At 43.6% G+C, this 1038209-nt stretch overlaps 4 protein-coding genes and 1 non-coding gene across 18 annotated transcripts; 2 read left to right on the top strand and 3 right to left on the bottom strand.

Annotated features, from left to right (window-relative positions):
- Nucleotides 1–280: 280 nt before the first annotated feature.
- Nucleotides 281–210221, bottom strand: NAA25 (N-alpha-acetyltransferase 25, NatB auxiliary subunit). Of its 4 annotated transcripts, none has more exons than XM_033956518.1 (24): nt 210083–210221; nt 182099–182184; nt 181491–181629; nt 173462–173580; nt 152615–152689; nt 147096–147203; nt 146315–146393; nt 145563–145674; nt 139072–139158; nt 135872–136041; nt 134578–134690; nt 110976–111183; nt 91088–91177; nt 87011–87191; nt 82074–82173; nt 75969–76120; nt 74884–75009; nt 62934–63015; nt 56590–56713; nt 55751–55816; nt 52406–52503; nt 51767–51877; nt 46655–46801; nt 281–448 (listed from the first exon to the last, which is right to left on the bottom strand). In XM_033956518.1, the coding sequence occupies exons 1-24, from the start codon at nt 210138–210140 to the stop codon at nt 326–328; spliced, it is 2754 nt and encodes a 917-aa protein (XP_033812409.1). In that variant the 5' UTR covers nt 210141–210221; the 3' UTR covers nt 281–325. The 4 variants fall into 4 exon arrangements, with proteins under 4 accessions (XP_033812409.1, XP_033812406.1, XP_033812408.1 ...); XM_033956515.1 differs by having other exon boundaries at nt 62772–63015; nt 210083–210220; XM_033956517.1 differs by lacking the exon at nt 281–448 and adding an exon at nt 9041–9255 and having other exon boundaries at nt 62772–63015.
- Nucleotides 189309–189427, bottom strand: LOC117366255. Its single transcript, XR_004540531.1, has one exon. It is a non-coding gene; the product is annotated as a 5S ribosomal RNA (ribosomal RNA).
- Nucleotides 210222–232061: 21840 nt separating the features above from the next.
- On the top strand, nt 232062–317484 carry TRAFD1 (TRAF-type zinc finger domain containing 1). Of its 3 annotated transcripts, none has more exons than XM_033955599.1 (12): nt 232062–232287; nt 233153–233239; nt 236501–236636; nt 236735–236788; nt 248440–248863; nt 256384–256650; nt 264162–264232; nt 274084–274329; nt 275870–276005; nt 290319–290589; nt 291335–291398; nt 316701–317484. In XM_033955599.1, the coding sequence occupies exons 2-12, from the start codon at nt 233196–233198 to the stop codon at nt 316740–316742; spliced, it is 1755 nt and encodes a 584-aa protein (XP_033811490.1). In that variant the 5' UTR covers nt 232062–232287; nt 233153–233195; the 3' UTR covers nt 316743–317484. The 3 variants fall into 3 exon arrangements, with proteins under 3 accessions (XP_033811490.1, XP_033811489.1, XP_033811491.1); XM_033955598.1 differs by having other exon boundaries at nt 232242–232396; XM_033955600.1 differs by having other exon boundaries at nt 232242–232396; nt 248440–248776.
- A 3882-nt stretch (nt 317485–321366) lies between these two features.
- Nucleotides 321367–814062, bottom strand: HECTD4 (HECT domain E3 ubiquitin protein ligase 4). 4 transcript variants are annotated; one of them, XM_033956861.1, is made up of 76 exons: nt 813504–814062; nt 775807–776324; nt 766335–766424; nt 748419–748549; nt 747843–747951; nt 745206–745344; nt 731746–731916; nt 726707–726899; nt 725447–725608; nt 715792–715905; nt 713834–713974; nt 700885–701117; nt 689454–689599; nt 688546–688616; nt 672425–672530; nt 671347–671467; nt 670659–670781; nt 652484–652608; nt 647313–647466; nt 647091–647191; nt 642883–643081; nt 642083–642202; nt 632704–632808; nt 622620–622783; nt 621190–621423; nt 613379–613571; nt 613113–613217; nt 607653–607741; nt 589756–589931; nt 581949–582084; nt 575941–576082; nt 575689–575855; nt 558059–558205; nt 546246–546430; nt 544317–544470; nt 541811–542091; nt 538763–538952; nt 531485–531566; nt 530423–530625; nt 524175–524310; nt 519686–519868; nt 513561–513725; nt 510561–510730; nt 509524–509639; nt 495465–495568; nt 493597–493758; nt 483705–483853; nt 473582–473661; nt 464196–464359; nt 452421–452658; nt 450606–450742; nt 443853–443979; nt 443618–443755; nt 442755–442891; nt 441307–441467; nt 438311–438492; nt 424113–424318; nt 421803–421933; nt 414726–414931; nt 408624–408803; nt 398269–399560; nt 393531–393738; nt 383951–384174; nt 383709–383860; nt 366615–366718; nt 361623–361746; nt 357714–357904; nt 356540–356686; nt 354223–354342; nt 353978–354133; nt 353561–353664; nt 342894–343115; nt 341915–342081; nt 328845–329040; nt 326877–327099; nt 321367–323717 (listed from the first exon to the last, which is right to left on the bottom strand). In XM_033956861.1, the coding sequence occupies exons 1-76, from the start codon at nt 813651–813653 to the stop codon at nt 323581–323583; spliced, it is 13209 nt and encodes a 4402-aa protein (XP_033812752.1). In that variant the 5' UTR covers nt 813654–814062; the 3' UTR covers nt 321367–323580. The 4 variants fall into 4 exon arrangements, with proteins under 4 accessions (XP_033812752.1, XP_033812751.1, XP_033812753.1 ...); XM_033956860.1 differs by having other exon boundaries at nt 670653–670781; XM_033956862.1 differs by lacking the exons at nt 766335–766424; nt 775807–776324; nt 813504–814062 and adding an exon at nt 749496–749607 and having other exon boundaries at nt 321368–323717; nt 670653–670781.
- A 52-nt stretch (nt 814063–814114) lies between these two features.
- Nucleotides 814115–929354, top strand: PTPN11 (protein tyrosine phosphatase non-receptor type 11). Of its 6 annotated transcripts, XM_033956336.1 has the most exons (19): nt 814115–814166; nt 814421–814467; nt 814875–814973; nt 832377–832480; nt 842762–842884; nt 851528–851722; nt 860723–860915; nt 872352–872468; nt 873400–873513; nt 877946–878042; nt 880708–880787; nt 880988–881146; nt 893792–893923; nt 894988–895142; nt 896176–896243; nt 901219–901370; nt 911755–911867; nt 921000–921096; nt 926327–929354. In XM_033956336.1, the coding sequence occupies exons 3-18, from the start codon at nt 814971–814973 to the stop codon at nt 921067–921069; spliced, it is 1875 nt and encodes a 624-aa protein (XP_033812227.1). In that variant the 5' UTR covers nt 814115–814166; nt 814421–814467; nt 814875–814970; the 3' UTR covers nt 921070–921096; nt 926327–929354. The 6 variants fall into 6 exon arrangements, with proteins under 6 accessions (XP_033812227.1, XP_033812229.1, XP_033812231.1 ...); XM_033956338.1 differs by lacking the exons at nt 814115–814166; nt 814421–814467; nt 814875–814973 and adding an exon at nt 831676–832058; XM_033956340.1 differs by lacking the exons at nt 814115–814166; nt 814421–814467; nt 814875–814973 and adding an exon at nt 831676–832058 and having other exon boundaries at nt 832382–832480.
- Nucleotides 929355–1038209: the final 108855 nt, after the last annotated feature.

Below are 1038209 nucleotides of genomic sequence, written 5' to 3' on the forward strand. Positions count from 1 at the left end.
ATGGTATATGCTGGATTTCTATTGCTGCTTTTACAGACTGTCGCCCTTATTAACAGAGGGAAGGAAACGTTCTGATGTTTGTGTTACATCATGTATGAACATGTATAAAAAAAGTGGTCAAACCCATGAGGGTCCTGCTTCTAGTTTATGTACAATAATTTAATCAGCTGTATATATATCTTTTTAAACCTAAAAAAAAAATTATTTATTTTTTTAAAGTCCTTCATGCGTTTGTGAGGAAGTTCTGGATTCCGACGATGGTCAATCAGGATGCTGTTTCTCTGCAAGTAAATTTCATTCACCTTTATTGTAGAACCTTTTTTGCTTAAATTTTTAGTTTTTTAATGGTATCGAGTCTTTTTTTCAGGAGCTCTTCAATTTCCTGTAGTGACTGCTTGTAACTACTCTGAACTTTTCCTTGTGCAGTCTTTGTAAATATCTTTTCTTCCTGCAAAGGGGGAAAAATCAAATCAGGGATCAACCAAATTACAAGTGAGCAGCTTTTCATGAAAGGAGCATTCTCAGGTCAGAAGACAGTCAATGGGTTATAGGCCCCCAAAAGATCCCATCTGCTATAGAGATCATTCAAGCTTAATACTCCTGCATTACTCATGTTGAACAGAGACAGAACACAAATTTCTGTTATATATACACAGGAGTCCATACTTTAACTGTTGATTCCCACTAACAACAAATCTGCAGAATGGTGTCACTAAGATCTTGAACTCTTCCCCTTCTGCAGTAAAGAACTGCTCCCTCTTCAGTTTTTCCTTCTGTAAACGAACTCAGAAGGTGTGTTCTGATCTGCTCTGCTTCTTTGTGCTATTTTCTTTGTGGCTTCAGTGCTTGGAGGTATCCTTCTTGGGTGTACTCCACCGGGGAAAGGACACAGGCTCACATGGGTGAACTATTGCTCCCAGGTCAATATCTTCAGAATACCTATGGAGCCAGCCTGCTTGGTGTTCCTTAGGAGCTCAGGGTCTGTTCCTCTGGGAGCTGCTTACCTGCTGATTCTTCAGAGGCTTGAGCACAGGCTGTTGAGCCCCTGAGTAAGAACCCCCTGGGTATCAGGAAGCCAGCCAGCTGTGTAGTTTCTCCCTCCATCGCTATGTGAGGAATTTCAGGGGTGGGAGTCCATGGTCAAGATCTGTTCAACCATGTACAGCCCTTTCCAGAAGCTGGCTTGTGAAATTTGGTATATGTGAGAAACAGCATGAGCAATGAACAATGAATCTCAGGATACTTCATTAGGGGTGGAGGCTGGAATCTTATCTTGGTTTAAAGTGTGATGACTCAAAACTGCTGTTTACTTCAGAAGCACAGAATGAGGCATGATAGTCAGTCACATAGCAAGTAATGTGAAGACCGTAAAAAGGAGCAAGCGTGGGACTTTCCTCCGAATTCATCGCTGTGCCGTAAAGGGATAGTCCCATGACTGACCCGGTCCATCAGCTGCCTGAAAAGGGGATGCTCTAGCTGTGAGGGGCGGTATTGTTGCAATCATAGTGAAGTTGTTCTAAATTATTTATGCTTTGTATATTACTGCTATGCAATTTATGTAATGAATAAATTAGTATAATAAGCAGTACCTTGTGTATGTCTTTTTGTATGCCATGAAGTGCTGACTACCTAACAAACTTGGCATTACAAACCGGCAGTCAGAATATCTCCATTGATACTGATGTTCCTGAAAATCTCTGAGGCAGAAATCCTTTCCCTGCAGGCAGGCTGCTACAATCTGACAGGCACCAGAAGTCCTATGGGGAAAATCGGGGGGGGGGGGGGGGGGTCTGAAAATGTCATTTTTTAAAGGATTTCTGAGGCTAAGATTAGTTCCCCCCTCCTCCAAAACCCTAAAATCATTACATTACATTAGTGACTTCTATTCCGCCAGTACCTTGCAGTTCTAGACGGATTACAAAAGAAGATAAATGGACATTTCCAGGAAAAATTACAATTTAGGGAGCTGTTTACATGATTGAGACTTTGAAGAGAAAATTACAAGAGTGGTAGAGACTTTGAAGGGAAATTTATAAGAGAGGGGATGGACAAGAGGATGAGTTTTGATATCTAGATAAATTTTTTTATTTAGCTCCAATGGCCCGTTTTTGCCACAAATTTTCTGATGGCAGCCATCTTGGATTTTTTGCAATCTTTTTTTAAACTTTCTTTCTTTCTGTCTCAAAACCATTCATTTTGCCTATAGATCACCTCTCATGTATGCCCCAGGCCTTTCCAGCCCAGACTCCTGCATTTTTTGGCACAGGTTTACCGGCTGAATAGTGACCATGTTCCACGTGCCACAGTGCACAAGAGGAAAGGCACAAGGTTCTGGCTTGGCCCTCATTCAGTCGTCCAAGACCTTAGAGCGCCCCAAATCCTGGAAGTTCCAATCTAAGGGAAATAGGTCTGAGCAGTGAAAAGGTGAAATGCAAGCGCTTGGTGGCAGATGAACCGCCTATTGCCCAGTCCGGTGTCATACAAGGAGACTCAGATCCTCCAATGCAAGGCTTTTCTAATTTTGTCAGCCTTTTATGGAAAGCCTTCTTAACATGACCAGGAAGCGCTGCACTGCCTAAGGGCATGCTGGCTCTACCTCAGAGGGACCTTTCACTCAAGTAGGCGTTTCCTCCTCTACCACAAGAACACAAGAAATGCCTTCACCGGATCAGACCGAAGTCCATCCTGTCCGGCGATCCGCGCACGCGGCGGCCCATTTAAGTACACCTATTGGGAAACCCGGATTTCCCGTATCCCTCAATATGGTTTTCAAGAAGATGTGCATCCAACTTGCGCTTGAAACCCAGAACAGTAGTCTCCGCCACAACCTCCTCCGGGAGAGCATTCCAAGCTCCAACCACTCACTGTGAGAAACAGAACTTCCTGACATTTGTCCTGAACCTGCTGCCACTCAGCTTCAGGCTGTGGCCCCTTGTATGTGTGACTTCCGAAAATGTTAACAATGCTTCTTCCTGGTCTATTTTATCAAATCCTTTTAATATTTTAAAAGTCTCTATCAAATCCCCTCGCAGTCTTCTCTTCTCTAGGGCGAACAGTCCCAGTTTTCTGAGACGTTCCTCGTAGCTCAAATTCTCCATACCTTTGACTAGTTTCGTGGCTCGTCTCTGCACCCTCTCCAATAGAGTTATATCTTTCTTAAGGTATGGAGACCAGTGTTGGACACAGTATTCCAAGTGAGGTCTGACCATTGCTCTGTAAAGTGGCATTATGACCTCTTCCGATCTACTCGTGATCCCCTTCTTAATCATGCCCAACATCCTATTTGCTTTCTTTGCCGCCGCTGCGCATTGAGCTGAAGGTATTAGGGTTCTGTCTATCAGTACCCCCAAATCCCTTTCTTGTTCGCATTTGGCCAATGTCACCCCCAACATCTTATACTCATGTTCTTTGTTTTTCTTTCCTAGATGCATCACCTTGCATTTGTCTATGTTAAAACTCATCTGCCACTTTTTCGCCCAAGTTTCCAGCTGGTTTAGATCCTTCTGGAGCTCCTCGCAGTCCCCTAGAGAGTTTTGTATCATCTGCAAACTTCGTTATATTGCTTGTTGTTTCCTCTTCAAGGTCATTTATAAAAATATTAAACAAAATAGGCCACATCTGATTCTACTGTCAAGGTTTCTTTGGAACATAATGGGATGATTGGAAGTCTCTTTCCATGCCTGTCACAAGGCTCTCCTGCGTCTGTGGATGATTTGGGATCCCTGATGGGGTCCAGTAGTCAGGAGTGGCGGTGGATCACTGTGATGATCATTCAGTGCAATGCCTTTTCAAAATTAGCTTCTGTTTCTGTCATAATGAGATTGTAAGCTCTTCTGAGAAGGAACCATCTCTAACATGTACAATGTGCAGCGCTGCGTGCACCTGATAATGCTATAGAAATAATAAATTGTTGTTGTTTCCGATGTCATTTCTGACAACTGTTCTACGCTGGAAGCTCGATGCCCAAGAGTACTCCACCTCCCAGTGCTCCGTTATCTATGGCAGTAATGCAGAGATGGCTTTTTTCCTGTTCACCAGACATCACCGCTTTAATCATTGACCAATGAGAGTTGCCTGAACATTCTCTAAAAGGTGGCCAAAGCTATGTCTAGGCTCTATCCTATGGCTCCAGACTTCCAGCAGCTGTTTGTACAGCCTAACATGGATTCCGCAGTAGCGCAAGTGACCAAGCGCCCCTCCCTTCCTAGTAAGGATGGAGTGATGCTAAAGGTGAACAGGACCGTAAGGTGGATGTAGTCCTTAAAAGATAGTTCTTTATCGTCCTTCCAGACCGGCACAGACAGATGGGTTTACACTCCTCTGCCCAAAGGTGGAGACTGAGAACACACTGAATTCTAACAGTACAAATGGGCTGTGCAGTCCCTCAAAGAACCATCTGTTCTCGGTCTCCTGGTCTCGGTCTCCAGCAGGTGGAAGTGGTAAGTCTGTGTAGTTTTCTTTTAGGCCTTGGCAGGGTCTGTTGGAAAGGTTAGGCAGTGGCCTTTTATCTGCCCCTATTTTCTTGTCAGACTAAGCTGGGGTCCCATGGGTGGCGTCGCACTCGGGCAGCCGAGTCCCTCCTCCCATTTTTCCCACCTCCCCAATTTTTCTCTAGAGGTGCTTGGACCTTACGTTGAAGACAGTTTTTCTTGTAGCCATTGTGTGTGTCAGAATTACAAGCCCTTTCTTGTTTTCCCTTCTTGGAGTTTTCAAAGAAGCATGTGGTGGTGCTGTGGCCTGTTCTTTCTATTCTTTTTAAGGCCATTTCCCCTTTTCATGTGAATCAGACTGTTGCCCTGTCAGTTTTGGGTAGTCGGGAGAGTACTTTAGAGTAGAGGCAGTCGCACAAGTTGGATGTCCTCTGCATTTATGTGAAACGGACTCAGGAGCTCAGGCAGTCAGATCAACTTTTTATTCTCCTGGTGGGCAGTCATAAGGGGGAAGATGCCTCTAAGGCTTCGATCGCATGCTGGATCAAAGAGACTTTCATACCTTCTTCAGAAGAAACCTGTTCCGGATTTTCTCAAAGCTCATTCTACTCAGGGTCAGGCAGCTTCCTGGGCTGAGTCCTCTCTTGTGTCTTCAGTGGGTATCTGTAAGGCAGCACTTTGGCCTTTTGTGCGTCACTACCAAGTGGACGTTCAGATGTGTTGGGACACCATTATTGGTGGATGCACTCTTGTGGTGGCCCTTTGGGGATTCCACCCATGATGGGTACTGCTTTTGTATGCTCTATCCATCTTTGCTGGTCTGGAGGAATGATAAAGAAGGAGCAATTAGGGCTTCCTGTTAATTTTATTTTCTTTTAGTCTCTCCAGACCGGCACAGAACCCACCCAGTGTTTTCTGATTGTTGATGCGAAGAGCGTTTTTCTCAGAATTGCAATCTTGTGCTTTTGTTCTTTTTGCCTTTTTCTTTTTTTCTGGGGAGTATAAATAGTGGTTGTGGAAAAGCAACATCTGGTTCATCTGGGGTAGTTGGTTAACTGTGGGGTTAGTATTGATTAGCTGTTTAGATCCTTTTCTAACAATTGTTCTTTGTTTTGCACTGTTACTTTAGAAAAAAAAATTCTAGACAGAGCTTTAGTTTTGAGTTCCTGCTTGGTTATTCATCAATCCACTCAAAGGTTTATCAAAATATTGTTTAAATTTATATCATGCCTTATGAAGCAGCTTATAATACTTTTAAGACACAAGGGGAATCTCAGAATGGCACTTGGCCGCTGTTGATTCCTGCAGTACAGTGTGGCAGCACTCGTCACTAGCTCACCCAAATGTGTCCTCTATTCTAATCTCTTTTTTTTGTATTCTTCGGTTTCTACTTCTAATTTTTCGTACTGTTTCTATGCTCTTTAATAAATAAATAAATAAATAAATATACTAACAACACTATCAGAGTCATTTCCAGGATCTCAATTCATTGGATTTTTTATCTCTTCCATATGTTTTCTTAGTCATTTCATTCATTTCAATACATTATCATTCTTTCTAATTCATTTTCAAGTATTATACTGAAAATTTCTTATCCCCTAGATAACTTAGCTTGTTAGTGCAATGTCGCTGTTACACTACGCCCCACCAATGCGTTTTGTATCTTCCTCAGAACGGGGAAAGTGCCTTAACAATAACAAAGCAAACACAGCAACATAAGATTTAATGGAAGGGGAATATCAAAGAATTAATTATCAGCATTATATCATTCCCTTTAATTACTCACCAACTACATTTCATTCATTCGCTTTCTTGCGCTGCTTACAATAGGTCATCCAAATATGGCTGCGGCATTCAGTTACTGCATGATATACACCCCCCTGATGACATCATCCATATGATACCCAATCACGCAATACTCTTCAGGCAAAGTCTTCAAAGAACTTTATCAGTCATCACAATCCACACATCAGGTAGCTTCTTCAAAGAACTTTATCAAATATCACAATCCAAACCTACCATATCCTCCTATACTTATTCAGCTAGAGTTAACTAATCGCTGGTTTCATTCAATCCTGAAGGCTGCATAGTTTGTAATTCATGCATCCAACGGAGCTCTTTTAAATTTAGCGTCCGAATGAAGTTTCCTCCTTCCCACCCTACCTCCACCATGTCTAACACCCGCAATTTAAGATCTTTCATTGAATGTTTAAATAACTTCCAATAGCATACTAGAAGGGTAGTCTCATTCTGGGTAAGGACCCGTGACTTATGTTCTGTTAATCTCACTTTTACAGGGTGAATGGTCCGCCCCACATACATTCAGATGCTAAATTTAAAAGAGCTCCATTGGATGCATGAATTACAAACTATGCAGCCTTCAGGATTGAATGAAACCAGCGATTGGTTAACTCTAGCTGAATAAGTATAGGAGGATATGGTAGGTTTGGATTGTGGATTGTGATGTTTGATAAAGTTCTTTGAAGAAGCTACCTGATGTGTGGATTGTGATGACTGATAAAGTTCTTTGAAGACTTTGACCGAAGAGTAGTGCATGATTGGGTATCCTGTGGATGATGTCATCAGGGGGGTGTATATCATGCAGCAACTGAATCCCGCAACCATATTTGGATGACCTATTGTAAGCAGCGTGAGAATTAAAGGGAATGATATAATGCTGATAATTAATTCTTTGATATTCCCCTTCTATTAAATCTTATGTTGCTGTGTTTGCTTTGTTGTAGTTAAGGCACTTCCCCCAACCTGAGGAAGATACGAAACGCGTTGGTGGGGCGTAGTGTAACAGCGACAATGCACTAACAAGCTAAGTTATCTAGGGGATAAGAAATTTTCAGTATACTACTTGAAATGAATTAGAAAGAGTGATAATGTAATGAAATGACTAAGAAAACATATGGAAGAGATTAAAAAAAAAAAAATCAAATGAATTGAGATCCTGGAAATGACTTTGAAGATGTTATTAGTATAATTTATTTATTTATTAAAGAGCACAGAAACAGTATGAAAAATTAGAAGTAGAAACAGTGTGAAGAATAAAAAAAAAAATAGATTAGAATAGAGGACACATTTGGGTGAGCCAGTGACGAGTGTTGCCACACTGTACTGCAGGAATCAATAACAGACAAGTGGCATTCAGAGATTCCCCTTGTGTCTTTTAAAAGTATTATAAGCTGCTTCATAAGGCATGATATAAATTTAAACAATATTTTGAAAAACCTTTGAGTGGATTGATATTATAGAGTGCCTAATAGGATTGTGATGGCTATTCATCAGACAGGTTCTATGAGGGACTACATAGCCCACTTGTACTGTTAGAATTCAGTGTGTTCAGTCTCCACCTGCTGGCAGAGGAGCATAAACCCATCCATCTGTGCCTGTCTGGAGAGACTAAAAGAAAGAAAATTAGTAGGCAAGACCTAATTTCTCCTTTGAAGCGCTGGCTTTGGCTATTAAAGCTGCAGCAGTTGCCTCCTTCATGGCATGGGCCTGTCATACCAGATTGCAGACTAGTTCCTTGGAGCTTGGGGACCCCTGTCCCTACCTGTTCAAGAAGGGAGTGGACTATATGGCCAATGCTCTTTATGACATCAGAATCCTGAGTAAGGTTTCAGCTTAATCTATTTCTGCCCGCCAAATGCTCTGATCAGATAATAGACGGGCAACTCGGCCAATTACCCTTTATGGGGCAGATGCTTTTTGGCAAAGGGCTAGACAACATCATGGCCAGTATGAGAGATCGCTGTCTCAAATCGCTCCCGGACAGCAGGAGCTATCGTTTTATCGGGGGCTGTAGAGACTGTTTTCGTGCCTCTAGGAAATCCTAATCTAATCTAATCTAATCCTTAGGTTTGTATACTGCATCATCTCCACGTTCGTAGAGCTCAACGCGGTTTGTCAATTCTCCTCTGGTTACTCTTCTCAGAGGTCCTTTCAGGGGTCCAGACAGATAGGAAGTCACAGGTGCCAGCAGCCCATGGTGGCTTGGTCTCCAAGAAGCAACAATGATGCCAGGACAGCAGCCACCACTCTTCATTGGCAGGTGACTGTCAGCTTTCTGGAACGAATGGGAGCAGATTCTTTTGACCGTTGGGTTCTAGACATTATTCAGGAGGGGCACAAGATTGAGTTCTTGACCCCCTCCAGATCTGTTCCTAGACAACCCAGCCAGACGGTTGAAGGAGGCCATAGTCCGAGCAACAGTGCAATGACTCTTGGACATTCGTGCCATAGAACCAGTTCCCGAAGAAGAATCGGGCTCAGGCAGATACTCTTTATACTTCATGTGTCCAAGAAAGATTAGGTTCTTACCTCGATAATCTTGTTTCTGTTAATATATACAGGAGTCCATACAGCCTACCCTGGATGAACTTTTGAGTTGCTTGCTTCCTGCCTTGGACATTGCCAGTGTGTCTCAGGAACTAATCTACTGTATCTAAGATTCAGCAGAGATATTGCTAGAGGAACCAGGGGCTCCCTGTTCCATTTCCCTTTGGAGGGTTCTCTAACCCATATTAGTTGAACTTAGCAGGTTGGTTCCTAGCTACTCATGTGCAAAATTTATTGTTCACTGGTTGTTTGTTTGTTAAATGTTTGTTGATTACTGTTCTACTGCTTAAGTTTCAGAGCAAAACAGAATATGTTTATTGCCAAGGAAGCTCCCCATGCCTTTCCTTTTTTCTTATGTTTCAGTGGAGTTCAATTGCTTTGGTACCAACTGAAGAGGAAGCTGTTCTCCCCTGCAGAAGGGGAGGAGTTCAAGATTTTAAAGTGACACCCTTCTGCAGATTCACGGTTTGTGGGATTCCTGTGTATAGTAACAGATACATGGTTATTGAGGTAAGAACCTAATCTTTCGTTAATTTGTAGTCAACTGTGGATAATGCATCAACTGTTTTGGTGTCTTTTGTTGAAAGAAGCTGTGTGCAGTTACCCATTTAAATAATAAGGAAGGGCTTGTTCCCATAACTGGTGTTTCTCAACCCACTCCAAGCCAGGTGAGTTTTCAGGATTTTCATAATGAATATGCACTAAAAGATTTGCACGTTATGAGTGTCTGCTATATGCAAATTTATCTCATGCACATTCATTATGGTATTCCTGAAAACCTGGTTGGTTAGGTGTGTCTCCAGGAAAGGGGTGAGAAGCAACGCCATAAATGATTATCGTTAGGCTAAGTTAGTACAAGAGATATGAAAGTAGATGAGGTCCAGTAGCGGAGGCAGGAGTAAAGCTCCAGCAGCATCTTTTAGCAGGCCTGTACTTGTTATACAACGTCTAAACCCGCGGCCCAGCGTCTCCCTCTGGCGGGTAGTTTTCTGGCTGGCTCCCTTGCTGCAGTTGTCTGCGGGTGTCGTCAGCTCCTCATGCGCGATCTGCAGCTGTATCAGAAGCGTTCCCTCTGATGTCAGAGAGAAGGCTTCCGAATCAGCAATGAATCATGTGCGAGGAGCCGACACCGTCCGCAGATGACTGCAGCAAGGGAGCCTGGTCAGAAAACTACCCACCAGAGGGAGGGAGAAGCTGGGCCATATTAAACTCCTTGTTGGGCTGTGGGTTGGACACCCCTGGAGTAGGGGCAGGGAAGAGGATTGGTGCGCGGCTTGCAAAAAAAAAAAAAAAGTGTCCCAAGAAGCAAAGTGTCTGTAGGAGTCCTGAGAATCTGACTGGAGTTTCTGAATTATTAATTGGTGAGTATTTTGGGGTATTTCATATATGTGGTCTTGAATAAACTCAGAACTTTGTATAAGGGATTGAAAGCTTCATATACAGTACAAAATGGGAACAGGACCAAAATAACTTGACCCATTTCTTTAAATTTATTTCTAATTTCTGCACTGGCAGCTATGACTGTGTTTGAATGACATTCACTCTATCCAGAAAGAAGACTAAAAATTATTCTGAGATTAGTTCCTCATGCAGGGATAAAAGTTCACTGCACATAGCTGGTGGAAATGCCCCAAACCAGGTGCTCTAGAGATCCAGATCAATTGTACATACCTTTGATAACTCTCCAAAAGCATTCTGGAAATGGTGTAGTTCATCTTAACCTGCAGAATCCAGATACCCTGCACAGAATTTATAGCATTGGTGTGGAGGAAGAGGGAAAGAGATACTTAAAGGGAGAACTGTTGGGAAGAGAAAGGAATAAATGGTGGACCTGGGGAAGGGAGGTAGGGGGAGAGATGGGATGGGGTCAGTTTGGAAGAGAAAGGGAGAAATGTTAGGCCTGTGGATGGGAAGGAGGGAGAAATGTTAGGCCTGTGGATGGAAGGCAGAGATGCACAGGGCAGGATTAACCAATAGGCCAAGTAGGCACTTGCCTAGGGCCCGAAATGGTCAGGGGGGCCCGATGGAGGGCATCAGCATTGTTTTTTTCAAATGGTGATGGGCCCCTCCAGCATCGATCGGCAATGCAGGCCCCTTCCCCCGATCGGCAAAGTGGGACTCGCCCCAATCGGCAATGCAGCCACCCCCTCCCCCCATCGACGGAAAGTAAGACAAGCAAGCAACGCGGGTAAGAAAGAAATGGGAACTGTAATTGTGCAAGTGGTGCTGCTTGCCCAAAGCTTCCCGTTCCACCTGGGCACATGGTGGGGTGGGGCAGGGGGCCCAGTGTACTTGTGTGCCTAGGGGCCCTCGACAAATTAATCCTGCCCTTGAGATGCAGCATATCTCTTTTTTTTTCCTCCATTTCAATGCTCAGCATCAAGGAGGGAGGCAAGAAGAAAAACAGAAAAGAGAGAGAGCAAAATGTTAGACCATGGGAATAGAGGAGGAGAGATGGACCCATGGGAGAGCAGAAGGAGAGCTAGGATAAGAAGATGCTAGGCAGGAGATGGAAAGAAAGGGACATGGAGTTATAGCCTGACCAGTGGAGAGAGGGAGGGGGATTCTAAAAGTGATGAGCCATGTGGATGAGGTCAAAAGGGAGATGACAAGATGAGTGAGAGAGCAGTGAGTACAGTGGTAGAAATGTGGTAATGGGGAGTAGATAGCAGGAAATAGGAGGCTGGGAAAGGAGTGAGATGGGAAATGGGAGAGTTAGGAACCGAGAGAAGATGGAGAATTAAGAGGTAGCTGAACATTTAAAAAGAAAAAGGGTGAGAAAGAAGGCAAGATTTGAGTGGACAGAGTCAATAAAGAAAAGAAAAAGTTAAGAAAGCTGAAAAGAAAAAATTAATATGTTGGAGACAGGTATAAGGAGGAAATGGAACAAGAGAGAAGAGGAGAAAAAAAAATGGACAGCAGAGAATTGGTTGAAGATAAGACAAAAAGCAGAAAGAGAAACTGGGACCAAGATGATGGAAAAACAAAACATCCAGACAACAAGGTAGAAAAAATGGTTTTATTTTGAATTTATTAACTAGAATATGTTAGCTTTGGGATATGTGCATCACAATTATTTTTGTATTCACTGGTGTAATCATATACAGCTTATTTAGGGGAGGGACTGGAGCCCAAAATTAATGGATGGGCACCAAAGTTTCTCCCCGCCTGAGTGCAATTTACAAATACTTGAGCTATTGGAGATTCCCAAACCCTGCAACCTGAAGACATCGTCCTCCAATCTAGCAACCCCAAATCTCCAAGCTTTGCAGCCAATGGCAATATCCTCAAGCTGCCACTGCATTCATGCATGCATGAAAGCTAAGGGGGGGGGGGGGGCAGGGAGGAGGGAAGGCAGCAGCTCTGCAATATTGCTTCCAGCTGCAGAACTTGGGAAGTTGGAGGGAAGGAGGTGGCCGTCAGTTGGTGAGGCTTTTCCCAACTAGCTACAGCAGGGGAGACGTTCATTTTGAGGGAGCCTAAGCTCAAAGTGAGAGGCTCAAAAAAGCAGTTAATATTTACCCTGATTGAACGATCCTCCACCTGCGCCGCTGACAGCTGATGCAGCATCCCTGCTCTGATGAGGCTCACCATAGCTGTAACAGAAGCGAATGGGAAAATCAGGAGCGCGCATCCCTGCTCATCAGAGTGGGGATGCGGAAGCCTTTGGCTGCTCCCACTGTCAGCGGTGCATGTGGAAGATCACTCAGTCAGGGTAAGCATTACTGCTTTTTTGGATTCCTCTCCAGTGTCCCTTTAATGAAGGTTTATTATTAGATATGTACATCTTCTATATTAGTGATTGCAAATCTGGGACCTGCTCAGCCTTTTTTCTTGCTCATCAGCTAGTGTTAATGTTTGTGCGGCCCCAGAAAAATTTTTTTTGTCTAATGCGGCCCAGGGAAGCCAAAAGGTTGGACACTCCTGGTCTAAAGTATCTAACAATTCTCAAGAACAGCAGTTCTAAATCTAGTCCTTGGTTTCCAGGATATCCACAATAAATATGCATGAGAAATTTGCATATAGCAGACACTCTTTACATGCAAATCTTCTTATGCATATTCATTGTGCAATCCTGAAAACTCACCTGGCTTGATGGCTCCAGGAATAGGTTGAGAAGCACCAATAGGAAACAAGCCCTCACATATAATATTTAAACTGGCGACTACGCACAGCTTCTTTTAACAAAAGATACCAGATGAAGATGCCTGTAGTTTGTGGTGAGTTTTTGTTTTTCCTCCAGTTTTTCACTAGGCAAATTCAGGTGAATTTCAGGACCATCAACTGGCCTTTACACAAGATCTGAACCCAACTGGTTCAATTTAATAAATCTCATATCTGAATAGACAAACCATAGTACCACTATTTTTTTTACATATCTTTTTCTTTGTCGACACCCTTCAACATACAGCCCAAGATTCTAATCTAATCTAAGATTTATGAGTCGCGCTATGCCTACAGAGGTGCAAGCCGACTTATAGTACAGTTTATGGAGAACATTTTAGTACAGTACAAAGAAGTTTAGACAGACATTACAGTATTCTATATATTGCTCATAACTGTGGCAATACAATTGGGCATTGATGCTAATTGAAAACAAGTTGAATTTACATATACATTTCCCTAGTCTACTGAATACTCTTAAAGATGGGCATGTACATAGAATGTGTATGCAGTGTTATAAAATATGGTAGACTTGTGCCTAATCTAGGCATGAGGATTTACACAAGGTTTCAGCTGATGTAAACCCTTGTGCCTAAAATTAGGCATGGATCTTAGTGCGGAGGGCTATTCTATAAACGGTGCCCAAATGTGGATGCCATTTACAGAATTAAGGTCATTCAGTAAAACCTGAACACACATATTTAAAGAGCAGCCCAGTGGCAAATCTGGTTAAAAATAATCCAACAACATACTTCAACAGATTTTGTGCTATATTTTGTTGTTTTATAAAGACTTATTGTAAGTCACCTAAAGCATGTTCATGTACAAGCGAGAGAAATGTTATTGTTAAACGTTTATTATTGTTCTACAGTAGTTCCTAAGTTGTTCACTGTGATTCTATTTCATGCCCTTATATTCTTGATATCCAGAAACTAGATGGGCTAAGAGGCGGTCCAGGACCACTAAAGCAACACTGCTCCTCTGTAGTATTCCCTCCTTTTTAGGCCTCTGAATACTACCTCAGTGTCATGTTCGAGCCCAGACAATCCATGGATCAGGAGACTTCACTCAGGCAATGAATCTGACCCTTCCACATACCATGCATAACACTAGATGTAAAGTGTAGAAATTTCAATAACATGTGAGATTCTTCTGATCTTGAAGATGTGAAATACATTTGGTTTCATTCTGTTTTGTTGCAGATGAACCCTGCCCTGACGCAGACAGGCATCAGGTTTTGAAACAGACTAGCAACTTAACAGCAAACCATACATACATACAAATTGAAGCATATGAGGAAACTTGCTGCCAAAGAAAAGAGTGTCGGGTAACTTTCCTGCAAGGGGAACCGCTTTTGATGGCTTCTAATTAGGGTGGTTGATCCAAAGTTTGTGGGTCTTTCAATATAATGAAAGAAAGTATAAACTTATAAGCTACAAAGAATGGCCAGATGTATGCAGTTTTCAGAAATTGATACATAAGATATAATGACTGATGGTATTTGATTGTGATTGTCGATTTCTTTAATAGTGGCAGAGAAAAAAAAAATTCCTTCAATTATTCCTCACTGGGACTTATGGGGGAATGCATTAGGGAGAGAAATTACGCAGAAGGCTCGGGGATCTGAGTCTGCAGTAAGTGAGCGAGAATTCTGCATATCCCTAATAATTTCTGCAGCAATGTGCATATATTAGTATACGAGGGCTGTTCAAATAGTATCGGACCTTAATTTTTCTTGCTTAAACAAATAAAGCTAGGAAGGCATGGTTTGGCGACCCTAACGTGCATGTTTGAATTTTTTCATGCCTACAGAAGCTGTCAGTCACAGGCAGACCGCCGATGAGTGAGGAAGTGTAAGTGAGCGCCATCTGATTTTCGTTTGACAAAATGACAGAAAAAGTTGAACAACACTACTGCATTAAATTTTGTGTAAAGCTTGGCAATTCCCAAGTGGAAATGATCCGCATGATTCAACAGGTCTTCGGGGACGAAGCAATGGCCACCACACAGATAAATAATAATAACTTTATTTTTTCTATACCGCCACAATCTTACGACTTCTAGGCGGTTTACAGTGAAGAGAGCTGGACAATCAGCGAATTACAGATTACAAATAGCGAAGATGTCACAATACAGTCAGTGAATTACAGAATACAATTAGTAAAATACACATATTTCTCAAGTTATCAGCATGGTGTTAATCATATTAGAAATGGTAACTGATTAAGAGATAAATCTATTGAACAGTGCTGTCTTAATTTCTTTCCGAAATGCATCGTAGGTTAACCTGGCTCTGTTGATGTAATTGCCTAGCCAGGTCTGCTGTTTGCTAGCTTGAAACTTCAAAGTTCTGTCCAGAAAGACCTGTATTTGCAATCAGTGATCCTTGGATAGGCAAAAAGATTGGAATTTCTGGTTGTCCTAATGGGGATGTGTAGCTCGAAATGTGGTAAGAGATAGGTAGGGGCCATTCTCCACACCAGTTTAAAGGAATGGTATAGCCACTTCAGAGATGGCCGCATATCAGTGGAGAGTGAAGCACGTTCTGGTAGGCCCTCTACATCCAGAAATGTGATCGTCATTGACCAAGTGAGGACCCTAGTGATGCAGGATCGTCAAATCATGATCAGATAACTTGCAGACGAGGCGAGCATCAGCGTTGGATCCATTAATTCCATTTTGACTGAGGATTTGGGCTTCAGCAGAATTTCAGTGAAGTTCATGCCAAAGCTGCTAACGATCGAGCAGAAGCAACTCCGTTTGGAGATTGCACAGGACATGCTGGAGACTGAACAGTGATCCCAACTTCCTCAGCACAGTGATCACTGGTGATGAGTCCTGGGTTTATGGGTACAACCCAGAAACCAAGTTGATGTCATCACAATGGAAGCATTCAACATCCCTGAGGCCAAAAAAAAGCAAGGCAGGTCCGCAGCAATGTCAAAGTCATGCTGCCCATCTTCTTTGACTCCAATGGCATGGTTCATCACGAGTAAGCACCACACAGCATAACCATCACCAAGGGGTACTACCAAGAGGTTCTGCGTTGCCTTCGTATATAAATTTTTTAAATAAATAAATAAAATCACGATAAACGCATCTGCCCATTCTTCACATTTGATAAGGAGTTTCCTGGCCAAACCCAACACACCTGTGATACCTCAGGCGTCCTATTCTCCCGACATGGCTCTGTGTGACTTCTGGATTTTTCCCAAGCTGAAAATGCCCTTGAAAGGGACCAGATTTTAGTCAAGATAAGACATCATACAGAATGTGATGGACCAGTTGTGAGCAATCTCAAAAGAGGCGTTCCACTGCTGCTTCTGACTGTGGCAGAACCGTTGGAAGAAGTGTGTGGCAGCCCAAGGGGACTACTTTGAAGGAGATTAGTATAAGATTGTTGTATCTGAATACAAGTATTTTTTTATGAATAAAGATCTGATACTATAAAATATACAAGGGCTGTTCAAAAAGTAACTATTATATAGAAACATAGAAACATAGAAATAGACGGCAGATAAGGGCCCACGGCCCATCTAGTCTGCCCACCTTAATGTCCCTCCCCTACCTTTGCCCTAAAAGTTTTTTGTACAGGAAACAACAATGTTAATGATGTCTTATATACTGCTATATCTCCAACTGGATTCAAAGCAGTTTACAAAAAAAATTACAAAAAGCAAATTAAGAACAAGTTAATAAGGACAAAACACTACAAATTATAATAAGCGTTATAAGGCATGTATTGAGCAAGGCCCATTTCTGAAAGTAGATTGTCAGCTCTTTGCGAAAAGAGCAGCAAGTAGGTATAGTTCTAATTTCAGCCAGTAAGCTGTATGTTATGGTTTTTTCCATTTCGGTGTCTGATTGTTGCTCTTTTTCGCTGGCCCTCCTTTGTCCCTTTTTCCTTTCATCTTGCCAAAACTTATCTCCCACCCATCTCTTCTTTTCTCAAGGTTCTTTTCTTCCTCTTTTAGTTCTGTGTTCCTTCATCACACACATCTTCCCCCTTCAACCCCTCTATGTTTTCTTTTGCTCCTCTTCCATTTCTTGGGCCCTCTGTCCAAGTATTCTGCCATGTGGCATATTTCCTCGATCCTCTCCACTTTGCATTCTCGTCTCTTCCCCTCTTAGTGTCTTATTTCTGCTTCCTAATCATTATGTCATCTTTTCTCCTTGTCCCCCAACCAGTAGCAACATATCAACTACTTGATGTAGACTGCTTCTATTGTCTCAGCTGCTAGATACTTCCTCAATGCCTGTAAACCTCATGCCTGTGCTTAAACTTTTAAGTTACAAAATTGGACCAACTACCCACCGCCATCCCTCTGTCCTCTGGCCCCACTCTGCATCTTGAATACTCAAGTAAAATTCTGTGAGTCATCACTGACTCTACACTTTCCTTCAATGATCACCTCAACTCCCTAATAAAAAAATGTTTCTTCAGCCTTCACATGCTGAGGAAAGTGCCATCAAAAACACTTTGCCGTCCTTGTCCAATCCACCATCCTTTCCAGATTGGACTATTGCAACTCTATCTACCTAAGCCTAACAAAGAAAAACCTTCAAAGACTCCAGCGGATTCAGAATGCTGCTGCTAAGCTTATCTTCGCAAAAAGCAAATTCGACCACGTCTCACCGCTTTTGTCCAAGCTCCACTGGCTTCCAATAATCTCCAGAGTCCACTTCAAATGTGCCTGCCTCACTTTCAAGATCCTACACAGCATCCTACCCCCCTTTATTCCTCTTTCTTGGAATTCCTCTAACCCCAATTCCACCAGATCCACCCAAAAACTGAAACTCTCCTTTCCCTCTCTAAAAGGCGTCTCCCTTGTAGGAAAACTAGATTCCTCCTTCCCTTTTAGAATCACTGAGCTCTGGAACAACCTTACCTCCCCTCTTAGGAATCTGAGCTCCCTCCAACTCTTCCGTAAACATTTGAAAACCTGGTTATTCTCAAAAATGTAACTCTTCCTCCCTCTCTGATTATTCTAGTCCTCTAAATTTCCTCTTCATCCTTCCCTCCTCTAGAGTGCCTTTCTACCCTAACTCCTGTTAACCGTGTCGAGCTTTGTGAATGTAGAGATGATGCGGTATACAAACCTAGTTTAGTTTAGTTTAAATGGAAACACCAATGTGCTGCCTCTTTCTAATTTAAGTCAGCAGCCACTATGAACACACACCAGCAATTAAAAGAATAGAAACCGCTGCACAATTGTACAGATACCAGGGCTGTGGAGTCAGAGTCTGAGACAATTTTGGGTACCTGGAGTCAGAGTCGTGGTACTAGAAACTGAGGTGTCGGAGTCGAAAGATTTATCTACCGACTCCACAGCCCTTACAGATACTAAGAGGAAGATGCTCAAAATTTTAACGTGGTCATTAAACTGGTTCCAGCCGTTTAGCATTCATATATTTTAGCAGCGGATTATTGAAATGGCTTACTGTGGTCTTTTCCGAGGTTCCTAGCAGTCTCTGACTCTGCCATGCAAATGTATTACAGCAAGGTCATTAATATTTAAAGGCGCACTCTGGGCGATTCTCTATTACCACCGAGTGATTTCCTAACCTTGCTGTCCTACATTTGCGAGCAAATTTTTCCTGCAGGTCTGAGCTGTTGTAGCCTTACTTTCTGGTCAGTGCCTGAGTGCCGATTAGCTCAGGCATTGACAGAAAAGTAAGGCTTGACAGCTCAGACTTGCCAGAAAATTTTGTCGCTGACAAGCACCCCCCTCCCCCCGGCAGCAGGAGAGTTGCCTGCTCCCTCCCACCGTCACGCAACAATCCCCAACACCACCTCCCCCTGCAGCAGGAGATATGCCCACGCCCTCCTGCTGCCATGCAAAAACCCCCTCCCCCATGGCAGCGAGAGAAATGCCCACTCCCTCCTGCCACCATGCAACTCCCGGCAGCGAGAGAGATGCTCACTCCCTCCCACTGCCCCTGATGACCCTCCCCCCAACCCATTATCTTGTTTACGAAGTCTGGACTGAGGGATGCCTACCCCCTTCAGCCAGCAGGCCCGCCTCTTCAAAATGGTAAGCCTTCCCCTCCCAGGTGCATCCTGGGATGCGCCAGGGAGGGGGTCTAGGACTCTGATTGGCCCAGGTTGCTTAAGGCCCCTCCTATGGTTGTTGCATGGCGGTGGGAGGGAGTGGGTATCTCTCCCGCTGCCGTGTGTATGCGCGTGTGGGAGGAAGTGGGCATCTCTCCATCGGAGGGGGAGGGGGGGGGGTTGCTTGATGTTGGCAGTGGGAGGGAGTGACCATGAATCCATCCTGCCAAACTTCGATTTGGGGGTCTTTTTATTTGCACATTTATTCTGTGCCAATTGCTATCACCAGCAATCAGCACATGCAAATTTAGCGACCCTCTATGACTCTCCATGAACCTTATTTGCATGCTTGGTTTTTCAAGAATGACTCGCCTTTCTGAAATCGTTACAGTAGTGTCCGCACCAGCTGCCTGTTGGAATTTACCAGGAACATTTGAGAATCTTCCCATAAGTGTGGAAGTGGCTGGGGCTTATTAAAAAACAGGGGGAAATAGCAGCAGAAGTAGTAGTTTAAACAGACAAGAGGTGTGTAGTAAGTAGTTAGTACAATTCCAAGACATTTTCCAAAAAATGTAGGGGTTTCGCAATGGTGTAGCCAAAAGGCAATTTTTTGGTGGACCAACAGGTTGGATGGGTCGGGACTAGAGTTGCCTACTTTTTGAAAGAGAAAAACTGGCCATCTGATACACTGTGCTCTGTCCCTACCCCACTCCCCAATAACATCAATGAGGGTAGCAGTTCAGGTTTCATTGGCTGCAGGCCAATTGAGGGCTAGGGGAAGTAAAAGAGACTGCACTCTTCAGACCCATTGAGCCACATTCCCCCAACACACAACATACGTGAGCCAACTAATTTTACATTCACCAACAATGGATGCTAAACAGAACTAGGACATTTCCCCCTAAAACTCACCATACAAAGACATTTTGGTTTCTGTTGGCAGATAAAGGCTGGGGCTTCGCTTAAGACACTGGAAGCTCAATCCTAGAAGTACTAATAAAAGGCAGGGCAGGAATGGAACAGGGAAGTAGTATAATAGATTTTATACAAGGAAAACACATCAGGGAATACTAAAACTAGCATGTTAATAGGACATAAGTAAATTCTGGGGTTTCCCCTAAATCCACCCTCTCTGTTCCCGCTGGCTTTGCATGCACACCCAGCCCCGCTGGTGTCTAACTTAGGTGCAAAAGTACTGTTGGTAAACATTAAGATTGTGCAACAGTGGAACATTAATACTCTGTATATGGTTCCAAAGGTTTTCTGGCATAAAGCCAGTTTATTTCTGCTCTTAAGTCTTTTGTTTCTCCAGACAGCTGCACCCTGCCCTGATGGTTTCTAGGCTGCTGTCTTGCTGATGATTATTCTGGCTTAAATTGAGAAGAAGAAAGAACAAGTACTTTGGTACAGTACTGGTTCCCTTTTCAGACTATCATCACTAGAACATTCCTGACAGGGTTCATTCTTATGTACAAAACATTTTATAATTCAAAGTTACAGTGAGATCAAATACGCCCATGTGATCTACACAAAGTTTCAAGTTTAATAAAAATTTGATTTGATCGCAAAATTGTAATTCAATGCAATTTACAAATAATGATAAAATTGGGGTAAAAAAGAAACACACATTAATCAAACCAGACGGTTAAAACAACTTTAGATCAACCAACCACATAAGGTAAAAAATAATAAATAAAGGGTTAAATACAATTTATGAACAAATAAAAAGGGCAAGGTGATTGGATACCTGCTCAATTTTCACCTATAAGCATTACTAGTACTCTAACACAGTGGTTCTCAAACCTGTCCTGGGGGACCACCAGCCAATCGGGTTTTCAGGATGTCCCTAATGAATATGCATAAGAAAGATTTGCATATATTGGAAGTGACAGGTATGCAAATCTATCTCGTGCATATTCATTAGGGACATCCTGAAAACCCGACTGGCTGGTGGTCCTCCAGGATAGGGTTGGGAACCACTGCTCTAACAAACATCCTGAATATATAAAATTTGCTTAACTCAGTTAAAAGCGTCCTTAAAAAGCCAGCTTTTTCAGGAGACTTTTAAACTTACTAAGTAATTTTTCTTCCCTTCCCTTCTGACACCTATGGACTGGCGGAAATAAAAGAATTATTTTGTGGACCAGCGGTTGAAGAACACTGGGCTAAGTCGTGGTCCAGAACCTGCACATCTCCGCCCCATAATAGTACTAATTGCAACACCATTTTTTCCATTCATTTTTTATATACACACACAAAATACAGTATAATCTTATTAACACCACATAATGGTTAACCACAAATTAAACTACACAAAGCACACTGTATGCTTCTCAACATTCATTCCTGCTAGAAAACAGATAACACCTATGCAAATACAGGACCAAAAACTAAAAGTACTATTATATACAAACGAAATCCTAAGATTCAAGACTTTGCATGCAGTATAAGCCCCAGAAAAAAGATTCAAATGCATTTCTTCCTGAACAGTGCAAAATACAGACAGCAGATGTAAATCACTGACTAAATTCAAAACTAAAATCATTCCCCCTACCTTTTGTTGTCTCCCTCCCTCCATGCTGTGCCTTAACTTCTGGCCTGCTCCTGCCTGGCCGTTTTATGCTGCCCCCGGTGTTATCTTCAGGCTGGCTCCCTCTTCCTCACTGACGCAGTGCACAAAGCTGCAGTCAGTGGCTCCTCGCACATCCTGCGCCTCATCTGGAAGCCTTCCCTCTGACATTCGTCAGAAAGAAGGCTGCCCGATGATAACGCTGCATCAATCGCACCGCGGACACGTGGCTGAAGAATACTGATCTACACGACATATTCAACCTTTGAACCAGTTTATGAAACCAACACTACAAGTATGTTTTGGTCTGTCTGGAGAGCAGGCTAGGAATGTGCAGACCTCTCCAGCCTATTCTAAACCCGAATTGCCACAGGACACAGACTGTGCAAGTCTGCTCGGTACCAGCTCTAATTCTTCACAGCCAGAGTTGCCATCTAAGCACTACTCGACATATCAAACACACATTCAACCAATTAAGTTTTTTGTTTTCTATACCATTCATTTTCTAATAAGCAAATTCATCCCACACCTTTTTGAATTCCATCACTGTTTTCGTCTCCACCACCTCCTTCTGGAGGGCATGCCAGATATCAAAAACCCTCTCCATGAAAAAGAATTTCCTGACATCACACCAAAGTCTACCACCCCACAACTTCAATTCATGTCCTCTTTTTCCCTTCTCTAGAAAAGATTTGAGGACTTGAGATTGTTCGATTAGAATTTTTCAATACTACGTAAACGATTTCTTATTATTTTATGTTTGATCTGACAATCTTTCTGTACAAAATGTTTTGATTTTGTTAAATATCTTAAAATGATAAATAAAGAATTTAAAAAAAAAAAATTTGTTTCTATGTGAATACCTTTCAAGTAATTAAATGTCTGTATCATATCTCCCCTGACCCTCCTCCGAGTACATATGAATCTCACCAGGTACCTTATTACATATATTTCTAGAACGTCCAAAATTGTGTGTACAGAATGAGATAATGAAAACATTAGAAACTGTATTACAGCAATCTTTGGACCGAAATTATCAGCATTACTGCTTGTGGACATGCAAGTTCTAACTGACTGAGATGTGCAGCAAGCAGAACAAAACTTCCTTTAAATCAAGCTATTCTGTTGGGCGGGGAATCTGTATTCCAATTTTGGATGTCTTTGGATCCACCACCATTGCAGCGTTGGTTATATAAAATCCAGGAACTTGTGATTTTGAGATAAGGACTTAATCTAAGATATCATCTGTGGAATGGAAGACATGTCTAAAATTCATTGGTCCCTTTGGGGTTTTATCATGCAAGTGGCAGACTGGATGGGCCTATTATCTGCAGTCATGTTTCTATCTGACTTGTTCTTACTGCAGCCCAATTTCTTCTTCCTCTACTGTAATCAGTTCACTGAGATGTTAATACTTAACTTTGCTGAGCCTTACCCATATTGGTTGAGATAAGAGTGTGTATGTGAATATTTATGCTTTGGTTTTGGAATTGTTAGAGAAAGGGTTATGGAGGGTTTTTTTGTTGGACAGGTAATATTATGAAAATGTTATTACAATGTAGCATGTTGCTTTCTATGTACCATGCATATGGATAATTTTTGCTAGATTTATCTGCATACACTGCAATTAATAAACAATATTAGATTTTTCAAAAAAGTTCCAAGTTTACCGATTAAAAACAAGTTATATATTTCACCGATTAAAATTAAGCATTGATTAATTTACTTTAGAAGTTATGTTAGTAATAAAGAAAAACAGACAATTAAAAAAAAAACATTTATTCTGATAGATCGAGCAGATAAAAACAGAGGGGGTGGAAGGAGGTTAATGGATCCATAAGTGGAGAAAGAGCATGATCGAAACATTCAAATACCTCACGCGCCGTATCGAGGTGGGGGAGGATATCTTCTTCTTCAAGGAACCCACGTCAACACGAGGGCATCCATGGAAAATCAGGGGAGGGACATTGCATGGCGACACCAGGAAATACTTCTTCACCGAGAGGGTGGTGGATCGATGGAATGGTCTTCTGATACAGGTGATTGAGGCCAGCAGTGTGCCTGATTTTAAAGCTAAATGGGATCGAATGGTGGGTTCTCTTCGCAAAGGGAGGTAGGGGAGGGTCATTGGTGTGGGCAGACTTGATGGACCTTGGCCCTTATCTGCCGTCACTTTCTATGTTTTCTATGTTTTCTACTGATGCTGGCAGGGATGATACCACCCAGGCTAAATGTCCTGCCTGTTTAGGGAGAAAATGTGCACGATACTAATTCTCTCATGTTACTCCTTTGCTGAAAGTCTTGCACTGGCTTCCGGTTTATTGGAGAATCTAATTCAAATGTGCCAGTATGCTGTATTACATTATATAGATAATATTTTGTGAATCTTTGCAATGGTTTGGCATGCATGTTTCTTGCCTTGTTAACATTTATTGTACTTTATATACTAAATAATAAAAAATTTTGAACAAAAAAAAAGTGCGCCAGCATGGGATTTTTTTCCCCACTGGTCGCTCTTTCGTTTAATTCTCAACAGCCTCTGTCCTCTAGGGGTATTTATAAATTTAAACTAGCCTTTCCTTCTATTAGTTTCCTTAGAAAACCAGGGATCAAAATGAAATCAGAAATATAGCTCAATGTATACGAATAGCCTGACTCCAAAATATAGAATACTGTCTACAGAGAGTGGTCAAATCATATATACTCCGCTCAGAGATATGAAATTCAAAAAAGGAAAGCTAAAAGCCACCTTTGTGGAAAGAGTTCACCTTCCAGTCATTGCGATGTTTATAACAGATCACTCTATGAGACTAGATGGAAATTTTGTATCTAATAGTCCAATGAATTAATTGCAACTGTTTCAATAGGCTTAGCTTTAGAAATTCTTCAATTGCTTCCAACATTCATAGTGTGCATGGATAGATTGTCAAAATTAGATGCATGTAATAAAGGCACTTAGCTTGTAGACCATTTGAGGGGGTCCCAACGCGGCCCCGTTTCGGTATCTGCTTCAGGAGACCCGACATAATATTTCAAAAGTGCTTCTCTGGATAGTTCTTCATATATCTGTTAAATGTCCGTGCTGACTATGCTGTCTCAATCACTGCTGAACTGACTCTGAAGCTTTTCGTTGTTGAGGAAGGAACGCTCCGAGTTGGATTGTATCCAGAACAGCTCTGATGAATGGAAGAGTCTGAGAAGGCTGGAGATGGGACTTCGGAAAGTTGATCTCGAATCCCAGACTCTGCAGGAACCAGATAGTCCGCTGGGTCGCTAGGACGACTCCCTGAGACGTGGAATCCTTGATGAGCCAGCCTTCCAGGTAGGGAAACACCTGAAGACCATGGTTCCTGAGCGCTGCGGCCACTACTACCAGGCACTTGGTGAAGACTCTGGGTGACGAGGCCAGGCTAAAAGGGAGCACTCTGTACTGATAATGTAGATCTCCCACCCGAAATCTGAGGTATTGGCGGGAGGCCGGATGGATGGGAATGTGAGTGTAGGCCTCCTTGAGATCCAGAGAGCATAACCAGTCGTTCTGCTCGAGGAGGGGATACAGAGAAGCCAGGGTCAACATGCAAAATTTCTCCATGACCAGAAACTTGTTGAGCACCCTGAGATCTAAAATGGGACACAGATCACCCGTCTTCTTCGGAACAAAGAAATACCGGGAGTAAAATCCCTTATTCTGCTGAACCAAAGGAACTGGCTCGATGGCTTGGAGCTGAAGCAAAGCTTGAGCTTCCTGAAGAAGGGCGGTCTGGGCAGAATTGGAAGGATACTCTCTTGGAGGATGTTCCGGAGGAACTGAAGAGAGTATCCCTCCCTGACGATGGAAAGGACCCAGAGGTCGGTGGTAATAATCGTCCATCGGTGGAAAAAATGATGGAGACGACCTCCGATAGGGGGAAAAACGGGAAAGGGCAGAACGACTGAGGTTATGCTCTTTTCTAGATAGTCAAAACAGCTGAGGAGCCTTAGGAACAGCAGGAGGCTGAGGTTTCTGCGGATGTGGCCTCTTGACAGGTTGACGAATGGCAGGAGCCTGTTTAGGTGGAAAACGCCACTAGTAAATGAGAGGCAGGCGTGCAGGTCGAGGAGGAGCTGGCTTCGGCATGGGACGAAGAATAGATGCGAACGACTTCTCGTGGTCTGAAAGCTTCTTGGTGGCTGCCTCAATGGACTCGTCAAAGAGGTCATTGCCAGCGCAAGGAACATTAGCTAGCCGGTCCTGCAGGTTGGGATCCATATCGATGGTACGGAGCCAAGCCAGCCACCTCATGGCCACCGAGCATGCAGTAGCTCGAGCAGATAGCTCAAAAGCATCATAGGAGGACTGAAGAAGCTGCAGCCGGAGTTGAGATAATAATGCAAGAACCTCTTGATATTCAAAATGTGCTCGAGAATCCAGATAAGGGATGAATTTTTGCAGAACAGAGAGAAAAAATTCAAAGTAGGTAATGAAATGAAAATTGTAATTGAGGACTCTGGAGGTCATCATAGAGTTTTGGTAGATACGACGACCAAATCTGTCCATGGTATTACCCTCTCGTCCTGGAGGGACAGAGGCATAGACCTGAGAAGGGTGAGAACGCTTCAAAGAAGATTCGACCAGAAGGGATTGGTGAGACAATTGAGCATGGTCAAATCCTTTGTGAAATGTCACTATTCTCTGTTTTAGAAGTGTTTCCATTAATTTGCTTACCACAGAAGTCAGACTTACTGGCCTGTAGTTCTCTACTTCTTCCTTACTTCCACTTTTGTATACAGCACATGTATCAAACACAAGGCCCATGAGCCAGATCTGGCCCACTTGGCCATTTTATGCGGCCTGCAGTAACTGTGCACCTGACACTACATTGTAGTGAAACCCTGTCCAGGCACTTCCTTGAATAACAACTCCCACATCTACTACCTCCCGGCCGCTGAAATTTAAAATCTTCAGGCAGCTAAGGGCGCAACCAAGCCAGCCTCCCACTGGCCTGACCCGGAACTGTTTTTTCTGCAGCATCCTGCCTACACGGGATGAGGAAGGGCTGCAGAAAGAATACTTCCAGGGCAGGCTGGCTTCATTGCGTGATTGGCTGTCCGAAGATTTTAAATTTCAGCGGCGGAGAGGTGGTAGGTGAAGGAGTCATGAACTGGGGATCCAGCTGAGAGGGAAGGACTGGGGTTGGGAATGAGGGAAGGACAAAGGCTGCACGGTCTGGGAGTTAGGAAGGAAGGGAAAGAGAAAAAGTAAATTCTTGGAAATGATTGTGGTGGAGAGGAGGGATAGAGATAGAAGAGACAGCATGGGAGAGGGATGAGATGGTGCACAGGGATGGGAGAGGGGAGAAGAAATGCTTCTTATGGATAGATGGGAATAGGGGAGAAGATAGAGGGAGGAGATGGTACACATGGATAGATGGGAAGGAAGACATGGAAAAGTAGATAGATTTTGAGAAGCAGAAAAATGGAAGAAAGTTGAATGTTAAAAGTTGGAAGAAAGTGAAGCGGATATAGCCAACTAGAGTGGCATGGTCTAGCAGGATAATAAGGAAACTACCATTTAATGCTTATGCTTAACATACCATGAGAGCAAAGAAGAAAAAAATAAAGTATAACTCACTAGGAATGGATTCCACCCCTCAAAAAAACAAATAAACAAACAAAAAACCCCACAACCCCTCCTCTAAAATAAAAAAATGCATCTATCATGATAAGCACCAATCTAATCTCAAGCCTTGAGGTTCACAGCAGTATTTGAATCCAGAAAGCACTGTTACTTACCGTAACAGGTGTTATCCAGAGACAGCAGGCAGATATTCTCAAATATAGGTGACATCACTGACGGAGCCCTGGTATGGACCACTTTAAAAGTGCATCACCATTTTAAGTCTTTAGAAAGTTCGCAATAGCCAGAACCACACATGCGCGGGTGCCTTCCCACCACACGTGGTTGCGCGGTCCCTCAGTTAAGCTAAGCCAGCTAAGAAGCCAACCCGGAGAGGTGGATGGATTGTGAGAATATCTGCCTGCTGTCCCTGGATAACACCTGTTACGGTAAGTAACTGTGCTTTATCCCAGGACAAGCAGGCAGCATATTCTCACGTATGGGTGACCTCCAAGCTAACAGAATGGGATGGTGGGAGAGTTGGCCTGTTAAGAAAATAAATGTTGTAAGACAGATTGGCCAAAGTGCCCATCCCGTCTGGAGAAAGACTCCAGACAGTAGTGAGAAGTGAATGTATGACCTGAAGACCGGGTGGCAGCTTTACAGATTTCCTCAATGGGAGTAGATCTGTGAAAAGCCACAGAAGCTGCCATAGCTCTAATTTTGTGGGCTGTAACACGACTCTCCAGTGTCAGTCCAGTCTGAGAATAACAGAACGAGATGCAGGCCGCCAGCCAGATGGAAATCGCTCTTTTGGAAACAGGATGTCCCAACTTGTATGGATCAAATGATATGAATAGTTGGGGAGATGTTCGATATGATTTTGTGGAGTCAAGGTAAAAAGCCAAAGCACGTTTACAGTCCAGAGTGTGCAAAGCGGTTTCTCCTGGATGAGAATGAGGCTTTGGAAAAAACACTGATAGAACAATCAACTGATTGATATGAAACTCTGAGCAACTTTCGGAAGAAACTTTGGGTGGGAAACTTTGTCATGATGGAAAACAGTGAAGGGTGGATCTGCCACCAATGCTTGTAACTCACTGACCCTCCTTGCAGAGGTAAGAGCAATAAGAAAAACCACTTTCCATGTGAGAAACTTAAGATGAGCTGTATCCATAGGTTTAAATGGCAGCTTTAATAAACTGGAAAGAACAACATTAAGGTCCCAGACAACAGGTGGAGGCTTGAGAGGTGGTTTAACATTGAAAAGTCCTTTCAAGAATCGGGAGACCAAAGGTTGGGCAGTAAGAGGATTTCCCTCAACTGGCATGTGAAAAGCAGTAATAGCACTAAGATGGAATCTGATAGATGTAGATTTAAGTCTAGAATCAGAGAGAGAAAAAAGATAATCCAACACCAATTCCACTGCTAAGGAAGTTGGATCGTGATGGTGAAGAAGACACCAGGAAGAAAATCGAGTCCACTTTTGCTGGTGACACTGTCTAGTGGCTGGTTTTCTGGAGGCATCAAGGATGTGTCGCACAGACTGAGAAAGATGTACATCAGATGAAGTCAGCCCGAGAGAAACCAAGCTGTCAGGTGTAGTGAATGAAGGTTGGGATGTAGGAGTGATTCCTGATTCTGAGTAAGCAGAGTAGGAAATACTGGAAGAAGTATTGGTTCCTTGGAACTGAGCTGAAGTAGAAGGGAGAACCAATGTTGCCTGGGTCACCAAGGAGCAATAAGGATCATGGTGGCTGCCTCTCATTTGAGCTTGAACAGAGTTCTCAACATAAGAGGAACTGGAGGGCATGCATACAGAAACAGGCCCGTCCAATTCAGGAGAAAAGACATCTGCTTCCAGGCGGAGAGGAGAGTAAAGTCTGGAGCAAAACTAGGACAACTGGAAATTGTGAGGAGCCGCAAACAAGTCCACCTGTGGAGTGCCCCACTGAGCAAAGATGGACTGGAGAGTTGCAGAGTTGAGAGTCAATTTGTAAGGCTGAAGAATCCTGCTGAGGTTGCCTGCTAGGGAATTCTTCTCCCCTTGAATGTAGACAGCTTTCAAGAACCGATTGCGAGCTGTTGCCCAAGTCCAGATTTTTTGGGCTTCCTGGCATAACAGGAGAGAGCCCATGGCTTCTTGCTTGTTGATGTAGTACATAAGAACATAAGAATTGCCGCTGCTGGGTCACCATCCTGCCCAGCAGTCTGCTCATGCGGCGGCCCTTAGGTCAAAGACCAGTGCCTTAACTGAGACTAGCCTTACCTGTGTACGTTCTGTTCAGCAGGAACTTGTCTAACTTTGCCTTGAATCCCTAGAGGGTGTTTTCCCCTAACAGCCTCCGGAAGAGCATTCCAGTTTTCTACCACTCTCGTTCTCTCTACCTTGGAGAGGATGAACAACCTGTCTTTACTAAGTCTATTCCCTTCATTATCTTGAATGTTTCGATCATGTACCTTTCTCAGTCTCCTCTTTTCAAGGGAGAAGAGGCCCAGTTTCTCGACCAGTACTCCCAAGTCTCTTTCCTGGGGAACATCCTGTATTCGTGTATAAGATTTTTGTTACCGATATGCATTACCTTACACTTATCCATATTAAACCTCATTTGCCATGTCACAGCCCATTTCTCAAGTGTGTTTATGTCACGTTGCAGGTCCTCGCAATCCTCCTGCATCTTCACTACTCTGAATAACTTTGTATCATCTGCAAATTTTATCACCTCGCTCGTCGTACCAATTTCCAGGTCGTTTATAAATATGTTGAAGAGCATGGGCCCAAGCACCGAACCATGCGGCACTTCACTCATGATGCTTTTCCAGTCCGAGTATTGTCCATTTACCCCTATTTTCTGTTTTCTATCCGCCAACCAGTTTTTAATCCATGCGAGTATTTCACCCTCGATTCCATGGCTTGCAATTTTTTGAAGTAGCAGTTCATGCGGAACCTTGTCAAATGCCTTCTGAAAATCCAGATATACGATGTCGACCGGGTCATTCTTGTCTATTTGCCTGTTTACTCCCTCAAAGAACTGCAGCAAGTTCATCAAGCAAGATCTTCCTTTGCTGAAGCCATGCTGGCTGGTCCTCATCAGATTGTGTCCGTCAAGGTGATCAATGATGCAGTCCTTTATCAGCACCTGTACCATCTTTCCCGGTACCAAGGTCAGACTCACCGGTCTGTAGTTTCCCGGATCTCCCCTCGAACCTTTCTTGAAGATTGGCGTAACATTCGCCACTTTCCAGCCTTCCAAAATCCTTCCCGATTTGATCAACAGATTGGCTATTAGTTGAAGCAGTTCAGCTATAGCCCCTTTCAGTTCCTTGATTACCCTCGGATGGATGCCATTCGGTCATGGGGATTTATCGTTTTTAAGCCTATCAATCTGCCTGCACACTTCTTCTAGACTGACCGTCAACCCTGTCAGTTTCCCGTCTTCGTTTCCTTCGTATAGCCTGTCAGCTTCCAGTATGTTGTGTATATCCTCTTCAGTAAATACAGACGCAAGGAATGTGTTCAGTTTGTTGGCAATGGCTTTGTCCTCCTTTAGCACTTCCTTTATTCCATGGTCACCCAACAGCCCCCACCGCTTCCTTTGCGGGTCATTTCCCCTTAATATATCAAAAGAACGGCTTAAAGTTTTTTGCCTCCTTGGCTATTTTTTCCTCGTAGTCTCTTTTGGCCCCTCTTACCACCTTATGGCACTGGCTTTGATGTTTGTGCTTTTTCCAGTTTTTGTCCATTTTTGATCTTTTCCTTTCCTTAAAAGTAGTCTTCTTGTTTCTGATCGCTTCCTTCACCGCTACAGTGAGCCACACTGGTTCCTTGTTCTTTTTCCTCTTGGATCCCTTGTTGATATGCGGTATATATAGATTTTGCGCCTTGGTGACCGTGTCCTTAAAAAGGGACCACACTTGCTCTACGTGTTTTTACAGTGTTTATCCTCTTCTTAATCTTCTTCCCCACCATGAGTCTCATCTCTTCGTAATTCCCTTTTCGGAAGTTCAGTGCTGTGGCCGTCGTTCTGGATTGATGTTTTGCCCCCGTGTCTAGGTTGAAGCAGATCATACTGTGATCACTGCTTCCCAGCATCCCTTCTTCTACAACTTGCACCGGTCCTCGTAGTCCATTTAGAATTAAGTCCAGAATTGCATTTCTTCTCATATTTTCCTTGACAAGTTGTTCCAGGAATCAATTGCCTACAGCATCCAGGAACTTAGTCTCCCTACCGCAGCTGGAGGTGCCTAGGTTCCAGTCTATCCCTGGATAATTGAAGTCACCCACGATAACTGCGTTGCCTCCCTTGCAGTTGCATTTAATCTCATCCATCATTTCTCCATCAATTTCTTCAGACTGCCCTGGGGGTCGGTAGTAGATGCCGATCTTCGTTTACGTTTCATTTGTTCCCGGAATTTTGACTCATAGAGACTAACTTATTTTTCGTTTCCGGCGTGTTCTCTCCGGTAGACTCAATTCCCTCTTTGACGTATAGGGCAATACCCCCACCTTTTTAATCCACTCTGTCTCTGCGGTATAGCTTGTATCCCGGTAGCATAGTGTCCCAGATGTTTTCCTCGGTCCACCATGTTTCCGTGATGCCGATGATGTCAAGGTTATCTTTTTTGTGCCATAGCTTCCAATTCCCTCATCTTATTCCTTAGGCTCCTTGCGTTTGTGTACATACACTTGAGTTTGTGGCCTGTTACTTTCTGGCATTTCCTTCCCTCTTGTATCCCTTTCAATCCATCAGGATTTCTGTCTTGCCTATGATTAGGCGAGTCTTCCCCGCTATCTTCCTGCACAGTATCCTCTGGGTATACCGGTTCCTGAACCATTGATTCTCTGTCGACTGTCGGCTTTCCCCTTCTTCCTAGTTTAAAAACTTCTCAATTTCTCTCTTGATGTACACATCGCTACTTGATTGTCTGTGTGAAGGAGGAGGACTTGGGGGCACAGAAGATGATGGAATGCCTTGAGGGCATATAATATTGCTCTGAGCTCTAGGAAATTGATGTGAAATTTCTGTTCCCTGGCAGTCCAAAGACCCTGAGTCTATAGATCATCCATATGTGCTCCCCAAGCATAAGGAGATGCATCCGTTGTGATGACCTTATGATGAGGGGGTAAGTGAAATAGGAGACCTCTGGAAAGATTTGAGGAGGTCATCCACCACTGAAGCAACTGCAGGAGAGATGATGTTACAGATATATGCTGCAAGAGACGATCCATCGCTTGTGACCACTGAGATGCAAGGGCCTACTGAGGAGTGAGTAGGTGAAGCCTTGCCAGTGGAGTGACATGAACAGTGAAAGCCATGTGTCCCAGCAGGACCATAATGTGTCTTGCCGAGAGGGACTGAAGAGGAAGCAGTTGCTGACAAAGGCGAATGAGAGCCTGAAGGCGATCTTGAGGGAGAAAAGCTCTCATGAGTGTGGTGTCTAGGATTGCTTCAATGAACTGCAGACGTTAAGTTGGATGGAGATGTGATTTGGGGAAGTTGATTTTGAATCCTAGAACCTGAAGAAAAGAAATGGTCTGAGATGTTGCTTGGACCACTTCCTGAGAGGATACAGCCTTGATCAACCAGTTGTCCAGGTAAGGAAAAACTTGAAGGCCATGTGATCAGAGAGATGCGGCCACTACAATGAGGCACTTCGTGAAGACCCTTGGAGAAGATGCCAGGCTGAAGGGAAGAACCTTGTACTGGTAATGACATCGATTGATTTGGAAACGGAGGTACTTCCTGGAAGCCGGATGAATTGGAATATGTATGTAGGCTTCCTTGAGATCCAGAGAGCACAGCAAGTCGCTCTGATTGAGGAGAGGATAAAGCAGGGCGAGGGAGAGCATCCTGAATTTCTCCCTTACTAGAAATTTGTTGAGAGTTCTGAGATTCAGGATGGGTCTCATTCCTCCGGTCTTCTTAGGTACTAAGAAGTTAACGGGAGTACAATCCCTGGTCCTGCTGACTGAGGGGAACTTCCTCGATGGCATTCAGCAGGAAAAGGGATTGTACCTCCTGCAGAAGAAGAGAGGACTGTGCAGGGTCCACAGCAGACGCTCTTGGAGGTTGGTCTGGAGGCAGGGTGTGAAAACTGAGAGTGTAACCCTGATGAATGATGGTGAGAACCCAAAGATCTGATGTTATGAGCTCCCAGCGATCTATTAAGAACTGAAGACGGCCTCCGATGGGTTGAGGAACAGACTGTAGAATGTTGATGTTGGCTATGCTCTGAAGGAACATGTCAAAAAGGTTGTGTTGATTTTTGAGGAGCAGCCTGTTGTTTCTGCTGGCCTGTTGTTTCTGCTGTTGTTGACGTGATTGTTGCTGTTGCCTCTGTCTCCTGGGTTGAGAATGGTTGGAGCCATAAGTTTTGTAGCAAACCTTCATTGATATGAAGACTGTTGTCTAAAAGGACGAGAAGGTGGAGGCTTCTTTTTGGGCTTTACCAGAGTGTCCCACCTGGTCTCGTGGGCAGACAACTTCTGAGTAGTTGTAGCCATAGAAGCACCAAAAAGTTCGTCCCCCCAAACAAGGTGCATTTGCTAGCCGGTCCTGGTGGTTAATGTCGAGCTCAGACACCCGAAGCTGAGGTTTATCAAAACCTGGAATAGGCACCACTCTATAAAGTGAGTCTAACTTGTGAGGAGCCACCGGGATGGTTAGCGTGGTTTCCAAGTTTTTATAAAAAGTTTCCCTTGGAATATCATGTAGGGGAAGTTTAAGAAACTCCTTGGGTGGCTGATCATAGTCCAAGGCATCCAGGAATTGCTTAGATTTTTTAGAAACTGCCTCCAAGGGGATGGATAAAGTCGCAGACATCTCCCTGAGAAATTTGGTAAAACAAGCTTTTTCAGATGATAAAGGAGCCTCTTGAGAAGAATGGCAAAGAGAATCTTCTTCTGAGGAACCCTCTTTGTCAGAGAGTAGAGGTTCTTGTTCAGAATCCCCACAAAGATCTGAATCTCTAGTAGCTTGGGGTCGATGTTGAGCAGACGATACCAAAGTCTCCAGATGCTTTGACTTCTGTAGTGCCTTTCCAGATTGCACCGACATCGTCTCAGGTGACGTTTCTGTGGAAGATGAAAGGCGTAGATGAGTCTTCAGTATCTGTTCCCACACCAGAAGCGGTGCTGTTACTGGAGACTCTTGAGCAGGTGCAACCGGTGTCGATGGCTCAGACCGGACTGGCACCAGAGGAGTCGATGTCGACATGGGGTCGGCATAAGTAGCTGAAATTGCTCTTCAATTCCTCTTGCAGCAATTCTCTAATCTGCTGCTTTAGAACGAGCACCAGTACCGCTGGCTTTTTAGCCGGTACCTTCGATGCAGCTCTATGCTCTGGTGATGAGAAGGCCGATGTCAAGGCACTCACCGAAATCAGAGCGGAGCGCTTTTTTGGTGTACTCGAGGTCAACAGGACTTGACTTACTGCTGCAGTGACCTGAGGACTTGAAGGAGTGGGGGAAGGCTTCTTAGCCGGCTTACCCACTGCATGAGACACCGAAGATGGCTCTCCCAATGTCGAGAGTTGCGGTGTCTACTTAAACGGCGGTGCCAACGCCGAGACTGATGTCGAGTCGCCTTCCATGCTGGCGCCGAAAAGGAGTCTCTGCTGGATGAGGCAGTTCTTAAGTGTCCACTTCTGAAGCGACGAGCAGCGGGAACAAGACTATGGAAAGTGCTCAGGCCCCAGCCACTGGAGGCACTAGCGATGTGGATCAGTTATTGAAATGGGGTGAGCACAATGTCCACACTTTTTAAAACCCGTTTGTGGATGGGACATTGACAGGAAAACATCCTTGGCAAAATCAAAGTCCGATGCCAAGGTGGAAGAGTAGGCCCTGCCGAACCCATGAAAGGGAAAAAGTAAAAATTTATACTCACTTTTTTTTTTTTTTGAAAAACAACAAACAAACAAAAACTGACTAAAAAGTCAGAGAACCGCAAGAGCAAGAAGGCAGCAGAAAAAAAGATCAACGATCATTGAAAAGACGTGTCTTCTTAGCTCCACGGAAACTAAGAAACTGAGGCACTGTGCAACCACATCGGGCGGGAAAGCACTTGCGCATGCGCGGTTTGGGCAATTGCGAACTTTCTAAAGACTTAAAGTGGCGATGCACTTTTAAAGTGGTCCGTACCGGGGCTCCGTCGTTGACGTCACCATACACGAGAATATGCTGCCTGCTTGTCCTGGGATAAACAAACATACCACTAGAAAGAAACATCTCAGCATTCACACAGACACAATACTCATTTTTTGAAGGAAGGAGAAAGTTGCATACACCTGGAGGAAAAAAAAAAAGATAGGAGATTATGCTGGCAGAAGTCCCAGTTCTCGGCAAGTACAGCTTGCAAGAGATTCATTTCCTGCCACACCAAGAGATTAACTCCATCTGTAAAGTCACATATTGGCTGTCTATTCAGGTAGAAAATATATCCAATCTCAGTATGACTCTGCAAGTATTCTATTTCACCTTTATTTACTTTATGCCAATATTTGCAATCTTGAAATAAAAAACAGACCACAGCCACAATTTCCACTTTTTGAAGTTATGACACATTTGTTTAAAATACCAGCACATAAGAATAGCCATAGAGGATCAGACCAATGGTCCACCTTGTTCAGCATCCTGACCTGGCAGAAACCAAAATAGCAGCAACATTCCGTAATCACTAAGAGTAACAAGAGACTTCCATATAGTACTGATCCCAGAACAAGCAGAGGATTCCCCCATAGCAGACTATGGACTTTTCCTCCAGGAACTTGTCTAAACTTGGACATCTGTGTTAACTGCTGTTACCACATCCTCTGGCAAGTACAGCTTGCAAGAGATTCATTTCCTGCCACACCAAGAGATTAACGCCATCTGTAAAGTCACATATTGGCTGTCTATTCAATATGTTCCAGAGCTTAACTATTCATTCAGTGAAAAAAATATTTAGTCCTGTTGGTTTTAAAACTATTTTCCTGTAACTTCATTGAGTGTCCCTTAGTCTTTGTAATTTTTGATGGAGTAAAACAATCGATTCATTTGTACCTGTTTTATACCACTCGGAATTCTGTAGACCTCAATCATATCTCCCCTTAGCTGTCTCTTTTCTAAGAATTTTATTATTACTTTCTTATTCTGTATGCATGTATTTGATGATTTTACATTGTGCCTATTTCTCTGATTATCCAGCACTTCTTATTGTAAACCGCCTCGAACTATTATGGCTTTGGTGGTATTTAAGAATAAAATTATTATTATTATTATGCCTTTCCTCATAAGACATAACAAAAATTTACCGTATTTTTGCGGATATAACGCACGCGTTATACGCGTTTTTACGTACCGCGCATACCCCTCGCGCGTTATATGCGTGAGCGCGGTATACAAAAGTTTTTAAACATAGTTCCCACCCCGCCCGACGCCCGATTCACCCCCCCAGCAGGACCGCTCGCACCCCCACCCCGAACGACCGCTCGCACGCGCTCCCACCCGCACCCACGATCGGAGCAAGAGGGAGCCCAAGCCCTCTTGCCCGGCCGACTCCCCGACGTCCGATACATCCCCCCCCCCCCGGCAGGACCACTCGCACCCCCACCCCGAAGGACCGCCGACTTCCCGACAATATCGGGCCAGAAGGGAGCCCAAACCCTCCTGGCCACGGCGACCCCCTAACCCCACCCCGCACTACATTACGGGCAGGAGGGATCCCAGGCCCTCCTGCCCTCGACGCAAACCCCCCCCCCCCCCCCCAACGACCGCCCCCCCCCAAGAACCTCCGACCGCCCCCCCAGCCGACCCGCGACCCCCCTGGCCGACCCCCACGACCCCCCCACCCCCCTTCCCCGTACCTTTGGTAGTTGGCCGGACAGACGGGAGCCAAATCCGCCTGTCCGGCAGGCAGCCAACGAAGGAATGAGGCCGGATTGGCCCATCCGTCCTAAAGCTCCGCCTACTGGTGGGGCCTAAGGTGCGTGGGCCAATCAGAATAGGCCTTGGAGCCTTAGGTCCCACCTGGGGGCGCGGCCTGAGGCACATGGGCCCAACCCGACCATGTGCCTCAGGCCGCGCCCCCAGGTGGGACCTAAGGCTCCAGGGCCTATTCTGATTGGCCCACGCGCCTTAGGCCCCACCAGTAGGAGGAGCTTTAGGACGGATGGGCCAATCCGGCCTCATTCCTTCGTTGGCTGCCTGCCGGACAGGCGGGTTTGGCTCCCGTCTGTCCGGCCAACTACCAAAGGTACGGGGAAGGGGGGTGGGGGGGTCGTGGGGGTCGGCCAGGGGGGGGCGCGGGTCGGCTGGAGGGGCGGTCGGAGGTTCTTGGGGGGGGGCGGTCGTTGGGGGGGGAGGGGGGGTTGCGTCGAGGGCAGGAGGGCCTGGGATCCCTCCTGCCCGTAATGTAGTGCGGGGTGGGGTTAGGGGGTCGCCGTGGCCAGGAGGGTTTGGGCTCCCTTCTGGCCCAACTACACAAAGGTACGGGGAAGGCGGGTGGGGGTGTCGTGGGGGTCGGCAAGGGGGGTCGCGGGTCGGCTGGGGGACGGGCGGAGGTTCTTGGGGGGGGGGGCGGTCGTTGGGGGGAGGGGGTTTGCGTCGAGGGCAGGAGGGCCTGGGATCCCTCCTGCCCGTAATGTAGTGCGGGGTGGGGTTAGGGGGTCGCCGTGGCCAGGAGGGTTTGGGCTCCCTCCTGGCCCGATATTGTTGGGGAGTCGGCGGTCCTTCGGGGTGGGGGTGCGAGTGGTCCTGCCGGGGGGGGGGATGTATCGGACGTCGGGGGGGCATCAGGCTTTCAGGATGGGGACAGACCTTCAAGGGGGGACAGGACTTCAAGGGGGGACAGTGCACGGAAAGTCAGGGGGGGTGAACGGAGAGTCGGGACAGCGCACGGAAGTCAGGGGGGGGTGAACGGAGAGTCGGGACAGCGCACGGAAAGTCAGGGCAGTGCACGGAAGTCAGGGGGGGTGAACGGAGAGTCGGGACAGCGCACGGAAAGTCAGGGCAGTGCACGGAAGTCAGGGGGGGTGAACGGAGAGTCGGGACAGCGCACGGAAAGTCAGGGCGGGCGAAAGGAGCGTCGGGCATCATGCGCGGTATACCCGTGAGCGCGGTATACAAAAGTTTTTGTACATATCATCGTGATTTCTGCGCGCTATACCCGTGTGCGCGTTTTTACACGGGTGCGCGTTATATCCGCGAAAATACGGTAATTATATATCGCAATATCTTTGGGTTCAATGTGGTTTACAAAAGATAAAAGCTTAACAGTAACAGCAAATTATACACATCAATAATACAGACTAAACCAAATTACTTTACAAAATATTTGACATACAAATAAGTTTTTAACAACTTTCTAATATGCATATAAGATACTGAAGCTAATATCAAAGGACACAACTCAGAATCCCAGTAAGCAGCCCGATAGAAAATCTGACAATCAACAAATCTTATATGCGTACAACCCTTTACGGATAGAAAACAAAAAGTGAAAGATTGCGAGATGAGCAACCCAGTGAAAAAAATAAAAACTGTTTTAAGTAATTAGGTACTAAACCATACAATGTTTTGTAAAGAAAAATATAGCCAAACAAAGAGCACTCTGGCCTCAACTGTAGATAGGCGGGTTAGAAATATGTTAAATAAATAATCAATCGCACTGCTCCATGTTGAACAATACGCAATTTACAAAAAATGTTTCTGATGTCCTGCCAGATATACAATTACAATAATTTAGGACACTTAGAACTAATTGAACTAGCAAAAAAAAGATCATATAGACCTAAGTCTCTAAAACACAGAACAACTTTTGAGCAACCAAATCCACTTGGATCACCATTGACAAATTCTTATCAAGCTGCACACCCAAAACTTTAATAATGGGGACAATTGCAATGGGAGTTCCATCCACTTTATCATCTTGGTCATTCTTCTTTGGGCTGCTATATCTTTGTTGAGATAAGGAGACCAGAACTGAATGCATTACTCAAGGTAAGGTAGCACCATGAAGCAATAAAGAGGTATTATAATATTCTTGTTTTATTTACCATCCCTTTTCTAATAATTCCTAGCATCCTGTTTGCTTTTTTGGTTGCTGTCACACATTGGGTGGAAACTTTCAGCGTATTGTCTATGATGACACCTAGATCCTTTTCTTGGGTGCTGATCCCCTAAGGTGGACCCTAGTATCTGGTTAACTATGATTTGGATAATTCTTCCCAATATGTATCACTTTCATTTGTCCACATTAAATTTCATCTACCATTTGGATGCCCAGTCTTCCAATTTCCTAAAGTCTTCCTGCAATTTTTCACAGTCTACATGTGTTTTAATAACTTTGAATAGTTTAAATGATCTGAAAATTTATCACCTGACTTGTTCCAATTTACAGATCATTTATAAATATGTTAAATAGCACCAGTCCCAGTACAGATCCCTGTAGCACTCCACTATTCAAACTCCTTCATTGAGAAAAAGGAGAAATTAGGTTCTTACCTGCTAATTTACTTTCTTTTAGCTTCTCCAGACCAGTAGAGGTTAACTTTACGATTGGGTATATATCTAATCATGACCAGCAGGTGGAGACTGAAAACAAAACTTTGGGACAGTATATCCTAGCCCCTCCTCTCTATTTCCCTCAGTCTGCCGAATAGCCAAGCAGAACCAAGAACTGGAAAAACAACAGAGAGAAAAAACAATACTCCGAAAGGAGTAACAAATAACATACCCAAAAATGCTGTTGGAAAATGCAGAGGAGAAATTCCCGAAGGAAGAAGGTCCCCACAGCTCGCCAGCTAAGCCAGCCGAGCCACAGCCGCTGTTCTTCAATTCTCCCCGGCCCTAGAAAAATACTAGAACCCGCAGCAAAAACCAAAAACTGCCCGCGCAACAGCCCCAACAACAACAACAACAGACAGGGTGGGGACCTCTACTGGTCTGGAGAAGCTAAAAGAAAGTAAATTAGCAGGTAAGAACCTAATTTCTCCTTCTTTAGCACTCTCCAGACCAGTAGAGGTTAACTTTACGATTGGGACGTACCAAAGCAGTCCCTCTCACGGGCGGGACCCCCGAAGGGCCGATACCAGAACACGCTCACCGAACACCGCGTCCTGACGCGCCTGAACATCTACCCGATAATGCCGAACAAATGAATGCAAGGAGGACCAAACCGCAGCCTTACAAATATCCACCGGAGGCACGAGCGACGACTCAGCCCAAGAAGCCGCCTGACCCCTAGTGGAATGAGCCTTGAGAAACTCCGGAACCGGCTTCTGACTCAGAAGATAAGCGGAAGCAATCATCTCCTTGATCCAGCGCGCAATAGTAGCCTTAGAAGCGCCAGCCCCCCGACGAGGCCCCGCCAGAAACACAAAGAGATGATCGGAGCTCCGAAAATCCCGGGTCCGCTGCACATAAGCATGGAGGACCCGACCGACATCCAACTTGCGCAGCTGACGTTGCTCAGAAGAACCCTCCCGACTACCCAAGACCGGGAGGACCACCGATTGATTGACATGAAAAGGAGAAACTACCTTCGGCAGAAAGGAAGGAACAGGCCGCAAAACAACCCGCTCCTTCGAAAACTCCAGGAAGGGAGCCCTACAAGAGAAAGCCTGTAGCTCCGACACCCGTCTAGCGGAAGTAATGGCCACCAAAAAGACCGACTTCAGCGTAAGGTCCTTTAACGAACAGCCATCCAACGGCTCGAAAGGAGGGCGCACTAGAACAGAGAGAACCAGATTGAGATCCCAAGAGGGAATCGAGGGCCTTATGGGAGGCCTGAGCAACTTGGCCGCCCTAAGAAAGCGAATCACATCAGGAATGGCTGACAAACGCTGACCTGTCACCAGCCCCCGAAAAGCCGACAGGGCCGCCAGATGAACCCGAAGAGAAGACCAGGCCAGGCCCCTATCCAGGCCATCCTGCAAAAACTCTAGAATGTTAGGCAGAGAAGCGCGAAAGGAGACCACTCCCCGCGCTCGGCACCATTCCTCAAAAAGACGCCAAACCCGTACATAAGCCCGAGAGGTAGAAAGCCTCCGGGACCCCAAAAGTGTAGAGATCACCTTGTCGGAATATCCCTTCTTACTCAGGCGGCCCCTTTCAAGAGCCAAGCCGTAAGACAAAAGGGAGACGGGTCGAACATGGGAATGGGACCCTGCGTCAGAAGATCGCACCCGAGAGGCAGAGGAAGAGGATCCGCCACCAGATGCCTCACCAGATCCGCATACCACGGACGACGAGGCCAATCCGGAGCCACCAAAACCACCAGCCCCGGATGGCGAACAACGCGAAGCAGTACTCTGCCCACTAATGGCCAAGGAGGGAACACATACAACAGCCCCTCCGTTGGCCACGGTTGGACCAGAGCATCCAGACCCTCGGCCAGACCGTCCCTGCGACGACTGAAGAAGCGGGGTACTTTGGCGTTGCCACTTGTAGCCATCAGATCCATCAGGGGCTGCCCCCAAGCACGCACTAGCAACTGAAACGCCTCGGCGCCGAGACACCACTCTCCCGGATCCAAGAAGTGACGACTGAGGAAGTCCGCCTGAACGTTTTCTACCCCGGCAATGTGAGAGGCCGAGAGGTCCAGAAGATGCGACTCCGCCCAAACCATGAGCCGAGCCGCCTCCTGCGCCACCAGAGTGCTCTTGGTGCCCCCCTGACGATTGACATAAGCCACCGCCGTGGCATTGTCCGACAGGACTCTGACCGACTTGCCCAACAAAAGGGAGTGGAAAGCCAACAGCGCCAGCCGGACCGCCCTGGTCTCCAACACGTTGATCGACCAGGAGGCCTCCTCCATGGACCAGGTTCCCTGAGCTGAGTGACCCAGGCACTGGGCCCCCCAACCCAGGAGACTCGCATCCGTAAGGAGCACCGTCCACTGCGGAAGATCCAGACCCACCCCCTGAACTAGGTGAGGGGTCCGGAGCCACCAACGCAGACTGCAGCGCGCCAAGCCTCGCAGGGGAACCGGGACATCCATCCCGTGCCTCTGGGGAGACCACCTCCGGAGCAGAGCATACTGGAGAGGACGCATGTGGGCCCGCGCCCACCTCACCACGTCCAGGGACGCCGCCATCGACCCCAGGACCTGGAGGAAATCTCGCGCCCGAGGACACCGGGACGCCAAAAGCAGGCGAAACTGAGACTGCAATTTGCTCACCCGGGCCTCTGGGAGGAAGACCTTCCCCAAGGAGGTGTCGAACAGCACCCCGAGGTACTCCAGACGCTGAGCCGGAACCAACCGACTCTTGGAAAGGTTGACCACCCAGCCCAGCGACCGGAGAAACTCCACCACCCGAGCCGTAACCCGGGAGCTTTCCTGCAACGACTTGGCCCGAATTAACCAGTCGTCCAGGTAGGGGTGTACCAGGATGCCCTCCGCCCGCAAGGCTGCCGCGACGACCACCATCACCTTGGTGAACGTCCGGGGAGCCGTGGCCAGCCCAAAGGGAAGCGCACAGAACTGATAGTGCCGACCCAAGATCGCAAAGCGCAGGAAATGCTGATGAGAGGCCCGAATAGGAACATGCAAGTAGGCCTCCGTCAGATCGAGAGAAGTGAGAAACTCCCCCGGCTGAACCGCCAGAATGACCGACCGCAGCGTTTCCATACGGAAAGAGGGAACCTTGAGAGCCCTGTTGACCCCTTTCAAATCGAGGATGGGCCGAAAAGTCCCCTCCTTCTTGGGCACCACAAAGTAAATGGAGTACCTGCCCGTGCCCCACTCCGGGGGGGGCACCGGAACTACTGCCCTGAGATCTAGCAAGCGCTGAAGGGTCTGGCGAAACGCCAGCGTCTTCCCAGGAGTCTGACATGGAGAAGCGAGGAAAAAATCCGGCAGAGAGCGGGCGAACTCCAGGGCATAACCGTCCCGCACCACCTCCAGGACCCACTGATCGGACGTGATCTCGGCCCATTTGGGAAAAAAGTCGCGCAGCCGGGCCCCCACCGGAACCAAGGGGGGCGCCGGCAAGGCGTCATTGTGCAGGACGGGAAGCGGGGGAACCGGCGGAGGGATTCCCTGCCCCCCGACGGGCCCCCCGAAAGGGCTGCATGCGCTGGAAGAACCGACCCCGGGAAAACCCCGGAGACTGGAAAGAAGCAGCCCCACGCCCAGGGCGATACTTGCGAAATTCCCGCAAACACCCCCGGGCCGCACCACCCCGAGACGCCGGGCGGGCACGGTCCTCCGGCAAACGGGGAACTTTCGAGTCCGACAGAGTCTGAATCAACTTATCCAAGTCCTCTCCAAATAAAAACGACCCCCGAAAGGGAAATTTAGTAAGCTTAGCTTTGGACGCAGCATCCGCCGCCCAAGCGCGCAGCCACAACACACGCCTTGCGGCCACGCCAAAAGCCATGGACTTAGCCGAGATCCGCACCAAGTCATACAGAGCATCCGAGAGGAAAGAGGCAGCCATCTCAATCTTCGCTACCTCCTGATCCACCAGAGACCAGTCGTCAGACTCTCGATCCAAGACCCGCTCCGCCCACCGAAACACGGCGCGAGCGACCAGTCCCCCACAAATAGCCGCCTGGACCCCAAAGGCAGAGACTTGAAAATTTTGCTTAAGGATGGTCTCCAATTTGCGCTCCTCAGAGTCCCGCAAGGCAGAACCGCCCTCAACAGGCACGGTATGCCGCTTGGAAATAGCCGAGACCACCGCATCCACGACTGGCGAAGCTAACGTAGCCCGATCCCCTTCAGGAATGGGATACAGGCGAGCCATGCTGCGCGCCAGCCGAAACGGCGTCTCCGGCGTTTTCCACTGCTCAAGAATAATATCCCGAATATCCTGATGCATAGGAAAAGAGCGGGAAACGGAACGGATCCCTCGTAACAGAGGGTCCCCCACACGCGGAGTCTCCGGCGGCGCGTCCTCAAAACGCAAAGCCGAAGAAACCTGTTGAATAAGGTCAGGCAGCTCATCTCTCTGAAAAAGGCGCACCACGGACGCCTCGTCACTGGAGAACGGGAAACCCGACAACCCGCCGCCAGCTTCCGTCCCCTCCAGAGGGTCCTGGAATTCCTCAGAAGGGTCCAGGTCCTCCTCCAGACCGACACGTTCCTCCGACCACAAATCCTCGTCCCACGACACCCGCGGACGCTTGGACAAGAGAGGCGGCGGAGGGGACGTCACGTCAGACGAGAGAGGCAAAGCCGCAGGGAGCGCGGAGGAAACCCCACCCCCCGAGACCCCCTGGGCGCAACCGGGACCCCCAGCCGCCTGAAAATAGGCTTTGCATAATGAAAAGAAAAAATCAGGGGAAAAACCCCCCGAGGGTCCCAAGGGACTCCCTGCCACAGCAGGGGACCCAGCAGAAACCTGCCCCTGCTTAGCCAAAACAGGGGGAAGGTCACCTGAGGTGGAAGACAAAATGGAGGGGCCAGACAGAGAAGATGGCGTCTTTCCCGCCAAAACAGCTCCCTCCATAGCCTGCAGCGGCTGAGAGACCTGAATAGTCTCAGCCGCTAAAACAGGCAAGCCGGCATCAGCTGTCAAAATATCAGCTGAGAGGGAATCCTCTAAAACCCGACCGTCGGCGGCTCGGGGAATCCCTCCGTGGGCGGACGGAGAAGACCGGGCTTCTCCACCGTTCCCTGCCGACTCGCGAGGCACCATCGGCGGGGAGCTCTGGGCGCCTGCAGCCGCTGCCGACGGAGCTCCTCCACCGCACCGGCCTGAACACCGCTTGCACAGGCCGGCCGCAAGTGCCTCGCGTCTGGAGCACAATGAGCACTTTTTCCCTTTAGAAGTGCTCATTGCTCCATACGCGACCTAGCTGTAAAAAAGTGCCGGTTAGTTGAAAAAATACAGTAAAATACAGTTTTCTTAAAGGGATACAACCCTCCAGACCAGCACTACCTCAGGATTTTTTTTTTTTTTTTTTTTTTTTACAGAACAGACTCCACAGGCTCTCGAAGCAATATGCCTTGCTTGATTTAGGGGGCAAGGCTTACTGCTGAGGCTCCTCTAAAAAAATATGGGGAGGTGGAGGAAGTGGGGGGAGGGACCCCGCTCGTGACCCGCCGGGTTTGACACCCCCGAGGTCGGACGAACCCCCAAACAGAGTCCGTCCAAGCTCCGTCCGGCTAAAAACAGGGACAATAAACCCCTAAACAAATTCCAACAGCCCTACCAAGGGAGATGGGTACAGATCACTCAACACCTGCTGGAGACTGAAAGAAGACTGAGGGAAATAGAGAGGAGGGGCTAGGATATACTGTCCCAAAGTTTTGTTTTCAGTCTCCACCTGCTGGTCATGATTAGATATATACCCAATCGTAAAGTTAACCTCTACTGGTCTGGAGAGTGCTAAAGAATGGTCATTTAACCCTATCCTGTTTTTTGTCCAAACACCAATTCCTAATCCATATCAGAACATTGCCTCCTATCAATCTAATTTTCTCAGGAGTCTCTCATGAGGAACTTTGTCAAAAGCTTTCTGAAAGTCTAGATAACACCATGACAAACAGCTTATCTTTATCCACATGTTTATTTGTACCTTCAAAGAACTGAGGCAAGACTTCGCTGGGCTGGACCCATGTTGACACTGATCTATTAAACCACGTTTATCTATGTGTTCTATAATTTTATTCTTTATAACAATTTCCACTATCTTGCCCCAGAACTGAAGACAAGCTTACCAGTCTGTAATTTCCTGGATCCCTCTGGAACCCTTTCTAAACACTGACATTACACTGGCTACCCTCCAATCTTTTAACAGATTACAGTCAAACCTCGGTTTGCGATTAACCCGGTTTGCGAGTGTTTTGCAAGACGAGCAAAACATTCTCGCAAAACTTGTCTCGCAAACCGAGAATCTCGACGAGAGGGAAATTAGAAGGCCTTGAGCATGCGCAGATGCATGCTCAAGGCCCAGCAGAAGCAGGAAGTTCTTCAAGCGGCACCGGCATGTCCTGTGGGCTGTGTGCCGGTGCCAGACGGGGGTAAGTTTCAAGTTGTTTGGGTGGGGGGTGCCGGTTCGCGCATGGGGAGAGCAGCACCGCTGGCCTCGGGGGGGGGGGGGGAAGCGAAACGTATCAAGCAAGTTTCCATTATTTCTTATGTGGAAACTCGCTTTGATATACGAGTATTTTGGTTTACGAGCATGCTTCTGGAACAAATTATGCTTGTAAAGCAAGGTTTCACTGTATATATCTCTAACAGCAGAAGTATACATTAAGGGCTCCTTTTATGAAACCGCGTTAGCAGCTTTAGCGCGTGCAATTTTTAATCACATGCTAACTCCCGCGCTAGCTGAAAAACTACCGCCAGCTCAACAGGAGGTGGTAGCGGCTAGCGCGTCCAGCAGTTTAGCGTGCGCTATTACGCGCGTTAAACTGTTAACGCGGCTTCGTAAAAGAAACCCTAAATCTGATTCATTAACTGAAACCCAAAACTCCTTCAACAGCAGCCCCTCAATCAAATCTGTAATTACATCTCAAAGCTTCATATAGCTAAAATTTCTTATTTCAACAAGCATTTCTTACCTCTGAGAACACAGTGTCTTCCAAAGATAACTCTTCAAGTTTAAGTGCAGTTAGAGTTACTTCAAGCCCTTTGATATGATCTATAACATTGGATAGCAACGTCTGTAATCCGGATACAAACTCTGAAAATACTGTGAACACTTGTGGCTGTGGAAAGAAATAAAAAAAAAAAACAACAACAAAACTGAAAGGAAATAATTTTTAAATGTTCAGTAGTGTGGCTGCCATGTTAATCTGCTTAAAGGCTCAGAAATAAAAGTGATAATGCACCTGAATAAGTCATTGGCGAGGCCTTGCTTGGAGTACCAGGTTTAGTTTTGGAGATCGTGTCTTGCTAAGGACCAGTGTTCTCACTGGGACTTTCTGAAAGGGTGCAGCACCACACTCTGCTAATTTTACCAACCACCCAGCTAACTTAGAAAACTTTGTAATATCCAACCAGACTATTTCAAGCCACCCAGCTGGCAAAAATTTCTGGGAAAACACTAAGAACGTATAAAAATGGAAGTAATTCAGAGGAAAGAAGCCTAAATGGTATGGGATCCGCACCAGAGCACTAAGAGACTTGAAGAGGGAGAGATGATATATGACAGCACATAAAAAATCTTTTGCTCCATCTTCTTTTGATTCTAGAAAATATTAATGAATAAACCTTTCCAACCCCCCCTCAAAAAAAATCCAAACAAACAAATAAAAAAAACAGGGAAGTTGTAAAAAAAATAGGAGGACATGAAATGAAACTGCAAGGAGAGAAACTTAAACACAGCATCAGGAAAATAATTCTTCAATGAAAGGGTGGTGGATGCCTGGAATGAGCTGTCATTGGAGTCAGGAGCAAACTGACAGAATTCAAAAAGGCCATGGGATAAAGATACAGAGGATAGAAGAAATAGAGCATATCCACTCATACAAAACCTTTACACTTCAAAAAGGGCACAGCAGGTAAAACATAACAGCATATTTTATATACTGCATTAAAACAAAATCTGTTTAGTGAACCAAACATTCCCCCTCTTTTACTAATGCGCAGTGCGGGTTTTAGCGCCGGCAGCGGCGGTAACTGCTCCGACGCTCACAGAATTCCTATGAGCATCGGAGCAGTTACCACCACAGCCGGTGCCAAAACCTACGCTACACGTTAGTAAAACAGGGGGGATTGTGAATTATAGAATATGAATAAAGATATCATAACTAACTAAAGAAATTATCTAGTATTTACATATTTGTTAAAAAAAAAAAACCAAAACCAAACAAACATTTTAGACCACCCATATTTTCAGATATTCACAAAGGGGTCATTTTACTAAGGCGTGCTAGCCGTTCTAGCGTGAACTAAACCTTAACGCGTCCCTTTTAGCCTAAGGACGCGTTAGCAGGCGCTACAATTTAGTGTGCACTAAAACAGCTAGCACGCCTTAGGACTCCTTTTACTAAGCTGCGCTAATGCCTCCATTGAGCTGGCGTTAATTTTTCCGTGTAGAGAGGGGGTTAGCGTGCGCTAATCTGTATGGCGCGCTAAAAACGCTACCGCAGCTTAGTAAAAGGACCCCAAAGTTTTAAATAATTCTGTTCTAAATGAAGCTCAGTGGGAAATGAATTCCAGCAGTTTATAGCAAATAGCTGATGCCCCGGCGTTGCACGGGTATTTAATTATAGCAATAACACAGTAAATGGATTCAAATAAAGATACCTTATAGTGGTGAATGAAATTATATTTTTACAGCTTTATAAAAAGTATAATATTCAAATTATAATGTGAAATATTTGACAAAATGAATACAATACAACAAACACAAAACTTGATTATAAACAACATTTTTAGTTTCACCTCCAGGAGCAAGAACATATAAATTCTTGGGTGAAGAGACCCCCAGAATATATCACCCCAGGTAGTGAGGGATCTGCATACCAAGTTTCGTTCAAATCGGTCAAGCCGTTTTTGAAGTACTGTGAGAATGGCAGCTTTTTACTTTTTTTCCATTGACATGAATGGGTGAAATCTGATGTTCTGTTTGTAGCTCCGCCCACGTGTGCAGGTGGGCCGCGAGACCCCCAGAACATATCACCCCAGGTAGTGAGGGATCTGCATACCAAGTTTCGTTCAAATCGGTCAAGCTGTTTTTGAATTACTGTGAGAATGGCAGCTTTTCACATTTTTTCCATTGACATGAATGGGTGAAATCTGATTTTGTTTGTAGCTCCGCCCATGTGTGCAGGTGGGCCGTGAGACCCCCAGAACATATCACCCCAGGTAGTGAGGGATCTGCATACCAAGTTTCGTTCAAATCGGTCAAGCCGTTTTTGAATTACTGTGAGAATGACAGCTTTTTACATTTTTTCCATTGACATGAATGGGTGAAATCTGATTTTCTGTTTGTAGCTCCGCCCACGTGTGCAGGTGGGCCGCGAGACCCCCAGAACATATCACCCCAGGTAGTGAGGGATCTGCATACCAAGTTTCGTTCAAATCGGTCAAGCCGTTTTTGAATTACTGTGAGAATGGCAGCTTTTCACATTTTTTCCATTGACATGAATGGGTGAAATCTGATTTTGTTTGTAGCTCCGCCCATGTGTGCAGGTGGGCCGTGAGACCCCCAGAACATATCACCCCAGGTAGTGAGGGATCTGCATACCAAGTTTCGTTCAAATCGGTCAAGCCGTTTTTGAATTACTGTGAGAATGACAGCTTTTTACATTTTTTCCATTGACATGAATGGGTGAAATCTGATTTTCTGTTTGTAGCTCCGCCCACGTGTGCAGGTGGGCCGCGAGACCCCCAGAACATATCACCCCAGGTAGTGAGGGATCTGCATACCAAGTTTCATTCAAATCGGTCAAGCCGTTTTTGAAGTACGGTGAGAATGGCAGCTTTTTACTTTTTTTCCATTGACATGAAAGGGTGAAATCTGATGTTCTGTTTGTAGCTCCGCCCACGTGTGCAAGTGGGCCGAGAGACCCCCAGAACATATCACCCCAGGTAGTTGGAATTACTGTGAGAATGGCAGCTTTTTACATTTTTTCCATTGACATGAATGGGTGAAATCAGATTTTTTGTTTGTAGCTCCGCCCACGTGTGCAGGTGGGCCGCGAGACCACCAGAACATATCACCCCAGGTAGTGAGGGATCTGCATACCAAGGTTCGTTCAAATCGGTCAAGCCGTTTTTGAATTACTGTGGGAATGGCAGCTTTTTTCATTTTTTCCAATAGACATGAATGGGTGAAATCTGATGTTCTGTTTGTAGCTCCGCCCACGTGTGCAGGTGGGCCGCGAGACCCCCAGAACATATCACCCCAGGTAGTGAGGGATCTGCATACCAAGTTTCGTTCAAATCGGTCAAGCCGTTTTTGCGTGATCGCAGCACATACACACACACATACATACCTCCGATTTTATATATATAGATAGAGCTAAAATATCTTCTTTTTAGAAGAAATAAGTTGAAAAGAATGAGTAGAAGGGAGTAAGAGCTTGTTTTTATGTTTCTAGCCTACAGAAATCAAATAGGATAAATAAACAGGACACATTCCATAAAGAATTTTGAAAGAAAGACAAACATTTTAAATTCAATTCATGCTCCCACCGGAAGCCAGTGCAAAGATTGCAATAAAGGTGTAATACTGTCACAGTAGGATTTATTCAAATCAATGACTGCGATGATATTCTGTAGCAGCTGAATTCTAAACTGAATTTTTGGAAAGACCAATACAGAGAGAAAGATACAGTAACCAGTTTTTAAGAAAAATCAGAGCAAATCATTGAGTGACAGTTAAGATTAAGGCTTATAAGACAAATTCAATTTGCTGAAAACTGAAGATACCAAATATTTAATTTGGAAATCCCAACTTAATTCAGAATCAAGCCAACACACCTAGACTGCAAACATAGGCGGGGGAGGGAAGTAACCTGCATGGATTAGCAGGAACAACTCTAGCCACCTTTCTAAGCAGACTAGATGAGCTGTGCTGGTCTATCTGCCCCAAAGCCATAATTCCAGAAGGCTGGTTTGGGCCACAAAATCAGGGAGCTTTTGCATAGCAATGCAGTATCACCTGTCACCAGGTCAGCCCAACCACCCGTGTTTATGTAGTACTAATCTTATAGCCCGTTACATTAATGGGTGCTAGAATATATGTGTGTGTGTCTGTCTTTATTTTTTTTCTCTCTCTCCTTAGCCGCTTTCTGTATTTCTATCTGTTTTTTTTTTCCTTGCCTGCTCCCCCTGTCCATTCTCCCTTCCTTTTACCTCCCCTGTGTCCTCCACCACCCCATCACTGCTCACCTTAACCAGCAGAAGCCCTTCTCCCTTTGTTTTACCTCCCCCTGTCCATCATCACCTCCTTCCTGTTCCCCTTGTTCCCCCTGTCTTCATTTTTCTGCCCCCTCCCTGTTAATCAGCACCTGTTCCCCTGTCCATCAACCCCTTTTCTGCCCCTCCATTTCCGTGTGTTGCAGCATTTCCCTCCCACCCCACTTCCCTGTGCAGTATTTTCCTCCCCCCCATACTTTCCTGCTGAACTCCATGCCTACTTATGTTAACGGCCTGCAGCCGCCGTGGCCGACATCCACCTGGGGGGGGAGGAAGAGAGAGCGCGAGCTTCGGGCGGCCAGCAGTCGCCGCGGCCGACATCCGCCTCGGGCCGCCAGAGAGAGAGCGAGCTTCGGGCGGCCAGCAGCTGCCGCGGCCAACATCCACCTCGTGCCGCCGCGGTCGACATCTGCCTGGGGGGGGAGAAAGAGAGCGAGCTTTGGGCGGCCAGCAGCCGCCGCGGCCGACATCAACTTGTCTTGCCTTGGGAGGCCAGACCGTAAGCCGCGCATGCGCACTTCCTATGTGTGCTACAGCTCACAGAAAATGGACGCACGCATAGGAAGTGCGCATGCGCGGCTTACCATTTTATTATATTAGATAGTACAATGACTCCTGGTACCTACAGCCAAACAATATGGGATTTTGCTCTAAGCATCTTTATGAAGCCAGGATACAAAAGTGGCTCTCACTGATGCATTAAGCTACACATTTTCTTAACAGCTTTAAGGGTCAAAAAAGAAACTGAACAAATTAGTTCATGGTTTTAATTTTTTTAAGTTACACCCCTTTCAGGTTCCTACCATAGCTGCAGGGGTATCCTTTTTCTTTTTTTTCTTTTTTTGAAGATTTGATTTGAAAGGTCGAAGCACACCACTACAGTAACTCGTCACCCACAAAGACAGAGAAATTGTCTGAAAGGGAAAGAGACATATGAATAAATGGATGATGCTGACCAAAGTGGTACTCAACTATAACCATACTGTAGCCTCTCTTGCTGAATTTTCCACTTTTTGGAGCACAAGTTTCAAATATTACATTACATTAGTGATTTCTATTCCGCCTGTGCCTTGCAGTTCTAAGCGGATTACAAAATTAGAAGAAATCTGGACATTTCCAGGAAGTTTACAAATCAAGTACATATCAAGTTTACATATCAAGTTTACATATCAGGTAAGAATAACAATACATTCAGGTTATAGAAGATTATTACATAACATTGAGGGAAGAAATATTCTGGTTACAGATGGAGGTTGCTTGTTTAGGTTTCTGAATATAATTTTGGGGATAAGGTTTGAAGAATTGGCTAGGAGATACCATAGGGGTGGTATTTATGAAGGAGTATGCGTGTGCGAGTAGGATGGAGGTTAGAATGATGGGAGGTGTTTTTTGAATAGAAGAGTTTCAAATAGGGAGGGAAAAAAAAATCCACATCTACTTACCTCAGCAAAGAAGACCAAATTCTCTAAAATGCCAGGATGCGTCTTAAAGTGGCCATCTCGAACCTCTATTAAGTCCCCTTTAGATTTTTTGAACATTTCTGGGGGGGGGGGGAAAAAGATAGATCTTGTAAATTCATAACAGGGTAGAAATATGTGCCAGCTTTAGCTTTTAAACTGTAGTAGATTTAGATGGGCAAGGAGTTAGGAAACAGAAGGCAAACATTTCAGAACTGAGTAGTTGTGAAAGATGCTGTTTCTGCTCTAAACTAAACTAAACCTTAAGTTTGTATACCTCATCATCTCCATAAAGATAGAGCTCGACACGGTTTACAAGTAATTCAATAAATGAGGGAAGGACATAATAAGAAATTAGAGGTTATAGAAGAGAATAGCTAGCTTTACATTTTAAATAGATAGCTTTACGTTTTGGAGAAAAGCCAAGTTTTCAGATGCTTTCAGAATAATTGAAATGAGCCTAGGTTCCACAGTGGGGCAGGAAGGTTATTCCAAAGCTTAGTGAATTTGAAGAAAAGGGATTTCCCTAATTTACCTGTATATATGACACCTTTTAACGAAGGGAAAGATAGTTTGAGTATGTGGGCGGATCTGGTAGTGTCAAGTCTCGAAGAATTCCAGGATAATGGGATTAGGGGAGAAGAATGCTAGGTGGGCTCTTGAATGTTAGGCAGGTACATTTAAAGTGAATCCTAGAAATCACCAGAAGCCAGTGAAGTTTTGACAGAAGCGGGGAAACATGATCGAATTTGCTTTTTGCAAAGATCAACTTAGCCGCAGTGTTCTGGATCCACTGAAGTCTTTGAAGATTTTTCTTGGTTAGACTTAGATAGATGGAATTACAATAGTCCAGTCTGGAAAGAATGACTGATTGTATAAGGACAGCAAAATGTTGTTGGCGGAAGCAGGATCTCACTTTCCTCAGCATGTGAAGAATAAAAAAACATTTTTTTACCAGAGAGTTGAGATGATCATTAAAGGAAAGTGTAAAGTCAATAATGATGCCCAAAAAACTTTGCTTGAGAATTCGATCTGCAGTGTGGGACCAGAAGGTAGTGGAATGAGCGTGGGTAACTGATCTAATTTTGGGCCAAGCCAAAATAGTTCTCTGCTGCTCTCTGCTGGTAATGTCTGGGGCTCCTCTGTTCTCCTGCCCATTCTCTTCTCTGCTTCCTGTTTACTGGAGGATCCAATTTAAATGTGCAATTTTAATTTTCAAAATCCTATTTGACATTTTTTTCTCCTTTGGTTCCTGTCTCATTTAATTCACAAGAAATCTCTAATTCTATGAGTTCTCAGAAATATAAACTTGGCTTTCCCACTGTTAAAGGAATAAAAACTATGGCCAATTTTTGTCAATCATTTTCTTTTTTATTCGTAAAAGTTTGGAATGACCTTCCTTCTATAATTAGAGTTCTCTCTCATCTACCCACTTTTCGTAAAGTACTGAAGACATATTTATTTCAGAAATTTATTAATGATCCTTCTTTTTCAAATAATCAATCATAAAAGATAAAATTCTGGCCTAAAAGATTTCTGTTCTAAATTTTATTAATATTTTGTTAACTGAATCGAGCCCTCCTGTTGGGATGAATTGGTATAAAAAAAATCAAGATTAGATTAGATTGGCCAAAGACTGAATTTTGCTTTGTTACCAGAAAAAAATTATCATGTTCATGGTCCTCAACTTAATCTCCTCCTCTGTTAAACTATCTTGCTATACCAATGATAACTGCCATTTGCATTCTCATAGTTCCTTTCCCCCACCCAAATAGCAGGGCAAAATAAATACCCCCTCTTTTACTAAGGTGCACTATGCTTTTTAGCACGCAGTAAATATTAGTGCACGCTAAATGCTAACGCTTGCATATTATCCTATGGATGCGTTAGCGCATGCGTTGATTTAGCACGCACTAAAAGCTTAACACCTTAGTAAAAGAGGGCCTAAGTGAAAGGACAGCCAAGAGGAGACCTGAAGCTGCTTTTCAGGTGCACAGCTGGCTGTTTCTGTTACTAAGGGCCAGATTCTCTAAGTTCCGACACCACAGTAAAAAAGATACCATGGTGGAAGCGATTTTTGCTTTACTGGCAATTCTTGGCACAATAGCGTGCAAATTATAAGCATGCTATGTGTGCAGAAAATCGCTGGTAAAGGGGGGGGGGGGAAGAGCTGTGCTCAGAAGAAAGATTGCTAGCACAGCGGCTTCTCCTGCCTGCCTGTCGGGGGAAAAAAAAAAAAAAAGTAGAAGTAGTCCCTGCTCTTCCTGCCTGAACCTGCAAGTAGGGAGAGCAGGGGACCACACGTGGCTCGCCAGGTACTATTTTGAGGCCCTCAGTCTGTTTATCAAAATCACAAAAGTAAAATAAAACAGTTTTTTGATCATATGTCTCTTTAGCTATATATTACAATATTATTATTAAGACTTAGCCAAAAGGAAAGATTTATAAACTATAAAGAGTTTTACCTCAAGCAAAATTATCACTTCTTTAATACGACATTAACTATTTTTTCTGAGGTCTTCCAAGTACCTACAAATCCAAAATGTGGCCCTGCAAAAGGTTTGAGTTTGAGACCACTGCATTAGACCAAGAAGCTTGAGGTTATTGGGGGGGGGGGTGCCTGTTGTCAGGTGGGATCCCCAACCCTGCAGCAGGAGGGAGTAGGCATCCCTCCTGTTGATCTTTTGCATGGGGTGGTGGGGTAGCACTAGACCACCAGGTTTTTGGGGGGGTCCATTTAAGAGGAAATTGTACCATTCATGGTGGCAGGTCCGAGAGCTGCTTTATTTTCCTGTTAGTGCCTGAGCCAATCAGTGCTCAGGCACCAATAGGAAAGGCCAGATTCCTTGTAAATGGAGGGTCATTCCTTTTTAAGAATCACCTGGAGAGGTCATTTTAATATTAATTACCTTGTTATATACTACAGTTTCAGTATTAATGACCTCTTTGTACTACATTTGCATAGTACAATCGGAAGCCGCTGGAAAGCACTGAAAACACCATGGTGAGCTGTTTTAATAATCGAGTAGTAAAATACGTGCATTTCATTAAATGGTGACTTTACAGAATCTAACTCAAAGATACATCGCACTTTACTCAATGAAAAGCCCCTCCCTGAATTAATCACAGCTTCAGCCCCTGTTCTAGATCCTCCCTACCACAACTTTTGTTGTCTGAACTCAAAGCCTCTTTTTTTTTTTTCTTGTATCAAAAACCAACAGACAAGGCAAACAACACTGGTAAGCTCTGAAGAGTGGAAACTATCCAAACAGCACTGGGTACATATATCTTGAGGATATATTTTGCTAAAATAGAACCGATGCCCCTTACCTTTTAATTGTTCTAACAAAAATTTCAAACTATTCTGTATCCTTTCTTGGACTTCTGTCGTTTCTTCTGCAATACAGAAAAAAAAAAATGTATGTGTCTTATTATCTTTTAAAAATAGATATACATTGATATTATACACTTCTCCCTCCATATTTGCGGGGGTTAGGGGCAGAGCCAGCCCGTGAATATTAAAAAACCATGAATAATATTCAGGCCAATTCTGCCCCTAACCCCCGCTTCCCCTGGCTATTTTAAGCCCTGAAAGCCCCCCCCCCCTCTTAAGCCTTACCTGGTGGTCTAGCGGGTTTTCAGGCAGGAGCAATCTTCTCATGCTCCTGCCCCGTGCAGATCGCTCACAGGAATTGGCTGCCTTGAGCTTCCGTAGTCTCTCGAGCCATTTCCTGTGAGCGATCTGCACAGGGCAAGAGTGTGGTAAGATCGCTCCTGCCCCGAAAACCTGCTAGACCACCAGGTAAGGCTTAAAGGGGGGCTTACAGGGCTTAAAATAGCCTGAAAAATGAAAATGCATTTTTTGGTTTAAAACAGCGAATAAACGAATCCGTAGATATGGAATTTGCGAATACGGAGGGGGGAAGTGTATTGCAGATCAAGTATACAGGCCACTTGGGCAGTAGCAGCGCCACTTTCAGGGAGAGGAACCCTCATAACTCTCTTACAACAGGTTATCCGAAGAAGTCCCTATTCATGCAACTAAATCAGCAGGACATCACAAATTTAGAAAGATAAAGTGGACATAGCTTGAAAAGAGGCAAACCATTACTAAAAACCCATGACAAGAAAACTACAAGATCACAGAAGAGTACAACTGGAAAGCTTACCTAACCCATGAGTATCCAATTCATAAATATCATCAATCAGAAGAAATGAGCTAGTCTGGCACTGACAACTACCACTGCTAAGGAAGACTGCCAGCCTTGTAGGAGGAGGACCAAGGAAGGGATACTAGAAAAAAAGAAAGCAAGAGAGTATAGTCATAGAACCTCGATCCTCCCTTTCCCATTACTCTGTTCAGAACTTGGTTCTCTTCAAACTGCTATAATATGATGTAGCTTATACATTCTATAATTCCTTATATTGTAAGTAGCCGTGAACCTAATTCGGTGTAGTGCGACTCAGAAATACTGGCTTAGATTTTAAAGGGTTTTGGATGTGCTGTCTGCTGTGATGGATGTGTCATGGCATGTAGTGCATTTTAATTGCAGGAGGAAGGTTGTGGGTGCACTGGCTGGCCTGGATTTCTTGGAAGCTGCTGCAGGGCAGGTTGAGCTCAGCTGGACACTCCAAGCCTCTGCCGAGAGCTGTCAACTAATCTCTGAGCAGAGGACCCTGCTGAGGGCCGACAAAACAGTTGATAAGTACTGTACATGGTCTACTGTCTGGCAAAAACCTAGGGTAGGGGTGGACAACTCCGGTCCTCGAGGGCCAGAATCCAGTCGGTTTTCTGGATTTCCCCCAATGAATATGCATGAGATCTATTTGCATGCACTGCTTTCAATGCATATTCATTGGGGAAATCCTGAAAACCCAACTGGATTCCGGCTCTCGAGGACCGGAGCTGCCCACCCCTGACCTAGGGCGACAATCTGCCACTCTGGCCATAAGATTATCCAGCCAATACCCAATCGCTCCAAAATTCACAAAGGCATTTTAGACTCTAGCCACAGCTAGGCAGCAGTGATTCAACACTGCTTCTGTGCAGGGAACAGGATTTTTCCCCCTCCATTTTACCAGCATGCCCCCCCCCCCCCGCGAGAACCGCATCGCACCCCCGTGCTGAAAGCGGCATCCGTCCGCCCTTCCTCCCAAACATGCTCCTTACCCCATCTGCCGGTTGTTCAACTGAAAGAAATCTCCCGCCTCTTGCCTGGGCTGGGCCTTGAGCATCTGCGCATGCTCAAGGCCTTCTGGCTCTTGTTCTCTCAAGGCCCAGCCCAGGCAAGAGACAGATTTCTTTCAGTCGCACAACCGGCAGATGGGTTAAGAAGTATGTTTGGGAGGAAGGGCGGACGGATGCCGCTTTCAGCACGGGGATGCAATGCGGTTCTCGCGGGGGGGGGGGGGGCATGCCGGTTCGGGGGGTACAATGTCGGTTAGAGCGAGGGGGAGGGGGTGATGGAGCAGCGCCGGTAGCCTCGGGGGGGGATGGGGGGGAGGAGGAGGTAGAACGAATCAAAGCGAGTTTCCATTCATTCCTATGGGGAAACTCACTTTGATATACGAGTAACTTGATTTACGAGCATGCTTCTGGAACGAATTATGCTCGTAAACCAAGGTTCCACTGTATTTGGTAACTGAACTAATCTGTATCACATAAGGATAATAACTCACCTAATATGTGCCAACTAGGATAAAAACTTGTATTGTAATCTTGTACTGATATTATGCATGTTTAACCTGTAACCCTAAATAAAGATATATAATGGATTTGCTAAATGTATATTTGAACTTCCACCTCCAGACCATCAATGAAACACACCATCATCATGAGAAGATCTCCCCCTCCCCCCCCGCTTGACAGCAAAATGAAGACACTGTTAGACCTTCCAGCTTGGCAGACCAGACCACAGTGTAACTGAAGAGCATAGAGAACATCTATGTCCTAAGTTTTGGAGGAACACAGCTCTCTCATCAGGATCTAGAGCAGGGGTGTCAAAGTCCCTCCTCGAGGGCCGCAATCCAGTTGGGTTTTCAGGATTTCCCCAATGAATATGCATGAGATCTGTTTGCATGCCCTGCTTTCATTGTATGCTAATAGATCTCATGCATATTCATTGGGGAAATCCTGAAAACCTGACTAGATTGCGCCCCTCCAGGAGGGACTTTGACACCCCTGATCTAGAGTTTGCTATTTCTAAGTCAAAGGAACAGATGAACTGTTTGGCACAAACTCACAATATACTCACTTATAAAAACATTTCAGTTTAACCCTTTAATTGGCAGATGGTGAAACGGCTGCTTTATGTAACTTGATGTTGAACGAGAACAGTGCCAAGTAACAGGCATTTGGCAATGCAGATCTCCCATAGGAGCCATAGAAAACACATGTTGCTTCTGAGCAACAATGCCAAATAAAGGGTTAAACAATAAAGGAAAACCCTTCTGCAGTTAATACCCTGCACATAAACATTTGGTATCAATAATATGGAAAAAAAAAGCTATAAAATACTCCACTTTGCCCTTTAAAAATACTTACACCCAGCTATGTTTAGAGAACCAGTACGATTCTGCAGTCTTTGAGTAAAGAGAAGATTGAGGCAAGAACCTAATCTTCTTTCTATTAAAAAGGCATATGAGACTTGAACCAGTGGGTTAATCACCTCTAATCGAGAGTTGTGTAGAAGGCATCATCTACATTTTTCAGCTCTGCTGTAGCTCTTCAGTTCATACCAAAGTAGTTGACAACCAATATAAGAGGAGAAATTAAAAGGAACATCACAGAGAACTCCCCAACAGAACCAAGTCTGCTCTGTTCTTAAATTATTGCAATTAAAGAATACAATGCCTACAGGAATATAAAACAAGGTGGAACTGAAAAAGCTACGTACCTGAGTGCAACCGGCACTAATACTTAATGTAGTTTAAGAAATTTTAAAATAAATATAAAAACACACAATTTATTCACATAAGACAATTACACACAAAACATATCTTCTTGTATAGCGAGTTCAGCAAAAGAACATCCCTCTCAACATAAGTCTTGAGCAATCATTTAAAATGCTCCACATGACCTTGCCAGGCAAAATAACTCCTTCATGAACAAATGAGTTTTGGCAAGTCGCCTAAATTGTTCCACATTATTACACAAATGTATTTGAACTGGTAATAAAATTTCACAATCTAGCCCCTCTCATTTGTCTTTTTGTAATAGAGTTCTCTCATCATTCTTCAGACCTGTTTCAAAGGAAAAAGTAAAGCATGTTGAAATACCTAGATGTCTAAAACAATAAGCAGACTAATTAAAATTTGACAGGGCAGGGCCTTCAAGACTCAAATGTCTTCCTTCTAGAAAATAGATTATCAAGGTGAGAATCTAATCTTCCCTTCTAGTGCAAAAGGCATACGAGTCTTGAACCAGTGAGACATACCAAAGCAGTCCCCTGAATTCAGGGCAAAGCAGATGAGCCTGCTGTTAGCATCGAGGACCCAAAAGCAGCATCCAGGCATCGCCACTACATTCACCCTGTAAAATTTCATGAAAGTATGAAGGGTGGACCATGTAGCCACCCTACAAATCGCCTCAGGTGGAACTGCACGGGACTCCTCCCATAAAGAAGCCACACTCCCCATAGTGTGTGCTCTCACAGAAATTGGTGTTGTTTACCACACCCGACATATGCTGAATAAATAGTCATGCAAAACCATTTTGAAATGGAAGCCTTAGAAGCAAGCTTTCCCAGGCAGCTAAAGCACAAGAGGTCTGCCACCTGCACTTTGAGGGACTCAACCTCCAGACACTTCGAGTTCATCCTGAGGAAATGCCAGGATCACAGACATCAGAACCTAAAAAGGTTCTACATTCTGTTTAGCACACCCATGCTGAAATGTTTTCCAAGCCCTAGCATAGGCTGCAACTGTCATCATTTTTTTAGACCTTAGGAGGGTAGCTATGACCACTTCCAAGTAACTCTTCTGCAATAAAACCGCATACTCAAGAGCCATGCTGTAAGGCAAGTGTACCCTGTGCGAGAAGAGTTATATGAAGTGTTAGTTTGAGACAAGTGCCCCTCTGTAGCCGAACAAGATCTGCATACCCATCCAACGCGGCCAATCTGGAGCAACCAGGATTATCAACCCTGGGTGGGTTGCTATTCTACCAATGACCCAGCCTATCATGGGGGAAACATGTACAACAGTCCTGTCTATAGCCAAGGCTATACCAGAGCACGTATGTTGGCACTTCTGGGCTTGAATCTTCGGCTGAAGTATAAAGCGACTCTTTTTTTGGGCTGTCAAAATCATCAGATCAAATGGATGCTCCCAGCCACTCACAATGCTTTCGAAGGTCTTCCAGGACAAAAACCACTCCCCCAGGCCCAGTGTCTGTCAACTGAGATAGTAGACCTGTCCATTGTCCATGCCTGCTATGTGAGCCACTGATGAGGGCTTGCAGGTGAATTTCTGCCCAGCGAAAACAACAACTAGGCCTCCATTCTCAACTGGGCACTCTTGATGCCTGCCTATTGACATATGCCACAATTATGGCATTGCTCAGGAAACCCCAAACACCTTGCCTTCCAGGGCGCACTCTTAACATCTGCAGCACTAGACTAATGGCTTGCAGCTCCATTATGTTGATGGACCATTTCCTCTGAGAGGGTATCCATCAGCACTGAAATAAAATGACCCGCATAATGCCCCCCTCCCCCATCCAGTCACATAGACTGGCATCTATTGTCAGGATCATCCAAGAGGATATGTGGAGAGGCAAGATGGGTCCAAAAGTGATGGGCTGGGTCAGGAACTGGTTGAGTGGAAGATGACAGAGGGTAGTGGTCAATGGAAATCGCTCTGAGGAAAGGGATATTAGCAGTGATGTGCCTCAAGATTCTGTTCTTGGGCCTGTTCTTTTTAACATTTTTATAAACGATATTGCTGAAGGGCTGTTGAGTAAGATTTGTCTATTTGTGGAATGATACCAAAATCTGCAATAGATACCCCAGATGGTGTGAACAACTTGAAGAAAGACCTAGTGAAGCTTGAAGAATGGATTTTTGCAGCCCAAATGCATGACCTTACATTTCTTAGCATTAAATTTTAGCTGCCAAATTTCAGACAAAGCAATGGTAAAGTTTAGGGGGTGAAAAACTTATGTGCACGACAGAAGAGCAGGACTTGGGTGTGATTGTATGTGATGATCTTAAGGTGGCCAAACAGGCTAAAGAGGTGACAGCGAAAGCTAGAAGGATGCTAGGGTGCATAAGGCGAGGTATGGCTAATAGGAAAAAGTAGGTACTGATGCCCTGTATAAGACTCTGCTGAGACCTCATTTAGAATACTGTGTACAATTCTGGAGGAAGGCTACTAAAATGGTGCTTGGACTTCATAATTAGGTGTATAGGGACAGAGTAAAAGGTCTCAATCTGTATACTTTGGAGGAAAGGTGGGAGAGAGGAGATATGATAGACACATTTAAATACCTACGTGGCACAAATGCACATGAGTAGAGTCTCTTTCAATTTAAAGGAAGCTCTGGAATGAGAGGGCATAGGATGAAGTTAAGAGATAATAAGCTCAGGAGTAATCTAGGGAAATACTTTTTTCAGAAAGGGTGGTAGATGCGTGGTACAGTCTCCAGGCAGAGGTGGTCCACCTAATGAAGTCCTCGGAGCCAACACAGGACCACACAGCCTGTGCTCAAGTTCTGGTAATAACCAGGAGTGAGCCTTATTACTACAGGAGCAGTCCCCAAGCCTTAAAAAAATGATCATGCAGATTGGCTAAGTAGGTGCTCTGTGAAAAAGGTTGTCCTCCCAGCTACAGACTTCTGACAGGGAAGTCTGTGTCTTCTCTCAGGCAGAGCTGCCCCAGTGAAACTGGGGATCTCTGAAGCACTGAGCAGCCTTAAATTCAGGATAAACACCCCCCACCCCCTGAAAACAACAAACCGAAATCAGAGCAGATAGGATACACATTCAACTCGCAAGTAGAAGGTAAAACAGAGGAGCTACAGCACAGTCCAGCAATACAGGAAGTAAAGCCGAAAAATATAGATGATGCCTTCTACTCGATGCATGATTAGAGGTGAATAACCCACTGGCTCAAGACTCATATGTCATTTGGACTAGAATAGTTTGCTTTGTCTGGATTTAATCAGTAAAGGACAACTGTATCTCATTAAAAATTATGACTTATTCATGTCAACATAGCTTGTTAGCCAAGCATGTGTTTTTATCTTGAAGCACAGGTCCTGTCAAATCTGGGAATAATTTTGAAAAAATATATAGAATTTCAGCCACATGCTCCCAACCCCAACCCCCATCCTCTCCCACAGGCCAGATACCTGAATTTTTCTATCAATAAATTTCTTTCCTGAATCCACTTCAACTTCCAGCTGCTGAAGCAGAGAACGGACTGCATCAATTCGCGAAGATACCCCATTCTCTGTGGCTTTTTCTGAATTCTTTGGCTCAACAGCATGACTAAGATTTGCAAGTCCGCTCACCAATCTGAGCGTCAAGGACCGAATTAGCAACCAAATGGTTTCTTCCTCCAAAGACAATTTCCTGTGCTCTTCCGATACATCCCTGAAACAATGGAAAAAAAAGCACACACAGCTAGGTTTTGACCATTATTCATTTATGTTTGAATTGTGGCTTTCACATCTAAATTTCAAAATGTCCTATTATGGGTTAAGAACTGGCTGAAAGGCAGAAATCAGAGTAGGTTTAAATGGTCAATATTCTGAATAGAGAAGAGTAAATAGTGGGGTTCCCCAGGGGTTTGTGCTGGGACTGCTGCTTTTTAATATATTTATCAATGATATAGAGATGGGAATAATTAGTGAGATAATTAAATTTGATGATGACAAAATTGGTCAAAGTTGTTAAATCACAAGAGCATTGTGAAAAAGTTGCAAGAGGACCTTGTGCAAGAGGAACCCGAGCTATAGCTATGTGATGCAGGGTTCCACATTAGAAATCACTCCCAGAAAAAGGATCTAGGTGTCATCATTGAGGATATGTTGAACCCTCAGCTCAATGTGTGCGGCGAAAGCAAATAGAATGTTAGGAATTATCAGGAAAGAAATGGAAAACAAAGATGAAAATTTTATAATGCCCTTGTATCTCTCTATGGCATGGCCGCACCTCGAATACTGTGTGCAATTCTGGTCACCGTATCTCAAAAAAGATATAGCAGAATTAGAAAAGGTACAGAGAAGGGTGACAAAAATGAAACTTCCCTTTGAGGAAAGACTAAAGTGGTTAAGGCTCTTCAGCTTGGAAAAGAGACAGCTCAGGGGTGATATGATAAGAAGTCTATAAAATACTGAGTGGAGTGGAAAGAGTAGATGTGAATCACTTGTAGAACAAGCAATGTTAGATTGGAGAGAAGGTATTAGGGGTCTGAAATATTTGCCATGGGTGGGAGAAAAAGATTTAATAAATATAAATTATCCTTTTAGTAAATGTTCTCTGGAAACTTGGAAAAGTGTTAGGAAAAAACTTTTAGGTAGAGAGAGGGGTATTTTTTCCCCTCTATATTATATGTATGAGATTTTACTCCAGGCAGGGAGGGGGGGAATCTTTAAGAAATGGGAGCAAAAGGATTAAGTTCTTTTGGTCAATTAATTGAGGAAGGGGAGGTAAAAGTTTTTACAGACATTCAGGATCAATATCAACTTGAAGCAAGAGATCTTTTCCCTTATTCTACAGATAAAAAATTACATATTGACATATAAGGAAAAGAGTACTGTAATTGAGTATTAAATAAATGCGATTTAAAAAAAGGGCTAGGGGAACCAGTAGTAAAAGGGTATATCTCCTGGTTATATAAAATTATAAATGAAGGTAAAGTAATCAAACCTTCATATATGAAAGCATGGGAGAAAGACCTGGGGAAGGAATGGTCCATAGACGAGTGGGGGGTAATTATATCACATCTTTTTCAGACAGCTAGAGCTGCTACCTTGGTGGAAAATGCTATTAAATTCTTAGTACGTTGGTACACTACTCTGGTTTTAATTAGTAAATGCACCAAGCAGAGTGATGCTACCTGTTGGAAAGGATGTGGTAGAACTAGTACATTCTATCATATGTGGTGGGAATGTGAAAGGGTACAGAGGTTTTGGGAACAAGTATTTGATTATGTGAGCAGATTAATTCAGACTCCACTTAAGCTGAATACTGAAAAGGCACTGTTGGGACTAAGAATAGAAGGTTTAACATCTTCTCAATCTAAACTTTTGGACTTGGCATTTATAGCTGCCAGATTGACATTAGCTCAGCAATGGCGTATGTTAGATATGAGGGAACGTCTGGGAATAGTGTGTGAGAAATATAGACTATCGGCCCTCTTAACAAACCAACAGGCAAAGTTTAATGATATATGGGAGAGTTATATTGAAATGGAAAAAGAAGCTCTATAAAAGAAATGAGATGTATATTATCCTATCCTTATGGATCGGGAACCAGGTCTCCTGGGAGGGGGGTGGGGGAGGTAGGGAATGGGATTGTTTTAATAGTAGCAGCAAAACTAGACTACCAACTCTCCAATTTACTGATAACGACTCCAGACTACAAATCGTTTAGAAAAGAAATAAAAACCATCCTATTCAAGAAATCCTTGAAGGCAAACTAACACCGCAAGACTCATCCCAATTATCTGAAGCAACTCACTCTACTTTTCAATTCCTCTGGAAATGGCCAGATAACTTCTTTTGTAATCCGCCTTGAACCGCAAGATATTGGCGGAATAGAAATCAGTAATGTAATGTAATGTAAGATGCATTATCTTTATTAGTTTATTAAGGTTATGTATTACATTCAATGATAATTGTGTTGTAATGAGATTATTATATTAAAATTATTAAATTAAGAATAAAAAATAATTTAAAAAAAAGCACAGTTACTTACCGTAACAGGTGTTATCCAGGGACAGCAGGCAGATATTCTTGACTGATGGGTGACGGCACCGACAGAGCCCCGGTACGGACAATTTTAGAGTGATTGCACTCTAAGAACTTGGAAAGTTCTAGCAGGCCGCACCGCGCACGCGCGAGTGCCCTCCCGCCCGACAGAGGCGCGCGGTCCCCAGTTAGGATAAGCCAGCTAAGAAGCCAACCCGGGGAGGTGGGAGGGACGCAAGAATATCTGCCTGCTGTCCCTGGATAACACCTGTTACGGTAAGTAACTGTGCTTTATCCCAGGACAATCAGGCAGCATATTCTTGACTGATGGGTGACCTCCAAGCTAACAAAAAGAGGGATGGAGGGTAGGTTGGCCATTAGGAAAACAAATTTTGCAAAACAGATTGGCCGAAGTGTCCATCCCGTCTGGAGAATGCATCCAGACAATAGTGAGATGTAAAAGTATGAACTGAGGACCAAATAGCAGCCTTGCAGATTTCCTCAATAGGCGTGGAACGGAGGAAAGCCACAGATGCTGCCATAGCTCTAACTCTATGGGCCGTGACAGAACCTTCCAGTGTCAGTCCGGATTGAGCATAACAAAATGAAATGCACGCTGCAAGCCAATTTGACAACGTACGTTTAGTAACAGGACGTCCTAATTTATTCGGATTAAAGGACAGAAAGAGTTGGGGAGATGATCTGTGGAGCTTAGTACGCTCTAAATAGTAAGCTAGAGCCCACTTACAGTCCAAAGTATGCAGAGCCTGTTCTCCAGAATGCGAGTGAGGCTTCGGAAAGAAGACAGGCAGAACAATAGATTGGTTGAGATGGAATTCAGAGACAACCTTAGGGAGAAACTTTGGATGTGTACGCAGAACCACCTTGTCATGATGGAAGACTGTAAAAGGTGGATCCGCAACTAGTGCATGTAGCTCACTGACCCTCCTGGCAGAGGTAAGAGCAATAAGGAAAAGTACCTTCCAAGTGAGAAACTTGAAAGAAGCGGTAGCCAAAGGTTCAAATGGAGGCTTCATTAAGGCGGAAAGAACTATATTGAGATCCCAGATAACAGGAGGGGCTTTAAGAGGTGGTTTCACATTGAAAAGACCCCGCATGAATCTGGACACCAAGGGATGAGCTGAGAGGAGTTTTCCATGGACTGGCTCATGAAAAGCAGCAATAGCACTAAGGTGGACTCTGATGGAAGTAGACTTGAGGCCAGAGTCAGACAAAGAAAGAAGATAATCCAACAACGTCTCCACTGCAAGGGAAGTGGGATCAAAATGATGAAGAAGACACCAGGAAGAAAATCGAGTCCACTTCTGAAGGTAACATTGCAGAGTGGCCGGTTTCCTGGATGCGTCCAGAATGGAGCGAACGGGCTGAGACAAAAGAGTATCAGTCGAAGTCAGCCCGAGAGATACCAAGCTGTCAGGTGCAGAGACTGGAGGTTGGGATGTAGAAGGGTCTCCTGATGTTGTGTAAGCAGAGAAGGAAACAGTGGAAGAAGAACGGGTTCCCTGGAACTGAGTTGAAGTAGAAGGGAGAACCAATGTTGTCTGGGCCACCGTGGAGCAATCAGAATCATGGTGGCTAGTTCCCTCTTGAGCTTGAACAAGGTTCTTAACATGAGAGGCAGAGGAGGGAAAGCGTACAGGAACAGATTGGACCAATCGAGGAGAAATGCATCTGCTGCCAGACGGTGGGGAGAGTAGAGTCTGGAGCAGAATAGGGGCAGCTGGTGATTGTGAGGAGCTGCAAAGAGGTCTATCTGAGGAGTGCCCCACTGAGCGAAGATGGACTGTAGAGTTAAAGGATCGAGTGTCCACTCGTGAGGCTGGAGAATTCTGCTGAATTTGTCCGCTAAGGAATTCTGTTCTCCCTGAATGTAGATAGCTTTCAGGAATAATTGGTGATCTGTGGCCCTAGCCCAAATCTTCTGGGCCTCCTGGCACAAGAGGCGAGAGCCTGTCCCACCCTGCTTGTTGATGTAGTACATCGCAACTTGATTGTCTGTGCACAGCAGGAGGACTTGAGGAAAGAGAAGATGCTGGAAGGCCTTGAGGGCATAAAACATTGCTCTGAGTTCCAGGAAATTGATGTGATGCTTCATTTCCTGAGCTGTCCAAAGTCCTTGAGTTTGGAACTCATTCAAATGAGCTCCCCAGGCATAAGGGGAGGCGTCGGTGGTGATGACAAGTTGATGAGGAGGTAGATGGAACAGAAGACCTCTGGAGAGATTTGAAGATATCAACCACCATTGTAGAGACTGACAAAGAGATGATGTTACAGACATGTGACGTGAGCAAGGATCCATCGCTTGGGACCACTGGGTAGCTAGGGTCCATTGAGGAGTGCGCAGGTGAAGACGTGCAAGTGGTGTGACATGAACTGTGGAGGCCATGTGACCCAAGAGTATCATCATTTGCTTGGCAGAGATGGAACGTTGTGGAAGCACCTGCTGACATAGAGATTAAGAACATAAGAACATAAGAACATAAGAACTGCCATCTCCGGATCAGACCTTCGGTCCATCAAGTCCGGCGATCCGCACACGCGGAGGCCCTGCCAGGTGTACACCTGGCGTAATTTATAGTCCACCATATCTTTATATGCCTCTCTTAAGGAGATATGCATCTAGTTTGCTCTTGAAGCCTAGGACGGTCGATTCTGCAATAATCTCCTCTGGGAGGGCATTCCAGGCGTCAACCACCCTCTGAGTGAAGCAGAACTTCCTGATATTAGTCCTGAACTTGCCCCCCCTTAGCTTCATTACATGTCCTCTAGTCCGTGTCAAATTGGACAGTGTAAATAATCTTCTCTGCTCTATTTTGTCGATTCCTTTCAGTATTTTGAAGGTCTCGATCATATCCCCACGCAGTCTCCTTTTCTCAAGGGAGAACAATCCTAGTGTTATAAGTCTATCCTCATATTCCAGTCTCTCCATACCCTTCACCAGTTTTGTCGCTCGTCTCTGCACCCTCTCCAGCAGTTTTATATCCTTCTTTAGGTAGGGAGACCAATGTTGGACGCAGTATTCCAAGTGTGGTCTGACCATTGCCCTATAAAGCGGCATTATAACTTTCTCCGATCTACTCGAGATTCCTTTCTTTATCATGCCCAACATTCTATTTGCCTTCTTTGCCGCTGCCGCGCATTGTGCCGACGGCTTCAGGGTCCTATCTATCAGTACACCCAGGTCCTTTTCTTGTTCACTCTTCCCCAGAGTTGCACCTGACATTGTATACTCGTATTCCTTATTCTTATTTCCTAAATGCATTACCTTGCATTTCTCCACATTGAACTTCATCTGCCATTTCTCCGCCCATGTTTCTAACCGACACAAGTCGCTCTGGAGTTTCTCTCTATCCTCCTGCGATCTGATCGCCCGGCATAGTTTTGTATCGTCTGCAAACTTGATGATCTCACTGGATGTTCCTTCCTCCAGGTCATTGATATAAATATTAAAAAGGATCGGCCCAAGTACCGAGCCCTGGGGTACTCCACTAGTCACTTTCTCCCAGTCGGAGAACTTCCCATTTATGCCCACTCTCTGCTTTCGGTTTTCCAGCCATTTGCCTATCCATCTTTGTATATCTCCCTCTATGCCATGGCTTTGTAGTTTCCTGAGAAGTCTTTCGTGTGGAACTTTGTCGAACGCTTTCTGGAAGTCCAAGTATATTATGTCCACAGGCTTCCCACTATCAATTTGCTCGTTCACGGTCTCAAAAAATTGGAGTAAATTCGTCAAACACGATTTCCCTTTCCTGAATCCATGTTGACTGGGTTTCATCAAGTCGTGTGCGTCCAAGTGCCGGACTATGCTATCCTTGATCAGTGCTTCAACCATCTTGCCGGGGACCGACGTAAGACTCACAGGCCTATAGTTGCCCGGTTCCCCTCTCGATCCTTTTTTGAAAATTGGCGTGACGTTCGCTATCCTCCAGTCGTCCGGTATCTGTCCAGTTCTGATTGTCAGGTTTGCAAGTTTTTGCAATAACTCTCCGATTTCAACCTTCAATTCCTTTAAGACTCTCGGGTGAATTCCATCCGGTCCAGGGGATTTGTCACTTTTAAGTTTGTCGATCTGATAGTATATCTGGTCTAAGTCCACTTCAACTGATTGAAGCGTTTGAAGACGGTTGGACGGCAGAAACGCTCTCATGAGGACTGTGTCCAAGATTGCTCCAATGAATTGAAGTCTCCGAGTGGGGATGAGATGAGATTTGGGTAGATTGATCTCGAACCCCAGCAAACGTAGAAATAGAATGGTCTGGTTGGTGGCCTGGAGTACTGTCTGAGATGAATTGGCCTTTATTAACCAATCGTCCAGGTAAGGAAACACCTGAAGGTGGTGGGAACGTAGAAAAGCAGCCACCACAATCAGACATTTGGTAAACACTCTTGGAGAGGAGGCAAGACCGAAGGGTAGCACCTTGTACTGGTAATGACAACGATTGATCATGAAGCGTAGGTACTGTCTGGAGGCCAGATTGATCGGTATGTGAGTGTATGCTTCTTTGAGATCGAGGGAACATAGCCAGTCGCCTTGATTGAGAAGAGGGTAAAGAGTGGCTAAAGAGAGCATTCTGAATTTCTCTTTGACCAAGCATTTGTTGAGATCGCAAAGATCTAGGATGGGTCTGAGATCTCCTGTTTTTTTTGGGAACTAGAAAATAACGGGAGTAGAATCCCTGCCCCTTTTGATCTAGAGGAACTTCCTCTATGGCATTCAGAAGGAGGAGGGATTGAACCTCCTGAAGAAGGAGTGAAACCTGAGGAGTGTTCAAAGCAGACTCTCTTGGCAGACTTTGGGCAGGAAGTGTCTGAAAGTTGAGAGAGTAGCCGTGGCAGATGATGTTGAGGACCCACTGATCCGAGGTGATGGTTTCCCAACGGCTTATGAAAAGAGTAAGGCGTCCTCCTATGGGCTGCGGAAGGTGGGCGGCAGGATGGAGACTGGCTATGTCCTGGAGAACCAAGTCAAAAGGGTTGAGTGGATTTTTGTGAAGGGGAAGGCTTCACCTGTTGTTGCTGCTGTGCTGGTCTAGCAGCTTGCCTCTGTTGTTGCCTCTGACGCCTGGGTTGCTGCGGGGTCTGTGGTAAAGGACGAGCCACAAATCTACGCTGGTAGGCCGACTGTTGGCGAAAAGGCCTGGTAGGTGGGGTTTTCTTTTTCGTTTTAAGGAGAGTGTCCCATCGAGTCTCATGAGCTGAGAGCTTTTGGGTAGTGGAGTCCATGGATTCTCCAAACAGCTCATCCCCCAAGCAAGGTGCATTGGCCAGGCGATCTTGGTGATTGACATCGAGTTCTGAAACTCTAAGCCAGGCCAGTCGCCGCATGGCCACTGACATAGCCGTGGCCCTAGAGGTCAGCTCAAAGGTATCATAGATTGATCTGACCATGAACTTACGAAGTTGTAAGAGCGATGAAGAAGTTTGGCAAAAGGCAGATTTTTTACGGTCAGGGAGGTATTTCTCAAAAGTTGACAAAGTTTGAATGAGATGCTTAAGGTAGAACGAAAAATGGAAAGCATAGTTCCCAGATCTATTAGCTAGCATCGCATTCTGATACAACCGTTTGCCAAACTTATCCATGGCCTTACCTTCTCTGCCAGGAGGGACAGAGGCGTACACACTAGCCCCCGTGGATTTCTTTAAAGTAGATTCTACCAGTAAAGACTCATGGGGGAGTTGCGGTTTGTCAAAGCCCGGAATAGGTATGACCTTATATAAGGAGTCCAGTTTGCGAGGAGCTCCTGGAATGGTCAAAGGTGTCTCTAGATTTTTATAGAAAGTCTCTCGCAAAATATCATGGAGAGGCAATTTTAAGAATTCCCTTGGAGGCTGGTCAAAGTCCAGTGCATCGAGAAATGCCTTGGATTTTTTGGATTCAGCCTCCAAGGGAATAGAGAGAGAGTCGCACATCTCTTTGAGAAAAGAGGTGAAAGAAGTTGCATCAGGTTTGGAGGATGGATCTAAACCAGAAGGATCCTCGTCCCCTGACGAACACTCTCCCTCAGAGAGGAAAGGCTCCTCTGAATCACCCCACAGATCAGGGTCCCTCACTTGAAAGCTACGGTCCCGTGACTCCGGTGTGGAGGTTCTAGGTGTCGAGTTTTGTGAGTCGACTTACCAGACCTCTGAGAAACGGTACCGGGAGATGTCATCGGGCGTGCCGGTGCCAAAGTTTGCACCGCCTGGTGTAAAGACCTCGGTTCCGGAGCTAAAACTGGCATGGATACCGAGGAAGCTGTTTGTACCGGTACCGACAAAGTGGATGCCGATAAAAGAGGCTGTTCCACTGCTGGTACCGGTAGTTCAGACCGGACCGGGACTGGAAGGCTCGGTGTCAGAAGAGCAGGCAGGAGCTGCTGCAATTGCTCTTTGAGCTGTACTTGCAGGACGGCGGCAATTCGCTCGTCCAGCGAAGGCACCGGTACCGTTTTTTTCTTCTGCTGTACCTTTGGTGCCGCTCTACACTCCGAAGAGGAACCCGAGGTCGAAGGGCTAACCTCAATCGGAGCGGAGCGCTTCCGCGGGCGCCTCGAGGTCGGCAGGATTGGGCTCGCTGCCACTGAGACTGGAGGACGCTCCAGCGGGGAAGGCTTCTTAGCCGGCTTACCTGAGGGATGCGACGCCGGCACGGTGTCGCGCGGCGTCGATGAGGTAGGTGCCAACTGTGTCGGAGCCGAAGTCGGGACCGATGCCGCCGAATCCGACATCTCGGTACCAAATAAAAGTTGCTGTTGGATCTAGCGGTTTTTTAACGTTCTCTTTTTGAGAGTGGCACAGCGGGTGCAGGTGGACGCCCGATGGTCAGGACCCAGGCACTGTAAGCACCAGTTGTGCGGGTCAGTGAGGGAAATGGGCCTTGCGCACCGCTGGCACTTCTTAAAACCGGGTTGGGGGGGCATGAACGTGAAAACGGCTTCTGCCAAATCGAAGGCCCCGCCGAGGCGAACCCGAAAAAGAGAGGGAAAAAAAAAAAAGAAAATTCTTTTTTTTTTTATTATTAAAAAAAGAAAAGAAAAAAGGGAAATACAAATTCCGAAAAGGTTTACGCGAGCGGGAAGGCGAATGAGAAAAAAGTTTTCAACAGCCGTTGAAAGTGCATCTTCTTAGCTCCGCGGAAACTAAGAAACTGGGGACCGCGCGCCTCTATCGGGCGGGAGGGCACTCGCGCGTGCGCGGTGCGGCCTGCTAGAACTTTCCAAGTTCTTAGATTGCAATCACTCTAAAATTGTCCGTACCGGGGCTCCGTCGGTGCCGTCACCCATCAGTCAAGAATATGCTGCCTGCTTGTCCTGGGATAAAGATGTGAATCACTTGTTTACTTTTTCCAAAAAATACTGTGACTAGGGGCTTGCAATGAAACTACTAAATTAGTAGCTTTAAAACAAACCGGATAAAATATTTCACATAACGAGTGATGAGGAGTGGTCTAGTGGTAGAACTGCCGCCTCAGCACCCTGAGGTTGTGGGATCGAATCCCAGCATTGTTCCTTGTGATCCCGGGCAAGCCACTTAATAAGCAGTGGATTTTCCCAAGCCATCTCAATAATGGTCTATGGACTTCTTTTTTAGGAAATTATCTAAAACTTTTTAAAACTCTGCTAAGTTAACTGATTTCACCACGTTTTCTGGCAACAAATTCCAGAGTTTAATTACATGTAAAGGGGGTGGGGTGGGGGAAGAGGATGGGACTTGTATACTGCTTTTTTGTGGTTATACATTTAAAGAGGTTTACATAAGGTATATACAGGTATTTATTTTGGGGCAATGGAGGATTCCTAAGATAAACAGCATAACATATGTTTTACTACTTGGGATCTGGGTTGGCCACTTTTGGAAACAGGATACTGGACTTGATAGACCTTCAGTCTGTCTCAGTATGGCAATTCTTATGTTCTTAGTAAAACCTAAGAAAAATATGGCGTTAGTTTTTATTTCTTGGATCTGGATTTCAACAGATTCTTGAGTTTAACAATAGCACCCCCTAGTGTTCAGCTGGGCTAAATTACAAAAATAATACTCTGTATGTGTGGTATAATTAAAAGGGAATTTATGGATAGTAGAACTCTCGATATCCTGTCTGAGTAAATGTCTGGCGAGACCTAGTAAAGCAGATGGGGAAAGATTTAAAGATCTAAATATGCATACTTTGGAAGAGAAGTGAGATAAGAAAGTACAGTAAAATTTCAGTTAAATTTCAAATAACCAGCAAAAATTGTTGGCCCCCACCCAAAAAAAAAAAGAGTCTCACACACTCCTAAGACAACGTCCAAAGTTGTGCTGCTGACCCAATAGCCACCCCTCCCTCCAGTCCCAGAGGTATCAGCAGCAGCCACAAGTCTCCCTCCCTCTCTTTGTTCCCAAAGCAGCAGGTAAGCTAGTCCCGACAACCCCACCCTCACCCTCCCTTCATTCCCAAAGAAGTAGAGCTCGTCTTGACAACCCCCCTTCCTCCCTAACTCCGTTCCCAAAGCAGCAGAGCCAGTCCTGACAACGCCCTCCCTACCTAACTCCGCTCCCAAAGCAAAGTGCTGGTCTTGACAAACCCCCTCCCTCCTCTCTCACTCAATCATTCACCCAACGCTATAGCGGCAGCCAGTGAGCAGAAGAAGTACCAGTAAACAGGCAGCTTCAGGCCAGCCCCGCCAGAGTCTTTTCTCTGCCATGTCATGTCATAGAGAAAGTGTCCTTTTCTCTCAGAGCTCCCTAATTTCTCCTCTGCTCTTTCCTTTGAAATATGGGGTGCCACAAGGTTCCATTTTAGTACCTATGATTAACATTTTTTTTTTTTTTTTAACACCTATGGCTTTGTTGATTCAAACCCCTTGAATCGACTTATTTACGTTGATATACGAATTTTGGCCACCACTGATGTTCACAGTTCAAATGATGGATTTAATAAGAACATAAGAATAGCCTTACTGGGTCAGATCAACGGTGGCCAATCCAGGTCACTAGTACCTAGCCAAAACTATAGGAGTAGCAATATTCCATGCTACCAATGCAGGGCAAGCAGTGGTTTCCCCCATGTCTTTCTCAATAACAGACTATGGATAAACTTGGTGAACTTGCTAAGGAGTCAGATCAAAATTGATCCCTGAAAAGGTCTCTAGACTAAATTAAATGAAATCATATTAAAATGAAAGCAGTCAAGATCCAGAGAGGAAAAGTTTAATTTCTTACTCCAATGCTAGTCAATTTAGTTGTTTTATTGGACAGACATTTCTCTATTTAAACAACATTAAACGAATGTTATCTTTCTTGTACAATTGATTTAGACAAAATTTTAAAAACACTATCAAAGCCAATTGCTTTCCTCAAAATGTTATTACTTCTACTAACTCAAGCTTACTTCATAGTTCTAGAGTTTATGTTCTGCATTAAGCAGAGGGGTTTGCAAGAAAAAAACACTGATTCAAAATTCAGAGTTTAATATGTTCTGATATAGGAATAGTTTTTATTCTACAAGCATATAGCATTTATGTTTCCTTTACCGTGCAAGCTGTGAGTTACATAATACTCCATTTACCTGTCTTTAGGATCCCAATTAAAGAGAACATTTAAGTCTCTGTTGTCACGTAGGTCATTCCAAGGAATGTCGTCCTCTTCTGGACTCAAACTCATGGATTTTACACTCTCTTCTAAGCTAGTTGATCTGCAGAATCAAAAAAGGTGTTAAAATGATAAGACACAGAAGCTCTTGCATAAGCCAACAGCTGGCATAACAGTTCCATTACCTCTTGTCTACAGAGAAAAGAATATGATACCAAGCAAAGAAAACCATTCTTTTAATATGGAAACTCAATCAGTCTTCAGAAGTGCTCTTAAGTCTAACATAACGCATATACTAGCCAAACGACTTTAAAAAAAAATTACAGGTATAATGCAGCATAATTAAAAGTGGTTCTTTAGTACAGACAGGGAGAAATGGTGTGTATGTTAGAGGCAGGTTTTCAGCACAGGAAACAAGTGCTGGATTCAGAAATGTTTCTCTTGACTACATTTCTTCATAGAGTGTATTAGCTTAAATCAAAACTTATCTGGAATAACCATATATCATTTATAAGTATCTTAACTCACCCACCCCCTTTTTTTACTAAACCGCATGATTATTAGCGCAGGGAGTCACGCTGAATGCTCCACACTACTCCCGACACTCATAGGAACTCTATGAAAGTTGGGAGCACTGTGGAGCATTCAGCGCAGCTCCCTGCGCTAATAACCACTATCACGGTTTAGTAAAGGGGGGTGTCCATTTGCAAGATTTTTTTTAAAACTCCAATTAAGACATCTAGCATGTGTATAAACCTTTTCAGGTCAGCAAAATTAGAACACCAACTTGAGAGAGACTAAAAAAATAGGATAATTTTCAAAAGAATTATTTGAAACGATGAATTGTCTGTATAAACTTAATTCATGCAGGGAGGTGATGGCATATGACTGGCTGGTACCTATTTCAGAATTTATAGTATGCCAAAGGGCTGCCCATCCTGGGTACGCAGGGCATGGCAGCAAGGCTGTCTTTCTGGGCGATACTGGAATCCTGTACAATTGAGAAAGCGTTCTGCTTCTGCTCAGGACTTTCACATGCTCCTATGGTTCCAGCATACGTACATATTGGCTTCCAGTACGAGGTCTAAGAGCATCCGTTCAGTGCGGACTTGTGCAAAATGAAGCGAATTGTTCAGCCTGTTTCTAAAAGCAATAAATTCTGGTATCTTCTCAAATGCACCATATTTATATGCTTGAATAATATATTCTGAGGTCTAGATGGGGGAAAAAAGAATAAAGGAAACAAATCTGATTACTATTACATTAATATGAAAATTAAAAACAGATAAAATAATTTAATATAAAAACTAAATCCTGTAAAAATATTGTATTAGCCTGACAAATTCAATCTAATCTACTTCCCCTTTGATTTACAACTATTTTTCTCTGTTTGCATTGATTTCCCATGAAGTTTTTTTTCCTTTTCCAAATTTTTAATAAAAGAAATAACATATAATAAAAATCATATACAACACACCATGATAGCACAGATGAATACACAATTAACATTTCACCAATGACATATTGTCAACTCTTCAGTATATGGCCAAATAGTCTCCCTTACCCACTAAAGCAGGGGTGTCAAATGTCGGTCCTCGATGGCCACAATCCAGTCGGGTTTTCAGGATTTCCCCAATGAATATGCATGAGATTTGCATGCACTGATTTCATTGTATGCTAATAGATCTCATGCATATTCATTGAGGAAATCCTGAAAACCCAACTGGATTGCAGCCCTTGAGGACCGACATTTGACACCCCTGCACTAAAGCGACCAAACAGAACAAAAACACAAGAGAATCCTCCAATTATACCATTCTCAAACCCATCTCCTAATCCATCCCCCTCCCACCCATTAACCCTCTAGAGGCACGTGTATGGAAACCAGAGCAGGACTGAACAGAGAAAATCATCAAGATATAATATTATGGGCCGAAATCTTTCACACCAAGAAATATAAGGGGTCCAAACCTTATGAAAATATGCTAGCCTATTTCTGCGCAAGACAGTTAACTTAGACATCAATTGACTTTATGAAGGACAGCATCTAGAAGTGGCTGCCATTAACAGGCGGCCAGCCATCACCACTTGAGTGATCCATTTACGCTAGCATTTCAATAATACATGTGGGGCCACATTTGCAAACAGCATTCAATTGATTTACCCACTGAGATATCCAAGACCTCTGAGATAAAGCCCATTACCTGATCCCAAAATAGTTGGGCCTTGAGGCAAAGCCACCAAATATGGGCCCCACAGGCTCTCCAACACTGATCTGTACCCGTACCAAATATGGCTTTCAAACGCTTTGGGGTATAATACTACTGATACAGCATCTTGTAGCCATTTTCAACCATATTACTGGCAACAGAGACTCGCAAAAGACAGCTAAGTTGTCTCTCCCATAACTGAGTTTCATAAGTCTTGCCAATTATATTCTCCCAAGCAGATTGATATTTAGTTGGCACTGGAATAGAGAGCAGTAGAGATATATGAAAGCGAGTAATGGACCCCCGACTGCTCCACTGCAATACAGCCCGTTCTAATGGCGTGGGAGGTTCAAGACCCATATGCCTGGAAAATTAAAAAGGTATGGGGAAGGGGACACGCGTGCGTGTGGCCAGGGGAAGGGGCGAAGAAGGTGGCGGGGGAGGGGCCCCACTCACCCTCGTTATGCCACTGTATGCAGGAAAAGTCCATAGACTGCTGTTGAGACATAAATGGGAGAAGCCACTGCTTTCCCTGGATCAGTGGCATGGACTGCTGCTATTATTTGGGTTTTTGCCAGGTACCTGTGACTTGGATTGGCCTTTGTGAAGATGGGATATTGGGCTTGATGGACTATTGGTTTGACCCAGTAAGGCTATTTTATGTTCTTGTCAGCAGAAGTGGTCTATAAAGAGCAGTGGCTTTAATTTTCTCTTTAATTTACTGACTTCCGTTTTTGCTCTTAATTCCTTGGGTAAGGCATTGTACCACATTTGGGCCATAACTGAGAACATTCTCAACCTCATCTGTTCATATTTAACGTACAAACGTAAGGAAGTTCTTCTTCACCCAGAGAGCGATAGAAAACTGAAACGCTCTTCCGGAGGTTGTTATAGGGGAAAACACCCTCCAGGGATTCAAGACAAAGTTAGATAAGTTCCTGCTGAACCGGAATGTACGCAGGTAGGGCTGGTCTCAGTTAGGGCACTGGTCTTTGACCTAGGGGCTGCCGCGGGAGCGGACTGCTGGGCATGATGGACCACTGGTCTGACCCAGCAGCGGCAATTCTTATGTTCTTTAAAAGAAGGGGATTCCTGATGAATGTCTCCATGCTTATATGATAAGTAATTTTTTTTCTAAAATTTAAGAATTTTGTTGAAACTTTAACAAAATTGCTACATCAATATCATGGAGATAAGCTAAATAAAGGCAAAAGCTAGAGTACGGGACCTATGAGGAATTGAGTGAAAGGATCATGATGACAGCTTTTGGCTCCCAGGAGTCAATATCAACAGCTGTTGACAAGACGCAACTTCTTAGCTCCATGGAAACTAAGAAACTGAGGGAACTGCGCGCCTACGTCAGGCAGGAAGGCACTCGCGCATGCGCTGTTCAGGCTATCACAAACTTTCTAAAGACTTAAAGTGGCGATGCACTTTTAAAGTGGTCCATACCGGGGCTCCGTCGGTGATGTCACCCATCAGTGAGAATATACTATCTGCTTGTCCTGGGATAATATACTTTAAATCTATATGATGTTTAGCATAATGACAGTTCCTCCAATTTCCAACACACACAGCTCTAAAATACTCTCACCTCCTAAATTTATCCTTTTCTTTATACTCCATCCTAAGATAATGGACGAAATGGGTTGGGAACTGGCTTGGAGGTAGGCTTCAGAGGGTAGTGGTGAACGGCACCCCCTCTGAAATGACGGAGGTAATCAGTGGAGTGCCGCAGGGCTCGGTCCTGGGCCCGATCCTATTCAACATCTTTATAAGAGACTTGGCAGAAGGGCTGCGAGGTAAAATAACATTATTCGCCGATGACGCCAAACTAAGCAATGTAATGGGCAAAAGCACAACAGACATAAATTCAATGTCCGACAACATGATGCACAACCTACTCCTACTGGAGCGCTGGTCTAGGTCCTGGCAACTCAGCTTCAATGCCAAAAAATGCAAAGTCATGCACCTGGGCAGCCAAAATCCATGCAAGACTTACACCCTTAATGGCGAGATCCTAACAAGAACTGAAGCAGAATGAGACTTAGGGGTGATCGTCAGTGAGAACATGAAGACTGCCAATCAAGTGGAGCAAGCTTCATCCAAGGCAAGGCAAATCATAGGTTGCATACGCAGGAGTTTTGTCAGCCGTAAGCCTGAAGTTATTATGCCATTGTATAGATCCATGGCGAGGCCCCACCTGGAATACCGTGTGCAATTCTGGAGGCCGCATTACCGTAAGGATGTGCTGAGACTGGAGTCGGTCCAGAGAATGGCCACCCGGATGGTCTCGGGACTCAAGGATCTCCCGTATGAGGAATGGCTGGATAAGTTGCAGCTGTACTCACTCGAGGAACGCAGAGAGAGGAGTGACATGATCGAGACATTCAAGTATCTCACGGGCCGCATCGAGGTGGAAGAAGATATCTTCTTTTTCAAGGGTCCCGCGGCAACCCGTGTAAAATCAGGGGCGGGAAACTGCACGGGGACACTAGGAAATTCTTTTTCACTGAAAGGGTGGTTGATCGCTAGAATAGTCTTCCACTTCAGGTTATTGAGGCCAGCAGTGTGCCTGATTTTAAGGCCAAATGGGATAGACACGTGGGATCTATTCACAGAGAAAGGTAGGGGAGGGACATTGAGGTGGGCAGACTAGATGGGCCATGGCCCTTATCTGCCGTCTATTTCTATGTTTCTATGTTTACTGTAACTTGGTTTCTCTCATTAGCCGACAGCAAGAGGGAAAATTTCCTCCAAAACCAAATTCCAGAGTGCCACTCATACCAGTAGAAACTACCACACCTTCCTCTTAGAGCTTAACAGAAGGGCATATGCCTACTGGCCATTTCCAGTTAACAAGTTCCTTAAACCAGCCCAATGCCACTGTCCCCATTCCTCATCTCCATTCTGATCCTGCACAAGATGAGATTGTCACCAGCAAGTGATGTTGGGCTGGGCTTTTGCACAAAAGCAGCACCAAGAGGTATATGCTTCTGATGTTCTAGGCTGGCACTGGGCTCCCCTTAAATTCACTGGGAGAAGAGGAGCCTTACTGGGCTTCTTTCTTTCCATGGTGAGTATCTGAGATCTGGACATTGAAGCTGAAACACTCGGGTCCACTATCAGGATCAATATCAGAGTTCTGACCAGCTACCTGGTTTAAAGGGAAGCAGCAGTCCCGATATAGATCAAATTTAAAAACACTTCCATGAGCTTGAATACAAAACAAAAATTTGGGTATTTTACTGCTGAATTACAAAGACAATGCATGTTTTTGCCTGGGATACTAATTTTAAAAATAAAGGGAGACATTAAATAAATATTTAGTGGATGAAAATTAGTAACACTGCAGCTATGTAGATGTAACTGTTTGCAACACTGGAGAAGGATATCCCCTTATCCCATTTCAACTGGCCTTAAATATCCTGAAAGATGCCTCCCTTTCAGCCTTGCATGGAGTGAAATTGGTCATGGTTCCATTTACACTGAACTAAACTTTTTTTTTTCCCTGCCTGGAATTATATTTTATTGTATTTTGATTTTTTCTGAGTTTCTGCCTGTCATGAGGCCCATCTCTAATCAATGTATTCTTTCATCTCATGTATTTTATTTCCTATAATTCATCTTTAAAGGTTATTTAGCATAGATTGTGTTCCTGTCTAGGATAGTTAGGAATATCTGTGGAATACCTATTCTTAAATGTTATCAATTCTTTCCTTACTGTATTCTTTTTGTCAAATTCCATGTTATTAAATTCTTATTTTCTGTATTCCTTCTTTTACCACCTAGAACCGAAAGGCATTGTGCGGTAATAATAATAATAATAATTTTATTCTTATATACCGCCATACCCAGCGAGTTCTAGGCGGTTTACATCAATTAGATTAGGATCTGCCTAGACGGCAGATTTACAATTATTTATCAGAAATTGCAGCTTTAAACAAACTAGAGAGAGGATGTGGATAGCAGGGAAAAAGGAAGGCCTCATGAGGGAGGCGAAGTGGGGAGGCGGGGAGTTATTGTCGGGGAGGGAGGGGACAATTTGGGTCTTGTTTGCTGAAAAAGTAGGTTTTAAGTAGTTTTCTAAAGCCAAGGTAAGTGGGGGCCTCGAGTATCATTTGGGCTAGCCATGGGTTCAGCTTAGCTGCTTGGAAGGCGAAGGTTTTGTCCAGGAATCTTTTGAGGTGACAAAGTTTGAGTGAAGGGAAGGCGAACAGCTGAATACGACGGGATTTCTTGTTGGTGCGATAGAGGTTGAAGTGGGGGTTGATGTAGCTTGGTGAAGAACCATTTACAGCCTTGTAGCAGAAGCATGCAAATTTAAAAAGGACTCTAGACTCGAATGGCAGCCAGTGAAGTTGGTGGTAGAAAGGGGTGACGTGTTCCCATTTCTTTAGGCCAAAGATGAGGCGCACGGCGGTATTTTGGATTATTTTTAGTCTCCTGGTTGTTTTCTTCGTGGCGTTAAGGTATATAATGTTGCAGTAATCTAGAATGCTGAGGATGGAGGATTGTACAAGAAGGCGGAAAGAGGTGTCATTGAAGTATTTTTTTATGGTGCGAAGTTTCCAGAGTACAGAGAAGCTTTTCCTGACGATGAGGTCGGTGTGAGTTTCTAAGGAAAGGTTTTTGTCCAGCGTGACTCCCAGGATTTTTAAGGTCGGTTATGTTATGTTTTTCTAGTCTGGCCCAACTCCAAAAGGAGTTTAACACACCCGATCTAAAGGATTCCCAGGGACTCCGGTTTGGAGACTTCCACAATTTGTGCACAGGATTCCAGCTTAGCAAGAAACACCCCCCCCCCCCATCATTCTACCTCTAGAGGATTACAGAAAGGACTTATGATCACCAATGTTGATCTGCTATTTTAAAATGAACTACATGCAGTTACCACAAACAACCCCCCCCCCCAAAAAAAAATAAAAAAACAAAAAACAAGAGACTTTTCACTTACATCTTTCTGGTTGGAGTGAAAAAACCTGAGTGCAAAATTACAACACTGTGAAGCAGCAGCATACTGGCCCAGTGATTCCGCATACCGTGTCAGCAGGTATCTAGAACAAGAACATTTTCTATCAAGTCAATATCAAACACATATTAGTGTACAGACACCTATCAATGTGAGTAGGGACTAGGGACTACGAAGATTGGGAAAAAAAATCAAATCAACAAATACTAAAAAGATCCTTTTACTAAAAGGTGCTAAGAAATTAGTGTGCATTAAGTGTCATGTGTACCTTAGCAAAAAAGAAATTTAAAACTTCTTCATTTATCAGAGGGTGGTTTTTGTTTTTATTGTTTTTGGGTTTTTTTAATATATATAAAAGCATGGCATGGAAATAACCATGGCTTTAAATGTTTTACCAAAAGTAAACCAGAAATACTTTCAGCAGAAAGATTAATTATGCCTGGTCACTTTTCAAGCCTTTTCTTTAAAACACCGATTCCATGTACATGCAACAATTCATGTGTGGCCAGCAAAGTGAATCTTATTCCAACAGAAAGCAGATAACCATGAAATTAATAAGTCACAAACTGGAGTGGAGGAGTGGCCTTGTAGTTAAGAGTAGCTGCCTCAGAACCCCAAGGTTGCGAGTTTGATTCTCACTGCAGCTCCTTGTGATTTTGGGAAAGTCACTTAATACTTCATTGCCTCAAATAAGTACCTGTCTAAAATATGTAAACCAATTTGATTGTGTAAATCACAGTCCCATCCCCTTTAGCCTCTATAAGTCATAATTTTCTCGGTAAAAACTACAAATGCCACACCGGAGCCAGATTCAGGCTAAGCAGAATATACCGTACTAGTCTTATAGCCTGTTACATTAACGGGTGCTAGAATATATGTGTGTGTGTGTCTGTCTTTATTTCTCTCTCTCTCTCTCTCTCCTTAGCAGCTTTCTGTATTTCTGTCTTTCTTTTTCCTTGGCTGTTCACCACCACCCCTTGCCTGCTCCCCTGTCCATTCTCCCTTCCTTTTACCTCCACCACCACCTCTTCACTGCTCCCCTTATCCAGCAGCAGCCCTTCTCCCTTTGTTTTACCTCCCCCCTGTCCAGCAGCACCTCTTTCCTGCTCCCCTTGTCCAGCAGTAGGCCTCCCTTCCTTTTTCTTCCCCCCTGACCATCAGCACCTCTTCCCTTCCCCTGTCCAGCAGCACCTCTCCTGCTCCCCCTGTCCAGCAATAGGCCTCCCTTCCTTTTTCTCCCCCCTGTTCATCAGCACCTCTTCCCCTGTCCATTAGCACCTCTTTCCTGCTCCCCCTGTCCAGCAGTAGGCCTCCCTTCCTTTTTCTTCCCCCCCCCGTCCAGCAGCACCTCTTTCCTGCTCCCCCTGTCCAGCAGTATGCCTCCCTTCCTTTTTCTTCCCCCCCGTCCATCAGTACCTCTTTCCCTGTCCATCAGCATCTCTTTCCTGCTCCCCCTGTCCAGCAGTACGCCTCCCTTCCTCTAGTGTTTTAGCCCGTTACATTAACGGGTGCTAGAGTAGATGTCTTGTCTGGTTTTTTTTTGGTCTCTCTCTCCTTGGACGCTGTCTGTCATTCTTTCCATTCAGTGTCTGTCTCCCTCTCTCTACCCCTTCCATCTACTGTTCACCCTCTGTCTTGCCCCTTCCATTCACTGCCCTCTTTTCTCTTTCCATCCAGGTTCCGCCCTCTCTCTCTCTCTGTTCCATATGGCATGTACTCCTTCCTTTCCCCTTTCCTTTTCCTTGGTCTGGCATACCTTCCTCTTTCCCTTGTCATCTCTTCTTCCCTCCAAGCCATTCTCCCCCATCTGCTCCCTTTCCTCCTTGAAAGTCATCGGGCAGCAGCAGCATTCACAATTTATTGTTGTTGCCGGCTTCAGGTCTTCCTCTCTGGCGGGTCCTGTCTTCATGAAAACAGGAAGTAGGGAGGACCCGCCAGAGAGGAAGGAAGCAGCAAATTGTAAACGGTGCTGCTGCCCGAAGCACCCGAGGAAGACCGCTTCTCTCCCCTCCCAGCCCAACCCCCGCTGACTCTCCTATCTGTCCCTCCCATGCGACCCTGAGGGAGGGATACAGCTGGACCTCCAGGCTTTGTTAAAAAAAATTACAAACGATGGCGGCAGTGATGTGGGGGGGGGGAGGGTTTGAAAAGGTGGAGTGTCGGCGGTGCTTCAGGGGTTTGAAAAGCCTGACCTAAGCGAGAGTCGTCAATTTTGGTGGTTTGAAAAGGTGCAGTGTTGCGGTGCTTCGGGGGTTTGAAAAGCCTGACCTGAGCGAGAGTCGTCAATTACGGTGGTTTCAATTTGTCACGGCGGCTCCTATCTTGATCCCCGCCTTTGTAAATTTCAGCCATGTTTAAAAAAAAAAAAGTACCAACGATGGCAGCAGTGCTGGGGGGGGGGGAGGTTTGAAAAGGTGCAGCGGCGGCAGTGCTTCGGGGGTTTGCAAAGTCGCTCGATGTCAACTTCGGCCGTGAAGCATGCCGCCTGTATCGACTTTGGTTGTGGAGTATGGGGTCTGCGACAGAGGGAACTTTGTAAGCGTGCATGCACACTCTAGCCGGCCACAGCCTGACAAATCAGGGATCAGGGAACACAGCGGTAAGAGTGCGCATGCGTGCTTAGTATTTTATTATATAGGATTTTTTGCTCCATAAGATGCACCTGTAACAATTTTTTACCCCCCCTTTTGAAATACCCTTAAATCTTGGTGATCCAGCAGTGTATCAGCTTTCTGCACTCCTCCCCCTCCCGCGCTAGACAGCTGCCTCATTATATCAGGGCCAGTGGTGCACAAGGTAGGAGTGAGCTTTTTGCAGGACTCACGAGAACTGATGGCAGCCATTCAGGGAGCGGTGCAGGGTCAGGCTGGAGTGCGAAAAGCTCGCTCCTGCCTTGAGTGCTGCTGGCCCCGATATAATGAAGCAGCTGTCTAGCGCGGGAGAGGGAGGAGTGCAGAAAGCTTGCTCCTGCTGATACACTTCTGGACCACCAAGATTTAAGGGTATTTCAAAAGGTACCGAGGGGGGGGGGGTAAAAAATTGTTATACGCACTTTTGGGGAGAAAAAAAGTGCGTCTTACGGAGCCAGAAATACAGTATATTCTGCTTAGCCTGAATCTGGCTCCAGTGTGGCATTTGTAGTTTATACCGAGAAAATTATAACTTATAAAGGATAAAGGGACTGTGATTTACACAATCAAATTGGCTTACATATTTTAGACAGCCATCCAGCAAGTGAGGGGCAGGAGCGTGGAAAGTTCACTCTTGCCAATATACCACTAGACCACCAGAGGGGGGACAGGGTACAGGGCCTGGCATATTTTATGAAATATATTAGTACACCATTTGGCTCAGAATATTTTTTTTCTTGTTTTCCTCCTCTAAACCTAGGTGCGTCTTATGGTCAGGTGCATCTTATAGTGCGAAAAATATGGTAAATTCTAGTTAAATTAAAGTTTATGGATATCCTTCCCCCCTCAATTCAATCAGAAGCAGTGCTGAAGAAATTCAAATCTCTTCTCAAGATATACTACTTTAATCCTGCTTTTGGTGAGCAGCATGTGTGCGGAATGCCTCAAGAGTTAGTTAACAGAATGTAGGGTATGAATGATAAGAGATCATAATATCCATAATGTATCCATTGTTCTGTGTACATTACATTACATTGATGTCTTCTATCCCACCAATACCTTTCAGTTCTAGGCGGTTTACAACAAGAAATTAGCCTGGGCATTCCCAGGGAGCTTACAAGGTTGATAGCTATAGTATGTGTCAGGATCTAGGAATGGTTGATACGATTTGGTTAGATCATTTGACAAATTTCTTGAATAGTATGGTTTTCAGTTCTTTTCTGAATGTTTTGTAGTTGGGCGTCGTGGTCAGCAGATTTGAGATGTGGTCGTCTATTTTTACTGCTCTGGTGGCTAGTAGACCGTCATATATTTTTTTGCTTTGCATGCCTTTGATTGAGGGGTGGGTAAAGTGTGCTTGAGTTCCCCTTGGTCTGGATGTGTTTTTCCTGATTAGGCGGTTGTTCAGATAGCTTGGTCCACTTCCATTTAGGGCTTTGAATGGGGTGCAGTAGAATTTGTGTTGTATGCGTGCTTGTACTGGGAGCCAGTGAGTGTCTTGGAAAGCTGAGGTAATGTGGTTGTATTTTTTCAGCGAGTATATTAGTCTTAGGGCTGTATTTTGTAATTGTTTTAGCATGTTGACGGAGAATGACAGGTAAAATATGTTACAGTAGTCCAGGAGTCCTAGGATTAGCACTTGTACTATGAGTTTGAACTGTTTGTTGTTGCAGTGTTTTCGATTTGTCTTAAGTTGCACGTGGTTGCAAATGCCTTCTGAACCGTTTTGCTGATTTGAAGTTGCATGGTGCAGCCTTTGTCTACGATTATTCCCAGCAGTTTTAGGTTGGTTTGTAAGGGATATGTGATGGAGTTTATTTCTAGGTTTGTTATGGTTGGGGTTTTGTTCTGTGTATTTGCAGTATGGTTTCTCTACGATGTAATTTGTGTGGTTGTCTATCCTATCTAAACAACACTGGCGTTCTTTTCTGTCCTTTTTGATTTTTATGGTTGTACACTGCTCTGGTCTGTGCATCAGTTTAAAGCAGTATAACAAGAATTCAAACAAATAAATTAAGATAGGCATGAGCAGCTCCAGCAGCAGACTGCCAAGAACATTTTGAACTCTGGCAATTAAGCTGAGGACCAGCACGGGACTTCACCAACTCCGAAGGACTGAACTAAGCATTTCTGTTTCCTAAATATCTATGTAGCTTAGGATAGTATACAACCAGTGAGCTTAGGCAACTACTAAAGCCCTGGTGTTTTATACATCTTTTCAAGTATAGAGAACAGGTTTGATTTAGATGTGGTTCAACACAAATAGCTGTACTTGACTGTTTTTAAACATACCCAATAGTATCATGCTGAATGTGTTTTGCATCGAGACTGGAATAAAGATCCATAACAGGTTCAAATGCACCCAGCATGCAGTAGATTCGAATAAGCAGTAGTTTGAATTGGGCGTCAGAAGAGCTATTTGCTAATCCTTCTTCTAGTAACGTCAGGGAATGCCACACTGCATCCTCGTCACCTGAAAATGAAACAACAAACCACCATCCCTTAAAAAAAAAAAATCAAATTACTGAAAGAAAAAGGATCAAGTGGAAGGATGCAAAGAGACTTATTTTAGGGAATTCCTCTCAATACCAAAAGCAGTTAAGATTTTTTAAAATTTGATTATACCTATGCCTTCTGAATCCCAGGACATATAAGTTGGAAATGTTAGTGTTTACTGTTCAGATAATTAGGTATTTTTGTAAGGGGAGATAGGATGGAGATGATGAAAGGGGAGAGAGAGAGAGGGCAGACAATATGAAAAGAGGGAAGAAAGAAAAGAGGGAGATACTGGTGGAAGGGGAAATGCAGTGTGGAAACGCTGGATGGAAATGGGGAGAGAGGAGGCAACCGCTGTATAGAAGGGGTTAGATGCTGGATGGAAAAGGGGAGAGAAATGAACAGATACTTGGGGGAGAGACAGGAAGGAGGGAGATAATGATGGAAGGGAAAAGAAAGGGCAGATATAGGAGTCAAACACTGCATAGAAGGGGAAGAGAAAGAGGTAGAGTTAGTGAAAGACTGGAAATAAGAAGTAAAATAGGAGAGCCAGGGCGAGGGAAAGAGACGTAAAGCTGCTGGAAGACCGTAAAAAAGAGAGAACTTGAAGACTAGATAGTAAGAATGAGTTAAATCTCGATAAAGAGGCAGAAAAATAAAAATTGAAGAAAGCTGAAAGGAAAAGGAGGAGAGAAAAATCCTGGCAAGAGACTTAAGAGAGAGGAAAGCAGAAACCAGAGAAGTAAATGGTAAGAAAACAAAGGTAGAAAAAATTTTTTTTTAAATTCAGGATTAAGTGGTATGATATCCATGTGTATAAAGGTCAATTGTCAGCGCTGCAATCCCAGCAACACATTCAACCCAGGGTCTTGGCTCCCGTACTGGAGTGCCAAGAGAGAGAAAGAACTTCACACAAACAAAAATCAATACAATATCACAAAAGCTTTCGGGAAACAGAACCTGGTCAGTTTAAGTGCAACTGAATCCTCAGGTCTGTCTCAAAGAATCCCTGCCAGCCCAGTGCCTTTTATTATGATTTAGATCAACAGTTGTCGATCAACATGTCATCTCAGTTTCATTACATGGTATATAATTCATTGCTGCAGCAAACATTAGAGGAAGCAGTGGATTGCATGTTGTTTCTAAAATGGACAAACAGTTTTACATTACCTTTCAAAGTGTTTCTTAGATATATTATGTTTAATATTTTATGTATGTATGGTTGTAATCCGCTTAGTTTTTAGGAGGACTATAAGTCTCTTAAATAAACATGTCGCTGATCACATTGTCATTTTCAAGTCAGCAAAATCCCATTACCTTGCAGGAAAAACCCCAAACCTAGGCACCAGAACCAGATAAGAACATAAGCATTGCCTCTGCCGAGTCAGACCATGGGTCCATCATGTCCAGCAGTCCGCTCCCGCGGCGGCCCCCCAAGTCCATGACCTGTAAGTGATCTTTTACCTAAAACATTTTATTTCCTAATCATTTAATATCCTGTATAGTAACCCTCTAACTATACCCTTCAATCCCCTTTTACATTACATTACATTAGGGACTTCTATTCCGCCTATACCTTGCAGTTCAAGGCGGATTACAAAAGAGCTAACTTGACATTTCCAGTGAAGTTACAACAGTTTTGGGGGTTTTTTTGGTTACAAGGGAGGAGAGGTACCTGGATTAATTCCGGAAGAACTTGCAAATTGGATATTAAATTGACTGTACGTTACTGTGTGATATAACAAATAGATTACAGTTAGAGTACAAATAAGATTACGTAACATTTCAGGGATCTGAATACTTGGCTGGTGTTTTGGGGAGGAAGAGATTATTTACCTTCAGGAAATCATCTAATCCCATTTTGAAACCCAAAATCGTACTCTGCCCTACCACCTCCTCTGGAAGCGCATTCCAGGTGTCCACCACCCTCTGAGTGAAGAAGAACTTCCTAGCATTTGCTCTGAATCTGTCTCCTTTCAATTTTTTTGAATGCCCTCTTGTTTTTTGTTCCCCCGCCAGTCTGAAGAATCTGTCCCTCTCTACCTTCTCTATACCCTTCATGATCTTATAAGTTTCTATCATGTCCCCTCTAAGTCTCCGCTTTTCCAGGATAAGATGCGACAACATTGTTCCTCCCTCTCCCATGAAAGATGCACAATGATTATCACTATAACATATAACTAATCCTGTTTATCAACCATTCTGTGTCTAAAAACCGTTGAGGGGCACCATGTTGGATGTTGTCTTAATTCCCTGTTCTCTTCCTATATTGCTTAATAACCCCTGTCCACATTAGCCTCTTCATGATTTCCTGCAAATGTCAAGGATGTGCATTTCATAAGCAAGCAATTTTCAGGCTAAAGCTCGTTTCTCATCAGGTCATAAGCTGTAAGCAATTTAATCAACATAACATTCCCAAGAATTTGATTTCACAGCAAAGTTCTGTTCTTATGGCCTTATAATCCTTTATATATATATATTTTCTGAGGGGCCCCTTATCTTCACATAGTTCCTACTGGGCCAATCATTATAAATATAGGGCTCTTTTTACTAAACGGTGGTAGAGGTTTCTACCGCAGGCCAGCGAACTAAATGCTCACTGAACTTCTTTGAGCATTGGAGAATTTAACTCGCAGGCCCTTGGTAGAAACCTCTATCGCCATTTAGTAAAATCCAGCGATAAATAGAAAATAGAATTAAGATGGTATCTTTCAATGGACTAATTTTAATACATTTTTGACCATCAGGAGACCAAAACCTTCTTTACCAGGTCAAGACAGCTTACTGTCCTAAAGATTTTCAGGACTGTAGGAGATGGGAATGTGATTTATGCTTGGACCTGGGGGCATGTGATGGAATGTTAGCAGTCTACCGCACCTAACACAAAGTGCCTGGTTGAGGGAGTGCTATTCTAGAGTTTTATTTCATGCATACCTGACACTAAAATAATTATCAGTTATATTATGGTAGGGAGGGAGATCCAAAAAGCATGTCTAAAGAATTCTCCATCTGGTGGTCCGGAAATTCTAGTTCTGCACTGAAACATATATAAAACGGAATTCCTGGACAGACCTTTTGCGGGTACAGCATACAAGATGGCGTTGGGATGTATCAGCTTTCCGACCTATGGACAGTGTCTCACAGTTATGTCATGTCGGAAGCTCTGTTTGGTGGCAGGTAAACTATATAAGAACATAAGAAGTGCCATCTCCGGAACAGACCCTAGGTCCATCAAGTCTGGCGATCCGCACACGCGGAGGCCCCGCCAGGTGTACCCTGGCATAGTATTAGTCCCATATACTTCAGTGTTGGACAAGTCCAGCAGTACCCGATTACTAGCGATGGTGCAATCAGTTCCACCAGCTTACCTCTTGGGAGGTGAGAAATGCCCCCCCCCCAAAAAAAAAAAAAAAAAAAAATCTGGTATCCAGAAGTCAATTTCTGAAAATATGGAATTGTTAACATTGCCTGGCTCACCCCGAGGGGGCGTAGTTTGTTACTCAATGAGTTATTATGAGTTGCGTTTCATTAATATATACACCTTTTTTTTGTCTATTTGCACAACACCTTGTAGGTCACTTGCTGGGTTTGGGAGAGGGGTGGAGGTGATAAGGAATAAGGATAGTTGACAATTAGAGGGGGAGGGAGGAGGGGGTAGGTTACAATTTGTGCACTATGTTGACTAAACTATTTCTTTATTATTGTCCTGTTCACAGTCATCATTGTTATTGTGTCTTCTGGGGGTGGAAGGGTTGGGGGGAATATTTCCAAAATGCAGATGACAACAGGCATATATTGTCTAATTCAATAATAGTTTGTTACACTGTGTTATATAGTCATCAATAAAATTGTGTTACATTAAAAGGAGCTTACCAGTTTCTAGCCACAGATCGAGGAGCACATGAGCAGCAAGCAGACAGTAGTAATCAGAAAACTGTAATTCCGTCTTCAAGCATGATTTGCCTGTCAAAATTTAATATGCATTTTTAAAATATCAAAATCTACATCTTAAAACAGGACTAGCAGTTTGAAAAGAATAAAATCCAGGTTTCGCTGGCTTTTGCCATTTGAAATTCAAAATAGCACAGTTACTTACCTGTAACAGGTGTTATCCAGGGACAGCAGGCAGATAGTCTCACAGATGGTGACATCAGCCACGGAGCCTGGTATGGACAGTGCAAAAGTGTATTATCACGAACTTCTTAGAAGTTTTATGACTGCCCATACCGCGCATGGGAATATGCTGCCTGCTTGTCCTGGGATAAAGCAGTGCTGGTTGTTATAGCATCCATGCCAATCTAGAGATTTTTTTTTTTGCTTTAAACCACATTTCTTCATGTGTAGCTTGAGCACATTTATATTCAAATACAGTATTTCCCTGTTTCTACAGGGCTCTAAACCTAAGTGACTCATTTATTACCATATATGCTCGAATATAGGATGAGATTTTTGGGCCAAAATGGAGGTCTCGTCCTATATTTGTGTCATCACCCGACTCCCCTTCCCAACTTGATGCAGGCCTCTAATAGGCTGGGACAGGACAAATCCCTCTCGTCTCCTGTCCTGGCCAGCAGGTGGTGTACATACAGGTAAGACTTGAGGTAAGAGAGATGTTAGGGATAGCACTGCGAGTCCCACCAGTTTTGCTTCATCCCCAAACCCAACTCATCACCGGAATTTACCATCCTTCTCCCAGCCCATTTATACCACATTTACAGGACTACAGACACTACATGTTCACAGAATACCGCATCTTGTTTTACACATTTGTAGAGTGTCTGTCTTGTGTTTTGAAGTGTGTGACCAAAGGACCTCAGTTCAGTAATAGAAACATGAAGGCAAAAAACTGAACAGGAAAACTTAAAAATGTCAGACTACATATGCAGCAATAAAAGAGAAATAGAAACTATCAGAGATAGACTATCTCAGCTTTTGGAAATGCATAACTCTTAAATTCAGAATAAAATAATTTTTTCCCACCAAGCCTCAGTTTATTATCTCTTCCCCTTTTCAATCCAGTTTCTCCTCCCCCAGTGGTCCAGCATCTATTCCTCTCCCTCAAAGATCCAGCACCTCTTACCATCTATCCCTCCCCTCCTCCCAGAAGTATTTCTCATTCCTGGGTCCAGTACACATCTCTTTCTCCCTCCCTCCCTTATCCAGTAGAGCAAATTTTTCATTACCTAGGTCCAGCACCTTCCTCTCTCCCACAAGTGCAAACCTTCACCTTCTCCCTTTCCCCCCCAGTCTTTCTAACTTACTCTTTGCCTTGATTGCACAATGCCAGTGATTACACCAGTGTTGACTCGGGGCTTCGGTCTTCCCTAGGACATGCCCCACCCTCCTCCGATGCAACTTTCTGTTTCCATCCCAGGGAAGATTGAGGACCCGAGTCAATGCTGGTGTAACTATAAAAAAGCTTTAAATGTAAAAGAGCAAAAATGGATTTATTTTCTTAAAACTCTAGTCCCAAATGGCCTGAATGAGGAAATCGATTGGATGTCTATAATTTAAAAGTAGTTTGTAAGTAGTTTAATGGAAATTTGAAAATAATTAGAAAATAACTTAATAAGCAGTCCAAAATTAGGTGTTTTTATGAAGTCTTTAATTCATATATTTATATAATTTATGAATGTTTTTGAAGTATTCTCATCTGCCCTTCGGGTATTTCCCGTTTCCTCTTTGAAATCAGTTCCGGTTTAGTTTGTATTTAAAACCAGACCTGACGACAAGACGCTATTCTACCATGTTATTCTATGGAGAGGAGCAGCAATCTTGAAGCACGTTAGTACGTTTAAATGAGAGCTGGACCCTGGTTAGATATCATAAGCATTATAAGTATTTTTTTTTTTTTTTTTTTTTTTTTTAAATTTTTATTTATAAGTTTTCCATTCTTACATTATTTGAGAAATATAATATACAATAAATTATTACATATCTTAAATATTATCATTAATAATACATCATGTTGAAAATATAATATGATAACACTTATACAATAATATGTATAATATAAATCCCAATCCCTTTTTATATAATATATTTCATTAATTATTCAAAGCCCACCCCATTCATGTATATATTATTTATCCTTGTGCTAAGAACTTAATCATTAGAATAATTTGTCAATGGTTGCCAAATTTTATTAAAATTAAGAAGATTTCCCTGTTGTAAAGCTATTATTTTTTCCATTTTATAAATATGACAAACAGAATTCCACCAGAATGTGTAATTTAATTTGGTGTAATCTTTCCAATTTTGAGTAATTTGTTGCATGGCGACTCCTGTTAGTATCATTAATAGCTTATTATTATTTGCTGAAATCGGACTCATAGTTCTCATTGCAGTGCCAAATAGTATGGTGTCATATGAGAGTCCTACATGATTTTCTAGTAATTTATTAATTTGGGGCCATATTGAATTCCAAAAAGCGTTTACATAGGGACAGAAAAAGATTAAATGATCTAACGTCCCTATTTCTAATTTACAATGCCAGCATCTATTAGATCTAGTACTATCTATTTTTTGCAGGCGCGTTGGGGTCCAGAACACTCTATGTAATAAGAACAACCATGTTTGATTCATAGATGCTGACCTTGTAGATCTTAATCTCCAGGACCAAAATCTTGGCCATTGAGATTCAGAAATTTTCTGACCAATCTCAATACTCCAAATATCTCTAAGACCTGTTTTCTTTTTTTTATTTAAAAATCCATATATCAATTTGTACCATTTTGCGGCTTGGTGACCCAAAAAATCCGTCTGGAAACATAGAACCTGTAGGCTATATTGATTATTTAGATTTTTCCATTCAGGGAACCCTACCTGAATGGCCTGCTTCAATTGCATCCATTTAAAATATTGTGTTTTATTTAAACCAAATTTGTTTTGCAATTGTGAAAAACTAAGCAGTGAACTTTCTGATATGACATCATTCAATGTTCTTATTCCTGCATTTATCCATTGTTTCCAGACGATTTTATATCCGCCAATTCTGATCCTGGAGTTTATCCATATTGATTGATTTAGAGATTTAGCAATAGGTTCTGGTGATAGATTACTGATATATCTCAATGTTTTCCAAGTGTCAAATAAAATTCTGTGGTCTTTGTATCTTTTAGGCATTTTTATAGTTATTAATTGTTCTGGATATAAAGGGAACAGGAGCCGCCATTCTAAATACAGCCAATCTGGTACATTTTCTAAAAGGTCTGGGAGGATCCAATACATACCCTGTCTTAAAATATAGGCTTGATGATACCTATAAAAATTTGGAAAATTTACCCCCCCTTCCATAATTGGTCTTTGTAATGATACTAAAGCGATTCTTGGTCTTTTCCCACACCAAACAAATTTTGTAAGAATATTATTAAGTTTTTTATAAAATGACCCCTGAAAAAATATTGGAATCATACTCATTTGGTAACAAACCACAGGCAATATCATCATTTTAATTGTTTGAATTCTTCCCCACCAAGAAAGATGTAATGGATTCCATTGCTCACACATTTCTGTTATTTTTTTTAATAAAAGTTTTTCATTCTCTTTGACTGTGTCTTCTATTGTATTTTTGATCATAATTCCTAAGTATTTTATACCATCCTCTTTCCAAATAAATGAATATGGGTCAAATAATCCTTTGGTACAATGAACATTTATTGGGAGAATTTCAGATTTATTCCAATTAATTTTATATCCAGAAAAAGTACCATATTTTTCTATTAAATTTAGTATACATGGAATAGTAGTTTCCGGTTTTCTTAAATATAATAATATATCATCTGCATATGCAGATAATTTAAATTCAAAACTGGTAAATGATAATCCCTCTATCTCCTTAGTTTTGTTTATTGCAATTAATAAAGGTTCTAGGACAATATCAAAAAGTAAAGGAGACAGAGGGCATCCTTGTCTAACTCCCCTATGCAAGTTAAATCTATTTGATAAATTATTATTAATATGTAATCTTGCTCCAGGAGAGCTATACAATGTCTGAATCATTTTAATAAAACCGGATCCTATACCAAACCATTGTAAAGCTTGGTATATAAAATTCCATTCCACTCTGTCAAAAGCTTTTTCTGCATCTAAAGATATTAAAAAAGCTGGATCATTTATATTTTTTGCTAAATTTAATGAGTGGAATGCTAATCTAGTATTATTTGATGAGTGTCTTTTAGCAATAAATCCTGTTTGATGTACATCAATAATGAAAGGGAGAGCTTTTGCCAATCTTAATGCTAATACTTTAGCCATTAATTTATTATCTACATTCAATAATGAAATAGGCCTGTAATTTGATACCAGAGTAGGATCTTTGTTTGGTTTTGGTAAGACTATAATTATCGATTCTGCCATAGTACCAGAAATTTTTCCATTCTTTAATTGGTATTGATACAGATTTAACAGATGTGGTAATATAATATTTTGGAAAAATTTATAAAATTCATTATAAGTATTTAAATTAAATAACTGATATTTTTGTTCTTAGAGGTTACAATAGCTTATTAATTTTTTTTATTTTTTAGATTAAAAGTGGAAGCCTCAACCCTGACGAAAAATTTTTGAAACATGTGCGTGTTGGTAGAGGCGCTCCCACATAACTATTATATTGATCAAGATAAGTATTTCTAAGATTAATCTAAATTGAAAATCTGCAAAGAAAAAAGATAAAATTTACATAACATTTGATCCTATGACGATCGGGCGATTGTGATAAGCTTCACAAATACCAAATGGGAGGTTGTGGCCCTCTGAGGATCATGAATATAGAAAATATGGAGAAATTAGGTTCTTACCTGCTAATTTACTTTCTTTTAGCTTCTCCAGACCAGTAGAGGTTAATCTTTACAAATGGGTATATATCCAATCATGACCAGCAGGTGGAGTCTGAAAACAAAACTGTGGGACAGTATATAATATACTCCCTTCTCTATTTACCTCAGTCTGCCGAATAGCCAAGCAGAACCAAGAACTGGAAAACCGAAAGAAAACAATACTCCGAACAGGAGTAACAACTAACATACCCAAATGCTGTTGGAAAATGCAGAGGAGAAATACCCGAAGGAAAATGTCCCCACAGCTCGCCAGCTAAGCAAGCCGAGCCACATCCGCTGTTCTTTAATTCTCCCCGGCCCTAGAAAAATACTAGAACCCGCAGCAAAAAACAAAAACTGCCCGCGAAACAGCCCCAACAACACAACAATAACAACAACAGACAGGGTGGGGACCTCTACTGGTCTGGAGAAGCTAAAAGAAAGTAAATTAGCAGGTAAGAACCTAATTTCTCCTTCTTTAGCACTCTCCAGACCAGTAGAGGTTAATCTTTACAAATGGGACGTACCAAAGCAGTCCCTCTCACGGGCGGGACCCCCGCAGGGTCGATACCAGAACACACTCACCAAACACCGCGTCCCGACGCGCCTGAACATCTACCCGATAATGTCTAACAAAGGAATACAAGGAGGACCAAACCGCAGCCTTACAAATATCCACTGGAGGCACGAGCGACGACTCAGCCCAAGAAGCTGCCTGACCCCGAGTGGAATGAGCCTTGAGAAACTCCGGAACAGGCTTCTGTCTCAGAAGATAAGCGGAAGCAATCGTCTCCTTGATCCAGTGCGCAATAGTAGCCTTAGAAGCGCCAGCCCCCCGACGAGGACCCTCCAGAAGGACAAAGAGATGATCGGATTTCCGGACTTCCTGGGTCCGCTGCACATAAGAGCGAAGGACCCGACCAACATCCAACTTGCGCAGCTGCCGTTGCTCAGAAGAGCCCTCCCGACTACCCAAGACTGGGAGGACCACCGATTGATTGACATGAAAAGGAGAAACTACTTTCGGCAGAAAGGAAGGAACAGGCCGCAAGACAACCCGCTCCCTAGAAAACTCCAAGAAGGGAGCCCTACAAGAGAAAGCCTGTAGCTCAGAAACACGCCTAACGGAAGTAATGGCCACCAAAAAGACCGCCTTCAGAGTAAGGTCCTTCAAAGAACAGCCATCCAACGGCTCGAAAGGCGGGCGCACCAAAACAGAGAGAACCAGATTGAGATCCCAAGAGGGAACAGAGAGCCATAGGGGAGGCCTGAGCAACTTGGCCGCCCGCAAAAAGCTAATCACCTCAGGAATGGCTGACAAACGCTGACCTGTCACCAACCCTCGAAAAGCCGACAGGGCCGCAAGTTGAACCCGGAGAGAAGACCAAGCCAGACCTCTATCCAGGCCATCCTGCAAGAACTCTAGAATGGTAGGCAGGGAAGCGTGAAAAGAGACCACTCCCCGCGCTGGCACCACCCCTCAAAGAGACGCCAAACCCGCACATAAGCCCGAGAGGTAGAAAGCATCCGGGACCCCAAAAGCGTAGAGATCACCTTATCTGAATATCCCTTCTTACTAAGGCGACCCCTTTCAAGAGCCAAGCCGTAAGACAGAAGAGAGACGGGTCGAACATGGGAATGGGACCCTGCGTCAGAAGTTCGTCCAAGAGAGGCAGAGGAAGAGGATCCGCCACCAGATGCCTCACCAGATCCACATACCACGGACGTCGAGGCCAATCCGGAGCCACCAGAACCACCAGACCCGGATGGTGAACAATGCGAAGAAGTACTCTGCCCACCAATGGCCAAGGAGGGAACACATACAACAGCCCCTCCGTTGGCCACGGTTGGACCAGAGCATCCAGACCCTCGGCCAGACTGTCCCTGCGATGACTGAAGAAGCGGGGCACTTTGGCGTTGCCACTCGTGGCCATCAGGTCCATCAGGGGCTGCCCCCAAGCCTGCACTATCAACTGAAACGCCACGGAGCCGAGACACCACTCTCCTGGATCCAAGAAGTGACGACTGAGGAAGTCCGCCTGAACATTTTCTACCCCGGCTATGTGAGAGGCCGAGAGGTCCAGAAGATGGGACTCCGCCCAAAGCATGAGCCGAGCCGCCTCCTGCGCCACCTGAGTGCTCTTGGTGCCCCCCTGATGATTGACATAAGCCACCGCCGCGGCATTGTCCGACAGGACTCTGACTGACTTGCCCAACCAAAGGGAGCGGAAAGCTAACAGCGCCAGACGGACCGCTCTGGTCTCCAACACGTTGATCGACCAGGAGGCCTCCTCCGTGGACCAGGTGCCCTGAGCTGAGTGACCCAAACACTGAGCCCCCCAACCGAAGAAATTCGCATCCATAAGGAGCATCGTCCACTGTGGGAGATCCAGACCCACCCCCTGAACCAGGTGAGGGGTCCGGAGCCCCCAACACAGACTGCAGCGCGCCACGCCTCGCAGGGGGACAGGAACCTCCAAACCGTGCCTCTGGGGTGACCACCTCCGGAGCAGAGCATAATGAAGAGGACGCATGTGGGCCCGCGCCCACCTCACCACATCCAGGGACGCCACCATCGACCCCAAGACTAGGAGGAAATCTCGCGCCCGAGGACACCGGGACGCCAAAAGCAGGCGAATCTGAGATTGCAATTTGCTCACCCGGGCCCCTGGAAGGAAGACCTTCCCCAAGGAGGTGTCGAACAGAACCCCAAGGTACTCCAGACGCTGAGCCGGGACCAACCGACTCTTGGAAAGGTTGACCACCCAGCCCAGCGACCGGAGAAACTCCACCACCCGAGCCGTAACACGGGAGCTCTCCTGCAACTACTTTGCCCGAATCAACCAGTCGTCCAGGTAGGGGTGCACCAGAATGCCCTCCGAGCGCAAGGCTGCCGCGACGACCACCATCACCTTGGTGAACTTCCAGGGATCCGTGGCCAGACCTAAGGGAAGCGCACAGAACTGATAGTGCCGACCCAAGATCGCAAAGCGAAGGAAGCGCTGATGAAAGGCCCGAATGGGAACATGCAAGTAGGCCTCCGTCAGATCGAGAGAAGTGAGAAACTCCCCCGGCTGAACCGCCAGAATGACCGACCGCAGAGTTTCCATGCGAAAAGAGGGAATCTTGAGAGCCCTGTTGACCCCCTTCAAATCCAGGATGGGCCGAAAGGTCCCCTCCTTCTTGGGCACCACATAGTAAATGGAGTACCTGCCGGTGCCCCACTCCGGAGGGGGCACTGGAACAACTGCCTTGAGATCTAGCAAGCGCTGAAGGGTCTGGCGAAAAGCCTGCGTCTTCCAAGGAGTCTGACATGGAGAGGCTAGGAAAAGGTCTGGCAAAGAGCGGGCGAACTCCAGGGCATAACCGTCACGCACCACCTCCAGGACCCACTGATCGGACGTGATCTCGGCCCATTTGGGGAAAAAGTCGCGCAGCCGGGCCCCCACCAGAACCAAAGGGGGCGCCGGCAAGGAATCATTGTGCAGGACGGGAAGCGGGGGAACCGGCGGAGGGATTCCCTGCATCCCCCGACGGGCCCCCCCGAAAGGGCTGCACGCGCTGGAAGAACTGACCCCGGGAAAACCCTGGAGCCGGGAAAGAAGCAGCCCCACACCCAGGGCGATACTTGTGAAACTCCCTCAAACGCCCCCGGGCAGTGCCACCCCGAGACGCAGGGCGGGCACGGTCCTCAGGCAGACAGGGCACCTTTGAGTCCGTCAGAGTCTGAAGCAACTTATCTAATTCCTCCCCAAACAAAAAAGACCCCCGGAAGGGAAATTTAGTAAGCTTAGCTATGGACGCAGCATCCGCCGACCAAGCGCGCAGCCACAAAATACGCCGCGCGGCCACGCCAAAGGCCATAGACTTAGCCGAGATCCGCACCAAGTCATAAAGAGCATCTGAGAGGAACGAGGCAGCCATCTCAATCTTCGCCACCTCCTGATCCACCAAAGACCAGTCATCAGACTCCCAATCCAGGACACGCTCAGCCCACCGAAACACGGCGCGAACCACCAGCCCCCCACAAATAGCCGCCTGGACCCCAAAGGCAGAGACCTGAAAATTTTGCTTAAGAATGTTCTCCAACTTGCGCTCCTCAGAGTCCCGCAAGGTAGAACCGCCCTCAACAGGCACGGTATGCCGCTTAGAAATCGCCGAGACCACCGCGTCTACGACTGGCGATGTTAAAGTAGCCCGATCCCCCTCTGGGATGGGATACAAACGAGCCATGACGCGCACCAAACGAAATGGCGCCTCCGGCGTTTTCCACTATTCCAGTACAATATCCCGAATATCCTGATGCATGGGAAAAGAGCGGGAAACGGTACGGATCCCCCGAAGCAGAGGGTCCCCCACATGCGGAGTCTCCGGCGGCGCATCCTCAAAACGCAACACCGAAGAAACCTGTTGAATCAGGTCCGGTAGCTCATCTCTCTGAAAAAGGCGCACCACGGACGCCTCTTCGCCGGAGACGGGAAACCCGACAACCCACCGCCAGCGGTTGTCCCCTCGAGAGGGTCCTGGAAATCCTCAAAAGGGTCCAGGTCCTCATCCAAACCGACATGCTCCTCAGACCATAAATCCTCGTCCCAAGACACCCGCGGACGCTTGGACAAGGGAGGAGGAGGAGGGGACGCCACAACAGACGAGAGAGGCAAAGCCGCAGGGAGCGCGGAGGAAACCCCACTCCCCGAAACCCCCTGGGAGCATCCGGGACCCCCAGCCGCCTGAAAATAGGCTCTGCACAAAGAAAAAAAGAAATCAGGGGAAAAACCCCCCGAGGGTCCCAAGGGACTCCCTGCCACAGCAGGGGACCCAGCAGAAACCTGCCCCTGTTTTTCCAATACAGGGGAAAGGTCACCTGAGGTGGAAGACAAAATGGAGGGGCCAGACTGTGAAATGGCGACTTTCCCGCCAAAAATGCTCCCTCCATAGCCTGTAGCGGCTGAGAAGCCTGAACAGTCCCAGTCGCTAAAACAGGCAAGTCGGCATCAGCTGTCAAAAAATCAGCTGAGAGGGAATCCTTCGGGGAATCCCTCCGTGGGCGGTTGGGGAAGACCGGGCTTCCCCACTGCTCCCAGCCGACTCGCGAGGCACCATCGGTGGGGAGCTCTGAGCGCCTGCAGCTGCTGCATACGGAGCTCCACCACCTCACCGGCCCAAACTACCGAGTTCAGTCTGGCCGCGAGTGCCTCGCGGCTGGACCTAATTGTGTCCCACTCCCCCGGAGAAGGGCACAATTGCTCCATACGCGACCTAGCTAGAAACAAAGTGCCGGTTAGATGAAAAAATAAAGTAAAAAACATTAAACTGACAGGGAAGCAACCCTGCAGACCGGCACTACCTCAGGATTTTTTTTTTTTTTTTACAGAACAGACTCCACAGGCTCTCGAAGCAATATGCCTTGCTTGATTTAGGGGGCAAGGCTTACTGCTGAGGCTCCTCTAGAAAAATGTGGGGAGGTGGAGGAAGTGGGGGGAGGGACCCCGCTCGAGACCCGCCGGGTTTGACACCCCCGAGGTCGGACGGACCCCCAAACAGGGCCCGCCCAAGCTCTGTCCGGCCAAAAACAGGGACTAGAAACCCCCTAAACAAATTCCAACAGCCCTACCAAGGGAGATGGGTACAGATCACTCAACATCTGCTGGAGACTGAAAGAACACTGAGGTAAATAGAGAAGGGAGTATATTATATACTGTCCCACAGTTTTGTTTTCAGCCTCCACCTGCTGGTCATGATTGGATATATACCCATTTGTAAAGATTAACCTCTACTGGTCTGGAGAGTGCTAAAGAAACATAATATAATATAAAAAGAAGAAATCTTTGAAGACTGGTTGTATTGGGAGGTGTAATCACCCCAGCATCACACGATCAAGACAATGAGGGAGAAGGAGTGATGCCTCGGCTTGGGAAAACCCTACAGAGCTGGTGCTTATGATTAATACCAGTTAGTAAACGAGATTAGATTAGAAGTCTGTGTCCAGGGCAATGGAGAAATACAACTTGCTCAAAGTCAAAAGGTGTGCTGTTAGGACTTGAATCCTGGCTTTCCAGGTTTGTAGCCTACTGTTCTAACCACTAGGCTACTCTCCTTCAACCCAGGAAACATTTCAAGAAAAAAGGTAGCACAGAGTAAAGCAAGCTTTGCCTGCTTAACGCTGCATGTAACAACATAAATATCAGCCTGTATCAACACCATTCTGGGTCTCTAGATGATCTGAATATTCTACGCTGGCACCCAGACATTCACCTGGCACTGAAATTTGCATTAGATTCAGGCCACATCAGTCAGCAGCTTTAAAATTGCTGACTGGAGGGAGGGCAGGGGTACATTTCTACCCTGTTTTCCAAAGGATGCTGTAGGCAGCTTTCAGCAATATTGGAATTCAGATACAATAAGCAATTTCCCCAAAGAGCTTATAAGTTAATAAAACAGGAAAGGTGACTTCCTCAAATCAAAAAGGAGTGACAGTGACCTAAGTGGGGATTCAAATGCTGATTCTCAGCCCCTCTGCTGTAATCACCAGGTCATGCCGTGTTCAGGAATATTTAAAATGAATACACAATATAGATGTAATGACGTACAAGCATGAGCCAGATCAATGGTTCTCAACTCAGTCCTTGTAGCCGCCAGCCACTCAGGTTTTCAGGATAGCCAGAAAGCACAGTTACTTACCGTAACAGGTGTTATCCAGGGACAGCAGGCAGATATTCTTGACTGATGGGTGACGGCACCGACGGAGCCCCGGTACGGACACTTTTAGAGTGATTGCACTCTAAGAACTTGGAAAGTTCTAGAGACCGCACCGCGCATGCGCGAGTGCCTTCCCGCCCGACCCCGACGCGCGGTCCCTCAGTTAAGATAAGCCAGCTAAGAAGCCAACCCGGGGAGGTGGGTGGGACGCAAGAATATCTGCCTGCTGTCCCTGGATAACACCTGTTACGGTAAGTAACTGTGCTTTATCCCAGGACAAGCAGGCAGCATATTCTTGACTGATGGGTGACCTCTAAGCTAACAAAAAGAGGGATGGAGGGAAGGTTGGCCATTAGGAAAACAAATTTTGCAAAACAGATTGGCCGAAATGTCCATCCCGTCTGGAGAAAGCATCCAGACAATAATGAGATGTAAAAGTATGGACTGAGGACCACGTAGCAGCTTTGCAGATTTCCTCAATGGGCGTGGAACGGAGGAAAGCTACAGATGCTGCCATAGCTCTAATTCTATGTGCCGTGACAGAACCTTCCAGTGTCAGTCCGGACTGAGCATAGCAGAATGAAATGCACGCAGCAAGCCAATTAGATAGCGTACGTTTAGAAACAGGACGTCCCAATTTATTCGGATCAAAGGACAAAAAAAGTTGGGGAGATGATCTGTGGGGCTTAGTACGGTCTAAATAGTAAGCTAAAGCCCGCTTACAGTCCAAAGTATGAAGAGCCTGTTCCCCGGAATGAGAGTGAGGTTTAGGGAAAAAAACAGGTAGTACAATAGATTGGTTGAGATGGAACTCAGAAACAACCTTAGGGAGAAACTTTGGATGTGTACGTAGAACCACCTTGTCGTGATGAAAGACAGTGAAAGGTGGATCAGAAACTAGTGCATGGAGCTCACTGACCCTCCTGGCAGAGGTGAGAGCAATAAGAAAAAGTACCTTCCAAGTGAGAAACTTGAAAGAGGCAGTAGCCAAGGGTTCAAATGGAGGCTTCATCAAGGCGGAGAGAACCACGTTCAGATCCCAGATCACCGGAGGTGCTTTGAGAGGTGGTTTCAGATTGAAAAGACCTCGCATGAATCTGGAGACCAGGGGATGAGCTGAAAGGAGTTTCCCCTGGACTGGCTCATGAAAAGCCGTAATGGCACTGAGATGAACTCTGATGGAAGTAGACTTGAGACCAGAAGTAGACAGAGAAAGCAGATAATCCAATAGAGGTTCCACAGCAAGAGACTTGGGGTCATGATGATGTAGGAGACACCAAGAAGAAAACCTCGTCCACTTTTGATGGTAACATTGTAGAGTGGCTGGTTTCCTGGAGGCGTCCAGGATGGAGCGAACAGGCTGAGATAACAAAGAATCAGTTGAAGTCAGCCCGAGAGATACCAAGCTGTCAGGTGTAGAGATTGCAGGTTGGGATGGAGGAGGGTTTCCTGATCTTGTGTAAGCAGAGATGGAAACAGTGGAAGTAGAAATGGATCCCTGGAACTGAGTTGAAGTAGAAGGGAGAACCAATGCTGTCTGGGCCACCGTGGTGCAATCAGGATCATGGTGGCTCGTTCCCTCTTTAGTTTGAACAAGGTCCGAAGCATGAGAGGCAGAGGAGGGAAAGCATAAAGGAACAGATTGGACCAATCCAGAAGAAACGCATCCGCTGCCAGACGGTGAGGAGAGTAAAGTCTGGAGCAGAATTGGGGCAACTGATGATTGTGAGGAGCTGCAAAAAGGTCCACCTGAGGAGTGCCCCATTGTGCAAAGATGGACTGTAGAGTCGATGGGTCGAGAGTCCATTCGTGGGGTTGGAGAACTCTGCTGAGCTTGTCCGCTAAGTAGTTCTGTTCTCCCTGAATATAAATCGCTTTCAGGAATAAGCGGCGCGAGGATGCCCAAGACCAGATTCTCTGGGCTTCCTGGCATAAGAGGCGAGAGCCCGTTCCCCCTTGCTTGTTGATGTAGTACATAGCCACCTGGTTGTCTGTGCAAATTAGAAGGACTTGAGGAAATAGAAGGTGTTGGAAGGCCTTGAGGGCATAGAACATTGCTCTGAGTTCCAGGAAATTGATGTGATGCTTCTTTTCCTGAGGAGTCCAAAGGCCCTGAGTTTGGAACTCGTTCAGATGAGCTCCCCATGCATAAGGGGAGGCGTCGGTGGTGATGACCAGATGATGAGGAGGCAGATGGAACAGAAGGCCCCTGGAGAGATTTGAGGATATCAACCACCATTGCAGAGACTGACGAAGAGACGATGTCACAGATATGTGTCGTGAGCAAGAGTCTGTCGCTTGAGACCACTGTAGAGCCAGGGTCCATTGAGGAGTGCGCAGGTGAAGCCGTGCCAGGGGTGTGACATGAACTGTGGAGGCCATGTGACCCAAGAGAATCATCATCTGCTTTGCAGAAATGGAGTGCTGGGACAGCACCTGCTGACAGAGCGATTGGAGGTTGTGAAGACGGTTGTCCGGCAAGAAGGCTCTCATCTGGACCGTGTCCAGTACCGCTCCAATGAATTGAAGTCTCCGCGTAGGCAGAAGGTGAGACTTGGGTATATTGATTTCGAAACCCAGCAATTGTAGAAATAAGATGGTCTGGTTGGTGGCCAGAAGAACAGTCTGAGATGAAATGGCCTTGATTAACCAATCGTCCAGGTAGGGAAAAACCTGAAGGTGGTGGGAGCGGAGAAACGCTGCCACCACTACCAGACATTTTGTGAACACTCTTGGAGAGGAGGCAAGACCGAAGGGGAGCACTCTGTATTGGTAATGACAGTGATTGATCATGAAGCGAAGGTACTGTCTGGAGGCCGGATGAATTGGAATGTGAGTGTAGGCCTCTTTGAGATCGAGAGAGCATAGCCAGTTGTTGTGATCGAGGAGAGGATAAAGCGTAGCTAGAGATAGCATCTTGAATTTTTCTTTGACCAAACATTTGTTGAGATCTCGCAGATCTAGAATTGGTCTGAGGTCTCCTGTTTTCTTGGGGACTAGAAAATACCGGGAGTAAAATCCTTGCCCTCTTTGGTCCAGAGGAACTTCCTCTATGGCGTTCAGAAGAAGGAGGGACTGAACCTCCTGACAAAGGAGGGCAGATTGAGGAGTGTGCAAAGCAGACTCTTTTGGTAGACTTTGGCCCGGAAGGGTGTGAAAGTTGAGAGAGTAGCCGTGGCGGATGATGTTGAGGACCCACTGGTCCGAAGTGATAACTTCCCATCGGCTGAGAAAGAAAGACAGACGTCCTCCTATCGGTTGAGGGAGGAGAGGAGAAGGTTGAACGCTGGCTATGCCCTCGAGGATCAAGTCAAAAGGGCTGAGTCGATTTTTGTGGAGGAGGCTGCTTAGCTGGTTGTTGCTGCTGAGGTCTAGGTGTTTGCCGCTGCTGTTGACGCTGCCTCCTAGGTTGCTGAGTGGAAGGCTGCAAGGGGCGAGCCACAAAACGTCGCTGATAGGCCGTTTGCTGTCTGAATGGCCGTGAAGGTGGAGGTTTCTTCTTGGTCTTAAGAAGGGTATCCCAGCGGGTTTCATGAGCCGAGAGCTTCTGGGTCGTTGAGTCCATAGAATCTCCGAACAGCTCATCCCCTAAACATGGGGCATTAGCCAACCGGTCTTGATGATTAACATCAAGCTCAGAGACTCTGAGCCAAGCCAAACGGCGCATGGCTACAGAAATGGCTGTTGCTCTAGATGTAAGCTCAAAAGTGTCATATATAGACCTTACCATGAATTTCCTGAGCTGGAAAAGAGCTGAAGAGCACTGATGGAAAGCCTCACGATTCCCCACAGGAAGGTACTGCTCAAAGGAAGCCATGGTGGTAAGGAGATGCTTTAAATAAAACGAAAAATGAAAAGCATAGTTACCAGAACGATTAGCAAGCATCGCATTCTGGTAAAGTCGCTTACCGAATTTGTCCATGGCTTTACCCTCTCTGCCAGGAGGGACAGAGGCATAGACACTAGCTCCTAAGGACTTCTTGAGGGTGGATTCTACAAGAAGAGACTCATGAGAGAGCTGTGGTTTATCAAAACCAGGAATAGGGATTACTTTATAAAGGGAATCCAATTTGCGAGGGGCTCCCGGGATAGTAAGAGGAGTCTCCAGATTTTTGTAAAAGGTCTCCCTCAAGATGTCATGTAAAGGGAGTTTCAAGAATTCCTTTGGAGGCTGGTCAAAATCAAGAGCGTCCAAAAAAGCTTTGGACTTTTTAGACTCAGCCTCCAAAGGAATGGAAAGAGATTCACACATATCTCTTAAAAAAGAAGAGAAAGAGGTGGAATCAGGTTTGGAGGAAATATCCTGCAGAACAGGCTCGTCCTCCTCTGAAGAACACTCCCCTTCTGACTGAAGAGGTTCTTCAGAGTCGCCCCACAGATCAGGGTCTCGAACATGGGGACCACGGTCCCGAGACTCAGGGGTGGATGGTTCTCGGTGTCGGGACTTCTGTACCGACTTACCCGACCTCACCGACGCGGTACCGGGCGATGTTATCGGTCGCACCGGAGCCGATGTCTGCACCGATTGGTGATGAGACCTAGGCTCCGGTGCGAGGACAGGCATCGATGCCGATGAGGTCAAGTGTACCGGTACCGAAGGAGTGGATGGTGACAATACGGGCTGTTCCACGATCGGTACCGGTTGCTCAGTGGGGACCGATACCGGAGGGCTCGGTGTCAGGAGAGCTGGAAGGAGTTGTTTGAGCTGTTCCTTCAGCTGTACCTGCAAGATGGCCGCAATGCGATCATCAAGGGAGGGCACCGGTACCGCTTTTTTCTTCTGCGGTACCTGCGGTGCCGCTCGACGCCCCGGAGATGAGGAGCCCGATGTCGAGGGACTCACCTCAATAGGGGCGGAGCGCTTCCGCTGGCGCCTCACGGTCGGCAGGATTGGACTCTCTGCAATGGAGACCGGAGGACGTTCCAGCGGGGAAGGCTTCTTAGCCGGCTTACCTGCATGCTGCGACGTCGACGCGGTATCGCGTGGCGTCGATGAGGTGGGTGCCGACGAAACAGGTACCGAGACCGGCGCCGAAGACGCGGGGTCGGACATGTCGGTGCCGAAAAGCAGTCTCTGCTGTATCTCTCGATTTTTGAGAGTCCGCTTTTTCAAAGTGGCACAGCGGGTGCAGGTAGAGGCCTGATGTTCCGGACCCAGACACTGAAGGCACCAGTTGTGCGGGTCTGTAAGGGAAATAGGCCGTGCACACCGCTGGCACTTCTTGAACCCGGGCTGGGGGGGCATGAACGTAAAAACGGCTTCTGCCAAATCGAAGGCCGAGGCCTCGATGATGGCAGTAGGCCCCGCCGGGTCAAATCGAGAAACTTGACAAAAACAAGAGAAAAATTTTTTTTTTTTTTTTTTTTTAAAAGAAAGAAAAAAGGAAGGGCAAAAAGAACCCGAAAAAGTTTACGCGAGCGGGAAGGCGAATGAAAAAATATTTCAACAGCCGTTGAAAATGCGACTTCTTAGCTCCGCGGAAACTAAGAAACTGAGGGACCGCGCGTCGGGGTCGGGCGGGAAGGCACTCGCGCATGCGCGGTGCGGTCTCTAGAACTTTCCAAGTTCTTAGAGTGCAATCACTCTAAAAGTGTCCGTACCGGGGCTCCGTCGGTGCCGTCACCCATCAGTCAAGAATATGCTGCCTGCTTGTCCTGGGATAATACATAAGTATGAAGTACAATGGAGGCAGGTCATGCAAATTAAGAACATAAGAACTGCTATACTGGGACAGACCGGAGGTCCATCAAGCCCTGAATCCTGTTTCCAACAGTGGCCAACCCAGGCCCCAAAGTACCTAGCTAGATCCAAATTCTTTCTCATTTATAGCTGGAAAACTTGAGTCTAGATCACAGTTCTTCAACCGCCGGTCCGCGGACCGGTGCCGGTCCGCAGAAAATTCCTGCCGGTCCGCACAGGAGCGCAGGGCCGGAGATAGAATGGGGAGCCTCCAACTGTGCTTTCTTCCCTCCCAGCGGCTCTCTTTACAAGCGCAGCGATTCAGAAAGGAAGCCTTGGAGCTTTTGCTGAGTCGGGCCGCCTCTGATGATGCAACTTCCGCTTTCCTCAGAGGCGGTGCGACCCAACAAAGGAACCGAGGCTGCCTTACTGAATCGCAGCGCTGGTAAGTAAGGAGAGTTGCTGGGAGGGGAGAAAACTGCTGGCATGGTGAAAAAAAAAAAAAAAGGGACAGCTGTTACTGGACCTGGAGAAGGAGAGATGCTGCTGGGAGGGGAGGAGGGAAAGGAAAAGGAAGAGAGTTACTGCTGGACAGGGGGAAGAGGGAAAGGAGTCTGGGAAGCTGCTGGGCAAGGGGGGGGAAAAGGGACAGCTGCTACTGGACCTGGAGGGAGGGAGAAGGAGAGATGCTGCTGGGAGGGGAGGAGGGAGAGGGAAAGGAAAAGGAAGAGAGTTACTGCTGGACAGGGGGAGGAGGGAAGGGAGAAGAAAAAATGAACGAAACAGCTTGCAGAGAGATTAGAGGAGGGGAATGGGAGAGATAGGAATGAGATGGGAAGGGAGGGTCAGCAGAGAAATTGAGAGGGACAAAGATGCTAGATCTGGTGTAGGAGAGATAAAAATGAAGAGAGCAGTGAAGCTGGAGTGAATCGTGTAAAAAGGAGAGAGGGGCATAGAAAGAAGACAAATACCATATGGAAGGGGGAGAGGTCAGACAGTAGATGGAAGGGGCAGATGCTGGATTGAAGAGACAGAGAGGGCAGACGCTGGAAGGAAGAGAGTGAAAAGAAGATGAAAGCAGAAACCAGAGGCAACAAAAGGTAGAAACAAATAATTTTATTTCTATTTTGTGATTAGAATATATCAGATTTGAAATATATATCTTGCTAGAGACATAACTGGGGACTGCAGTATTCTGTTAGCATGATATTTCTATGAACTTGGCTTGTTCAGTTTTCTTGATAGTAGAGGGGATATATGTGAAGGGGAGGGGAGACAGGGGTTTTGTTGGTCCGTGCTCTGTATATTTGTATTTTAAAATCACAATTGTTCAGAATATTGTTTCTTTTGATACTTTAATAAAATGCGTTCAATATAAAATCATAATTGCGGCTTGTGCAGATGGGATCAGATGGTTTGCGGGGACCGAGCTCGCGGAAATGGAGCGTAAACTGGGTTTTTAAATTTTAGTCCTATTAGTTTGCCGGTCCATAAAATAATTCTTTTATTTCTGCCGGTCCACGGGTGTAAAAAGGTTGAAGAACTCTGGTCTAGATGACTAGGCTAAAGAAAAAAAAATAATCAAAAGAAACAGATAACTTTAAGGTCTTAGAAGACGTGATAGCAGAGAGGCTGGATAAGCAGTACTACCGTGTGCTATGGTACAGTAGACTTGGCTTGAGGAAGTTATTTGCTTGAGGTCTGCAGAGGAACAAAGCTGTCGCTACTTCAGTTTTATAGTATTGAGCATTTCAGACCTAGAGAAAAATGTTTCTTATCTAAGCCAATAAGAAATTTTTGGCTTGCACAGGCATGATATTTAGACAGATAGTGACAAACTGGGCTCTCTATTTTGGCTGCAATTCACCGCACAGTTTTTGGCAAAAAAAAAAACAAAAAACACAACCCAAAAAAAGGTCCTCCCCTCCCCACTTCTCCAACTACAAGAGCCACCATTGGCCTATCTTAGAAGACCTGGTGGACCAGTTGCCTAGTTGGAGAAGGAGTAATCCTGAGTCACTCTTGCCCATGCTGGCTCTGTATTCAAAACAGCTGCCAGATCCTCCCACAGCAGTCTCACAAGACTACAACTGGAGGTTATGGCAGCCATTTTGAGACTGGAACTGGCATGGGCAGGGGCAAAAGCAACTTGAGCTTCTAAGGTAGGTCCAACTGAAAATGCACTGGTATTCTCAGATAAATCTGAAGCTTTGCCAAATGCAGTTTTGGTACCAAAGCTGAAATCCGATTGGTCTCTACTAGAGAATGACATGGGGACAAATTTCTCCCCGTCCCCACGGGAACTCATTCTCCCATCCCGGCGAGCTCTTTTCCTGTCTCTACCCCATTACTGAAAGCTCCGTCCTCATTTGCACAAGCCTCAAATACTTTAAAATCATAAGTGTTCGAAGTCTATGCAGTTAAGGCTGAGCTTACAGGAATGGGGCAGGGACAAGGAAAAATTTGTCCCCATGTCATTCTCTAGTCTCTACATGGTACCTTTAAAAAGGCTTTAAAGTAATATCAAATTACAAGGATGGATAAGAAGTAAAAGAAAATAACTCACCAAACTGTAGGCCATGTCTATATCGCAATGTCAGCTCCTGCACTGCATCTAGCTTCTGTTTTTTGTCCATTGCATGATAAAAACCAAGCAATCGGGATAGTTGCACAATACACAAGTGTCGTTGTAAAGCTCTGGTGTCAGTTGGTAGTACAAGTTTGCCCTCTGATGGCTCAAGCCGAGGCAATGTCCCAAGCAACAGATTTATGAACTAAGAAAAAAAATAAGATGTTGAGTATCTGATCCTGCATATATGAACCTATTTATGAGCCTTGGCACTAATGTCCAGTAACTCTAAATAGATCTGATCATTTACCTACAACTCATGATTCAAAAATAATATTTTAAAAGCAATTACATGTTGGTAATTTCTGTATATACATTTTTCAGCACTTATACAGCATATGATAAACTATGGCATAGTACAATAATTTAACTACATCTTCTGTCATATGTATTCTATAGGACTGCAATGTAGCAAGGTCCCAAATTTGATCCCTGCATTGTATTTTCTGCTTCCTGGGCTAGTTGGGGATGCTGCAGAGATTAAGTATAGGATGGCAAATGGGCTCAAAGTCATTTACATCAATTCAGAAATCCAGTGTATATGTTTTAACTTGGCTCATATCATTGCCTCCTCTTATCAAATGCAGCTGGCTGAGAACTATCACAATGATGACCACACTAGCTGTATTGGATTGGGTGACCTAAAATAGTGGGGGATTCCTGGAAGAAGCTGGAAGAAGGGTTGGGGTTTGGTAACATGAGCCTTCACTTGAAACAGAGCTGGAAGCCCTATGGAAATATATTCTGCTTTGAATACTCTCTCTGTCAAAAAGCACAGTTACTTACCGTAACAGGTGTTATCCAGGGACAGCAGGCAGATATTCTTAACGCATGGGTGACGTCACCGACGGAGCCCCGGTACGGACCTTTTTAACTAGAAAGTTCTAGTTGGCCGCACCGCGCATGCGCGAGTGCCTTCCCGCCCGACGGAGGAGTGCGTGGTCCCCAGTTAAGATAAGCCAGCTAAGAAGCCAACCCGGGGAGGAGGGTGGGACGTAAGAATATCTGCCTGCTGTCCCTGGATAACACCTGTCACGGTAAGTAACTGTGCTTTATCCCAGGACAAGCAGGCAGCATATTCTTAACGCATGGGTGACCTCCAAGCTAACAGAGAGGGAGGAGGGATGGTTGGCCATTAGGAAAATAAATTTTGTAACACAGATTGGCCGAAGTGTCCATCCCGTCTGGAGAAGGCATCCAGACAGTAGTGAGTAGTGAACGTGTGAACTGAGGACCAAGTGGCAGCCTTGCAGATTTCCTCGATGGGCGTGGAACGGAGGAAAGCCACAGAAGCAGCCATAGCTCTGACCCTGTGGGCCGTGACAGCACCTTCCAGTGAGAGACCGGCCCGAGCATAACAGAACGCAATGCAGGCAGCAAGCCAGTTGGAAAGCGTCCGTTTAGAGACAGGACGACCTAGACGGTTAGGATCGAAGGTCAGAAAGAGCTGAGGAGACGAGCGGTGAGCCCTGGTAAGGTCAAGGTAGTATGCAAGGGCACGCTTACAATCCAGCGTGTGCAACGCCTGTTCCCCAGGATGAGAATGGGTTTAGGGAAAAAGACAGGCAACACAATGGACTGGTTGAGGTGAAAAGCCGAGACCACTTTGGGGAGGAATTTAGGATGGGTACGCAGAACCACCTTGTCATGATGAAAAACAGTGGATCGGCGACCAGTGCATGCAGCTCACTAACACCTCCTGGCAGAGGTGATGTCAATGAGGAAAAGCACCTTCCATGTTAGAAGTTTGAGCGAAGTTGTGGCAAGAGGCTCAAAAGGAGGTTTCATGAGGGCTGATAAAACCACATTCAGGTCCCAGACGACAGGAGGAGGCTTCAGAGGTGGTTTGACATTGAAGAGGCCTCTCATGAACCGGGAAACCAGAGGATGAGCCGTGAGAGGTTTTCCGAGGATAGGCTCATGAAACGCAGTGATGGCACTGAGGTGGACTCTGATTGAGGTAGACTTGAGGCCAGCATCGGACAGAGAGAGCAAATAGTCCAGTACAGTTTCCACCGCCAATGAGGTGGGATCGTGATGATGCAGGAGACACCAAGAGGAAAACCGGGTCCACTTCTGATGGTAACATTGGAGAGTGGCCGGTTTCCTGGAGGCATCCAAAATGTGACGGACAGGCTGAGACAGATTCTCTGGAGAGGTCAGCCCGAGAGAAACCAAGCTGTCAGGTGGAGCGAAGACAGATTGGGATGTAGTAGAGACTGATGCTGCTGTGTAAGTAGAGTAGGAAACACAGGAAGAGGAATGAGCTCCCTGGAGCTGAGCTGAAGCAGGAGGGAGAACCAGTGTTGGCGAGGCCACCGAGGGGCGATGAGAATCATGGTGGCCCTGTCCCTGCGGAGTTTGTATAACATCCGCAACATCAGAGGGAGTGGAGGAAAGGCATAGAGGATCCGATCCGTCCAGTCGAGCAGGAATGCATCCGGGGCCAGACGGTGAGGAGAGAAGAGTCTGGAACAGAACTGGGGCAGCTGATGGTTGTGAGGAGCTGCAAAGAGGTCCACCTGTGGAGTGCCCCAGCGAGCAAAGATGGAGCGGAGTGTCCAGAGTCCACTCGTGAGGTTGAAGGATGCGGCTGAGATTGTCGGCCAGGGAGTTCTGTTCGCCCTGGATGTAGACAGCCTTGAGGAAGAGACTGTGGTCCGTGGCCCAGGTCCAGATGCGGAGGGCCTCCTGACAGAGGAGGCGAGATCCGGTGCCGCCTTGCTTGTTTATGTAGTACATGGCGACTTGATTGTCTGTGCACAGGAGAAGAACCTGAGGGCAGAGAAGGTGCTGGAAAGCCTTGAGAGCATAGAACATGGCTCTTAGTTCCAGGAAATTGATGTGATGTTGACGCTCCTGAGGGGTCCAGAGTCCCTGGGTGCGTAGATCTCCCAGGTGAGCTCCCCAAGCATAGGGGGAGGCATCCGTGGTTATGATCATGGAGTGAGGGGGTAGATGAAAGAGTAGACCCCTGGAAAGATTGGAGGAGTTCAACCACCATTGAAGAGATTGCTGAAGAGACGATGTCACAGAGATGGGATGAGAAAGAGGATCCGTGGTCTGTGACCATTGGTTGGCTAGAGTCCACTGAGGTGTCCTGAGGTGGAGTCGCGCCAGAGGAAGTACATGGACTGTCGAGGCCATGTGGCCCAAGAGGACCATCATCTGTCGAGCTGGGATGGTTTGATGAAGGAGCACCTGACGACAGAGGTGGAGCAGGGTCCGGTGTCGGTCGAAGGGGAGAAACGCCCTCATCAGAGTGGTGTCGAGAACTGCTCCGATGAACTGAAGTCGCTGTGTGGGAAGCAGATGCGACTTGGGGTAGTTGATCTCGAACCCCAAGAGATGGAGGAAAGAGATAGTGTGATGAGTGGCTTGCAGCACAAGTGGAGACGTAGTTGCTTTCACCAACCAATCGTCCAAGTAGGAGAACACCTGGAGGTTGTGAGACCTGAGGAAGGCCGCTACCACAATAAGGCACTTGGTGAACACCCTGGGCGATGATGCGAGGCCAAAAGGTAGTACCTTGTACTGATAGTGGCGGTGCTGAATCTGAAAGCGGAGGTAGCGACGTGAATTCAGATTGATGGGGATGTGAGTGTAGGCCTCTTTGAGGTCCAGGGAACATAGCCAGTCGTGTTGAGAGAGAAGAGGGTAAAGCGTGGCCAGGGAGAGCATTCTGAACTTCTCTTTGACCAGACACTTGTTGAGGTCCCTGAGATCGAGGATGGGGCGGAGGTCTCCTGTCTTCTTGGGAACCAGGAAGTAGCGGGAGTAGAATCCCTGACCCCTTTGGTCCGGAAACACCTCTTCGATGGCATTGAGAAAAAGGAGGGATTGGACCTCCCTCAGGAGGAGGGGGGTTTGGGAGGAGTGAGAAGCAGACTCTATGGGAGGATTGTCTGGTGGAAGAGTCTGGAAGTTGAGAGAGTAGCCGTGGCGAATGATGTTGAGGACCCATTGGTCTGATGTGATGACCTCCCAACGGCTGAGGAAGAGTTGGAGGCGTCCTCCAATAGGCTGAGGAAGAGGCAATGATGTTGGGAGACTGGCTATGCCCTGGAGAAAAGAGTCAAAAGGGCTGAGATGGTTTTGACGGAGGTAGAGGCTTGGCAGGTTGGTAAGACTGAGAGCGAGCCTGAGTTTGATGTTGTTGCCGAGGTCGGCGTGGCTGCTGTTGAGGCGGGTTGAGAGGTCTGGCCGAGAACCTGCGCTGGTAGGAAGACTGCTGTCTGTAGGTGCGAGCAGGTGGAGTCTTCTTTTTAGGTTTAATCAGAGTGTCCCATCTGGTCTCATGTGCTGAGAGTTTCTGGGTTGTTGAGTCCAGGGACTCTCCGAAGATTTCATCACCCAGACAAGGTGCGTTAGCCAGGCGGTCCTGGTGGTTAATGTCTAGGTCAGAGATTCTCAGCCATGCCAAACGGCGCATAGCCACCGCCATGGCAGATGCGCGAGAGGTCAGCTCAAATGAGTGGTAGATGGAGCGAACCATGAATTTCCTGAGTTGGAGGAGGCTGGAAATATGTTGCTGGAAAAGAGGGACCTTACGTTCAGGAAGATATTTCTGTAAGGAGGAGAGCTGTTGCACCAGATGCTTCATGTAGAAGGAGAAGTGGAAGGTGTAGTTGTTGGCTCTATTGGCTAACATGGCATTTTGAAAAAGGCGCTTACCAAATTTATCCATGGTTTTTCCCTCTCTGCCAGGAGGGGTGGAGGCATATACACTAGAACCCTGAGATTTTTTCAAAGTAGATTCCACCAGGAGGGACTCGTGGGGCAATTGAGGTTTGTCAAACCCTGGGATTGGAATAACCCGGTACAAGCTATCCAATTTACGAGGGGCTCCAGGAACCGTGAGGGGAGCTTCCCAGTTTTTATAGAAAGTTTCCCGTAAGATGTCGTGGACGGGCAACTTCAGAAATTCTTTGGGAGGTTGCTCAAAGTCTAGGGCATCGAGGAAAGCCTGAGACTTTTTAGAGTCGGACTCTAAGGGAATGGAAAGAGCTGCTGACATCTCCCTAAGGAATTTGGAGAAAGAGGATTGCTCTGGTTTTGAGACGGTGTCGGTCATGGAGGTTTCTTCATCGGTTGATGAAGCGTCCTCCTCGGTACCGTGAGGGGAGTCTTCCCACAAATCTGGGTCCCTAACGTCAGGGTGCGTACGTTTGGACATCGGTGTGGAGGGCTCGGCATGGCGGGTCTTTGAAAGAGATTTGCCTGAGCGCACCGAGGCGGTACCGGGTGAGGAAGACCGATGTCGTTCCTGGGACCGGACAGGGTCGGCAGCATCACGGGTATGTACTGTAGGTGTTTCTGCCAAGAGCACCGGCATGGAAGTATTAATCGGTACCGAGGGGGTCGACACCGATGGGACAGTGTGAGGCTCGGACCGGTCCTGTACCGGAAGGTGCGGTGCCAGCAACGCCGGCAACAGTTGTTGGAGCTGTTGTTGCAGCTGCTCCTGTAACTGTGTTTGGAGTATGGCCGCGATGCGGTCGTCCAGGGGAGGCACCGGTACCGCTTTTTTCTTCTTCGGTACCATAGGTGCCGCTCTACGCTCCGGCGATGAGGAGGCCGATGATGAGGCACTCACTGAGATCGGAGCAGAGCGTTTGCGGGGCCGGTGCGGTGCCGGGAGGGCCGGTGTCGCAACCGTGGCAGGAGGGCGCTCAAGGGAAGTGGGAGGCTTCTTAGCCGGCTTACCTGGGCCCAATGACCCCGAGGAAGGGTCCGGTGGTGTCGATGTCGTCGGTGCCGACTTTTGTGGTGCCGTCGACGTCGCAGCCGGTTCCATGGCAGATCCGGTACCAAACAAAATATTTTGCTGGATCTGCCGATTTTTCAAAGTACGCTTTTTAAGCGTAGCACAGCGGGTGCAGGTGTCAGCCCGATGCTCTGGACCCAAGCACTGGAGGCACCAATTGTGTGGGTCGGTGAGGGAGATCGGGCGTGCACACCGCTGGCACTTCTTAAAACCCGGTTGAGGGGGCATGAAGGGAAACACGGCCTCCGCAAAATTGAATCCAGAGGCCTGTATGGTGGCAACAGGCCCCGCCGGGGCTGGCCTGAAAAAATAAGGAAAACTCGACGATTTTTTTTTTTTAAAAACAAAAATAAGGGAATCCGATAAGAAAAATAGGAAAAAGTGAGAAAATACGCGAGCGGGAAGGCAAAAATTAGTTTTTCAACGGCCGTTGAAAACACATGCGTCTTCTTCGCTCCGCGGAAACGAAGAAACTGGGGACCACGCACTCCTCCGTCGGGCGGGAAGGCACTCACGCATGTGCGGTGCGGCGAACTAGAACTTTCTAGTTAAAAAGGTCCGTACCGGGGCTCCGTCAGTGACGTCACCCATGCGTTAAGAATATGCTGCCTGCTTGTCCTGGGATAATGGTTATTATTAAGAAATGCATGCAATAAATACAAGGAATAGAACAGTTACTTACCTGTAATGGGTGTTATCCGAGGACAGCAGGCAGATATTCTCACATGGGAGCGATGTCATTCACAAGGCCCGGTACAGACAGTGCGAAAGTCACTTAAAAAATTTTGAAAGTTGAGATTGCCTGTACCGCACATGCCTTCCCACCCGACATCGGTTCGTGGGACCATCAGTTCCATAAAAAAGCTTAAGAAGCCAACTAGGGGAGTGGGAGGGTTGTGAGAATATCTGCCTGCTGTCGTTGGACAACACCCATTACAGATACGTAACTGTGATTTATTTTAGGACAAGAATGGCAGCATATTTTCACATGAGACTCCCTAGCTGCCAGGGTCATGTCTCTGAGCCTGGCAAAAGCAAAAAGGATGGAAACCATTCAGGCAGGGATCCCTGAATGGAAAAATCTTAATATGCAATATAATTTGGAATTTTTATGCTTTCAGGTGAACTTCTTGGGACACCAGGCCGCACAGTGGTATAAATTGATAAACAGATTTGTAAATAAAAAAAACTAAAACTGGACAGGGATATTTGGAGCATTGAGATTAAGCAGCAAATTTCTGCGTCTCAATGGCCACAAATTTGGTCTTGGTGGATGAGATGTACAATGTCCGCACCTATGAGACAAACTTGGTTTTTCCTTTTACATAGAGCATTTTGGACCCCAGTTAGATTACAGAAGTTAAACAGATCTAAGTTTAATAGATGCTGGCATTGTAATCTTGAGATTGGGACACTAGATCATTTGTTATACTATTGTCCCTTTATCTTGATCTTTTGGAAATCAATTTGGACCCAAATATATTGTTTATTGGAGAATCCTGTGGCTTTATCGTATGATACGATTCTATTCAGTATGTCAATGAGAACAAAGAGCCAAATTTAATTAAACAATAATAAGCTTTTATTGATTATGACAGGAGTCGCCATACAACATATGACAAATAATTGGAAAAATTGGAGCAGACTTAATTACAGTTTTTGGTGGAACTCGTTGTGTCACATTTATAAAATGGAGAGAACAATAGCTATACAAAAAGGGAATTATAAAAAATTTAAAGAGATCTGGGGGCCATTGACAAATTATTGTAATGAATACATACCATTTTTCCATTATAAGTACAATGCAAGTAAAGGGATGGGAGGGGGGGGGGAAATTCTGAATTTTATTAAATGTTTGGATCAATAAAAAAATAATATTTTATAGGATATATTTGATTGCATATGTTATGGTAGGGGTGGGAGGAAAGGGTTAAATTTTATGTATTAATGTTAAATATGATAGAAATTCAAGTGATGTATTCAATTTCAATTGTCAATTATTGATACACTTGTTGTAAGATGTAAAAATGAATAAAGATTTAAAAAAAAAAAAAAAAAGGATGGAGGGAAGTTGGTGTCTAAATGGAGAATAAATTTTGTAGAACTACTTGGCCGAACCAACTATCCTGCATGGAATGATTCGCCAAACAGTAGTGGGATATGAAGGTATGAATTGAGGACCAGGTGGCTGCTTTACAGATGTCATCAATGGGAGTGGAACATAGGTAAGCTACTGAAGTCACCATTGCTCTAATTTTGTGTGCAGCGATAACAGTTCTCCAGCAACAGCCCAGCCCACGTATAGCAAAAGGAGATACAGTCACCAGCTATGCTGAGATGGCAACAGGAGTTCCATGGTGAAAGGAGTGGTGACAGGAGGAGTTCCATGTCTGTTAAGATTGAATGATAAGAACAGCTGAGTGGAAGATTTGTGAGGTTTAGTCCAATCCATGTAATAAGCAAGAGTACGCTTATAGCTTCAAGTGGCTTTATTTTTTATATACCATTTATCAGACATGTATCTAAATGGTTTACAATAAAATGAAGTTTAAAAGAAAAGAGTTAAAAATTAAAATTAAAGATAAGTTATATCTTGGATTTAAAATGAAAATAAAAAAAATAAAAAGAGAACGTGAACAGACAGACGTACGCGAAACAAGAGGGAAGAAATAAGATGTAAGTTAATAAATGCATCGAGATTGAAAATAATAAAAGGGAGGAGAGTAGAAGGAGGGAAGATACATTATGGTGGGCTCGCTTCAAAATAAACTTTTTTTTAATTCTTCAAAGAGCTATATGGGAAATATTTGAAAGAGATGAGATTTAGAAATTATAAGCATGTTTAAAAGAAGAGTCTTGAGTTTAGCCTTTAATTTTTCTAAGGAGTTTTCCAAACAGAGATCTAATGGGAGGGCATTTCATAGAGAGAGGGCATTGACCAAGAAAATGGATTTGTGAGTTGTAACATAGAATAGTTCACTTACTGATGGAATGGTCTTGGAAAGACAGGCAGAACTATGGAATAATTCAGATGAAAGTCCGAGACAACTTTGGGGAGATGGCCAAGTACAAAAAACCACCCTGTCGTGCTAAAATATTGTAAAAGGTGGATCCAACACCAGTGCTTGAAGCTCACTGACTCGATGTGCCAATGTGATGCAGACTAGAAATACTACTTTCAAAGTTAGGTTAAGAGATGTAGTTGAAAAGTTAGGTTAAGAGATGTAGTTGAAAAGTTAGGTTAAGAGATGTAGTTGAAAAGTTAGGTTAAGAGATGTAGTTGAAAAGTTAGGTTAAGAGATGTAGTTGAAAAGTGATTCAAACAGGAACTTCATCAAAGTGGAAAGTATAAAACATTAAGATCCCAAGCAACTGGAGGAGGTTCGATTGGTTGTTTAGTATGGAAAATGTCTTTCATGAATCTGGAGACTAAAGGATATACCGATAATGGTTTTTATCCAGAAGCTGTAATAGTGCCGAAATGAACTCTGACTGAAGTAGTTTTGAGACCAGAGTTTGAATGGTCTAGAAGGTAGTCCAAAACTGATGGGAAAGGACAAGTGATTGGATCTAGTGAATGGAGATTTCATCAGACTGTGAAGTGAGTCCACTTGAAACAATAGCATCACTATGTGGAAGGTCTTCTAGAAGCTTCAATAATGGTTGAAACTGGTGTAGAAAGTGTACTTGCTGGGTGAGAGATACCATGCTGTGAGTGCTAGCGAGTGCAGACTGAGATTAAGTAGAGATCCTTCGTTCTGTGTCAGCAACATTGGAAAGATCTGTAGTGTGATGGGTTCCCCTTTGCTTTGTTGCAGAAGGAGAGGGAACCTTGGCTGACATGGCCTTTAAGGTGCTACGAGTTATCATGGTGGCCTGTTCCTGGTGAAGTTTGAGTAGAGCTTTTCCCAAGTAGAGGGATTAGAAGGAAAGCATAAAGGAAGTTGTCTTGCCAGTTGAGGAGAAAAGCATCAGACTCTAGACAATTGGGGGAGGGGGAGGGTGGTGTAGATTCTGGAACAAGAGACTGGAAGTTTTTGATTGTGGGAAGATGCAAAGAGATCTGTGGAGTTCCCCAGTCCTTGAATATCCGACGTAAAACAGCTGAACTGAGAGACCACTCTTGAGGTTGAAAAAGTCTAATCAACCTGTCTGCTAAGACATTCTGTTTTCCTGCTAGATAAACTGCTTTGGAGGAATATGTTGCAAGGCCCTCAGCTACAGACAAGGGTTGGCTCAGTTGACCCGTTTAGTAACTTTGAGTTTACGCCCAGCAGTGTCTACGGTGAGCTGTCAAAGCTCAAGGTTAACAAAGCAATGGGGCCGGACAACTTGCACCCCAGGGTGCTTAGGGAGCTGAGTGATGTCTTGGCGGAGCCATTGTCTGCGCTCTTCAACCTCTCCCTTAGTACAGGCAGCGTCCCGTTGGACTGGAGGACGGCTAATGTCATTCCACTCCACAAGAAAGGCTCAAAGATGGAGACAGCAAACTACAGACCAGTGAGTCTAACATCGATAGTGAGCAAACTAATGGAAACTCTAATCAAACACCAATTAGATAAGATCCTGGATGAGGAGAATCTACGGGATCCCCGACAACATGGATTTACTAAGGGGAGATCCTGCCAATCCAACCTGATCAGCTTCTTTGACTGGGTGACGGGGAAGCTGGATATTGGGGAGTCCCTGGACATCGTGTACCTGGACTTTAGCAAAGCATTCGATAGCGTACCACACCGCAGGTTACTGAGCAAGATGAGTTCTATAGGATTAGGTAACACATTGACGAAATGGGTTGGGAGCTGGCTTGGAGGTAGGCTCCAAAGGGTGGTGGTGAATGGCACCCCCTCTGAAATGACGGAGGTGATTAGTGGAGTACCACAGGGCTCAGTCTTGGGCCCAATCCTATTCAACATCTTTATAAGAGACTTGGCAGAAGGGCTTCGAGGTAAAATAACATTATTCGCCGATGACACCAAACTGAGTAATGTAGTGGGCAAATGCACAACAGACGAAGATTCAGTGCCCAACAACATGATGCACGACCTATTCCTACTGGAGCGATGGTCTAGGACATGGCAACTCAACTTCAAAGCCAAAAAATGCAAAGTTATGCACCTGGGCAGCCAGAATCCATGCAAGTCTTATACCCTTAATGGCGAGATCCTAGCAAAAACGGTAGCAGAACGAGACTTGGGGGTAATCGTCAGTGAGGACATGAAGTCTGCCAATCAAGTGGAGCAGGCTTCGTCCAAGGCAAGACAAATCATGGGCTGCATACGAAGGGGTTTCGTCAGTCGTAAGTCATTATGCCATTGTATAGATCCATGGTGAGGCCCCACCTGGAATACTGTGTGCAATTCTGGAGGCCGCATTATCGCAAGGATGTGCTGAGACTGGAGTCGGTGCAAAGAATGGCCACCCGGATGGTCTCGGGACTCAAGGATCTACCATATGAAAAACGGCTTGACAAATTACAGCTATACTCGCTCGAGGAGCGCAGAGAGAGGGGAGACATGATCGAGACGTTCAAGTATCTTACGGGCCGCATCGAGGCGGAGGAAGATATCTTCTTTTTCAAGGGTCCCACGACAACAAGAGGGCATCCGTTGAAAATCAGGGGCGGGAAACTACGAGGTGACACCAGGAAATTCTTTTTCACTGAAAGAGTGGTTGATCGCTGGAATAGTCTTCCACTACAGGTGATTGAGGCCAGCAGCGTGCCTTATTTTAAGGCAAAATGGGATCGGCACATGGGATCTATTCACAGGGCAAAGATAGGGGAGGGACATTAAGGTGGGCAGACTGGATGGGCCGTGGGCCCTTATCTGCCGTCTATTTCTATGTTTCTATGTTTCTATGGTATCGCCAGGGACCACATTTTGATTGCTTCCTGACAAAGTGGGCGAGACCTTGTGCCTCATTTGTTCACACAGTACATGGCTACTTGTTTGCCTGTTCAAATGAATACTACCTGAGTGAGGAGATGATCTTGGAATGTGCACAGAGTGTTTTGGATTGCTCAGAACTTGAGGAGATTGAAGAGTTTTTTCGTGAGAAGTCCAGCGACCTTGAGTATCACGGCCATCTAGGTGAGAACCTAAGCAAAGCACAGAAGCATCAGTTGTTAATATTTTCTGATGTGGTGAAGTATGGTATAAAAGGCCTCTGGAAAGTTCTGGTTAGTAACAGCCACCACTGAATACACTGACAAAGGTCTGAAGTTATTTGCAATTTTTGGGATAGTGCTCCAGAGGACAGAGACCATTGAGTCAAAAGAGTCCATTGAGGTTCTCCAAGATGTGGATGAGCAAATGGAGTCACATGAACTATGGATACCATGTAGCCTAGAAGACACATCATTTGGCGTGCAATGATGTAATGGAGACTTTCTGGTAAATCTGCATTAGGATGTCGAGCATTTTTTGAGGTAGAAAGGCATATGTTGTATCCAGAAGTACTCCTATGAACTCCAGAGTTTAAGTAGGTTGTAAGTGGACTTTTTTGCAATTGACTGCAAATCCGAGAATCTGTAAAGACGTGCAGTTGAATTAATGGCCAGCTGAGCTGATTGAGGTGTAGAGGCCTTGATGAACCTGTCATCAGATAAGGGAATACATGAAAGCCACAAAACCGAAGGGTGGCTGCTATTACCACTAGCATTTTGTCAACACTCTGGGTGCTGATGCCAATCCAAATGGAAGCACCTTGTATTGGAAGTGGAATATCCCTATTTGAAAATGGAGGTATTTATTGTGGGCTGGAAGGATAGAAATGTGTGTGCGCTTCTTTGAGGTCTAGAGAACAAATCCAGTCAGTCATTCTTTTCCACAAGGGCTAGTAAGGTTCCCAGAGATCATTTGAAATTTCTCCTTCACCAGATATTTGTTGAGAACATGGAGATCTAGAATTGGATGGAGTCCTAAGATCTTTTTTAGTATGAGGAAGTATTTGGAGTAGAATCTTTGGCCCTTCTCCTATAAAGGAACTGGTTCTTTGGCACTGAGCTGGAGAAGGGCTGAGAGTTCCTGCTTAAGGAGGGTCTTCTGCTGGGAGTTGAAAATTGACTCTCCTGGAGGATGATTTGGAGGCCTTTTCTAAAATCGGAGGGCATAGCCCCATCTCACTATTTGTAGAACCCAACGGTTATAGAAGCGAGATGTCCTTCTATAGGGAGAGTATAGGGAAAAAGCTGAGACAAGCTGGCTAAGTTCTCCAGTATTGAGTCAAAATGACAGCTGGAATTTCTGTTGCATCTGGGACTGAGTTTTGAGTCCTCTGTAGTCTGGGACATCTGTGTTGGCAGTCTAGAGGATGTAGATGGCTGTGTATACCTCATCATTCTGTAATAAGAGGAATATTGAGAAGGATAGAACCTTTTAGATGGTTGAGGTTTGGCGTGTTTGAGAATAGGGTGACTTATTCCTCTTAATCTTCCGGGTGGCCACCTCTATTTTGTCAAACAAATTCTCTCCCAGACATGGTATATTTGCCAAGCGTGTTAGGTCTGACACACTGAATCATTCATGGCAATAGGTATCACTGATGTTATTTGATGCGTTTGATGTGACATCAAGATCATCAGTGATATCTATTGCTTGAATATTAATAAAGGAGAAATTAGGTTCTTACCTGCTAATTTACTTTCTTTTAGCTTCTCCAGACCAGTAGAGGTTAATCTTTACGAATGGGTATATATCCAATCATGACCAGCAGGTGGAAACTGAAAACAAAACTGTGGGACAGTATATAATATACTCCCTTCTCTATTTACATCAGTCTGCCGAATAGCCAAGCAGAACTAAGAACTGGAAAACAGAAAGAAAACAATACTCCGAACAGGAGTAACAAATAACATACCCAAATGCTGTTGGAAAATGCAGAGGAGAAATACCAGAAGGAAAAATGTCCCCACAGCTCGCCAGCTAAGCCAGCCGAGCCACAGCCGCTGTTCTTTAATTCTCCCCGGCCCTAGAAAAATACTAGAACCCGCAGCAAAAAACAAAAACTGCCCGCAAAACAGCCCCAACAACAACAACAACAGACAGGGTGGGGACCTCTACTGGTCTGGAGAAGCTAAAAGAAAGTAAATTAGCAGGTAAGAACCTAATTTCTCCTTCTTTAGCACTCTCCAGACCAGTAGAGGTTAATCTTTACGAATGGGACGTACCAAAGCAGTCCCTCACACGGGCGGGACCCCCGAAGGGCTGACACCAGAACACACACACTGAACACCGCGTCCTGACGCGCCATAACATCTACCCGAAAGAGTCTGACAAAGGAATACAAGGAAGACCAAACTGCAGCCTTACAAATGTCCACTGGAGGCACGAGCGACGACTCAGCCCAAGAAGCCGCCTGACCCCGAGTAGAATGAGCTTTGAGAAACTCCGGAACGGGCTGCTGCCCCAGAAGAGAAGCGGAAACAATAGTCTCCTTGATCTAGCATGCAATAGTAGCCCTAGAAGCGCCAGCCCCCCTAAGAGGACCAGTCAGAAGGACAAAGAGATGATTTTATTTCCTGATCTCCTGGGTCCACTGCACATAAGAGCGAAGGACCCGACCAACATCCAACTTGCTCAGCTGTCTTTGCTCAGAAGAGCCCTCCCAACTACCCAAGACCGGGAGGACCACAGATTGATTGACATGAAAAGGAAAAACTACTTTCGGCAGAAAAGGAAGGAACAGGCCTCAAGACAACCTGCTCCCTAGAAAACTCCAAGAAGGGAGCCCTACAAGAGAAAACCTGTAGCTCAGAAACACGCCTAGCGGAAGAAATGTCCACCAAAAAGACCGTCTTCAGAGTAAGGTCCTGCAAAGAGCAGCCGCCCAACAGTTCGAAGGCGGGTGCATCAGAATAGAGAGAACCAGACTGAGATTCCAAGAGGGAACAGAGGACCGCACGGGAGGCCTGAGCACCTTGGCCGCCCGCAAAAAGTGAATCACATCAGGAATGGCTGTCAAACGCTGACCTGTCACAAACCCCAGAAAGGCTGACAAGGCCACAAGCTGAAGCCAAAGCCAGGCCTCTATCCAGGCCAACATGCAAGAACTCTAGGATGTTAGGCACAGAAACGCGAAGAGAGACCACTCCCCGCAACTGGCACCACCCCTCAAAGAAGTGCCAAATCCACACAGAAGCCTGAGAGGTAGAAAGCCTCCAGGACCCCAAGAGTGTAGAAATCACCCTATCTGAATACCCCTTCTTACCAAGACGACCCCTTTCAAAAGCCAAGCCGTAAGACAGAAGGGAGACGGGTCGAACATGGGAATGGGACCCTGCGTCAGAAGGTCGTCCAAGGAAGGCAGAGGAAGAGGATCCGCCACCAGAGTGTCACCAGATCTGCGTATCATGGATGTCGAGGCCAATCTGGAGCCACCAGAACCACCAGACCCGGATGGCGAACAATGCGGAAAAGAACACTGCCCACTAATGGCCACGGAGGGAACATGCACAACAGCCCCTCTGTTGGCCATGGTTGAACCAGAGCATCCAGACCCTCGGCCAGTCCATCCCTGCGACGACTGAAGAAGCGGAACACCTCGGCATTGCCACTCGTGGCCATCAGGTCCATCAGGGACTGACCCCAAGCCTGCATTATCAACTGAAAAACCACAGGGCTGAGACACCACTCTCTGGGATCTAAGATGTGACTGAGGAAGTTCGCCTGAACATTCTCCACCCCGGCCATGTGAGAGGCCGAGAGGTCCAGAAGGCGTGACTCTGCCCCAAAGCATGAGCCGAGCCACCTCCCCCGCCACCTGAGCGCTCTTGGTGCCCCAACGATTGACATAAACCACCGCTGTGGCATTGTCAGACAGGACTCTGACCGACTTGCCCATCAAGAGGGAGCGGAAGGCTAACAGCGCCAGAGGGACGGCTCTGGTCTCCAACACGTTGATCGACCAAGATGCCTCCTCCATGAACCAGGTGCCCTGAAATGAGTGACCTAGACACTGAGCCCCTCCAACCGAGGAGACAGGCATCTTTGAGAAGTTCCGTCCACTGCGATAGATCCAGACTCATCCTCTGGACCAGATGAGAGGTCTGGAGCCACCAAAGAAGACTGCAGCGCGCCAAGCCTCACAGAGGGACAGGGACCTCCAAACTGTGCTCTGGGGTGACCATTTACGGAGCAGAGCATACTGAAGAGACACATGTGGGCCCGCGCCCACCTCACAACATCCAGGAACGCTGCCATCGACCCCAAGACTTGGAGGAAATCCTGCGCCCGAGAACACCGGGACGCCAAAAGAAGGCGAATCTGAGATTGCAATTTGCTTACCCGGGCCTCTGGAAGGAAGACCTTCCCCAAGGAGGTGTTGAACAGAACCCCAAGGTACTCCAGATGCTTGGAAAGGTTGACCACCCAGCCCAGTGACCGGAGAAACTCAACCACCGAGCCGTAACTCGGGCGCTCTCCTGCAACGACTTCGCCCGAATCAACCAGTCATCCCAGTAGGGGTGCACCAGAATGCCCTCCGACTGCAATGCCGCCGTGACGACCACCATCAACTTGGTGAACGTCCGGGGAGTCGTGGCCAGACCCAAGGGAAGCACACAGAACTGATAGTGCAGACCCAACATCGCAAAGCAAAGAAAGAGCTGAGGAGAGGTCCGAATGGAAAAAGGCAAGTAGGCCTCCGCCAGAGCGAGAGAAGTCAGGAACTCCCCCGGCTGAACCGCCAGAAGGACAGACTGCAGTGTGTCCATGCGAATAAAAGGGAATTCTGAGAGTCCTGTTGACCTCGGTTTAAACCAAGGATGGGCCGAAAGGTCCCCTCCCTTTAGGGCCCCACAAAGGAAATGGCGTACCAGCCGATATCGCACTCCTGAGGGGACACTGGACAACTGCTTTGAGATCTAGCAAGCGCTGAAGGGTCTGGCGAAAGGCTAGCGTCTCTCATGCCACCTGACATGGAGAGGCTAGATATGATCCGGCAGAGAGCGGGCAAAATTCAAGTACATAACCGTCCCGCACCACCACCAGGACCCACTGATTGTACGTGATCTCGGCCCACTTGGGAAACAAGTTGCGAAGCCGGGCACCCACGGGAACCAAAGGGGGCGCCGGCAAAGAGCCATCGCGCAGGACGGGCAGCAGGGGAATCGGGGGGGAACTCCCAGCCCCCCGACGGGCCCCCTGAAAGGACTGCATGCGCTAAGCCAACCGACCCCGGGAAAAAACCGGAAGCCTGGAAAGAAGCAGTCCCATGCCCCAGGCGAAACTTGCAAAATTCCCGCAGACGCCCCTGGGCAATGCCAACCTGAGACGCCGGGCAGGCACGGTCCTCAGGCAGACAGGGCACCTCAGAGTCCGTCAGAGTCTGAACCACCGGATCTAAGTCCTCTCCAAACAAAAACAACCCCCGAAAGGGAAATTTTGGGAAGTTCAGTTCTGGATGCGGCAACCGCCGACCAAGCGCGAAGCCACAAGGTACAGCGTGTGGCCACCAAAAGTCCCAGACTTAGCTGCACCAAATCACAAAGAACAACCGAGAGGAACGAGGCAGTCATCTCAATCTTCACCACCTCCTGATCCACTAAGGACCAGTCATCAGACTCACGATCCAGGACACGCTCAGACCACCGAAACACGGTGCGAGCCACCAGCCCCACACAAATACCCCCAAGGCAGAGACATCAAAATTATACTTAGAAGTGTCTCTAACGTACGCTCCTCAGAGACCCTAAGAGCAGAACCGTCCATAACAGGCACGGTATGCCACTTAGGAAGTGCCGAGACCACCGCGTCCCCCATTGGCGAAATTAAGGTAGCCCTATCCCCCTCCGGGATGGGATACCCATGAGCCAAGGCGCACACCAAACGAAACGGCGCCCGTAGGCCACTGTGCCAGCACAAAATCCCGAAAATCCTGACGCACAGGAAAAGAGCGGGAAACAGGACAGACCCCCCTGAAGCAGAGGGGCCCCCATACGCGGGATCTCCGGTGGCGCAACTTCAAAAATGCAGCACCAAGGAGACCTGCTACATCAGGTCTAAAAACTCATCCCTCTGAATAAAAAGCGCACCACGGATGCATCTGCTCTGGAAGACGAGAAACCCGCCGCCCCGCTGCCAGCGGGCGTCCCCTCCAGAGGATCCTGGAAGCCCGCCAAAGTGGCCAGGTCCTCAATCATGCCAACACGCTCCTCCAACCACCAATTTGCAATCCAAGCCCCCCCGCGGGCGCTTAGATGAGGGAGGAGAAAGAGGGGACGCCAAACGAAAAGAGGGAGGCAAAGCCATAGGGGGCGCGGAGGGAAACCACCCCCGAAACCCCCCAGGTGCACGTGGGACCCCCAATTATCTGCACAAAGAAATAAATTAAATTGGGGGCAAAAAACCCCTGGGGATCCCCAGGGACTCCCTGCCCCAGCAGGGGTCCTTGCTGAAACCTGCCCCTGTGTTTGCAATACAGGGGGAAGGTCACCTGAGGTTGCAGACAAAATGGAGGGGCCAGACAGAGAAAATGGCGAAGTTCCCGCCAAAAATGCTCCCTCCATGGCCTGTAGCGGCTGAGAAGCCTGAACAGTCCCAGCCGCTAAAACAGGCAAGTCGGCATCAGCTGTCAAAAAATCAGCTGAGAGGGAATCCTTCGGGGAATCCCTCCCTGGGCGGTTGGAGAAGACCGGGCTTCCCCACTGCTCCCAGCCAACTCGCGAGGCACCATCGGCGGGGAGCTCTGGGCGCCTGCAGCCGCTGCCGACGGAGCTCCACCACTTCACCGGCCCAAACTACCGAATTCAGTCCGGCCGCGAGTGCCTCGCGGCTGGATCTAATTGTGTCCCACTCCCCCGGAGAAGGGCACAATTGCTCCATACGTGACCTAGCTAGAAACAAAGTGCCGGTTAGATGAAAAAATACAGTAAAAACCATTAAACTGACAGGGAAGCAACCCTGCAGACCGGCACTACCTCAGGATTTTTTTTTTTTTTACAGAACAGACTCCACAGGCTCTCGAAGCAATATGCCTTGCTTGATTTAGGGGGCAAGGCTTACTGCTGAGGCTCCTCTAAAAAAATGTAGGGAGGTGGAGGAAGTGGGGGGAGGGACCCCGCTCGAGACCCGCCGGGTTTGACACTCCCGAGGTCGGACGGACCCCCAAACAGGGCCCGCCCAAGCTCCGTCCGGCCAAAAACAGGGACTAGAAACCCCCTAAACAAATTCCAACAGCCCTACCAAGAGAGATGGGTACAGATCACTCAACACCTACTGGAGACTAAAAGAAGACTGAGGCAAATAGAGAAGGGAGTATATTATATACTGTCCCACAGTTTTGTTTTCAGTCTCCACCTGCTGGTCATGATTGGATATATACCCATTCGTAAAGATTAACCTCTACTGGTCTGGAGAGTGCTAAAGAATATAGATTACTAGCTGATGCCCCGGCGTTGCACGGGTATTTAATTATAGCAATAACACAGTAAATGGATTCAAATAAAGATACCTTATAGTGGTGAATGAAATTATATTTTTACAGCTTTATAAAAAGTACAATATTCAAATTATAATGTGAAATATTTGACAAAATGAATACAATACAACAAACACAAAACTTGATTATAAACAACATTTTTAGTTTCACCTCCAGGAGCAAGAACATATAAATTCTTGGGTGAAGAGACCCCCAGAACATATCACCCCAGGTAGTGAGGGATCTGCATACCAAGTTTCGTTCAAATCGGTGAAGCCGTTTTTGAATTACTGTGAGAATGGCAGCTTTTTACATTTTTTCCATTGACATGAATGGGTGAAATCTGATTTTCTGTTTGTAGCTCCGCCCACGTGTGCAGGTGGGCCGCGAGACCCCCAGAACATATCACCCCAGGTAGTGAGGGATCTGCATACCAAGTTTCGTTCAAATCGGTCAAGCCGTTTTTGAAGTACGGTGAGAATGGCAGCTTTTTACTTTTTTTCCATTGACATGAAAGGGTGAAATCTGATGTTCTGTTTGTAGCTCCGCCCACGTGTGCAGGTGGGCCGCGAGACCACCAGAACATATCACCCCAGGTAGTGAGGGATCTGCATACCAAGGTTCTTTCAAATCGGTCAAGCCGTTTTTGAATTACTGTGGGAATGGCAGCTTTTTCATTTTTTCCAATAGACATGAATGGGTGAAATCTGATTATCTGTTTGTAGCTCCGCCCACGTGTGCAGGTGGGCCGCGAGACCCCCAGAACATATCACCCCAGGTAGTGAGGGATCTGCATACCAAGTTTCGTTCAAATCGGTCAAGCCATTTTTGCGTGATCGCGGCACATACACACACACATACATACATACCTCCGATTTTATATATATAGATATAAGCACGGGAACAAAGGGGGGGCAGTTTCTGGCCAGATTGATGTCTGCCAAGACTGGTCTGAAACACATTCTAACCTTGAGAAATGCCCAGAGAGAAAAGATTACCTTGGATCAAGGCAATTGTGAATCTATTATCATTATTATAGAAAGATGTATGCCCCCCTCTCCCACGGTAGAGGAGGGACTGTAGGGATCACTATCTGGATACACTGCAGCTACCTCATATCTTACTGAAAGACAGGGTGATGTTGAATGCCCCAATCACCACTGAATAAGTTTATTGTACAATAACACAAAGTCCACTAATGAAAACTCCAGTGGAAGATGGGTTAAGAGCAGAATTTTATAAGATATTAGGAGAAGAGATGGTTCATCCCCTAACTAACTTATTCAGTGTCATAGTGAACACAGAAGCCATGCCAGATTCCTTAAATGTGGCAAAGATCTTAGTACTTCCAAAACCGAGATGAGATCCGGAGTTAGTGGTGTCACATCAGCCCATTTCATTGTTGAATACTGAAGTGAAATTACTTGCCAAAATAATGGCCACAGAATGCAGGTAGGCTTTGCGAAGGGAAGGACTGTTGCAAAGAAATGTAAGAAAGCTCGCATGCCTGGCTGGGGGAAGGGGGCAACAGCAAGGCTCCGTGCAGGAGCAGGAATCCGGCCCGAAGATCGCCGAGGTGAGGAGTCGCTGGGTCTGCTGAGGGGAAGTTCCCTTAGCCGAATTTGAATGTTCCTGGCTAGTTGGGAGGGGCGGAGCAAGCTCGCACACCTGGCTGGGGGAAGGGGGCCGCAGCAAGACTCCATGCAGGAGCAGGAATCTGGCCCGAAGATTGCCGAGGTGAGGAGTCGCTGGGTGTGAATGTACCCGAAGCGTATGGATGAATGGCCAGCGGACATTGGCTGCTGTGCCGGAAAATGTGTTTGATTGTATGGAAATGTATTTTGCAAAGTTGGACCAATACAAACCACCCTGTTTTCTGGCACTGGTGCCAGCTACATCAACTGGCGAGCTGGGAAGCTAGAGATGCCAGGGGAGTGTGTGGTGCAGTGGTTAAAGCTACAGCCTCAGCACCCTGGGGTTGTGGGTTCAAACCCACGCTGCTCCTTGTGACCCTGGGCAAGTCACTTAATCCCTCCATTGCCCCAGGTACATTAGATAGATTGTGAGCCCACCGGGACAGATAAGGAAAAATGCTTGAGTACATGTAAACCGTTCTGAGCTCTCCTGGGAGAACGGTATAGAAAATTGAATGAATAAATAAATAAAATAGAGTAACTTGAAAAGGGAAAATCTTATTTTTGAAAAGTACTATATTGGAAAGTACTAGAAGGGTGGGGGGAGGGAGAGGGGATAAAAATATATTTAGAATAATATGTATTAGATATAAAAGTGATATTGTGTATTCATTAATTGTATTTCAATATTTTGTACACTTTATGTAAAATTTGAAAATGAATAAAAATTATAAATCTGGAAAAAAAAAAGAAAATTTGGGATACATATATACAAGTGCATCCCAGAGGGTGTAATAACTTAGTTACAATGAGATAGTTGGATTGAGTAGATAGGGGTTACAGTGAAGTGTGAGGGGTAAGGGAAGGGTGGGAAGTAAGTAGTTTAGAAGTAGTAATGCTATGTTGTTCATATAGCTTGGCAGTATAGTTTTGTACTTAACAACAACTGAGGCCTATAATCTGAACAGTGAAAACCAGGGATAAGTTTACAAAGCGACAGTAGATGGTGTGGTGGGAGATTAAGCAGACTGTGTATTATGCATACTTTATATTGTGTTGAATGTCATATTGTTGGGGGGAAGGAGAAGTAGTAAGAGGTTGTAGAAGTTTAAGGGGAGAATAACAACAACAATACAACTAACTCTGCAAAGGCTGTTTGTTATTTTTGAATTTTTAATAAAAAAAAGATTTTAAAACGAAACTAAAACATTCCAACATCTCAAAAGGGAAAACAGTTAGGCAGTGATAGCAGGAGGCATGCTAATTTTGTCTGAGTATGGTTTCCTGGGCTCTTTCCTGTAAGCTTTCTGATCTAAATGTAGATGCTTTGATTTACTAGCTGGATATTATCTTCTGTCTATGGCTAAGCTCAAGTAACAGTTCCACCTTGATAGAAAAGTTCCAGTAAGACGGCAGCACGTTTCATTTTCAATTTGTCCCCTTCCATTCACAAGGGAATGTTAAAAGCAGAACTAAACTAAACTTTAAGCTTATATACCGCATCCTCTCTATAAAGATAGAGCTTAGCACGGTTTACATGAACATTAAAATAAGGAAAAATACATAAATAAGAATTAGTTAATATGAAGAGAGCAGCGAAATTTACATTTTTGAGAATAGCCAAGTTTTCAGATGTTTTCGGAATAATTGGAAGGAGCCCAGATTCCGCAGCTGGGTAGGAAGGTTATTCCAAAGCTCAGTGATTTTGAAGAAAAGATATTTCCCTAATTTTCCAGCGCAGATAACACCTTTTAATGAGGAAAAAGATAGTTTAAGTTTTTGGATGAATCTGGTAGCATCAGGTCTCGCAGAATTCCAAGATAGTGGAATTAGAGGAGGAAGAGTGCCATGCAAGATCTTGAATGTTAGGCAGGCACATTTAAAGTGAACCCTAGAAATTACTGGAAGCCAGTGAAGTTTTGACAGAAGCGGGGAGACATGGTCAAATTTGCTTTTTGTGAAGATCAACCTAGCCGCAGTATTCTGGATTTGCTGAAGTCTTTGAAGACTTTTCTTGGCTAGATAGAGTTACAATAATAATAACTTTATTTTTGTATAATGCAAATACCACAAGCAGTTCAGAGTGGTTTGTAAACAGACTGCACTTAGACAGCGATGTTACAGAAAATATTTTCAAATTACATTGGTATCAGGGATACAACAAGTATTTCAGAGGTACAACAAGGCAGGAAGGAGTCAGAGAAATTTATCAAAGAGTTATGTTTTAATTGATTTCCTAAAGGACTGGTAGGAGGGTGTATTTGAAATGAGGGTGGTTAGGCATTTATTCCATTTGCCTGCTTGGAATGATAGTGTTCTATCAAGGAATCTCTTGTAGATACAGCCCTTTAGGGAGGGGAAGGCAAACAGATAGGCATTGTGTATGCGAGTGGTGCTTGGGAATACAAAGTGGTGTGACATGTAGATTGGGGATAAGCCTGTTATGGTTTTGAGACCATAAATGAGACGGACGGCAGTATTCTGGATGATTCTCAGGCATTTGATGGTCTTCTTAAAGGATCCCAGATATATGATATTGCAGTAATCTAAGGTTCTTAAGATTAGAGACTGGACTAGTAAGCGAAAGGAGAAGAAGTCAAAATAGTCCAGCCTAGAAAGAATGATTATACAAGGACAGCAAAATGTTGTTGATGGAAACAGTATCTCACTTTTCTCAGCATGTATGCAAATATTCCCTGGAATACAACTACCCCCTTACCTTCGTGTGCTGGATGGGGGATAGGAGGTCCACAAAGACCTTTAAGTCAGTAAAGCAGCAGGGTTTATCTCCAAACTTTTTAAAGTATTGGAACATGAGCTCTTCTGGTTCACCTAGAGGTTAAAAAAAAAATGAACGAAATTTTGATGTTGTCGTCTAGGAAAACAAACTTTTACAAACTAGGTTGAAGAGTGACATTTGCTGTATGCTACCTCAAATCACCCTTTCACAAGGACACACTTGCTCTTCAACAAATATGGAAGCTTAGCTAGATACACACTTATTTCTTACTACTTAAACCTAATGTGCATTTCTTCATTTATACATGTGGTAGACCAGATACTAGGGGTATGCAGGCAACAAAGTTCTGTTTAGCTGATCTACAGGTACTCTGACCTGGACTGGCCACAGTTGGAAACAGGACACTGGGCTAGACAGGTCACTGGTCCGACCCAGTATGGCTACTCCTATGTTTGCTTTTTTTTTTTTTTGTTTTAATTTTCACTTCCAGGACAATTTTATTAATAGGGTGTGCAATTGAGCAATAACGTGCTTCATTAATGATGGGAGAGGACACCCAAAGTGGTTCTTTTTTTCCTATCGTTTCATTCAGAAAACAATTGATATGGAAAATGTTGTCCCATGTTGTTTCAAATAAAAGCATTTCCCTAGCAGCCACAGGCAAATGACTTGGAGAATATAATAGCAAATCTTGTGTGTTTTGTCTAAATACATCAATAGTAAGAACATAAAAATTGCCATATTGGGACAGACCGAAGGTCCATCGAGCCCAGTTTCCAATAGTGGCCAACCCAGGTCCTAAGTAGTAAAACAGATTTTATACTGGTTATCCTAGGAATAAGCAGTGTATTTCCCCAAGCCATCTCAAAAGGTCAAAACTTATTATGGGTTGGTAGTAAACAGACCCCACTGCATAAAATAAGGGGTGGTAAATTTAGCCCTATCAAAACAACGAAAGAAGAGGCACAGGAGATGTCTAAACCACCTTTCAGTTACATATACTTTTATTAGCAGTTCTTCAAACGTCCAAAAACAAGTCCTTGATATGCAAAATGAATATGGTCCCTAGGCCACATCTAAATTCCTTATTCTTCCTAACCCAACTGTTGTGTGATGGCTAAGAGACAGAACGGTTGCCAGTGTTCCACCAGCTGCACAGAACATAGCAACATTTCTAAATCACTTTTGAATCTTGTATGGAAGAAAAGCATAATTAAATGTAGTTATCACTTGCAGCTCATCCAGGGAAGTTAGTTCTAGAGCAACCTGTTACCTAGCTTATATTCAGCATTGCATCCTCTCAGCCGCAAACGTCTGATTAATTCCAGCTTGGCCAAGAATGGTCCCCGAAGCTGCCGTGTGCTTTCGGACTCTTCTGCTATCCTGTCCAATACAAACTTTGCCATCTGCTCCATCGAATAATCTACCTCTCCTTCCACCGATCTGTGGGGAGCAGAAAATACAGACTCATCCCTTTACCCCAAGAAAGTCAGAGGAATTATCCAGTCAATTAAAAAAAAAAAATGGAAAGAAAAAAAAGGAAACGTAAAATAAATAATTAAATGAATGAATGAAGCAAAGCTTCTTACCTGTTAACAGGTGTTCTCTGAAAACAGATGAGTCACATACATGCACTCAGTGACACACAGAATGCATTTCTAGAGCTTTCTAGGAAAATCTTAAGGGTCTTGTGCACTTACAGCATGGCAGTTCCTGTATCTCCATACTCAGAATGTGCTTCAGCTCTCTAATTATAATAATGAGATTAACTATTTAACAGAAACAAGGATCTATGGACTGGTGGACTGCTATCTTTACAGAACACCTGTACAGGTAAGTAAGTTAGTGTTCTCCGATAGACCTCCAGTCAAATATGCATCTTCTAAACAAGGAAAGGTAACAGGCTCATTAACAGGCAGTTTTTGGGGTTTTTTTAACAATCCAAAAGGAAAAATAAAATTAAAGCCTAGGAATCTGGAGTTGGGCTATAATCCTCATAAAAGCCCTGAATAGTCTGTCAAACTTGCAGTTAATTTGAGAGATTGCAAAAATCCAGGAGTTTGTTGAAGCTCCGCAAAGAAAATGGCCATTAGGACCTTTAAGCCAAATCACCAAGGCTCTGAAGAAACCTCTAGGACATTCAGCTTCAAATCAATGTGCTTGGTGTGGTCACCAAGCATCAACATCAATGTCAGTATTAAGACAACTGGAGCTTATGGGGGGCTGGGAAGGGGGAGGGTAATAAAGAGCAGAGAATACTGCTCAGAGTAGAGCTAAGCCAGGCACTCTTTCCATCTTTCCAGACTGAGTGACTGTCCCTGTTGCTCATCTGTGAATATAGGATATAATCGGGGGAGAGGAGTTATGGACAGGAAAATATTTAAGGTATGAAGAGTTTCAATTTGTATCTGAAGGAAAATGTATTGTATGACATCAAGAATTAATTCTGTGAGGTCTTAGACTGTTGGAAAATATCATCAAAATAGAACTGAAACTCTTTAGCTCTCAGATGCCTGCATTGGCTTAATCATTGTCTGTGAGCCAACATTAGCAGACCAGTTGGTATCTTTCATCGAGCATTAAAGAGTATTTATAATTTGATTTCAATATTTATAAATTTTAAATATGCAAGTAAAATTTCAAGCCTCTTAATTAAAGCGCTTTGAAAATTCAAAAACCGGCACTTAGCTTTTTAGTAATGTCGCCGGAATAATCCGTTAGTAATCATTATACTTACCTAGGAGAGGACTGGTTTTCCATTTGTGATTTAGAGTCTTAGACTGTTGGCCAGATTGTTTGGAGAAGGAAGCTTATGCACACATGGTGGACTTGACTGTTGATTTTTTGGGAAAGGGTAGCGAGAATAATGAGAGGGTTACTGGCGGTGAAAAGACTACAGGTTGACCCAAAGGTCTGTCTGCTAGGACTGGAACACTTAAAATGGAAGAAGACTGGCAGAATGGGACTAGTTGCAAAACAACAGCTCATTGGAAGGAAGGAGGCTCCTTCAGTACATTTGTAGAAATCCAGGTTGGGGTGGATAGGACTGTTGGGAAAAAGTCAACTGACGCACATGATAGATATTAATTAAGGGATGGAAAAGAATGAGGAAGCTTTTAGAAAGCGTGAGGAATTTGATCTTTGGGAAGCCCTTGGATTGAAAGGAAGGAGAATGGCTGGGTAACCGGTCAGAAACTATATGGATGGCATCTGGGAGAGAAGGAGAGAGATGGGTCTACGGGTTATATAAATGTGAAGCATGGATAGGCTAAGTAACTGTGGTCAGCCATCAAAAGTTATGATAAAGAAAGGCTGAAGTTGTATGAATGTTGTATGAATGTTTAGATCTTTTGCAAATTGAATCATGGATGACTGAGTTCAAACTGAAACTCAACTCTGAAAAAACTAAATTCTTCCTGGCAAGCCCGAATGACAAAATCAAAGACCCTTTATCCTAGTTGAAGAGTGTAGTCTCTCAAGAAAACCATTCAAAGACTCCGAATCATACAAAATTCAGCAGTGCGACTGATCTTTAATATAAGAAAATGGGACCACATAACCCCCTACTACCAAAAACTCCACTGGCTGCCCCTAGAAGCAAGAGTGCTGTTCAAATTTGCCTGCCTTTGTTTCAAATCCATTCTGGGTTTGGTTGCCCATTTTAAATTGGACTATTCCACCAGGCCAAAACGCAGAATACAAATATTTAACCACCCAATAATAAAAAACTGCCGATACAAAAGATTCCTTGACAGAACTCTTGCTTTCCAAACAAATCAACAGAACGACTGGCTAGGTAATCTCATCGAGCACTCCTCATCCTACCTAACTTCAGAAAACTAGTTAAAACCAACCTGTTTAACCAATCTATAACCAAGAACTCTTAAAGTCTTTCCCCTATATTCTACTCACTTGTACTTGACGTCCCTACAATATAACTTTCACTCTTTTTCTCTTCCTCTCCACAAATATGCATGTATTCAATGACATCATTGTTATTCCAAGTATTCATTGTATTCAAGAACTTCATTGTTATTTCTTCGCTGACTGTCCAGCTCTTCTTATTGTAAACTGCCTCAAACTACTTTGGCGGTATATAAAAATAAAATTATTATTATTATTACTCTTGTGAGTCATGTTTCCTGGGGTAACCAATCTCCACTGCATTCTTGGGTGGCAGGGCTTGGGCTCCTCACCCCCTGCAGTCAGTCACATCCAGAGGCTCCTAATCTCTTGACAAGACATTGTCTCCCCTCCAGTCCAACTAGTAAACTACCATTGTGATCTACAGACCCTATATATGCAGCAGGTTTGTTCAGGTCTCATTTCCCTCCCCCTGTTGAACAACACACAGGCTCACCCAAGTGTTTTCCATGACAGTAAAAATATAAACTCAGACCCAAACCAACCCACCCCACAGCAGGAAAAAAGTAACAAGAGAACCTAAAATAAAATGTAGATAGTGCAACTTACTGATCTCCTTCTGGAGGAGTCCATGCCTCATCAATAAGATGAAAGACAGAGTCAAAGTAAATGAGGTAAAACTGCCAATCATCTGAGCTAAAAGAAAGCAAAAGGAGAACAGAGAAAAGAAAAAAAAGAATTAATTATGTTGCATGAACTATGCTACTGTCATTATGTAATCTAATACAATTTAATATAGCCATGTATATTCCGCTTAATTAAGTTTTACAGCTCATGGTGGATTGCAAATTATAAAAATGGGTTAAAAATTCCAAGTTTACATATAAAATTTGAAACATTTCCAAAATAGGTTTAATCCCTTGATAAATAAAGAGAGCGATTAGGATCTTACCTTGATAATATATTTTCTAGTAGATAGGAATGATATGCTGAACCAAGGGGTCTTTCATCCATGCCCATGAGTCTGTTACAGGAGATACTGATCACTGTTTTAGCACCTCCTCCTTCTCCCTGTTGTCTTTTGCCTTCAGTTAGTTTCAAAGCTGGCAACAGCCCTACAGAAGAGAACAGGAGGAGAATGGGGAGACCCTCCCCAACAAGACTTTGATCTGCTCACATAATAGAACACAAAGCTCACAGACATACCATTTGGGAGGAATGGTACAAACTTAACAATTTTTTTACAAACAATAAGCCATAATGAAGTGTGGAACCCAGAGGAAAACCCTTAAGGAACTATGTACATTCAATATATAGCTTCTTCAAATTTAGGAAAGCTGGCAGAAAGTTCAGGGATGCAGTCTTCAGGCAGCAGATGGTCTAGGCAGGTGCAATGGGGTTCAGCATACCATCCCTATCTACTGGAAGGGATATTAAGGTAATAGTGCTGTTATGGTATCCTGTCTTGACCTGAAGAAAGAGATTTTGGTCTATAAAAGTTAGTCAAAAAGGTATTAAAATTAATGAAATAGAAAGATACCTTATTTCCAATTTCTATATTTACATTTACTTATTAATGTTTTAAACACAGCTACCACACTACTTTATCTTAAGCTAAAAATAAATATTTTTTCTACCTTTGTTGTTTGGTTATTTACTTTTTCCAACTGTGTTGGTATCCACCTCTGGTTTCTGCTTTCCTCATCTTGCCAGGATTTCCTGTCCCATTTCTCAATTTCTCTCTCTTCCTTTTTCTTTTAGCTTTCTTCAATTTATTTTCTGCCTCTGTTCAGATATTTTTTTTCTTACTATCCAACCCTCAATTTCCCTGTTTAGTGTGCCTACCAACAGCTTGCTTCTTTTTTCCCACTCACCCTGGGGCTCTCCTATCTCACTTCCTCTTACTCTAACTGTATCCTCTTTCCCCCATTCAGCATGTTGCCCCTCTCTGCCCTCCCCGCTTCCTTCCAGCATGCTGCCCCTCTCTGTCCTCCCCGCTTCCTTCCAGCAAGCTGCCCCTCTCTGTCCTCCCCGCTTCCTTCCAGCATGCTGCCCCTCTCTGTCCTCCCCGCTTCCTTCCAGCATGCTGCCCCTCTGTCCTCCCCGCTTCCCCAAACCAACAGCAGTAGCAAAACAAAACAGTGCGGGGCTGCACTGCACTTTTCTATGAGGAAAAAAACCTTGTGGATAGTTTCCAAGTTTAATAAAGAACTTCATTATCTCACCTATCATATAGAACAGGGGTCTCAAAGTCCCTCCTTGAGGGCCACAATCCAGTCGGGTTTTCAGGATTTCCCCAATGAATATGCATGAGATCTAAGTGTATGCATGCATATTCATTGGGGAAATCTTGAAAACCTGACCGGATTGCGGCCCTCAAGGAGGGACTTTGAGACCCCATGATATAGAACATCTAAACAGCTTACAGTTTAGGTCTAGAGGGGAAAGAGATGTGTCAGACACAACTTGACAGCAAGGGGAAAACCACAACACTTGATAGGATAGTAGGGTTGTGTAAAATGTAAGGTATGATCTCAGTATCCAGCCTGTCTTGCTCAGTACTGTCAAAAGAGATATGACAGGGGAAAGGAATCTATCACGTGGCTCAAGATGGAAAAGAATCATAAGTGTATGTGTGTTTGTCAGATAAAAGAAACATTTTGAGGTCTGTTTTGAATTTGTCTAAAGATGACTAATCTGAGATGAAGGCTCACAGCACCAGAGGCGTAAAAGAAGCAAGTTGTTATTTTCTATGCCCTCAATATGCAAGTCAGCTCACATTTCTACAAGCGAAGGATAGGGGGATTGAGGGATACAGATAAGGGTAGATAAGAGTATGGAAAGAGTAAAGATAAAAACAAGGGGGCTATAGGGCTAAATCAAGATAACATGACAGGTCATAGACCTGATGGGCCACCGCGGGTGCGGACTGCTGGGCGCGATGGACCTCTGGTCTGACCCAGCGGAGGCAAATTTTTATGTTCTTATGAATGAGCCGACTATGCAATGCTCAAAGGCAGTGTTTTCCCAAACTCAAGTCTTGGAGGACTCACACCTTGATTATATAAACTTGCTCTAACTATGGAAGTAAGCCTGTTTCTTAAACCAAATATACATATTTAATGCAAATATCTGTAAAGACATACCTGCCTGCAGGTCTTAAGAACTGAGTTTAAGAAACTGCAATAAAGAGGGTTATGGGTGACCAGAGAATTGAATAGAGGGAGTGAACTAGATGTGGTGCATTTTAGATTTTATCAAAGCCTTTGACAGTACTCCATACAGGTGACTAATAAACAAAGTGCCCTCAATATGGGCCCCAAAGTGACAGACTGGGTCAGGCACTGGTTGAGCGGAAGGTAACAGAGGGTAGTGGTCAATGCAGATCGCTCTGAGGAAAAGGATGTTATCAGTGATGTGCCTCAAGGTTTGGTTATTGGGCCTGTTCTTTTTAACACTTTTGTAAGCGATGATATTGAAGGGCTGTCAGGTAAAGACACCCCTGATGATGTGAACATGAGGAAGGACCTAGTGAAGCTTGAAGAATGGTCTGAAATTTGGCAGCTAAGATTTAATGCTAAGAAATGCAAGGTCATGCATTTGGGCTGCAAAAATCCGAGGGAATGGTACAATTTGCAGGGGTGTCCAACCTGCGGCCCCTTGAAGTATTTTGTGCGGCCCCAGTTGAAGGTGATGCAGTGTTTTCCTCTACTGCCCCCAGGTATTTACCATCTTGCCGGCTCCCTCCTCTGTCTTTCTGCAGCGTTTGCGCATTTGTGCGGCCCCAGAAACATTTTTTCGGCCAATGCGGCCAATAGGTTGGACACCCCTGATTTAGAGGGTGAAGAACTTTTATGCACTAAAGAGGAGCAGAACTTAGGTGTGATCATATGCAATGATCTTAAGGTGGCCAAACGGATTGAAAAAGTGATGGCGAAAGCTAGAAGGATGCTACATTGCATAGGGAGAAGTATTAACAGTAGGAAAAAGGAGGTACTGATTAGTGCTGCCTGATTCACATCGATTCAAATCAGGTGAATCGATTCAATTTTTTAAAAAATCGGCCTCCCAATTCAATGGCCAACCCTTCCCCCATGCCTTCCTAAAGCAGGAGCTGCAGCGCTGCCTCTTGCTGGCCATTCGCTGCTGCTCTTGCTTGAGGGGGGAGGGTCGGTCAGAAAGGCCTCCCCCAGCTTGCCCGCTTTTACCTCCCCGCTCTTACCTCCTTACCGCTAATAGGGCAGCTTGCAGGCTCGCTGGCGTTATAGCGATCCCTGCAGCTGTCCCTGGTCCTCAGAGGCATGTTCTTCCTGCTACATCCTGCTCCGACGTCAGGGGCAGGATCGCAGCAGAGAGAACATACCGCTGAGGACCATGGGCAGCTGCAGGGATCGCTATAACAACAGCGAGCCTGCAAGCTGCCCTATTAGCGGTAAGGAGGTAAGAGCGGGGAAGGTGTAGGCTGCGAAGGGAGCAGGCATTCGTTCGCGGCGGGGGGGAGCAGGCGTTCGTTTGCGGCAGGGGGGAGCAGGCTTTCGCAACAGGGAGGAGGAGAAAATGTGCCTTTGCGGGAAGGGGGGGGAACAGGTCTTCGTGGTGGGGAGCAGGCCTGTGCAGAGGGAGGAAGAGGAAGGGAGATGCCAGACCTGGGGTGAAGGGAAGAGAGAGACCAAAAAGAGGGGGAGGAAAGCAGAGGAGAGGTGCTAGACTAATGGAGAGAGGGAGAGAGAAATGCAAGACCACAAGGGGAAAGGTACAAGAGGGACAGATACTGTTCTAAAGTAGGTGGGCAAGGTGCAGGATGGCAATAGCGATAGTAGGAGAAAGCCTGTACCTGGGGAAGGGGATACAGGAGGTAAGGAAGAGAGAAAGAAGAAGCTGGATATGGGGAGAGAAGATGCTGGGCATGGAGGGAGCATAGGAACAGGGACACAGAAGAGAGATGCTGGATGAAAGGGTAGATAAGAAAAGGAGAGATGGTGGATCTGTGGATGTTGGGGTCCATTGCTGCAGCTGTGAGGGGATAGAAATAAAAAAAAGGAAAGATGCCAGACCTCCGGGGGAGGAAAGGGAAACAGAAGGGTAGGTCAGAGATGGAAGATGGATGGTTAGCACAGAAAAAGAAGGAGAGCCTGATCAGAAGACAACCAGACCAACATGGGACCAACACGATTGGAAAAATGACCAGACAACAAAAAGGTAGGAAAAATAATTTTATTTTCTGTTTTGTGATTACAATAATGGATTTGAAATGTGTATCCTTCCAGAGCTGGTGTTGGACCGTAAATGTGAGCTAAGATTTAATAGAGAGAGGAAAAGTATTTTTTGTTTATTTTGTTTACACCACATAACCAGTGTGGGTAGGAGAGGGCAAAGGGGGTGAAGAAGCTATAAAATAAACCCACCAGGATGTTTGGAAAAAACCACCCAATTGGGCAGGAAAATCGAATCGAAAATCGATTTCAATAGGCCGAATCAAATCGAATTTTTTTTTCCTGAATCGGGCAGCACTAGTATTGATGCCCCTGCATAAGACTGGTGAGACCTCATTTAGAATATTGTGTATAAAATTCTGGAGACCGCACATTAACAATATGGAGTTGGTCTTGAAGAAGGCTACTAAATAGGTCAGTGATCTTCGTCATAAACTTAAAGGTCTCAATATGTATATTTTGGAGGGAAGGCAGGAGTGGGGAGATATAATGCTGTTGGGATTTGCTATACCGCTTAAACAAAGTGTGTAGTATTATAGAGACGTTTAAATAACTACATAGTATAAATAGGCACGAGGTGAGTGTCTTTCATTTGAAAGGAAGCTCCGGAATGAGAGGGCATAGGATGAAGGTAATAGGCTCAGGAGTAATCTAAGAAATACTTTTTTACAGAAAGGTGGTAGATGCATGGAATAGTCTCCCTGTAGAGGTGGTAGAGAACATAAGAACATACTAATAGCCTTACTGGATCATACCAATGGCCCATCTAGCCCAGTAGTCCATTCTCATGGTGGCCAATCCAGGTCACTAGTACCTGGCCAAAACCCAAGGAGTAGCAATATTCCATGCTATCGAACCAGGGCAAGCAGTGGCTTCCCCCATGTCTTTCTCAATAACAGACTATGGACTTTTCCTCCAGGAAATTGCCCAACCTTTTCTTAAAACCAGCTATGCTACCCACTCTTACCACAACCTCTGACAATGCATGCGTTCCAGAGCTTAACTATTTTCTGAGGGAAAAAATATTTCCTCCTATTAGTTTTAAAAGTATTACCTTGTAATTTCATCGAGTGTCCCCCCATGTCTTTGCAATTTTTGATGGAGTGAAAAATTGATCCACCACCCATTCTACTCCACTCAGGATTTTGTAGATTTCAATCATATCTCCCCTCAGCTGTCTCTTTTCCAAGCTGAAGAGCCCTTTCTAGTCTTTCCTCATACAAGAGGAGTTCCATCCCCTTTATCATCTTGGTTCCTCTTCTTTGAACCTTTTCTAGTGCCGCTATACCTTTCTTGAGATAAGGAGGCCTGAACTGAACGCAATACTTCAGATGAGGTTGCACCATGGAACAATACAGGGGCATTATTGATGCCTAAGTGATATGAATATCTGCTAACCATACTTGAGACTTGAACCCATGATGTTTTGAAGTTAGAAGCAATGCCTTTAACCATAGAGCCACAGGTAATTCAAGAAAGCATGGGACAGGCATGTAGGATCTCTTAAGGAGAGGAGGAGATAGTGGATGCTGTAGATGGGCTATTTGGCCTTTATCTGCTATCATGTTTTCTAGGAAATTAAGGCTATATATATATACATACACACACATTAGAGAAGCAATATGAGATTGCCCTGTTTCTGATACATTAATGTTTCTGCTTGCTACACTACAAAAAGAATGCAATTATATATGCAATTTTACAGATAAATATTAGCATACACTGAATAAATGTGATTATAAAAAATTAACACACATTTAAAAGTTACTGCAGATACTGATTCAACTCTCTGTCAAAGTTGTAATAATAAAACTCAGGCAGGTTTTCGACTCGTATGCTGGTTTTAATATAGGTTTTCTACAGTCCAAGGCAAAAGCAGAAGCTTACTTTTTCATCAGGAGTCTCCTAGAGAGTGCGTTGCATTCAGGCCACTTGTTGAGTTTCTTATACATAGCCATACATTTATTTTCTCGACTTTGCAATTCACTCGTCAACTTCTCTGAATGAAAAGCAAGAGAGATACTCATTGTTCTGGCATTAATCCAATTATCAAAATACTTTTATGTAGAAGAGCGCATGCAAGTTTATCTAAAAGCTCAAACAGATTATAGAAACTATATTCACCTATCACTGAAATGGAAGGTTTATGAGGCCAATGCTTCACTTGTGGCTTCAGGTAGAAGGCTAGGCAAACATTCATTGGACCCTTGTCATTAACAAATGTTACTCTGAGCACAGCATACTATTTATTTTTTAAAAAAATTTATACCGCCAGAAATCTCAGCGGTTTCCAAGGTAACACACATAAACCCTTTTCTTTACACTTTTATAAATCAATACCATCTTTATATAAAGCTTCAGAATATTTAACTTACAAAGGCCACTTTTAAATTAGTTACTATCAAATCCTAGCCTATCTAATCCTTGAGTACCAAAAAACCCCCAAATCAAACATTCAGGATTTCCACAATGAATATTGATGCAATATCTGCACATATTTGCTCCAAGAACAAGCTTAAATTTGCATAGTTTGTTTATCCCGACAACCTTTCCGTGCTATGGAGGATCAGGCCATAAAGCAGTGCATACAAACACACTAAAATTATGCCCCTCTCTAGGAATGAAATCAACACCCTTACCTCCTAGCTTGCCTCTGATAACATCCAAAGCCTCTTTATGCTTTCCCAAGCGCTCGAGAATCATATAATAAAGTTCAACCTTATAGTAAAAAGTAAATAAAATAAGCCAAAATTAACTTTGAAGGCAAAAGATCTAATATGTTTCTAACACTTGTCAAGTAAGAATTAGACTAAAGCTTATAAAAGTATACTGAAAGGTTTATTTGGTGTACTATACCTTCTGTAAGAGAAAAAAATCCAAAAAACAAAAACCAACTCACTACAGTAGATGGCAACTAGTCAACTGTACATGCAACTTTTACCAGCTAATCCCGCTATCACCATTCATTAAGGAATTAGAAGTGCTACTCTGTAGAGTCTATCCAGGACTAGTCTAGGCTGATATTATTCACTTCACCAGTATCAGAGTATCTACAGTCTAATGATTAGAAACTTTAGGTGTAGCAGCTGGGGAGGGGGACAAACTGTCTACTCAGCAAACTCACATTGTAAATGTGGATTAGATTTTAGACCCCAAGGATTGGAAAGAATTTTTTAAAAAATTTTTGGACCCCATGGAAAATAAGGATCACAAATGCCATTTCAGTTATATAGCCACTGTGATTTACAAAAGATGACAACTTCAGCTAGTTGGGGATCGTAAGGGCAGCATAAGTTTAAAAAGCACCTAAAACAATCATACTAAATTATTTATCCCTCTCAATAGTCACCTCAATACTAATCTACTAGATTTAACCAGAATATTAAAAAACAGCAAATTAACTTTGAAAACAAATCTTACTTCAGCTTCTGCTTCAATCTTGTCTTCTTTCACCATTTTTTCCACCATTCGTTCAGCTAGCGGCAGAAACATAGTCTTTGAGAGATTTTCATTCTGTTCTGAAATACTCTACGGAGGAAAATTAATTTTATAATGGTACAGCATGCGGTATCGCCAGTTCTTTCCTCCACGCCTTCATGGCAGAACAAATTGTATATCATTTTTTTTAAAATCTTTATTCATTTTTATCTTTCATCAAGTATACAATATTAAATCATTTAAATTAATACACATCACTTGAATTTCTTTCTATTATTATCTTAAATACATGAATTTATTCCCTCCCAGACCCACCCTTCCCACAAATATTTTATAAATTTCATATAAATATTACATTCATATCTATAAGTAAACCTTAAACAGAATTTTATACCACCCCCCTCCCCTTATTGTAAATGTATTTTCAATGGAAAATGGCGTCTAATCATCATTGCAATAAATTGTCAATGGCCCCCAGATTTTCTTAAAATTATTATAATTTCCTTCTTGTATGGCAATTGTTCTTTCCATTTTGTAAATATGGCACAGCGAGTTCCACTAGAAAGTATAGTTAAGTCTACTATAATTTTTCCAATTCCTGGTGATATGTTGTATGGCGACTCCTGTCATTATCAATAAAAGTTTATTATTGCTTGATGAAATTTGACTTTTTATTCTCATTGATGTCCCGAACAGAATTGTATCATATGATAGAGCTACATGGTTCTCTAATAGATAGTTAATTTGAGACCAAATTGATTTCCAAAAGGCCAAGATACAGGGACAATAGAATATTAAATGATCCAGAGTCCCTGCTTACAGATTACAATGCCAGCATCTATTAGACTTAGAGCTATCCAACTTTTGCAATCGAACTGGAGTCCAAAATGCTCTATGTAACAAAAATAACCAAGTTTGTCTCATAGATGCAGACATTGTACATCTCATTCTCCAAGACCAAATTCGTGGCCATTGAGATGCAGAAATTTGGTGCTTAATCTCAATGCTCCAAATGTCTCCAAGACCCGTTTTTAGTTTTTTATTCATAAAGCCAGATATCAATTTATACCACTGTGCGGCCTGGTGTTCCAAGAAATCTGCCTGAAAGCATAAGAACTCCAGACTATACTGATTGTGTATCATTGATTTGGCATTGGAAAGGCTCTCTGACCTGCTCAAACAACACTGCACAGGCTGGCCACCGACATTCAGGGGCATTAAACTGGCTGGAGCTTCTGAATATTGGCTCTGGGTGTCTATATGAAATCCAATAAGTGCTGGGGAGGAACCAGCAGCTAAGCAGGCACAGGCCATATTTAGTGGTCAATGCCTGGATAACTAAGCAGGCAGAAAGACCACCACAGAAGACAGACCCAAGGTTGCCTACTTGGCTTTCCAGCTGCCATTTCATGCCGATTCCCTAAACACCCACCTGGTTCCAATCCCCTCCAATTATCCCTCCCAGCCTCTCCAGAAAGAGCTCTCCAAACCCTCATCCATTACCAGCTCCCCTCAATTGACCCCCTACACCCTGAACTTCCCCCATCTCAAGATCAGACATCACCAAACCTCCTACTCCACAAGAACATATTTCCTCCTGAACCCCTCTACCTAAGAGCAACTCCCCTTGCAGCATCCCACCACCACAAGGCCTACCTTAAAGCTCCTCTGGTGACCTAGGGGGTAGTTTGAACAGAAGCAATGCCTAGTGCTAAGTTTGAAAACAACAGCCACAACTTCTAGTAATAGTCTCTAGGGTCCTGTTCCCTAGTGGTAGTATTGTGAGACTACTGCTAGAGGTCACATCCACCATTTTGAAACCCAACGCTGGCATAGGCAAGAATGACCAAGCATCACACCTAGACTACCAGGGAAGTCTTAATGTAGGATTGTGGGCAACGTTTCCTCTAAGCTGTGCAGAATCTACTACATTCCTGCCAGTAGGCGGTGCCGTTTCAGCATCACATTTTCAATAGTGAGGGACAGGCGAGCTCTGCAGGATGCCAGGGAACTTGCTAATCCCTAGCAATTGAAGCACTAGTCCTGCACAGCTTAGAGGTAACATTACCTGTTAAGGAGACCCCTCCTCCAGAGGAAGGGAGCTGCTCTTGAGGAGCAGTTTGGGAGATGGGGTTAAGGGTAGACACTGCTTGCTTTTTGGGGGATCAGCTATAAAGTCACCTGATGTTCAGCCTATTACTCTATTAACTGGGTAACAAGCTGAATATTGCACCCACCCATATGCATTCAGGGCACAGCCAGAGATCAGATATACAGTCCTAGTATCTGTATAGGATGCCTGCACTCAATACCAGAGCCTAATTCAGGCTGCAGCTGTCAGTGCTTTAAAAAAAAAAAAAAACCTGCCAACTGTTCCCAGCTGAATTTTAACCAGTGTGTTTTCAGTGGATTGTGTTATTGAGCTATCATGTTTTTTTGATAAACCATTACATATGCTTTTACTTAACAATCAGGTAAGTTGTGTAATAAATTTAAACAAATAGGTGGGTACAGAAAGGTAAGTCTATTTCAACAAATAAATTATATTAAACAGTGTTGTATACCCTGGACTGGTGGATTACAGGACCAGAGGCAACATGGATTAACTAGATGTAGGTCTTGTCAGACAAATCTGATCATTTTTTTGACTGGGTTACCAGAGAATTGGTTAGAGAGTGCGCGCTAGATATAGTGTATTTGGATTTTAGCAAAGCTTTGACAGCATTCCACACAGACATCTAATAAATAAACAAAGTGCCATCGGAATGGGCCCCAAAGTGATGGGCTGGGTCAGAGAAACTGGTTGAGTGGAAGACGACAAGAGGGTAGTGGTTGACATGCATACCCTGGACATACAGATGATTCAACTGGACACTACAGACCTATATTCTCACTTGTGTATGCTGAACACTACAGACCTATATTTTCCCATAGCCAGGCCCAGCCTGTACCTTGCTGTCTGTAAACATCTGCAGCCTTTGCAATGCTAACAATGTTTTTGTTTCCATTCCCTGCTGGGAGGATATCTATCCAAGGTTCTGCTGAACTGTTATCAGTGCTGTATGACTTCATATGCCAGGCACCCTGGAAAGCCATAAAACTTTTATAATGAGCAAAGACACCTGCAGGACGATGTGGGTGTAGCGAGATGAAAGAACTTGGTACCAAAACATTTGCTCCCTGTCTCTGAACCAAGCTATGGGAACCAAGCAGCTGGATTGTTGAGAGGTCACCTTTGCCAACTTTCATCATACAAGGACACCATCCCGAATATGCACAGAATTGTAAAACCACTAATTAGTATCTACATGTCTCAGTGCTGAAAAAAGAAAGTTCACCAAGAGTTCTCTGTTTCTGCAAGGCCCCCCCCTTACTGGGTGGAGGTGAGAGAGAGGCGTGGACTGAGAGGAGGAGTTAGATATACATTATTTTATGTACCAATAGGGAATTACATAACCAGAATTCGGGGATGGACTTTTTTGGAACAAAGGAAGATTTGCTCTGTATAAAAAAACACGTGCTTTCTAGGTAGAGCCAGAGAGATTCACTTACTTATGCTATGGGGAACTGCTAGCCCCCTGCTAAGCATATGGGTGCCAATTCTTCTCTCCATTGCATATTCTGAACTGACAATACATTTTTCTAATATGCCTTTGCTGCTGTAATACTTATAGTTTTTATACTAACAATAAACGAATATTGTCTGTTTTGGAAGATACAATGCCGTCTTGTAGTTATTCCAATGAGGTAAACAAAGCAGCCTTTACTTCATGGTCAATGGAGATTGCTCTGAAGAAAAGGATGTTACCAGTGGTGTGCCTCAAGGTTCTGTTCTTAGGCCTATTCTTTTAAACATTTTTATAAGCGATATTGCTGAAGGGCTGTCAGGTAAGATTTGCTTCTTTGCAGATGATACTAGAATTTGCAATACAGTAGACACTCTGGATGGTGTGAACATGAAGACCAACCTAGCGAAGCTTGAAGAATGGTTTGAAATTTGACAGCTAAAATTTAATGCTAAGAATAGCAAAATCACACATTTGGGCTGCAAAATCCCAAAGGAACGGTACAATTTAGAGGGTGAAGAACTTATGTGTACAACAGAAGAGTGGGACTTGGGTGTGATGATCTTAAGGTGGCCAAACAGGTTGAAGAGGTGACGGCGAAAGCTAGAAGGATGTTAGGGTGCATAGGAAGAGGTATGGCCAGTAGGAAAAAGGAGGTATTGATGCCCCTGTATAAGACTCTGGCAAGACCTCATTTAGAATATTGTGCACAATTCTGGGAGACCGCACCTTCAGAAAGATATACACTTCTCCCTCAGTATTCACAGGAGTTAGGTGTAGAGTCAGATCGCGAAGTGTGAAAAAAACGTAAATAACTTCTCGGCCAGCTCTGACCCAACCCCGCCTTCCTCCTGCATCCCCGGAACCTTACCTGGTGGTCTAGCGGTGAAGTGGGTCAGGAGAGATCTTCTATGCTCCTGCCCCATGCAGAGCCGTCATCAGAATGGCTGACGTGAGTTCCCGTTTTAGTCTCTAGACCACCAGGTAAGGTTCCGGGGAGGCTTGGACGGCTTAAAAATAACCAAAAATGAATAGTTAAAAAAAAAAAAAAAAAAAAAATCACAAATAACCAAATCCGCGGATACTGAAACCGCGGATTTGGAGGGAGAAGTGTATAAAGGATGGAGTTGGTCCAGAGGAAGGCTACTAAAATGGTGTGTGGTCTTCGTCATAAGGTGTATGGGGACAAACTTAAAGATCTCAATCTGGAGGAAAGGCAGGAGAGGGGAGATATGATAGAGATGTTTAAAAACCTACGTGGCATAAAGGCACACAAGTCAAGTCTCTTTCATTTGAAAGGAAGCTCTGGAATGAGAGGGCATAGGATGAAGTTAAGAGGGTCAGGCTCAGGAGTACCTAAGGAAATACTTTTTTACAAAAAGGGTGGTGGATGTGAGGAAGTGTCTCTTGGAAGAGGTGATGGCGACAGACTGGCTGAATCCAAGAAAGCTTGGGATAGGCACATGGGATCTCTTAGAGAAAGAAAGGGATAATGGTTACTGCAGATGGGCAGACTGGATGGGCCATTTGGCCTTTATGTTTCTTAACGTGGTCCTGGAGTACCCTCTTACCAGTCAGTTTTCAGGATATCCACAATGAATATGCATGAAAGATATTTGCATATAATGGAGGCAGTGTATGCAAATCAAATTTATGCATGTGGATATCCTGAAAACCTAACTGGCAAGAGGGTACTCCAAGACCAAGTTCAGAAACACTGCATTAGAGCTCATGTTACCTAAAGCCTCAAAAGGAATCCTACTCCTCAGCTTCTTCTCATCCTTCAATGGTGTGCGACTGCCATAATGCACTGACAAACCCTGAACAAGTGACCAAACACGGTAGTATGCTCCACTCCTACAGTGCTACTTAAAATTCTTGTTTGTACTAATAAGGATCTAAACAAATTTAATCTGCTTCAAGTGATTCACTCACCTGCATAATTAGGCTCATTACAGACCAAAAATAATATGGGTTCTTAGGAACAATTTTGTAAAGTGCCATCCCAGCCTGTAACAAAATAAAGATATTTTTACATGTAAAGCTTAAAAGAACATTTAGATATGTAAAAGTCATTTCCACAAAAACAAACACGAATGGTTTTGATATCATGCACAATATAATATAACCTCAAAACGGCATATATTTGGTCTACATAAGTAATTCTTATATAGCTGAATAAATTAAGGAGATCAAATTAAAACCAATATGCTCCTAATCATATAAAAATCAAAATAAAGCATATTTTTTTAAATATTAAAGATCTGATAAAAACTTGTCATTTCTTAAATTGAGTTTAGAAAAATGTATTATTATTATTTTTATTTTGTGGCAAGTTAGTAGTAAATTTATTTCACACATTAATAAATTAATAAATTTATTTCACACATTAATAAATGTGGTGTAATTTTATTTTTATTCTTATTTTCATTCTTATGTTTATTTTTAGTTAATCAAGTTATACTCCTCCTGAGGAAGCCGCTTATGGGTGAAACTCAGGTCTGAGTAGGGGAGCAACTTATCTGTATTTATGGAGCACTAAATCACCACAAAAGAAAAAAAAAAAAAAGACATTTTCCTGCTGGGCCACTTGGTTTGAAACATGTCACGCTTAATGACAAGGAAAAGTTAAGTGTCACTAAGTTTTGTTATGTAGTTACAGCATTAGTAGGTGCTATTTAGTTACATTTGAAAATAGATTGAACTTAAAAAGAAAGCACATCACAGGGACGGACAAAAAGAAAAGTGACATGATGGTCCCGTTTGTGTTCTCCTAGTGGCTCGAGCTTGCAGGAAACATCAGACACTGAACACTTTTCAGAAAATAATTTAAGAAATGATAAGTTTTTATCAAATCTTTAATATTTAAAAAAACATGCTTTATTTTGATTGATCTACATAAGTAATTAACAACTATGTTAAGATCCATAAAATGAAGCAATTTGTTGGCACAGCATCAGAAGTTAAGCTAATTTGCACACTACCAGAAGAGAACACAAAATGTGCCATTCTGGGTCAGATTTAAAAGGTCCAAAGGTCCATGAAGCCCAGCTTCCCGTCTTAAAATAGTAATCAATCCAGGTCTTGAGTACCTGGCAGAATCCCAAAGACTAAAGAAATTTCATTCTGCTTATACCAAAGGAGAAGTAGTGGTTTTGCCAAAATCTACTGGTTAATAAACAGAACAACAAAGTGAGAGACTGGATTAAAATAGGACACGGGGTAAAGCTGGAACAAAATTTCTAGAGGAAACATTTTCAGGCTAGGCATAAAACTTCTTGAAAATGGGTCATGTCATTTTCAGGCTAAAATGGGTTTTGATCTTTAAGCTGCTGATGTGAAGATGCAATTGTTAACACAGAATTACCAATGATTTTGTGTTGTTTTAGGCTAATAAAACAGGCAAGGTTTGCTAACCAGGACTAACTAGATAGAGACCAGAGTTTGGTGAGAATGCATTTTCTTTATACTACCAAGACTCAATTGGTTCAGAGTCTTTGCCAACAATGGTATGTTTTGCAACTCCATTCTGTATTTTTTTCTCCCCCCCCCACCCCCCCTGAGTCACCCTTAATTGCTTACACTTGGATTAAGAATATTGGTCACAAAGTTCAGATGCTTCTACAACCCAACTTGCTTATCAGAATTGTTGCTAACAGGGCCGTGACTGGGTTTAATGTAAAGATTGGAAAATATTCCCATCTAGATAGTAATATTACCTATGTGCAATATTACCACTGATCACCCTTCTTAGGTCTCCTCTGCTTCCACCCTTTCTGGGTGGGTTTTGGTATCTGGCTATATTGTTTGACTGGTGGAGTTATTTGCTGTTTTTAAAGTTTGTGTGAGCCTGAATGCTTATTGTCTTCTTGCCTAACAAACAATGGAGTTCCTTTCTTTTAAATTGATGGGGTTTTTTTTAGCCTGTATGCTGCTTGGATCTACTTGCCAGTTTAGGCAGTATAGAAAGTTATACAGTGGTACCTTGGTTTACGAGCATAATTCATTCCAGAAGCATTCTCGTAAACCAAAATACTCGTATATCAAAGCGAGTTTCCCCATAGGAACTAAGGGAAACTCGTTTGATTCGTTCCCACCCACTCCCATCCCCCGAGGCCAGCGGCGTTGCTCTATCCCCCCCCTCGAGAACTGGCATTGCTCCCCCCGAAGGTCCCCCCGCGTGATCCGGCACCTCCCCCACCCCCGCCGCGATCTAAAGTCCCCCAGACCAACCCGAACAGGCTTCTTACTTTCATCTTGGCTTCGGCACCGGCATGTCCTGTGCGTTGGTGCCGGTGCCCGAACATCGGCCTCCTCTTCTTTGCTGGGCCTTGAGCATCTGCGCATGCTCAAGGCCTGCGAGTTCACACTCTCTCTGAGAATCTCGGTATGGGTATAACTCTTGTAATGGGTATAACTAATGGGCAGACTGGATGGACTGTTCAGGTCTTTGTCTGCCGTCATTTACTATGTAACTGTTTTGGACTTGATCGTATTTCCCTGAAATTTCCCTGAAGCAGAGACTCTGAAAAACACAGATCAATGTCATGTAAAGCAAAATTACTTACCTGTAGCAATATCCTCCAAGGACAGCAGGTCAATAATATCACATACCTTCCCACCTCCCCTAGGAGATGAATTCTTTAGTTTAGCTATATACTGTACTGCTAGTCACGGACTGTATGAGGTGGATTGCCACCATAAATATGATCTTCCAGATCAAGTACTTCAGTGCACAGGAATCCAATGGTCCAAAAAGGAGATTTCATCAGCTGGGCAAGGACCAAATCAATGTCTCATAACACTGTTGGAAGTCTGATAGGGGGTTTTGTCAGTGAAAAACCTTGCATGAACTGAACAACTTGAGGCTGTCCAGAGATGGGTTTACATTCTACACTAAGGTGAGCTCCTACAGAGTTGGTTTTAAGACCAGATTCAGACAGGTGCAAAGGTATTCAAGCAAGTTCTGTGTAGGGAATGAAAGCAGATCTAGGGCTTTATCTTCACACAAGACGGCAAACCTCCTCCATTTGAAATAAAGAAAGGGAAGCTCTCAAACTGAAGCTAAGGCTTAAGAAGGCCCATGAGCTGTGGGGACACCCCCCCCCAAAAAAAAACAACCCCAAACAAAAAATCCAAACAAACCCAAAAACCCCAGGAAACTTAAAACTAAGATCAAACTTTAAAAAGAGATAGAGGAAAGGGTTAAAGAAGGAATACCTGAAAGTAAAATGAAGAAAATATATTTTAGGAAGGCACCCCAAGACGAAAATCATCACTGAAAATGAAACAGAGGAGCTACAATAGAAAACGTCTGCCTCTCACCACGGTCCTGCACTTGTAAGCTGGTGGAAGGCACTTGCACATCTTAAATATTTAGAGCTATACGGTACTTACGCTTCTAAAGTGTCATGCACTGCTCTTTGCAACCTTGGGCAAGTCACTCAATCTCCCACTGCCCCAGGTACATAAGATAGAGTGTGAGCCCGCCAGGACAGACAGGGAAAAATGCTTGAGTAAATGAATACAGTGGTGCCTCACACAACGAACTTAATTGGTTCCAGGAGCAAGTTTGTTATGTGAAACGTTCGTTATGTGAAACGTGTTTTCCCATAGGAATACATGTAAAAAAAAATAATTCGTTCTGCAGCATAAAATATGCTAAGATGACATAAAAAAGATAAATTTTTTGTTATTTTTATTTAGATACATCTAAAAACATACATCTCCCTGTCCTTTTACTTCCACTATCTTCCTATCCCATCTCTATTCCCTTTTGTCCCTCTCCCCATGATCAATCATCTCACCACCTCTCTCTGCCCTCACCCTCAGGGTTCAAGATTGCTTCCACTCTTTTTCCTGTTGTTCTCTCTGCCTGTCACCCTATGATTTAGCATCCCTTCTGCCCTTGTCCAATATTTCCCCTTCTCTCCCTCCCTCTCATCCCCTGCTCCAACATGTGCTTTCAGCGGCCTTCTCCCCCCTTAAGCGTCTTTTCTTCTCCACTCCACCTTTCCTCCCTCCCTGCCTCCACCTTTGTGGCGCTTTTGCACCCGACCGACAACAGAACAGGCCCGGTCGGACAAATCTCCCTGTCCTGTAGCCGCGAATCTAAATTACCTTCTTACAGCAGCTGGATTATTGAAGCTGCTGTAAGAGGTAATTTAGATTCGCGGCTACAGGGCAGGGAGGTTTGTCGGCCGGGCCTGTTGTCGGTCGATCGGGGGACCTGACCAGCTGTGCACATTCTTCGGGGCGGACCGCCCCCTCCCCCCTCTTTCGTTCGCCATTGCCTTCTTCCTACCTGCCCTGCCGCAGCCGCACACAGCCGAACGGAAGTCTTCCTGATGTCAGCGCTGACGTCGGAGGAAGGGAGGGCTTTGCTTAAGCCCTCCCTCCGACGTCAGCGCTGACATCGGGAAGATTTCCGTTCGGCTGTGTGCTGCGACAGGGCAGGTAAGGAGAAGGAGACTACCCTCGCGGCTCGACCAACCCCGCTGCGATCCAACCCCGCAGGAACTCCGGACTTCGTTGTGTGAAACGAAGTCCGTTGTACGAATCAAGACATAAAGTTCGTTGTGCGCAGCGTTCGCTGTGCGAGGCGTTCGCTGTGCGAGGCACCACTGTAATTTGTAATCTGCATAGAATTGTAGGATTTGCGGAATATAAATAAATAAATAAATAAATAAATGTGCACCATCTCTTCCCTCCTCTTCTAGTTCCTTCCATCTATGTGCACCATCTCCTTCCCCTCCCCCTCCATCCATGTGTCCCAGTTCTTCTCCTCTCTGCCCTCTCATTCAGCATCTCTCCCTTCTTCCTACCTCCCCACTTGGTTCTGAAGCCATCCTCCCCCCTTTACCACAAAAACTCAAGATCACTGACACAGCAGCAATTCTCTAGCATTGCCTGTGGTCTCCTCTGCACAGTTCCTTTGCTGCGGTCCATCCAAGCAGAAATAAAAGTTGCTTCAGAGAGGAATGGACCGCTGCAGAAGAACAGTGCAGAGGAGGCCACTGGCAGCACTGCAGAATCGCTACTACACCAGCACCCTCCTTGTAGCTTTTGAGGAGAAGGGGGCTTTGGAACAGGGTGGAGAGCTGTAAGCTGCAGAAGAGGTCCCCATGGGCTGCCATTGGTTCGCGGGCCTTGCAATGAAGAAGGAAAAATTATGTTCTTACCTGTTAATTTTCTTTCCTCTAGACGCAGCAGATAAATCCAGAGACTAGTGGGATAGCACCCATCTACCAGCAGGCAGAGATAGAGAACTGATTAACAGGTGGACCTATTGGCTGGTACTCTCCCTGAATCCTCAGTATTGCTCCTTGTCCAAGCTGTCGTAACCAGAAATAAGGTAACAGATAAAAAACTCCTTTCCCAGAAGAACTTGCAAAAGGCAACAATAGAACAAACAGCCACCAACCATAACAAAACCATAGAATACAGAAAACCGAAACCGAGATCCAATAGCCAGAAAGAGTGGGGCTCTGGATTTATCTGCTGCATCTAGAGGAAAGAAAATTAACAGGTAAGAACATAATTTTTCCTTCCTCAGCAACAGCAGCAGATGAATCCAGAGACTAGTGGGATGTAGCAAAGCAATCCTCAATGAGGGTGGGAAGCGAACGCCGCCTCTGCAATAACCGATGCACCAAAGGCAACCTCCACATGCACCACCACATCCAACCGGTAATGCCTAGAAAAAGTGCTCTTAGAAGACCAAGTAGCCGCCCGACAAATCTCCTCCAAGAAAAACCTCGGGACTCAGCCCAAGAAGTAGCCATCGCCCTACTGGAATGAGCATGCAGCTTGTCAGGTAGTCAAGTAAGCAGAAGCAAGTAAGCAGAAGTCAAGTAAGCAGAAGCAATGGATTCCTTGACCCAGCGAGCAATGGAAGCTTTAGACGCAGCCATACCTTTGTTGCGGCCCACAAACAACACAAAGAGGTGATCCGAAAGGCGAAAGTCGTTAGTAAGCCCGAGATAATGGAGAAGTATCCTACGCACATCCAGTAACCGCAACGAAGAGAACTTCTCCCCCTAATCCTCTTTCCGGAAGGCTGAAAGGAAGAGAGACTGGTTAACATGAAAGGCTGAGACCACTTTAGGAAGAAACGAGGGGACTGTCCTCACTGAAACCCCCGAATCCGAAATATGCAAAAAAGGATCTCTACAAGACAATGCCTGCAACTCAGATACCCGCCTGGCCGAAGCCATAGCGACAAGAAAAACCGCTTTCAATGTCACATCCTTCAGAGTTGCCGTTGACAAAGGCTCAAAGTGAGGCTTTTGCAACCCCCCAAGGACCACTTTAAGACTCCACTCCGGACATATCTTCTTAATAGGAGGGCGAATATGGTTGCGATGCAAGGGAAGAACGAGCCACGCGGCCTCTGTAACAAGCTATAGCGGCCACTTGAACCTTAAGAGAATTATAGGCCAACCCCTTCTTGAAGAAAGGATAGGATGGAAGAGAGAGAAGCCTTGAAGGGCGATAGATCCTGAGCCGAACACCAGGAATAAAAAACCCTCCAGACTAGCATACGAGGCAGAAGTAGACCTCTTCTTGGCCTGAAGAAGAGTGGCAATAACCGGCTCCGAATATCCCTTACGCCTCAGCCGTGACCTTTCAAGAGCCAGGCCGTAAGACCAAAGTGGGACGGATTTTCCATGCATATCGGGCCCTGAGTAAGTTCGGAGTCACAGGGAATGCCAACTGATCACCCGTCTACAGATGCATCAGGTCCGCATACCAAGGTCGACGTGGCCAATCCGGAGCCACCAGAATCACCATGCCTGGAAAGCAAGCGATGCAACACAAGACCTATCATCTGCCAAGGAGGGAACACATAAAGGAGACAACCTGGAGGCCATGGTAGAGCCAACACGTCTACCCCCTCGGACGCCAACTCCCTGTGTCTGCTGAAGAACCGAGGCAGCTTGGTATTTTAAGAGAAGGCCATGAGATCTAAACCGAAAGACCCCACCTCTGAACCAGCAGGTCGAATGCCTGAGCGGAGAGTTCCCATTCCCTGGGATCCAGAAGATTTCAGCTGAGAAAGTCCACCTGAACATTTGCCCTCCCCGCAATGTGCGCCGCCGAGAGAAGAGGAAGATGAACCTCTGCCCACTGAAGCAGCACCATAGCCTCGCTGGCTAATTGAGGACTCCGTGTACCTCCCTGCCGGTTGACATAAGCTACCGCCATCACATTGTCTGAAAAGACCCTCGTCGGATGTCCTGAATCATAGACTGAAACGCAAGAAGCGCTAGCCTGATCGCTCTCAACTCCAGCATATTGATCGACCACTGAGTCTCCTCCTGAGATCAGAGCCCCTGCGCCGACGATTGAAGGCACTGAGCTCCCCATCCTATCAGACTGGCGTCCGTTGTAACTATGATCCAGTCCAGTGTCGCAAGTGGCATTCTCCTGAACAGATTGATCTCGCTGAGCCACCAATGTATTCTGAGCTCCGCAGGAGACGTCCACTGAAGACGACGATTGTAGTCCTGAGACACTGGGGACCACTAGGAGAGTAGGGACTTCTGCAATGGTCTCATGTGGAAGCAAGCCCAGGGAACCACCTCCAGAGTCGCCACTATCGACTCCAGGACCTGCACATAATCCCAAACCCTCGGTCTGGGCGACTGGAGAAGCAGGCGAACCTGAGACTGCAACTTCACTCCCCGGTCTTTGGGTAGAAACACCTTCCCCAGATGCTCCAACGATTGAGACGGGGTAAGAGAGCTCTTTGGTAAATTGATCACTCTCTGGGTCACCGCCAAACTCTCCTGCCTGGAAGACACCCGAATCAATCAGTCATCCAAATAAGGATGTACCCAAACCCCTTCCTTGCGAAGGAAAGCTGCCACTACCACCATGAACTTCGAGAACGTACGAGAAGCTGTGGCCAGGCTCGAAACTGATAGTGCTGGCCAAGGATCGCGAATTGCAGATACTTCTGATGCAGGGGCCAAATAGGAATGTGCAGATAAGCCTCCTTGAGGTCGAGCACCATAAGGAATTCCCCCGGCTGTACAGCCGCAATGACTGACCGTACTGTCTCCATCTGGAAATGCCTGACCCTGAGGAAGCGACTGACCCTCTTGAGATCCAAGACAGGTCTGACCAAGCCCCCCTTTTTGGGCACCACAAAATAAATGGAATATCTTCCCTGCCCCCTTTCCTCCGGAGGAACAGGAATTACTGCCCCAATCTCCAAAAGAACCTGAAGGGTGACTTGTACCGATTCCCTTTTCGCCACCCCTGAACAAGGGAAGACCAAGAAAGAATCTGCGACGGGAGAAGAAAATTCTAATTTGTAACCTTCTCAAATAATGTCCAGTACCCACAGATCGGACGTTATCTTGGCCCACTCCATCAGATAGGAAGACAATCGACCCCCAATGGTCACGACGGAGGAAGCCGACATCCTGTCATTGGGAATTGCGCAAGGCCGGGGTACGGGCCAGTTGAGCAGATTGGGATTTTGCAGGACGAAAGGAATTCTTTTGCGAAAACCTAGGCCTAGAATTATAGGAATTATAGGAAGAACCATACGAAGTGGAAAGGACGGCTTACCAGGCCGATACCTCTTGACACCCCGGAAACAATTCCTGGCAGACAAAGCCTTCAAAGGGGCTTTAGGTTTATCTTCTGGCAACCGGTGTGTTTTGGTATCCCCAAAATCCTTCACTAATTTATCGAGATCAACAAGCGACCCTTAAAAGGAAGCTGCACGAGTCTAAGCTTGGAAGCCGCATCCGCTGCCCAGTGACAGAGCCACAAGGAACGTTGAGAAACAACAGACAGCGCCATTTGTTTCGCCGAAGCCCTAATAATATCATAGAGGGCGTCCGCCATTTAAGCTAGACCCGTTTCCACATCCAGAAAATCAGACGGTACAGGCACCCCGGTCTCCATCATCTTATCTGCCATACCTTGAGCCCAATGAAGGCAAGCCCGTGCCGTATAGGAACTGCACACCGCCGCTTGCATGGTAACTGCCGCTACATCAAAGGACAGCCTGAGAGAAGATTCAATTTTTCTATCCTGAATATCTTTGAGGGCTATACCCCCTTAAACTGGCAAGGTAGTCTTCTTGGTAACCACAGCCACCAAAGCGTCCACCTTGGGGTTCTTAAACCTGTCAAGCTCGTCCTGAGAAACGGGATACAACTGGCGCATAGCCTTCGCCACCTGCAGACCAGCCTCCGATGTGTCCCACTGCGCCGAAATAAGCTCCAGCATCGCTTCATGCACTGGAAACGCTTTCGCGTGTTTTCTAGTGCTCGCCATAAAAGGATTAGCCGAACCCGATGCAGGAGCCTCCTGTTGAGAAATATTAAGGCCCTGCAGAGCCTTGGTAATAAAGGAGGGCAATTCCCCTCTATGAAATAGATGGAGTGTGGTAGGATCATCCACTTCCCTAGCCAGAGCATCCTCAAGCTCCAAATCCGCCACCTCTCTTCCTCCAGAGAATCCGGAATAGACAAAGAAAAGACAAAGTCCACAGGCACCACCCTGCGTCTCTTAGCAGCCTGAGCCTCCAGAGGAGGACCACTGGCCTGAAGGACCGACCCCTGGTCCAAAGAACAGTCCAGATGCTGAGCAGGCTGAAAACTTTGCATTAAAAAGGCCTTGTGCATCAACATTACAAACTCCGGGGAAAACGCCACCGGATTCAATGAGGCCTACAGAGCAAAAGATTTCTCCTGCCCCGAAATCTGCCCCTGCAAAGGAAGCAACGCTGCTGACCGCTGGAGCAGCCACCGAAGTGCACTGAAGCGGAATGGCAATCTCCGCGAGCGCGGGAGAAGCAGGCCCGACTCCCACAGCGCGGGAAACTACCGGCGCATCAGGCGCAATCTGCACGTCTTCCCCAATGTCCGTGCAACCCGCTGAACAGAGGCCCAACGGTGTTCGCCGCTTCCCATAGCGGGAACAACTCTTAACCGCCTCTACCGCCATTACAACTGCCGAGCAACTACCCCAAAAGAAATCCCGCAGCACAACAACCCTTGCGACCAACGGCAGACCCAAGAAAACCAGCACAGAAATAAAATCACTCTCACCCGAGTCCACCAGGGTGCTGAGACTGTAGCTTTAACCACTGCGCCACACTCTCCCCAGGAGGAATGGCCTCCTGGACCCATCGAGCGATGGAGGCTTTGGATTCCACCATACGTTTGAGGCGTCTCGTGAAGAATACAAAAAGGTGATCTAAACCAGTGTTCTTCAACCACTGGTCCATGGACCAGTGCCGGTCCACAGAAATTTCCTGCCGGTCCACAGGGCCAGCACATGCATCAGGCTCAAAACAGTGTTCTTCAACCGCCAATCCAAGGTGCGATCGACGCGGCATTATCTTTGAGCCAGCTCCCTCTTCCTAACTGATTCAGTGCACAAAGCCATGGGCAGTGGCTCCTACAGACATCCTGCACCTGAACCGGAAGCCTTCTCTCTGACGTTGCAACGTCAAAGGGAAGGCTTCCAGATGAGGCACAGGATACGCAAGGTGCAATTAGTACTATTATGGGGGCGGGGTCTGGGGTGGAGATTGGGTAGAGATGGGCAGGGTCTGACCCATGACTTAGCCCAGTGTTCTTCAACCGCCGGTCCACGGACCGATGCCGGTCCACAGAATAATTATTTTATTTCTGCCGGTCCATAGGTGTAAAAAGGTTGAAAAACACTGATCTAAACAACAAAGTCATTAGAAACCTAGCTCGCTGAGAACGCTACACACTTTCAAAAAATGCAGTGAATAAAAGCACATCTCCCCATTTCTCCTCCCAGGATGAAGGAAAAGTGAGAGTGACATAAAAGCAAGGATGCCACCTCCTTAGAAAGAAATTGTGGACCGTCCGAACTGACACCCCAGATTTTGTAAATCAGAAATAGGAATCCCTGACAAACAAAGCCTGCAACTCAGAAAACCGCCGAGCTGAAGCCATGGCCACAAGAAACCCCGTGTTCAATGGCACAGCCCTTTAGAGTATCAAAAGACAAGGATGAAATGAAGCCTTCGGTAAACTGCGAAGAAATACCTTAAGACTGTACTCCGGACCGGGCTTTCTAAGAGGTATACGAATATACCGTACTCCATTTAGGAACTGAACTACATGAAGCTGAGAAGGAAGTGAAGCCCTTGTAACAAGCCCTTGTACCTAGCCCTTGTAACAAGCTAAGAATGGCACTTGAAGCTGAAGGGAATTGAAAGCTAAGCCCTCGGCATTATACTTGTGTCAAAAAAGAACTCTGTAAGGGTGCAAATGTGGAGAAGTACCCAAGAAAGGAAAAACCTCCAAAAGGAAGCAGAAGCCACCGGTGAAGACGTCTGCATCGCTTTGACAAGAGAAGAAACAACCTGCTTCGCATAACCCTTACACGTCAGCCATGACTTTTCAAAAGCTAGGTCGCAATACCAAAGTAATATGAATATCCATGTTGATCGGACCCTAAGTGAGCAAATCCTGAGATACCAGGAAATTCAACAGTCCGGCTGTCAAAAGACTCAACAGAACCGCATAGCAAGGATGGCGCAGCCAATCCATCGATTCTACAAATACTGTGCCCTGAAAGCAAGCTTGAGATGGCAAATCCAAACCATCATCAGCCAGGGGAAAACACCGAAAAAAAGAGAGAAAAATCAGAGGTGAGAAAGAAGCCACGCTGCTACCCCCTCCGACTCCCACTCCCTGTGCTCGCCGAAGAAGCTAGGAAGCTTAGAATTTTGAGACGAGGCCATGAGGTCTAGTTCCAGGAGATCTCACTTCCATAAAAAGAGCTGGAATGCCTGAGCAAAACTCTCAATATCCAGGATGTAGAAGATTTCACTATTACTAACATTTACACTTTCTAGAGCGTACACGGCGCTGTACACTGTAATATACAATAAATGGGCCATGCTCAGATTTCGCAGAGAGAAAGTCTATCCAAACTCTTTTCCTGACCCATAAAATGATCTGCCAACAGAAGAGGAAGATGAGGGTCCACCCACTGAAGTAGAATCACAACTTTACCTGCCAATTGAGTACATCACCTACTGCCCAGGCTGTAGAGAAATACCCCCATCATAATACTGACTGAAAAGACCTTCAGCGTCATTCTGGAAGAATGGTCTGAAGCTCCAGAAACGGTAGCCCGACCATGATCCAGAGTAGAAGAATGAACAAGTACTGAGTCGCCTCTTAAGACCAGACTCCTGGAGCTGAGGATGGAAGGCACCGAGCCTCCCAACCCGACAGCCCGGGATGTTTGGTGACCATGATCTAGTCCAGCAAAGACCGAGGCATGCCTTTGAAAAGAGAAATCTCGCTGAGCCACCAAATCATACAGAGCGATGCATGAGGAGCCTACCAAATAATTGGAGCCCTGAGATACCGGGAACCACCGGAACAAAAGCGACTGCTGTAGCGTTATAATGGGAAAGCAAGCCGAAGTTCCCAATGGAGTCAGCAACATGGATCCTAGAACCTGTACAGAATCTCATACTCTTGGTCATGGTGACCGAAGAAGAATGCAAACCTTCGCCCTAGTCTCTGGGAAGAAACACATTTCTCTCCTATATGAATAAAAACATCTCCCCGATATACCTATAAATAGTACAGGAGAAAAGAGCGCTGTGCAAATTTGAAGATTCACATCCAAAGAACTGAGGAAAAGAAACCACCCTTTTCGTGTCAGTCAAATAGCCCAACTGGAAGACGTACAAATCAAGCAGTCAGTCAAGAAGAAATAAGGTGAATCGCCTGGTAGCGCCAAAACGGTACCACTGCCCACATTTTCTACAATGTTCGTGAAGCCTTGGGTAGGCGAAATGGCATGTGCCAAAACCAAAAGCGCTGCTCCAAGAGAGACAAGCAAACCTAGTGCTGATTCGGAGTCCATAGTGAAAATGTAAATATTCTTCCAGTTTTTCTGCAGAAATGTATAACCCTGAGAAACTAATTCAGCAGAATGGGATCCAGCCTGCCCAATGCCCCCGTCTTGGGCACCATGCAGTAAGTGGAACAACATCCCTTAGTTCCCGAAGAACTACAAGAACTGCCCTGAGGACCAGTAACACTTAAAATGGAAACACAAAACATAGAGACTCCAAGAACGAACTGGAAAACTGAGAAGGATGCAAAGTTGCAAGCATCCTGAAAAATGTTCACAGCCCCCTGACCTGACATTATAGCGTCTTCTCCCTCATGAGAAAGCCTGAAGGGTCATTGGAAGAAGTCAAGATCCCCCCAGAATGAAGTGCAGAAGGTCAGGGAATGGCAGGAATAGATCTGTAAGAAAAAAGAAATTCTCCTAGGAAAAATCAAGTTTCGCAATGTAAAGAGGAGTATACTGGAACCATGAAAACAGTACGAACTCCATGCAACATGAGCGAAATACGTATGTCCGTTAAAGTGAATACGTACTAGACGCAATCAAGATGCTGCATCTATCGTCCCATGGAAAACAACAGCATCCTAACAGGTATCAGACAAAGCGCACATCACTAATGAGAGCTTCAGGGATGAGGCTAACAGCCACACAGCACGTGCTCCTCCGCGGGTTTGATAGAATAGGTAACTGGCTCCTGGTTAGAAAGAGCTGCACAGCCCTTCCGTCTGGTCGGGGGGGTCCGTCTAGCATGTGCCATGAGAAGATGGCGACAGGAGAAACCAGCGTGATAAGAATGGAAATCTGAAGTCCAGGTCCTCTCAGAAATGGAGAAAGAGAGTCCTGGTCGCAGGAAGATGCGAAGTGTCATTATGCCCATAGAGATAGCCCGAACTTGGAAACTGTTAGTACTACCTTTAGGCATATATATCCTATGCCACTACTAGACACATGCAGCGCAGCACAGAGGCCCAAATAAGAAGGACAGTTACCAACAGACAAAGGCTCAATCTGCAGGGACTCCAAGAGAGACAATGAGATACCCGTGTGAAATACAGGGCACTATCTTACTGCTGATCTCACTGTGCCGTGAGGTGCCATATGTCCGGAGACAAACCGAGACTGGGTGACCTAGCACAGGTCAGAGTCTCTCTGGTAATCCCCTTGAGTGCAAACCCCAGAGTCCGATTAAACTAGCAGCTTCCTTCAAGGGAATACAGCTTGTCCCAAAGCTGGTGAAACACGAACAACTTGTCTGAACCGGAAAGGAGAGAAGCCGCGGCATACCCTGACCAAAGTCAGCTGTAAATAAACTACTGGAACGCTGCAGCTCTCCTGCCATCACTGGAGACCCAAGCACACGCCCGATTCTCGCTGACACATGGCCGCTGCATCAACGCTCCTAGAAACATAGTTGGATTCAAGCCCCGCAAAATTTACCCTGCCGCAGCCTGCATAGAAAGAAAATCAGACTTGGGGAATAACCAGAAGAATGGTGCAGTGCTGCCCACAACGCCAGAAAAAACATGTCCCATCTCATGCGCGCTGCTATAAACCGGCACCTGCACAATCAGCTGCACATAGCCATGAAAAACACTGACGAAAGAGAGCCTCAGAATAAACAGGACTACTACTGCTGCACTGAAACCCAACAAGGAGAACAAGTGCGAGCATGAAATTGCACTGCTACTGCCGCGCTGTAACCAACAAGGAAACCAAGCGCGTGCATGCAAAGAGTGGGAAAGTCCCAGCTCCCTCAACGGATTTCTAGTCATAAAACTTAGCCTCAATAAAATATCCATTCCTTAAATGTACGATGACCGAACCCACAGTACTAAGACTCCCAAACAGAACCTGAAGTTCAAACAACAGTAAAAACCAGACATACTCACAAACTTGTTGTTAGGACCTGTTGAAGCCACTTAGAGCTAGTAGTGCAGCAATAACAGGGCAGAATGTAGCAACTGTGGTCTCTTTTTTTTTTTTTTTTTTAACAGAGAAGGGAAAGAAGAAAAAATTGAGACCCAGTCAGACCCTCTAGCAATGGAGAGAGGGTGAGGCAGGGACCTGGGGGGGCCCAGGTGTAACCCCTAAAGCCGGCACCGTTCAGCCGGACACCCCTGTCTCACTGAAGAGAAAATCTCAACAGGAGAAATAGCATTGCCAGCTCACTGAAGAGAAACCTCAACAGGAGAAACAGAATGGCAGTCTCACTGAAGAGAAACCTCAACAGGAGAAAATAATTTTCCAGTCACAGCCAGAATTCAGGAGCTAGTTGAATAGCGACCATTTCCTGCTGGGAGACAGAAAATACTGGAGATACAGAGGAGTGCCAGCCAATAGGACCACCTGTTAATCAGTTTCTCTATCTCCGCCTGCTGGTAGATGTGTGCTATCCCATTGGTCTCTGGATTCATCTGCTGCTGTTGCTAGGGAATACATATTGAGTCAGGATTAGCTATTCCCAAAATCTCCTTAAGATATTTACTAAAAAGAATCCGAGGAGATATTAAATGAGTTTTGGGAAAATTTATTAAACATAAATTTTTTGCTCTTGCAGAGTTTTCCATTGATTCCATTCTTAAATGAATAGAATGGAAATCTTTAATTGCAGAGACTAAAAACCCTTGCAAGTTAGAAACCTGCTTATCAGTTTTAGTTACCCGTGTGTCCAATAGTTTAATATTAGTATCAACATTTTCCAGTTTCTCTACTACCTCTTTAGAAAATACTTGAGATTGAGTAATGACAGATTTCAATAACTTCTCCATCCTCACATTAATTTGCCATAAATCTTTTAAAGACATGTCCTGTAGATTTTCATCAAAACTATCAAAAACATCCACATTTGAGGATATATTAGGCATTTTAGTAAAGGAAATAATCGGCCCAGTACTACAGGAAAGTTTTGAGGGAGCGGAGGAGTACGCTCCAGAGCACTCAAAGAGGCTCCTAATACTTGTCCCAGCTTTTTCTCTTGGAAAGTATTAACCCCACCAAAAGTCAAATGGTGGTCCTTTGGCCATGTGCCACAAGCGCAGCAGTGTTTTAAGTCAGCTGTTAAAGGGCCTCGAATGATGTTGAGAGTGCCCTGCTCTGTGCCTGTCCAATCCTGGCACTCAGAGGATTTTAAATAAACACTGCACGGGGAAGGAAGACTAAGTACCGTATTTTCACGTAGATAACGCGCACCCGTGTAAAACGTGCACGCGGGTATAGCGCGCGAAAAACACGAATTTATGTACAGAAATTTTTATATACCGCGCACACCCATATACTGCGCATGCTGCCCGACTCTCCTTTCGCCCGCCCCGACTCTCCTCTGGCCACCCCGACTCTCCTTTCGCCCGCCCCGACTCTCCTCTCCCCCTTGAAGTCCTGTCCCCACCCTGAAAGCCTGATGCCCCCATGACGTCCGATTCACCCCACTCCTCCCAGGACCGCTCGCACCCCCAACCCGAAGGACCGCTCGCACGCAGCCGCACCCCCACACCGAAGGACCGCTCGCACGCATTCCCACCCGCACCCGCACCCTGAAGGACCGCTCGCACCCCCACAGCCTCCCGACCCCCCCATCATGTAGAAGCTCCTACCGGTGTCCTGCTGCTTTCTCTTGGCGGTCCCGACTCTCCGACACGATCGGGGCAAGAGGGAGCTCAAGCCCTCTTGCCAAAGCCAACCGCGGCACCCTCGACACGATCGGGGCAAGAGGGAGCTCAAGCCCTCTTGCCCCAGCCAACCGCAACACCCCCGACATGATCGGGGCAAGAGGGAGCTCAAGCCCTCTTGCCCCCCCCGACACGATCGGGGTAAAAGGGAGCCCAAGCCCTCTTGCCCCGCCGACTCCCCAACTCCCCGACAATATCGGGCCAGGAGGGAGCCCAAGTCCTCCTGGCCCTGGCGACACCCCCCCCGCTAGTTGTTCGGGCCAGGAGGGAGCCCAAACCCTCCTGGCCACGGCGACCCCCACCCCGCACTACATTACGGGCAGGAGGGATCTCAGGCCCTCCTGCCCTCGACTCAAACCCCCCTCCCCCCAACGACCGCCCCCCCCAAGAACCTCCGACCGCCCCCCCCAGCCGACCCGCGACCCCCCTGACCGACCCCCACGACACCCCCACCCCCTTCCCCGTACCTTTGTGTAGTTGGCCGGACAGACGGGAGCCAAACCCACCTGTCCGGCAGGCAGCCAACGACGGAATGAGGCCGGATTGGCCCATCTGTTCCAAAGCTCCGCCTACTGGTGGGGCCTAAGGCGCCTGGGCCAATCAGAATAGGCCCGGGAGCCTTAGGTCCCTCCTGGGGGCGGGGCCTTGGGCACATGGTCGGGTTGGGCCCATGTGCCTCAGGCCCCGCCCCCAGGTGGGACCTAAGGCTCCCGGGCCTATTCTGATTGGCCCAGGCGCCTTAGGCCCCACCAGTAGGCGGAGCTTTGGGACAGATGGGCCAATCCGGCCTCATTCTGTCGTTGGCTGCCTGTCGGACAGGCGGGTTTGGCTCCCGTCTGTCCGGCCAACTACACAAAGGTACGGGGAAGGGGGGTGGGGGTGTCGTGGGGGTCGGCCAGGGGGGTCGCGGGTCGGCTTGGGGGGGCGGTCGGAGGTTCTGGGGGGGGGGGGCGGTCATTGGGGGGAGGGGGTTTGCGTCGAGGGCAGGAGGGCCTGGGATCCCTCCTGCCCGTAATGTAGTGCAGGGTGGGGGTCGCCGTGGCCAGGAGGGTTTGGGCTCCCTTCTGGCCCGAACAACTAGGGGGGGGGGTCGCCAGGGCCAGGGGGACTTGGGCTCCCTCCTGGCCCGATATTGTCGGGGAGTTGGGGAGTTGGCTGGGGCAAGAGGGCTTGAGCTCCCTCTTGCCCCGATCGTGTCGGGACCGCCAAGAGGAAGCAGCAGGACACCAGTAGGAGCTTCTACATGATGGGGGGGGGGGAGTCGGGAGGCTGTGGGGGTGCGAGCGGTCCTTCGGGGTGGGGGTGCGGGCTGTCCTGCGGGGGGGGGGGGGTGCATCGGACGTCGAGGGGGGAACTATGTAAAAAAAATTTTGTACAACGTGCTCACGCATATAACGCGCAAGGGTATGCGCGCGTTATATGCAAAAAAATACGGTAATACAGGAAACAGCCCCTCTCTCCAACACTGTTCGTCTTCCAATAAAGTGCTTTTCCCACTCTGCCACAAGCAAGGCAGCATTTTAAGTCAGCTGTTAAAGGGCCTCAAATGATGTTGAGAGTGCCCTGCTCTGTGCCTGTCCAATCCCAGCACTCAGAGGACTTAAAAATAAATGCTGCTGCACAGGGCAGGAAGACTAAGTAATACAGGAAACAGCCCCTCTCTCCAACACTGTTCACCTTCCAATAAAGTGCTTCTCCCCTCTCTCTCTCTTCTAAACCAGACTTTGCAGGAAAACTCTTTACCAACTGCATTCCTTTGCCTCCTAAATAATCTGGTACATGTGCATCCTACATAGGATATTCCAGTCATTGCTCAAGATAAGCATATTGCTTCTACAGCATTTCTAGTCCCAGAGGTCAAGATTAAACTCAATTCACTATCTAAGATAATATCAGATTTGAGGCATACAAAAGACTTAAGACTACCATAAAAAATAAAAAAAATGAAATGGTTACAGTATTTAGTTATGCTTTCAAAATATATTGTTGCCTTACTGCAAGGTGCATTTATTCTGTGTATCTACATTTTACAACAGAAACGGATTTAAAGTACAGTATTTGAAATGCCAATATCTGGCACTGTACAACTAATGAAAAACAACACTTCAGACAGAATATGTCAGCTATGACTCTTCCCCATCCCCAGTGGGATACTAGAATTCTTACCTATGTTCTTGTCTTCCTCAAACAAAATCCTGACACAAGAAGGTTTACATGAAACAACCAACCACCAAATGTATCAATAAAACACAATAAAAAAATGGATAAGAACATAAGCTGTGCCTCTGCTGGGTCAGACCTGAGGTCCATCATGCCCAGCAGTCCGCTCATGAGCCGGCCCATTAGGTCCAGGACCTGTATACTAGCCCTCTATCTATACCCTTCTATCCTCTTTTCCTTCAGAAAATTGTCCAATCCCTTCTTGAACTCCAATACCGTACCCTGTCCTATCACTCCCTTTGGAAGCGCGTTCCAGGTATCCACCACCCATTGGGTGAAGAAGAACTTCCTAGCATTGGTTCCGAATCTGTCTCCTTTTAATTTTTCGGAATGCCCTCTCGTTCTTGTAGTTGTCGAAAGTTTGAAGAATCTGTCCCTCTCCACTTTCTCTATGCCCTTTGTGATCTTATAAGTATCTATCATATAACTACATTAGCAAACTAAAACCCATGATTCAAACTATCCAACTAGACCACTATGTAGCACTGCATAGATAACTTGAGAAACCAAATCAATGCATGATATCTTAGAAACGTGATGGCAGATAAAAGGCCAAATGGCCTTGTCTAAGCATTCCCTAGAAAACATCTATTGCTGCTCTCACAATATCATGCTTTCCTACATCTGCAACAGTAACCTTGTATTAGAGAATGACACGGGGAAAAAATCTGTCCCCGTCCCACCATCCTCTGCACCGCCCCGTCACCGCCGTTCCCGTCACCGTCACCCCTTTCACCGCCCCGTCACCGCCACTGCCATCCCATTCACCGCCCCGTCACTGTCCCCGCTGTACTCTCATCTGGTCTCAAAATACCTTAAAAGGCAGCTTAGTCTGGTGTAACCAAACTGACAGAGGCAGGTGGCTCCTTCCAGACTAACCAGCTTATTGAGGACTAGAGTCCAGTTCAAAAGATGCATTACACAGTTGTCAGCTGCATCTGAAAAACCGAGCTTGCTGGTTAGTCTATAAGGTGCCACCTGCCTCTGTCAATTTGGTTACAACAGTTACCTCTTTAAGTTTTTATCCTGGAATACGTTACATGGCTGTAAATTCATTTCATAAAGAAACTCTCTCAGACACAGATGAATATCTAAGTGCAAATGAGACACTGCTAAAAAGGTCTTATTTCAAAAGGATACAACATTTTAAAAAGCATTTTAATTTTTTTTTTTTTTTTAAAGCGAGTTTTCATAACTAGGTGGGGAGAGTGTGGCACAGTGGTTAAAGCTACAGCCTCAGCACCCTGTGATGGTGGGCTCAAACCCACGCTATTCCTTGTGACCCTGAGCAAGTCACTTAAACCCCCCACATTGCCCCAGGAACATTAGATAGATCCACCAGGACAGGGAAAAATGCTCGAATACCTGAATAAATTCATGTAAACTGTTCTGAGCTCCCATTGGAGAATGGTATAGAAAACTGAATAAATAGATTCATCCATGGCACAAAAGCAGCCATGACGTCAGCCAAAATAGTATGAAAGCTCAAATGTAAACAAGTTTAAGTTTCAAATTTATTAGGTTTTTTATATACCGCCTATCAAGGTTGTCTAAGCGGTTTTACAATCTGGTACTCGAGTATTTTTCCCTCTCTGTCCCGGTGGGCTCACAATCTATCTAAGAACAGTTCACAAACATAATGGAGAAAATACTAAAGCTAAGCAGGGGCAGATGTGAAACAGCATAAAGAGGTGGAAGGCATGGCATGTGCCCAAAAAGAATGCTAGTATAGATCATTTTACAGACCGTGAAGTTTTCACTAGCAAATTGTGAAACGATTCATATAACGTGTTATTTGCTTGTTCATACAAATATTCCAAAGTATGGTGTAATAAAATGTAAAAAAAAAAAAAATACACAATCATCATCTGTGATCTGCCAAAAGGGAGGATGCTATTTTTCAGTGTAGACTTATAAATGTTTGCAAAGCTTGCCTGAAAAAGCACTTTTTCCCCAAAAGCAGTACACTTCACTTTAAACACACGATTACAAAGTAAACCACTTTAGGGCATACCTGCTGCATTTTCTTGTACTCGCCAACCCTGGCATAAGCCATAAAGAGATGAGAATGGTACTCCTCACTGCTGGGGACCTTCTTTACAGCCGCCTCATAAAGTTTAGTCACCAGCTCCGCTAGATCAAACCAGAAATGAACCAAACAATTGAAAAAATATAATTTTATGGAGAGAAAAGAAAAAGGAAAAAAAAAAAAAAAAAAGTGTTGGAATGTACAGAGACCCCCAACTTTGAACAGAGATAAATGACAAATATACTTTAGTCGTTAAAACTCTGGTTCACTGCCATAATAAATATGGTTCTGGATTATCTGACCTAATATTTTAGTTCCAATTTTATTATATTAGAACAATACACCATCACCAAATAAAAACAAGAAAATAAAATCCCCCAAAACATACCCTATCAGACAAATCTAAAACTGAACTATATTTAAAAAATAAAAAATCCACTATACTACTATTTATTATTTCTATAGCACTACCAGATACACAGTGCTAGAGTCCATGCTCGAAAGAGCTTAAAATCTTTGTAAGACAGACAGGACAAAAAGGTGAATCTATACACGCTGCTCGGGTAGGGAATTTCAAAGGGAATGGTGAGGTAGATAGGGTAGGACAGTGTTTTTCAACCTTTTTTGGGCAAAGGCACACTTGTTTCATGAAAAAAATCACGAGGCACACAACCATTAGAAAATGTTAAAAAATTTAACTCTGTGCCTATATTGACTATATATAAAGTAATTCTCTTGAATAGGAATCAAATAAACACAAAGAAAGTATTTTATAATTACTTTATTATGAAATATTAAGTAAACAGAATAGTGAAAAATTATAAAATACTTTATTCAGTGCGAAACCTGGGCCTGTTTGGCTGAACACAAAGCTGATATTCTGGCTGGAATCGAAGAGAGACACACACGTAGCTCTTCGTCAACAGCTCTCAAGTCTCTCTCTGTATTTGGTTTTTATAGCATACAAAAATAGACAAATATACCCTACATCCTTTTTATTAAACCACAATAGCAGTTTTTAGCGCAGGGAGCTGCGCTGAATGCCCAGCACTGCTCTTGACGTTCATAGGCTCCCTGCGCTAAAAACCACTATTGCGGTTTAGTAAAAGGTGACCATATTGTAAAATATAAACAGCAGATATAAATTCAGAACTGTGCATAGTAAGTGATGGGAAGTTTTCATCTCTGGGAATTTACCCAGTTAACTATTAAGTTATTTGGGCAAATTCCTTTGAAAACTGTGGTAATACTGCCTCCATTTTGCTAAATTTAAAATAAAATCATTTTTCCTACCTTGTCTGGTGATTTCTGGTTGCACTTTCTTCTTCTGACTGTGCATCCAATCTTTCTTCCCTTCTATCAGCCTGTATGCTTTCTCTCCTCCACACCTCATTCCCTCCCCCAACTTTTTCTTCCTCTCTCCCTGACCTTTCTTTCTTTTTTTCTGTTTCTCTTCTTTCCTTCTGTTTCCCTGCCTGCCCCCTTTCTTTCTTTCTCCCTGCCGTTCCCCAAGCCACTGCCACTGCCGCTGCCATCGGGGAACAGGACCCACCAATGGATAACAGGCCCCAAAGCCGACGCCGACGCATGCTCTCCCTGATGTCAATTCTGCAATCGGAGAGAAAGTTCCGCCCAGCCAGGCAGCGATTGGCTGGCCCGAACTTCCTCTCTGACTGCAGAATTGACGTCGGGGAGAAGAAGACTTATCGGCTCGATAGATTAGATCGCCAAGACAAAGTGAGTCCTGGGTGATCGACTCACTTTGCCTTGGCGAGCTATTTCTGGGCAAGAATCCAAAGCTCTGCCCAACTGTTCTTAGGTTCCAACTACTGAAGTCTCCGTCAAAGCTCACTTCAGTCCATCTGCACCAGTGGTCTCAAACTCATGGCCCAGGGGCCACTTGCAGCCCGCCAGGTACTATTTTGAGGCCCTCGGTATGCTTATCATAATCACAAAAGTAAAATAAAACCGTTTCTTGATCATATGTCTCTTTAGCTATAAATGACAATGTTATTATTAAGACTTAGCCAAAAGGAAAGCTTTATAAACTATAAAGAGTTTTACCTCATGCAAAATTGTCATTTCTTTAATAAGACATTAACTATTTTCTCTGCGGCCCTCCAAGTACCTATAAATCCAAAATGTGGCTCTGCAAAGGGTTTGAGTTTGAGACCACTGCTCTAGATCTTTGAATGCCTCTTGTCATGAGTTGCTTTCCACGGCATTCACTATTGGTTCTCAACATCCAGTCCCCCTTAAATTCCATCATCGCCACTTGAAGGATGAGTCCCCCTTGTTTAATCACTCTGCCTTACGGGAGGCCTGGGCTCGTGATTTAGCTGTAGATTTGCCAGATGATACACTGTTGCAGGCTGTACGTAGGTTGTCCGCTCTCAGAAAATATACCACTTTTTGGGAACAACTTTATAAATTAATCTTTCGTTTGTATATCTCTCCAAAGAGGGCTTATTTATCCCGCCTTCGTGAAACTGCTGCTTGTCTCCGATGCAGTGCTTCTGAAGCGGGTTTGGGCCACATGTTTTGGACTTGCCCTAATGTTCAGGCATTTTGGAATGTTGTCTTTGTTTTTGTGGCGTGCATTTGGAAAATTACTGTTCGCTGCTCCCCTTTGCTATTGTTTGGATCTATTCCACACTATTTCCCCCGTGTGCGGGGAGCTGCGGCTTTCCTCAAATGGACTGTCCTGGTGGCCCTGAAATGTATTTTATTACAATGGCTTGAAGATACTGCTCCCGATTACTCTCTTTGGCGATGTCGGATGATTACTCTCTTGATGTGGGAGAGAAGGGATGCATTGGACCTTTCTTCTCCACCCGGCCGGGTCTTCCAGCGCACTTGGGAACATTTTGGACAACGATGACCCCACTGGCCAGAAGCCGTTTGCTGAACTGTTGAATTTCTGTATTTTGTTTCTATTTCTTATGCCTGATTTCCCTGATCTTTGTCTACTTTTGGATAGGTTGTATTTGGAAGGAGGACCCTGGGGGGGGTTAATTATTTTATTTTGGGGAGGTTTGTGTTGGGTGGGGTTTTTTGGATAACTTTGTTCTATATTACTGGATTTTGTTATCAAAATTTTGAGGGTGCCTAAAATACATTTGAACATGTTCTTATGAACTTAAAAAAAAACCAACAAAAAACCCCTTTATAATCATTATAAACATAAGAACATAAGAATTTGCCTCCGCTGGGTCAGACCAGAGGTCCATCGCGCCCAGCGGTCTGCTCCCACGGCGGCCCATCAGGTCCATGACCTGTAAAGTAATCTTTTGTCTAGAACCTGTTCTTCCCTAATCCTTTATATCCTTCAAATCCCTTTTCTTTTTATCTATACCCTTTCTTTATCCTTTATCTGTAACCTTCAATCCCCTTATCCTTCAGGAATTTATCCAGTCCCTCTTTGAAACCCCATAATGAGCTATCTAAGCTCAAGGTTAACAAGGCAATGGGGCCTGACAACCTACACCCCAGGGTGCTCAGGGAGTTGAGTGATGTCTTGGTGGAACCGCTATCCGCGCTCTTCAATCTCTCCCTTAGTACAGGTAGAGTCCCGTTGGACTGGAAGACGGCTAACGTCATTCCACTCCACAAGAAAGGATCCAGTTTTATGTCAGGTCCATTTCTTCCTGGTAATTTAACCCCTTGGGAGCCCCTTGGAGCAACGAGGAGCTGCGGAGCGGGAACTCAGGTCGTATAACTTTAATCTGTCATATCATGGGGAAAAGGAAAATTAAGCCTAAAAGCTCAACACCTGCTGTTTCTGGTCCCATTTGACAACCATTTGACTTTTTCTACAGATAATCCACCACAACCTTTACTTGATTTGAACTCTCCCATGTTGGAAGCATCAATGAGTCCCCTCGAAAGGACCCCCCCCTTTCACTCAGTATCTAGTGATAGCGGGAAGATTACACCCGCTATTTCTACTGAACATGTGGTACCTCTACGCAAATAAGTAAATTAGTTTTCACTGATATACCTAAACCACTTGAATTTTCAGGTGTAGAAGAGGATCAACCACTAGCAGTGGAAAAACAAGATATTACCCTTAAAGATTTGTGGTTAGGTATTTCTAGAGTTGAAGGGTTTCTCAGAGAATCAATGAAACAAACATTGGATTATTCACAGTCTGTGTCTCAAAAGTTTGAGAATGTGGATTCTAATTTAAGTTGCTTGGATAAAAGATTAAGTGTGGTAGAAACTCAAAGTAATACACTGCAAGCTGTCTCAGTATCTGCTGTTAAGGATTCTACGGTGTTACATTCTAAAATGGAGATGATGGAAAATATGAATAGAGCGAGGAATCTCCGCTTGGTTAATTTCCCAGTGACTCACTTATCTCTTGAAATTTTGTTAAGGAAATTTTTTAAAGAAATACTGGGATTACCTAATGCGGAAAATTTCCCAATTAATAATTATTATTATATTCCGCAAAAGAAAATACAATCTGACCTGGAGGTGGACCATCTAGTCACAAATGAAATAAATTTGACAGAATTTTTTGAAGATAGCCAAGATGTGATCCAGAGTGGGTCCACTATGGTAATAACATGCATGAGTGGAGTTAGATAAAATGTTAATAATGAAACTTTACTTTAAAAATAGGTTGACAAAATATTGTAGAGATTTGGTCAGAATTTTCCCTGATGTTTCAAGAGCTTCACAACTAAGAAGGAAAGAATTCTTAAAATTAAGAACAAGAGTTTTAGCTCTTGAGGCATCATTTTATCTAAAATTTCCATGTAAATGTCTTGTTAAATTATAGGACATTGAATATGTATTTTGGGATCCTATTCAATTACAACAATTTTTAATAGCTCGAGAACAGAAATGAGGATTGTAGGTTTAATGCTTCATTACTGAGAAAGTTGGAGGATGTAAGAATCCCAATAATAGGGAATGGTCAAAATTCATATGAATCAAGAACCAATTCTTAGTTTTCCTTGTACCTTTTGTTAGTTGATAAGCAGTATGACTTCCCAGTCTTGTGGGCTTGAAAAGGAATTTTGTGTTTTATGTATAACTATTGCAAAATTTTGTGTTAAAATCCTTTTTTTCTTGGTATCACCTGATATTAAATTGTTAAATCTGTATATAAAAATAAAAAAAATAGCCTGAAGGGGTGGGCTAGTAAACCAGAGAGAGGAGGACGACCCAGAACATGTGCACCCACTAAAACCCTACTGTATTGCCATATAGGTGCCACCTGCAGCCATAAGGGCTATTGGGGTTGTAGACAGGTGGGCATAGTGGGTTTTGGGGGTGTTCTAGGGGGCTCAGCATAACCTATAAGGGAATTCTGGTGAGATGTTTATGCGACACCCTTTCTGTGACGTTCACAGCAGTGCCTTGTAAGGTGTTCCACTGCTCTGTTGCCATGTCTGGGTGGCCAGTCCATTCCAAGATTGGCCTTTCCCACATCCAAATGGACTTGTTTTGGGCATTTGGGACTTGGATAAAATTTTGGTGGAAAATGTGATATACAGATAGATGTACTGGCGGTCTGGACAAACAATAGCCTGGATGTCCAGATAAGACGACTTTCAGGGGGAAAAAATTTAGACGTTTGTTTTGATTATACCCCTCCACGCCTCCTGGTTTTAAAAATATTTTGAGTCCACATTTCCCGTGGCTTGATTTATAACATGATACCTATGTATGAAGTCTAAAAACACCGTATCTATTTATTTAAAAACTTATATCCCGCTTAAATCTAAGCAGCTCACAAGATACATACACAGTTTTTTAAAACAATACAACGAATATTAAAAAAACTAAATTACAGCTTCTGGTGGAACTCAGTGTGTCATCTGTACAAAATGGAACGTTTACTTGCAATACAAAATGGTCATTTTAATAGATTTAAAGATGTGTGGAGGCCAATAATAAATTATCATAATGATTAATGTTAATTTATTATTCTTTTTCCTTATATGATAATTGAAAGAATGGGGGATGGGTGGGTTATGATAATTTAATATATATGTGCATAATTTAATTGATTAATATACATAGGAATTATATTATTCATGTATAGATATGAGATGGGGTGGGATATAAATCTTTTAGTTATATATTGTTATGGAATGGAATTATCAAGTGATAATGTAATATGTTGTGTTCATATTTTAATGTACACTTGATGTATATGTTAAAATGAATAAAGATTTGGAAAAAAAAATCTCCAACAAAATTATTAAAGTAAGTAGCTTTCAAGAAAAAATTACTTTTGAAAGACCTTAACACCTTTTTAAATCTCTGAATGTCAGAGAATATCCTAAGTGACCCTGTCAGATTATTCTATAGTAGCACTCCTGCCACTGAGATTACGGAAGCCCTCATTTTTGCATAATGTATGCTTGTCAGCCCTTCACTAACTACCCATAGTGTCCCCTCTGACCTCAGGGCTCGACCTGGTTGATATACTTCCACCCGTAGTGTCCCCTCTGACCTCAGGGCTTGACCTGGTTGATATACTTCCAGCACCTGAGTCAGATATCAGGGGATATGAAAGTGTATTACTTTAAAAATCATTAAAAGAACTTTATAAACAATCCAATATTTCACTAGTAACCTATGAAGTTATTTTAGTAAAGGTGAGAAATGATTGAATCTGCTCCCTTCACAGATCAACAGAGCTGCTGCATTTTAAACAACTTGCAAAGCTTTACATCTGGCAGCTGTAATCCCCAGATACAACACATTACAGTAATCTAATCATTGAATATCCAATCGTCGAATTTATAAATGTAAAATATTACCTTTATAAAATGGACTCCCTATCAGCTCAAGTAATGTGTAAACACCAATGCACAATTTATACCTGTTCCAAAGCAAGTGTAATTATATGCAGACACACATATAGACATCAAAACTCCACTCCTGCTTCACCTAAAAGTATACCATTGGAACACCAGTAAAAATATGCAATGTCTTGTCACCTTGGAGTACTTTTATATTAAGCCTTTCTCCGTGTAAAGTGCCTTTGCTCGTGGAAAAACCTGTTATAAAAATATGTCCGATGCATCGATACAAGATCTACAAAAGGGTTTTTAATGGACACCAATATTGCAGCTCTCCATAATGATGGGAGTGGCTAAATAGAAGAAACCTTGAGCAACATTATACAGACCTCCCTTCAGTGCTAAAATAAAAATAAAGGGCACCAGCATGATTTTGCTTGTTTTATCTATTCAAAACATCATCCGATTTTATTATGTTTTCACTACATTAGAAGTATCACCTGGCTTGTGAGGCAGGTACCACAAATCCCTGGAGGTATTAATTAGATTAAATTCCTGCTCTACAGAAACCTGCCACCCTAAGAGTGGGAAGATGAAAGAACGCTGCTTTTTAAGCATGCAGCCCAGCCTTAAAGGCCAGCACTCTTTCCTAACAGAGAACTTGCTGAAATATAGATGAAGTGGAGATCTGAAACCCTAAAGCTATGGGAATATAAAAAAACAGTACTTCCATTTCTATTCTGTTTCCAGGCATTTGCACACAAAAAATGTAATGAAAATAAATTTTCTTTTGTTGCCTGCCTCCCAAAAGATAAACCAGACTTCATACTTAGAAAAACAGGAAGCTTCTAACAGGTTGGTAGGCTCGCCCTGGGAAGCACGAAGGGACTGGCCCAGGAGAGTCGCAAGTTTGTTTTTTGGGAGTTTTTTGCCACCTGCCATCGGGAGGGTGTGAGGGTGGGGCTGTTGGACCCATGATAGCGAGGGAGGGGGACCGTTGCTGGATGCAGGATCGTGAGGAGGGCTCGCCGACAGGGAAAGGAGGCAACTCACGGCAGATACTTTACTGCAGGGACAAGGCCATTCACTACGACAACCAGTCTTTTTCCCCCCCATTGCTGCGGGTTACCATGTCATTCTTTATTCATACTATCACTGCCTTCAGGTAAAAGACGTATCTGTCTTCATTTCTAGGCAACAAACAAAAAATATGGAATTAATGCAAGCAGAAAAAAATTAAAAAAACTTACGTCTATGCATCTCCCGGTAAAGAATAGTTAATGCTTGCAAAGAGTTGTCATCTGTAGGTTCAAATGCAGCTACTTCCTGTGCTAGAACAAATGCTTCATCTTGCTTTCCTGTTCTCTGTAAACCAATAGCTTTTAGAACCTAGATAGCAAAAAGAATTGGCATTTTGAGATCACTTTCTAAGTAATAAGACACCAGGGATCACTTTACAGCACCTATAAAAGCACAAAGTTGGCATGCTTAGGCCTAGGGAAAATGACTGCTATTACAGTAGTGGCTCTTGCTGGTTCAGTGAGGGAACCAGAGGCTGTCCCTGTAGCTAGAGAATGATATGGGGACAAAGTCCTCATGGGATCTATCTCCATCCCTGTCAGCTCTGTCCTTATCTACACAAGCATGATTTTAAAGTGTTAAATGCTTGTGTAGTTGAGGATAGAGCATGCAGGGGTGGGGCAGGGACAGAACTCACAGGGACGGGACAGGGATGGAGATAGATCCTGTGAGGACAGGGATAAATTTTGTCCCGTCATTCTCTACCTGTAGCCCCCAGATTGACAACAATGCCTGCGACATTTAGGAATAGTTTAGGAAAAGCAGCATGAAAATGTACCTTCGCACAATGAAGATCCTTATGCTTTTTTAAAAGTTTATCAGCCTGCTGGATTGCCATCTTGTTATTTCCATTATCAAGGTAATCTAAAAAAAATATTATATATTAAAGTTTAAATTAGGTAGGCAAGGAGAATGTAAAAGTTTCCACCAAGTACATTTCTGCAACAAAAGATATTTCTTTCAATTTATAAATGAAAATCTGTGTGCAAGGCTCATTTCCTTCAGAAGGGGTAGGTTTTCTGTCTGTGCATTTGCCTATATGCATCTGCAGGATGCCTTCTGCAGCCTGCTGCTTTCCTGTTCATTCTCACAGCACATTACACTCAAAACAAGTTTCAAGTTTTATTAGGATTTTATATACCGCCTACCAAGGCCATCTAAGCGGTTTTACAATCAGGTACTCAAGCATTTTCCCTATCTGTCCCGGTGGGCTCACAATCTATCTAACTTACCTGGGGCTATGGAGGATTAAGTGACTTGCCCAGGATCACAAGGAGCAGCGTGGGGTTTGAACACACAACCCCAGGGTGCTGAGGCTGTAGCTTCAACCACTGCGCCACACACTCCTCCAATACATCATGCATTGCTTTCAAACCTGCTCATTCCCAGCTGCAATCCATTTTATACAAACTCAATTTCAAAAGGACTTTCATGGTATATAGTTGCATATAAAGTCCAGTACCACTCGGGAATGATAGCTTAAGATTTAAATCAGACTGTCCTATGACTGCAGCTAACATGTTATATAAACTTTTGAAAAGTGCACGGCCTCCTGACAGTGTCCACAGCATTTACCCTACTCTTTATCTAGAGCAGGGGTGCCCAATACGTCGATCGCGATCGACTGGTAGCTCAGGAAGGCAACGCGAGTCGATCACGGAGCCCATCCCGGGCTCCGTGATAGACTCGTGTTGCCGTCCTGATCTACCGGGCCGATCAGCCTTCCTCTGTGTTCTCTCTAGGGCCTTTTAGCTGGGCGGTACGCCCAGCTGTCATCTGCTGCTGCCGCCGCCGCCGCCGCTGAACATTAAAAAAAAAACCCGACTTGGAGATTTCAGCCCGTAGCGAACTTATGCTCCGGGCTCTAACGTGTGCATGCCGGCTTCTCTTCTCTTCGAAACCGGAAGTTATGTCCGGGGGGGGGGGGGCACGCACATGTTGAGAGCCCTGAAGCAAGCGTTCGCTACGGGCTAAGGCGGGAGACAGGTTAGTGAAGCATTTCCTCTTCTTGCTGCCGGGTCCTGCCTACTTTCTGTTTCCGTGAAGGCAGGACCCGGCAGCATTTCCCCCAATAGGTCGATCGCGATGCTGGTCGGCTGAAGCAGGGAGAGCTTGGGGCGGCGTCTGCTTTCGGGCCTGTTATTGGTGGCGGTTTGGGTCCTGGTCCCCGATGGCAGTGGCAGTGGCTTGGGGAAAGGCAGGGAGAAAGAAAGAAAAAGGGCAGGCAGGGAGACAGAAGGAAAGAAGAGAAACAGAAAAAAAAGAAAGGGAGGCAGAGAGAAAGAAAGGGCAGGGAGAGAGGAAGGAAAAGTTGGGGGAGGGAATGAGGTCTGGAGGAGAGGAAGCATACAGGCTAAAAGAAGGGAAGAAAGATTGGATGCACAGTCAGAAGAAGAAAGTGCAACCAAAGACTCATGAAATCACCAGACAAGGTAGGAAAAATGATTTTTATTTTAAATTTAGTGATCAAAATGTGTCTGAATTTATATCTGTCTATATTTTACACTAAGGTCCCCTTTTATTAAACTGCAATAGAGGTTTTTAGCGCAGGGAGCTTATGAGCGTCGAGAGCAGCGCTGGGCATTCAGCGCAGCTCCCTGCGCTAAAAACTGCTATCGTGGTTTAGTAAAAAGGGAGGGGGGTATATTTGTCTATTTTTGTATGGTTGTTACTGAGGTGATAGTGCATAGAGTCATCTGCTTTGACCTCTTTGAAAAACCCTGGAATAGGAATGATAATTAACATTTTCTATGTGTACAGTCTAATTTTATTGTTAGTAGATCATTTTGACTTGGTCATTTTAAAAGTAGCTTGCAAGCCCAAAAAGTGTGGGCACCCCTGATCTAGAGTCTTGCGCATCCAGTCACATGTTCTACTAAAAAGTCAGAGTTCATCACTGGCCTGTTATGCATATTGCCATAGGAGCTAAGGCTGAGAAAGAAAACCTGTCAAGGCTGGTTCTGAAAGTGTACTTAAAAGCAATTAAGTCATCAATGTCAACTAACATCAGAGACTTATTTTTTAAATTATTAGTCCTGTTCATTTCTTGTCATTTTAATAGGTGGAACAAAAAAGTGTTGGCAACCACTGTGAAACCAGTTTAGCAGGCACTAAAGCTGATAGTTGCCACAGAATGGCCTCTTTCAAGATATAAAAACTGCCTTCTGTCACTTATAGAAGCAGAGAGCAAAAGAACTTTGAGCTTGTTGAGACTGAGTGCTTTCGACTCTTAACTCCTCTCACTTTGGGTTCTGCATCCCCAACCCTATATGTCATGTCTGTCTGTCTAAGTTAAGACTGTAAGCTCTTCCGGGCAGGGACAGTCTATAAATGTCAAAATGTACAGCGCTGTGTACGCCTTTCAGCGCTATATAAGTGATGAGTCTAGTAGTCGTCGTAGTGGGGGAGGGGGCAATTTTCATCCAAACCTCTTACCCATGTGCAAAGTCTGTGGCTGGACCTAGGAAGCAAAATTTCAAATAAAATATGCCGTTTTAAATTTGGAGAATTCCCTTACATGGACTTTGAATTTCCTTTTTCTGTGGGTGAAGGAAAAGGAAGGGGAGAGAGGAGAAGCATCAATTTGAAAGCCTTTTTGCACAGACATGTTATCCCCCCCCCTTCAAAAGCACACATTTTGAATGCAGCTGGAATCATGTGAGTTGTGAATCCCACACATACTTTTTTGCTGCTCTATGGTGGATTTTCAGACAGGCTAATTTACACAAGAAATACAGCTTGGAAAATTATTTTCAAATATCAATAACTTGAAAAGTGTAATGCATAGCATAAAAGGCATATTTGGTGTTCAGGTGGTCCCAAAACTGGACCAATTTTGAACTCAAGATTCCCCCCATTATATTCAATAGACAAGAATAGCACAGGAAGAGGCGGTTGGAGCATACTGCAAATGATTTCCTGCACTCACTGGCGCTCTGGCTGCTCTCTCCTGCCTCTCCCGCTGCCCTCTCCAGTCTCCCCCATGAAAAACCGTATTCGCGGTTTTTCAAGATTCGCGGGGGTTCCAAGAACGGAACCCCCGTGAATATCAGGGGAGTACTGTACTGCAAATATCCAGGGAATGTATTGGTGTATCTCAGCAATTGGTTTAGATGATATTTGCTGATCAGCAAAATCAGGTCATGGACATGGTCAACCATTTCAAGAGTTGACACTGAAGCCTCCCAGATCTTGCTACAGCTTCTGTCTCAAAATCTCCATGCTGAAAGTTTGCACACCACTTCTTTACTATGGAGTATGAGGCATTCATTACTTAATGTTTGAATCACACATTCATGGATTTCCTTTGGCGTTTTCTTCGGCAGGTATAGGAACTTCTAATGGCTTGGCGTGCCACACTTGAAAAATTCCACACTTCTTGTTGACATGGTTCAATCAATGATCTGAAACAAATGTCAAAACATTGCATTATTACATTACATTACATTAGTGATTTCTATTCCGCCATTACCTTGCGGTTCAAGGCGGATTACATCCAAACTAAAACAAAAATTACATTCAAAATTTGAAGGAATAGAATAAGCGATGACATAGAATTTTTAAGGTAATATATGTTTCTGCAAATTGGCACTTTGCAAAATAAAAACTCTTTTCAGCTACAGTGGCAAAATAACGCTTAGAACTTTTCAGCAGCCCTATGTACTGAATCAAGGTTTCTGCCCTCTTTGAACTATGGGGAAAATCCTTAGGAAATACTAGGTCATATCTAGTCAATGTGTACTAGCCTTAGTGCATTTACAACTTGATTTAGACTGGGGAAAGACCCTGTGTAACTGGGATCACTTCTGTGAAAACCCCCCTTGGATTACCTTTGCCCTTCTCCCCCTACTACTATTATTTATGGTTTCTATAGCACTGAAAGGCGTACACAGCGCTGTACATTAACATTCAATAGGCAATCCCTGTCCTGAAGAGCTTACAATCTAATTATAACAGACAGGACATCGTAGGGTTCGGGAGTTTCTGGTAGGAGGAATGACGCAATGGTTATAAGTATCCGACAATGAGTGCGAGTTAAAGAGTTGAAAGCAGCTTCAAAAAAGTAAGTTTTTAGCTCGTATTTGAATACTGCTAGAGACGGAGCACGACATTTTGACTCTGGCAGCCTGTTCCAAGCATATGGCACAGCAAGAAAGAAGAAACAGAGACTGAAGTTGGCAGTGGAGAAGGGTGCAGCTAAGAGGGACTTAATTCACCTGATGAACGAAGTTCATGAGGAGGAGCACGGGGGGCTACAGAGTGAATGCACTCGTAAGTCAGTAAGAGGAGTGAACTGTATTCGAAAATGGATGGGGAGCCAATGAAGTGACTTGAAGAGAGGGGTAATATAAGCATGGCAGCTCTCATGGAATATGAGTCATGCAGTAGTATTTTGAACTGATTGAAGGGGCAGAAGACCTGAGAGAAGTACATTGCAGCAGTCTAAGCTACTACTTTACTTCATTTCTCTCGTGAAAGTTTGCATGAATTCTGTATCTTTCCTGTCAAATTTGTTTTAGGTTATTTTTTCTTCCTTTGTTTAGTCTGTAAACTGCTTAGCTCTGCCCCGACATTTTCCATTCCTGTACACCATCCTTCTGAGTAACTCCAACATGCCAGGCTCCCTCCTGTTAATTCATATCCAGCATCCCCTCTTTACTGTCTAAGAGCAAGGTCCCCGCAATAATCCAAAAACAGCCATCAACACTGAAGTAGCTGTCAGCCAACTAGCTTCTTAGCACCCCATGACTTTTGTACTGTGCCCTGCCACACAAACCCAGTCAACAAAAGGAGCACATAGCCTACCACATGTGTTTCCAAGATACCTAGTTTTATGCCATGTTTCCAACCAGCTCCTAATTAGTTTTCCCACTAAGCATCTTTCATGCTCAACACAGGCCTTCTTAAGATCTGCTAGTTTGTAGACTTGTTACTGTTACCTGTTCCTGGAAGACATTCTACAAATTCAATACCCTTTCCATGAAAAAAATAAATATTTCTTTGTGCTACTTCCGAGTCTAATCCTTGGAGATTCATAACCCGATCCCTTGTTCTAAAACTTCCATTGGAAAAGGGTTTGTTCTTGTGAACTAAAAATCTTTTCAAGTTTTGAATGCATCATAGTCCCTCTGGCTTTCCACACCTCTAAAATACCTAATCCAATACAAGATTTCTGATTCGCTCTAATACCATTGAGTTCAAAAGCGATTTACATCAAAAAGAAGCCATAATAATTCTATAGGAAGGTAAAATTATGTTCTTACCTGTTAATTTTCTTTCCTTTAGAAGCAGCAGATGAATCCAGAGACCAATGGGATAGCTCACTTCTACCAGCAGGTGGAGATAGAGAAACTGATTAACAGGTGTACTTATTTGCTGGCACTCCTCCTGTCTCATCAGTATAGCTCCTTGCCCAAGCACATTTAACCATCAGTAGGTATAGCATGTAAAAAACTTCTTTCCCAGAACACCTCGCGAACAGCAACGATACAGAATACAATCATGAACAACACCCAATCACTAAAAGCCGTACACGAAAAACTGACAACCAGATACCAGAAAGGGTGGGGCTCTGGATTCATCTGCTGCTTCTAAAGGAAAGAAAATTAACAGGTAAGAACATAATTTTACCTTCCTTAGCAAAGCAGCAGATGAATCCAGAGACCAATGGGATGTAGCAAAGCAATCCTTAATTTGGGTGGGAAGCAAACGCCGCCTTCGCAACGACCGAAGCATCAAAAAACCCCTATCGCATGTGCCCGCACATCCATGCAGAGACGCGGAGAGAAGGTACTCTCGGAAGACCAGTTAGCCGTGAGACAAATCTCCTCCAAGGCAAAACCCCTCTGGGCCGAGCCCAAGAAGCAGCCATCGCTCCAGCGGAATGGTCATGAAGTTCAATCGCCACCCGCTCCCCTGCCAGCAGGCAAGTATAAAGAATGTCCTCCTGGACCATTGAGCGAGGTAGGCATCGGATGCCGCCATACGCCTGAGGCGTTCCTTGAAGAATCCCAAAAAGGAGATATAAACCACTAACAGTTGTTAGAAACCGATCTCGCGGAGAACGCTACATACGTTTCAAAAAATGCAGTGAATAAAAGTACTGCTTCCACTATCTCCTTCCAGGAAGAAGGAAGGAAAAGCGAGCATGATGTAAAAGAAAGGATGACACCCCCCTAGAAAGAAATAGTGGTACCATCCGAACTGACACCCCATATGATGGAAATAAGGAATAGGAATCCCCATTGAACAAGGCCTGCAACATCGCAACTGCAAAGCTGAAGCCATGACCACAAGGAATCCCATGGACAACCGCACAGCTCTTTAGAGCCCCAAAGGACAAGGCTAAAATGAAGCCATCGGTAACTTAGAAGAAGTACGTGAATGAATTACACCAAACCGGGCTTTCTAAGAGGTGCATGAATATACCGCCTTCTCTTTAGGAACCGAACTACAGGAAGCTGAGAAGTCAGCGAAGGGCCATATACCTAGTTCCTGTAACAAGCCAAGAATGGTAATTGAAGCTGAAGGGAATTGAACGCTATGCCATCGGCAATATACCTGTGCTAAAAAGGAACTCAGGAAGGGTGCAACTGTTGAGAAGTATTCAAGAAAGGAAACACCTCCAAAAGGAAGCAGAAGCCACAGGAGAAGACGTCTGTAGCGCCTGGATAAGAGAAGAAACAACCTGCTTCGCATTACCGTCACACGCCAGTCAAGACTGCTCAAAAGCTAGGTCGTAATACCAAAGTAGTATGAATATCCATGTTGATCTCAATCAAGGAGAGCAAAGTCGGAGATAAAAGGAAACTTCTTAGTCCGGCTGTCGAAAGGCTCAACAGATCCACATAGCAAGGATGGCGCAGCCAAGCCAGAGATTGTACCAATACTGTGCCCCTAAAGCGAGCTTGAGATGGCAAATCCAAGCTATCATCAGCCAGGGGAAAACAGTGAAAAAGAGAAACCAGAGGATTTTTTTTTTTTTTTCAAGCCTACAGCACCTGGTATTCCCAGGTGGTCACCCATCCAGGTACTAAACAGGCCCTATCCTGGTTGGCTTCTGAGATCAGACGGGATCGGGCACATTCAGGGTGGTATGGCTGTAAGAAAGAAACCACACTGTTACCCCCTTTAACTCCCACTTCCTGTGCCCGCCTAAGAAGCTAGGAAGCATGGAATTGTGAGACGAGGCCATGAGGTCAAGTTCCAGGAGATCTTATTTCCACCACAAGAAAAGTGGAACACCTGAGCCAAAATTCCCAATAACCAGGATGTAGAAGATATCACTATAACTAACGTCTACACTTCTAGAGCGTACGCAGTGCTGTACACAGTAACATCCAATAAATGAGCTATGCTCAGATTTCGCAGAGAGAAAGACTAACCAAACTCTTTTCCTGACCTGAAAAATGATCGGTCAACCGAATAGAAAGATGAGGGTCCACCCATCGAAGTAGAACAACCACTGTACCTGGCAACTGAGTACATCACCTACTGCCCAAGCTGCAGAGAAACACCCCCATCATAATACTGACTGAAAGGGCCCTCAGCAGCATTCCGGAAGAATGGTCTGAAGCTCCAGAAAGGAAGCCTGACCATGCTCAAGAGTAGAAGAAGGAACCAGAACTTAGTCGCCTCTGAAGACCAGACTCCTGAAGCTGAGGATGGAAGCCACCGAGCCCCCCAACCCGACAGTCCGGAATAGTCGGTGGTCATAAGCTAGTCCAGGAAAGACCGAGGCATGCCCTGGAAAGACAATCTTTCTGAGCCCCTAAATCATACAAAGCTATGCAGGAGAAGCCTAGCAACTAATAGGAGCCCAGAGATACCAAGAACCACTGGAATAAAAGCGGCTGCTGAGCGTTAGAAGGGAAAGCAAGCCGAGGTTCCCAGAGGGGTCAGCAATATGGATGCTAGAACCTGAACAGAATCCCATACTCTTAGCCATGGTAAGCGAAGAATGCCAATCTGAGATCGAGACTCCACACTCAAGGCTCTGGAAAGAATTACAAGTCTCTCCTATAAGAATAACCGCCTCAACCCGATATACCTATAACTAGTATAGGAAAAAAGAGCACTGCAAATATGAAGATGCGCATGTAAAGAATTGAGGAAAAGAAACCACCCGCTTCGTGTCAGTCAAAAGACCCGACTGGAAGTCGTCCGAATCAAGCAGGCAGTCAAGCATAAATCAGACAAATCGCCTGGAAGTGCCACCGAACCCTTGGGTAGGTGAAATGGAATGTGCCCCAAACCGAAAGCGCTGCTCCGAGAGAGGCAGGCCAACCTAGTGCAGACTCAGAGTCCATAGAGAAAATGTAAATATCTTCCCAGGTTGACTGCAGAAATGGGTAACCCTGAGAAACTAATGCAGCCGAATGGAATCCAGCCTGCCCAAAGCCCCCATCTTGGCCACCCACTAATAAGTGGTACCCTAAGAACTACAAGAACTGTCCCGAGGACCAGCCACACTTCAAAGAGAAACGCAAAACAGAGAGACTCTGGAAACATGAGGAGGATGCAAAGGTGCAGGCATCCTGAAAAAAGTTCACAGCTCCCTGACCTGACAGTAAAGCGACTACTCCTTCATGAGAAAACTGTCAACCTGGAAAAAGAACACCGTCTTGTGATGTGAAGGGGAGCATGAGGACATTCAGCAACCTGCCTGAGCTTTACGCAAGCAAAGGAAAGACAAGGCGCACCAGGCGTAATCCAGAAGCAGCATACGCCTCTCCAGAGAAACGAGCTGTACCTGGCCGAAAACAGATCAGGTTTCCACTCCAAAAGAGAGCGTAAGGGGAGAATTCATTGGGCATACAGTGCCAGCTACCCTACGACCTCGCAAGCAGAGGATCTTGCCCTTAGGGATCAGCCGCCACTAGACCATGCTTCTAGAGCGGAAGGCCGTCTAGCTTTTTTTTTTTTTTAAATAGACTTGAACCTTCGCCTCTTCTTTTGGAGCCATATCAGCTCTACTCCTTAGCTGGGGCTTGAACCTCAGCTCCTTGTTACTAACCCAGCACACAACCCTTGCGCCACCAGGTTTTCACAGACAAGCTGGCCCACAGCAAGAAGAAAAGAACCATCAGGCCTCAAGAGAGACCCTCCACTCGGAATTCCTGCAACTACCCCGCAGAAACAAGTCAAGAGCCCAAGCAGGCGGACGCAGCACCCAGGCAGAAGGCCTAAGGAAACCTCCAACATCGCCGCACGTTATCGGAACCCCGAGTGAAGAAATGAACCACACGAATGATACACTGGCACGCCCTTGACACCTACTCCACCTTGCTGTTCGCTAACCCATAAGGCAGCAAAACCAAGCGTAGGCAGCCAAACTCAGGGCAGAAACTTAATGTGGAAGTGCCTAGGTATATAAATGGACAGCCCCCAATAACAACCTCTTTTTTTTTTTTTTTTTTTTTTCTTGTTAAGAGAAGCATGTGGACAACACCACAGCAAATGGAGCACTGCAATACGGGGCACAGCTGATTTCAAACAAAAATAAGCCGCGGTACACGCTTAAGTTAGCTGTAGGACATGAGTCAATGAACCTCGCGGCGCTGGGGGCCCAAGCGCGGGCACTTTCCTGCCAGAATCAAAACCGGCTGGCTCCCCCAACAGCGCTGTACAAAACAGACCGGGAGCTCATAGCCAAAACCGCAGCACACCGCTCCGCAAAGCAGACGGCGAGGCCCGCGCTGAGAAAGGCAGCCGCCCAGAATAACTCCCCGAGTATTGCAGTGCTGGCGACCCAAACTCGGACCGTTTCACGCCAAAATAGGCCGGCTCCTAGAACATTGCCGCTCACACCGGCTCGGAGCCCATAACCGAAGCGTATAAAAAATGCAAAACACACCTCGGGGAGGAAAGGGGAAAAGGCGCATGGCTCCCAACAGTAGGGGAGCACAAGCTCGCACCACCCGCGCTATAGAACGATTCAGCTCCAGTTCAGATAATGTATAACACACCCGGAGCCGCCCTCACAATTTGCGGCCATATCGAGAGCCACACAGTTACATTTACCCATGGGCCGTGGCAGTATCAAGAAACAATGTCCCAGAAACTACCAACCCCACAGCACAAGCGCTAGGGTAAGAAAAAGAAGCGCTCCTAAGTTATGCGCAGGAATACAGAGGCCACCTACCTCACTGAAGCAAGCTCATACCAAAACATATTCCACCACAAAACAAAACTGCCATAGTCAAAAACCCACAGCTCTCACACAACCATAAAGCTCAGAGACCAGTAGAATAAAATGCATACTCACAATCTACTGGATAGTGCCGGTAGACGCCGGCAACACCTGCTGCCCAGCACGAGCAGGGCAAAAAAGTCAGCTGTGTAGGCCCCCTTTTTTTTTTTTTTTTTTAAATGGGAAAGAAGAAAAATAGGGACCAGGGCAGACCCTCTATCATTGGAGGGAGGGTGAGGCAGGGACAAGGGGGGGCCCAAGTGTAACCTCTAAAGCTGGCACCGATTAGCCGGACACCCCTGTCTCACTGAAGAGAAAAAACTCAACAGGAGAAACAGAATGGCAGTCTCACTGAAGAGAAAATCTCAACAGGAGGTAATAAAGTTCCAGCCACAGCCAGAATCCAGGAGCTAGTTGAATAGCGACTTCCACCTGCTTGGAGATAAAGAATACTGATGAGACAGGAGGAGTGCCAGCAAATAAGTACACCTGTTAATCAGTTTCTCTATCTCCACCTGCTGGTAGAAGTGAGCTATCCCATTGGTCTCTGGATTCATCTGCTGCTTTGCTAAGGAACCCCATATCCGTTCTCAAACCAACCAGCAGGAGGGATGCCCAATCCCTCCTGTCAGCAGCCCCCCCCCCCCCACACATACACACATCCCAGGCAGGAGTGATGACCCCTCCAAAATCAGCTGAGCAGCAGGGACTCCCTAAAGCTGCGATTCTGTTACTGGCAGCCAAGAAAGCACAGTTACTTACCGTAACAGGTGTTATCCAGGGACAGCAGGCAGATATTCTCTACATGTGGGTGACATCATCAACGGAGTCCCGCACGGACAGCTTCGCAATCAGACTTGCTTGAAGATCTTCAAGCTTGTGAGCTTACCCCGCATATTCGTGTGCCCTCCTGCCCGAGTCAGGGCGCGCGTCTCCTCAGCGTGGCCTCAGTTCAGATAGCTAGCAAAGACCCCAACCAGGGGAGGTGGGTGGGTTGCGAGAATATCTGCCTGCTGTCCCTGGATAAAGCACAGTTACTTACCGTAACAGGTGTTATCCAGGGACAGCAGGCATATATTCTCACATGTGGGTGACGTCATCTACAGAGCCCCAGCGCGGACAGCTTTTCAAGCAAACTTGATTGAAGTTTCAAGTTTGCTACACTGCACCACGCATGTGCATGCCTTCTTGCCAACTAGAGGGCGCATCCCCACCTCGTGGTCCTCAGTTCCATAACCAGCAAAGAAGCCATCCCCGGGGAGGAGGGCGGGTTGTGAGAATATATGCCTGCTGTCCCTGGATAACACCTGTTACGGTAAGTAACTGTGCTTTATCCCAGGACAAGCAGGCATGATATTCTCACATGTGGGTGACCTCCAAGCCAACCACAAAAGGGCAGGTGGGAGGATGGCAATTTAGGAAAACAGGTTACGTAACACCGACTGGCCAAACCGGCCGTCGCTTCTGGACAAAGTGTCCAGACAATAGTGGGAGGTGAACATATGAACCGAAGACCAAGTGGCAGCTTTACATATGTCCTCCACAGGAGTAGACCGGAGGAAAGCAACAGAAGCTGCCATAGCCCGGACCTTATGCCCCATGACTCGACCATGGAGCGTGAGACCAGCCTGAGCGTAGCAAAAAGAAATACAAGCAGCCAACCAGTTGGACAAGGTGCGCTTGGAAACAGGATGTCCCAACCGATTAGGATCAAAGGACAAAAACAATTGAGGAACCTTCCGATGAGACTTGGTACGTTGGAGATAAAAGGCCAACGCCCTCTTACAGTCAAGCGTTTGAAGCGCCGCCTCACCAGGATGAGAGTGGGGCTTCGGGAAGAACACCGGAAGAACAATGTACTGATTGATGTGGAAATCAGACACAACCTTAGGCAAAAATTTAGGATGGGTGCGAAGAACCACCTTGTCATGATGAAACACAGTAAAAGGTGGATCCGCAACCAAAGCCTGCAGCTCACTAATCCGACGAGCGGACGTGAGCGCAAGCATAAAGACCACCTTCCAAGTGAGAAACTTAAGATGAGATTTGTTGATAGGCACAAAAGGAGGCTTCATCAGTTGAGCTAAGACCACATTAAGATCCCAAACTACAGGAGGAGGTTTCAGAGGAGGATGAACATTCACGAGACCCCTCATGAAACGAGTTACCAGAGGATGAAGAGAAAGAGACCGACCCTCGAGATGCCGATGGAACGCCGCAATGGCACTAAGATGCACCTGAATGGAAGTCGTCTTCAGCCCAGACTTAGACAGATGCAACAAATATTCCAGCACCGAAGACACTGGAACCGAACTCGGGTCCAGATGGTTCGAGGAACACCAGGATGAAAATCTGGTCCACTTCTGGGAATAACAAAGCCTAGTCGAGACCTTGCGCGAGGCTTCCAAAACCTCCCTCACAGACTGAGAAACAGGAACCGAAGTCAAGGGGAAAGGAACCAAGCGGTCAGATGTAAAGACTGAAGATTGGGATGTAACAGCGAACCCCGACTCTGAGACAGCAGAGGGAAAAACAGGCAGAAGCAGAGGCTCCCTGACACTGAGTTGAAGGAGCAGGGAGAACCAGTGCTGCCGTGGCCAACGAGGCGCAATGAGAATCATAGTGGCTCTGGTCGATTTGAGATGTACCAACGTTCTCAAGATCAGAGGAAAAGGAGGGAACGCATAAAGGAACCTCCCCCCCCAGTCGAGAAGGAAGGCATCGGCCTCGAGACGGTCCCGGAGTACATCCGAGAACAATAGAGGGGCAGTTTGCGAGTCTCCGGGGAGGCAAACAGATCCATCTGAGGAGTTCCCAAGCGGTCGAAGACCTCGCGCAGAACCCGGGAGTTCAGCGACCACTCATGCGGCTGGAGAAGACGACTGAGTTTGTCTGCCAGACAGTTCCTCTCTCCCTGAATGTAAACCACACGTAGGAAGATGTTCTGGAACACCGCCCATTCCCAAAGGCGCAGGGCTTCCCGGCACAGGGACCAAGAGCCTGTTCCCCCTTGCTTGTTCACATAATACATCGCCACCTGGTTGTCCATCCGCACGAGGACGACTTGATCGTGTAGCAAGTGGCAGAACGCTCGAGCCGCCAGAAAAATGGCACGAAGCTCCAACACATTGATGTGACAAAGACGGTCCTCTGCCGACCATAGACCCTGAGTCCGCAGACCGTCGAGATGAGCCCCCCACGCGTACTCCGAGGAGTCCGTGGTCAGGACCTTGCGATGCGGAGGAACGAGAAAGAGCAAACCCCTGGAAAGATTGGAAGAGTTGGTCCACCAACGGAGCGAGCGTCTCAAAGAAGGAGTCACCATTATCGGACAAGAGACTGGGTCGCGATCCTGACGCCACTGCGAGGCCAAGGTCCACTGAGGAAGCCTCAGATGCAAGCGGGCGAACGGAGTAACGTGGACCGTCGATGCCATGTGGCCCAGAAGAATCATCATGCGCTGAGCCGATACTACGGGCAACAGCGAAACCTGGCGACTCAATCGAAGCAGGGCCTCCAACCGAGGGGGGGGGGGGAGGAACGAACGGAGGCGAACCGTGTCCAGCACGGCTCCGATAAACTGAAGGGATTGAGTCGGGCACAATTGAGACTTGGGAAAGTTCACTTCGAACCCCAGACGTTGAAGGAAGATGATAGTCTGTTGGGTCGCTGAAATAACCCCCTCCCTGGTCGATGCCTTGATCAGCCAATCGTCCAGGTAGGGAAAGACCTGTAGCCCCCGAGATCTCAGGGCTGCAGCGACTACCACCATACACTTCGTGAAGACTCGAGGAGACGTAGCCAGTCCGAAGGGGAGGACCCGATATTGTAGGTGCAACTCCAACCTGAAACCGTAGGAACTTGCGGAAGGCGGGATGCACCGGAACATGAGTATATGCTTCCTTCAAGTCCAGGGAGCACATCCAGTCCCCTTCCTCCAAAAGAGGGTATAAAACCGGAAGCGACAACATACAGAACTTCTCCCGGACCAGGAACTTGTTGAGCTTCCGGAGGTCCAAAATGGGGCGTAAGTCCCCGGTCTTCTTTGAAACCAAAAAGTAACGGGAGTAAAACCCCCGCCCCTGCTGGTCGGGGGGTACCCGCTCCACCGCCCGAAGGCTCAACAAGGCCCTGGCTTCCGCGAGGAGTAGAGGAAGCTGGGCTCGATTGCACGGAGAAGCCCCCGGCGGATGTTCCGGCGGCGTGGCTAAGAAATTTAGCGAGTAGCCCTCGGAGATGATCCAAAGCACCCAAGCATCTGAGGTGATCCCGGTCCAGGCCGCATGAAAGGCCCGCAGCCGACCCCCGATGGGAAGGGGGTCCGGCGAGAGTGCGGAGGGGGCCCGCCCCCTTCCCCACCTCACGTCAAAAAGACGGCGCCGGCTTGGACGCCCCCTGCGCCTGAGGTTTTGGTTGGCCCGCTCTACCCTGTTGCTGGGGGCGCCGGGGCGGAGGCCTCGAGAATGCCGGCGTGGACTTTTGCGGGTATCGCCGCGGGGGAGGTCTGAATGGCTTCTGCGGCGGGGCCCGAGGTTTAGGACGGACCAATGAGGCGATGGAGCGCTCATGTTCCGACAGTCGTTTGGTCGCCGCCTCCAGGGACTCGTCGAATAATTCCGGTCCAACACACGGTAGATTGGCCAGACGCTCCTGCAAGTTCGGGTCCATATCAACCGTACGGAGCCATGCCAGCCGGCGCATCGCCACTGCAAAGGCGGAGACCCTCGAGGCCAGTTCAAATGCGTTGTAAACTGCGTGGAACAAGTACAGACGCAATTGGGACAAGGTGGCCATGAAAGTAGCAAAACCCTCCTTATGGGAATCTGGCATGACCCCATAATAGCGGGGCAAGTCTTTCACCATGTGTAGAAGATAGGAGGAAAATGTAAAGGCATAATTGAGGACTCTAGTAGCCATCAATGAATTGGAATAGAGGCGGCGACCAAACTTGTCCAGGGTCCGCCCTTCCCATCCGGGAGGGACGGCCGCCGAGACCTTTGAGGGCTGTGATTTCTTCAGCGCCGAATCGACGAGCAGCGACTGATGAGACAGTTGTGCTTTCTCGAAGCCCTTACATGGGATGGTCCGGTACTTGGACTCCATCTTAGACGGCACCGCTGTGACTGTAAGAGGGGAGTCCAAATTTCTCAGGAAGGTCTGGTGTAGGACCTTATTGAGAGGCAGACGAGGAGTTTCCCTCGGGGGAGAGGGCAAGTCCTGCTCCTCCAAAAACTCCTTCGTATACTGAGAACCTGCGAGTAAGTCCAGGTCCAAAGCATGTCCCATATCCTGCACGAATTTTGAAAAGGAAGAGGGCTTGGAAGGCGGGGAAGGAGTTCGTGAAACCCGTGCCGCCAAGAAAGAGGGGGAGGCCTTGCGGGAATAACGAGGCTCCCTACCAGACCCCGATCCCCAGGAGGCCACACCCAGCGACCTGGAGGGGGGTCGGGGATCGCCTATGCCCCGAGGAGCCCTTGGGGAAAGTCCCCGGGGTACGAGGCACCAAGGCACGCCCCCTCCGTCTCAGCGAGGAGTCTCTCGAACCCTTCCCTCGGAGGACCGAAAAAGCCTCGGATTGTCGAGGCGGAGCTCCGAGACACGCAATGTCTCACCCCCGGTCGGCGAGGAGCGACCGTGTCTCCGAGGAGAACCCCGAGAACGCTTGGGCTTCCTCGGCCGGCGCCTCGCCCGAGGCCGACCCGAGGGCGAGGAGCCCCGGGAGGACCTCGACGAAGAGGAAGAGATCCTCCTAACCCGACGCACCTTGTCCCGAGGCCGCACGCTCTTCTCAGGTTGGTCGACCGAGGCCGCTGACGCCGGGGCAGCCAAGGTCGACGCCGGGGCAGTCGAGGCCGAAGTCTGCTGCAGGTGCGAGAGGGCCCCGGACAGCTCCGAGGCAATCAGCGCTCGGAGCAGGTCCTGGAAGACCAGAACCCCCATCATGGCGGGTAGGTCCGGGGCCGTCGGGTGCTCCCTGGAGGGCGACCTCGGTCTCGAGTATTCCCTCGGGGCACCCGACTTAGGCACTCGGGGCGGGGCCGAGGACGACCCACCCGCCGTCGAGGAGCCCGAGGATGGCTTCTTCGCAGACCCTGGAGTCGAGGACGGAAGCGAGGACTTACCCTGGGCAGGCTTCGTCGAGGTAGCAGGCTTGGACGAAGTCGAAGCGCGCGGCGAGGTCGAGGGACCCGATGCCGAGGTCAAGGCCAGGGCCGAAGCCGAGGCCGACGTCGAGGCCTTCCCCGCAGCGGGGTCCACAGCGAAGAGCTCCGCCATTCGGGCTATGGCGGCGGCGGAGCGCTCTAGACTGAAAAGTCGAGCACCTATCACAAGTGTCCGTAGGGTGCTCAGGACCAAGACAAATCAAGCACCACCGGTGTGGATCGGTAATCGAGAGCAACCGATCACACCGGGAGCACTTTTTAAAGCCCGTCAAGGGACGGGACATGAAACCAAAAAAAGGCCGGGAACGAACGAAGTCCCACGGCCGCGGCTACCGGGAGCCCCCGGAGCCGAACGAAACAAAAAGTTTTTTGTTTTTTTTTTTTGACGAAAAAACAACCGACAACTAATAAAAACAACAAAACAAGCACAGCGACCGAGCGAATACACTCCGCCGCGGTGTCAGAAGGCAAATTGCTAAGAGCACGATTTCCACAGGGCTTCTGGCTCCGCGGAAAAACTGAACTGAGGACCACGAGGTGGGGATGCGCCCTCTAGTGGGCAAGAAGGCATGCACATGCGTGGTGCAGTGTAGCAAACTTGAAACTTCAATCAAGTTTGCTTGAAAAGCTGTCCGCGCTGGGGCTCCGTAGATGACGTCACCCACATGTGAGAATATCATGCCTGCTTGTCCTGGGATAACACCTGTTATGGTAAGTAACTGTGCTTTATCCCAGGACAAGCAGGCAGCATATTCTCTCCATATGGGTGACCTCCAAGCTAACCATAATGGGACGGTGGGAGAGTTGGCAATTTAGGAGAACAGATTTTGTAAAACAGACTGGCCAAAATGGCTGTCCCGTCTGGAAAAAGTATCCAGACAGTAGTGAACCGAGGCCCAAGTGGCAACCTTGCAGATTTCCTCAATAGGAGTTGATCTGAGGAAAGCAACAGATGCCGCCATCGCTCTGACCTTATGCCCCGAGGAGCATACCTGGGAGCGGAAGACCAGCCTGAGCATAGCAGAAGAGATACAAGCCGCCAACCAGTTGGAGATGATAATCTTGCAAACAGGACGCCCCAACCTATTTGGATCAAAAAATATGAAAAGTTGAGGAGCAGTCCAATGAGCTTGAGTGCGTGGCAAGTAGAAGGCCAACGCACGCTTACATTTAAGAATATGAAGCGCCACTTTTCCAGGATGAGAATGAGGCTTTGGAAAAAATACCCTGGAAGAACAATAGATTGGTTGAGGTGGAAGTCCAAAACCACTTTAGGCAAGAAGTTAGGATGGGTACGAAGGACCACCCTGTCATGATGGAAAACGGTGAAAGGTGGATCCGCAACCAAAGCTTGCAGCTCACTAACTCTTAGAGCAGACATGAGGGCAATAAGGAACACCACTTTCCAAGTGAGACATATCAAATGAGCCCTATCAATTGGCTCAAAAGGAGGCTTCATCAATTGAGCAAGGACAACAGTGAGATCCCAAACCACTGTAGGAGGCTTGAGGGGAGGAACGATATTGAAAAGACCTTTCATAAATCTGGAAACCACAGGATGAACAGAGAGTAGATTCCCGTCAATCAGCTGATGAAAAGCAGCAATGGCACTAAGGCGGACTTGAATAGATGTTGATTTGAGACCAGCATGAGACAAGTGCGGCAGATAATACAGCACCGAAGACAAGGAGGCAGCTTGCGGCTCCTTGCGATGCGTAGCACACCAAGAAGAAAATCTAGTCCATTTCCGATTGTAGCACTGTCTAGTGGACTGTTTTCCAGAAGCCTTGAGAACATCCTGTACAGATTGTGAAAACCAGAATGAAGTAATCAAGTTGAGAGGCACCAAGCTGTTAAGTGCAGAGATCCTTGACTCTGAGTAAGCAGAGAAGGAAAAACTGGTAGAAGCAGAGGCTCCTAGGTGCTGAGTTGAAGTAGAAAAGTAGAAGGGAGAACCACTGTTGTCTGGGCCACCGAGGAGCTATCAGAAACATGGTGGCGCGGTCCAACCTTAGCTTGACAAGAGTTTTCAGAATCAGAGGGAATGCGTAGAGAAACAGATGCGTCCATACCAGAAGGAAAGCATCCGCCTTGAGTCGATGAGGAGAGTAAATCCTGGAGCAGAAATGAGGCAATTTGTGGTTGAGGGAAGACGCAAACAGATCTATCTGTGGAGTCCCCCACTGAGCAAACACCTGACGTAGAGTCAAGGAATTGAGTGTCCATTCGTGAGGTTGCAGAAGACGACTCAATTTGTCCGCCAGACAATTCCGTTGGCCTGAAGGTATACCACTCTGAGAAAGATGTTCTGATGTATCGCCCAATGCCAAATCTTCAGAGCTTCCTGGAAAGAGACAGGGAACCCGTTCCTCCTTGTTTGTTGACATAATATAAGGCCACTTGGTTGTCCATCCAAACAAGGACCACGTGGTCACAAAGCAGATGATGAAAAGCTTTTAGAGCAGGGATGTCCAACCTTTTGGCTTCCCTGGGCCGCATTGGCCGAAAAAAATGTTTCTGGGGCCACACAAACGTGCAAATGCTGCAGCAAGACAGAGGAGGGAGCCAGCAAGACAGTAAACACTCGGGGACAGCAGAGGAAAACACTGCATCACTCTCGACCGAGGCCGCACAAAATACTTCACAGGGCCACATGCGGCCCTCAGGCCACAGGTTGGACACCCCTGTTTTAGAGCATGGAAAACGGCTCTTAGTTCCAACAGACCGAAGTGACACTGATGATCCGTGCTGGGTCAATGGCCTTAAGTACGGAGACAATCGAGAGGAGCCCCCATGAAGCATAGGTTGAAGAAACTGACGTGAGAATCTTCCAATGAGGGGATATGTGCAAAACCAAATCTCTGGAAAGAGTGGAAGATAGCATCCACTAATGGAGAGACTGTCTCAAGGAAGGAGTCACTGTAATATGAAAACAGCAGAGTCCGTTACGTTGCTAGAAGAACCTCCTGGCAAGACGATGCTTCGATAAGCCAGTCATCGAAAAAAGGAAAAACCTGAAAACCCTGCATCCACAGGGCTGCAGGAACCACTATCAGGCCTGGCATGAAAACTGTGATCAAGAAAGTGAGGCCAAAAAGGACCCGGTACCTAATAGGAAGATTCCCCACCCGAAATCTGAGGAAATTGTGAGAGGCTGAATGAGTTGGAAGAAAAGGAAGCCTCATGGAGATCGAGAGAGCATAACCAATCGCCTTGAGCCTTCAAGGGATTGGAAGCAGGTAACCCTCTTTGACGGTGGTAAGAACCCAGAGGTGGAGACTGCTCCCATCGTTAATGGAATGAAGGAACTGCAGAGGTTTAACCACAGCATGAGACTGGGGAGCTTGCTGATGGAGGGAGTAGATTTCTATGAATACCGACACGGATGATGGCGTCCGCAATGGATTCAGCAACAACTCATATCCCTCGACGGGCAGAATGGCCAGTCGATCTGGAAGAGTGAAATCCATGAACCAGGATCTGTAATCAGGCCCGATGTCCCATTGCCACAGAAAGGGTAGTGACTGATGAAGGGTCAATATCAGCAGACGGCACCTGGACCATGTGTACTCAAAAGAGGTACAAGGGATGGGGTTTACGCCATACTTCAAATAAGACGTTTAAGATCAAAAACCTACCCCCACCAGGAAAGTACGCCAAAGACGATGCCCCAACCTATTAATGGACCGTCCAAGTCTCCCATGAGGGACTGCAGTGTAATGCAGAACATGAGGGAGAAACCGTTCAATGAAAACATCAGGGAAGAGATTCTGCTGCCTAAGACAGGACAAAGAATACATCCCGTAAAAGGCTCAAAAAGACAGGAGTATGAAAAATTGAGTGCCTCAACACAAGTCTCGTAGAAACTGGAGAACTAGGATCCCCCACAGCATGCCTCGAAAGAGGAGTCTGGGGCCTCAAAAAAATGCTCGAAGTCCCTGAAGAGCCTCAAAGCACAAGGGAAAAAAAGGGGAACTGAATCCTGCCTCGAACAGAGGTGCCTCGATGGAGAGGAGTACCTCGAAGCAGAAACAGAGCGAGGCTTATTAACGGCTTCAAAACAGGACAGCTAAAGTACAAGGCCCGGATTGACCAGGCGAAGACTCAATCGAGGACGAGGCACAAAGCCGCAGAGACCAAGCAGGGTGCGCCTCGAGAACATGTTCCCACTGGCTTGCAGGGAGCTGGGTTGAGGCCGAGACCCTGTCTGGGATTAGAAAGATCCCTCAAGAGCCTCAAAGGACGAGGAAGAGAGGGATCCGAATCCTGCCTTGAACAGAGTTGCCTCGATGGAGAAGAGTTCCTCGAGGCAGAAGCAGATCAAGGCGTCTTGACGGCCTCGAAGCCTGACAGCTGGAGTACAAGGTCTGGATTGACTAGGCAAAGACTCAGTCGAGGAGAGGCACAAGGCCTCAGAGACCAAGCAGGGTGTGCTTTGAAAACATGCTCAGTCTTGCAGGAAGCTGGGTCGAGGCCAAGAACCCTGCCTGGGTCTGGAAGGTTCCCACAAGAGCCTCAAATGACAAGGGATCCGAAATCTGCCTCGAACAGAGGTGCCTCAAAGGGGAGGAGTACGAGGCAGAAGCAGATCGAGGCTTCATGACGGCCTGAACCGGATAGCGAGAGTACGAGGCCTGGACTGATCAGGCGAGGACTCAGTTGAGGTCAAGGCCCGAGGCCTCAGGACAAAGTCGAGGCCCGAGGCCTCAGTCGAGGTTGAGACCAAGCAGGGTGTGCCTCAAAGACATGCTCTGACTGGCTTGCAGGAAGTTAGGTCGAGGCCCGAGTCCCTGCCTGGGTCAAGAAGGTTCCCTCAAAAGCCTTGTAGGACAAGGAAGAGAGGAGTCCGAAACCTGCCTCAAACAGAGGAGCCTCGATGGAGAGGAGTACCTCGAGGTAGAAGCAGAATGAGGCATCTAGACTGTCTCGAAGTCCGACTCAGAAATGTAGCAGGTTGAGCCTCAAGGATATGCTCAGACTGGCTTGCAGGGAGCAGGATCGAGGCTGGAGCGAGTTGAGCAAACACAGTGCTAAGCTCGTTGATCCATTCCGGAAAGTTGGCACCATACTAATGAAATTGGCATTGAGGTGCAGTAGTGCGCTCCATAGAGGGCAACCTCAAGGATGAGTATTCCCTATTGGGGAGAGTGTGGTGCAGTGGTTAAAGCACCCTGAGGTTGTGGGTTCAAACCCACGCTGCTCCTTGTGACCCTGGGCAAGTCACTTAATCCCCCCATTGCCCCATAGATAGATTGTGAGCCCACCGGGACAGAGAGGGAAAACTGCTCGAGTACCTGAATAAATGCATGTAAACAGTTCTGAGCTCCCCTGGGAAAATGGTATAGAAAACTGAATAAAAATAAAAAATATTAATGGAGGCACGCTTCGAAGGAGGTCTCGTAGAGGCTGGCACGACTGCACTCAGTGCCTGGATTGCCTGAGACTCAGCTGGAGGTTTCTGATGTAGTGTACCTGGGGAGGAAAGAGGAGACTTACCCGAGGACGGAACATCAAGAGGCACAGCAGACGAGACTCGAGGTCCTGGAAGACGAGGCCGCCACCGGGGTCGAGGCCAAGGTCGTCTGTGAAGACTACTACAAGAATTTTGTTTCTGAAGGGTAGCAGAGCACGGGCAGAACCCAGGACAATATTCGGGCCCTATGAAGTAAATGGCCCGACCACACTGGCTACACTGATTGATCCTTGTAAGAGGCCGGGAGAGAAAAATAAAATATAGCCGCAACCGAACGAGGGCCAGCGGCAGGCAAGCCCGCCGGATGAAAACCGGCGGAAAAATATAAAAGTGCGAGAAGGCATGTAGGAAAACGGCAGAGCTGTAGAACAAGGTTTCTTGGCTCCACAGAAAAATGAGAACTGAGGCCACGCTGAGGAGTATTGGGTGTAGGTCTCCCGTTTTTTTCGGTACCAGGAAGTAACGGGAGTAGAAGCCCTTCCCCCGTTGGTCGGGGGGAACCTCCTCCACTGTTCTCAGGCGAAGCAGGTCTCGAACTTCGGAGAGGAGTAGGGGTAGCTGTGTCCGGTTGGGAGGGCAATTCCTTGGGGGGTTGTCCGGAGGAATGGCCCGAAAGTTGAGAGAGTATCCTGATGAGATCACGCCAAGGACCCATGCGTCCGACGTGACTTGTTCTCAGCGAGGGTAAAAGGCTTTGAGGCGACCCCCGATGGAAAGGAGGCCTGGGACTATGGCGGAGGGGGCCCGCCCCCTTCCGCGTATCCCGTCAAAAGGACGGGGATGGTTTGGTAGTCGCAGGCGGTTGGGACTTGGGCATGGCTCGGTGGTGGGCTTGCGGACGCCTGGGTGGAGGCCGCGAGAAGGCAGGGGTGGATTTTTGTGGGTAGCGGCGTGGAGGGGCCCTGTACGGCCTGGACGCGGGCGGTTTAGGCTTTTGCCGGACGAGGGAGGCGAACGAGCGTTCGTGTTCGGAGAGGCGTTTTGTAGCCGCCTCGATAGTGTCATCGAACAGTTCTTTTCCCACGCAGGGGAGGTTAGCCAACCGGTCCTGCAAGTTGGGGTCCATGTCGACCAGGCGCAGCCAAACTAGTCGGCGCATGGCGATAGCAAAGGCTGCCTTTCTGGAGGAGAGTTCGAAGCCATCGTATGCCGCGTGGAATAGATGGAGGCGCATGTTGGAGAGGGACTCTAAAAGCAGGCCAAACGCTCCTTGCCGGGAGGCCGGTAGGTCAGTCTCAAAGGCTCTCAATAGTCCAATGAGGTGTTTGAGGTAGGATGTGAAGGTAAAAGTGTAGCTTTGCACCCTAGAGGCCATCATTGCATTTTGATATAGTCTCCTGCCGAACTTGTCCAGGGTTCGGCCTTCTCGGCCTGGGGGGACCGCAGCTGAGACCCGGGATGGGTGAGCCTTTTTCAAGGAGGATTCTACTAGCAGCGACTGGTGGGAGAGCTGTGGTTGTTCGAATCCCGGGTAGGGTACTGTGCGGTACTTGGCCTCCATTTTGGAGGGTACGGCTGTGACCATGTAGGGGGTCTCCAGGTTCCTGAAGAAGGCCTGTTGGAGTACCGGGTTAGGTGGTAAGCGAAGGGACTCTCTGGGCAGTGATGGCATATCCAGCTCCGCTAGGTACTCCTTAGAGTATCTGGAGTCGGACTGGAGGTCTAAGTCCAAAGCGTGGCCCATGTCCTAGACAAAGCGAGTGAAGGATGGGCGGGATGTTCCCGGGGCCCCGTGCGGGGTCGGTGAACGAGACCTCCGTCGGGTGGAGAAGGATGGGGAGGCTTCCCTCGAGTATCGAGGTTCCTGCTCCGATCCACGCTCCGAGACCGGGGAAGCACTGTGAGAGTGTTCCAGGGTCGTCGATCTTCGGCGTCTCGAGGAGCCCCTCGGAGACGATGCCGGGTTCGGGGTACCGATCAATGTCGAATCGGTGACCTCGACCCGGACTCCCTCAGAGAATACCTGCAACCTCGGGTCGGGGTCCCGGTCCGAGAGGGAGTTCGGAGGATGCGCGGGTTGGAGAGTGATAACTCAGCCACCCTTAGTGGTCCCGTACGAGGTGTAGGAGAACGGCCTCGTAGAGTTGGTGAACCTCGGGCCTTCTTGGAGGTACGGCGGTTCGAGGTTTCTGTCGTTTTAGCACGATGTTTTGCCCCGCGGCGGTCTGCGGAGGGAGAGCATCTCGGGCGCCTCGGCGAGGAGTCCGAGGAGGATGGGATGCGGCGAAGCTTGCGCACTTTTTCCCGAGGTTGCTCGATGCGAGGCTCAGGCTGGTCTGGCACCTGCGGGGTCGAGGTCGATTGTAACTGGGCCATTGCAGCGGACAGCTCCGACGAGATCATCGCTCGGAGTAGGTCCTGGAAGACGGGCACGGACAGCATCGAAGGCATATACACTGCCTCGGTGCACTCCACCGGGGGCGACCTCGTATCAGAGTATTCCCGTGTGGTGGAGGCACGGCCCGAAGGCTTGGAGGGCTTAGCCGAGGCTGTAAGCATGGGGCTTCCGCCATGCGTCGACGGTGTCCCCGAGGCTGGCTTCTTCGATGTTACGGAACCTGAAGAAGGAAGAGGGGACTTACTCGGGGCCGAGGCTTTCTGCTGTCCCGAGGGCTTCGGATTCGGGGCGATGCCGAGGTATTCGGGGCCGAGGTCAAGGCCGGGGCCGACCTCGAGGCCGAGGGTTGGTCCGGAGTAAAAAGGTCCGCCATGCGGGCTTTTCTTCGACGGAGGGCCCGGTTCTGGAAAGCAGCGCACTGGGGGCAGGAGTCGGTTGGATGAGCCGCCCCCAGGCAGAGGATGCACCGGCGATGCGGGTCTGTGATGGAAAGAAGCCGCTCAGACCGGGTGCACTTTTTAAAGCCGGTCAAAGGCCGGGACATAGAATCGAAAGTAGCCGCGGCTCGAGTAGCCACGCGGCCCCGGAAGCCTCCAGGTCGTCAAAAACGAAGCAGGAATCAAGTTGAAAAGTAAAGAATTCGCGCACAGCGACTTAATCGAGAAAAAACAAGAAAAAAAATTGCGGTGCTAGAAGGCAGTTGGGGCAGAGCCTGAAAAACACGACTTCTAGGCTCAGCGGAAAATTTTGAACTGGAGACCACGAGGGGATGCACCCCCTAGTGGAGCAGGAAGGCACGCATGCGTGGAGCAGCAGAGCAAACTTAAATCTTCAATCAAGTTTGCTTGAAAATGCTTCCGCATCGGGGCTCCGTAGATGACGTCACCCACATGTGAGAATATCATGCCTGCTTGTCCTGGGATAAGTATACGCCGGTTTAAAAAAGGAGTGGGGTTTCATAGGATGATTGGAAAGATTTTATGAATTTGCATGTCTTAACTATCATGATTTAACTACAAGACTCCTGAGGCAGGCCCTTGTGGGCCGAAACACGATCGTGTCAAAACTATCCCAATAAAAGAGACTGAGCACCAATTGGTCACCTTTGTCATTTTGTTTGCTGTTCACTGGTGTGAAGGCAGTTTCTCAAATTTGTATGTAACTCAGATCCTAGTATTCTTCCCACCTTGAGTCCCCTCTTGCATCCCTTTTCATCACCACATCCAACATTACTCCCTCTCATCTCTCTCTTCCCCATTCATCTCTACCTCACTCCTTTCCCACCACCATGTCCAATAATTCTCTCTCCCTATGTCCAACAATTCTCCTCTTTCTTCATCTCCCCATGTACACCATCTCTCTTTTCCTCTCAGACACCCAATTCACCTATTCTATTCTCTCCCTCACCTCAGCATCTCTTTCCCTCACTCCCTCCCTCCATTCTTCCATCCTATGGCTCATGCTCCTTTCCCTCCCTCCATTCTGTGTCCTAAGTTCATACCCCTTCCCTCCATCCTTTGTCTGAAGTTTGTGCTCCCTCCCGAGTCTCAATGCGCCCCTCTCCCTCCATCATGTGCACCAAGTACATGTCTCCCTCCAGCGGGTGTTTACCTTCTCGCCTGCTCACTCCACCTTCCAGTCACAGTCATTTCTCTGCACAAAGCCGCTGGCAGCGGTTCCTACACACATCCCGTGGCTGAACTGGAAGTCTTCTCTCTCACGTCAGAGGATGCTCCTCTCGCATCAGAGGGAAGGCTTCCGGCTCAGCCATAGGACATGCATAGGAGCAGCTGCTGGCAGCTTTGTGCAGAGAAACGAGTGTGGCTGTGAGGAGGGAGCCGGAGGGAGGCACTTACTTGAGGCATGTTGGAACTCATGAGGGAGGGAGAGGGGCATATTGGAACACCGAAGTAGAGCAGGACCCTATTTAAGTACGAGCCTGACGCAAGACGGATGTTCATAAAATGGGGACTACCTGTATAGCAAATGACTCAAACTGTAGGTGGCAGTAAAGCTTTCAGTGAAGTAGGAGGGTTATAGAAAAAAATCCAGTGTGGATTCCTTCTGCAGTGGCTTGTGGCCACGGGGAGATAACCCGTTTGTCCAGAATGACACACCTACTGCACAGTCTCCCAGTTACAGGTTAATAAAATGAGGCCACAAGATAGAGAAATGATTTTCCCCAAGCTATAGCATCAATAACAGAATCAAAATAACAATTCAAGGTTCCTTATTCCCAATACTATACACTAGTCTAAACAGGCAGATGATATTATCCATAGTAGATTTCCCAATCAGTGCACCTTCAAGCCTGATCATGCATACCACAGAGGAAACAAAAAACATCTAGAGCCACTGTAAAGGCTCTGCTCTCAGTACCTAACAAAAGATACCAGAAGTCACTTTTAAACTTGAAGGAGGCTCCTTTATGGCTAAGCACACCTGCAGTGTCACTCGTTCCTCTCTCATTCCTAGTTATAAGCCCCAGAGCATGGGAATTAACAGGCATGTAGGCAACAGATAACTCTGCCTGCTCCTCAAAAGCTGACATGCCACAAAAAAATATTTTTGGGAATGTATGTGTGCTTTGAGCTTGAAAAGGCTGGGAAAGGCTACTTATCTACTCATAAACAGATAGTCATGTATTACATTTTGCTTTTCCCTTTTTACATAGTCTTTATGTTTAGAAATAGATGACCAAAACCAAAGTGTAATATTTACTTCAAGCTTTTTCCTCTTAGAGGAACTCAGAACTTCAGGTGCATTTCTTTGCAATCTTGAATACCCATTTCCTCAGAGCATCCTTAATAATAATGCTAAGTAGTTTTCGGGATTTAAAACATTAGCAATTACAAAATAAAAACAAAACCAAGAACCATTACTGCTAGCTTATGTCCGGGGGAAAAAAAAAAGTTCTCATTTGTAATCTCTGGAGCATCTATCCACATTGCAAAACATTTCTCGCACCGACAAGAAATTTTAACAACAATCATCTGTCCCTCAGGTTCAAAAAGTGTAAAAGTCTTTGACTGGTCCCCAGAGTAAATTTCCACCAGTACAAAGAGTACAAGAACCCCCTAAACCGCCTCCCCCGTCAATGCACTTTTGCCCGGCTGATAACATACACAGCAACCTGCACAGATACGACACAGAGAACAAAACAAAGCAGGAAACCCTATTCTCTGCCTTTATCCCCTCTCCCCCCACTATAACGCCTTCCCGGCTCGGGCCTAGAGTCTCTCGGAAGCAAATGGGGGGGAGAGGGGGCGACCGGCAGCAGAGCCGAGCCCTTTGCACGACCGAACTTTTTTTTTTTTTTTGCAATCACAGCTATCGAGCGGGCCCTCCCGCAGTCCCCACCTCCAGCGGGAACGAATCCGAAAGGCAGAGCGCCGCCAGCCCTTCCCTCCGTCACCGCAGGCCGAGGCTCGTGCCGGGGCCTAGGCACCCAGCCGGCTATCGCACCCCGCGAGCTGCAACGCCGGGCCGGACGGGAAAAGCTCCGGGAGCGTGGCAGCTGCGGACGAGCGGGTCCAGAACGCGGCGACCTCCCCCCTCCCCTTCAAAGCCGGGCTGCGAGCGCCGAGGAAACCTACCGTAGATTGGTCTGAGCCGCCTGTCGTTGGGATCCTGCACATGGCCCCGCGTCGCCATGATGACAAGCGCAGAAGCACAGGGCGCATGCGTAGTGGAGGAAGCACGGCGGCCTTAAAGTGACAGCGGCGGCGGCGCCCCTGGCTTGATTGTGTTCTACTGCACAGCGAGTGCAGCGTCTATCAGTTCGTGTGTGCGCGCGCGCAGGAGCCGGCTCTTTAGTGTTGTAGGTGCTTCAGTCCTCCCCCAACCCCCCCCCCCCCCCACAATACTGTATTCTGCAAACTCCTTGACTGTGTCCAGGGAGGGACAATTTCTGTTGGGTTAGATCATTGTGAAAAAAAAGTCGGCTCCTCTCGGGGATAATTTCTCCAAATACCGTTTAGCACACTATACAGCAGTGGTCTCTAACTCAAACCCTTTGCAGGGCCACATTTTGGATTTCTAGGTACTTGGAGGGCCTCAGAAAAAAATAGTTAATGACAATTTTGCATGAGGTATAACTCTTTATAGTTTATAAATCTTTCCTTTTGGCTAAGGCTTAATAATAATATTGTCATTTATAGCTAAAGAGACATATGACCAAGAAACGGTTTTATTTTACTTTTGTGATTATGATAAACATACCGAGGGCCTCAAAATAGTACCTGGCGGGCCGCATGTAGCCCCTGGGCTGCGAGTTTGAGACCACTGCTATACGGGATATATAACGGGGAACTAAATATATAAATCCTTGATACTTAATTCAAATGTCCAACTAATCACAGATCAAGTATTCATAATCGAATGCATAAATTAGAATAGAATGTGATCTGTGATTGCTCAGACCCAAACCCAATGCAAGTGTAATAAGGCCCTTGCTGTGTTTTATTACACTTGCACTGGGTTTGGGTCTGAGCATTCACAGATCACATTCTATTTTCATTTATGCATTCGATTATGAATACTTGATCTGTGATTAGTTGGACATTTTACGCATTTCGTGACAGGCAGGAATGTCATTCTGAAGCAGGTGTGTGGAGTATGATTTCAGTCTCTGCATAGTATGTGCATTGTGCCAAAGAGAGCTTATTAGACTTCTTAACATGGTAACACATACAGGGTGCTCATTTACAAAGCACATAGACTTATAAACTTACATGTAAGCTTGAAAATGAGCCTCATAGGCAACTTATCCAGTGCGTTTGGAAGTTCTCTTTTATGTTCTTGTACATGTCATATAGCCCATAATTACATTACATTACATTAGTGATTTTTATTCCGCTTGTACCCTGCGGTTCAAAGCGGATTACATAAGAAGAGAACTGGACATTTCCAGGATGGTACATGACAATAGAGAATACAGTTTGAGGATAGAGACTTAATAACAGAATGATAGTAAAGACTTAATAACATCGGAAGATGTTTTGGACGGCAGTGTTTTGGTTTCTTGGGGGATGGGGTGAGGGAGGTTAGGTAGATTGTATATATTTTTTGAACAGCAGTGTTTTGATTTCTTTACGGAATGTCTTGAGGTCTGATGTTGTGGTTAACAATCTGGTGATGGAAGGTTCGAGTTTTGCAGCATGTGTTGCCAGGAGGCTATCATAAAGCTTTTTGCGGTGAGTACCCTTGAGTGGTGGGTATGTGAATGATGTCAGTGTTCTTCTTGTTCTGGTTGGAAGGTTACGGTTTAGGCGGTCATTTAGGTAGGTGGGTGCAGTACCGTTAATTACTTTGAAGAGTAGACAGTATAGTTTGAATTGAATTCTGGCTCGAATCGGTAGCCAGTGTGAGTCTAGGTAGGCATTGGTGATGTGGTCAAATTTTCCGAGTGAGTAAATTAGTCTAAGGGCTGTGTTCTGAACGGTTTGAAGTTTTTTGATCATGTTTGTGGGGCATGGTAGATAAAGGATATTGCAGTAGTCCACGAGACCTAGTACCAGGGATTGTACAATTATCCTGTAGTGTTCTTTGTCAAAGAATTTCCTTATTTTTCTTAAGTTGCGCATTGTGAAGAATGCTTTTTGGGTAGTTTTGTTGATCTGGGTCTGCATAGTGCAGCTTCTGTCTATCAGCACTCCCAAGATTCTGAGTGAGGTCTGGATTGGGTATTTGGTTGCTTTAATTTCTAGGTCTGTTATGGATGGGTTTTTGTCCGTTTCAAGCATTAGGAATTTGGTTTTGTCCGAGTTTAGTTTCAGTTTGTGGTTTGTCATCATAATTCCTCTACAGATTTTCAAAAATGTGTCTAATCTCTAGAATTGTATACTGCAGTGGCGTACCAAGGGGGGCCGGGGGGGGGGGGGGAGCAGTTCACGGCTTCTGAGACTGGGTGTCCTATACAGAACCGGTCCTTAGATCTGGTTTTACATCATCTATTCTAAGTCACAACGTATAAGTTCCATCCAGGCAGCCTTGTAAAACTTTTGATTATCCCTGCAGTACAACTAAGTGTAAGTCGCCCCACCTCACGCCCTAACCACTCCTTCAAAAATGCCCCTTTCAGCTCTGGGCGCACAGCAGGATTCAGAGGCCTAAAAAGTCTCTGGCTACATCTAAAATCCCGTTTTGATTATTGGCACTACTGGTGTTTAAACTTAGGTGCTGGTAAGCGCCCTTCTGGCACCTAAGTTAATTGACAAACACCATTAGAAACAGTGAAAACCAGTGAGGTAAAGCACTTACAGGTGCCTAAATAAAAAGCACCTATCTTTCACGTAGGCACGATTCTGAAGCCGATGCTGGCATGCAATCGGCAGCCACTGATATCAGCGCCAGTTACAGAATCTGGTGGCCTGTGGCGATTTTTTAATCTGCATGCACCAAATGCACACTAACCCCCTTTTCTACGAAACCGTGCCAGCAGTTTCTAGCGTGGGGAGCCACGCTGAATGTCCCACTGCTCTTGACACTCATTGAGCTCCTATGAGTGTCGGGAGCAGCATTCAGCGCGGCTCCCCACGTTAGAAACTGCTAGCGCAGTTTCGTAGAATAGGGGGTAAAATATTTTTACTTTTTTTTGCATGGAGGTGCATGTCTGAGTGTGGAGGTGGCATTAATGGGAAAATTAGCACATTGCTATTCATGGGAAAATAGGAACTTTAGTCATTTTACCCTTGTGGCAAAAATGGCCTTAGTCTGCAGGAAAGACCTCGTTCGTTGTGTTTATGTTTATATTTGGTCTTTTCATTATTATTATGCTGTTAACAAAATTGTAAGTTTTACGTTGAATTGTACTTGCTGTACACCGCCTTGAGTGAATCTCTTCATAAAGGTGGTTAATAAATCCCAATACTGTACATAAATAATGATAAATGCTTAAATCCCTGTGGCCAATGTTGAACAAAATATTAAATATTCCATACAGTTGGATATTTATCAAACATTTGTTGCACACAATGTTTCATCTGCAAGTATTGGAATTTGTGTTGCCTGCCTACTGCCTAGAGCATATTTAACACATACAGTACATTGACAAAAGACAAAATGGTAGCAACCACCCTCCTTCTGCAAATGGCACAGACGCATAATTCCCTTCCCTGTAATCTCAGGGCAAAGTCTCTATTACTTAATAATGGCAACACTGTTCCCTCTAAGCTGAGCGGCAGTCCTCCAACTGCATTGCTGCCGATGGAGGGGTGGTGCTTCAGTACTGTGCTTTCAATTGAGAGGGATAGGCAGGTTTCCTAGATTCCTGCATAATTTGTCTGTCTCTCACTATTGAATATGATAGTGGAGCAGCTCCCCCTACTGGCAGGACAGTAGGTAAAGAACTCCTGCTCAGCTTAGGGAACAGTGATTGGCAAATAAAATGAGCAAGCACTCAGCAATACAGATCTGAACCTGTTCTTTTACTACACCCATCATGCTGACTGTATATGTTACTCTAAACAGAATTAGGTAATCTCTGTGTGCTTGTATGCCAGTTTATAATAAGAGCTGGTTCCCAATATCCAATCCCGAGTTTAAACAAGCAATGTTATGGATTCTCAAATCTGGGAGTTCCATGCGCCCCTTCTTTGGAACCTGCAGCAAAGATTGTCTCATTCTTGATTTCTTACTTCTCCCCCAAAGGAAACATGTTAACTGCTGATTCCAAAGCTTAAGATCCTTACCTACCAAGATTGTAGAAGGTTTCCCATCATCTTCCCCTTATCCCCCTACTTCCCTTTACCCCATCCCCCCACCCCATCATTCCCAAACTGTATAGTTGCTCACATAGTCGCTCACAAAGGTTTCAAAAAGGGTCCCCTCTAAGTATTGACAATTACACAGGGAACCACAGTAGCAACAACTCCCTTTCCCTCAACCTCACCCCTCATATCAGACTAATTCCCCTCCTGCTTTTACCCCCTAGGAATCTATGCCACAATCCTATATCTCCAGGCTTAGGCAGTCCCCCTAAGGCAGGGGTGTCAAAATCCCTCCTCGAGGGCTGCAATCCAGTCGGGTTTTCAGGATTTCCCTAATGAATATGCACGAGATCTATTTGCATGCACTGCTTTCATTGTATGCTAATAGATCTCATGCATATTCATTAGGGAAATCCTGAAAACCCGACTGGATTGCAGCCCTTGAGGAGGGACTTTGACACCCCTGCTCTAAGGTGTTCAGAATATGGTTGCTAGCTCTTAATGACAGGGAATACAGAAAGCACTCTAGAGCACTTAGGAACTTTTCTGGCACTTCTGGATAAATAACTAATAGAAAACAATAACATCGATATAATAAGAATAAATAAACACCTACAAAATTACAAATAAAAAACACAATAACTCATTGGTTCCCAACCTTATCCTGGAGGACCACCAGGTCAATCGGGTTTTCAGGCTAGCCCTAATGAATATGCATGAGAGAGATTTGCATATAATGGAAGTGAGAGGCATGCAAATTTGCTCCATGCATATTCATTAGGGCTATCCTGAAAAGCTGATTGGCTTGGTGGTCCTCTAGGACAGGATTGGGAACCACTGCAATAACTTATAAGCACATACACAAAGGCACCAAATATACATACCCAGATGGGTGTCAAAGTAGCTTGACCAAATCTGATAAGTATTATAAAAGTAACAAAAAAAAGATTAAGGTCCAAAATGGCCAATAGGGAACAGGTGATTCATAGATAGCAAACATAGAAGCTGAAGGGTAGATCAGTGCTGATGAAGACAGCATTCAGTGCAGTTCTACAAAACAGAGGTGTGCTTTACAGAATTGAGCTGAGGAACGCTTAAACAAGCCTACTGCACCTATATATGAGGGTTCTTCAAAAAGTTTCTGCATTTTCATATTTTCGCAGGAAATGATTGGGGCAGGAGAAATGGTAAGAAGGTGTGTCATAGAATGGAAAATGTAATTTGCTTTTTTTTAGATATTTAATAAATACTGTTTAAACAGATAAACGTGCGGAAACCTTTTTGAAGATCCCTCATAGATTAGGCATCCTTAAGCAGGCCGCCTTTTATTTTGACGTCTTTTGCAGAATTGTACCGTTAAGGCCTGCTATCAAGTTTCCTTAATGACACCTTATAATGTTAGCATTTATAGATGTCATCAGTGCAAGGACATAGCACCTAGGTGCCAGCCATATATGAGTTTATCACCTCCCTAGTCACTGAGCAAGCTGCCACCTAGCATTCTCACAAGGCCATGCAGGCCGTCCTTGTGACCCTCCTCGCCCAGCTCATTGCCCAGGTTCACTCCTCTGGGGATCCAGGAACTCAGCCCACCCACAAGCCTCCCCCAGCCAGGCCTTCACCAGCCTGGAGTCCATCCCTGGCACATCTGGCACTCAGCCTCAAGGTCAGGGCCAGGGCTGTGACTGGAGGAAGGGGCCCTTTAGGACTCTCTATGGCCTCTGTCTCCTTCCCCAGGATTGTTGTGCTGCCATGGACCCTGTGACTCTTCCTGACTTGCTCCGCATCTAGCTGCCACAGCTTCTACCTCATGGTGGTCTCATTGTAGATCCAAGTTCCAGGTGACAACCTGACCAGACCAGTCCTCTTCAGCTACATATCCCATAGTGGACATCACAGTTGGAGGGGGGAGGAGTAGAGGGCCTACATATGAAGGAAACGTGGAGGGGGAGGTGAATGTGCAAATAGCTGAGAAAGGGGGAGGGGAATTTTTGCAGTTTGCGGGGAATTTGACAAGGAAGCTTTCTGGGGGAGGAAATGGTGGCACATGCCAGCTGATAGTGGAATCTCTGTCTTAGGGGGAAGCCTGTACCTCCCTCCCCCTAAGACAGATTCCATTATCAGCTGGGCCACAATTTCCTTTCCTGCCCCCCAGATTCCTTTGTCAGAGGTGTTGAATATAATCAGACAATGAAATCTGTATTTTTTTTGGGGGGAGAGGGGGCAGGGAGGGGGATCTGAATGGACTGTAACCATGGAATCTATATATTGGAGAGAACTGAATGGACTGTGACCATGGAATTTATGCATTGGAGGCCAGCATGGACCATGGAATCTATGGATGGGGGGGAGTTGAATGGACTATGACCATGGAATCTATGAATTGGGGGCCAGCATGAACCATGGAATCTATGAATTGGGGGAGGGGCTTGAATGGACTGTGACTATGGAATCCATGTATTGGGAGGCTTGATGGACTGTGACCATGGAATCTATTAATTGTGGGCCAGCATGGACCATGAAATCTATGGATGGTAGGAGGGGCTTGAATGGACTGTGACCATGGAATTTATGTATTGGGAGACCTGAATGGACTGTGACCATGGAATCTATATATTGGAGAGGCCTGAATGGACTATGACCATGGAATCTATGAATTGGGGGCCAGCATGGACCCTGGAATCTATGGATGCGTGGAGGGGCTTGAATGGACTGTGACCATGGAATTTATGTATTGGGAGACCTGAATGGACTGTGACCATGGAATCTATATATTGGAGAGGCCTGAATGGACTATGATCATGGAATCTATGAATTGGGAACCAGCATGGACCATGGAATCTATGGATGGGGGAAGGGTTTGAATGAACTATGACCATGGAATCTATGTATTGGAACATGTCAATAAAACAATTTCCATTGAAATTGTGTCTGGTCTGCATCACTGTTTTAATCATATACAGTCATCTGTGGGACCAGGGAAGGTGAGGGGCCTCATTGACCTCATCTACACTTTCACATTGTTTACAGCCTCAGACCTGTGGCACCTTAAAAGTGCTAACCTAAACTCCTAAAGGATACTTGTTTTATGCTGTCTGCAGCACATTTAAGTGGGTGCACAGTAGGCATCAGCAGCCATGTTCTCAGAGGCTAGCCACTGTCAAGCCCAGTACTCTCAAACTCAAATCCTTTGCAGGGCCACAATTTGGTTTTGTAGGTACTTGGAGGGCCTCAGAAAAAATTAGTTAATGTCTTATTAAAGAAATGACAATTTTTCATGAGTTAAAACTCTTTATAGTTTAAAAATCTTTCCTTTTGGCTAAGTCTTAATATTAATACACTTCTCCCTCAATATTTGCGGAGGTTAGGGGCAAAGCTGGCCCGCGAATATTAAAAAACCACAAATAATATTCAGGCCAGTTCTGCCCCCCCTCCCCCCACCTTCCCCTAGAATCCCGGACCTTACCTTAAGCCCTCTAAGACTCCCCCGAACCTTACCTTGTGGTCTAGCGGGCTTTCGGGGCAGGAGCAATCTTCCTACGCTCCTGCCCCATGCAGATCACTCATAAGAAATGGCTGCCATGAGCTCCCGTCAGTCTCAAGAGACTACGGGTGCTCATGGCAGCCATTTCCTATGAGTGATCTGCACGGGGCAGAAGCTTAGGAAGATCGCTCCTGCCCCGAAAGCCCGCTAGACCACAAGGTAAGGTTCAGGGGAGTCTTAGAGGGCTTAAGGTAAGGTAAGGTTACGGGGAGTCTCAGAGGGCTTAAAAATAGCCCAAAAAATTAAAATTGATTTTAAAAAAATGCAAATAACCTAATCTGCGGATACTGAAACCGCGGATTCGGAGGGAGAAGTATATTATTGTCATTTATAGCTAAAGAGACATATGATCAAGAAACTGTTTTATTTTACTTTTGTGATTATGATAAACATACTGAGGGCCTCAAAATAGTACCTGGCGGGCTGCGCATTTGAGACCACCAGTCTAGCCTGTTGCAGTTTCAACTTACTGCACAACAAGGTGTAGCTACATATCTACTGAGTTTGGTTAACACACTGCACAGCTTTTAACTAGTCCAACAACTTCAGTGGCAGTTACAGTACAAACTGCGGTGGTTGCAGGCCATGTTGAGGGGTACACCGTCAAAAGCATGCCGGACTTTGGCACGCTGATAATCCTGCGGCGACATTTGCATGAAAGACATATGTGTGCTGCCGCTTACGCCGCTTTTAAGGCTTTCCATTAGCGCTGTGAGGGTGTGTGTGTGTGTAACTCCCCTACTACATTTACAAGTCCTCGTGCTCCCATTGGGGGGGGGGAACCCCCAAGTACAATGAAAACTCCCATTTTCCTTTCCGTTTTCACTGCTCAGGAGTTTTCAGTGCAGTGGGAGGAACCCCCCCAAGGGGAGCACAAGGACTTGTAAATGCCCACACCCTCCCTCACAGTGCTAATGGAATGGCTTAAAAGCTGCAGAAGCGGCAGTGCAGGATTGTCAGCGCGCCAAAGTCCGGCGCGCTCTTGACGGGTCACCTGTTGAGGGCTAGGATTAGTACATGATACAACATTCTTCATTGCCCATAGAACTCCCAAATATTCTGCATCCACAGAACCCCTACCCCTTCCTGCAAGAGTGAATGTAGAGTAAAGCGTTTCCCCATATAACTCACCATACAACAGTGTCTTGCAAACTTTGCCAAGACATTGCACACTAAACATGGTGGCTGCGGCTCGAGGCATCTGGAAGTGCACAGATGTCTACGCAATGACATCACACGCATATGTGACGCAATCACATCGACATTCGTATATGCACAAAGGCCCTTAGCCCTTGAGCCGCCCGTGGGGAGTGCTGGAAGGGAAGATGCATGGAGAGAGGGAGCAGCGCTAGCACCAGCTAACTGCCTATAGGATGTGTCTCTCACCTCGAGAGGCACGTCCTTTAGGCAGTCAGCAGGCATCAATGCCTCTCCTCCTCCTCGGTGTCTCGTGGCACACAGTTTGCAATATACTACCAATCATGATTTTTGGTTTTTACTGCTATCTAAATAACAGGTATACTGTAAAGTGATACAAACATATGTACAACATAAATCTGTCAACATTGAGCTAATTTACAATGCCAGCACGCATTCCAAAACCAGGTCTTCAGTTTCCTCTGTAGCTTATATAGATTTTAAAGCCTCACTAATATAGAAAGGCCCAAATTACTACAGAATACTATCTGGAAAATTCATGCTAACAGAATACCTCAGTGACACACAAGAAAAAAGCACAGTTACTTACCGTAACAGGTGTTATCCAGGGACAGCAGGCATATATTCTCACATGTGGGTGACGTCATCTACGGAGCCCCAGCGCGGACAGCTTTTCAAGCAAACTTGATTGAAGTTTCAAGTTTGCTACACTGCACCACGCATGTGCATGCCTTCTTGCCCACTAGAGGGCGCATCCCCACCTCGTGGTCCTCAGTTCCATAACCAGCAAAGAAGCCATCCCCGGGGAGGAGGGCGGGTTGTGAGAATATATGCCTGCTGTCCCTGGATAACACCTGTTACGGTAAGTAACTGTGCTTTATCCCAGGACAAGCAGGCATGATATTCTCACATGTGGGTGACCTCCAAGCTAACCAAAAAAGGGCAGGTGGGAGGATGGCAATTTAGGAAAACAGGTTACGTAACACCGACTGGCCAAACCGGCCGTCGCTTCTGGACAAGGTGTCCAGACAGTAGTGGGAGGTGAACGTATGAACCGAAGACCAAGTGGCAGCTTTACATATGTCCTCCACAGGAGTAGACCGGAGGAAAGCAACAGAAGCTGCCATAGCCCGGACCTTATGCCCCGTGACTCGACCATGGAGCGTGAGACCAGCCTGAGCGTAGCAAAAAGAAATACAAGCAGCTAGCCAGTTGGACAAGGTGCGCTTGGAAACAGGATGTCCCAACCGATTAGAATCAAAGGACAAAAACAATTGAGGAACCTTCCGATGAGACTTGGTACTTTGGAGATAAAAGGCCAACGCCCTCTTACAGTCAAGCGTGTGAAGCGCCGTCTCACCAGGATGAGAGTGGGGCTTCGGGAAGAACACCGGAAGAACAATGGACTGATTGAGGTGGAAATCAGACACAACCTTAGGCAAAAATTTAGGATGGGTGCGAAGAACCACCTTGTCATGATGAAACACAGTAAAAGGTGGATCCGCAACCAAAGCCTGCAGCTCGCTAATCCGACGAGCGGATGTGAGCGCAATCAAAAAGATCACCTTCCAAGTGAGAAACTTAAGATGAGATTTGTCGATAGGCTCAAAAGGAGGCTTCATCAGTTGAGCTAAGACCACATTAAGATCCCAAACTACAGGAGGAGGTTTCAGAGGAGGATGGACATTCACGAGACCCCTCATGAAACGAGTTACCAGAGGATGAAGAGAAAGAGACCGACCCTCGAGATGCCGATGGAACGCCGCAATGGCACTGAGATGCACCCGAATGGAAGTCGTCTTCAGTCCAGACTTAGACAGATGCAACAAATATTCCAGCACCGAAGACACTGGAACTGAACTCGGGTCCAGATGGTTCGAGGAACACATGGATGAAAATCTGGTCCACTTCTGGGAATAACAAAGCCTACTCGAGACCTTGCACGAGGCCTCCAAAATCTCCCTAACCGACTGAGAAACAGGAACCGAAGTCAAGGGGAAAGGAACCAAGCGGTCAGATGTAAAGACTGAAGATTGGGATGCAACAGCGAACCCCGACTCTGAGACAGCAGAGGGAAAAACAGGCAGAAGCAGAGGCTCCCTGACACTGAGTTGAAGAAGCAGGGAGAACCAGGGTTGACGAGGCCAACGAGGCGCAATGAGAATCATAGTGGCTCTGGTCGATTTGAGATGTACCAGCGTTCTCAAAATCAGAGGAAAAGGAGGGAACGCATAAAGGAACCTCCCCCCCCAGTCGAGAAGGAAGGCATCGGCCTCGAGACGGTCCCGGGAGTACATCCGAGAACAATAGAGGGGCAGTTTGTGAGTCTCCGGGGAGGCAAACAGATCCACCTGAGGAATCCCCCATCGGTCGAAGACCTCGCGTAGAACCCGGGAGTTCAGCGACCACTCGTGCGGCTGGAGAAGACGACTGAGTTTGTCTGCCAGACAGTTCCTCTCTCCCTGAATGTAAACCGCACGCAGGAATATGTTCTGGGAGACCGCCCATTCCCAAAGGCGCAGGGCTTCCCGGCACAAGGACCAAGAGCCCGTTCCGTCCTGTTTGTTCACATAATACATTGCCACCTGGTTGTCCGTCCGCACGAGGACTACCTGATCGTGTAGCAAGTGGCAGAACGCTCGAGCCGCCAGAAAAATGGTCCGAAGCTCCAACACATTGATGTGACAAAGACGGTCCTCTGCCGACCATAGACCCTGAGTCCGCAGACCGTCAAGATGAGCCCCCCACATATACTCTGAGGAGTCCGTGGTCAGGACCTTGCGATGCGGAGGAACGAGAAAGAGCAAACCCCCGGAAAGATTGGAAGAGTTGGTCCACCAATGGAGCGAGCGTCTCAAAGAAGGAGTCACCGTTATTGGACGAGAGACTGGGTCGCGATCTTGACGCCACTGCGAGGCCAAGGTCCACTGAGGAAGCCTCAGATGCAATCGGGCGAACGGAGTCACGTGGACCGTCGATGCCATGTGGCCCAGAAGAACCATCATGCGCTGAGCCGATACTTCAGGCATCAGCGAGACCTGGCGACTCAATCGAAGTAGGGCCTCCAACCGAGGAGGGGGGAGGAACGAACGAAGGCGAACCGTGTCCAGCACGGCTCCAATAAACTGAAGGGATTGAGTCGGGCACAATTGAGACTTGGGAAAGTTCACTTCGAACCCCAGACGTTGAAGGAAGATGATAGTCTGTTGGGTCGCTGAGATAACCCCCTCCCTGGTCGACGCTTTGATCAGCCAATCGTCCAGGTAGGGAAAGACCTGAAGCTCCCGAGATCTCAGGGCTGCAGCGACCACCACCATACACTTCGTGAAGACTCGAGGGGACGAAGCCAGTCTGAAGGGGAAGACCCGATATTGAAGGTGCAACTCCCCCACCTGAAACCGTAAGAATTTGCGGAAGGCGGGATGCACCGGCACATGAGTATATGCTTCCTTTAAGTCTAGGGAGCACATCCAATCCCCTTCCTCCAAAAGAGGATACAACACCGGAAGCGACAACATACGGAACTTCTCCCGGACCAGGAACTTGTTGAGCTTCCGGAGGTCCAAAATGGGGCGTAAGTCCCCTGTCTTCTTTGGGACCAAAAAGTAACGGGAGTAAAACCCCCGCCCCCGTTGGTCGGGGGGTACAGGTTCCACCGCCCGAAGGCTCAACAAGGCCCTCGCTTCGGCGAGAAGAAGGGGAAGTTGGGCTTGGCTGAATGGGTAAGCAGCCGGCGGATGTTCCGGCGGCATGGTTGAGAAATTAAGCGAGTAGCCCTTGGAGATAATCCGGAGCACCCAAGCATCTGATGTGATCCCGGTCCAGGCCGCAGAAAAGGCTCAGAGTCGACCCCCTATAGGAAGGGGGTTGGGCAAGAGTGCGGACGGCGCCGGCTTGGGCGTCCCCTGCGCCTGAGGTTTTTGTTGGCCACCCCTACCCTGCTGCGGTGGGCGGCGGGGCGGAGGTCTAGAGAAGGCCGGCATAGACTTCTGGGGGTATCGCCGTGGGGGAGGCCGAAACGGTTTCTGTGGCGGGGCCCGAGGTTTAGGACGGACCAAGGAGGCAAGGGAGCGCTCCTGTTCCGACAGACGTTTGGTCGCCGCCTCCAGGGACTCATCAAATAATTCAGAGCCAACACAGGATAGATTGGCCAAACGTTCCTGCAAATTCGGGTCCATGTCCAGGGTACGTAGCCATGCCAGCCGGCGCATGGCCACAGCAAAGGCGGATACCCTGGAGGCCAGCTCAAATGCGTCGTAGACAGCGTGGAACAGGTACAGACGCAGCTGAGACAAGTTGGACATGAAAGTGGCAAACCCCTCCTTGTGGGAATCGGGCAGGACCTGTTGATAACGAGGCAAGTCTTTGACCATGCTTCGAAGATAAGAGGAGAATGTAAAGGCATAATTAAGGACTCTGGTAGCCATCAATGAGTTGGAATAGAGGCGACGACCAAACTTGTCCAGGGTCCGTCCCTCCCATCCGGGTGGGACCGCCGCCGAAATCTTAGCGGGCTGCGACTTTTTCAGCGCCGACTCCACCAGCAACGACTGGTGAGACAGTTGTGCTTTATCGAAGCCCTTCCATGGTATGGTCCGGTACTTGGACTCCATCTTAGAAGGCACCGCTGTGACTGTAAGAGGGGAGTCCAAATTTCTCAGGAAGGTCTGGTGGAGGACCTTATTGAGAGGCAGACGAGGAGTTTCTCTCGGGGGAGTGGGCAGATCCTGTTCCTCCAAAAACTCCTTCGTATACTGAGACCCAGCAAGCAAGTCCAGGTCTAAGGCCCTTGCCATATCCTGCACAAATTTTGAGAAGGAAGAGGGCCTAGCAGGCGGGGAAGGAGTACGCGAGGTCCGAGCCGCCAAGAAAGAGGGGGAGGCCTGGCGGGAATACCGAGGCTCCCTACCAGACCCCGATCCCCAGGAGGCCGTACCGAGCGACCTCGAAGGGGTCGGGGACCGCCTATGTCCCGAGGAGCCCTTGGGGGAAGTCCTCGGGGTATGAGGAACAGAGGTCCGTCCCCTCAGTCTTGGCGAGGAGGCTCTCGAACCCCTTCCTCCGGGGGTGCGGAAGAGCCTCGGATTATCGAGGCGGAGCTCCGAGACACATAATGTCTCCCCCCCGGTCGGCGAGGAGCAACCGCGTCTCAGAGGGGAAGCACGAGAATGCTTGGGTTTCCTCGGCCGATGCCTCGTACGAGGCCGACTCGAGGGCGAGGAGCCCCGGGAGGACCTCGAGGAAGAGGACGTGGAAGAGATCCTCCTAACCCGACGCACCTTGTCCCGAGGCCTGACACTCCTCTCAGGCTGGTCAACCGAGGTCGAGGGCAAGGTCGGGGTCGAGGTCGGCAGACCCCCGGGGGCCGAAGCCGAAGGCACCGAGACCGAGGCCGCCGACGCCGAGGCAGTCGAGGCCGGAGCAATCGAGGCCGAAGCCTGTTGCAGGTGCGCGAGGGCCCCGGACAGCTCCGAGGCAATCAGCGCTCGGAGAAAGTCCTGGAAGACCGGAACCCCCATCATGGCTGGCAGGTCCGGGGCCGAGGAGTGCTCCCTGGAGGGCGACCTCCGTCTCGAGTATTCCCTCGGGGCACTGGGCTTTGCTACTCGGGGCGGGGCAGAGGACGACCCACCCGCAGTCGAGGAGCCCGAGGATGGCTTCTTCGCTGACCCTGGAGTCGAGGATGGAAGAGAGGACTTACCCGAAGCAGGCTTGGTCGAGGCAGCAGGCTTGGAGGAAGTCGAGGGTCGAGGCGAGGTCGGGGGACCGGAGGCCGAGGTCGAGGCCGAAGCCGAGGCCGACGTCGAGGCCTTCCCCGCTGCGGGGTCCGCAGAGAAGAGCTCCGCCATCCGGGCACGGCGTCGGCGGAGAGCTCTAGACTGAAAAGTTGAGCACCTATCACAGGACTCGATAGGATGCTCAGGACCCAGACAAACCAAGCACCACCGGTGAGGATCGGTAATTGAGAGCAACCGATCGCACCGGGTGCACTTTTTAAAGCCCGTCAAGGGACAGGACATGGACACAAAAACCGGCCGGGAACGAACGAGGTCCCGCGGCCGCGGCTACCGGGAGCCCCCGGAGCCGAATCAAAATTTATTTTTTATTTTTGACGAAAACTGAAACAAAAGAAGAAAGAAAAGCAAATTAAGCACAGCGACCATGAAAGAAACACACAGCCGCGGTGTCAGAAGGCTAAATTCGAACAGCACAAATTCCACAGGGCTTCTGGCTCCGCGGAAAAAAACTGAACTGAGGACCACGAGGTGGGGATGCGCCCTCTAGTGGGCAAGAAGGCATGCACATGCGTGGTGCAGTGTAGCAAACTTGAAACTTCAATCAAGTTTGCTTGAAAAGCTGTCCGCGCTGGGGCTCCGTAGATGACGTCACCCACATGTGAGAATATCATGCCTGCTTGTCCTGAGATAATAAATGCTACATACAGAATAAAAGTTACTACAAACCATACATAGACATGTAATGGAAACCCTACGAAGACAGCTTAGAAAGAGATGCATTTCCTCCTACACTATGCAAAATATAGATAGGACATGTGTTAGGGGGTCCAACTAGCACTATTACCCTTGGACCCCTGGCCAGAGAGATTCTCATGCCTGCTGGAATTTGAACAAGGTGCAGCCTGGTAGTCATCTTTGTGAACCCCTCCCAAATTTATATTCAAAGGTTTCTACTTGATGGTCTTTGGATGGCCACATGGCTTTAAAAAATTGAGGATGGATTGAAATATCTGGGTTTTACTTCTGTTCAAAGCATTGTAACTCGAACCCTGTCTGAATTTGTCCTTCTTTTTCTGGAGCCATATGGTAACCCTAATGAGTTCCCCTATTACTGTGTTTTTAGGTATAGCCAGGCTATTTGCACGGTCCATAAGCCATGTTCCAGACCTATATATCTGCTGCACGGCAAATCACCCTCTCCCTCTCTTGTAATCTACTACAGACTGACATGCAGCAGTAAGAGTAGCTTGCACTAATGGCTTCAATTGCATCCCCACAGACTGCACAGTCCCCCACCCACATACGTTGCTACAGGGATGATAGCAAGTGGGGCTCAGGGACAGGAGGTATATGGGAACTGAGAAACAGACAGGTGGGGCAGAGGAAAGTACAGGAATATGAATCTGCTTAACAATGCCATGAATATAACAAATCAAATGAGAAGAATATGTTTCATAATACATCTCATTCACAGTTCTCAGGAAAAGAATAACAGATATAACACTAATTTTTTGCACACATCTTTTACATCATCAATATATACTGGGTGCCAGATTGCCAATTAAAAAAAAATGCTGCTTTTATCAGCTTAGGGTCTGCACTGGAGTTTCTGCCTTAGCCGAGTTTCTTAAGAATTTGAACCCACCACCTATGGAAGATGGAGCAAGCAGTCTTAACCCAATGAGCCAGATCATCTTGTAATCATTGCTCCCTTACATGTGGAATCCAACAATCCATTAAAGAAATAGACCTGGTCTAATCTAGGTTGAAATTACCCACAAATTATGCCACTAACTAGCTTCTCTATCTAATATCAATCTTATCAGTTGATCTGGCAAAAGAAAACCTAACAGAGATCCAGATTCTATAACAGTCACCAAAAGTTTATTTTCTCCTTTCCTCTCATAACGTAGACTGGTGTATTTCATGTCTATTTTCTTAATACTTGTAAAAATTATGCTTACATTATATATATATATATATATATATATATAAAGTTATTTTATTTATATGGATGATCACAAAGGAATTTGTTGTCAAAGTCCAAGAACATATACCGTACATTGGCTGCTGAGGGTGCCATAGCACCTCCTATAGCATTGCCCTTTTTTTGCTGATAAAATATATTCTGGAATATAAAATAATTTTCAGTCAAAGCTAGGGTTGCTAATCCAACAACAAATTCTGTTGATATTCTCAGGTGGAAATCTCTTTTAGTAAAAGTGTTTCCAATGATTTCTATAGCTTCTTTCTGAAGTACATTTGTATAACCCCAAAGACTTCATTTCACACTGGGGCTATTTGAGCAACAACATCCTTGATGAACAAGCCCCACTTCGAACCAAAACCAGAACATGCAGACGATCAGACCAATGGTTCGACGAAGAATTATTCCTACTCAAGAGACAATGTAGACGTCTGGAAAGAAAATGGAGAAAAACCAACCAAGATCACACGAAAACCGCCTGGAAAAAAATTAACAAACAATACAAACTTCTGTTAAAAGAAAAGAGAAAAAAACATTACACCAACCTAATAGGCACAGAAAACCAAGACACCAAAAAACTATTCCAAATATTAAAAGATCTAACTAACACCATACCCTATTTGACCACTAACAATAACTCCTCCCCTTCAGCCTCCCTCCTAGCTGAATAAAATTACAAACACCAGAGCTACTCTCATTAGTAACCCAACCCACCTACTCGAAGTCACAATAATCCCCACAGAAAATGAATCTTGTGCTGCAGACAGATCTTGGTCCCAATTCCCTAAGATACATTGGACCGAATTCAACAAACTCTACAATAAGTACAGCCACGCATCATGTGAACTCAACCACTGCCCGCCATATCTCCTGTCATCAGCGAGCACTAAGTTCCGTACCTTACTCCTACACTGGATACAAACCATGCTCACAGATGGCATTTTCCCGAATGACCTCAGCGAAATCATCATCACCCCAATCTTAAAAGACCCAAAAGGACCAACAGACCTCTCATCCAACTACAGACCAACAGTCTCAATACCTCTATATATCAAACTAACAGAAGGATTAGTAGCCAAATTCCTCACCAACTATCTCGAGGACCATAACTTACTCCATCCCACGCAATCCAGCTTCCGAACTAACTTCAGCACAGAGACACTACTAGGCTCCCTTATCGACACAGCAAGACAACATCTCAGCATTGGAAAAAAAATGCTGCTCATACAGTTGGACCTGACGGCGGCATTTGACCTGGTAGACCATAACATCCTACTGCAAATCTTGGACTCAATAGGCATCTCAGATAAAGTATACTCATGGTTTGAAGGTTTCTTAAAATCCAGAACATACAAAGTAAAATCAGACAAAGAAAAATCCAAACCTTGGTCCAACCCCTGCGGCATTCCACAAGGGTCCCCACTGTCCCTTACTCTCTTCAACCTATATACGGCCTCTCTTGGCTTTTACCTGAACAAACAAGGCCTATCCTCTTACAGCTATGCTGATGACATCATCATCCTCATTCCTTTCGACCAACCAATGCTCTTAATGTCAGACACACTACACAGAACTCTAGCTACAGTTACGACTTGGATGGAAGACCACAAACTGAAACTCAACCCAGACAAAACTAAATTCATCCTCCTAGAAAATAACAAAATCCCAACCATAACCAACTTAGAAATCAACTCTATCAACTACCCTTTGCAAACCACCCTAAAACTTCTAGGTATGACTATTGACAGAGGTTGCACCATGTAACCACAAATTAACAAAACAATACAGAAATCTTTCGCAGTTATGAGAAACCTTAGACAAGTCCGAAAATTCTTCGAAAAAACACAATTTCAGCTCCTAGTACAATCTCTAATCCTAAGTATCCTAAACTATTGCAACATCCTCTACCTCCCCTGCTCTGCAATAATGATTAAACAACTACAGACAATTCAGAATATAGCTCTGAGACTCATCTAGTCATTGAAAAAACATGATCACATTACTGAGGCATTCATCAATTCTCATTGGCTTCCAATCCAGGAAAGAATACAATTTAAATTCTACTGTATACTATTTAAAACTATAAATGGAGACAGCCCAACCTACTTAAACGACCGCCTCATCCAAACCACCTCTACCAGGCATAGAAAAACACCCCCCCCCCCATTCACTTACCCCCCCAATCAAAGAAGTAAAACAGAAAAAACTAAACAACGGACTACTGGCCACTCAGGCAGCGAAGATAGACAACCAAGTCTCCAACCTATTGACAACAACCCCAGACTACAAGATGTTCAGAAAGGAAATAAAAACTATACTCTTCAAGAAATTCCTTAATAAAGCTTAATACCATGATAAAGCTTAACCCCTCTCTTACCATCCCCTCCCTAACCCCAGATCCTACTTTTCCCTCTCTTGGAAACCTTCTCTGATCTAACGTTGTAACCCTTCTTCCATAACTCTTTTTGTAATCCGCTTTGAACCGAAAGGTAATGGCGGAATAGAAATCTGTAATGTAATGTAATGTAAAGTGACTAGAATTTCCCCTTCACATACAGGGCTAAAATCCATATATGGTGCTCAAAAATTTGGCACTATTGTATAAGCCACACTTAAAGGCCCCCTTTTATCAAGCCACGTTAGGGTTTTTTTATTGCTAGCTGCTGCAGTAAAAGCTCTGACGCTCATAGAATTCTTATGAGCTTCGGAGCTTTTACTTCAGCGGCCGTTGAAATAAACCCTAATGCGGCTTGATAAAAGGGGGCCAAAGTTAGGAAAATGTGGTGCAGATGTCTTTATTCTATAATTACGTGTGTAATTAAAGTAATGCCCCTGATCCACCCATGACCTGCCCCCCTTTTTTTTACTCACATAAAATTTAGGCATGGGTTTATGCATAGAACTTGTAATTGATTTTAATTAGTAATAATAATTGTTTGTTAAAAGGCCAATTATTGGTGCTATTTGGCTTGTTCTTCAATTAAATTGTGTGCACAATTTCTAGTGTTTTTTAAGGTATAACAATTTTTATTGGTTTTCAGAACAAAGTACAAACAGGCAGACAAGCATGGCCCCAAAGAGAAACAAGTCCCAAACAAGACCAGGACAAAAAACTAAAATACAACAGCCTAAACCCCCCACCCTTCTCCCCCTCCTGGAGCAGGAATGAGCTCCAGTATACAGAACAAGGAAACAAAAGGGTACATCAGCAAAATAAGGGACCACATCCCTCCGGGTACAGATCATATCCAAAGCAAAAATTCACAAAGGCGCACTGTTACAGCAATGCTAATATGATAAGGGAAAAAAACACACCACAATGATCCTAACCATAATATTCCTCTCCAAGTTCAACCTAATTCGATACCTCAGAAAAATTATTGACTCTGAAAGCCTCTTGAGATACTGTTCCACACCCCAAGAAGCGGGAACCAAGTGATCCCCAACCCAAAAAAACAAACAACCCCTCACCCCCCATCTCGCGCCCCTGCCCACCCGCGCAACCCCAAAATTAGGAAAGGGAATTTAGGACCTCACTGCATGCCCTGGGTGCAAGGGACTAAATGTAGGGGTCCCATATCTGAAGGCTACTCTCCACTCCAAAGGCAAAAGTGTATGAAGTCTATTTCTCCAAGCCCCAACAGGATTATCTTTTTCCCCAAGACTACAACCCTCTGTATAAACAGCCGTTGCCCTCGTAAGGGAAGCCAAAAAGCTCCATATTTAAAAGCAGAAGGCCTATAGCCGATATGGGTAAGGTACAATCAAAAAGTTCTAGTGTTTTTTAAAAATAGAATTTGGAGGACAATGCTGTTGAGAGTATTGATAATATCTGCTGAGTCTGAAAAAAAGAAATAGATTTCTTAACTGTACCATATTCTATCACCTAAAATTCACAAAAACCTACAATTGCCACTGGGCAGACCCATAGGTCTGCTATACCTTCCTTGCTTGAACCTCTCTCCAGGGCAGGATTAACCAATAGGCCAAGTAGGCACGTGCCTAGGACCCGAAATGGTCAGGGAGGCCTGATGAAGGAAGGCATCATTGTTTTTTCCAAACGGCGATGGGCCCCTCCAACATCGATCAGCAACGTGGGCCCCACCCCGATCGGCAACCCCCCCATCGACGGAAAGTAAGACAAGAAAGCAACGTGGGTAAGAAAGGCAATGGGAACTGTAATTGTGCAAGCGGTGCTGCTTGCTCAAAGCTTCCCTCTGACAAGCTTCCTGTTTCCACCTGGACGCATGGTGTGGTGGGGCGGGGCAGGGGGCCCAGTATACTTGTGTGCCTAGGGGCCCTCGACGAATTAATTCTGCCCTGCCTCTCTCCATCTCCACCTTTTACAAAATTGTAGCATAGTTTTTAGCATTGGCTGCGGCGGTAACTGCTCTGATGCTCATAGAAATTCTATGAGTGTCGGAGCTGTTACCGTCGTGGCCAGTGCTATAAACCATGCTAGTTTTGTAAAAGGAGGGGGACATGTTATGTTTGCAGATACTTTTCTAAAACCATTCATTAGCAGAATGCCATCATATACTTGAGTATTTCTTCTATGTTGTTTTGTATTACTATCACTATATTCTTGGTATCGGTCTTAGGCTTTGGATTCAGATCACATCTTTTCAGTAGTAGCTCAAAGATATTTACATTCAGGTACAAGTAGTTTTGTGTTTATCTTTGAGGGTTTACAATCTCTTTGTACCTGAGGTAATGGAGGGTTAAGTGACTTAAGATCTAGAAGAGTAGAAGTGGGATTTGAACTATGGCTTTCCTGATTGTCAGCAGATAATAACTTTCCAAACATGTTTGGAATATGTAACAGTTAACTAAAGGCCAGACGTTTTGAAGTCTGGTGGCTATTTGGCTACCTAACCAAAAAAAAAAAAAAAAAGAAGATAGGCAAATTATTTGATGGTTGCCACTGCCAGTAGGGCTGTTGAATGTCACTGTTCATATGGCCAAGAGGAAGATGCTGGACTGGGGTCGTGGAGTTAGGGTAGATAGGGAGCCAAGTGTTAACGATTTTGATTTTTTTTTTTAACACAATAATTCCCTGGAGTTGATTCCGTGTGCATAGGAAAGCACCTAGTGGAGTTGCACCTGAGACAGTTAAAGGGTTGCTCCATCAAGCCCTATCTCTGTCCACCACAGCCTCTTCAAACTGCTGAGTCACAGGCAGCCCATGCCTCTAGTTTAGAGACAACTGTAAAGGCCCAGGGCAGGGCATGGAGGTGCTTTTTGTTGTTGTTGGTTTTCTCTTTTCAAAAAACGTTGGCAACGGTAACCAGAGTCTGACTCAGCATGACTTTTCTTAATGCATACAGCTCACAAGCAGTATTATCAGGGTGGTGTTTATCCTTCTACACACGGTATAAGCGCAGTAAAACCCGGGGTGTTCCTCCTAAAAGAAACGAAACCGTAACGAACACGGCCTTCGGAAAGGAAAAAGAAACTTCGCCGCCTCGGTTTACACAACTCAGCAGTAGCACGCTGCAACCGCAACCTGCACAGGCAAAAGAATTAGCAGAGCGCCGCCGGCGCAGACGTACGGGTTCACCAATCGGCACAGGTGGGGGGTTGGCCGGCCCACGACGCCGTGACTGACAGGCGACGCCACCAATGGCAGCGAAGGGACAGCTCGGCCGGCGGCAGTTGCCGGAAGGTGACGGTTTGTGTGATTTAGGTGTAGCCGCTGCCGCCGTCTCTCTAAGGGGGAGGTGTTCGGGACGGTTGGAGCTGTGCCGGCCGGAGTTGAGGAGACCGCTGCTACGGTGAGGAGGGGGACTGTTCTTCCGGGATGGGTTTCTTTTCCCGGGACTTCCGTTTCCTTCTGTGTTTTTTGCTGGCTGAGTCCGAGTCGAGCCGTAACATTAGTTTATGGCAGAAAGAAAAAGAATTCTGCCGCCGCCTTTTATTTGTGAGGGGATTCTGATGGGGGGGGGGGATTTTCTGGAATCCTCTTGCCCCCCTCTCCTGGGGGGCTAAAAGGCAGGGCAGCCGCTCTAAGAAGAACAAAACAGGCTTTTTGAGGGGGGGGGGGGCGGTTAAAACGTTGCAGTTACCCGCATCCTGGTTTCTTTTTATTGGGCTGTACTGATGGACCAGGGGCATTGATTGTTACTCTAAAGTTCACTGAGCTTTAAAGTAACCAATTATAATTTTATCTTGTAAAAAAAAAAATAAAAAATAAAATATATATATAATTTGGGCCTTTAAGCAAAGCACCGGCTAATATTTCTTTTTGTATCGTCTGTTCTGCTTAGCTGACTGACGAAGTTATTTATAGATAACTATTTTAAACTATTGTAAAGGTAATGGTAAATTTGTCAGGTTTTGCTTAATAGCGGTCATTTATAGTATTGTGTATATATATATTTTTATTTCGTTTGACCGAGCGTGAAGCATTGCAAATAGTTTCCTTTATGCACTGAAAGTGCTGAAGTACAGTACTATGGGGTTTTCTTATGTCTCGCCTCAATTAGTGCTGGGGCTTATTTTGTTGTGTGTGTGTTTTTTTTTTAATAAAGGAAAGTGAAATTGAAACTTTCCAGTTAACAGACGTGCCTAAAGATGGCTACAACTCCTGAGAAAGAGACAAAATTATGTGGAAATTGGTAAGTAATAAGAATGACTTGTATGTTTTCTGATACCTGTGCTTTCCTAAACATGAAAACACATTTTTTTTAGGAGATTGTTAAATAACAGAAGGTAAGTTGTTAGTAGTACTGTAGTATGATTTTCAAACCTTTAAAGACTGAAAAAGAAACTACCAAGTTTATAAATCTGGAGACAATTTAGAATGGAATACAACTTTAGGAAATTAAATTTGACTATCTATATAGTTTGCTGGAAGACTTGAAACATCTCTCTTCCCATTAAGAACTTATTAATGATAGTAAACAGTTTTGTGGCCATCTCTTCCTTTAAGATTCCTCTCCATTATTGGACTATTCAAGTCTTTCTGGTTGACTTTTCTCAAGTTGAAAGGACTGAGTCATAGCCCTTAAGGATTTTCTTATTTTTTTCTTATAATCTTTCATTCAGACAGGACTTTTAAAATGCTTTGCACTCATATTGCTAATATGTAAATTATATTGCATTACGTGTTCATACTGGGACCACATTTCAGGAAATGTAGCATTTATGATGTGCTAGTATAGGATGAACAAGCAGCCTTTTTTTCACTTTTTCGGTGCTCTTATTGAGTATGCCTATCAGAATTCATCTGCTGTATTGAAGAGGGAGCTTAGCATATGAGAACTGCAATAATGTAATGTTATGGTATTGAAGAGGGAGCTTAGCATATGAGAACTGCAATAATGTAATGTTATGATAAGTGGTGCTTATATTCTGTCATCTCCCTTTAAATAAGGCCCAAAGTGGATCACAATTGATTGATTATATTTAAAAAAAATCAAAGAAAAAAATTTAAATATTAGAGATCATGACAGTAAAGAAAAAAAAAGAAAAATCAGAAAAAACATATTTCTTAAATAAATATAGTTTAACCCAGGGAGGTATGGCGGTACCTTGTTTGAGGCGCTATTATGTGGCAGCTCAATTAAAGTCGTTTTTAGCTTGGTGTAAAGATAAATCGAAGAGTTGGGTTCGCTTGGAAAGAATTTTGGGTTCTGAGGAGCTATGTCGGGTGCTCCCTTGGTTACTGGTGGGGGAGACTTGACAGCTGTTTAAAGGGGCTAATCCGTTTCTGCATCATACATTTGTGGTGTGGGCCCGGACACGGACCCGTCTTTTTCACTCTAGACTTTATTTTCGTAGTACCCCGTTGTGGGTAGCGGCGGGTTTTGTACCTGGAAAAGTTGATCCTCGCTTTCGTGTTTGGGCCCAACAGGGTCTTATGGACTTGGGGGATTTTGTGGAAGACGGTAAATTAGTATCGTTTTCTGATTTGAGGGAGGCTTATGATTTGACGATGAACGATCACTTTCAATATCGTCAGGTGGCGGACTTTATTGGTCGCAGGGCTCTCAGTGATCTTCGCTTAGAGGAGACCCCCCCTGGAATGGGCGCTTATGGGAAGTAGTGGTCGGGGATGCATTTCTAGATTTTATAAAGCCCTTATTCAACAACAGGCTCCCCCAATTAAATATATCTCTATTTGGGAGGGACTCTTGCGACCAGTTCCACCAACTATTGACTGGGAGTGGGTGTTTCTCCGCTTGCTTCGTGTTTCTATAGCTAGCTCTTTGGTGGAAAATGGATACAAGATGCTCTACCTTATACCCCTGCGTGTTCATAAAATGTACCCCCAAGTGTCAAATTTATGCTGGAGAAATTGTGGTCAGCCGGGTACCTTTCTTCACATTTGGTGGGACTGCCCGCGGGTTGTCCCCTATTGGGATATGGTTTTTGAATTATTGTCTGATATCTTGTACATCACTCTTACTCGACATATGGGTAGTGCTCTCTTACATCTCCCCTTGGCTCCATTGACTGCTAAAGCCCATAAATTAGTTTGTTTTATCTTTACTGCTGCTAGACTTTTATTGGCAGCTCATTGGAAACAGTCTTTTCCCCCAGGTCGGACTCACCTATTGCGAAAAGTAGACTTTATTTTCCGTATGTCTAAATTGACTGCTTTGACTCAGACTCGTCTTACTCCCTTTTTTAAGGTGTGGGATCCCTATATTAGATGGTGTGAAAGTTCCTCAAGACCTATGATTAGCTGTATATTTGTTACTTGCAAACCTTTTGTACTGCTCTTAGGTATATGTTTGACCCTGGGGTGGGGGTAGGAAGGGGGCTTTGGTTTTAATGGCTGTGTTCTTGTGCATTGTACTGAAGAGTTACGGTACAACATTTTATTTTATGTTATTAGGAGTTTGGGGGGGTGGTTGAGAGGATATGTTTCATGTGGATTTTTGGTTCAGTATTTGTTGTACCTCTGAGGCTTTGTATTTTTTTCTGCAAAATTTCCAATAAACAAATTAAAAAATAAATAAATACAGTTCATTCTCATCTACACATTCACAGTGTGCAAATTTGCATAGCTACGGTTGCATCAGTTGCAACTGATATTCCCCCATTTGTGCTGCTGTGTTCATGTATTTGTGGACTGGTGCCCTTTGACTGGTTGAGCTGTTGCCTCTGCACTCAGAAGTTGTGAGATCAAATCCTGGTGCTGTTCCTTGTGACCCTAGGCAAGTCACTTTATCTTCCAGTGCCCACCGCTTTGAATGTAAGCTTTGAAATGTCAAAGCCACAAAAAGACAGTATACAAGTCGTCCCTCCCTGGCCCATTCCCTTTCTCTTGAACAGGGAGACTTTCCCTTGCTGTCAGCACACACACACCTAACAAGAATCGGCAGTGTTACCCCTCCCTTCCAAACAGACACCACCAACCGCCCTCCCAGGCCCAGAGGAAGGACCCTTAACCTCACCAACTGCCCTCCCAGGCCTAGAGGAAGGACCCTTAACTTATCTTGTAACCCTGGTGGTGTAATGCTGCGTTGCGGCAGAAGTGATTTCCATTCACTCTTGCCCATGTTCTTTCATTGATGAAAATGGCAGCCTGTGACTAGGAAGTGATATTAGAGGGACAGCTGAGGCCAGCACAAGCAGCAGGTTACAAATTGTTTGCTGCCGGCAAAGATTTAAAGAGGTATGGGGAGGAGGAGAGGTGCCAGAGTTAGAACATATCGCTTGCTGTTGGTTCGGCAAAAATATTCAGCAAAAGTTTGGAACTGGGGTTGCTGAAAAATCTATGGTTTTTCTGCACTGCATTTCTGTTTTGTGAGCCACTTTGGGGTACTGTAGTGTTAAATAGGTTATCTTTATTCTATTACTCAGATTTGTTTCTGATGCAGAACAATTATTTTTTCAGAGCTGCTGAGATTTTTATGTTTTTTTTCTAGTAAAAAGGATATTCCCATGGCAAATTTTACCATTCATGAGATTCATTGTAAACGAAACATCACTGTGTGTCGGATCTGCATGGAACCAGTCCCTAAATCAGAAATAGATGACCACATTGAATTTGAACATGCTCAAGTAAAGTATCAAACAGATAAGATCTCATATAACATATGCATACGCTTGTGCTTTCATGAGTATTTCTCTTTAATTTTTTGCATCTGTTTTACTTGCAGATAACTTGCAAATGCGGTATGAAATTGGAAAAAATTCACTTAGAAAAACATGAGGTTAGTATGTTTAGTGTTTTTCCATTCTCTTAAATATTACATACTTTGTACACCTAACATTAGGACATTAGAGTGTATTATCTTTCTTTCCTGTCTGCTGGTATCCAAGATTTGATACTCCTTAAGCGTGACTAGTGTTTCTATGGAAGAGAGGATCTTGACTTTTAATCATATCCCTGACATATTCATTTTATATTGGCTGAAATACTGCAATTGTACCATATGTCTCTTTCCTACAAGCTCCTCCCCTGAGAATGAATCTGTTTATCTTTAGTCCTTGGTCCCAACTGGCATTGCACTATGCAACTACATAAGCAGAGAGGTTGGTTGTATTTTTAATCTGATTATTATTTTTTTTTAAATAACTGGTAATCATTGGGACTTTGCAGCCACCTGTTGTTGGGTATTACTCTGTTTCTTCATGTTAAGTGAGTTTCAGACTCATAGAATATCGGACAACTTTATTAAAATTCACAAAGAAAACAATGGCATTGTCAAAACATTTCATCCTGTAGCTGCTGTTAGACAAACTGATAGTCCTTTGCATTTTGAGAACAGTTAATTGATATTAGCAGCTACCAAGCATACATATTCCCAGCTTAGTGTTCTACTACTACTGCTATTATTTATATTTCTATAACGCTACCAGACACAAAGAAGACAGTCCCTGTTCGATAGGGCTTACAATATAAACAGGCAAGACATACAGACAAATAGGATGTCTTGGATACAATTAAGGGGAACTGCTAATTGGCTGGGTTGGTGGGCAAAGGAGTAGGGTTATGGATTGAATGCTATATCAAAAAGGTGGGGTTTCAGTCTGCTTTTAAACAAAGAAAGAGAAGGGGCTTGGTGGACAAACTCAGGTAATTTATTCCAGGTATAGGGGGCAGCTAGATGGAAGGAACGAAGTCTGGAATTGGCAGTAGAGGAGAAGGGTACAGTTAAGAGCAGCTTATCTATGGAACAGAGTTCTCTGGGAGGTGTATAAGGAGAGAGAAGAGACGAGAGATATTGAGGGGCAGCAGACTGAACAAACTTGTAGGTCAACAATAGGTGTTTGAACTGTATGCAAAGGCGGATAGTGTTCTGCAGTATTTGAGACATTTAAAATTGTAAACCACTCAGATATGTGATTAAATTGTTAGGAATCTGGTGAGGGAGATATTCATTAGGAGAAAATGAAGCACAAGAGTTTTTAGAGTTGAATTTAATCTGGGGATTATTATGAAGACTTGTAGGAAACATTAATTTTTAAATGCAAGGAATAATAGGAAATTTTGTTATTGCCTCTAGATCAGAAAAGTCTTTGTTTCATATTTTCTTAAATCTATTGAAAATATGACCAGTTTATAATCACCATTGTAAAATTTAGACTTATGGTTAAGCATGTTCAGATTTATTTTATTGGACTGATCACCTACAAAAAATGTTGAAACCAAATTACATAAGAATTGCCGCTGCTGGGTCAGACCAGTGGTCTATCTTGCCCAGCAGTCTACTCATGCGGCGGCCCTTAGGTCAAAGACCAGTGCTCTAAATGAGTTCAGCCTCACCTGAGTAAGTTCCAGTTTATCAGGAACTTGTTCAACTTTGTCTTGAATCCCTGGAGGGTGTTTTTCCCTATAACAGACTCCGGAAGAGCATTCAAGTTGTCTACCACTCTCTGGGTGAAGGACAACTTCCTTAAGTTTGTACGGAATCTATCTCCTTTCAGCTTTAGGGAGTGCCCTCTCATTCTTCCTACCTTGGAGAGGGTGAACTATCTACTAAGTCTATTCCCTTCAGTTTCTTGAATGTTTTGATCATGTCCCCTCTCAGTCTCCTCTTTTCAAGGGAGAAGAGGCCCAGTTTTTCCAATCTCTCACTGTACGGCAACTCCTCCAGCCCTTTAACCATCTTAGTTGCTCTTCTCTGGACCCTTTCGAGTAGTACCATGTCCTTCATGTACGGTGACCAGTGCTGGAAGCAGTACTCCAGGTGAGGGTGCACCATGGCCCGATACAGCGGCATGATAACCTCCAATCTGTTCGTGATAAGTTAAGTTTAAGTTTATTAGGATTTTAAACGGAACACCCTCACACATAGAGACATCATTTCCACCAACAGAAAAAGACTCAATCGCAGCAGATAGAACCTGGTCCCATTTCTCACCTATAGAATGGACAGAGTTCAACAATATTTATAATAAATACAGCCATGGAGCCTGTGACCTCAACCATTGCCCCCCATATCTACTGAAAAACTCAAGCATATTATTCCGCTCCCTACTTCTACAATGGATATACTCATCACTACTAGAGGGTTATTTCCCACAAGAACTCAGTGAAATCATAATAACTCCAATATTAAAGGACCCTAAAAGAGCAAAAGACCAACCATCCAATTACAGACACATTGCCTCAATCCCATTGTACATCAAACCGATGGAAGGTCTCATAGCAAAAAATTTAGCCTCTTACCTAGAGAATCACAACATACTCCACCCCACACAATCGGGATTCAGAGCCAAATACAGCACGGAGACACTACTAGGAACACTAATGGACACTGCAAGACAACACCTCTGTACAGGCAAGAAAATATTGCTGATACAACTAGACCTTTCTGCAGCCTTCGACTTGGTAGACCACGACATGCTTCTACAAACTCTCGATTCAATAGGAATCTTAGGCAAAGTACTTGCATGGTTCAAAGGATTCCTACAATCAAGAACTTACAGAGTTAAAAAATTGCAAGAAAAATCAGAACCATGGTCCAACCCCTGCGGAGTTCCCCAAGGATCACACCTATCACCTACATTATTCAATATATACATAGCCTCCCTCAGCTACTACCTAGATAATCATGGCATAATTTCAAACAGCTACGCAGATGACATCACTATTCTACCCTTTGACCAACCAGAACCCGTCATGACAAGCACAATACACAAAACTCTCGATTCAGTTGCAATTTGGATGACAGAGCACAAATTAAAACTTAACCCTGACAAAACAAATTTCATCCTACTAGAAAACAACAAAACTCCAACATTAACTAATCTTGTAATAAACTCGATCTCATACACAATACAACCTACACTAAAATTGCTAGGAGTCGCAATTGACAGAGGCTGCACCATGCAACCCCAAAATAACAAAGGCATCGTTCATGACCATGAGAAATCTAAGAGAAATCCGAACATTCTTCGAAAAGAAGCAGTTTCTACTATTGGTACAATCTCTTATCCTTGGGATGATAGACTACTGCAACATACTATACCTACCTTGTCCTGCGACCATGATGAAGCAATTGCAGACAATACAGAATACAGCCCTGAGACTTGTCTATTTCCTAAAAAAATATGACCATATCACAGAGGCATACAATGACTCGTACTGGCTTCCAATAGAAGTGAGAGTGCACTTCAAATTCTACTGCTTACTTTACAAGGCTCTCAACGGAGAAAGCCCAACCTACTGGAATAACCAACTAAATCAATCCTCCTCAACCAGACACAGAAAATCCCACTCACTATTCACTCACCAAAGATGTCAAACGAAAAAAAAACTTTATGATAACCTAAAAGCCTCCAAAGCAGCTAAACTGGACAGACAAATCACCACTCTGTTATCTTCGACTACAGACTACAAAGCCTTCAGGAGAGATATTAAAACCATACTCTTCAAAAAACGCATAAAACCTATCCAGCACAACCAATCCCAACCCAATATCCAACACTCTATTTACCCTTAGATCTCTCTAATACTCTTCTATCTACCAAACGTTATCTAAAACCCATAATTTCACCCTATTCTTATCTCCTAAAGACCTCCACTTCCCTTTGGTAACTCTTTACCCAACATATATTACCTTAAAAATTCTATGTCATCGCTTATTCTAATCCTTCAAATTTTGAATGTAATTTTTGTTTTAGTTTGGATGTAATCCGCCTTGAACTGCAAGGTAATGGCGGAATATAAATCACTAATGTAATGTAATGTTTATATACCGCCTATCAAGGTTTTCTAAGCGGTTTAACAATCAGGTACTCAAGCATTTTCCCTGTCTGTCCCGGTGGGCTCATAATCTATCTAATGTACCTGGGGCTATGGAGGATTAAGTGACTTGCCCAGGGTCACAAGGAGCAGTGCAGGGTTTGAACCCACAACCCCAGGGTGCTGAGGCTGTAGCTTCAACCACCGCGCCACACACTCCTCTTCTTTATCATTCCTAGCATTCTGTTCGCTCTGTTCGCCCATTTTGCCGCCACCGCATTGCATGGACGGCTTCATCGACTTGTCGATAAGAACTCCTGATCCATTTCCTTGGAGGTCTCTCCAAGTACCGCTGTGGACATCCTGTATTCGTGCATGAGATTTTTGTTACCAGCATGCATCACTTTACACTTATCCACGTTGAACCTCATTTGCCATGTCGATGCCCATTTCTTGAGCTTGATTATGTCACGTTGCAGATTTTCGCAATCCCCATGTGTCTTCACTACTTTGAATAACTTTGTCGTATCGTCCACAAATTTAATCACCTCACTCATCATACCAATGTTCAGATTGTTTATAATTGTTCATGTGAAACCTTGTCAAACACTTTCTGAAAATCCAGATATACAATGTCGACAACATTTTTTTCTGTTACATCCCTTCTGGATTCCATAAATAGGTGTTCAGTCCCAACCTGCAATCCAGATGTTGCAGAAATCCAACACTTTTCTAAGCACATACTCCTCCCCCTTAGCCTGAGAGCTAGCAAACATATCCAGTTACAATTTCTTCAAGCAATATGTGCAGAAGTCTTTTGCAATTGTTCTTTTCCTTTTTCTTGTTTTTTGTTGGTTTTTTTTTTGCTTAAAGTTCATTTTCTTTGTGGCTTCAGTGCCTTGAGACCTCTTTCCAGTGGTGCCAGACTACTGCTGCATAGAGAGACTGCGTGGTGAGGATCAGTGGGGGCGGAGGTCATAGTCCGTGTCCGGCCAACTGGCAGTCTGAAGATCTTCATCTCTGGTCATTTGGAGAAGTTTCTGAGGCAGAAAATCCTTTCTCTCCATCTGCTGTTAAAAATGGGGTCAAATAAATTGTTTGTTTTAAAATCCGTTGGCATTATCATATGATACTGTACTGTTTGGAATGTCAATGAGGGCTAAGAGCCAAATATCATCTAATAATAACAGGCTTCTGCTTATTATGACAGGGGTTGCCATACAACAGATTACGAATAATTGGAAAAACTGGGAGAGGCTGAATTAGAGTTTCTGGTGGAACTCTTTATGTCACATTTATAAAATGGAAAGGATAATAGCCACACAGCAGGGGAATTTTAGAAAATTTCAGGATATTTGGGAGCCATTAACAAAATATTGTAATGATTGAATATTATTTTTCCCCTTAAATAAGCATGTCCAAGGTGGGGTGAGGGGGGAAGGGTATTTTGGTCTGATTATTAAAGTAAGGCAGGGCTGCCCAAGTCCGGTCCTCGAGATCTACTGGCAGGCCAGGTTTTCAGGATATTCACAGTGAATATGCATGAGAGAGATTTACATACCAGGAAGGCAGTGCAGGCAAATCTTTCTCATGCATATTCATTATGGATATCCTGAAAACCTGGCCTGCCAGTAGATCTCGAGGACCGGACTTGGGCAGCCCTGAAGTAAGGTATATGGGAATGGGGATTATTATAGGTTTTCTTGAATTTAAAGGCTGTTATTGAATTAGGGGGAAGGGGGGATAAATTCTGATATGGATTTTAACAGAATATTAAGTGTTGTATCTGAGTTTAAAATGTTATATATGCTGTTACACTTATTGTAAGTTTTTAAAAATGAATAAAGAATTAAAAAAAAAAATGCTGACAGGCAAGGCATTGCAGTACTGTGAGTACACTTCCATTATTTTCTATGGGAACTTCAGGGGTGGCTGGTTGAACGATTTAAAATTCTTTTTTCATAGTTTCTGTGGGTAGAGTTCAGGTCCCCTACCTCTGCAGTCTCAAATTGCTATTTTTTATTTTCGGGTTTTGTTTATTTTTGCTGTTGGTGCAAATTTGCTGGCAGCGGCCATTTTTAATTTTTAATGATCTTTGTTTCAAAGTTTTATATCTGCCTCAATACCCCTTAAAATCATTTAGGATGGACTCCCCAGCCCCTAATCTGTTGGATGTGTGCATTGATTGTGCTGGATTGGAGCTGGATCAGTGACCGTGTACCGCATGCCATAGCCCATTGGGGGCGGGAGCTTCGAACTTTGTCTTCTCTAGGTACTCTAGGGTTGGGGAGCTGGCCTGGGTCTGTGACTCTGGAAAAAATTCTCACCCAGAGTCTGGTGCAAAATGCCTGTGTTTCGAGTCTGTGGACTTTTTTGGCGTGTCCCTGCCATGGTTGCAGGTTATGATTTTTCACCGGACTTTATTTGGCTTCTCTGGAAAGCGTATTCTTCAGTCCCCGCTCATTTGACACAGCTGGTGGGTGTGTTGGGTCTTTTTCAGCCTGTTGTGCTGGTAGCAGAGCTTCCTGTTCGGGAACCCTCTCATCCGACTGTGGCAGACCTTGACTGCTGTGGTTGCCATTCAGATATTATGCCTCTTCTGTCTCCTGACACTGCTTCTATATTGGATAGGGCTGCTACCTTTGTCGGGTCTAGTCACCTCAGCCGCTGTGGGAGTCCGGATTTGGATACTGATCCTTCTATCTGCAAACCTTTTAAGCGAGGTTCTGTGTACCTTTTTTATTGCTGCTGTTCTGAAAGAGCTAAATTTGAATTCTTCACCTTCCACTCTTAGGCTTTGTCAGGGACCATTCTCATGTGCCTTTTTCTATCCCATCTCCCTCTCCTTGGTCTGGTTACAGAACAATGTGATACCCCAGACAGCTGTTTACGACCTTCTAATGCTATGTCTAAGCTTTAACTCCTGGCTTCTGATTTTCAGCAGGTTTTTGAACAACCTAAGGTAGATTCTGCCGTAGTGCAGGTTATCAGGCACACAGCCCTCCCTAATGATGGGGGAGTGATGCTTAAGGTCTCTAAGGATTGCAGGGTGGATATTGTGTTTAAAAAAAAAAAAAAAGCTTTTTGTAGTGGCATCTTTAGGTATCAAAGCGGTGGTGACCGTTTCCTTTATAGCATGAGCCTATCATGACTGACTGTGCAGAGCATCCTCTGTGAAGGTGCATGCCTGTCCTCTGCTTGTGATGGATGGTGTGGATTATGTGGTGGATGCTCTTTATGATCTCATTATGGTCTCTGTTTATGCAGTGTCTGCGTTCCGGTCTCTTTGGATTCATCTTTGGGCTGGGAACACTGCCTCTATAAGCAGTCTTCTTTCAAGGGCCAGCTTCTTTTTGGTAAAGATCTAGATGACCTCATCACCAGTGTTGCCAAGTGCTGCCCTAAGTCTCTCCCTGGACAAGTTTCACTGGACGTTGGGAGGGGATCATATTGCTTTTGTTCCTCCTATAGGTGTCATCAGGAATCCGCAGGTTCTTTTTCCCTGAGATATTCCCAGGGCTATGCCCCCATTACAACAGTTCCAATTCCAGGCATCCTCAGGCCTCAGGTTCCCGTGCAGTGGCTTCTGATATGAGGATGCCCCACATATTCTGCAATGTCTCTTAGACATCAGAGCGATGGAACCTGTTCCAGAACACGAATTGCAATCTTGCCACAGAAAGGCTTGGAGGATTGGAGACCCATTCTGGATCTGGTTTGTCAGTTGCTTGTGGATTCCTCATTTCTGCATGGAAACAGAGTGCACAGTGATAGATGCGGTCTCTCCAGGAGAGTTTCTGACGTCCTTGGATCTCACAGAGGCTAGTCTCCATATTCTGATCTATCCAGAGTATAGCAGGTTTTTGTGTTTTCCCTGTTCTGCAACAGCATTTCCTATTTGCAGCTCTGCCCTTTGGCCTTGCGATGGCGCCCTGCATTTGCACCAATGTGATGGTTGTTGTGGCGGTTTTTCTCTGCTGGCAGAGAGGGTCCATGTCCATCCTTTCTTGGACAACTAGTTGCTCCGGGATCTGTCTTGCCAGGAGTGTGAAAATACGGTGGAGATGGTGGTGTCTCTGCTGTAGGCTTTGGCAACTACAGGAAGAGCCACTTGATGCCCTCCCAGTCCCTGAAGTATCTGGGCCTTCTCTTCAACACCAGACTAGGTCGTATGCTTCTTCCCGAGGTGCTTGGACAGAAACTTCAACAATAGATTAGAGATCTCCTGGATTGTCCGGCTCTCATGGCCTTGCATTATCTGCAGGTTCTGGGGTAAATGGCAGCCTTGGAAGCGGTCCCCTGAACCAAAGCACACCTGCGCCCTTTACAGGAGTCCCTCTTCTCTTGGGGGGGGGACCCTCCGCAGCGTCATCCCCTTCAGATGCCGCTCCCATGGAAGGTGCCAGCCCCCAGCAGCTTGAGCTGGTGGCTTCAGGGGATGGATCGCTGCCAAGGCTGGCTTCTTTGGATTTCTGAGTGGTAGACTCCCTTGTTAGGTTGGGGTGCTCACTGCGGGGACTGCTCCATTTGGGGGCAATGGACTCGGTGTCTGAAACATTGGATGATCTATCATCTAATAATAATAATAATAATAATAACTTTATTTTTCTATACCGCCATAGTCAGGTGACTTCTAGGCGGTTCACACTGTAAGAAGGCTGGACATTCAGCGAATAACAAGGTCACAATACAATACAATAAGTCAACATACAATACAAGACAAAACAATACAATACAATACAATACAATGAGTGTATACAACACAGTACAATATAATACGAGTCTAAATATAATACAATACAATAAGTCTAAAGACAACACCATACATAAGTCTAATACAGTATCGTACAATGAGTCTAAATATAATACAATAGTGAAGAGGGGAAAGTTACAGATTGGGGTTCAATGGGTAATGAGTAACTGAGTATTTCTTTAGAACTTCCATTTGAATTGGAGTACTATGGATAGCTTCGGGAGCTTCGGGCAATTTGGCTGGTGCTACTCGCTCTCCAGACTCGTCTGGAAGGAATAGTGGTGCGAGTATTGTCTGACACCGCCACAGTGGTGGCCTATATAAATCAAGGGGGCACAAGAGGCGCTCCCTTGGGCTAGGAGGTTTGCATGCTGTTCTGCTAGGTGGAAATACATCTTCTGTCTTTCTCAGCAGCCCATGTTCAGGCAGACTTCCTCAGCTGACAGGTCCTGGACCCGGGAGAATGATCCCTCTCGCGAAAGGTTTTCTGTCTGATTATACAGAGCTGGGGTCAACCCCAGATGGACTTGGTGGATTCAGCAGAGAACTCAAAAGCCAGGTGCTTTTTCAGTCGATGAACGCAGCATGGAAGCCTAGGGCTGGATGCTTTCGTTCAGCCCTGGCTGGCTCCCGAGCTTCTGTGTGTGTTCCCCCTATGGCCTCTGGTCGGTCGGGTCACCCGCCAGATGGCAATGCATCCCAGATGGCAATGCCACTTGTGATTCTAGTGGCTCCAGATTGGCCTCGTTGCCTGCGATAGAGATGAGACACTTCAGTTCCATCTTCATCGCTACCTTCTCAGTTGGGGGCCAGTGCCCATGGAGAACCCATGGCACTTTGGTCTTACAACATGGATTTTGAGCGCTCTGCCTTGATGCAGTGCAGTTAGTCAGATGTAGTCATTTTGACTCTCTTGCACTCAAAAAAACCTTCTACTGTGGCTGGTTATGCCAAAGCCTAGAAGACTTTCCAGCAGTGGTATGCTAAAGATCAGGTGGAGCCCGAGAAGCCTCCCATTTCGGTGGTCCTAGCTTTTCTTCAGGCAGACCTAGAGAAGGGTTTAGCATTGGCCTCCCTTACAGTTCCGGTTGCAGGCTTTTAGTGCCTTAGAGCATGCGGAGACACTAGTTCACCCAGATGTGACCAGGTTTATGAGAGGGGCACTTTGTTTGCGACATGCCTTGCGTCTTTAAAATCTTAAGATTGAACTTCAAGGCCTTGGGAGTCCCAATTGAGCCACTGAAGGATGCTGCTGTTCTGGATATGGCAATCAAGACTAACTTTCTGGTTGCCATTGTCTCTGCACGGCATATTTCAGAGCTTCAGGCTCATTTGTGTAGGGTGCTCTTTCTCCATATTATGGATACGGGAGTTGTTCTCTGCACTGTACCTTCCTTTCTGTTGAAGGTGGTTCTGCCTTCCATGTCAATCTGGAGGTTTGTTTGCCTGTGTTTCATTCCACAGGCTCTTGAGCAAGTTGGATGTCGGGAGAGTCTTGAACCACCATATGGGGAGGACTGTTACTTGTCTTTGGGACTTAACTGGATATGTTTGCTAGCTCTCAGGCTAAGGAGGTTGTTGGATTTCTCTAACTCCCGGATTGTGGGTTGGGATTGAGCATGTGGAGGGGCATAATTGAAAGTGTGCCTAAGTCTGAGGTTGGACATTTTGTGCAAGATGTCCATAAACCAAGTAGGAAAAATATGCATTTTCAAAGATGCCAAACATCTATCTTTTTTTTTTTTGAGAAAATGAGCTAGATATAAATTTTGATCCTTAGGTCATCTACCTTTTTTGCCCATTTTCAAAAATAAAAATGTCCATGTGAAAAATATACAAAAACAAGCTTTGTAGATGTACCCACCAACTACCTTGTCTGATCGCGGCAGAAGGAATCTCTATCAGCTGAGCCGGTTTCAGGGATTCTTTGAGGCTCAGCGATGGGGATTCCCCCCTTCTCCCAGTACCTTCGGATGAGAAAACGGCAGGAGGGAAGCTCTCCCTCCTGCCTACAGGGCTGCGTGTTGCAAATGACGGGGATTCCCCTTCCCACTGTTGGGGGGGGGGGCGGCGCAGAAATGTCGGTGATGTCAGGGAGAGTGGTGTAGGGCTCTGTGGCTCAGCTGATCCTGACAGGGGAAATCCCCATCAACTGAATCACCAGGAATCCCTGAAACCGGCTCAGCTGATGGGAAGCCTATAGGTTTTTGTGGTTTTTTTTTTTCACACTTTGGGTGGTGGGAGGGGTAATGACCATTGGGGGAATAAGGAGGAGTCATGCCTTAAATCCTCCAGTGGTCTTCTTGTCAGTTTGAGCACCTTTGTGAAACTTAGACGCAGCTCAAACAGGTCTAACTTCTGGCGTCTTAAGTTCCCTCTAGGAAAGCTTTGATTATGGATGTGGTACATCCAGGTTGAAGCCTGCCCAATACCTGCCCATAACACACCTACCAACACGCCCCCTTGATCTCTGGACGCATAGGAGCTTACAAGTGCTGCTGCACATCAAGAAAGTTAGTTTTGATTATCGACACTTGGACGTCCCTGCTATTAGGACGTCCAAATGCCGACTTAGGCTGGTTTTTGGATTTTTTAAAGTTTTGGTTATGAGCCCCCTAGCATATGGAATCCTACAGGGACTAATGGAAAGAAGATTATCGAAGGTAAAAACCTAATCTTCCATAACATTACATAACCTCCCATAAGTCATACTGAAATAATATATTTAATACAATAGATATTGACACTTTATAATTTGGCAAGATTGCATTAGAAAGAAAACCATAACATTTACCCAATGAACTCTTCTCCCTTATTTTCTAGGTCAAGACGGATTTACAAATTCATGTTGTGATTTTGTTTATACATTCTGTAAATATAAACCTTTACTCACCAACCAATTCTTATTTTCCCTTTAGACTTTGGAGTGCTGTTTGCGCCTTGTAAATTGTCAGTACTGTGAACTTGAGCTTGCATTCAACAAAGTTGAGGAACACGAGGATTACTGTGGTGCAAGGACTGAAATGTGTAATGGGTGTGGTCGCAATGTGATGGTAAAAGTCTCAAAGACACATCCCCAAATCTGTGGGAAAGAAGAAGACAAAAAGAATAACAGAGACAGGCCACAGCCACCAAATAGCTTTGTCACTGTGAATGATGATGGAACCTGGTTTGAATCCCAAATGCTGCTAAATTTTCCATCTAGGGAACACTATGGGCAACATCTGCCAAGGATACCTCCTGGACAACTAGCGAGTAGGTTTTATACTAGTTTTGGTTTAGATGAGGCATTCGAGAGAGCAAACAGAAGGTCACAGATCATGCAAATTGATCAAAAGCCAGGTAAAGTGTTGATAGATCAAGGGTAAGGTATTTCATTGTTGTTTATTTTTATAAGTACTGTTAGATTTTTATAAGTACTGTTAGATCATCTTTTTGTTACCTCAGATACTTGGTTACAATGCAAGAGACTGAAGCTTATTTTCAAAGCACTTAGACTTACAAAGTTCCATTGGTTACTATGGAACTTTGTAAGTCTGCTTTGAAAATGAACACCCATACTTTTTATGTATGATTAATTTTGGTTTTCATTAGGAGCCTTACCAGACCAGTTCAGAACTTGTGGTTTGTGCTAGTCAACCAGAAGAAGTGTGGAGACAGATTTCTAGAATTAGAGCACTATGAAGTATGAGGTCTTTAGTATTTCTCTGGATCGGCGGGCTTCAGAGCTGGAGGGACTGAGCTTCCTTCCTGCTCTTGACAAAGTTACTGGTGGGGGGAGGTTTGGAGGAGGGAGTGGGCATCCCTCCTGCCTTTTTTGGGGAGCAGGGAAGGAGATGATTTGGGGGGGGGGAAGATTTCTGGCACAGGTGGGGCCTCTGTTGGCAGGAGGGAATGGCCATCCCTCCTGCCAATTTTTTCTTGGGTGGGGGTGGGGGGGTTGGCATGGCCGGAGGGAGTGGGCATCAATCCTGCCAATTTTTGCTGACAGAGAAGAGTTGGTCCCCAGTGCCAGTTCATTGGGGGGATATTGGGGAGTGAGGTCTGGGGCGGAGCCTGGGTTGATCTGGGGCAGGGTATTAGGTTGATATTTGTTAGACTTAAGGGGTACTTGACTTGAAGACATTAAGAAACACTGGTTTAGAGGGTGAAGAATTTTTGTGCATGAAAGAGGAGCGGGACTTGGGTCAGATAATATGTGATGGCCGGTGGCAAACAGGTTGAAAAGGAGATGGCAAAAGCTAGAAGGATGGTTGGATGCATAGGGAGAGGAATGACCAATAGGAAGAAGGTATTGATGCCCCATTATAGGAATCTGGTGAAGTCTAATTTAGAATATTGTGCACAATTATACAGACCATACCTTCAAAAGGATATAAGCAGAATGGAGTCAGTTCATAGGAACGCTACTAAAATAGTTGGTGGTCTTCATCATAAGGTGTATGGGGATAGATTTAAAGATCTCATTATATATATATATACAGTATATATACTTTAGAGGAAAGGTGGGAGAAGGGAGACATGATAGAGATGTTTAAATACCTACATGGCATAAATGTGCATTGAAGTGAGTCTCTCGTAATTAAACAGAAACTCTGCAATGCACTGAATGAAGGTGGAAGGGGACAGATTAAAAAGTAACATCAGAAAATGTTTTTTATGAAAAGGGTGGTGAATTCTTGGAATGGCCTCTTGGTAGAGGTGGTGGAGACAAAAAGCATGTCTGAATTCAAGAAAGCTTGAGACAAGTATGTAGGATCTCGAAGAGAGAGGCGGGGATGATAGATGGCATGGTTAGGCAGACTAGATAGGCTTTATGGTCTTTATCTTCCTTCATGACTTATGTATTGTACTGGAGAGTCCTTTACTGTGTATTAAGACTGTTTGCAATTAGTATGGATGCATTCATTGCCTTTTCTTGACATTTGGCAGAGCATGGTAAGAACTGTATGCTACTTCAGTATGCTGTCTATACACATTGTTCATTCATAACTTTCCCAGTTCTGCCCCCTAACATAACATGCAGTTAATGCACAAATTAGCAAATGCTGTCATGCGTAATCTTTTGTGTTATCTAGTCTATTTTGGGTCCTGGATTCAGGCTTCAGAGAGGCAGAAGGAAATAAGATGAGACAAGAGCCAGGTAGTGCATAAAAGTATATTTTATAGGAATATATTTTTATAATATAGAGTATAAATTAGATTTAGAGCTGCTTCTGTCTGTGTATGTCTGTCCTGCCTGAATGAATCAGAGCAGAGAGAGTCTGTGTCCTGCCTGAATGAATGGTGTATGTGTGTTTCTAAATGGTAGGTGTATAGATGTGAAGAGGAAGGAGTAAGAAAGAATAAGCAGTAGAGATCAAGGTGCTGCAGCATATCTTTATAGGCTTTTAGTTTGTTCTAAAAATAATATCTTCTAGTATCTTCCTTTGTCACAATTTGGTATCTGTTTGAAACAGTGACTCTGGTAGCTGGAGCCATTCTGTGTCTAAATTCCTTAAGCAACTGTCCTTATCACATCTGTTGAAATTCCAGGGCTTCGCAGGAAGTATTCAGTATTATGCAAACGATTCTTTGAAGAGTCATTTAGTGGCATTTGTTTAATATCCCAGAATCATTTGCTTGCACTCTGAACACAGTCAGCACACAGTGATATAATGTTGACATTTTCAGCACTTTTTTTAATGTTTCAAGTGTATGGCCTGTGGTACCTGTTCATATGGCATTCACTCCTGCCCCTGCTTTAGACACAGCAGTGGCCAATTTGCCATTCTATGAGGCCTTTCTTCTACCTCCAGTAGTATACAGTGTTCCTTTGCGAATCACGGATTCACTCATTCGCAGTCGGAGCAGACCACAAGTGATTTTCTTCACCTGCCGGCGCTCCAGCTGCCCTCTCCTGCCTTTTGACAGGCGAAAAACCGCATTTGCGGTTTTTCAAAATCTAGGAACCCCTGGCAATTTCAGGGGAGTATTGTATGTTCTGTTAGCAGCAGGTCCCTTTATCCTGTACAGTCTGTCTCCACTATTGAAATAAGCAATTCACATTGAGTCCAAACTTGTGTCTTAGGTAAGGTAGCAACTACTGGGCTGAGAAACCCAATATGCCACCTTTGTGCCTGTCTGAGAGAGAATGAACAGTGCATAAAGAATGCAGGACGTTTTCTGAGGCGGTTAAGGCTTAAAGGTACCAAGATGCCATAAGTGGTGGTATGAGCGTGTGGGAATAAGCCATATACTATAGCTGACCCTGATGTGCCATGCAGTAGACAATGCCAAATTAGAAGAGATAAGATACTGGAAAATCATGTGTAACTATCTTAAAATGTAGATGGTATTTTGTGGTATATGCACTGTAAAGAATTGTACATGTTTCATTTTGCAGTATAGGAAAATCATAACAATACATAGTAAAATTTGTACAGTAATTAAGATAATGATAGGGTGAATAAGAACATTGAAGACATGATCAATAGTAAGTGAATACCCAAAGTTCCCAAATGGAGTCATGAGCATCTCATAGCAAATTTTCAACAGTTAGTGCAATCTGTCCATTCTTAAAAGTGATGGTATGATTCACTTCTTTGGAGGTTGTCTTAAGTTGTTCAATATGGGCATAGAGTCCTATAAAGTTCAGCAGCTTATGAAATATCTCATTCCCCATGCTAAGAGGGAATGGTTGCACAGCATATGAAATAAAGTCTGGAATGTCCATAGAGTTATTGATTACCAGAGGCATGGAATAGGTTGACCCATTAGTGGTGATGGGGATCAGTGGTATATGATTACACCAGATATTGCTCAGTAAATAGTTTGATCCATATAGCAAAGTGTAGGATGTCATGTAGCTGGGGATCCAGAGAAAAAACATATTATGTAAAGAACAGATGAAAACAAAAAGTGTCCAGCTCTGAGGTAGCATAAAGTGTGTGAGGTGATAGGTGAGTAGGAGAGCTTGGCAGTGGGGAAACTGAAGGATGAATTATTCCAACAGGAGTTGTCAACCTCTTTAAACTGATGAGGTTCACACTTAAAATGAAATGGTGTCTGCTCACACAGAGAGGGATCTATTGGCTTGAATGAAGCCATTATCATTCAGTGGCTGTACCCAAATGAAGTGATCCAAAGGATATAGGAGCATATTATCAAACTGCACACCAATGTTAACAACAGGATAAATAACAATGTGATGTCCTGGCCATGGGATCAAAGTACAGATAGAGCATCCTTGTGGTGAACATGGAACACTAAAATTTCATGTACTAGCCATCTGGACAAGTGGCCTAACTTAGCCATGATCAGAATTTCCTTTAAGATAGTAATAAGCTCACTCTGCACTCATTCTTTCCCAACCTATATTCTTCATGTGCTAATGTCACAATGTTTTGTTTTATAATGGCTGAAATAAGAGCAAATGTGTCTACAATTACATTGAATAGTTTGGAGGAAGCCTCATTAATATGCTGTGAGGTAAACCCATCAGAAGCATGTTGAGATGTGGATCCCTTCTTATTGCGGAGTACTTGTATATTAGTTGTATAAAGGGCACCCAGTGCAGTGTCTATGCCACCTAAAATGGTATCCAATAACTCATACTTGTGTCTAAGTGGTTTGGTTAACATAAGAACATAACAATTGCCGCTGCTGGGTCAGACCAGTGGTCCATCATGCCTAGCAGTCCGCTCACGCGACAGCCCTCCAGTCAAAGACCAGCACCCTAACTGAGACCAGCCCTACCTGCGCATGTTCTTGTTCAGCAGGAACTTGTCTAACTTTGTCTTGAATCCCTGGAGGGTGTTTTCCCCTATAACAGACTCCGGAAGAGCGTTCCAGTTTTCTACCACTCTCTGGGTGAAGAAGAACTTTCTTATGTTCATACGGAATCTATCCCCTTTCAACTTTAGAGAGTGCTCTCTTGTTCTCCCTACCTTGGAGAGGGTGACCAACCTGTCCTTATCTACTAAATCTATCCCCTTCAGTACCTTGAATGTTTCGATCATGTCCCCTCTCAATCTCCTCTGTTTAAGGGAGAAGAGGCCCAGTTTCTCTAATCTTTTGCTGTATGGCAGCTCCTCCAACCTCTTAACTATTTTAGTCGCTCTTCTCTGGACCCTTTTGAGTAGTACCATGTCCTTCTTCATGTATGGCGACCAGTGCTGTACGCAGTACTCCAGGTGAGGGCGCACCATGGCACGGTACAGCGGCATGATAACCTTCTCCGATCTGTTCGTGATTCCCTTCTTTATCATTCCTAGCATTCTGTTAACCCTTTTTGCCGCCGCCGCAGCACATTGCATGGACGGCTTCATCGATTTGTCGATCAGAACTCCCAAGTCCATTTCCTGGGAGGTCTCTCCAAGTACCGCCCCGGACATCCTGTATTCGTGCAGGAGATTTTTTGTTACTGACATGCATCACTTTATACTTATCCACGTTGAACCTCATCTGCCATGTTGATGCCTATTCCTCAAGCCTGATTATGTCACATTGGTTTGGGATGAAGCTGACTGCATATCATATCAAGTTTTGAGCATATATATGTGGTTAGCAACAAACTGCGAGCAATTTGAGTATCTATGAGTAACTAAAAATAGTTTTGGAGATAAATGCCAAATAAAACATCATGTGGTGTATCATTTAATCTGGAAGGACTTTACCTCCTGAAACAGATTTGATATCAGAAAGGTAGATTATAGGAGGAGCTGAGGTGCTAGGAGAGGTAGGAGGAGGGGGAAACAAGAAAAAAGAATAAGCAAGAGATCAAAGTGCTGCCGCTTATCTTTGTAGACTTGAGTTTGTTTTAAAAATAGTATCTTCCAGTATCTATCTTTGTTCAAATTAGGTATCTGTTTGAAACAGTGGCTCTGATAGTGATAGCTGGAGCCATTCTGTGTCTGAATTACTTAAGCACCTGTCCTTATCACATCTGTTGAAATTCTAGGGCTTTCAGGATACTCCCAGTACTATTCAAATGGTTCTTTGTTAATCTCAAATTCTAGTCTTTTAGGAGTCTCTTAGTGACATTCTAAGGTCTTTTCTTAGACTGAATGACTCCTGCCCATTCAGTCTATCTGCACTAACATTTTCAGGGTCAGATTTGTTTAATATCCCAGAATCCTTTGATTACATTACTATGTCCAGAGTGCAATGTCAGCATTATATTTCTTGTTTTTTGTTTTTGAATTCTTTATTCATTTTTGCATATTACAACAAGTGTAATAGATAAAATCATATGAACTTATAAATACACACTTGATTAACTCTCATATAACACTTTAAGTACAACATTTCATTACAAATTCATCTATATATATAAAATCGGAGGTATGTATGTGTGTATGTATGTGTGTATGTGCCGCGATCACGCAAAAACGGCTTGACCGATTTGAACGAAACTTGGTATGCAGATCCCTCACTACCTGGGGTGATATGTTCTGGGGGTCTCGCGGCCCACCTGCACACGTGGGCGGAGCTACAAACAGAAAATCAGATTTCACCCATTCATGTCAATGGAAAAAATGTAAAAAGCTGCCATTCTCACAGTAATTCAAAAACGGCTTGACCGATTTGAACGAATCTTGGTATGCAGATCCCTCACTACCTGGGGTGATATGTTCTGGGGGTCTCGTGGCCCAGCTGCACACGTGGGCGGAGCTACAAACAGTAAAATCAGATTTCACCCATTCATGTCAATGGAAAAAATGTAAAAAGCTGCCATTCTCACAGTAATTCAAAAACGGCTTGACCGATTTGAACGAAACTTGGTATGCAGATCCCTCACTACCTGGGGTGATATGTTCTGGGGGTCTCTCGGCCCACAACTCTATGTTGCTTGCTCAAGGGTGGGTTCACCCAAGAATTTATATGTTCTTGCTCCTGGAGGTGAAACTAAAAATGTTGTTTATAATCACGTTTTGCGTTAGTTGTATTGTATTCATTTTGTCAAATATTTCACATTATAATTTGAATATTGTACTTTTTATTAAGCTGTAAAAAAATAATTTCATTCACCACTATAAAGTATCTTTATTTGAATCCATTTACAGTGTTATTGCTATAATTAAATACCCGTGCAACGCCGGGGCATCAGCTAGTATTCTATAATATTTTGAATATTATGTAATACTCCTAATATTTAAACTATTCTTATTAAATAGAAAATCCTCCCCTCCCATCACAGTATTACATACAAGTACCATTACAATGAAACTATTGATATATTCATATATTATAAGATAATAAAAAATAAAACCCACCCATTTCCCCTCTAATCAAATATCTTACCTTGGGAAAAATTTATCATTCATTACAAAAATCTGTTAATGTTATATTTCTATATGCTGACTTCATGCACCATGGTATGTTAATGATGCTCATGCTGGAACAATGCGCACTAATTTATGCATCAACTGCTTCACACGTTTTAGTGAAAGGGCACCTAAGTTAGCAAAGTAACCTCCCTCTTTACAAAAGCACAAAAGAGGTTTTTAGTGTTGGCCAGCGCATGCTGAATGCTCTGTGCTGCTCTGATGCTCTTAGAGTTCCTGTGAGCAGTGCCGAGCATTCAGCATGCTGGCTGGCGCTAAAAACATCTTCCACGCTTTTGTAAAAAAGAGGGGGGGGGGGCTTCTATGCACATTTTACCATTTTTTGGTGTTTGCATAGGTTGCAAAAAAAAAAAAAAAAGTAAATTTGTATAATGGTAGTTTTTAATAATATCTACCGGTATGTATTTACTGGTTTATTGATGATTGCTGGCCATAGTGGGTCAATCCATTGCTATTTTATGATCTTGCTGCATTTTTGCAGTTTGACTAGGTTTTGCCTAGTAATGTTTGGTATTTTCTTTTCTTTTCTTTTAGAAAATCAACAACAGAAGTTGGAAAGAAATATAAATTTTGATTCTTCTATCCATAAAGAGGATAATTCAAGTTTAGATTACTTATTGGCACTAAGCCTGCAGAATGAGCATAATCCCAGTAAGGCTGCTGATGCTGCAGGTCAAGCCAACTTCTGGAGGACCTTCTATTCCAAGGATCTGAAGCCAACCCAGCACCACCTTAGCCCAGCCAAAACAGATACTCTCTCACATGATTCTGCAGCACCTATTATTTCAGATGAACCAAAATGTAAGCTACTTGCTGTTGGTTTTGAAGTGTCACATAAATTGGTGAGAAAAAAGCTAGAGGAAGGGGAGGAACTTAACCCGTGATAGACAGTCTTTTAAAAATTATACCTGGATATTCAGGACCGGATCATACTTAGATATTGATACTGAATATCTGGATGCTACTGACATTCATTACTAGTTCCTAGATAACTATTCCAGCAAATTAGGAGAGCTCTGCCTTAGCTCAATCCTTAACAAACAGAAATCTCTCTGTATTAATACATTCTGTTGAAGCATTCTAATTCCCAATATGGTAAAGTAAGATGAAAGATGAAAAATCAAATATAAAATATAAATTAGTATAAGGAAACCCTTGGTTATTAGCATTAATAACCACTCTTTGATAATATAGCCTTAATCAGCAGTGTGCTAAGAACCTTGCCCAGTTTATATTCAGGGCTTTAAGAGCTTCCTACTTATAACATCCCTGGGCTTTCCTTTTTTTAAACACACATGAAAAATACTTCTTTAAGAAACCTAACAGAAGAGTGAAAAAATACAAAAATTGTTTTCACATATAAAAGTGCTCAATGAAAGTCACTTATCTGTTTTTGGAGACATTATATAGCATGAAGTGCTACTTTTATCAAACTGATGATGCTGCCAGAGTGATATCAATCACTGCTAGGACTTGGGCTGAGCTCGACAAGGTGCCCTGTTTCATTCCTTCATCAAGAGCCTTCTGTTTACTACTTGCAGTGAGTAGTTTTCTAAAGAAATAAATGAAAAATCTCATCTTATGTTTGAGCCCAATGAGGCTAAATTTAGACAACAGACCCAACTATAAAGAAATATTTCTTCAAGAAATGAAAAGATGTAACTACAAAAATAAAATGCAATGAAAATAACTGCTGCAATCAACAATAACTTAAAGCTCTCACAATAGAACTTGCAAAAATCATCATTAAAGGATGGAATTCCATTCTGTGTTTTCATTTAAACCCCACTCAGACCACCCAATCGATGTATCCACCTTTGTTCAAGCTCAAGTATCTCTCCCTAAGGGTAAAATGGGGACTTGGTCAATAATAGTCTATTTGATTTGTCTGCAAAAAAATGTTGAACCATGGGGGAAATGATGGTAGCTGTGTGCGGACAACTCTTATGTTCAGTTAGGCATATTTTATCCTCCTTGTAGTGGGATCTATATAGATATAATTACAAGTCCATAAAATTATGTAAACTACAAAATCAGAATCACATGAGGCAGAATGTCTTAATTTATAAATGTGTCCTGTTTGTGGATGAATCCATGTAATTCCTTGTAGGATCATAGCATAGCAAGAGCATCTTCCACATGTCCTACTTCAGTGGATACTTGATTATCTTGATACTCTCCTGATATTCATCATAGGTATGTACAATTTTATTTCTGATGTAGGACCTCTGGAATAAGCTACACAAGAACCTGTTTGAAAACTTGAACGAAGGACCAACACATGCTAATGTGTATAAATAATATTGACAATTTGAATGGCTGAATTCATATACCCAAAACACAAACTTGTTTGTCCATCTTTTGTTGTCTCGTTGACCGTAATAATAAATCCATGTTAGGATATAATGCATGAAAATATTCCTTCTTAAGTACTTGGGATAACCTTGCAGTAAACATTTCTGATATAAACCCTCAGCTTGTCTCTGGAGACAGATAAATGACTTTCATTGAGCACTTTTATATGTAACAACTATTTTTGTATTTTTTGCTTTTTTTCACTCTTATGTTTTGTTTCTTAAAGAGGCACTTCTCACATGTGTTTAAAAAGAACAGCCCAGGGATGTTATTAGGTAGAAGCTCTTAAAGCCCTGAATACAAGCTGGGCAAGCTTCTTAGCACATTGCCGATTAAGGCTATTCCACCAAAGAGTGGTAATTAATGCTAATAACTCAGAGTTTCCTTACACTAATTTATATTTTATATTTGATTTTTCATTTTATTTTATCATATTGGGAATTAGTGTTGGAGTGCTTCAATAGAATTTATTGACATAGAGAGATTTTTGTTTTGTTAGTGTTTCTTCATTCTCTTTTACCAGTCTAGGTAGTTTAGGGTTAGCTCAATCCCTGGCACTATCTAGATAGCACTAAGGGATCAGACATGATATTCAGTAGGATTATCGGAATAAACGTAATGCTGATGAATGTTATGGACGGACCCAGTGAGCGCTAGTTATCCAGGTAGCATCTGCTTTTACCTGGATAACTAACTTTAAATATTGACCTCTAATTTTTTTCTTAGCCCTTATATCTATGGGGAGATATGTGCACTGAGCTATATGATGTGCTTTTACTAGTGAGAACCCTTCTTGCCTTGTCAGCATTACTCTAATTACTCAGATTATATAGTGATATAAGCACATCTGGCAACTTCCCCATTGTTTTTCCTTGTTTGTTTAATTCTTTTGTTTGTCCTGCCTTTTTCTGGGCAGCCTTGGGAAGTTGTGTGGCCTTGCTTTGTTTAGCCACAGTGGTAATGGGGACAGACTTGTCAGTGTGGGGGTGGGAACTATAATCCCTGTGATAAGCTGTGCCAAAAGCTGCTGTATTTCTGGGGCAAGGTGGTGGTGAAGGTTCTTTGTACTACAGCTGCTTGCAATATAAAACTCTTATCCTGTTAGATGGTGGAGATATTGGTGTACAATCCAAAACAAAAAACATTGTGGAAACTGATATTCCCGATGTCGACTTTATTGGTTGTTCAGCAAGATAATCCACAATGTGTGCTCTTTCTATTTATTTTCACAAAGCACTCCCTGTGTGAAGTCATGGTTGCACATGGACATTTGATTATATAATCCACAAGATTCTTGAAATGGCTCTCTTGGGACACCTGAGGAAGACATTTTGGTTGAAACACGGACCATGTTGGGTCCTCATCATTTATCACATTGTGGATTATCTTGCTGAACAACCAGTAACGGGTTAGATTCACTAAAGCCCCCTTACCTGTCCGATCCATGGCCGATCCACCAAGCCTCCTCGTGCAAATGACTATGATTGGAGACCCGCCCCACAGTGACTGCACAGATCGCTGCAGAGCGATCCTGAAGCATGCAGACAATCTTCTTTGCCTGTAGATGGTCTGTGCATACGCTTGCTCTCTGCTTTTTTGTAATTTTTTTTTTACGTGGCTTCTCCAGTAATCCGTTGCTCAACAGCACCTATGAGTTTGTGGCTCTGATTTCTTAGGAAAATCGGGTGGAGGATCCTTGATGGAATGCGTGACTCCTGCCTATACTCGTGAGCCTGTGGTTTTAAAGCGGGGCTGCACTACAGCGTGTTCTGGAACAAACCTGTGAGTTAAAATCACGGGCTTGCACTGCGGGGAAGGGTGGCAGAGAGCAGGAGATCAGGAGATGTGCCTCAGCTGGTTGCTTACTTCAGGGGACCCATAGGAGAGTCGGCAGGGACGTGAGCGACTGGTCCTCTGCAGTTGCTTCTTTTTGGATCGGCCAGCCCAGTAGGTGTTCCTGAAATTGTTAGCGAATTGCTGCCTTCCTACTTTTGCATGCCATTCCCCTCAATTACATAAGCGGATTGGCAGTTGATCGGCCACGAGGATAGTGAATTAGGTCGGTACACGATTTCAAACACCATCGGTGGGTTTAGTGAATCTAGCCTAAAGTCGACATCAGGAACATCAGTTTCCAAAGCGTTTTTTTGTATTGGATTGTTCGTTTTTCTGTGGCTACATTGGGTCAATCTCCTTGGTTGTTGGAGGTATTGATGTAGCCATACCCTCCCAGTGGTGCCCAGACTGGCCCATTGGAATACATGAAAGGTGGTCATAGCCATGTAGGGAAGTGCCAGAGGAGAGGATCTCACAAGGTTGTCCGTCTTCTCTGGTACTATGTGTATATATTTTCCCCTTTTACAGCCTTCTGTCTTATTAGTCAGTTAATTTATTCTTAATGTTAATCTTTATTCTATGGAAAGGAATGGAAACTGAGGAGGGAGAATCCTATCTAGAACTGGAACACACAGTTATGCTCAAGGGAGCCTCTTAAAACTTCTTTGAGCTAGAGGGAGAACTCTGGCACACAGATGTATAAGACAACATCACCATGTTTGGCTGTATGTTCCTGCATGTCTGCAAAGAATAGCTGGTATAAATAAGGAATATACACAGGCATTTGCAAAGCAGCAGTTTCTTTTTATTTTTTTTCCTTTTTTTATTATTTATTTATCATTTTATAATTATTTATCAAGTATAAACTTGTACAGAAAGTAAAATTTACGTCAGAAGTACATAACCAATTAATCAAATCAGGAATATAAACTTAATAATACATACATAACCATATTAATCAGAGTTGAATCTACAACATAAAGTTTACTTAAATTTTAAACTCAAGTCCTCCACAACGGATCAAGATGGAACAAGAGCGGATTTAATAATGGAAAAGATATATCATAGAAGAATGCTACGGCTAATTTAGACTGAGCACAGGGTTCCCTAAAAATACTTCCTATCTAGGGCTAGATCTTTTTTTTTTCTTTCTTTCTCCATTTGTGACAACGACAGGAAAGCTGTCGGCTGAAAAGGTTCCAAGAAAACACTTCTGTGATGAATAATGACTATACATTTGCATGGGTGACATAAATAAAAGATTGCCCCTAAGGCTAACACTCCTGGTTTTAATAATAGAAATTCTTTACGAAGTCTCTGGGTTTCTCTGGCAAGATCTGGATACATTTGTATTATCATTCCTAAAAAGGATTTTTGTTTATTTTTGAAGAAAAGTCTCAGTAGCCAATTTTTGTCTGGGGCCAAAGCCACTGTTAGTAATAAAGTTGCAGGGACTGCCCATTCACTATTTGAGCATTCCAATAAAGTAGACACATCCAAAGTTTCCTGCACAACCTCTTGCTGCTGTTTATTAGGGAGATAGTAGACCTGTGTAAATGGTGGTATTACTTCCTCAGTGAGTCCCAAAATTTCCAACATATATTTTTTTCAGCATCTCCCGAAGAGTGATCATTAAGACCTTAGGGAGGTTCACCAATCTTAAATTGTTACTGCAGGAAAAATTTTCCAAAGACTCGTGCTTTCTCCTAAGATTGGTGTTATCTTTAATGTTTCATGAAGCTGTTTGGTCTTGGATAACTCTTGGTTAATGCTGACAATTGCTTTTTTAGTTTCTAACATTTCTGTTTTAAAATTCTGAATATCCTTAGCTTGACCTTTTATTTTCTCCTCTATTTGAATAAATTGAGGCTTTATTAATTTTGGAATGTTAACAATCAGGTCCCAGATAGAATCTAATGTTACCTCTCGGGGATTTTGAAGCTGAGGAAAATGGGCTGCAAATTATTCTACAGCTGTTGATTCTCCTTGTTGAATACTCTCCTGAGTCTGTCCGTCCCCTCCAGAAGTTGACTCATCAGTCCCTCCATACAGACTCTCTTGTGAATGTAGAGAGTCTGACTCCATGCTCCCTTCATGATTACTACCGGCCTCCAGAGCAGGACATGCTCCCTCTTCGGAGAGCTCCCCCGCCTGCGGGGAGCTGGTAACTTGAGGGTGTGGGGGCGGAGCCCTCATGTCGGGGCTTAGTGTGATTTCTAGTCCCAGAGAGATCGCCTCCATTCCACCTGTTCGGGGCATCTCTAGCGGGACAACCTCCAACTGCTAAAGGGTGCTTTGCATGCGGCGGATAAGCTCGTCAATATTGCCCATTCCGGGTGCTCCGGAGCTCTGCGAGGCCCCAGCTGTGCTCCTTCCTCTCCGTTTCGGCATCTCAGAGTAAATTTAAATCCAGCAAATACGCAAAAAATAGTAAGCTTGCCAACTTGTGACGTTCAGCTAGATCAGTCAGCAGCCATCTTGATCCCTACCAGCAGCAGTTTCTTCTCACTGAAAAAAAGACATGTAGAAAGTTGGAATTTGAAAGGAGCAGAAAGTATAAAAATTTGCTAGGTGTTAGTTTAAAAAAATTGACTTGATAAATCATTGAAAGAGAGTATCTGTTTTTTAAACTTATTTTGTAGGACCGCAAACTGAAGGTCTGTAATCCATAACATTGATAAGATCCCACTTCTCCCCTGTTGGATGTATCGCACAACTTATGACTTGGCTGGGGGCAACTTTAGGAAGAGATGCAAAGGGAGACCTTTCAATTAAGTTTCTGTACATGTGCATTGATTTCTAGAAAGCTGCTTTTTAAGGCTTTGTTGGATCTAGTTTTGAAACCAACCTGGTGAATTCAGTTTCACATTACATTTTCTGCTAATTTAATTTTTTATAGTGTTTAAAAAGACAGGAAATCACACTGATATATGCAATGGTTTCTAAAGCAGCTGCTTTCCTTTTTTTTTTTTTTTTTTAAGAAATTGCAATGTGTAGGACATAAAGGTTAGAGCATGTTGCTGTATAGTTTTTTTGTGAAGAAGGGCTTGCAAGCATTGTATACTTTATTGATGCAAACCTAGACAGTGGGACCTGTAAGTAGTTGTTCTGAATTACCATATTTTTCGCATCATAAGATGCACTCCCCCCCCAAAAGTGGATGGAAAAAAGGGTGCATCCTATGGAGCAAATACCCAAACCCCCTGCCCATTACCTTATTTAGATTGGTGCCCGCCCCTCGCCCACTGCTGCCGCTGCAGCTACTGGTGGCACGCTGCAAGTAGAAGAAGGGACGCTCGCTGCAAGTAGAGGAAGGGAAGGGGCAGGCGGGTGCAGTGATTGCATGCCACCGGCCCAGAAGCCTTACCCCTGGCATCAATTCTGACATCGGACAGAAGGTCCGGGCCAGCCGCTGCTGCAGGATGGAGGGAAGAAGGGACAATTGTTGGGCCTGAGTTGGTGGGGGGGGGGAGAACAAAGGCTGGAAGGCAGTGAGGGGAACATAGGAGGAAGGGAGGAAGGGACAATTGTTGGGCCTGATTTGAGGGGGGTGGAAGATGATAAAGGCAGTGAGGGGAACATAGGAGGGAGGGAAGAAGGGACAATTGTTGGGCCTGAGGAAAGAAAGAAAAAAAGAAACAGACAACAAAGGTAGGAAAAATGATTTTATTTTCAATTTAGTGATCAAAATGTGTCAGTTTGGAGAATTTATATCTACTGTCTTTATTTTGCCCTATATTTGTCAATTTTTCCATAATTGTTACTGAGGTGACATTGCATATTTTAAAAAGTCATCTGCCTTGACATATGTGCCCTGTCCCTGCCCGCCCTATCCCAGCCTACCACTAGACCACCAGAGGGGGGACAGAGTTCAGAGCCTGGCAATGAGTGTGGGGTTGGGTGCAGATCCTGGCAGGGTGAATTTGGTTCAGAATGTTTTTTTTTTTCTTGTTTTCCTCCTCTAAATCTAGGATGTGTCTTATGGTCAGGTGCATCTTATGGAGCGAAAAATACGGTACATTTGTTTTTGCAAACCTGAAAAAGCTACTTTTGCTTTCTGCAGATTGAATTTTGTTCATTTTTATCATAACAAGTTCACTTGTTTGCTTTCTTTTATGCAGCTGAAAACATTATGCTGCCTTGTGAGTTCTGTGAAGAGCTTTTCCCAGAAGAGGATCTTATTTTACATCAGGTATAAAGTTTTTGTTCAAAAAGAAGGAACAGAAACCCCATGTAAAATTGAACAAAAAAAAAAACAAGTGGGAAGTGAGATAGATCACGTCAACCTTGGGACAAACGATCTTTATTCCAATTTGCACATTAATCTATAATAATAAAATGCTAAGCGCGCATGCGCACTCTTATCCCGTGTTCCCTGCGTCTTGATCTGTTGGGATGTGACCACAAGAGTGCGCATGCGCGCTTACCACACATCGGGCTTGAACACTTGAAATTACCTGTCAAAGTTCATTTTTAAGCTCAAAGCCATGGCGTCGGCGGCTACTCTCTTGAACCACAGCAGGCGGAGATCGAGAGAGGAGCCGCGGCGTCGGCTTTGATCTAAAAAATGAACTTTGAAATCGGGCTGGGGATCGCAGCCAGCAGCTGATCGGATGCACTCTGATCGTTCCCTGTCCCTGCTGGGTTCTCTTGGGGAGTGGAAAGCCTGCATTCTGTAATATTGCATCTGATCTCTGAGGTTCCTATTGGGGTGTCTCACTCTTAGGTCCCCCAGAGTAGGTTATTGGCATGTTGGCGCTCTGATCTGTTGTCTATCCCTGCTGGGTTCTCTCAGGGTATCTGCACTCTAATCTGCTGTCTGAGCGTATGGATCCCTATCAGAGATGTCTGCATTCAGTGATCTGCCTTTTCTGTCCCTGCTGGGCTCCATCAGGGTGTGTGCATTGGGTGACCTGCTGTCTGAGCCCTGTAAGTGCCTATCAGATTGCCTGCTCTGTGAGAGGCATTTCTCAGCTGCTTGACATCAGTACTTGGGTGACTTATGCAGGACAAGGCATTCGCATTTGAGTTTTTCTTCCTCACCTCACCCTCTTTGTCAAAAGGAATATTGAGGTAAGGAAAGGAGTGTCCAGACCTCTGACCAGGGACCAAATAGGCAGAAGCCCTGGTGCAAGGGGCTGATGTGATGCCACTCTGTCCCCTATCACTCATATCGGCAGAGACATAAGGCACATGCCTGCTCCAATTTCAGTGGGGGGGGGGGGGAACGGCGCGCGACGGCGAGGAGGGAGTGGGAGCAGGCCGCAGAGGCTGTCAGTGCCTGCAGGCTGCGGCAGCTTGAGGCGGATGTCGGTGGAGGGTAGACAAAAAAGAACGGAGGTAAAGGTTGCTGCTGGTCATGGGAAGAGGTGCTGATGGAGGGGGGGCAATAAAAGGAACGGAGGCCTACTGCTGGACAGGCAGAGCAGAAAAGAGCACGCTGGACAGAGGAAGAGGTGCTGATGGAGGGGGTGCAGAAAAAGGAATAGAGGCCTACTGCTGGATAGGGGGAGTAGAAAAGAGGTGCTGCTGGACAGGGGGGGGCAAAAAAAGGAAGGGAGGCCTACTGCTGGACAGGAGGAGCAGAAAAGAGGTGCTGCTGGACAGGGGAAGAGGTGCTGATGGACAGGGGGGGCAGAAAAAGGAAGGGAGACCTACTGCTGGACAGGGGGAGCAGAAAAGAGGTACTGCTGGACAGGGAAAGAGGTGCTGATGGACAGGGGGGGCAGAAAAGAGGTACTGCTGGACAGGGGAAGAGGTACTGATGGATGGGGGCAGAAAAAGGAAGGGAGGCCTACTGCTGGACACTGGGAGCAGGAAAGAGGTGCTGCTGGACAGGGGGGAGTTAAAACAAAGGGAGAAGGGCTGCTGCTGGATAAGGGGAGCAGTGAAGGGGTGGTGGTGGACACAGGGGAGGTAAAAGGAAGGGAGAATGGACAGGGGGAGCAGGCAAGGGGTGGGGTGGACAGCCGAGGAAAAAGAAAGACAAAAAGAAATACAGAAATAGGTTAAGAAGAGAGAGAGAGAAAGAAAGAATTATCCCAGGACAAGCAGGCAGCATATTCTTGACTGATGGGTGACTGCTCAGGCAATGGGCCTGATGGGCCGCCGTGGGAGCGGACCGCTGGGCGAGATGGACCTCTGGTCTGCCTCAGCGGAGGCAACTTCTTATGTTCTTATCTCAAAAGCATCTCTGAAAAGAAATGTTTTGAGATTAGATTTAAAGTTGTTGAGATTCTGGTTGTATAAAGAAAACAGAATATTTATGGATACATGGAAAACTCTAAGATATATTAGTAATTTAACATCAATTCCAATCTATAAATCGACAAATCAAACTATATGGTTAAACTCCAAGATTCAAATTGGCGGATTTAAGGTCATCTGGAAGCATTGGATGATAGCAGGTATACGGAATTTAGGTGATGTTATTTCAAATGATAAGCTGCTTGATTTTTCACAGCTGCAACATAAATATGGTCTTAATAAATCACAAAGCTTTAAATGGTTGCAACTGAAGCAGGCCATTCAGACAGGGTTCCCTGAATAGAAAAATCTTAATACGCAATATAGTTTAGAATTTTTATGCTTTCAGGTGGACTTCTTGGGACACCAGGCCGCACAGTGGTATAAATGGATTTGTAAATAAAAAACCTAAAACTGGACTTAGGGACATTTGGAGCATTGAGATTAAGCTACTGTGTCTCAATGGCCACGAATTTGGTCTTGGAGAATGAGATGTACAATGTCCGCATCTATGAGACAAACTTGGTTTTTCCTTTTACATAGAGCATTTTAGACCACAGTTAGATTACAGAAGTTAAATAGCTCTAAGTCTAATAGATGCTGGCATTGTAATCATTTGTTATATTAGTGTCCCCTTATCTTGACCTTTTGGAAATCAATCTGGACACAAATAAATTGTTTATTAGAGAATCCAGTGGCTTTGTCATATGACACGATCCTATATGGAATGTCAATGAGAACAAAGAGCCAAATTTCATCAAACAATAATAAACTTTTATTGATTATGACTCATTGTGTCACATTTATAAGATGGAGAGAACAATAGTCATACAAAAAGGGAATTATAAAAAATTTAAAGAGATATAGGGGCCATTGACAAAATATTGTAATGAATAGATACCATTTTTCCTTTATAAGTACAATATAAGTGAAGGGATGGGAGGGAGGGAGGGAATTTTGAATTTTATTAACTGTTTGGATCAGTAGAAAGAATATTTAATAGGATATATTTAATTACATATATTTTGGGAGGGTTGGGTGGGAAGGGGTTTAATGTTATATATTATTGTTAATATGACAGAAATACAAATGATTGTCAATTTATTGATACACTTGTAAGATGCAAAAATGAATAAAGAATTAAAAAAAAAAAAAAATTTCAAAGCGGTAGTGCCCATGCCTCCCATCGGAGTGGGGCACCGGCCGGTATTAGGGATAGGAGTGAGAGGCAAGTTATAGGAATAGTCAGGGATCACTGATCAGGCAATAGGCCTGATGGGCTGCGGCGGGAGTGGACCGCTGGGCGAGATGGACGTCTGGTCTGCCTCAGCGGAGGCAACTTCTTATGTTCTTATTTCGTGGTGCCCAAGAAAGAGGGTACTTTTCGGCCCATCTTGAAGGGGGGTCAACAGGTTTTTAAATGCTGTATAGGCCGCCCCAGATATGCAAGCTGCACCCAATGGGCCAGCTTGCAAAACCCTTATATAGGCTGTGGCCTATATAAGCGGAAATATGGTAAATGCGCATGAGTCGAGCCTTTCAATTGAAAGGAAGCTCTGGAATGAGAGGGCATAGGATGAAGTTAAGAGGTAAGAGGTAATAACTTTTTTTTTACAGAAAGGGTGGTAGATGCGTGGAACAGTCTCCTGGAAGAGGTGATGGAGACAGGACTGCATCTGAATTCAAGAAAGCCTGAGATAGGCACATGGGATCTCTTAGAGAGAGGAAGAGATAATGGTTATTGTGGATGGGTAGACTGAATAGGCTATTTGGCCTTTCTTTAGCACTCTCCAGACCAGTAGAGGTTAACTTTACGAATGGGTATATATCTAATCATGACCAGCAGGTGGAGACTGAAAACAAAACTTTGGGACAGTATATACTATCCTCCCTTCTCTATTTCCCTCAGTCTTCTTTCAGTCTCCAGCAGGTGTTGAGTGATCTGTACCCATCTCTCTTGGTAGGGCTGTTGGAATTTGTTTAGGGGTTTATTGTCCCTGTTTTTGGCCGGACGGAGCTTGGTCGGGCCCTGTTTGGGGGTTCGTCCGACCTCGGGGGTGTCAAACCCGGCGGGTCACGAGCGGGGTCCCTCCCTCCACTTCCTCCACCTCCCCACATTTTTTTAGAGGAGCCTCAGCAGTAAGCCTTGCCCCCTAAGTCAAGCAAGGCATATTGCTTCGAGAGCCTGTGGAGTCTGTTCTGTAAAAAAAAAAAAATAAATAAAAATAAAAAATCCTGAGGTAGTGCTGGTCTGAAGGGTTGTTTCCCTTTAAGAAAACTGTATTTTACTGTATTTTTTCATGTAACCAGCACTTTTTTATAGCTAGGTCGCGTCTGGAGCAATTGTGCCCTTCTCCGGGGGAGTAGGCCACAATTTTAGTCCAGCCGCGAGGCACTCGCGGCCGGCCTGAACTCGGCGGTTTGGGTCGGTGAGGTGGTGGAGCTCCGTCGGCAGCGGCTGCAGGCGCCCAGAGCTCCCCGCCGATGGTGCCTCGCGAGTCGGCTTGGAGCAGTGGGGAAGCCCGGTCTTCCACAACCGCCCACGGAGGGATTCCCCGAAGGATTCCCTCTCAGCTGATTTTTTGACAGCTGATGCCGACTTGCCTGTCTTAGCGGCTGGGACTGTTCAGTCTTCTCAGCCGCTACAGGCCATGGAGGGAGCATTTTTGGCGGGAACTTCGCCATTTTCTTTGTCTGGCCCCTCCATTTTGTCTGCAACCTCAGGTGACCTTCCCCCTGTATGGCGAACACAGGGGCAGGTTTCAGCATGGACCCCTGCTGGGGCAGGGAGTCCCTGGGGACCCCCAGGGGTTTTTTGCCCCCAATTTATTTTCTTTCTTTGTGCGGACTTTTGGGGGTCCCACGTGCGCCTGGGGGGTTTCGGGGGGGGGTTTCCCTCCGCGCCCCCTATGGCTTTGCCTCCCTCTTTTCGTTTGGCGTCCCCTCTTCCTCCTCCCTCATCCAAGCGCCCGCGGGGGGGCTTGGATTGCGAATTGGTGGGCGGAGGAGCGTGTTGGCCTGGTTGAGGACCTGGCTGCTTTGGCGGGCTTCCAGGATCCTCTAGAGGGGACGCCTGTTGGCAGCGGGGCGGCGGGTTTCCCGTCTTCCAGAGCAGATGCGTCCGTGGTGCGCTTTTTTATTCAGAGGGATGAGCTTTTAGACCTGTGTAGCAGGTCTCCTTGGTGCTGCATTTTTGCAGTGGCGCCGCCGGAGACCCCGCGTATGGGGGCCCCTCTGCTTCAGGGGGTCTGTCCTGGTTCCCGCTCTTTTCCTGTGCGTCAGGATTTGCGGGATTTTGTGTTGGCGCAGTGGCCTATGGGCGCAGTTTCGTTTGGTGTGCGCCTTGGCTCTTGGGTATCCCGTCCCGGAGGGAGGTAGGGCTACCTTAATTTCGCCAATGGGGAACGCGGTGGTCTCGGCACTTCCTAAGCGGCATACCGTGCCTGTTATGGACGGTTCTGCTCTTAGGGTCTCGGAGGCGCGTGCGTTAGAGACTCTTCTTAAGTATGATTTTGATGTCTCTGCCTTTGGGGTCCAGGCGGCTGTTTGTGGGGAGCTAGTCGCTCGCGCCGTGTTTCGGTGGGCTGAGCGTGTCCTGGATCGGGAGTCTGATGACTGGTCTCTAGTGGATCAGGAGGTAGCGAAGATTGCGATGGCTGCCTCGTTCCTCTCAGATGCTCTTTATGACTTGGTGCGGATTTCGGCTAAGTCTATGGCATGGCCGCGCGGCGTATTTTGTGGCTGCGCGCTTGGGCGGCGGATTCTGCGTCCAAAGCTAAGTTTACTAAAGTTCCCTTTAGGGGGTCTTTTTGTTTGGAGAGGAATTAGATGAGTTGATTCAGACTCTGACGGACTCGAAGGTGCCCCGTCTGCCTGAGGACCGTGCCCGCCCTGCGTCTAGGTGTGGGGCTGCCCGGGGGCGTTTGCGGGAATTTCGCAAGTATCGCCCGGGGCGTGGGGCTGCTTCTTTCCCGGCTCAGGGTTTTTCCCGGGGTCGGTTCTTCCAGCGCATGCAGCCCTTTCGGGGGGCCCGTCGGGGGGCAGGGAATCCCTCCGCCGGTTCCCCCGCTTCCCGTCCTGCGCAATGACTCCTTGCCGGCGCCCCCTTTGGTTCCGGTGGGGGCCCGGCTGCGCAAATTTTTCCCCAAATGGGCCGAGATCGCGTCCGATCAGTGGGTCTTTGAGGTGGTGCGGGACGGTTACGCTCTGGAGTTTACCCGCTCTCTGCCGGACCTTTTCCTCGCTTCTCCATGTCAGACTCCATGGAAGACGCAGGCTTTTCGTCAGACCCTTCAGCGTTTGCTAGATCTCGAGGCAGTGGTGCCGGTGTCCCCTACGGAGTGGGGCACCGGCAGGTACTCCATTTACTTTGTGGTGGCCATAAAGGAGGGGACCTTTCGGCCCATCCTGGATTTGAAAGGGGTCAACAGAGCTCTCAAGATTCCGTCTTTCCGCATGGAAACGCTGCGGTCGGTCATTCTGGCGGTTCAGCCGGGGGAGTTTCTTACGTCTCTCGATCTGACGGAGGCCTACTTGCAGGTTCCAATTCGGGCCTCTCATCAGCACTTCCTTCGCTTTGCGATCTTGGGGCGGCACTTTCAGTTCTGTGCGCTTCCCTTTGGTCTGGCCACGGCTCCTCGGACGTTCACCACGGTAATGGTGGTCGTCGCGGCAGCCTTGCGGTCGGTGGGCATCCTGGTTCACCCCTACCTGGACGACTGGTTGATTCGGGCAAAGTCGTTGCAGGAGAGCTCCCGGGTTACGGCTCGGGTGGTGGAGTTTCTCCGGTCGCTGGGCTGGGTGGTCAACCTTTCCAAGAGTCGGTTGGTCCCGGCTCAGCGTCTGGAGTGCCTTGGGGTTATGTTCGACATCTCCTTGGGGAAGGTCTTCCTTCCAGAGGCCCGGGTGAGCAAATTGCAATCTCAGATTCGCCTGCTTTTGGCGTCCCGGGGTCCTCGGGCGCGAGATTTCCTCCAAGTCCTGGGGTCAATGGCGGCGTCCCTGGACGTGGTGAGGTGGGCGCGGGCCCACTTGCGTCCTCTTCAGTATGCTCTGCTCCGGAGGTGGTCTCCCCGGAGGCAAGATTTGGATGTTCCGGTTCCCCTGCGAGGCTTGGCGCGCTGCAGTCTGCGCTGGTGGCTCCGGACCCCTCACCTGGTTCAGGGGGTGGGTCTGGATCTCCCGCAGTGGACGGTGCTCCTTACGGATGCGAGTCTCCTCGGTTGGGGGGCTCAGTTTATGGGCCACTCAGCTCGGGGCACCTGGTCCGCGGAGGAGGCCTCCTGGTCGATCAACGAGTTGGAGACCAGAGCGGTCAGGCTGGCGCTGTTAGCTTTCCACTCCCTTTTGCTGGGCAAGTCGGTCAGAGTCCTGTCGGACAATGCCACGGCGGTGGCTTATGTCAATCGTCAGGGGGGCACCAAGAGCACTCCTGTGGCGCAGGAGGCGGCTCGGCTCATGGTTTGGGCGGAGTCCCATCTTCTGGACCTCTCGGCTTCTCATATAGCCGGGGTAGAAAATGTTCAGGCAGACTTCCTCAGTCGTCACTTCCTGGATCCAGGAGAGTGGTTTCTCGGCGCCGGAGCGTTTCGGTTGCTAGTGCAAGATTGGGGGCAGCCCCTGATGGACCTGATGGCCACGAGTGGCAACGCCAAAGTGCCCCGCTTCTTCAGTCGTCGCAGGGAAGGGCTGGCCGAGGGTCTGGATACTCTGGTCCAGCCGTGGCCAACGGAGGGGCTGTTGTATGTGTTCCCTCCTTGGCCGCTGGTGGGCAGAGTGCTTCTTCGCATTGTTCACCATCCGGGTTTGGTGGTGCTGGTGGCTCCGGATTGGCCTCGACGTCCGTGGTATGCGGATCTGGTGAGGCACCTGGTGGCGGTTCCTCTTCCTCTGCCTCTCTCGGACGACCTTCTGATGCAGGGTCCCATTCCCTTGTTCGACCCGTCTCTCTTCTGTCTTACGGCGTGGCTCTTGAAAGGGGTCGCCTTAGCAAGAAGGGATATTCAGACAAGGTGATCGCTACACTGTTGGGGTCCCGGAGGCTTTCTACCTCTCGGGCTTATGTGCGGGTTTGGCGTCTCTTTGAGGAATGGTGTCGGGCGCGGGAAGTGACCTCTTTTCGCGCTTCTCTGCCTAACATTCTAGAGTTCTTGCAGGATGGCCTGGATAGAGGCCTGGCTTGGTCTTCTCTCCGGGTTAATCTTGCGGCCCTGTCGACCTTTCGAGGGTTGGTGTCAGGTCAGCGTTTATCGGCTCTTCCTGATGTGATTCGGTTTCTGCGGGCGGCCAAGTTGCTTAGGCCTCCCCTACGGCCCTCGGTTCCCTCTTGGGATCTTAATCTGGTTCTCTCTGTTTTGGTGCGCCCGCCTTTCGAGCCCTTGGACGACTGTTCTTTGAAGGACCTTACTTTGAAGGCGGTCTTTTTGGTGGCCATTACTTCTGCTAGGCGTATTTCTGAGCTGCAGGCTTTCTCTTGTAGGGCTCCCTTCTTGGAGTTGTCTAGGGAGCGGGTCGTCTTGCGGCCTGTTCCTTCCTTTCTGCCGAAGGTTGTTTCTCCTTTTCATGTCAATCAATCGGTGGTTCTCCCGGTCTTGGGTGGTCGGGAGGGCTCTTCTGAGCAACGGCAGCTGCGCAAGTTGGATGTCGGTCGGGTCCTTCGCTCTGATGTGCAGCGGACCCAGGAATTCCGGAAGTCCGATCATCTCTTTGTCCTCCTGGCTGGTCCTTGTCGGGGAGCTGGCGCTTCTAAGGCTACTATTGCGCGCTGGATCAAGGAGACGATTGCTTCCGCTTATCTTCTGAAACAGCAGCCTGTTCCGGAGTTTCTCAAGGCTCATTCCACTCGGGGTCAGGCGGCTTCTTGGGCTGAGTCGTCGCTCGTGCCTCCGGTGGATATTTGTAAGGCTGCGGTTTGGTCCTCCTTGTATTCTTTTGTTAGACATTATCGGGTAGATGTTCAGGCGCGTCGGGACGCGGTGTTCGGTGAGCGTGTTCTGGTATCGGCCCTTCGGGGGTCCCGCCCGTGAGAGGGACTGCTTTGGTACGTCCCATTCGTAAAGTTAACCTCTACTGGTCTGGAGAGTGCTAAAGAAGGAGAAATTAGGTTCTTACCTGCTAATTTACTTTCTTTTAGCTTCTCCAGACCAGTAGAGGTCCCCACCCTGTCTGTTGTTGTTGTTGTTGTTGGGGCTGTTTTCGCGGGCAGTTTTTGTTTTTTGCTGCGGGTTCTAGTATTTTTCTAGGGCCGGGGAGAATTAAAGAACAGCGGCTGTGGCTCGGCTGGCTTAGCTGGCGAGCTGTGGGGACATTTTCCTTCGGGTATTTCTCCTCTGCATTTTCCAACAGCATTTGGGTATGTTATTTGTTACTCCTGTTCGGAGTATTGTTTTCTTCCTGTTTTCCAGTTCTTGGTTCTGCTTGGCTATTCGGCAGACTGAGGGAAATAGAGAAGGGAGGATAGTATATACTGTCCCAAAGTTTTGTTTTCAGTCTCCACCTGCTGGTCATGATTAGATATATACCCATTCGTAAAGTTAACCTCTACTGGTCTGGAGAAGCTAAAAGAAAGTAAATTAGCAGGTAAGAACCTAATTTCTCCTTATCTAACATCATGTTTTTATGTTTCGGATTGTTAACCTGCCTTTTGCTGTGTCTAATCTCTTTTTGAGCAGGTGTTAGCCAAACCTGAAGGAACTATTTATATAAACTTCTTAGTCGGCCTTCCTGAGCCTCAAAAAGGTTGCCAGAGGCATTGGATATAGTGAAGATGATGCATGTTTTCTAATCTTGTCCCAACAGACTGGCTGTAACCCTGACAGTGTCTTGGCAGCATTCAGTAAAAGAAGCTCCTCCCCTGGTCAACCTCAGGAACGTGCTCAGCACTTTCCAACTTTATTGGAACAGATGTCTAGTCCTGGATTCATGAGTAGAGAATTAGCATCTTTATTAGACAAGCCACCTGCCTTAGAGCCAGAAGGGAGTATCATCATTCCGTGTGAGTTCTGTGGCATTCAGCTTGAGGAAGAAATCCTGTACCATCATCAGGTATGAGTTGCACATGAATGATGCTATCTGAATGCAGCTCATCTCTTCTTTTGTCCCTAGATATTGTGTGGCATTGTCCTATATAAGAACCTAATCTTCCCTTAAGGATGTTATTTGTATGTTTTAAATTCTGACCTTATTTAGCCTTCTACCGTGTCTGTTCACTAGTTCCGTTTATATATTTTTTTTTCTTTAAAGTGCTTGTAAGTGCATAAAAGTGCATTCAGAGCTTTTAAAACTTAGGAAAATTTTATATTATAATGCATGTTTAACCTCTTGCTTGCAGAACCTTATCAGTTTAATACTTTAAAGCAATAATTCAGAAGGACTTAGCCTTGGGTTTTGGCTAGGTACTAGTGACCTGGATTGGCCACCGTGAGAACGGGCTAATGGGCATGATGGACCCAGTAAGGCTATTCTTATGTTCTTAGTTGCATCGGGGAGGGAAATGTGAACGGAACTAGTGAAGAGACAAGGTGGAAGCCCACTCAAAGCCTCTTTTGGTCCTATGAGTGTCACCTCTGAAGTTCCAAGACCCAAAAATAATAGACGTTTGCTAAAAGTTATTAATTCTACTAATAAGCTTGGTTTATTAATTTTTGAAATTTTCTTGGCTTATTTGTATTTGAATTAAATTATTGTGTCTGTAAGTTCTATTTAGTATTAGTTAGCCTTCACCATATAGGCAGGGAGGACCTTGCATCCTCTCTAGCTTTGTGACGAGAGAATTTTCATAGGTTAGTCAAATTCATTTTTCCAGGTTATTTCACCTCCTTAGCTGCACATTGAACCATATGGCAACACACAGAACTGCACCCCCCCCTCCGATGCTGTATTACTGGAAAGTTGTGAGCTAAATCCAAATTGTAGTTTTCCTATCAAGAAATGCTTATTGTGCCTGTAGGTGCTATAATTCAGTGTGCACACATTTCAGTTTTTAGGGGGATGTTGTTATTAATAATAATAATAATAATAATAGCTTTATTTATATCCCGTCATACCTTTTCAGTTCACAATAAAAGGTGTGCTTTTACTGCAACTTGATTTACTATGGGTACTGGCAACCTCTGAGTTTTCGCAGGTTGCTGTTTCCATGGTAAAAGAATTCTGCTTGTAGCCATCTTGCAAGAAGTGTTCCAGCAGCCTGGGAGCTTGGGGCCTCAAAGCCACAGGCTGATTCTTACAGGCCAGAGCTTAAAAGGACCATAGTGGTGTTCCTCACCCCAACCCCAAATCATCAAAAGCCTATAGGCTGTGTACCTGATGGTCGAAGGGCAGGAGCAATCCCGTCACTCCTGTCTTGCCAATGCTACCTCCAAAATGGTGCTCCAAGTGGTAGTCTTGTTCTGCTACTGCTAGGGATCAGATTTCCATATGAACAGGCATCAGAGTATTACATGATAAACCAAATTCATGGCTGCAAGGAAATAACTTTACTGTTGTCAGAACAATCAATTTATAGAAGAGGTAGGTTTCCACAACGATGCTCTTAGTTTTCTGATTTAATCACACTTTCTCTTTTGGTAACTTTGCATTTTAGGATCAGTGTGATTTACGCCCATCCACTGCAAGCCCAGCAGAGAGAACTGTACAGAGTCAACAGTGGACTTCTGAAAATGATGATGTGGATAAAACTGAATCCCCAGAAATTCATCGTAGACGAATAAGACATCAAGGTACAGGATAAATTGGATGTTGCAAGCAGATGATTTGTTCTTTAAAAAAAAAGTCCATTGTGTTAAAATTCTAGGCAGCACTTAACTCGCAGGTGGAAGTTCTTGTCTCGCTGCTCAATTTTTAGATCTAAATTGCTATTGAGAGAGCACAACTGAGGAAGCAAGATTACTTGAAGTAGATCAAAACAACCGGGGGAGTTAAAGTCCACCGCCTTAGCAGAGTGTGGTGGGTGTTTGAGATAAAATGAGAGGATCTCCCCCTTCTTGATACCTGTATTGAAATCTAAAGGATAATGCACAGGATAATGCAATTGAAGAGCACATTTCCAAAACTCTTTTTTTTTTATTTTTTTCAGTTTTGAGTTATGCGATATATATATTTTTTTTTGGTTCATCAAGATGATTCATTTTCTATAGCTTATTCCTGTGCCAAAACTCTTGGTCTTGATGAACAAAATTAATCACATATTCTGGTGCAAAGGACATACGAGTCCTAACAATATTCCTTTACTTGCGAGTTGATTGCAGGATGAAAATGACATTCTTGAGCTCCACCTCCTTCTCCACGGCTGTAGAGCCCCCTTCATTTTTTTTCCTTCTGGAAGCGAGTTAAGAGATTGTGATACTGATCTGCTTTGATATTCTTTTTTATTTTGGGGTTTTTCATCTAGGTTAGAGGCTTTTAGGTGTTGGAGAGGTCCATGGTGTCCATGGGACAGCTCTGCCTGGGAGAAGACGCAGACTCTGGGTCAGTTGCCTGCAACTGGCAAGGCAGTCATTCCTTAGGGTTCCTGTCCAACCAGCCTGTAGTGGATTTTGTGGAGCTCGGGGTCCGTTCCTCTTGAAGCTAGCTTGCATCCTGATTTATTAGGAGCTTGAGTGAAGGCTGTTTAGCCCCAATTTCGGCCAGCAGGGCTTAACGGGTGCCAGATGCATAAATTTCTCCTCCCGCTTGTGTGTGAATCCATGGGGGTTAAGATCTTGGTTGGGCTTTGGTCTGACAGGCAGCTTGAAGATCCCAGCACATGATTGTATGTGATGATCTTAAGGTGGCCAAACAGTTTGAAAAGGTGATGGCAAAAGCTAGAAGGATGCTAGGTTGCATAGAGAGAGGTATGGCCAGTAGGAAAAAGGAGGTATTGATGTCCCTGCATAAGACTTAGGTGAAACCTCATTTAGAATATTATGTACAATTCTGGAGGCCACACCTTCAAAATGATATAAAAAGGATGGAGTCATCCAGAGGAAGGCTACAAAAATGGTTTGTGGTCTTCATCATAAGATGTATGGGGCAGACTTAAAGATCTCAATCTGTATACTTTGGAGGAAAGGCAGGAGAGGGGAGATATGATAGAGACTTTTAAATACCATATTTTTCGTTCCATAAGACGCACCTTTTTCCTCCCAAAAAGTGGGTGGAAATAAGGGTGCGTCTTATGAAGAGAATATACCACCCCCCTTCCACCCGGCGGTACCTTTAAATTTTGGAGGTTGGTGATCGGCTGCCTGCTGCTTGTCGGGGCCCGTGGTGCCCAAGCGCGCTAATGCCTGGGCCTGTGACACTCCCTAATTGTGCCGATCGCTGGTGCTTCGCAGGGCAGCTGCTTGCTGATTACCAGCACATTGGGGCCAGCGGCGCACAAGCACGCTGCTGCGTGGTGTCGCCAACACTCCTCAGCACAGAGCTATCATGTGACAAACACTGAGATTCTGGCGTGTCCCCTTTAACCAGGGGTATCTTCAGGACTTTTTGGTTGGCACTAGGCGACTGCCTAGGCTGGGGAGAGAAAGGTAAGTATGACCTCATAAAACACCACCACTCAGACAAAATGCTCCAAGGCAAAAAATAAGGTGTTTATTCTGACCCCAGTGGTCAAAAAAGTACAACATAAAACAAAGTCACTGTAGCATTTCATTCAAAACAAAGTCCATTGCAAAAATAAAGAAATACCAAAATAGAAATCCCATACAGGTGGTTTTGCTTGAGATCTTGTACTCTGATTCAGAAATGCACTTTATAATGGTGTTCAAACACAAGTTAAATTCTCTCCCAGCAATATTTGTTAGAGGTATGAAACAGCTGTCTTTCAGCAGTCAGGCAACGTTCAGAACAAACCCTTGTTACAAACAATATTAGATACCTCATTAGGCAGTAAGCCACAGCACAGCCTTGCTCAGCACAGCTTTGCAAACAGCCCAGCATTTCTTTAGCTACCTCATGGAAGGCAAAAACAAACAGCTGAGGGAGATAAGCTAATTAGCTTCCCAGGAACGGAGCCACAGCAGGATTTTAACAGTTCAAAAATAAACTTAAATATTCAACCTTTAGGTTCTTTTGCTCAAACTTGGCTTTAAGTAAATCCAGTAATCAGTATTCAGGTAAGTATTGTACTTAAACCAAAAATCATAATAAAGCACAAACATAGCAAATTCTTCAGGCTTTTCTTGCACAGAAAGAAAGCACAAGAAGAAAGAAAAAACAAAACAAAACACTAATTGCTTCACAGTTACTCACTTCCTTTCATTCAATGTCCATGCATTCTGTCTGGCTCTCTATCATAGGGCCAGTAGCTTGTACCTCTATTCCTTCCACACAGTCAGCGATCTGGAAGTCTGAGGTAGGGAAGATTTCTTCCACCTCCTGCATAGGCCAATCTGAAACTGTTGGCTCTGCTGCTTGGCTCCACGGCTCCTGCCCTGCCTTGGGCTGTGGGAGTGACTCACCCTGGTCACTCGCTCCTCCTCCTCCTTCTCCTCCTTGCATCAGTCTGCTCTTAAGCAGCTCAGAACCAGTCCCCTTCAGCCTGTAGAGGGGGATGGGCTTTGGTTCCAAAGCAGCCTTTCTCTGCCTGGGTTTACTGGGTGCAGCTAAATTCCTTGTAGCTTCTCTAACTGCCCTATAGCCTGATGGCTGCTGTTGACAGTCTGCCTGCCTCTATCCCATACCACTATTATTCTGAATATAGGGGCAAGAGGGGTCAGCCTCAAGTTGTCCGCCAGAATCAACCTGGTCAGCTCTTCTGCACCGGATCTAACCAGGGGCAAAACTAGAGCTGGTGCTGGGTTTGTCACAGTGGGCGCGCACCATTTCTGAATGGCTGCCTCAATTCTCGTGTAGGAGGCATCTAAATTTTTTTGCTCTATCTCTGACGCTGCTCTTTGTTCTTCAATTCACCCTTCTATACGTTGAAGTTGTCATTTTTTTTTCTGCTCTGTTTTTTGGTTATTTTCGGTATTTTTATTTTTACCACTTTCAAGGCTTTTTGGTGCCTTAGAGCAGCCAGGGTCCCTGAAGCATCTCTGACTGTGGAGACACAGACATTCTTGTTTAGGGTGGCCCTCCCAGCTGCAGACACTGTTTCAGGACACCTATTTGGCTAGCCTGCACTAACAATGGAATAGCTTGGGGACCGTTCTTGTAGCATTGCTCATCCTTTCTGGTCTGCGGACATTCTTGGGGCTGATTTGGCATTTGTATCATTTCACAAATGCTGCCTCCTTGCAGATAGTATGAGCCTTGGAAGATGGGAGTTAACAGGCAAAAAACATATTGCTCACAGCAACACCTCTTGCACCTCCTGAGCTTCCTCTTTAATTCTTTCTAGCTTCTGGTGGGGCTTCAGTGCTTCGCATTTCTTTTGACTAAATGTCCACAGTGCTTGTGCTCTGTAGAGGTTGGTGTCACACAGTTTTGAAAATGTGGCTGTGCCCTTCTCCTTGGGAAAAAAATGAAATGTTGCATTATACTATGTAATACAATTTTTGTTCTTGACTAATAATTGTAATTTCCTAATTGCTCATGCCTAAAAAGTATAGAAAATGTCTGTTTTTTTCCATAAAACTTTGCTTTTGTGACCATGATAGTAAAATTTTGCGATTACCTATTTAAAATATGAAAACACCAAATTTTTCATATTTTTATTCTTATAAAATCATAAAAAGCAATATATGAATTACAGTTAACATGTATATACAAAGTTATACAAAGATGACCACAGGGGGGCGTGGCTTGGACGCGCATTCCGATGGTCGGGTAAATGAATAGCTCCATACTCAAAAGCTATAATTTTGAAATTACTACAAACAAAAATCAAAATTCAAAAGAAAAATATCTAAATATTGAAAGACAATGACGTCTAGCAAACAGAACAAAAGCGATTTAGGAGCAGGAGGATCCGGTACAGGAAGTAATAAACGATCAAAACCGGAGCCAAGCATCACTCCTTCAAAAGCTCCACTGCCATCAGATGACAACCTCGATGTAATGGAAGAATTAAGACAAATTAAAGAAATTGTTCTGGACAGCAACAAAAAACTACAAAAAGCTATTGAAGATGCAGCAGCATTAACTAAAAGAGTGGAAGTGACGGAAAACAGAATAAACCTAATAGAAGATAACTTTGAACAACTTAATCTGAACGCAAGACAAAACAAAATCATATGGAAAGAGGTAGAAGAAATTAAAAAAGACCTTGAAGACAGCCGGAACCGTGAAAGAAGAAATAATTTAAGAATAATAGGAATACCGGAAGGAGTAGAAAAAAATAATCCTATTACTTTTTTGGAACACTTTCTACCTAAAGTGCTACCATTAAAATTTAAAACACCACTGGAAATCGAAAGGGCACACCGGATACCAACACAAAGGAAAACTTCACAAACTGGACCAAGGACATTAATATTCAAACTACTGAGACATCAACAAGCGCTGGAAATTTGTCAATTAGCTAAAGAAAATAAAAATCTCAAATGTCAAGATTCAAAAATACATATTGTCCCTGATTTTGCGAGGGAAACTGCATTAAAAAGGAAAAAATTTTTAGATATGAGACCACAACTAAAATCTTTAGGGGCTAGATATGGGCTCCTTTATCCAGCAATAATGAAGATCACTATTGCAAATAAAACTCAGAATTTTACAGATCCAACAAAACTACAAGAATTTCTGGACCAATATGAACAACCCATGACATCCTAAACATCTTAATGGAAATCCTAATGAGAAAATGAGTATGTATAAATCTGTTAATACTTTACTAAAATATTCACCATATAAGAATTGATTTTATTAATAATATGACTTACAGTTAAAATCTAGAACTTTGAAGTGGATTCAAAAAACAACGGACTGAAACTACATGTGCTGCAGCACACACATGGAACTATACAAAACCAACATTCTATGAAGGAAATAAAAGAAATAAAACAAACTTTATAAAAGTACATAAACTTATACTTTTTAAAGGAAAGTTTTATAAACATTTTGAAGAAAATATACTTACAGAAGAAAACGTGGATTAAATGGAGATCCGAATGAAAAATTTACAGAGAAGTAAATATGGTAACTAAATATGGGAGTGGTTATATACAAACAGGAAATGTGATTGATGGACAGGAAAAATCTCCAATCACGCTGCTGGGGAGTTACAAAATACAAAACAAAAAGAGATTGGTCGACAGAGAGAATATCCCGTAAAAGGAAGTGCTTCCGTTTTGATTCTATCTCTTAAAAGTCTCTCTGCAGATTATATTTCAAACTTTAATTAATTCCTACACCCCACCTTCTCCTTATATGTAAGAAACAGTGAATTATATATATCGAGTGATGCTTACTATTGAAGCAGACCGCTTACTCTCTTTAGATAGATTTGGAGAACATAGAGGTGACAGGGGACGTTGTACTTTTGTAAATTAAAAGAGTCCCAGGGAGAAGCGTCGCCTTCCACGGACAACCTTTTCACGACGAGCTAAATATGTAATGATAGGAGTTCATAAAAACTAATTAATAACTCCTCTCCGATTCTAAAATGTTGCTAAGTTTGTTATGAAAGAGAGGAGATTCAGTATGGAATAACACAGAATAAATCCAAAAAGACTGTGCTGTATGTAAGGTGTAACTGATTTTCTCCTTCTCGAATACTGAACTAGCTTCGAAGTTATTCAGCGCTTTTATTTCTCTGGCACTTTGACTGACGGGCTGTCCTCAATACTGACAAAAATAAAATCAATTCCCTAGTCAGGAAACATCTTCATTACTTGCTCTCTTAAGGGAATGATGAATATCTTGGAATATTTAGCAGAAACAATGAAAGAGGAATACTGAATCCTACAAGGTTGAATTGAATAGGCAACACAAAAACGTTTTTGGGGACAGAAATTGGAGAAAAGAAAAGAATCTAGGAGTCTTACAACTGGGAATTTTACCTAAATCTCTTCCTCACAACACAAATTGGAATAAAGGTTGAAAATAGACTGATTGCAACAAACATACCTATATAAAGACATTTTAAGACACACAGACTCCACTTCATGATCCACATAGTATTATTAAAATAATAATAATATTAGATATCAATATAATGAATGTAAAGTTGATTCTTGATAAATATATGCAAGATTGTAAATCTCATTGATAAATCTTATATAGATTTATCGAAAGATAAGATAATATTTTCTTATATAGATTTAAATACATTAACTTTTTATATAAAATTTATATAAGAAAAATATATATTTGCTAGATATATAGGAAATATATTAGATAAAGGGAGATAAATTATTAATAGTAAATAAAGAATATTTTAACTTAGCTTGGGGGAGTTATTTTAACCTAACCTCATCTTGCGTACCCAAGTAATCGTATTTAATAAGAGGGGGGGGAGGGAGGGAAATAGGGATAAGGGAGGGAATGGGAAAGAAAGATATAAAGGAGATATAGAAATAATAAAAGGAAATTATAATTTATTAAGTATATTGGGAAAATATATTAATAAAAAACATTATATATCATTATATAGAAAATATATTATAAAAATTATAATTATAAATGTCTCTTAAAATAATATCTTTGAATGTTAATGGTCTAAATCATGTTATAAAAAGGAAAAAAGCATTACTGTTCTTAAAAAGGCAAAATGCAGATATATGTTGCATACAAGAGACCCACCTTTCAAACATTGAATCTAATAAGTTGACAGGTGGTTGGATAAAGCATTGTTTTTATTCACCAGCCATAGGGAAAAAAGCAGGTGTTGCTATTCTAGTGAATAAAAAATGCTCAGCTTTATTTAAATTAAAAGAATCAGATGTTCATGGCAGATGGGTAAAAGTGGAAATATGCATGGGAAATACAACCATGACGTTTAATATATATGCCCCTAATTCAAAACAAAATGAATTTTTTAAGACTCTTCAACAACTGATCTTACCACTGGCTACTTCAAATCTAATAGTAGCTGGGGATTTTAATGCTGTTATGGATCCTTTATTAGACAAAAACCCAAGTAGATATATGAAATCGATGGGACTAGATAATTTGGTACAAACTTGTAATTTGACAGATATTTGGCGAATACTTCATTTTAATGGACGGGAATTTTCTTTCTGTTCTCATGTTCATAATTCTTTTTCAAGAATAGATTATATATTTATATCAAAACACCTAGCACATCAAGTAACACAAGCTGCCATTGATCCAATCATATTATCTGATCATGGTGGAGTGTGGATTGAAATTAAAATCACAGATCAAAATACAAATAGACCAATATGGAAATTTGATAATACATTGCTTGCTGATCCAATATTCTGTGAGAATTTTCAAACAAAAATGAAAGATTATTTTCAAATGAATGATAAAGATGAGATCTCTAGGGAAATATTATGGGATGCTTTTAAGGTATCAATAAGAAGACAAATTATTTCTTATTTGGCTTATCTTAATAAACAAAATAGAAAACAATTTTCTAATTTGGAAACAGAAATAAAAATTTTAGAATCAAAATTAATAGAAAAATGGGAATATTCTATACAACAAGAATTATTAAAACTTAAAGTAAAATACAATGAATTCTCATCAAAGATGATAAGAAAAGATTTATTCTCCCAGCAGGCATTGTATTATGGAAACTCAAATAAGTCGGGAAGAATATTGGCAAATTATCTCAAAGCGAAAAAAAAGAAATCAAAAATAATTGCTATAAAAGATGAAAAAGGTGACACATTAACACAAATTGAACCTATCTTAAAACAATTTCTAAAATTTTATAAATCTCTTTATACTTCCGAGACTTATTTAAATAAAGAAAAAGATGGTTTAGAATTTCTGAAAATGTTAGAGGGTCCAAAAGTTCCTGAACATATAAAACGAAGTATGGAAGAGCCAATATCATTAAAAGAATTAGAAACAGCTTTGAAATCCCTTAGAGTTGGATCCGCTCCAGGTGGTGATGGATATACAGTGGAATTTTATAAAACATTTCAAAATTTATTATTACCCTATTTATTAAATCTTTTTCAATATCAACTTAATAAAGTAAGTATAAATGGCACTATAGCAGAATCTTTAATTATTGTTTTACCAAAGCCAAATAAAGATTCCACATTGGTTTCAAACTATAGGCCAATATCTTTAATAAATGTAGATGGAAAAATATTAGCAAAAATACTTGCATTAAGATTGGCTAATGCTCTTCCCCATATTATAGGTATGCCTCAAACAGGATTCGTTGCTCAAAGACATTCGTCTCATAATACCAGTTTGGCATTCCATATGTTATACTTAACAAAGAAAATGAATGAGCCTACTTTTGCTGTTTCTTTAGATGCAGAAAAGGCCTTTGATAGAATAGAATGGACATTTATGTATCAGGCTATGGAATGGTTTGGTATAAGTCCTGGATTCATACAAATGATACAAACATTATATAGCTCCCCCTCTGCTAGATTATATATAAATAATACATTTTCAGAAAAATTTAATCTACAGAGAGGAGTTAGACAAGGATGTCCCTTGTCTCCTTTACTGTTTGATATAGTTTTAGAACCCTTAATATTAGCAATCCAACAAGTAAAGGAAATACAAGGTATACCTCATTCAGATAGAGAATACAAAATATCAGCTTATGCTGATGATTTATTATTATATTTGAGGAATCCAGAATCCACCATTCCACAATTGCTTGAACTAATTGATAAATTCGGAAAGTTTTCAGGATATAAGATAAATTGGAATAAATCAGAAATACTTCCATTAAATGTACACTGTACAAAAGGTTTATTTAATACATTCTCTTTTGTTTGGAAGGAGGATACTATTAAATATCTTGGAATTTGGATTTCAAAAGATTTAGAAGACACAATGAAAATTAATGAAAAATGTTTATTACAAAAAGTGACAGAGATGTGTGAACAATGGAATCCTTTACATTTATCTTGGTGGGGAAGAGTACAAACAGTTAAAATGATGATCTTACCTGTAGTTTGTTACCAAATGGGAATGATACCAGTTTTCTTTCAAGAATCTTTTTATACAAAGTTAAATAAGGTATTGACAAAATTTATTTGGCTTGGGAAAAATCCCAGAATTGCTTTAGTGACATTACAAAGACCAATTGCGGAGGGAGGGGTAAATTTTCCCAACTTCTATAGGTATCATCAAGCCTATATTTTACGTCAAGGTATGTATTGGATCCTCCCAGAGCCCACTGATAATATTCCAGATTGGTTCTGGCTTGAATGGAGACTCATGTTTCCTTTACGTCTCAGTCATGTAGTTAGTATCAAAATGCCAAGGCTATACAAAGAACATAAAATATTCATGGATACATGGAAAACTTTAAGATATATAAGTAATCTAACTCCTATTCCAATTAGTAAATCAACAACTCAAACGATTTGGTTAAACCCCAAGATCAAAATAAGCGGTTTCAAAATAATCTGGAAAAACTGGATGACAGCAGGTATTCGTATTTTAGATGATATAATAAAAAATGGAAAGTTGCTGGAGTTTTCACAATTGCAACATAAATTTGATCTTAAAAAAACACAATATTTTAAATGGTTGCAATTGAAGCAATCCATTCAGGTAGGGTTCCCTGAATGGAAAAATCTTACTAATTATCACAGTTTGGAATTCCTGTGTTTCCAGATTAATTCAACAGGTCATGAAGCTGCACAGTGGTATAAATTAATATCCGAATATATAAATAAAAAACCAAAAAATGGTCTTAGAGACATTTGGAGCATTGAGATAAAGCACCAAATTAGTGCATCTCAATGGCCACGACTTTGGTCTTGGAGGCTAAAATGTACGGTATCAGCATCTATGAGACAAACTTGGTTTTTTCTTTTACATAGAGCTTTCTGGACCCCTGTTCGATTACAAAAAATAGATAGCTCTAGGTCAAATAGATGCTGGCACTGTCATGTTGAAATTGGGACATTAGATCATCTTTTATTCTATTGTCCATTCATCTTAACATTCTGGAAATCAATCTGGCCCCAAATAAATAGGATGTTAGAAAATCCGGTAGCCTTGACATATGATACCATATTATTTGGAACAACTATGAGAGCAAAAAGTCAAATATCATCAAGTAATAACAAACTTCTTTTTATTTTAACTGGAATAGCAATACAACAAATCACATTCAATTGGAAAAAACATGACAGATTAAATTATACATTCTGGTGGAATTCTGTATGTCATATATACAAAATGGAGCTCACTATAGCAACACAAAAAGGACATGTAGATAAATTTCAAAAAATATGGAGACCATTAACTGAATATTGTAAAGAATGATTAATTTTCCCATGTATAGAATTTGATTAGAAGAAAAAGAGATCATATCTCTAAATATTATATAATATATTAATACTAGATTTATAATATGAAATATGGATAAAATAACATTTAAAAATTTTATTCATGTATTACTGAATAGAAGGGAGGGGGGAGGGGATGGGATATTATTATATTAACTAAGAATTATATAAATTTAGTTTTCTGAAATATTAGTATGAATTTATATTGTTGATGTAACATATGAAAATGAATAAAGATTTCTCATTCAATATTGATAGGGAGGGAGAGAGGGAGGGGAGATTATTATATTCAATAATAATTATATTAATTTAGATTTCTTACATAATATTATAACTTTATAAAATATTGATTTTCTAAAGAAATTTTAAATTTGATATTAATCTGTAAGTTAATCAAGTGTGATTATTCAAGTTTATAATGAATTTATTTGAAACACTTGTTGTAACATAAGAAAATGAATAAAGATTTATAAAACAAAACAAAGATGACCACAGAAGATTTAGAAGTAAGTAGTTTCTTGAGATTTACAATTATTTATATATATATATTTTTTAAATTCTTTATTCATTTTTAAAACTTACAATAAGTGCAACATAAAATAAAATCAGTTTATACTTTAACATCACTTAATAATCTATCAAAATCAAATTCAGATCCAATATCCCCACCCTCTCCTCTACCCCCAACTTGGATGTGTGTATTCAAGGGGAAAAAAGTAATATTCATTCTTTACAATATTTAGTTAATGGCTCCCAGACACCCTGAAATTTCTTAAAATTCCCCTGCTGTATAGCTATTACCCTTTTCATTTTTTTCCCCCATTTTAAAGATGTGACAAAAAGAGTTTCACCAAAATCTGTAATTCAGACGGTTCCAATTTTTCATAATATGGTGTATGGCAACCTCTGTCATAATGAATAAAAGTTTATTGCAATTATATTGTAAGTCACTTTCATGAATCTACACCTAGATGGGTCTCACATTGTGTTCTCATTACGCTTGTTGCAGGTTTCCAGATCTCACTGCGTCTTGTCAGGTAGAACCAACATTTCGTCCATTATGCTATGGCTTTCTGACTGAAATGTTGGTTCTATCTGACAAGACTCAGATAACAACAAGCTTTTGTTTTGTTTATTTTAACTGGAATAGCAATACAACAAATAATATACAATTGGAAAACATATGACAGGTTAAATTATAATTTTTGGTGGAATTCTGTGTGTCATATATACAAAATGGAGCTCACAATAGCAACACATTAGTAAATTATTAGTAAATTTATTATTAGTAGTAAATTTCAGAAAATCTGGGGACAGTTAACAGATTTTTGTAATGAATGATTAACTTTTCCCATGTTAAGGTATTTGATTAGGGGGGGAAAGGGTGGGTTTTACTTGTTATTATATAATACATGAGTACTTCAATAATTTCACAGTAAGGATAATTTTATGATTTATTGAATAGGGAGGGAGGGGAAGGGACTATTAGATTCAATAAGGATGATATAAATGTTTGATTTCTTTCATAATATTTAAAATATTATAGAATTTTAATTTGTAATGAAATGTTAAATTTGATGCTTATATGAGAGTTAATCAAGTGTGTATCTTTAAGTTTTAAATGAGTTTATTTGCTACACTTGTTGTAACATACGAAAATGAATAAAGAATTTAAAAACAAAAAAGAATGATGCTAGCTATGGAAACCCTGAGAGAACATATAACCCAGCCATTGCTTAAGTTGTTTTATGCTCCTTTTTTAATTGTATTGTTTTTTGGCGTTTTTATTTTCCCCATTATATTTTATCTGTACCTCGCTTAGAATAAAATTTTAATAAAAAAAGGAAACTTGAAACTTCATGGGGAGAACATCTTTAAACTCACCAGAGACCCTTCAATTGTATGGGAAAAATAGACTAACTGATTTTCCCACCAAAATTCAAATTGGTGACCAATGGACTTTCCTGCCTCATCCACCTCAAGTCCCAACCAATCAGGCTTGAGGACCTAGTATATAAAGATAAACTGCAGACCTCACAGCATACTCTGAAAAAGGCCACTGCTTGATGGCTGAAACGTCGGTTCGCAGTGAGACCCAGAAACATGCAACAAGCATGATGCCAGCTTTGGAATCCCTGAGAGAACATGTTCTCATATTGTCCTTGGTAGCGGTATGGTGGATACGCTCATCTTGCTTCTCTAAGTATGCTCCCATGTTCTCCTTGAATATTTCAAAATGAGCATCAAGGACATGGACTTTGAGAGAGATCCTATAACCTGTTTTACTGTAACCAGATTCTCAACCAACTCCACATAATTTTTGACCGTGTGATTGTCCAGGAAGCCCTGAACCTCTGCGACCAAGCTGCTTTCTCTTTCCTAGTTAGCTTCTTGGAAAAATTGTTGCGCTCCAGTATCATCTTTGTCTGTGGTCCGATGAAGACAACATCTTTGACCTTTGCCTCAGACAGATTAGGGAAGATGTCTTGAAGGTACTTGAAGACTGCTGACTCCTTATTTCATTTGGCCCAATTTGATGTGCAATGGTGGCAACAGTTCCTTCTTGGGGTGGGGGGTTCCCCCAGTGGTTCCCATTTGATGTAGTTTCTCCTCACAGAGAACTCAGTCCGCTGTGACCAGTCCTGCCTTTGGTAGTGCGCCTTTGTGTCCCTGCTGTCCTAAAGGCAGAGATAGCAGGGAAACTTGGTAAAACCACCTCTAGAGACCTATTAGGAATGCCACCAATTTGAAGTCTCCGATGACCTCTCAGCTATACTCATCATATTTCAAAGTGCCTAGTAAAGTCTTGATGCTGTTGTAATTCACTTTGAGGTGCTCTGAATAGAGAATGAGATGGGGAAAAAATCTGTCCCCATCCCCGTCCCTGCGACCACTGTCCCCGCCCCTGCATCCATACAAGCCTCAGTACTGCAATATTTAGCTTACTCCTTCCTTATAAATCAGTTCTAGCTGCTGAACTAGAGAAAGAGATGTTCAGCTGGCAGGGCTTCGTTTATAAATTTTTATCAACACAACTAATATACTACTTTATTCTAAAGCAAAAGAAAATAAATAGAAATTTTTTTTTTCTACCTTTGTTTGGTTTCTGCTTTCCTCATCTTCTCATTCAGTTCCTTCTATCCACTGTCTGTCTTCTCTCTGCGTCTTCCATTTGCTCTGTTACTGTGCCTCTCCCTTCACCCCCCCCCCCCCCGATCTGTGACTTGCACACTTTCATCCAACAAGTTCCACTGCTTGAGCCTAGAAGTCAAAAAGGCCCTTAAGTTTAAGCTTGCAGTCAATCTGGAATGTTCTGCAAAATAGGTAAATTTCAAAATATCAATGTCCTGGTCACAAAAGTAAAGTTTGAGAGGAGTGATAGCTATTTTCTTTAATTTTGTGGCATAAGCAATTAAGAAAGAACAGTTATTACCCAGGAACAAAAAAGAAAAACAATTTTGTTGCTTTGTGTTATGCACAGAAGGCCTTTGAGACCTCTTTTTTTGGTATATTTATAGTGAATGCAAAGGTAGGTGTGCAAAAGTTGCTTTTCCTTTCCAAATACTTCGCTTTAGTGATGCCAGGGCATACAGTATTTTTCTGTACATGATGTATGCCACTTTAAAACTAGATGGACGTAAATGCACCATCCCCAATGGTATTTTACTAATATACAGCTAAATGTTGTATTTTAATTTTGCTTAGGAGACATTTCTACCCATCACTTAGATGATGATCTTCAGAGGAGAGTTAACAGGGTTTCCCAGTCCCCAACGCAAAGCAATTTAGGTGTTACTGGAAGCGTGTGGCCCAAGCCTTCTAACGCGGCGGGAGATGGAAACATTCCAGGCTTGGTAAAGCAGGATCCTATGCATTGGCTAATAAATAGAAATACAACAGAACCTTCAGCTATCCATTATAATGAAAGGCATGCAACTGTTGGTACACGAGGACCTTCATTTAGACATGCTACAAGGTATTTGTTTTTGATCAATGGGAGAACTGCACTATAATAGCTAAATAATTGCAATGTAGCCAGACTTCTAACACTACTATGTACTTTTGCATTTGAGTTAGACATTAGTGGGAAACCCATTTCTGTTAAAACAAGAATTGTTTTTGGTGTGTGCCACTGCACAGGGCACACTCTGTGTGAGAAGAGCATTATACTTTTCATTTCACGATGGTGGTAGTGATGCTGCTGTAGAAGTCTCTTCAAATCCCACCTTACAAAATTTGTCTGGTAGCAGGGGACAGAATAGCTAAAGCTCTTTTTTTTTTTTTTTTATCTATGATTGTTTTCTCTGCTAGCTTCACTAGAAAGTCTGAATGACATAGGATTCCTCCCAACCCTCTCTTGCGGTTCTAGCATTATAGTAAAGCTGATAGAGGAGGTAATCACAGATAAGTGCTTCAGGTGGCAGCTCTCCTGCCAAGGTGGCAAGAGTGGCATTCAGTGAGATCCAAGAGAGAGAGGGGGCTTTACTGGCTAGGGGAGGAAGGAATAATTTCTGTGAAGTATGGAGAGAAAGTAGAGTAGGCTCAGCTCTTTCCCATAGAGAATATGAGCCAATCTGTAGGCCCACCAAAGTTATATTTTGTATCTTCCAGCAATAGGCACTATTTTCTTTAGTCAAGTCAAAATAGGGGACATATTCTCTGTCTCCCTCCTTGCATCAGATGCCACCAGGGCTAATCTTTTTGCATTTTTCTTTTGTAAGGAATGATTTGACCAGAAATCCCAGGGCTCAAAATGCTACTATTAACAGAAACAGGACCACAAAGGTAAGGTTTACAAACACTATAATTGCAGCTTTGTGTTTTGTTTTTTGCGTTCACTGTTCTTGAAGAATTTCTGTGGTACTGAAGAACGTTAAGTACAAGGCCATTTCTAATCCTTGAAACTTTTGATGCTGTTTTGCATATATTAGAAAGTAGTGGTAATGGTAATGGGATGGGTGGGGAAGGGGTCTTTTTATATGCATTTGACTATAATTGTTAGAATGTCAAGTGATTTGTACAAATTATCTGATTGAATTTTGTACACTTGTTGCAAGAGTTAAAACTGAATAAAGAATTTAAAAAAAGAAAGTAGCGGTAACTCTGTGAAGCATCTCCTAAAGGCAGGTGGCCATTTTGTCCTGTTAACCTTTGGCTTTTTTATTTTTTTACAGTGGAGAAAAACTCGAAATGCATTAGTTTAGATATCTACTGCACTGTCATTTTAGTGCAGTGCTTTTATTGCTGATTTTCCTATACTAAAAATTCTTATTACAGTGAGTAAAGTGAACTTGAGAAAATCGGGAATAAACTGCTGCATTGAAGGATGACACTCAGTGTTTTATAAGGTTTGTCTTGGGCAAGAGTAAAAATCAGTGTAATAATTCTCCACAAATAAGTAGGGGGATGTAGGTACACTTTTATTTTGTAAATAATTTTTGTTAAGTTTTTGTTTAAACATACAACATCACAACAGCAAACTCTAAGATGACAGCAGAACCAGCAAGGTCTTCCGTGTTAATCCTTCACAAAGACCTAAAAGATCCAAACCCCTCACCAAAGACCTCCCCCCCCCGCACTCCAGTGTCAAAAGTTCAAAAGAGAACTTCTACTGTTGTGGGACAGTCCCTCCCAAACAGGAGCCCAAATTCTGCGAAACGTCCTCCAGGGACCAGGACCACCCCATCCGAACATCCAGATATTTAAATTTTAACAAAGTAAACAATTCATTTCTCCACATGGTAATAGTGGGCGCCTCAGTCTGATGCCACAACAATAGAATACATTTCCGGGCCTTTAAAGAGGCTTTCTGCATTAACAGGTTTCCCCCTCTAGACAAACCCAGGGTTACAACCTGTGAAAAGAGCAGAACATCTGCCCTCAAAGAAATCTGCTTGCCCAATACAGTTTAAGTATAGCTCAACAAAAGACCAGAATATGTGAATGCGGTCACAAGACTAAAACAAGTGAAGTAAACCGGCAAGGGTGGACTGGCACTTAGAACATAGTAACATAGTAGATGACAGCAGATAAAGACCCGAATGGTCCATCCAGTCTGCCCAACCTGATTCAAATTAAATTTTTAAAATTTTTTTCTTAGATATTCTGGGCAAGAATCCAACGCTCTACCCGGTACTGTGCTTGGGTTCCAACTGCCAAAATCTCTGTTAAAACCTACTCCAGCCCATCTACACCCTTCCAGCCACTGAAGCCCTCCCCAGCCCATCCCCCACCAAACGGCCATACACAGACACAGACCGTGCAAGTCTGCCCAATACTGGCCTTAGTTCAATATTTAATATTATTTTCTGATTCTAGATCCTCTGTGTTCATCCCACGCTTCTTTGAACTCAGTCACAGTTTTACTCTCCATCACCTCTCTCGGGAGCACATTCCAGGCATCCACCACCCTCTCCGTAAAGTAGAATTTCCTAATATTGCCTTTGAATCTACCACCCCTCAACCTCAAATTATGTCCTCTGGTTTTTACCATTTTCCTTTCTCTGGAAAAGATTTTGTTCTACGTTAATACCCTTCAAGTATTTGAACGTCTGAATCACAAGTTCATAAATTTCAAGAATAGATTATATTTTTGTTTCAAATCAATTAGTACAACAAGTGACAAAAGCATCCATAGACCCTATCATATTGTCTGATCATGGAGGAATGTGGATTGAGTTTAAGTTCGAGGAGCATGAATATAGTAGGTCTGTTTGGAGATTCGATAATACATTGATTGCAGATTCAAATTTCCTTGAAGAATTTAAATTAAAAATGATTGTTAATTTTTTCAAATCAACACCTTGGAAGAAATTAACATAGAAAAATTATGGGATGCATTTAAGGCTACCATGAGAGGTAATATTATCTCATATTCGGCATATATTAGAAAACAACCAAAAAAACAATTTTTTGATTTGGAAAAAGAAATTAAACATTGGAAGCTAAATTAGTTGATAAATGGGAGCAAAATACCCTGCAGGCTTTATTAAAGGCAAAAGGTAAATATAATGAGATTTCATCAAAATTTGTAAGGTACTGCTCCTTAATGCGCTCCTTTATGTGATACTGCAATGCGTACTAAGGAGTTTTCTAAATTTCCTTTTTAAAAATAAAAAATTTACACAAAAAATTACTAAAATTTCATATCTTTGCTTAATAGTTCCTCTTTTTGGTGCCATTCTATTCGAAACAGAAATAAATAGTCCTCATATCCATATTTTCGACTTTGCAGATATGGAAAATAATTCGTCTATTCCGGTTTTTTGGGGTCGCAGACCCATTCAAAATAAATCTATTCATATGAATTCTCATTCAGTTTTGCCATCAAATTTAAAATCAATCCTTACAGATAATACATTTTCTTCTAGCTCTAAATTACCTCTAAATCTTAAGCCCCAATCATTAAATATAGGTTTAATTAATACTCGTTCAATTAAAACAAAATTTCATCTCATTAAAGATCTTGTCATAGACCAATCGTTAGATATATTATTCCTAACTGAAACTTGGTTATCAGAAGGTGATGAAGCCTATCTTACATTTGCCTGCCCAGACGGTTTTTCTTTTTTTTATAATCATCGGTCCAATAAAAAAGGTGGAGGTTTAGCTGTAATATTTAGAGAACTCTTATTTTTTTTTTTTTTTTTTTTAAATCTTTATTCCTTTTTATTTCTTTCAACAAGTGTACAATATTATTACAATTAATTCACATAACTCACTTGACATTCTTAAACAATATTATTATACATGTTTTAATACCCCCCATCCACCTCCCATCCCTTCCCATATCAACAAAATATTTCATCCAAACTTATACATACTTGTACATCCCTCTTTCATAATACAATTAATCTTACATTAAATCTGTCCCTCCCCCCACCCTTTCTTCCTCAAACTCTTTATTCATTTTATTATACAAAGTAATGCACAACAATATATATCTCATCATAGTACATATATCCCCTTATATTTCATAACAACATATTTCCAATAAATTTACCCTCTTTCCTTTTCTATTCATACCTATATACCATGTTTCTTATATCCATTAATCAGTTGAAATATACCGCTAGCTAACTAAATTATCCTATCCCCCCCACCCCACCCCATTTCTATAAATTATCCCCTAAGGAAAAAGAATAAATCTTAATCATTATAATAATCAATTAATGGCCTCCACACCTCTTGAAACCTTTTAAAATACCCCCTTTGTACTGCAAGAAATCTTTCCATCTTGTACATATGACAAACTGAGTTCCACCAGAAACTACAATTCAGTCTAGAACAGTCTTTCCAATTAGTTGTTATTTGCTGAATTCCCACACCAGTAAGAATCATCAATAATTTATTGTTTGCTGCAGATATTTGGCATTTGGCCCTCATACACATTCCAAAAACTACTGTGTCATAGGATAATGCCACATGACTCTCCATCAATATGTTGACTTGATCCCAGATTGATATCCAAAATGCCTGAATACGTGGACAATAAAATAAAAGATGGTCTAAAGTTCCAACTTCAATTTTACAATGCCAGCATCTATTAGACTTAGAGCAATCTAATTTTTGTAATCTAGTAGGGGTCCAGAATGCTCTATGCAACAAAAAGAACCATGTTTGCCTAATAGATGCTGACATCGTACCTTTAATTCTCCAAGACCAAATACGTGGCCATTGAGATGCATTAATCTGATGCTTAATCTCAATGCTCCAAATATCTCTTAATCCATTTTTAGGCTTCTTATTCAAATAATTAGATATAATTTTATACCACTTTGCGGCCTGATGACCCAGAAAATCTGCCTGGAAACATAAGAATTCTAAGCTGTAATGATCATTTAAAGATTTCCATTCAGGGAACCCCACCTGAATAGCCTGCTTCAATTGCAACCACTTAAAACTTTGTTTTTTATTCAGACCATATTTATGTTGCAATTGTGAAAATTCAAGCATCTTACCATTATCAATTACTTCCGTTAATGATCTTATACCTGCTTTAATCCAATCTTTCCAGACAACCTTAAACCCGCCTATTTGTATCTTGGAGTTTACCCAAATAGTCTGTTGTTTCGATTTTAAAATAGAATCAGTAGTTAATTTGTCTATAAACCTTAATGTTTTCCAAGTATCCATTAATACTCTATTGTCCTTACGTATTCTAGGCACCTTTATACCAAGCAAAAGATCAAGCCTAAGTGGAAAGATAAGTGATCTCTCCACCTTTAACCACTCTGGTAATTGTTCCAAAAGCTCTGGGAGGACCCAATACATACCTTGGCGCATGATATAGGCCTGATGATACCTATAAAAATTGGGAAAATTTACCCCACCCTCCTCAATTGGTCTTTGCAAAGACACTAAAGCCACTCTTGCAATTTTACCCAGCCAAATAAATTTAACCAGAATACTATTTAATTTTTTATAGAAAGACCCCTGAAAAAACACTGGTATCATTCCCAATTGATAGCAAACCACAGGCAAAATCATCATTTTAACAGTTTGAACTCTTCCCCACCAGGACAAATGTAAAGGATTCCATTGCTCACACATCTCTGTTACTTTTTGTAATAAAATTTTTTGATTTATTCTCATTGTCTCTTCGAGTGTTTTATTCAACCAAATACCTAAGTACTTTATTCCATCCTCTTTCCATATAAAAGGGAAAGAATCAAATATACCTTTTGTACAATGCACATTTAAAGGTAAAATCTCTGATTTAGTCCAATTTATTTTGTATCCTGAGAATTTTCCAAATGTATCTATTACCTTCAGTAGACATGGAATTGTTGTTTCCGGATTTCTCAAATGAAGCAAAATATCATCTGCATAAGCGGATACTTTATAATCCACTCCAGCACATGGAATACCCTGTATGTCCTTTGCCTGTCGAATAGCTAATAATAAGGGTTCAAGAACTATATCAAAGAGCAAAGGAGATAATGGACAACCTTGTCTAACTCCCCTCTGCAACTTAAAAGCATCTGAAATATTATTATTTATATATAAGCGAGCAGTTGGGGAGCTATACAGTGTTTGAATCATTTGTATAAATCCGGATCCAATACCAAACCACTCCATAGCTTGATACATGAAATTCCATTCTACACGATCAAAAGCCTTTTCAGCATCTAGTGATACCGAAAAAGCCGGATCATTAATTTGTTTTGTTAAATAATACATCTGAAATGCCAGTCTAGTATTATTAGAAGAGTGTATCTGAGCAACAAATCCAGTTTGATTCATTCCTATTATATGCGGAAGAGCTTTAGCCAATCTTAATGCTAAAATCTTAGCTAATAATTTACCATCTACATTTATTAAAGATATAGGCCTGTAATTTGACACCAATGTTGGATCTTTATTTGGCTTTGGCAAAACAATAGTTAAAGATTCTGCCATAGTGCCTGATATACAACCTTTATTCAGTTGATCCTGATATAATTTTAATAAATATGGTAATAGGGAAATTTGAAATTCTTTATAAAACTCTACTGTAAATCCATCTCCACCTGGAGCGGTCCCAACTCTAAGGGATTTCAATGCCATTTGTAACTCTTTTAATGATATAGGTTTATCTAAACTTCCTTTTATATGATCAGGAACCTTAGGACCTTCAATTAAACTCAAAATCCAACCCATCTTTCTCTTTATTTAAATAAGACTCCGAAGAATACAGTGACTTATAATATTTTAAAAATTGTTTTAATATATTTCCAATTTGAGAATGTGAATTGCCTAACTCATCTTTAATTTTGTTTATTTTTTCCTTCCTTTTCTTTGCTTTTAAATAATTTGCCAATAATCTTCCAGCCTTATTTGCACTACCATAATATACCGCTTGTTGAGCAAAAATATCTTTCCTTACTAACCCAGAGGAAATTTCATTATATTCACATTTTTTTTTTAACAATATTTGAAATGTCTCCTGTTCCCATTTATTAACCAATTTTAATTCCAAATTTTTAATTTCTTTTTCCAAATTTACATATTGCTTTCTTAGCTGTTTCTTTTTATATGCAGAATATGATATAATTTGTCCTCTCATAGTTGCTTTGAAAGCATCCCATAAAATTCCAATCGACATTTCCTCTAAATCATTAAGTAAAAAATATTCATTAATTTTAGTCTGAAATTCTGTGCAAAATTTAGAATCAGCAAGCAATGCATTATCAAACCTCCATACCGGTTTAGAATTATCTTGATCTACTAAATTAACTTCTATCCACATACCACCATGATCAGATATTATTATTGGTTCTATGTCAGCTTTTACAACTTTCTGTACTATCTGATCTGAAACAAAAATATAATCAATTCTTGAAAATGATTGATGAACATGTGAACAAAATGTAAATTCCCGATCATTAAAATGAAGAATACGCCATATATCTTTTAAATTACATGATTGTATTAAATTATCTAACCCCATTGATTTCATAATTCTACTTGGTTTTTTATCCATTATTGGATCTATAACAGCATTGAAGTCCCCAGCCACCACTAAATTAGTAGTAGCCAGTGGTAAAATTAATTGTTGTAGAGACTTAAAGAATTCACTTTGATTCGAATTAGGGGCATATACATTTAACAACGCCATTGTATTATTGCCCATGCTCATGTCAACAAGTACCCACCTTCCTAGAGGATCTGCCTTAATCATATTAAACGTTGCTGGACATTTTTTATTTATCAATATTGCTACTCCTGCCTTCTTTTTTATCGCTGGTGCAAATAAACATTGTTTTATCCAATTATCTGACAGCTTCATAGACTCTATCCCAGACAAATGTGTCTCCTGCAGAAAACATATATCTATATTCTGTTGTTTGATATATGACATTACCTTTTTCCTTTTTACTGGGTGATTCAGGCCATTAACATTTAAAGAAAATATTTTGAAAGTCATTACACAAATAAAAATTTAATATCTAAGAATCTCCACTTCAATATCATATTATACTCTTTTTCCTTATATCCATACTGTAAATTATCTCGGTCCCCTTCCCCCCAACACCTCCCTATCTCTCTATCAACATATTTCCCCCAATTCACAAAATCTTTAATAAATACTATACCAACATCTCTTCCTCCCATTCCCCTCCCTACTCCCTCCCTTCCCCCCCCAATTAATAATGCAAACTTGGAAACGCTCATATATAATCAGGTGACAAAAAGCTCCCTTCAGGCTCTGCCATATACATCATTTATCACTCCTAATAAGCTACATTATATAATATAATATCTTTCAAATAATCTACTAAGTTCAAATTTCCTTTTTTTATTTTTTTATTTTTTTTTATTTATTTATTTATTTTTTTCTTTCTTCCCCTCTTTCCCCTTTTTTTTTTTTTTTTTCCCCCCTTATTCCACCTTTTTTCCTCTATTCCCTTTTCTTCTTCCACCCTCACTCCCCTCCCCACTTATCCTTAAATTATAAAACATCTATAAATTCAGAATCTTTCCCTCACATGCCCAACAAACTCATTTTCTTATACCAATATCTTTTAATATTAAATTGAATTTACTACAAATAAATAAATCAATATTATTGTATTCCTGTGAAAACAATTACATATTAATAAATTATTCAATTTTCTAATTGCATACCCCCTTTAATTAATCTAAAATCACCTTCTTAACCTTAAACATTAAAGTGATATTAAAATATATCATTATATATCATAAATAAACAATTTCATCAATCTTCCGCTTTGTGTAGAAAAACTCTCCAAGCATATTCAGCTTCTCCCCATCTCTTCAATTCTTCATGTCTTTATATCATCTGCTTGTTTTAACTAATTCATCACTATTATGCATCCATTTTTATCGTTCATTCCCTTTTTTTTTTTTTTTTAAATCCCTAAACAGTTTCAGTTCCTTTAATATATTATAGTCATATAAAAGTCTGAATAAATCCAACCACACTTTCCAGTTTCATTATATTTAAATTGTCATCTATGTTTCTACAGAGTCATTCATACACTGAAGAGTCAATCCAAAAGAAATCTGATGTTCTTTGCTTTACAGTCAATTCATAGATAAATTATTCTTAAATCCTGTTCAGATACTGCTTTATCCTTTACATCTCATACTTTCCTTGATCTTTCTTTCACTTCTTTCAAGTCACTTCTTCTTCCAAACAACTTGCATTTTTTTTATAATAAGTTTATATTCTCTTTAAAATTTAGGATTTATCTGCAATCAGGCTTCTGTCTCCTTCATATTTCCAAATTCTTTTCCTTTTTTAGCGCAGTTCAAGTAATCATCCAATACAATTCTTTTTCTGTTTAAACCACCTCTTTTCCTGTAAAGTGTCCTATGCACTTAAGGAAATCTCCATCATCTACCGCCCTTTCCTTAATCTTTGAAATCATGAGTGTTTCCATTAATATAAAGTGCTCTTTGACCTCAGCTAGACTATATTCAATTCTAAAGTGTCAAGAATGTTATAAAGCTGACATCAATATATTCCAGCACTTCAAAAAGAGTCTATAGCAGGATCCTATAAATTGCTGTTTATTGCCTGGAACATCAATATCAGATAAAGGGCTGGAAATGTTACTTAAAACTGCCCTAACTTCTGTAGGGAGCCTAATTTCAACAATTAGAGCCAGTCATTCTTAGTTTATATTTAACTTTTAATATCCACCTCAATCAGAGACATCAGAATGTTCATTCACATTAATATCCCTGAGATTCATAGCATGTGGAATGATGTCATAATAGAATCCTTGCATCCACATCCTTCCATTCAGTTCCATCAGCAATTCAAATCTGTTCCATTTTTAACTGTAACTCCCAAAGTCCAATTCTCCATAAAATATTCTATATCAGAAACCAATCAAAACAAATAAAAAATCAAATGAAGAGAGGAAAAAAAAAAAAAAAAAAACATCTCAGAATCAAAGTATTTCTTACTCCAATCCTTCTGTTAAATTCTAGTCTCAGTTTATGTATTCATAGGCTGTTCACATTGCTCTAAGAATTCTTTTAATTTCAAAGGATCATCAAAGTTTGAAGTTTTATTTGCAAAAGTGACCCTCATAATAGCTGGGTACATTAAACCGTACCTTGCTCCAATCGCTCTAAGCTGTGGTCTCAATTCAAGCAATTTTTTCCTTTTTTGAGCTGTTGCTTTTGCAAAATCTGGCACTATATATATTTTAGAATCCTGGCACTTCAAGGTCTTATTTTCTTTTGCCAGTCTTATAATTTCCTCCACATGCTGATAACGGAGCAGCTTACAAATTAAAGGACGCGGACCCTTTTGATTATCATATCTTTTAGTCGGGACCCTGTGCGCCCTCTCTATTTCCAGAGGAAATTTAACTGTCAGAGGTAGAATTTTTGGTAAAAATTGCTCAAGAAAGGCAATAGGATTATTTTTTTCTACCCCTTCCGGGATCCCAATCAGCCTTAAATTATTTCTTCTTTCGCGATTAGAAACATCCTCAAGATCCCTCTTTAATATTTCTATTTCTTTACAGTCTCTCTTGCAATGAGCTATTTCTTTTTCTGTTTTTTCCACTCTCTTATCTAATTGCTCCACTTTAACATCCACCACCTTCAAACTTAATTTAAGCCCTGCCAGCTCTTCTTTAACTTCCTGTATATTCTTTGCATTTTGTAAAACTATTTCCTTTATCTGCCGCAGTTCCTTAACAATGTCAATATCTTCTGCCTCATCCGTTGGCAATGGAACTTTAGAGGGGGCTATTGGCTCTATTTTTGATCTTTTATTACTTCCTCCTACTGAGTTAGCTTTTGTCAGCTTACCCGATGCCATTATGCTGTTGATCCTCGTCTTTTTAATGAATTTCAACTGTTTTTCTGTAGCTATATTTTATTTATTTGAGCCTTTTTCACAGAGCAGTTCAGTCACCCGACCATTCTCCTTCGTCTCCAAGCCACGCCCCCTAGAGAACTCTTATTGACTCAGGTAGACAAATCTACAGGCTCTGTGCCCATTGAATTTTTACATGTAACCATACAAACAAAACCCAGAACAGATATATTGCTAATTTACCTCCCTCCCCCGATAAACTCTGATAATATGGCTTTTCTGATGTCTTTACTGTTTGAATTTGGCAGTTCTTCCTCAAATCCAGTAATTTTAGGGGATTTCAACATCCATTTCGATGATCAAAATAACAATTTCACTAAAACAGTTCTTTCCTATATTAATCAATTAGACCTGTATTCATTAATAACCCAACCGACACATCAAGCAGGTCACACCATCGACACAGTGTTAATACCAACTTCGGCAAAGAACAATTTTTCCTTAAATTGTTGTCATTCAGTTCCCTGGTCTGATCACTTTTTGATTTCACTAACATATGTTAGCCCTTATACCAGACCTAATTCTACACGACAAACAATTTCATACAGGAATTTTAAGGAACTCTCATATGATACAATTCAATCTACGTTTAAACTAGATTTTTCAAAATCAACTACTACCTCAATAGATGATTTAACCAACTTATGGAATAATGCCATTCAAACTACTTTAAATAAACTTGTTCCAATACAAAAAAAGATCATCTCTGCTCCTAAATTTAGTAATCCTTGGTTTACCACAGATCTTTTACTCCTTAAGAAACAATTAAGATCTCTTGAACGGAGATGGAGGAAGGATAAATCCCAGGAAAATCTTTCAACATACAGGGACCATATGAAATTCTATAAAACAAAAATTAATCAAACTAAAATGAAATACTATTCTGAAAAGATTTTCAAAGCTAAAAATCCTTCAATGCTTTATAACATTCTTAACAAAATAACATCGCATAAAAAAATACAAAATGATTCCAATGGCATAGTCCCTACAGCCCAGGAAATCGCTGACTATCTTACAGAGAAAATTATTAATATTAGGAAGTCATTTACAAATCTTTCACTTATAAGTGATTCTGAACAGACTAATTCAGATTTGTTATCCTCTAAATGTTCGAAATTCAAAATGCCTAGTTTAAATGAGATAGAAATTGTTCTAAAAACTCTGAATATCAAAAGTTCAAAAGCTGACCTAATACCTCCATTACTTCTTAAACAATATTTTAAAATCTTTGGACCTCTGATTCATATATTAGTTACAGAGAGTTTAAATCAACATACGGTTCCCCTAAATTGGAAAAAATCATATATCCGTCCAATTATTAAGGATAAAAATGTAGGTCAAGACGAACTCTCTAATTATAGACCAATATCTACTATTCCATTCTTGGCTAAATTAACAGAAAAAATTGTTTTCAATCAGATATCTGAGTTTATAGAACAAACTAATGTGTTACATCCGAATCAAACCGGTTTTAGAAAACATCATAACACGGAGCACTCTCTTCTCGGAATGACAACTTCAATTCAATATTTCCTAGATCACCATCAATCGGTGCTGTTAGTTTCTCTTGATCTGTCAGCAGCGTTTGATACAATTGATCACCAATTGCTAGACTTCAATCTATTGGGGTTACAGATGAAGTTCTAGCTTGGTTCACATCTTACTTTAGTGAGCGTACTTCAATAGTTAATTTCAATAATTCTTCATCCCTTCCATCTCAGATTTCTCATGGGGTTCCACAAGGATCTATTCTCTCACCCTTACTTTTTAATATTTTTCTAGCTCCATTGATGACATTATGCCAATCAGTAGGATTTCATGTTTTTGCATATGCCGATGATATACAATTATTACACCCTTTAAATAATAATAATACAATTGAAATTTCATCTATTAATGAGAAACTTGATCATGTATATCATTGGCTAGACAAAAACAGATTGGCTCTCAATATTAAAAAAAACAATGTTATGCTATTTCCCTGGAAAGAGAATTTTTCTCTTGTTCACCCGATTTCAATTCATAATGTTCCCCTACAATTAGTTAAAAATATAAAAATTTTAGGTGTAATTTTTGATAATAAACTAAATTTCCATGATCATATCAGTAACATTGTGAAAATCACCTTTTATAGATTACGTAAAATTAGTTCCATCTCGAAATTCCTTTGTGCTAAATCACTCACTATACTGATTCACTCTTTGGTGATTACTGCAACTCTTTATTCAAAGGAATTGCACTATATGAAATAAAACGATTACAAATTATACAGAATACAGCAATAAAATTAATAAATAATTCCAAAAAATTTGATCATGTAACACCACTTCTCAAAGAGGCACATTGGCTTCCTGTTAGTTACAGAATCACTTATAAGTTATGTATAATTATCTTTAAAACTTTGATTAACAAGACCCCTGCTTTTTTATATAGATCACTTATTCCATATTCTGCAAAGAGAATTTTACGATCTAGCGAACAAAATCTGCTAACGATTCCATCATTAAAAATTATTAATACAAGGAGACAATTTATTTTTTCTTGTACGGCACCGCAAACATGGAACGCCCTCCCTATTACTTTACGGGAAGAGAAAGACCTTGGAAAATTTAAAACTGAGTTAAAAACTTTCCTTTTTAAAGATGCCTTTTCTACATAATTTTATACTTCATGAATTATATTTATTTGGTTAAACTTGTTTTAACTATATCCCTTTTGTATTTTCCCTCAATGTTTCTTCTTTACTTTAAAATTGTATTTCATCCCTCCTTTCCCCTTGTTTAACAATGTTCAAATTTAGAGTATTTTAGCCATTATTTAAATTGTATGTATTGTAATGTATTGTATTGTTATTGTTTTTCGTTTTTATATTGTAAATTTTAAATGTACATCGCTTAGAATATCCGATTAAGCGATTTATCAAGTCCCATAATAAACTTGAAACTTGTAAGGAATGATTTGTTTTCCCAACAAACTTTGTATTTTGGAGGTTCAAATAAGGTGGGAAGATTATTGGCAAATTATCTTAAAGCAAAGAAAAGAAGGAGAAAAATTATTGCAGTAAAGGATGAGAAAGGAGTTACACATACTCAAATTGGAAATATTTTAAGTCAATTTCTAAATTTTTATAAAGACCTGTATTCTTCTGAGCCTTATGAGGATAGGAAGAAAGATGGTTTAGAATTTTTGAATCTAATTATTGGACCGAAGGTTCCTGAACATATAAAAAGAAGTTTGGATGAGCCTATATCACTAAAAGAATTAGAAACAGCATTGAAATCTCTTAGAGTTGGATCTGCTCCAGGTGTGATGGTTCCACAGTAGAGTTTTATAAATTATTTCAAATTACCCTATTACCTCATTTATTTATATCAATACCAACTAACTAAAGGTTGCATTACAGGTACTATGGCAGAATCATTAACAATCGTTTTGCCAAAGCCAAACAGAGATCCCACTTTGGTTTCAAACTACAGGCCTATCTCGCTAATTAATGTTGATGGAAAACTTTTGGCTAAAACATTGGTTTTTACAATTAGCTAAGGCTCTCCTTTTATTATTGATATGCACCAAACAGGATTTGTTGCTAAGAGACATTCCTCTAATAATACCAGACTGGCTTTTCATATGTTAAATTTAATAAAAGCCTTAAAAGATCCGGCTTTCTCTGTCTCTTTAGAAGCGGAAAAAGCCTTTGATCGTGTTGAGTGGACTTTCATGTATCAAGCATGTAGGAATGACACAGAGGAAACACACACATGCAGTCTTAGAGTCGGGAGGAGGCGCTCCAAATGAATGGTGTCTCCTCCTTTTTATTGAGAATCATAGCGCCATTAATTACTTAGTTAGTGCTTTACAAGGTTATAATTTCATAATGCATTTATAGTGAGGATTAGACCAAGGTAACCTATTGTTTATCTATTTCATGTGCTTCTAAAGCTACTATTTCACGTGACATGAATACATAATAACAGTTACAATAAAGTGATTCCCAATGTGTACATTTCTGATATATCTCCAATCTTAGTATGTCCTCATTGCCTCATATACTTAGAGCATATTTTACATAAATAATCTTCTAATATCCATCAAAAATCTTCTGATAAACAGCAGTTTTCCTTCTTCATTTCCAGACCTTCACCATCTTATCTATCTTTCATTGATTTACGTATATCTGCTTTGGGATATGGCCTCAGTGGCTACTTCTGTACAGAATAAATCTGTTCAAAGTACAGAATTTCCAATGTAGCTAGTCTCCTCATTGGTCTTATCCCCTATTCTTTCTCTAGGTATATTTCTTTATCATATTAAATACTTTTTAATAACTTAATGAATAATTTAATAGTTAACTTAGCTTAAAGTGCTTGAATGGGACTCCGACATGGAATCACGTTTCACTAGGCCAGGGGTCTGCAACCTTTAAGACATAAAGAGCCACTTGGACCCGTTTTCGAAAAGAAAAAAAAAACTTGGAGCCGCAAAACCATTATAAAACAAATCTAACACTGCATATATTGTTTCTTATCTTAATGCTATATACAGGATCACTAAATTGAAAATAAAATCATTTTTCCTACCTTTGCTGTTTGGTGATTTCATGAGTCTCTGGTTGCACTTTCTTCTTCTGACTTTGCATCCAATCTTTCTTCCTCCAGACCCATTCTCTCCCCAACTTTTTCTTTCTGTCTCCCTGTTCCGCCTTCTTTCTGTCTCCCTGTCAGCCCCCTTTCTTTCTTTCTCCGTGCCCTCCCCCAAGCCACTCGGTTTGCTGCCACCGCCATCGGGGAATAGCCCCCAAGCCACCGCCGTCCCAAGCTTTCCCTGCAGAAGCGTTGCGCTGACCAGCATTCCGCTCCCTGACGTCAATTCTGACGTAGGAGAGGAAGTTCCGGGCCAACAAGGCATTTCTCCTCATTCCATCCAGCCTGAGCCCCATCTCTCCTTGATCCAGCATTTCCCTTCTGTGTTTGTCAGAATTACCATTCCACCTATTTTCCAGCATCACCCTTCTTTGTGTCCATCTCACTATATCTTCCTTTCTTTCAGCCTCCTGTATGTTTCCTCTCCTCCAGACCTCATTCTCTCCCCCAACTTGTTCTTTCTGTCTCCCTGTTCCCCCTGGCCCACGGGACTCCCACGGGGATGCCCCCCTGACCCACGGGACTCCCACGGGGACGCCCCCTGGCCAACGGGACTCCCACGGGGATGAAAACAGCCTACCTAAATTCTGGTGATGCAGGCATGCAGCTTACAAGTCCGGCATCGCGGCAGGAAATAGCCATGCTGAGCAGTGAGCTCAGCTCGTACACAGATGAAAGCCTTGCTTGCTGATTGGTCCGGCGGCATGGCGGGGCGGGGCCGCCGGACCAATCAGCAAGCAAGGCTTTCATCTGTGTACATGCTGAGCTCACTGCTCAGCATGGCTATTTCCCGCCGCGACCGGACTTGTAAGCTGCATGCCTGCGTGACACACTACCGGAGCCGCGGCAAAGGTGGAAAAGAGTCGCGGGTTGCCGACCCCCGCACTAGGCTGTTTCAAGGAGTCCCATTCAAGCACTTCAAGCACTCTGCCCAAAGGTATAAATTATCCTTCCCCTCTCTACACGGTATTCACTATGCAGGCAAACTGGGAAAATCCCTTTTCTTCAGAATCACAGGTCTTTGGAAAGACCTTACGACCCCGCTGCTGGGCTCCCTCCAATTATTCCACAAGCAACTGAAAACCTGGCTTTTCACTAAAATGTAATTCTATCCCCCCTTACTCTTCTCTTCTATATATAAGTTCATTAAACCTTTTTTTTCCTTCTCTTCCTATATTTTAAGTTCTTGTAAACCAGTGGTCTCAAACTCGCGGTCCGGGGGCCACATGCGGCCTGCCAGGTACTATTGTAAGGCCCTCGGTATGTTTATCATAATCACAAAAGTAAAATAAAACAGTTTCTTGATCATATGTCTCTTTAGCTATAAATTACAATATTATTATTAAGACTTAGCCAAAAGGAAAGATTTGTAAACTATAAAGAGTTTTACCTAATACAAAATTGTCATTTCTTTAATAAGACATAACTATTTTTTTCTGAGGCCCTCCAAGTACCTACAAATCCAAAATGTGGCCCTGCAAAGGGTTGGAGTTTGAGACCACTGTTGTAAACCGTGCTGAGCTCCACAACATCCGTGGAGATGATGCGTTATATAAACTTAAGGTTTAGTTTAGTTTAGTATAGGTTCGGGATTTATACAAATGATTCTGATGTTGTATAGCTCCCCTACTGCAAGATTGTATATTAATAATAATTTATCAGAGCGTTTTAATTTGCAGAGGGGGGTTAGACAAGGCTGTCCATTATCTCCTTTGCTTTTTGATATTGTATTAGAACCCTTGTTATTAGCCATTCAGCAAGCGAAGGGGATATAGGGTATTCCTCGTACAGATTGAGAATATAAAGTCTCTGCATATGCAGATGATATACTGCTTTATTTGAGAAATCCAGAAACTACTATTTCATGCTTGCTGGAGTTGATAGAGAAATTTGGAAAATTTTCGGGGTATAAGATAAATTGGAATAAGTCAGAAATTCTTCCGCTTAATGTGCATTGGACTAAAGGTTTATTTGAATTGTTCTCATTTGTATGGAAGGAAGATGGATTAAAATATTTAGGTGTTAAGATAAAAAATACACTAGAAGACACAATAAAAGAGAATGAAAAACTTTTATTAAAGAAAGTAACAGAAATATGTGAGCAATGGAATCCTTTATATCTTTCTTGGTGGGGGAGAGTCCAAACTATTAAAATGATGATATTGCTTGTGGTTTGTTATCAAATGAGTATGATAACAGTTTTTTTTCAAGGGTCCTTTTATAAAAAGTTAAATAGTATTCTTACAAAATTTGTTTGGCAGGGTAAAATGCCTAGAATTGCTTTAGTATCTTTATAAAAACCAATTGAGGAGGATGGGGTAGATTTTCCAAACTTTTATAGATATCATCAAGCCTATATTTTACGCCAGGGTATGTAGTGGGTCCTCCCAGAGCTCATGGAAAATACCCCAGATTGGTTGTATTTGGAATGGCGACTCATGTTTCCTTTACATTTATCTCATGTTCTTAGTATCAAGATGCCTAGAATATATAAAGAGAACAGAATATTAATGGATACATGGAAAACATTGCGTTAACACCTAACCCAATACATAAATCAATCTTTATGGGTAAACTCCAAGATTCAAATTGGCGGATTTAAAGTCGTATGGAAGCATTGGATTATTGCTGGTATACAGATTTTAGATGATGTTATTTCAAATGGTAAACTGCTTGATTTTTCACAGTTGCAACATAAATTTGGTCTTAATAAATCACAAAGCTTTAAATGGTTGCAACTGAAGCAGGCTATTCAGGAGGGGTTCCCTGACTGGAAAAATTTTAATAATCAGTATAGTCTGGAATTCTTATGCTTTCAGGCGGATTTCTTGGGACACCAAGCCGCACAGTGGTATAAATTGATATCTGGATATATGAATAAAAAACCAAAGACTGGTCTTAGAGACATTTGGAGCATTGAGATTAAGCATCAAATTTCTGCGTCTCAATGGCCACGAATTTGGTCTTGGAGAATGAGATGTACAGTGTCCGCATCTATGAGACAAACTTGGTTCTTTTTGCTATATAGAGCTTTTTGGACCCCTGTTCGATTACAAAAGTTAGATAGTTCTAAGTCAAATAGATGCTGGCAATGTAATCTGGAAGCAGGGACTCTGGACCATTTAATATTCTATTGTCCCTGTAACATGGCTTTTTGGAAATCAATTTGGTTTCAAATTAATTGTTTACTAGAAAACCATGTAGCATTGTCATATGATACAATTCGGTTCGGGATGTCAATGAGAGCAAAAAGTCAAATTTCATCAAGTAATAATAAACTTTTATTGATTATGACAGGAGTCGCCATACAACATCACCAGTAATTTGAAAAATTACAGTAGGCTTAACTATACATTCTGGTGGAATTCGTTATGCCATATTTATAAAATGGAAAGAACAATTGCTTTACAAAAAGGGAATTATAATAATTTTAAAAAGATTTGGGGTCCATTGACAAATTATTGTAATGAATAATCTAATCTAATCCTTAGGTTTGTATACCACATCATCTCCACGTTCATAGAGCTCGACGCGGTTTACAGTAGGAGAAATAGGAAGGAACTACAGCAGAGGGTTAGAGGTAGAAGTGTGAAGAAAATTTAGAGGACTTGGGATGCCAAGATATAAGAGTTTCCTTGATTCCTAAGTTGGAGGGAGACTTACATTTTTTGAGAAAAGCCAGGTTTTCAAATGTTTGCGGAAAACTTGGAGAGAGCTCAAGTTCCGAAGAGGGGAGGTAAGGTTGTTCCAGAGCTCAGTGATTTTGAAGTGGAGGGAGGTCCCTAGCTTTCCTGTGTGGGAAATGCCTTTTAGCGAGGGGAAGGATAGTTTTAATTTGTGGGAGGATCTGGTGGTATTAGGGTTTGAGGAATTCCAAGAAAGAGGGATAAAGGGAGGGAGGATGCCATACAGGATTTTGAAAGTTAAACAGGCGCATTTATAGTGGACCCTGGCGATTATCGGAAGCCAGTGGAGCTTGGCCAGGAGCGGGGAGACATGGTCAAATGCCACTGAAAGTACATTTATACGTAGGGGGAGGGGGAAGGTATAAAGTTATTTTATAGGTTTAATCAATAGATAAGAATACAATATTTATATGATATTTTGAATTAAAATATTTGTGGTAAGGGTGGGTGGAAAGGGAATAAATTTATGTATGTAAGATGACAATTGAACGAATTTCAAGTGATGTGTAAAAGTTTCAAATGATGTAATATTGTGTACTTGATGTAAGATGAAAAAATGAATAAAGAATTTGGAAAAAAATAAATAATAATCGGCAGAGAGATTTCCACTGGAATCTTCTGAAAGAATCGGGAAAAACAAAGACCATCGGTAGATGCATAGCACATTACCTTATATGAAGAATATAATGATGTAAACCAGCTATAAGAAAAAATCTCCCATGGACTAGATGCAGAATAAAATATGGAGCTAGAATTAGTCTTAGAATATTATTAGAGTAGAATAATAGTAACATAGTAAATGATGGCAGATAAAGACCTGAACGGTCCACAGTGGCGTACCTAGCATATGCAACATCTGGGGCCCATCATTTTTTGACCCCCCCAATCTGTACGAAAAACATGATTTTTAGTAACAAGCCACATGTCACACATGAGTACCTAGGAAAAGGCAGCATCTTGCATACTGCAGTGAGCAGTACAACATCAATACACCCATTGTAAAACTAAACAAGCCAGACTAGTACAGATCAATCCTGCAGTCAAGCCTAACAAAAAACCATGTCTTTCGAACACACAGAACACAGAAAACACCTTCGCCTAGTATGGAATATGTAATCACAAACTAACCCCTCCCTCTTTTACAAAACTGTAGTGTGGATTTTAGCCACGGTGGTAACAGCTCTGACGCTCATAGAATTCTGAGCATCAGAGCTGCTACCACCACGGCTGGCACTAAAAAACGCTCCACAGTTTTGTAAAAGGGATAAAATAGAAATACATAGACAAAGGTTAAATTGAATCAGTAAGAAGCTGGACTCTGCATACATTGCACCACAGAAACAGTGACACATGTCTCCTAAAGCAATAAATAAATAGAAAAAAAATTTTTCTACCTTTGTCTTCTGTGGTTTCTGCTTTCCTCATCTTATTGTAATTCTCTTCCTTCCATCCACTGTCTGCCGTCTCTCTTCCCCTATATGGCATCTTCTCTCCTTCTATGCCCCTTCCAGAAACTGTATGCCTCCCCCTTCCATCTCTCCTTTCACCCCCATTGGTCTGGCATCTCTATCCTCTCCTTCCCTCTCCCACACCTTTCCTCTGCAATCCCTTTCCCTTTTTTCCCTCATTTTCCTTTTCAATTTATTTTCTGCATCTGTCTAGATTACGTTCTTACTACCTTCATCAATGTTCTTTTTTACTGTCTACCTAAAGCTTGCCACCTCTTCCCCTCACCCCTCCAGTGTTTCCCTAACTCAATCATTTTCTCCCCATCATGTGCCCTCCTTTTATTTATCCCCTCCTTCCATCATGTACCCTCTTTCTCCAACCCTTCCATCTAGTACCTTCTCCTCTCTCTGTCCACTTCCATCCAGCGTCTGTTCCCCTCTTTCTCTCCTTCCATGTCCTTCCTGTATTTGCTCCCTTATCTCTCCCATCTGCACTTCCATCCAGCATAGGCTCCCCACTACCATCCAATGTCTGCCCTTTCTCTCGCCATCCACCCCTCTTTAATCAGCATCTGCCCCCTTTCTTTCCCTCCAATATCCTTCCCCCTTATGTCTCTCCCCTTTCTCTGTACATCAGTTCTTCCATACCATACCACCCTTCCATACCACCCTGCCCCCTTTCTTTCCCTCTACCACTCTTCCATTCCAGCAATCCTGCTCCTTTCTCTTCCTTCATGCAGCAAGGTCCCACGATGACTAGCTGCCGGCTGCCAGTCCACCCCACTCCGACGTACTTGCTCTGGAGCAGACTCAGCAGCTGCATGCTGGAAGGTCCTGCGATGACTTGTCTGCTGGCTCTGCTCCAGCAGACGCAGGGAGTTGTGGCAAAGTCTCGCAATGACTGCTTCGGCCAGGTCCACCCCCTCCAACGTAGCTTACTTCTTCCAGAGCAGAGCTGGCAGACGAGTCATCGCGGGACCTTCCTGCACCTCAGCGCGGCTGCCGATTCTGCTGCAGAGAAAGTAAGTCAGAGGTAACGTGACCATTTATTTTTTTCATCAAAAGGGGACATCTATTAATTGACTGTGTATCCTTTCTTTCATTTCTTTCTGCACTCAGGCCCAACAATTGTCCCTTTCTATTCACTCCCTCCTTCCTTCTCATGTCCTTAGTGCCCCCATTGCCTCCTTCCCGTGTCCATGGTGCCCCCATTGCCTCCTTCCCGTGTCCATGGTGCCCCCATTGCCTCCTTCCTGTGTCCATGGTGCCCCCATTGCCTCCTTCCTGTGTCCTTGGTGCCCCCAGTGCCTCCTTCCCATGTCCTTAGTGCCTCCTTATGTCCCCCCCCACTGCCTTCCAGATTTTGTCCACCCCCAAAGCCAGCCTTGCCTGTCTGACTACCTAACTCCCTCCCTCCCTGCTGCACTAAAGCCAGCCAGATTGCCTGCCTACATCCTGCCCTCCCTGCCGCGGAAAAAATAAAAAAAAGCACTTCTCCGACAATTCTGACGGCGGAGAGGACGTTCCAGGCCAGCCAATTGCTGCCTGGCTGGCCTGGAACGTCCTCTCCGACGTCAGAATTGACGTCGGAAAGACTTCTTGTCGGCAGGGGGAGGTAAGATTGCAGCAGCGCGGGCCGGGGGATAGGAAGGGCAGGAGGACCCGGATCTGGCCGGCTGTGCACCCCTAAAGCCGTGCACCCGGGCGGACCTCCCCCCCCACGTCCCCCCTTGGTACGCCACTGATGGTCCATCCAGTCTGCCCATTAGTTATACCCATTAAAAAATACATGATTAAATTAACTTTTTCTTCTTTGATATTTCTGAGTCATAAGACTGTAAAGTCCACCTCGTATTGTTCTAGGTTCCAAATGCTGAAGTTGCCATCCAAGCTCACTCCAGCCTATCCAATCATCCTGTTTGCAAGATATCTACCATAAAGTCTGGCCAGTAACATTCTCATGTTCCAAGTTACTGGAGTTTTCATTGATGCCCTCCCCAGCCCAATCCTACATCATATCACCACATATGGGACACAGACTACGCAAATCTGTCCAGTACCAGCCTTAACTCTTTAATTTACATCCTTTGTTTTCTAATTAGAGATCCTCTGTTTATCCCATGCTTTTTTGAATTCCATCACCGTTTTCCTCTCTACCACTTCCCTCAGGAGGGCATTCCAGGCATCTACCACCCTCTCTGTGAAAATAATATCCTAACATTGCTCCTGAGTCTTCCTCCCTGCAACCTCAACATGCAAATGTACTTTTAATCTCCCAGTATAAGTGGAAAGAAGAAAATTGAAAATCTACTTGACAAGAGGGGATTGGCTAAACCCATAATGACACACACAAGAGAATTTTGCCAGGGGAAATCTCCTACCAGTTCATTGTCACTAGGATACAAGTAACAAGAAAATAGTAGACCAATTGAATGCACAAGAAAAGAGCATCTAGAAAACTGGAAGAGTTAAAAATACCAAAACCCTTAACAGAAACCAAAGAAAAGTGGGAATCCCAAAGCAAAACATCTTGGACTTTGTCATGGCTCCTGACCAAATAAATCCCAAATACTGCTTCGACCAGACCTAAGTGCTTGCATGGCAGAATGTTTGGGAGAAAGATTAGAGAATAGTGAAGAAGTATCCTACCATAGACCTGCAGGACAGAGGGGACACTCCGAAAGAATAATAGGACAGGAGCTGAAGGACAAGTATCCATCCATGATATAAAAGGAGATGGTTTACTACAGTGTTCTTCAACCTTTTTACACCCGTGGACCGGCAGAAATAAAAGAATTATTTTGTGGACCAGCAAACTACTAGGACTAAAATTTTAAAACCCCGTTTACGCCCCATCTCCGTGAGCTCGGTTCCCGCAAACCATCTGATCCCATCTGCACAAGCCGCAATTATGATTTTATATTGAATGTATTTTATTAAAGTATAAAAAGAAACAATATTCTGAACAATTGTGATTTTATAAATACAAATATACAGAGCACGGACCAACAAAACACCTGTCTCCCCTCCCCTTCACATATATCCCCTCTACTATCAAGAAAACTGAACAAACCAAGTTATTATAGAATGCTACATAGAAATATCATGCTAACAGAATACTGCAGTCCCCAGTTATGTCTCTAGCAGGATATATATTTCAAATCTGATATATTCGAATGACAAAATAGAAATAAAATTATTTTTTTCTACCTTTTGTTGTCTCTGGTTTCTACTTTCATCTTCTTTTCACTCTTTTCCTTCCAGCATCTGCCCGTTCCATCCAATGTCTGCCCTCTCCCCCTTCCATATGTATCTGACTTATTTCTATGCCCCTCTTCCCTGTATATCCAGCCTGTTCTTCCTCTCTCCTTTTTACATCATTCATTCCAGCTTCACTGCCTTCTTCATTTTTATCTCTCCTACACCAGATCTAGCATCTTTATCCCTCTCTCATTTCTCTGTTGACCCCCTTTCCAGCATTAATGTCTCTCTACTTTCTCATTCCTCTCTCTCCCCTTTCCCTCATCTGATCTCTCCATTCCACCCTGACCCCCTTCCCTTCCTGTAATCTCCCTGCCAGCTGTTTCCTTCCTTTTTTCTTTCTCCCTTCCCTTCCATTTTTTCCTTCTCCCTTCCCTCCTCCCTCTATCCAACATTAACTCTCTTCCCATCCCTTTCTCTCCTCCCCTCCCAGCAGCATCTCTCCTTCTTCTCCCTTCCCTCCCTCTATCCAACATTAACTCTCTTCCCATCCCTTTCCCTCCTCCCCTTCCAGCAGCATCTCTCCTTATCCCTTCCCTCCTCCCTCTATCCAACATTAACTCTCTTCTCTTCCCATCCCTTTCCCTCCTCCCCTCCCAGCAGCATCTCTCCTTCTAACTCTCTCCAAGTCCAGTAACAGCTCTCCCTTTATCCAGCAGCTTCCCTGCCTCCTACAGTGGCTGTCTCCCCTTCCAGCAGCTCTCAGTACTTGCCTGCAGGAAGTTGCCGGTAAATCACTGCCCTGGCAAGTAGGAGAGCTGGTGGGAGGGGAGGAAGTCACTGTGAAGGCTCCCCAGGATCTTGCTCGCACACGCTGACCATCTCCCTCCACCTGCACCTGTATCTGCAGCTCTCTCCATTCTACTTGTAACTTCCCCGCGGCCCTCTTCAGCAACTTGGCAGGGGCAGTGATCAAGACAGGCTGTCAGCTATGTAATTCAGTAGATCCCAGCAGTTTTTTACTCTAGTCAGTACTATCAGATAAAAGAGTAGGGGGGTGAGTGAAGAAAAAAACAGACCCCCCTCCCAAGTCTGATTATCCTTTTACGCTGCAGATTATAAATTAACCTATCATGACCACATCAGTAGCATTGTTAAATCAACCTTTTTCAGACTTCGTCAAATTCGTTCAGTTTCTCAATTTCTCTGTTCAAAATCACTTAACATTCTAATTCATTCTTTGGTGATTTCTAAAATCGATTACTGCAATGCCCTATTTAAGGGAATAGCTCAAAATGAAATCAAATGTTTACAGATTATTCAAAATGCTTCTATTAAACTTATTTCCAAAGCAAGGAAGTTTGATCACGTGACACCTCTCCTTAGGAAAGCGCATTGGCTTCCAGTAGCTCACCGGATAACAAGTTTGCTTACATTCAAAGCCTTATTTTATAAAATGTCTGCTTTTATTTTTAAACTATTGATTCAATACACTTCAAATAGAACATTAAGATCGAATGAACAACATTTACTGACAATCCCCTCACTTAAAATTATTAATACAAAAGATGGCAATTTATTTTTTCTATCACAGCCTCTCAAACATGGAACTCGCTCCCTATTTACTTAAGAGAAGAATGCAACTTGGATAAATTTAAGAGCAAATTAAAAAGCTTTCTTTTTAAGGATGCATTTGATAATTAGTAAGCCAGATTTTAACTTTACTGCATAGCTTCATTGAAGTGTATTGATTTTTTTTAATGATTTTTCCATTCCTTTTGTTTTTCCCTTGAATGTCTTACTATCAAATAATTTGTATTTCCTTCCCTACTTTCCCTTGTGTTGAATGGGTTTGTCATGTTAAGTCTTTATTTAGTTTTTGTCATTTGCTGTATTGTTCCCTAAATTTTGTAATTTTTAGTGATATGTACATCGCTTAGAATTCTGATTAAGCGATTAATCAAATCTTTATTAACTCCTTACCTGCTGCTTCCTACTAAACTAGTTTTCCCATGTAGGCAGAACCACGAGACTCATTTTGTGGGATTTTTAAAATGTTCATACACTTGTTTGTCATTAACCCACAAAAGGGTTAATCCTTTTCTACTCCAAGAAATAAGGACCTGTCGGTTGTATGTATCTATGTGCTATATAGCTCATGATATTAAGAGAGAAATCTATTTAGTTAAAGACATGCATTCCCTCCCCTTTGTTTTTGTAGGAGGTTTAGAAGAACAGCCTTCACATTATATTTTCTTTTTATACAGACAAAACAGAACCATGGAGCAGATGTCAAGAAGGAAGAATAATTTAGATCTTCTGTGAGAAGGGCATTCTATACCTGACACCTGTTAAGACTGTTAAATTTTTCTATATTCCTAGACATGTTTATATATCACATTGGATAAGGATGTGTTTACTTGCTTTTGGAATTTCTGCAAATATGTATATTTTTTGTTTTTAAATTTGTAGAGCTTCAGAAACACAAGGGCATATAAACATTTCAGCTTGCGGGGTAGCACTCAAGGCTCAGAAATAGTCTTGCAGAGAGGCCTTTGTACTAACATTATTCTGAGAGGATATCCTGAAACCCAGACCTCTCTTTTGGCGAGCCATACTACAGTTGTGAAACCATCCAACAGGAGAAGAGGATAAAAATACAAAGCAATCCACACAGCTGGGGCTTATACTCAAAAGCCTTCATGTAGCCAGCATGGATAACACTTAACTTTGGGCTGTATGTCACTTATATAGTCAAATAGTATAGAGCTAGTGGTATGGGATTAGGCTGTCATGTTAGGCAGAGATGACATTCAAGTAAATGCTCAAATAGGAAGGCTAATTTTAAATGGGTAAGTTATCCACTTAAAACTATTCTTCCCCCAACTGCAAGTTCATCTCCTTTACTTAAGGGTGGCAGCAGTACTATTAACCTTTTGCATTTTGATATTTTTTATTTTAAAGAATACAATTTTAGCAACTCTCAATACTTTTAGATATTCAATTTTAAAATTACTGTATTAGAAAATAAAATATTTACTAAGAACTGTTGTAGAGGTGTGATTCTTTAGTGTGAGAGTACATATAATAAGCTGTTTTTGAAAAACTAAGCTTTATTATGTTAAGTCTTTCAATTTCCTCACTTGTACTTTGGACACTAATAGAAGCAGCTGGTGATAACACCCCCCCCCCCAACTAAACTGCTAGAGCTATGGCTGGGTCAGAACTCTGTAAGCACTGCTACCTAAAGATGAAGCAGAGGCTGTGCAAAGAGCATAGGCCTTGGTCTTGACTCCCCAGGCCCTGAGTAGGTTTTCAGACTCTCCCTACTGACTAGTCATATTCACATAAAATGCAGGTAGTAAGCAAGCAAATTATTTTTGTATAGTCATTGGGATTCTGAAAACTTGACCTGGATGACTAGGAGTGAAAACTAAGGGAATGGTATGAGTGATTGTCTTTCTACAACTCCCATTCCAGCAAGACAAACTTCAGAATTATGCCATGTGCAGGCTATGGAGTTTTAAAACACATTATGTTGCAGAAATAGGATTCTGTATTGAAGCTGTTATTCTCCGACCTATAGTCTCAAATTTTGCAGGTGGATATCACTCAAATCTCTCAACTCCACCCCTTCACCAGTGGAGAATAGCTCCCAGTTTTTCCTTCTGCAAACAAAGCAAGGTGTGTTCTGATCTGCTCTACTTTCTTTCTGTTATTTTTGGATATTGTGGTTAGCTTCAGTGCTCAGAGGTCCCCTTCTTGGGCTTACTCTAAGAACATAAGAATTGCCGCTGCTGGGTCCATTGTGCCCAGCAATCCACTCACACGGTGGCCCTTGGGTCAAAGACCAGTGCCTTACCTGTGTACGTTCCGGTTCAGCAGGAACTTGTTTAATTTTGTCTTGAATCCCTGGCGGGTGTTTTCCCCTATAACAGCCTCTGGAAGAGCATTCCAGTTTTCTACCACTCTGTGTGAAGAAGAACTTCCTTACGTTTGTATGGAATCTATCCTCTTTTAACTTTAGCGAGTGCCTTCTCGTTCTCTCTACCTTGGAGAGGGTGAACAACCTGTCTTTATATACTAAGTCTATTCCCTTCATTATCTTGACTGTTTCGATCACATCCCAGTTTCGCTAATTTCTCACTGTACAGCAACTCCTCTAGCCCCTTAACCATTTTTGTTGCTTTTCTCTGGACCCTTTCAAGTAGTAGTATGTCCTTTTTCATGTATGGTGACCAGTGCTGGATGCAGTATTCCAGGTGAGGGCGCACCATGGCCTGGTACAGCGGCATGATAACCTTCTCCAACCTATTCGTGATACCCATCTTAATCATTTCTAGCATTCTGTTTGCCGCCACCTCACATTGCGTGGACAGCTTCATCGACTTGTCGACCAGTACTCCCAAGTCTCTTTTCTAGGGGGGGGGGGGATCTCTCAGAGTACTGTACCTGTATTTGTGTATAAGATTTTTGTTACCAACATGCATCACCTTACACTTATCCACATTAAACCTCATTTGCCATGTTGAGGCCCATTTCTCGAGTGTGTTTGTCATGTTGCAGGTCTTCTCATTGTCTGCAAATTTAATCACTTCACTCATCATACCAATTTCCAGGTCATTTATAAATATGTTGACGAGCACAGGTCTGGCACCCCTCTTCTTCCCTCCACTCCCCCATAGTCTAGCATCTCTGTTTTCTTCCCTTCTAGAGTCTTCTCCCCACTCTCTGTTCCCCATTTCCCTTCAGGCTGCTTCAGCGTCTTCTCCTCTCCATCCTCCCATCCCCAGCACCCTTTGTGCAGTCCAGCAGCTCCCTCCCTCTCTTCGTGGCACACTGGCAATTTCTATAAGGCTATGCCTTGTATTGCAGCCGGAGCCTTGAAGTCACATCATGTATTTTATTTGATACTTGGAAAACATTGAAATTTATTAATAAACTAGTCTTTAAGCCCATTACATTAACGGGTGCTAGAATATGTGTGTCTGTTTGTCTTTCTTTCTTTTTCTCTTCTTGGCCGCTTTGTCTCTCTGCTCAGCTGTCCACCACCACCCCTTGCCTGCTCCCCCTGTCCAGCAGTAGGTCTTCTCCCTTCCTTTTACCTCCCCCCCTGTCTAGCAGTATCTCTTCTGTGCTCCCCCTGTCCAGCAGTAGGTCTCCTTTCCTGTTACCCCCCCACCCCCCCCGTCCAGCAGTAGGTCTCCTTTCCTGTTACCTCCCCCCCCCCCCGTCCAGTCTGGCGATCTCCAGCCATCAGGCCAACTCTGCCCCTCTCGAGCTGCTGGGATTATTTGAACTCAACCCGACGCTTCCTGTTGAGGGAACCTCTCCTCACCGGGGGTTCAGGTGCACCAGGGAATGACATTTGAAGTCTCTAAAGTCATGGTTGAAGACCTATCTGTCAACAATAAACCATAATCTCAAAGCTTTCATATTCAACTTTAGTGATTTCCATTCCAGGCCTCAGGATATGCAGCCAAGATTTTCAGGCTATCCACAATGAATATACATGAGATTAATTTGCTTGCATCAGGGTGGCTAAAAATTAATGGTTAAAAAAAAAAAAAAATCAGATTTTTCTATTTTAATTGGATTTTTAAAAATAATATACTATTTTGAGGAAAAATCTATCTACAGATAGTTTTCTATTTAAGATACATTTTAGTCCAAAAGTTATTTATCATGAAAAAAGGATTAGCTTTTAATTATGTAGCATGAGGCTATATATTCATGCAATGTTTACATTTTTTGGTAAGTCTTCAATGGGTGAAGTTTTGTCCATAATGATCCTGTTGTATGTACTTGTATAATAACAGAAGAAGGGAATGTCTTCCTTGCAGAAACAATTGATACCTTAAGACAGGGGTCCCCAAAGTCCCTCCTTGAAAGCTGAATCCAGTCAGGTTTTCAGGATTTCCCCAATGAATATTCATTGGGGAAATCCTGAAAACCCAACTGGATTCAGCTTTCAAGGAGGGACTTTGGGGACCCCTGCCTTAAGAAATGAACTAACAGCAGAATACTTAAAGGAAGTAGCAGCAAAAGCTATAATAAAATGTGAACAAAAATTAAAATGCTTGTTGCAGTTTTCTGGGTCTCTAAGTATCTTTTCAAGTAGAACTGATGTTTCAGCCATCATGATATGGCTTTCTTTGGGGTATGTTGGGTTTGAGGACTCTATCTATCTCAAGACAAACTGCAGATCTCACAGAGTACCCTGAAGAAAGCCACAGTATGATGGCTGAAAAGTTGGTTCTGCCTGCCTTGATGCAGCGAGATCCTGAAAATTGCAAGCAGCCTGATGCCAGCTTTAGAAGCCTAAGAGGACAAAAATTGAAGAGAATACCAAGCTAATAACAGTTGCAGTGCTCATAAGCTGCACTTCCTAGCCAAAGATTTCAGTGTTCTAGAAATAGAGACTAATGCCATTGAAATTGTTAAATACTTCTGTAACAATCATGTTGCAGAAGCAGCTCTGAAAAGAATGGGTGGAACCAAGCTAACACTCCCATAAGATCTTATGGGAGTATTAGCTTTGGACTGGTTTTTGAACAGTATATTATGAACTGGCCTATTCTAGTTGTAAATATTAAGATTATGCCCGCAAGAATGAGTCTATAGAAAATCAGGATTTAAATCAAGTTTTTCTAGAATGCACTACTTTCGCTGTATGCCAACTTATCTCATGTATATTCACTGTGGATAGCCTGAAAACTGTGTCACTTGAGGACTGGGTTGAAAATCCCTGTTCTATCTCTAACTGGGCCAAAATACTGAGACTTGATTTTTTTTCTGTTAGAAAAAGCTATACATAAGAGCTGCCGTCCATTTCTTGGCACAATGAAAATTCTTATCCACCAATTTTACTTTAAAATGCTTCATAATATATTCTTGGCACTTCATAATTTAATGATATTTAAAATAAAATGATCGCCATACTACTCCAATTAATCAAAATTAGATTAATTTTTTTCTTTTTATTGTGACACTTTCTTGGAATACTCTTCATTTACAGAGCAGTTTGATAAATACCGATACAGACCAGGAAAACAGCATTGAAAATGATGGAAGATTGTTAAATGCAATCATAAATAAGTGTAATAAATATACACCAAGTCCCTGTACAACACACGTCATGGGCGGGTCAGTGTCTCTGTAAGGTAGCAGCAGTTATCTCACTCACAGCTGTAGTTCTATCATCTTAAAAGGACTGGCATTAACCTTACAGGTGAGTACTAAACAGATTTTGTCCTTACAAGTTATCCTACCGGTCTGAAAATAGACATACCCCATTAACAGATTTATTATCTAATACTAAAGCACTTTTTCAAATGCCTAGAAGAAAAAAAATGGAAATTATAAATAGTAAAGATGACAACTTCCTCGATAGTTGTCTCAAGTAAATAATTTTGATGTGCAGTACAGCAGTTCAATAATCAAAAAAAGTGATTTCAATGTAACTTCTGAGAGGTACCTGTAATGCCCAAATTTGTGTGTTGCCATTGTTGGTATTTTTATGCCAATATTTCCCCTAATCCACTCAGTTTTAGAGTTACTAGTTGATTTACAACTTCCTTATATTAAGGAACAGGGTGGCCACTATGTTATTTTTATCCCTTTTCTAAGGTCAGTGCTTTGGAGCTCTTTTATGCCATCAACTAATTCAAACTGTCAAACCCCCCCCCCCCTCATTTTCATCCAGAAACTGCAACAGGCAAATGCATGTTTTTCAGGAGCCTTGGGCCTCCTGTCACATCCATACAGCCTTTTAATTACACACACACACACACACACAACTCTTATTATTCACAATTATATACAATACATACATTTTTCAATGCCTAGCAAGTGGAACAGGTAACATAATAACCCAAAAGCCCTATCATATACCACTGCCTGCTCAAATCTGCACCATGTAGTTCTGAGCCCAGTACTGGCACTTATTTATAAATATGGTACTGAGTACAGAGTTCTTGGTTCATTTTTCTTTAGCACACAAACTTATTAACATTTGCCAGGTTTGAATAGTAGGAGTGCATAGTTAATATCTTCATCGGCTGACACGACTTTTTTTCTTAAAACATGCTTTCATGATGTTATCATAAAACATTTGGCATCGAAATAAAATGCAAATGCTGTTCCTTATTCAAGGTCATTCTAATCCAACTGAGACTACCTTTGAAAAAAAAACAGCAAGAAGCAATTTTCTTTCCCAACTGCTTAAGAATTAATTTTCAGAATCATGTGTATTATATTTAGAAACATCATTATGTACAAAAACAATTCTTTGCAATGAATAATTATGTGCTTATTGTTTCATACCCAATATATTTACTTTGTTATATACTTAGCACTGTATCAATTCACACATACAACTCAAGGGGGCTAAAGGACATTTGTACTACACATTCAGATAGTTTTTGAAAAATATTCTCCAGATAACCAGATCTCTTGATTGCTTTTTGGCTGTAACCAGGAAAATCAATTTCACATTAAGAAAGTGAGCTTATAAACTATACAAAATATCTGAAAAACAATTCTAGTAATCCAAAAGCAAACAGTATCTGTTAGCTGTAAGTGTTTTTTCTCTGCAAAGATAATATAACCTTTTAGTTTCAAGTCACCCAGATCGGCTGCAGTCATTTTGTCTTTCTATATAACCACTACATCATACCATAAAGAAAAGATAAATTATGATGTTTTCAAAGTTGTGTTCCAGGAATAGATATTCTTGGTCTCTAATATTACACAGTTGAATACATGTGTCCAAATCCTTATTGCCTCAAAACACCACTTTAATGCTGCTCTGGTCCCCAAAGTAATAAAGTTAAAAAAAAAAAAATTTGGTTATGTATGTGTGTCCTTTACCCTGTCTTAAAATCAAAAGGTGCATGTCAACTGGTTCCATACTAAAATTATTCCAACAAATATTGTGCAAAACAAGAGAGCAAAGAAATTAACCCACCACAAAATCTACAAATACAGGATGCAAGTGTCCAAGTGTTCCAGGGTTTACAGCAATGTGAACAGAAACAAAAGAAATGTGTTTCTTTCCATGGGGGTATTTCTTAACAGCTGGATGTTTCCAAATAAGACGTCAGCAGTGGTCCACTGTATCTTTGAAGCCTAGTGCCAACAGTGTTGTCAGCCACTGAGAGGATCTTCACGGTAGTGGATGGCATACCTTAGTTTTTCCAGCATTATGTCTAAAGAAGAGTACTGAGGGAGTTTTATCATAAACATGCAGGTTTCCACACGAATATAGCGAGAGTCTGGTGAACCTATAAAATAAATATGTAAAGGCAAGTTACAATATATACAGAAACTCAGTGGACAGCCTTCTCAGCAGCTTTTGTGGAATGATAGGAGATGTAAATTCTCAAAATTGACATATTTCAACTAAAAATAAAATAATTTATCTTACCTTTGTTGTCTGGTGATTGTATCTTTCTAATCTTCTCATTACCTAACTCTGGTGCTATTTCCCTGTGCATGCAACACAGTTCTGTGCTGTCAACTCCAGGGCCTCTTGACTATTTCTTTTTTCTCCTCCTTCACTTCCTGCTCTATATCAATCTCTCATATTCAACTTTCATCTACTTTTCTTTCTCAATCTCAAATCTAGTTTTCATCTCTTCCATTACCGTCCCCTTACTTCCATGGGACTGCCTCCTCCTATCTTTCTTCTCCTTTTCTCCATGAGCATCATCTCCAATCTCTCTGGTCTCCCTCTCCTTTCCATATGCACCATCTCCTCTCCCCTTCCCTCCATGGGCACCATCTCTTTCCTTCCCTTTATCCATGGTCCATCATTTTCCCTTCTCTCTTCCCTCCCCTCCTAACACTCCGTGGTCATTATTTCTACCCTCTCCTCCCATCCATGGTCATCATCTTCCTTCTGTTTTTCCATCCTCTATTTCTAGTATCTCTCAAAAATCTTCCCCATCCAAATCTCTCATTTTTCCTTCTGGCACTTCTTAACCTTCACATCCCCCTATCTTGTCTGCATTCTCTCACTCTTCTACCTGGTCCTCTTGGCCTTACAATTTTGCCTTTAACACTAGTGCTGAAGGAATGTTTCTTCTCTCACCCGCCCAAAGCTCTTCTCCTTCTGCGACATCCATCCCATGTCTCTTCTCCTTACCATTACATAACTCTTGGCACCATGGGAAGGGGGTCCCAGAGGGTTGAAGGACCATCTAGAACAGGGATGTCAAAATCCCTCCTCGAGGGCTGCAATCCAGTCGGGTTTTCAGGATTTCCCCAATGAATATGCATGAGATCTATTTCCATGCACGGCTTTTCATTGTATGCTAACAGATCTAGAGGGAGAAGGAAGGGAATCAAGAAGAGGTGCTGATCTGCCCAAGGGTCAGGCTGGCTGTGGATGGTGGCTATACCACTTAAAAGTGAGGCTCAGGCGACACACCTCCATGGTCAGTTTGGGACTTTGACTGCTGGAAGGGGAGAAGCAAATGTGCAATTGCTCTCCCTGTGCCCCCCTCCCCGTTATATTTCTGGAAAATGGTGCCAATATGTTGTACTGCCACAACAATGCTCCGAGAGAGAAAACTGTGTTAACGTGCATTAAAATTTTTAATGCATGCTAAATATTTAACACGTTAATAGCGTTATTAACACATTAAGCCCCTCTTTTATAAAGCTGTATTAGCAACTGCAATGCGGCAAAAGCCCTTTAAAAGGGCATCAGGGCAGTTACCACAGCTTTATGAAAGGGGGGGGGGAGAGTAAATGGGCAGCCCTAGTTATTATGAGTTATACAAACAGGGATATGAAATAAAGAGGAAACAGCATTTTAGATGAACACTTAATTGTTGTTATTTGTTACAATGTTATTATGTATGATTTTGTACTCTACTTAGATTTTAGGCAGAAAGGACATTTTTAAATACATAAATTTTCATACACAGATGAAATAAATACATAAGGTTGCCAAGAGTTATGTAATGTGCACATCTCAATAGACAATGTTGCTATTTACTGTATATACTTGCCTATAGGTCAATCCCATGTATAGACCAAGTACAGTTTTAGACCTAAAATGGTCTAAAATCCCTCAATTCACATAGGTCGATCCTCACCTGGGCCAGCCAGGAAATCCCCCTCCGCGCTCTCTTTATACCAGTACCTCCGAAAAGTAGCTTTAGAGTCGCAACAGCAATCCTCGGAGATTGCTTGAGGCCTCCCTTGGAGTGTTCTCTTTGATTCCTCCCCTCCTCCTACTCCAAAGAAGAAAGCTATCGCAAGTCGAACCACATGATTACCAGGGGTCAAACATGCTGAGAAATGCAGAGGGATTAAGAGTAACCTTTCCCTTAGATATCCTCCGTGCTTGTTACATGCTTGCTTGAATTCAGGAATCCTCTGCCAGCATTTCTGGTGCTACAACATTGCACTGCCTCATGATTGAAAGCAGAATTTTGAAGCAGATCTTTAGATATTAGTCTGGGGTCATTTTTGATTTTGTGGATGATTTTGTGGTTTTCGACTGAGGTGATCTTAGAACAGAATTCAGGGTCTCCCATAAGGAATACCCCAATCAACATCTGGCATATTAAAATCACCTATTAGTAATATTTCCCCTTCTATAGCTATATTTTGATTGACTTCAATTAAAGCTCTAGCCACCATGAGTCTTCGTGTTTGCGCATTACCTTGTCTGGAGTAGACATATCGTTTTTAGATTTAATGCCCTGGGGAGATAGTTACATCAAGCAGGTGATGCTTTACCAAAACTTTTGATTAATATAGAAAATGATTTCCCTTACATCATGATTTATGTTTAATGTTCCTCTTTGTGACTGGATCAGTAGACTTACACACCCTCATTATTTTAGGAAGCTATGACAAATATAGCATCTGTATAGTGGAACATTTTTCTTGGCCTTCTTTTGTAAAAGAAAATGCTAGCATGGTTTTTACGTGTACTTGACACACTAGAATTCCCACTATTTAGCCTGTGTGGCACAGTGGTTAAAGCTACAGCCTCAGCACCCACGCTGCTCCTTGTGACCCTGGGCAAGTCACTTAATCCCCCCATTGCGCCAGGTACATTAGATAGATTGTGAGCCCACCAGGACAGACAGGGAAAATGTTTGAGTACCTGTATAAATTAATGTAAACCGTTCTGAGCTCCCTTGGGAGAATGGTATAGAAAATTAAATAAAATCATCTTCTGGTCTGAATACATATTTAAAGTTTTGTGACAGGTGGGCGGTGTTAGGGTTTTAGTGTAAGCAATCTGCTTTTATACAAAAAGAGAGAAGCAAGCAACAGCAAGGTTACAATCCCAAAGGTAAAGAAGCTCTGTGGGTACCCCTCAGACAGTTTAAGGGACACACGGATTTCAAATATCAAATGGACGTTTTAATAGATTTCTATGATAAATTATTATACTATATGATATGATGGTACTGTACCTGCAGCTCCATCTGGAGGTGCAATTTTCATTGGGTAAGGTGGAACATGTGCAGTGTCTGGCCCTCCATCTTTGCATGGGCATGTGAAAGGGATTCGCTCCTGATTGCAGGCAAATTTAATAAATTTGCAAAGTTCTTCCTGAGTAAACAATTCTAATGCAGACCAGAAATATTCAATATGTTGGTCCGTTTCCATAAGTCCCACTTGGTACATTGTATGTGCCTATTAGAGAAGAAAAAGATGCAGAGAAGAACCAAGAAAATCCCACAAATGTCATACAATCTACCAACACATTTTAGGATAGAATCTATTGAAACTGGATTTCCAGTCCCCTCCACCCAAGTTTTAGCAATGCATCTCAAAATTAAACCATAATGTGCCTTGAAATATCCCTTTTGAATCCTGTTTTTTTAAAAAATATTTAAACCAATGTAATGCTAATCATTAAAAAGACCTCCAGGTAAAGGCCTCAAAGAGAAAGACAGAACTGGCAGGCCTTGAGCATGCGCAGAAGCTCAAGGCCCCACACCGGTCCAGTCAAGCTGATCATTGGGGGCAGAGGGAAATGCTGGTTGTGGTGGTGGCAGGGAATTTTTTTTTTAAAATTCTTTATTCATTTTTGCATGTTACAACAAGTGTAGCAGTTAAACTCATATGAACTTAAAGATACATACTAACTCTCATATATGCATTAAGTATAACATTTCATTACAAATTAATATTCTGTAATATTTTAAATATTATATAAGAAATCTAATATATAAATTATTCTTATTGAATAGAATAACCTTCCCTCCCTCCCTACTCAATAATACATATAAGTATCATTACTATGAAACTATTCAAATAATCATGTATTATGAAATAACAAGTAAAGCCCACCCATTTCCCCCCTAATCAAATATCTTATCATGGGAAAAGTTAATCATTCATTATAAAAATCTGATAATGGTCCCCAGATTTTCTGAAATTTACTAAAATAACCTTTTCTAAAAAATGCCACTTATTGGAGGGGTGGGAAGTATTGAGAAAGGCAGGTTGAGAAAGAAGTGCCGGTTATCAGAGGGAAGGGGTAGAGATGGAGGTGGGAAATGTCAGTTGTTGTGGCAGTAAGGTGTTAAGAAAGCAATGCCGGTCATCGGCATCCCTTTTTTTTGGACCATAAATCTCTGGGAACATTGGATCACTTACTGTTTTATTGCCCTATGATTCAAATATTTTGGAAGTCGATTTGGGGACATATAAATAATATTTTAGAAGTTGTGACCCTTTGACCTATGAAGTTGTGATTTGTGGCACACTGTTATATGTAAAAGATCCCCTAGATAAATATAAAAGAAAACTTTTTTAATTATGACAGGAACAACGATACAATTAATCACAAGAAATTGGAAAAATTGGGATCGACTTAATTTCACATTTTGGTGGGCAAACTTATGCTTAATCTATAAATTTGAGAAAATGAATGCTGATCTGACAGGGAATACAAAAAATTTCAAATTAATATGGGGCCCATTGATGTCTTTTGTAGAATTATTATAGTTTAAATTTATTTTACGTATTACTTTACATATCCAAGGGAAGGGAGGGGGAGGGAACAAAAGGGTTTAAATGAAATAATATCTTTCTTAAAGATTTGGGAGGGGGTGAAGGTTCTGTTTACTGTTTTTATGATTTCAAAATGATTGTTATATAGGCAGGATTTATTTGTTATATGATACTTATATTTCAAAGAACTAATGGATAATTTGATTGATAATATGGGGTAGGGAGGGCGGGATATTACTTTGTTCATGTCATGTAAGATTAAGTGTTGTTTACTGTGCAAACTATTTTCTTTACTGTTTTCACTTACTGGAACAGTTAAAATGAATAAAGAATTATATAAAAAAAATAAAAAATCTCTGTTTATATTTCAGTATATGTGGTAACATACCAATTTTGTGTTTCAGGACAAAAGTACACACCTTTAAAAACTCCAGGTTAATGTAAGGCAGGCCACATGTCCGGAGCTCCATTTCTAAGGGTGTCAAGGTTGTTAAGAGTTGGAGTGGAATGATTGAGCTTAACCCAGCTTGCACTGCGGTCAGGCAGTCCTGATTCTGCAGTTCACGCAGCCTTAGATTCTGGATTGCAGTTGCATATAAATCTTTATTTTCCCATCTGATATTGAAGCATAAAAAGACAAAACAAAAATCTCTCACTCACTTTGTAAACATATTTCCTTTAGTACTTATTAAAAAACCACTATTACCGTATTTTCGCGGATATAACGCGCGCGTTATATGCGTTTTTATGTACCGCGCATACCCTTCGCGCGTTATATGCCTGAGCGCGGTATACAAATTTTTTTTTACATATTTCACACCCCGCCCGACGCCCGATTCATCATCCGGAAGGACGCTCGCACCCCCACCCCGAAGGACCGCCGACTCCCCGACAATATCGGGCCAGGAGGGAGCCCAAACCCTCCTGGCCACGGCGACCCCCTACCCCCACCTCGCACTACATTACGGGCAGGAGGGATCCTAGGCCCTCCTGCCCTCGACGCAAACCCCCCTCCCCCCAACGACCGCCCCCCCCAAGAACCTCCGACCGCCCCCCCAGCCGACCCGCGATCCCCCTAGCGACCCCCCCGACCCCCCCACCCCCCTTCCCCGTACCTTTGGTAGTTGGCCGGACAGACGGGAGCCAAACCCGCCTGTCCGGCAGGCAGCCAACGAAGGAATGAGGCCGGATTGGCCCATCCATCCTAAAGCTCCGCCTACTGGTGGGGCCTAAGGCGCGTGGGCCAATCAGAATAGGCCCTGGAGCCTTAGGTCCCACCTGGGGGCGCGGCCTGAGGCACATGGGCCCAACCCGAAAGTCAGGGCGGGTGAACGGTGAGTCGGGGCAACCAGAGGAGAGTCGGGGAGGGCGAAAGGAGAGTCGGGGTGGCCAGAGGAGAGTCGGGCAGCATGCGCGGTATACCCATGAGCGCTGTATACAAAAGTTTCCGTACATACAAGTGTGGTTTCTGCGCGCTATACCTGTGTGCGCATTTTACATGGGTGCGCGTTATATCCGCGAAAATACGGTAATAGATCATGAAACCTTTACAGAGGTCAACTAAAGAGAAAAATTTAAATCTCACATCAATTCTTTAGATGTCATTCATAGAGGAGTTTGAAGCATCAACAGTAAACATTAATTAATTTTTTGTTCTTTAAGGCTCCTGTTTTCTAATGAACCAATACATAGAACATAAGAATTGCCGCTGCTGGGTCAGAACAATGGTCTATCGTGCCCAGCAGTCCGCTCACACGGCGGCTCTTAGGTCAAAGAACAGTGCCCTATTTGAGTCTAGCCTTACCTGTGTATGTTCTGGTCCAGCAGGAAAGACTTATCTAACCCTTTCTTGAATCCCCGGAGGGTGCTTTCCCCTATAACAGCCTCTGGAAGAGGGTTCCAGATTTCTACCACTCTCTGTGTGAAGAACTTCCTTACTTTTGTACGGACTCTATCCCCTTTTAACTTTAACGAGTGCCCTCTCGTTCTCTTCACCTTGGAGAGGGTGAACAATCACTCTATCTCTACTAAGTCAATTCCCTTCAATATCTTGAATGTTTCGATCATTTCCCCTTTCAGTCTCCTCTTTTCAAGGAAGAAGAGGCCCAGTTTCTCTAGCCTCTCATTGTATGGCACCTCCTCCAGTCCCTTAACCATTTTTGTCACTCTCCTCTGGACCCTCTCGAGTAGTATTATGTCCTTTTTCATGTACGGCGACCAGTGTTGGATGCAGTATTCCAGGTGGGGGCGTACCATGGCCCGGTACAGCTAAAAACTGAGGGCAGGACGCTTCAACAATACGATAATAAATACCGTATTGAGAGCGATTTTAATTTACAGGGTTATGCTCTGTATAACAGCATGCAAATAATATGCATGTTATTTGTGTAGAGAAGCCCTGGTAAAACAGGAAGGAACCGTACCTGCATATCCCTCCTGTCAGCTCTTTTTTTTAATCTCTGCTTGTTGTTCCTTTTCCTGCTGCTCTCTCCCTGACGGCTCCTCTGATTGGGGCTCCAGAGCTGTGATTAGCTGAACAGGCAGGGGAAGCCCCAAACAGTTGAGCTGACAGGATTTCCCATGCCGGCATAGCTGATCAGTGACTCTGGGGAGTCCTGCTAGCTCAGCTATTTGGCGGCTTACCCTACCAGCTCAGCTTGGAAAAGAGATGGCTGAGGGGAGATATGATTGAAGTTTATGAAATCCTGAGTGGAGTAGAACGGGTACAAGTGGATCAATTTTTCACTCCGTCAAAAATTACAAAGACTAGGGGACACTTGATGAAGTTACAGGGAAATACTTTTAAAACCAATAGGAAATATTTTTTCACTCAAGAAAATAATTATGCTCTGAAACACATTGCCAGAGGTGGTGGTAAGAGCAGATAGCATAGCTGGTTTTAAGAAAGGTTAGGATAATTTCCTGGAGGAAAAGTCCATAGTCTGTTATTGAGAGATACATGGGGGAAGCCACTGCTTGCCCTGGATCAGTAGCATGGAATGTTACCACTCCTTGGGTTTTGGCCAGGTACTAGGGACCTGGATTGGCCACTGTGAGAACTGGTTACTGGGCTTGATGGACCATTGGTCTGTCCCAGTAAGGCTATTCTTATATTCTTGACTCCTCCCCACAGTTCCATGTTCACTGTCTCAAGATACTGAGCCAACCTTACCCGTTTGTCCCCCTCCTTATTAAACCTGTTGTTACAAAGGCCTTAGTTTTTCTAGTCTATCAATACCAGTTTTCGCCAATAATCCAAAGTAGGTGCTATGGTTCTCTGGATATCACTCATGCTTATCCAAATTTATTTGTATTTTGATATACTGCCCATCAGTGAAACCATCTGAGCGGTTCACAATCAAATCAAGCATCAAATATTTTCCCTATCTGTCCCAGCAGGCTCACAATCTAGTTATGGTACCTGGGGTAGTGACTTGTCCAGGGTCACAAGCAATGTTCCCTCTAATTTTTCATAGGCTGTGTGCGCAAAAATTTCATCTGTGCACATTTTAAAGAAAAACTAAATTTGTGTGCGCTATAAAAATGATTGCCAGAGGGCCCGGAGTTCAGTTATGGGCAGGTCTTTGAGTTTAATCTGAATTAACGAAAACACAATGTAATTTTAGTTACACTTTATGTAACATAAGTCTCATTTCAATAAACATAAATTATGTTTCATTGAAATGTTTCATTGAGCGCTACCTATAAATAAGGTATCATTGTACTTTATACTTAAAATTTAGAAAATAACAGCAATTTAGTTTTCAAAGTTTTTCCCTGCGATCTTTCATATTTATCCATTCCGAATAAATTCTGTCAAGATCTGTTGAGCCTCCATCTTGAAGGTGACTCTTAACACACATCAGCATTTCCAAATGCTCTAAATGTAAACGATTCCTTTGTTTAGTCTTCAAATTGTTCATTAGACTAAAACCACGCTCACAATCTGAACTAGATGCTAAGAATGTGGCACCAATGTCCATCAATTTTGCTAAATCTGCAAATTGATCATTCTGAAATGCAAATTTCATCATATCTGGAAAGCTGTTTATCAGATTGCTTTTGATTTTTTCTGCAACAAGGAATTTAAAGTCATTGTATTGCTGAATAATAACACTTTCCTCTGGAAGAAATTGTTTATACTTTAAACAAAGAGATCTGATATGTCAATTTCCGAAGTCAAAGTCGCATTGTGATATTGCTGTACAGTCAAAAGCAGACCATTCCTCAACTTCATTTTCAGGAAATCTTTCACCCAGATGCAAACATAGGATGTTGATGAAGGTTAATATGGAATTAGTATCCACTGAAACTTTTTCTCCAGACCTCATCCTGTTGTCAAGAAGATTGTTGACTTTATCACTCCACTTAACCTTGTCGCCTAAGTACTACATTTGAAGTTTGTTCAATTTACCCTGTGCAAGATGATAAGCTTCCAATGGTGTCAAACCACATTTTTGAAATGCCATGGTTAAGGAAGCCAGTTCTGATAAGACATCATTCAAAACTTCAAGTGTAATATGAAATTGTTCACTGTTCAGCTTCTTATAGCAATACTTTGCAATAGGATCATTATCTTTGTCTTCTTCAAAATATTTTAACAGGGGATCATAATTTCGAATAATTGCTTTAAGTGCAAAGTGTCTAGATAACCAGTGCACTTCATTCAGAGGTCTGAAAGCAATTGATTCACATTCAGATGCATCTGCTATTTCTTGAAATTTGCATCGTTGAATACACAGTTCTCATTACAGTTTCTACTTCTTTCATCAAATTTTACTTCTTTCCATGAATCAGAAAGTCCCAAATCTTCCCGATGTGCAACACAATGTTGCTGCACTAAATGTGGAATGTCTTTTCTCAGCTGTGCTGCAACACCATCTATTTTGCCCAACATAACAGAGGCACCATCAGAGGTGAACATAACCATTTTATTCAGGTCAAGTTCATATTTCCTACAGAATTCTCTAATTGCTGTTACTATTGATGTAGCATCACATGCTTCCAACTGTAGCATCCCACCAAATGATGTCCTATACTTCTAAGGTTAATTGCATTATCTTTGGGACATTGCTGAAACAAGGCTGCCCTGTGAACTTCTAAAAGCTAAGTTACTCAACATTTCATATTCTGCTCTTTTCACTGGTTTTCAGCATTATATCTGCTTAATTTCTCTTCTCCTCCCTGTTTCTTACTAAAAAAAATATAAAAAAGCACAAAAAATAAATCCTTCTCTTTCCTCTGTTAAATCTTATTTCCTCTTCCTGCATTTTTGTTTAAAATACTGTGTTTTAGGTGGTATAGAGCCTATATTTCTGGTCACTTCACAACCAATCAAGATGACCTTTATTCTATGCAATCACTGTGGTTTAATTCCAAGACATACTATTTGGAGGCTTAAGGCTTGCCCCATCTGTCTTCAACTTGCCAGTATTAAGGAGGAGCTCTGCAAACTTAAACAGGAATTGAATACAATTAAAGCAGCTTCCATCACTCCACAAAATCATACCAACTTACCACCTCTACCTCAAAGAATAAAACAGCCCAGGAATAAATGGGTCACAGTAGGCTCAGGAAGACTGCGACATGTAACACAGAAACATCCACCTTCACTAATATTACCTCTACAGAATTCCTTCGCTCCACTAGTGCACTGCGATACTCAGGAAAACAGAAGGGAGGTGGGACTTGAACCAATGAAGGAAACTCAAGAGAACAAGAGCACCCTAAGTACAAATAAAAAAGCCAAAAACAGAAAACTATTACTGTTGGGGGATTCCATCATCAGAGGCATTAACCTTGGAACACAGGGCGAGGAGACCAAAATAGTGAAATGTCTTCCAGGATCCTCAGCTACCAGGAGTTCCAGGCAAATACTGACTATAATTAAGGAAGAAACTAAGGATTTTAACACTGATGTTGTTATCCATCTGGGAACAAATGACCTGGCCAACAACTCCACACTTGCAGCACAGAAAGCTTTTCGGGAGCTTGGTGAGAGCGTGAAACCTTTTGTAAAGACTTTAGCTTTTTCTGAAATACTGCCTTCATATGGAAAAGGAGAGCAAAGAGTGAAAAACACAGAGGACTTTAATAGATGGCTCAGAGCCTGGTGTCATCAAGAAGGCTTCAGGTACATAGGAGGATGGGGAAATACATGGAAGGACAAGAAGCTATATTGCACTGATGGGCTACATATTACTACAGCAGGAAAAAGAAACCTTGCAGAGAAATTTAGACAATATTTTTCTAGGCATTTAAACTAGAAGGTGGGGGTGGTGTATGTACGAAGGACAATTATAGAGACCACCCCCGGCAAAAGAAAAGATGTGATAGTAGTAAAGGCTGCAACATAAGCAATATCAGCAACTAATTTCTTAGTATTGCAACGGAAAGTGAAACGACACAAAAATCCATACGAAAAAGGAGATTATCGCTGAAAAATAGCTGGAAAGCGATGACCACAAATGCTCGCAGTCTAAGCAACAAAGTTCATGATCTGCAAGCCCTGATATTAGAGGCAGATCTAGATATTGTTGCTATCACAGAGACATGGTTCAGTGAATCACATGGATGGGATGCAAACATACCGGGATATAATCTTTTTAGGAAGGACAGAGATGGTCATAAAGGTGGAGGAGTAGCTCTCTATGTAAAGATCAATATCCAAGCGACCGAAATGCAAGGGACCTGGGGAGAGGAAGAAGCGATATGGATTGCTCTGAAAAGAGAAGATGGAACTTCTATCTACGTGGGTGTAGTCTACAGACCTCCGACTCAATCACAGCAAATTGATAAGGATCTGATTGTGGATATCCAAAAGTTTGGAAGGAAAGAGGAGGTTCTGCTGTTGGGAGATTTCAACCTGCCGGATGCGGACTGGAATGTTCCGTCTGCGGAATCGGAAAGAAGTAGGGAGATTGTGGATGCCTTTCAAGAGGCTCTGCTCAGACAAATGGTGACGGAACCCACAAGGGAAAAAGCGATATTGGATCTGGTCCTCACAAATGGAGAGAGTATCTCTAATGTTCGAGTGGGTGCTCACCTGGGTAGTAGCGATCATCAAACGGTTTGGTTTGATATAACGGCTAAAGTGGAGAGCGGCCGCACGATACTTAAAGTCCTAGATTTCAAACGTACGGACTTTAATGCAATGGGAAAGTACCTGAAGAAAGAGCTGTTAGGATGGGAGGACATAAGAGAAGTGGAAAGACAGTGGTCTAAGCTGAAAGGAGCGATAAAAATGGCTACGGACCTTTATGTGAAGAAAATCAATAAAAACAAGAGAAAAAGGAAGCCGATATGGTTCTCCAACCTAGTGGCTGAGAAAATAAAGGCGAAAGAGTTGGCGTTCATGAAATATAAAAAAACCCAAGAAGAGGAGAGCAGAAAGGACTACAGGGTGAAACTGAAAGAAGCCAAGAGAGAGATACGTTTGGCGAAGGCACAGGCGGAAGAACAAATGGCTAAAAATGTAAAACAGGGAGATAAAAATTTTTTCAGATATATTAGTGAAAGGAGGAAGATAAAAAATGGAATTGCTAGGCTGAAAGATGCTGGGAACAAATATGTGGAGAGTGATGAGGAGAAAGCAAATGTGCTAAACAAATACTTCTGTTCTGTATTCACAGAAGAAAATCCTGGAGAAGGACCGAGATTGTCTGGCAAAGTTACACGAGAAAATGGAGTAGATTCTGCGCCGTTCACGGAGGAGGGTGTTTATGAGCAACTTGAAAAACTGAAGGTGGACAAAGCGATGGGACCAGACGGGATCCATCCCAGGATACTAAGGGAGCTCAGAGAGGTTCTGGCGAGTCCTATTAAAGACTTGTTCAACAAATCTCTGGAGACGGGAGTGATTCCTGGGGATTGGAGGAGAGCGGATGTGGTCCCTATTCATAAAAGTGGTCACAGGGATGAAGCAGGAAACTACAGGCCGGTGAGCCTCACTTCAGTTGTTGGAAAAATAATGGAAGTGTTGCTGAAAGAAAGGATAGTGTATTTCCTTGAATCTAATGGGTTACAGGATCCGAGGCAACATGGCTTTACAAAAGGTAAATCGTGCCAAACGAACCTGATTGAATTTTTTGATTGGGTGACCAGAGAGCTGGATCGAGGACATATGCTAGATGTAATTTACTTGGATTTCAGCAAAGCCTTTGATACAGTTCCTCATAAGAGGCTGTTGAACAAACTTGAAGGGCTGAAGTTAGGACCCAAAGTGGTGAACTGGGTCAGAAACTGGCTGTCGGACAGACGCCAGAGGGTGGTGGTTAATGGAAGTCGCTCGAAGGAAGGAAAGGTGACTAGTGGAGTTCCTCAGGGTTCGGTGCTGGGGCCAATCCTGTTCAATATGTATGTAAGTGACATTGCTGAAGGGTTAGAAGGAAAAGTGTGCCTTTTTGCAGATGATACCAAGATTTGTAACAGAGTAGACACCGAAGAGGGAGTGGAAAATATGAAAAAGGATCTGCAAAAGTTAGAGGAATGGTCTAATGCCTGGCAACTAAAATTCAATGCAAAGAAATGCAGAGTAATGCATTTGGGGATTAATAATAGGAAGGAACCGTATATGCTGGGAGAAGAGAAGCTGATATGCACGGACGGGGAGAGGGACCTTGGGGTGATAGTGTCCGAAGATCTAAAGGCGAAAAAACAGTGTGACAAGGCAGTGGCTGCTGCCAGAAGGATTCTGGGCTGTATAAAGAGAGGCGTAGTCAGTAGAAGGAAGAAGGTGTTGATGCCCCTGTACAGGTCATTGGTGAGGCCCCACTTGGAGTATTGTGTTCAGTTTTGGAGACCGTATCTGGCGAAAGACGTAAGAAGACTTGAGGCGGTCCAGAGGAGGGCGACGAAAATGATAGGCTTGCGCCAGAAGACGTATGAGGAGAGACTGGAAGCCATGAATATGTATACCCTAGAGGAAAGGAGAGACAGGGGAGATATGATTCAGACGTTCAAATACTTAAAGGGTATTAACGTAGAACAAAATCTTTTCCAGAGAAAGGAAAATGGTAAAACCATAGGACATAATTTGAGGTTGAGGGGTGGTAGATTCAGGGGCAATGTTAGGAAATTCTACTTTACGGAGAGGGTGGTGGATGCCTGGAATGCGCTCCCGAGAGAGGTGGTGGAGAGTAAAACTGTGACTGAGTTCAAAGAAGCGTGGGATGAACACAGAAGATTTAGAATCAGAAAATAATATTAAAGATTGAACTAGGCCAGTTACTGGGCAGACTTGTACGGTCTGTGTCTGTGCATGGCCGTTTGGAGGAGGATGGGCAGGGGAGGACTTCAATGGCTGGGAGGGTGTAGATGGGCTGGAGTAAGTCTTAACAGAGATTTCGGCAGTTGGAACCCAAGCACAGTACCGGGTAAAGCTTTGGATTCTCGCCCAGAAATAGCTAAGAAGAAAAAAAAAATAAAATAATAATTTAAATTGAATCAGGTTGGGCAGACTGGATGGACCATTCGGGTCTTTATCTGCCGTCATCTATTATGTTACTATGTTACTATACTCATTTGAATTGACTGGCCAATACTTAAAGTAGAGTATTAAGAACTTGTTGACAGAAATGTCTGTGCTTTCATCAACAGGTAACGATACGTTGCTAATTTAATGTCTGCCATACGATCATCTTGCATGATGCCATTGATAATTCCAAGAAATTCAAACGCATAGTTTTTGCTTCTCCAGCTATCAGGTATACTAACATACTTCGCCATGTGCTCATTGATATCTTTAACAGAGAGCATTGAGATATTCATCTTAATGGCCAGCACAACACTGTCGACAAGAACCTTAATTTCATCAGGACTGGAACGCTTCCATTCATTACTAATTTGCCTGTTTTCTTTTTTGGTTGGGCTTTCAAACAACATATTAACCAGTCCCCCTCTTAAATTCAGATTTTTACTTCTGAGTTTCCTAATACTATCGGTATGAGATTTACTTGATAGATGGCGTTTCAGAAAGTCCAGTTTCCAAACATCATCCCATATTTTTCCAGTAGAGAATTTTCCAGTTGCTTTGGCATCTTTGCTTCGTCATAGGTAAATATTTCACACAGTCGAACATGCATTGTATTTCGAGATTCCGGTGTCTCCGTTTCAACAATTTCTTCAAGCCATTCAGACCTAAAAGCTGTTGCAGCTCTCTTGTGTTTTACACTTTTCACCATTCGCGATTTAGACATTTTAAGAGTTATATCTGGTTGCAATTTAATAAACGAATACAGTTATACAACTGCAGTACCACGCTGCACACTACGATTCCACGAAATAAACAATATGGCAGAACTTCAGGAATTCAAAAAATCGGAAGCGTTTCAGATCCTATGGGCCATAGGCTATGGCCCAATGGGGCACGTGACGTGTCAAGTTCAACTACCAAAGATAACGGAATCACGTGAATGACTTAAAATTTATATTATAAATGTGATAAATAAATGTGATAAATAAATGTGATAAATAAATATAAATAAATGTGATAAATGGGAAATAGGAACAGCTGGTCTTCTGCAACATTTCATTTTAGCAGTGAAAATCATTTTAGGCAAAAATTTATTTTTGTGTGCGCGGGTTCGGCAAGTTGTGTGTGTGCGCACAAGCGCACAGCTTAGAGGGAACAGTGGTCACAAGGAGCAGCACTGAGTTTAAACCCACAGCCTCAGGGTGCTGAGGCAGCAGCTCTAACCACTAGGCCACTCCCATAAAAACACGAAGTGCTTCTTGTCCATTCCTGCCCAATTTTTCCTGGATTCAATTCTCTTCTCCAAGGACTGAACAAAGGGCATGTGATATATACTATACAGCCCAACAAAGACAATCTAGATTCAGGTCTATGAGCATCATTATTTCTTTTTTTTTTTAAGTTCAATATTTTTTATTGAGTTTTTTTGAAAAAATATAAGAAACAGTTCAAGTACAGGGTATCAAAAAATAAAACAAAACATTTAGTATAACAAATATTCAGTTATATTGTGCAATGTAGAATTGAATCGTTTTAAAAGATCTAAAGTACTAGGACTGTTCATGAAAAGATAATAAAAGAAAAGATAAGAGGAAAGAGAAATTGAAGGAAGAAAGAAAAAGAATAAAATGAGGAAAAAGATGAAGGTAAAGAAAAAGAAGAAGAAGAAGAAGAAGAGAGGAGTGTCTATGAAATAGATTGAACATATGAGTCTAGGAATTTCCAGGGTGATTTACATTGTGTCAAACTTTTGGAAAGTCGAATTATATTTTTCTTTTCATAAGCATATGATTCAAATTTATGATACATGCTCAAAGAATTCCACCAAAAGGTATAGTTTAGTAATGAAGAGGACTTCCAATTTTTCAAGATGTGCATAAGGGCAGTCACAAACATTGCATCAATGAGTTTAGGAGGACAGTTAGACTGTGTAAAACAAGGGTGTTGAGATCGGAGAATTATAATGTCAAAGGAAATTTCTTCTGAACAATTGGTAATAGACTTTATGGTGTCCCAAATGCATGTCCAAAAGGAACGAACTTTAGCACAGTGGAAAAGCATGTGATCAAGAGTCCCAGCTTCTTTCATACAATTCCAACATATAGAGTCTTGTTTTAGGTTAGCTTTCCACATCCGAAAGGGTGTCCATACCGCATTCCACATAATGAAGAACATTGATTGTGAGACTCTGGATGATAAAAGAGGTCGGTTTGTCGATGACCAGAAGAGTTCCCAGTCAACATCAGTAAGTGAGGTTGTCAGCATAGATTCCCAATGTTTCATGGAATGAGAGGAAAATGTGAAAGAGTGATCTCTTAGAATACTATAAAAGAGAGATATCGCTTTACCTTTTGATATAGCCAATGTGGACCAGTGATACAAAGTGTGAATGGATGTCATATAATCAAAGCGTATAGACATAGAAGATAACGTCTTAGTAAGAGAAAGCCATTGTGAGTAAGCAGAAGGAGACAATGAGTAAGTAGAGCAAATTGTGACAAAGGGAACAAACGAAGTGAGAGTGGTTATCTGATGGAGAGACCACAAACCAGCCCGCTGCCACCTTTTCCATGAAAGAGATTTACTATTGATTTGGATTTTGGGGTTATTCCAAATGGACAAGAGAGGACTGTCTTTAATTGAAATCTCTGCGATTACGTCTAGTATATGAAGGGCATGCTGCGTTGCACTCAATAAGGAGTATTTTCTCAAAAGTTTGGGCACTGGCACCGTCAACAAGCATGAAACATGTAATGGTGCACATAAAAACCGTTCCAGGTCAAACCAGGTTGGTGAGTCTTGGGTACTAGGGTTAATAATCCAATAGGCTCCATATTTGGCCAATGATGCGATATAATAAAAATGAAAATCTGGTACATTCAAACCCCCATTAATTTTAGAGGCTTTCAGCTTGTCGAGAGCAATACGAGGTTTTTTGTTATTCCACACAAAGTCAGATATTTTCTTATTCAACCAATGAAAAAATTTCTTCTTGCATAAGGAGGGAAGCATTGAGAGGGTATAGTTTATCTGAGGAGTAAGGGTCATTTTGATAGAAGCTATTCTGCCCCACCATGAAAGGAAGAGTGGAGACCAACGAGACAGGGTGTTAAGAACTAAACTTTTAATTTTAGATATGTTTAGATCTTGAGTTTGAATGGCCTTTTCTATTCCAAATTTTAAAGTGGTACAACTTTGGCCCGTTCTATACAGATTGGATTAAAACTTTATATCATCAACCCACAGCTCGCATTTTAATTAATAATTCTCTCTCCAATAAATTCTCCCTACATAGAGGCACTCACCAGGGCTGCCCTCTGTCGCCGCTGCTATTTAATTTAGCGTTGGAACCTCTCCTCTCTGCTATCCGACAATGCCCAACAATAACAGGAATTGAAACCACTTATTGTCATATCAAATTAGCAGCATACGCTGATGATGTCCTTCTCTTTATCCGAGATCCTGTTGCTTCCCTTCCCTCACTCGTTAATATTGTCTCTCATTACTCCAAGCTTTCTGGATACTCAGTTAACTGGGAAAAATCAGAAATTTTCCCTCTTAATGATCTCATTTACCCCTCAGATCTCGCCCAATTTCCCTTCACGTGGTCACACGGAGCTGTAAAATACTTGGGAGTGTTAATACATAAAGATCCGATTCAAACTCAAGAGCATCATTATTTCAACCATGCTTTTTACTTATATAATCACTATCAGATCTAACTTCAGTGCAGATGAGCAATGACATCTCACATTCACAATTTCTTGGAATAATGCTTTATAATAAATTCCTTCCCCATAAAAACACAATACCCCAACATAGCAGTTACCCCTCTGAATGAATGCAGATGTTAAGTCTATGTATTCTTCAAATATGGACTCAAAGGTTTTGCAACTCATCAAACCATGATGGCTAGATTTGACTAGTCCTTGCAGAACGGACTGTTAATTTTGTTATTCTGACTCTCCTGTTCACATCTGTCTGCCTCACAAAACCGTACATCTGATGATTACTCACACAACAGGAATGTGCCTGCCCCTATGGCACAGTTCTACCTCTTCGCCAGTCATACTCAAGTACGTGAATTTACAGCATGGCTTGTTTGGAGAGTCAGGGCTGTCAGTGGCTAGATGCTGGGAAGCAATTTCAGCACATAGTGCCTCAAGCTCAGCCTCATCATTTACCTAAAAAGAATGAACAAGGAAACATAAAAACACAGAATAATGAAGGCAAAGACTGTATGACCTATCCAGTCTGCCCATCCATGCTGTCTACTATCCCTTCCTCAACCTAATAACCATACATTGCCAGTAGCCAGAGCTGGCTAAGCACAGACAAATAGTGGGCAGAAAAATAATCTTCCTTTCCTCTGCAAGTAAGTGAAAGAGGCAGCTAGTAGGAAACTTTTGGTGGGGCCATCTCCCTCCACCCTTCAAATGCCTATGCTTCCATCTTCAGGTTTGGAGGTATCACATTTTTCCCTAGCTTCAATACAGAACTCAGTATTGTCATAAAACATGCAAATTCTATTTAGTAAACATGCATTCATTATTTGAAATTATGAAAGTTTAGAAATCAGTATCTGGAAAATCCTGTTTAACTATTATACACAAAATGTTCTTTGCAATTTAGCATTTCATGATTTCTTTTCTAAATATATTCGTACAATTTTGGGACACTGCTATAACCTTCTTTTCTTGACCCCTCTCAAAATACCACTAAAACAGTAATTAAACCTGCTACCTCTGAAGTTTTTCTCTCACGCTTTTAAGAAATCAGTGACTATCACTTTTCTTTTACAAGTGAAAGTACAACGGGTTTGCTCTGGAGAAGAGTGAGCACTTCAGAAAACAAAGAATTCAGATGTCATTTTAGTCAGTGATTAAGAAACTCAGCAGTTCTTCCCACCTCTATTACTAGAACAGAAGAAATACAATGTATAAAATGTATAGCTTGCAAGTGAGAACAGCTGAAGAGAAAAAAACCACAGAATTACACTGGCAATCTTTTGGATGTGGCTATGAGTGAGTACATCAGCTTCACAGATGTCAACATCTGGATCCAGAGGTTCTCCAACTAACATCTTCCAGAATGAGGGCAGCAGGTCCAGAGGAAGAGGCACGTCAGCACGGATGGCAATTCCCAAGAGCTGTCCAAAGAAATGAAGCAGCTGCTCTTCTGCATAGGTGATCGGACTAGGGGTCAGAATGTACTTCCCCTTTAAGAATGATAAAGAAATATCAGCAAGTGGAATATATGTACAGAGATCTATAGTTCTGAACTTGGCAACAAACTCTGCAGAGTCATCAATTCCATGCATGGTTTTTATACAACTAGAATTTGTTCAGACTTGTATAATTTGTGTATTAATCTAATAACTAAACCAGTGGTCTCAAACTCAAACCCTTTGCAGGGCCACATTTTGGATTTGTAGGTACTTGGAGGGCCACAGAAAAAATTCAAAATGTCTTATTAAAGAAATGACAATTTTGCATGAGGTAAAACTCTTTATAGTTTATAAATCTTTCCTTTAACTTTCCTTTACCCTATTTTTTCTGAGGCCCTCACATTTAAAGTTTAACATCTTTCCTTTCTCAGAACTGACATATTTCAATCACTATATTGAAAATAAAATCATTTCCCCTACCTTTGTTGTCTGGTGACTTTATTTTTCTATGCTTTTAACTATGTTTCTAGGGCCTTCTTGTCCATTGAATGTTTTTCTCTTCGTCTTCACTTTCTGCCTTGCATCCATCTTTGGTATTAACTTAACATTCCATTTTTCAGCTTTCTTCTCATAATCTATGTTTCCATGTCTTACCTTCCCTTCCTATCTCTCTCTTCTTCCTTCCTACCTCCCCCCAGTGCAACATTTCTCTTTCCCTTCCTCCTTTCTGCCTCCCTGCAGTCCATCTCCCTTCCCTTCCTCCTTTCTGGCCCCCCTCCCAGTCCAACATTTCTCCCTCCTTTCCACAGTCCAACATTTTTTTCTCTCTTCCTCTTGCATGCTTCTCTGATCCTCCTTCCCTCAACCATAACATCTCTCTCACTCCCTCCATGAGTCCAACTTTTCACTCTCTGCCCTCTCCCCCTTCCCTAGTATAACATTTCTCCTTCCTATCCTCCCCATCCATCTTGCCCTCTCCATGAGTCCAACACTTTCTACCTCCTGCACACTTTTTCTCTGTCCTTGCCTCTTCCCTTAGCGGCATCCCTCCTTCCCACCCCCAACTCAACATGCTGTCTCCCTATGCACCATCTCACCCTCCCCTTTCCTTTCCTTTCTGCCAGATCCAGCAGTACCTCTTCTCCCTTCCTTGCTCTTCTTGTCCAGCAGTACCCCCTTCTCCTTTCCCCTCCATCCAGCAGTACCCCTTATCCCTTCCCTGCTCCCCCTGTCCTGCAGTACCCTTTCTCCCTTCCCTGTTCCCCTTGTCCAGCAGTACCTCTTCTCCCTTCCTTCCTCCCCTCCTCCCCTGTCCAGCAATACCTGTATTTTGCAGCCGCAGTCTTGTATGCGATCTCGCACACTGGGCAGGAAGAGAGGCTCCGGCATCATCTGACTTGCAACTTCCTACAGCTGTCGCATATGCCAGGACTCCTACCTTTGCATATCTAAGTGAAGGCAGGAGTCCCCGGCATACGTGACGGCAGCAGGAAGTTGCAAGTCAGCTGACGCTGGAGACTCTCTTCCTGCCCAGTGTGCGAGATTGTGCCGGCATCAGCTGACTTGTACCTTCCTGCTGCTGTCACGTATGCCAGGACTCCTGCCTTCACGTATCCGGCAGATACGCAAAGGCAGGATTCCCGGCCATATGTGACGGCAGCAGGAAGGTACAAGTCATCTGACGCCGGCACCTCTCTTCTTGCCCACAGTGTGAGATCGGGTACAAGACTGTGGGTCACAAAATAACACCCGAGGGGGCTGCGAGTTTGAGACTGCTGAACTAAATGGTACCAAAATCATCATACATGAAGTTTTTTAGACCACTTAGCAGGGCTACTGGAAGGAGGGGGAGGGATGTTCTTTTTTAATTGAGTCTAAAAACATGATAGACAAGGAATAGGGGTACTGATATTAACTCTTGCCCTGGGAAGCTCACTGCACTTAATTTGGAATCCGACTGGCTTGATAAAAAGGGAAGGTCTCATGGGTTCCCTCACCAAAGTAGGGCCTAGGGAGAAAAGTAGCTAAGCTGAAGGACCCAAGAGTCGAGAAGCTAAAAGAAGCTCCAGAGGAGTGAGACTAGAGAAAGGCCAGTCCTTATGGACACCAGTGCATCTGTTCTTCCGATAGGGATCTAATTGCTGGCACTATAGACTGAGCAGACTAAAGATCTGTTCTGAGAAAATATGTGACTTTAAAAGATATGCATCTGCTTTACAATCAAAAGCACACACTCCTATTTTGTTAAACCTACCAGGGATTTTCAAGGGCTCTTCAAACTATTAAAAAAAATTAAGACAGAAGCTGGATGGGACAGACTTAAAACATACTCTTAAAGTTAAGAATATTGAAATCCCACAGCCTTATGTGTGAAGTACAAAAACTTACTCAATATCTTTATTCTCACTACCGTGTTTCCCCCATTATAGGACCTCCTCCTTTAGTAAGACACCCCCCTTTTTTTCCCCACCTGGGAAATATAAGGCCCCCCCCCCCGAAAATAAGGCACTATTTGGCAAGCATGTCTTGGCGATCCAGAGTACTGGTACAGTACCGTATGCGTGGTCACACAACTTCCTGCTTCCGCTGTCCAGGAAAACAAGCCCAGGAACAGCCTCTGTACACCAAGGCCCTGATTCTCCAAAAGTGCGTCCCGATTTTAGGCAGCTGTAGACGTCCTACAGCTGTCTAATCAGCCAATCGGGATGCACGTTTTAAAAAAAAAAAATGCTCCCCAGGCAGGCCGCCCGGGAGAGGCGTCCTATACTAAATGCCGATTCTGTAACCGGCGTCTTTAGAGAATCGGGTTAAATTAGACGCGGCCGCTATACTTATGGCAGCAAGGGATCCGCCTGTCCCATCACAGACAGGAGAATGCCTAATTCCTCCTGTCGGAACCCCTCCCCCCCTCCCCCCCCAAACTCGTAATCGCCGACAGGAGGATGCCCAACTCCTCCTGTCGGAACCCCGGACCCCCCTCCCCCCCAAACTCGTAATCGCCGACAGGAGGATGCCCAACTCCTCCTGTCGGAACCCCGGAACCCCCCCCCCCCCAAACTCGTAATCGCCGACAGGAGGATGCCCAACTCCTCCTGTCGGAACCCCGGAACCCCCTCCCCCCCCCCAAACTCGTAATCGCCGACAGGAGGATGCCCAACTCCTCCTGTCGGAACCCCGGAACCCCCTCCCCCCCAAACTCGTAATCGTCGACAGGAGGATGCCCAACTCCTCCTGCCGGAAAGCCCAACGACCCCCGCCCCAACTAATCTCCCTCCCCCAACTAACCTTTCAATGTTGGTCAGCTGGACGGGTCTTGCTGCCGTCCAGCCGACGGGTCTGCCTCGTGGAAATGAGACGGCACGCCCCTTCCCGGCCCATCCCCGCTAAATCTAAGGCCTGATTGGCCCAGGCTAGGCACCTTGGCCAATCAGGCCTTAGGATTAGTGGGGATGGGCGGACCCGCTATGCCTAAGGCCTGATTGGTCCAGGCTTCTACAGCCTGGGCCAATCAGGCCTTAGATTTAGCGGGGAAGGGCGTGCCGTCTCATTTCCACGAGGCAGACCCGTCGGCTGGACGGCAGCAAGACCCTCTGTATCATTTTAAAAGATCACCCCTCCCCCCACCCAGGATACCCTAGTGCCATTTTTTATTCTTTTACCCTTAGGCATGGCCACAAAAAGAAAAAGCTACTCTGTGGAGTACAAGAGGAGAATCGTGGAAGATTCTTGGGGCCAAAATCTTGCTGCTTTCTGCAAAGAAAAAATGTTGAATATACGATTGCTCCGCAAGTGGCGAGCAGAGTATGGTAAACTAGTTGAACAAGTGGAAAAGGGAAATTCTAACAAACGCAAGTGTGGATCAGGTCGGAAACCAATATTTTCTGAGCTGGAAGATCTGATCTGTGAATGGGTTGTTGACAGGAGAACAAAGGCTTTGGTTGTGAATAGGGCTCATATTCAAGAATTCGCCCTTGCAATGGCGCCACAGTTTAACATAGCCTCTGAAAATTTCAAAGCATCACAACACTGGCTGGATAATTTCCTTCAGAGAAGTGAATTGTCTTTAAGAAGATCCACGACATTGTTTAGGCTGGAAGATGCTCAAGTGATTAAGCGAGCACTTGCATTCAAGTCCTTTATTGATGAGATTGACTTCTCTAAATACAAGCTTTCCAACATGATTGCTATGGATGAAACTGCAGTGTTTATGGGCCAATCATCTCAAACAACAATTGAACAGCGGGGTGCCTCCTCAGTGTACATTCCCTCCACTGCTTATGAAAGTGCACATGTGACCTGTATTTTGGCAATTCGTCTGCATGGCACTAAAGTCCTACCTCTAATAATTTCTAAGGGCAAGAAGGAAAAGATTGAACGTGTTTCAGGAATTTTTGTCCTTGAAACTGAAAAAGCCTGGGCCACACAAGCTGTTATAAGAAAGTGGGTAGATTTAATGCTGCCACTTGTTATGCAAGGAGGTCAAAGAGGTCTGCTAGTCTGGGATGCAGCTAGCACTCACCGTGCTAAAGATATGAAGTCATTTCTTCATGAAAGAAAAATAGATCAAATAATGATTCCTGCGGGAATGACGGCCTATCTCCAGACCCTTGCTATTGCAATCAACAAGCCATTCAAGGACAATCTGCGCATGGAAATTAATGACTACATTGAAAATAGAATGGAGAGAAATCAGCGTGGAAACTTTGTGAAACCTAAACTGCAAGAGGTTGTGACTTGGGTGAAGAATTCATGGGATAAAATCACTGACAGTTGCATTGAACATGCATTACGAGCAGGCTACCTTGATAAGAAGTACTCATTTGAGGACACTGCTATTGCTAAACATGAGAGATTTGGTCCACTGATTGTGAAAGAAATGGAGTCCCAAGTAATTGACCTGGAACCTCAGGGTGTGAGTTATTATGATGATGTTCCAGAAGATGATGACTTGATTGTCATTGATTAAATGTGTAAATGTATCATACTGTAAACTGTTATACAGTAAATGTTTTTCTGGTTTGTGATACAGTTTTTTCTGGTTTGTGATACAGCTTTTCTGGTTTGTGATGACCTGTACCATATACAGGTAATAAATGTCTTTTTTTCAGCAATAAATGTGTACTGTATTCTTTTTCATGGAAAAATAAGACATCCCCCTGAAAATAATACCTTGTGCATATTTTGGAGTTTTTAAAAATATAAGACAGTGTCATATATTCGGGGAAACAGGGTAATACTTAGCACTCTGAGCACTTTTAGCAGTAATACAGAATTATAAAAAGATTATGTACTTACTCTAGTACATTCTTTTCCAGTAGAAAGGTGAGACATTCTAGACCAGGGATCTCATCAAAGTCCCTCCTTGAGGGCCGCAATCCAGTCGGATTTTCAGGATTTCCCCAATGAATCTGCATTGAAAGCAGTGCATGCACATAGATCTCATGCATATTCATTGGGGAAATCCTGAAAACCCGACTGGATTGCGGCTCTCAAGGAGGGACTTTGAGATCCCTGTTCTAGACAGATGGGTTATTTCCCCATAGCCGTGTGCTGCTGCAGGAGGAATCCACTCTGAATTTTTCACTGGGTTCTCTAGCTCCACCTATAGTTAGTACCCAAGCACTGAGAGCTACCCAATACACCTGAAGTCAAGGCACCTGCAGCAATAGGCTTAAACCAGTGGTCTCAAACTCGCGGCCTGGGGGGCCACATGTGGCCTGCCAGGTACTATTTTGAGGCCCTCGGTATGTTTATCATAATCACAAAAGTAAAATAAAACAGTTTCTTGATCATATGTTTCTTTAGCTATAAATGACAATAATATTATTATTAAGACTTATAAACTATAAAGAGTTTTACCTCATGCAAAATTGTCATTTTTTTCAATAAGACATTGACTATTTTTTTCTGAGCCCTCCAAGTACCTACAAATCCAAAATGTGGCCCTGCAAAGGGTTTGAGTTTGAGACCACTGGCTTAAACTGTTCTGCTCAAGAATCAACTCAACAGTAAAGTTAACTGCCAACACAGGCTTCAAAGGAACACAGAAACTACTCTCACAGAAAACCAAAACATATATACAAGTTTTCAAGTTTTATTAAAAATTTGTTATCCTGCCTTTTTATTTTTTAATTCTTTATTCATTTTTCCATCTTATAAGTGTATAAATAGTTAAACATTTGAAATTGAATACATCACTTGAATTTCTTTCTTTTATAACATTAATAAAGTTTACTCCATTCCCTCCCACCCTTCTCTTAACTAATTCAATCAAATATGTCATATAAATATTCTTTTTTATTGATCTAAACAATTAATAAAATTTAGAACCCCCCATCCCCACATCTACAATTGTACTTGTAATGGAAAATGGTATCTATTCATTACAATAATTTATCAATGGCCTTCAGATCTCTTTAAATTTATTATAATTCCCTTTTTGTATAGCTATTGTTCTTTCCATTTTATAAATGTGACAACGAATTCCACCTGAAATTATAATTGAGTCTACTCCAATTCTTCCAATTACTTGTAACATGTTGAATGGCGACTCCTGTCATAATCAATAAAAGTTTATTATTGTTTGATGAAATTTAGCTCTTTGTTCTCACTGACATACCAAATAGAGTCGTATTATACGATATAAAGCTACAAGATTCTCCAATAAACAATTTATTTGGGTCCAAATATTTCCAAAAGGCCAAGATAAAGGGACAATATATCCTGCCTTTTAAATTACATAGCGGCTTTACAATAAATAAACAGGGCATACAGACACATTAAAATTAGCAACTAATTTTTATCCAATAAAGAAATCTACAAAGTCTCACAAATCAAACTCACACGAGAGGAAGAAGGGTAGAACTACAATAAATAGAAAGAAAAGGACAATTAAGGAAAAAAAACCCGAAAGGTAAGGGGAAATAATTTAACCTGTACTGCTCTAATCGCCACAAAAGCTGGGCTAAAAATCAATTTAAATGTTTTAAGATTACGGGCATCCAAGAATCAGCTTGGAGAAGCATAAACAGACAAACAGTAGGTAGGCGCAGTAAGGACTAGGAGTCAGCACAATTAAATGGTCAGTGACACAAAACTCATTAGTGACTTCCAGACAACACAGAAGAACTCTTTAGCAGTTGATCATGTGTCCTGGAACCAGTAGGCTGAAAGGCAGGCAAACACACTTCCTGATTAATATGGAAAGCCAAAACTACCTTCGGCTGGAAGGAAAGAACTGTCCGAAGGGAAACCCCAGTCTCCAAAATACGGAGGAATGGTTCTCTGCAAGACAGAGCTTGTAGTTCTGACATACGTTGTGCCAAAGGAATGGCAACCAGAATAACGGTCTTGAGCATCAAGTTAAAGAAGCATCTCAAAGGGGCTCAATAGGAGCCTTGGTGAAGCTAGACAGCACCAGGTAAAGGTCCATGGAAGTGAAAGGTTGCATAACTGGTGGTCTGACATGAAGAGTCCCCTTAAGAAATCTAGTGACAGCAGGATGATATGCCAACAAGGACCGACACTCTTGGAATATAAAACAAGAAAGCCCGGTCACCTGGACCCGAAGAGAAGCCACAGAGAGGCCTTTATCCAGAACAGCCTGAAGAAAGGCGAGAATCAGCGAGATCAGAGCTGAATAAGGGTCCACCTGGTCCCTTATTCATTGGGTGCACCAATGTTGGAAGGCCTTAACGTAAGCTGAAACCATGGAAGACTTCTTAGATTTGAGAAGAGTATCAACTACCATAGTAGAATATCCTCTGTGCTCTAAGGCTGCCGCTCAAGAGCCATGCCATAAGAGCAAAATGACCTGGATCTTCCATAGACACTGGACACAGTAGGAGGAGGTCCAGACAAGTGCTCAGCCGAAGGCTGCAACTCCTGCGAAGATGCATCAGATCCGCATACCATGGTGTGCGAGGCCAATCTGGAGCCACCAGAATGACACAACCCGGCTGAACATTGGCCAAGGAGAATCTCCTGAGGCTATGGCTACACCAGTCCTTGATCTCCTACCCCAGGAAGTGCTGAACCTGCAAATAAGGGGTCAACAAGCGAGTCATCCACGTCAAGATCCCCCAGATCAAAGTCAGGCAGTGCAAGAACAGTGCCAGGCTGAGTCGAGGATGCGTCCAAAGGAGCAATGCCACTGAGAGACGCTGCAGGTTCTCACTGGTTCTGAGATTCAGACCACAAAAATTTAATAAATTTAGAAAGTGTATCCGGCTCCTGGGGCGTAGAATAATAATAATAAATTAATTTTTATATATCGCCATACTCGGGAGTTCTAAGCGGTTCACAACAATTGGATAAGATACAAGCAGTACAAGTTATATAAAAACAGTAATTAAAAGCCACTAAAAAAGATATACATAAATTATAAAATGCAATATAAGAATGCGGAGAATTTTACATAGCAAAATAAAGATATAAAAAAGTATTAAGGCCCTAGCCTATTAAATAATTGAGTTTTTATCTGTTTTCTAAAATCCAGATAAGAAGAGGCCTCTAACACACACCGGGCAAGCCAAATATTTAGTTTGGCTGCCTGAAAGGCAAAGATTCTTTCACAAAACCTTTTATACTGACAAAATTTAACTGAGGGATAGGCGAACAGATGCAATCTTCGAGAACTCTTGTTTGTATAACTCAAAATAAAATGAGAGTTTAGGTAACTCGGAAGCATACCAAATGTTATTTTATAACAGAAACAAGATAACTTAAACAGAACTCACCCTAAGGTAACGTAAATTTGCGTTTCTTAGGCTGTGGAGGGTCTGAAGCCTAGCAAACGGAATTATCAGCTGTGCCGAGCCCCAAAAGCAACAAAGGCCACCCCACCAGGCTAGCTGAGTGTTTGGTCACCTGCTTCAGCAGGGGAAAGGCTAAGTTGGACGCTGAAGCAGCTGCGCCACGAGGCACGTGGTGCAAGAATCCACATGAGGAGAGTCCAAGGACTTCATCCCAGCAAGTTTCTTGGAGAAATTTGCAGTTTTGAAGTAGCAGGGAGCTTTAGGAAAAAAAATGGCAATTTTAGGATTTTTCAGGAGGGAGAACATAGGGGAACATTTAGAAACACTCAAAACCCCACTTTTCCAACTTTCCCCGATTCATCTTTCAGGCTGTCAGCCTCTGTACTTACTGTGACCTGACAGAAGATCTGTGTTGTAGCTTGCTTTCAGCTCTCTCACAGTAGCTGGATGAGAAAATACACTGCCACAATGCTGGGAATGCCTCTGCAAATCTGATTGTTGGGCTGTCAGTCAGACTCCTATCCTGACCATACCTCCACCCCTGCGGACCAATGGATGTGAACTGGGATGGGTGGAGGTGCGAAGACGCAGTGGGCATCCTGTGAGACACCGCTGAATTTCCTAAGGGCACCCAACAGCCTGCACTCGACCCCTGCTTTATAGCAGGTGAGACCACATCAGGGACGGCCCTGAGCTCCAGAGAAAACTATACAGGCTGGCTAACAGGTACCCAGGGGGATCGGCCTGTCAGCTACAGACTTAAGTCTGTTTATTCTCAAGCAGGCAGAGCTTTAGAATCGCTCCAATCACCAAAATTCCTGAAAAAGGGACGAAATTGTACAAAATAAAAATAAAATGGGGAGAATAGAACTAACACTCATGCAGGCATGCATGCAGAAAGAAAGAACTATAGGTGGAACTATAGAATCCAGTGAAGTACAACAGAGGCAGAGTGAAAAATCCAGAGTGGATTCCTTCTGCAAGCAGCTATGGGGAAATAATCCACCTGTCTAGAATATCTCACCTATTGCACTGGAAAAAGATTATACAAAACAAATACAGTGGTATCTTGGATTACGAGCATAATCCGTTCCAGGAGTATGCTCGTAATCCAAAATGCTCGTTTATCAAAGCGAGTTTCCCCATAGGAAATAATGCTTTGATAGGTTCCCACCCTCCCCCACCCCGAGGCCAGCAGCGCTGCTCCCCCCCATGAGAACCGGCATTGCTCCCCCCGAAGGCCCCCCCGCGAACCAGCACTCTCCCCCCGTGATCCGGCACCCCCTCACCGCCATCAGGCACCCCCCCGCCGTGACCTGAAGTCCCCCAACACACCAGAACCCTCTTCTTACTTCAGTGTAGCCTCCGCACCGGCACATGAACTCTCAGGCCTTGAGCATGCGCACATGCTCAAGGCCCAGCACAGGAGGCAGTTCTTCGGGCACCGGTAGGACATGCTGGTGCCGGTGCAGGTGCGGAGGCTACACTGAAGTAAGAAGAGGGTTTGGGTGGGTTGGGGGACCTCAGGTCATGGCGGGGCGGCGGTGCCCGATGGCGGCAGAGGGGTGCCGGATCGCGGGGGGAAAGGGCCGATTAGCGGTTGAGGCGCGCATTTTGCGAATGTTTTGCTCGTCTTGCAAAACACTCGCAAACCAGTGCACTCGTAAACCGAGGTACCATTGTAAAAGCATATACAGTACAAATGTAAATTAACTCTTAGACCTTGTTCTAATATTGTACCTTATTTTTATTGACAGCAGAACTGGGACACAATAGGAGGAGAGAGAGTGATAAGCTCTGTAGCTCCTTACAGACCTGCCAGAGAAAATGGCGGAAGGAGCCACCTGTAAACAAAAGAGATGCCATACTCAGTAAAAAGCCAGCGACTCCCAGTGCAGGATACAGTACAGTGCAGTACAGTGCCTTTCCTAATCCTGAAGAACTATTACCATTTCTATTTCCTGCTTTGGAAATGGTGTTAAGAAAACCATGCTCCCCCCCCCAAGTGGGGGTCAATCCTATGATATTGTACAAGCTCAGATCTTGCACTTGGATCTCAACCAAAAGCCAAGAAGCAACTCTCCAATTTATTGTAGCTAAAGAGTTACCTGTTTCCTGTGGTTTAGTTCTCCTTTATCAATCAACTCAGTTACTTACTCGTTCCATGAACTTCTTCTCCAGTAAACCGAATGTTAAAAGCATAGGTCGGATCTCCTCCACTGGCCAATTTAACACACAGCTGAGAAGAAGGCACAGAATCCAGCTGCCGAGCAGCTTGGCAGAAGTAGGAATTTTCTGAACAACGAATTTCTCCTAGAGAAACAAACAAAATTATTTGAAAATGTGTACATGTTGCTCGTTACAAAATCAGACTATGGACTGAGAATTTGATTTCATTTTACCTCCTACAATTTCCAGGGGATCCAGTGTAATCTCAGGGGCTGCATGATCTGCTGTCCTTTGCACAGTTGCATTTAACATTCGATTTAACACAATTACCTTTGTATCATAAAAGATTAGGCCTGGAAAGATAAAAATGAAAAGACAGTAACTGATGATTAAGCTTCTCTCTAAGATAAAGAAAGTGGTACTACATTCTACTGACTGCAAAATTGAAATCTATAGTGAGTAGAGTCAGGAGACTTAAAGGTATTTCTATCCCCATCAGGAATGGCATAGAGACTGGTCATGGACCATGCTAAGTGGTAAGGTGCGTCCGGAGTCTTCCACTGTGCGTGCACCACATCCCGAATATCGTGATGCATAAGAAAGGAATGGGAGGCTGACTGGATCCCCCAAAGCAGGGGGTTCACTACATGAGGGGAGTCCTTTCGCTTCCTCCTCAAAGGGCAAAACTGAAGAAACCTGAAGAATAAGTTCCTGCAGCTCTTCCCAGTGAAAAATTTGCACCACCGACGCATTCTCGCCAACCGGTGTCTCAGAAAAACAACTGTCTGCATCATTTGCCCCCTGAGAGGATATTGTGGATCAACCAACAGGTCCAAGTCCTCCTCAAGCGAAAACGTGTCCGCAAATAAAAAAAATCCTTGTTCCAAGAAACCTGTGGCCGCTTGGATGAAGATTTGTGGGTTGGGATGGGGACTGCGCAGGAGCAGATGCTGAGGATGGCTGAACAGGGGCAGATGTCGATGGCAAAGGTCCCCCCCGAAAACTAGGGACTCCCGGGGAAGAAGCAGGACCCCCAGCTGCCTGCAAGTAAGCCATGTAGATAGCTAAAACAAAGTCAGGGGCAAAGCCCCATGGTGGCAAAAAAACAAACAAACCCTCAGTGCATTAGCAGGAGAAACATTTAGGACCTGTTCCTGCCTCTCTAAGACAGGAGGGAGGTCACCTGATGCCACAGGCAAAATGGTGGAGCATCCTGCCAAAATTGAGGAAAAGCCTGTCAAAAAAATCTCCAAGGCCTGTAGTGACAAAGAGGCCTGAACAGACCCAGTCGTTAAAACAGGACTACAGGCAGTAGCTGTTGTAGCGAAAAGGGAGTCCCCAACACTATCGGCAGTAAGGGAAACTTTATTTCCTTGACTGTCAGTAGCTGAGGAAATCTCTGTGTGGGCAGTAGGGGAAGCCTGGGCTTCCCACTGCCTGCAGCTGAAGGGGAAACCTGCTCACCGGCACCTGAAGCTGACAAGGATTCCCCTTTGGAGCAGCCGGAGCATTTTGTGCACATGCCGGCTGCATTCACTGCTCGTTGGGCACACAATGAGCATTTTTTTCCCTTAAAAGTGCTCATCGTGAACCACTACAAAAGAAAAAGCTTCCCTTCAGACCGGCACTGCCTCAGGAAGTTGTTGGGTTTTGTTTTGTTTTTTTTTAACACAAGTTCAACTTTAACTTACAAACTGAACAGACCCCACAGGCTCTCAAAGCCATATGCCTTGCCTGAACTATGGCAAGGCTTACAGCTGGGGCACCTCTAAGCCCCAAAATTAGAAGAGTTGGGGGAAAATGGGGGGACTTGACCAGTCAAGTGTGGCACCCCTGAGGTCGGACGGACCCCTGAAAGGGTCCCCCAAGCTCAATCCGGCACCCACAAACAGGGACAAAAAAGGCCACTAATCACATCCCACAGGCCCCAATTAACTAAAGGAAAGACTACACAGGCTTACCACCTCCACCTGCTGAAGACTGAGAACAGATTGATTGTAGATGGGACTTCACAGCCCATTTGTACTACAGTGAAAAGCCAATGTCTGTCTCCACCTGCTGGCAGAGGAGCGTAAACCCTTCCATTCTGTGCTGGTCTGGAGGGATGCTAAAGAAGCAAGGTGTCTCACACGTTAAAATTCTTTGGGAAGGGCCTCAAAGTAATGAATAAACCTGTGAGGGCATTTTTGTACTGCATGCTATGAGGGTAGCTGGACTTTTCCAATGCGTAGAAGTTGTTAAGCAAGTTTATCCTGACTTCTGATCCTGAGTTCTGATCAGTGTCCATGATATCATCCAGGAGAATGCAATGTGAGAGAAAAAGAGAAGTGAGTGATGAAACAAGGCACCTGAGGAAGGCACTGTATGCCGAAACATGGATCTTTTTGGGTCCTTTTCAAATCAACTATATTTTTGTTGATGTCATGCATATATTGACAGCGGCAATCAAGCTTTTTGACAATAAAGGCTACCATACTTATCCAAATTTTTTAATTTTTGTCTACTTAGAAAAAGTAAACAATTCATCCATCCTCAGTTTTCTTCACTGACCTTTGACTTCTTGCAGCAAAGAAGCAATGCTGTGCCTGTACATTTCTGTTTGCCGTAATTCTACCAGTGGCAAGAAAAAGGTCTCCAATGTGGTGTTCAGAGACTGAAGCAGTGCAAAACGCAGCCGTAAACTTTCAACAGGAACATCTAAATTGGATGACGTATCAGACAAAAAAAGCACAATTTGAACAATTACTATTTTCACACTATTCATTTGAATTCTAGCTTAAAAAATAGCACCTGCCTAATAGACTTATTTTGAGGAAGAGAGACGGAATTATTTTATAATCCAGCTCAATTACCACAAGCCTTTATAGTATATGGCATCATAGGCTTTCAACTGCAATTACTTGAGAGATTTCATCCTTCTCCCATGAAGCTCACTATTTGAGTGACTGTCTTCAGTTAGATCACTACAAACTACAGCTCTTCACGCATGTAACCTTGAGTCTAATCTCTAGGTATAGCCATTGTACTAAGATATGTCCTCCTGGGGGCAGTGAATATAACATGAGCAAGTCCTGGGGCTGGTCCAAGTAGGTAGGACTATGTTGTTGCCCAGGGCAGCAATTTTTTTTTTTTGTGGGGGAGTGGGAGTCAACAAAGAGAGCTACAAACAAATTCTGACTAAATAAAGAAAAAAACATAAACAGGAGGTATTTTTGACAAGCTGGATTGGCAGTTTTCAAATAGCCCATTTGCACAGATTATTCTGGGAGCAACAGTGTTAGATGTTCATGACACTTTCTGCAAAAAGCCTAAAAGTTATTTATTTATTTATTTATTTTTTTTTGGGGGGGCAGTAAGGCTGAAGATTTAGCTTTAGCACTAATACCTGTGCATCGGTTTTGATGTTTATACATAATATACCAATTTCTACTGACTTTTTCCTACACAAAGTCTCAAAACTTGAGTTTCCAGAGAAAAATTTACAAAGGCTATCAAGGTCCTAATAAAATACAAATAACTGGTTTCAAAGAAAGTAATGAAAAAGGCATCCAACTTGTTTGGAAAACGCACACAACAGTATTTCGACAGTCTCCTTAAATGTACGTCACCAATACAGACAGATTATGCTTTAATCAAAGGTTCTTAGAATCATATTATCTATTACCCAAATGAGTACTATTAGCAAAATTCTTTTTAGATGAAGGGAACCTTAAAATGCACGTACTCAGCAGGCAGGAAACTCGGGGATCAGCTGTGTCTGCTGGATCCAGATATACTTCATGGGGATGCAGCCGGGCTGGTGTAATTGCAAGATGGCGGCAAAGTCGGTTGATATACTGAACTAGGGCTATATCCATTTCCAAAGTCCATTTTTTGCATGCTTTCTGAGCATGTCGCATATCAATGCAGGCACACCTGAGCAACAGAAAGAATCATATTGTTGAACTGCAAATTATTTGGATGTTACAATCAATGCATAAACACCATGAACACATACAACTCATTTTAAGGTATGCATGTACTCATAAGACTTGCTAGATTTCCCTTAGGACATGAAGGTCAACTGGGTGGTTTACAATATTAATAGCAGGGTGAGAGTGTGGAAAAAAAAATTAGTCACTGTATAGATGAGTAAGAGTGATAGTGCTGATCAAACACATTCCTGTCTCCTGCCCAAGAGTTTGGCCAACGAAGAACTGAAAATGACAAGTTTAAATTAGCAGATTCACAGGGGGAGATATACAGGAATAGCGTTCAAAAGAAAGGGAGAACAAGGCAGGCAGAGCTGTAAGATATCAAGATGAAGGTCTGAGTTGGGCAGCTGAGAGAGAAAACAATGGAATAATTCTATGAAGAGTGAAGCAAGATGACCAATAAAGCATCAATTTGCAACTCAAAGGAGAGGGAGGCATCTAGAAGTGAGAGCTCCACAACGGAAGACGCATGTCAGAGAGAATGGAAGGGGGGGGGGAAGGATGGGTGGTGGGAATAGGAGTTCAGACTGGAGAAGCAAAGTGATTTGTACTTTGTGATATTTAAGAAAAGATGATACCTCAAACTAGTCACTGATTAATCTGAAGACATATCTGGACATTGTCTTAAAAGAGAATGTCCACAGAAAAGAGAATCTGTGTATCATTTGCATATAGAGAGAGAGACTACAGCTGAGGGACTGGATAAGTACAGGAAGAGGAGCAAAGAATATGCCGAAGAGAAAAGAGCTAATACAAAACCTGTAGGGAGCCTACAGTGAAGAGGGTACATAGAGGAGATGATATGTCCTAAGGAGGCTTTAAAAAAGTTTCCATGGAAATATGAAACAAGCTAATTTAGAATAGTGTCACATAGACCTATTTCTTGGGGATGAAGCAGCAGAAGAGAACGATCAGTATGTCAAAATTCTGAGAAATATCTAATGCAATAAAAACAAATTTGTCCTGAGGTAGAGAGAACTAGGCTTCATTATGGAGGGCAGGGAGAAGTGTCTCTGTGATGTGACTAGTATTGAAGTCATCTTATCTTGGATGAAGGGTGAGGATTTTATCAATGAACTGAGAACTGCAAGAGATATCAATTGTATTTTATTATATTGTACACTTTATGTAAAATTTGAAAATAAAAAATAATATAAAAAAAAAAAAAAAAAAAGAGAACTGCAAGAGAATAATTTTCTCAAGAATTTGAGAGATAAAGTCTAGATTAAAAAAGGGTGGAATCTGACCAGAACGTAAGAATTAAGTGAGGGTTTTTTGAGTGGAGAAATCACTACATTTCCTATCTTGGGGGACATAAACTGAAGAAAGGCTAGCTTGCAACAGAAGGCTACCAGGAAGGCAAGCCAAGGGTCCAGTTGTAAAGAGGAGCAGCAGACAGTTGAGATGAACATTCCAAGTGAAACCATTTTAGAGAAGAGGAAGAGAACAAATAGCCTGGGAGATGAGACAAATTGAACTTCGAGAAATATGGGCTGATTTAGAAAAGGGAAGGGAGAGACAGAGAAATTGGCAAATAAAGGGAACCAGAGAGGAAAATCTAGTGGTTGACCACTTGACAAAACTGGCAAAGAGACTGTTTGGTATATTCCTCAGATGAAGGATGGCTGGAGGAGGAATAGCTAACTCCAGAGTAGAAATAGAGGCAAGATGAAAAAGCTATTAGAGGTTGAGAACGTATATAGGCCTTCCTGGCTCTGTTGACTTCTCTTTTAGCAGAAAAGTGACCTTTCAACTGAGTAAGGATGGCAAGGTGTACAAACCATAGATTAAGCTGAGTAGTCATAAACAGAACTGAAGCTGACTGTCAAAATGTCCCTTTAAAAAGCAAAAGATGGCCTGGGAGAATAAATCAAGATCAAACGCAGCAAAATTTCTAGAAAGGCAAGTAGAAATGAGAAGAAATATCCACACACACACAAAAGAGAAACTAAATAATAAAGGAGGTAAAATAACTGGGTCAGAGGAATACAGAGCTGTCAGAGAGAGTAAAGTGTAAGTCTAAGGTGGATGTTGAAGCCACAGCATTGATAAGAGGAGAAGAGTAAGAAACAGTTCAGCACTGATAAGAGAGATGTCACTGAGAGAAACAGAGGCCCAGATGCTCTAAAATCACCATCAAAATCCTGTGGGTCGCTGTGGAGCCAGTAAATGTCCCATTTGAAAACAGTGATTGATGGTCAAACAATTTTGCATGTAAATGACTTTTGCGGAGGTCCAATGTAATCCCAACTGGCCAGTTGTTGGAAAAGTGACTAACACATGCACAGAGCTGGCAGATGAAGCAACCTCCTGCTGCTTAGCTGTTCAGGGCAGGAAGACTTTCTTTTTAATGGGCACAGATGTGTGTGTGTGTGTGTTACCATTAAAAAAAAGTTGGAGAGGAAGTTATGTCACCAGCATGGCTGGCAGCTTCTGAGCAGATGAGGAAAATATCCATCTCACAGAAATAGACCAGGGCTGTAAATGTAAAGCTCAGGATAGCTGAAGCAAAAATCAACAACCAGGGCATTGCACCCTACTAATCTGAATTTAAATCATCTTTGCCTACAACTGAAAGACATGAACCGGAGCTAAATCCAAATACATAAAACATAGGTGCCACCAGTGGCATAGGAAGGAAAGGATGGGACTGCCCCAGGCACCATCTTGGCAGGGGTGCCAGCATTTCTCCTCTCTGCCCATCCACCTCTTCAAAATATTCACCAGCATCTTCTAGTTGCTGCTTGCATTGGCTTCAGCTTTCCTGGTCGTGGGACAAGGAAGTTACATCAGGAAGAGAGCTTCGTCTAGGGTGAGTGTGTGCCGTGGGGGGGCACATGGCATGGCGATGCCAGGCATCACCCTCCCTCGCTACACTGCTGGGTGTCACAATGAGGCATACTTAGTATCAATTCTATAATGGCTTCAGGGTATGCCTAAGCCATCATAGAATACTAGCCAAAGCCACCGAAATTTAGGCATACCCCCTTGAGAAAGGTGCAACTACTGATGCCAACCTATTGACCTAAGAGCGCCATGCAAAGCATGCAACTGACAGCATTCTGTCTGAATATAGCATTCCTGCTAAGACTATGTCCTGAAATCTCTTACAAGGATGAAGATGTTCAGCCATTTGCTAGGGTGGCCAGGTTGGGATGTAATAGTTCTCTTTCTCCTTGTGTGAGAAGAGATGGACTATTTGGAACACAGCCATGGCCTGCTCTACCCATACGTACATCCCCTCATAGTTATGCATGAAATAACCATGGCATGTACATTATAGAACAGAATCTAGTGCTTATGTGCATAACTGCCAATTATTGGGACCTCTGATGCCTATTAGGTGCTATTAGTCTATAAAGTGCACTTGGTGCCTAACATCAGATGCCGAGTTATAGAATGAGGACGCAAATGAAGCAAGTCAAAACATATCACAAGATTCCTTCTGAAGCAGACTCATCATGGACAATAAGATGCTACAGTTAGGTTTAGGTCAAAACTTGTTTTTATACAAAAGTAAAAAAGTGTGACCCATGTAGTCAATACAGAACAAAAATATTTAATATTAAAAAAGGTGTCTAATATATGCAATGTACAAAGAATATGGCATGGAATACACAACACACATTAACAGCTCAATGTAAAAGCTTTCACTGTACCTTTCAAAGTGCAGATCATACCCACAGGACAAAATGGCTCGCCAAATGCTTCGGATATCCTGTTTTGCTCGATCTACCACGAACCTCTGAAACCCCTCCAACGTCAAATACTTCTCTTCAGGAACTAACAATAAGGAATTTTAAAGTATTAAGCAAGGACATGGTTATATACCTCAATGTAACAGTTAGGCAAATAGCTCTTTCGAGCAGGGACTGTTTTCTTATTCTTTGTGACTCTCTACAGTGCTGCGTGCTGAGCATATTTTCCACTTAATGCTGTACGGCAGGGAGGCCTTGGTATAGGATTCCATGCCAAGTTTCAGACAGACCAGGAGCAATACGCTGACACATGGCCACCTTCCTAGGAAATTATAGCTGCAAAATCCTGAGAGAATCTCTATCCTCCCTAAAATAAAATATAAAAAATTACAACTAGGGGGGTCTTTTACTAAGGCACGCTAACCATTTCAGCATGCGCTATATGCTAACCCACTCATTATATTCTATGGACGCATTAGCACTTAGGCCCCGATTGTAGGCAGCTGTAGGTGTCGAGAGGCACGTTTTCTAAAAAAAATGCTTCCCAGGCAGGCTGCCTATATTGAAGGCGCCTCCGAGAGCCTAGGGAGGCCCGCAAGCATGCCTAAGGCTGGGCGGTAGCCTTAGGCGAACCTAGGCGGCCCTACGTGTCTCCCTAGAAGAGCGGGAGATGCTTACAATATAGTCCAGCAAAATGCTGGTCTACATGGTAAATAAACATGGCCGCTATACTTAATCGCGGCAAGGGATCTCCCTGCCGCGATTAGTATAGCAGCCGCGGTTACCGCCACCAGTCTCCCCTCGACGATTGCAGCAGGAGGGTGCCCAACCCTTCCTGTCAACAGAACTCATGATTGCTGGCAGGAACGTGTTTAACCCTTCCTGCCGGTAGGCCCCACCCCCTGAAGATCGCCGGCAGGAGGGTACCCAACCCCTCCTGCCGGACCCCCCTCCCCAACGACCCCCTCCATGGACCCCCCCATGGCTTACCCGCAAGTTGGCCGGACGGGTCTTCGCACCGTCCGGCCAGCAGGCCTGCCTCCATACAAATGAGGCGGGCCCACTCCTCCCCAACCCACAGGATCCTAGGGCCGGATTGGCTCAGGCACCATAGGAGGGGCCTTAAGGCGTCCTATACAGAATCCGGGTCTCAGCGTGCGCTAAATTGGCTAGGGAGCCTTAGTAAAAGACCCTATAAAAAAAAAAACCATGAGTGTGTCCCAAAAAACTTGTTTTGTACCCTATCTGCACCAAAAGGGGGAATCCATGTGGATCTTAACAGATGTATTTTTTTCAGGCAGATCCATGAATTTGTGCTGACACATGCATGTGTACATGTTCAGGACGGTAAGCTCCATTACTTCTTGATCAATCCCCTGCTCATTCTGCATAAAGCTCGGTACTGATATAGCTATTAATATTTAAAAGGGAATTGCACAGTTTTCTACCTTGCACATCGTGTACTGCAATGAAAGTAAAGGATTTGTGATAGATTTTCCCCTCCAGCTTTTTAAAAATTCATTTATTAAGTTTGTAATAAATCACAAGTAAATACTTGTTACAGAAAAAGAGAAATGAATTAACTACATAGGAAAAATATTTTTAAAAGCATTAATGAAATCTTTCTTTCTTAGACCACTTTAGGGGGTGACCTTCTGACCTTAGGGGGAAGTTTTTCAAGTAAAGTCAAATAAAAAAAATTATAGAGGAAAGAAGATTACGAATCACAAACTCAGAAAAATCATTATTTCCAATTAAGAATGTAAATCACTAGAACATGTTTTAAGGTCAAGAAAGGCTCTTAATTGCATTGATACAAAAAAGGTATACTTAATTCCTACATATCGGATCAAACATTTACATGGGTATGCCAGTACAAAAGAAGCACCTACGGCTTTTACTTCTTCTTGCATGGAAAAAATTCCTTTCTACGATCTTGAGTTACTTTGGATACATCTGGATAAATCCAGATCCTTTGACCACAAAAAGTCAAACTAGAATCCCAAAAATATAATTTCATTACAGTGTTCAAGTCCTGTTCAAAGACAAAGGAAACTACTAATGTTGCCCTTTCCTTTATATCAAAGAAAGATTCTTCTTTTTCAGTTCTTTATTATTTTCAAAACTTACAATAAGTGTAACAATAAATGCAACATTTTTTTACTTCAATACCACACTTAATATTCTATTAATATCTATTTCAGAATTAATCCCCCCTCCCTCCTAAACAACCACAATGTCCAACATATAAAAATTTCTATATTGACCCTCAATTCAATATATTTAAATTTATTATCCTAACAGACCCCCAACCTCCCCCCTCCCGGATGTGCATGTTTATAGGGGAAAACAATGATTAAACGTTACAATATTTTGCTAATGGCTCCCAAGTCTCCTGAAATTTCTTAAAATTCCCTTTCTGAATGACTAATGTTCTTTCCATTTTATACATATGACACAATGAATTCCACCAAAAACTATAGTTAAGCCTCTTCCAATTCTTCCAGAAGAAAGATTCTTCTAAGACAGCAGACAAATCTTTTAATTCATTCTTTTCTTCTTTATCTTGTGCCAAATTTCTCTCCGTGGGTCCAGTGTCCTTACAAGAACCACCTGTCGCTAAATCTGTAACTTTGCTTATTCACTCAACCTGTAACATTTCTAATCATTGTAAACCGCAAAGAACTTCACGGTCCTGTGGTATATAAACTGTTATTATTATTATTACTAGGGACATTAGGAATATAATAAATCTCACTGAATGGAGGAAGTACTTGCTGAGGATACTTAAGAATCTCAATTAAATATTTCTTGAGGAAATTGACTGGATTTAAACCTAGGGATTTGGGAAAATTCAACACTCATATATTCAAGCCTTCTATTAAAATGGTTCTAATTTTCAATACATCACATTTTTGTCCTTAATTAACACTGTCACTGTTTCTTTTAATTCTTTTATATCAGATTGAACATGTTGAATTTGTTCTGTAGAGCCAAAATTTTTGGATAGAGATTCTATTTTACCGGATAGATTAAGTACCTCTTCTGTAGATTTAATCACTAAACCATCCAGCCTTTGCAGGGACCGCCAAATATTTTCTAGTCACCACCAGCGGTGGTTCTGCTGCTGCTCCAGAAATCGACTCCTCAGCATTCTGCTCTTCAGGCGTTCCTCCCTCCAGGCAGGAAACCAGAGTCCACTGTCTGAACAACCCGTGCAAATGCCGGACATAGCGGAGGGGACAGAGAAACCTCATACTCCAGAAGACTGGACGCTCCTTCAACCATGTCTAGAGCAGGGCCCTCTCTCTCAGCAAGTGGGTTGTAAGTTTGGTAGAATACCGCTCCAAAGTCTGCGGGACCGATGAGGAGATTCTGATTTGGGAGGGACTAACTTTAAGAGCCCCCTTTCTTTTAGTATGAGGTATTGTTCCAAAATCTTCAGTATTGCAATAGTGAAAAACCAAGGAATTTGTCAGATTTAGCGCAGAAGGTAAAGAGCACCAAACTATCAATCTGCCATCTTGGACACCCCCCAGTATGGCCTCCCCTCCAACATTTTATGCTACTCCCCAGAACATAAAAGATAATTTTATATGATATAGCAGAACTACAAGAGTATTCATTCTTCACAGAAAGACCATTGGTAGAGAAATATATTACAAATCTTACCAATACAAAAAGTTTCTAGATAGAATGTTATCATTCCAGGCAGCTAGGCTGAACACATGGCTTGGAAAGCCCATACTTGAGGCCACTACATACGCAGACTTTAGAAAATCCCTGAAAACTCGACTGTTTAACAAATTTTAAATTCCCATACCCAACTCTTCCTCGCCATGACCCTTCCACCTCGCCCCCTAATTCCAAGGCCCAAAACTAATTATACTTTCCACCTTGAATCTCATGTACTGACATAATGTATCTTTACTGTAACCCACTTGTATCCCATATACTGACAAAATGAATCTTTAATGTAAACCACTTGCATCCCATGTACTGACTAAACGTATCTTTATTATAAACCGTTTCTATCCCATGTACTGTCAAATGTATCTTTATTGTAAACCGCTTCGAACTTCACGGTATAGCAGTATATAAGAAATAAATTATTATTATTATTTCTCAGATTCCATCCATTTCCAAGATTAAGATTGCTTTCCAAGTTGCTGCAACAGAACAGTGGAATGTAATGTCTTTTATGCCCTCTTTTTGTGCCTAAATCACAAAAAGACTTTGCAGCTATAATTTCCATAATTTAAGTCGGACATGTTTTTCGGTTTTTTTTTTAAGTTTGTGTTTGGTCCATTATACACATCATTCAGAGAAATAGTTGGCTTTAGGACAGCAGTAGGCTGCAACAGTGATCCATAATTTTGTTGACCATTTTTTCTCTGAAACAAGTTTTCAAGTTTATTGGTGACTTAATATTCTGCTTATCAAGGACATTTGTCTAAGTGGCTTACATTCTAAAATTGTAGGAGGGAGAGGAAGAATTACAACTATGATCCCTTATTTTGATTAATTTTTCCATCTGGAAATTAATCACAAAGATAAATAAATACATGTTGGTTAAGTTAGTAATGATATTACTTTTTCACCTTTCTTTGCACTGAGTTAGGCAGCCTCAGGGAAAGCATTGAAACCCACCACCTTGATTTATAGTATAGTGTTATAATACCAATTAGAATGCACCATGGGAATTTGAGGTTCCTCCTATTTCACAACTATTCATATTCTTTATTTTTCAGTCAAATAGGTTAAAAGACATGATCAAAATGCATGACAAACCACAAGGATGTTAACTGCTGTACTTTGCAGGACCTTTTCTTCAAGATGAAATATAAATTAATTTCTTGCTTTATAACAGATATTAGAAATGTTGATTCCCAGCAAGAATGAAAAGATAAGGGGGAATGAAAAAAGGAAGGCAGAAACAAGACAACACTGTACTTTCTTGTTTCTTTGTAGGGGATTTCTCTGGCTCTTTCTCTTCTGGTTTGCTTTTTTCTGGAGACTTTGGCTTCACTGTAGGTTTCTTCTCACTTAGAGCAGTCCTATTAGAACAAGGGTGATTGTTAAGTAAACAGTGGCATATATAGTAATACACTATTGTCAGCAAGTCAAATCTTGCTACATGTTAAGGATGCAAGTTTCAAGTTTATTAAAAATTTGATAAAACACTAATCATAAATTCTAAGCATTTAACAAAAAAAAAATTTAAAACAGGGTCCAGTTAAACTATTAATGACAAAATTTTACTTACATGAGACAATAGGATAGTGGGGAGAAATACAATTTGAAAGAAAGAGAGAACAATTAAGGATAATAACAAGGGGAAAGGGAAAAATCAATTTTGGTGTTGAAAATGACCAAGGAAGGTCCCATAAGTCAATCAACAGTCATATGCATCTTTAAATAAGCCGCCTTTGAATTTATCTAAATTCTGTTCGGACCTTAAATATAATGGTAACAAATTTCATATTGTTGGGGCTATCATTTCAAAAGAAGATGCCCTAATGATTTTTAGTGATGGGACATGAAGAAGATGCTATGATGCAGATCTTAAGGTTCTTGGAGGATCAAGTGGAATCAGGTATTTATGAATAAAAGTGGGTTCCTTGGTTTTCATAGCCAACTGCCTTAAGGTGGTCAAGGGGTGCAGTAAAATTTGTTTTACTATTCTTACTATTCTTATAAAACAGTTCATGTTGACCAAATCACAGCATATTCTTTTTTTTTTTTTTTTTTTTTTTTTTTTAAATATCTTTATTCGTTTTTACATTATGCAAACAAGTGTACATTAATTCAAGTCATACTATACATTCTTCACTTGAAACTCTACATTCATTTTATACCATAAACTATCTCCCCTCCCTCCCTTTCCATATATTACCCCTCATAATGTCATAAAACCCACCCATCCCTCCTCCCCCCTACATATATTTAATGGGGATAAATATAATTATTTATTTATTATAATACTCAATTAATGGTCTCCACACCTCTTTAAATTTCTTATAATAACAGCATATTCTAACAGTTTGGAAAATAATTTCCCCAGGTTTGTTTTTTTTTACAACCAGCCTCTACTAAACATTACATGTAACATCATTTGCTCAACTGAAGAGTACTCATTTTTTTTGAGTGCCACTTGAAAAAAAAAAGTGAAAGCTTAAAATCCAACCAACAGCACTTTCACTTGTCAGAAAAACTAAATTTTCTATGAAAGTTATCCTGTCATAGATTATTGTTAAGAAATGTAGAGTTAGAAACACCAGAGCTATCTGTTGAAAAGACAGCAAAGTTACTTACCTGTAGCATGTGTTATCACAGGACAGCAGGCATGAGGGTGATGTCATCCACGGAGCCTGGTTCAGTGTGAAAGTGTATTGTCACTTTTTTAAAATGAAAAAATCTCAAACTGCCTGTACAATGCAAGCACGAGTGGCTTCCAGCCTACTGCCAGCTCATGGAATCATAATTCAGTTACAAAGCCAAACAGGGAAGGTGGGTGGGTTGTGAGACTATCTGCCTGCTGTCCTTGGATAAAGCGAAGTTACTTACTATAAAAGGAAATTATATACTTACCCTGGTAAGCTCTTTTCCAGTAGATAGGTGAGACATTCTAGAAGACCATTGGGTTATTTCCCCTTACTTGCACGAGCTGCAGAAAGCCATTCCAGGTTTTTCACTCTGCCTCCAGAGTACATCACAGGCTAGTTTAGCATCCTCTAGCAGTTAGTACCCAAGCATAGAGAGACACGCCCATCTGTGAAAGAGAGGCACCTGTAATGACAGGCTAAACTATCGTTCTGCTCAAACAACGAAACAGTACTGTTAATCACCAACAGAGGCGTCAAAAGAGTACAGAAATACTCCCACAATAGGTCATATATCTGTACAAAACCACCGAAGGGTTGACCGTTCTCCAAGAAATAGATTGGATAAGCAGAAAGATTAAAATCTGAAATCAGTAGCTAAATCAGGCACAGCAAGGACAGGGCAGGGGATCTAGAATGTCTCACCTATCTACTGGAAAAGAGCTTACCAGGGTAAGTACATAATCTCCTTTTCCAGTGCAATAGGTGAGACATTCTAGACCATAGGGACCAAGAAAGCTAGGGTGGACTTTGCTTTTTTTTACCAGGTTCCCCCAAGGCAGGCAGTACTAGAGAAAGAGATGTTTACGCTGTGTGTCAATGTTTGAATTTTCAGACATTATTGATGTCTCTGAAGTTGACCTGAAAAATTTCTCATATCTCAACTTTCTGGCTTTAACTGACCCTCTTCTGCAACTTGGAGCAGAGCATACAAGAAATGTCCCAGTGCTCAGGACCTAGGCACTGGACACACCAGTTGTGTAAGTCTGTACTTGAAATGGTTCGCTGACACTGAGTGCACCACTTGAACCTACTTAAAACCTTGAAAAGAGGAGACTGAGAGGGGACATGATCGAAACATTCAAGATAATGAAGGGAATAGACTTAGTAGATAAAGACAGGTTGTTCACCCTCTCCAAGGTAGGGAGAACGAGAGGGCACTCTCTAAAATTGAAAGGGTACAAACGTGAGGAAGTTCTACTTCACCCAGAGAGTGGTAGAAATCTGGAACGCTTTTCCAGAGGCTGTTATAGGGGAAAACACCCTCCAGGGATTCAAGACAAAGTTAAACAAGTTCCTGCTGAATCAGAACGTACGCAGGTAAGACTAGTCTCAGTTAGGGCCCTGGTCTTTGACCTAAGGGCCGCTGCGGGAGTGGACTGCTGGGCCCGATGGACCACTGGTCTGACCAAGGAGTGACAATTCTTATGTTAACCGCTGACACGAGGTCCAAAGTCTCAATTGTTAAAATAAGGTTGAGTAAGATATACCAAAAAAGGGCAATGCTCACCGCTTTAAAATAGGCTGGAAAAGGGCTGGTAGGCTCAAAAATAAAAGTAAAAAAACCAAAAAGATTAGTATCAAATGAAAGGTATAAGAAGAAAATCAAAAATTATGACTAGAAGATGGGAAGGCACAAAAAGTACGTATACAATATATACATTAAATATGGGTATAAAAAGGTGCACTTAGAGGAACTCTAAATGCATCTTCACTCCATGGAAAACAAAGAACTGATGTTCCCGTAAGCTCGAAGCAGGCGAGAAGGCGCATGCACAATAGGAGGAATTCAAATTTTTTTCATTTTAAAAGTGACATTACGCTTTTACACTGTCTGAATCAGGCTCTGTGGATGACGTCACCCACTTGTGAGAATATGCTGCCTGCTTGTCCTCAGATAAAACAATTTCTACTCATGTTCTGTCTTTTGGTGAAGACTACAAGGAGAAATTAGATTCTTACCTGCTAATTTTCTTTCTTTTAGTCTCTCCAGACCAGCACAGATGGATGATTTTATGCTCCTCTGCCAGCAGGTGGAGACTGAGAACACAAATTGACTTTTGGCAATAATACAAATGAACTATGCAGTCTCATTTACAATCAGTCTAACGATAGCCAAGCAGGACAGAACTAGAAACTTAAGAACTGAGAACTAGAAAAACAACAAAACTCAACACTCAAATGAAGACACTGTTGGGATACTGACTAGAACAAAGCTCAAAAAGTGTCCCCACAGTTTGCCAGCTAAACCAGAAGAACCAGATGCTGCTGTTCCTATCACATCCCCTAAAAAAACAAAAAAAAGGCATAGCAGAAAAAAACTGGTCACGAAAAAACAGAGGAAGAAAACGACAGGATAGGTTCTGTGCAGGTCTGGAGGGACTAAAAGAAAGAAATTTAGCAGGTAAGAACTTAATTTCTCCTTCTTTAGCGTCCTTCCAGACCGGCACAGACAGATGGGAAGTACCAAATTAGTATCCCAAAGGACCACCACAAGAACACGCTCTCCAAAAACAGCATCCCGATGCACCTGAACATCCACTCGGTAATGATGCACAAAGGAATGCAGAGAAGACAAACCTTATAGATATCCACTGGGGACGCAAGAGAACTCTCAGTCCAAGAAGCTGCCTGACCCCGAGTGGAATGAGCTTTGAGAAAATCCAGAACCAACATCCTACTACAAACAATGGAAGCAATAGGAATCACATACAAAGTCCACAATTGGTTCAAAGGATTCCTCTGCTCAAGGAGATAGAGTCAAATCAAAGAAAGAACAATCTGAATCCTGGACCAACCCCTGCGGAGTCCCACAAGGCTCTCCACTATCTCCTACACTCTTCAACCTTTACATATAGCCACACTCGGCACCTGCTTAGACAAACTAAACAATTTCATACAGCTATGCAGATGATATCACCATACTCCTCCCTTACAACCAATTCAACCTCAATACCACAAACCAAATATACGTAACACTAAAAACAGGGTCACAATGGATGAGAGACCACAAATTAAAGCTGAACCAAGACAAAACCAAATTTCTACTTCTAGAAAAAAACAAAACCCCAACCATAACAAACCTAGAAATAAACTCCATCATATATCCCCTACAACTCAACCTAAAACTGCTGGGAATAATGATCAACAAAGGCTGCACCATGCAACTTCAAATCAGCAAAACAGTCCAGAAAGCATTCACAGTCATGCGCAACTTAAGGCAAATCCGAAAATACTTCAACAAACAATTCAGGCTCCTGGTCCAATCCCTAATTCTTGGACTCCTGGACTACTGTAACATCCGTTACTTGTCATGCCCTGCCAACATATTAAAACAACTACAAACGACTTCCGGCGGAAACATGGCGCTGTAGACAGCGTGCTGCTGCAGCTCCGCTACACCCGACCGCGGCGTGGCATTTAATCTGCTTTTCTCCCTCTGGTTCGGGCCTTCCGTGGCGCTGGGGAGCACACTGGTAGCGCGGCGCGACTCGTGACTCACCTACACAGCAGCCCTGCATTTTCGTTCCCGGGACTCCCGGCGGACACATGGCGCCGCAGACAGCATGCTGCTGCAGCTCCGACACGCTGGACTGCGGTGCGGCTCTCCCTCTGCAGTCCAGTCTTCAGGTTCGGTCCTTCCACTGCGCTGGGGAGCTTCTTGGTGGCGCGGTGAGATTTGGAAGCCTCGGGTAGGATCGCCATGACAACTAAGGCGGTCCGAAAAGATCGGGAGCGGAGTAAGTTGCCAGAGGCCAAGATGGCGGACCACGTGGCACCCCCATCGCCGGAGGCTCCTCACTCATCCTGGGTGACTGCAGTTACGGCAGAGGTTCAGGATGCTCTAGAGAGCTCTCTGGGAGACAAACTGCAGCGCATACTAGATAAACTGGACACGTTGGATCAGCGATTTGCCTCCCTCACATCGGAGGTCAAGGAGACTCAACAGCGGGTGAGTGCTGCAGAGGATCACGTCCAGCAGCTTGCCCAGGAGCAGTCCGCCCACACTACAGCATTGGCTGCGTTGCGTGCCAAGATGGATGACCTGGAGAACAGGTCCCGCCATAATAACCTTCGGTTTGTTGGCCTGCCCGAATCGGTGCGGGACGTGGAGCTGGGGGCGCTGTTAGAACGCTGGTTGCCCGAGTCTTTGTCTTTATCATCTTCCTCGGGCCTCTTGCGGGTGGAGAGGGTGCATCGCTTGGGGCTGAGGAGAGAGAATGCTGACCGACCTCGAGTGGTCATTTGCCGTATCCTGAATTATCTTCATAAGATGGAGGTCCTGCGTGCGTTGCGGCAGGGCAAGAAGCTCTTGTATGACAACCGGCCCATTCTTTGCTTCCAGGACTACTCAGCGGAGGTCTCTCAGGCACGGCACAGGTTTTCACCTTTATGCACCCGTCTCATCCAGCGCCACATTGCTTTTTCTCTGCAATACCCGGCTCGCCTGAGGTTGATACATCTGGGTAGAGCTCATCATTTCGACACCTTGGAGGCCGCGCAGCGTTTTGTGACGGAGATGATACCTGAAGAATCGCCGCAGGGAGCTGGTGTGGACTGAGGGGACCCATTTCTGAGGATTGGTCTGTAGTTTGAGTTTGGACTGGGGGTTTTTTCTCTTCTCCCTCTGCGTTGGGTCTCTGGGTCACCATGAGGGACTGCCTGGTTGGTGTGTGTGAGGATGGAGGGGGGGTTGACCTGTTTGTTCTGTTAGTTTGGGTCTGTTCCTGGCCTATCCGGTTCTGTGAGCCTTGGGGACTTAGCTTGGTGAGTGTGCTTGAGGGTAGGTGTTGTGGGTGTGGTGTTTGGGGAGGGGAGGGGTGGTTTGAGTGTTTTGGGGGTGTTTGGCTGATGGGGGATGTTCTTTGCTATTTTCTGAGTTTTGGGGTTTGCGGGCCGGGGGTTACTGGTCATTGTTCCCGTGGGAGGGTGTACCTGGTTTCCTGGAAGTGATGCCCTTTTTGGGGTGTCTTGGGTGTAGATTGGGTGAGGGTTGGATGTGGAGGGGGGATAGAGGGGTGGGGAGGGGAGTAGTTGGGGGTGGGGGAGGGTCTTGAAGGGTTTCAGGGATTCTGCGGTGGGGCTTTTTGTGGAATTTTGGGGGGGTTGGGTTGGGGGGTTCTGTGATCTGGGATTGACTTGGTGGCAGGGGTATGGCTCGATTCTTGGGGCAGGAGGTGGCGTGACGCCGGAGGAGCGGTGGCTGGGACGCTTCTCTGGTACTATACTGGTTCTTTCTTCTTGTGCTACTTGTCTATTGAGTGGACTGCTCTGGAATACACTTTAACTTCTTGGAATGTTGGGGGGATCCACTCCCCTATTAAGTGCTCCAAAATATTGCAGCGTTTGAATCGTTCTAAAACCTCTATTGCCTTTTTACAGGAGACCCGTTTATCCTCAGCAGAACATGCCAAGCTCTGTACCTGGTGGGTGGGTTCCCATTTGGAGGCGTCCGCCGTTGGGGGAAAGGGAGGTGTTATTATTTTGATCCGTAAGGGTCTTCACCTACAAACCCAGAGAGTGCTCCGCGACCCTAGTGGGCGTTACATCGTTGCCTTAGTGTTGCTCGATAATCGGCCCCTTTTGCTCTGCAATGTCTATGCTCCTAACAATCCTTCGGCCAGGTTTTTTCGGGGGCTTCGCAATCAACTCTTGCAGTTTGGAGATGTTCCGATGCTGGTGGGCGGGGACTTTAATGAGGTACCGGATCCCAAGTTGGATCGCTCTGCTTCTTCGGGCAGAGAGACCTCCAAACTTTATACGGGTGGTCAGCTATTGGAATCTACCTTGGGGTTGCTTGATGTGTGGCGGGTGCTACACCCTTTGGAGAGGGATTACTCCCACTTATCCAGGGCGCAAGGGACGCTTTCCCGAATTGATTTTATCCTCATTTCTCGCGAACTGCTTCCCTGGGTATTGGGGGTTGATATGGGCCCCATTGAAATATCTGACCACGCTTGGGTGGGATTTCGGTGGACTTGGGGAGACTCTCCGATCACTAGAGGGTCCTGGCGGTTTCCATGTTATCTGTATAGGGATACTCGTTTTCAAGAGTTTTTGATACAGCGCTGGCGTGATTTTCAACACAATAATCAGCAGCATCGTGATGATCCCATTCTCTATTGGGAGACGGCTAAGGCGGTTTTACGGGGGGATGTTATTGCTTATGTGGCCAGGGAGTCGAAGCTGAAGTATAGGATGATTTTGGCTTTGGAGCGGAAGGCCACTGTGTTGAGACGTCAATACAGTAGGGCGCCCTCATTCCTGCTTCGTACGCAGCTTTTGGAGGTCCAGCAGGAACTGAATGAATTGTTGCATCTCCGGACTCTGCGGACGAGGGAGTACTTTAAGTTTCATTGTTTCGGTTCGCGAATAAGAGTAGTAGATTGTTGGCCCGCATGGCGCATCCGAGGGGCGGACCTGAGAGCATATCTGCTCTTCGGGGCTCTTCTGGGGTGCTGCATCATCGGCCGGAGGAGATCTGTGAGCTGTTGCGGGAGTTTTTTGCTGAGGTGTATACAGATCCAGGCCCCGAGCTTTTGGATAGGCAACTTTATCTTGACAGCCTTGATTTACCTTGTTTATCTCAGCGGGATGCTGCCGTTTTGGATCTTCCCATTACCGCGGAGGAGGTGGAGGGGGCGATAGGGGTCAGTCTGTTGGGAAAGGCGCCGGGCCCGAATGGGTTTCGGAGTGAATTCTATAAATTGTTGGTGACGGACATAGCGCCGGTGCTGGCTGAAGTTTATAATCTGAGTGTTGCTAAGGGCTTTCTTCCTCGTTACGTAAATTTAGCGTCTATTATAGTTCTCCCGAAACCTGGTAAGGACCCTCTTTTGCCTGAATCGTACCGTCCTATTTCATTGTTGAATTATGAGGCGAAGCTTTTGGCAAAACTTTTGGCTACCCGCCTGGCGCGCGTCTTGCCATCGGTGATCTTGGACTCTCAGGTGGGGTTTGTGCGGGATAGGCCGGTGGCTAAGAATATCCGGCGAATCTTGTTAGCTTTGGAACGGGTGGGACAGGACGGTAGCCCCTCCATGCTTATTAGTTTTGATGCCGAGAAGGCGTTTGATAGGATGCGGTGGGGTTACCTCTTTGCGGTGCTGAGGACGTACGGTTTGGGCCCCTTCTTTTTTGGTGCAATCCAGGCGCTGTATAGTGATCCAGAGGCGCGGATTTTGGTTAATGGGACTTGCTCTGGTTTTTTTCCTATTTGCCGAGGGACTCGCCAGGGCTGCCCCTTGTCGCCGCTCCTGTTTGTGCTTTCTTTAGACCCTCTACTTCAGGAGCTTCAGGCAAATGCGGATATTCGGGGATTGGTATTGGGAGATTCACATTTTAAACTGGCGGCGTTTGCGGATGATCTATTGGTCTTTTTAATGGACCCGCAGCGTTCCTTGCCCGTATTGTTGGAGAGCCTTCGGGAATATGGAGATTTCTCCGGCTTTGCCTTGAATTTTGCGAAATCTGAGGCACTGGCTTCCTCGGCTCACCTTCAGCGGTTTTGGGGTGATAGTTTCCCATTGCGCTGGGCTGACTCCTCTTTTAGATATCTGGGGATCAGGCTGACTATGGATGTAGCCCAACTGTATCGTCTCAACATCAATAAACTCCTTGCGGACACTAAACTGTTGCTCGCCAAATGGCAGGCGTTGCCGCTGTCTTTGTTGGGTAGAATTCATTTATTTCATATGGTTGTCTTCCCGAGGTGGCTTTACGTTCTCCAGACTCTTCCCCTTTCTTTGTTGCAGAGGGATATTCGTTCCCTCACCTCCCTACTGACCCGGTTCTGTTGGGGTGGACGGAGACCTAAATTGAAATGTTCCTTGTTGGTGGGGCCTGCCTACGGGGGTGGTTTGGGGGTGCCCGACATCAGGGATTATAATCAGGCCTGTTTGCTTCTTCATGTTAGTGATTGGGTGTTGGGTACCTCTTTCTATACGGATCTTTCTCTGGAGCGGGATCATTTCTATCCTCTTCATCTTTTGTATCTCCTCCATGCCCCGTTATCTAAACTGCCGAGACTCTGTAGGCGTAGCCTCTTGTTTTGGTCCTTGTGGACAGTGTGGCATCAGATCCTTCGGTTGTGGAATCAGGATTCTCATACTAGTGCCCTTCTACCGTTGGTGGGGAACTTAGCTTTCCCTCCGGGGGTTGGACCTTCCGTGTTTGGTCGTTGGAGGGCTCGGGGGGGTGGAACAGTTGCGGCATGTTCTGCAGGATGATGGGTCTCTCTTACCTTGTGCTGAGTTAGCGGGGAGGGGGGTCCCTGAGATTGGCCTTCCTTTTGCTTATTGTCAACTCAGTCACTATGTGGCTTCCCTCCAGGGGAACTCCTTGCAAGGGGATTTTGGGACCTGGCTCTGTACTTTTTTAGCTGCAGATCCTGATACTAGGGTCTCTATCTCTGTTTTCCATGGCCAGATCCTAGCTCTTCGCCCGCCTAGGGTTTTCCCTGGTATTCTGGAGGCATGGCAGCGGGACTTGGGCAGGGACTGGGGGGGCAATTTTTTGTTAACAACCCTGAAATGTACTGCAGGCTTGGTGCATAGTGCTGAATTACGTGAATGTCACTTTCGCACTGTCCTGTGGGCCTATGCTTCCCAGAGTCAGGCTTACTATATGGGTTGTATTGACACTCAGATATGCAGCCGCTGTTCGGTGGAGGTAAATTCTTACTTTCATGGTATTTGGAGTTGTAAGGGGATTCAGGCCTTTTGGAAGGCGCTGGCCTCCTTTTTACAGGGCTTGTTGCATACCCCTGTGCCAGTCTCAGTGCTTTCAATGATGTTTGCCAATTCTCTTCCTTGTATATGTACACTTCTTATGAAAAATTATTTCTTAGTAAATGTTTTATTTTAGGGAAGAAATGTATTTTATGTTGCTGGCTTTCTCCTGAGCCCCCTTCCTTTTGGCATTGGAGGAATCGCCTTCATGAACTTATGGGTTGGGAGGCCCGTTTGGCTTGTTCTTCTCGTCGCCGGAGCAGAGACTTTGTTCACACTTGGACTCCGTACTTGAACATTTTGACTCCTGAGAGTCGTAGCCGTGTTTTGAATAGACTCCACCTCTGAATCTGTGCTTCTATTTGCCCTTGCTGTTTCCTGCTTAAGAGTTTTATGTATCTGTGGGGGGATGGGGAGGGGAGGGTGGGGGGTTGGGGATTCCTTGCTGTGGGGTGGGGGGTGGTGGGTCCGGGGAGGACATCAGAGTCCAGTCCTCCGCAGTTGTCTGATGAAAATGTATACCATGGTTGCTATTGCTGTTGTATTTACTATTGCTTAATAAAATAGATTTGAACATAAAACAACTACAAACAGTACAAGATACAGCTCTCAGACTGATATACTCGCTGAAGAAATACAATCACATTACCTCCGCGTACCAAAACTCACACTGGCACCCAGTACAGGCACACATACAATACAAATTCTACTGCACCTTATACAAAGCCCTGAATGGAGATGGACCAAGCTATGTAATGTAATGTAATGTAATGTAATGTAATGTAATGTAATTTATTTCTTATATACCGCTACATCCGTTAGGTTCTAAGCGGTTTACAGAAAATATACATTAAGATTAGAAATAAGAAAGGTACTTGAAAAATTCCCTTACTGTCCCGAAGGCTCACAATCTAACTAAAGTACCTGGAGGGTAATAGAGAAGTGAAAAGTAAAGTTAGAGGAAAAATAAAAATAATATAAACAATCACCTAATCAGGAACAACATATCCAGACCAAGGAGAACAAAGGCACACTTTACCCACCTCCCAGTCAAAGCATACAAAGCAAAAAACTATGACCGACTATTAGCAACCCAAGCAGTAAGACTAGACCACCACCTTGCCAATCTGAGGACAATGCCCAACTATAAAACCTTCAGGAAATAATTGAAAACTATGCTATACAAGAAATTTGTCAATTGATCTAACTAAACCTTCCCGACTCCTCAGATCCTAATGCATTTTCCAACAATCAACCTTGTAATCTCCTGGGAATGCTCAGGACAATTCTTTTGTAAATCGCCTAGAACTGAAAGGTATTGGCAGGATAGAAGACACCAATGTAATGTAAAGGTACACCGAAGTGATGGTCTCTTTGATCCAGAACGTGACTGAAGCATTAGAGGCACCTTCCCCCTTTCAAATGCCCGCCAGGAGAATAAAAAGCTGATCTAACCACCTAAACTCCCGAGTCCATTTCATATAAGTATGGAGAACTCTGCGGACACCCAATTTGTGCAACTGTCTCTGCTCTAAAGTACCCTCCCAACTACCCAAAACCAGAAGGGCAACTGTCTGATTCACATGAAAGGGGGAAATGACTTTAGAAAGAAAGGAAGAACAGGCCGCAGAACTCTTTGAAAAACTCCAAGAAGGAAGCATGATAAGAAACAGCTTGCAACTCTGACACGCGTCTTGCAGATGTAATGGCTACAAGAAAAAACATCTTCAAAGTAAGGTCTTTCAGTGTGCAGGAGCTAAGGGGTTGAAACAGAAGATGACTCAACCCTGAAATCACCAGACTGAGATCCCAAGCTGGAACCGAAGGGCGAATTGGAGGTTAAATCAACTTCACCACCCTCAAGAAACAGATCCCATCAGGAAGAGAAGACAAATGACAACTGTGCAAAAGACCTCTAAAGGAGGACAGGGCCATCACCTGAACCCTCAGGGAAGACCAGGCAAGGCCTTGCTCCAGGTCATCCTGCAAAAACTTCAAGATTTACAGCAGGGATGCACACAGGGAAACAATTGCCCGAATGGAAAACCAGTCCTCGAAAAGGCACCAAATGCGCACAATAGCCCTGGACGTCAAAAACCGGCGACAGCTCAAAAAAGTAGAGACAACTTTATCCAAATATCCTTTCTTGCTTAGGCAGTCCCTTTCAAATTTCAAGCCATAAGACAAAAGTGACCCGGATCGAACATGGGAATGGGACCCCAAGTCAGAAGATTGTTCGAAAGGGGCAGAGAAAGTGGATCTGCCACGAGAAGCCGAAACAGATTTGCGTACTAAGGGCACCTGGGCCAAATCCAGCACCAACAGGATCATATTGCCCATGTGCTGTGCAATGCGAAGAAGAACTCTGCCCACCAGTGGCCATGGAGGAAAGACATACAGCATGCCATTCGTTGACCAAGCCTGCATCAGAACATCCAGCCCCTCAGCCTGATAATCCATGCGCCGACTGAAGAACCTTGGCGCTTTGGAGTTGTTGCATGTAGCCATGAGATCCATGATCATTTGACTCCACAATTGAACAATCAACTCAAAGGCTTCCAGCCTGAGACCCCATTCACATGAGCAGCCTGTACATTTTCCACTCCTGCTATATGGGATACTGCGATGTCTAGAAGGCGAGACTGCCCACTTCATGAGAAGAGCTGCCTCTTGAGCCACGAGATAGCTCTTTGTTCCCCCCCTGACGACTGACATAAGCCACAGCCATGGCAATGACTGGAAGGGCTCCAGCACCAAATGAAAGACTCTGGTCTCCAGAACATTGATCGACCAGGAAGTCTCCACTGGCAACCAGCAGCCCTGAACTGATCGTCCGAGACATTTGGCTCCCTAACTGAGGAGACTTGTGTCTGTGAGAAGCACCGTCCACTGGGGCTGATTCAGATTCACTCCCTGAATGAGCTTGGAAGTCTGAAGCCACCAGCGCAGGCTGCAATGAACCAACTTGCAAAGAGAGACCAGTGTCCAGCTCGTGAATCTGGACTGGGGGAGGCAGATGAATCTGGAGGGGGAGCAGATGAGCTCGAGCTCACCGGACCACCTCCAAGGAGGCCACCATCGACCCCAAGACCTGAAGAAAATCTTGCGTCCGAGGGCAACAAGAATCCATCAGGGAGTGAATCTGTGACTGCAGCTTCAGCACTCGGACTTCAGGAAGGAAGACCCTCCCCAGACTGGTGTTGAAGAGAACTCAGAGATACTCCAAGCGCTGACAACCCAGCCCAGTGATTGCAGTAACCTCTCCCCCTAGTGGGAACCCCAAAAGGACTGAATGTGCTGAAAGAAGTGTCCTCTGGAAGGGAAAGTGGCCATATCCTGAGCAGGGATATACCTATGAAACTCCCACAGATGCCCAAGGCTGGAGCCTCCAGGGTATCCCCACCGCTGACGGCCAACAGGCGGTGCACAAGCGAAGGGGAACCTTGTTTGCTGGCATGTGAAGCTCATGAAGATCCCCCTTCGCACCATTCGGAGCTCTTCATGAAGAGGCCAGATGCCTCAACCGCATGGCAGGAACACACTGAGCACTCCTTTAATTTCTTTGAAGTACTCATTGTGAACCATTAGGGAGATAATAGCAAACTGACTGTTAGCAATAAAAATCAATTAAGGGCAATTAAAAGCTTCCCTTCAGACTGGCACTGCTTGAGGACTCTGGGTTTTTTTTGTAAAGAAAAACTTTACCTGACAAAGGAGCAGATCCCCACAGGCTCTCAAAACTGTAGTCTTTGCCCCTGGGCAAGGCGTACAGCTGAGGCTCCTCTAAGAAAAATTGAGGAGATGGTGGAAATTGGGGGAGGGAATCGGCTGCCTGAATGTGGCACCCCCAAGGTTGGATGGACCCCTGAAAGGGTACCTCCAAGTTCTGTCTAGACAGATAAAATGGGACAAAGAAAAGGCCACTAATCAAATCCAACAAGCCCTAATTAACTACAGGAAAAACTGCACAGGCTTACCACCTCCACCTGCTGGAGATCAAGAAGAGACTGATTGTAGAAGGGACTACACAGACCACTTGTACTACTGTCAAAAGTCAATGTGTTCTCAAGTCTCCACCTGCTGGCAGAGGAACATACACCATCCGTCAGTGCCAGTCTGGAGGGATGATAAAAAATAGAATGTTTGTGATACTAGTGAATTCTCCCTGAAAGAGAAGGCTAGATCTAGCAGCTTTGAAGGCTGTAGTTCACCCACTGTTTAAAACCAATATTTATATTTGATATACCGTATTTTTTCACTCCATAAGATGCACTTTTTCCACCTCCACCCTGGCTGCCCGAGTGTGGCAACCCAAGGGCAAGGAGTCCCCTGTGGACCTCTGCCTTCATATTGAAGAAAAAAAAGAATGAAACCAGTCCCGAGAAGGAAATAAAAATAAACTCACTCTCATACTTTAAAAAAAAAAAAAAAAATTCCTTCTTTTCTTTAAATATCTAACTCACAAAGTTTAAGGCCCAGAAACCCTGGACTGCACAAATTTACCATTTCTACCATCTGCTAGAAACTGAGAACAGACTGACTCAAGGGGGACTGCATAGTTCACTTATAGATTACATAGAAGTCAGTGGTTCTCAGTCTCCATCTGCTGGTAGAGGAGCATATCCAATTTGTCTATGCCAGTCTGGAGGGATGCTAGAAAACTACAGATAAGCACAAGTATGAAAGAACATTGTTTGGGCAATATTTTGCCATACTTTAGTTTATTAATCAGGCTACGGCTTCGCTGACATATGATCAACTCTGATTAGCAGTCCAGGCCATGATTCATGGCAAATTAGACTAATATAAGTTTGTTATCGGGCCATTCTAGAATACCCTGGATAATGTTATAAGGTATGCTCCAGGGAGACCGCTGCACTTGTCTCAAGCAGCACTTTTGTTGGTGCCTTCAGTAAAATGTAGTCATACCTCAAAACATGTTTTCTTCTGTAGGCCCTATAACCTGGAATTTTATTTGCCCCAAGAGCAGCAGGTTGGGGAGAGAGGAAGAATTTAGCATTCTAGAAGTTAATAAATCTAGCTTTTTAGAAATCAATTTAGATTTTTAGATAAAAGAGTGAGGGTGATGGTCAGAGACTGTGCATTTATTATTAATACTAGTCTTTAAGCCCGTTACATTAACGGGTGCTAGAATACTGTTCACCCTCTATGTTGCCCCTTCCATTCACTGCCCTCTCTTCTCTTTCTATCTCTCTCTTTCTCTCCCATATGGCCTCTCTCCATCTCCTCCTTCCTTTTGCCTTTGTCTGGCATACCTTCCTCCTTCCCTCCAAGCCATTCTCTCCCCCTCTGCTCCCTTTCCTCATTTAACTACTTCATTGGGCAGCAGCAGCATTCACAATTCATTGCTGTTGCTGGCTTCAGGTCTTTCTCTCTGGCCGGTCCTGTCTTCATGAAAACAGGAAGTAGGCAGGACCAGCCAGAGAGGAAGGCCTGAAGCCAGCAACAGCAGCGAATTGTAAACGCTGCTGCTGCCTGAAGCACCCGAGGCAGACGCTTCTCTCCCCTCCCAGCCCAACCCCCGCTGACTCTACGACCCTCCTAGCAAGACTTTAATATCAAACCTCCCTCCAGCGTTGGCAGTAGCTGCACGTTAAACAGGCTGCTTCGGCTTCCTCCTTCCCTCCAAACCATTCTCTCCCCCTCTGCTCCCTTTCCTCATTTAACTAATTCATTGGGCAGCAGCAGCATTCACAATTCATTGCTGTTGCTGGCTTCAGGTCTTTCTCTCTGGCCGGTCCTGTCTTCATGAAAACAGGAAGTAGGCAGGACCAGCCAGAGAGGAAGGCCTGAAGCCAGCAACAGCAGCGAATTGTAAACGCTGCTGCTGCCTGAAGCACCCAAGGCAGATGCTTCTCTCCCCTCCCAGCCCAACCCCCGCTGACTCTACGACCCTCCTAGCAAGACTTTAATATCAAACCTCCCTCCAGCGTTGGCAGTAGCTGCACGTTAAACAGGCTGCTTCGGCTTTCTTCTGCCGTTGAGGCTCTCTGTTGCGTCATTGATGACTTAATCAGTGACGCGGCAAAGGGACTCAACTGCAGGAGAAAGCCCGAAGCAGCCTGTTTAACGTGCAGCGAGTGCCAACGCTGGAGGGATGTTTGTACCGGTGCAGAAGCGATATGTCTCTCCCCCTCCAGTACCTGTGCAGCACTTTGCTGCAGCGCATCCTCCCATGGGGGGGGGGGGTTGCACAGTGGGAGCGGGTGAGAGCGGCGATCTCCAGTTGGGGGGGGAGGGGGGTGAGAGCGGCGATCTCCAGTTGGGGAGGGGTTTACACAGTGGGAGAGGGTGGGAGCGGCGATCTCCAGTTGGGGGGGAGGGGGGGAGAGCGGCGATCTCCAGTTGGGGGGGGGGTTTGCACAGCGGCTTAGAAGTTAAAAAATAACTTCGGCCACAACATTACCTTGGGGTCTGCAGAACTTAAAAATTAATTCTTTGTGAACATTAGTTTGGGTTCCGCGAGTGTGTAGAACCCTGGTGTCCAATCGGGTCCTGTTTGGTCTGCCACTGCCTGGAGGAATTGAAGAGCGTGTAGGGCGGAAGCGGGAGGCGGGGCCTCAGCACCGGCCGGGCGGCTCGCGCCACCGGCCCCGAGGAGCTCGAGGCCGGTGCCGGACATGGGGCCCCCAGGAGCTCGAGGCTGGCGGCGGGCATGGCTGGCGTGGCATGGTGGAGGAGGAACAGAGTGCGGTGACGTAAAACCCGCGCATGCGCAATCGTGTTTCCGCGACGGGATCAGGGAACACGATTTTTTTAGTGCGCATGCGCGTCCTACCATTTTATTATATTAGATAATTTTATGAGAGCCCTTATGTGTGGGAGTTTGGTAATTCTCAGAGTGCTAGAGTGACACAGCAAATAATAAATTACCCAAGAGAATTAGTTGCTGAGGTAAAGGTTGTGAAACTGACCTGACACTGTTAAGCATAGTCTTCTCCTTAGCTGGGGGTTTACCAACAGGCCGTTTGGCACTCACTACTTTCACAGGGTGCTGCTCTTTTCCTGCTTTGCTGTACTTGCTCTTATCAAATTTAGGCTTGGATACACCATATTTTCGTAAGATCTTCCAAAAGAAATACAAAAATGATCTTTTCAGAATGTTTTTAAAAAAATCAGTAACTGTTTAAAAAAAAATAAATTTACAAAATATTACCTGAGTAAGCTGATCTTCCAGAACTTTCTTTGGCGGGCGAACATTGGTAAAGAACACTTGAAGAAGGTTTCCAGGGGTCTGGGAATTTATTTGCTCTTTGCTGAGATAAATATCAGTCACTTTGATGGGCTTTGCTGATGTTAGACCAGGCATTTGTTCAGAATGGGCACAGCTTTTAAATATTTCTGCGAGAACATCTCGAGCCCCTGGAACTAGTTTCTCACCTAACACACACATGAAAAAGATTAACTATGAAGTACCAAATGAATATGAAGAAAAACATTTCCAAAAGCAAATTTTGTTAACTTATATATTCAAATATAAACAGATTTTTGGGTATAAAAGGCATAAAAAAATTCCAGCTTGGTTTATATTCAGGCCTATCTTCGCTATCCGGTGACTCGTTATTCACGCGCCAGACAAAAGCATGCTGACAATCTTGTGCAGGACTGATGCTCGCAGGCTTAAAACACTTCCTGTTAGCACTGTGAGGGGGTGTGTGTGGGAACCCCCCCCACTATACTAAAAACTGCTGAACACCCCAAAAACTAAGGAAAACAGCAGTTTTCAGTATAGTGGGAGGGGTTCATCCCTAACGGAAGTGCAAACACTTGCAAGTTTACTGGGGGGGGGGGGGTCCCCCCTTCACAGTGCTAACAGGAAGTGTTTTAAGCCAGTGCACATCAATCCTGTGCGGTATTGTCGGCGCGCTTTTGTCCGGCACATTTCTGTTACGGTACCTCCCTATCCACTGGTGCCTGCCATTCCTCCCATTCCTTTCATCCCCCAAGGTGTCCCTCCTCCACACTATCTGCCAATATATCCCCCAAACGAAGAGCTCCACACTTCCTCTATCCCCCCCCCCCTTCTGTCAAGCAGATGAAGGCCTTCCCTTATCCCCCAAGCCTACCATACAGCCTTGATGGTCTAATGGCAAGCTGGGGCAGGAGCAATCCCCACATGCTCCTCCTGCCCATATCATCTCTGTAGCAAAAATGGTTGCCACATTTTCTAGCAGTTATAAAGAAATTTGGAAAAAATTAATCTTGCCCAATTTTCTTTCCTTGAGTACAACCACACCAGTCCAGAATGCATGGGTTATGCCCATCAGCCAGTAGATGCAACAGAGACTAAAGAGATGCGAGCTTTCCTCTATAAGAGACTCTGTGCAACTTCGGTTATCTAGGATTCCTGTATCAAAGTAATGTTGCGCAGATCCTCTCAACTCAAATCCAAAACAGAAAATAAGGAATTTTATCTCAAAGCCTACAGGAATATCCTATCAGAGTGAAAAAAAAATACTCCCCCTCCACACACACATATTCAGAACAGAACCACAAGATGTCACAGGGTGGATATCTGGACTGGTAAGGTTGAACTCCATGAAAGAAAATTAATAGGGAAGACTAAAAGACTCTTTTACAAAACCAAGGAAGCGAGTCCCGGTGTGGCAAATGGAACGTAGCCCATAGGAACTGAATGGGCTGCATCACATTTGAGAATCTCTACTGCAACTTTGTACAAGGGACCTTACATTTTTCCTTTCTTTTCATTCTTATCAGAACAGTTTAGAACGTTATGGGATGCAGCAAAAAGCATAGTTATTCACCTGTAGCAGGCAGATATTTTCACATGTGGATGATGTCATCAACATAGCTCGGTACAGAGACACAAAAAGTGTACTGCCATTTTAAGTCCTTTGAAGATCTCATCTACCGCACTTGCACCAGTGCCTTCCTGCCCAATGTCAACTCGCGGGACAATCAATTCAGTAATAAAGCAAAGAAGCTAGCTTGGGGAGGTGGGAGGGTTGTGAGAATATCTACCTACTGTCCTTGGATAACACCTGCTACAGGTGAGTAACTATGTTTTATCCAAGGACAAGCAGTCAGCATATTTTCAAATGTGGGACTCCCTAGCTGCCAGGATCATGCCTCTGAGAAGAGGGTTATTAATAACTATAACGAACCTGGCAAAACCAAAAGGGTTGGAGGGAAATTGGCATCTAACTAGAGAATAAATTTTGTAGAACTAATTGGCTGAACCGACTATTACATCTGGAATGATTCGCCAAACAATAGTGGGATGTGAATGCATGAACTGAGGACCAAGTAGCTGCTTTACAGATGTTCTCAATGGGAGTAGCATGTAGATGAGCTATTGAAGTCAACATTGCTCGACCTTTATGTGCAGTGACACAGCCTTCAAGTGTCTGTCCAACCTGAGTACAACAGAAAGAGATACAGTCCAACAAAGACAAAGATGATTCTCTTTATAACTGAAGCTCCAAGTCTTTTAGGATCAAAAGACAGGAACAGCTGAGTAGAAACTCTATGTGGCTTAGTCCAATCTAAGTAATAAACAAGAGCATGTTTACAGTTCAATGTGTGACGTGCAGCTTCACCAAGGTGAGAGTGTGATCTTGGAAAGAAGACAAGAACTATAGACTGGTTGAGATTAAATTCTGAGTGCAAAGAACCACCCTGTCGTGGTAGAAAGTTGTATATAATGGATTCGATACAAGTACTTGAAGTTCACTGATTCAGTGTACACACATAAATATTACATTCCAAATGAAATGTTTGATCGATGAAGATGCATGTGGTTCAAAAGGAGGCTTCATTAGAGTGGTAAGTATAACATTGAGATCTCAAGCAACTGAAGGAGGTTTGATTGATGGTCAGGTGTGGAAAAAGCCTCCCATGAATGTAGCTAGCTGAAGTTGGAAACACGGGAAACATTGCACCATAAAAAAAAAAAAAAAAAAAGGGGGATTCCTCGATACAGCCAATGGCGAAACATAGTCCTATGTCAGAAGTTTAAACCCCTAAGCCGTGTTTTTTTGCACATGAGTATTTAAACTTTATAAAGTAAGATTATTTATAATAAGAGCAATGCTGAGCACTTTAAAATATAAATAAGACCAATGATGATTTTGGTGTTTATAGTCTACATGTTTGAAACTTCTATTACACGCAGCAGCAACACTGCTGAGGTCTGAAAACAAAAGTTTGTCATTCAAGGTAATGGTGAATGGAAAGTGTTTGTCCATATAGACCTTGAAGAAGTGAAAAAAAAAAGTTTGATGCCTTTACTATTTATGTCAAAAGTGGACCATACTATATACAGTATTTCCTGGTCTCTAAAAGTTCATTGGCAAGAATTTAGATGTTCTGAAGGTATATATTGCTCATAAAAGGACATCTTTTGTATGAGAGATTTCAAGTAGAATGTCATATAGAAATTGTAGTTGATGATTCTATTGGTCAAAATAATCCTCTGGAATATCCTTATGCTCAAATTTGTCCAGAGTCCTGACTTCTCTTCCAGAAGGACTGCTAGTATAAATTCTAAAACTATTTGAGTTATTAAGTGCTGACTCCAAGAGTGGTACTAGGACTCCCAGAGAGATCATTCGATTGGTGTTGCAGCTGTGGCCGGTCGAAGCCAGGATAAGATTGAATCTGGAGCTTCTCAGTTTTTAAATAAAGCCTCTCATCAAGTTGTGTACAGATAATTTTACCCAATCTTTAGGCAACATTTTGTAGTCTAGAGCCTCCATTAGTTCTGCTTGGGGCTGTTTCTGACTCCATACTGATAGATAAAGCCTCTCCCATTTGTCTGATAAATCCTGTAAAAAAGATTTTAAGGAGACCTCCTACGAGGAGGTGGAGGAGATGGATCAGATTATATACCACAAGACTCCTCTGCAGAAAGCTTTGGATAGTCTGAAGAAGAACGAGGAAATAAGTCAGAATCATATCCCATGATGTCAGGTCTCCGATTAAGAACGTCAAAGAAGACATCAAAGAGACTGTTGAGGAAAGAGTTGAAGAGATCAACGATGAGAGCATCATGGTGTGCATCAATGGGAGTGGCCAGAGGAATGCCGAGAATGGGGCAAAGAACTATGCTCCCTGGATGACGAGGTAGGTCTCTCTGAACAGAAGTGTTGATGAAGCGATATCTTAGAATGGTCCCTCAATGCAGACTGTGGGCAGGACTCAGCCTGGATTGAGGCTTGATGCACTAGAGCAAGTGTATAAGAACATAAGAATTGCCGCTGCTGGGTCAGACCAGTAGTCCATCGTGCCCAGCAGTCCGTTCATGTGGCGGCCCTTTGGTCAGAGACCAGTGCTCTACCGTGTACGATTGTAGCATCTCAATAAGCTCTTTCTGCAACAACTCTCAAAGTTGATTTTGCACAGATGGAGCCAGTACTGATGTTGCATGCAGTACAAAAGGTGCAGATATTGATGGGTGCCGAGGCGTTAGTGACCTCGATGTTGAGGCACACCTCAGAGGAGACACCAATTGAAGTGATGGTGACCTAGTCTTGGTGCACCTATGCTTCGAGTTATCAGATGGGGTTGATGCCTGGGATGAAGCTGACGCATGTCTAGGAGGAAATGGGTGTTTGTGCTTTTTAGTTTTTTTATGAACTTCAACCAAAGGAGGCAGCACCGATGAATCAGAAGCAGCCTGGACTGTCGATGCCACCAGTACCATGTTGATGCTGGAGGTGTAGGACATTGAATATTGGAGTCAGGACTAGCTCTTCTGCTTTATGGCTCTACTGCTTTATGAATGGAGGGAGGGGGGGGGTTGTCAGGACCAGCTCTGCTGCTTCGGGTAAGGGAGGGAGAGAGTGGGGGAAGAAGAGGGAAGAGAAAGTGGGAGAGAAGGGGAGGAAAGAAAGTGACCCAGAAAGAAGGGATGAACAGATGCTGAACCTACAAGTGAGGTGGGAAGGGAGACAAAACTATTTTAACAATAACTCTCAAATAACCAGAAACTACAATTAACCGGCATCTATCAATCCCATGGGTGCCAAATAACTGAGATTCTACTCTGTTACCAGGTACCGCAACACTACTCTATGCTACACATATCTAAATATTGTAAAACCTTAAACTCATCTTCCCACTTGAAATATAGCAATTCCACTACCTAATTTACATGACAGGCAGACACTAATTTCGGTTCTTAGATAAACTGCGCGAGACAATCAAACCCAATCGCACGGACATCAGCGCGCTGGATTTCAACACTATTTTAAAGCGCTGTGAGGGTGTGTGTGTGTGGGACCCCCCACATTAGTTAGAAATGTTGGTGTGCCCGTTGGGGGGAGCCCCGCCATTATAGAGGAACAGCCTTTTTCCCTTCTTTTTAAGGAAAAATTACTGTTTCCTTTGTAATTGGGGGGGAGGGGAAGGTTTTCCCCCAATGGGAGCGGCAACATTTCTGATAAAGTCCGTGTGTGGGGGTTTATCCCCCCCACACACCCCCTTGGAGTGCTTTAAAATAGTGTTGAAATCCAGCTTGCTGACGTCCTGCTCGTGATTGTCTCGCGCGCTTTTGACTGGATACGCTAATTTCAGGAGAAGGAAAGGTACATAAGAATAGCCTTACTGGGTCAGACCAATGGTCCAGCAAGCCCAGTAACCCGTTCTCACGGTGGCCAATCTAGGTCCCTAGTACCCTGATTGGCTGAAGGTCAGGCAAGTCCGTAGTAGGTGTTTAACATTAACCTCACGCTTTGGTGTTGTTGAAGGCACTTACAAGTGATCATTCTGTGTGTTAATTGGTGGAGCTACTGTAAATGTCTTTTCATCTGTAAACCAGATGAAGTTGATGCTGTGCTCTGGGTACTAGTGCTGCAGGATAAAAAATTTCGATTCGATTCAGCCTACTGAATCGATTTTTCGATTCGATTTTCCTGCCCAATTGGGTGTTTTTTTCCCAAACATCCTGGTGGGTTTATTTTATAGCCTCTTCACCCCCTTTGCCCTCTCCTACCCACACTGGTCCTGTGGTGTAAACAAAATAAACAAACAAAAACTACTTTTCCTCTCTCTATTAAATCCTAGCTCACGTTTGCGGTCCAACACCAGCTCTGGAAGGATACACATTTCAAATCTGACATATTATAATCACAAAACAGAAATTATTTTTCCTACCTTTTGTTGTCTGGTCATTTTTCAAATCTTGTTGGTCCCATGTTGGTCTGGTTGTCTTCTGATCAGGCTCTCCTTCTTTCTCCGTGCTAACCATCCATCTTCCATTTCTGTCCTCCCCTTCTGTTTCCCTTTCCTCCCCCGGAGGTCTGGCATCTTTCCTTTTTTTCATTTCCACCTTCCCCTCAGCTGCAGCAATGGACCCCACCATCCACAGATCCACCATCTCTCCTTTTCTCATCTACCCTTTCATCCAGCATCTATCTTCTGTGTCCCTATTTTCTCCAGTACTGTCCCCCTTGTGTCCCTGTTCCTATGCTCCCTCCATGCCCAACATCTTATCTCTCCCCATATCCAGCTTCTTCTTTCTCTGTGTCCAACATTGGTCTCCCAACCTAAAGAAGGATATAAAACTGCTGGAGAGAGTGCAGAGACGAGCAACGAAGCTAGTAAAAGGTATGGAGAAACTGGAATTGTTCTCCCTTGAGAAAAGGAGACTGCGAGTGTATATGATCGAGACCTTCAAAATACTGAAAGGAATCGACAAAATAGAGCAGGAAAAAAAAATTATTTACAATGTCCAATTTGATACGAACAAGAGGACACAGAATGAAGCTAAAGGGAGACAAGTCCAGGACAAATATCAGGAAGTTCTGCTTCACGCAAAGAGTGGTTGACACCTGGAATGCTCTCCCAGAGGAGGTTATAGCAGAAGCAACCATCCTAGAATTTAAAAGCAAACTAGATGCACACATCTCCTTACGAGAGGCATAGAGGAATATGGGTGACTAAAAATTACGCCAGGTGTACACCTGGCTGGGCCTCCGCGTGTGCAGTTCGCCGGACTTGATAGACCGAAGGTCTGAGACATATCATTAACAAGCCTCTACATAGAAACAGAAGAAAGAACGTTCTGGAGAAAGTCAATCCATATGGCCTCCGAGAGTCAACTCTAGCTTCAGGGCAATTAATTGACCAATCAAATTAAGAGTCTCAGCACACCCATACCCTTATCTTGGCAGTCTTTGCTCTTTAAAATATTGCAAGATGCAAACTTCTGTTGCATCGGATGAGAAAAAAATGGGAACATATTACTCCCTTTTATCAAAAACGACACTGGTTACTGATGGAGGCAAGAGTTTTGTTTAAATTTTCCTGTATGACTCCTGCGTACCTGGTCTCTCACTTTTTTCTAGACCATTTTATCAAGCCTACACGCAGAATCCATATGTTTGCTTACCCAACAGTAAATGCTTATCGTTTTAAAAGATTTCTGGATAGAGTTCTTGGATTTCGGGCAGGAAAAATGAATGACTGGATGGGTAATAATATTATGCGTGCTCCATCTTATTTTATTTTTAGAAAATTAGTAAAAACACAGTTGTTTGATCAATTTGTAACCTAATGATTCACTGTTTTAATTTTTTATCTTGTATGTATTTCTGATGATTTATATTGTATTTTTTTTCCCCCCAATTGTCCAGTACTTCTTATTGTAAACCGCCTCGAACTATTATGGCTTTGGCGGTATACAAGAATAAAATTATTATTATGGTCTTCCTTACCTCCTGTATCCCCTTCCCTAGGTACAGGCTTTCTCCTACTATCTCTCCTGCCATCCTGCACCCTGTCCACCTACTTTGGAGCTGTATTTGTCCCTCTTGTACCCTTCCCCTTGTGGTCTTGCATTTCTCTCTCCCTCTCCCCCTCTCTCCATTAGTCCAGCACCTCTCCTCTGCTTTCCTTCCCCTCTTTTTGGTTTAGTCTCTCTCTTCCCTTCACTTCACCACAAGTCTGGCATCTCCTCTCCCCTCTCTTACTCCTTCCTCCTCCTCCCTCTGCAAAGGCCTGTCTCTTCCCCGCCAAAGGAAATCTTCCTCCTCCCTCTTCATAGGCCTGCCTCCCTGCCCTGAAGACCTGTTCCCCCCACGAAGGCCTGCTTCCCCCGCCAAATGCACTTTTTCTCCTCCTCCCCACCACGAAGGCCTGCTCTCCCCGCCACGAAGGCACTTTTTCTCCTCCTCCCCGCCGCAAAGGCCTGCTCCCCACATGAAGGCCTGCTCTCCCTCACCGAAGGCACTCTTTCTCTTCCTCTCCGCCGCGAACGAATGCCTGCTCCCCCCCGCAAGCCTGCACCTTCCCTGCTCTTACCTCCTTAAGGCTAATAGGGCAGCCTGCAGGCTCTCTGGTGTTATAGCGATCCCTGCAGCTGCCCGTGGTCCTCAGCGGCACGTTCTCTCTGCCGCGATCCTGCCTCTGACGTCAGAGCAGGGGCAGGACGTAGCAGAAAGAATGTGCCGCTGAGGACCACGGGCAGTTGCAGGGATCGCTATAACACCAGCGAGCCTGCAGGCTGCCCTATTAGCCTTAAGGAGGCAAGAGTGGGCAAGCTGGGGGAGGCCTTTCTGACTGACCCTCCCCCCTCAAGCAGGAGCAGCAGCGGACGGCCAGCAAGAGGCAGTGCTGCAGCTCCTGCTTTAGGAAGGCATGGGGGAAGGGTCGGCCATTGAATTGGGAGGCCGATTTTTTAAAAAATTGAATCAATTTGAATCAATTCACCTGATTCGAATCGGTGAATCGATTTGAATCGTGAAATGGGCAGCACTACTGGGTACTTGGGTCATAGGCTACTGGCACTGTTTCAGGCATGTGTCTTTGTTGTGTAAAGTTAACTCTTGGGCACGAGGCTTTTTAAGACACTAATTTTAGATCATCATGAATTATCCTGACCACAGTTGTCTGGCTTATTCCTGCTTCTCTTCCTATTTGGCGAGTTGTTTGGTGTGTTTGCGGCGTGCCCTCTTGGCTCAGTACAAGATCGTGTACAACGTCAATGTGCTTTTGTGTGCAAATCAAGTGCGGTCATCCTCTACCTAGCTTACGATTCACAATACCTGACAGTGATGCACAACACGTGCCCATAATAAAAGTGTCCACAAAACATTTGTTTCAGCACTTTAAAGACCTTGATTGAACAAGAAATATAGAATAAAGCTTTCAATACTATTTTAACATGAAATTTTAATCATTTCCATATCTTTATGTTATGTTAACATATAAGAGAATATTATCTCAGGTTTATATGCACGGCCCCTTCCCCACTTTTTCTTTTTATGATCCACAGTGCCCATTGCTCGGATCTTGCATAGCAGCACACCAAAGCCATTTTTGTTCCAACGTCTCTATGGGAATACTTAACAACTGTCGACTGCTGTAACCTTTATCAGAATTCGGTCTTCTGCAGTGAAAACCATTTTGATACAGAGACCGTTTACAAACTATCGTCTGCTTCTGTGCATATCCCATAGCAACAATTCATTTTCACAAGGTAGTGTTGTGGTGGGAGATATGTACATTTTACATCAACTTCATTCAGAATATGACACACTAAATATCATAAGAATTGAGGGTTTTTTTGGTTCACAGTATATATACATTTTTCTCACATGGGGGCTTTTAGTTATAAGAGAAGTACATAATGCATTTCTTTTATGAAGCATTACAAATTATTTAAGGCATAAGTGTGAAACACTATTTGCACAGTTATTCATTTAAAAAATATAGTTTCTTAATCAGAAGTGCAGTTTTCAACTCGTTACAAGAGATATTCCAAAATGTGGTACCTTTTATTGACTTATCTGTAAAATATTCTTCTAGTACAGGAATTCCTTGTGTATCAAACAAACTCTGATTTACAGTAGAAACTGTCAGAATTTCCTCTGTTGACATCTCCATTAGTTCATCTTCACCCTCCAAACTTGACAAACCGATGAGGTCACTACTGTTAAATAAACTGGCTCGGATTTTCTCAATTTTAGCTCGTGATCTGACCTACATATAAGAGAATAAAGAGTCATGATGTAGTCTACAGCTGGACAACAATAACCTTGCTGCAGTGTACAAAAAAAAGATATTGTGGGAAATAATAAATTTGTTTTCATTTACTATTTGTCATCTTGGTTTTATGTTTGGATCTATTTCTTAATAGAAATTTGTAGGGATGTGTGTTCTCGGTTTTGGTTCTCAATCAGTGTGTCACAACAGACTGTGTTGCAAGCACCCAGTTGGTGTGTCATGGGGCTGGTCAGCAGAAACAGCAGTAGTCAGGAGAGCACAGGCAGCAGGTAGCAGCTCGGTGGAGAAGACGAGGTTACACTGACCTTAAAGCCATGCTCCTTCCACTTAGCATTGTTTGCTGCCTGAATAGCCCAAGGAGGAGCATGTTATTAGGGTTAGTATAGCACATGTCCATTAGGCTGTTTCCTGCTGCCTGCACTCTCCTCTCCCAGCTGTTGCTCTGAGAACTGAAGCTATACTTTGGGTGGGGAGGGGAAGAAGAGGGGACATGAAGTTGCTGGACCATAAGGGGGGAAGGGGAGCTGCTGGACCATACAGGTAGGGTGAGGGGTGGGGAGAGGGGGTTACATAGAGCTGCTGGATCATAGAGAAAGGACACAGAGCTGCTGGACAAGTAGTAGTGTAGGAGAGCCATGGTAATGCTAGATTTTCGGGTGGAGGGGAAGGGAGTACAGACATGCAGTCTGATGCAGAATGGTACAAAACCTGCTTTTGTTGGTGAAACTTGGACCCATATAGTTGAATTGGGATTTCTAGAAGTCTCCCTAAGCATCAGAGGCCTCACCTTTTGGCCTTACATCTGTTTTTCTTATTTGACATGCCCATGTTTACACTGCTTTGTCTCTGAATCTCTTTGCCACAGCCAGAGACCTTCACCTCCCCTTAACAGTTAGTAACTGAGGGAAAGAAACATTCTCTTTTCTGTGGTACCTGCAGAAAACTGCATATGGTATCCTGGCTAGGTTCTACTGCCTGGTTAGGTCCTGTGCCACTTGGGCTGGGCATAGCAGGGGTATAACTGCACCATGCACTCGTATTTTAGGAGGAAACGTCTTCGGAGCTTTTTTTTTCTCTCTTAGTTTCTTTGGCTTTTTTCCTGAGATTCCATCTCTGTGCACTGTGAAGATAAAGTAGCAATCTCCACAGGGCAGACCTTTCATTCTCCCCTCCCCATGCATGGGAAGTTAGAGACTGCCAGGAACACTGTTTATCTGAAACCAGAAGCTGTGTGAGCTGATTATTCTGCTGTTGGCATCATACCTAAGGTATCTATCATATCCTATTTCCTGGGTGAATATGCAAGCTTGTAGTCTATGTACATTTGTTATCTGAAAATACAAAAGAACCCCCAGATACAATCTAGATCAGAGCTGCTGGACCATAAGGATGGAGGAGAAGTAAGGGAATGGAAGATGACAGGTGGAAACTAGATAAAGGACAAATGAAAAGCATACACTGGAAAGTGGTTAACATAGCTGGTTTTATAAAAGGTTTGGATAAGTTCCTGGAGGAAAAGTCCATAGTCTGCTATTGACGCAGACATGGAGGAAGCCACTGCTTGCCCTGGATTGGCTACCGTGAAGATGAGATACTGGGCTAGATGGACTATTGGTCTGACCCTGTAAGGCTATTCTTATGACCAAATAACAAAAGATAGAAAAGTGTGCTTCATTTTGAATTTAAGTGCAATAAGTTATAATGTCTTTGTATTTTGTGGAGTAAAAGGGAAATGCATTTCTGATTTTGTTTCTCCCATGTTGTGGTACAAGCCTAGTTTATGTCTTACTAAGATTTAGAGAATGACACGGTGACAAAATTCATCACCGTTCCCGTCCCCGCGGATAACCGCGGGAAACCATCTTCATGTCATTCCTTAAGGAGAGAGGGAAGAATCAGAGTATAATTGGGCACAACCACTGACCCTCAAGCTTTGCTTTGAAGAATGCTGGTGTAGAAGGACCGAGGTTGAAATAGATAATAGAAAATGACATGGGATTATTTCCCGCGGGGACGGGAACGGTGATGAATTTTGTCACCGTGTGTCATTCTCTACTAATATTCCCTGTTCAGTTTTTGTCTTAATTTTTCTATTTCTCACTTGTTCTGTATTTGGAGAGGATCTGTCTGTATTTTGCCTGTGACCAAGATATGGTATTCTGTTTTACCAGTAGTAGATGTATGGAAATCTAGGGCCCTTGTAATATTTGTAGTGTTGCCTATTCATAGGAAGGATTCATGTTGTTTGAATCACAGGAATTAGTGCTACTATTTTAGCGTGAGTTTGCTTCATGTATGTTAACATAACATATTATACTTATAGACCGTGTTACCAAAAGTTCTATGTGGTTTACAAAAGATTATAAACATTAAACATAATTGTATATTTGAATGAGTCAGCTAGTCTGGTATCTGGAGAAAAGATAGGTTTTTAGCTGTTTTCTAAAATGTCTGTAAGAAACAACTGTGAGCAACAATGATCGAAATTCTTTTTCATGAGAAGCTGCCTGAGATGCTAAAGAGTGATTTAAGAATTTCTTGCTTTTACAACCTTTTATAGAAGGGAAATTGAACAGAGCATGAGTTTTTCTACTGCATTTGTGCGTAGCTATGGAAAAACTATTAGTTCAGATTTTGCATTTAAACAGTTTGCACTGGGGGCAATTTCTCCATACACTTTTCTACCTTTTGTTATTTGGTCATAAGAATAGCCTTACAGGGTCAGACCAATAGTCCATCTAGCCCAGTATCTCATCTTCACGGTAGCCAATCCAGGGCAAGCAGTGGCTTCCTCCATGTCTGTCTCAATAGCAGACTATGGACTTTTCCTCCAGGAACTTATCCAAACCTTTTATAAAACCAGCTATGTTAACCACTTTCCAGTGTATGCTTTTCATTTGTCCTTTATCTAGTTTCCACCTGTCATCTTCCATTCCCTTACTTCTCCTCCATCCTTATGGAGAAGGTTGACATTTAACTAAAAAAACAAACAAACCCTATATAATATGATAGACCTAATGTCCATGAGGATCATGTATGTAGTATGTCACATATGTGAGCATCATCTATCAAGTGTGTTTGACTCAAAAAAAAAAAAAAAAAAAAAGGATTGAGAACTATTGATTTAGCATGAAGGGACATGGGATGGGGCTTATACTGTATCTGGACTAACATCATTAACAAAAGATCTAAAATTAACTTAAAACAGATTTCCAAACCTAGCAAACTGACAACACCTCACAGCAAGTATACCATAATTTTTGAAAGCAACAAGCATCAGGCTCTAGAAATGTTTCCAGGGTTTCAATGCCTACTTGTTTATCTCTCTCTCTTAAACTAAACTTTAGAATCTGATGATCAATATATGTGAATCTTTATAAAACTGGGTAAACTGAGAGTGACAGATCCGATTATCTTGGTTTCCATGTAAGGAGGGCAGCCAGATAAAAATTTCTCAGTTCTGGTGAATTTTTATTCCTTGATACAAAGAATAAAAATATTTCTAAATGTTTTCAAATTTGCTTTAAAAATGACGAAGTCATTATCTTTTGTACAGGAAATTTTTTTAAACTTGCATTTCTGTATTGCTTTCAAATACAGTGGTACCTTGGTTTACGAGCATAATTCGTTCCAGAAGCATGTTCGTAAACCAAAATACTCGTATATCAAAGCGAGTTTCCCCATTGGAAATAATGGAAACTCGCTTTGATACATTCCCACCCCCCGAGGCCAGCAGCACTGCTCTAACCCCCCCCCCCCCACGAGAACCGGCATTGCTCCCCCCAAAGGCCCCCCCCCCCCGTGATCCGGCACCCTCCTCTCCGCGATCTGTAGTCCCCCAGACCCACCTGAACCCGCTTCTTACATTCATCTGGCCTCGGCACCGGCATGTCCTGTGCGTTGGTGTCGGTGCCCGAAGATCGGCCTCCTCTTCTGTACTGGGCCTTGAGCATCTGTGCATGCTCAAGGCCTGCGAGTTCACGCTCTCTCCGAGATTCTCAGAGATCTCGGAGACAACGTGAACTCGCAGGCCTTGAGCATGCGTAGATGCTCAAGGCCCAGCACAGAAGAGGAGGCCGATCTTCGGGCACCGGCACCAACGCACAGGACATGCCGGTGCCGAGGCCAGATGAAAGTAAGATGCGGGTTCGGGTGGGTCTGGGGGACTTCAGGTCGTGGCGGGGGGGGGGGGGGGGGGTGCCGGATCGCGGGGGGGAGGGTGCCGGATTGCAGGGGGGCGCTCGTAAATTGAGGCACGCTCGGTTTCCGAGGCGCTGATTTTGCGAATGTTTTGCTCGTCTTGCAAAACACTCGCAAACCGGTGCACTCGTAAACCGAGGTACCACTGTACCTGAAATGGAAAGGTTATAACAGAAAACAAAATATTAATTTTTGGAGGTTTTGGGGGTGGAATCATATTATTGCCTTTGAAGATAAGAGAATATATATCAACATAATCAGTAGAGACAGCTGTAAATGAATTCCTCTTATTTGGAAAATTGTTACCTCCACTACAGCAAAACCTTTGATTGGTCGTGATGGCACAAACTGGTTATCCAGGGATGCAACTGTGTATACAGATCCAACATCTGAAAAAGAAGCTGTTTCCATATTGTCAAGTGGTTCTCCAATACTGGTCAGACTCCCAGTGCTACACAGTGAAAGATCTAAACTGTCCTGACTGGAAATGACGTGTGGTTCTAACAAGCCTGGAGGAATAGTCATGTCCTGTCTGCCTTGAAACTGATCCACAGAGATGTCACTGGTTGTCTGTGAGATGCCTTGAGAGCTACAGATTGATGCTAGGCTGGTGGAAGCTGAGGCACTAACACTTGAAGCAGGTAAGATACTGCTAGAGCTGCTCACATCTAAACTGTCTGCACCAGTAAGTGAAGATGTCTTGCCCAATTCTGTTGGACAGTCTCCTCCTTCTGCCTTGTCCTTAGGATTCTTAGGGTCTTCTTCTTGCAAAGGGATGTAAATTTCATCTTTGTAAATGCCACCATGTGCGCTGCATGCCTTTCGAATTGCACTTCTGACAACTGCTTCCTCTAAGTGAGTTGGTATCCCAGAAATAACAAGTAATCGACTATGAGCAGTCAGACCAACTAGTGCCTGGCAAGCATCAGCTATCGCATCATTTGTCACAGCCAGCCCTTGTGGGTCTTTGTTTGTAAGATGTCGAAGAATCATCAGCAGGGTCAAGGCTCTATGAAACCATAACATATCCTCAGGTTTGCCTCCTCCAATACTGAGCATTGCAGTATCATTATCTGCTGTCAATGAAGATGATCGTTTACTAGCAGAGGTAGTCTTTTCCCGTTTCATTTTTACTTTTTTCCTCTTTGAGAGGAGGCTTGGGCTCTGTGGGGTCTGTCCTGGAGAAGATGAGGAGGAAGATGAAGAATCGCTTAGATTTGGACCACTGGATGACATCACGCTGACTGCTGAACTCATATTGATTGGGACGGTCACTTCTGCTACTGCAAGGCAAACTTCCATAAGCGCATGGAAATATGTGGAGAACCGACCCTGGTCTGTCAGGCCAGTGCCGGTGCCACCACAGCTATTTCCAGATGCCCAGTTTTGAGTTTCTTCATCATACAGCTTGCGTAATTCTGTTTGCAAAGCCATAAGCATGGTTAAACAGGGGTTCAGCTGAAGTGCAATGGAAGAAGACAATCCTGACGAGTTCTTTTTCTGTTCCAAATGGTGAATTTTACGAAGAAGTTCAGCAAGTAGATGAAAAAGTAGTTCTTTCACACAAGCTGCCATGTCAGTTGTCCATAGCAAATTTCCTAAACATAAAAGAAAGCAAGACCACAGGTCATACCTATTTCTATAAGTTTGTTTCTAATGGATTAAATTTTCCATATTTTTAAACATGAACATAGCTTTGAAAAATACAACCCTATATTAAAGGTGCTACACAAAAGAATGCAATAAAACAAAAAAGTATGAGCCAAATCATGTTATGGTTTAAATTCAGAAGGTAGAAAAATAAAGCTGACCAACGCTGACCATATGTTATTACAGTTATCTGCAGTATCTGCCAAAATAGCATATCAACAATATATATCATATCTTAGCTAGATGAAAAACTTATAAAACTCTGAATGATTTACATCTTTGTCATCTGAAGAACAGGTTCATGACATAAGACCTTGCAAGGTCATACATGAGGTTATTCTATGGATCTTTTCTCCAACAGAGGGGATGACAGAATTAACCCCAAAAGTAATAGGTGGAATTTGTGATTTAAATATTTTATTGTAGTTTAGTGGATATTTTTATTTTTTTATAATTACTATATTTGTAATTAATAGTTATTATATTTTGATTGTCAAATACAGTTTAGGTAACAAAATTTTATTTTATTTTTGTTCCTTGGTAATAAGTGCTCTTTCTTAATTACTTATTTTTTTAAAATTAAAATTTATATTTTATTAACATTTGTTATATCAATAACAAAAATCAGGAAAAGCAGAAGAAACAATTCAAAAAACTTAAAATTCAAATTAAGACTTATGCCAAGTCCACATTAACAAGGGCCGCTCAATACAGAAAGTAAAAATTATATAAGAAATAATATATATTCATCCTTTACATGCAAAATGACCAAATCCAATATGTCCTTAAACTTCAACAATTACATTAGTATCTGAAACTTTCAGTGAAACCTTATCAATCAAGAAATTCTCCAATTGTGATGGATCTACAAAAACAAATTTATCAACTTTATAGTTTATAATATACTTGCAAGGGAATTAAAAAAAAAAAAGTAGCTCCCACAACTATAACTTTAGGTTTAAGCTGTAGAAACTGTTTTCTTCTATGTTGTGTGTGTCTGTCTGGACACATCAGGAAAAATCATTAGTTGTTGTCCGCAAAACAAAGCTTGTTTATTCACAAAATACAATTTAAGTATAAGTTGTTTTTCAATTTCTGTTTTAAATGTTACCAACAAGGTTGCTCGTTTAGTAATCACATCCTTAGAAGATTCTAGAAACTGGGAAATATTTAAACTATCTGGAGACACAATCTTATCTAATTCTCCTTCTTCACCGGTTTCTTTAGTACTCCTGGGTTGTAATATAAGTTATCAGGAGTAAATGATTCCACCTGAGTATATTGTAAAACATCCCTCATATACATCTTCAGGAGCTCCAAAAGTGCCAAATAATGTTATATAGGAAAATTCAAACCTAAGAACATAAGCAATGCCTCTGCTGGGTCAGACCTGAGGTCCATCGTGCCCAGCAGCCCGCTCACATGGCGCCCCAACAGATCCAGGACCCGTGCAGTGATCCTCTATTTATACCCTTCTATCCCCCTTTCCAGCAGGAAATTGTCTAATCCTTTCTTGAACCCCAGTACCGTACTCTGCCCTATTACGTCCTCTGGAAGCGCATTCCAGGTGTCCACCACACGCTGGGTAAAGAAGAACTTCCTAGCATTTGTTTTGAATCTGTCCCCTTTCAGTTTTTCCGAATGCCCTCTTGTTCTTATATTTTTTGAAAGTTTGAAGATTTTTTGCTTTTGCCAAATTCTCCATCTTTTCCATTTTATTATGTAAGGATAAGTTATCTTTGATATTAGAGATAGCAGTTTTTTGCAAAACCTCCACAGAATTGTCTACTTTATCTAATCTAACAGCAAGTGAAGATACCTGATTTTGTTGTTCATTTACTTTAACTGTTATATCAGATGAAAATTGATAGATTGGTAACTGTGCTCTGTAATGAGAACTCTATCCTATTTACAACCAACCAGACATCATTAAGAAAAATTACTTTGTCCTTAGGTATAGAGTCTTAATTGCTTATGCTACAAAAAGTTATCATTCCCTCAAACTTTGCTTTAGTGAACAGGACTTTGATATTTTGAAATGTTCAGCAAATGTTTATATTGGGAATTAGACAGTGTGTTTGATATGCATAAGAGCTGTACAAATGCAATTTGGAATGTTTGAATACTGGGTAATGCATGGAAGTGTTGTTTTTTCAGCCGATGACCCTACCTGCTTTACGGTCCCCAGAAGCGATTAACAGGGTAAGGCTCCTTATATCTGAGGCTTTTTCTCCACCATTTACTCTGAATGCTGAATGTCTGGGCTCTTAAAAAGACTGAATAAGAATGGTGTATTTTGAGTAGAAATTCAATCATCTCTTTAGTGTGTGGGAGTGATTTCAATTACTCCAACACTGACTGGAGAAATGTTACATCAGGAATTGCTAGGGAGGTAAAATTCCTAGAAGTCATAAATGACTTTTTCTTGGAGCAACTGGTCCAGGAACCGACAAGAGGGGGAGTTATTTTAGATTTGGTTCTTAGTGGAATGCAAGGCATGGTACAGGAGGTAACTGCGTTGGGTCTGCTGGGAAACAGTGATCATAACGTGATCAAATTTGAGCTGATATCTGGAGTGACATCGCAAAAGAAATCTACTGTAGCGGCATTTAATTTTTGATAGGGCGACTATGATAAAATGAGGAAAATGGTTAAAAAGAAGCTAAAAGGATCAGTTGCAAAGGTTGGGATTGTAAACCAGGAGTGGATGGTATTTAAAAATACCATCGTGGAAGCCCATACCAGATGAATTCCACGTATTAACAAAGGTAGAAAGAAGAGAAAATGAGAGCTGGCATGGTTAAAAGGTGAAGTGGCTATTATAGCCAAAAAAAACCCATCCTTTAAAGAATGGCAAACGGATCCAAGTGAAGAAAATAAGGAGACACATAAGCACTGGCAAGTCAGATGTAAAGCATTGATAAAGAAAGCTAAAGAAGAATATGAAGAGAAACTTGCCACAGAGGCAAAAATTCATAGTAACAATTTTTTAAGGTACATCAGAAGCAGAAAAACTGTGAGGCAATCGGTGGGACAGTTGGATGATCAAGGAGCAAAAAGGATGCTCAGGGAGGATAAGGCCATAGAGGAGAGACTGAATGGATTCTTTGCTTTGGTCTTTACAGAAGATGTAAGAAATCTACCTGAACCAGAAATCATTTTCAAGGGTGATGATGATGAGGAACTGAAAGAAATCTTGGTGAATCTGGAAGATGTACTAAGCCAAACTGATAAGCTAAAAATTGATAAATCGCAAGGGTATAGTACATCTATACTCATCTGCAGATCTACTAGTAATGAACTTGGTCCAAAAGACTCTGACGAACTTTGCTACACTAATTGTAATAGTGGAATGGGATCAGGAGCTGGACGCTCTAGGACTCCTTCCTGCAGCAGTTGACATCACACTGAATCTTGGATCTTCAGAGGCACCTCCCAGACCTGGGCATGCAGACAGCTCTATGCAGTGAGGGAACGCTGTTGATGCTGGAAATGCTGCTTTGGTGAATCAGTTGAATGGGGATGTAGGAGTTGAGGTTTTTTCTTCCACAGCGTTCTCGTGTTGAGGTAGCTGTGGCTGCTGAAGGTATTGGAGAAAGCAAAGTTGCCTAAGAACATAAGAATTGCCGCTGCTGGGTCAGACCAGTGGTCCATCATGTCCAGCAGTCCACTCACACAGCAGCCCCCAGGTCAAAGACCAGTGCTTTAAATGAGTTCTGCCTCACCTGCATAGATTCCAGTTTAGCAGAAACTTGTCCAACTTTGTTTTGAATCCCTGGAGGGTGTTTTCCCCTATAACAAATTCTGGAAGAGTGTTCCAGTTTTCACCATTCTCTGGGTGAAGAACTTCCTTACGTTTGTACGGAATCTATCCCCTTTCAACTTTCTCATTCTCCCTACCTTGGAGAGAGTGAACAATCTGTCTTTATTTGCTAAGTCTATTCCCTTTAGTATTTTGAATGTTTCGATCATGTCCCCGCTCAGTCTCCTCTTTTCAAGGGAGAAGAGGCCCAGTTTCTCTAATCTGTCACCGTACGGCAGCTCCTCCAACCCCTTAATCATCTTAGTTGCTCTTCTCTGGACCCTTTCGAGTATTAATATGTCCTTCTTCATGTACGGCGACCAGTGCTGGACGCAGTACTCCAGGTGAGGGTGCACCATAGCCCAATACAACGGCATGATAACCTTCTCCGACCTGTTTGTGATCCCCTTCTTAATCATTCCTAGCATTCTGTTCGCCCTTTTCACTGCCGCCGCACATTGTGTGGATGGCTTCATCAATTTGTCGATCAGAACTCCCAAGTCTCTTTCCTGGGAGGTCTCTCCAAGTACCGCCCCGGACATCCTGTATTTGTGCATGAGATTTTTGTTACCGACATGCATCACTTTACACTTAACCACATTGAACCTCATTTGCCATGTTGATACCCATTTCTCGAGCTTATGTCATATTGCAGATCTTCGCAATCCCCCTGTGTCTTCACTACTCTGAGTAACTTCGTATCGTCCACAAATTTAATCACCTCACTCGTCGTACCAATGTCCAGATTGTTTATAAATATGTTGAAGAGCATGGGTCCAAGCACCGAGCCCTGCGGCACCCCACTGGTGACGCTATTCCAGTCTGAGTATTGTCCATTTACCCCCATTCTCTGTTTCCTATGCTTCAGCCAGTTTTTAATCCATGTGAGTATTTCACCCTTGATTCCATGGCTTGCAATTTTCCAAAGTAGTCGTTCATGTGGAACCTTGTTGAACACCTTTTGAAAATCCAGATATACAATGTCGACTAGGTCGCCCTTGTCTATCTGCCTGTTTACTCCCTCGAAGAAGTGCAGCAAGTTCGTCAAACAAGATCTGCCTTTGCTGAAACCGTGCTGGCTGGTCTTCATCAGACCATGTCCGTCAAGGTGATCATTGGTGCGGTCCTTTATCAGCACCTCTACTATCTTTCCTGGTACCAAGGTCAGTCTCACCGGTCTGTAGTTTCTCAGATCTCCCCTTGAACCTTTTTTGAAGATTGGTATAACATTTGCCACCTTCCAGTCTTCTGGAATCTTTCCCGATTTGATCGACAGATTGGCTATTAGTTGAAGCAGTTCAGCTATAGCCCCTTTCAGTTCCTTGATGACTCTCAGATGGATGCCATCCGGTCCAGGGGATTTATCGCACTTAAGCTTACTGATCTGACTGCATATCTCTTCTAGACTGACCATCAACCCTGTCAGTTTCCCGTCTTCATTTCCAGCATATAGCCTGATATAGCCGGTATGCTGTGTATATCTTCTTCGGTAAATACAGACGCAAAAAATGTGTTCAGTTTGTTGGCGATTGCTTTGTCTTCCGTTAGCACTCCCTTTATTCCATGATTATTCAATGGTCCCACCGCTTCCTTCGCGGTCGTTTCCCCTTAATATATTGAAAGAACTGTTTGAAGTTTTTCATCTCCTTACCTGAAACATGTGTTCTCTGTTGACAACAGGGGAATGAAGCCACACTTGAAGGTGAAGTCCGCTGAGCCTGTGTGTTGGAGCTCTCCCCTAGCTAGGTAAGCTTTTAAAAGCTTACTAGGCATGTGCAGGAGTCCCTACACTCATAGCCCCTCCCCTCAGCCTGTCAGTTTTGTCCTTATCATGTAAGAAAAATGTGAGACAAGGGGAAGGACGGCGAGAAAGTGTGGCCGCATTCCCCTGCTGTCTACGGAGAACACCTGTTATAGGTAAGCAACTTTGCTCTCTCTGTAGACAAACATGGGATATGCAGGCACACTTGAAGGTGAGTCCCAAGCTGAAAAAATGGAAATGGCTGGTGGAAAAAGAAATTACAGTGTGAACAGGTTCCGTAAGACTGATTGTCAAATCGCACATCTTGAGCCAAACTCTGATCGAGGCAGTAGTGCTTTGTAAAGGTATGCCCTGAAGACCAAGTGGCCGCCTTGCAAATATCTTGAATAGGAATGGACTTCAAACTTGCAATTGAAGAAACTGTAGCTCTTACTTTATGAGCTCCGATTATACCTGGTGAATGAAGTTGTGCTTTTGTGTAGCAAAATTTAATGCAATTTGCTATCCAAGAGGATAGAATTCTTTTTTATGCTGGTTTTCAATGAGTAGCTGAGTTGAAGGAAATGAAAAGCTGATTTGTCTGACGTAAGGGAGCAGTTGCCTTAAGGTTAAAAAGTAATGCTCTCCTGCAGTCCAAAGTATGAAGAGTTTGCTCCGCTGGAGAGGAGTGCAGAGGAGGAAAAAAGGAAGGCAAAATAATAGTTTGGTTGAGACAAAAATTTGTAACTACTTTAGGAAAAATTTGGGATGAGTCCATAATTGCACTCTATTAAGAAAGAGCTGGCGATATGGGCAATAGATGACCAGTGCTTGAAGTTCACTAACTCTTCTGGCTGAAGTTAAGGCTGTAAGAAAAACTGTTTTCCAAGTAAGGAAAGCAAGCAATGCAGATCCCAATGGTTCAAAAGGGTCCTGCATTAAAATATCCAGGACTAAGTTGAGGTCCCATGCTGGTGGAGGATCTTGTACTGGCGGTCAAAGATTATTAAGACCTCTGATAAAACAAGAAACCAGTGGATGATGTGAAATTGGTTTACCATCCACAAAGGTATGGAAAGCCGAGATAGCTGCCAGATGAAAACGGACTGAGTTGGATTTAAGTCCAGCATCTGATAAATGTAAGAGATAAGATAAAATATAGTCGATTGGACAAAGAGGATTCTGCTGGTGTTGCTGTGACCAGATAGAAAAACGTTTCCATTTGAGCTTTGAACTTCCAGGCTGTCAAACTGAGGCTACAGAGATTAGGATGAAGTAAATGGCCATTCTGTTGAGACAGAAGGGATGGATGATTTCCCAATGGAATGGGAGGAGCGTCCAGAAGGTCCAGGAGGAGTGGATACTAGTGGGGCAATGAGCATGATGTGAGCTGAATCTCTGGAGACTTTCTGAAGTACCATGGAGATGAGCGGAAATGGCAGAAAGGCAGAGAGTAGATAGTGACTCCAATGAATGGAAAAAAAAACATCTCTGGCAATGGCTTGAGGAGCTGGGCAAAGGGAGCAGAAGTTGCTGCATTTGGCATTGTACTGGGAAGTGAAGAGATCCAGTATGGGAGTTCCCCAAAGATGAAATAGTTGTTTCAGGATAGATGGGTTGAGAAACCATTCGTGAGGGTTGAGTTTCCTGCTCAGAGAATCAGCTAGGATATTGTGTTTTCCTGGAATGTAAACCGCTTGTAGATGGACCCGCAGAGTCAGAGGAAGAGAGCCTGAACCTCCATGTTTGTTTACATAAAACATCGTTACCTGTCTGAATTAGAATGCATTTGCTGCAAATCCAAGGGTGAAAAGCCTGTAGCACATAATACACTGCCTGCAGCTTGAGATAATTGATGTGCAGGAACATTCAGTGGTGGACCACTGTCCTTGAGTCTGTAATTGGTCGAGATGCCTTGTTTGGAGGCAATCATTGTGATCGTGAGAAGAGGCGGCGGAGGCTGAAAAAGGCAACCCTCCTGGAGGGATGGAGAGGAAATCCACCAAATGAGGGAATCTTGAATCTTTGCAGGTAATGGAATCTGCTTTGTAAGAGGATGATGCCTTTGATCCCAGTGCAACTTCAGGTGCCATTGTAAAGGCCACATGTGAAGTCTTGCATTCAGAACCAGACTGATTGAGGCTGCCATGTGATCCAAGAGACATAGAATAGTGCGGGCTGTGAAGGCTTAAGATTGCCTGAAGTGTTCTGCTATAGACAAAAATAGTTTGGGGGGGGGACAAAAGATTAATGTATTTTCTGATCTTTCACGGGTTACACAATTGAGGAGAAAAGCTTTATTTGCTTTAAAACCTCAATTTTTGTTCCTGGGTGGAACATATTTCCTGCAATTTCTTTATAAATGTGTTATTAAATTGGTGATGGTGGGGAATAAGAATTATGCTTTTATTGTTCCAAATCATTTAAAGAATTTCCTTGAAGCTAGGATACCTCCAGTCCCAATAGTAGTAGAATCCTCTCCCATATTAGATGTCTCTCTGTATTTGTAATTAGTTAAGCTTCTGGAAGAAATTTCCTATAGCACTTGGACAAGTGACTGCCTGGGAATACCAGGTGCTTTATTTTTATTAATTTAGTGATGTGGAAGCTCCTGCCGCACCATTTTCCTTAGCCCTCCTCATTATTATTTCCTAATTTGGAGGTTGTATAATGTTTAGCAATATTAATCAACTTTAGGAAAGTAATAAAAACATACCTCTTCACTTAACTCCTGCCCTTGATCACAAAGAAATGAATATCGGTACCAGTACCCGGTATGTGTCACGTAAGGAAACTTATATTGTAAAATCTTGCACTGTAACTACGGCAAATCCAACCTGTAAACTGTGTGTCAATTAGGATAAAACTTGTACTGGAAAACCTGCTTTGTACAAATAACTATGGCAAATTGTAATGGTAAACTGTATATTATGTATATTAGTATTAGATCCTAGTATGTGTTAAATTAGAATAATGACTTGTAATGTAAACTTGTACTGAAATTATGGCAAATCCAATGCACATCGTAACCTGTTGACTGTATACTATGTATGTTTAACATGCAACATGTTCTGAGCTTTTTGGGGACAACAGGCTAGAAAACAAAATAAAAAAATATGTTATTTTCTTATTTAATATTTTCAATTGCTAATTACTTCATGACTTCCATTTTTCAGTTTCAAGAGTAATACCTCAGATGTAATTAAAATGTCTATAAATGAATTAACCCCCCAATAAAAAAAACCAAACAGACATAAGATATGCAACCTTCCTGCCTGTGTACTCTGTTATTCAATTATTCTCATGTATTTATGGGGAAAATGTCATATATGCAGGCCCCTCAGTCTCATCACAGTATTTTAAAAAGAGAGCCTTTAGTTTTTAGATTCTAAAGCCATTATCTTTGCTCTTCAATGTTTTCTACTGGTTTAGACACCCCGAGTTTCTTCAGAGCATCCAGTATCTTACCCAACAGTTCTACTACTTGCAGAAGCACAGAGGAAGGAACAGTGTCAAGTTCATCTTCAGATCTTCCATCTCTATCCTCCACTTTCCAGTTAAGCAGCTGCTCTGTAAAAGCCATGGCCAATGGGAACTCCAGAGGTAGGGAATGCATGACTAAAACAGCACCTGGTGGAGGGGATACACCTAAATACAGGGACCAGAGTTATTACTAAATTACATGAGACATATTAAACACTGATGTTATTTACAATACTCAAGTTAACGGCATCAAAAAGGAAAAGGAAGAATAAACTAACACTAAATACAATGTAAGGGAAGGTATTATTTATTCTAATACATAAATGTTATGAAGAATCTGCTCACCTCATTAGCACAAACAAAAAAAAACATGGTACAACAAAATAAATAATTTATTAATGTTTGCCTTTTATTCATTGGGACTTGGTTACTAATAATGAACTGTAGCACACATTAGTAATGCTAACTGTAAATTAGATTATATTAATGTTTTCTGACAATGAAGTGGCTTAAATTCTACCAAAATGATTTCTTGGAGACCGACAAAGTAAAAATTAGCAAAAGGTTCATCATTCAAACAGGCTATAACATATCATGAAAGATTAGTCATACTGTAATTTTAATATACTTTAGAAGCATCTTGTACAATTAGAAAAAGAGCGAAAAGAAATTCAATTGAAGGAGGTGCTCTATGAGAAACTCACAAAAGAAAACATTGGGAAGGGGCATATTTATAAAGTTTTGTGGGGGAATTATTTAACAGAAGAACAGCACCAAAAATTAGAGCAGTAATTGTACCTTTTTCTGCACAATTAGATTTGTTTATAACAGTGGGTTTCAACCCAGTCCTCTGCTAATCAGGTTTTCAAGATATCCACAATGAATTTTGCATGAGAAAGATCTGAATGCACTGCCTTCTTGGAACTGGTGCTATTTAACTTATTTATAAATGATCTGGAAATTAGAACAACGAGTGAGGTGATTAAATTTGCAGATGACACTAAACTGTTCAAAGTTGTTAAAATGCATATGGATTGTAAAAAATTGCAGGCAAACCTTAGGAAATTGGAAGACTGGGCATCCAAATACAGATGAAATTGAATGTGGACAAATGCAAAGTGATGCACGTTGGGAAGAATAACCCGATTCACAGTTACCGGATGCTGGGGTCCACTTTAGAGGTTAGCGCCCAAGATAAGGATCTGGGTGTTATTCTAGACAATACGATAAAACCTTCCGCCCAATGTGCAGCAGCGGCTAAAAAATCAAACAGGATGCTAGGAATTATTTAAAAAGGGATGGATAACAAGACTAAGAATTTTATAATGCCTCTGTATCGCTCCATGGTGCGACCTCATCTGGAGTGTTCAATTCTGGTCTCCTTATCTTACGAAACATATAGCGGCACTAGAAAAGGTTCAAAGAAGAGCAACCAAGATGATAAAGGGGATGGAACTCCTCTCGTATAAGGAAAGGCTAAAAAGGTTAGGGTTCTTTAGCTTGGAAAAGAGATGGCTGAGGGGAGATATGATTGAAGTCTACAAAATCCTGAGTGGAGTAGAGCAGGTACAAGTGGATCAATTTTTCACTCTGTCAAAAATTACACAGACTAGGGAAGTTAAAGGGAAATACTTTTAAAACCAATAGGAGGAAACATGTTTTCACTCAAGAGAATAGTTAAGCTCTGAAACGCATTACCAGAGGTTGTGGTAAGAGTGTTTTTTTAAATGTTGTATGGATTTTGATTGAATATAAATGCATATATGATTAATATTATTTATATAAATACTGTATTACATTTTTTTGTTAGCTTTAGAAACTCAATAAAGTTTTTAAACAAACAAAAAAAAGAATTGATAGCACAACTGGTTTTAAGAAAGGTTTGGACAAATTCCTGGAGGAAAAGTCCATAGTCTGTTATTGAGAAAGACATGTGGAAGCCACTGCTTGCCTTGGATTGGTAGCATGGAATGTTGCTACTCCTTGGGTTTTGGCCAGGTACTAGAGACCTGGATTGGCCACCGTGAGAATGGGCTACTGGGCTTGATAGACCATGGTCTGACCCAGTAAGGCTATTCTTATGTTCTTATGGTATGCAAATTTCTTATGCATATTCATTGTGGATATTTTGCATATCCTGGTTAACCTTGATTACTCTATTCTGCATGCAAACCATGTGAAAAATGAAACTTCTTCAACCATATCACAAACCTTCGGAGTCCCACAAGGCTCAATTCTATCTCCACTACTATTTAATATATTCCTCTCTCCTCTTCTTACATTAGCACAATCTATAGGATTTACAATTTTTGCCTATGCAGACGACATACAACGCCTCCACCCAATCAATACTTCCAACATCTCAGACATAAAAGACATAAACAATAAATTGGACAACATAAATGACTGGCTCTACTTAAACAAACTCTCACTTAATATTGACAAATCCTGTGGGCTCCTACTTCCAATCAAAACATCTGAATCTTTATTGGGAACCATCTCTATTAAATCTATTCCACTACATATGGAAACTAAAATTAAACTACTAGGTGTCATTTTTGATAGAGATCTTGTTTTCCATGATCATATTAGTTCAGTCGTAAAAGTCTGCTTCTTTAAACTCCGCATCATTCGATCACTAATTTCTATCCTGGATACCGACTCAATTAACATTCTGATCCATTCTTTAGTAATTTCCCATCTAGACTATTGTAACTCTCTTCTCAACGGCCTCCCCCAACTCTCTACCACTCTCTACAATTAATACAAAATACTGCAATAAAACTTATTTACAAAAAAGGTAGATTCGACCATGTCACTCCGCTTCTAAAAGAAGCTCACTGGCTCCCTATTACCCACCGCATCACCTATAAAATCATCTTACTTTCTTTTAAAATAAAACTTTCTCACCAACCTTCGTTTCTTGACAAACTCCTTATACCACAATGTTCCCCTCGAACTTTAAGATCATCTGATCAAAAACTTCTTTTCATCCCTTCCCTAAAAGACTTCTACTATACCCGTAAAACAAACTTTGCAGTAACCGCCCCTAAATTATGGAACTCTCTGCCACAATACCTCCGCGACGAACAACAATTAGCCAAATTCAAGACTAACCTAAAGACTTTCTTATTTCAGGACGCATTCAACCTAACCTAGATCCTCATCTTTCTTCCTTTTTTTTTTTTTTTCTCTCCCTTTCTTCCTTTCTTTCTCTTTTATTTCTTCCTTCTTTCTTCAAGCAAATATTTGCTAGTACAACGTGCCCTTACCCCTACGTTCTATACCCACCCCACTTTCTCCTTTTCATCTAAATAATGTAACTTTTTACCCCTCCTCCCCTATTATCCTCACTTTCTAGTTCGTCTAGTCTTTGCCATTTACGTTCAACTTAGATATTTTTACTCACTTTCTACTATTTTTAATCTCCCTTTTAAATTTTATTGTTAACCGGCCAGACATTTGTTTGATGGTCGGGATATTAAAAACTAATAAACTTGGAAACTTGAATGGAAGAATTCCAAAAATGTTAAATAAAGCCCGATGTCAGGTGGTCCCCGAAGACTGGGTTTAAAAACACTATCTTATAGGATATGCAGTATCCTACAAATTAATTTATGAGATGTGTTTTTTGTTTTAAGTATTTGTTGCCTGAATAAATGCTGCTTACTGAGGTCAGTCTGCGATTTTTATAACCATTATCCAGATAATGCTATTACTACTAATCATTTCCATAGCACTATTAGACATATGCAGCGCAGTACACATTCTTTGTAGGTACTTCCTTTTGTCCCTGGTTAAGTTCAAAATCTAAGTTTTGTACCTTGAGCTCTGGAGTGTAGGTGACTTGCCAAGATCACAAGGAACTGTGGCAGGGACTGAACACAGGTCACCTGGATCTCAGCCCACGGCACTGTTATTACAACTACTACTAATGCCACAGAAAATTATTACAGACTGCCCAGTACTGTCTGGATAGTGTCAGGGCAGTCCATGGGTGGAGAAAGGGTATTCCACAATGCTGTCTGGCTAATGGTGAGAGACCACTAACCGATAGCTATCTGGATAAAGTTAAAACACAAAGGGCTGTGCTAACTCTATCCAGTTAGCTATCCTGATAATATTCTGAGTATCACCAGCATCCACATAGCACTGCCACTGACCACTTTATAGATGCTCAGTGCTGGCTACTATCCAGATGTCAGCTCCATTTTCCTGCTGCTTTTCTTCCTGCCAGCTCATCTTGATCACGGCTCCAGAGCCACGATCAGCTGAAATGGCAGGGGAATGAGTGGCAGGGGAAGTCCTGAAGCCACCGATCAGCAGCTTCAAGGAATCCTGCTGGCTCAGGTGTTCAGGGCTTTCCTACCGTTCAGCTAATTGTAGCTCTGGAGCCATGATCAAGATGAATCAAAAGGGAGAACAGGGACTGCCTGCTTAACTGTGGGTTTCTTTTTTTTTTTTGGGGGGGGAGGGGGTTTGCAGCTGTTGTGCACACACACATATCTAACAGCTCCAGAGCTCCTGAAAAGATTCCTCCATAAGGGGGGGGCCTTTCCTTTAGTGCATTACACGAAGAGTTAATAAGAATATTAATGAGCTCCCTGTAATGTATTTGCATAAGGTTCTTGTGGCTGCTACAAGGATCGGCATCAATCATGGAGTACTCTTTTGTGCTACATCAGCGGTCTCAAACATGTGGCCCGTGGACCGCATGTGGCTCTCCAGGTTTTATTTGTGGCCTGCGGTCTGGACTGGATCATTTTCTTCCTTTTGGAGCAGCAGCGTGTCTGGCCGGCTCGTTCCATTCAAAACCGCAGGTTGGCGGCTCCTTGAACTATCCACTCCTGAATCAGAAGCCTCTTTGACATCAGAACATCAGAGAGGCTTCAGATGCAGGAGCGGATCTCGCAAGGAGCCACCACCCACGGCTTTGAATGGAATGAGCCGGCCAGACACACTGCTGCTCCAGTGGCGTACCAAGGGGGGGCGGTCCGCCCCGGGTGCACAGCTGGCCACCCTCCACTAGAGTGCGGCTCACAGCTCGTCTAGAGCAGTGGTGCCATACCTGCTTCCCTTCCCTTCTCACCGCTGCCATCGGGGAACAGGCCGGCACCGTGTTCTTTGATCTCCCTGCTTCTCTTCCCTGCAGGGCCGACCAACTCTTGCCACCCGACATCAATTCTGACGTCGAGAGGACGTTCTAGCTAGCCAATCGCTGCCTGGCTGCCCGGAACGTCCTTTCTGACGTTAGAATTGATGTCAGGCGGCGAGAGTTGGTCGGCCCCGTGGAGAAGAGAAGCAGGGAGATCTCGGCCTGTTCCCGATGGCGGTAGCGGCAGCAGCCTATTCCCAGCGGCGGTGGCATGGGGGAGGGCAGGAAGGAAGAAAGAAAGAAGGGGGGGACAGAGAGCCAGAAACAAAGCAAAAAATGGGACACAGAATCAGAGAAAGACAGACAGAGAAAGAAAGAAAAAGTTGGGCGAGGGAATGAGGTCTGGAGGAGAGGAAGCATACAGGAGGCTGAAAGAAGGGAAGAAATATTGGATGCATAGTCAGAAGAATAAAGTGCAACCAGAGACCGATGAAATTACCAAACAAAGGTAGGAAAATGATTTTATTTTCAATTTAGTGATTGAAATGTGCCAGTTTTGAGAAAGAAAAGATATTAAACTTTAAATGTGAGTGCTGCAGAAAAAATAGAGTACTTGGAGGGCCACAGAAAAAATAGTTAATGTCTTATTAAAGAAATGACAATTTTGCATGAGGTAAAACTTTTTATAGTTTATATATCTTTCCTTTTAACTGTTAAAGGAAAGTTTTATAAACTATAAAGAGTTTAACCTCATGCAAAATTGTCATTTCTTTAATAAGACATAACTATTTTTTCTGCGGCCCTCCAAGTACCTACAAATCCAAAATGTGGCCCCGCAAAGGGTTTGAGTTTGAGACCACTGTGCTACATGGATCAGTAGCAGCCATGAAGTACTCTTTTGTGCATCAGAAGCTGAGCATCAGGCCATAGTATTTAATCAAAAACTACTCATGCAAGCAATAGGATATTTTCTTCTGAAGACAAAGGTTTACCTAGTTTGATGTGAACTTTGTCAGTGGGAATGATTGCTGCTGGATACTGGTTGGTTGTAGGTGGGGGGGTTAGACCGGTGTTGGTTGGAGAAGCATCCCGAGGATAGCACACCGTCTCAATCAGGTTTAACTGGCCATTCCTTTTTACTTTATGGCCAAGACCATACATAAACACTCGAGCCCAGGGAGCTTTATAGAGCGAGGAGCTGAAAAGTAAAGAGAATAGCATGTTTATATTGATACATACATTTTTTAGGACATAAAATTCTCTCTAAGTTGGTAATCAGAATATCAATACAAACATATTGATAGTTTAATAGATTACTAAAAAGCAAGTAATTTAACACTTCATTTCCCCAGGTACCATAGAGATTGTTAGCTTGCTGGGACAGAAAAGGAGAAATACTTAGAGTACCTGAATGTAAAACTACTTCAAACAGAAGTGGTATATAAGAAATGCAAATAAATAAATACTTTGTGAAACCAGTTTTCCAAATGTTTCTTCCATTTAAACATTGAAGTAAATCAACCAACTGAATTGATACAGTACTATTTATTTGGTTTTGTAGCCCGTCCTTTCATAAGAGCTCAGAACGGTTCACATGCCCCTGTATCACTCCATGGTGTGACCTCATTTGGAGTACTGCGTTCAATTCTGGTCTCCTTATCTCAAGAAAGATATAGTGGCGTTAGAAAAAGTTCAAAGAAGAGGACCAAGATGGAAAAGGGATGGAACTCCTCTCGTATGAGAAAAGACTAAAATGGTTAGAGCTCTTCGGCTTGGAAAAAAGACAGCTGAGGGGAGATATGATTGAAGTTTACAAAATCCTGAGTGGAGTAGAACAGATATAAGTGGATTGATTTTTCACTCCATCAAAAATTACAAAGACTAGGGGACACTCGATGAAATTACAGGGAAATACTCTTAAAACCAATAGGAGTAAATTTTTTTTCATTCATAGAATAGTTAAGCTCTGGAACGCACTGCCAGAGAATGTAGTAAGAGCGGATAGCGTAGCTGGTTTTAAGAAAGGTTTGGACAAATTCCTGGAGGAAAAGTCCATAGTCTGTTATTGAGAAAGACATGGGGAAGTCACTGCTTGCCCTGTATTGGTAGCATGGAATATTGCTACACCTTGGGTTTTGGTCAGGTACTAGTAACCTGGATTGGCCACCATGAGAATGGGCTACTGGGCTTGATGGACCATAGGTATGACCCAGTAAGGCTATTCTTACAAGTATAGGTTACAAGTAGTTCTTATATTTATATACATATATGTTTCCACTGGATGACAGGATATAGTTGGGTTGAAGATACAAGATCGTATGATACAGTAATGGTTTGTATACAGAAAGTAATCAAATGATAAAGGGGGTGACATGTTCAGGTGAATTATAACATTGTAAAGAATATAAGTAGGAAATGAATACCAATAGCTATACAGTTTCGATTAACATATACAGTATCAATTTACATATAATTTGTTACATATAAATTTACATAAATATGAATACAGGATACTCTTGTATTTGTTACATCATTTTTAATTGTTACAAGGTTCATAGAATGGAATTGATATTGGGAATTAGATAAGAGGACACCATATTATGACTTCTGTGTATGCTTCGTGGTTAGGAGGGCTGGTCTGCAGATGAACTAAAAATATGAGTTTTCACTGAATTTCTGAAGTTTAATAAAGTATTGAGCTAACAGATTGATTGAGGGATTTAGTTCTAGAGCTTGGGTATGAAGTAGGAGTATGAGCATTTATGAGATTTTTCATTTAAAACTGATCTGTAAGGTGGGTCTGTCAGCTGTATTTTTCCTTGCAATTTTAGTAAGCATTTGGGTGAGTAGGTAGGTAGCTTTTCTTTCTTGTATCCCAGGATCATGTTATAGAAGGATCTGAAGGCTAAAGGTTATGCCTTTGAATACGCAGCACTTGTCGACAGGTAGCCAGTGTATTGAGGCCAGTTCTGAGGTGATGTGGTCATGGGCGCTGAGGTTTTCAGAAGCTAGACTTGTTGCATTTTGCATGCATTGGAGGTGTTGGTAATTTTTCTTGGACAGGCCTACAAATAATGCATTGCAATAGTCCCCATTCGTGATAAGACATAGATATAGAGGAGTTCTGCAAATTCTGCTTCAGTGAAAAATACTCTGATTTTACATAGTTGTCATAGGTAATAGAATGAGGTTGAGACAACCTGGGAGTCTTGATCAGAGAGTGACAAGTTGGCATCGAGTATCACTCCAATGCTTTGTCCTTGACTGATAGTGGGGTTGAGTCCCAGAAGGTAGGTACAATATTCATAGCGTATCCAAAATATCTGTTTTGGACGCATTCAGTTGGAGTTTAAGGTCATCCACTGTTTGATTTCTGGGTTAAGAAGTTTTGTAATTTGGGTGTTTCATTTTTTTCCTAGTGGGAGGAATGGATTTGTATCTGATACTTTGTGGCAATATCAAGAATGGATCTAATATAAAGGTTAAGGAGGTAAGGCCCCCTGCGGAATGCTCTAGTGGAGAGGTTCAGGTTTTGATATGGTTGAGACCAGTTGTATCTGTTGGGATCTTTGCTTAGGAAGGATGAGAACCACTTTAGGGCCAGGCTGCCGATTCCAATTTCTGCCAATCTACTCAAGAGAAGAGGATGGCTGATGGTGTCAAATGCAGCGTTTAGGTCTTGTAGCATCATCTTCTATGCCTATGTGTTTCCAATAGTTGTCAATTATGTCAAATAAGACCGTTTCTATGCTGTGGAATTTCCTAAAGCCCGACTAGTATTTGAAGAGGGCGGCTTGCTTGCATGTGAATTCTTGAAGGATTTTAGATAAGAATGGTAGGTTTAGGACAGATCTGAAGTTGCTTGGTTTAGAGAAGGTTTTTTAAGGATTAGTCAGAGGTAGAATGAGACTGGGGGAATTCTTCTCTGACTGACAGGAGAAGAGTGGAGGGACATGGGTCAGGAGTGATGTTTGCGGGACAGAGAATGCCTACTGCTTTGCTTAGGTTGTCGTAAGGGATTGTTTTGAATTGGCTTAATGTTGTGGAGTAGGGTTCTTTATTTGGATGTTTGTTGACGGTGGTATCATAACTGTGTTGTTAAATCCAGATCATATATGTACTATATTTATCTATCCATCATATGGACATGTACACATACACACGCAGAACTGGCCACCTTACTTGGTCTCCAAGTTGTGAATTATCTAACAGCTATTACCAGTGGCGTACCTAGGGTATGTGGTACCCGGGGCCCATCATTTTTGACACCCCCCCATCTATATGAAAAATATGATTTTTAGTAACAATCCACATATTGCACAACAAGAGTGTACCTAAGAAAATGCAGCATCTTAAACACTGCAGTGAGCACTAGAACACCAACACATACATTGTAAAACTAAACAAGCCAGATCCCGCACAGTCAACTGATCCTGTAGTCAATGCCAACTGAAAACTATGTTCTTTTAATACACACAGAACAGAGATACACCCTCGCCCAATATGGAATAATCACAAACTAAAAATAGAAATATGTAGACAAAAGTTAAACTGAACCGCCAAGAAACCAGACCCTGGATACAATGCAACACCACTTCATTCACCCTACAGACGGAACAACTCACATCCTCCATCCTCACCAAGTTAGAACAATGGACCTCACAATTTAAATTAAAATTGAACACTGAAAAAACCAAAATCTTCTTAGCAAGCCCTACCCATAAAATATCAAACACCTCCATAAAATTGAACGGCCTAGATTACCCTATCAACCCCTCCATAAAAATACTCGGAGTCATCCTAGATAGATGCTTAACTTTCGAAGACCATACCAATGCCCAGATCAAAAAATGCTTCTTTACCCTCTGGAAACTTCGCACTATCAAACACCACTTCGACCACCTCTCCTTCCGCTTACTAGTCCAATCATTAATGTTAAGCATATTGGACTACTGTAATATCATATACCTAGGAGCCTACAAAAACACCATCAAACGCCTAAGAATAGTACAAAATGCCGCCGTCCGCCTCATCTTCGGCCTCAAAAAATACGACCACGTTAGCCCCTATTATGCTAAACTCCACTGGCTACCGGTGGAGGCAAGAATCACCTTTAAATTCGCTTGCCTCTGCTTCAAAACCTTAGCAGGCTCTTCGCCAATCTACCTATCTGAACACCTTGAAATTGCACGCCCCTCTCGCACCCGAAACACCTTCCTGTTCTCCTTTCCCTCCCTGAAGGGCTGCCTCTACAAAAAATTCCCTGACCAATCTCTAGCATTCCAAGCGGGCAAATGGAACAAATGCCTCTCTACCCTCATCTCCTATTCCCCCCACTATCAAACATTCCGGAAACTAACCAAAACCTACCTCTTTGACAAGTTCCTCTGATTAACCCTCCCTCCTCCTCCCTTCCCTCCTGACCTCCCCCCCCCTAGACCCTTACCGCCTCATGCAACACTGCTATCTGTAACGCTGCTGTATCTAACTAACCTAGCCGCCAAAATAACTTCACAGGATATTTACTGTCAAAAATGTAAAGGTAACTTGACCGAATATGTATCTTCCAAAATGTAAATCTAATATTAACGAAATTGTAATATCGCTGTAAATGTACAGTCTCTTCTTCTGTTAACCGCATAGAACTTCCATGGTAATGCGGTATTAAAGAATAAAGTTATTATTATTATTATTAAAAACAGTAACACATGTCCTCTAATACAGTGCAAAATATAAAGACAGTAGATGTAAATTTGAAAAAACTGATACATAACAATCACCACTTTACAAATTAACAAATAAAAATAAAACAAATAATGAGAAATAAAAAAATACAATTTTATTGGACTAATCCCCGTAAGCTTGGTCCCCATCCCTGCAAACCAACTGATTCCATCCACACAAGCCTTGAATTGTTTATATTAAAGTATAAAAAGAAACAATATTCTGTACAATTGTCAATTTATAAATCAACGTCTTCTCCCCACTCTCTTCCCCATTTCCCTTCAGCATCCTCAGCCCACTCTCTCTCCACTTTCCTTCAGGGCACGCACATAAAAACAAGCAAGTAATTTTATATCATTTTCATTCTATTCATTCATAGAAATTAAAGTCTAGATAATGCCAGTCACATAACAAAACATGATTTTACAAAAATAATTCCCTGCACAGTCAAGCCTGCAAGGATTACTAGATGTCTTTCAGCAGCTCCCCTCCCTCCCTCCCCCTTACCTTTGTGGCCAAGTCAAAATGATCTACCAACAATAAAATTTTAAAAACACAAAGCACGCTGTACGCAGAGAAAATGTTAATTATCATTTATATTCCGTGGATTTTCAAAGAGGTCAAGGCAGATGACTTTATGCAATGTCACCTCAGTAACAACTATACAAAAATAGACAAATATTCCCCCTCCCTTTTTACTAAACCGCGATAGCGGTTTTTAGCGCAGGGAGCTGCGCTGAATGCCCCACGCTTCTCTCGACGCTCATAGGCTCCCTGCGCTAAAAAACACTATTGCGGTTTAGTAAAAGGGGGCCATAGTGCAAAATATAGAGAGCAGATATAAATTCTCAAAACGGACACATATTGATCACTAAGTTGAAAATAAAATCATTTTTCCTACCTTTTTGTCTGGTGATTTCATGAGTCTCTGGTCCTTCTTCTTTCTTCTCCTGCCCCCCCCTCCTCTTTCTTTCTCTCTCCCCCTGGCTCCCCTCTTTATTTCTGCCTTTCTTTCTCTCTCCCCTGGCCCCCCTCTTTATTTCTGCCTTTCATTCTCTCTCCCCTGGCCCCCCTCTTTATTTCTCTCTCCCCCTGGCCCTCCTCTTTCTTTCTGCCTTTCTATTTCTCCCCCTTGACCCCCTCTTTATTTCTGCCTTTCTTTCTCTCTCCCCCTGGTCCCCCTCTTTCTTTCTGCCTTTCTTTCTCTCTCCCCCTGACCCCCTCTTTCTTTCTGCCTTTCTTTCTCTCTCCCCCTGGCCTCCCTCTTTATTTTTGCCTTTCTTTCTCTCTCCCCCTAGCCCCCACAAAGCCATGGTGCCAATTTCTCCACTTCCATGATTCTTTCCCTACCCTCCCCCCCAAGCCAGCAGCCGATTTCTCCCTGCTCCTTCCCCCATGTCCTGATGTCCTGAACTTCATCGGGCAGCAGCAACATTCACAATTCACTGCTGTTGCCCGCTTCAGGCCTTCCTCTCTGTCGGGCCCTGTCTTCATGAAAACAGGAAGTAGGCAGGACCCGGCAGAGAGGAAGGCCTGAAGCCAGCAACAGCAGCAAATTGTAAAAGCTGCTGCTGCCCGAAGAAGGTAATGGAGTACTGAAGTTCAAGTTTCAAGTTTATTAGGATTTGATATACCGCTTATCAAGGTTATCTAAGCGGTTTTTACAATCAGGTACTCAAGCATTTTCCCTCTCTGTCCCGGTGGGCTCATAATCTATCTAACGTACCTGAGGCAGACCGCTTCTCCCCCCTCCCAGCCGAACCCCTACTGACCCTCCTATCTACCCCCCCCCAGTGAATCTTTCCGACCCTCCCAGCGAGAGCAGCAAACCTCCTTCCAGTAGCGTCAGCTGCTTCTCGGCTTTCTCCTCCCTCTGCCGCGTCACTGATGATGTCATCAGTGATGCGGCAGAGGGAGGAGAAAGCAGAGAAGCAGCTGACGCTACTGGACGGAGGTTTCCTGCTTTCGCTGGGAAGGTCGGAAAGGTTCACTTGGGGGGGAGAGAAAGGAGGGTCAGCGGGGGTTCGGCTGGGAGGGGGGAGAAGCAGTCTGCCTCAGGTACGTTAGATAGATTATGAGCCCACCGGGACAGAGAGGGAAAATGCTTGAGTACCTGATTCAGTACTGATTGAGTACTGAGCGGTCTGCTTCAGTGCTCCAAGGCCTGGCGCCATTACCTTTTTCGGTAATGGCGCCGATGCTGCTTTCGCTGGGAGGATGGGAGCGCAATAAGGACGGGGCCAGCTGTGCACCCCCCCTAAGGCTGCACCCGGGGCGGACTGCCCCCCCCCCTTGGTACGCTACTGGCTATTACACACATATACACACTTATTTAAATGACTCACTCTTTGCGAAATCCCGATTGGCTTTCCTTACAAGACACAATGACAAATGTAGCACCAGGAAAATTAACATCCATGCTGACTTTAGATTCTGAAATTGGGAAGTCTTCAGAAGGAAACTGTTCAGGAGCATTCTGAGGAAGAAAAAACACGTATACTTCTTGTAATTACAACAAAAAAACCTTGCAATTTTCTATTCTAAAATCTAGAAGGTTTATAATCACAAGAAAGTTATAAAAGGAACATAGTATACTTGTCATATTCATACACTTGAATGCAAAAAATAAAGGCTAACAAACAAACAAACAAAAAATACCTCCCCTTTTACAAAACTACAAAAGCAGTTCTTAGCACCAGCCGGCACGCTGAAAGCTCTGCGCTGCTCCCGACACTCAGAGTTCCTATGAGCGTTGGGAGCAGAAAAGAGCATTCAAGATATCCCTAATGAATATACAGCTCTAAAAACCGCTTCCTCAGTTTTGTAAAAGGGGGGATAATGTGATACCTTTCATTGGAAAAACTTAATACAGTAGACTCTCTGTTAATCGGAACTCAAGCAACCAGAAAAAAATAAAAGAAATACTGTAATACTTTAAATAAAATTGAAAATAAAATCAGTTTCCTATGGAAATTTAAATGTAAACTTGGCATGCCACACCTGAGTACGCCCACGCTTTGTTTACCACATGTCTGGTAGTTTGTCTGAACAGTTTATGGTATGGCATTAGTATGGCAGTTTATGGTATATTACTAGTCTTTAAGCCCCTTACATTAACAGGTGCTAGAATAGATGTGTATGTTTGTCTTTCTTTCTTTCTCTCTCCTTAGTCGCTGCCTGTCTTTCTTTTTTTGCTGTCTCTCTCTCTCCTTGGCCGCTGTCTGCTTTTTTTTCTTTTAATCTCTCTCCCTGGCCCCCTGTCCTTCTGTGTGTCTCTTTCACTCCCACCTACCTATCTTTCAGTGTGTGTGTCTCTATTTATATCAGTCTGTCAATTATCGTGCCCCTTCTCCCACCTACCATTTTTTTTTTTTAATCACGCGTTGTGTTGGAAAGGGCAATCGGCACACAGTAACCGCTACTGGATGCTTAACAGTTTCTCTGCCAGCCACAGAGCTACGGATCACACAGGTAGGAGTGCGCATGTGTGCTTAGGGTTTTATTATTAGTGATGGTTAGGCCTATTTTTAATAGCAACTCTCAAGCAACCAGAATCTACATTTATCCGGCATCTGTCAATGCCCATGGGTGTCAGTTAGCTGCACTCTGGATCTGAGGGGTCTGATACTTTTGTCATAATGTGTTAACATATCTTTCCTGTATTATCTGCTGGAACATCCTTGTACTTCGTTTCTTTTTGGTTGTTCGTTTTGTAGTTCTCGAAACCTTATTCAATGTCTCTCTTTCCTTTAGCCAATGGTATTTCTCCCCCTTTCCCCCATGTTTCAATGTTTTTAATATGTCATTTAAGTCCGTTGTCTAATTATGCCCCCCTTGATTTTATCTGTTCATAGAGTTTGTACACCGCTTAGCCAACTTTTTAAGCGATATATCAAATTTTAAATAATACTTGGAAAACTTTGAAACTAAAAAAATATGCCTCTAGCTAGGAACTCTCTCATACTGAACAAGTTTTTGGATAACTAACGGAATTCTTTGAGTTCATCCTGAGGGAGGAATTCCTCATACTCTGAAAAACTGTTTCAGCAATTCTATTTATGACCATGCGTTTACCAAAAGAATCTGGTGTTCTGGCTTACCTTCCTAGAAGAGCAGAGAATGACACAGGGACAAAGTTTGTCCCTGTCCCCATAGGCTCTGTCCTCATTTGTTTAAGTCTCAAACACTTATGATTTTTTTTATTTAAATTTTTTTATTAAAAGTATAAAAAGGGACAACATTCTGGTTTTGGTAATCCTGCCCAAAGATTCAGTTGCTTATGTTTTTACATCGTCTGGGAAGGTAATTTGATTGTCTTTCAGACATGGTTGTAGAAGAGAACCTAAACTGGGCAGTGAATTAATAGGCACCTTTTCCACTGATTTTTTAACTTGTCAAATTACACTTGTGGTAACTTTTGTGAACCATTTTACTTCCTTTTAGAAATGAAATAAAATGAAATAGAATAAACTGAATTTTCAAAGTGAAATACCACAGAGGCTTTCACTTTTAAAATGTGCTTTGTGCCTATGGGACTGAAAACAAAAAACATACCACATATGCTTTGGACTGCAAGCCCCCACACCACACTCCAGAATAGTAAAGTATAAGTAAAGCTATTAAAAATATACCAAATGAAATATCTGCAAATTTACCTGCAGGAAAGAACATATTTGTTTGGTTAGGTCCATTAGAGATTCTTCTCCCTGATGTAAAGTCCGCGTAATGGCTACAGTAAGCCATTCTCGGATAGCATGAGCATTGCCTTGGTAAAAAAGATCTGTGGAGGAACAGTTCTGGGAGTGGATGCTATGTTGCAGAGATTGGGCCAGAAGAATACTACTTGATCTGATGGTGCCATCTGTGAAGCAAAACCAAAATAGCATGTAGCATTTAATCAGCGACTCACTCATCCACTAAGAACTCATAAAAAAACAAAAAGGTCAAATAAAATCTTTAAGTGAAACATAAAACAAACTCCAGTGCAGGATTTAGCCTTCTTTCCAGGAACTGTCATGTTTTAGGAAACAGATGCCTCACCTTTGCAGTTTCTAGCAAGGTAGGATGTTTTTAAAGCTTTAAGGCAGTAGTCTCAAACTCAAACCCTTAGTGGGGCCACATTTTGGATTTGTAGGTACTTGGAGGGCTGCAGAAAAAATAGTTAATGTCTTCCTAAAGAAATGACAACTTTGCATGAGGTAAAACTCTATAGTTTATAAATCTTTCCTTTAACAGTTAAAGGAAAGATTTATAAACTATAAAGAGTTTTATCATATGCAAAATTGTCATTAACTATTTTTTCTGCGGCCCTCCAAGTACCCTAATTTTTCTGCAGCCCTCACATTTAAAGTTTAATATCTTTCCTTTCTCAAAACTGACACATTTCAATCACTATATTGAAAATAAAATCATTTTCCCTACCTTTGTTGGCTGGTGACTATTTTTCTGTGCTTTTAACTGTTTCCATAGCCTTCTTGTCCTTTGACTATTTTTCTCTCTGTCTTCACTTTCTGCCTTGCATCCATCTTTGGCATTAACTTAATATTCAATTTTTCTGCTTTCTTTACAAAATCTACATTTCTATGTCTTGTCTTACCTTCTATCTCTCTCTTCTTCCGTCCCTATTTCCATGGTCTGACATCTTTTTCTTTCCTTTCTCTCCCTCCCTCCTTCCTTCCTTCCTTTCCCCTGGTTTGGCATCTGCCTCCTTCCATCCCCCAACTTTTTATTTCTTTCACCCTGCCCCCTTCTTTCTCTCTCTCTCCGTGCCTCCTTTCTGTCTTTCTCTCTCCATGCCCCTTTCTGTCTGTGTCCCGTCTCCCTTCTTTCTTTCTGTCTCCCTGTCCCCCCCTTTCTTTCTTTATTTCTCCCTGCCCTCCTCCAAGCCACCACCATTGGGGAACAGGCCAGCACCGAGGTCTTAGCTCTCCCTGCTTATCTTCCCCAGCACAGAGCCGACCAATTCTCGCCACCCGAAGACAATTCTAACGTCGGAGAGGAAATTCCAGGCCAGCCAGGCAGCGATTGGCTGACCCGGAACTTCCTCCCCGACGTTAGAATTGACGTTGGGTGGCGAGAATTGGTCGGCTCCGAGCTGGAGAAGATAAGCAGGGAGAGCTAAGACCTCGGCGCTGGCCTGTTCCCCGATTGCGGTGGCTTGAGGGAGGGCAGTGAGAAGGGAAGGAAAGCAGATTGGGGACCCCTGCTTTAGGCAAGCTGCAGTCGTGGTGTGTACGCGATTGTCCTCTCCACAATCGGAAAACTTGTGAAGTGGAGAGGACAGATTGCGGGCCGCAAAATAGTCCCTGGGGGGGGGGGCCGCGTGTTTGAGACCGCTGCGGTAAGGTAATTAAAGTAGTTTCAAGGAAAATACAATTTTAAAAAAAATTTTGAGTCTGGGGGGCCAAAATCAAGCTATATTCTCCACCCTGTGCTTTATTACTCCTAAAGCAATGAATGTGTAGCTTGGAGTAGGGTGTTGAGGTTTTCAATTTATATTTAATCTTGTTCTATATTTTATTTTGTTTATTGCTTTGAATGTTTTGGAAATAGTAAAGTAAGAAAACGGGAATACAGTATACCCACTCCGTACTTAGACTAGCTTGCTGCACGCTAACTTAGACCAGCTTGCTGCACGCTAACTTAGATCAGATCCTTATATATATAAAACCTGTATATATATATATATATATATATATAAAACTGTACAGATAATTTCTCTACAGTTTGATCACCCATCTTCTACTTTTTCCAATTACTTTGTCTTTGCTATTTTTCTCAACTGCTCTCGCCCCCTCAACTACCTAATAAGATGTATATTATATGAACAGTGTTAGCATCATATCTATGTTATTTAAGCATGCCTGTTATTTTAGCATGCCTGTTAAGGTGCTCCCCTTGTACTATGCTGACACCTTGAGTATCATTTCAATGTCATTTGAATGTCCTTCTATGCTGTCTATTATGCTGTGTATCATTTGTATCCCGCTCACATTTATAGTATCTGTAGATAGTTGGGTTGCTTGTGGGCATGAGGATTGCCTGGCCACTTGCCTGCCTGGTGCGAAGGCGGTGGACCTCACGCATCACATAGATAGGATTTTAGATAGTGCTTGGGAGGAGCCAGCTGTCCTGGTACATGTAGGTACCAATGACATAGGAAAATGTGGGAGGGAGGTTCTAGAAGCCAAATTTAGGTTCTTTGGTAGAAAGCTGAAATCCAGATCCTCCAGGGTTGCATTTTCAGAAATGCTTCCAGTTCCACGCACAGGACCCAAGAGGCAGGTAGAGCTCCAAAGTCTCAATGCGTGGTTGAGACAATGGTGTAGGGATGGAACCAGGATGCTAGCACTAATGTTTAAAAAGGAGATAGAGCAGCTTTTAAACTGAGATGTGGGCGGAAAGCCGACAGTCGCCCAGGAACAGATGGTTTGGTGTGAGGTATCCTTGGAGGATACTATTGAAACAGGATATTTAGGGAGTCCCAGTAGAGAGGTTCCAATAATGGTGAAAGAAAGCCAGGAAGGTTTAAGAGGAAGGCAGCCTGTAGTTGCAAGGAAAAAATACAATTTAAAGTGTCTGTGTACAAATGCTTGAAGCCTAAAAATAAAATAAGAGAGTTAGAGTATATAGCCCTGAATGATGAGGTAGATATAATAGGCATTTCGGAGACCTGGTGGAAGGAGGACAATCAATGGGACACTGTGTTACCTGGGTACAAATTATATCGCAAGGATAGAGTAGATCAAACTGGAGGGGGGGGGGGTTGCGCTATATGTTAAAGAGGGAATTGAATCAAAACAAATAAACATTCTGCATGACATAGATAGCAGTGTGGAATCCTTATGGATAGAAATTCCATGTGTGAAGGGAAGGAATATAAAAGTAGGGTTATACTACTGTCCCCCGGGACAAAATGAGCAGACAGATGAAGAAATGTTTTCAGAGATTAGGAAAGCTGGAGAAATGGGCAACACTATAATAACGGGTGATTTCAATTACCGTACTCAAAATATCTAAGGTAAGGACATATATAATCTAATCTAATCTAAACCTTAAGTTTATATACCGCATCATCTCCATGAGAATCACTAGGATTCTCAAATTATGTCCTATCAGGAACCACAGGGGACCTCCCCAAGACACTGCAAGGCCCACTGCACTATACTCACACACACTGTGTACACACCCACTCAAACAAAAGAAAAAAAGGAGATAAAAGTGAAGAAAAAGCCTCAGTTCAGCTTCATATTGCAAAAAAACTCCACTTATAAGACCAAAGCAGGTAAAGTCACAAACACACGTGTGGCAACTTATCAGCAATGAGAAAAACACTGTAGGAGCCCTCAACAGAGCCACCCAAAATTATTAGCATGCCAAATTTCAAAGTTCAAGCGTGTGAGTAAAAAATGCAGTGCATCCTCAAAGTCTCAAACAAAGTCAACAGTGAGCAGAAAAAATGATTTCAATTACCCCAACACTGACTGGTTGAATGTTACATCGGGGAGTGCTAGGGAGGTAAAATTCCTAGATGTCATAAATGACTGCTTCTTGGAGCAACTGGTCTGGGAACCGACAAGAGGGGGTGCTATTTTGGATTTGGTCCTTAGTAGAATGCAAGACATAGTACAGGAGTTAACTGTGTTTGGTCCACTGGGAAATAGTGATCATAACGTGATCAAATTTGAGCTGATACCGGGAGTAATGTTGCAAAAGGAATCTACTGTAGGTGCGTTTAATTTTTGAAATGGCGACTATGATAAAATGAGGAAAATGGTAAAAAAGAAGCTAAAAAGGTCAGTTGCAAAGGTTAGGACTGTAAACCAGGCATGGATGTTATTGTGGAAGCCCAGACCAGATGTATTCCATGTTCATAAAGGTGGAAAGAAGAGGAAACGAGAACTGGCATGGTTAAAAGGTGAAGCGAAAGAGGCTATAAGAGCCAAAAAATCATTTAAAGAATGGAAAAAGGATCTGAATGAAGAAAAGAAGAAGAAACACAAGCACTAGCAAGTTAGATGCAAAGCATTGATAAAGACAGTTAAGAAAGAATATGAAGAGAAACTTGCATAAGAGGCAAAAACTCAGCAATTTTTTAAGGTACATCAGAAGCAGAAAACCTGTGAGGGAATCTGTGGGACTGTTGGATGATCAAGGAGCAAAAGGGGCGCTCAGGGAGGATAAGGCCATAGCGGAAAGACTGAATGAATTCTTTGCTTTGGTCTTTACGGAAGAAGATGTAAGAGATTTACCTGAACCATAAGAACATAAGAGATGCCGCTGTTGGGTCAGACCAGTGGTCCATCGTGCCCAGCAGTCCGCTCACGTGGCGGCCTTTTTGGTCAAAGACCAGTGCCCTGAGACTAGCCTTACTAGCGTACGACCTTGTTCAGTAGGAACTTGTCTAACTTTGTCTTGAATCCCTGGAGATTGTTTTCCCCTACGATAGCCTCAGGGAGAGCATTCCAGTTTTACACCACTCTCTGGGTGAAGAAGAACTTGCTTACGTTTGTACAGAATCTATCCCCTTTCAACTTTAAAGAGTGCCCTCTTGTTCTCCCTACCTGTCCTTATCTACTAAATCTATCCCCTTCAGTATCTTGAATGTTTCGATCATGTCCCCTCTCAATCTCCTCTGTTCTAGGGAGAAGAGGCCCAGTTTCTCTAATCTGTCACCGTACGGCAGCTCCTCCAACCCCTTAGTTGCTCTTCTCTGGACCCTTTCGAGTATTAATATGTCCTTCTTCATGTACGGCAACCAGTGCTGGACGCAGTACTCCAGGTGAGGGCGCACCATAGCCCGGTACAGCGGCATGATAACCTTCTCCGACCTGTTCGTGATCCCCTTCCTAATTATTCCTAGCATTCTGTTCGCCCTTTTTGCCGCCACTGCACAATGTTTGCATGGCTTCATCGACTTGTCGATCAGAACTCCCAAGTCCCTTTCCTGGGAGGTCTCTCCAAGTACCACCCCGGACATCCTGTACTCTTGCCTGAGATTTTTCTTACCGACATGCATTACTTTACATTTATCCACGTTGAATCTCATCTGCCATGTCGATGCCCATTCCTAGAGTCTGGTTATGTCATGTTGTAAATCTTCGCAATCCCCCGTGTCTTCACTACTCTGAATAACTTTGTGTCATCCGCAAATTTAATCACCTCGCTTGTCGTATCTATATCCAGATCGTTTATAAAGATGTTGAAGAGTATGGGTCCAAGCACCGAGCTCTGCGGCACCCCACTGGTGACGCTCTTCCATTCTGAGTATTGCCCATTCACCCCCACTCTCTGTTTCCTATGTTCCAGCCAGTTTTTAATCCACGTGAGTATTTCTCCCTCAATTCCATGGCTCGCAATTTTCTGAAGTAGTCGTTCATGTGGAACCTTCTCTAACGCCTTCTGAAAGTCCAGATATACAATGTCGACTGGGTCACCCGTATCTATCTGCCTGTTTACTCCCTTGAAGAAGTGCAGCAAGTTCGTCAAACAAGATATGCCCTTGCTGAAACCGTGCTGGCTGGTCCTCATCAGACCGTGTCCGTCAAGGTGATCAATGATGCGGTCCTTTATCAGTGCCTCTACCATCTTTCCGGGTACCGAGGTCAGACTAACCGGTCTGTAGTTTCCCGGATCTCCCCTCGAACCTTTTTTGAAGATCGGCGTAACATTCGCCACCTTCCAGTCCTCCTGAATCTTTCCCGTTTTGATTGACAGATTGGCTATTAGTTGAAGTAGCTCAGCTATGGTCCCTTTCAGTTCCTTGATGACCCTGGGATGGATGTCATCCGGTCCCGGGGATTTATCGCTCTTAAGCCTATCAATCTGCCTGTATACCTCTTCTAGGCTTACTGTCAACCCTGTCAGTTTCCTGTTTTCACTTCCAGCATATAACCTGGTGGGTTATATGCTGTGTACATCCTCTTTAGTAAATACAGATGCAAAAAATGTGTTCAGTCTATCGGCAATTTTTTTGTCCTCCTTTAGCGCTCCCTTTATTCCTTGGTCATCCAATGGTCCCACCGCTTCCCTCGCGGGTTGTTTTCCTTTAATATATCGAAAGAACGGCTTGAAATTTTTCGCCTCCTTGGCTATTCTTTCCTCGTAATCACTTTTTGCCACTTTTACTTGTGGCACCTGCGTTGATGTTGTTTGTGCTTATTCCAGTTTTCATCCGTTTTCGATCTTTTCCATTCCTTAAATGGGTTTTTTTTTTGTCTTTGATTGCTTCCTTAACTTCTACAGTGAGCCACGCCGGTTCTCTATTCTTTTTCCTCTTTGATCCCTTGTTGATACGTGGTATATATAGATTTTGCACCTCGGTGACCGTATCCTTAAAAAGAGACCAAGCTTGCTCTAGCGTTATTATATTGTTTATCCTTTTCTTAATTTTCTTCCCCACCATGCGTCTCATCCCTTCGTAGTTTCCTTTCCGGACGTTTAGGGCCATGACCGTTGTTCTGGGCTGACGTTTCGCCCCTATTTCCAGGTTGAAGCGGATCATACTGTGATCGCTGTTTCCCAGCATCTCTTCTACTTCTACATCCTGTGCCGGTCCTCGCAGCCCATTTAGAACTAAGTCCAGAATTGCATCTCCTCTTGTATTTCCCTTGACAAGTTGCTCCAGGAAGCAATCACCTACAGTATCTAGGAACTTGGTCTCTCTAGCACAGCTGGAGGTGCCTAGGTTCCATTCTATCCCCGGATAGTTGAAGTCGCCCATGACAACTGTTTTGCCTCCCTTGCAGTTGTGTTCAATCTCATCCGTCATTTCTTCAATTTCTTCTGACTGCCTTGGGGGTCGGTAGTAGATGCCTATCCTCATTTCTGGTCCATTTGTTCCTGGAATTTTGATCCATAGAGACTCTAACTTATCTGTCCATTGTGGCATGTTCTCTTCAGTAGATTCAATTCCCTCTTTAACGTATATGGCAATGCCTCCTCCCTTTTGAGCTACTCTGTCTCTGTGGTATAGTTTGTATCCCGGTAGCACTGTGTCCCAGACACTTTCATCAGTCCACCATGTTTCCGTGAATCCGATGTCATCCTTTTGTGTCACAGCTTCTAGTTCACCCATCTTATTTCTAAGGCTCCTTGCGTTTGTGTACATACACTTGAATTTGCAGCCTGTTCCCTTCTTGCATGTCCTTCCCTCTTGTGTCTCTTTCGGTCTGTCCTGTCCGCGATCTGGTGAGTCCTCCCCTCCATCTTCCTGCACGGTATCCTCCGGGTATACCGGTTCCCGAATCATCGACTCTCTCTCTTGGTCGACTGTCGGCTTTCCCCCTCTTCCTAGTTTTAAAAACTTCTCAACTTCTCTCTTGATGTTGCTTGCAAGTAGCCTCGTTCCGTCTCTGCTGAGGTGGGTCTGTCCTTCCTGAATAGCCTGTTCTTCCCCCAGAACGTTGTCCAGTTGCGCACGAAGTGGAATCCTTCTTCTTCACACCAGCGCCTCATCCATGCGTTGATTGCTTGCAGCTCCATCTGTCTCTTTTCATCTGCCCTGGGTACCTGTAGGATCTCCGAGAATGCTATCCTCTGTGTTCTGGTCTTCAGCTTCTCTCCTAGCATCCGGAACTGGTCCTTCAGTACTTCTCTGTTGTAGTTCCTGTTGCTCACGTTGTTCGTCCCCCACATGGATCACCACTGCCGTATCCTCTTCTTCCACACTATCGACAATCCTATCGATGCGGCTTACTATGTCTTCTACCTTAGCTCTGGGTAGACAGGTCACCAGTCGATCCAGTCTTCCTCCTGCTATGTGGCTGTCGACTTGCCTGATGATAGAGTCCCCCACGACGATTGCTGTCCTCTCTATCTTCTCTTGATTCTCCAGTCGCAGGTCCGTGTCCCTGGTGTATGTCCATCTCTCCAGTCGTAGGTCCGTGTCCTTTGTTGTTATCCATTTCCTCTCATCCTGGCGATTGTCTTCTTGTGTGTTCCCTATGCTGCTTTCAGATCCTGCTGCTGCGTCCTCCATTTCCTCCTGCTGTCTGTCCGTCTGCTGGTCCACAATCTCTGTAGGCGTATCCTGGCGGTCCCACTGTAGTTGGTGCTTTTCCACGGCCTCCCTGTATGCCTCTTCTATGAAGTTCTCCAGGTCCCGGACTTCTTCCTCGATGGTGTGCTCTGTCTTGATCATCTCTGTATCTCTGTCTTCCTCCTCCACTGCATGAAGTGCCTCCAGTTCCCATATTCTGCTCTCCAGGAGTCTGACTTGCTTCCTCAAGCTTTCCAGTTCTTCACATCGTGCGCATATGTAAGACTGCCTCCCAGAAGGGAGATAGTCATACATATGGCAGATGGTGCAGAAAACTGGGTAGCTCAACATCCTGCTTCTGTCTGCTGCCTCCCTTACTGCCCGCTTGCAGGTCTCCTGTGGATGTTTTCTGTGTCTGCTGTGGATGTCTACTGTGCCTGCTGTGTCTTCTATGTTCGCCTGGATGTGGGTCCTCTGTGCCCCCTGTGACTGCCTGTTTGTGTGCCTCTGTACCTGCTGGGTCCGCCTGGTTGACTGTCCTCTGCGTCTGCTGTGGTCTCCCTCTGCTCTTCCTTAGTGGTGGCTCTTCCCTTCTCAAGGCCCTTCGCAAAGGCGCTCTCGCTAAGGCGAGCGCCTTTGACGCTCGCCTTATGGCTGAGCGCCGTTAGCCCCTCCCTTTTTAAGGGGGAGCTCCGGGTCTTCTGCCGGTGATGTCAGGGGGTAGGCGGAGCTAACTCTCGCCTCAGCCCCTCACCCTCTGGCTTGTCTCCTGCTCCTTCCCTTCTGCCTCCACGTGTCTCCTCTTTCTCCTGCCTTCCGCTTCTCTCCTCAGCCCTCTCCTCTTCTGCCTGCCCCGATCTCAAAACAAGCTGGTTTTCAAGGGTGATAATGAAGAGGAACTGAAAGAAATCTCGGTGAATCTGGAAGATGTACTGAGCCAAACTGACAAGTCAAAAAGTGCTAAATTGCCATTCCCGGATGGTATACATCCCAGGATACTAAAAGAACTCACACATGAAATTGCTGACCTGCTGTTAGTGAGCTGTAACCTGTTGCTAAAATCGTCTATAGAACCTGAAGATTGGAGGGTGGCTAATGTTACGCCGACTTTTAAAAAGGGCTCCAGGGGAGATCCAGGAAATTATAGACCAGTAAGCCCCACTTCAGTGCTGGGCAAATGGTAGAAACAATTATAAAAAATAAAATTGTAAAACACGTAGACAAACATGATTTAATGAGACGGAGTCAACATGGGTTCAGCCGAGGGAGATCTTGCCTCACCAATTTGCTTGACTTCTTTGAAGGTGTGAACAAACATGTGGATAAAGGGGAGCCGGTTGATACAGTGTATCTAGATTTTCAGAAAGCTTTTGATAAAGTTCCTCATGGGAGGCTCCTGAGAAAATTAAAGTGTCATGGGATAGGTGGCAAAGTTCAGTTGTGGATTAGGAATTGGTTATCGGATAGAAAACAGAGGGTAGGATTAAATGGTCACTTTTCTCAATGAAGGAGAGTAAACAGTGGAGTGCCGCAGGGGTCTGTACTGGGACCGGTGCTATTTAACTTATTTATAAATGATATGGAAATTGTAACGACGAGTGAGGTGATTAAATTTGCAGATGACACTAAACTGTTCAAAGTTGTAAAAAGGCATGCAGATTGTGAAGAATTGCAGGCGGACCTTAGGAAATTGGAAGACTGGGTGTCCAAGTGGCAGATGAAATTTAATGTGGACAAATGCGGATCACGTGATGCTGTAGGCTGAGGCAGACGTGTGCTGCCTGAGCTTCTGGGCCCCGAGTCACTGAACCCCCTGCAAACCTGCCCTACACTGTGCACAAGCTCGCCGGGAAGTAATTCACTTCCATCTGCTAGCACATGGACAGATTTCTTTCTTCCCCAGCGTCTCAGATGGCAACTCGAACTGCGAAAATAGACCGCAATCGGCAGCCGCTGGGGGGCAGACAAAATGGCATCGGGTACTCCAGCCGAGATCAGCCAGCTCGCACTTGAGGCGCTGCGGGACATCACGCAGGCAGTTACAATGGCGGTGCAGCCGGGCATTGATCGTCTGTCCGAACAATTACAACGTCTGGAAAATATGATAGCGGACACTAACCACCGCACCACGGAAGTAGAAACCCGTGTGTCCACATTGGAAGATACACAGAGGGCATAGGAAAAACTTTTGCAAGACCTGCGGGATCTCTCACGTGCTCAAGCAGATCGGCTTGAGGATTTGGAAACAGTTCCCGCAGGTCTAATCTTCGCTTTCTTGGCATTCCAGAAACGGTGTCTGGGACTGCCTTATTGCAGGCTATGGAAACATGGTTGTCTGCTACCATCCCCATGCGGGATGGATTAGGCCTCTTATGCCAGGAATGGGCACATCGTTTGGGCAGTGTCAGGTCAAAAGCGCGCCGGGACAAAGGCGCGCCCAGACAATTGAGCACAGCGCGTGCCGCCGCGCCACTCTAAATTACTGTTTTTAGCGCTCCGACGGGGGGGGCGTGGGGGGGGAACCCCCCCACTTTACTTAATAGACATTGCGCCGAGTTGTGGGGGCGTTGTGGGGGGTGTGGGGGGTTATAACCCCCACATTTTACTGAAAACTTCACTTTTTCCCTGTTTTTAGGGAAAAAGTTCAGTTTACAGTAAAATGTGGAGGGTTACAACACCCAAAACCCCCCATAACGTCGGCGCGATGTCTATTAAGTAAACTGGGGGGTTCCCCAATAAAAACCCCCGTCGAAGCCCCTAAAAACTGTAATTTAGAACAGCGCGGCAGCGCGCGCTGTGCTCAATTGGCGGCGCGCGCTTTTGTCTTTCACACCGTTGTCTATGAACCCGTTTGGAAGAGAGCACACCCGAGAGGCATGTCCAAGGATGGTTATTGTCAAATTGCTTAATTATAATCATAAAGTGGAAACACTGCGAAAATATAAGCAGATTCGGGTCTCTTTGAAATATGATGAATCGGAAGTGCAAATTTTTCAGGATTGTTCGGCGGCGCTGACTGAAAAAAGAAAATTGTTTTACCCGCTTTGTTCCACCTTGGCGGAAAAAAAGATGCGGTTTGTGTTTGCCTACCCGGCTGTTTTGCGCATACATCACCAAGGCCAGTGGCATACATTTGATTCTTCTCTGGAGGCAGCTTACTACCTGAACACACATGTGCTCCACTCACAGGATCTCCCTTAATTGAGTTGGGTGGCATGCAGTGCTCCCTCTAAGCGGGCGGGTGTTGTGAGCAAACTTTTTTTGCTGTGAGCTAAAAATATCGGGCGCCAGCAAGTTATGAGCCAACTCGCCCGATTCTCCTCTCGCCGCCCTGCCATCTGCCGTACGCCGTGCGCTGTGACGAGAAACTTGTGCGCTGCGATGTAATATTTTGTGCGCCTGCGCACGCCAGCGCAGCTTAGCGGGAACACTGGCATGGTTTGTTACTATTTTTTGCTGATTGTTTAGACCCCAATCCTGTTTTCGGAGGGGTTTACGGCAGCGCTGCTTTACTTATTACTTCTGTTATTCCAACTGATTTTGTGGTTTGTGTTCTCTCCTGTGTATATTTTGTTAACATTGTATTAGAACTGTTTTGATTGCTGAGGTTTAGTTCAACCTCCATTTATTGTTTTGGCTGTGACATTACAGACTCATGAGGAGATCCTGTTTTTGGTCTGGATGGGGACTCGGGGAAGCACCTTTTCGTGATCTTTCACACCTCTAGAACCACTTTGGTGTGGGTCTATAGCTATGATAGACTAGGAATGTGGGATCGGGGACAGGAAGGGAGGAGGGGAGTGGGGGTTGGGATTGGGGGTAATAACATTTTGACCATGTGGCGGTTTGTGACCTTCTATAGGATATGTGAGTTGGAGGGTCCTGATAATGATGCTGGAGGGTCTTTATCTGATGATCTGGAGGTCGGGAAGGTGTGGGCCCCGCTCTTATTTTTGCTGTCCAGGTTAGGCTGGGAACCTGTGATGGCTCTACAATGTTTCAGAAGCTACTATTTGGACAGGTATTTTATACCCTAATTAGGCTAAGGCCGCTACACTGAGAATTATATCCTGGAATGTGTCGGGTATCACTTCCCCTATTAAGAGAACAAAAATTTTAACCCAGTTGAATAGTCATAAGGCTGACATAATATGCTTGCAGGAAACCCGCCTGACTGATCTAGAACATTCCAAGTTGGGGAGAGCCTGGGTGGAGGTGGTTTATGCAGCATTCTCCCCACAGGAGTGGGTGTAGAGATCTTAATTCGTAAATCCTTGCCCTGTAAAGCTCGGGTAGTAGACAGCGATCCTCAGGGAAGATACTTATTGTTGTATTTGACGATGGGAATATATTTGTTTTACCTTTTGAATGTTTATGCTCCCAACGTCTATGACCACTCCTTTTTTGAAAGAATTACAGCCCTGTTGTTAGAACAAGTGGTAGACCCGATATTTCTGGCGGGTGACTATAATCAAGTATTAGATTTGCATTGTGACCGCTCCTCACCGGGGTTATCTATAGGGGGTGTGCAGACACGAGGTATTCCGTATCTCTGTGCTGCCTTGGACTTGGTTGAACCGTGGCATCTACTACATCCGACAGAAAGGGACTATACACATCGTTCGCAGGCACATGGAACACTTTCTAGAATAGATTACATTCTCACCACAAGCCGAGCCTTTCTTAGTGTAGATTCTGCAGTCATAGGCCCTGCGGTGATATCAGATCACACATTGATTTGGATAGATGTGAATGTGGGCTCGGGTTTGCGTGGCCCGGCCCGTTGGCGTTTCCGTGATGTCAGGGGCGGGACTGCGGCAGAGGGAACATGCTGGAGACTGACGGCAGCCTGCTAGGTTTGCTCTTCAGGCTGCCGTAATTAGCTTGTTGATCCTTGATAAGCGGCAGCAGCACTTTTCAAGGTGAGACTAAGGGGGAAGAGCAGGAGAGCAGAGTGAGAGCTGTATCGGGCATGGGCCGCAGTGAGAGCTGTTTTGGGCCGTATGTTGTACAGGGCTGTTATAGACCTTTATCATATCTTCCCTGAGCTGTCTCTTCTCTAAGGTAAAGAACACTAGCTACTTTAGTCTTTCCTCATAGGGAAGTTGTCCCATCCCCTTTATCTTTTTTGTCGCCCTTCTCTGTACCTTTTCTAGTTCTGCTAAATCTTTTTACAGATGCAGTGACCAGAATTTCAGACAGTATTCAAGGTACAGTCACACCATGGAGCGATACACTTAGGCATTATTAACTTTCTTATTTTTGTTTTCTATTCCTTTCTAATTCTGAGGATTCTATTCAGTTCATGTTGGCCCTATTACTAGAATTCAATTTATCATCTAAGTTTATCTCACTGACTGAATTTATGCTTATATTTGATCATATAACTAACTATTAGTATGCTGTTAAAAATGATTGTTTTTTATTAAGCTGTTCACCATCTTGGGTGAATCTTAAATATTTTCATAAAGGCAGTTAATAAATAGAAAGAATGAAATAAATGAATGAATAGTAGGATTTCACTTCTTCTTTTCAATATCTTCTTTATGACACACATGGAGGGGGGTAGTGAAAATAATTTTTACACAATATGCTATAATATGATATACAATATGTAATGTATGATTGGAAAGTACTTGAAGGGTGGGGGGAGGGAGAGGGGATAAAAATATGTTTAGAATATTATGTATTAGATATAAAAGTGATATTGTGTATTCATTAATTGTATTTCAATATTTTGTACACTTCATGTAAAATTTGAAAATGAATAAAAATTATAAATGAAAAAAAAAAAAAAAAGAAAGAATGAAATAAAAAAGAACAAAAGAAAGAGTTAAACAAATACTATAATTCCATTTTTATATTGTATTTTACCAGGAAGGGGTGGTGCCAGAAACTGATTTGATAGCAGCTGCAGATGCTCCAGAGTAATATCACGAATTGCAGGAATATGGAATAATCGTGTGAAAGTATGTGGTGACTTTGGTGCAAAGATGCTGAGCAGAGCTATGCGGCAATACAGTCTGGAAAGAGATGCTTCACATCTCAGCAGCTCTCTGTAATTAAGATGACATTTTTAAATGGCACATAAATGGTAAATTTTCAACAGGATGTTTATCAATGCATTACCATGCTTTACAGCCCCCACAAATACTTGGCATCCTAACACACTGTGCTTTAATAAATATTGGCCTGTTATAAGACTTAAAATGCATGTATTTTTGCACAGTGTTAATAATAGCATAACATGCTTGCCTGCATGAAAATGAAATTTACACAAGCAGCTTTTAAAAGCATAGCTCCCATGCACATTGTAAAAGTACAGGCCTAGTTTCAGGTAATTTAAAATATAATCATGGGAATACAGTCATTCTACCTTTCTACCTCTTTACTGTTGACCAAAAGGCTGCTTAACTTGGTCAGTGGGACAGGAGAGATCTATCCAGGGGAGAAGATTCCCACTCTGCAGTTACAAATTAGTTAGACACAAAGACTATTTAACTCGTATAATGATTCAGTATCAGATTCATTAATAAAAAGATGAAAACAAAATCAGTATTTGTAACCGGAAGTGTAAATGCCCCTCGTCTGCTGTCTACCTTTCAGGCTATTACATTTATAGCTTCCTTTACATCACATCTGTTGATTTGCATAATTGAATAACGTACTAGCAAGCTTTACCACATGGTCTTAACCAAAAGCTGAGTTGGTAAACAACAAACATCATCTATATTACTTCCTCTTTAAATTGCTTATGTACATTTATTTTTATTAATCAAAGCTTTTAATTATCTCATCCCTTACTTCATCTTACCTTAACTATTCCTATATCTTAATCCTTTCATAACATTACATACCTGTATTACCATATCTTTCTGTTAGAATGTTGGTATACACACATATATAACTCTTATCCCTAGTTCATTAACAAGCACTGTTTCTTCAATCAGTATTTTATATTTACCACTCTGAAGCATGATATAGTCAATCTACTTTCTATCTTAACTTTTAATCTATAATTTCTCTTAATCAAATATGAAACTTTAATTTGATTCTTCCTACATATAACTCACAATGTAATTAAGACCCTTAACACTAGGTGACAGTAGTAATCTTCACAATATTTTGTACTTTTCTTGTTTTTCTTATTATTCTTTTGAACCCTATGAAACACCATGCTATTTATCTTTTTGGGGAAATATCTTAAGGAACATCTGGACCTCGCTTCCCTTTTAGCCAACAAACCTAACCATATTTTATGAAACCTTTACTGTTGACAACTTCTATTTTCTTGAAACTATATCTATATCTTTAGTTAGTTAGTGTGCCATTGATTCATGTTCAAGTCCTAGCGACCTGATGAATTACAGATCTAAAAATAAATCTGTTTTGTGCTGGTCTGGTAAGGTCCTCCAGTGTCATCCCCATGGTTGCTTTCAATGAATCCAGCCATCTGATTGCAGGTTGCCCTCTTTGCCTGGCTCCTTCAATCTTGCCAAACATGATGTCCTCTCCAATGATCTTTCTCTTCTAACAGTGTAACCAAAATAAGACAGTCCTATCTATCATTTGGGCTTCAAGTGACATAGCTAGTTTCATCTCTTCCAGAATCGATTTGTTAGTCCTTCTGGTAGTCTACAGCATGCATAATCCTTCTCCAACACCAAAGCTTGGACGAGAGAGAAGCAGAAGGGGGCAAAACCGTTGCTGCCGCACAAGCGAAGACATCGAGGGCAACCCCCCCTCCCCCCCTGGATTGGACCGCGTGATCCTTGATGCCTCACTGCGATGACAAGACCATTCACCGCTCCACGGGGCGGTGAATGGCCTTGTCCCCGTCCCCGCAGAGGCTGCTATTTTTCATTCCCCGTTTTGGCGGGTTACCTGCGGCTAAACGCGGTAGCCGCGGGTAAACCGCCACCGTGTCATTCTCTATTTAACACCCCCGAGGTCGGACGGATCCCCAAACAAGACCCGTCCAAGCTACTTCTGGCAAAAAAATGGAACCCAGGAGTCCGAAACAAATTCCAACAGCACTAAGAGGGGAGCTGAATTATTCTTACCACATGCTGGAGACTGAGATAGACTACATTAGTAGGGGGGAGTCTATCCTAATATACAAGTTTTGGTCTGAGTTTCCACCTGCTGGTCATAGTAAGGTATAAACCATTCTTAAGGACTATACCGGTCTACCAGGCGCTGCAGAAGAGGGAATGTCTTGGCAAATATGTTGGCAGAAAACTTGGTAAATTGGCTGAGGTACCTTTGAAGATATGGTCTAAGCTCCGATTGCTGGATTACACTGGAAATTTAGTATTAGCCAAGAGAGACTGGTTAAATGGGATTCATAGTAGCTTGGAGCATGATTGTGGGCAGCAGAAAATAAATTGAAGCTGTTGCTTCAGAGGTTACCTGAACTTTATTAGCAGATGGAACAATTGACTGATATCAGATACCAACACTGTTGCAAAGATGCTGAAAAATGGTGTCAATCAGTTCCATAAGGGGGGAGGGGTAGGACAAGGGTAGAACGTCACTTTTGGGTTGGGGGGTTAAAGATATGAGGAGGTTGTTTGTGGGGTGGGAAGTGTTCTTGTTTTCATGCTACATGGGCTTTGATTCTGTGTTCAGTATTATCATGTTATAATTCCAATTTGTATTAAAAAGTAAAATAAAATTGTATAAAATAAAATAAAAAAAAACTCTCGTACGATGAACATAATACTAAGACATTTTAATAGATTTGACAGAAAGAAAAATTAGTTTGGCTATTTTTTTTTACTGTTCATAATATAAACTCAAAAAGCCTCTTCAGCCAGGAAACTTCTTTTAGCCACTAAGCATTAAAAACCCCTTGCATTCCCATTTACCTGTGAATCTGAATATTTGTACTGTCCATTGAAACCAGTCCATTTGCTGCAGTCCTTCTATACCCTGCGGGAGGTCTCTCGAGCATATCTATAGGATACCAGTATCTGACCAGCACGCCTTCACTTCTAAGGTAAGTTTCTACTTGTACCAACTCATTTACCTGAAATCATAAAATAAATATCTTGTTTGGATACTTACTTCAAGACACATTAGAACACATCTGGAATTAAGATGTCATTTAAGAGGTAATTTTACAAAGGTATGTCCAAGAATACAATTAGTTTTACACATAAAAAAGATCTTTTATAAAATTGTGCAGTCATATATGTGCACTAAGATGCTGCGTGCTTACATATGTGTAGCACAGGCATTTTTAGGAGTGTGGGAGGTCAGTTTTGGGTGGTTATTTTGTAAAAGCACATAGCTGCCTACGTTGTTTTTTGTGGGTTTAAAAAAAAAAAAATAAACTAGGCATCTTTTTGGACTTTTCCTATAGGCATCCTATTATAAAGTTACTTCTCACAAATTGCTCTATAGTCTTTCATCACTTCAACTATGCTATTCCAGAAGAATCTTACACATAGGGCAGGCCCTGGTTTCTCTTGGTGCCAGAAGGAAGCGTGCATTGAAAACATGAAACATGGAGACATGATAGAAACCTTCAAGATCCTGAAGGGCATAGAAAAAGTAGACAGGGACAGATTTTTCAAATTATGGGGAACCACAAGTACAAGGGGGCACTCGGAGAAATTGAAAGGGGACAGGTTTAGAACAAACGCTAGGAAGTTCTTTTTCACCCAGAGGGTAGTGGATACATGGAACGCACTTCCGGAAGCTGTGATAGGCAGGAGCACGTTATAGGGCTTCAAAGAAGTTTTGGATAGGTTCCTAGAGGACAAAGGGATTGAGGGGTACAGATAGGAGTAGAGGTAGGTTATAGGGATAGTCAGGGACCACTGCTCAGGCAATAGGCCTGATGGGCCGCCGTGGGAGCGGACCGCTGGGTGAGATGGACCTCTGGTCTGCCTCAGCGGAGGCAACTTCTTATGTTCTTAGTAGTAAATATTGTACATGATTTTTTATTATTATTATTGTAAAAAATATTATATATAAATAAAGAAATCTAAGTGGCACTAGCAATTTTCTATTAAAAAGAAAATTATATAATGTTAAGGTACTACCACTGGACATACACAATGCTGTACAGTGGTGATAAGTATTCAAGCTTGACATATTTCTTCCCTAAAGAGCTTACCATCTAATTGGGCATATGAGGCAATGGAAGATTAAGTCCGATTTACTCTGTCACATAGTGTATCGGTAAAAGCAGCGACTGGACCCTGACTTCCCTAGTTCTCAGCTCTAATCACTAGACCATTCCCTCTGTAAATCAGTTTAACCAAGACATTCTTGACAGATTTTCTTAATGTAACAAAAGGTTTCTCACTGAATCTACATCCAGGACAACTCCATGCAGAGCAAAGGTCTTCAGCATCCCTCGAATGGCAAATTTAGGTAACGCAGTCCCAACTGCATTGCTGGTTACATTATTACTGTCTGGCGATCTAATCACCACGGTGAGCCCTAGGAACCAAGGGGACAAAGTTAACATTGTAAGTACTTTGTGTATTTCAATGTGCATGTATTGAATGGTGTTTTAGTATATCCAATGGCTGCCCTCCTCACAAGTGAGGATGTGTGTACAGTCTCATAGTGGTATGTTGTAGGTAGAAATGACTGGCATGCCTTTGGGGGGGAGGATTTCTAACATTCACTTCACAGAAATATAATTTCAGATCACAGATGGCTTCCTGCACTGTTGCTAAAGAATAATAAAATGCCAATACAGATACTGTCAATTAACATGGCTTTTTCACTTTTAAAGATCACTTGCAATCCAAGAACAGGCCTGCAAAGAGTGCAACCAATTTAGAAATTGCCTCCTTAGTAAGAGATAGTGTCCACTAGAAAATGATGCAAACTTGATCATCAACTTCTACATTTAGGAGTGGTACAAATATATCCCCTCCATTTCCTAAGAGTAATGATGTCACCAGATAAAAGGAAGACTTAAGCTTAGGTTTTCTTCCATTCTAGCTTAAGTTTACACATCCCAGGATAAACTACGAGAGGAGGTGAAAGCAAGTAAGGGGCAATCAAGTTGATTAGTTTCCCTTATGCCCTGGATGGATTAATACATGCATACATGCAAATGGGGATCAACCAACTGGAAGGTAAACAAAGCAGAAACTAAGATCATAAGTCCTACTTTTCCCCTCTCTCTCTTTTTTTTTTTTTTTAACAAGATACCTTTTCGAACTTTATCAATAGTGAATTTATTTGCTTCATCTTTGATATCCTCAATGGTAGGTAAATACAGATCTCTTGGGATACCTCCATTTTCCTCATAAAGAAATTCCACTGTTTGCCGGGCTATATCCACCATGCCTAAAACAGAAAAAGCATTCAGTTAATTTCTTGCTCTTAGGATTTGCAATCTTTAACCAGCATATCAGGCACTTTGTTCCACTGTTTCCCTCATCACCTAGCTGCAAGGCTCCCTTAATCTGGTCCAAACCAGACTTTCTCTCAGCCTCATTGCGGAATCGTCTTCTAATTGTAGGAAATACTTTAGTCTCCCAGGCTTTAACCAAAAGGGCATAATGATCCTCCTGTAAAGAGATAAGACAAAGGACACAATTACTACATTAAAACAAATCTATTAAAAACAAAGGGCAACATATCTTCAAGTTATTAAAATCTGATATACCACCCTAGATAAACAGTTTACATTATAAAATCAATAAAGGAAAAAGAAAAAACCCCAACTGTGAGAAGGAGAAAATAAAATAAAAAGGAATGCCATAAATTGCATAGGTCAGTTCTGGGTAAGAATACAGTGAGATAAAGTGCTGAGGTATGTGGCTGTAGCTTGCTCCAGAATATAGAAATGTAGATGGTGTGAGGTGCCAAATGCATCTGAAAAATAAAAAAGGGTTTTAGAGGGAACTGGAAGTTAGAATAGGATCTTTCAAGATGAAGAGGCAAGACATTCCAGGGGGATAGATGGAAAATGCTGAAAGCTGTAGAATGAGTGAAATCATAAGAAAGTTGATGAAATAAGGGAATGTTTAACAAATTAGCCTGAGTTGATCTTAAGAGTTCTAAATGGAATATAAGGAATCAAATATTGGGAAAGATAAAAAGGTGAATCTGAATAATAAATTTTAGAGATAGGATGGAAGTTTTAAAGGTAATGTGGTAAGCAATGGGAAGTCAGTGTTCTTGAAATAGAGGCGTCATGGGATCATATGTTTTGGAACCAATTAATAATTTGACTTTTATATTCTGAACTAATTGAAGGTATTTTTGTTCTGATAATTTGATTCTGTGAAGTTAACTGTTATAGTAGTCTAGATAAGGAATGACTAAAGAATGTTTCCTCCTAAACATTCTGCTCCTCCCCCTCCTTTTTCCATCTCGGTAAATAATACTATCATTGTTCCAGTCTCCTCTGCTCGCAACCTTGAAATTGTCTTTGATTCTGATCTCTCATTTTCTACGCACATCCAACAAGCTGTTAAGACCTGTTGCTTCTATCTCTTCAATATCACCTAAATTTGCCCCTTCCTCTCTGAGCACACTACCTGGACCCTTGTCCACGCTCTCGTAATCTCACGCTTATACTGCCGCAATCTACTTCTAATTGGTCTCTCGCAGTGTCACCTCTTCCCCTTGCAATCTGTGCAAAACTCATCTTCTATCAACCTTGCTACGCTCATATCACCCTTCTCTTTAAGTCACTTCACTGGATCCCTATCTGCCATTGCATACAGTTCAAGCTCCAATTGCTGACCTATAAGTGTGTTCATTCTGCTGCCCCTCAGTATCTCTCATCTCTCTGCTTATATACCTCCCAGAGAACCCTGTTCCTCAGATAAGCCGTTCTTAGCTGTACCCTTCTCCTCCACTGCCAATTCCAGACTTTGTTCCTTTCATCTATAGCTGACCCCTATGCCTGGAATAAATTACCCAAGTTTGACTGCCAAGCCCCTTCCCTTACCTTGTTTAAAAGCAGTCTGAAAACCCACCTTTTTGATATAGCCTTCAATTCTTAACTACTCCTCTGCCCTCCAACCCAGCCGGTTGATTAACCATTCTTCTTAACTATATCCATGACATCCTGTTTGTCTGTCTTGGCTGTTTAGATTGTAAGTTCTTTTGAGAAGGGATTGTTTCTTCTTCTTTGTGACTCTGTACAGCGCTGCGTACATCTGGTAGCGCTACAGAAATAATTAATAGTAGTAGAATGTATTAACATACAGAGAGCCTGTTTTGTGAATAGGTGGCAAATAGAAGAAATCATTTTAAGTTTATTGAAAGAACTTTGGACAATATGGGACATATGAGAGTGGTAAGAAAAAAAATCGAGTCGAATGTGATCCCAAGAATTTCGAGGGCTGCTTGAAATGAAATTGGGGAACCTATAATATAGATGGGAAAATCAAGGTTTAGAGAGATAGAATGAGTAAGTAGTAAGGCTTTGGACCGATCCTTTGGGACTAAAGAAAGAAAACTAGTAGGTAAGAACTAATCTTTTCTTTTATTACATAAAAGATCAATCCAGACTAATGAGATGTAAAAAAAAAGCAGTACTTAATAGGATGGGGCATGGAATCCCCCATGGAATGCACCGCCACTTCAAAGGAAGCTTCCGCTTTAGCAGAAATGTTTCAAGAAAGTATGTCGAGATGACCACATAGCTGACCGACAAATATTATCCACCAAAACAGCTTGAACCTCCACAAAGGAAGTAGACAGAGCCCTAGCTGAATGCACCTTAACATGCAGGATCACTTTCTTCCTTCAAAGAATATAGGATAACAAAATTACTTCTTTCAACCATAGAAACATAGAAATATGATGGCAGATAAAGGCCAAAAGGCCCATCCACAGTAACCATTATCTCTTCCTCTCTCTAAGAGCTCCCTCGTGCCTATCCCACACTTTCTTGAATGCAGACACAGTCTGTCTCCACCACCTCTTTCAGGAGACTGTTCACACATCTAACACCCTTTCTGTAAAAAAATAAAAATGAGCAACAGTTGCTTTGCAGACCCCCAAGAACAGCAGAAAAAGATGGTCCAAGCACTGAAACTCATTAGCAATTTCCAAGGTAACAAAGAAGGGTCCGATGCACATCCAGAAAGCGCAAAGAATCAAAATCTGTGACATAGTCCTCCCTGTGAAAGGATGGAAGATAGGTTGGTTGATTAATATGAAAGGTGAACTGTTCAGATGGTAACGCCAGCTTCAGAAAACCAAAGAAATGGGTCCCTACAGGACAAAGCTTGGAGTTCAAACACATATCTGGTGGAGGACATAGCCACAAGAAAAACAACCTTCAAGTGAGGTCCTTTAGGAACACCATGCAGAGAGGCTCAAAGGGCAGTCTCTGAAGAGCCCTCAAGACTAATTCAGACTCCACTCCAGGCAGATAAGCTTACAGCAGTGGTCTCAAACTCATGGGTTGGGGGCCAAATGCGGCCCGCCAGGTACTATTTTGAGGCCCTCGGTATGTTTATCATAATCACAAAAGTAAAATAAAAGTTTCTTGATCATATGTCTCTTTAGCTATAAATTGCAATATTATTATTAAGACTTAGCCAAAAGGAAAGATTTATAAACTATAGAGTTTTACCTCATGCAAAATTGTCATTGCTTTAATAAGACATTAATTATTTTTTCTGAGACCCTCCAAGTACCTACAAATCCAAAATGTGGCCCTGCAAAGAGTTTGAGTTTGAGACCACTGCTTAAAGGGAGGAATTTGACTACATCTGGATGAGCTGCTAAGAAAGAATTCTGATGGCACTCCTGGAAACAAGCAAGGGTAGCAAATTTGATCCTTAAGAGAAATCAAATCCAACTCTTGCCTAAGTCCATCCTGCAAAACTGCTTAGAATCCACGGCAGAGAAGAACTGCCTTACTCAGCACACCAGTGTTCAAAGGCTCTGCCAACTCTGCTATATGCTACCTACATTGATCACTTGTGCGCCTGCAGAGAAGTAGTAAGTAGATCTGTAGGCTTTTGATAAGTCAATATTATAGTGTACGCAATATATTGGTGTTGCACTTTCCTAGTTCAAAAGAAATCATGCATAAATGACTATTTACTTCTTTTTTTTTTTTTAAGGCTAACTTTGCCAATTCAAATATGATCTAAAATTACTTTAAATGCCTTAAAAAAAGTGCTTAAAACATTTTTGTTCAAAAAATTCAAGCTCAGTACCCAATAATGGGTATGTAGTTCAAACTGATATTCTAGATTAATTTGATCTAGTCTTTTTATATGTTATCCACTATGAACTATTTGCTTGCAATAGTGGAATATAAACGATCTAACTAACTGTGGTAATTACCTCATCCAAATATCCTTTCTGCCTTAATCTTGACCTCTTAAGAGCCAAGCTATAAGACTAAAAGGGGGAGGGATCCTCCAGTGTTACCTGTCCCAGAGAGACAGAAGCCCCCTTCAATACATGGCAGATGAATTGGGGGCACCATCTAAAGCCGAACTAAGTCTGTATACCAGGGCCTTCTGGGATGACCTGCCTTCCACTAGAATATTAATCTTCTTAGTGACTGCTGTGATGAGGGCAATTGCTCCACTTCATCAGGGAGAATAGGATAGAGTTTAGACTGAAATCTGGAGAGTCCCATTGTACAGAAATGAGCTCCTGCTTAGCCTCATGAATGTGGAAGGACTTAGGAGGCTTTTTGACCCTGACGTAATAAGAACATAAGAATTACCATACTGGGATAGATCAAAGGTCCATTAAGCTCAGCATCCTGTGGAAAACCCAAGTCCCAAGTACCTAGCTAGATCTGAAGTAGAATAGAAATAGAGTATGGATGCATCTCTGTTGAAGGAGATGAAATATGCAATATTTCCTTAGTGGGTAGTAAGCTCCTCTCTGTGAAACAGCCTAGCTGCTGTTGGATCATCCCTCTTAGCATTAGTGAACTCCTCCTCTACAAATGCCCCAGCTGACAAGGACCCCCCCCCTCTTAATCATGACCTGAGGCAGGAAAATATCATTCAGCTCCCTCACCTGCTCAAATCTTCTCCTCTTAGAAGGGTCTTCAAAGAGAAACTGTGGGAATAACAAGTCAACAGAAGGCTGAGACCTCTCTAGCAAATAGGCCCGATGCAGCAATAGCACAAACAGAACAACAGCCTTTCCATCAGTACTGAATTCTGGGGAGGTCATGAGGAGCCGAAGTGGGTTGTGAAGGGGCACAGGAAGACCCAGAAACAGCCTCTGCACATGGAGATCAAAGCAAAGCCGAGTTAACTCCCCTCGAAATGGCTGCCAAAGCGTAATCTGATAATGAGGAAGCAGGGCCCACCAAAATTTCCAATACTGGAAATCACCAATCAGACTTGGATCCATCAGGGAATCCAAGGCTGAAAGTTCTACCTGTCATACACCCATACAGTTACCTAATGCTTCTCGGTGGTTCCCACACTATAAGCAGAATTCTGCCAACTCAGATGCTATCACCAGTCCCGGAAAGACTTGCCCGCTCTTCCTGAAGCTGAACGAGAGAAAGTTCCACCGCCACAGGCACTAAGATTTTTAGCCAGAAAAAAACTACCCCCCCCCTCCACCAAAAGAATGCCAGTCAGGTAATAGCCACTAGACTTTTTTTGGGGGGAGGATTAAGTAAATAAGGCAGGAGTAAGTAGCGGAGGGAGCTGGCAACACCAGGTTTGAATCCAAATCTGCCCATAAGAACAGCCGCTCAACCTCAATCACAGAGCTGCACAGAATAAGCCTCTATCAGCCTGCTGGAGATAGAGAATACTGGCTGGAATCAGGTGCACAGTAGCCTTCAATGCAGAGATCTGCCATAATCTCTATCACCATCTGCTGACAGATGGGTATAACCCATTTGAACTGATCCTTGGGACGTAACAGAAGTAGTAGTAGTTATTAATGGTAGTTAGAACCTTTTTGATATCAGAATAAGATTGAAAGATGACAGAGAATATCTTAGAGTGGGATGGGGAAGGAGAAGATAAAATGGATGTAGAAGAAAGTATGGGAGAAAGTCTGATATGAGAATGTTGATTTTATTAGAAAAATGTAAAGCCATCTCAGAAGCTGAGGGAATGTTTAGACAAGATTTATTAGAAGGTTTAATACAGGGGTCTATTAGGAATAGCAGAGGACAGGTAAAGAAAATATTTAACAAAGTTTTTTTCATTCTCAACTCTTACAGTACCGTATTTCCCCATGTATAGGCCGTCCCTTTGTATAGGCCGTCCCTTTGTATAGACCACAGAAAATGTCGATGTAAGTTTTAAAACTCTTAGATAAGCCATCCCATGTTACTAGCTGCGGCTTATCTAAGAGTTTTAAAACCTACATCAGCCTATACAATGGGGTGGTCTATACATCATCCCCCCCTTAAATACCTCCTGGATGGCTGCCGGCTGCTGCTTCCTCCCTCCTCCAATCATGCTGTGCAGGGCAGGAGCGATGTTTGCGATCTCAAGCCTCGCCCCACGCCGCTTCCTGATTGGCTGCTGTCAGTTCTCATGATGGCAGTCAATCAGGAAGCAGCACGGGGCGAGGCTTGAGATTGCAAACATTGCTCCTGCCCTGCACAGCGTGATTGGAGGAAGCAGCCGGCAGCTGTTCAAGAGGAATTTATCGGTGAGGGAAGTATTTAAAGGGGGGGGAGGGGGATGATGTATAGGCCGCCACATTTAAGCAAGCCGCACCCACTAGGCCAGTTTGCAAAATCGATGTACAGACAGAAGCCTATACATAGGGAAATACGGCAATGTCATATAGGACAGTGTCTTTATAGTTAACAAAAAAAATCTCATGCACAGGGTCACCTCATACTTTCAAAACAACTTATTAGAATTATAAGTTCTACTAAATACTATGGGATGAGACTTGATATACTGCCTTTCTATAGCTACAATCAAAGTGTTTACATATTATATACAAGTATTTATTTTGTATCTGGAGCAATGGAGTGTTAAATGACTATGGAAAAGCTTCATTTCTTTTTAATGTTTCCCCTTCTTCCTTTAGGTCTCTTATTTTGTTAGATCCATGTCATAAACAAAGGCTTTGCTGTTACTTCATCACTGCTAAGCAGTGCTAGGAGAGAACTGTGAAAATTCCTGGCTAATACTGGAGCTAATGACATTACTAGGCTTTCATCACAGCAAGGATGATTTTAACTTATATTTTAACCCATCTTATTCCTTACCCGTGGGATATCGTCATCATCATCATCATCGCTTTCATCATCTGCAATAGGGGGAGGGTGAGGATCAGGGCCAGATGTAATCGGGTTCTCGTAACTGAGCTCTACTTTATAGTGGCAGGAAGCATCACTGTCGTATTCTAAAAGACAAAAAACAACATAAAGCAGGGAATTATTAAAACCTACTTTATTTTGGGGTTTTGGGTTTTAAAAAAATTTTTTTACTTTATGTTCCACTGGAAAAATTATAGCTCATTATATAATAAGATGGTCCTTATTTTCTCGGGTACAAATATGCAAAGGTACTCCCATATACTAATGGATCTCAAAAGCAAGACCATGCCATCTTTCTACTCAAACAGCAACAAGAATATGGTATGTCAGCTTCAGAATCTTCTAAATTGTCTATTTCTTGACAAAATTCAACTGTGTTATACTGTATCAACAACCACACATGTATGGACATTAGGGACAAATAGCATAACATTTGCCCTGTGCAAGTTAATCACTGATTTTTTTTCAGTTCATATGCCTCTCCTCTACCCTCTACGTCCCCAACTTTGATCCTTCTCTGTTGGTCTGCATCATTAATGTACATACCAACATGAAGAACCAGATCCACCACAACTAGCAACTTTCAGCTGTACCTGAAACCTACCTACCACCAACTCCACCCCTAGGGAATGTTGAGGTGCATCTCTCTCCTTCCTTCACTACCACCATGCTAGCCCAGTGTCATTAACTACTGAATCTTACTTTATACAGGACTTCCAACTTTTTCTCTTAAGCTTATTGTTCCCTACACTTCATCTTGTCCTCTCAGGTCAACATTTATATTTTGTCCCACCACCAAGCCAAATTCACCTACAGACTGCACATCATTCAATTTTTAGTTATTGAAGGTGTGAATTATCTCATACACACATTTTAAACATAGCTTGAAAAGTTGACTTTTATTTTTTTTTTAAACTTCTCTTAATTTCTTTATTCTTTTTCAAACTTACATCAAGTGCACAAAAAGAACATTTATTCATTTTTAACACTTACAGAAAGTGAAACATTATATAACATCAATTTGTTCTTAACATTCTATAAAACTATTTCAAATCCCATATCCCTCCCCCCCCAATTCAATAATATTCATCCAACCCAAGAAAACATATAATAACCTCCCCCCGCCCCACAATGATTACACTCAAAAGAAAACCAAAACATCCTACCCCCCTCCTCCCATCCTGGATATGCATATTTAAGGGGAAAAAATTATATTCATTCATTACAATATTTTGTTAATGGCTCCCAAATATCCAGAAATTTTTTAGTATTTTCCCCGCTGCATGGCAATTACCCTTTCCATTTTAAATACGTGACATAGAGAGTTCCACCAAAGGCTATAATTCAAACGATCCCAATTTTTCATTATATGTTGTATGACAACCCTTGTAAAAAGTTGACTTTTTGATCATCCTTTTGCACGTCAATCAAACTGGTGTGGCACTTTCTTACTTCCCTTGGACTTTTTCAAAATTTAACCACCCTTTCTTCCATTCTTCTAAAGCTCTTTCTTTCTTTTATGTCCTCTACCTTAATTTCCATCCTTATTTTTGTGAAAGACAATTTATCATCTTAATAAAGTCAAATCAAGGTGTATGGGGCTGTGTGTGTGCGCCCAGCCCTCAAGAACTCTTACAGTGCACCTACTTTTTATCTAGATAAGACTATTTTCCACATGTAAAATGTTCTTTACATGAAGAAAATGCTTTGCAAATTACCTCCTTAGTGAATTAACATACGTTTAAAAAAAATAAATCACTTTACGTTGCTGAGCTGTGGCTACAGCAGCAATTCGGCAAGGAGGTCCATGGGATCCTGGGTCAGATGCCGTACTGGTGCCTGCATCGTTGTCACTATCTGAAGCCATGGCGAATGGCAATGCTTCAAAGTTGGCACTGATCTCCTCTGCTAGGTCAATGCACAGATCTGCAGCATTTCTGTGGGCTTGACCCTCTGCATAGGCAAACTGACGAGAACCAAAATTAGCCCGAACCTTTGTATTCTGTGAAAAAAAAATGTGAAGAAAACATTTGAAACCTGACCACTGCTTTGAAGTAATGAACTTTCCACTTTGTCAATATCCCACCCAAAAGGTCATTTCCTAATATAAATCCAACAAAGGAATGAGTCTGTGCATCTCTGCAATGTTCAATAAATCCATCTTTTAAAAAAAAAAAAAAGGCCTGATTTACTAAGACTGATAATAAAAAGACTTACCTCAATAAAAACAGGGTTTCAGTCAGGAAAATCTGACCTGTTCAAGATCCCCCTTCTTTTACTTCACTAAAACTTATTTTATTTATTTACATATTTATATACCGCACAATTTAAGAGTTTTACAATAAGAAAAAAAAACTCATAATAAAAATTTAAAACATGAAAATAAAATCACTCATACACAATCCAGGCTGAATGTAATTAAACTTAGTAATCCTAAATCCTATTCATACCCAATATGTGGAAAGTGATGAGGAGAAAGCGAATGTGCTAAACAAATACTTCTGTTCTGTGTTCACAGAAGAAAATCCTGGAGAAGGATCGAGATTGTCTAGCAAAGTTACACGAGAAAATGGAGTAGATTCTGCGCCGTTCACGGAGGAGGGTGTTTATGAGCAACTTGAAAAACTGAAGGTGGACAAAGCGATGGGACCAGACGGTATCCATCCCAGGATACTAAGGGAGCTCAAAGAGGTTCTGGAGAGTCCTATTAAAGACTTGTTCAACAAATCTCTGGAGACGGGAGTGATTCCTGGGGATTGGAGGAGAGCGGATGTGGTCCCTATTCATAAAAGTGGTCACAGGGATGAAGCAGGAAACTACAGGCCGGTGAGCCTCACTTCAGTTGTTGGAAAAATAATGGAAGTTTTGCTGAAAGAAAGGATAGTGTACTTTCTTGAATCTAATGGGTTACAGGATCCGAGGCAACATGGCTTTACAAAAGGTAAATCGTGCCAAACGAACCTGATTGAATTTTTTGATTGGGTGACCAGAGAGCTGGATCGAGGACATAAGAACATAAGTAATGCCTCCGCTGGGTCAGACCTGAGGTCTATCGTGCCCAGCAGTCCGCTCACACGGCGGCCCAACAGGTCCAGGACCTGTGCAGTAATCCGCTATCTATACCCTTCTATCCCCTTTTCCAGCAGGAAATTGTCCAATCCTTTCTTGAACCCCAGTACCGTACTCTGCCCTATTACATCCTCTGGAAGTGCATTCCAGGTGTCCACCACATGTTGGGTAAAGAAGAACTTCCTAGCATTCGTTTTGAATCTGTCCCCTTTCAACTTTTCTGAATGCCCTCTTGTTCTTTTATTATTCAAAAGTTTGAAGAATCTTTCCCTCTCTACTCTCGCTATGCCCTTCATGATCTTGTAAGTCTCTATCATATCCCCTCTAAGTCTCCTCTCCTCCAGGGAAAAGAGTTCCATTTTTTCCAATCTCTCTCTATTTCTGTCTCTCTCCCTTTCTCTCTCTCTTTCTTTCAATCTCTCTGTCTCCCTTTCTCTCTCTCTTTCTGTCCCTCTCTATGCTCTTCATGATCTTGTAAGTCTCTATCATATCCCCTCCAAATCTCCTCTTCTCCAGGGAAAAGAGACCCAGTTTCTCCAATCTCTATCTCTCTCTATTTCTGTCTCTCTCCCTTTCTCTCTCTCTTTCTTTCTTTTTTTTTTTTTTTTTTAAATTTTTATTTATAGATTTTCCATTCATACAATATTTGAATCATAAAAATTATTATTAATTATTACATTTCTAGAATATTATCATTATTAATTCATAGTATTTAAAATATAATATGATAAAGATTATACAATAACATAAAAATATAAATCCCTCTCCCTTTTTATATAATATGTTTCCAATAAGTTAATCAAATCCCACCCCAATCATATATAATTTTTATCATTGTGCTAAGAAAACTAATCACTAGAATATTTTGTCAATGGTTGCCAAATTTTCTTGAAATTAAGAAGATTCCCTTGTTGTAACGCTAATATTTTTTCCATTTTATAAATATGACAGACAGAATTCCACCAGAACGTATAATTTAGTTTGGTATAATCTTTCCAATTTTGAGTAATCTGTTGCATGGCGACTCCTGTTAGTATTAGTAATAGCTTATTATTATTTGCTGAAATCGGACTCTTTGTTCTCATTGCAGTGCCAAATAATATGGTGTCATATGAGAGTCCTACATAATTCTCTAGTAACATATTAATTTGGGGCCAGATTGAATTCCAAAATGCGTTTACACAGGGACAGAAAAAGATTAAATGATCTAACGTCCCTATTTCCAATTTACAATGCCAGCATCTATTAGATCTAGTACTATCTATTTTTTGCAGGCGCGTTGGGGTCCAGAACACTCTATGTAATAAGAACAACCATGTTTGATTCATAGATGCTGACCTTGTAGATCTTAATCTCCAGGACCAAAATCGTGGCCATTGAGACTCAGAAATTGTCTGACCAATCTCAATACTCCAAATATCCCTAAGACCTGTTTTCTTTTTTTTATTTAAAAATCCGTATATCAATTTGTACCATTTTGCGGCTTGGTGACCCAAAAAATCCGCCTGGAAACATAGAACCTGTAGACTATATTGATTATTTAGATTTTTCCATTCAGGGAACCCTACCTGAATGGCCTGCTTCAATTGCATCCATTTAAAATATTGTGTTTTATTTAATCCAAATTTATTTTGCAATTGTGAAAAACTAAGCAGTGATCCTTCTGATATGACATCATTCAATGTTCGTATTCCTGCATTTATCCATTGTTTCCAGACGATTTTAAATCCGCCAATTCTGATCCTGGAGTTTATCCATATTGATTGATTTAGAGATTTAGCAATAGGTTCTGGTGACAGATTACTGATGTATCTCAATGTTTTCCAAGTGTCAAATAAAATTCTGTGGTCTTTGTATCTTTTAGGCATTGTTATAGTTATTAACTGTTCTGGATATAAAGGGAACAGAAGCCGCCATTCTAAATACAGCCAATCTGGTACATTTTCTAAAAGATCTGGGAGGATCCAATACATACCCTGTCTTAAAATATAGGCTTGATGATACCTATAAAAATTTGGAAAATTTACCCCTCCTTCCATAATTGGTCTTTGTAATGATACTAAAGCGATTCTTGGTCTTTTCCCACACCAAACAAATTTTGTAAGAACATTGTTAAGTTTTTTATAAAATGACCCCTGAAAAAATATTGGAATCATACTCATTTGGTAACAAACCACAGGCAATACCATCATTTTAATTGTTTGAATTCTTCCCCACCAAGAAAGATGTAATGGATTCCATTGCTCACACATTTCTGTTATTTTTTTCAATAAAAGTTTTTCATTCTCTTTGACTGTGTCTTCAATTGTATTTTTGATCATAATTCCTAAGTATTTTATTCCATCCTCTTTCCAAATAAATGAATATGGGTCAAATAATCCTTTGGTACAATGAACATTTATTGGGAGAATTTCAGATTTGTTCCAATTAATTTTATATCCAGAAAAAGTACCATATTTTTCTATTAAATTAAGTATACATGGAATAGTAGTTTCCGGTTCTCTTAAATATAATAATATATCATCTGCATATGCAGATAATTTAAATTCAAAACTGGTGAATGATATTCCCTTTATCTCCTTAGTTTTGTTTATTGCGATTAATAAAGGTTCTAGGACAATATCAAAAAGTAAAGGAGACAAAGGGCATCCTTGTCTAACTCCCCTATGCAAGTTAAATCTATTTGATAAATTATTGTTAATATATAATCTTGCTCCAGGAGAGCTATACAATGTCTGAATCATTTTAATAAAACCGGATCCTATACCAAACCATTGTAAAGCTTGGTATATAAAATTCCATTCCACTCTATCAAAGGCTTTTTCTGCATCTAAAGATATTAAAAAAGCTGGATCATTTATATTTTTTGCTAAATTTAATGAGTGGAATGCTAATCTAGTATTATTTGATGAATGTCTTTTAGCAATAAATCCTGTTTGATGTACATCAATAATGAAAGGAAGAGCTTTTGCCAATCTTAATGCTAATACTTTAGCCATTAATTTGTTATCCACATTCAATAATGAAATAGGCCTGTAATTTGAAACCAGAGTAGGATCTTTGTTTGGTTTTGGTAAGACTATAATTATCGATTCTGCCATAGTACCAGAAATATTTTCATTCTTTATTTGATATTGATATAAATTTAACAGATGTGGTAATATGATATTTTGGAAAAATTTATAAAATTCAACAGTATACCCATCTCCACCTGGAGCGGATCCGACTCTAAGAGACTTCAATGCTGTTTCTAATTCTTTTAAAGATATAGGTTCTTCTAAACTTCCTTTTATATGATCTGGAATATTTGGTCCAATATATGAATTTAAAAAAGTTAATCCGTCTTGTTCTTTATTTTTATAAGAATTGGAAGTGTATAATTCTTTATAAAAATCAAGAAATTGTGTTATAATATCTTTTGTGTTGGTATGTGTGTTACCTTGTGTATCTTTGATTGCAATAATCTTAGATTTTCTTTTCTTTACTTTAAGATAATTTGCTAATAATTTCCCCGCTTTATTTGAATTTCCATAATATTGTACTTGTTTATTGAAAATGTCTTTCCTCACAATTTGAGAAGAAATCTCATTATATTTAACTTTTAATTTTAATATTTCTTGTAATGTATTATTTTCCCATTTCTCAATTAATTTATTTTCTAATAATTTAATTTGCTTTCCTATTTCAAGAAATTGTTTTTTTTTTGTTTATTAATAAATGTTGAGTATGAAATAATATTTCCTCTCATAGTTGCTTTAAAAGCATCCCATAAGATCTCAGCATTAATAGTATCTGATTCATTAAATTGAAAGAATTCTTGCATTTTTATTTTAAAATCTTCAAGAAATTTTGAATCCGCTAGTAAATCATTATTAAATCTCCATATTGAATCAAAGTTTTCAACATCATAATTTTGAAGATTAATCCACACACCAGCATGATCTGAAATTATAATGGGATCAATTATTGCTTTTAGTACACGCTGCGCTATATTATTAGAAACAAATATATAATCAATTCGTGAAAAAGATTTATGGACCTGAGAACAAAAAGAAAATTCCTGTTCATTAAAATGAAGAATTCGCCATATATCTATTAAATCACAAGATAGTATCAAATTATCTAAGCCTAATGATTTCATAACTTTACTTGGTTTTTTATCCAAAATCGGATCCATTACAGCATTGAAATCCCCTGCTACTATTAAATTAGATGTAGCCAGTGGTAAAAGTAATTGTTGAATTTGTTTAAAAAACTCCATTTGATTCGTATTAGGAGCATATAAATTGAATAAATTCAGGGTTGTATTTCCCAGAACCATTTCGATATGTACCCATCTACCTAAGGGATCATAATTAATTAATTTAAAATCTGCATTACATTTTTTGTTTATTAGAACAGCCACTCCAGCTTTTTTCTTTAAAGCCGGTGCAAATAAACATTTAGAAATCCATCCTCCAGATAATTTTTTTGATTCAATTTCCGAAAGATGGGTCTCTTGAATGAAGTAAATGTCCGCATTTTGATTTTTAAGGAACGATAATAATTTCTTCTTCTTAATAGGATGATTTAAACCATTGACATTCAGCGAATACATTTTTATATCCATCTAATTAATAATTATGTTTTAACCAATATTCTATGATAATTTACAAGATTAGTTCCTAGCACATTCAATAAAAATTTATCTCCTATCCCACCCATTATTTTCCCTCCCCTCCCACCCATTATCATATTCTGATTTGGAACACGCATTGGTCATGCAAAACCTAAATCTCCATCCCCAGGCAACTAATAAATCATTTTTTTTTTTTTTTTTTAAAACATATTTCTAAATTCAATATATTCTTTATACTTCCACCCTTATATAATGAAAATTATATCCATTTAATCTATGAAATTTTATAAATTTACTGAAAATTATATATATTTGATTCATAAAATTAAATTCAATATCATGCATACATGTAATATAATATTCTTAATAAATAAACATATTACAAATATAGCTCTTATTCTCTATATATCTGTTATTCATCATGTAAATTAAATATATCCATTTTTATAAATATAAAAATATTAATATTAATAATAATGCATTTCAATCATTTTCATTTCATAGATCATCTTCATAATGAATTAATTTGAATGAATAATTGAATAAAATATACATTTTATATCAATAAATAAGTTTTATAATAAATTCATATTTTATTAATTATATAACAATCAATTACTTAATTCCTTATTTTTCATAATAAGTTAATATGATTGAATAATTGAATTAAATAAAAATTTTATAATAGACACCTATTTTATTAATTATTCCCTTCAATAATCAAATTATTTTCTTGTATATATTTCATAAAATATATAATCTTCTTACATAGAATTAAAATATTGTTTTTATAATAAATTAATATATTTCATTTTTAAGTCTTATTCTCAATATAACAATGTCAAATTTTTCTTTCAATATTTTTAATGATAATTTCATTGTAAATCATTTCCTTATTCATTAATCGTAATAAGTTAATATGCTTATATAATTGAATAAATTCTCTATTTCGATTAAAATATGTATTTATATAAATATTTTAATTTTATAATTTATTTATTTATATTTTAATAATTAAAAAAAATTTTTTTTTTTTAATTTAATTTTATTTTATTTTATTTTTTTCCACTAATATTAATGAATGTGGATGCTAATATTTTATAAATAATTAATTTAATAAAATAATATTATATTATTGCATCCACTATATCAATAAATTATATTTCCAGTTAGTAACATTTCTTATGTCTTATTTTTTTTTTTTTTTTAATAATCTTCTTTATTTTCCCTTTTTTCCATCTTCTTTCTTCTTTCTTCAGCTGTATTGTTTCTTTTATTCTGTTTTTTATGTAAACTTAGGTTCTTTTTGTGTCAAAAATTCTTTCAGTTTTGCCGGGTCTTGAAAATATATGGATTTATTTCCACTGGATACTCTCATAGTGGATGGATAATATATTCCATATATGTAACCTTTTTCTTTCAACTGCTGTCTGTATGTGAGGAATTGTTTTCTTATGTTTGCTGTATATTTAGCAAAATCCGGAACTAAAATCAGTTTTGATCCTTTATAATTCAAGTTTTTATTTGCTTTTGCCATTTTTAATATTTCTTGAGCTTGTTGATACCTTAAAACCTTGAATATCAAAGGTCTTGGAGCAGCCTGGTTTACTGGCTTTCTTGTGGGGATTCTGTGGGCTCTTTCAATTTCTAACGGCCATTTTGAATTGAGCTGAAGCAGTTTAGGTAAAAGATTTTCCAAGAATTGTACAGGATCTCCCCCTTCAATATTTTCAGCCAGCCCCAAAATTCTGATTTTCTTTCTTTTTCCTCGGTTTTCCATATCCACCAATTGATTTTTTAAAGCTGCTACTTCTTTTTTATCTTTATCATATTCTTGTGTGAAGGATTCAAATTTCTCCATTTTTTCTTCCATCACTGTCATTCTCAGTCTTTCAGTTTGGATCTCTTGTTTCATGTTGAGAAGTTCTTCTTTAACTTCAGAGATTTTATTGGCATTTTCAGTCAGCATCAGTTTTATTTTGAACAGTTCAGTCATAATATCGGACTTTTCAGTGAGTTCTTCAGTTTCCATCGGGAATGGCACACTCGATGGTGACAGGGGAGTTACTTTTGTTCTTTTTGCTGATATCCCCGATGTCGAAGGTTTTTCAGCTTTCCCCTGCTTCATACTTGCCATTTCCGACGTTGTTTTATGTATTTTTAATAGCGATTAGACAAAGTGAAAGTTTTATTTTTATTCCGTTTGTTGCCTGGATACGGGAGCGCTGCGGTTAGGCTGCCATATCGTGCGCGCTCCAAGCCACGCCCCTCTCTCTCTTTCTTTCAATCTCTCTGTCTCCCTTTTTCTCTCTCTTCCTGTCCCTCTCTACTCTCTCTATGCCCTTCATGATCTTGTAAGTCTCTATCATATCCCCTCTAAGTCTCTTCTTCTCCAGGGAAAAGAGACCCAGTTTCTCCAATCTTTCTCTATCTATCTCTCTCTATTTCTGTCTCTCTCCCTTTCTCTCTCTCTGTCTCCCTTTCTGTCCCTCTATACTCTCTCTATGCCCTTCATGATCTTGTAAGTCTCTATCATATCCCCTCTAAGTCTCCTCTTCTCCAGGAAAAAAGTCCCAGTTTCTCCAGTCTTTCTCTATCTATCTCTCTCTATTTCTGTCTCTCTCCCTCTTTCTTTCAATCTCTCTGTCTCCCTTTCTCTCTCTCTTTCTGTCCCTCTCTACTCTCTCTATGCCCTTCATGATCTTGTAAGTCTCTATCATATCCTCCCTAAGTCTCCTCTTCTCCAGGGAAAAGAGTCCCAGTTTCTCCAGTCTTAAATTACATATGCTAGATGTAATTTACTTGGATTTCAGCAAAGCCTTTGATACAGTTCCTCACAGGAGGCTGTTGAACAAACTTGAAGGGCTGAAGTTAGGACCCAAAGTGGTGAACTGGGTCGGAAACTGGCTGTCGGACAGACGCCAGAGGGTGGTGGTTAATGGAAGTCGCTCGAAGGAAGGAAAGGTGAGTAGTGGAGTCCCTCAGGGATCAGTGCTGGGGCCAATCCTGTTCAATATGTTTGTGAGTGACATTGCTGAAGGGATAGAAGGAAAAGTGTGCCTTTTTGCAGATGATACCAAGATTTGTAACAGAGTAGACACCGAAGAGGGAGTGGAAAAGATGAAAAAGGATCTGCAAAAGTTAGAGGAATGGTCTAATGCCTGGCAACTAAAATTCAATGCAAAGAAATGCAGAGTAATGCATGTGGCGATTAATAATAGGAAGGAACCGTATATGCTGGGAGGAGAGAAGCTGATATGCACGGAGGGGGAGAGGGACCTTGGGGTGATAGTGTCCGAAGATCTAAAGGTGAAAAAACAGTGTGACAAGGCAGTGGCTGCTGCCAGAAGGATGCTGGGCTGTATAAAGAGAGGCATAGTCAGTAGAAGGAAGAAGGTATTGATGCCCCTGTACAGGTCATTGGTAAGGTCCCACTTGGAGTATTGTGTTCAATTTTGGAAACCGTATCTGGCGAAGGACGTAAGAAGACTTGAGGCGGTCCAGAGGAGGGTGACGAAAATGATAAGAGGCTTGCGCCAGAAGACGTATGAGGAGAGACTGGAAGCCCTGAATATGTATACCCTAGAGGAAAGGAGAGACAGGGGAGATATGATTCAGACGTTCAAATACTTGAAGGCTATTAACGTAGAACAAAATCTTTTTCAGAGAAAGGAAAATGATAAAACCAGAGGACATAATTTGAGGTTGAGGGGTGGTAGATTCAAAGGCAATGTTAGGAAATTCTACTTTACGGAGAGGGTGGTGGATGCCTGGAATGCGTTCCCGAGAGAGGTGGTGGAGAGTAAAACTGTGACTGAGTTCAAAGAAGCGTGGGATGAACACAGAGGATTTAGAATCAGAAAATAAGATTAAATATTGAACTAAGGCCAGTATTGGGCAGACTTGCACTGTCTGTGTCTGTATATGGCCGTTTGGTGGAGGATGGGCTGGGGAGGGCTTAAATGGCTGGGAGGGTGTAGATGGGCTAGAGTAAGTCTTAACAGAGATTTCGGCAGTTGGAACCCAAGCACAATACAGGGTAAAGCTTTGGATTCTTGCCCAGAAATAGCTAAGAAGTAAAAATTTAAATTGAATCAGGTTGGGCAGACTAGATGGACCATTCGGGTCTTTATCTGCCGTCATCTACTATGTTACCCAGCCAGACCATCCACAATTCCTCAGTCGGAAGAGCCAAACACCCACAAAAATAGAATTGTATTTATTTCCTTCTTAAATTGTTGAAAACTGGTTATAGCATGAACCTTGGGAGATTGTCTGTTCTACAACATAGGCCCCAGCACTTGAAACAAAGATTTCCAATAACATTCTAATTTAATACTTTGAAAAGATAGCATATCTAACAAAAAGGTATTAGATGATCTATACACTCTTGATGGTTGATACAATCTCAGCATAGAAGCAAGAACTGGAGATGGTGGAGATTTTCAGAAGGGGTTTAGGAGGGGATGTTGGTAGATTCTTTATAGAACCACCGACCCATTTAAGTTGCTTTGGGAGCAAAAATAACACCACCTCTTGAGGTGACAATCTTTCCATGTGTAATGCAGCTGGCAATGTTTCATTGAAGACAAGTTATTTATGAGGGATTTTCAAAAAATAAAAGTGCAGAAATCATTTGAACACTATTTATTAATATCTCAAAAGCAAATTACATCACTACCTGCAAGGTGAGCCAGTTTGCCTGACTAGTCACGACATTCTTCAAGTGGTAAAATTCTTACCACTTCTCTTGCCCTAACCATTTCCCGCAAAAATATGAAAGTGTGGAAACCATTTGAAGAACTCTCGTATTTTTCAGAACAAATAAAAAATAAATAAAAATCCTACATTAAGGGCAAATATATTTACAAACTATTTGTGACTGTGATGAAATCTGTAGCTGTCAGTTTTTGATCACAAGCATGTTTTGTGTCACTTTATCCAATGCTAGCTTTGGGCTAGATTTATAAATCTTCTCCCCTCACAGAGAAAAGCACAAAGGGCAGGTAAAATCATAGGATATATGAATATTTACTTGTTTATTTTTATCTGACTCTATCTAGCTAAAAGTGCCATAAGGTATTTACCCACATAAAACCACCCACAGAATTTTGTTTGTGTAGACTTAGTTATTTATCCATATGAAGAGTCAGCTAAATAGTACTTGGTATCACACGCTGCTAAGATACATTAACGGAGTAACGCATAATATGCACAAACACAACACTTATATCCTCCGGTTCAAACGCTGAAGCTAAAGCTCAAGGCTTAACTATTTTATATCTAAAGCATACAGTTGAAGCACATATGCAGGAGAATTTGCCTCAGAAGCTACCGGGCAGTCATTGCTCGCTAGTGCCTGCACCACATTATCAAGCCTGTCTGCCAGGAAGCAACAGATAAATATGGCTTGCACTTTGTTAGATGAATATTTAATCACCTTACCGTTATAGCTGGCACAGTGGGGTTGCCTATGATAGAATATTGAAGGTTAACCAATGAGGAATTTGGGTTCTCCTTCCTAGCTTTGGAGCAATGACTGCCCGGTAACTTCTGAGGCAAATTCCCCTGATATGTGCTTCAACTGTATGCTTTAGGTATAAAATAGTTAAGCCTTGAGCTTTAGCTTCAGCGTTTGAACTAGAGGATATAAGTGTTGTGTTTGTGGATTTTTGCTCCAGTTCCTATTTATTTTTCCTTTTTGTAATGCATAATATGTGCATAACTGAGATTTCTGGGAAATGTTGAAACTATTTACAAACAAATCAATTTAGTAAGAAAGCTTTCCGAAACTCAAGTAAAATGCACATAGTAAGTCAATCATCTTATACGGGTAGAAAAGAAAGACTTGCCTTTTTTTGGATGTGAACAACTGGCCACATGCCTCCCGAGACATCTTCGAGAAAAGGCCCCAAGCGCTGGCCACAGTAGGTGAAGTATACTCTGCCCTTAGCTGGCTGACCAGGTGGAGGTGGTGTGCCTTCCATTCTCTCCCAACCAATCCCCGCAACATCACCTACAAAATAAAAGCCATAAGGTAAAAGCAAAGCATCCGCTTTTGATTATGCTTTCACTTGACCACATGCAGTTGCATTCTTGGTAGTGAAAGACACTGCTAGTAAATTTGTGGAAAAATAACTTACATACAATAGTAGAATGCTTGCTCTAGCACAGGGGTGTCCAATGTCGGTCCTCGAGGGCCGCATTCCAGTCGGGTTTTCAGGATTTCCCCAATGAATATGCATGAGATCTATTTGCACGCACTGCTTCAATGCATATTCATTGGGGAAATCCTGAAAACCCGACTGGATTGCGGCCCTCGAGGACCGACATTGGACACCCCTGCTCTAGCAGCATATATACTAACTAATAAGCAAGCAAATAAACAAACGAGAGAATATAAATCAGGCAGTTGTATTTTAACTGCAGGTGAGGGCAGCTCTTATTTAGTGTATTCTTGTTTCATTGCTAGTTTCAGCCAAGTATCATATCTTGACCAGAGACCATCAATTATCAAGGCAATATTAATTGGATCCAATTGCCCTAACTTTGGGAAACAAGACACCACCTTTTACATAAATCTAAAAGGAAAATATAGTTTTCCTTTTTGGTTAATATTAACTTTCATTTTTTTTAAATAGAATACTTTGAACAAAGAACATATAACTTAATTGCTTAGACTACCGTGGAGCATGTTCCACACAAAGGAAAAATTAGGTTCTTACCTGCTAATTTTCTTTCTTTTAGTTTCTCCACACCAGCACAGAAAGCTCACCATGACCAGCAGGTGGAGACTGACACACAAACTTTTGGCTGTAGTACAAGTGGGCTGTGCAGTCCCATGTACAATCAATCTGACGAATAGCTAAGCAGAACTAATGAAACTAAGCAACACTCCCAGAAGGAGAACAGGAACTAATAGAGAAATACTGTTGGATATTGAATTGAATAAGAACCTTCAAAAAAACATCCCCACAGCTCACCACCTATGTCAGATGAACCAAACACTGCTGTTCTATCTCTCTCTTTTTTTGTTCGTTTTCATGTGCATGTATCATCACTCTCCTCAAACTTCCGAACAAAAAGACACCGCAGAAACCCCCCCCCCCCCCACACACACACTTTTTGTGCAAAAATACGAACAAGATCAAGACAGGGAAGGGGTCTGTGCCAGTCTGGAGAGACTAAAGAAAGAAAATTAGCAGGTAAGAACCTAATTTCTCCTTCATGGGACTGCTTCATGGAGCAACTAGTCAGGGAACCGACGCGAGGGGGTGCTACTCTTGACCTCATCCTAAACGGATTAGGGGGGCCTGCAAGAGGGGTAGAAGTGGGAGGACCACTAGGCAACAGTGACCACAACGCGATCAGATTCAAATTAGAAAGGGGGACTCCCATAGTAAGGAGGACCGCAACAACTGCGCTCAACTTCAGGAAAGGAAACTATGTTGCTATGAGGGAAATGGTGGGGAGGAAGCTCAGAAACATCTTTAGGATGGAGACTGTAGGAAGGGTCTGGACCCTATTCAGGGACACCCTGCAGAAAGCACAAAGAATGTACGTCCCCAGTTTCAGGAAAGGCTGCAAGAACAAGCGGTCAAAGGACCCGGCTTGGATGTCAACTGAAGTAAAGAGGACAATAAATGACAAAAAAGTATCCTTCCAGAGATGGAAAAAGGACCCAACGGAAGAAAATCACCAGGCGCACACGAAATGCCAAAAGGAATGCCACCGAGAGGTTAGAAAAGCAAAAGGGAAATATGAAGAGGGGCTGGCCAGGGAGGCGAAAAACTTCAAGGCATTCTTCAGTTACGTAAAGGGGAAGTGACCAGCGAGAGAGGAGGTGGGGCCGTTGGACGATGGGGATAGGAAGGGAGTGATTAAAGAGGATAAAGAGGTAGCTGAGAGGTTGAACACGTTCTTCTCGTCGGTTTTCACGAGAAAAGACACATCTAATATACCAGACTCAGGGGAGCTCATGAGTGGGGAACAGGCCGAAAAATTGGAGCACATAGAGGTAAGTAAGGAGGATGTCCTCAAACAGATAGACAGGTTAAAATGCGGCAAATCACCGGGCCCAGACGGGATCCACCCAAGGGTTCTAAAGGAACTAAGACAAGAAATAGCGGGCACAATCCAGCATGTTTGCAACCTATTCTTGAAAACTGGAGAGGTACCAGAGGACTGGAAATTGGCGAATGTCACACCTATCTTCAAGAAGGGATTGAGGGGTGACCCCGGGAACTACAGGCCGGTGAGCCTGACTTCAATTATAGGGAAGATGGTGGAAGCTATGATCAAAGACGGCATTTGCGAGTACATCGAGAGAAATGGCCTACTGAGAACAAGCCAGCATGGATTCTGTAAGGGAAGGTCATGCTTAACGAACCTTCTGTACTTCTTTGAGGGAATAAGCAGTCGGGTGGACAATGGGGAACCCATAGACATCATTTACCTCGATTTTCAAAAGGCTTTTGACAAAGTGCCACATGAAAGGCTGCTTAGGAAGCTGTGGAACCACGGGGTGGGAGGGGATGTGCACAGATGGATCAAGCACTGGTTGTCGGGTAGGCTGCAGAGGGTTGGAGTGAAGGGCCAATATTCTGACTGGCGGGGAGTCACGAGCGGTGTGCCACAGGGATCGGTGCTGGGGCCGTTACTCTTCAACATATTTATCAATGACCTGGAAAAGGAGGCAAAGTGCGAGGTTATAAAATTTGCAGACGATACCAAACTGTGCGGTAGAGTTAGGTCCAGGGAGGAGTGTGAGGACCTGCAAAGGGACCTGGACAAGCTGGAAGACTGGGCAAACAAATGGCAAATGCACTTTAACGTGGAAAAATGCAAGGTCATGCATATAGGGAAAAAGAACCCGTTGTTCAACTACAAATTGGGGGGGGGCATTGTTGGGAGACAGCAGACTTGAGAGAGACTTGGGTGTGCTGGTGGATGCATCACTGAAGCCAGCTGCACAGTGCGCAGCAGCCTCGAAAAAAGCCAACAGGATGCTGGGCATCATAAAGAGGGGCATAACAACCAGGACGCGGGAAGTCATCATGTCATTGTATCGAGCGATGGTGCGTCCACATCTGGAATACTGCGTTCAGTACTGGTCGCCACACCTCAAGAAGGACATGGCGGTACTTGAGAGAGTCCAAAGGAGAGCAACGAAAATGGTAAAAGGGCTGGAACACTGCCCATACGACGAGAGGTTGGATAGGCTGGGGCTCTTCTCTCTGGAAAAGAGGAGGCTCAGGGGAGATATGATAGAGACCTTCAAGATCATGAGGGGCATAGAGAGGGTGGATAGGGACAGATTCTTCAGACTGAAGGGGACAACAGGTACGAGGGGGCATTCGGAGAAACTGAAGGGAGATAGGTTCAAAACAAATGCAAGGAAGTTTTTTTTCACCCAAAGGGTCGTGGACACTTGGAATGCGCTACCGGAGGAAGTGATCAGGCAGAGTACGGTACAGGGATTCAAACAGGGATTGGACGGATTCCTGAGGGATAAAGGGATCGTGGGATACTGAGAGAGGTGCTGGGATGTAATACAAGTATAGAAAACTAACCAGGTAATAAGTATGGAAACCCAACCAAGTCGTGAATGTGCAAGACCGGAGGATTAGGACTTTGATGGGAAGATAGGACTTCAAATGGGAAACCAAGGTGGCAAGGGGGCCCCTTCGGTTATTCAGACAGGTCGTGACCTGTTTGGGCCGCCGCGAGAGCGGACTGCTGGGCAGGATGGACCTATGGTCTGACCCGGCGGAGGCACTGCTTATGTTCTTATGTTCTCCTTTCTTATTGTCTCTACAGACCGGCACAGAAACTAATGAGAAGTACCAAAGCAGTACCCATCATAGGTGGGACCCCCGAAGGGCCGCCACAAGAACATGCTCCCCGAACACCACATCCCGACGTGCCTGAACATCCACACGGTAGTGTCGTACAAAAGAATGGAGAGAAGACCAAACTGCAGCTTTACAGATATCCACCGGAAGTACAAGAGAAGACTTCGCCCAAGAAACTGCCTGACCTCGAGTGGAATGAGTTTTGAGAAATTCTGGAACAGGTTTCTTCTGAAGAAGGTACGCAGAAGTGTTAGCCCCTTTGATCCATTGCATGATGGTAGCCTTAGACGTACCATCTCTCTTACAAGGACCCGCAAAAAGGAAAAAAAATAGGATCTGATTTCCAGAACTCCTGGGTCCGCTGAACACAAGGGTGAAGGATCCGACAGACATCCAACTTGCGCAATTGCGTCTGCTTCAAAGAGCCCTCCCAACTACCCAAGACCGGGAGGACCACAGACTGGTTGACATTAAAAGATGAGACCACCTTCGACAGAAAATAAGGAACTGGCCGCAGCACAACCCGCTCCCTAGAGAACTCCAGGAACGGAGGCCTACAAGAGAAAGTCTACAGCTCAGAAAAGCGTCTTGCAGAAGTAATGGCCACCAGGAAGACTGCCTTAAGAGTAAGGTCCTTCAACGAGCAGGAGTTCAGAGGCTCAAAAGGAGGGTGTACTAGCATGGAAAGTACCAGGTTGAGATCCCAGGCTGGAACCAAAGGCCGCATTGGATGTCGAGGCAATTTAGCTGCCTGCAAAATATGAATCACATCTGGAGAAGAGGCCAAACGCCAACCATGAAACAAACCATGAATGGTAGACAAAGCTGCAAGCTGAACCCAGAGGGAAGACCAGGCAAGGCCCCTGTCCAGGCCATCCTGCAAGAACTCTAAGATGTGAGGCAAAGAGGCATGAAGGGGAACCATACCACGCATGGAACACCACTCCTCAAAGAGACGCCAAACTCGCACATAAGCCCAAGAGGTGGAAATCATCGGAATAACCTTTCTTACTCAGGCGTTCCCTTTCAAGAGCAAAGCCGTAAGACAAGAGGGACCCGGATCAAACAATGGAATGGGACACTGCATCAGAAGTTCGGGCCACCAGCGGTCGCGAGGGAAAAATGTATAGGAGGCCATCCGTCAGCCAAGGCTGCACAAGAGCATCCATCCCATCGGCCTGAACATTCCTGCGCCGACTGAAGAACCGGGGCACTTTTGAGTTGACACTTGTGTCCATCAGATTCATGACTAGCTGACCCCAAGCATGCAAAATCAAATTGAAGGCTGAGGGACTGAGACACCACTCTCTGGGATCTATCATGTTACTACTTAGGAAGTCCGCCTGGACATTTGCTACTCCCACAATGTGGGAAGCTGAGATGTCCAGAAAATGAGTCTCTGCCCAGGTAATGAGCAGAGAAGCATCCTACACCATCAGACGACTCTTGGTTCCCCCTGACAACTGACGTAAATCATCGCCATGGCGTTGTCCAAGAGAACCTGAACCAACTTGCCCATCAGCAACTTCTGGAATGTTAACACCAAACGAATGGCTGTGGTCTCCAGAACATTGATAAACCAGAACGCCTCCTCTGGAGACCAGCTTCCCTGAGCTGAGCGACCGAGAGACACTGAGATCCCCAACCGAAGAGACTGGAATCTGTGATAAGCACTGTCTAATGAGGATGATCCAGACTCGCTACTTGCACCAGACTGGAAGGGCTTAATTTATATATTTAAGATGAAAATTGATAAGAATTTCAAGTGATGTGTATGATTTAATTGATGTAAGATGAAAAAAACGAATAAAAAATTGGAAAAAAAAAAAAAGAGGCTGCAACGAACTAACACCCGAAGAGGAACAGGAGAGTCCAGATCGTATATCTGAGGTGACCACTGCCAGAGAAGAGCATGTTGAAGTGGACCCATGTAAGCCCGAGCTCACCTGACCATGTCCTTGGAGGTTGTCATCGACCCCAAGACCTACAGAAAATCCTGCACCCGAGGACACCGACAAACCATCAGAAAGCGAACCTACGACTGCAACTTGCACACTCAACCCTCAGGAAGGAAGACTTTTCCCAAGCAGGGTTTGAAGAGCACCTCGAGGTACTCCAGACGCTGAGATGGGGTCAACTGGCTCTTGGATAAGTTGACCACCCACCCCAGTGACTGCAGGAACTCCACAACCCATGTTGTAACCTGGGAGCTCTCTTGAAAGGATTTTTCTCGAATCAATCACTTGTCCAGATAGGGATGAACCAGGATGCCCTCCTTGCGCCATCACCATAATCTTCGTGAAAGTCCGCAAGCCGTGGCCAGACCACACAGAAGCGCACAAAACTGATAGTGCTATCCCAAAATTTCAAAGCGACGGAAATGCTGATGGGAGGCCCGAATTGGAACATGCAGGTAGGCCTCCGTCAGATCTAGAGAAGTCAGGAATTCCCCCGGCTGGACTGCCAGAATGACAGATCTCATGGTCTCTAAATGAAAAGACGGCACCCGGAGTACCCTGTTGACCCCCTTCCAATCTAAAATGGGCTGAAAAGACCCCTCTTTCTTGGGCACCATGAAGTAAATGGAATACCTGCTGGTGTGAAACTCCTGAGGCGGCACTGGAACCACCGCTTTGAGGTCGAGCAACCTTTGTATTGTCTGATGAAACGCCCGCTTCTTCCAAGCCGCCTGATAAAAAGAGAGGAAACTATCTGGCAAGGGCCAGGAAAACTCCTGAGCATAACCATCCCGAATCACCTCCAGGACCCACTGATCCTTTGTGATCTTGGCCCACCCCTGGTAAAACTACTGCAATCGGGCACCTACCAGCACCAGGAGAAGAGCCCACAAGGAGTCATTGGGCTGGGCAGGTAGCGGAGGGGTCGCCAGATGAATCATCCCACCTTCCCCCCCCACCAGTGGGCCCCCAGAAAGGACTGCATGCGCTGAAAGAAATCGCCCCTGGAAGAAACAGTGGAAAGAAAGCTGCCCCTCAACCAGGGTGGTAGCAGCAAAAATCTCACAAATGTCCCCAAGCAACATCCCTCTGCGACAGTATTCAGGAAGGCGGAGAACCTTAGAGTCAGTCAAAGACTGAACCAACTTATCCAGATCCTCGCCGAACAAGACTCCCAAAAGGGAAATTTCATAAGCTTAGCCTTAGCCACTGTGCCACAGGGTATGGCCAGCGGCCACTATGAGAGCCCAAATCAAATCATACATGGCATCCAAGAGATAAGAAGCACCCAGCTCGATCTTAGCTACCTTCTGATCCACCCAAGGACCAGTCATGAGATTCCCTGTCAAGAACATGCTCGGAACACCGAAAAAAAAGCCCCCGCTACCACACTGCCACTCATCGCTGCCTGGACCACATCAAAACTGCCTAAGAAGAGACTCTATCCTACCAGCCTCAGAGTCCCATAAGGCCCAGCTGCCAACTGGCACTGTATGCCGATGCGCAATTGCCGAGACTACCGCATCTACCACAGGAGACTTCAAAGTATCCTTATCACCCTCTAGAATGGGATACAGGCAAGTCATGGAGTGCGTGAAACAAAAAGGTGTTTCCGGTGATTTCCACTGCATGAGCACTATATCCTGAATATCCTAATGCATACAAAAAAGAGCAGGAGGCCGAGTGGATCCCCCGAAGCAGGGGGTCCATCACACATGGGGCCTTCCTTTGCATTCTCCTCGAAACGCAAAACTGACGAAACCTGAAGAAGTTCCTGAAGCTCTTCCTGCTGCAAAATGTGCACCACCGATGCATCCTTGCTAGCTGGCAGCTCCGCAAAACAGCAGCTAGTGTCATCTGTCCCCCTGAGAGGATCTTGGGGGTCTACCAAGGGGTCCAAGTCCTCATCAGGTGTTTCTGCATCCCCAAACAAAAAATCTTCATTCCACGAGACCCTCAGCCGCTTGGATGAAGACGAGGGGTCTGGGTTGGAGTCAGCGCTGAAGGGGGCTGAACGGGGGTGGATGCGGAAGGCAATCCCCACAAAAACAAACAAACAAACCTTGAGACCCCCGGGGAGGAAACAGGACCTCCGGCTGTCTGAAAGTAAGCACAAGGCCAAAATAAAATCTGGGAAAACTTCCTTTGCAGAAACCTGCCCCTTTCTATCCAATACAGGGGGAAGGTCACTGAGGAGCTTCCCGCCAAAACTGGCGGAAAACCCGCCGAAAACTCCCCCAAGGCCTGAACCGCCTCAGCTGCTAAAGTAGGTAAGCAGGCAGCAGCGGTAAAGGAGTCTCCAGCACTATTGGTGGTAAGGGAAACCTTTCCCTGACTGTCGGCAGCTGAGTAAGGGAAACCTTTCCCTGACTGTCAGCAGCTGAGGAAATCCCTGTGTGGGCGGTAAGGCTTCCCCACTGCCCACTGCTGACTTACAGTGCATGTGCGAAGGGGAACCCTGCTTGCCAGTACCTGAAGCCAGAGAGGATTCTCCTTTGTGATGGCCGGTACAATTCAAGCAAACGCCGGCTGTATTGATTGTGTGCCTGGAGTACTTTTTCTCTTTAAAAGTGCTCACTGAGAAAACCTCTACAAGAAAAAAAATACAAGTGCCAGTTAGCAATTAAAATCCCTTCAGATCGGCACTGCCTCAGGCCTTTCCCCCCCCTAATATAATTTTAATTTACAATTGAACAGACCCCACAAGCTCTCAAAGCTATATGCCTTGCCAGTATTGGTGGCAAGGCTTACAGGTGAGGCATCTCTACAGTAAAAATTTGGGGAGGTGGGGGCAGGGATTCAACCCATCGAGTGTGGCACCCCCGAGGTCAATCCGGCATCACAATCGGGGACAAGGCCAATTTAAACAAAATCCAACTGCCCTACACTAAACCAGGGAAGAGTGCACAGACTTACCACCTCCATCTGCTGGAGACTGAGAGCAGACTGGTTGTACTTGGGACAGCACAGCCCATTTGTACTACAGCCAAAAGTTTGTGTTTCAGCCTCCACCTGCTGCTCATGGTGAGCTATCCGTTTTTGTGCCGGTCTGGAGACACAATAAAGAAGGTTGGGATTTATGCATAATAGCAGCTGTGAAAGTCTTTAGGTTTAGACACACTATTTGGGTAGTAAGGCTTAAGCACAATATGCAGGTGATGTGCTCAGACCTTACAGGAAAAAATAACAATCACTGAAAAGGTGAGTACTGCTAGAAAGAAAAGGTTTTCAGAAGCTTTGCTTAAAGGCCTCAATCAATTAGAGAAAATTTTGTAGATATCAAAGGCTGCTAATGAGAACAAAATAAGTTATCGGCATCAATAAATAACTTCTACCCATCTGAAATTTAAGAAAACCAAAACCCAAAGGTGGTCCCACAGATTAACAGTGAAAACATATGCAAACCACAGATCAGTAATTACATACCAGGTGAGAGACAGACATCTAATCGAACGCTTTTCCACTGCAGCAGGCTTGATCCATTATAATGCACTGCTCGCCCATTACTACAGTAGAAAAAAAATAGAATGGTGAGGTGTTTGTTATGCTGTTTGTCTTCTTTACATAAACAGAGAGGTTTTAATCAAAATAGAAAAAGTGTTTTGGCATTTATAAATAATGGATTAGGGGTAACCGGTTTCATCTTAGTTCTCAAAGGAAACCTAGTAATACTGTTACTAGAAATGGCTCCTCAAAAAAAAAAAAACAACCAACAACCCACATTTCTATGGGAGAAGCATTTCCAGCTTCAACAGTATAGTGACTTTACTGCAATGAAACATAATTTAGAGAATTTGCTCCTTCGCTATTCTCTACTCTCCCAATCATAAAATTAACATAAAATTCTGCATGTTTTACCCACTATGCAACTTCCTCTCATTCCCACCAAGTGCTGCTATGCTCCAACCCCTGATGGATTCTTTTTTAATGATTTAGATGTGTGTTAGAGAATGACAGTTTGTCCCTGTCCCGTCTCTGCGGGCTCTGTCCTCATTTACATGAGCCTTGAACACTTATGATTTTATATTTAAATATTTTTATTAAAAGTATTTAAAGAGACAATATTCTATACAATTTTTTGTAAATCACAAATAGTGTCTTCTCTTTTGATCTGGTTTTGGTACAACCTTTTCAAAGATTCAGATGCCTATGTTTTTACATCATCTGGGAAGGTAATTGGATTGTTTTTCAGACATGGGTGTAGAAGAGAACCTAACCTGGGTAGTGGATGAACAAGAAAATAAATGTCTATTAAATGTTGGAAATGTTCCTTGATGCCAGCAACAAAGGACCAATGAGGTAGTACATGCAAATCTCTCTCATACATATTCATTGTGGATAATCTGAAAACCTGGCATGCCTATAGACCTTGAGAACTGGAATTGAGTAGCCCTGCTATATAGTTTACCTAACGGCTGCTATGTACACTGCCAACTAATATCTGTTGTTGTAAAACAGTGACATGCTATATTTAAACTCTCAAATCCATCCTTTGAAAAATATTGACGATGACATCTAATGGTCCAAAATATTATCTCACTTAGTTATAGTTTGTTATTCTTTCCAAACCAACAGAATGTTTGCATACCACTCCATTCAACCTCTCTCTTCCCTTCTTCCTCCAGGTCAAAGACATATAGAGAGAATTCAGATATGACCCCCATCCCTCCCCCACGAGAGGTTGGAAAGAATTCCATGAGTAAAACTCTGCATGTTTTCCCCACTCTTGTGGACATATTTCAGACTGAAAAATCAACTGATTAGGTGTTTGTTTCTGCTACTAAAGGAACAAAGTAAGGAGGAATAATGTCCTATTTGATCATTTTCTTTCAGACTGTAATAGAGTAGTGAAAATTCACAACACCAATGTGGGTGAATGCATTGTGTTGTTTTTTTTTGCCAGACAAGCAATGGTCAATCACGAAGGCTCAACCCAAAGGAAGTCCCTGATTGGCTCAGGTACCACAGGCCCCTCCCAAGGGAGGAGCCCAAGACATCTAAGCTAATCAGGGCATAGGCCCTTCCCCGTGCATCACATGATACACCGGGGTGGGCCCTAAGGTCCGCATTGCAGCGTAGGAGGCCTATGGAGCAGGAGGGACTGAGCACCCCAACCTGCTCCCAACTTTTTGAGGTACGGGGAGGGCGGGTTGGGGAGCGGGAGATCGGAGTCGGTGGCAGTAGGGAGTGGGCATCCCTCATGCCGGGTTTATCGTGGATGGGGAGAGGTATTTACTGGCAGGAGTGAGTCGGCATCACTCCTGACGTTTTGGGGTAGGTTTTCTTTGTTGGGAAGCTGGGCAATGGCAGGAGGGAGTGGGCATCCGTCCTGCCTTTATCTTCGGGGAGGAGCTTTTTTTTCTTTTAATTGGCCAGATATTTTGCGTGTGTAATACACGCAAAATATCAGTGCCATTTAAAAAAAAAAAAAAATTGAAAAAAACCCCAAAAACCACAGGCAGACCTGTCAATAACACAATTACCGACAGGTCTGCAGCTGTCAGGTTTTACAATAGTAAAACCTGATGCAAAATAGCCAATGAATTGTTAGTGAATAATTGTTTGGCTATTTTGCATGGGGTTTTGTTCATTTGCATGGGTGGATCGGATGGGAGATTGATGGGAAAGATTGCGAAGCCAGTAAAACTGGTTTTGCGTTTGTCATTACAGGCTCAGTAAGTTTAATAAATCTAGCACTAAGTGGTCCTTATGGAGAGCTGTTCTCCCCCCAGATCAGAGGCTGGGGGCTTGCTTAAATACTTTTGCAATGACCAGTGACACGTCAATTCAGTCTTCCAATGCTCAGCTATCACATTATCTTAAAAGGTGGGACTATTTTAGACAAAGACATTCCTTAGATTCTGAACAGGAAAAAGTTTTACAACGTATAAAATTAAATATATATTCTTAAAAGGACTCCTTAGTTTAGTATAATAAAGCCAACAATTTACCAAAGACCAGGAGATATGTATTATTGTATATAGACAATAATTTTACCCTTAGACAAAGATATGCAAGCTATTTTGCCTTTACTATTCTGCCCATTGCTTACTAAAAAGTTTAAAACATACGCTAAGCAGAAAAATACTATTAAAGAAAGAAAGAGTACAAATTAGATAAAAATCAAAGGTCTTCTCTACCTTAGTTTTTCACAAAGGGCTACTCGCATCCCATACTGTGTTTACATTAGAAGGTAGCCTAAGATCCAAGATGTTTAAAACAACACAAACTAATCTAAAGAGACTTTTTATATTCCTGCTTTGTTTTACTAGAATAGCACTAAGAAATCCAAGATCAAAAAGGTTCTCAATTCATCTTAAACTTATTCTACTTACGCTTAATTATTGTGAAAAGGAATAACAAAGGTCATTCTTCCTAAAACCTAATACTGTATTATATAAAATTAAGATTGAAGGGCAATTGAAAGGCTGATAAAAATGAGAGGGGAGGTCAAGATGGTGGCGATGTGAGAAGCCATTAGGAACACGGAGTTAACAGCTGCTGCCTGTTCCTCTTTATTTCTGTTAAAGCGCTGAGTTGTTGCTTGCCAGTATCGGCAATTTTTTGAGTAAGAGAACTTTAGGCTCTTTTTATTTTCTGAGCCATATAGCATTTAACAACATCTACACAAATGTCACATTCAAAGAGGAAGGGGGTGGTTAGAGCTGTACTCTCGCCAGCACTTACTTCCACCTCGGTTTAGCAGATGGTTGACTATTTCTTCATGGTTGCACAGGTTTCTGGAGAAGTGGACCCGGCTTTGGGAAATGGCGTTGGCGAGCCTACTTCCCTATTTGGGTCAGAAATATCTTTATCCCCTCCAGCACCCTTCGAGCCACCATGACTAGCCACTACCAGTATGCTAGTCCACTCTGACTTTACTATGATCTTTTGTTATCTGTACTCCTATGTTACTTGTAATTGTATCCTCAACTCTTATATATGATTTTTCAGTTAACTCCCGTTAACTGCATCGAACTTCGTGGTGTACTGTGGTATACAAATAAAATTTTATGTTACTTGGCTGAAACTAGCAATGAAACAAGAATACTTTAAAAGAGAAGTCCATTGGACATTATTGAGATGGCATGGGGAAATCCATTGCTTATTCCTAGGATAAGCAGCATAAAATCTGTTTTACTAATTGGTATCTAGCTAGGTACAAGGGACCTGGATTGGCCACTGTTGGAAACAAGATGCTGTCCCCTTAAGAGGGGGGTGCCAACGGCGCGCGGCCGTTCGGCGCGCACGAGCCTTAGAAGGAGCACAGGCAGCCCAGCAGCGAATTATAAACTTCTAACTAATAAAAAATTTCTAAACTTCTAACTAAAAAAAAAAAAAAAATAAAAAAAAAATATATATATATATATACCTTTTCTTCTGTTCCCATTCTTCTCTTCTTTCTCTATTCTTTCAGCTAGCTGCACACCAAGCTAACTCACACTCAGCTAACCCCTTTCAGATACCCTCAGCTCTTAACTTCTTATTCTCTCAGACACCTAAATCTTTCATAATCTCGCACTAGCTCTCAGCAGGATTTTTCTAACTCTCCCTTCTTTTTCTAATTTACTGACAGGCTGACCTAGTTCACAACTTGAAGATGGCAGGGAGGACTAGAAGCGCCAAGGGTACAACCACATCCAGCATTCCAGTCACCATGGGGACCCTGGAGGAGATCACGGACGGCGAACGAAGGGAGGAGGACTCAGGGCGGTGGACAGAGGTCTCCGTGCAGACCGAATCCATCCCCCGACACTACACTACAGTCTCCACGCAGACTGAGGAGGCTGCTCAGCTGGATGGAGCCCTCATGCAAGAACTGCGGAGCCTCAGGGAGGAGGTGGTTCGCCTGAGAAGCATCCGAGAGGATGAAGCCTACATCGACGGAGTCGTTCAGGAGTTGTCCCAAATTACAGAGCAGACCCACGACAAGTCCATTCTTGAGACACCCAAATCATCAGTTTTGAAGCCAACATTTGGGTTACAGGAAATGGCTGGCGGCAATGACACCTGGCAGTTGGTGACCTCTTCCACAGGTAAACATAGAAGATCCCCCCTCCTTTTTTCAATCTCTTCATCCTCTTCTTTTTCTCCCCAACAGGCCGACCCTACATCAACCCCTCATCTCGTCCTGAAGAATAGATTCCAGATTCTTCAGGAAGAAGCTGCCGACAAGGTACAGGAGCAGGCCCAGCACGAAGAACTCGAAGAACAGGCCCAACACGCAACCCCATCTGCTGACCGACTTCCTCCTCCTCCACAACGGAAGAAGCGCAGAGTTATAGTCATCGGGGACTCCATGCTGAGGGGCACCGAGGGACCAATCTGCAGACCGGATGCACAATCAAGAGAGGTTTGCTGTCTGCCTGGTGCCAAAATACGGGACATCACCACCAGCCTAGGGAAATTACTTACACCTAATGACCATTTTCCTATGCTTCTTATCCATATAGGTACGAATGACACTGCCAGGAACACCCCAGAAACCATCGCCAGAGACTTCGGAGCCTTGGGTGAGAGGCTGAAGCAGACAAGTGCGCAGGTAGTCTTCTCATCAATCCTACCAGTTAGAGGCAAGGGAAGAGCCAGAGATGAATGCATCCTGAGAACGAACGAATGGCTACGAGGATGGTGTCGAGATATGAACTTCGGATTCCTGGATCATAGAGAGGCGCTGCAAGGACTACAGGGACCAGACGGACTCCATTTAACCAGCAGAGGTAAGAACATCTTCGGACACCGACTAGCCCGCCTACTTCGCAGGGCTTTAAACTAGGTAAGTTGGGGGAGGGGACCTACTCATATACTGGGGTGGAAAGGAACTATCCTGATGGGACGAGTCGACACTCAGATTCCGAGGTAAGGACCCAATATGCAAACAGTTCTCTTGGAGCCACACAGACTCGGTCAGGAATAGCCTTACAGGGACTCAGCAAACACAAAGTGTGGAGGGCCATGTATGTTAATGCACACAGTTTAGGCAATAAAATTCTAGAACTAGAAACTGAAATAAGGGATGCCAACCTAGACGTGGTGGCAATATCCGAGACTTGGTTCACTGACGCACATGGGTGGGATATGGCTATACCGGGGTACAATCTACTTCGTCAGGACAGAGAGGGCAGGTTAGGTGGAGGGGTAGCACTATACATTAAGGAAGACATCAAAACTACCAGGATCACTGATGTCAAGTATACCGGGGAGTCCCTCTGGGTTAACCTGGCACGAGGTAGTAAAAAATGCCTGTATCTTGGTGTGGTATACAGACCTCCAAGACAACCGGAAAACATGGACGCAGAATTAATTGAAGACATAGAGAATATAACTCTACGGGGTGACACTGTGCTGCTAGGGGACTTCAACATGCCTGACGCAGACTGGAACACATTTTCAGCAGCAACCAGCAGCAGCAGGAGGCTTCTGAACTCCATAAAAGGAGTACATCTCAGACAGATGGTAACGGAGCCCACTAGGGCCCAGACGATCCTAGACCTGGTACTCACAAACGGGGAAAGCATCTCAGAGGTCTCGGTAGGAGATACGCTAGCCTCCAGCGACCATAACATGGTATGGTTCAACATTGGGAAAGGATCCCCTAAATCAATTACAAAAACAAAGGTGCTCAACTTTCGGGGCGCCGACTTCGCACGTATGGGAGATCACGTTCATCAGACGTTACAGGACCAAGCAGAGACCGGCAATGTGGAAACTATGTGGTCGTACCTGAAATCATCCATACACGAAGCAACTAATCGCTACATAAAATCAGTAGATAAACGGCAAAGAAACAACAAACCCCAATGGTTCACTGAAGAGATCTCACTCCTCATTAAGGAGAAGAAAAAAGCATTTCTTTCCTACAAACGCACCCAGAGAAGAGAAACTAAAGTAGAATATAAGACCAGATCGGCAGCGGTCAAAACAGCAGTTAGGGAGGCCAAACGTCGAGTGGAAGAAACTCTGGCAAAATCATTAAAAAAGGGGACAAATCCTTCTTTAGGTATATCAGCGATAGGAAAAGGAACACAGACGGTATAGTACGCCTTAGACAACCGGACGGAAACTACGCGGTGGCGGATTCAGAAAAAGCAGAACTACTAAATGAATATTTCTGCTCAGTCTTCACCTGCGAAGCACCGGGACACGGACCACAGTTGATGATAATACAAGACGTGAATGACCCGTTTCAGAACTTTGAGTTCACTCCTGGGGACGTCTACAACGAACTGGCAAGGCTAAAGGTAAACAAGGCCATGGGACCGGACAATTTACACCCAAGAGTGCTCAGAGAATTGAGAGATGTCCTGGCAGAACCGTTGGCAGTGCTCTTCAATCTCTCACTAAGTAAGGGGAAAGTTCCGTTGGACTGGAAAACAGCCAACGTCGTTCCTCTACATAAAAAGGGTTGCAAGGCTGAGGCTGCGAACTATAGACCGGTAAGCCTCACCTCAATAGTGTGCAAACTCATGGAAACACTAATTAAGTATAAATTAGATACGATCCTGAACGAGGGAAATCTCCGGGATCCCAGCCAACATGGATTCACCAAGGGTAGGTCATGCCAGTCCAATCTAATAAGCTTCTTTGACTGGGTAACAAGAAGACTAGACTCAGGAGAGTCCCTGGACGTCGTGTACCTGGACTTCAGCAAAGCGTTTGACAGCGTCCCACACCGCAGGCTGCTGAACAAGATGAAATCTATGGGATTAGGAGAGACTCTAACTGCATGGGTTAAAGATTGGCTTAGTGGCAGACTTCAGAGGGTGGTGGTCAACGGTACCCTTTCTAAAATGTCAGAGGTGACCAGCGGAGTGCCACAGGGTTCGGTCCTGGGCCCACTCCTCTTCAACATATTCATTAGGGATCTGACTCAAGGGCTCCAAGGCAAGGTAACCTTATTCGCTGATGACGCCAAACTATGCAATGTAGTAAACGGCTATAATCTTCAGGATGCTATGGAGCAAGACCTGCGTACTTTAGAAAGTTGGTCCTTGATCTGGCAGCTGGGCTTCAATGCCAAGAAATGTAAGGTCATGCATCTCGGCAACGGAAATCCTTGCAGAACTTACACCCTGAATGGAGAAACTTTAGCCAGGACCACGGCAGAACGAGACTTAGGAGTAATCATCAGTGCGGACATGAAAGCATCCACTCAAGTGGAGAAGGCTGCATCTAAAGCACGGCAAATGATAGGCTGTATCAAGAGAAGCTTCGTCAACAGGAAACCTGAAGTCATGATGCCACTGTACAGAGCCATGGTGAGACCGCATCTGGAATACTGTGTTCAATTCTGGAGGCCGCATTACCGTAAGGATGTGCTCAGAGTTGAATCGGTTCAGCGGATGGCTACCAGGATGGTCTCGGGGCTAAAGGGTCTCTCGTACGAAGAAAGACTGAGCAAATTGCAGCTCTACACTCTCGAGGAGCGTAGGGAGAGGGGAGACATGATTGAGACATTTAAGTACATCACGGGACGGGTAGAGGTGGAAGATGATATCTTTCTTCTCAGGGGACCCTCGACCACAAGAGGACATCCGCTCAAGCTCAGGGGAGGGAAGTTCCGTGGAGACACCAGGAAGTACTTCTTCACGGAGAGAGTGATTGAGCATTGGAACGAGCTTCCAGTGCAGGTGGTCGAGGCACGCAGCATCTCAGACTTCAAGAACAAATGGGATACCTATGTGGGATCCCTACGAGGTCATGCCAAGGGATAGGGTCACTAGGACTGAATGAGCGGGTAAGTAGAGTGACAGTATAATTACAATTATTCTTTAGGGGGTCAGTAGATTTAAGAGGGTGGGTAAATAGTGTGGGCAGACTTGATGGGCTATGGCCCTTATCTGCCGTCATCTTTCTATGTTTCTATGTTTCTAATCACCTCCACTATATGCAAATAGATTTCATAAATATTTAATGTGGCAACATCAACAACCAGGCTGGGTTGTGGATCTTGAGGACTGGATCCAAGGGCCCTTGCTGTAAGGGCTGAGCTATTAGATGAGAATAGGCATCCTCTCCACTTGGAGTATTGTGTTCAGTTTTGGAGACCGTATCTGGCGAAAGACGTAAGAAGACTTGAGGCGGTCCAGAGGAGGGCGACGAAAATGATAGGAGGCTTGCGCCAGAAGATGTATGAGGAGAGACTGGAAGCCCTGAATATGTATACCCTAGAGGAAAGGAGAGACAGGGGAGATATGATTCAGACGTTCAAATACTTAAAGGGTATTAACGTAGAACAAAATCTTTTCCAGAGAAAGGAAAATGGTAAAACCAGAGAACATAATTTGAGGTTGAGGGGTGGTAGATTCAGGGGCAATGTTAGGAAATTCTACTTTACGGAGAGGGTGGTGGATGCCTGGAATGCGCTCCCGAGAGAGGTGGTTGAGAGTAAAACTGTGACTGAGTTCAAAGAAGCGTGGGATGAACACAGAAGATTTAGAATCAGAAAATAATATAAAATATTGAACTAGGCCAGTTACTGGGCAGACTTGCATGGTCTGTGTCGGTGTATGGCCGTTTGGTGAAGGATGGGCAGGGGAGGGCTTCAATGGCTGGGAGGGTGTAGATGGGCTGGAGTAAGTCTTAACAGAGATTTTGGCAGTTAGAACCCAAGCACAGTACCGGGTAAAGCTTTGGATTCTTGCTAAGAAATAGCTAAGAAGAAAAATTAAAAAAAATAAAATAAAATAAAAATTTTTTTAAATTGAATCAGGTTGGGCAGACTGGATGGACCATTCGGGTCTTTATCTGCTGTCATCTACTATGTTACTATGTTACTCTGAAACCTGTAAGGGAAGCACAGCTGCTAAAAGTCATCCCATTATTTTCTGAGCACTGGAAATTTTTTTTACGAGAAGAGCTCAGCAACTTTTGTTTCCTTGAGTCTGGTTTAGCTGATTTCTTTCCAGTTGCATTCACCATAGAGGAAGTCATAGACAGGTCTTTGTGGCAATAATCATACTGCCTGGAACTGCTATAAGGTTCCTACAGCAGTAACACATTTTAGCTATTTTGGTCAGGCTGTCACAGTAATTTTAATAACTTAATTTAGAAGTCCTGAAGTATCAAAATGCTTAACCCCTCCTTGTCGCTGAAACAAAATCAGTTTCCTAGATTGTACTGCTCCCAGTGCAAAAGAGAGACAAGGCAGGAAGTACTTCATATACTGGCCCTCTTGTAGTGAGAATGCTGCATCCTACACCATGTCAAGTACTTTGGTTACCATCACATTAAAACTGCAAGGCTCCTTGACTACTCAAATTCAACCAGGCACCCAGTTCTCTAGCTGGGCCCAGAAATAAACCCTAGCACCAATCCAATGCTGTACTAGAGATATTCATCATTTCCTGGGGAAGAGGAAAAACTTAAAAAAATTGGCTGCATTTGGTTTGTCTCCATCTGCAGAATGCAAATAGAGGGTGAAATGGAACCAATTTATCCCACCAGTGACAAATACTACCAAGATATGGGCCTCTTTTTTCACTTCATCAGAACTCTTGATCAAAGTTCTAAATATTTAAATAAAATATCCTACATTTGTGATACATACTTGTGGAAAAGACAAGTGCCAACAGGATTGGTCCATGCTCCATCTCGCTTTTCTGCTTCAGCAGCAAATCCAAATGAAACTATAGGACCAGTGTCATCATCTGTATCTCCATAGGAAACAATTTCAATCTCCCAGTAAAATGACGGAGCCTAGAAAAAAAACAGATATGATTATTGGGAAATCCAAACACCACAAAATATTTTAATATAAAAATGTTTTTTTATTGAACACAAAAAGAAGAGTATACAGTCAACAAGACTCAGATTCAAGTTTATAGCAATACTCAAAACGCGATTAAAAAGTGCTTTTTTTCGCAAACTTTTGTGATTTTCGCCGCGATCTTGTTGCCAGGATCCCCTATGTCGCCTCCAAAACCGGCAAAAAACGACATCGCTTCACCCGCGCCCCTCGGAGGGAAAAGGCTGAAACCCGATCCAAGCACGCCGGAGAAAATGGCGCCGAAAACCGATGAAGCCTCACTAGACCTGCTCCTGAAGGAAGTAAGATCGATCAGGGGCATAATACAGGAGCAGGTTGAAGAAACCAAGTTGTTAAGGGGAGAAATAGAGGCACTTAACTCACAATTCGTGGATGCTCGTCACAGATTGGATGCACTGGAAGAAAAAACGACTGCCATTTCTTCACTGCAAGAAACTGTAACTAAGCATGACAAACTGATTACTACTTTACAGAGAGACTATGAAGATCTCTCCAATCGCAGTAGAAGATCTAATATAAGAATTATTGGGCTATCTGAATCATTGGAGGGCTCTGATATGGCTTCCTTTCTTTCTACCTTCCTGCCTGCTACCCTGGGGCTTGTCTTTTCACCTCCATTAGAAATAGAGCGTGCTCACCGCGTGCCATCTCACCTCTCTCCACATGCCACTTCTCCCAGACCCATAGTGGCTAAGTTACTCAGATTTCAGCATGCGCTGCAAATTCTCACAGCAGCAAAATCTAAATCCCAGCTCTTGCATCAAGGCAGGAAGTTTTTCATTGTGCCTGATCTCGCAAAAACCACAGCTTTGAAGAGAAAAGTGTTTCTTTCCCACCGGCAGGAGCTTAAAGACGGTCTTATGTACCCTGCCAGGATGAAAGTAACTTATAATAACCGTACTACCTCCTATACTGATCCTGAGGAATTGGCTGCATTCCTGGACTCTTTGAAAATGAACTAGCATGCTGGGCTGCGGATTTCTTTGTTTACCTCTGTTTCTGATATTATAAATCGCATATATTCAATTGTATAATTCACTGTTACTTATTGTTAATGCGGATAAGCACGCCACTTTCAGGTTCCTCAAAATTGAGTGGGTGTGGAGTATTGCAAGTTGTTCCATATGTGTCATTTCTCCGTGCTCACAGGAGCACCCTTAAAATGTTTCATCTCATGCATGATAGCATGGTTTTTCTCTTTTCTGACCCTGCATCATGCTTTCATTGCTAGTCTACTTACTCTTACTCTTATTCTTATCCTCTCTCTATCTCTTCTCTCTGGCAGAAGTGTCTACCTGATATCCTGGTTACATTATTTGTCCTTTTCCCAAAAAGGTGATATTTACTATGTCTTAATACTGGTTGCAACAGAATATGGCTGATTTACATGTCTTTTCTTTTAATGTGAACGGTTTGAACCACCCCATTAAAAGGAAAAAGATAGCTAATTATGTACTCAATAAACACCCTGATGTGGTTTATTTACAGGAGACCCACCTCCCGCCTGCTGCCGCCTCAAAATTTAAGTTGAAGGGATATTCCACTCATTTGTATTCCCCTGCAACCCATGGGAAGAAAAATGGGACATCAATACTTCTCAGTGACAAATTATCCCCAGTTATTCATTCTGTTAAAACAGACTCTGACGGAAGATGGTGTCTGGTACACGCTGCGTTGCACTCAGTAGATTTTGTGCTCCTTAATGTTTACGCTCCTGTTTTAGATCATCCGGACTTTTTCAAAGATCTTCAGCTGGCGTTAGTTGACTATGGTTCTTGTTCTCTGATAATAGGAGGTGACTTCGACCAAATTCAAGACATTTATATAGATCGATCATCCTCTTGCAGAACCTCAAAGTCCAGATCTTTCTCAGCTTTACATGCTTTAATAGAAGCCTTCTCCCTAGTAGACCCATGGCGTTTATTACACCCAAAAGGTAGAGAGTACTCTCACTTTTCATCACCACACAACACTTATTCAAGAATCGATTTCTTTCTTCTTTCCCCCTCACTCATTCAAGAGGTAACAAATACTATCATACATCCAATCTCTCTCACAGATCATGCAGCCATTTCCCTGCACTTAACTATCTCTGCCCCGCGTAAAGAATCTCCCTCCTGGCGACTTAACAATGCCCTACTTTTAGACGATGCAATAGTGGACAAAGTCAAATCTTTTACCACGGAATTTTTTGAAATCAACACTAAAGATTCAGAAACCTGTCCTGCTATTGTTTGGGAAGCTTACAAAGCTTCTCTCAGAGGCGAATTGATTAAACTTGCTTCCTGGAAAAAAAAAACAATCCATACAAAAAGAAAAAGAATTGGAAATCGCTATCAAAAATTTAGAACTACAACATATGTCCACCCATTTGCATGATCCCTCCATATTCCAACGCATTCAAAATCTCAAATATGAATATAATACTCTGGTCTCCCATACAGCCAGGCGTGACATCTTCATTTCCTCCTCCGGTCACTATATGGGAGATAATCTTATGGGTCGCCCTTTAGCTAGGTATCTTAAAACTAAATCAAAACGCTTGCACATCTCAGCTGTTCAAGACTCATCAGGACAATTAGCTAAAACCAGATCTCTGATTTCTTCCCAATTTGAAAAATTTTATACTGCTCTATACCAATCTGAGCTCTCTGCCCCTGAATCGGACATGGACTCTTTTCTTGCCTCCTCTATTAAATCTATTAAAACAAAACTGGACGCTCCCATCACCACGTCCGAGATTGAAACTGCTATATCCTCCTTACCCATTGGGAAAGCCCCAGGTCCGGATGGCTTTACTAATGAGTTTTTCAAAAGTTTCCGAGCTCTCTTGGCGCCTCAACTCCTCACATATTATGATTTTCTCCACTCCACTCCGGATAAACAATTTAATTTTGCTGAGGCCACTATTGTAGTTATTCCTAAACCAGACCGCGATGCTACCTTGGTTAAAAATTTTCGCCCTATCTCTCTCCTTAATCTGGACTACAAAATTATGGCAAAACTATTAGCATTAAGACTCTCCACAGTGATTCCATCCCTTATACACAAAGATCAAACAGGATTCATCCAACAAAGATACATTGGAGATAATTTACGCTTATTTCATCACATCAATGCCCACGCTAAAACACTGTCGGATCCTGTGATTGGTCTGGCCATTGATGCTGAAAAAGCCTTCGACCGAGTGGAGTGGCCATTCTTATTCCGAGTACTGAAGTGGTACAATTTTGGTCCTTTCTTTACAGATTGGATAGAAACACTGTACAGACAACCCACAGTCCGTATTCTGATTAACAATTCTCTCTCCAACAAATTCCCCCTTCATAGAGGCACCCGTCAGGGCTGTCCCCTATCACCATTGTTATTCGACTTAGCGTTGGAACCTCTCCTGTCAGCTATCCGACAATGTCCCCTAATTAAAGGTATCCCCACGTCCAGTCGAGACATTAAATTAGCAGCTTATGCTGACGATGTCCTTCTTTTCCTCAGAGATCCCCTTGCCTCCTTGCCCCATCTTATTAATATTATCTCTCAATACTCTCAACTATCCGGATATTCTGTTAATTGGGAGAAATCAGAGATCTTTCCTCTCAATGACCATATCTCCTCCTCAGATCTGGCTAATTTCCTTTTTCATGGTCACAGGGAGCTGTGAAATATTTGGGGGTCCTAATTCATAAAGATCCAGTACATGCCCAAGAACTTAACATTTCCAAAATCAAAACATTAGTTTCAAACACTACGACTCGTTGGTCACCACTTTATTTGTCATGGTGGGGTAGAATAGCTTCTATTAAAATGACTCTAGCCCCGCAAATTAATTATACCCTTTCCATGCTTCCCCTCCTATGCCGGAAAACATTTTTTCACTGGCTTAATATGAAACTCTCTGAATTTATCTGGAACAAGAAACAACCCCGTATTGCTCTCGCCAAACTGAAGGCCTCTAGGATTAATGGCGGATTAAATCTACCAGATTTTTACTATTACTATATCGCATCTCTAGCTAAATATGGAGCTCATTGGATTGTTGATTCTAATCCTCAGGATCAACCAATATGGTTAGAAATGGAACGCTTTTTATGTGCACCATTGCACGTTTCCTGCTTTCTTACAGTGTCAATACCTAGACATTTGAGAAAGTACTCTTCGCTGAGTGCAACGCAATACGCTTTTCATCTTCTTTTTTTTTTTTTTTTTTTTTTAATCTTTATTCCTTTTTATTTCTTTCAACAAGTGTACAATATTATTACAATTAATTCACATAACTCACTTGACATTCTTAAACAATATTATTATACATGTTTTAATACCCCCCATCCACCTCCCATCCCTTCCCATATCAACAAAATATTTCATCCAAACTTATACATACTTGTACATCCCTCTTTCATAATACAATTAATCTTACATTAAATCTGTCCCTCCCCCCACCCTTTCTTCCTCAAACTCTTTATTCATTTTATTATACAAAGTAATGCACAACAATATATATCTCATCATAGTACATATATCCCCTTATATTTCATAACAACATATTTCCAATAAATTTACCCTCTTTCCTTTTCTATTCATACCTATATACCATGTTTCTTATATCCATTAATCAGTTGAAATATACCGCTAGCTAACTAAATTATCCTATCCCCCCCACCCCACCCCATTTCTATAAATTATCCCCTAAGGAAAAAGAATAAATCTTAATCATTATAATAATCAATTAATGGCCTCCACACCTCTTGAAACCTTTTAAAATACCCCCTTTGTACTGCAAGAAATCTTTCCATCTTGTACATATGACAAACTGAGTTCCACCAGAAACTACAATTCAGTCTAGAACAGTCTTTCCAATTAGTTGTTATTTGCTGAATTCCCACACCAGTAAGAATCATCAATAATTTATTGTTTGCTGCAGATATTTGGCATTTGGCCCTCATACACATTCCAAAAACCACTGTGTCATAGGATAATGCCACATGACTCTCCATCAATATGTTGACTTGATCCCAGATTGATATCCAAAATGCCTGAATACGTGGACAATAAAATAAAAGATGGTCTAAAGTTCCAACTTCAATTTTACAATGCCAGCATCTATTAGACTTAGAGCAATCTAATTTTTGTAATCTAGTAGGGGTCCAGAATGCTCTATGCAACAAAAAGAACCATGTTTGCCTAATAGATGCTGACATCGTACCTTTAATTCTCCAAGACCAAATACGTGGCCATTGAGATGCATTAATCTGATGCTTAATCTCAATGCTCCAAATATCTCTTAATCCATTTTTAGGCTTCTTATTCAAATAATTAGATATAATTTTATACCACTTTGCGGCCTGATGACCCAGAAAATCTGCCTGGAAACATAAGAATTCTAAGCTGTAATGATCATTTAAAGATTTCCATTCAGGGAACCCCACCTGAATAGCCTGCTTCAATTGCAACCACTTAAAACTTTGTTTTTTATTCAGACCATATTTATGTTGCAATTGTGAAAATTCAAGCATCTTACCATTATCAATTACTTCCGTTAATGATCTTATACCTGCTTTAATCCAATCTTTCCAGACAACCTTAAACCCGCCTATTTGTATCTTGGAGTTTACCCAAATAGTCTGTTGTTTCGATTTTAAAATAGAATCAGTAGTTAATTTGTCTATAAACCTTAATGTTTTCCAAGTATCCATTAATACTCTATTGTCCTTACGTATTCTAGGCACCTTTATACCAAGCAAAAGATCAAGCCTAAGTGGAAAGATAAGTGATCTCTCCACCTTTAACCACTCTGGTAATTGTTCCAAAAGCTCTGGGAGGACCCAATACATTCCTTGGCGCATGATATAGGCCTGATGATACCTATAAAAATTGGGAAAATTTACCCCACCCTCCTCAATTGGTCTTTGCAAAGACACTAAAGCCACTCTTGCAATTTTACCCAGCCAAATAAATTTAACCAGAATACTATTTAATTTTTTATAGAAAGACCCCTGAAAAAACACTGGTATCATTCCCAATTGATAGCAAACCACAGGCAAAATCATCATTTTAACAGTTTGAACTCTTCCCCACCAGGACAAATGTAAAGGATTCCATTGCTCACACATCTCTGTTACTTTTTGTAATAAAATTTTTTGATTTATTCTCATTGTCTCTTCGAGTGTTTTATTCAACCAAATACCTAAGTACTTTATTCCATCCTCTTTCCATATAAAAGGGAAAGAATCAAATATACCTTTTGTACAATGCACATTTAAAGGTAAAATCTCTGATTTAGTCCAATTTATTTTGTATCCTGAGAATTTTCCAAATGTATCTATTACCTTCAGTAGACATGGAATTGTTGTTTCCGGATTTCAGGCTGAGATCTCTATTAGTGAAAGCCCACTCATGTCCCTTTGGAATAACTCTAAAATTCAGAAGAAAGGTAGATCCCTCTCATGGAAGAGGTGGCAGCGGGCGGGAGTTGAGTTTGCTCATCAATTGGTCTTCTCCACCTCATTCATTCCTTTTGATATTTTTTTGTTCTACATACTCACTCCCACCCTCTATACATCCCCAATGGCTTATGCTTACTGGAATACTGTCTAAAGTGCATATGCGTCTTGACTTTATGACCTCTATCCACACTGTTTGTCACTGGTCTACTCTGGCCTTAATGAAAGGTAGAGCGATAACTCTCTTCTATAGTATTCTAAGGGATCACTCTTTTACCTTTTCACCTCAATCAATGAACCATTGGGACTCGATTCTGCAGACTGCACTTTCTGACATAGATTGGGAACTTTTCTGGTCTTCCACAAATCGTCCTCTCCTATCTTCCAGAGTATCGCAATCAATGTTCTTCGTTATGTGGAATGCAGTATGGACCCCATTTCGCATGTGGAAAGCGAAACTAAAACAAGATTCTACCTGCTGGAACTGTTTAAAAGAATCTGGAACTCTTGATCACATGTTTTTTCATTGCACTATGGTTCACTCCTTCTGGATTCGTATTTGGGACACTATAAAATCTATAACTAAATGCTCAGAAGAGATTTCCTTGGACATTGTAATTCTTCGTTCTCAACACCCTTGTTTTGCACAAACAAACTGCCCACCTAAGCTCATTGATGCCATGTTTGTAACTGCTCTTATGCATATTCTAAAAAATTGGAAATCATCCTCACTACTTGACTACACCTTTTGGTGGAACTCTCTAAGCATGTATCACAAATTTGAATCTTTGCATATGAGAAGAACATGATTTCTCGAATCTCCACGAACATGGTGAAAAAAAAATCACCTTGGTCATTCTTAGATTCATATGTTCATTCTACCCCATAGACACTTCTGCCTCTTTATCTATTTATCTATTTATCTATCTCTCTCCTTATCTTTATTTCTCTCTCTCTCCTTTTCTTTTATTCACTCTTCTTGCTTCTCTGCCTTTCCTATATTTTCTATTAGCAGTTGCACATACCGTGCATTCTTTTATTAATCTGGTTGTATGCTAATGACTGTAGACATGGTCTTATTTTATACCAATGTTTCTTATTCAGATTTTATGTGTGTGAACTGCTATCTGTATATTTCTTAAAATTTTCAATAAAAAATTATTGAACTAAAAAAAAAAAAAGCAATTCCTGATCCGTACCCTGCCCCATCCTAGTATACAAAGGGAATAAATAAAAAACAAGCACTTTACTACACAAAGTAGGAAGAGAAAGTCCAACAAGTTTTGCCCAGTGACTGAAAATAAAAGCAAGTGAATCTTACAATATTTTAATTATTTTCAACAACTTCTATTATTATTTTGAAAGACACTACCTCCCCAGTTTTGTTTTATTTCACACATCAGTAGAGTTATAATTTCAAAACAGTCAAAACCCTTGCACAAATAACTCATACTCCAACAGCAGCAAATTCCACAACCATATATGCATCCCCTGGTGTCAGGTCAAAAGCGCGCCGGGAAAAAGGCGCGCACAGACAACTGAGCGCAATGCGGAGGCGCGCGCCGAAGAAAATGACTGTTCTAAAGGGCTCTGATGGGGTGTGTGTGTGGGGGAACCCACCCACTTTACTTTATACAGATCGCACCGCACTGTGGGGGCGTTGTGGTGGGTTTGGGGGGTTGTAACCCCCCACATTTTACTGAAAACTTCACTAAAAAACAGGGAAACAGTTAAGTTTCCAGTATAATGAGGGTGGTTACAACCCCCCAAACCCCCCACAACGCCGCTGCGATTTGTATTAAGTAAAGTGTGGGAGGTTCCCCAACAAAAACCCCTGTCGGAGCCCCTAAAAACACTCTTTTTCTTCAGCTCGCGCTTCTGTCTTGCGCTCAGTTGTCGGCGCGCGCCTTTGTCTTCTGCGGTTTTGTCTATGAACCGCATCCCCTTGTTAAAGTCATGCTTTATAGCTTAATACCACTCCAGCCTGTCCAGTTTTTCCTTATAAATCTAAAACAAAAAAAGCCCGCAGAGCTTGAAATGTGTAAACAACTCACTACTGAATGAATACAATTTATATGAATTTCCTGTGTTTTAGATCTTTATCCCTTGAAAAATTTTCAGTCTTCATTTACAGGCAATAAGATGGTTTACAGATCCAATGAACCATTTTTTAGATCATAGGTTTTTTTTTCTTCTACTTTGGATCAAATTATGTTTTCCCAACTTATGAAATCAACTACATTAGACTCTTCATTGCCAGTGAGTTATCTTCCAATTACTAAATATCACAGGCATAGGGGAAAAGAAATTTAAAGATAAGATGACAAGTTTAATGCAGTCATGTAAACAATGAATAATATTGGAGACAGCGGTGACCCCTGAGGGACACCACTGCAGAAGATACTTTTCCAATGAAATTTACTACATAGGATCTAGTAACCAAAAATTAATATGTTATGGTTCACAACATCAAACACTGTATGTAGACAGATCAAATTGTAGCAAGATGGCATATCTTTTTTTCCCCTAATAAATGTTGAATCTTAGAAATCAATGAAAGTAAGTCTCTGTACCACTGTATAACAGATCTGAAAACCATGTTTAAAAGGATGCGAAACTGAAAATTTATTTAGAAACTCTGTAATTTGTATGTGACTAATGACTTCATTAATTAAATGAATACTGGGATTTTATATATTACAAGAGGTAAATTCGGATTGGAGACATTTGTCTTCTAACATTTACTCTTGTATATCTAGACTCCAAGACAAGAAAGTTTTCAGAGCTTTCCGAAATAAAATGAAGGGGCCTAGACTGCTCAGTGAAAGCAGTAACTCATTCCAGAGCTCAGTTAGTTTGAAAATAAAAGATTGGCTGAATCTCTTGAAAGTTCTATTTTTATCCCTAAGGGAAGGAAATGTAAGTTTTAATTTATTTGAACTCCTAGCGAGATGAGATCTGTGTACATTCCAATCTAAAGGAACCAAAGTAATAAAAATGCCAAAGAGAATTTTAAATGCAATACAAACGCACTTAAATTGAATTCTAAGATATACTTCACAGCACTTAAACCTGCTGAATACACAGTTAAGATAAAAAATAACTGTAGCTGGAAAATCCAAGGCAAAAATGCTCAATTTATTTAAAAAAAAAAAAAAAAAAAAAGGGAGGAGACAACAGAAAGCCTAAAATTCCAACACCAAGAAAGCTGTTTTTACTGAGTCAGGATTTCTTACCTGGACAGGAACTGGAGAAGTTGCATAGATAAATGTACCCCGTGGCAAACCCCCACCCGCACTAGGGTCTGCAAGAAAGGTCACAGCAGCAAGATGTGATGAAAACATACAGGCTCTTACAGGTGGAAACACCCTAGATGGGTTCCAAGTAATTTCCTTGGGCTGTGGAAAAAAAAAAAATCAACTGATAACCAGATTTATTTCCAAACACACATTTCTCAGTGTGCGTCACACATTTATATAGCTAGACTTACTCTGGATTCAATCAGAGAGGTAAAAAAAAAAAAAAAAGAGGGTGTAGAAATATACAAGTAAATGGGAAAATGATATTTCTAAATAGAGATCCTTTTAATTCTATAAATATAATTTATTCTGCAAAGAAAAAAAAATGTAATTTATGCACATTAAAAACAGCTCAGTACAACATTCTTATAACAGAAAGGTGACAATAGTCTGTAGGGTACAATTGACATAGCTAATCCAGTTTGCAGGAGGATGTTCACTAACCCATAGAGCCACAGGCTTTGAGGTTTTAATTAGAGACTGATGGTGGGTACTTATAACCTGGATTGGCAACTGACGGAAATAGAATAGGGGGCTTGATGGGCCTTTTATCTGATTCAGTATGACAATTCTTATGTAACCTAGGCCAACTTTTGGATATCCTTATATTTGTTTTGTTTCCCTTGTTTTTATTATCATTGTAAACTGCATAGACATTTTCTAATCTAATAATTGATATATCAAATAAAGTTGAAATGTGAAATTTCTGACACTTATTTTATTCATATTATTAGGATTCAATTTGCCTCTCTCCAAGTTTATCTCATTGACTATAATTATGCTTACATTTGGCCATTTTATTATTGTTATGTTAACAAAATTGTAAGCTCTGTGTCAAGCTACACCTGCTGTACATGCCTTAGGCGAATCTCTTCATAAAGACAGTTATTAAATACCAATAAACAAATTATCATTCTTCACCCCTTCTAGAATAGAATTTAGTATACATCACCAAACCAACACCATAAAAACATATTTGCTTTTACCTGCATAAATCCATCCTTTTAATAATATTACCCATTTCTATGAGTAATTCCGTCCACAAAAAAGTTTTGCGCAGTTACCTTGACAATAAAAAAAGGATGGTAGGCTAACCTATTTAGCATTCAGTGTGATGATTTTTAGCTAACAAGCTAAATGCATGTGAATAGGTAAGTCTATACAAATAGCAGGTTTAAAGGTATCTGGATATCTTTACTGAGATATTCCAAAGCAAAATTATCCAGAAACTTTATTCAAATATGCAGAGGAACTAATTTGGATACAACTATTTCCAAGGAGAATGTAAAAAATTAAGGTGTGGCATATTACGTATCAAACGCGTCTTGAAATAGAAAGGTTTTTAAAATTTTCTTAAAGGATAAAAGATCTTTTTCAATTCTAATATAGTTTGGAAGGGAATTCCATAATGTAGGGGCCATAACGGAAAATATATCATTTCTTCTTGTGCCAATAATTTTCAAGGAGGGAATTGATAATAGGTTTGAGGAGGATGATCTTAACGAGCGTGAGGCATTATATGGGATAATCATTTTTGACATAAATTGCGGTTCATTGAAAATTAGTGTTTTATATACCAAAAATATAATTTTAAAGGTAATTCGGTGGGAAATGGGAAGCCAATGTGATTTAATCATTAATGGTGTGACATGATCATATTTTTTCGCTTTATGGATTGATTTTATTGCAGTATTTTGAATTAACTGACCATATTTGATTTAACGGTAGTTGGCATTAAATTCTAATTTGTGAGAGAGTTAATGTTGGGTAGTTAAAGGTCAGAACAGATTTAGAAGAAAACCTACCTGTCTTCGATCTGTCTGCAGTGGAGGAGGAGGAGGTCGAGCACAGTCTCGATACAACATCCTTAATCTTTCACACTGCACTTCTACAACCAAATTTCGCTCACCTGTAATGTTACAAAAAGGCAATTTTTGATATCCTAATTTCACAATAAAGCAAAAGGTGCTATACTGAAATCCTTTCCTGAGGAAAAACTAACAAAAATATCTCAAACCATGATTTTAGGTGACATTTAGATTTACCTTAACTTCTTTTCCTTTTGTCCTGCCAGGGCAGTTCAGTTCAGCCCAGTTCAGATGAGTGGGTTGTGTCCCCCTATCACCAGATGGAATCAGAGAAAATAATGCTCAGATCTGACTTCAATGCTTGATGCTGCCTTTAGTTCTTCAGTATTCTATGTCAAACCAAAGACAACCGAAGGCAATTGTTATGTTTTAGTCTTCCATTTTACCACCAAAGCCAAACCTGATGAAGTCAAAAATATAATTTCATGGTCACTAATCCAGGAATGAGAATTCCATACACTAAGGGTATGACTAACTTCTCTGAATCTGCAGACTAAAAGCACTGAACATGGGTGTGTTCTGGACTTGTCTGGCTGAATTCAAGGAAAGGAAATTGACAACTAAGTTTAAATTTCACTTCTTTAATCCAGGCCAAGCCAGTCCAGTCCAGATGAATGGGATGTACCCAAGTTCTACTCAGAATGGGTGAAATGATCTTTGGACTTCTACAAGAGTAGACCTTCCAGATAGCAAAGTTGCTTACCTGTAACAGAGGTTCTCTGTAGACAGCAGGGGAATGCAGCCACACTTGCTGGTGAAATCCTCTCACTGAGCCTGCATGCCGGCACTCTCCCCTAGATACAGTAGTTTTTTGTTTACTACTGAGCATTTGCAGACAGTTTGCCTCCAGAGCTCCACCCCCTAGGTATTCAGCTATGTCACTAGCTTATGTAACAAATTGTATAAAGGGGATGGAGAATGGGCAAGTGTGGCTGTCTACAGAGAACCCCTGCTACAGGTAAGTAAGAGCCCTGACAGTAGTGACAGGAGAAGTAGCCTCCTGTCAGGGCTTCTGCCGGTATTTTTTCTTTTTTTTTTTAATGGGCCAGATATTTTGCGTGTATTACACACGTAAAATATCTGGCCAATAAAAAAAAGAAAGAAAGAAAAAAAGCCCCCCCCCCTACAAAGCACTCCTTCCTTTCCCCCCTCCCCGAACCAAAACAAAATGGCAGGACGGACCAAAACAAAATGGCAGGACGGATGCAGACTCCCTCCTGCCATCAATGCTCCCCCGACCCACGATCAAAAAAATGGCAGGAGGGATGCAGACTCTCTCCTGCCATCGGCGCTCCCCCCCTCAAAATAAATGGTAGGAGGAATGCCCACTCCCTCCTGCCACCAGACCAGGATGACCCGGAACCCTCCCCATACCTCTAAAAGTTGGGAGGAGGGGTGCTTAGGTCCCTCCTGCTCCTCTGACGAACTGGGGGCCTTAGGTCCCGCCCCAGTGCAACATGTGATGCATGGGGAGGGGCCTAAGGCCCTGATTGGCTCGGGTGCCTCGGGCTCCTCCCTTGGGAAGGGCCTGAGGCACCTGAGCCAATCAGGGACTTCCTTTGAGTTGAACCTAAGGAAGTCCCTGATTGGCCAAAGCAATGGCTCAACCCTAAGGAAGTCCCTGATTGGCTCAGGTGCCTCAGGCCCCTCCCAAGGGAGGAGCCCGAGGCGCCTAAGCCAATCAGGCCCCTCTCCATACATCACATGATGCACTGGGGCAGGGCCTAAGGCCCTAGTTCGACAGAGGAGGCCAAGGGACTGAGCACTCCTGCTCCCAACTTTTAGAGGTATGGGGAGAGGGAGGGGTCCGGTGGCAGTGGGCATCCCTCTTGCCGTTTGTTGTTTTGGGAGGGGGAGCGCCGTTGACAGGAGGGAGTTGGCATCCTACCTGCCATTTCTTGGATCGTGGTACAGGGGAGTGCCGATAGCAGGAGGGAGTCGGCATCCTTCCTGCCATTTTTTTGGGTTCAGGGAGGGGGGAAGGGAGGCAGTGCTTTGTCAGGGGGAGAGGCTTTTTTTTTTTTTTTATTGGCCAAATATTTTGTGTGTGTAACACAGGCAAAATATCATTGCTATAAAAAAAAAAAAAAGTAAAAAAACAGGCTGACCTGTCAGTAACCAGGCAGACCTGTTGGTAACCCAGGTCTGCAGCAGTCGGGTTTTAGCATTTTGCATGGGATTTTACTAATTTGCATGGGTGGATCGGATCGGAGATTCATCGGACAGCAGTTTAGTGAATCGGGTCAGGGAACACGAACTATCGCAAAACCAGTAAAACTGGACTGATAAGTTTAGTGAATTTAGGCCATAGTCCTTAGATAATGAGTTCCCTTGAGTAGCTGAATTGAAGGAAACAGAAAGCTGATTAGTGGTGTGGATAGCTGCAATTCCGTCCAGATAGAAAAGTAATGCCCTCTTGCAGTCTAATGTGTGTAAAGAAGAATGTGGAGGAGGAAAAACGATGGTAATGTTATGAACTGATTAATATGAAAATCTGTAACAACTTTTGGAAGAAATTTTGGATGAGTGCGTAGGAGTACTTTATTGGGAAAAAATTGAAGGTATGGGGCATAGGTGACTAGTGTTTGCAATTCACTAACTCTTTTTGCTAAAGTAAGCGCTATGAGAAAAACTGTTTTCCAGGTTAAGAACTGTAGTGTAGCATATCCCAAAGATTCAAAAGGATCTTTCATCAACTGGTCCAAAACAATGTTGAGGTCCCAAGCTGACGGTGGAATGTGACGTGGAGGACGGAGGTTGTTGAGACCTCGTAGAAACCGAGAAACCAGCGAATCTTATGAAATTGGCTTCCCATCTAGAAAGTAATGGTATGCAGAGATGGCTGAAAGATGAAAACATACAGAATTGGTCTTAAGGCCTGAATCTGATAAGTGCATCAAGTATGTTAAAATGTGATTAATCGGGCAGCAAAACGCATCTTGAGCTTGTGGGCATGCTCATATGGAAAAACGTTTCCATTTTAGTTGATAATATTTTCTCATAGATGGTCGCCTTGCTGCCAGGAGAACTATTTTTACTGATGAAGAGACTGGGATATCAGCAAGGTTCAATTTCCATGATGTGAGATTGAGGCTGCGAAGATTGGAATGTAACAGGCAACTGTTCTGTTGGGATAGAGGAGATGGATGATCCCCTAATGGGAGTGGAGGAGCATCGAGAAGATCCAGGAGTATCAGGTATCAAATTTGTCTTGGCTAACGAGGCGTAATGAGAATCAGTTGAGCACCATCTCTGATGGCCTTCTGGAAATTAGTGAAATTGGTGGGAAAGTGTACAGCAGATTAGGATTCCATGGTACTGAAAAAGCATCTCTTGTGACTGCATGAGGGGTAGGTTGTAGGGAGCCCAGTGGATACATTGGGCGTTGGTTGTGGAAGAAAAGAGATCTATCGTAGGAGTGAAAAATGTATTGGACCACTTCTGGATTTAAAGTCCACTTGTGAGGATCAAGTTTGCAGCTGAGGGAATCTGCAATGATGTTCATCTTCCCTGGAATGTATACCACTTGTATTTTGGTGGGGGGGAGAGAGAGAGAGAAAGAAAAAGTCCATAGATGGTAGGCTTCTCTAGAAAGGGGTATGAACACTAAGCCCACTTGATTGTTCAGATAGAACATCACTAGTTGGTGATCTGTTTGAATAAGCAGCCGTGTGTTGAGAATCCAAGGGCTGAATGCTCGAAGAATATAATAAACTGCTCAAAGTTCCAGAAGATTTATGTGAAATTGGAGCTCTTTTTCTGATCACTGACCTTGAGTCTGGAGGTGATTGAGATGCGCTCCCCAACCTTTGTTTGAGGCTTCTATGGTAATGGTGAGTAGAGGTGGAGACTGGAATGGACATCCTTGTTTGAGGGATAGAGAGTGAATCCACCAGGAAAAGGAAGCTCTGACCTTGGGTAGAAGAGGAATTAAGGTTGCCAGTGATTGAGTCTGCCGAGTCCAACTGAGCTTGAGATGCCACTGCAGGGGACACATATGCAGTCTGGCATATAGTACTAGAGCAAGGTATGCAGCCATGTGACCTAAGAGGCACAAAACTCTGTGCTGGGACAGCAGAAGACTGCCTCATCTGGTTTGCTAGGGTAATTATTGTTTGATGACAACCCTCTGAAAGACAGGCCCTTGCAGAGATTGGGTCAAGTTGAGCCCCGATATACATTAGACAACAAACTGGTTAAAGCTTTTATTTGTCCGAGTTGATTATGAAACCCAGCTTCTGCAGAGAGTGCACTGTGGTCTGAGTGGTAAGAAGCAATTGCTCCCTGGAATGTGCTACCAAGAGCCTGCCATCTAGGTAAGTAAATACCATTTAGTGTTGTCTCATCAGGTCGGCTGCTACCACTGCCAAACACTTTGTGAACACACATGGTGCCGATGATAGGCTGAAGGATAGAGCTTTGTACTGGTAATGGTTGTTGAGGAACATAAATCTTAGAAATCTCCAGTGGGAAGGATGAATAGGGATGTGAAGGTATGCATCTTTGAGGTCCAAGGCGGCTAACCAATTGTTTTGTCTGGGAAGTGGGAGTACTGCAGGAAGTGAATTCATCCGAAATTTTTCTGTTTTGAGGTAAGTGTTTAAAGGAGGCCGATGGAGGATAAGTCGAAAGGGATGAGAAAAAATCTAGAATAGAATCCTTGGTAATGTTGTTGTTTGGGAACCTCCTCAATAATGTTGGTCTGTAGCAACAGGACGATTTCTTCTACCAGCTGAGGGATGTGATGATGTGGAATGTTGGATGGAGGTGGGGAAGTTAAGAGTGGGGATGGTGAGGAAGGAAGCTGAGGGCGTATCCTTGAGAAATGATCATTAGAACCCAAATTGTCCATGGTGATTTTCGGCCATGCTGAGAAAAAATGGATTAGCCGCCCCCCCGCCCACCCAGGTAGAAGGTCAAAAACTAGAGGCAGGTTTAAGCGGAGGGAGTTGGGTAGCTGGCAACTGCTTGCAGTCCCATGAATATTGTTTCTGAGCAAATGAGGAAGATTGGGATCTCAAAGGAGCGGTTCTGGTATAAGGAGTAAAACGTCTCTGAGAATAGTACTGTTGAAAAAATTGTTGATGGTGTGATATTCAATATGACAAAGCAGTGGTAGATCTGCAAAAAGGCTGGGACTGATCCTAAGGATGTGCTGAGAGCTCTCGCATAGCTGTGGAATCCTCCATGAGTTGGGAAACAGTCTCTTTGGTGAAAAAGTGAAAGCTACTATCTTCCAAACAAGGGGAATCCGCCAACCTGTCATGAAGTCTACCCTAAGGCTTTGAGTCAAGCTGTGCAGTGAGCCCCAATGGCGACCGCAGCAGTTCATAGGTATCATAGTTTTTAGTAAATGGAAAGTAGACTCTTGCAATGCCATATGGAGATCAGGAATTTCTTCTGCTGAAGCAGTATCCAATTGTTGTAAAATGGAATGGTGAAAATGTAGAATTTATAATTGATGGACCATGATTTTTGAGGTGAGCATGGAACCCTAATAGACTTTGCATCCGATGGAATCAAGAAAACAATCTTTCCCTGGAGTGGAATTGTATTGAGACTTCAAGGATTTAGATTTTTGAATAGCTGACTCAGATACTGTAGAGTGATGAGATAGCTGTTGTAAATCATGCCTAGGCACTTTTTCAACTTTGTATTTTAGTTCCAGCCACCTGGATGCAGTGGAAACTGATTGGGGCTTTTGCCAGATAGCAAGCTGTAGATCTTGTAGTATTTGATGCACTAGGAGTACAATAAATCCTTTTGAGGGAGTTTGGTAGGAATTAAGGATTGCTTGAAAATCCTTTTCATCAGGCAGTGTGACAAATTGGTTAAGACTTAGAAGAGTAGACACCTTCTGTAGGAATGGCTGGGTTTGGGAAGGAGGGTCTGAATCCAAAGGGGCAGACTGAGGAGAATCATACCAGTCCTTGGTAGGAGATATGTGATGTTGAGGTGAAAAACAAAGCAAAGTATGAGAAGACCACACAATATCCTGAAGATATGAGAAAGGTTCTTGGCACAAAAAGTCTGGGAAAGGACGCTGGTCAAAGCAGTCAAGGCACAGGTGAATATCCACTAAGGTGGGGGTTGGTGCAGAAGTGCAGCACTATCCTTCATGAAGTTTTGCAAGAGTGAGAAAAATTTTATCACCGTATGCATGGAACTTTGTTTTTATGGAGAAATTGTTGGGAGCAAATGAGGCATAGCTACCTGCTTAGGAAATATAACATTGTCAGAATCTTTGGTTGCAGACAGTGGCTGTTTTGTGCCTATTATGTTTGAGAAGAAATGAAAAGTTTACCTGCAGCATCTAGTATGGAGGTAGGAGAGGGCTGCAAAGCAGTAACAGTGTCCACAAGAGGCCTCCTTGCCTTGTCCTTTTGTTGTGAAGCAGCCACGGGCTGTTTCTGCTGGCCTCACACTGACTTCATAGAAACCAGTGGAGGAGGTGTTGTACTTGCTTCCCCAGCCGGCTGTTTCTTTTTACTGCTAGCCGTGGGTGCTGTTTTTGCTCTAATGGCAGCGACAGTGAAGCGCTTCCTTCTCCCGGCAGTACCTGACATGGGCCCTGAGGGGGAGGACTCAGCAGTGAAGAATATGGCCTTGGAGAATCTCTGGCGCTATTGGCGCAAAGTGCTGCAGTGGAGGAGCAGCTATCCATGAAGGAAGAAGTCTTTGCAGTTCTAGTGACCGTTAGGTTACTACCAGCAGAAAGACTGCTGGTTAACAAAAAATATCAGCATTCGTGTTTCATCTCTCTTTCTTTTTTTTTTTAAAGTTGAAGAAAATGGAGTGACAGCTTTTGAAGTGTCCTGTCCTTTTTTTTATTTTTTTAAAGAAGGAATAAAGAAAAAATGCCTAACCCTATGAGAACAGAATTCCTATTGTTATTTTATTTTTATGAAAAGACAAGGAGAAGGGAGAGCTTCGACCTGTGCAGAACCTGGTCAAAGAAAAAACTGAGTACCTAAGAGGTGGAGCTCGTTAGGCAAGGTGTCCACACATGCTCAGAAGTAAAAAAAACAAACAAAAACTACTACTGTATCTAGGGGAGAGCACCGGCACGCAGGCTCAGTCAGAGGTCTTCGCCAGCAAGTATTCATTTCCCCTGCTTGTCTCCAGAGAATTGCATATCCACAATGAGGCACTCTCTGCCAGTATCATCTGGAAAAACAGATTCTAATTCTGTCTACCAGGACTCCTGCGCTCTGAGTGGGTTTGGGGTGATCATTTCCTTGATTCCTCCTGAGATTGATGCCTTAAAAACCTTTATGCCTTATTAAGATAAGAATAAACCAAGCACCTATTTAAAACTCAGTAGGAACTGTGTACCTGCTTGTCTGTTTTAATTAGATTGAAAGCTCTACAGAGAAGGGATTGTCTCTTACCTGTTTAATATACAGCACTGCATGTGTCTAGCAGCGCTATAGAAATAGTAGTACCTACAAATATCTCAAAGGTGACAAACTGACTTGAGAATGGCCACTTCTGCTTTGGCATATATCACCTGACTACTATCGAAAGAAAGCCCGATTTTGCCAGAGATTGGGCATAGATACACCCTTTCTTTTTAAACCATTCAAGACAACTAACTTCTGCCCTGTGATGTTTGAGAGGGAGGACTTAGTCTTCAGAACTAAACTCAGATTCCAAACAGTATTTTTTATACTTGACTCCTAGAGGATAGTATCCATCTAGAAGAGTAGCAAGAGAGCTTCTGTGCCTGTGTCCTTAGTGTCTCACAGAGTTGTGAATTTATCTTCACTTCAATTTCTTGTGGAGGAGGAAGACTGAAGAATAGATCCTTCAAGGGGAAGTGTCTCTCCCCAAAAAGTGAATTTACAGAAACAGTGGTGGACGTCCAGATCTTGTCACATTCTTTTTTTTTTTTTTAATTCTTTATTCATTTTAAAACTTTCATCAAGTGTACAAATATTCATAATAAACACAATTAGTTTGAGCACTTGAACATCTTATCATTATAACTTATAATTAAAAATGTAGCCCTCATCCCACCCTCCCTCAAATCCCTCTATTCATTGTAAGATCATATATTTGAAACCCTCCCCCTACCCAATACTAAATGGTGTATAATTAATAGAAAAATGGCATTTAATCATGACAGAAAAATGTTAATGGCTCCCATATTTTAATAAAATTTTTATAATTTCCATTCTGTACCGCTATTGCTCTCTCCATTCTATATATGTGACATACTGAGTTCCACCAAAAATTAAAATTAAGCCTACTGTGATCTTTCCAGTTATTAGTAATATGTTGGATGGCAACTCCAGTCAAAATCATTAAAAGTTTGTTGTTATACGCTGATATCTGACTCTTTTTTCTCATAGACATTCCAAATATCACAGTATCATATGATAACGCTACATGGTTTTCCAATAAACAATTTATTTGATCCCAGATTGAGTTCCAAAAGGCTAAGATATGGGAACAGTAGAATAAAAGATGATCCAAAGTCCCTACCTCCAATTTACAATGCCAGCACCTATTGGACAAGGAACTATTTAATTTTTGTAATCTAACTGGGGTCCAAAAAGCTCTATGTAACAAAAAAAACCAAGTTTGTCTCATAGACGCTGACATTGTACAGCTCATTCTCCAAGACCAAATTTGTGGCCATTGAGATGCTGAAATCTGATGCTTAATCTCAATGCTCCAAATATCCCTCAGACCATTTTTAGGTTTGTTTTTTTAACCAAATCACTAATAGATTTATACCACTGTGCGGCCTGGTGACCCAGAAAGTCCGCCTGAAAACATAAGAATTCCAAACTGGACTAAGTATTAAGATTTTTCCATTCAAGGAACCCCGCCTGAATGGCCTGCTTCAATTGCAACCAGCGAAAACATTGTGATTTATGAAGCCCAAATTTATGTTGCAATTGTGTAAAATCCAGCAGTTTACCATTAGAGATGACATCATTTAAATTTCTAATTCCTGCAATAATCCAATGTTTCTAGACGATCTTGGAACCACCAATTTGAATCTTGGAGTTTAGCCATATGGATTGATCAGTTGATTTATTTATAGGAATAGCTGTTAAGTTACTAACAAATCTTAAGGTTGTCCATGTGTCCATTAAAATTCTATTTTCTTTGTATAATCTGGGCATCTTGATACTGAGAACATGAGAAAGATGTAAAGGAAACATGAGTCGCCATTCCAAATATAACCAATCAGGAGTATATTCAATGAGCTCCGGGAGGACCCAATACATATCTTGACGTAAAATATAGGCCTGATGGTACCTATAAAAATTTGGAAATTTACCCCACCCTCCTTAATTGGCTTTTGCAAAGATACTAAAGCAATTCTAGGAGTTTTACCAAGCCAGATAAATTTGATAATTATTGAGTTCAATTTTTTATAGAAAGACCCATGAAAGAATACTGGTATCATACCCATTTGATAGCAAACCACAGGCAATATCATCATTTTAACAGTTTGGACTCTCCCCCACCAAGATAAATGTAATGGATTCCAATGTTCACATAGTTATGTAACCTTTTTTAACAAAAGTTTTTCATTTTCTTTTACCGTATCATCTACTGTATTTTTAATCCATATTCCTAAATATTTCAATCCATCCTCCTTCCAAACAAAAGAAAATGAATCAAACATACTTTTTAAACAATGTATATTGAGTGGAAGAATTTCAGATTTATTCCAATTTATTTTGTAACCTGAAAATTTACCAAACATTTCTATCAACTCTAATAAACAAGGAATGGAGGAACTTGGATTTCTCAAATATAGTAAAATATCATCTGCATAAACTTGTATTCCCAGTCATTACGAGGAATACCCTGTTATCTCCTTTGTTTGTTGGATAGCTAACAACAGGGGTTCTAAAACTATATTAAAAAGCAAAGGAGATAATGGACAACCCTGTCTAACTCCCCTATGCAATTGAAAACGATCCGATAAATTATTATTAATATATAATCTTGCCATAGGGGAGCTATACAAAGTTTGAACCATTTGAATAAATCCTGGACCCATTCCAAACCACTCCAATGCCTGATACATAAACTTCCATTCCACTCTATCAAATGCTTTTTCCGCATCTAAAGATACGGCAAAGGCCAGTTCATTCATATTTTTAGTTAAATTTAATGTGTGAAACGCCAATCTAGTGTTACTAGAAGAATGTCTATTTGCAATGAATCCAGTTTGGTGTACATCAATTATGAAAGGGAGAGCCTTAGCCAATCTCAAGGCCAAAATTTTAGCTAATAATTTTCCATCCACATTAATTAAAGATATCGGCCTGTAGTTTGAAACCAAAGTGGGATCTTTATTTGGCTTTGGCAAAACAATAGTCAAAGATTCTGCCATAGTACCTGTAATACAACCCTTATTTAGTTGAAACTGATATAAATTTAATAAATGGGGTAGTAAAGAATTTTGAAATGTTTTATAAAATTCCACTGTGAAACCATCCCCGCCTGGAGCGGATCCAACTCTAAGAGACTTCAACGCTGTTTCTAATTCTTTTAATGATATAGGCTCATCTAAACTTCTTTTCATATGTTCAGGAAGTTTTGGACCCTCTAATAAATTTAAAAAATCCACACCATTTTGAACTTTATCATCATAAGACTCGGAAGAATATAAATCTTTATAAAAATTAAGAAATTGATTTAAAATATTATTAATCTGAGTATGTGTATTTCCTTTTTCATCTTTTATTGCTATTATTTTTGCTCTTCTTTTTTTTACTTTAAGATAATTTGCAAGTAGTCTTCCCGCCTTATTAGAACTTCCATAATACAAAGTTTGCTGGGAAAACAAATCTTTCCTCGCCAATCTTGAAGAAATCTCATTATATTTCCCTTTTACGTTTAAAAGAGCTTGTAAAGTATCTTGCTGCCATTTATCAACTAATTTAGATTCCAAACATTTAATTTCAATTTCCAAATCAGTAAATTGTTTAGCAAATTGTTTCCTTATATGTGCCGAATATGAAATAATATATCCTCTCATAGTAGCTTTAAAAGCGTCCCATAATATTTCAGTACTAATACCCTCAGTAGTATTAATTTGGAAAAACTCAGATACTTTTACCTTAAACTCTTCAAGAAAAGCTGAATCCACAACCAGGGGCGGAAAATTTCATGGCGACACCAGAAAGTATTTCTTCTCAGAGAGAGTGGTTGATCATTGGAACAAGCTTCCAGTGCAGGTGATCGAGGCAGACAGCGTGCCAGACTTTAAGAATAAATGGAATACCCATGTGGGATCCCTACGAGGGTCAAGATAAGGAAATTGGGTCATTAGGGCATAGACAGGAGGTGGGTAAGCAGAGTGGGCAGACTTGATGGGCTGTAGCCCTTTTCTGCCATCATCTTCTATGTTTCTATTAAATCTCCAAATTGATCTATTTAAATCCTGTTTATCCAATCTACATTTGATCCAAACCCCTCCATGGTCCGACAAAATAATTGGATCAATGGAAGCATGTGTCACCTGTTGTACCAAAGAGTTTGAAACCAAAACATAATCAATTCTTGAAAAAGATTTATGAACTTGAGAAAAAAAGGCAAATTCCTGATCATTGAAATGAAGTATTCGCCATATATCTTTTAAATCACAAGATTGCACCAAATTCTCTAGCCCTAAAGATTTTATATTTTTACTTGGTTTTTTATCCAAAAAAGAATTCATTACAGCGTTAAAATCTCCAGCTACAACTAAATTAGAAGCAGCCAGTGGGAGTATTAATTGTTGAAAGTTTTTGAAGTAATCATTTTGGTTCGAATTAGGGGCGTAAACATTAAACAAAGTCAAGGTATTATTTCCCATTCTCATTTCTACATTAATCCACCTACCTAAGGGATCAAAATCTATCAATTGAAAAGAAGCAGAACAATTACTACTTATTAAAATGGCAACTCCCACTTTTTTCCTAACTGCAGGGGCAAAAAAACAATGTTTTATCCAATCCCCTTCGAGCTTCTTTGATTCTATATCCGATAGATGCGTCTCTTGGATATAGTATATATCAGCCTTCTGTTTTTTCAAGAATGTAAGCATTTTTTTCCTTTTTACTGGGTGATTGGGGCCATTAATGTTAAGTGAAAATATTTTAATCTCCATTATATATATTAATTATTAAAAAGAATAAATAAAAAATTAAAGTATTATTATATACCATTTTCCATATCAATTCATCTTGAGTAACACACCTTCCCTAATTAACGATATACCCATTATAAATTCCCCTCCCACCCTACATAATGACATAGATAACTTGTCACATTCAAGTAGAACCGATGTTTTAGCATTGTACTGTGGCTTTCTTCTTCAGAAAAGTGTGGCAAGATCTGGACAACCAACCAATCATGACACCAGCCACAGAAGCCTAAGTGAACATACATATTTACAGAGGCTTCAAGCTCTAACATATCTCCTACATTGCCCCTCTTTAGCATCACCAAAGGCTATATTCACCTGACACCAAGTATTCTGCTATATTGCTTTATCCTTCCTGGAAAGAGGCTAAAAGCCATTCCTGATTGGCCCTCTTCAGAGAACAGATCCAGGCTTCTAGCAGCAATATGCACAGGAAATTGGATGTTAGTCCTGGTTCTACCAGGATATATAGCCCTTTGGCTGAAAAACCTGCTTGCCTTAGATTTTCACCAAGTTAATATAAGGTTCACTCACAAAGTTGCCCTACCTTGCACTCTAGTAGAGACACCTTACACTTAAGGGGCTCAGAATATTCCTCTGAGTGATAATGCTGCCAATCATGTATGCTGCTGCCATGTCCTGCAGAGGAATGTCATCCTAGGCTGAATCTGATATATTTAGCAAGAAGCCCAAGGGCTACTATATTCCCTCAGTTTGTTCCCATCAGCAACTAGTGTTCTCTAGCCTGCCATGACTTGGCCTGACTTCTCCCAAGCTAGAGTCCAAACTGCTAAAGTGCTACATGGATGACTTTAGCTCTTGGCCTAGACTGCAGCTGTTGGTTCTCCACCAGCACCACTGAGCAGCTGAAGGTAGAACTAACCTCCTATGATGGAAGTGAAGTCAGCTGAGATACTTTTCCTCTGGCTCCATCTGCTGGCAAGGAGATATAACCTACTCATTTGAACTGATAAAAAGAATTAGAAGCCAGTCAAGGGAAATTTGGGGGTTCCCCAAAGAAAACAAAGCCAGAGAAAGGAATAAAAAGCAAGCTAATAGGCTGATGGGCTCACCACATCCACCACCTGCTGTAGACAAACTACTGATTCTATTAGCGGCTAGGCAAGGTTCTTACTGGCCCACTGAAGAATCAGAGTCTCCACCTACAAGTAGGTGTGCACAACCTATCAGTTCTCTCTGGGCCAGTCCCGAGGAATGCTAAGAAAATTAAGCTTACTTCAAACCTCTCTTTTTTGTCTATTTATTTTTAAAATTTGTACAAAGAAGTAAGGAGAAAGGGTGTGGAACAAAACCAGTCCTTCTAAGGGCTTCCTGATATGGTGAGGGTCTCCTCTCCCATCACCCTAAAAGTGCATCCATCCCTGGCCAGTTCTCCAGCTGGGCCCAGAAGCTCTCTCACCAGATCAGTTTTCTGCTGCAAGGAATGCTTGTCATCATCAACTGGAGATAGAGAATACTGAAGAACAAGAATCCACATGATGCTTTTTAAAAAGCAGGGTTCATAGCTATTGTCTGTATCTATCTGCTGTCTGAGGGGTGTAACCAATTCTTTCTAGACTGGTCTGATTGATGAAATAGAATGTTTTTTTATGAGACTCCCCGTGAAAACAAACTATAGAGAAAAATATTGTACTAATTGTTGTATCCTCATTGTCTCAGTATGCTAATTGAATAGACTAGTTTTAATCTTTTTTACTGTACAGCGTTTGTTCACAAATATGAATCTTTTTCTGTCATCTGTTTTTTCATATACTTGCACTGAATTCCTGTGGCAGTGCTGTACTATAATAATTTACCCACAATTTAATTACTTACCAGGGCTACATTCTTGGGCTACCAGATTAAGAACTTCAACGGCTGCTGGACACTGCTGTATGAATTCTTCACAGAATAAACTATCTTCCAAAAGCTGGGCCATGACAAGGCATGCTCTGGTAACAATATTAGTATGGCTTCTATTAAAGTGCACACAGCTTTTATTTGTAAGCAAGTATGAAACATTTCAAATTCACTAGACACTTTACAGGGAACAAAAATGATGATTAATATACCATGAGCAAGTACAATAACAAAATAAGGAGTACTGCAAAAAAAAAAAAAAAAAAAAAAAGGTTCATATTGTCTCATGGATTCAGAACAAATCCTGAACTTAAAATTCTTAGTTCTAGACCGAAGAATATGCCAGTTGTTAAGCAAAGCCTCCAGTTTCTTTATATGCCTTGAATCAGTTATTTTACCCTTCCAAAAATACATGGACTTGGGAGCACACAATGAAGATACTAAGTAGTAAATTTAATACAAATCAACATGTAATTAAACTTGGACATTTGCTGCCAGAGAATGTAAATACCCACAACTTTTTGGATCCAGTCACTGATTTTGTCTCCAATATCTCCCTTGGGAGGGCATTCCGGGAATCATCACCCTCTCTGTGAAAAAGAATTTCCTGACATTTCTCCCAAGTCTACCGTCCCATATCCTCAATTCAAGTCCTCTAGGTTTTACCACATTCTCTGGCAGCAAGGTTTAAAAAAAAAAAAAAAGGTTTGGACAAGTTCCTAAAGGAAGGGACTATAAACCTTTATTAAGATGGGAAAATCCATTGCTTGTTCCAGCAATAAGCAGCATAAAATCTGTTTTATTCTTTCAGAATTTTGCCAAGCATTTATGATCTGGATTGGCCACTGCTGGAAAACTGGGCTTGATGGACATTTGGTCTATCATAGTTTAGCATGCTTAAGTACTTACATACTTAACATTATCCATTTACTATACAATATAGTTCATGTGCTATTATTCAATGTCACATTTTCATGAACTCCCATCCCTTCTCAAAACCTAACGCTTCTTACCTTGTTCTGATCTCAGCAAGGAGTCGAACCACTGCCATTACTGAAGTCGAGCCATCTCCTGTTGCAGGAAGTGAGGTATGAATAGATAGACTTCCTTCCTGTGGGAGCAACATGGACTGGACTGCCTGCACTACCTTCTCAGTAATGGACAACTTATGAAGAGGCAATGCCTGAGAGGAGTGATTGGACATTGGTGAAAAATTAATTTCAAGTGTTAATGCAAAAGAGAATGTATGTATTTTATTATTTTGAGTTAATTTTCACTACATACTCTAAAAATAATACTTTACACAATTGAACAAAAACTGTAAACAAAATAAATTCAATTCAGCATGCCACAGAATAAATATTTAGCAATCTCTGTCAATTTAAGACAAACAAGGAAAACAAAAAACATACAAATTAAACATATATGAGTAATTATGTATCATTTCTGACACAGTATCAGTTGCTTAATTCCCAACAAACATGAGGTAATACCATAGGACAGGCCTGCACAACTCAAAAATGATCTGGGGCTGAAATGAAGTTGGAAAATGTAACGAGAGCCGCAGGTAGTGGCCGTAGCTCGAGGCACCTGGAAGTGCACGGATGTTGCCGTGATGACATCACGCGCATGTGTGACATCATCACATTGACAAATGCACATGCACAGAGGCCTTCCAGACGGGCCCTAAAACGCCAATAGGGGGTGCCAGCAGGGAAGAGGGCGGGAGAGAAGGAGAGGCACTGGCGGCGGCTGATTGCCTACAGCAGATTTCTCAACTACTTCAAGCTAAGTACCCCCAACCATAGACCTCCCAAGCTCCGCCCTAAACCCACCCAAGCTCTGCCCCTGAACCTCCCCCCTTTATTAATTGTAGTGCAATTTTTTCCTTTCATTTTTCACACAGCAGATATAAATTCTCAAAACTGACACATTTCGATCATTAAATTGAAAATAAAAATTTTTCCTACCTTTGTTGTCTGGCGATTTAATTAGTTTCTGGTTGGACTTCCTTCTGACTATGCATCCAACATTTCTTTCACAATCCAGCCCCTATCTCTTTTCCCTCTGCTTACCCTCCCCAGATCCGGTGTCAGTTCTCCTTTGTACCTACCACCACCTTTGTTCTAGGTCTCCCACTCTCTCCCTCCTTTGTTATGATCTTGCATCTCTCTGTTCTTCCAAAGGTTCTCTCCCCCTCTGTCTGCACCTCCCATAGTCCAGCATCTGCCTCCTGTCTTTCCCTTTTGGTCCAGCATCTGCTTCCTGTCTTTCCCTTTTGGTCCAGACATCTCTCATTGTCTTTCTTCTGCTTACAAACCCCCCCCCCCCATATCCAGCATTTGTTCTCCTTTCTTCCAGGTCTTTTTCTGCCTCTCTCTCCCTCCTTGGTCCAGAATCTTTCCACCTCTCTGCAGTCTCTTTCTCTCTCTTCCTTCTAGACACCCCCAAGTCCAACATCCGCACCCCCTCTCTTCTGCCTCCCCTTTGTTTCAGGTCTTTCTGTCTCTCTCACTGTCTTCCCCCTCCCCAGGGCCTGGCATCTCTTCATCTTTCTTCCTTTCTCTCCAGTCTTCCTGTCCATGGCTCGACTTCTCTCCCTCATTCTCAAATGTCTTATCTCCGTGTCCTGCCTACAAACCTGTCTCTGAAGTTTCCAACAATAACCAAAACTTTGCTTCTCCAACGTCCCGCTCCCTCTGCCACAACTTCTTTCCATGCGCCGCGTCCCGCCCTGCCGGAAACAGGACGTTGCGGCAGAGGGAGTGAAACGTAGCCACTTGAAAGCTTCTGGGCTGGTTCCTGTCAGTGTCAGTGGGATAAGCTGGCAGCGCTGGCACGGTAGTTGAATCCCCATGGCAGGAGATCAAAGTGAGAGCTGTATCGGGCACGGGCCATATGTTGTGCAGCGATTTTTGAATTGACTTGAAAATTTGGACAGTGGGGGGGGGGGGGGGTTTATTTTCCCTACTTTTTCCCTTCCGTTCAGAATTCACAGAGTGCAATTGTAGACGTTTTTATATTTCATAAATAAATAAAAATTTGAATTAAATTAAATTATATAAAGAAATTTAAGAGATATAGTCTTAGGGACAATTTGTGATGTACAGGGCAGGGCTTATGGAGACTTTTTAGTCTGATGATGCCATCAAATGAATCCCTGACCAGGGCTAAACCGCTCATACTGACTGTACTGATGTCTCTATCATCTATTGACAATTAATTTACCTTTTACCACTGTGTCTTCTTAGTGGGAGTTTAACAGTTTTTTGCCAATTATTTGTCTTTTACTATTACAATATGCCAGCAAAATATAATAATACAATTCACAAAAGATGTGCCTTCAGATCCTCCACCACTAACACCTCAAAGTCCTTCTCTATGACCGCACACAATTCTGTACTCGATCTTCAACTGCTGGAAGAAGGGCGCAGACCCACAGGCTCTGGAGTGGTCTGGTATGGACTACATGAAATCATCATGATGGGCTTGTGTATCCAATTTATAAGGCAAGCAACTACACTTCTCCCTCCGAATCTGCAGTTTCAGTATCCACAGATTCGGTTATTCGTGATTTTTTGGGGGGGAAAAGAAAAGAAACGCTGCATTCTGGACCTCCCCGGACCTTACATGGTGGTCTAGCAGGCTTTCGGGGCAGGAGTGATCTTCCTAAACTTCTACCCCAGGCAGATCACTGATCCAAAATGGCTGCCGTTTCCCGTAGTCTCTCGAGACTACGACGGGAACTCCCTTCAGCCATTTTGTATGAGTGATCTGCACAGGGCAGGAGTGTAGGAAGATCGTTCCTGCCCCGAAAGCCCGCTAGACCACCAGGCAAGGTCTGGGATGCCTGGGGGTGGGTCAGAGCCAGCCCAAATTTTCAATATTCATGGGCTGGCTCTGCCCCTAACCCCCGCGAATATTGAGGGAGAAGTGTATTTGTTAATAAATCTTTGCTATGGTACCTGCTACTTAAATTAATACTTCGTGGGCGTTATTTTAAGTCAGCTTACCTCAGATCTGCGAACATATAGTCTAGACAATGGAACAGTCAATGTGTCAGATGCCTTGGAGGTCTTTCTACAGTCTATTGAGGGAAATCTGACTGTAGCAATACCTTCTTGTTCATTAATAGATGCTACAACTCCATCACTACCAGATATTCCTCTACCCAAAACCTGCAATGAAATTGAGTTAAACCTGGTTATATACAACAGAAAGACTAATTACACATTGCACTTTTAAAAATCAAGGCTAATTTGTCTTGCAAATTGAGCACCATGCTTTGCAGCAACAAGCATAAAATTAGCACTAAGCGATCGATCAATGGTATTTATTTGAATATGAGAAACAACTGAAATCATACCCTATAGAAAAGCATTATCATAAGCTGCTCAAAACACTAACTTGGTCAGTTTAATTGGCAATGATATCGGGCTTCACAAAACATCTGCTACTGTCTTGAATTATTTCAAGTTTATTAGTATTTTGATATACCGACCATCAGGGTCAAGATACGAAAGGATACGAAACAAAGGAAAAAGAGGGGAGGGGAAGATTTGTAAATTATATTGTATAAATAAAAATAAGGGAAGAAGGGGAGGGTAAAATGGAAGGAAAGGACAGAGTATCGCTTCCTAGAAGCATTTTTGTTTTCCCATGTTTATTTGGGGATTCAGTTGGAATTTTGATAAGCTTCTTTGAAATAATAATAAAAAAATAATAACAGTTTATATACTGCAGGACCGTGAGTTCTATGCAGTTTACAATGATTAAAAGGTATTACAGATCGAGTGGAATAAACAAAGTTCAGAGTTAGTGAATAACAGTTCTAAAGATCATTTGTTGAAGACTGAGATTGTATAGGTCAGTTACCTAAGTACTTCAGGAACAGATGTGTTTTTAGGCGTTTGCTGAATTTCCTACAAGTAGTAGGCACGAGCAGTTGTTCCAGGTCTTTACCCCATAATGCTGCTTGATGTGAGAAAAGATGTTGGTGATGACTTAAATTTACAACCTCTAACCGGTGAAGAAACAAAGTTCGGATGTGAGGTTCTCCTGAATCTGTTGGTTTTGAAGGAGAAAAGGTCTATTATATATTTAGGGGGCTAAGCTGTAAAGTACCTTGAAGCAAAAACAACCAAACTTGAATTTCACACGTGCCTCCATTGGCAGCCAGTCCAGAAGTCGATAGGAAGATGTCACGTGATCAAACTTCTTCAGTCCACAAAGTAACCTAACCGCTGCATTTTGTACCAGTTGCAATCGCCGCATGTTCTTCTGGGAGAGTGCCAAGTAGGCGATGTTACAATAATCGAGTTGACTCAGTATGAGGGATTGTACCAGAATTCTAAATGATGAGACATCAAAGTAAGCTCTGATGGACCGAAGCTTCCAAAGGGTGAGAAAGATCTCTTCTGATTCCAATTGCGTCTAAGCATTGTAATAGTTTCCCATGGTCCACCAAGTCGAAGGCAGAGCTCATGTCAAATTGCATGATTAGGGCGTTGGGGCCCTTACTAAACAAGTAGCGCACATTGTCCAGGATAGACGCAATTACTGTCTCAGTGCTAAACAGAGGCCTAAAACCAGATTGAGTTTCATGCAAGAGAGAGAACTGGTCGAGATATTCCATCAGTTGGATGTGCACCATTCCTTCCATGATTTTTACAATAAATGGGATGGATGCTACTGGTCTATAGTTGGTTACTGATGTTGGTGATTCTTTACGATTTTTTGGAATTGGGGTTATTATAATATGACCATTACTAGTGAGGAATTTTCCATTGTTTAGGTTATTGGTTAGGTAATTCAATAGAGATAGTTTAAAGTCTAATGGAGCTGCTTTCATAATTTCGGGGGGGACATGAGTCCAGGACACAGTATGATTTAGAGTATTTGTTATATAACTTGATGTAGTTATTCCATTCTAAATTGTGGAAGGAACTCCAAATCATGTCCGCTGGTATTTCATTTCTTTGTGTATCAGTTGATTGATGTTCGTATTCGGCAATTATCGAGTAGTTATTTCTTAGGTTTTTAATTTTTGAATCGAAATGTTGTGCTAGATCATTTGCTGAGGGTAACTTGATGTTATATGCATGGGTTGAGTGTAGCGTGTGGTGTCAAATAAATTTGTAACTATGTTGAACGGTTATTTAGTATTAGTTCCTTTTGAGCTAGTGTTTGATGAGTTAATTAATTTTGGATAAGTAAAATGTTTTACGTTTTTCTTTTATCTGTTGTTTGTAGAGTTTTATGTTGGATCGCCAGTTGTCCCGGTCTGACAGCTTTCCCGTTTTTTTCCAGATTCTTTCTAATCATCTTACTGATTGTTTCATTGTTAGGAGTTTGATGTCAAACCATTTGTTGTCTTTGTTTGAACAGCTTTTACTATTTCTTTTAGGGGCAATTTTATCTAAAATGGATGTGCTAGTTTTCATCCAGTGATCATAGAAATCAACTCCTTCTTCTATCTTCGCTTGTAGATCATATTGTGACCAATATTCCTCTGGGTTGTTATGGCCCCTTGTGAGGTGTTCTCTTTTTGTAAGTGGGTGTGTCTTAGATTTTAGCCTAGTCCAGAATAGATTGAAATAATAAGTGAAATGGTCAGACCAGATATCATGATACCAAGTACTGTCCGAAAGAGAGATGGGAGGATTTAGGATCTCCTTTATGGACATCGCTACCACATCTAAATGATGGCCTTTTTCATGTGTTTGAGTGGGTGAAGGGAGATTGTAATTGAGTAAAGAAAGAATGTTTTTTAAAATCTTTCGCTTCTAGATTGTCTATTTCATCTAGATGTAAGTTTATGTCTCCCACAATTAGATTATGTGATGAAGTGATTGAGTTATGTAGGACAAATTCGCAGAAGTCCTCTCTAGCTTTTGGCCAGCTTTTCGGCGGAACATAGAATAATATACAAGAAAGGGAATCTTCTAGTTCCTTATTGCTAATTTTACAGGCTAATATTTCTAATTGGTTGGTCATTTTGGAATCCAATAGTTCAACTACAAATCCTTCCTTGGCGACAATTGCTAATCATCCCCCTCTTCTTCCATCACAATTTAGCATGTGAATTTTAAAATTATCTGGTAGAAGATCATTTATTATTGGGTCATCTTCAGACAGTAGCCGCGTTTCCATTAGGAAAAGACAGGCTATTTGCTTGTTGATGATCCAATCTTTAATTAAAAATGCTTTGTTCCTAACAGATCTGGTGTTAAGATATGCACAGGGAACGGAAGTAGATGTAATAGGTTTGGTGGACGTAGTGGTTCTGATAGGTTTTACTTCCCTTATCCTTTTATTTTTTGGGGTACGTTGATATCTTCCGTTACTCGAGATTACATCGATATGGTTTGCTTTGTCTTCCTGTTGGTTAATTATAAGCCTGATGGGTAGATCAGGATAATGGGCTGAGTGTAGCTGTGGATAGAGTGACTTAACATCCTTGATATTATTGCATATTAGATAGATTAGTAGAATCAGTAGGAGTTGCATGCTTGCAGATTAAACTGACTCCTACTTGTCCTAATGGCTATTTGGTGTTTCTGTTACTTCCAGTTTCTAGGATAATTAATTAGCAGTGAATCAGATGGCACTAGATCAGATTCAATAACAACAGTTAAATTAACAGTTAAATTAGTTAAATAGCAGTAAATCGGATATCTCTAAGTCAGATTCGATAGCCACAGTTAAATAAACAATTAAATTAATAGTTAAGTTAGCAATAAATCAGGTAATACTGAATCCGATTCAGTAGCAACAGTTTTAAAGTTATGTGCACCATAGGTTGTCTTGTATTGTGAGTGCAGGCTGGAATAAAAGAACCAAAGTTGGCAAACTGAGGAGGGTAATCTTGGTTCTGAGGTGATTCAGCCGTGCGCTCGAGCAGTGGCAGCGAGTGCAGGCTGGAATAGATAATACAGACTTAGGTTATCTAGACATGCAAATAATTAGGTTATCTAGACATGCAAATAATTAGGTTGACCAGTTATGCAAATACTTATTAGTTTGACCAGTGGAAGGAGGCTTCTTTTGCTCCGCTCAGATGCTTCGCAAAGGCGCGTGCTAAGACACAGGTGCCTTTGCCTTGCACCTTAGCCGATGTGCCGAATGGCCGAGCGCCATTCGCTCCTTTGGAATTTAAACTGTTCCCGGCAGGCCTGGGATGGGCGGAGCAGGCTCTCATGCCCAGCGGGGACGGGGCAGGAATGAGGCTCCAAGGCTGAGCCGGACCCCTGCTGCTGGAGTCGCTGAAGGGCTTCTTCCCTTTGCAGGTCAGGGCTGGTGAGTTTCCCCGCTCTGCAGGTGAGTTCCTCGGCGTCGCCGGCAGGACCTCTCTTTCTTCCACTGCGGGTCAGGCTCCGAGGCTGAGCGGTCCCGCAACTGCTGACATCAGGGTTGGTGTGGGTGTCTTTCCCTGCTCTGGCAAGTTCAAATCTGCTCCCGGCAGGCCTGGGATGGGTGGAGCAGGCTCTCACGCCCAGCGGGGATGGGGCAGGAACGAGGCTCCAAGGCTGAGCCGGACCCTGCTGCTAGAGTCACTGAAGGGCTTCTTCCCTCTGCGGGTCAGCGCTGGGTTCCCTCTGCAGGTCAGGGCTGGAATGTCAGGAATGTCTTAAGGAGTGTCTTAAACTTACCGTATTTTCACGCATATAACGCGCGCGTTATACACGTTTTTACCTACCGCGCATACCCCTCGCGCGTTATATGCGTGAGCGCGGTATACAACTTTTTTTTTTTCAATCCGATCGGCATCCCTCCTACGAACCGGTATCCTCCCCCCCCCCGCTCACCCCTCCCCCGCGATCCTACATCCCCCCCCAGCACCGCAAAACATGCCTTACCCGATTGGGCACCGGCACCAGCACCAATGCACAGGATGTGCCAGTGCCAGTGCCCGAAGATCCTCCCTCGTTGGTTTGGGTTGGTTTGGGCTGGGCTGAGCTGGGCGGTGCGGTGCAGGAGAGATCCTCCTTCTTCCTGCGCCGGGCTGGACTAGGCTTTGAGCATTTGCGCATGCTCAAAGCCTTCTGGTCTCGCTCTCTCCGCGAGAGAGAGCGAGACCAGAAGGCTTTGAGCATGCGCAAATGCTCAAAGCCTAATCCAGCCCGGCGCAGGAAGAAGGAGGATCTCTCCTGCACCGCACCGCCACCTCAGCCCAGCCCAAACCAACGAGGGAGGATCTTCGGGCACTGGCACTGGCACATCCTGTGCATTGGTGCTGGTGCCGGTGCCCAATCGGGTAAGACATGATTTGCGGTGCTGGGGGGGGGGATGTAGGATCGCGGGGGGGGGGTGTGTGACGTGAGCGGGGGGGGAGGATGCCGGTTCGTAGGGGGATGCCGGATCGGATTGAAAAAAAAAAGTTGTAAAACGCGGGTAAGCTAGCGGGGGGGGGGGGGGAGGATGTCGGTTCGGAGTAGGCGGGAGAGGTTTTAGCATGCGCGGTATACGCGTGTGCGCGCTATATTAAATTTTTTTTACATAGATTTGAGTTCCCCGCGCGCTATACCCGTGTGCGCGTTTTACACGGGTGCGCGTTATATCCGCGAAAATACGGTATTTAAGGAATTTTCAGATCAAAGATTTGATGGCATTGCATTCCAAAGGACGGGCGCACCAACAAAGAAAATTGTATTTCTAGTATAGTAGATATCCTTAATAGGGGGGGACTGTTAGTAAATTCTGGTTAGTGGACCTGAGGGCCCTGGATGGAGTATGTGGAGTAAGATATTTCTAGGAAGGCTGGCTGATGAGAAGTCTTGATCTTAAAGGCTAAGAGAAGAATTTTGTAAGTTGCTCTATAAGAAACTGGTAACCAATGGGATTCTCGAAACAAGGGAGTAACACAGTATATGATAGCACAAAAATGGCCCAGTCTGCCCAGTAGCAATTTTTCCACTTTGGTTGAAGCAACATATAAATTCCCACACTGAACACTAGCTTCCCACCCTTCATGTCTATTAGCTGAACTTTTAACCCTTTTCATATCAGTCTCAACATTTGTTACAGAGCCACCAACTTCTTCACTATCCACTATAAACTTCCTCAGCAGACTGTGCTTCCGATTATCCAAAAAAAGAGATTTCAATGTAACAAAAAGCAAAATAAAACCAAGCATTACCTGAACTTCCGAGCCTATTTTAATCGTCTCTTTAAATCCACCAAGAGCGCACAAAGCAGCAACGGCCTGCCGTGCAATTCCTTGTAACTTCGCAAGTTTTCTGCCGCTGCTGTTGCCATTTTCCAGAATGCTCTCTGCATACTTTCCTAGCTGTGGGATGTACATCAACGCCCGAGACAGAACCTAAATCCACAAACCCCCCCCCAAAAGGGATGAGAAAGGGATTACAAATGAATTTTACTTAAAGCCATTATATATTACAGCACTGAGATATAACTCATACTGCACAAAACTTACAACAAGCTCAAGTGGGACTTAGCGTAACCATTTTCTTTGTCTTTAATTTATAGAGAAAACTTTTATTAAAAACTTTTTGAACAGGAACATAGCATGGTTCCTAAACAAACAAATCACATGAAGAAGCCTGTGAAGAAACCACAAATAAGATCAATATACAAGAACAGTCCCCAAATACACAAGTACATCTCCTGTTCTTCATAATATCCCCTACTCCCAAATAAACATTACCAACTAGTCTCCCCTCAACTATCTCCCCTACCAAATAAAAAAAGAGGATAGAAGTCAACAAAATCAAGTAACTGAAGAAAGGAGGGTGTCAATGTGTCGCTGATTTTTAAAAAGATTCCAGAGAAGTTTTGGGAAATTACAGACCAGTAAGCCTGACTTCAGTGCCGGCAAAAAGCAGTTACTTACCTGTAGCAGATATTCTCACATGTGGGTGATATCATCCAAGGAGTCTGATACGGACATTGAAAAAGTGTACAGGCACTTTTAAAATGAAAAAATCTCAAACTGTCCATACTGTGCATGCTCGAGTGCCTTCCCGCTCGCTGCAGGGCTTGCAGCACCTTCAGTTCAGTGACTTTGCTTTATCTGAGGACAAGCAGGCAGCATATTCTCATATGTGGGACTTTCTAGCTGCCAGGCTCATGCCTCTGAGAAGAGGGTTTTTGATAGCTACCTGTTTGGCTGAATGAATGTCCAGGCAACAATGGGATGTGAAGGTAGGAATTGAGGACCAGTTGTCCTCAATGGAACATAGATGAACTACTGAAGTTGCCATTGCTTGAACTTTATGTGCTGTTAACATGGCCTTCAAACATCAGTTTTGTCTGAGAATAGCAAAAGGAGATACTAGCCTAGATGCACAAAAGCTTTCTATGGCAGCAAGACTCGTTAGAGCAGTCTTCTGTCATGGAAAGTTCTCCTGCTGATGCACAAAAGGGTTCACTGAAGCTGCTACTGATCATCGTAGCACCCACCAAGAACCCTATGCAAATGAATTACAAGGAGCTCATTAGTATTCTAATGTGTTCTCCTTGCGATTCTCCAAAGGGAACACCCCAGCACCAAATAATCAGTGCTGCAATTTTCCAGTAGCTCTGGAACTGCAAGTAGCTGTTGTACGACCATACTACACACATACAGCAGCCGCTCCCAATAAAATAAAAATACATAAAATAACCCACCCCTGCACATAACAATCAGCAGGAGGGATGCCAACTCCTTCCTACTGAAAACCCTACCCCTCTCTGACGATAGGTAATAGGGATGATAGGGATGCACACTCCCCAACCGCCCCCCCCCTCCAATGATAGGAAGGATAAATGACCACGCCCTCCTACCTGAGGACACCCTCAACCCCCTCCCACACACAATAACTTTTAGATGAATTTCGGCAAGAGGGACGACAACTCCCTCCTGCCTTGGCTTGCCTCTTCAAAATGGCTCGCCTTCCCCTTCACAGTGCATCCTGGGATGCACGAGAAGAGGCCTAAGGCTCTGACTGGTCAAGGTGCCTAAGGCCCCTTCCTATGCATCATGGGATGCACCGGGAAGGGGAAGGCCAGCCATTTTGAAGAGGCACACCAAGGCAGGAGTGAATAGGCATTCCTCCTGCCGAACTTCATCTAAAAGGTACAGGGGGGGGGGTTGAGTTGGTACTGTCCTCAGGCAGGAGGGAGTGGGAATCCCTCCAACCAATTGTCACTTGTGTGTGTGGGGGGGGTGGAGGGGAGGTTTCTTCTGGCTCGCTACTGCTTTCCCTGATGGTTGGGCTGATCACTTCTTTGAGGAGTCCTACTGGCTGAGCTGATCGGAGATTCCCCTACTGCGATCAGCACAGCTGGGAGAGCAATGGTGGTGGGCAGATTTTGACAGGAGGGATGGGGAGGAGGAGCTGTGCCTAGCGATTGCTCTTCTGAGTAGGAAAAAGCAAGAAGACCCAAATTTCCACACAAAAAGAAGAGCAAATCCAAAGAAACAAAGTATGTGGGAAGTCAATGTTCTCAGACCTTGAATTGTAATTTGTTGTTTAGGGGGGAGGGGGATATAATTCAGAAATGGATATTATAAGACTATTAAGTGTGGAATTTGGATATAAAATGTTTGTATTTACTGTGACACTTATTGTAAGTATTGAAAATAATAAAGAATTGGGAAAAAAAGAAAGTATTCTTGACAATAACAATAGAAACAATAAGCACAAAAAACTCTATCCACATTTATCATAAGAGAACCCAAAATGGGCCCTGTTTTGGCTAAACACACCTTCATTAGTGATCCAAGATGTATTTATGCACTCTTTGATAGATGTGGACAAAAATCTGGACAAGCAGATTGTGAAAGCCAAAAACTGAGCACGAGAAAGCAGTGCTGGATACAATACTAAAGCAAATGACAATTGGTTGGAGGTATACTAAAGCAAGTGACAATTGGCTGGCCTACATTTCAGGTGCCTATCGCAGCCCTAGAAGTCACATAGGATTGCTTAAGCTCGCCTAAGGCCACTTCTGGGCAAAACCATGCCTATGCCCAGCCTTAGGTGAGTTTAAGTATCCCTAGGAATCTCCCTGCACCCACGACAGACACTTACAGTGTAGGTGGCCTGCCTCGGGTGGTTTTTATTTTATTTTTTTAAAATGTGCATCCCAATTGGCTAGTTAGACAGCAGTAGGATGCCTACTGCTGCCTACAACCGGAATGCCATTTATAGAATTTGGCCCTTAGTTATACAAATATTTATGGTAATTAAGCACCATGTTTATGCCAATGAGACCCTCCACATTGTCCTGCAGCACTGAGTGATTTTCATAAGTAATTGGATGACTTTTAGTTGGAAAATACCCCATACAGTTCTAAGTTTTATTTTCATTTGCTATCCTGCCCATGAGAGGGGACTGTCTATGCAGCTTACAATCTAGGTTATACAAAACATGTAGGGATCAAGGGGTTAATACAAAGACATGATTATGAGGGAAAGGGGCAGAATCACAATATATATATATATATATATATATATATATATATATATATGAAAAGTGTGTGTACATTGGGGGGGGGTAGTAGTACAAAAGGGTATTGCTGTATCAACATTAAGATACTTCTCCTTCCAACTGTTAGTGGGGAGTAGGTAGGAGGAGAGAGTGTGGAGAACAAAGCTGACTTGACTAGGGGACATGGGATGAAGCTACTAAGTAGTAGATTTAAAACAGGAGAAAATATTTTTTCACTTAACGTGCAATTAAACTCTGAAATATGTTGCCGGAGAATGTAGTGAAAGCAGTTAGTTTAGCAGGGTTTAAAAAAGGTTTGGCTAATGTCCTAAAAGAGAAGTCCATAAGCAACATAAAATCAGTTTTTCTCCTTGGGATCTTGCCAAGTACTTGTGACTTGGATTGGTCACTGTTGGAAACAGGATACTAGGTTTATGGACATTCAGTCTATCCCAGTATGGCAATTCTTATGTTCTTAAGGGATTTTTGCCTTCATTTTTCAATGATGTTTCAAAACTGCATAAAACAAATTTTTACTACAGTCTCTTGTAATTTTGTATTTAACACATTTGTACATTGGAAATTGTTATACTTCTATGTTATATGGTTCATAGCATCATAATCATAAGCAACCTACGGAAGAGATTACACAAAATAAAATAGAACATTTTAAAAGCTTGCTCAGAAAGGAAGTCTTTAGCCTTATATGAAAGGTCAGCATTTCATTTTATTGATATATGTTTTTAATTTTAGATGTGTATAAACCTGCATTTAGTAGGATGATTACAAAGATGAATTACAGTCATAATGCACATTATTTGCTCCTTAACACATGCTAAATGGCAATAATATGCACATTTACCATAGCACACGTTAAATTAGTTACTGTGGGATATATAATAATGAGATGCAAAGCAAGCAAAACTCCTTTCTACTATGTAAACTGAGTAATAGCTTGCAGTAAATACCAGGCCTATCTTTAGAAATCATTGGACTCTAGAATATAACGGACAGAAATCCACAGTTGTTCCTATTTCTGCTAGCACCAAGTTCATAATGGTACCAATAGCCCCTAGCAAGATCTCACTGTACTATCGCTAGGGATCAAACTGCTGTGTATCAGGCCTTAAGTGATTACTTTATTGTTTAATTAATGGTCTGCCAGTTAAAAAAAAAATACACTGTTTACTTACTTTCTCAGCAGTGGTTGTCCATATCTGGGCTGTGTTTGATTCTGGTGCCATCAGCAAGCTATGAAGTAAAGCTATCACTTCTGCTGCCATGCTGTTTGCCACATGTCCACTGATAAATGGACGGACAGGATCTGTCCTGCATTTGTCAGATAGAGGCATGAAGTTCAGGGTATGGATACAAAACAGAAGCAGAAAAACTAAGCAATTGACTCTAATATGAACAAGAAGGAAGACTCTATATAAGGCAGAGAAGACTAAATTATATAACTTGATGCAGCCATGGTGAAAAATTACCTATTTTTTTTTTTTTTTTTAATTCAATTTTTATATACTGTTCTCCCAGGGGAGTTCAGAACGGTTTACATGAATTTATTCAGGTACTCAAGCATTTTTTCCTGTCTGTCCCAGCGGGCTCACAATCTACCTAATGTACCTGAGGCAATGGGGGGATTAAGTGACTTGCCCAGGATCACAAGGAGCAGCGTGGGTTTGAACCCACAACCCCAGGGTGCTGAGGCTGTAGCTTTAACTACTGCGCCACACACTCCCCTTTAAACTTTCTGTTGCATAGATCGCTTTTCTGTGGAGCTTCCTACCTCTGTGGGCCAGACCAAATGATCATTTTGTTTGTTAGACTAGTCTAAAGACTTCAGAAAACTTTCAATGTCCTTAGTTGAATAAAAAAAGGGCTTTCTACAATTCTGAAAAATGACCCAACTGCAGATCTCTAGCCATCAGAGCCTCTCTCTTCATCATAGTTGCCACACTTATATCAGGAAAAATATACATATCCCAATTTTTGTAAGAGCATATCATCTTTTGTCTAGCAGCTCTCAGAATAAAGTCTACTTCCTGAAAATGGAGCAGCTTTACTATAAAAGCAAGAGGTGGCAAGCTAATATCAAGCTTTGGCCTCAGCTCTCTATGTGCCCTCTCGATCTCATATGGGGGTTGCGCAGAGGTATCAGGAAAACTGTGAAATAACTTATGGACAAATTGCATAGGTTTATCCTGTTCAACTCCTTCTGGATCTCTATAGATTGCAAATTTGATCTTCCACGGTTTTCTAAATCCTCCAATTTTGTGCTCATATAGTCCATATGTTTGTGGGATGCCATTAGCTTTTCTAATCCTTTGCTCTGGGCTACTTCCACAGAATACAAGTGTCCTGCTATGTCCAATCTTTCAGACAAAGCTGTTATTTTAGCATCTAATTTCTCCACTACCATTTTGGAAATTTCCAGCTTTGCTGATAGCAGCTCTTTCAACACTAGTGACAGAGCATCATTCTCCAATTTTTCTCATGTTCGCGGCTGAAGGGAATCCCCTGTAAGCGGGGCATTTCCATTTGGATTAGTGCTGCTCCTAGCTCCTGGTATAGCGGCCTTACTTGCATAGAGGTCTTTTATTGTGGGAGTGCTTTTCCCCTTTTAGACTCAAGACATCCCTGAAGTCACCATTGAACCCCTCCTACATCAAACTTCCTTCATAGTAATTTCAGTCCCATGGCAGTGCCATAACAAGGGGAGAGATGGAGGACTACAGAGTGCTTTTACACATGTACATTCAACAAAGTCCCATATTTTAAACTTTCAAGATTCTATTTGATAACTTAAAATCTGATACACGGCTTACCTGTAACAGATGTTCTCTGTAGACAGCAGGGGAATGCAGCCTCACTTGTTGCTGAAGTCCCTGGATTGAGCCTGCCTGGTGGAATTCTTTCTTAACTACAGAAGTTTTTGGGGGTTCTTTTTACTATTAGGCATGTGTGGCCATTTTCTCCTGGAGTTCCACCCCCTTAGTCTGTCAGCATGTCTCTAGCTCATTAACTAAGCTGGTTAGAGGGGCTAGAGGGCGAGCAAGTGTGGCTACATTCCCCTGCTTTCTACTGAGAACACCTGTTACAGATAAGTAACTTTGCTTTCTCCGAAGACAAGCAGGGTAATGCAGCCTCACTTGTTGGTGAGCCACTAGCTTGAATAAGAAAATGGGAGGAGGCAAATCAATTCTTTTTTTTTAAGTGGAAACAAATTGCAAAGAACAGATTGTCCAAACTGAACGTCTTGTGCTGAACTCTGGCCTAAACAATAATGCTTAGTATACATATGAACTGAAGACCAAGTTGCTGCTTTGCAGATATCTTGCATGGGAACCGCTCTCAAGTTTGCAACTGATGAAGGTACTCGTACTTGATGTGCTCCAATGTGACCAGGAGGAAACATGGAAGCTGTCTTATAAGAAAAAGAGATGCAATTAGCAATCAAGGAAGATATAGTTTGTTCAGAAATTGCATGTCCTTGAATAACTGCATTGAAGGAAACAAATAGTTGATTAGTGGTATGGATAGAAGTAGTCATCTCTAGGTAGTAAAGTACTGCTCTTTTGCAGCCCAATGTGGGAAGTTTGCTCCTTTGAGGAACCATGTGGACAAGGAAAGAATGATGGCAAAGAAATGGACTGATTGATGTGAAAGTCTGTAACTACTTTTGGAAGAAATTTTGGATGAGTACAAAGAAGTACTTTATCGGGAAAAAATTGAAGATATGGGTCATAGATGACCAGTGGTTGCAATTTGCTAACTCTTCTGGCCGAAGTAAGGGCCACTAAAAAAGCTGTTTTCCATGATAAGAACTAAAGTGTAGCAGATTCCAAGGATTAGAACATAAGAATTGCCGCTGCTGGGTCAGACCAGTGGTCCATCGTGCCCAGCAGTCCGCTCCCACGGCAGCCCTTAGGTCAAAGACCGGTGCCCTGAGTCTAGCCTTACCTGCGTACGTTCTGGTTTAGCAGGAACTTGTCTAACTTTGGCTTGAATCCCTGGAGGGTGTTTTCATCTATAACAGCCTCCAGAAGAGCGTTCCAGTTTTCCACCCTCTCTGGGTGAAGAAGAACTTCCTTACGTTTGTACAGAATCTATCCCCTTTTAACTTTAGAGAGTGCCCTCTCGTTCTCCTTACCTTGGAGAGGGTGAACAACCTGTCTTTATCTACTAAGTCTATTCCCTTCATTATCTTGAACGTTTCCATCATGTTCCCTCACAGTCTCCTCTTTTCAAGGGAGAAGAGGCCCAGTTTCTCTAATCTCTCACTGTACAACAACTTCTCCAGCCCCTTAACCATTTTAGTCACTCTTCTCTGGACCCTTTCGAGTAGTACCGTGTCCTTCTAAAACTACGGTGACCAGTGCTGGATGCAGTATTACAGGTGGGGGCATACCATGGCCCGGTACAGCGGCATGATAACCTTCTCCAACCTGTTCGTGATCCCTTTCTTAATCATTTCTAGCATTCTGTTTGCCCTTTTCGCCGCCGCCGCACATTGTGCGGCCCATTTCTCGAGCGTGTTTATGTCACGTTGCAGGTCTTCGCAATCCTTTTGCGTCTTCAATACTCTGAATAACTTTGTATCGTCCACAAATTTAATCACCTCGCTCGTCGTACCAATTTCCAGGTCATTTATAAATATGTTGAAGAGAATGGGTCCAAGCACCGAACCCTGTGGCACTCCACTCGTGGCACTTTTCCAGTCCAAATATTGTCTCTGTTTCCTATCTCCCAACCAGTTTTTAATCCAAGTGAGTATTTCACCCTCGATTCCATGGCTCGCAATTTTTTGAAGTAGTCGTTCATGCGGGACTTTATCAAATGCCTTCTGAAAATCCAGATAGACAATGTCGACCGGGTCACCCTTGTCTATCTGCCTGTTAACTCCCTCGAACAAGTGCAGCAAGTTCGTCAAGCAAAATCTTCTTTGCTGAAGCCTTGCGGTCCTCATCAGATTGTGTCCGTCAAGATGGTCAATGATGCGGTCCTTTATCAGCGCCTCTATCATCTTTCCCGGTACGGAGGTCAGACTCACAGGTCTGTAGTTTCCCGGATCTCCCCTCGAACCTTTCATGAAGATCAGCGTAACATTCACCACTTACCAGTCTTCCGGAATCCTTCCCGATTTGATCGACAGATTGGTTATTAGTTGAAGCAGTTCAGCTATAACCCCTTTCAGTTCCTTGATTACTCTTGGATGGATGCCATCCGATCCAGGGGATTTATTGTTTTTAAGCCTATCAATCTGCCTGCATACCTCTTCTAGACTGACCGTCAACCCTGTCAGTTTCCCTTCTTCGTTTCCTGCGTATAGCCTGTCAGCTTCCGGTATGTTGTGTATATCCTCTTTGGAGGTGAATTGAATTGAGTCTTTGAGGATTTGGACTTATAAATGGCCGACTTAGAGACCATGGAGTATTAGGCAGCTGCTAAAAATAACATCCAAGTGCCTTTTTCACTCTGCATATCAATGCAAGACATCTGGAAGAAGTGGACACAGATTAGGGCTTTTTCCAATTAGCCAATTTTAGATCTTGAAGGATTTAATGTACTGGACGTGTAATAAATTCTTTCAAAGGAGACTGGTAAGATTTGAGGATTGCCTGAAAATCCTTTCAATCTGCCAGCGTGACAGCCTGAGAGTGGTGTAAGAAGTTGTAAAGCTTTTGGAGAAAACTTAGGATAAGAATATTCCTCCATCTGGTCTGTTGTAATGAAAGCTGTGCTTGAGAAGAAAGGTCTGTGTCTAAAGGTGCGGTATCCGGAGAATCATACCAAACATGTGTAAGAGATGTCTGCTGCTGAGAAGGAGGGCAGGTGTGGGTCTGACAGAGGGTCCGGACCTAGCCTATCCGAGGCCTGAAAAAAAAGGTGAAGGAGAAGTTTGCTGCAGAAATGCAGAACTGCCCTTCATAATTAGGTTTTTTTTGGGTTTTTTTTTTTACACAGAGAGGAAAAGGAAGCATCCGAAACAGTATCCCCTTAGGAGGCTGAGGAGTTGCTATTGGCATTAATTGCAGCAGAACAGCCTGTTTAGGGGGAGGAAAGTCCTGAAATATTAGATATCTTGGAAAAAGAAAGAGAGAAAAAAATTAAGCATCATGGAAGTTTGTTCTTGTGAAGAAGTTGGAGCAATTGAATCAAAACTGCTTGCTTAGAAGGTATAACAGCGTCAGACTCTCTAACTGAAGACAGAGGGCGCTCAGAGCCTATGGAGGTGATAGAATAATTCAAAATTGTACCTGGAGCATCTGGTGGGCAGTAGGAGAGGGCTGTTAGGCAGTAGAAGGGCCCGCACGAGGCCTCCTTGCTTTATCTTTGTGCCTTGAAGCAGCCTTGGGCTGTGTTTGCTGGGCCCATGCTACCTTCGTCAAAACCGGAAGGGAAGGTGTCTTGCTTGCTTCCCCAGCTAACTACTACTACTTACTGCCAGCTACGGTCGCCATTTTTATTTTCTCTAACAGCAGTGGCTGCAGCGATGTGCTTCCCTTCCCCAGATGTACCTTGCATGAGCCCTGAGGGGGGAGCGAGTGGCAAGAAATGCGGCCTTGAAGATCTTCCCATTGAAGAAAAATTGTCTTCGTGGTACTAGCAACCGCCGGATTACAGCTGTCAAAAAAGGCTGCCGGTAAAACAGAAAAAAGCAGCGTTTGAGGTTGAGTTGCTTCTTTTTTGAATCTCTTGCCGAAGCCATCTTCTTTTTTTCTGACAGCTGTAGCAAGGAAAATGTGCCTGCCCCCAGTGGAACCGTTCGTGGGCCCTGAGGGGGAGGAGAAGTTAAGGATGTGAGCAGCCTCGGCGAGCTTCCAGCGCCATTAGCGTGAAGCGACACTGGAATAGAACTGCTGTTCATTTGGAGTCTTTGCGATCCTTAAAACTGCCGGCTTAAAGAAGACAGTTGTCGTGATCGATCACTCAACGATCGCTGTGCACCAATCGTCGACTTTAGTTACCTGCTTTAGTTGAATTCCTTCCCCCCCCCCCCGAGTAAAATGTCAGCATCATACTTATTTTATTTATTCTTTTTTTTTTTGGGGGGGGGGGGGGTGTTCATTGTTTCTTTACTTTTTTTTTTTTAGCCAGGAGGCGAGGCAGAAGGGGAGAGCTACAACCTGCTTCAGTCAGTTAGAGAAAAAACTGACAGGCTATGGGGGTGAAGCTCCAGAGGAAAGGTGGCCGCACATGCCCAGTAGTAAAAAAATCCCAAAAAACCCAACCCCATAGAACTACTGTAGCTAGGGGAGAGTTCCACCAGGCAGGCTCAGTCCAGGGAACTTCACCTACAAGTGGGGCTGAATTACCCTGCTTCTTTGAAGAAAAAGCAGTATTCTTTAAATGACAGCCTTATAAAGAAATTCTACCAAATAAACATTTAAAATACTCTTAGTGTCAAAGGGATGCAAACATTAGTAGTAGCCATTACCTAGCAAGCTCAGAATTTCTTTCCCTGCAAATTGAGGTCTGGGCAGTCTTCTTTTTGTCTCCTGTTGACACCCCGCTCGCTGTTTCTTGAATAATGGTTTCTACTGGTGGCCCAACACTGACAATTAAGCCAGACTGGGCCCATTTGGTGGCTTTTCGAAGAGCTGCTGCAGCCTCTTCTGTAATAACTTCACAACATCCACCCTGCAAAACATATTTTTAAACATTTAGTTAGCTCTTTTCAAAACAAAGATACAACTCCTTAAGAGTTATTTTATGCAGTGAGATGTAATAAAGGGAAAGATAAAAAAAAGGACAATGAAAACAAAGCACACTGAACTCCAAGGAGTTTTTGGTTTTACTCAGTGCCCAAGAGTTTGAGACTTTACAGTTGTGAGTTTGGGCCACATAAAAACTCATACTGGTAATGTGACGCTGTAGAATTGAGTGAGTGGAATGAGCAGAGTACATAGTGTAACAAAAACAAATTTTTATCCTGCAATATTACCCTAACCTAATTAACTTTCTTTGAAAGCTATCTTCTTTATTAGTACATGAATTTACACTGTCTTCTGGATAAATTGAAACCTTCCATTTCAAACCATGTTGACTACAAAGAGATACTTTAAATACTGGAAAAAATCTGAATTGGCTAAATCACATTAACCAAGGCAGACTTTATCTCTATAAGTAAGTATCCAAACATGTACCCAAATGCAAACTCTTGATCTGGCCTTTAAATGTAAATTACTGATGAATTAAATTTCACTGGTTAGCAAGTTTCCAAATCCACCTATTTTCGTAAGCCTTCTGTGAGTAGGGCCAGTATTGTACATGCCAGGGACCAGGGTAGAAATTCGCTTTAGCACACTGGCAACTGTATTTTTTTTAGCTTTGAACAGGCTTGAGGGCCCAAGGCGAGCACCCTGTTTGCACCCTCCTAATTCCAGCCCCATCTGTGAGAATAACAGTTTATCAAATTAGTAGATAACACATTTATCACAAAATTCATTTTTAAAATTTTTACTTCATTAAGCCACATAACTCTAAAAATTTTATGTACTTTGGTCATGTCCCGATCCATCTTTACAACTTTTTCCATATTTGCTCCTGTGCCAAGACGGAAAGGTCGACCTTCTGAACTGCTGCAAATGCACAGAAAAAGTAAAATAAGTATAATTGCAAAATGAAAACTATCCCAAAGATTTGAAGAAAAATCTAAAATTTAAAAAAAATTAAAAAATCACATCTCTCTGTTATTAACAAACATTATTATATACAATGTGAAGATAATTATTCAGGATAGGTTTCTGTGTAAAATACTCTTTCTTCCCCTGCCTCAGCTACCTCAATTCCTGGCTTTTTTTCTTCTCCTACCTTTCTTTATTTTTAGGGACTTCAGAGTCAGAAGGGTCTTCAATATGGAAGCTAATCTCAAAGCTCCTTGCCTCAGCCTTCTCACTTAAATTCCAGCTAGGCTTTGCATTCTTCCAGCTACTCTTGCTCAGGCTTCTCTACTTCCTTCTCTATTAACTGATACATTTTCACATTTAAACCCATTCCCCCAGAGCCTTGTCAAGTTATCCACGACACTTTCTCAAATCTCTAAATTGACCACAGCCTTGTTTCTGACTACTGTCAGTATTTTGACAAGGCAACTTCTTCAGGCTCTGATCATCAGCACCCAATGATCTGACGAGATCTGCACCCAGGCCTCAGCATACTCCCCTATCTTCAGAACAGCTCTGGACCTGGCATCATTGTGCTTTCATGGAGGCAGAAGCAGGACAAAAACTAGAGGCTTGGTTCCACCTGGGTACTGAGAATTTTTGTCTTGATCCCTGGTAGGATCTCTGAGAGGAGGCTCCTACTGAGTACTGCCAAAACGCCAGAAGCCTCTCAAGGTTTGTGGTCTGCTTTCAGGTAGAGATTTTGGCCAACTATCTGCCATACTGGCCACGATCGTTCAACCCCTTTCTGAACAACATTTGTCCCTTGAAAGGAAGTCTGCTGAGGGTAACCTTGGAGGTGGAATCTCCCACCCACTGCCTGTTCCAAAGCATTCTGCGGGCTGAGATAGAATAAGCTGAGACTTTGTTCATGACTCTGATGATGTCATAGAGAGAATCGACCACATAATCCACTCCTGCTAATATTTATTTTAAAATTTTCTATCCCGCTTATATACTATGCGGGTTACAATTTCTACATACATAAATGAATAAAAACAACAAATACATAAAATTACAACTCTGAAAATCCAACAGGACAAGGTAAGCATGAAAATACACAAACCACCATTTCAGATTCAATTCTGGATAAAAGGATATCAACATCTCCTCATTTGCAAAATGCTCTTACAAATAGATGGGTCTGGATTTTTTTTTTAAAAAGAGTTTAAAGTCTGTACATAATCTTAATGAACCATTCATTGCATTCCACAGCCTTGGACCTGCCATAGAAATTGCTGCCATCCATGTTTTTCTATAATGTACAAACACAAAAACGAAAAAGTTGACCCTGGTTATTCCACAAACAGAAATCCAACAAAACCAAAAAGCTCTGTGGAGAACTGATGTTCAAGATGTTGGCTTTATTTAAAATTAAACTTGCAAATTATCTGGGACTCAACACGGTTCATATTTTGACAATATTGTCTTCTTCAGTGGTCCATGTGGGTCCTAAAATGAAAGCACATGGATTGAAAAATAGTCCAAATAAACTGAGAAAAAGTCCAATACTTTATATGGATTTCCAAGTTTAATTTTAAATAAAGCCTACATCTTGAGCATCAATTCTCCTCAGAGCTTTTTGTTTTTGTTTCTATAATGCACATCATAAGTATTTTCAAGGGTCAGTCTCATTGCTGATTGTGATCATAAAGCACAATTTGGCTGGGGCAAAGGTTTCCCTCTGCCAGCACAAGCCCCCCACAACCTGGTATGACAGGCTCATGTCAAAAAGGAAGCCACTGCAGCTGCTTTGATTCCCAAGGCTAGTGTTTCAAATTGTCTTAAGGATTATAACCACTCTGTGATCCTGATAATCCTTTAATACCACACCTCCCACATTTGGCAGGGACGTGTGTTTGGTTATCTACGCTACCAAGAAATCTACCTTAGGCTGAGCGAACATCTGCTGACACTCCTGTGCCATTGGTTAAAGCCAAGCCATTGTCTTGGCTACCTTTAATGACCCTTCAGGAGCATCAAAATGCTCTGCGACTAAAGCACTCATATTAGGATGCCAGAGAAACGATGAGGACTGGGCTCTCAGTCTGCTTAATATAGAGCAGAGAGCAGACGGGATCTGTTGGGAGTCCAAGTTTAACTCCCGAAGAGAGTCAGCAACAAGCTTTAACAGAGCCGAGGATCTGAACAGCTAGCAAACCTTGGGGTCATTCTATGTGACGCATGAGGTCCGCCACCTTCGCACCAGGCAGGCAAGTGACCAGGAGATCCTCACGCTCACCAGCCACCTAGCTATCTACATGCCTATTGATCAAATCATCAACTACAAAAGCTGTCCTAAGCCTTCCTTCCTGGGCAGAAACCCCTGGAGACACATCCTTGGTGAGTCCATTGTAATGAGAGCCCAAAGGTAATGGTAAAATTGTAGATGAACTTCGATAGGTTGGGGAGGAGGTTGTGTAGGCGGTTAAGTTGGCCATGCTCTCTAAGAGCATGTCACAAAGACTGTTTTGATTTTTGGGGGACCAGCCAACTATGACTTTTGGAGATATTGCTGCTTTTGCTTCTTCTGTGGTGGCTGTTTGAAGGAAGAGGATATAGCGGGAAACCGCCTCTTATAAGCATAAGCAGCTGGTCTTGGAGCTAACTTATATGCTTGAGATTTAGTTTTTGACCTATTCAAAGAACTCCAGTTTTGTTCATTTTGAGTGAGCTTCTGGGTAGCTTCCTCTCCTCTGTTACCAAAAAGCTCTTCTCCTAGACATGGAATGTTGGCTAGAAGGTCTTGCAAATTGATGTCCATGTCAGACTCATTGCCAGAGACATGGTTGATGCCCTGGATGACATTTTAAAGGTGTCAAACACCATCTGAACCATATATTTGAGAGTTTGAAAAAGACTATGAGTAGCCTGTTGAAACTCCTCCAAGTGTTCTGTGGGAATATATTGCTTGAAATCAGCCAACTTTTTTTACCTGTTTAAAGTAGAATGACATATAAAAATTATAATTTAAGACTCTACTGGCCAACATCAAATTTTGGTAGAGACGATGTTCAAATTTGTCCATGGTCCAACCCCTGGTGGTGTGGAAGCATAAACTCTGGTGCTAGAAGACATTTTGAGGGTGGACTCTATCAGCAGTGATTGGTGTTGAAGCTGCGGTTTATCAAACCCTGGACAGGAGATGATTCTATAGTGTGCGTCAATTTTCCTGGGGGCTGCAGTGATCGGGAGGCATTTCCCAGTTATAAAATAAGGCTGCTTTTAGGAGACTATGTAAAAGCAGCTTGAGAAGTTTCTTAGGTGGCTCATCATAGTCCAAGGCGTCTAAAAGCTCTGCCCTAGGCTCAGTGTCTGCTTCTAGTTAGACCGGTAAAGTCTGGCCCAATAAACTCTCTAACTCAAACGACTAGAAAGAGAATGGAGAAAAAATAACCAAGAACACACAAAAACAGCCTGGAGAACACTAAACAAATACAAAAAAATTTTAAAAGAAAAAAGAAAGATATACTACACCAACCACATAAGCACAGAGATCCAAGACACCAAGAAACTTTTCAAATTACTAAGGGAACTCACATATACCAAATTCTACTTGGCCACAAAAGACTTTGCTCCCTCAACAGCCAACCAACTGGCTGAATTCTTTAAAAACAAAATATCAACAGCCAGGAATACTTCACCAGAACCTCAAACCACCTTGACAAGATCACACTACCTCCACCCTCCCCTCCCCCCCACACACACAGAAAGAGTCCTGTGCAGCAGACAGAACCTGGTCAGACTTCCCTGATATACAATGGTCCGACCTGAACAGACTATACAAAAATACAGTCGTGCAACATGTGACCTCAACCACTGCCCCCCCCATACCTGTTAAAAACCTCCAGCACAAAATTCTGCACCCACCTCTTGCAATGGATGAGCTGCATGCTTACGGAGGGCCAATTCCCACAAGATCTCAATGAAATCATTATCACTCCTATTCATCCAACTACAGACCTATAGCCTCAATACCACTATACATCAAGCTAACGGAAGACCTTGTGGCAAAACTTCTCATTGACTACCTAGAAAACCATAACATACTCTACCCCTCACAATCAGGCTTCAGGGCCAGCTACAGCAAAGAGACATTATTAAGCACTCTACTAGACACAGCCAGACAACATCTAAGTAAAGGCAAAAAATGTAATGGTCTACCAGGATTTGACCTGGTAGACCATTACATTCTACTACAAACAATGGAAACAATAGGAATCACAGGTAGAGTTTATAAATGGTTTCAAGGATTCCTTCAATCCACACGATATAGAGTTAAAACAAAGAAAAATTTGATTACTAGACCAATCCCAGTGGAGTTCCCCCAAGGCTCTCCACTATCTCCAACACTCTTCAATCTCTACATAGCCACACTTGGTACTTGCTTGGACAAACTAGGCATAACTTCATACAGCTATGCAGATGACATCACCATGCTCCTTCCTTTCAACCAACATACCTCCAACACAACAAACATACTACACACAACACTAGAAACAGTGACAAAATGGATGAAGGACCACAAACTAAAGCTGAACCAAGATAAAACTAAATACCTACTTCTCAAAAAAAACAAAACCTCAACCATAACAAACCTTGAAATAAACTCCATCACATACCCCTTGCAATCCTATCTTAAACTGCTGTGAATAGTGATAGACAATGGCTGTACCACGCAACTCTAAATCAACAAAACAATCCAGAAAGCCTTCACAGTCATGCGCAACTTAAGACAAATCCAAAAATATTTCAACAAAAAACAATTCAGACTCCTGGTCAAGTCCCTAGTTCTAGGACTCCTAGACTACTGTAATATCCTATACCTGTCATGCCCTGCCAACATGATAAAACAATTACAAACAGTGCAAAATACAGCCCTCAGACCAATATAATTGTTGAAAAAATACGACCACATTACCATTGCCTTCCAAGACTCACACTGGCTCCCTGTACAAGCATGCATACTCTACAAATTCTACTGCACGCTATTCGAAGCCTTGAATGGCGATGGACCAACCTATCTAAACAATTGCCCAACCAGGAACACCACATTCAGACCAAGGAGAACACAGGCACCCTTCACTCGCCCCCCCAATCAAAGATATACAATGTAAGAAAATGTATGACAGCCTACTAACCACTCAGGCAGCAAAACTAAACCAACACATCTCCAACTTGCTGATCACAACATCCAACTACAAAACCTTCAGGAGAGAATTAAAAACCAAGTTATTCAGGAAATTTGTTAAGTCAAACTAACCTTCTCAATATATCCCCGGACCCTAATACTTCTTCTAATTATCTATTTTGTAATTTCACTGGGTATGCCCAGACCAATTCTTTTGTAATCCGCCTAGAACTGAAAGGTATTGGCGGAATAGAAGACACTAATGTAATAATAATAATAATTTATTCTTATATACCGCCAAACCTTCAGTTCAAGGCGGTTCACAGCAAATAGAGATGAACAAACAATGAATTGCAAGCATAAGCATCAAAATGTTTCTCGGAAAACACAATTACAATTAAGTCAAGTATTTCTCAAACAAATAAGTTTTAAGAAATTTTCAAAATAAATAGTAAGCAGGAGCAAACAAGGTGGCCTCACACTCAGAATCAGTATATAGGTCAGAATCAACTGCTTGAACCTTAGAAGATTCTTTAAAAATTTGATGCATGAGAAGAATGATGAGATTGGTGAGACGATGCTCCACGATGTCTTCGGTACCAATCCAATGAGGAGGAAGAACGATGGGAAGGTCTCTTACTTCCAGTAGTATGGGATCGATGCTTCAATGCAGAGCATCTAGTTGAAGAGCGACGATGCATCGAAGAAGAATGCCGCTGCCTTGAGAAAGAACAACGGCGCTTTGATGAGGAGCAATGCTCAAAGGCAGAAGATCGATGTCTTGATGAAGAATGTTGCTTCACACTAGGCAATCGATGGTGACCCGGTACCTTGTGGCCTCGATGTGCTATGCTGAGACTGGGTCAGTACCAAGGGAGTGGAAGTTAACAGCGGTGCAGCATGTAACTTCAGGATGTCTTCAAGCTCCCTCAGAAACAATTTGTTGAATTGTTCTTTGAAGAGCTGCACCAGTACCCTTGAGTGCGGCAGGGTGTCTCGGGGTGGGTGACCTAAGCGAGGCTGCATGCCCTGAAGTAGACAACCACTGCAGGTATGGAGAGTGACGACACTGCTTTTTAGCCTGCATCAAGGGATTCTTATGTGGAGGCGGCTTATGAAGCCGGGATGTTATCCGATGTCGATGTATGAACTGCCGGTACCGCTGGCTCAGAACCCTTATTGGCATCCATCGCTGACCCGAAAAGTTTTTCTTGCTGGAGATGTCACACTTTTAAAGAACGTTTCTGAAGAGTAGAGCAGCACAAGCAGGATTCTACACGATGTTCAGGGCCTAAGCACTAAAACACCAGCTATGCGGGTCAGCTAAGGATATAGACTGCTGATACAGACAGCACTTTTTAAAACCTGTCAACGGCTTCGACATGGACAGGAAAATAGCATCAACAAAGTCAATCTCAATGTTTAAGTATAAGTATACCATTAGAGAATAAAAGAAAACCCAAGGCTAGAAGCCTTAATAAACACCTCACACAATGGCACAAATGACTTTCGAAAAGGCAGAAGCCCATCGTGAGGAAATGAAAAAACTTTATTTTTTTTTTTTTAAGGTAAAATAAAAACTAGACTAAATAAAGTCTAAAATAAAGGCCGAAAGCCGAGGATAAAGCAGGTCGCAGGCACGCGAACCGGATGAAGTCCAGAACATAACTTCACTCTGCGGAGAACTGAGATACGGTAGTTGCGAAGTTTCTTAAAACTTAAAGTGACAGTTCACTTTCAATGCTGTCTGTACTGGGCTCTGTGGATGACATCACTCACATGTGAGAATATGCTGCCTGCTTGACCTAGGATAAGGTCAGTTATGATTTCTACTTTATTAGTATCTAATCTTTGAACCTGTGTTTTAGTTTAATTTATAGTTTTGCTTCTATTTTTCTATACTATTACTTTAATTGACCACAAAGGGAAAATTGTTACTTGGCATTAGCAGAATATATTATGCTAAATAAATAAAATGTACCTCAGCAATGGTTGAAGCACCTCATGGGATGACTGGTCTTCTCTCTTATGAATAAATATAGAAAGTTTACCATCAACTGCTTCGCTTTCTTCCCCAAGATCTTTGTCTCCCTTTATGGAATTTTTTGGACTAGCTTTGGTCAGCATGGTATCTGGCTCAGAAGCAGTTGGAGAAAGAACTGTTTGACATCCTTTCAGAGAAGAGGAAAGGAAAATAATATGCTATTAATCTTTTAATTGGCACTATTAGTTGAACATTATTGCCTTCAAACTCAGTATAATTCTCTAAAAGCAAAATGGAAAACTAAAATCACAAGTAAAATGAACTCGACTTAGCAAGGTTAGAAAAGCTAATTTCCAAAAAAGTCAACTAGATACTAAAAATACCAAACAAACCAAGACACCACAGAATATATCAATCTCTGGGAGAGTAAATTCATGATGGAAATTATCAGAATCTATATTTCAAAATCATTAATGTTAGGGTTTACTTATTTATTATGCTACTATAATCTCTTGATATTTTTGAAAGAACAGAGGATAGCTTGCTTTTGGGTTTTATTTCTAACTATGCACACACAACTTCAGATTTGATTCTTGCTGTTCTGAACTATTAACACTGCATACTGTACATCTGTGTCAAACCAGCTACCAAGATTAACGAATAATATGGAACACTCAGTTTTACATATAATGTAAACTTAAAACAGAGGAAAAAAGACCTCAAAAAACCCCTGGACTATAATCAAACAGATCATAACCAATTGGGGTTGGTTTTCATCACTGGTCAAAAACCCTTGTATAATTTTTTAATTTTTATGTGAATTTATTTTTCATTAAATATGTATTGTAATCGTATATAAATATAGTGATAGAATATCAAAATTTTTCATATCAAAATCTCACTTGTTTATGATTGAGCATAACAAAACCAGCAGCTCTATATTGAAATTCTCAAATGAAATTGCATATAGCTTCAAGACATCAAGCACTTATCTTAATAACCCGATGGAGGTCCCATCTGTTTCGCTCCAACGGGCTTCTTCGGGGGTATCAATAGAGCTTGTTGTAATGCCGGTGAAAGTTAAATATTGCTCACAAATTCTGTAACCTGGCTGCGTGTTTGACAACCCATGCAGTTCAACACTAAGACTCTGAATCTCTTTTCTCCTATACATTTCACCTTTACTAGTTTTCCCACAGTTATACACCAAAATGAAAGGAGGAGTTGAGCAGTCAGTAAAAGGTTAGCGCAGCAGGCTCATATCCCATGTCTTCTACTGTTTGTTACCACTGTTTCTGGTATACACTTACAGTGTAAGTCCTCTAGGGTAGAGACCTAAGCACTATACCTGAATATAATATGCCTTGAGCCCTGATTTGGAAAATCAAGTAATTAAATCTAAAATCCAAAGTCAAGAGAGGAAAGCAAAGGTGGGAAAAAAGGGTGAGTGGAACTATAGAGGTTCTGCAGCAATATGTAAAATTTTTCATTTCACCACATTATTTCCCAGTTATTTTATACAGTTGGGGGCAGCTTTTCAAGGGATTTTCCATGGATAAAAAATATGTTTGCCTGCAAAGAAAAGACCTCTGGAAAATTACCTTCACCCCCTTCACGGAAGAAAAGAGGTAAAAGCAGTAGTAGGCTGGCAGAAGCATGCATCAAAATTTCCTTTTAGACATATGCAGGTTAAGCGATCCCTGCAGCACGGTCAACAACTGGATTTTGAACGGGAAATGCCCTGGGGGTACCTGTAAGCCTGTGACCTAAGCAGGAGAGCTGGAGTAGTCAGATGCTCACCATCAGCAGGCATAAAAATTACCGTATTTTTCACTCCATATGATGTATTTTTTCCACCCAAAAAAATGGGTGGAAAAAAGGGTGCACCCGAATACCAAAATCCCCCCCCCCCCAGTTACCTTCCAGGACCATCACCCACCCCTCGCCTGCTGCTGGTTGCTCACTGCCGAAATTAGTAGAAGGGAAAGGCCAGGCGGGTGCAGCGATTGCACACCGCTGGCCCAGAAGCCTTACCCCCAACGTCAATTCTGACATCAGCGAGAAGGTCCGGGCCAAGACCTTCTCTCCAACGTCAAAATTGACGTTGGGGGTAAGGCTTCTGGGCCGGTGGCATGCAATCGCTGCACCTGCCTGGCCCTTCTGGGTGCCGCGCTGCTACCACGTCGGAGGTAATCTTCTGGGCTGGCGGCATGCAATTGCTGCACCCGCCTGGCCCTTCCGAGTGCTGCGTTGCTGAGCCAGGAGTCCCCCCCCACCTGCTGCTGCTTTGGCGGCGTGTCCTCACAGCAGCGGGAGGTAAGTAAATCCAGGGGCAGGCAGACTTGGGGGAAGGGGGAAGAGGACAAAGGCTGGAAGGCATTGAGGGGGACATAGGAGGGAGGGACGAAGGGACAATTGTTGGGCCTGAGGAAGAAAAGAAAGAAAGAAATCACCAGACCGGGGGGGGAGGGGAAGTAGGGAGAGGCTGGGACCTGCCTGCCTGCCCTGTGGGGAGGCCTGGAGGGGGGGGGGGAGACCTGCTTGCTTGCCTGGGAGGGCTGCCAGGGAAGGGGAGGCCTGCCTGCCTGGGGGGGGCTGCCTGGGAGGGGGGAGGCCTGCTTGCTTTGGGGGGAGGGGGGATGCCCGGGAGGGGGAGGCCTGCCTGCATGCCCTGTCCCTACCTGCCTGCCAGCCAGCCACTAGGCCTGCCTGCCCTGTCCTGGCCTACCACTAGACCACCAGAGGGGGGACAGGGTACAAAGCCTGATAGGGAGGGGGGACAGGGTGCAGAGCTTGGCAAGAAGTGTGGGGTTGGGTGCAGAGCCTGGCAGGGAGAATTTGGTTCAGAATGTTATTTTTCTTGTTTTCCTCCTCTAAATCTGAGGTGCATCTTAAGGAGCGAAAAATATGGTAACTATAAAATGATCCTACTTCAAAATATTCAACTATGCATTGTTCAACTGAAAGATCACCAAATACCATCATAGTATACAAATCTTTATATACATTTAAGCCATTGAATATGTTCCTTTTCTGAATAATTACCTGGTACAACATAGTCAGCCAGTTTGGCTAACAGTAGTGATGCAATTTTGGAGGCTGGATCACTGGGGTCATCCTGTTCACTGTCTAAAGATGGCACAGAGTAACTCCAAGGAGGTAGCTCTACATTGCCACAATCTTCTACGCTCATAAGTGGAAGAGCAGCTCGACAGAGCTGAAGGATTATGAGGACCAGTTTTGGAGAGGGGCGCTGGTCCAGCAGCAGTGAAAGGAGTTTGGAGACGCAAGCAGGTTGACTCAGGATTGCCTTACCTATATGACTCCTTACCACAAAAGTACAGCAAAATGTTAGTGTACAGTATCTTAAGTACATTTTACTTTTTTTTGTTTACATAGTTTATACTATTAATAAGTATTGTTCAGAACTTTTTCCCTCACATATTATTTCTACATAGAATCATGGGAGACAAACATGTTTCTCAACTTTTCTGTCTTGAGGCAGAGATGAACTAGATACATACTGACAACTACAGTCATAAAACAATCATCTAATTATTAGCAACATCCTCTACCTTTAGCTTTGAAAAAATTGATATTTTTTTTTGGCAATAACATTGGAATACAGAAATAGACATCAAACCTGTTCATGTACAAGGAAAAGCTTTCTAACACTTTATAATTACAGTGGTGCCTCGCATAACGAACGCCTCACACAACGAACGCTGCACACAACGAACTTCATGTCTTGATTCACACAACGAACTTCGTTTCACACAACGAACTTCACACAACGAACTTAGTTTCACACAACGAACTTAGTTTCACACAACGAACTTAGTTTCACACAACGAACTTAGTTTCACACAACGAAGTCGCCCGAGCTGCCGATGTATTGCATCCTTCCGCGCAGGCACTGCAGGCAGTCGTTAGTCACTGCGCTTAACTGCCCTCTCTCACTGTATACAGTCGTCCTTTTAAGATAAACTCAATATTTTTTATATATCATGGCTTCTAAAAAAAGCAGGAAGGTGATTTCTGTTGAAATGAAACGGGAATTATTATTAGAAGGAGTGAATGTGGGGTAAAACAGTGTGACCTCGTCAAAGAGTTTGGCCTCAGCAAGACCACCATTTTCACCATTTTGACAAATTTATCTTTTTTTATGTCATCTTAGCATATTTTATGCTGCAGAACGAATTATTTTTTTTAACATGTATTGTTATGGGAAAACGCGTTTCACATAACGAACTTTTCACATAACAAACTTGCTCCTGGAACGAATTAAGTTCGTTGTGTGAGGCACCACTGTAGTAGAATAAACAGTTTAATATGTAAATGGCCCCTGATGCAAATTGTATAACTACAGTTCCCAATTTCCTGTGGCACCTTGATAGATCGTGTGGCAAGAGATAAAAAAATATTCTGTACTAAAAATTTCTTCAATTTTGTGGCAAATCTGCATATTAAACAATGTTAAATGTGCATTTTACTTTACTACATTTAATGGCTTTTTTGAGCATTTGGATAATGTACTTTTCTGGGGAAAATATATTTTTAAAGATCAATGCCTGGAAGGGAGATTAGATCTCAAAGGAATGGCAGAACAGGAGACAAAACGGTTTGAAAACAAGTAAACATGGAAAAAGCTGGAATGGTGGATTAGGAGGAGAAGGAGAAAAATAGATACTGGATGAAGAAGGGATCAATGAGTCAGAAAAGAAAGGGCAAATCCATTCTTACGTACCACTTCACTCTTGCCCCAATCTCACTTGCTTGCAACCTCCCTTTACAATCCTCCTCACTTGTACTTTGAAACACCCTGTATCATGCTTCTCCTCCCAGCTGATTGCCACTTATTCCATTCCTGCCCCCAAACCCATCCCCACCAAACACAGCATGGCAAAAGGAGCCAATGGACATGCAATACTTTAGGCTGCTTCCTTTGTTACCTGGGACCAAAAGCACTACACTTTGAACTGAGGGAACATGTAACTTGACACTGGGCTATAGGCAAGAGAGAAAGCAGCAGCATCCCAGACACCCACCCTCTGCTTTTCTCCTCCTTTTCCAAGTCTGAATAAATGTAGGCTACTCTTACTGTCACTTCTAGCTCCTCACAACTCTTGGTCTCTTGTGACAATATTGCAGGCAATACAGTAATCTGCTTTAAGGAATGGATTTTGTGGCATGGAATTGTGGGAAATTAGGGGCTTTGTGTATAAGTGACAAAAGGTGTTAATAAGATTTTTATTGTCTGAGTAGATCCCTCTATCAGCATCTGGTAGCATTCTTAGGATTCAAAGTCTGTAGGATTTTTTTTTGTCTTTTTCTGGTTTATTACAAGCAATTGCCAAAAACTTGTGTAGTTAAGAAGGTTAAATCTATGCTGGACCAATGCACGATGTGGCACTCCAGACCCTGCAATACACCATATAAGAGGCCTAGACTTCCTTGTCCTTCTAAAGTTTGAATTCCATGTAGACTGAAGAAAGCAGCAGTCAATATCATGTGGTATGAACACACTCAGATTAAGTTAAGCATTCCGCACCTTGAGAGATCATTGAGAAGACTGAGAACATCTTGTAGAGCATCATTTCCAGCTGCCTGGTTACCACAACACTCTGTAGCTCGTGCCAAATGATTGGTTAGAAGACTGGAAACTTGACGAGCCAGACCAGAATGTACAGCCTCTGCTGAACCACCTTCAAATTCAAGAAGGGACCAATTTTCAACAAGACAACATTGTAACATTAAATGATAGCAGATAAAGACTAGATGGCTCATCCAGTCTGCCCAAAAAGGTGGCCAGGGTAGTACCCTCACATCTTAATGCCAATTTGTTATTTATAATAAATATTAAATAATATTAAAGTGTGAAAGTCTACTGACAGTAAAACTTAAAAGGATATACAGTAAAAGCTTGGATTGCAAGTAACTTGGTTTGCAAGTGTTTTGCAAGACAAGCAAACATTTGATTAAATTTTAACTTGATATACAAGCAATGTCTTGCAATACAAGTACATACAGTATACACAAATCACAATTGAGTCGATGGTTCTTCTCTCTCTGACGCTGCAAGAGTGTAGTGACTGTTCTAAACAAGCAAAGTCTTGCAATACGAGTACATGCAGCATACACGTGTCACATCATCACAACTGAGCCAATGGTTCTCTCTCTGACACTGCAGGAGTGTAATGACTGTTCTAAATGAGCGAGGGCTTGCAATTCAAGTACGTATAGTATTTTGTATTAAAGTTTTTGGGTTGTGGAACGAATCGTCCGAGTTTCCATTATTTCTTATGGGGAAATTCGCTTTGATAAACGATTGTTTTCGATTACAAGCAGGTTTTCGGTGTATTTTGTATTAAAGATTTTGGAACAAATCATCCGAGTTTCCATTATTTCCTTTGGGGAAATTCGCTTTGATATACGAGTGCATTGGATTACAAGCAAGCTTCTGGAACAAATTATGCTTGCAAACCAAGGTTTTACTGTATACTTTTATTCTGCCTTCATGTCATATCTGTGTTTATCCCATCTCTTTCTGAATTCCATTACTGTTTTTGACCCTACAACTTCTCATGGAAGAACATGTCAGGCATCTACCACCCTCGCCATTAAAAAACAATTCCTAATGTTCCTTTTGAGCTTCCTTCTTTGCAGTTTTATTTCATATCCTCTAGTTCTATACCAGTGTATCGCAAACCGTGTGCCGCAGCACATTCCAGGTGTGCCCCGAGGCGCCGGCTGACTGCTTACAGGACGTGCCTCTCATGGCAAGAGGCACGTCCTATAGGCAGTGAGCCAGCACCAACGACAACTCCTCAGGGGCATCTCTCCTCCTCTTTCCGCACCTCCCCTCCTCCAGGATCCCCTACCGGCGAAGAGACAGGATCAGGGTCACAGCCGGAGGGCCTCCACGCATGTGCTGACATGATGATGACAAGCACAAGCATGATGTCATTGCGTCAACATCCACGCATTTCTAGAGGCCTATCGACCAGGTTTAGTTCACCGCCACACCAAAAAGTTTGTGGTCACTGTTCTATAGCCTCTTTTTTGAAAAGTTTGTTTTGTCACTTACTGAAATAAATCAATCATAGAAATACTTGCTGATCAATTCTTTCCTTTCTTTTTCTAAATACAAATCTCTAAACTAGTATGTTTATATTGAATACGTGCTGAAAACTAAATATGATGGAAACAAAATGTGCAAGTCAAACAAAAGGAAAAAACAGTCTGCCAGCTAAGTGTCCATTTTCCACAACAAAATGACTAGCACTATTTATTAAAAGATGTTTGTGAATCTATACGAGAAACACAAATTCCTTTAGCCTTATCCATTACTCTCTAACCTTTACTGAAATCAGCACCTCTGCTGTACAAAGGCCCTGCTCACACATGTACAACTGCCAGATTCCTGAAGTAAAGACTAAGAAAGGCAGCATAGTTTCTGAAGACAAAAGTTTGCCCCTACCTTCATCTTTTTCCCACTCCACACAACGATTGGCTAGAACCTGAAAAGCTGCCCATGCCATGGTGGCCACTTTCTGCTTCTTGGTCTGCTTTTCACTTGAGATAGTTTCTGTCTGGCTGCTTAAACTACAGAGGCGATCCATGAGCTGAACCAGACCGCTTCGTACCAAGCATTTTTCTTCACTCCTATTAGCAGAAGGTTTTAGAAGTCATGGATATCTCCTTCGTCATCTGCATTTATTAGCTTACAAAAATGTAATTCTGCAGTTCTAATATAACACAGTAGCTGTCAAACTACAAATTGCATTAGACAGCTTTTAGGTAGATTAACTTCTTGGCATGCTGGATCTTCATATCTACATACAATTCTAATCTAAACTTAACCATTCAAAAAGTAATAATGTCTCATTCTATATCACCCACAGATCAATCTCAGAGACTTGTGGATTGTACCTATCTACTAGCAGGCGGAGATAGAGAGAATATCAGAGCTCTGTCATATAATGCCCAATGGAGCAGCTTCATATCCAGTAATTCTCTCTATCTAGCAGGTGGATGGTCATAACCACCTGTGCAACTGGTTTGAGTCTGGCTCCTGAGCTTGCCCAACAGGAAGATCACTTGAACTCTTTGGGGTTTAGAAGACCTTGGAGGTCTGGGGTGTAAACCTGGTGGGGTCAGGTCTCTTCACTCACCCAGATAGTCCTCTTCATCTCCTGGTTGCAGAGCTCTGAATCCTCTTTGGTGCTTTGTCTTGACTTTGCCTGAATCTTCTGCCTCTTTATAAAGGCAACACTGGCCCAGTTTGTCTGGAACCGCATGAGGGGGAGACATGAAGGGGACTTCTTGCTGTTCCTACTCTGCCAGCATCCGACTGGGGGAACCATGAGTACTATTGTTTATTTATGATGGCTGCTCCCATCGAATCTGTCAAAGATTGCTGCTGCTGTGGGAACTGGAGAGCAATGTTGGATAGTTGCAGCACATGCAATTGCTCCTCTCCTGTCAGCCCAATTCTGGCCACAGTTTCAGCATTGGCAGGCCCAGAGGAGTTAGTTGGTGTGTCAGGGAAGTTTATGGCAGGCTCTGTGGTACTTTCTTCAGTGCACACGTCAGTGAACCGACACTTCTTTCCCACCGACCAGCTGGTCCACAGACACAGTTTCTCATTCTGGGGCTGCTCATGAAAATGGCAATGAATTGTTTAGAGATCTGGGGGATGTTGCTCACATGTCCTCCTCTTCTGAAATTTTTTTTTTTTTAAATGCACCTGGCCCTTTTTTTAATATATATTCTTTATCTAATATAATAAAATGGTAAGCCGCGCATGCGCACTAAAAAAAACGTGTTCCGTGAGCTGTAGCGAAAAAAAACAATTGCGCATGCGCGGCCCCGGCGGCGGCTTTCAAATAAAAAAAAAATTTCCATAGCTGCGGCGGCCTTCCTCACCCCCGGCTCCTCTCTTGAACTGGACGGTCCCCGCGTTTGCCTACCCTTCCCCCCAACACAGCGCATTCCCCCCCCCCACCCCAACGAATCAATAAATCGAGCCGGGCCGCCCTCCGCAAAAGACCAGAGGAGTTCTTTGCCGCTCACACCCCTTCCCTTGCCGCTGACCCGAATACCTACCCGGCGATTCAAGAAGCCTGTGCAGCAGTCTTCACACGCTGCTTCAGGCTCTTCTACTGCCCTGATTTGCTCTGCCGCGTCTCTGATGATGTCATCAGAGACGCGGCAGAGCAAATAAGCGCAGTAGAAGGACCCGAAGCAGCGTGTGAAGACTGCTGCACAGGCTTCTTGAATCGCCGACTTACAAGGGAAGGGGAGGGGGGGGGGTCGCAAGGACTCTATCCGAGTAATTAAAAAACTCTGCACAAGGGGAGCAGGAATAGATGATGATGGACAGGGGGGGAAAGGAAGGGAGGCCTATTGTTGGATAGGGGGAGCAGGAAGAGGTGCAGATGGACAGCGGGGGAAATTAAGGGAGACCTGCTGATGGACAGGGGGGGGAAATGAAGGGAGGCCTACTGCTGGACAGGGGGACAGGGGGGGAGGTAAAACAAAGGGAGAAGGGCTGTTGCTGGATAAGGGGAGCAATGAAGAGGTGGTGGTGGACAGGGGGGAAAAATGAAGGGAGGCCTAATGCTGGATAGGGGGAGCAGGAAGAGGTGCTGATGGACAGGGGGAAAAAAATTAAGGGATGCCTACTGCTGGACAGGGGGAGCAGGAAGAGATGCTGATGGACAGGGGGAAAAAATAAAGGGAGGCCTACTGCTGGACAGAGGGAGCAGGAAGAGGTGATGATGGACAGGGGGAAAAAGGAAGGGATGCTTATTGTTGGACAGGGGGAGAAGGAAGAGGTACTGATGGACAGGGGGGAGGTAAAACAAAGGGGGAAGGGCTGTTGCTGGATAAAGGGAGCAGTGAAGGGGTGGTCGTGGACACAGGGGAGGTAAAAAGAAGGGAGAATGGACAGGAAAAAGTGGCTAAGGAGACAGAGAGAGAAATAAATAAAGACAGACACACACACATATATTCTAGCCCGAGGGAGGAAAATGCTGCACAGGGAAGTAGGGAGGGGGAAATGCTGATGCACAAGGAAATGGAGGGGGAGGGAATGCTGATATGGCTACTGTACAGGAAGGTGGACAAGGGGAGATAAATGCTGCATAGGGGGCAGAAAGAGAGATAAATAGAAAGAAAGACAAATAATAGGAGGGAGGGAGACAGAAATAAAAGAAGAAAGACACAAGGGCAGGGAGTGAGACAGAAAGAAAGACAGACATACATATATTCTAGCACCCGTTAATGTAACGGGCTTAAAGACTAGTTCATTTTATATTTACATCAAGTGTACAGAAAGTAATAACAAATTAACTTAATACATCACTTGAATTATAACAAATTTTTCCCAAAATAAAATTTATCCCCTTCCCACCCACCATTCTAATATCATTTAATACATACAATATAATAAAATCATTCATTCCCTTCATAACCAATAATAAAAAAAGTCAACCCCCCTCCAATATTTCATTTATGTAAAATCAGGGAAAAATGATAACTATTCTTTACAATAATTTATCAATGGCCCCCACATATCCTTAAACTTATTAAAATATCCTTTTTGAACAGCTAACGCTCTTTCCATTTTATACATGTGTGTATTGCGCACCTGGCCTTTTTGATGAAAAGGTTTCTGCCTTAGCCCAGGATAGAGTTACCAAGGGATTTGGATGAGGTCTCTATCCTCTCAGACTGGATTTGACATTCCTCTGTTTGGGGGATCCTGTCACTCGCCTGTAGAGCTCCTGGAAAAGGGGGAGCTCTCTCTGGCTTCTATGGCCCATATCCTTGTTTTTGCAGGATGGTTTGGATAAAGGGCTGCACGTTCCTTGAAGGTCCAGATGGCAACTCTGATGTATTTTCAGAGGTACATACACCAGACTTTGCTAATGGTGCATCTGGATGTGATCCATTTTTTTTGAAGGAGGTTCAACATTTAAATCCCCCCATGAGAGCGATTTGTCCAGCTTGGAACCTTAACCTCATGCTTCGAGCCTTGCAAAGAGCACCGTTTGAGCTGTTGAATCGCATCTCCCTGAAAGATCTCAGTCTGAAGACAGTTTTTCTGGTGGCTATTACTTCAGCCAGGAGAGTATCTGAGTTGCAGGCTTTCTTATGTTGTGATCCTTTTCCCTGTATCACATAGGCGGGGATGATGATCAGCATGATATTATTCAAATCCACACTCTAAGCCCACTTCTTTGAAGCTGCTTTCAATTCCAAACTCCAACCCACCTTCTAAGTACCAATATCTGTCTTATCATTGTATTATCTGTCTTATTATCTCTAATTCCCCCGCCTGAGCACAGTGTATTGATGCACCTTCTTGTCCAGATTGTCTGTCTTTACTAGATTGTAAGCTCTCTTGAGCAGGGACCATCTCTTCTATGTTTTTATGTATAGCGCTATATAAGTCTAATAGTACTATATAAATGATAAGTAATAGTAGTAGCTGGTGCTTCCTTTTTGTCGAAGATTGTTGCGCTTTTCCATTAGAATCAGCTGATTTCTCTGCCAGCTTTCTGTAGGGAAGATGATTTCTGCACCTTGTGATGATTTCTGCACCCGGAGGATTTCTGCATCCTGCAATGGTGGGATGTTTGGCAGATCCTGATCAATTACTTGGAGGTTACAAATGAGTTTCGGTGCTCAGATCATCTATTTGTGTTGTTTTTGGAATGTACGAAGGATGAACAGGCATCTAAGGCTAAAAAAGCGAGGCAGCTTAAGGAAGCAATCTCTTTCACCTATGCAGTGGTAGGGAAGACTCCTTTGTTGGTGAAGGCACATTCCACCAGGGCGCAGGCTACTTTGTTTGCAGAATTGCAGGCTGTTTCAATTGATAAGATTCGTACAGACACAACTTGGGCTCCAGTCCATACCTTTCAAGGCATTACCAGTGGAACCTTTTGGCTCAGGAAGACTCAGCCTTTGGCTCCTCGGTATTGGTGGCTGGGGTTGCTGGATCCTGCCTGACTTAAGGACTGCTTTGTTACATACCAAAAGTCTCTGGATTGATCTGTGGGATGGCATAAAAATAGAAATTAGTTCTTACATGATAATTTTCTTTCTATTAGTTCCAACAGATCATTCCAGAGACCCTCCCTGATGTGGGTCGTAGTCTGGTATAGTCTGTTTTCTCCTACATTGTTATCCAGTGAGGTCAAGTTTCATTGTGTCTCTACAAAGACAGGACTTTTCATTCTTTTTCTGACAATTTCTACTGCTTAGTTATCAAGAATACTGGAAATATGGCTGCTGCACAGGACACTATAGAGAGAGAACACCAGAGCTCTGCTATCTCCATCTGCTGGTAGATGGGCACAACCCACAAGTCTATGGATTGATCTGTTGGGACTATATGGAAAGAACTACTGTAATTTCTCCTTACTACTGGAACTTGGATTTGACAGAATGTAACAAGTGGTACATGCCATTTCCACCCAAATATATCAAAATAAAAAATAAACTGAAAAAGAGATTAGGTTCTTACCTAGATAGTATTTTTTCTAGTAGATAGGAATGATATTCTGAACCTTTGGGTGCTCTGTCCAGTCTTGCGAGCATAATGCAAAATATGTCAATCATAGCTTTTAAAACCTTCTCCCAGAAGTCTTCTACCCCCTTCAGTTCATTCTAAAGCATGCAAGAGCTCAGAGCTACAAACTGTGTACCATGTGCCACGAGACGCTGGGGAAGAGGAGAGGTGCGTCCTGTAGGCAATCAGCCGGCACCAGCACCTCTCTGAGCATCTTCCCTGCTGAAGCCCCCCTACTGGCGGCTCAGGACCTGTCTGGAGAGCCGTCACATATGCGCATACAGTCATCACGGTGACATTGACGCATTTCCGGATGTCTCAAGCCGTGGCTCGACAAAATTTGTGGGACACTACTCTAGATAAAAGACTGGAGAAGGAGGGACACAAGGAACTTCCTGAAACCAAGGTTCTGATCTGCTCATATAACATTATAATAGTCAATAATGAAACTGTAATGTATAAATGAATGAATATTACCACTGAACAGTAAAACACATCAAATAAAAGCAACAACTTGAATATAAGTGGAGCTCAATTATCTCTTGAGATTCTATCTACAAACTGATTCTGAACCCATAATCCAATTGGTAAAGAAGTCTTAACTGTGGAGAGGACCATGAAGCATAAGGCAGATACAGTTGCATCAGGAATTATCGGGGGGGGGGGGGGTGTTCAGCATACCATTCTTATCTACTGGAAAAGATATTAGAAAGGTAAGAAACTAATCTCCTTCTCCAGTGCAATAGGAATGGTATGCTGAACCTTATGGACTTACCTAAGCAGTCCCCGAAGTCCCGGATGGGAGAGATAAGCCTGCTTTCAATATTGAGGATCCAAAAGCAGAGTCCTCATGCGCTGCCACAGCCACCCTATATTAGGGTGCCACTGAAAAGTTCTCAGCCCAACCAACAAAGTTGGGGCAATCTCTACTAAGGGCTATACACTTACCCCTTCTTCTATAAAGCTGCGCTAGCGGTTGCCGTGTGGAAACAGCCCCGAAGCCCTTTAAATCTCTATGGGCTTCAGGGCCGTTACCGCATGGCTTTGTAGGAGAGGGTTAGTCCAGTGATTTTTCACATTTCTTGTTCCATTTTTTTCCGACGACTCAAGAGTCATGCCATAAGGCATGCCCAAAGTGAGCTGGATCTTTGAGAGCAATCGGCCCCTGTGTGAGCAAGTCCAGATACATCATAAGCCAGAGACATTTATCCACTTGTAGGTGTACTAGATCTGCATACCAAGGTCGCGTGGGCCAATCCAGGGCCACAAGGATCATCCTCCCTGAGTGAGATGCTATGCAACGAAGCATCTGGCCTATCAGGGGCCATAGAGGAACACAAAGCCATCCGGATTTTGGACAAGGTTGCACCAAGGGATCCAGCTATGCACTTCCGATCTCTTATCTTTGGCCGAAAAACAGAGGTGCTTTCTTGTTGCATATCATTGTCATCAGATCGAACATCGGATGCTCCCAATGCCCTACAATGTCTTGGAACAACCACAGGGCCAACGAACACTCTCCCAGGTCTAATGTCTATCTGCTGAGGTAATCCACTTGCACATTGTCCACTCTAGTTACGTGTGCCGCCATGATGGTCAGGAGATACTTTTCTGCCTAAGCAAATAGTAGTTTTGCTTCTAGTTGGAATGAAGTGCTTCTGTGGTGCCTCCCTGCCGGTTGACATAGGCCACTGCTGTGGCATTGTCTGAGAATAATCTTACAGGTCTGCCTTCCAGCACTGACTGTAGGTTACGCAGAGTGAGGTGGACCACTCGTTTCTAACCTCTTTAATGACCACTTCTGCTGAGACAGTGTCCATTTCCCTTGCACCGGTATCCAAGGCAGCTGCAATTTACCTGGATACAGGTTTAGGAGAAGTTCCACAGGATGAAAATTCCTCTCTTATGCAGAAGAGAAGAGTTTCCATTCTGATGGCTTGTTAAATTGGACACAAAACACTGAATTCTTCAATAAGCAGAATATTCAAGTTTATGTAAGAAACGTATATAAAATGACAGCAGTTTTTTTTGTAGCCAAGGAAGGAATAAGAAGACATGTCAAATTCTCCTGTTCAGATTCCTTCAAAGCCTAATCTGAAAAGCTATACATTTTATCCTCTTCCTTGACATCACTTTACAGCATTAACATACAATAGCATGACGTACAGACTTTCCAAACACGTACATCCTGTGGAGCCTGGTACATTTACAAAAACATATTTTCAATGTCATTATTCAGTTAACTCTCTATGTCCTGGATCAAAAGTAAAAGACAATGTAAAAGACAGACAATTCACTTGCGCTTCAAGTCCAGATGTCAGTGTTTCACTTTTTCTCTAAATGACTGCTAAATAACCCTTGACATCCCTGACCTCCCAGACACAAATCATGTCAGTAAAGGCCTGCATCCTAATCTATAGAAACAGGCATCTATGTGGTTATTTGTGTTGCCATGTACAAGAACAGATTTTCCTGTTTCCTCTGAGAAACTTATCTTTAATTCTATACATCTTCTTGCATATGAACAATGGTTCATAAATGATTTTTCTTAACAGTTACAGAATCAACCTTTTGAACACTCTCAGCTTAGCCTGTGTGCGTGCAGCTAAAGCAATTTAAACATTTCAATCTTTAATTACAAAGTCTCAAGCTTTCACTCAATCTCATTTTAATTTCCCCAAACTTTAATATATAATCACTTAAGTTTTGATTTATTCACAAAACCTAGGATTGGGTTTAATCCAACAACTCAGTTTTCACATCACCTGTCACACCTATAAATTCCAACTGGTCAACCAGTGCAGTGCACCCTCCAGCCGAACAGGCTTGGTGTCAGTTGTCAGGGCAACCCAGGAATCCCTTTTGCTAGTCTGTGGATAGAACCACCAGCTCATGCTGCTGCGGGCTGCTTTCGTCCAGGATAGAGGGGCCTGAAGGGAGTCTCTCTGGGGAGATCAATGAGACAACAGTACATCCTGGATGCATATGTGCCCTTGCCCAGGGTAGTACTTATGGCAGCCACCTTCAAGCCCAGAACCTGTAGGTAGTACCATGTAGGCGCTGGCTGTGACAGGAGGTTCATAATTTTCCCCCAAAGCTTCTCTCTGCATGCCTCTGGTAGGAAAACTTGGCCTTCTGTCGTGTTGAAGAGCACTCCCAGGTATTCTAAAGACTGAATGGGGACTAATTGGCTCTTTCGAAAGTTTATAATCCAGCCGAGAGTGTGGACAGTCTACACAACTGTGGCCACTGCTCTGTCTCCCTCTTTTTGAGAGGGGGCTCTGATGAGTCAGTTGGCTACGTAAGGATAAACCAGTCAGCCTGCCCTGTGGAGATGGACTGCTACCATCACTGTCACCTTGGAGAACGCAGGGGTGCTATTGCCAGCCAAATGGTAGTGCTAAGAATTGATAGTGATTCTCCAACACATGAAATCTCAGGAACTTTGTGTGCCGAGAAAATTGGAATGTGGAGATGAACCTTGATAAATCCAAGGTTGCTATAAACTCTCCTGTCTGGACTGCTGCAATAACTGATCTCACCATCTCCATTTGGAAACGCGGAACCCTCAGGATCACATTGATATGTTTGAGATCCAGAATGGGCCTCCAGTCGTTGGAATATTTCTTGGGCATGACAAAGTATATAGAGTATTTCTCCCCAGACAATGGCGGAGTTCTTATACAATAAGATTCAGAAGATTTACTCTTGAGCTCTCAACCAGGCTGCTTCCCCTCCCCTCCTTCCATCTGCCCCTTCTACTAACTTCCCCCTCAACACCTACCACCCTCTCCTCTTTCTCCGATATCACTGAGGAGGAAACCACACATCTTCTCTCATCTTCTAAGCCCACTGCATGCTCCTCCGATATGATTCCTACTCTCCTACTCAGTGCTATCTCGCCTTCTGTTATCCCTCCTATCTGTCATATTCTCAACCTATCGCTCTCCATTGCAACTGTCCCTGATGCCTTCAAACATACCGTTATCACATCCCTCCTCAAGAAACCCTCACTGGACTCCATTTGTCCCTCCAACTATCACCCCCATCTCCTTCCTCCCTTTCTTATCCAAGTTACTTGAACGTGCTGTTCACCGCCATTGCCTGGACTTCCTCTCATCCCATGCTATTTTGGATCTGCTTAAGTCAGGCTTTTGCCTGCTGCATTCCATGGAAACTGCTCTTACTAAAGTTTCCAATGACCTATTCTTGGACGGATCCAAAGGTCTCTACTCTATCCTCATCCTTCTCAATACTGTTGATCACCGCCTACTCCTTGATACGCTGTCCTTGTTAGGATTCCAAGGTTCTGCCCTCTCCTGGTTTTCTTCCTATCTCTCCCATCGCATCTTCAGTGTATGCAATGGTAGTTCCTCCTCTACAGCCTTCCAGCCATCGATTGGTGTACCTCAAGTTTCTGTCCTGGGACCACTCCTTTTCTCAATCTACACCTGCACACTTGGAGCTCTGATCTCCTCTCATGGGTTCCAGTATCACTTCTATGCTGATGACTCCCAGATCTACCTCTCTGTGCCAAATATCTCTATACTGAAGCCCAGACCAAAGCCTCAGCCTGCTTATCTGACATTGCCGCCTGAATGTCTCACCACCATCTAAAACTGAATATGGCTAAAACAGAGTTGCTCATCTTCCCACCTAATCACACCTCTCTATTTCCCTCGTTCTCCATTTCTGTGGACAACACTCTCATCCTTCCTGTTTTGTCTGCTCGTAATCTCGGGGTCATCTTTGACTCCTCTCCCTCCTTCACCACCCAGATACAACATATTGCTAAAACCTGCTGCTTTTTCCTCTATAATATTACCAAAATCCGACCCTTCCTCTCTGAGCACACTACCAAAACACTTATACATGCCCTCATCACCTTGCGCTTAGACTACTACAACTCACTACCCTCAGGCCTTCCACTTAGCCATCTCGCTCCCCTCCAATCTGTCCAGAATTTGGCTGCATGACTCATATTCCAGGAGAGCCATTTTACTCACATTACTCCTCTCCTAAAGTCACTTCATTGGCTTCCCATCCATTTCCGAATACAATTCAAACTCCTCTTACTGATCTACAAATGTACTCACTCAGCTGCCCCTCACTATCTCTCTTCACTTATCACCCCCTATGATCCCCCCTGTGAGCTCCGCTCAGCTGGTAAGTCCCTCCTATCTGTGCCCTTCTCTTTAATTGCCAACTCCAGATGCCATCCCTTCTGCCTTGCTGCACCGTATGCTTGGAACAAGCTGCCCAAATCCCTACGGCAGGCTCTATCTCTGGCAGTGTTCAAGGCCCATTTAAAAGGCCACCTCTTTGAGAGCGCTTTTGACTCCTAACTCTTCTCACCTTGGATTCTGCATTCCCTACCTTCTATGCCATTTCTTGTCTGTCCAAGTTAGATTGTAAGCTCGAACAGGGACCGTCTATAAACTTCAAAATGTACAGAGCTGCATACGCCTTTCAGCACTATATTAGTGATAAGCAGTAGTAGTAAAATATCTGTCCAAGCCTAAGTGTTCTTCTGGGACTGGTTCTATGGCTTGAATATCCAACAATCTGTTTAACGTTGCCCGGACTTGGACCGCCTGATACGGTCAGTCCACTAGAAAATCTATAAATCAGTCAGAGTGAAGGAATGCACACTATCTTGTAACCCTCTCTGAAAATATCCAAAGACCCAAATATCTCTCGTTATGCTTTCCCAGGCCTCCAGAAAGTCTGAAAGCCAAGCTCCAATTTTCTGAAGGGTACCTGGAGACCTGGCTACCGTTGTGGTCTGGGAACCTGTATTCTGAATTTTCCAGTTTATGGAATATTTCTGCCTGGAACCTTGATAGGTTCTCCGAGACAAGCCTCCTGAGGTGTACTGACAAACACTTGGGACCCCTGAAAGGAGCTCTGGTTCTGGCTTTTAGCCACTCGAGGTCTGCTGTCTGGTAAGAACTTGGGATGACAATCATGCACACTGGCAATAAGAGCATCCAGGCCTTTGCCAAAAAGCTTCTGTCCCTTGAAGGGGAGCCTGTTAAGCGCAGCTTTAGAGACTGAATTGTCCAATCTACAGGATGCATCGGGCAGAGATGGAATAAGCAGTGATTCTCATCACTTCATAAACTGCGTCAGCCATATAGTCCACCCCACACAGAATGGCTTAGCCACTGTGATGTCCAGGGTTCAAAGCCGTGTGCTACAAAAGAAGCAGCTAAAGTCGCCTTAACTCCTAGGGTCAGGGCCTCAAACTTCATCCTGAGGACCATATCCACTCTGTGGTCCTGTGTATCCTTCAGCACGATTCCTCCCTCACTGGGAAAGGACTTGCAATTAAGTTACCTGTGCCACCAGGGAGTCTACCTTTGGCATAGCAAACATTTGCTGGAACTCTTGATTCATAGGATACAACCTAGTCATGGCTTTCACCTCTTTGAGATAGCCTTCCGGGACCTCCCAGGGCTCTATAACCAGGAGTTTCATGTCTGGGTGAAACTGAGCAGATCAAGAGACACCTTTCATGCTGGCCTGCAAAAAGAAAAAAACTGAAGGAGGCAGCAGAATCCTGGGAGAAAACGGTGGTTTCAAAAGCTGTGACTGACATCTTTCTGCAGTATGCTCGTAAGAATGGACAGAGTACCTTAAGGGTCAGCATACCATTCCTATTGCACTGGAATCTCAGTTATTTTTCTTTTTTGTAATACGATACCTACCTTGTATAAGGTATAGTACACAGAAGACCAATACTGTTTGCACAGGCAATAGGGTAACGAGCGCATAATGAAACAACAGATGTCATAGTTTCTCCAAAGGCTTCTTGAACTTGTTCCACCATTCCACCACATGTTAGTTCTTCAATCCTATGAAAAATATATTGGAAAGAAGATTTCTTGCAACAAAAAAAATAATTTAAGAGCCCTTCTACTAAAATTTAGCATGAGCTAAAGGAATTAGTATGTGTTAAATGCTGCATGTCCTGTTTTGAGTAGGGGAGTGGCCTAATGGTTAGAGCAGCTGCCTCAGCACCCTGAGATTGAGTTTGATTTCAACTGCAGTTCCTTGTGACTCTGGGCAAGTCACTTAACACTTCACTGCTCCAGGTATAAAATAAGTATCTGTCTAAAATATGTAAACCACTTTGATTGTGTAACCAGACACAGAAAAAGTGATAATCAAGTCCCATCCCCTATACTTTTTATATCTATGGTTTATTTATTCTTCATTAACCACCTTTGCCAACAAATGGATCAATGCGGTGTACAATAAAATATAGTTTAAAAGAAAAGAACTCCATAAAATTTAATAGGAAAGAATAAGCACTTACAACAAACATTCATACAAGAAATAACATCACAAGTCTGTTTCTTCCATCTAACCCCTTTCAGGGTTAAAACAGAGAGGATGAACTAGAAAGGAAAGGGTCAAGTATTTGTGAAATGCTATTCTAAATAAGCGAGTCTTTATAAATGTTCATTCTGAGCAGATGCAAGGAGGGAGGTTGTTCCATAATTTAGGGGCAATAAAGAAAAATACGGACTTCCTTTTTGATTCATAGTGTGCACGTTTTAATCTAGGAAGAACTAAATGAATAGTGTTGAGTGAACATAGGGTGCCTGAAGGTAAGGGATGATCATAGATGAAAGGTAAGATGGCTGATCTGTATGGAATGTCTTATGAGCAAGACTCAGGATTTTGATCCAGCTGGCTACTGTTTTTTCTGGATTTAACATGAGGTAGTGACTGCAACCATTCAGACAGCAAAAGGGCAGGGTTGGGTTTAAAAGAGAAACATGGGAAGACTAGGAGAATTATTGTCTAATAAAAAATTTGATACTGAAGGAGTCTATCAGAGTAGCTAACGGACTAATGAAGATATTGAAGAGGAGTGGGGAAAGTAGGGAACCCTATGGGACCCCTACATGTGATGTCAATCTGTTGAACTACTGTATTTGACTGATGTGTGACAGAAAAGGATTGGCCTGTAAGAAAAGAATTAAACCAGTTTCAAACTTTACTTGAAATGCTGATTTCTGTTAACATGGACAATAGTTTATGATCCACTAGATTGAATGTGGTTGATAAATCTAGTGAAACTATTAATGAGATGTGCCCTGAATCAAGAGTAGTGTGCAGCTCACTCAGTAGTGTAATAACAGTCTCTGTGCTATGGTATGGCAAAAAAATATGACCGCTGAGGGTGAAAAATTAAGGACTGCTCAATGTGGGTTGAGAATTGTTGAAAGGCAAGTTTTTTTGAGTATCTTTGATAGAAAATTGAGATTAGAGACTAGACGGCAATTGGTCACCGATCTAAGGAGGACTTTTTTTTCTTCTTGCAGGAACGGTGCCTGAAGAAAAACTATCAGAGATGGTGACCCGTCAAATGCGTGCATGAGATATGCGCGCGCCAATTGCACACACAAGATATGTGCGCAGTGTCCATCAAATATGCGCCTGACAAATGCGTGCTGACAATTGCACACACAACAAATGCGTGCTTCTCTGTTTCCTATATGGCTATACGGTAACCTGCATTGACCAGTTATAGCCCTAAAAGTTGGTGTTATTATTATGAAGGATTAGGTGAGCAACATGGGAGAATGAATATCCAGTTTTTAAAGGAATTTGTATACATATATCTACCCAAAATGAACAAATCACAGCTAAGCAGAATGGATGGGCATCTCGGCCTCCATCTACTGTAATTAATTATCTTACCAATTTCTGTCAGTAGCAATCAATAAGTGATTGACTGCACTTAAAAAAATTGCCTATCATGAGACATGAAAAATCAGCTCTAATGATTAGGGATAAGAGTTATATAAACATACACACATCCTGTACTAACTTATTAAACTTAGTACATTTTAAAGAGATGTGATTAGCTTCCAAAATAAAGTCAATTGAATGGTACTTTTATAATAAACTGATTATGGGTGAAGACCTGCAGGTACCTATTTTCAGTGTGCTTTATAAAGACACATAAATTTCTATAAGCAGTGGCATAGCAAGGGTATCTAATCTAATCTAATCTAAACCTTAAGTTTATATACCGCATCATCTCCATGAGTATGGAGCTCGACATGGTTTACAAGAACTTAAAATAGTGGGTAGAGAAGAAGAAAAAGGATTACATGAACTTATGTGTAGAAGGGGGGAGAGAAAGGGGGGAAGGATAGAGTTACAATTTGCTGAAAAGCCAGGTTTTCAGTTGTTTGCGGAATAACTGAAGGGAGCTCAGGTTCCGCAACAGGGTGGTGAGGTCGTTCCAGAGACCTGTGATTTTGAAGAGAAGGGATTTTCCCAGTTTGCCTGCATAGTGGATGCCGCGTGGAGAGGGGAAGGCTAGTTTATGCCTTTGGGCAGTTCTGGAGGAGTCGGGACTGGAGGAGTTGAAAGACAGTGGGATAAGAGGAGGGAGGATTCCGTGAATGATCTTGAAAGCCAGGCAGGAACATTTGAAATGGATTCTGGAGATTATTGGGAGCCAGTGAAGTTTGGCAAGGAGTGGGGAGGCATGGTCAGATTTGCGTTTTGAGAAGATCAGTTTGGCTGCAGTATTCTGGATTAGCTGGAGTCTTAGAATACTTTTTTTTTGATAGATTTAAGTAGATGGCGTTGCAGTAATCTAGTTTGGAGAGGATGATGGATTGGACAAGGATGGCAAAGGTACTTGGGGTGGTGGTGCCCCCCCTGTGCCCTTCTCTCTGCTGCCTCACTCCTTCCATACCCTCACACCACACCCTCCCTTCCCTGCATCTCTTTAAATCTTTGCCAGCGTGAGCAGCTTCTCCAGACTGCTGCTTGCGCCAGCATAGCCTCTCCCTCTGATGTCACTTCCTGGCCCCCAAACCAGGAAGTGATTTCAGGGGGGAGCCAGGCCAGCGCAAGCAGTAGGCCGGAGAAGCAGCTTTCGTTGATGAAGATTTAAAGAGATATCAGGGGAAGGGAGGGCACGAGTGTGGCATGGGAGGGCATAGAAGTTCTGGTGCCCCCACCAAGATGGCACCCAGAGCAGTCCACCCCCCCTTCCCTAAATACGCCACTGCCTATAAAGCACAGTTATTTACCGTAAGGTGTTATCCAGGGACAGCAGGCAAATATTCTCAACATATGGGTGACGTCATCCACGGAGCCCTGATGTGGACAGCCGCGTAAGCAGACTTTCTTGAAGAACTTTTAGAAAGTTTGCGATTGCCGCACTGCACATGCGCGAGTGCCTTCCTGCCTGACGTAGGGCGCGCATCTCCTCATCGTCTCCTCAGTTCAGATAGCTAACTAAAAAGCTAATCAGGGGAAGTGGGTGGGTTGTGAGAATATCTGCCTGCTGTCCCTGGATAACACCTGTTACGTTAAGTAACTGTGCTTTATCCCAGGACAAGCAGGCAGCATATTCTCAACATAAGGGTGACCTCCAAGCTAACCAGAACAAGAGGGCATTCGGAAAAGTTGAAAGGGGACAAATTCAAAACGAATGCTAGGAAGTTCTTCTTTACTCAACGTGTGGTGGACACCTGGAATGCGCTTCCAGAGGACGTAATAGGGCAGAGTACGGTACTGGGGTTTAAGAAAGGATTGGACAATTTCCTGTTGGAAAAGGGGATAGTGGGTTATAGATAGAGGATTACTGCACAGGTCCTGGACCTGATGGGCCGCTGCGTGAGCGGACTGCTGGGCACGATGGACCTCAGGTCTGACCCAGCAGAGGCATTGCTTATGTTCTTATGGCCTGGCCAAAATGGCCATCCCGACTGGAAAAAGAATCCAAACAATAATGAGAGGTGAATGTATGAATCGAGGACCAAGTAAACTACAGATGCCGCCATGGCTCTAACTTTATGGGCTGTAACTCGACCCTCTAGATGCAGTCCAGCCTGAGCATAGCAGAAAGAGATGCAAGCAGCCAACCAGTTGGAAATGGTTCACTTGGAAAATGAATGTTCCAACTTGTTTGGATCAAAGGAGACAAAAAGTTGAGGAGAAGATCTGTGTGGTTTAGTCCTTTGCAAGTAGAAAGCCAAAGCACGCTTACAGTCCAGAGAATGAAGAGCTGTTTCTCCAGGATGAGAATGAGGCTTTGGAAAAACCACTGGAAGAACAATGGATTGATTGAGATGAAATTCTGAAACCACTTTAGGTAAGAATTTAGGATGAGTACAGAGAACCATCTTGTCATGATGGAATACTATGAAAGGTAGGTCTGCTACTAATGCTTGAAGCTCACTGACTCTGCGAGCAGACGTGAGAGCAATGAGGAAGACCACTTTCCAAGTGAGATATTTCAGATGAGCCGAAGACATTGGTTCAAATGGAGGCTTCATTAACTGAGCAAGTACCACATTGAGATCCCAAACCACTGGAGGCGGTTAGAGAGGAGGTTTGACATTGAAAAGTCCTTTCATAAATCTGGAAACCACAGGATGAGCAGATAGTGATTTCCTTTCTAGTGGCTGATGAAAAGCCACAATTGCACTGAGATGGACTTGAATGGATGTTGATTTGAAGCTTGATTGAGATAAATGAAACAGGTAATCCAGAACTGAAGACAAGGAGGTAGATTGAGGCTCCTTGTGATGAAGAGCGCACCAAGCAGAAAACCTAGTCCATTTCTGGTTGTAATATTGCCTAGTGGTAGACTTCCTGGAAGCCTCTAAAATGTCCTTGACAGTTTGAGAGAACGGTAGATTGGCAGTTATATTGAAAGGTACCAAGCTGTCAAGTGCAGGTTGGGATGAAGCAGAGACCCCTGACTCTGTGTAAGCAGAGATGGAAAAACTGGTAGAAGTAGTGGCTCCCTGTTGTTTAGTTGAAGTAGAAGGGAGTACCAAGATTGTCTGAGCCACCGAGGAGCTATGAGAATCATGGTGGCATGTTCGTGTTTGAGTTTGACGAGTGTCTTGAGAATGAAATGGCATGGAGGAAACGCGTATAGGAATCTGCTCGTCCATTTCAGAAGAAAAGCATCTGCTTCGAGGCGAAGATGAGAGTAAATCCTGGAGCAAAACTGAGGCAGTTTGTTGTGGGGAGATGCAAAGAGATCTATCTGAGGAGTTCCCCACTGAGAAAAAATGTGATGGAGAGCTGACTAATTGAGTGTCCATTCGTGAGGCTGCAGATGATGACTCAATTTGTCTGCTAAAAAGTTTTTCTCTCCTTGAATGTCGATGGCTTTCAGAAAGATGTTGTGAGGAACTGCCCAATGCCAAACCTTCTGAGCCTCCTGGCAAAGAGGAAGAGATCCTGTTCTTCCCTGCTTGTTGACATAGTACATGGTGACTTGATTGTCTGTACGAATGAGGACTACTTGATTATGAAGAAGATGCTGAAAAGCTTTGAGAAAATTGAAGATCGCTCCGAGTTCCAACAGATTTATGTGACACCGACAATCTGTTCTGGATCAATGCTCTTGAATATGGACACCATCGAGATGAGCCCCCCAAGCATAGGTCGAGGAATCTGTGGTGAGGACCTTCTGATGAGGGGGCGTTTGAAACAGTAAAACCCTTGAGAGATTGGAAGAGAGCATCCACCAGTGGAGAGACTGTCTCAATGAAGGAGTGACTTTAATGTGCTGAGAGAGTGGGTTGAAAGCCTGTACCCACTGAGATGCCAGGGTCCACTGAGGAATTCTGAGGTGAAGTCTAGCAAAAGGAATCACATGAACTGTAGAGGTCATGTGACCTAGCAGAACCATCATGTGTCTCGCTGAGAGTAAAGTGAGGGATGATACTTGTTGACAAAGCTGAATGAAAGCATTCTGACGTTGTTGAGGAAGGAATGCTCTGAATTGCACAGTGTCCAGTACAGCTCCAATGAACTGTAGAGTCTGAGAGGGCTGTAGCTGGGATTTTGGAAAGTTTATTTCTAACCCCAAACTCTGGAGGAAACAAATAGTCCGTTGGGTCACTACAATAACCCCTTGAGATATTGAATCTTTGATGAGCCAGTCGTCCAGGTACAGGAAAACCTGAAGACCATGGCTGCGCAGAGCTGCTGCTACTACCACCAGGCACTTGGTGAAAACTCTGGGAGATAATGCCAGCTGAAAGGTAGCACTCTGTATTGAAAATGATGATTTCCCTCCCGAAATATGAGAAATTTGCCAAAGACTGGATGAATGGGAATGTGAGTGTAAGCCTCTTTGAGATCCAGAGAGATCCAGGAAGCTCATTGGCTACCTGTTGCTCATAGAATCATATATAAACTTAGTCTGCTCACTTTCAAATCTCTTTCTTTTAAAACTCCGGCCTTTATTTATAAATTACTAATCCCTTACACAACGAATAGAACACTAAGATCTACTGAACAACATTTGTTAACAATTCCATCTCTTAAAATCATAAATACACGACGCCAATATATCTTTTCTGTTACTGCACCCCAAACCTGGAATTCCTTACCCTACCATTTGAGACAAGAAACTAACTTAGAAAAATTTAAAAGTAATCTGAAATCTTTTTTATTTATTGATGCCTTTATAAGTCAACAATAATTTCATTATAAAATAATTCCAAGACTTTGTTCTTTTCCCTGCCTCATGTACTTTCCCTAAATGTTTTCCCCATCTTTATATTATAATGTAACTTCTAGCCCTTCTCTTTCCTAAGTGTTTCAAGTATTGTCAAATTTGTCATTAGTTTAGTCAACATTCTTTAATGTATTACTTTTTAAATTGTAATTTTATTATGTACATCGCTTTGAATTAAGATAAAGCGATTAATCAAATCTGAATAAACTTGAAACTTGAAACATAGCCAATCGTTGTGATCTAGAAGGGGATACAAAGATGCTAGAGACAGCATCCAAAATTTTTCTTTGACAAGAAATTTGTTGAGAGCTCTGAGATCCAAGATCAATCAAAGATCCCCCGTCTTCTTCAGGACAAGGAAGTAATGGGAGTAGAATCCTGTGCTCTGCTGTTCCGGAGAAAATGTCTCGATGGCACGGAGACAAAGCAGAGCTTGAGCTTCAGAAGAAGAAGGGTGGTCTGCGACGGATTGGAAGGATACTCTCTTGGGGGAAGATCTGGTGGAACCTGGATGAAGTGAAGAGAGTAACCTTCCCTGATGACTGTGAGAACCCAGAGGTCAGATGTAATTAGTTCCCATCGTTTGTAAAAATGATGGAGATGACCCCCAATGAGAAGGGGTGAGTACAGAGGCAGAACAATTTAGGTTATACTCTGTATTAGATGGTCAAAAAGACTGAGAGGCCTTGGGCAGCAGGGATCTGAGGTTTATTCTGCTGCTGCTATTTCTTAGGAGGCGGTCTTGAATAAGGTGCTGGCTTTTGAGGAAAACGCCTCTGGTAAGATGGAGGAGGCCTATAACCTTTAACAGTGGAAGGCTTGGGTTTTGGCCGGATTATGGAAGCAAACGACTTCTCATGCTCAGATAAGCCCTTTGTAGCTGCCGCAATAGAGTCATCAAACAACTCATTACCCTGGCATGAGATGTTGGCCAGTTGATCTTATAGATTTGGGTCCATATCTACGATGCGGAGCCAGGTCAGACGGCGTATCGCTGAGAACGCAGTGACTCTAGAAGGCATTTCAAACGCATCATATGCAGCTTGAACCATATGCATGTGAAGTTGACCCAGAGTGTGATTGACCAAATGCTTCAGATAAGAAGTAAAACCAAAGTTATAGTTCAAAATTCGATTCGTCAACATCGAATTTTGATACAGCCGACGATCAAACTTGTCCATGGGTCCTGCCCTCTCGGCCAGGAGGGACGGTGGCATAAACTTTGGCAGGATTGGTTCTTTTGAAAGAAGACTCCACGAGAAGAGATTGATGGGATAATTGAGACTTCTCAAATCCATTACAATGGACCATCTTATATCGAGATTCCATCTTTGCTGGCACAGTGGGAATGGAATATGGTGTATCAAGATTTCTTTTGAAAGTTTGAGAAAGAATGCCATTCATGGGTACCGTTCACCACCACCTTCTGAAGTCGGAGAATGACGTCGAGACCCTGAAAAGGACTCAGCTCCTTGTGTAGAGATATCTCGAGGCACTCTCAAGGACTCAATTCCTTGTGTTACTGCCGAGTACTCTGGCTGGACTGCAGGAAGCAGAGTCGAGGCAGGAGTCAATTTGGCAAGCATGTTACCAAACTCCTGATGCAGAATAGTTTCCAACATATTCTGCAAAGCCGGCACCGAGACCACTGGATCTGGTACAATTGGTGTGGCTATGGACTCCGAGGAAGACGACCTCAAGGAAGAGTGTTGCCTCAATTTTTTAAGACACGTTTCTTGGGTAGCTTGGACCCACTGGTTCTAAGGGTGGCATGCCCAGAGGGGTTGGCTTAGCTATCTTACCTGATGGAGACACTGAGGATAACGGTGTCTCGGGAGAAGATTTAGCTGATTTTCCCCGAAGACGAGGACTTCCCCATCGAGGAAGGTTTGAGTAAGGTCGAGGTTAAAGGTTTTGGCCCCATAGAAGACTTTGATGGAGTCGAGGTCGGGCCGGAATTGGGGTCAAGGCCTTGGGTAAAGGCAGAACCATTCCCACGAATATTTTTTCAATCTGAACTCGACGACGTTTAAGGGCTCGAGTTTGAAGTATAGCACAGCGGGTGCACGACTCCAGACGATGGTCAGGTCCTAAACACTGTACATACCACTTATGTGGGTCAGTGATAGAGATTGCATGTTGACACCGGCTACACTTCTTGAACCCTGTGACCGGCTGGGACATGGAATGAAACATGGCTGTGGCGAAATCGAAGCCCGTAGGCTGAGGCTACTGAGTAGGCCCCGCCGTGACACAATCTAAAAAATAAAAAAAACTTTAAAAAAAAAAAAAAATCAAATGCGCAAATAACAGCGACCCTGTAAAGAAAATACATGAGCCGTGGTGAGAGAAGGCACAAGTTTGGAACTAACTCTTGCACAGAGCCTTGAAATGAGGGCTTTCTTGGCTCCGCGGAAAATTTATAACTGAGGAGACATGCGTTCTATGTTGGGCGGGAAGGCACTCGCTCATGCGCGATGTGGCAGTTGCAAACTTTCTAAAAGTTCTTCAAGCAAGTCTGCTTGCGAGGCTGTCCGCATCAGGGCTCCGTGGATGATATCACCCATATGTTGAGAACATGCTGCCTGCTTGTCCTGGGATAAGGTCTTTTTACCAAGCTGCAGCAGAGAGTGGCCTTAGCATGCATTTTTTTTCACAGCAGTAAAATGTCTATGTACTAATGTCACCATTAGTATGCTGCCATTAAAAAAGATTTTTATTTATTTTAAAAAACTTACATTCTGATTAGCTCCTAAGTAGATCACAAACATTATATATATATATACATATGTGTATGTATATATGGTAACCCGTCAAATGCGCGCCTGACCTGCTGCATTCTCTGAAAAGGATAAGGGAGTGCCTATGTTTAGTGATGGCCAAGATTACTAGGAAAAGTGCCTTAAGTAGGTAAGGGACCCCCCCATAATGTGTGACTGTTCACATGGCTAGCAGATACTATAGACATCTGCCCATATTTGAAATGGACAATGATTAAGTGCCAGAGCTTCCAGCCCTCAGCCTCCCAAGGGTATCTTTGCAGTTTTTTGAGTGCATGAAGTTAGGCTTGCCTGCCTGAGTTTTATTATTTCAGAGTACACATGTACGAAACGATGAAAATGACTTAATAGCAAAATAGGAAATGCAGGAACAGAAAGGTATAGTACCTGCTTTTTTTTTTTTTAGTACTATTACTGTATTTGCTTTTCTTTTTTTGGGTAGTTAGACCAATAAAGAGTCTCAGTCATGATTTTTGGCTTCTCTGTTTCCTATATGGCTATAATCACCATTCAATTTGCTGAAATACCTGCAATAAACAGGTGAATGTATAGCGGGACGCAAATGCGCGCACTTGCTTGTGCGCATGTGTCCTGCGCGCATTTGATGACGCGCGCTTGCCGTGCACGCATTTGATGACATGCATTTGCCGTGCGCGCATTTGACGGTATACCATCAGAGACAATAGACAAAATGGAAGGAAGTACGCCCTGTGTTGGTGCTTTGAGCAAGTGAACTGGAAGAATATCTAGTAACCAAAAGGTAGGATTCAGATGTTTTATGGCAGTTTTGACAGAGGACATTCAAATGAAGTCCAGCAAAAAGAGCTGACAAGTTTGAAAATTGATCTGATGTTAGATAGGACTGAGTTTGTGTATGCGAGGCTGTTGGATCGGTTAGGGCAGTATATCGCAAACTGTGTGCCTCGGCGAGATTCTGGGTGTGCTGTGAGACACCGGTGAGGAGGAGAGGCGCCGGCTGATAGCTTACAGGATGTGCTTCTCACAGCGAGAGGCATGTCCTGTAGGCAGTCAGCTGGCACCTCTCCTTTTCCAGCACCCCCTCCCTCACTGTAGTAATAGCAGTCTCTGCGCATCTGCGGACTTTCCCATGATGACGTCACACACGGACATGACATCACCTCAACTTATGTGCATTTCTGGATGCCCTCTAGCTGCAGCACTGAGATTTGTGTGCCGTGACTTCAGAAAGTTTGAGAGACACTGGGTTAGGGACTTAGGGCACATGTCTATTAGCGTGCATTAAGCTTTGGGGCCCCTTAATTTAAAAAAGGTTGGCTAGTCTAATTATATTAAAGACCACAGCTAAAAAGTTCTACTGCAAATGGTGACTTGCAATGTTGACTTTTCAAACCTTTCAGAAACCCATGACAATTTAATATTCATGTGGTGTCAAAAGAAGTTAATTTTTAAGTCTATGATGCTCTTCATGAAAAGGATAAAATCTCCAATCTTTAGGAGATGATTAATTTTACATTGCCTAGGGATTACAATACAGGATGTCCTCAACTTAATACAATTGGTTCCTAAAAAAACAAATCATTTGGCTGGCACCTTTATTTCAGCTCCAAGAAAGTTAAGTTGAAAAGTTTTAACTCAAAACTAACAGAACCATATGAAAAATGTTGTATTTTATTTATTACAAAAGCTTAATATACTGTTGCTTGCACAATAACATAAAATCAGTTTACATAGTATCATATATAAAAACCCCAAATATAAAATATGAATAAATTTAAATAAAATAAATAGTGAAATTTACATATATGAGATTGGTTCTGCCACTAAAACAACCTGGAATTTAGTAATATAGTAACTGTAAAAAGCATTACATTTATTTTGTGTCTGAAGAGAACCATGCCAAGGCATTATTACAAAAGCACACTACTCAGCCTCAAACTCATGCGCTGTAAGTCAAAAAGGAGAAATTAGGTTCTTACCTGCTAATTTACTTTCTTTTAGCTTCTCCAGACCAGTAGAGGTTAACTTTACGAATGGGTATATATCTAATCATGACCAGCAGGTGGAGACTGAAAACAAAACTTTGGGACAGTATATCCTAGCCCCTCCTCTCTATTTCCCTCAGTCTGCCGAATAGCCAAGCAGAACCAAGAACTGGAAAACAACAGAGAGAAAAAACAACTCTCCGAAAGGAGTAACAAATAACATACCCAAAATGCTGTTGGAAAATGCAGAGGAGAAATTCCCGAAGGAAGAATGTCCCCACAGCTCGCCAGCTAAGCCAGCCGAGCCACAGCCGCTGTTCTTCAATTCTCCCCGGCCCTAGAAAAATACTAGAACCCGCAGCAAAAACCAAAAACTGCCCGCGCAACAGCCCCAACAACAACAACAACAGACAGGGTGGGGACCTCTACTGGTCTGGAGAAGCTAAAAGAAAGTAAATTAGCAGGTAAGAACCTAATTTCTCCTTCTTTAGCACTCTCCAGACCAGTAGAGGTTAACTTTACGAATGGGACGTACCAAAGCAGTCCCTCTCACGGGCGGGACCCCCGAAGGGCCGATACCAGAACACGCTCACCGAACACCGCGTCCCGACGTGCCTGAACATCTACCCGATAATGCCGAACAAATGAATGCAAGGAGGACCAAACCGCAGCCTTACAAATATCCACCGGAGGCACGAGCGACGACTCAGCCCAAGAAGCCGCCTGACCCCTAGTGGAATGAGCCTTGAGAAACTCCGGAACCGGCTTCTGACTCAGAAGATAAGCGGAAGCAATCGTCTCCTTGATCCAGCGCGCAATAGTAGCCTTAGAAGCGCCAGCCCCCCGACGAGGACCCGCCAGAAGCACAAAGAGATGATCGGAGCTCCGAAAATCCCGGGTCCGCTGCACATAAGCATGGAGGACCCGACCGACATCCAACTTGCGCAGCTGACGTTGCTCAGAAGAACCCTCTCGACTACCCAAGACCGGGAGGACCACCGATTGATTGACATGAAAAGGAGAAACTACCTTCGGCAGAAAGGAAGGAACAGGCCGCAAAACAACCCGCTCCTTCGAAAACTCCAGGAAGGGAGCCCTACAAGAGAAAGCCTGTAGCTCAGACACCCGTCTAGCGGAAGTAATGGCCACCAAAAAGACCGACTTCAGCGTAAGGTCCTTCAACGAACAGCCATCCAACGGCTCGAAAGGAGGGCGCACTAGAACAGAGAGAACCAGATTGAGATCCCAAGAGGGAATCGAGGGCCTTATGGGAGGCCTGATCAACTTGGCCGCCCTAAGAAAGCGAATCACATCAGGAATGGCTGACAAACGCTGACCTGTCACCAGCCCCCGAAAAGCCGACAGGGCCGCCAGATGAACCCGGAGAGAAGACCAGGCCAGGCCCCTATCCAGGCCATCCTGCAAAAACTCTAGAATGTTAGGCAGAGAAGCGCGAAAAGAGACCACTCCCCGCGCTCGGCACCATTCCTCAAAAAGACGCCAAACCCGTACATAAGCCCGAGAGGTAGAAAGCCTCCGGGACCCCAAAAGTGTAGAGATCACCTTGTCGGAATATCCCTTCTTACTCAGGCGGCCCCTTTCAAGAGCCAAGCCGTAAGACAAAAGGGAGACGGGTCGAACATGGGAATGGGACCCTGCGTCAGAAGATCGCACCCGAGAGGCAGAGGAAGAGGATCCGCCACCAGATGCCTCACCAGATCCGCATACCACGGACGACGAGGCCAATCCGGAGCCACCAAAACCACCAGCCCCGGATGGCGAACAATGCGAAGCAGTACTCTGCCCACTAATGGCCAAGGAGGGAACACATACAACAGCCCCTCCGTTGGCCACAGTTGGACCAGAGCATCCAGACCCTCGGCCAGACCGTCCCTGCGACGACTGAAGAAGCGGGGTACTTTGGCGTTGCCACTTGTAGCCATCAGATCCATCAGGGGCTGCCCCCAAGCACGCACTATCAACTGAAACGCCTCGGCGCCGAGACACCACTCTCCCGGATCCAAGAAGTGACGACTGAGGAAGTCCGCCTGAACGTTTTCTACCCCGGCAATGTGAGAGGCCGAGAGGTCCAGAAGATGCGACTCCGCCCAAACCATGAGCCGAGCCGCCTCCTGCGCCACCAGAGTGCTCTTGGTGCCCCCCTGACGATTGACATAAGCCACCGCCGTGGCATTGTCCGACAGGACTCTGACCGACTTGCCCAACAAAAGGGAGTGGAAAGCCAACAGCGCCAGCCGGACCGCCCTGGTCTCCAACACGTTGATCGACCAGGAGGCCTCCTCCGTGGACCAGGTTCCCTGAGCTGAGTGACCCAGGCACTGGGCCCCCCAACCCAGGAGACTCGCATCCGTAAGGAGCACCGTCCACCGCGGAAGATCCAGACCCACCCCCTGAACTAGGTGAGGGGTCCGGAGCCACCAACGCAGACTGCAGCGCGCCAAGCCTCGCAGGGGAACCGGAACATCCATCCCGTGCCTCTGGGGAGACCACCTCCGGAGCAGAGCATACTGGAGAGGACGCATGTGGGCCCGCGCCCACCTCACCACGTCCAGGGACGCCGCCATCGACCCCAGGACCTGGAGGAAATCTCGCGCCCGAGGACACCGGGACGCCAAAAGCAGGCGAATCTGAGATTGCAATTTGCTCACCTGGGCCTCTGGGAGGAAGACCTTCCCCAAGGAGGTGTCGAACAGCACCCCGAGGTACTCCAGACGCTGAGCCGGAACCAACCGACTCTTGGAAAGGTTGACCACCCAGCCCAGCGACCGGAGAAACTCCACCACCCGAGCCGTAACCCGGGAGCTTTCCTGCAACGACTTGGCCCGAATTAACCAGTCGTCCAGGTAGGGGTGTACCAGGATGCCCTCCGACCGCAAGGCTGCCGCGACGACCACCATCACCTTGGTGAACGTCCGGGGAGCCGTGGCCAGCCCAAAGGGAAGCGCACAGAACTGATAGTGCCGACCCAAGATCGCAAAGCGCAGGAAACGCTGATGAGAGGCCCGAATGGGAACATGCAAGTAGGCCTCCGTCAGATCGAGAGAAGTGAGAAACTCCCCCGGCTGAACCGCCAGAATGACCGACCGCAGCGTTTCCATACGGAAAGAGGGAACCTTGAGAGCCCTGTTGACCCCTTTCAAATCGAGGATGGGCCGAAAGGTCCCCTCCTTCTTGGACACCACAAAGTAAATGGAGTACCTGCCCGTGCCCCACTCCGGGGGGGGGCACTGGAACAACTGCCCTGAGATCTAGCAAGCGCTGAAGGGTCTGGCGAAACGCCAGCGTCTTCCCAGGAGTCTGACATGGAGAAGCGAGGAAAAAATCCGGCAGAGAGCGGGCGAACTCCAGGGCATAACCGTCCCGCACCACCTCCAGGACCCACTGATCGGACGTGATCTCGGCCCATTTGGGGAAAAAGTCGCGCAGCCGGGCCCCCACCGGAACCAAGGGGGGCGCCGGCAAGGCGTCATTGTGCAGGACGGGAAGCGGGGGAACCGGCGGAGGGATTCCCTGCCCCCCGATGGGCCCCCCGAAAGGGCTGCATGCGCTGGAAGAACCGACCCCGGGAAAACCCCGGAGACTGGAAAGAAGCAGCCCCACGCCCAGGGCGATACTTGCGAAATTCCCGCAAACGCCCCCGGGCCACACCACCCCGAGACGCCGGGCGGGCACGGTCCTCCGGCAGACGGGGAACTTTCGAGTCCGACAGAGTCTGAATCAACTTATCCAAGTCCTCTCCAAACAAAAACGACCCCCGAAAGGGAAATTTAGTAAGCTTAGCTTTGGACGCAGCATCCGCCGCCCAAGCGCGCAGCCACAACACACGCCTTGCGGCCACGCCAAAAGCCATAGACTTAGCCGAGATCCGCACCAAGTCATACAGAGCATCAGAGAGGAATGAGGCAGCCATCTCAATCTTCGCCACCTCCTGATCCACCAGAGACCAGTCATCAGACTCTCGATCCAAGACCCGCTCCGCCCACCGAAACACGGCACGAGCGACCAGTCCCCCACAAATAGCCGCCTGGACCCCAAAGGCAGAGACTTGAAAATTTTGCTTAAGGATGTTCTCCAATTTGCGCTCCTCAGAGTCCCGCAAGGCAGAACCGCCCTCAACAGGCACGGTATGCCGCTTGGAAATAGCCGAGACCACCGCATCCACGACTGGCGAAGCTAACGTAGCCCGATCCCCTTCAGGAATGGGATACAGGCGAGCCATGCTGCGCGCCAGCCGAAACGGCGTCTCCGGCGTTTTCCACTGCTCAAGAATAATATCCCGAATATCCTGATGCATAGGAAAAGAGCGGGAAACGGAACGGATCCCTCGTAACAGAGGGTCCCCCACACGCGGAGTCTCCGGCGGCGCGTCCTCAAAACGCAAAACCGAAGAAACCTGTTGAATAAGGTCAGGCAGCTCATCTCTCTGAAAAAGGCGCACCACGGACGCCTCGTCACTGGAGAACGGGAAACCCGACAACCCGCCGCCAGCTTCCGTCCCCTCCAGAGGGTCCTGGAATTCCTCAGAAGGGTCCAGGTCCTCCTGCAGACCGACACGTTCCTCCGACCACAAATCCTCGTCCCACGACACCCGCGGACGCTTGGACAAGAGAGGCGGCGGAGGGGACGTCACGTCAGACGAGAGAGGCAAAGCCGCAGGGAGCGCGGAGGAAACCCCACCCCCCGAAACCCCCTGGGCGCAACCGGGACCCCCAGCCGCCTGAAAATAGGCTTTGTATAAAGAAAAGAAAAAATCAGGGGAAAAACCCCCCGAGGGTCCCAAGGGACTCCCTGCCACAGCAGGGGACCCAGCAGAAACCTGCCCCTGCTTAGACAAAACAGGGGGAAGGTCACCTGAGGTGGAAGACAAAATGGAGGGGCCAGACAGAGAAGATGGCGTCTTTCCCGCCAAAACAGCTCCCTCCATAGCCTGCAGCGGCTGAGAGACCTGAACAGTCTCAGCCGCTAAAGCAGGCAAGCCGGCATCAGCTGTCAAAATATCAGCTGAGAGGGAATCCTCTAAAACCCGACCGTCGGCGGCTCGGGGAATCCCTCCGTGGGCGGACGGAGAAGACCGGGCTTCTCCACCGTTCCCTGCCGACTCGCGAGGCACCATCGGCGGGGAGCTCTGGGCGCCTGCAGCCGCTGCCGACGGAGCTCCTCCACCGCACCGGCCTGAACACCGCTTGCACAGGCCGGCCGCGAGTGCCTCGCGTCTGGAGCACAATGAGCACTTTTTCCCTTTAGAAGTGCTCATTGCTCCATACGCGACCTAGCTGTAAAAAAGTGCCGGTTAGATGAAAAATACAGTAAAATACAGTGTTCTTAAAGGGATACAACCCTCCAGACCAGCACTACCTCAGGATTTTTTTTTTTTTTTTTACAGAACAGACTCCACAGGCTCTCTAAGCAATATGCCTTGCTTGATTTAGGGGGCAAGGCTTACTGCTGAGGCTCCTCTAAAAAAAAATGGGGAGGTGGAGGAAGTGGGGGGAGGGACCCCGCTCGAGACCCGCCGGGTTTGACACCCCCGAGGTCGGACGAACCCCCAAACAGAGTCCGTCCAAGCTCCGTCCGGCCAAAAACAGGGACAATAAACCCCCTAAACAAATTCCAACAGCCCTACCAAGGGAGATGGGTACAGATCACATCAACACCTGCTGGAGACTGAAAGAAGACTGAGGGAAATAGAGAGGAGGGGCTAGGATATACTGTCCCAAAGTTTTGTTTTCAGTCTCCACCTGCTGGTCATGATTAGATATATACCCATTCGTAAAGTTAACCTCTACTGGTCTGGAGAGTGCTAAAGAACAAACATTAACATTGAATAACGGGTGCCAGTTTTAAAACTCAAGATCGTTTTGAGTCGCCTTAAGTAAAGGACTTCTTGTATTGCAGTTGTGATCTTAAATCCTATTTCAAGTCTACTTTCACGTGGATTCCCTTGAACTGTGATCACTAATCACCGAGTTCCATTTTCAGACCATCACATTTACTGTTAATAGAAAAGGTGTGCCAAACACATTTTTAGGAATCTGAGGGGAGATTCTTACCTTGGTCCTCCTTGAAGCACCATAGTGACTGGTCCTACAAGGTGCGTCACCCCTCCAACACGAACTGCTGCAGTGAGTAATTCTCTCATGTGTACTAGAGCTTGTTTGCGTGTGTTACCTCGACGCCATCGAGTCTGAGCAGCTAAAAGAAAACTACTGCTAGAAACCTGAAACAAAAAGATAATAGGTTATATAAAGGTCAAATACAAAATAGCATCTAAGAGAGCGTTTACTAATTTTGTGAATACACACCGCTTGATCTGGATTGGTCCCAATGAAGGCAAATAGCTGTCCCAGCAACACACTGTAGGTAGGTTTATCTCTGCTATCTTCAATGGTCAAAGACTGGAGAAGAGTAAAGGAACTACTTCTGTGACTGGTAACATTGCGCCTTCTGTAAGAAAATAGCGCTTGGTAAAGAAACCTATGAACAGAATTTATATTAAAAACAGAAATAATTTTCTTTTATTAATTTTCTTTTAACTCTTTAACCCAGGGGTCCACAAAGTCCCTCCTTGAGGGCCAAATCCAGTCGGGTTTTCAGGATTTCCCCAAAGAATATGCATGAGATCTATGTGCATGCACTGCTTTCAATGCATATTCATTGGGGAAATCCTGAAAACCCAACTGGATTCGACCCTCAAGGAGGGACTTTGGGGACTCCTGCTCTAACCTTTCTAGACTGTGGGTAGTTTATGATCTCATTTAAGCTTGTACCATGGAACTTATTCGTAGTTTCAAAGATCGTTCTTCTAGATAATGAATCCGCTGAAAACTATTTACTAATTTTGTAAAGCTTTGGGACAACATCAGTCAAACTTCAAGCTGCTGTTTTACATACTTCTTTGGCTGATGCTTGTTGTTACTTCTATATAAAAGAACCTGGCAGCATGAACTTTTGAAAAAAGCAGAAAATTGTAAGATTCTGAAAGACTTTTTATTCATCAAGAAAATAAAGGTTTAGAACTTGAAGACATTTTCTCAGCTGTTCTGATTTTATGAATGTTTTTGCTCATTATAAAAGGGAAATAATCTTCTTTCCAATTTTCTTTCTAGTAAATAGGTACAGTAGTCTGGACTATAGGTTTTATCCCCATAATTGCGGGACACTTGCAAAAGGCAACAAACAGATTCTTCTGCTCTGCCTCCTTATGTCACTGGGCAGTGTCCGTCTCCCTCAGTTCATACCAAAGCAACAGATAACTTCTAAATAGAAGAAATAACAAGGACAACACGGGAAACTTCCCGACAAAGTTAATTTTGTTCTGCTCAATTAATCAAATGGAAACATACTATAACAAGGGTGGAACGTAACAACCCACTTACCTGAGTGCAACCAGCACTAAAATTTATACAGCATTTCTTGCTTCTTATAAGCTTTTGATAGAGAGAGCTAGGGTATCACTCTTCATGTCTGTTAGATGGGCATCCCATGAACATTTCTTTACCTCTTGGCTGCCCAAAGACAAACATCTAGAACTCCACAACATAACCAAGACCTTAAGCAGGTGTACTCTGAAAGGGCAGGCTGTCCAGACTAATGTACTCGTTTACTGGAAAGAAGATTGCGGTAAGAACCTAAATCTTCTTTTCCAGCGCAAAGGGAGCAATACTCTGCATTATACGGATGTATCAAAGCAGTCCCCCGAATCTAAGGTGGGAATCTGCTTGAAGCACTGAGGCCCAAAAACTGCATCCTTTTTTGCTGTCACGTCCACTCTGTAAAACTTCATAAAAATATGGAGTGTGGCCATTTAGCTGCCCTATAGATCTTGGGTGGTACAGTCCAGCACTCTGCCCATGACAAAGCCATACTTCTTATGGAATGTGCCTTCACCAAAATAGGAGGCTGTTTACCACAGTCAATATATGCAGAAACAAAGCCATGTGAATCTATCTGGAAATAGTAGCCTAGGAGGTTGTCTTTCCCAGGCGACTAAAACTGGTTAAAACAAAGAGATGGTTGAACAGATGAAAGGGATTTGTCACCTCAAGGTAATGGAGAACTCTGACATCCAGCAACACCAAATTCATATCCTGCTGTTTTCCACCTGTAGCCGAAAACGCCGGCAGCCGGACTTCCTGACTTACAGGGAGTGCAGACATTTTCGGCAGAAAGGAAGGCACAGTATACAGAGTCACTCCAGCTTTGTAAACCTGAGGAAGGGCCTCCTACATGAGATAGCCTGAAGTTCTGATATCCTCTTTGTTGAGGCAATAGCTACCAGAAAAACTATCTTTACGGTGAGATCTATTAGTGACACTTCTTGCAAGGGTTTATACAGAGACCCACTAAGGGCCCACACAACAATGTTAACACTCCATGTTGAAAATGGCTGCCACATGGCACAAAGCCACAAGATACGGCGAGCTGCCACTGCAAATGCCAACGACTTGGCAGAAGTTCGCAAGAGGTCATACATGGCATCTGAAAGATAAGAAGCACCCAATTCAATCTTTGCCACCTCGCGCTTCAGCAATTCCCAATCCTCAGTTTTACAGTTAAGGACATGCTCGGCCCAGCGAAAACACACCTGAACCACCAGCCCACCACACATCACTGCCTGGACTGACAGAGCTGTCACATCAAAACTCTGTTTAAGGAGGGACTCCAACTTATGCTCCTCTGGGCCCTTCAAGGCTACACCGTCCTCAACAGGCACAGTATGCCTTTTAAATATGGCTGAGACCACTGCGTTCACTACAGGTGACTTCAGAGTGTCCCTATCCCCTTCAGGAAAGGAATACAAGCAGGCCATGGAGCGCACAAAATGAAAGGGATCTTCCGACACCTGCCACTGTGCGAGCATAATATACCGAATATCCTGATGCATAGGAAAAGAGTGGGAAACAGAGTGGATCCCCTTAAGCAAGTGGTCCACCGTACGTGGGGGCTCCGACACGGTTCCCTCAATATGCAAAACCGAGGAGACCTGAAGAATTAACTCATGAAGCTCTTCCCGCTGAAAAATGCTGTAACTCCCTTTATGCCAGATTACATCAAACAGATATATGAAGACTACAGCTAACCCAAAACACTGTACTCCGACTGATCCACAGTGTTGTATCAAGATTTGATCATATAACCCTCTATTAAAAAAAGAACACTGGATTTCATTACCACATGAAATCACCTATAAAGTACTTCTACTAATTTTCAAAGTCCTTTCATCAGGACCAACCTACCTTGCTCATCATCTTATTACTTATGTTCTTGCCTGGGCTCTAAGATCAAGTAATCATTCCTTCATACCGTATTATAATTCACGAACATATTTGACAAGTGATTTTTTTCTGTTCAAAGCCCTCAATTATGGAATGCTCTTCCCACAACTTTAAGACTACATACATCCCTAGATCGCTTCAAATCAGAGCTTAAAACTTTTGTTTTTACAGATGCCTACTCTTAATATTTTTTCATAATGAATATATGAAATGAGTCTGTGAGCACACACAGTTACCAATATGTATTCCCCTTCTTCCTTTTTTACATTTGTAGCTCCTCCTTCTACCCTCACTGTCATTTTAATGTTATTTTGATAAAGTAAATCAAACAGACAGATATAACTAACGCTTGAATTGGATCAAGACAGAAAATGTGAGGAAAAGGACCTCAAAAACCAAAGGAAAATACTGCAGAGACGATGTACTTGATGACCAGTCTTTATTACAATCAATAAATGTTGTTTTAAGGTGAACCTTTGGTTTTTGTCGCTTCATGTCTACTGCAGTCCTGTTGGATTCCTTTTTTTGCGTCTTTAGGAAAGGACTGCAAATACCTAAACAACGGGTTACATTCCGAGTCTTACTAGGGTCATGAATCTTATTAGCCCTGAAAAACCTCACGATTATATTTTATTTGTAATATTTGTATTTGTATTTTAAATTTTTTAGGTTGTAAAAAAATTATATTGGATACTTTGAACAATAATATATTGCAAAAGGAAACAAACTCCCAATGGAGAATCTACCGTTTCACACAATAGGCTTCTTCAGGGGCTAGTGTTTCTTTAGCGTCCAACTAGGTAACAGTATATCCAAAATAACTGTCCTGAAATTTAGGGACTTTATGTTCAATGTATCCAAGATAATTTTTTACAACCTCAAAAATTCAAAATACAAATAAAAATATTACAAATAAAATATAACCGTGAGGTTTTTCAGGACCGATGATAAGATTCATGACCCCGATAAGACCCTTTGTTTGGCTATTTGAGGTCCTCTTCCTCACATTTTCTAACTGTCTTGATCCAATTCAAGTGTTAGTTATACCTGTCTGCTTGATTTACTTTTTTTAAAGATATCTTTGGGCAGATACAGTGGTACCTCGGTTTACGAGTGCACCGGTTTGCGAGTGTTTTGCAAGACGAGCAAAACATTTGCAAAATCGGTGCCTCGGAAACCGAGCATGGCTCGATTTATGAGCACCCCCCCCCCCCCGCCGCTTCTTACCCTCATCTGGGCACTCTTGAAGCTCGGCCTCCTCGTCTGCTGGGCCTTGAGCATCTGAGCATGCTCAAGGCCTGCTAGTTCATGTTCTGAACGTGAACGTGAACTCGCAGGCCTTGAGCATGCTCAGATGCTCAAGGCCCAGCAGACGAGGAGGCCGAGCTTCAAGAGTGCCCAGATGAGGGTAAGAAGCGGCGGGGGGGATGTCGGATCGTGGCGGGGGGTGCCCAATCGTGTCGGGGGGGTGTCGGATCGTGGCAGGGGGGGTACCCAATCGTGGCGGGGGGGGGGGGGGGGTCGGATCGTGGCGGGGGGGGGTGCCGGTTAGAGGCAGAGGGGGTGCCGGATCGCAGGGGGGGCCTTCGAGGGGAGCAATTCCGGTTCTCGGGGAGGGGGGGGGAACGCATCAAAGCGAGTTTCCATTATTTCCTATGGGGAAACTCGCTTTGATAAACGAGCATTTTGGATTACGAGCATGCTCCTGGAACGGATTATACTCGTAATCCAAGGTACTACTCTATTTAGTTTCTATCTTTTGTTAAGAAATGTTATTTTGCTATCACGCTTTTCTATCCCTTTCCTTATTTTAGAACTGTAAGTCACTTTGGAAGTTTTTAATTGTAAGGCGGGATATTAAGGGCTCCTTTTACAAAGGCGCGTTAGGGCCTTAACGTACGGAATAGTGTGCACTAAAATGCTGCGCACACTAGCCGCTATCACCTCCTCTTGAGCAGGCAGTAGTTTTTCGGTGCGCGCACTAAAAACGCTAACGCACCTTCGTAAAAGGAGCCCTAAATTTTTAATAAATTTGGAAGCTTGGAAGTATTAGAGGGGATGGAGTGGTTCGGTCAAGAGAATTAAGAGATGCACCTAAGAAAGATCCAAACTTAGCATCATGTAGAAAAATTAAACTGGAGATAGTCAAATGACAAATCATAGGACCAGAAAAAAACAGGAGACCTTAATTTTTGCTTTATGTTTTCTCATAAATCAGAAAAAGGATAATACCTCAATGAGAAAATAATTTTGTCACCTTGTCACACCTCATGGCTCCAAGGGCCTAGCATGCCCCTTAGTGCACACCCCTTTAGCCACATCCTATGGCTGCATGCCGCAGCAGTGTCAGCTTTTTCAATGGAAGATTCAGACCCTCTATGATTTCACCAGGTCATCCTCTCCAGTGCCAGAATGGTATCGGCAGGCTCCAAAGTAGACAATCCCCAGGTGGAATAGGGAGCCAAAAGCTGAGGTAGCAGTCAGGAACAGCACTCCTCCACTGCAAAACGCCTTCAGTGAGTACCACTTCCAGATTCTCCACCACAGTATCAGCTTTTTCAATGGAAGATTCAGGCTCTCTATAACCTCATCAGGCTATCCTCTCCAATGCCAAAACAGTATCTGCAGGTTCCAAGGCGGACAATCCACAGGTGGAACAGGGAGCCAAAAGCTGAGGTAACAGTCAGGGACAGCACTCCTCCACTTCAAAATGTCTTCAGAAAGTATCACCTCCATAATAAGTCACTACGGTAATCTGTACAATACTAGCACATAACTTTATGCACTATACATACTGATATATACCATTAGCTTCTTAGCTACAGTGCTCTGCATAGGGTTTCCCAAACCTCTGAGGACCCAGGGATACTGGGATTTTCAGCCTATCTGCAAGGAATATGCACGAGATAAACTTGCATATATTTCCAGTATTTGCAAATTTCTCATGTGCATATATTGAAAACTTCCTGAAAACCCAAATAGCTCTGAGATCCTAGCACAGTTTTGGGAAGCTCAAATTATCACCATATACATACCTTGGATTTGATCTAGTAAACTCAAAGTCTTCATTTCCAATCATTTCCAGGTCAGATGGAGCCGACATGCTGCGCAGGAAGATAGGTTGTTTGACTGCATGAGCTATTACCTTTGTTTCAGATGCTGATTTACAAGCTATAAAGTTAGAAAAGAAACATTTGTTAATAGCAGTATACACTATGACAAAACTATGAAGGTAGCATGAAAATATTTCTGAAGTTTTATCTGACAATTTTTCAAATTTAAATACTCAGCCATTTTGGTAGTAATGTGGGTTTACCAGTTCCTTTCCATGCAATTATTAAAACATTTCTAAGCATAGCATCACATAAAAGATAATGTTAAATGGTCACAATGTTCCTGACTTAGAATACATAGGGAACACTGTTTCAAAAAGATTGTATTTAGGACTTATTGCAAAACATGCTGAGAAAACCAATGAAGCACAAACACAGGTTGACAGACAAACCATTGTATTAAGTTGTTTTCAACATCCCACTCCTACAGTTGTTCACACTAAACTGCAGTGAAGATTATTGTAAAAAAAAATTTTTTAAAGCTACAAATTTTTCCAAATTCAAATTCTTACATATTTCTTAAAGTCATATAGCATCAGGTTAGAAAAGGGAGATAAAATAAGAGAAATGGATGCAATGCCCTCCATTTCAGTGAGAAAAATTTTGGCCATACCTTAATTTTCCTTCCCCGAGTTCAATCTACCCAGTCCAGAACATATGCATTAAGCCTGTCAGCCAGAAGATGGAGACAGACTAAGAGCCATCAGCTCTTTCCTGTAAGGGAGACCATGCAGCCACAGTTCACAAGTATTCCAGTTAATAAAGCATATACCAACTAATTCTCCTCCATATTAAATTCAGAAAAGAGAATTCAAGGTTCTCCCAAATAGCACCATGCTGCCTTGGGAAAATTCAAAGAGCTACTAACTCCTTTCTGCAGACTACACAGGATAGAAACAATACCAAATATACAGAAAAGGATCCTTCTCTCTGGCTGCATGGTGGATTTCATAATTGGTCTGATTGTATTAAAGGAGAGAAAATTAGCAGAAAATTTTTCCTTCCTTTTTATCCTAAGCAGGCCAATCTAGAACATATGGCACGTAGCAAAGCAACCCTTACATTAGTTGGGAAGATACTCCTGACGCCAACACTCCAGTTCCAAACACAGCTGCTTCTCTTACTCATACATCTAGTCTGTAAAACTTGGCAAAGGAAATCAAAGAAGTCCAGACTGAAGCTCTACAAACCTCTTCTTGAGAGATTAACTGTTATTCAGCCCAAGTCGTCGTCAGTTCTCTGGCTGAACGAGTCCTCAGATTCTGAGAAGTGGCTGCCACGCCTTTCCAGGCCCCACTGCGCTATGAACATCTAAACCAGTGGTCTCAAACTCAAACTCTTTGCAGGGCCACATTTTGGATTTGTAGGTACTTGGAGGGCCTCAGAAAAAAATAGTTAATGTCTTATTAAAGAAATGACAATTTTGCATGAGGTAAAACTCTTTATAGTTTATAAATCTTTCCTTTTGGCTAAGTCTTAATAATAATATTGTAATTTATAGCCAAAGAGACATATGATCAAGAAACTGTTTTATTGGGGGATTAAGAATATGGGAAGGGGTATAAGGGAGGGGATGGGGTTTAATAATAATTTTAAAATGGGGAAAAAAGGTTATAATATTGATGTGAGGAATATTATTGATTATTGTTTTGATTTATTATAATGACTTTAAAAATTTTTTCAATAAATGTTAATGGTCTCAACCACCCGATAAAAAGGAAAAAAGTATTGATATATTTAAAAAAACAGAATGCGGATGTCTATTTCATACAGGAGACTCACCTTAATGGAGATGAATCAAAAAAGTTAATTGGTAATTGGGTGAAGGATTGCTTTTTTGCACCAGCAGTGGGAAAAAAAGCTGGGGTAGCAATTTTAATAAATAAAAAATGTTCAGCAGGATTTAATATGGTAAAAGCAGATAAATTAGGAAGATGGGTGCATGTGAACATGAGTATGGGCAATAATACTGTGGCGCTATTTAATGTGTACGTACCTAATTCGAATCAAATTGAATATTTTAAAACTCTACAACCAATAATTTTACCACTGGCTGCTAATAATTTGATAGTGGCAGGAGATTTTAATGCTGTTGTGGACCCTTTATTGGATAAAAAACCTAGTAAAATTTTAAAATCTTTAGGGTTGGATAATTTTATAAATTCTTGTAATTTAAAAGATATATGGAGAATTCTTCATTTTAATGATCGAGATTTTTCATTTTATTCACATGTTCATAAATCTTTTTCTAGAATTGATTATATTTTTGTTTCTCAGGGGCTAATTCAAGATGTTACACAAGCCTCTATAGAACCAATAATTTTATCAGATCATGGAGGAGTGTGGATTTCTTTAAATTTTAATGACCCAGATAATGTTAGGCCGGTATGGAGATTTAATAATGCATTGCTTGCATATCCAAAATTTTGTGAAGAATTTCAATTAAAAATGGATGAATATTTTCAAAATAATATTACAGAGGAAATATCTACAGAAATAATATGGGATGCTTTTAAGGCAACGATGAGAGGGCAAATTATATCATTTTCAGCTTATTCTAAAAAACAATTAAATAAGCAATTTACGGAATTGGAACAAGAAATAAAAGATTTAGAATTAAAATTGATTAATAAGTGGGAGAATTCTACGTTGCAAACTTTATTAAAAGCAAAATATAAATATAATGAGATTTCTTCTAATTTGGCTAAAAAAAATATTATGTGTCAACAAGCTTTGTATTATGGTAGTTCAAATAAGGCGGGAAGACTATTGGCAAATTATCTTAAAGTGAAAAAAAGAAAGATGAAATTGAATGCAATAAAAGATGAAAAAGGTGAAACTCATTTTCAGATTGGTCCTATTTTAAAACAGTTTTTAAATTATTATAAAAACCTGTATTCTTCTGAGTCTTATTTAAATAAAGAAAAAGATGGTATAGAGTTTTTAAATAATATTGAAGGTCCGAAGATTCCTGATCATATAAAAAGAAGTTTGGAAAATCCAATATCTTTACAAGAATTACAAACAGCATTGAAGTCTCTTAGAGTGGGGACCGCTCCAGGTGGTGATGGTTTTACGGTAGAGTTTTATAAAACATTTCAAAATACTCTTTTACCTCATTTATTAAATTTATATCAGAATCAACTAAAGAAAGGTTGTATATCAGGCACTATGGCAGAATCATTAACTATTGTTTTGCCGAAGCCAAATAAAGATCCCATGTTGGTTTCAAATTACAGGCCTATTTCGTTGATAAATGTAGATGGTAAATTATTAGCCAAACTTTTGGCTACACGTTTAGCAAAAGCTCTTCCTCATATAGTTGGTATGAATCAAACAGGGTTTGTTGCTCAGAGACACTCTTCTAATAACACCAGATTGGCATTGCAAATGTTATATTTAACAAAAGAAATTGGAGATCCGGCTTTTTCTGTGTCTCTAGATGCAGAGAAAGCTTTTGATCGTGTGGAATGGACATTTATGTATCAGGCCATGGAGTGGTTTGGTATTGGTTCGGGATTTATACAAATGATTAAAACTCTGTATAGCTCTCCTGTTGCTAGATTATATATCAATAATAATTTTTCTGATTGTTTTAAATTGCAAAGGGGAGTTAGGCAGGGATGTCCTCTATCTCCTTTACTTTTTGATATAGTGCTTGAACCCTTATTACTAGCTATTCAACAGGAAGAGGAGATACAGGGTATTATGCATAAGGATAAAGAATATAAAGTTTCTGCATATGCGGATGATATATTACTTCATTTGAGGAATCCTGAAACAACCATTCCAAATTTATTGGATTTGATAGAAAAATTTGGAAAGTTTTCAGGATATAAAATAAATTGGACTAAATCAGAAGTTCTTCCTTTAAATGTGTATTGCACAAAAGGATTATTTGATTCATTCCCTTTTATATGGAAAGAAGAAGGAATAAAATACTTAGGTATATGGATAAAAAACACGATTGATGAGACAATTATAATGAATGAAAAAAGTTTATTGCAAAAAGTAACAGAGTTATGTGAGCAATGGAATCCATTACATTTATCTTGGTGGGGAAGAGTACAAACAGTCAAAATGATGATATTGCCTGTGGTTTGTTATCAAATGGGAATGATACCAGTTTTTTTTCAGGGGTCTTTTTACAAAAAGTTAAATAATATTCTTAGTAAATTTATTTGGCTGGGTAAAGCTGTAAGAATTGCTCTAGTGACTTTACAAAAACCAATTGAGGAGGGAGGGGTAAATTTTCCAAATTTTTATAGGTTTCATCAATCCTATATCTTGCGCCAAGGTATGTATTGTGTCCTCCCAGAACTCATGGAGAAGCTTCCAGATTGGTTATGGTTGGAGTGGCAGCTCATGTCTCCTATTAGGCTTCGTCATTTGATTAGTATTAAAATGCCTAGAATAAGGAAAAGTAATAGGATATTAATGGACACATGGACAACATTAAAGTATGTTAACAACTTAACTCCTATTACTATTCAAAAATCTACTTGTCAAAATATATGGCTGAACTCCAAGATACAAATAGGCGGTTTTATGATTGTCTGGAAGGATTGGATTGAAGCAGGAATACGTACTTTAAATGATGTTATTAATGATGGTAAGCTGCTGGAGTTTTCACAATTACAACATAAATTTGGACTTAATAAAAAACAAAGTTATAAATGGTTGCAATTGAAGCAGGCCATTCAGGCAGGGTTCCCTGAATGGAAATCTTTAAATACTCATTTTACTCTAGAATTCTTATGCTTCCAGGCAGATTTTATGGGTCACCAGGCCGCGCAGTGGTACAAAACATTGTCTGGATATTTAAATAAAAAACCAAGGACTGTACTTAGAGATATTTGGAGCATTGAGATTAAGCATCAAATTAATGCATCTCAATGGCCACGTATTTGGTCTTGGAGGATAAGATGTACAATGTCTGTGTCTTTGAGGCAAACATGGTTTTTCCTGTTGCATAGAGCATTCTGGACCCCTGTTCGTTTACAAAAATTGGATTGCTCTAAGTCTAATAGATGTTGGCATTGTGCTGGAACTCTAGATCATCTATTATTTTATTGTCCGTTTATTAATAATTTTTGGAAATTGATCTGGGGTCAAATAAATTGTATGTTAGAGAATCCTGTGGCCTTATCATATGACACAGTTTTGTTTGGAATGTCTATGAGGGCCAAAAGTCAAATTTCATCGAATAATAATAAACTGTTAATGATTTTAACAGGAGTTGCCATCCAACATATAATATATAATTGGAAAGACTATAGGGGATTGAATTATTGTTTTTGGTGGAGTTCGGTTTGTCAAGTGTATGAAATGGAAAAAACATTGGCAATTAAGAGTGGTTATTATAAGAAATTTAAAGGGGTGTGGGGACCATTAATTGAGTATTATAATAAATAATTGTATTTATCCCCATTAAATATGTGTAGAGGGAAGGGGGATGAGTGGGTTTTATGACATTATGAGGGGTAATATATGAAAAGGGAGGGAGGGGAGATAATCTATGGTATAAAATGATTGTAGAGTTTCAAGTGAAGAATGTACAGTATGATTTGATTTCTTTTACACTTGATTGTATAATGTAAAAATGAATAAAGATATTAAAAAAAAAAAAAGAAACTGTTTTATTTTACTTTTGTGATTATGATAAACATACCGAGGGCCTCAAAATAGTTCCTGGCGGGCCGCGAGTTTGAGACCACTGATCTAACACTTTAGGACCCTACACTCTCCTCTCCCCTCCCATTTCCCTCCAAAAGGAGAGCAAAATCAAAACCACTTTGGGAAGAGGGAACTGTATGAACAGAAACTCCTGCTTCTGTAAAATGCAAGAAGGGATCTTGGCAAGATAAGTCCTGTAATTCCGAAATACTCCTTGCTGAAGAAATTGCTTCCAAAATTACTAACTTCAGCATAGGATCCTTTAAAGTTGAAAAGGTAGAACCATCAACACTCACAAAACCAAATTAAGATGCCAAGGTGAAATGGTGTGGTGGCTGTGATAGTCCACTCTTGAAAGGTAACTCCTTCTTTGAAAGCTAATCATAAACTACATTAAGTAGTCCAATAAAAAAGGTATTAATATTTTCCCTTATGTTTTTGTTTTATTTCTACATATTACCAGATTCCAAGATAGAACTACAGGTTGAAAATAGGTTTTCTTTAGGGAATACACATAAGAACATAAGAATTGCCACTGCTGGGTCAGACCAGTGGTCCATCATGCCCAGCAGTACACTCACGCGGCGGCCCTCTGGTCAAAGACCAGCACCCTGAGACTAGCCCTACCAGCGTTCGTCCTTGTTCAGCAGGAACTTGTCCAACTTTGTCTTGAATCCCTGGAGGGTGTTTTCCCCTATAACAGACTCCGGAAGAGCGTTCCAGTTTTCTACCACTCTCTGGGTGAAGAAGAACTTCCTTACGTTCGTACAAAATCTATCCCCTTTCAATTTTAGAGAATGCCCTCTTGTTCTCCCTACCTTGGAGAGGGTGAACAACCTGTCCTTATCTACTAAGTCTATTCCCTTCAGTACCTTGAATGTTTCGATCATGTTCCCTCTCAATCTCCTCTATTCGAGGGAGAAGAGGCCCAGTTTCTCTAATATTTCGCTGTACGGCAGCTCCTCCACTCCCTTAACTGTCTTAGTCGTTTTTCTGTGGACCCTTTCGAGTAGTACTGTATCCTTCTTCATGTACGGGGACCAGTGCTGAACGCAGTACTCCAGGTGAGGGCGCACCATGGCCTGGTACAGCGGCATGATAATCTTCTCCGATCTTCATATGTGAATACATCGATGCTCCCTCTAACTAGCCTAACATGCTAGTGCTGTCACTTGCAATTTTAGGCAGTATGATGATATATACCTTTTAAAAAAACTTTCAGAGGTTACCGATGTCCAAAAAGGAAAGGATCCTCTCTCTTCACACTATGCTTCAAAGACCTTCCAGACTAGAATATGCTTCCTTGTAAAAAAAAAAAAAAAATCACGATGATGCTGTTCACATAGAGTCATATGGAGGCTCATATTCAGATCACGTGCAGTCCATGGTAATACCAAAAATTCAATGCTGGCACTGGATTTCTGGTCTATTTTTGGCAGACATAGACAGTCAGCTAAGTTTAAATGGCCAAAGATATACCACCCTTTTTGGCAGATGTCTTTGGCTACTGAACTTAGCCGGCAAGCTGCTGAATATTGGTGGTGACCAGCTATGTCACATGACATAGCCTGCCACTAACCAATCTGGAGTATGAGATATTCTGTGAGGGAAAGCTAGCTACGTGCTATTTAAACAGCTGTCTAAATAGCATTGAATATTGGGCCATGGTCTTTCTGCCTCAATTTCTCAATGGCCAGGCCATATGATAAAAAGGAGATGAGCTGTCCATGACTACTGGGGTCCTTGCCAAGAGTCCTCATCTCTGAGGTGGTTTGAGGTCGTCCTTAATCTGCAACTGAACCAGGTCTGAATACCAAAGACATCTCAGACACTCTGGCACAACTAGGATTACCATTCCAGGATGAGATGTTATCTTCTGTAACAGACAGCCCATCAATGGCTAAGGGGGAAAACCATACAGCCAATTCAATTTTAGCCATGCCTGAAGAAGAGCACCTATACCAAATCACTTCTTTCTCCATTCAGTGGCCTTGAGTGATCTGTAGAGAACAGCTACTAATGGCTATGGAAAACATGAAGAACATTATAATACCTGGTGTTTCAGCAGGAGTATCAGATATACTCCTTGTGATGCCAGACTGTGCTGCAATAGTGACATGTAGCAACAGCTCAGCTCTATTCATCAAGCTTTTCACTAAGGTTTTTGTTTTGGCCATAGGATGTGAGGATTTCAGATTCAGGGAATTCACTTCTTGAAAGAATTTCTCTCTGAAGGAACAAATAGATATAGCATAGTTACTCAACTGTAGCAGGTATTATCCGAGGACAGCAGGTAGATATTCTCACATGGGTGACGTAATCCAGCACGGACAGTCAAAAAAAAAAAGTGTACTGTCACTTTAAAATTTTAAGACTGCCCATACCGCATGCAAGCTTGTGCCTTCCCACCCAGTATCAGCTCGTAAGATCATCAGTTCAGTAACAAAGTTAAGAAGCCAACTAGGGGAGGAGAGAGGATTGTGAGAATATCTGTCTGCTGTCCTCGGAAAACACCTGCTACAGGTAACTATGCTTTATCCAAGGACAAGCAGGCAGTATATTCTCATATGTGGGACTCCCTAGCTGCCAGGATTATTGACAACTACAATGAGCCTGTTGAAACCAAAAGGTTTGGAGGGAAGTTGGCATCTAAGTGGAGAAAATGTAGAACTGCTTGGCCAAACTGACTATCCCATCTGGAATGATTCTTCAAACAATAGTGAGATATGAAGGTATGAACTGAGAACCAAGTGGCTGCTTTACAGATGTCCTTGATGGGAGTGGAATGTAGATAAGCTACTGAAATCGCCATTGCTCAAACTTTATGTGCAGTGACACGGCCTTCAAGAATCAGCCCAAGCAAAAGGAGATACAGTCTGCCAGACATGTGGTGACAGGTGTTCCTAGTCTGTTTGGGTCAAAAGAAAGGAACAGTTGAGTGGAAGTTCTGCAAGGTTTAGTCTGATCCAAGTAATAAGCAAGAGCATGTTTACAGTCCAATGTATGGCATGAAGATTCAGCAGGGTGAGAATATGGTCTTGGAAAGAAGATAGGAAATAGACTGGTTCAGATGAAATTTCAAGATGACTTTTGGTCCCTTCTGATTATTACCCAATTGCGAATATACCTCTAATGACAAAAATGATGGAATCAATTATATCTAGTCAACTTTCTAACTATTTAGAAAAATTCTCTATCCTTTTGCCATTTCAACATGGGTTCAGACCAAATTTCAGCACAGAAACTTTTGTCACTAACTGCAAAGATTCAAAATTTACAGATGCAAAATAAATATGTGGTGTTGCTACAATTCGATCTGTTTGGCTGCGTTCAATGTGGTCCATCATGACATTCTGATCCGTATGCTAGCTGACATAGGTTTGCATCATGTGATTTTAGATTGGTTTAGCAAATTCCTCTCGCTGCGCTCCTATGAGGTATGTCTAGAGCAGGGGTGCCCAATAGGTCGATCGCGATCGACCGGTAGCTCGCCAAGGCAAAGTGAGTCGATCACCCAGGACTCACTTTGCCTTGGCGATCTATCGGGCCAATCAGTCTTCCTCTCTCCGACGTCAATTCTGCTGTCGGAGAGGAAGTTCGGGCCAGCCAATCGCTGCCTGGCTGGGCGGAACTTCCTCTCCGACTGCAGAATTGATGTCGGGGAGAGGAATGCTGGTCGGCCTGAAGCAGGAAGAGCATGGGGCGGCGGCGGCTTTGGGGCCTGTTATCCATTGGTGGCGGTTTGGTCCTGTTCCCCGATGGCAGTTGCAGTGGCTTGGGGAAGGGCAGGGAAAAAGAAAGGAAGGGGGCAGGCAGGAAGACCGAAGGAAAGAAGAGAAACAGAAAAAAAGAAAGGGGGCATGAAGAGAGAAAGAAAGAAAGGTCAGGGAGAGAGGAAGAAAAAGTTGGGGGAGGGAATGAGGCGTGGAGGAGAGGATTGAAAGAAAGATTGGATGCACAGTCAGAAGAAGAAAGTGCAACCAGAGACTCATGAAATCACCAGACAAGGTAGGAAAAATGATTTTATTTTAAATTTAGTGATCAAAATGTGTCTGAATTTATATCTGCTGTCTATATTTTACAATATGGTCCCCTTTAACTAAACCGCAATAGTGATTTTTAGCGCAGGGAGCTTATGAGCGTTGAGAGCAGCGCTGGGCATTCAGCGCAGCTCCCTGCACTAAAAACTGCTATTGTGGTTTAGTAAAAAGGGAGGGGGGTGGGTATTTGTCTATTTTTGTATGGTTGTTACTGAGGTGACAGTGCATAGAGTCATCTGCTTTGACCTCTTTGAAAAAACCCTGGAATAGGAATGATAATTAACAATTCTATGTGTACAGTGTGCGTTGTGTTTTTTTAAAATTTTATTGTAGGTAGATCATTTTGACTTGGTCATTTTAAAAGTAACTCGCGAGTCAAAAAAGTGTGGGCACCCCTGGTCTAGAGGGTGAGGTTTCATCGTCATGGATACCTAATTGTGCGGTACCGCAAGGCTCCCCCTTGTCACCAATTTTGTTCAATATCTACAGGACTTCATTGAAAAATTTTTGTCTTTCCTCCGCAGAGACTATATTTACTTATGTGGATGATATTTTCATTCTATTGGAAGTCAGTCCCAATCTTGGTAATTTGGTTTTGGGCATTGACAGTTGCATTTCCAAATTACAGATGTGGGCGGCGTCCATCCAAATGAAACTGAATGTCTCTAAAACCAAATTACTTTGGATTGGGCCTAGATTAGAAAACCTTCCTACTGATGTTACATTAAAATCGGGCATCTCATTACACCTAGATTTCTCCTCTAGAATTTTAGGTATTATTCTGGATTCCTCTCTTACATTTCATGATCAGATAAACTCTTTGGCAAAGAAATGTTTCATTAGTTTGCATACGCTGAGGAAAGTTAGATCACTATTTCATCATGAACATTACTTATTGCTGGTACAAGTCTACTGTCCTCGCTCAGTTGGACTATTGTAGCTCTGTCTATTTGGGTATCAAACAGGATAGTTTAGACCGGCTGCAGCTGATACAAAACACAGCATCTAAACTTATTTTTGGAAAGAGGAAGTATGATCATGTATCCCCATTATTGAGAAAACTTCACTGGCTACCAGTTCGTTACAGGATACAGTTCAAGTGTGCATTTGTTATCTTTAAATTCCTTTATGGAATATTTGACTCTTCTATCCCTCTATGTTGGAATGCTACCAGATTCAAGGACTACAACATATCCTTCTTCTAGAGGAACATATCCTTCTTCTATGGGAATTAAATATGCTGGGAAGCTTAGCAAATCTATGGCATTCAAACTGGTTGAAATTTGGAATGGGTTTCCTGATTTCACCAGACTGATAGGAGAGATTTTACAATTTTGGAAAGCTCTAAAAACCTGGTTGTCTACATTATACTTGGAAGTGTTGAAGTGCAGTAGTAATGTCTTTTAATAAAATTTTAAACAACTTCCATTTTAATTTCCTTGTTGTCTTTGAACCGATAATTACCTTATTCTTAGGCCTCCCCTTTATAGGCTTGCTCTTATGTTAATCAAATTTAATCAACTGTAAAATGAGTCGAGTCTCTTCGGGAGATGACCCGGTAATATTAGATTAGATTAGACCTTTATCTCATCATGGTAGAATGTTATAAAAGGTGGATCTGACACAAGTGCTTGAAGTTCACTGACTCAGACGGGTTCAGACATGAGGAATATTACTTTCCAAGTGAGATGCTTAAAGCTGAAGTTGAGAGTGGCTTAAATGGAGGCTTCATCAGAGTGGAAAGTATAACATTTAAAGTCCTGAGTCAGCGGAGAAGTTTTAAGAGGCAGCTTGGTATGGTAAAGATCTTTCATGAATCTAGAAACCAAAGGATGTACAAACAATGGCTTTCTGTTCAATGGTGGATGAAAAACACTAACAACATTGAGATGAACTAAGGCAGAAGTAGTTTTGAGACCAGGTGGTGTAGAAGGTAGTTTAGAATCGATGGGAGAGGACAAGCGATTGGATCAGTGAATGGAGATTATACCAGACTGTGAAGCAATTCCACTTGAAACAATAGCAGTGCTGAGTGGAGGAATTTCTAGAAGCTTCAATGATGGCTGACACGGGTGCAGTAAGTGCAAAAGCATCTACATACTGGGGAGAGAGATACCGTGCTAATGACTGCAGATTTGGATGAAGGCGAGAACCCTCTTGCTGTGTCAGCAGGGTTGGAAAGATTTGAAGTGTGATAGGTTCTAGTATACTGAATTTTAGGAGAAGAGGGAACCAGGGTTAATGGGGCCACTGAGGTGCTACGAGAATCATGGTGGCTTATCTTGGCGAAGTTTGCATAGAACCTTCCCGACTAGAGAAAGAAGACATGACTCCAGACAAGTGAGAGTATTGAGTCTGGAATAGAAGAGTGGAAGCTTGTGGTTTTGGTGGGGAGGAAAAAGGTTCACTTCCAGGGTCCCCAAATCTTAGATTATCTAACATAACATAGTAAATGACTGATGCAAGACAGTAGAGTTGAATGACCACTCATGAGGTTGAAAGAGTATGCTCAACTTATCGGCTAAGATGTTTTGTTTCCCTGCTAGATAAATTGTTTTTTGAAATATCTTGCAGATATGGCACCAATTCTGATATTGACAAGGATACATTAGGCGCTGGCTGCATTGGGTGTTGAGGCGTTTGGGACCTTGGTGTCAAGGAACATCTCAGAGGAGACACCAACTGAAGAGATGGCTATCTGGCATTGATGCTTAGAGTATGTCAAGGGTGATGACACTTGAGATGAGCAGATATGTTTATGCTTCTTAGCTTTCTTACAAGGCTTTCCCCTCTCTGATAGTAGCACCAATGATGGATTTATTGTAGTTCCACCCAGTTTTTTTGTGTATCATTGAATACGTCATTGTCCATGTCTCATGTTTTTAAATATATTTTTTAAAGATTATAATTAGATTCCCTTTTTTATGTACATTGCCTAGAAACTATGATAGGCGATCAATCAAAAATTTTAATAAACTTGAAGAGATGGAATGGATCATTGATTCTGTCTATGTCGATGCTGGAGTAGTTCCAGATGTAGCTTTGGTATCAGTCTCCAGTCATAGTCAAAGTACACAAAGCTGATCCGAAAAGTTTATTTTCTTTTTAGTATTTATATATCACTTACAGCCTACCATATTTTTCGCTCCATAAGACGCACTTTTTTCCACCCAAAAGTAGGTGGAAATCTCGGTACGTCTTATGTAACGAAGATACAAAATTTATACCCCCTCTTAGTGTTGTAAAACACTCTCCCACCGCTGCCCCATCTTTTCAAAACATCTCCCCCTTCCGCACCGCACCTTTTCAAAACACCCCCTCCGCCTCTCAGCACCGCCGCCAAACCTTTTCAAAACACCCCTCCCCCCACCTCTCAGCACCGCCACCACCATCATTGGTACCTTTTTTAAACAGCCTGGTGGTCCAGCGGTATCCCTCCCTCACTAGACGTCTCTCGTACCCAGGTCAGGAGCACACGTTATGCGCTCCTACTTGGGCCTGCCGCTGCTTTCTGAATGTTGGAGTCAGTTCTTGTGGGACTCACGAAAACTGACACCAGCCATTCAGAATGCAAAGGCGGGCCCAAGCGGGAGCATGTAACGCTTGCTCCTGACATCCGCGCTTCTGACCTGAGTACAAGAGCTGTCTAGCAAGAGAGGGAGGGATTGGGATGGGGTGGGTGCACAATTTAAAAGGTATGTGTTGTTTTTTTTTTGGTTTTTTTTTTTTTAAAAGGTATGGGGGTATGATTTAAAAGGTAAAGGGGGTGTATAAAACGTTATGGGGGATGATTTAAGGTACTGGGGGGTATGGGACCTGCGTGCCTGTCACTAGGCCTGCCTGCCCTGTGCCCTGTCCCAGCCTGCCCTGTTTCCTGTTCTGGCCTACCACTAGACCACCAGAGGGGGGACAGGGTACAGAGCCTGCCAAGGAGTGTAGGATTGGGTGCAGAGCATGGCAGGGAGAAACTGGTTCAGAATATTATTTTTCTTGTTTTCCTCCTCTAAATCTAGGGTGCATCTTATGGTCAGATGTGTCTTATGGAGCGAAAAATACAGTAAGTGATTTACATTCAGGTACTCAAGCATTTTCCCCTATCTATCCTGATGGGTTCACACTCTTATCATATGTAGCTGGGGCAATGGGGGATTACATGACTTGCTCAGGGGTAACAAGGAGCAGTGTAGGATTTGAATTCACAACCACAGGGTGTTGAGGCTGTAGTTCTAACCACTGCACCACACACTGGCTTTAAGCAACCTCTTCTGCAAATGAGAGTAGTGTGTGCAGGAAATGTCTCTATGGTCAGGACCTAGACACTGGACACACCAATTATGCACTTGAAGCCACTAGGAGACTTGGACATCGATGTAAAAACTGTCAACATGAGATCAAAGGACTCTATGGTCAGGGGAGGTTGAGTAGATGGAATACTAAAAACACATCAAAGCTCCAGTTCGAAAACAGGCTGCAAAGAGTCCAAAGGCCCAAAAACAAAATCGGTAAAAGATGCAACATTTTTAAAACAAATGAATGAAAAATAAATGAAATAGAAAAAATGACTAAAACTAAAGGGAAAAATGAAATGGGAAGGCACAAAAAATTGACAGGTTTGACGCGAAGATCAGCTTTTCAGATCAACAATAAAATGAAAACTGATGGTTCCATGAGCTGACGTTGGGCGGGAAGGCACCAGCACACGTGTGGTACGAGCGTTCTTACAGTTTTAAAGTGACAATACACTTTTTGACAGTCCGTGTTAGATTCCGTGGATGATGTCATCCACACATGAGAATATACTACCTGTTTGTCCTTTGTCCTCAGATAATAAACATTACATAGTTAATTTGTACTGGATAATAGATAAAATTATTTTTCAGCATCACTAATTTGTGCTTATATGTCTAGAGCAGTGATTCCCAACCCTGTCCTGGAGGAACACCAGGCCAATCGGGTTTTCAGGCTAGCCCTAATGAATATGCATGAGAGAGATTTGCATATGATGGAAGTGATAGGCATGCAAATTTGCTTCATGCATATTCATTAGGGCTAGCCTGAAAACCCAATTGGCCTGGTGTTCCTCCAGGACAGGGTTGGGAACCACTGGTCTAGAGAATAAGGGTTGCAACACTACAGCAGTAATATGACATTTAGAATTGGGATCAACCTTTGATCTAATCTGCTCCAGCTAGAAATTTTATTTCATTTTTTTCATTTATTGACACTTTTATCCCACATTTTTCAGAAAGTCTAGTTCAAACAAAGAAAATATATCAGCATTATCACCATCTAAATGAGTATTAAATAAAAGTATAAAAACATGACAGAATAGTCTTAAATTATCAAAGATCATGCATCTTTCAAATCAGTTGATAATAGACCCTAATAAATCAATCTTAAATATGTTTATGTTTATTAAAAACTTTATATACCGCATAACTTTCCAAGCGAGATGCATAACAGCCAAAAAGGCATAATATAACAGCCAACTTAACAGCCATAGCATAACAGCCAAAAAGGATCCAAGCGGTTTACAATATAGTGTATATTTCACATCAATTAAGAAAAGAACTCCATTCAAAAATAGAAAAGGAAAGAATAAGATGTTTTTTGTTTTGTTCTTTTAAATTCATAAAATTCTATAACAATCAAATATTAATAATAAACCATAACTAATTAACACACACTGAAAATTTCTTATAAAAATCACTACATAAATAGGCTTATAAGTTCATTTATAAAGCATGAAATCAAATACACTATTTCACATTAATGTGTTATTACAATATAATCGTAACCGTAAACCTAATTAAAATCTGTTTCTTTAAGCAAAAATGTATTAAAAAGAAAAGTTTTAATTTGCGAAACATTATATAATTTTCTTGTTTCCTGATTTCTCATGGAAGTGACTTCTATTTTTCCAAGATAAAAGAAACCAGTAGAGAAAATGGATTTATATTTTTACAGGTTAGGTAAAGAAGAATTAAATATTCTCTTAAGCTTAATACAGCATTGCAAGAAGATCAATCATTCCTTGCATATGGCTAGGAGTCAATCCATGTAAATTTTGGTGGATTAATGCAAATAATTTGAAAATAAGCCACTCCTTTATTGTTAACCAATGAAGGATACAGATAGAGGGTAACTTTACAGGACACTAAATGAATAGGGGATTCACGTTTTAGGTAAAGGATCACTTACAGGTCATGGACCTGGGGGGCCGCTACGGGAGCGGACTGCTGGGCACGATGGACCCTGGTCTGACCCGGCAGAGTCAATGCTTATGTTCTTAAAGATTGCAATAGTGGTGTGGCCCTCTCTTAACGTGATACACTGCAAATCAGTCATGCTGCAGTATTCTGACCAGACTGAAGTTTTAAAAAAATGTTTATTCTTTACAGCCAGCGAAGATCACAGTACAACAATCAATCAATCTGAGACAAAATCAGAGACTAACTGTAAAGGGGCCTCTGGTAAAAAAATAAAAATTAAAAAATTAAAAATGCTTTATTCTCTTTGGTTGCTATAAAATTCTAAAATTTGGAGAACAAACTAAGATGGCGACAGAGCAGGACGCGCGTTTGTGAGCTCCTGAGTTGGCAAGTCTATTTCTTACCTGTTAGGTTTCCTTTAATTCTTCTCAATACCGAAAAGAAGGGGAAGACAGAGGATCATCCCTCTACCCATCTGCTACATCCACATCGCGTCAGACTGTAATAACTTCATTTACAGTCCCCTCGATGATGGGCTTATCTGCTGTAGAGCCTCAGGAAAGGCTCAGCTTAGACAGTGAATTTTTGCTGAGCCCTGCAGGACCTGACCCTCCCCCTGCGCCTGGAAACGCAGCTACGTCAAACCTCCGACTAAAGGGCTCCCTGGAAATGGAAGGGAGGGAGAATTTGTTGCAGTCGGCAAGGTTGGAGGCGAATGCTTCAACATTTTCAACTTCGTTGAAGCCGTTCGAGGGAGGAGCACCGAATGAGAGCGGTGGCGAGTTGGAAGGAAACACGAGCCGCGATGGAGCTCAGCGGCTGGAACAAAACCAGTCTCAGATGACCCAACTCAAGCCGCTTCTCAGACCACCAATGGTAACCCTGGACTCTCTTTGGACAGCAATTGAAAACCTTCAATTGGTATGTAGCAACGTTATTTCTCTAACTCTTGGGCTCCCATTAAAAATTAACCAATTGGAAACCCAGGTTCAACAGCAAAACCAGAAAATTGGGGAGATTGAACATACTATGTTGGCGGTCAAAAAGCACAGTTACTTACCGTAACAGGTGTTATCCAGGGACAGCAGGCAGATATTCTTGACTGATGGGTGACGGCACCGACGGAGCCCCGGTACGGACAATTTTAGAGTGATTGCACTCTAAGAACTTTTTAGAAAGTTCTAGCTCGGCCGCACCGCGCACGCGCGAGTGCCTTCCCGCCCGACAGAGGCGCGCGGTCCCTCAGTTAGTATAAGCCAGCTAAGAAGCCAACCCGGGGAGGTGGGTGGGACGCAAGAATATCTGCCTGCTGTCCCTGGATAACACCTGTTACGGTAAGTAACTGTGCTTTATCCCAGGACAAGCAGGCAGCATATTCTTGACTGATGGGTGACCTCTAAGCTAACAAAAAGAGGGATGGAGGGAAGGTTGGCCATTAAGAAAACAAATTTTGTAAAACAGATTGGCCGAAGTGACCATCCCTTCTGGAGAATGCATCCAGACAATAATGAGATGTAAAAGTGTGAACTGAGGACCAAGTAGCAGCTTTGCAGATTTCCTCAATAGGAGTGGAACGGAGGAAAGCTACAGATGCTGCCATTGCTCTGACTCTATGGGCCGTGACAGAACCTTCCAGTGTCAGTCCGGTCTGAGCATAACAGAATGAAATGCACGCTGCTAGCCAATTAGACAACGTACGTTTAGAAACAGGACGTCCCAATTTATTCGGATCAAAGGACAGAAAAAGCTGGGGAACTGATCTGTGGGGTTTCGTACGCTCCAGATAGTAAGCAAGAGCCCTTTTACAATCCAAAGTATGCAGAGCTTGTTCCCCAGAATGAGAATGAGGTTTTGGAAAGAAAACCGGTAGAACAATGGATTGGTTGAGATGAAATTCAGAAACAACCTTGGGGAGAAACTTTGGATGTGTGCGCAGAACCACCTTGTCATGGTGAAAAACCGTAAAAGGTGGATCTGCAACCAGTGCATGAAGCTCACCGACTCTCCTGGCAGAGGTAAGAGCAATAAGGAAAAGTACTTTCCAAGTGAGAAATTTGAAAGGAGAAGTAGCTAAAGGTTCAAATGGAGGTTTCATTAAAGCTGAAAGAACCACATTGAGATCCCAGATAACCGGAGGGGCTTTAAGAGGTGGTTTCACATTGAAAAGCCCACGCATGAACCTGGACACCAGGGGATGAGCTGAAAGAAGTTTTCCATGGACTGGCTCATGAAAAGCTGCAATGGCACTGAGGTGGACCCTGATGGAAGAGGACTTCAGGCCAGAGTCAGACAAAGAAAGAAGATAATCCAACAACGCCTCCACTGCTAGGGAAGTGGGATCAAGATGATGAAGAAGACACCAGGAAGAAAATCTCGTCCACTTTTGATGGTAACATTGTAGAGTGGCTGGTTTCCTGGAGGCATCCAGAATGGAACGAACGGGCTGAGACAAAAGAGTATCAGTCGAGTTCAGCCCGAGAGATACCAAGCCATCAGGTGTAGAGACTGAAGGTTGGGATGCAGAAGGGTTCCCTGCTGTTGGGTAAGCAGAGAAGGAAACAGAGGAAGAAGAAAAGGTTCCCTGGAACTGAGTTGAAGTAGAAGGGAGAACCAATGTTGCCTGGGCCACCTCGGAGCAATCAGAATCATGGTGGCTCGTTCCCTCTTGAGCTTGAACAAGGTTCTCAACATGAGAGGCAGAGGAGGGAAGGCGTACAGGAACAGATTCGACCAGTCGAGGAGAAAAGCATCTGCTGTTAGACGGTGTGGAGAGTAAAGTCTGGAGCAGAATAGGGGCAGCTGATGATTGTGAGGAGCTGCAAAGAGGTCTATCTGAGGAGTGCCCCATTGATCGAAGATAGACTGCAGAGTCACGGGATCGAGTGTCCACTCGTGAGGTTGGAGAATTATGCTGAGTTTGTCCGCTAAGGAATTCTGTTTCCCCTGAATGTATATAGCTTTCAGGAAGAGATGGTGATCTATGGCCCAAGTCCAGATCTTCTGGGCTTCCTGGCATAAAAGGCGAGAGCCTGTCCCACCCTGTTTGTTGATGTAGTACATCGCAACCTGATTGTCTGTGCACAACAGAAGGACCTGAGGAAAGAGAAGATGTTGGAAGGCCTTGAGGGCGTAAAACATCGCTCTGAGTTCCAGGAAATTGATTTGATGCTTCCTTTCCTGGGCTGACCAAAGACCTTGAGTCTGGAACTCGTTCAAGTGAGCTCCCCATGCGTACAGAGAGGCGTCGGTGGTGATGACTAGTTGATGAGGAGGTTGATGGAACAGAAGACCTCTGGATAGATTTGAGGATACCAACCACCATTGAAGAGACTGACGAAGAGATGATGTCACAGATATGTGTCGTGAGCAAGGATCCGACGCTTGGGACCACTGGGTAGCAAGGGTCCATTGAGGAGTGCGCAGGTGAAGACGGGCATGAGGTGTGACATGAACTGTGGATGCCATGTGCCCCAAGAGTACCATCATTTGTCTTGCTGAGATGGACGGCAGAGGAAGCACCTGGTGACATAGAGACTGAAGAGTCTGGAGACGATTGGATGGTAGGAAAGCTCTCATGAGGAGTGTATCCAGGATCGCTCCAATGAATTGAAGTCTCTGAGTGGGAATGATATGAGATTTGGGTAGATTGATCTCGAATCCCAGAAGTTGTAGAAACTGGATGGTGTGGTTGGTGGCCAGAAGGACTGCTTGAGCGGAAGTGTCTTTGATCAACCAATCGTCCAGGTAAGGAAATACATGCAGGTGGTGAGAGCGTAGAAATGCCGCTACCACAATGAGACATTTGGTGAATACCCTTGGAGATGAGGCAAGACCGAAGGGCAGCACCTTGTACTGGTAATGACAATGATTGATCATGAATCGGAGATATGGTCTTGAGGTTACATTGATCGGTATGTGAGTGTAAGCCTCTTTGAGATCGAGGGAGCATAGCCAGTCGTTTTGATTTAGAAGGGGATAAAGGATGGCTAAAGAAAGCATCTTGAATTTTTCTTTTACTAGATGAATGTTGAGATCGCGAAGATCCAGGATAGGTCTGAGATCTCCTGTCTTTTTGGGAACTAGAAAGTAACGGGAGTAGAATCCCTGCCCCTTTTGATCTAGAGGAACTTCCTCTATAGCGTTCAGAAGGAGGAGGGATTGGACCTCCTGAATAAGGAGGGTCGATTGAGGACTGTTCAAAGCAGACTCTTTTGGCAGGCTTTGAGGTGGAAGAGTCTGAAAGTTGAGAGAGTAGCCGTGGCGGATGATGTTGAGGACCCATTGGTCCGATGTGATTACTTCCCACCGGCTGAGGAACAGAGAAAGTCGACCTCCTATAGGCTGAGGCAGGAGAGCAGGAATAGGGATACTGGCTATACTGTGGAGAATGAAGTCAAAAGGGCTGTGACTTCTGCTGAGGAGGTTGTTTTACAGCTTGTTGCTGCTGCTGTTGTCTGGGAGGCTGACGTTGTTGTTGCCTCTGACGCCTAGGTTGCTGAGCAGTGGTAGTCAATGGACGAGCTGTGAAGCGGCGTTGATAGGCCGATTGCTGCCTGTATGGTCTTGGCGGAGGAGGCTTCTTTTTATTTTTGAGCAGGGTATCCCAGCGCGTCTCATGAGCAGAGAGCTTTTGTGTGGTTGAGTCCATGGAATCCCCAAAGAGCTCATCCCCTAGGCATGGGGCATTGGCTAACCGATCTTGATGGTTAACATCAAGCTCGGATACCCGAAGCCAGGCCAAACGACGCATAGCTACTGACATTGCTGTCGCTCTGGATGTAAGTTCAAAGGTGTCATATATGGATCTAACCATAAACTTACGTAATTGTAGAAGAGACGACAAGCATGTGTGAAAAGCAGAATGCTTTCGTGAAGGAAGATATTTTTCGAAAGAAGCCATGGTGGTAAGGAGATGCTTTAAATAAAAAGAAAAATGAAAAGCATAATTACTAGCCCTATTTGCTAACATAGCATTTTGGTAGAGCCTCTTACCAAATTTATCCATGGCCCTTCCTTCTCTGCCAGGAGGGACAGATGCATATACACTGGCTCCTGAAGTCTTTTTAAGGGTGGATTCGACAAATAAGGATTCATGTGGAAGTTGAGGTTTGTCGAACCCAGGAATGGAAATTACCTTATATAGAGAATCCAGTTTACGTGGGGCCCCTGGGACAGTTAAAGGAGTCTCTAAATTCTTATAGAAAGTTTCCCTCAAGATGTCATGAAGGGGAAGTTTCAAAAATTCCTTTGGAGGCTGATCAAAATCAAGGGCATCCAAAAAAGCTTTAGACTTTTTGGATTCAGCCTCCAAAGGAATGGACAAGGACTCACACATCTCTTTCAAAAAACTAGAGAAAGAGGAAGTGGCCTGTTTGGAGGATGGGTCAGGGACAGCCGAATCCTCCTCCTCTGAGGAACATTCGCCTTCAGAAAGAAAGGGTTCCTCTGAGTCTCCCCACAGATCAGGGTCCCTGACATGGGAAGAATGGTCCCGAGACTCAGGTGTCGACGTTTGCATGTGTCGGGTTTTGCGCACCGACTTACCCGACCTCATCGATACCGAGTCAGGAGAAGTTATCGGTCGCACCGGTGCCGAAGTCTGCACCGATTGATGGTGAGCTCTCGGCTCCGGTGCAAGGACTGGCATCAATACCGATGAGGTTAGGTGAAGCGGTACCGAGACAGTGGAAGCGGGTAACACGGGTTCCACAATCGGTATCGATACGGGTTGATCCACAACCGGTACCGGTGGCTCGGTGCGGACTGGCACCGGAAGGTTCGGTGTCATGATAGCAGGAAGGAGTCGTTCTAATTGCTCCTTAAGCTGCACCTGAAGGATGGCCGTAATGCGGTCATCGAGGGATGGCACCGGTACCGCTTTTTTCTTCTGCGGTACCTGCGGTGCCGCTCGACGCCCCGGAGATGAGGAGCCCGATGTCGAGGGACTCACCTCTATAGGGGCGGAGCGCTTCCGCTGGCGTCTTACAGGCGGCAGGATTGGACTCACTGCACTCGAGGCCGGAAGACGTTCCAGCGGGGAAGGCTTCTTAGCCGGCTTACCTGACTGTTGAGATGCCGGTGTGGAATCACGCGGCGTCGAAGACGAGGGTGCCGACTGAATCGGTGCCGAAGCCGGAGTCGAAGGAACGGGGTCGGACATCTCGGCACCGAATAACAATCGCTGCTGAATTTGGCGATTTTTCAATGTCCGTTTTTTTAAAGTAGCACAGCGGGTGCAAGAAGAGGCCTGATGCTCAGGACCCAAACACTGTAAACACCAGTTGTGTGGGTCCGTGAGAGATATAGGCCTAGCACACCGCTGGCACTTTTTAAAACCCGGTTGAGGGGGCATGAAAGTAAAAACGGCTTCCGCCAAATCGAAGGCCGAGGCTTCGATGGTGGCAGAAGGCCCCGCCGGGGAAACCGAAAACTGAAGAATAAAAATGAAAATTTTTTTTTTTTTTTTTTTAAATGGAAAGAAAGAAAAAAGGCAATTTAAGCCAAAACGTTTACGCGAGCGGGAAGGCAAGTTAGGAGAAAATTTCAACAGCCGTTGAAAACGCGTCTTCTTAGCTCCGCGGAAACTAAGAAACTGAGGGACCGCGCGCCTCTGTCGGGCGGGAAGGCACTCGCGCGTGCGCGGTGCGGCCGAGCTAGAACTTTCTAAAAAGTTCTTAGAGTGCAATCACTCTAAAATTGTCCATACCGGGGCTCCGTCGGTGCCGTCACCCATCAGTCAAGAATATGCTGCCTGCTTGTCCTGGGATAACCTTTAATAAACATCAAGTTATAGATAAAACTTTTTATCTACGGAAAATTTAAAATCTTGAAAATCAAAATAGGAGCCTGAATTTAAGGCTACTAAATTTTCCTATACCTAAATTTATGACTTCAAGAGAGATCTTTAAAAAATTTTTTAATCTCCATATTGTATAATATTGTAATCACAGCTATAATCTATTGTTAATAATATTACTTTCCTTGTATTATTTTAAATATTATTGTGAAGTGCTCAGACCAAGTAACCCAAAATATAGTGAAGTCACTACAATGAGGTTAACAAGGGGACCATCATCGCCTTCACCTGTCCCCTGCCCTCCCTAGATGACCACAAACATTTTCAGATCAACTTAATGTACTTATCTGAATAGGAGGGTAGTTGGTTTCGTTAATTCTCATTGATGACTGTGTACTAATAAAACTCATGTGCTCCGTTAAAATCCTAGAACTGTTCATTCATTCTTCCACTCCCGTCCTCCCGACTCGAGTTTCACCTCTTCATCAGGGAGGGACACTGGTGATGGCTCACTGAGACCAGACTCATTCAAAGCAAACGGGCCCGTTTGCCTGGTCTCAGTGAGCCATCACCAGTGTCCCTCCCTGATGAAGAGGTGAAACTCGAGTCGGGGGGACGGGAGTGGAAGAATGAATGAACAGTTCTAGGATTTTAACGGAGCACATGAGTTTTATTAGTACACAGTCATCAATGAGAATTAACGAAACCAACTACCCTCCTATTCAGATAAGTACATTAAGTTGATCTGAAAATGTTTGTGGTCATCTAGGGAGGGCAGGGGACAGGTGAAGGCGATGATGGTCCCCTTGTTAACCTCATTGTAGTGACTTCACTATATTTTGGGTTACTTGGTCTGAGCACTTCACAATAATATTTAAAATAATACAAGGAAAGTAATATTATTAACAATAGATTATAGCTGTGATTACAATATTATAGAGTAATTCTTGTCACAGAATACTAAGCTTTATCTCCCTATTAAGTAAGAAATAATCTCCATATTGAAAATCTCAGAGTCTAATATCCCCCCGATACAAAGACTTTATTTCCTTAAAAGAACTATGATGGAAAAGAAAGAAGAGGAAGAATAAGCACAGTTAGGAATTTCAGAGATACTGGAATGGAATCTTCTGAAATTGAAATTCTGGGTCACGTTTCTTTGATAGTATCCTTCATTTTTCTTCAAGACAAGGATATGATTTTGAAACTATACTTTAATTTAAAGCAGATTTTTTACTTGGGTGGAAAAATTTATATTTTTCCGGATGTTTCATGGTGGACTCAAACCCGAAGGAAGGAATTTATGCAATATAGATCTAAAGTTATTTCTTTAGGAGCCTCCTTTCAGTTGAGGTTTCCTTGTAAATGTTTTATAAATTATCAACAAAATAAGTATATTTTTTTGACGCAGAACAGTTGTGTTTTTTCTTAGAAGAAAAAGGGATTTCTGATGCTACCTAGGAAAGTACAGGATAACTGATGTCTGTTAATATTTAGCCGAGGTTAACTGCTCTATTCTTTATAAATAAATTTGTATCTACCCCTTTTTCCTGGAAGGGATTTTTACTTACTTTGTTCTCCCAGTCATGGACTATATATTAAGTTGGAATTTTTTTTTGTGCTTCATTTTAATGGTATTGATTGTACTTTTTCTAATTTTCTTTTCAAAGTTAATTCTTTGTTTGTAATTAATTGATAATAAATAAAAAAAAAATTTTTAAATTCTAAAATTTTTGTTAGTTACTGTTGATGCTTGCATTTCAAATGTTAAATACTGATCAATAACACCCTCTAATATTTTTCAAACTAGTTTCCACTGGAAGAATGTTAATGATTTTAATATTACTACATAAGATCGGATAGAAAGAGCTTGATGCAATTAAAAATTTTGTTTAACTTTTAAAGACGAGGCCCATGTTTCCAAAATCTCTAAACCTTCCTTGATTTTATACACAATACTAATTTTTTTTCAAAAGGAATATAAATTATCACATCATCTGTTCATATTATTATAGGTAATTATAACAACTTTATAATTTGTTATAATCTTCAAAGAGTAGGGATTATCAGCTGGGTTTCTGTACTATATAGCATCTATCTAATATATATATGCTATACAAAATCATGTTATCATTAAGAATAACTCCAACCACAGATGGGAAGAGTCAAAGACAACAAATCTTTCCTTATAAAAGGAAAACTTGTTGCTCTGAAACCTTTGCTTTATGCATCTGGAAACACAAAAGTTCCACCGAGCTATGGATTCTTAATGTTGAGGAACATCTCGACTTCTTCCCTTCTACTCATACTTTTATTTCTGGAAAACACTTCCTATAATTCTGAAAGGGCTCTGCCTCTTTAGGACTCCAAAAGACGTTAAAAGACAAACAAGTCATTACTTTTCTCATAGGGAAAGAACATGCTAAATGACAAATGTGTACAGTACTACCCTGATATTCGCCAGGGTTCCGTTCCAGGAACCCCCGTGAATGTTGAAAAACCGTGAATATGTTTTTTAGCAGGGGAGACAGGAGAGGGCAGCCGGAGCGCCAGCGAGTAAAGGAAATCACTTGCGGTATGCTCTGACCGCCTCTTCCTGTATTAAAGTTGGGCTGCATGTCAAAGCAACTCCTGATTGGTGAGGCCCGACTTTAATACAGGAAGAGGCGGTTGAGCATACCACGAGTGATTTCCTTCACTCACTGGAGCTCCAGCTGCCCTCTCCTGCCCGGTTATTCGCGGTCAGAAAATACCGCGAATCGGGGAGCACTGTACCTCCAAGATGGAGCCTACTTATTGCCCACAGTAATATGTATAGGTCATATCATAACCGCTTGAATTTTGCAGATGGCTTTAAAATTACTTGCCCAGTTCAAACTGAATAAACCATAATGCTACCCACCTCAGAGACAGAACCATATTCTCTGGATCACATCCATCATATGGAACCTCCTTCATGGAACATAAAAGCCCCAGTTCTTTAAGTTTGCTCTAAATAAGAAAATGGTTTAGAAAGAGAAATGAGGCTATTGTATCCAATTTGTTCTTTAAATCAACTAAACCAAGTGTGCTGTCTTATCCAGATGCCACTTTTGAAAACAGCAGAATACATATGGCATCTTTTAAATAAAGAAATCATAAAACCAAGGCTGCCAAAGCACTGCCTTTGAGAATTTGCCAGCAGCATTCTAAAGACTTTTGGCATACCAAACATACTAGGTATTTACAGTGCCGAAGACACCAACTCAGCACTGCACTGGAGCAGACACTGTCAATTGGCTCAATATGTTCAAAATTTAATTTAGAACTTATATATCAAGCCATTCCCTCCATAATGTACATTTTGGACCTCATATCTTAACTGTACATATAATATGCCTTCAGTTTAGCTACCTATTTATCCTAATTGACTTTGTACTACCCATCTTGTCATGGCTTTGGAAAGGGGAGAGGCCACAGGGGCGATGCCCCCCCCTAAATTGGCAGTGGCTCTGCTCCCCTACCTTCTTTTCTGGCCACTATAATTTCAAACCTTTGGTGTGTAGCATATACAGTATTCTTTTTTCCTTTACCCACCCAGCGGGACCCTGTGTTAAGACCTTTCTCTTCAGCTTCCGACTCCCCCATCTACCTCCTTACCGGTTGCTGTTAAATCTTCGGGCAGCCATTGCGCTGCATCAACAAGATGAGCCTGCTGCCATTGGCCCGCTCTGGAAGTCTCCATTCTGCAGCGACTTCCTGTTCATCATAGGTAGGATGCTGCAGAATGAAAACTATTAGGGCAAGCCAATAGCAGCAGCAGGCTCACCTTGTTGACATTGTTGCGGTGGCTGTCCGAAGATTTAACAGTAACCAGGGAGCAGGTAGGAGGGTGAGTTGAGAATTGAAGAGAGAGGTCGTGCAACAGGATCCCGCTGCAAGGAGGGAGGGAAGGGGAAGAACTAATGTTACAAACCACGGCCTGGGAGGTGTTTGGGAAAGACAGATGCTGCACGGCCTTGGAGGGGGTGGAGAAGGACAGTTGCTGCACGGCCTGGAAGGGGTAGGGAGGGAAAGAGAGATGCTTTACAGATAGGGTGGTGGGAAGACGAATGGAGAATTGTTGGACATAGGTGTGTGGAGTGGGAGGGAAAGAGATGGTGTACATGGGGAAAGGAAGAAAGAGGGAGAATTGTTGGACATGATAGTGGTGGAGAGGAAGGGCAGGAGGGAGAAAGATTGGATGTTGAGAGGGAAGGGTGGAATAGATTGAGAGGGATACAAGAGGGAGGATGTTGAACATGGTGGTGGAGGGAAAGGAAGAAAAGATGCAGCATTGTGTTGGAGAGGGTTGATAGAAGGAGAAATGTTGGGCATGAAGCTGGTGGGGAGGGACAAAAAAGGCTGTACAGGAGCCAAGGGATGAGAAAGGGAGAAATGTTGCACTTAGCAGTAGAGGGGGTGGGAGAGAGGTGTCCTGGATCCTTCCTCTCTCGCTCCTTTCCCACTCCCTTGAGAGTGAGATGTAATTAACTTTCCCTCCCCCTTTACCCTCAAGCTCATGTTTGTATTTGTAATTTGTCTATTTAATGTTCACATTTCTCCCCCCTACAAAAATTTATTTTAACCTTTCATTTTTAGCATTGTAAACCTGCCAGGTGCGTATTGATGGTCGGTATATTAAAATTAATTAAACTTGAAACTTGGAGAGAGAGGAAGAAATGCAGAAGAAAGAAAAGCGGAGAAAAAGAGAAACTGGAACTAACTTGATGGAAAAATAAATCTCCAGACAATAAAGGTAGAAAAAGGAATTTACTAACTGAAATACATTAGCTTTGGGAAATGTACATAGTAGATGTCTTTGTATTCTGTTCAACAGAAAAGGAAATGTATTTCTGGTTTTATTTTTCCAGTGCTGAAGTACTTGCCAACTCTTGCTGTAATTGGAGGGGATCCCCAAGCACCACCAGCTGAGGTCCTCCTCCAAAGGTGGCCAGAACTCCCTTCTACCAAGCATAGCAGTTGCTGGCAGCATCCTAGAGCCACTGAGGTGACAGCATCTATGATTTAGGGACGCTGCTGCTGCCTGTCAAGCTTCGTAACAGGGATTTTGACCATCTTCAAGGAAGTCTTCAGCTTCAGCTGACAGCTTGAAGGTCCTCATCAGCTGAAGTATTTATATTTTATACTTACATTAAAAGCTTTGACAGAGACCCATTTACAAAGTATGTATTCTTCCCAATTAATATTTCTAAATTAATAAAGTGTCTTTGCTTATTTGTAAATGGGTCTCTACCACAGCCTCTTAATTAATTAGCATAATGAAATAACTACTTCTGATGTTTTTGGGGACAGAACAGATTACTTGTGGGGATGGGCAGGGACAGAGTTTGCAGGGATGGGGACAAATGTTTTCCCCGCGTCATTCTCTAATAGGAAGTTATGATGTATAACTTCCTACCACCTTCTGTGCAGCGTCTGCTCAATTTCTGCACCTCACTGCTACCAAGGGATGGGATATAACTATACATCTACTGTATTTTTTGCGGTGATGTGTGTTGAGAGTGGGTGTTAAAGAACTCACAATGCATAGTGTTTATTAAAATTAAATAGTTAAAAGGAAATAGGATACTGTACTAGATGGACCATTGGTCTGATCCAGTATTCCTATTCTTTTTTTTTTTTTTTTTTTTAAATAATTTTTCATATTACAGTTCAAACAGAACAGTAAAGAATAAAGATAACAAAATCAAATAACATTCAAATAAACAAACCCTTTTCTCAGAATATAATCTTTCTAGCCCACCATAATGGAGGAGTTACTAAACATTTTACATAATATTACAAAGAAAATATTTAACTCAGAATAGACTTGAGCTAAGCCTTCTTATGTGCTGTATTTACTTTAACTCCTAATAGAGATCAGCATTCATTTTTCAGACTCCTTATCCTTACTTTGTTCCTGTTTACTTAAAAATTGTTGCAGGTGCAAGGGATCCCAAAATATAAATTCTTTTTGTTGCAATTTAATAATGCACTTGCTAGGAAACTTTAAGAAAAATACAGTATTCAAAGCTAATACCCGAGATTTTACCTTAAGAAATTCTTTTCTTCGATACTGTGTTGCTCTAGCAACATAAGGAAAGCACAGTTACTTACCGTAACAGATGTTCTCTAGGGACAGCAGGCAGCTATTCTCACAGAGCCCGGACATGTCATCTCACATGTCATCCACGGAGCCCGGATGCGGACAGCCTCGCAAGCAGACTTGCTTGAAGAAACTCAGAAGTTTCGAGGCTGCTGCACCACGCATGCATGAGTGCCTACCCGCCCAGCACAGGACGCGTCTCTTCAGTTCAGATAGCTAGCAGAGAAGCCAACCAGAGGAGGTGGGTGGATTGTGAGAACAGCTGCCTGCTGTCCCTGGATAACACAATGGAGTAAATAACTGTATGAAAGTTAACAGGAAACAGCAAATGTTTCAACCTTCTCAAAGTTTGTAGCTTTAGAAAAACATTTCTAACTTTGTTCTGTATTTGTGGCTTCATTGAGAGAAGAGACTATTATCACTCTCAAATTATGAATTCTCTGCAGAATTCCTACATCTACCTGACACTGAAAGAAGGTTGAGAGGTAGGGAAGTCAGTGCAAGGCTAACTAGATAATCTCAAGATTTTTGTCAGTTTCAGATGGTTAGCTTTCAGCCAAGAACAAAGTCAATTTATCAAACTCTGCTTCAACTGACCCCTCATTAAAAACTGGATATCAGCAGCATAAAATCTGAACCGGAGGTTTAGACAATGCCAGCACTGTGCATAAAAAGTAGAAGAAAACTGTTGAAAGACAGGAACCCTAAGGAACACCTGTAGATATCTGTAGAAATGTATATTATACAGAAAACAAGAGAACCACATCAAGACTTTCCCATCCAGACCAATCAAACTCAATCGACTGATCAAAATAGAATGGCCAATCATATCAAAGGCTGCAGAGATATCTAATGCAACCAAAAGAAACTGCTGACTTTTGTCAAAACCACCTCTAATCACACTGAAGAGAGATGCTGTCTATCCAAAACACTAATAAGTTTCAAGTTTATTATAAAATTTGATTAATCGCTTATTCCAAATTCTAAAGCTATGAACAGATCGATAAAATACAAAATTGGGGAGACAAACATAACTAACAAAAAGACGAAATCTTACAAAACATAGTAAAAACCAACTTTGTAAACATAGTAAAACACAAGGAAAGAATAGGGAAAGAAATACAATCTGATTAATAAAAAGAAGGACAATTAAGGTCAAAAACAATAGGAGGGGGAGGGTCAGAAACTCTCAAAAGCTAAAAAGATAAAATGAAACTCCTAGGCAATTCATTTAGTCATTAAATGCATCTTTAAAAAGAAAGCTTTTGAGTTTGCTCTTAAATTTTTCCAAATTTTTTTCCTCTCTTAAGTAAATTGGAAGGGAGTTCCATGTTTGAGGAGCTGTAACGGAAAAGATAGATTGCCGTCTTGTGTTAATAACTTTCATGTCTAGCTTTCTAATCTATAATACAGATTCATTTATTTATTCATTCATTTTTATAGCCCATCCTTCCCAGGAGACCAGAACGGGTTACAAGGATACATAAAGTTTTCAGGAACAGAACTACATACATTACAGAGTCAATAACATGCTACAGGATCAAAACACAAAGCTATACAACTTATAGAGAATGTGACTAAAACACATGCTAAGAAAATAGAGCATAGAGTCACGAATGGGTATTAGCATATCTGCAGTGAACGGTAGAAGAACTGGTTAGCAGTCACAGGTGTTCTGAAGTAAGGTACGTTGAAGCAAGGTCTGTCAAAGTTTGAGACCGGAATTGATCTGGTCCATGAAAAGAAGCGTCTTTACTGCTTTCTGGAAGGTCACTAGGTTATCAATTGCCCTAATGGCAGGAGGAAGTTGATTCCATAATTTAGGCATGCTATAGGAATATGATCGCTTTCAGGCTGTCTCCCGGTGGAGGCTGTTTGCTGGAGGGTTGGAAAGTCTGAGTTCCCGTGGCGAACGGAGGGACCGCTGAGAGTGGTATATTGGGAATTTCTTCGCTACACAGTCTATCATGTCGTAGAAGCATTTAAACACTAATACAAGTTGTTTGAAGATATTATGTTGTTGTATTGGGAGCCAGTGGACCTGGGTCAGTGCTGAGGAGATCTTTTCGAAAGGGCCAAGGTTTTTTAGGAGTGATTATTATTATTTATCTAGAAAGTATGAAATGGAACTACTCTTTTTTGTATAAAGCATTATCTAGATGGCTATCAAACATATCGACACAAACCCACATGTGTAAATGCTTGAAAAAAGCAAGTTGAGTGAATAATGCTCACCTCATTAAAATGATAGTCATAAAAGAACGGTAAATTGTTTTCTAATTTTCCAGCCAGAGCATCTTCCACCTCACTTTGCCACTTCTGTTCCAATTCTGCAACGCTCTGATACACATAATACAAAACCAATACTGAATGAATGTATTAAAAACTATCTGTTCTCTAAAAAACAGTTTTCATGAATTACAAAGCAAACAGTACATTTACTAGTTAAAGATCTAAAAACAAAAGTATATACCCAGAAACCCATTCCTTAGTATTCCTACCTGTAACTGTCTTTCCATGGCATTGAGTTTCTTGAAGGTTTCTCCTATAATTTTACAAAGTAGATCATATTCTTCAACATGCTCTTCTCGATACTGAAAGTTTATCAGGGACTGAAGAGCATCCACCAAATTCAAGTGTTTAATTACACATGACACTACCATTTCTTCCATGACATCTGGCTGAATTACTTCCCTGTGATTAACACAGACAGCAATCAGCAAAAATATCACTTAATGATAATATAAAAAAGTCTAATCTAAGATATTTCCAAAATGCAAAAAATGGCTATATAAATGTTTGAAAGAATTCTCTTTTTCACAAATGTTATTTTCAATATATTCCTTGTTATTATGCTTTCCAGTCTGGATGGGGGACAGTGATAAAGCTCCATGATATGATTTGTCGAGGCCGATAACTACAGTTGCTAAATGAGAAGTCATCAAAACATTTAATACTGGAGTTAGACACATTTGGGGGATTCTAACATAAGAAGCAAGGACTCATGCATCAGGAAAATGAAACCTAGAGAACAGACCCTGAAGACAGGCTCCTACAGACACTGCACTAATAAGCTACTCTAAATTTGAATACTCACTACTGCCAAAGCACTGCAGAGGCATCTTTGTTCACTACCACTAGAGATGTCACTATTGGTACTGCTGCAAAGGACCTATACTTTAGTTTGGGAAGGGGAGAGGAGAGGAGGGAAGAGGGTTAAGAGAACTCAAGCTGAAAAATATTATAGCCATAACCAACTTATCTGTATTTACAAATTCAATTTTATATGTTTATTAAAACCTTGATATACTGCTCTAGCTGACTCACAAGTCACAAAGATTTACATTATCCCCCCCAAAAATTATAAACATACAACTAAAAGAATATATCTCCAATCAAAACAGGACAGAAACTTTCTAACTACAAAAATACACACAATTCTGTGCCCCGAATTCCAGAGACCCCAACAGATCAGGAGAGAAATAGAAATGTGTTCTTAGTAATGACTTGAATTTGCAGAACACACACTCAAGAGCAATGGTCTCAAACTTGCGGCCTGCCAGGTACTATTTTGAGGCCCTCGTTATTATAAAGAATGATTCTTTATGGACAATTTGTGTCTTAAGTGTCCAGCGGTCACGTCTGCAACCACCTTCAGCTCTCACCTCCTCCAGCACCGGACATACGTACAAGCTGCACTGCCTCCAATGGTTACCCTATGTTCTAGAGCGTTGCCCGCCTCACTGCTGTAACCTCACGGAAGCGCTTTTCTGTGGACTGTATGCAATTGTGAAGTGGAGTGGAGAGGACAATCGCGTACAGATGCAGGAAAAGTGCTTGCGTGAGGTTACAGTAGTGAGGCGGGCAACGTTCTAGAACATAGGGTATTTATTTATTTATTTTATTTATTTATTTGGATTTCTATCCCGTCCTCCCAGTAGCTCAGAACGGTCTACAAATGAACATACACAGTGGGGAGTAAATAGACATATAAGTAATACAATAGGTTTAGTGATTGGATTTATAGATTTTGGAGAGAATTAAATAAAGGGAGAGTATAGCAGAAGGAGAGAAGGGGGAAATACAGTAGTTTAGTTTAAGGAAAGTTAAATGCGTTTAGGTACAATTTGTTGGTGGAGAGAGTAAGAGAGGGTTATATTGGGGTTTTGGGAGGAGAAAGGAGGGTGGGCGTAAGGGGGGGAGAAGACAGAGGAGATCTTTAGTTGAAGAGGAGGGTCTTTACCGATTTCCTGAAAGTTAGTAATGAGTTCTGTTGTCTAAGTTGGGGGGGGAGTTGGTTCCAAAGGTGTGGAATGAAGTGGCTGTAGGATCGTTTGTGGGCAGTTTCTGTAAGCAGGGATCTTCCGGGGGGGGGGTGCATAGGCGTATCTCTGACTTTGAGCGGAGGGTGCGAGTGGGGTTGTAGATGGGAAGCTTGGATTTTATGTAGGAGGGGGTGGTGGAGTAGATTCTCTTGTGAGCAATTGCCAGGGCTTTGAAAGTACAGCGTTGGCTAATTGGGAGCCAGTGTTCAGCATGGAGTGCCGGGGAGATGGAATCGTGGTAGTTGAGGTTGTGTAGGAGGCGGATGGCTGCATTTTGGACCCGTTGGAGGCATTTGATATTATTTTTGGTTAGTCCATTAAATAGGGAGTTACAATAATCCATTCTGGAGAGGACATATGCGTATAGGAGTTGGGTGAGGTCTGGTGTGGAGATGTAGGGTTTGATCCTTTTCAGTTGGCGAAGGTAGTAGAAGGAGGTGGAGACTACTTGGGATATGTGGGCAGATAGGGATAGGTGTCCGTCTAGGGTTACACCCAGGCTGCGAACTTGATCTGCTGCCGTTAGTAGAGTGGAATCCCATGTTAGTGAAGGTCGTAGGTATTTAGTGTTTTTGTTTCTGATCCATAGGAGTTCGGTTTTGGAGGCGTTAAGTTGAAGCTTGTTGTTTGACATCCAAGTTTTCATGTCAGTGAGGCAGAGTTCGAGGTTAGCAATTTGGGATGACCGGTTTTCGCCTAAGGGGAGGAGCAGTAACCATTGGAGGCAGTGCAGCTTGTGCGTATATCCGGTGCTGGAGGAGGTGAGAGCTGAAGGCGGTTGCGGATGCAACCGCCAGACACTTAAGGCACAAGTTTTCCATAAAGAATTATTCTTTATAATACCAAGGGCTTCAAAATAGTTGGTCCAAAATCTTGTCTCTTGCAGTTGATACTTTGATAGTTTTTCACTTTCTGCATGTAGCACTGCTTTCAGCTGTGTATAGCTGAAATTATCAGAAGCATTTAAGGAAAGATTTATAAACTATAACAGTTATAGTTTATAAATCTTTCCTTAATTGCTTCTGATAATTTCAGATTTCAAATAATCTACATTTTGGATTTGTAGGTACTTGGAGGGCCGCAGAAAGCACAGTTACTTACCGTAACAGGTGTTATCCAGGGACAGCAGGCATATATTCTTAACGCATGGGGTGACGTCACCGACGGAGCCCTGGTACGGACACTTTTAACTAGAAAGTTCTAGTTGGCCGCACCGCGCATGCGCGAGTGCCTTCCCGCCCGACGGAGGAGTGCGTGGTCCCCAGTTAAGATAAGCCAGCTAAGAAGCCAACCTGGGGAGGTGGGTGGGACGTAAGAATATCTGCCTGCTGTCCCTGGATAACACCTGTTATGGTAAGTAACTGTGCTTTATCCCAGGACAAGCAGGCAGCATATTCTTAACACACGGGTGACCTCTAAGCGAACAGAGAGGGAAGGAGGGATGGTTGGCCTTTAGGAAAATAAATTATGTAACACAGATTGGCCGAAGTGTCCATCCCGTCTGGAGAAGGTATCCAGACAGTAGCGAGTAGTGAACGTGTGAACTGAGGACCAAGTGGCAGCCTTGCAGATTTCCTCGATGGGCGTGGAACGGAGGAAAGCCACAGAAGCAGCCATAGCTCTGACCCTGTGGGCCGTAACAGCACCTTCCAGTGAGAGACCGTCCCGAGCATAACAGAACGCAATGCAGGCAGCAAGCCATTTGGAAAGCGTCCGTTTAGAGACAGAACGACCTAGACGGTTAGGGTCGAAGGACAAAAAGAGCTGAGGTGACGAGCGGTGAGCCCTGGTACGGTCAAGGTAGTATGCAAGGGCACGCTTACAGTCCAGCATGTGCAACGCCTGTTCCCCAGGATGAGAATGGAGCTTAGGGAAAAAGACAGGCAATACAATGGACTGGTTGAGGTGGAAGTCTGAGACCACTTTGGGAAGGAATTTAGGATGGGCACGCAGAACCACCTTGTCATGGTGAAAAACAGTGAAAGGGGGGTCGGCAACCAGTGCATGCAGCTCACTAACCCTCCTGGCAGAGGTGATGGCAATGAGGAAAAGCACCTTCCACGTAAGAAATTTGAGCGAAGTTGTGGCAAGAGGCTTAAAAGGAGGTTTCATGAGGGCTGATAAAACCACATTCAGGTCCCAGACGACTGGAGGAGGCTTCAGAGGTGGTTTGACATTGAAGAGGCCTCTCATGAATCGGGAAACCAGGGGATGAGCCGTGAGAGGTTTTCCGAGGATAGGCTCATGAAATGCAGTGATAGCACTGAGGTGGACTCTGATTGAGGTAGACTTGAGGCCAGCGTTGGACAGAGAGAGCAAATAGTCCAGTACAGTTTCCACCGCCAATGAGGTGGGATCGTGGTGATGTAGTAGACACCAAGAGGAGAACCGGGTCCACTTCTGATGGTAACATTGGAGGGTGGCCGGTTTCCTGGAGGCATCCAAAATATGACGGACAGGCTGAGACAGATTCTCTGGAGAGGTCAGCCCGAGAGAAACCAAGCTGTCAGGTGGAGCGAGGACAGATTGGGATGCAGTAGAGACTGATGCTGCTGTGTAAGTAGAGTAGGAAACACAGGAAGAGGAATGGGCTCCCTGGAGCTGAGCTGAAGCAGGAGGGAGAACCAGTGTTGACGAGGCCACCGAGGGGCGATGAGAATCATGGTGGCTCTGTCCCTGCGGAGTTTGAATAAAGTCCGCAACATCAGAGGCAGTGGAGGAAAGGCATAGAGGAACCGATCCGTCCAGTTGAGCAGGAATGCATCCGGGGCCAGACGATGAGGAGAGAAGAGTCTGGAACAGAAATGGGGCAGCTGATGGTTGTGAGGAGCTGCAAAGAGGTCCACCTGAGGAGTGCCCCACCGAGCGAAGATGGAGCGGAGTGTGGGAGGATCCAGAGTCCACTCGTGAGGTTGAAGGATGCGGCTGAGATTGTCGGCCAGGGAGTTCTGTTCGCCCTGGATATAGACAGCCTTGAGGAAGAGACTGTGGGCCATGGCCCAGGTCCAGATGCGGATGGCCTCCTGAGAGAGGAGGGGAGATCCGGTGCCGCCTTGCTTGTTTATGTAGTACATGGCGACTTGATTGTCTGTGCACAGGAGAAGAACCTGAGGGTAGAGAAGGTGCTGGAAGGCCTTGAGAGCATAGAACATGGCCCTGAGTTCCAGGAAATTGATGTGATGTTGACGCTCCTGATTGATGAACTCCCAACGGCTGAGGAAGAGTTGGAGGCGTCCTCCGATAGGCTGAGGAAGAGGCAATGATGGTGGGAGACTGGCCATGCCCTGGAGAAAAGAGTCAAAAGGGTTGAGATGGTTTTGACGGAGGGAGAGGCTTGGCAGGTTGGTGAGACTGGAAGCGAGCCTGAGTTTGATGCTGGTGACGAGGTCGGCGAGGTTGCTGAGGTGGCGGGTTGAGAGGTCTGGCCGAGAACCTGCGCTGGTAGGAAGACTGCTGTCTGAAGAGGCGAGCAGGCGGAGTCTTCTTTTTAGGTTTCACCAGAGTATCCCACCTGGTCTCGTGTGCCGAGAGTTTCTGGGTTGTTGAGTCCAGGGACTCCCCGAAGAGTTCGTCACCAAGACAAGGTGCGTTAGCCAGGCGGTCTTGGTGGTTGATGTCGAGGTCAGAAACCCTCAGCCAGGCTAGACGTCGCATGGCAACCGCCATGGCAGATGCTCGAGAGGTCAGCTCAAACGAGTCATAAATGGAGCGCACCATGAATTTCCGGAGTTGGAGCAGACTGGAAATTTGCTGTTGGAAGAGGGGGAATGTATTTCTGTAAGGAGGAGAGTTGTTGCACCAGATGCTTCATGTAGAAGGAGAAGTGAAAGGTGTAATTATTAGCCCTGTTGGCCAGCATCGCATTCTGGAAAAGGCGCTTGCCAAACTTATCCATAGTTTTCCCCTCTCTGCCAGGAGGGGTGGAGGCATAGACACTGGAGCCCTGAGTTTTCTTTAAGGTGGACTCCACCAGGAGAGATTCATGGGGCAATTGAGGCTTGTCAAATCCTGGGATTGGAATGACTCGTTATAAGCTATCCAGTTTGCGAGGGGCCCCGGGGACAGTGAGGGGGTTCTCCCAGTTTTTATAAAAAGTTTCCCATAGGATGTCGTAGACAGGTAACTTAAGAAATTCCTTGGGAGGTTGTTCAAAGTCTAGGGCATCGAGAAAAGCCTGGGACTTTTTAGAGTCGGACTCTAAGGGAATAGAAAGAGCCGTCGACATTTCCCTGAGGAATTTGGTGAAAGAGGACTGTTCGGGTTTTGAACCGGTATCAGCCACCGAGGGTTCCTCGTCTGTTGACGAAGCATCTTCCTCGGTACCGTGCAGTGATTCTTCCCATAAGGCCGGGTCCCTGATGTCGGGGTGCGCACGGCGGGACATCGGTGTAGAGGGCTCGACATGGCGGGTCTTGGAGAGAGACTTGCCGGAGCGTACCGAGGCGGTACCGGGAGAGGAAGACCGGTGCCGTTCCTGGTACCAGGAAGGGTCGGTATCAGAGCGGGCCTGCACCGTAGGTTGGGAACGGTGTGGTTCAGCCGAGAGCACCGGCATGGAAGTGTTAAGCGGTACCGAGGGGGTCGACACCGATGGAATCGTGCGAGGCTCGGACCGGTCCGGTACCGGAAGGTGAGGGGCTAACATCGCCGGCAACAGTTGCTGGAGTTGCTGCTGTAGCTGTTCTTGTAATTGGGCTTGGAGTATGGCCGCGATGCAGTCGTCCAGGGGAGGCACCGGTACCGCTTTTTTCTTCTTCGGTACCATAGGTGCCGCTCTACGCTCCGGAGATGAGGAGGCCGATGACGAGGCACTCACCGATATTGGAGCGGAGCGTTTGCGGGGTCGGTGCGGTGCCAGGAGGACCTGCGTCGCAGCCGTGGCAGGAGGGCGCTCAAGGGAAGTGGAAGGCTTCTTAGCCGGCTTACCTGGGGCCAGCGACCCCGAAGATGGATCCGGCGGCGTCGAAGTAGTCGGTGCCGACTTTTGAGGTGCCGTCGACGTCGCAGCAGATTCCATGGCAGATCCGGTACCGAAAAGAATATTTTGCTGGATCTGCCTATTTTTCAAAGTGCGCTTTTTAAGGGTAGCACAGCGGGTGCAGGTGTCAGCCAGATGCTCCGGACCCAAGCACTGCAGGCACCAATTGTGCGGGTCGGTGAGAGAGATCGGGCATGCACACCGCTGGCACTTCTTAAAGCCCGGTTGAGGGGGCATGAAGGGAAACACGGCCTCCACAAAATCGAAGCCGGAGGCCTGTATGGTGGCAACAGCCGGCCTGAAAAATAAAGAAAACTCGACGATTTTTTTTTTTTTTTAAATAAAAGTAAAGTAATCCGAAGGGAAAAAATAGAAGAAAAACGAAAAATTATGCGAGCGGGAAGGCAGAAACTGATTTTTTCAACGGCCGTTGAAAACACATGCGTCTTCTTCGCTCCACGGAAACGAAGAAACTGGGGACCACGCACTCCTCCGTCGGGCGGGAAGGCACTCGCGCATGCGCGGTGCGGCCAACTAGAACTTTCTAGTTAAAAGTGTCCGTACCAGGGCTCCATCGGTGACGTCACCCCATGCGTTAAGAATATGCTGCCTGCTTGTCCTGGGATAAAAAAATAGTTAATGTCTTATTAAAGAAATGACAACTTTGCATGACGTAAAACTTGTTATAGTAAAACGAGTTTTACCTCATGCAAAGTTGTCATTTCTTTAATAAGACATTAACTATTTTTTCTACGTCCCTCCAAGTACCTACAAATCCAAAATGTGGCCCTGCAAAGGATTTGAGTTTGAGATCGCTGCTAGGGGCAAGTTAAGGTTCTGCAAGTTAAGTAAGGCTCATATGGGTTACATGACTATAGAGCACCTAAAAACTTAAGTACTAAGGCAAAGTATAACCAAGCACATCCTACACAACCTGAACACACCCCAACATTAATAACCAGTTATGTGATGTTAGTGAAACAGAGGTGAGGAGAAGCATTACACATACTTTATACTGGGTCTAAACTGAGGTCGGGCTCGTCCAGATATTTCCCTGAGTTTTATCATGATTCCAGGAGGTAACCGAATCCTTGGCAGATCAAAATAATTGCCAACTGGAGGCACCAATATATCAGCAGGATAGGTGAATTCTCTGTCTTCGTCTATGGTAAGAGGAAGTGGAGAAGGACTTGGAGTAAGAGCAGGGGATATTGCACCATTAGCTTCTACTTGCCACTGACACCTGAAAAGAGACAAGTGAATGGATATACATGGATGCTGATTTGGTTTTCTTCTCAAACATGGCTCAATAGCTTCCCTATGTGTCAAGAGAATAGCCAGACCTGAGTTTCTGTGGACGTCCAAAGTTAATGGGTGGGCAACAGATATGCTTTGGTCTAAAAAAATGTCTTGACTTTGTCTGACAACAGATTTTTAAGTAAAGGAGTTTGGCAACAGTTACAATCCTAAAGACAAAGGGACTCCTGCATGGAGTCACAGGTACAATCCTGGACACCTTTCTAAGGCAGACTGGATGGGCCATGCTGGTCTTTATCTGTTAACAAGTACCATAATACTGAGTCTGTAATGACCAATGAGACAACAGGGCTTTCTGCAATGGAAGCATGTGGACCCTGCCCTAAGACACCAATTCCAGAGCCACCATCATCAATCACAGCTCTATGGCAGATCTGCAACAACACTCTCTTTAGTCAGAAACACATGCCCGTACAGATTCAAAGCGCACCCATCCTCCCCATAAACTCCACCATCTGCAACTCAACCAAACCCTTGCAGGAACTGTTATCACTTGATTCACACACCCCTCTTGATTTCCTGGTACAACTTGACTCAAATCAACTGGTCATTCAGATAAAGATAGCCCAACATTCCTTCTTTGCTACTACCACCATCACCTTCACCAAATAGGAAAACATAAAACTGGTAATGTTTAGCCAGGACTGCAAAATGTAGAAAATGTTGATGATCTTTCCAGACAGAATACACTTCTATCATATCCAAGGATATGAGGAACTCCTCTCGTCATACTGCCGATATCACCGAACTTACAGTGGGTTGTACTGAAGGATAGGGAGAAAAATAGAGCCAAATATATGTATTTTTTTTCATTGGCATTCTTTTCTCTCTCTCTCTCGATTTGTTTAGTGTATTGTACACCACCTAGGCTTGTTCCCAAATTAGACATTATTGTAAGGTTGTTGCGGTATATAAAAAAAATAAAATATTTTCAGGGAAGGGAGATGATTGAAGAGTGACTGGTATATTACTACTACTAATCATTTCTACAGTAATATTAGATGAACACAGTACTGTACACATCAAATACAGCTATTTTCTCTGTCCCTAGTGTGTTCACAATCTAAGGTTTATACTTAATTGTGACATGAAAAATAACCATAATAAAATCAAGTGCTCTACCTCTGTAGAAGTTTAGATCTTAATAGTTCATGGCATGATTCTTCTTCTTTGGTAATTTCTGGTCCATTATATAAGATTCTTAGCATGGAACATGCCAGAACAGACAGACCTAAAGCCAGGTCTACTAGGAAAGGAAGACCTCCAGAAACATCTTCTGAGGACTCCTGGAAGAGAATAAAAATACAAACACTGAAGTTCTGTCATCTGAAAATTATTAAGTTAAAAAAGCATAACCAACCAGAAAGAAAGATTAGGTTCTTACCTCAATAATCTTCTTTCTTGTAGATGTGTCTACTAGTCCTGAATGCTAGGGTTATATATTTGAACCCTACAAGTTGCTTGCAGAATGCTGTCAATCATCTTTAAACTCAGCCCCCTCAATTTGTACAAAAGTAATCAAGCAGAAATGTAATGACATAACAGGAAGGAAGGAAACGGTGAAAAAATCCCAGACACTACAATTCTGCTCTGCAACATACATATCATTTATTATTATAACATTCAAGTAACTGATCAAAACATATACCAAAACTATGTGCAACCAGCACTATTATTATATAGAGTTTGTAGCTACTCGCATGTCCTGCTATCAAGCAGAGACTTAGACCAGACTTTACTTTCTTGCATGTTAGGCTTTTTTTTTTTTTAGGCTATCTAAGAGACAAAAGAGTTTCCAAATCCATACTGATCCTAAGGAAGGTGAAGTCCACTTACAGGATGGGGCTTCGGGACTACTACACACATCTACACGAAAAAAGATTATCGAGGTAAGAATCTAATCTCTTTTTCTAATGTAGTGTGTCTAGTAATCCTGAATGCTAGGGATATACCAAAGCAGTCCCCCTGAGTCTAGGGCTGGCCCACTGAGCCTGCTTTCAAAACAGAGGACCCGAAAGAGGTGTCTTTCTTGGCTGCTATGTCTACTCTATAGAAACTGGTAAAATTATGAAGATGAGTCCCTGTAAAGCACAGTTACTTACCGTAACAGATGTTATCCATCCAGGGACAGCAAGCAGATATTCTCACTGATGGGCGATGTCATCGACGGAGCCCCGGTACGGACCACTTTAAAAATGCATTGCCACTTTAAGAACTTAGAAAGTTTGCGATAGCCCTCACCGCGCATGTGCGAGTGCCTTCCCACCCAGCTAAGAAGCCAACCCGGGGAGGTGGGTGGGTTGTGAGAATATCTGCCAGCTGTCCCTGGATAACACCTGTTACAGTAAGTAACTGTGCTTTATCCCAGGACAAGCTAGCAGCATATTCTCACTGATGGGTGACCTCCAAGCTAACAGAATGGGATGATGGGAGTGCTGGCCTTAAGAAAATAAATTTTGTAAAACAGATTGGCCAAAGTGCCCATCTCTTATGGAGAATGACTCTGGACAGTAGTGAGAAGTGAAGGTGGCAGCTTTGCAGATTTCCTCAATGGGAGTAGATCTAAAGAAAGCAACAGAAGCTGCCATAGCTCTAATTTTATGTGCTGAGACACGGTTCTCCAGTGCCAGTCTGGTCTGAGTGTAGCAGAACGAGATGCAGGCAACTAGCCAGTTGGAAATCGTTCTCTTGGAAACAGGATGCCCCAACTTGTTTGGATCAAATGAGATGAAGAGTTGGGGAGAAGTTCTGTGTGGCTTTCTGCGATCAAGGTAGTAAGCCAAAGCTCGTTTACAGTCCAAAGTATGCAAGGCTGCTTCTCCAGGATGAGAATGAGGCCTAAGAACAATCGACTGATTGAGATGAAAGTCAGAGACAACTTTTGGAAGAAACTTTGGATGTGTACACAGAACCACCTTATCATGATGGAAAACTGTGAAGGGTGGATCTGCTACTAGTGTTGTAACTCACTGACCCTCCTGGCAGAGGTGAGAACAATAAGGAAGACTACTTTCCAGGTAAGAAATGTGAGATGAGCTGTGGCCATTCGTTCAAATGGTGGCTTCATCAGACTGGAAAGAACCACATTAACGTCCGATACAACCAGCGGAAGGCTTGAGAGGTGGTTTCACATTAAAAAGCCCTTTCATGAATCTGGAGACCAAAGGATGAGCAGTAAAAGGTTTTCCCTGTATTGGTTCATGATAAGTAGTAATAGCACTGAGATGGACTCTAATGGATGTAGATTTAAGTTCATAGTCAGACAGAGAAAGGAGATAATCCAACACCAATTCCATTGCCAAAGAAGTTGGGTCATGATGATGAAGAAGACACCAGGAAGAAAACTAAGTCCACTTTTGTTGGTAACATTGCTGTGTAGCTGGTTTCCTGGAGGCATCAATAATCTGACGGACAGGCTGAGAGAGGAGAATTTGAGAACTCAGCCCAAGAGAAACCAAGCTGTCAGATGTAGAGACTGCAGATTGGGATGTAGAAGCGATTCCTGCTTCTGAGTAAGCAGAGTAGGAAATACTAGAAGAAGTATGGGCTCCTTGGAACCGAGTTGAAGAAGGGAGAACCAATATTGTCTGGGTCACTGTGGGAATGAGAATCTTGGTGGCTGCTTCTCTCTTGAGCTTGAACAGAGTTCTAAACATGAGAGGCAGTGGAGGGAATGCATATAGAAACAGACCCATCCAATCCAGAAGAAAAGCATCCGCTGCCAGACTGACAGGGGAGTAAAATCTGGAGCAAAACTGGGGCAACTGGTGATTGTGAGGAGCTGCGAATAAGTCCACCTGTGGAGTGCCCCATTGAGCAAATACGGATTGGAGAGTTACATAGTCGAGAGTCCATTCGTGAGGCTGAAGAATCCTACTGAGGTTGTCTGCTAGCAAATTCTTCTCTCCTTGAATGTAGACAGCCTTTAAGAGTAGATTGCGAGCTGTCGTCCAAGACCAGATTTTCTGGGCCTCCTGACACAACACACCATTGCCTGGACTGAGGGCTCTCTCCAGCTGGCTGGGGAATCTACAAAAAGGCCCAGAAGAAAGGCTCAGAACTTGATTTTGAAACTTTCTCGAACCACTTATAGGACCCTCTCGATCAGCAGGGCTGGGCATTCTACTCCCGTTACTTCTTAGTGCCCAAGAAGACCAGAGGACTGACACCCATCTAGGATCTCAGAGCTCTCAACAAATTTCTAGTAAAGGAGAAATTCAGGATGTTGTCACTTGCTCTGCTTTATCCTCTCCTCAATCAGAATGACTGACTATGCTCCCTAGATCTCAAAGAAACCTAAACACATATCCCGATTCATCTGGCTTCCAGGAAGTACCTCTGGTTTCAAATCAATCGTTGTCATTACCAATACAAGGTACTTCCCTTTGGCCTGGCATCTTCTCCCAGAGTATTCACGAAGTGCCTGATTGTAGTGGCCGCATCTCTCCTATCACATGGCCTTCAAATCTTTCCTTACCAGGACTGGTTGATCAAGGCTGTTTCATCTCAGGAAGTGGTTCAAGCAACATCTCAGACCATTTCTTTTCTTCAGATTCTGGGATTCAAAGTCAACTTCCCCAAATCACATCTCATTTCAACTTAGTTTATTGGGGCAATCCTAGACACCACTCTCATGAGAGCATTTCTTCCGTATTACATGAAAACTAAACTTACAAATCTACTTCCCAAAGCAACCACTGAGGTCCCAAGGAGAAAAACGACTGTCCATACCTCCTGGTCGCTCCCTCAAAACTGAAACAGCCCGCAAATGCTCTTACTCACATTTCATACCCAAACCTTGGCACACCATCCTCCCATTTGTCAGATCACTAGATGGACTCTGGAACTTCAGGAAGGCCATGAAAACCTTCCTCTTTACTAACTCAATGCCTTAAAGTCATTCACCCAGAAATGTCACTCAGTCAACACACCTACGCCACCTAATCTCACCAGTGCATATGTTTTATTGTATGTCTATACTGTAATTTATGTAAATTATGTCATCTCTGTTCTGTCTGGATTATTATGGATGTACTTTGTAATCCATTCTGGGCTCCTTTGGGAGGATGGGCTAAAAAACTGAATATATAAATAATTCCTTGGGCCAGGGACTGAGACTCTAGCCCCCAGCTCAGATTGCGATATGCTGTGCTTCCATGCACCCCTTTACGAGAACCAGCAGGATAAAAGTGTATCCTGGAGAGAGAGCAGGTGCGCCTTGCCCAGGAAACCAAATCTGGAGTTGCTACCATCGACCCCAGCTCCTGCAAGTAATGCCAAGCTGTTGGTACAGACCTGTCTAGAAACTCCCTGATCTGTCACTTGAGTTTTGCTTTGTGGGCTTCTGGCAGAAAAACTTTGTTCTCCTTATTAACAGAATTTCCAGATACTCCAGAAATTGTGCTGGCTTCAGGAGGCTTCTCAGAAAGTTGACTACCTAGCCCAAAGTTTTACAGAAGCTGAACCACAAACTGCACTGCTGTACTCTCTTCAGATTCAGACAGAGCTCTTATCAGCCAATCGTCCAGATATGGATGTATCTGTATCCCCATCTTGTGGAGGTATGCTTCTCCAATCACCTTGGTGCATATACATGGCGCTATAGTCAGTCCAAAAGGCAGGGCCGAGAACTGGAAGTGCTGTTCCAGAACATGGAACTATAAGAACCACCTTTCTCTGGAAAAATAGGAACGTGCAGATAGGCCTCTGTCAAATCCAGAGAGGCGAGAATTTCCCCTGGTGGCTTTGAAGCAATGACCGACTTCACCGTCTCCAGAGAGCCGAGAAATTCCCCTGGTGCCTTTGAAGCAATGACCAACTTTACCGTCTCAATACAGAAACAGGGTATCTTGAGGGCTACATTGACTGACTTGCGATCCAGAATCAGCTTCATCTTACGAGTCTCTTTTGGATACTATAAAATACAACAGGGTTCTGAAAGGTTCTCAGCTAAACCAAGAAGAGAATTCTATGGAGCCATGAAACATTTATTTACTTAATTCATTTTCTATCCCGTCCTTCTTAAAGAGCTCAGGAAGGGTTACAGGTTAACATACATAATACACAGTTAACAGGTTACAATTTGCCATAGTTACAGTAAAAGTTTTTTCTGGTAAAAGTTTTTATCCTAATTTGACACATACCATCATGTCCATAATACCAATATCCATATTTATTTATTCAATTTTCTATACTGTTCTCACAGGGGAGCTCAGAACAGATTACATGAATTTATTCCCAGAAGGCTCACAATCTATCTAATGTACCTTGGGCAATGGGGGGATTAAGTGACTTGCCCAGTGTCACAAGGAGCAGCATGGGTTTAAATGCACAACCTCAGGGTGCTAAGGCTGTAATTTAACCACTGCGTCACACTAACAACATACAGTTTACAGGTTAAATTTGTCATAGCTACAGTGCAAGGAAAGGAATGACATGGAGCTATGAAACTTACAATTATTCCACATATTCACCCCTAAGTTCAACACACTTGGCACATCATGTCTGAAGTTTCTATAACTCTTCCAAAAAATATTCTGATGTCTTGTCACTGAAATACTGCTCCACTGCTGCAATCACTCAAAAATTGTCACTCTTTCAAACTCTTTTTAAGGAAACAGATAATAAGTAGTCAGATGGAGCAAAATCTGGTGGTCATGGCACTGAAACCCCAACTACATTAAAACATCTATTGTTTTGCCAGCCTTGTGAACAGGTGCATTGTTCTGCAAAAGAGAACTCCTTCCCTTCTCCTCAATGCCTCATTTAATCAGCACCTTCCTGCTGACTTTTGGGTCTTGAATTTCCATGGTCTTGGAGAACATGAGTATCGCCTTTGCATGGACTGTTTTGTCTCAGGATCATAGTGGTGTAACCATGTTTCATCAACAGTAACTAGTCATTCCAAAAAGCTGGCACCAGTTCACTGAAAATGCAGCAAAATCAACTTGGAAGTGTCCAATCGACATTGTTTCTGGTCAACAATCAAACATTTGGATACACACTTTTATGACAGCTTCTGCATGCCCTGCTGCTTGTGGATTATACAGCCAACACATTCCCTGGATATCTGTAGTGTCTCAGCAATTGTTTTAGCTGATATTTGCCAATCTGTCAAAATCAGGTCATGAACATGGTCAAGAATTTCAAGAGTCGACACCATTTGGGGCCTCCCAGACCTTGCTGCATCTTTAGATCCGAAATCTCCACGCTGAAAGTTGTACACCACTTCTTCATTGTGGAATATGATGGGTGTTTGTCACTCAATGTTTGCATCATACATTCATGGATTTCCTTTGTAGTTTTCTTCTGCAGGAAAGGAACTTCTTGACGGCTTGAAGTTCCACACTTTTTGTTGACATGGTTTAAATCAATGATCTGAAAAATTTCAAACTCAAGCTTGTACCCCTCCTGAATAATCTCCAGTACCCAAAGGTCTGAAGTGATCCTTGCCCATGCCTCCCAATAGGCCGTTAACCTTTCACTGATCCTTGGAGGTCTGGCTGTTGCCTTGGCATCATAAGTGCTTCTTGGGGGCAAAAGTGGGGCAGGATACTGAAGATTGGGAGTGCCTATAAAGGTACTTTAAAGGGTATCTTTTTCAGTGTCCCCTTGGGGAATGAGTCCCCCCCAGCACACCGTCTAATCCACAACATTCTTCAGGCGGACATGACATAGGCAGAAACTTTGCTCAATACCCTGAAAATATTATATAGAGCAGGGGTCCCCAACCACTGGGCCATACCAAACCGGGCTGCACAGAAATTTTTATTCACGGGTTCTGGCCATCTCCCTCCTCCCAGCAGCACTTCTCTTCACAAAGCCGCTAGCAGCGGCTCCTACACACTGCCCACGGCTAACCCGGAAACCTTCCCTCTAGGCTTCCAGGGGACCACAGCCACGGCTTTGTAAAGAGAGTACAGCTGGGAGGAGGGAGCTGACCAACAGATAAACACCTGTGGGAGGGAGGCATGAACTTGGGACACAGAATTGAGGGATGGAAGGGTGAAGAAGGGCGTACTGGGACACAGAAGGAAGGGAGGGAGCACAAACTTCAGACAAAGGATGGAAAGAAGGAAGGAGGGAGGGGGCATGAACCTGGGATATAGGATGGAAAAATGGAGAGAGTGAGGGAGATGCTGAGATAGGGGATACAATAGAAAAGGAGACTAGTTGGGTATGGGTGTCTGAGTGAGAGGGAAAGAGATAGCACACATATGCACATGGGGAAATTAAGAAAGAGGGGAATTGTTGGGCACAGGGAGGGAGATAGAATTATTGGACATGGACATGGTGGTGAGCGAGGATTAAGGTACAGATGCACAGGGAAAAGAGAGATGAGGAGGAGAAATGTTAGATGTGGTAGTGCAGATCTTTTCAGTGAAAGCCCAAACACTTTGGAACTCCCTACCATTGAACTTGCGGGAAGAAATTTCCATTGACAAATTTAAATCAAATTATAAAACATTTTTATTTAAAGATGCCTATGATCTATAACCCCATGATCCTTAAAAGAATAAAATTAAAGGAAGAGCACATCCCTCTTATTGTATTTCACCCCTACACTTACACACGTTTGCCAATATGTTCTGTCTTTGTTTATGTCTTAAGTTATGTCACCCCAGTAATTTCAAATTTTATATATTTCTTATTGTGCACCACTTAGACAATTATTTTAAGCGGTATATCAAATTTTAAATAAACTTGGAACAGTGGGACGGATGGAAAGGGATGCAAGAGGGGCCTCAAGGAAGTGGTGAAGGTGGGAAGAATACTAGGATCAGACTTTGGGAGGGAAAAATAGTTGCTCAGGGGGAAGGCTTCTTGGTTAGCTGAAGGCAGCATGGTGGGAAGCAGGAAAGAATGTTGGACTGGATGGTGGAGGCAATGGAGAGATGTGGCATGGTGTTGGAGAGAGGCGATACAAGGAGAAATGTTGGGGATGAGGATGGTTGGCAGGGGTGAAAGATGTTGTACACAGTAATAGTAATAATAGAAATAAAAATAAAGTGCATAATATAAAATGTAATAATTATACTTACATTATATATGTAATAATTAGATTACATATTATGCACTTTATCGATTATGACTTGAATTCCACCCCTGCACCGTGTCCCCCCCCCCACCCGGGGTCTGTGGAAAAACTGTCTTGCATGAAACTGGTCCCTGGTGCAAAAAAGGTTGGGGACTGCAGATATAGAGCATCTGCTACATAATCCACTCCATACATGAGAAACCACTGATCCCTCTCAAAATCTGCCTCCAGATCACAGTGCAATTTGGAATAGCAGGCGCGTGCTAAGATGCTGCTGCCACTACCTTTAATCCCACAGCTGCGGCCTCAAATATAGCCTGTGGTCCTGGGTATCTTTCAACACCACTCCACCTTCACTGGGAGAGAGGTGCATTTGGTTACCTGCACCACCAGGGAATCCATCCATTGGATAAAGCTTCATCATGGCCTTACCACCAGAAGAGGCCCCTCTGGGACTTAACAGACCATTAGAATGTCCTGAGGTGAGGGAAAGTGTGTGGTCTGAGCCTTAATGCTGCTCATAAGAGAGCACTGCATAGCTGAGGATTGCGGAGTCTTTATCTTTAATTCTTGGAAAGACTCCATAATTATCTCCAAAAGCGCTAGGCTTAAACAGCATGCACACCCTTTAAGACCCAGATCCTCTACCTGTTCGGGATTTGGCTCTTCCAGACGTAAAGCAGAATCCTCTGCTACTGAGGACCTAGACTGGGAAAGCAAAGGCATTGAAATTAAATCCATATCATCCCAGTCCTCCTCCGACTGAACTCCCATCTCTTGTGCATGGCTCCGTTGAGGGGGAATTGCACCCTTGGAGGGAGAGACCTTAGTGCCAGCACCACTTCAAACCCTGAGAGCTCTATGCAGCCGCTGTTAAAAAAATAAGCTTCTTACAGCAAATTGATGAATTCTGGAGCAAAGTCATGCCCAGGACATCCCTAGGTCCCCTGCAGTCACTCCCGTGTCCCTTTCTAGGGTTTTGTGGCAGGGGCAGTTGCGCTTCACCAGCGATGCACTTTGGATCTTTCCCAGCTGTAACCAGGACTTTTGGCCTTAAACTCAAGTCATTTGGGATCCTACACCTCCAGGAGAACTAGAGGGGGGCAAAGCCTGTGGCTCCTGACACCCCCCACCCTTGTGCTGCACAGCATGTGGAACACAGATGGTCCTCAGCCTTTCATCCAACACAAATCTGGCATGAATCCTGAACTGAGAAGTGTATCCCACCTTATTTTAAGCTAAATCAAGGTGTTTAAGGCAGATAGAGGCTTTTATTTTTAAATCAGGAAATCCAAGAAGGCCACTGCAGTAGCGATTTTAGCACCAAAAATGGCCCAAGTGAGCTACGCTAGGGGTCATAAAATAGCGATTTTAGGATTTTATGGGTAGGGGATCTCTAGCCCCAACACCTAATAAAAAACAGTTAAAGACACCCCATCCCTTTGTACTCACTATGCCATGCTTGTGCTGGGAGCTGCCTGGGCTGAAAATGCAACCAGAGAAATGTGAGAACTTCTGCCTCAAATAAGCCTGGAAACCAGACTGCTTGCTCTCCGACCCACTGACCAGCCAGTGAATTCAACCCTCAAAACTCATGCACGCAGTAAAAAAACGGAAATGCAGGAGGTTCCGATCCTGATAGAAAAAACGTCTTGGAGCTGCTCAGCCTGCACCAAGCCCTCTGCGGATATAACCTAGGGTGAGCCTGGCTCCCAAGGGAATGGTCCCTGAACTCCCAAACTGTTAGTGCAGGCTGGCCAAGCGGGTGTAATGCAAAGCAGTCTTCCCCTTGTCTCCAGACTTCTGATCTCAGAGTCTGAGCTCTCCCACAGTCAGAAATGTCCCAAGGCTGAGAGCCTTTGTAGTATCGAAAAGCCTCATGATTGGACAAAAAAGAAAACCCTCAAACTAAAGGAAAAATAAACTCGAGCAGAGCAGATAGTCTTTTACTATCTTGCATGGGGAAAGACAAACTGAGGAGTTGCAGAACAGCCCAGAGTGATAGGAGGCAGAACAAAGAAAATGCTAATGAGACTAACAACATGGAATCTTGCAGGAAAGGATTGACTACCCAAGAGCTCAGGAATGATGTGCCTATTGCACTAGAATTTTAAATTTAACAATTACTTTTTTAATGCAAAAATTAAAGGTCTTAATATAGCATTTTACCTGGGCTCTAACAGTGCACGCAAACCCCCACATAGCCTTGTCTGGAGTGTTGTGCTCACGACCACTTCTCATTTCAAAGGAAAAAGTAACTGTATCCCCTTCCACCTGAAAATGTAGAGAAAAGGTGAAGGGGGGATATACTGATCAGAATATTTTACAAAATTATTTTTATGATCCATTTAAAAAACAGTTTTGCATATCATAAGCACTTTCTACACGTATATAGCACAGTTACTTACCTTTAACGGGTGTTATGTAAGGACAGTGGCAGATATTCTCACATGTGGACGACATCATCCACAGAGCCTGGTACAGACAATGGTAAAGTGTACTGTCACTTTAAATAATTTTCAAAGTCTCAAGTCGACCTGTACTGCGCATGCGCCAGTGCCTTCCCATCTGACATCGGGTTGCAGGACCATCAGTCAAGTAAAAAAGCTATGAAGCCAACTAGGGGAGATGGGAGGGTTGTCTGCTGTCCTTGGATAACACCCGTTACAGGTAAGTAACTGTGCTTTATTCTAGGATAAGCAGGACATATTCTCATATGTGGGATTTCCTAGCTACAAGGATCAGGGTTGGAGGGAAGTTGGTATTTAAGTAAAGAATAAATTTTTTAGAACTGCTTGAGACCAAACTGACTATTCCCTCTGGAAAGATTGTCCAAACAGTAATGGGATGTGAAGGTATGAACTGAAGGCCAGGTGGCTGCTTTACATATATTCTCAATTAGAGTGAAACGGTGAGCTATGGAAGTGGCTTTTGCTCTAACCTATGTGCAATAACATGACCCTCAAGCATCAGCCCAGCCAAGCCCAAGCATAGCAAAAAAGAGATATAGTATGCCAGCTAAATTGATATGGTTCTCTTGGTGATGGGTGCTCTAAGTCTATTAGGATCAAATAACAAGAGCTGATTAGAAGTTCTGAGAGGCTTGGTGCAATCCAAGTAATAAGCTAGACTCTAGAATATTTACAGTCCAATGTGTGGAGTGCCGCTTTTCCAGGGTGAGAATATGCTCTTGGAAAGAAGACAGGAAGAACTATACTGTAAACTGGTTCAGATGAAATTCTGAGATCTTTTGGAGGAATGTTGGATGTATGCAAAGAATCACTCTGTCATGGTAGAATGTTGTTTAAGGTGAGTCTGACACAAGTGCTTGAAGCTCACTGACTCAGTGTGCAAATGTGATACATAGTAGAAATACTACTTTCCAAGTGAAAAACTTCAAAAATGATGTTGAAAGAGGTTCATACGGAGCTTAATCCATTCCTGGTCCTTCTCGGTACAGATGAAATTGAATGAATCAAAAACAAAATTACTCTGGCTCGGCCCAAAATTAGAACACCTGCCCACCCTCTTCGCACTACACTCAGGCACTGCACTGCAGCTTGAGTTCTCAAGCAAGGTCCTTGGCATCATTATCGATTCTTCTCTCTCCCTCAATGACCACCTCAACTCCTTGGCTAAATCATGCTTTTTCAGCCTCCACATGCTGAGGAAAGTAAGATCCTATTTTCGCCAACAACATTTCGCCGTCCTTGTCCAATCCATCATCCTCTCCAAATTAGACTACTGCAATGCCATCTACTTAAGCCTATCAAAAAAAAAGTCTTCAAAGACTCCAGCTAATCCAGAATACTGCAGCCAAGTTGATCTTTGCAAAACGCAAGTCTGACCATGTCTCCCCACTCCTAGTCAAACTTCACTGGCTCCCAGTAATTCCCAGAATCCATTTCAAATGCTCCTGCCTGGCTTTTAAGATCATTCACGGCATTCCTCCTCCCTTAATCCCACTATCTTATAACTCCTCGAGTCCTGACTCTACCAGACCCGCCCAAAGGTATAAATTATCCTTCCCCTCTCTACACGGTATTCACTATGCAGGCAAACTGGGAAAATCCCTTCTCTTCAGAATCACAGGTCTTTGGAACGACCTTACTACCCCACTGCGGAACCTGGGCTCCCTCCAATTATTCCGCAAACAACTGAAAACCTGGCTTTTCACTAAAATGTAATTCTATCCCCCCTTACTCTTCTCTTCTATATATAAGTTCATGTAAACCTTTTTTTTTTCCTTCTCTTCCTATATTTTAAGTTCTTGTAAACCGTGCCGAGCTCCACAACAACCGTGGAGATGATGCGGTATATAAACTTAAGGTTAGTTTAATTTAGTTTAATCAGAGTGGAAAGTATAACATTAAAATCCCATGGAACTAGAGGAGGCCCACCCAAACAGAAGCCTTACCACATCTGGCACCGGCACGCAGCCCACAGGACGTGCTGGTGAACAAAGATCCTGCCTTTTGCCTGGGCCTTGAGCATCTGTGCATGCTCAAGACCTTCTGGCTCTCACTCTCTCAGAGATGCTCAAGGTCGGATCATAGTTCACCGGCACATCCTGTGGGCTGCATGCCGGTGCCAGATGGGGTAAGGCTTTTGTGCAGGCGAACAATGCCAGTTCTCGGGGGGGGGGGAGGCATTTGCAGGCTAGAGGGGGAGCGATGCCGGTTCTCGGGGGGGGGGGGACGACAACAAATCAAGCGAGTTTCCCTTACTTCCTATGGGGAAACTCGCTTTGATATAAAAGCAATTTGGTTTACGAGCATGCTTCTAGAACGAATTATGCTTGTAAACCAAGGTTCCACTGTATTTTGATCACTAAATTGAAAATAAAATCATTTTTCCTCCCTTTGTTGTCTGGTGATTTCATGAATTTCTGGTTGCACTTTCTTCTTCTGACTGGGCATCCAATATTTCTTCCGCCTACTGTATACTTCCTCTCCTCCAGACCGCATTCCCTCCCTCAACATTTTCTTCCTCTCTCCCTGGCCCTCCCCTTTCTTTCTGTCTTCCTGCCCTCCCCCAAGTCACTGTCACCGCCATCGGGGAACAGGCCTCCAAGCCACCGCCGCCCCAAGCTCTCCTTGCTTCCCGACGACCAGCCTTCCTCTCCCCAACGTCAATTCTGACGTTGGAGAGGAGGTTCCGGGCCAACCAGATAGTGATTGGCTGGCCCGGAACTTCCTCTCCAACATCAGAATTGACGTCGGGGAGAGAAAGGTTGATCGGCCCGGAGCTTCTGCATCCTGTTTACGGCGTCGGGATGCAGATAGAAAACGAAGGCAACACAAATCATGGAGTCCGGCATGGGCACCGCCATCGACTCGCATTGCCTTTGCGATCTACCTTTTGGGCACCCCTGCCATACACTTTATTGTAGAAGGAGAGGGTACCATGATTGTCGGGGCCACCGAGGTGCTAAGAGTATCATGGTGGCTTGCTCCTGGAGAAGTCTGAGTAAAGTTTTCCCAAATAAAAGAATTGGATCGAAAACATAAAGGAAGTTGCCATGCCAGTCTAGGAGAAAGGCATCGAACGCCAGACGATTGGGGTGTAGATTCTGGAACAGAAGCTTGGAAGTTTGCGATTGTGAGGAAATGCAAATAGATACCTTTCTAGAGTGGCCCAATCTGCAAAGATCTGATATAAAGTGGTGTTGTTGAGAGATCACTCGTGGTTGAAGAAACCTACTGAACTTGTTGGCCAAGATATTCTGTGTCCCTGCTAGATAGACTGCCTTTAGGAAAATATTGCACGGAATAGCCCAGGACCAGATCTATACCGCTTCCTGGCAGAGAAGATTCTTCTGATGCGATGGTTTGATTTTCTCACGCTTTAGAGAACGGTGCTGACAGCTTCAATCATAGCTTGTTGCCCTTATTAATGTGATCTTCTAGCAATCCCCGCTCCTGAGGAAGCGAAACAGAGCTCTGTCGAGATTTCCCACATATTCGCAACACACAGAGTGGAGATTTCTATTCATTTTCAACAAACATTGAGCTAAGTAATAGTTCAGGATGAAATTTTACGGATAATTTCATAAATTGCTTTAAAGAATGTGAATTTTCAATTGAATGAATTATTTATTACTTCTATGAACTTTACGAACTTTATTTATGCATCATTTGGATTACATTAATATGAACTTTATTTATGCATCATTTGGATTACATTAATATGAACTTTACGAACTTTATTTATGCATCATTTGGATTATATTAGTTTATTTATCGTAGACTTTTCTAGCATTCATCTATTTTGATACGAACTGTTTTTTATATCTATAGAACACACGATAGCAGAGCACAGTCTATGGTATTGTTTTAATTTGAAAATCTTTTTAATACGATTGCACTTGCACCTTAACTTAAAAATTTTTTTAAAGTTTGGTAAGATTTGCTATTAACACTTCAACATTTTAAGTACTTTACCTCATTACGTTTTGGGAGATAATTTATTTACCACTCTTTTGGATTTAGCGCCTTAGTATACAATATTTTGATATATTTTTTCCTGGAGCAAATGTTTGGAAGTGATTTAAAGTATATATATATATTTTTTTTTTTTTTTTTTTTTTGACTACACAAAACACAGGACAACATGATGTATGAGGCAGTCTTTATTTAGACTTGTGTCTGGTGCCAGTCACCTAATAACTACTGCCTGAGCCACTAATTCCTTCATGTGCAACCAGAAAGACGCGTACTGATGTCCATTATTTAAAAGCTCATTATTTAAAAGTCTTTTGAGCCTTCCTTTTCTAACACTTTCTCCAGGGAAAATACTAGTGTTGTCCAATTCCCCTCTGGATTAGTTTCCTCCAAGATAACCAGAATGGGATGGTAGGAGTGTTGGCCTTCAAGAAAATAAATTTTGTAATACTGACTGGCCGAAGTGCCCATCCCGTCTGGAGAAAGACTCCAGACAGTAATGTGAAGTGAATGTATGAACTGAGGACCAAATAGCAGCTTTACAAATTTCGTCAATAGGAGTATATCTGAGGAAAGCAACAGAAGTTGCCATAGCTCAGACTTTGTGAGCTGTGGCACAACTCTCTAGGTGCAGGTCAGTCTGAGCATAACAGAACGCCCCAACAGGATACCCCAACTTGTTAGGATCAAAGAGTTGAGGAGATGTGTGGTGTGGCTTTGTTCTGTTGATGTAATAGGCCAAAGCACGCTTACAGTCCAGAGTGTGACGGGCCGTTTCTAATGCATGAGAATGAAGCTTAGGGAAAAAAACTAGAACAATCAACTGATTGAGATGAAACTCAGTCACCACTTTTGGAAGAAACTTTGGGTGTGTGCGTACTGACCCCCTCCTGGCAGAGGTGAGAGAAATGAAAAATACAACTTTCCAGGTGAGAAACGTGAGATGAGCTGTGGCCATTGGTTCAAATGGAGGCTTCATCAACCTGGAAAGAACCACATTAAGGTCCCAGACTATTGGAGGAGAGGTGGTTTCACATTGAAAAGTCCTTTCATGAATCTGGAGACCAAGGGATGAGCAGTAAGATGTTGACCCTCGACTGGCAGGTGAAAAGCTGTAATAGCACTGAGATGGACTCAAATAGATGTGGATTTGAGTTCAGAGCTTCCTGGAGGCGTCAATAATATTGCGGACAGGCTGAGAGAGATGTAATTCAAATGGGTTCAGCCCAACAGAAACCAAGCTGTCAGGTGTAACGACTGCAGATTGGGATGTAGAAGTGATCCTTGTTTCTGAGTAAGTAGAATAGGAAAGATTGGTAGAGGAATTGGCTCCCTGGTGCTGAGCTGAAGTAGAAGGGAGAACCAATGCTGTCTTGGCCACCAAGGAGCAATGAGAATCATGGTGGCTGACTCACATTTGAGTTTGAACAGAGTCTAACAGGAGAGGAGTTGGAGGGAATGCATTTAGAAAGAGGCTCGTCTAATCCAGGAGAAACACATTGGCTTCCAGACGGTGAGCAGAGTAAAGTCTGGAACAAAACTGGGGCAACTTGTGATTGTGATGTGTCGCAAACAAGTCCACCTGAGGAGTGCCCCATTGAGCGAAGATGGGATGGAGAGATGCAGAGTTGAGAGTCCATTTGTGAGGTTGTAGAATTCTGCTGAGATTGTCTGCTAGGGAATTCTTCCCCCCTTGAATGTAGACAGCCTTTAAGAAAATGCTGCATGCTGTCGCCCAAAGCCAGATTTTCTGAGCTTCCTGACATAACAGGAGAGAGTCGTGCCTCCTTGTTTATGTAGTACATTGCTACTTGATTGTGTGAAAGAGGACTTGAGGACTCAAGAGGTGTTGGAAAGCTTTGAGAGCATAATATATCGCTCGGAGCTTGAGTAAATTGATGTGAAATTTGCACTCCCTGGCAGACCAATGACGTTGAGTTTGAAGGCTGTCCAAGTGCACCCCCCGTGTCCATCATTATCACCTTTTGGTGAGGGGGCAAGTGAAAAAGGAGACCTCTGGATAGATTGGAGAAGGTCATCCACCATTAAAGTGACTGCTAAAGAGATGATGTCACAGAAATATGTTGTGAGAGATGATCTGTCGCTTGAGACCACTGAGAAGCCAGGGACCACTAAGGAATGCGAAGATGTAGCCTTGCTAGTGGGGTTATATGAACTGTGGAAGCCATGTGGCCCAGGAGAGCCATCATGCGCCTTGAAAAATGGTATGAACCTTCAACATCTGTTGACAAAGGATGAGAAGAGTGTTCAGGCGATCTGGAGGGAGAAACGCTCTCAGAGTAGTATCGAGGATAGCCACAATGAACTGAAGACGTTGAGTCGGAATTAGGTGAGATTTGGGGAAATTGACTTCGAATCCCAAAGCTTGTAGGAAGGAAATGGTCTGAGATGTTGCTAGAGCCACCTCCTGAGATGACCCAGTTTTGATCAACCAGTTGTCCAGGTAAGGAAAGACTTGAAGACCATGGGATCAGAGAGATGCGGCCACAACAATCAGGCACTTCGTGAAGACTCTGGGAGAAGATGTCAAGCCGAAAGGAAGAACCTTGTATTGGTAATGACTTCCATTCACTTGAAAATGAAGGTACTTGAGGGAAGCTTGATGAATTGGTATATGCGTGTAGGCTTCTTTGAGATCCAGAGAGCATAGCCAGTCATTCTGATCCAGAAGTGGATAAATAAGGGCAAGGGAGAACATCCAGAATTTTTCTTTGACTAGAAATTTTTGACTAGAAATTTGTTGAGATCTCCAAGATCCAGAATGGTTCGTATACCTCCCGTCTTTTTTGACATTAAAAAATATAGGGAGTAGAATCCCTGATTTTGTGAGATAGAGGAACTTCTTCGATGACATTTAGAAGAAAGAGGGATTGAATCTCCTAAAAAACCCCAGCATAATTGACATTTGTTGTTATGAGGAGTTTCTCTGGAAGGGTGGCACAGCTCTCACTTCCACTGGGATTGACAGATACATAAACTCTCATTTAGAATATTGTTGAATCTGGATCACCACACTTTTTTTACCCTTTTTGCCAGAGTCTTTCATGGATTTTCTTTAGGATTTATGAACTTAAAGTTTCTCTCAATATTATGGACTTTAGTTATTCATCTATTGAGTTGGGTTTATCTACTTTTTTGTTTTTTCAAGATTTTCTTACTGGCTAACTTTTCTGAACACCTATTAATAATAATAATAATAATAATAATAATAATAACAGTTTATATATCACAGTACCGTTAAGTTCTATGCGGTTTACAAAAGATTAGTGAAGTACAAGTTGAGATAACTTAAGGGATGTGGGAACAATAGGGAGAAAGGGCAGGAACACTGTTGGCGAGGGGAAAGAGAGGAGTGGGTCAACTGTCTAGGTATTTCAGGAATAGGTGAGTTTTGAGGCGTTTCCTGAATACCTCGTAAGTGGTGGGCAATAGGAGTTGTTCTAGATCTTTGCCCCATAGAGCTGCTTGATGTGAGAGAAGATGCTCATGGTGTTTTTTTAGTTTGCAACCTCTAACCGGGGGAGAAACGAAGTGCAAGTGGGAGCTTCTCTTGTGTCTGTTGGCTGAGAAGGAGAAGAGGTCAGTGATGTATTTAGGGGTTAGACCGTAAAGAACTTTAAAGCAGAGGCAGGCGAAAAACTTTACACGAGCCTCCATCGGCAGCCAGTGTAGCTGTTTGAAGTATGGTGTCACGTGATCGAACTTCTTTAGACCGAAGATTAGTCTGACCGCAGTGTTTTGCATCAATTGTAAGCGTCGCATATTCTTTTGGGGGATTGCTAAATAGGCGATGTTACAATAGTCGAGTTGGCTCAATACGAGGGATTGTACCAGGATTCTGAATGCAGAGTTATCAAAGTATGCTTTAATGGATTTAAGTTTCCAGAAGGTGAAAAAACCCTTTTTGATTAGGGAGTCCACCTGGTCTTTCATGGTGAGGCATTGGTCCAGAGTTACACCCAGTATTTTAATGGTGGGCTGTATGGGGTAGTTATGTTTGTTGATGTCTAGTGGAGTTTTGGTGTCAAGAGGGCGTGGAGAAGCAACAAAGAATTTTGCCTTCTCTGTATTGAGCTTGAGTTTGAAGTCTGTCATCCAGTGCTCCATCAAGTTTATGGCTTCTGATGCTTTTGGAATTGTTTCCGAGATGGAGTTGGCAAATGGGATATGATCATAAAGTCATCAGCGTAACTGGGTAAAGTCATCCCCAGCTGGGTTAATTGAACGCTCAGTGAGGTCATGTAGATATTGAAAAGCAGAGGGGATAGTGGGGACCCTTGCGGTACGCCGGATGGGCTGCTCCAGGTGTTGGAGAGATCATTGTTGAAGCGAACCTGATAGGTGCGGGATGAAAGGAAACCATGAAACCAGTTTAGTACTTCGCCCCTGATGCCAATAGCGTCTAGGCACTGTAGCATTTTCGCATGGTCTACAAGATCAATGGCAGAGCTCATGTCGAATTGCAAATTCAGGGCATTGAGGCCTTTGCTTAATAGTAGATGCAAGTAATCTAAGATGGCCGCAATTACCGTTTCCGTGCTGAAAAGCGGTCTAAAGCTGGATTGAGTCTTATGAAGGAGTGAGAACTGGTCCAGATATTCCATCAATTGGGAGTATACCAGTCCCTCCATGATCTTTACGATGAGTGGTATGGAAGCAATTGGTCTATAGTTGGTAACTAGGGCTGACGATTCTTTGCTATTTTTTAGGATAGGGGTTATTATTATGTGGCCTTTGTTGGTGGGGAATTTTCTGTTTTCAGGTTATGGGCTAAGTAGTGCAGTAGTGATAGTTTAAATTCAAGTGGTGCCGCTTTCATGATTGTGATATATCTTTTTTTTATTTTTTTTAATAAACAAATTGCATTTTTTCTCCCCAGCATACAAGCCAGTCCCCATAGTATGGCCTGTACTGCAGGTAAACATGAAAATGTGATATACTCATATGTACAATATACAATTCATATTTAAATAAGTGCTAATGGGGTACAAAATAACTAAACTAGAAAGAAATATAAGCATTTCTAAACAAAACCATTGAACGAAGACCTATTCGAAATAAAATTGCACTTTAGGTGACAATACCTTGACTAAGTCTTTTGGCCAACCAGTTCCTAGGACGCTCCGACTGCCATATCCCAATGTATTGCCTCCGTATTCAGCAACTTTCCTGCTGTTTGTGTTAGGGCCTGCATAGATCACCAGCTTAAAAAAATGAAGACTATTACAATATTAAAGTACAAACCATATAAAACTAATACAGATTTTCCAGGGTTGTGGCATCAGAAGCAATTTTGGGTGGTATTGGGAGTCAGTAAAAATGTATCACCTCCAACTCCAGTTTCAAAATAAAAACTTACATTATAATACGGCAAAATTATCATTTTATACTTAGATACAAATATTATATATTTTTGTCCAGGATCTAAAAGTACTGGCTATTCAAATCTGATAGTACACATACTGTGGCACAGTTTTAGAAAAAGAAAAAAACAACACTTTCATATCATTTTTCTATATACAACTAATATGCATCTAGTAGTGATAAGCGATATTAAATATAAATAAGGTTTATGCTTATATTCATTTAAAAACTTGACACATCATTCACCATTATCAGATCATAGTGGTTTACAAATTCAAAATATTCAATAAATAGAAAGCATCTCCATTAAAATAACAGAAAAGACCTAGCCATCCAACTGCAAGATCATACTTGACCTTCATTTTAAAATTTCACAAACAGAATAGGTTACACATCTGTACACCAATATTCATAAACTAAAAGCCTGCTTAAAGAAGCGAGTTTTAGCAGAGACTTGAATTTCTTATAACATAGAAAGCTGAGCAATAGCAGTAAAACATTAATACCTGACCTGACTTACCTTATCATAGTCATATTGTGAGGAACATCGACTGTCAAATCTCAGATACAGACAGCGGGCACCTGGGATATGAACAGTTTCCTTAAACTTATAGTTGTCTCTGACAGGATGTGCTGTTTCTACAGTCTTCCCAGCAGCCCATGGAGCAGGGATCTTCAAACCAGTAAGAAAACCTGGCTCTTCCTTCTCTTCAAGCATTCTAAAGACCATCCATTGATACAGACAAACAAATGCATCAGTATATGAGCTCTATATTTATTCTAGATTAAGACAGTATATCATGGGCGCAGCCAGGATCTTGAGCCAGAGGGGTGTATACGATCTTAGACTGAGAAAATTACATTGGGATTGGACTTGAGCTTGAATACATGGTTGTAAGCTACGTAAGAAGACTTTTGTTCAAGGTTGGAGGACATGAAAAAAATAGGCTATTGAAAAAATGTTTTTATTTTAAACTTAGTCTAACTTACACTAAAACAAATTTTCTTCTATCTGCGCTAAACCTTTCCAGAATTTCCTTGTCTATCCTTCTTTCCCAAACCAGCTTTCAAGCACACTCAACATACCTAGCCCATTCATATGATCTGTCACTGTTGAGTGAACCAAGTTTTCATTCTGTGTAAGGTACTAAGCGAGCACTCAATAGTACTCAAAATGAGAAGAGCATGTTTCGTTTGTGGAAAAAAGGTCATCGCTTCTTTCTCCAATTCTTCCACTGTCAGCTCCTTCATACAGTCCTCCTTTGCTTTTTTTCCCTCTCCAAGACTTGTAGAACAGTGCTACCTCACTATCAAAATTTTCCAAATTATATTGTAAAAAAAAAAAAAAATCACAGAAACACTGCACTTCTTTGCTAAACTCTTTGATTGACATTTCCAACATAACAGCACGGTGCAATAATAGTAAAGAAAATACAGGTAAATTGTCATTGGAAAATCTTTCCTCCAGTGAAGATATCAAAGAATCTAGATAAGGAATTATTAACGATCTTTTCCAAAATTCATCAGTTGGTAATGTTGCTGGATTTGAATGATGTTGCATTCTTACAATCCTCAGTATTTGCAGTTTAATGCCAATGTTTTGAGATCCAATATTGGTGGACAGAATATCCTGGCATAAAAATCTTTCTACTTCACGATATCCTTTCACGACTGTTAAAATTCTTTTTATGTGGTCCACACATTGTAACATATTCAGATTTTTTTTTTTTTATTTTAAAGTATTTGCCACGGGTTCTAGCAGAGCCGAATACTTTGTAATTAACCTCACGCACATGATGAATTCAGATTTTATCATGGCACAATATGGCTGGAAAGCAATTTATCTAGTAACAGCATTACTGATACCTTCTTTTGATAGCTTTTCCAACCTTTGAACGATACTTACAAAATGTTGTTTCAATATTATATTACATTAGTGATTTCTATTCCGCCGTTACCTTACGGTTCAATATGCCAATACTTTTGTACTTCTGAGACCAACCTGTCTCATTTAACCCTGGAATGTTGGGTACATACTTTCTTCGCACAACACTTCTTAATTCTCTTATGTTCTTAACAGATTCACAAAAAAAGTTTATCACATCCTTTTCTGTGGTAATCATGTTTCGGATTTCAGGTACATGGTTTAAATCATTCACAACCAAATTCAATTTGTGACTGGCACAATAAAAAAACATATTTTTAAAAAATACTTATCTAGCAAGATCTTCTGAACATCACCAATTTCCTATCATGGATGAACATCCATCGTAACCATGTTCAACCCACTTATTTGAACCAAAATTTTCACTTTTTAGAAATTTGTCTATTTTGGTTACTATAGTTTGAGCATTCAATGCATTCAATTTGACAAACCCAAGAAAGTCCTCACAGATGGCCATCTTTTCTTCATCAAAAAACAAAACACCAACCAACAACTGCTCCTTTCCAGATGTGTCATGTTTCGTCTGCTATTATGCTGTAGGCATAAGGTGTTGTGTTTTGGTTTTTTTTGCATCACTTACTATAGAATCTTTAGCCATCAACCCACACAAATTGATTAATCTGTTTTGGACTTGAGGTGATATGTAGCATTTCTGTTACCCTTTTCAAAATGTCTCCATTGCTTTATCACCCGCTTCAATTCTTAGATGAATCAAGTCTTGAAAATTGTCTTCCTGTTACGCCTTACCTCTTAGGGACTGCCACAAAATATTATTGTGGAAATTATTGATAATACCTTTTTTTCTTCAACTATTTTTGTGGTCAGAAATCAACATGGCATGTACAAGCTTATTTTCAACTAAATTCTTGGCAGCTGCTACTACTGCTGCTTTGTGCCACTGATTCAAGACGTGGTTTTTACAGGCTTTCTGCATGACTTGGTAGTGCATGAATGACTTAATGATGAAGGAACCCAAGACACCTTGCACTAACACAGAAGCAGGATGAAAAAGAACACAGTACAACCACAATGCTCCTTTTAGACATTTTGTATACGCAAGTCAAGGAGCATAGGTCTTTAGCCACTCTTGTCTGAATTTTCTTTTTGACTGGATAGCATCTTATGAAAAATCGTCAGGTTTCCAAGAACATTTTCATATTTCCATTTTAGACTTGTGGTCATTAGTGATGAACACCCAACCCTTCTTCCCAAGTCATGATCGCAACATCCCTTGCCGTGGCATCACTATTACGTGATGACATCAATGGATGCGCAACTTGATCTAGAGCAGCAGAAGAAGCCAATGTCAATGTCTTCTTCACTCTTGCTTTTTTCTATTTTGTTCCAATTCATTTCTGAATTATAAATTACCAAAATTAATTATAATTATCCATTTGAGTCCAGTCAACTGATAGAAACTCACTTCACTCGTTTCAATTAGGCCTAAACAAAATCTAATGTTTCAAAGTTATCTAAAAACGTTGTTAGTCACAAGATTTAAAAACTTACCTCAACAATGTCTTTATATCAGTTTCACTTACAACACCAAAAACCAAGTAATTACACTAAACTGCTGTAAGTCACTTCACAAAGTTGGTATTAGACCGACTGACTGAAGACTGAAATTGAACAACAGAAGCAGACAGCACTAATTTTATATAAGATTCCAGAGCGTAAAAGTATGCATGTTTCCTCATCCCACCCCCTCTCACGCATCTCTTCCTTCCTTCCCAACCTTCTTTCTGGTTTGGGTCACTTTCTTCTACTCCTACTTATGGGTCAAGCATTCATCTCCATCTCATCCCTTTCACCTTGTGGGTCCACCATCCATGTACCCTTCTTTCCACCTCCACCCCCCAATTGCAGTTCACCTCCCTTCTTCCTTCTGTGGGTCTGCTCTCTCTCACTTTCTACGCCCCCCCCACACACACACTCCTCTATGGCATCTCCCTGCCATCCTGCTCCTGATCCAACGACCTCCTCCCTCCCTTGTGTGGGTCTGGCCTCCAAATGACCCCTCCCCTTTCCCTGTGTGAAGCAAGTATTTCTTATTCACAGACCCTCCCAAAGCAGCAGTGGCAGCCAACCAGCAGGGGAAACGCTATAAACAGGCTGCTTGCGGCCAGCCCAGCCAGGGTCCCTCGTCTGCTGCATCGGAAGTGACGCAACAGAGGAAAGGCCCTGGTGGGGGCTGGCCACAAGCATTTAGCACTGCATTCATTTTCGGTCAGTTAGAGGGGTGCAACTGCACCCCGCTGGCTACGCCCATGAGTATGTGTTATCACAAAGATATACCACACTGTTTCTTGCAGTCCAACATGTAATTTCAGCATTTGGCATCATGATAATATCCAGCTACTGTCAGTTAAAATGCTACCCACCTCATTTTCACAAACATGCTTTTAACACATCAACAACTCAAAATCACACATTTCCTTGGCAGTTAAGCAATACAAAAGGGGTGCTACTATACATCTTTTAATTTATTTAGTTTTTATTGTTGTGTTATATAAAAGTTAGATTTTTAATGTTTTAGAGTATTTTATATTAGTTATTAATTGAGAATTGTAGGATTACTGAATTATAATTATTAAACAGTGCTTAGAATTTTCAAGTCATTTAAATAAATATATTTTAAACTAGTTACTGCTGTATAATAAGCACTTTCACGGAACAATGTTCCGATGCCTTTAATGCCACCTTAATATTTTCATGTCCAGCTATGCACATACACACGCATACACAAAACAAGACTAGAACTAATAAATTATAATATTAGTTACCTATTATCAGGAAATAGCTTGCATTTCTGTTCTGATGCACTACTGGGGGAGCTGCTCATATCTGAGAAAACTGGCAACTGGGTTTTAAGCAGCAAAGCAGTCTGTAAAAGTATACAAAGTAACTTATTTCCAAGTTATAATCAGCTCTTTTCACAAACTCATTAAGCTGCAAAAAATAAACCTCATCTTCAATTTTTTTTGTTCTGCATACTGTAGTTTTACCTGACTGGTATAAAGTACAAGCTGAACCAGCTGAGGCATCAGTGCATCAGCCATTGTCAACGTCTGTAAATTTGGATGCATCAGAGATGTCAGTAATACTGGAAGAAGATGACCAAGCATAGTAGCTTTAGTTATTTGCTCTAAGCCTTTTAACCTGAAAAAAGGGGGGAAATTGACAGTTAAATATTTGCACTGAAAATTTTTCATCAGGCAGAAATAAATCATTACCAAAGATTTTGGAAAAAGAAAGTAAACTCATTTAGCCATTGTTGGACTATTTAACACATTCAAAATTTAAGAAAATTTATTTTAGAAATTTAGCTACAGACCAATAATTGTGTCTATGGTTTATCCATTTTCTGTAACAAAGTTGCATCACTCATACTGCTTTCAAACTGCTAGGATTCATTCATTTATTTGGATTTATTAACTGCTTTTTCATGAAGATTCACTCAAAGCAGTTTACAATACACTGAATAGTAATCAGGTACTCTTAAGTATTTTCTCTATATCTGTCCTGGTGGCTCACAATCTGTGGTACCTGGGTCAATAGAGGGTTAAGCAACTTGCCTAGAGTCAGTGGCGTACCTAGCATATGTAGTGTCCAATGATATAAAATGAGAACAGCATAGGCTATAGACTCATTCAAAAAATGAAGGAAAAAGCCTCAGAAAGGGCCCTCCCACCTCTACCAAAATGGTTTTTAAAGAAGTGGTCAAGCGGTCACCTCATTGGCAAAAAACCTTCAATATGTGTTAAAGCCTTATGCTGTGCTCCGCTAATGAAAAATAGATGATAGAAGAAAATTTTCAACTTATCTTCGCTGATTGGTACACCAACGGTGGCCAGCATTTCACCAAATCGGTGTCCCCTTTTTGAAAGAAGTCTGATCGGTCGGGATACACCCTGAGGCAGCATATATTTGTGAAACGCTGGCCACCGTTGGTGTACCGATCAGCGAAGATAAGTTGAAAATTTTCTTCTATCATCTATTTTTCATTAGCGGAGCACAGCATAAGGCTTTAACACATATTGAAGGTTTTTTTGCTAATGAGGTGACCGCTCAACCACTTCGGAGGAGATGAGAAGGCCCTTTCTGAGGCTTTTTCCTTCATTTTTTGAATGAGTCTATAGCCTATGCTGTTCTCATTTTATATCATTGGACACTACAATAATCATTATTGAAAGCATTTATCTTTTTCCATATTGTGTTTTCATGATATTTGGGTCATTAGTACCTAGCATATGTGACACCTGGGACCCATCATTTTTTGACAACCCCCCCATCTATACGAAAAACATGATTTTTTAGTAATAAGCCACACGTCACACATGAGTACCTAGGAAAAAGCAGCATCTTAGATACTGCAGTGAGCAGTACAACATCAATACACCCATTGTAAAATCAAACAAGCCAGACTAGTACAGATCAATCCTAACAGAAAACCATGTCTTTCGAACATACAGAACACAGAAAATACCTTTGCCTAATATGGAATATGTCATCACAAACTAACCCCTCCCTCTTTTACAAAACTGTAGTGTGGATTTTAGCCAGGGTGGTAACAGCCCTGATGCTCATAGAATTCTGAGCATCAGAGCTGCTACCACCAAGGCTGGTGCTAAAAATCGCTCCACAGTTTTGTAAAAGGGGGGATAAAATAGAAATACATAGACAAAGGTTAAATTGAACCAGCAAGAAACTGGACTCTGCATACAATGCAACACCACAGAAACAGTGACACATGTCTCCTAAAGCAATAAATAAATAGAAAATTTTTGTTCTACCTTTGTCTTCTCTAGTTTCTGCTTTCCTCATCTTCTTTCCATCCACTGTCTGCCGTCTCTCTGCCCCTATATGGCATCTTCTCTCCTTCCATGCCCCTTCCAGAAACTGTATGCCTCCCCCTTCCATCTCTCCTTTCACATCCATTGGTCTGGCATCTCTCTCCTCTCCTTCCCTCTCCCAACCCTCTCTTCTGCAATCCCTTTCTTCCCTAATTTTCCTTTTCAATTTATTTTCTGCATCCATCTAGATTACGTTCTTACTATCCTCTCATCAATTTCCTTTTTTACTGTCTACCTACAGCTCGCCACCTCTTTCCCTCACCCACCTCCAGTATTTCCCTAACTCAATCCTTTTCCCCCCATCATGTGCCCTCCTTTTATTTATCCCCTCCTTCCATCATGTGCCCTCTTTCTCTACCCCTTACATCTAGTTAAAGAAGCACTGCCTGGGTTTTGCAGACCCCAGTTATGTCTCTAGCAGGATATATATTTCAAATCTGATATATTCTAATGACAAAATAGAAATAAAATGATTTTTTTCTCCCTTTTGTTGTCTCTGGTTTCTGCTTTTATCTTCTTTTCACTCTTTTACTTCCAGCGTCTGCCCTGTCTCTTCAATCCAGCATCTGTCCGTTCCATCCACTGTCTGCCCCTTCCAAAAACTGTCAGTCTCCCTCTGCCATCTCTCTTCTAGACACACACCCCCTTTGGTCTGACATCTATCATCTTCCCTCTGTTCCCTCATGGTCTGGCATCTTTCTCCTTTCATCTCTCTTTCCCTCTCCCCTGTGTTTTTTTTTTTAATTTAATTTTATTTATTTATTAAATTTTGCAATATATAACAAGCAATTAAACCCTTGTTTAAGCAAAGCAAAAAGGAAAAAAAGAAATTTCCAGATATAAATTTATAGTACAACAACAATTAAATTCCTCTTAGACCCCAACTAATTTAGGGGGGTGTTATCCTAGAAAAAAAACAAGGGACTTAATTAACATAGACAAGAAAATTAGATTCATTCTCATGGCACTAATGGTAATAGCTCATCTTTATATATCTACCATCTTAACTCTTAGATATTTTTCAAGTTCAGAAAAGTCCTTAAGTGGTCCGGAACAAAAAAGTATATTTCGATCCTGCATACTTAATTATACATTTACATGGGTATGCCAATTGGAAGTTGGCCCCCAAATCTTTTGTTTCCTGCCTCATTGCAAGAAAAAGCTTCCTCCTTGCTTGAGTTTCCTTGTTGACGTTGGGATATATCCAAACACGTCCCAAGAAGGAAGTTTGTGCCCTTCTAAAATACATTCTTATAATGGCATTGAGGTCTTGTGTAAAAACTAATGAGATAAGTAAGGTGGCCCTCATCATTTGTTGATATCGTTGTCTCCAAAATCTGGGAAATATTGCCAAGATCCATTGAAGCTTGCTGGATTTCCTGATTTATTACTACTTCTGCTTCAGTCCCTCTTTTCTTTACAGGACAAGGTAGATAGTAAATTTTATTTAATGGAGGAATAGTATCAGAGGTGAAGCCCAAATTTTCTATCAAATATTTTCTAAACAATTCAACTAGAGAAACATCAGGGGATCTTGGAAAATTTAATATTCTTAAGTTTAATCTTCTGTTAAAGTTTTCTAGTTGTTCGATTTTCCTATGAATCAATAGTTTATCTTTAACCAAAGTTTCATTAATAGTTTTTAAAGCTGCAATTTCTTCATTTACAGTGAGAAACTTAGATTCAGTATCTTTTTTAATTACTTCAACAGTTTATACAAGAGAGTCAACTTTGCCTACCAAACTTGCAGTTTCCTCTATGGATTTTCTAAGCGTTCCTTCCATCTTCTGTAACAAACTCCAGACATCCTTAAGAGTAACTTCCAAAGAGGTCGAGGAAGAACTCTCGGCTCCTTGATGTTTAACCTTCCCAGCAGCTCCTTGATCCGTCCAGCTCCCCTCAAGCGAGAAGGCTCCAGATACCACTTCGGAATCCGGTCTTCTCTGCAACGTAGGCGTCTCTGCCGCTGGGCATGGAGGGATAGTCAGATTGAGAGGCGAGAGAGAAACTTCCGGCACCGGCATGATGTCCAAGTCCGAGGGAATCAACGCCACAGCACCTCGTTCTCCACTGTTGAGATGAGCTCTGGTGGGGAAATCGAGCAGCGTTTGACGCATTGGCATGGAAGATTCCGACGGTAAGGGGCCCATTCGGACTACGCCTTTGCACTTTGAATGCGGCATTGCCGAACAGGGGAACAAAGTCAAAAATCCTGCTACTCGACCACAACCCGTCAGTCACTCCGCCTCCATCTTGGACACACCCTCTCCGCAAGGCTCCCCTCCCTGTGGTTTTTAGCATCTCTCTCTTCTCATTTCCTCTGCTCAGATCTAATATCTCTGTCTCCTTCCCTGTTCTCTGGCATCTCTCTCTCCTCCCTTTCCTTCTCTGGGCTTCCTTCTTTATTTTCTGCCTCCGTCTAAATTAAATTCTTTCTTACTATGCAGCCCTCAGTTTCCCTCTTTTCACTGTGTCTACCCACAGCATGCCACCCCTTTCCTTCACCCCTCCACTATCTCACTAACTCTATCTTCTTCCCCCATCCAGCATATGTCCTTTTTCTTTATCTCTCCTTCCATCCAGTATGTGTTCTCTTTCTCCACTTCCATTCAGCATTTGCTCTCCCTTCTCCCCACTTCCATCATCTGCCCTCTTCTCTCTCCCCACTTCCATCATCTGCCCTTTTCTCTCTCCCCCTTCTCTCCATTTCCATCATCTGCCCCGGGGTGGACCGCCCCCCCCCTTAGTACGCCACTGCCTAGAGTCACTTAACCCTCCAAACTCACCACCTCAAGGTGCTGAGACAGCAGCTCTAACCACTAGGCCACTCCTCCCCTCCTGAGTGATGTCTCACAATGTTGCCAGTTTGGTTTTCCATGAGGAACCCAAATGTTTCCTAGAGATCTATTTACAAAAACAACTTTTTCAATACAAGTGAGTTTTTACCTATTTAAGTGTCCAGTGCATCCTGAAAGAGAATGCTAACAGTTCTAGGGTTCTACTGGTCCTAGAGAAACTAGATTTATATATTTATACATTTTATTGCCCCAACATAAGAACTGCCACCCAAAGGAACCTGTATGGTCTTGAAAGCTCATGCATTAGTGCCTTGGTTATTCTTATGTTGGTTCAATAGAAGCATCAAATCTACCAAGAATCCATAATTATAATTATTTTGTCAAAGAAGTGCAACAAAATAGGGTTATAACCCTGTTTTCACTACTTTTTTTAAATCATAAAATAGGAAGACTGAGTATTTACATTTCTTAAAGAAAGACCTATTTTTGAATAACTAGAATGTGGTGAAAAACAAAACAGCTTACCTCTGCTCTCGATCAAACATGTCACTGTTAATAAGAGCAGTAGTTACTTGCTGCAGCATATCTAAAACTTCATCACATCCAGTCAGGATCTGAGTGGCAAGGCTCAAAATACTATTCTGAAGTTCCTAGGAAGAAAGTAACACTATAAATTGATAGAGAATAAACTAACCCTTTCACACATAAGGACGTAACACAATATATTATGAACTTAATATACTAGTTGAGGTTAACAGTGCTGAGAAACCAGAGGCTCAAATATCTCAACAGCCAGCCAGGTGGCTGCATTACTGACAGACAGACAGTGACAGCTGGGGAAAAAAGGCAAAATGGAAGCTAAATGCAATGAAATACACAGTGAAGTCACATTATTATGAGCGCCGCCTACCTCTGACATCAGAGATGCACAGCCAATGAACAAATGCAAGTGTCGCGTGCAGCCTTCATAGGTATATAAGCTGGGATTCCATCAAGTTTCCAATATAGCAACTGTGAATGTAATGGAGAAAAAGCGCGATTTATCAGACACTGAAAAGGGCATGATCCTTGGTTACTGGGCATCAGCATTTTGGAAACGGCGGAGTTTGTGAACTGTTTACGGGCTGCTGTGGTTAAAGTGAACCTTTTCAATGACTCAACGTGGTAACAGTGGGGCAGCACGAGCCATCGATGTGAGAGGTGGACATCGGCTGTGCAGGTTGGTGCGGGTGATCAGCACGCTACCATGGAGCAACTCACCATCTAAATGAACCAAGGGCTTCCAGATGCATCCAAAATGACTGTGCAGCAAACCCTGTTGCGAATGGGGCTCCAGAGCAGACGGCTGGTAACTGCACCTATGCTCACAAGGGTTCATCACAAAAAAACAGCTGCAATTTGCACAGGAGTACTGATATTAGACTTGCACCAACTGGCAGAGGGTTGCCTTCTCTGATGAGTCACAAAAAGATGGATATTGGCGTGTCAGGCATGAAACTGCTGGGAATAAACACCCAGCAACAACTTCTGGATGTAAACGAGCTGGTGGTGGTAGCGTTAAGGGCTGGAGAATATTTTCTTGGTATGGTTTGAGTCCCTCTATACCTCTGGAAGGCACTCTCAACCAATATGGGCATCTCTCCATCCTTGCCGATCAAGTATAACAGTACATGTTGGCCGATGGGATCTTTCAACAGGATAATGCGAGATGTCAAACCACCAGAATACCTCATACCTTAACCCAATCAAACACATTTGGGACCTCGATCAACATGTTCGATGACTGGATCCACCACCACACACCCATCAGCAACTGTCGACACACTGCAGTCTGCATGGCTCCAGATACCTCTAGCAACCACCCAGCATCTTACTGAGTCACTCCCAAGGAATCTGGCTGCCATCTGTGCTGTCAGAGGCGGTTATTTTGGATATTAGCAGGTGGCCATAATAATGTGACTCGACCATGTACTGTATATCAGCAAATGGCAGAAAAAGGTGAAGAAATGAGATAAAAGGGAACGCATATTAAAAACAGTTCTAACACACCACAAGTATGCATCGTAAATAGACTACCTCAATACAACAAACAAAAATTGACAAATATTACTATTTGTGAAAGATATGAAAAGAAATGTGAAATCATAAGGGTTTTTTTTAACAGAGAAAACCAGGCCAAAATTCATGCTTTATTTTTGTTTGCTATGCACTATGAATACCATGGAATGTAAGCTTCATGACAATTCAAACAAAAGGCACAGTGGCCATGCACAGAAGACTAAAGGGCTCATTTTCAAAGTTCAAAGTTACATAGTAACATAGTAGATGACGGCAGATAAAGACCCGAATGGTCCATCCAGTCTGCCCAACCTGATTCAATTTAAATTATTATTTTATTTTTTTTTCTTCTTAGCTATTTCTGGGCGAGAATCCAAAGCTTTAACCGGTACTGTGCTTGGGTTCCAACTGCCGAAATCTCTGTTAAGACTTACTCCAGCCCATCTACACCCTCCCAGCCATTGAAGTCCTCCCCTGCCCATCCTCCTCCAAACGGCCATGCACAGACACAGACCGTACAAGTCTGCCCAGTAACTGGCCTAGTTCAATCTTTAATATTATTTTCTGATTCTAAATCTTCTGTGTTCATCCCACGCTTCTTTGAACTCAGTCACAGTTTTACTCTCCACCACCTCTCTCGGGAGCGCATTCCAGGCATCCACCACCCTCTCCGTAAAGTAGAATTTCCTAACATTGCCCCTGAATCTACCACCCCTCAACCTCAAATTATGTCCTCTGGTTTTACCATTTTCCTTTCTCTGGAAAAGATTTTGTTCTACGTTAATACCCTTTAAGTATTTGAACGTCTGAATCATATCTCCCCTGTCTCTCCTTTCCTCTAGGGTATACATATTCAGGGCTTCCAGTCTCTCCTCATACGTCTTCTGGCGCAAGCCTCCTATCATTTTCGTCGCCCTCCTCTGGACCGCCTCAAGTCTTCTTACGTCTTTCGCCAGATACGGTCTCCAAAACTGAACACAATACTCCAAGTGGGGCCTCACCAATGACCTGTACAGGGGCATCAACACCTTCTTCCTTCTACTGACTACGCCTCTCTTTATACAGCCCAGAATCCTTCTGGCAGCAGCCACTGCCTTGTCACACTCTTTTTTCGCCTTTAGATCTTCGGACACTATCACCCCAAGGTCCCTCTCCCCGTCCGTGCATATCAGCTTCTCTCCTCCCAGCATATACGGTTCCTTCCTATTATTAATCCCCAAATGCATTACTCTGCATTTCTTTGCATTGAATTTTAGTTGCCAGGCATTAGACCATTCCTCTAACTTTTGCAGATCCTTTTTCATATTTTCCACTCCCTCTTCAGTGTCTACTCTGTTACAAATCTTGGTATCATCTGCAAAAAGGCACACTTTTCCTTCTAACCCTTCAGCAATGTCACTTACATACATATTGAACAGTTCCATAGGTTCCTACAGAAAGTTCCTACAGAAAGTTCCATAGGTTACTACAGAATTTTCTAAGTGTAAGTGCTCTGAAAATACTCCTCTAAGTCTCTGATAAGATTAATTGTCAGAAAAGTCTTTAAGACCCATATTCTATAAACAGTGCCTTAGGTTAGGCGTTGGTAGGCACTCTACCGGCGCCTAACTTAAGTGCAAAACAATGTTTATAAAAACAATAAAAGCATTAAAAAAATGCATCACAGCTACGGAGGAGCTTTACAATGCCCAACACCACTGTAGGTGTGGCTAACGCTGGAAGTGGCGCTAGACATCGTAAAGTGCCTCCATAGCCGCTAGCTGCAATATATGTGAAAGACAGCACCAGAAATGTAGGCCTTGAAAACCCTACCCTACATTTCCAGCACCTATCTTTCACAAAGCCGGTGCTTGATTGACAAGTGATCAGTGGCCTATTTTAGGCAGCCATCGATAAAGGCGTCGTTTGTAGAATCCAGCCCTAAATGTCTTCATAGCAGGAAACAGCCATTTGAAAATAGGACTATGTTTTGCTAAGTGTAGCATTCCTGTGATGCAGCTGAATTAAACAACAAAAATACATACATCTTTATGAAACTGAACTATATACTAGGCTTGATAGGACATGGGTTTATGAGATGATCAGACTGGCATTTTGATTGGCAATTATCTTCCAGAAAGCAGTAAAGACCCTCCTCTTCAACTAAAATTACAACCGCAATCTACCCCTTACCCCCCCATAACTCCTCACTCCCTTCTACCCTCTCTTCTCCATTCTGAACCTCTACTTAAATTGCTGTATAGTCCATTCTTAACCTGTACTTAAATTGCCGTATGGTCCTTGTACTTAAACTACCGTATATTCTTTGTAACTATCTTTCCCCTCGTTAAAAGGTGTCATGTATGCAGGGAAATTAGGGAAATTAGGGAAATCTCTTTTCTTCAAATTCACTGAGCTTTGGAATAATCTCCCTGCCCCGCTGTTGAACCTAGGCTCATTCCAATTATTCCGAAAGCATCTGAAAACCTGGCTTTTCTCCAAAACGTAAAGCTATCTATTTAAAATGTAAAGCTAGCTATCCTCTTCATAACTTCTATTTTCTTATTATGTCCTTCCCTCATTTATTGAATTACCTGTATACCATGTCGAGCTCTATCTTTATGGAGATGATGCGGTATACAAACTTAAGGTTTAGTTTAGTATTGTCTAAATGTACTCCACTGTGAATGTTTGCTTGTAGGCCATTTTGAGAAACTGGGAGGATGGGATAAAAATCTAAATAAATTATACCTAATGGAAAATCTATAAAATAGAAAGATATTAAGGGCTGAATAAATCCAAAGTAAGGGAAGTATCAATCTCTGCACAAGACCAAAGAAGTCCAACACCAGAGCAGAGAGGACCTGGACTTCAAGCCAAACAAGTCTTTATTGGCAACCATACAAGTAAAAACCACACAATTGAACATATAAACTCATATACAGTACATATCATATACAGTACAATCAAAAACAATAATTGATGATACTTGTAGAGCACCCACTAACAACTTGTAGAAAGGAAAATAAGGTTGAATCAGAAACAAGCCAAAACACAGGTGAAAAAAAACAAACCAAAGCAAATCTGGAAAAAAAAAAAAGCCATCTGTAATGAACAATTTAAACCTGGATCTAAACCTGACAGTAAGCAGTAAAGTACATGCTTAAACAATGAGATATATAAATAAAAAAGAATCATGCGTCAGTGTAAGCGTTCCGAAGACTCAAAAAATAAAAAGCAAATTATGACCCACCTATCAAAGCTGCAAAAGCTAAAATGGTAATCTAACAAAATGATAGATGAGCAAAAGTATGTCTTGAAGTATACAAGCTGTTTAGTGGATCCTCTATAGGTAAACATCGATGATTGTTTTGATTGTACTGTATATGAGTTTACATGTTCAATTGTTTTATATCTCAGAGTCCTAGTGTGGTTTTTACTTTTATAGTTACTAATAAGGACTTACTTGGCTTGAAGGAAAAGGCTGAATAAATCCCAGGCACCAAGTTATCTAGAAATTTTCCTGCCCCTAACATCCTTCTTACTAGCCTTCACAGCTTCTAAACAGTTGTTTTCTCCTGCTTCCATCATATCACTGTGCCTGAATTCCTAGGCCGATCTCAAGTCTTATGAGATTCAACTTCCACTATGGCTTCACAGTCTCGAGCACCGAATGACAAACTCTTAGAGCATTTAGTGGTGGTCAGAAGAAAACAGATGTTCAGGAGTGGCAACCAGCAAGGTGAGGAAGAAGGGTGGCTGGCTGGTGGCTCAAATCATCTGAGAGATGACAAGTATAAAAGGAAAATGGGGTCACTGAAATAAGACGGAATGGAGAGGAGGGCAAATTAGTAGGGATGAGGATGGAGGGTTGAGAGATAGGTCGAGAGACTGAGGAGACCAAGAAGGAGAAACTATAGGTCTAACCTATTAATTTTCTTCTCTTTAGTCCCATCAAACTAGACCAGAACCTGTGGGTTATTTCTATACCATGACAACTGAAACATACTTTACCAAATAATGGCACTATGTAGCCTTAAGGCTTCAGTATTTTGAATGACAAGAAAATGGGCCATTTGGTTTCCTTTTCTTTTGAGATGTTGTATTAATGGTGATGAACAAAAGAGCAAGATTATAGCACTGGAGGATGGGCTGGGGAGGGCTTCAATGGCTGGGAGGGTGTAGATGGGCTGGAGTAAGTCTTAACAGAGATTTCGGCAGTTGGAACCCAAGCACGGTACAGGGAAAAGCTTTGGATTCTTGCCCAGAAATAGCTAAGAAGAAAAAATTTAAATTGAATCAGGTTGGGCAGACTGGATGGACCATTCGGGTCTTTATCTGCCGTCATCTATTATTTTACTATGTAATTTAAAGCCATCCAGAAACTTGTGAAATAGTAGGGTCTATGGACTTTTTAGCATCCTCATAAGACCAGTCCAACTTGTGCGATATAATAAACCAGTGTTCTTCAACCTTTTTACACCTATGGACCGGCGGAAATAAAATAATTATTTTGTGGACCGGCAAACTACTAAGACTGAAATTTTTTTTTAAAAACCATCGCTGCCCCGTCCCCGCGAGCTCGGTCCCACAAACCATCTGATCCCATCCGCACAAGCCTCAAATAGTTATGATTTTATATTGAACATATTTTATTAAAGTATAAAAAGAAACAATATTCTATACAATTGTCATTTTATAAATACAAATAATACAGGGCAAAGATCAACAAAACCCCTGTCTCCCCTCCCCTTCACATATATCCCCTCTACTATCAAGAAAACTGAATAAGCCAAATTATTACAGAATGCTACACAAATATCATTTAACAGAATACCACAGTCACACATGACAGGAATGGTGTTAGGGGAGTGGAACTAGGGCAACTGCCCCCTGGTCAGAGAGAGCCCTAAGCCAGCTGGAAGCTAAAGAAGCACTGCCTGGGCTTTGCACTCCCCAGTTATGTCTAGCAAGATACATATTTCAAATCTGATATATTTGAATCACAAGATAGAAATAAAATTATTTTTTTTCTACCTTTTGTCGTCTCTGGTTTCTGCTTTCATTGCCTTTTTACTCTCTTCCAGTCAGTGTCTGCCCTAAGAACATAAGAATTGCCACTGCTGGGTCAGACCAGAGGTCCATCATGACCAGCAGTCCGCTCACGCGGCGGCCCTCTGGTCTAAGACCAGCACCCTAACTGAGACTAGCCCTACCAGCGCACATTCTTGTTCAGCAGGAACTTGTCTAACATTGTCTTGAATCTTTGGAGGGTGTTTTCCCCTATAACAGCCTCTGGAAGAGCGTTCCAGCTTTCCACCACAGAACTTCCTTACGTTTGTACGGAATCTATCCCCTTTCAACTTTAGAGAGTGCCCTCTCGTTCTCCCTGCCTTGCAGAGGGTGAACAACCTGTTCTTAGCTAATAAGTCTATTCCCTTCAGTACCTTGAATGTGTCTATCATGTCCCCTCTCAATCTCCTCTGCTCAAGGGAGAAGAGGCCCAGTTTCTCTAATCTTTCGCTGTACGGCAACTCCTCCAGCCCTTTAACCATTTTAGTCGCTCTTCTCTGGACCCTTTCGAGTAGTACCGTGTCCTTCTTCATGTACGGTGACCAGTGCTGGACGCAGTACTCCAGGTGAGGGCGTACCATGGCCCGGTACAGCGGCATGATAACCTTCTCTGTCTCTTCAGTCCAGCATCTACCCCTTCCATTCACTGTCTGTCTTTCCCTGCCATCTCTCCTCCTGCCCCCCCAATTTGGTCTGGCATCCATCATCTTCCTTCTGTTCCCCTCATGGTCTGGCATCTCTGTCCTTCCCTCCCCCCTGTGGTTTTTAGCATCTCTCTCTTCTCATTTCCTCCACTCAGATCTGATATCATTCTCTGCTCTCTCTTCCCTTTTCTTCTCTGGTCTTCCTTCTCTATTTTCTTCCTCCATCTAAATTAAATTCTTTCTTACTATTTAGTCCCGTTTCCCTCTTTTCACTGTGTCTACCCACAGCTTGTCACCCCTTTCCCTCACCCCTCCATTATCTTACTATTTTCTTCCCCCTTTATTTATCTCCTCCTTCCATCCAGTATGTGTTCTTTCCCACTTCCATTCAGCATCTGCTCTCCCCTCGCAACTGACATCCATCTGCCTTCTGCGCTCTCTCTCTCCCTTCTTCTCAATTCCATCATCTGTCCCCTTCTCTCTCTCATCTCCTCCATTCCATCATCTGCCCCTTCTCTCTCTCCCCCCCAACTTCCATCATCTGCCCCCCTTCCCCTCACCTTTGCGGGTCACTTTCTTTCCCCTGAGGGTGGCTCATGTCAGAAGGGAAGCTTTGGCCGAGCAGAACCGCTTGCTAGGAACAGTTGAACTTACTTGATTTATGTCGATGCTGGGGCCCCTTGGCCTTTGAAGGAAAAAAAAAAAGGTGGAAAAAAGGGACCTGCAAAGGCGAGAGGAAGGGAAACCTCCAGGACAGCTGCTCTTTGCCCTCCTTCAGCAGCCCAAGAGTCCAGACCAACAGCAGCAACTCTGCGTACTTTTAACTTCGGTACAGAGCTGCCCCTAAGCAGTAGTTTAGCGCGGTTTCATGAGGCAGCCTCGGGGCCTTTGCTAGACCGGCCCGCTTCGATGATGGTTCCAATGAAGAGAAAAACCAATCAGTTCAAACCTTTGAAATCCATTAGTCACCTCTAAGTACCCAAAAAGCACCTGTCAGATACCACACAAATAAGAAATTACATTTTTCTTCACATTTCTGCCTACAAAAACAAAGGAAATAAGAGAAAGAGCTTCATGGAAATGGTCACTACGTTTAGAAGGAAAACAGAACTGCTTTGTTCAATGCAAGCTACTATTTCAATCAAGAAAAAAGAATGTTTGCAAAATAAAGCTTGAAACTCAGAATCCAAGAAAGAAGAGAGATAGCTCTGCTATCAATTGGTGTACCTCAAGACTCTGTCCTGGGACTACTCCTTTTCTCAATCTACACCTGCTCACTTGGAGCACTGATCTCCTCCCATGGGTTCCAGTATCACTATGCTGATGACTTCCAGATCTACCTCTCTGCACCGGACATCTCTACTGCAACCCCGACCCGAGTCTCGGCCTGTTTGTCCGACATTGCTGCCTGGATATCTCACCACCATCTAAAATTGAATACGGCTAAAATGGAGCTGTTCATCTTTCCACCTAAACCCATCTCCTCACTTCCCCCATTCTCTGTCTCTGTGGACAACACTCTCATCCTATCTTGTCTGCTTGCAATCTCGGGGTCATCTGACTCCTTTCTCTCCTTCTCCACCCAGATACAACATATCACTAAAACTTGCAGCTTTTTCCTTTATAATGTTACCAAAATCCGACCTTTCCTCTCTGAGCACACTACCAAAACCCTTATCCATGCCCTCATACCTCACGCTTAATTACTGCAACTCGCTACTCTCAGGTCTTCCACTTTGCCATCTTTCTCTCCTTCAATCCATCCAGAATTCAGCTGCACAACTCATATTCCATGAGAGCCACTAGACTCACATTACCCCTCTCCTAAAGTCACTTCCTTGGCTTATTCCGTTTCCAAATAATTCAATCTCCTCTTACTGTCCTACAAATGCATTCACTCAGTTGCCCCTCATCATCTCTCTTCACTTCTCTCCCCCGAAACAGGTAAGTTCCTCCCATTTATGCCCTTCTATTCCTTTTCCTCTGCCAAATCCAGACAGGCATTGTGAGACTCAAAGGTGAAGGGGAAAAATATGTAGAAGCTGATAAAGATAAGGCTGAATTGCTTAACAAATATTTCTGCTCTGTGTTCCAGGAGTCAGACCACAAAAGACAAATGCAAATAGAGATGGAGATGTTGCAGACCCTGATCAATTTTCAGAGGATTGTATACATGAGGAGCTAGCTAAACTAAAGGTGGATAAAGCGGTGGAGCCAGATGGTGTACATCTGAGGCTACGGAAGGACCCAGGGGAGCTCTGGCAGCTCTGAAGGCTGCCCTTTTCAATACTTCACGAGTTGGGAGTGGTATCAGAGGACTGGAGAAGGGCAGATGTGATCCCACTACACAAAAGTGGAAGGAAGGAAGAAGTAGGGAACAACAGGATGGTAAATCTGACTTCTGTGGTAAGTAAGTTAATGAAAACACTTTTAAAACAGAGAATAGTGACATTTCTGGAATCCAGTGGATTACAGGACCCAAGACAACATGGATTCACTAGAAGCAGGTCTTGTCAGGCAAATATGATCAGTTTCTTTGACTGGGTGACCAGAGAATTAGAAGATGTGGTGTATTTAGATTTTAGCAAAGCCTGTGACAGTGTTCCACACAGGCGTCTAATAAATAAACTGGGTGCCCTCAGAATGGGCTTCAAAGTAATAGACTGGGGCAGGAACTGGTTGAGTGGAAAGTGACAGAGGGTAATGGTCAAGGCATATCACTCTGAGGAAAGAGATGTTACCAGTGGTGTGCCTCAAGGTTCTATTCTTGGACCTGTTCTTTTTAATATTTTTGTAAACAATATTACTGAAGAGCTATCAGGTAAGAATTGCCTCTCTGTGGATGATACAAAAATCTGCAATAGTGTAGTCACTCTTGATAGTGTGAATAACATAAGTAAGGCCCTAGAGAAGCTTGAAGAATGGTCTGAAATTTGGCAGCTAAGAAATGCAAGGTCATGCATTTGGGCTGCAAAAACCCGAGGGAAAGGTATAGTTTAGTGGGTGAAGAACTTCTGTGCACGAAACAGGAGCAGGACTTGAGTGTGATAGTATGTGATGATCTAAAGGTGGCCAAATAGGTTGAAAATGCGACTGTGAAAGCTAGAAGGATGCTAGGGTGTATAGGGAGAGGTATGACCAGTAGGAAAAAGGAGGTATTGATGTCTCCGTATGAGAGACTGGTGGAGACCTCATTTTGAATATGTACAATTTTGGAGATAGGAACTTCAAAAAGATATAAACAGAATGGAGTTGGTCCAGAGGAAGGCTACTAAAATGGTCAGTGATTTTTGTTATAAGGAGTATGGGGACATACTTAAAGATCTCAATATGCATACTTTGGAGGAAAGGCAGGAGAGGGGGGGATATGATGGAGACATTTAAATACCTACAGTATGTGGCATAAATGCGTATGAGGCCAGTCTCTTTCATTTAAAAGGAAGCTCCAAAATCAGAGGGAATAGGATGAAGTTAAGAGGTGACAGGCTCAGGAGTAATCTAAGGAAATACTTTTTTACAGAAAGGGTGATAGACGCTTGGAATTGTCTCTTGGTAGAGGTGGTGGAGACAAAGACTGAATTCAAGAAAGTGTGGGACAGGTACATAAGATCTCTTAGAGAGAGGAGATAGTAGATGCTGTGGATGGAAAAATCAATATCTCCCAGGCTAGACAAGAGCAAAAGAACTATTGAGCCTTTGTGAAATGGAACTAAATTTGAATAACCTTTCTCCTAAAGGACGATTGATAAACTCCTCAAATACTCTAGTTCTTGAGAGAGAACTAGTTTGCTCTTGGAAAGGTCAAGTTTCAAGTTTAATAAAATTTTGATTAATCGCTTAATCGTAATTCTAAGCGATGTACACAGTACTAAAATTACAAAATTTAGGGAACAATACAACGCATAACAACAGCTAAGTCTTGGAGGACTATTGACAAACTTGACAAACCTATAAAGCACTAGGGAGGGAAGGAAAAAAGAACTACATGTTATTTGAAAGTAAGCACAACATTCAAGGAGAATACATGAAGCTATGGGAAGTCAAAATGCTACAATGAGGTTATACAGTAGAGTTAAAATCAGATAGAAAACTGGCTAGCTAAGTATCAAAAGCATCTTTAAAAAGGAAGCTTTTTAATTTACTCTTAAATTTTTCCCAAGTCGCGTTCTTCCCTCAAATAAATAGGAAGAAAATTCCATGTTTGGGGGCTGTGACAGAGAAAATAAATTGCCGTCTTGTATTAATAATTTTGAGAGAGCGGATCGTCTATAAGTGCTGTTCATTGGATCACAACGTTCTATTTGAAGTATAGGGAATTAATACTTGATAAATGAAAGCAGGAGTTTTATAAAGTAGGGATTTGAATGTAAGCAATCATAATTTATATGTAATCCGGTGAGCTACCAGGAGCCAGTGTGCCTTTTTAAGGAGAGGTGTTACGTGATCAAACTTCTTGGCTTTTGATATAAGTTTAATAGAGGCATTTTAGATAATCTGTAAATGTTTAATTTCGTTTTGAGCAATTCCCTTAAAGAGGGAGTTGCAATAGTCAATTTTAAAAATCACCAGAGAATGGATGAGAATGTTAAGATATTTTGAACAAAGAAACTGTGACACTGAGTGTATTTGACGGAGTCTGAAAAAGGTTGATTTAATAATGCTACTAATGTGGTCATGGAAGGTTAATTTATAATCGAAAATAACCCCTAGAATCTTAATGTTGCTTACTTAATGGAGATGGGAAAATTAAGTTTTGAACTATCTTTCCAAACTCAGTAGGAAGTCCATAGAAAGAGAAGGGATTTGGCTGTAATCTCTTCATGTTTTGTTCAGTACTGGCCCAAAAATGTTAGTTGAGCAAATATGTATGTCAATAATTTCTAGACTTAAAAAAATAAATAAATAAACCTCCAACTACTAGCATCACTTTGGAGAAGATTATGAAAGAAGTTGCCAAACCAAACATGCTATGCTTGGAAGTGGAAATTCTATATCTGTAATGTGGGGAAGAAATCAGAATATGTAGATAAGTCCATTTGAGCACTAAGGCTGAGAAAACTCTACTGGACATACAGCCGGTATTACTGATCTCATGGCTCAAACTCAGGGGAGGGAAATTTCATGGTGACGCCAGGAAGTACTTCTTCACGGAAAGAGTGATAGATCATTGGAACAAGCTTCCAATGCAGGTGATCGAGGCCAGCAGCGTCCCAGACTTTAAGAATAAATGGGATACCTACGTGGGATCCCTACGAGGATGAAGATAAGGAATAGGGTCACTAGGGTATAGACTTAAGGGGGTGGGTCAGTGGAGTGGGCAGACTTGATGGGCTGTAGCCCTTTTCTGCCGTCATCTTTCTATGTTTTTTCTATGTTTTCTATGTAGTTTGAAAGATGGAATGTGTAACATGTGATACACTTCATTGAGATCTAAAATTAGATGAAATGTGACTTCCACCTTTTGTCATCATGAAATAAACTTTCTCACTACGCCTAGGCATAGAAAAATTTTGGTGTAGCAGGTATGACTGCCACCACGATAGAAGGCACAGATAAGAAAAGAGAAAGAAGCATTATTTTCATTTAACCTTGGGTATTAGTTTTGCTCTGCCTCTATGTGTTGGTGAGTGAGCATAAACTGCTTCTCTAGAATGGTCTGCAGAAAGGAAGCACAATTGGCCCCCTAGAAAGACAACCAGAAATATATTTATTGAAAATGACCAGACATGGCCAGTATTTTGGCTGTTAAGCCTGCTCAGGGGTCTAACAAATACAGTGAAAACATATCATAAATATCTAATACAAACTTCAATCATATGAATATAAAACACTACATCAATTTCAATGAAATTAATAAAAACAAACTGATCATAAAAATTTATACAATTGGAGTTTGTGTTAAAGATATTTATGTTGATACGTTTTCGCTGTATTTGTAGACCCCTGATGCAAGCTTAGGTTCTTACCTTGACAATCATCTTACTACATCAGTCTTGACCAGTGGTTTATTCTCCTTTAACCGCGAGTTGTGTAGAAGACATCTTCTACCTTTTTCAGCTCAGCCTCCTTCCTCAATGGCTGTGCTGTAGCTCTTCAGTTTGTCTCAAAGCAGTTGTAAACCACTATAAGAGAAGAAATAAGAAGAAGGGCTATGGGAAACCTCTACAACAAATCACTTCTGTTCTACTTTGCAACAACCATTGTTATACAATATCAATAAAACAGTATGGTAAACAAGGTGGAATGAACAAGCTGAGGCTAACCAGCACCAACACCTGTAGATCTCTCATACTCTCACTTGCCTCTTAACAACAGAGATGTTTCCTTACTCTTCAGATGTCTGACAAGAGATGATCCCATCCTTTGGAAACCCATAGCTATCTAAGATAGTAAGCAAGCGAAATTGGTACTCTTTTACCAGAAAGATTAATGAAGTAAGAACCTAATCTTTCCTTCTGGTGCAAAAGGCACATCAGTCTTGACCAGTGAGATATACCAAAGCAGTCTTCTGAGTCTAAGGTGGGGCAGGTAAGCCTGCTGTGAACACCAAAGATCCAATATGGCATCCCTTTGTGCTCCACATCCACTCTATAAAACTTCATAAATGTATGGAAAATGGACCATGTAACTGCTCTACAAATCTCCTTGGGCAGGACTACCCAGGACTTTGTCATGAAGAAGCCACACTGCTAGTGAAATGCACCCTCAAAGAGACTGGTGACTGCTTATCACAGCCAACGTATGCAGACAAAATCACCATGCCAATCAATCTAGAAATAGAAGCCTTAGAAGCTGACCTTCCCAGTCGACTAGGACTGGTGAGCACAAAAAGATGATCTGAAAGACAAAAGTCATTCATGGCCTTGAGATAATGGAGCAACATCCAGCAACAATAAAACTTTTTTTTTTAACTCATGGGATGGAATGCGGGTAACCAGACTTCCTGATTTACATACAAAGTCAAAACACTTTTGGCAAAAGGGAAGGTACCATGCACAGAGACCTCAGCCTCCTTAAGAGCATCCATGAGAGCATCTACAACTCCGAGACTCTTCCCGCCGAGGTAATAGCCACTAGAAAAACTATCTTAATGGAAAGCTCCATTAGACCTGCCTCCTGCAAAGGCTTATACAGAGACTAGTCAACACGGCTTTAGGAAAGGGAAGTCATGTTTGACAAATTTGCTTCAATTCTTCGAGGAAGTGAACAAACATTTGGATAGTGGAGATCCAGTGGACATAGTTTACTTGGATTTCCAGAAAGCGTTCAACAAGGTTCCGCATGAAAGGCTTATGAGAAAACTACTGAGCCAAGGAATAGGAGGAGAAGTGCACAGATGGATTGGCAAATGGCTAGAGAACAGAAGGCAAAGGGTGAGCATAAATGGGCAATACTCGGACTGGGAGAGAGTAACTAGTGGCGTCCCCCAGGGTTCGGTTCTTGGGCCTATTTTGTTTAATATTTTTATAAATGACCTTGAAGAGGAAACAACATGCAATATAACAAAGTTTGCAGATGATACAAAACTATGTCGGGTGGTTGGCTCTCTAGGGGACTGCGAGGATCTCCAGAAGGATCTAAACCAGCTGGAAACTTGGGCGAAAAAGTGGCAGATGAATTTTAACATAGATAAATGCAAGGTGATGCATCTAGGAAAGAAAAACAAAGAACATGAGTACAAGATATTGGGGGTGACATTAGCCAAATGCGAACAAGAAAGGGATTTGGGGGTACTGATAGACAGAACCCTAAAGCCTTCGGCTCAATGTGCAGCGGCGGCGAAGAAAGCAAACAGGATGTTGGGCATGATTAAGAAGGGGATCACGAGTAGATCGGAAGAGGTCATAATGCCACTTTACAGAGCAATGGTCAGACCTCACTTGGAATACTGTGTCAAACACTGGTCTCCATACCTTAAGAAAGATATAACTCTGTTGGAGAGGGTGCAGAGATGAGCCACGAAACTAGTCAAAGGTATGGAGAATTTGAGCTACGAGGAACGTCTCAGAAAACTGGGACTGTTCGCCCTAGAGAAGAGAAGACTGCGAGGGGATTTGATAGAGACTTTTAAAATATTAAAAGGATTTGATAAAATAGACCAAGAAGCAGCATTGTTAACATTTTCGGAAGTCACACGGACACGGGGTCACAGCCTGAAACTGAGTGGCAGCAGGTTCAGGACAAACGTCAGGAAGTTCTGTTTCTCACAGCGAGTGGTTGGCGCTTGGAATGCTCTCCCGGAGGAGGTTGTGGCGGAGACTACTGTTCTGGGTTTCAAGTGCAAGTTGGATGCACATCTTCTTGAAAACCATATCGAGGGATACGGGAAATCCGGGTCTCCCAAAAGATGTACTTAAAAGGGCCACCGCGTGCGCGGAACACCGGACAAGATGGACCTAGGTCTGATCCGGTGAAGGCATTTCTTATGTTCTTATGACTTACTGAGGCCCTGCAAAACAATCTGATGGAGGATTGCAAGGTAGATGTAGTCCTCAAAAGGCACTTTGAGGTTATGGATTTAAAACTAAAGGTGGCTAGGTGGCTACGTCTGAATGAGAAGTCAGTGAAATTTTCATCACTCGAGCCCTAATGCACAAGAGGCCTGGCACCTGCACTTTATAGAAATGCTAGGGCCCGGTTAGCTACAGACTTCTGCTCAAAGAGTCTGTGTCTTCTCCCAGGCAAAGCTGCCCCAGAGCTGCTGGGGTCCTATTGAGCACTAAAAAGCCTCCAAATCTGAATAAAAAACCCCAAATAACGAAGTACAATCACAGCAGAAAGACATTTATTTATTCATTTTTCTATACCGTTCTCCCAGGAGAGCTCAGAACGGTTTACATGAATTTATTCAGGTACTCAAAAGCATTTTTCCCTGTCTGTCCTGGTAGGCTCACAAACTATCTAATGTACCTGGGGCAATGGGGGGATTAAGTGACTTGCCCAGGGTCACAAGGAGTTGCATGGGTTTGAACTCACAACCCCAGGGTGCTGAGTCTGTAGCTTTAACCACGGTGCCACACTCTCCCCTGTACATCTTCCTATCTGCATGTAGAAGAAAAGATTGAGGAGCTACAGCAGTCCTGTGAGAAAGGAGGTGGAGCTGAAAAAGGTAGATGTCTTCTACACAACTCCGATAGAGGAGAATAACCCACTGGTCAAGACTGATGTGCTTTTTGCACCAGAATCAGCTGAAACACTGGCCGTGTTATTTTTTTTAAAAAAAATTTATGCAGACGACATTACCATATTGTTACCTATGACATCATTTACAGTGGACATAAAAGCTCAGATTACAGCCATTTTGACTGAGATAAAATGTTGGATGTGTAGATTTAAACTTAATGCTGAAAAAAAGTTTTTTCTTGCTAGTCCAAACGACATTATTTCAGACAAACAAGTTTTAATTAATAACAAATTTTTGACATTGTCCCCTCTATTAGGATTTTGGGGGTTATACTAGACAGTCGATTACCATTTGAAGAGCAGATGGACTTCATGATAAAGAAATGTTTTAGGACCCTTTAGAAATTACGAACTATTAAAAGATATTTTGACTTTGTTTCTTTTAGACTTTTAGTACAAACTTTAATTTTATCAATTCTGGACTACTGTAATATTATCTATTTGGAATCTTACAAGAAAAATTTAAAACGTATTCATTTAACATAGAAACACAGAAGATGACGGCAGATAAGGGCCATAGCCCATCAGGTCTGCCCACTCTACTGACCCACAGCAGTGCGTTTAATTTTTGGTCTGAAGAAATATGATCACATTAGTCCTTTTTATCAGCAGCTATATTGGTTGCCTTTTGAAGCACGTATTCTTTTTAAGTTTAGTTGTCTTTGTTTTAAAGCTCTTTTCGGTCTGGCTCCAGGTTACTTAGCCTCCCAAATTATCTGTTATAGATCATTAAAAAATACCCTTAATGATTTTATGTTTATGTACCCCTCTATTAAGTCCTGTTGATTCAAGAGATTTCTAAATAAGACATTTGCTTTTCAATTAGGAAAACTGAATTCTTGTTTGACTCCTTTGATCTTGCAAATGTTTTTGTATACTGCTTTTAGAAGGATTTTAAAAACATATTTGTTTGATAAATTTATTACATAATTGTTCTTAACTTCAACTTTACTATGTCTAATATGTATATTTCACTGATTGTCCAGTTCTTCTTTGTGAACTGCCCGGATCTTTTGTGGGTGGGTGGTATACAAGAATAAAGTTGTTATTATTATTATTATTCATTTTCAATAAAACTGTTTTGAGTTGTCCTTCTTAAGGCTGACCCATGTTTCTTTTCTGCTGGCAGTATTTTTGCATTCTTCAGATCCCTCTCCGTTGGTGTCTCTGCAATGGTCTGGCAGGAGGGGAGGTGATTCCCATTTTCTGAGTTCTAAAATGTACATCCATACTGAGCACCACTCTATTTACCAAATTATAAATCTAGGGGGATATGTAGTACTGACATTGGATGGCTATACTATGGCTAGCTATGCATTTGCAGATGTTAAATTGTTTTGGATTTTTTTATTATTTTTTTTAAATAATTTGGGGATGTTTAACAGTATCAATGACTTCTAAATCAGCATATCCCGTTTGATGAAGTCATGTCAAGGACTGAAAATAAACTAGAACCAGGGAATTAACTTGTCACATTTCCTAGGCCATCAGTCATTGTTACTGTTTTACAAAAAGGAAAAAAAAAAAAAAGATAAAAAGAAAAACACTAAAAATTAATTCAGCCTAACAGGAATACTTATTATGAACTTAGCAACAAAGTGTACCATAACTTTGGAACCTCACCAGCTTCTAATATGCCATGCCACCTCTACGATGAGGGAGAGAAGAAAAAAAAAAGACAGCACAACAAATACCTGAGCATTGTCATAGCAAAACTGAGTGTAAACAGCATTACTCAAATAAAATATGGTGTTTACCTGTACCTTCAATGTCTCCCCTTGCAGGGAGCTGTCACTGTCATCACTTTCATCTGGCTTAATCAAAACAGTATTACTGAGAAGGTGATTCTGAACAGCCATCAAATAGTGCAGGCAAGGAGAAGCAACCTTTAATATAAATTGGTATATTATAACATCTAGAAATTTTTATAAATGACATGTTCATGTTAATCCTTGTGCTGGAAAATATAAATTGAAGAAAGCAAGAGAAATTTGAAACAAAACCAAAATCTAGTCTATTTTCTGAAAATAACTTCATTGGAGAGGATTATTTTACAGAATCTTAAATGATAAAACAGCAATTATACTAAAAATACCTAATGGCATACAACCTACTATATTCCTATCATCTAATTAGCTTTAAATAGCAAAGTGGATTCCTTTAGAGAGGAATATCTTTGGGACCAGAATTTAAAGTGGGTAATCAGAATATTGTTTATAGCAGCAGTCAAGATGAGGTAGATAGTGAAAAAAAAGAGGCTTTTGCAAAACAAATGTTCTTATAAGTGGTATCTAATAATGTTTGCTAAGTATCGCTAATATTTTGCATCCCTTTTCTCAACATAGACAAAAAATTTGTGATTTCATCTAATAAATTAATAGCAAGTACTGCACAATTCATACAATGAAAGAAGGATATGCTTTTAAGCAAAGTAACAAATCTGTTACATACAGGCACCGTTGATAGAAGTCTTTGAAAATCTTCTTTAGTTACTGTTTGGCACTTGGTGATTAAGATGCAGGACTCTCGAACAACAATCTTCAGAATATAGTGCAGAAGCTCATCTGTAAGCCTTTCAAAAGGCAGAAACAATATATAGCATACTGGTGGTTTGTAACCAAATATAAAATTAAATAACAGGTAAATTGCCAACAGCTGAAAATCAATAAATATCTTAAGAACTATCCACAATCAATCAAACCTGCTATGCAAAAGAAAGGCAAAATGCCTTCCCGATTACAATGTATAACTAAGCTTAGGAGAACTTAAAAAGGGCATTCCTGAGCCTGGCTATAGCTACTGTGGAAGAAGTGATCACAGCCACTATTGAGAGGAAGACCGTCAACAGCTTTCCATGGCTAGACTTATATACACTAGATCAGTGGTTCCCACCAGCCAAGTCAGGTTTTCAGGATAGCCCTAATGAATATGCATGGAGGAGATTTGCATGCCTTTCACCTCCATTGTATGCAAATCTCTCTCATGCATATTCATTAGGGTTATCCCAAAAACCCAACTGGCTGGTAGTCCTCCAGGACAGGGTTGGGAAACATTGCACTAGATGACAAGGGAAACCCTAGATAGTTTCAAATGAAAGCTTAAGGCATTGTGGTCCAGTAGATGCCAGTACCAACTGAAATGGAAGTGAAAAATAATCAAAAAGGGGGAGGATGAGAAAGTACTGTACAATTTTGATTTTGTTCTATTTTTGGGAAATGCTCTGTTTTTCATGGCTCTTGACTAGATCACAAAGAAAACTGAAATGACAATGTCAGAGATATGGAAGCTATATCAAGAGTCTCTTCAAAAAGATAATGGATTATTATTTTCAACTCAATTCAATCTACTTTACAAACAATGATTGAAAAAAAAAAACAAAAAAACCCACCAAACAACAACCAAGGAGAAATTCTCTGAAAACTACACTCAAGGTCATAGCCATTGTTACTAAATGAAATTCACAGATCAGTTCTGATTTCAGAATACTGTAAGCTACAAAAATCCTTTTTCATCTATTTCTATATTTTACCTGTAATGCTCATCATCTTCGCTTCCAAATCTGTTATTCTGTAGTTGTTCAGCTAAATTTGTCAGGATTACATCTCGAAGCAGGGAAAGTCCATCATTTCTCTCTCCTGTTAACCAAAAGCTCATTTATGATGTAAACTATTTGTAGGAGTGATGATAACTTTTGGCCATCTAAATTTTGGATTCATTTTTTTTTTTTTTTTTTCAAATTTAGAAACAAAACAATCTGTGACTTTTTGAATTAAAAAAAACAAAAACCAAACCCACACACACATTTGGAAACAATACATTTCAGACTTAAGGGGTCAATCACTAACAGTTTTAGCCAAATCCATTACTTTGGAGCCCTTTACTAAAGCTCATCACAGGCTAAAGAAATTAGCACATGCTAAATGCAGCATGTCCTATTTCATATCTATGAGCCATGTGGCATTTAGCACATGCTAATGTCCATTAGCACATGCTAAGCTTTAGTAGAAGGGCCGCTTTATTTGTTGTAGGGCAAATTGTATAAAATTTGACTTATGGCAAATGTCATAAGAACATAAGAATTGCTGCTGCTGGGTCAGACAAGTGGTTCATCTCGCCCAGCAGTCTCCTCACCCGGCGGTCCCAGGTAAAAGACCAGTGCCCTAACAGAGACCAGCCCTACCTACGTTCGTTCCGATTCAGCAGGAACATGTCCATCCTTGTCTTGAATCCCTGGAGGGTGTTTTCCCCTATAAAAGATTCCGGAAGAACATTCCAGTTCTCTACCACTCTCTGGGTGAAGAAGAACTTCCTTACATTTGTACGGAATCTATCCCCTTTTAACTTTAGAGAGTGCCCTCTCGTTCTCTACTTTGGAGATGGTGAACAAGCTGTCTCTATCTACTAAGTCTATTCCCTTCATTATCTTGAATGTTTCGATCATGTCTCCTCTCAAGTCTCTTTTCAAGGGAGAATAAGCCCAGATTCTCTAATCTCTCAATGTACGGCAACTCCTCTAACCCCTTAACCATTTTAGTCGCTCTTCTCAGGACCCTTTCGAGTAGTACCGTGTCCTTCTTCATGTACGGCAACCAGTGCTGGACGCAGTACTCCAGGTGAGGGCACACCATGGCCCGGTACAGCGGCATGATAATCTTCTCTGATCTGTTCGTGATCCCCTTCTTAATCATTCCTGGCATTCTGTTCGCCCTTTTCGCCACCACCGCACATTGCACAGAAGGCTTCGACTTGTCGACCAGTACTCCCAAGTCCCTTTCCTGGGGGTTCTCTCCAAGTACCGCCCCGGACATCTTATATTTGTGTATAGGATTTCTGCATTACCTTACACTTATCCACGTTGAACCTCATTTGCCATGTCGCAGCTGCCCATTTCTCGAGCGTGGTTATGTCGCGTTGCAGATCTTCACAATCCCCCTGCGTCTTCACTACTCTGAATTTCGTATTGTCTGCAAATTTAATCACCTCACTCATCGTACCCATTTCCAGATCGTTTATGAATATGTTGAAGAGCACGGGTCCAAATACCAACCCCTGCGGCACCCCACTGGTGACATTCTTCCAGTCCGAGTATTGTCCATTTACCCCCACCCTCTGTTTCCTATCCGCTAGCCAGTTTTTAATCTACGTGAGTATTTCACCCTCTATTCCATGGCTCTCAATTTTCTGAAGTAGTCGTTCATGCGGAACCTTGTCAAATGCCTTCTGAAAATCCAGGTATACAATGTCACCCTAGTCTATCTGCCTGTTTACTCCCTCGAAGAAGTGCAGCAAGTTCGTCAAGCAAGATCGTCTTTTGCTGAAGCCGTGCTGACTCGTCTCATCAGATTGTGTCCGTCAAGGTGATCAATGATGCGGTCTTTTATCAGCGCCTTTAACATCTTTCCCAGTACAGAGGTCAGACTCACCGGTTTGTAGTTTACCAGATTTCCCCTCAAACCTTTTTTGAAGATCAACGTAACATTCGCACCTTCCAGTCTTCCAGAATCTTTCCCGATTTGATTGACAGATTGGCAATTAGTTGAAGCAGTTCAGCTATATAGTCCTTTTTAGTTCCTTTATGACCCTCGGATGGATGCCATCCGGTTCCGGGGATTTGTCACTTTCAAGCCTATCAATCGCCTGCTGTTTGTAAATGACCCCCCCTAAATAGCACAGTTACTTACCGTAACAGGTGTTATCCAGAGACAGCAGACAGCTATTCTCACATATGGGTGATGTTACCGGCGGAGCCCAGATGCGGACAGCCTCGCAAGCAGAGTTGCTTGTAGAAACTAGAAGTTTCAAGTCAGCCGCACTGCGCATGCGCGAGTGCCTTCCCGCCCAGCGCAGGGCATGCCTCCTCAGTTCAGATAGCTAGCAGAGAAGCCAACAAGGGGAGGTGGGTGGGTTGTGAGAATAGCTGCCTGCTATTCCTGGTTAACACCTGTTATGTTAAGCAACTGTGCTTTATCCCAGGACGAGCAGGCAGCCTATTCTCACATATGGGTTACCTCCAAGCTAATCAGGATGGGATGGTGGGAGTGTTGGCAACTTAGGAGAATAAATTTCGTAATACATTCTGGCCAAAATGGCCGTCCCGTCTGGAGAAAACATCCAGACAATAGTGAGAGGTAAAAGTATGAACTGAGGACCAAGTAGCAGCTTTGCAAATTTCCTCAATAGGTGTAGATCTGAGGAAAGCTACTGAATCTGCCATGGCTCTGATTTTATGGTCTGTGACTCAACTCTATAGTTGTAATCCAACCTGGGCATAGCAGAAAGAGATACAAGCAGCCATCCAGTTGGAGATGGGACGCTTAGAGATTGGATGTCCCAACTTGTTTGGATCGAAGGAGACAAAAAGTTGAGGAGCAGTTCTGTGTGGTTTGGTGCATTCCAAATAGAAGGCCAAAACACGCTTACAGTCCAGAGTATGAAGGGCTGATTCTCCAAGGTAAGAATGAGGCTTTGGAAAGAACACTGGAAGAACAATGGATTGGTCGAGATGAAATTCTGAGACCACTTTAGGTAAGAATTTAGGATGAGTACGGAGGACCACCTTGTCATGATGGAAGAAAGTGAAAGGGGGCAGCTACTAAAGCTTGCAGCTCACTGACTCGTCGAGCAGATGTGAGGGCAATGAGAAACACCACTTTCCAAGTGAGATACTTAAGATGAGCCGTAGACATTGGTTCAAATGGAGGCTTCATCAATTGAGCAAGAACACTGAGATCCCAAACCACTGGAGGTGGTTTGAGAGGAGGTTTGACATTGAAAAGTCCTTTCATGAATCTGTAAACCACCGGATGAGCAGAGAGGGATTTCCCTTCAATAGGCTGATGGAAAGCAGCAATTGCACTGAGATGGACTCGGATCGATGTAGACTTGAGGCCAGAGGTGGATAAGTGCAAAAGATAATCTAGAACAGATGATAAGGAGGAATGTTGAGGCTTCTTATTGTGAGAAAAACACCACGTAGAAAATCTAGTCCATTTTTGGTGATAGCATTGCCTAGTGGCAGGCTTACTAGAAGCCTCTAAAATATCTCTTATAGGTTGAGAAAACTGAAGAGGAGTTATGTTGAGAGGTACCAAGCTGTCAGGTGTAGAGACTGCAGGTTGGGATGAAGCAAAGATCCCTGACTCTGTGTAAGCAGAGATGGAAAAACTGGTAGAAGATATGGTTCCCTGCTGCTGAGTTGAAGTAGAAGGGAGTACCAAGGTTGTCTCGGCCACTGAGGAGCAATCAGGATCATGGTGGCATGAGTGTTCTTCAACTTAAGAACATAAGAAGTTGCCTCCGCTAAGGCAGACCATAGGTCCATCCTGCCCAGCGGACCGCCCCCGCGGCGGCCCATCAGGCCCATTGCCTGAGTAATGGTCTATACCTATCTATACCCTTCAATCCCTTTTTCTTCTAGGAATCTATCCAAACCTTCTTTGAAACCATTTAATGTTTTCTTGTCTACAACAGCCTCTGGAAGCGCGTTCCATGTATCCACCACCCTCTGAGTGAAAAAGAACTTCCTAGCGTTTGTTCTAAACCTGTCCCCTTTTAATTTCTCTGAGTGCCCCCTTGTACTTGTGGTGCCCCATTATTTGAAAAATCTGTCCCTGTCTACTTTTTCTATGCCCTTCAGGATCTTGAAGGTTTCTATCATGTCTCCTCTAAGTCTCCGCTTTTCCAGGGAGAAAAGTCTCAACTGCTTCAATCTGTCGGTATAAGGGAGATTTTCCATTCCCTTTATCAGTTTAGTTGCTCTTCTCTGTACTCCCTCAAGTACTGCTATGTCCTTCTTGAGGTACGGCGACCAGTACTGGACACAGTACTCCAGATGCGGCCGCACCATTGCACGATACAGCAGCATGATGACTTCCTTCGTCCTGGTCGTAATACCCTTCTTAATGATACCCAACATTCTGTTTGCTTTCTTTGAGGCTGTGGCGCACTGCGCCGATGCCTTCAGTGTTGCGTCTACCATCACTCCCAGGTCTCTCTCCAGGTTACTGACCCCTAGTGGTGTTCCCCCCATTTTGTATGTGAACATCGGGTTCTTTTTCCCCACGTGCATGACCTTGCATTTACCTATGTTGAAGCTCATTTGCCATTTTTCGGCCCACTTTTCCAGCTGCGTTAGATCCTTTTGGAGATCTTCGCAGTCTTCCCTGGTTTGAGCCCTGCTGTATAGTTTGGTGTCATCTGCAAATTTAATGACCTCACACTTGGTTCCCGCCTCTAGGTCGTTTATGTAGATAGCACAGGAAACCAAAAACTTCAAACCCTTTTTTTAGATATATAAAAGGAAAGAAACCAGCAAGAGAGGCAGTGGGCCCTCTCGACGAACAAGGAAAGAAAGGGTCAATTAAGGAGGATAAACAAGTTGCCGATAGGTTAAATTCATTCTTTGCCTCTGTCTTCACAAATGAGGACATTTCAACAGTGCCAGACACAGGAAAGATATTCACCGGAGTCATAGAAGAAAGCCTCACAACAGTATATGTGACGATGGACATGATTTACTCTCAGATTGACAAACTGAAAAGCGACAAATCCCCTGGACCGGATGGAATTCACCCGAGGGTATTAAAGGAACTTAAGGTCGAAATTGGTGAATTGCTACAATCTGTGGCTAATATGTCAATTAGAACCGGGCAAATACCAGAAGACTGGAGGATAGCAAATGTTATCCCAATTTTCAAAAAAGGATCAAGAGGTGACCCGGGGAACTATCGACCTGTGAGCCTCACTTCGGTTCCTGGGAAGATAATTGAAACACTGATTAAAGACAACATTGTACAACATTTGGAGGATCACAACCTAATAAGGGCTAGTCAACACGGATTCAGGAAAGGGAAGTCATGTTTGACAAATTTATTACAATTCTTTGAGAAAGTGAACAAACAAGTGGATAGTGGAGATTCAGTGGACATAGTTTACTTGGACTTCCAGAAAGCGTTTGACAAGGTTCCGCATGCAAGGCTTATGAAGAAACTACTAAGCCATGGAGTAGGAGGAGAAGTGCACAGATGGATCGGCAAGTGGCTGGAGAACAGAAAGCAGAGGGTTAGCATAAATGGGAAATTCTTGGACTGGGAGAGGGTGACTAGCGGAGTGCCCCAGGGCTTGGTTCTTGGGCTTATTTTGTTTAATATTTTTATAAACGACCTGGAGGAGGAAACAACTTGCAATATAATAAAGTTTGCAGACGATACAAAACTATGTCGGGCTGTTGACTCTCAAAGGGACTGCGATGAACTCCAGAAGGATCTGAACAAGCTGGAAGCATGGGCAACAAGGTGGCAGATTAATTTTAATATAAACAAATGCAAGGTGATGCATCTAGGAAAAAAACCCAAAGAACACGAGTATAAGATGTTGGGGGTGACATTAGTAAAATGCGAACAAGAAAGGGATTTGGGTGTACTGATTGACAGAACCCTAAAGCCTTCGGCACAATGTGCGGCGGCGGCGAAGAAAGCAAACAGGATGTTGGGCATGATTAAGAAGGGGATCACGAGTAGATCGGAAGATGTAATAATGCCACTTTATAGAGCAATGGTCAGACCGCAATTGGAATACTGTGTCCAACACTGGTCTCCATACCTCAAGAAAGATATAATTCTGCTGGAAAGGGTACAGAGGAGAGCCACGAAACTTGTCAAGGGATTGGAGAATTTGAGCTACAAAGAGCGCCTTAGGAAATTGGGATTGTTTACCCTTGAGCAGAGAAGACTGAGAGGGGATTTAATAGAGACTTTTAAAATAATAAAGGGTTTTGATAAAATCGACCAAGAAGAAGCATTGCTAACTTTTTCGGATGTGACACGGACAAGAGGTCACAGTCTGAAACTGAGCGGCAGCAGGTTCAAGACGAATGTCAGGAAGTTCTTTTTTACGCAGCGCGTGCTAGGAATTTGGAATGCTCTCCCGGAGGATGTTGTGACAGAGATTACTGTTCTGGGATTCAAGCGCAAGTTGGATGCACACCTTCTTGCAAATTGTATTGAGGGCTATGGTATATCTGGGTCTCCAATCAGGAGGACCTAAATGGGCCGCCGCGTGTGCGGATCACCGGACTGGATGGACCTCGGTCTGATCCGGTGAGGGCTTTTCTTATGTTCTTATATTGAACAGGAGCGGTCCTAGCACCGACCCCTGCGGAACTCCGCTCGTGACCCTTTTCCAGTCTGAGTAATGGCCCTTTACGCCAACCCTCTGCTTCCTGTTTGCCAGCCAGTTTTTGATCCATCGGTGGACCTCCCCTTGCACCCCGTGGTTCCATATCTTCTTAAGCAGTCTCTCATGTGGTACCTTGTCGAAGGCTTTTTGGAAGTCAAGGTAAATGATGTCTATAGATTCCCCTTTATCCACCTGGCTGTTCACCCCCTGAAAGAAGTACAATAAGTTTGTGAGGCATGACCTGCCCTTGCAGAAGCCATGTTGACTCGGTTTTAGCTGCCCATTTTTTTCGATGTGTTCACAGATGCTGTCTTTAATCAGTGCCTCCATCATCTTTCCCTGGACTGAGGTCAGGCTTACCGGCCTGTAGTTTCCTGGGTCGCCCCTTGAGCCCTTCTTGAAGATGGGCGTAACATTTGCTATTTTCCAATCCTCCGGGATCTCTCCGGTTTTTAAGGATAGGTTGTATATCTGTCGAAGTGGCTCCGCTATTTCGTTTTTTAGTTCCTTGAGTACCCTTGGGTGAATGCCGTCCGGACCTGGCGATTTGTCACTCTTTAGTCTGTCTATCTGCCTGAGTACATCTTCTTGGCTTACCTCTAAATTGACCAGCTTATCATCTTGGTCTCCTATTGCGATCTCCTCGGGTTCCGGAATGTTAGTTGTATTCTCCATCGTGAAGACTGACGTGAAGAACTCATTTAACCTGTCAGCTATCTCTTTCTCTTCTTTTACTACTCCCTTTCTGTCTCCATCATCCAATGGTCCCACTTCTTCTCTTGCCGGTTGCTTCCCCTTTACGTATCTGAAGAACGACTTGAAGTTTGTTGCATCCTCTGCCAGTCTCTCTTCGTATTCTCTTTTTGCTTTTCTAACCACTCGGTGACACTCCTTCTGGTGTTCTTTGTGCACTTTTTGGTTCTCCTCTGTTTGGTCTTTTTTCCATTTTCTGAACGATGCTTTCTTGTCGCTTATCGCCTTCTTCACTGCATTTGTTATCCACACTGGGTTTTTTGTTCTATTTTTTTTTGCACCCTTTCCTGAACTTGGGGATGCACAGGTTTTGCGCTTCGTGCACAGTCCCCTTGAATAAGGTCCAGGCTTTTTCTACGGATTCCATCTTCCCTATGTTGCCTTTAAGTTTCTTTCCCACCATTTCCCTCATAGCATCATAATTTCCTTTTTTGAAGTTGAGTGCCGTTGTTGTGGTTCTTTTCCCCTTTGATGATCCAATTTCTAGCCTGCACTGGATCGTGTTGTGATCGCTGTTACCTAGCGGGGCTAATACCGCCACCTCCTTTGCTGGCCCCCCTAATCCATTGAAGATTAGGTCAAGAGTGGCGTCACCCCGTGTTGGTTCCGTGACCAGTTGCTCCATGAAACAGTCTCTCGTGACCTCTAGGAATTTGGTCTCCCTTGCGCAGTTTGAGTGCGCAATACTCCAGTCTATCCCAGGATAGTTGAAGTCCCCCATCACCACCACATTTCCTCTTGAGAATGAGAGGGAATGCATAAAGGAAGAGATTCATCCATTCCTGTAAGAAAGCATCTGCCTCGAGGCGATGAGGAGAGTATATCCTGGAGCAGAACTGAGGCAGTTTGTGGTTGTGGGGAGCTGCAAAGAGATCTATCGAGGTGTTCCCCATTGCGGAAAAAATGTGATGAAGGGGCGAGGAATGGAGTTTCTATTCGTGAGGTTGCAGAAGACGACTCAAGTTGTCCGCCAAGCCCCTTGAATGTAGACAGCTTTGAGGAAGGTGTTGCGATGGATTGCCCAGTTCCAAACCTTCAGAGCTTCTTGACAAAGGGAGGAAGATCCCGTCCCTCCCTGTTTGTTGACATAGTACATGGCGACTTGGTTGTCCATCCAAATGAGGACTGCCTGGTCGTGAAGATGTTGAAAAGCTTTGAGAGCATTGAAGATTGCTCTGAATTCCAACAGATTGATGTGGTACTGACAATCCGTACTGGTCCAGTGGCCTTGAGTATGGAGATCACTGACATGAGCGCCCCAAGCATAGGTCGAGGAATCTGTTGTGAGGACCTTCTGATGAGGGGGCATTTGAAACAGTAAGTATCTGGAGAGATTGGAAGAGAGCATCCACCAGCGGAGAGACTGTCTCAAGAAGGAGTGACTGTAATGTGTCGAGAAAGTGGGTCGCAAGCCTGCATCCACTGAGATGCCAGGGTCCACTGAGGAATTCTGAGGTGAAGTCTGGCAAAAGGAGTCACGTGTACTGTGGAGGCCATGTGACCTAGTAGTACCATCATGTGTCTCGCTGAGATAGAAGAGCAGGAAGACACTGCATGACAAAGTTGAAGGAGAGCTTCCAGACGTTGTTGCGGAAGGAATGCTCTGAGTTGGATAGTGTCCAGAACAGAATTGTAGATTCTGAAAGGGCTGAAGTTGTGATTTGGGAAAGTTGATTTCGAATCCCAAACTTTGTAGGAACCACGTAGTTTGTTGGTTCGCTACAATAACCCCCTGAGATGTTGAATCTTTGATGAGCCAATCGTCTAGGTAGGAAAATACCTGAAGACCATGGTTCTGCAGAGCTGCTGCTACCACTACCAGGCACTTGGTGAACACTCTGGGAGATGAAGCCAGGCCAAAGGGCAGCACTCAGTATTGATAATGCAGATTCCCCACCCGAAATCTGAGATATTGATGGGAGGCCGGATGAATGGGAATATGAGTATAGGCCTCCTTGAGATCCAGAGAGCATAACCAGTCGTTCTGATCCAGAAGGGGATAAAGGGATGCCAGGGACAACATTCAAAATTTTTCTTTGACTAAAAATTTGTTGAGAGCCCCGAGATGCAAAATGGGTCGCAGATCGCCTGTCTTCTTCGGAAAAAGGAAGTAACGGGAATAAAAACCCCTGTTCTGCTGTTCCAAAAGAACTGGTTCGAAGGCATGGAGACAAAGCAAAGCTTGAGCTTCCTGAAGAAGAAGGGCGGTCTGGGATGGATTGGAAGGATACTCTCTTGGAGGAAGCTCTGGTGGAACCTGAGTGAAATGAAGAGAGTATCCTTCCCTGATGATTGACAGCACCCAGAGGTCCGATGTGATTGTCTCCCATCGGTGGTAAAAATGAAGGAGACGACCTCCAATGGGGAGAAGATAGGTCAGAGACAGAACTGTGGAGGTTATGCTCTGTTTTAAACAGTCAAAAAGGTTGCGTAGCCTTAGGTGCAGCAGAAGGTTGAGATTTCTGTTGCTTCTGATTCTGTTGTTTTTTTGAGAGGAGGACGAGTGTAAGGAGCCGCTCTCGAGCAAAACACCTTTGGAAAATTGGAGGAGGGCGTGCAGGCTTGGCAGGAGCTGGCTTAGGCTTTGGTCTGACAATAGAAGCAAAAGATTTTTCATGTTCAGACAATTTCTTGGTGGCTGCCTCGATAAATTCATCGAAGAGGTTATTGCCTGCACAAGGAATATTAGCCAAGCGGTACTGAAGATTAGGGTCCATGTCAATGGTGCGAAGCCAGGCTAGGCGGCGCATTGCTATAGAACAAGCAGTCGCCCTGGCGGACAACCCGAAGGCATCATAAGAAGACTGAAGTAGGTGTAATCTGAGTTGTGACAGAGCAGCTATGACTTCTTGAAACTTGAAGTGCTTTTGAGTATCTAAAGAGCTAAGAAATTTTGGAAGGAGATCAATGAGGAATTTGAAAATTGTAATTGTAATTGAGGACTTTGGAGGACATCATGGCATTTTGGTAGAGGCAACATCCAAACTTGTCCATGGTATTCCCTTCCCTTCCGGAGTAACGGTAGCATAAACCTTGGAAGGATGGGATCTTTTCAAGGAGGACTCCACAAGCAGGGACTGGTAAGATAACTGCAAATTCTCAAATCCTTTGCAATGTAGAGTTTTATACCTAGAGTCCAGCTTTCCTGGGACAGCAGGAATACCATAAGGAGTCTCCAGGCATCGTGTAAAAGTCTCAGACAAAAGCTTGTGAAGAGGAAGCTTAAGTGACTCTGCAGGAGGTTGAGGAAGATGCACGACTTAAGAGTATTTAGAACCAGCATCCAATTGAAGGTCCAGGTCTGCAGCCATCTGACGAAGAAAAGAAGAGAAAGATAGCTGATCCGCTAATGCCTTGCCTCGAGAGGGACTCGAGGATGTCGAGGCAGCCTTGGTCGAAGATGAAGCTTCGGCAGGAAAATAGGCATCAAAAGAATAAGGAGACTTGGACGAAGCAATAGAAACCGCTGAGTCCTCGAGGTCTGGAAGCGGAGACCTCAATCAAGGAGTCAATGGTCTAGTAGAGCTGGAAGGTGTAGCTCGAGGCTTGGTTGAAGAAGGACACTCCTTGGAAGAAGAGCTATGCCTGGAGGTATGCCTTGAGGAAGGCCTCGATCGACAATGAGAGTTGTGCTTGGAAGCAGATCTCGAGGACCGAGGAGACTTCGCCCCGGAGATGGAAGCAGACGTTGCTACCAGGGAATGGATAGGGCTAGAAGCTGTAGATCGAAGCTCAGGAGGCTTGGTGGAGGAATCTCAAAGCACTCCCAAAGACTCTGCTCCTTGTATGCAGTGTGAGGATTCCTGTCGAGGCACATGCAAAGAATCTGCTCCTTGCTTCGAGTGCATAGATGCCAGACCAGACATTCGCAGAGACTCTGCTCCCTGCATAGAGTGTGATGCTTCAGCCGAAGGCATAGGAAAAGGCTCGACCTTGCGGGAGTCTGCAGAATGCCCAGGCTGGATTAGAGTAGCTAGCTTCGGTCTCATATTAGTGAAGAACTGAATTAATTGCTTCTCTAACATGGTCTGGAAAGAAGTCGGCAAGGATGGATCCACGTCTGAAACCGGACCACCTGCTTTGGCTGGAGGTTCTAAAGTGGCAGTGGATATGTGCTTCGACTTGGAAGTCTTAGCCACCTTGATTACCACTGCTGGAACTTTCTGCTGAGCTATCTGACTTGAGGATGCAGGGGAAGATACAGTAGGTGTAGTGGAGGAAAGAGCCGCCGCAAATGAGGAAGGTCCGATGAGGCTCGAGGTCGGAGTTGTGGAGGCAGAAGGACCCTCGGTCAAAGGTGGAACTGAGGCCGCTTTCGAAGTCGAGGGAGTCGTTGAAGAATCCATCCCGAAAAGCTTCTCCACTAAAATCAGATAACGTTTAAGGGCTCGAGGTTGAAGAGTAGCACAACACTCGCACGACTTCGGTTGAGGCACCAACAGTGTGGGTCCGTGAGGAAAATCGCATGCTAGCACTGGCTACACTTCTTGAAGCCCATTGCTTGCCGGGACATAGAAGGAAATTTAGCTGCCGCAAAGTCGAAGCCCACAGGCTGCGGCCGAGCGGCCTGCCCCAACAGTTGAACAGAAGAAATAAATTTTTTTTTTTTTAACTAGAAAATAAAAGAACACAGCAATTCGTGAAGAAAATAAACACAAACCACGGTGAGAAAAGGCACGAAGTAACAAAGTTAAACGCATAGAGTCAAAGACGGTCTTCTCGGCTCTGCAGAAAACTGAGAACTGAGGAGACGCGCCCTGCGCTGGATGGGCTGACTCAAAACTTCTAGTTTCTACAAGCAAGTCTGCTTGCGAGGCTGTCCGCATCCAGGCTCCATCGGTGATGTCACTGTGAGAATCGGCTGCCTGCTTGTCCTGGGATAACAGGTATTATGCAATTTAAGGCATAAGTAAGGCATAGAAATTTACAAGCCAAATACTGCCAAGTTCTAAAACTGGCAGGTTTTTCTGAAATTCTGCTAACTTTACAGTAACTTATTATATTTTCCTTGACTAGGTTCGAGTAGTTTTATTTTACTTTATAGCTATTTATTTTTCTTGGGAAAAGTTCATACTATCTATATTGCATCATGTTCTAGGCTGACCAAGTAGATAATCATTGCTAGTTGTGAGCAGGCAGATTTTCTTATCCTGAAACAAAGGCACCCTACAAGTCTTTGATCTGAATAAGAACCTGCAATTTTTATGAAAACTGGCTACAACAACCTAGTGACCCTAATCATTTAATTTAAAAAGGTATACCCTGATTTTATAAACCAAATCCTTGTCAAGGAAAATTATAATGCAATTAATAGAGAGTTAAATCAGAAACATCAATACTGTCATTGTATTTAGAATACTTAGTTTGGTATTTCAGTCATTTAAAACAGCAAATGAACATATCAAATCCATTAAAGCCTTTGATATAATTATAGTCCATCTGCCAAGTTGTCTTTTGGGGAGGCCCACAGAAAATGTGTTGCAATAACCTAAATGACTCATAACTGCTGCTTGCAAAAATTTTCCTAAGATCACGAATCTACCAGAGCTACATGAGCTGATAGCTCAGACCCAACTGCTGGCTCTGGCTGTGTCAATGATAATCCAAAGAAAATGAATATGATGCCTTACTTAGCACACAACTTCCACCTTAACCACATAATGCAGAAGGAACAAGAAATGTATCCTACAGTTAACATGGAAGTAGATACAACATGTAAACAATTAATGCAGCAGATAACTCCATATTCACACCACATGAAGATTTATAGTTAACTTTTATCGCCTTATAAGTCATGTGGTTAATGTGTTAAATTTTTCTCTGAGTTAATTAAATAAGAAAATGCTAGGGATGCCCCCAATAGTTAACACTGTACAACACATGGAGAGTACATGGGACCAGCAGCACTTTAACATCTGTTGTACTGCCCTGTTCCAGGCCAGGAAGAAAAAAGAGGAAGGGATATTACAGAGTCCAGGAAGTAGAGAAACAGGAGAAAACAGACCGTGAGATTGAGGAAGAAAGATATGAGAAACAGCTAGGGAATAAGACAAGACAATACAAGTTTGAAAGAAAGGAGCTTGATCCCTTGAGAAAAGCCATTTATTAATATGAAAATAAAGAATGGTGAGGTAATAAGCAAGTTATAAATCTCTCTCTGATGCAGAACACAGATATGGACAAGCTGAGCAGCAGATAAGTAAGAATCAACAGGCCATAGTATAGAAAATATACACACAAATGGGAAAAAAAGAGAAAGCAGAGCAAAACAAGATGAAAGTGCACACAGTATGCTTCCTGCATAATTTGAGCATTTTCTTCTTGATAAAGAAATGTCATCAGGGAGGATAGTTATATTGGGCCTTGAAGTGTGGTAAGTTGATCTGGATGCATATCTTAATTTCCATTATAACTGGCTTCTTTTTTTCTCCTCTTCTTTTAAATGGTTTTTTATTTTTTTTATTCAAAATTTTAAAAACCTGTTGCCGATAATGCTTCTAAAAAAGTGTTCTGCATGGCACCGTTGCACCACAAATGGAGCATCTCAGAACCAGATAAAGCTTCAGTTGAAACCTAATGTCTAGCACAAAGTGCAACCCAGGTCCCAAGCTTGAAGAATGGTCTGAAATTTGGCAGCTAAAATTTAATGCTAAGAAATGCAAGGTCATGCATCTGAGCTGCAAAAACCCGAGGGAATGGTCCAGCTTAGGGGGTGAAGAACTTTTGTGAATGAAAGAAGAGCAGGACTCGGTGTGGTAATTTTAAGGTGGCCAAACAAGGGCAACGGCGAAAGCTAGAAGGATGCTTGGTTGAATAGAGAGGAATGGCCAGTAGGAAAAAGTAGCTATTGATGCCCCTATATAAGACTCTGGTGAGACCTCATTTAGAATATTGTGTACAGTTTTAGAGACCGCACTCCCAAAAAGACAAACAGGATGAAGTCAGACCAGAGGAAGGCAACTAAAATAATTGATGGTCTATGTCATAAGGCGCATGAGGACAGACCTTAGATCTCAATATGTATACTTTGGAGGAAAGGGGGAGATATGATAGAGATGTTTAAATACTTATGTGGCATAAATATGTATGAGGAGAGTCTCTTTCAATTGAAAGGAAACTCTAGAGTGAGAGGGCATAGAATGAGGTTAAGAGGACAGGCTAAGGAGTAATTTAAGGAAATACTTTTTTTACTGAAAAGGTGGTAGATACTTGGAATAGTCTCTTGGTAGAGGTAGTGAACACAAAGACTGTCTGAATTCAAGAATGTGTATGACAGGCACGTGGGATCCCTTAGGGAGAGGAGGGGATAATAGATATCAAGTTTCAAGTTTATTAAAATTTGATATACCACCTTATCATTTATTTCAAGATGGTTATACATTTTAAAATAGGGTAAAAACAGATAATACAATTTAACATAACTTTAACAAAATAAACATACACGATTAGACAAAACAATAACATACACGACTGGACAAACAGGTACGAGTGGATATCAGACTGGATGGGCCATTTGGCCTTTATCTGCTGGCAGGATAGGGGCAAGTTCTGATTGTTTTATTATACTTTAAATTTTGCTTTTTATTGTATTACCTTGCTTCAAATGTTTTCAGTGAATCAAGTAATCAAATGAAAATTAAATAAGAACTTAAGAATTGCCATCTCCGGATCAGACCTTGGGTCCATCCAGTCCGGTGATCCACACACGCGGAGGCCCCGCCCGGTGTATCCTGGCATAGTTTTAGTCCCCATATCACTGTATGCTTCTCAAGGGAGATGTGCATCTAATTTACCCTTACCTGTATCACTCTATGCCACTCTTAAGGAGATGTGCATCTAGTTTACCCTTAAATCCTAGAACGGTGGATTCTGCAATTACTTCCTCTGGGAGAGCATTCCAGGCGTCCACCACTCGCTGGTTGAAACAGAACTTCCTGATATTCGTCCTGGACCTATCCCCCCTCAGCTTCAGTCTATGTCCTCTTGTCCGTGATTAAATACATGATTTTCTGCGACATGCAGACCTTTTGGAGTTCCAAAGGTTGTTGTGTAGCTCAATGATGACAAGAAACCCTAACTAAAGGCATTCCAACATATATTAAATACTCACAAGTGTGAATAGTAACATTTCTTGAATGTTTCTAAAAGAGTCAAAGATCAACAGAAAAATAGCAAAGCTGCTTTCCTGCTTTTTTTTTTTTTTTTACACACACACACACATATACGAACATAAGAATAGGCTTACTGGGTCAGACCAATTGGTCCATCAAGCCCAGTAGCCCGTTCTCATGGTGGCCAATCCAGGTAACTAGTACCTGGCCAAAACCCAAGGTGTAGCAATATTTCATACTACCGATACAAGGCAAGCAGTGGCTTCCCCCGTGTCTTTCTCAATGGACTTTTCCTCCAGGAACTTGCCCAAACTTTTCTTAAAACCAGCTACACTATCCGCTCTTACCACATCATCTGGCAACGCGTTCCAGAGCTTAACTAATCTCTGAGTGAAAAAAAAAAATTTCCTCCAATTAGTTTTAAAAGTATACATACATATATTTAACTTGGGGAATATCATTTCACCCTGCATTGCCTCATGTGGGAAAACTAGACCAAGTCCTCAGAGGACAAAAATACTTAGTAACTTGCCTTGAGCTACCAAAGAATAAGGCATAAGTTAAAAAAGGCAGGAAGGAACTAAACGTTAGCAGTGAAAAAAACTCTTACCTTCAGTTAAGACCAGTTTAAGTAAGTTATCCAGTTCTACTTCTCCAGGATTTAGAATGCTTAAACCGGAGCTAAAATAGAGCGGGGGGACAAAAAAAGAAAACTGTATATACATCTGCTCACTAAGGGGCCTTTTTACTAAAACTTAGCATGCACTAAGGCCCTGATTCTATAAAAGAAGCCTTCAGTTTTTTTTTTAATTGGCTTAATCAGTGCTCATAGTTGAAAGTGCCATTAAAAACAATTAAAAATGAATTAGCTGGTAACACCTACCATGTCACGGTAGGCATCTATGTCGAGGCCCCTTACAGCAAGTAGGCATGGTTAGGGGTAGATTTAAGGTGGAGTTTGTGCATGGATTGACTTAGGCACACTCATTTAGGCAATTCTATAAATGGAGCCTAGCGGATGATAAACAACTATGCCAAACAGCACCTATGAGTTAGATGCCATTTACAGAATCAATGCCTAAGTGCTAAGAAGCCCATTTTAACACACGTTAAGCTTTATTAAAAGGGCCTCTAAATTGTCTAATATGCAGAACGTTTACCTCCCATTTTGTTTCTACAAGTAAATGCTTAATAAATAGAGCCTTAAATTTAATGTTTAGTGTTGATGAGGCCAAAAAATTTAGTGACTCATTTGGCTTTATTACTCAGGTAAGGACAATTTCACAGCTAAACGAACTCTGACCCTTGCAACTTCTCAGCTTCTGATTTTACTCTCTTCTACCACCCAACAGAGGCTGCTCTAAGCATATCTGAACATATGAAGATAATTCACTCTTACAAGGCAAATATTCTTAAGAATTTATTGAAACATACAATTTGACTGGAGTGCTTAAAACTTTGTCAACAATTGTAGATTACCACAAGTATGAAAAAAAAAAAACCCACAATTTTGTTTACCTGATTGCTAAACAGACCTCCTTTTGAATCTCTGGGCAAATCTGGTCTTTTGGTGCCATCAGCAGCTGCCAAAGTAGAAGCCCAGATCGTCGAACTATGTCACGATTCTTCTCAGTTTGTGAGCTAAAGAAAAATTTGAATACCACCTACAAACAGAATTTTTGAGAAACTATTTTGAGTACACATTTAAAAGCTCTTACAAGTATAAAACAACTATTTAATACTAAGTTGATCCAGTTTTGAACACATTTCAGAAGTAGAAAGACAAATTGGCATGAAAGAATGTACCAATCGAAGGCATTTAGTAGAAAAAAAATTAAAACTTATTTGCTCTGTTTTCTAATGGCAAAATTGAAATTTTCCCTTTATTTAACTCTTTGAATAGCATGGGCCAAGCACATGCAAAGCAACCCAAACTTATACACATGTACCTCAACTGCTTTCTGTAAAGACTTCTGGCTGTTCTATTTCTACAGTTAATCATGTCAGTCTATTATTTTTAGTTACACTGGAAATTTTGTAAATGCATAATTACAAGGAAGAAGGTTAACACTAAATCAGTGGTCTCAAACTTGCACATGTGGCCCGCCAGGTACTATTTTGAGGCCCTCGGTATGTTTATCATAATCACCAAAGTAAAATAAAATAGTTTCTTGATCATATGTCTCTTTAGCTATAAATGACAATATTATTATTAAGACTTAGCCAAAAGAAAAGATTTATAAACTATAAAGAGTTTTACCTCATGCAAAATTGTTATTTCTTTAATAACACATTAACTATTTTTTCTGAGGCCCTCCAAATACCTACAAATCCAAAATGCGGCCCTGCAAAGAGTTTGAGACCACTGCACTAAATCATTTCATATAAGTCAATGAACACCTTAGCAAAGACTAGTTTCTTCTTTAATGTTTGAAATATTGAGATTTGTTAAAGTCCCTCATTCGTTATCTCTCTTTTTATAGTTAAATAAAACTTATGCCTGCTGAAGTCATCTTATTTTTGGTTACAAATACGAATTTGTTGATTCTATACATAGTTCTATCTTTAAAAATTTGTTATGTAGTATGGTAATAATTATAGAAAGTCTAAATGTAAAACTGGAAAAGCCATATACATAACTGCACAAAAATAACAATGTTTGTTTTTGTACTGATCTTTAAATATACAGACTCAAAATTCCAACATTTAAGTTTGAAAGAGATTGGGGGGGCACTACTATGTGGATGTCAAACTGTCCTCATGTAACATAAACCAAAAAATTTGCTTGAGATTCTGGCATATTTTGTTCATGGTCTTGGTTTCAGTGACAAGAGTGTAATTATAGCATCATAAAATTTATTTCATGGAGTGAATGATTCATCCATGAATACACTAATTACTACCAATTCTTAGTGGAAGAAAAAGATTAGGTTTTTACCTTGATAATATCTTTTCCAGTAGATAGGAATGGTAAGTTGAACCTTGGGGTTGTCTATACCCGCTGGCTAGCATTCTGCAGATGTCAATCACAGCTTTTCAGCTCCTCTTCCTTCTCCACAGTCTCTGCTGCCCTCTTCAGTTTGTACCAAAGCCAGCGACAGCTCAATAAAAAGACAAGAGAAGAAGGGGTACGGGGAACTCCTTGAAACCAAGTGTCTGATCTACTCAGATAAATGTAAAACAATCACCGAACCTTAATGTAAGAAAAACATTAACAAGCTTCAGAGGAAACATGTTAAACAAGAACATAACAGCCTGAACATTTATGGAGCTCAAACATTCCTCCCCTTTTAATTATATACAAAAACTTTTCAAAATCTCATAATCCAACTGTCAGGAAAATCTTAAATGTGAAGCTGACCATGAAGCTTAAGACAGAAAGATGAGCGGGAGTTCAGCATACCATTCCTATCTACCGCCTTCTTTGTTGCTCCTGCTTTTCCTTCTGCCTCTCTAGCAGTTCTGCTCCCTGATGTAATAGCCTGCAGCTACGCCCCAAACTCTCAGGTGAAAAGGCCTTCCGGCTGGTTCTGCTTCCACGTGACTGCTGGGAACCAAACTAGAGCTGTGTGGGAGTTGTGGAACAGGCAAATCTGCTCTTCTGCTCCCTCCAGAGGCCAAAGAAGAAAAGTCCCCCAATTGGTTAGTTTGGGGTTTAAAATGGGCTATTTCTAGTGCCTTTGGCTCCATATTTCTGCACTGCTCTGGGGACAAACCTCGCAGGCATAGGCTGAATACCACAATCTTCAAGTGAAGACTGATCTGCCTTCTTGTTTTTCACAGATGCCATGAAGTTGAATGTTGGGTGACCCCATGTGCTCACATGGACTGGAAGGCTTGCAGAGACAACATCCACTCTCCTGGATCCAATGTCTGCCTGCTGAGATAATCCACTTGAGCACTGTCCAATCCAGTCACGTGCGCCGCCGAGATTGCCTGCAAGTGAGTTTCTACCCAACAGAACTATGCTTTCACCTTCTGTTGTAGCACAGCATTCCTGGTGACTCTGTCTGTTGACATAAGCCACCGCTGTGGCATTGTCAGAGAAGACGCTTCCTGCCTTGACCTCCAGCAAAGACTCAAGTCAGAGCAGGGCCATCCGAATTGCTCGGAGTTATAGTCTGTTGATAAACCACTTCCATTGAGATGAGGTCCATTGGCCTTGGACTGGGTGACCATTGCAATAAGCCTCCCAGCTGAACAAGCTGGCATCCATTTATTAGGGTGACCCAAGAATTGATCCTGCCAACCTGCTCTGCAGAGACGAGCAGCTATCACCACCATAACTTTGGTGAACGTTTGGGGCACTGTTGCTAGCCCAAAGGGAAGTGCTGAGAATTGATAGTGATTTTTCAGCACATGGAATCTGAGGAGTTTCCCGTGTTCTGGGAAGATGGGAATGTGAAGGTAAGCTTCTATCAAATCTAAAGTGGCCAGAAATTCTCTTGGCTGCATAGCTGCAATGACTGAGCGAATGGTTTCTATCTGAAACCGAGGAACTCTCAGTGCCGAATTGGCATGACTGAGGTCCAGAATGGGCATCTATTCCTCTGAGCCTTTCTTTGCCATGACAAAGTATGTGGCGTATCCGCAAGTCCAAGTCTTCTGGAGGTATAGGTTCTCTGGCTTGGATATCTAGCAATCTGCGTAGCATTGCTACAATGTTGGCTGCTTTGTCTGGTCAGCTTGTCAATGAATCCATGAACCAGATGGAGAGAGGATGTGCAAACTATCTTGTAACCAGCGGTCTGACGTTATGTGTATCCAAGCCTCCAAACATTCCGCGAGTCAATCCCCAATCTTCAGAGGAGTGATGTGAGAATTGGTGCCATTGTGACTTTTTGGCGGGCACTGCAGAGCGGGCACTTGAATCTTGGTTCCTCCTGAACCTGGAAAATTTCTGTTTGGAACCTGGAAGGGCTCTCTGAGTAAAGGCTGCTGTGGAATATTGATGACAACACTGCAAGCCATGAAAGGACCCCATGGCTCTAGCCTTTAGGCGCTCAGGTTCTGCTGTCTGGCAAAGATTGGGCCAGTGATCCTGTATAATGGCCAAGAGATCATCTAGACCCTTGCCGAATAACATCTGTCCTCTAAAAGGGAGCTTGCTCAGCTTTGTTTTAGAAGTCAAATCACCTGCCCATTGGCTAATCCAAAGCATACAACGAGCAGTGATCGAAAGGGTTGAGACTTTCCCCATGACTAAAGTCATAGAGGGCATCCACTAGGTAATCTATTCCTGCCATCACATGCAGAGGCAGGGGCTCAGAGTTCTTCAGGCCCTGGGTTCTTACTCTAGAGTGTGAGGCACATTCCACAAAGGAGGCCACAGCTGCAACCTAGACTCCTAAAGATCAAAGTCTCAAACTGCCTCTTGAAGACCATATCCACTCCCTCACTGGGTAGGGAAGTACTTTTGGTCTTCTGGGCTACCAAGGAGTCCATTTAGGTATAACAAATATTTGCTGGAATTACTGATTCATGAGATACAGTTTAGCCATAGTTTTAGCCACTCTCAGGGAGCCTTCAGGTGTCTCCCAAGGTTCTCCGATTAAGATCTTCATGTCCGGATGCCATGGAAAAGAGATAAGCTGAGCCCGGACCCGTTGCGAAGATGGGGTTAGCTGAGGTTCTATTTTCAATTATTGGAGGGACTCTGTAATGATCTCCATTAGGGCTGAGGACCTAAAAAGTCGGCGAAACAAAGGATCATCTCCATGATTCATAGCCGATAAATCTTGGTCCACTGAATGGGAGGATCTGTCATCCATCAGGGAAGTCTCACTTTAGGACAGTAAAGGGATCCAAGTCCCTGCCTGAAGGGCCACATAGTTCAGAATAGCCTCTGCTTTTAGGGTGGAAGTGCTCTGAGACTCCAGAGAGGTCTGCACACTGGTGTGCTCACTTGCTAGATGCACTAAAGTGTCCCAGGATACAGAGGAAAGAGTCTAAGGTCCTGATTAGCTCAGATGCCTAAGACCCCTCCCCATGTGAGGGGTCTTAGGCATATGAGCCCTGAGCCTTAAACCCCTCCCTGTGTATCCCAGGATGCACCGAGAAGGGGAAGGCCCACCATTTTGGAGTGGTGGTCCTATAAGCAGGAGAAACTGGGCATCCCTCCTGCTCTCTACTTCTTCAACAGGTATGGGGGAGATTCGGGGGGGGGGGGGGGGCAAGACGGAATGGGCATTCCTCCTGCTGATTTTTTTTTTGGGGGGAGTGGTCCTGGCAGGAGGGGTATCAGTTCGGCAGCAAGAGAGAATGGGAATCCTTCCTGCCAATTTTGGCTGATTCGGGGGATTGTTGCAGTGGCAGCAGGAGGGAGTGGACATCCCTCCTGCTGATTTTTTGATACTGGGGTCGTCATGGAGGAGAACTATGTGCATTTCTTTTAATGGGGACGGATATGTGTGTACACACGCACATCATCTGTGCCTGTTAAAAAAAAATTTTTAAAGGCATCCTGCCCCAAATAGCTGAGCAGCAGGATGTTGCTTTGAGGCTTCCCCTGCAGCTCAGCTGTTCGGGATTCCCCAAAGACTGGTGGGACAGGATTAGAATAGACATCTGACTCAACTTATTTGAGCATGGATCGCTGTTTGGAAATGGGCCAAAATATTGGCCAACAGTGACCTGCATGGTCTTAATGACTGTGCTTTGTGTATCTAGCCCTGAACCAGTAGATTTCTGCCTTATGCATAAGCCTACCAGAAGAGATTAATAAACTCTGGGGTAAAGGCCTGAGAGGGCAAGTCTTCTTGTCCCTTAGGGTGGAGCAGATACCTTTTCTTGGGCTACAATGCTTTTAAGCTCTTGTGGTGCACAGATGTACTGTCCCAGAACCATGGAAGGTGCTTTACTCCCCCTGACAGGCCCATCTGCCTTTCTCCAGTCCTAGAGGCCTGCGTAGGGGCCAAGCCCAAAGCTCCTGCCCCTCCTTCCCATGCCACGTGGTGCACGGGCGCTCTTCAGCCACCCATCCAGCACAAATAAGGCATGATATAAAGGTATTAGGGTTTGAGGACTCCATCCCTATCAATTTTGAGGCAAAACGAGGTGTTTTAAGAAAGTTTGAGTACTTACTTAAAAAAATAAAAAACAATCGGGAAATCCAAGATGGCCGTCGTGGCAGCGTAGCACAGTTACTTACCATAACAGGTGTTATCTGGGGACAGCAGGCAGATATTCTTGACTGATGGGTTACGGCACCGACGGAGCCCCGGTACGGACAATTTTAGAGTGATTGCACTCTAAGAACTTGGAAAGTTCTAGCAGGCCGCACCGCGCACGCGCGAGTGCCTTCCCGCCCGACAGAGGCGCGCGGTCCCCAGTTAGGATAAGCCAGCTAAGAAGCCAACCTGGGGAGGCGGGTGGGACGCAAGAATATCTGCCTGCTGTCCCTGGATAACACCTGTTACGGTAAGTAACTGTGCTTTATCCCAGGACAAACAAGCAGCATATTCTTGACTGATGGGTGACCTCCAAGCTAACAAAAAGAGGAATGGAGGGAAGGTTGGCCATTAGGAAAACAAATTTTGCAAAACAGATTGGCCGAAGTGTCCATCCCGTCTGGAAAATGCATCCAGACAATAGTGAGATGTAAAAGTGTGAACTGAGGACCATGTAGCAGCCTTGCAGATTTCCTCAATAGGCGTGGAACGGAGGAAAGCTACAGATGCTGCCATAGCTCTAACTCTATGGGCCGTGACAGAACCTTCCAGTGTCAGTCCGGACTGAGCATAACAAAAAGAAATGCACGCTGCAAGCCAATTTGACAACGTACGTTTAGTAACAGGACGTCCTAATTTATTCGGATCAAAGGACAGAAAGAGTTGGGGAGATGATCTGTGGGGCTTAGTACGCTCTAAATAGTAAGCTAGAGCCCGCTTACAGTCCAAAGTATGCAGAGCCTGTTCTCCAGAATGCGAGTGAGGTTTCGGAAAGAAGACAGGCAAAACAATGGATTGGTTAAGATGGAATTCAGAGACAACCTTAGGGAGAAACTTTGGATGTGTACGCAGAACCACCTTGTCATGATGGAAGACTGTAAAAGGTGGATCCGCAACTAGTGCATGTAGCTCACTGACCCTCCTGGCAGAGGTAAGAGCAATAAGAAAAAGTACCTTCCAAGTGAGAAACTTGAAAGAAGCGGTAGCCAAAGGTTCAAATGGAGGCTTCATTAAGGTGGAAAGAACTACACTGAGGTCCCAGACAACAGGAGGGGCTTTAAGAGGTGGTTTCACATTGAAAAGACCCCGCATGAATCTGGACACCAAGGGATGAGCTGAGAGGAGTTTTCCATGGACTGGCTCATGAAAAGCAGCAATAGCACTGAGGTGGACTCTGATGGAAGTAGACTTGAGGCCAGAGTCAGACAAAGAAAGAAGATAATCCAACAACATCTCCACTGCGAGGGAAGTGGTATCAAAATGATGAAGAAGACACCAGGAAGAAAATAGAGTCCACTTCTGAAGGTAACATTGCAGGGTGGCCGGTTTCCTGGATGCGTCCAGAATGGAGCGAACGGGCTGAGACAAAAGAGTATCAGTCGAAGTCAGCCTGAGAGATACCAAGCTGTCAGGTGCAGAGACTGGAGGTTGGGATGTAGAAGGGTCTCCTGATGTTGTATAAGCAGCGAAGGAAACAGTGTAGAGACTGACGAAGAGATGATGTTACAGATATGTGACGTGAGCAAGGATCCATCGCTTGGGACCACTGGGTAGCTAGGGTCCATTGAGGAGTGCGCAGGTGAAGACGTGCAAGTGGGGTGACATGAACTGTGGAGACCATGTGACCCAAGAGTATCATCATTTGCTTGGCAGAGATGGAACGTTGTGGAAGCACCTGCTGACATAGAGATTGAAGTGTTTGAAGACAGTTGGACGGCAGGAACGCTCTCATGAGGACTGTGTCTAAGACTGCTCCAATGAATTGAAGTCTCTGAATGGGGATGAGATGAGATTTGGGTAGATTGATCTCGAACCCCAGCAAACGTAGAAATAGGATGGTCTGGTTGGTGGCCTGGAGTACTGTCTGAGATGAACTGGCCTTTATCAACCAATCGTCCAGGTAAGGAAACACCTGAAGGTGGTGGGAACGTAGAAAAGCAGCCACCACAATCAGACATTTGGTAAACACTCTTGGAGAGGAGGCAAGACCGAAGGGTAGTACCTTGTACTGGTAATAACAACGATTGATCATGAAGCGTAGGTACTGTCTGGAGGCCAGATTGATCGGTATGTGAGTGTATGCTTCTTTGAGATCGAGGGAACATAGCCAGTCGCCTTGATTGAGAAGAGGGTAAAGAGTGGCCAAAGAGAGCATTCTGAATTTCTCTTTGACCAAGCATTTGTTGAGATCGCGAAGATCTAGAATGGGTCTGAGATCTCCTGTTTTTTTGGGGACTAGAAAATAACGGGAGTAGAATCCCTGCCCCTTTTGATCTAGAGGAACTTCCTCTATGGCATTCAGAAGGAGGAGGGATTGAACCTCCTGAAGAAGGAGTGAAACCTGAGAAGTGTTCAAAGCAGACTCTCTTGGCGGACTTTGGGAAGGAAGAGTCTGAAAGTTGAGAGAGTAGCCGTGGCGGATGATGTTGAGGACCCACTGATCCGAGGTGATGGTTTCCCAACGGCTTATGAAAAGAGTAAGGCGTCCTCCTATGGGCTGCGGAAGGTGGGCAGCAGGATGGAGACTGGCTATGTCCTGGAGAACCAAGTCAAAAGGGTTGAGTGGATTTTTGTGAAGGGGGAGGCTTCACCTGTTGTTGCTGCTGTGCTGGTCTAGCAGCTTGCCTCTGTTGTTGCCTCTGACGCCTGGGTTGTTGCGGGGCTTGTGGTAAAGGACGAGCCACAAATCTACGCTGATAGGCCGACTGCTGGCGAAAAGGCCTGGTAGGTGGGTCTTCTTTTTCGTTTTAAGGAGAGTGTCCCACCGAGAGTGTCCCACCGAGTCTCATGAGCTGAGAGCTTTTGGATAGTGGAGTCCATAGATTCTCCAAACAGCTCATCCCCTAAGCAAGGTGCATTGGCCAGGCGACCTTGGTGATTGACATCGAGTTCTGAAACTCTAAGCCAGGCCAGTCGCCGCATGGCCACTGACATAGCCGTGGCCCTAGAGGTCAGCTCAAAGGTATCATAGATTGATCTGATCATGAACTTACGAAGTTGTAAGAGCGATGAAGAAGTTTGGCGAAAGGCAGATTTTTTACGGTCAGGAAGGTATTTCTCAAAAGTTGACAAAGTTTGAATGAGATGCTTAAGGTAGAATGAAAAATGGAAAGCATAGTTCCCAGATCTATTAGCTAGCATCGCATTCTGATACAACCTTTTGCCAAACTTATCCATGGCCTTACCTTCTCTGCCAAGAGGGACAGAGGCGTACACACTAGCCCCCGTGGATTTCTTTAAAGTAGATTCCACTAGTAAAGACTCATGGGGGAGTTGCGGTTTGTCAAAGCCAGGAATAGGTATGACCTTATATAAGGAGTCCAGTTTGCGGGGAGCTCCTGGAATGGTCAGAGGTGTCTCCAGATTTTTATAGAAAGTCTCTCGCAAAATATCCTGGAGAGGTAATTTTAAGAATTCCCTTGGAGGCTGATCGAAGTCCAGTGCATCGAGAAATGCCTTGGATTTTTTGGATTCAGCCTCCAAGGGAATAGAGAGAGAGTCGCACATCTCTTTAAGAAAAGAGGTGAAAGAAGTTGCATCAGGTTTGGAGGACGGATCTAAACCAGAAGGATCCTCGTCCCCTGACGAACACTCTCCCTCAGAGAGGAAAGGCTCCTCTGAATCACCCCACAGATCAGGGTCCCTCACTTGAAAGCTACGGTCCCGTGACTCCGGTGTGGAGGGTTCAAGGTGTCGAGTTTTGTGAGTCGACTTACCAGACCTCTGAGAAACGGTACCGGGAGATGTTATGGGGTGTGCCGGTGCCGAAGTTTGCACCGCCTGGTGCAAAGACCTCGGTTCCGGCGCTAAAATTGGCATGGACAACGAGGAAGCTGTATGTACCGGTACCGACAAAGTGGATACTGATAAAAGAGGCTGCTCCACTGTCGGTACCGGTAGCTCAGGCCGGACCGGGACTGGAAGGCTCGGTGTCAGATGAGCAGGCAGGAGCTGCTGCAATTGCTCTTTGAGCTGTACTTGCAGGACGGCGGCAATTTGCTCGCCCAGCGAAGGCACCGGTACCGCTTTTTTCTTCTGCGGTACCTTTGGTGCCGCTCTACACTCCGAAGAGGAACCCGAGGTCGAAGGGCTAACCTCAATCGGAGCGGAGCGCTTCCGCGGGCGCCTCGAGGTCGGCAGGATTGGGCTCGCTGCCACTGAGACCGGAGGACGCTCCAGCGGGGAAGGCTTCTTAGCCGGCTTACCTGAGGGATGCGACGCCGGCGCGGTATCGCGCGGTGTCGAAGAGGTAGGTGCCGACTGCGTCGGGGCTGAAGTCGGGGTCGGTGCCGCCGAATCCGACATCTCGGTACCAAACAACAACCGCTGTTGAATCTGGCGGTTTTTTAGAGTTCTCTTTTTCAGAGTGGCACAGCGGGTGCAGGTGGACGCTCGATGGTTAGGACCGAGGCACTGTAGGCACCAGTTGTGCGGGTCGGTAAGAGAAATGGGCCTCGAGCACCGCTGGCACTTCTTAAAACCGGGTTGGGGGGGCATGAACGTAAAAACGGCTTCTGCAAAATCGAAGACCGAGGCCTCGATGGTGGCAGCAGGCCCCGCCGGGGCAAACCCGAAAAAATGAGAAAAAAAGAAAGGAAAATTCTTTCCCTCTTTTTTTTTAAAAGAAATAAGAAGAAAAGGAATAAAATGCCTAAAAGGTTTACGCGAGCGGGAAGGCGTTTGAGAAAAAATTTCAACAGCCGTTGAAAGTGCGTCTTCTTAGCTCCGCGGAAACTAAGAAACTGGGGACCGCGCGCCTCTGTCGGGCGGGAAGGCACTCGCGCGTGCGCGGTGCGGCCTGCTAGAACTTTCCAAGTTCTTAGAGTGCAATCACTCTAAAATTGTCCGTACCGGGGCTCCGTCGGTGCCGTCACCCATCAGTCAAGAATATGCTGCCTGCTTTTCCTGGGATAATTTGGCGTTATAAAACAGCTTTAAAACGCCAATAAAAATTCACTCAAAATAGAGATTTTAGAGGGGGGAAATCAAGGCTTTATCTGTAGAAACTGTCAATCACAGTTTCAGACACCCCCTCCCCCGATTTACCCCAAAGGCTGTCACAGCCTATATTAACAAACCATGTGCAGGGGAAAAGATGCTGCAGTCTGCCTCACTTTCTTGAGAGACAAGCTAGATCTGGAGGGATTTTCTGTCTAAATCCACTAGTCAGCTGTCACATTGAGATCTCTCGGACAGCCAGTCAGACCTCAGCTGGACCACCCCATGCCGTAGCAACCACCCAAAAGAGAAAGAAGGACAAAACCACAGCTGGCACTGTGAGTGCCCCGAAGGACACTATTGATACCTAGCAGCCTGTGCTAAAGCTCCTGACCAAGTCAAGGAAGCAAGCAAATGCCGGAGAGCCTGGAACCCTGACCTTCACAAATATTCAGCAGGCTGGCTGAACAGGTCCCCAAAGGATACACCTACCAGCTGCAGACAGAGTCTGCTCCTTTCCAAGCGGGTACAGCTAGTCCTGCAGTAACATAAAAAACATGAACAACTGAAAAATACCGCAAAAATAAAGAAATAAAGGGAACAGATCAGAACACCACCTTCATGCTCGTCTGCAGATGGAAGAACCAAGAGGTCAGCAGAGACCGGGGAGAGAGGGGGGGAAAGCTGAAAAGTTGTGATTAACATCTTCTACAGAGTATTCGCGAGCGGGCATGGCCCTACGGATCAGCTTACCATTCCTAATGCACTGGAAACTGGATTTAGAGTTATTAAAGATGTGCTATAAAAGTTCATCTAAAAATTTTTTTGAGAGAGATCTGTACCTGAAAAACAACAAGGATACAGCGGATAATACATGTATCTCCATTGACCATGGCTTTCTCCATAATGTCACAAATACTGCTGAGGTGATGTGGTTCAATAGAATGCTGTTTTCCCAAAAAATTAGTTATAGGTGGACTGTTACTGGCAGCAAGAAGATTGAGTTGGTGGATGCACATGGCACCAACATGGTGCAATAACTGGTTTATAACCTCAATTGTGGTTATAGCTTCTCCTACATAATAAAACAGAAATGGTTTAAAAGTGAAAACTCTGACACAATAAAGACAAATAGAATATGATGGCACATAATAATATCTGCTCATTCCCCTTTCCTGCTGTAACATCAAACTTGCACCGGACATCCTTTAGCCTTACGTCCCTCCCAATTCTTTCTGCTTATTCCATGCTTTCTTGAATTCCATTACATCAATTAGAAAATGTCTATCTGTTCTGTATTGCTCTTTCAGCTTCCTACTATGATCCCAAGATCTAGAACTTTCCCACTAAGAAAACATTTGGTTTCCTATGTTATTTATACTTCAGGGGTATTTGTCTTCATCATAAATTGACACTCTTAGTTTCAACTCAATATTGTGGTATAAATGATTTCCAAACCTTGCTGCATATGCCAGTAAACCATCAACTAGACTATAATAAATCAATGTATGCTAGATTACATCAGGCCTCCTTACGGTGACTTTAATCGATTCAAAATACTGCTATAAAGCTATTTTATAACAGAAGAAAATATGATCACATAAAACCTTAGAACATAATAGCAGCCATACTTGGTCAGACCAATGGCCCATCTACTACTACTAATCATTTCTATAGTGCTAATAGACATACGCAACGCTGTAAATCAAAACATAGAAGAGACAGTCCCTACTCAAAAGAGCTTACAATCTAGTCAAGACAGACAAGAAGGTACATCAATACACAGTGCTCACGTGGTGAAATTATAGAGGAAATGATAAGACATATATTGGTGCTAGAAGATGAGTTGGAATTTGGAACTGAAAGCATCTTCAAAGAAGTGGGCTTTTGACTCTGGATTTGAATTCTATCAGAGATGAAGCTTGACATACTACTCTTATGCTGCAATCACCTCTCAATCACTCAAAAATTGTCGCTTTTTCAAACTCTTTAAGGTTTGGAAACAGAAAATAGCCCAGTATCCTGTTTCCAGAGTGGCCAATCCAGGTCATAAGTATCTGGCAAAACCCATTCCATGCTACCGATCCCAGGGCAAGCAGTGGCTTCCCCCAGCATTGGCTCCTTATTTCATGAACGATCACATTTAAAATTCATCTTGACTCTCCATTGTCTATCAACACATGTTCCCTATTACTTGGCTTCACTTTTAATTCCTTATTACAATGGTATCACTTTTAATTACTTATTTACCATCCAAAACAGCTTGGACTGAACCACAGAAACTTGCATCCACACTCACACATGTGAAAGACCAGTTACCTCTGCCTAGAATGTATGAAATTCCATACGGGTACAGCCAATTGTACATTGGCAAAACCAAACATACTATTGAGGAAAGACTACAAGAACACAAAAGACACCACAAGCTATGCAACATGGAAAACTCAGCTGTAGCCCTTCATGCCAAGGTCATACGATTAGATACACAAAAACTTTGATTCTTCTCAGCTACAAATGGTCTTCTTTCTCCAAAGAGGTAATAGAAGTAGCAAGATACCACAATAACTTCAATGAAGATAAAGGGCTCATACTAAACAAAGCATGGCAACTGCATAAAAAGAACTAGGGCCAAGGACAAACACTCTTTCTCCCCCTCAAAGTTTTAGAATTTGATCTTAGAAAATCCTCCTCTCCACCCCCTAACCCAAGTCAGAACTGTTCCAATCAATTTCCAGCCTCTTTCCCGCCAGAATATAAAGCTGTGAGCAATGGACGGATAACACCTGTTACAAGTAAGCAACTTTGCTTTCTCCGGAGACAGGCAGGGGATATGCAGCCCCTCTTGACTGGTGAGTCCTAAGCTGAAGAAACATATGGGAGGTGGAAACAGTCTATAATGCGAAGGGGTTATGCAAAACTGATTGTCCAAAGCGAACATCTTGAGCTAACCCTTGGTCTAAGCAGTAAAAGTATGTACAGACGACCAAGTAGCTGCTCTGCAAATGTCCTGGATCGGAATGGACCTCAAGTTTGCAATAGAAGTTGCTTCAGCACGCAGTCTATGGGCCACACTGGAATCGGGAGGCTGTAGATGAGCTCTTGTGTAGCAAAAATGTATGCAACGTGAGATCCAAGCTGAAAGTGCTCTCTTAGTTGCAGGTTGACCACAGGTAGGTGGATTGTAAGACACAAATAAATGAGAGGATTTCCTGAGATGAGAAGTAGCTTTGAGATAAAAAAAAGCAGTACTCTTCTATAATCCAAGGAATGAAGTTTTTCTTCCGCCTCAGAGGCATGTGGAGATGGAAAAAATGAAGGCAAAGTGATGGTTTGGTTGAGATGGAAATCCAAAACCACCTTAGGTAAGAACTTTGGATGAGTGCGTAGCTGTACCTTGTTAGGAAAAAATTGCAAGTACGGATAACAAGTGACTAAAGCCTGAAACTCACTTACTCTTCTGGCTGACGTGAGTGCTACCAGGAAGACTGTCCTCAAGGAAAACTGAGAGAGGCAGAAATCAGTGGTTCGAAGAGCTCTGACATCAATTGATCTAGCACTATATTGAGGTCCCAAGATGGAGTAGGGGTTCTTAATGGAGGTCTAAGATTGTTGAGACCTCGCAGGAACCGTGCCATGAGTGGGTATTGTGAGATTGGTTTACTGTTGACCAATGAATGGCATGCTGAAAGTGCTGAGAAATGAAGTCTGACAGAATTCGTCTTGAGCCCTGAATCGGACAAATGCAGGAGATATGTAAAGACATGGTCCAGTGGGCAATGGAGCCGTTGTAAGACATGATCCTGAGCCCATACTGAAAAAATGTTTCCATTTTGCTGCATATGATTTCTGCATAGCATGTCGTCGTGCTGCAAGAAGCACTGTTTTCACAAATTGGGAAAACAGGAGATCAGTTAGGAGTGAGCTCTCAATTTCCATGCCAGAGGCTGGGATGTAGCAGCTGGCCGTTGTGTTGAGACAGAAGAGATGGATGGTCACCCAAGGGTATTGGGGGTGCATCCAGTAGATTCAGAAGCAATGAAAACCAGACTTGTCTGGGCCACCTGGGTGCAATGAGAATGAGATGTGCTGAAACCTTCTGAAGCACTCTGGAGTTGAGAGGGAACAGTGGGAACGCATAGAACAAAATGTGGTCCATTGTAATTGAAAAGGCATCCCTGGCTCGAGCTCGTGGCGCTGGCCGCAGAGAGCAAAAGAAGGTGCACTGTGCATTGATTGGAGAAGCGAAGAGATCCACTTGAGGAGACTCCCACTGATGGAAAATGGATGTTACTACTGCAGGATTGAGGGCCCATTCGTGTGGGTCAAGTTTCCTGTTGAGGGAGTCTGCCAGGATATTCTGATCCTCTGGAATGTAGAGTGCACGAAGATCTATGCTGAGAATCAGGGCATAGGACTAAAGGCAATATGTTTCTCTGCCTAATTTGAGGATCCAGAACCAACCTGTTTGTTTATATAGAACATGGTCACTTGATTGTCGGTCTGAATAAGAATGTTTTTGTGACCTATCCATGGGGCTGACGAGAGGCCGAACGGTAGAACCTTGTATTGGAAATGGTAATTAAGAAATTTGAACCTGAGAAATTTCCAATGGGAACATGCGTGTAAGCATCCTTTAGATCTAGGGCAGCTAACCAATCATGCTGATGAAGTAGAGGCAGAATCACTGAAAGGGAAAGCATTCTGAACTTTTCCCTTTTGAGGCAGACATTGAGAGGTCTTAGGTTGAGTATTGGACGAAGCCCCTGTGTCTTCTTGGGGATAAGAAAAAACTTTGAGTAAAACCCCCAATTGAGTTGAATGGGTGGTACTTCTTCTATGGCACTGTTTTGGAAAAGATGTGAGATATCTGCTGCCAATTGAAACACATGTTGAGAAGGAACTGTGGCTGGAGGTGGAGCTCTGGAAGGCAGGATACGGGATTGGAAATTTAGGCGATATCCCTGAAGCATAATATTGAGGACCTGTTTGTCTGTTGTGATCTGCTGCCAAATTGAGTAAAATTGTGTTAGCTGCCCCCCTACTGGCAGATGGTCAAAAAATAGGAGCAGGCTTGAGTGTCAAAGAGTTGAAAGACGGCCTGCTGCTTACCGCCCCGAGGAAGTTGTCTATGTGCATACTGAGATGTCTGCACATGTTGAAAAGGAGCTCTGGCATAAGGTGTACCGTATTTTCACGTAGATAACACGCACCTGTGTAAAACGCGCACACGGGTATAGCGCGCGAAAAACACAACTCTATGTACAGAAATTTTTATATACCGCGCACACCCGTATACCGCGCATGCTGCCCGACTCTCCTTTCGCCCGCCCCGACTCTCCTCTGGCCACCCCGACTCTCCTCTCCCCCTTGAAGTCCTGTCCCCACCCTGAAAGCCTGATGCCCACCCCCCCCGACGTCCGATTCCCCCCCCCCCCCCCGCAGGACCGCTCGCACCCCCACCGCGAAGGACCGCTCGCACGCACCCGCACACCGAAGGACCGCTCGCACGCACTCCCACCCGCACCCCCATCCTGAAGGACCACTCGCACCCCCACAGGCTCTCGACCCCCCCCATCATGTAGAAGCTCCTACCGGTGTCCTGCTGCTTCCTCTTGTCGGTCCCGACTCCCCGACACGATCGGGGCAAGAGGGAGCTCAAGCCCTCTTGCCCCAGCCAACCGCGGCACCCCCGACACGATTGGGGTAAGAGGGAGCTCAAGCCCTCTTGCCCCCCCGACTCCCCGACACGATCGGGGCAAGAGGGAGCTCAAGCCCTCTTGCCCCAGCCAACCGCGGCACACCCGACACGATCAGGGCAAGAGGGAGCTCAAGCCCTCTTGCCCCAGCCAACCGCGGCACCCCCGACACGATCGGGGCAAGAGGGAGCTCAAGCCCTCTTGCCCCCCCCGACTCCCCGACACGATCGGGGCAAAAGGGAGCCCAAGCCTTCTTGCCCTGCCGACTCCCCAACTCCCCGACAATATCGGGCAAGGAGGGAGCCCAAGTCCTCCTGGCCCTGGCGACCCCCCCCCGCTAGTTGTTCGGGCCAGGAGGGAGCCCAAACCCTCCTGGCCACGCGACCCCCTACCTCCACCCCGCACTACATTACGGGCAGGAGGGATCCCAGGCCCTCCTGCCCTCGACGCAACCCCCCCTCCCAACGACCGCCCCCCCCAAGAACCTCCGACCGCCCCCCCAGCCGACCCCCACGACACCCCCACCCCCCTTCCCCGTACCTTTGTATAGTTGGCCGGACAGACGGGAGCCAAACCCGCCTGTCCAGCAGGCAGCCAACGACAGAATGAGGCTGGATTGGCCCATCCGTCCCAAAGCTCCGCCTACTGGTGGGGCCTAAGGCGCCTGGGCCAATCAGAATAGGCCCGGGAGCCTTAGGTCCCTCCTGGGGGCGGGGCCTTGGGCACATGGTCGGGTTGGGGGGGGCCGTCGGAGGTTCTTGGGGGGGCGGTCGTTGGGGGAGGGGGGTTTGCGTCGGGGGCAGGAGGGCCTGGGATCCCTCCTGCCCATAATGTAGTGCGGGGTGGGAGTAGGGGGTCGCCGTGGCCAGGAGGGTTTGGGCTCCCTCCTGGCCCGAACAACTAGCGGGGGTGGGGGTGGTCGCCAGGGCCAGGAGGACTTGGGCTCCCTCCTGGCCCGATATTGTCGGTGAGTTGGGGAGTCGGCGGGGCAAGAGGGCTTGGGCTCCCTTTTATCCCGATCGTGTCGGGGAGTCAAGAGGGCTTGAGCTCCCTCTTGCCCCGATCGTGTCGGGGGTGCCGCGGTTGGCTGGGGCAAGAGGGCTTGAGCTCCCTCTTGCCCCGATAGTGTCGGGTGTCGGGACCGCCAATAGGAAGCAGCAGGACACCGGTAGGAGCTTCTACATGATGGGGGGGGGGTCGGGAGGCTGTGGGGGTGCGGGTGGGAGTGCATGCGAGCGGTCCTTCGGGGTGGGGGTGCGAGCGGTCCTGCGGGGGGTGAATCGGACGTCGGGGGGGGGGAACTATGTAAAAAAAATTTTGTACAACGCGCTCACACGTATAACGTGCGAGGGTATGCGCGGTACGTAAAAACCACGTATAACGCATGCGTTATATGCGAGAAAATACGGTAAATCATCTCCTTGTATAATATTGCTGGAAGAATTGTTGTGGTTGATACATTCTTTTGTAGGAATAATTAGAAGAAGGACGATGAAATTGGATAGCTTCATCCGAGTGAGTACCCGAAAGTTCTCGGCTGGCTGAGGAATCCTCCTTCAGTTGAAAAATGGTGTCTTTCACCTTTGTGCCAAAAAGGCTGTCTCCTAGGCAAGGAGCATACACCAGCCTGCCATAAAGATTCTCCCTAAGATTTGAAGCCTTCAGCCATGCAGTGCGTCTGGCAGCTATGGCCACAGCTGCTGTCCTGGTGATCATGTCACCATAGGCGTCGTAGTTAGTTTTAATTAGATGGTAAGTGGATTCCTGATGCGCCACCTGTAAATTGGGAGTGGATTCAGGTGAAGTTGATTCCAGCTGTTGTAAGATTGAGTGCTGAAAATGTAAAATCTGAAGCTAATGGGCCATAATTCTGGTGGAGAGCATAGCACCTTGCATCCTATAAAATCCAAGATATGACAATCCTTACCAGAAAGAGCATTAGTTATGGATCTGGAAACCTTACCCTTTTTAAAGGCTGACTCTGAAACCATGGAATGGTGAGGAAGCTGAAGGGAATCATGACCAGGCACCTTCTGCACCTTATATTTAATTTCAAGGCGCTTGGAAGCCGTGGATACTGACCATGGTTTTTGCCAATTATTAAGCTGAAGTTCCTGTAGGATTTGATGCACGGGCAAGGCAACAAGATCTTTCACTGGAGCTTTACACTATTGAAGGATGGTTTGGAAATCCTTACTTCCTGAGGGAGTTGTATCTGGAGTAAGACTGAGAAGAGAAGATACATTTTGTAGAAACTTTGGGTAAGAGTGCTCCTCTGTGACGGCTGGCTGGGGCACAGGTTGGTCAGGTTCTTTTAAGTCCTCAGACACAGACTCTTGCTGGTCTGGCCATTCCCTAGGAAATGACGGACCTTGGGTTGGAGAGGAACAAATGGAAGTTCCAGGACTCCAATCCATAAGAGGGGGTATGTCTACCTCAGCTGGTGGGGGTATAAGATTCACACAGCCAGGACAATGTTGAGGCTCTAAAACATGAATAGGAGGTGCAGGGACTGTTTGTTGGGAAAACCCCGCACTCTCCTGCACAAATCTCTGAAAAATGGGGGAAAAAACAGACATTAGAAACATAGGCACATAGAAAAAAGCAGCAGAAAAGGGTTATAGCCCATCAAGTCTGCCCATTCCAAGTATCCCCTCCCCTGAATTTACTCCCTTAAAGATCCCACGTGAATATCCCATTTTCTCTTAAAATCCGTCACGCTGCTGGCCTTTATGTTAAATCAGTAAGCAAACGGAGTAGGAACAACAAGCCACAGTGGTTTTCTACGGAGATCTCGGACATCATCAAAGAGAAGAAAAAAGCATTCATCTCTTACAAACAATCAGGGACACAGGACTCTAGAGTAAAATATCTGGCCAAGTCAAGGGCCGTCAAAGCAGCAGTTAGGGAGGCCAAATTCCGCATGGAGGAGTCTCTAGCAAAGAACATCCAAAAAGGAAATAAATCTTTCTTCAGGTATATCAGTGACAGAAATAAGAACTCGGGAGGGATAGTACGTCTCAGAAAACCAGACGGAGACTATGTAGAAACGGACTCGGAAAAAGCCCAACTGTTAAATAAATACTTCTGCTCAGTCTTCACCCGCGAGGCGCCGGGAATCGGCCCTCAGCCACAGACAAGGGTTAAATAAGTTGACCCGTTTAGTAATTTCAAGTTTACACCCAGCAGCGTCTATTGCGAGCTGTCAAAAATCAAGGTCAACAAGGCAATGGGGCCTGACAACCTACACCCTAGGGTGCTCAGGGAGTTGGGTGATGTCCTAGTGCAGGGGTCTGCAACCTTTAAGACATAAAGAGCCACTTGGACCCGTTTTCGAAAAGAAAAAAAAAACTTGGAGTCGCAAAACCATTATAAAACAAATCTAACACTGCATATATTGTTTCTTATCTTAATGCTATATACAGGATCACTAAATTGAAAATAAAATCATTTTTCCTACCTTTGCTATTTGGTGATTTCATGAGTCTCTGGTTGCACTTTCTTCTTCTGACTGTGCATCCAATCTTTCTTCCTTTCTTCCAGCCTCCTGTATGTTTCCTCTCCTCCAGACCTCATTCTCTCCCCCAACTTTTTCTTTGTCTCCCTGTTCCCCCTTCTTTCTGTCTCCGTGCCGTCCCCCAAGCCACTCGGTTTGCTGCCACCGCAATCGGGGAACAGCCCCCAAGCCACCACCGTCCCAAGCTTTCCCTGCAGAAGTGTTGCGCTGACCAGCATTCCGCTCCCTGACGTCAATTCTGACGTAGAAGAGGAAGTTCCGGGCCAACAAGGCATTTCTCCTCATTCCATCCAGCCTGAGCCCCATCTCTCCTTGATCCAGCATTTCCCTTCTGTGTCTGTCAGAATTACCATTCCACCTATTTTCCAGCATCACCCTTCTTTGTGTCCATCTCACCTATATCCCTATCTCACCACTTTTTCAGAATCTTCATTTGTCTCTGTCCTTGTCTTTACCCCATGTTCACCATTTGCCCTTTCAATGTCTTTATCTCCCCCCCCCCCCACTTTTTCAGCATTACTTCTATGTCTCTATTTCACCTCCTCTTCATGTCCCCTCTGTATCTCTATCCTTATTCAGTAGGTCCTGCTTACTCTTTCTCTTCTTTGTGTCACTATCTCCATTTTCAGCTTTCCCCCCTTTTCCTTTGTTACTGCACCCTGTAGCCAGAATCTTTCCACCCTCCCTCCACTCCGGCCCAGCCCAGTATGAAATATTTCATTTTGTTTCCTCCCCTCTCTCTTTCTCTCTCTCTTCTCCTCCCTCACCCACGAGTCCTGCATCTGGCCCTCTCCCTTCTACCTGCACCTGGCAACACCCCCCTGCTCCGCGGCTCTCTTCAGCAACTCGTCAGCAGCAGTGATCAAGACAAGCTGCCGACATCGAGGCCTTCCCTCTACGAGTCCCGCCTTTGTGGAAAAAGGAAGTTGAAACAAGCGGGACTTGCAGAGGGTAGGCCCCGACGTCAGAAGCTGCTGCTGAGTTGCCGAAGAGAGCCGCGGAGCAGGGGATGTGGCCGGAAGCAGGTAGAAGGGAGAGGGAGATAGGAAGGCTGTAGATCTCCGGAGCATGACACCGACCCCGGCCAGGATGATTTCTTTTTCAGGCGTCGCGGCGGGAAATAGCCATGCTGAGCAGTGAGCTCAGCACTACACAGATGAAAGCCTTGCTTGCTGATTGGTCCGGCGGCACGGCGGGGCGGGGCCGCCGGACCAATCAGCAAGCAAGGCTTTCAGTGTGTATGTGCTGAGCTCACTGCTCAGCATGGCTATTTCCCGCCGCGACGCCGGACTTGTAACTGCATGCCTGCGTGACACACTACCGGAGCCGCAGCAAAGGTGGAAAAGAGCCGCATGCGGCTCTGGAGCCGCAGGTTGCCGACCCCCGTCCTAGTGGAACTGCTATCCGCGCTCTTCAATCTCTCCCTTAGTACAGGTAACGTCCCGATGGACTGGAAGACAGCTAACGTCATCCCACTCCACAAGAAAGGCTCCAAGATGGAGATGGCAAATTACAGACCAGTGAGTCTCACATCGATAGTGAGCAAACTAATGGAAACCCTAATCAAACACCAATTGGATAGAATCATGGACGAGGAGAAACTAAGGGATCCCCGCCAACATGGATTTACTAAGGGGAGATCCTGCCAATCCAACCTGATCAGCTTCTTTGACTGGGTGACGAGGAAGCTGGATGCTGGTGAGTCCCTGGACATTGTCTACCTAGATTTCAGCAAAGCATTTGATAGCGTACCACACCGCAGGTTGCTAAGCAAGATGAGTTCTTTAGGTTTGGGCGACACATTGACAAATTGGGTTGGGAACTGGCTTGGAGGTAGGCTTCAGAGGGTAGTGGTGAATGGCACCCCCTCCGAAATGTCAGAGGTGATAAGTGGAGTGCCACAGGGCTCCGTCCTGGGCCCGATCTTGTTCAACATCTACATAAGAGACTTGACAGAAGGGCTCCGAGGAAGAATAACATTATTCGCCGATGATGCCAAGCTAAGCAATGTAGTGAACAAGAGCACAACAGACAATAATTCAATGGCAGATGATATGATGCATGACCTACTTCTACTGGAGCACTGGTCTAGGTCCTGGCAACTCAGTTTCAATGCCAAAAAATGCAAAGTCATGCACCTGGGAAGCTGAAATCCATGCAAGCTTTACACCCTAAATGGCGAGATCTTGACAAAAACTGAAGCAGAAAGAGACTTAGGGGTGATTGTCAGGGAAGACATGAAGTCTGCAAATCAAGTTGAGCAAGCTTCATCCAAAGCAAGGCAAATCATAGGTTGCATACGCAGGAGTTTCGTCAGCCGTAGACCTGAAGTCATTATGCCACTGTATGAGACCGCACCTGGAGTACTGTGTGCAATTTTGGAGGCCACATTACCGCAAGGATGTACTAAGACTGGAATCGGTCCAGAGAATGGCCACCAGGATGGTCTCGGGACTCAAGGAGCTCCCGTACGAGGCGCGGTTAGGGAAGTTGCAGCTCTACTCACTCGAGGAACGTAGAGAGAGGGGAGATATGTTCGAGACATTCAAGTACCTCACGGGTCGCATCGAAGTGGAAGAGGATATCTTCTTTTTCAAGGGTCCCGCGGCAACAAGGGGACATCAGTGGAAAATCAGGGGCGGGAAACTGCACGGTGACACTAGGAAGTTCTTCTTCACCGAAAGGGTGGTTGATCGCTGGAATAGTCTTCCACTTCAGATTATTGAGGCCAGAAGCGTGCCAGATTTTAAGGCCAAATGGGACAAACATGTGGGATCTATCCGCAAAGATAGATAGGGAGGGTCATTGGAGTGGGCAGACTTGATGGGCCGTGGCCCTTATCTGCCGTCTTATTTCTATGTTCTATGTTTCTATCACCTGGAGTGGGAGTCTGTTCCAATGATCCACTACTCTTTCAGTGAAGAAGTACTTCCTGGAGTCGCCATGAAACTTCCCTCCCCTGATCTTCAGCGGATGCCCTCTGGTGGTCGAGGGTCCCATGAGCCAGAAGATATCATCTTCTGACTCGATGCGTCCCGTGATGTACTTATATGTTTCAATCATATCTCCCCGTTCTCTTGACTGAAAAGACTGAATAGCAGGAGAAGGAGCAACTGGTGCTAAAGGAGACAGAGCTAATCTTTTAGGTGGTGCCTGTGACTGTTCCATGCTTAGCGAAGGAGCAACCCATTTGGACTTAGAAATTGACTTACCTTGTTTTACTCCAACTGCTGCTGGCAAAGCTGTGAGGGAAAGCAGGGGAGAGTATCATGAGGCTGCAGCCGGGCCCACGGGAACCCTCTTTGATAAAGACACCACTGCAAGGCTAGACACTGGAGCCTTTTCAGCAGGACGTGTCAAAACCGTTGCCGATGGTGGAGAGGGAGTGTTTTGCCTCTGTACCACCAGGATTCTCTTCTTTTCCTTCTTTTGAGGTGCTGCCGAAGCTGAAACTTTGTAATTCGTCAGCTTTGGCGGGTTTGCACTGCCCTCTCCCGCTGGAACCGAAGCGGGGCCCTGAGGGGAAGAAGCCGAAGAAGTCAATTGTTTTACCGGCATTTTTTCTTTGCCGACGTGTAGCATCGTTGAAGGCACTGACATTGTGAAAGAGTCTTCACAGTCCTAGCAACCGCCATGTGAAAAGCACAAGAGGCAAGCAAAAAATACCAATTGGCTTCCAAACACGAACCAATCGATCTTCCTCTGTTTAGTTATTTATTTTCGACAGCTGTTAAACTGGGCAAGGATGAAATAAGGCTGACTTCCTGCTAGTGGAAACTGAAGAGTTCTCTTTTTTTTTTTTTTTACACAGCATGCCTGGAAAACCAAGGATTTCTGACTAAAAAAGTCTTTATATAAGTAATCTTTTATGTTTTTCTCTGAAGAGGAAGAGAGCCGTGACTGTCAAGGAGTGGGTTAGAAAAAAACTGACAGTAGGCAATCCTGCACATGCTCAGTAAGCTCAACAGCTTACTGTAGCTATGGAAGAAAGTACTGATGTTGTTTGGCTCAGTCAGAGACTTAACCAATCAAGTGAGGCTACATATCCCCTGCCTGTTTCTGGAGAACAGACTGATTCTAAGAGGGACTGTAGAGCCAACTTGTATTGCTAATAGAATTCAATGTGTTCTCAGTCTCCACCTGCTGGTATAGGAGCATAAACCCATCCATCTGTGCCGGTCTAGAGGGATGCTAAAGAATATTAAGATTTAATTTGTCCAACTCTAAGTTTACTTAATTGATTTTACACTCACATTTGGTCATTTTACTATTGTTACAAACAATTTTGTTAATAGCATATCAAACTACACCTGTTGTACTCCACCTTGGATGAATCTCTTCAGAAATAGTTATGTAATAAATTCCAAAAAATAAACAAAGTATTTCAATTCACCTGTGTGAGTTAATGGTGTTAACAGTCAAGGAAAATTTCCAACAATGGCATGCAACTTTTTGCTAATCTTCAGGGTTTATTTTCAACGAGATCTAGTTTAGAAGAAAAATATCATGGATCTACCACTCATGCTTATTTAAGTGGCACTGTCTTTACCAGGAGTTCTGGCTTAATTTAAAGCTCACCTGTTGGCTCAGTAATGACATGACTAACACCCAGTCTCTGACAAACATAATGAAAGGCTTGGTTTCCTGGATTACACCACTGGTCAATATAGTCATTAGAACATGTCCAGATCAGGTTATTCATAGTATCATAACAAGCACCTAAAATAAAAGGAATAGAAAAATGTCATGAATTTTTCAATTATTTTCGCCTTTACTTATAAAATTTTAAATTTAAATTTAGAGAAAAGCTCTCTAAAATTACATGGATAAATTTAACCTCAACATCAAAAGATGTGAAGCTTAGGATTTATCTTCTGTTTTACTAGTTTTGCGTTGCACACTCTAAGTGGAGAAGGATACCATACAGATGGCTGTTTTATACCTTTTATTGCGGTTTACTTTATACCTTAGCAACCATGAACCTCTGAGGAAGGAGTGTTTTCCGAAACACGGACCGTGTCAGGTCCCTTGGTTTGTTATAAAGTGGTATTTTCAACTGCATAAAATATTTGGTATAATAAACATTGCCTGCATCTGGTACATAGGAGTCTGCAGTTTGTTTTTGCTTTGGCTGGTGATACTACAGTTTTTGTTGGATTCCTTTGTGTTAATCTTAGGATTAATACAATTATATACAGACACCCTACTTCAAATTAGTTTTGACATTTTAGTGTCTTGCGCCAAAACCCCCACCCCATAAAAATATTAATCACACCTTTAAAATTCAGACTTCAGACCATCATCACCTGGCCGCCTGGCATAGGAAAGCCTAGTCGTCCAGCACAGAGGCGGCTTAAGTCGTCTTGGGGGTGGGTTAGGGACCCATAGAGAGGAGGACCCATGTCCATAAGCCCCTGTAATCACTGCACTGATACTTAAACTTGTGCACTCCCCTATACACCCCCAAAACCCTTTTTTACTGGCATATGAGTGGCTCCTGTAGCCATAAGGGCTATTGGGGTGGTAGATAAGTGGGTCTAGGGGATTCTGGAAGTGGTTTGGGGGGCTCACTGTAACCTATAAGGGGAGAAGAAGACATGGCACCCTTTTTGTGAAGTTCACAGCAGTGCCCTGTAAGGTACCCCACTATTTAGATGCCATGTCTGGGTGTGCAGTCCATCACTTTGCAGACTCCTCCCACGTCCAACAGGGCTTGTTCTAGGTGTTTTGGACTTGGACAAAAAGTTAGATGAAAATGTGGTATAAAGATGGATGATGTAGCGAATTGGACAATCAGATCTACAGGACGTATAATTAGACAATTTTCGAAAGTAAAAAAAATTTTGGACGTATTTTTCGAAAATGTGTCCTAGACTGTTTTTTTACTTTGGACGACTTGCAAGTTGGACATAAACGGACTTAGACGTCCCTTTCGATTATGTTCCTCCATGGGTACAAAGCGTGAAACAATTAGTGAAATGGATATCCTTTTTTTTTTTTTTTTTTTTTTTTTTTAAACATAGGCAGGCAAAGATGGTTCTTCTCTATACACAATCTTTTACATCATAAATGCAAGTGTGTATATTTGGATGACACTTGTATAATGCCACCTATATTTCCTTTGATCTTTTAGTCTAATCTTTAGTATACCTCACACAATAACCTCTTTCACTGCTTTTCCAGAGGCTGTTATATGGGAAAGGACCCTCCAGGGATTCAAGAAAGGGTTAGGTAAGTTATTGCCGAACCAGAACGTACGCAGGTAAGGCTAGACTCAAATAGGGCACTGGTCTTTGACCTAAGGGCCGCCACGCGAGCGGATTGCTGGGCACGATGGACCACTGGTCTGACCCAGCAGCGGCAATTCTTATGTTCTTATGTCCCCTGACTCATTCTATCTCCCTAGGCAGACCATATCCCACTCACAGCTACACTCAAAGAATGTGGTTACTGCCAAATTAAGGCAAAAAGGAAAAGAGGGAACTGAGCCAATGCAACTGTAAGAGGATACTGTGACAACAATATGAGTTTCTTACCAAGTCCTGGGACTAGAGCTCCTCGCCCAAGTGAGCTTCCAGCAGCATCAATGAGATCCACTCGACTAGTGAACTGCCCATCAGAAATGTTATACACCAGACTGGAAGCAAGAACTTTGAAAAGAAATTCTAATGACTATATGTAAAATTGTCAGCCACTTGTTTCATACATGTTCAAAACGCATCTTTAAAACATACTGAAAGCAGGTAGGAGAGCAGGCACAGAGGATAAATACAGATTAGATAAATTTCCACTAAAGTGCTACTATGTAGGTATGAAATATCCCCAAAACTCAGACCCTGGATACAAAAAGATGTTCAATTTCTGTATCAGCTTGTTCTACAAATAGAAGAGCAAGCTGTTCCAGTGATTTCATGCTATCAGTATAATAAAACAGGGAAAAGAATTATTGAATTGCTGCCAGCTGCAAAGCAGTAAGAAAAAAGCATGTGAAGGTGTTCCATTCATTTACAATGAATGCACATGGCAGCCTTTGATGGCAGTGAATATACTCAGAATGATTTTCCTTTGTATATGTATTACTGAGTAATATCATATTATATATAATCACATGTATGAAAATCCAATTCAGCTATTAACTTTGCTTTGGGGGTCCCAAAAGTCATAAAATATATAAGCATGCATATAGTTTCATATGATAACATTGTTTCCTTAAAGCAAGGCAATCAATGTTACCCCCACCTAAAATGAGGAATGCCTTGTAAAACCAATCTATGGACAATGTACTAATTGCTAAATTCCAATTCTACAGGTTTCATTTCAACTGTACTTCTGATAAAATGTCATTATTTCAACAAAATCAAATATACAGGGTGCCCACAAACACACTCTTTGATTTTAAATGGTTACAAAATTAAAACTTATTGGAATATGTTTATAAATAAGATGACAGCAAATATAAGTCCCAAAAAGCACAGTTAGCAAGATCTTACATAATTGCTTGCACTTTCACCCTTATAGGCTGCAATTGGTGCAGAAGTTACAATCTTCAAACAATGCAACGCGACAAAATAACCAGGTGTTCCTCAAGTGGCCCGAGATCACCGGACATTTTACTGTTTGTGACTTTCTCCTTTGGGGGTACGTGAAAGACAGAGTGTACGTACCTCCACTACCCGCAACTATGGATGATCTACAGGAACACATCACTGAAGCAATAAATGCGATCACGTTGGATATGCTTTGGAGAGTCTGGTCTGAGCTCGATTATTGCATCAATGTTTATTGATTAACAGGTAGGGCGCACATCGAGTGTATTTAATCAACAAATACCATATGAAACTTTATGAGTTGATGAAATTGTAGCCTCAAAGGTGAAAGAATATTCCAATAAATTTTGGTTTTGTAACCATTTAAAATCAAAGAGTGTTTTTGTGGGCATCCTGTATATTACAGTAACATCTGTTGTATTTTAATCTGAATAAGCCTTATTTTATTGGGTTAGCCCTTTTGGCTTAGCAATACAGATGTATGGTACCATGCAGGACACCTCAGTTCAATTCTCTAGTCAAATTAATCTCCAAGTTATATCATAGATGTACTGACACATCCTAGTCGCTTGCACTCTCTCTGCCATATTGTGCACAGGGACGCATTACATGCCTGCTCGACACCTCCTGATGAAGCGTCATTAGGCAAAACTCGAGTCGGGGCGGGGGGGGTGGCTTGATAAGAGCAGCTTCAGGAATCACAAGCAGAATACATGTTGCTGCCAGCAAGGATACTGAGATAAGTCTTATTGTGTATTTGATAAATTCAATACATGTATTATTGTTAACAGCAGGTGGCTGGGACAGTGGGTGCTGTGATTGTCCCATCGGCAACCCTTGCTGTGTTTATTTAACACTTGGTACCAGAGTTGTGGATCTGAGCACTTCACAATATAAAATTCACTTGTTTTTGTAAGTGAATGGTATGACCTGTGATTATTTGGTAGATAGATGTACTGAAGCCATATGCACCAACCTGTATTCTCCATTCAGCAAGAACACACCTGCTGATGGCACCTTCAGTTGACAAATGGCATCTTTCTTTGGCACATGCTTTTGCTCGTAGCTCCTGGGATCTGGAAATATAGCACAGTTACTTACTTGTAACAGGTGCTATCCAGAGTCAGCAGGCAGATATTCACATGTGGGTGACATCATCCTTGGAGCCCTGTACAGATAATGCAAAGTGTACTGTCACTTTAAATCTTTTGAAGGTTTCAAAACGGCCTGCACTGCGCACGTGTCAGTCCCTTACCACCAAATGTCAGCTCATGGAGCCATCAGTTCAGTAAAAAAGCTAAGAAGCCAACTAGGGGAGATGGGAATGTTGTGAGAATATCTACCTGCTGTCCCTGGATAACACCTGTTACAGATAAGTAACTGTGCTTTATCCCAGGACAAGCAGGCAGCATATCCTCACACATGAGACTCCTTAGCTGAAACCCAAAGGGTTGGAGGGTAGTTGGCATCTAGACAGAAAAGAAATTTTGTAGAATTGCTTGGCCAAACTGACTATCCCATCTAGAATGATTCTCCAAACAGTAATGTGATGTGGAGGTATGATGGATTGAGGACCAAGTGGCTGCTTTACAGATGTTCTAGATGGGAGTGGAATGTAGATAAGCTACCGAGATTGCCATCGCTCTAATTTTATGTGCTGTGACAACCTACCAGTGACAGTCCAGCCCAAGCATAGCAAAAAGGGATACAGTCTGCTAGCCATGTGAAGATGGTTCTTTTGGTGCCAGAACTCAAAAGTCTGTTAGGATTGATAACAGGAAAGGTTGAGTGGAAGTTCTGTGAGGCTTGGCTCAATCCAGGTAGTGAGCCAGTACACTTTACAGTCTTGTCCAGAGTAAGAATGCAGTCTTGGAAAGAAGACAGAACTATAGACTGGTTCAAATGAAATTCCGAGACAACTTTTGGGAAGAACCTGGGATGTGTGCGAAGAACTATCATATCCTTGTAGAATATTGTATAAGGAGGATCCGACTCAAGCGCTTGAAGTTCACTGACTCCGTGTGCAGATGTGATACAAATTAAGGAAACTACTTTCCAGGTGAGATGTCTGAGAGAGGAAGACGCAAATGGTTCAAAGGGAGGCTTCTTCAAAGTTGAAAGTATAATATTAAGATCCCAAGCAACTGGGGGTGGTTTGATTGGAGGTTCGATATGAAAAAGTCCTTTTATGAATCTGGAGATCAACAGGTGTGCAGATACTGGTTTGTTATCCAATGGTGTATGAACAGCACTAATAGCATTAAGATATAGTCTTACTGAAATGATTTTAAGACTAGTTGAATAGGTGTAGGAGATAATCAAGGACTGACGACATAGGACATGTGTCCAGAAGTAATGATTGTCGGTGACACCAGTGTGTGAAATGAGTCCACTTGAAGTGGCAGCAATGATGCATAGAAGGTTTTCTGGAAGCTCTATGATGGCCGATACTGATGTAGATAAGGTGAACATATCTACTAGGAGACAAATACCACGGTGTAAGAGTTAACAAATTTAGACTGGTATGGAGAAGGGATCCCTTGTTCTGCGTTAGCAAAGTTGAAAAGATTTGTAGTGGAATAGGTTCCCGTACACTGGGTTGAAGAAGAGGAAACCAGGGTTGTCTCGGCCACACCAAGGAGCTATGAGGATTATTGTGATTGGCACTTTTCAGAGCTTGAAAGGAGTACTCCCTATTAAAGAAATTGGAGAGAATACATAAAGAAACCTGTTTGTCCATTCTAGCAAGAAAGCATCTGTTTCTAGTAGATTAGGAGTGCATATTCTGGAACAGAAAACTGGAAGTTTGTGATTGTTTGGGGAAGCAAAGAGATCTCCCTGTGGAGCTCCCCCAATGAAAGAATATCTGATGTAAAGCAGTCGAGCTGAGTAACCCACTTGTGAGGTTGAAGGAATCTGCTTAGCTTATCTGCCAGAATGCTCTTTTTCCCTAATAGACAACTTTGAGAAATATATTATGAGAAATTACCCAGATACATATCTGAATTGCTTCTTGACAAAGTGCATGAGATCCTGTCCCTCCCTATTTGTTCACACAGTACATGGCTACTTAGTTGTCAGTTCAGATCAGAGAATAGTTAAACTCCGGAATGCACTGCCAGAGGTTGTGGTAAGAGCAGATAGTGTAGCTGGTTTTAAGAAAGGTTTGGACAATTTCCTGGAGGAAAAGTCCATAGGGGGAAGCGACTTCTTGCCCTGGATCGGTAGCATGGAATGTTGCTACTCTTTGGGTTTTTGCCAGGTACTGGTGACCTGGATTGGCCACAGTAAGGATGTGATACTGACCTTGATGTACAATTTGTCTGACCCAGTAAGGCTATTCTTATGTTAAAAGATGATCTTAGAAGGTATGGAGAGCATTGTGGATTGCTCAAAGTTCAAGGAAATTGATGTGAAGAGATCTTTCTTGAGTACTCCAGCTGCCTTGAGTATGGAGGCCATAGAGATGGGCCCGAACATGGAAGCATATTTTCTGATGAGATCTATGAACAAATTTGTCAGTTAGCCACCACTGATAAGATTGACAGAATGCTGAGGTATCTTGCAGCTTCTGGGATAGTCTATTTGTGGCCTGAGATCACTGGTTAATATTGTGAGCCCGCTGGAACAGAGGGTAATCTTTTAGTCTGTAATGTATCCCTCATTTCAATTGTATTAGTACTGAAAATCCCTTAATACTTATGTGCAAACAGAATATCAAATTTATTAAATCAAATCAGAGTTCTGTCCTGTGTTCAAATTCTGACTCCAACTTGATTGTCAGAGCTTGACCCATCTGCTGGATAAATTTTGAAAATAAGAACATAAGAACATAAGCAATGCCTCTGCTGGGTCAGACCTGAGGTCCATCATGCCCAGCAGTCCACTCACGCGGCGGCCCAACAGGTCCAGGACCTGTGCAGTAATCCTCTATTTATACCCCTCTATCCCCTTTTCCAGCAGGAAATTGTCCAATCCTTTCTTAAACCCCTGTACTGTACTCTGCCCTATTACTCCCTCTGGAAGCGCATTCCAGGTGTCCACCACTCGTTGGGTAAAGAAGAACTTCCTAGCATTCGTTTTAAATCTGTCCCCTTTCAACTTTTCCAAGTGTCCTCTTGTTCTTTTATTTTTCGAAAGTTTGAAGAAACTGTCCTTCTCTACTCTCTCTATGCCCTTCATGATCTTATAATTCTCTATCATATCCCCTCTAAGTCTCCTCTTCTCCAGGGAAAAGAGACCCAGTTTCTCCAATCTCTCAGCGTATGAGAGGTTTTCTATCCCTTTTATCAAGCGTGTCGCTCTCCTCTGAACCCTCTCGAGTAACGCCATATCCTTCCTAAGGTACGGAGACCAATATTGGACGCAGTATTCCAGATGCGGGCGCACCATCGCCCGATACAATGGCAGGATAACTTCTTTTGTCCTTGTTGTAATACCCTTCTTGATTATGCCTAGCATTCTATTTGCTTTCTTAGCGGCTGTTGCGCACTGTGCTGTCGGCTTCATTGTCATGTCCACCATTACCCCCAAGTCCCTTTCTTGGTTGCTCTCATTCAATAATATCCCTCCCATCGTATAGTTGTACCTCGGGTTTCTGTTTCCAACATGCAATACTTTACATTTCTCAATGTTGAACTTCATCTGCCATCTCGCCGCCCATTCCCCCAATTTGTTCAAGTCCCTTTGCAATTCTTCGCATTCCTCTTTAGTCCCAGCTCCACTAAATAGTTTTGTATCGTCCGCAAATTTTATTATCTCACACTCTCTGGTGGTGATATTCTGCAAGGTGGTGGAGGAGATGGGTCTGAAGAGATCCAATATGATTCCTCAGCCAAGAGCTCTGGGACATTCAGAGGAAGAATGATTAGACAAGTCAGAGTCGTATTCTTCCATGCCCTATCTTGGAGATGGGGGAATGTAGAGACAGGTGACAGCTGAGACAGGGATGAGAATCAACTACGATGTCGAAGAGAACGTTGAGGTAATTTTGAATGTTCTATGATGTCGATCTGATGTAGAATTAAACAAAGTACTTCAATGCCTAGATGGTATTTCTCCCCTCGACCAACACAAGTGAGGACTGCTTAAAGCACTGCTCAGACCGGGCCGGTACTGGTTGTGTTACAGCAGGGACTTGAACTGTCTGGGTTTGCAGCATACTAGCCAATTCCCTTTGTACGAGTCTCTTATTTGCTTTTGAAGAGAGGGCCCCAATGCCGAGGATGTCATCAGTACAGAAGGCTCCTTAGGGTGTCTACGTGTTGGTTACACCTTCAAAGAGACAGCCCTTGTAAAGATGGCAAGTGTGTCTCTGTGCAGCAACACTTAGAATGCATTGATGGTGTGGACTCATGAGACAACGCTGATGCATACCTGGAAGGAGACGCATGCTTATGCTTCTTAGCCTTTTACTGGGTGTTCTTGATGGTAGATCAGTGAAATAGTGCTGTTGCACTGAGTGCACCACTTAAAGCCAGATATAAAATAAAGGCGAAGGGGTTGTGAAATATAAAAAAATACAAGAGGAGTGCAGAAAGGACAGGGTGAAACTGAAAGAAGCCAAGAGAGAGATAAGTCTGGCGAAAGCACATGCAGAAGAACAAATGGCTAAAAATGTAAAAAAAGGGAGACAAAAAATTTTTTCTGATATATTAGTGAAAGGAGGAAGATGAAAAATGGAATTGCTAAACTAAAAGATGCTGGGAACCGATATGTGGAGAGTGATGAGGAAAAAGCAAATGTGCTAAACAAATGCTTCTGTTCTGTGTTCACACAAGAAAATCCTGGAGAAGGACCGAGATTGTCTGACAAAGTTACACGAGAAAATGGAGTAGATTCTATGCCGTTCACGGAGGAGAGTGTTTATGAGCAACTTGAAAAACTGAAGGTGGACAAAGCGATGGGACCAGAAGGGATCCATCCCAGAATACTAAGGGAGCTCAGAGAGGTTCTGGCGAGTCCTATTAAAGACTTGTTCAACAAATCTCTGGAGACGGGAGTGATTCCTGGGGATTGGAGGAGAGCGGATGTGGTCCCTATTCATAAAAGTGGTCACAGGGATGAAGCAGGAAACTACAGACCGGTGAGCTTCACTTCAGTTGATGGAAAAATAATGGAAGTGCTGCTGAAAGAAAGGATAGTGTACTTTCTTGAATCTAATGGGTTACAGGAGGCAACATGGCTTTACAAAAGGTAAATCGTGCCAAATGAACCTGATTGAATTTTTTGATTGGGTGACCAGAGAGCTGGATCGAGGACATATGCTAGATTTAATTTATTTAGATTTCAGCAAAGCCTTTGATACGATTCCTCATAGGAGGCTCTTGAACAAATTTGAAGGGCTGAAGTTAGGACCCAAAGTGGTGAACTGGATTAGAAACTGGCTGTCGGACAGACGCCAGAGGTTGGTGGTTAATGGAAGTCGCTCGGAGGAAGGAAAGGTGAGTAGTGGAGTCCCTCAGGATTCGGTGCTGGGGCCGATCCTGTTCAATATGTTTGTGAGTGATATTGCTGAAGGGTTAGAAGGAAAAGTGTGCCTTTTTGCAGATGATACCAAGATTTGTAACAGAGTAGACACCGAAGAGGGAGTGGAAAATATGAAAAAGGAGCTGCAAAAGTTAGAGGAATGGTCTAATGCCTAGCAACTTAAATTCAATGCAAAGAAATGCAGAGTAGTGCATTTGGGGATTAATAATCGGAAGGAACCGTATATGCTGGGAGGTGAGAAGCTGATATGCATGGATGGGGAGAGGGACCTAGGTGTGATAGTGTCCGAAGATCAAAGGCGAAAAAACAGTGTGACAAGGCAGTGGCTGCTGCCAGAAGGATGCTGGGCTGTATAAAGAGAGGCGTAGCCAGTAGAAAGAAGAAGGTGCTGATGCCCCTGTACTGGTCATTGGTAAGGCCCCACTTGGGAGTATTGTGTTCAGTTTTGGAGACCGTATCTGGTGAAGGACATAAGAAGACTTGAAGCAGTCCAGAGGAGGGCGACGAAAATGATAACAGGCTTGCGCCAGAAGACATATGAGGAGAGATTGGAAGCCCTGAATATGTATACCCTAGAGGAAAGGAGGGACAGGGGAGATATGATTCAGACGTTCAAATACTTGAAGGATATTAACGTAGAACAAAATCTTTTCCAGAGAAAGGAAAATGGTAAAACCAGAGGACATAATTTGAGGTTGAGGGGTGGTAGATTCAAAGGCAATGTTAGGAAATTCTACTTTACGGAGAGGGTGGTGGATGCCTGAAATGCACTCCCGAGAGAGGTGGTTGAGAGGAAAACGGTGACGGAGTTCAAAGAAGCGTGGGATGAATACAGAGGATCTAGAATCAGAAAATAATATTAAAAATTGAACTAAGACCAGTACTGGGCAGACTTGCACGGTCTGTGTCTGTATATGGCCGTTTGGTGGAGGATGGGCTGGGGAGGGCTTCAATGGCTGCGAGGATGTAGAGGTGCTGGAGTAGGTTTTAACAGAGATTTTGGCAGTTGGAACCCAAGCACAGTACCAGGTAAAGGTTTGGATTCTGGCCCAGAAATAGCTAAGAAGAAAAAATTAAAAAAATTTAAATTGAATCAGGTTGGGCAGACTGGATGGACTATTCAGGTCTTTATCTGCCATCATCTACTATGTTACTATGACTCAATGATCCAGGGAGGTCAAGTAAATTTGTACCCGAAAAAGGCTCGATGCTCCCAACCTGATAGCAGGCTTGGTAGGTTCAGAAAGCCCAAAAACAAAAACTGGGAAAAATGAAAATTTTTACAAAAGGGAAGTAGAAAAAAACCCCAAAATAAAATGATGACAAAATAATTATTGGGAAAGCACAAAAAACGAATTTGACGTGCTGACTCTAAAAGAACAAAGCTTCTCAGTTCTGCAGAAAACTAAGAACTAATGGCTCCATGAACCAGTGTCAGGTGGGAAGGCACTGGTGCATGCGCAGTATAAGCAGTCTCAAGACCTTCAATGGATTTAAAGTGACAAAACACTCTTTTCACTGTCTGTACAGGGCTCTTTGGATGGCATCACCCACATGTGAACATGCTACCTGTCCTGGGATTCATTATCCCTCAGAGAAGGAAAGGATCTACCTTTGTTTTCACAAAATGCTGAAAACGTTTAGTTTGAGAGTCACTTAGGTAAGGTTTTGGCAGGGTGTGTAGCATATAAATATTTAAAAATAAACCAACCCAGACTTTGGGACACACCCAGCCAGTCAGGTATGCAGGATATCTATAACAAATATGCATTAGAGAATGTTGTATTTAGATCTATCTTGTATGAAAATCAAATCGGCTAGGTGTATTTCAAGGGCCGAGTTAAAATCCTCTGCTCTAGTTCATTGGTTACATATCAGCATTACAGTGATTCAAAGAAAATAAAAAGGGTCTTTTCTCAATCAAGGTTCCCATTGCAGCTTCTGGCCAGCCTAGGACAACTGCTCATTTTACTAGTTAGGAAAAGATTAAGAGAAAGGGAAGGAGACTGAAGAGAAAGGCACAAGAAGCATATAAAAAAGAGATCCATTTTAACAGTATCTCCAATCTTCTACCCTTATACCCAAGAAATGTACTGAGAAATAGGGGATCTGAAAAATGAATACTGCTGTACAAAGCACTGCTTGATTAACTCACTTTTTAAAGATGACAATCCACTGGTCCCACCAAAGAGTGATCGTGTTGTCGAGCTACTCGATCCTCCTGGAGGTGGAACCAACATTACCAAATATGTTCCACATGTATACATTGGAGTTTTTCTTAACATTTTTAGTGGCAGTCCACAACTAGTGTTTGTAGCTGAAATATGAACAGAAATTAAAAATTAATTCCCTCCAAAATCTGGTATGTAAGGATACAAAAGATGGTTATTTTAGACACATCTACATATGGCTCAAAGTTTATTAGACTTAATTATTTGCTTTCAGAGAACCAATCAAAGCGGAGTACGAACACAAAAATTATACAGACTACAAAAGAACTATAAATCAAGTAGGAAAACATAAGACAAAGTAAAAAGAAATCTCTCTGAATGCTGCATTTCCAGTGGCTTTCCCATGCTATTTAAATGTGTGGGCAATTTCAGGAAGACACTATTTACTTATACATGACCAGGAAGTTGAGATTCAAAAGGAGACATGTCAGCTACAGTTTGGATATGTTGAAAAATTATATATATATATTTTTTCCATTTCACAATGGAATACATGTATGGCAAATTAGTTTGTTTGCTTTTGCACTCTCTCTAAAGCAAGACTATGGACTCAAAATCTAAGTATCGGGCTTGATCGTGTATCAGCAGGGAACCCATTTGGTGATATGCTGTTCATAGATACATCATGCATAAAACACACAAAAGACTCTAGCAAAACTTATAAAGTAAGTAATATGATAATTTTCTGCATATAATTATGTATAATCATAAAGACAAACATTTGACACAACACTGGGTATAAATGTGTTGAAGAACAAAGAAGTTAATTGAGGGAGGGTAAAAGAAAACAGAGGAGCTAATTAAATGAAAGATTCAGAAGCAAGATATTGCAAACTGGTAGTGGTATCCAAAAAAATGACCATTTAATGAGTCATATGCTAAGGTCTGGTATCGGTCAGGAAGTTTTTATGCATATTATTTCTGGCTTTATAGTTTGTAAATAACATGTAAGATTAACTAAAAGCCATCATCTATTTTGTCACATTTTGATATTAGACCAGAGGCCCAGAGGTTCCAATCACATAGCTCACTGTCCAACTGCTTACCGTACTTATATACAAGAAAACATATAGGAAAATTCTCAATGAGAAATAGTATATTGGGAAAATAGAACATATAAGTTCTTCCAAGCAAATTTAAGGGAAACAAAGCAAAATATAGATGAAGACAAGATTATTACTTACCTGACTGATCCTCTTTCAGTGTATTGGAAATGGTGGAACCTGTTAAAGCAGCTAATGTTGCTGAGGGGGAGGCTCTGTACCTCGACAGTCGACTAAGCAGCATCTCATTAATACTTTTTGCAGATTCTCCTTCCTTTCTCATAAGTATGATTCGTTCTTGAAGAGGATTTGCCACATATACACCTTCTTCTACCTATTTAATTAGAAATAAATAAGGATCCTTTCTGCAAACCTAACCAAAAACTAACACCAAGATTCAAAAGCCCAATTTCTGCAAATAATAATAAACTTTTATTAATATTGACAGGGGTTGCCATTCAACAGATTATTGGAAATTGGAAAGATTATACTAAACTTAATTATACCTTTTGGTGGAATTAAGTATGTCATATTTACAAAATGGAGAGGGTGCTGGCCATGCAACAAGGAAATTATCATAAGTTTAAAAAGATTTGGGGGCCATTGATTACTTATTCTAATGATCAGACATCTTAAACACCTTAGTATTGGATAAGATATAGGGAGGGTGGGGTTGGGAAAGATAATCATTGCTAATTGTTTTATTATTAATAAATGGGTGGGTGGGAAGGGATTCTTTTATATTTATATATTTTAAGGATTATAAGTAAGATTGTCAAGTGATTTGTTAAAAATTTTTCTGATTGATTATTATACACTTGTTGTAAGATTTGAAAATGAATAAAGATTTATAAAAAAAAAAAAAAAAACTAACAACAAAAGGTCTCATAATCCACCTTAAAATCTCTCTCATTGCACTAGAATGCATTTTCCTTATAATTAACTTTTGAAAATGGAGGATAATTTTCATATAATAAATAATTAAAATTCTCTTCTCCCCTGGTGTCTACTTAAAGCATGACTCTTTGTAGAAACTCCTATACATCTCTACATCAGTGGCCCAAAGTATATTTCTTTCTACTATTCAGGACACTGAAAATCCCATTTATAAAGGAACACACATTTGCCATATAAATATCAAGAGCGATTCTGAAGGGTCAATCATTTTTCAACCATTGATACCATTAAGGAAGATCCCACAAGACTCCCCTTCACCGCCTATCCTATTGAAAATACGGTGGCAAGTCAAATGCGTGCAAGACAAATGCGTGCGGTCAATTGCGCACAGACAAGTGAGCGCAACCACAATTGAGTGCAACCACAATTGAGCACAAGACAACTGCAGGCAGTGAACTACAACACATGCACGCATGTGCAGGAAATGTTAACAACACAATCACGCGCAAGATGTCGACGTAAGGATGTAATGTACGTGAATGTTTTGCAAATGCATTTTAATCACTATGGTTACCTAGCCTCTTGCCTTGCGCACTATTATCTTGTGATATAAAGTCCTGCGCGCTATTGTCTGGTGCGCGTGCATTTGACTATGAACCCTTCGCGCTCACTTGTCTTCGCGCAATTATCCGCGAGCATGTGTCTTGCGTGCATTTGACTATGAACCAAAAATACAGTACTCCCCCAAAATTTGCAGGGGTTTCGTTCCACGAACCCCCATGAATTTCGAAAAACACCTGTCAAAAGGCAGGGAAGGCAGGAGAGAGCAGCTGAAAAAGCAGGCGAGGACAGCTGGAGCACCGGCGGGTGAAGAAAATCACTCGCGGTCTGCTTCGACTGCCTCTTCCTGTAGTAAAGTCGGGCTACACCAATCAGGAGCCCGACTTTACTACAGGAAGAGGCGGTCGGAGCAGACCGTGAATGAGTGAGTCCACGATTTGCGAACCGCGAATTCGCAGGGAAACACTGCATATATTTTTTCACACCAAGAGGCTTGGACAAATTCCTACAGGAAAAGTCCATAGTCCACTGTTGAGACAATGATCTGTCTGCTGGAATGATATGGTGGACTCAAAAGCGAGTCGGGTAAGCTCCTCCACAGCGCAATGTCGAAAGCGAAAGACTGTTGGTTGAAGATGGGATTTCTAATAATTGACTGCATATCCCAGAAGCTCCAGCGGACGGATCATTGAATTGAAAGCTAGGTGAGCTGTTTGAGGTGAAGCCTTGATCAACCAGTCATCTAGATAAGGGAATACATGAAATATGTAAGATCCGAGTGTTGCAGTCACCACATCTAAACATTTTGTGAATACTCTGGGTGCTGAGGCTGGGCCAAATGGAAGCACTTTATACTTCGCTTTCGACATTGCACTGTGGAGGAGCTTACCCGACTCGCTTTTGAGTCCACCATATCGTTTCTTTTTCCAGTTGTAATCCTTAAGGTTCCCTTGCAAGCGGGTTGAATATTTTTAGGACCCCTGAGGAAGGAGTATGTTTTCAAAATACAGACTGTGTCGGGTCCCGGTTTTCCACACAATTGGACCATATTTTGGATACAAACTGTTTATTGTTCTAAGAATTGCGATTAAAGTTTTCGTTTTTATCTAAAGTCTTGGCATCTTGTACATTATTGCTGCAGTTTTCTTTTTTGTTTTTTGCGCAACATTTTTACTGCAGTCCCGTTGGATTTTTTGCATATGTTTAGATCCTGAAGATGAGAAATCTACAAATGCAACAGAGTGCAATCTCCATATGAAAACTGGGAGTCCAATTCACCCTTTTAAGATCCAAAATAAAGGTGCCCTCTTTCTTTGGAGCTACAAAGTAGATCAAGTACCTCATGGTGCACTTCTAACAGTTGCTGAAGACCTTCGGCAGTTGAAATAAGGCTCACAAAATCCAGTGTGAAGCCTTGCACTAGGGGTCTCTCCAACCCCAGCAAGGACCCCCTGCCAGTTCTCCTGGGCTCTGCAGTCCCCACGTGACTACGCTTGGTCAATACAGATTTGGAGGGTCCTGGTATAGGTCTCTTCTCCTGGGAATGCCCCTCATGCAGATCCCCAGCCCTGGAGGACTCAGAGAAGGCTGAGCCTGAGACTTCTGCCTCCCACCCCACACACACACACACACGTGGGACATGGAGGTTCCTCGGCCAGACATCCAGCGCAAATCTGGCATGATATAGGGATAAAAAGGCCTGAGGTATCCATCCCAGTTGATTTCGAGCAAAAATCGAGAGGTTTTGAGGCAGATGGATTTTTTAACAATCCTTTTTTTTTTCTTCTTCTTTTGCCTCCAAGATGGCTGCTGCTAGAAAAATCATGCAAAAAATGACCTGTGGAGACCTCCCTGGAGGAAAAAAAAAAATCACAGAAAAGGGGTTTTGGAAATTGGGGACCTGTTCTCCAGGGTCAGAAATCCTCAAATTCAACTTTCAAGGACCAGTGCCATCCTCTCCCCCCCCTGATTTTTCCTATGGGCTTCAACAGCCTTACTCAGTGTGTCATATGATGCCTACCTGCTTCAGCATAGGTTTTTATCTGGCATCAAAGGAAGAAGAAATCTACCTCACAGATTTACTGGATAAACCTGGTCTTCTGGCTGCCAGTCGGACAGAGGTTGAACTGAACCTCAAACCCCGGAAAACTGTGCTGTGAAACAAGGGGGGGGGGCAGACCACACAGTTGGCCCACTGTTAATCCCGGCTGAGACAGGAAGGAGCCCACACAGACTGCACTCAAGCTTCTGACTACATCAAGGATGCGAGCAGCTACGCAGGGGACAGCCCGAGCTCTAAAAATAATTCCAGCAGGTGGCTAGCCAGGTGTTCCCAAGGGACTGATCCTGCTAGCAGAAGACTTCCACCATGTGAGTATGCAACTTCTCCCAGGCAGGGGTCCCACTGAGCCTCCAAAGAGCTCTGAGCAAAAATACCTGAAAATAAAACCTCAGAGCAGATCAAAAACACTTCTGAGCAACTTGCTTGCAGAAAAGCTGAGGGAACAGAAGCAGCTCCTCAGGAAGGAGGAAAAGTAGAAAATATAATTGACAGTTTTCTGAAAGTAACTTGCTATTTCAGATACAAGACACTAGCATTCAGGACCACTAGACACATTGCACTAGAATGTAAAATACAACATTTAAATTTACAAAATTAAATGTGAACCTTAGGATTTCCTATTTTTTTTTTTTTTTAAGTTCAAAGTGTTTTATTAATTTTTGGAAAACACAATACAAAGGAATAAAACAAACAGAAAAAAATAATTGCAAAGTACATGGTCCAAGCACATAAAACATAATCGTTAAAGTTATGCTTCTAGTATGCAGTTATACAAAATTTGTAGGAATAATACATGTTAGTTTAATAGTATGACATATAAGCATATCATCATTTCTCCAGAAATATATGTACGTAATAAAAAGAGAGTTAGTACAAATTTAAACAGTCGAACAGTAATGTTGTATGGGAGACCAAACAGATTTATATTTGCCAAGAGCATTCCTTTTTTCCGCTAACACTTGTTCATATTTACCATGGAGACATATAGTATTCCACCAAGCGTGGTATTCGACCTTATCTAGATTTTTCCAGCAAAACAATACATTTTGAATCGCAAGAGACAACATAATAGTCAGAAGGTGTCCTTTGTGTTTATCTATAGGCAAGGACAGTCCATGAGACATTAAAATCAGAATTCTGATTGTTAATGGTTCAGAGATATCTAAAATAGTACAAATAGTATCCCATACCTTGTTCCAATAAATAGTCAGCAGTGTCCCGCAAACTTTTTGGTGCCACGGTACACTAAACCTGGTGCTGCGGCAGGAAGGCATCCGGAAGTGAGTGGACATCGATGCGATGTCACATGCATGCATGATGTCATAACACTGACATCCACACATGCGCTGAGGCCCTCCACTGTGACCCTGAACCTGACATATTGCCGGTGGGGGATCCCTAGGAGGAGAGGTGCGGGGAAAGGATGAGACGATGGCAAGGAAGAGTCGTTGGCGCTGCCTGACTGCCTGCTGACACCTGTACGCAGTCAGCCGGGGCCAGCGCCTCTCCTCCTTGCCATCTCACAGCACACCTGGAATCTGCTGCGGCACACAGTTTGCGATACACTGACAAAGGATGTGTTCAACACTAAAATCGAATTCAGCAGCCACACAAATTCAAAAAAGAAATACAATTTTTACAGTTTAATGAATAAACTCACCTTCAATTCAAAAATATCCATAAAAATAGATTGTCCTTTTGGAATCCTATCAGTCAGAGCCATAGGTGACCAAATCCAGTAGAAGTAAGTACCATCTGAGGAAAGGTGCACAGTGGTCATAGGACTACCAACAGGGAAGTGGTTTGGTGGCATAGATACAATTTGAGATACCTACAGTATAGAAAGAAAAATGGCACACTTTAAATTCTTAAATTACATTTCAATTTAGTACAAATGTCATTTATAAATAAAACATCTAAGGCCTATTTTGAAAATATGTGCATTTACTGAACTTATTAAAAAGCGATTTTCAACTAATATGCAGATAAGATGTACAAGTCATAAAGAACCCCAAACAACTTGCTATCCAAGAGCCGCTTTAATGTGTGCTAGAAGTTCATTATTTATTTGTAAACTATTTTTCTCAACTTCCCTTTACCAATATTAGCAATCAAATGGTTGGGAAGGACACTTTGGCATGTTCTCTTCATCTTCAGAGCCTTCTTCACTTCAGAACTCTGCAGCTTTGATAACAAAAACTAGCAACTACAAACCTCTCATATTTATACATCATCCTTAGATCATTTAGGACTAAACCTACTGGTCTTGAAAGCTAATCACAGATGTAATATGTTAGTCCAATAATAATGTGTTATACACAAAAATAAGAGTCAGCCAACAAGTTGTAGATATTTGAGTAGACTAGCACTGTAACCCACATTATTTATTTAAGCTATTTATATATCGCCTATCAATGGAGATTGTCTAATCTAAGCAATTTCCCCATCACAAACTCATTTCCTCATCATCTACTCATTGGGGAAACACGACCACATCAGAGACATACCTCAATTCTCACTGGCTTCCAATTCCAGCAAGAATACTATTCAAATTCTACTGTCTACTATTTAAAACTTTAAATGGAGATAGCCCAATCTACTTGAACAACCGCCTCATCCAAACCACCTCAACCAGACATAGGAAAACTCACACCCCATTCACACACCCGCCAATCAAAGAAGTTAAACGGAAAAAACTATATGATGGCCTCCTAGCCACTCAAGCAGCAAAAATAGACAACCAAATCGCCAACCTTCTAACGACCCCAGATTACAAAACTTTCAGAAAAGAAATAAAGACTATACTTTTCAACAAATCCCTGAAAAAGTCCTAACCTCTCAAGCTTCCTTCTTTCATCCCTCTAACCCCCCGAACTCCCAAATCAACCTGCACTACTCTTTTTTCCCCCAAAAAAGGACCAGAAATCTTTTTGTAAAACACCCTCTTTAATTCTTGTGTAATCCGCCTTGAACTGCAAGGTAATGGCGGAATAGAAATCCCTAATGTAATGTAATGTAATCTCTCCCGGCAGGCTAACAATCTATCTAACATACCAGGGGCAATGGAGGATTAAGTGACTTGCCCAGTGTCACAAGGAACAGCATGGGTCTTGAACCCACAACCTCAGGGGGTGCTGAAGCTGCAGCTCTAACCACTATTTATTTATTTGGTTAGTTTTATATCCCATTCTCCCCAACGAGCTCAGAATGGGCAACAAGGAATTTATCCAGGTACTATGGTAATACTTTTGCAGTGCCCAGTTTCATCCAAAGTAGCTTCTGAATGAGACTTTTTTTTCTTAGTTAATGTCTTTTCTGCATTAGTTCAAAGCAAGTTATATTCAACTACAAAAAAATATTTCTTTGTCCCCAAAGCATGTATAAACTAGGCTTGTACCTGACACAAAAGAAGGTGAAGTGACTTGCTTAAGGTCACAAGAAGGATCACTGGGAGATCCAGAATTTGAACTCTGGCTTCCCTGGTCCTCAGTCTGCTGCTCTAACCTCTAGGCTATTCCTCCACTTTAGTCATTTTTTTTATTTTTTATTATTTATCATTTTAATACATCCTATATACAAAGATGTTTAAGGAAATACAGAAATATTAAACTCTCTTAGTTAATCATAATACAAACTAAGATCTTAAAAAAAAAAAAAAGCAACAATAACAAATCATCTAATATAGTCCACAATCTGAGGAGAAGAGACAAAATGAATAAAGCCCCTCGGGAAAGGGGACATATACAAAAGAAAATCAAAATATTAGAAAAATAGAGCAGTATTAAGATCTTATCCTATCCAAAAATTAATACCGCATAAGTAACCTGTATCATTCGGGCTTTGTAGAGATTCCTTTACCTTCTAGGAAAAAACCTAATTGGGCAGGTTCAAAGAAAATATATTTACTCCCCTGATAGGAGACAAAACATTTACAAGGAAATCTCAACTGGAAACCTGCCCCCAAAGCAATCACCTTTGATCTATAAAGCAAGAATTCTTTCCTCCTAGATTGTGTCCACCTCGAAACATCAGGAAATATATATATCCTTTCCCCCAAATAGGTAATCTGTTTTAAATTAAAATACAATTTCAACAACATCTCTTTATCTTGAAGAAATACCAACGAGACCAATAATGTTGCCCTCCCCTGAATTTCAATATCAGAGGACTGCAGGATAGCAGAAACATCTAATTGAACATTTTCATCTACTACAGCTTTTTCCTTCTGCAATTATTTTAAATAATAAATTTTTTGTATCGGGGGAAGACTTGCTTCTGGTATATTTAAAACATTCAACATGAAGTTCTTAAACAGTTCTTGAGGTGGCATAAACTTGGCAACCGGAAAATTAAGAATCCTCAAATTCAAATTTTTCTGCTGGTTTTCCAAGTTTTCAATCTTCCTCAAAATCATCATTTTATCTGTCGTTTGTTTGGTAATTAATTTCCTAGTCTCAGTTGTCACTTTCTCTAAATTTTTTAAGTCCACTTGGTGTTGCTGAGTAATAATCTCTAAAGAACTTATCCTGGAGGTAGAATTTAGAGTTATAGAAACAAAGTTAGTGCATACCAGGTGAAGGTTCTCAATCGCAGACCAAATGGAGTCCTGAGTTACAGCCTGTGGTCTCACCAAAAGTTTAGGGAGGGAGATATCAGCCAGCTTTTGTATGGCTTCTGCACCAAGAGAAAAACTCTGGGCTCCTGCAACCTTGCCACCGCTAGCTTCCAACGGCTCCTCTCCCCCTAAACGCTGCGTCTCCAACACCGGGGTCAGCGTAGCTGTATTCACTTCTTGGTCCATCGCGGCTAGAGAACGTGCCTCACCCCACACACTGGGGGAGCCCTCCTGCCAGTTCTGCTCCGCCGACATTTCTCCAGGTTTGGGAAGGGTATGCGGTCCTCATGGGCTCAACGAGAGCGACATCTCGCCGTCTAAGCTGTGGAGTTCCCGTCCCACAGCAGCAGAAATGCCCGAAGTGGAAGGTTGGACTGTAAATGCTGTAATTACAGTCTGCCTCGGCGTCGAGGAGCCAGAGGTAGGTGGAGGGATACCCCTCAGTTTCCCTCTTCTTAGGCATAGAGAAAATCGTATTTCAAAAGTTTAAAAAGGAAAATATCTCCTTCGAGATGGGAGTGCTCCTCTCAGCGTCCTGCTCAAGCCGCCATCTTGCTTCGGATTCCCCACTTTAGTCATTTTAACATTAATTATCTGCTGATACAAGCTGGGGACACTCAAGTTGGCCTGCAGATTACTTATGGATCCTCCTTTATTGTATGCTGTGCAGCTTCCCAACCTGGTGCAAGCTGAGCCTCTATTAGCTAAACTGAGAAGTTTGCAGCTTGTAAGGTTTGATTTATAAACAAAATCTATATACATATTTATTAAAGTACTGATATGCTAGATAATACGGTATTTGCTAGATGGGGCTTTGAAAGAACATATATTGACATATGTCAGTAATCTTATCGAATCTGCAGAAATACAACAATGCTTAATGGTATCTCAAGGGTACAACTTTGCATATTTGCATACCGTATATACTCGAATATAAGTTGATCCGAATATAAGTTGAGACCCCCCATGTTTCCCCCCAAAAGGGAGGAAAAATGGTTGACTCGAATATAAGTCGGAGGCTTAATATTCAAGTGCCCTGCCCCGCAAGGTTCTGCGCTCAGCTCCCCTCCCTGTAAAGTTCTGCACCCAGCCCCCTTCCCTCCCTGCCCTGAACTCAGTCCCATTCCCTACCAGGCTGTGAACCAAGCCCCCTTCCCTGCCAAGCTCCGAATACTGTCCCTCCCTCCTTCCCTGTACCCTCTTCCCCCTAAAAAGAGCCAACCTCATCAGTGATGTCACAATGGCTTGATTGTCCCGTACTCCCCTCTACCCTTGCCAGCAGATTACTGGTAACCATTCCCCTTAACTTAAACCCCTAGTGGTAGGCCGGGACAGGAGGAATCCCTCCCGTCTCTTGCCCCAGCCAACACTAACAATTACCACCCTCCTTCGCGTACCTGTTTGTTCCCTGGTGGTCCAGCGTGTATCCTGTGCTGAAATCCTCTAGAAGATTGTAAAGGTAAGTAGCCAGCAGTGTACCTGGGCTGGCACGCAGGAGCGAGCTTTTCATGCTGCTGGCCGGCCCTTCACCTCTCCTTGATAGGCTGCCGCAAGAACCACGAATCCCGCAAAAACTTGCAGCAGTCTATCAAGGAGCGGTGCAGGGCTGGCCGGAAGCACGAAAAGCTCGCTCCTACGTGCCGGCCCACATGCGCTGCTGGCTACTTCCCTTTACAATCTTCTGGGGATTTCAGCGGGGGATACACGCTGGATAACCAGGGAACAAATAGGTACGCGAGGGAGGGAAGGAGGGAGGGTGGTAATTGATATTGTCGGCTGAAGCACAAGATGGGAGGGATCCCTCCTGTCCCGGCCTAAGGCAGGCCTGCAGGAAGTCCGGGAGGGTTTTGGGTGGTCACTGGGGATGACCCGAATATAAACCGGGACCCCCCCCATTTTTGGGCCAATTTTTGGGCTCCAAAATCCCGGTTTATATTCAAGTATATATAGTACTTAAGTTTAGGAACAGAGATTTTTTTTTAAAGGCGGTCTCCAAAGGTGGGGGGGAATCACCAGTCTCTCAACATCACAGCTCTATATGTCATCAACTCAGTTAAGTCTTATGACAAACTAAAAGCCTGTTGGGAGACTCTAGCTTTCAAGTCATTACAATTACTATCCAGAACTAGTAGTGAAGAATTCCAGATATGGTTTATATCACAGACTTACATTAATGCTAGTTCTGGATTCTACACAGAGCCTATATCTCACAAAAGCAGACATACAGTATAGTAGCGGTTATCTTTCCTGCTCTATATATTTGAAATGTGATTAATGTCATTTTATGACAGGCTCAGAAAGCACGGAAGGCACTTGTTCTGGATGGCTGTTATACGTTACATGGAATGGTGGGTGGTAGAGCCTGGTTATATTGCTATATTTGAAGATTTAAGGACTGAGGATAAGGAGTGGTTCTTTCTCCATGAAGTGGGGTTGGTGGGAATGAAGTACATTCTTCAGATTTGCATAACTAAAGACCTTCCCTACATTTAGGTGGGTGAAATAAATTTCAAAGTTTGATGTTGATGGAATTGAGAAGGACTAAATTCTCTGCAAAACGGAAGCAGAAGTGGGTTTTTGGTTTGTTTGTTTTTAAATCCATCTGAGATATTGGCATACCGTCTCTTTCCACCAGAGTATGCTTAGTGCTTAGCATTGTAAATAGGAAGCAATGAAGCAAAGGGATCCCATAATGCATTATAATACATGCAAGTGAGATAGCGGTCTAGGGAGGGTAAGAGTTGGTACTGGTTGCCAGCAACTGTAGGTTTACAGAGTACACGAGTGACAGGTGTGGGGAGTCATAAGAGTCAGAAACCAATATACTCGGGATTTACCTGTAATGTCAACACAACAAAGTACCTCAATACTCCACTATCCAACAGGATACTTGATTCAATTCTGAATTAGGTTTGTTGGGGTAGGACAGTGAGAGGAACGGGACTAGAGGAAGACAGATTACCATATTTTTCGCTCCATAAGATGCACTTTTTCCCCCCAATAAAGTGGGTGGAAAAAGGGATGCATCCTATGGAGCGAATACCCAAATCCCTCCCTATTACCTTATTTAGATTGCCGCCATTGCTCGTCCTTTGCACGCCGCTGCTGCTGCTATTGGCTCACTGCCACAGAAGGGAAAGGCCAGGCGGGTGCAGCGATTGCACGCCGCCAGCCCAGAAGCCTTACCCCCAACGTCAATTCTGACATCGGCGAGAAGGTCCAGACCTTCTCGCTGATGTCAGAATTGACGGGAGTAAGGCTTCTGGGCCGGCATGCAATCACTGCACCCGCTAAGCCCTTCCAACAAGATCTTCTGTTCCGGGTGCCGCGTTGAGCCAGGAGTTCCCCCCCCCCATACCCGCTGCTGTTGATTCATCGTTGGGCGTAAGGCTTCTGGGTCAGCGGCGTGCAATCTCTGCACCCGCTTGACCCTTCCAACAAGATCTTCTGTTCTGGGTGCCACACTGAGCCAGGAGTTCCCCCCAATTCGCTGCTGCTGGAGGTAATTAAATCAGGTGGGCGGGTGGGCAGGCTTGGGGGGCGGCGGAAGAGGACAGAGGCTGAAAGGCAGTAAGGGGAACTGAAGGGAGAGAGAGACAATTGTTGGGCCTAAGTTGTGGGAGAGGGGGTAAGAGGACAAGGCTGGAAGGCATTGAGGGGGACATAGGAGGGAGGAAGGGACAATTGTTGGGCCTGAGGAAGGAAGGAAAGAAAGAAATCACCAAACAATAAAGGTAGGAAAAATTATGTTATTTTCAATTTAGTGATTAAAATGTGTCAGTTTTGAGAATTTATATCTGCTGCCTGTATTTTGCACTATATTTGTCTATTTTTCTATAGTTGTTACTGAGGTGACACTGCCTTGATATCTGTGCCCCGTCCCTGCCTGCCCTATGCCCTGCCCCTGCTCACCACTAGACCACCAGAGAGGGTACAGGGTACAAAGCCTGGCAGGTAAGGGGGACAGGGTGCAGAGCCTGGCAGGGAGAATTTGGTTCAGAATGTTTTTTTTCTTGTTTTCCTCCTCTAAATTTAGGGTGCGTCTTATGGTCAGGTGCGTCTTATGAAGCGAAAAATACGGTAATTGTTATTTCTCATGTTTTGATATTCAATATTTTGGGATTGGACATTGAAGCTAAGAAGGGTTGGGAATTTGCTAAGTTATGTGAAAAGCTTGTACAATAATTTATATTTGTTGAGAGCCGATGTTCTTGTTTCTGCTGAGTGAAGTTTAAGTACTAGAGTAATTATGAACTGAAACTGTCTTTTTCCCTAGGTAAGAACAAATTTGCAAAGAGGCGGCAAAATTCCTCTTGCAGTTACCACAGTTACCAAAATCAAGTTAGACATTTTAAAGTGTACCTGTGTTCAAGCATCTTTTCTAAAAATGTTAAAATTGAGGAGGTGGAACTTGAAAACAAATCAAGCTCTGAGAAAATTGTCTGTGATAGCACAACTAATTAAATTAAATTTTACATATAACTCCCTCACTTTATCTCACTGAAAGATACATTGTTGTTATACTGACTGACAAGGAGAAGTGAGAAAAAGGTCTGGCAAGGGCCTATCAAACTCGAGAGAATACCTGCTGCAAATCACTTCCAGGACCCAGTGATCTGATGTAATCTGGGTCCACCCCTAGTAAAATTCCTGCAACCAGGTTCCTACTGGAACCAGGGGAAGACCTGAACGCCTTCATTGTACTGGATGAAAAGTGGAGGAGGAAAGACTGGAAGAGTCTTGGTCCCCCCACTGAGCATCCAGAGGGGACTGCATTCGCTGAAAGGAACCACCTCTGGAGGAAGAAGAGACTCTACTAGGATAGCAGCAGAATTCATGAAGCTGACCTTGGCCTAGACCTCCTCTACCAGAATGCTGAGGCTTGTCCTTCAGAAGCCAAGGAACATTGGAGTCCCCTAAACTCTGAACCAGCTTATCTAATTTCTCTTCAAAGAGGAAAGAATCTTTAAAAGGATAATGACCAAGCTTAGATTTAGGAGGTAGAGTCTTCCGACCAACCCCGGAGCCACAAAGTATGTCTAGCAGTCACCCCCAGGGCCAAAGATTTAGCTAAAGCTTGCAACAAATTATACATTGTATCCGAAAGGTAAGACAATCCTAACTCAATCTTTGCCAATTCCTGATCTGCCAATGACCAATCATTGGACTTCCCTATCCAAAACATGTTCAGACCAACAAAAGCAGGCCCTGGCCACCAGACCACCACCTGAACCACCAAGGCTGCTACATCAAAAATCTGCTTAACAGATTCCATCCGCCAATCCTGGGGGTCCCTCAGAGCAGCACCCCCCTCCACCAGGACTATATGCCATTTAGAAATGGCCACACAATTAATGTAGAAACAAATTGTGATTCACCAATTAAAAAATGCCAAACAAAAAATTAACAACAATATAATCTTTTACAGTGACATCAATTTTATAATGATGAAGAAAAAGACCTCAAATATCCCGCGTGTCTCAATATTTAGAAGACACATTCAATGAGGCAAAAGGTACTATATCATCTGTTAAAAAACCTCATTATAATTATGCCTTCACTAAAAGTGACCTCTTTCTTTTTACCTTTATTATATTTTTCTTATTTAAATCTTGCGATACTTTTTCTGAGATCTTGCTGAGCAATCGATTATAAATAACAATGCCTTTGCATCTGAGCACTTATCTTATTCCTGACAGTGGCCTATCTGTTTCACTCAATGGCTTCCTCAGGGGATATGTTTAGAGTGCTGCTCATATTGTGAATTCTTCACAGTAAACTTGCTCACACAGTTTTCTTGCCAACAAAACCTCCCAAAAAGGAAAAACAAAAATGTACCTGCATTTAAAATTGGCTTGGACAAACGGTATAGTTCATACACATATCAAAAAGCTTACTTACTGCCTGATCTTACTGTGAACATTAGCGCTAGCAGCCGACCTCAAAATGGCACCACTGGGCATGCCCAATGTCACAGATATCCTAATGCATGGGAAAAGAATGCAAGACTGCCAAAACCCCTTGAGAAGAGGGTCAACCACATGAGGAGCCTCCTTAGAATCCTCCTCAAAATGCAGTGAAACAAGGAAACCTGAAGAATGAGCTTCTGCAGCTCATCATGGTGAAAAACAGGCATGACCAAAGTGTCTTCATTTGCGGGCAGCTCCGACATCCAGCCACCCGTGTCATCCGCCCTGCTGCCCCTCTTCTCTCCCCCCCCCCCCTCCCGAGGGTCCTGCAGTCCCCATAGAGCCCCAGGTCCTCAGAGGAAAAATTGTCCGCTAGAAAAGCCCAAGAGAGGCTCTGCTGCTTAGGTAGAGAAGAGGGGGGCAAAGCCATAGTAGAACCCAAGGGATCAGCAACCCCTCAGGACCCCCGTGACCACCGGGGTTTGTGAAGAGACTCCAGTTGAGTGCATGGTCTTGTCCCTGCAGTTAAGGGAGGGAATGCACAGGGTCTCTATCGCACTCCCTCCCTCCTTACTGCCGCCGAGTCTAAACATCTCCCTACTCCCTCCCTGCCCCTTCCCTTCGTGGCCGTGATTTCTAAACTGCCTTCTTACAGCAGCCGGAGCGTTGAAGCTGCGTGTGGCTGCCGTAAAGGTCATCTCTGACACAATCGGAAGTTGCATCAGAGATGACCTTTCCAGCAGCCATATGCAACTTCAATGCTCTGGCTGCTGTAAGAAGGCAGTTTAGAAATCGCCAGCTACAAAGGTAAAGGGCAGGGAGGTTTGTCGGCACAGTTGTTGGACTGGACCTGTTGTCCGGAGGGGGGGGGGGAGGCGTGGTTACATGGCAGAAGCAGCTAAGAGGTGTTCTCGCTGCAGGGGGGGGTGAAAGCGCCATGAAGGTAAGGGGCAGGGAGGAAGAAAGTGAGGAAAGGTGGGGTGGAGGAGCAACAGACGCTGAAAGGACATGGGGAAGGCAGAGTGGGGAGAAGACGCTGAAAGGACATGGGGAAGACGACACAGAAGGGAAACGGGGAAGACAGAGTGGGGAGAAGACGCTGATGGGAAACGGGGAAGAGAGAGTGGGGAGAAGATGCTGGCAGGGAAGAAGACAGAGATGCCAGAGTGGAGGGAAGAAGATGGGTGCCAGACCAATTTGGAGGGGGGGAGAAAGGAAGAGGCACAGTAACAGAGTAAATGGAAGACGCAGAGAGAAGAGAGACAGTGGATGAAAGGAATTGAATGAGAAGATGAGGAAAGCAGAAACCAGTCAACAAAGGTTAAAAAAAAAAAAAAAAATTCTATTTCTTTTTTGCTTTAGGATAAAGTAGTATATTAGTTGTGTTGATAAAAATTTATAAACAAAGCCCTGCCAGCTGAACATCTCTTACTCCAGTTCAGCAGCCAGAACTTTGATTTATAAGGAAGGAATAAGTTAAATATTGCAGTACTGAGGCTTGTATGGATGCTTCGGTGACGGGGTGGTGAATGGGATGGCCGTGACGGTGACGGGGCGGTGAATGGGATGGCAGTGACGGTGACGGGGCGGCGAAGGAGACGGTGGGCCAGGGATGGGGCAGTGACGGGGACAGATTTTTTCCCCGTGTCATTCTCTAGTGCTCATTGCAAACTGCCAGCTAGGGAAGAAAAAATACAGATTTAAAAACTTCCCTTCAGACTTGCACTTTGACTTTTTAGGCTTTTTTTTTTTTTTTAAAAGGAGCAGTCCCCACTGGCTCTCAAAGTTGTAGTCAATGACCAAAGCCAGAGGGATACAGCTGAAGCACCACTAAGGCAAGGAGGGGACATGGGGGAGGGAATCAGTCGCCTGAGTGTAGCACCCCCAAGGTACAGAAGGGACCCCCGCGAGACCCTACCTCCATCCAGACTAGAACAATTACAAGTAAAGGCCACTGCATAACCACTCCAAAAGAAATAAGGGCCTAACAGGACTGCACAGGCTTATCACTCACCACCTGCTGGAGACTGAGAACAGATTGATTCTAAGGGGGATTGCACACCCCACTTATAGTACTGTAACAATTTTATTTATTTATTTAGTGGATTTTATATCGCATCCTCCCCAAAGAGTTCATAACGGGTTACATTTTACATTTATAGTGTTACAGTGTAACCTTATATAAGCCGCAGTCGATGGAGAGTTCCATGGAGGCTGACAGATACAGAGAGGGTAGTTTACGGTTAAGCAGATAGGGCTAGGCAAAGAGGTAGGTTTTTATTGCTTTCTTGAAGTTTAAGAGTCAATTGAGGGATTAGAACATAAGAATTACCATACTGGGACAGACTGAAGGTCCATCAAGCCTAGTATTCTGTGTCCAACGATGACCAACCAGGTCCCAAGTGCCTAGCTAGATCTCAAGTAGTAAAACAGATTTTATGCTGCTTATCCTAGGAATAAGCACTACTTTCAGGGTTTTCTTTTTTTAAGAGTATGTTTTGAGAGTGTTGTACAATTACAGTGGTACCTTGGATTACGAGCATAATCCGTTCCAGGAGCATGCTCATAATCCAAAATGCTCATTTATCAAAGCAAAGTTTCCCATAGAAAATAGTGGCAACACTGAAGATTCGTTCCAGAACCCGGGGTCTGTACCTGTCGGATGCCGGGTGCTGCAGCGCCATCTCCTCCTTCCGCCTCCTCCGTCCGTCATCTGAAGAAGAACCCCACAGTGCCGCTTCGGGGGGGATGCCTCTAATGTCCGCCAGCCACCAGAGAACCCCGCAGTGCCGCTTCAAAGGGATGCCTCCTCCATCCGCCGGCCAGCCCTCCACGTCGGATGCCCCCTGCATGCTGGAGAGCCCCCACCCGAGCCCACGCAACCGAATGCCGCCCCACCCACATGCCGCACAAGACACGCACAACGCTGATGATTGACGCTGTGCGTGTCACACGCAACGCGCAGGCCCAGACAGAGGTCCTCCAACCTGCGGAAGGCACCCAATGTGGAAGAGGAATCCACCGAAGCGGCGCTTCCTGGACTGTAAGTGCTCGTTTATCGGGGCAGTGCTCGGTTTGCGAGTCAAAAGTTTGCTGAGTGTTTTGCTCGTCTTGTAAAACACTCGCAAACTGGGTTACTCGCAAACCGAGGTTCCACTGTATTTGCCTATTCTAGTTTGAAAGTTAGCTACTTTCTCTTGGGAAACCTGGATAAAGTAGTGCAGTTGCTAAAACCAGAATCCATGGTCTGGTTTGTCACACTGAAGCTTGCTAGTTTACTTGTAATACCGGGCATATCAGACATTTGAAACCCCTCATTTACCACTTAAGTCAATAACCATAACAAGGCCTCTGATATTAGAATCCCAATGAAACACTAACAATTAGTTCTCAGCAGGTATGTTTTTGTTTTTAAATTACGATTTTAGATAAAAATTTCAAATCAAGAAAATGTATACAACACTTAAAAAGTTACAGCTTTGATCAAAGATAAAAACTACCTACTACTAGTTACTTCCTCAGATCAGGAATCATTAAAGCCCCAAGTGACTAAGATTCAAAGTGGACATTTTGATTAGGATCATGTATTCTGATCTTTTGATTCATCTTTAAAACAAAGTTTATATGAAACCTGTACGGATTTCCCTTGATCTTAGCTGTCACAACTAAGCCACTAGTTCAACATCCCATATTTGTCAGGCTCTTTGTTGAATTGAAAACTAACCAAGCAAAAAACACAATTAACTGAAACTGATTGAAGCTCAAGATAATTACTATATTTTTACTGCACAACTGAAAATGTACAGAATTAAACAGAAACTAGGTGACCATGACCTAAAAATATATTTCATCTTCATATAGGCCTATTCAAAAATGTTACATTCAGAAAATGAAATGTATTTATTTGTGAATCAGAACTACAAAATAATTTCTAGTGTATGATGGTTGAGTTAAAACAATTTTGGATCAGACTGATGGCTCAGTGGTGGTGCTAAAGATCCTGGTTCAATTTCCAAGGTGGATCTTATGCTCCATGGATCAAAGGATGCTGCAGAAAGTGTATTCATAGCACTCCAGCAAAGAGAAAAAGTTTTGGTCAATTTTCTAGGCTAATACCCCCAATTACCTCTGTTGCTATGACAACATGAAGGTATTTAAAAGGCATACAAAACTAGGGACAAAAATTCCCATATAGTTATGGATGAGAGTTTATAGCACCAGATCTAGCCCCCATCTTAATTGAGCTGGAAGCCCAAAAAAACAATGGAAAACTATTTGGTCAAAATGAAAACACACACTTAAGACCTGTTTTACAAAGCCGCACTAGCGGCTGCTGAGCGGCAACAGCCCTGAAGCCCTTTAAATCTCTATAGGGGCTGTTACCACTAGCGCAGCTTTGTAAAACAGGCCCTTAGTAATCTGTCCTCTGAGGAGAGATTACTGTCTTAAAAAATTTTTCTCTCTCCAAACTGAATTTAGATTAAAAAAAAAAAAAAAACCAAAACAACAAAACAAAGCAGGCCGTTTATAAAGTTGTGTTAAGTGCTAGAGATAACATATTAAGGTCTTTTACAGATTCAATGCACTGCATTTTACCTGAAGGGTATACTGGTCAATGACCTGGAAAAGGGACTGAGGTTTATTATCAAAGGAGGCGGGTCGATGAACAAGACTGCCATTGCCAAAAACAATCCAACCAGCTTCCAGTTCTTCATTACGGCAGTACACAAACCCACTGAGGTAAAAAAGATGAAACTTATGTAAACCTTACAACAAATATTTATGTACAACCTCTATAGCATAGGCTTAGCCAATTTAGTACACTCTAACAGTATTCCTGAACAAAAGCTATAAACAACATTATTTTTCATTTTTTTATAACTACTATACTATGGTCATGTGGTCATATCTACAAGTCAAACTAGTGGATACTAAACACTCAGATAATAAAAATAGACTTCTGAAATGAAGACAATTTTTCAAATAGAAAATTGAAAAGTTTATGCAGACTATGAAACCATCAAATTTGTCATACATGAGTTTTCAACCCTTTTTCAAATCATATTTTTTACAAGACTATAATGTACTACCAAAGGGGGGAGGGGGAGGTTGAACATCTGAAAATTTGTTGTTTGAAATGTAGATAATTATATAAATTACCACACTCACAATCATGCAGGACCCTCTTAGAGGGTGTTCTTGAGAGTTTATAAAGACTGATGCCTTATTTGCATACTAAATATAAAATTTAGCATTGTTTTTTTCCTCATGCCTCATATCAGGTAGATAATAGAAAATATATGTATACGTGTGTTTTTGAAGCATTAAAATTGTGATAAGCGCAGGACCTCTTATGGATATATAGGCATTTAGGCCCGGATTCTGTATAGGACACCGAAGTCCATGTTACAGACACCAGTTATAGAACTGGGTTACTGTAGATGTGGCTGCTATACTTATCGCAGCAAGGGATCTCCCCGCCGCAATAAGTATAGCGGCCGCAGCTGCCAGTCCCCCCACGCCATTACAATCGCGGCAGGAGGGAGCCCAACCCCTCCTGCCTTATGACTGACCACCCACCCCCCACATACAATCATGGCAGAAGAGAGCCCAACCCCTCCTGCCCGATGACCGCCCACCCATCCCCACATACAATTGTGGCAGGAGGTAGCCCAACCCCTCCTGCCCGATGACCGCCCACCCTTTCCCAAAGATCGCCTGCAGGAGGCTGCCCAATCCCTTCTGCTGGACCCCCCCAGTCCCCTAAACTCCCCTCATGAAATGGCCCCCCCCCCAACAAAACCCTCCACCTCCGAACTCACCGAGCAAGTAGGCCGGCTATCCGGGTCCTCGCATCGTCCAGCCTCCATCCAAATGAGGCGTGCTCGCCCCTCCCCTGCCCAACCCACAGGAGCTTACGGCCTGATTGGCCCAAGTGCCTAAGGCCCCTCCTATGGGCGGGGCCTTAGGTACATGGGCCATCTCTGACATCGGAGAGGAAGTTCTGGGCCAGCCAATCGCTACCTGGCTGGCCAGGAACTTCCTCTCCGACGTCAGAATTGACGTTGGGGAGAGGAACGCTTGTCGGCCCAACGCTTCTGCGTCGGGAAGCAGGGAGAGCTTGGGGCGGCGGTGGCTTGGGGGCCTGTTCCCCAACGGCGGTGGCAGTAGCTTGGGGGAGGACAGGGAGAAAGAAAGAAGGGAAACAGAAAGAAAGAAAGGGGGACCAGGGAGACAAAGAAAGGGGGCATGGAGAGAGAAAGAAAGAAAGGTGGACAGACAGAAAGAAAGAAGGGGAGGGGGCAGAGAGAGAGAGAAAGAAAAAGTTGGGGGAGGGAATGAGGTCTGGAGGAGAGGAAGCATACAGTAGGCTGAAAGAAGGGAAGAAATATTGGATGCACTGTCAGAAGAGACTCATGAAATCACCAGACAACAAAAGTAGGAAAACTGATTTTATTTTCAATTTAGTGATCAAAATTTAGTGACTTATGGGGGATGGGCCGTAACGGGGTGGGCCAACGTTAAAAGATTAGTGGTGGGAGGGGGATCCGCTGGAGGGGGTGTTAGCGAGAGGAGGGGGGTCCAGAGGGGGGCATTCTCCCACGATTGGGGGGGTCTTCTTCTGGCAGGAGGGGTTAGACACCCTCCTGCTAACGATCATCAGTGGGGGGAGACAGGCGGCCGTGGACGCTATACCTATTGCGGCAGGGAGATCCCTTGCCACGATAAGTATTGCGGCCGCATCTATTTACAATGTAGGCCAGCATTTTGCTGGCCTATATTGTAAGCGTCTCCCGCTCTACTAAGGAGATGCGTAGGGCTGCCTAGGTTCGCCTACCCTCAGGTAAGCTTAGGTGGTCTTGCAGGCCTCCCTAGGCTCCCGGAGGCGCCTTCAATATAAGCGGCCTGCCTGGAGAGCATTTTTTTTTTAAAAACGTGCGCCCCGATTGGCTCATTAGATAACTGTAGGACGCCTACAGCTGGCTACAATTGGAACGCACTTTGCAGAATCCGAGTCACAGCGCCTACAAACTGAATGCAATTTTTATTCAAAACAAATTTTAAAAAAAAGTCTGACAAGAATTTAAGCACTGTAATTTAGGTGAATCAAATCTTTAATAAATTCAAAATTACTACTTGTATCTCAGGTCACCAAGACTTTTCTGAACAGAATAAATGTATTAGAAGACATCTTAAGTTCAATACAGTCTGCAAAAAAATATTGTAGCTCACCGTAAAGTACCATGTAATCCTGACCCCAATTTGCTTATTCCTTTACCAACTGAGTTACTTGTATAAAGGTAAAATCCATCTACTGCAAGGCATCGCCCCAGATCTGCATCTAAAATTAAAAAGAACAAATGATTCAAGCGAGTTATGTTTTCAGCATCTAAGTCAAGCAAGTCATATTTTCGGCAGCTTTAAAAGACTTCAACAACAATTTTAATAAATAGATTCGTAGGACTTAACCAACACTTTCTAAATTGGGGGTGGGGAGCCTGTGTATGTTGAACACAATTAATTTTAAAAGCTGCATCAAATCCCAAGATACCTCACAGAAAAATGGAATGATAGATTTCAATGCTTAAAATATAGTCAGTGTTGAATTTCTGTGTATCAATACCCTTTGACCTGTATTTTGAAAGTTACATCATCTTAGGTGATCTTTTATGCATGATACGAGATACCATTACAATGAAAATACATGAAAAAAATGCAATCTTACTGTAGCACATAGAACACATTATAGCAATATATCATACTAATAACCTTCAATGACTTCCAAGCACTCTAACCAATTCGATTTACCTTTGTTGTCATTGCATGTGCCCGTGTTACTATCTGGAGCAGGCAACATATCTTCAAACCCCCAAGATACTATATGTTTACCTCCAAGTAAACAGGAGGGCGACCCAGGACCTCCTTCCAAAACCAGCAGCCTTTAAATAGCAGAAAGAGAAAAAAAAACCCAGATGGCTCACAAATTATTACTCAGCTTGTAAAGACAGCAACGATTTTGTTGCAAGATGGCCAACTTCCCCAGCAGCAATCCACTAATACTTTATGACAAATATGTTCCAAAGTTTCTATTCATTTTTTTAAGAGGGGGTTGTTAAGGAAAGACAATATTGCATTCCATATTTAATCAGGATTGGCCCAACCATTAGGTAGGACTAGGCAGCTACTTATGGTAGCAGCAGTCAAAGCAAAAACAATAGATCTTGAAAATCACATGAAATAAAAGGAACAGAGGGTATATTCACTAGCAGATAGGAGTGGTATTGGGGTACACAAGGGGCCTAAAAGTTATGGGAGGAATGGGAGAGAGTGCACAAGGCTGAAGGCTTGCTTAGAGCGTCTAATACCCTTGCACTGACTTTGTCGCCATTCCAGTGAATATGTACCCTTTAACCAAAATGGCTGGGACCAAGCTCATTCTAGATAATTGATATTTTTAGATAATGAAGTTCTTTCCCCCAATATTTTTACATAATGGAAGTTTTCCTGAGAATGGATTATAAATCAACCAGTTTTCAGATCATAGAGAGTTTTTCAATGCAACACAGATCAAAGTGAATTTTTTTTTTTTTTCAAATAAAGGCATTTTGAATACATGTTTACTATACATAAAAAATAGTATAAATAGAAGGCTTCATATTGTTATTGCTTTTTATGAAGGGATATAAAAAATATGGCAATGCAATGTTAGGATGTGAAACCTTTAAGAGAAATGTTATGCCTCTCTATTTTTACACACATTGACCATAGATCTGCATGCTGCCATATATCTAAAATAATATTTATTTATTTAATATGGCTTTATTTACCACCTCTTTTAAGGAGTTCACTCAAGGTGGTGTACATCAGGAAAGATTAGGTTCTTACCTCAGTAATCTTCTTTCTAGTACACAGACACATTATTCCTGAACATGTGGGTAGTCAATCTATTCCCACGAGAATTCTTGTAGAAAACCCCATTAGCTTTCATTTTCTGTGCCTCCCATCTCTCTGGGTTGTCATCTCTCTGGGTTGTCATCCAATTCCTCAGTTCGTACTAAAGCAGATGCTCAGCCCTAGAGAGGAAGCAGAATAGGGAGGGGTAAAGGGACTCGCCCCAAGAAACATGCATGTTCTGCTCATATCATTAACAAATAACAGATGAAACAAAAAATTAACCATTTAAAATACATTAACAAGGTGAAAACAAACAAGTTACCTACCAGAGTGCAACCTGCACTAAGAATGTGGGAGATGCCTCCTAGATTTTTTGAAGCGGCAGTCATGTCCTCTATCTTTGCCAATGCTGGGTAAAGGAAAGAAACAAGATGTCTGGATTCTCCAGCACATATAAGGCAGCAAGCAGGCAAATGAACATCTGACAAGGCGGGCTTTGATAATAATATGTCTGTCTACTAGAAAGAAGATTACCAAGGTAAGAACCTAATCTTTCCTTCTAGTGCAACAGACACATTATTCCTGAACATGTGGGACATATCAAAGCAGACCCCCGAGTTTAGGGCGGAACAGATGAGCCTGTTGACAGAACAGATGATCTGAATGCAGAGTTCTTTTTGGACGCTATATCAACCCTGTAAAACTTTGTGAATGTATGGAAATAGAACCGTGTGGCCACTCTACAAATTTCTTCTGGGGACGCTGAAAATTCCGCCCATGAGGAAGCCATGCTTCTAGTAGCATGCACCTTTACAGATTGCTTCCCAATCCAGATATAAAGCTGAAAAAATGACCATACAGATCCATCTTGAAATGATTGGTTTTGAGGCTGGTCGGACTTTATGGGTAGCCCCCACCAGTACAAAGAGATGATCCAACAGTCAAAATTTGTTCGCAGCCTCCAGATACTGCAGTAATACTCTGTGCACATCCAACAATTTCAGCACTATCACTCCTCGATCTTGAGGGTGTGAAGGCAGGCAACCACATTTCCTGTGATATAAAAGTTGGAAACTACTTTCAGTAAGAAAGATGGTACTATACGCAGTACTATGCCTGAATCTGAAATTCTGAGGAAGGGATCTCTGTATGACAATGCCTACAATTCTGACACCTATCGAACTGAAGTGATTGCCACCAAAACCTCCATTTTAACTGTAAGATCCATCAATGTAGCTTGCTCTAGAGCAAGGGTAGGGGCCCACAGGCAGATCAGGTTTTCAGGATATTCACAATAAATATGCATGAGGCAGTGCATGCAAATCCATCTCATATATATTCATTGTGGATATCCTGAAAACCTGACCTGCCTGTGGCTCTTGAGGACCGGAATTGCCTACCACTGCTCTAGAGGTTCATAAGGCTCTTGGTATTACCAATGAATGGTTGGCAAAGTCAGTGGACAGGAGGTCTGAAGATCCAAACTTTCACACTGCTTAACAGTTTGTTAACACAGTGAAGGTGGTTAATGACACAGCCAAATAAAGGTGTTAAACTGATAACTGACTGTTACAGGTATCATCATAGATCTAGAGCAACGCGAAGCCTTATTGCAAGGACTTGAACAGCATTGCGAGTTTCATCCTGATTGACTATCTCAAGAAGATATTTAGGTGGAGATTCTGTATAGCACACCGTTCTCAGCAGCTGCCTAAGTGGCTGAGAATCGCACACCGGTCCTATACAGAATTGCGTATGCCTGCCTAACTACCCAGATTCTCTAACCGGTGTCCATGTCACAGGTGCCAGTTAGAGAATCGCACCTGATCCCTTGCTAGGCAAGGGAATGCTCCTGCTGCAATTGGCTGAGCAGCTGCAGCAGGGAACCCCTGAATCCCCCGTGAAGTCGGCTGGCAGGAGGGATGACCACTCCCTCCCACCAGAACCCCCTCTCTCCATGAAGTCAGCTGGCAGGAGGAATGCCCACTCACTCCCCCCTGAAAAATCCCCTGGCAGAAGGGATGCCCACTTCCTCCTGCTGCTAACAGCTCCCCGGAACTTCTCCTCAACCTGTAGACCCCTGGCAATCCCCCCCCCCCACACACACACATCCTCCCCATACCTTTTAAGATGAAAGTCTGGCCAGAGGGATACATCTTTGGCCAGTCAGCCCGCCACTCCAAAATAGCAGGCCTTCCCCTTTCTGATGCATTCTGGGATGCACTGGGTAGGGACCTAAGACCCTAATTGCCCCTGATGCTTAAGGCCCCTTCAAGAAGGGTGTTGGTGGGTGGGTGGGGGGGCAGCAGGAGGGAGTGGGTATCCCTCCTGCTGGGAGAATTTCTCAGGGGGGCATCAGTGGTTCCAGTAAAAGGGAGTGGGCATCCCTCCTGCTGAGATTTCTGGAGGGGGAGTGGGCATCATTCCTGAGGGGGGAGAGGGGGGATTCAAAGGTTCTACGTGAGGGAGTGGACATCCTTCCTACCAGCCAACTCCGTGCAGGGGGTGGGGGGCCTGCCACAGATGCTCATTTGATCATGGCAGGGAGATTTTCTTGCCATGCTCAGCTCAGCAGCCGAATCTATTTGAAATGTAGGCCCTACATTTCAGGGAGACGCCTACATTTCAAGCTGCTTAAGCATGTCCCTGCACCCACATCAGACGCCTACCTCAGGTTTTTAAAAAAATGTGAGCCCCAATTGGCTGGTAAGACAGCGGTAGGACGCCTACCACCGCCTACAATCAGGGCGCCATTTATAAAATCTGCCCCTGAATATTTGAGTGTTGGTAACGCAGTTGGTAAATGACTACACCAAAGCATACGTGTTTAGCTATTAGCGATGTATATTCAATTTCTGTTATTTTCCACAATAAAACACAGATATTGAAGGTTCATTTAATAAAATACTGCTAGTTTTTATGCATAAAATGTATTTTTATCAATGTATCATTGCTGAGTGTGAATCATTAAGCAAAAATAGCAAATTTTAAGAAAAACAGAGCTCTATGTAATCAGTGGTTTTGAGTGACCCCAGGATGGGCTTTAAATTTATTTTTTTTTAATTTTGTGATCAAGCACAATCAAATTCATGGGAAAAACTTCAATTTGCACAGTTTTCCAACTTTAGGTTTTTCTGGATAATCCTAGCGAGGCATGAATTCATTACATACAATATGTTAAAATGAACCAGAAAGCACAGTTAGTTACTTACCGTAACAGGTGTTATCCAGGGACAGCAGGCAGATATTCTCAACATGTGGGTGACGTCACCGACGGAGCCCCCTAGCGGACGTTTTCGCAAGCAGACTTGCTCGAAGACCTTCAGGCTTGCGATTGACCCGTGCATGCATGCATGCCCTTCCCGCCCTGCCTAGGGCATGCGTCTCCTCAGTGTGTCCTCAGTTCAGATAGCAAACAAATAAGCCAACCACAGGGAGGTGGATGGGTTGCGAGAATATCTGCCTGCTGTCCCTGGATATCACCTGTTATGATAAGTAACTGTGCTTTATCCCAGGACAAGCAGGCAGCATATTCTCAACATGTGGATGACCTCCAAGCTAACCAGAAAGGGATGGAGGGAGAGTTGGCAATTTAGGTGAACAGATGTTGCAAAACTGACTGGCCAAAGTGGCCGTCATGCCTGGAGAAAGCATCCAGACAGTAGTGAGAGGTGAACGTATGAACCGAGGACCAAGTGGCAGTCCTACAGATTTCCTCAATGGGAGTGGAGTGGAGGAAAGCAACAGACGCCGCCATCGCCCTGACCTAGTGGCCTGTGAGTCGACCCGGCAGGGAGAGACAGCCTGAGCAGAACAGAAAGAAATACAAGCGACCAACCAGTTAGAAATGGTCCGCTTAGAGACAGAGCGACTCAAGCGATTAGGATTGAAAGAGAGGAGCTGGGGAGCCAAACGGTGAGGAACGGTGCGCTTCAAGTAGAAGGCCAGCGCACGCTTACAATCAAGAAAATGTAAAGCCACTTCCCCAGGGTGAGAATGGGGCTTCGGAAAAAACACAGAAGAACAATAGATTGGGTGATATGAAAATCAGAAACAATCTTAGGCAAGAACTTAGGATGGGTACGGAGAACCACCTTATTATGATGGAAGACAGTGAAAGGTGGGTCCGCTTCCCAGGCTTGAAGCTCACTGACCCGACTGGCCGAAGTGAGAGCAATAAGAAACACAACTTTCCAAGTAAGATACTTTAAATGAGCCCGCGCTAGCGGCTCAAACGAGGGTTTCATCAATTGAGTAAGGACCACGTTAAGAACCCAAACCACCAGAGGAGGTTTAAGGGGCGGATGAACAATGTCAGCATTCATCTCCAGAACCCTTTTGATGGGAAAAAAAGCCATCCTCACCAACTGGCTCTCCCGTGCTCCCCCGTCATATGCACAATGGAGATCCCTAATGATAGTGCACGCAACACTGGAGACACGCATGGTAGGAGACTTGACTCTTGGCCTGGGTCGCAAATTTTGTCAGGTGTGGGAGCACTTCTGGCAGGACCTCACACCGCATGCTCGCAGTAGACTTTTGAATCTAAGATTTTATTCCCACTCTCAGCTGTTGGACCGGCCATGGATTCTTGGGGAGGGGAGGGGAACTGATTATATTGTTGAAAATGTTATTTCCTGAATGGTACTACTGTTTGTATTTGCTTCTTACTGCTGGAATAATAAAAATCATTTAAACATAAGGGGCGGCTGAACGTGGAAAAGTCCTTTCATGAAGTGGGAAACCACAGGATGAACAGAGATAGGCTTCCCGTCAATCGGCCGATGAAAAGCAGCAGTGGCACTAAGGTGGACTCGAACTGAAGAGGACCTGAGCCCAGACAAGTGCAACAGATAATCCAGGACAGCTGACAAGGAGGCAGATAGTGGCTCCAGCTGCCTAGTAGCACACCAGGAAGAAAAGCGGGTCCACTTCTGATGGTAACATTGGCGAATGGATTCCTTTTGGGACGCTTCCAGGACATCCAGCACAGGCTGGGAGAATTGGAACGAGGGCATTAAGTCTCGAGGAACCAAGCTGTTAAGTGCAGAGACTGAAGGCTGGGATGGAGCAGAGAACCCTGACCCTGCATAAGCAGAGAAGGAAAAATAGGCAAAGGAAGAGGCTCCCTGGAACTGAGTTGCAACAGAAGGGTGAACCATAGATGTCGGGGCCACCGAGGAGCAATCAGAATCATGGTGGCACGCGAAGACTTGAGCTTGACGAGAGTCTTCAGAATCAGAGGGAATGGAGGAAACGCATACAGGAATTTGTTCGTCCAATCTAGAAGGAAGGCATCCGCCTCGATCCTGAGAGGGGTGTAAACCCTGGAGCAGAAGCGGGGCAACTTGTGATCGAGGGGGGGGACGCGAACAGATAGATGTCCGGAGTCCCCCAACGAGCAAATACCTGATGCAGGTTTACGGTGTGGAGGGACCACTCGTGAGGCTGCAGCAGACGACTCAACTTGTCTGCCAGACAGTTCCGCTGGCCCTGAATGTAGACAACTCGAATGAAAATAAAGAAAATTAAAGACACGAGCACAGCGACTCAACAGAAACTAACCAAATAAGCCGCGGTGCAAGAGGGACAACGAGATCATGCGAAACAAGGGAGTAGTGCTTCTGGCTCCGCGGAAAACAGAGAACTGAGGACACGCTGAGGAGATGCATGCCCTAGGTAGGGCAGGAGGGGCACTCGCGAAACCGCAGGCCAATCGCAAGCCTGAAGGTCTTCAAGCAAGTCTGCTTGCGAAAACATCCGCTAGGGGGCTCCGTTGGTAACGTCACCCACATGTTGACAATATGCTGCCTGCTTGTCCTGGGATAAAATACTATTTGGGGGGAAATTATCAACATGGGCTACCATTAAGATGGATTATTTCACCATTTACTTGTGGTATTTTTGCATAAAGTGGAACTTATGCTACTAACTGGGGTTAACAGCAAAATAACCCATCTTAACAGGAGCCTACATTAATAACTCTCACCCCCCTAAATAGTTAAACAAAGGCAGTAAAACTAAGTTAATAAAAACTATAGGTCACAGAAAGGTTTACTATAAACTTCAAAAGTCAGAAATACTAAATCAATTATAGATTAAAAAGCATTGCTATAGATAAGTAGATCTTTTGGTCAAGTGCAGCAAAATATGCTACAATTTAAATTCTAACCACAACAGGATCAGGTGATCTTTTTCAAATGGCAATGGGATGCTTGTTTCATACTGCTATATAGGATACTCTCTGTAAGGTCAATACAAAGCTTTGGGACACTGGCACTGTATATGCTAGTCCAGAAAGGTAGAGCCTTACTCAAAATAAGAGGGGTCAAAAAGTCTTGAAATTCTAGAAAAAAACCTGCTCTCTTATTCTTCAAGCACCACAAGGGTTACGGGTCTACCAAGATCATTGTAATGAGTTAAACCCAGTTGTAGAGGGTGTCAAATCAGTAGGTGGGAACTCGCTGAGAACAACTTTTAAAGCGGGGTTCACCCGGGTTCAATAAAGCCAGTAGCACAAGAGTGCCCGGCAGACGTTACCCACTTACATCACTTTACACACCCAATGGGCCAACTTCCTATAAAAACTATAATTTAATATACTAAAGTTTTTTTCTTTTTATCTTTTTACTTTATAACTATATTATTACAAAAAACTTAGCTAGCAGCCCAAATACCCTAGTGTCTTAAATAAATAAATCTGAAAAAAATTAAGATCAAAAATTGGAATCGCATCTAATTTGACATCATTAGAGAAGTCCCTGTATAAATCAATCTTGTCGGTTTTACCATTAATCAAAAGAAACTCAAAATTCAAGAACTTATCTTAATCTGCTGACCACTGTGGCTTTTACGGGGTGCCAGCTGATTTAAGGTCATCTGGAAATATTGGATGATTGGTGGCATACGCACGTTAGATGATGTTATTTCAGATAATAAGCTGCTTCAGTTTTCACAATTGCAACACAAATTTGATCTTAATAAAACACAAAATTATAGATGGTTGCAGTTGAAGCAGTCGATCATCAAATAGTAGTGAAACTTATCCACTATTTGGCTACAACCCTTATATATAGAAATTCTTTACAGGATACTCAACGGCACCACTTAGAGCTCAATAATATCTCATTGCTCTAAGTTTTACGTGTCAGCTCGTCATCGGGTCCCTTTTTCTTTTCTAACTCTTATTTAACTGTTTAATTTTTACTTTTGTTTATATTAGCTTTTTTTTAAAAAAATACTTTAAGCATATACTTAGTTTAGATCATGTGGTCTCTGGCTAGGGATTTGCATGCCAACATGTTTCGCTTTCTCAAGGTTTAACCCCTAACTATTATACCGCCAGAAGCTAAGTGGTCACAGCTTCTGGCGGTATAATAGTTAGGGGTTAAGCCTTGACAAAACTGAGAAAGCGAAACATGTTGGCAATCAAATCCCTAGCCAGAGACCACATGATCTAAGCTAAGTATATGCTTAAAGTATTTTTTTTTTAAAAAAAGCTAATATAAACAAAAGTAAAAGTAAAAATTAAACAGTTAAATAAGAGTTAGAAAAGAAAAAGGGACCTGATGACGAGCTGACACGTAAAACTACTCCTCTGCCCTCCAACCCAGCCCGCTGATTAACCGTTCCCCTTAACTTTATCCATGACATCCTATTTGTCTGCCTTGTCTGGTTTAGATTGTAAGCTCTTTCAAGCAGGAACTGTTTTCTTATTCTTTGTGACTCTGTGCAACTCTGCATGCATCTGGTAGTGCTATAGAAATAATTAGTAGTAGTAGTAACCACGCAAAGGAAAATCTCATGACATAACACCCACCAACGAGTCTTCTGCAGAGCATCTCCTACTCTCTGAGAGGCTTTGCTTAACACAAGGCTCTCTCTCTACTTTAGGAAACAAGTGAAAACTTGACTTTGCTCCCAAGTCTTTAAGAGCAACTAACTAGAAAGCCACCAGCTTATCTACTTCTACTCTGAGATCACTTCTATGTACCCTTTCATGCACAATTTTCATTATGTTTATTGCCTTTATTTTCTAACTCCTGTTATTCTGCCTGTCTATATGTTCCATCTCCACTGATACCCTATGTTGTATATTAAGATGTTTTAATGTATAGGAGGTGTTATCTGCTGCAATTGTCTATTGTCTATGTAACATAATAAATGATAGTAGATAAAGGACTTGAACCAGTCTGCCCAATAGTCACATGCATTATTAATTCATGACTAAATTGTCTTTGACATTTCTGGGACATAGACCATAGAAGTCCACCCGATATTGTCCTTAGGTTCCAATTATTGTAGTTGCCATTGAAGTTGACTCCAGTCTAGTCTTTCCAAACCATCTTGTTATTTGCAAGATACAGATCATAAAAGTCTGCCCAGCATTGTCCTCATGTTCCAAATTATTGGAGTTGCCATCAAAGCTCTCCCCAGCCCACCCTAAACTGAATTGCCATATATGGGACATAGACCATGCAAGTCTGCCCAGAACCAGCCTTAGTTCTTCACTACCAGAATTGTCATCTAAGCTCCATTCGATAAATCAAACACATACAACCATTTAAGTTTGTTTTGAGGGTTTTTTTTTTTAATACCATTATTTTCTAATTAGATATCCTCTGTGTTCATCCTATGCTTTTTTTAAATTCTGTCACCATTTTCATCTCTACCACCTCTCTTGGGAAAGTATTCCAGGCATCATCCCATGAAAAATAATTTCCTAACATTACTTCTATGTCTACCACCAAGCAACCTCAATGCATGTCCTCTAGTTTTCCTTTCTATGGAAGAAATTTGTTTCTATATCAATACCATTCAAGTATGTAAACATCTTTATCATATCTCCCCTGTCCCTCCTCACCTCTAGAGTATACATATTCAGGTCTTCCAGGCTCTTCTCATATATCTTTTGGTGTAAGCCCCATATCTAAGGGCTGCCACGCAAGCGGACTGTGGGGCACGATGGACCACTGGTCTGACCCAGCAGTGGCAATTCTTATGTTCTTATGTCCCCTTCCTCTGGATCGCTTCACGTCTTTTTACATCCTTAGCCAGATAGGGACTCTAAAACTGAACACAATATTCCAAGTGGGGACTCACCAATGACATCAACGCCTCCTTTCTTCTGCTGGTTATGCTTCTCTCTAAACAGCCTAGTATCCTTCTGGCTTCAGCCACTGCCTTGTCACACTGTTTCATTGCCTTCAGATCTTCACACTTTCACCCAAGGCGCCTTCATTTATCCATGCAAATTAGTCTCTCACCTCCTAGCATATAGATTTCTACTCCCCAAGTGCATTGCTCTGCACCTCTTTGTACTGAATTTTAATAGATAAACATTAGATCTTCTAACTTTAAGAACATAAGCAATGCCTCCGCTGGGTCAGACCTGAGGTCCATCGTGCCCAGCAGTCCTCTCACGCGGCGGCCCAACAGGTCCAGGATCTGTGCAGTAATCCTCTATTTATACCCTTCTATCCCCTTTTCCAGCAGGAAATTGTCCAATCCTTTCTTAAACCCCAGTACCGTACTCTGCCCTATTACGTCCTCTGGAAGCGCATTCCAGGTGATCACCACACGTTGGGTAAAGAAGAACTTCCTAGAATTTGTTTTGAATCTGTCTCCTTTTAACTTTTCCGAATGCCCTCTTATTCATCCACCATCCCATGGAGCAGTGAATGGCCTTGCCTCCACAGTTAAGGGAGGGAACGCATGCAGTCACTGATTGTGCGCGATCCTCTCCCTCTTTCCTACCTACCAGCCGTATCTATTTCCCTCTCTCCCCCTTACCTTCTTGCCATGTTTTACTTTACAGGGTAATTTGTTCAAGCCACGCAGCCTGCCTGAAGTCGCGTGCATCTGCAGGCGGAAGCTTCTCCTCTGACGCAACCAGAACAAATAATAATAATAGCTTTATTCTTCTAAATTACCCTGTAAAGTAAAACGCGCCATAAAGGTAAGAGGGAGGGATATGCTCAGACTGCGCAAGGTGTGCTGAAGGTGGTGGAAAGGAACAGACGTTGAAGGGGGGGTGGCGAGAGGGAAGGGTGGTGGTGGAAAGGAACAGATGCTGGAGGGAAATGGGGAAGGGAGAGTGGGGAGAAGACGCTGGAGGGAAATGGGGAAGAGAGAGTGGGGAGAAGACGCTAGAGGGAAATGGGGAAGAGAGAGTGGGGAGAAGATGCTAGAGGGAAATGGGGAAGAGAGAGTGGGGAGGAGACGCTAGAGGGAAATGGGGAAGAGAGAGTGGGGAGGAGACGCTAGAGGGAAATGGGGAAGAGAGAGTGGGGAGGAGACGCTGAAGGGAAATGGGGAAGAGAGAGTGGGGAGGAGACGCTGAAGGGAAATGGGGAAGAGAGAGTGGGGAGAAGACGCTGAAGGGAAATGGGAAAGAGAGAGTGGGGAGAAGACGCTGAAGGGAAATGGGAAAGAGAGAGTGGGGAGAAGACGTTGAAGGGAAATGGGAAAGAGAGAGTGGGGAGAAGACGCTGAAGGGAAATGGGGAAGATAGGGAAATGGGGAAGATGGGGAAATGGAGAAGATGCTGGAAGAGAAGAAGACAGAGATGCCATACTATGGAAGGAGCGGAGGAAAGAAGATGGGTGCCAGACCAATTGAATTAGGAGAAGATGAGGAAAGCAGAAACCAGACAACAAAGGTAGAAAAAAAAATTATATTTTTTTTCTTTAGGATAAAGTAGTATATTAGTAGTGTTGATAAAATTTTATAAACAAAGCCCTTCCAGCTGAACATCTTTCTCTAGTTCAGCAGCAAGAACTTTGATTTATAAGGAAGGAATAAGCTAAATATTGAATTACTGAGGCTTGTATGGATGCTGCGGGGACAGTGGTCACGGGGACGGGGCGGGAACAGTGGTCATGAGGACAGGGTGGGGACAGTGGTCGCGGGAACAGGGACGGTGGTCGCGGGAACGGGGCAGTGACAGGGACAAATTTTTTCCCCATGTCATTCTCTAATTTAGATCTTTAAGTCTGTTCCCATACGCCTTATGACAAAAACCACAAACCATTTCAGTAGCCTTACTCTGGACCAACTCCATCCTTTTAATATCTTTTTGAAGGTGCGGTCCCCAGAATTGTACACAATATTCTAAATGAGGTCTCACCAGTCTTATACAGGGTACTTTTTCCTACTAGCCATATCTCTTCCTATGCACCCTAGCATCCTTCTAGCTTTCTGTCAGCTTTTCAACCTCTTTGGCTACGTTAAGATCATCACATACAATCACACCCAAGTCCCACTCTACTGTTGTGCACATAAGCTCTTCACCCCTTAAATCAGGGTGTCAAATGTCGGTCCTCAATGAATATGCATGAGATCTATTTGCATGCACTGCTTTCATTGTTTGCTAATAGACCTCATGCATATTCATTGTTTCATAAACAAAAAGATATATCACAAATATTATAATTCTAAAGATTTACTCAAATCATCCATTCACAATTTTTATTACATTATACTTTTAAAATGTCATATAAACCACAATTGTACTTATAATTCATATCATATAAATATATCTGAACCCTTAACAACGTTTTCAGTTCCTGTTCAGCTTTTGCAGAAAGAGGTCCTGGTTTGTAATTTTCTCAATGGTGTGAGGCTCATATGCAATGCATAATGAATGACATATTATAAAACTGAAGCTGAGAACAACCTATAGCCCCTGATGCCGCCGACAGGCAAAACACAGATTTGTGTTGAGCATATCTGTTCAGTTTGTGGAGAAGAATGGTACATGGAGCATGAAGAAGGAGTTTATTGGAAAAACAAACCCATAAAGTGAAATGTTCGCACAATATTGAAGACTTTTTAGTAAATTATATGGACAGTAGTGCATTTTTTATATGAATTTTTAGTGGGTTGGTTGGGTAAGTTGTTAAGGGTTCAGATATATTTATATGATATGAATTATAAGTTCAATTGTGGTTTATATGAAATTTTATGTTTAAATGATTTTTATTATTCCAGCAGTAAGAAGCAAATACAAACAGTAGTATCATTAAGGAAATAACATTTTCAACAATATAATCAGTTCCCCTCCCATTTATATGAAATTTTAAAAGTATAATTTTTTTGTTTTTTTTTTTATTATTCTTTATTCGTTATTGCAAACATATGAAAAATCAAGTAATAACATACTGCACTCTATTCCAACAAATAATCTAAAGCTGTTTAACCCCCCCAACCTAATAAAAATTGTGAATGGATGATTTGAGTAAATCTTTAGAATTATAATTATCTTAGAAATATATATATCTTTTTGTTTATGAAATTATGTTTTAATTTATGAGAGCTATTGAATTGATATTATAAATCCCGTTGTTGTTTAGAGATGCATATTCATTGGGGAAATCCTGAAAACCTGACTGGATTGCGGCCCTCAAGGACTGACATTTAATACCCCTGCCCTAAACTGTACTGTTTCTTCAGGTTTTGAAGCCCAAATGCATGAGTTAGCATTTCTTAGCATTAAAATTTTAGCTGCCAAATTTCAGACCATTCTTCAAGATTCACTAGGTCTTTTTTCATGTTATTAGAACCATCCGGGGTGTCTACTTTATTACAGATTTTGGCATCATCTGCAAAGAGGCAAATCTTACCTGACAGCCCTTCAGCAACATCGCTTATAAAAATGTTAAAGAGAACAGGCACAAGAACAGAACCATGAAGCACACCACTGGTGACATCCCTTTCCTCAGCGAGACCTCCCTCCATTGACCACTACCCTCTGTTGTCTTCCACTCAACCAGTTCCTGACCCAGCTTGTCACTTTGGGGCCCTTACCGAGAGCACTCAGTTTATTAGATGTCTTTGTAGAACACTGTCAAAGGCTTTGCTAAATGCAATGTTAGCCCCAACAATATGGAATTCGTTACCATCATATTTAAGGTCTGAACAGAATTTAGATAAATTCAAAGGTGGCCTCAAAAGCTTCTTATTTAAAGACGCATTTGACTGTTAATTGATCTATGGAACTTTCTTAGCTCATTTTCTACACTAAAATTGATTCTCCCCTTTCCCCATGTTATTTTCTTTAATTGTTCTCTCTTTCTTTCAAATTGTATTTCTCCCCACTATCCTATTGTCTCATGTAAGTAAAGTTATGTCATTAATAGTTTGTTAACTGGACCTCTTTTAAAAATTTTTTTACTGTAAAACACTTAGAATTTATGATTAGCGTTTTATCAAATTTTTAATAAACTTGAAATCACACCTAGCACACTCCCTCTTTCCAATTCTCTGGTCACCCAATCACAAAAATTGATCAGATCTGTCTGACAAGACCTGCCTCTAGTAAATCCATGTTGCCTCTGTTCCTGTAATCCAAAAGATTGCAGAAACTTTACCATTCTCTGTTTTAAAAGTGTTTCCATTTATTTGCTTTCCACAGAAATCAGACTTAATGGCCTGTAATTTCCTACTACTTTCTTACTTCCACTTTTGTGTAGAGGGACCATATCTACCCTTCTCCAGTCCTCTGGTACCATTTCCAACTATAGAGAAACATTGAAAAGGTCAGTCAGCGGAGCCACCAGAATTTCCTTAAGTTCCTTCAGCATCCTCAGATTATACCATCCGGCCCCATCGCTTTGTCTACCTTTAATTTAGCTAGCTCCTCTCGAACACAACCTTCTGAAAATTGATCAGGGTCTACCACTCCTCATCCTCCATCCCTATTTGTATTTGTCTTCTGCAGTCAAAGTTCCGGCGCTTCAGCCGTGAACACAGAACAGAAATATTTGTTAAGCAATTCAGTCTTTTCTTTATCAGCTTTTACATACTTCTCCCCTTCATCTTTGAGTTTCACAATGCCACTTTTACACTTCTTCCTATCACTGATATATCAAAAAAAAAGTCTTTGTCCCCGTTTTACCATGTCAGTTATTTTTTCTTCTTTTTGCATCTTTGCATTCCTGACTACTCGGCCAGCCTGTCTTAACTTTTCCAAATATTTTTGACTGGGTCCTCTTTCTGTGATCTTTTGTCATTTTTGAAAGCTAACCTCTTATTCCTTACCTTCTCAGCTACTACTTTTGAGAATCTTCTTTTCCTCTTACTTTTACTTACTTACCTCACAAAATGGTTTGTCACCCTACAAATAACTCCTTTCAGTTTTGCCCACTGCATTTCCACTCCTTCCAGACAATTCCTTGACGTAATTCCCCATCCGAACAAAGTTAGTTTTTTAAAAAAAGTCTAGAACCTTTACTTTTGAATAAGCCCTCTCTATACCCATCTTAATATTAAACCATACCATGCAGTAGTCACTGGACGTCAAATGACCACCCACTGTAATATCAGAAACACTTTCCTCATTTGTAAGCACTAAGTCTTGTGTGACCCCCATCCCGTGTAGGTTCCATTACCAACTGCTGGAACAGTTCTCCTTGAAGAGAATCCAGGATCTCCCTACTTCTAGAAGATCCCACAATAGGGATATCCCAATCAACATCTGGCATTTTAAAATCAACTATTAGTAAAACTTCCCCTTTTTTAGATATATTCTGAATGTCTACTATTAAATCTCTGTCCACTTCTTCCATCTGTGAAGGAGGCCTGTATATCACACCAATGACACTTTCTCTTCCTTGCCCTGCAGATCCTGCAATTGTGTGGCTTTAATATGATCTTTAACAAATAACACTACACCCTCCTCCTTTTCTTCCTACCCTGTCTTTCCTGAACAGATTCCAATCATGATTCTCCATGAACCATGTCTCCGTTATCACCACTTTATCCAACTCATCTTCTTCCATCACAGCTTCTAGATCCAGAATCTTGTTTCCCGTACTTTGAGCATTAGTATATATTGCTTTCCAGACATTGCCCCTTTTTCCCATCCGTATAGAGTTATTCAGTGATCTACTTACATGAGGGCTTATACTCACCCAGGGACTTTGATCACCCTGCCCCATCGCTTCTACTTTAAAGCCCTCTTCAGTAGATTAGCCAGCCTGCTGCCGAAGACACTTCTTCCTCTCTTTGATAGATGCATACCATCCCTGCTCAGCAGATCTTGGAAAATCATCCAATGATCCAGGAAGCCAAAATGCTCTCCACGACACCAGCCACATAGCCACTCATTTATCTCCAGGGCCTTTACCCTCAACAGGGAAGATGAACGAGAATGCCACCTGCGCATCTGACTGATTCACCTTCTCTCCCAGAGCCACAAAGTCATTTTTGATACGTTCACAGGGGTACCCTGGCAATATCATTAGTGCCGTACAAAAGGAAGTGGGAACGGACAATGAACGTTCCACTGAAGATCACCGATGTAAAACCAACTTGTTTATTTCAGAAAAGGACACAAGCAGAAGCTGTGGACCCGACACAGCACTGTTTTTCGGCGTTTGAGGAACGCCTGCATCAGGGGTCACTGTGGCGTATATGTTCACAGATGACAGGTCTGGGATAAAACAAAGCTCGGTCCAACTAACATGCCAGAGTAACCAAAAATCACTGAAAAGCTATGGAAGCTTGTATCCTTTTCTGAAATAAACAAGTTGGTTTTACATCAGTGATCTTCAGTGGAGTGCTCATTGTCCGTTCCCACTTCCTTTTGCACTGTTTTATACCCGTGGGTTCTCTGTCCTGTTGGACTTTTTGGTGTTTACTTGAATATCATTAGTGCCGACATGGATGAGCAATATCAGATAATAGTCATCAGGCTTTCTTCTCGCTACCCTCCCAAACAAACAGTCATGTTTATAAAGTAATCTTGAAAAACTGTTGATCAGTCAGCATTTTCCCCAGTCTCAGTCAAAGACCATTGTAATTGTTTTAAAGTAATATTGAGCATACCATCTGCGTCAATTTCTTTAACCATCACTTAGGAGGAATGGCCTGATCAAATGCAACGTCTCGGTGATGCCCATTGTTTCCATTTTACAATGACGACTCTGATAGCACCAAAAAAAGATATTTACAAATGCTGAAATTTTATGTTCTTTTACATAACCTTTATCCCGAGTTCTTCTGGAAGCTTCATGTTCAGCATGTTTGATAAACTGAATTTGAAGCACAAACAACTTGATTTTTCATTATGTAATTTGGCTCAATTGTTAACATATGTGGCTTTTATTTATTATGGACCTTGTTAAGGCTATTTTATTTCTTACATTCTGCCCCCTTCAAGATAAAAGTTATCATAGAAGATCCCCAAAGAAATGAAATTGAGCTAATTTTGGTTTTGCTTTGACAACAGGATATAGCAACTTACAAAATCAGGACTTTTTGTTTCTTCATCTTAAATACTCATGAATATTTCTTTAATTATACTTTCAGCATAAATGATCAAACTATGTTGTGTAGACCACTGAAACTTCTACTTTAATACATTTCTTCAAATTTCCATATTACTTGGCACTGTGACTATTTCGCTTTTCAGAGGTTACAAAGGGCTTGTTGAGACTGGTAAAATGACTTTTTGTTGTACAATAATTTGTAGACGCCTTTTTCTAGCCAATAATTTTCCTCTCTGGCAATTGATAAATTATTCATGATCTTTACTATGCAAGCTATGGTATTATTTTGTAGACATGATTTCTGAGGATTGTTTGTATGTTTATTTTATCATGTTTTTGTTTTAAAATTATGTAAACCGTTTAGTTTTAAACAGTACAGAAATTTTTAAAATAAACAAACTTCAGTAGTTAATTTTTTCTACTATGGGCCTAAGGGAAAATCTGAGAGATGGAGGTGGTAGAGCTATCAAACCGAAAGCAGGCCAGGAATATTACTATTATAAACACAATTTTAGGTAGAAAAATAAAAAGGTTCAATTTAAAATAAATGGGTACCTACCGATACAACACATCTGCCACAGGCAGGGACCCTAGGTCATTCTGTTTCTGTAGTAAGTGTACAGTATGAACAAATGTTTTTAGTGACCCTCTAAAATAAGAAAGAAACAGGAATTAGTTAATTATAGCAATGCTATAAAATTTGGAAGGTCTTGCTTCAAAGAATTTTCACTTAAAGCACAAATAAAAGACTCGATATTGAAGGAATAGCATTTCATGCCAGAAGAAATAGGGGTCCTTTTATCAAAACACGCCAACGGAGTTAGCGCGTCAGACATTTCATCAAGCGCTAACCCCCGCGGCCCGCTAAAAAACTAACGCCTGCTCAATGCAGGAGTTAGTGGCTAGTGCAGCAGGCGGTTTAACGCGTGTTAAACCCCTACCGCAGCTTGATAAAAGGACCCCATAGTTAAGCTGTTTTGTGGTCCTGTTTAACCAAATACCTATTAGATGGAGACAGCAGAGTGACTACACAAAGTTAGAAGTAGTTACAGCTAAGAACAGGATGTAGTAATTTAACAAGAGTTACTCTACCCATTCTGCGTATAGGAAAGTGAGTGTGGGGAAAAAAAAAAAAAAATCAAGGTCATGCAATATGGCTCTATGATTAAAAAACTATGAAGTAGGATATAACTTGCATGCTAGAAATACTGCATGAAAGTTCTTTTCGGCTTAGGTAGCAAGGGGGGTCATGATTGTTGTAGTTGTCCAGGTCTCGCCACATCTAGGTAGGTAGAACCGATGTTTCAGTCATCATGATGTGGCTGAAATATCAGTTCTACCTACCCAGACGTGGCGAGATCCAGCCAATTGCAACAATCACATCATGAAAGTGTTTCACTTCCATAGGTGAACTGTCACTCACTAGTTTGGCTAATCTCCACCTACTGCTCCAGCCTCTAGAGTCCATATGGTCATCCTGTCCCCATCAACTGTAGGATGGATACCTGGCTCTGCTCCTGCTGCAACCTGTACCTCAACTCAGTCTCCCCAAGACCTCTTTCCTGAATGTTTCTTCCATACAAAGTTTCCACTTCTCACCTCCATGCAGGGTATCATGCATTGCCAGGTCCTTCCAAACTTGCCAATATCTGCCCACCCAAGATTTTTCTCATCACTCTCGCCATACATCCTATGTTAACCTCCATAAAACTTCTCAGAATGTGCCTTCTTCATCCTTTTCTCCCCAAGTCTACCTTTGGTTGCTCCTCCTCACTCCTGAGCCAGCAGCACACCAGCAGCCAGACAATCACCTTGCAATTACTGTCTCATCCCCATCAATCTGTAAGTGGCAAGCTGTAACCTTATTCCCCTCACCAAACCCCTCAAATCACATCATGAAGCTCTAGCTATCCCACCCCACACTGCCTGCTTTGGACTACTAATGTGCCATCCAACATGTGGCTCTACTGTTCTGTCTTCATCACATTCCTTAGACAAAGAGATTAGGTTCTCCCGACAGATGCGAGCCTGCAGAAGGAATCCATTCCAGGTTTTCAACTCCTCCTCCTTCTCCAGAGGGCTCTGCTAGAGAATGACACGGGGACAAATTTTTCCCCGTCCCCACACGTTCTATCCTTGTCCCTGTCCCATTCCTGCAAGCTCTGTCTTCATCTTCACAAGCCTCAAACACTTTAAAATCGTAAGTGTTCGAAGTTTATATGGTTGAGGTAGATCTTGCAGGAATGGAGGAGCAGGAACAGAACTCAGGGACAGGGCAGAAAATTGAGTTACTGTGGGGACAGGGAAACATTTGTTCCCATGTCATTCTCCAGGCTCTGCTGCCTCCTTCAGTTGTACCAAAGTAGGCAACAGCCCTTTATAGGGACACATAAGAAGGAGGGATATGGAGAGGCTCTCAAATCTACAAATCTGCTCTGCTCTGAAAGTATAACTAACATGTTACAACTTTTAATTGAATAATCAAATCATCAAGATAACCATACGAATCAAACATTTATGTAGCTCATATATTTCCCCAATGTGTTAAAGCAATAGATTATTCTTCAGACCTTTGAGGTCTGACTGACATCCAAATCTCGGTTTTGACTCAAAATTTCTGATCGAGACAGTAAGCAGGCAGAGTAAATAACTGACAGGGCGGGATCCCAGAATGTACACCTATATACTAGAAAAGATATTAGCAAGGTAAGAACCTAATCTCTTTTTTTTTTTGCAATAGGTGTGTTGTTCTGGACAGCAGAGACGTACAAAAGCAATCCCATAAATCTAGGATGGGACCTCTGCACCTGCTCGTAACACTGAGGACCCAAAGACATGTCCTCCTATGCTGCCATGTCCACTTTATAGAACTTGGAGAATGTGTGCAGAGTGGACCAGGTCACTGTTCTACAAATCTCTCCAAGCAAAATCACCCGAGCTTCAGCCTACGTAGAGGCTGCACTTCTTGTGGAATGCACTTTCAAGGAGACCAGTGATTGCTTGCCACAGGCAATATATGCTGATGAAATGGCCATTTGTATCCATCTTGAAATGGTTGCCTTAGATGCTTATCTGCTGTATCTAGCCTGACTGATGAGCACAAATAGATTGTCCGATAGTCGGATCCACCTTAGGCTGAACAAACATCTGTTGACACTCCTGTGTCATAGGATAAAGCCTAATCATCATCTTGGATACTTTTAAAGAGCCCTCAGAAGCATCCCAGTGCTCCGTGACTAAAACACTCATATCAGGATGCCAGGGGAAAGACATGGGCTGTGCTCTGACTCCACTAAGGATAGAACACTGAGTGGAAGGAGCCTGCCAGGAGTTTAACTGCAACTCCCACTGGACGTTAAGTAATGAGCTCTAATAGCACCAAAGGCTTAAATGAATGGAATACTGTGGGATCCTTCCCTTGGTCGAGGGCCACACTGCTTCTTGTGTACTTGCTCCTGTTTGTGATCCTATATGGCCCAGCAGGGAAGACTCATTCTGTGATAGTAAGGGCATACAAACTGACCCCTCACCTTCTGAATCCCTGTCAGAAAGGTCCACCAGATCTTGGTCAGCCTCTGCCAATGACCTTGAGGCACCCTGAAAGCCCAAGACCCTTGCACGACCTCTCGCTCACTGCTAGACCTCACATGAGTATCCTGGATATCCAAATAAACTCTTGACATCAAATTAAATTCAGGAGAAAAGGCTTTACTGGGCATCACTGAGTCCCATTTAGGTAACTCCACTTTACATCTCTTGGGTTCAACAACTTCCATACTTTGGATTTTCTTCTAGTAAACAGGACTCCCGAAGGATCTTCAGCCCTTGGAGACCAAAGGGGAGATTAAGCCAGATGCTCCCAACCCCTCTCCACATACTGAGAGGCGCGTAGCACAAGGGCGCTCTTCTGACACCCATCCAGCATAATAAATCTTGCCTGAATTAGGGGGAAAAGACTGAGGACTCCATCCCTGCCAGGTTTTGAGGCAAAAAGAGGTGATTTGAAGGATCTGGAGAACTTTGAAAACAACCTAACTAAAGTTAAAAAAAAAAAAAATACACACACACAAAAAACAACATAACAGGATTTTAGAGGCCAGGGACCCTATCATATGTGGCAGAAACCTTCATAATTAGGTTTCTCAGACCCCTCCCCCCACACACAGCGATTTTGCCCATGTACCAATAACAGACTTACTCACTGTGACATATGCTCTAAAGGAGCTGCAGTCTGCCTCAGCTCTAAGTATTAGCAAGATTTGGAAGAAGAATCCCTGCCTCAATCAACCAGTCCTCCAAACCTGAGATCTTTTGACTGCTAGTCGGACTGATCCACGCATGCAAAGGGGGAAGGTAAAATCACAGCTGGTACCCTGAGGAGCCCCGCTGAGTCCCCTGTGGATGCCCAATTACCCGAGTTCAAGACCCTGTGATTCAGTAGGTGAGCTAAACCAGTGTTCTTCAACTGCTGGTCCGTGGACCAGTGCCAGTCCGCAGAAATTTCCTGCCGGTCCACAGAGCTGGCACGTGCATTGGGTCCCAGACAGTGCTCTTCAGCTGTCAGTCCACAGTGCGATTGATGCAGCATTGTCTTCGGGCCAGCTTCCTCTTCCTCAGTGCTGCAATGCACAAAGCACTGGGCAGAGGCTCCTACGCGTGTCCTGTGCCTGAACCGGAAGCCTTCTCTCTGATATCGCAATGTCAGAGGGAAGCCTTCCAGATGAGGCGCGGGACACGCGAGGAACCGCTGCCCACGGCTTTGTGCACTGCAGCGCAGAGGAAGAGGTAGCAGGCCTGAAGATAACACCGGGGGGCAGGCCAGAAGGCAATGCACAGCATGGAGGGAGGGAGACAACAACAGCAGGGGGAATGATTTTATTTTTTAATTTAGTGATTGATTTACATCTGCTGTCTGTTCAGGAAGAAATGCATTTGTTTCTTTTCCTCTGGGGTTGTACTGCATACAGAGCCTTGCATCTTAGGGTTTGTTTGCAAATATTAGTACTTTTAATTTTTGGTCCCGTATTTGCATGGGGTTATCTGTGTTCTGATAGGAATGAATATTGAGAAGCATACAGTGTGCTTTGTGTAGTTTAATTTTGTGGTTAACCATTATGTGTTGTTAATATGATTATAATGAAAAATGAATGGAAAAAATGGTGCTACAATTAGTACTATTATGGGGCGGGGTCTGGGGGCGGAGAATGGGTGTTGATGGGCGGGGTCTGGCCCACGATTTAGCCCAGTGTTCTTCAACTGCCAGTCTGCGGACCAGTGCTGGTTCACAAAATAATTATTTTATTTCCGCCGGTCCATAGGTGTCAAAAGGTTGAAGAACATTGAGCTAAACTACTAGGGATATGGACTCCGAGCTCCACAAAGGTTTCTGCAGGTTGACCAACAGATTCCCAAGGTATTAACTTGCCAGCTGCAGACTCAAGACTGCTTCTTCTCCATGCAGGCAGAGTTCACTACCGAAGTGGAGAGCTCTGGTATAGAGAATGACACGGTGACAGAAAACCGCGGAGAAACCATCCTGTGGAATGTGGGCTCTTTTAGAGAGAGGAAGAGATAATGGTTACTGTGGATGGGCAGACTAGATGGTCCATTTGGCCTTTATCTACCACCATGTTTCTCTATGTTTCTATTCTTTAGTGCCTATCTCAACCTCAGTCCTTCTACACCAGCATTCTTCAATGCAAGGCTTGAGAGTCAGTGGCTGTGTCCATTCATACTCTGATTCTTCCCTCTCTCCTTAAAGAATGACATAGGGATGGTTTCCCGCAGTTATATGCAGGGACAGGAACAGTGATTAATTCTGTCAAGTGTCATTCTCTATTCTGGTACACTGATAGCCACAAAAAAATGCAAAAATACCTAAAATAATAAAGAAATATACAGAGCAGATCAGAAAGACACCTTAAAGCTTGACCGCAAAAGGAAAAACTGAAGGGAGGAGCATAGCCCTCTGGAGAAGGAGTTGAAAACCTGGAATGGATTCCTTCTGCACGGCTCATGAGAATGGGGAGAATATCCTATTTTCCAGAATGACACACCTATTGCACTAAAGTTGGGATTAGCCCTTGTAAATGGGATAGATACTGCCCAGTCTTGACTTTCACTACACCACTATTCCCAAGATGCAGAAGCAGTGAGCTGTGCACTCCTTCATTTCTCATATGGCAAAACAGCACCTTTCACCATGACTCCATAGTGAACATCTTGTGTCAACCTTTCCCTCCATGTCATAGCAGCATATGTCCCCTAAAACTAACATGGGGTCAGTAAATGCGGAAAGTGCAGGCTGTCACAGCTGGGGTGATAGCACAACCCCCTGACTTCTCCCCTCTCTTTCACAGTTCTGTTTGCACACTTCAGAAGAATCAGCTATCAAAATCATACAGTTCACTTCTTCCTGCTACTATACAGTCTTCTGCCCTGCCTTATGTATGGCATATGTGACACCTTAACTAAGGCTGGGTAGATGAGCACACACACACACACCATAGACTCAGCTGAAATACAAATGGAGGGACAATGTAACAAACGCAACTCTGAAGGAACATGCCTAAGGATGGTGGCTTTAGAGCTCATTTTATGACCAATTATACAATACTAGCTTTATAGCCCGTTACATTAACGGGTGCTAGAATGTGTGTGTGTGTCTGTCTTTATTTCTTTCTCTCTCTGTCTCCTTAGCCGCTTTCTGTGATCCCCCTATCCAGCAGTAGGCTTTTCTTCCTTTTTCCCCCCTGTCCATCAGCACCTGTTCCTGCTCCCCCTGTCCAGCAGTAGGCCTCCCTTCCTTTTTCCCCCCCTGTCCATCAGCACCTGTTCCTGTTCCCCCTGTCCAGCAGTAGGCCTCCCTTCCTCCCCCCCTGTCCATCAGCACCTGTTCCTGCTCCCCCTGTCCAGCAGTAGGCCTCCCTTTCTTTTCCCCCCCTGTCCATCAGCACCTGTTCCTGCTCCCCCTGTCCAGCAGTAGGCCTCCCTTCCTTCCCCCCCTGTCCATCAGCACCTGTTCCTGCTCCCCCTGTCCAGCAGTAGGCCTCCCTTCCTTTCCCCCCCTGTCCATCAGCACCTGTTCCTGCTCCCCCTGTCCAGCAGTAGGCCTCCCTTCCTTTTTCCCCCCCTGTCCAGCATTAGGCCTCCCTTCCTTTTTCCCCCCCTGTCCATCAGCACCTGTTCCTGCTCCCCCTGTCCAGCATTAGGCCTCCCTTCCTTTTTCCCCCCCTGTCCATCAGCACCTGTTCCTGCTCCCCCTGTCCAGCAGTAGGCCTCCCTTCCTTTCCCCCCCTGTCCATCAGCACCTGTTCCTGCTCCCCCTGTCCAGCAGTAGGCCTCCCTTCCTTTCCCCCCCCTGTCCATCAGCACCTGTTCCTGCTCCCCCTGTCCAGCAGTAGGCCTCCCTTCCTTTTTCCCCCCCTGTCCATCAGCACGTTCCTGCTCCCCCTGTCCAGCAGTAGGCCTCCCTTCCTTCCCCCCCTGTCCATCAGCACCTGTTCCTGCTCCCCCTGTCCAGCAGTAGGCCTCCCTTCCTTTTTCCCCCCCCTGTCCATCAGCACCTGTTCCTGCTCCCCCTGTCCAGCAGTAGGACTCCCTTCCTTTCCCCCCCCCCCCCTGTCCTATGTACTACCTGAGTGCTTTAGCTGTGCTGCCTTGAAGGAAGGTCTACTGCTGGACAGGGGGAGCAGGAACAGCTTCCCCTGTCTCCGCTCTGTGAAGGCCTCTTCCTGGCAGCCACTGCTCCACACCGGTGTGCGCAGCCGAAACCGTCTCCTCCTGTCAGCCGCCGCTCGGCACCGCGGGCCTGAAACCAACACCGCGGCCTGCAGGCACCGACAGCGTGCTGGAAATAGCGGACCGGTGTTTTGGAGACGGAGTGGCCGAGCGAAGCGCATGCTGCTGACAGGCGGGGTCCTGCTCCGGCGTGTCGCTCGTGCACAGCAGCGGGAGCAGCGCCACCAGCAGCAGCGCCGCCATCGCCGCTTCCGGACACTGCGGGAGCCCCCGCGCCTGCGCATCACCCTGGCACGCGGAAGCGAGCGGCAGTTGGTTGTAGAGCACGCGAGGCCAGCTTTTCAGCCCTTGTCGAGGGGGTGGGACAGGCTGGTGAGGAGCTCGGGGGCTGCAGCTGTTCTTCCACCGTGTCGCAGTGGCTGGCTGCGGTTCCGGCTTGTGGAGTTGATCTGCCCAGCGCTCGCGCATGCGCACTCCTGCCTGCAAGGCCACGGACATACATCTCGGATCAGGGAAAATGGAATCACGCAGTTGAGTGCGCATGCGCGGCTAGCGTTTTATTATTTCAGATAGAATATTTGAAAATACCACTTTTCCTGCAGTTATGCAAACTCTCCAACACTATTAATCCCTACCCAATCAATTCCAGTCCTTTAAATCAGGCTCTCTTTCCCTCTTCTAGCTCTTCACCATTTGTACAAGATGCAGCTCAGCAGTGAACAGGCTTCAGAGTGGAATAAAGCACAGAATATCTATAGCACTCTTTACTAAACACGTGATAGAAGGTCTTAGCTTGAAGACAAAGTATCAACAGTTGAGAAAAAGGCAAATGAAGTAAAACTAGGAGAACCTCAATATACTACAATTAATGTACTGTATATACTCGAACATAAACTGAGATTTTGGGGCCCAAAAATGGGGGTCTTGATTTATAATTTGAGTCTTCTTCCTCCACTGCCATCAATCCCCCCTCCCGCAAACCAGCAGACTTCAATCCATACCCGGACCCCTACTGGCTAGCATTCCCTCCCTCCCAAGCAAGAATAAACCCCACCCCTCCAGGCCTACTGTGCCTTCCTGGTGGTCTAGTGGCATGTTGGGGCAGGAGCAATTCCCACTTGCTCCTGCCCATTCTTTCTCCACAACAAAAATGGCTGCCAAGATTTCCAGTAACAGTCTCGCGAGGCTGCTGAAGCCTCACAAGCCCAATGTCACGGTAGGTCTGAGGGGAAGGGGGGACTCTCAGCTTAGGAAGCAGTGAGCGCTAGTTGGAGGTGGGGGTAGTGGTGCAAGTGTGGATACGTGCTGAAGTCTGCCAGTATGGGAGGGGGGCAGCAGGAGGGTTGGCAGTGGTAGAGGGGGAAGATTACTGGGAAGCAGAAGGGAAGGCGGTAGGGCACCACAGGGAAGGCAAAGACAGGGATGGTAGAATATAAACCCTCCAGTTTATATTCGGGTTACCATTTTTCCCTTAAGGGGAGGGGGGGCGCAAAATATGGTATCTCAGTTTATACTCCGATAGGTTTATATTAGAGTATATACAACAAAAGATTTTTGATGTAATTTTCTTTGTAACATCTCAAATGTGCCAATTTTCATAACCAACTGATAGATTACGTTGAAAACTACCTGCACACAGTTATACCCGATATTGGTGTGAATAATTTACAAAAAAATAATAATTCAACCTCAAGTTTTACTTAGAGTTTAGATGAAAACTAAAAGTGTTACTTTTTCATTTGCCTTCAAGAGGCATATCGGGGGTAGAGCATGTGCACACAGGGTTTGTGCTCTCCTACCCACATATCAATAGAGCAAGTGTTTGAAAATGATTCCATGGGTAAGAAATTTTTTTTAATTAAAGATTACCCTTGTAGTACTTCCACAAGAATTGGCAGTAATTCATAAAAAAATATAAAGCAAGTTCCATATACTTGAATATTATATTTACAGATTAACTACATCAAGTCATCAGCTTCAACAAAGGGAGTTTGGATGCAACGATGGAAGCAATGGATGAGTAGATCTGCTAGGACCACATCAGTGTGGACATATGCATTAGGCATAATATCCCAAGAGTCTGGACAATACATCTTTGGATAATCTGCAATGCCATTAATCTAGTTCCAAGATATTTCTACAGAAAGATTACTATAAAAACTAAACCGATCTATAGGAAACACATTTCATATAAACCAAATTTACTGGGGCATCCTTTACCAAATGACTATAAATTACTGTACCAGTGACTTTCTTGTTTGCACAAGTTGACATCAATTTTACTTTCTTACCGTGCACAAGCCAAGGCAACAAGAGCAGCAGCAGAATTTTCTTTTTGTTTATATGGGATCTGTTGGCCAAAGGTAAAATTTTCCTCCAACCAGGAGCAGAGTAAAGATTCAATCCCATTAAGACAGTCAGCAGGCTCTTTAGTCAAACTCAGTGGCTGACAGTCTCGAAGGCAATTCAATAGCACCTCAGCAGTTATATTACAAAGAGAGGGGTCTGTTCGGCTCTGAGACTTAATAAGTGGAAAAACCAACAAGAGACCCACTCGAGATGTAAAAGGTGCCTGCTCAGGTTGCTGTAGCAAACCTTGACGTTTAAGCAAGGCCATAGTTTCTTCATCACTAGAGCTTTCGCGTTCATGTTGCTCTTCCATGGCCAGCTGTCGCTGAGCATTCCAGAGTCCACGTAAAGCATTGAGACGGTATTCAAGCAGTCGGGCGTAGGCATTGCTCTGATTTCCACATACAGCACGTAAACGTTCTGCTAACTCAATTGGATTCTTGGTCTCAAAAGTTAAAATCTATAGACAGAAGAAATGTGCACATTATGAAATTGTAATTTTATGTATTTCAGTTTTGAGTTGACTTTTTTTCCATCACTAACCCTACCCCCATTCCAACTTCAATTTTTTTAATATTATATTGTCTGCATTTTTCACCCAATTCTAAACCTCTCTAATACGGTTTACTAGTCAATATAGCTTGACAAGAGAAGCAATTTAAAAATATTTGAAAGTTTGGCACTGGCCAAATACAAAAAAATGTATTTGGGGCACTATTTAGTAGAGCATTAGCTCCCTCTAGAAAGTGACATAGGGACAAAGATTCATCCCTATCCCCTCACCAACCTCACATTTTCTTTAGAAATAGAGTGTATCTTAACTTATTTTACTGCATTATTTACAATTAACAGTGTTCTCCCCAGAAATTTTTTCCAGCTGGATGGCATGATAAAGTAGCCGGATGGGACAGGATGGGGAAATTTGGTGGTTAGAATAGGGTCATTAAATCCAGTGGCATACCTAGTATATATCCGCTGGAAACCCAGATGTGATGAAAAACCAATGTATGATAGAGTAAACACTTTCAACACTGAATGTGAAGATGTCCAAAAATGTAAGACCTAGTATATATGACAGCCAGTGCTGATCATTTTTTAACAACCTCCTCCTCTATATAAAAAAGTTATTTTTAGTAATAATCCATGAGTCACACAACAAGGGTGCACCTAGGAAAAGGCAGCATCTTAAACACTGCAGTGAGCACTAGAACATCAACACACGCATTGTAAATCTAAACAAGCCAGATCCTGCACAGTCAATTAGTTTTTTAAATAAACTATTCATTTTTAAAACAATTATAGTACATTAACAAATAAATACACATATAATAGTACAATACAAGCACTTTGCACTAACAAATATGCCTAAACAAGCATTTTAACCCTCTCACTCCTTTAATTAATAATCCATTGTACAGTCAATGCTAACAGAAAACCAAGTCCTTTTCATACACAAAGAACACAGAAACACCCTCGCCCAACATGGAATAATCGCAAACTAAAAATAGACAAAAGTTAAACTGAAATGCCAAGAAACCAGATTCTGCATACAATGCAACACCACAGAAACAGTGAATTAGGACAGTGAGCAGGAGATCTTTCTTATTGTAATTAATTGTAGGTAAAGCATAAACAAAACAACTGAAAACCCCCCACTTCCTATTCAGGTATCTATTCAAATTGCTGGTTCAATAAAAGAATGATTTAGAACTTAATCTGCAATTCTCTATTGAAACATATGTGCAAGGTAATTTTTCACTGACAAATGCTCAAACAGCAATGGCATAATGAGGGTGAGTGGTGCCAGGGCTATGGCATCCCTCCCCCAATCCTTCCCGACACTCCCCCCCATCGTGAATATGCACCCCTTCCCCGTACCTCTTTAATTTCCATGGCGCAAGCAGAATCATGAACTTGCTGCCCACACCATGTTGGCTCTCCCTCAGACATCACTTCCTAGGTGCAGGGCCCAGAAGTGATGTCAGAGAGAGCCGACATTGATGCTGATGTTGCTTGTGCCAGGAAAATTAAAGAAATACGGGGCAAGGGAAGTATGCATGGCGGGGGGGGAGTCAGGAAGGAGCAGGTCGGAGAGGATGGGTGCCAGCAACAGGGCGGACCAACCTCCCCTTAATATGCCACTGAACTTACATCATAAATAAAGACAGTATATCTGCATGTTTTCATATACTAAAATACCATAAATTACATGTTCTCATTATTCATGTTTACAATGTGTAATTTTGCCTATCCACAGCTGCATCAATTCATGCCATTGTGTTCGTGTATTTACAGGCCAGCACTTTAAAAAAAAGGGAAAAAAAAAAAAAAAAAACACCAGTTTTTTTGCTTTCACGTTCACCTCATGGTCAGGCTTTGATTCCAGATATAGCCCTCAAGCATCCAAAGAGAGAATTACAGGGACTTCAAGTGCTGTCCTATGCAGGAACCTAATCCTATTTTTCCAATAGAATCCACTGTTCAATTTTTGCGGTTTTGAGGTGCAACATATACTGTACTGCTGGAATCTAACCTCTATTTTCCCCATAGATTCAATGTTTCATTATTCATGATTTTGTGGTTCGCAACTATTTTCAGGAACCGTACTACCACAAATAACAAGAACAGTCCGAAAATTGTGAGCCTACCAGGAAAGATAGGGAAAATGCTCGAAGTACCTGTATGTAAACTGCTTTGAGTGTGGTTGTAAAAACTACAAAAAAGGCAGTATATAAGTCCCAATTCCTTTCCCCTTCCCCATTTTTCCAAAAGATATAATGGGAAAAATAAAAAAGCACAATATCAAATCGTAAACACTGATCAGAACAGCATACAATGAAACCAATAAGTTACAAAACAGTTAGATGGAATAATCATAAGAATAATCCTAACAATGTCAGTCTATATCTGACTAAATCACAATTTACCTAAAACCATGAATCAGAAATCTATATCAAAACATTTAAACCAAAAAAAAAATTAATTTTGCTTTAAATTCTAAACTTCAAACCACTTTCTAAGCACCAATATCTGTTTTATCGTGCCCTCTGAAATTCCCCACCCCCTGTGCACAATGTATTGATGCACTTTCTTGTCCAGTTTGTCTGTCTTAACTAGATTGTAAGCGCTTTTGAGCAGGGATTGTTTCTTCTGAATTTTGATGTATGTCTAGTAGAGCTATAGAAATGATTAGAAGTGGTAGTAATTAAAACACACTGTTGGATACGGTATTACAGTGAACTCAAGAATTCTGTTCCTCTCTTGAATCACCAACACTTCCTTGAATATTTTAAAACAAAACTGGAGCCACAAGGACAGGAGTTTTGTCAAAGCACCTTAGTACACCCTTAGTTTAATTTATGAGATTCTTGATATACTGTCTTTCTGTAGCACAACCAAATCAGCTTGCTATATTCAGATACAGGAGGTATTTTCTAAGAATGATCATCATTCCTATTTGTTTCTCCAGTAAAAAAAATAGTCTGTTGAAAATTAATTACAAGAATCATCATCTATCCTTCAATAGGGTAATACAAACATAAACAAAGTTTAGTAAGAAGTAAGAACTTAAATTTACAGTGTGCAAATGCAAGAAATGCACAGAAAATAACCCTAAGCAAAAAGAAGAACATTCCTGCATTACAAAGAGAGATTATATCAAACTAGTCTTTAATCCCGTTGCATTAACGGGTGCTAGAATAGATGTGTGTGTCTGTCTTTCTTTCTCTGTCTCTCCTTGGCCGCTTTCTGTCTTTCTTTCTTTTTCTCTCTCTCTTTCCTCGGCTGTCCACCATCACCCCTTCCCTGCTCCCTCTGTCCAGCAGTAGGCCTTCTCCCTTCCTTTTACTTTCCCCCCTGTCGAGCTGCAGCCCTTCTCCCTTCCTTTTACCTCCTCCTTGTCCAGCAGCACCTCTTCCCTGCTTCCCCTGTCCAGCAGCAGCCCTTCTCCCTTCCTTTTATCCCCCCCATCCCCACCCCCATCCAGCAGCACCTCTTACCTAATCCCCCTATCCAGCAGTAGACCTTCTCCTTTCCCTGCTCCCCCTATTCAGCATCTGCTAGCCTGGGCAGCCTCGGGGCTTTTGTTAGGCCGGCCCATCTCGCATTATTGAAGTGAGCCAGCCTAGCAAATGCCCCGCGGCTGCTGCGTTTGCTGGTCAGCGGGTGAAAAGAGGCAGCGCAGGAGTCAAACCGCCACTGAAATCGCCGTCGCAAGCTACCCCACGTGCCAGAAATCGAACTTGGCCTGGACGGACACAGCACGGTGGCAGGGATCACAAAACCCTTAAGTGCACATGTGCGCTTAGGGTTTTATTATAGAGGATTTACCACCCCCCTTTTCTAAGCCTTTGTAGCGCTAGAAGCTCCGACACTAAGAGCATCAGAGCACTACTTGGTAAGAGGGCCCTAAACACCCAACACACACACACACACATTTTAACTATATAATCCAAATGCACCCCTTAACTCTGGGCATCTCTGATCTTCGGATTAAGGAAAAATGACCACATCAGTCCTTACTACAAAAAGTTGCACTGGCTGCCAATAGAGGCGCACATTTTGTTCAAATTTGCCTGCATTTGTTTCAAGCAGGTCTGGGGTCTAGCGCCTTACTACCTACTACCACACTTCATATTTCACAACCCCTTAAGACCAACCAGAAACCGAAACATATTCGCTTACCCAAAAATCACAGGCTGCAAATACAAATCCTTTCTGGACAGGACTTTCAAGTTCCAAGCAGGCAGACAGCAGTCCTGGCTGGACAACTACATAAACAGAGCCAGTTTGACCTACGGCACATTCCGAAAGTCAATTAAAACCATTCTATTTGACAAATTCTTCTCCTAAACAGAAGCCTCTAAACGATATATTCTCCCTCTCTCTTCCTCGATGTTAATTCTGCTGTTTTTTTGCTGTTCCTTTACCTATTTCTCACGTAACCCTCTCTTCTTACACCCTGTATTTCGCCGATTGTCCAGCCTTCTTAGAATGTGAACCGCCTAGAAGTCTTTTGACTATTGCGGTATAGAAGAATAAAGTTTATTATTATTATTAATATAAATATTAAATACATAGTAACATAGTAGATGACAGCAAATAAAGATCCGAATGGTCCATCCAGTCTGCCCAACCTGATTCAATTAAAAAATTTTTTTTTTTTAATTTTTCTTCTTAGCTAATTCTGGGCAAGAACCCAAAGCTAGAGCTAGTACTGTGCTTGGTTTCCAACTGCTGAAATCTGTCAAAACTCACTCCAGCCCATCTACACCCTTCCAGCCATTGAAGCCCTCCCCAGCCCATCCTCCCCCAAACAGCCATATACAGACACAGACCCTGCAAGTCTGCCCAGTACTGGCCTTAGTTCTTCAATATTTACTATTATTTTCTGATTCTAGATCTCTGTGTTCATCCCATGCTTCTTTAAACTCCATCATCGTTTTCCTCTCAACCACCTCTCTCGGGAGTGCATGAAGGTGGAGAAGTTGAACCTACCACATGACATCGAGCAGAGCCTCGGGGCAGCCAGAAGACCTTCAATCAGAAAATGGTTTGGGTTGAAATGGAAATGGTTCCGCTACTGGTGCACAAATGCGCAATGAGACCCCTACAACTGCCCCGTTATTACAATTATCCATCAACATTTTTCCCCATGAATATGGTGAAAAAGTGGTGAATTCAATCACCAAACACTTAACAGCCCATACTGGTTGAGCTTTCATCTTCCTCCTCAGCATGCCGCCTCAGCTCAAGAGCCCTGCACTGGATCTAGCTTAAGAGCTACATTCACTGGTACCAAAGGTGATGTCACTCAGGGCTTCCCATACTTATCATTTTCCTCACCTGCCTCCTCTGCTCCAAGAAAACCTGAACTCGCATCCCAAGTAGGGCTTCCTCCATTTCTAATTGTATCGACTAATATGAGGGGCTGCTGAAAAGGTCTCAGCCCAACCAAGAAGAGAATGATGTGAAGCCATGAAACTTTCAGGTTATTCCACATTTTTCTTTTCAATGATATGAAATAAAATGAAAAATATCAAGTCTGGAATAACTTGTAAATTTCATGGCTCCATATCATTCTCTTCTTGGTTGGGCTGAGAACTTTTCAGCGATACCTCATGTCTTACAGTACTTCCAACAGAGTAAAGATATTAATGAGCTGGCAGTGAGATCATGCACAATTAAAAAGGATAGATTAGATAAAATCAAGAGTGGAGAAAAACATATTAGACTGAAAAACAGACCTAAATCGCTATTCTCTCTAGAAAATACTGAGAATTCTTTTACTAATCAATTTCGGCATTTTACAACAATCTCCAGTGCCTCAAATATTACTCACTCAGTCTTAAATACATTTACTAGCTAAACTGACATGTCAAATGTTTATAGCTTTCAAGAATCCAATGACAGATATAGTCAGGTGGGGCTACTGAATTAATGGACTTTAAAAAAAAAAAAAAAAAATAGAGAGAAAAAGCTGTAATGAACAAATACCCAAAGTTCAACATATAATGGCATAAGTCGAACAACAATTTCAAAAAGGGCACCGAGAGCAGGGGAATCCAGCTCAGATTATTTGGGAGCAGTTGCAAATGAGCCCCCTCTCATTTTCTTCCTTGAGCTGCTTCTGCAGTAGTACATTCAGATCAAGGGCAACTTATGCCACTGGTCCAATTACAGTGGTACCTCAGAATCCGAACACCCCAGAACTTGAACGATTTGGAATCCGAACTTTTTTTTTCTTCATTTTTGCCCCGGAATCTGAACGCTGCTTTGGAATCCGAACTGCAAGCAGTGCTCAGCCCAAAGCTTCCCCTCTGACGCAGCTTCCTGTTTCCACCTGGGAGGGAAGCTTTGGGCTGAATACCACTTGTAGCTGCCATTGCCGATCTTGCTGTCTTGTTGCTGGGGATCCCGATCATGCTGCCTCTGCTGCTGGGGGTCCCAATCTTGCAGAGTTTGTGCGACCAAGGAACAGATTAATCCAGTTTCTATTCTTTTCAATGGGAATAACTTGTCTTGGAACTCAAACGTTTGGAACTCGAACGGGGTTCTGGAACGGATTAAGTTTGGATTCCAAGGTACCACTGTATAACATTTTTTTTTTTAAATTCAGTAATTATTCTTGAAGCAACAAGGGTTTCCACTTGTGGCAAAAATACAATTACCCACAAGTTATGCCAGTCAAAGTAAAGGAACTGCTAAAGTGTTTTGTTTCACATGGATTTACTTTTATCATATTTCCCTATCTGTCCCGAGGGGCTCAAACTCAATCCAGTGTACCTGGGGCAATGGGGGGAATTAGGTGACTTGCCCAAGGTCACAAGGAGCAGTGAGGGATTTGAACCCACAACCTCAGGCTGTAGCTCTAACCACTACACCACACACTCCCCACCCCTGTTCTAGAATCTAGTTTGTCTTGAATGGTTTCTTCTTTTAGGACCTGATTTTTAAGCTTTGATCTTTAAAATGCTGCCAATATATTCAACGGCTATGTGTCATGCTAAAAACTTTGAAAAAGCAGGCCTCTATGCTTTCAAATTTAGTATTTTGTTTTCAGTGAAATGATCCTGGGAAGATTTATGGACTTTGACTCAATAGTTTACTAGCAAAATTTGTCACCATTCAGATGGCTAATGGTTAAGTGCAGTATTGTTCATGGCCATGCAGAGTATCCCCATTTTGAGACCCAAGTCAGGTTTTCTGTTTATCAAGATGATTAATACACTTTATTTGAATCCTAAAGCAAAACTTTGTGTGAATATGCTCTCTGATGTCTTCTCTGTGTACAGAGTAACAAGACAGAGTTGTCCCCTCTTATTTAATTTAGCAACAGAACCACAATAGCCTTGGGTGCTGGCTGTGTTCCATGCCTACGCTCGTTCCTGAACGTGTGCATCGGTCCGCTGGGGTGGAGGTGCAGTCAGGCATGGAGTCTGACTGGCAGCCCGAAGATCAGTATCATGGAGGCATTCTAAGCATGAGGCCGTGATTCTCCGATTCTAGCTACTGTGAGAGAACTGTGGCAGGCTGAAGCACATTTCCAGCATTTCAGCACAGGTCAAAGTGAGTAAATGCTGTCACAGTGTGAGGTGAATCAAGGTTTGGGGGGGGGGTCTGAATTTCACAGTTTTCAAGGTTTCCCCCACCTGAAAAATCCTAAAATCACCATTTTTAATGTTTGCTATGTTTGAAAAATATTATGATTTTGGTTTGAATTTCTTAGCGGTTGCCATCTTGGATTTTTAGCAATTTTCTTTCAAAAGTTCCCTGCTTCTCCAAAACTGCAATTTTTGCCTCAAAACTTGCTGGAATGGAGTGCTTGGGCTCTCCTAATGTGGATTCTTGCCTGGATTGCGCAAATTGGATGCTTTTGGAGTGTTTTTGTGCCATATGTTGTTTGGCACAGCCGGGAGGGCAACACAATGCTTAGCCTCTCCCCTGAAAGCAGGTGGCTAAATGCTCGACTAGCCCAGCAGGGTAGCTTATTTTAGTTTTAGGACTCAGCACAGCTGATGGTTCTGTGTGCAAAGCAGTGGACCTCTGGCAGCCTTAGAACCAAATTCTTCCATCATCTCAGGGTGGCTCTGCATCCCAGGAACCGGAGGCCTTTGCATTTTTGTGTAATGCATTTCACAGCAGACATTCTTCCCATGCAAAGTCCCACTCCACCACTGATCCGTCTCTAAGCGGCGTTGCTTCTATGGGCACGGCTTCTCTCAGTCCGCTGCTTTTCCAGCACTGCCTGATCAGCTGATGGCAAGTTGTTCTGACAGGGTAGGATAATCAGGTATCACATCCAAACAGCTTGCTTTTATGAATTTTTCATGTGGACATCTTTTAATAAACTAACTGCCTCTTTTACAAAGCTGCACGGCAACAGGCCCGAAGCCCTTTAAATCTCTATGGGCTTTTGAGGCCGCTAGCGCGGCTTTGTAAAAGAGGCCCTAAGTTAGATATATGGCAGTTTTGAGAATGGACATTTTTATTACTGAATTTCTGGATGTCTTCTCAAAACGTCCAAACTTTGTTTTAAGATGTCCTTTTTTTTTTCTTTTTTTTTTAATATATTGTTATTGAAAATGAAAAAGGTTACAACTAGACATAATACAAACTCAGCAGCAAAAAAAAAACGCATAGAAGTTCCAAATATCAGAAAGAAACAACAAAGGCAGCAATCCCACCATCCGAACCCAGCCAGAAATCCAAAGGTAGAGAAGATCGAAAAAGCTTGTCGCTGATCAGCTATGGGAACTCATAAGGACAGGAAGATGCATGTATCAAACCAACCAGTACTACCCTGTATTTTCGAAGTAAGTAACCCCCAAGACATCCACGCACACTATTCGCCACCAGTCACACAGATGCACACACTCCACACGCCAGAACGCCCCCCCTCCCCTCCCCCCCTCCCAAGAACCCTGCAAGCCCCAGCCGGGGCAAGTAGCTGATAAACCAGGCCTAAAGAACCAACACCCCCTCTCAGCCACTCAAGAAGACACTAGATCTCACAAGCTCTCCCACAGGGTAACATAATGCTGTTTGGCCTTATGCAGTGTCTTAAAATGTCCTATTGAAAATGCCCCTCCACATTTAATTGTTAACTTTATTGATTATAACAGGTAATAGTTTTACATTAACCAACCTTTAGGATGATATGTTAGCTGGATGCTATTTGTGTTTTTATAATATCCTTTATACTGCTTTCTTTTTGTATCATGAAAATTCTTCAATAAAAATTATTTTAAAAAAAGAACATAAGTGTTGCCATACTGGGATGGCAGGACAGAACAAAGGTCCATCAAGCTTAGTATCCTGTTTCCAACAGTGGCCAATCCTGGTCATCAGGCAAGATCCCAAAGTACCAGATAAGTTTCTACTACTGTACTTATCTGTAACATGGAAAAGTGGATGTGACTTGGCAAAGTCTTCTACAGTATATGGCAATATACAGCCCCAATACTAGTCATCATGAAGTGTCAGGTGTCACACAGTTTGAACTGGCAATTCTGATCAGCAGAGACCAGGAACCTGTCGTCAAGTCACTAGAGATATGGGACTAGAGAAAGACCGAAGAGGTTTAGCCTTCAGCTGCCCAGGAGTTAAACATACTGTATCTTTCAAAGTCCCCACCGATCCAGTACAGGATGCTCCCCAACTGGAGGCAGTATATAAAAGGATGCAGTAAAGGCACATTTGTTGGTACAACAGACTCCTGAACTATGTCTTCCAGAAGCTCTCTCATCTAGACTTCTTTCTGCTCACCGGTTCTGACTTTACAGTCAGTTCTGCAGCCCTGCTACAAGCCTAGACACTTTTCAAATCACTCTGTTCTCCTGGTCCCGAGTCTGACCTCTCCAGGAATGCTTTCTTCTTGTGCACCATCTGGACATACTGTAACAAAGTCAAGTCTTGTCTTTGTCCAAAGCTGTGTGGCTAGCTATTGTCTGATCTTTTACCATGTGCACTAATAAATTATGCAACAAAATGTATCTAATCAATACACAAGTCAAAAGAAGCAAGCCAAAAATAATGTTATACAGCATCCCACTCAAAAGCAATTAAAAAGATGTTAGCTTTTACAACATAAATTAACTTTTCAGAGCTAATTTAATTTTAGTAATTTTTAAGATCATGCCTTAAAACTAAATGAGTAAGCGTCAGGGTTCACAATTTGACAAATCCCTATTTATAGGTCTGCACACAAAAATAGATGCAAAAAACACTTATCCAACAGAAGGGAGGGAGGTGTTCTATCAGTGCTTAGTTTTTCTGAAATATTGCACTTAAACTTATTGATAAAGTACATTAGCTTTCTTCTAACACTACACCCATGTGATTTGAAGGATATAAGCAACCTTAGGGCCTAGAGATACTACACAGCGTCGGTAAAACTGTGTGGGTCCACTGCGGTCTAATTTTTGGCTGGCGACTGATGCACAAACAAGTTTGCATGCAAATTGTTTGAGCAGAGGTTCATCATAATCCCCGTCCGATCCTGCTGATGAATCGCTGTGAGAGCGACACACACACATGCGCAGAGCCAGCAGGGGAAGCCCTGAAGCAGCCTCCTGCCACTCAGATGTTTGGGGCAGGAAACCTTTTTTTTTTTTCTTTTATGGACAAAGATGTTGTGCGTGTTACCCATGCACAATATCTGTCCCCAATAAAAAAAATAAGAGTCATCCCATCACCCCCTCCCCCAATGACAATCACAGGCCCCTGAAACCCCCACCCCAATGACGGCCATCCCTACGACAGTGACACACCCAGAGAGACAGTAGGGATGACCACTCCTTCCTGCCTCAGCATACCGATTGTGCATCCGGATCACCTGGACGCCCCCCTCCGAACACTCCCCCCTCTACACAAAGATCCCCCCTCCCCCATAGTAGAAATCAGTAAGCGGGATGCCCACTCCCTCTTGCCAGCAGGCCCACCTCTGAAATGGCAGGCCTTCACCTTCTTGGAGCATCCTGGCGAGCACCGAGGGGCATAAGACCCTGATTGGCCTGCATATCTTAAGCTCCTCCTATGAGTGGGGTCTTAGGTATCTGGGCCAATTAGGCCCTTAGGCCATCTTCCCAGTGCGTCCTGTGCCCATTAAAAAAAAATAAATAAAAAAAGATGATATGGTAATGTTATAAATATATTAATTTCAGGGCTCAACAATTGGCAGGACAGGTAAGCAGATGATATTGACCAGTCGCTTTTTTCAGATCGCTACAAGCAATCACTTTTTTTATACATCACGAAGCCATGTTAGAGCATCAATCGCTCTGCTAGTTTACATGGCATTTCAATATTAATGACCTCATTTGCATGGCTGGATCAGAGAATGAGCAATTGTGCAGAAAACCACGCAGTGAGCCGTTCTGTGCATCAGGTCGGCAAATCCAATCATCACTAAACCAGTTAAAACTGGTTTAGCAATAACTTTAGATGATCACTAGCGTTAGTGCATCTGGACCTTACAGGTCAGCAAAACGCTGGGGTTGCTAAGAGATGAGGATCAGATCAGCTCACTCATAAGTTCAGTTAATTCGCATTTAGGAGTGAAATTTTCAAAAGCCAATCCTGCACAAAAAATTGCCAAGAACTAAGGGGTCCTTTTACTAAGGCACGTTAGCCGTCGAGTCCATTATATCTTAAGAAGGGCATTATGACCAGAACAAAAGAAGTCATCCTGCCATTGTATCGGGCAATGGTGCGCTCGCACCTGGAGTACTGTGTTCAGTATTGGTCACCGTACCTTAAGAAGGATATGGCAATACTTGAGAGGGTCCAGAAGAGAGCAACACGAATGATTAAGGGCATGGAAAACCTTTCATACACTGAAAGATTGGAGAGACTGGGGCTCTTCTCCCTGGAAAAGAGGAGACATGATAAAAACCTACAAGATCATGAAGGGCATAGAGAGAGTAGAAAGGGACAGATTCTTCAAACTTTCAAAACATAAAAAAACAAGAGGGCATTCGGAAAAGTTGAAATAGGACAGATTCAAAACGAATGCTAGGAAGTTTTTCTTTACCCAGCGTGTGGTGGATACCTAGAATGCGCTTCCAGAGAGCGTAATAGGACAGGCTCCAAGATGGAGATGGCAAATTACAGACCAGTGAGTCTCACATCAATAGTAAGCAAACTAATGGAAACCCTAATCAAACACCAATTGGATAGAATCATGGACGAGGAGAATCTACGGGATCCCCGCCAACATGAATTTACTAAGGGGAGATCCTGCCAATCCAACCTGATCAGCTTCTTTGACTGGGTGACAAGGATGCTGGTGAGTCCCTGGACATCGTCTACCTGGATTTCAGCAAAGCATTTGATAGCGTACCACACCGCAGGTTCCTAAGCAAGATGAGTTCTTTAGGTTTGGGCGACACATTGACCAATTGGGTTGGGAACTGGCTTGGAGGTAGGCTTCAGAAGGTAGTGGTGAATGACACCCCCTCTGAAATGTCAGAGGTGATAAGTGGAGTGCCACAGGGCTCCGTCCTGGGCCCGATCTTGTTCAACATCTACATAAGAGACTTGACAGAAGGGCTCCAAGGAAGAATAACATTATTCGCCGATGATGCCAAGCTAAGCAATGTAGTGAACAAGAGCACAACAGACAATAATTCAATGGCAGACGATATGATGCATGACCTACTTCTACTGGAGCACTGGTCTAGGTCCTGGCAACTCAGTTTCAATGCCAAAAAATGCAAAGTCATGCACCTGGGAAGCCAAAATCCATGCAAGATTTACACCCTAAATGGCGAGATCTTGACAAAAACTGAAGCAGAAAGAGACTTAGGGGTGATTGTCAGGGAAGACATGAAGTCTGCAAATCAAGTTGAGCAAGCTTCATCCAAAGCAAGGCAAATCATAAGTTGCATATGCAGGAGTTTCGTCAGCCGTAAACCTGAAGTCATTATGCCACTGTATAAATCCATGGTGAGACCGCACCTGGAGTACTGTGTGCAATTTTGGAAGCCACATTACCGCAAGGATGTACTGAGACTGGAATCGGTCCAGAGAATGGCCACCAGGATGGTCTCGGGACTCAAGGAGCTCCCATACGAGGAGCGGTTAGGGAAATTGCAGCTCTACTCACTCGAGGAACGTAGAAAGAGGGGAGATATGATCGAGATATTCAAGTACATCACAGGTCGCATCGAGGTGGAAGAGGATATCTTCTTTTTCAAGGGTCCCGCGGCAACAAGGGGGCATCAGTGGAAAATCAGGGGCAGGAAACTGCACAGTGACACTAGGAAGTTCTTCTTCACCGAAAGGGTGCCAGATTTTAAGGCCAGATGGGACAGACATGTGGGATCTATCCGCAAAGATAGATAGGGAGGGTCATTGGAGTGGGCAGACTTGATGGGCCGTGGCCCTTATCTGCCGTCTATTTCTATGTTTCTATGAGTACGGTACTGGGGTTCAAGAAAGGATTGGATAATTTCCTGCTTGAAAAAAGGATGGAGGACTATAGATAGAGGATTACTGCACAGGTCCTGGACCTGTTGGGCCGCCGCGTGAGCGGACTGCTGGGCACGATGGACCTCAGGTCTGACCCAGTGGAGGCATTGCTTATGTTCTTATGACACATTAGCATTTAGCGCATGTAGCGCACGCTAATATGGCTAGCACACCTAAATTATATGTTGTTTTACGAGTCCCTGCAGGTACTTTGAAATACTTGAACTATGCACAATAATCAGGATAGAGTAATGGACATATCTTTCTTAAGACTATGCTACCATCAAAATTGTTTCCAATTATCAAGTGTACCGACTGCAAATAAATGCTTACCTAAGGTGTAAATTTGGTTGCAGAAATGACAGTTATTAATCCCACTAAGAAGCATAAGATTACGATCTTTTCTTGCCATATATGTGGATTTTGATATTTGAATCATCAGTGATAGGATTCTGGGACAGCAGGTTTCAGGTCTAGGAAGGTTTGTTTACTACTGTTTTTGGCCTCCTTTTATCAATCAAACGTTAATTAGAAAAATGAGAAAGGATTAACCACAAATAAACAGATCCACCAAAAAGGTTAATCAAAAAAGCAAAAAGCCATCTAAATAGATGACCTATATAATAAAGTCAAAATGAAGGAAAAGATCTCAGAATTGCCACTCCAGCGGATCATAATATTATAATCCATAGGAATTGAATGAGAATCAGAGTATTTACCTTGCCAGCCAGTGCTAAAATGCTCTACTGCGGCTTGATAAAAGGGGGCCTTTATTAATAATGTCTACAGCACTACTAAAATTCCCAAGGAAAACTTCTAAAACCTGAAGATGCAAGCAGCTGCAGGGCAAATATTTACAGTAAGTGCAAAACAATATTTGTCTAAACAAACTTTGAGGATGAGTTTCTGCAGTTGAGGTCTGCAGTGGAAATGCTATTACAGATATCAAATTAGAAACAAAATACTGTATTTGCAATTTACCGCAGCCTCTAAGATTTAGAACTTAGTGACTCAAATCCACAATTTAGGGACTGCTCAGTTTCAGCAGAAAATGAAGCCATAAACAAAACTGCCTCGAGACCTGACAGCAACACCCCCTTCTCCTGAGTCCACCCCTCTGGTGGCAGCCCCCTCCTGGGCCTAACTTTTTGTTGGTGGGTTGTGTGAAGAGGAGTGTTCCCATTCACTCCTGCTCAGGCCCAGCTCATAAAATGGCTTTAAAAGACTATTGTGGGAGTTCCCAGCAGCCATCTTAAGACAGGAATCGGCACAGGCAAGAGCACTGGTTCCATTCTCAAGATGGTTGTCAGGACACCCAGCAGCAGACTCAAAAATCATTTTATGAGCCAGGCATGCACAGGAGGAGTGTGTGGAGATTATCCTGATTCTACTACCCACCAACTAAAAGGTAGGCCCAGAAAGGGGCTGAGAATGATCACGAGCGGGGAGGAAAGAGTTTTCATTTCAGCCAAATATCTATTGGCATTTTCAGCCAAAACCTGAACCCAAATTCAGGCAAGTTTTGGTACAGAATCCAAAACCAAAACTTGGATGGTCTCTACCCTGCCCAATTACTTGTGCTATGGAAATTTTGGCTTTAGGAGAGAGTTTGATGGATATGTTCTATCATTAAGTGCTTCTAGACAGATGTTTTTTGTGCAATCTTTCAGATACTGGAATGTATTCCCCAATTTAGAATATTCCCTTTTCAGACACTGGAAGATCATGCAAGCCTAAAAAAAAACCCACCTATTTCTCAATAATGTTACTAACTTCACGTTTACAATAGCCAGCTGTTCAAACCACACCTCTCCTCTTCTAAACAAATGAAATACTCAGCTTTGAAATATTTTGCACTGACTGTAGCACACAAAAATGACCAGAGAAACCATGCAATTTTTTTTGGGGGGGAAGACCAAGCAATTTTATTCATCAGTAAACAAAAAGGTAGTCATCCTAATCTATAATAATAATCCTCTTAAGCGTGCATGCGCACTTAAGAGGCTATGGGTATCTGACAAGTGCTGTGTCCCTCCGTGCCGAATTCCATTTCCGAATTCGAACACGGAGAGATACAGCACAGCCGGCGACTCCCACCTCCCACCCTCACTCACCGCCAAAACCAGCTACTTTTAAGCCTCCTCCTTCTTGCCGGCTCACCCGTGTTTAAATTCAGAGAAAAACGCTGCACCGCACTACTGCTGGCCTCGCTGTCTTCTGTCCACTGCGGCCCGCCCTCTCTGACTACTTCCTGTTTCCGCTAGGGTTGGCCGTACTGGATAGAACACGCCAAAGACAGTGGTAGCGCAGCGCAGCACTTTTCTGTGAATTTAAACATGGTGGCTGGGAAGGGGGCTACGGGAAATGCTGCTGCTGCACAGGGAAGGCCGGGAAATGCTGCTGCTGCACAGGGAAGGCCGGGAAATGCTGCTGCTGCACAGGGAAGTGTGTGTGTGTGGGGGGGAAATACTGCTGCTGCACAGGGAAGTGTGTGTGGGGGGGAGGAAATGCTGCTGCTGCACAGGGAAGTGTGTGGGGGGGGAGGAAATGCTGCTGCTGCACAGGGAAGGCTGGGAAATGCTGCTGCTGCACAGGGAAGTGTGTGTGTGTGGGGGGGGAGAAATGCTGCAGCAGCACAAGGAAGGGTAGGAAATGCTGCTGCTGCACAGGGAAGGCCTGGAAATGCTGCAGCAGCACAGGGAAGGGTGGGAAATGCTGCTTCTGCACAGGGAAGTGTGTGTGTGTGGGGGGAATGCTGCTTCTGCACAGGGAAGGCATGGAAATGCTGCTGCAGCACAGGAAGTGTGTGTGGGGGGGGAATGCTGCTTCTGCACAGGGAAGACATGGAAATGCTGCTGCTGAACAGGGAAGGGTGGGAAATGCTGCTGCTGCATAGGGAAGTGTGTGTGTGTGGGGGGGAAATGCTGCTTCTGCACAGGGAAGGCCGGAAAATGCTACTGCTGCACAGGGAAGTGTGTGTGTGTGTGTGTGTGTGTGTGGGAGGAAATGCTGCTGCTGCACAGGGAAGGGTGAGAGGGAAATGCTGCTGCTGCTGCTGCTGCACAGGGAAGTGAAGGGGACGGAGAGGGAAAGGGGGCCTGGGAGCAATCTTGGTTTGCTTTGGGGGAGGGGAGACAGAAGAGGGCCATGGAGAGACAGAAAGACAGGCAGGCAGCGCATTACAACGAAAGACAGACACACAGAAAGACAGCGGGCAGGGAGAGAGACAGAAAGAAAGAAAGAAAGACAGACAGGGTGCCAGAGAGAGAACCAGAAAGAAAGAAGGACAGACAGCGGGAGGGAGAAAGAAAGAAAGGAAGAGAGAGAGATAGGGGCAGGGAGAGACACAGAAAGAAAAAAAGACAGACATATATTCTAGCACCTGTTAATGTAATGGGCTTAAACACTAGTAAATAATCAGTGCCTCCGGCTCCGTGCAGTCTATGGCTCCCCATCTTTTTGACTTTGACTTTATTGTTCATTGTTTATTAAAAATTTATAGTTTATTAAAATTTGCTATGCTACCTCCTCTGAAAACAGGTCTAGGCAGTTTATAGACCAATAAAAAAAAGTCAGAGAAAATGGAAGAAAAAAAATGTGGAAAGGTGTCAAAATATAGCATTACAAATTTCATGATTAAATTAAAATGTCTTTTTCCTTTATTTCTGGGCCGGTACTGTTCTTAGGTTCCAACTCCTGGAGTTGCCGTTGAAGCTCACTCCATCCTACCCAAACCATCTTCTTTGTTGGATTGAGACAGTGAAAATGTTTGCTCATTCATATTCTAATTAGTGATCCACCATGTTCATTCCACATTTTTTTGAATTCCGTCACTCTTTTCTTCTCCACCACCTCCCTCGGAAGGGCATTCCAGGCATCCACCACCCTCTCTGTAAAAAATAATTTCCTAACATTACTCTTAAGTCTACCATTCCTCAACCTCAATTTATGTCCTCTAGTTTTACTAATTTCCCTTCTATGGAAAAGATTTGGTCTTACATTAATGCCTTTCAAATATTTAAATGTCTATATCATATTACTCTTCTCTTCCAGAGTATACATGTCGAGGTCTTCTAATTTCTTCTTGTACTTCTTTTGACGTAAACCCCCTACCATTTTCATCGTTTTCCTGTGGACCATTTCAAATCTTTGTATATCCTTGGTCAGATACAGACTCCAAAACTGAACACAATACTCCAAGTGGGGCCTCACCAATGACCTGTATAGAGGCATCAACACCTCATTTCTTCTACTGGTTAAGCCTCTCTTTATATAGCCTAGCATCCTCCTTGCTACAGCCACCACTTTGTCACACTGTTTTGTTGCCTTCAGATCCTCAGACACTATCAGCCAAAGGTCCCTCTCCCCATCTGTGCATATTAGCCTCTCACCTCCCAGCACAAATATCTACCTCAGATTTCTGCTCCCCAAATGCCTCCACACTTCTTTGCACTGAATTTTAGCTGCCAGACATCAGACCAATTCTTCCAACTTTTGCAAATCCTTTTTCATGTTTTCCACTCCCTCTGAGATGTCTACTGTGTTACCAATCTTGGTATCATGCGCAAAAAGGCAAACCTTTCCTTCTAACTCTTCAGCAATATCTCTCACAAACATATTGAACAGAATTGGCCCCAGCAACGATCTTTGAGGTACTTCACTACTCGCCTTTCCTTCCTCCAAGGAAATTCCATTAACCACCACTTTCTTGATGTTTGTCTGTCTGTCAGTCAACCAGTTTCTAATCCAGTTCACTACTTTGGGTCCTAAACTCAGCTGGTCAAGTTTGTTCAAGAGCCTTCTACGAGGAACCATGTCAAAGGCTTTGCTGAAATCTAAGCAAATTATATCTAGTGCACTTCCCTTGATCTAATTCTCTGGTCACCTGGTCAAAGAATTTAATCAGATTCGTTTGACACGATTTACCTCTAGTAAAAGCCATATTATCTCAGATCTTGCAACCCATTAGATTCTAGGAATTTCAGCATCCTCTCCTTCAGCAATGCTTCCATTAATTTTCCAATTACCAAAGTGAGGCTTTCCGGCCTGTGGTTTCCTGCTTCGTTTCTGCAACCACTTTTATGAAGAGGAACCACATCTGCTCTTATCCAATCACATTGAACCACTCCCATCTTCAGGGATTTTTTTAAATAAATCTTTAGTAGAGCCACCAGAACCTCTTTGAACTCTCTCAACTTCCCGGGATGGATCAAGTCTGGTCCCATGTCTTTGTTGACCTTCAATTTTTCAAGTTGCTCATAAACACTTTCTTCGGTGAATGGCATAGTATCCACTCCATTCTTACTTATAATTTTGCCTGCCAATCGTGGTCCTTCTCCAGGATTTTCTTTTTTGAATACACAGAAGTATTTTAGCACATTTGTTTTTTCATCACTCTCCACATAGTGGTTCATAGTATCTTTCAGTCTCGCTGTTCTATTTTTCATCCTCCTTCTTTTACTAATATACCTGAAAAACTTTTTGTCTCCCTTTTTTATATTTCTAGCCATTTGCTTTCTGTCTGCCCTTTCACCAGATGATCTCCCTCTTGGATTCTTTCATTTTCATCCGGTATTCTGTTTTGTGCTCCTCTTCTTAAGTATTTTTATATTTCACAAACGCCAACTCTACTGTCTTTAATTTTCTCCACCACTAGTTTGGAGAACCATATCAGTTTTCTTTTTCTCTTGTTTTTATTTAATTTTCCTCATATAAAGGTTGGTAGTGTCCCGCATCGCAGGCTGTTGAGCAAGATGAAATCAATGGGGCTGGGAGAAACACTAACTACATGGGTCATGAGTGGCAGACTTCAGAGGGTGGTAGTTAACGGTACCCTCTCTAAAACATCGGAGGTGACCAGTGGAGTACCGCAGGGCTCAGTCTTGGGCCTGCTCCTTTTCAACATATTCATAGGGGACCTAACTCAGGGGCTTCAAGGTAAGATAACGTTATTCGCTGACGACGCCAAACTATGCAATATAGTGAGAGACGGCAATTCACCCGATAGTATGACACAGGACTTACATTTGTTGGAGCTTTGGTCCTCGACCTGGCAGCTGGGCTTCAACGCTAAGAAATGCAAGATCATGCACCTCGGCAGCAGAAATCTGTGCAGAACTTACACCTTGAATGGTGAGACCTTAGCTAGAACTTCAACAGAACGAGACTTGGGAGTGATCATCAGCGCAGACATGAAAACTGCTGATCATGTGGAGAAGGCTTCATCTAAGGCAAGACAGTTGTTAGGTTGCATCCGCAGGAGTTTCGTCAGCCGGAAGCCTGAAGTCATAATGCCATTATACAGAACCATGGTGAGACCTCATTTGGAATATTGTGTGCAATTCTGGAGGCCACACTACCGAAAAGATGTGCTGAGAGTAGAGTCGGTGCAACGGATGGCCACCAGGATGGTCTCGGGGCTCAAGGATCTATCGTACGAGGAAAGGCTGAAAAATTTGCGGCTGTACTCACTCGAGGAACGTAGGGAGAGAAGAGACATGATCGAGACGTTTAAGTATATTACCGGCCGTATCGAGATGGAAGAAGAGATTCTCTTTCTCAAAGGACCCTCAGCCACAAGAGGGCATCCGCTCAAACTCAGGAGCGGGAAATTTCATGGCGACACCAGGAAATATTTCTTCACCGAGAGAGTGGTTGATCCTTGGAACGAGCTCCCGGTGCAGGTGATCGAGGCAAACAGCGTGCAAGAATTTAAGAGCAAATGGGATGCCCATGTGGGATCCCTTAGAGGGTTAAGCCAAGGGAACCTGTCACCAGGAGTGGGATCCCTAGGATAGTATACTTGGGTGTGGGTCAGTAGAATGGGCAGACCTGATGGGCTATGGCCCTTATCTGCCGTCATCTTCTATGTTTCTATGTAGCCATTTTTATTGTTCCTTTCAGCTTGGACCACTGTTTTTCCACTTCCCTTATGTCCTCCCATCCTATTAGCTCTTTCTTCAGATATTCCTCCATTTCATTAAAGTCCACACATTTAAAATCCAGGACTTTGATTTCTGTGAGGTTGCCCTCTGCTTTAGTTTTTATATCGAACCAAACTGTTGGATGATCACTACAGCCCAGCTGGGCACCCACTCGGACATTAGAGACACTTTCCCCATTTGTGAACACCAGATCCAGTATTGCTTTTTTCCTCGTCAGTTCAGTCACCATTTGTCTGAGCAGAGCCCCTTGAAGGGCATCCTCTATCTCTCTACTTCTTTCCAACTCTGCAGATAGAACTTTCCAATCCATATCTGGCCCGTTGAAATCACCCAGTAACAGCACCTTTCCTTTCTTCTTTAGCTTTTGGATATCTGCAACAAGATCTTTATCAATTTGCTGTGCTTGAGTTGGAGGACTGTAAACAACTCCCATGTAGACAGAAGCTCCATCTTCTCTTTTCAAAGCTATCCATATCGCTTCTTCTTTTCTCCAAGCTCCCTGCATGTCAGTCACTTAGATATCAATCTTTATATATAAAGCTACTCCTCCATCCTTTCAACCATCTCTGTCCTTTCTAAAAAGATTATAGCCCGGTATGTTTATGTCCCATCCATGAGAATCACTGAACCAGGTCTCTGTGATCGCTACAATATCTAAGTCAGCCTCCAACATTAGGCCTTGCAGATCACGATTTTTGTTGCCTAGTCTGCGAGCGTTTATGATCATTGCTTTCCAGCTACTTTTCTGTGGCAATTTCATTTTTTGTCTAGTCTCACTTCCTAATGCCTTGTTAAGAAGTGTATTGCTAATATTGCAAAACAGAAGAACATAAGAAAAATACAGATAAATATGTAAAAAATAAATTTATTTGGTTTTAAGATTGTGGCATCACAAAACCTACAACAGTCTAGCGAATAATCCCAGCCAGCATACGACCTTGCTCAAGGTCTGCCATTCCCCTTCCCCCCGCCCCCCCCCCCCCCGAAGGTCTTGAGCACGCACGGATATTCAAGGCCCTACACCACCGTGATTAGTCTTTTATAGATGCAGACTGCTGTACTGGCACTGTCCAGATAGGATAGGTTAAGGGAAGGAAACCAGTAAACATCTCATACGAGGGGAGAGGAGAGAAGAGATCCTAGACACCAATATGGTGGGGAGGAAAGAAGAAGAAAAGAGATGCTGGATATGGGGGGAGGGAAAAGCCTTGATGGGGGATAATGTATAGCTGAATGTTTGCTTAAGTGTCAGTCTTGGACCAGTTCTGCAGCACCGCTAAATGGTTTTTCAAAAAATTACAAAAAAGAAGAGTTTGGTTACTCATACTCCCTACAGAAAATATTCCTGGCACTGTCTTTATGGTAGACCATTCTCATATTAGAATTTGAGCACACTCAATATGGTTCCACTGCCCTGATCCAAATGTCTGTAGTTAAAACAAGAACACTAATCAGTAAATAAATAAAATGAGGCCCAAAAAACGTGGTGTTAAATGATTGCATAATAAAATTTGCTGATAGTCGGGCAAAGTTGTTTTATGGGCATCCTAAACTCTTATCTAAACAGAAAGTACCAATGAAACAAATTCAATCACTATTTTGTAACTTAAACAAGATAATGCTTATTACAAGCAAAATAAAAAATGGTATTAAAAATATAAATGGCTCTAGTCTACAAACGAAAAGTAATTATTGTTTATAAACAAAAGCACACAAGTACGTACTGGCCATTTCTGAAGGACTAGGCACTGGTATACAGAAGATGAGCTACAGTATTTGTATTCTGGTATACACAGAAATGGTGATTTGAAAGGGAGTGATCACAGCTACTAGTCAGTAGCTGCAGCTGCTGATCACATCATTTGTGCAACAGCCCAGAAAATTTGTTAAGTATGATTCAGAGTTATGGTTCCCCTCAGTTACTTCAACCCAGATATGACTAATCTTCACTGAGATCTCTTCCCACTATAAAGTCCTACTGCCAGCCAGAGGAGAAACACAGAAATTTCTCTAGCAATATCTTGATGATTCAATGTCTGTGAGGTGTTCATGTCCAAGATTCTATAAAGAATGCCTAAATCAGCACCTGCATTAAATTTCCTAAACGAGATCATAACTCGGGGGAAAAAATGTAACTGACTGATAAGCACCTGCCTGATTCTATAAAAGATAGGTAGGTGCCTCAAGTTTATATTTAAAAAATTTTATACTGCTCAATCAGACTTTTGAGCGGTGTACAGTAAAAATACAGCTTTTGACAGGTAAAACAAGGTTAGAACTTGACAATTAAAAAATGACAAGGGAGTTTAGAAGGACGAAAAACTCAGACAAAAACAAACGGAAACGTGGAAAAAGGGGAAGAACTACAATATTTTGAGAAAAGAGAACAAATAAGGGAAGAACTGGGGGGGGGGGGTGTTGCCTACAGCAGTCAACAAGTGTTTGGCCCTTACAAGGGCAGTTAGGTATCAAAGACATCTTAGAACAGAGGGAACGTGCTACCGAGGTGAAGAGCAGCCTGCGAGGTTCGCTACAACCGGCTGGTGAACCTCAGCAGGCTGCTTTGAAGAGGAGTAGAATCGTTTGGTGAGGGAGGGAGGGGGGGAGTTGCCAGCATGTTCCCTGCCTCCATGTTCGAAAATGAAATTCGGCACAGACCCAGAGACCATGGCGGCAGGGAACACGCAGTCCTAAGTGCGCATGCGCGCTTAGTGTTTTATTATAGAGGATTCTATGTTCAACAGGTAGCCAATATGCTTTGTGCAAGAGGGGGGGAAACGTGGTCATATTTTTTAGTGTTAAATATAATTTTTATTGCAGTGTTTTGCATAATTTGGAGGTGCCCTAGTTCTTTTCTTGTTATGCTAGGGAGTGGATTAGTGTGTTTAAAGAGGAGGGTTCCAATAGTTTGGCAAGAGATCTGATCATTTGTAGTCTGTGAAAACAGCGCTGAACTACGGTACTAATTTAAAGATAAGTAAATTTACTATCGAAGGTGACCCCTAGTAATTTTAAGGTTACAATTTTAATGGGTGATGAGTTGAGTTTGAGAGGAGTCTGTTTAGACAGACCTTCTTTGATGGGGAAGATCATTAATTTGGATTTTTCCATGTTAAGGGCTAACATATTTGAGTCTAGCCATGATGTGACTTTCTCCAGTTTCTGGTTTATAGATATTATTTCATCTGGGTCCTTAAGGTTAATTGGGTGAATTAGTTGAACATCTAATTAGTTCAACCTCTCCCTTAGTACAGGCAGCATCCCGTTGGACTGGAGGACGGCTAACGTCATTCCACTCCACAAGAAAGGCTCAAAGATGGAGACAGCAAACTACAGACCAGTGAGTTTAACATCGATAGTGAGCAAACTAATGGAAACTCTAATCAAACACCAATTAGATAAGATCCTGGATGAGGAGAATCTACGGGATCCCCGACAACATGGATTTACTAAGGGGAGATCCTGCCAATCCAACCTGATCAGCTTCTTTGACTGGGTAACGGGGAAGCTGGATATTGGGGAGTCCCTGGACATCGTGTACCTGGACTTTAGCAAAGCATTCGATAGCGTACCACACCGCAGGTTACTGAGCAAGATGAGTTCTATAGGATTAGGTAACACATTGACGAAATGGGTTGGGAGCTGGCTTGGAGGTAGGCTCCAAAGGGTGGTGGTGAACGGCACCCCCTCCGAAATGACGGAGGTGATTAGTGGAGTACCACATTGGCAGAAGGGCTTCGAGGTAAAATAACATTATTCGCCGATGACGCCAAACTGAGTAATGTAGTGGGCAAATGCACAACAGACGAAGATTCAGTGCCCGACAACATGATGCACGACCTACTCCTACTGGAGCGATGGTCTAGGACATGGCAACTCAACTTCAATGCCAAAAAATGCAAAGTTATGCACCTGGGCAGCCAGAATCCATGCAAGTCTTATTCCCTTAATGGCGAGATCCTAGCAAAAACGGTAGCAGAACGAGACTTGGGGGTAATCGTCAGTGAGGACATGAAGTCTGCCAATCAAGTGGAGCAGGCTTCGTCCAAGGCAAGACAAATCATGGGCTGCATACGAAGGGGTTTCGTCAGTCGTAAGGCGGAAGTCATTATGCCATTGTATAGATCCATGGTGAGGCCCCACCTGGAATACTGTGTGCAATTCTGGAGGCCGCATTATCGCAAGGATGTGCTGAGACTGGAGTTGGTGCAAAGAATGGCCACCCGGATGGTCTCGGGACTCAAGGATCTACCATACGAAAAACGGCTTGACAAATTACAGCTATACTCGCTCGAGGAGCGCAGAGAGAGGGGGGACATGATCGAGACGTTCAAGTATCTTATGGGCCGCATCGAGGCGGAGGAAAATATCTTCTTTTTCAAAGGTCCCACGACAACAAGAGGGCATCCATTGAAAATCAGGGGCGGGAAACTACGAGGTGACACCAGGAAATTCTTTTTCACTGAAAGAGTGGTTGATCGCTGGAATAGTCTTCCACTACAGGTGATTGAGGCCAGCAGCGTGCCTGATTTTAAGGCCAAATGGGATCAGCACATGGGATCTATTCACAGGGCAAAGGTAGGGAAGGGACATTAAGGTGGGCAGACTAGATGGGCCGTGGGCCCTTATCTGCCGTCTATTTCTATGTTTCTATGTTTCTATCGTCCACGTACGCAAACATTGTAAAGCCAATGGATTGGCCTAGGGTTAAAAGTGGTGCCATAAAGATGTAGAAAAGCAGATGAGATAAAATGGAACCGTGTTTGTTTTTAAAGGATTCTGAAAATGAGGTGTTGAAAACTACCTTGGATGACCTTTCAGTAAAGAAGGAGGAAAACCACTCTATAACCTGGTCCGAGATTCCAATTTCTTGGAGACGTGACAGAAGGAGTTTATGGTCGATTGTGTCGAATGCGGAAGAAAGATCAAGTGAAATGAGCAAGACTGATTGGTGGTGATCGAGATGGTAAAGTATCTTTGTGGTCAAACCTGTGAGTGAAAGTTCAGTTGAGTGGTGCTGGTGGAATCCTGTTTGGTTAGGGTGCAGGATCTTTGTTTTTCAATGAAGTCAGTGATTTGGAAGATGATTTTTTCAGCTAAAAAGGGGATATTGGCTATGGGCCGTTAATTCAATATTTCCTGAACACTGGTTAGAGTAGATGATTGATTCTTTCCATTTTTTGGTAGGGATCCAGAGGCTAAGCTAGACTTGACCAGGTCTAGTATGCACAGGCTGAAAATTGAAAATAATTGCTTCAAGAGGAAAGGAGGGTTAACTTCATTACTGGCTCTTTTGGTGTTTATTGCCTACTAGTGTTTAAGCCCGTTACATTAACGGGTGCTAGAATATATGCCTGTCTGTCTTTCTTTATTTATGTCTTTCTCCCTTCTCCTGTCTCTTTCTTCCTTTCTTTCTGTCTATCTCCTCCTGCTATTTTTCTCCTCTCTCCCTGGCACCCTTTGTCTGTCTCTCTGGTTCCCTGTCTGTCTTTATTTTTGTCTGTCTCTCTCCCTGGCCTCCTTTGTCTGTCTGTATTTCTTTCTGTCTCTATCCCCCACTTTCCTTTGCAGAAGCAGCAGCGGTATTTCCCTTCCCCTCCAGGTCCCTGTGAAGTAGTAGCAGCATTTTCCCCCACCCCCATTCCCTTCTCTCCCCCCCCACTTTCCTTTGCAGAAGCAGCAGTGATATTTCCCTTCCCCTCCAGATTGAAGTAGTAGCAGCATTTTCCCCACCCCCCCATTCCCTTCTCTCCCCCCCCACTTTCATTTGCAGAAGCAGCAGCGGTATTTCCCTTCCCCTCCAGGTCCCTGCTGAAGCAGTAGCAGCATTTTCCCCCACCTCCAATCCCTTCTCTTACCTTAAGCTGTCCTGCTCCGTTCGGCCCCTCCCCCTTCCCTTCCCGCGGGCTGGCCTGCTGCTTTTTTCTAAGTTTCAAAGTACTGGCGGTTCTTCTCACGATCCCCGTGGTGGCTGATCCTCCTGTAAAGAGCAGCCTGCGATGGTGTCCGTCTTTAGCGAACCTCGCAGGCCGCTATCCAACTCGGTAGCACATTCCCTTTGACGCGATCCCGTGCGTCAGAGGGAACGTGCTACCGAGGTTGGAGAGCAGCCTGCAAGGTTCGCTAAAGCCGGCCACCATCGCAGGCTGCTCTTTAGAGGAGGATCAGAATCAGCGGCGGCGGCGAGTTAGGGCAGGAGGTGTGTTCCCTGCCGAGGACACGGCAGGGAGAGAGCTTGCCTCGCTTCCATGGTGAATGAGGGTGGGAGGGGGGGAGTGGCCAAAATGTTCCCTGCCGCCAGATTGGCGGCCACAGATCAGAAATCACAGCGGGAGGGATCACGAAATTTCAAGAGCGCATGCACGCTCTAGGGTTTTATTATATAGGATGCCTAAATGGGCATGTTCACCGTTCTAGTTATTCTTGTGCTTGCGGTGAAACAGGGTACATGCATGAATTGGGATAAGCAGCATGAGTGAAAAGCATTTGGGCAGTAAATAGCTCCTGATGAAGCAGTTGTGAAACAGACACTTCATTGGACACTGCTATCTGCCTGAGTCACTGCTGATATTTAAGGTAAGTTGAAACCAATCTAAATGAAACGTTGCAAGCCCGGTTTGCTTTGTTTATCAAGCCCTTAGTTATTTGTTGTTCCTCATTTCTAAATATCAAATAAATAAACCTAATATACCAGCAAGTATATATTCTAAAACCATAACAAAAAGAAAGACATTTATTATTATCCTGCATTTTTTAAGAATGCAAATTCATGCTTCCAAACCATAACATGAGACAAATATTAGAGTCATATTTAATGAATACTACTACCATATGCTAACAGGAGATACAGTGTATTAACCATCATCATTACCAAAAGGAATAATCATGGGCACAGCAGCAGCTAGCATATGCTAACAATAAGTAAACACAGCCTTATGCTAGACCTGCGATTTGAAATAATGTGCTTTGACTCTTAACTGCAGCTATTGCTAAGATCACATATGTAATTGCACAAAAAAATGAATGCAAATCTAAGTTGAAATGCAGTCTATTTGTCAACATTTCTGTCATGAAATTTATGAAGCAAAACAAAGAATGATGTTAGAAATATGTGAAGGTGTACCTGAGAGGAAGGGGTCCCCATTTTTAGCAGGCTGATTGTGATGAAAGTTGCATTTCCAAAATTAGTGTTATGTAATTTATTTTCACATTGGTGTGAAAAGAAAAGAATAAATTACAAGCTAAATATAGAAACTAATCCAGCTATTTAGCCAAGATATGCATTGTTATATATGTAGGCAGTAGACAGCAGACAGAAAAACATTGGTGCTATCATGTGAATATGGTCTTCTGGCTTTTCACCAACTCATAGGCCAAGTACTCAGAGATGCCATGCTGGTGATTTTTGTTGCTCCTCTGAAGCAGTTTTCCTTTCAGGTGTGCCAAAGGGAAAATTTTAATTTTTTCTGGTCATTTTCATTTTAGCATACAATATTTCAAACTTGCATTCAATAAAATTATATCTGCTAAAACAAAAAGAAAGTGCACACTAAGTTTTCATTAGCTCTCCCTGTGAGTGATTCCCAAAATTATTTTACTAATTTATTCCTAAACCCCCCCAGGGCTGTGGAGTCGGAGTCGGAGGAAATTTCGGGTACCTGGAGTCGGAGTCAGAAGTACAAAAAACTGAGGAGTCGGAACTTTTATCTACTGACTCCACAGCCCTGCCCCCCCTCCCCACTCTCACATTAGTACTATAATAGGACTGGATCACTTCGGTGCCGGACAAAATGGTAGAAACGATTATACAAAAATAAAATTGTGGAACACGTAGACAAACATGATTTAATGAGACGGAGTCAGCATGGGTTCAGCCGAGGGAGATCTTGCCTCACGAATTTGCTTGACTTCTTTGAAGGTGTGAATAAACATGAGGATAAAGGTGAGCCGGTTAAGCACAGTTACTTACCGTAACAGGTATTATCCAGGGACAGCAGGCAGATATTCTTAACGCATGGGTGACGTCACCGACGGAGCCCCGATACGGACCTTTTTAACTGGAAAGTTCTAGTTGGCCGCACCGCGCATGCGCGAGTGCCTTCCCGCCCGACGGAGGAGAGCGTGGTCCCCAGTTAAGATAAGCCAGCTAAGAAGCCAACCCGGGGAGGAGGGTGGGACGTAAGAATATCTGCCTGCTGTCCCTGGATAACACCTGTTACGGTACGTAACTGTGCTTTATCCCAGAACAAGCAGGCAGCATATTCTTAACGCATGGGTGACCTCCAAGCTAACAGAGAGGGAGGAGGGATGGTTGGCCATTAAAAAAAATAAATTTTGTAACACAGATTGGCCGAAGTGTCCATCCCGTCTGGAGAAGGCATCCAGACAGTAGTGAGTAGTGAACGTGTGAACTGAGGACCAAGTGGCAGCCTTGCAGATTTCCTCGATGGGCGTGGAACGGAGGAAAGCCACAGAAGCAGCCATAGCTCTGACCCTGTGGGCCGTGACAGCACCTTCCAGTGAGAGACCGGCCCGAGCATAACAGAACGCAATACAGGCAGCAAGCCAGTTGGAAAGCGTCCGTTTAGAGACAGGACGACGTAGACGGTTAGGATCGAAGGTCAGAAAGAGCTGAGGGGACGAGCGGTGAGCCCTGGTACGGTCAAGATAGTATGCAAGGGCACGCTTACAATCCAGCGTGTGCAACGCCTGTTCCCCAGGATGAGAATGGGGTTTAGGGAAAAAGACAGGCAACACAATGGACTGGTTGAGGTAAAAAGCCGAGACCACCTTGGGAAGGAATTTAGGATGGGTACGCAGAACCACCTTGTCATGGTGAAAAACAGTGAACGGTGGATCGGCGACCAGTGCATGCATCTCACTAACCCTCCTGGCAGAGGTGATGGCAATGAGGAAAAGCACCTTCCATGTTAGAAGTTTGAGCGAAGTTGTGGCAAGAGGCTCAAAAGGGGGTTTCATGAGTGCTGATAAAACCACATTCAGGTCCCAGACGACAGGAGGAGGCTTCAGAGGCGGTTTGACATTGAAGAGGCCTCTCATGAACCGGGAAACCAGTGGATGAGCCGTGAGAGGTTTTCTGAGGATAGGCTCATGAAACGCAGTGATGGCACTGAGGTGGACTCTGATTGAGGTAGACTTGAGGCCAGCGTCGGACAGAGAGAGCAAATAGTCCAGTACAGTTTCCACCGCTAATGAGGTGGGATCGTGATGATGCAGTAGACACCAAGAGGAGAACCTGGTCCACTTCTGATGGTAACATTGGAGGGTGGCCGGTTTCCTGGAGGCATCCAAAATGCGACGGACAGGCTGAGACAGATTCTCTGGAGAGGTCAGCCCGAGAGAAACCAAGCTGTCAGGTGGAGCGAAGACAGATTGGGATGCAGTAGAGACTGACGTTGCTGCGTAAGTAGAGTAGGAAACACAGGAAGAGGAATGGGCTCCCTGGAGCTGAGCTGAAGCAGGAGGGAGAACCAGTGTTGGCGAAGCCACCGAGGAGCGATGAGAATCATGGTGGCCCTGTCCCTGCGGAGTTTGGATAACGTCCGCAACATCAGAGGTAGTGGAGGAAAGGCATAGAGGAACCGATCCGTCCAGTCGAGCAGGAATGCATCTGGGGGTCAGACGATGAGGAGAGAAGAGTCTGGAACAGAACTGGGGCAGCTGATGGTTGTGAGGCGCTGCAAAGAGGTCCACCTGCGGAGTGCCCCAGCGAGCAAAGATGGAGTGGAGTGTTGAAGGGTCCAGAGTCCATTCGTGAGGTTGAAGGATGCGGCTGAGATTGTCGGCCAGGGAGTTCTGTTCGCCCTGGATATAGACAGCCTTGAGGAAGAGATTGCGGGCCGTGGCCCAGGTCCAGATGCTGAGAGCCTCCTAACAAAGGAGGCGAGATCCGGTGCCGCCTTGCTTGTTTATGTAGTACATGGCGACTTGATTGTCTGTGCACAGGAGAAGAACCTGAGGGCAGAGAAGATGCTGGAAGGCCTTGAGAGCATAGAACATTGCTCTGAGTTCCAGGAAATTGATGTGATGTTGACGCTCCTGAGGGGTCCAGAGTCCCTGGGTGCGTAGATCTCCCAGGTGAGCTCCCCACGCATAGGGGGAGGCATCCGTGGTTATGATCATGGAGTGAGGGGGTAGATGAAAGAGTAGACCCCTGGAAACATTTGAGGAGTTCAACCACCATTGAAGAGATTGCTGAAGAGACGATGTCACAGAGATGGGATGAGAAAGAAGATCCGTGGTCTGTGACCATTGGTTGGCAAGAGTCCATTGAGGTGTCCTGAGGTGGAGTCGCGCCAGAGGAAGCACATGGACCGTCGAGGCCATGTGGCCCAGGAGGACCATCATCTGTCGGGCAGGAATGGAGTGATGAAGGAGCACCTGACGACAGAGGTGGAGCAGGGTCCGTTGACGGTCGGAGGGGAGAAACGCCCTCATTAGTGTGGTGTCGAGAACTGCTCCAATGAACTGAAGTCGCTGTGTGGGAATCAGATGCGACTTGGGGTAGTTGATCTCGAACCCCAGGAGATGGAGGAAAGAGATGGTGTGATGAGTGGCTTGTAGCACAAGTGGAGACGTAGGTGCTTTCACCAACCAATCGTCCAAGTAGGGGAACACCTGGAGGTTGTGAGACCTGAGGAAGGCCGCCACCACAATAAGGCACTTGGTGAACACCCTGGGCGATGAAGTGAGGCCAAAAGGTAGCACTTTGTACTGATAGTGACGGTGCTGTATCTGAAACCGTAGGTAGCGACGTGAAGTCGGATTGATTGGGATGTGAGTGTAGGCCTCTTTGAGGTCCAGGGAACATAGCCAGTCGTGTTGAGAGAGAAGAGGATAAAGCGTGGCAAGGGAGAGCATTCTGAACTTCTCCTTGACCAGACACTTGTTGAGGTCCCTGAGATCGAGGATGGGACGAAGGTCTCCTGTCTTCTTGGGAACCAGGAAGTAGCGGTAGTAGAATCCCTGACCCCTTTGGGCCGGAGGCACCTCTTCGATGGCATTGAGAAGAAGGAGGGATTGGACCTCCCTCAGGAGGAGGGGGGTTTGCGAGGAGTGAGAAGCAGACTCTACGGGAGGATTGTCTGGTGGAAGAGTCTGGAAGTTGAGAGAGTAGCCGTGGCGAATGATGTTGAGGACCCATTGGTCTGATGTGATGATCTCCCAACGGCTGAGGAAATGCTGGAGGCGACCTCCGATAGGCTGAGGAAGAGGTAATGATGTTGGGAGACTGGCTATGCCCTGGAGAAAAGAGTCAAAAGGGCTGAGATGGTTTTGACGGAGGTAGAGGCTTGGCAGGTTGGTGAGACTGAGAGCGAGCCTGGGTTTGATGTTGTTGCCGAGGTCGGCGTGGCTGCTGTTGAGGCGGGTTGAGAGGTCTGGCCGAGAACCTGCGTTGGTAAGAAGACTGTTGCCTGTAGGGGCGAGCAGGTGGAGTCTTCTTTTTAGGTTTGATCAGAGTGTCCCACCTGGTCTCGTGTGCCGAGAGCTTCTGGGTGGTCGAGTCCAGGGATTCTCCGAAGAGTTCATCACCCAGACAAGGTGCGTTAGCCAGGTGGTCCTGGTGGTTAATGTCTAGGTCAGAGACTCTCAGCCATGCCAAACGGCGCATGGCCACCGCCATGGCAGATGCGCGAGAGGTCAGCTCAAATGAGTCGTAGATGGAGCAAACCATGAATTTCCTGAGTTGGAGGAGGCTAAAAATATGTTGCTGGAAAAGAGGGACTTACGTTCAGGAAGATATTTCTGTAAGGAGGAGAGCTGTTGCACCAGATGCTTCATGTAGAAGGAGAAGTGGAAGGTGTAGTTGTTGGCTCTATTGGCTAACATGGCATTTTGGAAAAGGCGCTTACCAAATTTATCCATGGTTTTTCCCTCTCTGCCAGGAGGGGTGGAGGCATATACACTGGAACCCTGAGATTTTTTCAAGGTAGATTCCACCAGGAGGGACTCGTGGGGCAATTGAGGTTTATCAAACCCTGGGATTGGGATAACGAGGGGCTCCAGGAACCGTGAGGGGAGCTTCCCAGTTTTTATAGAAAGTTTCCCGTAAGATGTCGTGGACGGGCAACTTCAGAAATTCTTTGGGAGGTTGCTCAAAGTCTAGGGCATCGAGGAAAGCCTGAGACTTTTTAGAGTCGGACTCCAAGGGAATGGAAAGAGCTGCTGACATCTCCCTAAGGAATTTGGAGAAAGAGGATTGCTCTGGTTTGGAGACGGTGTCGGTCATGGAGGGTTCTTCATCGGTTTATGAAGCGTCCTCCTCGGTACCGTGAGGGGAGTCTTCCCACAAATCTGGGTCCCTAACGTCGGGGTGCGTACGTTTGGGCATCGGTGTGGAGGGCTCGGCATGGCGGGTCTTTGAAAGAGATTTGCCTGAGCGCACCGAGGCGGTACCGGGTGAGGAAGACCGATGTCGTTCCTGGGACCGGACAGGGTCGGCAGCATCACGGGTACGTACTGTAGGTGTTTCTGCCAAGAGCACCGGCATGGAAGTATTAATCGGTACCGAGGGGGTCGACACCGATGGGACAGTGTGAGGCTCGGACCGGTCCTGTACCGGAAGATGCGGTGCCAGCAACGCCGGCAACAGTTGTTGGAGCTGTTGTTGCAGCTGCTCCTGTAACTGTGTTTGGAGTATGGCCGCGATGCGGTCGTCCAGGGGAGGCACCGGTACCGCTTTTTTCTTCTTCGGTACCATAGGTGCCGCTCTACGCTCCGGCGATGAGGAGGCCGATGATGAGGCACTCACCGAGATCGGAGCAGAGCGTTTGCGGGGCCGGTGCGGCGCCGGGAGGGCTGGTGTCGCAACCGTGGCAGGAGAGCGCGCAAGGGAATTGGGAGGCTTCTTAGCCGGCTTACCTGGGCCCAACGACCCCGAGGAAGGGTCCGGTGGTGTCGATGTCGTCGGTGCCGACTTTTGTGGTGCCGTCGACGTCGGTTCCATGGCAGATCCGGTACCAAACAAAATATTTTGCTGGATCTGCCGATTTTTCAAAGTACGCTTTTTAAGCGTAGCACAGCGGGTGCAGGTGTCAGCCCGATGCTCTGGACCCAAGCACTGGAGGCACCAATTGTGTGGGTCAGTGAGGGAGATCGGGCGTGCACACCGCTGGCACTTCTTAAAACCCGGTTGAGGGGGCATGAAGGGAAACACGGCCTCCGCAAAATTGAATTCGGAGGCCTGTATGGTGGCAATAGGCCCCGCCGGGGCCGGCCTGAAAAAATAAAGAAAACTCGACGAGTTTTTTTTTTTTAAAAAACAAAAATAAAGGGAATCCGATAAGAAAAAAGGAAAAAAGAGAGAAAATACGTGAGCGGAAAGGCAAAAATTAGTTTTTCAACGGCCGTTGAAAACACATGCGTCTTCTTCGCTCCGCGGAAACGAAGAAACTGGGGACCACGCTCTCCTCCGTCGGGCGGGAAGGCACTCGCGCATGTGCGGTGCGGCCAACTAGAACTTTCTAGTTAAAAAGGTCCGTACCGGGGCTCCGTCGGTGACGTCACCCATGCGTTAAGAATATGCTGCCTGCTTGTCCTGGGATAAATATAGTGTATCTAGATTTTCAAAAAGCTTTTGCTAAAGCTCCTCATGAGAGGCTCCTAAAAAATTTAGAATCATGGGATAGGTGGCAAAGTTCAGTTGTGGATAAGGAATTGATTATCAGATAGAAAACTGAGGGTAGGGTTAAATGGTAATTTTTCTCAATGGAGGAGAGTAAACAGTGGAATGCTGCAGGGGTCTGTACTGGGACGGGTGCTATTTAATTTATTTATAAATGATCTGAAAGACTGCAAAAACATTTTTCAGATCATTTATAAATAAGTTAAATAGCTTTTTCAATAAAAATTATATTTAAAAAAAAAAATAAATGATCTGGAAATTGGAATGACAAGTGAGGTGATTAAATTTGCAAATGTCACTAAACTGTTCAAAGTTGTTAAAACGCAAGCGGATTGTGAAAAATTGCAGGCGTCCAAGTGGCAGATGAAATTTAATGTGGACAAATGCAAAGTGATGCATATTGGGAAGAATAACCTGAATCACAGTTACTGGATGCTAGGGCCCACCTTGGGGGTTAGCACCCAAGAAAAGGATCTGGGTATCATAGAAGACAATACGATGAAACCTTCCGCCCAATGTGTGGCAGCGGCCAAAAAAGCAAAAAGGATGCTAGGAATTATTAAAAAAGGGATGGTTAACAAGACTGAGAATGTCATATTGCCCCTGTATCGCTCCATGGTATGACCTCATTTGGAGTATTGGGTTCAATTCTGCTCTTCTTATCTCAAGAAAGATATAGTGGCGCTAGAAAAAGTTCAAAGAAGAGCAACCAAGATGGTAAAGGGGATGGAATTCCTCTCGGATGAGGAAAGACTTAAACGGTTAGGGCTCTTCAGCTTGGAAAAGAGATGGCTGAGAGGAGATAGGATTGAAGCCTACAAAATCCTGAGCGGAATAGAATGGGTACAAGTGGATCAATTTTTCGCTCTGTCAAAAATTACAAAGACTAGGGGACACTCGAAGTTACACAGAAATATTTTTAAAACCAATAGTGACTCATTGCCAGAGGATGTGGTAAGAGCGGATAGCATAGCTGGTTTTAAGAAAGGTTTGGACAGTCTGTTATTGAGAAAGATATGGGGGGGAAGCCACTGCTTGCCCTGTATTGGTAGCATGGAATATTGCTACACCTTGGGTTTTGGCCAGGTACTTGTGACCTGGATTGGCCACCATGAGAATGGGCTAGTGGGCTTGATGGACTATTGGTCTGACCCAGTAAGGCTATTCTTATGTGGTAAGACAGAATATAATTTGGTTTAAGAGTGGGGTCAATGTGAAAGCAAGTCCTATTGATAAAAATCAACTACAATATGCATCACAGCTACTCCAGTCTATAAATTCACATGCATTTTTAAATAAGTATTAATGTTTACAATGTGGTCTGAACATCAAATTAAACTAAATATATTGACAAATTCTTATGCTTTTTTTTGTACAGTTAGAATCATGAACCTAGCCTCTAATTTTGCTGAGGCACTATTCACAGTCCCTTGGAAGAGGAGGGAGAAGGAAACTGGAAGAAGTTATCACATAACAGAAACACCTAGTAGTTGAATTTAAGGCCCATGACAACAGGGCTCTCCCATCCAAGGACCTTTGCTGCAATGACCAACCTAAAGAGAAAGTACATGTACAGTAAAGTCGCTTTTAAAAAAAAGTAGCAAAAAGCCTAAGTCATTACCAGTGAAGAGTATCCTGCAAGACCACAGTCCCTGTCATAGGGACCAACAATTCAAAAATTGTTAGGGGTACCAAACAATACAAATTACCCCTCTCAGCAAAACGTGTTCAATACTGGGAGCTCTCAGCACCCACTGACATCCAGTGACCTGGCTCCTATGGTCCTTGTTCTGAATGCACTGGAAGACTAAAAGAAGCAGGAGGAAACTGCAGAATCATAAACTGAATAGGCAAAGAACAGGCACTAAGACTACAACTGAACAGTTTGATAGGATTGAACTAACTTTTTATGAACAAAAGTATACCACAACCACAGCTCAATTTATGGGATTTAAAAAAAAAAAAAAAAAAAAAAATGCCTGCATACATATCTCAAATGTGAAGTCGGTACTCAAGTGACCTTTGTTAACCCTTTCAGGACCATAAGGATTGTAGGCCAATTTTTGTGGTTTTGACGACATTTTTATGGTAAAAAGGGCTTGCAGATGCCAAAAAATTGATTTTTTTTGTGAAATATCATTATTTTTATTTAAAAAATCACACTTCTGGCTTATGGACAGTGTGGCAAGTGAATCTTCTCGTCAATCTGGCAACGACGCTAATGAATGAATGTCGGAACCAGTTTGTTTACATAAAGGCAGTATCATAAGGAATCCGTACATATCAAATTTAGAACTGTAGACTATCCCAATCAAAATTTATAGGATTTTAAAGTTATGGGACAAATATGTCCCTTGGTCCTGAAAGGGTTAAGCAATTTTAGTACTATAATGAGAGATCAATGAATATTAAATTTAATCCAAGTACAAAATGTAATACTGCTCAGTACATTTCACCGACAGCAAGGACGGACAGATATAAATTAAAAAGGAGCCTTCCATTTTTTCCCCCCCTAGGACTGAAAGATCGTGAGCCTCCACTTTCCCAAAACAGTGTGCAATTTGTGACAGCTCGTTTGTATTGCCAGAGTGCATGGCCGTTCTCGGTGTCAGCAGATTGGAAAGAAAAGCAAGAACGTGTGCACACTGGCATCCGTACAAAAGATCGGACACTTTCTCTACCACCGCAATTAAAGGCTTTAAAGCTGCACCTGATGTGCCTCCGGTCACACCCTGATCTCTGCGCCTATCGGTTCCATCGATGGCTGAGGCCTGTCCTCCCTGACCCTGCAGAGCCGCAGTAATTCCCGGCTCTCCTACAAAAAGGGGGGGGGGGGAATCTGTGTCAAAGGGACGTCAGGGGTGAGGCTGCCAAGCCCCTCCCGGGACACAAACAAAAGACCAATAAACGTTACACGCGATGACCGCGAGTCCGTATCCTTCCCCCTGCCCCCGTTAACCTGGATCTTCACGGCCGTCACCTTCCTCCTCCCCCCTTCAAATAAAGCACAACGAGGCGTGAACGGTGCAACCCGACTGTCTCTCCCCCCCTCACCCCCCCCCCCCGCAAGCGAACTTACCTCCAGCTCCGTGTCCTCCCCGGGCTCCGCCACCCCGATCTCGCTGGGCAGATCGGCCAGGTCCGTGACCCGGATCAGCCCGTCGTGAAGGAAGATGGTCTCCTCCTTCACCGACAGCCACTGCGCCGAGTCCGCCGTCGAGGAGCCCATGGCTCCCTCTCCCGGGAACGCGAGCCGCTCGAGGGGAGGGGGCGAAGAGCGGACGTCGGGCGGGGAAAATCAACTAAGGGGCTGGCAATAATTAAAAAAAATAAATACATAAAAGGCCCCCGGAGACCGGAGCTGAAGCTCAGCCTCCCATGGTCGCTCCCTCTCAGTCATTCAGAGCCTAACAGGACACTAATATCAGCGCCAGAGACGAGCCCGGGCCGCTCGGACAGCAGCCGGGACGGAAACCTTCTTCCGCGTCCTATCGCTTTATCTTTCCCCGCCTCCGGCTTTTTACAAGAATAACGCTGCCAGCGGCGCCCTCCCCGCCTTTCCTTGAAGGAGCCGAAGAGACCCAGCGACTGTACGCTCCCTGCAACTGTCAGTGCGACGCCATATTGATGGCGGGGCCATCCCAGCATGCACCGCGCGCGCCCACAACCCCCCCCCCCCCCATCCCCCCTCCAAAAAAACAACACACAGAAGGGCACAACAAAAGCTATTTCAAACATACAGGTAATTACTGAGGCTGAGGGAGGCCTGTCCAGTTGCAAGATGAGGGACTAAGAATACGAAGGGTATCATAAATTCAGTCTACTGGGAAACAAGCCAGTATAGATATTTATAATGCAGCAGGCCTTTGGCACTTGTAGCATAAATACTGTATGCTATTTGAAGCATTGTTAATATTGTAAATGTAAATGGTGTGTTGTTCTCCACGAAAATGGCCAACCAGTATTTTGAATAAAATTGATTTCCTCTTTGTCCAGGCGCATGAGGTTATCATTATGCTACCTACCCAGCAGTGCAGACACAGGTAAGCCATAGCCCTCTCCACTTTGGAGTCAGGCTCAACCAGCCAGCAGCAATGACACAGGCCCAGTGATGGGAGCACTAGATTTATTTATTTGGTTTTATATCTCGGCCTCCCGGAAGAGCTGAGAACAAGTTTACATACATAATAATGCGTATTTATACAGAGTGATGGCAAACATAGAGGCAGTGCTAACATTCACATTGTTTATTGCCCACTCATGTTAACTTCTGAAAAATATGTCCAGGCTATGCCATCACTCCTAGCAGCAGATGGAGATATAGAACAACTAGTATGCTGATATCACTCTATAGACATAGAGTCTGTTTTAGGGATCAGCTGTTCAATGTTTTGTCTTCTGAATATGGTAGGCTTGCAACCCACTCATAAAAATTTATCTTGGGGTCTAGAATTCCTTCACCATTTGAAAGGCGGCTATTTGGTGCAGACATAGGTGACAATTCCTTCCCCAGCTGAGAGAAGGCAGTTTCCAGGATCTGGATCTCATGGTAAGAAGAATGTTCGCTAGACAGACAAATCTCCACTTCCCCTAACCCTTCTCTATTCCTCATGCAAGCAGTATCCCTTCAGCAGAAGCTTATCCCCTCTGTAAAAGACTTGGCTCAACAGTAGTGGGGCATTTCTCCGCTGCCCAGCCACATGAGGGGATTGAGAAATAGGATAGGGAAGTGCATAGAAACGGGTACATAGATGCAGGATGGAAGAGGGGGGAATAATGAGCAGATATTAGGGGGGGAGACAGAAAGGAGGGAGATAATGATGGAAGGGGAAAGAAAGGGCAGATATAGGGGCAAACACTTACTCCTAGTGGAATTCTGCGCATAAGAACATAAGAATAGTCTTACTGGGTCCATCAAGCCCAGTAGCCCGTTCTCATGGTGGCCAATCCAGGTCACTAGTACCTGGCCAAACCCCAAAGTTATAGCAATATTCAATACTACCAATACAAGGTAAGCAGTGGCTTCCCCCAGGTCTTTCTCAATAACAGACTATGGACTGTTCCTCCAGGAACTTGTCCAAACCTTTCTACGCTATCTGCTTTTACCACATCCTCTGGCAATGCGTTCCAGAACTTAACTATTCTCTGAGTGAAAAAAAATTTCCTCCTATTGGTTTTAAAAGTATTTCCCTGTAACTTCATTGAGTGTCCCCTAGTCTTTGCATTTTTTGACAGAGTGAAAAATCGATCCACTTGTATCTGTTCTACTTCACTCAGAATTTTGTAGACTTCAATCATAACTCCCCTCAGCCGTCTCTTTTCCAAGCTGAAGAGCTCTAACAGTTTTAGTCTTTTCTCATCCCCTTTACCATCTTGGTCACTCTTCTTTGAACCTTTTTTAATGCCAGTATATCTTTCTTGAGATAAGGAGACCAGAATTGAACGCAACACTCCAGGTGAGGTCGCACCATGGTCCATACAGGGGCATTATGACATTCTTAGTCTTGTTAACCATCCCTTTTTTAATAATTCCTAGCATCCTGTTTGCTTTTTTGGCCGCTGCCGCTGCACATTGAGCAGAAGGTTTCATCGTATTGCCTACAATGATACCCAGATCCTTTTCTTGGGCGCTAATCCCCAAGGTGGACTCTAGCATCCGGTAATGGTGATTCAGGTTATTCTTCCCAATGTGCATCACTTTGCATTTGTCCACATTAACTGCCTCTTTTACAAAGCCACGCAGCAACAGCCCCAAAGCCCTTTAAATCTCTATGGGTTTTGGGGCCCTTAGCGCAGGGCAGCCGCTAGTGCGGCTTTGTAAAAGAGACCGTAAATGTCATCTGCCATTTGGACGCCCTGTCTTCCAATTTCCTAAGGTCCACCTGCAATTTTTCACAATTCGTATGCGTTTCATCAACTTTGAACAGTTAAGTGTCACATGCAAATTTAATCACCTCACTCGTCGTTCCAGTTTCTAGATCATTTATAAATAAGTTAAAAACCCCAAATTTTGCAAATTCTGCAAGTTTATTTGAAAAACTGAAGGTTGACAAAGCGATGGGATCAGACAGGATCCATCCCAGGATACTAAGGGAGCTCAGAGAGGTTCTGGCGAGTCCTATTAAAGACTTGTTCAACAAATCTCTGGAGACGGGAGTGATTCCTGGGGATTAGAGGAGAGCGGATGTGGTCCCTATTCATAAAAGTGGTCACAGGGATGAAGCAGGAAACTACAGGCTGGTGAGCCTCACTTCAGTTGTTGAAAAATAATGGAAGTGTTGCTGAAAGAAAGGATAGTGTACTTCCTTGAATCTAATGGGTTACAGGATCCGAGGCAACATGGCTTTACAAAAGGTAAATTGTGCCAAACGAACCTGATTGAATTTTTTGATTGGGTGACCAGAGAGCTGGATCGAGGACATATGCTAGATGTAATTTATTTGGATTTCAGCAAAGCCTTTGATACAGTTCCTCATAGGAGGCTGTTGAACAAACTTGAAGGGCTGAAGTTAGGACCCAAACTGGTGAACTGGGTCAGAAACTGGCTGTCGGGCAGACGCCAGAGGGTGGTGGTTAATGGAAGTCGCTCGAAGGAAGGAAAGGTGACTAGTGGAGTTGCTCAGGGTTCGGTGCTGGGGCAAATCCTGTTTAATATGTTTGTGAGTGACATTGCTGAAGGGTTAGAAGGAAAAGTGTGCCTTTTTGCAGATGATACCAAGATTTGTAACAGTAGACACCGAAGAGGGAGTGGAAAATATGAAAAAGGATCTGCAAAAGTTAGAGGAATGGTCTAATGCCTGGCAACTAAAATTCAATGCAAAGAAATGCAGAGTAATGCATTTGGGGATTAATAATAGGGAGGAACCGTATATGCTGGGAGGAGAGAAGCTGATATGCACGGACGGGGAGAGGGACCTTGGGGTTATATTGTCCGAAGATCTAAAGGCGAAAAAACAGTGTGACAAGGCAGTGGCTGCTGCCAGAAGGATGCTGGGCTGTATAAAGAGAGGCGCGTAGTCAGTAGAAGGAAGAAGGTGTTGACGCCCCTGTACAGGTCATTGGTGAGGCCCCACTTGGAGTATTGTGTTCAGTTTTGGAGACCGTATCTGGTGAAAGATGTAAGAAGACTTGAGGCGGTCCAGAGGAGGGCAACGAAAATGATAGGAGGCTTGCGCCAGAAGACGTATGAGGAGAGACTGGAAGCCCTGAATATGTATACCCTAGAGCAGTGGTTCCCAACCCTGTCCTGGAGGAACACCAGGCCAATCGGGTTTTCAGGCTAGCCCTAATGAATATGCATGAAGCAAATTTGCATGCCTATCACTTCCATCATATGCAAATCTCTCTCATGCATATTCATTAGGGCTAGCCTGAAAACCCAATTGGCCTGGTGTTCCTCCAGGACAGGGTTGGGAATCACTGCCCTAGAGGAAAGGAGAGACAGGGGAGATATTTCAGACGTTCAAATACTTGAAGGGTATTAACATAGAACAAAATCTTTTCCAGAGAAAGGAAAATGGTAAAACCAGAGGACATAATTTGAGGTTGAGGGGTGGTAGATTCAGGGGCAATGTTAGGAAATTCTACTTTACGGAGAGGGTAGTGGATGCCTGGAATGCGCTCCCGAGAGAGGTGGTGGAGAGTAAAACTGTGACTGAGTTCAAAGAAGCGTGGGATGAACACAAAAGATTTAGAATCAGAAAATAATATTAAATATTGAATTAGGCCAGTTACTGGGCAGACTTGCACGGTCTGTGTCTGTGTATGGCCGTTTGGTGGAGGATGGGCTGGGGAGAGCTTCAATGGCTGGGAGGGTGTAAATGGGCTGGAGTAAGTCTTAACAGAGATTTCGGCAGTTGGAACCCAAGCACAGTACCGGGTAAAGCTTTGGATTCTTGCCCAGAAATAGCTGGAAAAAAAAAATTAAATTGAATCAGGTTGGGCAGACTGGATGGACCATTCGGGTCTTTATCTGCCGTCATCTACTATGTTACTAACATTTAAACAATATTTTTTCTAATTATCATCCAGAATTTCAGTACAATTCAGTATTTTCATTAAATTATACTAGAGAAAACAAAGAACCAGCATCTCTCTCACCCCTGACCCTCCAGCCAAAATCTCTCTTGCCCCTGCCATTCCCCCAGCCAGCATTTCTCTTACCCTGTCTGCCCCCCAGCCAACATTTCTATCTCCCCCTCTCCCCCCCCCCCCAGCCAGCATCTTTCACTCTTTCCCCATTGCCCCAATCCAACATTCATGTCCACTACCTCTGCAACACTGATTCCAGATAATGGCAACCTGCTGCCAGCTCTGCAGCTTCCATGTATTTTGGTCCTGCCCAAAAAAGAGGAAGTGACATCATCAAGTGTGGAACCACAGTAGAGGAAAGCCTGCCCGAAGATGATGCCGGCAGTGATTTGGACCTAAGCAATGGAATGCTGACCCGACACCAAAATCTGTGCAGACCTTAGGTAATTCAGCATGCTGGCCTGCACTAAAAACTGCTATTGTGGTATTGTAAAAAAAAAAAAGGTGGGGGGGAGTGGTGTGATATCCATGTTTATAAAAGTTAATAAATAGAAATAGAAAATATAATTAATGTTATCTTTTCATTTAATTAATTTTCATACATTTTTGACCAACTGTCAGAGACCAAAACCTTTGTGGATTGTTCTTAAGATTATTGTTTTTAAGTTATTTGGACGCTTATTAAACTACAAACTGGTACATCCAATCTTCTGTTTCACAATCTTTTTGTTGTTTTGCTGTTTCATTTCCTTTGTGGAATCTTTTGGTGCTATTTGGATTTGTTTTTCCACACATCTTTCGACTTCATCTCCTTCCCAGAGGGCTGTGCCATGCTCCCTCAGTTTGTCCCACAGCAGTGCAAAATACACTTAAATAGGATTATCATATGGATTGCTTTTAATGGAAGTAAAACCCAGATGTCTCAATCCGTCCTCCTTTTTCTGGAGCAATATGGTAACTCTACATTTAAAGGGAGACATAAGAAGGAGGGGTATGGGGAATTTCCTCCGACAGTCCAATTCTGTTCTGCTCTGTAACAAGTAATAACAAGGTTAACAAAGATCAAAATAGAAATGGCTTGAAACTAGAGAATGGCAGGGTGACAAAATTCATTACCGTTCCCGTCCCCGCAGATAACTGCAGGAAACGATCCCATGCCATTCTTTAGTGTCTTTCTCAACCTCATTCCTTCTACACCAGTATTCTTCAATTCAAGGCTTGAAGGTCAGTGGTTATGTCCATTCATACTCTGATTCTACTCTCTCTCCTTAAAGAATGACATGGATAAGGTTATCTGCGGGGACGGGAATAGTGATGACTTTTGTCACCTTGTTATTCTCTACTTGCAACCAGCACTAACTTCTTGGAACTTGGAGCTACTCACATAACCATTATCAGGTCAGATTACCTGGATCTTTCTTGGGTTGTTGTTTTTCTTTAGAAACTCAGCCTAGCTGAGTGGCAGAAGAATTCTCCAGTCTCAACTCACACTCTGACTCAGACAGAAAGCAGGTGCAAAGTAATGACTGGGTGGGGCTTTAGGTAGATACATTTACAAGAAAGATTATCAAGGTAAGAACCTAATTTTTCATTCTAGTATAGCAGGAACATATCAAAGCAGTCCCTTGAATCTAGGGTGGGACCCCTAAGGCTGCCTTCAATACAGAGGACCCAAAGGCGGCATCCTTCCTGGCTGCCATGACCACTCTATAAAACTTGGTAAAAGTATGAAGAGTGGACCATGTGGCTGCCCTACAAATCTCCTTGGGCGAGACTGGCCGAGGTTCCATCAAAATCGGTGGCTGTTTACCACAGCCAGTATATGCCGAAGAGATTGCCAGTTTAATCCATCTGGAAATAGAGGCCTTAGATGCTGTCTTACCGCACTTCACCTGACTAGTAAGCACAAAGAGGTGATTTGAAAGAACTAGGGAGATTGTGGATGCCTTTCAAGAGGCTCTGCTCAGACAAATGGTGACAGAGCCCACGAGGGAAAAAGCAATATTGGATCTGGTCCTCACAAATGGAGAGAGTATCTCTAATGTTCGAGTGGGTGCTCACCTGGGAAGTAGTGATCATCAAACAATTTGGTTTGATATAACGGCTAAAGTGGAGAGCGGTCGCACGATACTTAAAGTCCTAGATTTCAAACGTACGGACTTTAATGAAATGAGAGAGTACCAGTACAAAGAGCTGTTAGAATGAGAGGACATAAGAGAAGGGGAAAGACAGTGGTCTAAGCTGAAAGGAGTGATAAAAATGGCTACGGACCTTTATGTGGAGAAAATAAATAAAAACAAGAGAAATAGAAAACCGATATGGTTCTCCAAACTAGTGGCAGAGAAAATAAAGGCGAAAGAGTTGGCGTTCATGAAATATTAAAAAAACCAAGAAGAGGAGTGCAGAAAGGACTACAGGGTGAAACTGAAAGAAGCCAAGAGAGAGATATGTCTGGTGATAGTGCAGGTGGAAGAACAAATGGCTAAAAATGTAAAAAAGGGAGACAAAAATTTTTTCAGATACATTAGTGAAAGGATGAAGATGAAAAATGGAATTGCTAAACTAAAAGATGCTAGAAACCAATATGTGGAGAGTGATGAGGAAAAAGCAAACGTGCTAAACAAATACTTCTGTTCTGTGTTCACGGAAGAAAATCTTGGAGAAGGACCGAGATTGTCTGGCAAAGTAATGTGAGAAAATGGAGTAGATTCTGCACCGTTCACAGAGGAGAGTGTTTATAAGCAACTTAAAAAACTGAAGGTAGACAAAGTGATGAGACTGGAAACAGTGTGACAAGAAGGTGTCTGCTACCGGAAGGATGCTGGGCTGTATAAAGAGAGGCGTAGCCAGTAGAAGGAAGAAGGTATTGATGCCCCTGTACAGGTCATTAGTGAGGCACCACTTGGAGTATTGTGTTCAGTTTTGGAGACCGTATCTGGTGAAGGACGTAAGAAGACTTGAAGCAGTCCAGAGGAGGGCGACGAAAATGATAGGAGGCTTGCGCCAGAAGACGTATGAGGAGAGACTGGAAGCCCTGAATATGTATACCCTAGAGCAGTGGTTCCCAAACCTGTCTTGGGGGGACCCCCAGCCAGTTAGGTTTTCAAGATATCCCTAATGAATATGCATGAGAGAGATTTGCATACCTGTCACTTCCATTATATGCAAATCTCTCTCATGCATATTCATTAGGGATATCTTGAAAACCTGACTGGCTGGGGGTCCCCCAGGACAGGTTTGGGAACCAAGGAGGGACAGGGGAGATATGATCCAGATGTTCAAATACTTGAAGGGTATTAACGTAGAACAAAATCTTTTCCAGAGAATGGAAAATGGTAAAACCAGAGGACATAATTTGAGGTTGAGGGGTAGTAAATTGAAGAGCAATGTTAGGAAATTCTACTTTACGGAGAGGGTGGTGGATGCCTGGAATGCGCTCCCGAGAGAGGTGGTGGAGAGGAAAACGGTGATGGAGTTCAAAGAAGCGTGGGATAAACATAGAGGATCTAGAATTAGAAAATAGTAGTAAATATTGAACTAAGGCCAGTACTGGGCAGACTTGCACGGTCTGTGTCTGTATATGGCCATTTGGGGGAGGATGGGCTGGGGAGGGCGTCAATGGCTGGGAGAGTGTAGATGGGTTGGAGTGAATTTTGACAGAGATTTCGGCAGTTGGAACTCAAGCACAGTACCAGGTAGAGCTTTGGATTCTTGCCCAGAAATAGCTAAGAAGAAAAAATTAAAGAAATTTAAATTGAATCAGGAAGGGCAAACTGGATGGATCATTTGAGGCTTTATCTGCCGTCATCTACTATGTTAAGTCATTAGTCACCTCCAGATAACGGAGAAGAGCTCTCTGAACATCCAGGAGTTTCAGTGCTTGATCCTTTTTATTTGACCCAAGGGAATAAAATGCAGGTAATCAAACTTCTTGGTTGACATAGAAGGCTGAAAGAACCTTCATTAAAAATGACAGGACTGTACATAAAGAAAGGCCTGCTTCCGTAATCTTGCATGAGAGAGTCTGCAATTCTGAGACTTTTCTCACAGACATAACAGCTATCAGAAATGCTGTGTTGTCCGTAAGGTCCAGAAGAGAAGCCTCCTGCAAAGCTTCAAAGGGAGCCTTAATGAGCCCTTTAAGGACCAAATTGAGACTCCATGATGAGAAGGGTGATCTCACTGGAGGATACAATCGAAGAGCCCCCTTTAAAAATCTTGCTGCATCTGGATGAGAGGCCAGAAAGACCTTGTCCCCACATGCTCTGAAGCATGAGAGAGCTGCATCCTCAATTTTCAGCGAAACAACCCCCAGGCCCTTCCTAAGGCCTGCCTTTAAGAACACGAGCAATATGTACTGCTTTCTTACCGTGTATTTTATCCTTGGTTATTTTCGCACTGTTTGTACGTTTGCTTCACAATAAAAATGTTGAAATAAAACAAACAAAAAAAAAGAACACGACAATTTCTAAAGTCAGAGCTTTCAAAAGCTCCACATCGTCTTTGGCACACCAGTACTAAAACAACTTCCAGGCCTTAGCATAGGCCACTTGAATCTTTGGCTGTAGAAGCGATCTGCCTTTTTGTTCATTGCTGAGGCCATGAGGTCCATCCACGGGCAACTCCATCACTGAACAATACAGTCAAACATCTATGGAGACAGCAACCACTTCCCTGGGACCAGCGTCTGCTGGCTAAGTCGGCTTGAATGTTCTCCACTCCCGCTACATGAGCTGTGGAGATCGCCTGTAGGTGGGTCTCCACCCAACGAAACAGGAGATGAGCCTCTAGCCATAACAAAGCACTCTTGGAGCCCTATTATCGGCTAACATAAGGCACTGCTGTAGCATTATTCAAAAAGATCCTGACTGCCTTCCCTGCCAGGGAAGTTGCTATCATCTGCAATGCCAGCTGAATGGCTCACAGCTCCAGGCAATTAATGGACCTTTTGCTCTGAGAGAGAGACTAACAGCTCTGCATCAGACACCCATTGCAATGACCACCCCAGCTGTAAAGGCTGGCATCTGTTGTTAGGATGACCCAGGAATTTAAATGGAGTGGCATGCCCTTCAAGAGAGAAAAACTGGCTGAAGTCACCACTACAGGCTGCTCCTCATCTCCATCTGTCACGGAAGTGACTGCTGGAGCGAGTACAACTGAGGTGCTCAGCATGACAGAAGGGAGTCCTGCAGGGGACATATATGAGCTTTTGCCTGCAGTACTACCTCTATGATCACTGCCATTGACCCTCAAAAACTAGAGGTAATGTCATGCAGTAGGCATTTGCCTCGCCATTGCTCTGTTATTTGCTGCTGGAGCTTCTGCTTGCGCACCTCTTGCAGAAAAACACGGCCCACTGCCATGTTGAACCAGACTCCCAGGTACTCCAGTTGTTGGGTTGGAACCACATGACTCTGCTTGACATTGACTATCCAGACTAGGTACTCCAAAAGATGGACTGCTCACGTCACTGCTTGTTTTCCTTCCTCTTTGGACATGGCTCATATCAGCCAGTCATCCAAGTATGGGTGCACCTGGATTCCCACTCTGCAGAGATGAGTGGCCACTAATACCATTACTTTGGCTAGTCCAAATGGCAGTGCAGAAAATTGGAAATGTTGTTCCAAGACATTAAATCTTAATTACTTCCTGTGAGTTGGAAAGATGGGAATACGACGGTAGGCCTCCATCAAATCTAGGGAAACTAAGAATTCCCCCATGGTGCCACTGCTACAAAGACTGACTGAGTGATCTCCATGTGGAAATGAGGTACTTTCAGCGCTACATTGATGGATTTGAGATCTAGGATTGGTATCAAATTGTCTGAGCCTTTCTTGGGCACTATGAAGTAGAGTATCTGCCCAAGTCTGATTCTTCGTCCGGTATGGACTCTATGGTACCATTGCTTATACCTTGATTGCCTTTTCTGGTGACCGGCCAGTGAATCTATAGAAAGGTACAAGAAATGGTGAGAGAACTAAATCTTGTAATAGAGAATGACATGGTGACTGTTTACCACAGCTAGCCACTGGTAACCCACAAGAACGGGGGGAAAAGTTGACTGGTTGCCGAGGATACAGGGACAAGGCTTTTCAACACCCCATGGAGCAGTAAAGGATCTGCTATGAATCGCCTCCCTTCCCACCCCTCCCAATCAGCAGCCCCTCCTCGCGATGGTGGGTCCAGCAGCAGCCTCCCTCATGAGTCCAGCAGCCCCCTCCCTCCCTATCACGGGTACAACAGCCCCCCTTCATCGCACCCGAACGCAGCTACCAGCAAAAACCCCCCAAATAAACATAGAAACATGATGGCACATAAAGGTCAAATGGCCCATCTAGTCTGCCCATCCATAGTAGCCATTATCTTTTTCTCTCTCTAAGAGATCCCATGTGCCTATCCCATGCCTTTATGAAATCAGACACAGTTTCTGTCTCCACTACTTCCTCTGGGAGACTGTTCCACAAGTCTATCACCCTTTCTGCAAAAAAAATATTTCTTTAGATTATTCTTGAGCCTATCACCTCTTAATTTCATCCTATGAACTCTCATTCCAGAGCTTCCTTTCATATGAGAGACTTGACTCATGCGTATTTACTTGTATCAGAGAGGGATTTTAATTCTACTTTACAGAGAGGGTAGTGGATGCCTGGAATGCGCTCCCGAGAGAGGTGGTGGAGAGTAAAACTGTGACTGAGTTCAAAGAAGCGTGGGATGAACACAGAAGATTTAGAATCAGAAAATAATATTAAATATTGAACTAGGCCAGTTACTGGGCAGACTTGCACGGTCTGTGTCTGTGTATGGCCGTTTGGTGGAGGATGGGCAGGGGAGGGCTTCAATGGCTGGGAGGGTGTAGATGGGCTGGAGTAAGTCTTAACAGAGATTTCGGCAGTTGGAACCCAAGCACAGCACCGGATAAAGCTTTGGATTCTTGCCCAGAAATAGCTAAGAAGAAAAAATTTTTTAAAAAAATTTTAATACGATCTTTAAGAATTTTCCACCCGCTGGTTGAGGCTGAAAAAAAGGTATAAAGTAACTGTACTGTAGAGAAGAAATTAACAGCCTCTTGACAGCAGTCAACAGCACTTCGGCCAAACAGATAGGTGAGTGCGCCAAAATATCTGAGCTCATATCCAAGAATAAAATTAAACGCATTCAAAATATATAAAACGTACTTACATTTTAATAGATTAAAGTGCCAGAACTGAGTGTGCTATTGGAATAGTCATTAAGCAACTTTGAGGCTGTTTGAAACTTTGAAAGCAAGAAGAGGTTATGAATGCACCTGCAATTAACCTCAATGACAGTTGGCAACTAAACTAAGAACTTCTTATGAGCTAGTACCCGTCACTTGCATTGTTTCAAACGCATCTAGACTTGTTGAAAATTTATATAGCTTCCAATCTGCGAGCTCAGTGTACTTTATTTTGCAGGATATACATGACACAAGAGAGAACGCTTTATAAACAGAACATATTAATTTTTCATTAAATTTTGAAAATGGCTATAAATTTAATAATTTAAATGATAAATTTGGCCATGAACAATTTTTGTGGTGCCCCCCCCCCCTTCCCTTGATGCCCTAAGTACGTGCTTACTTTACTTATAGGGTTAATCCAGCACTGGAGATGGTAAACAGTGAGAAAGAAACAAATGTTGGATATGGCAGTAGAAGGGAAGGTACAGAGATGGAAGATGGATGGTGAGCACTGGAGACCCTGGCAGCCAGTTAACAGAAAACAAACAGAAACCAGAGCCTGGGACCAACATAATTTGAATAAATGACCAGACAACAAAACGTAGAAAATATAATTTTATTTTGTGATTACAATATCACAAATGTGATATTTGAAATGTGTATCCTGCCAGAGCTGGTGGGAAGGGGTAAAACGCGGACCTGACGAACCTCGCGGATCTAAATCCACATGTCCTTAAAAATCTGAGGTTCATGCCGCTTGCAGGTAGTTTCTGGCTCTGACACACATTGGTGACAATTTAGTGCTGACGGATCCGTCTCAGCATAGGGAGGGAAAAGTATTAGGATTCGTCAGCGCTAAAATGTCACCAAGAGCCTTGTAGAGGTATCAGATGGCTTCTAAAGCAGATCCCCGAATGACAAAACTAGTAAACTTTAAAAGTGAGGTTTTCCCTCCCCACCCAACCCTTCTGCGCTGTTTTCTCCCTCGTTCTCATCTAAAGCTATTTTTTAAAAGCTTGAGGTGAGCCTGTGGTCTGGGCGGAAATAAACACCACAGTCATTTCATCTGTTTGACTGAAAAGGAAAACAATAGCCAACAACCGAAAAAAAATCAGACATTTCCTCTTTTCGTCTTAGTTAAGAAACATTAGTAAATCAACTGGCACGTTTAATTAATATTATATATTATATACATACATACATATATGGCTGACTACTGAAACAAACTAGTATGTCTAGACTTGTTTCTCATTGTAACAACATTAAAAAAAAAATCTTTAATCTGACGTCTTTGCAAATAAATCCAGTTTAATTTTTTACCGATTCATGCAAGAATCTTATTTACCTTTTTTGTTAAACGTGTTGGTTTGTCTGGTCACTAGGAAAATAAAGTGCAGAATTTAAAAAAACAAAAATGCAACACGAGAGAGAACTAGTAGCAAAGTCGAACTTAAATAGATCTTGACTATCTGTCCTCCGACCTAGCCTATCTTGTGCTACGATAAAGAATGTAACTCAAAACAGAACAGGTGTGCCATGCAAGATATTTTTTTTTCCTCCCCTTCCTTCATGAACACAGGACTGAGGACTGCCACAAGAAACAGATGTGAGAGAGTACGTTTTTATTTTTCGCGTTTTGGAAGACTCCCGGTTGAGAATCTGCACTAAGTCGAGGATCTAGCGCAGGTTAAGCTTTGACAGACCTCGGTGACATTTTAGCGCTGACGGATCCTAATACTTTTCCCTCCCTATGCTGAGACGGATCCGTCAGCACTAAATTGTCACCAAGGTCTAGGCATTTAAACTAGAAGGTGGGGGTGGTGTATGTACGAAGGACAATTATAGAGACCACCCCCGGCAAAAGAAAAGATGTGATAGTAGTAAAGACTGCAACATAAGCAATATCAGCAGTTCATTTCTTAGTATTGCAACGGAAAGTGAAACGAAACAAAAATCCATACGAAAAAGGAGATTATCGCTGAAAAATAGCTGGAAAGCGATGACCACAAATGCTCGTAGTCTAAGCAACAAAGTTCATGATCTGCAAGCCCTGATGTTAGAGGCAGATCTAGATATTGTCGCTATCATAGAGACATGGTTCAGTGAATCACATGGATGGGATGTAAACATACCGGGATATAATCTTTTTAGGAAGGACAGAGATGGTCAAAAAGGTGGAGGAGTATCTCTCTATGTAAAGATCAATATCCAAGCGACCGAAATGCAAGGGACCTGGGGAGAGGAAGAAGCGATATGGATTGCTCTGAAAAGAGAAGATGGAACTTCTATCTATGTGGGTGTAGTCTACAGACCTCCGACTCAATCGCAGCAAATTGATAAGGATCTGATTGTGGATATCCAAAAGTTTGGAAGGAAAGAGGAGGTTCTGCTGTTGGGAGATTTCAACCTGCCGGATGCAGACTGGAATGTTCTGTCTGCCGAATCGGAAAGAAGTAGGGAGATTGTGGATGCCTTTCAAGAGGCTCTGCTCAGACAAATGGTGACGGAACCCACAAGGGAAAAAGCGATATTGGATCTGGTCCTCACAAATGGAGAGAGTATCTCTAATGTTCGAGTGGGTGCTCACCTGGGAAGTAGCGATCATCAAACGGTTTGGTTTGATATAACGGCTAAAGTGGAGAGCGGCCGCACGATACTTAAAGTCCTAGATTTCAAACGTACGGACTTTAATGCTATGGGAGAGTACCTGAAGAAAGAGCTGTTAGGATGGGAGGACATAAGAGAAGTGGAAAGACAGTGGTCTAAGCTGAAAGAAGCGATAAAAATGGCTACGGACCTTTATGTGAAGAAAATCAATAAAAACAAGAGAAAAAGGAAGCCGATATGGTTCTCCAACCTAATGGCTGAGAAAATAAAGGTGAAAGAGTTGGCGTTCGTGATATATAAAAAAACCAAGAAGAGGAGAGCAGAAAGGACTACAGGGTGAAACTGAAAGAAGCCAAGAGAGAGATACGTCTGGCAAAAGCACAGACGGAAGAACAAATGGCTAAAAATGTAAAAAAGGGAGACAAAAATTTTTTCTGATATATTAGTGAAAGGAGGAAGATGAAAAATGGAATTGCTAGGCTAAAAGATGCTGGGAATCAATATGTGGAAAGTGATGAGGAGAAAGCGAATGTGCTAAACAAATACTTCTGTTCTGTGTTCACAGAAGAAAATCCTGGAGAAGGACCGAGATTGTCTAGCAAAGTTACATGAGAAAATGGAGTAGGTTCTGCGCCGTTAACGGAGGAGGGTGTTTATGAGCAACTTGAAAAACTGAAGGTGGACAAAGCGATGGGACCAGACGGGATCCATCCCAGGATACTAAGGGAGCTCAGAGAGGTTCTAGCGAGTCCTATTAAAGACTTGTTCAACAAATCTCTGGAGACGGGAGTGATTCCTGGGGATTGGAGTAGAGCGGATGTGGTCCCTATTCATAAAAGTGTTCACAGGGATGAAGCAGGAAATTACAGGCCGGTGAGCCTCACTTCAGTTGTTGGAAAAATAATGGAAGTTTTGTTGAAAGAAAGGATAGTGTACTTCCTTGAATCTAATGGGTTACAGGATCCGAGGCAACATGGCTTTACAAAAGGTAAATCGTGCCAAACGAACCTGATTGAATTTTTTGATTGGGTGACCAGAGAGCTGGATCGAAGACATATGCTAGATGTAATTTACTTGGATTTCAGCAAAGCCTTTGATACAGTTCCTCATAGGAGGCTGTTGAACAAACTTGAAGGGCTGAAGTAAGGACCCAAAGTGGTGAACTGGGTCAGAAACTGGCTGTCGGACAGACGCCAGAGGGTGGTGGTTAATGGAAGTCGCTCGAAGAAAGGAAAGGTGAGTAGTAGAGTCTCTCAGGGATCAGTGCTGGAGCCAATCCTGTTCAATATGTTTGTGAGTGACATTGCTGAAGGGATAGAAGGAAAAGTGTGCCTTTTTGCAGATGATACCAAGATTTGTAACAGAGTAGACACCGAAGAGGGAGTGGAAAAGATGAAAAAGGATCTGCAAAAGTTAGAGGAATGGTCTAATGCCTGGCAACTAAAATTCAATGCAAAGAAATGCAGAGTAATGCATTTGGGGATTAATAATAGGAAGGAACCGTATATGCTGGGAGGAGAGAAGCTGATATGCACGGACGGGGAGAGGGAAGTTGGGGTGATAGTGTCCGAAGATCTAAAGGTGAAAAAACAGTGTGACAAAGCAGTGGCTGCTGCCAGAAGGATGCTATGCTGTATAAAGAGAGGCGTAGTCAGTAGAAGGTGTTGATGCCCCTGTACAGGTCATTGGTAAGGCCCCACTTGGAGTATTGTGTTCAATTTTGGAGACCGTATCTGGCGAAAGACGTAAGAAGACTTGAGGCGGTCCAAAGGAGGGCGACGAAAATGATAGGAGGCTTGCGCCAGAAGACGTATGAGGAGACTGGAAGCCCTGAAATATGTATACCCTAGAGGAAAGGAGAGACAGGGGAGATATGATTCAGACGTCCAAATACTTGAAGGGTATTAATGTAGAACAAAATCTTTTTCAGAGAAAGGAAAATGGTAAAACCAGAGGACATAATTTGAGGTTGAGGGGTGGTAGATTCAAGAGCAATGTTAGGAAATTCTACTTTACGGAGAGGGTGGTGGATGCCTGCAATGCGCTCCCGAGAGAGGTGGTGGAGAGTAAAACTGTGACTGAGTTCAAAGAAGCGTGGGATGAACACAAAGGGTCTAGAATCAGAAAATAAGATTAAATATTGAACTAAGGCTAGTACTGGGCAGACTTGCACGGTTTGTGTCTGTATATGGCTGTTTGGTGGAGGATGGGCTGGGGAGGGCTTCAATGGCTGGGAGGGCTGGAGTAAGTCTTAACAGAGATTTCGGCAGTTGGAACTCAAGCACAGTACAGGGTAAAGCTTTGGATTGTTGCCCAGAAATAGCTAAGAAGAAAAACATTAAAAAATTTAAATTGAATCAGGTTGGGCAGACTGGATGGACCATTCGGGTCTTTATCTGCCGTCATCTACTATGTTACTATGTTAAGGTCTGTCAGAGCCAGAAACTACCTACAAGCGGCACGGACCTCAGATTTTTAAGGACGTGCGGGTTTAGATCTGTGAGGTCCGAGTTTTACCCCTTCCTGAGCTGGTGTTAGGCAAGCCTGTGAGTTAGGATCTAAGAGAGGAAAAGTCTTTTTTGTCTACACCACAGTGCTAGTGTGGGGTTGAAAAGGTTGTAACCCTATGTAGTGTTATATTGTAACACTGTGAATGTTAAACTGTAACTGGTTTGGGGAGGAGGGATATAAAAATAAATAAAATTACTAAAGATATTGGGGGAGGGGGGATTAATCAATGATCGACCTTGGGTGTCATATACCCTAGGTCCGTCACTGGTTTTTAGATGGTGGGGTATGAATCTCTGAAGGTAATTACTTAGCTTTTCATGTAATTGGATCCTCGGTTTATGTTATTGCCCAAAAGAGATGCTGAAGCTGAACTAAAAAAAAATAAGGATCCCGCTGTCCCCATGGAACTAAAAGCGCATTAGGTACATTAGATAGATTGTGAGCCCTCCCCCCCCCCCCCGGGATAGACAGGGAAAAATGCTTGAATACCTGAATAAATTCATGTAAACCATTCTGAGCTCCCCTGGGAGAACAGTATAGAAAATTGAATAATAAAAGAAAGCGGCCGTGGGGGTGGGGTCCGCAGGGATTCCCGTTGTTTTTGCTCTTTTTTTTATATAATTCCCGCGGACCTCACGGATCCTCATCGTACTCCCCTCCTGGGGGCTCCACGGTAATTAAAACGAGAATCCCTGCGGACCCCCATGCCACGGCCGCTTTCTTCCTAAGGGCATGCGCTGTAGATCCGCGGCGTCCGCAGGATCACGGGCATTTCAACGAGGTCGAAGGCAACCCGACTTAAGGCAAGTCTCCCAAGTGAGGTGCGAGGCGCGCGCGCACACACACGTACATACAAAAGAAAAGCATGCTTTGAGCGACCCCCTCGGTCTCGCGCGCCCTTCCCCTTTAAACGGGTCCTTTTGAGCTCGCCAGCAGCCCATACCCATTCTCTCCCTCTCTAGCGCGTGCAGCCGCCTCCGCCTCCTCTGACGTGAGCTCCTGTCCCTTCGCCGCGTGCGGCCCGGAATCCCTTCCTCTCTCGCGCGCCCTTCCCCTTTTAAACTGGTCCTTTTGAGCTCGCCCGCAGCCCATTCTCTCCCTCTCTAGCGCGTGCAGCCGCCGCCTCCTCTGACGTGAGCTCCTGTCCCTTCGCCGCTTGCCGTCCCCCTCTGACACCAATTCCTGTTTCCGGCGGGGCGGGACGCGGCAGGGGGAAGCTTGTCGGCTGCCGCAGGCGGACCCGTATGAGTTGTTGCCGCTGCGGCAACCCCGAAGGCAAGTGCGAAGGTAGGACGGGGGAGAGGAGGGAAGGTTCAGAATGAGGGCGAGATGCCGGACCGGGGGAGGAGAGTGGAGGGAGAGATGCCGGACCGCGGGCCGAGGTGGGAGAGGAAGAAGCCGGGCCCCGGACGGGAAGAAGAGAGCGAGCGATGCTGGACCGGGAAGAGTGGGAGAAAGATGCCGGACCCTTGCATGTGTATGAAGAGGGGTGCTTGTCGTGTGAGAACAGTCAAAATGTGTGTGTGTCACACGCCTGATGGGTATGATTTTTGGTATCTTTGCATGCTTGGAGGAGTGAAACCATCTCTGGGTCTGTCCGATCAGTTTAGGGTTCGATGTGGTTCCAGTGAAGAAGAAAAGGGATCCGGAAACTGGAAAGTGTATGCAGATTCAGCAGCTGGACAGATACGAGAAATGACGTCGAGAAGGTGAGGCTCCTTAACTGAACCCTAAAATAAAAAAAAAGTTGTCTTTTTGCCAGGTTAGAGGGTGCTACTTGTCTTAAGTGTATCTTTTTTAAAGTGTGATCGTAATACTGACATTGGACTTGGAAAGGATAAGCCTTATTTCAAGGATAGAGGACACTGTATCCTTATTTGTACTTATAGGCTATAACGTGCACTTATCAGTGTTCTGAACGATCAAAATACAAAGTCGAGGGTTTGTTATTATTTAACTGATGAGATGGGAATTCAGAAACTTTGAAGTTCTGTTATAATAGTTTTTTTTTAAATGAGATTGGAATTGTAGATAGCATAGGAGCATTGGGGGGCTGAGCAGTGGAAATGACCTCTCTCTGGACACAAAGGCCTGGATTCTATAAACGGGCCTTAAGTTGAAAATACCATTTAAAATAGAAAAAGAAAAGTTTAAAAAGAAAAATGGAGGCACTTTACAACGCCTAATGCCACTCTAGGTGTGGCTAACGTCAAAAGTGGCATTAAGTGTCATAAAGAGCCTCTGTAGGCGTGATTCATGCAAAAAATAGGCACCAGAAATGTAGACCTTGAAAACCCTGGTCTACAGTTCCGGTGCCTATCTTTCCTGAAGGTGTGATTCTATAAACGACACCGTTGCTTGATTGACATGCAATCTGGGTCCGTTTCTGCACTGTTTATAGAACCCGTGCCAAAGAGTTTGCTGAGTTACATTAGATAGATTGTGAGCCTACCAGAACAGACAGGGAAAATGCCTGAGTACTTGAATAAATTAATGTAAATTGTTCTGAGCTCCCTTCGGAGAATGGTATAGAAAATTGAATGAATAAATAAATATTGGGGGTGCTCAAGCCTCCAGAGAGCTTACTCCTGTGGTAAGTAGTGTTCTCACTGCAGTTCGTTTTTCTGAACTGTTGCTGTTTCTTTCAACTTCTGGCTTGTGCTTTTCATGATGCTCTTTTAAACAAATATTTAGCCTTATTGTATAATCATATTAGATAAAAGTTTAGCACCAGCTAGCCTTTTCTCTGTATTGTGTACAAGCCACTTTCTGTATTATGTCTGGACATATCAGCATTGATTAGCCAGTGCAAGGGGTGCTTCTCCTGTGGGGCCAGACGCAAGAGAGACTCCAACCCCTTACACACTCAAGAAACTTAGCACATTTCTAGGATAGCATACATAAAAGAAGATGACACTCATTCAGCAGCGTGCTCAAGAAAGAAGGCCAAAAAATATTATCAGGCAACAAAATCTATTTTCCTTCTTTTATTCTATCTTGTGTACCAGCAAGAAAACATATATTTAAGCAATGGCCCTAGTAACCACAAGTAGAGAATGACACGGTGGCAGTTACCCGGTTGTGTTGGAGGAGAAGCTTCCGCCCACACATGCGCGACTGCAGGCGGGCAATCGGGCTTTGTCGGCTTCAGTAAGCTTTTTACGAAAGCGCCATGAAGGTAAGGGGGGAGGGAGGGAGATAGGGAGGGGGCTGCGCGCGCGCCTCCCGTCCCTTAAGTTTCAAGTCTTTACTAACGCGCCGCAAAGGTAAGGGGGAGGAAGGGAGATTCTCAGGCCGCTGAAGGGCGGTGAGGTGGCGAGAGGGAAGGGTGGATGCTGTGGGGACGGGGATGGGGTGGTGAAGGGGATGGCGGGAATGGGGCGGTGAAGGGGATGGTGGTCTGGTGACGGGGACAGATTTTTTCCCCCGTGTCATTCTCTTTCCACAAGCATCCATTTTACCATAGCATATAAATCACAATAGAAAGAGACACGGACAAGGGAACACACCCAAATACAGATGTCTCTGTATGAGGAATTGTAAATGCCCACTTGCCTAGGTCCTGTCACAGGTTATATACCTTTCCAGCAACAAGCCAATATTAATATTCATACATATTCATAAGTTGCAGCAAGCCTTGCTCTTCAGCTAGTTCAAACTGGTTTGTTTCTTAGTTCTTTTCTCTTAGCTAGTTTCCTGTCTGTTATATCTTGATATACAATGATATACCTCAGTGTAATGATATACCTCAGTGTGTCTGAGGCATTTTAAGCTGCTGGTACATTAATCTCTGGGCTGTGGTTGGAGGGCACCTGGAAATGCACAGACGTCCTCCAGCTGCAGCCCTGAGCCTCCTATTACCGCCGGTGTGGGGGTGCTGCAAAAGGAGAGGTGAGGAGAGGCGCAGGCACCGGCCGACTGACTACAGGATGTGCCTTTCGCTACAAGAGGCATGTCCTGTAAGCAGTCAATTGGCACCAGTGCGTCTCCTCCTCACTGGCATTTCGGGGCACACCTGAACTCCTCTGGAGTACACTAGTGTGCCACGGCACACAATTTGCGATACACTGATATGCAATACCTCAAATGGGAGGGGGTAAGGAATCAAGTTCTCTGCTTTACCATAAAATAATAGATGTTTCTAAGGCACTGTATGTCAACAGAATAACAAATTTACTTTTCTCTATGTGTGTATATCTCAGTTCAGCCCAACACCTAGGCCGTGCATCCAAGCTTATCTGGTGCTTCATGTCTACACTAGGTTTTTGTGTGCTTTCTCATAAGAACATAAGAAGTTGCCTCCGCTGAGTCAGACCAGAGGTCCATCCTGCCCAGCGGTCCGCTCTCGCGGCGGCCCATCAGGCCTAATTGCCTGAACAGTGTCCCTGACTGATTTTGTAACTGCCTCTATTCCGCTAATCCTATCCCTATTACCTACCTCTACTCCTATCTGTACCCCTCAATCCCTTGGTCCTCCAGGTACCTGTCCAGACCTTCTTTGAAGCCCTGTAGCGTGCGTCTGCTTATCACATCCTCCGGCAGCGCGTTCCATGTATCCACCACCCTCTGAGTGAAAAAGAACTTCCTAGCATTTGTTCTAAACCTTTCCCCTTTCAATTTCTCTGAGTGCCCCCTTGTACTTGTGTTTCCCCGTAATTTGAAAAATCTGTCCCTGTCTACTCTTTCTATGCCCTTCATGATCTTGAAGGTTTCTATCATGTCTCCTCTAAGTCTCCGCTTTTCCAGGGAGAAAAACCCCAGCTTCTTCAGTCTGTCAGTATATGAGAGGTCTTCCATACCCTTTATTAGCTTAGTTGCTCTTTTCTGGACTCTCTCAAGTACCGCCATGTCCTTCTTGAGGTACGGCGACCAGTACTGGACACAGTACTCCAGGTGCGGGCGCACCATTGCACGATACAAATAAATTAGCATATAAGCACCCAATCAAGTATGTCACAATGATCAGGTAAAAAATAGTACTTGTGAAAGAATGAGAGTCAGAGACACTACTCCATATATCAAAATAAATATCTATCATTCAATTTAATAAGTGTATGTATAGCCTCAGTGTGATTGTTCAGCTGTTATGGCTACTGCCACAACGGAAGTCCCAGCTTGAATCAATTGGCAGGCTCTATTGCAAGCCACGCCCACACCATCATAGGCTTACACGTGTGTGGTGCAAAAACACAAAAGTGCTTTAAGTGGATTTCATAAATAGAAATATATAAAAATCTCTCTAGTGAATCTCATCCAAAAACTCATTAAATTACTGAATGTCTCCTCAACATTCACAAGTAATAGTACTTAGCTCAAAAATGGCATTCAAATTTCATCCATAATTCATTCAATTTCTTTAGTCCATGACTCTTTCATCTTCAATTTAAATTGTCCCCACTGGAAAAGTGTTTTTAAGGCTCTACTAAGCCTATTTCGGGTAAATCCCTTCTTCAGGAGCCTTCCGTTTATCACTATCCAACCAAGGGCTAAGAAAATCAAGGCGTGAGTGAGCTGGGCAGCAAACGAACGCTGCTACTTAATCTAAACCGGAAATGATGTCATCCAATCCAAACTACAGCCCGAATGAGGAGCAAAAGATTTTACAATATAGCCCCCCATTCAAAATTCTCGTTCAATCTGTGAGGAGTGACAGTATCCAATTAAAAAATCCAATACTGCTCTCGTAAATGAATGTGGGCTTTTTTGTCTCCGATCTAAGAATCGGGTATGCTTTCCATAACCACTCACTGAAGTTCCTGAAAGGTGTGTCCTTTGTCAATACAGTGAAGCACCATGGGAGCTGTAGTTACTTGCATGTTAATTCTACTCCGATGTTCTACCAGTCTGGTCTTAATTTGGCGAATAGTGCAACCCGCATACATGAGTGCACATGGGCAAACAATAACATAAATAACCCATTTGGAACTGCAAGTTGTCCGATGATGTAATTCGTACCCCTTCTTAGTTCGTGGATAAACAAAAACCTCACACTCCATAGATGTTGTGCACTTGGAGCATGTTTAACAGGGTTGATGCCCCCCAATATCCACTTGTTCAAAGCTCTCTGATGAAAATCTTGCCAAGGTCAATAAATTAGCCAAATTCTTGGGTCTAGCATAAGCTACACAGGGGCCTTCCCAGAAAATCTCATGCATAGACAACACATGCCAATGTTTTCGTATAATACTGGCAATTTGATTCGCCCTATCCGAGTAGGTCACCACACTAATGTGTTTGTCCATGGATTCCTGTTGTTGCGGCTGTAATAACAGAGCTGGATTGGCATATAGTGCTTGGCGATAGTCCATGCATTTATTAAATTTATTAAATTGCCTGTTGGATAGTCCATGCATTTATTAAATTGAATGATAGATATTTATTTTGATATATGGAGTAGTGTCTCTAGTGACTCTCATTCTTTCACAAGTACTATTTTTTACCTCCTCATTCTGCAAAGCAGGTACTTCTACAGACTAGCTAGGGTGATTTGTAGCCAGCTCAACTTCTCCTTTATTAAATTTTATTTCTTTTTGAAGTGTTAAGACTATATTAAGTTCAGCTAATTATTTCCAATTAAACTAATTAAGCCAGTCTCTAACAAGTTTCAAGTTTATTTAAAAATTTGATTTGATCGCAAAATCTTAATCCAATGCAATTTACAAATAATGATAAAATCGGTGTAAAAAAAAGAAAAACACATTCATTAAACCAAACAGTTAATACAACTTTTGACCAACCAAACACAAAAGGAAAAAAAAAAAAAGGATTAAATACAATTTGTAAACAAATAAAATGGCTTAGGTAATGAAACAATAGGATAGGAAAAGGTTACCCGCTCAATTTTCACTTAACAGCACTTTTAGTCGGCTAAAGAGTATCCTGATTATATAGAATTCAAATAACTCAATTAAAGGCGTCCTTAAAAGCCAGCTTTTCAGAAGATTTTTAAACTTACTAAGCAATTTTTCTTCCCTTATATTGATTGGGAGCGAATTCCAGATTTGAGGGGCCATGACAGAAAAGATTGAGTCCCTCCTTGAATAAATGAGTCTTAGTGAAGGGACTAAGAGGAGAGATTTATGTTCAGATCTTAAAGATTTTGTAGGAATACAAAGGATTAACAGCCTTTCTAAGAATGCAGGAGCTTTGTTCATTAAAGTTTTGTATGTAAGTAATGCTATTTTATATGTAATTCTATGATTTATAGGTAACCAGCAAACTAATGGCTATTTTGTCCCTGGGGAAAATGGTCTTTTTTTTGGCTGTTTCGGCCATAGCATATTTTGTAAATAATGTAATTGGTAGCTCAGTTTCTTCAGTAACTTCTCACAAGGACATGAGAACAGATAGTGTATTACAAGCTGCAACGGGAACTCACGGCAGCCATTTTTTATGATGGCTCTGTACGGGGCAGGAGCAAAGGAAGATCGCTCCTGCCCCGTGTCACTGCTAGACCACCAGGTAAGGTCCGGGGAGGTTCGGGCAGCCTGCAAAAAGAAAAAGAAAAAAATCACGAATAACTCAATTCACAAGTAGGGAAACCGCAAATCAGTAGGGAGAGCTGAATTATGGATATTTTAGTAGTGCAATAAAAATAATACTGGTTCCTAGAATTTGGGGCCTGGACCCTGATGCTGTCGCTACAGGGTTGTTGAGAAAGAGATTGCTGTTCCCATCACTTCGGGTTTAATCTTTTTTTTTTTTTTTTTTTCCAGATTGTTAAATAATTCCTCCCCACCTTCCCCCCCAATTAAGCAATTTTGATTTTGTAATGCATTTGGGATTATGATGTAAAGTCATTTCTATATTGTAGCAAAATCTTGTGTTCTTAATTGGATGAAAGTATTTTTGTGGTGCTAGATGTGTGCAGAAATGAAGCACTGAATCTGGAATAGTTCACTTTTGTGTTTTAATGTGTGTTGATTTGAGAATAGGTACAGCTAATGAAAATTATTAGCTGGAGCTGTCTGATCCACTGCCTATTAAGATGTTTCAGTGTATTTAAGGTTACCATGTGGCTCCAGAAAAAAGACGACGACGAATTGAGATATCCAGGTTTTACTTCTATTGAAAGCAATGGAAGTAAAACCCGGATGTCTCAATCCATCCTCATTTTTCTGGAGACATTTTGATTGTTCTAATGTGTTTTGTATTGTGCTGACATATCACATCTATCTTTTATAAATGTTCTTTCCATGCAGCCTATTTTAATAAATGTCAGCAGAGAAAATTATGCAGCATATTTCTATTTTATGAATGTTCTACTCTTTTATATTAATTTACATTCATATCTAGGATTCAGTTTGTCAAGCTCCAACTTTATTTCATTGTTTGTATTTGTGCTTATGTTTGATCATTTCACTATTGTTTAATCAAAATTGTAAATTTTGTCCAGGTTTTACTTCAATTGAAGTACATGCTGTACACTGTTTTGGGTGATTAATGAATCACATTAAATCAGTAAACTAATGTATGCTACCACATTAGCATGAGCTTTATTAGTAATTGAGCCCATGGCATAAGTTGGGATCTGCAGTTGGCATATACACATCTCCCTCATTATTCACGGGGGATAGGGGCAGAGCCAGACCGCGAATAGGGAAATACTGTGAATATCCGGCTCTGACCCACCCCCGCCTCTCCCTGGCATCCCGGCCTTACCTGGTGGTCTAGCGGGCTTTCGGGGCAGGAGCGATCTTCCTATGCTCCTGCCCCGTGTAGATCGCCAATAGAAAATGGCTGTAGGGAGTACCCGTCGTAGTCTCGAGAGATTACGGGAGCTCACAGCAGCCATTTCCTATTGGTGATCTGCATGGGGCAGGAGCGTAGGAAGAGCGCTCCTGCCCCAAAAGCCCACTAGACCACTAGGTAAGGCCGGGATGCCAGGGGGAAGGCAAAAATATGGTTGTTTTTTCCCCTCTCCCCCCAAAAAAATCACGATTATGTGAAATCGCGAGTGGGGAAACCGCGAATGGGGAGGGGGTAGTGTATTCATAGCTCAGTCTGCTTGTTCTTTGGGCAGCAGGCAGAATCAGATATGTTTTTAAAACCTGATGGTAGCTCAGGTACTACTGGTTTTCTATGACTAAAGCATTGCTTGGGTTCATTTTATTTTAATGAACAAACAGTACATATAGGCCATCTATAATAATAAAACGCTAAGCGCGCATGCGCACTCTTAACGCCGTGTTGCCTGAACTGTAGTTCCGTGGCCGGCAGAGTGCGCATGTGCGCTTACCACGCATCTCTCTGTCTCGTAGCGGGCTTGCCGGCTCCGGCCAGACAAAGTTCATTTTTTTGTTCAAAGCCCCCGCGTTCAGCTCCTCTATCGAACCTCACCAGAGTCGGAGAAGACTTCCGACTCTGGCGGGGATCGAGAGAGGAGACGCAGAGTCGACTTTGAACTAAAAAATGAACTTTGGCTGGCCGGAGCCGGCAAGCCCGCTACGAGACAGAGACATGGCTCCCTTACTGCCCCCCCCCTTCCCTTCCCACGGTCCCGACTACAAAACTGCCGATTCCAGCAGCATGTGCAGCACTCTACACACGTTGCTTCGGGGCCTTCTACTGCCCTGATTTGCTCTGCTGCGTCTCTGATGATGTCATCAGGGATGTGCTAGAGTAAATCAGGGCAGTAGAAGGCCCTAAAGCAGTGTGTGTAGAGTGCTGCACACGCTGCTGGAATCAGCAGGTTTGTCGGGACCGCGGGAAGGGAAGAGGGGGCAGTAAGGGAGCCGGCCAGACCGCGGGAAGAGAAAGGGGAAGTAGGGGAAACGCTGCTGCTGCACAGGGAAATGGAGGGGGAGGGAATACTACTGTGGCTGCTGCACAGGGAAGTGGGGGGAGAGAAATGCTGCTGCAAAGAAGGCAGGGAGAGAGACAGGTAGAAAGAAAGACAGACAGTGGGAGGAAGGGAGACAGAAAATAAGAAAGACACAGGGGCAGGGAGAGACAAAGGGGGCCAGGGAGAGAGACAGACAGAAAGAAAGACAGCGGGAGGGAAAGAGAGACAGAAATAAAGACAGACAGACATATATATTCTAGCACCCGTTAATGTAACGGGCTAAAATACTAGTATGTTAATATTTGGCAGGATCACTATCGATGTATCTTTCCTAGCTGCTTCAGGATTAATAATAATAATAATTTATTTTTATATACTGCCTAACCAGCAGTTCATAGCGGTTTACACAATAGGTACTCAGCATACAATATAATAATATCATACATAATAAAATTTTAAGTAACTAATACAAGCATTAAAACTAATGAATAAAAAAATACAATATAAACTAAAATAAGTATAGATAAAAAGATTAAAAGTACATTATAACTATGTGATAATATGAAAATCAGTAATGTATATTGTTTAACTAAGTGGGTTTTAAGATCTTTTCAAAACTGATAGTAAATAAGAAATGGAGAAACGAGAAGATTCAAACATGAATTCATTAATCCTGCTTGGAATGCTAAGGTCCTATCCAAAAATTTTTTTGTAACGACATGCATTTGCTGAAGGAAAATAAAACCAACCAGATCTACGAATATTTTTCTTATTATGTTATATGTATTGTTCAGTTTGTAAAGGCTAAGGGCTCCTTTTATGAAGCCGTGTTAGCGGTTTAACGCGCGTAATAGAATGCGCTAATTTGCTTGCTGCGCTAGCCGCTATCGCCTCCTATTGAGCAGGCGGTAGTTTTTCGGTTAGCGCGTGGGTTAGCGCAAGCTAAAAAATGTGCGTGCAATAAACCCACTAACGCGGCTTCGTAAAAGGAGCCCTAAAACTCATTGTAACGTCCTCTTATATCGGCTAACTCAAAATTCATCCCAGTGCCCCTATACAAAATCCATTTGATTAAAAAACCAGTTATGCTTGATGATTTTTTTTTATGCGCACCAATTTAAGCCAGGCTTTCCTTGGCCCAAATGTGTGCGCACATTGGCATGTAGTCTATAAACTTGCGCATAACTTAAAACAACACCCACAGTCTGCTCCTGACCATGCCCCCTTTTCAGGTGCACATACGTTTTATAGAATTGCACATTCTGAGTTGTGCGTGTAACTTTTAATTAGTCACAGTGTCAATTATAAGGAATTTGCCAGTAAATTTTGTGCTAGTTAGGCCAATTAAGTAGTGTATGTACATCGACTACACACACTGATGTACATGTACAGCTTTAAGTGCCTTTTAAGGAATTTGGGTGTAAGAAGGTAATTCTAAAACAGGGTGCCCTAGTTAAAGGGCAGGAATGTGCCGGTTTATAGCTTCTTTTTATAAAAGCATAAAGACGACTCATGTTTCTTTATAAAATACTAGCACAAATCCTGCAGGAATTGCAACTAGATTAAAAGCATGCACATCATACTTGTTCAAGCAGATGTAAATGTGTGTGCCTACAATGCAATATACATGCAAATTGCTCTGCCCCTGAGCACACCTTCTATACCAAGCACAGACTTTTAAAGGGGCTCTTCTAAAATCAGGTCATATCAATGTACATAAATTAGCATTTTATATGCAAAATAGATATAAAATTACTTTAATGTATACCTTTACTTTTTATAGCTTAAAAAGGTATTATAGTGTGTTAATACAGATGTTCATCTTTTCCCACAAATGGGGGAAAGTATTTAAACAAGCTCGTAAAATGTAGTTATGTGAAGCAGCTTATTTAAGCATAGAGCAGATCTGTGTTGATGCAGTCCTTAATTCAAGAGTTTTTGCACTAAAAGCATGCATAAACCTGTGCGTTATAATTTTGCTTTTTTTTTTTTTTTTTTTAGCATTTTCATTCAGTGCCCTTTAGTAAAGAGCACAAGAATGTTCTGTTGCACAAAACTGTTTTTAATATTGGAATTTGCATGGTGGTTTCTTGGGTTTCCGTTTTCGCTTCTCAGCTTTGTTGTATGAACCACAGCAGAAGCTGATCCTTGCAGAGATTCATAATGGTTATTATGCTGCTGTTTTTTTCCCCCTAAATGTGTATAGATGGTTTCATCCAAATATAACTGGAGTGGAGGCTGAAAACCTGCTCCTGACCAGGGGTGTTGATGGAAGTTTCTTGGCTCGACCAAGTAAAAGTAATCCAGGGGATTTCACACTTTCTGTTCGGTAAGTTTGTTATTAGAAGAAACAGGGTGTATTTCTTATATTTTGCCAGGTCATGTTCAGTACAGTAACTAAACTCTTGATCTGTGCTCTATTTATTGTTAACAATGTTCTCCTTTACTGGATTCTTGGATATAAAGCTCTCTGTTTCAAGGCTATTGTATTGTTGATGTTTGAAAGTACAAAGATACTCCTTCCACTCTGTTTTGCTGTCACAATTAACATTATATAAAATAAGAACATAAGAATTGTCATACTAACATAGTAACATAGTAACATAGTAGATGACGGCAGATAAAGACCCGAATGGTCCATCCAGTCTGCCCAACCTGATTCAATTTAAATTTTTTTTTTTTTTTTTTCTTCTTAGCTATTTCTGGGCGAGAATCCAAAGCTCTACCCGGTACTGTGCTTGGGTTCCAACTGCCGAAATCTCTGTTAAGTCTTACTCCAGCCCATCTACACCCTCCCAGCCATTGAAGCCCTCCCCTGTCCATCCTCCTCCAAACGGCCATGCACAGACACAGACCGTACAAGTCTGCCCAGTAACTGGCCTAGTTCAATCTTTAATATTATTTTCTGATTCTAAATCTTCTATGTTCATCCCACGCTTCTTTGAACTCAGTCACAGTTTTACTCTCCACCACCTCTCTCGGGAGCGCATTCCAGGCATCCACCACCCTCTCCGTAAAGTAGAATTTCCTAACATTGCCCCTGAATCTACCACCCCTCAACCTCAAATTATGTCCTCTGGTTTTACCATTTTCCTTTCTCTGGAAAAGATTTTGTTCTACGTTAATACCCTTTAAGTATTTGAACGTCTGAATCATATCTCCCCTGTCTCTCCTTTCCTCTAGGGTATACATATTCAGGGCTTCCAGTCTCTCATCATACGTCTTCTGGCGCAAGCCTCCTATCATTTTCGTCGCCCTCCTCTGGACCGCCTCAAGTCTTCTTACGTCTTTCGCCAGATACGGTCTCCAAAACTGAACACAATACTCCAAGTGGGGCCTCACCAATGACCTGTACAGGGGCATCAACACCTTCTTCCTTCTACTGACTACGCCTCTCTTTATACAGCCCAGAATCCTTCTGGCAGCAGCCACTGCCTTGTCACACTGTTTTTTCGCCTTTAGATCTTCGGACACTATCACCCCAAGGTCCCTCTCCCCGTCCGTGCATATCAGCTTCTCTCCTCCCAGCCTATTATTAATCCCCAAATGCATTACTCTGCATTTCTTTGCATTGAATTTTAGTTGCCAGGCATTAGACCATTCCTCTAACTTTTGCAGATCCTTTTTCATATTTTCCACTCCCTCTTCGGTGTCTACTCTGTTACAAATCTTGGTATCATCTGCAAAAAGGCACACTTTTCCTTCTAACCCTTCAGCAATGTCACTTACATACATATTGAACAGGATTGGCCCCAGCACCGAACCCTGAGGAACTCCACTAGTCACCTTTCCTTCCTTCGAGCGACTTCCATTAACCACCACCCTCTGGCGTCTGTCCGACAGCCAGTTTCTGACCCAGTTCACCACTTTGAGTCCTAACTTCAGCCCTTCAAGTTTGTTCAACAGCCTCCTATGAGGAACTGTATCAAAGGCTTTGCTGAAATCCAAGTAAATTACATCTAGCATATGTCCTCGATCCAGCTCTCTGGTCACCCAATCAAAAAATTCAATCAGGTTCGTTTGGCACGATTTACCTTTTGTAAAGCCATGTTGCCTCGGATCCTGTAACCCATTAGATTCAAGGAAATACACTATCCTTTCTTTCAGCAACACTTCCATTATTTTTCCAACAACTGAAGTGAGGCTCACCGGCCTGTAGTTTCCTGCTTCATCCCTGTGACCACTTTTATGAATAGGGACCACATCCGCTCTCCTCCAATCCCCAGGAATCACTCCCGTCTCCAGAGATTTGTTGAACAAGTCTTTAATAGGACTCGCCAGAACCTCTCTGAGTTCCCTTAGTATCCTGGGATGGATCCCATCTGGTCCCATCGCTTTGTCCACCTTCAGTTTTTCAAGTTGCTCATAAACACCCTCCTCCATGAACGGCGCAGAATCTACTCCATTTTCTCGTGTAACTTTGCCGGACAATCTTGGTCCTTCTCCAGGATTTTCTTCTGTGAACACAGAACAGAAGTATTTGTTTAGCACATTTGCTTTCTCCTCATCACTCTCCACATATTTGTTCGCAGCATCTTTTAGCCTAGCAATTCCATTTTTTATCTTCCTCCTTTCACTAATATATCTGAAAAAATTTTTATCTCCCTTTTTTACATTTTTAGCCATTTGTTCTTCCACCTGTGCCTTCGCCAAACGCATCTCTCTCTTGGCTTCTTTCAGTTTCACCCTGTAGTCCTTTCTGCTCTCCTCTTCTTGGGTTTTTTTATATTTCATGAACGCCAACTCTTTCGCCTTTATTTTCTCAGCCACTAGGTTGGAGAACCATATCGGCTTCCTTTTTCTCTTGTTTTTATTGATTTTCTTCACATAAAGGTCCGTAGCCATTTTTATCGCTCCTTTCAGCTTAGACCACTGTCTTTCCACTTCTCTTATGTCCTCCCATCCTAACAGCTCTTTCTTCAGGTACTTTCCCATTGCATTAAAGTCCGTACGTTTGAAATCTAGGACTTTAAGTATCGTGCGGCCGCTCTCCACTTTAGCCGTTATATGAAACCAAACCGTTTGATGATCGCTACTACCCAGGTGAGCACCCACTCGAACATTAGAGATACTCTCTCCATTTGTGAGGACCAGATCCAATATCGCTTTTTCCCTTGTGGGTTCCGTCACCATTTGTCTGAGCAGAGCCTCTTGAAAGGCATCCACAATCTCCCTACTTCTTTCCGATTCCGCAGACGGAACATTCCAGTCCGCATCCGGCAGGTTGAAATCTCCCAACAGCAGAACCTCCTCTTTCCTTCCAAACTTTTGGATATCCACAATCATATCCTTATCAATTTGCTGCGATTGAGTCGGAGGTCTGTAGACTACACCCACGTAGATAGAAGTTCCATCTTCTCTTTTCAGAGCAATCCATATCGCTTCTTCCTCTCCCCAGGTCCCATGCATTTCGGTCGCTTGGATATTGATCTTTACATAGAGAGCTACTCCTCCACCTTTATGACCATCTCTGTCCTTCCTAAAAAGATTATATCCTGGTATGTTTGCATCCCATCCATGTGATTCACTGAACCATGTCTCTGTGATAGCAACAATATCTAGATCTGCCTCTAATATCAGGGCTTGCAGATCATGAACTTTGTTGTTTAGACTGCGAGCATTTGTGGTCATCGCTTTCCAGCTATTTTTCAGCGATAATCTCCTCTTTCGTATGGATTTTTGTGTCATTTCACTTTCCGTTGCAATACTAAGAAATGAGTTGCTGATATTGCTTATGTTGCAGCCTTTACTACTATCACATCTTTTCTTTTGCCGGGGGTGGTCTCTATAATTGTCCTTCGTACATACACCACCCCCACCTTCTAGTTTAAATGCCTAGAAAAATATTGTCTAAATTTCTCTGCAAGGTTTCTTTTTCCTGCTGTAGTAATATGTAGCCCATCAGTGAAATATAGCTTCTTGTCCTTCCATGTATTTCCCCATCCTCCTATGTACCTGAAGCCTTCTTGATGACACCAGGCTCTGAGCCATCTATTAAAGTCCTCTGTGTTTTTCATTCTTTGCTCTCCTTTTCCATATGCAGGCAGTATTTCAGAAAAAGCTAAAGTCTTTACAAAAGGTTTCACGCCCTCACCAAGCTCCCGAAAAGCTTTCTGTGCTGCAAGTGTGGAGTTGTTGGTCAGGTCATTTGTTCCCAGATGGATAACAACATCAGTGTTAAAATCCTTAGTTTCTTCCTTAATTATAGTCAGTATTTGCCTGGAACTCCTGGTAGCTGAGGATCCTGGAAGACATTTCACTATTTTGGACTCCTCGCCCTGTGTTCCAAGGTTAATGCCTCTGATGATGGAATCCCCCAACAGTAATAGTTTTCTGTTTTTGGCTTTTTTATTTGTACTTAGGGTGCTCTTGTTCTCTTGAGTTTCCTTCATTGGTTCCAGTCCCACCTCCCTTCTGTTTTCCTGAGTATCGCAGTGCACTAGTGGAGCGAAGGAATTCTGTAGAGGTAATATTAGTGAAGGTGGATGTTTCTGTGTTACATGTCGCAGTCTTCCTGAGCCTACTGTGACCCATTTATTCCTGGGCTGTTTTATTCTTTGAGGTAGAGGTGGTAAGTTGGTATGATTTTGTGGAGTGATGGAAGCTGCTTTAATTGTATTCAATTCCTGTTTAAGTTTGCAGAGCTCCTCCTTAATACTGGCAAGTTGAAGACAGATGGGGCAAGCCTTAAGCCTCCAAATAGTATGTCTTGGAATTAAAGCACCACAGTGATTGCATAGAATAAAGGTCATCTTGATTGGTTGTGAAGTCCTGATTATATGGGTCTCTATATATGAATAGTGGTCCCTGGGGTTGGTGGGACTATAAGTAAGACTACTAGTAAGGCAGAAATATAGGCTCTATACCACCTAAAACACAGTATTTTAAACTAAAATGCAGGTTCTATCAGTGCTACCCTAAAACACAGGATTTATAACAGGATTTTCCCTACTTTAGTCACCCTGAGCCACAGGCACCAGAAATATAGGCTCTTTACCACCTAAAACACAGTATTTTAAACAAAACTGCAGGAAGAGGAAATAAGATTTAACAGAGGAAAGAGAAGGATTTTTTTGTGCTTTTTTATATTTTTTTTTAGTAAGAAACAGGGAGGAGAAGAGAAATTAAGCAGATATAATGCTGAAAACCAGTGAAAAGAGCAGAATATGAAATGCTGAGTAACTTAGCTTTTAGAAGTTCACAGGGCAGCCTTGTTTCAGCAATGTCCCAAAGATAATGCAATTAACCTTAGAAGTAAAACAGAGCCCCTCCCTTCTCCACCTAATCAGACACAATGGCTAAAAACTAGTGAGTCAGAAATATAGGCTCTATACCACCTAAAACACAGTATTTTAAACAAAACTGCAGGTTCTATCAGTGCTACCCTAAAACACAGGATTTATAACAGGTTTTTCCCTACTTTAGTCACCCTGAGCCACAGGCACCAGAAATATAGGCTCTATACCACCTAAAACACAGTATTTTAAACAAAACTGCAGGTTCTATCAGTGCTACCCTAAAACACAGGATTTATAACAGGATTTTCCCTACTTTAGTCACCCTGAGCCACAGGCACCAGAAATATAGGCTCTATACCACCTAAAACACAGTATTTTAAACAAAACTGCAGGTTCTATCAGTGCTACCCTAAAACACAGGATTTATAACAGGATTTTCCCTATTTTAGTCACCCTGAGCCACAGGCACCAGAAATATAGGCTCTATACCACCTAAAACACAGGCTCTATACCACCTAAAACACAGTATTTTAAACAAAACTGCAGGAAGAGGAAATAAGATTTAACAGAGGAAAGAGAAGGATTTTTTTGTGCTTTTTTATATTTTTTTTTAGTAAGAAACAGGGAGGAGAAGAGAAATTAAGCAGATATAATGCTGAAAACCAGTGAAAAGAGCTGAATATGAAATGCTGAGTAACTTAGCTTTTAGAAGTTCACAGGGCAGCCTTGTTTCAGCAATGTCCCATCAAGCCCAGTATCCTGTTTCAAAGAGTGGCCAACTCAGGTCCCAAGTATCTAGCTAGATCCCAAGCAATAAAGCAGATTTTATGCTGCTTATAAAGAATAACCAGTGGATTTCCCCAAGCCATCTCAATAATGGCTTATGGACTTCCCCTTTTAGGAATTTTTTTTTTTAAAATATTCTTTATTCATTTTTAAAACTTACAATAAGTGAAATAGCATATAACATCATAAATACATAAATACATCACTTAATATCTTATTAAAATCTAATTCATATCATATATCCCTCCCTCCCCCATAATCAATAACCTTCTTCAATATAAGAACAAATAAAATAACCCCCTCCCCACATTATTTGCATTAATAAAAGAACCAAAATACCCCCTCCTCCTCCCACTTTGGATGCACATATTCAAGGGGAAAATGATATTCAATCTTTACAATATTTTGTTAATGGTTCCCAGATATCCTGAAATTTCCTAAAATTCCCCTGCTGCATGGCAATTATTCTTTCCATTTTAAATATATTACATAGGGAGTTCCACCAAAAAGCTATAATTCAATCAATCCCAATTTTTCATGATCTGTTGTATGGCAACCCCTATCATAATGAGTAATAACTTGTTATTCTTCGAAGATAATTGGCTCTTGGCCCTCATTGGTGTGCCAAATAACACAGTATCATAAGTTAATGCCACCGGATTATCTAACAAATTATTTATTTGACCCCATATTGATTTCCTGAAAGCAAGTATCAATGGACAATAGAATAACAAATGATCTAATGTCCCAGCTTCAAGATGACAGTGCCAGCATCTATTAGATTTAGAACTATCTAACTTCTGTAAATGAACCGGGGGTCCAAAATCTTCTATGTAACAGAAAAAAACAAGTTTGTCTCATAGATGCAGACACTGTACATCTCATCCTCCAAGTCCAAATTCGTGGCCATTGAGACGCAGTAATTTGATGCTTAATCTCAATGCTCTAAATGTCCCGAAGACCAGTTTTTTGTTTTTTTATTCATAAATCCAGATATTAATTTGTACCACTGAGCAGCCTGGTGTCCCAGAAAGTCCTCCTGAAAACACAAGAACTGCAAACTATACTGATTACTAAGATTTTTCCATTCAGGGAACCCTACCTGAATGGCCTGCTTCATTTGCAACCACCTATAATTTTATGATTCATTAAGACCATATTTGCGTTGCAATTGTGAAAAGTCAAGCAGCTTACCATTAGAAATAACATCTAAAGTTTATTAATTTAGTAAAACCTTTTTTAAACCCTGCTAAGCTAGCTGATTTTACCACATTCTCTGGCAACGAATTCCAGATTTTAATTACACATTATGTGAAGAAATATTTTCTCCGGTTTGTTTTAAATCTACTACTTAGGTCTAGATGCACTAAAGACAGTACCGACTGGATTGCTGTTGGCTGATTCTCTGACCGATTCTGTCTGAGCGATCGATGCACTACCAAGTTTGCATGCAAATGATTTGCACAGAGTTGTATACAGTAACTCGGCATATAGCACCATTCTTCATTGAACCTCAATAGTTTTTGTATGTGTTTTTGCTTCTATTACTGTTTTACTTCAAAAGGCATACAGGGACAGACTTAAAGATCTCAATATGTATACATTGGAGGAAAGAAAGAAGAGAGCTATGATAGAAATGTTTAAATACCTATGTGGCATAAATACATATGAGGCGATTCTCTTTCAATTGAAAGAAAACTCCAGAATGAGAGGGTGTAGAATGAGGTTAAGAGCTGATAAGATAAAAGCTGATATCTGTCCCGTCTGGACTTTTGCTGTTGGGATTATTTAAAATATGCTGAGGCAACAGAGCTGCTTCAGGAAATTGGACTTCTGTCAGACTTATCTCATTTTTTTCCCCCAGTTTATGAATTATTTTAAATTTTATTCCATTGTTTTTACCCCTATTCTTTTTATTTTATTAATTGAATTTCCCTGAATTCTATTGTTTAACGGTTCCTCCCTTCTATTCCTTTTTACATATTACTTTAATTCATTTAGATATCATTTACATAGATGGTGCTCCTATCTGTAAAGTTAGGAATTCCTATGAAATATTCTACATGCTTCTCTCCTCTCCACTCCTTCCTGCCCTCCATGGTCCTCCCTGCCCTCCATAGTCCTCCCTACACTCTTCTAACCCCTTTCTCTGTAATGTTGCTTAGAGTTTGTATAGGTATGTGTGACGCACAAATGGAAGAAATAAAATAAGCTCTGGACTACAGTAATCTAAGAAAATACTTTTTTACAGAAAGGGTGGTAGATGCATGGACTAGTCTCCCAGTAGAGGTGGTGGAGACAAAGACTGTGCCTCAGTTCAGGAAAGCATGTGACAGACACGTTGGATCTGTTAATGAGAGGAGGAGATTATGGATGGGCAGACTGGATGGGCCATTTGGCCTTTATCTGCTGTCATGTTTCTATAATACCATGATAACATTGCTTTCAATCCTAACCCTCCCCATTGCAGACTAGAATAATTTATTCACTAGTATCAACTTTTTTTTACCTCTTCCCCTCTCCCCATAGAGAGATGCAGCACCTGCAAATATAGCATACACTTGGAATGTTATATGATATATGCATACTTAATTTCTAGTTCTCCCTGCTCATTTTGGGGCTCAGACTTTAGAAGTCTGCCTGGCACTGGTTCTGCTTCCCAATTACTGGTGTTTATTGTCGAAGCCCACTCCAGCCTTGATCTTGATTCAAACTGTTGAAGTCTGCCTAGCATTGGTTTTACTTGCCAATCTCTGAAGCTGCCATCAGAGTTTGGCAAATAAGACCAATGCCGGGCAGACTTCTACAGTCTGAATCTTATGGGTTTATGTATATTTGCACAGCTTTTCATACCAACAGCATAAGAGATGTGTGGTATTTACAGACAGCACAAGTTGTAATATTTGACCTGTATAATTTTTAAAGTTTTTGTGTTAACTTAAATCTAGGCGAAATGGAGCTGTCACACACATAAAGATACAGAACACTGGGGATTACTATGACTTATATGGAGGTGAAAAATTTGCTACGTTGGCTGAGTTAGTCCAGTATTACATGGAACACCATGGACAGCTGAAAGAGAAGAATGGAGATGTCATTGAGCTGAAGTATCCACTGAACTGTGCAGACCCAACCTCTGAAAGGTTAGTGACATATGCCTCTTCAAATAATAGAAAGAAATGGCAAAACTGCTTAATTTTTTGGCAGTAGTGGTTCCTCTGTTTTTCTTTTTATACTGAGCAGGGTTGATTGTATTTTAAATCAAGTTTGTATTTCAGCCATATTTAACTACAGTCCTTTAGCACTTGAGGGTAGCCTGGAGCCCTTCTTCCTTTGCTTGTCAGGTAAGATAAAAGGTTTGATTTTTAGTAGGTACACAGTATATATTTTCAAGCAATGATGTAGTTTGCCATTTTCTAGACAACTGGAAGCCAATTATGGATCTTAAGTTGGTCAATACAGCACTGAAAGGGCCCTGGTTCTGGATACATTCGGTCATAGCTTCATTAGTACTGGGGGAATTTCTAGCCTTGCTGGATTTGACAGAGGCTGTCTGACATATTCCCATATTCCGGCTCACAGTAAGTTCCTGAGATTCTATGTGCTGGAGAGACATTTCCAATTCTCGGCACTTCCATTCGGTCTGGCATCGGCACTTCACACCTTTACCAACGTGAGAGTAATTTATTGTTTACTGGAAGCTTCTATATCGCTACTAATGATTGGGGAGTTAACAGAGTGGTTTGTTTGAGCTTCAGTAATGGTGTTACAATGCATGTATTCAGTAATGGTGTTACAATACATGTATATCTTACCTATTTATACTATCTATGTACAGTACATATACCATAATTATAGTTTCTGTATTATCATATGCTCATTTTTCTTTGTATTATTTGTGAGTTCACCTGCGCAAGGCAGGGATCCAAGTGCATCCATACCTGGACTATTGGCATATCAGACTTTAATCCAAGGTCGACAGCGAGAAAGCAGGAATGCAGGAATGTTGTTCAGCTGCTATAGGACCTAAGTTGGATCATTAATTAGGAAGAACCACCTGGAGCCGACACAATCCCTAGAGTATTTGGGAACCCACTTCAACATGGTAGAAGACCGTGTTTTTCTTCCTGAGCCATGCAAACTGAAAATAAGATGTCAGATTTTGAAGATCCTGGCAATGCCACCTCTTACACCATGGTACTATCTACAGGTACTGGGGTCGATGATAGTCCCTTGTGTAAAAATTTATTTACACCCTCTCCAGGATGTGCTATTTTCCCGCTGGTTTCCACAGACAGATCCTTCCAGATGCCGCAGACCTGGATGGCAAAGGCGCGTCAGTTTGCACTGGTGACTCCAACATAAGAACATAAAGAATATAAGAATTGCCGCTACTGGGTCAGACCAGTGGTCCATCCTGCCCAGCAGTCCGCTCACGCGGTGGCCCCCAGGTCAAAGACCAGTGCTTTAAATGAGTCCAGCCTCACCTGCGTACGTCCCAGTTTAGCAGGAACTTGTCCAGCTTAGTCTTGAAACCCTGGAGGGTGTTTTCCCCTACAATAGACTCCGGAAGAGCGTTCCAGCTCTCCAACACTCTCTGGGTGAAGAAGAACTTCCTTACGTTTGTCGAAACCTTCAAAATACTGAAGAGAATAGACTTAGTAGAGAAAGACAGACTGTTCACCCTCTTCAAGGTAGGGAGAATGAGAGGACACTCTCTAAAGTTGAAAGGGGATAGATTCCGTACAAACATAAGGAAATTCTTCTTCACCCAGAGAGAGGTAGAAAACTGGAACGCTCTTCCGGAGTCTGTTATAGGGGAAAACACCCTCCAGGGTTTCAAGACAAAGACCTAACAGCGGCAATTCTTATGTTCTTATGTTCTCGCTACCTTGGAGAGTATGAACAGTCTATCTTTATCTACTAAGTCTATTCCCTTCCATTTTTGAATGTTTCGATCATATCTCCTCTCAGTCTCCTCTTTTCAAAGGAGAAGAGGCCCAGTTTCTCCAATCTCTCACTTGTACGGCAACTCCTCCAGCCCTTTAACCATTTTAGTCGCTCTTCTCTGGACCCTTTCAAGTAGTACTGCGTCCTTCTTCATGTACGGCGACCAGTGCTGGACTCCAGGTGAGGGCACACCATGGCCCGGTACAGCGGCATGATAACTTTCTCCAATCTGTTCGTGATCCCCTTCTTTGTCATTCCTAGCATTCCGATCGCCCTTTTTGCACATTGTGCAGATGGCTTCATCGACTTGTCGATCAGAACTCCCAAGTCTCTTTCCTGGGTAGTCTCTCCAAGTACCGCCCTGGACATCCTGTATTCGTGCACGAGATTTTTGCTACCGACATGCCTCACTTTGCACTTACCCATTTTTCAAGCTTGATTGTCACTTTGTAGATCTTTGCAATCCCCTTGTGTCTTCACTACTCTGAATAACTTCATATTGTCCGCAAATTTAATCACCTCACTCGTCGTACCAATGTCCAGATCGTTTATAAAGATGTTGAAGAGCACAGGTCCAAGCACCAAGCCCTGGCACCCCGCTGGTGACACTCTTCCAGTCTGAATATTGTCCATTTACCCCCACTCTCTGTTTCCTATGCTCCAGCTAGTTTTTAATCCACGTGAGTATTTCACCCTCGATTCCATGGCTTGCAATTTTACGAAGTAGTTGTTTATGTGGGAACCTTGTCGAACGCCTTCTGAAAATCCAGATATACAATGTCAACCGGGCTTGCCTGTCCGCAAGTTCTCTTGGGTGATCTGATGACAGATGTCGGTCTTTATGGTTGGGGGGCTGTTGCGAGGGTCATCCAGTTTGGGACCAATAGTTGCCCTCTCAAAGGAAATGTTTTATCAACAGACTGGAACTGCAAGCCTTTCATCCAGTCTGCAGTCATTGGAGAACACCATGGAAGGTAAATAAGTCAGGGTTTCTCAGACAACACCACAGCTGTAGCATACGTCAACAGCCAAGTAAGCACCAAGAGTGCTGCATTGAGACTGAAGGCCTGGTAGTTGTTTCACTGAGCGGAAGTTCACCCACAGGTTCTATCAGTAACACATGCAGCAGGAGTGGACAGTGTGCAGACTATCTCAGCTGGCAGATCCTGGACCCAGAAGAATAGTCATTGTCCCAGAAGGCCTTCAACAGCATTGTGAGGCTCTGAGCGCATCCAACGTTCAGTTGGATGGCGTTGGTAGTGAACAAAAAAGTTTCTCAGTTCTTCAGCTGAAGATTTGAGCCCAGAAGCACCAGCATGGATGATCCAGTACAATGTTTACAATCTAGTACTGTGAGCCACCTTGGAGAAAGGCGGATTAGAAATGTGATTTTTTTTTAAAAAAATAAATAAATGTTGGCCAGAGACAGCGTGGTTGTACACGTTTCCCCCTTGGCCCATGATTAGCCAGGCCATTCAAAGAATAGCAGCCCACCCAGGGTTGGTAATTCTGGTTGCTCCAGATTGGTACGCAGATCTGGTTGGCTACAGAGGGACAAATGTCTCAAACTTCCATTTCATCCAACTCTTCTCTCGTAGTTAGCATGGAATGTTGCTACTCTTTGGGTTTTGGCCAGGTACTACTAACCTGGATTAGCCACCTTGAGAATGAGCTATTCAACTTGATGTACCAGTAAGGCTGTTCTTATGTTATGTAGAATGCTTTGGGCTTACGACATGGATCTTGAGGACACAAGTGCAGAAGGGCTACTTGGAGGTGATCATAACTATTCTCTAAGATCTAAGAAACCTGAAAATGTTGCAGCCTATGCTAAGGCTTGGAAAATGTTTCAGCACTGATATGCTAAGCAGAATGTAGAGCTTTTTAAGGCTCTGATGTCCGTGGTCCTAGTGTTTCTTTAGGATGAGCTGGAGAAGGGCCTAGCAGTTGGTTCCCTCAAAGTGCAGGTGGCTGGCCTCTTGTGCTTTCGGGCTTGAGTGGAGAAAGTTTCTTGGCTTCCCATCCTGAGATACCCAGATGTTTCAAGGGAGTGTTGTAGCTTCATCTTTCTATGTGACAGCTGTTCGCAACGTGCAATCTTAACATTGGCTTACCAGCCCTCAGCAAGGCTTCATAGGAGTCCTTACAAGAGGCATCACTGATGGATCTTATTTTTAAGTTGTTCTTTTTCTGGTAACTATCACCCCAGCGAGAAGGGTCTTGGAACTCTATGTCCTGTCATGCAGAGAGCCTTTCCTCAGATTTACGGAGGCTTTTTTGGCTAGTCAGTTGATTTTCTTACTTGCCTCAAAGGAATTTTCACTCTTCTCACCAAAATGTGATGACTATTCCCTCTTTCAGGCAGATGTTTTTGGATGTTAATAGGGACTTTAGATTTTCGGTAATGGCCCCTAATTTATGGAATTCTCTTCCATTACATTTAAGGGCTGAAAAATCATTCAAAAATTTAAAGTCACAACTAAAGGCTTATTATTTTAAATTGGCATTTGATTTGACTCTCTTATAGTTCCTTTTACTTTGGATAATGTTTTAAATTTTCCCCTTATCTCATGTTGTTTTACTCCCCATTTTATCCCTATAATATATTGTAAATTGTCCCTTCCTCTCTAGCCAATCTGTGCCTGTTTTTTTGTTTTATTTTGTTTTTTTATGGTGTTCCGCCACTTATTTCTGTCAGATGGGATGATCAGTGACACTCAGAAAAGCACACAGACAATATAAAAGCATAAACAATAACCCTTTATTATATATATATATATATATATATATATATATATATATATATATATATATATGAATATAAGAATAAAATAGCTTCACCGTGATCCCAGGCAACTAACCATCCTTCACAATTGGGAATCCCTGCAATTGATAGGTGGGTGGACCAAAGGACTGTCCCATGGTTGCAACGTCTTGGATTCTAATGTTAGGGGCAGAGTCCCGTCCTTATATAAGGTGAAAACTGCTGAGTTCATAGTTATACAGCTGATCCTGCAGTAACCAGCGTCCTTCACTATGATTCAGGCACACCCGGTCCTGGTCTTTTGTTCTTTGTTTTGGCAGCACCCAGGTCACGGAGGTCAGGATAGCAGATAAGCAGACTTGTTGCAGAAACCAGCTGTCTTCACTCGGACACCTGGTCAACCTGGTTTTACTGTCCTTTTGTTCTCTGTTTTGGCAGCACCCAGGTCACGGAGGTCAGGATAGCAGATAAGCAGACTTGTTGCAGAAACCAGCTTTCCATCTGGTTTTACTGTCCTTTTGTTGTTGTTTTGGCAGCACCCAGGTCACGGAGGTCAGGATAGCAGATAAGCAGACTTGAGGAGACTTGTCATGTAGTATGCTGAGTTTCAGTTACCCCCTGGCCATAGGCATAACATATGGCTTTTACCTTGTTTGTGCATATTGATTTTTTAAATGTCACCTTGCTTTTTATTGTTGTAAACTGCTTTGGCTTAACTTTTTTGTTAATAATTGTGGTATATCAAATAATGTAACTGTCTCACTGTGCATGGTACTTTCTTTGCTGCTTAAGGTGGTCTCAGTCTTCCATATAAATCAGGAAGTCCAATTGCTCGTGATCCATGCCATGAGTTTGAAGAAAAAGGGCCAAGTTTTACTGAGTTCTTCTCCGTTACCTTGAGGTAACAAATGATTTTCGTCTCTTAGATTATCTTTTTGTTCTAACATATCCTAGCCGCCTGGGGAAGCCAGCTTCTAAGGCTTCCATTTCAAGATGGCTTCACAAAGCTATTTCTTCAGCATACATTGGGTATAGTAAGCAACCACTCTACAAGGAGTACAACTTCTTCATGGGGGGAGTCCTGGGCAGTTCCGCCTGAGGAGATTAGTAGGTCAGCAATACTTTTATGAAGCTTTTTAAGGGGGATGTGGCAGCATGGCTGTACACCGCTTTTGGGTCCTCAGTGCTAGCAGCTGGCTCATCTGTCCCATCTTAGACACCGGGGACTACTTTGGTACATCCCACTGGTTCAAGACTCGTATGCCTTTTGCACTAGAAGGGAAGATTAGGTTCTTATCTCAATATTCTTTCTAATAGAAAGGTATATGAGTCTTGAAGGCCTGTCCTGTCAGATTTCATTTAGCCTACTTAGTGTCTCAGACATGTATGTATTACCATGTTTGTTTATCCCAGGACAAGCAGGCAGCATATTCTCTACATGTGGGTGACGTCATCCACGGAGCCCCGTCGCGGACATCCTGAGGGCACTCAATTTATTTATTAGATGTTTATGTGGAACACTGTCAAAGGCTTTGCTAAAATCTAAATACACCACATCTAGCACACTCCCTCTACCCAATTCTCTAGTCACCCAGTCAAAGAAATTGCCTTTGGTCCTGTAATTCACCGGGTTCCAGAAACTTCACTATTCTCTGTTTTAAAAGCGTTTGCATTTATTTGCTTACCACATAAGTCAGACTTACTGGCCTGTAATTCCCTACTTCTCCCTTACTTCCACTTTTGTGGAGAGGGACCAAAACCACTCTTATTCCTTATCTTCTCAGCTACTACTTTTGAGAACCAAAGCGGCTTTCTTTTCCTTTTCCTTTTATTTACTTGCCTCACAAAAAGATTTGACGCCCTTATAATCACTCCTTTCAGTTTTGCCCACTGCATTTCTATGTCTTCCAGACGTTCCCACCCACACAACAATTCCTTGACAAAACCCCCCATCCGAACAAAGTTAGGTTTTTTAAAGTCTAGAATCTTTGCTTTTGAATGAGCCCTCTCTATACCCATTTTAATATTAAACCGTACCATTCAGTGATCACTTGATGCCAGCTGATCACCCACTGTAACATCAGAAACACTTTCCCTGTTTATAAGCACTAAGTCCAATATGACCCCATCTCGCTTGGGTTCCATTACCAACTGCTGGAACAGTTCTCCTTGTAGAGAATCCAGAATCTCCCTACTTCTAGAAGACCCCGCAATAGGGATACCCCAATCAACATCCGGCATGTTAAAATCACCTATTAGCAAGACTTCCCTTTTTTTAGATATATTCTATTAAATCACTATCTACTTTTTCCGTCTGTGAAGGAAGCTTGTATATCACACCAATGTAAATATATTCACCATTCCCTCTTACCAAATTGATCCACTGTGCCTCTTCCTTGTCCTGCAGATCCTGCAATTATGTGGCTTTAATATGATCTTTAACATATAACGCTACTCCCCCTCCTTTTCTTCCTATCCTATCATTCCTGAACAGATTATAGCCCGGTATAACTACATCCCAGTCATGGTTCTCCGTGAACCAAGTCTCCATGATCGCCACTATACCCAACCCCTCTTCTTCCATCACAGCTTCTAGATCCAGAATCTTGTTTCCCATACTTCAGCATTAGTATATACTGATTTTCAGACATTGCCCCCTTTTCCCATCCGTGTAGAGGTATTCAGTGATTTACTTACCTGAGGGTTAAACTCACCCGGGAGCTTTGATCACCCTGCTCCATCATTTCTAGTTTAAAGCCCTCTTCAGTAGATTAGCCAGCCTGCCGGCAAAGAAACTTCTTCCCTTCTTTGATAGATGCACACCATCCCTGCTAAGCAGCCCAAATTTTACATAGTGGATGTGGTGGCTCGGGAATGGCCGTTTTTGGGTCCTCGGTCTTGCAGGCAGTCTCTTCTGACCATCCTAAACATCAGCCACTGCTTTGGTATATCACCACATGTATGGTTCTGGAGTAGATGTAACAGAATGAAAGATTAAGTTCTTACCTGGATAATCTTCTTTCTGTTAATCTACTACAGATTCCGTATGGCCCGCACACTGTCTATTCTGTATTGCCTGCTTTTTCTGCCTCGGATATTTCTGAGTTTCAGGCCTGGAGTAGTTCTCCTGTCATCCAGATGGCTAAACACCAATAAATCTGGTATAAGTAAGTGTATTCCTCAGTCTCTGGCTCCCTTAATGTTAGGGCTAGTTGCACACAGCAGGTTGCCTCTCTATGGTTGTTTTCCGATTGTTTTGATTAATTGTTCTAATTCTTGTTTTCTAAGGTACAGAGCAGAACAGAATTTTTTATTGAATTGGGGGGGGGATTCCCCGTTCACCTCTTTCTTTGTCTTCTGTTCCAGTGGAGATTGATTGCTTTGGAATATAACTGGAGGATGCACTGGGCTCCGCCTCCATGTGGAAGGTGCTCATAGTTGTAAGTATTCTCACTTATACAAGTCCAGTTCGCGGGAATGGATTGATCACCACACATATGGAATCCATAGTAGATTAACAGAAAAAGTATCCAGGTAAAAACCTAATCTTTCATACCTCCCTTTTCACTGTGTCACCTGTGGAATAGCTGTAATTATTATCTTACCTGTAACTTAAAATGCAGATCATGTTTAACTTTAAAAAATAGCTTTGTTCTGTTTATAAAGTAACAGTTCATCTTAGTTGGTTATAACTAGAACTGATTATGGCTAGAGATCATTTGTGGCCTTGTAGGCTGTGAGAAACATAAAGATGTTGTTAAATGAGTTTTAGAGACATCACAAACTGCTTCTTTGGTTAAGCTGGGCTAAGACCCAGAAGAACATTTTATAAAGTAGTAATGTATTATTATTTTGTCCTCAGAATTTCATATTACAGGTCACATTAGAGTACAGTGATTTGTCCAGGTGCTTCTTCCTTTTCTCTTTCATCTCACTCAAAATTCATGGAATTTTGGGGCCATGAGCTCTAATTCACAACTGTGCGGGTTTTCTCCTGTTTTAATAGATGCTTTCTCCCACTGTTCCTAGTCTGATCATTACGGCAGTGGTCCTGAGGCTGCAAGCCATACATCAGGGCTCCTCCCACAGCCCAGTATCATGCATTCTGAATCTGGCTACCAGGTGTCAACCCAGTGTGTTAAAGACCTGATCTGGGAATTAAACCTAAGTCCCTCCATGCGATAGGCCAGCCCTGGAGCACAGCGATAATATTCATAGCATATTTGAGCATAGTTTTCCTTGACGTTTTCCATGCTTTATAGTGAGAGATTCTATTTAGGGTATTATTCTTTGGCTTCTTGTCTCTAGTCTGTACTAATTCTCTGTTGGTTATCTCTCAGGATTACAAAAGTGGCTAAAGGACAGACAATAAGATACTGTGAGTGAGAAAGTCATTGATAGAAAACTGTATTTGTCTTTCATGTTGAAGGTGGTTCCATGGGCATCTCTCAGGAAAGGAGGCTGAAAAGCTGTTGACAGAAAAGGGAAAACATGGAAGTTTCCTTGTACGGGAGAGTCAGAGCCAACCAGGGGACTTTGTTCTTTCAGTTCGCACAGGGGATGATAAGGGAGAAAGCAACGAAGGGAAATCAAAAGTGACACATGTGATGATACGGTGCCAGGTAAAGCCAAAAAATCACAGTTCTTTGTTGTGTGTTAGACGGCAAGTAAGAGTTCTTAAAGGATTACAAAAAATAGAATGTAATGTTTTGTGACCCAGCAGTTTCTTCCTGCTTCTTTTTAAAAAATTTACAGCTCATTCAGAGCAAGGGCTGGGATCGCGCACAATAAATCTTAATTTGCAGCTATCTGGAAAGTTTTTCTTTAATTTTATATCCTTCCCCTTCCCACCCTAAACATACCTAACTTGGCAATGACAGCAGGGGTCAGAGTCCTGAATCTAGCCACCAGTTATTACCATGTTCCTCCGTGAAGGGCAGCATCCACAGCTGATTTAGGGAGTGGGAAACCCAGCTTTGGGAACCTTCTGTGTGGCAGTGCCCAGCACTTGCAACCTGTTCACATATAACCAGTTCACATATAAGTGCAATTAATTGGCAGACCTCAGTTTGACATACTTTTATGGATAGTGTATGATATTTGCATAAAATTTAACAGGAATCAATTAATTTGAGAGGGCACTCTTTTCATGACCAATTTATAGTGATTCAGAATGATCAGAGGGAAATTTTGTTAAAATGGTTTGTTCATGTATAATCATGTGCTAATAAGCTACTTCCTCATTGTCTGTACAACATAAGTATGTGTTCACCTCCCAGCCCTCTTCCATCTAGTATTTTCTCAGTTTCTAGCAGGTGGTATGTGAGCTATCCTGTGCAGCCTGGTTGAGGGTTGGCAAGGATAAATTCTGTGGAATTCCTGAGCAAAAGAGGCTTAGACTGCAGTGCCATTCCCGTAGCTCTGGGGGTGCCACTACTGGGTGGCCTAGCTCTTCCTTCCACTCCACTCTCCTGTTGTTTGCTCATGGCACCCAAGATTTTGGGTAGTGTAGAATCAAAGTGTAGAATCAGATAGTGTAGAATCAAAGAATCCTCTTGGAGGGAATCGGGAAGTCTTCTAGGGCATTCCATACGCATAGGGCTCTGAAGGAGATGACAATGGCCAAATGAGACATCACAGACGTGAGGTTTAAGATGGAACTCTCCATGACTAGATTTTACTCTTATCTCCTTGGAGTTAAAAAAGGGGTTGTGCTTGCTAAAGGTGGATGCTCTCATGTTGGCCATTACTAAGGAGCAGATGATCCCAATAGAGAATGGCACAGTCCTGAAGGATCTGCAAGATTGCCAGATGAGGTCATGTTGAAGCAAGCATTTGAGATGGTGACCCTAGCTAGCAATCTGTAGATGCTATGTGGTACAAGCCTGTTTTAGGTGGGCAGAACAGCTTCCTGAGTTTTCCATAGTGAATTTAGTGATGGGACTCTCAGAGGTTGATAGGTTATTTATTAAAATATTTATAGCCCGCATATCCAACAATTCTATGTGGCTTACAACATAACATACATGATAACACTAAGTAAATAGTCAAGCATACATTCAAGATAAATTCCAGTATCTTAGCGATAAGATAAGAGCAGCCTTTCTGATGGATACTTTGTATGATCTCATTCAGATATTGGCCAAGGGTATGGCATTGTTGGTGGCAGTACATAGTTTTCTATGGCTGAGAAATTGATCTGCCGATGTTGCATCAAAGACCTGTCTCAATAAGTGTTTCTCTTCAAGGGGAGGCTGTTATTTGGTGAGGATCTAGAAAAGTTAGTAAAGAGCTTGAGGGACTCTGCGTAGACTTCTGGATGATTGTCCTAGGGTATTTGGTTGGTTGGGTGCTGGCTGTTAGGGAATGTGTGAGGGAGTCTATCGGGTACTTTATAGGCTGGGGAGAGTGAGTGACATGCAGTGAATCTGTTTCTTGGCTAGGGAGTGAGTCTTTTTTCAAAGTGGTCGCAAAGGACACCAGGAGTTGGATCCAGTGGTTGCAGGGCCCCTCAAGATGCGCAGATCATGCTTTTAAAAAATAGCTTCAAGTTTCTTTATTTTTGATATACCGTCTTATCAAAACAAATGTTTAGACGGTGTACAATATAAAAAGATTGTAAGGGACAATTAAAATAGGTAAATAAAAGTAATATTTTATTAAAAATACTAGATGAATTAGGATTACCATACATGAGACGGAAGGAAAGTAGTGGAGGGAAAATTTGTTTAAAATACATCGAAGTAAAATTAATAAAGGACAGTAAATGGGGGGATGGTAAAAACATTAGGAGGGGAATCATTTCAAAAGAAGTATCAAATGTTTCAAAGCTTCACATGAATCAAGGAATTAGGCTGAATCTAGTACTAAAGAGTAAAGGCATCTTTAAAGAGGAAGGTTTTAAGTTTGGTTTTAAATTTTTCCAGGGAGTTCTCTAATCGAATGTCTAATGGGAGGGCATTCCACAAAGTGGGGGCGGTAACTGAAAAGATGGATTTGCGAGTAGTATCGTAAAATATTTCCCGTATTGATGATATGGAGAGTAAATTTTGGTTATTTGATCGGAGGGTTCTGGATGATGAATAAGGGATCAAGAGTTTATCTATGAACGCCGGTTGGTTAGAGTTTTTTGTTTTAAAAGTGAGGAGTATTTTATAGGAGAGACGATGAGTAATAGGTAGCCAGTGTGCTTTACGGAGGAGAGGAGTGACATGGTCAGTTTTTTTTGCATGATAGATTAATTTAACAGCAGCGTTTTGCAATAGTTGTAGACAACGGATTTCTTTCTGGGTTATACCTTGATAAAGGGCATTATAGTAATCTATATTTGAAATTACTAGGAGGTGAATTAGGATATTAATTGAAGAAGGATCAAGAAAAGAAGAAATAGAACGGATGAGCCTAAGCTTATGAAAACATTTCTATATAACTGCACTAACTTGTTGATGAAAGGTGAGGTCCTTGTCTAGAATGACTCCGAGAAGTTTAACTTTACTATCCCTTTGAATTGGAGATGAGTCGATAGAGATGGGTAGACATAGATGTTCATCTGGAGAAGGCGAAAAAAGGACTCTAGTAGATTTTAGAATGTTCAGTGAAAGTTATGCAGAAGCCAAAGGCTGATTTTATTGAGCAGCAGTTCATTTTAAGTTGGTTATGGCTAGAGCTATTTATGGTTACTTGTATCCCTGTAGGATGTGAGACTAGATTAAAGATGTTGTTACATGAGCTTTTGAAACATCATAGGCTGCATCTTTGGTTATGCAGGCTGAGATGCAGAAGAACTTTTTATAAAGTGTTTATTATTGGTGAGATTTGGGGGGCCCATTCTTCAGATCCTCTGTGAAGGGGGGAGGGAGATTATACCAGTTTTAATGGAGGAGGCACAAACAACTTTACCCCATTGAGCACTGAGGACATATGCAAAGCCTAAGCTCTGGAATTTGCTTGTCTCTTACCTAATTTAAGTAGTTTCCCTGTCATTCCCCTGAAAAGTAGTGGCCATAAAGGGGATGCCGGGCAGGCTTTTGCATCTGGAAGGTGTTGTCCTGATACTTATAGAACATATTAATGTATTAGATGACAGCAGATAAAAGACCTGTATGGTCTATCCAGTCTTTCCAACAAGATTACTCATAAGGTATAAGCAATACTACATATGCATACTTCATTTCTTTTTACCATTTTCAGGGCACAGACTGTAGAAGTATGCCTAGCACTGGCTGTGCTTCTCAATTACTAGTGTTGCCAATTAATCACTTCTAATCTTATTTGGTTCCATGCCATGTTGCCAATTAATCACTTCTAATCTTATTTGGTTCCATGCCTTCTGTACAGTATTCCTTTATGTTTATCCCACACATTTCTGAATTCTGTTACCATTTTCATCTTCACCACCCCCTGCAAGAGGGTATTCCAGGCATCTGTACATCCTGACATTATTCCTGAGTACCTGCCTGAGCAAGGCACAGGCAGGTAATCCATACCCAAGAAGGAAAGGTTCTTTTGGCTTGTTCTTGTTCTCGGGCAGGTAAACAAGGCACTAGGTATTCCCAGTTTCTACATGGAAATGCTAAAGTTGATAGTTCTGGCAGTGTTTGCAGTGTCTAATGTTCTAGGACCTGACAGGTGTCTTTGCACATCCTTATATGATTGGATCACTAGCACTTTCTTCAGTTTGCAGTGTTGGGACAACAGTGACAATAACCTTTTCCAAGGTGAGGGTTGTGTTGATGGCTAACCAGTGCAGAGAAGGGATGGAAGTGCACACCTTTTTGAATGACTGATTGGTCGGTGAGAGTGAGGTAGCCACAAGTTGAGTGTTTCAGCTCCATCAGGAGTCAAAATTGATAGTCAACTTATCCAAAATCAAGTTGGTCCCATCACAGACCTTGGAGCATTTGAAGGTCATACTTTGACATTTGGAAGGAAAAGGTATTTTTGACTGAGGCCAAGAATAGGAAGTTGCGAAAGGAGATCAAGAACTTGCCCAGGTATCTTAAGATTATGTACAGGTGATGGGGTTGGCAGCAACAATCTTAGAACTGGGTGTGTGGGCCAAAGCACATATGAGTCTGCTACACAGGGCCCTGCTGTCTTGCTGGTTGCCCTGATGCAAGCATTGGAGTGGGTACTGATGCTCCTGAGAGAGGCAAGATCCTCTAATCTGGATTGAGAAATGAGTCTGGAGAATCTGGAGTGGACCCCGACATATGCCAATCTCAGCAGCCGAGGAGCCTATTGTCAGGGCACGATTACCCAAGAGCACTTGTTGCAGGAGAAGACAGTATGGTCACAGTTACCGGATGCTAGGGTCCACCTTGGGGATTAGCACCCAAGAAAAGGATCTGGGTATCATCGTAGACATTATGATGAAACCTTCTGCCCAATGTGTGGCGGTGGCAGTGGCAGCCAAAAAAAGCTAACAGGATGCTAGAAATTATTAAAAAAGGGATTGTTAACAAGACTGAGAATGTTATAATGGCCCTGTATCGCTTCATGGTGCGACCTCGTCTGAAGTATTGCATTCAATTTTGGTCTCCTTATCTCAAAAAAGATATAGTGGCGATAGAAAAAGTTCAAAGAAGAGCGACCAAGATGATAAAAGGGATGAAACTCCTCTCGTATGAGGAAAGACTAAAACAGTTAGGACTCTTCAGCTTGGAAAAGAGATAGCTGAGGGGAGATATGATTGAAGTCTACAAAATCCAGAGTGAAGTAGAATGGATACAAATGGATCGATTTTTCACTCCGTCAGAAATTACAAAGAATAGGGGACACTCGATGAAGTTACAGGGAATAGTTTTAAAACTAATGAGAGGAAATTTTTTTTCACTCGGAGAATAGTTAGGCTCTGGAACGCATTGCCAGAGGTTGTGGTAAGAGCGGATAGCAACGCTGGTTTTAAGAAAGGTTTGGACAATTTCCTGGAGGGAAAGTCCATAGTCTGTTATTGAGAAAGATAAGAGGGAAGCCACTTCTTGCCCTGGATCAGTAGCATGGAATATTGCTACTCCTTGGGTTTTGGCCAGTTACTAGAGACCTGGATTGGCCACCGTGAGAACGGGCTACTGGGCTTGATGGACCATTGGTCTGACTCAGTAAGGCTATTCATATGTTCTTATGTCCTTGGGGTCATATCTGGATATGATACATTTTTTTTGAAGGGTGTGAAACTGCTGTGGTCCTTGAATCTTCTAGTTTTACCCCATGGAACTTGGTTCTTTCAGGTCTAGTTCAAGCATCCTTTGAGTCCATCAAGGATGTCTTTTTGAAAGACTTGAAAGTAGTATTTCTGGTGGCTATATGTTCAGCTAGGAGAATTGCAGTGTTGCGGGGAAAATGTAGTTGTCTGTCCATTTCATAAGAACATAAGAACAGCCATATTGTCCAACACTGATTGATATGAAGCAAAGATACAATTGATCATCTTGCCAGTTTTATGAGAATCATCAGGGGGCAAGGATGTGAGCTGTTTGCATAGATTTGATGTGAGACACTGTTAAGAGAACTGAGGATATGCAAGATAGCAAAATGGAATGGTGAAAACCCATGGAAAGCTATACTGCGTTGGAGGAACACACCAACATAGGGTATGGATAGCAGCCCAGCTCAGGATCACACAGGGTTCAAGTTTTTAAGTGAAAATATAACATATTTGTAAGAGATTTTGCCTGACTCGAATATTAAATCTGCATGAAGCCATTAGTAGGAGATGGTATGAATCATTTTGTGAGGAACTGGACGTCCTTCTGGGGAAAGAGCAAGCTCTACCGGCGGGACGGACTACACCTGAGCACAGCGGGAACTACACTACTGGCAGCCAATGTGAGGAAGGAGATCGAGAGGGCTTTAAACTGAGGAGAGGGGGAAAGCCGACAGCTGAACTGATGTTGACACTTCGGACAACAGTATCCAGAACAGATGCTGAACGGGCTGACTGCAGGAAGGAAGTAGAGGGACCGGTGGATCTTGTGATCAGACAGCGAGGGAACCATCAGGTAAAGGGAGCTTGCTGGGAGGAGACTAAGGGGCATGAAGACACAGGGGGACTGGGTGGCACGAGGGCGATAGCTGAGGGCAATATAGAGGTGCCACAAGGCGAGGGGGATCAAACAGAGGTTCAAGGGATGATAGCCCAAGAGGGGGCCGGTAGGGCTAGAAAACCCAGAGGAAAAGTGGGGAAGTGGGGTGGTGGGAATATGGGGAAGCTGAAAGTTACGAGGGTACAGGCTGAGAGCGAAGCAGAAGCACAGGGAACGGGAGAACTGCCCGAAACTCAAGGGGAGGCAGCCCAGGTAAATGCAGAGGTAAATGCAGAGGTGGAGCAAAAACGACGGGACCTGCGGTGCTTATACGCAAATGCAAGAAGCCTCATGGCCAAGATGGGTGAACTAGAAGTCGTGGCCAAGGGGGAGGACCTGGATATAATTGGAATTACAGAAACCTGGTGGACAGAGGAAAATCAATGGGATGTGGCGCTGCCGGGGTACAAGCTCTACAGGAGGGACAGGACCTACAAGAAGGGGGGAGGCATAGCACTATATATAAAGGACTCTATCTACTCGGTCGGGATGGATATAGCGACAAAGGCAGAGGGGCTGGAATCGCTATGGGTCAAATTGCCGAGAAACAAGGGTGCAGACATAAAACTGGGGCTGTACTATCGCCCACCTGGTACACCAGAAGGAGTCGGACACGACTTGGAAGCTGAACTGAGACAGGAATGCAGGACTGGAAGTGTAACAGTGATGGGGGACTTCAACTACCCGGGGATAGACTGGAGTACGGGTCACTCCAACTGCACTAGGGAAACAGGATTTGTAGAAGCTGTGAGGGACTGCTTCATGGAGCAACTAGTCAAGGAACCGACGCGAGGGGGTGCTACTCTTGACCTCATCCTAAACGGATTAGGGGGGCCTGCAAGAGGGGTAGAAGTGGGAGGACCACTAGGCAACAGTGATCACAACGCGATCAGATTCACATTAGAAAGGGGGACACCCATAGTAAGGAGGACCGCAACAACTGCGCTCAACTTCAGGAAAGGGAACTATGTTGCTATGAGGGAAATGGTGGGGAGGAAGCTCAGAAACATCTCTAGGATGGAGACTGTAGGAAGCGCCTGGACCCTATTCAGGGACACCCTGCAGGAAGCACAAAGAATGTACGTCCCCAGTTTCAGGAAAGGCTGCAAGAACAAGCGGTCAAAGGACCCGGTTTGGATGTCAACTGAAGTAAGGAGGGCAATAAATGACAAAAAAGTATCCTTCCGGAGATGGAAAAAGGACCCAACGGAAGAAAATCACCAGGCGCACAGGAAATGCCAAAAGGAATGCCACCGAGAGGTTAGAAAAGCAAAAGGGGAATACGAGGAGGGGCTGGCCAGGGAGGCAAAAAACTTCAAGGCATTCTTCAGTTACGTAAAGGGGAAGCGACCAGCGAGAGAGGAGGTGGGGCCGTTGGATGATGGGGATAGGAAGGGAGTGATTAAGGAGGATAAAGAGGTAGCTGAGAGGTTGAATACGTTCTTCTCGTCGGTTTTCACGAGTGAAGACACATCTAATATACCGGACTCAGAGGAGCTCATGAGTGGGGAACAGGCCGAAAAATTGGAGCACATAGAGGTAAGTAAGGAGGATGTCCTCAAACAGATAGACAGGTTAAAATGCGGCAAATCACCCAGCCCGGACGGGATCCACCCAAGGGTTCTGAAGGAATTAAGACAAGAAATAGCGGGCACAATCCAGCATGTTTGCAACCTATCCTTGAAAACTGGAGAGGTACCAGAGGACTGGAAATTGGCGAATGTCACACCTATCTTCAAGAAGGGATCGAGGGGTGACCCCGGGAACTACAGGCCGGTGAGCCTGACTTCAATTATAGGGAAGATGGTGGAAGCTATGATCAAGGACGGCATTTGCGAACACATCGAGAGGAATGGCCTACTGAGAACTAGCCAGCACAGATTCTGTAAGGGAAGGTCGTGCCTAACGAACCTTCTGTACTTCTTTGAGGGAATAAGCAGTCGGGTGGACAATGGGGAACCCATAGACATCATTTACCTCGATTTTCAAAAGGCTTTTGACAAGGTGCCACATGAAAGGCTGCTTAGGAAGCTGTGGAACCACGGGATGGGAGGGGATGTGCACAGATGGATCAAGCACTGGTTGTCGGGTAGACTGCAGAGGGTCGGAGTAAAGGGCCAATATTTTGACTGGTGGGGAGTCACGAGCGGTGTGCCACAGGGATCGGTGCTGGGGCCGTTACTCTTCAACATATTTATCAATGACCTGGAAAAGGAGGCAAAGTGCGAGGTTATAAAATTTGCAGACGATACCAAACTGTGCGGCAGAGTTAGGTCCAGGGAAGAGTGTGAGGACCTGCAAAGGGGCCTGGACAAGCTGGAAGACTGGGCAAACAAATGGCAAATGCGCTTTAACGTGGAAAAATGCAAGGTCATGCATATAGGGAAAAAGAACCCGTTGTTCAACTACAAATTGGGGGGGGGGCATTGTTGGGAGATAGCAGACTTGAGAGAGACTTGGGTGTGCTGGTGGATGCATCACTGAAGCCATCTGCACAGTGCGCAGCAGCATCAAAAAAAGCCAACAGGATGCTGGGCATCATAAAGAGGGGCATAACAACCAGGACGCGGGAAGTCATCATGCCATTGTATCGAGCGATGGTGCGTCCACATCTGGAATACTGCGTTCAGTATTGGTCGCCGCACCTCAAGAAAGACATGGCGGTACTTGAGAGAGTCCAAAGGAGAGCAACGAAACTGGTAAAAGGGCTGGAACACTGCCCATACGCCGAGAGGTTGGATAGGCTGGGACTCCTCTCTGGAAAAAAGGAGGCTCAGGGGAGATATGATAGAGACCTTCAAGATCATGAGGGGCATAGAGAGGGTGGATAGGGACAGATTCTTCAGACTGAGGGGGACAACAGGTACGAGGGGGCATTCGGAGAAACTGAAGGGAGATAGGTTCAAAACAAATGCAAGGAAGTTTTTCTTCACCCAAAGGGTCGTGGACACTTGGAATGCGCTATCGGAGGAAGTGATCAGGCAGAGTACGGTACAGGGATTCAAACAGGGATTGGACGGATTCCTGAGGGATAAAGGGATCGTGGGATACTGAGAGAGGTGCTGGGATGTAACACAAGTATAGAAAGCTAACCAGGTAATAAGTATAGAAAGCCAACCAGGTCGTGCATGGGCAAGACCGGAGGGTGAGGACTTTGATGGGAAGATAGGACTTCAATGAGAAACCAAGGTGGCAAGGGGCCCCTTCTGGTGATTCAGACAGGTCGTGACTGTTTGGGCCGCCGCGGGAGCAGACTGCTGGGCAGGATGGACCTATGGTCTGACCCGGCGGAGGCACTGCTTATGTTCTTATGTTCTTATTTGGCGTGTGGATAGTTGCATGCGAAAGGTCACACCATACGTGTCTAGTAGACATTGAAGGAACTCCTTTGTCATAATCATATGAACCTGCAAGTGTCTAAATAACCAATTTCATAAGGACAGCATGCACACAGGTCAATGGACAGGTCAAACATGTCCCTATACTCCAGTATATCCCCAAGCCATGGGAGCTGCAGGGAATAGCAACAATGAGAATCCCGAGACAGTGGGTACACCTGTCAAAGTACAGTACCAGGAATCCATGCCATGTTGGAGAGCAGCATTTGCATGCCATGCCATGCCATGTTGGAGAGCTATATAATGTATCACCAGGCACCGTTAGTATAAATCTTGTTAGAAGTATATATTCATACAACCAATACTACAACCTTAAGAAGTTATCTTACTGTTGTGATTAACTTCAATCTGTTCGGTTCAATATCATTCATGGGTCCTCAGCGGGCCACCACATACTCAAACATTTTCATTGTATGTGGCTTTTCGCTCCAAATCCTCAAAGGACCATATACTCATTTTTAATTTTTTAATTTTTTGAAGGTAAAGCTTAATATAAATGGATTTTAAATATATGCTAAGAATACTTAGCTTAGTATATTCGACGTTAGTCAGGAGGGAACAGATGTCGCCAACATGTTTCGCCCGGTCAATCCCCAGGGCTTTATCAAGGCTCCCTCTCACCACTCATTTAGCTCACTCCACCACGGGATTATTGTTCCGACGTAATGGTGGAGTGAGCTAAATGAGTGGTGAGAGGGAGCCTTGATAAAGCCCTGGGGATTGACCGGGCGAAACATGTTGGCGACATCTGTTCCCTCCTGACTAACGTCGAATATACTAAGCTAAGTATTCTTAGCATATATTTAAAATCCATTTATATTAAGCTTTACCTTCAAAAAATTAAAAATGAGTATATGGTCCGATGAGGATTTGGAGCGTAAAGCCACATACAATGAAAATGTTTGAGTATGTGGTGGCCCGCTGAGGACCCATGAATGATATTGAACCGAACAGATTGAAGTTAATCACAACAGTAAGATAACTTCTTAAGGTTGTAGTATTGGATGTTGGAGAGCTAGACAGGAATCAGCATTTGCATGTGCAAAAGAGCTCTAATACACTCACAGTGGCTGGCAGTTAAAGCCACGTCAGAGACTTGATGTGTAAGACATTTACCATAGGAAGTTGTGCATAGCTCAAAGAAAAAAAAAAGGGGAGATATTAATTTATGATGATTCCCCCAACAACTCATTGTTTTCTTACTTCCTGTTTGTTTTCACCTTGGTCCCTATGTACAGCTGTATTTAGTGTTTTGGTTTGATTTCTAACTGAAACAAGAGGCTGTGCACCTGGGTTCCTTCTGGGACCTAAATTCATCTGTTAGGATGTCACCCTTGAGCAATGACAACAAATCCTGTACCCAAGGGTTTGTAAATGCAGAAGGTAGTGCTTCATTGGCTAATACAAATATGGATATGTTGTACTTGCTGGAATGTAGAAGTGAACACGTTTAGAGTATTGATTAACATATCTTCTTGGATGTAGAATATTCTGCAGAATTGTTCTCTGATACACAGGTGTCACTTGGGGTTCTCTTTTTTTATTTTTTTTTTCTCTCTCTCTCTCTCTCGGCAAGGATCTGAAATATGATGTTGGTGGAGGGGAGAAATTTGATTCTCTAACGGATCTTGTGGAACATTATAAAAAGAATCCCATGGTGGAAACATTGGGCACAGTACTTCAGTTGAAACAGGTAAGGGAAAGCAGTACCCACCTTTTTGATATAGCTTTCAATCCTTAACCCTACTTCTCTGCCCTCCAACCCCGACCACTGATTAACAGTTCTCCTTAACTGTATGCATGACATCCTGTTTGTCTTGTCTGTTTAGATTATAAGCTCTTTTGTGCAGGGACTGTTTTCTTACTCTTTGTGACTGTGCAGCGCTGTGTGCATCTGGTAGCACTATAGAAATAATTAATAGTAGTAGTATCTCAGCATAAGAACTGATATTTGTCAAGCATATTATCAAGTTGAGAATTAATACTGCTTTCTATCTTCCATGTGCTTCAAAGGTGCTGTCCTAGAGATAATAAACTAATTTCATTTTCAACTAAAACAGAATTGTGATTTTCAGGAAAGTCTGTTCTAATAAAAGAGAACCAGATTTATCTATTGAATATACATTAACACCAATTTTTATATGTAGATGGTATGGGTAAACTGTATAAACCATATGAGCTGTCAGTTTCTATGTCACTCCTTCTTTAGTGTTACTGATTCCACTCTCTGGAACAATCTCCTTTTACATTTAAGATTAGAAATGTCTTTCCAATATATATTTGATATATTTATATCTTTCCAATATATATAGTGAGATATATTTGTTGTGCATTAATGTATATAATAAAATGAAAAAAGAGTTTGAGGAAGAAAGGGCGGGGGGAGGAGGTGGGTGGGGGGGAATTAAAACATGTATAATAATATTGTTTAAGAATGTCAAGTGAGTTATGTGAATTAATTGTAATAATATTGTACACTTGTTGAGAGAAATAAAAAGGAATAAAGATTAAAAAAAAAAAAAAGAAATGTCTTTCCAAACGTTTAAATATTGATAAGCGGTATATAAAAAACCTAATGAACTTGAACTTGATATTTAAAGTGCTTTGCTATTTGCCCTATCTAGCCTCTGAATACGACCCGTATTAATGCAGCAGAGATTGAGAGCCGAGTGAGAGAACTTAGCAAATTGGCTGAGACCACGGACAAAGTAAAACAAGGCTTTTGGGAAGAATTTGAGGTAAATGTTTCTAAAACATTCATTGACATTTGAAAGGTTGGACAACAACTTCAGCATTTTGGAACCTAGGATAATACCAGGTGGATTTTACAGTCTATGACCCAAAAATGGGAGTGTGTGGTGCAGTGGTTAGAGCCTTGGCACCCTAAGGTTATGGGTTCGAATCTCGCACACTGTTCCTTGTGACCCTGGGCAAGTCACTTAATCCTCATTGCCCCAGGTATATTAGATAGAGTGGGAGCCCGCTGGGACAGTTAGGAAAAAATGCTTGAGTACCTGAATAATTTGTAATCTGCATAGAATTGTAGGATATGTGGAATATAAATTATTATTTTTTAAAATCCAAAGAAGAGACAAGTTAATTTAATCATGTACGTACTTTTAATGGTTATAACTAACAGGCAGACTGGATGGACCATTCAGGTCTATCTGCTATCATGTATGAAAGACAGTTGAAGCATCTCATTGTATTCTGGGTGAAAATGTACGAATGAGGCTTTGCAAGACCATTTTACTATTGGAAGAGTGGCCTCATATGTTTTGATGATAGGATATCCAGTTGTCACTCTTACTGTGTGATACAACTATTGCTATCATTTCTATTGTAATTCCCTATTCTTTGCACATGCTCAGATTCTCTCAGCAGAACCTTTTGGTAATCTCCACCGTTCTTCACATTAAGTTGGATTTAATTTATCACTGAATGGCAACTAAAATAGTCCGTGGTTTACGTATGGGGACAGACTTAAAGATCTCAGTGTGTATATTTTGGAAAAAAAGGAAGGGATGGGGAGATATGCTAAAGACATAAGGGAGCATAAGTTGAAGATGGGGGGATAGAGTAAGGAATAATCTAAAGAAATACTACTTGCATAAAGAAAAACAACTTCCCGATAGAGATGAAGATAGTATCTGCATTCAAGAAGACCCGCGAGAAGCACATTGAATCTCTTAAGAAGAAGGGATAGTAGATGGTATGGATAAACTGTATAAGCCAAAAGAGCTGTCAGTTTCTATGTCACTCCATCTTTAGTGTTACTGATTCCACTCTCTGGAACAATCTCCTTTTACATTTAAGATTAGAAATGTCTTTCCAGGAGTTTAAAATGTCTTAAAAACGTGCTTTTTTTTGTCTTTGATTCTTAGGTTTTCAGTTTTGGGTCACTGCTCAGGAGTTAGTGGTGACTCTTTAATCTGAGATGTAGAGCAGCAAAGCACGATTGCTGCTCTTCCTAAGTTGTATTTATCTTTCTTTCTCTTTTTTTTCTGTCTTTAATAGCGATTAATCGCATAAGTAAAGGTATTTTTATTGATTTATGTATCTATTTCCTACTGCAGTTCATTGTGACTGGGCAACCTCCATTGTCCCAGGTACAAAATAAGTGCCTGTATATAATATATAAACCACTTTTACTATAGCCACAGAAAGGTGGTATATCAAATCCTATCCCCCTTTCCTTCTGTAAAGGACTTATAATATCCCCCCCCCCAACCCCTGATAAGGCCGTACCACTGCTGTTAACTCTCATCTACACCAAAATAGGAAAATAAAATTTAGGATCAAAATTGTTAAACTAAAATTTTTAAAGAACAACTTTGATCTTCTTTAGTAATCTTCCTTGTTTATAACGAACCCAAAAGCTGTTTTGCAGGGCCAACACACAAAGTAGCGCGGTGTTTTTTGTTTTTTTTTTTGGGGGGGGGTTGTTTGGAACATGGTCTCTTTCCTTCCCCTTCCTTCTTGTGGATCTAGAGCCCCTTCTGCCCTGAAGTGGTTAGGGCTTTTCAGCGTGGAGAAGAAATGGCTGAAGGCGGATATGATTGAGGCCTTAAGTGCCTGGGCCAGTTGGAGCCCTAGGTCCTTCCCTGGCGCATCCCAGGATGCACCGAGAAGAGGAAAGCCCTTCATTTTATAAGAGGAGGGCCTGCCAGCCGGAGTGGGTAGGTGTCCTTCTGCCCGGACTTTGTGAGTAAGGTAGGAAGAGGTGGGGGAGTTGGTGGGGGTGGGGTGGGGTTGGGCAATGGCAGGAGAGAGTGGGCAACTCTCCCGCTGTGGGGTGGAAGGGTGGGTAGTAGTGTCAGGTGAGATTGTGCGGTGGGAGGGAATGGGCTTCTCTCCCGTTGCAGTGTGGGGGTGGGTGGGTAGTAGTGTTGGGGGATTGTGTGATGCGGCAGAAGAGAGTGGGCATCTCTCCTACTAATCTTCGATTTAGGATTGGGTTTTTTAAAAAATTTGTTGGGGGATCTGAGCTGTCAGACCTTTCATATCAGTGCCTGAGCCAATCAACGCTCAAGCACTGATCAGAAAGTAAGACTATGACAGCTCAGACCTGTTGGCAAATTTTGGTCACAGTTAGGGAATCACTTGGTGATGATAGAGAATTGCTCGGAGTGATCATTTTAATATAATGACCTCATTGTGCTGCATTTGCATGGCAGTATTGGAGACTGCTAGGAAACTTGAAAAAGACCACAATAAGCTGTTTTGATAATCCACCGTTAAAATACATGCACGCTAAACCATCTGGAACCAGTTTAGCGAGCACGTTAAAGGCACATTTTAGTTTTGAGGCTCTTCCCCTCAGTGTTGGCCCTTTAGTTGGTAAAGCATAGCTCCTTCAACTCTTGCTATTCTCTCATGGCCTCACATAAACCATGAATGCAGCAGCGAGGGTGGAGTTGGTGGGCAGTGGAAAACTTCTGCATTACATAAAGGCTGTGGGAATGTACCACTTGCCCTGCAGAATTCCAAAAGGAAAATCCCCCCAATCATTTACCAATACAGTAACCTAGTCCTCACAGAGGATACTTTTAGAAGGGACCTATAAAGGGGAAATGGATAGGAAGTCCTGCTTCTGTTTTGTACTGGCCATTTGTAAAGTCAGAAGACTGAACATAGATTCTCATGTCATATGTCCCTTTATTTAAAAGTTGCTCTTTCTTGTTAGAGAAGAGCACAGGGACTATAAGCAGACCTGGTTTCTTTGAATAGCTCAGAGATGGCAGTGAACACTGTATCAGAAGTCAGTCATATGCTCAAACTCATCTGACAGAGATGAGCCATAGCCACTGGTATAAGTGGATTTTTTAATAGGATTTTTTTTTTTTTGTTAATGTTCTTTCTAAATGAGACCCTTGGTAGAAAATCTTCTACAGGACATATATGTTACTGCTCATTCTTTCTTTGTGAGCCTTTCGTTATAAACCTTGAAGGGATTTTTGAAATCTTTTGTGTGTGGACAAAATCTGCAGCGGAAACTGCCTGCCTTTTACCCTTGAATCTGCTCCTTTTTCTCATGGATAAAAGTGCCAGCAACTGTGACAAAGTGCTGGGAGATTTACCTGCAGTGTGGGACATTTTATATTTATTTATTTGGATTTATATTAGAGGTCTGCACGGGAACAGGGATCGCGGGAATCCCCCCTAACCCACGGGACTCCCACGGGGACCCCCTTCTGGCCCACGGGGATGGAAGGCTTTGGAAGCAAGGTTCGTCCATATAATATAATGGACTCATCAGCCTTAGTAAAAGAGGAGGTTTATAAGTTAATTACCTGAACAGAAAACAAAAAAAGGGTTCCACCAAAGAGATTCCACAAGGAAAACAGCATGCAAACACAAAAGAAACTGTGGAATTGATGATCCTGTCAGAAGTAATTGCTGCTTTTTATGGGGATGGGTGGGGGGATGGAGGTAATTCCTTGCGGGGATGGGTGGGGACGGAGAGGATCCTGGCGGGGACGGGTGGGAACGGAGAGGATCCTGGTGGGGATGGGTGGGATTTCCGTCCCCGTGCAACTCTCTAATTTATATCCCGTCCTCCCAAGAGAGCTCAGAACCTGGGTCACACTTCCAAACCATGTCATCATTTCATGGGCCTGAGGATACTGTGGATGTAATGCCCACAACCCCTTTCATTTCAGGTCTCAGAGGTAGCCTTGGTGCATGACTCCATGTCAGAGATCACTTCGATGACTGGCTGAGTTGGGAAAGGGAAAGACATAAAAGTAGGGGAAAAAACTCCAGTTATATGTGAAGGAAGATTAATGTATACTGATATCAATTGAGATGGAAGCCCAAAGGAGCAAATGAAGTTTGCCAATTCACAAAAATGCCAAGCCAACATGGTTTTATTTATTTATTTATTTACTTATTTACTTATTCATTCAGTTTTCTGTACCATTCTGGGAGATCAGAATGGTTTACATGAATTTATTCAGTTACTCAAGCATTTCTCCCTGACTGTCCCAGTTTTACCTATATCTTCTTAGTCTGTGTGTAATCAGTTTGTCTGTTTACCTTTCTAAATGGCATAAAACTACCAGCCTTAAGACTTTTAAATTATCGTATTGGACAATGTTTAATGAACTGTTTGATGATGATAGAAGTTCCATTTAATCTTTTTCTTGGTCAATTTTTTTCCCACTTAAGACTTTGCAGCAGCAAGAATGTAAACTCCTGTATAGTCGAAAAGAAGGACAGCGACAAGAGAATAAAAACAAAAACCGATACAAAAATATATTGCCCTGTAAGTACTGGATTTTTCCTTGTGTCTCTATCCTTCTTGCTGAAATGAGTCTGTGGGCAGTGCCTTTGCTGTGCTAGTGGAACAGTTTGATGAGAAACAGAAAAGCACCCCCTGTGTTTTTTTAGTAGTTTTCATTCAAGCCTGTTTCTTTGCTTAGCATAGGAGAATGAGCTTAGCTGAAATTTCTGTTGTGGGTAAATACCTATGTACATAGATTGCCAGAAGTACTGAATGGAGTTTTTGCCTTCCTCTGGTTTTAGAGTACCGTATTTTCATGCGTATAACACGCACACGGGTATAGCGCGCGGGAAAAAGAAATTTATGTAAATAAATTAATATATAGAGCGCACACGCGTATACCGCTCATTGAATTAAAATCTCCTTCTGCCCCCCTTGAAGTCCTGTCCCCCCTTAAAGGTCTGCCTGTTTCCCCTTGAAGTCTTGTCCCCCCTTAAAGGTCTGCCTGTCCCCCCTTGAAGTCCTGTCCCCACCCTGAAAGCCTGATGCCCCATCCTGAAGGACCGCTGGCCCCCCCCCACCCTGAAGGACCGCTCGCACCCCCACCCCCGACGTCCGATTCATCCCCCAGCGTCCCCCCCCCACACCGTTTGCGGTGGAGAAGCAGCCTACCGTGGGTTCGCGATGCCAGTGAGCCCTGCTGCTTCCTCTGCCGGCGGTCCCGCCCCTTCTCTGAGCCCTGCGCTGCTTCCTCTGCCGCAGTCCTGCCCTTTCTCTGACGTCAGAGAAGGGGCGGGACCGCTGGCAGAGGAAGCAGCAGGGCTCACTGGCATCACGAACCCACGGTAGGCTGCTTCTCTACTGCAAACGGTGCGGGGGGGGGCTGGGGGATGAGTCAGACGTCGGGGGGGGGTGCGAGCGGTCCTTTGGGGTGGGGCATCAGGCTTTCAGGGCTGAAGCAGACGTCGGGGAGGGGGGGAACCATCAATGTAAAAAAAAAAAATTGTAAAACGCGCTCACGCATATAACACGCATGGTTATGCTCGGTTTGTAAAATCGTGTATAACGCGCACGTTATATGCGTGAAAATACGGTATATTGATATTAGTAAGCATAATCATTAAATCGTTTGTTATATTTATTTTTTGTGTAGCTGAATTCTCTTGTTTTACTTAAATAGTAAGTTATAACATATATTAGGTGTGACTCAAGATTTCTGCGTGGTTTGCTCTGATATGGTCCCTCTAATTCTTATGTGCTCAGTTCACAGGTATGCAGAGGCTCTTATCAACCAGTTTTCGTTGTCCTAACAGAATTCTGTTGTATATCAGTTTCCCAAATTGGTCCTGGATTACCCCCTTGCCAATCAGGTTTTCAGGATATCCACAATGAATTTTCATGAAAGAGATTTGCATGTATTGATAGTGGAAGGCATTGTATGCAAATAAAGTTCATACATATTCATTGTAGATATACTGAAAACTTGTCTGGCAAAGGTGGTATTCCAGGATTGACATGGGAAACACTACTGTATGCTGCATGTCCCAGAGCTACAAAAGCAAAGTAGCACAAATTATTGTTTAATTTAGACAGAGATAAGGAATACCATATTTTGGAAATTTAAAGGAATTTTATAGCATAAAGAGAGTGAAATTAATCCCTAATAGAGGTGGGCAACCTTGTTCCTCGAGGGCCACAACCCAGTTAGGCTGTCAGGATTTTCCCAATAATTATGCATGCGATATATTTGAATACAATGGAGGCATGCAAATAGATGTACACTTCCCCCTCCGAATCTGCGGATTCGGTTATTTGCGATTTTTAAAATAAAAAAACATTTAATTTTTTAGGCTATTTTAAGCCCTGTAAGCCCCCCCTTAAGCCTTACCTGGTGGTCTAGCAGGTTTTCGGGGCAGGAGCGATCATCCCACGCTCCTGCCCCATGCAGATCACTCATAGGAAATGGCTGCCTTGAGCTCCCATAGTCTCTCGAGACTACGACGGGAGCTCAAGGCAGCCATCTCCTATGAGTGATCTGCATGGGACAGGAGCGTAGGAAGATCGCTCCTGCCCCGAAAACCTGCTAGACCACCAGGTAAGGTTTAAGGGAGGACTTACAGGACTTATATGGGGGAAAGAGGGGTTAGGCGCAGAACCGGCCCGAATATTATTTGCGGAATTTTAATATTCGCGGGCCGGCTTTGCCCCTAACCCCCGTGGATGCGGAGGGAGAAGTGTAATGGCATTCATTGGGGAAATCCTGAAAACCCCTCCAGGTTGTGGCCCTCAAGGATCGAGATTACCCACCCCTGCCCTATAAGAATACATTTAACATAGGGGTCTTTTACTATAGCTTAATGTGTGCAGATGGATATTGGCATACGCTAAGTGCCCATAGGACATGTAGCATTTAGTGCTTGATAATGTCTGTTCATAATCACGAAGCTTTAGTAAAAAGGCCACATAGTAACATAATAAATGATGGTCTATCTAGTTTGCCCAGTAAGGTGGCTAGAGCTGTACCTACTGTGCCCTTCTTTGGAGTTGTATGTGTGCTCCATACAGATAATAACTCCTCTGCCCTTATTTGGGGCTGTACCTGCCACTCTATACAGGCTACATTCCTCTATGCTTTTGGTTGAAGATTTAATCGGATGGTTACCAAGTATATACAAGATGTTTAACATCATAATTTTCTTTCTTTTAGTTGATCATACTCGGGTTGTTTTACATGATGGGGATCCAAATGAGCCTGTTTCAGATTATATCAATGCAAATACGATTATGGTAAGTATCTGTTCTTAGCTTTAAAAATAAAATGTGTTGCAATTGTACCATGTCAAAAATAAAAATCCAAGTAGTAGTGGTGTTAAGTAGTTGCAGTGCAGTAAAAGAGACTCATGGAGAGAAAGTGACACACCTCCAAATCAATGTGTATAGCAAAAGACAAGGATGTCTACTGATTCCTTTATACTTCTGTATTTCAGCCTGAATTTGAAAGTAAATGCAACAATTCAAAGCCAAAAAAACGCTACATTGCTACTCAGGGCTGCCTGCAGACCACAGTAAATGACTTCTGGAGAATGGTTTTTCAGGAGAATTCTCGAGTTATTGTAATGACGACAAAAGAAGTGGAGAGGGGAAAGGTACAGCATGTTTTATTCCTCAGCTTTCTTGTGCTTTTATTGCTAAAAATAATTTTGCTTTGTCTTGTGCATACATCACCACCTGAACCATTTAGGGGGTAATTCTCTAAATGTCACCTAAAGTCTGCAGTTATACAACTAACTTTAGGCAGGAGTACATGCGCTAGCTCGATGGCCAGTTAGGTGTGTAACTGACAATTTTTTATAACTTTGTTGTGTACGTATTAGGCAGACCCCCTGGTCTGCCCATACCTCTGCCATATCCATACTTCCGTCAGAAGTTGTAAACTCAAAGATTTATCTGTTAAGGTTGTAGAATACTGACAATCACTTGTGTAATTACAAATTAATGCCAATTAACTCCAGTTATAGCAAATTATTGATAATTGGCTGTTAGTATCCAATTATTCATATCATTGAGCTCATTAAGCAATTAATTGCACCCGGACCTTGGGCACACAAATATGGATGCCATTTATAGAATCCAGCCCTTAATGTACACAGTCAGCTCTGTACCATAAGAATAGCCTTACTGGGTCAGAATAATGGCCCATCTAGCCCAGTGCCCCGTCTTCAAGGAGGACAATCCAAGTCACAAGTACCTGCCAAAATCTGAAATAATAGCAGCATTCCATGCCATCGATCCAGGACAAGCATTGGCTTCTCCCATGTCTGTGTCAACAGCAGACTATGGACTTATCCTCCAGGAACTTGTCCAACCCTTTTTTTAAAACCAGCTACATTAACTGCTGTTACCATATGAACATCAGACTCGTCTTTGAATGAGATCAAATGAAGATTAATAAAAACAATAAAAAAAAAAAAGAACTGAATATTTCACCTTGCTTTGTAAACCATAAAACTGTTAATTAATAAAACCTTGAATAGTTGTCACCTATTCCAGTGGAACTTCATTATGTTCCTGTGTATTATTTTAAAAAAGCCCTTATTCTTTAGCACTCTCCAGACCAGTAGAGGTTAACTTTACGATTGGGTATATATCTAATCATGACCAGCAGGTGGAGACTGAAAACAAAACTTTGGGACAGTATATCCTAGCCCCTCCTCTCTATTTCCCTCAGTCTTCTTTCAGTCTCCAGCAGGTGTTGAGTGATCTGTACCCATCTCCCTTGGTAGGGCTGTTGGAATTTGTTTAGAGGTTTATTGTCCCTGTTTTTAGCCGGACGGAGCTTGGACGGACTCTGTTTGGGGGTTCGTCCGACCTCGGGGGTGTCAAACCCGGCGGGTCACGAGCGGGGTCCCTCCCCCCACTTCCTCCACCTCCCCATATTTTTTTTAGAGGAGCCTCAGCAGTAAGCCTTGCCCCCTAAATCAAGCAAGGCATATTGCTTCGAGAGCCTGTGGAGTCTGTTCTGTAAAAAAAAAAAAAAAAAAAAAAAAATCCTGAGGTAGTGCTGGTCTGGAGGGTTGTATCCCTTTAAGAAAACTGTATTTTACTGTATTTTTTCAACTAACCGGCACTTTTTTACAGCTAGGTCGCGTATGGAGCAATGAGCACTTCTAAAGGGAAAAAGTGCTCATTGTGCTCCAGACGCGAGGCACTCGCGGCCGGCCTGTGCAAGCGGTGTTCAGGCCGGTGCGGTGGAGGAGCTCCGTCGGCAGCGGCTGCAGGCGCCCAGAGCTCCCCGCCGATGGTGCCTCGCGAGTCGGCAGGGAACGGTGGAGAAGCCCGGTCTTCTCCGTCCGCCCACGGAGGGATTCCCCGAGCCGCCGACGGTCGGGTTTTAGAGGATTCCCTCTCAGCTGATATTTTGACAGCTGATGCCGGCTTGCCTGTTTTAGCGGCTGAGACTATTCAGGTCTCTCAGCCGCTTCAGGCTGTGGAGGGAGCTGTTTTGGCGGGAAAGACGCCATCTTCTCTGTCTGGCCCCTCCATTTTGTCTTCCACCTCAGGTGACCTTCCCCCTGTTTTGTCTAAGCAGGGGCAGGTTTCTGCTGGGTCCCCTGCTGTGGCAGGGAGTCCCTTGGGACCCTCGGGGGGTTTTTCCCCTGATTTTTTCTTTTCATTATGCAAAGCCTATTTTCAGGCGGCTGGGGGTCCCGGTTGCGCCCAGGGGGTCTCGGGGGGTGGGGTTTCCTCCGCGCTCCCTGCGGCTTTGCCTCTCTCGTCTGACGTGACGTCCCCTCCGCCGCCTCTCTTGTCCAAGCGTCCGCGGGTGTCGTGGGACGAGGATTTGTGGTCGGAGGAACGTGTCGGTATGGAGGAGGACCTGGACCCTTCTGAGGAATTCCAGGACCCTCTGGAGGGGACGGAAGCTGGCGGCGGGTTGTCGGGTTTCCCGTTCTCCAGTGACGAGGCGTCCGTGGTGCGCCTTTTTCAGAGAGATGAGCTGCCTGACCTTATTCAACAGGTTTCTTCGGCTTTGCGTTTTGAGGACGCGCCGCCGGAGACTCCGCGTGTGGGGGACCCTCTGTTACGAGGGATCCGTTCCGTTTCCCGCTCTTTTCCTATGCATCAGGATATTCGGGATATTATTCTTGAGCAGTGGAAAACGCCGGAGACGCCGTTTCGGCTGGCGCGCAGCATGGCTCGCCTGTATCCCATTCCTGAAGGGGATCGGGCTACGTTAGCTTCGCCAGTCGTGGATGCGGTGGTCTCGGCTATTTCCAAGCGGCATACCGTGCCTGTTGAGGGCGGTTCTGCCTTGCGGGACTCTGAGGAGCGCAAATTGGAGAACATCCTTAAGCAAAATTTTCAAGTCTCTGCTTTTGGGGTCCAGGCGGCTATTTGTGGGGGACTGGTCGCTCGCGCCGTGTTTCGGTGGGCGGAGCGGGTCTTGGATCGAGAGTCTGACGACTGGTCTCTGGTGGATCAGGAGGTAGCAAAGATTGAGATGGCTGCCTCATTCCTCTCGGATGCTCTGTATGACTTGGTGCGGATCTCGGCTAAGTCCATGGCTTTTGGCGTGGCCGCAAGGCGTGTGTTGTGGCTGCGCGCTTGGGCGGCGGATGCTGCGTCCAAAGCTAAGCTTACTAAATTTCCCTTTCGGGGGTCGTTTTTATTTGGAGAGGACTTGGATAAGTTAATTCAGACTCTGTCGGACTCGAAAGTTCCCCGTTTGCCGGAGGACCGTGCCCGCCCGGCGTCTCGGGGGGGTGCGGCCCGGGGGCGTTTGCGGGAATTTCGCAAGTATCGCCCTGGGCGTGGGGCTGCTTCTTTCCAGTCTCCGGGGTTTTCCCGGGGTCGGTTCTTCCAGCGCATGCAGCCCTTTCGGGGGGCCCGTCGGGGGGCAGGGAACCCCTCCGCCGGTTCCCCCGCTTCCCGTCCTGCACAATGACGCCTTGCCGGCGCCCCCCTTGGTTCCGGTGGGGGCCCGGCTGCGCGACTTTTTTCCCAAATGGGCCGAGATCACGTCCGATCAGTGGGTCCTGGAGGTGGTGCGGGACGGTTATGCCCTGGAGTTCGCCCGCTCTCTGCCGGATTTTTTTCCTCGCTTCTCCGTGTCAGACTCCGAGGAAGAAGCAGGCTTTTCGCCAGACCCTTCAGCGCTTGCTAGATCTCAGGGCAGTAGTTCCGGTGCCCCCCCCGGAGTGGGGCACGGGCAGGTACTCCATTTACTTTGTGGTGCCCAAGAAGGAGGGGACTTTTCGGCCCATCCTCGATTTGAAAGGGGTCAACAGGGCTCTCAAGGTTCCCTCTTTCCGTATGGAAACGCTGCGGTCGGTCATTCTGGCGGTTCAGCCGGGGGAGTTTCTCACTTCTCTCGATCTGACGGAGGCCTACTTGCATGTTCCTATTCGGACCTCTCATCAGCGTTTCCTGCGCTTTGCGATCTTGGGTCGGCACTATCAGTTCTGTGCGCTTCCCTTTGGGCTGGCCACGGCTCCCCGGACGTTCACCAAGGTGATGGTGGTCGTCGCGGCAGCCTTGCGGTCGGAGGGCATTCTGGTACACCCCTACCTGGACGACTGGTTAATTCGGGCCAAGTCGTTGCAGGAAAGCTACCGGGTTACGGCTCGGGTGGTGGAGTTTCTCCGGTCGCTGGGCTGGGTGGTCAACCTTTCCAAGAGTCGGTTGGTTCCGGCTCAGCGTCTGGAGTACCTCGGGGTGCTGTTCGACACCTCCTTGGGGAAGGTCTTCCTCCCAGAGGCCCGGGTGAGCAAATTGCAGTCTCAGATTCGCCTGCTTTTGGCGTCCCGGTGTCCTCGGGCGCGAGATTTCCTCCAGGTCCTGGGGTCGATGGCGGCGTCCCTGGACGTGGTGAGGTGGGCGCGGGCCCACATGCGTCCTCTTCAGTATGCTCTGCTCCGGAGGTGGTCTCCCCAGAGGCACGGGATGGATGTTCCGGTTCCCCTGCGAGGCTTGGCGCGCTGCAGTCTGCGTTGGTGGCTCCGGACCCCTCACCTAGTTCAGGGGGTGGGTCTGGATCTTCCGCAGTGGACGGTGCTCCTTACGGATGCGAGTCTCCTGGGTTGGGGGGCCCAGTGTCTGGGTCACTCTGCTCAGGGAACCTGGTCCACGGAGGAGGCCTCCTGGTCGATCAACGTGTTGGAGACCAGGGCGGTCCGGCTGGCGCTGTTGGCTTTCCACTCCCTTTTGTTGGGCAAGTCGGTCAGAGTCCTGTCGGACAATGCCACGGCAGTGGCTTATGTCAATCGTCAGGGGGGCACCAAGAGCACTCTGGTGGCGCAGGAGGCGGCTCGGCTCATGGTTTGGGCGGAGTCGCATCTTCTGGACCTCTCGGCCTCTCACATTGCCGGGGTAGAAAACGTTCAGGCGGACTTCCTCAGTCGTCACTTCTTGGATCCGGGAGAGTGGTGTCTCGGCGCCGAGGCGTTTCAGTTGCTAGTGCGTGCTTGGGGGCAGCCCCTGATGGATCTGATGGCTACAAGTGGCAACGCCAAAGTACCCCGCTTCTTCAGTCGTCGCAGGGACGGTCTGGCCGAGGGTCTGGATGCTCTGGTCCAACCGTGGCCAACGGAGGGGCTGTTGTATGTGTTCCCTCCTTGGCCATTAGTAGGCAGAGTACTGCTTCGCATTGTTCGCCATCCGGGGCTGGTGGTCTTGGTGGCTCCGGATTGGCCTCGTCGTCCGTGGTATGCGGATCTGGTGAGGCATCTGGTGGCGGATCCTCTTCCTCTGCCTCTCGAGTGCGATCTTCTGACGCAGGGTCCCATTCCCATGTTCGACCCGTCTCCCTTTTGTCTTACGGCTTGGCTCTTGAAAGGGGCCGCCTGAGTAAGAAGGGATATTCCGACAAGGTGATCTCTACACTTTTGGGGTCCCGGAGGCTTTCTACCTCTCGGGCTTATGTACGGGTTTGGCGTCTGTTTGAGGAATGGTGCCGAGCGCGGGGAGTGGTCTCCTTTCGCGCTTCTCTGCCTAACATTCTAGAGTTTTTGCAGGATGGCCTGGATAGGGGCCTGGCCTGGTCTTCTCTTCGGGTTCATCTGGCGGCCCTGTCGGCTTTTCGGGGGCTGGTGACAGGTCAGCGTTTGTCAGCCATTCCTGATGTGATTCGCTTTCTTAGGGCGGCCAAGTTGCTCAGGCCTCCCATAAGGCCCTCGATTCCCTCTTGGGATCTCAATCTGGTTCTCTCTGTTCTAGTGCGCCCTCCTTTCGAGCCGTTGGATGGCTGTTCGTTGAAGGACCTTACGCTGAAGTCGGTCTTTTTGGTGGCCATTACTTCCGCTAGACGGGTGTCGGAGCTACAGGCTTTCTCTTGTAGGGCTCCCTTCCTGGAGTTTTCAAAGGAGCGGGTTGTTTTGCGGCCTGTTCCTTCCTTTCTGCCGAAGGTAGTTTCTCCTTTTCATGTCAATCAATCGGTGGTCCTCCCGGTCTTGGGTAGTCGGGAGGGTTCTTCTGAGCAACGACAGCTGCGCAAGTTGGATGTCGGTCGGGTCCTCCATGCTTATGTGCAGCGGACCCGGGATTTTCGGAGCTCCGATCATCTCTTTGTGCTTCTGGCGGGTCCTCGTCGGGGGGCTGGCGCTTCTAAGGCTACTATTGCGCGCTGGATCAAGGAGACGATCGCTTCCGCTTATCTTCTGAGTCAGAAGCCGGTTCCGGAGTTTCTCAGGGCTCATTCCACTAGGGGTCAGGCGGCTTCTTGGGCTGAGTCGTCGCTCGTGCCTCCGGTGGATATTTGTAAGGCTGCGGTTTGGTCCTCCTTGCATTCATTTGTTCGGCATTATCGGGTAGATGTTCAGGCGCGTCGGGACGCGGTGTTCGGTGAGCGTGTTCTGGTATCGGCCCTTCGGGGGTCCCGCCCGTGAGAGGGACTGCTTTGGTACGTCCCAATCGTAAAGTTAACCTCTACTGGTCTGGAGAGTGCTAAAGAAGGAGAAATTAGGTTCTTACCTGCTAATTTACTTTCTTTTAGCTTCTCCAGACCAGTAGAGGTCCCCACCCTGTCTGTTGTTGTTGTTGTTGGGGCTGTTGCGCGGGCAGTTTTTGGTTTTTGCTGCGGGTTCTAGTATTTTTCTAGGGCCGGGGAGAATTGAAGAACAGCGGCTGTGGCTCGGCTGGCTTAGCTGGCGAGCTGTGGGGACCTTCTTCCTTCGGGAATTTCTCCTCTGCATTTTCCAACAGCATTTTTTGGGTATGTTATTGGTTACTCCTTTCGGAGTATTGTTTTTTCTCTCTGTTGTTTCCAGTTCTTGGTTCTGCTTGGCTATTTGGCAGACTGAGGGAAATAGAGAGGAGGGGCTAGGATATACTGTCCCAAAGTTTTGTTTTCAGTCTCCACCTGCTGGTCATGATTAGATATATACCCAATCGTAAAGTTAACCTCTACTGGTCTGGAGAAGCTAAAAGAAAGTAAATTAGCAGGTAAGAACCTAATTTCTCCTTCTATTTCCCATTGTTGTGTACTACCACTATAAACCCATACTGCTGAGATATCTGGGTGCACCGATTTGCACCTTTGAGACATCTCCAGTAAGTGCAGCAAAAAAAAAAATAAAAGATAACAAGGAAGCAACGTACACAGTGGCATGGAGGTGCCATTTCACTGTTAAAAATAGACATGGGAAGTTAATGACTTAAGCCCAATGTTCATTCTCACTTTCTTTAAAATGTGTTATCCACCAAAAAATATAAATCTTCTTCTTCAGACCCAATGTATCATTGTAGAGGTTCAACTTCAATATTAGCTGTGCAGAATACAGAGCGTAAAGCAAGCCCTGTCATGAGCGTAGCAAAATGTCTGGTTTTTTAAAAGCACTTCTAGCACAGATCTACCTTTCCATGTCGACCCAATTTTCTCTTCTGGAACTAATATTTTCTGTCACTGCAGCAATCTTAATCTCGAAGTCAAGAACAAAAGAATCACAGAACAGTTGTTAAAAGGTGTTTTTCTTTGTCACAACACAAATTTCTTGGGAACTCTTGCTACCCATTTGCCTAGGTAGAATGCAACACTCACAGTGGACCAACATGTCAGTATCATCTACTGTAATAATAGGATTGTACTGCACCTGAAAGAGGTTAATCCCCCCTCCCTGCTAGTTTTCAGCTAGATCTCTAAGACCCAGATTCTCAAAAATAAAATTGGCATTTAACGCGGTTGCTAAACTGGTTTCCGATGGTTTAGCCTGCATGCATTTTAGCGGTGATTATCAAAATGGCTTATGGCGGTCTTTTGCAAGCTTTCTAGCAGTCTCCGACACTGCAATGCACATGGGTGTTTCAGTATTCAAACGAGCACTCTGTTGGATTCTTAAACAGAGCCGAGCCATTATCCAAGTGCGGTGTCTGCTTTTGGCAACAAAAATCAGTAGCGGGTCCGGGGGTGCTGGTACAGCAGGGGTAGGGAACCATGGTCCTCGAGAGCCGTATTCCAGTTGGGTTTTCAGGATTTCCCCAATGAATATGCATGAGATCTATTTGCATGCACTGCTTTCAATGCATATTCATTGGGGAAATCCTGAAAACCCAACTGGAATACGGCTCTCGAGGACCGGAGTTACCTACCCCTGTCATACAGTGACAGCACTGTGAAAAACACATCTCTGGCATGGGTGGGGCCTTATCTGTCTGGGCCAATCAGAGCCTTAGGCCCCTACCCAGATACAACCAGGGCTCTGATTGACCCAGACACATAAGGCCCCACACATAGAACATAAGAATTGCCGCTGCTGGGTCAGACCAGTGGTTCATCGTGCCCAGCAGTCCACCCTGATTGAGTCTAGCCTTACCTGTGTACGTTCCAGTTCAGCAGGAACTTGTTTAACCTTGTCTTGAATCCCTGGAGGGTGCTTTCCCCTGTAACAGCTTCCGGAAGAGTGTTCCAGATTTCTACCACTCTCTCTGGGTGAAGAAGAACTTCCTTACGTTTATATGGCATCTATCCCCTTTTAACTTTAGAGAGTGCCCTCTCGTTCTCTCTACCTTGGAGAGGGAGAAGAGGCCCAGTTTCTCTAATCTTTCACTGTACGGCAACTCCTCCAGCCCCTTAACCATTTTAGTCACTCTTCTCTGGACCCTTTCGTGTAGTACAATGGCCTTCTTCATGTACGGCGACCAATGCTGGATGCAGTATTCAGATGGGGGCGTACCATGGCCTGGTACAGCAGCATGATAACCTTATCTGATCTGTTTGTGATCCCCTTCTTAATCATTCCTAGCATTCTGTTCGCCCTTTTTGCCACCGCCGGGCGGACGGCTTCATTGACTTGTCTACCAGTACTCCCAAGTCTCTTTCCTGGGGGGTCTCTCCGAGTACTGCACCGGACATCCTGTATTCGTGCATAAGATTTTTGTTACCAACATGCATCACCTTGCACTTAACTACGTTAAACCTCATTTGCCATGTCACGGCCCATTTCTCGAACATGTTTGTTACATTGCAGGTCTTCGCAATCCTTCTGTGTCTTCACTACTCTGAATAACTTTGTATCATCTGCAAATTTAATCACCTCGCTCGTCGTACCAATTTCCAGGTTGTTTATAAATATGTTGACGAACACGGACTCGAGCACCGAACCCTGCGGCACTCAACCCGTGACGCTTTTCCAGTCCGAGTATTGTCCATTTACCCCACTCTCTGTTTCCTATCCGCTAACCAGTTTTTAATCCACGTGAGTATTTCACCCTCAATTCCATGGCTTGCAAATTTTCGAAGCAGTCATTCATGCGGGACCTTGTCGAACGCCTTTTGAAAATCCAGATATACAATGTCGACCGGGTCAACCTTGTCTGCCTGTTTACTCCCTTGAAGAAGTGCAGTAAGTTCATCAAGCAAGATCTTCCTCTGCTAAAGCCATGCTGGCTGGTCCTCATCAGATTGTGTCCATCAAGGTGATCAATGATGCAGTCCTTTATCAGCGCCTCTACCATCTTTCCCAGTACCGAGGTCAGACTCACAGGTCTGTAGTTTCCTGGATCTCCCCTCAAACCTTTCTTGAACATCAGCGTAACATTCGCCACTTTCCAGTCTTCTGGAATCCTTCCTGATTTGATTGACAGATTGGCTATTAGTTGAAGTAGTTCAGTTATAACCCCTTTCAGTTCCTTGGTTACCCTAGGATGGATGTCATCTAGTCCTGGGGATTTATCGTTTTTAAGCCTATCAATCTGCCTTCATACCTCTTCTAGACTGAATGTCAACCCTGTCAGTTTCCCTTCTTTGTTTCCTGCGTATAACCTGTCGGCTTCCGGTATATTGTATATATTCTCTTCGGTAAATACAGACGCAAAAAATGTGTTCAGTTTGTCAGCGATGGCTTTGTCCTCCTTTAGCACTCCCTTTATTCCATGGTCATCCAATGGCCCCACCGCTTCCTTCATGGATCGTTTCCCCTTAATATATTGAAAGAATGGCTTAAAGATTTTTTCCTCGTAGTCTCTTTTGGCCCCTCTTACCAACTTATGGCACCTTCTTTGATGTTATTTGTGCTTTTTCCATTTTTCGTCCGTTTTTGACCTTTTCCTTTCCTTAAACGAAGTCTTTTCTCTGATCACTTCCTTCACCTCTACAGTGAGCCAAGCCAGTTCCTTGCTCCTCTTGGATCCCTTGTTGATATGCAGTATGTATAGATTTTGCACCTCGGTGATTCTGTCCTTAAAAAGGGACCATTTTTGCTCTAGCGTTTTTACAGTTCTTATCCTCTTCTCAATCTTCCTCCCCACCATGATTCTCATCCCTTCGTAATTCCCTTTTCAGAAGTTCAGTGCCGTGGCTGTCATTCTGGATCGATGTTTTGCCCCTGTGTCCAGGTTGAAGTGGATTATATTGTGATCACTGTTTCCCAGCGTCCCTTCTACTTCTACACCTTGCGCCGGTCCTCATAGTCCATTTAGAATTAAGTCCAGAATTGCATTTCCTCTCGTATTTTCCTTGACAAGTTGTTTCAGGAAGCAATTGCGTACAGCATCCAGGAACTTGGTCTCCCTACTGCAGCCGGAGGTGCCTGGGTTCCAATCTATCCCCGGATAATTGAAGTCACCCATGATAACAGCATTGCCTCCCTTGCAGTTGCGTTTAATCTTGTCCGTCATTTCTCCATCAGTTTCTTCGGACTGCCCTGGGGGTTGGTAGTAGATGCCGATCTTTGTTTCCGTTCCATTTGTTCCCGGTATTTTGGCCCATAGAGACTCTACCTTATTTTTCCTTTCCAGCGTATTCTTTCCAGTAGATTCGACTCCCTCTTTGATGTATAGGGTAATACCCTCACCTTTTTGTCCTACTCTGTCTCTGCGATATAGCTTGTATCCCGGTAGCGCAGTGTCCCATACATTTTCCTCGTTCCACCATGTTTCCGTGATACCGATGATGTCAAGGTTATCTTTTTGTGCCATAGCATCCAATTCCCATCTTATTCCTTAGGCTCCTTGCTTTTGTGTACATACACTTGAGTATGCGGCCTGTTACTTTCTTGCATTTCCTTTCCTCTTGTGTCCCTTTCGATCTGTCAGGATTTCTGTCTTGCCTATGATCCGGTGAGTCTTCTCTGCAATCTTCCTGCGTGGTATCCTCTGGGTATACCGTTTCCCGAACCATCGACTTGGTCGACTGTCGGCTTTCCTCTACTTCCTACTGTTTGCCTAAAATGAAGGTCAAAAAACAAGTTGCAGGTGCCATTTAACCAGACTAATTTAATCTTCCTGTAACAGCATAACTGGCGAAATAACTAAGGGGTCCTTTTACTAACCGATTTAGCGTGCGCTAAATGCTAACACGTCCATAGAATATAATGGGTGCATAAGCATTTAGCGTGCGCTAAATTGGCTAACGTGCCTTAGTAAAAGAGGGGGTAAGTGTACATCAGATTGAGAAATAGAGAAAGTATGAGTAAGGGGTTGGAGAAGAAAATGCAGGTGCATTTGAGTGACAATCAATTTAGGTTGAGCACGCTTGAACTTTTGCATGATGGGGCTGTCTTGCGATCCATATTCTAGGTATAATTTCTCTTTTGGCCCTGTAGATCTCAGTTCATGTTATGAGTTGTTTTTTTCTATACAAGGTGATCTGTAAAATCTTCATGAGATGTTCTTATGCTGTATTTATGTGTTATGGGTCCTTTATGAAGTTGAGTCATGCAGCAGAGTTTTGCACAGATTGCAGGGGGTGGGGGGGGAGACCAGTTTAGCATTGCGGGAGACCAGTTTAGAACTAGATTGTAGTAATCTAAGCGTGAGGTTATGAGGGTGTGGACAGAGGTCCGGGTAGTGTGCTCAGAGAGGAAGGGCCGAATTTTGGTGATGTTGTAGAGATCTTTGAGCCTAGGCAATATTGTTTAGCTTAGTTCTTTTTTTTATTTATTTATTTTTTTTATTAACTTTTATTTATACTATTCAATTAGTGCAGTAACTCATGGGGGTATGTCTACTAAAGGGTGTTGAGTCCTAATGCATACTTAGCATGTGTGAAATCTCTTGTGATAAATAACCTTTTTGCATTCACTGTGTGCATTACCTATATATTTTTTGGGGGGGAGGGGAGGGGTGTGTCAGGGTGAAGAATGGGCACGTTTTGCATGCTTTAACTGGTTAGCATGCCCATAGCACAGGAACCCTTAATAGCACATGATCTGAAAAATAAATACCTGGAAAAGCCCTATTTCCTGGGTGTGCTGGAAAGGGGGTTTAGCATGCATGAAAGTCCCACATTAGCAGGCACTGAACCTATTTCCTAGCACTCTTAAGTAGACATACCCCATGGTGTTTAGCTTAGTTCTAATGGAGGAGAAGATTGCAAGAACACAAAGCAACTGTAGTGGACTATCGGCCTCTTTTACAAAGCCGAGCTAGTGGCTGCGCTGCGCTAACGGCCCCGAAGCCCATAGAGATTTAAAGGGCTTCGGGGCTGTTGCCATGTGGGCTTTGTAGAAGAGGGCCTTATGTTCCAGCTCACATGAGATGTTTATTGGAACTTTTTTCCGCATAAGGTGCATAATCTCTTGCTGAGCCAATGATATTGTTTTCTTTAAATTTGAATTTTGTTTCTTGTGTTCTGTTATTTGTCAAATTGTATTGACTGTGACTCAAGGTAGGGTGAGGCGGAAGGGAAAGGGAGTTTGGATAGGAAGGTGGGGTGAAAACAGTACGTTTTGCTCTGTAATTAGGATAAACCAAGATGAAAAGGACAAATGAATCATGGTGGCATTTGTATTGACTTAAGAAAGAGAGCTTAAAAAATACAAACTGTTAGAATTTAATTCTTTTTTTTTTGCTCTTCCCAGAGTAAGTGTGTTAAATATTGGCCCGATGAATTAGCCTTGAAAGAATATGGAGTGATGCGGGTCAGAAACGTTAAAGAGACACCAACTCATGACTATATATTAAGAGAACTTAAGCTATCAAAAGTTGGACAAGTAAGTACTTTAGTGTCTTTTTGTCTTTTAAAATCTTAGTTTTAAATAGAGGAGTTTAGAGTCTGTGTTTGTCTATTAGTGGTGTAAAATAAATAGTAGTAGTATAACCGGGTAACTGTGAATAGTGCGTGTTTGCACTATACATGGACACTTTTAGCCTTCACACATTGAAGTCATAACTCAGAAGGTAACAAGTGCTATTCCTGTGCAAAGAGCATACGATTCCTTATGGAAGGGTTAAGCACCCCAACTCATGAGTTGCATGAAGAAGACATCAATCATTTTCTCTCTGCCCTCCCTTGTCTGGATGGGCTGTGCCCCCTTTCCTTAATTTTAACTCTGCAAGCGAGTGGAGATGTCTTTTCATCTGCTCTGCACTAGATTTTTTTATTTTTGGCTCTTAATCCGATATTTTATCAAGGCTTAACTGTGCTGACAGGTTCCCAGTAGTCCTGGGTCCCAGTAGTCCAATGGCGCACAAGCGCGCTGCTGTGTGGGTGAGCACCACTTCTGAATGGCTGCCTCAGTTCTCGTGAGGTGAGAACTGAAGCAGTCATTCAGAAGTGGCATGCGCCCATGCAGCAGTGCGCTTGTGTGCCGCTGGCCCCGACGTGCAGGTAATCAGCAGGCAGCTGTCTTGTGAAGCACCAGTAACGGGCACAATTAGGAAGTGTTGCAGGCCCTGATAAGCAACGGGCAGCCATCCACCGACCTCCAAAATTTAAAGGTACTCGGCGGGTGGGGGGTATATATTTGCTTCATAAGACGCACCCTTATTTCCACCCACTTTTTTTGGGGGAAAAAGTGCGTCTTATGGAGTGAAAAATATGGTATATTGGTGAAACCGTTTCATGGTAGTTCTATTCAATTTGCTGATTTTGAGCTTACCTTATTCATTGTATTTTTGGTTATATTTGGTCATTTTACTATTGTTTTGCTGCTAACAAAATTGTAAGGTTTATGTTGAACTGTACTTGTACACCACCTTGGTGAATCTTTTCATAAAGGTGGTTAATAAATCCCAATAAATAAATTAACGATTTCATGCTCTTTGCCTTTATTAGGGCAACACTGAAAGAACAGTATGGCAATACCACTTTAAAACCTGGCCAGATCATGGCGTACCTACCGATCCTGGCGGAGTCCTGGATTTTTTGGAAGAGGTTCACCATAAGCAGGAGAGCATCAATGAACCGGGGCCTGTTGTAGTGCACTGCAGGTAATTCATTTTCATTAGCAGTTGCAACATATGTACCATTTTGAAGAACCAGACCAGGTCTAGAAAAAATACTCTGTTTTTATGATCCTTTACTTTTGTAGAATCATGCTTATGGGATTTAGAAATCTAAGAGAACAGCACATAATGGGGTTAGGTGCTCAAGGCTTAATTTTTGTGTGGAGTGACGGTGACCTGGAACATAGTTCTGCTGTTTCTTTCCAAACGCCAGAGCATCAGGGGTGGTGCTTACCACGTAGCCTGCAGGGAAGAAAAGTGGAAGGGATTAGCCTGGACAGGAGTAGTAAGCTCTTCTCCCAAATCCAACTCTTCTCCTGTTGATCCTGCCCCTCCACAGCTTCGCAATTCCATAGATTAAGCCTCTAAGTATTAAGGTGAATACAGCAACAGAAGAAAGGTTGCAGATCAGTTTAAGAAAGCAGCACTTAGAGCTAGATGAATGCTAGTGTGTATGGGGAGAGAGATCAGGAGAAGTTCTGGGGCACCTCATGTGCAGTGAAGGGCTACCAAAATAGTGCAGTGTATACACAGTAAGGAAATAGGGATATGGTAGAGACATTAAATTATTCAAAGAAGGAAATATACAAAGATGGAGCTATTCTCAGTGGGAAGTAAGTTCTGAATCAAGTGGTTATGGTACTTATTTGGTGCATTTTGTTTTCAGCTGATAAAGCACAAATACATCACAGCTTTGCCCAAACCTATGCCCCCAGGAATGTTTATGTGCATATCTTATAAAAGGAATCTTATAAAAGGAGGCACTACTTTTTGTGCACCTGTGTCTTATAGGAATGTAAATCCCACATGCAATTTTCAAAGAAACATTTTAGCCTTGTCAGTTTTCAATGCGTGACAATGAAATACTGCTTTAGTAAGATAAGCTATGTTTTTCAATCAGGACTTGGAAGTCACTGCAATATTTTGATATTAAATATTAATTTCCTTTGCTTATTCTGCTGCCATGTTTGCTATATCTTCCAAGGAATAGATCTTTCAATATTTTTTTTTTTAATAGTGCTGGAATTGGACGAACGGGAACTTTCATTGTCATCGATATTCTAATAGACATCATTAGAGAGAAAGGTGAGTTCATCAGGCTATGTTCATAACCATAAAAGAAATGCGCAAACCTCGGCTGCTTATGAGTAGCTCACTGTGTGCCTCTTGCTTTTAGGAAGTGCAGTTCTGACTCTCAGGTCTATTCTGCCAGTATCATAAACCTTTCAAGAGTTATCATCATTGACAGAGTATAGAAATACTAAGCTCAGTGCTATGGGTTAGGGAATCCTGCAGTACATTTATTTATTTATTTTTTGCATCACTGCAGCCAAGAACACCTTGCTTTCCTGGCTACAGTAATACAAAGATAGTGGACCTTCGTGATGGAGATGCATTCATCATTAATACCTAATCTTTTATCAGTTGCTCGATCATTCTTGTGGAATTCCCTTTCAGCTGAGGTTATTAGGCTTGAGGGTAATATGATGACATTTCAGAAAAAAAAGGCTCACTTATTTGCACTGGCATTCTGCAAATGATAGTTCTAATTGTGTCTACCTGTAGCAGTGTATGTGTATTTGCCTTGAAAAAAGGTTTTAGATTTAGCAGGAGGAATGTGTAATAATAATAATAATAACTTTATTTTTCTATACCGCCATAATCTTACGACTTCTAGGCGGTTCACAGTAAAGAGAGCTGTGCAATCAGCGAGTTACAATCTTAAAGATCAATGAATTACAATCTTAACAATCAGCGAACTACAATATAGTATTAACTTGTTACAGTGAAGGGGCTGGATGGCCAGCGAATTACAGAATACAAATGAAGAGGAAGACACTGAACAGACAGAGAGTACAGGATACAATTGGTGAGGGAGGGTAGTATCAGCATGAAGAGTAATAGTTTTAGAAGGAGGGAGTATTTTGACTAGGAAATAAATTCATTGAACAGAGCAGTCTTAATTGTTTTCTGAAAGGCGCCATAAGTCAATCTGGCTCTATCAATGAAGTTACCTAGCCAGGTTTGCTGTTTGCTACCTTGAAACTTAAATGTTTTTTCCAGAAAGGTTCTGTATTTGCAATCTGTGATCTTTGGGTAGGCAAAAAGATTGCGATTTCTGGTTGTCCTTGTGGGAGTGTATAGTTCGAAATGAGGTGAGAGGTAGTTGGTGGCCATTCCCCACACCAGTTTATAACAAAAACAAGAGAATTTGAATAAAATTTGTGCCTCAATTGGCAACCAGTGTAGAAGTTTGTAGTAGGGACTAATGTGATCACTTTTCTTTAGTCCGAATATTAAGTGGACAGCCGTGTTTTGCACTATTCTTAATTTTCTTACGGTTTTTTTAAGTATACCCACGTAAATGATATTGCAGTAGTCTAGGGTGGATAGTATCAATGACTGTACCAGTAATCTGAAGGATAAGGGGTCGATAATATTTTTGATGGTTTTTAATTTCCAAAGTGTGGAGAAGCACTTTTTTTGTCACCAGGTTTGTGTGATCGATCAAGGTCAGGTGGGTGTCTAAGGTGACTCCTAGTATTTTTATGGTTTTTGATATTGGATGATCGTGACCCTTTAGGTATATTGTTGTTGTGGTGATTTTGTTCTTTGGGCTTGCCAAGAAAATTTTTGTCTTTTCAGAATTTAGTTTCAGTTTAAAATTGATAGTCCATTGTTCAATTTCAGTCATGATATGGGAAATGTGATTCAGGGTGTCATTAGTCACGTTGGTTACTGGGATTAAAATAGAGATGTCATCTGCGTATATATAGTATTTTAGGTTTAACTTTTGTAATAGGTGACCTAGGGATGAGATATATATGTTAAACAAGGTGGGAGATAGAGGGGAACCTTGAGGAACCCCCGAAGGGCTTTTCCAAGAGTTAGAGTATTTCTCGTCGTAGACCACTTGATAAGATCGTTTGGTTAGAAAGCCATGGAACCAACTCCAAACTCTTCCCGAGAGACCTAATGCGTCTAGACAGTTCAGCATTATGTCATGATCCACTAGGTCAAATGCACTGCTAAAATCTAGTTGTAAGATCAGAGCGATGGTGCCTTTACTGAAGAGATCATATAAGGTGGTTGAGGATGGAGCCTAGGTAATTGTCCATGGTTGCTCTATCCCCCAAATTGGCATTCTTTTGAATAAAGTGGATGTGTGACTTTCCCATCCCTCTTATTTATTTATTTGTAGTCTACTCTGCGCTATCCACAGTTCTAGGAGGAGAACAGAAAGGAACATACATAAAATTCTGCCCCACCCTGTGATCCCCTGGCCTTTGAATTCATTCAAAATACCAACCCAATCACCTACAATGGGGGGAGGGCAATACTCTCCTGCCCTTGGTGGCTTCCTGTTCACAGATCAGAGGTCATGAGATTTTCACTAGGGCCTTAGGTGACACCAAGAGGGAATATTCAGGGTAAGTATGGAGAGTCAGACTTCCAATCTATTTAAAGAATGAGGGATCAGATGTACGTCTGGGGAAGGAGGGAACCCGCACTTGTTTTGAATTATCAGGGGATGGGAAACTGCAATTTTTTTGTACTCTGGATGGCCCTTTAACTATATCTTTTGAAACATAGCTTATATGTTAGTGGGCCAGTGCTCTTGAGGCAGAGGTAAATTTCAGTGAATAATGCAGAGTGAGATTTATTGCAAACTGCTTTACTCATTTTCATAATAATGAGCTGCTCTGCATGCTTTGCACTCGTTAATTATTTAATGTGTGTTTATAGAGGGACACTTCCTGTTAAATTACATCAGTGGCAAATGGCACAGCTTATTAACTGACAAAAAATGTGTGTTATTGCCAGTGTTCCCTCTAAGCGGGCGGGTGTTGTGAGCAAACTTTTTTCACTGTGAGCTAAAAATATCGGGCGCCAGCAAGTTATGAGCCAAATAAATATGTTGCTTTCTACCACAGAACTTCCTTACGTTTGTATGGAATCTATCCCCTTTCAACTTTAGAGAGTGCCCTCTCGTTCTCCCTGCCTTAGCTACTAAGTCTATTCCCTTCAGTACCTTGAATGTTTCTATCATGTCCCCTCTCAATCTCCTCTGCTCAAGGAGAAGAGGCCCAGTTTCTCTAATCTTTCGCTGTTACGGCAACTCCTCCAGCCCCTTAACCATTTTAGTTGCTCTTCTCTGGATCCTTTCGAGTAGTACCGTGTCCTTCCTTAAAGTACCAGTGCTGGACGCAGTACTCCAGGTGAGGGCGTACCATGGCCCGGTACAGCAGCATGATAACCTTCTCTGTCTCTTCAGTCCAGCATCTGCCCCTTCCATTCACTGTCTGTCTTTCCCTGCCATCTCTCCTCCTGCCCCCCCCCCCCACCCCCCAATTTGGTCTAGCATCCATCATCTTCCTTCTGTTCCCCTCATGGTCTGGCATCTCTATCCTTCCCTCCCCCCTGTGGTTTTTAGCATATCTCTCTTCTCATTTCCTCCACTCAGATCTGATCATTCTCTGCTCTCTCTTCCCTTTTCTTCTCTGGTCTTCCTTCTCTATTTTCTGCCTCCATCTAAATTAAATTCTTTCTTACTATTAGTCCCGTTTCCCTCTTTTCACTGTGTCTACACACAGCTTGTCACCCCTTTCCCTCACCCCTCCATTATCTTACTATTTTCTTCCCCCTTTATTTATCTCCTCCTTCCATCCAGTATGTGTTCTTTCCCCACTTCCATTCAGCATCTGCTCTCCCTTCTCAACTGACATCCATCTGCCTTCTGCTCTCTCTCCCTTCTTCTCACTTCCATCATCTGTCCCCTTTTCTCTCTCTCATCTCCTCCATTCCATCATCTGCCCCTTCTCTCTCTCTCTCTCTCTCCCCCCCCCCCAACTTCCATCATCTGCCCCCCTTCCCCTCACCTTTGTGGGTCACTTTCTTTCCCCTGAGGGTGGCTCATGTCACAGGGGAAGCTTTGGCCGAGCAGAACCGCTTGATTGACAGTGGAACTTACTTGATTGATGTCGATGCTGGGGCCCGTTGCCGTTTGAAGGAAAAAAAAAAAGGTGGAAAAAAGGAACCTGTAAAGGCGAGAGGAAGGGAAACCTCCAGGACAGCTGCTTTTTGCCCTCCTTCAGCGGCCCAAGAGTTCAGACCAGCAGCGGCAGCTCTGTATGCTTTTAACTTCGGCACAGAGCTGCCCCTAATCAATAGTTTAGCGCGGTTTCATGAGGCAGCCTCGGGGCCTTTGATAGCCGGCCCGCTTCGATGATGCGATGTGGGCCGGCCTAGCAAAGGCCCCGAGGCTGCCTTATGAAACCGCGCTAAACTATTGATTAGGGGCAGCTCTGTGCCGAAGTTAAAAGCATACACAGCTGCCGCTGCTGGTCTGGAGGTGCGGAGACAATGGCAGGAGGCAAACGCGGTGGAAGGCAGGAGTCCCGGCGAAGGCCAGGTGTCCCGGCACAGCGACTGCAACAGGAAGTTGCAAGTCAGCTGACGCCGGCCTTTCGTTGCGGCGGGGACCGAATCCTTCGCGGACCGGCAAGGATTTTGTTTGCGGACCGGCGGTTGATAGAACTGTGCTCTACACTGTGGTGCGCCTGTGACGAGAACTACTTGTGCGCTGCGAGGTAATATTTTGTGCGTCAGCGCACCCAGCGCAGCTTAGGCGGGAACACTGGTTATTGCCCTAATGCAGCTTTATTTATTTACTTTAATTATTTACAAAATCTTATATTCCGTACTATCTTCCAACTCTAGGCAGGGAACAAAGAAACATACATCATTGGTTAATAAGTAGACCTCTTATGTTGTAAGCCCTTAGGGAACAGGGAGACCATGTTCTACCTGTTTATAATTCACTTTGCTTTACTAATGAAAAGACCTGAACTTAACAGTTTTTCTCTTTTTCTTCCCATTAGTTATTACTTATCCCTCTGCCAGAGGAAAGGGTATAGCTTCTTTTTAAGGTCACAGAAATATTAATTGGAGTCATGGGACAGAATAGAAATGTTCAGTCTTCTCTACCTATAAAAGGGATTTTTTTTTTTTTCTAAGACCAGCCAAACTGTTCAACAATTCTTGCATTTTCTTGTTTCAGGGGTAGACTGTGATATTGATGTTCCCAAGACCATCCAGATGGTGAGATCCCAGAGGTCAGGAATGGTTCAGACAGAAGCACAGTATAGATTTATTTACATGGCAGTACAGCATTATATCGAAACATTGCAAAGGAGAATTGAAGAAGAGCAGGTACAGTTTGTTCTCTTAAAACTCAAACATTGAGTTATTACATTCCTTGCTGAATTATATGAGGTCAGTTTTTGGGCACACATGCTCTGGAAACCTTGCAATATTTTCTGATGTTTTAACATGTAGCACTCTAACTTGCCCCCCCCCCCCCTTTTATGAAGCTGCGTTAGGGTTTTTTATTGCCTGCCACGGCAGTAAAAGCTCCGACGCTCATAGAATTCCTATGAATGTCAGAGCTTTTGCCATTGCGGCCGGCAATTTAAAAAAACCCTATCGCAACTTCATGAAAGAGGGGTGGGGTTGGAAAATAGTGTTTAAACATAATTTTGTTCACACTCTCTAAGATAGGGAGAACGAGAGGGCACTCCCTAAAGTTGAAAGTGGATAGATTCCGTACAAATATAAGGAAGTTCTTCTTCACCCAGAGAGTGAGTGGAGAGCTGGAACACTCTTCCGGAGTCTGTTGTAGGGGAAAACACCCTCCAGGGTTTCAAGACTAAGCTGGACAAGTTCCTGCTAAACTGGGACTTAACGCAGGTGAGGCTGGACTCATTTATAGCACTGGTCTTTGACTGGGGGCCGCCGTGTGAGCGGACTGCTGGGCAGGATGGACCACTGGTTTGACCCAGCAGCGGCAATTCTTATGTTTCAGGTTAGTCTGTGATACCAAAGGTCACTGGTTTGTTGGTTTCTTTTGTAGAAGATAAAAAAGGAAGTAGACCATAATGAAGAAACAGGTGTCTTTATTTAGATACTCCCAATATAAAATGCCTGATGTGGCTGTGTCAGGGTCAAGATAACTAAAATAATAAACATAATAAAATCCAAACATAATGCTAAAGTGCTTGTTAATTAATGAATCAAAAATGATAAATCCAAGGTGTGCAAATGTTAAAAGCATGTTGTAGCACTTAAAAAGAAGAGAGTGACTTACCCAGCTAATGATAAAATGCACATTTCTGGGATATTCTGTGGATTTAGCTTTTTTATTACAATGGTCTTTGATTAAAGCTGTTTTCTTTAGCGTCCTCCAGACCTGCACAGAAAGGATGGTTTTACGCCCCTCTGCCAGCAGGTGGAGACTGAGACATTGACTTTTGGCTGTAGTGCAAGTGGGCTGTGCAGTTCCATCTACAGTCAGCCTGTTCTCAGTCTCCAGCAGGTGGAGGTGGTAAGCCTGTGCAGTCTTTCCTTTGGTTAGTGTAGGGCAGGGCTGCCCAATTCCAGTCCTTGAGATCTGCTGGCAGACCAGGTTTTCAGGATATCCACAATGAATATGCATAAGAGAGATTTGCCTGCACTGCCTTCTTGTTATGCAATCTCTCCTCATGCATGTTCATTGTGGATATTCTGATAACCTGACCTGCCAGTAAATCTCAAGGACCAGAACTGGGCCCAGCCCTGGTATAGGGCCTATTGAATTTGATTAGTGGCCTTCTTGTCCCTGTTTGTGGGTGCCGGGTAGAGTTTGGGGACCCCTTTCAGGGGTCCGTCTAACCTCAGGGGTGCCCAACATGACTGGTCGTAGTTCCTCCCCCCATTTCACCCACCTCCCCTAATTTTTTGTGCTTAGAGGTCATTCAGCTGTAAGCTCTGCCACAGTTCAGGCAAGGCATATAGCTTTGGAAGCTAGTGTGGTCTGCTCTTTAGGGAGCCTGGTTGCAGGAATTTTTACTGGGGGTGGGCCAAGATCGCAACGGATCAGTGGGTCCTAGAGGTGATTCGTGATGGCTATGCTCTCAAGTTTGTCCAGCTTCCTTACCCGATCATTTCCTCTCTTCTTGTCAGGCAATTTGGAAGAAACGGGTATTTCGTCCAGATGCTGCAAAGGTTGGTAGACCTCAAAGCAGTGGTCCCAGTGCCTCCTCAGGAGATTCGCACCAGCAGGTACTCCATTTACTTCATGGTGCCTAAGAAAGAGGGGTCTTTTTGGCCCATCTTGGATCTGAAAGGTATCAACAGGGCACTCCTATCTTTTTGCATGGAGACCCTGAAATCTGTGATTCTTGCAGTTCAGCCGGGGGAATTTCTGACTTCTCTCGATGTGACGGAGGCCTAACTGCATGTTCCGATTCGGGCTTCCCATCAGCGATTCCTTCGCTTTGTGATTTGGGGTGACCCGTTCGACATTGTATATCTGGATTTTCAGAAGGCGTTTGATAAATCCCACATGAACGACTACTTCAAAAATTGCGAGGTCATGGGGATTGAGGGTGAATATACGTGGATCAAAAACTGGTTGGCGGATAGAAAACAGAGAGTGGGGGTAAATGGACAATACTCGGACTGGAAAAGCGTCACCAGTGGAGTGCCGCAGGGTTCGGTGCTTGGGCCTGTGCTCTTCAACATATTTATAAACAACCTGGAAATTGGAACGACAAGCAAGGTGATTTAATTTGCAGACGATACAAAGTTATTCAGAGTAGTGAAGACGCAGGAGGATTGCGAAGACCTGCAACAGGACATAAACACGCTCAAGAAATGGGCCGCGACATGGCAAATGAAGTTTAACATGGATAAGTGTTAGGTGATGCATGTCGGTAACAAAAATCTTGTACACGAATACAGGATGTCTGGTGCAGTACTCAGAGAGACCCCCCAGAAAAGAGACTTGGGAGTACTGGTTGACAAGTCGATGAAGCCGTCCGCGCAATGTGCGGCACCGGCGAAAAGGGCAAACAGAATGCTTGGAATGATTAAGAAGGAGATCACGAATAGATCAGAGAAGGTTATCATGCCGCTGAACCGGGCCATGGTGTGACCCCCCACCTGGAATACTGCGTGCAGCACTGGTCGCCATACTTGAAGAAGGACACCAGAGTAGAGTGACTAAAATGGTTAAGGGGCTGGAGGAGTTGTCGTACAGCGAGAGATTAGAGAAACTGGGCCTCTTCTCCCTTGCAAAAAGGAGACTGAGAGGGGACATGATTGAAACATTCAAGATAATGAAGGGAATAGACTTAGTAGATAAAGACAGGTTTTTTCACCCTCTCCAAGGTAGGGAGAATGAGAGGGCGCTCTCTAAAGTTAAAAGGGGATAGATTCCATAAAACCTAAGGAAGTTCTTTTTCACCCAGAGAGTGGTGGAAAACTGGAACGCTCTTCCAGAGGCTGTCGTAGGGGTATACACCCTCCAGGGATTCAAGACAAAGCTAGACAAGTTCCTGCTGGACCAGAACGTATGCAGGTAAGGCTAGACTCAGTTGGGGCTCAGGTCCTTGACCTGGAGGCTGCCGTGTGAGCGGACTGCTGGGCTCAATGGACCATTGGTCTGACCTAGCAGCGGCAATTCTTATGTTCTTAAAGCACTATCTGTTTTGCGCACTTCCTTTTGGTCTGACTACGGCTCCGCAGACTTTCACCAAGATTATGGTAGTGGTGGTGGCAGCCTTGTGCAAGGAGGGCATTTTGGTTCATCCCTATCTGGACGACTGGTTGATTCGAGTGAAGTCCTTTCAGAAGAGTTCCTGGGTCACGACTTGGGCTGTGGAGTACCTGTAGTAACTGGGCTGGGTGGTCAACCTGTCCAAAAGCTGGTTGACTCCATCTCAGTGCCTGGAGTATCTTGGAGTTCTCTTCAACACTAGATTGGGGAGAGTTTTCCTTCCCGAGACTCGGTTGAAATTGCAGTCGCAGATTTGTATCCTGATGGATTGTCATTGTCCTCGGGCGCAGGACTTTCTGCAGGTCGTGGGGTCAATGGTGGCCTCCCTGGAAGTGGTCAGATGGGCTTGGGCTTATATGCATCCCCTTCGGCAGTGGTCTCTGCAGTTTCAAGATCTGGACTTTCTAGTTCCTCTTCGGGGGCTGGTTCGTCACAGCCTGCACTGTAGCTACAGTCTTCCAATCTGGTTCAGGGAGTGAGTCTGGATCAGCCTCAGTGGACAGTGCTTCTCACAGATGTCAGTCTCCTCGATTGGGGAGTTCAATGTCTCGGTCACTCAGCTCAGGGTAACTGGTCACTGGAGGAAATGTCCTGGTCAATCAATATTCTGGAGACCAGAGCCATTGGTTGGCATTGCTAGCTTTCCAGGCGTTGCTGAAGGGCAAGTCAGTTTGGGTTCTTTCAGAAAATGCCACGGCAGTGGTTTACGTCAATCGTCAGGGGGGAACCAAGAGTCATCTGGTAGTGCAGGAGATGTTTCTTCTCTTGGCATGGGCAGAGACTCATCTTCTGTATATCTCGGCTTCTCACATAGCAGGATTGGACATCGTCCAAGCGGTCTTCCTCAGTTGTCATGTGCTGGATCCCGGAGAGTGGTATCTTGGACTGGAAGTGTTCTAGTTGATTGTTCAGGCCTGGGGCCAGCTGGTCATGGACCTCATGGCCATGAGTGTCAATTCCAAAGCACCGAGATTCTTCAGTCAGCGCAGGAATTTCCAGGCAGAAGGACTGGGTGCTCTGGTACAAGCTTGGCTGACGGATGGCCCTGCTGTATGTCTTTCCTCCATGGCCACTGGTGGGCAGAGTTTTTCTTGAGTTGCCCAGCACACAGGTCGCTTGATCCTGGTGGCTCCAGACTGGTCCAGGTGCCAATAGTATGCTGATCTGGTTTGTCTTCTTGTGGCAGATACTCTTCTGCCCTTCTCGCCTGACCTTGTGACTCGGGTCCCTCCCCAGGTTAGATCCGGGTCCTTTTTGTCTTACGGCTTGGCTCTTGAAAAGGAGCACCTAAGTAAGAAAGGACATTCGGATAATGTGATCTCCACTCTCTTAGGTTCTCGGAGACTTTCGACCTCTCGGGCTTATGTGCGAGTTTGGTGTCTTTATGAGGAGTGGTGTTCCACATATGGCGGTGTCTTTATGAGGAGTGGTGTTCCACGCATGGCATAGTTCCCCTTCACGCATCTTTGCCTCACATTTTGGAGTTCTTGCAGGATGGCTTGGACTAGGGTCTTGCCTGGTCCTCCCTTAGGATGCAGCTTGCGGCTTTGTCTTCATTATGCGGTAGAGAATGACACGGGGAAAAAAATCTGTTCCCGGCCCACCATCCCTCTGCACTGCCCCGTCACCGCCGTTCCCTTCACCGCCCCGTCACCGTCACCGACATCCCTTTCACCGCCCCTTTCACCGACACTGCTATCCCATTCACCGCCCCGTCATCGTCCCCGCTGCATCCATATAAGCCTTAGTACTGTAATATTTAGCTTATTCCTTTCTTATAATCAAAGTTCCTGCTGCTGAACTAGAGAAAGAGATGTTCAGCTGGCAGGGCTTTGTTTATAAATTTTTTATCAACACAACTAATATACTACTTTATCCTAAAGCAAAAAATAAATAAATAAATATAATTTTTCTTTTCTACCTTTGTTGTCTGGTTTCTGCTTTCCACATCTTCTCATTCAATTCCTTCCATCCACTGTGTGTCTTCTCTCTGCGTCTTCCATTTGCTGTTACTGTGCCTCTCCCTTCACCCCCCCCCCCCAATTGGTCTAGCACCCATCTTCTTCCCTCCACTCCCCCATAGTCTGGCATCTGTCTTCTTCCCACTCTGTCTTCCACATTTCCCTTCAGGGTCTGTTCCTCTCCACCCTCCTTCAATGTCTGTCCTATTCCTTTCCACCACCACCCTTCCCTCCCTCCTTTACCATCTGTTCCTTTCTACCACCCTTCAGCTCCTCTCGCGTGGCCTATCTATCTACCTTCCTCCCTCTTATTTTCATGGCACGTTACAATGTAATTTGTGCAAGCCACTGGAGCCTGCGAGCTCGGTCCCCGTCCCATCCCCACAAACCATCTCGCTTCTGTGCTCCTATTTTCCCCATTTCTAATATCTCCCCTATGTATCTGCCATTGCCCCCCCTGTGTCCATATACCATCCCCATGGCATGTCCCCTTTATGTCTCTGTCCCTATGCCCCATGCACATAATTTCCCCTCTTTCTGTTACCTTCCTGTGTCCAGATTTCCCCTATCTTCCTCTTCCATACCAGTGTGTCTCTTCTTTTCAAACCCATCTAGCTTTTTTCCCTCTTTCTTCCCCCTCCCCCCCTGCTTCTAGCATCTGGCTCACCTGCCTGTCCTTCCCTTTCTTTCCTGCTGTGGGTTTTTCTTTCCGTCTTCATCCCCTTGGCCCAGAATCCTTTTCCCTTTCACTCCCTCCTTCCAGTTTGAGCCGGGAACACGGGCGATCGCACGGTCCCTGCAGCCCCCACCCGCCTGCCCAATTGATCCTAGTGTTTAGCCAGCTCTCTCCCTTCTCCTCACCTTAGTTTGCAGGCTTTCATTTTCGGTGACCTGCACGCTTTTCCAAAGAGCCGCGCACGCACGTCTGTTCAGTGTTCAATCTTCTGCTCTGCTGCAACTTCCTGTTTCCAGTTGCGTCAGAGCAGAAGATCGAAACTGAGCAGCAGTGGGTGCACGGCTCTTTGATAGCGTGTGGGTCGCCGGAAAAGAAAACCTACAAACTAAGGTGAGGAGAAGGGAGAGAGCTGGCTAATCACTAGGATCGATTGGGCAGGCGAGTGTGGGCTGCAGGGACTGCGCGATCCTTCATGCCTCACTACGGGGACAAGACCATTCACCGCTCCACGGGGCGGTGAATGGCCTTGTCCCCGTCGCCACAGCAACTGCTAGTTTTCGTTCCCCGTTTCGGCGGGTTACCCGTGGCTAAACGCGGTGGCCGCGGGTAAACCACCACCATGTCATTCTCTATTATGCGGTCTGTTGCATGACTGACGTTTGGCCTCTTCTCCAGATGTGATTCGCTTCTTGAGAGTGGTTAAATTACTCTGGCCACCAGTTCGTCCTTTGGTTCCGGCCTGGGATCTCAATCTGGTTCTTTCCGTGCTTGTTCGTCCTCCTTTCAAGCCTCTCAGCTCCTGCACATTGAAGGACCTTACTCTTAAAGCAGTGTTCCTGGTGGCCATTACACCAGCGCGATGTGTTTCTGAACTACAGGCTTTTTCATGTAGACCTCCCTTCTTGGAGCTCTCCAGGGAGCAGGTTGTGCTGCGGCCAATTCCCTCTTTTCTTCCAAAGGTGGTTTCGCCTTTTCATGTTAACCAGTCTGTTGTCCTTCTGGTGTTGGGTAGCCAGGAGGGCTGTTTGGAGCAGAGGCAGTCCGTAGGGTCCTTCGTGCTTATGTTCAGTGGACCCAAGAGTTCCATCAGTTGGATTGTCTTTGTCCTTTTAGCAGGTCCTTGTAAGAGGGACGGCGCTTCCAAGGCTACAGTTGTGCGTTGGTTCAAGAAGGTTATCACTTTGGCATACCTTCTTCAGAAGAAGCCTGTTTCGGATTTTCTCAAAGATCATTCCACTTAGGGGCAAGCAGCTTCTTGGGCTGAGTCTTCTCTTGTGCCTCTGGTAGATATCTGTAACTCTGCGGTTTGGTCTTCTCTCCATTCCTTTGTTCGCCACTACTGGGTGGACATTCAGGCGCGTTGGGACGCGGTGTTCGGTGAGAGTGTTCTTATGGCGGCTCTTTGGGGGGGGTCCTACCAATGAATGGGTACTGCTTTGGTACGTCCCATCCATTCTGTGCCAGTCTGGAGGGATGCTAAAGAAGGAGATATTAGGTTCTTACCTGCAAATTTTCTTTCTTTTAGTCCCTCCAGAATGGCACAGTCCCTGCCCTGTCATTTTTATTTAGTGTCTTTTCATGAAGAGTATGGTTTTTTCTGATGTATTTTTTTGTCTGAGGAGTTCCATAATAGCAGTGGCGTTTGGTTCGTCTGGCTTAGCTGGCAAGCTGTAGGGACGTTTTTGAAGATTCTTGTTCTATCAGTATCCAACAATGTTTTTCCAGTCCAATCTGGACAATTCCTTGATACTCATTCTCCTTTTGAGAGTGAAGTTGGTGTTTTACAGTTCTTAGTTGGTTCCTGCTTGGCTATTTGTCAGACTGATTGTAGATGGGACTGCTACAGTCATAGTAACATAGTAGATGATGGCAGATAAAACTTGAATGGTCCATCCAGTCTGCCCAACCTGATTCAATTTAAATTTTTTTTATTTTTTCTTCTTAGCTATTTCTGAGCAAGAATCAAAAGCTCTACCCAGTACTGTACTTGGGTTCCTACTGCCGAAATCTCCGTCAAAACCTACTCCAGCCCATCTACACCCTCCCAGCCATTGAAGCCCTCCCCAGCCCATCCTCCACCAAATGGCCATAAACAGACACAGACCGTGCAAGTCTGCCCAGTACTGGTCAAAATTCAATGTCTCGGTCTCCACATGCTGGCATTGGAGCGTAAACCCATCTATTCAGTGCCAGTCCGGAGGGACTAAAAGAAAGAAAATTAGCTGGTAAGAACCTAATTTCTACTTTTTATCAGTTTTTTGTTTTTTGAGTTTTTTTTTTTCATTTTTCAGCTGGGGTGAAGATTGTGTGTTTGTCACCAGCTGGGTAATCCATTTTCTTTTTTTTAATGTGTTACAACATGCTTTTAACATTGATTATTTGCACATTTTTATTATATCATTTAAAGTCAAACCTTGTGAATGTTTTGCAAGACGAGCAAAACACTTGAGCAAATCGTGCCTCGCAAACCGAGCGTTGACTCGACTTGCGAGCATCCCCCCAAGAAACCGGCATGGCCTCCCCTCGGCCTTGATCCGCCTCCCCCCCCCCCGAGAACCAGCATTGCCCCTCCCCCCCCCCCCGAGAACTGGCATCGCCCGCCCTCACAAACCCTTACTCCAATCTGGCACCGGCAAGCAGCACCAACCCGCAAGACGTGCCGGTGCCTGAAGATCCTGCCTCTTGCCGCTGGGCTGGGCCTTGAGCATCTGCACATGCTCAAGGCCTTCTGGCTCCCACTCTCCCTGAGAATCTCAGAGAGAGCAGAAGCCAAAAGGCCTTGAGTATGCGCAGATGCTCAAGGCCCAGGCAAGAGGCAAGATCTCCAGGCCCCAGCACGTCTTGCGGGTTGGTGCTGCGTGCCGGTGCCAGATCGGGGTAAGGGTTTGCGAGGGCGGGTGATGCCGGTTCTCGGAGGGGGAGGGTGTGGAAGCGCGCCAGTGGCCTTGGGGGTGGGGTCATTTGGGGATGGGGTGGGGTGGAAGCAAGCAGCGCCAATGGCCTTGTGGCGGGGAAAGGGGGAAGAACCAATCAAGTGAGTTTCCCTTACTTCCTATGAGGAAAACTCGCATTGATATATGAGCACTTTGGTTTACGAGCATACTTCTGGAACAAATTATGCTTGCAAACCAAGGTTCCACTTTATTTTGGTTTTAATTTTCAATTTTTGATTCAGTAATTAACATACACTGAAATTTGGCAGCCAAAATTTAATGATAAGAAATGGAAGGTCATACATTTGGCTGCAAAAACCTGAAGGAATGGTACAGTTTAGGGGGTGAAGAACTTAAGTGCACGACAAAAGAGTGGGACTTGGGTGTGATTGTATGTGATGATCTTAAGGTGGCCAAACTGGTTGAAAAGGTGACGGCGAAAGCTAGAAAGATGCTGGGTACATTGGAAGAGGTATGGCCAGTAGGAAAAAGGATGTATTGATGCCCCTGAATAAGATTGGTGAGACCTCATTTAGAATATCGTGTCCAATTCTGGAGACTGTACCTTCAAAAAGATATAAAAAGGATGGAGTCAGTCTATAGGTAGGCTATTAAAATGGTGTATGGTTTTTGTCATAAGGCGTATGGGACAGACTTAAAGATCTCAATTAAGGTGGGTGAGGGAAGAAATGTTAGAGACATGATAGAGACATTTAAACATCTATGTGGCGTAAATTCGCATGAGTCGAGTCTCTTTCATTTGAAAGGAAGCTCTGGAATGAGAGGGCATAGGATGAAGTTAAGAGGTGATAGGTTCAGGAAGAATCTAAGGAAATACTTTTTTACAGAAAGGGTGGTAGATGCGTGGAACAGTCTCCCGGAAGAGATGGTGGAGACAGAGACTGTGTCTGAATTCAAAAGGGCCTGGGATAGGCATGTGGGATCTCTCGGAGAGAAAGAGATGATGGTTACTGCGGATGGGCAGACTAGATGGGCCATTTGGCCTGTATCTGCCATCATGTTTCTAATGTGTAGCATTATGTTTGATTTTATTGTGTTTGCTATTTTAGTTGTATTGCCCTTGACAAATCAACCTCTGATGAAATGAGACCACAATGGGTGTTTTATTCAGATACTCCCAGAATAAAGATGCTTGCTTCTTCATATAGCCCACTTTGTTTTTTTAACTTCTACATTAGGTTTATTAGACCTTGATGTTTTCTCACTCCTGTTTTTTTATTTTTTCTCAGGGAGTTTCAGTATTTTTCTCTTTTCATTTTGAGCCAGTGGTGAATATATTTATATCCTAGGTCCTTCAGAAAAGTGCAACATTTTTTAAATCTTTAATTGAATTTTATTAAATGATTATTTTAAATGTATCTTTCTAAATGTTTATAGTCTCTTTTTAAAATTTTCTTTGGATTTTCAGAAAAGCAAGAGAAAAGGGCATGAATACACCAATATTAAATATTCTTTATCAGACCAGATAGCTGGGGATCAGAGTCCCCTTCCACCATGTACTCCAACCCCAACCTGTTCAGAGTAAGTGGGCTTGACAATAATTCTGTATTACTATTTTTATAATACTTGTGTGACATTACATACATCTGTATTACATCAGTTAGAGTAGATTAGCATCATAGTACAGGTAGATCTGTGGAAGTATAAATAGGATGTCTGGTGTCTACTGTCACAGATGCAGTGGGTGCTGTGCAGATTACTTCACTGTGTCCTGAGAAGGGTAATTTGTGTTGTGTAAAGCAAATTAGTAATTTAGAAAAGTTGGCTTTTATTTTTGCTGTGAGTTTAGGTTGTAGCTTGTATGCTTTCATGGTACAGGAGGCTTTGGGACTCGGGACAGTTTTCTTTAATTGTACAAAGCTCCTTGATATTTCCTTCTTCGGTAGTTTGACTATGGGTTGCCAGTGGGTATTGGGGAATGGGATTTTCCATTTTATTGGACAATTAGGGGTGGGAATTGGCTTTGGGTGGGAGGGAAATGACCCTTCCATTGTATTAAAGCAAGGGGGGATCTGGGGAAGGTAAGGAAGTTGATCCTAAGGGGTATATGTTTTTTGGGTTCATAGACAACCCCGCGAAAGACAAAGGCGCGCGCCGACAACTGAGCGCAAGACGGAGGCATGCGCCGAAGAAAATTACAGTTTTTTAGTGGCTCCGACGGGGGGTTTTGTTGGGGAGCCCCCCAGTTTACTTAATAGAGATCGCGCCGGCGTTGTGGGGGGTTTTGGGGGGTTGTAACCCTCCACATTTTACTGTAAACTTAACTTTTTCCCTAAAAACAGGGAAAAAGTGAAGTTTTCAGTAAAATGTGGGGGGTTACAACCCCCCCCACACCCCCCACAACGCCCCCACAACGCGGCGCGATCTCTATTAAGTAAAGTGGGGGGGTTCCCCCCCCTCGTTGGAGCCGTAAAAACAGTAATTTTCTGCGGCGCGCGCCTCCGCGCTGCGCTCAATTGTCTGCGCGCGCCTTTGTCCCGGCGCACTTTTGACCTGACACCGTTTTTTGCAAAGGTGTCAGGTGGGGGGAGTGAAGAGCTGCTTTTTACATCACTTTCAGTTGCTGCTAGGAAAAAGATGCTAAAATGGCATCTCTTGAGGTGTTAACTTTCCATGAGTAATGCAGCGTGTGAAGTTTACCGCAAACAACTTTGTTAGTTTTCATCATAATGAGCTGCTTTGCACAGGTCAAACTATTTTTGTGTTAAACTTCATTGTCATTGCACGGTATCTTCAAATATCATGCATTATGGGCATAATACATCTTACTAAATAGACCCCTTAGACTAGGGATGGGCAATCTGTTTACGCAGAGGGCCCCATGAACAACAGTACTATCCCTAGGAAGCAGCACGCACAAAATCCATATATGTCTTTCTGCGTGAGCATGACTGGCAGGGGTAATTTACATAAACTTTAATTGTCAGCATTTTATGCGAATGTGAAAACCCCACCCCTGAGAATTCCCCTACAAATGTGCTATATAATTCACTGCAATATAAACTGTTATTAATCTATCAGAGCATCAACAGTCGCCAAGATATTTGATTAATTGTGTTTCACCTTATGTCCCCGTTCAAAAGTTACGTTCTGCTGGACACTGCGACCTTATTTATTCCAACGAGGAAAGAACTAAGATGGGAAGCAACTAGAGCAGGTGTTTTCTCGTGTGTAGGCCCTGTAGATTGGAATAAACTTCTGGCTTATATAAGGCAACAAGGGGATTTGTGTACTTTTTTTAAAAAATTGCTGAAACGGCATTTATTTTGTAAAAGGAGACATGAATGTTATGGTCCAGGTATAATGTGTATTCCTGTTTTAATTTTATATGTGTTTGTTTTATTTATTATGTATGTGATTTTGTAATCCAAGCGGACTATAAATAAAAAACTATAAACTCTAAAAATTATAAACTGCCAACAAAACTCAGATGTGATGACCAAATGAACATGGTCTCTTACCCTATTCTTCTGTTATGAAGCGTTAATAAGATCTCTTTCCTGCCCCACAATCCATGTGCCTCACAGTTCCTCTCTTTCTTCCTGACCTCAACAGTCCATGTGCCACCATTCCCTTCGCTAGCTCCCCTCCTCTCCTGATCCCATTATTACCCCTTTTCCCTCATCTCTCCTCACTTAAAAACCTTGCAAGCAGACCTTCCCTCTCCATTCTGGTCCTACATGACCAAAGAAAAGTACCTGTATCAACTCAGCTGCATTTCTCTCTACCTCCTCCCCTGATCCCAGCATTGGCCCTTATATCTCTCTCCCTCACTGTAAAACTCGCAAGCAGATCTCTCTTCTCCATGCAGGATCTGCATGACTGAAGAAAGGTTCCTTCAGTACAGAGGACTTTTGGTGCCACGTATGTGACGGCTTGGGCTGGTCATGCCCCCACTGGTGCATAAACATCATAAAAGATGCATCAGAGGGGGTGGGACCTTCATGCCTATGGCACCAAATCTCCTCCTCACTGAAGTTAATCTTTGATTATGGGCCGAGACAGAACATGTTCTCAAGCCTTGTGGTGAGTGAGGGAGAGAAAGATGGACAATGTTTGGATTGGGGAGGAGGGGAGATAGAGGATTGCAGCTGGGTTGAGACAGATATTTTTCTTTGGTCCTCTGTAGCGTAAAAGAGAGAGATGCTTGCAGGCCACATAAAGTTTGGACTGCAGTTTGCCCACTTCTGTCTTAGACTGTAATCCCTCCTGGGTATAGGGAAATTCTTGCTGTACCTAAAAATTCATATCGTGCTACCAGTAAAAAGCATAAGCTAAATCCTAATAAAATCTGAGTATATTTTAACTTACTTTCATTTCATTTTGAAATCTGGCTTAGTTATTTGTTTCCAATTTTTTCTGCACATTCTTTTTTTCATGGAAAATAATGCAGACATCTCCAGGACCATCACCTCTTAAGGCAGCTAAAAGTACATATATTTTAGAACTGTGGTTTTCAACCCACAGCTATCTGGCCAGTTGAGTTTTCAGGATCTCCACAATGAATATGCATAGAAAATAGAAACATGATGGCAGATAAAGGCCAAATGGCCATCCAGTCTGCCCATCCGCAGTAACCATTATATCTACCTCTGTCTAAGAGATGCCACGTGCCTATCCCAGGTTTTCTTGACATCAGACACAGTCTCTGTCTTCACCACCTCTACCGAGAGACTGTTCCACGCATCTACCACCCTTTCTGTAAAAAAAATATTTCCTTAGATTACTCCTGAGCCTATCACCTCTTAACTTCATCCTATGTCCTCTCATTCCAGAGCTTCCTTTCAAATGAAAGAGAATCGACTCATGTGCATTTACGCCACATCTCTATCATATCTCCCCTCTCCCGCCTTTCCTCCAAAGTATACAGATTGAGATCTTTAAGTCTGTACCCATATGCCTTATGACAAAGACCACGCACCATTTTAGTAGCCTTCCTCCGGACCGATTCCATCGTTTTTATATCTTTTTGAAGGTGCGGCATCCAGAATCGTACACAATATTCTAAATGAGGTCTCACTAGTCTTATACAGGGGCATCAATGTCTCATTTTTCCTATTGGCCATACCTCTCCCTATGTACCCTAGCATCCTTCTAGCTTTCGCCGACACCTTTTCAACCTGTTTGGCCATCTTAAGATTATCACATACATTCACACCCAAGTCTCACTCTTCTGTCGTGCACATAAGTTCTTCAGCCCCTAAACTGTACCGTTCCCTTGGTTTTTTGCAGCCCAAATGCATGACCTTGCATTTCTTGGCATTAAATTTTAGCTGCCAAATTTCAGACCATTCTTCAATCTTCATCAGGTCAGTCTTCTTGTTATTTACACCATCCTGAGGCACACCACTGGTAACATCCCTTTCCTCAGAGCGATCTCCATTGATCACTCCCTCTGTTGCCTTCAATTCAACCAGTTCTTGACCCAGCCTGTCACTTTGGGACCCATACCGAGGGCACTCAGTTTATTTATTAGACGTCTGTGTGGAACACGGTCAGAGGCTTTGCTAAAATCTAAATACACCACATCTAGCGGACTCCCTCTATCCAATTCTCTGGTTACCCAGTCAAAGAAATTGATCAGATTTGTCTGACAAGACCTACCTCTAGTGAATCCATGTTGGCTCCGGTCCTGTAATCCACAGGATTCCAGAAACTTTGCCATTCTCTATTTTAAAAGTGTTTCCATTAGTTTACTTACCAGCCTGTAATTCTCTACATTTGTTTACCAAGAAGGCAGTGTATTTAAATCTCTCTCTTGTATGTCTGTTGTAAATTAGAGAATGACACGGGGAAAAATTCTGTCCCCGTCCCTGGATCACCATCCTCTTCACCACCCCGTCCCCACCGTCCCCTTCACCGCCCCGTCCCCGTCTCTGCCTTCCCCTTCACCGCCCCGTCACCGTCTCCACTGTCCCTTTCACAGCCCCGCCCCCGTCTTCAGCGTCTTCTCCTCTCCATCCCCCACCCCCAGCACCCTTCACGCGGTCCAGCAGCTCCCTCCCACAAGCCAGCTGTGCATTTCTTTTCCTCCCTCCCTCTTACCTTCTCTTGTGGCGAAACTGGCAATTTGTATAAGGCTATGCGCTGTATTCCCTTACCTTTTCTTGTTGAAATCGGCGATTTCTATAAGGCTATGAGCTGTATTACAGCCGAAGCCTTGAAGTCACGTCAGGTTGCCTGCTAGAAAAGTCTCCTCCGATGCAACCGGAAACAGGAAGTTGCGTCAGAGGAGATTTTTTCAGCAGGCAACACGACGCAACTTCAAGGCTCCGGCTGTAATACAGCTGTAATACCTTATAGAAATCGCCGGTTTCAACAAGAAAAGGTAAGGGAAAAGGAGGGAGGGAGGGAGATGCATGGCCGGCGGGAGAGAGGGAGCTGCCGGATCGAACGCTCATTTACCGCGTGAGCTAACCATTCACCGCTCCATGGGGCGGTGAATGGCCTTGTCCCCGATCTCGCGGTGACCTTTTTTTTTTGTAAATATCCTGAAAGCCTGACTGACCAGGTGGTCCCTGAGGACTGGGTTACTAAATGTTTGCATAGTGTTTTAGAACACTATGCAAATATTTAACAATATTGAGAGAGGAAAATTGTCGGAGCAGTCAGTTTACATGTGGAAATTGCTTTATAGCTGCATAAATGTTCTTTTGAAAATCTCTGTCTTCATTTGAAATGATTTTCCAAGCATTTGTGGTACATTTGAATCTCTTCAGACACTAAAGAGGAACTATGAAGTATCTAAAATGTAAATCTTTTCTTCTTTTTTCCCCTTCCCTGTGTGCTGTACTGGTTCTGTACACCGATTTCTGCAGTGACACGCATTGCAGGTGAAACTGCAAGCTTCCTTAAAGCAATCTTTCCAATACTTCACTGTGAGTGATGAAGAGAACATTTTCTCTTCATTCCTTTGCGAATCCCATGACTTTAAATCCTGTTCAATACTATGCAACAGCCTGTGTTGCAAATTTTCTTTTCTTCTTTGTGCATTGGAATCTGAATATTCTGTCCTACTTTGAATACAGAAGATGTGCATCTTTTTACGATGATCTATCATACTATGGGGCTTAGTTTCAAAAAAGAAAATGTCCAAAAAGTGGCATAAAGGGGCAGATGGATGTTTTTCTTGCCAAATTTTTCAATTCGCTATTTTCAAAATGTATTTTGTAGACTGATTGCTGTAGTGGTGGTCTGCAGTGTGTCTGAATCTGAAGGGGGGTATGGTTTGGATGGGCTTATAATTTGGACATTTTTCTGCAATAATCAAACATTTAAGAAAACAGCCAGGGCACAATTTGATGTTTGGGACTAGACCTGTTTTAACAACGAATAAGGTGCCAAAACTAACCAGATGACTCCACTGCTCCCCCTAAAGACCACTTTGTTCGATAAGTTTATTACTTGGTGAGTTTTATTATTGAAATTCTATTTTACAAATATTTTTATTTTTTTACTGTATTATTGTATTTCGCTGATTGTCCAGCTCTTTAGTGTAAACCGCCTAGAACTTTTGGTTATGATGGTATAAAAAAATTAAGTTGTTATTATTATTACCTGCCTGTATGATAGTTTCAGATGTTATGACCAGTCCTAGTAGAGCAGCAAGTAGGTTCCTAGAGCAGCTTAGTGGATAGTGCAATGAACTTCACATGCTAAGGAAAGTCAGACCCTATTTTCACCAAAAACACTTCACAGTCCTAGTACAATCCATCATCCTCTCCAGATTGGATTATTGCAATTCTATCTACCTCAGCCTAACCAAGAAAAGCCTCCACAGACTTCAGCGGATTCAGAACGCCGCAGCTAAGCTTGTTTTCGTGAAAAGCAAATTTGATCACGTCTCACCACTCCTGTCTAAGCTCCATTGGCTCCCAGTAATCCCCAGGATCCACTTCAAATGTGCGTGTCTGGCCTACAAGATCCTACATGGCATCCTTCCTGCCGTTATCCCTCTATCCTGGAACTCCCCAACCCCTACTTCCTCCAGATCCTCCCAAATTTTTAAACTATCCTTCCCTTCCATAAAAGGTATTTCCCATGTAGGCAAACTTGGGTCATCCCTCCCCTTTAGAATCACTGAGATCTGGAATAACCTCACCTCCCCTCTCCGAACCTCAAGCTCCCTCCAACTCTTCCGCAAACACCTAAAAACCTGGCTATTCTCAAAACTGTAACACTTCCCCCCTCTTAGGCCTCTCACCTTCCCCCTTTACACCTAACTCTTTAATCTCTCCACTGTAGTTCCTCTCTCATCTTTCTTCCTGTAAACCGTGCCGAGCTCTGCATTCGTGGAGATGGTGCGGTATATAAACCCAAGGTTTAGTTTAGTTTAGAACTATAGAGATTAGAATCCTAGTCCATTTCCCAAGCTAGCAACTACACTTATGGTGGATTATATGAGCCTTTGAAAACCCAGATCCCACTGTACCTACATTTAGATGAAACCTGCAGGGCTAATGGCTATTGGTGTGGTGTACAGGTGGGTCCAGTAGGTTTTGGGTGGGTTTTGCAGGGCTCACCATACACTATAAGGGGGGGTACCTGAACCTTTTTATGGGAAGTTCACTGCAGTGCCCATTGGGTCCCCCACTGTTCTGCTGGGATGTCTGTGTGGCCAGTCTAAAAATGCTGGCATCTCCTACATCCTAATGGCTTGTTTTGTATGGTTTATCTTGTTTTGTATGGTATTGTTATGTATGGCTATTCTTTTGGATATGTGTTTTTGTAATGGCTCAGAAAGATAGGACACAGTGAAGACAAGCACATCTGAGAAATGGCTATTTTTGAAACAAAAAAATTGTTTTTCTGTTTCAAAAATGGTCATGTTCAATACAGGATTTTTGTGTGTTCCACAAAATGTCCAAACTTGGATTTGGATGTTATATTGAAAATGCCCCTCTATACTTCTTTTGTTGACTAATTTTTTTCAGTTCAAACGTTTTATTGAGTTTATAATAAAGCAAAAAAGCATACTAATTTAAGATTTTAGTGAGCAATTTTCAAAGGGATTCCTGTTCAAAATGTCATTAGAAAATTGCTTTTCCAAGTTTATTATTTCTGATATACCGGCTATCAAAAAAAGTATCTAGACAGTTTACAATCAATAAAAAGTGATTCAAACAGAAAGACAGTATAAGCAATTAAAATTTACAAAAAAAAGCAATTAAAATTTATATGTATATAAAAAAAGAAGGGATTATAAGACCAAGGGGGACTAACATGACAAGAAGGAAGGAACAAGAGGTAGTATAAAATATATCTAGATACAAAAAAAAAAAAAAAAAGATAAAATAATGGAAGGGGGAGAAAGGAGACATTTGGGAGTTAAAATGGCAGAGGTGAAGCAGGCTTGGGGAAAATCATGTGACTTGCAATGTACCATATATTCTTGAATATAAACTAGGTAACTTTTTTTTTTCCCCTCCCAAAAAATGGTGAAAAAAGATTGACTTGTGTATAAACCAAGGGTTTATATTCAAATATAGGTATTGGTGGTCTGATGGTGAGCTGGGACAGGAGCAATCCTACCTGGTCCTGCCCCTTAAGGCTCTGCACCCCTCCCTGACCCATTGCAGATCTCCCCCAAGCCTTTCTTGAGCCCTGGTGCTCCAGCGATGAGCTGGGACAGGAGCGACCCCTCCCATGCCTTGTCCCGGCTAGGTGTGCACCCCCCTGCCCTCTCCTTGACCCATTGCAGGCCTCCCTTGGACCTTCCTTAATTTCCTGGTAGTCCAGCAGTGAACCAAGATAGGAGTGACCCCTCCTGTGTCCTTTCCAGGCTGGCTCCACACCTCCCCTTCCACACCTGAAAAGGCCTATATTGCACATCCTGATGATCTAGCAGTGAACCAGGGAAGGAGCAATCCTCATATGCGCCTGTCCTGTGCAGAGCCACTAAAGGAAATGGCTGCCTCGAATTCCCGCAGCAATCTTACAAGACTGCGGAAGCTCACTAGATTGCATCAGGAACTCATTGCAACCATTTCCTTTATGGTTCTGCATGGGGCAGGGGCATAGGAGGATTGCTCCTTCTCTGGTTCACTGCTGGGCCACCAGGTTGTGCAAGGTAGGCCTTTTCAGGTGTGGGAGGGAGGTGAGGTGGTGTGAAGCTGGCCGGGACAGGACATAGGAGGGGTCGGCCTGTTCTGGCTTACCACTGGACCACCAGGGCTTGAGGTCTGCAATGAGGGCAGGGGGGTGCAAAGCTGGATAACTTGAATATAAACAGAGACCCCCCCATTTTGGGGCCATTATTTTGGCCCCAAAATCTTGGTTTATATTCGAGTATACAGTATAAAATAAATGTTTAAAACAAAAAAAAAAGATTCCCATTGGTAATAGGATTTTCAAAAAGACACTTTTCAGATAGTTTCTCAGTTTTTCTTTGAATATGAGCTTTCAGGTCCCCCATGCTTCTGTTTCCATGATCTTTATTTATATACCGCCAATACCTCATGGAAGTTCACAGCGATTTTCATAAAAATAAATGAGTTAATACAACATTATAAACTGGTTAGCAGATAGTTATATCTTTTTAAGGACAAATTCTTCAAACAAATCGGTCTTTAGCTCTTTTTTGAAACTCTTAAAGTTAATTTGTTTATTGTTCATAATAGGCATTCATATTGGGATCAACTTTTCTCTTTCCAGAATGAGAGAAGATAATGCTAGAGTATATGAAAATGTGGGATTGATGCAACAGCAGAAAAGTTTCAGATGAGAAGGAATAAAGACCTCTATTACCAAGGTAGGTTCAGTATTCCCATTTCTAAAGTAAAGCATAATTCTTTTCACTCCTTGCTAGAGGAGACATGTAAAGTAAGATCCTTGTATAAATAGCGTACAAAGTTTTTCACACCATAAGACGCACCCTAGATTTAGAGGAGGAAAACAAGAAAAAAAACATTCTGAACTAAATTCTCCGTGCCAGGCTCTGTACCCTTTGCCCCCCTCTGGTGGTCTAGTGGTAGGCCAGGGCAGGGCACAGAGCAGGCAGGCCTGGTGGCCTAGTGACAGGTAGGCAGGCTTAGTGGCCTAGTGACAAGCAGGCAGACCCACACACACCCCCCAGTACCTTAAATCATACCCCCATGTGCCCCCAGTACTTTAGATCATCCCCCATATACCTTAAATCATCCCCCCATGTGCCCCCAGTACCTTAAATCATCCCCCCCATACCACATGCCCCCCAGTACCATAAATCATCCCCCATGTACCCCCCAGTATCTTTTTTAATCATACCACCCCCGTACCTTTAATCATCCCTTCTCGGTACCTTTTTTTAATTCCTCCCATCTTTCCCAGCCAGCGGTGCACAGGCCAGAAGCGTAGAGATCAGGAGCAAGTCCTCCACGCTCCTGCCTGGGCCCGCGCCGATCTCTGAATGGCTGCAGTCAGTTCTCGCGAGTCCTGCGAGAGCTGACTGCAGCCATTCAGAGACTGGCACAGGCCCAGGCAGGAGCGCAGAGGGTTTGCTGTTGATCTCTGCGCTTCTGGCTGGGAAATTCACTAGACCACCAAGTACGACAGGGGCGAGCAGGTGGGATTAAAGTTGCAGCAGTGGTGGGTTTTTTTTTTTAATATGCAGCGGCAGGGGGGTTAAAAATATGCAGTGGTGGTGGGGCAGTGGTTTAAAAATATGCGACAGCGGCAGCAGGGGGGGTTAAAATATGCAGTGGCGGGGGGTGGTAGTTTAAAAATATGCGGCGGCGGTGGCAGGGGGGTTTAAAATATGCAGCAATGGGCTTAAATTTGTATCTTCGCTTCATAAGACGCACTTACTTTCCACCCCCTTTTTGGGAGTGGAAAAAGTGCGTCTTATGGAGCGAAAAATACGGTAGTTACCTCAGTTTAGGGGCAGCACAATTTTCATCTTACACTTAATACCAATCTTATTTTATTTATTTTTTTATCATTTATCATTTTATTTACCATCTTCCATAAATTTTTCTAATTACAATATTATTTGAAGATATTGAATATTTTAAGCAGTCATTGTAAAACTATTGGAATAGAATGTACTGCATAAATTGATCCTTTTTAGGTTTGTTTGTTTTTTTTGCCATTTGACTCTTTTGGCGAATAGAGGGTTGGGATGTTTAAATGTAGTTTTTGTAAATTTTATGCAGTTTAGTAGAACTATTGTACCTTATTTGACTCTCATTACTAGTGAGAGTGGATAATCACATTTCAGTTGGATGTTAAGGTTTTTTATTTCTTTAAGGGCTCCTTTTACGAAGGTGCGTTAGAGCAGTGTTTTTCAACCTTTTTACACCTATGGACCGGCAGAAATAAAAGAATTATTTTGTGAACCGGCATCGGTCCACAGACCGGCGGTTGAAGAACACTGGGCTAAGTCGTTGGACAGACCCTGCCCATCTCTACCCAATCTCCACCCCAGACCCTGCCCCCATAGTCCTAATTGTATTTTTTCCATTCATTTTTCATATATACACACAATATAATCTTATTAACAACGCATCGATCGCACTGCGGACCGGCAGTTGAAGAACACAGTTTTGGGCCTGATGAACATGTTGGCCTTGTGGCCCGGCAGAAAATTTCTGTGGACCGGCACCGGTCCATAGACCGGTGGTTGAAGAACACTGCGTTAGAGTCTTAACGTGCGGAATAGCGCACGCTAAAATGCTGCGCACGCTAGCACTACCGCCTCCTCCTCTTATAGCACGTGCTAATCTGGTGCTTGCGCTAAAAACACTAGCGCACCTTTGTAAAAGGAGCCCTAAATGTTTTAATTTTATTGAAAAAACCCCTCAATGCAACAGTATACAGAAACAAGTCCAAATAGACAATCAGCATACACGAGTGAATAACAAACAACTTCTCATATCCCCCTCAACAAAAGAAAAATAGAACACATCACCACCGCCGCCATCCCTCCATCCCCCCTCTCTAGAGTCCACCACCATGATGCACACTAGAATGTTAGGGGTTTTTGGTTTTTTATTTCGCAAATTGTTATTTTTTTTACTTGCTTTGAATTTTGTTCATGAATTGTATTTTGATATACGAGGGTCATTTCATAAATAATGCACACTTTTTCATTTTTTTTTTTTTTAACATGTTTTATTTTTTTTCAAGTATTTCTTTACAATCCTTCAATATAGTCTCCCTGCTTTGCAATGACTGAGTCCCAACATCTGGGAAGCTTCATTATTCCATCCAAGACACTGTTTTTGTTCAGTTGCTCGGGTACCGGCAGAAGAAAGCTCTTCCAGAGATGCAAAACAATGTCCATGCATAAGTTGTTTCAACTTTGGAAAAATGTCGAAGTCTGGTGGACTCATGTCTGGACAGTAGGGAGCATGAGGTAACACCTCCCAGCAGTATTTATGTAGTTTTTCAATTACAACATTCCCTATGAAGAATGAGTGGCCCAGCCAAGAGCAACTGAGGTCGAGTTTTGTGCATTTTTTGCAAAAAAATCACGATAATACACTTCTGTGACACTTCTTCCACATGGAACTTTGTCTGTGATGATGATGCCTTCATGATCATAAGAAAAATCATCATTTGTTTGACTTTTGATTGAGCTTGTCTAAATTTTTTTGGCCGTGGGGAAAATGGAGCTCTCCACTCATCATTGAAAAACTACACAAATATGGCTGGGAGGTGTTACCTCATGTTCCTTACAGTCCAGACATGAGTCCACCAGACTTCGACCTTTTTCCAAAGTTGGAGCGTGGACATCGTTTTGCATCTCTGAAAGAGCTTTTTTCCGCCGGTGCTCAAGCCATACGGCAACTTAACAAAACTGGTGTCTTGGATGGAATAATGAAGCTTCCTGGACGTTGGGACTTGGTCATTGCAAAGCAGGGAGACTATATTGAAGGATTGTAAAGAAATGCTTGAAAAAAAATAAAACATGTAAATTAAAAAAAAATAGTGTGCATTATTTATGAAATGACCCTCATACATTAGATAGATTAGATAGAGTATGAGCCTGCTAGGACTGATAGGGAAAAATGCTTGCGTACCTGAATGTAAACCGCTTAGACAGCCTCCATTGATAAGCAGTATATAAATAACTTAAATAAATAAAGAATTGTATTAATGTACTATAGTTTGAAGTACATTTTATCAGTTTGGATGTAAGCCATTTTGAGGAAGTCCATCAGTATTGATAAGGCAGGATCAAATGAATAAAAACAGAATAGAATAGAAAGCATATTTCATGTGGATCTCAAGAAGTCTGGTATTCTCCTTTGCACGTTTCTTTGGATTCTTAGCTCTGGGTGTCTCAGGGTAGCTTCTAAGCAAGTGGTCTCCAACGCACGACCCTAGGGCTGCATGTGATGCTCAAAAGTCCTCCATTGCAGCCCTCAACTCCTGTAAATGCGTTAATTTCAATCTTGCCGGATCGCCGGACTAGATGGACCTTGGTCTGTTCCGGTGAAGGCGTTTCTTATGTTCTTATGAATAGTAACTGCAAACAGTCTCTAAGGGCCCTTTTACTAAATGGCGCTAGAGGTTTTTAGCTCGGGCCGGTGAGGTAAATGTTCCAACGCTCATAGAATACCTATGAGCATTGGAGCATTTACCTTGCCAGCCAGCGCTAAAAACCTCTAGCGCTTTTAGTAAAACCCATGTAAGTGTGTTACTTGGGTGTCTCATTTATGGAATTTGCTGCTATTGACAATCCAAAATAAAGTAAGTTTTAAAAAAAATATCCTTAACGTGTTGTAGAATCAATATTAGTATCAATTTTAATATTTAATACCTAGTCTGAACAAGCAGGTCAAAGTGGTTTACAGAATTAGTAGTACAGTGGTACCTTGGTTTACGAGCATAATCCGTTCCAGGATCATGCTCGTAATTCAAAATGCTCGTTTTGCAAAGCAAAGTTCCCCATAGGCTTTAATGCAAACTCAGAAGATTCGTTCCACAACCGAAGTTTGCAATGGTGGCCCAGGGGTGAGTACCTGCCTGCGGGTGCTTCACAGCGATTCGAAAGTGGTGCCTTCCTTGCCTCGGGGTCCCCATGCAGCTGCCCTCCTGCTTCGGCGATGCCTCTGCCGTCCGTCAGCGCTCTCCCGGCTCCCATCTAAACCGGCCGCCATCCTGAATGAGCATGCGTGACTTCAGCTCTCTCCTCTCCTAAGTCAGCCGCTGCCCCGACAACACGCTCACCACGTACAAGCATGCAGGACGTCCTGCGTACTTGTACGTGGTGAGTGTGTTGTCGGGGCGGCGGCTGACTTAGGAGAGGAGAGAGAGGTGAACTCGCTGCGTGCTTGTACGTGGTGAGCATGTTGTCAGGGCAGCGGCTGACTTAGGAGAGGAGAGAGGTGAAGTCGCGCATGCTCATTCAGGATGGCGGCCGGTTTAGATGGGAGCCAGGAGAGCGCTGACGGACGGCAGAGGCATCGCCGAAGCAGAAGGGCAGCCGCATGGGGACCCAGAGGCAAGGAAGGCACCACTTTCGAATCGCTGTGCAGCACCCGCAGGCAGGTACACACCCCTGGGCCACCATTGCTGAGTGCTCGTTTATCGGGGCAGTGCTCGGTTTACGAGACAAAAGTTTGCTGATTATTTTGGTCGTCTTGCAAAACACTCGCAAACCGGTGCACTCGTAAACCGAGGTACCACTGTATTTGTTAACGTGAAATTTTTTGGTGGCCCTTGAAGCTTTCTCATGTTTACATTATGGCCCTTTACATGAAGAAAGTTGGAGATTACTGCTCTAGGGGCTCCTTTTACGAAGGCGTGTTAGGAAGGCCTTCACGCACGGAATAGCGTACGCTAAAATGCCACACGCGCTAGCCACTACTGCCTCCTCTTGAGCAGGCAGTAGTTTTTCAGCTATAGCGTGCGCTAATCCGGTGCAAGCGCTGAAAATGCTAGTGCACCTTCGTAAAAGGAGCCCTAGGCCTTCTGTTATAAAAACTTTAAACTTTGCCAAAGAAGCAGAATAAAGTGTCTTGTGTATATTCTGAAAATTTAACTTTTCTTTTCAGAAATGAATATTGTATAAAGGTCAAGAAGAAGATGTGAAGATTCACATGAAGAGTGAATGTTAGAGGCTTGGTACCTTCTAACTCCCATCATAAACAGAATTTGAGACCATATACAAATCACTATAATCTCTCTATAAAGCCTGATTTACAGTTGCTTATTTCATTTATTAGATGTCATTTCTACAATCTAGACAAATGTTTTGTAGAAATTCATTTTAAATCCCAAATCTTGGCAAAATGATTTTGTCTTTTTGCAAATATTGCGTCTCATATTCTAATGTTGAGAACATTCTCATTTCTGAGCAGTTGATTTATTTTTCTTCTTTTTTTTTTTTTGTTCTCTTTGGGCATAGGAGTAGTTATATTTTGGAATATGTTCTAATGATTTACAGAATAAATGGGAACAATTTTAAAAATCTGTTATGCAGGCAGGTGGTTCATTAACCACATTTTTCACCTGTAACAATTTTAGTTAAAATTCAAAGAAAGCCTAGATGTATATTTCAGCAGGATAGGACCTGCTTGGTTGACCAGCTGAAATAGTGTTGGTAGATATATTTACTTGGGACAGAGGAGTTGGGTAAGTTCTTTTGGTACCAACCAAGAGATTTTTTTTTTTTTAAACAAGGATGCTGGAAAGGATATGGAGAAAATATAAAATTATTATTTTGGTAATTTGTACTAAAGGAGCAGGTACTGCTGCCTCTAGAGATTCTGCCTATTTTTGTGTCGATATTAATCCATCAAGCCGGAAATTAGACAGACATAAACAAAAGAAAGCATTTCAGCAAGCTGTTGTCTCAATAGTACTTTCTTCAGTGACAACAAACTATATAGTCCCCTTCGTTACCTGTTCTTTTAAGGCGATCCACTTTTACCAGTAGCTGTAGCAGCTGTTTGGTTACAATAAGGCCTTACGTTAACCTAGGTTATCTTCTGCTGCTTATGGACATGTAGTCCTTTCATTTCTGCTAGCCCTTAGCAATGCCTTGTTGCAAAGGACCATGTTTACAAGGCAGCAGCTCTGCACTTTTGTGCCGGTAAGCAAAATATTGTCTGATTCATAGGGCAGAACCTTTGCCGACATTCTTCTTTGAAGTGCCTTGTCAGAGTCACAGCTTACCTGCAGTTTACAGTCAGTTGCTACAGCTATTGAGATATGCAGTTTCCACATGTTAATACTGAAGACCAAGAATAGGATCATTTCAAAAGCATTAAAAGAGTCCTGTCTACACACTTTGCGATTCCAACAATTTTCTTGTGGGTGCTTAATAACATCAACCTTTTTCTTTTTTAATTGTTTGCAACGTTTTGTACGTATCCTGACGATGCCATTTTTACTTATTAACACTACTTTTAACTTTGGACATGTGAGGTATAAGATCAAATCTTTTGCCACCCATATACATCAATTCATCTGGCCTTACTGTAGCATAGAATCAGTGTGACCTGCACATTCTTTATATCTGAAATGCCTGGGCTGCTTGAAAGCTACACAGTGTGCGTTGGGCAGCTTTGTTTAACTATGAGTGTTACATCAAAATGGTTGAATATTAGCTGCCACTGTTTGATTTACATTTTTTTCTCTCTTTGTTAGATGTCTTGATTTTGATGTCTTTGCCAATGTCAGTAAAGGTGGATGGTTAGCTTTGCTGATATGAAATATTTACCAGTAGGCCTAATTATTATATGATATGCAAACCTTTTTCATTATCTAGCTGTACAGTTTGTAAAATGCAGACAGTGTTTAAGCCATAGATATGTGGATCAAGTGTTAACAATTAGGAGAGTAAGGTACATGAAAGGGATCTACATTTTAAGAGGGATGATGTCTTCTAATAGGAATAAAAGGTCGTAATCCCTGGGATAGAAAAGGGAAAGGTTTGTGCTTATAAAGTCCGCTATGAATGCTTTGATTCATGAAGATTAGTAGATTCAGCATTTACTAATGTTATTTCACAAATTTCTGAGTATCTACTTATTTGCAGTAAGAATCATGTTAAAATATTTTAATTTCCTGCAGAAAAGGTCTTCATGTACATTCTTGTTGCAGTTATTGTTGGTAGTATGGGTGGATAATGGATACGTAATTTTGAGGCTCAGTTGTTTATGGATGTCAGTAGAACGTAATTTCTAGTGTCCATTTTTAGAGGACTTCTGTTATGTCTCAGTGGTCAACTCTAATGGCCAGTGAGGTGCAAATGCCATCCTGTTTGGAGTCTTTTTTAAAGTTTGTTGCTGAAAATCCTGATGGACTTGCTCCCCTTGTTTCTAGCAGCAAAGCAGTCTATGTTGATTTATCCCCTGGTTTTATTGAGGATATTAACCCCTGGCTGGATGCTAGGGCTCAAGAAGGAAGAGAAAGCATAATGGTACTGTCATTTATTACACCTTTAATTTATTTTCTGTGGTTCCTGCTGATTCCAGAGGTCCAATTCAAACCTTCATTGAGCCTTTTTCTAAAACACTGAATCACCAACACTTTTCTTACCATTAACAACACTATCACAGTGCTCAGTTTTCAATGAGAACCCTAGTGCATTGTTTAGTGGCACTGAGACGGAAGATTTTCCTCCCAAACAGTAGACTTTTGTGGAAGATCTGGTCACTAAACTGTACATTTGACTTATTCCTCAATATTGGATACTGTGAACTTTATCTGTGGCAAGATGGGTGCTACAATTGTTTTAGTGGACACTAGGGCTGTTCTTTAAGATAAGATGAAAACTGTACTCTAAAGAATATATCTTTTGGGGGCTGTCCAAGAGGGCTGGAATATCTTATGACCTCACTATTTTCTTTAAAACGAGAGAGCATTTTATGGTTTCAACTAGTGTTTTTCTTATGTAAAACAATACTAGTTCCCTAAAAACTCAAGGCAAATCTATTTGATAACTGATTTTCATGGTTTTTATTATTATAATGTCAATTTCTCAAACGAGCCAATGCATGTAAAACTGAAACCAGATCATTTCACTACCTATTATATCTTGTTGCATATTCATAATTCAAAACTTAAGTAAATATTGGAAAATAATCTTTTGGGAACGAGTGACTGTTTTATGACTGCACAATGGAGTTTTTACATTAAAAGAGAAGCCAAAAAAGATGGTAATAGCTTACTCTTTCTTTCTCTTTATCCTTGGTTTTGGGACTGGTTCTGTTGAAAATCATGAGGTCTTAAAAAATATTTTTTTAAAATTTCAATCTACAAATAAGCTAAGGGCATCTTTAATGTAAAAACAATTTGTGTTTTATTTTGGTCAAGTGATTATATATTACAAATCCTGCAAGAGACTTGAAAGCATATACTTTGGTAGAGGCCAAAGATCATTCATTATGTGGTTAAATTTTGTGCACTACTCTTTGTAAAGTATTCATTACATACAGATAATTTCTACTGTTATGGAACAGAAAAAAAGATGTGGTTCTTTGAACCTTAAGAAGAACTCCAAGCCTGAGGCGGGTTTTTTTTTTGTCAATGCCATTTTCACTGACGGAGCAGTATGTTTCGGGAGGATTCTGTGCCATACATTTTTCACTTTCATGTAGCATTATTGATATGTTAACCTTGCAGATAATATCGACCAGTCTGTCTCTTAAGGTATATGTGTTGAGAAAATCTAGCTACTATTTGTAGCTTATAAAATGTGGTTCTTTTTTCATTATGTATAGTCTTCACACCATCTGTGATAGGACCATAGTTTTTAATTGCCCATCAGGTCCATGACCTGTCAGGTTATCATGATTTAGCCCTATAGTCCCCTTGTTTTTATCTATATTCTTTCCATGCTGATATCTACCCCTTTCTGTATCCCTCAATCCTCCTATCCTTCAGGAATCCATCCAATCCTCCTTTGAATCCCCGTAGCGTACTCTGTCCGACCACACATGGAACGCGCTCCCGGAGGAAGTGGTCGGGAAGAGTACGCTACGTGGATTCAAAGAAGGATTGGATGGATTCCTGAAGGATAGGAGGATTGAGGGATACAGAAAGGGGTAGATATCAGCATGGAAAGAGTATAGATAAAAACAAGGGGGCTATAGGGCTAAATCATGATAACCTGACAGGTCATGGACCTGATGGGCCGGTGCGAACTGCTGGGCGCGATGGACCTTTGGTCTGACCCAGCGGAGGCAAATTCTTATGTTCTTACTGTCTCAAACTCGTTTTTATATTCCTTCTGCTTGAATGATTTGAAATTTTTTAGTTCTTGATGGTTTGTGAGACACAACTGTGATCTGTTAAAGGCTAATGAAAAAGGATCCTCTTATGCAAGCTGATTTCCATACTTGTATTTGATTTTGTTTTTTTCTTTAAACATGAAGTATTGTACCAGAGTATTAGGTGAAATGTAATATTTTATTGAAAATTTCTGTCCTTTAAAAGGAATACATTTAGGATGTCATCAATTTGATGTGAATCTTGTAAATGTGGATGATAAGCGCTGTTATTATATACATTTGATGTTTCAAGAAAAGACGGTATCACTTATTGCTTTGTTGCCCACTTACAGTACATTGTATAGTTCACAATTGTCAAAAATGTGACATTAAAAGATTAGTTTATGTAAAGAAATGAGTATGTGCTTATTTTACCTATTTCTGAATGCGTGTTTGCTTGGTTTTTAGACCTATCACTTTCCTAGTGACTCAGTAATTTTCTTTGGTAAAGCATTTTGTTATATACAGTCTTAGAGCTAAAAGTAGGACTAAAATTGTTGTTACATTATAAAATTGTCATTTGATTTTCACCTTCTAATGCTTTTATAAAGGGATACCTGCATTTTTAAACTGGGAATATTCTGATCCTAGTCGGTGAATCTCCTTTGAAGTAAACTGACAATTTTGGGCTCTTGAGCTTGTGCCTAAAAGTTAAGGAGGCCTTTTACTAAAGCTACATTAGAGGCTAACCTTTGCCTAATACAGCAAAAATAGCCTAACGCAGGATGTGCTAAAGTGTTCTGTGTTAATTTTGCCATCTGCATGCCCTGTGTGGTATTTATTTAGGGGGTGAAGGGGTGCATCAGGGGAAGAGATGCGCTGATCAATTTGCGCATTGACTGTGCCATCATACTAACTGGTTAGCCTGTCCATAATACAGGAAGGGGGGGTGGAGGGTAGGCTTTAGCGCTTCCTAAATAGGAGGCAATAAGTGCTTCCACAGTAATTTATTTTAGAAAGGCCATTTAGAGCAGGGGTGTCCATCCTTTTGGCTTCCCTGGGCCGCATTGGCCCCAAAAAAATTTTCGGGGGTCGCACAGACACTAACACTAGCTGATGAGAGCAAAAAAAAGGTTGAGCAGGTCCCAGATTTGCCATCACTAATATAGAAGATGTACATATCTAATAATAAACCTTCATTAAATAATAATAATAACAGTTTATATACCGCAGTACCGTTAAGTTCTATGCGGTTTACAAAAGATTAGTGAAGTACAAGTTGAGTTGACGTACAAGTTGAATTAGCTTAAGGGATGTGGGAACAATAGGGAGAAAGGGCAGGAACACCGTTAGGGAGGGGAAAGAGAGAAGTGGATCAGCTGTCTATTCAGGAATAGACAGCTCACCTATTTCAGGAATAGGTGAGTTTTGAGGCGTTTCCTGAATACCTCATAAGTGGTGGGCAATAGGAGTTGTTCTAGGTCTTTACCCCATAGAGCTGCTTGATGTGAGAGAGGATGCTCATGGTGTTTTTTTAGTTTGCATCCTCTAACCGGGGGAGAAACAAAATGCAAGTGGGAGCTTCTCTTGTGTTTGTTGGCTGAGAAGGAGAAGAGGTCAGTGATGTATTTAGGGGTTAGACCATAGAAAACTTTAAAACAGAGGCAGGCGAACTTAAACTTTACGCGAGCTTCCATCGGCAGCCAGTGCAGCTGTTTGAAGTATGGTGTCACGTGATCTAACTTCTTTAGACCGAAGATTAGTCTGACCGCAGTGTTTTGCATTAGTTGTAAGCGTCGCATATTCTTTTGGGGGTTTGCTAAGTATGCGATGTTACAGTAGTCGAGTTGACTTAATACAAGGGATTGTACCAGGATTCTGAAGGCAGAGTTATCAAATTATGCTTTAATGGATTTAAGTTTCCAGAGGGTGAAAAAACCCTTTTTGATTAGGGAGTCCACCTGGTCTTTCATGGTGAGGCATTGGTCCAGAGTTACACCCAGTATTTTAATGGTGGGCTGTATGGGGTAGTTATGTTTGTTGATGTCTAGTGGAGTTTTGGTGTCAAGAGGGCGCGGTGAAGCGACAGAATTTTGTCTTCTCAGTATTGAGCTTGAGTTTGAAGTCTGTCATCCAATGCTCCATCACGTTTATGGCTTCTGATGCTTTTGGAATTGTTTCCGAGATGGAGTTGGCAAATGGGATGATGATCTTAAAGTCATCAGCGTAACTGAATAATTTTATCCCCAGCTGGGTTAGTTGAACGCTCAATGAGGTCATGTAGATATTGAAAAGAAGAGGGGATAGTGGGGACCCTTGCGGAACGCCGGATGGGTTGCTCCAGGTGTTGGAGAGATCATTGTTGAAGCGAACCTGATAGGTGCAGGATGAAAGGAAACCATGAAACCAGTTTAGCACTTTGCCTCTGATGCCAATAGCGTCTAGACACTAGCATTTTCGCATGGTCTACAAGGTCGAAGGCAGAGCTCATGTCGAATTGCATGAGCAGAGCATTGAGGCCTTTGCTTAAAAGTAGGTGCAAATAATCTAAGATGGCCGCAATTGCCATTTCTGTGCTGAAAAGCGGTCTAAAGCCGGATTGAGTCTCATGAAGGAGTGAGAACTGGTCCAGATATTCCATTAATTGGGAGTGTACCAGCCCCTCCATGATCTTTACAATGAGTGGTATGGAAGCAATTGGTCTGTAATTGGTAACTAGGGCTGATGATTCTTTGCTATTTTTTAGGATAGGGGTTATTATTATGTGGCCCTTGTTGGTGGGGAATTTTAAAGGGACACTGTGGAGAGGAACCCAAAAAAGCAGTAACACTTACCCTGACTGAGTGATCGTCCTTGTACACCGCTGACAGTGGGAGCAGCCACAGGCTTCCGCATCCCCATTCTGATGAGCAGGGATGCGCGCTCCTGGTTCTCCCATTCACTTCTATTACAGCTACGCTGAGCCTCATCAGAGCGGGGATGCTGAATCGGCTGTCAGCAGCGCACGTGGAGGATCATTCAGTCAGGGTAAATATTACTGCTTTTTTGGGCCTCTCACTTTGAGTTTAGGCTGCTTCAAAATGAACAACTCCTCTGCTATAGCTAGTAGGGATCCCCAAGCCTCACTAACTGATGGCCACCTCCTCCCCTCCATCTTCCCAAGTTCTGCAGCTGGCAACAATATTGCAGAACTGCTGCCTTCCCTGCCCCCTCCCCCTGGCTTTCATGCATGCATGAAAATAGTGGCAGCTTGAGGATATTGCCATTGGCTGCAAAGCTTGGAGATTTTGAGTTACCAGACTGGAGGAATATGTTTTCAGTTGACAGGGCTTGGGAATCCCCACTAGCTCAAGTATTTATAAATTGCACTCAGGAGGGGAGAAAATTTGGTGCCCATCCACTAATTTTGGGCTCCAGTCCCTCCCCAAAATCAGCTGTATATGACTATGCCACTGAATACAAAAATAATTATGATGCACATATCCTAGAGCTAACATATTCCATTTAATAAATTCAAAATAAAACAATTTTTTCTACCTTGTTGTCTGGATGTTTTGTTTTTCCATCATCTTGGTTCAGTTTCTCTTTCTGCTTTTTGTCTATCTTCAACTAAGTCTCTTTCCAGTGTCTGCTGTCCATTCTTTTCTCTTCTTCTCTCATTCCATTTCCTTCTTAAGCCTGTCTCCAACATATTGATTTTTTTCCCTTTCATCTTTCTTAACTTTTTCTTTTCTTTTTTGCCTCTTTCCACTCAAATCTTGCCATCTTTCTCACCCTTCTTCTTTTAAATGTTCAGTTACCTCTCTACTCTCCATATTCTCTCAATCCCTAGCTCTCCCATTTCCCATCTCACTCCTTTCCCAGCTTCCTATTTCCTGCTATCTACTCCCCATTACCACATTTCTACCACTGTACTCACTGCTCTCTCACTCATTGTGTCATCTCCCTTTTGACCTCATCCACATGGCTCACCACTTTCAGAATCTCCCTCCCTCTCCCCTGAGGTCAGGCTATAACTCCCTGTCCCTTTCTTTCCATCTCCTAGCATCTTCTTATCCCACCTCTCTTCCTTCCTACCCTCCTATGGGTCCATCTCTGCTCCTCTATCCCAATGGTCCAACATTTTGCACCCTCTCTTTTCTGTTTTTCTTCTTCATTCTCCCCTTGATGCTGAACAATGAAATGGAGGGGGAAAAAAAGCGAGATGCTGCATCTCTCTGCCTTCCATCCACAAGCCTAACATTTCTCCCTTCCATCCCCAGATCAAACTTCTCTCCCTTTCTCTTTCCAACTGCCCCCATCCCATCTTTCCCCCCTGCCTGCCTGCCTCCCTTCCTCAGGTCCACCATTTCTCCCTTTCTCTTCCCAACAGTTCTCCCTTCAAGTATCTCTTTCCTTGTTCCTCCACACCATCCCAGGTCCAACTTCTCTCCCTTCATACTATTGCCGACCATCTCTCTCTGTCCTCTGTTTCTGGGCCCATAAGCTTTCCCCCCCCCCTACACCCAATCTAGCACTTCTTTTAATACTCTCCCCCTCTGAACTTAAAAAAAAAAAAAGTCCAGGAGGCTTCCTTGGCCCAGTATGTTCTCCCCCTTCTCTCTGCGCCCATGCATCTGTACCTCACTTCTCTCCCACCACCATGTCCAATAATTTTCTCTCTCTCTCTGCCTCCCTTCTCTCTCTGCATCTCCCCAAGTGCACCATCTCTTTCCCTCTCTCAGACACCCAATTCTCCCTTTCTATTCTCTCCCTCACCTCAGCATCTCTTTCCCTCATTCCCTCCATTCTTCCATCTTATGGCTCATGCTCCCCTCCCTCTTTCCCTTCATTCTGTATCCTAAGTTCATGCCCCTCCTTCCTTCCTTCCATCATATGTCCTGTTTGTGCTCCTTCCTTCTCAAGTCCCAACACGTCCTCCCTCCCTTCTGTGCCGCGGGTGTTTACATTCTTGCCGGCTCCCTTCTCCGTCTTGCTGCAGTGTTCGCTGAAAGCCGCAGGCAGCAGCTCCTAAGCGCATCCTAAGCCTTCTCTCTGACATCACATCAGAGGAAACGCTTCTGGGTCAGCCGCAGGAAGCACGGCTTTCAGCGAACACTGCAGCAAGACGGAGGAGGGAGCCAGCAAAAATGTAAACACCCATGGGCGGCAGAGGAAAACGCTGCATCACCCTTGAGTGGGGCCACATGTGGGCCACGGGTTGGACACCCCTGATTTAGAGCACAGCCCAAAAGATATAGAAAAAGGTTGCATTTATGACCATGCTAGAAATAGGCCTAGCACGCAGGAAAGGCCTGCTTGTGCTAAGCCTCTTAATTCAGCTTAAAATGGCATATCAAGGATGCCCCCAGGCATCCTGCAGTAATTACTAAATTAGTGCACTCTAACCGTGGGCTAAAAAATATTAAACCTTTTTTTTTTTTTTGAGGGGATGTGTCTGGGGTGGAGAGCAGGTACTCCTGTGCTAATCAGTTAGCACAGCTATTTTCTCAGGAATACAGCATGAACTCTTAGGGCCTGATTCTATAAACGATGGTTCAGACATTCCTGAGTAGGGTGGATTATTGTAATTCACTATACTTACGAGTTGTGAAAGGGAAGTTGAGGGCTTTACAAATGCTTATCAACTCCGCTGCAAGATTATTCACAGGAGCTTCTAGGAGTACCCATATAACTCCTGTGTTGAAGAAATTACACTGGTTTCCTATGCAAGAAAGAGTGCAGTTTAAGATTGTTGCAATTACACATCATGCTTCCCCAAAGATCTTACAAGAATTCTTCCAGATCTATAAACCAAGAAGAGAGCTTAGAGATGTAAATGGGATGAAATTAAGTTTGGAGGGTAGAATGTTGACTATGCATGCTAGGATCGGAGTGTCAATGATATCTGTGGCTGGCGTAGAACTATGGAATGCCTTGCCTAGTATCCTGCGGTTTTGTATGCGGAGGATGAATTTTAAGAAAATGCTGAAAACTCAATTATTTGCCAATGCCTTCTTATGCTAAGGTATATTTCAGTTGCTAATCGCCTCTTAGAATTTTTCTGACATCAATCTATGATTTAAAGCTTGTTTGTATTTCTGAATTGATTGAATTTGTGCTCTATCCCTATTATAACAGGGACGATGTTGTTTAGCCATGTCTATGTTATATGTGATAAACGGAGGGAAACAAGATTTTATGTATGTGGAATGGAAACCGCATAGTTGGATGCGGTATATAAATATTTAAATAAATAAATAAATTCTAGGCACCTCACCAGACGGTTGTCAATCAACCACTAGGCGCCCTTTATAGAATCACGCATGGCAGTGCCTAAGCAGACTTAGGCATTGCTAGGCGTCGTAGAAGTAAGCACTGGTATATTAGGTACCCAACAATTCAAACTCTCCCTTCCTTCAGTGAAAGGAAACAAAGGAGTCAAGAATTTCAGTCAATCTTTGGTTTTTAAATTTTCTCAACTATGGCATGGATTTCTAATCTAATCTAATCCTTAGGTTTGTATACCGCATCATCTCCACGTTCGTAGAGCTCGGCGCGGTTTACAGTGGAAGAAATAGGAAGGAACTACAACAGAGGGTTAGAGGTAAAAGTGTGAAGAAAATTTAGAGGACTTGGGATGCCAAGATATAAGAGTTTCCTTGATTCCGAAATTGGAGGGAGAGTTACATTTTTGTGAAAAGCCAGGTTTTCAAATGTTTGCAGAAAACTTGGAGGGAGCTCAAGTTCTGAAGAGGGGAGGTAAGGTTGTTCCAGAGCTCAGTGATTTTGAAGTGGAGGAAGGTCCCTAGCTTTCCTGTGTGGGAAATGCCTTTTAGCGAGGGGAAGGATAATTTTAATTTGTGGGAGGATCTGGTGGTATTAGGGTTTGAGGAATTCCAAGAAAGAGGGATAAGGGGAGGGAGGATACCATGTAGGATTTTGAAAGCTAAACAGGTGCATTTATAGTGGACCCTGGCGACAATCGGAAGCCAGTGGAGCTTGGCCAGGAGCGGGGAGACATGGATTTCCTCTTATTTTAAGGGGTCCTGGTCCTTTTCAACTTTTTTGTAAATCTTTAAAAACTATTTTATTTGCCAAACACGTCAGAAACCAGTCATATTAATATTTTCTGATTGTTACTTTTTTAGGTATTTTTTTAGTTACTGTTAACCGAGTCCAGCTCCTTTCTGGCTGAAGACCCGGTATACAAAGCTAAGTTTTAGGGCTTCTTTTATCAAGCAGCGCTAGCGGGGTTAGCGCATCGAACATTTCATCACGCGCTAACCCCTGCGGCCAGCAAAAAAACTAACACCTGCTCTATGCAGGCGCTAGCGGCTAGCGCGGCAGGCGGTTTAACGCACGTTAAACCCCTACCGCAGCTTGATTAAAGGACCCCTTAGTTTAGTTTTATCTGGCCTAATTTACCAGTGCCTAAGTTTTAACATGCCAATTTTCTGCTCCTAACCACGCCTACTTTTGAGGTAGGCATCATTATGCAGCAGAGCACACCTCACCATGGGCATCGCTAGGCAACTTTCGGATATCCATGTGCAACCTAAATTGTTTTTTAATGACATGGTCAATTACCTCACCATTTGACCAATTAAAAAATGATTGAGTTGCATGCAAATTTTTTGTTAGGCGTTGATAGGCATCTGCGCTTTGGGTGCCTAACAGCGCACCTAGGATTCAAAAGCAAACTGGATGCACATCTCCTTATGAAAGGCATAGAGGGATATGGGTGACTAAAATTACGCCTGGTATACACCGGGCAGGGCTTCCGCATGTGTGGATCACCAGACTTGATGGACCGAAGGTCTGATCCAGAGATGGCGCGTTTTATGTTCTTATGTTCAGGCCCTTGTCGCCTAAAAATGAGTGGCGGTAACATTTTTTTAATGGGAACAGGTCATAAGAACATAAGAAGTTGCCTCCACTGGGTCAGACCAGAGGTCCATCGCGCCCAGTGGTCCGCTCCTGCGGCGGCCCATCAGGTCCATGACCTGTGAAGTGGTTTCTGTCTAATCCTATAACCTACCTCTACTTCTATCTGTACCCCTCAATCCCCTTTTCTTTTAGGAACCTATCTAGACCCTCCTTGAACCCCTGTAGCATGCTCTGGCCTATCACAGCCTCCGGGAGCGCGTTCCATGTGTCCACCACCCTCTGAGTGAAATAGAACCTCCTAGCATTTGTTCTAAACCTGTCCTTTTTCAATTTCTCCGAGTGCCCCCTTGTGCTTGTGGCTCCCCACAGCCTGAAGAATTTGTCCCTGTCTACCTTCTCTATGCCCTTCATGATTTTGAAGGTTTCTATCATGTCTCCCCTAAGTCTCCGCTTTTCCAGGGAGAATAGCCCCAGCATTTCCAATCTTTCAGCATATGAGAAGTTTTCCATACCCTTTATCAACTTTGTCGCTCTTCTCTGGACTCCCTCAAGCACCGCCATTAATATCAAAAATACCCAAAAGCAATTTTTATGGCCTCAGTAAAAGTAGCCTTAGTGCATTGGAAAACCCCACGCATGCAAAGGACCCCAAAGGTGATTTATGGATTGGATGACTTAAACGGATTGGCAAAATTTACAAAATCTGTCATGTGGCAAACAACATGTTAATCAGAGCATCACTGATCAAAAGGCCAGTGTTGTCAAGTTCATTTACTTCCGTATCAAATCTTCATCACTGACCAAAGAGGTTCTTGTTTTACTCTAATTTGTTGATAATTCATGTGTTTCTCCTCTGTACTACTGAGATCTTTAAATTGCAATTTTCCATGCCAGGTTTTAGTTTCTTGAAATAACTGTTTTTCTATTCCCTCAGCCTCTGTACTTTGAAAAATGGCCGTTGCAGTGTAGTGTATTTTCTTCCCTGCTGACATAACAGATTGAGACGACAGTCTACAAATGACATTTGGGTTTCGTGATACCTGAACGCACATAGTGGATGACTAGGTAAACTGCACTATCCTTTAGTGCAGGAAGAAATACTGGCATGGAAAAAAACCAGTGTAAAATTATTGTGCTTAAAGGTTGCAATACACATGCAAATTGCCAAATAAAAAATTGGTCCCCATGTTTTATACCAGCTCAAGCTAGCATGAAAATAAAGTGCAGGAGCAGCGAGTAATCTAAAGTGAAATGTGACACTATACTTCAGATTGCAAGATCCCCAGTGGCCAAAAATGGGCTCCCCAGAGCACCTCACATCCTCCCCTGATCACTTAAAAACAAGCTCTGATGGTCCAAGTTGGTCTTTCCTGGATCACCTGATGCTCCCCAGCACCTCCAAAAACTAGGAGGCAGGGTAAAATGATGACGATGTCATGGATTTGATGTACTGCCTTCCTATTGTACAACCAAAGCGGTTACATTTATTATATACAGGCACTTTCTCTGTCCTTAGTGAGTTCACAATCTGCTCCAGCCTCTGATGTTTCTATCTTGCAATATACAATGCAAAAAAAATTAGGGCTTGCCTGGGGAGTTTGTATGGCCCATGGACGGCTGACACTGCAAAGATCGCTCAATAAATAATCATATATTATTAATGAAGTATAGTGAAGGAGTGTCCTCAGTGTGAGGTTATGAGCTCTGAAGAACTAGTCAATAAAGAGGTTCTAATGCTCTGAATAACAAGAGCCAAAACCCGATAGGGATAATAATAACAACAGTTTATATACCGCAGGACCATGAAGTTCTATGCGGTTTACAATGGTTAAAAGATGCTACAAATTGAGTGGAATTAACAAAGTTAAAGGTGGTGATTAAGATTTCTAGGGATCAGTTATTGTGGAATAAGATTGTGCAGGTTAGTTGCCTAAATACTTCAGGAACAGATATGTTTTTTAGGCATTTCCTAAATTCCCCATAATTAGTAGGCGGAAGCAATTGTTCCAGATCTTTACCCCATAATGCTGCCTGATATGAGAAAAGATGTTGATGATGTCTTTTAAATTTGCATCCTCTAACCGGAGAGGACAGAAAATTCAAGTGTGAGCTTCTTTTATATCTGTTGGCTGAGAAAGAGAAAAGGTCAGATATATATTTAGGGGGTAGATGAGGGGTGTCAAAGTCCCTTCTCGAGGGCCACAATCCAGTCGGGTTTTCAGGATTTCCCCAATGAATATGCATGAGATCTATTAGCATACAATGAAAGCAGTGCATGCAAATAGATCTCATGCATATTCATTGGTGAAATCCTGAAAACCCAACTGGATTGCGGCCCTCGAGGAGAGACTTTGACACCCCTGGGCTAGACCGAATAGTACCATAAAACAAAAACAACCAAACTTAAACTTCACACACGCCTCCATCGGCAGCCAGTGCAGAAGTCGGTAGGAAGGTGTCACATGGTCGAACTTCTTACACCACACACCATCATGGGAATGCTCCAAGTGTCTGATATGTGAAATAAATCAAACTCGTGCATAAACGTTTATATCTACTAGCACCAACAGCACACAAATTCCATAAGTCATACAAGCCCGTCTAAAGCCAGACCCGAGACCCACTGGTGAACAAGTACAAACAATTAAAAAAAAAAAAATAGTACTTAGCTAGGACAAAAACACCGACAGCATTCAGTGGTAATTCTTAGATGATTAGTAAATTCTATGTCCACTCGCAGTCCTACCGAACTGGGTTTCAGGGCGACAGCCCCCTTCTTCAGGGACCCGATATGATGTCTATGGGGTCTCCTTTGTCCATCCGTTTGTTAATCCCTTTGAAGAAGTGCAATAAGTTCTTTAGGCACGATCTCCCCATGGTTTCTGCAAGGGGAGATCGTGCCTAACAAACTTATTGCTCTTCTTCAAAGGGATTAACAAATGGATGGACAAAGGAGACCCCATAGACATCATATATCTAGATTTCCAAAAAGTCTTTGACAAGGTGCCCCATGAACGTCTACTCCGGCAACTGAAGAACCATGGGGTGGAAGGAGACGTACATAGATGGATCAGAAACTGGTTGGAGGGTAGGAAACAGAGGGTAGGAGTGAAGGGCCAGACATGAGAATCCTAGTCACAGAGCCGTGGGAGACCCGTGAAGGCTTCTTGAAGGTGGCTAAAACCATGACTAAGCTGTATCTCATGGATCAGGAATTCCAGAAAATATTTGCTATGTCAAAGGTGGATTCCTTGGTAGTACAGGTTACAAAACGCACTTCCCTGCCAAGTGAGGAAGGCATAGTTTTAAAGGATCCGCAGGACTGCAGAGTGGATACTCATGAGGCAGTTTGATGCTCTAGCCTTGGGAATTAAGGCTGCAGCCACGGCCTCCTTTGTGGCATGTGCCTATAATTCTAGGCTACAAAAATGGAACATGGCAGAGGCTGAACCCCTGCCCTAATTTGTGTTAGCTGGAGTAGACTACATAGCAGATGCGCTGTATGATATAATCAGTCATGAGCAAAGTCTCAGCATATTCAATTTCCACCCATTTTATGGTTTGGATCAGACAATGGGTGGGTGATTCGACCTCTAAAGTGACGCTGAGCATGCTTTTATTTAGGGGACAGATGTTGTTTGGGAAGGACTTAGATGATATGGCCAGTGTATGAGATCCCGCTCAGGATCTTTACCAGGCAGCATACCAGAGGCCAGAGCTGTGGGTCCTTTCGTTGGTCATGGCACTCTCACTAATACTTCCTAGGAGCCTCTAACTAAAGAGCCTTTCAAGATTCCAGACAGAAATTCTCTAGGAACCAGATGAACCAAGGTTCCAGTTCCTGCTCTGCAGTGCCAGCCATAAAGCCACAATGATGCCAGCCCTCAAGCCATTTTTCTGAAGATTGGAGGTCAGATTTTGGAGATGAGTGGTCACTACCACCATAAGTTTGATGAAAGTTCAGGGCACTGTTGCCAGCCCACAGACAACCAGCTGAGAACTGGTAGCGATTCTCCAACACATGAAATCTCAGGAACTTTCTGTGTTCCAGGAAGACTGGTATGGGAAAGTATGCTTCCATCAAATCTAGGGTAGCCAGAAATTCTCCTGGTTCTACTGCTGCAATGATAGACCGAACTGTCTCCATCTGGAATCGAGGAACTCTCAGGGCCGCATTGACATGTTTGAGATCCAGGATGGGTCTCCACTCCTCTGAGCTTTTCTTGGGTACAATGAAGTATATTGAGAATCTGCCTAAGCTTGAGTCTTCTGAAGGGACTGGTTTTATGGCTTGAATATCTAGCAACCTTCATAACATTGCTTGGACTTTTTGCCTTCTCTGGCCTGTTGGAGAGAGGGTGCAGGAACTCTATCTTGAAACCCCCCTCTGATTATCTCCAGGACCCAGCGGTCATCTTTTATCTGTTCTTCCAGTGTGCTTCCAGAATTTCTAACATTTTAATATTTCTGGTAGGAGCAAAACATAGGGGCCCTTTTACTAAAATATAGTAAGTTTTGCACTTACTACAAGTTAACATAAAAAATGAATGTGTAGTAAGTGCAAAGCATGTGTGTGCAGGGGATGTGCCCTGTATTTATTGCACAGGGAAACTAATACATGAGCACTGTATTATTTGCAGTGGCAGGTAAACATAGAAACATAGAAGATGACGGCAGAAAAGGGCTACAGCCCATCAAGTCTGCCCACTCTGCTTACCCACCCCATGTCTATGCCCTAATGACCCAATTTCCTTATCTTGACCCTCATAGGGATCCCACATGGGTATCCCATTTATTCTTAAAGTCTGGCACGCTGTCTGCCTCGATAGTACAAGAACACCTTCAATCACAGTGGAGGTCCAGTCTAGAGAATGACCCGGGGAAAAAATCTTTCCCTGTCACCGGACCACCGTCCCCTTCACCGCCCCATCCCCGCAGCATCCACCCTTCCCTCTCGATACCTCACTGCCCTTTGGCACCCCTCGCGCGGTCCGTGCATCTCCAACCCTCCCCCTTACCTTTGCGGCACTTTTTAAGATTTCAGTCTTGTTGAAAGCCTGCAGAGGGTTCGTGCAGTCGCTTGCATGTGTGGGCAGTAGCTTCTCCTCTGACACAACCAGAAGTTGCATCAGAGGAGAAGCTTCCACCCACACAAGCATGCGACTGCATGTACGCTCTGACAGCTTTCAACAAGACTGAAACCTTAAAACGCGCCACGAAGGTAAGGGGGAGGGAGGGAGGGAGATAGATAGATTTGGGTGGGTAGGTAGGAAGGAGGAAAGGGGCCGCGCATGATTGGTGACTGTGCACATTTGCTCTCTTAACTGCGAGGACAAGGCCATTCACTGCTCCACGGGGCGGTGGATGGCCTTGTCCCTGTACCTGCGGTGAGCACCTTTCCCCCCTCCACCGTTTTGACGGGTTACCCGCGGCTAGCCACGGGTAACATCCACCGTGTCATTCTCTAGCCCAGTCCATAAATTAAATAAGTAGAAGCAAGCCATAAGTAGCACATCCCACCACCTGAACACATTCCTTACTTCTGATCCTGTCTTCCTGATCCAATTTTCCCCCTGCCTGCAGGTTGGCTCCCCTTGACAAAAAATCTCGGCTCTCTCCTTCCTCCCAGCATTGGAAGTTCAGCATCTTGGGCAGCAGTGTTCCCCTTCCACTTCTGCCTGTTCCAATTTGACTGATATCTAAAATGGTGCCTCTGTCCCCTAGTGGTAGTCTCAAGATATTACTGCTAGGGGTTCATCCTATAATTAAATGCTGACTGCTATGACACAAAACTTACATTGTTCTCAAACAATATGTCTTTTGTATAATGAGATGTTGTAGAACAATAGAAATAGTTCTGTCATTTCCCTTATAACTAAATTAGACTAGTGACAACCTAAGGAAAGACCATGGAAAAAATTTTCTTTGCTTTTCATAATCTAAAAACAAACAAACAAGAAGGAAAAGATGGGGGGGGGGGAACCCCCAACTAAGACAGACTGAATAGAAAATGCATGGAGGGGCATAATCAAAAAGAACGTCTAAGTTTGTTTTTGTCCAAGTCGCAAGTCGTCCAAAGTGAAAAACAGCTTAGGACACATTTTCAAAAAATATGTCCAAATTTTTTTTCCGTTTCGAAAATCATCTAAGTATACGTCCTGCCGATCTGATCGTCCAAGCTGCTAAATCGTCCATCTTTATACCCTTCAGTGAAAGGCTGTACTCAGAAAAGATTCACTAACCGATTCTTATCATACCAAGCCATTTCCAAGGATCCCGAACTAGGTCAAATGGTTAGAATATCAGTCTCGTTTCAGAAAGCTATTAAAAACCTATCTGTTCTCAAAATTCTTGTAATCCCTCCAAAATAGCATATTGATATGGAACTATTGATAACTTCTCAATGCCAATGCTTTATTGTAGTTTGCTCACAATGGGCAGCCCATCTCTTTTGTAAACTGCATAGAACCAAAAGGCTTTTGCGATATACTGTATACATAAAAATTTATTATCATTTAAAAAAAAAATTTACACAATAAGTGAGGAATTTTTCAAATTTCTTGTGTTTTTTTGATTGTGCAAAGAGCATCTAGAATCAGAAAATAATAGTAAATATTGAAGAACTAAGGCCAGTACTGGGCAGTACTGACTGGCCTTTTGGTTGAGGATGGGCTGGGGAGGACTTCAATGGCTGGGAGGGTGTGGATGGGCTGGAGTGAGCTTTGACGGAGACTTCAGCAGTTGGAGCCCAAGCACAGTACCGGGTAGAGCTTTGGATTCTTGCCCAGAAATAGCTAAGAAAAAAAAATTTTTTTTTTTTTAGATTGAATCAGGTTTGGCAGACTGGATGGACCATTCGGGTCTTTATCTGCTGTCATCTACTATGTTACTATGTATATTGACAGAAGTATTGTTTTATAGTTATACTCCTATTGCAAATGATATGTATATTCATTATGAATATCCTGAAAATCCGACCAGCCTGTGGACCCATTTGAGTAGCCCTAATTTAGACCAGTGATTTCCAACCCTGTTCCAGAGTAGGGATTTTCAACCCAATTCTTGAGAAGTACATAGCCAGTTAGGTTTTCAGGATATCCACGGTGAGTATGCATTCAATGCAAATCTTTCTCATGCATATTCATTGTGAGCATCCTGAAAACCTGACTGTCCTAAAGGCACACTTAGCCAATCTGATTTTCGGGAATAGTTGTAATGAATATACATGACAGACATTTGCATACATTGGATCTCCAGCTATTTGTGTTCTGGATTTGATTCCCACTGCAGTTCTCTGTGACTCCAGGTAAGACATTTAGACATTTTTACCCTCCTTTGCCCCGGGTACAAATTAAGTACCTGAATATAATTTGTAAACCACTTTCATTGTAACTACAGAAAGGCGATACATCAAATCTCATCCCCGTCCCTTTCCTTTTCCCCATTTATCTGTGAGGGCTTCAGTTTCCAGTGTCATCTGCTTAGCACCTTTCATAGGTTTGAAAATTGCTAAATTTTAACTATGTCTCAGAAAGTAGGAGTTTGTGTGTATTGCATATGCAGTGCTAACCTCTTATGAACTTTAAGTAAAGCAATCACAGTCTCAGAATTTAGTGACAATCTCCATGGATACCAATCACTGAAATCCTTTGTTGCTATGGCAACATTTTTCCCAGCTTGCCTATTTACACTAGAACTGACACATTGGTTAGCATTGCAGAAAGATGCAGAAGAATTTGAAAACAAAGTCTTCCCATGTTCAAGGCAATTGGTGGTGGTGGTGGGGCGCTAATCTGAAACAAACAAGATTTAAGGGGCTAAAGGTTGAGATGAGGGAATTTAATCTGGCTGGAAAATCTAAATTTTATTGCTTGTCAGCTAACCAGGAGTAAATGGATTTTCTCCACTAGTTTACAATTGCTACTACTATTTATCATTTCTACAAAGCTGGAAGGCGTACACAGGGCTAGATTCACTAACCTGCCCGATCGTGACCGATCCGTGTCCGATCTGGGCAGGTCCGATGGATTCTGCAAGCAATAATATTCTAATGGGGGGCGATCGTAGGAACGCCCTCATCCGCCGACATGGATCGCTAGTGTGCGATCAAGACACATGCGCAGACCATCTGCTTTCCCTGTAGATGATCTGCCCATGCGTTCATGTTGGTTTTTGCAGCGTTCTTGGGTTTTTTTGCGGGGGTGAGGGTGGGTGGGCGGGGGCAACTCTCCGATTACCTACCATCAGTTGTCTTGAAGGGTGATCCCTGGCAGCAGCCTCTTTAAAAGGCTAAAAACTCACTAGCCCTGACTCTCCTGCACTCTGCCACCTTCCCTGCAGTGCAAGCCTGCAGGTTTAAAGCCGCTTTAAACACGCGGGCTCACCCTGCAGGGAAGGTGGCAGAGAGCAGGGGGAGTTTGGGGTGGCAAAGTCGGGGCTGAAAGGCAGGAGAAGGGCAGAGAGCAGGGCGGCATGAGGAGCTAAACAATGCGCCCAACAGCTACTGCTCTCCCCCCCCCCCTCTCCCCCTCCAGGGCTTCTGCAGAGTAAAGGCAGCCAGATCAGGGCAACAGAGAGCAGGGCGTGCAGAGAGCAGTGTGGCAATAGAGCTGGAGAGTGGGAAAGGACGTTTGTGGCTGGATCCCAGCAGTCGCTTCTTGGGTTGATCAGCCAGCCCAGTCGGTTTGCAAAATTTGTTTTGTGAATTGGGTCCCTTCCTACTTTGCATGCCGTTCCCCTCATTTGCATGCACGGATCGGAATCGTATCGGCAGAGAGGTAAGTGAATCGGGCCGGAGTAAAATCGGGCCGCAAACCGATCATACATGATCGGTTTGCTTTGTGAATCTAGCCCTTAACATGTAATAGGCATACCTCAACTCTCACTGGCTTCCAATTCCAGCAAGAATACTATTCAAATTCTACTGTCTACTATTTAAAACTTTAAACGGAGACAGCCCAACCGCCTCATCCAAACCACCTCAACCAGACATAGGAAAACTCACACCCCATTCACACACCCGCCAATCAAAGAAGTTAAATGGAAAAAACTATATGATGGCCTCCTAGCCACTTAAGCAGCAAAAATAGATAACCAAATCGCCAACCTTCAGATAACGACCCCAGATTACAAAGCTTTCAGAAAAGAAATAAAGACTATACTTTTCAAAAAATCCCTGAAAAATTCCTAACCTCTCAAGCTTCCTTCTTTCATCCCTCTAACCCCTCAAACCCCCAAATCAACCTGCTCTACTCTTTTTTCCCCCAGAAAGGACCAGAAATCTTTTTGTAAAACACCCTCTTTAACTCTTTTATAATCCGCTTTGAACCGCAAGGTAATGGCAGTATAGAAATCCCTAATGTAATGTAATGTAATAGACTGTCCCTGCTCTGAAGAGCTTACAGTCTAATTTGGACATATAGGGGTTGGAGAGTTTCTTGCAGAGAGGATGATAGGATGGACCTAGGTGTCTTACGGTGAGTAGGAGTTGAAAGCAGCCTAAGAAAAGTGGACTTTTAACTTCGATTTGAATACTGCTAGAAATGGAGCCTGACATAATGGCTCAGGCAGTCTGTTCCAGGCATACAATTCTATACAGAACTCGTAAATACTGATGATCCTCTGTTTAGAGGGTTAAACGAGGTCAAAGTTTTAAAATTTCAGTTGCTATATATATATATTTTTTTTCCATTTCAGACCAGGATTATCTTGAGTAGGTAGTACATTAGTTCAAGAAGCTAGTTGCTGTTTTAGACAATTCTAACAGAGAATCATTGTCTGCTTATCTCCCTGCAAGGTAGAGATTGTGCTGGTTTAAACACTGATTGACTCGGTTCATAGACAACTCGGTGAAAGACAAAGGCGCGCACCGACAACTGAGCGCAAGACGGAGGCGCGCGCCGAAGAAAATTACAGTTTTTAGGGGCGCCAACGGAGGGTTTTGTTGGGGAGCCCCCCCCAGTTTACTTAATAGAGATCGCGCCGGCGTTGTGGGGGGTTTGGGGGGTTGTAATCCTCCACATTTTACTGTAAACTTAACTTTTTCCCTAAAAACAGGGAAAAAGTGAAGTTTTCAGTAAAATATGGGGGGTTACAACCCCCCACACCCCCCCACAACACCCCCACAACGCGACGCGATCTCTATTAAGTAAAGTGGGGGGTTCCCTCTCCACACACACACCCCCCCCCGTCGGAGCCGGAAAAACAGTAATTTTCTGCGGTGCGCACCTCCACGCTGCGCTCAATTGTCTGCGCGCGCCTTTGTCCCGGCGCGCTTTTGACCTGACACCGATTGACTCTCTTAGCCTATACAAATTGGAATGTATTTATTGTAAATGTATGTCTAAGGGCTCCTTTTACTAAGCTGCGATAGCGTTTTTAGTGTACGCATTTTAGCGTGCACTAAACCCGCAGTATGCGGCTAGAACTAACGCCAGCTCAATGCTGGCGTTAGCGTTTAACGCTTGTGGCAATTCAGCTAAAAAACGCTATCGCAGCTTAGTAAAAGGAGTCCTAAGCAGTGTTCCCTCTAAGCGGGCGGGTGTTGTGAGCAAACTTTTTTCACTGTGAGCTAAAAATATCGGGCGCCAGCAAGTTATGAGCCAAATAAATATGTTGTCAAAGTTGCTGATACATGAGGACGAGGTATTCAAAGGAATTTTAGGCCTACACGCTAAATTAAATAACGTTAAATAATATTTTTAAGAACACAGAAATTGTAGGGATGAAATGATATCTTAATAAATGTTTTACAACAAATGTAGTTATGTCTGTTACATCCATATGTGTAAACTGTAAATTAAAAACAGTCCAGAAGACAATACGTTTGATGCTTTCAATTTCTAGACCAGTGTTTTTCAACCTTTTTTGGGCAAAGGCACACTTGTTTCATGAAAAAAGTCACGAGGCACACCACCATTAGAAAATGTTAAAAAATTTAACTCTCTGCCTATATTGACTATATATAAAGTAATTCTCTTGAATAGGAATCAAATAAACACAAAGAAAGTATTTTATAATTACTTTATTATGAAATAAAAATTATAAAATACTTTATTCAGTGCGAAACCTGGGCCTGTTTGGCTGAACACAAAGCTGATATTCTGGCTGGAATGGAAGAAAGACACACACGTAGCTCTTCGTCAACAGCTCTCAGTCTCTCTCTGTATTTGGTTTTTATAGCATACAAAAATAGACAAATATACCCTCCATCCTTTTTATTAAACCACAATAGCAGTTTTTAGCGCAGGGAGCTGCGCTGAATGCCCAGCACTGCTCTTGACGCTCATAGGCTCCCTGCGCTAAAAACCACTATTGCGGTTTAGTAAAAGGGGACCATATTGTAAAATATAGACAGCAGATATAAATTCAGAACTGTGCATAGTAAGTGAAGGGAAGTTTTCATCTCTGGGAATTTACCCAGTTAACTATTAAGTTATTTGGGCAAATTCCTTTGAAAACTGTGGTAATACTGCCTCCACTTTGCTAAATTTAAAATAAAATCATTTTTCCTACCTTGTCTGGTGATTTCTGGTTGCACTTTCTTCTTCTGACTGTGCATCCAATCTTTCTTCCCTTCTATCAGCCTGTATGCTTTCTCTCCTCCACACCTCATTCCCTCCCCCAACTTTTTCTTCCTCTCTCCCTGACCTTTCTTTCTTTTTTTCTGTTTCTCTTCTTTCCTTCTGTTTCCCTGCCTGCCCCCTTTCTTTCTTTCTCCCAGCCTCCTGTCCAGCAGTAACTCTCTTCCCTTCCTCCCCTCCCAGCAGCATCTCTCCGTCTCCCTCTCCAGTAGCAGCTGTCCCTTTTTTTTCCTAGCCCAGCAGCTTCCCAGATTCCTTTCCCTCCTCCCCTCCCAGAAGCATCTCTCCTTCTTCTCCTTATCCAGTAGCAGCTGTCCCTTTTTTTCCTGGCCCAGCAGCTTCCCAGATTCCTTTCCCTCCTCCCCTCCCAGAAGCATCTCTCCGTCTCCTTCTCCCTCTCCAGTAGCAGCTGTCCCTTTTTTTCCTTGCCCAGCAGCTTCCCAGATTCCTTTCCCTCCTCCCCTCCCAGAAGCATCTCTCCTTCTTCTCCCTCTCCAGTAGCAGCTGTCCTTTTTTTTCCTGGCCCAGCAGCTTCCCAGATTCCTTTCCCTCCTCCCCTCCCAGATGCATCTCTCCTTCTCCTTCTCCCTCTCCAGTAGCAGCTGTCCCTTTTTTTTTCCTGGCCCAGCAGCTTCCCAGATTCCTTTCCCTCCTCCCCTCCCAGAAGCATCTCTCCTTTTCCCTTTCCAGTAGCAGCTGTCCCTTTTTTCCCCTGCCCAGCAGCTTCCCAAACTGATAGTGGTTTTCTCCCCTCCCAGCAGCTCTTCTTACTTCTCAGCGCAGCGATTCACGAAGGCAGCCTCGGGTCCTTTGTTGTGTCGCGCCGCCTCTGAGGAAAGAGGAAGTTGCATCATCAGAGGCAGCCGCGACTCAGCAAAAGCCCCGAGGCTGCCTTCGTGAATCGCTGCGCTGGGAAGTAAAGGAGAGCTGCAGAGAGGGGAGAAAGCCACTGTCGGAGGCTCCCCAAGATCTCTCCGGCCCAGCGCACGCTTCCGATGCTGATCTTGCAGAAGTTCAAATGAGTCAATCTTGCCGGTCCTGCGCTGTGACGAGAAACTTGTGCGCTGCGACCTAATATTTTGTGCGCCAGCGCACGCCAGCGCAGCTTAGCGGGAACATGAACAGTAAATATTCCAGTCAGAAAAGATTTATACATTTTTTTTTTCTGTAGGAAACGAAGCTTTTGCCGGCAAGTAAGAATTGTGCTTTTCTCTAACAGCTCTCACACACTGAAGATACACCACAGTTTGCAATATTCCCATGAAAGAAAACACGGACTGGCAATAAAATTGATTTCATTAGTTATTACTTGTATCCAAAGCTACTTTTTTACGATTGTAATTGTTCTGAGTAAAGATCAATGTGTTGGTTTTAACCCATTTTAACTCAGAATTCCAAAATTCTTTTAGAAATCCAGGGTGAAAATAAATTTGAGCAAAAAGGGGTCTCAAAGTCCCTCCTTGAGGGCCGCAATCCAGTCGGGTTTTCAGGATTTCCCCAATGAATATGCATGAGATCTGTGTGCATGCACTGCTTTCAATGCATAGTCATTGGGGAAATCCTGAAAACCCGACTGGATTGCGGCCCTCAAGGAGGGACTTTGAGATCCCTGGGTTAAGGCACTTCTAGTGCTATCAAGTGGCCAAGTTTTTTGGTGGGTTATTTACAACAGTGGTTCCCAACCCTGTCCTGGAGGACCACCAGGCCAATCGGGTTTTCAGACTAGCCCTAATGAATATGCATGAGAGAGATTTGCATTTAATGGAAGTGACAGATATGCAAATCTGCTCCATGCATATTCATTAGGGCGATCCTGAAAACCTGATTGGCCTGGTGGTCCTCCAGGACAGGGTTGGGAACCACTGATTTATAACACCAATTTCATGCACTTGAGTGTTGATTTGAAATTGAAGTTACCAAGTACAGTACAGTGTAAACAGAGTTAGTCAGGGTTTCCCTTCAGAAACTCTGTCACCTAGCAGCTCACTGTTTCAGGAGTATTGATGTTATTTAATAACAGCAAACGAGAGAATACTAATAAGATATCTCATGTTTTAAACCTATTTTATATTTATTAGACAGGAGAAGGATATGATGTATTCTTGAGGCAAATCCAAACCAACATTTATTTTTCTATTTTAATAATTTATATTCTGCATATCCTTCAATTCTATGCGGATTACAAATTATTCAGGTACTCAAGCATTTTCCCTAACTGTCCTGGGCTCCCACTCTATCTAATGTACTTGGGGCAATGGGGTTTAAGTGACCTGCCCAGGGTCACAAGGAGCAGTGTGGGATTTGAACCCACAACCTCAAGGTGCTGAGGCTATCGCTGTAACCACTGCACCACACACTCCCATTCACAGCAGTTTATGTTTTTCACTAGTCTCTTGCGGCAGTAGGACTGTGGCTTTGATACTGGGAAATCATAGAAGCAGTTAGGTCAGGGCTGGCCAGTGTTTAGATAAGGGACCTTTCAAGAACCCTGAGGTGCATGCAGAGGAGTAACCTATTGGTTACTGCAGGGAGCTGAGAGTCTGGGGAGCCGGGTTCAATTCCTACTGTAGCTCCTGAGCAAGTCGCTTATAGGGGAATTCATCAAAGGGCACTACCACGTTAGTGCGTGCTAATGATTAGCGTGCGCCGAGGCCCGGTTTCTCTAACCGGTGCCGTTGGCAGCCACCTTAAAAGTGGCTTGTTGATCGCGTGTAGGCGACAGAAATGTAGGCCAGGGATTTCCAGGCCTACATTTCCGGTGCTTACCTTATGATGTGAATCGCGCTTCTGTAGACGCTGTATGGCGCCTAACGCCACTTCTGGTGTTAGCCGTGCCTTCAGTGGCACTAGGCACCGTAAAGCGCCTACGGAGGCACGATTCCGGCGCCGATTTTTATAGATGCCGGTAGGCGCCTTAAAAAAATTGGTGAAAAACGTCATGTAGGCAGCATTTTTCGCTGAGCTTGGGCACCTAAAAAAAAAAAACAGTGCCGTATCGAGAATCCAGGCCTAAATGCTATAGACACCCCATAGGAATATAACACAATAGCTCCCTGTGTTGAATTCCAACCCCCCTCCCCCTATTTACAAATTATTTTAATTTAAATGATTTAATCTATGTGTTAGAATGTCCTTATCTGTTTTTTAACTCAATATGATAAATTGTATGTCTGTGTATTATGTTACCCATTTTTTAATATTTTTAACAATTTGTACATCGCCTAGAATGTTGAATAGGCGATTAATCAAACTATATAATAAACTTTGAAACTTGGAAACTTAATCTTCTATTGGTCCAGGTTGAAAAAGTTAGATTGTGAGCCCACTAAGGCCAGAGAAAGTACCTGCAAATCCTATTTGTAAACCCTTTACTCTTACCAGAAGGAACAGGTGTGAGAGACAGTAGGGAGTTCACTCTTTCCTTGGAACATAAGAACATAAGAATTGCCACTGCTGGGTCAGACCAGTGGTCCATCGTGCCCAGCAGTCCGCTCACGCGGCTGCCCTCTGGTCTAAGACCAGCACCCTAACTGAGACTAGCCCTACCAACGCACGTTCTTGTTCAGCAGGAACTTGTCTAAGTTTGTCTTGAATCCCTGGAGGGTGTTTTCCCCTATAACAGCCTCTGGAAGGGCGTTCCAGCTTTCTACCACTCTCTGGGTGAAGAAGAACTTCCTTACGTTTGTACGGAATCTATCCCCTTTCAACTTTAGAGAGTGCCAGTATGGAGCCTATGTCTTAGAATAGTGCTTAAGAACGCTGTATTTCTTCCGAAGAATGTCTCTTTATTTGTAATTTGTGAATCTTAAAAATTTTTATGATCGCTCTTGTCAGGGTAGGCATCTTTTTTGAGGCCTATGTAGGTTGTGGTAAGGTTTTATCATGTGGTAATAGCCAAAATTAACATATGGTTACTGCAAAAGTTCTGTGTTCCCAGCCTCTTGCTATGCAGTAATTTCTGTACTGCACATAACTGCATTGCAGATAACTTGGCACAGATATATATGTATTGAAATAATGCAGCAGATAATATGGCACAATTATCAACAGCATTGTGAGGTGATGTCCCTACCCTTACTAAAAAGGTTCCAACGATAACATTCTAATTTCCCAATAATTAGTTCTTTTCAATATTCTTCCTCCTTCTCCTCTCGCTCTGAATCTGATGCTACTGGTACAATACATTACATTACATTAGTGACTTATATTTCGCCTTTACCTTGCAGTTCTAAGCGGATTACAGTATAAGACAGCTGGACATTTCCAGGAAGTTACAATTTAGGGGATGCTTACAGTTCTAAGCGGGATATAATATAAGAAAGCTGGGATTTTCTAGGAAGTTACAATTGGGGGATGCTAACACAATAGATACAAGGAATTACAATTTAGGGGATGTTTACATAGTAGATGCAGGGGGATTACTGTTTAGGGAAGGTTTAATAGAGGAGGCAGAGGGGAGAAGTTGGGGAAGGGAAAAGAATTGAGGAATACTAGGAATACTTGGCACTAGGTCATGGTAGTCTTAATAAGCAAGGAAACAATGTGAAAGTTGCTTAAATTTTGCAACTTTGCACTTGTCCCATTTCCCCCCCCCCCCTTTTACAAAACCGCACAAGAGGTTTTTAACGCTCTTAAGAACTCTATTACTGTTGGAGCAGCACAGAGCATTCAGCATGCTGGCCGGCGCTAAAAACTTCTTGCGCAGTTTTGTAAAAAGGGGGGGGGGGAGGGGGGTTGATTCTTTGCCTACCAAGCTTCTCAAAGACCTCTTTGTTCATTTGCTTCCATACTTTCATTCTCTTGCTAGGAATGATAAAGAAGGGGATCATGAACAGATCAAAGAAGGTTATCATGCCGCTGTACTGGCCCATGGTACGCCCTCACCTGGAGTACTGCGCCAACACTGGTCGCCGTACCTGAAGAAGGACACGGTACTACTCGAAAGGGTCCAGAGAAGAGCGACTAAGATGGTTAAGGGGCTGGAGGAGCTGCCGTACAGCGAAAGATTAGAGAAACTGGGCCTCTTCTCTCTCGAACAGAGGAGATTGAGAGGGGACATGATCGAAACATTCAAGGTACTGAAGGGGATAGACTTAGTAGATAAGGACAGGTTGTTCATCCTCTCCAAGGTAGGGAGAACAAGAGGGCACTCTCTAAAGTTGAAAGGGGATAGATTCCGTACAAACGTAAGGAAGTTCTTCTTCACTCAGAGAGTGGTAGAAAGCTGGAACGCTCTTCCAGAAGCTGTTATAGGGGAAAACACCCTCCAAGGATTCAAGACAAAGTTAGACAAGTTTCTGCTGAACAAGAACATGCGCTGGTAGGGCTAGTCTTAGTTAGGGTGCTGGTCTTAGACCAGAGGGCAGCCGCGTGAGCGGACTGCTGGGCATGATGGACCACTGGTCTGACTCAGCAGTGGCAATTCTTATGTTCTTAGGCTCCAAACTGGCGTTTTCCATAAGAAATTGAGTCATTCTATTATTCCTTTTCTCCTTAAAGATCCTAAACTTGATGTGTCAAGTCCCACTAATTACCATCCCATATCTAACCTCCCATTTGTATCTAAAGTTACTGAAAATTAGTTGCTAATCGATCGAATTCTTATGTTAAAAAGATAAATGTCGTCCACTCTAGGCAAACAGATTTTCACTCTTATCATAATACAAATTATTGGCTCTTGTTGACTGTATTGGAATTCATTTAGACAACCACCTGGAGCTTTTGTTGTTTTTTTTCCCCTCTTAGTCTTTCAATAGCTTTTGATTTGTTCGACCACAGTATCCTTATTTATTTATTTTTATTTAAAACATTTCTAATCCGCATTTCTCCAAGGCAGCTCACAAAATTTCCATACATAATAAAATATACATTTCAAAGGAGACATACATTAAGTAGGGAAGGCACAGAGCAGGATAGTATAACATCACATCTTCAACAGAACAACGTCTAAGCAAATCTCAGGTAACATCATTCTTCAATATAGTACATAGTTTTCCAGTAATAACTCAAAACACAAGTTATATATTCACTCAAAGAAAGCTTGAACAAATGGGTTTTAAGCAATTCCTTACATTGCAAAAGATTTCCCCAAAATCGTAATGTTCTGGACAAGGCATTCCACATGTGGAAAACTGTGGAGAAACTGTAACTCTTTGTTCGTACATAATGAGTATTATTCTCTCTTTTTGTGTCTAACAACGTGTGATTCTCAGATCTCAGCTTCCGCGGTGGCACGTACAACGTTAAACACCCTGAAGTATAAGTTTCAAAACTTTAAATTTAATGTGAAACGCTATGGGCAACCAATGCAATTTCTTCAAAATAGGAGTGATATGCTCATAGCGAGCCATTCCCATAAGCAATCGGGCAGCAGAATTTTGTATCATTTTGCAATGCTTTGATACGCACCAATGGTAAACCCAAATAGATACCGTTATAGTAATCTATCTGCAATAATACTAAGGCTTGAAATACCTGCCTCAAATCACAATTTGTTATTACATTCTTTAAGTGAAAGTTTTCACAAGGTAAAATAATTGGATTTAATTACTGTACTTTCGAAATCTGAGCCTTAAATGTTGGATGTGCATCAAGCAGTGGCGTACCAAGGGAGGGGCGGTCCGCCCCAGGTGCACGCTCTAAGGGGGTGCACAGCCGGCCAGATCCAGAACCTCCCGCGCTTCTGCAAACGGCACCTCAGCATGGCTGCCATACTTAGAGCAGAGTCGGCAGCCGTCTGAAGTGAACGAAGGTTCTGCGATGACTGTGCCGTCTACCACCTCTGTTCCAGAAGAGGTAAGTGACAGAGGGGGGATGGACCGGCAGCCGCAGTCATCGCGGGATCTTGCCGTAACTAACTGCGTCTGCCGGCCCAGCCCCCTCCGACGTCACTTACCTCTTCCATCTGGAGCAGAAGCAGTCATCGTGGGACCTTTGGAATGGAGACAGAAAGGAGCATAGTAGGGTGGTGAAAGGAGGTCAGGGTGGCATGGAAGGATGTGGAGGGTGACAAAGGGGGTCAGAGTAGTATGGAATCATGGTGAAGGGTGAAAAAGAGGGTCAGGGTGGTATGGAAACATGGTGATGGGTGACAGGGGGCCAGGGTGGTATGGAAGGGTGTGGAGGGTGACGAAGGGGGGTCAGGCTGGTATGGAATCATGGTGAAAGGTGACAAAGGGGGATCAGGGTGATATGGAATCATGGTGAAGGGTGAAAAAGAGGGTCAGGGTGGTATGGAAACATGATGATGGGTGAAAGGGGGCCAGGGTGGTATGGAAGGGTGTGGAGGGTGACGAAGGGGGGTCAGGGTGATATGGAATCATGGTGAAGGGTGACAAAGGGGGTCAGGGTGGTATGGAAGGGTATGGAGGGTGAGAAAGGGAGTCAGGGTAGTATGGAATCATGGTGAAGGGTGACAAAGGGGGGTCAGGGTGGTATGAAATCATGGTGAAGGGTGACAAAGGGGGGTCAGGGTGGCATGGAAGGGTGTGGAGGGTGAGAAATGGAGTTAGGGTGGTATGGAATCATGCTGAAGGGTGAGAAAGGGGGGTCAGGGTGGTATGGAATCATGCTGAAGGGTGAGAAAGGGGGTCAGGGTGGTATGGAAGCGTGGTGGAGGGAGAGAAAGGGGCAGATGCTGATGGAATTGCAGGGAAAGAGACATAAGGGGGAAGGATACTGCATGGAATTGGGTTGGAGGGAGAGAAAGGGGGCAGATGCTGATGGAAGTGGGGGGAAGGGAGAGGAGAGAGTGAAATGCCAGACCATGTGGGTGTGGGAGAGGGAAGGGAAGAAGAGGAGAGATGCCAGACCATTGGAGGAGGGAAGGGAGGAAGATGGATGCCAGACTAATGAGGTGAAGGGATAAATGGAAGGAAGATGCATAAAGTTTCTAGAATGGGAATAGAAAGAGAGAAGATGCCATATAGAAAGGGCAGAGAGAGGGTAGACAGTGGATGAAAGGAAGAGAGTGACAAAAAGATGAGAAAAGCAGTAACCAGAGAAGACAAGATAGAAAAAAATTATATTTATTTATTTATTTTTTGCTTTAGGTGAGATGCATTGTTGTTTCTGTGATGTTGCATTGTATGCAGAGTCCAGCATCTTGGTGCTTCAGTTTAACCTTTGTCTATGTATTTTTATTCTATCTCCCCATTTACAAAACTGTAGAGCGCTTTTTAGCATTGGCATCTGAGCTGTTACCACCGTGGCTAAAATCCACACTACAGTTTTGTAAAAGGGGGAGGAGTTAGTTTGTGATTATATACAAGGTGACGGTGTTTTCTATGTTCTGTGTTCGAAAAGACATGTTTTTCTGTTAGGATTGACTGTGTAGGATTGATCTGTACTAATCTGGCTTGTTTAGTTTTACAATGGGTTTATTGATGTACTGCTCACTGCAGTATGTAAGATGCTGCCTTTTCCTAGATATTCATGTGTGACGTGGATTGTTACTAAAAATCATGTTTTTCATACAGATGGGGGGGGGGGTGTCAAAAAATGATGGGCCCTGGGTGTCACATATGCTAGGTACGCCACTGGCATCAAGTATTATTCCAAGTGTTCTAAATTCTTCACAATCCTTGATCAAATGAAGATATTCTTATTTACACATCTCCTGTACACCATTTGTCCTGTGGGCATCTCCAGGTTCATTCCTAGAGCACTTTCTTATTAGTTTTTCTGTTTCATCTAGCTCCTTAGGTGTATTGATTTTTATGTATGCAGATGAAATTCCAATTTTAGTTCTAGTTGATTCCTCTTTGCCTACTTTTGTTCATAATGTCTCTGCAAAACCAGAAATATTGCCGATTGCCTTGCAAACAATGGAGTATCACCGAACCCTTTAAAGATGATGGTTGTTCCTATTGATGGAATCCCATGATAAAAGATAAACCAATTCTTCTTCAGGATACAGGTAAGATTTTGGGTGTAATGTTGGATAAACCTTAACATTTGAAGTACATCTCTACTTTGGCCAAGAAATCCTTCTTTACTCTAAAGCAGGGGTGTCCAACCTGCGGCCCGAGGCCTGCATGCGGCCCCATGAAGTATTGTGTGTGGCCCCGGTCGAGGGCGATGCAGTGCTTTCCTCTGCTGCCCCCGGGTGTTTACCATCTTGCCGGCTCCCTCCTCTGTCTTGCTGCAGCGTTTGTGCAGCCCCAAAAACCTTTTTTTCAGCCAATGCGGCCCAGGGAAGCCAAAAGGTTGGACACCCCTGCTCTAAAGCGACCTTGTGCATTTCAATCACTTCTGAATCAATGATCAGTTTGTCACCTTGTACATTCCCTTGTGGTGTATCAATTGGATTACTGTAACTCACTTTATAATGGACTTAAACATTTACATATCAGACACCTCCAAATAATTCAGAACACTGCTATTAAGCTTATTCTTGGATCTAGGAAGTATGATAAGTCACCCCCTTGTTGGAGAAGAACACTGACTTGCAATTGCTTTTCACATCGCTTTGAAGATCTTTACCCATCAGGCGTTTTCACTCGAGCTTGTCATTATCTCTCTCTGATTCATTAATCCCTTACATACCATCTCGGACTCTGTGTTGATCTTCACAGAATGGGCTCATTATATTATTACATCCTAACTATCCATATGGACTATAATCTCAAGTCTTGATTCAGTGTAGTTACCCCTACCCTTTCGAATGGTTTACCACTTGACATTCATGTGGCAACTTCCTTCAAGGAATTTAAGAAAGTTTTTTAAAGACCCATTATTTTAAATTGGTTTTTGGATCTAATTAAATAACATTCTGAGTTTCAGCTTTCGTGGCCCCAAAGCAGCAAGTGCTTGCACTGTCTATGTGTCTTTGTGCACATCCTTCCCTTCATTTGCTTGAAAGTATGTAGGGATTCTTTTGCTAACTCAAAGTGGCCAGAGCACAACCTTACTTGGGTATTTCCCGTGCACTAGGGACATTTTTGCCGCAGCTGTAAAATGACCAATTTTTTTTTTAATTAATGGCAATAGGCTAATGTTACAATCCTCTTTCAAATGCGTCTAACCCAGACTATCCAAAATAAATCTTGTAGGTATTCGTTGAAGTTTACTTCACTTTTTTAAAACTTCACTCTTCTTATTTTTTGTTTTTCTTTTTTTATATGTATATATAGTACAACCCTGAGATTCTCAACCGTTGGGGGGGGGGGAGAAAGACTTCAAGAGCTCACAGCTTCTGAACGTTAGTTGACACTGGTTCAGTCACCCCTGCATGTGCAATCATTGGTCTGAAAAAAAAAACCCAACCCTTGGGTAGAGTTATCAATGGAACCACCATTTTTGTTAATTTAACTAAAAAAATGTATCTGTCCCATATCTTTTTCTGTTATCACCCTTAATAATATTTAAAGCGATAGAAGAAGTACTTAGCTTCAGGTGAAGATTTACAGCCAACGGAGCTTCCCCATTTCACATCTCTAGGAGCTTCTTCAGGAACCGATCTCCACTCGTAACTCGCATTAGCTATCGTGTGTCGTGCTTGCCATACTAAATGTTGCCATACCGCACAGTCGTTTTTTTAAAAATTATCGCTTGAGCACTTAATGCCATGCCTTTTGTAGGCCATTAAGGGCTAACACAGTATCCCTGCTGTTTAGTTTAAAAAAGTTTCAAGTTCATTAAAATTTTGATTTGATTTAGCACAAGAATGGCCACTCTCTACCCCTGACATATACCCTCAAAAAAATTATATTAACATATAATTGGCAGGTGCAGATTTGGCAGTTATCATAGTCTAATCCAGTGATTCCCAACCCTGTCCTGGAGGAACACCAGGCCAATCGGGTTTTCAGGCTAGCCCTAATGAATATGCATGAGAGAGATTTGCATATGATGGAAGTGATAGGCATGCAAATTTGCTTCATGCATATTCATTAGGGCTAGCCTGAAAACCCAATTGGCCTGGTGTTCCTCCAGGACAGGGTTGGGAACCACTGGTCTAATCTAATCTTTGGTTTATACACCAGGTCATCTCCCAGTGGAGCTCGACTCGGTCCACATATAATTAAGACTAGAGTACATAGCAGAAAACATAAGAGATGGAAGAACTAATTAAAAACTAAAGTACATAAGAAAAGCATTAGAAAAGTTAAACCATCTAAAAATTGCGAGAACAACAAAGTTTTCAGGAATTTACGAAATAATTGCAGCTGGCCTAAATGCCTAATGGAGTCAGGAAGTTCATTCCAGATCTCTACAAACTTGAAAACAAAAGATCAACTGAGCTTCCCAGCAGATTTAATTCCCTTACAGCAGGGGTGTCAAAGTCCCTCCTCGAGGGCCGCAGTCCAGTCGGGATTTCAGGATTTCCCCAATGAATATGCAGAGTACAATCACCTTCACTGTTAACTAGCTAATTAACCTTTAATCCAGCTTTTAACACTTTCTAAAACTTGCTGCTTTCTATCACTAACTTTCTTAAACTTTCTGCTTAAATTCTAATTTCTTCTTACCAGAAGTCACCCTATCCTCAAACTTGCAAACTAATAAACAGGCAGTATAACTAACAATTAGCTGACACCCGACATCTTTCTAACATCATCCTTCTAACCTTCAACTGTCTGACAACTAACGAACACCCAATTAAATAACTTACAAATATCTTTTTTTTTAAAAAAAAATGGCAGGTAGAACCAGAAGCAACAGGACTGCAATCAAGGTAGGCGGTCTAGTCACCAAAGGGATCGAGGGGGTGGCCACGGAAACAGAGGGAGAGCTGGGACAGAGCACAGAGGTATCTGTACAGACCGAGGCCATCCCCACAAAAATGGCTACAGTTTCTACGCAGACAGAAACGACGGATCAACTAGAGAACAGCCTGTTACAAGAACTGAATAGCTTGAGAGAGGAGGTCATGCGCTTAAGAAGTATCCGGGATGACGAGGCCTACATCGATGAAGTCATCCAGGAACTGTCCCAGATCACCGTACAGGAACCTGGCAGGACCATCCTCGGGACGCCCAAAACCACCATTCCTGCTTCATTGGGACCAACAATTGGAATTCAGGAGGAGGCAGACGATGCTGACTCCTGGCAGCTGGTAACCTCCTCCACAGGCAAACACAAAAAACCTTCCTCATATACTGTCTCTTTTTCTCACACACAGGGTAGTTCTACATCAACCCCGCAAATTCCATTGAGGAACAGATTCCAGCTGCTTCAGGGAAGACCTGACAATGAGGAGCAGGAAGATATCCAGCAGGAGGTTCCGGTCCCAGAGACATCAGTACGGCCCTCCCCTAAGAAGCGTAGAGTTGTGGTAATTGGGGATTCAATGCTGAGGGGCACGGAGGGCCCAATCTGCAGACCAGATATTCAATCGAGAGAGGTTTGCTGTTTGCCAGGAGCCAGGATCCGGGATGTAACCGCCTGCTTGGACAGTCTCATCAAGCCCCAGGACCACTTCCCCATGCTTCTTATCCATGTCGGAACCAACGATACCGCCAGGAGCACCCCGGAGAGGATACCTGAGGACTTTGGTGCCCTGGGTGAGAAGCTGAGGAGGTTGGATGCGCAGGTTGTGTTCTCCTCGATCCTTCCAGTAAGAGGCAAGGGAAGAGCCAGAGAGAATCGGATCCAGAAGGCAAACGACTGGCTGCAAGGATGGTGCAAGGAGATGAACTTCGGGTTCCTGAACCACGGAGAGGCACTACAAGGACTACAGGGACCAGATGGGTTGCACCTGTCCAGCAGAGGGAAGAACGTCTTTGGACACCGATTAGCCCGCCTACTCCATAGGGCTTTAAACTAGGTAAGTTGGGGGAGGGTACGGGCACTAATAACCTATCTAATGAAGTAAGCTGCAAATACCATTCAGGATCTGAGGTATATACACATAGCAATCATGGATCTGGGGGGGGTGCTCACATTTCCGGGTTCAGGGGGGATACTGACATTTTCGAATCCGGGGTAAGTTCACACTGTGTTTCAGGGTCTAAGAAGAATACACACATCGCAAACAATACCAAAGGAGCCGATGGAGCTCAATCGGGAATATCACTAGATAGCCATAACAAACCTAGGACTTGGAAGGCTATGTACGTCAATGCCCACAGTTTGGGCAACAAGATTCTGGAATTGGAAACGGAAATGAGGGGCGCCGACCTAGATGTGGTGGCAATATCCGAAACCTGGCTTACAGACTCCCACAGGTGGGACATGGTCATACCGGGTTACAATCTGTTCCGCCAAGACAGGGAGGGCAAAATGGGAGGAGGGGTAGCACTATATGCCAAAGATGACATCAACGTTACTAGAATCACAGATGTTAGGTACACAGGGGAATCCCTGTGGGTAAATATGGCCAGGGGAAAGGACAAATGCCTGTACCTTGGCATAGTATACAGACCTCCAAGGCAACAGGAAGACCTTGATATGGAATTAATCGAGGACATAGAGAATATCACCTTGCGTGGGGACACAGTATTGATGGGGGACTTCAATATGCCTGACGTGAATTGGAACACACTTTCCTCTGCGACCGGAAGCAGCAAAAGGCTATTAAACTCTATAAAGGGAGCAAGACTCAAGCAAATGGTTTTGGAGCCAACTAGGGATCAGGCGATTCTAGACCTAATACTTACCAACGGAGAAAGTGTCACAGATGTCTCTGTGGGAGACACGCTGTCATCCAGTGACCACAACATGGTATGGTTTAACCTCAGAAAAGGTTTCGCCAAACCCAACACATTAACTAAGGTCCTCAGCTTCAAGGACACCAACTTTGAGGACATGGGGGAATTCATCCATCAGTCGCTGCAAAACCAAGCAGAGACTGATAATGTAGAGGAATTGTGGTCAACACTGAAAACTACCATACACGAAGCAACAAACAGATTTATCAAATCTGTAAGTAAACGACGAAGAAAAAACAAACCGCAGTGGTTCTCTACGGAGGTCTCCAACCTCATAAAAGAGAAGAAGAGAGCATTCATCTCCTTCAAACATTCAGGGAAGCAGGGCTCCAGAGAAGACTATCTGGCCAAGTCAAGAACCGTCAAAACAGCAGTCAGAGAGGCCAAATTGCAAGTGGAGGAGAATCTAGCAAAGAATATCAAAAAGGGCGATAAAGCATTCTTTAGGTATATTAGTGATAGAAACAGGAACACAGGAGGGATAGTACGCCTTAGGAAACCGGACGGGAACTATGTAGAATCGGACTCCGAGAAGGCTAAACTGTTAAATGAATACTTTTGCTCAGTTTTCACCCGCGAGGCGCAGGGATCCGGCCCTCAACTACCAACAGGGGATAGCTCGATAGACCCGTTTTGCAGCTTCGAGATAACGCCCAATAGTGTCTACAGTGAACTATCCAAACTCAAGGTTCACAAAGCCATGGGGCCAGACAACATACACCCCAGAGTACTCAGAGAGTTAAAAGACACCTTGGCGAAACCACTATCAACACTCTTCAATCTCTCCCTTAGCAAAGGAAAAGTCCCGCTAGACTGGAAAACGGCTAATGTCATTCCACTCCACAAAAAAGGAAGTAGGACGGAAGCTACGAACTACAGACCAGTGAGTCTCACATCAATAGTAAGCAAACTAATGGAAACTCTAATCAAACACCAATTGGATGCGGTCCTTAACGAGGGGAATCTGCGAGATCCCTGTCAACATGGGTTTACAAAGGGGAGGTCCTGTCAATCCAACCTGATCAGCTTCTTTGACTGGGTGACGAGGAAGCTGGATATTGGGGAGTCCCTGGATGTCGTGTACTTAGATTTCAGCAAAGCATTCGATAGCGTACCACACCGCAGGTTGTTGAGCAAGATGAGCTCTATAGGTTTGGGAGATACCTTGACTACATGGGTGGGGGACTGGCTAGGAGGTAGACTTCAGAGGGTGGTGGTGAATGGCTCCCCCTCCGAAACGACAGAGGTGTTAAGTGGAGTGCCGCAGGGCTCGGTCTTGGGCCCAATCTTGTTCAACATCTTCATAAGGGACTTGGCTGAAGGGCTTCAGGGTAAATTAACGTTATTCGCCGATGATGCCAAATTATGCAATATAGTGGACAAGAACACAACAGGACCTGACAACAAATCCAAGACCGATAGTATGGCACACGACCTCCTCCTACTGGAGAATTGGTCCAGGACCTGGCAACTAAACTTCAATGCCAAAAAATGCAAGGTCATGCACCTAGGCAACAGAAATCCATGTAAGACTTACACTCTTAATGGTGAGATCCTAGAGAGAACTGTAGCGGAACGAGACTTAGGGGTAATCATCAGTGAGGACATGAAGACTGCAACTCAGGTGGAGAAAGCTTCATCTAAAGCCAGACAAATCATGGGTTGCATACGAAGGAGTTTCGTTAGCCGTAAGCCCGAAGTCATAATGCCATTATATAGGTCCATGGTGAGACCCCATCTGGAATACTGTGTACAATTCTGGAGACCACATTACCGCAAAGATGTGCTGAGACTTGAGTCGGTCCAGCGAATGGCCACACGGATGGTCACGGGGCTCAGGGATCTCCCGTATGAGGAACGGCTGAATAAACTGCAGCTCTACTCCCTTGAGGAACGCAGGGAGAGGGGGGACATGATCGAGACATTCAAGTACCTCACACGCCGTATCGAGGTGGGGGAGGATATCTTCTTCTTCAAGGAACCCACGTCAACACGAGGGCATCCATGGAAAATCAGGGGAGGGACATTACATGGCGACACCAGGAAATACTTCTTCACCGAGAGGGTGGTGGATCGATGGAATGGTCTTCCGATGCAGGTGATTGAGGCCAGCAGTGTGCCTGATTTTAAAGCTAAATGGGATCGAAAGGTGGGATCTCTTCGCAAAGAGAGGTAGGGGAGGGTCATTGATGTGGGCAGACTTGATGGGCCTTGGCCCTTATCTGCCGTCACCTTCTATGTTTCTATGTTTCTATGTTTCTATTTGCATGCACTGCTTTCATGGTATGGTAATAGATCTCATGCATATTCATTGGGGAAATCCTGAAAACCCGACTGGATTGCGGCCCTCGAGGAGGGACTTTGACACCCCTGCCATAGAAGCATTTATTTTTAAATTGGGCTGCTTCTACTATAAAGGTATTGCTGGTCAAGCACCACAGTATTTGACAGACTTGTTGGTTTTCTCATTCCAGAGGAACCCCAGAAAAACTCACGCTTTCTTTGTTTTTTCCATCAGCTAGTGCAGGGGTGGGCAACTCCAGTCCTCGAGGGCCGGAATCCAGTCGGGTTTTCAGGATGTCCCCAATGAATATGCATGAGATCTATTTGCATGCCCTGCTTTCATGGTATGCTAATAGATCTCATGCATATTCATTGGGGAAATCCTGAAAACCCGACTGGATTGCGGCCCTCGAGGAGGGACTTTGACACCTCTGCCTTAAAGGAAGGGTAGGCTAACATATCTTTGTGTGTTTCTCAAATGGCAAAGTCTAAGGGTGTTCCAACAAAAGGGGACAAAAGGATCAAATATTCCATAGAGAAGCTTGAAGATTATGCATGCGCATTTTAACTGAATCCTAAAGTGAACTGGGATAGGATATCTGAACATGTTCTATGGTACACCATGACTATGTCAGGTACGTGTTTGTGTCTAACATAGCTTATGAGGGCCCCATAGTGATTCCCCCCCCCTTTTTTTTTTTTTTCGAAGTCACATCAGGCTTTTTTATCACTGGTCATGGTGGTATTAGCTCCAACGCTCATAGAATTCCTATGAGCATCGGAGCTAATACCGCAGTACCAGTGATAAAAAAAAGCCTAATGTGGCTTCATAAAAGGGGGAGGGGTTGGTTGAGTATTCTACTACTTATAATCTACTATGTAACCTATCCCTTTCTATCATGTCCACCTTGATTTTATCCTCCTTTCCCAATTTGTAAACTATTTTATTCTTTTATAAAAAAAAATTGATACAGTATTTAGATATTCAGATACTGACAGGCACTATATCAAATAAGATGAAAAAGTAGAGATATAAGAATAGCCATACTAGGTTAGATCAATGGTCCACCTAGCCCAGTGGTCTCAAACTCAAACCCTTTGCAGGGCCATATTTTGTATTTGTAGGTACTTGGAGGGCCTCAGAAAAAAATAGTTAATGTCTTATTAAAGAAACTAGTTTTTAAGCCTGTTACATTAACGGGTGCTAGAATATATGTCTGTCTATCTTTCTTTCTGTCTCTCTCCCTGGCCCCCTTTGTCTGTCTGTCTTTCTGTCCCTCTCCCTGTCCCTGTGTCTTTCTTCCTTTCTTTCTGTCTCCCTCCCTGCCCCCCTATGCAGCAGCAGCATTTCCCTCCCCCACTTCCCTGTGCAGCAGCCGCAGCAGCATTCCCTCCCCCTCCATTTCCCTGTGCAGCATCATTTTCCCCCACCCTACTTCCCTGTGCAGCAGCAATTCCCTCCCCCCCACTTCCCTGTACAGCAGCCGCAGCAGCATTCCCTCCCCCTCCATTTCCCTGTGCAGCAGTATTTCTCTCCCCCACCCCACTTCCCTGTGCAGCAGCAGCAGCATTTCCCTCCCCCCCACTTCCCTGTGCAGAAGCCGCAGCAGCATTTCCTCCCCCTCCACTTCTCTGTGCAACAGCAGCAGTATTTCCCTTCCCCTCCACATCCCTGTGCAGCAGCAGCAGCAGCATTTCCCCCTCCCCTTTTCCCTTCACTTCCCGTGGTTTGGCCAGCTCCCTTAATCCCTTGCCAGAGTTATTTTTAAGTTTAAAGGTGCCGCGGCGGCTCCTCTCACGATCCCCGCCTGCATCAGAAGCCTTCTCCAACTCAGGTGCGGCTTATGAGAGGAGCCGCGGCGGCGGCTTTGAACTTAAAAATAAATTTCGGGCATAGAGTGTATGGGAGCCGGCCAGACCGCACAACATTACCTTGGGGTCCGCGAGTGTGGGGCCATTATAAGAGCGCATGCGCACTCCTGCTGGCCACGGACCTACGGATCACGGAGGTAGGAGTGCGCATGCACGCTTAGCATTTTATTATTATAGATGACAATTTTGCATGAGGTAAAACTCTTTATAGTTTATAAATCTTTCCTTTTGGCTAAGTCTTATCAATAATATTGTAATTTATAGCTGAAGAGACATATGATCAAGAAACTGTTTTATTTTATTTTTCTGACTATGATAAACATAACGAGGGCCTCAAAGTAGTACCTGGCGGGCCACGAGTTTGAGACCACTGATCTAGCCTGCTATCCTGTTTCTTGTTAAATTCAACGTTTCAAAGTAACATGAAAAAACCCCTAATTCAGCATTTACAGCAGAGCATTTAAGTCCTAGTACTTCCTTATTGTTCCTGCTGTTACAGCTCTAAAGTAAGTCCTTTCTTCCCCACACTCGTCTGATGACAAAACTATTAACGACAGAAAGCTTTTCCATGTAAACCTATAGATGATGATAAGCTTGATATGAATAGAAGAAAATTTCTATTGTCCTTTCTAGTTCCACAATCAGCAAATGCTCATGTACCAGTAATTGCCTCACAAACAGCCCTGTGTCGTTTCTCTCAAATAGTCCAAAACTGTGTGTGGCCAGAGGGGTTGCGCCTGTAGTTAAAGTGGCCAGTCTGCGCCCAGTTGGGTTTCCATGGTATCAGCAATGAATATTCAGGAAATAGAGCTGTGTGTATTGGAGATTCAGAATTTAGGGGTGTGCATTCATTACAGCAACTACAGGGGTCCTTTTATTATGCTGTGAGGGTCTTTTCCTGTCTGCTAGCCATAACAGAGGCATTTTTCTTTCTTTTTTTTTTTTTTGCTGAATACCTGGCCATTTGCTAATGTTAGCGTTAGTGTTCAGCCATTAAAAAAAAAAAATTAATGTGGGAACACTTACCGCCTCATATCTAGGAGGCACTAGGGAGCCGATTCTCCAAATGGCATCCTGATTGTAGGCGGCAGTAGGTGGCCTATTGTCATCTGACTAGCCGATCGGGATTCACGTTTTTGATGCAAATCGATGCCATAAAGGACACCTGCAATGTAGGCATCTGACTTGCGCCTATGGAGGTGTCTAGGCATGCCTACTGACACCCGAGGTCCGGTGTGGGCATAGTTTCCACTGGAAGTGGCCTTGGGCGTCCTTAAGTGTCCCTATGCATCTCCATAGGTGCAAGACTTGCTGGCCTACATTTAAGGCATCTGTTAGAAAAAAAAAAATAAAGATCCGATTCACTACAGGGAGCCTGTAGTGTTCAGTATTGGTCACCGTACCTTAAGAAGGATATGGCAATACTCGAGAGGGTCCAGAGGAGAGCGACACGAATGATTAAGGGCATGGAAAACCTTTCATACATTGAAAGATTGGAGAGACTGGGGCTCTTCTCCCTGGAAAAGAGGAGACATGATAGAAACCTACAAGATCATGAAGGGCATAGAGAGAGTAGAGAGGGACAGATTCTTCAAACTTTCAAAACATAAAAGAACAAGAGGGCATTCGGAAAAATTGGAAGGGGATAGATTCAAAACAAATGCTAGGAAGTTTTTCTTTACCCAGCGTGTGGTGGACACCTGGAATGCGCTTCCAGAGGACGTAATAGGACAGAGTACGGTACTGGAGTTCAAGAAAGGATTGGACAATTTCCTGCTGGAAAAAGGGATAGAGGGGTATAGATAGGGGGCTACTGCGCAGATCTTGGACCTGTTGAGCCGCCGCGTGAGCGGACTGCTGGGCATGATGGACCTCGGGTCTGACCCAGTGGAGGCATTGCTTATGTTCTTATGTTCTTATGTTCTATGCGTGATTGACACGTACGAGCGGCAGCCGCCAAGGTGGGTGCCCTTTCGAGAATCAGGCCCTAAGGGTCTAATTCTATAGATGTCGCTTTAAAAAAAATTGGCGCCGACTAGTGCGATCCTATAAAAGTTATGCGTCTGCTATAGAATCACACTTAGCGCCATCTAAGCGTGCTTAGGTGATGTTAAGCGTTTTAACATTTAGGCATACCCTCGATTCATGCATGAATTTGAGCATATGCAAGCAGTACCAGTGTCGGCAGGCTGGATAAGAGGCTGCCAATTTCTTTGCTGAGACAGCACTGGGACTTAACCACATAAGAATTGGGAACATAAGAATTGCCACCCTGGGACAGACCGAAGATCCATCAAGCCCAGTATCCTGTTTTCAACCGTGTCCAACTCAGGTCCCAGGTACATAGCTAGATCCCAAGCAGTAAAACCCTTTTTATGCTGCTTATCCTAGGAGTCGGCAGCGGATTTCCCCAGGCCATCTCAATATTGGCCTACGGACATCTCTTTTAGGAAATCATGCAAGCCTTTTTAAAAACCCTGCTAAGCAACGAACTCTAGAGTTTAATTACACGTTATGTGAAGTAATATTTTCTCCAGTTTGTTTTAAATCTACTACTTAGTAGCTGCACTGCACGTCCCCTAGTTCTAGTATTTTTGGAAAGAGTGAACCAGCGATTCGCATCTACCCTTTCCACTCCACTCAGTATTTTATAGACCTCTATCATATCACCCCTGAGCCGTCTCTTCTCAAAGCTGAAGAGCACTAGCCGCTTTAGCCTTTCCTCACAGGGAAGTTGGCCATCCCTTTTATCATGTTTGTCACCCTACTCTGTACCTTTTCTAATTCCGCTATATCTTTTTTGAGATATGGGGACCAGAACATAAGAAATGCCTGCACCAGATCAGACTTGGGGTCCATCCAGTCCGGTGATCTGCACACGCGGAGGCTCAGCCAGGCGTACCCTGACGCATACATTAGTCACTCGTATCCCTCAATGTGTCCTGCAAGAAGATGTGCGTCCAATTTTCCCTTAAATCCTAGAATGGTAGTTTCCTCCACCATCTCTTTCGGGAGAGAGTTCCAGGCGTTCACCACTCGCTTTGTGAAGCAGAACTTTCTGACATTTGTCCTGGCCGTGTCCCCTCTCAGCTTCAGGCCATGACCTCTGGTCCGAGTCTGGGAAGCTAGGGAAGGCATAGTGACACCAGAGAGGCAAGAGCAAAAAAAAAAAAAATAAAAATAGTGGATGAGATAAAGGCACTGAGTTGTGCTGGTAAGCGCTTGTCAGCCAGAAACACTCGTGGCAATTAGATGATGGTGCATCATGAGCCAGGATGTGGAAAGTGCACTATGCAGTTAATTCCTCACCAGTCCTTCAACAGGTATGGTAGTGGTTGTGGAGGGTGCCTGAGTCTTCAGGTCTCCCTCCCCCCCCAAGTGATTTGAAATTTTGGACCTCGATTCTAAGACACCATCATATGTAAGTTGCACCTACTTTCCACGGAGGTTAAAAGTGCCAAAAAAGTGCCTCTTAGAAATGAGAACAACAGATATTTTCCTGTTCTTGGAGGGTTTACAATCTAACATAGTAACATAGTAGATGACGGCAGATAACGACCAGAATGGTCCATCTAGTCTGCCCAACCTGATTCAATCTAAAAATTTGTTGGGGGGGGGTCTTTTTCTTCTTCTTAGCTATTTCTGGGCAAGAATCCAAAGCTCTGCCCGATACTGTTCTTAGGGGTATAAGCTCTTAATGGAGGTATAGTGTACAAGAAGAGGCCACCACAATACATTTTAAACATTAGCCCATGACCTGGAAAAATTAAAGGAAATAAATGCCCTGCTCTAAAGCTGTATTAAATCTGGACTTAGCGTGTGGAAAATCTCATAAAAACATAAGAACATAAGAGGTGCCGCTGCTGGGTCAGACCAGTGGTCCATCATGCCCAACAGTCCGCTCATGGGGCGGCCCTTTTGGTCAAAGACTAGTGTCCTAACTGAGACTAGCCTTCCCAGCGTACGTCCTTGTCCTTGTCTAACTTTGTCTTGAATCCCTGGAGGGTGTTTTCCCCTATAACAGCTTCCGGGAGAGCGTTCCAGTTTTCCACCACTTTCTGGGTGAAGAACTTCCTTACGTTCATACAGAATCTATCCCCTTTCAACTTTAGAGAGTGCCCTCTCGTTCTCCCTACCTTGGAGAGGGTGAACAACCTGTCTTTATCTACTAAGTCCATTCCCTTCATTATCTTGAATGTTTCGATCATGTCCCCTCTCAATCTCCTCTGTTCGAGAGAGAAGAGGCCCAGTTTCTCTAATCTTTCGCTGTACGGCAGCTCCTCCAGCCCCTTAACCATCTTAGTCGCTCTTCTCTATCCCAATACAAGCAAGAATACACTTCAAATTCTACTGCCTACTTTTCAAAGCTATTAATGGAGAAAGCCCATCCTACTGGAACAACCGACTAACTCAATCCACCTCAACCAGGCACAGGAGAACCCACTCACTATTCACACACCCACCAATCAAAAATGTCAAACGAAGAAAACTATATGACAATCTAATGGCCTTCAAAGCAGCAAAACTAGACAGAAAAATCATCAATCTGCTGTCTTCGACCACAGACTACAAAACCTTCAAAAAAGAAACTAAAACCCTACTCTTCAAAAAATACAACCAGTTCCTTCCCAATCTCCACCCAACACATCCACTACCCCTTTCAAATCTAAAATGTTTCTAATTACCTAACATGTATCGCCTCAAGTTCCCGACAATTCTTATATAACTCCTATGACAAATTCTTATGTAAAGTTACAATTCTTGTAACTCCTGATAAATATTATGTAATCCGCCTTGAACCGCAAGGTAATGGCGGAATAGAAATCGCTAATGTAATGTAATGTCTGTCTGTCCAAGTTAGATTGTAAGCTCTTCCGAGCAGGGACCGTCTATAAATGTCAGCCAAGCTCTTGGAGAGTGCTTTCGACTCCTAACTCCTCTCACCTCGGGTTCTGCATTCCCAACCCTATATGTCATGTCTGTCTGTCCAAGTTAGATTGTAAGCTCTTCCAAGCAGGGACCGTCTATAAATGTCAAAATGCACAGTGCTGAGTAAGCCTTTTAGCGCTATATAAGTGATTAATAGTAGTATGCATGTTAACCACGTGCTAAAATATATTTAAAAACATTTTTTGAGGCGGCATGCACAGTATATGTTTTCCTGTACTAACTGGTTAGTACACAGATACTGCATGAGCTCTTACCATCTACACAATGGGAGGTGGTACATGCACACATGGATATTTTACAAAATTGGCCACATACTAATGGCAACCTTACTGCACTGTTATTAATACAAACATTTACAACTGAGGTACAAATGGCCTTAGTATGTGAGGGGGGGAAAAAAACATGGACGGGCACGTTAAGGCCACTTTTTAGCAAGTAAAAGGACCCCTTATTTCTTTAGATTTAGCTCCTGTCTTTTCAGTAGTAGCTCGAGGCAGCTAAAAAAAATTTGCTCTTCGCTGCCAGCTGAATATCGGCCTTTTAAATTCTCACAAATTAGGGCCCTGTGTGCTTCTTACTGAAGAGGAAGGTTGGCAGAGGAAGAAGCCGCAGGTAAGAAGCACTGCTTGCCAAACGTGCCTGGCAGCTGGAGTATGATACATTAAGGGTGTGGAGAATACCCCCCTCCCCCCTTCATTCTGTCAGCAGCTGACTTAGGAGAGCAAAAACCTGCCTTGGGAGTCATTGAATTGGCACATCGGCAAGGGCCCTTCTTCAAAATATTTGGGCCCTAGGCACATGCCTAATTTATGCCTTCATTTTGCCCTGACGGTGGTGGCAAAACATTGTAAAGATTGCCTATTAAACAGGATCTCTGTTGTTTTTTTGTTGTTGTTTTTTTTTTTGGCGGGGGGTTCCAATATATAGAACTAGTGGCCTCGGAGTAAAGTATATGGTTGCGAGACACTGAAGAGCAGTCTGCTGATTGAATAATAGCATGGTGTGCAGGCAGAGAGCTTTGTTAAGCACAGTGGTGATTTCGTTGCTTTCACTTGTTTAATCATATAATAGAAGCTCTGTAGTGATGTCACAAAGTCCTCCCCATCTTGGAGAACCACAGCATTGTGACATCATTGGCCTCAGCTGTTAGCACAAAATAGATATTCCTAGCAGCAGGGGGCAGTCTGCTTTAACTTAAGCTAGCTTCAGCTCTGACTGGCTTTATACAGCAACTTTGATTTATCATCCTCCTTTCCAAATAAAAATAAGTTTTCTGTAACTTTCTAATGGCCTGATATGATTGCGTTTGAGAAATCAGAGGACTTAACCAGGAATTCATTTTTCCTAACTGGAAAGCGAAAGTCTTATCTAAGAATCTTCTATAGCGACAAGCTTTTGTAGATGGGAAAATAAACATACAGACATTGTGAGTATTTTTATTCGACTTATATACTTTAAATTGGGAAGATAGGTATCCTGGAGCCAGACCAAAAAGAGGAATGGATAAGAGAGGAGAGATACCGAGGGGCTGCGGAATGAACACACTTATAGGATAGTAATAGGAGTTTGAACTGTATGCGAAGGTGGATAGGGAGCCAGTGAAGTGATTTGAGGAGAGGGGTAAGGTGAGCGTAGCGATGTTGGCAGTAGATAAGTCATGCAGCTAAGTTTTGCACCGATTGCAGAGGGGAGGGGCGATTCAGCGGGAGACCTGTTAGAAGTAAATTGCAGTAGTCTAAGTGTGAAGTTCCGAGAGAGTGGATAAGGGCCCGGGTAGTGTACTCGGAGAGGAAGGGGTGAATTTTGGTGATGTTGTATAAATAGAAATGCTCTCGGTGCAATTTTTTAAAATTTTTTTACTCGCGAGCCTGTGGTTTTAACCTGCGGGTTTAAAGTGGGGCTGCACGGTGGCGTGTTCTGGAACAGAACAGAACAGAACACGCCGTAGTGCAGCCCCGCTTTAAACCCGTGGGTTAAAACCACGGGCTCGCACTGCAGGGAAGAGCGGCAGAGCAGGGAAGTCAGGGCGGCAAGAGCTTTACTAGTGGCATCCAGAAGTTAACTTCTTTAAGCCTGCATTGCTCGGATGAGAGCAAGGAGAGAAACTGCTGCTGAAGGGCAGGAGAGTCGGCAGGGACGTGAGCAACTGGTCCCCAGCAGTCGCTTCTTTTTTGATCGGCCAGTCAAGTTGGTGTTCCTGATTTCTTTTTTTTTTTTTTTAGTGAATCGCTGCCTTCCTACATCTGCATGCCATTCCCCCCTCATTTGCATGTGCGGATCGGATCGGGAGTAAGGTTAGTGAATAGGGTCAGGGGGTCGCAAAGTGGTCGGGACACGATCTGTGTCCTCAGTGAATCTAGCCCTATATCCGTAATGAAAGTTTGCTTTCAAGATTCAAGGCAGAACTGAAAGTTTTCTTTTACTCCCTAGCCTGATGTTTTTTTTCCTTTTCCACACCTCAGATTTTATTGTAATGAACATCACGTTCTTTCCTCAAGTTATCCTGCCATTGTATCGGGCGATGGTGCGTCCGCATCTGGAGTACTGCGTCCAATATTGGTCTCCGTACCTTAAGAAGGACATGGCGTTACTCGAGAGGGTTCAGAGGAGAGCGACGTGTCTGATAAATGGGATGGAAAACCTTTCATACGCTGAGAGATTGGAGAAACTGGGTCTCTTTTCCCTGGAGAAGAGGAGACTTAGAGGGGATATGATAGAGACTTACAAGATCATGAAGGGCATAGAGAAAGTGGAGAGGGACAGAAAGAGAGAGAGAAAGGGAGACAGAGAGAAATATATATAGAGAGAGCTAGAAAGAAAGAGAGAGAGAGACATAAAGAGAGAGCGAGAAAGGGAGAGAGAGAGATAGAGAAAGATTGGAGAAACTGGGTCTCTTTTCCCTGGAGAAGAGGAGACTTAGAGGGGATATGATAGAGACTTATAAGATCATGAAGGACATAGAGAGAGTAGAGGGACAGATTCTTCAAACTTTCGAATAATAAAAGAACAAGAGGGCATTCAGAAAAGTTGAAAGGGGACAGATTCAAAACGAATGCTAGGAAGTTCTTCTTTACTCAACGTGTGGTGGACACCTGGAATGCGCTTCCAGAGAGCGTAATAGGGCAGAGTACGGTACTGGGGTTCAAGAAAGGATTGGACAATTTCCTGCTGGAAAAGGGGATAGAGGGGTATAGATAGAGGATTACTGCACAGGTCCTGGACCTGTTGGGCCACCGCGTGAGCGGGCTGCTGGGCACGATGGACCTCAGGTCTGACCCAGCAGAGGCATTGCTTATGTTCTTATGTTGCTTTTGACCTTTTATTGATATTAATTTGTTTCTTAACCCTCCTTTTATATGAGTTTGTAAACCACTTAGGGCTCCTTTTACTAAGCCGCGTTAGGGCTTTAACGTACGGAATAGCGCATGCTACATTGCCGCGTAGCGCGTGGTATAATTTCCTGCGTAAGTTAAAAATGCTAGCGCACCTTAGTAAAAAGGAGCCCTTAGATTTTAACCCTGGTTTTATATTTGCAGTCTATTAAATAAATTGAACTTGACAGTCCAAAATGCACTTTATTGGCTGACAGCACGATATGAGCCTATAGACGCGGGCACTCTCTCCAGTTAATCCGGTTTTCTATTCCGCCTTTACCTATTCCAGGGGTGTCCAACCTGCGGCCCCATGAAGTATTTTGTGCGGCCCCAGTCAAGGGCGATGCAGTGTTTTCCTCTGCTGCCTCCGGGTGTTTACTGTCTTGCCAGCTCCCTCCTCTGTCTTGCTGTGCATTTGTGCGGCCCCAGAAATTTTTTTCAGCCAATGCGGCCCAGGGAAGCCAAAAGATTGGACACCCCTGACCTATTCAGTTCAAGGTCGGATTACATTACAAGAGGTTGGGTCAGTTACCCAGGAAGTTACAATGGTCAGTTTGACACGGACATTCAATAGGGTTGCTAGTACTGGTAGATCAGTCCAGTTATTAATGCAGTTAGGTTGTAATTACAAATACATAATTATAAGTACAAGTAGATCATCACAGGCTCTTTGTTTGGTCCCAGGAGTTCCATTAGACAGTTTAGGAATGGGCTTTTACAATTACCATTCAGTTAATTCAGGGCTGGCTCCTTGTATTGATACAGAAATGCTTTTAAAAGTTTTCTGAACCTGAGATAGTGGTCACAGGATCGTACTGAAAATGGTAGTTGTTTCCAGCATTTTGCTAATTGATATTGGATGCATAAGGTCATTTGCCTGGTAGACTTTATATTGTCAGTAGTAAAAATACAAATTGGCACTGTGCGTACCTTCTCAAAGAGCTAAATAATGCTCTAAGTGAGCTATTTCGAGCAGTGCTCAGAGTTTTAAACCACAGACCAAACTTCGGGCCACCAAACTTGTTAAAAGTCTGTGTCTGGACTCTCAATCATTGCACACGTTTGATGGTGCTATTGTCCATTTGTATATATAATAGTAAAAAAAATGTTTCATTTAGCTGCTTTTGTTCAATCTCATTGAATGCTTTGGATTCTATCCTACACCTCTCATGTCTCTTCACAGTGCCAGACTAGAGTCAAGCTCAACAGGGTCTCTGAGCACTGATTGAAATAGATCACTTGGAGCATTATTTAGCTCACTGAGAGCGTACACACTCTGCCAATTTGTATTTTTTTCTAGTGACAGACTTTATCTGGCCAGTTTGATAAATTTATTTTTCGCTAATTTTTTGGGTAGACTTTATACTGTTGCATGCTGGGAAATTTTTTAAAAAACATTTCTTTATTGTGAAAACTCAATCATAAAAACAGCGGAACAGTAGAAATATGTCCCATTTCCCCCCCCACCCCACCCAACAATGCTATCTTATATGAAGAAGTAGTAGGAAAGAACCCTCTAAACATCTCCTGCATTACAAAAGGGATGATTCAGGAAATTTCAAGATATTTGGGAGCCATTAACAAATTGTTGTACTGATTAGAAAATCTTTTTTCCCATACATCTACAAGTTCAATTGTGGGGAGGGAGGGGGGGGGGTATTTTTATTGTTACATGTTGTATAAGTATTGATTATATGATAGGTAAGGGTGGGTAGGGTAGGAGATAAGAGAATATCATATGTATCTTTGTTGATTATTAAGTGATATATTTATGGTTATTTGTTTGGATATATTATCACACTTATTATTAGTTTGAAAATGAATAAAGAATTGGAAAAAAAAACCCCCACCATCTCCTGTCTTTGGCATCATTGACGAGATCTCCATATCTCATAGTTATCCCTTACTCGATGATAGGCAAGTTGTATATACAGTACTCCCCTGAAATTCGCAGGGATTCTGTTCCAGGAACCCCCGCAAATTTTAAAAAAACACAAATACAGTTTTTCACCTGTTAAAAGGCAGGAGAGGGCAGCTGGGGCGCCGGCAGGTGCAGAAAATCATGCGGTATGCTCTGACCGCCTCTTCCTGTTACTAAAGTCAGGCTACACCAATCAGAAGCTGATATGACACGCAAGATAGCGTGTCAAAGCAGCTCCTGATTGGTGTAACCATGATTTTAGTATAAGGAAGTGGCAGTCGGAAAATACCGCGAATTGCTGAGTCCGTGATTCGCGAACTGTGCATTCATGGGGGTTTACTGTAGTCCAACAAAGTTAAAAGACATTTGTCACCAATGGCGTAGTAAGGGGGAGGGCGAGGAGGAGGAGGGTCCGCCCCAGGCATCATGTTGGCTGGAGCACCGGCACCCCTCCTCTTCCCACTCCCCTCGCCACGTGCCCCCTTCCCTTCCACCGTACCGCTAGTTGTTCACCACCATGAGCAACAACATCAACGTGTTCCATGCCACCGCATTAGCTCTCCTGCTGACAACACTTCCGGATGCCACGCATTGGAAGTGAAATCAGAGGGAGAGCCGCCCGGGGGGGGGGGGGGGGGCGAGGAGCACATTGAAGTTGTTGCTCGCATTGGTGAACAATTAGAGGTATGGGGAAGGGGGCTTGTGCACGGCAGGGGGGAGATTGGGGAAGGAGCGGGGGGGGCGGAGATGTGATGAGAGAGGGGGAGGGGCGCATCCCATCCTCGCTCCGCCACTGATTGTCACTCAGGTAGTTGTTAAGAGCGCCAGTATCGCGCTAGTGCCAAATGATGGACAATGCTTACGTGGGATGCTAACAATTGCTCCACCATGTGCCAATAGGGCTGTACTAGTGGACAATCCCACCATACATGGCAAAAATCTCCTGACTAATCACAGAGTCGCCAACATAAGCCCATATGTGTACCATTGATCTTGTACAGATGCTGCGGGGTTAGATATAGGGTTACGAGACGTCTGGATTTCCCTGGATATGTCCTCCTTTTGAGGACATGTCCGGGGGTCCAGACAGCTTTTCAAAACCTGGCACCTTTTCCGGGTTTTGAAAAGCTTCCTGACAAAATCGTGTCAGGAAGGGGTATCATGTCCACGGAGGCGCAGATGTCATCTGGGGGCGGGGCTGGGAGGCAGAACAGGGCGTGACAGATGCGGAACTGGGTGGTCCATGGGGCGTGGCCATGGGTCCGGATGTTCCCAAAGGAAAATCTGGTGACCCTAGTTAGACACCATTGATAATATATTTTATATCCATTTTCTATAAGGTTGGAGGACATAAGAACATAAGATTTGCCGCCGCTGGGTCAGACCAATGGTCCATCGTGCCCCGCAGTCTGTTCGTGCGGCAGCCCTTAGGTCAAAGACCAGTGCCCTATTTTAGTCTCGCCTTACCTGGGTACGTTCTGGTTCAGCAGGAACTTGTCAAACCTTGTCTTAAATCCCTGGAGGGTGCTTTCTCCTATAACAGCCTCTGGAAGAGCGTTCCAGATGTCTACCACTCTCTGGGTGAAGAACTTCCTTACGTTTGTACGGAATCAATCCCCTTTTATTTAACTTTAGAGAGTGCGCTCTCGTTCTCTCCACCTTGGAGAGGGTGAACAATCTCTCTTTCTCTACGGAGTCAATTCCCTTCAATATCTTGAATGTAGTATAAGAACATAAGAAGTTGCCCCCGCTGAGTCAGACCAGAGGTCCATCTTGCTCAGCGGTCCGCTCCCGCGGCGGCCCATCAGGCCTAGTGCCTGAACAGTGATCCCTGATTAATTTTATAACTTACCTCTAATCCCATCCCTATAATCTACCTCTACTCTTATCTGTACCCCTCAATCCCTTTGTCTTCCAAGTACCTATCCAAAGCTTCTTTGAACCCCTGTAGCGTGCTCCTGTTTATCACATCCTCCGGTAGCGCGTTCTATGTATCCACCACCCTCTGTGTGAAAAAGAACTTCCTAGCGTTTGTTCTAAACTTCTCCCCTTTCAATTTATCTGAGTGCCCCCTTGTACTTGTTGATCCCCTTAATTTGAAAAATCTGTCCCTGTCTATTTTTTCTATGCCCTTCATGATCTTGAAGGTTTCTATCATGCCTCCTCTAAGTCTCCGCTTTTCCAGGGAGAAAAGCCCTAGCCTTTTCAGTCTGTCAGTATATGAGAGGTCCTCCATACCCTTTATTAGCTTAGTTGCTCTTCTTTGAACTCTCTCAAGTACCTCCATGTCCTTCTTGAGGTACGGTGACCAGAATTGAACACAGTACTCCAGGTGCGGGCGCACCATAGCATGATACAGTGGCAGGATGACTTCCTTCTTTCTGGTCGTGATACCCTTCTTAATGATACCCAACATTTTGTTTGCTTTCCTTGAGGCTGTTGCACACTGTGCCGACGCCTTCAATGTTGTGTCTACCATCACTCCCAGGTCTCTTTCAAGGTCGCTCACCCCTAGCGCTGATCCCCCCATTTTGTAAGTGAACATCGGGTTTTTTTTCCCTATATGTACGACTTTGCACTTCCCTATGTTGAAACTCATTTGCCATTTTTTGGCCCATTCTTCCAGTGTTGTCAGATCTTTTTGGAGATCTTCGCAGTCCTCCATGTTATTTACCTTGCGATATAGTTTGGTGTCATCCGCAAATTTAATAACCTCACATTTTGTTCCTGCCTCCAAATCGTTAATGAATATGTTGAAAAGTAGTGGTCCCAGCACCGACCCCTGTGGAACTCCGCTTGTGACCCATTGCCAGTCTGAGTAATGGCCCTTTACTCCAACCCTCTGTTTCCTGTCTGCCAACCAGTTTTTGATCCATCGGTGGACCTCCCCATGCACCCCGTGGTTCCATAGCTTCCTTAGTAGTCTTTCATGTGGCACCTTGTCGAAGGCTTTTTGAAAGTCAAGGTAAATGATATCTATGGATTCCCCTTTATCCACCTGGCTGGTTACCCCCTCAAAGAAGTATAATAAGTTTGTGAGGCATGACCTGCCCTTGCAGAAGCCATGCTGGCTCGACTTTAGCTGCCCATAGTTGTCGATGTGTTCCCAGATGCTGTCTTTAATCAGTGCTTCCATCATCTTTCCCGGGACTGAGGTCAAGCTCACCGGCCTGTAGTTTCCTGGGTCTCCCTTTCTTGAAGATGGGCGTGACATTTGATATTTTCCAGTCTTCCGGAATCTCTCCAGTTTTTAAGGATAGGTTACATTTTTGTCGAAGTGGTTCAGCTATTTCGTTCCTTAGTTCCTTGAGTACCCTTGGGTGAATGCCATCCGGACCTGGCGATTTGTCGCTGTTTAGCCTGTCTATCTGCCGGAGGACATCCATCTTGCTTACCTCTAGTTGGACCAGATTTTCATCTTGCTCCCCCTTTACGATCTCCTCAGGTTCCGGAATGTTGGTTGTATTTTCCCTCGTGAAGACTGACGTGAAGAACTTATTTAGCCTGTCAGCTATCTCCTTTTCTTCTTTTACCACTCCCTTTCTGTCCCCATCATCCAAGGGTCCCACTTCCTCCCTTGCTGGTTGCTTCCCCTTAACGTACCTGAAGAATGATTTGAAGTTTGTTGCTTCCCCCGCCAGTCTCTCTTCATATTCTCTTTTTGCTTTCCTAACCACTCGGTGACACTCCTTTTGGGATTTTTTATGCTCCTTTTGGTTCTCCTCTGTTTTGTCCTGTTTCCATTTTTTGAATGATGCTTTCTTGTCACTTATCGCCTTTTTTACTGCATTTGTTATCCACACTGGGTTTTTTGTTCTATTTTTTTTGCACCCTTTCCTGTACTTGGGGATGCACAGGTTCTGTGCTTCGTGCACTGTGCCCTTGAGTAGGACCCAGGCATTTTCTACGGAGTCCATCTTCCTTGCGCTGTCGTTGAGTTTCTTTCTCACCATTTTCCTCATGGCATCATAATTCCCTTTTTTGAAGTTAAGTGCAGTCATTGTAGTTCTTTTTACCTTTGATGATCCAATCTCTAGCCTGTACTGGATCGTGTTGTGATCGCTGTTTCCTAGTGGGGCTAGTACTGCCACCTCCTTAGCGGGTCCCCCTAGTCTGTTGAGGATTAGATCAAGAATGGCATCACCCCGTGTTGGTTCCGTGACCAGCTGTTCCATGAAACAATCCCTCGTGACCTCCAGGAATTTGGTCTCCCTCATGCAGTTTGAGTGCCCAATACTCCAGTTTATTCCCGGGAAGTTGAAGTCTCCCATCACCACCACACTTCCGCTTTTGCATACCTGCCTCAGTTCAGCCTCCAGATCCTGGTCGATTTCTTCCGTTTGTCCAGGTGGGCGATAGTACAGACCCAATTTTGTGTCTGCTCCAGTTCCTCCTGGTAGCTTAACCCATAGTGATTCCAAGTCGCCCGCCCTTACTGTTGTTTCCATCCTGGTTGAAGGTATGGATTCTTTTATGTAAAACGCTATTCCTCCACCCTTCTTGTGTGACCTATCTCTCCTGTATAGTTTAAAACCTGGTAAAAGCCACATCCCATTTATTGTCATCAGTCCACCACGTTTCTGTGACTCCAATTATGTCTAGTCCCTTTTTGCTGGCTAGGACTTCCAGCTCTCCCATTTTAGCCCTTAGGCTCCTAGCATTAGTGTATAAGCAAAGTAAGTCCCGTTTGTTCGCCTTTCTTGCTGTTTTTCCTCGTGGTTTGGCGCTCCTGGCGTCCCCCTCGTGAGTTGCCAGATCCCAAGCCTCGTCTTGGTCATCCTCCTCCTGTGGTGTGTCTGTTTCGTCCTCAGCTTGTTTCCCTGTTTTTGGTTGTCCCTCTGGAATCCGTTGTTCTCTATTAGTGCTGCTTTCCAGTTTTATTCGTGCACTAGACCCCTGCATTTCTCCCTTAGGACCTTTTTCAAAAAGTTCCCACTCAGTCCTGAGCCCTCTTTTACAGTGTCCTTGCTCAATATCTTTGGCCCGTGTCCCCTGCATTGCGTCCTTAGGTTCTTTTTCCAAAAATTCCCTCTCAGTCCCGATCCCTTTTTTACAATGTCCTTGCTCTATGTCCATGGCTCTGGGCCCCTGTAATGCATCCTTAGGCCCTTGTTCCAAAAATTTCCACTCAGTCCCGAGCCCTCTTTTACAATGTCCTTGCTCAGTATCCTTACTTGATACTTTTGTCCGATGTGTCAGATCGACTGTCGGCTTTCCCCTCTTCCTCAGTTTAAAGCCAAATCTATGACGCTCTGGACGTTGCGTGCCAGCATCCTCGTCCCCGTCGTGCTCAGGTGCAGTCCATCTCTCCTGTAGAGCTTATTCTTTCCCAAGAAAGTTGTCCAGTTCCGTGCAAAAAGGAAACCCTCCTCTTCGCACCATCTCCTGAGCCAACCGTTTATTGCTTGTAGTTCGCTCTGCCTCCTTGCGTCCGCTCTCGGTACTGGCAGGATCTCCGAGAAGGCTACCTTCCTTGCCCTCAGTTTCAGCTTCCTCCCCAGGATCTTGAACTGATCAGTTAGTGCAGTCCTGTTGTAGTCCCTCCTGCTGACGTCGTTGGTTCCAACATGGATTACTACAGCTGTCTCCTCCGTCTCGGCCCCTTCCAGGATCCTCTCAACTCTCTCGATGACGTCCTTCGTTCTTGCCCCCGGGAGACATGTCACTAGACGGTCCTCTCTCCCTCCAGCTATGTGACTGTCCACTCCTCTCAGGATTGAGTCTCCTACTACGATAGCAGATTTCCCCTTCCTCAACTCTGGTCTCAGGTCTGTGTCGGTAGCGCAGTCCTCAATTCCCTCCTCCAGGTTCTGTCGGGTCTCCTCCTCATCTGCTTGCCAGATTCTCCGCAAGGTCCTACTCCCATGGTGTCTGGTGGATTCTGTCGTCCGCCCATTGGTTCCCTCCTGATGAGCTGGTGGTCCCGTGCTTCCACCATCCTGCAGGCCTCCTCGATGAAATTCTCGAGCTCTCTAACTTGTTCTGTGATGTGTTCCACTCTGGTGGTGTCCTCTGTTGCCCAGCATTGTTCCTCTATGTTGCAGAGTCCCTCCAGCTCCTGTACTTGAACCTGCAATCTCCCGACCTCCTTCTTCAGGCTATCCAGTTCCTGGCATCGACTGCATATGTACGGCCGTCTCCCGGAGGGGAGGTAGTCATACATATGACATTCGATGCAGTATACTGGGTAGCTATGCTGTGTTCCTACAGCCTCCATTACTTCTTTCTTGTTCCTATGTCCCACGGTGTGTATGGTGGTCCCTGGCGTGCAGCTAGCTGAAAGAGTAGAGAGAGAAGAGAGAAATGAGTATAGAAGAGGTACCTGTGGTTTATTTTCAAGAAGTTAGATGTCGTTGCTGGGCTGCCCGGTCTCCTGGCTCCTTCTCAAGGCTCCTTCGCAAAGGCACTCTCGCTAAGGCGCTCCTCCCCTTTTATGGGGGAGTTCGGCTGGTGATGTCAGGAGTGGGCGGAGCTATCTCTCGCCTCTTCCCCTTGGCTCCGCTTTGTCTGGTTTTGCCCCTTGGCTCTCCTCCCATGCTTTCGGCTCCGCTTTCCGGTTGCCTGCTTTTAACCCTCTCACTCTGTCCGCTCTGGTCTCTGTCCGCTCCGCTCTCTGCCTCCTCTCTCTTGACCGCTTTTAACCTCCTCTCTCTGTCCGCTCCGCTCTCTGGCCACCTGCCTCAGTCTGCACCGTTCTCAGCCCTCTGTTCTCCTCTCTCTGTCCGCTTTCCGATTCCTCAAACCCCGCAGCTTCCTCCACTGCCTGCCTGCCTCGTGGTTTGGGTTGCAGTTCAGCACAGCACCTCCTAGCTTCCCCTTGCTGCAAAGACTGCGATTGTCGCCGTTGGCTCCTCCCCTTTTATGGGGGAGTTCGGCTGGTGATGTCAGGGGTGGGCGGAGCTATCTCTCGCCTCTTCCCCTTGGCTCCGCTTTGTCTGGTTTCGCCCCTTGGCTCTCCTCCCCTGCTTTCGGCTCCGCTCTCTGGTTGCCTGCTTTTAACCCTCTCACTCTGTCCGCTCTGGTCTCTGTCCGCTCCGCTCTCTGCCTCCTCTCTCTTGACCGCTTTTAACCTCCTCTCTCTGTCCGCTCCGCTCTCTGGCCACCTGCCTCAGTCTGCACCGTTCTCAGCCCTCTGTTCTCCTCTCTCTGCCCGCTTTCCAATTCCTCAAACCCCGCAGCTTCCTCCACTGCCTGCCTGCCTCGTGGTTTGGGTTGCAGTTCAGCACAGCACCTCCTAGCTTCCCCTTGCTGCAAAGACTGCGATTGTCGCCGTTGGCTCCTCCCCTTTTATGGGGGAGTTCGGCTGGTGATGTCAGGGGTGGGCGGAGCTATCTCTCGCCTCTTCCCCTTGGCTCCGCTTTGTCTGGTTTCGCCCCTTGGCTCTCCTCCCCTGCTTTCGGCTCCGCTCTCCGGTTGCCTGCTTTTAACCCTCTCACTCTGTCCGCTCTGGTCTCTGTCCGCTCCGCTCTCTGTCTCCTCTCTCTTGACCGCTTTTAACCTCCTCTCTCTGTCCGCTCCGCTCTCTGGCCACCTGCCTCAGTCTGCACCGTTCTCAGCCCTCTGTTCTCCTCTCTCTGCCCGCTTTCCAATTCCTCAAACCCCGCAGCTTCCTCCACTGCCTGCCTGCCTCGTGGTTTGGGTTGCAGTTCAGCACAGCACCTCCTAGCTTCCCCTTGCTGCAAAGACTGCAGCAAGGGGAAGCTAGTATAAAGAGACTTCTATGGATACGTACCCAATCCTGACCTTGCCACCCCAATTCCTCGACCCACTGGGCTCTGTATGCTGGGAATTTTAAGTGGAAAAGACTTCTGGTTGAATATCTGTTGGAGGCGCTCTACAGTAGGGTGGCCAAAGGAACTTTTGAACCTGCCATTGGATTACCAGCTATGGATGTCTCATCTAGATAGGAGGAGATTAAAAATTTATGAAAGATCATGTCTTCTTCTTCCTCTTTTTTTTCTTTACCTTCATCTTTTTCCTCATTTTATTCTTTTTCTTTCTTCCTTCAATTTCTCTTTCCTCTTATCTTTTCTTTTATTATTTTTTCATGAACAGTCCTAGTACTTTGGATCTTTTAAAACGATTCAATTCTACACTGCACACTGTAACTGAATATTTGTTATACTAAATGTTTTGTTTTATTTTTTGATATCTTGTACTTGAACTGTTTCTTATATTTTTTCAAAAAACTCAATAAAAAATATTGAACTAAAAAAAAAAAAAAAAGAAAGATCATGATTAGTTGTGACTAAAGGTTTCGTGTTGCTGAAACCCCAGTTTGGGGCAGGTTCTGATTGAGCTAGAAGCCTAGACAATAGGAGGGGTCTGCAGTAAAAAAAAAAAAATATATATATATACCCCTCTCTATTTTATAAGTTTGCCATTTGTAATGCTCCTGGGATATACGAGGAGCAATATAAACGGTGAGTAGTGGCCTATTGTTAGAGCTGTTGCCTCAGCAGCATGAGGTTGTGGGATCAATCCCAGCGCTGCTGCTTGTGACCCTTGGCAAGTCACTTAATCCTCCATTGCCCCAGGTACAAAATAAGTACCTTTGAATTTGTAAACACAAAAAGGCAGTATACAAGTCCCATCCTCGTTCCCGTTCACCTCTTTATATTTATTTGAGGCTTATATCGGGCGATGGTGCGCCCGCATCTGGAGTACTGCGTTCAATACTGGTCGCCGTACCTTAAGAAGGATATGGCGGTACTCGAGAGGGTTCAGAGAAGAGCAACAAAAACGATAAAGGGCATGGGAAACCTTTCATATGCTGAGAGGCTGGAGAGACTGGGGCTCTTTTCCCTGGAACAGCGGAGACTTAGAGGGGACATGATAGAAACTTACAAGATCATGAAAGGTATAGAGAAGGTAGAGAGGGACAGATTCTTCAGACTGGCGGGGGCAACAATAACAAGAGGGCACTCAAAGAAACTGATGGGAGACAGATTCAGAACAAATGCTAGGAAGTTCTTCTTCACTCAGAGGGTGGTGGACACCTAGAATGCACTTCCAGAGGAAGTGGTTGAGCAGAGTACGATTTTGGGCTTCAAAATGGGACTGGACGAGTTCCTGAAGGAAAGGGGGTTTGAGGGGTATGGTTAGAGGGATGCTATACAAGGCCAAATGTCTTATGAAAAAGATCACTAACAGGTCCCGACCTGGGGGCCCGCTGCGGGAGCGGACTGCTGGGCACGATGGACCTATGGTCTGACTCGGCAGAGGCGATGCTTATGTTCTTATGTACCACCATTTGCATAATCATCAAAGCAGTGAAGAAAGAAGAAAAAGGAACAAAAATTTGTAAATAAGAAAGCAGAGAGAAAATAGGAGACAAAAAAATTCCAAGTTATCCAGGGTGTTGCAATATTCAAAAGTATCCAAGCCAAAGCTAGGCCCCCTCTGAGAACAGGTAAGCCTTCAGAAGTGCCTGAAACTTCGGGTAAGTAAACTCAGAGTGAATCTCAATAGGCAAAGAATTCCAGAGCCTGGGGACAGCAGCAAAAAAGACCGAGTTACGAGTCAAGGCCAAAGATGTCAGATGGACTGATGGAATGGTAAGTTGATGAGCACCAGACGAGTACAAGCAATGGGAAAATTTGCAAGGAACGGTTAAGTTGGCTAAGTAAAGAGGATAATCTGGTGCCTTGAATGCTAATGTCAGAATCTTGTGGTCAATGTGGAACTTAAAAGGAAGTCAGTGCTGTGTGACATGGTCAAACGGCATGCGTGCAAAAAATATTTAATTGGATTGTTCTGTACCACCTGAAGCTTTTTAAGTACTGAAGCAGGAAGTCCTGCGTACACAACGTTGCAATAGTCAAGTCTGATATGCACTACGGGTGATGTGGCCGTGGTAAATGCACCAAAGTCCATGCAATTCCTATGGGCTTTGGTGCATTTACCACAGCAGCATTGGCTTTGTAAAATATCCCCCCTATATCTGAACATTTAGCAAGTTCTTGTGTCTTCCCTCAGTCCATCTACCCAACTTAATCTGACTCACAACTCACGTAGCAAAAAGTTCCAGTCAAACCTCTCCACTCAGTACAGATTTCTAATATTGAATGAGAATTCAGATTCCACCGACTCAAACCAAGTTGTAGGAGCGGTAGTAGGAAATGGAACGGGTTTAACCTTATCTTTTGTTGCCCCGACCTTGAAAAAGAGACACGAAACGCGTCGGGAAGGGGAACCGATAAGGATTTAAAGATAAGTGATTTAATTTTTAAACTATTTAATAAATTATAATAAGAAGTTAAAATAAGTTATAAATTTAAAAATTAAAAAGTATAAAAAATAAAGAGTGGGGAATAATGAAGAATCCCACTACTACCAACTCGGTTTGAGTCGGTGGAATCTGAATTCCCATTCAGTATTAGAAGTCTGTACTGAGTGGAGAGGTTTCCCTCAGTCCATTCATGCCACAATGATTAAATCTAGTGTAATTAAAGAAATGTCTTCCCGCTTTACAAAGCTCATTCCAGAATAGTCTCAAACAGTATGCCAGCTGACTAAGAAGGTGGAGAGACTAACCCTGGCCAATTTTAGAGCGCCCAGTCATGCTTCTGAAACAATTAGCTGATTAGTTCAATTGCTTAATGGTGTCTTGTTACACTTTATAGCCAATATTTAAATCTGCAAGTACTATCAAATGTCTAGCTTTTCGTACTCACACACACTAACTCAATGAAAAAGAAATAATTGCACTTTTATGTTAGTTGAAACTGTTTAAGACCCTGACTTGTGGCAATTTTCAATGTGGTGGGGTCACGGTAATGTCTAATCTGATCTTCTTTTTTTGAAGAAAAAAATTCTTTATTGATTTTCCAAACTTCAATAGTGCAATACTTTAAAATGTAACATATAATAATACAATAAAAGCACATTCAGCTTACAAGTATTCATAACCAACCATTTTCTCCTACCCACCCACCCACCTAATGATTATTCAGTAAAACACAAAAATATAGATTATCGCAAAAACCTTACCCTATTCTAATTAATAATATCCTTCCATCCTCCCACCCACCCTAAGTGCAAATATTCAAAGAACAAAATTAAGACAGAAATAATCCCCCCCCCCTTTCCCTGGATGTGTATGAAAACAAACAAAAACTGACTCCCAATCAAAGACCTACTATAGTGAAGAAATGTAAGATGTCAACAGGCCCCAAACTAATTTAAATAAATTACTGTGCCCCAAACTATCGGCATTCATTCTTTCATATCTATAGCTGGAGCACAGATTTGCCCACCAGAAAGGGAAATTTAAACGATTGTAATTCTTCCAATTTCAGGTTATCATCTGGATGGCAATCTCAGTCATGATAAGGAAAAGACGGCATTTATATCGATCCATAGGGGGCTTAACATGTAACAATGTTCCACATATGACCAACTCATATATCATTGGAACTGAGGACTCCAATATGTTGTTAATCCTACCCCATGTTGACCTCCAAAAGTTAAGTATCAAAGGACAACAGAACAACAGACGCTCCAGTGTCCCAATGTCAAGATGACAGTGCCAGCATCTATTAGATTTAGAACTATCTAATTTGTGTAACCTAACTGGGGTCCAAAAAGATCTATGTAACAAGAAAAACCAGGTTTGTCTCATAGATGCTGATGCTTTACATCTCATCCTCCAAGTCCAAATACGTGGCCATCGAGATGCAGAAATATACTGCTTTATCTCAAGAAGCGTGGAAACATGATCGAAATTTGTTTTTTGCGAAAGCCATGGAAGATCCAGCCTTTTCCGTATCCTTGGATGCAGAGAAGGCCTTTGATCGTGTGGAGTGGACCTTCATGTATCAGGCAATGGATTGGTTTAGTATTGGTTCTGGATTTATTCAAATGATTCAAACCTTGTATAGTTCCCCTTTTGCCAGACTATATATTAATAATACTTTTTCAGAACGTTTTTGTCTGGAGAGGGGAATTAGGCAAGGATGTCCATTATCTCCTTTGCTGTTTGATATTGTTTGATATCCAGCCATTTGCTTATCCATCTCAGTATATCCCCTTCTTTTCCTGTGGCTTTGTAATTTTCTGAGAAATCTTTCGTGTGGAACTTTGTCGAACACTTTCTGAAGTCCAAGTATATTATATCCACTGGTTCTCCGCTATCAATATGTTTGTTCACCTTCTCAAAGAATTGGAGTAGATTCGTCAAACAGGACTTCCCCTTCCTGAAGCCATGTTGACTGGCTCTCATCAGGTCATGACTATGCTATCCTTAATTAGTGCTTCAACCATCTTCCCAGGGACTGATGTAAGACTCACAGGTTTATAGTTGCCCGGTTCTCCCCTTGATCCTTTTTTGAATATTGGGATGACGTTTGCTATCTTCCAGTCGTCTGGTATCTGTCTGGTTTTAATCGACATGTTAGCCAGGGTTTGCAGTAGTTCTCCAATTTCTACCTTTAGCTCCTTTAATACTCTCGGGTGGATTCCGTCTGGTCCAGGGGCTTCATCGACTTGTCGATCAGAACTCCCAAATCCCTTTCCTGGGAGGTCTCTCAAAGTACCGCTCCGGTCATCCTGTACTCTTGCCTGAGATTTTTCTTACCGACATGCATTACTTTACATTTATCCACGTTGAATCTCATCTGTCATGTCGATGCCCATTCCTCGAGCCTGGTTATGTCACATTGTAGATTTTCGCAATCGCCCTGCTTCTTCACTACTCTGAATAACTTCATGTTGTCCGCAAATTTGATCACCTCGCTCGTCGTACCTATGTCCAGATCGTTTATAAAGATGTTGAAGAGCACGGGTCCAAGCACCGAGCCCTGCGGCACCCCACTGATGACGCTCTTCCAGTCTGAGTATTGCCCATTTACCCCCACTCTCTGTTTCCTATGCTCCATCCAATTTTTAATCCATGTGAGTATTTCTCCCTCGATTCCATGGCTCGCAATTTTCCAAAGTAGTCGTACATGCGGAACCTTGTTGAACACCTTCTGAAAGTCCAGATATACAATGTCAACCGGGTCACCCTTATCTATCCCCCTGTTAACTCCCTCGAAGAAGTGCAATAAGTTTGTCAAACAAGATCTGCCTTTGCTGAAACCGTGCTGGCTGGTCCTCATCAGACTGTGTCCGTCAAGGTGATCAATGATGCAGTCCTTTATCAGCGCCTCTACCATCTTTCCCGGTACCGAGGTCAGACTCACCAATCTGTAGTTTCCCGAATCTCCCCTCGAACCTTTTTTGAAGATTGGCGTAACATTCGCCACCTTCCAGTCCTCCGGAATCTTTCCTGTTTTGATCGACAGATTAGCTATTAGTTGAAGTAGTTCAGCTATGATCCCTATCAGTTCCTTGATGACCCTTGGATGGATGCCATCCGGTTCCGGGGATTTATCATTATTAAGCCTATCAATCTGCCTGCATACCTCTTCTAGTTTGACCGTCAACCCTATCAGTTTCATATTTTCGCTTCCAGCATATAGCCTGATGGGCTCCGGTATGCTGTGTATATCCTCTTTGGTATATGCAAAAAATGTGTTCAGTCTATCGGCGATTTCTTTGTCCTCCTTTAGCGCTCCCTTTATTCCTTGGTCATCCAACGGTCCCACCGCTTCCTTCGCGGGTCGTTTTCCTTTAATATATCGAAAGAATGGCTTGAAGTTTTTCGCCTCCTTAGCTATTTTTTCCTCGTAGTCTCTTTTTGCCACTTTTACCGCCTTATGGCACCTGCGTTGGTTTTGTTGTGCTTGTTCCAGTTTTCATCCGTTTTTGATCTTTTCCATTCCTTAAATGAGGTTTTTTTTTGTCTTTGATCGCTTCCTTAACCTCTACAGTGAGCCACGACGGTTCTTTATTCTTTTTTCCTCTTTGATCCCTTGTTGATATGTGGTATATATAGATTTTGCGCCTCGTTGACCGTATCTTTAAAAAGAGACCAAGCTTGCTCCAGCGTTCCTTATAGTGTTTATCCTCTTCTTAATTTTCTTTCCCACCATGCATCTCATCCCTTCGTAGTTTTCTTTTTGGAAGTTTAGGGCCTTGGCCGCCATTCTGGGCCGCCGTTTTGCCCCTATTTCCAGGTTGAATAAAACAGGCAAGGACTTTTAGCCAGTGACTTTGGGCTACTTTTACTAAGGTGTGCTAGCGGTTTTAGCGCGCACATAGCACGCGCTACAATGCCCCACACGCTAAACACTAATGCCTCCATAGAGCTTGCATTAGTATTTTTTGTTTAGCGTGCGCTAAAAACGCTAGCGCACCTTAGTAAACGGAGCCCTTTATTTTTACTAAATACTATTTGGCATTTGTAGAGTTAAGACTATTCTAGTTTATGAGGAGAAAATAGTGCTTAAGTTAAATGGGGCCTAGAGATGGTTATTAATGGATTTATTGTGCGTACACAGATTGATTGGAATACAGAGGAGAACTTTGAGAAAAGAATATTCATTTCACCATCTGGGAGTATCAGATAAAATGTTAATTTAAAAGTACCACAGGAAAGGTGCTGCAATGTGATAGTCCTTTATCCATGGCAAAAGACACTATTGCAAAAGTGGAAAAAGCTTGTGATTGCTTAAATATCTTTGCATTAAGTTAAGCACATAAGAATAACCTTACTAGGTCAAGCCAATCTTGTCCAGCATCCCGTCTTCACAGAGGCCAATCCAAGTCACAAGTACCTGGCAAAAACCCAATCAGTGGCAGCATTCCAGGGCTGAGATTGTGATGTCATAATACTCATTCCACCAATGCCTAAGAGCCAGCCTAATCCCACCCACCAGTTCGCTTTTCATATACTCCCTCCCCTCCCCTCTGCACCCTCCCCTCACTTCTCTTGCCTCTCTGCCTCTCTTGCAAATGCTCCCCAGCCTTCCTGAACCTCACCACACCTCTCTCGCACCCTTCCCCAAGCCTCGTCTCTAAAATACTTACCCACAATAGTTTATGGCGCACCTAGCCACCCAGTGGCATATCAAGAGTGAGAGGTGCTCGGGGCGGTGGCACCCCTCCCCCATCCTCTTCTCCGCCCCCTCCCCCATCTGTTCCTTCCCCGCCTTCTCCTACTGCTCGTGTGTGCCCCTTCCCTTCCCCCATACCTCTTTAACGTTCCCGGCAAGATCAACAATTCCAATCTGCTGCTTGTGCAAGCGTTGGCTCTTTCTCTGACATCACTTCCTGGACCCATGCCTAGGAAATGACATTAGAGGAGAAGCCGATGCCGGCGCGAGCAGCAGGTTGGGGTTGCTGTTCGTGCCGGGAACATTAAAGAGGTTTATGGAAAGGGGAGGTGTGCACGTGCATGGCAGGAGGGAGCGGATGTGGGGGGGGGGGCCCTCTTACCCTTGCTACGGCACTGATGCCAGGTAAATACCAAACAGCCCAGAATCACAGGAAGCAGAGCAGGGATTGAACCCAAAACCTCAGGAGGTTGAGGCTGTAGCTCTAACCACTGCGCCACACTCTCTTCACATGTTGCCTAAAAAAAAAAAAATCAGTGCTATGGCCCTAAGTGCAATTCTACAAAAGTTAGGCACCCATTATAGAATTGCGCTTAGCGCTGCCTAAGCGTTCTAACATTTAGGCACACCCTATTTATGTCAGGGTTTTCTTGACCTTAAACGCCTGCATCTAAGTTAGGCACCCAATGGAGCCTAACTCAAAAACACACCCGTGATCTGCTTCCTAAGCGCACCCGCTTGTAATTCTGCACTTTGCGCTAACACCCTCCTTTACAAAGCCGCATGAGCGTTTTTAGCGTAGGCCGCTGCGGTATCAGCTCCGATGCTCATAGACTTCCAATGCGCGTCCGAGCTGTTACCGCTGGTTCATAGACAGTAACGCGGAAGACAAAGGCGCGCGCCGACAACTGAGCGCAAGATGGAGGCGCGCGCCGAAGAAAAAGACTGTTTTTAGGGGGTTGTGACGGGGGGTTTTGTTGGGGAGCCCCCCCCACTTTACTTAATACATATCACGGCGGCGTTGTGGGGGGTTTGGGGGGTTGTAACCCCCCCATTTTAGTGAAAACATAACTTTTTCCCTAAAAACAAGGAAAAAGTTAAGTTTTCAGTAAAATGTGGGGGGTTACAACCTCCCAAACCCCCCACAACGCGGCGCGATCTGTATTAAGTAAAGTGGGGGGGTTCCCCCCACACCCCCGTCGTAGCCCCTAAAAACAGTCTTTTTCTTTGGCGTGCGCCTCCGCGCTGCACTCGGTTGTCTGCTCGCGCCTTTGTCCTGGCGCGCTTTTGACCTGACACTGTTACCGCCCCAGCCGGCGCTAGAAACGCTAGTGCAGCTTTATAAAGGAGGGAGTAGGTGCCTAACTTTCAATTAACCCCAATTAGTGCTGATTCAGAGGTGCTGCGTTCTGATTATTAGCACAAATTTAGCTTATTAATTAACCCCCCCCCTATTATAAAGCCTAGCATTTTTTATCACCAGCTGCGGCGGTAAAAGCTCCAACAAACTGGATGGGTTGTTGAAAAAAAAAGTCCACAACCCCTTCCCCCCTCAAAATAAAAACAACAACATGATGTGATCTCTTCTGAGGAAAATAATTTCCTCCTCCTTTCTCCTATCATCATTTTTGAAAACTTTCACAGTCTGCTTATTTGGTTCTCCTTACTCCTCCTGTACTGTAATTGTTGATTAACTGTTACATGTTTCCATTCAGGAGACCTTTTTAAACCTGACAGTTTCCTTCTGTTACTTTGATCTTTCAGTTGAGTTGAAGGTGGTCTCCATTGAGTGTTAGAGACATGAGCCTTTATTTGCCATTGCCTCAGGATTTCCCCCAATTTTTGCATCCCCTGTTCAACTTGGACATCACAGTTTCTTTCAGAAGCTTGTCTAAGTGTGCCTTAACACTGCCACTAGGTGGTGCCACTATTGTATGATGGCCGAGACTCTCTCTCCTCTCCAGCATCTATGCACTGTCTTACTAATTATTCAGGATGCCGGGAGCATTTCTGCCTGGACCCAATTTTCTTCGTAAGCAGAGAATTAGACAGGACAAGTGAGCTTGCAAAAGAATCTTTAAGCACAATTTTTGTAAATTTATCAGCAAATATTGCAGATTTATGGGCAGAGAACTTGATCTTATGTATTTGGTGATTATTGATTTCATGTTTTTATCATTCAGTGATCTCAAGGCAACACATTACAATCTCAAACCCATGCCAGATTCTACTGTGGAAAAACCAGTGTGTGGACATGTCAGGCTCCCCCTCTCGAAACAAGCAGCTTGGTTGTGGATGAAACTGGTAAAAGCTGTGTTGTGCCAAATTCACGAATAGTGACGACAAGGAGTTAGCCTGTCAGGGTATCAATCCTGGCCATGGGGTCATGAAGCAGGAGGCTGGTGATTTTAATTTTAGGCGAAATGTTTTTGTCCAGGGGGTAAATGAAATGCATTAAATAGTGGCACAGAAAGAGTTTGCACAGTGAGGGTTTTGTAAACAGCATTAATGACAGCTAGTTCATTTCAACATCATTCTGTATATTGGTGTATGGGGAGAATAAATTTGTAGTTTAAGAAACTGAAGCTGAAGTTTAAGAAACTCCTAAAAACCACATTATTTGTAGAAGTATTTCAATAAATGCCTTTCCTGGGTTATGAATGTTGTTATATTGATACGTTGTTGAGTGCCGTAAATTATGGCTGATATGTATTTATTGTTTGTATAACCTGTGTTGTATGTTTCTTATTTTTATATGATTGTTCTTTTTGTAAAACCACCTAGTTATAGGCGGTTAAGAAATCTTTTAAATAAATAAATGTGCCAAGAAATCATAGTTTTACATTGGAGAAGTAGCCTAATAGCTACCGCAGTGGTCTGTGAACCTGGGGAACTGGGTTCCGTTCCCACCGCAGCTCCTTGTGACCCTGGGCAAGTCACTTAACCCTCCATTGTCCCAGGTACAAAATGAATGCCTGTATATCAGCGTCTCACAAACTTTTTTGAGCCGAGGCACACTAAACCTAGTGTCCCCGACCCGAGACACCAGGAAGTGCGTCGGCGTGATGTCAGCGCATGGGCAAAGGCCCTTCAAACGGGCCTTGCGCCGAGAGGAGAGAAGGGCCGGCGGAGAGAAGAGCTGGAGAGAAGGGCCGGTAAAGAGAAGAGGTGCCGGCATCGGGAGATTGCTTACAGGACGTGCCTCTCTTTGCGAGAGGCACATCCTGTAGACGGTCAGCTTGCGCCGGCATCTCTGCTCTTCCCCAGTGTACTGCGGCACACCTGAAATCTCAGGAGGCACCCAGTTTGCGATACACTGCTGTATATAATATGTAAACTGTTTTGATTATGACAGAAAGGCAGTATATCAAATGCCTTTCCCTTTTTTGTGTGATCATTGTGAACTTGTAGTAAAGCATTATTACTCAAGAGGCTCCATTATACTTCCATTTCAGGAGAGATGATATCTTTATTTTTAGTGATCATTTCCATTCCTTATACATTTATGCAATGCATTGCAATCATTCAGACTGAAATCTCTTATGCTTGGATTCATAAATTAGCATCGGTTTCATTAATCACATAAGCACAGAGGAGAAGATAATCGTTGCTGAACAGAGATCCATTCAGAAATCTGTTCAGCGGGTTCATGCTGCAAATATATATATTTATCATGCATCTACAGATATAAGTTCTGTAGATGTATAAGATGGGATTCTGGGTTTAAATTGTAGAATTGCTGAACTATGGCAAACCCAGAAAGAAAAAGCTTTGCCATCCTCCCTTTAGGTGACGGTCATATTGCCTCATGCAGGAAAAGGAGCAGGAGTACTGCATTAGTTTATCAAGAAAATTGCATCTGTGTTTGGATATTATGTTAATTTATTAGACTGTTTTAATATATGTACTGTTTTATGGATTGCATTGTGACCTGCTCTGATGCATTGCCAGGGGCTGATAAATTCAATCAATAAATCATTTCAAGAGAGAATGAAGCAAAATAGTTGGAGAAAGATGATGCTTTAGAAAAGATAAGATATGTTTAATGATGCAAGCTTTTGGGCCAAGATCCCTCTTTCATCAATGAGACCTTGCAAATGGAAATGGGCCAGTAAAGTGACCTTAATAGTCTTGACCGTTTGTTTACAAGTATTTGACAGCTTGTATATGGAGATGTAATGTTAATATAATAGCTTGAAAACAAAACCAAAAAAACTGTGGATACAGATGTTCTGGAGATAATTTATTATACACTGACATATAAAAACATGAAAATTCAATTTAAAAAGTACAATGATAAAAAATATAGCGATAAAAATCCAACTGGACCCTACACGGTCTGTGTTTCGGCGAACACGCCTTCCTCAGGGGTCCAATGGTTTGCAAACTCACAAATAAAGAATTGGACTGAAAACAGTCTGTTTTCCAGTCGGGTTTTCAGGATTTCCCCAATGAATATGCATGAGATCTATTTGCATGCACTGCTTTCAATGCATATTCATTGGGGAAATCCTGAAAATCCGACTGGAATACGGGTCTCGAGGACCGGAGTTCCCTACCCCTGCTCTAGAAGCCAACAAACTTCCCCCTCCCTCTTTTACTAAACCAGGGGTAGGGAACTCCGGTCCTTGAGAGCCATAATCCAATCGGGTTTTCAGGATTTCCGCAATGAATATGCACTGAAAGCAGTGCATGCAAATAGATTCATGCATATTCATTGGGGAAATCCTGAAAATCCGACTGGAATACGGCTCTCGAGGACCGGAGTTCCCTACCCCTGCTCTAGAAGCCAACAAACTTCCCCCTCCCTCTTTTACTAAACCAGGGGTAGGGAACTCCGGTCCTTGAGAGCCATAATCCAGTCGGGTTTTCAGGATTTCCGCAATGAATATGCATTGAAAGCAAATAGATCTCATGCATATTCATTGGGGAAATCCTGAAAACCCGACTGGAATACGGCTCTCGAGGACCAGAGTTCCCTACCCTTGATGTAAACTGTCTGAGTTCCCCTGGGAGAATGGTATGGAAAATGGAATCAATAAATAAAACGATCTATTACAGGAAAAATGTAAACTTTGAGCTCAGATCACAGCACTAGGGCACTTTGCACAGACTGATCTGTGTTTTATAACAGTCAGTACAAACTTCCCTCCCCCCCCCTTTCTCTCTTTCTCAATATCTCTCATTCTTTGTTTGCGGTGGACCAAGCCGCTGCTAAAACTATGCGTGCGCGCGCGCGTAAGATTTTTGTCACTATCTACTTAGGGCTCCTTTTACTAAGGTGCACTAGCGTTTATAGCGCACGCAGCGGTTTAGCGTGCGCTCAATGCTGGCGTTAGAGTCTAGCGCGCGCTATTCTGCGCGTTAAAGCCCTGACGCAGCTTAGTAAAAGGAGCCCTTAACGTGTGCTATCCTACGCTAGCCCTCTCGTTTACTATGGAGCGCCAACCGATTAGCGCGCGCTAAACGCTAGCGCGCCCATAGACTAACATCCACGCGTTAGCGTTTAGCGCGCGCTAATTGGTTGGCGCACCTTAGTAAAAGAGGGCCTAGCTATCCTTAGCGCTTCAGACAGAAAGTTAGGCTAACATTTTGTACTTCTATGTATTTTTTGTGTGTGACATCATATTTTATTTCCGTGAGTGTGGGCAAAAGCTAACTCAGGACTAAAATATAATGAGAGCAAAAGAACTTGTGTGTGTTGTCTGTGCACAGATGTATGAATGAGTAGAAATCTTTGGGTGTTAGGTAATAGCTGAAATGAGTGTAGGTCACAGGACGGATCTAGGGGCCCCATTGTGGCGCCTGGAGCTTGTCTGGGGCCCACACTTGAAATATATACAAGACCAGCCCTAGGCAAACTTTCAAATGTGCATCCCCCTTACCCTTATTCTGTCACAGGTGGTGGTACAAAGTCTTATACTCCCCTCATAGTCCAGCATCTCTCCTTTCTTTGTCCTCCAACCAACTTCAATAATCCAGCATCTATCTTTCCCTGCCCCCATGGTCATCTTCTTTACTTCCTCCTGCCAGGTTTGCACTGCTGTAGCTATCCCTCCTCGTCTGGGCTGAAGGGAAAAATGGATATAGTGCCAGTGCAGGGTCTTTAACCTCAGGGCCTCGCTCAGGTACTGCTATGCCCTGTTATCCCTATGATGTAAGACTGCTTGTCAGAAGGGAGGGGGTGGGAAGCAGTACTCAAGCCTGTAATTAAAGACCCCTCACTGGTGCTAACTCTGGCCCCAGAAAAAAGGTAGCAGCAAGGGAAGGGAAAAAGAGGGAGAAGACTCCTGCTCCGCTGCCCCCAAATGCTGCTGCCATAGGTGGATGTTTAGCCCTCCTAGTGGCAGAATTGGCCTTGATTATATAAAAAACTCAAATACCGCAATGTAGTTTTTCAGTGAGAAAATCTCATTAATACCTAAATTCAGCACATGACAGATCAATTTTCAAATTATGTATGGGGGAATACCCTAAGATAAATATTGATTGACCTAGGATCTTGTTTTTGCCAGAGGTTGTGGTGAGAGCAGATAGTGTAGCTGGTTTTAAGAAGGGTTTTGACAATTTCCTGGAGGAAAAGTCCATAGTCTGTTATTGAGAAAGAAAAGGGGGAAGCCACTGCTTGCCCTGGATGGAATGTTGCTACTCTTTGGGTTTTGGCCAGGTACTAGGGACCAGGATTGGCCAACATGAAGATGGGATACTGGGCTAGATGGACCATTGGTCTGACCCAGTATAGCTATTCTTATGTTCTTACGTGAGCCAAGTATAGGACAATTAAGCCATTGTAACATCACTGATGAGGTTGGCTCTGAGGCACTGTGGAATGAGGCATTATGACATCACAATCTCAGCTCTGGAATGTTGCTCTCATTGGGGTTCCGGAATCTTGCTATACTTTGATTGCTGGAATGTTGCTACTCTTTGGGTTTTGGCCAGGTACTAGGGACCTGGATTGGACACCATGAGAACAGGCTACTGGGCTTGATGGATCTTTGGTCTGACCCAATAAGGCTATTCTTATGTTCTCAAGAAGATTATTTTAGATATGTTTGTTTACTTATTTGTATGTCGGTTATATGATGATCATGTTTGTATTTTTGTAAGCCGCTTAAGAGCAGGGCTAGGCAATTCTAGTCCTCGAGAGCCCCAGGCAGGTCAGATTATCAGGATATCCCCAATAATTCCACAGACTGAATGCACCACTCAGGCCTCTTTATCTGCTGTCAGTTACTATGTTACTGTGAGATAGATTTGCATATAAATCTATCTCTTGCATGTTCATTGGGGATATCCTGAAAACCTTAAGGAAAGAAACCGTTGAAGCAGAAACAGTTGGAAGAGGAAACAAGAACTTTATTAGCTGCTTAATTAAAATAGTGTCTGACACAGCTGCGTTGGGCACCATTTTAATTAAGCAACTAATAAAGTTCTTGTTTCCTCTTCCAACCCTGGCTGCTTCATTGGTTTCTTTCCTTCAGGAAGTAGCAGACCACCTGCCAGTTTGGGTTTTTTTTTTTGGGGGGGGAAGAGGGGTGAGGGGAATTATCCAGAAAACCTGACTGGCTGAGGCTCTTGAGGACTGGAATTATCTACCCCTTCTGTCCCTGGAGAACAGAAGAACTACCTTGGAGAAATAAATAATGCGTATTCTTCAGAGTATAGAGAGGAATTATCCTATTGCAGAAAGAAGGACGGACCCTGGAAAAGCCTCTCAGTGGAGACGCTGGGGATCAAAGCAGTGTCAGAACTCAAGAAGGCAGAAAGGTACATGTGAGGTTTGGTGGCTGTGCGATACCTGACAGATTCATTTATTTTTTTCATCTCAGAAACACTTGAGAAAAACTCATGTACCCTGTTTCCCCGAAAATAAGACATTGTCCTATATTAATTTGGGGCCCCAAAAAGGCAATAGGTCTTATTTTCGGGGATGTCTTATTTTTTTCATATATTGATCATCTCTCCCTTCCTCTCCTCCACCCCAATTCTTCCTATTTCCTTTCTCTCCCCCACATGTGCAGCATCTTTCCTCCCCTCCCTCTCATCCCTTGTGCAGCAGAATCCTTGCAGCTTCTATCCCTCCCTTCCTCCCATCCCTCTGTGTAGCATCTTTCTATCCACCTGCCGCTGCGGCGCACCCCCCCCCCCACCCCGCACCCCCATCCCCGCTGACCCATCTCTCCCTCCCATCCGAACCGCAAGACAGGAATACCTTATAACAGTGTCGGCAGCAATCTACACAGGCTGCTTCAGGGCCTTCTATCTCCCGAGCGTTCCTCTACCGCGTTGCTGATGACATCTTCAGTGATGTGGCAGAGGAACACCCAGGAGATAGAAGGCCGCGAAGCAGCCTGTGTAGATTGCTGTAACATTTTTAATCAACGTAAACCGCATAGAACTTTACGGTCCTGAGGTGTATAAACTGTTACTATTATTATTATTAAGAGCCAACCTTATCAGTGATGTCACAATGGCTTCATTATCCTATACTTGGCTTACATAAGAACCAGAGTATAAATGGGCACAGCCACTGACCCTCAAGCCCTACGTTGAAGAATGCTGGTGTAGAAGGACTGAGGTTGAGATAAGCTCACAAATTTACATACCTCATACTTGGATCAGAAAAGGCCGAGCATTCAGGTTTGCAAACTCTTACAGGCATTTCTTTGGGACATGTACCGTATTTTCACGCAAATAGCGCGCACCCGTATAAAACGCGCACACGGGTATAGCGCGCAGAAATCACGATGATATGTACAAAAACTTTGGTATACCGCGCTCACGGGTATACCGCGCATGCTGCCCGATGCTCCTTTCGCCCGCCCTGACTTTCCGACTCTCCGTTCACCCCCCCTGACTTCCGTGCACTGTCCCCCCTTGAAGGTCTGTCCCCATCCTGAAAGCCTGATGCCCCCCCCCCCGACGTCCGATACATCCCTCCCCCCGAAGGACCGCCGACTCCCCAACAATATCGGGCCAGGAGGGAGCCCAAATCCTCCTGGCCACGGCGACCCCCTAACCCCACCCCGCACTACATTACGGGCAGGAGGGATACCAGGCCCTCCTGCCCTCGACGCAAACCCCCCTCCCCCCCAACGACCGCCCCCCCCAAGAACCTCCGACCGCTCCCCCAGCCGACCCGCAACCCCCCCTGGCGACCCCCACCCCCCCCTCCCCGTACCTTTGGTAGTTGGGCCAGAAGGGAGCCCAAACCCTCCTGGCCACGGCGACCCCCTAACCCCACCCCGCACTACATTACGGGCAGGAGGGATCCCAGGCCCTCCTGCCCTCGACGCAAACCCCCCTCCCCCCCGACGACCGCCCCCCCCAAGAACCTCCGACCGCTCCCCCAGCCGACCCGCGACCCCCCTGGCGACCCCCACGACCCCCCCACCCCCCTTCCCCGTACCTTTGGTAGTTGGCCGGACAGACGGGAGCCAAACCCGCCTGTCCGGCAGGCAGCCAACGAAGGAATGAGGCCGGATTGGCCCATCCATCCTAAAGCTCCGCCTACTGGTGGGGCCTAAGGCGCGTGGGCCAATCAGAATAGGCCCTGGAGCCTTAGGTCCCACCTGGGGGCGCGGCCTGAGGCACATGGTCGGGTTGGGCCCATGTGCCTCAGGCCGCGCCCCCAGGTGGGACCTAAGGCTCCAGGGCCTATTCTGATTGGCCCACGCGCCTTAGGCCCCACCAGTAGGCGGAGCTTTAGGATGGATGGGCCAATCCGGCCTCATTCCTTCGTTGGCTGCCTGCCGGACAGGCGGGTTTGGCTCCCGTCTGTCCGGCCAACTACCAAAGGTACGGGGAAGGGGGGTGGGGGGGTCGTGGGGGTCGCCAGGGGGATCGCGGGTCGGCTGGGGGGCGGTCGGAGGTTCTTGGGGGGGGGCGGTCGTTGGGGGGGAGGGGGGTTTGCGTCGAGGGCAGGAGGGCCTGGGATCCCTCCTGCCCGTAATGTAGTGCGGGGTGGGGTTAGGGGGTCGCCGTGGCCAGGAGGGTTTGGGCTCCCTTCTGGCCCGATATTGTCGGGAAGTCGGCGGTCCTTCGGGGTGGGGGTGCGAGTGGTCCTGCCGGGGGGGGGATGTATCGGACGTCGGGGAGTCGGCCGGGCAAGAGGGCTTGGGCTCCCTCTTGCTCCGATCGTGGATGCGGGTGCGGGTGGGAGCGCGTGCGAGCGGTCGTTCGGGGTGGGGGTGCGAGCGGTCCTGCCGGGGGGGGGGGATGTATCGGACGTCGGGGAGTCGGCCGGGCAAGAGGGCTTGGGCTCCCTCTTGCTCCGATCGTGGATGCGGGTGCGGGTGGGAGCGCGTGCGAGCGGTTGTTCGGGGTGGGGGTGCGAGCGGTCCTGCTGGGGGGGGTGAATCGGGCGTCGGGCGGGGTGGGAACGATGTTTTAAAACTTTTGTATACCGCGCTCACGCATATAACGCGCGAGGGGTATGCGCGGTAGGTAAAAACGCGTATAACGCGCGCGTTATATGCGTGAAAATACGGTAGATATCAATAGGAGAACAGATTTGTTGGCAGAAGGAAGAAGAGAGAGGCTTCAGAAAGCAGATTTTTTTCCAGTAATTTGATGTTTTTCCCTGAAAATAAGACAATGTCATTAATTTGGGGTCCAAAAAACATACTAGGGCTTATTTTCGGGTATGTCTTATTTTTTTCATGTACAACAATCATCTCTCCCTTTCTCTCCTCTACCCCAATTCATCCTTTCTCTCCTCTCCCCCCCCCCCATGCGCAGCATCATTCCTCCCCTCTCACCCATCCCCTTGTGCAGCAGAACCCCACCGACACTCCCATTGTGAGACTGACATACCTCCGCTTTGAGGCCTCCTAAAGCAGCAAGGGTGGGGGTTGCTGAATCGACGAGTCTGATTTTTTTCAGCAAATCAGGCAGCACTAGTGTCAGGGATGGAGTCATCGAATATCGGGGACATTTGGTTGGGGGGGGAGGCGCTTTGGGGGGTCAATCTTAACTAGGACTTATTTTTGGGATAGGGCTTATATTAAGAGCATCTTTAAAAATCATGCTAGGGCTTATTTTCGGGATACGGTCTTATTTTTGGGGAAACAGAGTAGTATGCTGCCTGCAAATCACATAGGCCCCGATTCTATAATTGGCGCCTAAGTCTTGAACACCGCTTACAGAATTGTACCTAATGGCTCTTAAGCATTCTTAGGTGCCATAGGGATTAAGGCCCAGATTCTATACACACCACCAGTACCAGCAGCCACTTAAAAATGGCTGCCAATCACATGTTGGCACCATTTATAGAATCACAGTTGTTTTTAAAACAGGTGCCTTCAAAATGTAGCCCAGAATTTTATAGACCTACATTTAAGGCATCTGTCTTGTACCTACGGAAGCACCTGGACTGGAAGGAGTTTGTCTGGGACTCACTGTCTCCATTCCCCCCCCCCCCCCCCACGGGCTCTGGTGCTGCAATTTCAATCTTTGAGCAACCGGCAGTGTCAGCGACGTGGTCCTGCTGCCTTCGGCCTATCCCGGAAGCCTTCTCTCTGCAGTGACGTCCTGTCCCACATAGGCTGGACACTGCAGAGAGAAGGCTTTCCGAGCAGGCCGAAGGCAGTAGGCTCACGTTGCAGACACTGCCGGCTGCTTAAAAATTGAAATTACAGTGCCGGAGCCTGGAGGAGGTAGGTAGGGGACAAGGGAGAGTCATACCCGATTCCAGGATAGGGGGGAGTTTGAAAGAAAACACCTGTGGGGGGGGCGGGTTGGAAGGAGGGAGAGGGAAAGAAAAAGAGAGAGAAGCACTCACTGGGAGGAAGGGGGTTGGAAGAAGGGAGAGGCACCTGTGGGGAAGGAGGGGGGTTAGAAGGAAGGAGAGAGAGAGAGAAGCATCGACAGGGGGAGGGGGTTGGAAGGAGAGAGAGAGAGAGGCACCTACAGGGGAGAAGGGGGTTGGAAGGAGTGAGAGAAAGTAAGAAAGTATTTACAGGAGAGGAGGTTGGAAGGAGATAGAGAGAAAGAAAGAAGCACCTATGGGGGAGGGGGTTAGAGGGAGCGAGAAAGAGAGAGAGAAAAGCACCAAATGGGTACAGAGGATGGGGAGGGGGACTAAGAAAATGGGTGAAAGGTGGGGGTGGGGTGGGATGGGGCAGGGCTGTGAGTGGAATGTGGATGTGGCAGGAGCGGGGGTCATGTGTCCTCTTTTTTTTGTCTTCACAAATATGGTAACCCTACCCTCAGGCTTCCCCCTAAAAATCTTTGGGGTCTAGTGGGGTCTGGCAGAAGCGATCCTCATAAGAACATAAGAATAGCCTTACTGGATCAGACTAATGGTCCATCAAGCCCAGTAGCCTGTTCTCACGGTGGCCAATCCAGGTCACTAGTACCTGGCCAAAACCTAAGGAGTAGCAATATTCCTCTAGCAGTAGTCTCCCAGTCCTACCACTGGGGGTCAAGTTGCATTATACAGTCCATTATGAATCTGGCAATGACAGTTTGGATCATTCATTCATGTAGATCTGAGAAGACTACTGTAATGACAGAATTAATTTAGCTACTTTTTTTTTTTTAATAAAAATAATGGTAGCTTTTTTTTTTTTTTTTTAGCAACTGGTACATAATTCATTATTAAATCTAGGAAATTCAATTCATATAAATACAGCTAGGGCAGTTTGCAGAAGTTCTTCAATGTGTTCTGCAAGGGCTAATGTATTCTGAAGTACATTGTCTTTAGAATATGAATTAATTGTTGTGGAACCCCTGAGGAGAAACACATTGTAGCTGCTATACACAGAGGCTGGTGATTAATCTGTATGCACGGCACACACTATCCAATGTGCCAGTTCTGACTTCCGAACAAAAAGCAGAATCAGCTACTCAGGTTACAGGGGTAAATTGAAATTACAGAAAAAAAGCACATGCTAATTTGCTTCATAATAATTTTAGGGGATTTAGAAACAGGTTCATCATAGATTACAGGTAATAATTAGGTTTCTCTGGAAATAATAGTGTAATGTGGTTTCTTTTCCCTGTATTACTTAAATCCTGCTGAACAATATGGTTACTACTTTAGAATAACATGTTTGTCAAATCTTTATGAGAATCTATTATTTCCTAGAAATCTATAACCAGTTTTTTTTTTTTTTTTTTTTTAAAGAGGTTCTAACTTCACATGTGCAACTGGAAAAGCAAATTCATCCTTAGGAATTGAATTCATCTGGTGCGTTTTGCGTAAAATTGTAATGTGGCGGCTGCTAAGTCAAGCATTAGGATTAAGGACAAAGGTCAAGGGCCAGAGGCTCTAAAATTGCCGTTAAAATCCTGTGGGTTGCGGTGGTGCCGGGAAATTGTCCGATTTGAAAACAGCGATCGATGTTGAAACCTCCGCAAACAAATGAGTTTCACGGAGATACACCGTAATCCCATCCGTTTAATCGTTGGAGAAAAGAGGTTGATTCACTGGTACTTTGAGAGCAAATACAGGAAATAATTTAGGCTTTGCTCTCAACTATTTTGGGTTTTATTGATTTTCCATTACTAACAAAAAGTGCAACACAATATTCATATCAGTAACAATAACAACTAAGCACTTAAATTCAATCAGTAGCAGCGCAACAATATAAGCCCTCCCCCACCCCACAATTACATCAAGGAATCACACTAAAGATATCTCCCTTCCCCCCCCTGGATGTGTTTGAATTATACCAGCAAAAAGAAGGATAAAAGAACTATAACAATTGTACAAAAGACGTCAATGGACCCCAACCTAAGTTAAATATCTTAGAATGTCCTAATATGTCGGCGTTCATTTTCTCATTGGCGGTATAGAAGAATGAAGTTATTATTATTATTATTATTATACCTATAGCTTAAACAGAAGCTCGCCCACCAAAAAGAAAAATTAAGTCGATCACAATTTTTCCAATTGCGAGTTACCATCTGCATGGCTATCCCAGTCATAATTACAAAAAGCCGGCATTTATAGCGGTCCATGGGGGGCTTAATATACAGTAATGTTCCGGAATTGTAGATTCCAGTGTGAGATTAATCTGTCCCCATATAGACTTCCAAAAGTTAAGTATCAAAGGACAATAGAACAATAGATGATCCAATGTCCCACTGTCTAGATCACAGTTCTTCAACCGCCGGTCCGCGGACAGGTGCCGGTCCGCAGAAAATTCCTGCTGGTCCGCGCAGGACCGGCGAGATTAACTTCTTCAATTTCCTGCCGGTCCGCGCAGGACCGGCAAGATCGAGGAGCGCAAGGCCGGAGATATAATGGGGAGCCTCCGACTGTGCTTTCTTCCCTCTCAGCGGCTCTCCTTACAAGTGCAGCGATTCAGGAAGGAAGCCTTGGAGCTTTTGCTGAGTCGGGCCACCTCTGATGATGCAACTTCCGCTTTCCTCAGAGGCGGTGCGACCCAACAAAGGACCGAGGCTGCCTTACTGAATCGCAGCACTGGCAAGTAAGGAGAGTTGCTGGGAGGGGAGAAAGCTGCTGGCATGGTGAAAAAAAAAAAAAGGGACAGCTGCTACTGGACCTAGAGAGGGAGAAGGAGAGATGCTGCTGGGAGGGGGAGGGAAAGGAGTCTGGGAAGCTGCTGGTAAGGGGGAAAAAGGGACAGCTGCTACTGGACCTGGAGAGGGAGAAGGAGAGATGCTGCTGGGAGGGGGGAGGGAAAGGAGACTGGGAAGCTGCTGGGTAAGGGGGAAAAAGGGACAGCTGCTACTGGACCTGGAGAGGGAGAAGGAGAGATGCTGCTGGGAGGGGGGAGGAAAAGGAGTTTGGGAAGCTGCTGGGTAAGGGGGAAAAAGGGACAGCTGCTACTGGACCTGGAGAGGGAGTAGGAGAGATGCTGCTGGGAGGGGGGAGGGAAAGGAGTCTGGGAAGCTGCTGGGCAAGGGGGGAAAAGGGACAGCTGCTACTGAACTTGGAGGGAGGGAGAAGGAGAGATGCTGCTGGGAGGGGATGAGGGAAAGGAAAAGGAAGAGAGTTACTGCTGGACAGGGGGAGGAGGGAAAGGAGAAGAAAAAAGGAAGGAAACAGCTTGCAGGGAGATTAGAGGAGGGGAAGGGGAGAGATAGCAATGAGATTGGAAGGGGGGGTCAGCAGAGAAATTGAGAGGGACAAAGATGCTAGATCTGGTGTAGGAGAGATAAAAATGAAGAGAGCAGTGAAGCTGGAGTGAATCGTGTAAAAAGGAGAGAGGGGCATAGGCTGGATGGAAAGGGGAAAGGGGCATAGAAAGAAGACAAATATCATATGGAAGGGGGAGAGGTCAGTCAGTAGATGGAAGGGGCAGATGCTGGATTGAAGAGACAAAGAGGGCAGACGCTGGAAGGAAGAGAGTGAAAAGAAGATGAAAGCAGAAACCAGAGACAACAAAAGGTAGAAACAAATAATTTTATTTCTATTTTGTGATTAGAATATATCAGATTTGAAATATATATCCTGCTAGAGACATAACTGGGGACTGCAGTATTCTGTTAGCATGATATTTCTATGAACTTGGCTTGTTCAGTTTTCTTGATAGTAGAGGGGATATATGTGAAGGGGAGGGGAGACAGGAGTTTTGTTGGTCCGTGCTCTGTATATTTGTATTTATAAAATCACAATTGTTCAGAATATTGTTTCTTTTTATACTTTAATAAAATACGTTCAATATAAAATCATAATTGCGGCTTGTGCAGATGGGATCAGATGGTTTGCGGGGACCGAGCTCGCGGAAATGGAGTGTAAACGGGGTTTTTAAATTTTAGTCCTATTAGTTTGCTGGTCCATAAACTAATTCTTTTATTTCTGCCGGTCCACGGGTGTAAAAAGGTTGAAGAACACTGGTCTAGATGACTGTGCCAGCATCTATTAGATTTAGAACTGTCTAACTTATGTAACCTAAAAGGGGTCCCCAAAAGATCTATTTTTGTTAAAAGAGAAAAATGTTAATCACAGCAAAAGTTATTTAGAGCTGACAGAAGCTATTGTCATACATTCACCATGAACACTCTTCATTGGGGTCAATGATCTGCCCCCAAACCCTTGTTTGCCCAAATTCATAACGTACCTTTTAATAATTTCTGAAAGCCCCCAAATCCAAACATATTTGTTCTGGCATGAGGTAGGAGAAAATCTACATTCCCCCTCCCTCCCCCCAACTGCTTTTACAACAGCAGAGCTAGCTCCGAGTCGGTTCTATGAAACCAGGCTCAATATTGGTTCAAATAGCCCAATCCATAAATTTAGGAAAAAGGTCCCTGTGCGACCCTGTTCACTGTACACTTGAGCTACCTAACACCTTAAACTCATCATTTCGAGTACCCTTCTTGTAAAGAACAGCTTTGCTTATTGTATTCTGCATTTTATAAATAAATTTTATACATCTTTTTTTTTTGTACAGTATGTACAATCTTTGGTATAACAATACTCAAGCACAGCTCTATGAATATCTTCATCCTTGTGGGAACACACTATGCACGGCTGCGAAAATGGGTTACTCTTTATTTTACGTGAATAAGTGAATCCAAGGATACGGAACATGCGGATGGATAATGAATATACTGTATTATGGAATCTTCACCTAGACGCCATTATAGAAGAGGTTCTCAGTGTAGGTCTTTGGGACAGCTAAGTGGAGGTAACCAGTTGAAGAACTGACCCATGTGGACAAAATTCTATATTTGGGGCTGAAAAAAATTAGCACTATAGCCCTGATTCTATAAACAGTGTCTAACTTCTAGGTGCTGTTGAGCACAAGTTTCACGTTTATTTAAAATTTCTTATTCATTTTCCAAGACTTGATTTGGTAACACCCAGAGATATGCTCAAGAGATATCTAGTGGAAACTTTGGAGATATCTGAAGAATCATTACCACCATTTTCACGGGTTTATTATTTGCCTGATAAAGAACAAAACCAGCAACAAAAAGCAAAACCTTTAGACCGAGAACCCTTAAATATCTCACAAATTTTAGAGACATCTGAGAAGGATTTAGCATCATCAGCCACTATGATCATTACCTTAGCTTTGCCAATTGATAAAACATGGTTGTTAAAACTTTACTTTAAAAATAGACAGAAAAGTTTCCTTGGTCACAAAATACAAATGTTTCCAGATTTGGCACGGGAGACGCAGAGGCGCCGCCGTGAATTTCTTCTTTTGAAACCTGGGGTTTTATCTTTGGGGGCGACTTTTTATTTGAGACATCCGTGTAAATGTATTGTGTGTTACCGTACTCTCAAATATGTGTTTTTTGAACCATCCCAATTGACAAACTTTGTAGCAATGTCTGGTCTGAATGCAAACAACTTTTGAGCCCTATAATTTGATTATTGATGACCTCATTTCAGTGCTATAGCTTTCAGTTTCTTATGTATTATTATTATTTTCTTTTACTATTTCGCCAATTTTTCTTTGATTCTTGGATCCTAAGTTGAGAACTTGAGCATAAATAGCAAATTTGTTAACTTATGAGTTATATTTACTGTGTATTTGATATCTATTCTATTATTGCTTTCTGTACAAGTGTAATACTTGAAATTTAAATTGAAAAATCAATAAAAGATTTAAGTATAAAATTTCTTATACCGCTCAATCAGCCTTCTAGGCGGTGTACAAATTCATAAAAACATAAAACATGCTTTAGCTAAAATACAAGTTTAAGAGACATTGCTTCACCAAACTATAACAATAACATTCGAAGACTTTTAAAAACAAAGATAAACAGGAACAAAAGGTAAAAAGTCAGGAACTACATTAGTCAAAGGAAAAGAGAACAATTAAGGAAAAAACAATAGGAGGAGCTGCCATAAATAATGTTGGACTCAATAATGTTGGACTCAATTGCCCTTAAACGGACAGTTAGGTCTTGAAGGCATCAAGAAAGAGAAATGTCTTTAGCTTCGTCTTAAAATTATTAAGAATTGATTCTTCATGTAAGTAATTTGGGATACTATTTCAAAGAAAGGGGCAGTAACAGAGAAGATAGTAGACCTCTTTGTATTTATGTACTTCAGTGACGGAATAGAGAGAAGGTTATTAGCTGTCGATCTTAGGGTCTTAGAAGGATTATAAGGGGTAAGAAGATTATTAATTGTCAAGGCGTTGAAGCCATAGGTGCACTCCCATTTAGGCCAGGGATTTCTCGGCCTAAAAGAATGCGTCTAAGTTAGGCTAAGTCAAACCACGCCCAAAGTCTACCCAGAATCTGCCCCTAACGACGCCTACTGAGTTAGGGGCCTACCAGCTAATTAAGGGGTCCTTTTACAAATGGCACGCTAGCCATTTTAACGTGTGCTAAACCTTGACACGTCCATTATAGTCTATAGATGCGTTAGCGTTTAAATAATAATAATAATTTTATTTCTTGTATACCGCCATGCCATTAGTTCTAGGCGGTTCACAACAGTAGATAAATACAATCGTATACACATTTCTATGGGCAGAATTATACATCATGGTTAAAATACAACTTAAATATACTACTATTAATATCGCGATTAAAAATATAACCTAATTATGAAGAAAAATTTACAAACACGGCATGATAAAATATTTAAATTGTTTTAAAAGGTGCTTTCAATTTAATGGCACCTACTGAGCTAATTAAGAAAATTAAGTTAAGCGCCCTAGATCGTCTAGGTATGCTGATCTAGGTACCTAACCAGGCATCATTTATAGCAGTGTTCTTCAACCACCGGTCCACAGAAATTTCCCGCCGGTCCACAGAACCTAACGGATGTAGCGGTATATAAGAAATAAATTACATTACATTACATTACAGTGCGATCGATGTGGCGTTATCTTCGAGCCAGCTCCCTCTTCCTAACTGATTCAGTACACAAAGCCACAGGCAGTAGCTCCTACGTTCATCCTGCGCCTGAACCGGAAACCTTCTCTTTGACGTTGCAACATCAGAGGGAAGGCTTCCAGTTGAAGCACGGGAAGTGCAAGGTGCAATTAGTACTATTATGGGGGCGGGGTCTGGGATGGAGACTGGGTAGAGATGGGCGGGGTCTGGCCCACGACTTAGCCCAGTATTCTTCAACCACCAGTCCACGGACCGATGCCAGTCCACAGAATAATTATTTTATTTCTGTCGGTCCATAGGTGTAAAAAGGTTGAAAAACACTGATTTATAGGATCTGGGCCTAATGCTATTCTAAAACCCCTCCCCCCCCCAATTTTATCAAGCTGCGCAAGAGGTTTTTAGCGCGGGCAGATGAGGTATTTCTGTCAGCGTCAGAGCATTTACCAATCAAAACTTATCTCTTTGATAACCACCTTGAAATAAATTGATAAAGTGTTATATCAAATTTTTAACAAACTTAAAACTTGATCAATTTCTCTGACTCCACTTCTGCCTTGATGTACTTCTAATTCTCCAAATAGGGGGGTCTAAAGGATAACTTCTAAATACCTGTGTGCAACAATTTTTTCTTTTGCACATAAAGTGCTTTAAATTCTGGAAAGCCATTAAGATAAGTGTTGTTGCTATTGTATAAAGTGTATTTTAAAACAATACATGATTAATGAAGTTAAACTAAATAAAATTAAATTAAATAAACAGTTGTAGTCCCCACTCAGTTAGTTAGATTTTTAAACAAATTTGTTAAATAAATATTCAAATAAACTAATAATTAAATTTTAAGGTAGGAAGGAGGTTTGTGAAGTAAATGATTACCGTATTTTCACGCATATAACGCGCACGTTATACGCGTTTTTACCTACCGCGCATACCCCTCGCGCGTTATATGCGTGAGCGCGGTATACAAAAGTTTTAAAACATAGTTCCCACCCCGCCCGACGCCCGATTCACCCCCCCCAGCAGGACCGCTCGCACCCCCACCCCAAACGACCGCTCGCACGCGCTCCCACCCGCACCCGCATCCACGATCGGAGCAAGAGGGAGCCCAAGCCCTCTTGCCCGGCCGACTCCCTGACGTCCGATACATCCCCCCCCGGCAGGACCGCCGACTTCCCGACAATATCGGGCCAGAAGGGAGCCCAAACCCTCCTGGCCACGGCGACCCCCTAACCCCACCCCGCACTACATTACGGGCAGGAGGGATCCCAGGCCCTCCTGCCCTCGATGCAAACCCCCCTCCCCCCCAACGACCGCCCCCCCCCAAGAACCTCCGACCGCCCCCCCAGCCGACCCGCGACCCCCCTGGCGACCCCCACGACCCCCCCACCCCCCTTCCCCGTACCTTTGGTAGTTGGCCGGACAGACGGGAGCCAAACCCGCCTGTCCGGCAGGCAGCCAACGAAGGAATGAGGCCGGATTGTCCCATCCATCCTAAAGCTCCGCCTACTGGTGGGGCCTAAGGCGCGTGGGCCAATCAGAATAGGCCCTGGAGCCTTAGGTCCCACCTGGGGGCGCGGCCTGAGGCACATGTGCCTCAGGCCGCGCCCCCAGGTGGGACCTAAGGCTCCAGGGCCTATTCTGATTGGCCCACGCGCCTTAGGCCCCACCAGTAGGCGGAGCTTTAGGATGGATGGGCCAATCCGGCCTCATTCCTTCGTTGGCTGCCTGCCGGACAGGCGGGTTTGGCTCCCGTCTGTCCGGCCAACTACCAAAGGTACGGGGAAGGGGGGTGGGGGGGTCGTGGGGGTCGCCAGGGGGGTCGCGGGTCGGCTGGGGGGGCGGTCGGAGGTTCTTGGGGGGGGGCGGTCGTTGGGGGGGAGGGGGGTTTGCATCGAGGGCAGGAGGGCCTGGGATCCCTCCTGCCCGTAATGTAGTGCGGGGTGGGGTTAGGGGGTCGCCGTGGCCAGGAGGGTTTGGGCTCCCTTCTGGCCCAACTACCAAAGGTACAGGGAAGGGGGGTGGGGGGGTCGTGGGTGTCGCCAGGGGGGTCGCGGGTCGGCTGGGGGGGCGGTCGGAGGTTCTTGGGGGGGGCAGTCGTTGGGGGGGGGGGGGTTTGCGTCGAGGGCAGGAGGGCCTGGGATCCCTCCTGCCCGTAATGTAGTGCGGGGTGGGGTTAGGGGGTCGCCGTGGCCAGGAGGATTTGGGCTCCCTCCTGGCCCGATATTGTTGGGGAGTCGGCGGTCCTTCGGGGGGAGGGATGTATCGGACGTCGGGGGGGGGGCATCAGGCTTTCAGGATGGGGACAGACCTTCAAGGGGGGACAGTGCACGGAAGTCAGGGGGGGTGAACGGAGAGTCGGGCAGCATGCGCGGTATACCCGTGAGCGCGGTATACCAAAGTTTTTGTACATATCATCGTGATTTCTGCGCGCTATACCCGTGTGCGCGTTTTATACGGGTGCGTGTTATTTGCGTGAAAATACGGTACACCACATGCATTCAGAATGAAGACTTGAAATAACATCTAAGTCATAAGAGGTCTCTTTACTGAGAATCATGCATATTTATGATACTTCAACCTCATTATTAATCCCGGGGATTAGTTCTATTCTTTAGGTGACAGTTTATATGTTTGCAATAAATGAATTTAAAAATTTAAATTATTGAGAATTTAAAGCACTTTATGTGCAAAAAAAAAAAAATTTGTTGGACACAGGTATTTAGAAGTTATCCTTTAGACCCCCTATTTGGAGAATTTGTATACATTTGAATGTGGGTGGGATAATCTATAATTAAATCCGTGGATGTAGTTGATGTACTTCTAAAACACTTCCAGAAAAAAATGTGATTAATCTTACCATGCTAATGTAATTTCAAAAGTTTTTTTATAGTCTGTATACCGTCTCTTCCTCTGTAAACCGCTCTGAACTGTTTGTGGGATTGTGGTATATAAAAATAAAGTTATTATTACCACGCCAACTTATGCTAAAAACCTCTAACGCAGCTTGATAAAAGGGATTTTCAATGGCACTCCAAGCTGAGCAGGAACAGAAAGACTCCCTACATATATTTAAGATAAGTTCTACTCTTTTGCTTAGCTTTGGGTTTTCTATAAAGACAAATTTTCTCTTTTTGGATTATTATTATTATTTTTATATCCCTGCATTTTCTAGTTTAGAGAACCCTTTCTTGATTATAATTTTGCTTTCCTGGCTGGGATGTAGGGGGGGGGGGGGGATGTAAGGTGACTGTTTTTAATGAGCTACTTAACTAGTGCTGCCATTTTGTTATTTTTCTTTTTTTTTTTTTAGAGCACTCTGGGGTTTTTTTTCCTACAAGGAAGTGGGTTTTTAGTTGTTCTCTTTATTTCTGGCAACACCTGCCAGTGAAAGTTTTCATTGCTCCAGAAAAACATAGCTCATTCGGGCAGTTGAGTTGAGTCTTTGAGGCTGTTTTTCTATATTGTTATAAATATACTAATCTTTAAGCCCGTTACATTAATGGGTGCTAGAATATATGTTTGTCTGTCTTTCTTTATTTCTGTCTCTCTCTGCCGCTGTCTTTCTTTCTTTCTGTCTCTCTCCCTGCCCCTGTCTCTTTTTTTCTTTCCTTTCTGTCTGTCTCCCTCCCTCCCTCTGTCTTTCTTTCTCTCCCCACTTCTTTCCAACGTCTGCTCCCCCTGTCCCTCAGACTTCCATTCAGCGGCTGTCCCTCCTCTCCCCCACACTTCCATTCAGTGTCTGTCTCCCTCTCTCACCCCTTTTATCTACTGTTCACCCTCTGTTTTGCCCCTTCCATTCACTGCCCTCTCTTCTCTTTCCATCCAGTGTCCGCCCTCTCTCTCTCTCTGTTTCATATGACATCTCCTCCTTCCCTTCCCCCTTCCTTTTCCCTTGGTCTGGCATACCTTCCTCCTTCCCTGCATGCCCTGCCATGTCTTCTTCCCTCCAAGCCATTCTCTCCCCCTCTGCTCCCTTTCCTCCTTGAACTTCATCGGGCAGCAGCAGCATTCACAATTCATTGTTGTTGCCGGCTTCAGGTCTTCCTCTCTGGCAGGTCCTGTCTTCATGAAAACAGGAAGTAGGCAGGACCCGCCAGAGAGGAAGGCCTGAAGCTGGCAACAGCAGCAAATTTTAAATGCTGCTGCTGCCCGAAGAAGCCAGGCCTTAACAACAAAGCTCCCTCCAGCGTTGGCAGCCGCGAGAGCAAGATAGGGATACCGCTGGACTACCAGGTTAAAAAAAAAATCCCCAAAAACTTACCAACGATGGCGGCGGTGCTGGGGGGGTTTTGAAAAGCCATCGGCCATGAAGTATGCCACCTGCATACTTCACGGCCGACGGCTTTTCAGGACTTTAAAAACTTAGCAACGATAGCGGCAGTGCTGGGGAGGGTTTGAAAAGGTGCCGCGGCTCCTCTGTCGATCCCCACCTGACATGTCTCACAACAGCAGTTTAAGTCTGGAGAGGGGGGTTTGTTACAGGATTTATGGCTTGTTAAAAAATTTCTGACGTTTGGACAATGGAGGCACACGATCGGGAAAGGGAGCCAGAGCTGGCAAGACCGCAGTCTGCGAGAGAGGGAGCGTTAGCCACGGACCTACGGATCACGGATCAGGGATCACAGATCACGCAGGTATGAGTGCGCATGCGCGGCTAGCATTTTATTATATTAAATGTCACACCCTCAGCAGGAAAGGAAAAGAATATAAAATACACACAAGTGGCTTAATATAACTCCAAGTTGGGTGCCATTTATAGAATAGCGCCAAGTGCCTGAATCAGCACCTAACTTTTAGCCGCGAGGCTTTGCGCCCATTGAAATCTGGTGTAAAGTCTAGGGCGTAATTCTGTAACAGTGGGCGCAAATTCTTGAAACGCCCGTGACCCGCCCTGCCACGTCCCCTTTATAGACGAAGGCACTAGAAATTTACAGTCTCCCGGAAGAGGTGGTGGAGGCAGAGACTGTGTCTGAATTCAAAAGGGCCTGAGATAGGCACATGGGATCTCTCGGAGAGAGAAAGAGATAATGGTTACTGCGGATGGGCAACTCTATGACCTCACAATGCAGGTGCAAAGAGCCTTAGCCTATAGGAAGATGAGATGCAAATGTTAAGAATCTTAGCCAATAGGGAGAGGAGGAGATAGTGGATGCTGTGGATGGGCCATTTGGCCTTTCATCTGCCATCAGGTTTCTATGTTTCTATGAATGTGTGCACCAATTAGCACCAATGTGTATGTTTATTAAAAACTTTATATACCGCATTACAGCCTAACAGGATCCAAGCGGTCAACAATGCATAGTTCATATTAATCAAGAAAAGAACTCCATTAAAAAATAGAAAAGGAAAGATTTAGGGCTCCTTTTACTAAGCTGCGTTAGGGCATTAACACGTGGAATAGCGCAAGCTACAATGCCGCGTGCGCTAGACGCTAACATCAGTATTGAGCTGGCGTTAGTTCTAGCCGCATAGCGCGGGGTTAGCATGTGCTATTCTGCTGCGGGCACTAAAGACGCTTGCGTACCTTAGTAAAAGGAGCCCTAAGAGCAAAAGTTAAAAAAAAATTTTCATAAAATATCATAACATACATCTCGACAATAGCAATTCTAATAGTAAAACAATAAAACAAGCAAATCTCAACGAACCATAATTAATACATACAGCTAAAAATTATCCATTACAGAATTAATCATTACGTAAACACAGATCACAGACCCAAACTCTGTTCTAAGTTGAGAAGGCCAATTGGAAAAAATGTGCTTTTAAATGTCTTTTAAAGTTTATATATGATTCTTCCTTTCTCAAGTCTATGGGCAGGTTATTCCATAACCGTGGAACTAAATAAAAGAATGCACCATCTCAGAGATCGTAATAAACGCCTTGGGGCGTAGTAGCTGAAATAATGCTCTATGTGCTAACATTAGGATCTTAAATTCGATCCTAAATTCCATTGGTAACCAATGGAATTTTAAATACAAAGGTGTCACATGGTCATGAATAAATGCCCGGCCTAATAATCTAATTGCACGCTTGAAACCTGTTCCTGAAAATGTAAATGACAATCGATTATAACCCCCAAATATCTGAAACTATTTACTAGTCTTTTTTTTTATTTTTTTATTTGAGTTTAATACATTTATAATATCATAAAGATATCAAGAAAAAAAGGGTTTTCATACAAATATTCCTATAACAAATCATACAACAAACAATCCTTTACAAGCCCACTAAAAGGGGAAAGCATGTTGCTCATTTATCAACTAAATTTAAGGAAAAACAAAGAAATGAATTGAATTCCAAAGAACCCAATCATTCCCTACTAAAATTTGGACATGGACTTACCTATCCTATTTTCTCAATAAAGAAAGAATGAAAAAGAAAGGAAAAAGAAATCTCACTTCTGTTCACGAGCTAACAAAAATTGTTGCAATTGAATGGGATCCCAAAAGACAAATTCAGTATCTTGTATCTTAATCAAACATTTACAAGGAAACTTTAGATAAAATGATGCTTCAAGTGCTAATACTCTATTTCAAAAATTCTTTCCTTCTAAGCTGAGTAGCTCTTGAGACATCTGGAAATATACTAACCAGATCCTGAAAATGTAAATGACAATCGATTATAACCCCCAAATATCTGAAACTATTTACTAGTCTTATACCGCAAAAATCTAGTTGAGGTATTGCTTTATCTCCAGAGATACAACATGCTCTTATTTAGAACCAATTTATGGTCACTCAACCATTCTTCTATTCTGTTTAAGCCAGCTAAAAAAGGACCTTAATCTAACATACCAGGTAACATAATAACATAGTAGTTGACGGCAGATAAAGACCCGAATGGTCCATCCAGTCTGCCCAACCTGATTCAATTTAAATTTTTTTATTTTTTCTTCTTAGCTATTTCTGGGCAAGAATCCAAAGCTTTACCCAGTACTGTGCTTGGGCTCCAACTGCCGAAATCTCTGTTAAGACTTATTCCAGCCCATCTACACCCTCCCAGCCATTGAAGCCCTCCCCTGCCCATCCTCCACCAAATGGCCATACACAGACACAGACCGTGCAAGTATGCCCAGTACTGGCCTTAGTTCAATATTTAATATTTTCTGACTCTAGATCCTCTGTGTTTATCCCACGCTTCTTTGAACTCAGTCACAGTTTTACTCTCCACCACCTCTCTCGGGAGCGCATTCCAGGCATCCACTACCCTCTCCGTAAAGTAGAATTTCCTAACATTGCCCCTGAATCTACCACCCCTCAACCTCAAATTATGTCCTCTGGTTTTACCATTTTCCTTTCTCTGGAAAAGATTTTGTTCTAGTAAGATGTCATCTGCATAAATATATGTACTAATTCTTAATTCCTGGATTCGTCGTGCCAAAGGGCTCAGGAAAATATTAAATAAAACTGGTAATAAGGCTGACCCTTACAATACCCCCACAATCTAGCAGTCTATCCTGAGATATTGATCCCTCAGTGACTACTCTGAAAGTACGTCCTCGGAGAAATGCTGAAAACCAGTCCCAAACTACTCCTGTTAAAACCAGTCTCTTGTAAAAAGTTTAATAAAAGACCATGGTCCACTAGATCAAACGCTGAACTTAAATCTAATGAAACTACCATTGCAAAATTCTCCCCATCCAAGATAGAATGAACCTCACTAAGAAAGCCGGCTAACTGTCTCAGTACTGCCGCAGGGATCGGTGCTAGGGCCGCTACTCTTCAACATATTTATCAATGACCTGGAAACGGAGGCAAAATGCGAGGTTATAAAATTTGCGGACGATACCAAACTCAGCGGAAGAGTTAGGACCAGGGAGGAGTGTGAGGACCTGCAAAGGGACCTGGACAAGCTGGGCAAACAAATGGCAAATGCGCTTTAACGTTGAGAAATGCAAGGTCATGCATATAGGAAATAAGAACCTGTTGTTCAACTACAAAATGGGGGGGGGCACTGCTGGGAGACAGCGGACTTGAGAGAGACTTGGGTGTGCTAGTGGATGCATCAATGAAGCCATCCGCACAGTGTGCAGCAGCGGCGAAAAAAGTCAACAGGATGCTGGGCATCATAAAGAAGGGTATCACAACCAGGATGCGGGAAGTCATCATGCCACTATATCGGGCGATGGTGCGCCCGCATCTGGAATACTGCGTTCAGTATTGGTCGCCGCACCTCAAGAAGGACATGGCGGTACTTGAGAGAGTCCAAAGAAAAGCAACGAAGCTGGTAAGAAGGCTGGAAAACTGCCCATACGCTGAGAGGCTGGATAAGCTGGGTCTCTTCTCTCTGGAAAAGAGGAGGCTCAGGGGAGATATGATAGAGACCTTCAAAATCCTGAGAGGCATAGAGAGGGTGGATAGGGACAGGTTCTTCAGACTGAGAGGGACAACGGGTACGAGGGGGCACTCGGAGAAACTGAAGGGGGATAGGTTCAAGACAAATGCAAGGAAGTTTTTCTTCACCCAAAGGGTCGTGGACACTTGGAATGCGCTCCCGGTGGAAGTGATCAGGCAGAATACAGTACAGGGATTCAAACAGGGATTGGACAGATTCCTGAGGGACAAAGGGATCGTAGGGTACTGAAAGGGGTGCGGGGACAAAGGGTCAAGAATTTGATGGGAAGATAGGACTTCGATGAGAAACCAAGGGGTGATTCAGACAGGTCATGACCTGTTGGGCCGCCGCGGGAGCGGACTGCTGGGCGTGATGGACCTGTGGTCTGACCCAGCAGAGGCACTACTTATGTTCTTATGTTCTTACTATGCATTGACCGAAACCCCGCTTGCCTTGGGTTAAGTACATTTGTTGATTCAATGTAAGACACCAGCTGTTCCAGAACTATCCTCTCATTATTAGCATCCAATTATCAGTGCTAATTGGTTTGTTATTGAATTAAATTGCACACGGAATTTCCATATGCAATTTTGAGCACCACATATAGAATTAGGCCATAAGTGTTTACTGCATCTAATTTAAATTAGAGACAATATATAAATATTCACAGATTTTTCCTGTGGAGTCTAGAAAGTTCAAGGAAATCATCAAAGAGCTAGAGTTCTTTTCATTTCTAGGTAACCCTTCTAATCTTTCTAAGGAGGAATGTGTGAAATGAGTTGTAGTTGTGACCAGTTTCAGAGAACTCGCCAGAAAATGGGGAGTCTTCCTTTGCCCAGCACAGTGAGAAGCAAAACAAAAGGAAGGCGGAGCTGATGTCACAATACAACACAAGGGATTTCGGTTCTCACTGAGAGTTCCTTGACAAGTTTCGTGAGAAGTTTGGCTGTCAGAACTTCTTTCAGTACGTTCCTAAAGGTCTTTTTCAAAGCTACCCGAAATAGAGACACCCCTGTAATCTCCCGTTATCAGTTTGGTATGTCCCCTGAGGAAGGCAGTGTTCTGTCGAAACCAGGATCCTAGTTGCGACTTCCCTTAGGAACTTTCAATGAAATCCCTTGTGTTGCATTATGACATTGGCTTTCCCTATCTTTTGTTTTGATTCAGTTTCAGAGAACCACATCATGGTTATTACATTACATTACATTACATTAGGGATTATTGATTTATTGATTGATATACTACTTATATCCTAAGTGGTTTTACATTTAGTACTTTACATCATGTTTCCCTATTTGTCCCGGGAAGGCTCAAACTCTTTCTAGTGTACCTGGGGGGGGGGGGAGGGGGGTGACCCATCAAATGCGCCCAGGACATTGGTGCGCCGACAATTCCGCCCCAACATTTGCGCGCAAGACACATGTGCGCCAACCCCAATGCCTTCCCATTTGAGCTCTGAGGGGGGGATTGGGAGGAACCCCCCAACACACTCACGCTCTCATTTAGAGTGTGTGGGGGAACCCCCCCACTACACTTACAACTTGCGCTCTCCTCCTGAAGTCTTCCCATTTCCACTCTGAGGGGTGTGGGGGGTACCCCCCCCCCCACTACAATCGCGCTTTCCTTCAGAGGGATGTTGATGCACTCTTAATTTGAAGATTGCCGCAACCCCTCTCCCCAGTACACTTACAACTGTGCCCCGAAAATCCCGCTCCCTTCATGCGCACTTGTCGGTGTGCGCATTTGATGGAGCGGAATCGTCGGGGTGCAATTGTCCTGTGTGCGCTATTGACGGTTTACCACCTGGGGCAATGAGGGGATTAAGTGACTTGCCCAGGGTCACAAGGAGCAGCGAGGGATTTGAACCCACAGCCTCAGGGTGCGGAGGCTGTAGCTCTAACCCCTGCGCCACACACTCCCACTCTCAGTAGCACATTGGATCTGTGAATTCTGCTGCATAAGTTGTCTCTGCTTTGTGAGAAGGACGCAAAGAAGAAGGGAGAGAAAGTGAATTATTGATCATTCTACACACTTGAACAGAGCGCGGTCCCCACAGACTGGTACTGGTAAACTGCCATGCCTCATACGCTCAGATGCACGAGGCACTCAATAATTGGATGTCTAAAGTATTCATTTTCACTTGGCATGCATTTCAAGGCACTGGTGTCTCTTACTGTCTCAGTCAGCTGTAGTTAATGGTGGAAAAAAGCTTAAGCAAGCAGAGATGAGAGCATGAATAACACTGAGCTGATGACTGCATCGCTCTATGGTACAGCCACACCTGGAATACTGTGTGCAATTCTGGTCAGCGTAGCTAAAAACAGATGGACAAGGGTGACCCCATAGACATCGCATATCTGGATTTCCAAAAAGCCTTCGACAAGGTACCTCATGAGCGCCAACTAAGAAAACTGTGGAGCCACGGGGTGGTAGGGGACATGCACAGATGGATCAGGAACTGGCTGGCGGACAGGAAGCAGAGGGTAGGAGTTAAGGGACACTACTCTGACTGGAAAGGGGTCACAAGTGGTGTCCCACAGGGGTCAGTGTTGGGACTGCTGCTGTTCAATATATTCATAAATGACCTGGAAACAGGAACGAAGTGCGAAGTTATAAAATTCGCGGACGACACAAAACTCTCCAGTAGGGTCAAAACTGCTGAGGAATGCAATGAACTGCAAAGAGACCTGAAGAAACTGAGTGAGTGGGCAAAGAGATGGCAGATGAGCTTCAATGTAGAGAAATGTAAAGTCTTGCATATAGAGAAAGGGAACCCGATGTAAAGCTATACAATGGGAGGGAGGGTACTGGGGGAAAGCAACCTAGATAAAGACTTGGGGGTATTGGTGGATAAAACAATGAAGCCGGCGGCGCAATGTGCAGCGGCCTCAAAGAAAGCGAACAAAATGTTGGGCATTATCAAAAAGGGTATCACTATCAGAACGAAAGAAGTTATTCTACCATTATATCGAGCGATGGTGCGCCCGCATCTGGAGTACTGTTTCCGTACCTTAAGAAGGATATGGCGATACTCGAGAGGGTCCAGAGAAGAGCGACAAGAATGATAAAGGGCATGGAAAACCTTTCATATGCTGAAAGGCTGGAGAAGCTGGGGCTCTTCACCATGGAAAAGCGGAGACTTAGAGGGGACATGATAGAGACTTATAAAATCATGAAAGGCATAGAGAAGGTGGAGAGGAACAGATTCTTCAGACTAGCGGGGACAACAAAAACAAGAGGGCATTCAGAAAAATTGAAAGGAGACAGATTCAAAACGAATGCTAGGAAGTTCTTCTTTACTCAGAGGATGGTGGACACCTGGAATGCGCTCCCAGAGGAGGTGATAGGGCAGAGTACAATATGGGGCTTCAAAAAGGGATTGGATGACTTCCTGAAGGATAAGGGGATTGAAGGGTACAGCGCGCCTGATTTTAAGGCCAAATGGGATAGACACGTGGAATCTATTCACAGAGAAAGGTAGGGGAGGGTCATTGGGGTGGGCAGACTAGATGGGCCGTGGCCCTTATCTGCCGTCTATTTCTATGTTTCTATGTTTCTATGATAGAGGGTAACTATACAGGATAGTAAATGAATAGGGAATAAACGATTTAGGTGAAGGATCACTTGCAGGTCATAGACCTGGGGGGCCGCCGTGGGAGCGGACTGCTGGGCCCAATGGACCCCTGGTCTGACCCGGCAGAGGCAATGCTTATGTTCTTATGTAGCAGAATTAGCAAAGACACAGAGTTAGGCAACGAAAATGATAAAAGTGACGGGACGACTTCCCTAAGAGGAAAGGCTAAAGCGGCTAAGGAGAGCTATGACAGATGTCTATAAAATACTGAGTGGAGTGGAAAGGGTGGATGTGAATCGCTTGTTTACTCTTTCCAAAAGTACTAGGAATAGGGGGGCATGCAAAAAACCTAGTAAGTAGTAGATTTAACACAAACTGGAGAAAATATTTCTTCACAAAACGTCTAATTACAACTTTGGAATTTGCCAGAGAATGTGGTGAAATTGGTTAGCGTTAGCTATGTTTAAAAAAGGTTTGAATGATTTTCCTAAAAGAGAAATCCATTATTGAGATGGGGAAATCCACGGTTTATTCCTAGGATAAGCAGCATAAAATCTTGGATTCTAGCCAGGGACTTGGGACCTGGGTTGGCCACTGTTGGAAATATAGGGCTTGATGGACCTTTGGTCTGTCCCAGTATGGCAATTCTTATGCTCTTCTGAATGTAAGAGAGAGAGAAGAAGAAAATCTCCCAAGCCCCAAGACGGAAACTGTGATCATCTTCTAACATCGCCAAGCGGCTGGAGTCTTATGATTTTCAGGCTCCCGCTCAGCGTCAGTTGTTCCTGAAGAAGGGGGAGTACTCCCCCGAAACGGAGTCCCGTAGGACATATGGTGACTCGCTGACTGCTTCAGAGAAGCTAAGTACCTTCCCTTTGGCTTTATTTTGAATTTGGACACTTGCACTTTTGCCCCCCTGGCTCAGGGGAAGAGACTACCTACAGTGTATAATTTTGATTTTTGCACTTACAGCACTTTTGTGTTATTTAGCACTAAATTCACAGAGAGCCCGAGGATGTTTCACATTTGACACCTTTCTGGGTGCAAACCAGTGACAGCCGTTTCCTCCGGAGTTCGGAGGTTGGTTGTGCGACTGAGGGCTCTCTTTATACTTTATATATTACTTTCATAGATATTGCGTAGTTTTGTTTAAGTGAAGTAGTTCGTTCTACTCTGATTGTCTCTGTGGGTGGTCTCTCCCCCTGATCACAGTTTCCGTCTTGGGGCTTGGGAGATTTTCTTCTTCTCAGTTTTTTCAGCTCCCATTTTTCGGGTTTTCCTTAGATTCTTATGAATGTAAGGCATGCATTATCATCCCAGCTTTGACTATTCAGAAATAAATCTGTCGGCTTTCAAAGTTAAAATGATTAAACACTGTATGTGTAACCTAAGGAAACTTGTATTACATAGTAACATAGTAAATGACGGCAGATAAAGACCCAAATGGTCCATCCAGTCTGCCCAACCATACATGCTCCATAAATTGATCATTTAATTTAAATGGTCCTTTTTCTTAGATATTTCTGGGCCAGAAACCCAAAGTCCTGCCCGGTACTGTGCTTAGGTTCCATCTACTGGAGTCTCCGTCAAAGTTCACTCCAGCCCATCTTAACCATCCCAGCCATCGAAGCCCTCCCCAGCCCGTCCTCAACTGAATGGCCATATACGCAGGGTAGGATTAACCAATAGGCCAAGTAGGCACATGCCTAGGGCCCGAAATGGTCAGGGGGGGCCCGATGAAGGAGGGCATCAACATTGTTTTTTCCAAACGGCGATGGGCCCCTCCAGCATCGATGGGCAACGCAGGCCCCGCCCAATCGGCAACGCAGGCCCTCCCCCACCCCATCGATGGAAAGTAAGACAAGCAAGCAACGCGGGTAAGAAAGGCAACGGGAACTGTAATTGTGGAAGCGGTGCTGCTTGCCCAAATCTTCCCTCTGACGCAGCTTCCTGTTTCCGCCTGGGCGCACGGTGGGGTGGGGCGGGGCAGGGGGCCCAGTGTACTTGTGTGCCTAGGGGCCCTTGACGAATTAATCCTGCCCTGCATATACGGGACACAGGGCGTGCAAGCCTGCCCAGCACTGGCCTTAGTTCCTTCAATGTATATGTAATGTCTCGCACCGTAACTATGGCAAATCTAACCTGCAAACTATCTGTGTGTCAAATTAGGATAAAACTTTTACTGGAAACCTTGCACTGTAAGGATAACTATGGCAAATTGTAACTGATAAACTGTATATTATATATATATTAATATTAGAGCTCCCTTTTTTTTGGTTTGCTTTGTCGTGTTATATCACCTTTCGTCAAATAGCAAAATGATGTATTATTTTGAAAAATCCATTGAAGGAACTGAGGCCAGTACTGGGCAGGCTTTGCACGGCCTGTGTCCCGTATATGGCCATTCAGTTGAGGACGGGCTGGGGAGGGCTTCGATGGCTGGGATGGTTAAGATGGGCTGGAGCGAGCTTTGACGGAGACTCCAGTAGATGGAACCTAAACACACGACCGGGCAGGGCTCTGGGTTTCTGGCCCAGAAATATCTAAGAAAAAAAAGACCATTTAAACTAAATTAATTTATGGAGCATGTATGGTTGGGCAGACTGGATGGACCACTCGGGTCTTTATCTGCCGTCATTTACTATGTTACTATGTTAGTATGTGTCAGGTTAGGACAAAAACTTGTACTGAAATTATGTATGTTTAACCTGTAACCTGTTCTGAGCTCTTTGGGGACAACTGGCTAGAAAATTAAATTACTTAATTAAATAAAATTTAATTAAAAAATGATTAAAATATAATTTTCCGGTAGGCACTTACCATTTCAAGGTAGGCATCTATACTAAGGCGCCTACTGGTGCCTACTGGTAAGTAGGCGTGATTAGGGGTGGATGCAGGACAGAGTTTGGGTGTGGATTGAGTTAGGCCCTTACCTTAGGCGCACTCAGGCCAAGAAAACCCTGGCCTAAATGGCAGCGTGACTAAGGAGTAACACCTGCTGGTGTCTAAGAAAGGTTAAGTGCCGTTAGGTGCGACTCTATTAACAGCACCTAGTGGTTGATTGATAACCATGCCAAACAGTGTGTAGGAGTTAGATGCCATTTATAGAATTAATTAGTACGTAAATTCAGTAATGCATAACTGTAAAAGGGGTGGGTCGGGGGGGGCGTGTCTTGTACAAAAAAAATGGGCCAAAAATGGGGGTCTTAGTTTATATTTTGGCCAGCGCTCACCCCCCCCCTCCAAGACTTGTTACAAGCTTCCGCCGGGCTGCCAGGCTCTGCACCCTATCCTCTCTCCCTGCCCTGTCCCTTGTACCTTTTGTGTGCCGATATCCTGCATGCCACTATGCCTTCTGTATGACCCACGTACCTGGAATCCCTGGTGGTCCAGAGGTGTATCGGACAGGAGCAAGCTTTCTGGGACCGAGAGGGAAAGTACTTGAGTACCCTTATATAAAAAAAAAAATTAATAATTGCTGTTATAGAGCTGGCACTTAGCACTAAATTCTTGATGCCTATCTTTTGGCATGCTTTCTTGAATTTACTGAATCAGAAGCCAAGAGTAGGCCTCAATGACGAGACGAAAGCACACACCAAGGGAGTTGTGAGGACTTTGAGTCTTTTGAGCCATTGCAGCATTCTTATCAATAAAGTGATTTGTTGAACCATATACCCTTGGCTGATCTCTCGACATCTTGTCCTCACAGCTCCCTTACTATGTTTCTATAACCATAAAGTTCTGTGACATCACAACGCAGGTATAAAGAACCTTAGCCAATAGAGAGAGGAGGAGATAGTGGATGCTGGGGATGGCCCATTTGGCCTTTATCTGCCATCATGTTACCATGTTTCTATAATGACAAAAATAAATAAATACAAGCTGAATATCTAAATAAATATATTGTGACAGTAGAATAATATTCACTTATTCAAACTAACACTGTGGATAACATAGATATAGGTCCCAGAGTTGTACGGAGAAAAGACCTCAGTTTCTTCCAAGGTTAATCAACAACACCTAGGATATTTTTCCTATGGTAGCTTTGATGCTAGCATAGAGTTCCTCCAAGTGTGGATTAACCTTGGAAGAAACTGAGGTCTTTTCTCCGTAAAACTCTGGGACCTATATCTATGTTATCCACAGTGTTAGTTTGAATAAGTGAATATCATTCTACTGTCACCATGTTTCTATAACCAATAAAGTTTTATGACATCACAACACAGGTGTAAAGAGCCTTAGCCAATAGGGAGAGGAGGAAACTGTGGATGGGCCATTTGGCCTTTATCTGTCACCATGATTCCATGTTTCATTCAAAATCCATTTGGGGGAGCGACTGCTCTCCTTCCACCTACCCTATTTATGCCTCGGATGGAGAGATTATCAACAATGCTTTTAAATGAAAGAGTGATTTTGGACCGCACCCAATTGCAGTGGAAGCCCTGGCTGCCGGTTTGAAGGCTTTGACAGCTGTGCGCATTGTGATATCACGTGACTGGGAGTCTGCGCAGGATTCCTTCCAATCTACTGCTCTGTCTGGATGTCACATGCTCTTGCCCCAGAAGGATTAAAAGCAGTTCTGCAGGCCTGGAAGTCCCTATTTGCACTTCATTTTGTTTTCCTGGTTTAGGCTGAAAAAGAAGCTGGCTATTGATTTTTGCCTTCGTGTCTCGAGCACAGTTAAAATAGATTTTAAAAAGGCCTGTAGAACCCCCCCCCCGGACAGATACATTTAAAGAATCGTACAGTGCAAGGTGCTGAGTTAGTCAGGCTGTCCTTGCCTGAACCTTTATCAGATGAGAGAGATTTTTTTTTAAAGATATTCTTAGGGAAAGGGCAGTTGCAGAGCCTGCAAAATTTTGATGAATAATATTGTGTTTTATGTTCAGCTCATGGGTGCAATTTGCATACAGTCATACTGATTTTCTTCTTTTTGACTAAGCAGTTTCCTTCTCCTTTGGACTTCCAGTTCAGCTGGTTCTACCGGTGGCTGACCCAGAAGCCTTTCCTGTGACGTGTTTGCGTTTTGCATCAGAGGGAAGGCTTCTGAGTCAGCCACCGGTGGCCTGAATAGAAATGGAAATGCTGCTTGGGGTGGGGGTGTGAAGGGAGGGAACGAGAGAGGCTGCTGCATGGGACGGGGAATGGGAAGGGAGGGGGGAAGAGAGAGGACCACCCACTTTATGCACAGGCCCACCCCAAATTGGCTGGCTGGCTATACCACTGGCGACCCAGTATGGCTATTCTTAAGTTCTTATGAGGCACATGCGTTCCCACATGGATTTTTGAAAAAGTCTTAACCCCAGAATTGCGCATGTCCCAATCTGCATATCTCAATTCTGATCTCCATGTTCTATGCAAAATAGGTCTTCAGAGCTGCCAGTGACCCAACACACATACACAGGCACATCCTATATAATAAAACCCTAAGCACTTAGGGTTTTGTGTTCCCTGCCGCCGTGGTGTGTGATACGTGGCCGTGTTCCATTTTAGAACCCGGCAGCAGGGAACACTCTGGCCACTCCCCTCCTCCCGCCCTCACTCACCAACCGCTGCTGCTGGAGGAAGCGCAGGCAAGCTCTCTCCCAGTGGCGCCAGAGCCGCATCATTGCCGCCCAATTGCCGGCCGCGGTGGTTGCCGCTGCTGTGAAACTGCCCAGTACCGCTGCCGATGCTGCTCTTCAAAGGAGCCTGGTGAGGATAGCGGCGGCCTGTAGCAAACTTCACAGGCCGCTTAGTACCTCAGTAGCACGTTTCCTCTGATGTACGCGATCGCATCAGAGGGAACTTGCTACTGAGGTGCATAGCGGCCTGCGAGGTTCGCTACATCTGGCCGCTATCCTCACCAGGCTGCAAACGAACATGCTGGACAGAGGGAGCAGGAAAGGGGTGCTGATGGACCGGGGAGCAGGGAAGAGGGACAGGGGGAGCACGAAAGAGGTGCTGATGGGCCGGGAAGCAGGGAAGAGGGACAGGGGGAGCACGAAAGAGGTGCTGATGGACGGGGGAACAGGAAAGAGGGGCAGGGGGAGCACGGAAGAGGTGCTGATGGATAGGGGAGCAGGAAAGAGGGATAGGGGGAGCACAAAAGAGGTGATGCTGGACACGGGGGACATAAAAGGAAGGGAGAAGGGCTACTGCTGGACAGGGGGAGCTGGCAAGGGGTGGTGGTGGACAGCGGAGGAAAAAGAGACAGAAAGAAAGAAAGACAGACAGAAAGCAGCCAAGGAGAGAGAGAGAGAGAAAGACAGACAAGACACATCTATTCTAGCACCCGTTAATGTAATGGGCTTAAAGATTAGTCATCATATATAATGAAATGCTAGAGCGCGCATGCGCTCTCGAAAATTCGTGCGGTGTGGCGCCGTGAGGTGTGCTTCTGTGGCAACATTCTAACCGCACGGCGCGCGACTGTGCTCTCTCCCTGTCCTCGGCGCGTCACTGCCTGCCCTCACTCACCGCTGCCTCTCACTCGCTGCCTGCCCGCGTCCTCACCGTGTCACCTCACTCGCCGCTACTGATCCTCTTCAGAGCAGCCTGAGATCGTGGTCGCCTTTAAAGAACCTCGCAGGCCGCTCTCCAAGCTCAGTAGCATGCTCCCTCTGACGCACGGGATCGCGTCAGAGGGAACGTGCTACCGAGTTGGAGAGCAGCCTGTGAGGTTCGCTAAAGTTGGCCACCACGATCGCAGGCTGCTTTGAAGAGGAGCAGGCCAGAAGACGCCGGGATGGAGGGGAGGGTAAGAAGGGGATCAATACCGGGAGCCAGGGGGAGAGGGAAAGGGAAAGGGGGCTGCTTTGGGGGGAGGGGTGTGCTGGGGGAGACATAAGGGGAGAGGGAAAGGGGGCTGCTTTGGGGGGAGGTGTGCTGGGGACAGCTTTGCTCTGGGAGGAGACAGAAGGGGCCATGGATAGATAGGGAAAGGGAAAGGGGGCTACTTTGGGGGGGGAGGTGTGCTGGGGACAGACAGCTTTGCTCTGGGGGGGGAAGACAGAAGGGGCCATGGAGAGACAGGGAGAGGGAAAGGAGTCTGCTTTGGGGGGGAGGGGTGTGCTGGGGGGCGACAGAAGGGGCCATGGAGAGATAGGGAGAGGTGTGCTGGGGACAGACAGCTTTGCTCGGGGGGTGGGGTGGGGGGGAAGACATAAGAGGGCCATGGAGAGACAGGAAGAGGGAAAGGGGGCTGCTTTGGGGGGAGGTGTGTCCTGGGGGCAGACAGCTTTGCTCGGGGGGGGGGGGGGGAGACAGAAGGATACAGACAGCGGCCAAGGAGGGAGAGATAAAGAAACACAGACAGACAGACAGACACATCTATTCTAGCACCCGTTAATGTAACGGGCTTAAAGACTAGTATTGAATAATTTCCCACACCTCTTCCCTTTGAAAAGTAGGCCAAAACTTCATTTGGCATTTAATGAGCTTTCTGAAAGTGATGTAACACTTAACTGCTGTAATTTCTTGCTTATAGATGACAACTGTTAGCAAGGGAGATGTTTCTTCTTTAATAAGGGAATAGGTCTCAATTACACAAAAGAAAATATCTTAAAATGTCTGCTAAGGAAATCAGTTACTTATACATAACCTCTTTTTTTGCCATTCTCAATTAGTACTAATCTATGCAACTTACCGTAATTTTATAGACAGAGGAGAAGTCACCTCGGTCGTTGTTCTTAATTTATGAAGTTGGAATGTCCACATCTAAATAATTCACAGATCCCAGAAATGTCCTATAATTGCATTTGTTTCCAGTCACCTGGTCTTTCTGCTTGGCAGTACACTCCCTGAAGGTCCTCAAGTAGATTTTCATTACTGAATAACCGGGGGGCATTTTTGTGTCAGTCTGTGTCCTCTGTTAGCGGAGACAGTGTCTTCCACACATTCTATATTATTACTGTGCCAGTTAGTAATTTTTCAATAAAAAACCCCCAGAGAAAATTGAGTTATGCTGGGGATGCATGATTTGTGTCAAGCATGAATGCTTGGCTGGCAAAATGCAAAAAGTTTGCAACGGTAGTTGTGATATGCAGAACTGTAATAAGGGATATAGTGTGTTTATGTTTATTTGAAGCTTCTAAATCGCTACTAATGACTGGGGGAGTCAATTCAGAGTGGTTTGCATGAACTTCAGTAAAGGTGTTACAATACACGAGCGTCAGTGAGTATGGAAGCCAGCAAAAGAATCTAAGAATTGCCGTAACTGGGACAGACCGAAGGCCCATCAAGTCCAGCATCCTGTTTCCAACAGTGGCCAATCCGGTTCACAAGTACCTGGCAAGATCCCAAGTAGTAAAACAGATTTTATGCTGCTTATCCTATGGATTTCTCTTTTAGGAAATTAGCCAAGCCCTTTTTAAACCCCGCTAAGCTAACTGATTTCACCACATTCTCCGATAACGAATTCCAGAGTGTAATTGTACAATGTATGAAGAAATATTTTCTCCTGTCTCTTTTAAATCTAGTACTTAGTAGCTTCATCTCATGGCCCATATGAGTAAACAAGTGATCCACATCTACCCTTTCCACTCCACTCAATATATGGAGGCAGTGGCATAGTGAGGGCGAGAGGTGCCTGGGGCGGTGGCACCCCTCCCCCACTCTCTTCTCCGCCCACATGCTTCTTTGTGCGCGTCCCCCTCCCCTTCCCCATACCTCTTTTCATTTCCCCGGTGTGAGAAGCATCACCAGCTCTCGCGTCGGCTCTCCCTCTGACATCACTTCCTAGGTGAGGAAGTGATGTCAGAGGGAGAGGCGATGCTGGTGCAAGCAGCAGGTTGGAGTTGCTGCTCGTGCCAAAAAAGAGTTAGAGGTACTGTGGTGGTGGGGGGAGTGAAGGTGTGCGCAAAGTGGGTGGAGTGGGAAAGATCGGGAGGGGGTGCCCTCACCAAGAGGGTGCCTGGGGCAGATTGCTCCCCCTTACTACGCTACTGTATGGAGGGGTGCAAAAATTACCCCCCAGCACACCATTTTCTCATTGGTGGTGGCGAAGCGAGCAGGGTAGGATGGCTGTGGGCAAGTCACATAGGGGGAAATTCTAGAACTAGTACCTAGGTTAAGAGCTGCTAGGTGCCGTTATCGGGGACGCCTAGTGATGACTAGCTGAAATCGGCGCACAACTTAAACTAATTAAGAAAAATTAATTTGCGTGGTAATTGACCATGCCACTAAAAAGTAATTGAATTTTTTTTAAAAAAAATGATTAAAGTTAAGCACGGAATTCCATGCGGTGCCTAGCGACACCTATGGGGTCCTTTTATCAAGCCACGCTAGCGAGATTAGCACATCGGACATTTCATCCCGCGCTAACCCCCGCGGCCGGCTATAAAAACTAACGCCTGCTTAATGCAGGCGTTAGCTGCTAGCGCGGCAGGCGGTTTATCGCACGGTATTACGCGCATTAAACCCCTATCTCAGCTTGATGAAAGGACCCCTAAGTTGAGGCGCCTCATGACATCTACCTGAAATACAGATGAAGTTAGGGGTGGAGAATAGGCTTGGTATGACTTAGGTTTCGTTAGGTGTCTGTGGCAGGTGCTAAAAACCCTGGTCTGATATCAGCACCTACCACTAGGACACCCAGCGATACCTAAGCCTGTATAGATCCATGGTGAGGCCCCGCCTGGAATACTGTGTGCAATTCTGGAGGCCGCATTATCGTAAGGATGTGCTGAGACTGGAGTCGGTCCAGAGAATGGCCACCCGGATGGTCTCGGGACTCAAGGATCTCCCGTACGAGGAACGGCTAGATAAGTTGCAACTGTACTCACTCGAGGAACGCAAAGAGAGGGGTGACATGATCGAGACATTCAAGTATCTCACGGGCCGCATCGAGGTGGAAGAAGATATCTTCTTTTTCAAGGGTCCCGCGGCAACAAGGGGGCATCCGTGGAAAATCAGGGGCGGGAAACTGCACGGGGACACCAGGAAATTCTTTTTCACTGAAAGGGTGGTTGATCACTGGAATAGTCTTCCACTTCAGGTGATTGAGGCCAGCAGCGTGCCTGATTTTAAGGCCAAATGGGATAGACACGTGGGATCTATTCACAGAGAAAGGTAGGGGAGGGTCATTGGGGTGGGCAGACTAGATGGGCCGTGGCCCTTATCTGCCGTCTATTTCTATGTTTCTATGATTCTGTAAATGGCACCTAGCGCTTGACTGCCTACCGTGCCAAGCAGTGTCTAGGAGTTAGGCGCCATTAGGGGTCATTTATAGAATCAAATAGCTCGGTGATCTCCTATATGGCGTTTTTTATTTTAGAATTTCAACTTACATCTTTACACTTTTTGCAGTTCTAGATTTAAGGCCTGGATTCTCTAAACGGCGCCATTGGCGGCGGCTGCCTTGAAAGCATTAGCCATGCCTGCAGTGATGACTCCAGAGGTGCGAATCCGGCGCTGATATTTTATTTAAGTAGTGTTTGAAACGGTGTTTCCCTCTTAATTTAGGTGCTGGTAGGGTGCTTATTGGCGCTCAAGTTAAGGCATCATTTATAGAATTTCCCCCTTAGGGCCTGATTCTATAAATGTAACCTAAATCGGTAGGACGCCTTTGGAAATGGCGCCTACCGCATGTCAGTCGTTTATAGAATCTCACCTACTGGCGCCATGTTTTGATTTTAATGTTCAATAATTTTGATTGAGTTTTAAAAATAAAATATGCATAACAAAAATCTTACAAAGAATATCATCTCAACTCAGTTAATGCATTGTAGATATATAAATTCAAAGAAATCAACACTCAATTATCATCACAATACAGAGACGATAAAGTACCTCTCAACACACTGTCCCCTCTTCCCACCCCCTCTTCCCCCCCTCCACCCATCCCATTTCCAAATGTTACTAATAAATAGTGCTTCACTTTATGATTACAAATGTAATGAATTCACTATGAGTATGGAAGCTAGGGCGACCTCCTCATCTTATAAAAAAACAGAGTCAATTTTGGATGACCTGGGAACCTTATATCCATGTTTTTATTTTATGTTTTTAAATTTTTATATTCTATTTTATTGTTAACCGTTTAGATACCCGTTTGATAAACAGTATATCAAAAACAAAGAAACTTGAAATAACTCAACTTAGGTGCCGGTCGGTAGACCAGGGTTTTCCTGGCCTAATTTACCGATGCCTAACACGGTTCATAGACAAAATCGCTAAAGACAACGGCACGCCGACAACTGAGCGCAAACAACTGAGCGCAAGGTTGACGGTGTGCCGAAGAAAAGCACTATTTTAAAAGGTTCCGACGAGGGGTGTTGGTGGGGAACCCCCTACTTTACTTAACAGACATGGCACTGGTGTTGTGGGGGGTTTGGGGGATTGTAACCCTCCCTCATTATACTTGAAACCGAACTTTTTGCCTGTTTTTTAGGGAAAAAGTTCAGTTTTAAGTATAATGTGGGGGGTTACAACCCCCCAAACCCACCACAACGCCAGCGCGATGTCTGTTAAGTAAAGTAGGGGGTTCCCCCCACTCCCCCCGTCGTAGCCCTTTAAAATAATGCTTTTCTTCGGCGCACCATCAACCTTGCGCTTAGTTGTCTGCGCTCAGTTGTCGGCGCACTGTTGTCTCGCATAACACAGATGCATACTGATTCCTAAGTCTTTCCATGCCCAAACTCCACCCCTAACCATGCCCACTTTTCGGGTAGGTGCCACAGTGTGCAACTTTAATCATTTCAATTGTTTTTTAATTGGCTTTTAATGGTGTTTTCAATTATCACGCCATTTAAGCCAATTAGAAACATAGAAACCTAGAAACATGATGGCAGATAAAGGCCAAATAGCCCATCCAGTCTGCCCTTCCACACCATCCACTATCTCCTTCTCTCCCTAAGTTTGAGTTGCGCGTGGAAATCAGCTAGTCACCGTTTATGAAATCAGGGCCTTAGAACCATCCAGAATGCTCAGCTTACCAGCAGGTCATTATTTTTCTTTTGTGGGGGGGTGAGGCCATCAGCAGGAGAGGGAGGGTGCAGGCACACAAAGTTAAAGGAGGGAGTGCCTAGGAGAGGGGGAAATAGAGAGAGGGGAGTGCCTGAGTGAAAACTCTCAGGGGTAGATATTCAAGAATGATGAAGCACTGATGAGGTTGGCTCTGAGGCATTGTGGAATGAGGCATTATGACATCACAATCTCAGCTCTGGAATATTGCTCTCATTGGGGTTCCGGAATCTTGCTATTCTTTGAGATGCTGGAATATTGCTACACCTTGGGTTTTGGACAGGTACTAGGGACCTGGATAGGCCACCGTGAAAACGGGCTACTGGATTTGATGGACCATTGGTCTGACCCAGTATACCTATTTTTACATGAGCCAAGTATAGGACATTTAAGCAACATCACTGATGAGGTTGGCTCTGAGGCACTGTGGAATGAGGCATTATGACATCACAATCTCAGCTCTGGAATATTGCTCTCATTGGGGTTCTTTGAGATGCTGGAATGTTGCTACTCTTTGGGTTTTGGCCAGGTACTAGTGACCTGGATTGGCCACCAATAAAAATATTCATATATTCTTATTCAGTTCTGGTTGTCATATCTCACAAAAGATATAGCAGAATTAGAAAACATTCAAAGAAGAGTGACCAAAATGAGGGATGGAACTCCTCTCATTTGAAGAAAGGCTATACAGATTAAGGCTCTTTAGCCTGGAAAAGAGATGACTGAGGGGAGATATGATTGAGGTCTAAATCCTGAATTGTATAGAACAGGTACAACTGAATTGATTTTTTATTCTATAAAGAAAAACAAGGACTAGGAGACACTCAATGAAGTTACATGGAAATAATTTTAAAATAAATAGGAGGAAATATTTTTTCCCACTCAATGAATAGTAAGCTCTGGAACTCATTGCCAGAGGATGTGGTAACAGTAGTTAGCGTATCTGGGTTTAAAAAAAGATTTACAAACGATACAAAGGATGAAAATACTGTATAATATATCACCACCAATGTGTAAGCCACAAGCCAACTTGTAAGGTGATGAAATGCTGTCCAAACTTTATCATCAATCAAAATTAATCATTAGTAAGTGGAGAAAAAGACCTTAAGGGGGTCACTATGCCTTCACTGCCGGCATCACTTTCTTAAGCCAACCTTCTAAAGAGGCCTGAGTTGGCGCATACTACGCAGAAGCGTTAGCAGGGCGTGACATAGACCTTCCTAGTCCTGATCAGAGGGTCTTATATACATACAAACACATTTAAAACTTTGAAAAAGTCAGGATGATAAACAAAAGACCAGGAAATCAATATAAAGCATAGGAAAAGGGGAATTCACTATTTGTGTAAGGTGTTAGGTGGGCAAGAATCATAGAGGAAATCAGGTAATGGGTAACATACTTCTAGAGGGATTAAGAACTCCATTTCGGGTTCTGTTTTTCTGTCTTCTTTGTTCTCTCTGCTTTTCTTTGTTTAGTTTTCCCGCTTCTAGCATCATGGATCTAATTGATACCAGATGTGCCTCAGGCTGGTTAGGAAGAGTATATTAGATTACGTATCCCAACCTGAAATACATATAATATGTGAAACTATGAATGAAATACATAGTATGAATGAAATTATGAATGAATAAAAATACATGGTCTGAATGGATATGGGGCCCCTGAATGTGTGGTATGAATGGATTTGTAAAATAATTTGTACTTAAAATGAAATGGTTAAGTTAGAATCAGAGATCTGATTCTATAGCAGTCTCTAGCATAGAAAGGGGGGAAACAGCCCCTCCCTTTCCTCTAAGGCTGACCAGTTTTCAGCATTTTTTTTAGGTGTAACATGAAACTGTTAGTTGTTCAAAGCAGGCTGAGAATATATCAGCACCTTTTTAACAAATGCAGATTTTCTTAATATACCTTTTTGAAAAGGACAAAAAAGAATATTGGATATGTAATAAATGTTAATGTATATTCAGAAATGAATGTAAACAAAACAAATGTAATTCCTGAAACTTTTAAACATGTAGAGGAATTTTCTTTGTCTAACTTTTAAACACCACCTCTGTTAGTTTTGATTGGCCCACACGGCCAATGATGTCACACTAGACTAAAGGTATATAATGGGGAGCTTCAAAGTATCGAGTTGAGTTCGTTATCAGAAGGCCAGCATTTTGGCAACTATAACGACCTCCCGCTAACGCTACTAGCCTTTTGATGTCCATGATAGAAAAATTAAAACAATCAAATTAAATATTTTGGTGAACCTTGCGTTATGCGTCATTTCCACGTTTTTGTTATTTTTCACACCTTGAGTGAAAGCTAGCAGCTTAATTGGCAGCTACAGCTTTATGAGTGCGCTGGTGTCTCATGGTCCATGCTCACTCCGTAGGCGCTTTAGGCTACCTAATGCCACTTTGGGCGTGGCTAATACTGGAAGTGGCGTTAGGCGTCCTAAAGTGACTAAGGAGGCGCAATTCACATCAAAAGAATAGTGCCAGAAATGTAGGCCTGGAAAACCCTGACCTCTATTTCTGGCACCTAACCGGAGGCGTGATTCTGTACCCGTCGCTGTCACGTGATTGGCATGTGATCAGTGGCTGCGTCAGTTATAGAATCCGAGTCTTAGTGTGATTCTATAAATCACCTCTGGAGTTAGGC

This window comes from Geotrypetes seraphini, chromosome 8 (assembly GCF_902459505.1).
Source record: "Geotrypetes seraphini chromosome 8, aGeoSer1.1, whole genome shotgun sequence".
NCBI lineage: Eukaryota > Metazoa > Chordata > Amphibia > Gymnophiona > Dermophiidae > Geotrypetes > Geotrypetes seraphini.

Coding starts and splice junctions, on each gene's coding strand:
- NAA25 (XM_033956515.1), bottom strand. CDS start 210,140: ATGGCGACGCGGGGCCATGTGCAGGATCCCAACGACAGGCGGCTCAGA. Junction 56,714..62,771: donor TTATTGATAGAAAAATTCAG/GTATCTGGCCTG, acceptor CTTTTTTTCTAG/TATCCCTTCCTTGGTCCTCC. Junction 449..46,654: donor AAGACACTGTGTTCTCAGAG/GTAAGAAATGCT, acceptor CCCCCTTTGCAG/GAAGAAAAGATATTTACAAA.
- HECTD4 (XM_033956860.1), bottom strand. CDS start 813,653: ATGGGCTCCTCGACGGCGGACTCGGCGCAGTGGCTGTCGGTGAAGGAG. Junction 725,609..726,706: donor ACTGAAAGAGGATCAGTCAG/GTAAGTAATAAT, acceptor TTCATATTTCAG/CTACAAACACTAGTTGTGGA. Junction 544,471..546,245: donor GGAGTGGGAAAAAGATGAAG/GTAGGGGCAAAC, acceptor TTGAATTTGAAG/GTGGTTCAGCAGAGGCTGTA.
- TRAFD1 (XM_033955599.1), top strand. CDS start 233,196: ATGGCTACAACTCCTGAGAAAGAGACAAAATTATGTGGAAATTG. Junction 233,240..236,500: donor ACAAAATTATGTGGAAATTG/GTAAGTAATAAG, acceptor TTTTTTTTCTAG/TAAAAAGGATATTCCCATGG. Junction 256,651..264,161: donor TATTTCAGATGAACCAAAAT/GTAAGCTACTTG, acceptor TCTTTTATGCAG/CTGAAAACATTATGCTGCCT.
- PTPN11 (XM_033956334.1), top strand. CDS start 832,230: ATGCCGGACCCTTGCATGTGTATGAAGAGGGGTGCTTGTCGTGTGAGA. Junction 832,481..842,761: donor CGAGAAATGACGTCGAGAAG/GTGAGGCTCCTT, acceptor AAATGTGTATAG/ATGGTTTCATCCAAATATAA. Junction 901,371..911,754: donor GGAGAATTGAAGAAGAGCAG/GTACAGTTTGTT, acceptor TTGGATTTTCAG/AAAAGCAAGAGAAAAGGGCA.